Below are 1,153,433 nucleotides of genomic sequence, written 5' to 3'. Positions count from 1 at the left end.
TCCATGATGGAACAAGTGTTGAAGATATAGTTGATGGTTTGATATTGAAGTCAAAATCCTTCCTGAACCCTTGAGCCAAAGAGGTCTCTCCTCTAGTATCTCTAAAAATATCCTATGACGAGTCATAGCATTTAGCTTAGAAAGTATGACCCACCATGATCATATTAATAAATGAAAACCACTAAACTAATGTGATAATGTATTCAGAATTTCCTTGCAAAAAAAATTAACTTCTTGTTTGCCCCTTTTTTATAGTGAAAGTAGATTTCCTTATTGTCTCCATCATATTATGCCCCAACACTAGCTAGCCAACATGACATCCATTCACAATAAATGTCATCGACAATGATTTCAAAATGCGCAAATGAATTTTTTAGTTACCCCTTGTTGTGTATATCTCTTGCGAAAGAAGAGGATTCTAATCTACTCTTCCTTGGCAAAGAACAATTGCCATTGTCCTTTCCACCTGCCAGAATGAACCTCGCAACCATTAGCATCTTCATGACATCCAAACATACAACTTAACACCTCCTCTGATCACATTGCATTGGATAACTCGTCCTCATTCCACCATTTTGATCAACTATCAAAGCCTAGAAACCCTTGACCCTTGCAAAAAAACCTTTGCAAAGTCCTCTCCATTCACATATGATTTGGAACGTTGAAAACAAGTACTACTAGCGTATAATCATCTCCCTCATGTGGTTCATTGAACTCATAACATCCTTTCAAGTGGTGAGATAAACAACCATTAGTGTGTTCACAATTTAGAATACCCTTTTCTTTCTATTACTAAATAGTCAATACTACTTCATGCCTAGTTTAGTACATATCCCCTAGTTTTACCAAATACTTATTTTAATACCTCCAAAACCTATAACCCTCTACCCAAAATCCCCACCCTTTACAACAATAGTGCTTCACGAAAGGCATTTTACATTGCTTCGTAATTTTTCCTTTGTATATGAGAAAGAAACTAAATGTTACTTCTCCCTTATCCAAGATAATGCTCTTGATTACAAATTGAACAATGTATCATAATATTTCCTTTCTCTCTTCGTGTGAACTTTCTCAATTAGCGTCTAAATACCTTGTGAGATAAAAATCAATGCATGTATTATATTTGGTATTGTGTCAATTATTCATTTTAATGTCTTAATAATGTGTTAATTTCCTTCCAATGCATGGTCAATGTCGAATTAAAATTTTGACATGGAAAATCCCAATTTTGCAATTTTGGGAATCAGAGGCACATTGTAGGGACAATGTGTATCCATCTTGGTGGATAGTGGGGCAACCCAAAATTTTATTGATGCAAAATTGGTGGAGTGTATAGGCATTCATAGATTTATATATATCCTGAACAATGTGGGCGATAGAGGATGCCCATGATTCACCTCAGTTATCTTCTTGGTTGTTGGTTCAATATGTTGAGGATATGGTTGATGGTTCGATATTGAAATCAAAATCCTTAACCCTTTAGCCAAAGAGGTGTCTCCTCAAGTATCTCCAATAATATCCTATGAAGATTCATAAAATTTAACTTGGAATTATGGCCCACCATGATCATCTAATAATTAATTGAAATAGCACTAGACCCCAATTTAGGGACTGGGTGGATCATATTGTGAGACTATGCTAGTGGCAACCCTAAAAAAATGACTTGAAAACCCCTTGATTTTCTACCTTGATGGAATTCATATCCCAAATTTCTTGTTGGATCGCAAGTCCTACAAAACGTGACAAGGAAGATGAGAGGGAGTTTCCAAGGACATTAGGTTGCAGCAGGTGGTAGGGAGGAAACCACATTTCTTTCTAGAAGGTGGAGAAAATGTGTGTGCAGACTCGCAAGGCTTCAGATAAGTATTCTATGGCTCAAATGTATAACTTATAACCAGATTCAAATCAAATTAGTGTTCTATGAGGATAACTGAAAGGAAACTCTAAGTGTAGATATTTATTATATAAATTTGCAGAAACTACATTTCCTTTTATGATTGTTATTAATGCTCTATGAAATAAATTAAACTCACATTTTGTATGGTGAAAAACCAAATAAAGGATCTTGATAATGACTCTGGTAGGAATTAAGCTATCTTGACTGATAATGAAATAGAAAAACAAAAAGGACAGTAGAATTGTAGGAAAACTTAACGAGGAAGACCAATAGGGAAACTTGGTTAGTCTTCTGGCATAGCCTGTAGAGGCCTAGCCAGAAGACACTCCCAAAGTCTTGAATGTTAGATGGAGGGTGTGGTTGGGTATAAACCTCAGAAAAATAAATAATGTAGGCAACATGTAGTATAAGCTAGAAGAAAATACATTATAACATAGCTTGATGAACTTGTTGGAGCTACGTTTTTCTTTTTTGTTGTTCCGTTTTTTCTGTTGTTCCATTTCTTCTACTGTTACCTTTTTTCTGTTGTTCCTTTTCTGTTGTTCCCTTTTTTCTGTTGTTCATTTTCTATTGTATTTTCTGCTGTTCCTTTTCTGTTGTTCCATTTTTTCTGTTGTTCCTTCGGGAAAATGGAACAACAGAAACCAAAGGTATATCGGATGAGCTGAGATGTTGTTTGGATCCAGGAGGTCTCTTCATTATGGTATATGCTGAAATGATTCCACGCCATTGCAGATAAGGCAGCCCAGTGATCTGGCACAAGCTTTGTTGGCTTGACTATCCGCAATTTTATTGCGCGATCGCAAAACATGATAGTAGTGCACATCTTTCATGGTGTGTCCTAAAATTTGGCACCATCTGATAATCTGCTGAAGGAGAGCATTGGACAGATCCCTGTTCTGAACCATTGCACTGATGACTATCACCGAGTCTCCCAATATCATGATTGTGCCTATACCAAGATTCCCATGTTGGATAAGACCTTCGTAAAGGGCCAGGGCTTCTGCTCTGTTATTGGAAGTGTGGCCAAGACCCCACTCATATGAGAGTATGTTATCCCCATTAGCATTAAAAATAAATCCTCCCACCCCTGTTGCTTTGAGGCCCCATCGAAACAGAGATAATGCCTATTGTTGTTTTTAAGCCAACCTGCAAATTCTTCCTCTTTTAGCCTGATATTCTAGTTAGGGAAACATTTTTGTTTCTATTGCTAGCAGTGTTGCCCTTCTGATTGCTAGTGTTTTGGTTTAACAGGTGTCCAATGAAAATTCGTTCTTCTATGTTGAGTTCACTGACATTTATACTTCTCGGATTCTTAACTGAGATGATCTCAAGGACAAGATTGCTTGCCTTGGCGCAAAGGCTTCTAATAGTTGAGTCCTTATCCTTAAAAACCTTCCGATTTCATGCCAGCCAAATATTCCATACCATATTGTGGGGAAGAATTTCCCAGACTCTCTTCACTGTGTTACTTTTCCTGTGCTACCAGGGTAGTTTTTTTTCCATTTGTAAAGAATTTTCCTATGGTGGTTTGGGTGTTCCATGGGATTTGATTGTTATGAGACAAGTTCCTCCAGTATTGATGGAAAAGGGCATTCAATAAAGAGATGATGCATTGATTCTTCAGCAGCTAAGCAGTTAGGACAACAAGAAGGGCCATCAATTCCCCTCTTTTGGAAATTTTTGGCCGTGAGGGTTTTCCCTTTGAGGAGGGTCAAAAGAAAAAACTTGATTTTTGGAATTGCCTCGGATTTCCAAACCACCTTCCAGTGGTGCCAACTTGGCATGGGGTAGTTGATGTTGCAAATATAATGGTGAGCAACTTGGATGGTGTAAGAGGATCCGGATGGGTCCCAACGAAACACATCAAGATCGTTCTTTTTGACAGGGGCTATACTGTGCAAAAGGGATTGAAGGACAGAAATACTTGCGTTAAGACTATTGGGTATGGCTGGGAATGCCCAACTTGACCAAAGAAGGGTGTGAGGATCCCATTGGGAGATCTGGTCCAGGTAATGAATGCCTGTTCTTTCAAAAAAGGAAAGGATAGGGTGGACCCCCGCATGTCTGTTTATTGGCTGCTAACCCATGATTATGTCTGCTCCAATATTGATGCTTGCACCTCCCTTGGGGAATTTTGAAGTATTTTGAGCAATTACTGGAATTGCTCTCTTGCATAATCGCCAAATTTTGGAGGATTCTCTATTGGGAATATCTCGATCAAGAAGATGCTGTCTAGGAAAATTGAGGTATTTAATTTCCAGAACTTTTTTCCACCATGCTGGGAGTCTAGTAATGAGTCTCTAGATAATTTTTCCTCCAAAGGCTAAATTGAGACATTTAGGAGATCTAATTCCAATACCTCCTCAGTCTTGGGGCTGGATCACCTGCTTCCAATTAATCAAGTTGAATTTCTTTTTATCATTTCCCCCCCTGCCATAGGAATTGGTGAAGGATGATTTACATTTTGTTGTGGAAGGAGGTCGGAGCTTGAAGAAGAGAAAAATGATATGGGGGGGAGAAGATATACCTGACTTAAGAAGAGTGAGGCGACAAGCTGGGTTGAGCCAAATAGATACCCACTGCTGCACTTTTATTTTCATTTTGTCGACTACTGTGTCCCAGACTTCTGCTCTCAAAGGTCCAACACTTATAGGCATGTCCAAGTAAGAGAAGTGAGTCCAATCATACTTGCATGTGACTCCAAAGATGATGGTGATATTGTGAAGCACCTGTACTATTGTGTTCGAGCCATATATGCAGCTTTTCAAATTATTTACCATTCCGCCAGAGTAGCTCATGTATTTTTCAAGGAGAGATTTGAAGCACTTGGCTATTGTGGTGGAGGCCCCTCCAATCAGCACCATGTCATCGAAAATTGTGAATGATTTATGTTCTTAACCCTGTCCCCAAATTTTATTCCTGTGATTAAGCCAACCCTCCGGCTGAAGTCCAACGCTATGCTGAAAGATTCAACCATTAGAATGAAGAGATAAGTTGAGAGGGGGCAACCTTGTCGGAGGCCTCTAGAGGATTGTAAAACTTCTCCAGGTCTGCCATTTATAAGAGGGGAGATCCATGGCCCGAAATGCAGGCTCGAATGAGGTTGAGAAAGTGGTCATCAAATCCCATCTTCTTCAAAGCTGCCAAGAGGAAGGAGTGTTTCACTCTGTCAAATGCATTGGCCAGATCAAGCTTGAGGATAAACCCTTTCTCATTTCTGGTTTGACTCGAATTGATGGCTTCTTGCACAAGTAAAATGGAATCATTTATTTGTTTTTTGGCTAAGAATCCGCCTTGATTTTCGGAAATGAGAGAAGGGAGCAAAGGCTTTTGGCGGGTAGCGATGATTTTTGTCAAGATTTTATAGGAGGAGTTACAGAGTGATATGGGCTTGAAACGAGCAAAGGAATATGGCCTGTTTTCTTTGGGGATGAGTGCTAGATGAGTAGCATTGGTATATCCTCCTATTTTGCATTTTTGTCAAGTCCTTTTTAATAATTCCCCAGAATGCTCGATAAAAGTAGATGGGAAAGCCATCCGGTCCGGGGCTTTATCAGGTTGAAGAGTCCAGATTGATCTCCTGATTTCCTCCTCATCTATCTCCTTGCTTAAAATTTCATTCATTTCCCTGCTTATCCATGTTGGGAGATGTTGCAATAAATCTGTATAATCCTCTGCTTCCTTTGTTTTAGTTAGCAGGTCCCAATAGTGATCTGTAGCAGCTCTTCGAATGGCTTCCTGAGTGATTTGTCTATCACCTTCTGCATCTATGATGGAGCTAACATTATTCCTTATCTTTCTGGCTATCGTTTTCTTGTGAAAAAAAACTGAGTTCTTGTCACCCCCTTGTAACCATAATTGTCTCGACTTGAGCCTCCATTTTGTTTCCTCTTCTCTATTAAATCGGTATAAATGTAAGTAGAGTTCATTTTCTACTATTTGTTCTCTTGGGAAAGGCCATTATCCTCTATTGCTCTTTGGATACTCTCCAAATTGTTCTTAATTTGTTTTTTTACCTTCTATGGTTCTTGATACTTTGTTTTAGCCCATTCTTTGATGGCTTGTTTTGTTTTCTGTAGTTTTGTTTCCCAAATGAAACTGGGAGAGCCTTCCCCGTGTTGGATCCAAGAGCTGTAAACAATTCCTGCAACTGCTAGTATATCATTCCAGAGAGAACTGTATCTGAAGGGAATGGGCCCAAGTGGCCTATGATTTTCTAGCGTTAGAGTTATTAGGAAGTGGTCAGAGGCAGAGCACGTTAGAATGTTAGCATATCCGACGGAGAAAGCAGAGAGAAGTGTAATATTGATGAGAATTATGTCCAACCGCTCCATGATGTTACCAGCATGCATCCTGCAATTGTTCCAGGTGTATCTACGGTTTTTTGGAGGGACATCCATAAGAACATGCTCCTGCATGATATTTTGCAACTGTATTCTATATGGATCAGGGGTAAAACTGCCTCCCCTTTTCTCATTGGCGTGGAGGATTAAATTAAAGTCACCTCCTAGAATAATGTTAGTGTTCTCTTTTGCGTCCAAACTATCTTTTAGATCATGCCAACAACTATCCTTATCTCTGCAGTGATTCAGCACATAGATGTTGTAGATGATAATGGCTTGCTGATCTTCTTATTTTCCAGAGTTGTTTTGATCCAGTGTTGATTTATTGTTTCCGAAATACAGTTCCATATACCTTGATTCCAAATTGTTGTTATTCCTCCTGAGGCTCCTCTTGCCTCACTAATGCTTCCTCTATACTGTCTCTGCTACTCAATGGCTTTATTCATTTCCTTGTGGTTTTGTTTTGTTTCTTGTAACATAATAATTCTTGGCTTCTCAGAAATGATAATATCCCTTAGGGCTGCTACCTTAGATGGGTGCCCAAGTCCCCTGATGTTCCAAGATAATATTTTCATCATTGGATATGCGGTATGCGGGGAGGTGCTCGCCCCCATTGGTCCTTGTTGATTTCTTTTTTGTCATGCTACCCCAGGATATAAGTTTCTATGGGTGTCTGCATTCCCATTGCTATGTCCTTTTGCATGTTCTCATCCCTGTGCCGCTTAGCAGATTTCCTGCCTGGGCCAGGTTTCTTGGAGGGTTCACTAGAACCCCCATGATCTTTAGATGAGCTTCTGGTGATTCTGTTGAGGGGAAGATCAAGAAGAGGCTGAGAGGAATAGTAAGAGGAAATGAGGATTCGATAGTGTCTTAGCATTGGCTTTCAAGGAGAGGGGGCTCTTGGGGATCAGGAGGAGAGTGGGGGGATGAGAGGTCTTCTTCCTCCAAAGATTCGAAGGGGTTTGATGTAGAGGGTAATGGCTGAGTGAAGATGGGAGGGGGGGAAGGATGCAGCTTGGATTTCTGGGGGAGGCTTTGGTTTTGGGCCAGACTGTTTGGGGTTTGCTTTCTTTTTTTTTACTTGTTCCCATGTGTCTTCACTGGCTTCAACATTTTCATTCATTTAATTTTCTTTTAGTTTACTACACCTATTAGAAAAATGACCATATTCATGGCATACCTTACCTTTGAACGGGATTTGTTCGTATTCCAACTGCTGAATATGGGTCCATTGGTCCACTTTCATCTTGATTGCTTTCGGAAGGCCCTTTCCTAAGTCGAATTCAACACAGATCCTTGCACATGCGTGCATGTTGTCCTTTGGTTCGTATCTGTCGATGTATTTTCTGACAGCGTTCCCAATGGCTTTGACCGATTCATCTCCCTAGCAATGAAGAGGGAGATGGGGTAAGTGAACCCAAACCGAGACTGCATTAGGTATATCAATTTCTGGGTCAAAGTCAGGGGACTATCTATTCAGATAGATACCTCTCGAATCCATGAAGTAGGGATCATTTCTGAAGATGAGATTCCGGTCTTCCTTGGTTTCAAAGAGTAATGTGTAGTAACCCCTTCCACAAAATCTTATTGCTATTTTTCCTTGGATGTTCGTGTTCCTGTTGCACTCCACCCATTTCTGTACAGCTCTGGGTGAGGGCCACATGCAAGTAAATTGTCCAACCAGACCTCTCTCTGCAAGAGAGATTGCTGCCTTCCTTGGGAAACTAGGGGGAAGGGAGATTTCTAGGATGTCAGCCAGTTTCTTGATGAACTTTGAAGCTGTGGGTTTGTTTCGGATGGTAGCATTTTCAGAAATGAGAGAGGTGAAGATCTCATCCTGGTCTTCATTGTCTTGCATCTGGGAGGGGTCGATCCCAGCCATGGAAAGGCTAGAAGGGAGCCAGTTGCAGCACTGGCCAGAGGAGGAGGGTAGAGCCTGACTGCGGGGGTGTCGAGGAGGAAGACTGGAGGCCCAGCAGCAGGGGCTGCTAGGTGGGAGGCCTGCGGAGGGCCGCAGGAGGCGAGGTTGCAGGGGCATGGGAGCTCCAGTTCAAAATCTCATGCATGATCAAAAGGTCGACATTGGAGCTTGTACATTTTTGCGCCTTCTGGTGGTGTGAAATTTCTCCATGTCTCTATTATCAGGTTATGAAAATTGGGGTGATTCAGCCAAAAGGCTTCAAAGCGAAAGGGCCTGCGAACATTGTCTCCCAGTCTTTTCCAGTGAAGCCTAATAGGCCAATGGTTCGAGCCAGAGAGTGGCAATATAGAGGCCAAGAGATCCCCACCAAGATGTATTGCATTATCAGAGATCAGGAATCTGTCTAACCGAGATGCAATTTGGTGGGCATCTGCATGCTTGTTGTTCCAAGTATAAACTCCATTGTTGAATTCCATATCTATAAGCCTGTTGTTATGAATGTAGTTTTTGAAGTGCGTGCTTTCACAGTCCAACTTGATCCATCCTCCTCTTTTTTCCTCCAATCTTGTAATCATGTTGAAGTCCCCTCTTGTGATCCAAAGTGGGTGGGATCTTTCTGAGTTGATCTGAGTTAGGGTGTTCAGTGTGTCTACTTTGTTTGTTGCCTCCTGGGGGAAGTAGACATTAGTTAAGTGTCCATGAACATTTGTCCCTATTAAATGAAACTTGGCCTGAATAAAGTGCTTACTGGCATGTATGTTGGTAAGTGTTATAGCTCTATCATCCCAAATGATGGCTAGCCCTCCTGAGGCTCCCATGGCTTCCACCGCCACTTCTTTGCTTCTTGGCCACGCTTTGGCAAGGATCTGATCCAACGTTGTGGAATTACACTTGGTCTCCTGCAAGAAGAGAATTTGAGGCTTTTCCTATTGTAGCATGTTCTTTATTAATCGTCCCTTCCCCAGGCTGTTGAGCCCTCTAATGTTCCATGAGATGAGCTTCATGATTCACGATTGGGAAGGGGATTATAGTATTTGGTGAGCTTGGAGTATCTTCCAGATTCCACCAGCATCTCCCCTATGCAGATGGTTCTCTGAAGATCAGTTTTCCGTCCTCATTTCTTGTTGTCTTTGAAGATATTTCTTCCATCCCACTGACTACCAGTTTGGACGCCTAATGATCTTTGCTTCTGTGCTCTTGAGAGAATTACTTCTAAGTTCTCTAGCTGTCGCTCAGGAATTTTGTCATATTCCTTTTTCTTACAAGCCTATTCAAGTCCTAGTATATCTAGATCTTAGATGTCGAAGCTCTCCAGTTCCTCTTCCATGTGCTATGCTATTTCCTGCTCTGCCTCTTAATCATCTACAATCGTGAGCTGCATCTGAGTACTATCTACCTCCATACCTTGAGTAGTCCTTTTCTGCATGTTACTGGGAGAGGGTATTTTTGTGTCCGCGGGTTGCTTAGAAGTGAGGGCTTTCTTTGAGCTTGATGGAGCAGAATGGGCGGAAGTCTTAGGAATGGTTTCAGGTTGTTTCTGATTATCTAAAATATGAATCTTCGGCTGGAGCAGGATTTCAAAGTTGTTGCTTGTTGAAGGCAAGGAGGTGCTAGTGACAGGTTTTTTGATTGAGGTAGAGGGCTTTTTATGGGTCTTTTTGCGATTGGCAACCTTTTTGAACCCATCCGGGTCGGATTTGTCCATCGAAGGGGTGGTCATGGATTTCATATTGGAGGGACAGTCTCAGAATAAATGCCCCAAGGCGTGGCATTTTTGACAGCGGAATGGTACATGCTCGTAATCTATTGTTTGTAACCATTCATAGTCATCGTGGTAGAGGCTTACCGCGTCCGGGACAACTTTGATAAGGTGAATGTATACATAGATCTGTGCATAGGAGGTGTATCGCTTCAACTTTGTCTCCTCTGCCACTTTGATGAATTCGCCTAAACCATTCCCAATGTCTCGCAAAGATTCTTCGTCCCAATACTCCAGAGGGAGAGAATAAAGGTGTAACCACACCAGGGCCCAGCTCAGATCTTCTTTGTCCGGGTTAAAGCGTTCGATCCATCCTCTTAGGTACAACCATGCTACATTGAAGAAATATGGTCCTCCATCCAATACCCTATTTCGGTCTTCCATACAATTGAAAATGGTAGTAAAGAAGCCCTTAGGCCCTCACTGTAGTGTTATATGCACTTTTGGCTTCCATTTGGCTGTGATCCAGCCATGCAAAGCTTTCTCTATTGGCCAAAGGTCTATGAACTTTCCTATGAAAGCATGATCCCTCATAAACTGGATCTGAGTGTTGATGTGCTGACTTGGGAGCTCGATTTTGGGTCTGTCAACTGATACCGGCTTGCAGGTGTTTAACGTCACTCGTGGTTCTTCATTTGTGTTGTTATTTGTTGGCGTATTTTCATTCTCTGTTGTTGTATCTTCTGGATGGTCCATCCTGACATTTTTAGTCTATCGCAGGTCATTTTCCGTATCAGCGGGGGGAGGCATCATGTCCTCCCCCTGAGGGGATTCCATTGCACGATAGTTGTTCCTTATTATGTTGTAGCTGCCTTATGGCTAAAGGTTAATGGCAGAATGACACAGTCTATGAAGGTCTGCCAGTTGCAGAGCAGCGTCAAACCCTAGGCGCTCCGCTCTCAATTTTCTTTTTTTTGACATAAACGATAAGTTTTTATTTAAAATTCGGCAAATTAGCTACCGAGGACTTCAACACTAAAACCTTGTATTTCCTTGTTACAGTCAGCGGGGAAAGAAGATTTTCTTTTGAATAGTCAGCTGAATGAGTTACACTGTGAATGCAGATAGAGGCTTGAAAAAGAACTTGATTTGGTTTCAGAATGGTGCCTTGAAATTCCATTGCTTTTGCTTTTCGTGACATAGTTCTTCTTCCTAGCTCGCAGAGAGGAGATCCAATGCGCTGGAGTGTCGTATCATCCCAAGAATCACTGTGTTTTCTTTTTGAAATGTCTGGTGGAGTGTTATATAGTGTTGAAGAATGCCAAGAGCGATAAATTGGCCTTGAAGAGGCCCTCGTGAACTCCCTAGCACCTACCCAGACACAACAGTGAGCTCCAACGACGAACATAGATCGAAAATGCCATGGTTGCGTTCTGAATTTTCCCTTGTGGATGATTCCATGTTTCCTAACAGCAGCCAGCTCAAAATGGTTCGGTCCCAAAGTTTGGAGAATCTGAATCAGTGAAATGCTCAAAGGAACAGAGGCCCAGATAACTCCAAAATTAAGGAATGCTGCAGTCCGATTCAACATCATTTACTAACAGAGATCTCCTACTGTTGAGAGAGCTTAGGTTGGCTGCCAAGTCCGCCTGTGAGTTTAACTTCCTCAGAACATGATAGAAGGATATTTTGTGGAACTTGGGCAACAGTAGTCTGATTTTTTTGAGGATGGGGGCTAACTGCACCTCAGAAGGGATCTTTTGAGAGTTCATAGCCTGTATAATTAGTCTGGAGTCTCCAAAGACTGAGATGGAGAGGAGATTCCTCTTGATAGCTAGATTTAGACCCTGCCACAGAGCAAGAGCCTCTACTCTGTTGTTTGTTTCATGCCCTAGACCCCAAGCAAAGCATAGCTCAGTTGAGCCACCTAGGCTTAAGATAACTCCCCCGCCACCTGCCTTTCTTGGGTTACCTTTAGAGGCCCCATAGAAGAATAGGTAGTGATCATCCAAATCAGATCTCCATTTGATGAATTCCTGTTCTTCCAGACGAATTTCCCAATGAGAAGGGGCTTTAGCAGGAGGAATGGATCTATTCTGATGATTTGGAACAAGCTCTTTTAACCATTGATCTTCCTCGCTGTCCAGAATCATGCCATTTCTTATGGTGGGTTTGGTTTCTAAGGCCTCCCCCAACAGAGCATTGATCTTAGTGATAATTCTGACCGGGTTACAACTCTCCTCCCTAAATATTCTGTTGTTCCTCTCCACCACAGTTTCCAGCATGTGAATTTGGGGATCCACATCCAGCCAATCTTAAGAAGACTTTTTTTGGAGAGACAGAACGGGGATAACTTGGCCTAGTTTCGTAGCAGGTCCTGAATATTTCCTGGAAGTTCTATTTTGTCAGGTCCTAACATCAGGACACCCTTCCAAACTTCTTGAGCAAAGGGGCACAATAAGAACAGGTGGTTAGCCATTTCTTCATCTGATGCACAAAGAGGGCACCTGGAGGGACCTTCCATTCCACGCTTCCTCAGGTTATCTCTAGTGAGGATACTTTTATGCGCCAAAGTCCAGCAAAAGAAGTAAATTTTGGGGAGAGCAGGAAAATACCAAATAAATTTCTATTGAGTTGGCTCTGGGGGGACGCTAGGGACAACCATCATACTTTTGTAACCTTCTGTTACTGAGTAAGAGCCTGAAAGAGAACCCCACCCTGTTTTGTCCTTAGAAGAGGCCTTTAAGGGAGTTTTTCCTTGGAGCAAATCCAACAATAAATTGGCTTCACCATCTAGCCAATGAGGGACCTCCCCCAAATTCCAACCATCCCATAGACTTTCTACATCATTTGTCCAATTGGAGTGTCCCAAAGGGTTTCCAAATTGGTGGCCTGAAGCCAAGCTCTGATATTTTCCAGTTCTGCCATCTGATTCAAGGGCTAATCTCCAAGAATCGAATCTTCCCAGTTTTTTATTTTTTTCCCATTACCTGGGATCCAATAAAGCTTATGACTCAAAAGTTTCAAAGTTGTGAGAAAGAGTTTGAAAAATGGTGATCCTTTGGAAATTCTAGGAGGCTGGTCAAAGCACCTCAAATGCTGCCCATGAAAATATTTTTTCCATAGAACTCTCTTGCTCCAACTAGGATTCCCAGAAACAATGTTCCAAAGGAGCTTGGAGCCCAGAGCAAGATTTTGGGCTGCCAGATCCTGCATTTGGAGACCTCCTTCCAAGAATGGCTTCTTAATAGTGTCCCAATTAACTAAATGGAGCCTTCTTTCATTATTTTTCCCTCCCTCCCACAGAAATCTTCTCAGGAGACCATCCACTTTACTAATAAAGGTTTTAGGGGCTAGTAGAATGGAGTTCTGATAAATTGGGAGACTTATGAGAACAAATTTCATAAGGATTACCTTCCCAACATTATTCAACCATGAGGCTCCCCAAGCTTGTATTCTGAGTTTTAGCTTGTCTAGCAGGGGCATCCAGTGAGCTACCTTAGGATTTGATTTGAAGATTGGGATCCCAAGATACTTAAATGACTCCCAGGTCAGGGTTCTTTCCATTTCTAATACCCTTATTATGTCTATCAAACATTTGATCAAGCAATTCCAGCCATATATCTCGCTTTTTAGATAGTTAATCTTGCTGCCCGAAACCTCCCTATAAATTTCTAGCTCCTTCTTGAAGGTTCTAGCAGAATTTATGCTAGCTCCTCCAAGAAATAATGTATCATCAGAAAACTGGGCATGATTTATGTCTTTAACATGTGAGCCATTCTCAGGCCTGGTAGAGTTTGGATCTGTTGACAATAATCTAGCTAGAAGCTGAGCACCTAAGCTTGAATGGCGTAAAGAAGCGGGGACAAAGAGCAACCTTGTCTTAGCCCCCTCAAGGCCTAGAAAAATTCCGTTGAACGACCATTAACCAGAGGCGCTATCTAAGGAGAGGCAATGTAGGCTTTCACCCAACTTATGAGAACTTTTGAGAAGCCAAATTTCTCCATCACAAAAAATAGGAAATCATGTCTCACCCTGTCAAAGGCATTTGTCAAATCTAGCTTAATCACCATGCCTTTCTCTTTTCGATGACATCTTGAATGAATTGCAAGTTCTTGCACCAACACAATATTGTCAAGAAGCTTTGTCCCTTTTATGAATCCTCCTTGGTTTTCAGGGATGATGAATGGCAGAATTTTCTTAATACGGTTGGCTATTATTTTTCTAATCAACTTATAACTTGTATTACATAAAGAGATGGGCCTGAATCTGCTAAAATTGGTGGTGCCTTTGTCTTTTAGAATCAAGGCAAGGAAGGTCGAGTTGGTACTACCTCCAATCTTGGTGCAGGTCTAAGATTTACGGATCATTCTCAGAAGGTCTATTCTAATTGTAGGCCAGCAAGTCAGGTATAACCTTGCAGTGAACCCATCAGGGCCTGAGGATTTATCCGGATCCATGTAATCCAAAGCTTCTTTGATCTCATTCATACTGATCAGAGTAGTCAGCATAATATTGTTAGAATCTTGAACACAGTGAGGAATAAGATCAATCGGATAGGCTTGAGAATCGATAAGAGGGTCTTCCGGGGCAGAGTAAAGATCTTTGAAGAAGGAGTGGGCTGCTCGCTTTATGCCTTCAGAATCTTTAACCACAGTGTTTTGATAGTGAATTTCATTCACTGTTTTGAAGAGCTTGCGTGCTTCAGCTTGCTTATGGAAGTAGCTTGTATTTTTGTCTCCAGACTGTAACCAAAGATTTTTGGACTTTTGTCTCCAGAACTCTTCTTCATCCCTACTTGCTCCATGGAGATGTTTTTGCAGCTCTACTTCTTTTTGAAGAAGGATTTGAGTTACATCAGAATTCTCCATTGTTAATTGATGGTCTGCTAAACTGTCATGCATCTCCTTTCTTTTGGTGGTGGGTGTTTTCAACCTTTTAGCCCACTCCTTGAGCTCCCTTTTAAGTCTCCTCATTTTTTCTTCGCACACAAAGAAAGGGGATCCTTCATGAACTTGTCGGTTCCAGGCCTCAGAGACCACCTCTTGGAATCCTTCTTGATGAATCCATAGAGAAATGAATCTAAAGGGAATGGGGCCAAGATTTCCATCCAAGGAGAGCTCAAGCAGAATGGGTTTATGGTCAGAGGTGTAGTTCGGCAGAATTTTAGAGGTGGCCATTAGACCACAAGTTAAGAAGGAGGATTGGACTAGAAATCTATCCAGACGAGCAACAATGTGGCCGAGGTCTATCCTTTTGTTTGACCAGGTGAATTTCCCAGATGTGGGCTTGATATCCTCCAATTCCAAATCTAAAATGAGGTCTTCAACCCATTCTCTAGCTGGGTCCCTCACCAGCGAGCCCCCCTTTTTCTCTTCTGCAGCTAGCGTAACATTCAGATCACCTGCAATAATAATATTTTCTGGGTTGTGCAAGAAACGATAGGACTGGAGCGAGTCCCAACAAATTTTTTTCTCAGATGGTAAGACCGGAGCATAAATATTGAACATACTTAGTTGGTGGCCAGATTCTTTATGGAGGAGCTTAGTGAGTAGCCAATGGGGGCAACATTCTCCATGAATTAGATCATATTTGGAGCTGTCCCAAAATGAGGGAATCCCTCCAGAGGCGCCTCTAGCGCTGACAGCTCCCCCTTGGCCTTTATGCCAGCATGCTTTGCTTGCTTGGAGGAGTAGAAGGTCCTCCAGTTTTGTCTCTTGGATGAGAAGGATTTCAGGTGAGTATATCCTTACAATATCTTTCAGAGCTTCTTCTTTCAACCTGCTGCCTAACCCTCTACAATTCCAGGAGACGTATTTCATTATTTACTGGCTTGGAAGGTTATGGCTCCTTTTGGAGCCTGACCATGCTTGCGCCTAGATCTGGTATTCATCATTCCTTTGAGAGTTTTTTGAGAGCCTTGGAGAACATCCAGATAAGTTTGTTCCTCTCTCTATTTCTTCTTGGACTTTCGACCCCTGGCCGACTTGATAGGAGTGACTTGCGAGCTGTCTAAATCTGAGACTCCATCTTTTGAATCTCCCTCAGAATTGGAGCCCAGACTAATGCGCTCCTCATTTTCTTCTTTTTCCCCTTGTTCATCCTCTGATGGAGGAAGATTTGACTTTGCCTCTTCTTCTCTCACTTTCTTCGACGGGTCTTCTAGTTCCTCTTGGATTCCAATGGCATCTGTCTTTACTCCAAAGGAAGAACCCTCTTTTGGAACTTCTTTGTCTTTTGGTTTAGGCCGGGGCTTCACCAATGGCCCTGAATTTTTCTTCTCAGTTGGTTTTTGGATTTCCTTGCCCTTTTTTATTTCTTTCCATCCTTCTTCATCCACTTTGTCCCCAGTTGGAGCTTTTGGGCAATTTCGTTGGAAGTGTCCATGTTCGTGACAGGTTTTGCATTTGAAAGGCAGTTGCTCGTAATCTAATTTTTGATAGTGATGCCATTCTCTGACTATAAGTTTTACCGCTTCGGGCAGTCTAGCTTCCAGATCGACTTCCACACAGATTCTTGCGCAGGTATATTGGCCCTTGTTATCTGCTTTGTCAATGAAACGGCCTAGGCCATTTCCAATCTTCTGCAAGGTGTGATAGCTCCAGCAATGGATCGGAAGATTGGGAAGCCGGACCCAGACTGGGACCTCTTTAGGGGTATCGATTGAGGGATCGAAGTCGGGGGTCCACTTATTAAGATACAGACCCTGATTTCCCATAAAATACGGACCGTTTCTGAAAACCAAATCTCGATCTTCTTTGGAGGTGAACTAGAAAATGAAATACCCTCTTCCGACAACATAGCAGATCACATTGTTTTCTAGCTGGGGCCTCCAGTTGCATTGGATCTAGTCATCTGTTGTTTTTGTAGAGGGCCAATATCCCATAAATTGTCCTACCAACCCTCTGTCAGCCAGGGCTAGGGCGATTTTTATCGGTTGGTCTTTTGGCAAGGCGATCTCAGGAATTTCCTCCAGTTTTTTGATGAATTTCGGGACTTTTGGAATCAAATGTTTCTTCCCTTTCTGCGAGAGAAATATTCTGAATGCTTCTCCTGAAGAGATTGATGGGGTGGGAGAAGGATCCCCACCCCCAGGCGCACTCATGGTGGCAACTACGCTTCTCTGCAATCGCAAAACCCAGATGCGGACACTGTGCCAGCAGCAGTAGCATTGGTCGGAGGAGAGAGGCAGAGCTTGATTGCGGGGATGCCCGGAAGGATTGAGAGCCTAGCAGCAGGGGCTTCCAGGCAGGGGACCTCTGGAGGGCCGCAGGGGCTGAGGAAGCAGGGGCGCAGGAGCTCCAGTTCAGAACATGTGTGCAGATCACCCTGAAACTCAACGCTGCCCTCCATTTTCATTCGAAGTGAAATATCGTATTAAACATAGGTTTGATCTAAAGTGGTCATTGTATTAAATATAAAGTACTGTCTTAAAATAATTTGGTCTTAAAATAATTTTGTCTTAAACTATTTTTGTCTTCAATATAAAGTTTTGTCTTTAAATTTTTGTCTCAAACTACTTTTGTCTTAAATATAAAGTTTTGTCTCAAAATATTTTCGTCTTAAATTATTTTTGTCTTAAATATAAAGTTTTGTCTTAAAATATTTTTGTCTCAAACTACTTTTGTCTTAAAATATTTTTGTCTTAAACTATTTTTGTCTTAAATATAAAGTTTTGTCTTAAAATATTTTTGTCTCAACCTATTTTTGTCTTAAAGTCTATATTTAAGACAAATCAATTGATATTAATTTTTAATGTAAAATAAATAAAATAAAAAATGATTTTTTGAGACAAAAGATTTCTTTTGTCTTAAAAAAATGTCTCAAAAGTGCCCTTGGTGTAGTAGTGTGGCGATTCTTTTTTTTTGTGTGTTACTTCTGCGAGTGTTCTACGATGCGTTGATGAATGCATTCAGTTCTGCATGATATATGTTATGCATGGTATATGCATTGAAGGCCGTATGGTATGTGTTGAGTTCTTGAATGGTGCGTTGAACACTGTAGGGAGAAATACAGTTGAGCTCTTGTTATCTTTGGTGGTTGATCAATAGGTCGTGGATTCGAATCCGCAGTGTCATTCTCGTCGAATTCAAGCCAGGCATCATGGAGATTTTCTTCAACGTGGGCAGGGGCAGTTGCTAAGCCAAAGAAGAAGCCTCCATCGTCCTCATTTGTGTCTGTGTTAAAAGTGGCTAAAATTCTCAGATGTTGCTTATATTGATTGCGTTGAACCAATAAGTTATATTTATATATTCTTTTTGTCCTTAGCAGAGTACAACTGATAGGATTAAGGGAGTGTTGGTGGCTGCCAATTAATGCAGAGGCATGCCCAAACATGATGCAATAAGGGGGGAAGTACATGCAATTTGGTCTGTACACTATATGTATTATATGCTATTTGTTGTTGATTGAGTTATATTGGAGTTTTGAGTTTAGTGTTGAGTTACTCATTGTTTTACTATTATTTTGAGGTTGATTTACTTAAATATGACTCCAATTGGTGAAGTATTAGAGTTTTTGAAAACTCTTATACAATCTACTGTTGATGACACATTCCAAATCAGAAAAGGCTCTCTCTCAGAAATTCAAACATGTCTACAATATGCACAAGAACAAATTGAATTTTTGCAGCTTGAATCTCAATTACAGCAAGAAGAATTACAACAAAGGAGTCATCATTCTAAAAATGTTTCTATTCATAAGATTGAAATAGACTCCCATAAAGCAGCAGTTGTACATGCAGATGTAGAAACTCAATCTACGATTCCCAAGCCCATCATCAGACCTTGGGAATAGATTGTCCACAACAAGCACAGAACTGGTCTTGGATATGACAAGGACTTGTCCTTTCATATTCCAGATTACTCAAAGCCCATTCAGTTTCAGAGTGCTGGATTCATTCATGACAGCTCACATCCAACTGTTTCAGGTTCTGCTCCCCTTCCACAACAACAACAACAATAACAGATTATAAAATGCCAACACTGTGACTGAGTTGGTCATTTCAAAGATCACTGTTATTATCTTCATCCATGTAAACACTGTCATAAAACCAGCCATTCTTCACACAAATGCTTCAGAAACAAATGTCCTGCAAGAACAAAGATTCATCTTGGATGGATCGCTTCTTGGCAATGGGTATCAACGGCCAAGAAGATATTCCAGTCACACGTCAGAACTTGTTCGTGAGTATTGAATAGTCTTGCAGTTGAGTTTTCTCCATCATCTCACCTTGTATCCGACAAGGGGGGAATGATGGTCATCTACAAGCTTCAAAGTCACATCAAGCGAGCATGAGCCACAACCTGTCACACCAATTTTAGAGTTGTAGCCAGAAACAAAGATGCCCCTAAACATGCCTTTAGTTGGTAATCTGGGACACTTCCTCTAGCAGAAGACTTCAGCTTCTTGCTAGTTTTGGAAGAGTTCCAGGAATTGCATTAAGCATTCCAGAGTTGTTGGTAATCCTTAAACGATCACATGTTGAGACTTCCCTTTCTAGGTTGAAGTTTTCGCTTTTCTGCGAGGTGAGACCTCCCTTTCATGGTTGAAGGTTTCCCTCTTCAAAACAATAGGAGCACTTCCTCTAGCAGAAGACTTTAGCTTCTTGCCAGTTTTGGAAGAGTTCTGGGAACTACACTAAGCGTTCCAGTGTTGACGGTCATCCTTAAACCACTGCCCTTTATACCAACATTTCAGAGAGCACATTCAGCCTAGTGCTGCCATGCATTTTTGCACATTTTGTATTACAGATCTCTTCCTGGACTCATACATAACCCTTCGGATTAATGGGGGGGAATGTTGGACACCTAATCCTCAATGGGTTAGTGTGGAAGCCAAATAGCCTAAAGGAGTCCAAGAGACCTTGTGATGTGGAACCCAATTGTCACAATATGTACTATAAATGTATCTCACTTGTTAATAAAAAATTGTACTTTCATGTTTTATCTTTCATATTCCTCTGTTGCCCATGTGTGTTTAACGAAGGATGTCCATACTTCAGCAATCTGCAAACAAAAATTCCCTTCAACCCTTATAGGATCCATCACAATGACTGAGCATGCTCATTCTCAAAATGTCATAGTCGATGGAAATGAAGAGATAGATGATTGTTCGTGAAATGTAAGCACAAAGTAGGGAGGAGGGAGAAGTATGTGCTGTGATGGTTGTTAGAACAAGCTATTATTCTCTCACCTAGTGAATTGAAATAGTCCATTGGACAAGCAGTACATTGTTTGAGAAAAGAAATATTAAAATCCCCAAGTGCGAAGATACAGAAGAAAAGCCACATGGGGGGAAACCTCTTACAAATGGAATGTACACATCTTGAGGGAATAGGTGTAGATAGAGAAAAAAATTATGGAATGCTAGACATGAAAGGATACATGTCTGATATGCTCTAGAGAGCACCCATGTGTAGAAGCGTAAGTCCATCGCTTTGATACTATTTGTATAGTGTACATAAAAATAAATATAAGATTACAATGCATACTATTCAAATAATACACATACAAAACCATTTGTTTCATATTCAAAAGTCTCTTGGACTTCTAATGGGATTTCAAATTCTTAGCTATAACGCAAATATATTAATGGTTTGACATGAGATAGTTTATTCATTATTTAAATTCTTTAAAAAATACTAACTTTATTTTTATCAAAAATCAAGTGTTTGTGTTATCATAATTCATTTTAATAAAACTCTTAAAAATGACAAACATTTTCTCAAAATGATAATTGAAATATTTTATTTATATTAAATATAGATTTTTTTTAATGTCACTCATCAACTCCATATTAAACACAATTTCCACACATAAATTTTCCTAAAAAATAACACATAAACTTTTCTTAAACTTTTAATCCAATTAAACATATAAACATATAGTTAAACTTCTCTCCTTTAAATTTAACATTTAACATTTTAATTATTTTTTATTTTATTTTAAAGATTTTAAAATATTTCAATAATCTTTAAAATATTTAAATAATTATGAATTTGTGCACTCACTTTTTCACTAAAATAAAATCTCCTTAAATGTCCTTAAATGACGGTGATGTTTTAAAGCATTCTTTAGTAGCCGTATTTTTTATTTTATTATTAAAATGGACTAATAAAGATAAAAATAAAACTTTGAATTAAACTAAGGAGTTGCAGCTCACAGGTGTGTACAACACCTGGGAAACTGCACTCAAACAAAGAGGAGACTCTCACTCTCGTTCACTCTACATTACATCAAATGAATATTACAATATTAAATACATCACTGGAAATTAGGTAGTTGTGAACAACCTCTTAAACTCTAGGAACTGATCCTAAACTAAGGAGATGCGTTACAACCATATAACCATTTCTCCATTGTTTTTAACTCCCCCCCTTAATGGAGAAAGGGTTATTCTACACTGCTAACATACCTCTAAATAACTCAAACTTTACTCGCCCTAGAGGTTTAGTAAAAATATCAGCTAAATTATCACAAGTGTTACAATACTCCACACATATTTCTTTTGAGTGTATCTTTTCTCGAACAAAATGAAACTGAGTGTCAATATGTTTAGTATTTTTATGGAAAACTGGATTGTATGCAAGCTTTATTGTGCTCTGGTTGTCAGTTTTGATGCTGGTTGCTTCTTTCTGTCCTTCGCTTGCATCGCTAAGCAGTCTCCTCAACCAAATGGCTTCACATGTAGCTGCACACAACGCCTGGTACTCAGCTTCACATGATGATAATGCTACAGTACTTTGCTTTTTTCTACTCCACGAAATAACCCCGGATCCAATACTAAATGCGTAACCTGTGATGGATCTACGATCATCCAGGTCACCTGCCCAATCAGAATCTGAATAACCTGCTAAAGTAACATCAGAAATGTCAGTGTATAAAATACCATAATTACAAGTACCACTAAGGTACCTCAACACAAATTTTGCTGCAATCCAGTGACTTTCAAGTGGTTTGGACATAAATTGGCTCAGCACACTAACGAAATATGCCAAATCAGGTCTAGTTGTTGTGAGATATATCAAACTTCCCACTAGTTGTCTATACAAAGTGCATCCACCTGTTTTGTGCCATCATCACTGCTTAACTTGAGATTCTGTCGCAATGGTGTTGCTGCTGTTTTACACTGTTCCATTCTGAATCTTTCCAACAAGGTTCTAGCATACTTTCCTTGAGTTAGAAAAGTTTGACCAGAATCTTTCCACACCTCCAAACCTAGGCAATAATGAAGATCTCCAAGGTCTTTCATTTCAAATACCTGTGACATTTGCTGCTTGATTTCTTTGATCAAATTATTTGCATTTCCTGTTATAATCATGTCATCCACATACAAAGAAATCAAAATGATTTGCCTCTGTTTATTTATCTTGGTATACAGGTTTGGGTCGTTGAGGCTCCTATGAAAACCATGTTGTATAAAAAATGAATCAATTTTCTCATACCATGACCTGGGTGCTTGTTTCAAACCATAAAGTGCCTTATGCAATTTACACACTAAATGCTCCTGCCCCTTTTTCACAAAACCAGGAGGTTGTACTAAATAAATTTCTTCCTTCAATTCTCCATTCAGAAATGCAGACTTAACATCTAGCTGGTGTAGCTTCCATTTATGTTTTGTTGCTAACGAAATTAGCATTCTAATTGTATTTAATTTAGCTACAGGGGCAAAGGTGTCATTGAAATCTATGCCTTTTTGCTGTGAGTAACCCTTTGCTACCAGTCTAGCTTTAAATTTTTCTACACTCCCATCTGCATTTACCTTAGGTTTATATAGCCACTTGCATCCTATAGGGGTTTTTGCTTCAGGCAACTCAACTAAATCCCAAGTATGATTTCTATATATTGATTCAATTTCCTCATGCATTGCAGCCCTCCATTCATCTGATTTACTTGCTTCTTCATAGTTTGAAGGTTCTACAATGTTTAAAATTTTGGACATTAAAGCATAGCCTTTCAATCTTTCAGGTAGTCTAGTTTTCCTACCTGAACTTCTAGGTAGAGGACTTACCTCAACTCTATCTGTTTCAGCACTTTCCGGGCCTGCATCATCACTTATTACATTATCTGCTACTACTTCTTCCTGTTTTTGCTCCTGCTTCTACTCTTCATCTTCATCACTGTTCATCTCTATGAGCAATGGAATGTGGCTGTCACTGTTAGAGTCTTCCTTTCCATCTTCAGTCTGTTCATGAAAAATAACATCTCTGCTTGCAAAAACTTTATGAGTCACAGGATTATATAACTTGTATGCCTTATACTCTGTGCCATACCCTACAAATATACATTTCAAGGCTTTGGGGTCTAACTTCTTCCTATCTGCTTTTGGTATATGAGCATAAGCTTTAGATCCAAATATTCTTAGATGACTAACTGCTGGTTTGAGTCCAAACAATGCTTCAAAGGGGGTTTTGAAGCCTAGACATTTAGTAGGACTCCTATTCTTTAAATAAATAGCAGTATTAATGGCTTCTGCCCAAAGACTATTCGATAGACCTTTACCTTGAAGCATACTTCTCACGCACTCCACAAGAGTTCTATTCTTGCATTCTTCTACTCCATTCTGCTATGGAGTGTGGCACTGTGAATTGCTGCATAATCCCATGCTGCTTGCAGAAGTTCATGAACTCTACTAACCTGTATTCTCCCCCTTGGTCTGAGCGGAGAATCTTTATCCTCTTTCCTATTTGGTTCTCTATCATAGATTTAAACTCTTTAAAGTACCGAAAGGCTTGACTCTTTTTACTTAAAAAATACACCCATGAAAACCTAGTGCAGTCATCTGTAAACAGCAGAAAATAATATGCACCTCCTAGGGACCTAGTTTGCATAGGTCCACAAATATCTGTATGCACTAGTTCTAGGATGTCTCTTTCCTTTCCGTTGACATGCAAAGGTAACTCTTCTCTATGCATTTTCCGTAATGCATATCCATCACATTCCAGCTTGACATTATGAAAAATAGGGAGTCCATCGACCATACCTTTCTTCTGAAGTAAGATGAGGTCTTGCAAATTGAGATGTCCAAATCTCTGATGCCAGAGATTTTCGACTGTTGATCCAGCTGCAACAATTGCTTGTCATGGCATACTCTTTGCATCCCATCTGTACAAATTCCCCACACGTACTCCTGTTGCAACTGTTTCCATCTGGCTATCCTTAATGACACAACCATTCTTAAAGAATTGCACCTGCATGTCCTGGTCTGCAATCATTGAGACATAGATCAAGTTTTTCTTAATTCCTGGAACATATAATACATTTTTAATATGTTTAATGTCGCCACTAGGTAGCTTCACAAGAATATCTCCATATCCTTTGATCTCATACCCACTATCATCTCCTAGATAAATTTTTGATCCACATGCAGATTCTTCAAGAAATTCAAAACAATCCTTCTTACCGGTCATATGTGAGGATGCGCCAGAGTCGACATACCATATGTCATCCTCATCTCCCTTTGATGCTGAAAGAGCACAATCGATTGTAAATAGTCGAAGATCATGGCTGTGGTCCTCCTCTTCTCCAGCAAAACAGCCCTGATGTTTCCTCTGTTTTCCTTTTCTTTCATCCGCTTGCCTCTTATAGCATTCTTTAATCTGATGACCAGGTTTCCCACAATAAAAACACCTCTTAACATAATTATCAGTCATACCTCTGAATGATCTCTTTTGAAAAGAGTTGGCTCCCTTCTGCTGCTGCTGCTACGGTTGCTCGTGCTGATGTTGGTGTTGGTACTGCTTTCCTCTGTATTGTCGCCTCTTTGCCATCAGAGCTAGGTCATTGCTCTGAGTTTTCAGATTTCGTTGTCGCTCCTCCTCCTATAGAAGAATCGTTGTTAGCTCATCAAATGAAGGTGCTTTCTCCCTCACTGACAGTCTTGTGATGAATGTCTGGTATTCATCAATCATTATGTTCAATGTGAGTGTAACTAGATATGAGTCAGACACCTTTTCTCCAATAGCTCCAAATTTGTCTCTCAGATCCTTGACTCTGGCCATGAATCCACCAACGGACTCATTCTCGTCCATCTTCAATGCAAACAACTTTCCCTTGAGTGCCAGAACACGATTTGTATTCTGAGTCTCGTACAAGTTCTTGATCATTGTCCATATATCAGCGGCTGACTTGGAATCTCTGATATGTGGGATAATATTGTCCTTAACAGAAATCTTCAGTATAACTTTTGCTTTCGTTTCTCTTTTATCCCAGTCTTGTTCTTAGGTCGTTGTTCCAGATGTCGGCTCATTTCCCTCAACGATCGCCCATGCATTTACGCTCTCCAGCAAAGTTTGAATTTTGAATTTCCAGTTGGAGAAATTCAATCCATCGAGTTTTCTAGACTCGTAGAGGTGTGATTCTATACTATTGTTCATTTTCGCCCAACTGAACACTCCTATCGGCCACCACCAGGAAAGTTCGATCTGCTACCACCGAACAGATCAGGAACTTCACTATGCCACCACCGGGCAAGTCCGATCTGCTACCACCGAACAAATCAGGGACTTCACTGTGGCACCACCAGGCAAAATCGATCTGCTACCACCGAACAGATCAACTAACAAGCTCCCACACACCACCACCAGGCAAAGGTGACCTGCTTCCACCGAACAGATCAAGGAGCTGCACTGCGCCACCACCGGGCAAAAAGCTGATCTGCTTCCACCGAGCAGATCACAGAGCTCTGATTTTCCACCACCGGGCAGGTCCGATCTGCTAACTCCGAGCGGATCAAGGAACCTCAATTCGCCACCACCGGGCAAATCAAATCTGCTGCCACCGAGCGGAAATCTCCACGTGCCACCACCGGGCAACTCCAATCTACAATGAAAAATTGCAAATTTCAAGAGAGAAAGAGGTTGGCTCTGTGGCACTTTGAACAGCTACAAATCCGCACCAATTGCAGAAAAGAAAAATTCACGGTGTCCACAGAAATTGGCGCGCTTAACGGCCACGGATCCGTGCCAATTCAGTCACAATTTCGTTGGCGCACTTATCAGCCCCAAACCTGCGCCAATTGCCGCGTCTGTTCTTTAAAAACTTGCGCCTTTTAGTTTTGTTCTCGATTGGCGCGACTGTCTACAAAAAATCCGTGCCAACTGCTGCTTCTTCTAAAACAAATGTGCTCCAACCCTTTCTTCGACTCAGAGATGATCAGTCGTCTGAGATCCTTAGCTCCAGGTGTTACTACAGTTCCACCTGATCACACAAATACATTTAGATGCACTCCTACCACTACAGATATGTAACTAATGATACATCCCTAAACAATTTGAGGCTATCTCTACCCTAAGCTCTGATACCAAGATACAAATCAAATTTTGAATTAAATGAAGAAGTTGCAGCTCACAGGTGTGTACAGCACCTAGGAAACTGCACTCAAACAAAGAGGAGACTCTCACTCTCGTTCACTCTACATTACATCAAATGAATATTACAATATTAAATACATCACTAGAAATTAGGTAGTTGTGAACAACCTCCTAAACTCTAAGAAGTGATCCTAAACTAAGGAGATGCGTTACAACCATATAACCATTTCTCCATTATTTTTAACTAATAATGTAACTTAGTGATTTTACTCACTTGTTAATATATCGCAGTGTCCCATCATACTCATTTGATCCTCAATTTATAAAATATAGACTACACTGAAATAATGATGTTTACCATAGATAAAATCTCATTTTCTCACATTCATTTTTCAATTTTTTTATAATTTTTTTAATTTCCTAAAAAATATTTGAAAATTAATTATTTATATAATTTTTTTAATTATATTTTTTCGATTAAACTATTGTAATCATCACATAAATCTTATTCTAATTAAGTTCTTTAATAATTTTCTTTCCAAGATCTTTTTAAAGGCATCCACCACTCTAAACTGTACATCATTATTCTTTCGTACAATATTGTTCCTCACATTGCAATACTTTCTTTTTAGGAATCACAATCCTTTATCTTTTATCTATTTTACCTATGTGATTATTATATTTAATATTTTCTCTTATTATATCAGTTAAGTGGTTAGTAAAAGAAAATAAACATTGATAAACTTATTTTGTGATGCATCTTATTTAGTTAATATTTAAAAAATTATAACAATTAACTAATTTATAATTTTATAAAAAACTATTATTATAATTATGATTAATTATAAATAAAATAATTTTAAGTTATAATAAAGTATTATTATCATTATGATTATTTATAAATAAAATAATTATAAAGTCTATGGGCTTTGGATTGACAATGAATGGGTGCATTGCTAAGGCACTCCTTGCCATAGATCACTAGTTCAAATCCCCTGTGGGTACTTACCTACCAAAAAAAATAATTATAAGTTTTATTTATTTTTAACAAAAATAACATAATATATGATACAACTGGACATTGCATTTTCTAATTGGATAACATGTTTACTTTATAATATGTTTTTAAAATAATAATTAAGCTATAAAAAAATACAAATTTTGATTGGATAGCAAGTCTATTTTAGAATATGCTTTTACAATAATAATTAAACTATAAAAAATAAATAAGTGGATGGTAAAGATTAAAACTCCATGTAATATATATGAAACACAATATTTTTTTGTAATAACTAACATAAAATGTTCAGATTTATCATAGGTAATTACAAGTCTTTTATTTACAATTTAATTGAAAAGAAAAACAAATATTTCTTATTAATTATTATACCTTTACTATAGTTTCTCCATTACATGTTCTTTTAAATTTATATATATTTAACTCATACATTAATATTTTTTATAATTAATAAGGATTTAAAATAACCTTATGAAAGTTAATTGCTATAATATGTTTTCATATTGGCAATATGGGATGTATCATCACATAAGAGTTTGGGTGATTATTAGCCATTCAAAAACCAACATAGATCCATCTTAACTCTTTATCTATAACGCACTTAAAAAAATCAAATCTCTCCATGTACAAATTTCTTTTTCAATATAAAATTTTAAAAGAAATTTACACATCTAAAAATTTAATTCCTCCATACTAATTCATAATAATATTATTTATATTTATTTGAATTTTACTCTTTCATATACAGAAGTATTCTTATTTTTATTTTATTAGTTTTTTTAATAATACATATTTTTATATATTAGCCCTTTTTGTTTAACATAATTTCTAACCTTTCTACTTTCTAATTTCATTTTTTAAATGTGATATGCATTTAAAAAAAAAAACACAATATATAATTTAGAGGAAATTATTTATTGTAAATATTAATTTCTATCTCTTTGTAATTAAATTTATTTAAGTGTTTACGGTGTTACAGGATCTTCCGCCCGACAAGAGAAATGATGGTGTAAGAAGCATGGTGTACGAGGCGAACGTGCGAGCTCGCGATCCTGTCTTTGGCTGCGCAGGAGTAATTAATGATCTCCAGAATAAAGTTTCAGAGCTGCAATCACAATTGGCTTCCTCGCAAGCAGAGGGAGCCAGGATTTCTCAGCAAAATGCAAATCTCTTAAACATCATCTCTCATCTCTGGATACCATGAAGTCTGGGAGCGCAATTATTACATCCCGTCACTTGAAGAGAGTGGATACTGGTCGCTCGTTTTAGACGACGTAGATCCACTGCAGTTATGGGAGCCACTGTAGACATAAATAAAAATGATTCGCTATTGCTTAGTTTGAGAATAACACTATGTCAATAAGGCAAAAACTAATTATATTTCTTTGTCTACCCTCTTCCGTTGAGACTAAGCAATAAGAATTACAATTAAACAGAAATAAAGAACGGAAAATGATAGATCAATTTGAGTTGGATTGCAATGAAGTACACTTAGTTACATATTTTTTTTTCAAGGAGAGACTAATTGTCTCGTAGGTTGTGTTGCAATGTAAATGTAATACTTAAATATTTTGTTCTTTAGTTTCATTTAATTATCTATAAGCTGAGTTAGTTACACATAGAATAGTGTTATTTATAAATATATATATAGCTATTTATAAGTTAGAAATTGTACATGAAACTCAGCGATGCATTACTACACTTCATCATTAAAGTAATTAAAAGAAACTTCTTATAAATGTACCACTTATGAAAAGTATACCAACTATAAATAGAAACATGCTATAAGTAGAACACACTACAAAAATATATATGCTATAGATATAAATCCTTGTAACTAAGGGGAAAAAGTGCATGTACTCCAATCCAATACTCCCCTGGAAGCACAAGTGTAGTGTGTAGAATAAATGAGTCTCATCAATACCTACTCATGTTAGATACTTATGTGCAAAAGGACTATGAAAAAAAAACTATTCCAAAGATTACTTAAAGAGAAAAAACTATTTGGGAAGAAAACCTTTCTCAAAAAATAGTGCATGTTATGTCAACTACAATGCAACTATGTCCTTCGCAAATAACAATTCTTGCAAAGCTATAAACTCCTACTCAATCAAGGCCTTTTCGATGTGATATATTGTCAATATATTCAAGAATAGCTTTCGAACATTGAAGATATTATGGAAACATCCATTATCAACATGTAATCTTCTTTTCCACATATTTTCTTAAGACTGTCATCTACAATTAAAATCAGATGGTTAATACAATACTTTGAGGAGAAATTATCTTGTGAAGTGGCTATTTGATATGAGATTTGGGCATCTAAAAATCCATCTATTATGTGAGGAAGCACCAAAAACAAATGCATGTCCTTTACCTCTATCTTCTAGTGGCTTATCTCCACTATTTTTCTTTTGTATTCTCGAATGCAATCTTCAACATAATTTTTTTTAAGAGCTTGTTACGTAAGATCAACTGTCTTTTTCATGCATGAAATTTTTACAGTCATTGCACATGGATATCGCCTTTAGTTTTCCTACTTTGTTGTTAGAAGACTCCTCAGTAGTAAATTACAATTTTAACAATTGTTCCAATTCAAATTTACAGATTTTCACACAACACAATACTAGATTATAATTGGTATCTTATATCTTTGGAACACAACAAAGATATAGGAGAATGTATCTTGACCTCAAAAATCAATTCATTCTTCATATGGAATATTTCAATCAATTACAAAGTTAAGCATCAATCAATTGTAAATAATCTCCAATACATCTCTCGAAATAGTCTTTATGTTCTTCTTATGTATACCACCCTGCTCAGAGGAATACATCAAATGACCTATCTGTGTAGGAAGAGTTGGTAGTTAAATGTTAAAGAAATCACAATTAGTGTTTCTTTACTATTTAGAGTTATTTTCTTATAATAAAAAAAAGAAATACTACGAGACAAGTGTAAGGGTTAGCACCTTGGTATCAACTTGTAGCCAACTTCTCGGAATGGTCCCTGGAACTAGGGTATTTAGCTATTGTATGCAAGAACTGAGTTTACAAACAAATAAATCCTACATTTTTTTTAGATTGTATTTGGAAAGTAAACCCTTTTTGCTTACAATGAAAGAGAAATTAAAGAAAGTAAAACCTTTTTTAGCTACCCAAAGAGAGATGGTAATGATCAGAGAAAAAACAGATAACAACGGGAAAGAAAAAATATAATTTAGGTTCATCCATATTTACCAAAGTGCAATATTTTGCTTTCGAAAACAGAACTAAGAATAAATCTGGGCCAAGAATTTTTATCTTCAAAAGAAATAACTATGATGAGCTCTAGTATTTCTACACAATATTTATATTTATCTACATATTTAAAGAGGAAATAGTATGAGAGGTGATAAGTGTAGTAGATTATCTGATGTTAACCTTAACAAGAAAAAAATACATGGGTCTACACCATTATGTGTTCTTAAAAAATTTCCATTTCAATAATCATTGAAGAAGTCATGGATGTCCCTTTATAGGAAATATACAAACTGAGGAGTCTTCTAACAACAAAGTAGGAAAACTAAAGGCGATATCCATGTAGATACTCCAGTAGTAAATTACAATTTTAACAATTGTTCCAATTCAAATTTACAGAGGATAGTCATAGCTAGAGCGACTGGAGGTCCTTTAAAAAAACACATAGTAAAACCCTGGAAAATTGGAATTCCTAAGAGTTTCTCAGAAATGGGTAAATCCTCATTAACGAAAACTAAAATTATCACAAGTTCCAATTTCATTTGGATCTAGACATGGCAAGGACCTCATAGAGAAGTATAAAATTCGTATAAAATTATGTAAGATGCAACCTTGAAAGAAGCTCAAATGTAGCATTAGATGAAGGAAAACTTACAATAAGTGTGTTCCAACCTACCTACAACAAATAGAGTCTTCTAACAAAAAAACAAATGAGTGTTACAATTAGAGGAAAGAAATCAACGCCAACCATTCTCAAGAAATGAAACACCAGAAGGGTAAGTAGAAGGGTAAGTTAGGAGGTTCTTAAGAAGAAATTATACCTGTGAGGAAAATGAGAGAGCTAAAACCCTAAGGAGAGAGAGACCGTATATTTTCTTAAATACCTACAAGAAAAGAAGGATAACAAAAAAAGGGGAATAAGGAATAGTATATTTATGTGGTTAAGGAAAGTAAAACAAATGGTAACGTGAGAGTAAAAATAGGAACCATGGAAAAATAACAAACTTACCTTCTATCCCACTCTACACCTCCGGTTGCCACAACTGAGCCAAAATAGAATTTGTGTGAAAGTGTCCTGATCAATGACCAGATAAAACGAAAGAAAATGGATTAAAATGGAAATGTAAAACCTTGATCTAAGTTATTTGATACTAGTTGGGGAAAACATGGTAGGGAACTAGAAAATACCTCGACAAAAGGATGATGGTAAGGATGGCGAAACCGGGCTCCTAGTGAGCTTGTAGTCGTGCCCTGGTTAGGGCCAAACACCTCCTTAGTTTTCCCTAAGATGTCAAACCCTAACCGATGACACGATGTTTTTTGTCTCCACGACATGCAAATAACCAAAACCCTTAAACACCCCTGGAGTAGTTACCTAGTGAACGGATAAACAAGTTTGATTCGTTGATTGCAGTAGCTGACTAGTGGAGGTTCAGATCGAGACCCGTCAACATCAATTAATTTTAACATCTCGAAATTTTCAATAATCATGCTCTCAGGATTCTAGAGGTTCACATCTGGATTCAATATATATACATATAATATTTATTAGCGAATTCAAATAAATTTTATAATCTTTATTATTTTATTTTAATTCTTGTATTGATAAAAAAGTATTTGAAAAATATTTGAGTTTTAATTTTAACACATTGTTATAAATTTTATATTTTTTAATTTATTTTATTATCTTTATTATATTATTTTATTTTATATTTTTTCGAAAAACACTAAGTTTTGATTTTATTTTTAAATTATTAAGAAAAAGAACTTTATTTTTTAAAAATAATTTGTTTTTTCAAAGATTTCTTAGTTATTATATTTTATTAGTTATCATTTTTTACATCTAAGAATGAGAGTGATATCTCTAAACATGATCGCAAACAAAACAAAAAATAAAAAATGAAATGAAAATGTAAAATATAGTTAATTTCTATGTTACACATGGACTATTCTCGAGAGGTGGGATTTGGGAAATCCTTTCCAATGGTTACTCGTTTCCAAGAACTTTGGAATTATATGGGAACCTTACTTTTTCAATTGAAGGTACAGTGAGAGGTGGGGAAAGTTCTGTGGGCTTTGAAGATTGTTTTTCTTGGAGTTTGGACGCTCTCTGGGGTTGGGGAATACAAAGCTTAAAGAGAAATATGTTGAACTGCCCACAAAACATGAGCCTTTGTTGAAACTTTCACACAAAAAAAGGTCAAAGACATCCTTAACACCGATATCCTTATTTGAGAAACTAGAGCAATCTCTTGATGGATTAAGGAAGCGTGTGTGCGAAAGAAAGGCCAAAGACATCCTTAACACCAATATCTTTAATTGAGAAACTGAAACAATCTTTAATGGATTAAGAAAGAATGTGGCACCTCGACGTAACGGAGATATCTGGGATGTCATGCTGATGAGTGTTTCTTATGTTGTTTATGTATATATATCCCTTGTGTGCATATTGTCTGTGACTCAATATTTAGACATTATAGTTGTTTTTTCTAGTAAGTTCTATTTAAAAGAGAGACACAGAGAAAAACACCCATAAAATATATTTATATATATAAAAAATAAATTCGAGCAGTTGCAATTAAGGAAAATTCAAAATTTGTGTTTAGGCTTTCAAGGAACCCACACAACAACGGCAAGGGCTAACAAGCCTGCTATCGGGCATTAAATGCCCGCTTAGCTGCAAGCTCGATAGCCATATAGCTTTCGGTAAAGACGGAGTGTTCGGAAAACACTGCACGCGTCTGTTTTATATGACTATCGAGCTTGCAGCTAAACAGACATTTAATGCCGGATAACAGGCTCGTTAGTCTTTTCCCACAACAACCCGTGGATATCATGATATTCATTATGTCAGCTAAAGTTTTAATGTCGCCGACATTCAATAAAAAAAAAATTGTTGAGAACGTGTATGTTTTTTTTTGGAGTTGTCTATAATGCGACTTTTTGAAGATTCCGGTGACGGAATCCGGAGAAAGAAATTGAGGTCAAATCTTGATTTCTTGCAGTTAAAATGGTCTTTTAACTGCATATTTGGATTCAGCACCCTGAAAAACCCCTCGGACGTTTTCATTGTGCAGAAACTAGTTATCAAACTTGCGATTCCAATAAATTTCTACGGATTTCGACCGGAAAAATCCGCTGAAAAAACTTTCAAAAAATCGCATTATAGACTACTGTTTTTTTTTTTATTGTTTCGCAATTACTCTAGGAGACGCCGGAGAAGTACAGTAAACCTTACGACTGTTTGTGCCTTCCATTCTATTATACAATCTGTCACGTGATGTTCTGTATGGAGGTCAATACATTATGTGTGTTTACCTTTACATTTGTTTGATGACATGCAAGGTTATAAACGTTTATATTTGCAATTGTTTTTACTGTATTTAGTTTTATTCCATTTCTTATTTATTTTTCACACGATAGAGAGTTTTCAGGGCTTGTTTTATCTATTTCTTCGTAAAGGAATTCTACTTATCACTTTAATCAAAGTCAAAATTACTTTCAGTTGTGCACTATTATATGATATTGATATTTGTAAACTATGGTTCAATTATGGTTCAATTATATGTTATTATTATTTTTGTTTTATTATAAATTTATTAATTAATTATTATAAATAAATAGATAAATTTATTTATTTATTATCGACTAGTTTTTAAGTGTGTTTTTTGGAGTTTTTTTTGTGGATTTCTAGTTGGAATTTAATGAAATAAATTGTGGTTAAATCCTGGTTTGTGTTGCATAAACTAGGGTTTGGATTGCATATATGATTCAACACTTTTTTAAGTGTGACTTTTTGGAGTTTTCAAATCTTGATTTGTGGTGAAATCTTGATTTGTGTTGTATAAATTAGTTTTTGGATTGCATATATGGTTCAACACACTCAAAAAATCCATTGTGAAAGTTCACTTCTCAAACTTTTGGTTTCATATGAATCCCTATTGGATTCTTGAGAAATTAGATAGGAAAATAAAGTGGAAAACTTTCATAAATGTCTCACTTAAAGACTACTTGATTAATTATTATAAATTAATTAATTATTAAGTAATTATTTTTTATAAATTATTTGATACTTACTTAATACACTATTAGTGTAAAGATATTTAGTGTTTAATATATCATTAATATTTAATTATGACATTAATATAATATCACGAAATGTAGAAAGAAATATTAAAACATTTATATATCCTTAATAAAATTTTAGTGTAATATCAATGGTACATTGATAATATATTATTTCACACATTTATAACGGCTTATCTATAGATTATAGAATTTAGGTTTAATACTAGGTTTATAAATTACAAAATTTAGGTTTATTACTAGGTTTATAATATTAGGGTCTTTTAATAGTGGGTTTATAATTTATAATATTACGGTTTATAATATTGAAATTAGGGTTTAATATTAATTCCTAGGGTTTACAATCCCTTGGGTTTAATAATCTTAGAGTTTATATTCTGGGAATTTAATATTATTCTTAGGGTTTATAATATTGATTCTTGGGTTTAATATTAACCTTTTTGTTTTTAATATTAATACCTTTAGTTTATATATCATTTGGTTTATAATATTAATCCTTTGGGTTTAACGTTATTCCTCTTGGTTTATAATCCATTGAGTTTACAATATTAATCTGTTAGATTTATAGTATTAATCTCTTAGATCAACCATGGTCAATAACCATGGTCACATTGTGACAAATTTTCTCATGTTCTAACGTCACATTGTGACAGTGTCTCATGGTCCAACGTCACATTGTGACAATGATGGTCATCAATGGTCAACCATAGTCCAACGTCACATTGTGGCAAATATTGTCTCAATATGAAAATCAACCATGCTCAACCATGTTTATTTTAGACTATATAATAATTATCTTGGGGTTTATATACCTTGAGTTAGTAATATTAATCACTTAGGTTTAATATTATTCCCTTGGGTTTCAATATTAATCCCTTGGGTTTATAATATCAATTCCTTGGGTTTATTAATCTAAGGGCTCATATTCCTAGGGTATAATATTATTCATAGGGTTAATAATATTAATCCTAGGGTTTAATATAAATCTCTTAGGTTTACAATCATAGTCAACTATGGCCAACCATGGACCAACGTCCCATTGTGATAAAGATTGTCTCAATATGAAAATCAACTATGGTCAACCATGATCCAATGTCACATTGTGACAAAGATAGTCTCAATATGAAAATTAGCCATGGTCAAATGTCACATTATGACAAATATTGTCTCAATATGAAAATCAATTATGGTCACACATGTTCAATCAAGGTGAACATTGGTAAAAAATGGTCAACCATGTTCAATTATGGTCAATCATGGTTGATCATGATCAACAATGGTATAATGTCACATTGTGACAAAGATTGTCTCAATATGAAAATCAACCATGGTCCCATTCTGACAAAGATTGTCTAAATGTTTAAATCAACCATGGTCCTACGTCTCATTATGAAAAATATTGCCTCAATATCAAAATCAATCATGGTCAACCATGGTGCAACGTTGCATTGTATCAAAGATTGTGTCAATATAAAAATCAATTGCGTTCAAACATGGTCAAGAATATCTATTTTAGGGTTATAATATTTCTCCCTTAGGTTTAATATTATTCCCTTAAGTTTATAATACCTTAGGTTTATAATAATAATAATCTCTTACGCTTATTAATTTTAGTGTCTATATTCCTATGGTTTAATATTAATTCTAAGGTTCAATGTTATTCCCCTTGGTTTATAATCCCTTGGGTTTTTAATATTAATCCTAATGTTTATAATATTAATTTTAAGGTTTAATGTCTATTTTAGTGTTTATATATCTTGGATTTATACTTAATCCCTTGGGTTGAATATTATTCCCTTGGATTTATAATCCATTGGGTTTATTAATATAATGGTTCATATTTCTAGGGTATAATATTATACATAGGGTTAATAATATTAATCCTAGGGTTTAATATAAATACCTTGGGTTTATAATCATGGTCAACCACAATCAACCATGGACCAATGTCACATTGTGACAAAGGTTGTCTCAATATGAAAATTAACCATGGTCAACCATGTACCAATGTTACATTGTGATAAAGATTGTCTCAATATGAAAGCCAGAAGGCCAGAAAAGCACTAGGGAATAGGCCTGAGCAGGCCAAAAGGATGATACATTTCCTCAATAATCAGACCAAGGAGGAGTTGGCAGCCCTAAACATCATCAACAGAACAGATGCTGACCTAACAGTTAAAAAAGTGCTGACCCTCAGAAATTTTGTGCAAACTGTGGAGAGAAAATGTCATGAAATGCGGGCTGAGGTGGATGACTACAAGCTTAAAATGGGAGCATTGCAAGACAGAGGATTGCCCAGCCTATTGACCGGCACAGGAAGACTGCTCACCCGTGAGCAATATGCCACTAGGATGACAAATTTTATTGAAAACCAGATCACAGCATCTGCCAGTACTTCTGAAGAAACAGGACCTCCATCAGGGTAGAGCCTCTATGACAAGCTTGAGAATCTATTCTACATTGAGCATGAAATTAATCACTTATTTGAGGTCCCACCAAATTTTTACATGTATACAGAAGCGGATGAAGCCTTGATAAAGATACGAAGACACCAGCTGCCCAAGGAAGATTGGTGGCAGGCAATGCTGCAAATTTTGCCTCAATAAACTCGGTTTGGTCTATCCTAATCAGCTTTGAGTCAACCAAAGTCAAAAAGCAACGTGGAGACAACAGGTAGGGCGAATAAAAGATGTGACTCAGCGTAATACTACGACAACAAGCCAAGACAAAGGAAACGCGCAGATTTTGGGCGACATGGCTCCAACCGACTCAGTGGGTCACAAAGTCAAAATTCCCTGATAGTTTGGACAACTAATGCACTAAGCAGTTATTACAACATTTATTCTCTTAGCTGTAATTCTTTAGGAGTTGGAATACTATTTATGAGCCATTAATTCATCAGCTATATATTTTTGTATCTAAATTTTGTATATATACCTCCCCTTGTAACGTATTTGGTGTTGGTGATTTTCTCTCTGGGACAATATATTGTATATTTTCAGATGATCTAATGCAAAAAGCTGGAAAATTTCATTCTATCTTGAAGGTTTGATGTCTCAATGATGCTCTGCGTGCTGTTACAGAATTCCTGTGCTGTCTAATGGAACAATAAGTTATCCTGAACTATGTTTTGTCTTCTTATGTTTACTTAAGTCATATACATGTTTCACTAGTGTGACAATAGAGAAAAAGAATGGTATAGGAAATGTTTGATTACACCCTGTGCTCAATCTCTGTTGTTGAATACGTTTTCTTCAGAATTAATCATAAGCATGAATTCTTAGTTGCTCATGTTTGTATTGGTTCTATCAACGTGAATGTTATTCAGGAATTCTTCAATGCTCCTAAGTAATGTTCACGGGTTGTTGTGATCAATATTGTTTCCTAGGGCTTATAATGCCTTAGGTTTATAATATTAATAATCCCCTTGGTTAATAATATCAATATTTTTTATCATATTGATTATCATATTATTATAAATTGCCATTATAATTGTTATAATTTTTATCTTATTTTTAATATAATGATAATAACATTTTGTAATATAATTATTATTATTGTCTTATTATTATAATTATATATTTATTAATATCCATATCAATATTAATATTAAATCCATATCCATTGATCTCTACCGATATATCTCAACCACATTTAATAATATGGTTGTGTTAGTTTGAATAGATTTAAAAATTGACAATTAATAATTTTAAAACTTTTATATTGATTTTAAAATTAATAATTCATTTTTAAAATAGGAATAAATTTAAAAGATTGAAAATATATGTATATTTTTGAAAATAACATGTTTAGGTCTAAAAAGATTTCATGTATATATTATCTTAGCAACATATTTGGTCAGGGATCAAATTTTTTGATATGCAAGGATTAGAGTGCAAATTTTGAAAATGGTTTGATACTTCTCACTAGTATAAATATGTGGTTGCATTCTTTAAATTTTACTTTTAAATGCATAAATAAAATTATATTAACAAAATAGTTCAATTTTTTTACTTTCAATTATTTTGATATGTGGTTCAATTGCTTAGATTGTGTTTTAGATCAAATTATACTAGAAAAATGGTTGAATTTTTTTACTTTCAATTATTTATTTTCTTTGATTATTAAAATATTTTCTTATGATTAACATTAATTTTTTATTTCATCATTTTTTACATGTAAAATACTTTATCTTCCTACAATAATATAAACTTATGTTATTTTACATTAATATATAAATATTTTATTTATGACTAAGGATAAGAGAAATACTTTTAGCATATCACCTTTATACTATATTATAATATGAACAACCAATATATCCATCACAATGTAAATTGTGTTATTGAAGCTTTATAATATTTTTAATCAAATTTAAAACAACATGGATATTTATTTTTATTTTTTTATTATAGGTCACAATGTCTTTTATGTAAATAATATTTTATTATTATTTTAAAAGGGACATGTGTCAACTCTAGGTTGAGTAAAGATGGAATCACACATTGTCCTTTTCCCTCATACTTACTTCAAAAATACAAAAAAGTAGAAAATTATTTAGATCGGGTATACAAATTAAAATTTTAATGTCTTTAAACTACATAAATCTAGATTATAGTTCCATTTTAACATAAAATGACCATCAATCTTGCATGAACAATAAAAGTAAATTAATTCATCACGCTATAGAAGATGAATAAAAAATTATTAATAAGAAAAACGATTTACATAAATGAATATTTTAATTTAATAGTTTATGATTTATGATTTATGATTATCATATTAATAGAAATTTTAATATGATTTCTAATTTATCATTTTTCTTAACCATGATCCAAAATATATCCAAAATATTTAATAGAGGAATATGAATATATATATATATATATATATATATATATATATATATATAAACACTCAAAACAAATAATTTTTCAAAAAATGGCATCAAAATGCTATTCAAGATCTATTTTTAAGAGATATAGAACATGGAGATGTGATAAAATAAAAAATATAGAACAATTTATTTTACAAAAAGTGACTTCAATTAGAAATCATAAAATGAAAGTAATTTGAATAAAAAAATCCGGGCACCAATTACCTATTAAACTTTCAACAATGCTATTAACAAACATGATTGATTTTCTTTTTCAAAACCTATCATACCTAACCCTTCAAATCTATTATAATTGTTGGAAGAAGTAGATAATATAGAGATATTGTAAACCTAGTGAGTTATTAAAAAACTTAAAATGTTTCTTAAATTTGTAAAACAAACTATCAATGAAAAAATTAATCAAAATATTATGGAAAAGAATGAATTATCTTAAAAATTTAGAAAAGAAACAAATTACTTTAAAAGATAATCTTGAAAAAGTAAATTAATACTCTTTAAAAATATTTATAATAGGGAAATCATTAAAAAATTAATGAACTTTCAATTTAATTCCAAATAAATAAAATAAATTTCCATATTTGAAAATAAATGTGCATAATCAATCCTAATGAAAATTATAAATTAATTTTTCACATCATCATCTTCCTTCACTCAAAACATTCAACAAAAACTAGACTAAAAAAATGAAATAAAAATAAGGAAAAAGCGAAAAAAAACATAATGTAAAGTTAGCATGAAGCTTTTAAAAGTTAGCACACAGCTTTTAATAATGGCCAAACGTAAAAATAGAGAACAAAGCCATAGTTAACAATGACCGAATACGAAAACAAACAGAAAAACATGGAAAGGCATAAGCTCATGCTTATCTTTTTAACAATGGCGCAATGCATGAAAAATGCCTACAAGATTTGTGTCTAATGAGAAGATTCCAATTTATGAACATGGGAGTGTTAATTGAAGTTCAAGGTTCAAAAGGAATTGTATTGAAACATTATTGGTTTATTTTTTTTAAATATATATGTAATAATAAATATGTAAATTTCAAAGTAAGTTTATTTTATATCTATATATATTATATTATAATGATAGTATAAAAATAAGATATTATTGGTTTTAATTGTCAGTAGTTTAGATTTATTTAACTTTAGATTTATTATGTGTTAAGGAAGATCAAATTTTTTAAGATACAAATATTTTTTCAAATTTTACATTTATAAAATTTACATCTCTAAAAATTAAATCTATACAAATAATAAATACAGAATTAAATAAATCTAAATTAATTACACATACAATAATACAAAATTAATTTAATTTTTTTTAAGTGTAAGTTAGGAACATTATCATCCTAAAAATATAAAAATCAACAACTCAATTGTTGAATAGAATATCCTTTAACATAATCTACTTATCTATACTATTATACAATCTATGAATACGACTGCTGGATTTGAATTAACTTACATAATCTACCCATCCATACTATTATACAATCTATGAATACGAATGTTTCTGCTAGAATTGAATTAACTTATTACAATATTGTAAATTATTAAGTTATAATAATTATAAAGTTTGAAAAAAATTTAACAAATAAATGTTAACCAAATATTTAATAGTTTTCTGCTAGATTTGAATTAACTTATTAGACTATTGTAAATTATTAAGTTATAATAATTATAAAGTTCGAAAAAAAACTTACAAATAAATTTTAACTAAATATTTAATAGTTTTCTTTGGTATTGAACGTACATCAAAAATTGGATACAATCATGTATCCAAGCCTCAAAAATTTAAGATCTTACAAAATTAATAACAGACATATTGCTTAACATTACTATTTAAGATTATAATTTGATTATTTATTATTTTAATATTAATTTCTTTTTAACGAGTAACACTTCTTATTTTTATCTAAATATTTTTCTTTCCATATTCTTATTTATAAATATAATATAAAATATTATTAAAATATATATCTATTTTTAACCTTTTTATATGGTTTATTCTAGAAACCAATCATTTTCTAAAATTGTCTTTAATTATTTTTTTGTAAAGTTTGGGAGGTCTATCCATTTTATTATATATATATATATATGGGAAATTTACACCACATAGTATTAGCGGTGACCTCAACTCGTCTAGAGCGGAAACCAAGTCTGTTGACCACTGCTCAATATTATAGGTCATCCAAAAACAAAATTGTTTCAATATTTCTAGCATGGCTACATAAGTCTCAATCTTGTGGCCAAATACTATACAACTATAACAACTCACATATGCAACAAAGAATTTAAAAGCTACCCGCATAAACAAAAACTAATCATAATGAAACTAGTCTTCCTTGATAGTCTACTCTTCAGAGTCAGAGGCTACAGGAGTAGGATCTTTAGCAGTTGCCTCTAGCATTTGATACAACTCCACAAAGCATGGGATGTGACAGTCAATACGATCCATCTTGGTGTCCTGTTTATGCAACTAAAATAAGATTTTCTCCATGTATTTTTTATAACTGGGCAGACCCTGCGCTGTGACTGCCATCCACACAGAAATTTGTTCCATCACTTTGCCAAGACAACTTTTCATCAAGAAGTACAAGTACAAGGTGTGTTTGAATTTCGTAATTCTACCTCATGTTTTCCTTGGGTCAGGCACCATCCTCCTCTACACTTCTATCTCCTAGTCTGGTTCGCTTTATTGTTTTATCTCAGCTTCCCAGTCGTCAATCACATTACGGATACCTTCATCTGTTTCATCCCGGTAAGTCGCGGCGACCTCTGCTATGAGGTGCTCTGCAAGCTTACAGCCCCTGCAGCCTTCCATCGTGCTCGGTATCTTGGCTGCCCGGGGGGGGTGTGCCCCTACTTCCATGTCCATGCCCTCTCTTTGCTGGAGCCATACCATGTTCTGTGTTTCCCTATGTACAATCAAACAACGTTAGGTTTATCAGACCATTCGCATCATCCCGACGCAACTGCTCATGCCTAGCCTCTTTGCCTTACTTTGCGTGCTATGGGTTAAGGTATCCCAGTGCCCACAAGTAGCCAAGGGAATTGGGTTTCAAGCACGGCTCCCCTAGCTCTTCACAATGCCCCTCCCCCTTGCGGTGGTGTAATTACTTGTCATCCCATTGTAGCTCGAGCCAAGCCTACAGGCCCTTCTAGAGCCCAGCTCTGCATTTGCTATCATACCCGCATGCAACTCCCTCAGCCAGTAGTTGCCTACCAAGGTTAAGCTTGCCCGACTGTCCCTTATATAGCTCAAGGTCCCTAGGTGCACCCTTGCTACCATGCATATGCAAATTCCAGGGTTTTTTGAGTGAATTACTGACATAGCTAATGTCCCAACCCCTTGCCCACGACTGTTTCCTACCTCTTCAAGCACCACTCAGCCCCCCAGAGATGACATGCCCGTTATCCACCCCTTGTGTGAGCAACTAGGTAGGGGCTAGTATCGTTGCTTGACCCAACATTGTCCATGCCATTGCCAAGACTCTAGCTTAAAATCGATATAAACAAAATGTAGAGCCGGGCCATGGCCCTCCCTTTCCTCCCCTTGTTTCTCCTTGACAGTGCTAAGGTCCATTGGGACGACCTCTTGCCTCTCCCTTCACCGAGTGAAACCTCCACCAATGCATTTAATTGCTGCAGGAACCCAACCAGAGGAGAGAAATGATACAGGAGGAAGACCAAACTACATACCCAAGCCGTTGTGAACCTGCAGACAAGGCGCCTCCGCCTTTCTTCTGCTCTGAGCTACCTTCCTTCACCGCTACGAATTTCTCCTACCTGGGATGTCAAATCCATACCCTTCTCTGCCACCCTTCCTTATTCCTCCCTTTGCCACCTTTCCAGCCCCCTGACCATGCATTCATGACTAAGGACACCCCACCCCTACCTTGAGCATGTGGAGGGCGGCGGCAATTATCATGGTGGTACTAACCATGTCACCTCGAAACCTATCGCCTCTAACACACTCTTTCATCCCAATCGATGAGAAAATTGTCTTTAATTATTTAACCTTTTATAATTATAATTTTTTACCATTAAACATCTGCTTAAACAAAACGAAAACATTAAAAATTAAATATACAAAATACAGTTAATTTTGACACAATCATTGAATTTTTTAAATTAATAAGTGACAAATAGAGCTGTTTGTGGTGTAATCGTGGACAGGTGATTGATGTGACCCAGCTTAGTTAGTAGAAAGCGTTGATGAGAGCCCCAGCTTTGGAAATTCAGCAGCTTGTTTTCTCGCATAAACTCTCAGAGGCGATTTGTAGTGGAAGGTCGCGTAAACTCTGAAAGGTGATTTGCAATGGAAGGTCATGCATTAGAAACTATGGAAATAACCTACATTCCAATGAGGGATAAAACCATAATCCACGCCATAACAAGCAAACCACCTTGCTATTTGCAGATCCTTGATGATCCTTGCTATTTGAAGCTACGGAAATAACCTACATTCCAATAAGGTAGATAAAACTATAATTCGCCCCATAGCAAGCAAAGCACCTTGCTATTTGCAGATCGTTGACGACCCTATAGTTTAGCTTTTGTTCACAGTGTATTTGTAACATATTATATTAATATATTAATGGTTGGTTTTTTCTTCCGAAGAAAAACAAGCAGACCACCTTAAGCTATATAAATAACTTACGTTCCAATAAGATAGATAAAACCATAATTTGTGCCATAACAACCAAAACACCTCAAACTATGGGCGCGGTTGGAAATCATTCTATTTCCAACCTAAAGTATGAACTATGGGCGATTACGAAAATTAACTGATGGCTACCTTAAACCAAAATTAATGTATGGGCAAAGACAGTCTATTAATATTGCATGGGGCAATCATCGACAAATAAATGTATCGTAATGATCGACAAATTAATTCATGGTTGAAGACTATCTATTAATATCACAGGGCGCAAGTCTCTTTCACTTCACAAGTTTGAAATTTACAACCCAGATAACTCATCGCCATCGAACTTTGGTTCCATTCAAATCATCCCTAGATGAAAAATATAGGCCTATTTAATATGTAATATACTACCAACCTTGCAAAGAAACAGCTTGAAATTTAAGATTATAGATTTTGACTTGATATTTTAAATTAAAACATCCAGTTACGCGTAGGATGAAGCCACGACATGTAAATCTTATTACAATCAGTTAAACGAGATATATCAATTGTATATAAGTCAGTCAGTATATCATATGTCATTGTTTTTATGTGAACGTAGGTAAATTGTCTGGGTTAATTATCATATGTAATCATTAAGAAAGCTTAATAGATGATTTAGAAATTTTATATTCGATTATAAAATTGATTTTGGGGTAGGCGAGTTGGTAATCACAATGCGGCAATGCGGTGAAGTTCGTTAGAATGGCGGGCTCCTTACTGAAGGTCACGAGTTCAAATCCCCCGGACTAGCTTGGAGCGGAGTTGTGGAGAGGGCTGGGAGCAATTCCCAGGGGACGCCATGTTACATGAGTTGCGAGGCTGCTCCAGTGGTCGATTCCTCTATAATAATAAAAAAAAAAAATTGATTCATATAATTTTTTAATTTGAATAATTTTAAAAGTTTTTAATTGGAATAGTTTTAGAAGTTGAGTATTAATATTTTTAGAAATTTTATGAGTATATATTTATATTAAATATGTATCTGATATGAGTTTCAGTTGTAATTTTTTTTTATGAGCATCTATTATTTAATTGTTTTGTATAGTTATTTAATTTTTTTTTATTTTTAAAATTTTCTAAAATTTTATTTTGGCTAACATGAGTGAAATTTTAACTTTGATGAAGAATTTGATGACCCATGAACAAAGTTACACATCATATTGGGCTTTAGAATGAGCCTCTCGGCTCAATAATTCATTTTTAAAATAGGAATACATTTAAAATATTGAAAATATATGTATGCTTATGAAGATAACATGTGTAAGTCTAAATTGATTTGATGTATCTATATAAATTAGATTAAGCACAATTTTAGCAAGGGTTGAGAGATCGAATGTTTTGATATGCAAAGATTAGAATGCAAAACTTGAAAATAGTTTGGTATTTCCCAATGCTTGATACATGATAGATATGTAGTTTCATTGTTTAAAATGTACTTTTAAATGCATAAATAAAATTATACTGAAAAAATCATTAAATTTATTTACTTTCAGTCATTTTTTTTTTATGAGTATTGAAATATGAAATATTTCCTTACAATTAAACTTTTTTAATTCATCTTTCTTTTTACCCATAATTAATTTATCTTTGACAATAGGTTCAGGTGGCATGGAATTAATTTATCTTTGACAATAGGTTCAGGTGGCATGGAATCGCACATTAAAATTTAAATGCTCCTAAATGCTTATAGTTTCATATTAACATAAAATGACTAATAGTCTTGCATGGACAATAAAAGTAGATAAATTCATCCTAGAGATGAGTGACAAATTCTTAACAACAAAAATAATTTATATAAATGAACAATTTAATTTAATAATTTATGATTTAGTATTTATGATTTCTAATTTATCATTTATTTTTAACCTTATCCAAAATATATTCAAAATATTTATTAGAAGAATACATATATTTATGAACATTCAAAATAATTTTTTTTTCTCAAAAATTCACATCAAAATGCTATTCAAGATCTATTTTTAAGAAATATAGAACATGCAGATGAGATAAAAAAAATATAGATCAATTTCTTTTTAAAAAATGATTTCATTAGAAATCCTAACATAAAATCAATTTGCATAAAAAAATCACTGCACCAATTACCTATCAAACTTTCAACAACCCTATAAATAAACATGTTTGGAAACTTTAGTCTCTAACCCTTGAACTTTGTTATAATGGTTGGAAGAAATAAATAATCTAGAGAATTTGTAGACCTAACCACTTTTTAAAAAATTTAAAAATATTTCTTGAATTTGTAATTCATCCAAATATTCTTAAAGAAAATAAATTATCTCAAATATTTTGCAAAGAAACAAATTAATCTTCGAATAATCTTGAGAAAGCGAATTATTAGAAATACTCTTTAGTAATACCTACAAGGAATCTATTAAGAAATAGTTATCTTGCAAAATTGCCATACAAAAAAACTCTTCATCTATGCAAACCTCAAAAATTTAAGATCTTACAAAACTAAGAACAGACGTATTGCTTATGATTATTATTTGATTATTTATTATGTTAACATTAAATTTTATTAACAAAGTAATACTTTCTTATTTTTGTCTAAATATTTTTTCTCGTATTATTATTTCTAAATATAATATAAGATACTATTAAATATGTCTTTTTAATAACAATATTCCTCAAAACTTCTATCCGCATATTTTGATTACAAGATACCTTTATGTAAAAATTAAGGCGAGGAGTGAGATTATAATATATATAAAACTCCATATTTCCGAAGTAAATACGGAAAAACAATTAAAAACACAAATATTTTATTTTTTCCATAGTTATATATATATATTTTATTGAAAGAGAGATGTATGATCAAAGGAATATTGCTATCTCGTTTTTTTTCTTTTTGTTTTTCAACGCGTTAAGATACCTATGTTTAAAGAAAAGATATGAATACTATGCTTCTTAGCACGCAAAACATCAATGTCGCACGTGAGTGCATAAACTGCTGGTGAGTGCATAAACCGCTGGTGGGGGCGGTAGGCTTTCACATCCCCAACCAGGATCGATTTTTGTTGGTGCTGTAAATGTGTTAGAAAATCTGTACAGATGAATTTAGCTAGTAAAAGTTGAACACACAGCGTTGCAGAGCAAAAACGCTAAAAGAAGATCGAAAGAAGAAAAGAATGATTCAATAGAAAATTATGTTACAATGCTCATGATATAGCATTACTGGGTGAAGATCCCAAGGTAATGACTATAGTGGTGATCAATGAGAAGACTCAACACCTACAACAAGTTCCAGAGATAACTAGTCAGTTGCGGAGTTAAAGAAGGAGCAAATCAAGGAGTAAATCATGCAAAAGGAATTTTGCACGCAATCCCATGCTCTAACTAAAAGTCCGCATGTAGATGTGTAGTAGTTCCAACATGCAAAAGGAATCTTGCATGCAGTCACATGCTCTAACTAACAGTCTGCATGTAGGTGTGTAGTAGTTCCAACACCCCCCCTGAACACCACTATGGGGAAAAATAGAAAATGGGCCCTGGCAACTAAGGCCAAAGGTCACCCAAAATACAGTGCAACTTGTACTAAAATTGAGGAAAGAGAGAAAACCTCGTGGGAAAACCCCCCCCTCAAAATACAATGTAATCAAAAGAGAAGAGGAAGAAAAATACAGTTGCTAAGCAATCGTGTCCTTCACTCCAAGACGATCACGCAAAGAGCGAAACTTCTGCTCAGTGAATGTCTTGGTGAAGATGTCTGCAGTCTGTTCTGCTGAAGGACAGAACTGCAAATCAATGACCTGATCATGTACTAAGTCTCTGATGTAGTGCATATGGATCTCTATGTGCTTCGTCCGCTGCCGCTGTACTGGATCCCTGCAAAATTTGAGAGTGCTCTGGTTGTCACACCAGATGACAATGGGCTGGTGGAACTGGACGCCCAACTCAGTGAGGAAGTGTTGTAGCCACAAAGCCTGAATGGTGATGTTGACTACTCCTCGGTATTCAGCCTCAGCTGAAGAGAGAGCAATAGCAGCTTGCTTCTTGCTCGACCAACAGATAGGGCCAGATCGTAGACTGAGTGAATATCCGGAGATGGACTTGCGATCAATGCTGTCTCCCGCCCAATCAGAATCTGTGAAGCCAAGGAGATTCAATGCAGTGCCTGCTGCATAGTGAATCCCGAAGGTGATGGTGCCCTGCACATATCAAAGGATGCGCTTGGCAGCATTCCAGTGTAGCTCATGCGGCTCCTGCATGTATCTGGAAACTGCCCCTACTGCGTATGAGAGATCTAGTCTGGAGTGGGTGAGGTACAATAAGCTCCCCACTAGTTGTTGTTGGCATTATGATTTAGGTGTTGTCCTTGATGGCAACCCATTCAGGTGATAGATCACTATTCTTGATGATCAGCTCTCTATTTTTAAGAAGGACGCAGGCAATCTGTTCAGAAAGTGCGTCCCCGCAGGTATACCATGCAGAACCCGCGTCCAGGGACGCAGGCCAGCCGTTCAGGGGGTGCGTCCACCCAGTGCACACATTTCAAGACAGAGAAAAGCACGTGGGGATTTCTTGTGTGGTTTCTAGCCGACGGTTTTGTGTTTCTATGGTGTCGGCTCGTGGTATTGTTCCATGTTTTGGGGAGGAGCTTGCCTATATAAAGCAAAGGAGTTCATTTGGATTAATCATGTTTTTGGTTGAACATCTTATGAGGGTAAGATCTGGTCTAGATCTAAACAAGGCGAATCTGATGGACCGAGATCTCTTCGGCTCTTGCTCGGATCTGTAGATCTGATTGTCTGGGTTACTTCTAAAGTCTTGAAATCATCTTTGCCCAGAGGGACGCAGGTGCAGTAAGGGTTCAGGTGCGTCCGGGACGCAGGAGCGAAGCGTTTCAGGTGCGCCGGACGCAGGTGCAGGAAGGGTTCTGGTGCGCCGGGACGCAGGCAGTTCAATAGACTCAGTGCGAGGGACGCAGGCTAGCAGTTGAGCAGAGTGCGTCCGGGACGCAGGCTAGCAGTTGAGCAGGGTGCGTCCAGGGACTCAGGTCAGCAGTTGAGCAGGGTGAGTCCAGGGACTCAGGCTAGCAGTTGAACAGGGTGAGTCCGGACTCAGGCTGGTAGTTGAGCAGGGTGCTTCCTTCTCTTAAAATCCTTGTTTCTCATTGTTATGTTCTGGGTTTTGGTCCTATTATTGTTGATCTGGTTACTACAGTTGATTGGGTGATTCTCTTACACTTGATGATCAATTAATGCTTATGGATCCAGTTTGAAAATTTATGAAAAGTGGTCCTTGTATGAAAAGAAGTAGGGGGTTGTAGCTCCCTTCCAGGAGAGACTGGAAAACGAGAGAGAGTTGTAGCTCTCTGCAGGTTGCAGCCTGCGTACTGGTAAAGGACTGCACCAGTACAAAATCATTGTAAAAGAATTTCTAAATTGAAAGAAGATAGAGACATATTGCAGCAGGTGGTTTTCTCCCGCATTGGGTTTCCACCTTACATCTTGTGTTCTTTGGTGTGACTGTCTATTTTCTTTGTTCATGCTCATTATTTTATGGTACTGATATGCAAGAATAATTCAAAAGATCAAATAAGGAAGATTTGTTAAATTGCTAGATAATACTGATTCACCCCCCCTCTCAGTATTATTTCCAACAATTGGTATCAGAGCAGGTCCTTCAGAAAAGCTTGATCGCTTGAAGGTAGATCGTTCATCATGAGCAACTACGAGAGAGAAGCATCAATCAGGCCACCGGTTTTTGATGGGACAAACTTCAATTATTGGAAGGTAAGAGTTACTGCATATCTTCAATCTCTTGGTACAGAAGTTTGGGACATTGTAGAAACAGGCTATGCTTTTCCTTCAGCTACTCCTACAGATCCAGCTGAGAAAAAGAAGTATGAAACAAATGCAAAAGCAATCAGTACTCTATTAGGAAGTATATCCCAAACAGAATTCATGAAGGTAATGCACTTCAAATCAGCAAAAGAAATATGGGACAAAATGATCACGAGCTATGAAGGAGATGAACAGGTAAAACAAGCTAAACTTCAAACTCTCAGGATTCAATATGAGACTCTCAAGATGTATAATGATGAAAGTGTGGCTAATTATTTTCTTCGGGTAGATGAGATTGTTAATTGTATGAAAAATTTGGGTGAAGAAATAAAAGAGTCTATAGTAGTTCAAAAGATTCTAAGATCATTATCCCCCAAGTTTGAATCTAAAGTATCTGCAATAGAAGAAAAAGAAAATCTCCGTGTTCTCACTATGTCTCAGCTACATGGAATTCTAACTGCTTATGAAATGAGAAAGGGAGGTCCATCAGACAGAAGGGAGGCTGCTTTTAAGGCATCAGGCAAAGAAGATCACTATGAAGCAAGCCATGTTTCATAAGAAGAGGAAGAAGAATCAAATTTTGTCAGAAATCTTCAAAGGGGTTCTGGAAGGTTCAGAGGTAAGCTACCTTTCAAATGCTTTGCTTGTGGAAGAGTAGGTCATTATGCTACAAAATGTCCTTATAAGGATAAAGGAAAGGAACCAGCTAGATGGAACAAGAAACAAAGTGCAAATAAGAAAAGCTACTACACCCATGAAGATAGTGATGGCTTATCAAACAGTGATGAAGATGAACAAGGTAATAAATATAGGTTGTTAATGGCATTTGAAGATGATGAATATGAGGATGCTGTAGATGTGGATAACCTTTATGATGAAATTACTAAACTCAAGAGATGTATAGAAGAAAAGAACATGATCATTGATACTCTACAATTTCAAATTGATGAAAAGGAAAAACATCTTGAAAAATTAGAAGGTGAAATTGTTGGTCTTAGAAAAGAAATTGAGAAAACAAAAGCTATTAATCTCAAGTTTGTCAAAGGATCTGAAACTTTGGATGAGATTATCAGTGTGCAGCGGTCTCCACTAAATAAGACAGGTCTGGGCTATAATGGAGAAACTTCTCAAGCATCCACTTCAAAAAGTTATCTTGATGCAGCAAGAAGAAATGAGCAAAAGCACAATGAAGATCATCAGGTAAAGCAGGGACAAACTTCAAACAGAAACTATCAGGGGCAATCCAGCTTAAGGGTGAACAAAAGCCACAACCAGCCACAGGTAAAATCTTCCCAGTTTGGTTCAAAAATAGATGAAAATAGAAATTACAATCAGTTGGCTGGTAGATTCAATAACCGCAGAAGCTTCTTCAATGGACAATGCTTTTCTTGTCATAACTTTGGTCACAAAGCAGCTCAATGTGTTGCGTATAAAACAATCATGACTAGGGAAGCTCAAAAACAAAGAAGTATGACAGGGATTACAAAAAAGACCTATAACAGCTTTTCGGCTCTTGAAAATGAAGTTGAATGTTCTATTTGCAATAATTTTGGTCATGAAGACTTTGAATGCAGAAGCAGGTTTCAGGAAAGAAAGGAACAAGAACGGAAAAAGGAACAAGCTTCAGGAACCAAAACATGGAGAATAAAGGAACCTCAAACAGAAAGATGTGGGATAGCATTTTATGCAGAAGGACAGGAAAATCTATGGTACATTGACAGTGGATGTTCGAAGCATATGACAGGTGATAAAGAAAAACTTGAGTCTTATTCTATTTTAGAAAAGGGAAAGAAAGTCTCTTTTGGAAATGATACTCCTGCAACTATAAAAGGAAAAGGTATTGCTCCTTTAAAAGAAGATGTTAAGGCTGGAAATGTTTTGTTTGTTGATGGATTGAAGCATAATCTACTAAGTGTCAGCCAGATGTGTGATCAAAGAACCGAGGTTATATTCAGATCAAATGGATGTCTTGTTCGTGATCTTAATACAGGTAAAACAGTTCTCAAAGGGAAAAGAACTCCAAATAATCTATACATATTTGAAGAAGGACAACAACAATGCTATCTAAGCAAGGATGAAGAGCACTGGTTATGGCATCGAAGGTTGGGACATCTAAGCTTCTCTCAAATAAGGAAAGCATGCAAATATCAGGCAGTTCGCGATCTTCCAGATATCAAAATTCCTGACAACACCATATGCAGATCATGTCAGTTTGGAAAACAAACCAGGACTAACTTTCCAGAGAAAGAAGGATCAGCTAGCATGCCTCTTGAGCTAGTACATACAGATGTATGTGGACCATTCAGGAAAAGAACACCTAGAGGAGAGGAATACTTGATATTATTTATTGACGATTTCTCCAGGTTTGTTTGGTTAGGACTTATGAAGCACAAAGATGAAGCATTCGAAAAATCCAAATCCTTCAAAGCCTTGGTTGAAAATGAATCAGGTCACAAAATTAAGTGCCTCAGATCCGACAGAGGTGGGGAATTTACTTCAAATGAATTTTTCGATTTCTGTGATGAACATGGGATAAGGAGAGAATTCTCTACAGCTAGAACTCCTCAGCAAAATGGAGTTGTTGAAAGAATGAACAGAACAATCCAACAAATGGCTCGTGCTATGCTTGATGAATCAGGAACTCCCGCAACTTTCTGGGGTGAAGCTGCACATGATGCGGTTATTATTCTCAACAAGACAAATGTTCGGGTGAACAGCAATCAAACTCCTCATGAGCTCTGGAGTGGTAAAACTCCTTCAGTAAAGCATTTCAAAATCTTTGGGAGCAAATGCTATATCAAGAATACTGAGGAGCAGCTTGGCAAACTTGATCCTAGAGCAGATGAAGGCATTCTTCTTGGCTATTCTCCACATAGCAAAGCATACAAATGCTACAATAAAAGACTTGGCAGAATTGTTGACAGCATTGATGTAGTGGTTGATGAGAAGGGATACATTCCTAGGCAAATACATCGTGAAGACATCGAAGAAGATGAAAGCTACCCTCAAAGATAGAATGATGAAGAAGAAGAACCTCAAGAAGAATCTCAAGAAGAACCTCACGAAGACGCAGAAGAACGAACAAGAATAGAAGAAAAGACTCCATCCAGATATGTTCAGAAGAACCATCCAGAATCTCAGATCATGGGACAGAAAGAAGCAGGTATACAAACTAGAAGAATAGTTGCAGAAGCTTCAAGCTATTTGGCATTACTCTCCTCTACTCAACCACAAAATGTGAAAGAGGCATGCAAAGATGAATGTTGGGTGAAAGCAATGGATGAAGAACTTGAGCAAATCGAAAAGAACAACACTTGGGAACTGGTTCCTAGACCAAAGGATAAGAATGTTATCGGAACAAAATGGGTCTTCAAAAATAAATTGAATGAAAATGGAGAAGTAATTAGAAACAAAGCCAGACTTGTTTGTAAAGGGTATGCACAGCAAGAAGGAATAGACTTTGAAGAAACTTTTGCTCCTGTTGCAAGACTTGAGGCCATCCGAATGTTCCTTGCTCTCTCAAGTTTTCAGAACTTCAAAGTATTTCAAATGGACGTAAAATCAGCCTTTCTGAATGGAGACTTGGAAGAAGAAGTGTACATTGAACAGCCAGATGGGTTCATTCTTGGAAATGATCCAAATCTTGTATGCCGATTGAAAAAGGCTCTCTATGGTCTCAAACAAGCCCCAAGGGCTTGGTACTACCGGTTGGACAAATATCTTCATCAACAAGGTTTTTCAAAAGGTTCAGCAGATAGCAATCTATATATAAAAGTTGAAAATGACAAATTGCTAATACTTGTTGTGTATGTAGATGACATTATTTTTGGCAGCAATGAAGAAGCTATGAGTCAAAGCTTTGCCTCAGTCATGCAGAAAGAATTTGAAATGTCCTTGCTAGGAGAACTGACATACTTCCTTGGTTTGCAAATCCAACAAAAGGAAGGAGGAATCCTTTTATCTCAAACCAAGTATCTCAAGCAGATTTTGAAGAAATATGGCATGGAAGATGCAAAACCAGTATGTACACCCATGGTCACAGGATGTAGTCTCAGTGCAAATGATGAATCTGCAGCAGTACATCAACCAACCTACAGATCTATGATTGGAAGTTTACTATATTTGACAGGTACCCGACCGGACATCATGCATGCAGTTGGAATAGTTGGAAGATTTCAGGCAAATCCGAAGGAAACTCATCTTCAGGCAGTGAAGAGAATTTTCAAATATCTTCAAGGGACTCAAAATTATGGCTTATGGTATCCTAGAGATACAGATCTCACTCTTCATGCTTATACAGATGCAGATTGGGCCGGAAGCGTGGATGACAGGAAAAGCACAAGTGGTGGTGCGTTCTTTATGGGTTCCAGACTGGTATCTTGGTTCAGCAAGAAATAGAGTTCAATTGCCTTGTCTGCAGCTGAAGCAGAATATGTTGCTGCTGCATCTTGTTGCACCCAACTCCTTTGGATGATGCAGACTTTGCAGGATTATCAAATCACTTGTACACCTCCAATCCCTATCTTATGTGACAACACAAGTGCAATCAGCATCTCAAAGAATCCGGTTATGCATTCAAAAACCAAGCACATACCAATCAAGTACCATTTTCTCCGGGAACAAGTACTTGAACAGAAGGTCAAGTTGGAGTATGTTCCTTCTAAGGAACAAGTTGCTGATATTTTCACCAAACCGTTGCCCAGGGACACTTTTGAATACCTCAGGCAAAAGCTGGGGGTTGTTGATGCATCATCTTATTGTTGAACATCTTCTTATTGGTGGTATAGGCTCAGGGGGAGCACATAATGCATTGTTGGCATTATGGAGAAGGAGATCTTGGAAATAGCTGCAATATGTCTCTATCTCTTTCATGGTGGTACGTTGCTGCAGATCAGGTTCATAGGGGGAGCATGAGCGTAGGGGGAGCATACCCTTTGCCCTTGATGTCAAAGGGGGAGAATGAAGCTGAAGATCATGAGGTTGCCATCAAGTCCAAAGGGGGAGATTGTTGGCATTATGATTCAGGTGTTGTCCTTGATGGCAACCCATTCAGGTGATAGATCACTATTCTTGATGATCAGCTCTCTATTTTTAAGAAGGACGCAGGCAATCTGTTCAGAAAGTGCGTCCCCGCAGGTATACCATGCAGAACCCGCGTCCAGGGACGCAGGCCAGCCGTTCAGGGGGTGCGTCCACCCAGTGCACACATTTCAAGACAGAGAAAAGCACGTGGGGGTTTCTTGTGTGGTTTCTAGCCGACGGTTTTGTGTTTCTATGGTGTCGGCTCGTGGTATTGTTCCATGTTTTGGGGAGGAGCTTTCCTATATAAAGCAAAGGAGTTCATTTGGATTAATCATGTTTTTGGTTGAACATCTTATGAGGGTAAGATCTGGTCTAGATCTAAACAAGGCGAATCTGATGGACCGAGATCTCTTCGGCTCTTGCTCGGATCTGTAGATCTGATTGTCTGGGTTACTTCTAAAGTCTTGAAATCATCTTTGCCCAGAGGGACGCAGGTGCAGTAAGGGTTCAGGTGCGTCCGGGACGCAGGAGCGAAGCGTTTCAGGTGCGCCGGACGCAGGTGCAGGAAGGGTTCTGGTGCGCCGGGACGCAGGCAGTTCAATAGACTCAGTGCGAGGGACGCAGGCTAGCAGTTAAGCAGAGTGCGTCCAGGACGCAGGCTAGCAGTTGAGCAGGGTGCGTCCAGGGACTCAGGTCAGAAGTTGAGCAGGGTGAGTCCAGGGACTCAGGCTAGCAGTTGAACAGGGTGAGTCCGGACTCAGGCTGGCAGTTGAACAGGGTGCTTCCTTCTCTTAAAATCCTTGTTTCTCATTGTTATGTTCTGGGTTTTGGTCCTATTATTGTTGATCTGGTTACTACAGTTGATTGGGTGATTCTCTTACACTTGATGATCAATTAATGCTTATGGATCCAGTTTGAAAATTTATGAAAAGTGGTCCTTGTATGAAAAGAAGTAGGGGGTTGTAGCTCCCTTCCAGGAGAGACTGGAAAACGAGAGAGAGTTGTAGCTCTCTGCAGGTTGCAGCCTGCGTACTGGTAAAGGACTGCACCAGTACAAAATCATTGTAAAAGAATTTCTAAATTGAAAGAAGATAGAGACATATTGCAGCAGGTGGTTTTCTCCCGCATTGGGTTTCCACCTTACATCTTGTGTTCTTTGGTGTGACTGTCTATTTTCTTTGTTCATGCTCATTATTTTATGGTACTGATATGCAAGAATAATTCAAAAGATCAAATAAGGAAGATTTGTTAAATTGCTAGATAATACTGATTCACCCCCCCTCTCAGTATTATTTCCAACAGTTGTCGGTAGAGAGTGCTGTCAACTAATGGAGTGTCACCTCCATCCTCAAGGCGGACCCCAGACAGAAAAGGAGTCGGTGCTGGCTTGCAGTCAGTGATGCGAAATCTCTCGAGGAGATTCTGTGCATACTTAGCCTGAGAGAGTTTGATGCCTGTGGCATTCTGGCTGATCTCAAGACCAAGAAAGAAGTGTAATGGACCCATGTCCGTCATCAAGAACCTATCATGCAAGGCCCTCTTGACTGTAGCAATGGCTAAAGCCGAGCTGCCAGTGATTAGGAGATCATCTACATACAAAACTAAGATAAGAAGAGAATCATGTGTCCTAAGCATGTAAACATTCGAATCAAACTTACATCTTTCAAAGTTTTGTGATAAGAGAAAAGAATCCATCTTCGCATACCAAGCTCTCGGGGCTTGCTTAAGAACGTAGAGAGATTTCTTCAGTCTGCAGACCAAAGATGAATCCTGAATGAAACCATGTGGCTGCTCCATGTAGATCTCCTCAGATAGGTCTCCGTGAAGAAAGGCATTCTTCACATCCATCTGATGTACTTCCCACCGCTGGGTAGCCGTAATGGCAAGTGTAAGGCGTATGGAATCCATCTTTGCTACTGGAGCAAAGGTCTTGTCATAATCAATGCCATGCACTTGTTGGAAGCCTTTGGCTACTAGCCTTGCTTTCCATCTGGTGATTTGCCCATCTACAGCACTCTTGGTCTTGTAGACCCATTTGCATCGGACAAGTTTCCTTCCTGAAGGAAGGGGGACCAGATCCCAAGTCTGGTTCTCGAGGAGGGAGTTATACTCCTCCTCCATGGCGGACTCCCAAGATGGATGCCCAGCAGCCTCAACATAAGACTGTGGATCAGAAGACTGAACTAAATGACAATGCCATGAGGGCGATGGTTCAGTGGCAGTGAGGACAAGAGGAGGCTCAATAAACTCTGAGCTAGTCCTATGCAAATCAGAATTATCCCCCACAAGACCATTTCTAGCAGCTGGTTGGTCTTGTGCATATATCTCACGTAAGCTCCTTGTTCTCTGATTTATGACAGGGGAATATGATTCACTGCTGGAAGCCCGATCTGGGCTTGGATGTGAATCATCATTTGCATGCACTAGATTTGTATCTGAAGACTCTGTCTTTGCATCTGCATGCTCTTCCTCGGCATCTGCATGATCTGTATCGGCATCTGAATGCACTGAGTCATCATCTCGGACATGAGGTAGATAAAAAGTGTCTGCATACGGCGCTTGAAGGGGATGCGAGAGACTTTCCTCAAATTTGACACTTCGCTCAATGATGAGCTCAATGTCCGTAGAGGGAATTAGGAGTCGATATCCCTTCACACCATCAGGGTATCCAACAAATATGCACTCAATGCTCTGTGGATCAAGAGCTTTCCTCTTTTCAGAGGGGATCCGGGCCCATGCTCGAGAGCCGAAAACACGGAGGTGAGTGACCTCTGGTTTAGTGCCGCTCCAAGCCTCAAAGGGGGTCTGGTCCTTGACAGACCTATGAGGAGATCTGTTATGGATGTAGTTAGCACAATTAAGTGCTTCGGCCCAAAGCTTATGAGGCAGTGACTTGGCATGCAACATGCAGGAAGCCATCTCTTTGAGAGATCGATTCTTTCTCTCAGCAACTCCGTTCTGCTGTGGAGTGTATGGAACTGTATACTGCAACTGTATGCCGGACTGAAGGCAAAGGTTCTGAAGTGCTGTGTTAACATATTCCCCCCCATTGTCTATACGGAGGGCTTTGATCTTTCTCTCTGACTGTGTCTCAACTAGTGCTTTGAAATCTTCAAAGTGCTCCACAAATTCGTATTTGTTCCTTAGAAGATACACCCAAGTATATCGCGAGAAATCATCAATAAATGTAAGCACATACCTTGCTTTGTTGATGGAACGATGAGGAAAAGGTCCCATGAGATCACTATGGATCAGATCTAGAGGAGAGGATGCTCTGTGAGTCTTTCCGATGTCAAACTTTTCTCTGGGATGTTTGCCAAGAACACACCCTTCACAAATGCCTTTGGAGAAACTGATATTTGGCAAGCCTTCCACCATCTCATTATTGCTTAGCTGCTGCATATACCTGTAATTTAAGTGACCAAACCTCTCGTGCCAAAGCCTACTACTATCATCAGCATGTGTAAGCAATAAGGAGGATTCAGATTCAATAAATTCAGAAAATGTATACAGTCTGGCTCCATTGTTTACCTCACCAGTTGCAATTTTGGCGCTGCTCTGTAGATCATATATGTTCACTGCATCTGGAGTGAATTCCACTCTCTTTCCGGTGCCGGAATGAGTGATCTGATAAACTGAAAGCATGTTTACCGAAAGTTTTGGAACATGAAGCACATCTTCAAAGCTTCCGTGCAAAAGTTCCACTCTACCTTTTCCGGTGACCTCAATAGGTGAGTCATCTCCCATGAGGATGGGAGGTCATTTGCATGCATCCAAAGAGGAATAGACTTCCTTTGCAGCAGCCATATGATGTGATGCACCAGAATCTATAATACATGTATCAGGAGAAGAATTAATTGCAACTAAAGCATGAAAATTGTTACATTTCCCGTGTGGCGGATCCTCAGTTTTCTTCTTGGCGCCCTGAGGGATGTGGTCCCCAAGGTTGTGCTTCTGAAGGATTTCTGCCATTTGGTCAATTTGTTTCTTCATGCAAGAGGATTCTGGATGGAATCCTCTTTGACAGTAGGTGCATCTGTTTCCTTTCTTCCCTTTCTCATTTCTCGAGCCGGAGGAGTCATTGAAGGGCTTGGTGTACCCTTCCTTCTTTGGATGGGAATGTGCTTTTCCTTTGTCTTTTTGCTGCTAATTTTTCTGATTTGAATCAGATCTGTGATTTTTATTGTGGCTGCCATCATGCACAGCAAGTGCATGTGCTTTTGGAGGTTTGATTTTCCCCATGCCAATGAGTTTATCTTGCTCAAAAATAAGGGACTCCATAAATTCTTTGAGAGAAGGCATAGTGTAGGATTTACCTGTTGCGAGCCTTACTGAATGAAATGTAGACACAAAGACGGAGTATTCCGGTCCGAGCTTTGACATAATAGAGAGAACTTGGCAACTCTCCTCCTTGGATTTGTCAATTCCACAACCCTTGAGTTGCAGCAATAGATCATTATATTTGGTGAAGAAATCTTGAATTTTGTCATAGTTCCGTGGATCCAATGATAGCAGCTCCACTTCGAGCAGATGTCCTTTCATCTCATCCTCTTTCTCGTAGAGCTCTTCAACCTTTTTCCAAATCTCATTGGGAGTATTGCAGGCAGATAGATGAAACTGCAACTCTGGAGAGATGCACATGCATATGGATCCGTGGGCCTCATCCATACGGTTGAGGTACTTGGATTTCTCTATGGCTGAAGTGGGTTCCACTTCTGTAGCCATGGTAATCCTGTACAACCCTTTATGACGAATGTATCGAGCCATTTGGTCCTTCCATTCATGATAGTTGTACGGTGTTAGGATCGATGCTTTGGGAAACTCCATTTTTCTGTCAATCTTCGATCTCCAAGCTGTAATACTTGCAAAATAAAGTACTGGTGCGCCTTTTATCTAGCAACCTGTGGGCTCTGGTACCATGTAAATGTGTTAGAAAACCTGCACAGATGAATCTAGCTAGTAAAGGTTGAACACACAGCTTTGCAGAGCAAAAACGCTAAAAGAAAATCGAAAGAAGAAAAGAATGATTCAATAGAAAATTATGTTACAATGCTCATGATATAGCATTACTGGGTGAAGATCCCAAGGTAATGACTATAGTGGTGATCAATGAGAAGACTCAACACCTACAACAAGTTCCGGAGATAACTAGTCAGTTGCGGAGTTAAAGAAGGAGCAAATCAAGGAGTAAATCAAGGAGTAAATCATGCAAAAGGAATTTTGCATGCAATCCCATGCTCTAACTAAAAGTCCGCATGTAGATGTGTAGTAGTTCCAACATGCAAAAGGAATTTTGCATGCAGTCACATGCTCTAACTAAGAATCTGCATGTAGGTGTGTAGTAGTTCCAACAAGTGACGTGCGTTGTTGCTGCAGCATTTGATTTAATGATGATATATGTGTTTTGATGATGTTATTTTGCAGGTATTCTGCTTGCTTCTACCATATATGACGTATTGTGATGGTCCCCACTGAAGGAAAAAAAAAAGTGTATTACAGTATTCCGTGCGATCATAGAGTGTATTACAGTACCCAGACATGATCGAGGAGACTTCGCTTGGAAGATAAACCTCGCCTCATTTCACTCGATATCGTGTTTCCCACAAGTAACAAGAAAATCTACTCAATCCAATCCTTTTTACACTATTAAAGCAACAATTATTTATAGCTGACAGTTTCAGAAGTTTAAAACGATGGAATAATTTTTGGCTATATAACTTGTGCGACAGAAACTCAGATCGAATCACAGTGTTCACAATCTGGAGCTTTAGCTGACAGCGACTCAAATAAAGACTACAATAAAATTTAGATATCGAAACACCTAAGCAATAGCGAATCATTGTTATTTATGTCCACAGTGGCTCCATAACTGCATAGGATCAACGTCGACCAACACGGGCGAGTTCATGCCGGTGCCTTCATTCTCTTCGAGTGGGCGGATGCCAAAATTGAACTCATGGACTTCATGATATCAGCGATGACGGTTAAAGGATGTGCATATTGCTGAATAATCCAGGCCACCTCTGCTTGTGCGGAAGCCAGTTGGGCTTGCAGCTCCGACACCTTAGTCTGGAGATCATTGATTACTCCTGCGCAGCTGAAGACAGGATCTCGAGCTCTTTCCCTCGCTTCGTACACCATGCTGCTCACAGCATCATCTCGCTTCTCGGCCGGAAGATCCTATAACACCGTAATGCATCAGCATATCAGCCCATTACACAATTTTTTGGAAATCTGATTGCATTAATATTAATATCCGTAGGATCAGATCAAAGCGCAGATAGGGGAGATCAATTATTAATCTCCAATTCATCTCTAAGCCATAAATATTTTGTTTACGGAACAGGTTTCCAATAAAGATTATTTATTCTGTGCAAAATAATGGCAGATAAATTTAATAGAGTTGAAAACCGAAAAAATAATTGCGACGTGGAAAATGTGTCATTGCCTCTTAGTATGTGATGTGTGAAAACGGATATTATTGCCTTTCGAAGTACCTCTGCAACTTTAGTCAAGGGAGATGCCATTTATTGTGCGATAATGATTAGTATAATTTAATTTGGATCTGATATCAAATTAAATTAAAATAAAATTATATTACTTGTTGATATAAATTGAAGAGAATAAAACGTAAAGCAAGGATGGTTTTTCTCAATATTACAAATGGTTTTTTTCAGTGTTATTAATCAGTGAAACTCAACTAAACTAGACTAATTGATATTAGAGTATGACACTTTGATGCACTGTTTTGACACATAACAAGGTTGGAATTAGATTTTCAGTACTCCCCCTTACTTACAACCACATAAAATTCAATTAAGATGTCTCATGGTTTATGTCTGAGCTAGATTTACAATTTAAAAAAAACCACTTCAATTCGATTTACTTTTCTTCTTCTCTTCTTCCAGATCTTGTAGCCTCTAAATTGTTTCAACTTTTTCTTCTTGTTGTAGGCTTCAAATTTCAGTTTATTCATTTGTTGGTGCAAGTCTTCCATTGTTCCAGGCTATCTAAGCATGTACTCACTCCTTCAAAAAAAAAGGCTTGTATGTGGAATGCTGCCACATGTTATATTATGTACTTTGCTTTTCATCATCAATCTGTTGCAACATAAGATTAGAATAAAATTTTATCTCTTCAAAAATCCAATTCCTAAAAATTTCATTAATTTGTTCATCATCTAAGCTTTCTTCAAGGATCATTTATGCAGCTTCTATGAAGACTTTATCAAGGCATGGTGTTGCAAGCCATGTTTCAAAGAAATTTAACTCTTCTTCAAAATCATTTTGTGTACTTGCACACTCGAAATCAATGTTAGAATTAATTTTTTTGGCAAAACCACATAGGTTATGTTCCTTCTACTCTGGAATGAGAGCTTTCCCATGTTGTGCTTCTTTCTATGTTTCTGCCTCTGTCTTTCTTTTCTCTTTGTGGGCTTCCTTCTTTTCTTTTGCTTCTATAATTGTCTCTATCTTTGTCTCTGTCTCTTCCACTTATGTACTAACCTGTGTTGTTGCATACAAGTTCTCTTCCACTTGGTTTTCAAATTCAAGTGGGCTTCTCTCACTGAATAGCATCATGTCAATATCATGTTTCTGTTGCATCATCCGCAACCATTTATCATTAGGTAACAAGTCTTTATCAAACTTTATATTAGAAAAATTAATTGTTGGATTCACCATAGTATTGACTGCTCCAATGGAAACTTCACCACCATCAACAAACTTTGTTGCTAGATTGACTAAATTATCACCAACAAGCTCTGTTGCTAGAATCACCAAATTGTCATCAGTTGGAATCATCGATTTTTCCACGGAATTGAAACTTAATGTGTCTTCTAAACAATTGGGCCATGTTAATAACAAAATTTGATAAACCTCTCAGATGCGTTACCCTAGGTGCAGTTCAAATAATAAAAAAAAAAAATCTCTGCCTTCTTCTCCAGAACTGTCTTTCTCTCTACTTCTTCTTCACATGAGGATTTTTGAAACTTCTTCAAACTTTTGTTGCTTTCTCAAAGAGTCTTATGCATGCTCACCTCTTCTCTCTACGTCTTTCACTTCTCTCACGTGGCTTCTCTCTCGGGGAGTCTTATGAAAACAACCTCTAATGCAATGACATAAATTGAAGAGAATAAAACATGGAACAAAGGATTTCTCTTCTCAGTATTCCAAATCAATTAAATAAGATTACATTGGAAACATTAGTAATAAATGACTCGAGTGAAACTCAACTAAACTAGACTAATTGAAACTAAACTGGGACACTTGGATGGACGGTTTTGAAACCTAGCAGGTGGTTGGAATTAGATTCTCCAATAGAATTTTTGAGGATAAAAAAAAATATTTTTTCGTTAAACAAGAAATGTTTTACGTGAGCATAAATCTTGATGACACTTGACTATTGTCTAACATCCACACACAAAAAATGACGCAATTGCTAGCCATAAAAACCCTTGTAGTTATAGATAACCCAACAACGTAAGACCCATATGGGACAACAAAAAACATATGAAGCTATGACACACATCAAAAAACTCAAGTACAGATAGAAGATACATAAAAAATCAATACTAGGACAGAACAAGAGATGAAAAATACCAATTGTGCACCAAAGAAGAACCAATAAGAATGAGACGATATCAAAGGAACAATAACTTCTAATTGCTCCCTTGATGACCTACTCAAAATGAATATTCTCGGGTAGAAGTGACAGAGAACATTTAGAGAGAGCATCAAATTTATATTTATGTTCTCTGTAGACATGTTGGAAAGTTATCTCATAGAAGAGAGGCTTTAAATCCCAAATCCTCTGCATCCAGTTGCAAAGAGAGGGTACCTCCAAAACATTCCTCTCTTGAATCCAACAAATCATGGTAATTCAGTCCCCAACAATTAGTATTTTGTCATTGATGAGCCACAGGGAAACTTGTAAGGCACCCCATAAAGCCAACATTTCAGCCCTACAGGTATCCCCATTACCTCCAAACCACCGAAAATGGAGTATTGTCACAAGATCAATATGGAGAGAGGAACCACAACCGAAACTCTCGCCAACTAAAGCCCCATCAAAATAGAATACAGGGAATGTGTTGGCCAAATCGACAAATTTAATAGACTTGGGGTACTCCTTGGGAACCCAGGGACCAATATCCTGGAAATGTGCATCAGGGGAAATATCTTCGGAGATATATTAATTTTGAGTATCCTAGATGCCCCAGAAAACATATAGAGGAATAACCTTATATGTCTTTTCTTGGTGTTCCGAAGAGCAAATCCAAGTGGGAATAGAAGATTTATCATGATCAATCTAGATCCCCAAGGGAGAGGACAAATTTTCCTAGATGCAACATGGTATGAAAATATGTAGGAAATCCTCCATATCAAACCTACAAAGGGAGCATTTTCCAATGCTCACAAAGCCTTTCTTCAGAAATATGATCGAGGTTAAGATGTGGTTGTGCAATACTATCCAAGAAGAGCATAAGATATTAAGAGGAACTTCACAACTCCATAAGTGTAGAGATATATTAGCATAGGGTAGTGATTGAATGTAGGAGTCGATATGTTCATACACTTCAGAGGCCACAATTCTACCATTCAATAAATGGCCACCCCAAACCAGTTTTTCCAGACGTTGTAACAATGAGATTCCATCCTGATAAATATGACTTCGATACACTTCTCATTCTCCCCCCAAATAGTCCAGCATCCCGATATGCCAAGCATGAGGCCAAGTAGGAGAAGACAATGGTATTCGAAAACCCCTATAAATGCTCGCTATATTATGAACATCCTGCTGATTGAGAAGGTTGATAATGAGGGTGGAGAGAAACTGACTGTTGGGCATACCTTTGATAGCGTCCTTCCCCTCTTTGGCCTTCTGGTTGTCACCAACTAACCAATGGATATTACTACATAGCCATGGAAGTTCTAGCCTAAGATTATTGCAAATGATCTATATGTAGTATTCGATGGGGCCCCTACAAAAATCCACTCCTCTAATCCACGTTGGTCGATGTATTTGGAAAACATTGTGCTTTTCCGCAACACTTGTTCACCAAAGATCCTTGAGAGTTTAGAAGCCATAAGTGCTAGATTAAAAATTTTAAAGCGCAATATTCCCTAGTTTCCCTTCTTGAAACATCGAGAGATCATACATAACCCAACAAAGTGGATCCTTCTTTTTGTACCAAACCGAGACCACAGGAAATTAGCCACGATTGATTCATTTTTTGGATGATTGATTGGGGAATATGAAAAATGTGCATCGAGTAAACTAGAATGCCTTATAAAACTACTTGAATCATAATGACCCGACCTCCCATTGTTAGCCATTTTTGGTCCTCATGGTACAACACCTTCTCAAATTTGGAGGAAATCCAATCCCATCTTGTTATGTTGTATTTACAGTGCTTTAAATAACAACCGAAATATTTGAAGCCCTATGACAAGGAGCAAATCTTCAACCCAAATATTTTGGCAATTTTGATTATCTCCACTGAGTCCCCTTCATCTGAAATTAGTTTAGTCTTATCTTTGTTGATTCTAACCCTGAAATATTTGTTGAATTTCTCAAATATCTTATAAAAGGATTCCCATTCACATATTTTTACTGACCTACAGATAGGATGTCATCCAAAAACATTAGATGTGATATATGGCTATTTTTTGGATATCTCACAGCCTTTAATAGCTCCGACCTCCTTCATGACATTGATCCCTCTGTTAAATGTGTCCATTACAAGAATAAATAGTAATGGAGACAATGCACATCCTTCTCTCAACCCCCTATGGATTTTGAAAATTTGAGTGGGCTCCCCATTAATGAGAAATGCCATAGAAGCCAATGTGATGCATGCGATTATCCATTGTACATACTATTCTTGAATCCAATTTTGTATAAAATCATGTTGAAGAACTCCCATTACACAAAATCATATGCTTGATTGAGGTCGGATTTCATTAACAAAAAATTTAGTTTCCTTGTTTTGATAGAGTGAATACATTATTGGGCAATGGAAACAACATCTTGAATCCTCCTGTTTGAAAAAAACCAAACTTATCAAATGAAATATGAGGTGAAATAATATTTTTAACACAATTAGCAATTAGCTTGGACATCATTTTATAGGCTAAATTATGTAGTGAAATTGGCCTATAGTCAAAGAGAGATAGAGAAATAGATTTCTTGGGAATTAGTGTAAGGAAGGTAGAATTGATTACACCAAGGATATGACCAAAACATCTTACCACTTGCACCAACTTTACCAATTCAAATCCCATCAAATTGAAAAAGTGTAGGAAGAAGTTGATATGCCAACCATTAGGCCCAGGGCTCTTGTCCTTGGCCATCTCCTTGAGGTTTTGAAGTAGCTCCTCTTCAAAGATTTGTTCATCCATCAATATTTCTTCCTCATCATTAACCATCACTGGAAACAAGTTGACCATTTCCATTTTTTCGGCCATGAAATCTTCCTCCCTTTCAATATATTGATTTTTGAAATAATGAAATGGAACCTCTTTAATATCCTTGATTGAGGTGTGAATGTTCCTTGTCTCATCTTTAATTTCCCATATGGATTTTAATTGTTTCCTTTTGGATGCATCGCTATGGAAAAATTTAGTGTTTCAATCAGCTCCCTTGATCCATACTAATCGAATTTTCTGACACCATTCTTATCCTTGTAGTTTAAGAATTCTATCCTTCCTCGTCACCATATCCAAGATGGATTGATGTTGATGTTCAAAGAAATAACTAGGGGAAATCAAATCCATCATTGGCGTGTTTTCATTTTTAATTATTAAAAGCTCATTTCTAAGAGCTTTCCTTTAGTTTTTAATCCATGTTCTAACCTCATATTTTAGCCACTTGAGATTTTACATAACCACCTCTGTGGGATCAACAATTTTGGGATTGATCGGGCCGATCCATGAATGAATAACAAAATCTTGAAATTATGGCTCATTGACCCACATTGGATTGAATTTTAAACGTATCTATATTTCCTCCAAATCATCCCGCCATTATGGAATGATAGCATCATGGTTAGAGATATCAGAAAAGAAAGTCCATGATTTCATTTGTTTCATTCTATGGCACAGAAAGGAGTCCACCAAGAATCTATTGATTATTTTTTGTATGCCCTCCTCACCCAATTTATGCCATCTTGGGCACATAGGAATAGGAGTTATGTGTCTAAGATCCTTGTAGCTAAGGATATTAGTGAAAAATGTTGATAACGAGACCAATTTTATCCTATGACCCCAACACTCTCCCACATACAATGCAAAGTTTAAATCCCCAACGACAATCAGTGGATAGATATCTTGGATTCCATATGAGTCTACTGATTCCCAAAAATACTTTCGGCTATTATACAGGGCATATATATTTAAAATATGAAAATTTCTTCTCCATATGCGTCTATAGCCTGTTAATACTATACTAGCATTCGCTCTAAATTCCTAAAAACATAAATATGAAGGGCCCTAGATTGCAAGAAGTTTGCCTGAGTTTCCAAGAGAGTTCGTAGCACAATCATGTCACGATGGAGAGATCTTGAGTAATATCTTGGTGGCTTTCTCCTTGGACACCATTGTTTCTTAAAGGAGGACTATTAACGAATGTTTATATTTGATATGGTATTTTAGGAATTTTTTTGCATGGGCAGATCCCAATCCCCTCAAATTTAATGACACTATCCTCAGCGAGAATAGGATGATACAAGATATGATGCTCTAAGGTCCCAGTAGAGTGTGTCCTCCCTTATTTCATTCAACTCATTGCAAGGTCCCGAATCAATTGACGATAATAGGGTCTCCTCCAATACTTCAAAGAATAGATAATTCATTTCAAATTCAATGTCGACAGAGAGGGTGATGTTTTTGTATTTAGTCTCTTTTTTCCTCCTATGATTGGAATCCAATTTTTCCAATCTCCCATCATTCTTCGAATTAGTATTTTGTATACTGTTTTTATTTATAGACATGCATTCAAGTCCTAATCTGAGGTTAACCTCCAGCACCTGTAGATCCACATCAACCGAGATTAGTGACAAGTTTGAGTCGGGATTATTTATGTTGTAGATTGGGGACATTAGAGAGATTCGACTTGTTTTATTGGTAAAGCTAGCGATTTATTTTCCTTTTCTTTTTTCTTTAAGTCTGAAGTGGGGCACCACTTAATTTTTCCTTGATTAGATTTCCTTTGTCACCGACCCCAACATCAGTAGTACACTCAAGAGCCTTCCCAGAATACTGTCCCAAGGGGATCATATCATGTTGTTCATATTGATCTTTTTCCATTGAGGCCTCTATCCTTTCAGTAGGTTTCCTGTCAAGAGAAAACCAATTTTCCATCCTGCCTAGATGCCTATTTTTGAGTGTGATCTCCTTTGAATTCCTGGTCCTCCCCCCGTTTCAATTAGGAAAATTAGCCAATAAATGTGATATTCAATGTATCTAAAATGGATTCCTCAATAGTCAACTTGTTGTAGGATGGAGTAGATAGCCTAGTAAATTTCAATTATAGCTCGTAGTCCTCTCGATAGATCCACTTCCACCAGAAACAAAGATACCTTCTTATCAATCAATCCCATACAACCTTCTTCCACATAAAATAATTTTTTTTATTTTGTTGTCAATTTCCCAAATTTCAGCCTTCATCCATAATTCTATGGGGAGACCAAGAATTTTTTTCCAAATTATTTTTCCCTTAGGTGTCTCAACCATAGAATCAAATCCAACATTCTAATGCTTGAGAACTAGTAAAGCATGACATTTAACCTGGGGCAAGCGAACAATCTTTTGTGCAACCTCCTCATTTAGAAAGTGGAAACGAGACCACACATTGATCATCACACTTACTGATCCAGGTGGATATTGGTGGCCACCTGCCAAGTCCACCTGCACCCCCACCATTGTCTTTCTTATCATTTACAGTTTCCTTAATTGTAGCACAACTTACTATTTTTAGCAGTTTTTCGGGTCTTGAACTTCCGGAGCCGTTTTGAGGCCCTAAAACGACGTTTTTTGGGGAATCCAGGGGCAACATGGGTCCATGGAATGGACCGATGTTGCCTGTTCCAACAATGATAATGCTCGGATAGATCTTTCTAATGAGCTATTGTACATGTCAAACGGAGATCATATGCCAAAGTTACGACCCCGGGAAGTTGATGTACCAATTTACCCCCAAACGGGGCCCACAGTTTGGCGTTTCATCTCCTAGGGTTAGGTTTTGGAATGTTAAGGGTTTTCCATTGTTTCTCAACAATAAATAGGCCTTCGAGCCTCATTGTAACATAGTTCAGAGGCATGTAGCCATCACATCTCTTCTCAGAGATAAGCTACCATCGCCCTAGCTGGTTTATTTCCATTTCTGGTTGTAAGCATATTTCAGTATTTTCCATTAAGGAAATGAAGTATTATTTCCGCTGCATCTTTGTGTATATGGTTATCTCTGTGATTTGTTGTGTTCTTGTTTAAATCCGGATCAGTGGTATCAGAGCGGTCTGCTTTTTCTCTTTTTTTCTTTGCATGTCCCCAACAAGGTTGGGATATAAGGAGTTAGGGCTTGAACTGGTTGAACCTTTGCAAGACCAGCCTCGCAAATCCCGACGGCCTCCCATGGCGGACGAGAAGAAAGACGAGGGGGCAGGAGATCCCATCAAAATCTTGCTCGAAGAAGCCCTCGAGCGACAACGGAACGCGATGATGGACAACTTTGCCCAGATCCTTCAGCGGCTACCCAGAAGCAACGCATCGACTTCCAGCAGCTACTCTGGAAACGCCACACCCTTTAAGGTACAAGTTAATTTTGAAATCCCCATATTCGAGGGTCAGATAGACGTAGATGCCGTAGATAAATGGTTAAATCTGCTAGAGGGTTATTTTTCTGTTCATGAATTTTCGAGTCGGGAAAAGATTATTTTTTCTCTTCTCAAAGCAGCCCCCCACGTCAAGGACTGGTGGGAAACCTACTGCGAGCAGAAGGATGAAAGTACTGGCTCACTATTTTCAGCCGCACCCACCTGTGATTCGTTCCGGGATGCCATCAAGGAGCAGTACTACCCTGTCGGAAGCTATGAGGATGAATACATAAAGTGGACCACGCTGCGGCAGGGAAGGGACCAAGACGTGCCGGAGTTCACCAATCTTTTCCATACCCTTCGCACAAAGTTGGGTATCAAGGATTCGGAGCAACATTTGACACTCAAATACAGTGGCTGCCTGCACAAGTACATCCAGGAAGAAATACAATTCCTAAACATCCCCTCGCTCGGCGCAGCATACCGATATGCCATCAAGGTCGAGCATAAGTTTAAACAAAAGAAGCGAGACTTTGGATCTGCGAATCCAAAGCAGGGGAAAGGTGCCCCTAAACCACAGAACAAAGGATAAAGCCAAGGCGGGACAGTCCAAGACAACCAGCCGAAGCCGCAAGCAAAGAACAGTGTCGCGAAGCCGAGAAAGGACACTGGAAAATGGTGCGAGTTCCATAAGAGCTCCACTCACAACACAGGTGAGTGTTGGGCCAAGCAGTCACTGGTGGCTGAGCTAAAGGTTTCAGAATCAGATGCATGTTCCGACTCTGAGTCAGAACCCGATAAGGTGTATGAAAAAGGGAAGCAGATCATTGATGTGGATCCTAGCGCCACTGTTGCTACCGCAAAGATCCAGAAAAATGAACCTGAAGATCCAGAGGAGGAGGAGCGTCTCTTCCACTCCCAGATGTGGGTAAAGGGCTCCCCGATACAGTTCATTGTTGATAGCGGGAGTCAAAAGAACCTCATTTCGGCAGAGATCGTGAAGCGGTTGGGCTTTCCAACCGCAGCACATCCACAACCATACACCATTGGGTGGCTTCACCAAGGACAAGATCTTCGCGTGAGCCAGCAGTGTCGCCTTCCATACAACATCAAGCCCTTCACGGATGAGGTATTGTGTGACATTGCTCCCCTTGAAGTTTGTGATGTATTACTAGGAAAACCATACTTGTGGAAGCGACATGCTGTGTATGAATCAAGGCCCCGTGCTGTTATTATTACATTGGGAAATAAGTTGTTCAGGATACCAGAGGTAGCACCACCTGCCGCCATCTCTTTGATTACTGCAAAACAATGCAGTAAGATCATTTCCAAAACCAGGAAATTTGTTTTCCTGATGATACGCCCTCAAGGAAAGAAGAAGACAATGGTCGCGGCCTCCAAATGGGGTCCCTCTGCACGACAACTACAGATGGACAAGGTTGTGGAGGAGTACAAGGACATCTTCACCTCCCCGGCAGGGGTTCCTCTGCACTGTCAGGTCAAGCACTCCATCGATCTGACCCTAGGTGCGCCGCTACCCAATGGACCAATTTATCGGCGCTCTGTTTTGGAGAACAATGAAATCAAGAGGCAGATTCAGGAGCTCCTGCAGAAAGGTCACATTCGTCCGAGTTCATCGCCCTGTGGGAGCTCGATCCTGTTGGTACAGAAGAAGGATGGGATGTGGAGACTCTGTATTGACTGTCGGGCGCTGAACAAGATCACTGTCCGTAATAGGTACCCGATCCCGCGGATTGATGACCTCCTAGACCAACTAAAGGGGGCAAAATATTTCAGCAAGATCGATCTGAAGTCAGGATATCACCAGGTACCAATCGAACCCTCCGATGTGTGGAAGACTGCCTTCAAATCCAAGGAGGGCCTCTTCGAATGGTTGGTCATGCCTTTTGGATTGACGAATGCTCTTGCAACCTTTATGAGGCTAATGGATGACATATTACGGCCATTCACCAACTCCTTTGTAGTAGTATACTTGGATGACATTCTGATCTTCAGCCAGAGTTGGGAAGAGCACCTCCACCACATCCGACAGGTTCTCCAAACACTGCGGCAACACAAGCTATGTGCCAATTTGGAGAAATGCACTTTTGGCATGACCCAGGTTCAGTATCTGGGATACATCATTGATGAACAGGGGGTGCATGTCGATCCGGCCAAGATCCAAGTCATTCAGGATTGGCCCTCTCCAACCACTCTAACAGAGCTCCGCAGCTTTCTAGGTCTTGCCAACTTCTACTGCGGGTTTGTGTTGGGGTTTTCTCATATTTCTTGGCCCTTGAGTCAAGTCACCAAGGGCGGGGCGAAAGAAAAATTCTTTTGGTCTGAATATCAAGAGAAGGCATTCAGGGAATTGAAGGATCGCCTCTGCACGGCACCAGTGCTCGCGTTACCAGATTTACAACAACCATTTGAGGTCGAGACATATGCCTCTGACTATGCTATTGGGGCAGTCCTTACTCAACATGGACATCCAGTGGCATATCACAGTGAAACACTTTCAGACACATTCCGGAAGTACCCCACTTATGATAAAGAGATGTATTCCATTGTACAGGCCTGCCGACAATGGAAGCATTACATTTTGGGGAAGGAAACGGTCATCCACACAGACCACCGACCTCTGCAGTTCATACAGACCTAAGGGAAATTGCAGAATGATTGCCATCAGAAGTGGTCTACATACCTGCAACAGTTTCACTTGAATATCAAGTATAAAAAGGGCAGCACCAATAATGTTGCAGATTGCCTCAGTCGGCCACCGATCATGGCACTAACCACCGTGCTCAACTCTTGTGGGCACGAGACTGCTGATTGGCCACTTCTCTACAAAAGCGACCCAGAATGCGGCCACACATACCAGACACTCTTGGAGGGTCGGCATGTTGCAGATTTTCACCTCCAGGATGCCCTATTATGCCACCTCGGTCACCTTTGTGTTCCTTCAAGCGAGCGTGCGAAGATGATTTGGGAAGCACACTAAAGTCGGGCTGCTGGGCATTTCGGGGTCGAGAAAACAGTGGCAGTACTGCAAAATTATTTCTATTGGCCGAATCTTCGACAGGATGTTGGGAAGTACATCCGATCATGTACTGCCTGTGCCATTGCCAAACCGACCATTAAGAAGCACGACCTCTATACCCCGTTGCCTACCCCTAGTTGACCTTGGGAATCCAAATCCATGGATTACATGTCAGGTCTTCCTTCCACTAAGCATGGAAATGACTGTGTTTTTGTGGTCGTCGACAGGTTCTCGAAGATGGCCATTATGATGGCCTGCAAGAAGAATATCACAGCAGAAGCCACTGCTAAACTCTTCTTTGAACGAGTGTGGGTGCACTTTGGGATCCCACAGTCTATCATCTCAAATCGGGACAGTCAGTTTCTCAGCACATTTTGGTCCAGTCTCTGGTCAATGCTGGACACCAAACTCACGAAGTCCACAACCTTCCATCCTCAAACTGATGGCCAGACAGAGGTTGTCAACAGGATGATTGTGCACATTCTGTGCATGTATAACTCAAAGCATCCACGCAGATGGGACGATAGCCTCCCCTATGTTCAGCACAGCTACAACCGAGCTCTTCACAGCTCCACTAGCCATAGCCCTTTTCAGGTGGGTGTGGGATTCCAACTACTCTGCCCCATTGATGTGGCCATGCCCCTTGCAGCTACTCACATGAATTCAGCTCATGTCCAGTCCGAAACAGATAAGGCCACCAGCTTCATTGAGCGCATCCAACATATTCGCCAGCAGGTCCATGACATTCTTAAGAAATCAAATGCCAAGTACAAGCAGCGACATGATCAACACCGGGTGCCACACAAGTTTCAGGTGGGCGACAAAGTCTGGTTGCATTTGCAAAAGGAACGCCTTACTGGAGCCTATCGGAAATTGAGACCACTCTGATATGGTCCTTACACCATTACTAAGGCTATGGGAGACAATGCATTTGAGCTCAGCATTCCCCCATTCCTTGGCTTGCACCCAGTGTTCAATGTGGACCGCCTTCGGCCATACTTTCCACCATTGCTAGACACATCTGACATTGCAGAACAGCTCAAACCCACAGAATTAAATCCAGATTGCATGGAACAAGCTGCAACTGATCGGATCATGGAAACACAGATCAAGAACACTTGCCAACAGAACATCCAACTATATCGAGTTGTCAAAGCAGGCCAACTCCTTTAGCAGGGCAAGTGGCTCACCAGGGAACAAGTTCAGCAGAAGTTTCCTCATCTCATGGAGGAGCTCAACGCAATGGGGACCATTGCTTCCTAAGGGGGGAGGAATGATCCAGGTGGATATTGGTGGCCACCTGCCAAGTCCACCTGGACCCCCACCATTGTCTTTCTCAGCATTTTCAGTTTCCTTAATTGTAGCACAACTTACTATTTTTAGCAGTTTTTCGGGTCCTGAACTTCCGGAGCCGTTTTGAGGCCCTAAAACGACGTTTTTTGGGGAATCCAGGGGCAACATGGGTCCATGGAATGGACCGATGTTGCCCATTCCAACAATGATAGTGCTCTGATAGATCTTTCTAATGAGCTATTGTACGCGTCAAACGGAGATCATATGCCAAAGTTACGACCCCGGGAAGTTGATGTACCAATTTACCCCCAAATGGGGCCCACAGTTTGGCGTTTCATCTCCTAGGGTTAGGTTTTGGAATGTTAAGGGTATTCCATTATTTCTCAACAATAAATAGGCCTTCGAGCCTCATTGTAACACAGTTCAGAGGCATGTAGCCATCACATCTCTTCTCAGAGATAAGCTACCATCGCCCTAGCTTGTTTATTTCCATTTCTGGTTGTAAGCATATTTCAGTATTTTCCATTAATGAAATGAAGTATTATTTCCGCTGCATCTTTGTGTATATGGTTATCTCTGTGATTTGTTGTGTTCTTGTTTAAATCCGGATCACTTACCTTCAGCCGATAGCCGAGAAGGGATGCCCAATGCTTTTGGATCCATTCCTTCATGTAAACACCATTTATTTTGATGAAATTCCATCTCTTATCCAACATATGATTTCTAAGTCTGATCACATTTTCCTAATACAAGTCAACCCCTAGAATCAATTTTTGTATCTCCTCCATGGCCTTAATTGGTGTCTTACTTTTTTCTTTGTTACGTTTCCAATTTAGAAATTTCCTACAGTGGCCGTTCCAACCCAACCTCCTCTAATTATCCAAATCAACCTTTATTCCCATTTTTGGTCATGTGTTATGTTTGTGATAATTCACAATGATGGTATCTCCATGATCCACTTCCCTCACAGCACCTGCATGGCCCCCAATTTTTCCTGCCTTTGTTTTCTTTTGTTTGCTTCTCATCGAAATATCATTTTCTACAACCACTGGGACTTCTAAAAGCCTCACCACATCTATATCTTGATCAAGAATCAATTATTGTCCTTCCATATAGATTCTAGCAACCGTATCTCCAGCTTTTAGTTGAATTATCAAATATGTATGCAAATGGTTGGTTGTTTCTTGCTTGTTCTAAAAGAGTTGAACATGTCATCCAATGTAGACAATAACAGATGGAGTTAATGATACCCATTGCCATTTTTCAAAGTAGAATTCCCTTAGATAAGATTTAACATGAGAATGATCAACCAATCACGCTTCTAAGGGGCATCAATGGAATTTAAATTAGGTAGCCAATTGGAATTTTTCAAAATCTAGCTTGGGAGCACACCTAGCACTACAAAATGAACAAGTAATACGATCATTTGATCCCATGTTAAAAGCAAAGATAGGCAATCAAAATATTGTGAGGTTCCTTGTGAATGTGATTAGATGACATAGTGTAGGCCCCACGCCACATTCTTAGACCAAATAGGATCAAAAGTTGAGGGTTAACTCTTCCATAATATCTAAGACACCATCTTCTGACAGTGAGGATCCAGTCCAGCTGATTACATGGATAAATCTAGGAAAGTACGTGAGAATCAACAAATTATATCTTTCAGGCTATTCTATCAGGATTTTCTTCTCAAGACATTGGGGTAGCTAGCTCAGATGTGACCAAAGCTTAAAATTCTTCCAATACACCCATTAGTTGAAGTCCATCAACCATTTCAACCATAAGCAGATGTCAAACAATGATAGAAAAACCAATGATCGCACTAGATTCCTTATTTTTCTAAATTAAAAATTTTGTACCACCACCAACCTTCTTAATTGCATGTTGGGGCCATGGGACCTGTAAATGGATCCGTTCGAATTCAAGCCTTCTATGCCCAAAAATTCGAAATAATATGCAGGCCTTGTAGCACTGGCTTCACCATAATGAATTTCTATTATTTCATCTTTGAACTAGCTGAAGAAATCCTGCAAACAAAAACATCAAAATTGACACCACCACAGACTACATTTAAGCCACTTATCTGTCACTTTGCATTTAACGTGCCCAATCTTATATTGTACATTTTTTTCGCCCTCTTGCTTTTCCACCAAGATTTGTTTTACAGTTTTTATTGTATGCATCCCTCAAAAATATATTAGAAAGTAGCCCTCAAGTGAGGAAATCTATTTACCCCATTCCACAATAGTGTACGCTTCCTCCCATATCCATTGATCAAGATAATTTCCCCCAACATTTTTGTATACCTACTATCCCAAGAACACCTTATTTTGATCCAGACTCAAGCATATTTCATACTTCTTTTTCTATATTCATGTACATAAGATACATTAAGGTGATAGACACTCTATCCTATTACTCTAGTAATAGAATTCCAAATATTTAACTTATGTATTTTATTCTTCCCATATTTCCTTGTGCAACAAAGTGTTTGTTAAAGTACTCTTTTAGCTACAAATATAAATATTACCAAGTGAAAACATTGCAGAATGTCACCTCTATCCATAACTTCAGTCTGGGATACATACCTCCTACCATAACATAGCTTCACAATTCCTACCAAAACATAACTTCACTCCAAGCTCTAGTTGCAATGCTTTAAAAATTTGACTCGCACCAACATCCTTCCCACACATTCTTAAAAGGATCAACCACTTGTATCACCCTTCTCCACATCCAATGGGACCTCTGTGGCATAACTAGCATGAAACTTATGCAAAGGAGAGCCCCCGGAAGTGGTTTAGCTAAAACTACTTACCTGGAGATTTATGACTACCATTTGTTCTGAAAACACCTTTTCATATTTCCAGAAACCAGCAAAACTGCTCCCGAGAGTAGTATTGAAAACCACATGGTGGATTCTACAAACCAAGATATGCAAACCACATGGTGGATTCTAAGTGCAAACAAAAGGATACAACCGATTTCTATACAGTATCGACCAACAAGATTCGTCCTAATGAAATTCCAGCTATTGTGAACCAACTTGCACCAAGCAACAAACTGTTACACGCGCTATACAGGTATTGCAAACACCTACCCACAAAATATGGAAGCAATCGGGGGGCCAACAACATTGTGATTCAAATGGTGATACAACCTAGTGAAATGTGAACTTACTAGCTACTCTTTCCTACCATAACAATATTTTCCTTTCCTAACCTCCTCTACCATGTCCACTAGTATGATTTCAGAAAAAATCAAGATTATGTAAGGAAACCACCATTGTTATGCAAGACAAGAATACAACACATGTACCAACCTGCACATAAGGGTCCCAGAATCTATAATCAACATAAGTTCAGGAGATTCTAAACAAATCCCATACCTTGTCCACAAAAATATTTAGAGAAAAAGAACTACGTTGTGAAATGGTGACGGTCAAAATCATATATATATATATTGATCCGGATTTAAACAGGAACGCAACAAATTACAGAGATAACCATATACACAAAGATGCAGCGGAAATAATACTTCATTTCATTAATGGAAAATACTGAAATATGCTTACAAACAGAAATGGCAATAAACTAGTTAGGGCGATGGTAGCTTATCTCTGAGAAGAGATGTGATGGCTACATGCCTCTGAACTGTTCTGAAAACTGTATTACAATGAGGCTCGAAGGCCTATTTATTGTTGAGAGACAATGGAAAACCCTTCACATCCCGAAACCTAACCCTAGAAGATGAAACGCCAAATTGTGGGCCCCGTTTGGGTAAATTGGTACATCAATTTCCCGGGGTCGTAACTTTGGCATACGATCTCCGTTTGACGCGTACGATAGCTCGTTAGAAAGATCTATCCGAGAACTACCACTTTGGGAAGGGCAACATCGGTCCATGGACCCATGTTGCCCCCAGATTCCCAAAAAAACGTCGTTTAGGGCCTCAAAACGGCTCCGGAAGTTCAGGACCCGAAAAACTGCTAAAAATAGTAAGTTGTGCTACAATTGAGGAAACTGAAAATGCTGAGAAAGACAATGGTGGGGGTCCAGGTGGACTTGGCAGGTGGCCACCAATATCCACCTGGATCATTCCTCCCCCCTTAGGAAGCAATGGTCCCCATTGCGTTGAGCTCCTCCATGAGATGAGGAAACTTCTGCTGAACTTGTTCCCTGGTGAGCCACTTGCCCTGCTGAAGGAGTTGGCCCGCTTTGACAACTCGATACAGTTGGATATTCTGTTGGCGAGTGTTCTTGATCTGTGTGTCCATGATCCGATCAGTTGCAGCTTGTTCCATGCAATCTGGATTTAATTCTGTGTGTTTGAGCTGTTCTGCAATATCGGATGTGTCTAGCAATGGTGGAAAGTATGGCCGAAGGCGGTCCACATTAAATACTGGGTGCAGGCCAAGGAATGGGGGAATGCTGAGCTCAAATGCATTGTCTCCCATAGCCTTAGTAATGGTGTAAGGACCATATCGGAGTGGTCTCAATTTCCGATAGGCTCCAGTAAGGCGTTCCTTTTGCAAATGCAACCAAACTTTGTCGCCCACCTGAAACTTGTGTGGCACCCGATGTTGATCATGTCGCTGCTTGTACTTGGCATTTGATTTCTCAAGAATGTCATGGACCTGCTGGCGAATATGTTGGATGCGCTCAATGAAGCTGGTGGCCTTATCTGTTTCGGACTGGACATGACCTGAATTCATGTGAGTAGCTGCAAGTGGCATGGCCACATCAATGGGGCATAGTGGCTGGAATCCCAAACCCACCTGAAAAGGGCTATGGCCAGTGGAGCTGTGAAGAGCTCGGTTGTAGCTGTGCTGAACGTAGGGGAGGCTCTCGTCCCATGTGCGTGGATGCTTTGAGTTATACATGCGCGTGCACAATCATCCTATTGACAACCTCTGTCTGGCCATCAGTTTGAGGATGGAAGGTTGTGGACTTCGTGAGTTTGGTGTCCAGCATTGACCAGAGACTGGACCAAAAGGTGCTGAGAAACCGACTGTCCCGATCTGAGATGATAGACTGTGGGATCCCAAAGTGCACCCACACTCGTTCAAAGAAGAGTTTAGCAGTGGCTTCTGCTGTGATATTCTTCTTGCAGGCCATCATAATGGCCATCTTTGAGAACCTGTCGACGACCACAAAAACACAGTCATTTCCATGCTTAGTGGAAGGAAGGCCTGACATGTAATCCATGGAGATGGATTCCCAAGGTCGACTAGGGGTAGGCAACGGGGTATAGAGGCCTTGCTTCTTAATGGTCGGTTTGGCAATGGCACAGGCAGTACATGATCGGATGTACTTCCCAACATCCTGTCGAAGATTCGGCCAATAGAAATAGTTTTGCAGTACTGCCACTGTTTTCTCGACCCCGAAATGCCCAGCAGCCCGACTGTAGTGTGCTTCCCAAATCATCTTGGCACGCTCGCTTGAAGGAACACAGAGGTGACCGAGGTGGCATAATAGGGCATCCTGGAGGTGAAAATCTGCAACCTGCCGACCCTCCAAGAGTGTCTGGTATGTGTGGCCGAATTCTGGGTCGCTTTTGTAGAGAAGTGGCCAATCAGAAGTCTCGTGCCCACAAGAGTTGAGCGCGGTGGTTAGCGCCATGATCGGTGGTCGACTGAGGCAATCTGCAACATTATTGGTGCTGCCCTTTTTATACTTGATATTCAAGTGAAACTGTTGCAGGTATGTAGACCACTTCTGATGGCGATCATTCTGCAATTTCCCTTGGGTCTGTATGAACTGCAGAGGTCGGTGGTCTGTGTGGATGACCGTTTCCTTCCCCAAAATGTAATGCTTCCATTGTCGGCAGGCCTGTACAATGGAATACATCTCTTTATCATAAGTGGGGTACTTCCGGACTGTGTCTGAAAGTGTTTCACTGTGATATGCCACTGGATGTCCATGTTGAGTAAGGACTGCCCCAATAGCATAGTCAGAGGCATCTGTCTCGACCTCAAATGGTTGTTGTAAATCTGGTAACGCGAGCACTGGTGTCGTGCAGAGGCGATCCTTCAACTCCCTGAATGCCTTCTGTTGAGATTCAGACCAAAAGAATTTTGCTTTCGCCCCGCCCTTGGTGACTTGACTCAAGGGCCAAGAAATATGAGAAAATCCCAACACAAACCTGCGGTAGAAGTTGGCAAGACCTAGAAAGCTGCAGAGCTCTGTTAGAGTGGTTGGAGAGGGCCAATCCCGAATGACTTGGACCTTCGCTGGATCAACATGCACCCCCTGTTCATCAATGATGTATCCCAGATACTCAACCTTGGTCATGCCAAAAGTGCATTTCTCCAAATTGGCACATAGCTTGTGTTGCCGCAGTGTTTGGAGAACCTGTCGGATGTGGTGGAGGTGCTCTTCCCAACTCTGGCTGAAGATCAGAATGTCATCCAAGTATACTACTACAAAGGAGTTGGTGAATGGCCGCAAGATGTCATCCATTAGCCTCATAAAGGTTGCAGGAGCATTCGTCAATCCGAAAGGCATGACCAACCATTCGAAGAGGCCCTCCTTGGATTTGAAGGCAGTCTTCCACACATCTGAGGGTTCAATTGGTACCTGGTGATATCCTGACTTCAGATCGATCTTGCTGAAATATTTCACCCCCTTTAGTTGGTCTAGGAGGTCATCAATCCGCGGGATCGGGTACCTATTACGGACAGTGATCTTGTTCAGCGCCCGATAGTCAATACAGAGTCTCCACGTCCCATCCTTCTTCTGTACCAACACTATCGGGCTCCCACAGGGCGAAGAACTCGGACGGATGTGACCTTTCTGCAGGAGCTCCTGAATCTGCCTCTTGATTTCATTGTTCTCCAGAACGGAGTGCCGATAAATTGGTCCATTGGGTAGCGGCGCACCTGGGGTCAGATCGATGGAGTGCTTGACTTGACAGTGCAGAGGAACCCCTGCCGGGGAGGTGAAGATGTCTTCGTACTCCTCCACAATCTTGTCCATCTGTAGCTGCCGTGCAGAGGGACCCCGTTTGGAGGCCGCGGCCACTGTCTTCTTCTTCCCTTGAGGGCGTATCATCAGGAAAACAAATTTCCTGGTTTTGGAAATGATCTTACTGCATTGTTTTGCAGTAATCAAAGAGATGGCGGCAGGTGGTGCTACCTATGGTATCCTGAACAACTTATTTCCCAATGTAATAATAACAACACGGGGCCTTGATTCATACACAGCATGTCGCTTCCACAAGTATGGTTGTCCTAGTAATACATCACAAACTTCAAGGGGAGCAATGTCACACAATACCTCATCCGTGAAGGGCTTGATGTTGTATGGAAGGCGACACTGCTGGCTCACGCGAAGATCTCGCCCTTGGTGAAGCCACCCAATGGTGTATGGTTGTGGATGTGCTGTGGTTGGTAAGCCCAACCGCTTCACGACCTCTGCCGAAATGAGGTTCTTTTGACTCCCGCTATCAACAATGAACTGTATCGGGGAGCCCTTTACCCACATCTGGGAGTGGAAGAGACGCTCCTCCTCCTCTGGATCTTCGGGTTCATTTTTCTGGATCTTTGCGGTAGCAACAGTGGCGCTGGGGTCCGCATCAATGATCTGCTTCCCTTTTTCATACCCCTTATCGGGTTCTGACTCAGAGTCGGAACATGCATCTGATTCTGAAACCTTTAGCTCAGCCACCAGTGACTACTTGGCCCGACACTCACTTGTGTTGTGAGTGGAGCTCTTATGGAACTCGCACCATTTTCCAGTGTCCTTTCTCGGCTTCGCGGCGTTGCTCTTTGCTTGCAGCTTCGGCTGGTTGTCTTGGGCTGTCCCGCCTTGGCTTTGTCCTTTGTTCTGTGGTTTAGGGGCACCTTTCCCCTGCTTTGGATTCGCAGACCCAAAGTCTCGCTTCTTTTGTTTAAACTTCTGCTCGACCTTGACGGCATACCGGTATGCTGCACCGAGCGAGGGGATGTTTAGGAATTGTATTTCTTCCTGGATGTACTTGTGCAGGCAGCCACGGTATTTGAGTATCAAATGTTGCTCTGAATCCTTGATACCCAACTTTGTGCGAAGGGTATGGAAAAGATTGGTGAACTCCGGCACGTCTTGGTCCCTTCCCTGCCGCAGCGTGGTCCACTTTATGTATTCATCCTCATAGCTTCCGACAGGGTAGTACTGCTCCTTGATGGCATCCCGGAACGAATCCCAGGTGGATGCGGCTGAAAATAGTGAGCCAGTACTTTCATCCTTTTGCTCGCAGTAGGTTTCCCACCAGTCCTTGACGTGGGGGGCTGCTTTGAGAAGAGCAAAAACAATCTTTTCCCGACTCGAAAATTCATGAACAGAAAAATAACCCTCTAGCAGATTTAACCATTTATCTACGGCATCAGCGTCTATCTGACCCTCGAATATGGGGATTTCAAAATTAACTTGTACCTTAAAGGGTGTGGCGTTTCCAGAGGAGCTGCTGGAAGCCGATGCGCCGCTTCTGGGTAGCCGCTGAAGGATCTGCGCAAAGCTGTCCATCATCGCGTTCCGTTGTCGCTCGAGCGCTTCTTCGAGCAAGATTTTGATGGGATCTCCTGCCCCCTCATCTTTCTTCTCGTCCGCCATGGGAGGCCGTCGGGATTTGCGAGGTTGGTCTTGCAAAGGTTCAACCAGTTCAAGCCCTAACTCCTTATATCCCGACCTTGTTGGGGACATGCAAAGAAAAACAGAGAAAAAGCAGACCGCTCTGATACCACTGATCCGGATTTAAACAGGAACGCAACAAATTACAGAGATAACCATATACACAAAGATGCAGCGGAAATAATACTTCATTTCATTAATGGAAAATACTGAAATATGCTTACAAACAGAAATGACAATAAACTAGTTAGGGCGATGGTAGCTTATCTCTGAGAAGAGATGTGATGGCTACATGCCTCTAAACTGTTCTGAAAACTGTATTACAATGAGGCTCGAAGGCCTATTTATTGTTGAGAAACAATGGAAAACCCTTCACATCCCGAAACCTAACCCTAGAAGATGAAACGCCAAATTGTGGGCCCCATTTGGGTAAATTGGTACATCAATTTCCCGGGGTCGTAACTTTGGCATACGATCTCCGTTTGACGCGTACGATAGCTCGTTAGAAAGATCTATCCGAGAACTACCACTTTGGGAAGGGCAACATCGGTCCATGGACCCATGTTTCCCCCAGATTCCCAAAAAAACGTCGTTTAGGGCCTCAAAACGGCTCCGGAAGTTCAGGACCCGAAAAACTGCTAAAAATAGTAAGTTGTGCTACAATTGAGGAAACTGAAAATGCTGAGAAAGACAATGGTGGGGGTCCAGGTGGACTTGGCAGGTGGCCACCAATATCCACCTGGATCATATATATATATATATATATATATATATATATATAGAGAGAGAGAGAGAGAGAGAGAGAGAGAGAGAGAGAGAGAGAGAGAGAGAGATCCCTGGAATAAAGTGAAAAAGGATTATTTATTTCAATATCCTTGTAATTACAAGGAGTTTTGATTTTATAATGAGTTAGGTATAATTGTAAATATGAAGGACAAAGGGACTATTGATGTAGCTTGTAAACATTTTAAATTTCACCTACTTTTTGAATCCATCCCACCTATATCTTCAATGTTAGAGTTTTCCTAAAATTTCCAAATACATCAAACCCAACCCCCTTTCATTTGTGGGAGACGGAGCTTATCTAAAGATACAATACCTCATTTTTATTCCAAAGAATCTCCTCTCTAGAACAAGTATTGCTGCAAAATTTTCATAGATTTAAGAATTTATTTTGAGGTAGCAAGGGCTAAAACAATATAGATAAGAAGAGAATGCAAGACAAATTTTAAGAAGGTTATCCTTCTATTGATATGGAGGGAGTGGAATGTCAAGACATCATACTTATCCTTTATGTTTTGAAGGAGACATTTGCAATGCTTCATATCAAGGAAATTATTGACCTAAGTTTCACCAAGGTAATTAGTAGGTAATGTACTTCATGAAAGAAAGACCAATAATATGGGGATGATATCACTAAATAAAACCTGGAATTTCAATAAGTTTAGAGAGGTTCTAGAAGAAACCATGAAATTATACAACACATTATTAAGAGATATTTCTAGTTAAGTTATAGGGACATGCATAAATATGCTATCATCAAAATTTTTTTTGTGAGACACATCAAGGTTATCTCTAAATAGGCACATGTTAGTGATTACACCAATATACAAAGCTTTTCTGAAGAGTGACCAAGCCTTTCAATGTACACAATGAAGAAGAAATAGGATAGGGGTCTTCTTGTTGAATGCCATTCAAGCGTCTAAATGGGGTGAAAGGAGATCCATTCACCTAAATAGGTGAGAAAGATGTGGATAAGAGGGAACCCACCTAATTGGATTAAACTTGAGAAAATACTAGGGCATTTCAAACATGATATAAATATAATAAACTTAATTTATAAAAAACATTAGAGAGGTATGACTTAATAATCATATATTTCTTCCTAGTCCTATTTTAAAAGTGAATTGACTTGATGCATGATGATAATACAATCTAAAATTTTAAGCCCTTCCACTTAACCTAGTTTTTGTATTTTGGATTTGTGAAGGAAGAAAGTGTGTGAGTTAATTGACGATAGTAAGGACAAGAGCGGGGGCAGTGAATCAGTATTAAGCGTATTTTAAACTTTTACTCCAATTTCTCATTTCACATTTAAACTTGGCATTCATTTATGTGAAAATAAACAATATATCATTTGGAGCAACATAAATCAACACACGAACACACACACTGTGAGTAACAAACACATGAGACACAAAGATTTAACGTGGAATCCTTCCAGGATAAAAACCACCAAAGTTTTTTTTTCTTTGAAGTAAATATCAGCTCCTACTCTATTACATCAATTTTTTTGAGAAACCACTAATAGGAAGCACTAAATCCCTTTTATTTGTTTCTATGACCCACTAGAAGGAAGCACCAAATCCCCTTCTTCTGCAGACACTTGATTGGCTTACCAGAAGCACCAAAAGAAGCACCAAATTCATGGACTTGTTACAAGCACCAACTTGCATCTCCTTGGATTTATGGAAGCACCATCTCACAGGAGACACCAACATCTAAGATCTACTTAGACATCCACTAAGGTGGAAGCACCAACTCTCTAGTTTGCATGCTCTAACCCACACTCAATAAGGAAACTATTGCTCACTATTATTAGAACTCACACTTCCTTGTTGCAAGTCTTTCTTCTCTCCTGTAGACTACACCTTACATAACCCACACAACACTCTTCTCTTCTCTGAATCTTCTCATTCAAAAACAATGTACATTTATCTCTTTTTCCTTCAACACTTCTGCAACATAATCAACACTATTTTCGTTTCTCTCTCCCCTCTTCCTCAGGCACTCTCAACCTCTCTCTTCAACATAGGCACTCTTGGCCTCTGTTTGCATCCTAGGAACACTTGGCCTCTTCTCAATAGCGCTCACCCCTAGAGCTCTCCACTCATCTCACTAAACTATGCTATATTCCCCTAATTGCACAACTACAATCCTTAGTTTTGCTCCACTATCACATAGTGAATGATGCAATCATTTCTATCAATTTGCTACCTTAGAGTTTGCTCAAAACATTTATTTCCATCATGTTATTACATCAAAATGACTTGGCCATTGCAGTTGAATTAATTCAAGGAATGGGAACTTAAGTGTTCTTCCATACTATGAATTAATTCTCAATCAAACTATTTTACTCCCCCAAAGCTCTCCATCTTTAATTTCCCACAAATATCGGAGTGTACTGTAGACATGGATTTCTAATCTATGGTCAAATCCCTGAGCTATTTTCTTCTTGACGTGATATCCACTAAGGTATGGTGATTCTAAAACAAACCATCTTTTCAATTTAATTCTTTTATAATGTGAAAGAAGGATCAAGGGTGGATATTTATGTTTCAAGATTGGATCCATTAATTTTCTCCTGCACGTCATGGTCCTTCACTATCTTGAATTAGAGATCTCAACAATTACCATTTCCATCAAACCCATTAGCTCAGCCTATGCACTCAAACCATGCAAACACAATAGCTTCCGGCCCATAGGTCCTTTGAATGCATGCTTGACTCAACTATGGTAAAAGGAAAATTTAGCATAAACATCAAATATGGGTAGAACCTTCCCAAAGTAGCTTCTGACCCATTTCATGTCTTCTTCTTCATGTTATAGTGGACTCCAAATATGGCATAAGTGCCACACTTAGCCTATAATTTCAAAGAGTTGTACCTTTGAACTCCATATCCGAAGGGATTTTTAATCATGATTAGTCCCCAAGACCTTTGGATGCTTTTCCGCTATGTCTTTTTTAATTTTAATCTTCCCAAAGGGTCTAGGTCACATTAATACATGAGATCACTACAAAAAAAACCCTTAGGCCCCTCTTTGAACTATAGCTAGGAGGGATTAGACATAAACACTAAACCTGTTATTGGTCTAGGTGGATATTGGTGGTGATCCGCCTATTCCACTAGGACCCCCACCATTGTTTCTTTCAGTTTTTTAGTTTCCTTATTTGTAGCACACTTTACTATTTTTGGTAGTTTTTTGGGTCCTAAACTTCAAGAGCCGTTTTGAGGCACTAAATGACTTTTTTGGGGAAAAATAGGACCAACATGGATCATACACTTGTGTTTATCACTGATGTTGGTCACTCAATAGTTGTAGTCCTCAGATAGATCTTTCCAACGAGGTATTGTGTGCATCAAACGTAGATCGTGTCCCAATGTTACGACCACGGGAAGTTGATGTAGCAATTTACCCAAATGGGGCCCATAGTTTGGCGCTTCATCTCCTAGGGTTATGTTTTTGGATTTTTAGGGTTTTCCATTGTTTCTCAATAATAAATAGGCCTTTGAGCCTCATTATAAGAAAGTTAAAAGGCATGTATCCATGTCATCTCTTCTCAGAGATAAGCTGCCATCGCTCGAGCTAGTCTTATTTCCATTCTATATGTAAGCATATTTCAGTATTTTAGATTAATGAAATGAAGAGTTATTTCTACTGCATCTTTGTATTTATCGTTATATATATAATTGATTGTGTTCCTGTTTAAATCCATATCAGTGATATCAGAGCAGTCTGCTCTTTCTCTATTTTTATTTGCATGTCCCCAACAAGGTCGGGATATAAGGAGTTAGGGATCGATCTCGTTGAACCTTTGGAAGATCAGACTCACAAACCCTGACAGTTTCCCATTGGGGAAGGAAAGAAAGAAGAGGGGATGGGAGATCCTATCAAAATATTGCTGAAGAAGGTCCTCAAGAAACAAAGGAATGCAATGATGGATAAATTTACCCAGATCCTTCAACGGTTGCCCACTAGTGGTGCATCCACATTCAACAGCCACTCTGGAGGCCTCAATCTTTTTAAGGTGTTAGCCTCCTATACCAATAGGGTATCATTTTTCATGATTGACAATGGAAGGGCAAAAAATGTTCATCTTTGATGAAGCAGAGGTTCCATTTTTGTGAAAGAAGCAGACAATTAAAAAATGTAAAGAGGGTATGCCTTAAAAGAATAAGCAAAAGGCAAGAAAATGAACTGGTCAGAAAAAATAATTGAAATGAACCCCAAACAAAGACCATGAAAGTGTCTAACCAAAATGCCACTTCTATCTTGATGGATGGTCCAACAGTTCAAGCTGGGCCATGCCATGTTTTAAATTTCCTGTTCTAGACTAGAGAGAGAATACCTTCTCAAACAGTTCAAGCTTGGCGGATGACTAGTTGGATAGAGAAAGGAAGGAGCCCAACTGCTTAATCTGGGCCCTTGGAAGACATAAGGGTAGATTTAGATAGGAGGGCAGCAAAAAGAAAAGAGGATTATCAGGGTTTGCAAGGCTAAGTGCACCCATCCAAAAGAAGAAAAAATGTTAGGCCTATTAGGCAGGGTAGGCAGTTGGAGGTTGTAGAAAACAAGATCTGAACACATGATATATGAAAAATCATATCTGATCTCACCAATAAGAGAAGGGCAAGGACAATGATCTATATGGAAAACCATCAAGCATGTCTAACTTCCCCCATTCCCTTCAAAAGCTTTCTTACTAACATCCCCTTGAGGACTTTAGGATCTGCCCAAACAGTCCTCCTTGCATTTCTCATTTATGAAATTCATGACAAGTTGTGACCTTCTTCTCCGAAAAGAAGCCACATTTCTTGTCTAAAATCATTTCTCACTCTCATTTGCTTCTAAATCTAAGTTTACTCCTTAAAACGTAGCTCTTTGTTCCTCTTTCACATCCCAAATTCATATTAACTTCTAAACTTACTATATAGTTCCCTAAGTGCCCCCCTTCCCCTTACTATTATAGCATTTTATGCAAAAACCCAAAAAAAATATGTAAATATTCCCCCCCCCTTAGCAGTATAGCTAAGCAACATTATCATGAGAGACATTAGTCCATTTTGGACTATAGTCAACCCTTACCCAAGAATTAATCTAACCTCTGGTTAAATTAATAACCTAAAAACCACCATTCACCCGAAAACCCTTGCAAAATAGTCACCCCCACAGTTAAACCCAATGTTTAAATGTTTTTATTAAACCATGTCGCATTAACCCGCGTCTATTTAAAACCCCCAAAACACATGAGGACTAAAGTTTAAACCCGCAACAATGAAATATTATTTAAATAATGGGCGGGTCCTGCCCCAAACCTGCACGCCGTGTCGGAGCGCCCGCCAACCGTCGATCTCCCGCCGCGCCTGATCCAACGGTGGGCCGGTGATCTGGGCCGCGGATGTGTCGACATTTAACGTCCGGGGAGCGGGCGGTTTTTCCCCCATACACGGGCCACGTGTCGGCAGTCGGGGTTGTTTGGAGCCCTCCCCCCCGAAACCACCTTCCCCCAATGGCGGTGCGGGGAAACTGGAAACGACCTCCTGAAAACCGCCACCCCCGTTATGTCAACCCCTCGTCGCTGTGACGTCACACCCGAGGCCCCCGCCACTGCGCCACGTCGCCCTCCACGTTGTCTTTGCGCCCCCACTTTATGCTATCGTGTCCCGCCACACTGTCATCCCAGTCAGCATCCACGTCACTGTCCGTGCCTGGGGCCTGCTGATGACGTCATGCTGACGTCATCGTGGGAAAGCGCCAAAATCCATATGCGCCAAATTTATCGTTAAAAACACGGAAATGGACCGTTTTGGGTCATTTTCATTGGAAAGTTCGAGTGCGCTGTTCTGCTCGTTTATGCCAAATTGCCTCCAGATTTCAAATTTAAACGATTCGGACGCCGCCACCTGCAAATTCAACGACATTCTTCGCCCGTCGATCAACCCGACAACCCTCGACGCTAGTTTATCCAGGTATTTTGCCAAAACCAACCCGTTTGCCGTGTTCTTCCCATTCTCTGCAAATTTGCCACTGAATTACCTAAAGAACTCCTAAATTAATGGTGTTGGCCTGTTAATGATTAGCCTAAAAAGATCTAAAGCACCCTATGTTCAAAATTCATTGTTGCACAGTCGTTCTCGAGCTTAATTTTCGACGTACTCCCCCAACTGCCCGACATTGTTCCCTTTTTCCGAGTGTATAATTTAAAGACTTCATTACACCAGATTGTAATCCTGCTCTCCTCTACAATTTGCCCTCACTGTCCATAAATCCTGAGAATTCACCAGAAGAAACCAGAGTCAAGTCAACTCATCCAAGTTGCTCCTTCCAAAAGGCAAATTTGACCCCAGCTGCATTCATTCTGCCACTTCACATCTAAGCCTCATAAGCTGTCATATTCAGACTGATTATACTGAAGAACTGCACTCTAAAGACAACACCTGAAAGCTTTCCAATGGCTACACCATCAGCTCTCAGTGTCACTCCTATGAATCCACCAAACAAGGAGCTTGAGGCCATGCCTCTTGCTGACAGAGATTACCTCATCCAAGACCTTGTAGGTGATAGGAACCATTTACAGACCTTTCACCAATTGAGAGACAACTATTTGAGAAACAATGACACATATGGGATATGGGAGTCCAATCTGCCTTACTATTTCCTTCCATCTGTTAATATTTTTCATGAAATCATCCGCTTATGTGCTGAGAATTATGATCCAACTCAGAGAACTGTCAAGTCTCCATCTGGGAGCATACTCTTCCACATCAATCCTAACTCCATCAACCAAATGCTCAACTTCAAGCAAACTCAGCTGTTGTTTCCCTTCTCCATGAACTATTTACTCGATGCAGGCGCCAAACTTTCCACTGCTGACATTGAGAAGGTCACCAAGACATTCATGAGGGCAGACCGCCAGCCTACAGGGTCACCTCCTTTCTTGTATGTCCATTTCACTGATGTAGACAAGCTCCTAGTTGACATGATCTCCTATGTGTTGGGCTACAAAACCAGTGAGCACATTGATGAGACAGTGCTGGTATTATTAGCTGCTTACAGCCCAGGCCAGCCTCCTGCTTACAAATATAACTTTGCCAAGTTTATATCCAACAAATACATGACCAGCTCTTGAAAGTGGATAGGGAGGGTGTGTTCAAATATTCATCATATATCTACCACTTGTTCATGTATTATCAGTCTGAGGGTTTTCAATGCCCCATCAAGAAACTGGATTCTAGGGGAGAAAGGAGGTTTGTCATCTTCTGGTCATCAGTTTTCCACCAAGTCCAAGATTCACAATATTCTTACTGTGAATTTATTGACCAATTTGTTTACCCGGTCTCTTGCCTATTAATGAGATCCCCTCCTCTCATATTGTCATTTGAAATCCAGAAAACTTTGCAGCTGTCCAAGAACTATAAAATAGGTGATTGGTACCTATACCAAAACCATACAGTCATCAGAATCTATGGTTGTGAACTTTGTCCATATAGGCTCCAAGGATATGTACCGATGAGAATGTTCGCCTTGGAATACTATAGGCAACTCATTAACTCTGACCTCACCCACTTTCATAGTGCCAAGAAGAAAGCCCATCTCAAGTTCAAAGACCACATGGGCCCCTTTATCATGAATAAGAAAGAGGGTTGGCAAGAGGCTGACCAAATTCTTAGAGATAAATACAAACTAAAGAGAAGCTTCTGGTGGGTCCCTTATGACCCCGAAGGCTTCATCAGTGATAGAAGAGTCAAATACAGGCTGCTAGGGTATGAGCACTGTAAATATCCACAAATTGAGCAGTATGCCAACCAAGATGAATGGTTGCAAGGCACATTAATTGAGGAACTAACTCAAGAAGAAATAATGGAAAGAAATGTCAAGGATTTAGAAAAAACTCTTGACTTAGATTCTGTGCAGCAGTTAACTTTCAATCAGCCACATCCAATTGGAGAAGGTACATCCACTGCTGCAGCCGCACCAGTCACCCACGGGCCATCTACATCAGCATCAGGTACAGAAAAAGGCAAGGGGATAATGGGTGCAGAAAAAGAAGTAGTGACAGAAAAACCTGCCTCCTCAATTGGGCAGCAACAAGAGCAAACTCCTCCACCACAAACAGAGGCACCAACAGTGCCTGCTGTTAACACCCAGGTTGTTCCCTATGACTCCCAAGGGAATACGGCCGGGGTAACCACTAACCAATCTTTGGGTTACAGTTCCTAGCCTAACTGCAACCAGAGAGGGCTCTCTCTATATGATTTATCTTTGTTATAATTGTGTTTTAGGCTAGCTATGATGCTTAGGTTTTGTTTATGTTTTGGTTGAAGGATTTCTTTCAGGTCTTATGAGGTAATGCTCTGATTGTGAGTTTCCATTGGGCAATGGAGTCTAGATGCTGTGAGATGATCTTATATGTTGAGTAGTGTTCTAATTGCAAGGCCTATTGTGTACTCGACAGACAAGTTAAAATTTGAGTGATGATATATGTCAACCAGCAGAAATCTGTTAAGAATTTTCTGTTATGTTGGTGAGATGAAAGAGGACTCAGAGCACAGGAGCAAAGTATGAATTCCTGTGACAATGGTTAATGTGAAAGGTGTATTCTGAAAGTGCAGCAGTTTATGAATCACACTTTATATAGATTACACCTGTAGAAAACATTAATAAACAACACAGACTGAACTCAGGGTGCTCAGTGAGCAAATCCTGTGAGTTATTCTTTTTCTCTGTTGATTAATATTGGAAGTCAGATAGTGTATATGGAACTATAACAAAATAAACTAAACATGGAGAAAGTTACAGAGACTTATTGCATGATAAGATACGCAGGGATCCAGCAGTCATGAACAGGCACAGAACATCTTCAACACATCAAGCATCCACGAAATTCCATTGCTTTCCTTTATTGACTTTCAGAAAACAATTACAGCATAAGAGACTCTTCAGGAGAAATTTCCAACAACCCTTGCTATATCATGCGAAGGGGTTTATATAGTAATATGTATACAAAATATCTCAGGTATTGAGTCATCTGAGAGAGAGAAAATATCTTCAGTAGCGTTCAGAAAGTAGGCAAGAAGTTATTACCTTGTTAAGTGCAGCGTAAATGCCTTTTATGTCTGTCAGATGGTTGTTTTGACTTTTAAGAGTCACTGAGTCGGCTGTATTATTCTGTATTAATTCTGGAGATACGCATTTACTTTTTCCTGCGCAGTGAGTTTTCGGATTTGCCAGCTGTGGTTCTCTTTTTCTGCTTTGTTGGCCACTACACCTGCTGAGTTGGCTCAGCTTTGAATTTTATGATGCCTGCTGACTTTTTTGACTGTTCTTTTCATCAAAATTTGTAGAAGAAACAGAAGTTGGTGACTGAGTTACTGTTTACAAAATTCTCTGGATTGCATCTGTCCACCATTCCTGTGTAGGGAGCTGATGCCTGAGGATGGCCTCCATTGTCTCTTCGGCTTCTGTATATTTGAAAAAATTTGGGGCAACATCAAACAAGTGATTAATTTCATTCATTATAAAAAGTAGATTTTCTATCTTACTATAGAAAATCTGTCCTGTAATAGGCCCTGTGTCTTCTGAAGTGCTGGCCTTCTCATTGACCTGTGATGAGGCAAAAACGTTCACTCTTTTGGCATACTGTTCATGGGTGAATAATTTCCCTCCGCTGTTCAGCAAGCTAGGGAGTCCTTTATTCTGCAATACCTGGAATCTCTCCATGAACCTATTTACCTCTGTTTGCATATCCTGGGTTCTTCTGTCCAACGTTTGCACCAGATTTCTAAGAGTGAGAACCCTCTTGATCATTTGAATAGCCTCAGTTCTATTTGCAATCCCCATGGTGGCCAGCTGAGAACTGGTTTTGTGATTGAGCACATTGATCATTCTTGTAGCAATTTCAGGCATATTTCCCAATAAGGCCCTTGATGTTATGATTTCTCTCTGTGCCTTTGGAATGAGCTCTAGTTGCTCATGGATTGTCTCAATGTATGGCCATTGGTTGTTGATGGATTTACCAATATTGGACCATATCATTGCTCTGATCTCAGCTATGATTTTATCTAGCTTGAGCTCATTCTCAAGCTCCTTAATTTTGTCTTTAAGGGCTTTGATTTCCCTGGCCTTCTCTCCCACTTCTCTTTTTGTTTTATCATGCCTTTCATTTACCTTGGCCAGCTGTTCCTTAGTTTCATTCAGCTGTGTCATCTGGGCTTCCAACACTTGTATTTCATTCTTTAGCTTTTGCATGTCTAGGCTCTGATCTGTGCTGGTGGGTGCTGCTGAAGTAGATGTGGCTGGTTGTTCAGCCTGCTGAGGTGGAGGTACAGTAGTAGGAACAGTCTCCTCAAGATTTATGATCTGTGGAGGGGGCTGAGATGTCTGCCCTTCTTGTGCTTGTTTTGATGATGTTTGTGGAGGTGCTTGTGCAGCTTCATATTGCCCCAATTTTTCTTGTGCCTTGATAAGCTCTTTGTAAATGGAAATTAGCAGGGCAGTAGAATCCTGCTCATACCTTTGCTTTGCTACCTCATCAGTTTGTGGATGGATAGTGGCTGGAATCTTGATCTTCTTTCTTAGTGCAGCCATGTCAGCATCTCTAAGTTTTAGGATCTCTTGTATCCCTTTGATATCATTGGGATTGTGCCCAATTTCTACAATGATTTCCTCCAGGGTTCTTATCCTGTTGTCTTTCGCCTGAGAAGAGGCCCTCTCTAGTTCCAGCTGGGAAGCTGTGGCATTCAGACTGCTTGTTAATTTATAATTGTCCAAAGTCTTATCGGCCAATGCAGCATACACCATTTCTCCAGTTTGCTTATGCAGCTCAATTTTGTCCATAGGGTGTATGTCTTTGGCAAGGACCTCTAGGTTGGTCCTAAGATAGTCAGCAGTGGATTGTGGCCGGAGTGCCGTGGGCATAAAGTGACTCATTGTCAATTTGCCTTCACTTACATCAAAAGCAGACATAAGCCTCTGCTGATTGGAAGGAGCCATGTTCAGCAGGTGATTGTACAATTGCACCTTAATAGGGTCACTCCTCCTCTTAATGTCTATAAACTGCTGCTTGATACTTACTTGTCCTTCTTTCTGCTGGCTAGAGGAGCTGACCTCCCCTCCCATGGTCCTGTCTTGTTCCTGCTGGAAGGAACTTGCTGAAGTTTCTCTGCTGGGTGGGCCCATGCCCAATGCTTCTCTTATCGCTATATCATCCTCTGGAAAGTCATTAAGTCTTTGCCTTTTCTCTCCTTGGTCTATAGAGGATGTCAAGGGAGTCTCTCTGTCCCTTTTTCTGAAGACAAATGTATCCTCCTTTTGAGGGGTTTGGAGGACCGAGGCATCAAATGTAGTGTCTTGTCTTGTAGGCACTGTTCTTTCAGTGGTTTGAGTAGTCTCCACTGTTTTCTTTTGCTGGGCAAGCTGCTCCTGCCCTTGTTCTTCTTGCTGTTGTTGCTCCTGCTGTTCTGATTCTTCTTGCTGCCCTTGCTACATCCCTTCTGCTTGCTGCTATTGTTTTTGTTGCTGTTCCTGCTGTTGCTCCTGCTCCATCTCTTTCTCTGCCTCCATTTCCTTTTCCTTTCCCTTTTCTGATACTTTTCCAGCAACTCTTGTAGTTTGCTGTGGGGTGTTTGAAGAGGAGGTTGCTGCTCCAATTTGTGTGCTTGGCAGTGAGGGGACCTGTGAATAAAACTCAAGGTCAGCCATCTTCTTTTGGTTGTTTAGAGCTCTTTGATTAAGCTCTTCTTGAGTCACATTTTCTTCTAAAGTTCCTCTTTTCCACTTGCTTTGGTTGGCATATTTTTCTAAGTCAGGAAGGCTATAATGGCCATAAGCAGATAGTTTGTATTTGAGTCTCCTCATTGTGATGAAGTTGTTGGGGTCATAGGGTTTCCATATGAAACTGTATTTGAGACCAAATCCCCCCAATATTGAATCTGCTTCCTTCCACCCTTCATCCCTTTCATTATAGAGGAAATGGCCAAGTTGACTTTTGATCTTTAGCTGTGCCTTTTTACCTCTGCCCGAGAAGTGGAACATATCCACAAAGCCGAACTGCCTGAAGTATTCTAAGGAAAATAGCCTCATAGGCACAAATCTGGGTAGTCTAAATGGGGGTAACTCACACCCATATATTCTAATGACGGTGTGGTGTTGGTAAAAATACCAATCCCCAATACTGTATACTTTTGATAGCTGAAGGAGTCTTTTCATCTCATCTGTCAATCTGGGAGGAGGTGAACCCAACAATAGAGTCAAGGCTGGATGGATGAAAAGATCAATAAATTCGCAATAGGTGTATGGAGAATGGATTATTACATGAAAAACGGATGTCCAATACACAACTGATCTCAGATTGCCCTGTGCATCTACTCTCTTCTTTGGGAAGGAGAACTTATCATGCTGGAAGTAAAGGAGCAGATGATATAGGTAAGAGGTGTATCTAAACACCCTTTCTCTTGACAAATTCATCAACTGATCATGCATCTTGTCTTATATGTATGTGGCATAATCATAGTGGATTGGTTTCTTTCCTGGGGAAAACATAAGCATCATTTGTATAACTGTTTCATCCACATGTGCTATTGAATCATATCCCAGGATGGGACTGATCATGTCAACCAGGTCTTGGCCCAATTGGTTGAGGTAAACACAGTTGATAGGAGGAATTTGTAGAGTGTCAGCCTTGATGAACAGCTGGTTGATCTTAGTAATTTGGGCCTCTGTGGTTCTGGCTCCCTGTACTATTAAATCAGCTAGTGACAGAGGGACCAACTTTTGATCTGTCTGGAACTGCAACATCTCCCTGATGGCTTCAGGGGTAATGAGGAACAGAATTGAGCCTGCAGAGTCTAGCACTGCCCTCTGGGATGCATCATAGTGTTCAGCAACTATGTGCACAAGCTCAGGGAATTGATTAACCTGAGGAAGCTTGAATATCGGGAGGAATGAATCCCAAATTCCCAGGATGTCTGTCCCCCTCTCATGTTTGATCTTTATTTCATTTAGGATTTGCAAATGAAACCTGCTTCTGCTCAACATCTCCTCTGATATCTTGTAGTCCAAGTCTGCTAATGCTCTGGTGTCCAATGTTATGTTAGGGACATTCAGGGGAGCCACATTGAGGGCTATAGGAGCTACAGGGGGGTCCATGACTTTTGTTTTAGGATTTCTGCTTGCTCAAGGACTGTGTTACTATGCAGAGTAACACCACCAGAGTTCTCTTTGCACAGAATGAAAATGCCTGGGAAAAAGGTGAATGCAGGGTCTATAGTAGTTCAAATGCTGTTTGATAGCAACTAAGACCAAAGTTTAGCTTTCTCTGGTGTCTTTTAATGGTGAAATTTGGTTTCAAATGCGCCTGCCGCGATTATGCAGACAGGGCCTAGTTTTTCAATAAATTGTAGCTGGGAAAAGGCTCGGCTAGTGTTTTTCGAGGTGATAGTTGGGAATTTAAAGCTCTGCCGAGGAATTCAGTGGTGAATTTCTAAGTTTTGACTCTCTTTAAGCTTTCATAGTGTCTAACAGAGAATTGCAGGCGCACAGAGGACAAACGATGAAGAATACCTGGTAAAATGGTGAGCAAAAGTCGTGAATGCAGGTTGAATTCGCGCGCTGGAGGTCTCCTGGTTGATTTAGCAGGTTGACAGCAAACTTGGACGCGAGCGCATGAGGCAGAAATAACGACGAATGAGTGAAAAAAGAACGTAAAAACACGATTTTGGCCATAATATAGACTTTTTAATATTTTGGCGCCTTTTTACGATGACGTCAGCATGACGTCATTGGTGGGGTCAAGGTCGGATGACGTCATGCTGACGTCATCGGGTGACGTGGCGGGGTCTGGTTGGTCCACAGGGGCAGTGACATGGCAGGACAGGTGGACCAATGGCAGGGCAGGAGACTGACGGGACAGCGTACCTGGGTGATGGAGCGATGACATGTTGATGGTACGACGATGACGTGAGCAGGAGGGATAGGGAAACCGGAAACCAACAGTGGTTTCGTATCGCACCGCTTCCTGTACGGGGGCGGTATCCGTCAGTTGTACCTCCGACGCATCGTGGTGAGGGCGCGTGGCAGCAGAGTGACGTCCTCAAAATACGGACGTCGGGAGATAAGTTTCGGGCAGCGGATAAGCCCCGACGTCATGGTGACCGTTGGATCTGCGGAGGTTGATCGGACGGTGGTCGGATGGCTGATATGACAGGGGGATAGTACAGGTAACTGTCGGACGTCGGAAGGAGTCCGACGCGATCAGGGCCGTCGGATCTGTAGGGCCTGATCTGACGGTCGTCGGGGAGGTGACATGGGCGGCATATACGGAAGCGGGCGGGGGCATAAAAATTGGTGTTTTGTACGATTTTCCAATGTATTTTGAAAAAACAATTTGCATGCGCTTAACCTTGGTTATATGGCGGAAAATGGGTTTTTAATGTTTTCTGCCCTTTGAAGCGGGTAAAGGGGGAATTTAGGGCTTTTTATGGGTTTTTTATGTGCAAAGGGGTAAAAATAGAGGAATTGGCTTATGAAGGGGAAGGGGTAGCTGGCATAGGTTCATCAACATGACATGGTGTCATTTGATCCCTGACTCAAGACTATATTGGCTATAATGCCAAGGGGGTGGGTATTTATAAGATTTTGGGATTTATACACCTTGGTGTTAGTAATATTAGGGAAAAAGGTGATATAAGGGATTTATATAGTAGGGTTAGTGTTAGTATGGAGGAGGGGGTAAGTGGAGGGAGAAACCACTAAGTTTATATGAAACAAACTTGGTTTTAAGAGTAGATCAAAATGGAAAGAACTTTAGACAAGAAATGTGGCTTTTTAAAGATTAAGAACCACAATGGAACCTTAGTCTTTTCCATGAATCTAAGCTGATGGGGAATGTTAGAAATGAAATTGGAGGGGAGTGAGGGAAATTAGTCATGCTTCCTGCTGTAATCTTTTGCCTTGCTGCCCACCATCACCATTCTTGCAATGATAGGGATAACCTTTCTGCAACCCCAACTACCTACCCAGCTACTTACCTAGCATTTTTATTTCTTCTTGGAGGGTGCATTTGGACTTGCAAACCCTTACTTGCCTTTTCTTTTCTTTGGCTTTTTCTTTTGCTTTTTCTATCTACTTCTACCCTTATCTCTTCCAAGGTCCCAGATTAGGCTGTTGGGATCCTTTTCTTCTCTACCTAAACTAGTTGTCTGCCAAGATTAAACAGTTTGGACAGACTTCTTTCTCTAGTCTATAGCACAAAATTGAACACATGGCATGATCCAGATTAAACTGTTGGATCATCCATCAAAATTTGAAATAAGGTCATCAACATTGAAACACTTTACACACCTTCTTGTTCTCTAGGAAATATGGGATCTTTGTGAACTCAAAGCAGAGCATATTTGGATTTTCTCTTGCCAATCATGAAATATGAAACCTATTGGTATAGGTATCCAACAGTGGCTCCACATGGGGATGGTTTTTCTTTTGAAAGACCAAGAACAGCAGGTCAGATTGCCTTGCTCTTTAGCTGCCCATACCAATCTTTGAAATTTGCTGTATTGATGTGTCAAAATTGTGTGTTTCTTCCTTGGAAGACCTCTGATTCTATTTGCCTTTTGCTGTTTGGTGAATCACTTGGAAAACTGCATTTTACAATCTAAAACAGAAAATAATATGTACATCTGTATATATACAATGGATCCTTAGTTTCCACTCATGGGGAATAGTCAAAGTATTGCTTCAGCATCCTGCCATTGACAGGACCTTCATCCAAGTCAGTTTCAGTCAGACCTTTAAGGAAGTAAGTGTTGTTACCTTGTACTGCTTGGACAGCAAATGGTCCTCTCCATAAAGAATCAAATTTCCCATGTTTTCCTTTCTCTTCTCTTCTTGCATCCCACTTTAAGACTTTGTCCCCCACATTGAAATCTTCTGCTTTGGTTCTTCTATCAAAGGCCTTTTTCAGTTTCTCTTGTAATGTCTGCACTCTGCTGAAAACTTGTTCTCTGGTCTGCTGTAGGCAAATTATCTGGTTAATCCTCCTTTGCATATCATTTGGCTCTGCTTGACTTTCTTGCAGAAGCTTCATAACCGGTACTCCTAGTGATGAAGGAAATCTGGCTTCTAATCCATAGACTAACTCATATGGGCTGGTCCCAATTGATCTTTTTGTTGTTAGTCTATCTGCCCATAAAGCATTGACCAGTTTCTTATGCCAATTCTTTTTGTTCTCTTCCAGCACCTTCTTTATGATATTTATTAAACTTTTGTTTGATGATTCAGCAAGGCCATTTCCTTGAGGATAGTAAGCAGTAGAATGGCCCAAAGTAATGTGAAATTTATGGCAGAAGTTCACCATCTTCTTGGATCTGAAGGCGGCAGCATTGTCTGTTATTATCTTGTCTGGACAGCCAAATCTAGCCAGTATATTGTTTTCCAAAAACTGGATGATTACTGAATCATTCGCTTGTCTGCATGGGGCAGCTTCAATCCACTTGGTGAAGTAGTCTGTTGCTGTTAAAATCCATCTGTGTTGCCCTGAAGATGAGGGATGAATTTCCCCAATGAAATCCAAGCCCCATTGTTGGAAAGGTCTCTCTGTTGCAATGGGCTTCAAAGGAAGTGGCAGCAACTGTCTCTTGCCTTCAAACAGTTGGCATTTGTGGCATGAGGTTGTGAATTTCTTAACATCAGAGAACAAGGTGGGCCAGTAATAACCAGCCCTCAATATCTTGTCCACAGTGGACTTCCAGTACAAATGTCCACCACAGTCTCCAGCATGGAAATCTTGCATGATATTGTTAGTTTCATTCTCTATTAGACAGTGCAGCAATATACCTTCATGGTTTTTCCAAAGTAAATTTCCATCCATCACACAAAATCTAGATGTTTTCATTTTTAGGAACCTACACTTAGTTCTGGACAGTCCTGGGGGAGCACACAGGTTTTGTAACACATAGCAGATATCAGAGTACCAAGGAGATTGTTCAAAGGCTACATTGATCTTTGGAGTCGCCAGATCTGTTTCACTGTCCAGTTGATTGATATCTAAGGCTTGGAAATTTGCTTCTGTCATTAATTTGGCCAAACCTTGCCCTTTTATCAGCTTTGTAGGTTTTATTTCAATGTCAAATTCTAGTATATTGGCAATCCATTTTCCTCTCCTGCCCTCTAAGTTTTCTTGGGTGAGAATGTCTTTGACAATAGGACTTGGTACATAAGCCACAACATGGGAGTAAAGGATGTAAATCCTAAAGTCTTTAATAGCTTTGATCAAAGCATAGGCTTGTTTCTCCATAATTTGGTACTTTAGAGGGGCATCTCTAAGAGCTCTGCTGAAGAAGGCAATAGGCTTCTCATTCCCTTGGTCATCTTTCTGTAATAAAACAGCAGCAATAGTATGTTGGGAAGCAAAAGAGAAAATGATAAAGTCTCTGTCAAACTGAGGATTGGTTAACACTGGGGTTTGAGTTAATGCCAATTTTATACTTTCAAAGGCTTGTTTTGCTTCAACAGTCCATTTGACCTTTGAATCTTTCTTTAGCATATTGTTTAATAATCTGATTAGTTCTGCTAAATTCGGGATAAACCTTCTTAAAAAGTTAATTTTTCCTAAGAATCCCTGCAACTCCTTGACATTCCTTGGGTGAGGCATTTGTAGGATAGCTTGTGTCCTATCTGGATCAATTCTTATGCCATCTTTTGAAATAATGTGTCCTAAGAGTTTCCCTTCTTCCAAGCCAAATAATGACTTCTTGGGGTTTAAGGAAATACCATATTTCCTGCATGTTATGAAAATTTGTCTCAAATGTTTCAAGTGTTCTTGGTCAGATTTTGAAAAGGGTGTAAGATCATCTAAGTAAATGACCAAGAAGTCATGAATCTCTTTTGCAAAAGCAATGTCCATTGCTCTTTGAAACGTTGCCCCTGCGTTTTTCAATCCAAAGGGCATTTTTACATACTTGAAAGTTCCCCATGGGGTTGTAAATGCAGTTTTGTCTTGATCATCAGGGTGTACTAGGATTTGATTGAAGCCTGAGAATCCATCAAGCAATGATATCCTTGAAGCCCCTACTACTCTTTGAAGAATGTGATCCATTTTGGGTAAAGGATAGTTATCTTTGAGTGATACTTGATTCAAATTCCTTAAGTCTACACAAAGTCTAATCTCACCAGTTTTCTTTCTTGTAGGGACCAAATTTGAAATCCACTCAGAGAACCTGATTGGTGCTATGATACCAGCTTTGAACATTTTATGTAATTCTTTTTCAATGGAAGGAAGGAGCACAGGATTGATCCTTCTCAATTTCTGTTTGAATGGTTTTTGATTAGGCTTGAGGGGAATGGTGTGCTGGATGACAGAAGTATCATAGGACTTTAGATCCTCATAACCCCAAGCAAAAACATCTTGAAACTCTTTAAAGAGGTCAATATATTTGGGTTTTTGATCAGGGGGTAAAGAAGCGGATAGTTTTATTATTTTAGGCTTGTCAATAGTACCAATGTTGCATTCTTCAACTGCTGCATCTAATGGCTGTATCTTTGGTTTCCTGGGGACATCATTTGAATCAAAAATGTCTTCTAATGGGGTAAGGCCTACTGGAAGGAAATTGTCTTTGAGTTGTATGATTTCAGCTTCAGCGCTGCTCATCTCTTCACAGTCAATTTGGTGAATTTGCTGAATGTTTTCATTGTTGAAAATGGTTGGACTCAGTAATTGTTTTGCTGTTCTAGGTGACATTGGGTGAGCAGACTGTTGAAACTGTATTTGTGATGGACTTGCTCCATCAAGTATTTGTGATTGACTTGCTGACTCAAGTATTTGTGATTGACTTGCTCCATCAATGTCAATATTTAATCCTGTGAACTCTTGTTGCAAGGTTAAAAAATTGTTTATTTGCATGTCATCCTCAAATACTTGCCATTCTTTGACATTGTTTGGAATAGAGGGTCTGTATTTGACCTCGGCTGTGAAACAGTTATTGGGTTCTAATGGGAATTTGAAGGTGCTGGCAAATGTTGCCAAGCTGTGTGCATGGAGATTGTGGCCCCTTGAAATTTTTGTGATAACAAACTCAGAGAAGGTCTCCAATATTTCAACTACAGCAGATCTGTAGGACCTCAATCTTTTGTCATTGGTGACAAAACTTCCTTTCACTTGTTGAATTACTAGATCAGAGTCTCCCATGATGGAGAGCCTAGGAGCTTGTAATGACCTTGCTAGTTTGAGACCTAGTAACAGAGCTTCATATTCTGCCATGTTATTAGTGCATCTAAAATTTAATCTATAAGCCCTGCCTTCTGCATAGCCTTTCTCTTTGTTATGTATCCAAATTCCAGCTCCTGCCCCTAGCTTGTTAACTGAGCCATCAAATTCTAGGACCCACAGGATATCTTGCTGAAAAGGAGGTTTAACAATCTGTTCATGGGATGGCAATGTAAGCCGGAGTTGGGGTTTCTTCTCCCATTTGTTTTCTAGGACAATTTCATCACTTGTTTGACCGTCTTTGACAACTAGAGGAGGGATAATGTGTATTGTTGGGCTGATTGATGTTTGGCAGGTGCTACTTGTTTGATCAATGTTTTGTTCTTGTATGAGTGTTTCGGTCCTAATGTCATTGTTTGAGAGGCTTGTGCTGTCATTGAAGAGGATGAAGGAGTCTATGTCCGAATGGACAGCATATATTGGAAAATTTTGAGGCTTTTCTTCACTGCTGACCATATACTTCATGAGTGTTTCCCTGTAAAGTCTTTTTGGTTGCCCAAAGACAGAGATAGTGGCATATGACATATCTAATTGCAGGGAGCCTTGGAGCTTGGCTCCCCATGATCTTGATAACAACATCCCATATTTAGGTGGGATATCAGCGACTACAACATCCATTAGAATGGTTTTGTTGGGATATTGAACCAGAGACACACATAAATCTTTTATTAGGCCCAAACATTTGACTTGGCTAGAATCAAAGGAAAACAGGTCTTTGTATGGTCTTGTTATATCCAAATTTAATCTTTCCATGACTGCTTTTGGCATCAGGTTGTGAGAGGCGCCTGAGTCGAACATTGCATTATGCAGTATTTTATCATGAATATGCAAGCTGACATAAAAAGGTAAAACCCCTGTGACTATTGTTTTTCCATCTACCTCTGGGCCAAACAGTAATTCTGGAGTGTCATCTAGCACATTTACATCATCTTTGCTATTAGTGAGTTGAAGGGATTTCTTGATCTGCTGTTTATAGATGTCATGCTTGGCTAGCTCTAAGATGGGAATTGCTATTTTTAGCTTGCCAATCTCTGTGGCTAGGTCAAAAGGTTTGTCAACTTGGGTTTTAGAGTCACGGATAGCAGTCTTTTCTTTGTTCATTAAATCTTCTTGTTGGATTTCATCTTGACTTTGAGACCTGCCCCTTTTACTCATGTCTTGAGGGGTAAAATTTGAATCAGGGTGAGAGGACGAAGTTGCCATGGGCTGTTGTAGTGGGGACAGTAGTTCAGTAACCTCCTCAACTACAATTTCTTCTGCAGGCAAGTTTATTTTGTCATTAGGTTCTGTGATCATGGTTTCTTTAGACCTCTGTTTATCCTTTATCTTGTCTGGCTGATTTACATTCACAGTCCGACTCCTTAGTTTGTACTGTTTATGGACTTCATAGACAGCAGTATCATATCCTTGTTTGAAGTCAAAGGATTCTCCTGATTTAGTTTGGAATGTTTTGATTTCATCCTCCTCATGGTCTTCTTGTGTTAAGAAAACATGGCTTTTACCATCCAGACCCATTAAGTTAATTTCAGGATCTTCATTGAGCTGATTGGATGTGGAAGTTTCTGCATAGTTTTCTTGAAAAGGGGGTCTAATGTCTTGGTCAGCACTTGTCTTTCCTATGTTAGGGTTCTGAGTTCTCCTAAAATTCGGATTTCTAGGAGGGTTGCTTTGTGATGCTTCCCATGATGATTTTCTTTCAACTGATTCCACTCTTTCACCCAATCTCTTCATGCTATTTAGTATTGCATCTAGCTTCTGATCAAAGCCCGATGGTTCTTCTTTGAAGGTAGTCCTTTTCTCCAACTTTGCCCTATTTCTTTTGGCAATTAGGTTAGCCTCTACTGTGACAGCAACCCTTTGAGCTTCTGCAAGGGTTGGAGGATCTCTTTCTTTGAGTTGATAGGCCATATCAGGGTCAAAACCATCAGGGAATTTATATAGGGCTAAATCAGGAGGAGGCCTTAAGTTCTGTGGAATAGCATTATATACATTGTTAAACCTAGCACAATATTCCAAAACTGTCTCCTGAGGACCTCTCTTAATAGTGTCATATTCACCAAGTACGTGGAGAGGATCTTTCTTCTTTTCCCATCTCTCAGTAAAAGCTTCGTAAAGCTGATCAGGTGTTGTGATGGAGTTTGCATTGAGGGATCTGAACCAAGTTCTAACATCCCCAGTTAAACTTTGAACAAAAATTCTCATTCTGACAGTGTCATCATCTATTTCATAGGTCTCAAAGTGGTCTTGCATCTTCTTGGCATGCTGGATAGCTGTTAGAGAGCCATTTGAGTCAAAATACGAGATTTTACTTTGATAATCTTGAGGTAAAGCTGCAGCATTAGCTGGTATCTGCAGAGGTGCATACCTGTTGGCCATGTTTATGGGATTTATAGGGTTGACAGGAATAAATGGGACAACAGGGATTACTGGTGTAACAGGGTTAATGAGATGGGTAAAAAATGGGGGAGTGGTTGAAAGGGTGTGTGCAGTGGGTGAAGATGTGAGAGGAGGACTTTGAGGTGTTGATGATGAACTAGGGGAACTAGGAGTGGACCGGAAAAGAACTTTGCAGGGAGTGGGAATGCGGATAGGTTGATCTGAAATTATATCTGAATCAGCAGGCTTCTCTTGCTTTTGCTGTCTCCTAATGTTTTTTGGAATGGTATTTGGATTATCAACAATGATGGGTTGATTAGGGTCAGGATTTGCCCTAGTATGCCTTGGGTTTATCTTGGGAGCCAGCTTCTAATTTTTCTTTAGAACTTGTACAGGAAGTTTTGTATATGCAAGGACTGGATGAAAGTTTTGGAATGGCTATCTATGTTCCAAAGCTAGGATGAAGATTCCCTAACTAGCTCTTCCCTAAAGCTGTCCCTGTATTACAGAAACAGTTCTAAGGCCTCTTGGCTGGTTTCAGGCTTGCTGGTAGCTTTGGAAGATAGATAGTAATTGAAAATTTTTAAGAATTCCCCAGTGGAGTCGCCAATTATGTTAACACCCAGGTTGTTCCCTATGACTCCCAAGGGAATACGGCCGGGGTAACCACTAACCAATCTTTGGGTTACAGTTCCTAGCCTAACTGCAACCAGAGAGGGCTCTCTCTATATGATTTATCTTTGTTATAATTGTGTTTTAGGCTAGCTATGATGCTTAGGTTATGTTTATGTTTTGGTTGAAGGATTTCTTTCAGGTCTTATGAGGTAATGCTCTGATTGTGAGTTTCCATTGGGCAATGGAGTCTAGATGCTGTGAGATGGTCTTATATGTTGAGTAGTGTTCTAATTGCAAGGCCTATTGTGTACTCGACAGACAAGTTAAAATTTGAGTGATGATATATGTCAACCAACAGAAATCTGTTAAGAATTTTCTGTTATGTTGGTGAGATGAAAGAGGACTCAGAGCACAGGAGCAAAGTATGAATTCCTGTGACAATGGTTAATGTGAAAGGTGTATTCTGAAAGTGCAGCAGTTTATGAATCACACTTTATATAGATTACACCTGTAGAAAACATTAATAAACAACACAGACTGAACTCAGGGTGCTCAGTGAGCAAATCCTGTGAGTTATTCTTTTTCTCTGTTGATTAATATTGGAAGTCAGATAGTGTATATGGAACTATAACAAAATAAACTAAACATGGAGAAAGTTACAGAGACTTATTGCATGATAAGATACGCAGGGATCCAGCAGTCATGAACAGGCACAGAACATCTTCAACACATCAAGCATCCACGAAATTCCATTGCTTTCCTTTATTGACTTTCAGAAAACAATTACAACATAAGAGACTCTTCAGGAGAAATTTCCAACAACCCTTGCTATATCATGCGAAGGGGTTTATATAGTAATATGTATACAAAATATCTCAGGTATTGAGTCATCGGAGAGAGAGAAAATATCTTCAGTAGCGTTCAGAAAGTAGGCAAGAAGTTATTACAATGTTAAATGCAGCGTAAATGCCTTTTATGTCTGTCAGATGGTTGTTTTGACTTTTAAGAGTCACTGAGTCGGCTGTATTATTCTGTATTAATTCTGGAGATACGCATTTACTTTTGCCTGCGCAGTGAGTTTTCGGATTTGCCAGCTGTGGTTCTCTTTTTCTGCTTTGTTGGCCGCTACACCTGCTGAGTTGGCTCAGCTTTGAATTTTATGATGCCTGCTGACTTTTTTGACTGTTCTTTTCATCAAAATTTGTAGAAGAAACAGAAGTTGGTGACTGAGTTACTGTTTACAAAATTCTCTGGATTGCATCTGTCCACCATTCCTGTGTAGGGAGCTGATGCCTGAGGATGGCCTCCATTGTCTCTTCAGCTTCTGTATATTTGAAAAAATTTGGGGCTACATCAAACAAGTGATTAATTTCATTCATTATAAAAAGTAGATTTTCTATCTTACTATAGAAAATCTGTCCTGTAATAGGCCCTGTGTCTTCTGAAGTGCTGGCCTTCTCATTGACCTGTGATGAGGCAAAAACGTTCACTCTTTTGGCATACTGTTCATGGGTGAATAATTTCCCTCCGCTGTTCAGCAAGCTAGGGAGTCCTTTATTCTGCAATACCTGGAATCTCTCCATGAACCTATTTACCTCTGTTTGCATATCCTGGGTTCTTCTGTCCAACGTTTGCACCAGATTTCTAAGAGTGAGAACCCTCTTGATCATTTGAATAGCCTCAGTTCTATTTGCAATCTCCATGGTGGCCAGCTGAGAACTGGTTTTGTGATTGAGCACATTGATCATTCTTGTAGCAATTTCAGGCATATTTCCCAATAAGGCCCTTGATGTTCTGATTTCTCTCTGTGCCTTTGGAATGAGCTCTAGTTGCTCATGGATTGTCTCAATGTATGGCCATTGGTTGTTGATGGATTTACCAATATTGGACCATATCATTGCTCTGATCTCAGCTATGATTTTATCTAGCTTGAGCTCATTCTCAAGCTCCTTAATTTTGTCTTTAAGGGCTTTGATTTCCCTGGCCTTCTCTCCCACTTCTCTTTTTGTTTTATCATGCCTTTCATTTACCTTGGCCAGCTGTTCCTTAGTTTCATTCAGCTGTGTCATCTGGGCTTCCAACACTTGTATTTCATTCTTTAGGTTTTGCATGTCTAGGCTCTGATCTGTGCTGGTGGGTGCTGCTGAAGTAGATGTGGCTGGTTGTTCAGCCTGCTGAGGTGGAGGTACAGTAGTAGGAACAGTCTCCTCAAGATTTATGACCTGTGGAGGGGGCTGAGATGTCTGCCCTTCTTGTGCTTGTTTTGATGATGTTTGTGGAGGTGCTTGTGCAGCTTCATATTGCCCAAATTTTTATTGTGCCTTGATAAGCTCTTTGTAAATGGAAATTAGCAGGGCAGTAGAATCCTGCTCATACCTTTGCTTTGCTACCTCATCAGTTTGTGGATGGATAGTGGCTGGAATCTTGATCTTCTTTCTTAGTGCAGCCATGTCAGCATCTCTAAGTTTCAAGATCTCTTGTATCCCTTTGATATCATTGGGATTGTGCCCAATTTCTACAATGATTTCCTCCAGGGTTCTTATCCTGTTGTCTTTGGCCTGAGAAGAGGCCCTCTCTAGTTCCAGCTGGGAAGCTGTGGCATTCAGACTGCTTGTTAATTTATAATTGTCCAAAGTCTTATCGGCCAATGCAGCATACACCATTTCTCCAGTTTGCTTATGCAGCTCAATTTTGTCCATAGGGTGTATGTCTTTGGCAAGGACCTCTAGGTTGGTCCTAAGATAGTCAGCAGTGGATTGTGGCCGGAGTGCCGTGGGCATAAGGTGACTCATTGTCGATTTGCCTTCACTTACATCAAAAGCAGACATAAGCCTCTGCTGATTGGAAGGAGCCATGTTCAGCAGGTGATTGTACAATTGCACCTTAATAGGGTCACTCCTCCTCTTAATGTCTATAAACTGTTGCTTGATACTTACTTGTCCTTCTTTCTGCTGGCTAGAGGAGCTGACCTCCCCTCCCATGGTCCTGTCTTGTTCCTGCTGGAAGGAACTTGCTGAAGTTTCTCTGCTGGGTGGGCCCATGCCCAATGCTTCTCTTATCGCTATATCATCCTCTGGAAAGTCATTAAGTCTTTGCCTTTTCTCTCCTTGGTCTATAGAGGATGTCAAGGGAGTCTCTCTGTCCCTTTTTCTGAAGACAAATGTATCCTCCTTTTGAGGGGTTTGGAGGACCGAGGCATCAAATGTAGTGTCTTGTCTTGTAGGCACTGTTCTTTCAGTGGTTTGAGTAGTCTCCACTGTTTTCTTTTGCTGGGCAAGCTGCTCCTGCCCTTGTTCTTCTTGCTGTTGTTGCTCCTGCTGTTCTGATTCTTCTTGCTGCCCTTGCTGCAGCCCTTCTGCTTGCTGCTGTTGTTTTTGTTGCTGTTCCTGCTGTTGCTCCTGCTCCATCTCTTTCTCTGCCTCCATTTCCTTTTCCTTTCCCTTTTCTGATACTTTTCCAGCAACTCTTGTAGTTTGCTGTGGGGTGTTTGAAGAGGAGGTTGCTGCTCCAATTTGTGTGCTTGGCAGTGAGGGGACCTGTGAATAAAACTCAAGGTCAGCCATCTTCTTTTGGTTGTTTAGAGCTCTTTGATTAAGCTCTTCTTGAGTCACATTTTCTTCTAAAGTTCCTCTTTTCCACTTGCTTTGGTTGGCATATTTTTCTAAGTCAGGAAGGCTATAATGGCCATAAGCAGATAGTTTGTATTTGAGTCTCCTCATTGTGATGAAGTTGTTGGGGTCATAGGGTTTCCATATGAAACTGTATTTGAGACCAAATCCCCCCAATATTGAATCTGCTTCCTTCCACCCTTCATCCCTTTCATTATAGAGGAAATGGCCAAGTTGACTTTTGATCTTTAGCTGTGCCTTTTTACCTCTGCCCGAGAAGTGGAACATATCCACAAAGCCGAACTGCCTGAAGTATTCTAAGGCAAATAGCCTCATAGGCACAAATCTGGGTAGTCTAAATGGGGGCAACTCACACCCATATATTCTAATGATGGTGTGGTGTTGGTAAAAATACCAATCCCCAATACTGTATACTTTTGATAGCTGAAGGAGTCTTTTCATCTCATCTGTCAATCTGGGAGGAGGTGAACCCAACAGTAGAGTCAAGGCTGGATGGATGAAAAGAACAATAAATTCGCAGTAGGTGTATGGAGAATGGCTTATTACATGAGAAACGGATGTCCAATACACAACTGATCTCAGATTGCCCTGTGCATCTACTCTCTTCTTTGGGAAGGAGAACTTATCATGCTGGAAGTAAAGGAGCAGATGATATAGGTAAGAGGTGTATCTAAACACCCTTCCTCTTGACAAATTCATCAACTGATCATGCATCTTGTCTGATATGTATGTGGCATAATCATAGTGGATTGGTTTCTTTCCTGGGGAAAACATAAGCATCATTTGTATAACTGTTTCATCCACATGTTCTATTGAATCATATCCCAGGATGGGACTGATCATGTCAACCAGGTCTTGGCCCAATTGGTTGAGGTAAACACAGTTGATAGGAGGAATTTGTAGAGTGTCAGCCTTGATGAACAGCTGGTTGATCTTAGTAATTTGGGCCTCTGTGGTTCTGGCTCCCTGTACTATTAAATCAGCTAGTGACAGAGGGACCAACTTTTGATCTGTCTGGAACTGCAACATCTCCCTGATGGCTTCAGGGGTAATGAGGAATAGAATTGAGCCTGCAGAGTCTAGCACTGCCCTTTGGGATGCATCATAGTGTTCAGCAACTATGTGCACAAGCTCAGGGAATTGATTAACCTGAGGAAGCTTGAATATCGGGAGGAATGAATCCCAAATTCCCAGGATGTCTGTCCCCCTCTCATGTTTGATCTTTATTTCATTTAGGATTTGCAAATGAAACCTGCTTCTGCTCAACATCTCCTCTGATATCTTGTAGTCCAAGTCTGCTAATGCTCTGGTGTCCAATGTTCTGTTAGGGACATTCAGGGGAGCCACATTGAGGGCTATAGGTGCTACAGGGGGGTCCAAGACTTTTGTTTTAGGATTTCTGCTTGCTCAAGGACTGTGTTACTATGCAGAGTAACACCACCAGAGTTCTCTTTGCACAGAATGAAAATGCCTGGGAAAAAGGTGAATGCAGGGTCTATAGTAGTTCAAATGCTGTTTGATAGCAACTAAGACCAAAGTTTAGCTTTCTCTGGTGTCTTTTTAATGGTGAAATTTGGTTTCAAATGCGCCTGCCGCGATTATGTAGACAAGGCCTAGTTTTTCAATAAATTGTAGCTGGGAAAAGGCTCGGCTGGTGTTTTTCGAGGTGATAGTTGGGAATTTAAAGCTCTGCCGAGGAATTCAGTGGTGAATTTCTAAGTTTTGACTCTCTTTAAGCTTTCATAGTGTCTAACAGAGAATTGCAGGCGCACAGAGGACAAACGATGAAGAATACCTGGTAAAATGGTGAGCAAAAGTCGTGAATGCAGGTTGAATTCGCGCGCTGGAGGTCTCCTGGTTGATTTAGCAGGTTGACAGCAAACTTGGACGCGAGCGCATGAGGCAGAAATAACGACGAATGAGTGAAAAAAGAACGTAAAAACACGATTTTGGCCATAATATAGACTTTTTAATATTTTGGCGCCTTTTTACGATGACGTCAGCATGACGTCATTGGTGGGGTCAAGGTCGGATGACGTCATGCTGACGTCATCGGGTGACGTGGCGGGGTCTGGTTGGTCCACAGGGGCAGTGACATGGCAGGACAGGTGGACCAATGGCAGGGCAGGAGACTGACGCGACAGCGTACCTGGGTGACGGAGCGATGACATGTTGATGGTACGGCGATGACGTGAGCAGGAGGGATAGGGAAACCGGAAAGCAACAGTGGTTTCGTATCGCACCGCTTCCTGTACGGGGGCGGTATCCGTCAGTTGTACCTCCGACGCATCGTGGTGAGGGCGCGTGGCAGCAGAGTGACGTCCTCAAAATACGGACGTCGGGAGATAAGTTTCGGGCAGCGGATAAGCCCCGACGTCATGGTGACCGTTGGATCTGCGGAGGTTGATCGGACGGTGGTCGGATGGCTGATATGACAGGGGGATATTACAGGTAACTGTCAGACGTCGGAAGGAGTCCGACGCGATCAGGGCCGTCGGATCTGTAGGGCCTGATCTGACGGTCGTCGGGGAGGTGACATGGGCGGCATATACGGAAGCGGGCGGGGGCATAAAAATTGGTGTTTTGCACGATTTTCCAATGTATTTCGAAAAAACAATTTGCATGCGCTTAACCTTGGTTATATGGCGGAAAATGGGTTTTTAATGTTTTCTGCCCTTTGAAGCGGGTAAAGGGGGAATTTAGGGCTTTTTATGGGTTTTTTATGTGCAAAGGGGTAAAAATAGAGGAATTGGCTTATGAAGGGGAAGGGGTAGCTGGCATAGGTTCATCAACATGACATGGTGTCATTTGATCCCTGACTCAAGACTATATTGGCTATAATGCCAAGGGGGTGGGTATTTATAAGATTTTGGGATTTATACACCTTGGTGTTAGTAATATTAGGGAAAAAGGTGATATAAGGGATTTATATAGTAGGGTTAGTGTTAGTATGGAGGAGGGGGTAAGTGGAGGGAGAAACCACTAAGTTTATATGAAACAAACTTGGTTTTAAGAGTAGATCAAAATGAAAAGAACTTTAGACAAGAAATGTGGCTTTTTAAAGATTAAGAACCACAATGGAACCTTAGTCTTTTCCATGAATCTAAGCTGATGGGGAATGTTAGAAATGAAATTGGAGGGGAGTGAGGGAAATTAGTCATGCTTCCTGCTGTAATCTTTTGCCTTGCTGCCCACCATCACCATTCTTTCAATGATAGGGATAACCTTTCTGCAACCCCAACTACCTACCCAGCTACTTACCTAGCATTTTTATTTCTTCTTGGAGGGTGCATTTGGACTTGCAAACCCTTACTTGCCTTTTCTTTTCTTTGGCTTTTTCTTTTGCTTTTTCTATCTACTTCTACCCTTATCTCTTCCAAGGTCCCAGATTAGGCTGTTGGGATCCTTTTCTTCTCTACCTAAACTAGTTGTCTGCCAAGATTAAACAGTTTGGACAGACTTCTTTCTCTAGTCTATAGCACAAAATTGAACACATGGCATGATCCAGATTAAACTGTTGGATCATCCATCAAAATTTGAAATAAGGTCATCAACATTGAAACACTTTACACACCTTCTTGTTCTCTAGGAAATATGGGATCTTTGTGAACTCAAAGCAGAGCATATTTGGATTTTCTCTTGCCAATCATGAAATATGAAACCTATTGGTATAGGTATCCAACACCTGCCTTACAGACCCCTGCAGATGAGGAAAGGGGCAAGAAACGGGACCGAGAGGAGTCCACACCTTATAGTGGATCCACTAAGCAACCCGAAGCCAAAAGTCAAAGGGTTGATTCTCCGGTCATAGAAGAAATTAGCAAGGACATCCTTGAGAGTGCAAGGAAAGAAAGAGAGGACAGCCAGCAGACAACCACAAGCTCCTTTCAACAAGAGCAAGGAGGACAGCGTGGCATGTAGGTGTCCTCCTCCACCCAGTAAAGCAAGAAGCCATCCAGCACCAACGCCTCTTTCAAAGAAATTAAGGCACAGAATGAGCTGCTGAAAAAGCAGATATATGAACAATTTCTCAAGGCAACACCTGCCAAACAAGAAAGGTTGATGGCAGCATATGACATCAAAGAGGAGAAGATGATCCTCACCCATTTTCAGCCCAAGGTACAGCAGCCTCAGTTAGCTGCGGATTTTGTTAAAACAAAATTGGAGGTCATGGCAAAAGACATTCACCCCATGGATCAGATAGATCTGCATAAGCAAACATGGGAAATGGTATATGCCACACTGGTAGACAGGGCCACAATGGCCCATGAATTAAAATAATCTTTGAAGAACACCAATACTCAGCTGGACTTGGAGAGAATGTCCTCCACAACCAAAGACAATAGAATCAAAACACTGGAGGACATTATTGTGGACGTAGGACATAATCCTAAGGATCCTAAGGGTGTGAGGGCCCTTATGAAGAAAAAAGATGATGACATTGCTGCATTGAAGAAGAGACTGAAATTGCTTCCTACTAAGCACCCTCAAATAGGAGAATTGCAGAAAGAGAAGGAATCTGAGGATCAATTGGACCTAATAATGCAGCTGAACCAAAGAGTGATTGATCTGGAAGGGGAGCTAGAAAAGGCACTCCAGGACAAACAGGGAGAATCAACCTCCCAACCTCCTTAGACCCCTACAACGGCTACAACAACAACAGATGCGGTAGCAGCAACAACAACAGCTCCTGAGTCTAGTTTAAACATGGATGAATTGACAAAAGTTATCAAAGAGCTGGAGCTTCAGGCGACAGAGATCAAACAAGCCAAGGAGAAATTGGCAGAACTGGAAGCTAAGTATGACAAATCCAAAATGACAGTAGCAGAGTAGACTAGAGAGATTAAGGCCCTAAAGGACAAAATAAAGGCCTTAGAGAAGGAACTGAAATTAGAAAATACTATGGCAGAGATAAAAAGGATTCTGTGGGCCCGGATTGACCACTCCATTACTAGATAGTGGAAGTCTATCAAAACAGTGCATGAACAGATGGAATTAATAGGCCAAGCACAAGTTGAAAGCCAGAAGGCCAGAACAACACTAGGGAATAGGCCTGAACAGGCCAACAGGATGATACATTTCCTCAATAATCAAACCAAGGAGGAGCTAGCAGCCCTAAACATCATCAACAGAATAGATGATGTCCTAATAGTTAAAAAAGTGTTGACCCTCAGAAATTTTGTGCAAACTGTGGAGAAGAAATGTCATGAAATGAAGGCTGAGGTGGATGACTACAAGCTTAAAATGGGAGCATTGCAAGACAGAGGATTGCCCAGCCTATTGACAGGCACAGGAAGACTGCTCACCCGTGAGCAATATGCCACTAGGATGACAAATTTTATTGAAAACCAGATCACAGCATCTGCCAGTACTTCTGAAGAAACAGGACCTCCATCAGGGCAGAGCCTCTATGACAAGCTTGAGAATCTATTCTACATTGAGCATGAAATTAATCACTTATTTGAGGTCCCACCAAATTTTTACAGGTATACAGAAGCGGATGAAGCCTTGATAAAGATACGAAGACACCAACTGCCCAAGGAAGATTGGTGGCAGGCAATGCTACAAATTTTGCCTCAATAAACCCGGTTTGGTCTATCCTAATCAGCTTTGAGTCAACCAAAGTCAAAAAGCAACGTGGAGACAGCAGGCAGGGTGGATAAAAGAAGTGACTCAGCGTAATACTATGACAGCAAGCCAAAGCAAAGGAAACGCGCAGATTTTGGGTGACATGGCTCCAACCGACTCAGTGGGTCACAAAGTCAAAATTCTCTGATAGTTTGGACAGCTAATGCACTAAGCAGTTATTACAGCATTTATTCTCTCAGCTGTAATTCTTCAGGAGTTGGCATACTATTTATGAGCCATTAATTCATCAACTAGATATTTTTGTATCTAAATTTTGTATATATACCTCCCCTTGTAACGTATTTGGGGTTGGTGATTTTCTCTTTGGGACAATATATTGTATATTTTCAGATGATCTAATGCAAAAAGCTGGAAAAGTTCATTCTATCTTGAAGGTTTGATGTCTCAATGATGCTCTGCGTGCTGTTACAGAATTCCTGTGCTGTCTAATGGAACAATAAGTTATCCTGAACTATGTTTTGTCTTCTTATGTTTACTTAAGTCATATACATGTTTCACTAGTCTGACAATAGAGAAAAAGAATGGTATAGGAAATGTTTGATTACACCCTGTGTTCAATCTCTGTTGTTGAATACGTTTTCTTCAGAATTAATCATAAGCATGAATTGTTAGTTTCTCATGTTTGTATTGGTTCTATCAACGTGAATGCTATTCAGGAATTCTTCAATGCTCCTAAGTAATGTTCCCACTGTTCTCCATATCAGCCTACTGAAAGATCCTTAGTTGCCTTTCACGCCCTGATTTCATCCCATCCAATCACAGTTTTAAAGAATTGTTCCATAGACACTTATTTGGCTCTGTAGCATCACTGGTGTTTCAAGACAGACATATCAAGCAATTAAACATCACGGACTCCATGTCCAATGGCCTAGATCACCCTGCAAAAACATACCTGTTCTGACTTAAATCATCATCCAACAAATTTAAAACAAAACCTTGTTCATCATAACTAGCCTAAAACCTTATCAAAACAAAGTTAAATCATAAAGAGAGAGCCCTCTCTGGTTACAGGTAGGCTAGGACCTATAGCCAAAATATTGGTTAGTGGTTACCTCGACCGTATTCCCTTAGGAGTCAAAGGGAACAACCTGAGTGTTAACATAATTGGCAACTCCACTTGGGAGAGAATGAATTTTTCAACTGCTGTCTGCTTTAGATTGCTGTTCCAAAATTTGAGCAGTTCCCTGACAATTCTGAAAATATTCTCAAAAATAACATAAACAAATTCGGAAGCTGGCTCCTAAAAAGAGAACTAGGCATACCAGGTCAAATCCTGACCCCAATCCTCCACCTGTGTTCGATAATCCTAATTTGATTCCCAAGGCTCTGAGGAACCAAAAGGAACCAAAAGAATTTGTTGATTCCAGCCCTGAGGCATTTCAGCAAAGCTATATCCCGACTCCTGCTAAGCCATCGGTTCATCCTTACATAACCCAATCTTCCCCATCTTCCTCATCCACTTCCCAAAACATACTATTGACACCTCCATCCAATACAAACTGCTACTGTTGTCCCTGTCGTTCCATTTGTTTCCCTTCTACCTGTTCGCCCATTGATCCCTGCAAATATGGCAAATCGTTATGCTCCCCTGCAGCTACCTGGTAATCCTGGGGCTATGCCTCAGGACTAACAAAGTAAGATCACTTATTTTGATGGAATCAGTACCTCTACTGCTTTACAGCATACCAAGAAAATGCAAGATTACTTCGAAAACTATGAAATAGACGATGATGATGTGAGGATGAAATTTTTTGTTCAAAGTTTAACAGGTGAAGTAAGAACTTGGTTCAGAGCACTTGTTTCAAATTCCATAGCTAATTCGGGAGCTCTCTATCAATCCTTCTTGAACAGATGGGAAAAGAAAAAGGACCCTCTGCACATTTTATCTGAGTATGACACCATAAAGAGAAGCCCACAAGAAACTGTCCTAGATTATTGTACCAGATTCAACACTGTTTATGATGCCATTCCCCAAAATCTTAGGCCTCCACCTGATTTAGCTTTGATCAAATTCCCGGATGGGTTTGATGCTGATATGGCATATCAACTAAGGGAAAGAGCCCCTGCGACCCTGGCAGACATGCAAAACATAGCCGTAACTGTAGAGGCAAATCTGATTGCCAAAAGAAATCGGGCAAGAGCTGAAAGAAGAACCACTTTTAAGGAAGAACCCTCAGCATTTGAGCAAAAGCTAGATGCAATCATCAAAGGTATGGACAGACTTGGGGGACAGGGTAGAAGCCATAGAAAGAAAATCATCATGGGAAGGTCAACCAAGCACTGCTAGAAATCCAAATTTTAGAAAGAATCAAAATCCAAATGTTGAAAGGACTGATCTTGACCAGCATATTAGACCTCCTTTCCAAGAAAATTATGCTGAGGCCTCAACATCTAGCGAACCAACTGAGGAGCCTCACATCAACCTAATGGGTTTAGACAGTGAACATCAGGTCTTTTTAACATAAGAAGATCAAGAGGTTTATAATGACAATCAATTTCACACTAAGTCAGGAGAATCATTTGATTTTAGGGAAGGTTATGATGCAGCAGTCTATGAGGTACATAAACAGAACTATAGATGTACCGGAACCTCTTAAACCAAGGGACAATAAGCAGCCAAAAAAGACCAATGACAAGACTATTCTTCCTGTTTTCGGGAAAAGTGTCTATTCAGAACGACCGTATCCCACTGGGTTGTGACAGAGACCTCAGAAACAAACAGGGAAAACTACTCTTGTATTCTCCTTTATGAACTATAAATGAAGATGAATAGGATGAACCAACCTGTGTCTTGCGCTAGTCGTTTGATCCAATCTCTCTTCTCTTTGACAGCTTCCAACGATCTGCTCCCTCACTTGCCCAGCGTCACCAAGTTCCTGCAAGTTCACAAAAGAAGAAAACTACACAAAGACATGGATTTATGTTAATAAAAAGCTTAGGATCAGATTTAATCTAAACATACAAGTATAACACACATCAATGATATACAAACATGTAGGAGAAACTCAAATAGTTTTATTGATAAAACAAGAAGATCCAGGAGGAGTTACAACTAATGATTCCTGATCCAGCATCAACCTCCCAGCATAGAATCCCTTCTTCACCTCCAACAAAGCATAAATCACCCAATACTCTGATATCTATCACAAAACCAATAGCAATTCTCTGCAATGTACAAAATTCCAGCCTCTGGATCTCTTGGTGAGGGATCCATATATAGATGTATGCAAAGAGGATGAGTCAGCTCATGAATTGATTAGTGGCTTCTCTCTGTCAGTTCTTGCTTCCACATGGAGACTGAGAGCCTCTTACTCATCACTAGTCGAATTCAGTGAGGCAAGTGTCATTGGAGAAGATTCTAGAAGCTTCCAATGTCTCTCCACCTCGTGGAATGACTCTGCCACTTGTCATTTCCCGCTCAACGCACCCTGGTAGTGCATTCAAGTGTGTTGCAATGCACCTAGCCAGTGTATTTGGGTGCTTTGCAACGCAGCTAGCTAGTGGAGCATCTGAAATGATCCTGTTTTGACTAGTTTTGAGCAGTTTATGGTGGAGAACTTCTGGGAGAAGTTGTAATTTGTTGACATTGTTTCTTTAGGAGCTGGAAAAACACTTTTAGGGACTTAGGATCCCTTGGTTTATGGACATTTCATGCTTATAGTTGTAAGGCACAAAAATGTCTATAAAAGTTGCTCCCTAAAGTATGAGGCCGTTTATCGGATGAAATGCTTTATTAGGAGGATCCGAAGTTCTTCTAATGCTGGGGAGGAGACCTGTAATAAGATACAATACAATACATTATCTTCATACTGTTTTCATGATCTAGATGACGTGGGCATTCCCATGCTCAGCGTTATAAATTCATTTTCATGTACATAGGACAGATAATCGTCTGATGGTAGACTGATGATTCTGATGAAGTCATCATCCTTTTGGTAGGATGATTATCTGTGCTGCAATGCTGTACATTTCAATGTCTTTATTTTTCCTAAATACATATCGCAGCCCGGATGGATGAAACTAGATCCAGGGTCTTCAATCTCGTCCGATCTTCACTCTAAGTACAAGTCGATCCATGTGAGAAATGTTTTGAAGTCGAACATGGAAAGACATCGCTTAATTACCAGTCAATGATGTAAACTGTTAACAAGTGCGAGAGGAATCACCGATAATGATAATGACCCTCAAGGTACTGCAGTACAATTCACATGGTGTGAATAAAGGACTTGGCATCGAACACCATGCAAAATCTTTTGGTCGAAGGTCATTGATGTATACCTATCGCCGGAAGTGAGAAACTTGCCATTGAGGCATGCAAGCTTCAAAGTACTGGAGGGGTGTTCCTAGATCAACTTCTTGGATAATGAGCTGATGTCGACAAGAAGCGATCTGTCAAAGCAGGGCCTTAATGAATCCCACATCAATGACATGGAACGAAGCAAATGATTTTGATGGAGGTGAAAACAATCTGGTGATATACGGTTCAGGGTGGCGGTCATGAAAGAATGAAGTATAATGTATGGTAGTGGATGGGACACGAGTGACTTCTCTGGATGACTTCTCTTGAACATGTCGGCGACACTTATGTGATGGATCGGTAGCATTTACCCCAAATGTGGATGGTATGGCGTGACCATGGTGATGTGACCGGTGAATGAAACAACCCAACCCGACTCTGGCACAGAGTGGAAGTGTCATGTTCAAGAGCGACTTGCTACCAATAAAGTTTCTTTGAGTTTTCTTCCCAATTTTTCCCCAGTCATTTCTGACCAGTACCTCTTTATTTTTGTCAAGCTTGAGGAGGATAACATATGCTTGTTCTATAATTTTCCCTTCGGGCAAACCCATCGCTATGTTTTAATGAGCCTAGCGATAGTGAAACTCGTTCTCGTCTAAAGACAATTTTGTCGCTATTAATATTTTTAACGAGTCTAACGACAAAGATAACTCGGTCCTTTTCATTTTTAGAGAGTCTGAAAAGGTACGTAAAGGTAACTCCAAAGTTCCTTTTTTTTCATCTAATCCCTTAAGTCCGAAAAAGTATAAAACAATACAGAAGGGACGAATTTTTGATAGTTTTAACGAGCCAAACAAAACAAGCGCTCGATCTTTTTGTGCAATAATCCTTCAGGTCCAAAAATATTAAAATCTAGAGGAGGGATAGCACTTCCTGTCGCTTTAACGAGCTGGAAGGCCAAAACTCAGCAATCTTTTCATATTTTACGAGTCAGATGAAAAGAGCTTAAAGAAGACTCGTCTTTTGAGGAACGAGTGATAAAATGGGTAGCAGCTGATTACAGGTAAGGTTTGGAATTTTCCAATCACGGCAGTGTCACAAGTATGGCTAGTGAAATCACTCTTCGCAGCTATTTCTCAAAATGGATAAACAATCAAATGGAGGTGAATGATCGGCCAATGAAAAAGTGGAGGTGACGGGCAAACACGACCAAGGCTTTAATGGCTGAAAATGCTTCATTCACGGTGGTTATTTACCGGAGGATAGTTCATTTTTTAATGAGATTAAACGCGGGTGGAAACATTTGCTCGATCTTATGTTTATTTTTTAACAAGCTTGAACTATGCGCTAAAACTGTTCGATCTTATGTTTATTTTTTAACGAGCTTGAACTATGCGCTAAAACTGCTCGATTAATCCAGTCATATGATAAGAATGTCTCATATAAAAACGGAAACTTTTAGATTTTTGCCCCACATCCTCTCTTTATGCAAGTTTGGTGACGACTAATCCTACGAGTTTAAAGGGTTAGAGGTCCTAAAAATTTTAAAAATAAATAGTCGCCACTTGCTTGCATGCCAAAAGGTTTGCATGCCCCCAGGTATAAAACATAGTTTCAAAGTTACCCCTCAATTTGCAGACAAAACATTTGTTCTATCGGGAGAGGCCTACCTCTTACAGGCTACCCAAAGATTGCTCTATTTGCGGTGCAAACAAAACACTTCTTTGGCGATGTCTACCGAGATAAACAAAGGTGAGTGACTCCGTCTGTCAACTCACATAACTTTGACAAGAGAATCTTATTCTAGAATAACCCCTCTTCCACCGACGGACGGGGTACAGACTAGTCATATTCTCCCACGGAAACCTACCCTATACCCGAAGTTTTCCTGCCAAAGCAGACCAGGACGCATGCCCCCTGGGTTTCAGTCATATCCCTTCGAATTACTCGCGCTCATCAGGAGGATGGACTGGGAATTGAGACATTTCTTGCATGAAGAGACCATTTAGGGACAGTATATGACTATTTGCTATGCGTGATCCGGGAAATGAAAGCTGGTCCACGAGCTTGACCACTCTTCCTTCGTGCGGAAAACACATTACTCTAAAGAGTGAGGAGACGATGGCTCCCATGCAATAAATATAGTCTCGTCCAAGGAGTAGGTTATAATCCAAGGGTCCTTGAACGACCATGACGTTCATGCGAACCGTCTTCCCTCTCAATGTTATGGGCACATCGTGAAGGATCCCTAAAGGCCGACTGGTTCCTTTATCAAAGCCTATCAGATTTCTCATTTCAGGCAACAGTGATGGCGAACCAAGCGCTTTCCAAGAAATAGAGGAAAGGATACTTCGGAATGGTATGCTTGCTGGCAAACGGGGTCTGCCTAGTTGATTCTAGTCGAAGGATACAACTAGGTTGCTTGGAGGTGGGACCGAGTAGACAGCCGGGTATGGCTCTGACGAACTTCCTTCATGCGATAAAGGAATGGGTGGATTTCCCCCATGTTCGTCGGAGTCTGTGTTGACCCGGTCTTGCCTTCAGAGGTTTTATCTTCGAATGATACAGTCACTGAAGAGAATAAGGATGACACCATCCAAATTCTCTTCAACGATATTCGAGTCGATGCCTGGCATTTCACTGTATGACTAGGAAAAGACATCTCTGAATTCGCGAAAAAGAGCGTTATATATTTCCAGTTCTGAAGGAGAACAACATTTGCCGACATAAATATTCTCTACAACATCTGTTTTGGTTGAGATATTTATGGCTATAGTCTCTTCAATGTTGGACAATTTTCGCTCGGAATCCACCATATTTACAGTATTTGATAGAAAATCAATTACTGAAGGATGGTAGAGGTCATTTTGAGTATCTTCTTTGTAATTCAGAAGAAGAGAACGATGGTGGGAATCATTCCATGGTGCTCCTTCAACTACCATGGCTTGGAGAATTCCTTCGTCGGTGTCATGCACTTGCGACCAAGGATCTGAAGGAGTACCATATTCTCTAGACCTATCCATCCAAACGCTTGATGAGCGTTGATTTGGGTTTGCCTCCCATGCCAGAAATATTGATTGCTATAATATTTCCATTGGGCTCGGGGGAAAAACCATTGCATGATCCATGTTGATATCATTTTCTGAGATCTTTGCGGAAGATATCATGTTGCAGGTTCCTATCGACGCTACTTCCGCCAAATCAATTGGAGGTGAAAGAGTGAAAGTTCCCATTAGTATAGGATCTTTTAGTAGGCCTACTCCAATATTCTGAAGCGAATGGGGGCTTCCATGGATCATGGGAATGCTTCCTATAACTTGTGAACCATTGGGGAGGAAATTTTGTTGGTCGACGATTGTAATCCCTCCCTGAAAGAAAAATGCAATCTTTCTAAAATAGGTCGACACAACAGCTGCCATGGCATATATCCATGGTCTTCCTAGTAGGATGTTGTAATCAAGATTCCCATCGATGACTTCAACATCTATTTCTACTGTTTTCCCTCCTAGTTCAACTTTCAAGTTATTTAGGATACCGTACGGGGTATATGTCCTTCCGTCGAATGCTTTTAATGTTGTCGCAGATCGCGACAAGGTTGGAGATCCTAAAGTTTTCCAGCAACTCATCGACATAATACATGTATATGCCCCCTCATCAATAATCGTTCAGTGAACAGTTTTGTTGAGGGCTTTCACTTGAACAAGGAAAGCTAATTGAGCTGGTAACTGAGGATCGTACCCTTTGTGGTCGAAGGATACAAGATTGGAATCTTTTGGATCAATCCCACCAATGGCTGATAACAAAGCCTGCCTTTGGGATGGGCAGTTTTGTAGTACTTCAAGAGTCGACATGGCGGATGGCGATTGGGCCAAATCTTCCACTATGTTATAATGTTGCGTCACTCTAGCGCAAGGATTAAATGTTGACTTGTGTACTACTCCCTTTGGTGGTTTTATTGTCAATTCAGGGATGGTGGGTGGTACAAGTTCTGTCGAAGTTGTTGTCGAACTACTCGGTTGATCTTTATCCTTGTTGTTCGACAGCTGAGGATTCCCGTAATCTTTGTTCCTTGTCGAAATCAAAGCATCATTTTGCTGTTTTGAAATCGACAACATTAGCACTTGAGACGGGGAAGCATTTCCACTTTCAACCAGATTTGTTCCTGGATTCGGAAATGGATCGGTTAACACTACTGAGGTTTTCGAACTTTTAAAGAATCTCTTAAGCTCAGCTTTGTATGGACATTCTCTTGTCCAATGATCCTCGTCGCATATCATGCACCCTGTAGGGGGTTTCCTATTTCCAGGAGGGTTTGAAGAAGATTTTTCGGGAGATTGCTCATCCTGTTTCTTCTTCTTCCCTTTTCCTTTCTTCTTGCTTCCTGGTTGTTTGGTTTCTTTGCCTTTATCTGTCGATACGACATTTACTTCCGAAGCAAGAAGTTCGTCTTTTGCATTTTGACCTGAAACCTTACGGGCCTTTTTGGATGTGGCCTTTGTCGATTTCGTGTCTGTCGTGCCAATCACGCCATCGCCGGCATGAGAGTCATTGTTTGATTTAGGAGGAGGAGGAATCGAGGATTCTGGTCTAGGGGCGTCAGGTATTTTGTCGTAGAGCGTGCCGGACTGAGTGTAAATCAAATCCAGATATTGTGCACGAGCGATCACTTGCTCTTCCGTTACGACTCCCCCCTTTGCCACATCTTCCGTGATGGAAGGCAGTAATGACTTGATAAACCATTCAGCTAATAGCTGATCGGGAACGTACGTTTTTACCATCCTACAACGACGTCGCCACTCATGTATATGATCTGATATGTGAGTGGCTGTTGTCTGTTTAAATTTGGTAAGTAGTTCTGTTCCCGTTTCATACCTTATCGGTAATTGAAAACGGGTTAAAAAGGTTGTGGCTAAGGTGCTGAAGTTGTCAAACGAAGCTCTAGGAAATTCAATGTACCATTTTGCCGCCGGACCCTTTAACGTCCTCTGAAAAAGGCGAAGCCTTATCGAATCATCATTTAAAGTGTTTGACGAACACCATAGATGAAATGTCATCACGTGATTCGATGGATCTTCACCCGGATTTCCATTAAATTTAGGAATATCTGATGGAAGTTTATGCGGAATCGCTGGCCACCAAGGGGCGTAAGAAATTGGATCGTTTGTTAACCGGTTTAAATCAGGTAACTCTAAGGTTGCCACGAATGGTAACTGTTGATTCAGGTTAGGTGAAGCATACCCAGGATACGATGGAATCACCTGAGCAATTGGTCTTTGCATACCGGCATAATTCATTTGATGCTAGTATGTTTGGTAAGGTTGATGGACTTGACCATTATAAAATGGTTGATTCTGACTGTTTTGAATGTACGACTGTCCACTGTTTACAAAGATTTTTTGCTCAGTACCTTGGTATACTTGTTGGAATTGTGGTTGTTGGTATTGCACTAGCCACGGTTGTGAAGCCATGTGTTGTTGCCCGATACTAACTGTTTGACCAAGGTGAGGGGTAATTGTACCCGTCTGGGCCTGTGTTGCCCCACTAGTTGGCGATTGTGGTTGAGTCGCAGGGTCAATGGGTTGTTGCATTACAATCTGAGAAACTTGAGGTTGACATACAACAGGCAGCGCTTGAACTTGCGACACAGTCACAATAGCTGGTGTAGTCGGTATGTTCGAGACAGGTACGCATTGTTGCATCAAATATACAACCCTTGGTTGTTGAGGTAGTATAGGTACCCAACCACTTGAGGTAATTCTAGTATAACCTGAATGTTGTTGTGAACTCCCGTATGGATATCCTCCCGGAGGTGGTAATGAAAGGGCGTACTGCCCCCCATACGGTGGTAATCCAGAACTCAAGGTGATTGTTTGCCCTTGGGGACCGGACTGCCCAAATTGACCTCCAAACGGATCAATTTGTTGAGACTCAACATAAGAGTTTCCGGATATAATTCCGGATGAACAAACAGGAACGGACCAGACTGTCGAAATAGCCCCTGGGTGGGCTCCTTCTAGCGGTTGTGAGCTAGTCGGGACAGATGGTATGCCGGCGAACATTGTCAGAATGACAGCAGGGAGTTCTGTCGTCGCTGTGTCTGAAGACACAGTCCTAGATGTTGATGGTTGTTCAGACATTTGTAGTCTATCCAAAAGATTACCTGGCGATTCTACAGGAACTTCCGCTGGTGGTAGACTAACTTCTGATGTTGAAGGAAATAGAGTGATCCCGACTCCAAAATGCGTTGGAGTACTTGCTTGCGGATCTTCTACAATTTCTTCTATCGCAATCAGACCAGGTGGAAGGGGAAGACCGTCAGGTCCGTAAAATATTTCTGGTGCCGAAGAGGCAGCGACAGATGTTTGAAGGGTAAGATTCTCTGAACCGGTTATAGATGGAACTGGTTCAGTAACACAAGTGTTTATTCTCAAACTAGGATCAGTACCACTGTCCCTCTATGGCTGTTGAACTTCTTATGTTGAGGAAGGGATTCCAGAAATGTTTGGAGTAACTGGAGTCTCTGATGTTGTTGGAACACTTGTTCTAACTTTGATGGGAAACTTGGATCCGGTTAAACGAGTTCACTTTGTACGTACTGGTTTCGCTTCCGGAGACAAAGAAGGTTGACTCGTAAGCCTCCGCAAACGACGGGGTTTCAATTGACTTTCTTCCACGATTGTGGATTACTCGATCAAATAAAATAAAAGGAAAAATATGTTTCTGTGTTAAATGAATTTTAGACGCTTTTGACACAACTTTCTTTTTCAGTTTTAAAGAGTCGAGAAAAAACAAAAGATGACTCTATTCTCCTTCGATTTTTAATGAGCCTGAAGTGACAAGTGCTCAGATGGACCTTTTCCGTTAAGGAGGCTGAAAAGGAACGAAAGGGACTGCTCTGGAGGTCTAGGTAGAGGGAGTACCAAACCAATCGCAAAAATGCAATATACTTTTTAGGGTACGGCAGTCAATCTTCCCGAATGCTGTGTTCGGTGCATTGCGATCAGTAGGGCGGCCAACACGGCTTCCTATGGATAAAGGTTTTATGCCTATAGGGGTCTCCCAATATATACTCGACGGTACGTGGGAGCACAATTCCGTACTGGCACTTATCGTCTCAAAGTGGAGGAATCACCCAACCATTAGTGAGGACAACAGTCACCAGGCTTTACGACGCCGGAACACGTCTCTAGCCTAGACCTCTAAATGTTGTGCGTTAAGTTACAAAGCGTTGTTAAGTTCATTGAATTTATTTTAGGTTGATCTTTCTTATGAAGTTTGTCTTTTGGGTTCACCACGAGATGTAGATGTAATTCCTAAAATGCAATCTAAAGATGATAAGCAAGCTTTTATCTCTTTTCAGCAATGAAAATCCTAGCTACAAGGGGAAAAGAAAGACACAATATTTTCTCAAAGAGCAAAGAGCACACTGTAAATGCACTTTTCCTAAATCAAGCCATACAAAGTGTCAATATGCAAATGCACATGTGCATGTATTTGTTTTTCACTTTCTTAATATTGATGCCTAAAAGGAAAGTTGTTGTACAAATTTGAATTCGCTTTCAAGTGAAAAACACAAACAAGCTTCTTTTCGAAATCAAAAGGTAGAGACGATTACGACACTTTATGATTTTGAAGTAAACACTTGTTTCGACACTAGAAATTCACAAATTCAAGCCAAAGGCAAAAGTAAAAGTGTAATCAACTGTCAACAGCAAATAAACTCTCTCCTAAGATCAAAATCGACACTTACGACAGATCTAAATCTAAGGACGAAAGTATGACTAGTTTACTTTTGCAATGGGAAACTGTAAATGACGTAACAAACACAAAAAAAAAATACAGTTTCTTTTATACAACTGAGGCAGAATTAAGGCAAAGAACAGGGCCTTTCAAACAGACAAACACACTGATCACAGGCTGCAAAAATCAGAGGCAAAACTGGAAAATGTGAGCAAAGAACCTCAGCTAGGTAGGGCTAGGCTGATCAACGCACCTGCTACACAGAGAAACTGAATTGCAACGCAGGTAGCCCTCTCGGGAACTATGCTGAAATGCATAGTCTCTTCACAGAGCCTGCGCTGGAGTAGAAACGAGAATTCTCTCCGAGTTCTGGGTCACCGTTTGTAGTTTAATCTATGGTTTTTGGCCGGGTAAAAGCAATCAGTAATGCACAATCAGAGGGTTGATTTACAAGAGGTTTAAGAGCTATCACAAAGGGTGATAAGATAATTTGTGAATCAGCTGTTCAGATCATAAACAGATCCAGTGAATGGAATAGAGTAGCATATGTCTACTTTGCATTTGTAAATGGCAAATGCAGTTCGATTCGCTACTCTTAAGTTTATGAGATGAACAACAATAGAAACACAAACAAACTAACTAGACACGATCCCCAGCGGGGTCGCCATTTTGTTTTCGGTAAAAGTGTTTATTCAGAACGACCCTATCCCACTAGGTTGTGACAGAGACCTTAGAAATAAACAGGGAAAACTACTCTTGTATTCTCCTTTATGAACTATAAATGAAGATGAATAGGATGAACCAACCTGTGTCTTGCGCTAGTCGTTTGATCCAATCTCTCTTCTCTTTGACAGCTTCCAACGATCTGCTCCCCCACTTGCCCAGCGTCACCAAGTTCCTGCAAGTTCACAGAAGAAGAAAACTACACAAAGACATGGATTTATGTTCATAAAAAGCTTAGGATCATATTTAAGCTAAACATACACGTATAACACACATCAATGATATACAAACATGTAGGAGAAACTCAAATAGTTTTATTGATAAAACAAGAAGATCCAGGAGGAGTTACAACCGATGATTCCTGATCCAGCATCAACCTCCCAACATAGAATCCCTTCTTCACCTCCAACAAAGCATAAATCACCCAATACTCTGATATCTATCACAAAACCAACAACAATTATCTGCAATGTACAAAATTCCAGCCTCTGGATCTCTTGGTGAGGGATCCATATATAGATGTATGCAAAGAGGATGAGTCAGCTCATGAATTGATTAGTGGCTTCTCTCTGTCAGTTCTTGCTTCAACTTGGAGACTGAGAGCCTGTTACTCATCACTGGTCGAATTCAGTGAGGCAAGTGTCATTGGAGAAGATTCTGAAAGCTTCCATTGTCTCTCCACCTCGTGGAATGACTCTGCCACTTGTCATTTCCCGCTCAACGCACCCTGGTAGTGCATTCAAGTGCGTTGCAACGCACCTAGCCAGTGTATTTGGGTGCTTTGCAATGAAGCTAGCTAGTGGAGCATATGAAATGATCCTGTTTTGACTAGTTTTGAGCAGTTTCCGGTGGAGAACTTCTGGGAGAAGCTGTAATTTGTTGACCTTGTTTCTTTAGGAGCCAGAACAACACTTTTAGGGACTTAGGATCCCTTGGTTTATGGACATTTCATGCTTATAGCTGTAAGGCACAAAAATGTCTATAACACTTCCAGAATCTGCTGGCAACTCAAAACCACATACCACAGAAGTCACTGTGGAGGATATCTCAAAACAACAACCCTCTGAAAACTAGCCAGCCCCACCCCATCCTTCAAAGGCAAGGTCAAATACCATCCCAGCAAATAAATATGGTACCAATTTCACTCAAAATCATACCAACCAAGAAGAAAGGACCACTGAAAACCTAGCTGAAAAGGAAAAATCTACTGCACTTAATGCCAAAATTTAAATGGAGAAGCCCTTTAACTTGGAAATAGAAATAAGTAAGCTAAAGATATCAGTCCCTCTTTCTGAATTGGCCAAACATCAAGTGTATAGACAGAAGATTAGTAGGTCACTCCAAATATCAGACAATAAGGATGTTGTGAATGTTCTAGACGATCAACCTGAGCTACTGTTTGGTCCTGAAGTTAACGGAAAAACAACAAATGGGGGGGTTCCATCCTTCTATGTCAGTTTAAACATTCATGATAAGTTTCTACACAATGCAATGTTTGATTCTGGGGCCTCAGACAACTTAATGCCCAAATCTGTAATGGAAAAACTCGACTTAGACATCACAAGACCTTATAAAGATCTATTCTCATTTTATTCAAGCCAAGTCAGGTGCTTGGGCTTGATTAAAGATTTATGTGTCTCCCTGGTCCAATACCAAACCAAAACTATTTTGATGGATGTAATGGTAGCTGACATACCTCCTAAGTATGGTATGCTCTTGTCCAGATCCTGGGGGGCCAAACTCCAAGGATCTTTGCAATTAGACATGTCCTATGCTACCATTTCAGTCTTTGGATAGCCAAAGAGATTATACCGCGAAACATTAATGAAATATGTGGTAAGCAGTCAAGAGAAGCCCCAAAACTTCCCAATCTATTCAATACACTCTGAAATGGATTCATTTATTCTCTATAATGCTGACATCTGTGGTGGGCTCCAGTATTGTAGCAATAATGCTACAACTCCTGGAGCTTCCTTCTCTAATTTTATCAACCCGATAGTTCGTACAAACTTGGAAGCGACGGTGTTGTATGCACAAGTACTAGTTCTTGTTGCAACTGTCACTTGGTCAGCTGGCACAAGTCCGCTAAGGCTCAAGAAAACTTCTATATGTTCTCAGAAGAAGCTTTTTAAGTGATGAACGAAAGCTATCTCGAAGGAAATTAACCTACTTTGCAAGAATGAACTGAAAGCCAACAAAACATGGAAACCCTAGTAAACCCTAATTTTACCAGCTTAATCCTTATGATGCAATGGTGGGAATGCAACTTCTAAAAGTGATGCCATTACTTCTAGTGGGATGAGATGCATGAGTCGAAACTACTTTCATTTGAAGAGAACATGTTTTTGTATTTTTGCTCAAGTGGTTGGAGTTATTATGGCTGTGCTCCTTACTGGGTCTTGACTGTGCAGGGGTAGTTCAAGGGGAGGAAGGCTGGAAAAAGGTCAGGAAGGCTCATAGAGGGTCTAAGGGATCCCTAGCATCATTCCACAGAAGTTCACAAGGTTCAGATGCCTGGCAACCGTGTTTACAAGCTTCTACAGGATGTCTGCAGGGGATTCTACAGGAAGTTCAGGATTTCTACAGGAAGTCTGCTAACTTCTACAGGATGTTCTGCAATAGGATTTTTGGGCGATGAAGGAGTGAATGAGCTGTGTGGGTGGAGAGAAATGTAGGAGGGGAGCTTGTGATGGCTTATGGACAGAGAGATGAGATGGAGAGGGGGGTGTGTAAAGCTGGTTGATCTAGAGGGGGTTAGAGGCAATGGAAGGCCGAAAAGATAAAACAACGTGGATGATAGAAGAGTTGGTGGGCAAATGATCTAGCTAGGAGGTAAGGAGATGGCTTAGGCCTGGCTCAGAAGGATAAGGGAATGATAGAGTGGTGCTGCGCAGTGTAAATGAAACAAATCACCTGTATCTTGCACAAAACCGAAATGTCATCAACCTACTCTCACTGTTTTATTAGAAACCAAAGAACAACAATGTAGCCTAGAGAGAAATCGTGCATGGTGCTGAAACAAAGAGTTATTGCTCAAGATCTAAATGCATGGACACTTCTACCAATGGAAATATTACGTTAAAGCTTGCATAAACATGTAAAACTGCGTTTTTTTGGTGGTTGGCACGGTCTACACTCCCAAATCTCTAAACAGAGGTGGTAGTGAGTGTACATTCAACCTTTTCTTGGAACTCTGATTAACTCCAATCCTTACTCTAATCTAAACTACTGAAAGCAACTCGGTTCATAACACTAACCTATGTAACCACACCAAGAAATTTGAATCAGCAAACTGTGTTTTCCAAGTGCATGTAAAGGACAAGAAATGAAATGCTGAAAGAAGAGACAAGTAACAATACAAAGAAAGGAGGCCTATTGCTCTCAGGTTGGGCCCAAACCTGAGAGCTATAGCTCCTCTAAGAACTCAGAATTTAACTCGAATCTGCCTGCCTTTTATTAAAAGATCATAATCATAAGTCTAACAACATGCCAAAAATGGCTTACAAAGAGCAAAACAGAGCTATAGCTCGTGATTCAAAATCTGCAACAAAGGTTCAAAATTCTCTATCGAAGGCTACAACCTCAAGATTTATACATTATGAGGGCCAAGTTGGCCTCCTAAATTAGTGGGGCTTGGCTGTCCAACTAAAATTAAACTGTTGTTCCTGTAGAATCCGTTGGCTGCCTTCTAGCTTGGTGGTGATAGCTGTTGGAGCTCAGAGTTGGGGTGGAGATCATGAGGAAGGTCATTCAAGGATGTGCAAAACCTTCCTACAAAACTGCAATGCCACCTTGGCTGTCTCCTTGCCTCCATCTGCGTGGTTTTGCTCCATTTAATGTCAAACAACCTAAAATAAACGTGTATTAGCCACATAGGCATAATGACTGCCCTCCTTCCTACAAATAACATGAATATACTAAGAAATGATGCATAAGTGATAAAAAAATGAAGGGTTGAGCAAGGTAAGTAGGCCAAATGAGCCCAAAATGTTACCAAAATTTGGGGCTCATCATCACCCCCCAGCTAAAATATTTGCTCATCCTTGAGAAACTAGTCCAACTCTTCATCCTTCATTGCCTTTACTGCCACCCTGACATCCCAAGCCTCTGTAGTAGTGTCCTCCTTGCTGATATGAAACCCAGCCTTTCTGTTCACCTCTTCCCACTGTTCATTATCATCCTTCTCTGTGCTGCCCTCCATTAATCCTAGCAGCAGAGGTGGGCTTAGTTTGAGGCCAATCCAGCTGGCCTGGAGGTTTTGCTTGGATTTCTTGTAGAGGGCTACCCGTACTAGAGCTTCCCTCATCCGAGTTGGGGTATGATACTCTCAGATTTTCAGACTGTGGGCCAATGTATTCCATCTGCCGGTGCATGCTTGGATAGCGTTGTCTCCTAACAGTCTCTCCATGTCTTCAAAATGAGCTATGGCTTGGGTCTGTTGATCCATATATCTCAATGAAGCTTGAGGGTCAGTGGACAAATGTTGGTGTGCCGAGATTAGTGCAACTAGATCCCTTGGTTCTGGTCTGATGAGCAATGGCTCATTCAACTCTCAGTTCATGAACGCTTTGGCTTCTGCTGCTCTTTTGTCCTCATGGTTCAGCCATGAGGCAAATGCCATTAATTGCATATCTCCCAAGGCCGTATTGGGATCCCATGAAACTACATTAGGCAGGGCCAAATTATGGAGGTAGAACTCCGCTAATTTGGCCTTATCCTCTGATGAGCTGGTGCTGCATACTTCAGTGAATTGCTGCGCGTCTTGGAGCTGAGAGATACCTCTTTGTGCCAAGGTATTGATTTGAAATTGCAGTCATTGATCTTTCAAGTACAGGCCATAGGGTTTGGCCGGCTGTCTGCATTGGATAGCATCCATGGCCCAACTGGCCATGCAGGCCAATTGTGCCTCTTTCTGCTGCAGCTGTTGTCTGAGAGCTTGCACCTCAATTTGTGCTTGCTTCTCTGCTTCCTGTAGGTGTGTGGTTGGCTCCCCAAGACCGGTGTTCAGTTCCTTTTTGCCTTGCTGCTCTGCTGTGGTGTCCTTGGAGGATGTACCTGTCCCTGTCCTTAGCTCCTGTAGCTGCAATCTCAACTTTTGGTTTTCTTCCTGTAGGAACACTTGTTGGCAATTTGCCACGTGTTTAGCCATGGACAATTCACTTCTAGCCTCCTTGAGCTACTCCTGCAAGGGAGCTATGTCCGCCACACCCTTTGACTTGGCTATTTTCATCCACGTGTGTGTACGGAATCTTTCTTCCTCTAATGCAAAAAACAGTGGCACAGTAAATTTCTGAGGTATAATTTTGCCAGCCTCTAAAAAGTTGTAATATGAACTCAGACTTGGCTGAGGGCTGGGCTCTGGTATATGTTCTTTTTCCACTTCTTTTGGTGGCTCTACTTCGCCCTCCCTCGGTGGTGATGAGGGTGCTTCTCCTTCCATTCTCTCAGTTTCTTTAAGCCTGGCTAAGGTTTCCTGTAGAGCATCCTCAGCATCCTGTAGCCGAGTTTTTGTAGTCAATTGGTCTAACCTTTCTTTCCAGGTAGTTTTCTTCGGGCTCCCCCTCTCATAGGTGATTGATATCTTTGAGGGGGACCTCTTCTTGGGCGAAGTAGGGGCATCTTCGATAATGATTGGGCTGCTGGACGGAGGCTGTGGCTTGCCCGTCTTTATTATCACACTTCTTCGAGCTTTAAAATATAGAGGGGTCTCCCTCTTTCTCTTCTCCTTTGGCTTAGGAGGTGTACTGAGGGCGGCCAGCACAACTGCTGCCTCCCTTTCAAGAATGTCATCTTTCTTCTCCTTGGGTTTCACTTTTTCAGGGCTTCCTATAGAAGACCCTGTTTTAGTTAATTTCGGGCTTCCTGTAGAAGACCCTTTTTCAGTTGATTTCGGGCTTCCTGTAGAAGCCGGTTTCGGCTTTCCTGTAGAAATAGGTGTCACCGCTTTGGTTTGTTTTGCTGCATGAGTTTTACTTTTTGACTTGGTTGCGGTTGCTGTCGAGGCACTTTTGCTGATGTGGACCTTCTCAGCCTTGTCCACTCTGCTTTGCAATCTTCTCTCTCTGGCTGTCAAAATGGGTGTGTCATCCTTCTCTTTGGCACCCTTTTTCTCTTGTTTCTTCTCTTGCTTTTTCTTCTGCTCCGTGGTCGTGGTCTTCTAGCCTTTTTCTTTCTTCCCTGCGGGCACTGAGTCTTTCTCCTCACTACTAGATGAACCGAGCTCTTCGGTCAGCATCTTTATATCACCATCTTTGGTCAAATTTTTGAAGGCTTCCCATGAGAGAGGAACCTTGTATGTGTGGAGCGCATCCTCCACGAGGAGTTTGATGAGTCCATGGTGGGCTACCTGGTCTGGTGTGCCTTCTTTCAACTTGGTGGCACACTCAATCAGAGACTGTAGTAGAAAGTAGGGGAGACTGAGTTTATTTTCTACAGGTAGGTCCATCTGGTGCCTTAATTCCATGAGTAACTGAAAATGGTACCCATATACGATGCTAAAACGGCCTTCGCAGGTGATGTACTTCATAATCTGAAGGCTAACTTCATTCCACGGTAGCAGTAAACTGGTTCTACGAACCCCATTTTTATCTTCTGAGAATTCCTCCTCTGGTGGAAAGAAGTCTTTCTTAGCCTGTTGGCCCAATTTTCTTTCTTCTTCATCCCATGGTAATCCCATTGGGAGCTCAGTAACTCGGCTGATAAATTGTGGGGTGAGTCTGAGACTCAAACCCCTGAAGTTAACGGTGGCCAATGTTTTGGATTTCGGCCTTACAGCTTGCAAAAACTCCTCTGCCACCTCGTCGTTATAACCCTGCAATTTATCATAGAATGATATCCATTGCGCTCGTGTGAAGAGCTCCTCCACCTCAGGATTTTCTCTCAGCTTTGAGGAGTCGGTTGGTTCCCTTCTGATGAACCCACCCGGCATGGTGAAAAACTGCCGCGTTAACTGGAGGTGGCGGGTGCGGAAGAAAATTGGCTTACTGTAACAGAGTGTAGAATTACGCCTCTGCCACGCATACAATTCACAAAAACATATAATCCGATGACCTTAACACAGCTTAATTATAACTCACTTCTTGTAGGACGACAATTCATGCGACAACAGACAGTATTTGCAAACTTTTCTGACGACCAGACTGTAGACGTCGATTCTGCCACCCTCAAAACCAATTGCATGGAAGGTTCAGGCTTACCTTGTTAATCCGCCACCTTTTGATGTGAGGAACCCAATTTCCTGTAGAAACAGCTTTCCTGTAGAAGCAGCGCGCGAATTCTGGAGGATACTGCAGTGGGTCTACGCTCTCTGTGCTGCTTAATAGGCGTTCGAACGGCCAAAGACTTTGAGTGTCGAGCTGCAGAGAGATCCGGATGATCACTCGACTTCCAAACGGTGAATGATGAATGCGTGGGGTGGCAATCTAGCCGATTAGATTTGAATTCGGCGGAATCTGTGGCACGGGGGTGAGCTGTCCCTGCCGGACCGTTTGACGATGTCACTTCATCATTCGTCTGCGAGTTCCCTTACTGCCGCATCATTCCCCGCAGATCCGCCGCCGTCACTTATGTTAAAACTCGTTTTTCCCAACTGGATGGCTCTCACGTGTGCACTGCCCATTCCTTTTTCATGACCACCTTTTAAACATCTAACTAGACCACTGACTGGTCAACGTGGCCAGTCGAATGGCCATACGACCGCTCAACCCATTCACTTTACACTTCGCAAACATTCCAAAGTAAAATTCATGCAATTCGACGGAAGAAAGGGCGAGGCACTTACCTGTGCGGCCGCGACACGATTCTTCAGGCTTGTGGACGATGGTGAGTTGATTTGTTTGCTGCTGCGTGATTGCACAGATTCGAAGGTTCCTCTTTACAGGCCGCTGACGATGAATTTGATGCTTCGGATGCATGCGCCCGCGTGATCTTTGCATGTTGCAGGCGGTGGAAAGGTGTGCACTCTAGCTGGCTTAACTGCTACGGGACTCCTGCAGGATGTCCTGTAGCAGTTTTTCCTCCTCGGGTGCATGCTGCATGGTGAAGACGGTGGCCCCACGATCATGCTCACAGGGCTCTTAAAAAAAATTGCTTTCTCTTGAATCTCAATGATCTGCCTTGATTGTGCAGGTACCTTCATTGCATGTCGACAGGGGTGGTAGAAGGAGGTGACAACAGTGTGTGAGGGAGAAAATGGTAGCTTGCAGGCGTCCATACCGAACCTTGGTCGTTAGATCTCCTCATATAATGAATTCTGGGCCGTCCCGAACTTCTACAGGAAGTTTCCTGTAGAAATACAGAACTTCCTGTAGAAAGTCTGCACCTTCCTGTAGAAAGTCTGCATCTTCCTGTAGAAGGTCTGCATCTTCCTGTAGAAGACTTAAGCTGTAATGAAATCGTGCCCATACCTTGGAGAAGATGAGTATTCTTGGAGGAGGTGCTGGTGAGGTCTCCTGGCAGCATGATAAGGATCCTTGACTCTGAGTTGAGAGACCTCCTCTCCTTCATAGAACACCTGCAACCTGCATGCATTTCCACATTATAAACTTGTTGTCCCTGTCTTTTTTGCTTATTGTTTTTCTCTTTTTTTCTTTTTTCCTTTTTTTTTTAAAGATAGCAGGGGCGCCTCAATGAGGTTTTCACCCTTGACATCTGCCTTAAGCGCCTTAGAGAGTTTTTCACTCAAGGATCTTTTTTCAAATATTTTTTCTTTTTTTTCGAAAGACAATAGGGGCGCCTCAATGAGGTTTTCACCCCTACCACCTGCCTTGGGAGCCTCAGAAAGGTTTTCCCCCAAGGATCTTTATTATTATTATTATTATTATTTTCTTAGATCTGTCAGGGTGTGCCCAAAGCAGAGGCAGAACCCTTCTCTATGACCAACACTGATTTCTCCATAGTTTTGATGAACTCTTGTCTTGAGAGAGGTTTCCTGTAGATCTTCAGTCGATGCCCATTGACAAGCATGGGGATGGACTCCTCATCAATGGTCCAAATAAGAATAGATCCATTGTCATGACATTTTTCCACTGCATATGGTCCTAGCCATCTGGTTCTCAGCTTCCCCTTGAAATCTTTGTACCTGGAGTCATACAACAATGCCTAATCTCCTGGCTGGAATTGCTTGTCATTGAGGTGTTGGTCATGCCACACCTTTCTCTGAAGTTGAACCACTTCTGAGTGAAGGAGGGCCTGCATTCGGTGCTCGTCCAGTCCATTCAGCTGCAATAACCTTTCTTGTTTTGCATGGCTGAGATCTAGGTCCAGCTGAGCTGCCATCCTCAAAGTGTGGTATTCAAATTCAATGGATAGCAAAGCTTTATTCCCATAGACCAGCTCATAAGGTGTAAAGCCGGTGGTGGTCTTCCAGGTGGTGTTGTAAGCCCATGTGGCCTCAACCAGGCGATCTGCCCAATCTTTCCTACTGCTACTCACCACCTTAGTCAAAATCCCTTCCAATGCTCTGTTGGTGACTTCCACTTGCCCATTTGTCTGTGGATGATAGGGGGTGGAAGTCCTATGCTTGATTTTGTGATGAGCTAGTAGGTCTTCAATTAAGTTGGATGTGAACTGGCTTCCTTGATCGGTGACTAGCTCTCTTGGGTAGCCAAACTTGTAGAAGATGTTTTCTCTTAAGAACTCGGCCACCTTTTCTTCTGTTGCTGCTTTGATTGCTTTAGTCTCTACCCACTTTGTCAGGTAGTCGGTGCACACAATGATGTAAGACCTTTGCCTCGAAGGAGGGTTGATTGGACCCACAAAGTCCATACCCCACTTCTCAAATGGCTCAAGAGTCACTTGAGGTTGGAGAGGCATCTCATCCCTTTGAGTCGGTTTCCCCATTCTTGGGCATCGGTCACATTGGCTGATATACCTTCTGACATCTTGATGAAGTGTGGGCCAATAGTAGCCTGCCTGCAGGATTTTGAAGGCAATCCTCTTTGCTGCAAACTGTCCTCCACAAGGCCCATCATGACAGGTGAGGAGGATATCAAAGACTTCCTCCTCCCTTACACAACGCCTTAAGATCTGATCAGGGCCAAGCTTGAACAGGTTGCCCCCGATCCAAGTAAATGAGGCACTTTTTCTGATGATTATGCTCTTCTCTCTTGAAGATAGGTGCGGAGGGAACTGTGCTGAAACAAGGTAGTTTGTTATATCAGCAAACCACGGAGAGAGTACTGAGATAGCAAACAGATGTTCATCGGGCATCTGGTCATCCACTGTTCCATCCTCATCTACAGACAAATCCAATCTAGATAAAAAGTCAGCGACAACATTTTCTTCACCTGGTTTGTCAACAATGGTCAAATCAAACTGCTGCAACAAAAGTAACCATCTAATAATACGAGCATTCAAATTTGGTTTGTTCATTAAATATCTAATTGCAGCATGATCCATATGTACAAAATTTTGATAGCCAGTGATATAATGTCAGAAATTGTTCAGTGCATGGACCACAGCCAAGAATTCTTTCTCGGTTGCAGTGTAATTCAATTCAGCTTTGGATAAGTTTTTGCTGACAAAGTAAATGGCATACGGAAGTTTTTGTTCCACTTGTCCTAAGGCTGCCCCTATGGCTTTGTTCGAGGCATCAATGTGGATGTGGAAAGTTAGGGCCCAGTTGGGACCTCTCAAGATTGGGGCAGACACCAACTTGTCCTTTAATTCATTAAAAGCCCTCTGACAATCGTCTGTCCATTTAAACTCCACATCTTTTGCCAACAAACCAAACAATGGTGAGGCTAGCTTGCTGAAGTCTTTAATGAATCTCCTGTAATACGCCGCTAGTCCTAAGAAACTCCGAGCATCCCTTACCTTTTGGGGAGGTGGAACCCTCTTGATGAGAGCAATTTTGTTAGGGTCCACCTGTAACCCTTGGCAAGAAATGGTGTGGCCTAGCACGGTCCCTTCAGTCATCAGGAATTCACATTTTTCAGGACTAAGGGACAAGTTCATCTCAATGCACTTGGTTAGGACTTTTCCCAGATTGGACAATGCTTCCTTGAAGTTGGACCCATAAGGAGTGAATTCATCCATATAGATTTCCACCGCATCATGGACCAGCTCAGAAAAGATGCTCAAGACGGCTCTCTGGAAGGTAGCAGGAGCATTGCATAGCCCAAAGGGAAGAACTCGATAGGAAAAGGTACCCCAAGGACAAGTGAAGGTGGTATTATCTTGGTCTTCCGGGCTGATTTGGATTTGATTGTACCCGCTAAACCCGTCCAGGAAAGAGAAAAACTTCTTTCCTGCCAGTCCATCCAACACTTGATCTATGAAACGTAGAGGGAAATGGTCTTTCTTTGTAGCTTTTTTCAGTTCTCGGTAGTCCACACAGATTCTACACTTCCCATTTTTCTTGGGAACCAACACCAGAGGGGACACCCATTCGCTATCTGAGATGGGGTAAATGAATCCGTCATCCAACAGTTTTTGCAATTCTTCCTTGACAATGTCCTTAAGGGCTGGATTCATTCTCCTCTGGGGTTGCCTAACCAGTTTACAATCCTCTTTGATGTAAATGTTATGGGTACAGACCGAAGGATGGACTCCTTTCATCTCCTTATAGCTCCAAGAAAAAGCATCTAGATGACTGGCCAACAGACTACACAGCTCCTTTTCCTGGGAAGGAGATAGGGAGGAGCTGATCTTTAACGTTCTCTCAGGGCCGAACTCCACATTCTTGACTCTGGGAGTGACAGGGTTAGTTGCACAAAGGTCCACTAAGGTGCTAGCTTGGGCATCCTCCACCAATTTCTCTAAGGATAGTGCACTAGGAGGTGGATTCTGGATCAAGGTCTCAATCAAGTCATCCTCGGTTGGGGGGTCTCTTCTAGTGGTGTCTAGGGTGCACAAAGGTGCCGAGTACACCTCATCCTCTTCCCCTTCCTCCAACCAAAGTGGTAAGTCATGCTCTAAGGAGGGTTGGGCAGGAGGGTATAGGACTAGCTGCTTGGACATAGGACCATTTTTGATGGTCATGTTTCCTGCATGACAACTTATGTAAGCATCTGCAGTGGCTAACCAAGGCCTTCCCAAAATAAGAGGATATCCAGTAAGCTTTTCCTTTGGTTGCAGAACCAAGAAATCTGTAGGGTATTCCCAAGAGTCGACAGAGACCAAGACATCCTCCACAATCCCTTCGGGAGTCACGGTGGAGTGATCTGCTAGTTGCAGGACTGTTGAGGTCTTCCTTAGGGAACCCTGAAGATTGAGCTTGAGCATGGTATCCCTGGTCATCACATTAATGGCAGCCCCCAGAACAATCAAGGTGTGCGGTATGATGGTGCCATTGATGTGGACATCTACTACAGGACTCCCAGGATCTAGATACTTTGGGCAGATGACTTGTCCTAACATAAGGTCAGACAGTTGTCCTAAGACATTGATGGTTGAAGCATCTCTCTTTCACCTGCCTAGGTGTTTGAAACACTTCTCCTTAACCAGTTTGTTGTATATTGGCACATCCTTGATGGCTTGGAGAAGTGGTATTTTCACACACAACTGCTTGAGCTCTCCCAGAAGCTCATCCTCCTCGGGGTTGGGTTGTGTGGTGGCTGTTAGTCTCTCGGGAAAGGGTGGAATAGCCTTTGGTTCACTTTCATGTTTGTCTTCCTCGTCCTCTGGGGGAGGAGGTTGGCGATCTGGAAGAGTTTTTCCAGATCGAAGATTGATCTCCTGGATCTCCACAGTATAGGTAGGGCATGATGTTTCCCCAGTGTATACCTGCTGGGCCTGTCTATTGTTGGGGTTCGAGTTCGGTTGAGCAGGCATTTGAGGTTGCCTTGGAGGAGCAGGAGGTAATGGTTGAGGTTGAACTGGTGGTGGAGGCAAAATGGCGGGAGGAGTGTTGTACTGGGGCCTCCACCCCGACTGAGGTGCATTCCACTGAGGCTGTGGCTGGGCATGTGAGTGATAGGAATGAGTAGTGGGTTGAGTAGGATACTGAGGTGGATAAGACCATGGAGGAGGCATAGACCAGGAAGGATGAGCAGGGGGACCCCAGGAAGGCATAGGAGTAGATTGGTTGGGGCTGTAATAAGCTTGGGGTGCCCCTTGCATCCCCTGCTGGTAAGGTCTAGGTCCTTGTGGCCTCCTTTGGTTCAGGAAATAGAGAGGTTCAATGGGGGCTTCTGTCCCTTGGTACATGGCTTTAATCCCAGGTAAGGTTGGACATTGATTTGTGGGATGCTCCTCCTCACAAACGAAACACACTTCAACCGAATGCAATGGGCATTCGTTCTTAGGGTGTCTCCTTGTACATCTAGGGCAGAAGATAGCCAAGGCCCTATCAGCTTCTTCCTTCTTCTGCTGGATCCTGAATGTGTCAATTTGCATGGAAATGGTCTGTCTCACCTCACTCTTGAGATCCTCTAATTGATTTGCAAACTCATGTTTGGAGAAAGGAATACCAGCTGAGAGGAGGTTTCCTCTACCTCGTTTCCGGGCTGCCCTAGAGTGGTTTCTAAACACAGTCTTTATGTCCTCATAAGGCAGTTGGTAAATATCTCCTCCAGCTAACATGTGAAGGGTATCTAAGAGGTCTTCAAGGACTCCTCGGAGCAGGACCAACTTGAGGGATTCAGGGCCAAGTGTGCACCTGGCCCGTTTATAGCTAAGTTGGAACCTTTCCTCATAATCCTCTAAGGACTCATCGTTTCCCATGGTCATCCGAAAGATTTCTCCCTTGGTTTCTTTGGACCTACAGTAGTCTCGGTACTTGGTATTGAAAGCTTGCTGCATCTGAGCCCAAGTGGTGATACTATTCCCAGGTAAGCCCATGAACCAGCATAATGCTGCATCCTTAAGAGTTGAAGGGAAGAGTTTCAGCTTCTGCTCATCTTCAGTATAGTCATAGGTTCGACAAAGGACAGCAAACTCAAACAGGAAGGTATCCGGATCTTCAGTAGTCAGTCCATGGAAGTGAGGTAAAGCGGAGGGGCTAATGTTCTTCATTTTCATGTCTCCATTGGTTTCTCGGATGGGGAAGGCACCTTCTATTCTCTCATCTCCTCTTCTATTGTCAGCCATAGCTTCAGATGGAATGGTCTCTAATTCTTCTTCTGCTATAGGATCTTCGTATATCTCAGGAGGTTCACCTATAGGTTCTTCTGGATCACTGTCACCAAAGAAGAGAGAAGGGTGACTCAGTGATGTGGTGGGGGTGTTGGGTAAGAATTTACCCGTTTTATCTCGATTCCTACAAGGCATGAAATGGAAAGACTTTTGATTGATTTTGTTTTTTCTCTGGTACCTGCAAAAACTTGAAACAGATTGATCTACAGCTAACTATCTTGCTGAAATGAAAATGCAGAATTGAAATGAAGGCAGGAAAGAACTAGTCTACTTTGCTCAAATGAAATTGCAGGAATGGAAATGCTAGTCTACGCTTGCAGAATTGAAATGCTAATCTATGCATGCAAAATTGAAATTGCGGAATTGAAATGTTAATCTAGGAAAGCAGGAAATGTCTATGCTACTTTTGCAGAATGGAAATGAAATAAACTACTTGGTAGAAGGCGAGAGTGGGAAAGTAGAAGAAAAGCAACAATTACTAATACTCTGACGCTTCCCCGGCAACGGCGCAAAAACGATGGTGGGCTCCAGTATTGTAGCAATAATGCTACAACTCCTGGAGCTTCCTTCTCTAATTTTATCAACCCGGTAGTTCGTACAAACTTGGAAGCGACGGTGCTGTATGCACAAGTACTAGCTCTTGTCGCAGCTGTCACTTGATCAGCTGGCACAAGTCTGCTAGGGCTCAAGCCAACTTCTATATGTTCTCAGAAGAAGCTTTTTAAGTGATGAACGAAAGCTATCTCGAAGGAAATTAACCTACTTTGCAAGAATGAACTGAAAGCCAACAAAACATGGAAACCCTAGTAAACCCTAATTTTACCAGCTTAATCCTGATGCTGCAATGATGGGAATGCAACTTCTAAAATTGATGCCATTACTTCTAGTGAGATGAGATGCATGAGTCGAAACTACTTTCATCTGAAGAGAACATGCTTTTGTATTTTTGCTCAAGTGATTGGAGTTATTATGACTGTGCTCCTTATTGGGTCTTGACTGTGCAGGGGTAGTTCAAGGGGAGGAAGGCTGGAAAAAGGTCAGGAAGGCTCATAGAGGGTCTAAGGGATCCCTAGCATCATTCCACAGAAGTTCACAAGGTTCAGATGCCTGGCAACCATGTTTACAAGCTTCTACAGGATGTCTGCAGGGGATTCTACAGGAAGTTCAGGATTTCTACAGGAAGTCTGCTAACTTCTACAGGATGTTCTGCAATAGGATTTTTGGGTGATGGAGGAGTGAATGAGCTGTGTGGGTGGAGAGAAATGTAGGAGGGGAGCTTGTGATGGCTTATGGACAGAGAGATGAGATGGAGAGGGGGGTGTGTAAAGCTGGTTGATCTAGAGGGGGTTAGAGGCAATGGAAGGCCGAAAAGATAAAACAACGTGGATGATAGAAGAGTTGGTGGGCAAATGATCTAGCTAGGAGGTAAGGAGATGGCTTAGGCCCGGCTCAGAAGGATAAGGGAATGATAGAGTGGTGTTGCGCAGTGTAAATGAAACAAATCACCTGTATCTTGCACAAAACCGAAATGTCATCAACCTACTCTCACTGTTTTATTAGAAACCAAAGAACAACAATGTAGCTTAGAGAGAAATCGTGCATGGTGCTGAAACAAAGAGTTATTGCTCAAGATCTAAATGCATGGACACTTCTAGCAATGGAAATATTACGTTAAAGCTTGCATAAACATGTAAAACTGCGTTTTTTTGGTGGTTGGCACGGTCTACACTCCCAAATCTCTAAACAGAGGTGGTAGTGAGTGTACATTCAACCTTTTCTTGGAACTCTGATTAACTCCAATCCTTACTCTAATCTAAACTACTGAAAGCAACTCGGTTCATAACACTAACCTATGTAACCACACCAAGAAATTCGAATCAGCAAACTGTGTTTTCCAAGTGTGTTGTGGGGAAAAATGCCTATGCAGGACGATCCTATCCACCTAAGGTGTGACAGTGCCTTAGCAACAAACAGAGACAACTATTCTAGTATTCTTCCTTTATGAATTAAGAATGAAGAGAGATGTATGGACTAACCGGTGTCTTCCGTTTGTCCCTCGATCCAGTTTCTCTTCTCTTTGAGAGTTCTCAGCTACTTGCCTTCTCGCTCGCCCAGCTTCAACAGGTCTCTGCAAGATCACAAGAAGAGAATACTACACAAAGACATAGATTCATATTCATAACTAGTTCAGGATTAGAAATAAACTAAACATACTAATGCAATCATACATCAAAGATACATCAGTATATAGGAGAAACCAAGATAGCTTTATTGATGAATAACAAGGTTCAGGAAGAGATACAACCAAGAAGGCTCCAATCCAGCATCTCCTTCCCAGCAAATGGAATTCCTATCTTCACCTACCTTCAAAGCATTAAGCACCCAATGATTCCAATCTCAAACCAACAGCAATTCTTTGCAATAACAAAATTCCGGCCTCTAGATCTCATGGAGGAGAGATCCATATATAGATGTTTGGAGAGAGGATGAGTCAGCTTGAGATCTGACTAGTGTCCTCTCCCTCTGTCAGTTCTTGATTCCACTTGGAGGTTCTTGCTTCCACTTGGAGATTGGGAACCTCTTACTCATCACTAGTCGAATTCACTGAGGCAAGTGTCATTGAGGAAGATTCTGGAAGCTTCCTGGGTCTTGACACCTCTTGGAATGAACTTGCCATTTGTCAATTCCCGCTCAGCGCACCCTAGTCGTGCTTCTACCTGCGTTGCAGTGCAGGTAGCCAGTGTTGACTTTGCATTTCAGTGCAGACAGCTAGTGGAGCCACTGAATTGATCCTGAATTGACTTGTTTTTGAGCAGTTTCTGGTGGAGAACTTCTGTGAATTGCTGTGGTTTGTTAGCCTTGTTCCTCTAGGGGTAGGAACAACATGTTTAGGGACTTTGGATCCCTTAGATTATGGACATTTTATGCTTATAGCTGTAAGGCACAAAAATGTCTATAACAAAGTGCATGTAAAGGACAAGAAATGAAATGCTGAAAGAAGAGACAAGTAACAATACAAAGAAAGGAGGCCTATTGCTCTCAGTTTGGGCCCAAACCTGAGAGCTATAGCTCCTCTAAGAACTCAGAATTTAACTCAAATCTGCCTGCCTTTTATTAAAAGATCATAATCATAAGTCTAACAACATGCCAAAAATGGCTTACAAAGAGAAAAACAGAGCTATAGCTCGTGATTCAAAATCTGCAAAAAAGGTTCAAAAGTCTCTATCGAAGGCTATAGCCTCAAGATTTATACATTATGAGGGCCAAGCTGGCCTCCTAAATTAGTGGGGCTTGGCTGTCCAACTAAAAGTAAACTGTTTTTCCTGTAGAATCCGTTGGCTGCCTTCTAGCTCGGTGGTGATAGCTGTTGGAGCTCGGAGTTGGGGTGGAGATCACGAGGAAGGTCATTCAAGGATGTGGACAACCTTCCTACAAAACCGCAATGCCACCTTGGCTGTCTCCTTGCCTCCATCTGCGTGGTTTTGCTCCATTTAATGTCAAACAACCTGAAATAAACGTGTATTAGCCACATAGGCATAATGACTGCCCTCCTTCCCACAAATAACATCAATATACTAAGAAATGATGCATAAGTGATAAAAAATGAAGGGTTGAGCAAGGTAAGTAGGCCAAATGAGCCCAAAATGTTACCAAAATTTGGGGCTCATCAATCTGCAAGAAGGCTTATTCTGAACTATTAATGGCGGCAGAGACAGAGGAGTTGAATGAACAATGTGCCTCCCAAGACCAAAGGACTATAGGTATAGCTGATATAACAAAGGAGCATGATGTATCAAGTAACTTGCAATCTGCCCATGATCCGACTTTCTAAAAATCTCGATCCAAATCTTGATCATGAAACCTTATGGTACTTAGAATTTGATGGTTCTGTAAACAAGTTAGGAGCTGGAGCAGGAGTCTGGATTCACAATATGCAGAATGACAGAGCTGAAGGTCATGCATATAGGCTAAATTTTCGATGCACAAATAATATGGCTGAGTATGAAGCCCTTCTGTTAGGTCTCAAACTCATAAAAAATTTAGGTGCAACCAAAATTTCAATCTTAGGAGATTCAGATCTGATCATACAACAGATGAAAGGAAACTTTATCACAAATGATCTAAGGTTAAGAGCTTATAAAGGAGCAGCTATCCAAGTACTTGATACCTTCTCAGAATCCCAGTTAACTAAAATTTCTAGAGAGCTCAATTTACATGCTCATAGCCTGGCAACCTTTGCCAGCACTTGCAAGCTACCGTTCAAACCCAATCACACTTTTACTGCTGAAATCAAACATAGACCTGCAGTCCCGGACAACATCAAGAATTGGCAAGTCTTCGAGAGTGACACATAGATAAATAACTTCCTCACTTTAAAGGAAGAATTTTCTGGCATAAACATTGATACTAGCACTAGATATGATCAACCACAGGCATACACAATTACACAGAATATATCAGTTGAAACAACAAATCTGGTTTTGCATCCCACCACCTTTAACAACGAAAATGTAAAGGAGTTGAAGCAAATAGATTTTGATGAAACGGCTTAAACAGAAGCCGAAGTAATTGATCTAAAGGACAATTTTCTGCCCACAGGTTTAACCCCTTTAGAGGATTTGTTTGATTCAAATGATATCTCAAGAAAACCAAAAATGCAACCTCTAAATGCTGAAATTGAAGACTGTAACATTGGAACCACAGACAATCCCAAAATAAGAAAATTATCCAAGGCATTACCAGCTAATCAGAAGATGAAATGCATTGAACTGTTCAAAGAGTTCCAAGATATTTTCGCTTGGAGTTACGAGGACCTCAAGTCCTATGATACCACAGTCATCCAACACACAATACCTTTGAAAGAAAACCAAAAACCTTTTAAACAGAAGCTTAGGAGAGTGAATCCGGGCCTCCTTCCCCTCATCGAAAAAGAAGTTAAACGTATGTGTGAAGCAGGAATCATTGCTCCAATCAGGTTCTCAGAGTGGATTTCAAACCTAGTGCCCACTAGGAAGAAGACGGGAGAGATTAGACTATGTGTTGATCTAATAAATTTGAACAAAATCTCTCTCAAAGACCATTACCCCTTACCAAAAATGGATCATATCCTACAAAGGGTAGTGGGAGCCTCTAGGATCTCATTATTAGATGGCTTCTCTGGTTTCAATCAGATTTTAGTACACCCTGATGATCAAGACAAAACTGCATTTACAACACCTTGGGGAACTTTCAAATATGTCAAAATGCCTTTTGGACTTAAAAATGTGATGAAAAGGAGTCTTGGATATTACCCAAAATCCCCTTTTCAAATAAAAATTGGCCCTTGACCTGTGGTAACAACCTACAGGCTTTATCGGAAGCGCTTAAGGCTTTAAGCCTTTTATGACCATGGACATATGAGGAATCAAAGCCACCTTTTTATCGGTGCTCTTAATCACCCATCGGAAGCCACCACCCGAGCTTTAAAGCTCGCAAGCACCATATTACATGAGTCGGGAATGATCCATCATAAATACATGGGAATCATATATATATAAAGCCCCCTTTTATAACCGCGCCCACATACATATATAAATATATGGGAACAATACAAAACCCACTCTAATCAAAATACCGGACTTCAAATTATATATATACCTTTGCAATTTTCGGCAAGTCCGATATCGGCCGTCACCACCATAAACATTATACCGCGGACCCGATGACCCCGATGAGGTTGCGGACCCGATCTACAATTCACCATAGTTGATATTTCTATCGCATCCGCCTCCACCCAATAGTATTTCGTCGGTGATCGGCGATTTCTCGGTGCGCTATACACATATATGCATCCGCCGATATAGAACCGGACCCGACTTGGGAATTCAACCCGATATATAAAATATCGCGTCCACTTTCATTTCTAAGGTTTCCGATGCGATAGCGTTCCGCCGATATAGAACCGGACCCGACTTGGGAATTCAACCCGATATATAAAATATCGCGTCCGCTTTCATTTTTAAGGTTTCCGGTGCGATATCGCTCCGCTGTCGCCGATATGCCGATGCGATGATGTTACCCGGACCCGATAAGTTCAAAGGAAAACTTAATATTATTTCAAGTCCGCCCAGTGCTCTGCTAAAGGTTTCGGCGTTGATTCTCTATGTTAATGGCTTCTCCGCTCTCGGACTCTAGTTAACCCAGATTGGCTTTAAACACAAGATTGCTTACGGTTATGAATAAACGCACAGACAGATCGAATTGCATGAACTTTAAAAAGGTAATTTAAACACACAAGACCTCCACAGACCGCATTAACAAAACGCTGCACAAAGCACTGTAATTGTTTATAAATAAAACACAGAGTCTGGGCCTTTGGCCATATTACACCATAAAATGACCTTTTTTGCCCAAATACAGTCCACAACACACTTTGAGCTCTCGCTCCACTCCAAAACCTCACACTCTTCTCTCCCCTCATCACATTTTTCCTCTTTTTTAACTCAATAATTTCTCTAACAATCTCTAGCAACAATATTCTATTTTTAAGAGATCTAACAGCAATCGTCTATCTCTTAGCTCTCATGCACACCTAAGCTAACAAATATTATCCCTAATCTAAATAAAACAATGCCTTATTTATTACAATAACTAACAATTTGAGAAGTCATCCTTCTCGGTAATAGTCGATGAAATTTAACTATGATTAGCCACAACATGTGGACAATCCTCCACATTGCTGGCTAAAGTCGATGCTCCTGCATCAGACTCCCAAGGAAGAAAAGATTTGTCCTTCAAACCTTCAGGACTCACTCCATATTTCTGTAGTTCAGCTGTTGTCAACGAACTGGAATCTTCCACTGGCTGCTCCTTCCACTTGACTAGATATTGGAAATATGTCTGCCCTCTGGTTTTCTTAGATACTCTTCGGTCTAAAATAGCTTCAAATTCTTTTTGAGATGCTTTTGGTACTTGTTCCTCCCAATCCACAGTTTGAATTTCATCACCTGTGACTTCTTTCTGCAACTCTGTTTCTGCCTCTCTGAATGGATACAAGTCTGCAATATTAAAAATGGGGGATATTCCGATCCCTTCTGGTAGCTCAATCTCATATGCATTAGCTGAAAATTTCCTTTTGATTTTACAGGGTCCTATTTTCTTCAGTTTCAGTTTATTATAAGTCCTTGTAGGAAATATCTCCTTCCTCAAATATGTCATGACTAAATCTCCTACTTGCAATTATTTTTCTCTCCTTTTCAGATCTGCTCTCTGTTTATATCTTCTGCTGCTTTCCTGTAATTTATCATTGACTTCTTCTTGTAGCTTTTGCATTTCTTCAGCAAAATATTCAGCACTTGCACTTCTGGCTTTCTGTTTTCCCAAATCTCTGAGCTCATATACTCCTCTCGGATGCATTCCAAAGACAATCTGGAATGGACTCATTCCTGTGCTTCGGTTTGGTGTATCATTGTAAGCAAATTCAACTTCAGCTAATGCCAAATCCCACTGTTTGGGATTCTGATGAACCAGAGTTCTTAATATATTTCCCAAGCTTCTGTTCACAACTTCAGTTTGTCCATCGGTCTGAGGATGGTAGGCTGAACTAAAACTAAGTTTAGTTCCCAGCTTCTTCCAAAGTGTTCTCCAGAAATGCCCTACAAATTTTGTATCTCGATCTGATACAACGCTCACAGGTAAACCATGCAATCTTACAATCTCAGAAAAGAACAAATTGGCTATGTGTGTGGCATCGCTAGTTTTCTTACAAGCAATAAAATGGGCCATTTTTGAAAATTTGTCTACAACAACATATATAGAATCATTTCCTCTCTGAGTTTTTGGTAAACCCAGAACAAAGTCCATACTCACTGCATCCCATGGTCGATCTGGTATGGGCAATGGCTGATATAGACCTGTATTTTGACTCCTTCCTTTGGCATACTGACATACCCTGCATTTCTCAACAAACTTTTTAACATCAGTTTGCATTTTAGGCCAATAATAAAAAGCATTCACCTGAGTGAAAGTTTTGTCTTGTCCAAAATGACCAGACAATCCTCCACTGTGCTTTTCTTTAATGATGTTTTCTCTCATTGAACATTTAGGAATGCATAATTTGTTTCTCTTAAATAACAGGCCTCCTTGAATAAGATATTCCATCCATTGACTTCTGTTATGGCTCATTGGATTCTGCACTGTCGTGTAGATATCCCTAAAATCCTCATCATCATGATACATTTCTATCATCTCATCAAAACCTACAACACCCACTTTGAATTCTTGCAAAAGAAAACTTACCCTGCTCAACGCATCTGTCACTTTATTAGACTTACCGCTTTTGTGCTTTATTACAAAAGTGAAACTTTGTAGAAATTCTACCCACTTGGCATGCTTCTGATTTAACTTTGTCTTATTATTAATGAACTGAAAAGCATGATTATCTGAATATAAAATGAATTCCTTTGGCAGTAGGTAATGCTTCCACTTTTTCAACGCCTACACAATAGCGTAGAATTCTTTGTCATATGAAGAATATCTCCTTTTCGCATCATTTAATTTCTCGCTGAAATACGCTATCGGTCTTTGCTCTTGGCTCAAAACCGCCCCAATTGCTTCTCCACTTGCATCAGTTTACACTTGAAAGACTTTCTCGAAATTTGGCAATGCTAGAATATGCTTTTCTGTTATCTTTCTTTTCAACAAATTAAAATTCCTTTCGGTTGCTTTTGTCCATTGAAATGGCTGATTGACCTCCCTGATTGTCTCAAGGATTGGTGCACAAACTTGACTGAACCCTTTTATAAACTTCCTGTAAAAACTTAGCAAGTCCATGGAAAATTCTTACCTCGAATACACTCCTGGGAGTAGGCCAGTTTTTGATTGCTTGTACCTTTTCCGGATCCATTTTTAAACCTTCTCTGGAAATCACAAACCCCAAATATACCAGCTCCTCTTTCATGAAACTACATTTCTTCAAGTTAATTAGTAGTTTTTCCTTCTGCAGTGTTTTCAAGACTAACTTCAAATGTTCCAAATGTTCCTCTTTACTTTTGTTGAAAACTAGAATATCATCAAGGTAAACAACAACAAATTTACCTGTATATTCTTTTAGGACCTCGTTCATTAGTCTCATGAATGTGTTGGCCGCATTAGTGAGCCCAAAAGGCATCACTAACCACTCATACAGTCCACTATTTGTTTTGAACGTTGTCTTCCATTCATCGCCTTCCCAAATTCTAATCTGATGATACCCGCTTTTTAAATCTATCTTTGTAAAATACCTGGATCCACTTAAACAATCCATTAAATCATTCATTCTGGGCAAAGGAAATCTATACCTGACTGTTATCTTATTGATAGCTCTAGAATCGGTGCACATGCGCCATTCTCCTCCCTTTTTCGGACTAAGCACCATTGGCACAGCACACGGACTCAGACTTTCTCGGATCAGTCCCTTGTCCATTAACTCTTGAACCTGTCTTGCAACCTCTGCATTTTCCTGAGGAGTTAATCTATAGGCAGCTTTATTAGGTAGACTTGATCCTGGTATTAAGTCGATATGGTGACTTATACTCCTAATCGGTGGTAATTCATTTGGAAATTCATCCACAATGATATCCATGTAACTATTTAACATAGATTGAATTTCTTCAGGCAAATCATTTAAATTGGTGGAGGTTAAAATTACCTTTGACCTTCCTACGATAGAGAAATGCACCTCTTCGCTTTTATCAACCTCTTGTAGCAGTTCATTGCCACTCATCAACATAATACTATTTTCAGGAAGCTCTTTGTCAACATCATTCTTTACTGGCAACAACATATGTTTAACTCCGTCCTTCTCTATAGTATATGTATTCCTTCTCCCGTCATGAATCACCTTCCTGTCAAATTGCCACGGTCTTCCCAATAACACATGACATACATCCATGGGCATTATGTCACATAAGATCACGTCTTTGTATGTGTCGATCTGCATTTCCACATTACACTGCTCTGTCACTTTGACTTGATGACCTTTCTGTAGCCAAGATACTTTGTAAGGTGCAGGATGCGCTTTCCTTGTTAATCCGAGCTTTTCCACCATCTTTGTAGACACAAGATTGTCAGTACTCCCGCTATCAATTATAACCTTACAGCACTTACCCTTTGACTTGCACGTAGTCCTGAACAAGCTCTTTCTTTGCGCAGGTTCTCCAATCTCCTTTTCTGATCTTAACAAAGTTCTTCTAAGCAGCAATGCTTCACCTTCTTCCAGTGGTTCTTCTACAAGTCGAGGTGGTTCCGGCTCTGCCTCAGCCACATTTGCACCCCTCTGGCTTGCTGACTTGTTATGAGGACAATCTCGTGACATATGTCCCCATTCTCCACAGGTATAACACCTAACATATCTTCCTCGCCCTCTTCCTCTGGGCGCGAATCTCCCTCTACTAGATTCACCCATCTATGGTGATCTACTGCTTGAACTCCCTGTGTCAATTTGGTGCTGTATTCCTCTAGATCGGCCAGCTCCTCTACCTCTTGCTGAGCTCTTTCCTCTGTTCCTTTGACTTTGTTTTCTTAATATCTTCTCTTTGGCCTTCAATCCTGCTTGATAGGCATCATCAACAGTTTTCAGACTTAACAGACCAATCTCATCTTGGATCTCATACCTTAGCCCATTAACATATCTAGTTACTTTTTCCAAATCATCCTCTACATGCCCTGTTCTGATACTTAATCTGTAAAATTCTTCAGTATATTCTTTAACAGAAATTCCTTTTTGCTTTAGATTTTGCATCTGCTTAAAAAGGTTCAAATGATAATCTTTCGGCAAAAACTTGGCTTTCAGTTTACTTACCATTTTATCCCACTGCTTGATCTTAGATTTCCCTTTTCTCGTTCTTGATGTCTGTACCTCGTCCCACTAGATAGCTGCATGACCTTTCAATCTAGTTACTGCGAATTTTACCTTCTTGTTCTCTTCAACCTCTTCATAATCGAAGTACTGATCTATGGATCTGATCCAATCCATGAGCTCCTCGACATTCAGACTCCCTTCATACATAGGAATATCCACTTTAGGTTTGCCTCCAACCTTTGCCAGCATCTTCAGTATTTTGATATTTTCATTCTCTTCTTCTGCTTCCACATCTGTATCAGATTCTTCTGCAGGACTCTCAGCTCCCTCGTCAGGCACTCTTCTTTGGGCTGTATCCATTGCCTCCATTCGTGCATGCAAACATCGCACTTCTTCTATCAAAACTACATTTGGTTCTGGTCTCCCTCGACCAATTCCTCTCCTTGGCGGCATCTTTACTGTAAACACTATCTCTTCTGCTCTGATACCAAAATGATGAAAAGGTGTCTTGGATATTACCCAAAATCCCCTTTTCAAATAAAAATTGGCCCTTGACCTATGGTAACAACCTACAGGCTTTATCGGAAGCGCTTAAGGCTTTAAGCCTTTTATGACCATGGACATATGAGGAATCAAAGCCACCTTTTTATCGGTGCTCTTAATCACCCATCGGAAGCCACCACCCGAGCTTTAAAGCTCACAAGCACCATATTACATGAGTCGGGAATGATCCATCATAAATACATGGGAATCATATACATATAAAGCCCCCTTTTATAACCGGGCCCACATACATATATAAATATATGGGAACAATACAAAACCCACTCTAATCAAAATACCGGACTTCAAATTATATATATACCTTTGCAATTTTCGGCAAGTCCGATATCGACCGTCACCACCATAAACATTATATCGCGGACTCGATGACCCCGATGAGGTTGCGGACCCGATCTACAATTCACCACAGTTGATATTTCTATCGCATCTGCCTCCGCCCAATAGTATTTCGTCGGTGATCGGCGATCACTCGATGCGCTATACACATATATGCATCCGCCGATATAGAACCGGGCCCGACTTGGGAATTCAACCCGATATATAAATTATTGCGTCCACTTTCATTTCTAAGGTTTCCGATGCGATAGCGTTCCGCCGATATAGAACCGGACCCGACTTGGGAATTCAACCCGATATATAAAATATCGCGTCCGCTTTCATTTTTAAGGTTTTCGGTGCGATATTGCTCCGTTGTCGCTGATATGCCGATGCGATGATGTTACCCGGACCCGATAAGTTCAAAGGCAAACTTAATATTATTTCAAGTCCGCCCAGTGCTCTGCTAAAGGTTTCGGCATCGATTCTCTATGTTAATGGCTTCTCCACTCTCGGACTCTAGTTAACCCAGATTGGCTTTAAACACAAGATTGCTTACGGTTATGAATAAACGCACAGACAGATCGAATTGCATGAACTTTAAAAAGGTAATTTAAACACACAAGACCTCCACAGACCGCATTAACAAAACGCTGCACAAAGCACTGTAATTGTTTATAAATAAAACACAGAGTCTGGGCCTTTGGCCAGATTACACCATAAAATGACCTTTGTTGCCCAAATACAGTCCACAACACACTTTGAGCTCTCGCTCCACTCCAAAACCTCACACTCTTCTCTCCCCTCATCACATTTGTCCTCTTTTTTAACTCAATAATTTCTCTAACAATCTCTAGCAACAATATTCTATTTTTAAGAGATCTAACAGCAATCGTCTATCTCTTAGCTCTCATGCACACCTAAGCTAACAAATATTATCCCTAATCTAAATAAAAAAATGCCTTATTTATTACAATAACTAGCAATTTGAGAAGTCATCCTTCTTGGTAATAGTCGATGAAATTTAAATGTGATTAGCCACAACATGTGGACAATCCTCCACATTGCTGGCTAAGGTCAATGCTCCTGCATCAAAATGCAGGGGCCACATTCTAAAGAGAAATGGATATTGCCTTTGCCAAAGAACTCTATGATTCCCTAGTTGTCTATCTCGATGATCTTACCGCCTTTTCAAAATCAGATCAAGAACACTTAGAACATTTGAGGCAAGTTTTCTTAATTTGCAGAAAATATGGCATATCTTTGAATCCAAAGAAATCGTTGTTCAACCTTGAGGAAGGTAAACGCTTAGGGCACATAATCTCAAGAGATGGTATTAGGATCGATCCACACAGAATTCAAGCTATCCTTCAGGTTCTCCATCCAAGATATATCAAAGAACTGCAAGGTTTTTTAGGTAAGATTAATTTCTTGAGAAGATTCATTCCTAATTTGGTCGAGCTCATAAGACTGTTGAACAATATGTTGAAGAAGGATTCCAAGGTCAAATGGACCATAGAAGCTAAACAAGCCTTTGAGGATATTAAAAGAGCATTGACAAACACACCAGTCCTAACAAGCCCTAGGTTTGATAGAGATTTCATCATTTTTTCTTTTGCATCTGAGCATACAATTGTTGTTGTTCTGTTACAAAAAGATGACCAAGGATGTGAAAAACCCATTGCATTTTTTAGCAGAGCCCTTAGAGATGCCCCCTTGAAATACAAGATTATGGAAAAACAAGCCTATGCATTGGTAAAGGCTATCAAAGACTTCAGAATATATATTTTGTACTCTCATATAATTGCCTATGTCCCTAATGCAGTGATTAAGGACATCCTGACCCAAGAAGGAATTGAAGGCAAAAGGGGCAAATGGATTGCCAATATCTTAGAATATGACATTGAAATCAAGCCTACCAAACTCATAAAAGGGCAAGGTCTAGCCAAGCTAATGACCGAAACCAATTTCCAAGTCCTCGACATTAATGAACTGGACAACGAACAGGAGATGGCGACTCCACAGATCAACCAAGCCTTTATGCAATCTCCCTGGTATGCTGATATATGTTTTGTATTATTAAACCTGAAAGCTCCTCCAGGGTTGTCCAGAACTAAGAAAAGGTTTTTGAAAATGAAAGCATCAAAATTTTGTATCATAGACAATGCTTTATTTTGGAAGAATCATGAAGGAATTTTACTTAATTTCCTAATATTGGATGAAACTAACAATGTCCTCAAGGAATTTCATGCGGGTGACTGTGGAGGGCATTTATACTGGAAATCCACAGCTGATAAAATCCTAAGGGCTGGATTTTATTGGCCTTCCTTGTTTACTGATGTGAGAAAATTTGTAATGTCTTGTCACAAATGCCAAATTTTTGAGGGCAAAAGAAAGCTACTGCCTTTACCACTCAAGCCTATCTCAACTGAGAGACCATTCCAGCAATGGGGTTTAGACTTTATTGGTGAAATTCACCCTCCATCCTCTGGCCAGCATAGGTGGATTCTGACTGCTACAGACTATTTCACCAAATGGATAGAAGTTGTCCCTTGCAGGCAGGCTAATGACTCCATCATTATACAATTCCTAGAAACCAACATCTTATCCAGGTTTGGCTGTCCAGACAAAATTATTACAGACAATGCCGCTGCCTTCAAGTCCAAGAAAATGATCAACTTCTGCCATAAATATCACATGACCTTGGGCCATTCCACTGCCTATTATCCTCAAGGCAATGGCTTGGCTGAGTCTTCAAACAAAAGCCTTATCAATATCATCAAAAAGGTCTTGGAGGAGAATAAAAAGAATTGACATAAGAAGTTGGTGAATGCACTGTGGGTAGACAGACTGACCACCAAGAGATCCATTGGCACAAGTCCATATGAACTAGTTTATGGAATGGAAGCAAGATTTCCATCATCTTTAGGTATTCCTATAATCAAGTTGCTGCAAGATATACAAGCTGAACCCAATGACATTCAAAGAAGGATCAATCAGACAATTCACCTACAGCAAACAAGAGAGGAAGTCTATCAAAGAACCCAAGTACTGCAAGAAAAGCTCAAAAGAGTATTTGAAAAAAGAACCAAAGATGAAGACTTCTTCATAGGAAGCAAAGTGGTGAGATGGGATTCCAGGAGGGAGGACAAAGGAAAACATGGTAAATTTGATTTCTTATGGAAGGGACCTTATGTCATTTATGTTGTACAAGGTAATAACACCTATTTTCTAAAGAGTTTGGATGGCTCAAACACGGAGGAAGGCCCAGTCAATGGGAGGATGCTCAAGCATTATTTTGATCCCCTTTGATGAAACACTGCGCAGTCATATGTTGTACATAGATATTTATATTTTCAGTATTTTCATTTTCAGCAGATAAATAAAGCACCAACTGGAGCAGATTTTGAGAAAGATCAGGGTACTTAACCATTTTTGATATATGTTTTGGTCCTATCACTGGAAATCAAGAGAAAACACTTGGGAACTATCAAGGTGATGTCGAATACTCAGAGAAAGAAGCAAAAACAGAGCTGTAATTTCACAACGAATCAGCTTAGTGGGTATTTCATACAAGTATCTAGGATTCAGAGCAATGATCTCCAACAAAAGACAAATTCAGACTGCAGTAAGAATGGAGAAATAAGGCCATCTGACATGTTGTTCTTGGATTTTCACCTCGAAAAGCCATCCCCAAGTGGAGCCACTGTTAGCCTCCTATACCAATAGGGTATCATTTTTCATGATTGACAATGGAAGGTCAAAAGATGTTCATCTTTGATGAAGCAGAGGTTCCATTTTTCTGAAAGAAGCAGACAATTAAAAAATGTAAAGAGGGTATGCCTTAAAAGAATAAGCAAAAGGCAAGAAAATGAACTGGTCAGAAAAAATAATTGAAATGAACCCCAAACAAAGACCATGAAAGTGGCTAACCAAAATGCCACTGCTATCTTGATGGATGGTCCAACAGTTCAAGCTGGGCCATGCCATGTTTTAAATTGCCTGTTCTAGACTAAAGAGAGAATACCTGCTCAAACAGTTCAAGCTTGGCAGATGACTAGTTGGATAGAGAAAGGAAGGAGCCCAACTGCTTAATCTGGGCCCTTGGAAGACATAAGGGTAGATTTAGATAGGAGGGCAGCAAAAAGAAAAGAGGACTATCAGGGTTTGCAAGGCTAAGTGCACCCATCCAAAAGAAGAAAAAATGTTAAGCCTATTAGGCAGGGTAGGCAGTTGGAGGTTGCAGAAAACAAGATCTGAACACATGATATATGGAAAATCATATCTGATCTCACCAATAAGAGAAGGGCAAGGACAATGATCTATATGGAAAACCATCAAGCATGTCTAACTTCCCCCATTCCCTTCAAAAGCTTTCTTACTAACATCCCCTTGAGGACTTTAGGATCTGCCCAAATAGTCCTCCTTGCATTTCTCATTTATGAAATTCATGACAAGTTGTGACCTTCTTCTCCGAAAAGAAGCCACATTTCTTGTCTAAAATCATTTCTCACTCTCATCTGCTTCTAAATCTAAGTTTACTCCTTAAAACTTAGCTATCTATTCCTCTTTCACATCCCAAATTCATATTAACTTCTAAACTTACTATATAGTTCCCTAAGTCCCCCCCTTCCCCTTACTATTATAGCATTTTATGCAAAAACCCAAAAAAAATATGTAAGTATTCCCCCCCCCTTAGCAGTATAGCTAAGTAACATTATCATGGGAGAAATTAGTCCATCTGGGACTATAGTCAACCCTTACCCAGGAATTAATCTAACCTCTAGTTAAATTAATAACCTAAAAACCACCATTCAACCGAAAACCCTTGCAAAATAGTCACCCCCGCAGTTAAACCCAATGTTTAAATGTTTTTATTAAACCCTGTCGCATTAACCCGCGTCTATTTGAAACCCCCAAAACCCACCAGGACTAAAGTTTAAACCCGCAGCAATGAAATATTATTTAAATAATGGGCGGGTCCTGCCCCAAACCTGCACGCCGCGTTGGAGCGCCCGCCAACCATCGATCTCCCGCTGCGCCTGATCCAACGGTGGGCGGGTGATCTGGGCCGTGGATGTGTCGACAATTAACGTCCGGGGAGCGGGCAGTTTTTCCCCCGTACACGGGCCACGTGTCGGCAGCCGGGGTTGTTCGGAGCCCTCCCCTCCGAAACCACCTTCCCCCAAAGGCGGTGCGGGTAAACCGGAAACCACCTCCTGCAAACCGCCACCCCCGTTACGTCAGCCCCTCGTCACTGTGACGTCACACCCGAGGCCCCCGCCACTGTGCCACGTCGCCCTCCACGTTGTCTTTGCGCCCACACTTTATGCCACCGTGTTCCGCCACTCTGTCATCCCAGTCAGCATCCACGTCACCGTTCGTGCCCAGGGCCCGCTGATGACGTCATGCTGACGTCATCGCGGGAAAGCACCAAAAGCCATATGCGCCAAATTTATCGTTAAAAACACGGAAATGGACTGTTTTGGGTCATTTTCATTGGAAAGTTTGAGTGCGTTGTTCTGCTCGTTTATGCCAAATTGCCTCCAGATTTCGAATTTAAATGATTCGAATGCCGCCACCTGCAAATTCAACGACATTCTTCGCCCGTCGATCAACCCGGCAGCCCTCGGTGCTAGTTTATCCAGGTATTTTTCCAAAACCAACCCGTTTTCCATGTTCTTCCCATTCTCTACAAATTTGCCACTGAATTACCTAAAGAACTCCTAAATTAATGGTGTTGGCCTGTTAATGATTAGCCTAAAAAGATCTAAAGCACCCTATGTTCAAAATTCATTGTTGCACAGTCATTCTCGGGCTTAATTTTCGACGTACTCCCCCAACTGCCCGGCATTCTTCCCTTTTTCCGAGTGTATAATTTAAAGACTTCATTACACCAGATTGTAATCCTGCTCTCCTCTGCAATTTGCCCTCACTGTCCATAAATCTTGAGAATTCACCAGAAGAAACCAGAGTCAAGTTAACTCATCCAAGTTGCTCCTTCCAAAAGGCAAATTTGACCCCAGCTGAATTCATTCTGCCACTTCACATCTAAGCCTGATAAGTTGTCATATTCAGACTGATTATACTGAAGAACTGCACTCTAAAGACAACACCTGAAAGCTTTCCAATGGCTACACCATCAGCTCTCAGTGTCACTCCTATGAATCCACCAAACAAGGAGCTTGAGGCCATGCCTCTTGCTGACAGAGATTACCTCATCCAAGACCTTGTAGGTGACAAGAACCATTTACAGACCTTTCTCCAATTGAGAAACAGCTATTTGAGCAACAATGACACATATGGGATATGGGAGTCCAATCTGCCTTACTATTTCCTTCCATCTGTTAATATTTTTCCAGAAATCATCCGCTTATGTGCTGAGAATTATGATCCAACTTAGAGAACTGTCAAGTCTCCATCTGGGAGCATACTCTTCCACATCAATCCTGACTCCATCAACCAAATGCTCAACTTCAAGCAAACTCAGCTGTTGTTTCCCTTCTCCATGAACTATTTACTGGATGTTGGCGCCAAACTTTCCACTGCTGACATTGAAAAGGTCACCAAGACATTCATGAGGGCAGACCGCCAGCCTACAGGGCCACCTCCTTTCTTGTATGTCCATTTCACTGATGTAGGTAAGCTCCTAGTTGACATGATCTCCTATGTGTTGGGCTACAAAACCAGTGAGCACATTGATGAGACAGTGCTGGTATTATTAGCTGCTTACAGCCCAGGCCAGTCTCCTGCTTACAAATATAACTTTGCCAAGTTTATAGCCAAAAAAATACATGACCAGCTCCTGAAAGTGGATAGGGAGGGTGTGTTCAAATATTCATCATATATCTACCACTTGTTCATGTATTATCAGTGTGATGTTTTTCAATGCCCCATCAAGAAACCGGATTCTAGGGGAGAAAGGAGGTCTGTCATCTTCTGGTCATCCGTTTTCCACCAAGTCCAAGATTCACCATATTCTTACTGTGAATTTATTGACCAATTTGTTTACCTGGTCTCTTTCCTATTAATGAGATCCCCTCCTCCCAGACTGGCATTTGAAATCCAGAAAACTTTGCAGCTGTCCAAGAACTATAGAATAGGTGATTGGTACCTATACCAAAACCATACAGTCATCAGAATCTATGGTTGTGAACTCTGTCCATATAGGCTCCCAAGATACGTGCCGATGAGAATGTTCGCCTTGGAATACTATAGGAAACTCATTAACTCTGACCTCACCCACTTTCATATTGCCAAGAAGAAAGCCCATCTCAAGTTCAAAGACCACATGGGTCCCTTTATCATGAATAAGAAAGAGGGTTGGCAAGAGGCTGACCAAATTCGCAGAGATAAATACAAACTAAAGAGAAGCTTCTGGTGGTTCCCTTATGACCCCAAAGGCTTCATCAGTGCTAGAAGAGTCAAATACAGGCTGCTAGGGTATGAGCACTGTAAATATCCACAAATTGAGCAGTATGCCAACCAAGATGAATGGTTGCAAGGCACATTAATTGAGGAACTAACTCAAGAAGAAATAATGGAAAGAAATGTCAAGGAACATTAATTGAGGAACTAACTCAAGAAGAAATAATGGAAAGAAATGTCAAGGATTTAGAAAAAACTCTTGACTTAGATTCTGTGCAGCAGGTAACTTTCAAGCAGCCACATCCAATTGGATAAGGTACATCCACTGCTGCAACCGCACCAGTCACCCACGGGCCATCTACATAAGCATCAGGTACAAAAAAAGGCAAGGGGATAATGGGTGCAGAAAAAGAAGTTGTGACAGAAAAACCTGCCTCCTCAATTGGGCAGCAGCAAGAGGAAACTCCTCCACCAGAAACAGAGGCACCAACAGTGCCTGCCTTACAGACCCCTGCACATGAGGAAAGGGGCAAGAAACGGGACCGATAGGAGTCCACACCTGCTAGTGGATCCGCTCAGCAACCCGAAGCAAAAAGGCAAAGGGTTGATTCTCCAGTCATAGAAGAAATTACCGAGGAGATCCTTGAGAGCCCAAGGAAAGAAAGAGAGGACAACCAGTAGACAGCCACAAGCTCTTTTCAACAAGAGCAAGGAGGACAGCGTGGCATGGAGGTGTCCTCCTCCAGCCAGCAAAGCAAGAAGCCATCCAGCACCAACGCCTCCTTCAAAGAAATTAAGGCACAGAATGAGCTGCTGAAAAAGCAGATATATGAACAATTTCTCAAGGAAACACCTGCCAAACAAGAAAGGTTGATGGCAGCATATGACATCAAAGAGGAGAAGATGATCGTCACCCATTTTCAGCCCAAGGTACAGTAGCCTCAGTCAGCTGCGGATTTTGTTAAAACAAAATTGGAGGTCATGGCAAAAGATATTCACCCCATGGATTAGATAGAACTGCATAAGCAAACAGGGGAAATGGTATATGCCACACTGGTAGACAGGGCCACAATGGCCCGTGAATTAAAAGAATCTCTGGAGAACACCAATACTCAGTTGGACTTGGAGAGAATGTCCTCCACGGCCAAAGACAACAGAATCAAAACACTGGAGGACATTATTGTGGACTTAGGACATAATCCTAAGGATCCTAAGGGTGTGAGGGCCCTTATGAAGAAAAAAGATGATGACATTGCTGCGTTGAAGAAGAGACTGAAATTGCTTCCTACTGAGCACCCTCAAACAGGAGAATTGCAGAAAGAGAAGGAAGATGAGGATCAGTTGGACCTAATAATGCAGCTGAACCAAAGAGTGATTGATCTGGAAGGGGAGCTAGAAAAGGCACTCCAGGAAAAACAGGGAGAATCAACCTCCCAACCTCCTCAGACCCTTACAATGGCTACAACAACAACAGATGTGGCAGCAGCAGCAACAACAACTCCTGAGTCTAGTTTAAACATGGATGAATTGAAAAAAGTTATCAAAGAGCTGGAGCTTCAGGCGACAGAGATCAAACAAGCCAAGGAGAAATTGGCAGAACTGGAAGCTAAGTATGACAAATCCAAAATGACAGTAGCAGAGCAGACCAGAGAGATTAAGGCCCTAAAGGACAAAATAAAGGCCTTAGAGAAGGAACTAAAATTAGAAAATACTCTGGCGGAGATAAAAAGGATTATGTGGGCCCGGATTGACCACTCCATTACTAGACAGTGGAAGTCAATCAAAACAGTGCATGAACGTATGGAATTAATAGGCCAAGCACAAGTTGAAAGCCAGAAGGCCAAAACAGCACTAGGGAATAGGCCTGAGCAGGCCAACAGGATGATACATTTCCTCAATAATCAGACCAAGGAGGAGCTGGCAGCCCTAAACATCATCAACAGAACATATGCTGTCCTAATAGTTAAAAAAGTGTTGACCCTCAGAAATTTTGTGCAAACTGTGGAGAGAAAATGTCATGAAATGCAGGCTGAGGTGGATGACTACAAGGTTAAAATGGGAGCATTGCAAGACAGAGGATTTCCCAGCCTATTGACCGGCACAGGAAGACTGCTCACCCTTGAGCAATATGCCACTAGGATGACAAATTTTATTGAAAACCAGATTAAAGCATCCGCCAGTACTTCTGAAGATACAGGACCTCCATCAGGGCAGAGCCTCTATGAAAAGCTTGAGAATCTATTCTACATTGAGCATGAAATTAATCACTTATTTGAGGTCCCACCAAATTTTTACAGGTATAAGAAGCGGATGAAACCTTGATAAAGATACGAAGACACCAATTGCCCAAGGAAGATTGGTGGCAGGCAATGCTGCAAATATTGCCTCAATAAACTCGGTTTGGTCTATCCTAATCATCTTTGAGTCAACCAAAGTCAAAAAGCAACATGGAGACAGCAGGCAGGGTGGATAAAAGAAGTGACTCAGCGTAATACTACGACAGCAAGCCAAGACAAAGGAAATGCGCAGATTTTGGGCGACATGGCTCCAACTGACTCAGTGGGTCACAAAGTCAAAATTCTCTGACAGTTTGGACAGCTAATGCACTAAGCAGTTATTACAGCATTTATTCTCTCAGCTGTAATTCTTCAGGCGTTGGCATACTATTTATGAGCCATTAATTCATCAGCTAGATATTTTTGTATCTAAATTTTGTATATATACCTCCCCTTGTAACGTATTTGGGGTTGGTGATTTTCTCTCTGGGACAATATATTGTATATTTTCATATGATCTAATGCAAAAAGCTGGAAAAGTTCATTCTATCTTGAAGGTTTGATGTCTCAATGATGCTCTGCGTGCTGTTACAGAATTCCTGTGCTGTCTAATGGAACAATAAGTTATCCTGAACTATTTTTTTTCTTCTTATGTTTACTTAAGTCATATACATGTTTCACTAGTCTGACAATAGAGAAAAAGAATGGTATCAGAAATGTTTGATTACACCCTGTGCTCAATCTCTGTTGTTGAATACGTTTTCTTCAGAATTAATCATAAGCATGAATTCTTAGTTGCTCATGTTTGTATTGGTTCTATCAACGTGAATGTTATTCAGGAATTCTTCAATGCTCCTAAGTAATGTTCCCACTATTCTCCATATCAGCCTACTGAAAGATCCTTAGTTGCCTTTCACGCCCTGATTTCATCCCATCCAATCACAGTTTTAAATAATTGTTCCATAGACACTTATCTAGCTCTGTAGCATCACTGGTGTTTCAAGACAAACATATCAAGCAATTAAACATCACGGACTCCATGCCCAATGGCCTAGATCACCCTGCAAAAACATACCTGTTCTGACTTAAATCATCATCCAGCAAATTTAAAACAAAACCTTGTTCATCATAACTAGCCTAAAACCTTATCAAAACAAAGTTAAATCATAAAGAGAGAGCCCTCTCTGGTTACAGGTAGGCTAGGACCTGTGGCCAAAAGATTGGTTAGTGGTTACCTCGGCCGTATTCCCTTAGGAGTCAAAGGGAACAACCTGAGTGTTAACATAAGGTACAAGTAAACTTTGACATTCCCATATTTGAGGGCCAAATAGATGTAGACATTGTAGATTAATGGTTATATCTGCGAGAAGGATATTTTTATGTTCATGAGTTTTCTAGCCGAGAAAATATTACTTTTCTCTTCTCAAAGCCACCCCCCACGTTAAGTACTAATGGGAAACCTACTTTGATAAAAAGGATGAAAGTGCGACCTCACTTTTTTTAGCTGCACCCACTTGGAATTCATTCTGGGATGCCATCAAGGAGCAATACTACCTGGTCAGGAGCTATGAGGATAAATAAATAAAGTGAACAATGCTACGGCAGGGAAGGGACCAAGATGTGTCAAAGTTAACCAATTTTTTTCATACCCTTCGCACAAAGTTGGGTATCAAGGATTTTGAGAAACATTTGGTAATAAAGTACCATGACTTCCTACATAGGTACATCCAGGGTGAGATGTAGTTCTTAGACATCTCCTCTATTGGCACGACATACCAGTACACCTTCAAGATCAAGCAGAAGTTTAAATAGAAAAAACAAGACTTTGGATCTGCGAATCTAAATCAAGGGAGATATGCCTCTAAAATGCAGAACAAAGGACAAATTCAAGGCAGGGTGGCCCAAGACAAACCGCCAAAATTGCAATCAAGAAAAAAAACCACGAAGTCGAAGAAGGAGATGGGAAAGTGGTGTGAGTTACATAAGAGCTCCACTCACAACCCAAGTTAGTGTCGGGCCAAGCATTCACTGGTGGTTGAGCTGAAGACTTTGAAATAAGATTCATGTTCTAAATCTGAGTCAGAACCTGACAACATGAATGACAAAGGGAAGAAGATTATCTATGTTGAGCCTAACACCACCGTTGCCACCACAAAGATCCAGAAAGAGGAGCCTAAATATCCAGAGGAGGAGGAGCACCTCTTCCACTTCTAGATGTAGGTAAAGGGTTCCCCGCTACAGTTCATTGTCAACAGCAGGAGAGAAAAGAACCTCATTTCGGTAGAGTTTGTGAAGTGGCTGGGCTTATCAACCACAACACACCAAAAACTATACACCATCAAGTGGCTTCACCAAGTAAGGGATCTTCACGTGAGCCAGCAGTGCAACCTTCCATACAACATCAAGCCCTTCACGGATGAGGTATTATGTGATGTTGCTCCCCTTGATGTTTGTGATGTATTATTAGGCCAACCATACTTGTGGAAGCGAAATGTTGTGTATGATTAAAGGCCTCACATTGTTATTGTTACTTTGGGAAATAATTTGTATAAGATATCAGAGGTAGCACCGCCTATCGCCATCTCTTTGGTTACTGAAAAAAAAAATGCAGTAAGCTCATTTCCAAAACCAGGAAATTTGTTTTCTTGATCAAACGCCCTCAGGGAAAGAAGAAGACGGTGGCCATGACCTCCAGACAAGGCCCCTCCACACAACAACAACTAATGGACAAGGTCGTGGAGGAGTATGAGGACATCTTCACCTCCCTGGCAGAGGTGCTTCTACACTGTCAAGTCAAGAACTCCATCAATCTGACCCCAGGTGCGTCGTTTCCCAATGGACCAATCTATGGGTGCTTTGTTCTGGAGAATAACAAAATCAAGAACCAAATTCAGGAGTTGCTGCAGAAAGGTCACATCCGAACGAGTACAACATCCTATGGGAGCCCGATCATGTTGGTACAAAAGAAGGATGTGAATTGGAGACTCTATATTGACTATCGAGCATTGAACAAGATCATTTTCTGGAAGAAGTACCCAATCCCACAGATTGATGACCTTCTGGACCAACTCAAGGGGGGGGGGGGGAGGGGGAAATATTTTAGCAAGATTGACTTGAAGTCCGAATATCACTAGGTACCAATCAAACCATTTGATATGTGGAAGAATGTCTTCAAAGCCAAGGAGGGCCTTTTTGAATGGTTGGTTATGCCTTTCAGGTTGATGAATGATCCTGCAACCTTTATGAGGCTGATGTATGAAATATTGCAGCCATTCACCAACCCATTTGCAGTGGTATACTTGGATGGCATATTGATCTTCAGCCACAGTTTGGAAGAGCACGTCCACCACATCTGACAGGTTCTCCAAACACTGCGGTAACACAAGCTATGTGACAATTTGGAGAAATGCACTTTTGACATGACCCAAGTTTAGTATCTAGGAGTCATTATTGATGAACGGGGGTGCAAGTGGATCCAGCTATGACCCAAGTCATTTGGAATTGGCTAACCCCAACCACTTTGACATAGCTCCACTGCTTTCTGGGTCTTATCAATTTCTACCATAGGTTCGTGTTGGGATTCTCTCATATCACTTGGCCCTTGAGTCAAGTCACCAAGGGAGGAGAGAAAGAAAAATTCTTTTGGTTTGAATCTCAACAAAAGGCATTCGTAGAGTTGAAACATTTCATCTACTCTGCACCAATTCTCACTTTACTAAACTTGCAACAACCATTTGATATTGAGACAGACGCCTCTGACTATGCTATCGAGGTAGTCCTTACTCGACAGGAGCATCCCGTGGCATACCATAGTGAGACACTTTCAGACACAGTCTGAAAGTATCCCACTTATGAAAAAGAGATGTATTCCATTGTGCAGGCTTGCTGACAATGGAATCATTACATTTTGGGGAAGGAAATGGTCATGCACATAGACCACCAACCCCTGTAGTTCAAGTTTCAGAATTATCGCCATCAGAAGTGGTCCACATACCTGGAACAGTTCCATTTGAATATCAAGTATAAGAAGGGAAGCACCAATAATAGTGTAGACTGCCTCAGCCGACCACCAATCATGGCATTAACCATCGTGCTCAACTCTTGTGGGCACTAGACTTCTGATTGGCTACTTCTCTATAAAAGCAACCCAGAATTCATCCACACATACCAGACACCCTTGGAGGGTCAACGAGTTCCATATTTTCATCTCCAAGATGCCCTGCTATGCCACCTTGGACACCTTTGTGTTCCTTCAAGCGAGCGTGCCAAGATGATTTGGGAAGTGCACTACATTCGACCAGTTGGGCATTTCATGGTCACGAAAATGGTGACAATACTACAGAAGTATTTCTATTAGCTGAATCCTTGCTAGGATGTCTGAAAGTACACCAAATCCTGCATTGCCTACACCATTTTCAAACCGACCATTAAGAAGCAAGCCCTCTATAATCCGTTGCCTACCTCTACTAGACCATGGGAATCCATCTCCGTGGATTACATGGTGGGCCTTCCTTCTACTAAGCATGGCAATGATTGTGTTTTCTTTTTCATCTACATATTCTCGAAGATGGCCATTATGGCAGCCTACAAGAAGAATATCACAGGAGAACCCACTTATAAACTCTTCATTGAATGAGTGTGGGTACACGTTGGGATCCCATAATCTATCATCTCATATCGGGACACTTTGTTCTTCAGTACATTTTGGTCCAGTCTCTGGTCGATGCTGGACACTAAGCTCACTAAGTCCACATATTTCCATCCCCAAACTGATGGTTAGCTAGAAGTCGTCAACATGATGATTGTACACATTTTGGGCTGTACAACTCAAAGCATCCATGCACATGGGATGGGAGCCTCGTCTATGTCTAACACAGCTATAGCCCACCTCCCCACAGATCGACTAGCCACAACCCTTTTCAGGTGGGCTTGGGAGTCCAGCCACTATGTCCCATTGATGTGGCTATACCATTTGCAGCTACTCAGTAAGATTCGGCTCATGTCAAGACGAGAGCTGATAAGGCAAACAAATTCATTAAGCACATCCAACATATCCTCCTGTAGGTCCATGACATTCTAGAGAAATCAAATGCCAATTACAAGCAATGACATGATTCATAAGATTCATAAGGAAGGTGCTTCTCTGAGACCCATTATCAACACGATAGGAGAGCCAACTTATATTCTTTTTAAATATTTAGCCAAGAAGCTTAAGCCCCTTGTTGGCCATACATAATCCTTCTTCAAGGACTCTTCATCATTTCTGAATGAGTTAAAGAGTTTCAAGTTTGATCTAGATGACAAGCTTGTCAGCTTTGATGTGGTCTCCCTCTATGCTAATATCCATATCAATGATGCCATCGAAGTTATCATGCGCATTACGGATCCTGATATAGCTAATTTAGTTAGTATTTGTCTTACTTCTACTTTCTTTTCATTCGACAGGGAATTCTATGAACAAACTTGTGGTGTCGTCGTGGGTTCCCCCCTCTCCCCTATCATATCTAATCTATTCACGAGGCTAATTTAGTTGTAATTTGTCTTACTTTTACTTTCTTTTCATTTGATAGGGAATTCTATGAGAAAACTTGTGGTGTCGCCATGGGTTCCCCCCTATCCCCTATGGTAGCTAATCTATTCATGGAGTATTTTGAATTAAAGGCCTTAGCTTCTTCTTGTCTTCTATCTAATGTGGAAGATGTTTGTGGATGACACTTGTGTCATCTATTCCCATGGTAAGGAAGAGTTGGAACAGTTTTTCCTCCATCTTATAAATCAATCTAGCTCCATAAATTTCACCATGGAATTTGAAAGTAATGGTAGTCTTCCCTTCCTTGAAATCCTCCTCTAAAGGAATGATGATGGTTATTTTTCTCATTAGGTGTTTCGTAAGAAAGTCACACAGAACAATACCTTCATGTTAATTATCATCATTTCCTAGCTCAAACACTTGGTGTTCTTAACACCTTAGTGACTAGAGCTTTAAGAGTTTATGATGAAAACCATCTCAATGAAGAGAAAGAAAATATCCTAAGTGTTTTCTTTAATAATGGGTATAGTAGACACCAATGTAATAAGGATTTCATCAGAGCTAAAAAAGTTCCTAGTGTTAAGAAAGATACCAAGCATCCATTTTCTAGTGTTCATCTTCCTTTTATCCAACAGACCATTGACAAGATTGTGAGTATCTTAAGGAAGCATAAAAGTGGCTTCAACCTTTATGCCTTTAAATACTATTCGGAGCTCCCTTAGATCTGTAAAAGACCGAGTGGACCCCAAGAATATGAAGGGTGTTTATGTTATCCCGTACTCTTATGGGACTCCTTACATTGGTGAGACTGGTCACTCAATTAATCAAAAGATTCATGAGCATGCCGCTGACATCAAGCATGGAAGGACCCACTCCTCTGCTTTGGAAAAGCATGTAGATAAATCTAAGCATCAAATTTGCATTGAGGAAGCCCACATCATTGCAAGGGTTAGTCATTTCCATCATTGTAAATTGAAGGAGGCCCTAGAAATTGAAAAAAGACCCAATAATTTAAATAGAGATGATGGTTGGAGTATTATTAGAAGTTGGGTTCGTGTCCTATCCTCCTAGCTTTTTAGGTTTCTTTTTGGGATTTATTTTGTTTGCTTGTGTATCAATGTAGGTATTGGTGTCCTTCTTATAGTATTTGTTTTTTATTTATTCTTCATTAGAGTTTATTTTCTTGTCCCTTCATGTTTTCTTAAGTATTTTATCATCCTATTCATTCTTAACTGTTTTTAGTATTTTTGTTATTTGTTTAATGGGACTTAGCCCCATATTTTATTATTGACCCTATTTTATATATTGATTCCTTTTCTTTGATATATATATATATATATATATATATATATATATATATATATATATATATATATATATATATATATATATATATATATATATATATACATATATATATATATATGTTTTGACTTGTGTATATTTTTGTTTTATTTTATTTATTTTCATTATTTATTTTTATTTATTAAATGATTTTGTCTCGATTAGGGTCTTGACTTCTTTTTATAATTTTTGACTTCCCTCCTTGTTTGGAGTTTGACGTTGACTTTGAGTTTGATTTTTTTTTTTAATATTATTTTTCAAAAACTAACCGCTTAATAGAGTCATTACTTATTAATATTTGTTTTTAATAAATTAATAAACTAATATCATAATTTAAATATTATTTTTCAAAGACTAGCCGTTTAATGTAGCCGTTACTTCATAATATTTGTTTTTAATATATTAATAAATTAATATCATAATTTAAATATTATTATTCAAATATAGTTGTTACTTGAAATTTTTGCCTCTACATTTATCTCTATTTAACCATTTTCCATGGTTTGCCTGTTCATCTGGTCTTGATGATGAACCACACTTATTGGTTTGAAACATGTTAACCAAAAATTTCTCCCATGTGATTTCTACCAAAAGACTTTGCTTAATTCATTATGCATCACAAAATCGTAAGTGCAAAAAAAAGACATGATCAACATCAGGTGCCACACAAGTTTCAGGTAGGTGACAAAGTCTGGTTGCATTTGTAGAAGGAATGCCTTACCGGAGCTTATCGGAAACTCAGACCACTTCGATATGGTCCTTACACCATTACCAAGGTTGTGGGAGACAGTGCATTTGAGCTCAACATTCCCCCATTCCTTGGCCTGCACCTAGTGTTCAATGTGGACTGCCTTTGACCATACCTCCCGCCATTGTTGGACACATCAAACATTACAGAAAAACTCACAACTATAGAGTTAAATCCAGATTTCATGGAACAAGCCACCACTAATCAGATCATGGACACGTAGATCAATAACAACCAGCAGCAAAGGATCCAACTATATCGAGTTGTCAAAGTAGGCCAACTCCTTCACCAAAGAAGGTGGCTTACCAGGGACCAAGTTCAGCAGAAGTTTCCTCATCTCATGGAGGAACTCAATGTAATGGGGACCACTGCTTCCTAAGGGGGGAGGAATGATCCACATCGGTATTGGTGGCCACCCACCTATTCCACTTGGACCCCCATCATTGTTTCTTTCAGTTTTTCAATTTCCTTATTTGTAGCACAATTGACTATTTTTGGCAGTTCTTTGGGTTCTGAACTTCCAGAGCCATTTTGAGGCCCTAAGTGATGTTTCTCTGGAAAAGTGGGACCATCATGTATCAGTAAGTGATGTTGATCATTTAAAATCTATAGTCCTCATATAGATCTCTCTAATGAGGTATTGTGTGCATCAAACAGAGATTGTATGCCAAATTTACGACCTCAGGAAGTTGATGTACCAATTTACCGAAACCGGGCCCATAGTTTGGCGCTTCATCTCCTACGGTAAGGTTTTTGCCTGTTTAGGGTTTTCCATTATTTCCCACTAATAAATAGGCCTTTGATCCTCATTGTAACAGAATTCAGAGGCATGTAGCTGCCACATCTATTCTTAGAGATAAGCTACCATCGCCTGAGCTAGTCTTATTTCCATTCTATTTGTAAGCATATTTCAACATTTGAGATTAGTGAAATGAAGTGTTATTTCTATTGCATCTTTGTATTTACAGTTATACCTTTAATTGGTTGCGTTCTTGTTTAAATATATATCATTTATGCTCATGGTCACCAATCATGCACGAAACCACATTTGGGATTTACTTTAACCGCTAGCCTTCCAGTCTCGATGCCTTTCCTTTGTATTTGGCCCAAACGTACCTTGTCTCATTAACACAGAAAATCGTTTCCAAACTAAGTCCTGGGTGCACCTTCTTTCATTTAATGGAATTGTCAAATGCTTATGAAATATTTATTTGATTGTTTCCAGACGCTTATTTATTTCTTCCAAGGTAAGCTTTATGAGCTGACATGTCTTGTGGGACAACCCTTCACCTCCTCCTATTCGTTTCTTGATTGTGGAATCTCCTGCCGATGTGTATCGACACTATCATTTGGGGAAACCATCTATATTCCCTTATATTTTCTCTGGGATGAGTCTTGTAGGATGACATGTCTTATGGGGTCCTCTCAGTCTTCTCACATTGGTCGTCAGTCTGTCGTGCTGGCCTGGTGCCCAGTCATCCCTCTGCTCCCTCCTGTGTGCCCTTTATAATCCATCAGGGTCTTCTTTACAGGATGAGTTGTCCTAGTTGGCTCCACGTGGGACACATGTCAACAAATCAACTTCCTATTGGGCTGATTTGGATCTGACATTTTCCTTGTCAGCTTCATGCCCAATCAACCTACCTTCCAAGCTTCTACGAGTTGGATGACATCATGTTGATGTCATATGTTCCACGTGTTGCTTCTAGCGTGGTTCACATCTCACCTAGAAATGACCTACTTAGGCACCTAAAAACCTCCAATATTCATGCCTCGTGTCCCCTACACTCACGTCATGTTGATGTCATAACAAACCAATAGAATGTTGTCACGTGCCTACTATGAGGAGAGAGAGAAAGGTCATGGACCTTGAATTTTGCAACAAATTCCTTTTGTTAAATTTCTAAGGGTCTCGACCAATTCTTTTAACTCTGCCCTACTCTATAATGCTACGTTATTTCCACGTTATCATGAAATGAAATCATCTTCCTACACCGGTTCCCATGCAAGTCGAAGGTCAGACTCAATCATATGAGCACTTCGTGAAACATCCTAACTTGTCTAAGTACCGAGTAGTCTACGAGTCCAACTAAGAGATAGTCCCACATAGTTCTGGGCTTGGCAATCAGAGATATGTCCTACTTTCGAATTTTGCTATGTGACCTGACTTTTAACTACGCCCAAATATCCTATGTCCCAACTTCATAAATTTGTAGCTCGTCTTGACCTTTGATTAGGCCCGACTAGTCCCACCTTCCAACCAAGCTCGACTCTTGACATGGTTGAATTTGCCTAAGTCTCTAGCTTGCTTCAAAATGTGCCTAAGTCAAGGATCAAAGAAATTCTCCACAAGACATATAAGAGAAGTGAAACCTTGAGCCATGGAACCCTACATGTTGACCTCTCAATCCATACACTTTGACTGGCCATAACTATTGATCTAGAAGGCCTTTTATAGACTTCAACATACTATTGGAAAGCTAATTTAGAGCATTATCCAACTAATTCATTTCTTAGAACATCCAATTTAATCTCCTAAGGTATAGATTAATTCAAAGTTATATCTCCCCCTTTGTCTCCAGCTAAGGTACCAAATTCAACTGAATAAGAAAGTTCCTTCTACAGATTAATTACTCCAAAAGACTTGGAATTTCAAGATATACATTTAGAATATAAATATTATATTAAATAAAATGAATAGGAATGAATGATTTTCAAAAGAGAATGAGAGGCTTGCTTATATACCAAGCAAGTGTCTCCTCATGAAGAGTCATGTCCTATTAGACATGCCTTTTTAACCTAACTACTAGCTTAACTAACTATTATTTATGATTATTATCTTTTACATTATATTTATATTATTTATATATTTTATTCATTACATTGGCTCCTTCCTCAAAAAGCTTTGTCCTCAAAGCTTGTCGATGAAAAATGTTTGATCTCTTTTTCGGCTTTGAAAGTCTTTCTGTCTCGGAATAGTTATCCTCGACGATACAAGATGATATGATCTTCTTAGTGACAAACAAAATTGTCACACTAAGAAGGGATCAGACCATCTCAAATTAATCTTCTAATCACTAAAATTTTGTAACGACTTGTCAGCATAAGATGGAATTGATTGTTGGAAATAATACTGAGAGGGGGGGTGAATCAGTATTATCAGATCAATAAAACCTTTTCAATTTCATACTCAGAAACATATACGCGACTTCAGTTAAGTGAACCCGCGTGTACACGCGACTGTGTCTAAAGCAACTAGCGTATATGCAGATATCTTATGATTCAGTTAATCTTATCTTCAGTAAATGCATCAGAACATTATTAAGCAATTTAGCAGTAAACAGGTGCAGTATAACAGAACAGAACATCACACAAGAGCCACACACATGAACACCATGATATAAGGTGGAAACCCAATGTGGGTGAAAACCACCTGCTGCAATTCGTCTCTTTCTTCTTTAATGAGAAACTTCTTTTACAATATACTGGTGCAGTCCTTTACCAGTATGCAGGCTACAACCTGCAGAGGGCTACAACCCTCTCTCTCGTTTTCCAACTACTTTTGGAAGGGAGCTACAACCCCCTCAGCTCTTGTACTAGCTGATCCATTTACTAGTACGTAGGTGCTGACCCTACAACCTTCAGGGACCACGTTTCATCAATTTTCAGACTGGATCCAAGAGTACAAAGAAAACATTACCGCAATACAATCATCAACTTATACTTGCATCATAATTCATTAAACAACCCAATACCGAATCACTGAAACCCTGTCATCAAGAACACAGAACCCAAACCAGAATCTAGAACTCTGCAACAACCACCAGAATCAGCAACAACCTGAAATATCAACCCTTATCATGCATACGCTACTTCACTGTACCAAAACCGCGTGTATACGCGCTTTCTCCAAAGGCAACCCGCGTGCAGATCTAGAAATGATTACTTCTGCCTTTGCTGTCAGATCCGACCCTTGCCAAGCGTCCCGAACAGATAACCAGCAATACCAGATCCTCTCACTGCGTCAGACACCCACACACACTTACTCTTTGCCTAGTGATCTTCTCCTTATATAGCCTTAGGCCTTGTTCAATACCAAGAGCCAAAACCATAGAAACACAATACCATCAACTTCAAAACTAGGGATCGACACGCCCGTCGAGATACAATGGTCCGAAACCATAGGCACAACTTCCAAGGACTAACCGCCATGGACCAAAGGTGCTTTTCCACATACACGCGCTTTTTCTGAAGCCAACCTGCGTGTACACGCGACTTGGGCTTAACAAACCTGCGTGTATGAACTTCCTTGGCAAGCTGTACTAGGATCTGTCTTCTGAGTAAGTTGCCATCACCTGAACCAACTTCTGAGTATCTGTACCAACCTCTGAGTGAGTTGCCATCAAGGACAACACTTGAATCATAATGCCAACAATCTCCCCCTTTGGACTTGATGGCAACCACTACACCAAGTCACTCTCCCCCTTTGACATCAAGGGCAAAGGGCGGACCAAGATATTCTCTTCTTTGGTATACCTTCTGTTGTCCATACTCCCCCTGAGTACTTGCTGAAATCTCCAACTATGCTCCCCCTTTGTGTGTGCCAAAGTGTACCAATCTATCCATCCTGCTCTTGCTGAATTGTGCTGTTCATGCTCCCCTTGACTGTAGGCAAGATCTGCAAAAGATGTTCTTCAAGAAGAACAAGGACTTATACATTATAGAAGACCTTCCTATCACCAAAAGACTCAACATACATTCATCATTCATCCCAGGCATAGTGGGGAAACCAACATAGGCCGTTACATGACCTTGACACCATAAAAGAGATATCACAAGAGATACATGACATAGAGACGAAATATCTAGACCAAGACTTATGAAAGCCACCAACAGCATCATGATATAAGCATCAGCCTGCAATACCACTCCTAAACAGTAAGATGTATCATTTATCTTCATAGACTTTATCAACAACTTCTAACCATAATGCCAACAATGTATTATTTGAAGAATATTCTCCCCTTGAGTGTGAGCCAACCATGTCTGAACCATTTCCTGAGTCTGTTCTGCTCCCCCTGAGCCTGAGCCAACCATGACTGAACCTGGGTCTGTTCTGCTGCCCTTTCTCCATATAACCATCTGTTCTGCTGCCCTTTCTCCATATACGCGACTTTGCAGCATGTAACTCGCGTATATACGCGACTTGTCTTCATTATCTCAGCGTATGCAGGATGGAATACTGAATCTCATCACTTTCAGATTCCCCTGTGTCTGTTATGTCAGCTGACTGAGTTGTCCCACACCTTTCTGTCTCTGTCTTCTTCAATTCCTGCAACTGTGATGATGTATGGTCCCCTTGTCTTGAATTTTGAAATCTGCTTCTGCATTCCCTTGCTTTATGCCCATAGTTGTTGCATGTATAACACCTTATATTTTTCATGTTCCTTCTATCACAATCAATTGCTTTGTGTCCATATGCATTACAGGCAAAGCAATACCCTCTGAAATACCTGGGATGAGATGATCTTTCTTGAACCATTCTACTTCTGCATCTGGCTGCAACATGTCCAAGATTATGACATACATAACATTCAACTTTATTCAGCGGAGGAAATAATCGTCTATCACGTCCATAGTTAGGAGTAAAGGATCTTCCTTGAGGAATTTCTTTTCTTGGTTGTTCCTTGAGCATTTCAGATTTCTCATTAGAGTTTCTTGTCTCACCTTGTGAACTAGATTCACCTTCAACATATTCATGAAAACCAAGACCAGTCTTGATAGCAGGAGATCTTTGACTATTAAGAATATCATCCAAGACTTTAGAACTATCTTGAAATCGTAAAAGCTTATCCTTTTCTTCTAGTTTACCTTTCAAGATATTTACCTCAACTTGATGTTGTTCTTCCTTTTTCAGATACTGCTTCCTTAGGTCTTCTTCAATTTTTCTCCCTTCTTCTACTTGTCGCTTTAGTTTGATCACTTCATGTTCTTGATCTTCAAGATCTTCTTTTAGAGAGAGGATCTTTGATTCAAGTCTCTGAATAGTTGTGCTCTGATCTTTTGCTATATCCTGCAATTTCTCCCTTACCCTGGTTTCTGTTTCCAATAGTTCTTTTAATTTGGCAGCTTCTTCAGTTTCTGCATTCTTCTCTTCATGTGCCATGAGACTTTTAATATCCTCGCTATCATTGGATGAAGCATTCTTCTTCTTGCGCGCCATGAGACTTCTAATATCTTCACTATCATTAAATGAACTTTTAATATGGGAATAATAGCTTCTACCATCTTCTTCATATATCCTTTCTTTGTTATGAGGACATCTAGCAGCATAGTGACCAACTCTACCACATAGAAAACATTTGAAAGGCAGCTTATCTTTGAACCGTCCAGTTCCCCGTTCAAGATTCTTGACAAAATTTACCTCATCTTCTTCCTCTGACACTTCGAATGCGGCCTCTGGTGGTACCTCTAGTCGCATTTCAAAAGCAGTTAAGATCCCGTGAAGCTGTGACATGGTAATTTTTCGCACATTCTCCTTTTCTTCTATGGCAGATACTTTAGAATCAAATTTAGTAGACAGAGATCTCAAAACCTTTTGAACTAAGACAACTTCCTCAAATTCTTCACCCAGATCCCTCATACAATTCACAATCTCATCCATACGCAGGAAATAATTAGCTACGTTTTCATTACTTCGCATCTTAAGAGTTTCATACCGGATTCTGAGAGTTTGAAGCTTCGCTATTTTTACCTGATCATCTCCTTCGTAGCTTGTAACGATTTTGTCCCATATTTCCTTAGCTGATTTGAGATGCATGATCTTCATAAATTCTGATTGAGTCAAAGTACTCAATAGGACATTAACTACTTTGGCATTGAGCTCATATTGCTTTTTCTCTGCTGGATCTGTAGGAGTTGCTGATGGGAATTTGTATCCTCCTTCTATGAGTCCCCAAACTTCTGCTCCAAGAGACTGTAGATATGCAGTGGTTCTTATCTTCCAGTGAGTAAAATTGTTCCCGTCAAAGACTGGTGGCCTGATGTGTGCCTCTCTTTCTGGATTAGCCATTTTGATGGATCTTTTCCTTCAAGCGATCAAGCTTCCTCTGAAGGACCTGCTCTGATACCAATTGTTGGAAATAATACTGAGAGGGGGGGTGAATCAGTATTATCAGATCAATAAAACCTTTTCAATTTCATACTCAGAAACATATACGTGACTTCAGTTAAGTGAACCCGCGTGTACACGCGACTGTGTCTAAAGCAACTAGCGTATATGCAGATATCTTATGATTCAGTTAATCTTATCTTCAGTAAATGCATCAGAACATTATTAAGCAATTTAGCAGTAAACAGGTGCAGTATAACAGAACAGAACATCACACAAGAGCCACACACATGAACACCATGATATAAGGTGGAAACCCAATGTGGGTGAAAACCACCTGCTGCAATTCGTCTCTTTCTTCTTTAATGAGAAACTTCTTTTACAATATACTGGTGCAGTCCTTTACCAGTATGCAGGCTACAACCTGCAGAGGGCTACAACCCTCTCTCTCGTTTTCCAACTACTTTTGGAAGGGAGCTACAACCCCCTCAGCTCTTGTACTAGCTGATCCATTTACTAGTACGTAGGTGCTGACCCTACAACCTTCAGGGACCACGTTTCATCAATTTTCAGACTGGATCCAAGAGTACAAAGAAAACATTACCGCAATACAATCATCAACTTATACTTGCATCATAATTCATTAAACAACCCAATACCGAATCACTGAAACCCTGTCATCAAGAACACAGAACCCAAACCAGAATCTAGAACTCTGCAACAACCACCAGAATCAGCAACAACCTGAAATATCAACCCTTATCATGCATACGCTACTTCACTGTACCAAAACCGCGTGTATACGCGCTTTCTCCAAAGGCAACCCGCGTGCAGATCTAGAAATGATTACTTCTGCCTTTGCTGTCAGATCCGACCCTTGCCAAGCGTCCCGAACAGATAACCAGCAATACCAGATCCTCTCACTGCGTCAGACACCCACACACACTTACTCTTTGCCTAGTGATCTTCTCCTTATATAGCCTTAGGCCTTGTTCAATACCAAGAGCCAAAACCATAGAAACACAATACCATCAACTTCAAAACTAGGGATCGACACGCCCGTCGAGATACAATGGTCCGAAACCATAGGCACAACTTCCAAGGACTAACCGCCATGGACCAAAGGTGCTTTTCCACATACACGCGCTTTTTCTGAAGCCAACCTGCGTGTACACGCGACTTGGGCTTAACAAACCTGCGTGTATGAACTTCCTTGGCAAGCTGTACTAGGATCTGTCTTCTGAGTAAGTTGCCATCACCTGAACCAACTTCTGAGTATCTGTACCAACCTCTGAGTGAGTTGCCATCAAGGACAACACTTGAATCATAATGCCAACATTGATGTTATGTAATTATTCTCTAAAACATTAATTTTTTGTCTATGGTTTAAATGGTCCTCATACACGTTGATTTGTCTATTCTCATGATTTGGATTCCGATATAAAGTTTTTAGATTTTCTTCTGGCGAATATGTTGTTGAATTGGTTATGGAACATTCACTTGGGATGTCCATTGTCTGAACTACAACATCTACATGTGTCATTTCTTCAACTGACTTGTCTTCTTGAGTTGTCATATTCACTGGATCGGTATTCGTTCCCTTATTTTCAACTTGAACTTTTGTGGCTGGAGATTTCGATACTTCTTCTTGAGTGACTTGTTCCAGCTTATCTTTTAATGTTTTATTATCCTCCTTAAGTTTCTTAGTTTGATTGAGCAGATTTTGATTATGGTTTCTCAGACGTAAAAGTTCTTTAGTTTTTGATTCATCAAACTTATTTTTAGTGTTTTGAATTTTAAGTTTTTCATCTTACAGATCTCTCATTTGTTCTAATAAATTTTTATTATGGTTCTTTAAACGTAAATTTTCCTCTTCTTGTTATGATAAATGCTGCTTGAGTTCATTCTTTGCGACTTTAGTCTCCTTCACTTGTGCCAGTAATTTTTCGACATGGTCCTTGAGACGACAAATTTCTTTGTCCTTTTCCATTATTTCTTTGTAATGTATATCCACAATATTTGTATGTTCGTGTTCTAACACTTCCTTGCTTTATTGAATTTTGGCTATTTTGTCATTCTCTTGATCTTTTAGCTGCACTTTCTCGGTACACTGGATAACATCATTCTGTGGAAGTGATGATAAATGTAGAGAATGAAAAAAGGAATCCATTCCCTTTCTCTCCTCACCCTGTCACTCAATTATTGTAATTAATTGTTCTATATCTCTTGCGATTGATTGTTTTTGTTCCTTATTCAGGGATTGCATATTTTTTCTTTTTCTTCACTTCTTTTAACTTTGTATGGATTTTTTTTTTGTCTTATTTTATCTCCCTTAGATATATATATATATATATTTCCAATATTCTCCCTTAATGTGGATTTTTAAAAACTTGAATACCCTTTAAAAAAAATTCTCCTTTATAATGTTGCCTTCTATATATGTATGTATTTTTTATATTACAACCCTTTTTCAAAATAACTTTATTATCTTATAATAATAATAGTTTCACTTCTTTTTTTAAATAATAAATTGGTCCCTTTTTTATATACTTAATTACTCCCTTGATAACTTTTAATGTCACCCCACTTAATATAAAAGTCACACTTAATATAAACTTTTATGATGTCGCCACACTTCGTCTTTTCATATGACACGGTCATGATGTTCACAATACTTTTTAAGTAAAAAGTAATATTTACCTTTCACGTAAGAGCTTTTGTATCCCTGTTTTTTCTTTAACTTTTAGAATACCATGGGCTATTACCATGGGTTGTTTTTAAAACCTCTTGTAAAAAGTAAAATTTTCCTTTCACGTAAGAGATTTTGTATCCCTTTTTCTTCTTTAACTTTTAAAATACCATTGGTTACTACCATGGGTTGTTTTTAAAACCACGGGCTTCTCCATGTAAAAAGTTTTAAATATACTTGGTATGAGATTTTGTATCTATTTTGTTTTTTATTTTACTTTTATTTTCTTCTTCTTCTTTTTAATTTTATTTACTTATATTTTTTTTGGTTATTATTTTTTATGGGAAAAGGCCTAGAAAAATGGAGAAAAGGAGAAACTCCCAAATTCTGAGCAAAATGCTTCAATTGTACGGAAACAAGGTTGAAAAATTTCGATAGCCAAGGACCTGGATCTGAGAACGAGCTCTGTGCACCAGTTAAGTAACCTAGAGGACTAAACTGCTCTGATACCAAATGAAGCAAACAAAGTTCCTTCTATAGATTAATTACTCCAAAAGACTTGGAATATCAAGATATCCATTTAGGATATCATATTAAATAAAATGAATAGGAATGAATGATTTTCAAATGAGAATGAGAGGCGTGCTTATATGCCAAGCAAGTGTCTCTTCATGAAGAGTCATGTCCTATTAGACATGCCTTTTCAACCTAATTACTAGCTTAAATAACTATTATCTATGATTATTATCTTTTACATTATCTTTATATTATTTATATTTTTTATTCGTTACACAGAAAGAGAAGGGTCATGGGCCTTGAATTTTGCAGGAAATTCCTTTGTTAAATTTCTAAGGGTCCTGACCAATTCTTTTAACTCTTCCCTACTCTATAATGCTATGTTATTTCCACGTTATTGTGAAATGAAATCATCTCCCTACACCGGTTCCCACATAGGTCGAAGGTCAGACTCAATCATATGAGCACTTCGTGAAACATCCTAACTTGTCCAAGTACCGACTAGTCTATGGGTCCAACTAAGAGATAGTCCCACATAGTTCTAGATTTGGCAATCAGAGCTATGTCCTACTTTCAAATTTCGCTACACGACTTGACTTCTAACTAGGCCCAAATATCCTATGTCCTAAATTCATAAATTTGTAGCTCGTCTTGACCTTTGATTAGGCCCGACTAGTCCCACCTTCCAACCAAGCTCGACTCTTGACATGGTTGAATTTGCCTAAGTCTCTAGCTTGCTTCAAAATGTGCCTAAGTCAAGGATCAAGGAGATTCTTCACAAGACATATGGGAGAAGTGAAACCTTGAGCCATGAAACCCTACATGTTGACCTCTCAATCCATACACTTTGATTGGTTATAACAACTGATCCAGAAGGCCTTTTATAGACTTCAACATACTATTGGAAAGCTAATTTAGAGCATTATCCAACTAATTCATTTACTAGAACATCCAATTTAATCTCATGAGGTATAAATTAATTCAAAGTTATATCTCCTCCTTTGGTTCTAGCTAAGGTACCAAATTCAACCGAATAAGAAACATTAAATAGTAATGACAAACACAATATTCATCTACCATCCTAATCAGTCGTCATCAATACTAGACCAATTGACATCCTTTCCAAAAATATCCGTCTTATTATATAGTGATGTTGACATAACCTCACTCTGCTTACCTTCATAAACATACCACTGCATAGAGTCAACATCAATGCCAACACACTTGCTCTTGCCAACCATCCTAACAGTGTGAATTGTCCAATAATATCCCCCTTTGGCATTGATGCAACACCTCATTACTCCACATTGATGGCCAATTGTCATGCTACTTCCAAAATTCTCCTTTCATGAGTCACCAATAACTTATCCTCCTATGCGTGGGTGGTCCATAACTTACTCTCCCCTTTTGACATCAATGGCAAAGAGGTACAAGTTGCTTCTTCTACCTATTTCAATTAATGACTAAGGGTCAAGCTGCTAAAATGCATTCATCTTTGAAAACTTCTCTTTTCAAGGACTTATATATCTAATGAGGCACTTGAAGTCTTCCATTCAAACTCAACTACAAAAATCATAAACAAAGAAACCTACAGGAGTCAATCATAATTTGTTAAGAATTTATCAGAGAGAGATGAATCATTACTGAGATTTATTGCGATGAAAAATAAACATAAACACATAAACACACATGTTTACCGGGAAATACCCCAACTCCAGTGAAAACCCACCATAATGAAATTTCATTATCCTTGGCCAAAACCCTGGCCAAGATGGCCAAGTGAACCTTCACCGCTCACCTTCCTGGCCTATCTTACAATGAAGTCTTACTGCCTTTTATAGGCTTCATTACATGCAATACCATGGGAAGTAATACCATTAGCACAGTATACCATGTGCCCAAAACCACTACTATTTAACTAGGTCAACCTTGACTCAAACCCTGAGTCAATTTTAACTAAAGATTCCCCCCCTTAAACTTGACTTGGGTTTCCTTGACTAAATCCAGTGAAACCTATTAAGCGAGACAACCTCGCTCACTCTAGCTCTTACCACCCTCAAAGTTTTTATCTGAGATATTGTTAACCTGAAATCCCCTATCACCTAGGTCTAACCCAGACTTTACCGGAGATTACCCAGGGGTACGCATGCCTTACCAGGTCTTGCAATAGTGTGCCCATTTACATGTAAACAATAACTATTAACTCCATTGCAATAATTTGTTGTTATTGTTGTTGTTGTGTTCAATTATCCTCTCCTCCCTTTTTCCTAATGATCTCATTGTCCCAACCTCGTAGGCCTTTCAAACCGTTGACGAGTTACATATAACACTCATTGGAAAACCTTAATATGTAAAATACCAATCTTAGTGCACAAACTCTCCCATCACAACCTTCAGATGATATATATACTCCCCAGGCTTTGAAAAACATCTCCTCCTCTAGGAAGACTCGTCTACTTTCCACTGCTCGATCCATCATATTTGGTATTATGGCCTCTGACGAAAGAATGCCACCGATCTTTCTTCTAATTCTCATGTAGTGAGTAACGGGCAGATCCATGCAACAACAACAATCTTCTAGGAAAAATGAAAGCCACTCAAAAATGCAGGTTGTTTCCATTTAAACGTAGGCCACAAATAGAAGCAGATTTGATCCACAAGCATGATCCAAAATCTAAGTTGTGATTCCAATCGTTAAGAATTTAATAGAGAGATATAAATAGTTACTGAGATTTATCTCTCTCTGGTAAATTCTTAACATAATTAGAAATACATATCCTCGTTTCTTCTTATAGTTTTTACTACTATAGGAATTGGACATTTATTATATGCTCCTTGTGAACATATACTTCCTCTTCTTTGAATAACCCTCAAGTTCTAAACACCTTGAGTTGTTGGCTAAATACTCTCTCTTCCAATGCATCTTTTGTACCAATTCAAATGAAATTCATGCCAATCACAATTGTAAATGGTATTACTGCTACTGAAAATACCACCCATTAGTGACACATTGAAGATTGTTATTCATTATGTCTTCTGCTGCTCTGAGACTGTGGTAACTTCCCTTAAGCATTCTAATAGTCAACATCACTCCTCCTAAGAACATGCTACTCCAAATAGGGACTAATGCTTAAATGATGCCATTTTCACCAAAAGGTTGATACAAATTGGATTATTACACCAACCACACTTCCAAGACACCCCAAAAAGAAATTTTCATTTTCATAAAATCTTACTCCACATGAACTGAAGACCACCAATTACCATGGAAATACCATTGAAAACTAAGGGACATCCAAAGTTGGTACCTTTTATGTTCATGAAGATAATATTACTAGGCTTAATCAAATTTAAAACTCAACTCAAATATTGGTATTTCACCCAAGATTCAAACCTTTCATTTCCTAAACAACCTTTCTTCTTGAGGCTAAAAATTTTTGTCTTCTTCTGCTACTAAAGTATCCCACCCTTAGAAAATGCTCTGCCTCTCTGTGCTGATATTATTGCATATTACTTATTTCTTCTCGATGGCGACTCATCCTGTGAACGTGACTCAGAATATGGGCCTCTTATCCTCCCACACTTCTATTGTAGTATTTCTATTTCTTCTCAAAATGAAACATACAAGGTTGTTTCCTGCTCCTGAGACCATGTTGGTTGTACTATGGTATTTCTTACAATGTTGTTATACACTTTCAAATAAATAAATTTATCATTATAATTAGTAGGCAGACTTGATCATACCTTCAAAATTCATATGCACCTCTCTGATTATTATTTCTGACCCCTACATCTACTTTATTTCACCTTATTTGAGGCCATTCTCTTCCTTCAATCAAAAGAAACAAAGTATCTACCCCCCCTATGCAGATCATCCTCCTTCTTCAACCAAAACTTCATTAGCTAAGTCATGATAGGAGCATTATCTCCTGACATATTCTTAGCCCATTTTTGGTGTTTCTCTTCACTACGGAGGGTTGTAGGGCTCTTTTCCTTTTATTCCTCTCTCTAAACCAAAATCTTCTTGCATCCTTTTTGATTTTTTTTCAAGAGAAAAGTAATTGGCTTCTTGCTTCCATTCTTCACTTTAGGCTTGCACTGATTGCAACTAGAAATTACGAAGGGTTTTCTTCCTCCTTTATTCAACAAGTACCTTTGGCAGAGAGCATTAAAGACAAACTTGACCTCCTTTTCTCCTACATTTCTCCTTGTAATCAAATATTTAGGTACTACATTTTTCTACACCATATTAGAAGTGGCCTTTCTTCAATTATATTTGCAATCCACTATCTTGTGCTTGAAATTTCCACAGTTGTACCACTAAAAAAGGATTAGGCATGAATAAAAAATATTACAATAATTGGAAAAATTCCTATCAAGGTCTCTACTAATGTCAACATGGTTTAACCTACTGTTGCCCCACACAATCAGTTTTCTTGCAAACCACCTATAGTCTATGGCTTTATTCCCGCAGTTATTGAAAGAAAAACAATACACATAAAATGGATTTTGAGGACGAAAGATACCTTTTATTTGAAGGTGTGGTCCTTGGGGGATAAAGGATTTTTTTTTGTTTTTCATATGCCTTCCATGCCTGTGTGAATTGCTACCATTTGCAATTCTAAGTTGTTCCTTCCTTTTTTGCTGCTTGTTATAATGTTTCTCTTCTTGTTGTTGTTCTTTAACATTTTGTTGTTATTGTTGTACAATGACCCCTTTTATTTCACTATTGTTTGTAGCTTCAAAAACCTTATTGGATCTTGGTTCCAAAAATAGCCTTGATGAGAGAGGATCTTCACTAACTTTATATGTTATCCAAGACCTCAGAGCCCCTTTTAAGATTTTGACATTGACACAACTCTTTGTTTTATTTCCTAGGAGATGTCTTAATGAGACTGCTTCAGCCTGTAATCTTTCACAAAAGGCTTATCTGTCATTTTTCTTAGTCGTTAACATCTCATACAATTTGCTAGCCTCTTCTTGTTGAGAATTTAAGTCTATAATTATTTTTCTCAACCTTTCATTCTCAAGCTCATATTCTTGCAATTGTTCCTTTTTTCTTGATATTTTATTATAATATCTCCTTGATCTCCTTTAGAGAAGAAATCAATTTCCTCCTGAAATATATATTTCCATCTAGATCCTTTTCTTCTCTATCAAAAGGCTCTACCTGATCCACCATAGAGATCCAAATTCCTCTTTGTGTACATGGCATATTCCATAGGTCGGAGAAGTATCCCATCATCATCACTACCAAGAATACTCCTATTCTCTTCATGAGATATACTCTCTTCTTCTTCAAAGGATCCCTCATTTTCTATTTCTACTAAAGTAGGTCTATCTACCTCACTACTAGATGCACTTATGTCTCACTCTTCATAAACTTCACATAAACATATAGAAGATAAATTACCAGTATTTTTACATTTAGCACAGAGAAATAACATGCATCCTGAGCAACATGGCATTTTTTCTAATTCATCATGATTAAATTGAGAGTGATTAGCATCAACTTCCCCAATGGGAGAAATATCTTCTAACTTTTAAGCATAATATCTCTTTCTCCTTTTCATTTCTCTTGTAGCAACATTTGCATGTTCAGGTTCAATAGCTAAGTAGCAAGGTTCATTATCCTTCTCATAAACCTCCTGACTATCTCCTCCACAAAGACATTGCAACTTGTATAACATTTTCTTTACGTCTCACAATGTCTCACTTTATCAGTGTTTGACTTTGACAGTCCTTTCATGATGATCCCTTTGGCTTCTTCATTAAGCTCATTCGTTTCTCCATTCACTATGGATCATCATAAATCAACATCTAAAGCCATTAAATATTCTTCCATTCTAACCCTCCATAGCTCATAGTCTGATACATTAAAAAATGGAACCCCATTTGGCATTAACCAAATTTGATTAGCCATTGTTTCCCTTTGATCTACCTTCAAGCAGATAAGTTGTTCCTGAAGGAACCCATATCTGATGCCAATTGTTGAAACAATGCTTGCTACTAATAGTGGTGTGAACCGGTATTAAGGTAAATCTAAACATTTATACCAATTTATCATTTCACATTCAAACTTGGCATTCATTTATGTGATAATCAACAACATATCATTTTTAGAAACATAAATTTGCACATGACCATACACATCATGAGTAGGAAACACATGACATACAAAGGTTTAACATATAAACCCTTCCAGGAGAAAAAAAACCAAAGTTTGTTTCTTATTTGATATAAATATGAGCTCCTACTCTATTTGATCAATGTTTGTGAGGCACCACTCATAGGAAGCACCAACTCCCTTTGATTATTTGCGAGCACCCACTAGAAAGAAGCACAAATGATGCAGGAGCATTCAGCCCAAAGTAAAACATTGTAATGAAGTAGACATAGGGGGTCATGTATTTTTAGGAAGTAGTTTTCCTAAGTCCCAAGTTAATGAAATATTAGGCCTTTAAGTTATTTAATTAGATAATGGGAGGAAATTTTAAGTGCTCTCGAATAAATGAGAACATGAGTGGGCAGTAATGCCAAAAGACTCCAAAGTCAACTATAACTCTTAAACAGTAGCATGATTCGAGGACGAGGAAGAGATTTCAAGAATTAATTAGAAGTAGAAGTGGATAGACGATCTATGGGTCGGTTCAATAGATTTAGGAGTTGAACCAGGATCAGTTCAATAGAACTGTCTGACATATATCTAAGCTTATGGGCAGAGTCAAAGGGAGAGGCCAAAATATCAAAGAATAGGCCTATGTGAGACTCAGGGTCTCAGATATGTAATTGACTGTTATATTTATATATAGAGATGTTTATTCCTAACTGTATCAGTGTTGAAGTGTATTCTTGAATGAAGTACTTGTGAATTCGTAGGTTCTGCAATAGGTTGCATGTAGAATTCCGAAGGATGCAGAGGAACAGAGTGATACAGAGGAATCACAATGGGTCATTGAATCCAATTGATGGACAGGGTGAAGCTCTGAAGAAATAGCGAAGTGAGACTCTGCAAAAGTGCAGAACGATTCGAAGAAATCATAATGAATTGTTGAAATCCATTCAAAGGGTCAAGTGATGCTCTGGAAGGACATTGGTTAATGGAGCATGTGAAGTTAAGCTCAAGTGGGAATGAACTGAGCAGCAGTAGAGCGTAAGGATGAAACCAGAAGAAAACCCAGAAATCACAGAAGAATTGAAGAAAATGCAGAAAATTTCTAAGTAAAAGGAATGAACAGAGGAGTGAAGATTGATGCTCAGGAACCATTAGATCTAGGAAGATCAACGGCTGAGATCGAATCGGCCCCAAAATATCGCATCACATTAGTTCAAGTGGAAGAGGAACCGGCCTATGGAACTTCTGAACTCCAATAAGGTGATATAACTAGACCCGAAGTTCCATAATGGCGGATTTAAATCCGTTTCGAGTCTGAAGATATGATCACATCGGAGTGAAGAGAAGTGTGAACTCTGATAAGCAGAGTCGAAGGTGTCGGTGATCGGAGGTAAAAGGAATCAGCGATTGCATCAATCAGAGTTTGGAGGAGGAACTTTGCAGTGGCAGACCTGATGATATATAGATTCGGGTCTATATATTTTGAAGTCCGGAATATATGAGCAGAGTGGGCTTTTCCTTTGTAATCCCATCTTTCTTATATTTCCCAATAATATGAATGGGTCAGGGTTTTAATGTAAAACAACATATATATGTGTTTCAATAGTTGCATATCGGAAGAAGAAGGGGTGATGATGTTTATACGTATGACCCATGGAAGGAGCGATGGTTGATTGCGATGGAGTTAGCATCGAAATTTGTGCAGAAATCGTACAAAGGGTAGAAAGGTATGGTTTATGTGTATTTTCCTTTGTAAAAGGGTTATAAGGGAAAAGAGTGCCGATAGTGTATTTTTGTGTTAACCCATACGTAACCAATGGTTGAATGGGAATGGTTACATATATGTAAATTATGCGTTATGTAAAGGAGCTGAAGGGTTGTTAACTCTCGATAGAAGGATTCTAACGTATGACTTTATTGATAGTCATAACCAAAGGTTTCTACGAGGTTTAAAATTCCGATAGGAGGTTTTGGCAGGGTGATTAGGTTCCGATTTAAAGGAACTATGATAAAAGGGCATTAATCATATTTATGGTTTGAAGATTTGACTCCTTAGTGAGTCAAATAACTGGGACAGTCGTGTTTATGAATTTTATGCATACTGTGGGTATGTGCGGGGCTAACCCTATATCATTAGTGGCATCAGAGCCAAGTTTTTAATCATAACAGGCTTTCTATCAGAGAAGATTTGTAAATCAGAGCAGAATTGAAATCGGAATGGGCAAAGACTTCCTATGAAAGGAGGTTACACACAGAAGAATGTAATGTGCTAAATGATAGATACTACAGTGGGAGATTGTAGCAGTTGCAACAGAAACTTGGAAATAAAACAGAGGACAATCTATTCAAAGTAAAACTTGAATGATGAAACAAGATCATGCTGATATCTTGAGGGTCTCAGATTTGCAATTGACTATTATATTTATATATAGAGATGTTTATTCCTGATTGTGTCAGTGTTGAATAGTATTCTTGAATGAAGTAGTTGTGAATTTGTAGGTTGTACAACAGGTTGCAGGCAGAATTCTGAAGGACACAGAGGAACGGAGTGACTCAGATTCAAAGGAATCACAATGGGTAATTGAATCCAATTGATGGACAGAGTGAAGCTCTGAAGAAATAGAAAAGTGAGACTGTGCAGAGGTGTAGAACGATTCAAAGAAATAATAATGAATTGTTGAATCCATTCAAAGGGTCAAGTGATGCTCTGGAAGGAAATTAGTTAATGGAGCATGTGAAGTTAAGCTCAAGCGGGAATGAACTTTGTAGAGCGTAACGCTGAAACTTGAAGAAAACCTAGAAATCGCAGAAGAATTGAAGAAAACACAAAAAATTTCTAAGTAAAAGGAATGAAAGGAGGAGTTAATCTTAATGCTCAGGAACCATTAGATCTGAGAAGATCAATTTCTAAGATCGAATCAGCTCCAAAATATAGCATCGCAATAGTTCAGTGGAAGAGAAACCAACCTATGGAACTACTGAACTCTGATAAGGTGATATAACCGAACCCAAAGTTCCATAACGGTGAATTTAAATCCCTTTCGGGTCCGAAGATATGATCGCATCGGAGTGAAGAGAATTTTGAACTCTAATAAGTGGAGTCAGAGGTGTCAACAATCGGAGGTAAAAGGAATTAGTGATCACGTCAATCATAGTTCGGAGGAGGAACTTTGTAGTGGCTGAGCCGACGATATATAGATTCGGGTCTATATATTTTAAAGTCCGAAATATATGAGCGGAGCAGGCTTTTCCTTTGTAATCATGTATTTCTTATATTTCCTGATAATACCAATGGGCGAGGATTTTAAGGAGTGATGAGTTTATACGTATGACCGTGGAAGGAGCGATGGCCAATTGCGATGGAGTTAGCATCGAAATTTGTGGAGAAACCATACAAAGGGCGGAAAGGTGTGGTTTATGCATATTTTCCTTTGTAAAAGGGTTATAAGGGAAAAAAGCACCGATAGTGTATTCATGTGTTAACCCATACGTAACCAATGGTTGAAGGGGAATGGTTACATATATGTAAATTATGGGTTATGTAAAGGAGCTGAAGGGTTGTTAATTCCTGATAGAAGGATTCTAACGTATGACTTTACTGATGGTCATAACCAAAGGTTTCTACGAGGTTTAAAGTTTCGATAAGAGGTTCTGGCGGGGTGATTGGGTTCCGATTGAAAGGAACCATGATAAAATGGCCTTAATCATATTTAGCATTTGAATATTTGACTCCTTAGTGAGTCAAATACCTGGGAAAGTCGTTTTTATGCATTTTATGCATACTATGGGTATGTGCGGGGGTAACCCTACATCAACCAACTCCCTTTCTTCTACAAACACTTGACCAATTTACCAGAAGCACCAACTTCATGATTTTTTTGTGAGAACCAAATTGCAGCTCCTTGGATTTATGTAGCACCAACTTGCAGGAGGCACCAACCTCCAAGCTTTAATCAGACATCCACAAATATTGAAGTGCCAACTGTCTGGTTTGCAGGCTCCAACCCACAGTCAATAAAGAGACTTATGCTCACTATTCTTTCCAGTCCCTCTTCCTTGTTTCAACTCTCTATTCGCCCCTACATCCTTCGCCTTACGTAGCCCACACAACACATCGCTCTCTTCTCACTTTTCTTATTCAACAACTGCGTACATTTATCTCTTCGTCATTCAACACTTCTACAACATAATCAATAGTATGTTCTCTGATCTGGGCCATCTTCCTCGAGCACTCTCACACTCTCTCTTCAACATAAGAAACTAGACTCTCTATGGAACCCAAGCACAGTTGGCCTCTTCTCAGCGGTGCCCACTCCTAAAGCTCTCCACTCAACTCACTTAACTATGCTACATTCCCCAAATTGCACAACTACAATCCTTGGTTTTGTTCGACTATCACAAAAGGAATGAGGCAGTCCTTATTGTCAATTCACTACCTGAGAGTGCACTCAAAACATTACTCTCCATCCCATTGTTGCATCAAAATTACTTGGCCACTGCATATGAATTAATTCAAGGAATGGGCACCTGAGTGTTCTTAAATACTAAGAATTAATTCTCATTCAAATTTCTTTACTCCAGAAAGGCTCTCCATCCTTATTAACGGCCTAGAAATATCAGAGAGTAATGTAGGGATGTATTCCTGAGCTATGGAAATATTCCTGAGTTATTTTCTTCTTTCCATCAGATCCACTCATGTATGGAAATTCTGCACCCAACTATATTTTCGATGGAAACAATTATAACATGCAAGAAGGATTAAGCGTGGCTAAATCTATTTCAATATATGCTCCATTAATTTTATCCTACACATCATGTCCCTCCATTGCCTTCAATTAGAGATCTAAAAAATTTCCATTTCGATTGACCACATTAGCTCAACCTGCACACTCAAACTATGCACGCAAGATAGTTGTCGACCCATATATCCTTTGAATGCCTTCCTAACTCAACTATTGAAAATAGATAATTTTCCATAGTCACCAAATATGGATAGAACCTTGCCAAAGTAGTTGCCGACCCATTTCATGCCTTCTTCTCCATGTTGTATCAGACTCAAAATATGGCATTAGCATCAAGCTTAGCCCATAATTCCAAAGCGTTTCTGTCTCATTTGTACATTTGAACTCCATAGCCCAAGGTATTTTTAAAGGTGATAGTCTATAGTACCTTTGGACACTTTCTTGTTATGTATTTTTATCATTGTAAATTAGGCAAAGGCCTAGGATCACATTAATATGCGAGACCATTGAAAAATAGTTCTTGGGCCCCTCTTTGAGCTATATATGCAAGGGTTTAAACAAAAAACATTAAACCTTCTATGCCCATGGTCACCAATCATGCACGAAACCAAATTCTGGGCTTTGCATTTTACCCTAGTGTTCCTGTCCCAGCACATTTCCTTTGTATTTGTCCTAAAGGAACTGGGTCTCATTAACACATGAAAGTGTCGCAAAAAAAAGTCTTAGAAACTCCTTTCATCATTCGACAAAAATCTCAAATGCCACTAAAATATTCATCTCCTGGCTCTATTATCCTAACATTGTTTCACTTCATTCTCTTTTTCCCTTCGAGGTAAGCCTTATGGGTTTGCATGTCATGTGGGACTACCATGTGCCTCCTCCCATTGGTCGCTTGACTGTGTTTTCTCTCAACGATGTGTCTAGGCACTATTATCCTAGCCAAAACTCTGTGTTCCATTATATTTCCTCTAGGATCAGCATTATGGGATGATGTATCCCATGCGGTCCTTCCACTCTTCTCACATTGGTCGTCACTCTACCGTGCTGGCTCGTTGCCTAGTCATCCTGATGCTCCCTCTTGGGTGCCCTTTACAATGTGTTTAGGTCTTATCAGTTGTCCTAGTTGGGTCCACACATCACACATGCCACCTAATCAACTACTTATCAGGTTGAGTTGGCTCTACTAGTTATCATGTTAGCCTTATGCCCAATCACCCTGCTAGCTCCTTTGTGCTTCGCTCGAAAACTTTCGATGCTCCTACTAGCATGATGATGACATGATGATGTCACACATGACATGTGTCTCTTCTGGAGTGGTTTGTGTGTCACCTGGAAATGGCACTCTTAGGTACCTGAAAAACATGGATATGCATCCCACATTTCTCTTCTAATAATGTCATGCTAACATCATCACCAACAAATATAATTCTTCCACTTTGTTACCACGAGGAGAGAGAGAAGGGGCCCAGGTATTGTGTTTTTCAGTGGATTCCTTCACTAAATTTATAAGGGTCATGGCCAATTCTTTTAACACTTCCCCACTCTCCATTGTTTTGTTTCTTCCACGTTACCCTAAACTAACATCATCTGCCTACACCGAGTCCCACATTGGTTAGAGGTCGAAGTGTAGAAACAACTCAAAATTTGCACTTTCTAATGAATTCAGACTGAAAACAACAAACACAAATTTCTTCTACTCAATCTGGGGAAAGAAAAACACACAAGAGAAACACATCCAATAACATGCAACCATTCAATCATAAGGAACACAATATTTTTACTAGGGAACCCCGCTTGGAAAAACCCCTCTGTTTTGTAGGAAATTAGATGAGAATATGGAACTATTAAAATGAAAGCTTCAATCATTGAAGTTCAACCTACATTGCAATATTGATCGCCTACTCTCTAGTTGTTATGACCAACACATATCCAAAATATGCCTCAACCCTCCTCCTATTTCCTTCCACAGTCCTTAAGGAAATTAGCTCCTAAAAGATAGGAGAATTCCCTATTTCCTTCCGCAAATCCTAAACGAATTGATCATATTCTCCAATATAAAAGTCATACGCTCAACTAGTATACAATTTATAATTATAATGTGCCCTTTCCTCCACCTCAACTAGGCAATTCAAATTCCATGCATGACTAGGACATTTTTTTGTAAAATTAGCTAGATTAACTAAGAGATCGTTAAGTTAGCAATAGTTCAACTACTCAATTGAACTCCTACTTACTCTACTAAATTTATTCTATTCTATAGTTTAACTAATTATAACTCCACTAGATTGCTATATATTAGCAATCAACTCATGCAAAAATATAATTCTAGCCCACAAACTCAAATTAACAAACTTAACTAAGTGACTTAGCCATGTCACTCCTGCTAAATGCAACTCAAGTCATATTTTTTATGTGGAAAATCGAATTTCTACATTTGACTAAGGCACAAGTGAAATGAAGCCTTTTCTTGCTACAATTTAACACACCCTCTTAGCAAGTAAAGGGTTCTTTACCACCCCAATCCTATTCCTGTGTAGCTCAAAACAGTGTATATTGGGGATTGTTGGAAATATTAATCTCAACCACCGCTTTAAACACATTGACAAACACCATGCTTGCTCAGTTAACTACTGCACAACTGTGATTTTGTTTGCAGGCGAAAGGACTGAAGTTAGAGAAAATGTACAACACTGACCATTCCGCAACACAACGAATAGTTTAAGTCATTTAATGAATTTTCTATACTCAAGCTTTTGTGATCCATAATGAATTAAGCAAAGTCTTTCAGTAGAAATCACATAAGAGAAAGTTTTGGCCAGCTCATTTCGACCCAACAAGTGTTGTTCATGATGATAAACCACACTTGTTGGTTTGAAATGCATCAACCAAAAATTTCTCTTATGTGATCTCTATCGAAAGAATTTTCTTATTGCATTTAATGAATTTCGGTAAATAGGTATGGGAAAACATTTACTCGGCAATTGTTGCCCACACTCCACAACACCTGCAAGCTTAGAAAACCAATTATTTTTTTATAATCGCCCATGCTATGTATTAATTATTTTCTCTGTCATGTATTAATATCAAATTTGTATGTTGAGATAAATATGAATGAAAAGATTCATTTGTTGAGTTGACTTAGAGAGAGGGGAAAAGTCTGTGAGGAGAATCCTAGAGGAAATATGAGTAAATTTACGACAACCTTTTGTTTCTACTATGTTTTGCTATGAGTTATTTCCTGTGTATTATTTAAGCCTCTGTATAGTTGTGATTTCCTTGCCACAACAAAATATTAGTTGTGATTTCCTTACAACAAAAGATTAGTTGTGATTTTCTAGTTGCAACTGAATTCTAAGCAAGACTCCTCTCCTTTACCCCTAGAAAATTTTCTAATACTTATCAACTTAAATGAGATAAATGAATTTATTTATTTTTTACAAATGAAAAAATAAAATATTAAATAAATTTTCAACATATAATGGTAAAAAGATTTGAATATTCGTGAGTTGGTTCGAATCGGCCAAATTATTTGTGAAGATCGATTCGTAAAAGCGTTATGGGCAGAATGTTTCAAAGTTGTTTTAGCTGATTTAATTAGAATTTTTTTGCTTGAATTGTTTAAAAACATTATTAGCTGGTAAGATAATTTGATGGATTTTGAAAAATATAAACAATTTTGTTTTAATATATTAGAGAATTTTTTTAGAATCCAATTTATTTTGTAGAATTATTTTAGTATCATATAGTATTCAAATTTCACCTTCATAACTATGTTGTAGAGTATAACCATATACTATATGCACCTCTATAAATTTCCAAAATAGAGTATTGACCATATCAATTCCACCATTGCTAAATTTGTATGGGTTGGTCGAGGAAATGTGAAAAATATTCATGTAATCTGCTTAGATGTGATCCCCCAACAAGTGGATGATGGTGGATGGGATATCAAAGATTCCGAGTATTTTAGTATGGATTTACTTGTTAAGCATCTCTAGTGGGATTTAAGCGGCGAAGACATATCGCGACATATTATAAAAGTTAAGTATCTCAAAAATAAGTAGTTGGTTAACTGGATCAGAGAGGGGGCTCTAGAAAAGGAGTGGCATCCTTTATAGAGAGGGGGCTCCAGAAAAGGAGGTGGCATTCTTTATATGGAGGAGTATGATGAAGATTAAGCATTCACTTTTGGACAATTTAAGATGGGAGGTTGGATTGGGTTCAATTGTGGAGACAGGGTTGGTTTCCATTAAAGGTATAGTTAGTAAGTATTCTCTATTTGTTCCTATTATAACGTTTTTACATATTTACATAACAATGGTATCCATGGCTTTCCAAATTCGGTTTGAAACTCCTAGTTAGATTGAAGGGAGATTGGATTTACTGGATCTTTAGCTACTAAGTAAGATCAATATGTCTTACAATTAAGTTTAGCAGGTATTTCATTATTGCAGAGAGAGGATATTATGTCATGGGATGGTCGTGACATTAAAGGTCAGATATTAGTCAAAGACATATATTCACAGATTTCTTAGGGACAAAATAAGGTGTCGATAACATTATGGTTTCAAAATTCTCGGAAGTGGGAGATTCAACTTAAATTGAAATGTTTTGTTTGGTTAGCGGTTCATAACCAGTTTTTAACATGGGAAAACTTCTTAGAAGAGGTTTCAATAGACGAGGGAGATGTTCATTATATAGAGAAGAGTCCGAAGATGCGGAACATTTTTTTCTCACATGTACCTTTGCGCTTTCAATATGGATTGAGATTCTGAAAATGCTTAAGTTACATGCTATTTGGGACAAATCATCTATTGAGGATTGCCTGACCTAGTGGGCTGTGAATTTTAAAAGATCCTTTCTATATCCGATGGGGAATATGGAGGTCAAAAAAACACAATGATTACTAATCAAGTAGAGCGAAACATAAGAGGCACATGCCTAGAGGTTTTGGTATGCTTTAAGGAGATAGGGCCAAAGAATAGAATTTTTCAAGAAGACAATGTGAGGTCAAGAAGATATGGGGAAAGTATCACGTGCGCTTTTTCAACAATGCTTCATCTTTTAGGGCATGTGGCAGCGGGGCATTCATAGTAACGAAACCCATATTTTTTTTCATTTTCATTGGTAAAGTGGCATTAGCTCAAACAATAGAGAGGAGCTTCTTGCACTCTCAGGAGCTTTATTTTGAGTTAAATGGCTTATAATGGAAGAGATTGCTATATATTGATATTCAAAAGTGATCATTGACTCGGTACATAGCAGATTGAGAAACCATAATTTTTTTTCATTTTCTTTCGTACAGTGGCATTAGCTCACAACTTTTTGCACTCTGAGGAGACTTATTTTGTTCTAAATGGCTTGCAAGTGAAGAGATTGATATTTATTAAGACTCAAATGTAATCATTGAATGGATACAAACTAGATTGATTTTCAAGTGTAATCTCTCACAAATTGGATGCATTGAATCAGATAGTTGATTAAAACCTTCAAAAAAATATATTTTTCACATATAGTCAGAGAAAAAAATCAGGTCGCAGATGGTTTGTCAAAATACAGTTGTTGCTGATCCGGGCAAAATCAAGTTCACAAGTTTTGAAGACGGTTGTTTTCAGTGTTCAAGGGTCATTAAAATATGAAAATTTCTATGTTGCATGAGTTTCTGGAGCGTGGGAACGTTGAGAACTTGGGTACGGGTGTCGAGAATGGCTAGAGGTTGCCCCAAAATTTAGAGGAAACGACTAATAGGGAGTGGTAATATTGTATAATAAATAAATAAAAAATATTGTTTGGGTGCCTCCCTCCCTCAGTGTCTCCCTTATATATATATATATATATATATATATATATATATATATATATATATAATATTAAAATATTAAGTTCATTATGACACATGATGAGTCTTTGAAACAATCTCCCTTAAAAATACAAAGGAACAATTTTACATATGTTTTTGTAGTTATTCTTAAGAGAAAAATTAAAGAAACTCTAATGTTTAAGCATTCACTGCCACATATTTTTGGCATTATGATACAGGTATGATATAGGTGTTGTACTTGATGGCAACTCACTAAGATGACATATCATAGTGCAGCAGGTCAATAGCAAAGAATTATAGTTCAGGCCACATAGAATGAAGAAAGAAAGGTATACGCAGGTTCACCTTGACCAACCCGCGTATACACGCAGGTTCATTGAACAAAAGGAGCATATACGTACACACACACACTTTCATGGAAGGAAAGGTGCGTACATGTTGGAAAACTATGTTTTGGTCCATGGTATTTCGATATTGATCCATGGTATTTGGTCCAAAGTGTTGACCCCAGGTATTCGGTCCAAGGTATTGGTTCTAAGTGGTTTTCGTCCATGGTATTGAGAGAGGCCTAAACCTATATAAGGAGAAGAAGATGATTAGGCCAAAGGGCAAGTGTGCAAGTGATGAATATCTGATGAAGTGTGAGATCTAGTATGCAGGTTATGGGAATGTGATGCTTTGCTAAGGATGCACCTATGTGGCAAATGAAGGACGATGGACCAGGATCATGAAGACTAAAATTCATTATCATTATATGGTATGATCATGAATAGTTTAGATATGAATACTGACGCATGTCTTATCCTTTATATCTCTTGATCTGGGTATATCTGAAGTAGAAAATTGCAGCGAAGGTATAAGTAGTTATTTTCATATCTGTATGCTGGTTCCCTTTGGGGAAAGTGTGTATACATGTTGTTTTGACACAACCAAGTAGTGTATACATTATGAGATTTGATATTTGAGGTTGTTGTTGGTTCTAGAGGTTGCAGGGTTTTGGGTTCTGCTATGTGTTTTGGTGATTGTGTTTTGATAACAAGATTTCAATGATTTAGTGTTGGGTGATTCAGAGATTGATGATGCAGATATAATTGATGGTTGTAATGCAGTGGTGATTGTTTTGTATTGATGGATCTAGTCTGAAAAGTTATGAAACGTGGTCCCTGGAAGAAAAGAGAAGGTCGTAGCCTTCTGTAGGCCGGTGCCTACGTACTAATAAACAATCAGCTAGTACAAGGGCCAGGGGGTTGTAGCCTTCAACAGGTGGGTGTCTACGTACTGGTATGAGTGCCAATATAAGATTGTAAACATGTTTTTCTTATCTTAAAGAAAACAGTAGCAGGGGGTTTTGGTCCCGCATTGGGTTTCCACCTTATATCATGGTGTTCATGTGTGCTTCTTATGTGTGATGATATGATCTGTTTTACTGCACTTGTTTACTGTTTATATGGTCATTGAAGTTCTGATGCACTGATTAAAGGTCAACATATAATGGATAAACTTAATCATAAGTTTACTAGATATACACTAGTTACGTTAAACACAGTTGCGTATACACGTGGGTTCCATTAGTTGAAGTAGCATATATGAATTTGAATATGGAAATGAAAAGTTACTGATTTGCTAATACTAATTCACGTGTTGCCCCCCTTCCCTCCCTCAGTATTATTTCCAACACATACAATATGCACACACAACCTTCTGACATATATATACATAAACCACAAAAGAACTACTCATCAACATGATCCCACATATCACCCTTACATCTAGGTGCCACACACTTCCTTAACCCATCAAGAGATTGCTCCGGTTTCTTAATTAAGGATATCGGTGTTAAAGATGTATTTGGCTATTCTTCTCGCAAAGGTTTCAACTTAGGCTCATGTTTTGTGGGTAGTTCAACATATTTCTCTATAGGATTTGTATTCTCCAACCCCAAGGAACGTGGGAACTCCAAAAAATAAACAGTTTTCGAAGTAAATGGAACTTTCCCAAGCTCCCATTACAGCTCCCCCTCAAAAGAGAACGTTCACATACAGTTCCAAAGTTCCCAAGAGTGGGGGAGCCATTAGAACGGGTTTCCCGACTCTTGCTAGCGGTTTCGTGTAACAGAAAAAAATTATAATACACTTTTAATATTGTTGTCTTTTTAATCTTTTATATTTCAAATAGTTTTTTATAATCACATTTGTGATAAATCTATTAGATCCTTACATGAACCAAAAAAATGAGAGGGTATAATTGTAATAGTAAGATAAAACATATGAAATAACATAAGATAAAGATGGACAATGTTTCAACAGTAAAGTTTTGGGTGACAATAATGAGGTACATGATTGTAAAGCCATGAGATATATCCATGCAAATAACTACTAGCCAATGTAACTACTTTTCTTTTTAATGTTTGTGAGTTTTTTCTTATTGATAAAAAGGTTGCCAGATATTTGCCAGCAGATGAAAAGAATCGCCACCACCTCAACGTCTTGGTTTAAATACTCACTATACCATATATGAAGACGGGCCGTATCAATTATAAAGTTTTTCAATGATTCGAACATAATTCATTATCTTCGAAAAATTTTCAGTGTAAATAAAATAATTCAGAAAAGGATAATTACAATTCTTTCAATATAGATGAAAAAACATTAGAAGAAGACGATTTATTAATTGATAATCAACCAGTTCAAAGGATTTCGATCCTACCGAGAAAATATGAACTTTCTAATTATCACACGACAATAACGAGGAAGGCAAAAAATACAACTGTATATACTTGAAATCAGTCTTCAAAACAGAATTGCCGAGAAAATCAATCCAGTCAAGAACGGTCACATGGCAGCTGGGGCAAAAATGCCTGCGCCGGAGACTTCGGCAGGGCTTGAACTGGCCTTTGGCATGGTCACAAGATCGGTATCTGTAGACGGAACCTTGCGGCTCTCAATTGTCGCCGGCGAACTAACCGGGGGATTGGAACGCCGGCAGCTGAAAAACAAAACAAATAAAACATTTCAGTAGATCGACATATTTTTTTTTTTTAATTTACAAACATTAGAAATAAATTAAAAATTTTGGACCTTTGCATCGGCTGACTGGCGGCGTGGTGACTTTGCAGGCCTTGGGCAGGGCAAGTGCCAGCGTCTGATTAATGGGAATGCCCACCGGGTTGCTGCCCGTGAGTAACTGACAGAGACAGGTGGGGTTCGTTTTCACCACACTAGCCAGGCCACTGCAGCAGCTTTGAGACGGTTCGGCGGCGTTGCCCGTCACGTAGCTGATGCACGACGCTAAACTTACGGTGGCACTCGAACAGCTTGACGGTGCTTGAGCGACGGCGACGTCCGTGATGGCCGCGAGCGCGAGAAGCAGCAGTAGCAGAGGAAGGCACATTGCGGCAATTGACGGCATTTTGTTGTCCGTATTTCCTGCCATTGACGTGAAAATGACAGTGGGAAACTAAGAGCGTCGTGTGGGGAAATTAAGTAATTCACAGGTGGTCTGGTAATTGTGATGCACGCGAGAGGGGTTTTTGAAGGCGGGGCAGATCACGTTCAGCCGTCGATTTCCAAGCATCCGCTAACACGAAATAATTACTGATGGCCAAACCCAAAACCCGACCCCGCTGTTTTCTTATCAATTTCCATCTCTCTTTGGTTAGGTGGAGCAGGTAGCGGTTGTTTGTTTATGAGTTTCTATAGCTTTCGGGTTTTAGTAAACTTGTTATACTGTGATTTTCTATTATACCTCAGAAAGAATTTATCTGAATGTTACTTTAAAGAAGGATGCGTGAGTTTCTTTCTCTATGTTTGAGCTTTTCTTAATCACATATCTAATACCACCAAGAACAAGTGCCAACCATTCAGCGTCAAAATTGTGTTGCAACAAGTTTACTTCCGTGTGCATGCACACTCAACGAGGACTGCCGACAGTCACCGCAGTAGTTATGAAAGTTCACTGTAATTATTAGTTTTAGGTGTAACTATGTATGTCAAGGAATGTGTAACTCGCTAATTTATTACGTGTGGGGTTTATTCTTTATTTAACAATGTTCAAACCTCGTAGTCGTCGCTGCAACAAATAAATCCTATGTTATTAGGTTTTAATTCAGCAGCGATGGTATATGCTCACCTTTTGATTTTTGTTTTGGGCAATCCTATGTTATCGGGTTTTAAATAAGTCGGGATGGTATATGCTGTTTGATTTTTGTTTTGGCAAAATTCAAAAATGGGCAATCCTATGTTATCGGGTTTTAATTCAGCCGCGATGGTATGGGCTCACCCTTTGATTTTTGTTTTGGCAAAATCCAAAAATGGGCATATAACAACCCGATAACATGAGAGTGGGTATATATAGTGGCCACTCAATATAACCAGATAACATAAGATTTATTTGTTATCAATAGTAATTATATATACTGTGTAGCTTAAAAAAATCACTAAACTGTAAATGTGTTAGAAAACTTGTACAGATGAATCTAACCAGTAAAAGTTGAACACACAGTTTTGTAGAGCAAAAACACAAAAAGAAAATCGAAAGAACAAAAGAATGATTCATTAGAAAATAGGTTACAATGCTCATGATATAGCATTACTCGGTGAAAATCCCAAGGTAATGCACTATAGTGGTGATCAATGAAAAGACTCAACACCTACAACAAGTTTCGGAGAGAACTAGCCAGTTGCGGAGTGAAAGAAGGAGCAAATCAGGGAGTAAATCATGTAGAAGAACTAACTAGTTACAGAGTTAAAGAAGGAGCAAATCAAGGAGTAAATCATGCAAAAGGAATCTTGCATGTAGTCCCATGCTCTAAGTCAGAGTTTCACATGTAGGTGTGTAGTACTTCCAACACCCCCCCTGAACACCACTATGGGGAAAAATAGAAAATGGGCCTTGGCAACTAAGACCAAAGGTCACCCAAAATATAGTGCAACTTGTACTAAAATTGAGGAAAGAGGGAAAACCTCGTGGGAAAAACCCCCCCTCAAAATACAATGTAATCAAAAGAAAAGAGGAAGAAAAGACAATTGCTAAGCAACTGTGTCCTTCACTCCAAGATGATAGCGCAGAGAGCGAAACTTCTGCTCGGTGAATGTCATGGTGAAGATGTCTGCAGTTTGTTCTGTTGAAGGACAAAACTGCAAATCAATGACCAGATCATGCACTAAGTCTCTGATGTAGTGCATATGGATCTCTATGTGCTTCGTTCGCTGCCGTTGTACTGGATCCCTACAAAATTTGAGAGTGCTCTGGTTGTCACACCATATGACAATGGGTTGGAGGAACTGGACGCTCAACTCAGTGAGGAAGTGTTGTAGCCACAGAACTTGAATGGTGATGTTGACTACTCCTATGTACACGGCCTCAGCTGAAGAGAGCAATAACAACCTGCTTCTTGCTCGACCAACAGATAGGGCCAAATCCTAGACTGAGTGAATATCTGGAGGTGGACTTGCGATCAATGTTGTCTCCTGCCCAATCAGAATCTGTGAAGCCAAGGAGATTCAATGTAGTGGCTACTGCATAGTGAATCCCGAAGGTGATGGTGCCCTGCACATATCAGAGGATGTGCTTGGCAGCATTCCAGTGTAGCTCATGCGGCTCCTGCATGTATCTGGAAACTGCCCCTACTGCATATGAGAGATCTGGTCTGGAGTGGGAGAGGTATAATAAGCTCCCCACTGGTTGTCGGTAGAGAGTGCTATCAACTAATGGAGTGTCACCTCCATCTTCAAGGCAGACCCCAGACAGAAAAGGAGTCGGAGCTGGTTTGCAGTCAGTCATGCGAAATCTCTCAAGGAGATCCCATGCATACTTAGCCTGAGAGAGTTTGATGCCTGTGGCATCCTGGCTGATCTCAAGACCAAAAAAGATGTGTAATGGACCCATGTCCATCATCAAGAACCTATCATGCAAAGCCCTCTTGACTGTAGCAATGGTTGAAGCCGAGCTGCCAGTGATTAAGAGATCATCCACATACAAAACTAAGATAAGAAGAGAATCATGTGTCCTGAGCATGTAAACATTCGGATCAGACTTACATCTTTCAAAGTTTTGTGATAAGAGAAAAGAATCCATCTTCACATACAAAGCTCTCAGGGCCTGCTTAAGGCCATAGAGAGATTTCTTCAATCTGTAGACCAAAGATGAATCCTGAATGAAACCATATGGTTGCTCCATGTAGATCTCCTCAGATAGGTCTCCATGAAGAAACATATTCTTCACATCCATCTGATGTACTTCTCACCCCTGTGTAGCTGCAGTGGCAAGGGTAAGGCATATGGAATCCATCTTTGCTGCTGGAGCAAAGGTCTCGTCATAATCAATGCCATGCACTTGTTGGAAGCCTTTGGCTACTAGCCTTGCTTTCCATTTGGTGATTTGCCCATTTGTAGCACTCTTAGTCCTGTAGACCCATTTGCATTGGACAAGTTTCCTTCCTAAAAGAAGGGGGACCAGATCCCATGTCTGATTCTCGAGGAGGGAGTTATACTCCTCCTCCATGGCGGACTCCCAAGATGGATGTCCAACAGCCTCAGCATAAGACTGTGGATTAGAATAATGAGCCAAATGACAATGCTAGGATGGCAATGGTTCAATGGCAGTGAGGAAAAGAGGAGGCTCAATAAACTCTGAGTTATTCCTCTGTAGATCAGAATTATCCCCCATAAGACCATTTCTAGCAGCTGGGTGGTCTTGTGCATATATCTAACGTAAGCTCCTTGTTCTCTGATTTATGACAGGGGAATATGATTCAGTGTTGGAAGCCTGATCTGGGTTTGGATGTGGATCATCATTTGCATGCACTAGATTTGTATTTGAAGACTTTGTATCTGCATCTGGATGCTCTGTATCTGCATCTGAGTGTACTGAGTCATCATCTCGAACATAAGGTAGATAAAAGGTGTCTGCATGCGGCGATTGAGGTGCATGCGAGAGACTTTCCTCAAATTTGACACTTCGCTCAATGATGAGCTTTTCTGTAGAGGGAATCAGGAGTCGGTATCCCTTCACACCATCAAGGTATCCAACAAAGATGCACTCAATGCTCTGTGGATCAAGAGCTTTCCTCTTTTCAGAGGGGATCCTCGCCAATGCTCGGGAGCCGAAAACACGGAAGTGGGTGACCTCTGGTTTAGTGCCGCTCCAAGCCTCAAAGAGGCTCTGATCCTTGACAGACCTATGAGGAGATCTGTTCTGGATGTAGTTAGCACAATTAAGTGCTTCAGACCATAGCTTATGAGGCAGTGACTTAGCAGCAACATGCAGGAAGCCATCTCTTTGAGAGATTGGTTCTTTCTCTCAGCAACTCCATTCTATTGCGGAGTGTATGGAACTGTGTACTGCAACTGTATGCTGAACTGAAGGCAAAGGTTCTTAAGTGCTGTGTTAACATATTCCCCCCCATTTTCTGTACGGAGGGCTTTGATCTTTTTCTCTGACTGTGTCTCAACTAGTGCTTTGAAATCTTCAAAGTGCGAAAAAACTTCAGATTTGTTCCTGAGAAGATACACCCAAGTATACCGTGAGAAATCATCAATAAATGTAAGCACATACCTTGCTTTGTTGATGGAAGGATGAGGAAAAGGCCCCATGAGATCACTATGGATCAAATCTAAAGGAGGGGATGCTCTGTGAGTCTTGCCGATGTCAAACTTTTCTTTAGGATGTTTGCCAAGGACACACCCTTCACAAACTCTTTTGGAGAAACTGATATTTGGCAAGCCTTCCACCATCTCATTCTTGCTTAGCTGCTGCATATACTTGTAATTGAAGTGACCAAATCTCTCGTGCCAAAGCCTAATACTATCATCAGCATGTGTAAGCAATAAGGAGGATTCAGATTCGATAAATTCAGAAAATGTATACAATCCGGCTCCATTGTTTACCTCACCGGTTGCAATTTTGGAGCTTCTATGTAGGTCATATATGTTCACTGCATCTGGAGTGAATTCCACTCTCTTTCCGGTGCTGGAATGAGTGATCTGATAAACTGAAAGTAGGTTTACCCAAAGTTTTGGAACATGAAGCACATCTTCAAAGCTTCCGTGTAAAAGTTCCACTCTACCTTTTCCGGTGACCTCAATAGGTGAGTCATCTCCTATGAGGATGGTAGGTGCTTTGCATGCATCCAAAGAGGAATAGACTTCCTTTGCAGCAGCCATATGATGTGATTCACCAGAATCTATAATCCATGCATCAGGAGAAGAATTAATTGCAACTAAAGCATGAAAATTATTACCTTTCCCGTGTGGCGGATCCTCAGTTTTCTCTTTGATGCCCTGAGGGATGTGGTCCCCAAGGTTGTGCTTCTGAAGAATTTCTGCCATTTGGTCAATTTGTTTCTTCATGCAAGAGGATTCTGAATGGAATCCTCTTTGATAGTAGGTGCATCTGTTTCCTCTCTTCCCTTTCTCATTTCTCGAGCCGGAGGAGTCATTGAAGGGCTTGGTGTACCCTTCCTTATTTGGATGGGAATGCGCTTTTCCCTTATATTTTTGCTGCTAATTTTTCTGATTTGAATAAGATCTATGATTTTTATTGTGGCTGCCATCATGTACAACAAGTGCATGCGCTTTTGGAGGTTTGATTTTCCCCATGCCAATGAGTTTATCTTGCTCAAAAACAAGGGACTCCGTAAATTCTTTGAGAGAAGGCATAGTGTAGGATTTACCTGTTGCAAGCCTTACTGAATGAAATGTAGACACAAAGACGGAGTATTCCGGTCCGAGCTTTGACATAATAGAGAGAACTTGGCTACTCTCCTCCTTGTATTTGTCAATTCCACAATGCTTGAGTTGCAGCAATAGATCATTATATTTGGTGAAGAAGTCTTGAATTCTGTCATAGTTCCGTGGATCCAATGACAGCAACTCCACTTCGAGCAGATGTCCTTTCATCTCATCCTGTTTCCCGTAGAGTTCTTCAACCTCTTTCCAATCTCATTGGGAGTATTGGAGGCAGATAGATGAAACTACAACTCTGGAGAGATGCACATGCATATGGATCCATGGGCTTCATTCATATGGTTGAGATACTTGGATTTCTCTATGGCTGAAGTAGGTTCCACTTCTGTAGCCATGGTAATCCTGTACAACCCTTTATGATGAAGGTATCGAGCCATTTGGTCCTTCCATTCGTGATAGTTGTACGGTGTTAGGATCGATGCTTTGGGAAACTCCATTTTTCCGTCGATCTTCGATCTCCAAGTTGTAATACATGCAAAATAAAGTACTGGTGCACCTTTTATCCAGCAACCTATGGGATCTGATACCATGTAAATGTGTTGGAAAACCTGCACAGATGAATCTAGCTAGTAAAGGTTGAAAACATAGCTTTGCAGAGCAAAAACACTAAAAGAAAATCGAAAGAACAAAAGAATGATTCATTAGAAAATAGGTTACAATGCTCATGATATAGCATTACTGGGTGAAGATCCCAAGGTAATGCACTATAGTGGTGATCAATGAGAAGACTCAACACCTACAACAAGTTCCAGAGAGAACTAGCCAGTTGTGGAGTGAAAGAAGGAGCAAATCAGGGAGTAAATCATGCAGAAGAACTAACGAGTTGCGGAGTTAAAGAAGGAGCAAATGAAGGAGTAAATCATGCAAAAGGAATCTTGCATGTAGTCCCATGCTTTAACTCAGTGTTCGCATGTAGGTGTGTAGTACTTCCAACAAAAACTCACTATTATTCATATGATGTTACAAGAAAATAAATGGTTACCATTTACGCAAACTGATTCACTTTCAACAACCTGACGCTCATTCTTGTAACTTGTAAGGGAAAATGAAAACATAATTTATGTACACTATACTTCTAATAGAAATTGAAATGTAATTGATGTGCAATGTAGAAGAGCTGGAGTGGTTGTGTTCTAATTTGTTAATATTTTATTCCTGGTTCATATTTTATGCATTACCTGATAAATTTATGTTTTCATTTTCATAATTTATTAGGTGTTTTTATATTGGAATGGGAATTTTACTATTTCAATTTTATTTTGAAAAAAAATATATGAATAATAGACATATCATTTCTATCATTGAAAGACAATCTCAAAAATATAATTAACACATTTGTTTGTTCATTTAACGGATCAGTTTGATTAAGCATTGGATCTTTTTAACAATGGATTGTTGGTTAACACTGGGAGGCTAAAGAAATCTAGGATTAATCTAATTAAGCATATTGGAATTTTTGAATGTAATGGTTGATTATAAGTAGTTTATTTAATATTTTTGGTCGTATAGCACATTCAATGTATAAGTAATAGTTTATAATAATGAGAGATTATCTTAAACAAGGTGTTACATTGGGTCAAACAAGTAGTTTTACATAGTGGACATCTCATTTCTATCATTGATAGACAATCTCAAAAATGTAATTAATACATTTGTTTGTTCATTTATTGTATCATTTTGATTAGGCATTGGATCTTTTTAACAATGGATTGTTGGTTAACACTTGGAGGCTAAAGAAATCTAGGATTAATCTAATTCAAGCATATTGGAATTCTTGAATGTAATTGTTGACTATAAGTAGTTTATTTAATATTTTTGGTAGTATAGCACATTCAATGTATAAGTAATAGTTTATAATAATAAGTTAGATCATATTAAACAAGGTGTTAGATTGGGTCAAACAAGTAGTTTTATATATTCTCTATGTAATCAGTTTTTGGTGTGGTGTAGCAAAGTGGTATCTTAATGTGAGAAGAGATCTAAAGCTCCATTGGTTTTTCAATCTGGGTAATTTTATTGTGTTTTTCACTCTTCCCCTTGAATTCTAAGATGGTAGAGCCATAGCTTGATTCATCAAGCTAAAGATAGCCTCTAAAAAAGGAAGTCATGTTGCAAATTATTATTTTGTATTGGAGTTTTTATGTTTGTCTAGAGCCAATTTGTAGATTTTCCCAACCCACAATTAAGGTGCATTAGGTGTCATTGATTCTTTTTGTAGGGCTGGTCATTTGTGTTGTGATCATTGATCAAGAAATGTCAAGAGAGGAGTAGCTACTAATTTTTGCAAGCCAGAGAGGGTCACCAAAGGCATAAGCCACTCTAGTTGAATTTCATAAGGAAGAACCCTCGTGCTAGTATTTCTCTAAGGCACTTTGTGTTAAGAGACCCAAGAGAGAGTTGTAGCTTGATATCATTGTAACGAGAAGGAGAAATCGTCGTTACTATATATATATATATATATATATCTATATATCTATCTATATATATATATATATATATATATATATATATATATATATATATATATATATATATATATAGATATAGATATATATATAGATATAGATATAGATATATATATATATATATATCTATCTATATATATATATCTATATCTATATATATATATATATATATATATATCTATATATATCTATATATATATATATATATATATATATATATATATATATATATATATATATATATATATATATATATATATATATATATATATATCACCCTATATTCCAATGACCCATAAAGCTACCATCACTTTTCCTCTATCATTAAGAGAGGAGACCTATATGCTAAACTAGAGCTGAGGTTTCTTTATGGAGTTGTGACTCTAATGTAAGTCTAGGTTTCTTTGTGTAGCCATCATTGGATTCTCTTGCATTGATATTTTTTTGTAGAGCCAACACTATAATTCCCATTCCCATTCGAAGTCTTACTTGGAGAAACAATAATCATGCCAAGGTTTCTTTGTAGTTATCAAAGTTTTTAGTGAGATGAAAATGGAGGAGAAGCCCCCCAATTCATAGTAAGGGGGGGTTGTTACAAAAGTTTGTCATGGCTTCCATGAACCATTAGAACACTTAAGGTCCCATAATGAATAATACAAATTATGCAATGTGGAAAATTAAGATGAAGATCTTCTTAAAGAATTTGGACTATTGGGAAGTAGTGGTCACAAAATTTGGAAAAACTAAAGTTGCAAACTTAGCAACAATGAAAATTACCAAAGAAATGCTTCAACAAATAAAAAAAGAAAGGATTCAAGAGCTCTATGGAATCTACACAATGAAGTTGAAGACTCCATATTCCCTAATATTATAGCACCAACCAGTACTCATCATGTGACAACCCTTTTTCACATGGTATAGCCATAGCTTGATTCATCAAGCTAAAGAGAGCCTCTAATAAAGGAAGTCATGTTGCAAATTATTATTTTGTATTGGAGTTTTTATGTTTTTCTAGAGCCAATTTGTAGATTTTCCCAACCCACAATTAAGGTGCATTAGGTGTCATTGACTCTTTTTGTAGGGGTGGTAATTTATGTTGTGATCATTGATCAAGAAATGTCAAGAGAGGAGTAGATACTAAGTTTTCCAAGCTAGAGAGGGGTCACCAAAGGCATAAGCCACCCTAGTTGAGTTTCATAGGGAAGAACCATTGTGCTAGTATTTCTCTAAGGCACTTTGTGTTAAGAGACCCAAGAGAGAGTTGTAGCTTGATATCATTGTAACGAGAAGGAGAAACTGTCGTTAATATATATATATATATATATATATATATATATATATATATATATATATATATATATATATATAGATATATATATATATCGCCATATATTCCAAAGACCCATAAAGCTACCATCACTTTTCCTCTATCATTAAGAGAGGAGACCTATATGTTAAACTAGAGCTGAGGTTTCTTTATGGAGTTGTGACTCCATTGTAAGTCTAGGTTTCTTTGTGTAGCCATCATTGGATTTTCTTGCATTGATATTTTTTTGTAGAGCCAACACTATAATTCCCATTCCCATTCGAAGTCTTACTTGGAGAAACAATAATCATGCCAAGGTTTCTTTGTAGTTATCAAAGTTTCTATTGTAAGTAAGCCAAATCTGATCACACCAAGATTTTAAAACATCAATTAGAGTTTTAGTGAGTTGAAAATGGAGGAGAAGTCCCCCAATTCATAGTAAGGGGGATCTTTTACAAAAGTTTGTCATGGCTTCCATCAACAATTAGAACACTTAACGTCCCATAATGAATAGTGCAAATTATGCAATGTGGAAAATTAAGTTGAAGATCTTTTTAAAGAATTTGGAGTATTGGGAAGTAGTGGTCAAAAAATTTGAAAAACCTAAAGTTTCAAACTTAGAAACAATGAAAATTCCCAAAGAAATGCTTCAACAAATAAAAAAAGAAAGGATTCAAGAGCTTTATGGAATCTACACAATGAAGTTGAAGAATCCATATTCCCTAATATTATAGCACCAACCAGTGCTCATCATGTGACAACCCTTTTTTCTATCTCACTTATAAAATTCAATATGAATTGTAATTAATTTAAATATTGTGGAAATGTAACCACAATGACTGGCTGAGATGAGGACTAGACATAGATTTAGAAGTAGGAGGAGGAGTTTATTGGGAAGTGATTAGACTTAGGTTGCTTCCTTTAATGTGATACTAGTTTCTTGAGTGGGTTTAATGTCCTGCACAAGGAGGTTGAGTATAGGTTTCCTAAGTGAAGGACAAACCCCATACCACCTCTGACCTCGACGGGTGTGCTGGTGTGGTCAACACACAAGAAGGGAGATGAGGATCGAGGAAGAAAAGGCTAATATGAAAGAGATTCGGGGGATAATCTAGACTGTATGTTGAGTATGTGGAGTGGTATGTTCCGATGTGTAGAAGAAATTGCAAGAGAGTTATGTGGAGGCATATAGACACAAACAATATGGGGTATGCAGAGTATTTCAGGGATAGGCATATGGTAATTGTGAGAGAATTTGTGGAAGCATAATGCAAGGGTGCAACATGGGCACAAAAGAGGGAGCATGCACAGGAGTGTGGGCTGAAGAAATTTCCATAAAATAGAATGTGGAGACACATCGTAATTTGGATACCCATAGATTTAGTGGATGGAACCACTGTGTGCTTTGGAACCTAGCATAGTAGAGTGGTAACTCTATGAGTCTGGATACTTACGGGGCTTAGCAGGTGGAAACACAATGTACTTTGAATCTATGTCAAGTAGGTGGATACATTGTGAGATATAGTTTTATATAGCATTTAGCAGGAGGAGATACAATGTGGCTTCGATTCTTGTAAGTAGGTGGAGACACCATGAGATTTGGATTTCTATGTGATCTAGTTGATTCGCATTGGTCTGAATTCCCTCATGTATTTAGTTCCTTAGAATCTAAATCTGGCTGGTCAACTACAAGAAATATTACATTGTAGATGGAATATGGTTCGGCGGAGAGTTGAAGTCCCTCCCTTATTTTCTAGTTATTAAGTTAATCAAATAAATATATTTACCTGTATAGTTACTATGATATGAGTAATGGATGATTGTTGTTATGTGGTACAATAATGCATGTATTGACATTGTTGATGGAGGAATGTGATATTCATGTTTGTCTCTGATTATATTCTTTATGCTTATGTTTTCATGGTTAATAGGATCTTGGAGGTATTTGTGTTTGCTAATATGGTCCTGCATTGCAGAGATATTTGTATTAATATATATGGTTACTTTATGTACTTATTTAAAATATTATTGTGTGTGATTTCCATTGTTTGGCATGGTCATGGATATTTGACTCATTAAGACTCTTGATTGTCTTTATGTTGCAATGTATGTTTCATCAATGGATCTAATAGTATCATGTTAGGTCCCTATACTACTAGTGTAACCCCTTAGTGTTATTAGTAAAACCCTATTATTATATTGTTGTGCCCATGTAGTCCCCATATTGTTATTATTGTGTCCCATAGAAGCCCACTATTATTATTATTGTTCCCTTATATTATTATTGTTATGTCGGCTCTGATTATATTATGACCTCTTAGACTCCTATATATAGAAAGGAGACCTTGTAATTTGTATCATCCAAGAATTATTCATTTATGTAATGTAAAGGAGGTTGCCCCTCGAAGAGGCTTCTTTCTAAGGCATTGATTTGTCTTTTTTATCTTTTTGTGAGTTGGTTTTATAACATTTGGTATCAGAGCTTTGGATTCTAGGGTTTCCTTGCTCCAAACAGGTCATCGTGTCATTTTCACTATAATGTTTTCGCTGCAAAGTTTTAGAAGCTAAAACTAAAACCCATTTGAGAAGAAATCAGTGTAAACCTCAGGTCCAAATTTCATATCATGTCCCACTATATTTTCGGGGATATGATATGAGGAAGTTAGGGTTTTTGCAAGCTCCAGAATTTCACCTCAAATAGGTCATCGTGGAATTTTCACCATAATATTTTTTTTTACAAAGGTTCAACCCCTGAAATTTGTTGACACCTAATCCTCAACAGATGGGTGAATTGGAACGTGAATAGTCATCAAGAAGATGAACGGATCCGTCCCATTTATGTATATAAATGATAGTTAGCTAATGAATTATGTAATCAGTTTTTCTCTACCCATTCTAGAGTTACCCTAGCCTGACATGGTATCAGAGCACAGGTCCTAGATTCCTTGTAACTCCTCTGGCCATAATGCCTCTGCCTGAACGTTTGCCTGGCACCTCTGCCTGAACGTTTCACTGGCGCCTCTGCCTGAACGTTTGCCATAATGCCTCTGTCCTGCGTGTCATTGGGTCTCTGAGTATCGGTTAAGAGTCATTGATTGTTCTGCGGCTTGTTCTCGCTCTCCTCCCTCTCCTTCTGCCGCTCTCCTCCCTCTCCGTCTGCCGTCTACCACTTGCGGAGTAGCAGTAGGTGAAACCAATTCTATGGCTGCAAATGGATTAGGCGTTTCACCGGAAGAGAATTCGGTTCGATCAACCTTCACGATTTTCCTGATTGCCATGACCTCCTCACAAGCCTTGTGACTACTCTCCATTTCTTGCCCACAAACATCTTCATCCTCAGCATCTGGATCAACATCCCTTGACAACTCCCTTTCCGCTAGTCTCTTTTTCGAAACACTAATTTCATATTCTGCATCACCCATTTGAGCTACCTTATACAAATCTGTCTGCTACCTTGAATTCTGCTGGATGTTACCACGGGTTTCGATATTCCTTTTTCCTTTTTCAAGAACTTCTCATTTGGTCTTTGGGATATTCACGTCCCATAATTTTCATCCGTTGGTACTAACTCTGGGCTTCTTGGCAGTTGCAGTTGCATTGGGCATTGGTTCCATGAGCTAAGAAAGACCTTGTCTTCCGACTCTTTGACTGAACTCGTCCTCACTATTTATTCTCCCCAGTCGAGCAGTTTTACTGCAACGTCCTGACCATCCAAGACTCCTCTATATACACTGCCAAAAGCGCCCTGGGCTATCTTACCCTTGAGAACCAATTGCTTAAGGTCGATTTCCCAGTCCTCCTTCGGGAGCTACTGTCCTAAGCTCCGACTGAAGCTGTTCTGTTGATGAATTCACAGATCTAGGATGTTAGAACGTTTGGTTTCCTACCGATGAAGTTCTCAGATTATCAATGGCAGACGAACGCAGAAGCAAGACCCTGAAGGCCATGACCCGGGTCAAGCATTTGATGTGAAAGCTCTTTTAGGTCGGGCTTCCAGTACCATTTCACCAAAAGTGCTTCTCCCTGAAGCAGGGAAGACCGTTGATCAAAGCACCTGTCAGCCCGAGCCGACCCGGGGAGGGCGCTATTTTGGATCCAATCAACGAGGGGGTCGTTTTCCATGCATTCTTGACACGAAGCTGCTGGGATAGTTGAAAGTGTTCAGTATTGTTCAAAAACATTTGTATCATTCAAAAGTTTTATATATTGCGCTGCTTTCATAATAATTTTGCATTGATATATATATTGAAGTGATATATCCCTTGCGTATTTTTAATATATTGAAGTGATATATTAGTAGAATGAAGTGATATATATTGAAGTGATCCATTGTGCATTTTTCAAAACATAGTAATATGCAGTGATATAAGAAATGCTGATTCTTCTATCAAACGTTAGAAGAAAATAAAGTGCATAAGGCTGTGGCATAAGTATTTTTTAGCAAAAGTTTTTTTTCAACAGAAGCTTTTTTTTAGCAGAGACATTCTTTTACAGAATGCATTCAATCATTTCTATGGTAGGAATAGTTCTCACTGGCAAGGAGAACTATTCAGAATGGTCTCGGATGGTAAAACACACCCTCATCTACAATGAGTTGTGGAAAGGAGTGTGTGTCGGAGAAGAATAAAAAGACCCTGTGCAGCCTACATCAGATAAAGAACTTGTCATTTGGGAAAACAAGAACAGCAAAGCCTATGCATTGATCGCAACATCTGTAAATGAAGAAGTAAGTCGTCATATTTCATCCTATTCCACTGCCTTTGAAGCTTTACAAAAGCTGAAAGAACTCTATGATTCACATTCTGCACTTGAAGTTGTTCAGCTCATGATTAAACTCTTCACTCTTGAACTGAAAAATAATGATCCTCTTGCTCTTGCATCTGAAATAAAGTCTATAATGCATGATATTAAATCCACTAAGGTTGAGCTGGATATCTCTCTTATTGCCTTTCTGAAAGCACTCTATCCTACCTACTCCAATTATCTTGAGTCTTTACAAGCAAATGGAAATCTTAAAGACATAACTTTTGAGTCTCTTGAGAAAAAGTTTGCTAAAAGAGAGAAAGCCTTTGGAAAGAAGACCGTCCCTGAATCTTCTGAAGAGACTGTTTGCCTTGCTCATAAAGAAAAGCATCCTGCTCAAGATTCTACAAGAGGAAGAGGTGGACGAAGAGGAAGAGGAAGATACTTCAGAGGCAGGGGGGGCAGACATTCTCAAGCAGAAAAAGCAGATCTGCATTGCATTCGCTGCAAACGAAATGGATCACATGATGCTTCTACATGCAAGCTACCATGGGACAAAATTGAGCAGAGAAGAAACCAGCAAAAAGGTAAAACTGATGACACAGACAAAGGTAAAGCACCTGAATCTGCTCACTATATTGACGCACAATGTAACATTGGAGTAAATGAAGATTTGTTTAATGCTTCACTTGCTTCTTCGAAAAATGATTGGTTGCTTGATTCAGGAGCAACCTGTCGTATGACTCATAGGAAAGATTTTTTTGAAGATTTCACTGACAATGTTGATGGAGCAGTATACTTTGCAGATCAGTCAAAAATCAAGCCATCAGGGCTTGGCACAATCAGGCTTAAACTGCTTGGTATTCCAGACTTTCTTCTGGATCATGTTCTATATCTCCCACAGCCCAAGAGAAACTTGTTGTCCCTCGTCCACATCCGCCAGCAAGGTCACTCCATTCACATGTTTGATGGAAAGCTTGAGGTAAGAAAGGCATCTGACCACTCACTTGTCATGAGGGGTATAGAAGAAGAAAGACTTCTTAAACTGCAAGGAACCTCTTCTCATGCACAACATTTCTCATATATTTCTCATCATGAAGAAGGTACACTTTCGTCAAGTTTATTATGGCATGCTAGATTTGGAAATTTAAACTATGATAGTCTCCGCTTGTTGAAGAAAAATGGTTTTGCTGGTTTGCCTACAATTCCTAGAAAACATAAGCAATGTGATGCTTGCATTCTAGGAAAGCATAGCAAACAGTCTTTTCATGATTCAAATTCAAGAGCACATAGGAAGCTTGAACTCATTCATTCAGATTTATGTGGTCCAATGCCTGTTCCTTCTGCAAATGGAAATAAATATATCATGACATTTATTGATGATTACACCAGAATGTGTTGGGTTTATTTATTGAAGAACAAATCTGATGCTTTTCAAACATTCAAGAATTTTCATAAGTGGATTGAAAATGATGCACAATCTCATATTGGGTCTATTCACACTGATAATGGAAAAGAATATACATCAAATGAATTTGAACACTATCTTCGCCAACATGGGATTAAACATCAAACAACTGTGCCTTATAATCCTCAACAGAATGATGTAGCTGAAAGAATGAACTGAACAATTTTGAATATGGTACGATCCATGCTTTTCTTCAAAAATGTAAAGATAATGTTTTGGGTTGATGCTATTCTATGTGCTGCATATATAAAGAATAGATGTCCATCTAGTGCTATAAGAAACAAGACTCCTTATGAATTGTGGTATGGACATGTTCCTTCGGTAAAACATCTCAGGATCTTTGGTTCCACCTGTTATGCTTTAATACCAAAGGTACATGGAAACAAACTTGGTGCTAGAAGTCGTAAGTGTATCTTCCTGGGGTATTCAAACACATCTAAAGCATACCGTCTCTATGATGAAGTAAATAAAAAGTTTGTTGTATCTAGAGATGTCATTTTTCTTGAATCATCCAAATCTGACAGTGTTGTTGAGCGGCAACTTGATCGCTTGGATAGATTCACAAAACCGAAATCATTTCAAGAGTTTGATAATCAGATTCCACATCTTGAAGGGGGGATTCCTATACTATAACAACATGTGGAATATTCTTCTGAAGAACAATCTCCCCTGCATGAAACTCCAACAACGGATGATGCTTTAAGTGATGTAATTGATAGAATTGGGAGACTCAATCTTGATTCAGTCCCAACTTAATCAACAGAGCAGCCTGGACCATCTCAGAAAGGTCCCCCAAAGTGGCTGACAAAGACACTTGAAAGTGTTCATCCTGATGAAATTGGAAAAACAGGAACTAGAAATACAAACCGACAAGATGGAGGTGATGTAGATAACTCTAATTCACCTGTTGATATGGATGTTACTTATGATTGTGAATTGAACTTGTCTACAGATTTTGAACCAACTTCCTTCAAAGAAGTTGCTTCTCATGATGAATGGAAAGAAGCGATGCAGAAGGAGTATGATGCCCTCATAAAGAATGGCACTTGGAAGCTGGTTGATCCTCCAGTTGGAACCAAACCAATTGGCTGCAAGTGGGTCTACAAGAACAAGTACAAAGCTGATGGCTCAGTTGACAAGCACAAAGCTAGGCTTGTGGCAAAAGGTTTTGCACAGAAATAAGGGGTCGATTATGAGGAAACTTTTGCCCCCATAGCAAAATGGGCCACCATCCGGACACTCTTTGCACTAGCTGCTCAGAACGGTTGGAAAGTCCATCAAATGGATGTAAAAACTGCATTCTTGAATGGAGATCTAAAAGAGAATGTTTTTATGTCCCAGCCTGAAGGATTTGCTGTGAAAGGGAATGAACACAAAGTATGCAAACTTGTGAAGTCCTTGTATGGCCTCAAACAAGCACCACGAGCCTGGTATGAAAAACTAACTGAGCATCTTCTGAAACTCAACTTCAAACATTTTGATCTTGATGATGAAACTTTATTTGTCAAGAAAGTTGGCAAAACAGTTGTATATCTTGTGGTATATGTATATGATCTTTTAATGACAGGGAACAATGAAAGCTATAATGCATCCATAAAGAAAGAATTAGGAATTTTTTTTGAAATGACTGATTTGGGCTATGTTCATTACTATCTTGGCATTGAAGTAACCCAACATCCAAAATCCATATTTCTTTCTCAAAAGAAATACATTGGAGATTTGTTAAACAAATTTGGCATGACATAGTGCAATCCTCTTTCTACTCCAATGGAACAAAACTTGAAGCTCACATCTATTGAAGGAAAGGAATTTGAGGATGCAACAAAGTATAGACAGCTTGTAGGAAGTCTCATCTACCTCACTACTACCAGACCAGACATTTCATTTGCTGTTGGAATCCTCTCCAGGTTTATGCAAAAGCCTTGTGAGGGACATCTACTTCAGGATATGCTATGAGTCTTGGATCAGGAGCTGTCTCCTGGAGATCACGCAAACAATTAGTACCAGCAGATTCCACAACAGAAGCAGAATATGTGGCAGCAGCTGAAGCAACGAAAGAAATTGTGTGGCTCAGGAAAATTCTTGAAGATTTGCAGGTAAAACAAATACAATCAACTCCACTCATGATTGATAACACCTCTGCAATAAAGTTGGCCAAGAACCCAAAGTTCCATGATCGCACTAAGCATATCAATACTAAATATCATCTGATCTGACATCATGTTGAGGCCAAAACAATCCATCTCGGTCATTGTTCCACAAACGAGCAAATTGCAGACATCTTCACCAAAGCGCTTGGAAGAGAAAAGCTTGAAAGATTCAGAACGATGCTTGGAATCACCAACATCCCTTCAGATTAAGGGGGGGAATGTTGACACCTAATCCTCAATGGATGGGTGAACTGGAATGCGAACAATCATCAAGAAGATGAACTAATCCATCCCATTTATGTATATAAATGATAGTTAGCTAATGAATTATGCAATCAGTTTTTCTCTGCCCATTCTGGAGTTACCCTGGCCTGAAAAAATTAAAACCCATTTGAGTCGAAATCTTGGTGAAGCTCAGGTTTGAATCTCAGATCTTGTCTCACTATATTTTCGGAGATATAATCTGAGGAAGTTAGGGTTTTTGCAGAATCTCAAATTACATTCTAAACAAGTGACCTTGGGAAAATCATCATTACTTTCTCTTAAAACAAATTGAAATTTCATAAGAAGTTATAGAAAGAGGACAAATTGTAGTTTTCTGTATATATTTTTCATATCTGAAGGTCAAAACAATGACACGGGCATGTCGTACATGTTCGCTCTACTGAAACATTATATAATCAGGCCATCTTAGGAGATTGGGCATAACTTTTTCTTTGAGAATCAAATTCTGATCAGATTTGCGGGGTTAGAAAGAGGACTCAGAGGGCTACTGCAGGACACAATTTAAGAACTTGGAGATCTAAAAGTATAGACTTATAGTTGTTTCAAGATCAAGCTCCTAAAATCAAGAAAAATTAATATGAGGAAGTTTGATGGCAAGGATCTGGTAAATTGGATACTATAGATGGATAAATATTTTGGTCTACATGAGGTTCAAATGTTACAAATGGTACATATTCCATCTTTATATTTAGAACCGAATCAATTTTTATGGTGTAAAGGGATTTGTTCTCATAAAGCACTTGTCACTTGGCTAATTTTCATGGATGAAATGATAGCACATTATGAGGATACAAAGAGTAGCACATTCTTTAGCCAACTAATAAATCTGGAACAAAAGGGCTCAATGGCAGAGCACATTGAGGACTTTAAAAAATTGAATATAAGGGCAAATGATATTCCAGAGAAGCAAAGGATTGATGTCTTCATAGGGGATTTAAAGGTAAATATTCAACATGAGGTTCACCTTTGGGAACTTGATTCATTGGAGAAGGCATTCTAGTTGGCAAGAAAAATTGAAAGTGAAATTATGGAAACAAGGAATCCCACCACTCATGACTATAATTATGAAAGTGTTTTTTCTCCTAGCCTTCCACAACCTACAAGGTTTATGTGACAACAATTGGAAGAAAAAAGAGAAAAATCGCTTTGTTACAATTGTGATAGTAGATACACTAAAGGTCATGAGTGTGCTGAGAATAAAATTATTTTACATAGATTATGAAGAGGAGGAAGAAAAGGATCGAGAAACATCAAAAAAAGAGGATATACACCAGGAAAAAACCCTAGAGAAAGAAGAAATGAATCCGAACATATCTTGTAAAGCATTGGCAAGAATTACTACTCCTCAAACTTGCAATATAGAAGGACATATCAAGAAGAAAAAGGTTCAAGAACTGAAAGATCACATCGAGAAAGAAGAAATGAATCTAGCCATATCTTGTAATGCATTGGCCGGAATTACCACTCCTCAAACTATTAAGATAGAAGTACATATCAATAATAAAAATGTTCAAGAAGTGAAAGATCACATCAAGCATCAAGAAATGAATCCAACCATATCTTGTAATGCATTGGAATAAATTATGACTCCTCAAACTCTCAATATAGAAGGACATATCAAGAAGAAAAAGATTCAAGTAGTGAAAGATCACATCGAGCATCAACAACAAGTTATCCAACTTTTAAAGGATAATGCCACTTTGGTGTAAAATCGAATGAAACAACAGGCAGATCAACATCACAGTGAAAGAAGTTTTGATGTAGGCGATTAGGTATTTTTACGGCTACATCTCAAGCAAGCTATTTATGAGAAGGAAATGTTGGAAATACTACATGTACTTAAGAAATGGTGGCCTTACCTAATGGGAAGACACTTCAAGGTAAAAATGGATCATGACAGTCTCAAATACTTCTTAGAACAAAGATTATCTTTAGAACAACAGAAAAAATGGGTCACAAATATGTCGGGTTATGACTTTGAAATCATCTACAAAAAAGGGAAGCAAAATTTTGTTGCAGATGCACTCTCAAGAAAGGATGAGGATGTGGAAGCATTGTTTTGTGTTATTTCTATTATCCAACCAGATTGGATAAATGAAGCAAGGTATGAATGGAAGAAGGATGGAGAAGTGTGGAAACTCATTCAAAATTTACATAAGATCACAGTTCCAACAATATTGTCAAAACTTAATGAGGAAGGAAAAATCATATTGGAGCCTGGAGCAGTCACAGAAACAAGAACTTGACATCTACAAAATCGATCAATTTCAGAGTATATCATCAAGTGGAAGAACTTACCCGCTGAAGATTCCACATGGGAGTACAAGAATTTTATATAGAAGCATCAAGAACTACTCAAGCATTGAAGACAACACTTTTTGAAGGAGAGGGACATGTTAGGTCCCTATACTATTAGTGTAGCCCCTTATTGTTATTAGTACAACCCCCTTATTATATTGTTGTGCCCATGTAGTCCCCATATTGTTATTATTGTGCCCCATAGAAGCCCACTATTGTTATTATTTTGCCCTTACATTATTATTGTTATGTCGGCTCTGATTATATTATGACCCCTTAGATTCCTATATATAGAAAGGAGGTCTTGTCATTTGTATCATCCAAGAATTATTCATTTATGTAATGTAAAGAAGGTTTCCCCTTCGAAGAGGCTTATTTCTAAGGCGTTGATCTATCTTTTCTATCTTTTTGTGAGTTGGTTTCATAACATATTATGTGGAATCTACGATGTGTTTTAGTATGATGTTTCTACATCTAAGTTCATAGAGGAGTGTTAGCCATGTCTTGACTTGTTTCTATGCTTATTACTAGGCATGTTGATAGATCCATCGATCATATCATGCTTATGTTTAATGTATGGGGTGATTTTGGTTGAGTGAAGGGAAAAGGAATTTATCTAACTCATGAGATTTGGCACAATCAATAATGAGGATGGAGGCAGATCTATGTTTGTTCCATGAAGATGAAGATATATATTAAATGGGAACAAATATAGAGATATGTCTATTTCACGGAGATGGAGATAATATATATGTACTGGGGAAACGAAGACAAAGATATTTATGTTTTTAAATATGGAGAGATATATGTCCCAAGGGAGAAAGAAAATGATACATCTCTTATGGGGAACTAAAATGTGGAGAAAGAGAACGACTTATAATGTAAAAAAATTGATTTGCATGAAGAAACAAGACTCGGTGGGACCTAGAGATTAGGGTGAAGTTGTAGATGCCATGTATATTGAGTAAGACTACATGTATGTCATGTATGATCTTATAGGATGTAGATATGTGATGTGGAAAAGTTGTTGACATGGCAAGTTGTCAGCATGATACATGGTAGATAGTAATTTCCTTTTTGGAGGGTCAAGTAACTAGTTTTTGGATGACACATGGCATCACTATGGGATGTACGTCGTAGGGTGACATCACCCCAACATCAGCATAACAATAGAAAAACACAGTGGAAGTGAGTGACCTAGAGGATTATGTTGAGATGGCACCTAGATGGTAGTGACATATAGCAGTTGAAATGGGTGTTTCTAGATGTTGATTCAGTTGAATCCACCTAGCATCTGGCAGTGGTTTTGTGGTTTGTTATGATCCTATATCAATAGGTGTCATATTTCATGATTGACTTGATTAGCTCTGCAATATGTGCATACCTTTTCTTGTTGCAAAGGTTTTCCATATTCTAAAAAGATCAAAAAATTTGAAAAATGTAAAGAGGTGTTGTGGCAAGCAACAACCCCCCTTTTATTTAGTATTATTCCATAATACTAAATAAGAGGGTACCCTTAGTTAAAAATCTAAAAACTAAAATAGTGCTTAAATTTCCTTTTTTAATAAAATTACCATCATAAGCTTAGGAAACCTTATTGAAAAATCCAAAAAAAGCTAAGTTTTATGATAAGGTAAGATAAAATCTTTCCTTAGGAAATATCGCATCCCATAAGATAGCGGGATGCCACCTTACAAGCACAATTCCAACATTTTCGAGATCGCGATATGCGATAATAAACAAATATCACATCGCATTCAGCATAACTTACATGAAACACTTTAAAATTTTCCAATATGCGATGATGATGATCGCAAGATCGCATATCGAAGAAAATAGGTTAACCAAGATTGTCATACATAACATTTCTGTGATTTGCGATATTGCGATATTGTGATTTCGCGATGCAGCGATAATACCATAATGCGATGTCACGAACGATCGATTTTGTGATATTGCAATTTTGCGATATTGTGATCTGCGATGTTGTGAAGCAAATCGCAAAATCACTTCATCGCAGATCTTTTGGTCGCGTTACTCAAGAAAAGTATGTTCCTTAAGCTGACACCTGGTTATGCGCTTTAATGCTAATAAATGAGGTAGTTTCCAGTTATAATGGATTATGGGTGCGTGCTTATCGAAAGAATCATTTCACGTAAGGTGGTATGCTTGATATGTCTGTGGCATTTAAAACTTTTCCCATCACCCTTCCCTGTCATTCATTTTCGCTTCACTTGTGAATTGCAGGAACGGAGGACAGAGGTCAATACAAAGCATTACACGGGTTGAAATGGGAAAGAAAGGCAAAGCCCCAAGCTCAGAAGAAAAGGAAATGGCGCCCTTATATACAGACACGGCCTGTAACAGAGACGTGGGAATAGCTACGTGGGAAGGCATGTATAATCTGCTCGAAGAGGAAAATCCCAGGGTAATGGAAGTAGTTGCTAGCGTGGGCTCAAATGGTTCTTCAGAAGCATCCCTTTCAGAACTAGCCTGCTCATTCTTACACCGGATAGCAGCAAGGCCAAAAATCCTCCCATACACGGACATGGTCAAGTGGATACTGGATAGCGCAGAAATCAGAAACAAACAATTTAAGACTCAAGGTCAAGAGTTCATAGAAGTATTATTTTTACAAATTTTGAAATTTATATCTGTTGGAAGGAAAAAGCACAAAAGGCGAAAAACGCATCAAGGAAACCCGGATCAAGAAATGGAGGCAGTTTCCGATGCGCGATTAGTGCCTAGCACTAATCGCGCATTGCTGAGAAAAATTTCTAAAAAAGGAAAGCTGCTAGTTGCCCAGCCACCTGCAAGTCCCGAAAATCACAAGAAAGTAAAACTACAGGCATATTGGAAGCTCAAGAAAATGCACAACCAATCCAAGGGTTAACCAGGTTGAACTGGGATTATTACTGGGCTTACTTGGTAAAGCCACATAGCCAATGGATGATTGTTAAGTGTATCATCAATTTGGATGAAAAGATGGTGCCAATGCTTGTCGATTCTATTTACTCAGCTTAGCTAAAAGCGGAAGTCAGCCAGCCGACTCTGCTTAAACAGATGCTGCATGCGTGTGATTTCAAGGACCAAATACAGAAATAGTTTAATATTACAGTTAATTTTAGCTTTAATTTTGTTTCATTTTCCTGAAAAGAGGACGGTCATTTAAACCGCATCCTATCTTTTTGTAATAATTTATTTTTAGAATTAGTTTAGTAGTATTTAAACCCCTCTCATGCATTTAGAGAGGGGTCCTGAAATTTATCAAAAACTTATCCCCAGAACATGCACTTTTGTACCCTATGAGGAGGTTTTGATGAATGAATGGAATAGGATTTACTAACGTTTGCATTTGATATCTGCTACTGATGTTGCACTTTTGTACTCTTAGTGGATATTTGATCAAGGAGAGATAAATCATGATCACTTGAAGCTCATGAGTAGGACTAGTTATAAATGGTATTTCTATCTCTTAACTATTTCTGCCTTGTGTTAGAGTGATTTCCAATTCAGTTATTTATATATTAATGTATGAATGCCTGAGTTATCATTTGGCACTTTTGTATGGTGATAGCTATTTATTTATGCTTAGTGTATGAGTAGCTCATTATGCGATATGTTTTGCACCACTGTTTCGTCTAAATTTTTATACGAAGTGGTTCATCTATACTGAATTCTTTTCTCATAACAACTGAATGATCTTTATTACCAGTTGTTGTTTGAAATCATTTTAGATCGCATAGAAGAAAAATCACACCCCGGGTTAGTGTAGATTTACATATTCCTGTTATTAGAATACAGTTTCCTTATTATTAGATTAGAATTAGAGTAAAAGTATTCCATTTAGAAACTGTTAGAAACAGAAATATTCATCTTTCTCACACACACACTGAAATTGGGAAATTGGTCGCGCATCCCCAGTCGGACCCGCTATACCAAACGGAAAAGGAGTTGCCAACCAAGGTCTGGACCAAGCGGGTATCCCCCTTGTTGTAGACCCGATTTTCGGGGCTTCAACATATTTGGCACTAGAAGGAGGGCTTGAACCTCCGAACTGTGAATGGCAAGCAAATCCAAATCTAAATACCATTCTAAGAGTAAATTGCCCTCACCATCTCCTCCGAATTCTCCATTGCATTCAGAAACCTTAAATCCAGAGTTAGAAGTCGCTGGATCAACAGTCGCTGCTATAAACCCTGATATTTCAGAGCAATCTACTATTGAACCTCCTAAAGTTGAATCTTTGATTCACAAACTTCAGCGATTTTCTATATCTCCTCAGAAATCTGATAAATCTCAAGGAAATACAACCCTGGTCATCCTCTCACTAGATTAAAAAGCGAAAAGTTTGGTCTTCAGCCAACCAAATTACCTCTACATTCTAGGAAGAGAGCAAGGAAGTCTCCTAAAGGATTTGATAGTGAGACTCTTTCATCATCATCATCCATCTCAACCTCTTCACCATGAAGTCAACCATCCACTCCTCCACTTCAGCTCATCGTCCATTAGCCTATTGCAACTTCCTCAACTCCTTCTCAAACATCTGGAGTTATAATATCCTCATCTTCTCAACCACAAGGATCATCTTCTGCACTTTCTTCCATTAGTAGTTCAGCAATGGCCCAATCTCCATGGAATATCCCAGGGGCAGTCTTAATGCCTACACCCTTGAGTCAGATACCAGCCCATCCTGAAAGATAGCTACCTAAGTTTAACCCTGAGGCAGGCATGCTAGCAGAAGAACATATAAATAACTTTATGTTGTCCATAAATCTCAATGGAGTTGTTAATGATGATGTTGTTGTTCGACTTTTCCATTATGCTTTGCAAGGGACAGCCAGATCATGGTATTCTCGTTACCATCTGGATGTTTTACTAGTTGGGACATCTTCCAAGAACAATTCTTGACCAAGTTTGGTGATGACAGGTCTACAGCGACACTGATCAATGACTTGTCTAATCTTAGAGCTAAGTCAACCTATCAGAGATTTCAATTTACGTTTCAATAAAATCCTAAACAAAATACCTACTGCTTCTTAGCCGAGTGAAGAAGTGTGATGTGAATGGTATATTACTACTTTACCATCAAGCTTAGCACTCTTTGTTGATAGGGCTAATAAAACAACCTTAGTTGAAAATATGAAAGAAGCAATAGCAGTAGAGAAATGTATTACGACCTTAGAAAGAAAAATGCGATGGAAGAACGGAAATCTAAGAAGGTCCCTTTCAAAGAAGATCCAAAGAAAAGACAACTAAAAGATCCATTTGATTTAGAAGGATTACAAAAAGTTTTGAAGACCATGTCTAACGAAATGGTCGACATTAAGAAACAAGTGGCAGAAAATTCTTCTAAAAAGCCATACAAGCCTTTTTAAAAGAAATCCTTCAACTGATTCCAAACCCCCTAACACTATTTCAAATGCTGAATCAGAAGAAGAAGAAGAGGGAAATGCTACTGAAGAGAATACCGATGAAGAAGAAGTTGTAGAATTACAAGGTATGTGGGATTTCATCCTCCCAAATGAAGAATATCAAGAAGTATTCCCAGTTAGTACTCGTAGTAGAAATCAACTTGATCCTCCTCAGCCTACACCTAAGCCAAAGAGCGTAGGCTAAATGACTAAGGATAAAGTCGCAGCCAAGAAAACATCACCTAAAGTGACTCAAACCAGCCCAGTCCAAACAGACACATCTACTCCATCTAAAAAACTAATTGTTTCAGATGAAATGGATTATAACATTGTTGAAGACATGAAAAATACTAGGGGAAATATTACTCTTTTTGAATTGAGCAAGTTAAAACACCAGTAGAAAGTACTTTTGAAAGAATTACATGTTGTGCCAGTTGCACCTTTACCAACTGCTGTAATCTCTCAAGCTTCCCATGATATGGGAAGACCTCGAACTAATATGATAAATAAAGTTGATCCAAACGATATCGCGTTAATTGGAGGAAGATTGAGATCGCATACTCCCCCATTTCTCCTTATGAAATATTCAATAAAAATGTGCATAATTGTTTAGTGGATTCTGGAGCTTCATCAAATATTTTGCCGAGATCAATTTCTGCAAAATTGAATGCTCAACCACAGAAATTTGTTGTGCGCATAGTTCAGCTAGATTGATTGCAAGTTGAAGTGATTGGCAAATTAAATTAGGTTACCATAAGGCTGTCATCCAATCCAAAGGTATGTCAAGTTATCGACATTTTAGTTGTTGATATTCCTGAATTTTATGGCTTAATTCTTAGCAGAGATTGGTTAGAAAAACTTCATGGATACTTTGCAACCAACTGGTCACATATGTGGCTGCCTTATAATGGTAAACCAAACCAAATAAAAGTTGAACGTGAACGACATCAGAAATACATTGTAACAGAACTCGAGGGAGAAAATGAACCAGTAGCATATAATTCTAACACCATTGGCAACTATTCAGTAGATTCTTTCTTAGGAAATTTTAATGCTCATACTTTACCTTACTTAGAACATTCTGTTTTGTCTCAAGTAGAAATTTTTTCTCAAACAGATAGTTCTAAATGCATTAATTTTATAGATAGTCCTGTAATTAAATCTTTGTTTTGGAAATTATTTTTTGATGGTTCTAAGTCTAACGAAGGAGCAGGAGCAAGATGTTTGTTAGTAAGCCCAGAGGGATATAAAACCATGTTAACCTGCAGACTCGAATTCGAGTGCACCAACAAAACCACAGAATATGAAGCTCTAGTCCAAGGCTTGTACAAGGAAATCGGATTAGGCATCAAATACTTGCAAGTTTTCGGAGAGTCTGAAATAATAATCAGACAGGTACACAATACTATACATTGTTTATCAGGTCATTTAAAGCATTACCAATATTTAGTTCAAGATCTGACTAAACATTTTATAGCATTTAATATCTCGTCAATCCCTAGACTCCAGAATGCTAGCGCAGACCTCTTAGCCAACGTAGCTTCCAAGCTCATTCCTTTAGAAGATTTTAGCCCTGACCAATTTTAAATTGAGTTAATTTTTAGACCATCTATCCCCGATAACATCACCAATTGGAGGATTTTCAATGACGATCCTGATATCGTGAGTTTTCTCACATCTGAAGGATCCTACACTAATCAAATAATTGATGAAGACCAACATGACCAACAATTGCAACAGGATAGTACTAACAATGCTATACCTAAATCAGTAGTCAAATTAGAAGACCTTTATGATTTGAAAGATCGATTTAAAAGATCTACCAATTTAAAACTCCAAAGTTCAACTTTGAGTTATGAATTAGTAAATCTAGGAACTGATGCCAAGCCACAGAATATCAACTTAGGCCTTGGCCTAGCCCCTGAAGAGAAATTAGCATATATTCGTCTCCTGAAACAATACAAAGGTGTTTTTTCATGGAATTACGATGAACTCAAAACATACGGCACCTCCATCATCCAACACACTATCCCAATGATTGATAATGAAAAACCTGTCCAACAGAAGTTGAGAAAGATCCATCCAAATTTGGAAAACCAGATTAAAACTGAACTCAACAAGTTATTGAAAGCCAAGATAATCTTTCCCGTTAGAAATTCTAAATGGGTCTCCAATATGGTACCCGTTAGAAAGAAAAACGGAGATATCAGAATCTGCATTGACTTTCGAAACCTTAACAAGGCCTGCCAAAAGGATAATTTTCCTTTACCCCCCATGGAACAAATACTGCAGGCAGTTGCGGGCTCAGAATTAATGTCATTCTTGGATGGATTCTTAGGGTACAACCAAGTGCTGGTACATCCCGAGATCAGTTGAAAACTACATTCAACACTAAATGGGGCACGTACGCATATCAAAAGATGCCATTTGGTTTGATTAACGTGGGTGCCACATTTCAAAGAGCCATGGACATCGCATTCAAAGGGTTAGTTAATAAGTCAATAGTAATCTATTTGGATGATATTACTGTTTATTCCAAGAAACAAAACAACCACCTTAGGGATTTAAAACAAATCTTCCAACATTGTTTAAAGTATGGAATTTCGCTTAACCTGAAAAAATCCTTTTTCGCATTAAGTGAAGGAAAGCTTCTAGGATTCATAGTGTCAAAATCTAGAATTCACATTGATCCTGATAGAATCAAAGAAATTTCCACAATTCCCCTACCTCACAATAAGAAAGCCATGCAATCTTTCCTTGGCCAGATCAACTTTGTAAAGAGATTCGTTCCAGATTTTTCTAGAATCGTGTCTCCTCTACAAGCCATGATTAAAAAGAACGCAAACTTTAAATGGGGCCAAGATGAACATGAGGCTTTCAATCTGATCAAACAAGCCATTATCAATGCTCCATCGTTAGCAACTCCAAATTTTTCTGATCCTTTTATTTTGTATACCTTTGCCTCAGATAGATCATATGCTGCGATACTCACTCAAGCAAATCAAGAGAAGGTGGAAGCCCCAATTTCTTTTTTCAGTTCCAATTTACAAGGTGTTGAACTGAATTATTCAGATGTGGAAAAACAAGCCTATGTTGGTTTTAAAGCAATTAAATATTTCAAATCTTTCTTACTCAAGACACATACCAAGATCATAGTATCGTTTCCAATGGTAAGAAATCTTCTCGTATAGAAGGATGTAGGTGAGAAAAGGGAAAAGTGGGTTACTTCCTTACAAGAATACGACGTAGAAATCAAACCAGCAAACATTGTAAAAGGTCAATGCTTTTGAAAATTGCTGGCAGGAGCATCGCTAATGCCCGAAAATCCATCTGAAGAGGTACAATTATACGAGGTAAGCCTAAACGATGCTGAGTCATTATATGTTGATATTATTTATTATTTAAAGAATGGATATGCTCCTCCAAACCTTGATCACACCAAGAAAAGGGCCCTGAGGATAAAAGCCAAACAACATCAACTTGTAAATGACGTTCTTTTCATAATAAATTATGATTCTGTTCTACTTAGATGCCTTGAGAAAGCTGAAGCTGAAAAAGTTTTGCGGGAACTCCATGATGGGCCAGTAGGTGAACACTACGCTGGAGATGCAACTTCTCATAACATCTTACACGCAGGCTATTATTGGCCCACATTATTCAAAGATGCACATAACTACGTAAGAAAATGTCAAGTCTGTCAAACTGTTGTCGGAAGACAAAAGAAACCATCCTTGCCACTGCAACCAGTTACCATTGAACATCCTTTCAATCAGTGGGGATTAGACATAATAGGTGATATTGTTCCTCACTCTTATAAACAACATAGATACATCCTCACAACGACAGATTACTTTATTAAATGGGTAGAAGCAGTTCCACTCAAGACGGCTAATGCTGAAAATAACATTGAATTCATAGATCAGTTCATAAGACCAGGTTTGGATTGCCTTCCGCTTTAATGTTTGATAATGCATCATACTTCTCTGGTAATGCAATGGCTGAGTTTTCACTCAAAAGAGGTTTCAAACTTAAATATTCTTCCAATTACTATCCACAAGGGAATGGTTTAGCCGAGTCCACAAATAAGAACTTAATTAGAATCATCAAGAGAACCATTGACCATAATCATAAAAATTGGCATAAGTCTTTAACATATGCTTTATGGGCAGACCGAATAACACAGAAAGGCTCTATCGGCACTTCTCCCTTTAATTTAGTTTATGGGAAAGAAGTGGTTCTTCCAACGCATCTGGCAATTCCCTCTTTGGCCTTAGTTCAGTAAATTGATGAATTACCAACTTCTTCTTTACAACTTAGGCAGCTGGAATTAATTAAATTAGAAGAAAAACGAGAAAAGGCTAAGATTACTCACGCTCATCATCAAGCATTGGTGAAAGCCTCTTTTGGTTCCAATATGGTATCCAGAAAAGATTTTCATATAGGAGATTTAGTTTTAAAGAGGGACAAGGCTCATGAAGAAAAGGGAAAACATACAAAATTTCAAAGAATGTGGCTTGGTCCTTTTCAAATTGTAGAAATCATAGGTCCATCGACCTTCATGTTGCAAGATTTAGCAGGGAAGAGGGATTCTTTACCTGTTAATGGTCAAATTCTCAAGAAATATTTTCCATAGAAGATCAATTTTCTATTTTTGTAGAATAGTTGTTTTTATTTTCATAATAAGACCAGTTGTGAATGGTTACGATAGGAATTTATGAAAAAGACACCAATTCTCTTTCAAATTTTGATCTCTTGCTTGTATAAATAGTAAATCTTTTGGAAAATTAATCTTTATTATTGAAAAATACAGTTAAAGACTCTAGCCTAGATATGATATTAGTTTCAAATTCATAAAATTTGATGAAAACAACCTTTGCTGAGAAATTGTTTATATCAGTGCAATGAAAAGTATCAATAAAAAAATAAAGATTCTCTGTAGAACAGTGATTTCCAAAAACTCTACTGTTGTCGTCCAAAGCTATCTTAAGGAAACAATGACTTCCTCCCTACTAAGGAAATCACTACTTTCAGAGGAAAAATCCAAGGATACACTTTATCTTAAAGAGTGAGAGGTCTCATCACGAGCCGGCTTATCATAATCACAGATATTATAACTTGCTAACTTTACCAATACTGCATACCACAACAGGGAAAAGGCTTAAAATTGTTGCAATCAAAAGGCAAGGGGTCTCGTCACAAGCCAGCTTGTTCAGCAAAGTTATAAATCAATGAATGACTGTGTCATAAATTGGCCATCAAACCAAGACATTGCTCTTCAAGAATAAAAAGAAAATTAAAGTAGAAAGTGTGGATATGGATTCTTCTTTGAGAATTGTGGGTTTCTGTAAGTAGGATACAGGATCATTGCTGAGTAACAGGTAACCCTGTTGAGGCTATAAATGCCTGTTGGTAGTAGAGGCTCTACCTACGACAAATGAGCATATTTAAAACTGGTTTACAGAGAAGACTTTGTTTTATCTTTACAAACTAAATAATGACTTATGTAAATACAAGGACTAGCTTGAGGCAGCAAATAATCAAAGTTGAAAATAATTGAAACAAAATGTCATTGACAGGTTAGAATATAATGTAATTTATCTTTCTATAATAAAGTTTAACTTTCTGGAAAATTTTCTATTTTGGAAGTTTTGAAAATTCAAAAAACAGCAGAGATAATAGGTTCTTCCAAGTGAATTGCCAATTATTGTGGCCAGCAACAACCCCCCTTTTATTTAGTATTATTCCATAATACTAAATAAGAGGGGACCCTTAGTTAAAAATCTGAAAAATTAAAATAGTGTTTAAATTTCCTCTTTTAATAAAATTACCATCATAAGCTTAGGAAACCTTATTGAAAAATCCAAAAAAGATAAGTTTTATGATAAGGTAAGATAAAATCTTTCCTTAGGAAATATCGCATCACATAAGATAGCAGGATGCCACCTTACAAGCATAATTCCGACATTTTCGAGATCATGATATGCGATAATAAACAAATATCGCATCGCATTCAGCATAACTTACATGAAACACTTTAAAATTTGCCGATATGCGATGACGCCGATCGCAAGATCGCATATCGCAGAAAATAGGTTAACCAAAATTGTCATACATAACATTTCTGCGATTTGCGATATTGCGATTTCGCGCTGCGGCAATAATACCATAATGTGATGTCACGAACGATCGATTTTGTGATATTTCGATTTCGCGATATTGCGATCTGCGATGTTGCGAAGCAAATCGCAAAATTGCTTCATCGTAGATCTTTTGGGCGGGTTATCAAGAAAAGTATGTTCCTTAAGCTGACACCTGGTTATGCGCTTTAATGCTAATAAATGAGGCAGTTGCGAGTTATAATGGATTATGGGTGCGTGCTTATCGAAAGAATCATTTCATGTAAGGTGGTATGCTTGATATGTCTGCGACATTTAAAACTTTTCCCATCACCCTTCCCTGTCATTCATTTTTGCTTCACTTCTGAATTGCAAGAATGGAGGACAGAGGCCGATACAAAGCATTACACGGGTTGAAATGGGAAAGAAAGGCAAAGCCCCGAGCTCAGAAGTAAAGGAAATGGTGCCCTTATATATAGACACTGCTTGTAACAGAGACGCGGGAATAGCTACGTGGTAAGGCATGTATAATCTACTCGAAGAGGAAAATCCCAGGGTAATGGAAGTAGTTGCTAGCATGGGCTCAAATGGTTCTTTAGAAGCATCCCTTTCAGAACTAGCTTGCTCATTCTTACACTGGATAGCAGCAAGGCAAAAAATCCTCCCATACAAGGACATGGACAAGTGGATACTAGATAGCGCAGAAATCAGAAACAAACAATTTAAGGCTCAAGGTCAAGAGTTCACAGAAGTATTATTTTTACAAATTTTGAACTTTATATCCATTGGAAGGAAAAAGTGCAAAAGGAGAAAAATGCATCAAGGAAACTAGGATCAACTGAGAAAAATTTCTAAAAAAGGAAAGCTGCTAGTTGCCCAACCACCTGCAAGTCCCGAAAATCGCAAGAAAGTAAAACTACAGGCAGGTTGGAATCTCAAGAAAAGGCACAAGCAATCTAAGGGTTAACTAGGTTGAACTGGGATTATTACTAGGTTTACTTGGTAAAGCCACATAGCCAATGGATGACCATTAAGTGTATCATCAGTTCGGCTGAAAATATGGCACCAACGCTTTTCGATTCTGTTTACTCAGCTTAGCTAAAAGCGGAAGTCAGCCAGCTGACTCTGCTTAAACAGATGCTGCATGCGTGTGATTTCAAGGACCAAATACAGAAATAGTTTAATATTAGATTTAATTTTAATTTTGTTTTATTTTCCTAAAAAGAGGATGGTCATTTAAACCGCATCCTATATTTTTGTAATAATTTATTTTTAGAATTAGTTTAGTAGTATTTAAACCCCTCTCATGCATTTAGAGAAGGGTCCTGAAATTTATCAAAAACATATCCCTAGAACATGCATTTTTGTACCCTCTGAGGAGGTTTTGATGAATGAATGGAACACGATTTATTAATGTTTTCATTTGATATCTGCTACTGATGTTGCACTTTTGTACTCTTAGTGGATATTTGATCAAGGAGAGATAAATTGTGATCACTTGAAGCTCATGAGTAGGACTAGTTATAAATGGTATTTCTATCTCTTAACTATTTCTGCCTTGTGTTAGAGTGATTTCCAATTCATTTATTTATATATTAATGTGTGAATGCCTGAGTTATCATTTAGCACTTTTATACGGTGATAGCTATTTATTTATGCTTAGTGTATGAGTAGCTCATTATGCGATATGTTTTGCAGAACTGTTTCGTCTAACTTTTTATACGAAGTGGTTCATCTATACTGAATTATTTTCTCATAACAACTGAATGATCTTTATTACCAGTTGTTGTTTGAAATCATTTTAGATCGCATAGAAGAAAAATCACACCCCGGGCTAGTGTAGATTTACATATTTCTGTTATTAGAATACAGTTTCCTTATTATTAGACTAGAATTAGAGTAGAAGTATTCCATTTAGAAACTGTTAGAAACAAAAATATTCATCTTTTTCACACACACACTAAAATTGGGAAACTGTTCCCACATCCCTAGTCAGACCCACTATAGCAAATGGAAAAGGATCTGCCAACCAAGGTCCGGAACTGGCGGGTATCCCCCTTGTTGTAGACCCGATTTTCGGGGCTTCAACAAGAGGGTATACCCTAAAAGAAAAATCAAAGGGTGAAAAGATAAATGGTCAAAAGAAAAAATGAAAAGAAATGAACCCAAATGAAAAGGACCAGGAAGGTGTGCAGATCAAAATGTCACTACTATTTCATTTTCTGTAAATGAAGCATCATGTATAGCTTGTTGAACTTTTTTCACAATTGATGAATGGCCAAATAGCTTAATCTTGGCCAGTTCATGTTTGAATTTCTTGTTTTGAGAGATAGAGAATAAAAGTCTATCCAAATTGTTTAAACTTGGCAGATAAGTAGATAGTTAGAGAAGCAAAGGAGCTCAACTGTTTAAACTGAGCCCCTAGAAGAAATAAGTGCAGAGTTAGATAGGCTTATCATGTAAAGGAAGAAAATTGATAAGGGTTTGCTAGTCCAAGTGCACCCAAAAAGAAAGGAGAAAAAATGTTAGGTACAGTAGGCTGGGTAGGCAGTTTTGATGTTGCAGAAAGAGACTTGTGATTGATTTTGTCTCTCAGAATGATAATCTTACCTCTATCACAGGTATTATTGCAGTTTTATATTTTTGGAGAAACTCAAGCAAAGCATGACTAATTCCCCCTCATCCCTTTTCCATATTACTTACTAATCGTCCCCCCAGAGATATTGAGATCTGCTTAATATCACCAAATCACTCCATCGAATTTCATAAAAAGCCTAAGTAAAACCATTTTTACTTAGGAAATTGTACAAAATCACATAGAAAGTTTTTTTTTTCTTAAGCATCAGTTTTTAAACTTTATAACTTAGCACTTGTTTTTATATCATTTCTCATATTAACTATTAACATTATTGTATAAACTCCCTATACTTATTCCCCTTTCCCGTATTATATTAATATATGCAAAACCCCAAAACTGTATTATTCCCACCCCCGGCTAAATTATAGCCATATATTGTTGTTAAATGGAATTATAGGTTTATTTGAAACCTTATAATAACCATTCCCCGTGCACATAAGGGATTAATTAACCCCACGTTAATTAATAACCTAACTAAAACACCTTGCCAACCAATCAATGCAGCTCCAATATGATTTATTAATATTTATTACTGTTGAAAAGTGTGCAACAAGAAATGCTTGTTGAGAATGCAACAAGATGATGGAGCTTAGTGAAAAGAGTCGCCTTCACTAAGTAGGCCTGCAGGCAAATTATGGCGCAAGTTCTATTTTTGATCACAGTGTGGATGATCACAGTGTGGATGATCACAGTATGGGTGATCACAGTATGAGTGACCACAGTGTGGGTGACCACAGTGTGAGTGATCACAGTGTGGGTGACCATAGTGTGAGTGATCACAGTGTGAGTGATCAAAGTCTATTTTTAGAGTGGTTGTCAAAAATAGAAAAGTCAAATATTATTGTCTCATAATAATATTTGGACTATAAACTTGATCTTATTCTCTTGGAGCACTTCAGGATGAGCTACGGATGTGGTACATGCAGATCCCAGAAGGAAATACGTGGTTACCTATGGGATGACTAATATTTGCATGCAGGACTTCAGTTAGAACTCAAGTGAGTTGAGTTTAGTGGACTGGAGGTGCAGTTGATGGAGTTGTGTTCAGTTTAGCTTTGTTAAACTAGTTGTATTTAGTCTAACTGATCAATAGACTAGAGATGAGTTGGGTGAATTAGTTATTAATTAATTCACAAGTTATTAACTCATAATGAAACTATAGAATACATCAGTTAACTCAGTTGCATGTCAGTGCATGTTCATTTCAGCAAGGACAAGTGTTAGAGGATCAGATTGCTATCAGTTGTGACTATAGCTATGCATGATGATTTTCACAATCAGAGGGATTGAGTATGGCAATGAATTGGCCAATATCAAGAATTGTAGCCTGTGCTCACGTCCAACAGAGTGTGAGTGATTATTTACAGGTCAAATACGAGTTTGGTAAGCCATTCTCATCAGTTCTTGAGCAGGTATTGAGCTGGAGAGGCAAGCAAGCAGTGGAATAGATTTGGAGATCAGATCGGAGCTGTATTTTTTGTAACAGGTGGAGCTGGTACTGGATTTCTTGTGATAAGCATTGTACTTTGTAATGTTACATGATTCAATCAATATAATATACAGATAGTGTGGGGTTTTTAGCGAGATTCTTTCCCCGGGATACATACTGTGTCAGTGAGTTTGATTGATGCTTCTATGTGTGCCTGTGAATGTTTCTGCTTTTGTAAATTGATGATCAACGTAGAGGAGATTATGTATTATACATGTTCCACTTATAATTGTATGATCAGGATAATCTCTGTGAATATGTGTTAAATTATTCAAAATTTCTACAATTACATCGGGTCCCCACACCATAACCATTTGTCACCTCCGTTGACCATCGACCATCAGATCAACTGCCCCAGATCCAACGGTCGAGATTTGTATCGAGCTCCACTCCGTTTCTGAGAATTAACGCCTGGGAGGTTGGTGGTATTCCTGCCCGTACCTAGATGCGTGTCACACTCCCGCACTGCTCGCACCCCCCGTCCAAAACCACTTTAACCCATAAGCAGTCCAGGGTAAACAACTTACCCCCCTCCCATTGACCATCTGCCATGTCACCATCCCGTACCCTCCGCTACGCGACAAAATGTCCCGTCATGCTGACATCATTCGCTCAATAAGTGCCAAAAATACTCGCCAAGTCGATTTTCATTAAATAAACGATAGAATTTCATTTTCACCCCGATTTTCTGCAAACTATGCTCCATGCAAATCACCTCCAATTGATTGTTCGAGCAGTTAGCCTGTCACCCGACCAAGAAACTCCAACATCATGCTCAGTAGTTTGCCATTCGACCTGCAAATTCACAGTTTTACCTCTGCAATCTAGGTATTTATCCATTTTTACCCTGCCAACCTGCAAATTCACTTTTCCACAGAGAAATTCTATGTGAAAAAAGCCAACTTTAAGTTGAAATCAGTTTGTTTAGTCCATAAGAGACCCTGAAACCTGTTGTTTAGTTCAATTCTCCACAGAAAGCCCAAATCCCTGTTTGAATACTCAAGAACCAAACATGTAAGCCCCCATAGCCCTTAATGTCGCACCCCTGAATGCACCTCATAAAAACTTGAATTATCTACCCTTGGCTGACAGAGATTTCCAAATAAAAGACTTAACTGGAGACATGAATCATCTTCAGACCTTCTGCCAAATCAAAGATAGTCATCTAAGCAACTCTGACATTTTTGGGCTATCAGAATCAAAAATTCCCATGTAGTTTCTTTCCTCAGTCCATGTTTTCCTAGATATTATTCACCAATGTTGTGCCAGCTATGACCCTGTCCACAGAGCAGTTATGTCACCTTCACAAACTGTCCCTTTTTCCATAACTGCCGAATCCATTAATGAGATGATACATTTCCATTCCACTGAGCCCCTGGCTTGTCTTTCCATGGGATTTTTGCTTGAAAAAGCTTCTCAATTGCCCAACTCAGAGATAACTCACATTACCCAGATGTTCATGATACCAACGCACCAACCTAAAGGCCCTCCTCCTTAGTTGCGCGCCTTTTTCACTGAGACTAGAAAAATCATTCTTGACATGATATCCTTGATCTTGGGATTTAGATCCAGTGAATATGTGGATGATATCACCCTGGTTCTATTATCTATCTTTACTCCAGGACAGCCCCCTGCTATCAAGTATGACTATGCCACTTTTATAGCCAAAAAAATCCATGACCAATTCCTAAATTTGGATAGAGAAGGAGTTTTCAAATACACTTCTTATATATACCATTTGTTGTTATATTATCAGCCAGACATCTTTCCATTTCCCATCAGGAAGTTAGACTCAAAAGGAAATCGGAGGTCTATGATCTTTTGGAGCTCAATCTTCCATGAATGTGACTCACCTTATACCTATAGTAAATTCATTGACTTATTTATACACTCAGCCTCCACTCTGCTGATAGGAGCTCCTCCTCCTATGATCACTGGGGATATGAAGAAGATTTTTCAGCTTTCCAAACAATACAGGATAGGTGACTGGTACCTCTACCAGAATCACACAGAAATCAGAATATATGGATGCGAACTATGCCCATTCAAGTTGCCTAGATATGTGCCTATGAGGTTATTTGCATTAGAATATTTCAAGTAGCTCATTTATGCAGACTTAAACCACTTTTTAAATGTAAATAAGAAAGCTCATCTAAGAATCAGAAACCAGTTAGGCCCTTATGTCATCAATTCTAGGGATGCATGGCAAGATGCTGAAAAGATCTTAGAAGACCACCTTAAATTCAAGAAGAGTTTTTAGTGGGTGCCATATGACCCATGTAGTTTCATAAGTGACAGAAGGGTAAGAAACAGGCTATTAGTATATGTACATCATAGGATTCCAGAAATTGAGCAATATACAAATCAGGAAGAATGGGTAGAAGGGACATTAATAGAGGAAATTAGTGAACAAGAAAAGATGGAAAAAGCTATGAAAGATCTTGAAAAACCCTTGACTTGGAATTTTTTGGACAGGTATCTTTCAAGTGGCCTAAACAATCAGGAGTTGGGACATCCTCTACGAGAAATTCTCAGCAGCCTAGAGAACCAGCGCATTAGTCACAGGGACTTCAAAGAGCAAAGAGGTGGAAACAACAGAACAGCCAATCATGACTGATCAACCAGGGAGGTCCAAAGAACAGGAACAAGTACAAACTCCTCCTACCCAAGCTAAAGCAGCAGAAATACCAACATTGCAAACTCCTCTAAATGAGGAAAGAAGTAAGAAGAGAGACAGAGAAGAAGCCACACCTATTAGTGGACCTGCTGAACAACCACGATCAAAGAGACAAAGACTGAATCCTCTGTTGGAAGAGGAAATCATTGAAGAAACGATAGAGAGTCTAAGAGGTGAGAGGGTCGTCAGCCAGCAAACTTCCCTAGTGATAGATACATCAACTAGCTCACATAGACAGGACCTAGAAAGGCAGCACAGTGTGGAGGTATGGTCCACCAGGCCACAAAGCAAATAGTCCTCAGACATTAAACGAACTTTCATAGAGATCAAAGCTAGAAATGATCCTGTGAGGATGCAGATGTACAATCAATACTTGAAGATGGCCCCTTCAAACCAACAAAGGTTAATTTCTGCCTATGACATTAAAGAAGGTAAAATGTTAATGAGTTATTTTAAGCCAAAGGTACAACAACCCCAGTATGCAGCAGATTACATCAGAACAAACTTAGAGGTCAAAGAAATTCATCCAATGGACCAGATCGAACTTCACAAGAAGACCGAAGAAATGGTTTATGCTACACTGGCTAACAAAGCAATGTTGGCCCACCAGTTACAAAGTGTAGAAATTTTGAATAATTTAACACATATTCACAGAGATTATCCTGATCATACAATTATAATCGGAACATGTATAATACATAATCTCCTCTACATTGATCATCAATTTATAGAAGCAGAAACATTCACAGGCACACATAGAAGCATCAATCAAACTCACTAACACAGTATGTATCCCGGGGAAAGCATCTCGCTAAAAACCCCACACTATCTGTATATTATATTGATTGAATCATGTAATATTACAAAGTACAATGCTTATCACAAGCAATCCAGTACCAGCTCCACCTGTTACACACAATACAGCTCAGATATGATCTCCAAATCTATTCCACTGCTTGCCTGCCTCCACTACTCAAGAACTGATGAGAATGGCTTACGAAACTCGTATTTCACCTCAAAATAATCACTCACACTTTGTTGGACGTGAGCACAAGCTACAATTCTTGATATTGGCCAATTCATTGGCATACTCAATCCCTCTGATTGTGCAAGATCTGGTGCACAACTATAGTCACAACTGATAGCAATCTGATTCTCTACCACCTGTCCCTGTTGAACTGAACATGCACTGACATGCAACTGAGTTAACTGATGTATTCTATAGTTGCATTATGAGTTAATAACTTGTGAATTAATTAATAACTAATTCAACCAACTCATCTCTAGTCTATTGATCAGTTAGACTAAATACAACTAGTTTAACAAGGCTAAACTGAACACAACTCCATCAACTGCACCTCCAGTCCAGTAAACTCAACTCACTTGAGTTCTAACTGAAGTCATGCATGAAAATATTAGTCATCCCATAGGTAACCACGTATTTCCCTCTGGGATCTACATGTACTACATCCGTAGCTCATCTTGAAGTGCTCCAAGAGAATAAGACAAAGTTTATAGTCTAAATATTATTATGAGACAATAATATTTGACTTTTCTATTTTTGACAGCTAGTATAAAAATAGACTTTGATCACTCACACTGTGATCACTCACACTGTGGTCACCCACACTGTGATCACCCACACTGTGATCACCCACACTGTGATCAAAAATAGAACTTGCGCCATAATTTGCCTGTGGGCCCACTTAGTGAAGGCGACTCTTTTCACTAAGCTCCATCATCTTGTTGCATTTTCAACAAGCATTTATTGTTGCACACTTTTCAACACAAAGTTCCTTAGACAACACAACAACTCAGCTGCATTGGGAGAAAGCATCTTCTCTAGACAAGGATAACAGAATCAAAGCCTTAGAAGAGATCATCATGGAATTGGGGCATGACCCCCAAGATGCTAAAGGCGTAAAGGCACTAATAAAAAAGAGGGAAGAAGACATTGCTGCCCTGAGGAAACAGGTGAAGCTACCTCCTTCAAGGCACCCTCAGACTGCAGAAGTTATAGAGAAGAAATCAGAAGAAGACATGATGGACCTGCTCATGAAACTTAATGAAATATTAACTGATACAGAGTGGGCACTAGAAAAATATTTAAAAGAAAAGCAGGGAGAGTCAACCTCCCAGCCACCTGAGGTAATCCCTATAGTCACAATTGTAGTCCCCCAACAGTTGAATCAGCATTGGCCCCAAATGTTCTAGCAGTCGCAGCAGAGGTAGTCAGAGGTACAAAATTAGCAGGAGCAGCACCAGGCATTAGTGCTAATATGAGCAGAGAAGAATTGATAAAGGCCATGGAAGAATTGAGACTCCAAGTGTCAGAGCTAAAACAAGTAAAGGAAAAATTGGTAAAAGTAGAAAAGAGTTATGATAAATCCAAAATAAGTGTGGAAGAGAAAACAAGAGAGGTTAAAACATTAGAAAATAAAGGGCATTAGAGAAAGATCTCACTTTGGATAAACCTCTGGCAGAAATCAAAGGAATTCTTTGGACCAACATCAATCAATCCATAAGTAATGTTTCGCCATCTATCCAAACTATTTATGAGCAGGTTGACTTAGTGAATATAACACATGGAGAAATTCAAAAAGCAAGAGCTTTATTAGGACAAATGCCTAATCAAGCCAACTGACTCACACATTTTTTGAATTACAGAAATAGCGAACAGCTTGGCATCCTAGACAAGACAGGCACCATTTTGGAAATCAAGAAATTTCTAACCAAGAGAACTTTAATACAAAATTTGGAAAAAAGATGCCAGGATATGCAAGTAGAAATTAATTCTTTCATTGAAAGGTTTATAGTTTTGCAGGATAAAGGGCTACCAAGTCTTTTAGGTAATACTGACCAACTCATGAAACATGCAGATTATGTACATAAGTTGAACACATATGTTGTTGATCATGTTAATTCATCAACAAGTTCTTCAGGAGTAAAAGCATTCCCCACAGGCCAAAGCCTCTATGATAATTTGGAGAGATTATTTTATATTGGACATGACGTAAAACATCTATTTAAGCTCCAGCCTAATTTTATCAGATATACAGAAGCCAATGAAACCTTGAGGAAACTTCAGAGACATAAATTGCCAGAGCAACAATGCTGGGAAGACATGTTAGGGATCTTGTAAATTCCTCTTGGGTAAAACGTACATTTCTGGGTTATTTTTTTGCGATAAAGATAAGTAGAGTTGAACAAGGATCAAATGAATCAAAGTATATTGAAACGGGATTAAAGCATATCAGACAAAGATGCAGCAGCCAACACAGAGTTTCAATGGAAAACAACTGTAAAACGACTTGCAGAGCCTGCCTTCAGTACATTCGACGAAGATAGAGCAGCCAATACAACGTTGATTCATCTTTTCCCTCTTTTCGAGACTATTTGTCTCTATCTATTGTAAAAAAGGGGATTAGTCATCGTTAGATATTATCTCTATTAGATATTTTGTAAAGATATTCTGATATAAATGCCCCCTAGATGAAGTATTTGGGGTTGGTGGGTATTCATAGTTTTGACTGTAATACTGAAATTTTTGGAGTAAAAAGCTATTGAAACCATTTGTTGTCTGGCCTACTCGATGAGGAATTGATGCAGAGGACTTGTCACAGAATTCTTGAGTCAAACTTCGGACCAATAAGTCCCTTTTATCTCATGTTTTATAGTTTCTTGTTTATTATATCATTTGTGTTTCATAATTTGAATGGTAAGGAAAATGATTAGTTCAGAATTTTCTTAAACTACACTCTATCTTCAATCTTTATTATTCTTTGTGTTTTCTTTAGAATTAATATAAGCAGTGAATTCTTGATTGCTCCTGCTTCCTGATTCTTGCATATTTGACTATTTGCTAAGGAATTCTTAACTGCTCCTTAACAGTAATCATCCATTTCCCTCCTGCAATATGTTGAAGAATTCTTAATTGCCCTTCATCCCTTGTGTTCATTCCCTTTGATTCTAGCCTATCTTTGCTCCATGTTTGACTACCTTGCTCTGTGGTACCATCCTTTGTTAAAAAACCGAATCTAGAAAGCCTTCATTCTTTGACTCCAGCATGCCCAATGGACTGAACTATTAAGTGTGCCTCACTGTTCTATTGAATTCCACCATCCAAACCCAAAACAAAACCCTTGAACTTCATAACTAGCCTAACACATTACAAAACAAAGCTAAATAATAAAGAGAGAGCCCTCTCTAGATGCAGGTTGGCTAGAATCTGTATCTAAAAGATTGGTCCGTGGTTACCTCGGTCGTATTCCCTTTCTTACAAATTTAGGCAACAACCTGAGTGATAACATCTTTGGCGACTCCACTGGGTATGCTGAATAATTGTTTCTTACTATTGTTTATTTCATAAGCTACAGATGGAGCCTGAAATTTGCCAAGTAGCCTTTGAAACTGCTTTGCTTTACAGTTGCAGAAGTAAATAAACGCTGCTTCAGTCTATCTCTAGTCTAGTTTATGTATTGAACAATTGTCTCAAATACTTGATCAATCCCTTGTTTCAATAGAGCTTTAGGAAAGTTCATAATCCCCTCATCTAAAATTTCTTAGAAGATATTGTAAAAGTTGTATTGTTAAAATATTCCAAGAAAAACAAAAAAAAGATACTCAGAAACTGGCTCCAAAGAAGAAGATCCGTTACACTAGATTAAACCTTGATCCAAATCCCCCACTTGTCTTTGAAAATCCTAATCTTATTCCTAGGATCCTAAGAAGACATGAGAGCCAAGAACATTCTGCTAGTTCACACCTTGACAAACATCTGTATAAACCTATCCAATCTGAGCTTACTTCTGGAAAAACACCAATCCTTTCTGCCATTACTGCAGCTTCTTCAATTTCTCCATAAGAACCTCAAACCATCCTTCCCACTCCCCCATCTACAGCGTACATTTCCACTGCTATCCCTGCTCTTCTAGTTGTCACACTTATCTCTGCAATTATGTCAAACTGATATGCTCCCCTGCAATTACCTGCAAATCCAGGGGCTATGCCTTAAGATTATCAAAGAAAAATCACCTATTTTGATAGTACTGGAACTTACACAGCCCAACAACATACCAAGAAAATGACTGACTATTTTGAAAACTATGAAATTGATGATGATGACGTCAAAATGAAAGTCTTTGTTCAAAGTTTAACTGGAGATGTTAGAACCTGGTTTAGAGCCCTCCCCGCAAACACTATCAATGACCCAGAAGCTCTTTATTAGAATTTCTTGAATAGATGGGAAAAGAAGAAAGATCCTCTGCACGTTTTATTAGAATATGAAAACTTGAAGAGAGGCCCACAAGAAACTGTACCAGATTTAAAAATGTATACAATGCAATTGCTCTGAATCTCAGGCCTCCTCCAGATTTGGCCTTGATCAAATTCCCTGATGCATTTGAATCTGATATGGCATACTAGTTTAGGGAAAGAGCTCCTCGAAACTTAGAAGATATGCAAAGTATAGCTGTCAGCGTTGAGGCCAACCTGATTTCTAAACGAGCTCAAGCTAGAGCTAAAAGGAGAACACCTTTCAAAGAAGAACCTTCTGCATTTGAACAGAAATTAGATGCTATTATCAAAGAAATGGATAGACTAGGTGATAGAGTAGAAACAATTGAGAGGAAATCCCTGTGGGATTGTCAACCGAGCAACACCGGAAGAAATCCAAATTTTAGAAAAAACTAGAACCCTAATACTGGAAAGGTTGGGCCTGACCAAAACATTAGACCTCCATTCCAAGAAAATTATGCTGAAGCCTCAACTTCTGATCAACCGATAGAAGATACTCAAATTAACTTAATGGACCTTAATGATGAACAATAGGTTTTCTTGACCCAAGAAGACCAAGAAGTCCATACTCTTAAAAATTCCAGACTCAACTAGGTGAATCATTTGATTTTAGGGAAGGATATGATACAACCATCTATGAAGTTCACAACCAATACAATCTGAGGAGCAGAAAAATAGATGTCCCTGAGGCCAATAAACAGAAAAATACCAAGCAACCTACCAAAGCTAAAATAAATAACACACTGGTACAAACCCTTCTTAGAACAGCGCCTAACCCAAATAATCGAGTAGTTGAAGACGTATCAAAGGATCAACCATCTAATAAACAACCTTCCACTTCCACTCCTCTCAAAGGAAAGGTGGAAGAGCCTCTAGAAACTGACTTGGAAGCAACTTCATCTCGTAACACCACTCCCGAAAAAGAAAAAAGCATTGAAAATATAGTAGAAAAAGACAACCTCACAGTCCCAAATTCAAAATTTCAAATTGAAAAACCTTTCAATTTTGAGACTAAAATAGGCAAATTAAAGATAGCCATTCCATTGATAAAATTGGCTAAACATGATGTCTATAGAGATCAAATTAGCAAATATCTTCAATTTTTGGTGAACAAAGATTCAATAAATCTCTTTGATGACCAACCTGAATTAATATTTGGCCCTGAGGTAAACAGAAAATCAGTAGATGGAGGGGTCCCTCCTTTCTATGTAAGTCTGAACATACATGATAAAATACTTCATAATGCCATGTTTGATTCTGGTGCTTCTCATAACTTAATTCCTAAATCGATAATGAAGAAGTTGGAGCTAGATATTACCAAGCCGTACAAAGACTTGTTTTCTTTTGACTCAAGCCAGGTCAGATGTCTAGGATTGATCAAAGACTTATGTGTATCATTAGTTCAATATCCCGCCAAGACTATTTTAATGGACATAGTGGTAGCTGATATTCCACCAAAATATGGCATGTTGTTATTTAGATCTTGGGGTGAAAAGCTACAAGGATCTTTACAGTTGGACATGTCCTATGCTAATGTTTCAGTATTTGGTCAGCCAAAGAGATTGTACTGAGAAACTTTAATGAAATACGAGGTAAGCAGTCAGGAGAAACCCCAAAATTTTCCCATCTATTCCATACACTCTGACATGGATTCCTTCATTCTATACAATGTTGAAATTAATCCTCCAACTGATGTCAGGGTATTAGCACTTGAAAAAGTAGAAATCATAAACGAAAAGCCTAGCATTCAAATTCAAGAAATTTCAAAGAACAATGATATATTAGACACTAAAAAGAAACCAGATGAAACTAAAAAGCCAGATCTCCCTAGTAAACAAATTTCTGAGACTCCTGAGACCAACTATGAACATGAGATCCTATGGTATTTAGAATTTGATGGTTCAATTAATAAATTAGGGGCAGGAGTAGGGATTTGGGTACAAAATCTAGAAAATGATCATGCTGAAGGGCATGCTTATAGATTAAACTTTAGATGTACCAATAATATGGCTAAGTATAAAGCCTTGTTGTTAGGACTTAAATTGATCAAAAGTTTAGGGGCAACCAGGGTATAAGTTCTGGGAGACTCTGATTTAGTCATTCGACAGATAAAAAGCAACTTCCTAAAAAATGATCCCAGATTAAGATCTTACAGATGAACAACGATTGAGATCCCCAATACATTTCTGGAAACACAGCTTGCCAAAATTCCTAGAAAACATAATTTGCATGCTCACAGCTTGGAAACATTTTCCAACATTTTTAAATTACCTTTTGAACCCAATCATTAGTTCACAGTTGAGATTAAACACAAGCCAACCATACCTGACAATGTAAAAAATTGGAAAGTGTTTGGAAATGATATTCATATTAACAATTTATTGACTCTAAAAGAAGAGTTTTCTAGCACTAATATAGACACGGACACCGTTTGTGAGGTTGACCAAATAGATAAAATTGAAACAGACATTTTAGCAGAAAGTGCAGCTCAAATACTTCACCCAACGAAATTTACCAAGGAAAAATTGCAAGATCTTAAAGAAATAGACATTGATGAGATTATTGGAGGAGAATCTAAAGTTATTAATTTAAAAGACAATTATTTGCCCATAGGATTAACTCCTTTGGAAGATTTCTCTGATTCTAATGATATCCCAAAGAAACCCAAAATGTAGCCTCTAAACACAGACATTGAGGATTGTAACATAGGAACTAAAGAAAATCCTAAAATGATAAAACTATCCAAAACTTTACCCCCTGATCAAAATCTTAAATATGTTGAACTGTTCAAAGAATTCCAGGATGTTTTTGCCTGGAGCTATGAAGATCTGAAATCGTATGACACCTCTGTAATTCAACATACAATACCCCTCAAGGAAAATCAAAAACCATTTAAGCAAAAACTCAGAAGGGTCAACCCTGTACTAATCCCTTTAATTGAAAAAGAAATCAAAAGAATGTATGAAGCTGGAATAATTGCTCCTATTAGTGTTATAGACATTTTTGTGCCTCGCGTCAAGGAGCAGGGAATGTCGATAATTACAGGGATCCTCAGTCCCTAAACATGTTGTTCTTACCCCTAAAAGAACAAGGTCATCAATCAACAGCACTTCCAATCAGTTCTCCACCTGAAAACACTTCAGAACAGGCTTATTTTGGATCATGTCAGCTGCTTAACTGAGCTTCTGCGCTGTATTGCACCTGTCCCACTCTGTACCTGCGCTGGAAGTCAAAAACTATGAAGGCTACCTGCGCTGGGCGAGATTGGCCAAGTGGCACAGTCATCCTGCAAGGTGTCAGTTGCCCAGGAAGCTTCCAAACTGACACTTGGGTCATGAGATTCGCCCTGTGATGAGTAAGAGGTACTTGATCACCATGTGTAAGCAAGGATCTCCAAGTGGACACAGGAACTGAAGATTAACTGAAGATGGAGAGGACACAAGGCAGCTTCATGTCAGTCTCAAGCTGACTCATCCTTTTCTCTTCTCTCCTATATATAGAGCTCTTCTATGAGGTCTAAAGGAGGCGGGAATTTTGTATAAGCAAGGAGGTGCTGTTGGTATACTGCCAGGATTATTGGGTGATTGTTTTACTAGAGGTGAAGAAGAGAGTTCTTGCTGCCGAGGAGGTGCTGCTGGATTGGAGCCAACATCATTGGTTGTAACTTCCTCTGGAACCCTGTTACTTTCTATCAATAAAGTTTGCATGTTCTTCTATATACTTGTTTTACATAGATGATTTTGTGTTTACATGTATATTTGATGCAACCTAATCCATGCTTCAGTTATGATTGCTTGTATCTCGTAGTTTGCTCCCTTTTGTTGTGCAGATTCTGTGTGTAGCTGGATCGGCTTGGAGAGCAAAGAGCTGGGAATCGGATACAAAGAGAGAAGGACAAGGATCGACTAAGCGCAAGACACCAGGTTGGTTGACCCTCTTTCCATTCTCTCTGTGCTTTCATAAAGATGAACATGAAAACTTTGTCATTCAGTTGTTGCTAAAGTCTGTCACCTTTAGAAAGGGTTAGTGTCATCCGCATCGGATACTTTTCCCCACAACAAACTGGCGACTCCGCTGGGGAGATCCTAGTATCTTGTTGTTGTAGTATTTTGCTATTCATTTCTTGAAGAAAGGAGTACCGAATCGAAAAGCTTTTGACTCTATCAAAAGCGAAGTAGAGGGTTTTGTTACTCTTGCTCCTTTGCTGAGCAAATTCAAGATTTAAAGAGCTAATCTACAGATGAATCCTTACTCTTTGTGATAGATCTTTATCCTCTTGATCATCCCTTTACCTGTACTTAACCCATAGCATTTTATTTCAGTCAAAACAGTACATTTTTGAGCTTTTTATGACCCGGAATTCTTAGCAGACGTAACTCTCGTAAGTCAGTGCAGGCTGTCCACAGGCAGTCTGCATTACAGCGCAGGTGCTCCCTTCGGGAACTGCGCTGAGAGTGAGATTGGCAGACCAGTGCCTGCGCTGGTCCAGTTGGCCTTAGTCTAGCTCAGCTCTTCCTCTGTGTCTTGGCCCTGTTTGCACTTGTTTTTGGCTAATTGCTTGCTGGTTATTGTATTTGCTGTAGACCTCATCTCCTTGACATTATTCCGCCTCAGTTGTGTGATGAAATTGTAAACGTTCTTTCAGTATTTCTTGTTTCAGTTACAATTTCCCATTGTGAAAAGCGAACCTAGTAGCTGTGGCCTCTTAGATTGCGATCTTATGAGTTAGTGTTATTGCTGTTCATAGCTGTTTTGGATTGGTTTGCTTCTCACTTTATGGTTTGAATCTATACTTTTCCTGTATTTAAAACAAGTCTTTCATAAGGTGTTCTTTTGATTGTGGAAAAGCTTGTTTATTTCTACTTGAAAGTTGATTCAAAAATCATACAACAGTTTCCTTTTGTTAAGCATCAACATTAAGGATAACGAAAAGAAATACATGCATTGTGCATTTTGCATTTGACTGTATGCTTGACGATTTAAGAAAATGTGCATTTTAGTGTGTGTTCTTTGATCTGTGGAAAAAGTTGTGTCTTGCTCTTTCCCCAAGTAGATTAAGGTTTTCAAAGTTGAAAGATTGAAAAGATTTTGCTTCTCATTCTTAGATTGCATATAGGAAGTTGTATATATACATCTCGTGGCGAACCTGAAAGGCAAACTGTTAAGAAAGATCAACATTAAAATAAACTCAATTTACATAACAACGCTTTGGAATTTAACGCAAACATCTAGAGGTCTAGGTAGAGACGTGTTCCGGCGTCGTTAAACATAGTGACTGTCGATCTCTACGAAGGTGGGTGATTCCTCCTGAGAGTCGGTGGCACTAACACGGATTTGAGCTCCCGCGTACCGTCGCGTATATTGGGAGACCCCTATAGGCTTTTATCCTTTATCCTTAGGAAACCGTGTCGGCCGCCCTACTGATCGCGATGCAGTGAACACAGCATTCACGAAGATCGACCACCCGTACCGTAAAACGTATTCTGTGGTTTCGCGAAAGGTTTGGCACACCCTCTGCCTAGATCTCCAGAGCAGTTTCTTTTGGCCCTTTTCAAACTCTATAATTGAAAAGGTCCAACGGAGCATTTGTCACTTCGGGCTCGTTAATACATCGAAGGCGACTAGAGTCATCTTTAGCTTTTTCTCGACTCTTAAAACATGAAAAAGCAAGTTTGTGTCTAAAAGCGTCGTAAATAAAACTTATTTTAAAGCGGAACATAATCACCTGTTATTCCCACGTTGATCTTTCAGTTGAAAAGTATGGAGCCCACCAACCAAGGAAGTAACCTTGGCGGAAGTCCAAATCCCTTCTCCTCTTGGGGAGATGTTGGTGCGCCTCATATGGCTACATTGTCACTTCCAGGATTGACAATCGGCCTTCCTGTTTGGCTCTTTTCAACTAATGTTGTCCAAATCGCCACTAATCCTGAGCAGTCGAATCAACTGTCAGAACAATCTAGAACTACCCACCAGCCTTCTACTTCTTGTGATACTTCCTCTGATCCTTCCTCTTCGCAGGGTAGAGCTGGCAAAAGTCAGCCTCCCAAAGAGAAGAAGGAAAAGAAGAAGAGAGAAAAGAAGCAGAAGGAGCCTCTGGCGAAGGCGACTGGGGGCAAGCAGAAGAAAGCTGACAAAAACCCACACACTGCACCGACCGGGCCTAAATCGCCATCTGTCATTTGCAAAGGGATCCATTTCCATCGTGATTGTCCCTGTATTCCCCGGATACTAAGGGACTGGTCCCCAAGGTTGCACAATCCGGTAGCATCAACCTCTGGTTGTCAAGTTGATTGCATTCCCTCAACTAGCGAGAGTGAAGGACGAAGAAGGGGACCAAGATCACCCTGTCTATTGTGTGAAGGTCACCATGCCATCCACAAATGTCCATTCTTAGATGAGGCAAAGAGAGTTTTGGAAGATTGCCCGGTGTCACCGGTGCAACTTCCGCCTGGATACCGAAAACTCGCGCCTAATCCCTCGATAGTTGAAAATCCAGTTGAACCACTCAAGTGGTCAGCTGAAGTGTCGGTCATTGAGAAGGAACCTACCGAATCTAGACCAGACGAAAGTCTAAAGGTCGAAACGGCAGTTGACCCGGTTCTTCCTTCAAAGGTTCTATCGTCCAATGACTCCGTCATTGAAGACCCGTCTTCAAATGACACCGTCACCGAAGTATCGTCTTCATGTGACACCCTCACTGATGAGAACAAGGATGACACCATCCAGGTTCTCTTTATCAGCACCGACTCCGACGAGCATCCGGGCAATGCGCCCATTCCTTTATCGCAGGAAGGAACATCATCAGAGTCGTATCCGGCCGTATATTCGGTCCCACCACCAAGCAACCTGGTTGTATCCTTTGATTGGAATCAACTAGGCAGACCCCGGTTACCAGCCAGTACACCATTTAGAATCATTGTCCAGATCTATAGAATGGTCATGGCTGGTACTATCATTGATGAAGGGGCGTCTGTGAGTATCCTTTCCTCTGTTGCTTGGAAAGCACTGGGTTCCCCAGCGCTTTTACCTGAGTTGAGGAATCTCTCAGGTTTTGATAAAGGAACCAGTCGACCATTAGGAATCCTCCCCGATGTACCTGTTACATTGAAGGGGAAGACCGTCAGGATGAATGTGTTGGTAGTTCAAGGACCCTTGGATTATAACCTACTCCTTGGACGCGACTATATTTATTGCATGGGAGCGATAGTCTCCTCACTCTTTAGAGTAATGTGTTTTCCACACGAAGGAAGGGTGGTCAAGCTCGTAGACCAACTTTCATTTCCGGGATCTCGCATCGCAAATAGTCAAATACCAATCCTAAATGGTCTGTTCGCTCAAGATTCGCCTCCGCCCCCAGTCCTCCTTCCCGATGAGCGCGAGTGATTCGGAAAGAAAGACTAGGACCCAGGGGGCATGCACCCTGGTCTGCTTCGGGCAGAAGAAACTCCGGGTATAAGGAAGAATTTCCGCAGAAGAACATGACTAGTCCGTACCCCGTCCGAAGGAAGTGGGGTTGTTCTGGAATAATGATCTTTTGTTAAAAGTTATGTGTTTGGGAATCATTCACCTTTGTCTAAAAAGTGGGCAATGCCCAAGTAGGAATTCCCTTATTGTAACAAGTAGTCACCATCTTTAAATTCAAGCCTCGCCCATCGAAACATATGTTTTGAAGGATAAGCAGGGGCAATAAACTAAGAAGGAGACCGTATTGTTGTGACAGAGGGTAACCATCTTTGGACAACCCAATGATAGACACCGCCGAAGAAAGAGATTGATTTGCGGCAGCGAATAGAACCACTCTTCGGATAATAAGAAAGAGGCAAGCCTCCCTCAATAATACCAATGTTTTATCTTTGAGTAGTGTTCTTCTATTGTCACAAATAGCTGTTTGTTCAAAGTGGGCCGACAGGAAGTCTGAGTACTGCGTAAGACCCCTTAAAATAACGAGAAGACAAGTATCGTTAGCATTAGATTAGCAAGATGACAAATAAGTGTGAACACCCAAAGAAAAACAGAAGTAGGGGAGAGGAGGGGCAGTCTCGAAATTCTATCCTATACCTGGGGGCATGCAAACTTTCTGGAGTGCAAGCTAGGGGCGGTTATTTATCTGGTTTTAAGATTAGCCGTTTCCAAACTTGCATGAAAGAAAGCCTGTGGGGCAGAAGTAAAACTTGCCAAAAATAAGAGCATAGCTGTAGTAAGGCATAAGCTCTATAAAAAATTGATCCTTATAGGAGGCGTTCTTATGACTGGTATTTCGAGCAGTTTTAGCATATAGTTCATGCTCGTTAAAAAATAAACGCGAAATTCGAGCAGTTTTAGGCCTGAATTTATGCTCGTTAAAAAATAGAAAAGTGTGAGCAAAAGTTTCCCCCAGAGTTCAAGCTCATGAAAAAATGAACCGGTAAATAACCTTTTGAGATCGTAAATTCATTAGCCATAAGAACCTTGATCGTGTTTTCATCCACCACCTCCACCGTTCATTTGGCCGATCATTCACTTCCATTTGTGTGTTTACCTCTTTTGAGAAACAGCTGCGAAGAGTGATTTCACCTAGCCATCCTTGTGACACTGCCGTGATTGGAAATTCCAACCTGTACCTGGAATCTCAGCTATCCCTGTTTATCACTCGTTCCTCAAAAGACGAGTCTTCTTTCAGCTCTTTTCACTGACTCGTAAAATATGAAAAGTTTGCCGAGTTTTGGCCTTCCAGCTCGTTAAATGACCGGAACGCTATCCCTCCTCTAAATTTTAATCTTTTTGGACTTGAGGGATTATTGCACAAAAGGATCGAGCGCTTGCCTGGTTCAGCTCGTTAAAAGTACCAAACAGCCATCCCTTCTGTATTGTTTTATACTTTTTCGGACTTAAGGGATTAGCTGACGAAAAAGGAATTATGGAGTTGACTTTCTGTACCTTTTTAGACTCTCTAAAAATGAAAAGGACCGAGTTTTCTTTGTCGTTAGACTCGTTAAAATGATTAAATAGCGACAAACTTGTCTTTAGACGAGAACGAGTTTCCCTATCGCTAGGCTCGTTAAATCTTAGCGATGGGCTTGCCCGAAGGGCAGGTTATAGAACAAGCATATGTTATCCTCCTCAAGCTTGACAAAAATAAAGAGGTACTGGTCAGAAATGACTGGGGAAAAATTGGGAGAACATCAAAGTTTAGAGGTAGCAAGTCACTCTTGAACATGACACTTTTCCTCCGTATCACATCGGGTTGGGTTGTCTCATTCACCGGTCTCGTCACCATGGTCCTCGCCACACCATCCATTTGGGGTAATTCTACCAATCCATCGCATCAGTGTCGTTATATGTTCAAGAGGGGTCATTCAGAAAGTGTCAACCGTGTCCCATCCACTACCATACATTGTCCTTCATCCATTTCATGATCGCCACCCTGAATCATATGTTACAGTTTGTTTCCACCTCCACTAAATCATTAGCTCCGTTCCGTGTCATTGATGTAGGATTCATTAAGGCCCTCCTTTGACGGATCGCTTCTCGTCGACATCAGCTCATTATCCGAGAAGTCGATCTAGGAACACCCCCATCAGTACTTTGAAGCTTGCATGCCTCAATGGCAAGTTTCTCACTTTCGGCGATAGGTATACATCAATGACCTTCGACCAGAAGATTTTGCGTGGCGTTCGACGCCAAGTCCTTTATTCACGCCACGTGAATTGTACTGCCGTACCTTGAGGGTCATCGTCATTATTGGTGATTCCTCTCGCGCTTGTTAACGGTTTTCATTATTGACCGGTAATCAAGTGATGTCTTTCCATGTTCGACTTCAGCGTAATTCTCACATGGATCGACTTGTACTTAGAGTGAAGATCGAGCGAGTTTGAAGACCCCGGATCTAGTTTCATCCATCCGGGCTGCAATATATATTCAGGAAATATAAAAGCATTTGCCATGTACATCATTGCAGCAGATGATCATCCTCCTCAAAGGATGATAATTTTAGCGGAAGATTATCAGTCTGTCTTCAGACGATCGTCTGTCATATGTACCAAAATGTATTTATAAAAGCTGAGCATGGGAATGCCCGCCTCAGCTAGATCATGAGAATAATGATGAATGAAAGATAATGTATTGTATTGTATTGTATTACAGGGCACTCTCCTCAGCACTGGAATGAACTTCGGACCCTCTAGCTAAAGCATTTCACCCGATTAACGGCCTCATACTTTAGGGGGCAACTGTTATAGACATTTTTGTGCCTCGCGTTAAGGAGCAGGGAATGTCGATAATTACAGGGATCCTCAGTCCCTAAACATGTTGTTCTTACCCCTAAAAGAACAAGGTCATCAATCAACAGCACTTCCAATCAGTTCTCCACCTGAAAACACTTCAGAACAGGCTTATTTTGGATCATGTCAGCTGCTTAACTGAGCTTCTGCGCTGTATTGCACCTGTCCCACTCTGTACCTGCGCTGGAAGTCAAAAACTATGAAGGCTACCTGCGCTGGGCGAGATTGGCCAAGTGGCACAGTCATCCTGCAAGGTGTCAGTTGCCCAGGAAGCTTCCAAACTGACACTTGGGTCATGAGATTCGCCCTGTGATGAGTAAGAGGTACTTGATCACCATGTGTAAGCAAGGATCTCCAAGTGGACACAGGAACTGAAGATTAACTGAAGATGGAGAGGACACAAGGCAGCTTCATGTCAGTCTCAAGCTGACTCATCCTTTTCTCTTCTCTCCTATATATAGAGCTCTTCTATGAGGTCTAAAGGAGGCGGGAATTTTGTATAAGCAAGGAGGTGCTGTTGGTATACTGCCAGGATTATTGGGTGATTGTTTTACTAGAGGTGAAGAAGAGAGTTCTTGCTGCCGAGGAGGTGCTGCTGGATTGGAGCCAACATCATTGGTTGTAACTTCCTCTGGAACCCTGTTACTTTCTATCAATAAAGTTTGCATGTTCTTCTATATACTTGTTTTACATAGATGCTTTTGTGTTTACATGTATATTTGATGCAACCTAATCCATGCTTCAGTTATGATTGCTTGTATCTCGTAGTTTGCTCCCTTTTGTTGTGCAGATTCTGTGTGTAGCTGGATCGGCTTGGAGAGCAAAGAGCTGGGAATCGGATACAAAGAGAGAAGGACAAGGATCGACTAAGCGCAAGACACCAGGTTGGTTGACCCTCTTTCCATTCTCTCTGTGCTTTCATAAAGATGAACATGAAAACTTTGTCATTCAGTTGTTGCTAAAGTCTGTCACCTTTAGAAAGGGTTAGTGTCATCCGCATCGGATACTTTTCCCCACAACAATTAGGTTTTCAGAACGGGTTTCAATTTTAGTGCCCACTAGAAAGAAAATAAGAGAAATTAGATTGTGTGTTGATTTAAGGAATCTTAAAAGTTTCTCTGAAAGACCACTACCTGTTACCTAAGATGGACCACATTTTACAAAGGGTAGTAGGTGCCTCTAGGATTTCAGTGCTGGATGGGTTTTCAGGCTATAACCAGATTCTTGTCCATCCTGATGACCAAGAAAATACTACTTTTACAACATCATGGGGAACTTTCAAATATGTTAAAATGCCATTTGGACTTAAGAATGCAGGGGAAACCTTCCAATGAGAAATGGACATAGCTTTTGCAAAAGAAATTCACAGTTTTCTGTTCATATATCTAGATGATCTTACGGTGTTCTCTAAATCAGATCAACAAAATTTATATCATTTAAGACAAGTGTTTTTAAAATGCAGAAAGTATGGTATTTCCTTAAATCCTAAAAAGTCGTTCTTTGGTCTAGAGGAAGGCAAACTGTTAGTCCATATAATCTCCCAAGATGGCATCAAAATTGATCTTGATAGAATAGAAGCCATTCTACAAATACCCCACCCCAGAAATATCAAAGAACTTCAAGCTTTCCTAGGAAAAATTAACTTTTTATGAAGATTCATAACTAATTTAGCTGAATTAATCAGATTTCTAAATAATATGTTGAAAATATTCCAAGGTTAAATGGACATTAGAAGCTAAACAAGCATTTGAAGAAATTAAAATAGCTCTGACCAGAAAACTAGTGCTTCGAAGCCGAAAGTTTGATAGAGACTTCATAATATTTGCATTTGCATCTGAACACACTATTGTTGCTGTTTTACTACAGAAAGATGATCAAGGATGTGAAAAACCCATAGCCTTCTTTAGTAGAGCACTGAGAGATGCAATACTAAAATACCCAATCACGCAAAATAGGCTTATGCACTTGTGAAAGCCATTAAAGACTTCAGAGTCTATATATTATACTCCCATATAATAGCTTATGTACCAAATGCTATTGTCAAAGATATCCTTACCCAAGAGGGGATTGAAGGCAAGAGAGGTAAATGGATTGCTACTATATTGGAGTATGATATTGAAATAAAGCCTACAAAGCTTATGAAAGGACAGGGATTGGCTAAACTCATGACTGAAACCAATTGCCAAGTCCTAGATATTAATGAACTGGATAATGAACAGGAGATGGCGACTCCACAAATCAGCCAGGCCTTCTTAGAATCACCTTGGTATGTTGATATAACTCATGTATTATTAAACCTGCAGGCTCCTCCAGGGTTATCCAAAACAAAAAAAGGTTTTTAAAGATAAAAACTTCAAAATTTTGTATTCTAGATGGTGCTCTTTTTTGGAAAAATCATGAAGGTATTCTATTAAACTGTTTAATAAAAGATGAACCTGATAAGGTACCCAAAGAATTTCAAGTAGAGGACTGTGGTGGACATCTGTACTGGAAATCAACTACTGACAAAATCCTAAGGGCTGGATTTACTGGCCAACCTTGTTTGTTGATGTCAAGAAGTTTGTCACTGCTTGCCATAAATGCCAAATTTTTGAAGGCAAGAGGAAACTTTTACCTCTACCCCTTAGACTAATTTCCACCGAAAAACCATTTCAGCAATGGGGTTTGGACTTCATTGGAGAAATTCATCCTCCCTCTTCTAGCCAGCATAAATGGATCCTCACTGCTACAGATTATTTCACGAAATGGATAGAAGCCATCCCTTCTAGACAAGCCAATGATTCAGTAATCATAGGATTCCTAGAAACCAACATCTTGTCTAGATTTGGCTGTCCTGAAAAAGTCATAACTGACAATGCTGCTGCTTTCAAATCCAAGAAAATGATAAGTTTCTGTAACAAGTACCACATCACCTTGGGTTATTCCACAGCATATTACCCTCAGGGTAATGGTCTAGCTGAGTCCTCCAATAAAATCCTGATTAATATTATCAAGAAAGTGTTAGAAGAAAATAAGAAAAATTGGCATAAGAAACTTATCAATGCACTATGGGCAGAAAAATTAACTACTAAGAGATCCATTGGGACTAGCCCTTATGAATTAGTCTATGGTATGGAGGTTGTATTTCCTTCATCTTTAGGAGTCCCTGCAATGAAATCGCTGCAAGAAGCTTAGGTACAGCCCCATGACATTCAAAGAAGGATAAATCAGACCATGCATTTTTAGTGAACCAGAGAAGAGGTGTACTAAAGATCCCAAGTCTTACAAGCAATATTCAAGAAAATTTTTGATAAGAGGACCAAGGTAGAAGATTTTTACATAGGAGACAAAGTTTTAAAATGGGATTCTAGGAGAGAAGACAGAGGAAAACATGGGAAGTTTGACTTCCTATGGAAGGGTCTTTTTATTATTCAGGCCTCACAGGGAAACAATACCTAAATTTTGAAGAACCTGGGTGGTTAAGAAGCAGAAGAACGGCCTGTTAATGGTCGAATGTTGAAACACTATTTTGATCCAGTTTGTTGATATATCCTAACTTTGAATTGTACATAAGAAAGTTCAGTTTTTGCAGCTTTTTACAGCAAAAAGAATAAGAAATAAGTGCAGAAAAATTTGAAAAACAAGAAAGGAACTTCACCATTTTTTGCTTTTTTTCATTTCAGTTAATCATAGATTGTAGAAGAAGACAGTCTAAAGTTATTTTAATCAGCTCAATAAAAATGTGCATATTCTACATGATCCTTTGTACAATGTTCTACTTTCAGCAAAGGAAGATTTCAGAGCACAACAAGAGTTATTCACAAGGTCATCTGGACTGTTGTTCTTGACTTTTCACCAGGAAATGCCATCCCCAAGTGGAGCTAGTGTTATGCTCTTATATCAATAGGTGTTATATTTCACGATTGACTTGATTAGCTCTGCAATATGTGCATACCTTTTCTTGTTGCAAAGGTTTTCCATATTCTCAAAAGATCAAAAAATTTAAAAAATGTAAAGAGGGTATAATGTAAAAGAAAAATCAAAGGGTGAAAAGATAAATGGTCAAAAGAAAAAATGAAAAGAAATGAACTCCAAATGAAAAGGGCCAGGAAGTTCTGCAGGTCAAAATGTCACTACTATTTCATTTTCTGTAAATGAAGCATCATGTACAACTTGTTGAACTTTTTTCACAATTGATGAATGACCAAATAGCTTAATCTTGGCCAGTTCATATTTGAATTTATTGTTTTGAGAGATAGAGAATAAAAGTCTGTCCAAACTGTTTAAACTTGGCAGATAAGTAGATAGGTAGAGAAGCAAAGGAGCTCAACTGTTTAAACTGAGCCCCTAGAAGAAATAAGTGCATATTTAGATAGGCTTATCATGTAAAGGAAGAAAATTGATGAGGTTTGCTACTCCAAGTGCACCAAAAAAGAAAGGAAAAAATGTTAGGTACAATAGGCTGGGTAGGTAGTTCCGATGTTGCAGAAAGAGACTTGCGATTGATTTTGTCTCTCAAAATGATAATCTTACCTCTATCATAGGTATTATTGCAGTTTTATATTTTTGGAGCAACTCAAGGAAAGCATGACTAATTACCCCTCATCCCGTTCCCATATTACTTACTAATCTCCCCCCCAGAGATATTGAGATCTGCTCAATATCACCAAATCACTACATCCCAATTCATAAAAAGCCTAAGTAAAACCCTTTTTACTTAGGAAATTGTACAAAATCACATAGAAACTTTTTTTTTTGGCTTAAGCCTAAGTTTTTAAACTTTATAACTTAGCGCTTGTTTTTATATCATTTCTCATATTAACTATTAACATTATTTTATAAAATCCCTATACTTATTCCCCTTTTCCGTATTATATTAATATATGCAAAACCCCAAAACTGTATTATTCCCGCCCCTGGCTAAGCTATAGCCATATATCGTTGTCAAATGGAATTATAGGTTTATTTGAAACCTTATAATAACCATTCCTCACGCACATGAGGGATTAATTAATCCCACGTTAATTAATAACCTAACTAAAACACCCTGCCAACCAATCAATGTAGCCCTAATATGATTTATTAATATTTATTACATCGGGCCCCCGCGCCGTAACCATTTGTCACCTCCGTTGACCATCGATCGTCCAATCAATGACCCCAGATCCAATGGCTGAGATCTGTATTGTGATCCACTATGTTGCTGAGAATTAACGCCCCGGAGGTTGGTGGTATTCCCACCAGTACCAAGACACCTGTCACACTCCCGCACTGCTCGGGCCCCCCCGGCCCAAAACCACTTTAACCCATAAGCGGTCCAGGGTAAACCACATACCCCCTCCCATTGACCATCCACCACGTCACTGCCATGTCACCATCCTGTACCCTCCGCTACGCGACAACATGTCCCGTCATGCTGACATCATCCTCTCAATAAATGCCAAAAATACCCGCCAAGTCAATTTTCGTTAAATAAACGATAAACTGTCATTTTCGACTCAATTTTCTGCAAACTATCCTCCATGCAAAGCACGTCCAGTCGATTGTTCGAGCAGTTAGCTCATCACCCAGCCAAGAAACTCCAGCGTCGTGCTTAGCAGTTCACCATTCGACCTGCAACTTCACAGTTTTACCTCTGCAATCTAGGTATTTATCCATTTTTACCCTGCCAACCTGCAAATTCACTTTTCAACAGAGAAATTCTACCTGAAAAAGCAAATATTAAGTTGAAATCAGTTTGTTTAGTCCATAAGAGACCCTGAAACCTGCTGTTTAGTTCAATTCTCCACAGAAAGCCCAAATCCCTGTTTGAATACACAAGAACCAAACATGGAAGCCCCCATAGCCCTCAATGTTGCTCCCCTGAATGCACCTCATAAAGACTTGAATTATCTACCCTTGGTTGACAGAGATTTCCAAATAAAAGACTTAACTGGAGACATGAATCATCTTCAGACCTTCTGCCAAATCAAAGATAGTCATCTAAGCAACTCTGACATTTTTGGACTATGGGAATCAAACCTTCCCATGTACTTTCTTTCCTCAGTCCATGTTTTCCTAGATATTATTCACCATTGTTGTGCCAGCTATGACCCTGTCCATAGAGCAGTTATGTCACCTTCACAAACTGTCCTTTTTTCCATAACTGCCGAATCCATTAATGAGATGATACATTTCCATTCCACTGAGCCCCTGGCTCGTCTTTCCATGGGATTTTTTCTTGAAAAAGCTTCTCAATTGCCCAACTCAGAGATAACTCACATTACCTAGATGTTCATGATGCCAATGCACCAACCTAAAGGCCCTCCTCCTTAGTTCTGCACCTTTTTCACTAAGACTGGAAAACTCATTCTTGACATGATATCTTTGATCTTGGGATATAGATCTAGTGAATATGTTGATGATATCACCCTGGTTCTATTATCCATCTTTACTCCAGGACAACCCCCTGCTATCAAGTATGACTATGCCACTTTTATAGCCAACAAAATCCATGACCAATTCCTAAATTTGGATAGAGAGGGAGTTTTCAAATACACTTCTTATATATAGCATTTGTTATTATATTATCATCCAGACAACTTTCCATTTCCCATCAGTAAATTAGACTCAAAAGGAAATCGAAGGTCTGTGATCTTTGGAGCTCAATCTTCCATCACTGTGACTCCCCTTATACCTATAGTGAATTCATTGACTTATTTGTACACCCAGCCTCCACTCTGCTGATAGGAGCTCTCCTCCTAGGATCACTGGGGATATGAAGAAGATTTTGTAGCTTTCAAAACAATACAGGATAGGTGACTGGTACTTCTACCAGAATCACACAAAAATAAGAATATATGGATGTGAACTATGCCCATTCGAGTTGCCTAGATATGTGCCTATGAGGTTATTTGCATTAGAATATTTCAGGCAGCTCATCTATGCAGAATTAAACCACTTTTGTAATGTAAAGAAGAAAGCTCAACTAAGAATCAGAAACCAATTAGGCCCTTATGTCATCAATTCTAGGGATGCATGGCAAGATGTTGAAAAGATCTTAGAAGACCACCTTAAATACAAGAAGAGTTTTTAGTGGGTGCCATATGACCCATGTAGTTTCATAAGTGATAGAAGGGTAAGAAACAGGCTACCAGTATATGTACATCATAGGATTCGAGAAATTAAGCAATATGAAAATCAAGAAGAATTGGTAGAAGGGACATTAATAGAGGAAATTAGTGAACAAGAAAAGATGGAAAAAGCTATGAAAGATTTTGAAAAAACCCTTTACCTAGACTCTTTTGGATAGGTATCTTTCAAGTGGCCTCAACAATAAGGATTTGGGACATCCTCTGCTGGAACTTCTCAGTAGCCTACACAGAGAACCAGCGCATCAGTCACAGGGACTTCAAAGGGAAAAGAGGTGGAAACAACATAACAACCAATCATGAATGATCAACCGGGGAGGTCCAAAGAACAGGAACAAGTACAAATTCCTCCTGCCCAATCTAAAGCAACAGAAATCCTAGCAATGAAAACTCCTCTAAATGAGGAAAGAAGCAAGAAGAGAGACAGAGAAGAGGCCACACCTATCAGTGAACCTGCTGAACAACTAGGAGAAAAGAGACAAATACTGAATCCTCTGTCGGAAGAGGAAATCATTGAAGAAATGACAGACAGTCTAAGAGGTGGGAGGGTCGTGAGCCAATAGAATTCCCCATTGGTAGATATATCAACTAGCTCACATAGACAGGAGCTAGAAAGGCAGCACAATGTGGAGGTATCGTCCACCAGGCCACAAAGAAAACAGTCCTCAGACATTAAACAGACTTTCATAGAGATCAAAGCTAGAAATGGTCCTTTGAGGATGCAGATGTACAATCAATACTTGAAGATTGCCCCTTCAAACCAGCATAGGTTAATGTTTGCCTATGACATTAAAGAAGGTAAAATGTTAATGAGATATTTTAAGCCAAAGGTACAGCAACCCCAGTCCGCAGCAGATTACATCAGAACAAACTTAGAGGTCCTAGCCAAAGACATTCATCCAATGCACTAGATTGAACTTCACAAGCAGACTGGAGAAATGGTTTATTCTACACTGGCTGACAAAGAAATTTTGGCCCACCAGTTACAAAGTTCCTTAGACAACACAACAACTCAGCTGCATTGGGAGAAAGCCTCTTCTCTGGCCAAGGAGAACAAAGTCAAAGCCTTAGAAGAGATCATCATGGAACTGGGGCATGATCCCGAATATGCTAAAGGCGTAAAGGCACTAATAAAAAAGAAGAAAGAAGACATTACTGCCCTAAGGAAACAGCTGAAGCTAACTCCTTCAAGGCACCCTCAGACTGCAGAAGTTACAGAGAAAAAATCAGAAGAAGACATGTTGGACCTGCTCATGAAACTTAACGAAAGATTAACTGATACAGAGCATGCACTAAAAAAAGCATTAAAAGAAAAGCAGGGAGATTCAACCTCCCAGCCACCTGAGGTAATCCCTAGAGTCACAACTACACATCCCCCAACAGTTGAATCAGCATTGGCCCCAAATTTCCCAGTAGTCGCAGCAGAGGTAGTCACAAGTACAACATCAGCAGGAGAAGCACCAGGCAACAGTGTTAATATGAGCACAAAAGAATTGATAAATACCATGGAAGAATTTAGACTCCAAGTGTCAGAGCTGAAACAAGTAAAGGAAAAATTGGCAAAAGTAGAAAAGAGTTATGATAAATCCAAAATAAGTGTGGCAGAGAAAACAAGAGAGGTTAAAACATTAGAAAATAAAGTAAGGGCATTAGAGAAAGATTTTACTTTGGATAAACCTCTCGCAGAAATCAAAGAAATTCTTTGGACCAACATCAATCAATCCTTAAGTAATTTTTGGCCATCTATCCAAACTATTTATGAGTAGCTTGACTTAGTGAGTATAGAACATGGAGAAATTCAAAAAGCAAGAGCTTTATTAGGAAAAATGCCTGATCAAGCCAACTGGCTCATGCATTTTTTGAATTACAGAAATAGAGAACAACTGGAACAGCTTGGTATCCCAGACAGGACAGGCACCATTTTTGAAATCAAAAAAGTTCTAACCAAGAGAGCTTTAATGCAAAATTTGGAAAAAATATGCTAGGATATGCAAGTAGAAATTAATTCTTTCATGAAAAGGTTTACAGTTTTGCAGAATAAAGGGCTACCAAGTCTTTTAGGTAATAATGACCAGCTCATGAAACATGCAGATTATGTACATAAGTTTAAAACATATGCTGTTGATCAAGTTAATTCATCAACAAGTGCTTTAGGAGTAAAAGAACTCCCCACAGGCCAAAGCCTCTATGATAATTTGGAGAGGTTATTTTATATTGAACATGAAGTAAAACATGTGTTTCAGCTCCAGTCTAATTTTATCAGATATACAGAAGCTGATGAAACCTTGAGGAAACTTCAGAGACATAAATTGCCAGAGCACCAATGGTGGGAAGACATGTTAGGGATGTTGTAAATTCCTCTTGGGTAAAACATACATCTCTGGGCTATTTTTCCACGATAAAGATAAGCAGAGTTGAACAAGGATCAAATGGATCAAAGTATATTGATATAGGATTAAATCTTATCAGACAAAGATGCAGTAGCCAGCACAGATTATCAGTGGTAAACAACTGTAAATTGACTTGTAGAGCCTGCCTCCAACACATCTGACGAAGATAGAGCAGCCAGTACAACATCGATTCATCGTTTCCCTCTTTTCGAGACTGTTTGTCTCTATCTATTGTAAAAAACAGGATTATTCATCGTTAGATATTATATCTATTAGATATTTTGTAAATATATTTTGACATTTTGTATAAATGCCCCCCCAGACAAAGTATTTGGGGTTGGTGGGTATTCATAGTTTTGACTATAATAATAGAATTTTTGGAGTAAAAAGTTGTTGAAACCATTTTTTGTCTAGCCTACTGGATGAGGAATTGATGCAGAGGACTTGTCATAGAATTCTTGAATCAAACTTCGGACCAATAAGTCCATTTTATCTCATGTTTTACAGTTTTTTGTTTATTATATCATCTGTGTTTCATAAGCTGAATGGTAAGGAAAATGATTAATTCAGAATTTGCTTAAACTGCACTCTATCTTCAATCTTTATTATTCTCTGTGTTTTCTTCAGAATTAATACAAACAGTGAATTCTTGATTGCTTCTGCTTCCTGATTCTTGCATATTTTACTATTTGCTAAGGAATTCTTAACTACTCCTTAACATTAATCATCCATTTTCCCTCCTACAATATGTTGAAGGATTCTTAATTTCCCTTCATCCCTTGTGTTCATTCCATCTAATTCCAGCCTATCTTTGCTCCCTATTTGACTACCTTGCTCTATGGTACCATCCTCTGTTAAAAAACCGAATCCAGAAAGTCATCCTTCTTTGACTCGAGCATGCCCAATGGACTGAACTATTCAGTGTGCCTCACTGTTCTATTGAATTCCACCATCCAAACCAAAAAAAAAACCTTTGAACTTCATAACTAGCTTAACACATTACAAAACAAAGCTAAATCATAAAGAGAGAGCCCTCTCTGGATGCAGGTTGGCTAGAATCTGTATCTAAAAGATTGGACAGTGGTTACCTCAGTTGTATTCCCTTTCTTACAACTTTGGGGAACAACCTGAGTGATAACATCTTTGGCAACTCCACTGGGGATGCTGAGTAATTGTTTCTTACTATTGTTTATTTCATAAGCTACAAATGGAGCCTGAAATTTGCTAGGTAGCTTTTGAAACTGCTTTTCTTTGCAATTGCAAAAGTAAATAAATGTTGCTTCAGTCTATCTCCAGTCTAGTTTATGTATTGAACAGTTGTCTCAAATACTTGATCAGTACCTTGTTTCACTAGATCTTTAGGAAAGTTCATAATCCCATCATCTAAAATTTCCTAGAAGATACTGTAAAAAGTTGTATTGTTAAAATATTCCAAGAAAAAAAAAACATACTCAGAAACTGGCTCCAAAGAAGAAGATCTGTTACACTAGATTAAACCTCGACACAAATCTCCCACTTGTCTTTGAAAATCCTAATCTGATTCCTCGGATCCTTAGAAGACAAGAGAGCCAAGAACATTTTGCTAGTTCAGACCTTGACAAACATCTGCAGAACCCTATCCAATTTGAGCTTACTTCTGGAAAAACACCAATCCTTTCTATCATTACTGCAGCTTCTTCAAATTCTCCATCATCACCTCAAACCATCCTTGCCACTCCCCCATCTACAACGTACATTTTCACTGTTATCCCTGCTCTTCTAGCTGTCACACTTATCTCTGCAATTATGGCAAACCGATATGCTCCCCTACAAATACCTGCAAATCCAGAGGCTATGCCTCAATATTATCAAAGCAAAATCACCTATTTTGACGGTACTGGAACTTACAAAGCCCAACAACATACCAAGAAAATGACTGACTATTTTGAAAACTATGAAATTGATGATGATGACGTCAGAATGAAAGTCTTTGTTCAAAGTTTAACTAGAGATGTTAGAACCTGGTTTAGAGCCCTCCCCGCAAACACTATCAGTGACCCAGAATCTCCTTACCAGACCTTCTTGAATATATGGGAAAAGAAGAAAGATCCTCTCCACGTTTTATCAGAATATGAAAACTTGAAGAGAGGCCCACAAGAAACTGTTCAAGATTACTGTACTAGATTCAATAATGTATACAATGCAATTCCTCTGAATCTCAAACCTTCTCTAGATTTGGCCTTGATCAAATTCCCTGATGCATTTGAATCTGATATGGCATACCAGCTTAGGGAAAGAGCTCCTCAAAACTTAGAAGAGATGAAGAGTATAGCTGTCAGCGTTGAGGCCAACCTGATTTCTAAACGAACTCGAGCTAGAGCTAAAAGGAGAACACCTTTCAAAGAAGAACCTTCTGCATTTGAATAGAAATTAGATGCTATTATCAAAGGAATGGATAGACTAGGTGATAGAGTAGAAACAATTGAGAGGAAATCTCCGTGGGATGGTCAACTGAGCAACACTGGAAGAAATCCAAATTTTAGAAAAAAACTGGAACCCTAATACTGGAAAGGGTGGACCTGACCAAAACATTAGACCTCCATTCCAGGAAAATTATGCTGAAGCCTCAACTTCTAATCAACCGACAGAAGATACTCAAATTAACTTAATGGGCCTTAATGATGAACAACAGGTTTTCTTGACACAAGAAGACCAAGAAGCCCATACTCTTAAACAATTCCAGACTCAACCAAGTGAATCATTTGATTTTAGGGAAAGATATGATACAACCATCTATGAAGTTCACAATCAATACAATTTGAGGAGTAGAAGAATAGATGTCCCTGAGGCCAATAAATAGAAAAATAACAAGCGACCTACCAAAGCTAAAATAAATAACACACTAGTACAAACCCTTCTTAGAACAACTCCTCACCCAAATAATCCAGTAGTTGAAGACATATCAGAGGATCAACCACCTAATAAAAAACCTTCCACTTCCACTCCTCTCAAAGGAAAGGTGGAAGAGCCTCCAGAAACTGACTTGGAAGCAACTTCAGCTCATAACACCACTCATGAAAATGAAAAAATCACTGAAAATACAACAGAAAAAGACAATCTCACGGTCCCAAATCCAAAATTTCAAACTGAAAAACATTTCAATTTTGAGACTGAAATAGGCAAATTAAAGATAGCCATTCCATTGATAGAATTGGCTAAACATGATGTCTACAGAGATCAAATTAGCAAATCTCTTCAAAATTCGGTGAACAAAGATTCAATAAATCTCTTTGATGACCAACCTGAATTAATATTTGGCCCTGAGGTAAACGGAAAATCAGTAGATGGAGGGGTCCCTCATTTCTATGTAAGTCTGAACATACATGATAAAATACTTCATAATGCCATGTTTGATTCTAGTGCTTCTCATAACTTAATGCCTAAATCGGTAATGGAGAAGTTGGAGCTAGATATTACCAAGCCATACAAAGAATTGTTCTCTTTTGACTCAATCCAGGTTAGATGTCTAGGACTGATCAAAGACTTATGTGTATTATTACTTCAATATCCTGCCAAGACCATTTTAATGGACATAGCGGTAGCCGATATTCCACCAAAATACGGCATGTTGTTATCTAGATCTTGGGGTGCAAATCTCCAAGTATCTTTATAGTTGGACATGTCCTATGCTACTATTTCAGTATTTGGTCAGGCAAAGAGATTGTACTGAGAACTTTAATGAAATACATGGTAAGCAGTCAGGAGAAACCCCCGAATTTTGCCATCTATTCCATACACTTTGACATAGATTCCTTCATTCTATACAATGCTGAAATTAATCCTCCAATTGATGTTAGGGTATTAGCACTTGAACAAGTAGAAATCATAAATGAAAATCCTAGCATTCAAATTCAAGAAATTTCAGAGAACAATGATATATCAGACACTCAAGAGAAACCAAATGAAACTAAAAAGCCAGATCTCCCTAGTAAACAAATTTCTGAGACTCTTGAGACCAACTATGAACATGAGATCCTATGGTATTTAGAATTTGATGGTTCAGTTAATAAATTAGAGGCGGGAGCAGGGATTTGGGTACACAATCTAGAAGATGATCATGCTGAAGGGCATGCTTATAGATTAAACTTTAGATGTACCAATAATATGGCCGAGTATGAAGCACTGTTGTTAGGACTTAAATTGATCAAAAGTTTAGGGGCAACCAGGTTATCAGTTCTGGGCAACTCTGATTTAGTCATTTAACAGATAAAATGAAACTTCCTCACAAATTATCACATATTAAGATCTTATAGAGGAGCAGTGATTGAGATCCTCAATATATTTCTCGAAACGTAGCTTGCCAGAATTCCTAGAAAACATAATTTGCATGCTCACAGCTTGGCAACATTTGCCAACACTTATAAATTACCTTTTGAACCCAATCATCAATTCACAGCTGAGATTAAACACAAGCCAACCATACCTGACAATGTAAAGAATTGGCAAGTCTTTGACAATGATATTCAGATTAACAATTTATTGACTCTAAAAGAAGAGTTTTCTAGCACTAATATAGAAACATACACTGTTTGTGAGGTTGATCAAATAGATAAAATTGAAACAGACATTTCAACAGAAAGTGCAGTGCAAATACTTCACCTAATGAAATTTACCAAGGAAAAGTTGCAAGATCTTAAAGAAATAGACATTGATGAGATTATTGAGGAGAATCTGTAGTTATTAATTTAAAAGACAATTATTTGCCCATAGGATTAACTCCTTTGGAAGATTTCTTTGATTCTAATGATATCCCAAAGAAACCCAAAATGCAGCCTCTAAACGTAGACATTGAGGATTGTAATAGAGGAAATGAAGAAAATCCTAAAATGATAAAACTATCCAAAACTTTACCCCCTGATCAAAACCTTAAATATGTTGAACTGTTCAAAGAATTACATGATGTTTTTTCCTGGAGCTATGAAGATTTGAAATCATATGACACCTCTGTAATTCAACATACAATATCCCTCAAGGAAAATCAAAAACCATTTAAGCAAAAACTCAGAAGGGTCAACCCTGTACTACTCCCTTTAATTGAAAAAGAAATCAAAAGAATGTATGAAGCTGGGATAATTGCTCCTATTAGGTTTTCAGAATGGGTGTCTAATTTAGTGCCCACTAGAAAGAAAATAGGAGAAATCAGATTGTGTGTTGATTTAAGGAATCTAAATAAATTTTCTCTGAAAGATCACTACCCGTTACCTAAGATGGACCACATCTTACAAAGGGTAGTAGGTGTTGTGGAGCTCTGGAAAGGTATGTTTTTGACCAACAATTTAGTGACTTTTCGGTAGCAATTGTAACCCTTTCGGCATAATGAATTTAAAGAGATAAAGCATTTTTAGTAGAATATGTGAGAATTAGTATGAAAAGCTTAATCACTGATAATTGCTATTTTTCTATGCAGGAAAGGGTGGAAACGTAGGATTACTGTTTAAGAGGAAAAGACAAAGGAAGAGTAACTGCTGTCCCTTTGGGAGGAAACAGGATGCGAACAAAATCAAGCGGATCGAAGCAGAACGACCTGGGAAAGAAAGAAGAATTATCGATTCGGCGAAGCAGGGAAAGGAAAATCAAGGAGTAATGCCTTGGCGAATCCCTCAGGATCTTTGATCCTGAGGGATCGCTGTCTTGCTTATTTTTGCTATCTAGATACCTCCGCCAATTCTCTTATAAAAAGGGGCAGCAGTGTTAAGCTCGGGGACCTTTTTCATATATGTAAATTTAAGTCTCAGTTTGAACTTTGATCATCGAGTCTCGTTAAGACTTGTTTTGCTGTACTTTTGTTGATGCATTAATATGAAAGACTTGGTGCTTTATTTCATCTCTGCGACTGGAGTAATTTAAGGTAGTGTATCCTTGGAAGCTAAGGGCCCGGCTCCGAAGGACACTTTCTTTTGTATCATTATAATTTGGTAATCTGACGTGTTTGTCATATGCTGTTCCATGCTCTGTTATGACTACTTCATTAATGGTTTCATTCAAGAGATTTATGTAAGTAACTCTGTATTGTGTAAATGAATCTCTTCAGAGTTGATTGCATGTTCACTATTTAAGCCAATTGTTTCTGTTACAGAGCTTTCATATTAAATATTGCTATTGGATTCATTTGAACTCTTATTCGTGGGAACCCGAAAGTAATATTATTCCATTTGGAAGCAGAAGTCATGTTCTTTGGAAACATCAGATTGTTATAATAAGTGTGTTGTGTATATATGATAAATGTTGTTCCATAATTCATTTGTGAATATCTCCTCGTAAAGTACGGTTCATTGGAATTTCTTTTGACGATTATTGTTTGATTGCGGAATGAGAGTTCAGTTCTAACTCGCGAGATCTAGTTTACTGAGTTGCTGTTCCATTTATTGCCGTTCCATTTACTGCTGTTCCATTTCAGATTTGCTGTTCCATTTTCTGTTTGCTGTTCCATTTTATTTTCTGCTGTTCCATTTTCTTGCATTTACTGTTTTGGAGTGAGAGGAGGTCGAAAGTTGTAGTGAGTCAGAAAGTCGCTGCTTAGCTCCCAGATCTTTAGTCCATACTCTATTTTTCCCTCCATTAGTTTCTAGAGGGATGGGTTATCGCTTCCGTACCCTTGACTAATAAATTGCCTGGTGTGATTCCTTTCTTTTAAAAGCAGAATAGTTATAGCTTAGCATCCATTTACTCTTGTATTTTCTAGACACTGTACTACGAAGCATTACTCTGACGAATAGCCTCGGATTGAGCTACTCTTTGCAATAACAAAGCGTTCCCGGATTGACTTATTAATGTAGCATAACTAGAGGTGAAAGAGACCCTTGTTACAACCCTACATTTTGGCGCCGTTGTCGGGGAAAGAGTACAACCATTTGTCTTTTACAGAGTAGTGTACGAATCTGCTAGGGGAGAGTTGGATTTTAAAAACGGAAGGTAAGAACCTGCGTACGGAGCATGTAAAAGCTCTGCTCCACCGTCCGCTTTCCTGGCAGAATTGTGGGTTGAATAGAATTTGGTAGTTTATAGAATAAATGACTAAGCAGAAAAAACCAGAAAAAATTATCAAACCTCCATTCAAACCCGAAAAAGCCAAAGGGCCGGTAACCCTTTGCCGAACGACTTTCATAAACGAAATCTATAAGAAAACTGAATCTTAGCCATCAGTAGGTTTCAGAAAAACCAACTCCAAGCAGCCTACTGGTTCCCTTCAGGCCACAGGATCACCATCTGTAGCCTTCGCTGAGGTGCATAGTCAGACTGATGAACAGGACTTTCAAGAAATTGAAAATTCTATTCCAGAATGACTGCAGGAAGGGAATCTAAGCAGTCTTTGTGAAGGAGAAGGGGAAACAGGAGAAGTTGAAGAACCAAGATCTCCTAGGATAATCCATCCATTAGAAAGTCCAGATAAAGGGAGCACTGTAAAAATCATTGAAGGGATTCAATCTCCTCAAGTAGCAGGAGCTTCTATTATTCCGGACAAAGGAAGTGCTATTAAGACAACCAAAACCATACCTTCTCAACCTAAGAATACCCTTTTAGAAATCCCTGAAGGTTATTGGCACATATTCGATCCGATGGCGTAGAATCAGCCCAATACTCAAACTTCTACATTACAATATCCTATAGCGGATTCCGTAGCAAATGCTCCTATGAAAGCAATTCCCCTTCAACACATTCTTACATTTCATGGACTGACATCAGAAGACCCAGACACATTCTTATCCGAATTTGATGTCTTATGCAGGGGATATGATTACACCACTGACCCCCAGAAATTAAAGTTGTTCCCCTCTACTTTAAAAGGAGCAGCCTTAAGATGGTTTATGGGTTTAGGTGGTGGGGTTATAAATAACTGGGAGCAGATGAAGGAATCTTTTCTAAAGAAATATCAAGACTATTGTAGGTCTAGAGAATTGAAAGACGAAATATTCCAAATGATAGCTAGACCGAACGAAACATTAGAAGAATATGTAGAACGTTTTCAGTATAATTTACAAAGGTCGCCTTATGCATCATTACCACTGCCTGATAATGTGTTAAAAACGGCATTAATCAGAGGCATGAAAGAGCAGTGGATCGAAACATTAAATATCATGAGAAAAGGGGATATTTATCAAGAAAATTTTGCTGACATCATTGATCTATGTATCAGAAGTTCAAGAGGCAGCACAAGGATAAAACCAGCAGAATATGATCGGTTTGTCAGAGATAACAAAGCACCAACAGAAGGAGTAACACGTGTAGAACTTGGAAATTTATTAGAAAACTTTAAAACTGATATTCTGGGGACATTAACTACACAACTTGATATTGTGCAGGCTAAACAGAAGCAGATTGAGGCAGAACAAAATTTGGCGATCTTCTGCCCCCGATGTAGAAAGAAGCATAGCCACAAGGAATGTCCGGTGGATACAGTTCAAACATGTGCCATCTGTGCAAAAGATCACCTTACTGAAAGTTGCGCCTCACTTCCTGGGTTGAAAGCAGTATATAAGGAAGCAGAAGAAGAACATAACCAGCATACTTCGTCAACCAGCGTCGCCAATGGCAACCAAGACAATCAGGTATGTTTTCAGACCTGACTTCTTCTTTTCAGCCTCCACAATATAGTATGTGGCAAAATCAATCTCAACCCCATTTCCGAACTGGTCATCACAACCATTTTCTTCCCCAAATCCATGGATGAATCAGCTAAGCCAATTTGGTTGGCCAAATTTTCCTTACACTCCACCATATTGGCAAAATAACTCATACCCTCCGCAATGGACCCCCCCTACTTCACAAAGTTCACCCTGGCAGACAAATTGGCCAAGATCGACATATCAGCCAATAAGAACTATTCCACTCCCTCAACCGACTCTGCCAGCTTTGCAACAAAATCCCCAGTCTAATCTAAGACCGCAACTCCCAGCCCACCCTAATCCTAATCCCAATAATAGGCCGGTCCAGTCTCTCCAAATCATAGAATCAACAGAAATCGAACCTGAACTAAGGGAGTGCAATGATCTTCAGTTAAGATCTGGACGAATAATAGAAACAAAGGGAGATAAAACAATGCACATTGAAGATCAGTTACCAATAGAACAACCGTTACAACAAGAGAGCGTAAATAAGGAGCAGACTCCTCATCAAATAAATGAACCCGCTCCTCCCTTCCCAGAACGATTAGTATTACCATGACCTGTACAACAACCAGACTTCGATATTCTAGGGGAGTTACAAAATCTGTACATAAGAATTCCATTCCTCCAAGCCATTCAAGACATCCCCATATACGCAAAAAATATAAAAGAATTGTGCATAAAGAAATCAAGAAGGAATCCAACCACTAACCCAAGAGTCCAAGTAGTCGGTACTTTATCTGATTTGTTATCAGGAATACCCATTAAATATGAAGATCCGGGAAACCCAATAGTAACTGTTCAAATCTATGGACAAACTCTGACTAATGCTTTAGTTGATTTAGGAGCTGCAATTAATATTTTGACAACTTCTACGTGCCAAAAGCTTGGGATTACATCGGTAGAACCCACTTCTACTTTGTTAGAATTGGCTGACCGATCTGTAGTACGACCAGAAGGAACTCTATACGATGTCATGGTCTCTATAGATTCTTGGGAATACCCGACTGACTTCCTGGTAATTAATCCAAAAACCCGACTGGATGGACACCCTCTAATTTTAGGTAGACCCTGGCTGGCCACTACCGATGCATACATTGGTTGTCGGCAAGGGAATATGACAATAACCAGAGGACCAAATATCAAAAATCTAGTCCTATATCCTCCAGCACAACCAAGTCTTACAACAACAAAAACCAACCAGCACCCGGTATCATACCTTATTGACAATATCAGATCACCATTGACTATACAGAAGGCTCTAGACTTTAAAGATATAATAGAAGATGATGCCATCAATAACTTCGTTAGTCAAACGGAATCTAGACCTCATGCACAGTGTTTTATGATAGAAGCTGCATTCGAGAATGAACTGGAAGAAGACCCCTTAAAAGATACACATGACCAAACGATACCTGTAACTTTTGTTGCTAATAGTAAAGTAGTGGAAATTGAACCGGGAAAAACACTAAACATTAATGCCAACCTTACACCAGAACAAGAAATAAAACTCATCCATTTGTTACGAAAATATCAAGAAGCATTTGCATGGGACTGTCCTGATATGAAAGGGATTGATCCCCAATTGTGCACCCACCATATTTACATAGAAAAAGATGCAAGACCTGTCCGTCAACCGCAAAGAAGACTCAACCCCCATCTAAAAGACGTTGTGAAAGCAGAACTTCAGAAGCTTTTAGATGTTAATTTTATTTATCCTATTTCTGATAGTAAGTGGGTCTCTCCACTTGTGGTTGTGCCCAAGAAGAATGGGAAATGGAGGATTTGTGTGGATTATAGGGAGCTAAACAAAGCCACACAAAAAGACCATTTTCCCCTCCCATTCATAGACCAAGTACTGGACACGTTAGCAGGAAAGAAATTCTTTTCTTTCCTAGATGGCTTCAGTGGATACAATCAGATTCATATTGCCCCTGAAGACCAGGACAAAACTACCTTTACTTGTCCTTGGGGAACGTACGCTTATAGAGTTCTACCCTTTGGCCTATGTAATGCCCCTGCCACATTCCAAAGGGCCATTTTTAGCATCTTTGCAGACTTAATAAATGACGGGCTTGAAGTCTATATGGATGACTTTACACCATATGGAGATGATTTTGATCCAGCTCTAGACACTCTAGAAAAAGTCCTACAGCGCTGCATTGCTACTAGGCTTTGCTTAAGCCACGAAAAGTGTTATATGATGATGACAGAAGGGCTTATTCTAGGGCACTACATCTCAGCAGCGGGCATTCAGGTAGATCCGGCTAAAATTCAGATTCTTTTGCTTATTCCCACCCCCACTACTCAGACAGAGGTACGCAACTTTCTTGGATTTTCTGGGTATTACAGACGATTTGTAGAACATTATTCACACATTGTTGCACCTTTATATGCACTAACAGGTAATGTTGATTTCATGTGGACAGAAAAATGTGACCGCGCTTTCCAGGATTTAAAGAAACTCGTATCAACAGCTCCAGTCCTTCGAGGACCAAACTGGAATTTACCATTTCAAATTTCATCTGATGCCTTAGACACAGCAATCGGTGCAGTCCTTGGACAGGAGGAGGATAAAAAACCTTATGCTATTTATTACATCAGCAAAAATTTAACCCCTGCTGAATTAAATTACACTGTCACCGAAAAAGAATTCCTTGCTGTAATACATGCTGTCAATAAATTTAGACATTATATCACAGGCTATCCCGTTGTTTTATATACAGATCATTCTGCTATTAAATATTTAGCAAATAAGCCTGTTACAAATGCCAGAGTAACAAGATGGTTGATCTTATTGCAGGAATTTGATATCACAATCAAAGATAGACCCGGCAAGGAGAACCCTGTAGCTGATTTTCTCTCACGAATACCAAAACCAATTGAAGCAGCAGTAGTAGAAGACCAATTTCCGGATGAACACCTGTTTGTTGTTGCTGCCCAAACACCCTGGTATGCTAATGTTGCCAATTACCTTGCAGCAGGTAAACTACCAAAGCACTTAACCCCTAATGAACGTAAGTAGATTGTTCAAAAGAGCACTCGATTTTCGTGGATTAGGGGCTATTTGTTCCACACAGGGGCAGACATGCAAATCAGGAGATGTATTCGAGAAGATGAAATTTTTGACATCTTAAAAGCCTGTCATGACGGACCTTGCGGAGGACACTTTACAGAAAAAAGAATAGCACATAAAGTACTGCAGACAGGATACTACTGGCCTACAATTTTTAAGGATGCGAAGAAATTCGTTCAAGCCTGTGGCAGTTGCCAGCGAGCAGGTCAACCTGGTCAAGTTGACGAGATGCCTCTGAGGCAACAATTGGTTATTGAACCATTTGAACGGTGGGCTCTTGACTTCGTTGGACCCATCAACCCATCATCAAATCAGAGAACATATATCTTGGTAGCCACAAAATATGTTACTAAATGGGTTGAAGCGGAAGCGTTACCTAGAGCTACAGAAGATTAGGTAGTTCAGTTCCTATTCCATTTGTTTGTACGATATGGCCTTCCGAGAGAAATAATTACAGATGGAGGACCTCAATTTGCCGGAAACAAATTAGCTGCAACACTTAACAACTATCACGTCCAGCACAAAATTACTACCCCATATCACTCGCAGGCGAATGGGCAAGTGGAGAGCAGCAATAAGGTAATAGAATCAATTTTAACAAAAACCATTGCTTCACATAGGCGTGATTGGGCCGCCCGACTACCTGAAGCACTCTGGGCCTATAGAACCACCTGGAGAAGTACCACTGGTTATTCGCCCTATCAATTAGTGTTTGGGAAACAACCTATTTTCCCCATAGAATTCGAAATCCAAACCCTACGAACTGCACAGGAAGTTGGCCTAGATTTAAGTGAGGCACAAATCAATCGACTACAGCAGATTAATGAATTGGACGAAATAAGGCTCTCCGCATTACAGAATACAACACTTATTCAACAGCAGCGAGCTAAATGGCATGATGCACTTATCAAGAACAAAGTCTTTCACGAAGGGGACTGGGCTCTGTTATATGACTCTCAGTTTCAGGATTTCCCAGGGAAACTGCAGACTCGATGGCTGGGGCCATATGAAATTCAGAAAGTACATGATAATGGGACCCTTACTCTCATTACAATTGATGGTTCTGGATATGTATTCAAGGTAAATGGCCATCGAGTTCGTCTCTATCGCAGGCCACTTACTCAGGAATCCTTCTGTGATCAGCTACGTCAAGATACTGACATGAAAATTTTAGGAGAGGAAGTAAAATCTTCCTCACCTACAATTCAGTGAGGAACTCATTCTTTTGACCTGTACATACGTTCTTGTATATACGTTTTTTAATATTTCTTTGATCTCTCTTTCTTAAGATTGTTTTTTTACAGTTAGTGTGTTTTTGCTGTTCCTTGTCCGGAAGGAACAAAAGTGGTTTGTTTTTGTGTCTTTGCTGTTCCTTTTTTTTCCAAAAAGAACAGCAGGTGTGAATTTTTGCTGTTCCTTTTCAGAAGGAACAACATTTTTGGATTTTTGCTGTTCCTTTTCAAAAGGAACAGCAGTTGCTTGTTTTCGTGTTTTTAGCATTGTTGTGTTTTTGCTGTTCCTTTTTCAAAAGGAACAGCACTTCGTGTTTTTGCTGTTCCTTTTTCAAAAGGAACAACTCTTCGTGTTTTTGCTGTTCCTTTTTCAAAAGGAACAGCACTTCGTGTTTTTGCTGTTCCTTTTTCAAAAGGAACAGCACTTCGTTTTTTTGCTGTTCCTTTTTCAAAAGGAACAACACTTCATGTTTTTGCTGTTCCTTTTTCAAAAGGAACAACACTTCGTGTTTTTGCTGCTCCTTTTTCAAAGGAATAGCACTTCGTGTTTTTGCTGTTCCTTTTTCAAAAGGAACAGCATTTTGGGTTTGCTGTTTTGAGTTTTTGCTGTTCCTTTTTAAGGGAACAACGTTTTGAGTTTTGTTGTTCCTTTTCAAAGGAACAACAATGTGGTTTCTGCTGTTCCTTTTCAAAAAGGGACAACATTTGCGAGTTTTTGTTGTTCCTTTTCAAAAGGAACAGTAGTTGACAATTTTTTTAGACAGCACTCATGATCTTAGGAGAACAACATCCCAACTATTTGCTTGCATGGATCCTTATCTTTCAAAAGGAACACCATAGTCATATCTTTGTCTCAGTCATGATTCATATTGAGGATGCTTTTTCACCCATCACCTTTCCAGTCTCTAAGATTCAGCTATACACCTATGCAATGAACATCAATTACAACATCCCGAAGTCAGGATATCATAAAATCGCTATCTTTATAGATCCTAGTATTGATAAGAGGACAAGAGGGGGGACATATTTACTTCTCATCCCCGTTGTCATTGACCTAGTTCCATTGCCCGGGTTGGTTATCTTTATCATGGCGATTTCCTTTAAAGAAAATTTTTTCTGATTATTACAGAAGAATAAGAACAGAGGATTTATATTTTCCTGTTGGGATGATAAGACTTCTTCCGCCATTCCCACTCTTAAGGAGTGTTGAACCACCCTTATGTGTAAATATATAAGAAAAAGTACTGGAAAAACAAAAGAAAAAAGGGAAAAAATGATGATGAATGTGATTTATTGTCAAATGCAGGATAGGGGGTCTCAGTAAGAGCCAGCCTACCATGATCATCAGGTTGGAAGCGAAGTGGCATTCCCAGCATGGCCACCATACCAGGGATATGGTCCAAAGGTATATTAACTAAGCAGACCTTGGAACAGGGGGTCTCATCACGAGCTGGCCTGCCCACGTTTCGGGCCTTCCTGGTGAATGGCATTATGGTTACTTGGTTACCAAGCCAGCATAATGGCCTGTATTTTGACAAAATATTTTTATACATATACAAGATCATGGTTCCGGGGGCGAAATAAACAACTCTACCAAGGTTATGGACACCTGTTGGCAGTAGAGCTCTGTTAATGGTATCGAAGTCATAAATGGTTACACCAACAGGGATAATATTAATACCTCTTTATTTCTTCTATCTTATGAATAATTCATATTTTATTCCCTGATTAACATATCGCATGAATACTCATTACTACCAATCATGGAAAAGGAACTGACAATGACCCCTCGGGACTTCGTACGAGTGACAGACGTCCCATCGCCCGGCCTCGCATCATATTACGAAAGCTCTTATGTAAAACGAGATCCACCTTTTTGCCTCGATTTCGGTATTTAGTTGTCTATCCAAAACATGGCGTAATTTTATATGTTGTTCTTAATGACTGGTAACACGATGGCTGCTGCTCCTCTATTTGACGGCTGGAGTAGCCTATCACATCGTGGGGGGGGAAGGTAATCTCATTACTCCACGGGGTACGAGTCACCACACCATTCAGGGTAGATAGTGTACGAAGGAATGGCATGGTTTAACAGTATGATAGTTCTATTTTATGCAAAGTTGCCATCCGCAATCCATTTTTGCTGCATGCTCTGTTTTTTCGCGACGATCATCTTCTCTGCATCCTAAAACAGCTCAGAAAGTTGCTGTTCCATTCAAAATTTTTAGTAGAACCATGGGAGGTAAGGCAGTCCGAAGCGAGCCCCAGGAATTGACAGCCTCTGCTGCTGCTCGGGAGATCCTGGAAAAGGCTGGATGGCTGAATTATTTCAATCGCTTACAAGAACCAAACGAGACAGTGGCGTTGGAATTTCTGCAAAACTTGCAGGAAGACTACTCCACAGTAAGAGAAAGACGGATACTGGTCACTGACGATGTAATTGCAGAAGTTTCAGGCCTACCAGCCACCGGACCTGTTTGGACGCTGAAGAAAGAAAGACTGCAGAAGATTATAGAGATTTTTCAGGACGAAGGCCAAAGCCTGATGGTGAAAGGGAAGGGAGTTCTGCCAGCTACGTTAGGAGAACCCTGGACCGAACTAGCAAAGATAGTACAGAGCTACATTACTTGCGAAGGAAGGAAGGATGTGGTAAGACCTCGCCATCTTAAACTGTTAGCTGTTTTAAAAGAAAAATGTTCTGTAAATATGCCTGCACTTTTAAATTCGCTATTGCATGATGCGGCCCGAAGCCTGAAAATGGCCCAGCACGAAGATGCAGTTGTTAGCCACCATGGATTGATTCAATTGATAGTGAGCCATAGTCTCACTCAACAGCAGAGCAGCTGGGAGGAGCTCATTGCAGTGATTAAGGGGGGATTGGTTGCACCACCTCCAAAACCTGAAACCTCCTCCAGCACGCCAGAACAATCAGAGAAACGTAGAGAAGTGGCAGCTGGAAAACGTGTCGCTTCGAAACGAAAGCATTCTTCAGAAACACCGGAGCGACCAGAAAAACGCAGAGAAGTGATAGCAGAAAAACTTGTTGCCTGTATGCCTGAACAACCAGAAAAACCAAGGAAATCAGTTCGCCTAGCTCGAATACGGGGGAGGCTGGAAAAGATTCGGAACACCAACCAACCAATTGAGATTACAGACGAACCTCCAGAACTAGAAGAAATACCTTCTGATGAAAATGCTGGACAATCTGAGGACGAGGCTAAACAAGCCGAAGAAGGAGGAAAGGAAGGAGAAATGCACTCTGAAGCTGAACACCCCAAGGCAGTCACTGAGCAAGACAATCGGGAGGAGGAAGTAGGATAGCCAGAAAGCAGTCCGCTGAGAGACCCTATGGGCGAAGAAGAATTGGCCGCAATCCTGGCCAGCTTGGGGGAATATGGCCAACCCTCCAGCCCAGCAGGTCCTCCTGATGGACCGCCAGAGGAAGAGATACCCGAGAATTCACATGCAGAGAACCAAGGAGAAGAAAATCCACCCGTTCATGAGGAAGAAATAAGGGATACCAGCCGGGAACAATCTGTTCCCGAAGCACCAGAAGAAATGCTGGACATAGGGGCAGATTTAAGGGCCAGGTCCAAACCCTCTGCCGAGACAAGGGAAATCAGGAAATTGAAGACTAAACAGCAGAGGCTACTGAGCACTATAGCCCGACTCCGACAGAAAATTCGCATTCTGAAAGCGAGTCTGAGGATACAAAGGACCACACAGAAGAGGAAGAGGACTGCTACAACAGAATCCCGTCGAACAAGAAGCCGAAGGACTTACACTCACACTGTTGGTCGAAACCCGATTAGAAGACCTGCAGCTGTTCCAAATGACGCTGAGGAACAAACTGCTATTCCAATGGCCACTGAGGGACAGACTGTTGTTCCAATTGATAATGAGGAACAAACTGCTGTTCCAATTGCTACTGAAGAACAGGCTGTTGTTCCATTAGCAGAGGAACCACAACAACCTTTTGTTCATGTCAAGTAAGAAAATGAGAATAAGGAAATCCAAACAGAGGCACCGCCCTCAGGGGTGATCCGGGTTCGGAACTCTAAGCAGCATAACAAAAAGGTTCAGGTAAAACTCCCGGCCTCTACGGCCTTATGGAAAAAGGATCCAAAAACAAGGACCTTGCATAAAATGATGAAGGAAGCTCAACAGGAAACTGAAAGATTGAAGGAACAAACAGTTCCCCGAGAGAGATATGAAGAGTTGCAGCAGCAACTTCGGAATATTAGTCAGTCTGAGAGCGAAGCCTTCGAAGGCTGGCAAAAAGAGCAGGAAAAGGTTGCAAAGGTAACTCGTCGATTAGATATTGTTGTTAGACAGATGGACACTGTGTGTTCCTTGTATAATGACGTTCTAGCCTGTAGGGCCCCTACTAAAAACTATGCTTTATTTTTGCTTGAACGATATTTACAATTAAAGATAAAAGTTGTTAGGGCAGGTGCCCCTATAAAAATCAATACCCTTAATGATTTCATAGATTGTTGCAAGCATTATGGAAGTAAGGTCCAAAGATTATTATGTGAATTTTACTTGCATAACCTCGTGCTAGACCAGGAAACTGATTTAAATCCTGGCCCTTTCGTTGGGGACATACAATTGCAAGCCTTTGTTTCCTTCGGGGTTAATCAACTAAAATGGCTCAGGGCTTATACCACTTTCCAGAGACAGGAAAATAGCCTAGACTTGTGGGTGAGAGCCGAGCCTAGAGACCCAGTACGGTTATGGAGAGCACATAGGAACCTTATGAGAACCCCAGGTGTTATGGAGACATTAGGACCCATGCATGAGGATTTAATCAGACAAAATTTGGAATATTTTCTGACTATTAAAGACCTTGCTACCGATGCTGCAAAATTCCGATATCAGATTTCGAACCCAAACATCCAACTCAGGGAACCATTCAGATATGAAAATTTTGAGCTGGCAGCCAGCCATTTGAACCTTTATGGCGAGCGAATTTTGCAAGCTGGGCCATCCTGGTTAGGGTATCGATTTCGTAGTCCAATCATTTGGCACCCTGCACCCGGATACCAGGCCTTGTATGAAATGCCTGAAGGTCAAACAAATCAGTTTTTTGATGATTTGGTTTCTCATCATGGTTGTAGGTCTCCACACGAGATTCCCTCTCCGGCCTACTCTCTTACTGCTCTGCATATCAACTATAATGTTTTCATGAGGGCATGAAACAAGGTAAGCAGGGGGGGTGTGTGGAGCTCTGGAAAGGTATGTTTTTGACCAACAATTTAGTGACTTTTCGGTAGCAATTGTAACCCTTTCGGCATAATGAATTTAAAGAGATAAAGCATTTTTAGTAGAATATGTGAGAATTAGTATGAAAAGCTTAATCACTGATAATTGCTATTTTTCTATGCAGGAAAGGGTGGAAACGAAGGATTACTGTTTAAGAGGAAAAGACAAAGGAAGAGTAACTGCTGTCCCTTTGGGAGGAAACTGGATGCGAACAAGATCAAGTGGATCGAAGCAGAACGACCCGGGAAAGAAAGAAGAATTATCGATTCGGCGAAGCAGGGAAAGGAAAATCAAGGAGTAACGGCTTGGCAAATCCCTCAGGATCTTTGATCCTGAGGGATCGTTGTCTTGCTTATTTTTGCTATCTAGATACCTCCGCCAATTCTCTTATAAAAAGGGGCAGCAGTGTTAAGCTCGGGGACCTTTTTCATATATGTAAATTTAAGTCTCAGTTTGAACTTTGATCATCGAGTCTTGTTAAGACTTGTTTTGCTGTACTTTTGTTGATGCATTAATACTAAAGACTTGGTGATTTATTTCATCTCTGCAACTAGAGTTATTTAAGGCAGTGTATCCTTGGAAGCTAAGGGCCCGGCTCCGAAGGACACTTGCTTTTGTATCATTATAATTTGGTTTCTGTGTGGATTGTCTGTATAATTTGGTAATCTGACGTGTTTGTCATATGCTGTTCCATGCTCTGTTATGACTACTTCATTAATGGTTTCATTCAGGAGATTTATGTAAGTAACTCTGTATCGTGTAAATGAATCTCTTCAGAGTTGATTGCATGTTCACTATTTAAGCCAATTGTTTCTGTTACAGAGCTTTCATATTAAATATTGCTATTGGATTCATTTGAACTCTTATTCGTGGGAACCCGAAAGTAATATTATTCCATTTGGAAGCAGAAGTCATGTTCTTTGGAAACATCAGATTGCTATAATAAGTGTGTTGTGTATATATGATAAATGTTGTTCCATAATTCATTTGCGAATATCTCCTCGTAAAGTACGGTTCATTGGAATTTCTTTTGACGATTATTGTTTGATTGCTGAATGAGAGTTCAGTTCTAACTCACGAGATCTAGTTTACTGAGTTGCTATTCCATTTATTTCCGTTCCATTTACTGTTGTTCCATTTCAGATTTGCTGTTCCATTTTATGTTTGATGTTCCATTTTATTTTCTGCTGTTCCATTTTCTTGCATTTACTGTTTTGGAGTGAGAGGAGGTCGAACGCTGTAGTGAGTCAGCAAGTCGCTGCTTAGCTCCAAGATCTTTGGTCCATACTCTATTTTTCCTTCCATCAGTTTCTAGAGGGATGGGTTATCGCTTCCGCACCCTTGACTGATAAATTGCCTGGTGTGATTCCTTTCTTTTAAAAGCAGATTAGTTATAGCTTAGCATCCATTTACTCTTGTATTTTCTAGACACTGTACTACGAAGCATTACTCTGACGAATAGCCTTGGATTGAGCTACTCTTTGCAATAACAAAGCGTTCCCGGATTGACTTATTAATGTAGCATAACTAGAGGTGAAAGAGACCCTTGTTACAGCCCTACAGGTGCCTCTAGGATTTCACTACTGGGTGGGTTTTCAAGCTTTAACCAGATTCTTGTCCATCCTGATGACCAGGAAAAGACTGCTTTTACAACACCATGGGGAACTTTCAAATATGTTAAAATTCGATTTGGACTTAACAATGCAGAGGCAACCTTCCAACGAGCAATGGACATAGCTTTTGCAAAAAAAATTCTCAATTTTCTGGTCGTATATCTAGATGATCTTAAGGTGTTCTCTAAATTAGATCAACAACATTTAGATCATTTGAGACAAGTGTTTTTAAAATGCAGAAAATATGGTATTTCCTTAAATCCAAAAAAGTCGTTGTTAGGTCTAGAGGAAGGCAAACTATTAGGCCATATAATCTCCCAAGAGGGCATAAAAATTGATCTTGACAGAATAGAAGCCATTCTACAAATACCCCACCCCAGAAGTATCAAAGAACTTCAAGCTTTCCTAGGAAAAATTAACTTTTTAAGAAGATTCATACCTAATTTGGCTGAATTAATCAGATTGCTGAATAATATGCTGAAAAAAGATTCCAAGGTTAAATGGACATTAGAAGCTAAACAAGCATTTGAAGAAATTAAAATAGCTCTGACCAGAACACCAGTCCTTACAAGTCCAAAGTTTGATAGAGACTTCATAATATTTTCATTTGCATTTGAACACACTATTGCTGCTGTTTTACTACAAAAAGATGATCAAGGATGTGAAAAACCCATAGCCTTCTTTAGTAAAGCACTGAGAGATGCACTGCTAAGATACCCAATCATGGAAAAACAAGCTTATGCACTTGTGAAATCCATTAATGAATTTAGAGTCTACATATTATACTCCCATATAATAGCCTATGTACCAAATTCTGTTGTCAAAGATATCCTTACCCAAGAGGTGATTGAAGGCAAGAGAGGTAAATGGATTGCTACTATATTGGAGTATGATATTGAAATAAAGCCTACAAAGCTTATGAAAGGACAGGGATTGGCTAAACTCATGACTAAAACCAATTGTCAAGCCCTAGATATTAATGAACTGGATAATGAATAGGAGATGGCGACTCTACAAATCAGCCAGGCCTTCTTAGAATCACCTTGGTATGCTAATATAACTCATGTATTATTAAAACTGCAGGCTCCTCCAGGGTTATCCAGAACAAAGAAAAGGTTTTTAAAGATGAAAACTTCAAAATTTTGTATTCTAGATGGTGCTCTTTTTTGGAAAAATCATGAAGGTATTCTATTAAACTGTTTAATAAAAGATGAAGCTGATAAGGTACTCAAAGAATTTCAAGTAGGGGACTGTGATGGACATCTGTACTGGAAATCAACTGTTGAAAAAATCCTAAGGGTTGGATTTTACTGGCCAACCTTGTTTGCTGATGTCAAGAAGTTTGTCATTGCTTGCCATAAATGCCAAATTTTTGAAGGCAAGAGGAACTTTTACCTCTACCCCTTAGACCAATTTCCACCGAAAAACCATTTCAGCAATGGGGTTTGGACTTCATTAGAGAAATTCATCCTCCCTCTTCTGGCCAGCATAAATGGATCCTCACTGCTACAGATTATTTCACCAAATGGATAGAAGCCATCCCTTGTAGACAAGCCAATGATTCAATAATCATAGGATTCTTAGAAACCAACATCTTGTCTAGATTTGACTGTCCTGAAAAAATCATAACTGACAATGTTGTTGCTTTCAAATCTTAGAAAATGATAAGTTTCTGTAACAAGTACCACATCACCTTGGGTCTTTCCACAACCTATTACCGTCAAGGAAACGGTCTGGCTGAGTCCTCTAGTAAAAGCTTGATTAATATTATCAATAAAGTGTTAGAAGAAAACAAGAAAAAATGGCATAAGAAACTTATCAATGCATTATGGGCAGACAAATTAACTACGAAGAGATCCATTGGGACTAGCCCTTATGAATTAGTTTATGGTATGGAGGTTGTATTTCCTTGATCTTTAGGAGTCCCTGTAATGAAATTGCTGCAAGAAGCTCAGGTACATCCCAATGACATTCAAAGAAGGATAAATCAGACCATCCATTTGCAGCAAACCAGAGAAGAGGTGTACCAAATATCCCAAGTGTTACAAGAAAAACTCAAAAGAAAATTGATAAGAGGAACAAGGCAGAAGATTTTTACATAGGAGACAATTTTAAAATGGGATTCCAGAAGAGAAGACAGAGGAAAACATGGGAATTTTGACTTCCTATGGAAGGGACCTTTTATTATCCAGGCCTCACAGGGAAACAATACCTACTTTTTGAAGAACCTGGGTGGTTCAGAAGCAGAAGAAGGGTTTGTTAATGGTCGAATGTTGAAACACTATTTTGATCCAGTTTGTTGATATATCCTGACTTTGACTTGTACATAAGAAAGTTCATTTTCTGCAGCTTTTTACAGCAAAAAGAATAAGAAATAAGTGCAGAAAAATTTGAAAAACAAGAAAGAAACTTCATCATTTTTTGCTTTTCTTCATTTCAGTTAATCACAGATTGTAGAAGAAGACAGTCTACAGTTATTTTAATCAGCTCAAGAAAAATGTGTATATTCTACATGATCCTTTGTACAATGTTCTACTTTCAGTAAAGGAAGATTTCAGAGCACAACAAGAGCTATTCATAAGGTCATATGACTTGCCGTTATTGACTTTTCACCAGGAAAAGCCATCCCCAAGTGGAGCTAGTGTTATGCTCCTATATCAATAGGTTTCATATTTCATGATTGACTTGATTAGCTCTGCAATATGTGCATACCTTTTCTTGTTGCAAAGGTTTTCCATATTCTCAAAAGATCAAATAATTTAAAAAATGTAAAGAGGGTATACGGTAAAAGAAAAATCAAAGGGTGAAAAGATAAATGGTCAAAAGAAAAAATGAAAAGAAATGAACCCCAAATGAAAAGTACTAGGAAGGTGTGCAAGTCAAAATGTCACTACTATTTCATTTTTTGTAAATGAAGCATCATGTACAGATTGTTGAACTTTTTTCACAATTGATGAATGGCCAAATAACTTAATCTTGGCCAATTCATGTTTGAATTTCTTGTTTTGAGAGATAGAGAATAAAAGTCTGTCCAAACTGTTTAAACTTGGCAGATAAGTAGATAGGTAGAGAAGCAAAGGAGCTCAACTGTTTAAACTGATCCCCTAGAAGAAATAAGTGCAGATTTAGATAGGGTTATCATGTAAAGGAAGGAAATTGATGATGGTTTGCTAGTCCAAGTGCACCCCAAAAGAAAGAAAAAAAAATGTTAGGTACAGTAGGCTAGGTAGGCAGTTTTGATGTTGCAGAAAGAGACTTGTGATTGATTTTATCTCTCAGAATGATAATCTTACCTCTATCACAGGTATTATTGCAGTTTTATATTTTTGGAGCAACTCAAGCAAAGCATGACTAATTCCCCCTCATCCCTTTCCCATATTACTTACTAATCTCCCCTCATAGATATTGAGATCTACTTAATATCACCAAATCACTCCATCCCATTTCATAAAAAGCCTAAGTAAAACCCTTTTTACTTAGGAAATTGTACAAAATCACATAGAAACGTTTTTTTTTCTTAAGCCTAAGTATTTAAACTTTATAACTTAGCGCTTTTTTTTATATCATTTCTCATATTAACTATTAACATTATTGTATAAAATCCCTATACTTATTCCTCTTTCTTGTATTATATTAATATATGCAAAACCCCAAAACTGTATTATTCCCACCCCCGGCTAAAATATAGCCATATATCGTTGTTAAATGGAATTATAGGTTTATTTGAAACCTTATAATAACCATTCCCTGCGCACATTAGGGATTAATTAACCCCACGTTAATTAATAACCTAACTAAAACACCCCGCCAACCAATCAACGCAGCCCCGATATGATTTATTAATATTTATTACTTCGGGCCCCTGCGTCGTAACCATTTGTCACCTCTGTTGATCGTCGACCATCAGATCAACGGTCCCAAATCCAACGGCCAAGATCTGTATCGTGCTCCACTCTGTTGCCGAGAATTAACTCCCAGGAGGTTGGTGGTATTCCCACCCATACCCAGATGCATGTCACACTCCCGCACTGCTCGCGCCCCCCCCCCGTCCAAAACCACTTTAACCCATAAGCGGTATGGGGTAAACCACTTACCCACCTCCCGTTGACCATCTGCCACGTCATTGCCACGTCACCATCCCGTACCCTCCGCTATGCGACAACATGTCCTGTCATGCTGATGTCATCCGCTCAATAAATGCCAAAAATACTCGCCAAGTCGATTTTCGTTAAATAAACGATAAAATGTCATTTTTGCCCCGATTTTCTGCAAACTATGCTCCATGCAAAGCACGTCCAGTCAATTGTTCAAGTAGTTATCCCGTCACCCGGCCAAGAAACTCCAGCGTCGTGCTCAGAAGTTCGCCATTCGACCTGCAAATTCACAGTTTTACTTCTGCAATCCATGTATTTATCCGTTTTTACCCTGCCAACCTGCAAATTCACTTTTCCACAGAAAAAATCTACCTTAAAAATCCAACTTTAAGTTGAAATCAGTTTGTTTAGTCTATAAGAGACCCTGAAACCTGCTGTTTAGTTCAATTCTCCACAGAAAGCCCAAATCCCTGTTTGAATACACAAGAACCAAACATGGAAGCCCCCATAGCCCTCAATGTTGCACCCCTGAATGAATCTCATAAAGACTTGCATTATCTACCCTTGGCCGACAGAGATTTCCAAATAAAAGTCTTAACTGGTGACATGAATCATCCTCAGACCTTCTGCCAAATCAGAGATAGTCATCTAAGAAACTCTGACATTTTTGGAGTATGGGAATCAAACCTTTCCATGTACTTTCTTCCCTCAGTCCATGTTTTCCCAGATATCATTCACCAATGCTATGCCAGCTATGACCCTGTCCACAAAACAATTATGTCACTTTCATAAATTGTTCTTTTTTCCATAACTGATGAATCCATTAATGAGATTATACATTTCCATTCCAATAAGCCCATGGCTCGTCTTTCCATGGGATTTTTACTTGAAAAAGATACTCAATTGGCCAACTCAGAGATAACTGGCATTACCCAGATGTTCATGATACCAACGCATCAACCTAAAGGCCCTCCTCCTTATTTGCATGCCTTTTTCACTGAGACTGGAAAACTCATTCTTGACATGATATCCTTGATCTTGGGATTTAGATCCAGTGAATATGTGGATGATATCACCCTGGTTCTATTATATATCTTTACTCCAGGACAGCCCCTGTTGTCAAGTATGACTATGCCACTTTTATAGCCAACAAAATCCATGACCAATTCCTGAATTTGGATAGAGAAGGAGTTTTCAAATACACTTCTTATATATACCATTTGTTGTTATATTATCAGCCAGACAACTTTCCATTTCCCATCAGGAAATTAAACTCAAAAGGAAATCGGAGGTCTGTGATCTTTTGGAGCTCAATCTTTAATGACTGTGACTCCCCTTATACCTATAGTGAATTCATTGACTTATTTGTACACCCAGCCTCCACTCTGCTGATAAGAGCTTCTCCTCCTAGGATCACTGGGGATATGAAGAAGATTTTGCAGCTTTCCAAACAATACAGGATAGGTGACTGGTACCTCTACCAGAATCACATAGAAATCAGAATATATGGATGTGAACTATGCCCATTCAAGTTGCCTAGATATGTGCCTATGAGGTTATTTGCATTAGAATATTTCAGGCAGCTCATCTATGCAGACTTAAACCACATTTGCAATGTAAAGAAGAAAGATCAGCTAAGAATCAGAAACTAATTAGCCCCGTATGTCATCAATTCTAGGGATGCATGGCAAGATGTTGAAAAGATCTTAGAAGACCACCTTAAATTCAAGAAGAGTTTTCAGTGGGTGCCATATGACCCATGTAGTTTCATAAGTGACGGAAGGGTAAGAAACAAGCTATCAGTATATGTACATCATAGGATTCCAGAAATTGAGCAATATGCAAATAAGGAAGAATGGGTAGAAGGGACATTAATAGAGGAAATTAGTGAACAAGAAAATATGGAAAAAGCTATGAAAGATCTTGAAAAAACCCTTGACTTGGACTCTTTTGGACAGGTATCTTTCAAGTGGCCTCAACAATCAGGAGTTGGGACATCATCTGCTGGAACTTTTCAGCAGCTTGCATAGAGAACCAGCACATCAGTCACAAGGACTTCAAAGGGCAAAGAGGTGGAAACAACAGAACAGCCAATCATGACTGATCAACTAGGGAGGTCCAAAGAATAGGAACAAGTACAAAAGCCTCCTGCCCAATCTAAAGCAGCAAAAATCCCAACATTGCAAACTCCTCTAAATGAGGAAAGAAGTAAGAAGAGAGACAGAGAAGAGGCCACACCTATCAGTGGACCTGCTGAACAACCAGGAGCAAAGAGACAAAGACTGAATCCTCTGTCAGAAGAGGAAATCATTGAAGATACGATAGCTATTCTAAGAGGTGAGAGGGTCATCAACCAGCAGACTTCCCCAGTGGTAGATACATCGACTAGCTCACATAGATAGGAGATAGAAAGGCAGCACAATGTGGAAGTATTGTCCACCAGGACACAAAGCAAACAGTCCTCAGGCATTAAACAAAATTTCAAAGAGATCAAAGCTAGAAATGATCCTTTGAGGATGCAGATGTACAATCAATACTTGAAGATGGCCCCTTCAAACCAGCAAAGGTTAATGTCTGCCTATAACATTAAAGAAGGTAAAATGTTAATGAGTTATTTTAAGCCAAAGGTACAATAACCCTAGTCCGTAGCAGATTACATCAAAACAAACTTAGAGGTCCTAGCCAAAGACATTCATCCAATGGACCAGATTGAACTTCACAAGTAGACTCGAGAAATGGTTTATTCTACACTGGCTGACAAAGCAATGTTGGCCCACCAGTTACAAAGTTCCTTAGACAACACAACAGCTCCGCTGCATTGGGAGAAAGCCTCTTCTCTGGCCAAGGATAATAGAGTCAAAACCTTAGAAGAGATCATCATGGAACTGGGGCATGACCCCCAAGATGCTAAAGGCATAAAGGCACTAATAAGAAAGAGGAAATAAGACATTTCTGCCCTAAGGAAACAGTTGAAGCTACCTCCTTCAAGGCACCCTCAAACTGCAGAAGTTACAGAGCAGAAATCAGAAGAAGACATGATGGACCTGCTCATGAAACTTAACAAAAGATTAACTGATACAAAGCGAGCACTAGAAAAAGCATTAAAAGAAAAGTAGGGAGAGTCAACCTCCCAGCCACCTGAGGTAATCCCTACAGTCACAACTGCAGCTCCCCCAATAGTTGAATCAACATTGGCCCCAATTGTCCCAGCAGTCGCAACAGAGGTAGTCATAGGTACAACATCAAAAGGAGCAGCACCAGGAAGTAGTGCTAATATGAGCACAGAAGAATTGATAAAGGCCATGGAATAATTGAGACTCCAAGTGTCAGAGCTAAAACAAGTAAAGGAAAAATTGGCAAAAGTAGAGTAGATTTATGATAAATCCAAAATAAGTGTGGCAAAGAAAACAAGAGAGGCTAAAACATTAGAAAATAAAGTAAGGGCATTAGAGAAAGATCTCACTTTGGATAAACCTCTGGCAGAAATGAATGTAATTATGTGGATCGACATCAATCAATCCCTAAGTAATGTTTGGCCATCTATCCAAACTATTTATGAGCAAGTTGACTTAGTGAGTATAGTGTTAGAGTCGGTCTAGTCAGCCCTCTGTCAGAGATCAAAAATCTTTGCGCATTTCAATTTTAGGTGTCCCACTCCATTCACTCAGCTGCATTTCGCTAGGGGCATGCCATGATCTACCAGAGAAAGTCATGCTAATGATTTCACCTCATGTCTGGCTCCTTCTGGCTCAGGTCTTTTGACAATAATCACCAAAGCCCATGACATTCAAGGTCTGGTCCTTTACAGGACAAAGTCATTTTCTATGTTGGGTCTAGGAATTCATCAATTTGGTCTTTGAAACATGTCCAGTAAAGCGATGCAAGCTAGAGGGAGGCCCTTACACATCGATGGTTCAGAGAGCTTCATCATCACATGGATATACTTCGACTCTTCTTCAAAACTATGTTTTGAAGAAAAGTCAAACAAGGTCATTGATGACAAAAATTTTCAAAAACAATCGCCAGTTGACTTTTTCAGATACAGTCATGGTTTCCGTGGCCAAATGCCCTGTCATACAGTCCTTGCAAAGATGTGCCGAAAATTTCATCATTTGAGCCAAAATGTCAAAGGGAAAGTGAAAATCAGTGTCTTTTAAATTCAGTGAAAAAGTGCAAAACACAACATTATAAAAATGGGTTTTCAAGGAAGCAAAAATTAAACCCATCTCTTCCAAGGATATACATACATGTTTTTACCCAAATCAAAAGCATTGTGCTACTGCAAGACTTGGAGAAGACATTGCAAATGTGTGAGTGTGAGATTACAACGTTTAAAGTGAGTGGGAGCAGGTTTTAGAGGGCGCGGCGCACATACCCAAGAGCGCGACGCACTCACTGGGCACAGCGCACACACAGCCAGCACGCAATTGAAGACTTACACAGGTGCGACGCATACCCAGTGTGCGGCACACTAGGATTTGTGCACGACGCACACAGACCAGGGGCCGAAAAACGTTGCCAAAGCACTCCAAATTTTGTGGGATGCTATCAAATCAAGAGGTAGGCCTTATGACATCACCGGTTCATCAAATTTTATCAATGATATGGTGTTTATAAGATGTTTTAATGTCACCTAAATGCATAAGGTCAACCATAAGAAATCACCAAGAAAATGATGGCTAGGGTTGTTAAAATGTGTTGTTAGTGCCAAGGTTTCACTCCACTCACCTATTCCCCTCACCTATCATTTTTCCCATCTCCCCTTGGTCATTTTTCCTAAAACCCCACCCTAAATCACTACCAAACCCTCTCCGTATTCCTCCACTATTTGGTCAATTCAAAATCACCACAAGACCAGCTCATTGTGCAAACAAGGTTGTCGAAGAAAGGTGCATGGTCGAAGAGTTGAAGAGTCAAACGATTAGGAGTGACTTCGGGTGATTTCAGAGTGCGCGGTGCACACACAAAGCAGGGTGGCGCATTCATTGGGCGTGACACACACATAGAACGTCCACTGTGTAAATCCACCATTGGAGCAGCGCACTTATAGTACGCAACGCACTAGGCATTGCGCGCGGTGCACAGAGATATGAAGCCCAGAAAACAATTAATTTGCCTAAAAATTTTAGATGCTCATCAAATTTGAAAGGTAGGCAACCTACCTCCACTATAGCATCAAACATGAAAGGAATAGCATGGTTTTAGGAGTATAAATCAAATGCAAAATTTTTTATAAAGAAAATAAAAGAGAACACAAAGAAATCATGATCCTAGGGTTTATGCTACAGTGACATTGCTGCCAAGGTGTTTCAAACCCTACCCCATCAACACTATACTCAAAACTACTCCCAAATCCCTGACAAATCTCTCCCTTTAACTCCTATTCCCATTTCATCATTCTCCTCCTAATACTCCCTATTTTATTGTCCCCTTGGTCGCAGATTTTTAGAGAAACTACCAGCTTCATTAGAATTAAAGGGAAACATAAAAATCAGGGTACAAACAACAGTAATGGCATCCGAAGTTTCATCAGAATATGAGGAGGAAACCCACAGTGACACACCTTCGGGAGAAAGGGCCCAAAGGAGACATCACCGGAGTGGCAAACATCTTAGAGAAGAGCCAAACACCCTCACCGAGTTGTAGGCACGCCCTCTTGCTATGTCTTGTTTCCAGCACTTAGCATGTTTTGAATTTTGTCAGAGGGTGGCAAATGTCAGAGTTCATCATGAGTTGGCCCGTCTTTTTGCACTTCACCTACATGGAGGATAGTCTATCTTGGCTGGGGTCACTTTCAAATTGACACCCGAAACCATATCAGTGGCAACAAGCATACCAAACATTGGAGAGCAGTGGCATAAGAAGAAGAAGGTGGAGAGGCATCATTATGAGCCTTACATCAAGAACAGTTTTTTGAGCCACCTCACGAGAGTTTTTCCGTTCAGATTTCTGAAATATGAGTATGCCCCATTCATGAAATTGATCATGAAGTACTTCAGTTGCGACATTTTACAGGGAAAAGTGTCAATTTAGAACCGCTCTATCCCACTAAGGTGTGACAGCTAACTTAGAAACAAACAGAGAAAAACTACTTTTATATTTCCTTTATGAATTATAGATAGAGAGGAATAGAAAGAACCAACCTGTGTCTTGTGCTAATCCTTTGATACAATCCCTCTCTTCTTTGATAGTCTCCAGCTACTTGCTCCCTTGCATGCCCAACTTCACAAAGTACCTGTAAGATCACAGAAGCAGAGCACTATACAAAGACATGGATCTATATTCATAAACAACTTAGGATCAAATTTAAGTTAACCATACAAATGTAACAAGCATCAATGATACAAAAGCATGGAGGAGAACTCAAATAGTTTTTATTGATAAACAAGAAAAGATCCAGGAGGAGTTACAACCAGTGGTTCCGACCCAGCATCAACCTCCCAGCAAAGAAGCCCCTCTTCACCTCAAACAAAGCATAAATCACCCAACAATCTGATGTTTGTCTCTAGAAACCAACAACAATTCCTTACAATATGCAAAATTCCAGCCTCTGGATCTCTGGGATGAGGGATCCATATATAGATATCTGTAAGGAGGATGAGTCAGCTTGTGATTTGATTAGTGTCTTCTCTCTGTCAGTTCTTGCTTCCACTTGGAGACTGAGGGCCTCTTACTCATCCTTGGTCGAATTCAGTGAGGCAAGTGTCACAGGAGAAGATTCTGGAAGCTTCCATTGCCTCTCCACCTCGCGGAATGACACTTCCATTTGTCATTTCTCGCCCATCGCACCCCATAGAAGGGAGTTTTGAAATGCAATGCACCCTCACAGTGCATTTGGGTGAGATGCAACGCACCTAGCCAGTGGAGCAGTTGCAATGATCATCCTGTTTTGACCAATTCTGAGCAGTTTCTGGTGGAGAAATTCTGGGAGAAGTTGTAATCTGTTGACCTTGTTCCTTTAGGGGTTAGAACAACACTTTTAGAAACTTAGGAGCCCTTGGTTTATGGACGTTTCATGCTTGGAGTTGTAGGGCACAAAAATGTCTATAACAGTTGCCCCCTAAAGTATGAGGCAGTTAACTTTTTGGTGTCGGGTGAAATGATTTATTATGAGGATCTGAAGTTCTTTCAATGCTGGGAGGAGACCTGTAATAAGATACAATACAATACATTATCTTCATACTGTTTTCATGATCTAGCTGAGGCGAGCATTCCCATGCTTAGCTTTATAAATTCATTTTCATGTACATAGGACAAAAAATCGTCTGAGTGTAGACTGATGATTCTGATAGAGCCATCATCCTTTTGGTAGGATGATTATCTGTGCTGCAATGCTGTACATTTAATGTCTTTATTTTCCTGAATATATATCGCAGCTCGGATGGATGAAACTAGATCCGGGGTCTTCAATCTCGTCCGATCTTCACTCGAAGTACAAGTCGATCTGTTAACACCCAGGTTGTTCCCTTTGACTCCTGAGGGAATACGGCCGGGGTAACCACTAACCAAGCTTTGGATTACAGGTTCTAGCCAACCTGTAATCTGAGAGGGCTCTCTCTTCTAGTATCTTCTTAATGATGTTGATAAGATTTTTGTTGGATGATTCAGCTAAACCATTTCCTTGAGGGTAATATGCAGTAGAATGGCCCAAAGTAACGTGGAATTTGTGACAAAAGTTCACCATATTCTTGGATCTGAAAGCAGCAGCATTGTCTGTTATAATCTTGTCAGGACAACCAAATCTAGAAAGAATGTTGCTTTCAAGGAACTGAATGATAGTAGAATCATTTGCTTGTTTACATGGAATAACCTCAATCCATCTAGTAAAGTAATCTGTGGCTGTTAGAATCCATCTATTTTGGCCTGAGGATGAAGGATGAATTTCCCCAATGAAGTCCAAGCCCCATTACTGAAAAGGCCTTTCTGTTGCAATAGGCTTTAAGGGGAGTGGTAGCAACTTTCTTTTTCCCTCAAACACTTGACACTTGTGACATGAAGTGGTAAATTTTTTAACATCAGAGAAGAGAGTGGGCCAATAGTAACCTGCCCTTAATATCTTATCCACAGTGGACTTCCAGTACAAATGTCCACCACAATCACCTGCATGAAATTCTTTCATAACATTGCTTGTTTCATCCATAGTTAGACAATTCAACAATATACCTTCATGATTTTTCCATAGTAAATTACCATCTATAACACAAAATCTTGAAGCTTTCATTTTTAAAAATCTAGATTTGGTTCTGGACAACCCTGGGGGAGCACATAGGTTTTGCAGTATATAACAGATATCAGAATACCATAGGGATTGTTCAAAGGCTACATTGATCTTTGGAGTCGCCAGCTCTGGTTCATTGTCCAGTTGGTTAATGTCCAAGGCTTGGAAGTTTGCTTCAGACATCAATTTAGCCAAACCTTGCCCTTTTATCAGTTTTGTAGGTCTTATTTCAATGTCAAATTATAAAATGTTACCAATCCATTTTCCTCTTCTTCCCTCTAAGTTTTCTTGAGTCAGTATGTCTTTCACAATGGGACTTGGTACATAAGCAATAACATGGGAATATAGGATGTAAATCCTAAAGTCTTTGATGGCTTTGACCAAAGTATAATCTTGCTTCTCCATGATCTGATACTTCAGAGGTGCATCTCTAAGGGCTCTGCTAAAGAAAGCAATAGGTTTTTCATTCCCTTGATCATCTTTCTGCAATAGGACAGCAGCAATAGTATGCTGGGAGGCAAAAGAGAAAATGATAAATTCTCTTTCAAATTGAGGATTTGTTAAGACTGGAGTTTGGGTAAGGGCCAATTTAATACCTTCAAAAGCTTGATTTGATTCTACTGTCCACTTCACTTTTGAATCCTTCTTTAGCATGTTGTTTAGTAATCTGATCAGTTCTGCTAAGTTTGGGATGAATCTCCTTAAAAAATTGATCTTTCCCAAGAAGGCTTGTAATTCTTTAATATTTCTTGGGTGGGGAATTTGCAAGATGGCCTGTATTCTGTCTGGGTCAATTCTAATGCCATCCTTTGAAATGATATGACCCAAAAGCTTGCCTTCCTCCAAACCAAATAGAGACTTCTTAGGATTTAAGGAAATTCCATATTTCCTACATGTTATGAATATTTGTCTTAAGTGTTTTAGATGTTCTTGGTCAGATTTTGAGAAAGGTGTGAGGTCATCTAGGTAAATATCAAGGAAGTCACGAATCTCTTTAGCAAAATCAATATCCATTGCTCTTTGAAATGTAGCTCCTGCATTTTTCAACCCAAAAGGCATTTTAACATATTTGAAAGTTCCCCATGGGGTTGTGAAAGCTATTTTATCTTGATCATCAGGGTGGACTAGGATCTGATTGAAACCTGAAAATCCATCAAGTAATGAGATTCTTGAAGCCCCCACCACTCTTTGGAGAATATGATCCATTTTTGGTAAGGGATAATTGTCTTTAAGGGATACCTGATTCAAATTCCTTAGATCAACACAAAGCCTAATCTCCCCAGTTTTCTTTCTTGTGGGGACCAAGTTTGAAATCCAATCTGAAAACCTGATTGGTGCTATGATACCAGCTTTAAACATTTTTTGCACCTCTTTCTCAATTGAAGGGAGAAGCATAGGATTAATTCTTCTCAATTTTTGTTTGAATGGCTTTTGATTAGGCTTGAGAGGGATAGTGTGTTGAATAACAGAGGTGTCATAGGATTTCAAATCCTCATAACTCCATGCAAACACATCTTGGAACTCTTTAAAGAGGTCAATGTATTTAGGCTTCTGGTCAGGGGGTAAAGATGCAGACAATTTTATTATCTTGGGTTTTTCAGTAGTTCCAATGTTGCATTCTTCAATGGCAGCATTAAGGGGTTGCATTTTTGGTTTTCTAGGAACATCATTTGAGTCAAAAATGTCCTCTAATGGAGTTAGGCCTGTTGGTAGAAAATTGTCTCTTAGCTGTATGACCTCAGCCTCTGTTATAGACATTTTTGTGCCTTATAGCATTGAGCATGAAATGTCCATAATCTAAGGGATCCAAAGTCCCTAAACATGTTGTTCCTACCCCTAGAGGAACAAGGCAAACTAACCACAGCAATTCACAGAAGTTCTCCACCTGAAAACACTCAAAAACAAGCCAATTCTGGATCATGTCAACTGCTCCACTGAGCATCTGCGCTGAATGTCAACTGCTCCATTGTCTACCTGCGTTGAATGTCAACTCCAAAAAAGGCTACCTGTGCTGAGCGAGTTTGGACAAGTGGCAGAGTCATTCCTCAATGTGTCAATGCCCAGGAAGCTTCCAAAATGACACTTGGATCAAGGAATTCGACTGGTGATGAGTAAGAGGTTCCAAATCTCCAAGTGGAAGCAAGAACCTCCAAGTGGACTCAAGAACTAAGAGAGGGAGAGGACATTAGTCAGCTTCATACCAGCCTCAAGCTGACTCATCCTTTCTCCAAAAGATCTATATATAGATCTCTCCTCCATGGGAAGAGGAGGCTGGAATTTTGTTATTGCAAAGAATTGTTGTTGGTTTGAGACTGGATCATTGGGTGCTTAATGCTTTGAAGGGAGCTGAAGAAGGAATTCCATTCTGCTGGGAAGGAGATGCTGGATTGGAGCCCTATGGGTTGTATCTCTTCCTGAACCCTGTTACTTATCAATAAAGCTATCTTGGTTTGCTCCTATATACTGGTGTATTTGTATGATTGCATTAGTGTATTTGATTTACTTCTAATCCTGAATCATTTATGAATATGAATATATGCCTTTGTGTTATGTTCTTCTCTTGTCGCAAGTAGCTGTTCTCTTGTCACAGGTAGCTGTTCTCTTGTGATCTCGTGGAATCAAGTAGCTGTTCTCTTGAGCAAGCGGGGAGACAAGTAGTTGTGGATACACAAAGAGAAGAGGATCTAGATCGAGGGACAACTGGAAGAAAATGGTAAGTCTGCTGATCTCCCCTCTTTCACATTTCATAAAGGAAGAAATCATAATACCTGTATTCGTTTGTTGCTAAGGCGCTGTCACACCTTAGGTGGATAGGATCGTCCTGCATAGGCATTTTTCCCCACAACAAATTGGCGACTCCACTGGGGAAAATTTGTTTATTCATTTCATTTGTGTTTCCATCATTTGTTTACTTCATAGACTTGACTGCAACTATTGAACTGCATCTTTCCCGGATGCAAAGTAGAAAGTTGTTGTTTTAATCCAGTTGTTGGACTTGTCTATGATCTAAACTAGATCCACAGAAGATTTGATGATCCTTGTGATAGTCTTTAGTACCCTCTCAAAACATCCCTCTGTTTATACCTTGCTTGTGTTTCTGATTTGGCCTGAAACAGTTGATTTTTGAGCATTTTATGACCCAGAACCCAAGGGAAACGAGAGTTTCTCCTTCAGCGCAACTGCTGTGAAGGAAGTCTACATTTCAACGCAGGTCCCGAAGGGGCTACCTGTGCTGAATGTCAAGTCCTCAGTGTTGAGGTTGCGCTGAACCAGTTTTGCCTTGTGCAGCTGGGGTTCTCTGTCCTCTGTTGCCCTGTTTTGATCTCTGTTTTTTGCAGCCTTTAACCAGCATAGGTACCAGTCTGATAAACCTTTTTCTTTGCTTAGATTCATCCTCCTTTTGTACAAAAATATTGTGAATGTTTTTATGTGTTTGTGGTGTCATTTACAGTCTTCCTTTGCATGAGTAAAGTAATCATACTGTAGCCTTTGATTCAGATCTGATTGATTGTGATCTTAGAAGAGAGTTCATTGGTTGTTTTCAGATTGATTATAGATTTACTTTTTCTTATTGGTTTGAAGTTGTCTCTTTTAAGTGTCAAAACAAGTCTTTATTTCGAAAGTAGCAAAGTGATTGTAATCTCTTCTACCCTTGTTGTTCTCGAAAGAGTGAACTTGTTTGTATTGATCATTTTAAAAGCAAATTCAAAGTTGTGCAAAAAGCTTTCTTTGTAGGCATTTATACTAAGAAAGTGGAAAACAAACACCTGCATTGTGCATTTTGCATTTGATAGTTTGCATGTTGGATTTAGGGAAAGTGCATTAGAGTGTGCTGATTGCTCTTTGAGAAAAGATAGTGTTTTTCTTTTCCCTTAGTAGCTAGGATTTTCAAAGTTGAAAGATAATAAAGCTTTCTTATCATCTTAGACTGCATTTAGGAATTTGTATCATACATATTGTGGTGAACCTTGAAAGGCAAACTTTAAAAAGATCAACCTAAAATAAATTGAATGAACCTAACAACGCTTTGTAACATAATGCACAACATAGAGGTCTAGGCTAGAGACGTGTTCCGGCGTCGTTAAACATAGTGACTGTCGATCTCGGGGAAGGTGGGTGATTCCTCCTGAGGGACGATAGCGCTAATACGGATTGTGCTCCCACGTACCGTCGCGTATATATTGGGAGACCCCTATAGGCATATATATTTTATCCTTAGGAAGCCATGTCGGCCGCCCTACTGATCGCAATGCAGTGAACACAACATTCACGAAGATCGACCACCCGTACCGTAAAAAGTATTCTGTAGTTTTGCGAAAATTTTGGCACACCCTCTGCCTAGATCTCCAGAGCAGTTCCTTTTGGCCTTTTTCAGACTCTATAACAGAAAAAATCCATCCGAGCATTTGTCACTTCGGGCTCGTTAAAACATCGAAGGAGACTAGAGTCATCTTTAGCTTTTTCTCGACTCTTTAAAACTGAAAAAGCAAGTTGTGTCTAAAGCGTCGTTAACAATTTATTTTAAACGGAACAATCACCCTTTAATTCCTGCGTTGATCTTTAGGTTGAAAAGATGGAGCACACCAACCAAGGAGTTCCCCTTGGTGGGGATCCTAGTCCCTTCTCCTCTTGGGGAGATGTTGGTGCGCCCCACATGGCCACATTGTCGCTTCCAGGATTGACAATTGGCCTACCAGTTTGGCTCTTTTCAACTAATGTCGTTTAGAATACCATAATTCCTGAACAGTCGAGTGAACAGTTAGATCAGACAAGAGTTGCCTCCCAGCCTTCCACTTCATCTTCCTCCCCTCCTTCCTCTTCGCTTGACGGAACTGGTAAGTCAAAAAACCGTGTTCCTAAGGAGAAGAAGGAGAAGAAGAAGAAAGAAAAGAAGAAGAAGGAGCCTAAGGCGTCTGGGGGCAAACAAGGGTCATCTAACAAAAATCCACACACCGCACTCGTAAGGCCTAAATCGCCATGCGTCATATGCAAGGGAGACCATTTCCATAGAGATTGTCCCTGTATTCCTCGGATACTAAGGGACTGGTCCCCCGTTTTCACAATTCGGTAGCATCGACCTCTGATAGCCATGTCGACTGTTCACCTTCAACTAGTGGGAGTGAAGCCCCAGGACAGAGCGGGAAAGCTAAATTTCCCTGCAGACTGTGTGAAGGCGATCACGCCATCCACCGTTTTCCCTTCTTAGACGAGGCGAAAAGAGTTCTGGAATATCGCCCGATTTTACGAGCGCATCTCCCTCCTGGATATCAAAAACTCTTGCCAAGTCCCTCGTTAGTTGAGAATCTGGCTGACCCGCCCAGGTGGTCAGCCAAAGCACCTGTCATTGAAGATGAACCATCTGGATCCATGCCTGATGAAAGTCAAAAGGTTGATACGGAAGTTGACCCGGTTTTGCCTTCAGAGGCTCCATCTTCGAATGACACCATCATAGAGGAGAATCAAGACGGCACTGTCCAGATTCTCTTCATCAGCACTGACTCTGATGATCAAGGGGGCAATGCCACCATTCCTTTATCGCAGGAAGGAATTTCATCAGAGCGCTATCCGGCCGTATATTCGGTCCCACCACCAAGCAACCTGGTTGTGTCCTTTGATTGGAACCAACTAGGCAGACCCTGGTTGCCAGCCAGTATACCATTCAGGATTATTTGTCAATATACAGAATGGTAATGGCTAGCACTATCATTGATGAGGGGGCATCTGTGAGTATCCTTTCCTCTATTGCTTGGAAAGCGCTTGGTTCGCCAGCGCTTTTTCCTGAGATGAGAAGTCTATCGGGCTTTGATAAAGGAACCAGTCGACCTTTAGGGATCCTCCCCAATGTGCACATAACATTGAAAGGGAAGACCGTTCAAATGAACGTGATGGCCATTCAAGTACCCTTGGATTATAACCTACTCCTTGGACGAGACTATATATATTTCATGGGAGCTGTAGTCTCCTCACTCTTTAGAGTAATGTGTTTTTCGCATGAAGGAAGAATGGTCAAGCTCGTAGACCAACTTTCGTTTCCCGGATCACACATCGCAAATAGTCATGTACCATCCCTAAATGGTCTATACACGCAAGAAGTGTCTCAACCCACGGTCCGTCCTCCTGATGAGCGCGAGTAATCTGGGAGGATATGACCAGAACCCAGGGGGCATGCGTCCTGGTCTGCTTCGGCGGGAAAACTTTGGGTATAGGGTAGGTTTCCGCGGGAGAATATGACTAGTCCGTACCCTGTCCGTGGGTGGAAGAGGGGTTGTTCTAGAATAGGATTCTTTTGTCAAAGTTACATGTTTGGCGCCAGAGTCATTCACCCTTGTCTATTTCGGTAGACATTGCCAAGGAAGTGTTTTGTTTGAAAGAGTAACAAGACAATCTTTGGGTAACCTGAAAGTGGTAAGCCTCTCTCGATTAAAACAAATGTTTTGGCAGAGGGTAAGTAGAGGTAACCTTGAAACTCTGTTTTATACCTGGGGGCATGCAAACCTTTCGGAGTGCAAGCAAGGGGCAACTATTTATTTTTTAAATTTTTAGGACCTCTAACCCTTTAAACTCGTAGGATTAGTCGTTTCCAAACTTGCATAAAGAAAGGATCAGGAGCAAAGATTAGTGAGATGAAGCTCCATAAAAAATAGAATCTTGATGAGACACTCTTATCTTATGACTGGGTAATCGAGCAGTTTTAGCATAAAGTTCATGCTCGTTAAAAACTAAACGCAAGATCGAGTAGTTTTAACGCGGAATTTATGCTCGTTAAAAAATAGAAAAGCGATTGTGAGCAAGAGTTTCCTCCAGAGTTCAAGCTCATTAAAAAATGAACCTACCCCGGTAAATAACCACTCTGATCGTAGATTTATCAGCCATAAAAGCCTTGGTCATGTTTGCACCTGCCACCTCCACTTTTCATTTGGCCGATCGTTCACCTCCATATGATTGTTTACCCATTTTGAGGAACAGCTGCGAAGAGTGATTTCACCTAGCCATCCTTGTGACACTGTCGTGATTGGAAAATTCCAAACCTGTACCTGGAATCAGCTGCTATCCATGTTTATCACTCGTTCCTCAAAAGACGAGTCTTCTTTAAGCTCTTTTCAATTGACTCGTAAAATATGAAAAGATTGCCGAGTCTTGGCCTTCCAGCTCGTTAAAGTGACCGGAAGAGCTATCCCTCCTCTAGATTTTAATCTTTTTGGACCTGAGGGATTATTGCACAAAAAGATCGAGCGCTTGTTTTGTTCGGCTCGTTAAAGATATCGAAAACTCATCCCTTCTGTATTGTTTTATACTTTTTCGGACTTAAGGGATTAGATGACGAAAAAGGAATTTTGGAGTTGACTTCATGTATCTTTTCAGACTCTCTAAAAATGAAAAGAACCGAGTTATCCTTGTCGTTAGACTCGTTAAAATTATTAAATAGCGACAAACTTGTCTTTAGACGAGAACGAGTTTCACTATCGCTAGGCTCGTTAAAACATAGCGATGGGCTTGCCCGAAGGGCAGGTTATAGAACAAGCATATGTTATCCTCGTCAAGCTTGACAAAAATAAAGAGGTACTGGTCAGCAATGACTGGGGAAAAATTGGGAGAAAACTAAAGAAAACTTTGATGGTAGCAGGTCACTCTTGAACATGACACTTTTCCTCCGTACCGCAATCGGGTTGGGTTGTCTCATTCACCGGTCACATCACCATGGTCTCGCCATACCATCCATATTTGGGGTAATGCTACCGATCCATCGCATCAGTTTCGCCATATGTTCAAGAGAAGTCGTTCAGAAAGAGTCAACCGGGTCCCATCCACTGCCATACATTATCCTTCATCCGTTCATGACCGCCACCCTGAATCATATGTCACAGACCATTTTCACCTCCATTAAAATCATTAGCTCCGTTCCGTGTCACTGATGTGGGATTCATCAAGGCCCTCCTTTGAAGGATCGCTTCTTGTCGACATCAGCTCATTATCCAAGAAGTTGATATAGGAACAACCCCTTCAGTACTTTGAAGCTTGCATGCCTCAATGGCAAGTTTCTCACTTTCGGCAACAGGTATACATCAATGACCTTCGACCAGGAGATTTTGCGTTGTGTTTGACACCAAGTCCTTTATTCACGCCATGTGAATTGTATTGCAGTACCTTGAGGGTCATTATCATTATCGGTGATTCCTCTCGTGCTTGTTAACGGTTTACATCATTGACCGGTAATCAAGCGATGTCTTTCCATGTTCGACTTCAGCACAATTCTCACATGGATCGACTTGTACTTAGAGTGAAGATCAAACGAGTTTGAAGACCCCGGATCTAGTTTCATCCATCCGGGCTGCGATATATATTCAGGAAAAATAAAGACATTTGACATGTACATCATTACAGCAGATGATCATCCTACTCAAAGGATGATAATTTCGCCAAAATTATCAGTCTACCATCAGACGATCGTCTGTTCTATGTACAAAAATGAATTTATAAAGCTGAGCATGGGAATGCCCGCCTCAGCTAGATCATGAAAGCAGTATGAATCATAATGTATTGTATTGTATTTTATTACAGGTCTCCTCCCGGCAGATGGATTAACTTCGGACCCTCCTGGATAAAGCATTTCACCCGATAAACGACCTCATACTTTAGGGGGCAACTGTTATAGAAATTTTTGTGCCTTATAGCATTGAGCATGAAATGTCCATAATCTAAGGGATCCAAAGTCCCTAAACATGTTTTTCCTACCCCTAGAGGAACAAGGCAAACTAACCACAGAAATTCACAGAAGTTCTCCACCTGAAAACACTAAAAAACAAGCCAATTCTGGATCATGTCAACTGCTCCACTGAGCATCTGCGCTGAATGTCAACTGCTCCACTGTCTACCTGCGTTGAATGTCAACTCCAACAAAGGCTACTTGCACTGAGCGAGTTTGGACAAGAGGCAGAGTCATTCCTCAAGGTGTCAATGCCCAGGAAGCTTCCAAAATGACACTTGGATCAAGGAATTCGACTGGTGATGAGTAAGAGGTTCCAAATCTCCAAGTGGAAGCAAGAACCTCCAAGTGGACTCAAGAACTAAGAGAGGGAGAGGACACTAGTCAGCTTCATACCAGCCTCAAGATGACTCATCCTTTCTCCAAAATATCTATATATAGATCTCTCCTCCATGGGAAGAGGAGGCTGGAATTTTGTTATTGCAAAGAATTGCTGTTGGTTTGAGACTGGATCATTGGGTGCTTAATGCTTTGAAGGGAGCTGAAGAAGGAATTCCATTATGCTGGGAAGGAGATGCTGGATTGGAGCCCTATGGGTTGTATCTCTTCCTGAACCCTGTTACTTATCAATAAAGCTATCTTGGTTTGCTCCTATATACTGGTGTATTTGTATGATTGCATTAGTGTATTTGATTTACTTCTAATCCTGAATCATTTATGAATATGAATATATGCCTTTGTGTTATGTTCTTCTCTTGTCGCAAGTAGCTGTTCTCTTGTCACAGGTAGTTGTTCTCTTGTGATCTCGTGGAATCAAGTAGCTGTTCTCTTGAGCAAGCGGGGAGACAAGTAGCTGTGGATACACAAAGAGAAGAGGATCTAGATCGAGGGACAACCGGAAGACAACGGTAAGTCTGCCGATCTCCCCTCTTTCACATTTCATAAAGGAAGAAATCATAATAGCTGTATTCGTTTGTTGCTAAGGCGCTGTCACACCTTAGGTGGATAGGATCGTCCTGCATAGGCATTTTTCCCCACAACAGCCTCTGCACCAGTTGTTTCATCAAAATGCAATTGTTTAAGTTCTTGTATATTTTCCTTGTCAAAGGTTGTTGGACAGAGTATTTGATTTGTTGTTTTGAGTGATATTGTTGTTTGGTCCTGTTCATTTAGTGGTTGTGTGTCTTTCACAGAATCAACATCAATGTTCAAACCTGAAAATTCATGCTGCAAGGTTAAGAAATTATTTATCTGTGTGTCATCCTCAAACACTTGCCAATCTTTGACATTGTTTGGGACAGAAGGTCTGTGTTTTATCTCAGCTGTAAAACAATGGTTGGGTTCAAAAGGAAATTTGCATGTACTGGCAAATGTAGCTAAACTATGTGCATGAAGGTTGTGGGTCCTAGGTATTTTGGTCATTTGGAATTCGGTGAAAGCTTTGAGTATTTCAATAGTAGCAGACCTGTATGATCTTAGTCTTTTGTCATTGGTAACAAAATTGCCTTTCACTTGTTGAATAATGAGGTCTGAATCTCCCATGATTGAAACTTTTGTGGCCTGTAAGGATTTTACCAGTTTGAGGCCTAGCAGAAGAGCCTCATACTCTGCCATATTATTAGTACATCTGAAATTAAGCCTATAGGCTCGACCTTTTGCATGATTTCTTTGTTTGTTATGAATCCACACTCCAGCTCCTGCCCCTAATTTGTTGACTGACCCATCAAACTCAAGAAACCATAGGATCTCTTGACTTAGGGTATTTTCAACATCCTTTTTATGACTTGGGATTATAAGTTGGAGTTCTTGTCTTCCACTTGGTTTGTCTTCTAGAACAGTTTCATCACTTGATTGCACAACCTTGATTTCTTGGGAAGTCGATTGCTCACTCACATGCATATCTTGTTCAAGTATGACAGATTTGTTATCGCTCATTGGGTGTGTATCATCATTGAACAGAATGAAGGAATCCATATCATAATGGACTGCATAAATAGGGAAGTTTTGAGGTTTTTCTTCACTGCTCACCATGTATTTCATGAGTGATTCTCTGTATAGCCTCTTGGGTTGCCCAAAGATAGAGATAGTGGCATATGACATGTCGAATTGCAGGGAACCTTGGAGTTTACCCCCCCATGATCTTGATAACAACATTCCATATTTGGGTGGAATGTCAGCAACTACCACATCCATTAAACTTGTTTTATTTTGGTACTGGACAAGGGATACACATAGATCTTTTATCAAGCCTAAACACTTAACTTGGCTGGAGTCAAATGAAAATAGGTCCTTATATGGTCTTGTGATGTCTAGATTCAATCTTTCCATTACTGACTTAGGCATCAGGCTATGAGAGGCGCCTGAATCAAACATTGCATTGTGTAATATCTTATCATGAACATGCAAGCTGACATAAAAAGGTAGGATTCCAGTAACTGGTGTCTTTCCATCAACTTCTGGACCAAAAAGTAGTTCTGGGGTGTCATCCAATAAATTGACATCATCTTTATTATGAGTGAGTTGAAGGGACTTCTTGATTTTTTGTTTGTAAATGTTATGCTTGGCTAGCTCTGAAAGAGGAATGGATATCTTCAATTTCCCAATTTCAGCTTCTAAGTCAAAAGGTTTTTCAGATTGGATCTTGGTGTTCTGGTTAACAACCTTTTCTTTGTTAATTAAGTTTTCTTCTTGACTCTCACTCTGATCTTGAGGCTTGTCCTTTTTGTTTACCTTTTGAAAAGTGTTGCTTGGATTGTGCTGTGAAGGAGGTGTAACCATTGGTTGTTGATTCAAGGGAAATGGTTCGGTTACCTCTTCAACTGTTACTTCATTTGCAATTGAATCAGTCTTGTTAATAGGCTCTGTGACAATAGCTTTCTTAGGCTGCAGGCTATCCTTTGTTTTCTCAGGCTGTGTCACATTTATAGTTCTGCTTCTTAATTTGTATTGTTTATGAACTTCATAAACAGTTGTGTCATAGCCTTGTTTGAAATCAAATGATTCACCTAATTTAGTTTGGAACTGCTTGCTGTCTTCATCTTCATGATCTTCTTGACTCAGAAAAACTTGCTGATCATTGTTGAGGCCCATCAAATTGATGTGGGTATCATCTATCTGCTCATTAGAAGTGGATGCTTCAGCATAGTTTTCTTGGAATGGAGGTCTAATTTCTGGTTCAGGGCTGGCCTTGCCAACATTAGGATTTTGATTTCTTCTAAAATTGGGATTCCTGATAGGATTATTCAGTGGTGCTTCCTGTTAGCGCTTGAAATTTCACCTCAGGCTGAGAAAGGTAAACCTCAAGGCAACATCAAACCACTTAGCCTTGTAGCTAGCCCTATGGGGCAGGAGAGGGCTCTCTCCGGTCTATCTCGATAAATATCTTCAATGGGAGAGATAACCAATAGGGTAACATTGATTTTAGGCTAGTAAACTGATCAAAAGGGTTGATTTGGGATTTTTAGGGTTTTTGGTGGAAAATTGGGGAAATGGCAACTTTAGGTGCGGGGATGGGACACAGTTTTCGCAGGGGGTTCTTTGGGGTGAGGTAGGAAACAGTATTGATGCCTTTAATAGAGATGGATGGATGAGAATGACCGGTGAGGAGTTAAAGAGAGAAAGCAATAACCTTGAATTCCCTTTAAACAGTCGAAAACATTGATATTAAGCAAACTTAAAAGCAGAGCATGACAGTCATGAGTTCTACTTTAACACTTCATTTGCCTAATGTGGAGAAGGAAAAGTAAGGAAATGATTCACATAACACACTTACAAGTACAAAGAGAAACACACCATCAATACATGTGACCACAAGAATCCCAAAAAGGACTGCAAAACCCTGGTCTTCCTTTGCCAAAAATTGCAGAGGTACAGTGAGTAATACAATAAGAGCTTCTCCCTCAAGAGTCCAACCTTCCCACCATGAAAATGATTGAGAAAATACATAATATAGGCAATCCAACCTCTTCCCTTGCCTCTAGGGGTCGAGCTCATCCTTCTAGGAGCTGTTTCAACCAATTCTAAACTGAGCACTAAAATCTAGGCAGTCAAAACAACTTGCCTCTATAAGCTAGGAAACCAATTCATTCATTTAATTTTCACCTATCTCATGAATGAATCTTCTAGAAGAGATACATAAGTGTAAAAGTGTCATAAAATTACATCATTTACAACAAGGAGGATAAAAATCAATTCCAAAAAGACAAACATAGTCAAAACTGCGTTTTGCTGAGCTGTAGGCTGAAATCCTGAGCAATTTGCCTGACGGGTCGCGCGCCAAATCCTGACGGGTCGCGCGCCTCTGAGAGAAATTTTGGGGAACCTAAAGGTGTCCAAATGAGGCAAGAGTAGGCTTGTTGGAAAGGTTTGTGAGTCTACTTTCCAACCCAACTGGAAGTTCTGAATTTGGTTGTCATTTGCCCCTCCAAAATTGCAATCTCCCAAGACTGCTTTCTGTGTGTCAAAAATGTGGCAGAAAGTCATTTTTTGCTTGTTTTTTGACTTTCAGGAGGCCCAAAACTTCATAAAATCTCTTGGCAATGGGTGAGCATGTGTAAATTTTCATGAAAAATCCAGAAATGCTGAGTTTTCCTAGAACAGAGTAGCCAAATGAAAGGGTCGCGCGGGGGGTGAGACCCGTTGAGGGGACACAACCTGTTTTTTGCCTGAAAAAAACCAAAAATGACCCAAAATGCTCAAAATTTCTTGGAACTTGTGCTGGGGCTGAGCTATTTAGTGCCATGCTCCTTCAAGGAAGCCTCTACCAAGATGTGGAGGGGGTCGGACCTTTTTCTTCATTTTTGTGCTTTGGCCAACCGCCTTTGGAGCACTTTCTTCTTCGCCTTGCACATGTGCATCTGTTCCCAATAATGATTCTTCATGTTTCTCAGCAATTTCTTATCTTGGTTGGCCTTGGCCAACAGCCTCTCCAAATGAGCATTGAGCTGGATAAGCATATCCTCTCTCTCAACGGGTACTAAATCACCGGGTCTTCTTCGATTCAAGTTGCGGTCGCTACGAATCCTCCACAACTCATCAAGAGTTTGCTCATCCTCCAACTGCTTGTTGTGCTGTTCTAGATATGAGATTGTCCATTGTGCCCCTTCTAATCTCTTCTGCAATGCATCATTTTCAGCTCTAAGGTGCTGAATGATCTCCTTTGACTCTAGGCTAGGAGAACTGACATCAAGATCAACAAGCTCTATATCTGGAACACCTGATGGCCCCTCATCAATCTTGGGCTGTTGTCGAAGACGAGGCCCCTTCCACCTGGTGTGGAGATAACACTCATGGTGCTGATGAAGAAGGCGAGATCCCTTCCACCTGGTGTGGAGAAAATACTCGCCGAGCTGCTGCAAATAAGGCCCTTTGGCCTCTCTGATAAGTGACCAATGGAGAAGAGCTGACATATCTAGTCACGGGGATGTCATGCTGCTGTGAAGGCCCTCCCTCCTCATGAACAACCTCAGGGGGTGAAAGGGATAAACTTGAGAGCAACAAAACAAAACCCTATCTCTACTTGCATTTTGACATTTTTAAAGCAAATATACATGAACTTCTCATTTCAACTTGATGGCATTAAAACACATTTCCCATGCTCATTTTTCTTTATCAAGCAAAATACTTTGATGATCAGAGGCCTACCTGCAACCTTGAAGAGATTTGGGGTCGTTTGGCAGCTCACTGGAAAATTTCTGTGGAGAAATCCCCAACGGGTCGCGTGCACTGCCCAACGGGTCGCGCGCCCTCAACGGGTCGCGCCCGTGTAATTTTTGCACTGGCAAAGGTGCCCTGATGGGTCGCGCGCCTTCAACGGGTCGCGCACCAGTCTCGACGGGTCGCGCTTTTGTAGGAGGCTTTTGGAGGCCTTCCTGGTGTCAGAATTGGGTGAAGGATAGCTCGTTGGAAAGGTCTTTGAGTCTGCTTTCCAACCCGACTAGAATTTTTCAATTTGGAGTTTAGTTTTCCTGTCAAAAATCAAATCTCCCAAGACTGGTCAAAAAGTTCCAAATGAGGCTGCCTCAAGGAAGAGTGTTGTTGCAGTTAACTTTTGAATGCCTTCCTCAACCCCAAATTGAGCTCATGATAGCTCATTGGAAAGATATTTGTATCTCATTATCATTTTACCCATCAAGCAAATCATTTGGCCAACCAAGCTAGGAGAAAACTTGATTTTCCCAAGGTCACTTCAGAGGTGTCTTTGATTCTCCTGAGCCAACGGTATTCTTGACATTTCTCTAAAACCATGCCACCTGTGAAAAAAGTGAAAGAGGTTTTTCTTCTTTGGCATGCTACGGACAAAAATATCTCTCAGTTTTCTAAAATTCATCTTTGATTTCTCTGAAACGGTTTTTGAGTGAAGCTTATCCCGATGTGTGGAACAAGGGATTTTGTCGAAATGAAGTGAAATGAAGGGGATAGGGGGCTTCTAAATTCTTGGAGAAATTTTTGGGAGTGGGGAGCGATGTTAGGAAGCAGGGGAAAGTGGAATCTCAAATATTGAGCGAGGGGAAGGGGTCCAAAAGGGCAAAACATAGGCCCAACCTAGAAAATTGCCAGGTTGTAGCTAGAAACTAGGGTTTGTGCAAAAATGAGGATTTTGGGGGATCTCAGTGATGGGAAGCATTTGATAAGGTACTTTAAGGATAGGGGAAGGTTTATGAACATCAGGATACAAGTTTTGCTAATGATTTGACCGTCCAATAGATATTGCCATCAAAACCCTAGGAGAGGGAAATGAGCTTGCCTAGGTGCAACTGAAGCATGAACAAGATGTAAAATGACTCATTAGACACTGACATGATAATGAAAACCCTACGAATGATGATAGACTCAGCTGAATGATGACATGGAGTGACATTCGGGCAATTTTGAAAGGAGTGAAAACAAACCCTAGACCTAATGCCTAGTGACCAAATTTTGCTTGAAAACTCCTTGAAATGACAAAATTTGACCTTGACACTTCAAAATAAGTTTGTAAGAGCATATTTGATCACTGGAGGAAGGCTGGAAAGACGGACACTAACATTGGCTCCAATGGGGATGGTAGCTCCTTGGAGGTGCCAAGAACCGCAGATCTCTAGGAGAGCAGACCCGTGCTTTCTTCCATTGGGCTATGGAGTCCATTATTTCGGCAAACGACATAAGACTTTGACTCATTTATTCACTGAAACCTGACTCAAGCCGACACAATTATGAAACCAATATGACTGAAAACTAACACAAAATAACTTAACAACAAGACTGAAAATTGACTCACAAAGGACTCATGACTCAACTAAAAACTGACTCGATACTTAAACACAATCGACCTACTGAAAATGATGCTCAAAGTGGAGCTTATTCATCAAAACCTACTCTAACAGTTTCATTCATCACCTGAGCAAGTGAAATGAAACAACCAATGCAACCAAGTAAGTATCTCATCTGCTGTTCGAATTCTCTGCAAGTGCTCACTTATGAACAACAAGAGAGAACTACGGAAAGGCAACTCCCATGACAATTTGGAAACAGATCCGTAGAATGATATGAATTCTCTATCCGCCTCCAAAAACACTGCATAAGGATCTTGAAATTCAAGCACACTGGAACTTAGCTCATCCAATGGATTACTTCTCTTTTCCTCATACCATGAATGCAAACTTTGATCTGAGCCTTGTGACAAGACCTCTGCTGAAAATGACAAAGAAACTGGCTTCCGGATCACATTTGTATCAATACATGTTTCGAGCTCACATATAGTCAATGGAGAAAGACTTTGACTACAAACCTCATCCAAAACATCAGCTATTGGATCATGAAAAACTTGAAAATACTGCTGTAATGTATCCATTGAAAATGTATGACATCCTTCTAGCTGTTCATCTTTTTCTTGAGAGATTTTACAAAGATTCTGCCTTATAAACTGAAATGCTTCGAAACAAAAGGGTATAGAATCTTCTTGCATCATCAAATCATGTATTTCATCTTCCACAACTTCATCTGTAATCTGCCCTTCAATTTCATTTGCTGGCTGCAAATCTGATGCTACAGGTTGCTCAAGAAGTTTGTTATCTGTCTCATCCTCAACATTAACACTGAGAGATTGTTGATTTGTTATAGGCTGTTCATTTGAAGATTTACTATGCAATCTACCCTTCAAAAACTGAAATGATTCAAAACAGAATGGTACGGAGTCACCTTGAATCATTAAATCATGTGTGTCCACTTCCAAGTCTTCAGCTGCATCTTGACAATCAATGGCCTTCGGGGGTTGCAAATCTGAATATGAGAAGTCTTGAACAAAATTTTCATTTCTCTCAATATGATTTAAATCAAGACTTGTTGACATTTGATTTCTGATTACGTGGTAGTTATCTCTGATGAATTGAAACGAATCAAAACAAAAAGGCAAAGATCCTTCACTTACTTCAAACTTTGATGCACTTTCCTCGTCAATATCATAGCTGATATGTGATGGCTGAACATTGTTTTCAAGCTGCTGAAAATGAATGTTTTCCTCCCACAAAATAGCTGCTGATTCGTCTGCAAGATTAACTTATGTTTGGAGAACATAATCATCATCATACTGATCAAACCGAGGCAAATCATCGGTATAAAACATATCATCAAGCATGCAGGTCATATCAACAGATCTCTCCTTGCCAAGGTGATCTACAAAACAATCATTATCAGATCTATGACAACTACGATAAGAAACAAAATGTTTTGGATCAGCAACTTGTTCTTCTTCAATCAGCGAGCCATGGGCTTGAACATCATCATCATTCCTTGGGGTGATCCTTTGCATCATCTCTTCTACTGCACTTACCAAAATGTCAAGCTTTACCTCTAGAGATGTCGATTTTTCCGGATCTATGTTTTTCATTTCTTCTTCCTTCAACCTTGCCCTTCGGATCAGCAGATGAACCTCTACATTTACTGCACTGTTTTTCATCTCGTGAAGTGTTGCAATATTCCTTCTCTCAGCTGAAACTCCATCTCTGGATCAAAGGCACCCGGATAGTGCAAGAGAGCAGATCTAGGAGTAGGCCTTATCTCAACTGGCATTGAATAATAAACTTGGTTAAATCTGTCTGAAAACTGTTGTACTGTCTCCCCTGGTAGTCTTTTCAGCTGGTTATATTCTTCTACAATCAAGAAAAGGTTCTGCCAGATCATCCACCTATCGAGAAAAACTTTGACAAACTGCTGGAAATCTGAGATGCTCGCATCAGGCAGGGTTCTGAACCAACTCTTAACTTCAACATCCAAAGAAAGAGCAAAAAGCCTTATACTAACATCTTCTTCATCAACTTCAAAAAGATCTAGAAAATTCTCAACATTCTGCACATGTTGCTCAGCGTTGACATTCTTACTTTCACCATCGAACCTCGGCAAGTATAAATCATAGTTTTTGGGGAAAGCATGGAGAACAGAAGGTAAAACAAGAGGTTTATACCGATCTGGAAATTTACAAGGTGTATGGGTATGTACAGCAGGTATATAATCGGTCTTGGTCTTTTGAGGTTCATCAATCTAAAGATGGTCATCACAAAATTCGGAAAAAGGATCCTGATCAAGCTCAAAGGCATGCAAATCTTTGGTATTCACAATCTTCAAAGGGAAAGAATCAACTGTAGGCCGAGGATCTTTTCTCAAGCATGGTATACTTTGCAAAGCCTTCTTAACATTCTTGGGAAAAGAGAAGAAATAATTTATGACAAGGAACAAAATGTCTGGGATGAAATTCCAACTTGAGTACCTGATCTGTTCATGTTTTCCTTTCATGTTTCTGGTGGTTGGGATCATCCTCCAGTGGAGTCTTTGGATCTGATCTCAAAAATGATTTAGAGTCGCCAAGTGAATAATTTCAGCCTTTCAAGTGTCTGATCGTTGTCCACCATCAAAAATCAGATCTGAACTTGATACATGTACTAGGGTAAAATGCAAATGAAGTGTTGTATTCACAAGCTCATGAAGATTGACTGAAGCAGTGTTTATCTACTTCCGCTTATGCAAAGAAAAAGCGTTTCGAAGGCTACCTGGCATAACTTCAGGCTCCGTCTAAGACTTATGAAACAAACACATCAACCCACAAACAAGTTTGTTCTCCCCAGTATGGTCGCCAATATGTTAGCGCTTGAAATTTCACCTCAGGCTGAGAAAGGTAAACCTCAAGGCAACATCAAACCACTTAGCCTCGTAGCTAGCCCTACGGGGCAGGAGAGGGCTCTCTCCGGTCTATCTCGATAAAGATCTTCAATGGGCGAGATAACCAATAGGGTAACACTGATTTTAGGTTAGTAAACTGATCAAAAGGGTTGATTTGGGATTTTTAGGGTTTTTGGTGGAAAATTGGGGAAATGACAATTTTAGGTGCGGGGATTGGACATAGTTTTCGCAGGGGGTTCTTTGGGGCGAGGTAGGAAACAATATTGATGCCTTTAATAGAGATGGATGGATGAGAATGACCGGTGAGGAGTTAAATAGAGCAAGCAATAACCTTGAATTCCCTTTAAACAGTCGAAAACATTGATATTAAGCAAACTTAAAAGCAGAGCATGACAGTCATGAGTTCTACTTTAACACTTCATTTTCCTAATGTGCAGAAGGAAAAGTAAGGAAATGATTCACATAACACACTTACAAGTACAAAGAGAAACACACCATCAATACATGTGACCACAAGAATCCCAAAAAGGACTGCAAAATCCTGGTCTTCCTTTTCCAAAAATTGCAGAGGTACAGTGAGTAATACAATAAGAGCTTCTCCCTCAAGAGTCCAACCTTCCAACCATGAAAATGATTGAGAAAATACATAATATAGGCAAGCCAAACTCTTCCCTTGCCTCTAGGGGTCGAGCTCATCCTTCTAGGAGTTGTTTCAACCAATTCTAAACTGAGCACTAAAATCTAGGCAGTCAAAACAACTTGCCTCTATAAGCTACGAAACCAATTCATTCATTTAATTTTCACCTATCTCATGAATGAATCTTCTAGAAGAGATACATAAGTGTAAAAGTGTCATAAAATTACATCATTTACAACAAGGAGGATAAAAATCAATTCCAAAAAGTCAAACATAGGTCGCTATGCTGTAGGCTGAAATCCTGTGCAATTTGCCTGACGGGTCGCGCGCCAAATCCTGACGGGTAGTGCGCCTTTGTGAGCACTTTTGGGGCCATTTAAGGTGTCCAAATGAGGTAAGAGTAGGCTTGTTGGAAAGTTCTGTGAGTCTACTTTCCAACCCAACTGGAATTGCTGAATTTGGTTGTCATTTGCCCCTCCAAAATTGCAATCTCCCAAGACTGCTTTTTGTGTGTCAAAAATGTGGCAGAAAGTCATTTTTTGCTTGTTTTTTTACTTCAGGAGGCCCAAAACTTCATAATATCTCTTGGAAATGGGTGAGCATGTGTAATTTTTCATGAAAAATCTAGAAAAGCTGAGTTTTCCTAGAACGGAGTAGCCAAATGAAAGGGTCGCGCGGGGGGTGAGACCCGTTGAGGGGACAAAACCTGTTTTTTGCCTGAAAAAACCAAAAATGACCCAAAATGCTCAAAATTTCTTGGAACTTGTGCTGGGGCTGAGCTATTTAGTGCCATTCTCCTTCAAGGAAGCCTCGACCAAGATTTGGAGGGGGTCGGACCTTTTTCTTCATTTTTGTGCTTTGGCCAACCGCCTTTGGAGCACTTTCATCTTCGCCTTGCACACATGCATATGTGCCCAATAATGATTCTTCATGTTTCTCAGCAATTTCTTATCTTGGTTGGCCTTGGCCAACAGCCTCTCCAAATGAGCATTGAGCCGGATAAGCATAGCCTCTCACTCAACGGGTACTAAATCACCGGGTCTTCTTCGATTCAAGTTGCGGTCGCTACGAATCCTCCACAACTCATCAAGAGTTTGCTCATCCTCCAACTGCTTGTTGCGCTGTTCTAGATATGAGATTGTCCATTGTGCCCCTTCTAATCTCTTGTGCAATGCATCATTTTCAGCTCTAAGGTGTTGAATGATCTCCTTTGACTCTAGACTAGGAGAACTGACATCAAGATCAACAAGCTCTATATCTGAAACACCTGATGGCCCCTCATCAATCCTGGGCTGTTGTCAGAGCTGAGGCCCCTTCCACCTGGTGTGGAGATAACATTCGTGGTGCTGATGAAGAAGGTGAGACCCCTTCCACCTAGTGTGGAGAAAATACTCGCCGCTCTGCTGCAAATAAGGCCCTTTGGCCTCTCTGATAAGTAACCAATGGAGAAGAGCTGACATATCTAGTCACGGGGATGTCATGCTGCTGTGAAGGCCCTCCCTCCTCATGAACAACCTCAGGGGGTGAAAGGGATCACATTGAGAGCAGCAAAACAAAACCCTATCTCTACTTGCATTTTGACATTTTTAAAGCAAATATACATGAACTTCTCATTTCAACTTGATGGCATTAAAACACATTTCCCATGCTCATTTTTCTTTACTTTGATGATCAGAGGCCTACCTGCAACCTTGAAGAGATTTGGGGTCGTTTGGCAGCTCACTGGAAAATTTCTATGGAGAAATCCCCAACGGGTCACGTGCCCTCAACAGGTCGCACCCATGTAATTTTTGCACTGGCAAAGGTGCCCTGATGGGTCGCGCGCCTTCAACGGGTCATGCACCAGTCTTGACGGGTCGCGCTTTTGAAGGAGACTTTTGGAGACCTTCCTGGTGTCATAATCGGGTTCAAGATAGCTCTTTGGAAAGGTATTTGAGTCTACTTTCCAACCCAACTAAAAGTTTTCAATTTGGAGTTCATTTTCTCTGTCAAAAGTCAAATATCCCAAGACTGGTCAAAAAGTGCCAAATGAGGCTGCCTCAAGGAAGAGTGTTGTTGCAGTCAACTTTTGAATGCCTTCCTCAACCCCACATTGAGTGCATGATAGCTCATTGGAAAGAAATTTGTGTATAGTTATCATTTTACCCATCATGCAAATCATTTGGCCAACCAAGCTAGGAGAAAACTTGATTTTCCCAAGGTCACTTCAGAGGTGTCTTTGATTCTCCTGAGCCAACGGTATTCTTGAACTTTCTCTCAAAAAATGACACCTGTGCAAAAAGTGAAAGAGGTTTTTCTTCTTTGGCATGTTATGGACAATAACCTCTCTCAGTTGTCCAAAATTCATCTTTTACTGCTCTGAAATGGCTTTTGAGTGAAACGTATCCCGATGTGTGGAACAAGGGATTTTGTCGAAATGAAGCGAAATGAAGGGGATAGGGGGCTTCTAAATTCTTGGAGAAATTTTTGGGAGTGGGGAAGGATGTTAGAAATCAGGGGAAAGTGGAATCTCAGATATTGAGCAAGGTGAAGGGGTCCAAAAGGGAAAAACACAGGCCCAACCTAGAAAATTGCCAGGTTGTAGCTAGAAACTAGGGTTTGTGCAAAAATGAGGATTTTGGGGGATCTCAATGATGGGAAGCATTTGATAAGGTACTTTAAGGATAGGGGAAGGTGTATGAACATCAGGATACAAGTTTCGCTAATGATTTGACCGTCCAAGAGATATTGCCATCAAAACCCTAGGAGAGGGAAATGAGCTTGCCTAGGTGCAACTGAAGCATGAACAAGATGTAAAATGACTCATTAGACACTGACATGATAATGACAACCCTATGAATGATGATAGACTCAGCTGAATGATGACATGGAGTGACATTCAGGCAACTTTGAAAGGAGTGAAAACAAACCCTAGACCTAATGCCTAGTGACCAAATTTTGCTTGAAAACTCTTTGAAATGACAAAAGTTGACCTTGACACTTCAAAATCACTTTGTAAGAGCATATTTGATCACTGGAGGAAGGCTGGAAAGACTGAAACTAACACTTCCCATGATGACTTCCTCTCAACTGATTCTACTATGTCACCTAACCTATGCATACCAGTGATTATTGCATCCAATTTCTGATCCCAGCCTGAAGGCTCTTCTTTGAAGGTGGTCTTCATTTCAGTTCTAGTCCTATTTCGCCTAGCTATCAGGTTGGCTTCTACACTCACTGATATGTATTGCATTTCAGCTAAAGTTCGGGGAGCTCTTTCTCTCAATTGGTATGCCATATCTGAATCAAACCCATCAGGAAAGGTGTATAGAGCTAGGTCAGGTGGGGGTCTGAGATTTTGGGGAATAGCATTGTAGACATTGTTAAACCGAGCACAATAGTCCAAGACAGTTTCTTGGGGACCTCTTTTGATAGTATTTTATTAAGATAAAATATGAAGTGGATCCTTTTTCTTCTCCCATCTGTTGATAAAGGTTTGATACAGGGCTTCAGGGTCAGCTATGGAGTTTGCTGGGAGTGACCTAAACCATGATCTTACATCTCCTGTCAGGCTTTGCACAAAAATTTTCATTCTAACCCCATCATCATCTATCTCATAATTTTCAAAGTAGTCCTGCATTTTCTTAGTATGTTGAAGGGCTGGATAAGAGCCAGTACCATCAAAATATGAAATCTTGCTTTGGTAATCTTGAGGCATAGGCCCTCGATTGGCAGGTAACTGCAGTGGAGCATATCTATTAGCCATGTTTGGGGGGACAATAGGGATAACAGGAACAAATGGGACAAGTGGAGGAAAGGGGATGAGAGGGGTATGTGTAGTTGATGGAGTGGTTGAAAGGATACCTTGTGAAGTGGATGAAGAACTAGGAGATTGTGGAACAGTGGTATGAGGATGTAGAGAAACCTTAGCAGGGGTTGGAATATTAGTTTGACATCCAGCTTCAGAACTTGAATCTGATAAAGTCCCTTCTGATTTTTGTCTCTTAAGGATTCTTGAAATCAGGTTTGGATTTTGGAACTCAGGTGATCGATCAGGATCTGGGTTTGATCTTGTATAGCGAGTTTTCTTCTTAGGAGCCAGTTTCTGTGATTTTCTATAGGAGAATTTTCTAGGAAGATAGTGATATTTGACAAGGACTGATCAGGTATAGCACAACTGTATGGAACTTAAGACTGAATAAAGATTGACTGAGGCAGCTTTTATATACTCTTGCAAATGCAAAGCAGAGGCAGTTTCCAAGGCTATCTGGCTGTCACTCAGGCTTTATCTACAGTATTAAGAATCAGACAGGGGGTTACAAAGTTCATTCAGTCCCCAGCGGAGTCGCCATTTATGTTAACACCCAGGTTGTTCCCTTTGACTCCTGAGGGAATACGGCCGGGGTAACCACTAACCAAGCTTTGGATTACAGGTTCTAGCCAACCTGTAATCAGAGAGGGCTCTCTCTTTTAGTTTTTAACTTTGTTCTTGAGGATTTTAGGCTAGTTATGAGGTGGGAGTTTTGATTTAAATTTTGGTTGAATGATGTCTTCCAGTAGCTAAGATGAGATCTTCAGAGAGTTTCAGTCCATTGGGCAATGGAGTCTGTGATTATGGGTTGTTTGAGATATTGAGTAAGATTTGCTAAAACTGCAGGGCCATATAAATATATCATGAAACAAACTTAAAATTGTGAAAATGAGATATGTCTAGCCAGTGAAAGGCAACTAAGAGTTTTTCACTAAGCTGGTGATGTGAGAAAGAGATATATCACCCAGGAGCAGATTTGAATTCCTGAATAATAGTCACTGTGAAGTTTTAGTTTGAAGGTGAAGCAATTAAGAATTACACTTTCATAACTAATACTAGAGGAAGACATTCATAACATCATAGATTGAGTTCAGGGTATTCAATGAACAAATCCTGAAACTATTCTTTTTATGTGCTATTAAACTGTGAAATATAGAGCATGAACGGATTATGAAAGAATGAAATACATAACAAGAAGGTTCAAAAAAAACTTATTATACCATGAAATATGCAGGAATCCTGAAGCAGTAAGCAATCACACCACAATGCATCAAAACAACTCAGAACTTTGGAAATTCCACTAGCTCCCTGTATTAAAAGTCTGAAGTTTACAGCATAAGTTCTCTAGAAGAGAAAATCAACAACCCCAGCAAGCTTATGCGAGGGGATATATATACAATCGGTTTTTACAAAATATCTGAATGCTGAGTCATTTGTTCAATAACTACGTTCACCAACTTTCAAAATAGCAGATAAGAAAGTTATTGCTATTCTAAATATACAATGAATACCCTTCAGTTCTGTCAGAAAATCTTTTTGACTTTTGGAGGCCACGGTGTCGGTTGAGCGCTCTGCATTAATTCGGAATGATATGCCTTTAATTTTCTGTCGAGCTGTAGCTTTCTCGGCCTTGTCATCTGCATCTGTTGAGGTTGCTTTAGTGGCCGAATTGGTTTGCTGAGTTGGCTCAGTCCACTCTTTTACAGTCATAGTGAATGTATCAACTGTCTGAACATGATGATTTGTATTTTGATGTGAAAGCTTGATGAAGACCTGTTTGTTCACAACAATGTCTGTATCATGCTGGTCCACCATTCCTGTGTAGGCAAATGATGCCTCAAAATTGTGCCTAGTGTTTCATCTGCCTCAGTATATTTGTAGTAATTAGGAGGCACTTCAAACAGATGTCTGATTTCATTCATGATAAAAAATAAATTTTCTATTTTCTCATAGAGGCTCTGCCTAGATGCAGGCCCTGCTTCCTCTGGGGTACTTGATCCTGCAACGATCTGATTTGTGGCAAATGTGTTTACCTTTTTGGCATATTTTCATGGGATAGCAATTTACCTGCACTGTTTAGTAGGCTGGGAAGGCCTCTGCTATGCAATGCTGTGAATTTATCTGTGAACTTGTTCACCTCTGTTTGCATTTCTTTATCAGTACGATGGTGTCAGTTCTATTGGTGATTCCTATTGCTGCCAGTTGAGGGCCTGTGCGGTTGTTCAAGACATTGATCATCCTATTGGCTATCTCAGGCATAGTGCCTAGAGATGCCCTTGCTCTCTGACTTTCCTTGCGTGCCCTGCCTATGAGGTCCATGTGCTCATGAATGGTTTCTATGTACTGCCATTGATCTGTTATTGATTGACCAATATTGGCCCATAAGACTTTCTTGATCTCAGCCACAACCTTGTTAAGGGAGAGCTCTTTCTCTAGTTCTTTTATCTTTTTCTCCAGAGCTCTAACTTCCCTTTTTCTTTCAGCTATAGTTTGCTTAGATTTATCATATTTTTCATCAACTGTGGCCAATTTCTCCTTGGCTTCATTTAGCTCTGCCATCTGGGCCTCTAGAATTTGAATCTCCTTCATCATCTTCTGCATATCAAGGCTTGGAGCCTGTTCAGATGTTGTTGCTGGTGCTGCTGTTGATGGGCCTGTTTCAGCTGTCTATCCTGTGGGAGGAGTGATAATTTGAGGGGGCTCCTCAAGGTTGATCACTGGATGAGGGGGCTGAGATGTCTGGCCTCCCTCTTTCTGCTTCAGGGCTTCCTGTAGTGCAGCCTCTGTCTCTACCAATTTCCCTTCTGTTTGCACCAGCTGTTTGTGTAGTGTTAGCAGCATGGCTGCTACATCTTGGTCCTTCCTCTGTTGAGCAACATCTTCTGTTTGAGGGTGAAGGGTTGCTGGAATTTTTACCATTTTCCTAAAAGCTGCTATATCTGACTCTTTTTCTCTTAGTAGTGCATGTACAGCTTTGGGATCCTTGGGGTCATGCCCAAGCTCTATAATGATTTCTTCCAAAGACCTAATCCTGTTGTCTTTGGCTTGTGAAGAGGCCTTTTCCAATTCAAGTTGGGCAGTTGCATTATGCAGACTGTTTTGCAACTTGTGTGCAAGAAATGTCTTGTCTGCCAGAGTGGAATAGACCATCTCACCCGTTTGCTTGTGAAGCTCTATCTGATCCATTGGGTGGATGTCTTTTGCCAATACCTCTAGATTGGTTCTTATATAATCTGCAGCTGACTGTGGCTGCAACATAGTAGGCATGAAATGACTCATAGTCACTTTTCCCTCTGTTATGTCATATGCTGACATAAGCCTCTGCTGGTTTGTGGGAGCCATTTTTAGCAAGTGATTGTACAGCTAGAGTCTGACTGGCTCATTTCTCTTTTTGATGTCAATAAATTACTGCTTTATGCTTGATTCAACCCTCCTTTGCTGGCTTGAGGAGCTGACCTCTCCTCCAATTGTTCTTTCTTGTTCCTGCTGAAAGGAACTGGCAGATGCTTCCATGCTAGGGGGGCCCATACCCAAGGATTGCCCAATAGGAATCTCTTCCTCAGAAAGAGGATTTATTCTCTGCCTTTTCTCCCCTTGTTGACTTGTTGATGTAGTAAGGGGAGTTTCCTGCTCTCTATCCCTCTTCCTGCTTCTTTCTTCATTTAGTGGAGTTTGGAGCACCGAGGTCTCCACTATTGTTTCCTGCCTTGGAGGCACACTTTCTTGAGCCTGCTGCTCTGTAGATATGGGAGATTCAGCCATTTCTTCTTGCTGTTTGGGCTGCTCCTTCTGCTGTTCTACTGTAGGGGGTGGCAGTTCCTGTTCCATCTCTTTTTCTTTACCTTTGCTGGCTGCCTGAGGAGTAGTTTTAGCTGCCTGTTGGGGGGCTGTAGAGGATGAGGCAGCTGGTCCAAGTTGCACTTGATAAGACGAGGAAACCTGCCCACAATTTTCCAAGTCAGCCTCTTTCTCAAGATTCTTTGCTTCTTTTTGTAGAATTTCCTCTTTTTTACTTGCTTCTTCTAATGTGCCCTCTTTCCATTTTAACAGATTGGCATATTTTTCAATATGGGGCAGCCTGACATGATCATAGCTAGCCAATTTATACTTGACCCTTCTAAGGCTAATGAAGTGATTTGGATCATAGGGTATCCAGAGGAAACTAGTTTGCAATCCAAGGCGTTGCAGGATCTTATCTGCTTCTTGCCATGCCTCTTCTCTTTTATTATAAATGAATGGGCCTAGCTGATTTCTGACTTTCAGTTGCACCTTCTTGTTTTTGCTATGGAAATGGACCATGTATGCATTTCCAAACTGCCTGAAATACTCTAAGGCAAAGAATCTCATAGGGACATATCTTGGCAGCCTATATGGGGCTAACTCACAGCCATATATTGTGATTACTATATGGTTTTGGTAAAAGTACCAATCCCCAATGCTGTAGGCCTTTGAGAGCTGGAGAATCCTTTGCATCTCATCTGTTAATCTTGGAGGAGGGGCACTCAACAGCAAGGACATGGCTGGATGGATGAACAGGTCTATGAATTCACAGTAGTTGTATGGTGAAAAACATATCAGATGGAAAACTGAAGACCAAAACACTACAGACCTTGGGTTCCCTTGGGCATCAAGCTTCTTGAGAGTAATAGGGAAGCTATCAGGCTGATAGAATAGAAACAGGTGATAGATATAAGAAGTATACCTAAATATCCTTTCCCTCTCTAGATTCATCAATTGCTCATGAATCTTATTGGCAATGTAGGCAGCATAGTCATAGTGAACAGCAGGAGGCTTTCTAGGGGAAAAGATGGACAACATGGCCAGAATGGTTTCATCAACATCCTCAGATGTTCTGTATCCTAGGACATAACTGATCATATCCACCAACATTTTACCCAACTCATTTAGATATGCATTTCCAATAGGGGGATACCTCACAGTTTCAGAGCCTGATTGAATGAATAATTGATTGATCTTTACAATTTGGGCACTGGACAGCTTACCTCCTTTCTTTATCAAATCCATGATGGAGAGGGGAGTCAATGGCCTTGAAGTATGAAAGTGTAGCATTTCATTTATGGCCTCAGGGGTGACATGGAACAAAACTGAGCCTGACGAATTGAGGACAGCTCTCTGACAGGGGTCATAGTTGGCACTGCATCTGTGTATCAAGTCTGGGAGGATATTGACTTGAGGGAGATTGAAAATGGGCAAATTGGAGTCCCAAATCCCTAGGATATCATTACCACTGAGATGTTTGGCTTTAAGGTCATTGAGTACATGGATGTTATATTTGGTGTCCATTGAGGGTACTTCTGCCATCTGGTAATCTCTGTCAGCCAAGGCCTGCCACTCTAGCTCTCTTTGTGGGGCATTTAGAGGTGCAATATTCAATGCAACTGGTGTCTCCATGGTCAATTGGTACTTTGAATTGTATTTGAACTTGTTTCTCTGGGCACAACGATACAGAGCAATGAATTCTGCAAAATCAAGGCAATTTACAGAGGAGACAAGGTGAATTATGGTGAATGCAGGTTGAAATGCTCCTGGGAAACGTTTAATGAGCAAGCACTGGGATTTAGGGGTGGTTTTCCCGGTGGACTTGTGTAGCAGAGCTTTTAGTTTGCGAATGCGCAAACAGACTGTATATTCGTGGAAATTGGACACAATGGGGACTTCTGCAAGTAAAATTGGGCTTACAGTATGTAGGAAAAGCACTGGTTCATGAGGATTTCTGGAATTTACTGTGTTTTTCTTCTCTTCTTAGTTTCTTCTGTGATTTATGTAAAAACCAGGCGCGGAGGGGATGATTTGATAAATACCTGGTATATTCTGGCAATGGTGGCAATGCAGACGGATTCGGGGTGCCGGGGGCACGGAAGCAGTCTTCGAAGTTGGCGGGTGAACGACGTGGTTGTTCATGTAGCAATACAGTGCATAAAAATGCAAATAACACAAAAATGGCCTTTTTGTGCCAAAATAGCAAAAATTTGGCTTTTGGCGCGTTTTTCGGATGATGTCAGCATGACGTCATCGATTGGGGTCGGGTACGGAAAGGTGATGTGGCGGCCTGTGAGTGGTCCATGGGAACTGCTGAGGTGGCGGACAGAGTGGAGCAATGGCAGGCTTAGTGCTGATGCGGGGCCGACTTGGCGTGACGTGGGCGTGACGTAGGCAGGCGGTAAATAAAAGTTGTAAGTGGTTCCATCGGACCGCTTATGGTACGGGGGCGGTATTGGCAGGTGGCCTCCCGATATAACCTGGAAGCGAAGCGTGGCCGAGCCCTGACGTCACCCTCTGACATTTTTAGGGTGCTATCGTTCGGACATCGGGGGCGGTCCGATATTGCTGTGGGCCGTCGGATGGGAAAGCCCAGATCCGACAGACGACGGGTTACAAACATGGTAGGACAATACGGAGGCGGGGGCGAGTAATAAATTATTATATTTCTGGAAATGTGCGCTAGGGCGGAACTTTAGACTTCGGAGGATTTTTGGGTTTTTCAATGTATTGTTGGCGGAAAGGGGTTTCTTCATTTTTGCAAAAAAAAGGGGGTTAGGGCTATAAATCAAGCAGATCTTGATTTAATCCCAAGACACTGTATTGGCGCTGTCTTGCCTTAGCGCTTTGATTTCTTTGTATTTCAACCCTTTAGGACTATTAGGCTATATTGCCTAGGGGAAGGGAATATACTTTTTTTTTGGGGGGTTTTATACACAATAATGTTATGGTAATAGGGAAAAGGGGAACATAGGGAGTTAAGTATAGATAGAGTTAGTAGTTAATGTGGGAGGGGGATATGAATGAAAGGTGGTAGACACTAAGTTTTTAGGGAACCACCTTAGTTAAGAGAGTAGATCAAAATGAAAAGATTTTACACAGGAAATGTGGCTCTTCATTCACAAGGATCAATCAATGAGTTTGATTTCTCTCATGAACGAAGGTGGTATTGGGATGTTAGCAAGGAGTGTGATGGGGGATGATTGGGAAGTTAGACATGCTTCATTTTGCTGCTGCAAAACTTCTAAATAGGAGGATCTGCACTGGCCATCATGTGTTTCCTTTGCTTAGGCGAGTGATATGAAATAAATCATGCTTCTGCAACCCCATCTACCTACCCATTCTATTGCCTAGCATTTTTTTTGTTACTTCAAGGAGGGTGCACTTAGACTTGCAAACCCTCATGTGCCTTTTCTTTTCCTTTGGCTTTTTCCTTTTGATTTTGTATCTAAAGCTAGCCTTATTACTTCCAAGGCCCCAGATTAAGCAGTTGGGAACCTTCATTCTCTACCTAACTACTTACTTGCCAAGATTGAACAGTTTGGACAGATTTCTTTCTCGAGACTACAACAATAAATTGAAATATGGCATGACCCCACTTAGACTGTTGGATCACCCATTCAAAAGTAGGACAACATCAACCAACTATAGATATGCGTTTTCCACAACAATATGATATTTTGCATCACCAAAGTAGATCATATTGGCACTTCCCCTGCCAATCATGAAAAAATGAAACCTATTAGTATAGGTAGCTAACACGATCCATGTGAGGAATGTTCTGAAGTCGAACATGGAAAGACATCGCTTGATTACCAGTCAATGATGTAAGCTATTAACAAGCGCGAGAGGAATCACCAATAATGATAATGATCCTCAAGGTACTGCAGTACAATTCACGTGGTGTGAATAAAGGACTTGGCATCGAACACCACGCAAAATCTTTCGTTCAAAGGCCATTGATGTAAACCTGTCGCCGAAAGTGAGAAACTTGCCATTGAGGCATGCAAGCTTCAAAGTACTGAATGGGGTGTTCCTAGATCAACTTCTTGGATAATGAACTGATGTTGACAAGAAGTGATCCGTCACAGGAGGGCCTTAATGAATCCCACATCAATGTCACGAAATAGAGCAAATTATTTTGGTGGAGGTGAAAACGATCTGGTGATATAAGGTTTAGGGTGGCGGTCATGAAAGAATGGAGTATAATGTATGGTAGTGGGTGAGACACAGGTGACTTCTCTGGATGACTTCTCTTGAACATATCGGCGACACTGATGTGATGGATTGGTAGCATTAACCCCAAATGTGGATGGTATGGCGTGACCATGGTGATGTGACCGGTGAATGAAACAACCCAACCCGACTCGGACACGGAGTGGAACTGTCATGTTCAAGAGCGACTTGCTACCAACAAAGTTTCTTTGAGTTTTCTTCCCAAATTTTCCCCAGTCATTTCTGACCAGTACCTCTTTATTTTTGTCAAGCTTGAGGAGGATAACATATGCTTGTTCTATAATTTTCCCTTTGGGCAAACCCATCGCTATGTTTTAACGAGCCTAGCGATAGTGAAACTCGTTCTCGTCTAAAGACACGTTTTTCGCTATTAATCCTTTTAACGAGTTTAACGACAAAGATAACTCGGTCCTTTTCAATTTTAGAGAGTCTGAAAAGGAACATAAAGGTAACTCCAAAATTCCTTTTTCGTCATCTAATCCCTTAAGTCCGAAAAAGTATAAAACAATACAGACGTGATGAATTTTCGATAGTTTTAACGAGCCGAACAAAACAAGCGCTCGATCTTTTTGTGTAATAATCCCTCAGGTCCAAAAAGATTAAAATCTAGAGGAGGGATAGCACTTCCTGTCCCTTTAACGAGCTGGAGAGGCCAATGGCTCGGCAATCTTTTCATATTTTACAAGTCAGTTGAAAAGAGCTTAAAGGAGACTCGTCTTTTGAGGAACGAATGATAAAACAGGTAGCAGCTGCTTCGAGGTAAGGTTTGGAATTTTCCAATCACGGTAGTGTCACAAGGATGGCTAGTGAAATAACTCTCTACATTTGTTCCTCAAAATGGGTAAACAATCAAATGGAGTTGAATGATCGACCAATGAAAAGTGGAGGTGACAGTGCAAACACGACCAAGGCTTTAATGGCTGAAGTACTACATTCACGATGGTTATTTACCGGGGAATAGTTCATTTTTTAATGAGCTTAAATGCGGGTGGAAAAAATTTCTCATGTCTTATGTTTATTTTTTAACGAGCTTGAACTATGTGCTAAAACTGCTCAATTAATCCAGTCTTGTGATAAGAATGTCCCATATAAAAACGACAACTTTTAGAGTTTTTCCCCACATCCTTTCTTTATGCAAGTTAGGAAACGACCAATCCAAAAAACAGATAAATGATCGCTCTTTGTTTGCACTCCAAAAGGTTTTCATACCCCCAAGTATAAAACAGAGTTTCAAGTTTACCACTTCTTTAGTCCGTTAAAATATTTGTTTTACCGAGAGAGGCCTACCTCTTACAGGTTACCAAAGATTGTTCTATTTACGGTGTAAACAAAACACTTCTTCGGCGATGTCTACCGAAATAAACAAAGGTGAGTGGCGATGCCTGCCAACTCACATAACTTTGACAAGAGAATCTTGTTCTAGAATAACCCCTTCTTCCAATCATGGACGGGGGTATAGACTAGTCATATTCTCCCGCGGAAACCTACCCTATACCCGAAGTTTTCCTGCCGAGGCAGACCAGGGTGCATGCCCCCTGGGTTTCAGTCATATCCCTCCAAATCAATCGCGCTCATCGAGAGGACGGACTGGAGATTGAGACATTTCTTGCGTGAAAATACCATTTAGGGATGGTATATGACTATTTGCTCTATATGATCTGGGAAATGAAAGCTGGTCCACGAGCTTGACCACTCTTCCTTCGTGCGGAAAACACATTACTCTAAAGAGTGAGGAGACAATTGCTCCCATGCAATAAATATAGTCTCGTCCAAGGAGTAGATTGTAATCCAGGGGTCCTTGAACTACCATTACGTTCATGTGAACGGTTTTCCCTCTCAATGTTATGGGCACATCGGGAAGGATCCCTAATGGTCGACTGGTTCCTTTATCAAAGACTGTCATATTTCTCATCTCAAGCAAAAGCGATGGCGAGCCAAGTGCTTTCCAAGCAGTTGAGGAAAGGATACTCACAGAAACCCCCTCATCTATGATGGTACCAGCCATAACCATTCTATATATTTGAACAATAATTCGGAATGGTACACTAGCTAGTAAACGGGATCTGCCTAGTTGATTCCAGTCGAAGGAGACAACTAGGTTTATTGGAGGTGGGACCGAATAGACGGCCGGGTACGACTCTAACGAACTTCCTTCCTGTGGTAAAGGAACAGGTAAATTGTCCCCATGTCTGTTGGAGTCTGTGCTTTTGAAAAGAATTTGGACGGTGTCATCTTTGTTCTCTTCAGTGATTGTATCATCTGAAGATGGAACCTCTGAAGGCAAGACCGGGTCAACTGCCACCTCGACCTTTTGACTTTCGTCTGGTATGGATTGAGATGGTTCATCTTCAATGACAGATGCATCGACCGACCACTTGAGCGGGTCAGCCAGATTTTCAACTAGTGACGGACTCGGCAAGAGTTTTTTATATCCAGGAGGAAGTCGTAACGGTGAAACCGGACGATCATCTAAAAATCTTTTAGCTTCGTTTAAGAAGGGACAACGATGGATGGCATGATCGCCTTTGCACAGTTTACAAGGAAATCTATATTTTCCTTTTTGTCCTGGGGCTTCACTTTCACTAGTTGACGGTGTGTTTTCAACATGATCATCAGAGGTTGACGACACCGTGTTCTGCAAACGAGGATACCAGTCCCTTAAGATCCGAGGGATGCAAGGAAAAGCTTTGTGAAAGAGGTCTCCTTTGCAAATGACACATGGCGATTTAGGCCTGGTCGGTGCAGTGTGTGGATTTTCGTTACGCGACACTCGTTTGCCCCCATTTGCTTTTAGCTCCTTCTTCTTCTTCTCTTTCTTCTTCCTTTCCTTCTTCTCCTTAGGAACTTGACTTTTGGCTTTACCAGCCCCATCAAGCGAAGAGGAAGGATGAGAGGAAGAATTAGAGGAAGTAGAATGTTGGTGGGTAACTCTGGACTCATCTAATTGCTGATTCGATTGTTCAGGAATAGTGGTGTTCTAAACGACAGAGGTTGAGAAGAGCAATACAGGCAAACCAATTGTCAGTCCTGGAAGCGATAATGTGGCCATATGGGGTGCACCAACATCTCCCCAAGAAGAGAAGGGACTAGGATTTCCTCCAAGGGGAATTCCTTGGTTGTTGGACTCCATTTTCTCAACCCAAGATCAACGTAGGAAAGGGGTAGTGAATATTCCGTTTAAAATAAATTTTTAGACGCTTTGACACAACTTGTTTTTTCAGTTTTTAAGAGTTGAGAAAAAACAAAAGATGACTCTAGTCTCCTTTGATTTTTAATGAGCCTGAAGTGACAAGTGCTCAGATGGACCTTTTCCGTTAAGGAGTCTGAAAAGGAACGAAAGGGACTACTCTGGAGATCTAGGTAGAGGGAGTACCAAACCAATCGCAAAACTGCAGAATACTTTTTACGGTACGGCAATCAATCTTCCTGAATGCTGTGTTCAGTGCATTTCAATCGATAGGGCGGCAGACACGGCTTCCTAAGGATAAAGGGTTTAAGCCTATAGGGGTCTCCCAAAATATACTCGACGGTACGTGGGAGCACAAGTCCGTACTGGCACTTATCGTCTCAAAGTGGAGGAATCACCCAACCATCAGTGAGGACAACAGTTACTAGGCTTTACGACGCCGGAATACGTCTCTAGCCTAGACCTCTAAATGTTGTCGTTAAGTTCCAAAGCATTGTTAGATTCATTGAATTTATTTTAAGCTGATCTTGTTTATGAAGTTTTCCTTTCGGGTTCACCACGAGATGTAGATGTAATTCCTAAAATGCAATCTAAAGATGATAAACAAACTTTTATCCCTTTTGTGCAATGAAAATCCTAGCTACTAGGGGAAAAGAAAGACAGAATCTTTTCACAAAGAGCAAAGAGCACACTGTAAATGCACTTTCCTAAATCAAGCCAAACCGACTGTCTATATGCAAATGCACATGCATGTATTTGTTTTCAACTTTCTTAGTATTGATGCTAAAAAGAAAGTTGATGTACAAATCTTAATTTCTTTTCAAGTGACAAATATAAACAATCTCTTTTCGAAATAAAAAACAGAGATGATTACGACACCTTACGATTTTGAAATGAACACTTGTTCTTGACACTAGAAAATTACAAATTCAGACCAAAGGCAATAGTAACAGGATAATCAACCATCAACAACAATCAAACTTTCTCCTATGATCGAAATCGACAGTTGCGACAGATTCAAATCAAAGGACGACAGTACGACTATGCTAGTTTTTCAAAGGAAAATTGTAAACGACTCAACAAACACAGAAAAACATCTACAGTTCTTTTGTACAAAGGAGGTGGAATAACAACAAGGAAAAGAGGTTTTAAACAGACATATACTGATCATAGGCAGCAAAATTCAGGGATAGAACTGGAAAGAATGAAGCACAGGAACCACAGCTGCACAGAGCTAGTCTGATCAGCGCACCTGTAACACAGAGAATCTGAAATGCAGCGCAGGTTGCCCTTTCGGGAAGTGTGCTGAAATTTAGGATCTCTGAATAGTACCTGCGCTAGGCCAAAAACGAGACTCTGTCCGGGTTCCGGGTCACAGTTTGCAGTTCAGTCCTTGGTTTTTGGCCAAGTAAAAAGCAATCAGTAATGCAACAATCAGGGGTAGATCTAAGGAGGATCTAAGAGCTATCACAGGGGCAATCAGATAGTTTGTGAATCAGCTATTTGAATCATAAACAGATCCAGTGAAAGGATTGAAGCAACAGTTATCTACTTTGAATTTGTTATGGCAAATGCAGTTCGAAAGCTACTTATAAGTTTATGAAACAAACAACAAAGAATTATACACAAACAAACTAATTAGACATTCCCCAGCGGAGTCGCCATTTTGTTACAGGGAAAAGTGTCAATTTATAACTGCTCTATCCCACTAAGGTGTGACAGCTACCTTAGAAACAAACAGAGAAAAACTACTTTTGTATTTCGTTTATGAATTATAGATAGAGAGGAATAGAAAGAACCAACCTGTGTCTTGCACTAATCCTTTGATCCAATCCCTCTCTTCTTTGATAGTCTCTAGCTACCTGCTCCCTTGCATGCCCAGCTTCACAAAGTACCTGTAAGATCACAGAAGCAGAGCACTATACAAAGACATGGATCTATATTCATAAACAACTTAGGATCAGATTTAAGTTAACCATACAAATGTAACAAGCATCAATGATACAAAAGCATGGAGGAGAACTCAAATAGCTTTTATTGATAAACAAGAAAAGATCCAGGAGGAGTTACAACCAGTGGTTCTGACCCAGCATCAACCTCCCAGCAAAGAAACCCCTCTTCACCTCAAACAAAGCATAAATCACCCAACAATCTGATGTTTGTCTCTAGAAACCAATAGCAATTCCTTACAATATGTAAAATTCCAGCCTCTGGATCTCTGGGATGAGGGATCCATATATAGATATCTGTAAGGAGGATGAGTCAGCTTGTGATTTGATTAGTGTCTTCTCTCTGTCAATTTTTGCTTCCACTTGGAGACTGAGGGCCTCTTACTCATCCTTGGTCGAATTCAGTGAGGCAAGTGTCACAGGAGAAGATTCTGGAAGCTTCCATTGCCTCTCCACCTCGCGGAATGACACTGCCATTTGTCATTTCTCTCACATCGCACCCCATAGAAGGGAGTTTTGAAATGCAACTCACCCTCATAGTGCATTTGGGTGAGATGCAACACACCTAGCCAGTGGAGCAGCTGCAATGATCCTGTTTTGACCAATTTTGAGCAGTTTCTGGTGGAGAACTTCTGGGAGAAGTTGTAATCTATTGACCTTGTTCCTTTAGGGGTTAGAACAACACTTTTAGGGACTTAGGAGCCCTTGGTTTATGGACATTTCATGCTTGGAGTTGTAGGGCACAAAAATGTCTATAACACGACAGGAGGTTTTCTCACCTTTATGCCTATCACATCAGGCTACTCATGCACTTCACCAGGGTACGGATGATGAACCTCCCATTTTTCATCTGCAGGAACATAGAGAGGATGAAAAATTTCATGCAGCATAAGACCCCTCGATAGCAGCTCAACAGTGTGTATCACTTTGCCCTTATCCAGATTTTGGTGGACCATCAGTTGGGATTGCAGGGTATTGCTTGGGAGGACTTCATCTCCCATGACTTCTTCAGCGCTCGACAGGTGGTTTCAGAGGCAAATCATGAGATAGGGGGCCCATCTCATCAGTATGAGCGACATGAGACTTGCTACTATGCCAGTATACATCACCTATCAGAAAGGCAGTAGACCCTTATTTGCAACACCAAAGCGAGTGTTATCTCCACCTGGGGTGGAAGGGGCCTCGCTTCTGACATCAGCATCACAGGAGCAGGGTAAGGGTAAGGAGCCAGTGTAGGAGGAAGGGCCATCTGGTGAGCGAGAGACTGAGTTTGTTCTCCTCCAGGATGATAAGACAGATGCAGAACCAACAAATGCAAAGCTTATAGAGATCATCCAGGAGCAGCAGTCAGTGATTGAGTCCTTATCCCTTGACTTGGAGAGGGCCGAGTAGAACATGAACTACCTGGAGCAGAGAAAGAAACAGCTTGAGGACCAACAGATGATCATGGAGCTGCAAAACATCTGTGAGCATCGCCAAGCTGCTCAAAGAAGAAGGGTTGCGCTCACATCTTTGGAGCAAGCAATCAATGAGGATCGGGAGGCCAACCTTGAGAGGGTAAACATGAATTTTGAGAGGCTACTAGACAAAGCCGACCAGGACCTTGCTCTACTGAGAAACATGAGTGCACAGGCCTGGATAAGGAACTTGAAGGCAAAATTGAGGAAAGCAGCAAGAAGAGCAAAAAGGGAAAAGGAGCAAGATCGGCTTCGAATCTTGGTTGAGGCTTCCTTGGCCCATCATAACACCCCATAGAGATCCTCCAGCCCAAATTTCAAAAAATTTGGGGAAATTTTTGTCACTTGGTAATTTTTTGGGTAAAAAACAGGGATTTTCTCCCTGTGCGCGCGCCACTAGTGCGATGCTAAAATTCTAGGGCTCCAAATGATGAATGGCTTGCAGATTTGGATTCAGCATGGAAAATTACGACTACTGGTGTCCGGGCAAGAGATTTGGGCAAAATCTGGGTCTCCTAAAGGTCAAAAAACACCCAAAAATGGCCTCTCTGCCACGTTTTTGACACACACAAAAGCAGTCTTGGGAGAATGGAGATTTGGAGGGGCAAATGAGCACCAAAGTTGAAAATTCCAGTTGGGTTAGGAAGTAGATAGGACAGGATTTCTAGCAAGCCCACTTGGAAACATTTTGGACACCTTAATGTGCCCCAAAATAGGTACCAAAGTAGCGCGATGCACAGAAAAATGGCGCGGCGCACAGAGGAAAAAATTGCCAATTTGCTTCCGTTTCGCGAAATTTCGGTTCACGACTTCTCCAAGTGGGCCCGCTCATCTACACTTCGATTTTTTGGCACCAAAGGTAGCATTTAAAGAGTTTTTTCTCCAGATTGGCTTCTATCCAAGTGGCGAAGGAAGGCAAACGGTCACCCCAAAGCCAAATGTCATGTTTGCAGCGCTGCACCTGTAGCTGATGGTTGGCTCTGCATCTCCATTTCGCAATGATTCGAGTAAATCCCCAACCCTTGGGTGTTCTATCTCTTCCTCACACATTCTATATATTGTATGCAAGTTATTTGCAAAGGGTTGGCTGGCTTGTAACTTCTGGGAGACTATGGGAAAGAAACTTTGTTTCTTCACTGTGTATTTCTGACAGAGAATTAATGAAAGGCAGCGACTCTGTTTCATGAGATTCTTGTGGTTGTGAGTGTAGCAAATGTGTCTCTTATGTTTTCATATGTATTTCGTTATTTTTCATAATTCAATTCATTTTCATTTCCAGTGAAATTTTTTGAGTGAGATTAGGTAGAATTCAATTTTATTGCTCTACCTGTGGGAAAATTTCATGTTCAGTGTTATTCTTCTGTTGAAAAGGATTCATGTCACTATGCCCTTTTCACTTTCTTCAGCAATCTATTCATGCCACGGTACCCCAAACTAAATTGTTACATTTTCCGCCTACCTTGCCTCACGGAATAATATGTGCCTTTGTATTAAATTCTCTGTTCTTTGCTAAGCATCGGTCCCATAACATCCCAGAAGCTCGGTCATTCATGAAAATTGTTTCCAGAATCCCTATTCACTTAGTAGCCTAAGGTAAATATTGCATTGTAAGTCATCTCAGACCATTTTCGATCATCTATTCACTGAGCGTGACTCGGAGAGAGCCCTCTCCTGTTCTGGTAGGGCTAGCTACCAGACTGAGCGTGGTTTGTGGTTACCCTAATTTTGGCCTTCCTATAGCCTAAGGCAGATTTAGGTGCTAACATAGTGGTGACCATACTGGGGACATGTTGAAATCTAATCCCCTTGTTTCATAATAATTCTAAGCTTCCAGATGATGAGCTTATGATTGGAAAGGCTGAGTAAGTTGGTTGTGTCCTGTGATTTTTCTCAATAGCACGCTGGCTTCAAGATAATATACCAGAGCCAATCCAGACATGGATCCTCCTCATATTTACAAAAATCCCAATTTGATCCCAAGACTCCTTCGTCAAGAAAGCACCATAACTCCCGTGCCCAAATCCCATTCATGTCCCGACATTTTTGAGTATCTTGAAGAGATTGAGTTTGACGAACGGTTTGAGATATCATTGTTTGAGTCTAAATCCGAAAGGGTTGTTGATTATACTATCCCCAATCCGCAATTTCTTGTAGACCTCGAAACAGAAAGAGCTAATAGGTTAATTGATAATTACATTGCAACACAACCCCAAACTCCAATTGCAAGCCCCTTGCAAACTGTGCACACTCCTCCAACACGTCCGAGGCCAAATCCACCGAGAATGATGGCTGCCCGTTTTGCACCCCTTGTTCTACCCCAAGCTCTAGATGATATGCCAATGGATTATCAAAGTAAAATCCCGTTTTTTGATGGCACTCCCAACAGCAATACTGCTCAGCAACATCTAGACAAAATGGCAAGCTTCTATGAACTTCATGAGATTGATGTAGAGAATTTGGCAATGAGGCTCTTTGTACAGACATTTGCAGGTGATGTGAGGAAATGGTTTAGAGGTTTTCCAGCAGCAAGTATCACTACCTTGGCTGAACTACAAAGACAATTTTTTAACCGGTGGGAAGTGAAAAATAATCCCGTTCAAATTCTAGCCGAATATGAACAAATCAAATGGAACGCTGGTGAGTCGGTCCAAGACTATTGTATTATATTTAGTACAGTCTATAACGAAATTCCAGATCATCTAAAGCCACCTGTGGGACTAGCAATGATGAAGTTTCCAGATGGTTTTGATGCTAACATGGCGTACCAATTAAGAGAGAGAGAACTGGCTGTTTAGTCAATTTAGTGTTATCTAAATTGCTAGTATTTATTGTCAACCCGGGGCTCGTAAGCTGATGAAGTGAAGGTGTACTATATGTACTTAAGTATCCTCTTAGAGTTTTTCTTATCGTTGGGGGTGTTGTTGCGGTTTAATTATGTTCCTAAATGGAATGAGAATTTATAAACAAGTGAGTGATGGTGTGTGTGTAGAGTGAATTCTAAATGAGTGGAAGTGTGTGTTGAGTGATCTCTAACTATTTGCTTGAAAGGAAATGCTTGGAATGAATAAATGAAATTGAAATGACTTGAAATAAACTTGAAAGCAAATGACCACTACCAATGGCACTAGACACCGTTCAAGTTGCTGCTAATAAAAGGAAAAAGAGTCACTTTTAAAACCCAAGAATGAAGATTATCTCTCTCTAACTCAATGCCTCAAAGCACATGTACTGTGTAAAGCACGGAAAGAAAGTAGCTTAAGTGGAATTATAAAAGTGAGAAAAATATGCTTGAAAGACTAATGATAATAATTTGCTATTTCTAATACTCTACTTCAGCCATATGTACTATGGGAAGCATGATTAGAAAGTAGTGAGGAAATAGTCTAGGAAACACTTTAAAATCAAAACTTTTACTTTAAAGACTAGTGGTAATGATTTACTCTTTCTAACTCAATACTTCAAAGCACATGTACTGTGTAAAGTAAGGAAAGAAAGTAGCTTAAGAACAGTCCAAAAAGCACCCAAACAAGCTGCAAGTTAGTGATATTTTGATCTTAAAAGATAGTAGTTTATGATGAAGATCATTCATGTATGTTAACAGCTCTTTGAGAAATAAGATTAAAAACTAACTATAAAGACAAAGGCAGCACTTGAATTGTCAACTTCAAATACCATTAGCTGTAAAGCAAACACAACACATATAAAAATAAATCCCGGGCTAAAAGAAACCTGCAAAGAAATAACACTGATCAGCTGAAAATAAAGGAAAACAAGTAAATAAAACTATACATGCTTAAGGAAACAAATGAGAAAATAATGAAATGCTGCACATGAAATACTTTACAAAGGCTGAGATGAGCAGGGGCCCTCTGTTCATTCAGCCACAAGAGAACTCAAAGATCTGGAAACTTCAAAACAGTGCTATATTGATTTCTCCATTTGCAAAAAGTTTACAAAACAGAGTGCTGGAATAGCACTAGAAAACAGAGTTCACAAACGCTTCTAAATTCAACACGAGTGCAGCAAAATACAACTAAAAAAAGTTCTTTGAGCGTACCCAGACGCATCAATTTATAGGAATTTCTAAGCTATCCTTTGCGTACAGCTAGTTAACAGAAAAACGATAACAGTCATGCGTATTAAATGGCTCTTTGACACATCACGGTTGCATAAACGAGTTTGGTGGTTCCTGTCATCATGGATAATAAATCCCTGTTGGATTGCGTCCTCTGCCGTCTTTAGAACCTGGACAAATCACCATTGGAGATGACGTGACCAAATAGCTTTCAAACACCGTTAAACCACTTTGAGTTGACCGTGGTTAAACCAGCTTTGACCATGGATGAAAGTGACGTGGATGGTTGGAACAATAGGATAGGAACCTCGACCACACTGATACCTGAGTGCCCATGTGGCCCGTCTAGCAAACTGACACGTGGATCATAGTGTTTAACAAAAAGGCTGCAGGATCTTCAGATAGCTGCGGGATCATCAGATAGCTGCGGGATTCCTGCAAGTAAGTCAAAAACTAAACAAATAGTCATCCATTAGAAAAACTTGCTTGATCATGCTTATTGACACTGAATGTAATGATCTGAGAGGTTTTATGGTGAAAATGAGGCAAAAGTGAAGGAAAGATAAGGAAAAGTGGAGGAAAATGGTAGACAAATAGGTGTAAAATAGAGGTTCTACATACCCCCACTCCGAGGGTATTGCATGTCCTCATGCAATGAAAACACAATTCAGTCCATCTGCTGGGATGCCTCAGCTAGGACATCCAACCTCCTTTTCTTCCTTTGTGTAGAAACATTAACCTTTGGCCTTTTGAACATGCATCTGAATTTCAAATTAATTAAGGCTCTGTTCAGCCTTTTGCATCTCTTCTTCAGTCTGCTGTGTTTCTTCTGCCACATGCTCATGTGAAGATAAGTATTATCTTGGATTGCCTTGGCAATATCAGCTTGCTGCTTCATTTCTTCATTCCTCTGTTTAATGTGACGGTTCAACACTTCAAGTTCATAGATTTCTTGTTTAAGTAAATCTATTTGCTGCTCATGAGGTATAACATTACTTGGGCCAGCAGTGTTTTGCTCTAATGTCTCATAATAGTTGTACACCTCTTGTTGAATTGGGTCAACAATTGGTGACTTCCTTGGACTATATTCATGTTCAATTTCAGTTTCAAACTCCGGCTGAAATGGACTGTCTTCTCTTGGAGGAGTAGCTGCCTCACGTGATGATGGACTATCCTCAAGGTCTGCTTGTGTAGCACCCTTCTCAGGTGTGCTAAGATCAACGAAGAGTGTCCTCGTGGCTTTCCTTTTATTCTGCAATATACTACTCCTTCTTACAGTGGCAGCACTATGTGTTTCTTTTTGTGCCTTTTCCTTTGGTTTTTGAGCTTTTACTTTCTCAGAGAGGGCAGTTTTCTCATGGAGTTTAGTTATCCTCTGTGCTAAAGGCTGGTTATCTCTTTCTTCACCACTAGAATGCTCTGGGGTCTGGTCAGTTTCTCGGATTATGGATTTCCCCTTATCTTGTTTTTGTTTCTTTTTGTCCTCTCTTTTCTTTTTGGCAGCTTCCTTAGCAAGTTCAGCGAGGGTTTCCGAGATGACCTCTTGAGCACTGTCTTCAGTGGGTTCAATCTCAGGTTCAGGATGATGGACTTCTATTTCTTCTACAGTTTGTCCTTCTAACACATCAGTCTCAGAGATACTTTCCCTTCTCTTCCTTCTGTTCTTTCTAGGTATAGAAGACTCTCTAGGCTCTGCAAAATGATTCCTTACAAGGAATTTTTCCCATGTGTCTTGTTTTTCTTTTAACTGTTCTTCTATCAATAACTTTACAAGACCATGGTGACAGAGGTAAGCTTCTACATTTCGTGGATTTCGTTGAGCCATGGAACACATTTTCCTAAGGCTTTGAAATAGGAAATAAGGAAGGTTTATATCATGTTCTCCTTGAAACTGCAGCATAATTTTACCATGATAGACATACAACACTCCAAATCTCCCTTCACAGGTGAAAAACTTTTGTACTAATAACAATAGAATTTTCCATTCTTCTTTAACATAGGAAATTGGAATGCCTTTGGTAAAAACACTTGTGTCCATACCTGGGTTTTTAAAAATCCGCTTCCATTGTTGATCCTGGACTGCCCGGTTTTTGAACCAACGTTCACCGGTTTGTGGAAGAGAGGTAGCCCTTGCTATGCATCCTTCGCTGACTGTAACTGTTAAATCTCCCACCTTTGCCTGGCTGTCCTTATCCGTAAACGATCTTGCAAAGGCTTTGGTTACTTCCTTATGGTAGCCCTTAAACTTTCTGATACATTGTAACCAATTGGCTTTTTGTAGTGCCTCCTCAACCTGTGGATATGCCTCCAAGAATTTTGAACCTTCCGGTTCATCCCTCAGAAGCTTTCCCATCGACTCTTCAGCTTTGTTTAAACACAAATTTGATGGTGACCTTACACAGTAACTCCGTAACTTCACACAGTAACTTCTCGGTCTCTGTTCAGACTCTGTGGAATAGAGGGTATACGGTGCATAAACAGTCTTAGACACCGGGAATTCACGGCTTGAATTTAGAGTTAAACGGTGGAATTAGCGTGGACACGGTAAAAAAAGTGACTAACAGTTGTAATACGACTGTATTACAGGTTTACGGCTATACGGCAGAGGGAAAACAGAGGATGGTTTATGGAGGTAATCGTAGTGAGTGAAAACGAAACAAGGGAGATAATGGCGAGGAATAGGGTGTTATGAACATAGAGGGTTTTGAAATGACGAACGGAACGACTACATTCTCCAATTTCGGATATGGAGTGACACATGGCTGTGGGACGAGAGCTGAGAGACGTAATGCGGTAGGTTACGTCATTAGGGTAGAGGACCTTAATGACCGAAACAACCATATGTAATTTCGAAAATCGTGGTTATTATGAGCTGGTAGACGTGGAGGATTCGGAGATTTGTAGTCGCATGGGAAAAAGAAAATGGGTAATCATTACGTTTAGTGGCCAACAAAACATAACCCAGAAAGTTCGCATAATGAAACAACCATAGGTTTAGAGTTTTGAACATACCTCGGATCACATTTGATTTGGCTTCTGATGATTTACTGACCTTTTGTTAACTTTATTGCTAGCACATGATCTTTTCTCCTTGTCTTTGATGATTTTGAACTGTAAATATTTTCTTCAGACAAACTGTGTTTCTTGTGCAGGTACAGAAGGCTGCAGGAAAGCTAATCGGCTGCAGGATTGTCAAATGGCTGCAGAACTGTAGTGAAGTCTTCTAGCTGCATAAAAATACTTTAGCTGCCAAAAAAAAACTTTATTAATGAAGTGAAATGGAGTGAAGAAATGAATGGATGAATGGATGAGTGAAAAACAGTGAGATGGAGTGAAGATGGTAGGATGGAAGAAAATGGTAAAATGAAATGGAAATGAAAGAGGGAGAGAGATTTTTTTTTTTTTTTTTTTGGAAAACATGAGGTGTCAGGTGACCCTGATTTTCACCTTATGTTTTCTGCATGAGACTGCCAATCAGAGATTGGTTTTCAGGCTCATACACTTATTCATTTTTTTTTTTTTTTTTTTTTTCTTTTTTTTTTTTTTTGAAATTGAGATTGAAAGAAACAGAGATTTAGGCTGATGGAGGAGAAGAATTCTTCTCCACCAACCTCATTTCAGAATCGCCTTGGAATAACTTAACAAACTCCTCTCTTGAGAGTGGCTTGTGATAGACTTTTAACCGGTGGCCATTCACAATGAAGGGAGTTTGAAGTTCATCAATAGTCTTCACTCTAACTGCTCCATTGTTAAAGACTTCATCAATCTCATATGGCCCAAGCCAATGAGTTTGAAATTTTCCTTTGAAGTCTTTAAATTTTGAATCAAACAAGAGTGCCCAATCACCCTTTTGAAACTTCTTTTCTTTGATATGTCGATCATGCCATTTGCTCCTTTGGTGCTGAACTAGATCGGTCCTTAGAATTGCATCTTGTCTCATTTCATCTAGTTCATTTAACTGGTCCAATCTGTGCTTTTGGGCTTCTGATAAGCTCATCCCCAATTGAACTGCTGTCTTGAAGGTCTTGATTTGGAACTCAATGGGGAACAGGACTTCCTTCCCATAAACAAGTTCATAGGGAGAATGTCCTGTAGTGTTCCTCCATGTAGTTCTATAGGCCCATAAGGCTTCAGGAAGCCTTTCTGCCCAATCTCTTCTATGAAGATGAACAGTCTTTGTGATGATGCTTTCAAGAACTTTATTTGTAGATTCTACTTGACCATTCGCTTGCGGATGGTATGGAGTAGATGTTCTATGCTTAATCTTATATTCCTCCATCAGCGTTTCCACCATCCTTGATGTAAACTGGCTTCCCTGATCTGTTACAATTTCTCTTGGGACACCAAAACGAGTGAAAATATCCTTGAAAAGAAATTGAACAACTGAATTTTCAGTAGCAGAAGTTAATGCTATAGCTTCTACCCACTTGGTAACATAATCAGTACAAACCAGTATATATCTATTTTGCTTGGATGGCGGATTAATTGGTCCAACAAAATCTAGAGCCCATTTCTCGAAAGGTTCGATACATACCTGTGGCTGTAGTGGCATTTCATTTGAAAGAGTTGGTCTCCCAGTTCTCTGACAACTGTCACACCTTTTAACATATTGCTTGGCATCCTTAAAGAGAGAAGGCCAATAATATCCTGATGAAAGGATTTTATAGGCAGTCCTCTTATCAGAAAAATGTCCGCCACAAGGTTCGTCATGACATGCTTTAAGGATGTCAGGCATCTCATCCTCTCGTACACATCTTCTGATCATCAAATCTGGCCCTGTTCTGAACAATTCATTAGAAATCCAAGAATAAAGTGAACTATCCTGAATGATTTTCCTTTTCTCATTAGGAAATAAATGTAAAGGTAATTTTCCAGTAACTAAATAATTAGCAATATCAGCATACCAAGGAGTCTTGGTAGTTACTGCAAACAAATACTCATCTGGAAATTTGTCCTCTACCGGAGAGTTCTCATTAGTGTTTTGGATTCTGGACAAGAAGTCAGCTACTGTGTTCTGCTTACCTGGTCGATCTAACACAGTTATGTTGAATTCTTGTAAAAGCAAAAGCCATCTTGTAACTCTACCATTAGTAACTGGTTTGTTCATGAGGTATCTAATGGCAGAGTGATCAGTGTGGACAAAGGTTTCATAGCCGGTTATATAGTGTCTAAACTTGTTTATAGCATGAACAACGGCTAGAAACTCCTTTTCAGTAACAGTATAATTTAACTCAGTAGGAGTCAAATTCTTACTTGTGTAATAAATGGCATAAGGGATCAAATCTTTTTGTCCCAAAACAGCTCCTAAAGCTGTATCTGAAGCATCAGTAGAAATGTGGAAAGGGAGTTTCCAATTTGGACCCCTTAAAATGGGTGCTTCAGATATTCTAGACTTTAAAGCTTCAAAGGCAGATTGACATTCAGGATCCCACTTAAATTCACAATCTTTGGTAAGTAATTTGAAAAGAGGGGATGCTATCTTTGTGAAGTTTTCAATAAATCTTCTGTAATAACCAGTAAACCCAAGAAAACTTCTAACATCTCTTTGGCAATTTGGAACAGGTAACTTAGAGATGACTTCTACTTTAGATCTATCAACTTTGATTCCATCTCCTGAAATATGATGTCCTAAAACAATCCCTTCAGTAAACATCATAAAACACTTTTCATGACTTAAAGAAAGATTTGTTTCCTTACATCTTACCAGTACTTTTTCCAAATTTGCCAAAGCTTCTTCAAATGTATTACCATAGACTGTGAAATCGTCCATGTATACCTCTACACAATCATGAATCAGATCTGAGAAAATTCCTAGTACAGCCCTTTGAAATGTGGCTGGTGCATTGCATAAACCAAAAGGGAGTACTCGATAGGCAAAAGTCCCCCAAGGACAAGTAAAGGTGGTTTTGTCTTGATCTTCAGGTGCTACCTGAATCTGATTGTAACCACTAAAACCATCCAAGAATGAGAAATACTTTTTACCTGCTAAAGTGTCTAATACCTGATCAATAAAAGGTAGGGGAAAATGATCCTTTAAGGTTGCCTTGTTCAATTCTCGATAGTCAATGCAAACTCTCCATTTACCATTCTTTTTGGGCACTATAACCAAGGGAGAAACCCATTGGCTATCTGAAATGGGGTAAATGAAGTTTACCTTGAGCAATTTCTGAAGTTCTTCTTTCACAATTTCCCTAAGATTTGGATTCATCCGTCTTTGTGGCTGCCTAATAGGTCTGCTGTTTTCTTCAATGTAAATATGATGAATACAAGTCTTAGGGTCGATTCCTTTCATGTCGGTATATTCCCATGCAAAGGCAGTGGAATGTTTTTGCAACAGTTTAGTTAATTCTTCCTGTTGTAGTCTTTCCAAGTTTTTGTTAATGTTTAATGTTTTTCCTGGAAAGATTTCAAATGTAGAACTACCAAACTCTTCCATTGAGAAGAGAGACATTTGTCTAGAGGAGAGATATTCAATATCTGCATCTAACTGGAATTGTGAAGAGTCATATTCTAAAGGTGCCTCAAAATTTTCTAATGTATTTAGAATTTGACTGTCCTCACTGATTTCAGAGATGGTTAGAACAGGTTGAAGGGTTTCCTCATCATTAATCCACTCATCTTCTCCTATTTCTGTTATTGCCTTTGCGAGAGGATACAAGTTGAATTTCTTGGTAGAATTACCATCTGATATATACATGTCTCCCAACCTACAACTTATGAAAGCATCAGCTGTGGCCAGCCAAGGTCTTCCTAGAATAAGAGGATGTCCTCCTAGATTGTTCTTGGGAGTTAAAATCATAAAATCAACTGGATACTCCCAAGAGTCTAGTGAGACTGGAATGTCTTCCAATACACCATCAGGTTTAATGATTGATCTGTCTGCAAGTTGCAGCAAAGTAGGTGTAAAGAGAAGATTAGGAAGTTTTAACTGATCCATGGTCTGTCTACTCATAATGTTGATAGCGGCTCCTAAGTCAATCAAAGTATTTGGGATTTCAACCCCATTAATATGAGTTTTAACAATAGGGCTACCGGGATCTACATATTTTTGCATGGTAATTTTACCCATCATAATGTCTGCAATTTTTCCAACTAGATGTATCCTTTTTGTGTCTCTGGTTCTTTTTATTGTTTTTTTCAAACTCATCTCCTTTATTGTCTTTGCTAGAATGGGAATCTCCTTAATGGCTGTTAACAAGGGGATCTTGATACAGACATTTTTCAATTCATCTAGAAAGCTATAGTCAGGCAACCAAATCTGCTTCTCTACTCCTTTATCAATTTGCAATCTTTCAGGAAAAGGAGGAATAGCTGAAGATGTAGGTTGCTCTACTAAGGGAGTTGATTCTTTTTCTTTTTCTTTAATGCTTGGGTTTTGAAGGGATACTTCAGAACCTTTATTGGCTTTGAGAGATTCTTCCTCAGAAATGCTTGGTTGTTGAGTACTTGTAGAAGGTTGGTCTAAGATTTTACCTGATCTGAGTTGGACCTCATTGAGAGGGACAGCCATATAGGTAGGGAATGGTTGACCTTCCATAAGTGGTTGACCTTCCATCACATAAGCATTTTGAGGATTCCTATTATTGGGATTTGGTTGAGGTTGAGAGGGAAGTTGATTTGGCCTCTGCTGAGATTGTAACAAGAGTTGAGAATTTTGATTTTGTGGAGGAGGTTGTTGTTGAGGGAATGGTAATGACAATTGTTGACCTTGATTTGGAAGTTGGGGAGCTTGCTGGTTCTGAAAGGATTGAGGATATTGATAGAATTGGGCAAATCTCCCATAAGGATTTTGCGTTTGCATGCTTTGCAACCATGCTTGGAAAGGGTTTTGTGGTTGTGACCAAGGTTGTTGCCAAGGATTCCAATTTGGTGGGGGCTGGAAATTCATAGAGTTGTTAAACCCTTGATTTTGCTGTCCCTGCCAAGGTTTCCTTGCAACAAAACAAAGAGATTCAAGCGTACTTGGATCTTCTTGAAAGACTGCTTTGAGGCCAGGGATTGAAGGACATTCCTTGGTCTCATGAGTTTCTGAGCAAATTACACAGGTTTCCACAACTTGTGCTTCCAAGGGACATTCCCTTAAAGCATGCTTCTTTCTACACTTTGGGCAAAAAATGGTCATAGCCTCGGCTTCTGCCTTTTGTTTATTCTGAATCTTAAGGGTATCAATTTGTTCACTAAGACTCCCTAAGATGTCAGTTTTAAATTCATCTAGCATATTACCGATTTCAGCCCTACTCACTGATCCTGTTGCAGATTTATTTGCCCTAAGGAGAGAAGGATCTCTAGGCCCTTTTTGAGTTTTTGATTTGCCTCTTGAGAGATGAGTACATAGTTCTGCTATATCACTGAGAGGAAGTTGAGAAATATCCCCTTTCCCCATCATGTTTAAGATATCTATCCACTCATCCCTAATGGCTTTTAATAAGAGGGCTTTTAAGGTCTCTTCATCCAAGGTGCTCATTTTTGCTCTTTTTAAATTATATTGAAATCTCTCAAGTAAATCTTCTAAGCTCTCATCTTCTTTTTGCATCATTTTAAAAACCTCATCCTTATGCTTAGTAGGCATACAATAGTCCAAATACCTATCCAAAAAGGTTTGTTTCATTTCATCCCAGGTCCTAATGGACTGAGTAAGTAACCCCATGAACCATTTCAAAGCTTGATCCTTTAACGTTGATGGGAACAGTTTGAGTTTCTGAGTATCATCCAGATAGTCATAAGTTCGACACACAACTTCAAATTCAAACAAGAATGTTTCAGGGTCCTCAGTTCTTAATCCATGAAAATTTGGGAGAACAGATGGTGATATGTTTTTCATAGTGGCTCGGGAGTCCTCATCAACAATGGGAAACCCAAATGTGTTATCCCCATCTCTATTTCCTCCAATGGGACCTCTACCTCCTCCATTGTTATTGTTATTTCCTCCTCCTCCTCTACCTCTACCTCCTCCTTCTTCTTCGGCCATGATGATTCTCCTAGGGATTTCAAAATCTTTTGGTTCTTCTACAAGGGGTGAATGAGAAGAGATTTCTCCTTCCTCTTTAGGTGAGTCTATTTCCTCAATTACAATTGGTTGTCTGGTAGGAGAAAGAGAAGAGTCTCTTCCTAGTTCGAACTCAATAGAAGGTATAGGAGAGTCAACTCTTGGTTCTTGAATTTCAGGACTAGGAGTTTCGGTTGGAGATAAGGGAGGTATCTCTTGTCTATCTCTTGAAGCAGATGGACTTGTAAAAATTGAACTTCGAGCTCTAGCTAAAAACCTTCCCCTAGAATCCCTAGCTCTATGCATGTCATTTTTATTTTATCCTCAAGTTAAGTTAAATAGTTCTTTTTCTGATCTTCCAGTTCACTCTAGGCGCAAGAAGAGAGCATACTTAAGAAACTATTAGATTAATAACTTTCTCCTTTCTGATCCTCCAGATCACTTCAAAGTGCAAGAGGAGAGCATACTTAGATAGGTTATTAACTTCTTTTCTTGAAGTTGTTGTTTTTTTTTATATTTTTTTTTTCTTTCTAAGAATATGGCTACTTAATTTCACTTCCCCGGCAACGGCGCCAAAATGTTTAGTCAATTTAGTGTTATCTAAATTGCTAGTATTTATTGTCAACCCGGGGCTCGTAAGCTGATGAAGTGAAGGTGTACTATATGTACTTAAGTATCCTCTTAGAGTTTTTCTTATCGTTGGGGGTGTTGTTGCGGTTTAATTATGTTCCTAAATGGAATGAGAATTTATAAACAAGTGAGTGATGGTGTGTGTGTAGAGTGAATTCTAAATGAGTGGAAGTGTGTGTTGAGTGATCTCTAACTATTTGCTTGAAAGGAAATGCTTGGAATGAATAAATGAAATTGAAATGACTTGAAATAAACTTGAAAGCAAATGACCACTACCAATGGCACTAGACACCGTTCAAGTTGCTGCTAATAAAAGGAAAAAGAGTCACTTTTAAAACCCAAGAATGAAGATTATCTCTCTCTAACTCAATGCCTCAAAGCACATGTACTGTGTAAAGCACGGAAAGAAAGTAGCTTAAGTGGAATTATAAAAGTGAGAAAAATATGCTTGAAAGACTAATGATAATAATTTGCTATTTCTAATACTCTACTTCAGCCATATGTACTATGGGAAGCATGATTAGAAAGTAGTGAGGAAATAGTCTAGGAAACACTTTAAAATCAAAACTTTTACTTTAAAGACTAGTGGTAATGATTTACTCTTTCTAACTCAATACTTCAAAGCACATGTACTGTGTAAAGTAAGGAAAGAAAGTAGCTTAAGAACAGTCCAAAAAGCACCCAAACAAGCTGCAAGTTAGTGATATTTTGATCTTAAAAGATAGTAGTTTATGATGAAGATCATTCATGTATGTTAACAGCTCTTTGAGAAATAAGATTAAAAACTAACTATAAAGACAAAGGCAGCACTTGAATTGTCAACTTCAAATACCATTAGCTGTAAAGCAAACACAACACATATAAAAATAAATCCCGGGCTAAAAGAAACCTGCAAAGAAATAACACTGATCAACTGAAAATAAAGGAAAACAAGTAAATAAAACTATACATGCTTAAGGAAACAAATGAGAAAATAATGAAATGCTGCACATGAAATACTTTACAAAGGCTGAGATGAGCAGGGGCCCTCTGTTCATTCAGCCACAAGAGAACTCAAAGATCTGGAAACTTCAAAACAGTGCTATATTGATTTCTCCATTTGCAAAAAGTTTACAAAACAGAGTGCTGGAATAGCACTAGAAAACAGAGTTCACAAACGCTTCTAAATTCAACACGAGTGCAGCAAAATACAACTAAAAAAAGTTCTTTGAGCGTACCCAGACGCATCAATTTATAGGAATTTCTAAGCTATCCTTTGCGTACAGCTAGTTAACAGAAAAACGATAACAGTCATGCGTATTAAATGGCTCTTTGACACATCACGGTTGCATAAACGAGTTTGGTGGTTCCTGTCATCATGGATAATAAATCCCTGTTGGATTGCGTCCTCTGCCGTCTTTAGAACCTGGACAAATCACCATTGGAGATGACGTGACCAAATAGCTTTCAAACACCGTTAAACCACTTTGAGTTGACCGTGGTTAAACCAGCTTTGACCATGGATGAAAGTGACGTGGATGGTTGGAACAATAGGATAGGAACCTCGACCACACTGATACCTGAGTGCCCATGTGGCCCGTCTAGCAAACTGACACGTGGATCATAGTGTTTAACAAAAAGGCTGCAGGATCTTCAGATAGCTGCGGGATCATCAGATAGCTGCGGGATTCCTGCAAGTAAGTCAAAAACTAAACAAATAGTCATCCATTAGCAAAACTTGCTTGATCATGCTTATTGACACTGAATGTAATGATCTGAGAGGTTTTATGGTGAAAATGAGGCAAAAGTGAAGGAAAGATAAGGAAAAGTGGAGGAAAATGGTAGACAAATAGGTGTAAAATAGAGGTTCTACACTGGCCACAATGGAAGACATGCAAAAAATTGCGATCAGCATTGAAGCAAATCTGATGTCCAAAAGAGCTAGAGCGAAAGTAGAGAAGAAAACCACTGTGAAAGAAGAATCTTGTTCAATGGATCAACTTCTCAGAAAGGTGGAGCAGATGCTTGAAAGGGTAAAACTTGACAAGCCAAAGCCACAAGTTAGGAATCCTAACTTTCGTGGCCAGCAACAGCCATAATATAGAATACGACAGAGAGATCAACGAACTCAAAAGCAGACAGCACAACAGCCGGTACAAACACCTTTGCAATAGAATTTTGTGCATGGACTGGAGTCAGATGAGGATGGGAATGTAATAGGTGAAGAAAACCACCTCTTTACTCCAGATGAGTTTCCTACTTACATTATTGAAGAAGAAGAATGTGCAGTGAATTCAGCTGCACACCAAGACACTGATTTTATTCTAGCAAGCGACACTGTGTTGGAAGAAGAATCAGAAGAATATCAAAGGGGGTATATGAATGCTTTGTCTGCAAAACAGCAGCGATATTCACTTAGAAACAAAGATGTGCTGGCCAAACCAATTTAGAAAAAGAAGGAGGTTGAAACAACAAAAAATGATTCATCAACTACACAAAGAAAAGGAAAGGAGGCGGTTGGTCCGGAGAACAGCAAATCAAAATCAGCAGAACAATCATAGCAACCATCCACATCAAAAGAAAAGGAAAGGAAAGAGATCCCAGTCAAAGAGGTAGAAAAGACTCCCGCTTTTAGCTTAGAGAATGAGATTTCTAAGTTAAAGGTATCCATCCCCTTGATTGAAATAATGAAAAACAGCAGTTATAGAGGACAGATCTCTAAAATGTTGAATTTGGACCCAATGTCCGACATGGTAAATGTAGAAGATGATCAACCTGAAATGATTTTGGACCAGCATCGAATGGTGATTCTCCTGATAGCGATGTGCCACCCTTCTATATCAGTTTACGATTGCATGATTTTGTGTTACACAATGCCATGTTCGATTCCGGAGCTGCTCACAATCTCATGCCCAAGGCTATCATGGATAAGCTTGGTCTGGACATCACCCGACAATATCATGATCTCTATTCATTGGATTCCAACAGAGTAAGGTGTATAGGACTCATCAAAGACTTAGTTGTGTGTTTGGATCAGCTTTCTATGAAAAATGTTTTGATGGATGTGGTGGTAGTAGATATTCCTCCAAGGTTTGGCATGCTTCTTTCCAGGTCTTGGGTAGCGAAATTGAAAGGGACACTACAGCTGGATTTCTCCTATGCAACAATCCCGGTGTTTGGAAAAATGAAGAAGTTATATCGGGAACAAAAAATGAAATATATGATCACCAGTAAGGAGAAACCTATAAATCATCCTATTAACTATGTACATACAGATTTAGAGTCTTTTATTTTGTTTTTAGATAGTTTAAATGAGATAGATAGTTAGATAGTAGAAGCAGATGACATTCCGGAAATAACAGAGAATTTCAGAGAAATTTTGAAGAAAGAAAGACAAGAAAAGCAGGAAAATGTTGGGGAATTAGCTGAAAGTAATGGACAGCAAGCAGACAAGGCACGACAAATAGATTTCCAGCACTTACAAGAGGAGGAAGAAGGCTTGTGGACCATGGATTTCGATGGAGCAGTAGGAAATGATGGCACTGGAATTAGAATTTGCGTACGTAGTCCTTTCTCCACCCCAAACAAAGTGCCTAGCAGCGTGAGGGTTTTATCTTACAAGTTGGCCTTTGAGTGTTCAAACAATGAAGCTGAGTATGAAGCTCTGATTGCTGGCCTGAAGATTCTTAGAAAGCTGAATGCAAAAAAGGTTTCGGTATATGGTGACTCCGAGTTGGTAATAAAACAAGTCAGAGGTGAGTATCAAGCAAAACACCCTAGGATGTGGGCCTATCGTAATGCAGTTTTAGACATCTTGAATTTATTTTCAGAATACACTTTGACATGTGTGCCTCGTGTACAAAATAGTATTGTTGATGCTCTTTCCAAGGCAGCAAGCAGTTTGAAGATCCCCATGAACTCCAACAATAAATTTGAAATCCATGTCAAGCATCATCCAACCATTCCAGACAATCAGCGATATTGGCAAGTGTTTCAAGATGATGAGGAGATTAAGGATTTTCTGCTAAACAAAGGCAAGTTCATAGAAACCTCAAATGATGTAGAAAACGATGGGGGCAAAGGGAATGGCACAGATGAAGTGAAAATCAATGAAATGGACGTATTGCAGCTGAAGAATAACATCATTCATAAAGGCTTGATACCTCTAGAGGAAATTTTTGATCAAGGTGATGTAGCCCACAAGCCAACATTGCAGCCAACAGAGAAGGGTGTAGAAGAAGCCAACATCGGTACAACCGCTAATCCAAAGTTGGTAAAATTGTCCAAAGCATTACCACCAAAGATCAAGGACAAATACATCAGTTTGATGGCTTCATTTGCAGATGTGTTTGCTTGGGACTATTCTGATTTAAAGACCTATGATACAAATATTATTCAGCACACAATACCAATCAAGCCCAATCAAAAACCATTTAGACAGAAGCTGAGAAGGATAAATCCAAAGTTGCTGCCATCTATCGAACAGGAGGTAAACAGGTTGTACAAGTCAGGTATCATTGTGCCCATCAGATTTTCAGATTGGATATCTAACTTAGTGCCTGTACGCAAGAAGACTGGTGAGATCCGCCTATGAATTGATTTCAGAAATCTAAATAAAGTCTCATTGAAGGACAACTATCCACTGCCTAAGATGGACCATATACTTCAGCGAGTAGTGGGGGCATCTCGTATGTCACTGCTTTATGGTTATTCTGGATATAACCAAATTTTTGTCCATGAAGATGATAGAGACAAGACAACATTCACCACTCCATGGGGAACCTTTCACTATGCCAAAATGCCCTTCGGTTTAAAGAATGCAAGTGTCACATTTCAACGGGCAATGGACTTGGCTTTTGCAAATGAGAAGGATGTGCTTTTGGTGGTGTACCTAGATGATTGACGATATTTTCCAAATCTGATGAGGAGCACATGCATCACCTAAAAATTGTCTTTCAAAAGTGCAGGAAATATGGTCTATCGCTGAATCCTAAGAAGAGATTGTTCTCCATAGAGGAAGGAAAATTAATTGGGAACATCATTTCAAAGGATGGCATTCGTATAGACTCAACACGTGTGCAAGCAATTCAGCAAATCGATCTGCCTAGGAACAAAAAAGAGATACAATCATTCAATGGTAAGATGAATTTTCTGCGTCGCTTTGTGCCTAATCTTGCAGAACAATTAAGAGAAATGACCAGCATGCTTAAGAAGGACAGCCATGTGAAATGGACAGAGGAGGCTATAAAATATTTCAACTTGGTCAAATCGGCCCTTTCTTCAGCTCCAGTTCTATTCAGCCTCGACTACACTCAGGATTTCATATTGTTTTCATTTGATTCTAAACACACTATGGTAGCAGTATTATTACAGAAAAGAGATGATCATGAAAGACCCATTGCATTCTTCAGCAGGGCTATAAGGGATGCAACTTTAAAGTACAACATCATTGAGAAGCAAGCCCTGGCTTTGGTGAAGGCATTGAAGGATTTCCAAGTATATATCCTACATTCTCACATTCTAGCCTATGTTCCTAATACTGTTGTAAAGGATGTTTTAGTGCAGACCGATCCGGAAGGGAGAAGAGGCAAATGGATTGCAGCCTTGCTAGAATATGATGTGGAAATAAAGCCCACAAAGCTGGTCAAAGGACAGGGGTTGCGATAATGGCCGAACCAAACTTGCATGCCTTGGACATAAATCTGATCGCTGCCATGTCAGATGAGAATGAGGAAGGAATGCCAATTCAGGTATCTGAAATGTTTGCTTTATCCCCATGGTATTCAGATATAATATATGTGCTGAAAAATATGTCACCACCACCCGGCATGACTAGAAACAAAGCGAGAACACTCAAACTGAAGGCTACCAAGTTTTGTATTCTGAATTTTGCACTGTATTGGAAAGATCCCGGTGGCATTTTGTTAAATTGTTTGGTGGAAGAGGAGGCAAAGAAATTCATGGAGGATTTCCACGGAGGAAAGTGTGGTGGTCACCTTTTTTGGAAGTCAACAGCGAATTTTTTTTTGAAAGCATGGTAACTACTGGCCTACTTTGTTTGCTGATGTGTATAATATGGTCAAGAGCTGTCATAAATGTCAGATTTTCAAAGGAAAACATAAATTACAGCCTTTTCCACTTAAGCCTATTGAGGTGTGTTACACAAAAATATCGTCTTCATGATTATTTGCAGTCAGTATGGGTATATCATCACTTGTACTGTCCTCCTAAGCAAGTCTCAGACCTCAGCTCTCCAAATCAAGCTTTAGAAATGAGAGAAAGACATTAAAAATCAATGTAACTCTGGTTCCGCACTTTCTCTCATGGTCACCTACGGTCTCGCACCTTCTGTGTACAAAAACTGCAGACCTGCCCGCTCTGTCCCTAACGGTGTAGGTGCAGACCCCTGTGAAAGTCAAAAGGCGCAAGTTTTATCTTAAAAAACTCACTTTGGGTTAATTCTAGAGGTTTATAGAAGGAATTTTGATGTGGATTGTTCGCTCTGAGGTGGTTCATGCATCCCAAAAGAGAAGGAGCTAATCCCTTGATGAGAGGAGCTATCCCTTTGAAGGAGGGCTTTATCCCTTTGAAGGAGGACCTAGTAACCTCCCTCCATTGCACTATAAATACAGGCATTGGGCTGGTTGCTAGGGAGGTTAGAAGCTGAACATTTTTGAGGGTAAATGCTGGTGAAATCAAGACTTCCTAGTTAAGCCTAAAGAGGAGAGATCACATACCTTTTTTGGTTTCATTGGGGAGTGAGTGAAACTTGTCAAAGTAGAGGAGACTTCTTGCTGGACCCTGGGAGGAGCTTGTACAGTGTCAAGGCAAAGGTTGTAAGGTTCTTCTTCTTTTGAATTAATACAATCAAACGCTTTTTTCTCAACAAGTATCTTATGTTATTTGTTTCATGGACTCCTTGACTTTCATGTTAAATATGTTTTATGCAATTGGCTTTCCAGGTGCTATTTAATTTGTTTTCCTTGTTTGTGTTTGCAGATTCGCGAAAAGGAGCTCATTTGGATCGAAGGAGCGAGGGCATCCACAAGCTAGCATTGGACCTAAGGTAGGCCCTAAAAACACTTGTTTGCTATTGTCTATCAAAGCATATTTAGAGAAAGATAGTGTCTGGTTGGTTTGCTTGTCATTAGGTCTTCTTTAGATTCTAGGAAGGTCTATCTTGTCCGCAAGATCGACTTATTCCGTGTGACAAGGTGAGCACTCCCTTCCAGTAGTGGGGGTTGGATTTCATTGGGGAAATTCATCTCGCCTCTTTCATACAACATAGATGTATCTTTACAGTGACAGACTATTTCACAAAATGGATTGAGGTAGCTCCTACCAGACAAGCCACACACACGATAATCATTTCATTTCTCAAAAATAACATCTTGTCTCGCTTTGGTTGTCCAAACAAATTAAGCACCAATAATGCAGCAGCTTTCAAATCGAAAAGGATGGCAGAATTTTGTCATAAATATCACATAATTTTGGGTCATTCAACTACCTATCATCCGCAAGGCAATGGATTGGTGGAATCTTCGAATAAATCCTTGGTCAACATCATCAAGAAGCTGCTGGAAATAAATAAAAAGAGCTGGAATAAGAGGTTGGTCCATGTGCTTTGGGCAGATCGGATCAGCCAGAAAAATTCCATTGGTATGTCACCGTTTGAGCTTGTTTATGGAGTTGACATAGTATTCCCCGTCTCTCTTGCTGCCCTGGTGGTTATAATTCTTCAGGAGGCCGGCAGTGAAGAAGATCCCATGCAGAGAAGGTTGAATCAAATGATCCACTTGCAACAAACAAGAGAAGAAGTTTTCAAGAACACATCCAAATTGCAGGAGAAAATAAAGAAAATCTATGACGGAAAAGCAAAAGCAGATAAATGTCAGTTGGATGATGTGGTGCTAAAGTGGGATGCAAGGAATGAAGAGAAAGGCAAGCACGGAAAGTTCAAAAATCTTTGGAAAGGTCCTTTCAAGATTGCAACATATAGGGGTCAGAATGCCTTTCTTCTGAAGGAAATGAAAAGGGAAGATTGTCCTGGAGGGCCGATCAATGGTCAGCTGCTCAAGCAGTATCACTGTTGATCTATTAATGCTACTTCCACTGTCATTGTAAATACCATTTTTATTTCAGTTTGGTTTTAGTCTGTAAAGTTAGTTTTTGAGTTATTTCAATGTCAAGTTGAGTCAATTTCTTGGTCATTTCAGTTTCATAAATAAGTCAGAGTCCTGTGTTGTTTATCGAAATGATGACTCCATAGCCCAATGGACAAAAGGCACTATCTAGTTCCTCCAGAGATCTACTGTTCTTGGCACCTCCAAGGAGCTACCATCCCCCATTGAAGCCAATGTTAGAGTCGGTCTGGTCAGCCCTCCGTCAGAGATTAAAACTCTTTGTGCATTTCAATTTTAGGTGTCCCGCTCCATTCAATCAGCTCCATTTCACTAGGGGCATGCCATGATCTGACGGAGAAAGTCATGCTAATCATTTCCCCTCATGTCTGGCTCCTGTTGGCTCAGGTCTTTTGCCAATAATCACTAAAGCCCATGACAGTCATGGTCTGGTCCTTTACAGGACAAAGTCATTTTCTATGTTGGGTCTAGGAATTCATCAATTTGGTCTTTGAAACATGTCTAGTAAAGCCATGCAGGCTAGAGGGAGGCCCTTATATAGCTATGGTTCAGAGAGCTTCATCATCACATGGATAGACTTCGACTCTTCTTCAAAACTCTGTTTTGAAGAAAAGTCAAACAAGGTCATTTATGACAAATTTTTCCAAAAAAAATCGCCAGTTGAATTTTTCAGATACAGTCATGGTTTCCGTGGCCAAATGCCCATTCATACAGTCCCTACAAAGATGTGCCAAAAATTTCATCATTTGAGCCAAAATGTCAAAGGGAAAGTGAAAATCAGTGTGTTTTAAAGTCAGTGAAAAAGTGCAAAATACAACATTAGAAAAATGGGTTTTCAAGGAAGCAAAAATCAAACCCATCTCTTCCAAGCCTATATATACATGTTTTTACCCAAATCAAAAGCATTGTGCTACTGCAAGACTTGGAGAAGACATTGTAAAGGTGTGAGTGTGAGATTAGAGCGTTTGAAGTGAGTGGGAGCAGGTTTTAGAGGGCATGCCGCACATACCCAGGAGCGTGGCGCACTCACCGGGAGTGGTGCACACACAGCCAACCTGCAGTCGAAGATTTACACAGGTGCGGTGCATACCCAGTGTGCGGCACACTGGGGTTTGAGCGCAACACACACAGACCAAGGGTCGAAAAATGATTCCAAAGCACTCCAAATTTTGGTGGATGATATCAAATCAAGAGTTAGGCCTTATGACATCACCAGTTCATCAAATTTTATCAATGATATGGTGTTTATAAGATGTTTGAATGTCACCCAAATGCATAAGGTCAACCATAAGAAATCACCAAGAAAATGATGGCTAGGGTTGTTAAAATGTGTTATTAGTGCGAAGGTTTCACTCCACTCACCTATTCCCCTCACCTATCATTTTTCCCATCTCCCCATGATAATTTTTCCTAAAACCCCACCCTAAATCACTACCAAACCCTCTCCCTATTCCTCCACTATTTTGTCAACTCAAAATCACCACAAGACTAGCTCATTGTGCAAACAAGGCTGTGGAAGAAAGGTGCATGGTCGAAGAGTTGAAGATTCAAACGATTAGGAGTGACTTAGGGTGATTTCATAGTGCACGGCACACACACAAAGGAGCGTGGTGCACTCATTGGGTGCGGCGTACATAGAGCCTGTCCATTATGTAAATCTGCCACTGGAGCAGCGCACTCAGAGCGCGCGGCGCACTGGGCATTGCGCGCAACACACAAAGATATAAAACCCAGAAAACAATTAATTTGCTTAATAATTTTTGGATTCTCATCAAATTTGAAAGGTAGGCAACCTACCTCCACTCTAGCATCAAAGTTGAAAGGAATAGCATGGTTTTAGGAGTATAAATCAAATGCAAATTTTTTTATAAAGCAAACAAAAGAGAACACAAAGAAATCGTGATCCTAGGGTTTATGCTACAGTGACAGTGCTGCCAAGGTGTTTCAAACCCTACCTCATCAACACTATACTCAAAACTACTCTCAAATCCCTGACAAATCTCTCCCTTTAACCCCTATTCCCATTTCATCATTTCCATCCTAATACTCCCTGTTTTATTGTCCCCTTGGTGGCAGATTTTCAGAGCAACTACCAGCTTCATTGGAATTAAAGGGCAGCATAGAACTCAGGGTACAAACAGCAGTAATGGCATCCGAAGTTTCATCAGTATATGAGGAGGAGACACACAATGACACAGCTTCGGGAGAAAGGGCCCAAAGGAGACATCACCGGAGTGGTAGACATCTTATAGATGAGCCAAAAACCCTCAACGAGTTGCAGGCATGCCCTCTTACTATGTCTTGTTTCTAGCACTTAGCATGTTTTGAATTTTGTTAGAGGGTGGCAACAGGCATACCAAACATTGGAGAGCAGTGGCATAAGAAGAAGAAGGTGGAGAGGCATCATTATGAGCCTTACATCAAGGACAACTATTTGAGCCACCTCACGAGAGTTTTTCTGTTCAGATTTCTGAAAGATGAGTATGCCCCGCTCATGAAATTGATCATGAAGTACTTCAGTTGTGAGGGAGGTTTTCTCGCCTTTATGCCTATCACATCAGGTTGCTCATGCACTTCACCAGGGTACAGATGATGAACCTCCCATTTTTCATCTGCGGGAACATAAAGAGGATGAGAAATTTCATGCAACACAAGACCCCTCGACAACAGCTCAACAGTGTGTATCACTTTGCCCTTATCTAGATTTTGGTGGACCATCAGTTGGGATTGCAGGGTATTTCTTGGGATAACGTAATCTCCCGTGACTTCTTCAGCACTCCACAGGTGGTTTCAGAGGCAGAGCATGAGATAGGGGGCCCATCTCATGAGTATGAGCGACATGAGACTGCTACTATGCCAGTATACATCACCTATCAGAAAGGAAGTAGACCCTTATTTGCAGCAGCAAAGCGAGTGTTATCTCCACCCGGGGTGGAAGGGGCCTCGCTTCCAACATCAGCACCATAGGAGCAGGGTAAGGGTAAGGAGCCAGTGCAGGAGGAAGGGCCATCTGGTGAGCGAGAGACTAAGTTTGTTCTCCTCCAGGATGATGAGACAGATGCAGAACCAACAAATGCAGAGCTTACAAAGATCAGCCAGGAGCAGCAGTTAGTGATTGAGTCCTTATCCCTTGACTTGGAGAGGTCCAAGTGGAACATGAACTACCTGGAGTAGAGAAACAAACAGCTTGAGGACCAACAGACGATCATTGAGTTGCAAAACATCTGTGAGCATCACCACGCTACTCAAAGAAGAAGGGTTGCGCTCACATCTTTGGAGCTAGCAATCAATGAGGATCGGGAGGCCAACCTTGAGAGGGTAAACATGAATTTGGAGAGGCTACTGGAAAAATCTGATCAGGACCTTTCTCTACTAAGACATATGGCTTTCTGTTACTGGGTGAGAAACATGAGTGTACAGGCCGAGATAAGGAACTTGAAGGAAAAATTGAGGAAGGCAACAAGAAGAGCAAAAAGGGAAAAGGAGAAAGATCGACTTCGAATCTTGGCTGAGGCTTCCTTGGACCATCATAACACCCCATATAGATCCTCCAGCCCAAATTTCAAAAAATTTGGGGAAATGTTGGTCACTTGGTAATTTTTTGGGTAAAAAATAGGGATTTTCTCCCTGTGCACCGTGCCACTGGCGCGACGCTAAAATTATAGGGCTCCAAATGAGGAATGGATTGAAGATTTGGATTCAGCATGGAAAATTACGACTACTGGTGTCTGGGCAAGAGATTTTGGCAAAATCTGGGTCTCCTAAAGGTCAGAAAACACCCAAAAATGGCCTCTCCGCCACGTTTTTGACACACAGAAAGCAGTCTTGGGAGAATGGATATTTGGAGGGGAAAATGAGCACCAAATTTGAAAATTATAGTTGAGTTAGAAATTAGATAGGACAAGCTTTCCAGCAAGCCCACTTGGGCACATTTTGGACACCTCCAAGTGCCCCAAAACAGGTCCCAAAGTAGCATGACGTACAGAAAAAATGGTGCAGCGCACAGAGGAAAAAATTGCCAATTTTCTTCCGTTTCGTGAAATTTCGGTTCGCACATTCTATATATTGTATGCAAGTTATTTGCAAAGGGTTGGCTGGCTTGTAACTTCTGGGAGACTGTGGGAAAGAAACTTTGTTTCTTCACTGTGTATTTTTGATAGAGAATTAATGAAAGGCAGTGGCTCTGTTTCATGAGATTCTTGTGGTTGTGAGTGTAGCAAATGTGTCTCTTATGTTTTCATATGTATTTCGTTATGTTTCATAATTCAATTCATTTTCATTTCCAGTGAAATTTTCTGAGTGAGATTAGGTAAAATTCAATTTTATTGCTCTGCCTGTGGGAAAATTTCATGTTCAGTGTTATTCTTCTATTGAAAAGGATTCATGTCACTATGCCCTTTTCACTTTCTTCAGCAATCTATTCATGCCACGGTACCTCAAACTAAATTGTTACATTTTCCGCCTACCTTGCCTCATGGAATAATCTGTGCCTTTGTATTAAATTCTCTGTTCTTTGCTGAGCGCCGGTCCCATAACATCCCAGAAGCTCGGTCATTCATGAAAATTGTTTCCAGAATCCCTATTCACTTACTAGCCTAAGGTAAATATTGCATTGTAAGTCATCTCAGACCATTTTCGATCATCTATTCACTGTGCGTGACTCGGAGAGAGCCCTCTCCTGTTCTGGTAGGGCTAGCTACCAGACTAAGCGTGGTTTGTGGTTACCCTAATTTTTTCCTTCCTTTAGCCTGAGGCAGATTTAGGTGCTAACATATAGCACATGGAGAAATTCGAAAAGCAAGAGCTTTATTAGGAAAAATGCCTGATCAAGCCAACCGACTCATACATTTTTTGAATTACGGAAATAGAGAACAGATGGAACAGCTTGGCATCCCAGATAGGACAAACACCATTTTGGAAATAAAAAAGTTCTAACCAAGATAACTTTAATGTAAAATTTGGAAAAGAGATGCCAGGATATGCAAGTAGAAATTAATTCTTTCATGGAAAGGTTTACAATTTTTCAGAATAAAGGGCTACCAAGTCTTTTAGGTAATAATTACTCGCTCATGAAACATGCAGATTATGTACATAAGTTGAACACATATGCTATTAATCAAGTTAATTCATCAACAAGTGCTTCAGGAGTAAAAACACTCCCCACATGCCAAAGCCTCTATGATAATTTGGAGAGCTTATTTTATATTGAACATGAGGTAAAACATCTGTTTCAGCTCCAGCCTAATTTTATCAGATATACAGAAGCTGATGAAACCTTCAGGAAACTTCAGAGACACAAATTTCTAGAGCAACAATCATGGGAAGACATGTTAGGGATCTTGTAAATTCCTCTTGGGTAAAACGTACATTTCTGGGCTATTTTTCTGCGATAAAGATAAGCAGAGTTGAACAAGGATCAAATGGATCAAAGTATATTGAAACAAGTTTAAAGCGTCTCACACAAAGATGCAGCAGCCAACAAAAAGTATCAATGGAAAATAGCTATAAACCGACTTGCAGAGCCTACCTTCAGCACATCCGACAAAGATAGAGCAACCAGTACAACGTCGATTCATCTTTTCCCTCTTTTTGAGACTGTCTGCTTCTATCTATTGTAAAAAATTGGATTAGTCATCGTTAGATATTATCTCTATTAGATATTTTGTAAAGATATTTTGATATTTTGTATAAATACACCCTAGACAAAGTATTTTGGGTTGGTGGGTATTCATAGTTTTGACTGTAATACTGAAATTTTTGGAGTAAAAATTTGTTGAAACCATTTGTTGTCTGGCATACTGGATGAGGAATTGATGTAGAGGACTTGTCACAGAATTCTTGAATCAAACTTCGGACCAATAAGTCCCTTTTATCTCATGTTTTACAATTTCTTGTTTATTATATCATCTGTGTTTCATAATCTGATTGGTAAGGAAAATGATTAATTCAGAATTTGCTTAAACGACACTCTGTCTTCAATCTTTATTATTCTCTGTGTTTTCTTCAGAATTAATATAAGCAGTGAATTCTTGATTGCTCCTGCTTCCTGATTCTTGCATATTTGACTATTTTCTAAGGAATTCTTAACTGCTCCTTAATAGTAATCATCCATTTTCACTCCTTCAATATGTTGAAGGATTCTTAATTTCTCTTCATCCCTTATGTTCATTCCATCAGATTCCAGCCTATCTTTTCTCCATGTTTGACTACCTTACTCTGTGGTACCATCCTTTGTTGAAAAACCGAATCCAGAAAGTCGTCCTTCTTTGACTCCAGCATGCCCAATGGACTGAACTATTCAATGTGCCTCACTGTTCTATTGAATTCCACCATCGAAACCCAAAACAAAACCCTTGAACTTCATAACTAGCCTAGCACATTACAAAACAAAGCTAAATCATAAAGAGAGAGCCACCTCTGGATGCAGGTTGGCTAGAATCTGTATCTAAAAGATTGGTCTGTGGTAACCTCGGGCGTATTCCCTTTCTTACAACTTTGGGGATCAACCTGAGTGATAACAAGTGTCACATGGCTTGGGGATTCCACATGGTAATGACGTGGCCAAGAGTGAGGCCATTGTGGAGCTCAATTCCCCAATGATATGTTATAGTGTCTTCTTATAGTGGGGTGCAATGTTGACAAAAGTCGTAGTAGATAGAGGGCACTAGACAAGAAATTTCCACATAGACTTAAGTAAATACCTATGTTGCGCCGGGAATTTTTTGGTTTGGGATGTTCCTAAAGGTGTGGTGTGATGGGGTTATGGTGCAGTAATGTATTGGATGCCATGATGGATCACAGGTGATGCAACATAGCCACATACAAGATGTGCATGAGTGTGGTGGGGACCTGTTACACTAAAAAATGTCACCATGACTACTTACAGTTAGTATGGCTCAAATCAACAGTCATGCTACCCTCTTAAGCAAGTCTTATGCCTCTGCTATCCATCTCAAACTCAAAGAAGAGAGAAAGTCTTGTAAAAAATATGTTTATCTCTGGGGTCGCAGGTTCTCTCTAGCCTTACCTGCGGGGACGCTCACCATGTTCACAAAAGTTGCGTCCATGGACGCTCTGTATGTTAAGGGACAGGTGCGTCCTTCTGTAAAAGGAAAAATGCGCGAGTTTCATCTTAAAAAAGTTACTTGTGGTTACTTCTAGAACCTTCTAGAGGTCGGTTTGATGAAATGGATGCACCTCCAGTTGGTTCATGTATCTCTATTAAGGGGGAACTTATCCCATCAATAAGGGAGCTATCCCACCCAAAGAGGGGGATTATCCCATTGATGGTGGACCTGAATAACCTCTTTACAGCACTATAAATAAAGACATTGAGCCAGAGGGAGGAGAGGTTAGAGCTATACATTTTCTTTGGGTAAACGTTGCAGGAATTAGGACTCCCATTTAGAACCTTGTGAGGAGAGATTGTCTTTGCTTGATTCTACTTGGAAGTGGGTGAGCTTTGTCAAAGTAGAGGAAAACCCTTGATGGACCCTGGGAGGGACTTGCACAACACCAAGGCCAGGTTGTAAGAGTTTCTTTGTTTCGTTATTAATACAAACTGGTTTATTTTTCTCAATAGCTTGTGTTAATGAGTTATTTCATGTGTTCCTTGGTCTGCATGTTGAATATATGTTTTATTATATGAAATGCAAGTGCTTGGTAATTGTTTGATTGTTTGTGGTTGCAGGAATTGACATGAAGGAGGAGCTCATCCGGATCGGCAAGGACGGACTACAACAACAGCGTTTTGGAATAAGGTAAGCCTAAACACTTGTAGTTTTCATGTTGTAAAAGGTATATTTAGAGAAAGATCACTCCATTTTGTCTTGTTTGTCGCTAGAGAGTTTAGACTCCTAGGGAGGTCAGTTGTGTCCGCACAAACGACTTTTTCCGCCACGACAAATTGGCGACCATACTGGGGCATCCATTAATGAGAGAGTCTTTTCCTTTGTGTGAACTTTGCTCTGAGAAAATCATTTTTATTTTCTGGTTTTTGACTGTGAGAATTAGTATTTGGGTGGCTTAGCTTTAGATTTAGTTAGATTTGGTTTTTCTTAACTTTTCCAAAAGGACGCACCCTCTGAGTACTGCACAGTGCATCTTTGGACGCGCTGTTGCCGTTTGCACAGAGCGGGCCCGCACCTGTTATAACGGGTTGCCTGTGTCTCCCTGTAAAATTTAAGAAAATTCCATTTTTTGCTTTAATTGCTTTTAGATTTTGATTTTTCTTAGTGTTTTCTGCCCAGATCCTTTAGTACCCTGTCAAAAATTTTCACCTGAACTTGTTTTGTGAGCTTTGAGTGTTTTAGTGGATTTCAACGAAGTTTAGGCCTAGGGTTTGATTTTTGGATAGGTTCTGTAGTGACTTTGACAGTAGAAAGTTGTCCAGCCTTAGATCTCTCTGGTTAGTCAGCCTTCTTAGAAGTCGGGCCTGTCGTAAAGTCTCCTTGTGTGAGCAGCTTGCCATTTAAGTTGTTTTGGGTCAAATTTCGAATTACTTGTTTATAAAGTGTTGATTTCCATTTTACAAAAAGAACAAAAAGATTAGAGTTTTGTTTTGGCTAGTTTTTGGTTCTGCAATAAGCTAGTCCTTGATTTGATTGTGATCAAGTAAAACACCTTAGAATAATCATTGTTAGTTTTGGCCTCGTTAAGATTGCTTAGAGTAAATTTGCCTTTTAGTTTGCTTATGAGTGAATTTTCGTAGATTTTAATAGTTGTTAAGATTGATTTTTGGTTATATTAGATTTATTTGCTTTATTAAAAGAAAAATACAAAAACATCTTCTTTAAAAGTCTTGTTTCAAGTAGCTTTTTGTTTTTGAAAGAGGAAAAGAGTTTTTTTCGTGCATGTAAAGAGCGGTCATGTTTTTATGCTTGGAAAAGACAAACGAATTGTTTCTTTGATTGTCTTCAATTAAGAAGTTGCTTTTATAAAGATTGCATTCTCTCAACTTTTTAGTTAAGCAATTCATCGAAAAAGTAAAGTAGTGGGTAAATCATCCTAGGTGCATTTTGTAGTGGTTTTGAGTCGAGTCAACACACCACTGGTTTCACTTCCATCACCTTTTGACTTAAGAAACAACCTTAAAAGTAACGCTTAAATTAAAATCAATCTAGTAATTTTTATTTTCTAGGGCTCTAAAGCACCAACATAGCTTAGGCTAGTGTCTTGGAATAGGTGAGTACTTAACTCTCCAAGGCAGTAAAACAAACAAGTAGTCGATCTTGTGATAGAATCAAATCCAATTGTTACATTTACACTTTGGGAAAGCTCCTCTTAAAGGAGAAGCACGAGCTCGTGTCCGAACCAGTGAGGGGATCATTCCTCCCTCGTTGGGAACGACGCCAGACAGTACGTATTACAAACGGTAAACCTCGGATTAACCATTGTCGAGGAGCCAGGGGTCACTTATCGGTAAACCTTGGATTACTGTCAAGGAGCCGGTAAGGGGATTGAGCTTGTTACTCTGCCCTTGCGTGCTGTCGGAGTTTAGACTGTTCCCCCAGGTGTACTTGTGGCCGTTGGTAACCTTAGTGACCATAATCTCTAGGATTCTACCCAAGGTGACGGTGGAGGGAAGGTCCCACTGTACCTGGAGCAGACGTCGGCTATACTCACTTGGATTTTCTGGGGGGTTCACTTCACTTCGAGACGGTTAAAGTGGAGGAACTTGGTCCAGTCTATTCATTAAGCAGGTTGTCGGCGTAACTGTTCCACCCGCCATTTCTGTACTGAATCCTGCGAGGTTGGACCTAATCACCAACTAGCGCTTTTGGTCCGGAAGATACTGTTTGTGTTTGGTTTGACGCTCTAGATTCTTTAGGCGTGTGCTTCAAATTTGTTTGTTTCTTTAGAAGACTTTAGGTGGTTTGATTTGAAATTTTTACTTTGTTTTCGTGTGTTGTAGTTAAAAATCTTTAATTGTGGCGGAATTACCGAGACAGTCCCGTCGACTTCGGGGCAAGTCTCCTGAGATTGTTACCGGGATAGATTTGTTAAGAAAACTCCGTAAATCGCGGGGTGAATCTCCTGAAGACATTCCGGGTCAGTACGAAGGGTTAAAGGTCCTTGTAACTCCTCCTAGTGACAGTAGAGTAGGTTCACCTGAAGAAGGAGAATCTTCCTTGGTAGTCCATCCAGATTACCAAAGTTTAGAAACAGGTTACAATCCCGAAACTGTTACAGTTTCCGAGCTTGCTGGTAGTTTTTCATCTGCCAGTGAAACAGGCGAAGAACCTGAAATTTCCGAACCTGTTACTCCAACTCCTAGTGTTCCTGATTCACCAAGAATAGAAAGAATTATCACCGAAAATCTTCCTGTTGGTTTAATTGCTATAGAAGAACTTGTTCCAGAGGAAGAAATAGGTGTCTCTGATCCTGAAGATCAAATTACCCTTGATCTAAGGGAGCGTGAATCCATCTTTTACAGTCCTCCTAGAAGTACTTCTTGGTACCTTGCGTTAACCAATTTTTTAGACAACTCAGTAGGTTTTTCTACACCTCGTACTCCTTTTCCACCTAGAGGAATTCATACTCCTGTAAATATGTCTGGTCAGTCATCTGTGTTTACGCAAAGTCCTGAATCTTTTTTACATGGCGGTCCTTCTGTTCCTACTGGGTATCAATCACTTTCTGGTACCTTTGCGGGAGCATCTCCTCAACCCATTGATCATGGGTTATTAGTTGGAAACAGTGGTAATGTACCATTGAGTATAGGTGACATTTACATGATGTCAGGTTCAGTTCCCGTTACCCAACCTCAAGGTGGCCAATTACCGCCTGGGGGGCAACCTTCGTTAATGCCTGGGGGGCAACCTCAAGGTACTTCATTCGTGTCTGGGGGGCAACCTCAAGGTCAGTACGCTCCTATGGGGCAATACATACCTCAAGGTCAACCCCAGCCTCAATATGTACCACAAAGTCAACCTCAGTATTCATATCAACCTCAAGGATGGCAACCTCAAGGGTATCAACCTCAAGGATACCAACCTCAAGGTCAAGGTCAACCCCAGTACCCGTATTTACCTCAAGGTTATCAACCTACGGGTCAATACTCTGGTCAAAGTTATCAACCACCTCAAGGGCAATCATATGGGACTGCACCTTACAATTATCAACCCTATCCTCAATCCGGCTATGGATCTCAGTATCCTCAACCTGTTACGGGTCAATACCCTGGAATGTTAGTGTGGGATCCGTCACAGGGTCAACAGATGTCGCAACCAAGTATACAGTCGGTACCTCAAGCAGGACAACCTGTAGTTCCTGGTCCACCCCAGCAACCGCAACCTGTCCAGTCAAGTGTTCAGACCCTTGTAACTTCGGTAGTTACTCAGCCGCCAATTGCACCTGGTACTCCATCTCAAACGGCTGCAGCAACTACCGCCACATCTACCATACTTACTTCTGGAGTATCGGCAGCTCCGGTTTCTACTGTCCCTGTAACCACTCCTCAGACATCTGTACCGTTGTCTGGATCTACGATTCAAACCACAGTCCAGATGCCTGTAGGCCAACCTGGTACAAGTACGGTTGTTACTACTCAACCTCAATTTGTTCAACCTCCGTACCAGGGACAGTATCAACCTGGGCAAGCTGCCCAACAACCGGTTTACCAGTATCAACCGTATCCTGGGTACACTTATCAACAACCTCAGCAACCCCAGTACGGTCCGGTTAATCCTGGTTTTCCAGGAGGATATAATATCCCAAATGCGACTCCTGTTCCTAGTTATCCTGGATATCCTCCTCCTGGGGCTGGTATTGTGACCCAGAGTTTTAGAGATCCTAACCGGCAGTTACCGTTTATTGCAACTTTGGATTTACCCGACTTGACGCGCCTAACGAACGATCCAATTCAATATCTTCAGTTCTGGCCGCCAATGCCAAATAAGTTGCCCAGCGATATACCCAAGTTCGAAGGTAAGTCTGGAGAGGATCCGTCCAATCACGTGATGACTTACCACCTCTGGTGTGCTTCAAATTCCATCTCAGATGATTCCATCCGCTTACGTCTTTTCCAGCGTACACTCATTGGTCTCGCGGCCAAGTGGTACATTGAGTTACCACGGGCCTCTTTTTACAACTTTAGCCAGTTAGCTACCTCGTTCTTAACTCATTTTCAGTTACCAGTCAGATACGATAACGGTACAGAGTTATTAACTTCACTAAAACAATCGACCTCCACGTATATTTCAGATCACATCCATGAGTGGAGACGTCGAAGAAGATTAGTGAAAGTTTTTATCCCGGACCAAATCTTAGCTGAATGGTTTGTTAAATCACTATTACCAAGAATTACTGAAGATGTAGCTAAGGCCGGAGTAGTTACTGAGGAGCAAGTCATTGCTCAGGCACAATACCTTGACTTAGTTTACACTCAGTCGGGTACGTTACACGAGAAGATTCCGGATCTTCCAAAGTCGAACCAAATCGCTGCTGCTCCTTCGGGATCTCATGCCGCTGATGGTATGATTGGTATCGTGACTACGAAGAGCAAGAAGAAGTCTTCCAAGGCTTCAACTACTCCAATTATCACTTTGCCTGATTCTCCGACAGGAGAGTCTTCTCCTGAACTTACCGCCGATATTCACGCTGTAGAGTCATCTACGGCCAAATCAAAAAACGGTGGGAAGAAGAAAGGAAAGAAGAAGGCTAAAGCAGACAAGGCTCCAAAGGAGAAAACTGAAAAGTCGGAAACCAATGACGAAAAACGCAAACCTCGATATCCTTGTCTTATTTGTGAAGAGGATCATTTTACGAGAGATTGCCCTCATCGGGCCGAGGTTGTAAAAATAGTCAAAGGTTCTCCCACTCCTGCTGTGTTAAAGAATCCATTTCCAGAGCAGGAGAATAAGATGATAGGTTCTTCTTCGAATGCCAGTGAAGAACCCATTTTGATGATGTCTCATGTGAGGATTGCGACTCGATCGCAAGATTATGGTAGTAAGGCTCCTGTTGATGGCAAGGAAGCAGAATCTTCTCACTCTAACCCATCAACCTCAGCTCCTGGTTCCGATCCACTACAGATCGAAAAACCTAACCCAGACTTAGTGATTAAGCCGCCCGCCAAGGGTGTACTTCGAAGGTCTGCTTTCAATCCACATGCGAGAGCAGCCCAGAATTACAACATTGTTGAGGACTTAGCTGTTTCACCTTCAGCAATGTCGGCACTCGAAGTGCTGCAATCATGTCCAGCACAACGGAAATTGCTTTTGTCGGCTATCGGAGCTGTCGATGTTCAGGACCCGAACCTAATGATCTTTGATCTAGAAAATAGTACACCACGTCTCCCCCATCAAATGGCTTTCCAAATTCCAGTGATAGTCAAAAACAGGCCTATTCATCGGACTGTGATTGATGAGGGAGCTTCTACGTGTATTATGTCGATTCAATGTTGGAGATCGCTTGGTTCTCCTTCGTTGAACCAATCCCCCACCATCCTTAAGGCCTTTGATGGCCGTGGGTTCCGTCCGTTTGGTATTCTACAAGAATTGCCTATAGGGGTCGAAGGTAAAACCGTTAGTCTGGATGTGGAAGTGGTTGATGCCCCTCTAGACTACAACCTTCTTTTGGGTCGAAGTTGGTCATATGCTATGACAGCGGTCGTTTCATCGGTCTTCAGAGTAATTAAGTTTCCACATAACGGTAAGATCGTGACTATTGATCAGCTGACATACTTTTCATCCGACCCAGCCTCTTCAGAGAGTATCCAACATGTTGGTAAGACGACAATCCCTTATAAGGACGTTGGTGTAGGTTTAGTTAAGGATTCCGGTTTACTGGGAACTTTTCCTCTCCCTCCACTCAGCGTAGAACCTTCGTTTGCAACAATTCATATGATCACGTCAGAAAACATTATTTATGATGATCCTTGGTATGTTCCATCTGACTCTGAGATAGACTCATTCGGTGATGTTATGCCGTTGAGTCCGTATGAAATTGCTTATGAAGCTCTTATGTCTTTTACCGACTTTCATTCAACCGAAGTCGACCAAATGAATGTGGTCAGTGAAGAATCACTTTTCACCTCACCCTTAGAACGGATAGCGTTTCCCGAAGTCGTGTCATCTGACGAACAACTTCGCGAAATCCTAAGTGTAGACAATCTACCATGGGAGGATCTCCATCACAGATCTTCGTTTTTACCTAAGGATGATGCATTTGAAAATGATTTTTCATCTATCTTTACCGCTGAATATGTCAAAGACGCTCAGGATCCAACGAAACATTCTGATTCAGAGTTGAATTTAGGGAATATTTCTCGTACTATTCCCATTGATATTTCAGTGAAGCCCGGAATCGAGGAAAACATTCATATAGGTGCCGCATGTACTGAAGAAGAAATCCAAACTTACAAGGCCCTATTCCAAGAATTCCGCGACGTGTTTGCCTGGTCTTACGAGGAAATGCCGGGAATCGATCCTGCCATTGTTGTTCATGAAATCAAAACCTACCCGGATGCTAAACCCATTCGGCAACGGTTGCGTCAGATTCACCCTCGAAAAGCGGCTGCGATTAAAGCAGAAGTCGAAAAGCTGTTGAAAGCAGGTTTCATTTATCCGATCCCGTTAACGGATTGGGTATCGAATATTGTTCCCGTCAATAAAAAACAAGGAACAATAAGAATCTGTATCGACTATAGGGATATCAATCGAGCTTGTCCAAAAGACAACTATCCTACGCCTTATATCGATCAAATTATTGATGATTGTGCCGGAAGTGAAATGTTTTCCTTCATGGATGGTTTCTCGGGCTATAATCAAATCAATATTCTACCTGCCGACCAACCAAAAACGGCATTCATTTGTCCATGGGGGACATTTGCTTATTGCAAATTACCTTTTGGGCTTAAGAATGCGGGGCTACTTTTCAACGGGCGATGTCTTATGCATTTCATGACATCAAGCACATTGTGCAACCCTATCTCGATGATTTGCCTGCTCATTCTTTACATCGAGCTGATCACCTTGTCCACCTACGAGCAATCTTTATGAGGTGTAGGCATTATCGAATTCGGTTGAATCCCCACAAGTGTGTTTTCTGTATAGAAACAGGTCGATTGCTGGGATTTGTTGTTTCAAAAGCCGGCATTCGCGTCGATCCCTCGAAAGTCGAGGCTATCATCAAATTGCCTCCTCCTTCGAGTTTGCGCCAACTCCAAAGTTTGCAAGGGAAAGCGAACTTTTTACGCCGATTCATCCCAAACTACGCCGAGGTCACTAAAGGTTTTACACGGTTGTTGAAACAGAACACACAATTCTTTTGGGACGAGATTGCCCAACAATCTTTTGATGCACTTAAACACGCGTTGACCCATGCACCGTTATTGCATCCTCCCAACTACAACCAGGACTACTTCTTATACCTCGCAGCTTCGCATTCCACCATTGGAATGGTGTTAGTTCAAGAAGATGAATTCGGAGCGGAGCATGTGATATATTATCTTAGTAGGACCTTGAATCCCACTGAGCTAAAATATTCGCATGTGGAGAAATTGGCCCTGGCAGCCGTTCAAGCTGTCCAGCGTTTCCGTCACTACATTCTTCTCCGCAAAACTACAGTTATTTCGGATTGCAACCCTATGATTTATATTTTGACAAAACAACTGCTAGGGGGCAAGTACTCTAAATGGATTGTCATCCTGCAAGAGTTCGACTTGGAGTTCGAGAAGTCCAAGTCTAAGAAATCCTTAGTTTTTGCGGAATTGATGTGTGATTTCCCGAGTGCTGACACAGAGACTGTGGCAGAAGAGTCCATTGCGGACGAATCTTTGTTTCTTATCAGTACTGTAGATCCGTGGTACGGGGATATAATCATTTATCTCCAAACCCAAACCTTTCGGCCTGAAGCTTCCAAAGCAGAACGTCGAAAAATTCGGTTTCAATCCCAGCCATACAAAATTATTGGAGATACACTTTATCGCCGGGGGGCAGACTTAGTTTTTCGACGTTGTTTAACTCACGAAGAGGCTGAGAGGGTTTTGAATGATTGTCACTCTGGAGCATGTGGCGGTCATATGTCTGGGTATGCCACAGCTCAGAAGGTGTTGCGCGCTGGCTATTTCTGGCCGTCTATGTTTAAAGATTGTATCATTGCAGTCAGGAAGTGCCACAACTGTCAAGTGTTTGATCGCAAGATGCGCGCTCCACCTGCTCCTCTCCACCCTATAATTGCCGTTGGTCCATTCGCCAAATGGGGTATCGACTTTATTACTTGTAACCCTCACTCGGCCGGGGGGCATGCGTATATCATCCTTGCGGTTGATTATTTTACTAAGTGGGCCGAGGCGATGCCTACATTCGACGCAAGCGGCAAAACAGCTGCAGTTTTCGTATTCAATCATATCATAACTAGGTTTGGTGTCCCACAAGCAATCATTACTGACCATGGGAGCCATTTTCGAAACGTGATGACTGAGCTTACAAGCTAGCTTGGTTTGCGCCACGATAGTTCTACTCCTTATTATCCGCAAGCCAATGGTTTGGTTGAGTCTATCAACAAAGTTCTAGTTATCATGATCCGACGAACCATTGGTGTTCATCGGTCGAATTGGCACAACATGTTATTTTCAGCGCTATGGGCATACCGAACCTCAGTGAAAAATTCAACAGGGTTCACTCCTTTCCAGCTAGTTTATGGCTTAGAAGCTGTGTTACCCATTGAATGCGAAATCCCATCACTTCAAATGGCTGTCGAATTACTTCCAGCTACTTCCGAAGAGGAGAAACGTTTATTATACTTGGCTAAATTAGATGAGACTCGACGTGACGCTACATTGGCAATCGAGACTCACGCGAAACGAATGAAAGCTCAGTATGATAGAAATGTAACCCCTCGAAGTTTTTCGGAAGGAGACCTAGTACTATTATATGATCAAGCTAACGATAAGCTAGGTGCCGGAAAATTCGTTCCCATGTGGCATGGGCCCTACATTGTAAAGCGAAAGCTAGCAAAAGGGGCTTATGAGCTAGTTGACTTTGATGGGGACTCTTTGGGTAAACCCAGAAATGGACTTTACCTAAAGAGGTATTATGCTTAAAATGATGGGTATGGAGAAATTTTTAGATAGGTTAGATTTTCTTTCTAGCTAGCAAGTGTGTTAGTTTAGTCAGTGTGCTTAGCTTAGAGAGTGTGGTTTTTCGTCGTTATTCTGGCTTATCTTGGTTTTACTCTTGATATTGTAGATGTCGACGCCTCTCCAAACATACATTGGATTTGCTGATGGTGCTTGTCGTAGTACACGGAATATCTCTTCCGCAGCTTGGGTTATCTATTCGCCCTCTGACGAGTTAGTTTCTATGCATGGGGTAAGCCTCGGTCAAACAACGAATAACATTGCAGAATACAGTGCAGTGGTTGAATTATTATCCGAATCTATTTCATTTGGAATTCGACGTTTGATAGTGAGGTTAGATTCTGAACTTGTTGTATTACAGCTTAATAGAGTTTATGCCATTAGAAATCCTGTGTTATTAAGGTTGTTTTTGAGAGTGCGTCTCTTGGAACGTGAATTTGATTACATTGAATATCAACATATTCCAAGGTCCTTGAATACATTAGCAGATGCAATTGCTTCTCGAGTGTTGGACAGACATTTACAATAATCATGCAAGTAAATTTAAAAACATTTCATCATACATGTTAAACAAGATAAGCCGGTAATAGTGATATATATAGATAGAAGTGTGTCAAAAAATATATACATCGTCTTCGATCATAGGTTGAAAACACCTTATGATCGGCAAAATGATAGTACAAAAAGTCAAAATGTCACATGTGACTACAAAAGTGACTAGTCAATCACTGGTGGTGCTCTCTGTATGACACCACTGCGCGGGCTACCTTACGCAAAAATCTCCTAAACGGTCCAGGGACCGCGACTACGAAATGCTGAAGCCTGATAGGAATGTCGTCCATAGTAGTCTCAGGTATATCTGCCGTGAGACGCTCTAGATCATGCTCCAACTCAGCTAGTACTTTTGCAGCCGCGTCCTGTGGGGCCGGTACCGGTGCAGCTGGATGTAGTCTATCAAAAGGCCGGAGGTTGGCTGGACGCTGTGGACCAACATCTGCATTTTGAAAATTTTACTGTTAGTTTTGAGACGATATATATGAAAAATAAAAAAATACATAATTAGAAAACTTGTGAAAATAAAAGTACCTCTGTCGTCCCATTGTTCTCCCTGTGGAAGAACCATGTCCGGATCACCTCTAAAATCCATTCCGGCATACGGAAAGTCCTGTATCGAAAAAACCTGGTCCTCTAACCAGTGAAAGTAACTATCTGAGAATCGAACCACTGCCGCACCCTCGTCAGGATGCCGGGCCATCACCGCAACCCATCGTATCAGCTTTGGCTCCCGAGGACCCAAGATATCAACAGTGAGTTGCTGAGGGATCAGCATTGGAACTCTCTCCAAGGCAAAGCTCACGACTATAGGCCCATATCCAAAAGTCTTTAGTCGTCCGTTCTTTGCCTTGGTCAGTTGGCTCTTCATATGAGCCGACACAGCTTCACACCAGTTGAAAATGGTGCCTTGGTAACAGTCAATTGCCATCCGCATTTGGGATCCGGAAGCAATGTGTAAAGCGGCCGCGCCGCAAATTCTGGTAACCGTGAACGCTATGACTTTGAGTTCAGGCAGAGTGATGTGTTTTATCTCTATGCCTTTTGAATGGTGAGCCCCACGTGTGCACCAATCCTCGCGGAGACTATCAAGGGGTTGGCCACCCGGCCTAGTCCCCGCAAGATTGAGTTGCTCGCCTCTGTTTGGCAAGCCAGTGAGAAAGTATACATCCGAGGGCTCTATCTCGAGCTGGTGCCCTCCTATGTAAAAGCATTGTTCTTGAACGTTCCATCGCTCAACCAGCCATTCCAAGAATCTTACCTGGCCCCTCATGCCCGGTATGGTCCAATATTTGTATAATCCGCATGCTCTTAGGGCATCCAGGGAAGGTTGATGATTTATTGCAGCTTCATCTTCCTCTACATGCTCTCTTTCTCTCCAGTCTAACATGGTTAATGCCCTGCACATCAAAAATAGCAATTAGAAATTGATTTGGGAATTTTTGGTAGTTTTTTGAGGGAGTTGGGGTTTTGAAATGCGCACTTCTCGGAAGACGCACCCCGGCTTTGTAGCACAGGGCGCCCGGACGCAGCTGGCCTGAAGGCGGGCTGCGTCTTCCGACCATTTTCCCGTATGAGAAAAAGTCGGGGGACGCAGGTCACCCGAAGGGCACCTGCGTCCGCCGAGAGGCGCATTCCAAAACCAAAACCCCCCCAAAAAATGAAACTAAGACCTAAAAATTAATTCTAAACGGATAGAAATGCAGAGTAGGATGTGTAAAATACCTGGATGAGACGGCGTTCGATTCCGACGGTCAGATTTTCCGCAGCAACCACGGGAAGTTTCTTGTCAAAAGCTCCTTTTTCAACCTCAAAAGTCAAACGGTAAAAATGACATGGTAAAAGGTCTTTTTATAGGTTTTTTGGATGAATTAGTTCATTTTTTACCATGAAAAGATGTTTTTCGATGTATTTTTGCCTATTTTAAACAGGTATGAGTAATGTGTTGCTTTTGTGCAGGACAAAGGGATTTCGAGGGAAATTGTCATTTTTCACAAATAAAAATATCAGAGTCATCTTTTAAGCCCTTTTCTGACTCCTAAAACATGAAAAGATCGCCGAGCATTTCTTTTATACTCGTTAAAACGGAATTAAAAGACGGTCCCCTTTTAGCTCTTTTCTGACCGTAAAATCAGGAAAAGATTGCCGGGTTTTTGTCGTTTCAAACTCGATAAGGAAATAAAACGACGTGTCCTTGATCGCTTTTTACTTTTCAGGTCGACGACACTATTATGAAAGTACTCCTTGGTCGCAAGATCAAGCGGTTCCCCCAGGTATTATTTTATACTTTTTCGGGCTTGAGGGACACAAATTTACGAAAAAGTTCAACTTGGAGTTTCCTTAAGTTTTTCAGACTCTCTAAAATTGAAAAACGCCGAGTTTCTCCTATACTGGGCTCGTTAAAACTTTTACAGTAAAGGACCTGTTCAATTACAAACAGGAACGAACCACTCCTTCCTAGGGTTCGAATTTAAACTAGGTTGGACTCGTCCGAAGGATGAGCTTATAATCAAGCATATGTTATCCTCCTCAAGCTTGTTAAAAATAAAGAGGTACTTGCCAGAAATGGTGGGGGAAAAGAGAGAAGAATGAGCCTGTTTGTTACCTTTTGTCTCAAAAGAAACTTTATTACCACTCTTGAACACGACACTTTTCATTCACCTGGGTTGGGAAATCTTTTACCTCACAGTTGACCAAACCACTTTGAAAGTCTTTAACCGGGTTCCGGGGATTAACTTTGAGTTATTCGTCACCAAGCCATCTGTCGTGTCGTTATGTGTTCAAGAGGTCTGCAAGCAAAACTTTCATCTGCAAAATACTTGTCATCCATTTGACCATCCCTGAGTCAGTCCTTACAGCAACATTTCTTCAACTTGAACAATGATTTCGTGTTGCAGGCTTGCCTGCAACGGGTCGCTTTCTATCGACATCGACACATTATCTAGAAAGATGACTTAGGAATCGACAGTACCTTGAAGTCTGCATGCATCAATGGCAGGTTTCTCGCCTTTGACGTCAGTTTACATCATTGACTTTCGATCAAAGGATTCCGTGAAGTGTTCGACATCAAAACATCTATTCACATTTCACGGGTTGTGCTTGGTACTTTGAGAACCATTGACATTACTGGTGGTCTCTCTCACGCTTGTTAACAGTTTACATCATCGACTGGTAATCAAGTGGTTTCTAACATGTTCGACATCAAATCATTTAATCACATGGCTAGAATCGTACCAATTCGGGAAGTAGAAGTGAAGACCCTGGATCTAGTTTCTACCATCCAGGCTGCGAGGAGTTTTGTATTCATTATCTATGTAGACTAATCATAAACAGATGGCTGCGTCCATACTGTGTCTACAAAAGTCTATAAAAATGATGTACTGCAAGATCATTCCTGTATCAGAATAGTTAGTCCATTAGTTAAAGTTTTGAATCTGAGTATGGGAATGCCTACCTCAGTGATGATATAATCTTATACATGTATTTTGTGTTGAAAATTGCAGGTTCCAACCAGGTCATCCACAAGACAATCCTTGAAATGATAAAGCGCTTCACCCTTCCTAGAATTACAAAACCCTAATCTATTCCAGGCTTCGCACTTTAGGGGGCAATCTGTTACACTAAAAAATGTCACCATGACTACTTACAGTTAGTATTGCTCAAATCAACAGTCATGCTACCCTCTTAAGCAAGTCTTATGCCTCTGCTATCCATCTCAAACTCAAAGAAGAGAGAAATTCTTGTAAAAAATATGTTTATCTCTGGGGTCGCAGGTTCTCTCTAGCCTTACCTGCGGGGACGCTCACCATGTTCACAAAAGTTGCGTCCATGGACGCTCTGTATGTTAAGGGACAGGTGCGTCCTTCTGTAAAAGGCAAAATGCGCGAGTTTCATCTTAAAAAAGTTACTTGTGGTTACTTCTAGAACCTTCTAGAGGTTGGTTTGATGAAATGGATGCGCCTCCAGTTGGTTCATGTATCTCTATTAATGGGGAACTTATCCCATCAATAAGGGAGCTATCCCACCCAAAGAGGGGGATTATCCCATTGATGGTGGACCTGAATAACCTCTTTACAGCACTATAAATAAAGACATTGAGCCAGAGGGAGGAGAGGTTAGAGCTATACATTTTCTTTGGGTAAACGCTGCAGGAATTAGGACTCCCATTTAGAACCTTGTGAGGAGAGATTGTCTTTGCTTGATTCTACTTGGAAGTGGGTGAGCTTTGTCAAAGTAGAGGAAAACCCTTGATGGACCCTGGGAGGGACTTGCACAACACCAAGGCCAGGTTGTAAGAGTTTCTTTGTTTCGTTATTAATACAAACTGGTTTATTTTTCTCAATAGCTTGTGTTAATGAGTTATTTCATGTGTTCCTTGGTCTGCATGTTGAATATATGTTTTATTATATGAAATGCAAGTGCTTGGTAATTGTTTGATTGTTTTTGGTTGCAGGAATAGACATGAAGGAGGAGCTCATCCGGATCGGCAAGGACGGACTACAACAACAGCGTTTTGGAATAAGGTAAGCCTAAACACTTGTAGTTTTCATGTTGTAAAAGGTATATTTAGAGAAAGATCACTCCATTTTGTCTTGTTTGTCGCTAGAGAGTTTAGACTCCTAGGGAGGTCAGTTGTGTCCGCACAAACGAATTTTTCCGCCACGACAGGACCATGATCACATAGACAACAAATAGCATACCCCCCTCATTATTCGTCGAGAAGGAAAGGCATCCCTGCTTAATGTAGACCATTAATGTAAATAGGTGGCCAGATGGAGAAGATAGGATAGGGGAAACGATGAATGGTTTTGTCAAAGAAGCGACAAATTGCAGACCACGCCCCCTTGTTAATAGCCAAAGAGGTAGAGGTCCCACAATTAATATAGTTAATTGATCTATTCAGACCAATTGCATGAGGTATTCAAGCTATGAAAGGTTTAACCATTGGCCATGTGAGTACAACATGGAACTGTATGATTCGTTAGACTTTGAAGGGCCATGTCTCTCAATCCATAGGTTGGATTGAGATAAAACTTATATCACTGTAAATCTATTGATGAGCTTGATGCAAGGGTGTTATCCAAGGTTAATTCTACTAACTTTGGGAAAGAAGAAATTTTGTAACACCATTTCCATATTGACACCATGGAGGTTGGGTTATTTAAAATTAACTCCTCCCATCAACCTTGAAACGTCTAAGGGGGCGCGAGGGAGCATTATAGAGTGGTATCAAGGAAATGGTTCTACATTGGACCTTTGGAGATAGAATTGGATCTTCATTATGGAGTGGTATTAAAACACTTAGGTTTAATGCTCAAAATAGATGGGCATAGGAGGATGAGATGTGAACTTATGTTACAGTGTATAATACCACTCTATGTAACTTAAGGGATGATTATTTGTTGTAGAATTTGACTAGTGATTGTGAGTGGTATCCATGTGTTGATATCAAGATTGTGAAATGAAAGGAATGACATATTATGATATGATATTCATTTTCTAACTAGCATACTAACTTGAGATGTGGTGTTTTAGTTAGTTTCACATCAACATGCATATTTTAAGCATGACAAGGTGATGCATAAAAATTTCTATTTGTATTCTGATTTGACCAGCAAATCCTGGTTCAACACTTGGATTGGAAGGACCATGAGAGAGAAAGTTAGAATGAAAGCTTAAGTTCAACACTGAACATAAAGAGGCTCACACATAGATGATTAAATTTTTTATCATGATAAGTTGTTTGCTATGTATATATGTATGTATATATGTGTTGTTGAATATAATCATGTTGACATGCTCTTTTGATTCCTAGAATATGTGGCTGACATGGGTTCAAGATGCATGAATAACAACAAATCAACATACATCAATCCAGCTGTAACACCCTCCTCCCACATTTAACTAGGATAACTGGTCCACTAGGGTAAACATGTGATGAAGAGTTACTATGATATGATTCAAATCCCCAAGTATAGTTAACAAAGTCGAACCAATATTACAAGACCAATTTGACCTTCCTCAGGAGCTACAGAACCTTCAGGAGACAACCAACCCTTCTAGGTGCCCAACCCTTGAGACAACTTTATGATTTGTTGATCTAGACCCCCAGTCACTCCGATGAAAATCCATGCATGTGACTGAGACCCTCCAGTCTCTCCCATAGCAATGGGTTATCCATGATAATCACTAGAAATAATTTTAGTTTTATTAGTCAAGGTTTTCCATCACTGATCTTTGCATCTATCTTTTGCTTTTCTGAAAGAGGTTGTTGTGCTTCACATTTGGAGATTAAAGAAGGAAAGATAGGTCTATTCTAATTTTTTTGGAGAACTTTCCATATTCTCTAAAATCCATTTCTCTCACTCATCCAATTTCATCCACAAACCCATTTCCAACTCTAACCATAACCCATTTTTCAACTCTAGCCATAATCCCTTTGTATTTCTAACTCTACCTACATTTCCACATTTTCCTTTGTAATACTTCAAAACCTTAATAAAACATGATGCATTCCTTTTATAAGGCTTAGACCCAAAAACATATCACTGTCGGCCCTTTTCCCTTTTTCAATACATATCCGCTCATCCCCTTTTCCTTTTGTGATTGTGATATCACATATCGCAACATCCTCCACCGATTGCGATATCACAAGTCTTTCCTCTGCCTTGCTGATTGTGATATTTGTTTCCACTACCGATCACGATATCCCTCCTCCTCGCTGATTGTGATATATGTCTTTCTACTAATTGTGATAGCCCTTATCCTACCGATTGCGATATCGCAATCATGCATTGCACAGTCATAAGTTCCTCCTCCTTGAATTCCTTTCCGACTTGCGATTGTGATGTGCGAGAACCCTCTCGGATTTGATATTTTATGTGATGCATTCTATAAACCATCACATTCAGAAAATTGGGGAATTACCATGAATAAACGTTAAAATTTCCTTCTCCTATGTTGCACTTGTGATGTAAAAGCCCCAGATCAACGACTCAGATCATGAATATTAAAATATATATTCTTCTTCCACTCCGTGAGATAGAGAGGGTGCTTTTTGACGTTTCTTTAGCAACATGGTCATTAAACAGAATACGAGAAAATAGGGCAGTAAGACATAGAGGGTAGAGGAACATAGAGGACAAAAAGGCACTCTCAACACATTTTACCAGAAACAACACAACAAGATTTCGAAGAGCCAAATGATCAAGTTTCTACAAATACAGTGCCATGCAACAATAGTTTGAGTTTCCTATATAATTGTAACAGTTAGATAGGTTCGGTTCATATGAATCCCATTTGTATTAGAAATCTATTGTAACATAAATTCCTATGAAGTCTCAATGTTTTATGAGTCAAATATGATTTTTTCTCTTAGCTTTTGATCGAATCTAGCCTAGGTGGTAAATTTTGTAAAGGAGATCTCACTTTATATATGGGTGGTTTCTTGACTTTGAACTGGGAGGGGGGTCGACGATGTGAGAACACAACTTTTGCATACTTTTCAATTAATGAGAAGACAGTTTGCAACAATACTCTGTTTTAACCTGAGATTCATTTTTTGTTTCAGTTCCATCCTATCATGCTCTTACGTTGTTATCAGTTTTCATGGCTTATTTGATTACTTGGAATTCAATGTTATATTGCTCCAACTTCCTTCAATTGTTTGTGGTTACTATGAATGTCCATTTCCACATTAGTAAACCAAAGATTCCTGATCTTCCATAAAACAAGGTTGTTTATTGTTGTTTTTCTTTAATTGACTCCATGCCCAATGGTGGTTGTCCTCACACTCTTTCACCTGAAAAATCACATGGAAAACTAAAGTTAGCCATCTGTGTTTCAAAAAAAAAAATATTGATAGAGCCCTCTCAGATTGCACGGGGGCTTCACTGGGGGAGAAATATCATACCAGATGCATTCATATTGGGTGATATATATTAAGGAAAAAATGACACAATATATTGAGTGTATAATAAAGTGTAAAGGGTTTCTATAATGGAAGGTATAAAAAATCGAGCTCAAAGTTAATGAAAAATATAAAGGGGTATAAAAAATGTAATGAAAAGATGGATACCTACAATATCTAGTGAAAGTAGGGGTTTTTTAAATTAAGAAGGTGTATTGGGTTTGTATTAGCAGGTGGTTAAATAATGTTATTTTTAGAGGTATTTTCCAATTTGCAGTTAAATTAGGGGTACTATTTAGTATGACACGAATGAACGTGATATGTCAGAGGTTCATTGAGTGAAGCCCCCATGTTAGATGTGAAGGGATAACTTCCAATCAAAAGCTAGTTTGAAATAGTTACGTTGGGTTGAAGGGTTGACCTAGCCCAACCCCCACTAGCCCGGTTGATAACACAAGGAATGCATGCGTTTGTGGCCTTTTTTAGGCAGTTCTGTGATAGCGACCCCAAATTTTGTGCCACGTTTTCAGGACTATAACTCAGGCCATTGCCCAAAACTTCATGAAAATTATAGAAAATATAATTAACACCAAGATAAGGTTGCTAATGCAAACACTTGACCAAGGACTTAATCTGACCCCTACTAGCCATGACAGGCATTTTGTCAAACATATCATAAACATGAAATCTATAGGTCATAACAACAGATCTGAACATAGGGATCTCATACTTATCTGAGAATCATCAAGGAGGATTGATATCTCCTCCCAATAACTGCATTGTTATCTATTAGGTCATTCATTCATTATTATTTCATCTACTAACCAAAACATGATGAGAGCCATACATCAAGATTATCATAAAACATGTTCACAACCAAAAAATAACGATAGATATATCAATGATGAAACAACTATTAAAGCCACACACTGACAAGCACATTTTCTCATGAAAATACCAAAGGAAAAGGAGCTCTTATTAACATATGCAACTCCAACCAATTCAGGACTTCCACGTACCACCCGACCATAAATTGGGCTAAAGCAAATATCTCTTTCAGCCAATCACCCCAACATCATATTCCAAGCATGAATGTGGGATCTCATTAAAAAAATCAAACAAAACCAAACCAAGGCCTCGAGAGGCCAAGCCACCTCAACCCTCAACCAATGATTCTACCTCATGGTTGGGCATCACTAACCATAACCAATTCGGTCTCTACCCAAGTTGTCTAAGGATCTAGAGCATTTTTTACAACCAGGGCTTCTAGGACTAGTAACACAACCCATAACTATTGTCGAGAACTAGAGTGTTTGTCCAACCAAGGATTCCAAGACTAGTAACTCAACCCACCAAGGGCTCTAGAGATTTTTTCTAACCAAGGGTTCTAGGACTAGTAACTCAACTGAAGTTGTTATAGGGCTTCCAGAGAGTTTGTCCAACCAAGGCTCCAGGAACTATTAATTAAGCCCATAGCCATAAGGAACATGAGAACCAACCAAAAAACAAAGATAAAACCCACAACACTGTGGCTATCCAGGAAGTGGAAAGGCAAGGCAAAGCCACTTTCAATCCAAGAATTCCTCCATGCTCGTGACAAATTATAACCAAGAAACCACATGCATGCCAAAACTAGTAAGGAAATCATACATGCAACTTGGTACCTGTAAGAAAAACCCATTGTAGTTGTTGATCCTGATGTTCTCTTGCACTTTCCTACTTTTCTTTTGCCTTATTTCTCCAAATCTCAAGTATGCCACACTCCTCCAAGAGTATGAGAAATAGAGAATAGAAGAGAGAACTCCAAGCTAAAACTGACAAAGGTTATCACATTGAAAAAGGTTGTGAACTGATCCTCATAAGCCTTTTTATCAATGAAGCCTCTATTTTCTTCATTTTCCATTATTTTCATTCATTTTCCTCTTCACATGCAACCTGTGACCTTTCACCTCTCTTTTATCTTATTTTCCATTATTTCATTAATAAAGTGCCAATAAATGCCTCGTGCCTTTCCAAAGCCTTTGCCATTCCTTTTGCCAATTTCCATAGCCATTAACTAATCACAAATGATCCCCATAAATATGATTTTTTCCAAAATTCATCTTGGAATATATGTCCCATGACCTTGGTTATTAGTTTTCCTTTATTAACTTTATTACATGGATTTTTGACTAGGGCTATTACAAAATCCTCCCCCTTGGGGGAACACTATCATCGGTGTTCAATGACACCTACAACTAGAAAGACTGTTGAAAAGTAAAACATACTGCCCGTGGAGATTTATAACTTAACTTTCTGCATATTTACAATGATGAATCTAATGAGAAGCAAACCAACATAACCAACATGAAAACCATACCGCTTATTGGATATTTATAACACAACTCATGGTGGTATTTACATCCATATACATATATACATGTACCAAAACACCACACGAAAAATTATACCAAAATACTTTCAATCAACCAGTTAATAGAGAAGGATACATAACCCACATCTGATTAGAAATCTCCCATGTAGCTTCATTGGGCCTAAAGTGCTTCCATTGCACTTTAACTTTCTTGATTTTTTGGTTCTGGAGCATAAGCATCTTTCTCTGCAAAATGCATTGAGGTTCCAGCTAGAATTCTCCTTCTGGATCCACCTGTAATATAGACCAATCAATCACATGATCAACATATCTATCATACTTCTTAAGCAATTACAAATGGAAAAAATCATGGAATTTCACTGTCGGAGGGAGTGCAATTCGATAGGCTACTAGTCCAATCCTCTCAATAATCTTGAAAGGTCCACAATATCGAGGTGCCAACTTGGCACATGATCCAATCCTCAAGGATATTTTCTTGGGATTGAATTGAAAGTACACCTATTCCCCAACTCGAATCTCCTTAAACATCCTATTATGATCTCCATAAATATCTTTTCTATCCTCTACTACCTTTAGATTCTTCTTAATTGCCTGCATTTCTTGTTCCATCTCTGCTAACATGTCCATTCCTATCAATAACCTTTTCACTTGATCACTCCAACTGATGGAGCTATTACAACTTTGCCCATAGAGTGCCTCAAAGTAACTCGTCCATAGTGACTTCTGATACCCGTTTTTATAAGTGAACTCAACTAGTGGCATATAGTCTTCCCACTTTGATGCTAATGCATGACACACATTCTCAACATATCCTCCAAAAGCCTATTGAACCTCTTTGTCTGTCCATTTTTTTGTGGATGATAAGTTGTACTGAAGGCCAACTTTGTACCCAAACCTAAAAATAAATCTTTCTAGAACCTATAAGTGAACTTAGCATCCTTGTTTGAAACAATATTATTCAGTAAATCATGCAACCACACTATATCTCTAATGAAGACATATGCTACCTCACTAGCTGAATAAGTAGACTTCACTAGAATGAAGTGTGCTACCTTTGTCAACCTGCCAAACACAACCATAATATAATCATGTTTTCTAGATGTCCTTGACAAACCTGTAATGAAATCCATGGAAATGACCTCCCATTTCCACTTTGGAATCAGAATCTGATATATGAATCCACTTGGATGATTACATTCTGCCTTTACCTATCGACAATCCAAGCATCTAGCGACAAAATATATCACTTCCTTCTTCAAATTCAACCAATAGTATAACTTCTTCACTATTTTCAATGTCTTCTGGTATCTTGGGTGACCTATATACGACTTAGCATGAAATTCTCTCAAGATAAGCTTCTTGAGCTCATTTTTGTTTGACACATAGATCTTGTCCCTAGTTGTGACCAAGCCATCTGATGTGAGACGATAGTCTACATCCTGATCACCTATACCCTTCCATAACCTATGCATAAGCTCTCTATACCTGTCATCCTGCTGACCTACCAGTAAGATTTTCTCCTATAAATCCATCCCATAAGAACTCACAAGTGCAATGTGATTTACCTATATCCGCCTACTAAGGACATCTATAACCTTGTTCTCTTTACCTTTAAAATACAAGATACAAAAGTCAAACTCATTGATCATGGACAATTGTATAGCTTATCTGGCATTTAGGTTCAGATGATTAAACAAGTATCTCAATCCACTTTGGTCGTTCATCAGTACAAACCACCTACTAAGAAGGTAGTTCCTCCACATATTCAATGCATGTATAATTGCTTCCAACTCAAGATCACGTGTCAGATAATTCTGCTCATGCTCATTCAGTTTCCCTTATTCATAACATACCACCAATTCCACTTGCATAAAGACTCCACCAAGTCCTATCTTGCAAGCATATGTACACACTACAAACTCTTTATTTGGATATGAAATCAATCTTTAGAACTGGAGAATTTGTCAACAACTACTTCAATTGGTAAAAAATAGTTGCACATTCCTTTGTCCATTCAAATTTCTTTCCTTTCCTATACAATGACATAATGGGATAAGAAATCCGAAAGAAGATCCCAATGAACCCCTTGTAATAACCTGCTAACCCCATGAATGATCTTACTTCATCCACATTCCTAGGAGTTTCCTACTCCATGATAGCTCTTATCCTTCCCAGATCCACTGTTAGGCCTTCCTTGGAAACCACATGTCCCATGTAATGTACCTCTGTCTGAAATAAAATGCATTTGCTAAGCTTCGCATACAACTGATGCTCACATAATGGGATAGGAAATCCGAAAGAAGATCCCAATGAACCCCTTGTAATAACCTACTAACCCCACGAATGATCTTACTTCATCCACATTCCTAGGAGTTTCCTACTCCATGATAGCTCTTATCCTTCCCATATCCATTGTTAGGCCTTCCTTGGAAACCACATGTCCCAAGTAATGTACCTTTGTATGAAATAAAATGCATTTGCTAAGCTTCGCATACAACTGATGCTCTCTTAGCAATATCAACATTGCTACTAAATGTTCAACATGCTCTTCCTCATTTTGAGAATATAGCAATATATCATCAATGAATACAATAATAAACTTGTATAGTTAAGGACACAACGCACTATTCATCAAGCACATAAAATTAGATGGAGCATTAGTCAAACCAAAAGGAACTACAACAAACTGATAATGCCCATACCTTGTCCAGAAAGTAGTGTTGTAGATTTCTTCTTTTTCAATGTGTACCTAATGATAACTTGATCTCAGATCAGTCTTAGAGAACATTGTTTCTCCCTTCAACTGGTCAAACAAATAATTAAACCTCGACAAAAAATACCTGTTCTTGATGGCCACTTTGTTCAAATTTTTGTAATCAATGCATAACCAGAGAGTACCATCTTTCTTCTTCGTGAACAACACTGGTCCACCCCAAGGTGACACACTTGGCCTAATGTATCCCTTGTCAAGCATTACTTTTAACTGCAAATTTAGTTCTACTAGCTTTGGTGTACTCATATTGTATGTTGCCTTTGATGTTGGTGTTTCCCTTGGTACCAACTAAATAGAAAATTCCACCTCCTTATGAGGTGGAAACTCTGAAATGTCTGTTAGGAACACATCCTGAAACTACTATAAGATCGGGTATCTCTTCATAACTTCTTCATTCTCAACATGCTTACCTTTATCACTAGAAATATGCATTGAAAATAAAGCACACCCTTTTCTGCGACTATGCTTTGCCTTCATAGATGTCACCATTCTATCTAACGTTTCCTTCTTCTTAGCCTACAAGATTATCAGTTCTCCATTATCATCCAAGCACTCAATATCCTTTTCATAACAATCCACCTTGATTCTATGAAGATAAACCAATCCATATCCAACAGCATACTATATGATCCCAACAGAAGCACATTCAAATGTGATGATGTAGACATACCATTCAACTCAAATGCATAGGCTCTTACCCAGTGATTAACTCTCTTCTTAGTACCTGTAGCCAACTTCACTAACCAAGACTCTACATGAAATTATTTATTTAAACCACACTTATCCACTAGGTTGGGATTAACATAACTATAATTATATCCAAGGTCAATTAAAAGAGAAACAGCTTGATCACAAAGCTTATTATCCATCTCAATAATAGATGCTTGGTGATCTTCCTGCATGTTATCTAATGTTGCAGATCTGTAGAATACGCTCTTTAGCACCCCCCCATTGCCTGCGATTCTTTTTCACTTTAGATATGAGGCATACCACCCTCATGCAGTGGACAATCTCTTCTACGATGCTCTCCTCCACAAGTCCAAAACTATAAAGGTTTACTATCATCACCCTTGTTTTTCTCCTCATATCGAAATCCTTGTCCTCTATCATATGCATTGAAATTATTAGGCGATGTTGTATTCTCTTTGTTATTTGTGCCTTGAGGTCTTATTAATCGATTCTTATCCTATTTTCCTTTATTCTTCTCATTACTTTTCAAAAACTTCTTAGTCTCATATCTACACTTTGATTTCTCATAACAATGCTTTAGATTCCCGATGGCTTCCTCCAATGATATAGGCTCATCAAACTCAATCCCATCTTTTAATGCTACTAGAAACCTAGTGATGAATCTTTGAATCTTTGATTTCTCCTCAAGATAAGCAACATACCTCAATAACTCCAAGAATATACTAGTGTACTCCTCATCAGTCATAGATCCCATCTTCAGCTCATAGAATTCTGTTTCCCTATCATCATAGTTGATGAGGCTCATCAATAGGTACATTATAATGGCCATGATGTTGTAACAACCCTAGTGAAAATTCGATGTAATGTGTTATAAAATTATATATTACAGAGCAATGGAACACATAAAATATTGTAGAAATATAAACACAGAAAATGCATAAAACAAGAGAGACACAGATATACGTGGTTCAACCAGTTTGGGCTACGTCCACAGAGAAACAACCAGTCCTTATTTTATTATATTATCTAGCAAACTAAAGAGATACAACCTATAGCAGATCCACTGTAGAACCCTCTTTTCTCTTAATCTCCTCTCTCTTCCTCACTCAGAATACAGATATACATAGATAGAATAAAATTCCCTCATATATAGTGAGGGTTTTCCTTCTAGGGAAAAAAACCCTAAACTAAACATAAATTCTACTATCAGATCATTCGCCTAATGAACGGCCCAAATTGACTAGAAATTACTAGACTTTTACAAGGCAATTTTACATCTATTTTTAGCTTCGGGGGTGCTGCCCTCGAACCCCTGTTGGCCCCTGCACCCCCCCGCGTGGAGGGGTGTATAGTCTTCCCGGGGTATACATTTGGCTAAAACCTTTGAATACAGAATATAATCAAACTCCACACCCAACAATATCCCACTTGGAGACTGATTATAGAAACTCCACTGCTGCTTCATTTGCATAGCAATGACTCCACTTTGGACCTGGCTGTTTCTCATCTTCTTCATCATACTTGAAGACCAATTCAAACTGAGCAGATTCCCAGTTTCTCTCTGGTTACAACTTTTGTTAATATATCTGCAGGATTCTGGCTAGTGTGTATCTTTTCCAGCTTCAACTGTCCATCTTCCAATGCTGACCGTATGAAATGGTACTTGAGCTTTATATGTTTAGTATTGGAATGAAATATAGAGTTCTTTTCAATATGTATGGCACTCTGGCTGTCACTATATAACCTGCCCAACTCCTGCTTCTTACCCAATTCATCCAGAAGCCTTTGTAACCAAATCATTTCTTTACTAGCCTCTGTAGCAGCAACATACTCCGATTCTGTTGTTGAAAGTGCAACAACACTTTGGATTTTTGAAACCCAACTGAAAGTTGTTCCACCTACAGTAAATACATATCCTGTAGTGCTACTCCTGTTATCTTTGTCACCTGCCATATTGTTATAGACATTTTTTTGCCTCGCAGCATGGAGCATGAAATGTCAATAATTACAGGGATCCTCAGTCCCTAAACATGTTGTTCTTACCCCTAGAAGAACAAGGTCAGCAAACCACAGCACTTCCCATCAGTTCTCCACCTGAAAACACTCAGAAACAGGCTATTTTTGGATCATGTCAGCTGCTCCACTGAGCATCTGCGCTGGAATGCAACTGCTCCTCCTTGTACCTGCGCTGTAAGTCAAATCTAATGAAAGCTACCTACGCTGGGCGAGATTGGCCAAGTGGCACAGTCATTCTGCAAGGTGTCAATTGCCCAGGAAGCTTCCAAACTGACACTTGGTTCAAGAGATTCGCCCTGTGATGAGTAAGAGGTACTTGATCTCCATGTGTAAGCAAGGATCTCCAAGTGGACTCAAGGACTGAAGTTTAACTAAAGTGGGAGAGGACACTAGTCAGCTTTATGCCAGCCTCAAGCTGACTCATCCTTTCTCCAAATCTCCTATATATAGAGCTCTTCTATGAGGTCTAAGGAGGCTGGAATTTTGTGCAAAGCAAGGAAGTGCTGTTGGTTTACAGTTAGAGCTATTGGGTGATTGCTTTTATAGAGGTGAAGAGGAGATTTCTTGCTGCTGGGGAGGTGCTGCTGGATTGGAGCCATTGATGGTTGTAACCTTCTCAGAACCCTTTTACTTCTATCAATAAAGCTTTGAATGTTCTCCTATATACTTGTATTGCATTGATATATTGTATTTACTTGTATATCTGATTCACTCTAATCCATGCATCAGTTATGAGTACATGTTTCTTGTAGTTTCCCTCTCTTGTTTGTGCAGGATCTGTGTGTAGCTGGGCCGGCAAAGGGAGCAAGGAGCTGGGAACAAGAGACAAAGAGAGAGGACAGGATCGACAAAAGCGAAAGACACCGGTTGGTCAATCTTTTCTTCCTTCTCTGTACTTTCATAAAGGAAAATAATCAAAGCTTTACTTTCAGTTGTTGCTAAGGACTGTCACCCTTAGAGTAGGGATAGGGTCATCCGAGTCGGATACTTTTCCCCACAACAAACTGGCGACTCCGCTGGGGAGCCTAGTATCTTTTTGGTGTTTGTAGTATCTTTGCTATTCATTTCCTGAACCAAAGAGTACCAAATCGAAAAGCTTTTGACTATATCAAAAGCGAAGTAGAGGGGCTGCTACTCTTGCTCATTTTTTGAGCAGATTCATGATTTGAAGAGCTGATCTACAAAAGACTCTTGTACTCTTTGTGATAGCTTTTCATCCTCTTGATCATCCCTTAGCTTGTACTTGACCTATAGCTTTTTATTTCAGCAAAAACAGTGCATTTTTGAGCTTTTTATGACCCGGAAATCCTTGTAAACGCAACTCTCGTGTCTCAGTGCAGGCTGTCCACAGGCAGTCTGCATTTCAGCGCAGGTACTCCCTTCGGGAACTGCGCTGAGAGTCAATTTGACAGAACAGAGCTTGCGCTGATCCAGTTAGGCTATGTCTTCCTGAGGATTCCACTGTGTCTTAGCCCTGTTTTCACTGATTTTTGCTGCTGATTGCTGGTCATTGTACTTGCTGTAAACCAACTTTCCTTGACATTATTCCGCCTCAGTTGTGTGATGAAACTGTGAGTGTTCTTTCAGTATTTCTTGCTTCAGTTACAGTTTCCCATTGTGAAAAGCGAACCAGTATAGCTGTGGCCTCTTAGATCCTGAACTGTAAAAGTGTCTTTGTGATCTTAAGAGCTAGTTTTATTATTGTTCATGGCTGTTTGAGTTTGTTTGTTTTTCATTTTATGGTTTGAATCTATACATTTCCAGTGTCTAAACAAGTCGATCTTAAGGTGTCTTTTGATTTTGGACAAGCTTGTTTATTTTTCGCTTGAAATTAGATTCAAAAGTCATACAACAGTTTTCCTTTCTGTCTTACATCAACATTAAGGATAACGAAAAGAAATACATGCATTGTGCATTTTGCATTTGACTGTGTGCTTGACGATTTAGGAAAATTTGCATTTTAGTGTGTGTTCTATGATCTGTGCGAAAAGTTGTGTCTTTCTTTTCCCTCAGTAGATTAAGGTTTTCAAAGTTGAAAGATTGAAAAGTTTTGCTTCTCATCTTAGATTGCATTTAGGAAGTTGTATATATACATCTCGTGGTGATCCTTAAAGGCAAACTGCTAAGCAAGATCAACATTAAAATAAACCCAATTTACATAACAACGCTTTGAAACATAACGCAAACATCTAGAGGTCTAGGTAGAGACGTGTTCCGGCGTCGTTAAACATAGTGACTGTCGATCTCTACGAAGGTGGGTGATTCCTCCTGAGGGACGATAGCACTAATACGGACTTGTGCTCCCGCGTACCGTCGCGTATATTGGGAGACCCCTATAGGTATTTATCCTTTATCCTTAGGAAGCCGTGTCGGCCGCCCTACCGATCGCGATGCAGTGAACACAGCATTCACGAAGATCGACCACCCGTACCGTAAAACGTATTCTGTGGTTTCGCGAAAGGTTTGGCACACCCTCTGCCTAGATCTCCAGAGCAGTTTCTTTTGGCCTTTTTCAAACTCTATAACTGAAAAAGTCCAACCGAGCATTTGTCACTTCGGGCTCGTTAATACATCGAAGGCGACTAGAGTCATCTTTAGCTTTTTCTCGACTCTTAAAACATGAAAAAGCAAGTTTGTGTCTAAAAGCATCGTTAATAAAATTTATTTTAAGCGGAACATAATCACCTGTTATTCCCACGTTGATCTTTCAGTTGAAAAGTATGGAGCCCACCAACCAAGGAAGTTACCTTGGTGGAAGTCCAAATCCCTTCTCCTCTTGGGGAGATGTTGGTGCACCTCATATGGCAACATTGTCACTTCCAGGATTGACAATCGGCCTACCTGTATGGCTCTTTTCAACTAATGTAGTCCAGATCGCCACTGATCCTGAGCAGTCGAATCAACAGTCAGAACAATCTAGAACTACCCACCAGCCTTCCACTTCTTACGATACTTCCTCTGATCCTTCATCTTCGCGAGGTAGAGCTGGAAAAAGTCAGCCTCCCAAAGAGAAGAAGGAAAAGAAGAAGAAAGAAAAGAAGCAGAAGGAGCCTATGGCGAAGGCGACTGGGGGCAAGCAAGAGAAAGCTGACAAAAACCCACACACTGCACTGACCGGGCCTAAATCGCCATGTGTCATTTGCAAAGGGACCCACTTCCATCGTGATTTTCCTTGTATTCCCCGGATACTAAGGGACTGGTCCCCAAGGTTGCACAATCCGGTAGCATCAACCTCTGATAGTCATGTTGATTGCAGTCCGTCAACTAGCAAGAGTGAAGGACGAAGAGGGAGACCAAGATCACCCTGTGTATTGTGTGAAGGCGAGCATGCCATCCACAAATGTCCATTCTTAGATGAGGCAAAGAGAGTTTTGGAAGATCGTCCGGTTTCACCGTTACGACTTCCTCCTGGATACCAAAAACTCGCACCTAATCCCTTGATAGTTGAAAATCCAGCTGACCCGCCCAAGTGGTCAGCTGAAGTGTCGGTCATTGAGAATGAACCTACTGAATCCAGACCAGACGAAAGTCTAAAGGTCGAAACGGCAGTTGACCCGGTTCTTCCTTCAGAGGTTTCATCGTCCAATGACCCCGTCATTGAAGACCCATCTTCAAATGACACCGTCGCCGAAGAGTCATCTTCATGCGACACCCTCACTGAAGAGAATAAGGATGACACCATCCAGGTTCTTTTCATTAGCACCGACTCTGATGAGCGTCAGGGCAATGCGCCCATTCCTTTATCGCAGGAAGGAACATCATCAGGGTCATACCCGGCCGTATATTCGGTCCCACCACCAAGCAACCTGGTTGTATCCTTTGATTGGAATCAACTAGGCAGACCCCGGTTACCAGCCAGTATACCATTCAGAATCATTGTCCAGATCTATAGAATGATTATGGCTGGTATTATCATTGATGAAGGGGCATCTGTGAGTATCCTTTCCTCTATTGCTTGGAAAGCACTGGGTTCCCCAGCGCTTTTACCTGAGTTAAGAAATCTCTCAGGTTTTGATAAAGGAACCAGTCGACCATTAGGAATCCTCCCCAATGTACCTGTTACATTGAAAGGGAAGACCGTTAATATGAACGTGTTGGTCATCCAAGGACCCTTGGACTATAACCTACTCCTTGGACGCGACTATATTTATTGCATGGGAGCGATAGTCTCCTCACTCTTTAGAGTAATGTGTTTTCCACACGAAGGAAGGATGGTCAAGCTCGTAGACCAACTTTCATTTCCGGGATCTCGCATCGCAAATAGTCAAATACCAATCCTAAATGGTCTGTTCACTCAAGATACGCCTCCACCCCCATTCCTCCTTCCCGATGAGTGCGAGTGATTCGGAAAGAAAGACTAGGACCCAGGGGGCATGCACCCTGGTCTGCTTCTGGCAGAAGAAACCCTGGGTATAAGGAAGAATTTCCGCAGAAGAATATGACTAGTCCGTACCCCGTCCGAAAGAAGGAAGAGGGGTTGTTCTGGAATAATACTCTTTTGTCAAAGTTATGTGAGCAAGATAATAAGCTTCTCGCTCCCCTTGTCTAGATAATCAGGATATCGAGGATGAGGACCATTTGCTGTAGCAAGTAGTAACCATCTTTGAAGACAATCCTCACCCATTAAAACATATGTTTTGAAGGATAAGTAGGGGCAGCATCCAAAGAAAGAGATTCTATTGTTACAACAGGTGGCCACCATCTTTAGTAACCTAATGTTAGACATCGCCGAAGAAAGAGATTGATTTGCGGCAGCAAATAGAACCCTCTTCGGATAATAAGAAAGAAGCAAGCCTCCCTCAATAATACCAATGTTTTGTCTTTGAGTAGTGTTCTTCTCTTGTCACAAATAGCTGTTCGTTAAAAGTTGGGCCGACGGGAAGCCTGAGTACCGCATAAGACCCCTTAAAATAACGAGAAGACTAGTATCGTTAACATTAGATTGGCAAGATGACAAGTAGCTGTGAACACCCAAAGAAAAGCAGAAGTAGGGGAGAGGAGGGGCAGCCTCGAAATTCTATCCTATGCCTGGGGGCATGCAAACTTTTGGAATGTAAGCAAGGGACGACTATTTATTTTTTAAATTTTTAGGTCCTCCCTTTAAACCTGTAGGTCTAACCCTTTAAACTCGTAGGATTAGCCGTTTCCGACCTTGCATGAAGAAAGCCTGTGGGGCAAAGGTAAAAACTTGCCAAAATTGGAGCATAGCTTCGTGAGATAAAGCTCCTTAAAAAATAGTTATCTCACAGGAGGCGTTCTTATTATGACTGGTATATCGAGCAGTTTTAGCACATAGTTCATGCTCGTTAAAAAATAAACGCAAGATCCGAGCAGTTTTAGCACATAGTTCATGCTCGTTAAAAAATAAACATAAGTTATGAGCAGGCTTTCCTTTAGAGTTCAAGCTCATTCAGAAAAAATGAACCGGTAAATAACCTTTTGAGATCGTAAATTCATCAGCCATAAAAGCCTTGGTCGTGTTTGTGTACCGTCACCTCCACTGTTCATTTGGCCGATCATTCACCTCCATTTGTGTGTTTACCTCTTTTGAGAAACAGCTGCGAAGAGTGATTTCACCTAGCCATCCTTGTGACACTGCCGTGATTGGAAAATTCCAACCTGTACCTGGAATCTGCTGCTATCCCTGTTTATCACTCGTTCCTCAAAAGACGAGTCCTCTTTGAGCTCTTTTCACTGACTCGTAAAATATGAAAAGTTTGCCGAGTTTTGGCCTTCCAGCTTGTTAAACGACCGGAAGAGCTATCCCTCCTCTAGATTTTAATCATTTTGGACCTGAGGGATTATTGCACAAAAAGATCGAGCGCTTGTTTTGTTCGGCTCGTTAAAGTAATCGAAAATTCATCCCTTCTGTATTGTTTTATACTTTTTCAGACTTAAGGGATTAGATGACGAAAAAGGAATCATGGAGTTAACTTTCTGTACCTTTTCAGACTCTCTAAAAATGAAAAGGACCGAGTTATCCTTGTCGTTAGACTCGTTAAATTCATTAAATAGCGACAAACTTGTCTTTAGACGAGAACGAGTTTCCCTATCGCTAGGCTCATTAAATCATAGTGATGGGCTTGCCCGAAGGGCAGGTTATAGAACAAGCATATGTTATCCTCCTCAAGCTTGACAAAAATAAAGAGGTACTGGTCAGAAATGACTGGGGAAAAATTGGGAGAACATCAAAGTTTAATGGTAGCAAGTCGCTCTTGAACATGACACTTTTCCTCCGTACCACATTGGGTTGGGTTGTTTCATTCACCGGTCTCATCACCATGGTCCTCGCCAAACCATCCACATTTGGGGTAATGCTACCGATCCATCGCATCAGTGTCGTTGTATGTTCAAGAGAGGTCATTCTGAAAGTGTCAACCGTGTCCCATCCACTGCCATACATTATCCTTCATCCATTCATGATCGCCACCCTGAATCATATGTCACAGTTTGTTTTCACCTCCACTAAAATCATTAGCTCCGTTCCGTGTCATTGATGTGGGATTCATTAAGGCCCTCCTTTGACGGATCGCTTCTTGTCGACTTCAGCTCATTATCCAAGAAGTTGATCTAGGAACAACCCCATCAGTACTTTGAAGCTTGCATGCCTCAATGGCAAGTTTCTCACTTCCGGCGACAGGTATACATCAATGACCTTCGACCAGAAGATTTTGCATGGCGTTTGACGCCAAGTCCTTTATTCACGCCACATGAATTGTACTGCAGTACCTTGAGGGTCATTATCATTATCGGTGATTCCTCTCGCGCTTGTTAACGGTTTTCATTATTGGCCGGTAATCAAGCGATGTCTTCCCATGTTCGACTTCAGCGCAATTCTCACATGGATCGACTTGTACTTAGAGTGAAGATCGAACGAGTTTGAAGACCCCGGATCTAGTTTCATCCATCCGGGCTGTGATATATATTCAGGAAATATAAAAGCATTTGTCGTGTGCATCATTGCAGCAGATGATCATCCTATTCAAAGGATGATAATTTCAGCAGAAAATTATCAGTCTACCATCAGACGATCGTCTGTTATATGTACCAAAATGTATTTATAAAGCTGAGCATGGGAATGCCCGCCTCAGCTAGATCATGAAAACAGAATGAAAAATAATGCATTGTATTGTATTGTATTACAGGGCGCCTCCTCAGCACTGGAATGAACTTCGGACCCTCTAGATAAAGCATTTCACCCGATAAACGGCCTCATACTTTAGGGGGCAACTGTTATAGACATTTTTGTGCCTCGCAGCATGGAGCATGAAATGTCAATAATTACAGGGATCCTCAGTCCCTAAACATGTTGTTCTTACCCCTAGAAGAGCAAGGTCAGCAAACCACAGCACTTCCCATCAGTTCTCCACCTGAAAACACTCAGAAACAGGCTATTTTTGGATCATGTCAGCTGCTCCACTGAGCATCTGCGCTGGAATGCAACTGCTCCTCCTTGTACCTGCGCTGTAAGTCAAATCTAATGAAAGATACCTGCACTGGGCGAGATTGGCCAAGTGGCACAGTCATTCTGCAAGGTGTCAATTGCCCAGGAAGCTTCCAAACTGACACTTGGTTCAAGAGATTCGCCCTGTGATGAGTAAGAGGTACTTGATCTCCATGTGTAAGCAAGGATCTCCAAGTGGACTCAAGGACTGAAGTTTAACTAAAGTGGGAGAGGACACTAGTCAGCTTTATGCCAGCCTCAAGCTGACTCATCCTTTCTCCAAATCTCCTATATATAGAGCTCTTCTATGAGGTCTAAGGAGGCTGGAATTTTGTGCAAAGCAAGGAAGTGCTTTTGGTTTACAGTTAGAGCTATTGGGTGATTGCTTTTATAGAGGTGAAGAGGAGATTTCTTGCTGCTGGGGAGGTGCTGCTGGATTGGAGCCATTGATGGTTGTAACCTTCTCAGAACCCTTTTACTTCTATCAATAAAGCTTTGAATGTTCTCCTATATACTTGTATTGCATTGATATATTGTATTTACTTGTATATCTGATTCACTCTAATCCATGCATCAGTTATGAGTACATGTTTCTTGTAGTTTCCCTCTCTTGTTTGTGCAGGATCTGTGTGTAGCTGGGCCGGCAAAGGGAGCAAGGAGCTGGGAACAAGAGACAAAGAGAGAGGACAGGATCGACAAAAGCGAAAGACACCGGTCGGTCAATCTTTTCTTCCTTCTCTGTACTTTCATAAAGGAAAATAATCAAAGCTTTACTTTCAGTTGTTGCTAAGGACTGTCACCCTTAGAGTAGGGATAGGGTCATCCGAGTCGGATACTTTTCCCCACAACACATATCTGCATCAACATATCCTTGTAGAGAAATGTTTGAACCACCAAAGCATAATGCTTGATTTGTGGTACCTCTCAAATACCTGAGAATCAACTTCACCACCATCCAATGTTCTTTTCCTAGATTTTTCATGTACCTGCTTACAACTCCCATTGCATGTGCAATATCAGGCCTTGTGTAGACCATTGCATACATTAAGCTTCCAACTGCTGATGCATATGGAACTTTAGACATATGAGCCATTTCTTCCTGAATCTCGGGACACGCCTCCTTACTTAATTTGAAATGGCTAGCCAAAGGTATACCAACTGGTTTTGCATTTTTCATATTAAACCTTTTCAACACCTTTTCTATGTACTCACTTTGAGACAATGTTAATTTGCAATTCTTCCTATCTGTAGTTATTCTCATACCAAGGATTTGTTTTGCAGAACCCAAATCCTTCATTGCAAATGAGTTTGCCAATTTCCTTTTGAGCACATTTATTTCCTACATGTTAGAACCTGTAACAAGCATGTCATCTACATACAATAACAATATAATATAACTACCATCATTTTGACTTTTGAGATAAACAAAATGGTCAGAGTGACATCTAGTATAACCTTGTTCATACATAAACCTGTCAAATTTTAGATACCACTACCTTGGAGCCTGTTTTAAGTATGCAAGATCTTTCTTCAACCTGCACTCTAGTTTCTCCTTCCCTTTTACCTCATATCCTTGTGGTTGCTGCATATATATCTCTTCCTCCAAATCCCCATGGTGAAAGGTTGTCTTTACATCTAACTACTCAAGATGTAAATCTTCATTAGCTACTAGACTTAGAATAGTTCTGATTGAAGTCATTTTCACAATAGGAGAAAATATCTCATCAAAGTCTATACCCTTTTTTTATGCAAACCATTTCACCACAATTCTAGCTTTATACCTTTTTCTACCTCCATCTTCTTCCTTCAACTTGTAAACCCATTTATTATGCAATGCTATTTACCTACAGGCAGCCTGACTATGTCCCAAGTCTGGTTATGTGCTAAGGAGTCCATCTCTTCTTTCATGGCTTGCTCCCACTTCTTCCTAGTTTCTACCTGCACTGCTTCTTCATAACATTCTAGTTCACCAGAATCAGTCAACAATACATAATATAATGAAGGAGAGTATCATTCAAGGGGTCTACGTATCCTAGTAGATGTTCTAACACCACTTTCAGGTGTTTGAAGTGCTTGTTGTTGTTGTGGTTGTTGTTCTGGCTGTTGATCATTATGATTTTCAGGCACCATCACTTTTTCTGTGATCTTGTCAAGCACTGTGTATTCTCTGTTTTCTTTTTCCCTGTTTCTTTTCCTGCAACTGATTCTTATACAAGACCTTTTCATTGAATATTACATCTCTTCTCCTAATGATTTTATGATTTTCATAGTCATATAAGCGATAACCAAAATCATTAACACCATATCCAATAAAAGTACATTTCTTTGATTTTGCCTCAAGCTTTGTTCTATTTTCTTTATTAATGTGGACAAAGGCTTCACAACCAAAAGTCTTTAAAAAAGAGTAGTTTACCTTTTGACTTGTCCATGCCTCCTCTAGAATACCACGATCCAAGGAACTTGAAGGCCCTCTATTTATTAGATAAATAACAGTATCTATAGCATCTGCCCAAAATTGTAAAGGAAATCTTGCATGCAATCTCATGCACCTTGCACGCTCCATGATTGTCCTGTTCATCCTTTATGACACACCATTTTCTTGTGGTGTTCCTGGAACTATCTTCTCTTTGTGAATTCCATTCTCTGAACAGTACCTATCAAACTCTTTGCTACAATATTCACCTCCATTATCTGATCTGAGACACTTCAACCTTTTCCCTGTCTCATTTTCAACCAAAGCTTTCCATTTCTTGAAAGTATCAAATAAATCATATTTATTTTGAATACAATAAATCCAGGTTTTTGTGGTTGCATCATCAATAAAAGTAACATAATAAAGGGAGCCACCAAGAGATGATATCTGAGCAGGTCCCCATACATCTGTATGCACATTCTCTAATTTTTCGCTCTTCTTTTCTTTCCCAACTCTAAGGAATTTGACTCTATTCTCTTTTCCATAAACACAATTTTCACAGATTTTAAATCAACATGCTTCAAACCTGGCAACAAATTTCTTGAGTGAAGAATCTACATCCCCTTCTCACTCGTGTGCTCGAGCCTATGCCACAATGCTATATCGTCTCCTGTAGAGGTTAAAGCATTAACAGAATTAGAAATACCATTGCATAAATATAATGTACCAACCTTTCCTCCTTTCGCTATTACCAAGGATCCTTTAGTGACCTTCCAGGTTTTATCTATGAAAGTACTTATGTAACCTTCACCTCCCAACTACCCTGTTGAAATCAAATTTTTCTTCAGATCTGGAACATGCCTTACCTTCTTTAATATCCATTGATTTCCATTCTGTTGTTTTATGAAAGCTGTACCCATCCCAACGATTTTATAGGGTTTATCATCACCCAGTTGAACCTGTCCAAAATCTCTTTGAACATAATCATGAAAATGTTTCTTATCAGGTGTGGCATGGAATGAGGCCCCTGAATCTACCACCTAGGCATTGATAATATTTTCTAATGAAAGAATCAAAGCATCTTGCAACACATCACCTGTTACATTCGCTTCATGATTAGTTTCTTGCTGTGCGTCTCCTTCTTTTCCCTTCCGAGACTTGCAATATTTCTTCAGGTGTCCTTTCTTCCCGCATTTCTAGCACACTATCCCCAATCTGGACTTGGATTTGCCTTTTCTTGACTTACTGCGATATCCAGAGCTCTTTCCTCTTTCCATTTTTCTTCCCCTAGTCTCTACAATCAAAGCATTACCTGATGTCTCACTGGAGCTTTTCCGTTGCATTTGCTCGCTAAGGATTGCACCGACAACATCATCAAACTTTAAAGTACTAGATCCAGAGACAGAGTTACTAATGGCCATAACTAAACCATTCCAACTTTCTGGAAATGAGCACAGAAATAACAGAGCCCTAACTTCATCATCAAAATTTACCCCTACAGAACTTAACTGACTTGTAACTGTGTTAAAATCATTTAAATGGTCTGTAATAGATCCAACTTTTGAAATCTTCATATTAAATAAACGTTTCATAAGAAATACCTTATTCGAGTCCAAGGGTTTTTCGTATAGTTTAGCCAATGCCAACAGTAAACCCTCTGTTGTTGTTTCGTTTGAAATATTAAACACTACTGACATTGCTAGGCACAACCGTATTGTTCTAAGTGCCTTTCTGTCGAGAATATCCCATTCTGTGTTTTTCATACTTGTTGGCTTCTTTTACTTTCCGCTCAATGGTAGGTACAGATCTCTCTGATACAGATAATCTTCCATCTACATCTTCCACAACTGGCAGTTTTTCCCATTAAATTTTTTGACCCTAAACCTACCATCTTCTGCCTTTTCTCCCACTCGAACCATGAACCCTTCTCTCCTACGAGTTTATCAACCAAATACACCTTCGGCTCTGATACCAGTTGTTAGAAAATTATATATTACAGTGCAATGGAACACATAAAATATTGCAGAAATACAAACACAAAAAATGCATAAAACAAGAGAGACACAGATATACGTGGTTCACCCAGTTTGGGCTACATCCTCGGAGAAATAACCAGTCCTTCTTTTATTATATTATCCAGCAAACTGAAGAGATACAACCTATAGTAGATCCGTTGTAACACCCTCTTTTGCTATCAATCTCCTCTCCCTTCCTCACTCAGAATACAGATATACATAGACGCAATACAATTCCCTCATATATAGTGAGGGGTTGCCTTCTATGGCAAAAAACCGTAAACTAAACATAACTTCTACCATCAGATCATCCATCTAATGAATGGCCCAGATTGACTAGAAATTACTAGACTTTTACAAGGCAATTTTAAATCTATTTTTAGCTTCGAGGGCGTTGCCCCCGAACCCCCGCCGGGGGACCGTTGGCCCCCAGACCCCCCAGCCGGGGGGGATTAGCCCCCCCGGACCCCTGCGGGGGAACAAGTCCCCCCCCATGTGGAGGGGTGTACAGTCTTCCTGGGGTATACATTCGGCTGAAAACTTTGAATATAAAAGATAATCAGGCTCCACACCCAACAAAATGAAAGTTAAAAAAGGAAAAAATAATAACCACAGATGATGGGACACTTATTTCAAGCTGAATGTTTTGTAGAATCCTAGTGATGGGTATTACTTGTGATTGGTTATGGCTAAGGAAATTGGAAAAGGTAATGGCTAAGGTTTTGGGAAGGAAAAATGGCATTTTGGCACATTTAGTTATGAAAATAATGGAAATTAGGAGAAATGGGAGGTGAAAGGTCATAGGTTACATGAGAGGAGGAAAATGAAGAAATAATGGAAAAATGAAGAAAATAGAGGCCTCATTCATAAAATGGCTTCTGAGGATCAGTTGGTAAACCTTTTGTCAATTTAGTTTTGTATCTCTCATTATTCTCTCTCTCATACTCTTGAATACTCAGAGCTTTCTTGGTGCACTCTTGGTGGGTGTGGCATACTTGGATTTTTGGAGAAAGAAGGCAAAACAAGATCAGGAAAGCACAAGAAGGCACCAAGATTAGCAACTACATTAGATTTTCTTGCAGGTACCGATTTGTATGTATGTTTCCTTCATTAGTTTTGGAATTCATGGCACAAGCATGTGATTTCTTGGTTATGATTTGTCACTGCCATGGAGAATTGCTTGGATTGAAAGTGGATTTGCATAGCCTTGTCATTTCCTAGATAACCATGGTGATTATGGGTTTACTTTCTTTGTTTTTTTTTTTGGTTGATTCTCATGGTTCCTTAGCATGGGTTGAGTTATTAGTTCCCAGAAGCCATGGTTGGACAAAATCTTTGGAAGCCCTATAATAGCTTGGGTTAATTTACTGGTCCTCGAAGCCTTGGTTGGACAAACACTCTCAAAGCACTTGGTGGGTTGAGTTACTAGTCCTAGAAGCCTTGTTTGGACAAATTCTCTGGAAGCCCAGTGACAAATCTGGGTTGAGTTACTAGTCCTGGAAACCTTGGTTGGACAAATTCTCTAGAATCCCAGTGACAAATCTAGGTTGATTTACTAGTCCTAGAAGCCTTCGTTGGACAAACGCTCTAAAAGCCCTTGGTGGGTTGAGTTACTAGTCCTGGAAGCCTTGGTTGGACAAATTCTCTGGAAGTCCAGTGACAAATCTGGGTTGAGTTACTAGTCCTCGATTCCTTGGTTGGAAAAATCGCTCTTGAAGCCTTGGAAGCCTTTGATGGAGACCAATTTGATGATGGTTTTGCGATGTCTGACTATGAGTTGGAATCATTGTTTGATGGGGTGAGGTGGATGGCCTTTGGAAGCCCTCAATGAGTTTTGATTTATGTATTCTATGAGATCCCACATTCATGCTTGGAATATGGCACAGGGGTGAATGGCTAAAGAGACGTTTTGCTTAAGCATTCTATGGACAGGTGGAACGTGGAAGTCCCATCCCTGGTTTGGATTTGCATCATTAATGAAAGGGTATTTCTCCTTGTATTTCGATGAGAATTTTGATGGATTATATGTGGTCTATATGACTATACTTTCATGAGTATTTCTGCTACTATTATGCTAGTTATGTATGTGTTTTATGATAACAACCATGTGTGGCTCTCATCATGTTTTTACTTGTAATTGAATGATCAATGTATCTATGACCTAATGGATGAAATGACAGTGGATGTGTTGAGGTGTTACACTAAAAAATGTCACCATGGCTATTTACAGTTAGTATGGCTCTATCAACAGTCATGCTATCCTCTTAGGCAAGTCTTATGCCTCTGCTCTCCATGTCAAACTCCAAAAAGAGAGAAAGTCTTTATAAATGTATTTATCTCTGGGTACGCAGGTTCTCTCAACCTTACCTGCGGGTACGCACCCAATGTTCACAAAAGCTGCGTACTTGTACGCTCTGTATGTAAAGGGGCAGGTGCGTACCCCTATAAAGGTCAAAATGCGCAAGTGTCATCTTTAAAAAGTTACTTGTGGTCATTTCTAGAGCATTCTAGAAGGTTGTTCGACGTGTATTGAGCACCTCCAGATGGTTCATGTACCCCTACCAAAGAGGAACTTATCCCATCAATGAGGGAGCTATCCCATCCAAAGAGGGGATTATCCCATTGATGGTGGACCTGAATAACTTCCTCTAGAGCACTATAAATACAGGCATTGGGCCAGAAGGAGGGGAGGTTGGAAGCTAAACATTTCTAAGGGTAGATGCTGCTGGAATTAGGACTCCCATTTAGAAGCTTGTGAGGAGAGATTTCCATCTTTGCTTGTTCTATTTGGAAGTGGGTGAGCTTTGTCAAAGTAAAGGAGAACTCTTGATGGACCCTGGGAGGGACTTGCACAACACCAAGGCTCAGGTTGTAATTGTTCCTTTTGTTTCCTATTAATGCAAATGAGTCCATTCTTCTCAATAACTTGTTATTTATGAGTTGTTTCATGTACTCCTTGGTCTACGTGTTAAATATGTTTTATTTTATGAGATTATCAAGTGTTATTTAATCGTTTGATTGTTAGTGGATGCAGGTTTCAAAGTGAAGGAGGAGCTCATCCGGATCAGCGGAGCTGGACTGCTACAACAGCGTTGGACTACAGGTAGGATCTAAACACTTGATTTCTTATATAGTAAATGCATGTTTAGAGAAGGATTGCTCTTATTTGTCTTGTTTGTCACTAGGGAGTCTTAGGCTCCTAGGGAGGTTGGTTGTGTCTGCACTATCGACTCTTTCCGCCTGACATGAGGCATCAATGGTTCTTAGTGATTCTCAACTAAGTATGAGACCCCTATGCTCAGAAATGCTAATTACACATTTGCGATATGTTTAATGAAATTCTTGTCATGGTTAGTAGGGGTCCAATTAAGGTCTTGAACAAGTATTTTCTTTAGTACTATAATTTCCATGTTATTTTTCTAATTTGAAGAGATGGTTCAATTCTGGGCAGTGACCTAGCCTCTTGGCCTAAAAAAGTGTCTCAAATCCCAGAGTCGTTGGTAGCACTAACAATTTTTATCTCTTGTCATTGGAAGGAAAGCTTGTGAGAGCGAATTTGGGTTTATGGTTACCCTCATGCCTATAACATGGGAGTGACTGAGCCTTAAGATGTCCAAAATTTTAGTGGGAATCCAAGGCAAGCTATCTAAAGAATTGGATTGGTTACTGAGGGTCCTGTAGCTGATGATTAATTTCTCTATGGTGTGTTTCCATCAGTTCCACCTACTTAACATGACTTAGGAGGTTGAACCATGTCATAGTGGCCTCTCTTCACATTTTTACTCCGGTTGGCCGATTGCAAGGGTATATGTGGGAGGAGGTTGTTATAGATGCCATCCTCCAGCTTTAGAACTATATCTTTCTCACATTTATTTACAATTTTTGTTATATTATGCTTAGTGAGAAGGGTAAAATATGTTTGCTATGTCATGTGGCCTAATATGGTTTAATTCTAGGAAATGAATAATTTTTGAGATGATTTCTATGTAGGCATTTGGAGTAGACAACAAGGAGAGATTATAGGTGGTTGTCAACCTCTTTAACTCCTTCAATCAGACCAAGATCATAACACTCTCTCATCAGCTTGAGGTCATTAGAAGCCATGCAAGATGAGGTCATTGGAAGCCAAGAAATTATAGTTAATGAGGAAAAATATCCACCATGCTCAAGTTGTGGGAGACAACTATTCCTATTTTCTATGGAGATACTAGTATCTACCATCTTGTATAAATAAACATGAAAAATAGCTCATGAGGATTCGATTTTGTTTTTCATCTACATAACTATTGAGCTCAAGTACTTGGCATTGTTATTTTTTACTGTTTTGTGATATATTAGACATTGATGCAATGATAATGAGAAGTTGCTTATTGGTTCATCACTGAGTTAGTTCAAGAGGGCCAAGGCTCTTGGGTTTGGGCCGAACCCAGGGAAAATTTTTCAGGATGGAAATTTATCTTAAATTTTAGAAACCTTGGCGAATCCCACTAGTCCATAATATGAGATCTATAAAATGTTTGGAGATATTTTTGTAAAAATATTCAAATTCATAATATTTTTATATAGTCTCTATATAATTTTTTGGTGATTTTTACAATAAAATAATTTCATTCTATAAAATTTGGGAAAATCATTTTTACAAAAAAATGGAAATTAGCGAATCTTTTTTTTGGAAAACATATAGAAAATTAGCCCATAGGCGAATATTAGCCCTTAAAATTTTCCTTGGCCCAACCCTAGTGGTTTAGGTCCCTTTTGTGTATTTGCATATCTTTTTAATTTAGAGTGCTTATTAGTTTCTTGCATTTCATTAGAGAATAATACATAAAAAATATGTGATTGCAACCTCTATCTCATCTCTCTCATGGGAGCATGAATAGAAGGATTTACAACCACAAACCAAAAATATTATGTTTATGATTTCTTGGAAGAAGATTGATGTTGGTTACCTTGTTTTCATGTTCTTATTGTAGCTTAGGAGTTTATTTATTGATTATATCATAGTTTTCACATAGATTAGATATCATTTAAATACAACTCATCTTTTCACTATTGGTTGTTTCATTTTGTCAATAATAAATGGGTATATGCATGTGATGATTACAGGGTTGTTTGGATGTGTAGGAAAGGGTATCTTCACCACCTCCATCATAGAATTCCTCACCTTCTCTTATGAATCCAAAATTCCATCCTAAAAGTTTTTTTCATGAGATCATTTTCCTAGACCGCCATGAGCATCTCTCCTAGTGCCAAACAGGCCTTCAAAATGCTCTAAGATTGTCTAGGGGATTTGGCCACCCTTCATTCATTTACCTCAATCTCCATCCACCTTTCCATACCCTGAATCCATCATTTCCACCTCCTAAACCTTCTCGACATCCTTATTGTAGCATTTTATGCCTTTTTGTAGCAATACAGGGCACCTGTAGCAGCCTCTAGTAAGAAACCTATAGATGTTGGTTTCTTCACGAGTTTTGACCTTTGCTACAATTTGGACTTAGCTTAGATGGATGTTGACCCTTAACTATGACTCCATGATCAAGGGAAGCTGCTAAGCCACTCCAAACTCTCTTTTTCCTTCATTGCAAAAAAAAATAACGTTAGTTCACTTATTACAGATTTGGCACAAATATAACATTGATTGATATGCAAGTGTGAGCGAGATAGACGATACATAGAATCTTGAGTTATTAGTTGGTATGTTAGCTTCTTGTCTGCAAGTAGATTTGATACCAATATGGTTGATTGCAAGATAAAGTAGTTTCCTTTCAGTAAGTAGTGTAACTCTTGTCCTTCCATGAATTGATTCAATAACATTTTCAAGTTGAAGTTAATAGGATTTCTGTTTTCATTTTTAGAGGTATCTTCTAAAGTTCACCTTCATTAGCTAGTTTTCATTCTAATTCAATAGGAGGAATGGTCCTGGAGAACCACTAATCAAATGTCCTAGTTGAGGGTGGCATGAGTGGAATCCCATCTACTGTGCATAAAGAACTGTCATGTCAAAGTTTGTATCAAAACCTATGTTGATAAATAGAGTTGAGGAGTCCTTGGGAGTTGCAGCACTCTTGGGGCAATACCAGGGTTGACCACTTTTTGGCACCTTCCTTGGGGAGGTTTCTAGGTAGAAGTTATTTTAGCGTAAGAGTTGTTTTCTGTTTTGTATATAGTTTCGAAAATTAACATAAAAGAAAAAGAGAAAAAAATGTTTCATGCCTCGTAGGAGTAAAGATACTCAAGCAAAATTCTTACCGAACACCCCCACACCCTCAAGAATTCAACCTTCACTCTTCTTCGATGACTGAAAGCTTCCCTCCATGACTACAGGGGAGTTAGAAGATCATCTAAGTGAGAAACCTGAAATCTTTGAAGAACCCGTTGTAGCCCCTAGAGACAGCCTTGGATTTCTTACAAGACCAGTGCTTGGGAACATCTAGATTTGTTTGTCTCAAATGATTTACAGGAAACTAGAGAGATCACTTATGGTACTTCCTCACAAGTTCAAATCTCATAAATATGCATGAAAATATCAGAGGCCAAGTAATTCAAGGGGTTACATCTTAATAAGATTTTGTAGAGAAGATGAGAGAGGAAAAAGATAAGGAGCAACTCATCACATAGCGCATAAGGCTTCAAGAGTTCTACACTTAATACATAGAGCTTGAGGCATTAAGGATTTCTATACTTATTTGAGTTACAAGAAAAAATAATGGATGAAGGAGGGGTTGGATGCTATGATTCATGTGTTGCATATTTAAAATATGATGTCCACACAGGTATATGAATCAGCAATATTGAGACAAGTGAATCTGTGATATAATTACAAGAACTTGCATTCACATCTCAATACAAATAAATTTATGAGGAAGCTTGAAACATTTCTAGCAGCTATAATTTGCATGAATACAGAGAATAAAGATGAACATAAAATGTGATTTAATAGAAGGAACACATACTATAATACTTGAAGGGGGAATCACCACCATATCCTTGATATTTTGAAAAAGATCTGAGTTACAAAGAAAAATCTTCTAAAAATGGCATGTAGTCTTTTCTATAGAATTTCCGAACCTTTGTTAAGTCTTTCTATCCCCTATTTATCTAGGGAGGGAAGCAAGAACATTCATTACAAAAAAATATCTCTAGTCTATACTCAGTTGTCGGGTCGACTAGTTGTCTCAGTCAGAGATGGTTCTGTGGCCCAAAACATTACAGAATTAAACACCTCATTGAAAGGAAGGCATGTTACAGGACATAAATAAGTAAATAACTAGACATAAAAGTAAACAAAAAGTCTATGTGCCCATCTTGTGATCACCTCTACCTCAGACTATAATTTGCTCACGGTATGGCCTTCTGTGCTACTCAACTAACCCCGTTGCTTCTACCTTTATTTCTTGGATGCCTTATTTTGTGGAGTAGGGATTTTGTCAAATTTAAGTGCCTGTATTTATGGTGTTTTGTTGTGTAGAGGGATGGGGCTCCATGTTGAGCCATTAATCTTCCTAAGTCCCGTGTACTACTCCATTATTGTGCCATGCTCCCTTTAAGTCTTTAGCTGTCGGCGCATATTCCCATTAAAACTCTGTTAAATACTATCAGTGCCCTAAAAATCTTGGTGTCGTGTTTCATGGTGTACCTGGGAATCCTTCGGATGTGGGTCTTTAACATAGTAATAACACGAAACAAGTGTGGAGTGGCTTCCCTTTAAGCCCCCCTTTGGTGTAGCATCCTTATCTCTGTTGTCTTCATATAACCACAACCTGGGACCAGGGGCTTAACCTTTTAGGTGCTAAGGCCTTTAAACCTGTGTATGGGGGTATTTTTCCTTTATAATGTGAAATTCCTTTGAAAAACCCTTACATTGCATTAGCCGATATCCTGGATAGGAACAAATTATCAAATAGATCGTGATAACTTATGGAATTCGGGGTCTTTTTTCTTTGTTACTCAGAATATCACATCCTGGCGCTCGATAGCATTTTTGATCTAGGTGGGTATTGGTGGCCACCTGCCAATTCCATTTGGACCCCCACCATTGTTTCTTTGAGTTTTTCAGTTTCCTTATTTGTAGCACAATTTACTATTTTTGGAAGTTTTTCGGGTTCTGAACTTCCAGAGCTGTTTTGAGGCCCTATATGACATTTTTTTTGGGAAACCTGGATCCTTAAACCAATGTTGCTCTTCCCAAAGTTGTATTCCTTGGATATATCTTTCTAATGAGGTATTTTGCGCATCAAACGGAGATCGTATGCCAAAGTTACGACCTTGGGAAGTTGATGTACCAATTTACCCAAAATGGGTCCCATAGTTTGGTGCTTCATATCCTAGCTTTAGGGTTTTAGATGTTTAGGGTTTTCCATCCTTTCTCAATGATAAATAGGCCTTCAAGCCTCATTGTAAGACAGTTTAGAGGCATGTAGCTTCCACATCTCACCTGAGAGATAAGCTACCATCGCCCAAGCTAGTTTATTTCCATTTTTGTTTGTAAGCATATTTTCGTATTTTACACGAATAAAATGAAGTAATATTTCTGTTGTATCTCTGTATTTATGGTTATCTATGCAATTTGTTATGTTCTTGTTTAAATCTAGATCAGTGGTATCAGAGTAGTTTGCTCTTTCTCTGTTTTTCTTTGCATGTCCCTAACGAGGTCGGGATATAAGAAGTTAGGGCTTGAACTGGTCGAACCTTTGCAAGACCAGCCTCGCAAATCCCAACAACCTCCCATGGTGGATGAAAATAAAGATGAGGGGGCAGGAGATCCTATCAAAATCTTAATCGAAGAGGCTCTTGAGTGATAAAGGAATGTGATGATAGACAAGTTTGCCAAGATTGTTCAGTGGCTACCCAATGTTGATACATCTACTTCCAGTGGCTACTCTAGAAGCGGCACACCCTTTAAGATACAAGTTAACTTTGACATTCCCATAGTTTAGGGTAAAAAATATACAGACGCTAGAAGGGTATTTTTTTGTTCATGATTTTTCCAGCCAGGAAAATATTACTTTCGCTCTTCTCAAAGCCGCCCCCCACGTCAAGGACTGGTGGGAAACCTACGACAAGCAAAAGGATGAAAGTACGACCTCACGTTTTTTAGCCACACCCACTTGGAATTCATTCTAGAATGCCATCAAGGAGTTATACTACCCCATCAAAAGCTATGAGGATAAATACATAAAGTGGACCATGTTGTGGCAGGGAAGGGACCAAGACTTGTTGGAGTTTACCAATATTTTTCATACCCTTCGCACAAAATTGGGTATCAAGGATTATGATCTGCATTTGGTACTCAAATACCGCGACTACCTACACAGGTACATCCAGGATGAGATGGAATTCCTGGACATCTCCTCGCTCGACACAGCGTAACGATACGCTATCAAGATTGTGCAAAAGTTTAAACAGACGAAGCAAGACTTTGGATCTGCAAATCTGAAGCAAGGAAAAGGCACCGCCAAACCGCTGAACAAAGGAAAAATCCAAGGCGGGGTGTCCCATGACAACCTGCCAAAGCCACAAGCAAAGAACAACACCGCTAAGCTGAATAAGGATACGATAAAGTGGTGTGAGTTCCATAAGAGCTCCACTCACAACACAAGTGAGTGTTGGGCCAAGCAGTCACTAGTGGGCGAGCTAAAGTATTCGGAATCAGATGCATGTTTAGACTATGAGTCAGAACCGAATAAGGGGAATGACAAAGGGAAGCATATTATCGATGCGAAGCCAAACACCACCATTTCTACCATGAAAATCGAGGAGGAACCCGAAGATCCAGAGGAGGAGGAGTACCTCTTCCACTCCCAGATGTGGGTAAAGGGCTCCCTGCTACAATTCATTGTCGATAGTAGGAGCCAAAGAACCAATCCATAGGGAGGAACCCAAAGATATAGAAGAGGAGGAGTGCCTCTTCCACTCCAATTTGTGGGTAAATGGCTCCCCGCTACAACTCATTGTCGATAGCGGGAGCCAAAATAACCTCATTTCGGCAGAGGTCGTGAAGCATATGGGCTTACCAACCACAACACATCCACAACCGTACACCATCGGGTGGCTTCACTGAGGACGGGATCTTCGCATAAGCTAGCAATGTCTCCTTCCATACAACATCAAGCCCTTCACGGAAGAGGTATTGTGTGATGTTTCTCCCCTTGATGTTTGTGATGTATTATTAGGCCAACCATACTTGTGGAAGTGAAATGTTGTATATGATTCAAGGCCTCGAGATGTTATTGTTACTTTGGGGAATAAGTTGTACAGGATATTAGAGGTAGCACCACATACCGCCATCTCTTTGGTTACTACAAAACAATGTAGTAGGCTCATTTCCAAAATCAGGAAATTTTTTTTCTTGATGATACACCCTCAAGAAAAGAAGAAGATGGTGGCCATGACCTCCAGAAAGGGCCCCTTTGTGATGAGCCCCAGAAATGGGTAATTATATGGGCTCATTTTGCCTCTTATTTTGACTTAATCGACCATTCTCATTATTTTATTGCATGTTCTTGAATATATTTATGCTAATAGAGTGAATTGGATTAGTCATTTTGTGATGTAGTCTAATATGTGCCTTATGCAGATTTTTTGGTCAATTTTGGAAAAAGTCAAGGGATTTATGAGCAAATGGCAGCCAAAACTTGAGGAAAACAGGGAAGAGGACTTGTAGGGGGGGTCTCTTCTACATTTATGACCCCTTTCTTCGAATCCTCCATCAGTAACTCGGAGCATAAAGGTCCACATTGATGATTCCAAGTGGCAGTCGAGCAAGTAAAGTAGGACTGTTGTTTATCTCCAGTTCTAGGAAGTTGAGTTCCTTGATTTTAGGAGGACTGTTGGAGGACTCCATTTCTATAAATAAGGAGGCTTAGAGCCTCAGTAGGTTAGCCAGTTATTAGTAGATTTTCGCACTTTGGTACAGCATTGTGTTAAACTCATTTTCAAGTTCCTTTTTTAGAATAGTTTATGTAATGTAACTGTTATTTTTTATAATGAAGATGAAATAGTTTTTGAGCTAGCACTGATCTCTTTTAGAGGGCTAAATATATTGGGTTGATAATGAAGATGAAATAGTTTTTGAGCCAACACTGATCTCTTTCAGAGGGCTAAAGCTCTTGGGTTATGGCCCAAGCCAAGCTGCCTAGCACCTCCTATTGTGTACTTATATGTTTTTGCTTTAGTTCATGAATTAATTTATGTTGCATAGATTCATTTTACTTTGTTAGATTAGGTTTCTTTTGATGGTTAGTATAGTTTTTCTTGTTTCAGTTGCTTAAGTAGGTTACTGTAGTGACAGAATAATATTAAAAAAGGCTAACATCAGGCCCTGATCTCCTTTCTCCCTTCTTGGGACTATGATATGAGGTCAAGGCACTTCTGCTGCCACCAAAAACACAGTTCAGATTCAATTGATCAGATCATTTCCTATTCTTTTACCATAGATCTTTCTACATGCTTTTCTGTTCATAGGTTACTATTCAACATTTTCTGTTTGTAGGTTAGAAAGTAGGTCAAGCTAGACAAAGTTCTGTTTTCATGGTATAGTTAATTATTTCTTTGGTCAGTTTTGATAAGTAGATGTGCAGATCTCTTGTAGAACACCTCAGCCCAACATAAATTTGTAGAACAACCAGCACCAACTCACTTCTCATAGATTTCCCAGCTCATTCGCAACATTTCGCCAATCTGCCCTAATTTCTTTTCTTACTTGACAAGTTCTAGACATCTCAACACCTTCATCTAGCCTTCGGTTCCCCTTTCCCATCATTGTTTCCACCTTCAAAACTCCAAAAATAGCACTCGACCTCCTCTTGTAGATCCTCCTATAGATCCCTTGCATCCTCCTGTAGAATTTTCTGTGAGTGATTTTTCGAAGTCCGATCGCTATGGAAGTCTTCAGAAGGGTACTAGGGGCTTCTTAGGACCTCTTGACACCTTTGTCACCCTCTGCAAAAGCCAACTCCATCTTCCTTTACCACCAAACCTCTGCACAATCGCAACCACATAAATCACAAGCATAATAATTCCACATAAAACACTCAAAAGCACAAAAAGATGTTTTCTTTTCATTTCTTTTTAGAAGTGGCTTGAATAAATGCAATTTACCTTTTCGGTAGTTAATGGCACTCATTTAATCAGTTTTCATCTCTTTTCTTGCAAAAGTAGGGCTAATAGGTAAATTAGGGTTTGTTAGGGTTTGCGTTACATTTCAGTTTTCCTTCTCTTTCTGAAAATAGAATAGCCCATGTAGAGTTAGTTTTCTTTCATCATAGTTAAAGCTTCTTCTGAGAACTCATAGAAGTTGGCTTAAGCTCCTAGCGAACTTGCGCCAGTTGATCAAGTGACAGCCTGTAGTAAGAGCTAGTACTTATGCATATAGCACTATCGCTTCCAAGTTTGTTACGAACTACCGGGTTCATAAAATTAAAGAAGGAAGCCCCAGGAGCTGCAACATTATTGTTGCAATACTAGAGCTCACCATTCTTTTTGGCGTCATTTCTGGGGAAGCATCAGAGTATTTTGTGATTACTGCTTTTCTTCTATTTTCTACTGCAACATTCTGCTAAGTAGTTTACTTTAGCAAAATTAGAGGAGTTGTTTCATTTCAATTCTGCAAAAGTAGATTAGGCATTTCCTACTTTCATTTCAATTCTGCAATTTCATTTCAACAAGTGTAGATTAGGCATTTCCTTCTTTCATTTCAATTCTGCAATTTCCATTTCAGCAAGAGTAGAATTTGCATTTCCTGCTTTCATTTCAATTCTGCAATTTCCATTTCAGCAAGAGTACATTACTCATTTCATCCTTTCATTTCAATTCTACAATTTCCATTCCATCAAAGTATATTAGTCATTTCCTTGCTTCCATTTCAATTCTGCAATTTCATTTCAGCAAGATTCATTTCAGTTAGTTGCAATTTGTTGTTGAATCCATTTCAGTTTTGTAGGTACAAGCAAAGATAAATAAACAAAAATCACTCAAAAAGATATTTCCTTTCATGCCTTGTAGGAATAGAGACAATTCAGGAAAATTCCTACCCAAAAATCCCACCACATCACTAAGTCACCCTTCTCGCTTCTTTGGTGGCAGTGATCCAAAAGAACCTATAGGCGAACCACCAGAGATATACAAAGATCCTATAGCAGAAGAAGAGCAAGAAACCATTCCTCCTGAGACCATGGCTGAAAACAGAAACGTTAGAGGAAATGGGAAAAGAATAGAGGGTACCTTTCCTATCCGAGAGACCAATGGGGACACTAAAATGAAAAACATAAGTCCTTAAGCCTTACCCCACTTCTATGGATTGACTACCAAAGATCCTGATACCTTCTTGTTTGAATTTTCTATTCTCTGTCGAACCTATGACTGTGCAGAAGATGAACAGAAGTTGAAACTATTTCCTTCTACCCTTAATGATGTAGCATTGCGTTGGTTCATGGGGTTACCTGGAAACAGAATCACAACTTGGGCTCAGATGCAGCAAGCCTTTAACAACAAACATTGGGACTGTTGTAGATCAAAGGATACCAAGGAAGAAATCTTCTGAATGACCATGGGAAGTGATTAATCCTTAGATGACTATGAACAGAGGTTTCAACTCAGTTATAAAAGGGTCAGGTGCACACTTGAACCCGAATCTCTGAAGTTGGTCCTGCTCAAAGGAGTCCCTGAAGACCTTCTAGATACCCTCCATTTGCTGGCTGGGGGAGACATCTACCAACTACCTTATGATGACATAAAGACTGTGTTTAGAAACTGTTCTAGGGCAGCCAGAAAGAGAGGTAGTGGAAGTCAACCTTTAGCCAGTACATCCTCATCCAGTTCATCTCTTAGAAGTGAATTTGAGAATCGAATGGAATATTTCAAGAGCGAGATGAGGAAGAATCTTGCCATGCAAATGGATAACTTGCATATAAAAAGGAAATAAGAGGAAGCTGAGAGGGCTTTGGCCATATTGTGTCCTAGGTGCACTAGATGGCATCCTAGGAACAAATTTCCATTGAACTCAATAGAAGTGTGTTCAGTCTGTGAAGAAGACCATTCTACGAATCATTTCCCTTCCTTTCCCAAACTTAAAGCTGCATATCAAGGGGTCGAAGGAGCCACTGAACCACTCTATTTCATGAACCAAAGGAGGCCACATGGGCCTAGATCTTACCAGCAGGGAATGCAAGGGACATCCCAGGCCTATTACAACCCTAATAAAGCCACTTCCATGCCTTCTTGGGGTCCCCCTACTCATCCTTCTTGGTCCACACCCCCTCCTTCATCATATCCACCTCAAGACCATGCTCAACTAGTTGCTCATTCGTTTCACTCTTATGCTCAGCCACAACCTCAATGGAATGTAACTCATTAGGGGTGGAGGCCCCAGTACAACTCTCCTCCCACTCTTTTTCCTCCACCACCTGCTCAACCACAACCATTGCCTCCTACTCCACCAAGGCAACCTCAAATACCTGCTCAACCAAACCTGAACCTGAATAACAGACATGCCCAACAGGTATATAGTGAAGAAACATCATGCCCAACCTATGTTGTGGAGATTCAACAGATTAACCTATGATCTGGGAAGGCTCTCCCAGATAACCAACCTCCTCCTAAGGAGGATGAGGAAGAAAATCATGAAAGTGAACCAGAAGCCATTCCACCCATTCCTGAGAGATTAACTGGAACCACACATCCGCCCCCAGAAGAAACTGAACTTCTAGGAGAATTAAAGTAGTTATGTGTAAAGATACCACTTCTCCAAGCCATAAAGGATGTGCCCATATACAACAAGATGATCAAGGAGAAGTTCTTCAGGAACCCAGGCAGGCGCAGGAGAGATGCTCCATCTATCAATATCATAGGATAACTGTCCAACCTGATGTTGGGGCAGGTGATCTGTTCGAAATATCTAGACCCCGGAAGTCTTGTAGTCGATGTCCACATCAATGGCACCATAATCCCCCATACCCTAATTGATCTAGGGGCTACCATTAATGTGATGACCAAGGACACTATGCTCAAGCTCAACCTTCAGGGATCCTTAGGAAAGATCGCAACAGTACTGAAGTTAGCAGACCGCTCCACCATGACCCCTGAAGGGATTGTGGAAGATGTAATGGTCTCTATCGATTCTTGGGAGTACTCTACTAATTTCCTGGTTCTCCAACCAAAGGCAAAGCTCACTGGGTATCCTCTCATCCGGGGAAGTCCTTGGTTGGCTACAGCAGATGCCTACATTAGTTGTCGAGCTGGGAACATCACAATCAAGAATGGGCATATGTCCAAGTAGTTAGTCCTATATCCTCCCACCCAAGCTTTGTTAGAACATGATTTACCTCTCTGGTTGGAGGAGGAAGATGAGGATGAAGCCTATTCTACACCACTATGTGCGGTAGAAGCTACCATGGGGGGGCTACAAACTGAGGATGATCTTATTGAAGAATTGATTCAGAATCCACCCCCCAATGTGTTGCCATTAGAAGAGCTGGTGGAAGAAACCCAAGCCAATCCTTTAGTTTATCTCTGTGTGGTTGATCCAACCTCTCTGCGAGTTAAAAATGTGGAATTTGGCCCAGAAATAACCTTGAAGATCAACTCATCCCTATCCACCTCTCAGGAGAAAGAACTGTGTACCTTATTGAAAAACCACTTGGATGCTTTTTCTTGGAGCTATAAGGAGATGAAGGGAGTCCACCCTTCAGTCTTCACTCATCACATTTACATTAAGGAAGATTGCAAAATAGTCAAGCAACCTCAAAGGAGGATGAATCCAGCTCTTAAAGACATTTTCATAGAAGAACTGCAAAAGTTACTGGATGAAGGATTCATCTACCCCATCTCTGAAAACGAAAGGGTCTCTCCTTTGGTGCTAGTGCCAAAGAAAAATGGGAAGTGGAGAATCTGTGTCGATTATCAAGAGATAAACAAGGCCACTAAGAAGGACCATTTTCCTTTTCCTCTCATAGATCAAGTGTTAGATGGCCTGGCAGGGAAGAAGTTCTTCTCCTTCCTAAATGGGTTTAGCGGGTACAACAAGATCCAAATCAGCCCGAAAGACCAAGATAAGACCACTTTCACTTGTCCTTGGGGTATTTTTGCATATCAGGTCCTTTCTTTTGGGTTGTGCAATGCTCCCGCCAATTTCCAAAGAGCAATACTGAGTGTATTTGCTGAACTAGTTCATGACTCAGTGGAAATCTATATGGATGACTTTACCACTTATGGTTCTAACTTCCAGGAATCTTTGACTAACCTGGGAAAAGTTTTAGACAATTGCATTGAAATGAACCTATCCCTCAGTCCTGAAAAATGTGAATTCCTAATGACTGAAGGGACCGTGCTAGGTCATACAATTTCTCAGTAAGGATTACAGGTGGATCCCAACAAAATTTCCATCATCCAAAGGGTCCCAACTCCTCAAAATGTAAGAGATGTTTGGAGTTTCCTAGGATTAGTAGGGTGTTATAGAAGATTCATTAAGGATTTCAGTATGCTAGCCTCTCCATTGTTTGGTATTTTGGGGAAATATGCTGAGTTCATATGGACTGGCAACTGTCAAGAGGCTTTGGATACCTTGAAAAGTAAAGTAGTGACTGCCCCAATTTTGAGAGGTCCAAACTGGGCCCTACCTTTCCACATTTATACAAATGCCTCGAACAAAGCGATAGGAGTAGCCTTAGGGAAAATTTATGAGAAGCTGCCTTATGCCATATATTTTGTAAGTAAAAACTTGTCCAAGCTAGAATTAAACTACACTATAACCGAAAAGGAGCTCCTAGCTGTAGTCCATTCCCTAAATAAGTTCAGACACTACATCACCGTCTATCAAACATGTGTACACATTGATCATGCTGCAATTAGGCATTTAATGAACAAACCAGATGTAAATTCTCGTATTATTAGATGGTTACTTTTATTGCAGCAATTTTATTTAAGCATTGTTGATAAGCCGGGAAAGGAAAATGTTGTTGTTGATTTTCTTTCTAGACTAGATCTGCCTGCAGGTGAAGAAGGAATGGTGGATGATCAAATGCTAGATGAACACCTATTTTCTCTCTCAGTACTCTCTCCATGGTTTTCTGATATAGCAAATTACTTGGTTTCAGCACAGTTTCTGCCACATCTATCCTCAAAAGACAAGAGCAAGATCGTGAGGAAAAGTGCCCCATTCACCTAGAATGGGGGCAATCTTCAAACTTGGCCCAGATCAGATTTTGAGGCAATGTGTCAGGGAGGAGGAAGTTTTTGACATTCTCCTAACCTATCATGATGGGCCCTGTGGGGGCCATTTTGCAGCAAAGAGGACTGCCTTCAAAATTCTGCAAGTAGGTTACTATTGGCCCACTCTTCATCAAGATGTTATGAGATATATCAACCAATGTGACTGATGTTAAAGGATGGGGAAACCTACTCCAAGGGATGAGATGCCCCTGCAACCTCAAGTGACTTTCGAGCCATTTGAGAAGTGGGGCATGGACTTTGTGGGTCCTGTCAACCCTCCTTCAAACATAAATCTTACATCATTGTGTGCACTGATTACTTGAAAAAATGGGCAGAAAAAGGGGTGATCAAGGCATAAACAGAAGAAAAAGTAGCTGCGTTTTTAAGAGATAATATCTTCTACATGTTTGGCTATCCAAGAGAATTAGTCACTGATTAAGGGAGTCATTTTACCTCCAATCTAATTAAAGACCTGGTCACACACCACAAAATTAAACACAGAACTTCCACCCCTTATCATCCGCAAGAAAATGGATAGGTGGAAGTCACTAACAGAGCTTTGGAAGGAATTTTGACCAAGGTAATGAGTAGCAGCAGAAAATATTGGGCAGATCAATTGGTTGAGGCTACCTGGGCCTATAACACCACCTAGAAAACCACCATAGGGTTTACACCCTATGAGCTGGTCTATGGGAAGAATGCTTTGTTATCAATAGAATTTGAATATAACACACTAAGGATGGCAGCTCTTCTGGACCTAGATCTCATCCATGCACAAAAGGAAATGTTACTTCAGCTAAATGGATTGGATGAACAGAGATTACAAGCCCTTCTCGACTCAGAGGTAGTCCAACTTCAAAGGAAAATATGGCATGATAGACACCTCAAAGAAAAACAATTCCAAGAAGGTGTTTGGGTGTTTTTGTATGATTCAAGATATAAATATTTCAAGGGTAAACTGAGGACAAGATGGCTGGGACCATACATAGTAGAAAAGTGCAATGACAATGGTTCAGTTCTGATCCAGACCATCGATGAAGAAGCCATCCCCATGCTGGTCAATGGGCATTGGTTGAAGATCTACAGGAAGCCCCTCTCCAAGTAAGAATTCATTGAGAATATGAGTAAAACAGTGTTGGTAGTGGAGCAGGTCTCTGCCTCCACTCCACCCACACCCTAAACACCAAAAAAAAAATAGAAAAAGAAAAAACAGAAAAGAAAAGAGAATAAAAAATCCCTAGGTGAAAACCCCTTGGAGGCGCCCAAGGCAGGCAGTGAGGGTGAAAACCTCCTGTAGGCACCCCAACTGTCTCATAAAAAAAAAAAGAGAGAAAAAAACAGAGAAAAAAAGAAAAAAAATAGAAAAACGAACTTCTTTTGAATGCATTGCAGATTGTAGGAGGGTTACAAAAGAAAAGAAAGGACATGGTCAAGCTGAATACACCCCTGATAGATAGTTTCTCTATCGCCATTGTCTTTTCCTAGGCCCTGGTCTCACTTGTTTTGGAAATTATGCGTCCTACAGGAAGTTTTGTGCATTCTACAGGAGGTTTCTGTAGAAACCACAGAGAGCTTGAAATCAAGTTTAGAAAAGAAAAAGAGGGCTAGAAATTTTTCTAGAAGACCTGTGGACCTCCCTGCCACCATTCATCTCCCCAACTCCCCATTCCATACCTACACCACTACATTTCCACTCACTTCTTTCTTCCCTGCACATAAAACATAGAAATTATGTTTCTTTTGTTTAAAAAAAAAATGATGAAGAATAAAACAGTAGCATCCTTAACTTGTTTCTTACCTAGTGCATACCAACTGTTTTTCCTTTTCCTTCAAAACCTTCCTCAACTATCTCTTTAGTCCTTTCTCAAACCTCAACCAAAATTTTTAGAGGGAGAAGCAGTTACAGGAAATCCTGCAGGATTCCTATAATAGTTGATCCCCTTAAAAAAACAAGCTCCAGAGGCAGGGTCAGTGCAACCACAGGTGTATACAACACGCAAGGAGTCATTCCTAATTAGAAGATCACTAGCATGAGGTAGCCAAGTCACCAGTTCAGAAGCCATGAGCGCCAACAGCAGTAGCAATCCATGAACAGAGTGCCAAAGTCTGAGCATGCAAAGCACGATAGCGACTAACAGGTAAGTGACTAAACCCGTTCCTCTATTGCATGAATATGATTTAGAAACTGCATGAACCATTGAGATGGTTGCGATTAAATGAAATTGGTGGCCAACTAACTAGCCACCCTCGTCCAGTTCAAACAAGCCTTGTCCAATTCAAACAACGTTCAGTGGGTGCAATCAGCACGTGTGTTTAGTCAACTTGGGAAGAAAAACTCAAAACAGGTAGTGGTGGCGGCATATAACAGGAATGAGGGAAGTGACTGTGGGTAGGTAGCATAAAGTATCATAATGGAACTAGAGTAAGGACCAACGGTCTGAATGAAGATAACGTACCCTTCATGCCACCTCACCTCATCATCGTAGAACATGCCATAAGCTTAAGTACCCTGCAGTCGATGCCTTCATCAACTTTGTTTCATTTGCATCGTCATGCTCTCGACTGCAACAACTTACCTACCACCTTTAGAACCTCGAAACAGTCGCTCTCTATTAGTTTCGAAACCCTTCCGCTTATCGGGCTCTACAGGAGCATTATCGCACTCTACAAGAGTGGAAACACAATCTACAGGAGCCTTTCTACAGGAAGGCTAGTGAGTAGCTCTGTAGAGGAAAATTCAGGATTTTATGCCAAATTCAAGATTAAAAAAGGTTGGCTCAGAAAACCCACTTTGCATGTAATATATCTACAAAAGGTGGTGGGATTTGAAGAGAAGTATTGAGTTGAAAAGAAAAAAGTGAGAACAGAGGTCTGCCTGTGTTTTTTGAAATATATACAGTCTCTCCATTTTACTCTCTACACTAAAAGTCTGTCTCTTTCTCCTTCGTGGTATTCTCCTGTATGAAGAAGTGATGCAACCATAGGAAATTAAGCCTATAAAATAGTGAATTTTCATTGGGTGGTCTGCTTACTTTGTGAACAGGAAAAAACAGTATCTGGTATACTATCTATTCTTTTTGTTTTAAATATTGTTCCCCTCAAACAGACTGAGAAGAAATTTACGTTTGAGAACAGGGTTTGGAGGGAAGGAAAATTGTAAATTTCTTTTGTTAAAATAGAAGAACACGAAAAATTCCCTCTCTGGTTCCAGAAAGAAAAAAAACCTCAGTTGTTCCTCTGTTTTCAGGTTTGAAAGTTTGTTGCCTTCCTCCTCACCCGAGAATTTCTAACAGTCACTAAAGATCATGAAAGGGGGTTTATGAGAAAGGAGCCTCTAAATTCCACCAAATTGCATGAACACCCAAAAGTGGTAGCCTTCTTTACCAGGGAAAATTGGATGCCTTTCTTTGAGAAATTTCATGGGTATGATGAGGAAGTTACAGAGGAATTTTTATTGTCTTTAAAATCCCACTCAAAAACCCATGCTACAGTCAGTTGCAGGGGTCTAACCATAGAACTTACACTAGATTTCATCAACAGAATTATAAGTCTTCCACTTGGGTTCCCCTGGAGCAAAGAAGAAAAACCATTAGGAAAGGTTGCTAAAAAGACCTTTTTCTAGCCTGATGAACATCCTGTGGATGATAAGAATGGGATCAGAATGACAAATATACCATATCCATGGGGTGAGGTCAGCTATCAAATCATGAAGTATATCTCATGTGAAGGAAGATAAAGCCTCATTTATGGTTATCATTTCAGACTGTCACATGAACTAAGAGATGGCATGGACCTACCTGCATCTAGAAAAATCAGTCTTCCATATTTTCACCTCCAATCCTTGATAGAGTGTAGCACCAAATTGAATGCAAGGGTTCTAGACCAATTGACTCACCATGGGCTCATTAAATTGTTGGTGGAGGATGCCCTCCACACATACACAATCCCTATAGCCTGGGAGATTTTCAGGAACATGACTAAAGGAGATGACATAAAAACTCTCACTGATGACCTTAGTCCATCTGGCAATGAAGAGGAGGAACAAAAAGAGGAACCTGAGAAGGAAATCCATGAAGAGGCGCAAAATATTCAATTGGAAGAAGAAAAAGATGAAAAATAGAAAGGAGAGGAGAAACATGACACCACCACAGTTGAATCTAAAGTAGAGAAGAAAATAACATCAAAAGCAGGAAAAGGGAAAACCACAATAGAGAAAAGTAAGAGGACAAGAACTGAAAAGAAGAAGCCCAATACAACTTAGAAAAAGGTTGCTACAGGAAAGACAGAAACTCAACAAGTAGAGGAGAAAACAACACTGCAAACAGTAGAAACAAAATCAAAGAAAACATACACAAGAAAAACAACAGATGAAGAAGAAGAAAAACAATAAGAAGAACTGTCTCCTGAGATACTAGCAAGAGAAGCAGTAGTTGTTCTTGCTGCACTTAGTACTCTGGCCAAGCAAAAATGGAAAAGAAAAAGACAACCGCCTATGTACTTCAAAGCTCAAAAGAGCACCAAAATCAAGATGGGGAAGCCTCAACCACCTTCAAAAGAAACCATCATCATTGAGGATGTACCTACTGTAACAAAGGAGGAATCTCCCTCCAAAATCTCCATTACTTACGAGAGAGGAAGTCCTAAGACGTCTACCTGGAAAGAAAGGATCAAATTAATGGACTCTAAAGCAGTCCTACAGGAGGTGTAGATCTCTCTAAAGGAGATATTGGCAAAGCTCAAATAAACTGAAAAACTTGAAAACAAGGCAGAAGAACAGACTCAGGAGGAAGATAAGGCAAAAGAGATACGAGAGCCTGGAAATCAGCCTAACTTAGGCTCCTACTACAACCTTCTAGAAGGTGGGAAGATCATCCCACAAAAGTTTGCAGTGCCTCTTTTCTTCGAGCTATAAAAGGAAAGAGCCAGGACCCATACATGGACGCAGATTGCAAAATCAAAAGGGGTAGAAGACATTGGGCACATGGAAAACAAGTTGAGAGAGATGGGCAAATAATTGAGCATGGTCAGGCATGCAGAAAGCATTAGGAGAGCTCAATTGAAGGAAGAGAATGAAATGTTGAAAATGCAGCTACAAGAAAGGGAACCTCAAGGAGGAAATAATCTATCAATCTTAAAAGGCCAGCAATAGAAAGAGGAACCTTAGGCAGACAGTGAGGCAAAAAATAGATAACAACAAGAAGAGAAACCCCAAACAGACAATCAGACATTGATGAAACAACAACAGGAAAAAGAATTCCAAGTAGAAAATGAAGTATTGATTTTGAAACGAAAACTATAGGAAAAGGAAGCCTAGTTAGCCTACATGGCCAGCTAGGGAATAGAGGCATTATAGTGCAGGTAGCCAGCCAAATCATATGCACTGCACCTCAAAGATCAGTGGCTCCAATTTCAGATTAAGACACTGGCCCAAAGGGGCACAATAACTTTTTAGGATTATGGCCAATTTATGCATTTATGTGATCACAGTTCAGCTAAAGATAAAGTGAAGCTAGCATAATTTTACCGGCACAACATGGCACTTACTGACATGAACTTATGGGATCCAAATGCTGTGTTGGGAGACTTGCATTTGATGGCTATGGCATCTTGGATGAGCCATGAAGAGAAAAGGGTAGTAGAAATGCAGAAAATGATGGCAAAATAGCTAAGTGAACCCCTGATGATTAGAGCAAAACCAGTAGAACCCTTGGCTCTCATCTATGCCCACCAACACCTTGCAGCTAATCCTCAAGTTATCCCTGACTATGTTGACAAGCAAGCCCAGGCTATTGCTCATTTCGAGGATATGGAGAGATTGTTTGGCGATGACTGCATTCATGCATGCATGAGAAGGTGGAATACATTGCCACACAGCCTAAGGATCAGGGAGTATCACTCCCCAAACATGATGAGGAAAGCCATGAGGAGAGTTCTCCTGTATAAGCACTCAATGCAAAGCTTGAAGGCAAATTGGATTGGCCTTAAATTCACTCCTCCACTACTGCTAGGACTGTTGGAAGGAGTAAAGGAGGAGGAAGAATAGAAACAATGGGAAGAAGTGGATAGGAAAGAAAATTTCCATGATAAAGAGGAAGACATCACATCAGAGGCTTGGGATGTCAGGGAATCTGTTAGAGCCATCAAGGATGAAGAGTTAGATTAGTTTCTCAGACGATGAGCAACCGATTCAGCAGGGGGGTGATGATGAGCCCCAAAAATGGGTAATTATATGGACTCATTATGCCTCTTATTTCGACTTAATCCACCATTCTCATTATTTTATTGCATGTTTTTGAATATATTTATGCTAATAGAGTGAATTGGGTTAGTCATTTTGCAATGTAGCCTAATATGTGCCTTATGCAGAGTTTTTGGTCAATTTTGGACAAAGTCAAGGGATTTATGAGCAAATGGTAGCAAAAACTCAAGGAAAACAGGGAAGAGGACTTGTAGGGGGGTGTCTCCTTCATTTATGACCCCTTTCCTTGAATCATCCATCAACAACTCGGAGCACAAAGGTCCACATTGATGATTCTAAGGGGCAGTCAAACAAGTAAAGTAGGACTGATGTTTATCTCCAGTTCTAGGAAGCCGAGTTCCTTGATTTTAGGAGGACTGTTGGAGGAATCCATTTGTATAAATAAGGAGGCTTAGAGCCTTAGTATGTTAGCCATTTATTAGTAGATTTTCGCACTTTTGTCCAGCATTGTGTTTAGCTCATTTTCGAGTTCCTTTTTTAGAACAGTTTATGTAATGTAACTGCTATTTTTGAGAATGAAGATGAAACAGTTTTTGAGCCAGAAATGATCTCTTTCAGAGGGCTAAAGCTCTTGGGTTAGGGCCCAACCAAATCTTCCCAACACCTCCTACTGTGTACTTATATGTTTTTTCTTCAGTTCATGAGTTAATTTATCTTGCATAGATTCATTTTACTTTGTCAGATTAGGTTTCTTTTGATGGTTAGTATAGTTGTTCTTATTTCAGTTGCTCAAGTAGGTTACTGTAGTGACAAAATAAGATTCAAAAAGGCCAACAGCAGGCCCTAATCTCCTTTCTCCCTTCCTGGAACTATGATATGAGGTCAAGACACTTTTGCTGCCACCAAAAACACAGTTTTTGTTCTTCCATGCAACTACTAGTGTGATAACTTGATTTGCAAAGATTGATATTTGGTTCAGATTCAATTGCTAAGGTCATTTCCTATTATTTTACCATAGATATCTCTGCATGCTTTTCTGTTCATAGGTTACTGTTCCGCATTTCTATTTGTAGGTCAGAAATTAGGTCAAGCTAGACAAAGTTCTGTTTTCATGGTATAGTTAGTTCTTTCTTTGGTCAGTTTTGATAAGTAGGTGTGTAGATCTCTTGTAGGACACCTCAGCTCACTATACATCCATAGAACAACCAACACTAGCTCACTTCTCATAGATTTCCTAGCTCACTCGCAACATTTCGCCAATTTGCCCTAATTTCTGCGTTTTTTTTCCATAAAGTTGCTTTCTTGCCATTCTAACAAATCCAACCATCATGTTCATCCTTGATCTTCCTTGACAAGTTCTAGACACCTCAACACCTTAATATAGCCTTTATTTCCCCTTTCCCATCATTTTTTACACCTTCAAAACTCCAAAAATAGCTCTCGGCCTCCTCCTGTAGATCCTCCTGTAGATCCCCTTCAACCTCTTGTAGAATTTCCTGTGAGTGATTTTTCGAAGTCTAATCGCTATGGAAGTCTTTAGAAGGGTACTAGGGGGTTCTTAAGACCTCTCCACACCTTCCTCACCCTCTGCAAAATCCAACTCCATCTTCCTTTTCCACCAAACCTTTGCACAATCGCAACCAAATAAATCACAAGCATAATAATTCCACATAAAAACACTCAAAAGCACAAAAAGATGTTTTATTCTCATTTCTTTTCAAAAGTAGCTTGAATAAATGAAATTTACTTCTTCAGTTGTTAATGGCACTCATTTCATCAGTTTTCATCTCTTTTCTTGCAAAAGTGGGGTTAATAGGTAAATTAGGGTTTGCTAGGATTTGCTAGGCATTTCAGTTTTCCTTCTCTTTTTGAAAATAGAATAGCCCCTGTAGAGTTAGTTTTCTTTCATCATAGTTAAATATTCTTCTGAGAACTCATAGAAGTTGTCTTAAGCTCCTAGCGAACTTGCACCAACTGATCAAGTGACAACTTGCAGTAAGAGCTAGTACTTGTGCATACAACACCGTCACTTCCAAGTTTGTTACGAACTACCGGGTTGATAAAAGTAAATAAGGAAGCCCCAGGAGTTGCAGCATTATTGTTGCAATACTGGTGCTCACCACTTTACACAACAACTACAGATGTATAATGTCATGGATGTATGAGGACATCTTCACCTACCCCACAATGGTTCCTCTGCACTTTCAGGTCAAGCACTCCATCGATATGACCCCAGGAGTGCTACTACCCAATGGACCAATCTATCAATGCTCTATTGTAGAGAACGATGAAATCAAGAGGAAAATTCAGGAACTACTACAGAAAGGTCACATCCGACTGAGTTCATTGCCCTGTGGAAGCCTGGTTGTGTCGGTATAGAAGAATGATGCGACTTGGAGACTGTGTATTGACTATTAGGTGCTCAACAAGAGCATTGTCTAGAATAGGTACCTAATCCCACAGATTGATGACCTTCTGGACCAACTGAAGGGGGGAAAATTTCAGCAAGATCAATTTGAAGTCAGGATATCACTAGGTACCAATCGAACCCTTAAATGTGTGGAAGATTTCCTTCAAAGTCAAGGAGGGCCTTTTCAAATGGTTGGTTATGCCTTCCAGGTTGACTAATGCTCCTACAACCTTCATGAGGTTAATGGATGACATCTTGCGGCCATTCACCAACTCATTTGTAGTGGTATACTTGGATGATATCCTGATCTTTAGCCAGAGTTGGGAAGAACACCTCCACCACATCTGACAGGTTTTCCAAACATTGCACAACACAAGCTATGTGCCAATTTGGAGAAATTCACTTTTGGCATGACCCAAGTTCAGTATATAGGATACATTATAGATGAACAGGGGGTGCATGTCGATCCAACCAAGATTCAAGTCATTCAGGATTGGCCATCTCCAACCACTCTGACAGAGCTCCACAACTTTTTGGGTCTTTCCAACTTCTACCACAGGTTCATGTTGGGATTTTCTCATATCATTTGGACCTTTAGTCAAGTCACTAAGGGAGGAGCCAAAGAAAAATTATTTTGGTCTGAATCTCAACAGAAGTAATTCACAAAGTTGAAACGTCGCCTTCGCTCGACACCAGTGCTTGCATTACCCGACTTGTAACAACCATTTGAGATTGAGACAGATGCCTCTGACTATGCTATTGAGGCAATCCTTACTCAACACGGGCACCTAGTGGCATATCACAGTGAGACACTTTCAGACACAGTCCGGAGGTATCCCACTTATGACAAAGAGATGTATTCCATTGTGCAGTCCTGTCAACAATGGAAGCATTACATTTTGGGGAAGGAAACTATCATCCACACAAACCACTGACCCCTACAGTTCATACAGATGCAAGGGAGGTTGCAGAATGATCACCATCAAAAGTGGTCCACATACCTGCAACAGTTCCATTTGAATATCAAGTATAAGAAGGGCAACACCAATAATGTTGCATATTGCCTCAGTCGACCATCGATCATGGCATTAACCACCGTGCTCAACTCTTGTGGGCATGAGAATTTTGATTGGCCACTTCTCTACAAAAGAGACCCAGAATTTGGCCACACATACTAGACACATTTGGAGGGTCAACATGTTCCATACTTTCACCTTTAGGATGCCCTGTTATGCCACCTGTGTCACCTTTGTGTTCCTTCAAGTGAGCGTATCAAGATGATTTGGAAAGCACACTATAGTCAGGTTGTTGGGCATTTCTGGGCTGAGAAAATGGTGGAAGTACTACAAAAGTATTTCTATTGGCTGAATCTTTGACAGGATGTCGGAAAGTACATTATATCCTACACTGCCTACGCCATTGCCAAACCGATCATCAAGAACCAAGGCCTTTATACTCCACTGCCTACCCCTAGTCAACCTTGGGAATGCATCTCCATGGATTACATGTCGGGCCTTCCTTCTACTAAGCATGGAAACGATTGTGCTTTTGTGGTCGTCGATAGTTTCTCAAAGATGGCCATTATGGCAGCCTGTAAGAAGAATATCACAGCAGAAGGCAATGCTAAACTCTTATTTGAATGAGTGTGGGTACACTTTGGGATCCCAAAGTCTATCATATTAGATCGAGACAGCAGGTTCCTTAGTACATTTTGGTCCAGTCTCTAGTTGATGTTGGACACCAAACTCACTAAGTCCATAGCCTTCCATCCCCAAATTGATTGCCAGACAGATTTTGTCAAGAGGATGATCGTACACCTTTTGTGCACGTACAACTCAAAGAATCCATGCACATGGGATGAGAGCCTCCCCTATGTTCATCACAACTATAACCAGGCTCTCCACAACTTGACTAGCCACAACCCTTTTCAGGTGGGCTTGGGATTCCATCCACTCTTTCCCATTGATGTGGCCATGCCATTTATATCTACTCAGACAGATTCAGCTCAAGTCCATTTAGAAACATATAAGGCAAACAACTTCATTTAGAACATCCAACATATTCACAAGCATGTCCATGAAATTCTCGACAAATCAAATTCCAAGTACAAGCAGTGACATGATCAACATATGGTGCCACACAAGTTTCATTTGAGCAATGAAGTCTGCTTGCATTTGCAAAAGGAACGCCTTACCAGAGCCTATCGGAAACTCAGACCACTCCGATATTTTCCATACACAATTACAAAGGCTATGGGAGATAATGCATTTGAGCTCAACATTCTCCCATTCCTTGGCATGCACCCAGTGTTCAATGTGGACCGCCTTCGGCCATACTTTCCACCATTACTAGACACATCCAACATTGTAGAACAACTCACACCAAGAGAGTCAAATCCAGATTGCATGGAACAAACTGCAACTAATTAGATCATGGACATGCAGATCAAGCACACTCACTAGAAGAAGATCCAACTGTATCAAGTTGTCAAAGTAGGCCAACAACTTCACCAATGCAAGCGGCTCACCAGGGACCAAGTTCAGCAGAAGTTTCCTCATCTCATGGAGGAACTAAACGCAGTGAGGACCATTACTTCCTAAGGGGGGAGGAATGATCGAGGTGGATATTGGTGTCCACCCATCAATTCCACTTGGACCCCCACCATTGTTTCTTTTAGTTTTTCAGTTTCCTTATTTTTAGCACAATTTACTATTTTTGGCAGTTTTTAGGGTCCTGAACTTCTAGAGCCATTTTGAGGCCCTAAATGATGCTTTTTGAGAAAACTGGGAGCAACATGGGTCCATGAATCCATGTTTCTCTTGCCAAAGTTGTAGTCCTCTAATAGATATTCCTAACGAGGTATTGTGGATGTCAAACAAAGATCGTATGCCAAAGTTACGACCCTAGGAAGTGGATGTACCAATTTACCTAAAACAGGGCCCATAGTTTGGCGCTTCATATCCTAGGGTTAGGGTCTTGGATGTTTAGGGTTTTCCATTATTTCTCAATAATAAATAAGCCTTTGAGCCTCATTATAAGACAGTTTAGAGGCATGTAGTTGTCACATCTGTCCTCAAATATAAGCTACCATCGTCCGAGCTAGTTTATTTCCATTTCTATTTGTAAGCATATTTCAGTATTTTACATGAATGAAATGAAGTATTATTTCTATTGTATCTATGTATTTATGGTTATCTCTGTAATTTTTTGTGTTCCTATTTAAATCCGGATCAGTTTTACCTTTGGCTTTTCCAAAAGACACCTACGATCATCAATCTGTGGGGTGACATCATCATTGTCACGTGTCACCCTTAATTGACCCCATAGGACCCCTGAAAATGCTAAAACTAAGTGACATGTGTCATCTTCCACGTTAGCATCCATAGTGCCACATCATTTATGATGTTAGCTGCCCTTTCAACTCTAAGGACTAATCACATGTTTGTTGGAAATAATACTGAGAGGGGGGGTGAATCAGTATTATCTAGCAATTTACCAAATCTTCCTTATTTGATCTTTTGAATTATTCTTGCATATCAGTACCATAAAACAATGAGCATGAATAAAGAAAATAGACAGTCACACCAAAGAACACAAGATGTAAGGTGGAAACCCAATGCGGGAGAAAAACCACCTGCTGCAATATGTCTCTATCTTCTTTCAAGAAATTCTTTTTACAATGATTTTGTACTGGTGCAGTCCTTTACCAGCACGCAGGCTGCAACCTGCAGAGAGCTACAACTCTCTCTCGTTTTCCAGTCTCTCCTGGAAGGGAGCTACAACCCCCTACTTCTTTTCATGAAGAATCAAATGATCAACAAGTATACAACAGATACAGTCTACTACAGATATCAGATCAGTAATTACAGAAACAACCCAGAACACCTTATGAACAGAAATATACAGTCAACAGATCATCTTAAGACAGGGACGCATATTTTCTTTCTGTGGCCTGCGACTGGACGCAGTATACCTTATGCTTTTCTGCGTGCAGACGCACTGTTCCTCTTTGCTTTTCTGCGACCGACGCACCCAGCAACACTATCGCGCCGCGTCTTTCGCTTCAGAGACGCACCCAATACCACAGTCGCGCCGCGTCCTTTGCCTCAGAGACGCACCTGAGCCTTTACTGTACTGCGTCCCGGCGCACTTTCCCTTCACTGAATCTGCGTCCCTTCAGATATAGAAGATAAGAGGACTTCAGAACCAACCCAAACACTCAGATCCACAGATCTGATCATGCGCCATATAGATCATAGTCCATTAGAAGATTCGCCCTTATAGATTTGGACTAGATCTCACCAAGAGATATTCAACCAAGATGATACAAAATCCAAATGAACTCCTTTGCTTTATATAGGCAAGCTTCTCCCCAAAGCATGGAACAATACCACGAGCCGACACCATAGAAACACAAAATCGTCGGCTAGATACCACACAAGAAACCCCCACGTGCTTTTCTCTGCCTTGAAATGTGTGCACTGGGCGGACGCACCTCCTGAACAGCTGGCCTGCGTCCCTGGACGCGGGTTCTGCATGGTCTACCTGCGGGGACGCACTTGCTGAACATATCTCCTGCGTCCTTCTTGATTTATCACCTGAATGAGTTTGCCATCAAGGACAACACCTGAATCATAATGCCAACAATCTCCCCCTTTGGACTTGATGGCAACCACATAATCTTCAGCTTCATCATTCTCCCCCTTTGACATCAAGGGCAAAGGGTATGCTCCCCCTATGCTCATGCTTCTCCAGATCTGTAACCAGAAATCCATCATGAAGGAGATAGAGACATATTGCAGCTATTTCCAAGATCTCCTTCTCCATAATGCCAACAATGCATTATGTGCTCCCCCTGAGCCTATACCACCAATAGGAAGATGATCAATAGTAAGATGATGCATCAACAACCCCCAGCTTTTGCCTGAGGTATTCAAAAGTGTCCCTGGGCAACGGTTTGGTGAAAATATCAGCAACTTGTTCCTTAGAAGGAACATACTCCAACTTGACCTTCTGTTCAAGTACTTGTTCCCGGAGAAAATGGTACTTGATTGGTATGTGCTTGGTTTTTGAATGCATAACCGGATTCTTTGAGATGCTGATTGCACTTGTGTTGTCACATAAGATAGGAATAGGAGGTGTACACGTGATTTGATAATCCTGCAAAGTCTGCATCATCCAAAGAAGTTGGGTGCAACAAGATGCAGCAGCAACATATTCCGCTTCAGCTGTAGACAAGGCAATTGAACTCTGTTTCTTGCTGAACCAAGATACCAGTCTGGGACCCATAAAGAACGCACCACCACTTGTGCTTTTCCTGTCATCCACGCTTCCGGCCCAATCTGCATCTGTATAAGCATGAAGAGTGAGATCTGTATCTCTAGGATACCATAAGCCATAATTTTGAGTCCCTTGAAGATATTTGAAAATTCTCTTCACTGCTTGAAGATGAGTCTCCTTTGGATTTGCCTGAAATCTTCCAACTATTCCAACTGCATGCATGATGTCTGGTCGGATACCTGTTAAATATAGTAAACTTCCAATCATAGATCTGTAGGTTGGTTGATGTACTGCTGCAGATTCATCATTTGCACTGAGACTACATCCTGTGACCATGGGTGTACATACTGGTTTTGCATCTTCCATGCCATATTTCTTCAAAATCTGCTTGAGATACTTGGTTTGAGATAAAAGGATTCCTCCTTTCTTTTGTTGGATTTGCAAACCAAGGAAGTATGTCAGTTCTCCTAGCAAGGACATCTCAAATTCTTTCTGCATGACGGAGGCAAAGCTTTGACTCATAGCTTCTTCATTGCTGCCAAAAATAATGTCATCTACATACACAACAAGTATTAGTAATTTGTCATTTTCAACTTTTATATAAAGATTGCTATCTGCTGAACCTTTTGAAAAACCTTGTTGATGAAGATATTTGTCCAACCGGTAGTACCAAGCCCTTGGAGCTTGTTTGAGACCATAGAGAGCCTTTTTTAATTGGCATACAAGATTTGGATCGTTTCCAAGAATGAACCCATCTGGCTGTTCAATGTACACTTCTTCATCCAAGTCTCCATTCAGAAAGGCTGATTTCACATCCATTTGAAATACTTTGAAGTTCTGACAACTTGAGAGAGCAAGAAACATTCAGATGGCCTCAAGTCTTGCAACAGGAGCAAAAGTTTCTTCAAAGTCTATTCCTTCTTGCTGCGCATACCCTTTACAAACAAGTCTGGCTTTGTTTCTAATTACTTCTCCATTTTCATTCAATTTATTTTTGAAAACCCATTTTGTTCCGATAACATTCTTATCCTTTGGTCTAGGAACCAGCTCCCAAGTGTTGTTCTTTTCGATTTGCTCAAGTTCTTCATCCATTGCTTTCACCCAACATTCATCTTTGCATGCCTCTTTCACATTTTGTGGTTCAGTAGAGGAGAGTAATGCCAAATAACTTGAAGCTTCTGCAACTGTTCTTCTAGTTTGTATACCTGCTTCTTTCTGTCCCATGATCTGAGATTCTGGATGGTTCTTTTGAACATATCTGGATGGAGTCTTTTCTTCTATTCTTGTTCTTTCTTCTGCTTCTTCGTGAGGTCCTTCTTGAGATTGTTCTTGCGGTTCTTCTTCTTCATCATTCTGTCTTTGAGGGTAGCTTTCATCTTCTTTGATGTCTTCACGATGTATTTGCCTAGGAATGTATCCCTTCTCATCAACCACTACATCAATGCTGTCAACAATTCTGCCAAGTCTTTTATTGTAGCATTTGTATGCTTTGCTATGTGGAGAGTAGCCAAGAAGAATTCCTTCATCTGCTCTAGGATCAAGTTTGCCAAGCTGCTCCTCAGTATTCTTGATATAGCATTTGCTCCCAAAGATTTTGAAGTGCTTTACCGAAGGAGTTTTACCACTCCAGAGCTCATGAGGAGTTTGAGTGCTGTTCACTCAGACATTTGTCTTGTTGAGAATAATAACTGCCGCATGTGCAGCTTCACCCCAGAAGGTTGCAGGAGTTCCTGATTCATCAAGCATAGCACGAGCCATTTGCTGGATTGTTCTGTTCATTCTTTCCACTACTCCATTTTGCTGAGGAGTTCTAGCTGTAGAAAATTCTCTCCTTATCCCATGTTCATCACAGAAATCGAAAAATTCATTTGAAGTAAATTCCCCACCTCTGTCGGATCTGAGGCACTTAATTTTGTGACCTGATTCATTTTCAACCAAAGCTTTGAAGGATTTGAATTTTTCGAAAGCTTCATCTTTGTGCTTCATAAGTCCTAACCAAACAAACCTGGAGAAATCGTCAATAAATAATATCAAGTATTCCTCTCCTCTAGGTGTTCTTTTTCTGAATGGTCCACATACATCTGTATGTACTAGCTCAAGAGGCATGCTGGCTGATCCTTCTTTCTCTGGAAAGTTAGTTCTGGTTTGTTTTCCAAACTGACATGATCTGCATATGGTGTTGTCAGAAATTTTGATATCTGGAAGATCGCGAACTGCCTGATATTTGCAAGCTTTCCTTATTTGTGAGAAGCTTAGATGTCCCAACCTTCGATGCCATAACCAGTGCTCTTCATCCTTGCTTAGATAGCATTGTTGTTGTCCTTCATCAAATATGTATAGATTATTTGGAGTTCTTTTTCCTTTGAGAACTGTTTTACCTGTATCAAGATCACGAACAAGACATCCATTTGATCTGAATATAACCTCGGTTCTTTGATCACACATCTGGCTTACACTTAGTAGATTATGCTTTAGTCCATCAACAAACAAAACATTTCCAGCCTTAACATCTTCTTTTAAAGGAGCAATACCTTTTCCTTTTATAGTTGCAGGAGTATCATTTCCAAAAGAGACTTTCTTTCCCTTTTCTAAATTAGAATAAGATTCAAGTTTTTCTTTATCACCTGTCATATGCTTCGAACATCCACTGTCAATGTACCATAGATTTTCTTGTCCTTCTGCATAAAATGCTATCCCACATCTTTCTGTTTGAGGTTCCTTTATTTTCCATGTTTTGGTGCCTGAGGCTTGTTCCTTTTTCTGTTCTTGTACCTTTCTTTCCGGAAACCTGCTTCTGCATTCAAAGTCTTCATGTCCAAAATTATTGCAAATAGAACATTCAACTTCATTTTCAAGAGCTGAAAAGTTGTTATAGGTCCTTTTTGTAATCCCTGTCATACTTCTTTGTTTTTGAGCTTCCCTAGTCATGATTGTTTTATACGCAACACATTGAGCTGCTTTGTGACCAAAGTTATGGCAAGAAAAGCATTGTCCATTGAAGAAGCTTCTGCGATTATTGAATCTACCAGCCAACTGATTGTAATTTCTATTTTCATCTATTCTTGAACCAAATTGGGAAGATTTTACCTGTGGCTGGTTGTGGCTTTTGTTCACCCTTAAGCTGGATTGCCCCTGATAGTTTCTGTTTGACGTTTGTCCCTGCTTTACCTGATGATCTTCCTTGTGCTCTTGCTCATTTCTTCTTGCTGCATCAAGATAACTTTTTGAAGTGGATGCTTGAGAAGTTTCTCCATTATAGCCCAGACCTGTCTTATTTAGTGGAGACCGCTGCACACTGATAATCTCATTCAAAGTTTCAGATCCTTTGACAAACTTGAGATTAATAGTTTTTGTTTTCTCAATTTCTTTTCTAAGACCAACAATTTCACCTTCTAATTTTTCAAGATGTTTTTCCTTTTCATCAATTTGAAATTGTAGAGTATCAATAATCATGTTCTTTTCTTCTATACATCTCTTGAGTCTAGTAATTTCATCATAAAGGTTATCCACATCTACAGCATCCTCATAATCATCATCTTCAAATGCCATTAACAATCTATATTTATTACCTTGTTCATCTTCATCACTGTTTGATAAGCCATCACTATCTTCATGGGTGTAGTAGCTTTTCTTATTTGCACTCTGTTTCTTGTTCCATCTAACTGGTTCCTTTCCTTTATCCTTATAAGAGCATTTTGCAGCATAATGACCTACTCTTCCACAAGCAAAGCATTTGAAAGGTAGCTTACCTCTGAACCTTCCAGAACCCCTTTGAAGATTTCTGACAAAATTTGATTCTTCTTCCTCTTCTTCTGGAACATGACTTGCTTCATAGTGATCTTCTTTGCCTGATGCTTTAAAAGCAGCTTCCCTTCTGTCTGATGGACCTCCCTTTCTCATTTCATAAGCAGTTAGAATTCCATGCAGCTGAGACATAGTGAGAACACGGAGATTTTCCTTTTCTTCTACTGCAGATACTTTAGATTCAAACTTGGGGGATAAAGATCTTAGAATCTTTTGAACTACTATAGTCTCTTTTATTTCTTCACCCAAATTTTTCATACAATTAACAATCTCATCTACCCGAAGAAAATAATTAGCCACACTTTCATCATTATACATCTTGAGAGTCTCATATTGAATCCTGAGAGTTTGAAGTTTAGCTTCTTTTACCTGTTCATCTCCTTCATAGCTAGTGATCATTTTGTCCCATATCTCTTTTGCTGATTTGAAGTGCATGACCTTCATGAACTCTGTTTGGGATATACTTCCTAATAGAGTACTGACTGCTTTTGCATTTGTTTCATACTGCTTTTTCTCAGCTGGATCTGTAGGAGTAGCTGAAGGAAAGGCATAGCCTGTTTCTACAATGTTCCAAACTTCTGTACCAAGAGATTGAAGATATGCAGTAACTCTTACCTTCCAATAATTGAAGTTTGTCCCATCGAAGACGGGTGGCCTGATTGATGCTTCTCTCTCGTAGTTGCTCATGATGAACGATCTACCTTCAAGCGATCAAGCTTTTCTTGAAGGACCTGCTCTGATACCAATTGTTGGAAATAATACTGAGAGGGGGGGTGAATCAGTATTATCTAGCAATTTACCAAATCTTCCTTATTTGATCTTTTGAATTATTCTTGCATATCAGTACCATAAAACAATGAGCATGAATAAAGAAAATAGACAGTCACACCAAAGAACACAAGATGTAAGGTGGAAACCCAATGCGGGAGAAAAACCACCTGCTGCAATATGTCTCTATCTTCTTTCAAGAAATTCTTTTTACAATGATTTTGTACTGGTGCAGTCCTTTACCAGCACGCAGGCTGCAACCTGCAGAGAGCTACAACTCTCTCTCGTTTTCCAGTCTCTCCTGGAAGGGAGCTACAACCCCCTACTTCTTTTCATGAAGAATCAAATGATCAACAAGTATACAACAGATACAGTCTACTACAGATATCAGATCAGTAATTACAGAAACAACCCAGAACACCTTATGAACAGAAATATACAGTCAACAGATCATCTTAAGATAGGGACGCATATTTTCTTTCTGTGGCCTGCGACTGGACGCAGTATACCTTATGCTTTTCTGCGTGCAGACGCACTGTTCCTCTTTGCTTTTCTGCGACCGACGCACCCAGCAACACTATCGCGCCGCGTCTTTCGCTTCAGAGACGCACCCAATACCACAGTCGCGCCGCGTCCTTTGCCTCAGAGACGCACCTGAGCCTTTACTGTACTGCGTCCCGGCGCACTTTCCCTTCACTGAATCTGCGTCCCTTCAGATATAGAAGATAAGAGGACTTCAGAACCAACCCAAACACTCAGATCCACAGATCTGATCATGCGCCATATAGATCATAGTCCATTAGAAGATTCGCCCTTATAGATTTGGACTAGATCTCACCAAGAGATATTCAACCAAGATGATACAAAATCCAAATGAACTCCTTTGCTTTATATAGGCAAGCTTCTCCCCAAAGCATGGAACAATACCACGAGCCGACACCATAGAAACACAAAACCGTCGGCTAGATACCACACAAGAAACCCCCACGTGCTTTTCTCTGCCTTGAAATGTGTGCACTGGGCGGACGCACCTCCTGAACAGCTGGCCTGCGTCCCTGGACGCGGGTTCTGCATGGTCTACCTGCGGGGACGCACTTGCTGAACATATCTCCTGCGTCCTTCTTGATTTATCACCTGAATGAGTTTGCCATCAAGGACAACACCTGAATCATAATGCCAACAATGTTGCCACGTGGAGGAGAGAGAAAGGGGTGGCCCTACCTTGATTTTACCATGATTTTCCTTTGTATTTGGTTTTCGGCCCTTCCTAGAACTTTTACATTGTATCATAGAATAGTCCCCTACACGGTCTTGGAATGAAAACCCCGTAGATCGCTGATGTCTAGAACTTCATTGATTTGCTAGATGCAGGATACCACATGGAGGAGAGAGAATGACCGCAGCAGGGGCTTTTTTTTGTCAAAAATTTCCTTTATAAACGAATTTTTGGCCTCCCCAATGATGTACCACTATATCACGAGATCGACGGTTCACAGGTATTTTAAGTTCAGAACCCTGCTGATTCTTCAACTTGGAAGATTCAGGGTTGTCGACATGCGGGATGTGGGGTCGCGGATTTGCAGGGTGCGAGACCTGTGGGACTACGGGGTCGCCGACATGTAGGATACGAGACTGCAGAGTTGACAACATGAGGGATGTAGGACCTGTGGGACTACAGGGTCGTCAACATCTAGGATATGGGGCCTACGGGATGCGGGGTCATCGACATGCGAGATGCAGGACATGCAAGATGCGGGGCCCTCTAATGTGATTTTCCTTTGGCCCTTTAATGCTTTTTCTTGGTTTTCTAAGCTTTCCAAAGGAAATCTTCAACAAGCTCTAACTTTTCATCCGAAAGTCCTTTTTCCGACTTCTATATTGGAAATATATTTTTGAGAAATAGGAAATGGAGAGGGTTTGATTAAGCTCCGATATCTTCTGTGGCCTAGGAAAGTGGCTCCAAACTTTACTGCTCTTGGGAAACCTTGACCAATTGAAACCCACAATGCATTGAGTGACAACATTGTCTCCAACTGGGGATGTTTCCTTGCTGGCAAGGTGCTGAGAACCTCCAAACTAGTAGTGTTTCCTTCCATTGGGCATGGAGTCATTATTAAACAAAATATAATTCTTCAAAAAATGACTTCTTTTATAATAAACTGAAAAATTCAAATCACAATTTCAACACACGCACACCTAATATTTACAATGAGCAAGAGACATATATCTCTAGTTTTGAAAATAAAATTTTAGGATTTGACCATTTACAGGTAGTTCCAACAGTTCACCATCCAAGTTTCCAAGCATGTAAGTGTTATTTCCCTTCTCTTTTACAATCTTGAAGGGGCCAAACCATAGTGGATCAAGTTTCCCATGTTTTCCTTTGTCTTTTTGTTAGAAATCCCACCTAAGAACTAAATCTCCCTACTGAAGAGGTTTTTCCTTAACCTTCTTGTCAAAGAGATTTCATCCTTTGCTGCTAATTTGACAATTTTGTCCCTACCTACTCTTTGTTCTCGTGAAGCTCCACTAGCTGATTTATCCTTCTACTCAAGGCACCTATATCTTCCTTGGATTCTTGTAGAAACTTAGCTACTGACATTGGTAATTGGAGTGGGAAGACAACAACCTTTCCATATACTAGCTCAAAAGGTGATTTCCCAATGGATTGTTTGGGCATTACATGGTTAGCCCATAGAGAAAACTTCAGTTGGGAGTCCCAGTTCCTTCGATTTTGAATGATGGTCTTCTTTAGAACCATCACCACAGTTTTATTAGAAGACTTGGCCAAGAAATTACTATTGGAGAATGATATATTACAAAGCAATGGAACACATAAAATATTGCTAAAATATAAACAAAGAAAATGCATAAAGCAATAGAGACACAGATATACGTGGTTCACCCAATTTGGGCTATGTCCACGGAGAAACAACGAGTCCTTTTTTTTATATTATCCAGCAAACTGAAGAGATACAACCTACAATAGATCCATTGTAGTTCCCTCTTCGCTCTCAATCTCCTCTCTCTTCCTCACTCAGAATACAAATATACATAGATGCAATAAAATTCCCTCATATATAGTGAGGGGTTTCCTTCTAGGGCAAAAAAACCTAAGTTAAACATAACTTCTACTGTCAGAACTCCGCCTAATGAACGGCCCAGATTGACTACAAAATTACAACATTTTACAAGGAAACTTTACATCTATTCTTAGCTGCAGAGGTGCTGCTCCCGATCCCCCCACCGGGGGGGGGGATCCCAAAGGTCGTAACCGCCCCCCTAAACTCCCCCTGGGAAAATATTTTATAGGCAGTGTTGCTGCCCCATTACGAAATGGGGTCCAATGCAGCGATACCTTTTAATACAAAAGATAATCAGGCTCTACATCCAACAATTCCCTTGAGGGTAGTATGTAGTGGAGTGTCCAATAATGATATTGATTTTATGGCAAAAGTTAGTGAACTTGGAAGATTTGAAGACCTATGCATTATCAATGATAATTTTAAAAGGACACCCAAAGATCGATATAGTATGTTCTCCTCCATGAATTTTATCACCACCGAGTTAGTGCCATTTTTGGCTATGATAGCCTCTACACACTTGGCGAAATAGTCAGTGGCTATTAATATCCATTTATGTTGGCCACTATAGGTGGGTTTATTTCTCCAATGAAGTCCAATCCCCATTGTCTAAAAGGCTCCTCGACGTGCACAAGAATCAAGGGGAGAGAAGAAAACTTATGTCTTCCAGCAAACAAATGGCATTTATGGCACGACCTGGCTTGAGAATAAACATCTCCGAACGCCGTGGACCAGTACAATCATGCCTTGAGGATTTTATGTGCTATTATCTTCCAACTATAGTGTCCTCCACAGAATCCCCCATGGAAATCCTCGATCACTTCATGGATTTCTCCCTCAACCAAACATAGCAGTAATACCCCCATCGGGTCCTTCTAGTAGAGAAATCCATTGGATATAATGTATTTTTTTGCTTGCAATCTCAGACTTCGGTATCTAGATCTAGCCAGTCCCAACGGGCATCTGAGGAATAAGAGGTAATGAACAATGTTCTTATACCTGGGCGATCCCTCATATTTGGCATAGATCTTCTGCTTAGCTATTTTAATTCCGCTGTGGTGATCCTCTAGTTTGCCTTCCTCTATGATGAGGTTTATCCCTAGAGCTTGGTAGTTGGATTCAGATAAAATCTTGGCCAACCCCTAGCCTTTAATGAGCTTGGTAGGCTTTATTTCTAGCTCATATTCTTGTATTTTAGCTATCCACCTGCCCCTCTTTCCTTTGTTGTCTCTTTGCACTAGGATGTCCTTGACTACCATTGTTGGGACGAACGCTGTGATTTCCGATTACAACACATACATATGAAATGACTTTAGTGCCTTGACTAGTGCATAGGCCTATTTCTCCAATATATTATACTTCATCTCAGCATCCCTTAGGACTTGGCTGAAAAAGGCAATGGGCTACTCGTAACCTTCTTTATTTTTTTATAACAACACAATGGCAATGGTATTTGGAGAGGTGAAAGAAAAGATGTAGAAAGGCACAAAATAGTCGAGGCTAACTAGCATTTGGGGCCTCAACTAAAGCTTCTTTAATTCTAGTGAAAGAAGCACGGGGGACAAAGCTCCACTTGACTTCATTCTCCTTCTTCAACATGTCTATAATACCTTTGAATATCTCAGCATAGTTGGGTATGAATTGCCTTAAGAAATTTATCCTCCCCAAAAAGACTTGGACTTCTTTCTTGTTTCTAGGCAAGGGAACATGGCTAATGGATTTGACTTGTTCAGGATCAATCTTTACTCCTCCTTGCGCTACTATGTGTCCAAGCATCTTTCCCTCACTTAGGGTGAACTGATATTTCTTAATATTCAAAGAGAGACCATACATTTTTCACTTCTTGAAGGTGTTATAGACATTTTTGTGCCTCGCAGCATGGAGCATGAAATGTCAATAATTACAGGGATCCTCAGTCCCTAAACATGTTGTTCTTACCCCTAGAAGAACAAGGTCAGCAAATCACAGCACTTCCCATCAGTTCTCCACCTGAAAGCACTTAAAAACAGGCTATTTTTGGATCATGTCAGCTGCTCCACTGAGCAACTACGCTGAATGTCAACTGCTCCTCCTTGTACCTGCGCTGAAAGTCAACTCCAATGAAGGCTACCTGCGCTGGGCGAGATTGGCCAAGTGGCACAGTCATTCTGCAAGGTGTCAATTGCCCAGGAAGCTTCCAAACTGACACTTGGTTCATGAGATTCGCCCTGTGATGAGTAAGAGGGTCTTGATCTCCAAGTGGAAGCAAGATTCTCCAAGTGGACTCAAGAACTGAAGTTTAACTGAAGAGGGAGAGGACACAAGGCAGCTTTATGTCATTCTCAAGCTGACTCATCCTCTCTTCTTCTCTCCTATATATAGAGCTCTTCTATGAGGTCTAAGGAGGCTGGAATTTTGTGCAAAGCAAGGAAGTGCTGTTGGTTTACAGTTAGAGCTATTGGGTGATTGATTTTATAGAGGAGAAGAGGAGATTTCTTGCTGCTGGGGAGGTGCTGCTGGATTGGAGCCATTGATGGTTGTAACCTTCTCAGAACCTTTTTACTTCTATCAATAAAGCTTTGAATGTTCTCCTATATACTTGTATTGCATTGATGTATTGTATTTACTTGTATATCTGATTCACTCTAATCCATGCATCAGTTATGAGTACATGTTTCTTGTAGTTTCCCTCTCTTGTTTGTGCAGGATCTTTGTGTAGCTGGGCCGGCAAAGGGAGAAAGGAGTTGGGAATAAGAGACAAAGAGAGAGGACAGGATCGAAAAAAGCGAAAGACACCGGTTGGTCAATCTTTTCTTCCTTCTGTGTACTTTCATAAAGGAAAATATCAAAGCTTTACTTTCAGTTGTTGCTAAGGACTGTCACCCTTAGAGTAGGGATAGGGTCATCCGAGTCGGATACTTTTCCCCACAACAAACTGGCGACTCCGCTGGGGAGCCTAGTATCTTGTTGGTGTTTGTAGTATCTTTGCTATTCATTTCCTGAACCAAAGAGTACCAAATCGAAAAGCTTTTGACTATATCAAAAGCGAAGTAGAGGGGCTGCTACTCTTGCTCATTTACTGAGCAGATTCATGATTTGAAGAGCTGATCTACAAAAGACTCTTGTACTCTTTGTGATAGCTTTTCATCCTCTTGATCATCCCTTAGCTTGTACTTGACCTATAGCTTTTTTTCAACAAAAACAGTGCATTTTTGAGCTTTTTATGACCCGGAAATCCTTGTAAACGCAACTCTCGTGTCTCAGTGCAGGCTGTCCACAGGCAGTCTGCATTTCAGCGCAGGTACTCCCTTCGGGAACTGCGCTGAAAGTCAATTTGACAGACCAGAGCCTGCGCTGATCCAGTTAGGCTATGTCTTCCTGAGGTTTCCCACTGTGTCTTAGCCCTGTTTTCACTGTTATTTTGCTGATGATTGCTTGTCATTGTACTTGCTGTAAACCAACTTTCCTTGACATTATTCCGCCTCAGTTGTGTGATGAAACTGTGATTGTTCTTTCAGTATTTCTTGCTTCAGTTACAGTTTCCCATTGTGAAAAGCGAACCAGTATAGCTGTGACCTCTTAGATCCTGAACTGTAAAAGTGTCTTTGTGATCTTAAGAGCTAGTTTTATTACTGTTCATGGCTGTTTGAGTTTGTTTGTTTTTCATTTTATGGTTTGAATCTATACATTTCCAGTGTCTAAACAAGTCGATCTTAAGGTGTCTTTTGATTTTGGACAAGCTTGTTTACTTCTGCTTGAAATTAGATTCAAAGTTATACAACAGTTTCCTTTCTGTCTTACATCAACATTAAGGATAACGAAAAGAAATACATGCATTGTGCATTTTGCATTTGACTGTGTGCTTGACGATTTAGGAAAATTTGCATTTTAGTGTGTGTTCTATGATTTGTGAGAAAAGTTGATATCCTCTTTTCCCTCAGTAGATTAAGGTTTTCAAAGTTGAAAGATTGAAAAGTTTTGCTTCTCATCTTAGATTGCATTTAGGAAGTTGTATATATACATCTCGTGGTGATCCTTAAAGGCAAACTGCTAAGCAAGATCAACATTAAAATAAACCCAATTTACATAACAACGCTTTGTAACATAACGCAAACATCTAGAGGTCTAGGTAGAGACGTGTTCCGGCGTCGTTAAACATAGTGACTGTCGATCTCTACGAAGGTGGGTGATTCCTCCTGAGAGTCGGTGGCACTAATACGGACTTGTGCTCCCGCGTACCGTCGCGTATATTGGGAGACCCCTATAGGCATTTATCCTTTATCCTTAGGAAGCCGTGTCGACCGCCCTACTGATCGCGATGCAGTGAACACAGCATTCACGAAGATCGACCACCCGTACCGTAAAACGTATTCTGTGGTTTCGCGAAAGGTTTGGCACACCCTCTGCCTAGATCTCCAGAGCAGTTTCTTTTGGCCTTTTTCAAATTCTATAACTGAAAAAGTCCAACCGAGCATTTGTCACTTCGGGCTCGTTAATACATCAAAGGCGACTAGAGTCATCTTTAGCTTTTTCTCGACTCTTAAAACATGAAAAAGCAAGTTTGTGTCTAAAAGCGTCGTTAATAAAATTTATTTTAAAGCGGAACATAATCACCTGTTATTCCCACGTTGATCTTTCAGTTGAAAAGTATGGAGCCCACCAACCAAGGAAGCAACCTTGGCGGAAGTCCAAATCCCTTCTCCTCTTAGGGAGATGTTGGTGCGCCTCATATGGCAACATTGTCACTTCCAGGATTGACAATTGGCCTCCCTGTATGGCTCTTTTCAACTAATGTAGTCCAGATCGCCACTAATCCTGAGCAGTCGAATCAACAGTCAGAACAATCTAGAACTACCCACCAGCCTTCCACTTCTTACGATACTTCCTCTGATCCTTCATCTTCGTGAGGTAGAGCTGGCAAAAGTCAGCCTCCCAAGGAGAAGAAGGAAAAGAAGAAGAAAGAAAAGAAGCAGAAGGAGCCTATGGCGAAGGCGACCGGGGGCAAGCAGGAGAAAGCTGACAAAAACCCACACACTGCACCGACCGGGCCTAAATCGCCATGTGTCATTTGCAAAGGGACCCACTTCCATCGTGATTGTCCTTGTATTCCCCGGATACTAAGGGACTGGTCCCCAAGGTTTCACAATCCGGTAGCATCAACCTCTGATAGTCATGTTGATTGCAGTCCGTCAACGAGCGAGAGTGAAGGACGAAGAGGGAGACCAAGATCACCCTGTGTATTGTGTGAAGGCAAGCATGCCATCCACAAATGTCCATTCTTAGATGAGGCAAAGAGAGTTTTGGAAGATCGTCCGGTTTCACCGTTACAACTTCCTCCTGGATACCAAAAACTCGCACCTAATCCCTTGATAGTTGAAAATCCAGCTGACCCGCCCAAGTGGTCAGCTGAAGTGTCGGTCATTGAGAATGAACCTACTGAATCCAGACCAGACGAAAGTCTAAAGGTTGATACGGCAGTTGACCCGGCTCTTCCTTCAGAGGTTTCATCGTCCAATGACCCTGTCATTGAAGACCCATCTTCAAATGACACCGTCGCCGAAGAGTCATCTTCATGCGACACCCTCACTGAAGAGAATAAGGATGACACCATCCAGGTTCTTTTCATTAGCACCGACTCTGATGAGCGTCAGGGCAATGCGCCCATTCCTTTATCGCAGGAAGGAACATCATCAGGGTCATACCCGGCCGTATATTCGGTCCCACCACCAAGCAACCTGGTTGTATCCTTTGATTGGAATCAACTAGGCAGACCCCGGTTACCAGCCAGTATACCATTCAGAATCATTGTCCAGATCTATAGAATGATTATGGCTGGTACTATCATTGATGAAGGGGCATCTGTGAGTATCCTTTCCTCTGTTGCTTGGAAAGCACTGGGTTCCCCAGCGCTTTTACCTGAGTTAAGAAATCTCTCAGGTTTTGATAAAGGAACCAGTCGACCATTAGGGATCCTCCCCAATGTGCCTGTTACATTGAAAGGGAAGACCGTCAATATGAACGTGTTGGTCGTCCAAGGACCCTTGGATTATAACCTACTCCTTGGACGCGACTATATTTATTGCATGGGAGCGATAGTCTCCTCACTCTTTAGAGTAATGTGTTTTCCACACGAAGGAAGGATGGTCAAGCTCGTAGACCAACTTTGATTTCCGGGATCTCGCATCGCAAATAGTCAAATACCAATCCTAAATGGTCTATTCACTCAAGATACGCCTCCACCCCCAGTCCTCCTTCCCGATGAGTGCGAGTGATTCGGAAAGAAAGACTAGGACCCAGGGGGCATGCACCCTGGTCTGCTTCGGGCAGAAGAAACCCTGGGTATAAGGTAGAATTTCCGCAGAAGAATATGACTAGTCCGTACCCCATCCGTGGATGGAAGAGGGGTTGTTCTGGAATAGTATTCTTTTGTTAAAGTTATGTGTTTGGCAAAAGAGTCATTCACCTTTGTCTAAAGAAGTGGGCAATGCCCAAGTAGGAATTCCCTTATTGCAACAAGTAGTAATCATCTTTGGGGAAAAGCAAGCCTCACCCATTAAAACAAATGTTTTGAAGGATAAGTAGGGGCAGCCTCCAAAGAAGGAGATTCTATTGTTGTGACAGAGGGTAACCATCTTTGAGTAACCCAATGATAGACATCGCCGAAGAAAGAGATTGATTTGCGGCAGCGAATAGAACCCTCTTCGGATAATAAGTAAGAGATGGCAGTATCTCGAAATTATATTTTATACCTGGGGGCATGCAAACTTTTGGAATGTGAGCAAGGGACGACTATTTATTTTTTAAATTTTTAGGTCCTCCCTTTAAACCTGTAGGTCTAACCCTTTAAACTCGTAGGATTAGCCGTTTCCGACCTTGCATGAAGAAAGCCTGTGGGGCAAAGGTAAAAACTTGCCAAAATTGGAGCATAGCTTCGTGAGATAAAGCTCCTTAAAAAATAGCTATCTCACAGGAGGCGTTCTTATTCGATGACTGGTATATTGAGTAGTTTTAGCACATAGTTCATGCTCGTTAAAAAATAAACGCAAGATCCAAGCAGTTTTAGCACATAGTTCATGCTCGTTAAAAAATAAACATAAGTTTATGAGCAGGCTTTCCTTTAGAGTTCAAGCTCATTCAGAAAAAATTAACCGGTAAATAACCTTTTGAGATCGTAAATTCATCAGCCATAAAAGCCTTGGTCGTGTTTGTGCACCGTCACCTCCACTGTTCATTTGGCCGATCATTCACCTCCATTTGTGTGTTTACCTCTTTTGAGAAACAGCTGCGAAGAGTGATTTCACCTAGCCATCCTTGTGACACTGCCGTGATTGGAAAATTCCAACCTGTACCTGGAATCTGCTGCTATCCCTGTTTATCACTCGTTCCTCAAAAGACGATTCTTCTTTGAGCTCTTTTCACTGACTCGTAAAATATGAAAAGTTTGCCGAGTTTTGGCCTTCCAGCTCGTTAAACGCCCGGAAGAGCTATCCCTCCTCTAGATTTTAATCTTTTTGGACCTGAGGGATTATTGCACAAAAAGATCGAGCGCTTGTTTTGTTCGGCTCGTTAAAGCAATCGAAAATTCATCCCTTCTGTATTGTTTTATACTTTTTCGGACTTAAGGGATTAGATGACGAAAAAGGAATTATGGAGTTAACTTTCTAAAATTTTTAGGGATATATTCAGTCTACGCAGGGTAGCCAGCTTGGGCGTGTCAAGTAGCCGTAAAAACGCACGCAAATAGCCTTTCAGACGATATTCCACGGGGCTCTGGAAAACTACCGCAACATAGGCTAGCTAAAGAGAGACCGAGTTTTCCTTGTCGTTAGATTCGTTAAAATGATTAAATAGCGACAAACTTGTCTTTAGACGAGAACGAGTTTCCCTATCGCTAGGCTCGTTAAAACATAGCGATGGGCTTGCCCGAAGGGCAGGTTATAGAACAAGCATATGTTATCCTCCTCAAGCTTGACAAAAATAAAGAGGTACTGGTCAGAAATGACTGGGGAAAAATTGGGAGAACATCAAAGTTTAATGGTAGCAAGTCGCTCTTGAACATGACACTTTTCCTCCGTACCAAATCGGGTTGGGTTGTTTCATTCACCGGTCTCATCACCATGGTCCTCGCCAAACCATCCACATTTGGGGTAATGCTACCGATCCATCGCATCAGTGTCGTTATATGTTCAAGAGAGGTCATTCTGAAAGTGTCAACCGTGTCCCATCCACTACCATACATTATCCTTCATCCATTCATGATCGCCACCCTGAATCATATGTCACAGTTTGTTTTCACCTCCACTAAAATCATTAGCTCCGTTCCGTGTCATTGATGTGGGATTCATTAAGGCCCTCCTTTGACGGATCGCTTCTTGTCGACTACAGCTCATTATCCAAGAAGTTGATCTAGGAACAACCCCATCAGTACTTTGAAGCTTGCATGCCTCAATGGCAAGTTTCTCACTTCCGGCGACAGGTATACATCAATGACCTTCGACCAGAAGATTTTTGCGTGGCGTTCGACGCCAAGTCCTTTATTCACGCCACGTGAATTGTACTGCAGTACCTTGAGGGTCATTATCATTATCGGTGATTCCTCTCGCGCTTGTTAACGGTTTCCATTATTGGCCGGTAATCAAGCGATGTCTTTCCATGTTCGACTTCAGCGCAATTCTCACATGGATCGACTTGTACTTAGAGTGAAGATCGAACGAGTTTGAAGACCCCGGATCTAGTTTCATCCATCCGGGCTGCGATATATATTCAAGAAATATAAAAGCATTTGTCATGTACATCATTGCAGCAGATGATCATCCTATTCAAAGGATGATAATTTCAGCAGAAAATTATCAGTCTACCATCAGACGATCGTCTGTTATATGTACCAAAATGTATTTATAAAGCTGAGCATGGGAATGCCCGCCTCAGCTAGATCATGAAAACAGAATGAAAAATAATGTATTGTATTGTATTGTATTACAGGGCGCCTCCTCAACACTGGAATGAACTTCGGACCCTCTAGATAAAGCATTTCACCCGATAAACGGCCTCATACTTTAGGGGGCAACTGTTATAGACATTTTTGTGCCTTGCAGCATGGAGCATGAAATGTCAATAATTACAGGGATCCTCAGTCCCTAAACATGTTGTTATTACCCCTAGAAGAACAAGGTCAGCAAATCACAGCACTTCCCATCAGTTCTCCACCTGAAAGCACTTAAAAACAGGCTATTTTTGGATCATGTCAGCTGCTCCACTGAGCAACTACGCTGAATGTCAACTGCTCCTCCTTGTACCTGCGCTGAAAGTCAACTCCAATGAAGGCTACCTGCTCTGGGCGAGATTGGCCAAGTGGCACAGTCATTCTGCAAGGTGTCAATTGCCCGGGAAGCTTCCAAACTGACACTTGGTTCATGAGATTCGCCCTGTGATGAGTAAGAGGGTCTTGATCTCCAAGTGGAAGCAAGATTCTCCAAGTGGACTCAAGAACTGAAGTTTAACTGAAGAGGGAGAGGACACAAGGCAGCTTTATGTCAGTCTCAAGCTGACTCATCCTCTCTTCTTCTCTCCTATATATAGAGCTCTTCTATGAGGTCTAAGGAGGCTGGAATTTTGTGCAAAGCAAGGAAGTGCTGTTGGTTTACAGTTAGAGCTATTGGGTGATTGCTTTTATAGAGGAGAAGAGGAGATTTCTTGCTGCTGGGGAGGTGCTGCTGGATTGGAGCCATTGATGGTTGTAACCTTCTCAGAACCTTTTTACTTCTATCAATAAAGCTTTGAATGTTCTCCTATATACTTGTATTGCATTGATGTATTGTATTTACTTGTATATCTGATTCACTCTAATCCATGCATCAGTTATGAGTACATGTTTCTTGTAGTTTCCCTCTCTTGTTTGTGCAGGATCTTTGTGTAGCTGGGCCGGCAAAGGGAGCAAGGAGTTGGGAATAAGAGACAAAGAGAGAGGACAGGATCGACAAAAGCGAAAGACACCGGTTGGTCAATCTTTTCTTCCTTCTCTGTACTTTCATAAAGGAAAATATCAAAGCTTTACTTTCAGTTGTTGCTAAGGACTGTCACCCTTAGAGTAGGGATAGGGTCATCCGAGTCGGATACTTTTCCCCACAACAGAAGGTGAGCTTTAAATGGAGGATATGCTCTTCATTAGTCTTAGAAAAGACTGTGATGTCGTCTAAGTACACTACCACAAATGTTTCTTGCTCGCCTACGAAAGCTATGTCCATAACTCTCTGAAATGTGGCCCCTGCATTTATCAACCCAAATGGCATGCGGACATAAATTAATGTTCCCCACGAGGTGGTGAAAGCAGTCCTTTTTTGATCCTCATGGTGGACTACCACTTAATTATATCTGGATAATCCATCCATCATGGACATTTTGGTTGCACCCACTACCTTCTGCAATATATTATCCATATTGGGTAAAGGGTGGTTATCTTTTAGAGACACCCATATTTAAATTTCGGATGTCCACACATAGCCTTATCTCTCCATTCTTTTTCCAAACAGGGACCAAATTAGCCACCCACTCAGAGTATCTTAAAGGTACTATGATCTTGGCCTGCAACAACTTCCTTACCTCTTTTTATATGTAGGGGAGTAAGAGTGGATTTATCTATCTGAGTTTTTGTTTGCATGGCTTTATCCCACTCTTCAAAGGAACCTTATGCTGAATAATATTAGTATCAAATGATTTCAAATCATCATAAGACCAAGAAAATACATCTTTGTAAGTTTTGAATAGATCTAAATACCTTTGTTTGTACTGCAAGGAAATTCCTTTGGAAAACCAGATCATCCGAGGTTCCTCCTTTGATCCTATGTTGTAATCTTCTACTGTCTCATCTTTCTGTGGGGCCATTTATTTGGAAGCTATGTCGTCTTTACTAAAAAGTCATTATAGTGGAACAAGTCCATGAGGGATGTTGTTCCCTTTCAGTTGTAATTTTTTTTTCCCAGCCATTGTGTCTTTCCATGAAGTGGCTTCTTATTCTACTTCTTCTTATTCTTGATTGATGGTGGCATGGGTGAAATCACCAAAGAATTCTATGAACATGTTTACCTACTGGTCATCTTCGAATACCTACCAGTGTTTGAAATTATCATGTATTGAAGGCTTGTGTCTGACTTCTATCTTATATCTGAGGAGTGGATTTTTTGGGTGCCTGAAAGTTCATGCAGCTACCACAAGAGAGTTAGCCATCCTATTTTCTTCCCTTGGCAGAAACTGGATTTTAAGTCCAAGAATAAATTTTCGATTAAGTCACACACTTCATTTTGGTACATCCTCAGCCTGGGGTGTTTGGCTTGGCATTGGTCTTAGATATTCGTTACAACTCGCTCAGAGTCTCCGTAGATAGATAGGTATTCAATGTTCATATTTCTTGTTTTTTGTAACCCAAGGAGAAATGTTTCATACTCCGCCACATTATTGGTCACCTCACATTTGAGCTTGAATAAGAGGGGTATCATATTGCCTTCTCAAGATACCAATGATATTCGAGCTCCATTTCACTCTTTTGAGTTTGCACCGTCGAAGTACAATTTCCATACTTCGTTTTCATTTAAGTTATGGTATTTCAACTTGTTTGTCAAGTGTACTGATGCTTCTTCTAAGAGGTTCTCATCTTCTTCTAAGAATAGGCAGGAGAGGTCGCTTTCTTTTCCATGAGCTGAGGATTTTTCTGAGCCTTTAGTTGGGGTCATAGTTTTCACAAACCTGGATTCTCTGTACAACCTCCTTTGCTTGCCTCCAAAAGTGGTAATTGTGGCATAAGTCAGATTGAGCTTGATTGAGCCCCCCACCTTGGAACCCCAAGATTTGGATAAGATCATTCCAAAACGAGGAGGTATATCAGCCACCACTATGTCCATTACCACACTTTTCACTGGGATCTGAACCAAGTTTACCAGCAGATCCTTTATCATGCCTAAGCACTTTAATCTCTTGGAGTCAAAGGAGTACAGGTCCTTGTATGGTATGGTGATCTTCAAACCCAATTGTTCCATTATTAATAATGGCATGAGGTTTTGGTAAGCCCCGGAATCTAGCATGAAATTATGCAACAAAAGTTCATGAATCACCAAAGTCGCATAGAAAGGCACAGTAGAAGGGTCCAATTCTTCCACATGCAGCTCAAAAATAGGCTGAAGCTTACCTTTCCCTTTGTCTGGGGCAGGAGGAGAAACTTGGGGAGCATTTCCTTATTATTTCTCTGGTTCTATTGACCTCTTATTTGAAGATGTTATATTATACTTACATTGGGATTTTGTTTGCATGAACTCTACAAACTATTTGCAATAATAATCCATATCTTCCTCATTTGTTGTTATTTCTCTATGATGACAGGCCTCCTGGTGAGCCATATCCTCATGTTCTTCCTTGGAAAAAGTATAATATATATTTCCCTGCATCTCCTGTGTGTCTGACAATTTTTTGTCAGGACCATCTTTCGAGTTTAAGGGATGTTGTATTTGATCAAATGGTTCCTTTCTTTCCCTTGGAAGTCACTACAGTGGAGGCCTTCTATATTGTGGGTTATAGCCTTGATTGTTGACTTGACCACTCTGTCTGGAGAGGTTCTTGTTCTCATTTTAAAGCTTTCCAACCTTTGTGATAAACTTCTAATGAGTTTGTCCAGATTTTCTCACTTCAGGTCTGATGATACTCTATATTGACCAGAGGAGGATGCATCTTCTTTCCCTCTTTTGGGTTCAATATGTTCTTGCGTTACCCTTGACTTCCATGTTGAGGCCAAATTTTCTTCTACTTCGAGAGCATTGATATAAAGTTGGTCCATACTGAGATACTTCCTTTCTCTCAAGGTAAAACCAACGTTGGACTGAAAGGCTCCCAAGAAAACAACATGAGCTGCAGTTGGAGGAGGCTTTATGTCAGCTGGCAAGTTCTTGTACTTCTTAATGAATCCTTTGTTAAATTTTGAAGTATCCTCCTTTGTTCCTTTTCATATGGCATTAAAATCAGTGAGGAGGTACTCATGATTCCTCTTTTCTCCCAATTTCTCAGTGAAATCATTTTCCAGCTCCTCCCTGGTAGTGATGGAGGCATTTGGTAGGCCTTTGAACAACTTTCTAGCTTCTCCATCAAGACTTTGTACAAAACGTCTCAGGACCACATCCAACTGTTCCATGTTCAGGTTCTCATCAAAGGCACAAAAGGTTTCTATGTGTCTCTGTCTTGTGTTTTCATTTTCCCTATTGAATCTAGGTGGAATCTTAAGGTAATATTAGGGAATGACACTTAAGGGCTAAGCTAGATCAAGAGGTGCATACTTATTTAGCAAAAATCTTGGAAGCGACATCTGGATTAGTGGAGGCAGATTAAAATTTTCTTGAGGAACTGGGGTCAAGACCACAACGTTTGGAGGGGAAACAGGGTAAGTCAGGGCCTTAGTGTTATAGCTCCAAATCTCACTCTTATGGTTTGTGATGCTGTACTCATGGCCTAGGGCAACCCCTCCTTCCAGACCTGGTCCTAAAATTTAAAAAACAGGGTTTTATCCCTTATACGCAACATTGCCCTGAGTTAAACGCGTGTATACGCGGGTATGTGTATAGCCAACCCGCGTGTATGTATTAAAACACTTAAAAAAATATAAAACTGCTTATTTTCGGGCGGAGATCGCGGGTTTTACCTGCTGATCACATGTTAGTGCCCGTGGCCCAACTGTTCCCAACCAACTCCTAAATAAAAAAAACCACTTTGGAGATGGTATAAAAAGACCTCAAAGGGAAGGCCTAAGGGAGGAGAGAAGAGAGAGAAAGGCTATGCTGAGATTTTTCCCTTGACCAGGTCTGAAGTCCCTTGTGCCTTTTGCACTTCCCCCATTTTGTACAGGAAACCTTTGTTTCCTTGTGTGTTGATGTTCATCCACCATTTATGACATCATGGAGAGAGTCATGGAAGGAGTTTGTTAGAGGCTTGAGGCTGGAACGGATCCAGAAGGAAGCTTTGCTTGGAGCCTGCTGAAGGTGACTCGGGTGAAAATATTCCTTTTTATGTACTTTATTTGTCTATAATAAAATAAACACATGTCTTGGTTCCCGAAATGAATCTTCTTTATGTTAATGATATTCATGTTTAGAATTCATATATAAAAGGTTGTTTGGATTTCATAACTAACTACCTTTCTTTGTAACATGAAGATGATTTCTTTATAAGTTTTTGTCCATATACTACTGTGTTCTTTGAATTGGTTGTTTTGCAGGACAAAAGAGAAGAAGGGAACTCCAAGAAGGGTTTGGACCCTAAAGGCCTTCTCAAACGTAGGACCAAAGGTACGTACCCTTATCATAGAATTTGCTTATAATAGCATAATGGTTGTATGAATGCATGTTTCTTTGAATAGATAACTTTCAGTCTGCTAGGGTTTCAACCCAAAAAGCCCTAGGGGAGTAATTCCCTCTATCAGAATTGGCGACTCCGCTGGGGACAACACTCTTGTTGTTCCTAGTTTGGGTGTTTTTCAAGCCAATCAGGGCTCAGCTGCCTTGTCTGCTTGCTGTTACTATCTGGTCTGTTCTTGAACTTTAAGCTTTGCCAGTTTCTTCAGTTTGTTTTTTATTTTTCTTGAAGCTTTTCATATACGCTGTTTTTCTTAGATACAAAGGCGTATATATGCTTGTTTCATTGAGTAAACCCGTGTATACGCAGGTTTCCTCAAATACAGTCGCGTATACATGCAATCTATACTTCAGTACAGTCGTGTATATATTGCAATTTTCAAGATTTATAAATTTTTTAGTCTCTGAAGGTATGTCTGGTGGTTTGAGTCAGTCTGAAACAGTCATTTTCCAGTATCAGTTATTTGTTTTACAGCGATCATCTCGTTCTAATTTCTCTCTGAGTATAAGGAGTATTGGTCTTATTTTTTGTTGGTTGCAAGCGTCATCATTTTTTGCTAAAGCATGCAAGATTTCTTGCTAGGAATCTTGGCTGCTCTGATTCATCAGAGTGGGGAGATTGATCACAATCTTTGTGTTAATCTTGCTTTTGGTAACTTTTTTGTTTTCTTGACAAAATCGCTTTTTGTGACCATTCACTTCTTTCTTTCATGAAAGTTGTTGTTTGACACTTTCTTGGAATTTGTCTTTTTGATCTTTTGGTTTTCATTGCCAAAGCTTTCATTGCTGCTTTTGATTGAAGAACGATTTTAAACACATTTATTTTTGTTGAGTTTTCATCCATTGAGTGATGTCAATTCACAAAAGTGTTTGATTGCCTATTCTTCAATCAAAAGTTTCAGTGTTGAGAGCATCTTTTGAAAAGACTCTTTTGTTTGTTGCTTTGAAGAAAATCTTTTGATAATCTTAGTTTTGCTTTCTTGAACTTGCTTTTCATTTGGTTTCCTTTTAGTAAAGTGAAAGTGCTTTATGTTTGTCTTAGTACTTTTTTTTAGTGTTTAGACGAAATGAATGGTAACATATCATATTCCATCTAGGCATTTTAAGTGGCAAGATAACGATTGATAAGCACGCAACTTTCATTTTTTTTGTTTTAAGAGTAGTTTTAAATCTTGCATCCACATATAGTTGTCGCATTAGGATAGATTTGCATCCCCTTTTTTAGGCATATATAGCTTTGTTAACTTTTGTGAGTGTGAAGTGTGAATTAACGAAAATAATTTTTTTTTGTTTTATTAGAATTACCTCTGAACCCTATAGAAATTTCTCTTCATCGAAAAACGAAAAAGTGCATGTGCATGTAGTTAAGTTTTTATTAATTTCTTTTGCGTCAAAAAAAAAAAAAACACCACTAGTTTCACTTCTGTTACCTTGTGACTTAAAGAACAGCCTAATAAAATCAAGCGCTAACTAAAATTCACTAGAACTTTTTGTTTTAGTCAGTTACACCAACAAGAATAGGATTTTAGGGCCTTGGATTAGGCGAGTGGAGAGTTAACTCTCCAAGGCCATATAAACATCAAACGTAGGAGTCTGAATAACGAGAGAAAATCCAATAGTGTTAGGAAGACCAGGAAAGCTCCGGATCTGGGAGTTAAGCACGAGGGTCTGTGAAGACAGGGAAGAGAGATACCCCCTCTCCTACCTGTCCGAACTTACCTCACGACTGTTCCGCCTGGCTTCTGCGACGAGTTGGTATCCATAGTTGCTGCTCCTAGGGAACTACACAGGTGGTTGCAGAGGGGAATCCCGTGGCACCTGAGGTTGACGTTGCATCACTCTCGACAGTACTACTGGAGGTCACCCTTGCGAAGCTTGGGGGCTTGCACCGACACAGGCTGTTGTTAGGAGTTCAGCGTAACTTCCTCTGATACCTTCGCTGATAGGACTAGGCCCTCATCATCCCAGACTATCTTTGGAAGGCCCCTTATTTCACTTTCTTGTATTTTGATGTCCGGTCTTAATCACCTAGAGCGGAAATACTTGGAAGTTGTTTGACTGGCTGTATCTTTAGGGACTTTATAGTGTGTGCTCTATGCTCCTAGTTGGCCTAGCTTTCAATTTTTTGAGTCTTTAATTAGATTATAACAAAAAATTCAAAGTGGCTGACCGATCTCCAAGACGGTCTCGAAGACTTCGTGGTCTTTCGCCACTAAGTTTAGAGCCTTCTCCTAGAAGGCGTAGAGGCAATACTACCGGTGGGTTCTGTCCCACGCTGTTTGACGTATCGGGGATTGATCCTCCTCTCGGGGGCATTAGCGGCCAAGCAAGGCCTAGCACTTCTGAACAAGAGAGGGACACTCTAGTCCTTTCTCGAGTTCTCTTTCAAGCGGAGAATAACATAGAGGTAGAAGAATTTTTAGAGTCGTTAGCGGCTCCAAATTCCCCACTACCATCTAGTCATCCAGACGTACTGCAATACGTTGGGACTCCGACGCATAGACCATCAAGTCCAAGTTACGCTACGCCCTTACCATCGATGACCGCTACTGGAAGCATGGATTCTACAAGTGCTACGACTATGCAAACCCCAACATCGGTGCAAGGGGGAGGAACCATTTCCGTCTCCTCTGCTTCCTTGTTTGGATCTTTTGCTAGCACATCTTTAGTTGGGTCTACCTCCATTCCGTCCACGAGTGGAAATGCCCAAACCAATGCTTTTGGTACTGGATTCTTCCCATTTGGCACCCACTCACAGGGTATTCCATCGGTTCCGTTTAGTGCCGCTACATCCATGATGGGCGGATCGGCTTCATTCCAAGGTTTTCCTTTTGGAAGTGGTCATATACCACATTCCAACCCGACGGTAGGATCCATGCCTTTTTCTTCTGTAGGACAAAGCAACAATCCTTTCCAAGGTTGGAATAACCTTGGGGTTAGTAGCGCGGGAACTGGGAATCCTTTTATTGGCCAACAAGGGAATAGGCCGTACTCCACGGTTAGCTCGTTTCAAACTATTCCTCCTCTAGCTTCAGCTTGGAATCCGTATCAGGGGTTATACGGCTAGAGTTGGTCAAAATCTGAATTTTGCTGGACCACAAGGCTTTCCTTTTGGTTCAGCTGGTTCTACTGGTTACTTCGGGCAACCTGGTGCCTCTCAAATTCCAGGACAATCTTTTCAGAGCTTTGGAAGTTCTGCCCAGTCCGGGTGGAACCCCCAAGGTCCACCTAGGCTTCCGTTTCTGGCAACGTTGAACTTGCCAGATCTCACTAAGTAAACAAATGACCCAATCAAGTACAATCCGGCCTGGCCTCCGGTCCCAACCAAACTCCCTTCGGACATTCCAAAATTCGAGGGGAAGAGTGGTGAAGACCCAGGTGACCATGTAACTACATTCCATTTGTGATGCTCATCTAACTCCCTTATCGATGACTCGATTAGGTTGAGACTCTTTCAGTGCACCTTGACTGGTAATGCGGCCAAATGGTATATAGAGTTGCCAGGGGGCAGCTTTACATCGTTCGCTGACTTAGCCAATATCTTCTTAAATCATTTTCAGTTGCCTGTCCGCTATGATGTCGGAACTGAACTTCTGGCCACCTTTTGTCAGGATAAGGCAACCCACATTTCTGACCATATTCAGGAATGGAGACGGAGAAAGAGGCTCATTAAAGCCGAAATCCCTCTGGAGTACCGTCTCGAGTGGTTTTTGAAGTCTTTACAACCCGAGATCTCCAAAGATGTCTCCATGTCTGGAGTCTATTCTGAGGAGCAAGCCATTTTTAGGGCCCAGTAATTAGAATTGATCTACTCTCAGTCTGGGATCCTACAGAAATACTTGCCAGATGCTCTTGGATCAACGGTTTATGTAGCTAAGTCGAAGCCAGGTCCGCACACGGATGGTATCATTGGGTCAGTAGACACAACTATAGTTAACTTGTTGAATCAATTGCAACAGTTGTCCTTGCAAGCTGCTTCTAACAACCAAGTCACATCGTCTAATCCCCCCGCTTCCCAAAATTCTTCAATAAATGCCGTCCAATTTGATAACCCCAAAGGAAATCAAAATTCCAATGGGAAAAAGAAAGGACGAGGTAAGAAAAATAACCTAGATGGGAAGCCTGATGCAAATAAATCTGGCAACAACGCTGGTGGTGGTAGAAATGAGTCAAGAAAGAAAGTTAAGTTTCCATGCAGATTGTGCAGTGGAGACCATTTAACTCATCTCTGCCCTAAGATTGAAGACACTCAGCGCTTGTTAGGACAGCAAGGGACTTATAGTTCTCAAGCTGTTTTAACCAACCCGTTTCCCCAAGGGCAACAACTTCTTGTTGGCGCGAGTTCAAACCCTGGAACCTCCGCTGGGGGCAACCAGGAAGGGGAAAAATATTCAAATGTTTTCATGATGGGTTCTAATGTCCATGTGGCTACTCGGTCATGTGATTAGGGTGAAGTCGAAACTTCCAAGGACAAGACTGTTCCCGGAAGTACTGACCTTCATATTGAGCGAACCCCTGTCGAGACTATACCACAGATACTGAAAGGTTCTGCTAAATGCGTGACGATTAATCCTAATGCTAGGGCCGCCCAGAATTACTCCATTGTGGAGGATCTGGCTCAAAGTTCGTGCGCTATGTCCGCTTTAGAGGTTCTCCAGTTGTGTCCGGCTCAGAGAAGTGCTTTACTCTCCGCAATTGGAGCAGTCGATCCAGCTAACTCTTTAGTGCTCACTTTTGACATGTTAAATGTCAAAAAGCGACTCCCTCATCATATGGCTTTCCAAATAAAGTCTACATACCAAAAAATCAATATTTTTCGCACTGTGATAGATGAAGGAGCTTCCACATGCGTTATGTCGATGTCATGCTGGAAGGCTATTGGATCACCCTCGGCTGTTCCTTCACCCACCATCTTGACTACATTTGATGGTCATTCTCATAAGCCGCATGGGATTATCCCGGCCTTTCCCATATGTGTTAGGGGAAAGGTCGTCAATATTGAAGTAGAGGTCGTAGACGCTAACCTAGACTATAATCTCCTATTAGGAAGGAACTGGGTATACGAGATGGATGCCATTGTTTCGACTCTGTTTCGTGTCATTTGCTTTCCTCATGAGGGGAAAATCGTTAAGGTTGATCAATTGGACTATTTTCTAGTCGATCCTCAAGCAAGCTCTGACTCTACTGTCCCTTTAGTGGATAACCCTTGCCTGCCAACTGAGAACTTAGGAGTAGGGATGTATTCCTCATTGATGGGTACATTTGATCTTCCCTCTCCTTTCGCTAAAATCAATGTTATTTCATCATCAAAGGAGTCTCCTCGAGAAGAGTTCTTTCGAACTCGTTATTTTTCAGACCCTTGGACCTTGCCTTCACCTACGACCACATTAGTTGAAGGACAAGTAAATGGAATGGCATTCCCTATATCTGCAGCTGAGCTTAGATATCAGTCTATCGTAGACTCTGCAGACAACCATTCTACTCCTTTTTCTGAAGAGGAGTTAGATGGTCATGTGGCCCCGGCTTGGAGCCTTGATTCTACCTCTGCCTTGGACTGCTTGGATTCGGTTTTACCTTCTGAAGAAGCAATCCTCGAAGTAATGATGGGTATAGATCGTCCTTGGGAAGACTTACACCATCGTTCATACTTTCTTCCTCCATTGCAAGAAGTCGAATCTAGATTCTCCGAGCTCCTCACTAGTGATGTTTGTACGGTGTCAAACCCTTTGGCTCCAGCACACATTCGTGCCAAAGGTAATATGTCAGTAATTTCAAAAACGATACCTATAAACATCTCTAGGGACCCTAGCGTCATCGAGAATATCTTCATCGGAATTGAGTGTTCCCCTGAAGAAATTCAAATCTACACCGACCTGTTCAAGGAATATCGTGATGTATTTGCTTGGTCTTATGAAGAAATGCCTGGCATTGATCCTTCTATAGTTCAACATGAGATCAAGACATATGAAAACGTGAAACCAGTTTGTCAGAGGCTTCGGCCGGTTAACCCTAGGAAAGCTGCAACTATCAAAGCTGAGGTTGAGAAGCTGCTAAAGGCAGGTTTTATATATCCTGTTCCTCTTACTGATTGGGTTTCTAATCCAGTCCCTGTGGACAAAAAGTTAGGAACAATCCGAGTCTGCATCGATTTTAGGGACCTAAACAAGGCTTGTCTGAAAGATAATTACCCCACGCCATTCACTGATCAGATTATCAATGAGTGTGCGGGTAATGAAATTTTTTCCTTCATGGATCAAAATCAACATAATTAAATCTCTATCCGTCCTGAAGATCAACATAAGACAACTTTTATATGTCCCTGGGGTACCTTTGCATATAGAAAGATGCTTTTTGTCTTAAAAATGCTGGAGCCACTTTTCAGCGGGCCATGTCATATGCTTTCCACGACATCAAACATGTCATCGAGGCATACTTGGATGATCTCGCTGCTCGTTCTCGAAAGAGAACCGATCATCCTAGTCATCTTCGATTGGTTTTTGAACGATGTTGTTTTTATAAAATCCGGTTAAATCCCAACAAGTGCGTTTTCGCGGTTACGTCCGGTCGGTTGTTAGGGTTCATTGTGTCTAATGAAGGGATTCGAGTTGATCCCGTCAAGGTTGTGGCAATAATTCAGTTGCCTCCCCCGTCCTCAATTTGACAACTTCAAAGTCTTCAAGGGAAGGATAATTTCTTAAGACGGTTTATAGCAAACTATGCCGAGATCACTAAAGGGTTTATGCGTTTGCTACAGAAAGGAGTTCCATTTGTGTGGGATGACTTTGCGCAGCGGTCGTTTGATGCTTTGAAAAAGGCATTAGTCTCTACCTCGCTTTTGAGTCCACCGGATTATGGTAGAGACTTCCTTTTATATCTTGCCGCAACAAAATCAACCATTGGTATCGTTCTGGTTCAGGAGGACGATGCTCTCGCTGAGGAAGTGATTTATTATTTGAGTCGAGGCTTAATAGGTCCTGAACTTTGCTATTCTCTGGTTGAGAAGTTGGCCTTGGCAGCTGTCCATGCTGTCCAGAGGCTCCGTCATTATATCTTGCTACGCAAAACTTGTGTCTTAGCGACGGTCAATCCATTTCAATTTGTCCTTAGTAGGCGAGTGATTGGGGGCAAATATAATAGATGGATAGTCATTTTGCAAGAATTTGATCTCGAGTTCTTGTCTGCCAAGTCTAAGAAATCCATGGTTTTCGCGGAGCTAATTTCTGAGCTTCCTTGTGGAGAGGACACTATTTATGAGGAAAGTTTTCGCGACGAAAATTTATTCCTCATCTCTTCACTTGACCCTTGGTATGGAGATATCATTGTCTATCTCCAGACTTTGAAGTTTCCCTCTACTTTCTCCAAGGATGAACGACGAAAATTACATCACCTGGCTAAAAACTATGTTATCATTGGTGACACATTATACCGTCGAGGGGTTGATTCAATCCTTCGGCGCTGTTTAACCTTAGAGGAAGCAGAGTCTATGCTCAATGATTGCCACAGTAGAGCTTGTGGCGGTCATCTATCAGGGCTTGCTACAACCCAGCGCATCTTACGTGCTGGCTACTTTTGGCCTTCACTCTTTAAAGACTGTGTGGAAGCGGTCAAACGCTGTCACCCGTGTCAAATTTTTACTCGGAAGATGCGCGCGCACCCAGCTCCCCTTTTTCCCGTTGTCACCGTCGGTCCCTTTACTAAGTGGGGTATTGATTTTACAACTTTTCATTCGCCTTCAGCGGCAAAACACAAGTACATTATCGTGGCTGTAGACTACTTTACGAAGTGGGCTGAGGCCATGCCTACTTATAAGAACGATAGTGACACGACAGCTTTGTTTCTTTTCAATCAGGTTATCTCAAGATTCGGTATCCCAAGAGAGATTGTCACTGACCACGGCAGTCATTTCCAGAATCAACTGATGTCCGAATTGGCTCTTAAATTAGGTTTCCGCCAAGAGCATTCGTCCCCTTATTATCCTCAGGCCAATGGACAGGTCGAGGCAGTCAATAAAACTCTTAAGACGATACTCCAACGGACAATCGATAAAAATCGGTCCAATTGGCACATTATGTTGTATTCGGCTCTTTGGGCATACCAAACCTCCGTCAAAACGGCTACTGGTTTTACTCCTTTTCAGTTGGTTTATGGGATGGAATCTATCTTTCCGGTTGAATGTGAAATTCCATCTCTTAAGTTGGCTTTTGAGCTTCTTCCTAAGACTTGGAGTCTTGAAGAGCGCCTAGTTCACTTGGAACATCTCGATGAGCAGCGTCGAGATGCCGCCACGATGAATGAGGCCCATAAGAAAAGGGTTAAAATGCAGTATGATAAGTCTGTCCGTCCTCGAGTCTTTTTTGAACGTGACCTTGTCCTGGTCTATGACCAAGATAAGGACGCCTTGGGGGTAGGAAAATTTAAGCCTATGTGGTATGGTCCTTTCATTATTAAACGAGTTTTAGAAAAAGGATCGTATGAGTTAATTGATTTCGAGGAAAACAAGTTGGTGGAGCCCCGAAACGGGCTCTACCTAAAGAAGTACTTTGCTTAGTTTTGACCAGGCAATGGCTTCTTTATATTTTATGTATATTTATACATATATCATCGAGATTTTTCTGATATCAGCACTTTTTGGTCTGCTGTGGCAGGTGTTGATGGATGATTTGGTCTATTTTGGGTTCGCTGATGGTGCTAGTCGGCACACTCGGAATCTTGCTTCCACAGCTTGGGTACTCTATTATCCAATTGGTCAATTGATGGCATCAAGAGGCGAGTGCATCGGTCCTGCTTCAAACAATATGGCCGAGTATACTGCTGTTATTAATTTATTATCTGAAGCAATCTCTCATGGGATCGACTCGTTGGTAGTATATCTTGATTCTCAATTGATAGTGTCTCAATTAAATAACATTTATTGGGTACGGGATCCATCTTTATATCGCCAGTATTTAAGGGTGAGGTTGTTGCAAAGATCATTTACTTATATTAATTATTTGCATATTCCAAGATCTCATGATTGGTTAGCTGATTCTATCGCTAATCAAGCATTAGACTGGCATATCAATTATTCATCACAATAAAATCAAGCATCAAAAAGTCAAACTGTATATATATATATATATATATAGATATATATATATATATATATATATATATATATATATATATATATATATATATATATATATATCGTAAAAAGTCTCGAGTGTACATATGTGTGTCAAAAAAATATACAAAATTGGGACTCAAATGCCCATAATCATGTCCGGCATATCTAATGCCTCGGCTCAGGATGAGCGTCTAAGTATGTCACTATAGCATTCGCCACACGCCGAAAAATGCGAGCCCAGTCACGTGGCATGCCAACCACATGATGCTGCATATCCTCAAGAAGGTCCTCTATGACGGCCATCGGTACTCCGCAGCTCAGTCTCGCCAAGTGTCGCTCGACGTTGTTCAGAGTCCATTCTGTATCAGCAGCCGCTTCTTCGGCTCCTCGGTCGCGCCATCCATGCCGTAGGAATCTATCTGGTCGTACCGGCCCAATGTCTGGAACATGATCATCATATCAGTCATTTGAATCTCATCAAAAATATTTTTCAAAATTCATCATATTTGAAAAATCCAAAAAATCATAAAATCATAAAATCTTACCAATCTCGCCCCATGCTGCATTCGGTGGTAACGCTAGATCATGATCTCCTCGGTAATCCAGCCCAGCATAGGGGTAGTCATCCACGGCGATGATCTGCTGATCCCACCAGGTGAAGAAGTCATCGTCAAAGGCAGTCCTTGGGACCACCCAACCCCCCAGACGTTTCATCAAATCAGCCCACCGGCCCATGCGTGGATCACGTGGGGTGCTGATGGAAACTATTACCCTGGGGCGGAGTGCGGGAACCTTCTCGAAAAATAAAGTACACAAGATGCTCCCATATCCAAAGTTTTTAGTCTGACCCCTCCTGATAGAAGTGAGATGGCTCTTCATGATGGCCATAAGAGGAGTACACCAGTCAAACACAGTAGTGAGACAGTGAACTGCCACGCTCATGTTTTGCCGTGATGCCTGATGTAGAGAGGATGATCCGTTCACTCGAGCCATGGTAAACAGGATTATCCTAAGTGATAAACTTGCCACACGTGTGATGGAAATCCGGCTCCCAACCTTCTTGTGATGTCCCAGGCAGTATATCTGTACATAGTCCTCTATTGAAAGGGAATTTCGTGTCCTGCCTTGGGACTGTACTACCTCTCCCCTTCGAGAAAGGCCCATGATAAAATAGATATCCTCCACTTCTACCCTAAGCGGCATCTGATCGATCATAAAAGCTTCCTCATCGACATCCCAATAATCAATGAGCATCTCCAGCAAATGCGTGTTTGCTTTCATATTTGGCAATTTGAAAAATTTAAGCAAACCGCATCCCCGGAGTGCATCTAATGCTTCTGGACTGTTCATAACTTCATTGTCTACCGCTGCATGTTCTCTTTCACACCGCGTGACAGGAATATTGAGAAAAAATCGATTTTAAACCGTTAGTTTTTGTTTAAAATGATTCGCGGCGTATACACGGGTCCCTGTGCACATAGTCGCGTATAGGGCCCGCGTGTACGCGGGTTCAATATTACCAAACCGCGTATACTCCGCGAGCGAATTTTTGACAAAAGTTCAACGGTGAAACATCAATCAAAGATCTTAAAACCAGTCACAATTAATTGCAAGTTAAGTATAAGGGTTACCTGGAGGTATTCGACGAATTTGAATGGTTGAATCTGGCTGTGGGAAGTTTGCTCCTTTTGCTCCAAATCTTTTGCTCTCAAACTCAAATGGTAAAAATGGTGAGTCCAAAATGCCTTTTATAAGTTTTGAAAATGCAAAAATTTTTCAAAATTTTATTTTGTTTGGCCTCATGTGACTTTTAACTTGGGAGCTTGGAATTTCGAGATTGGTTTATTTGTCAGGACATTTTGGACGTTTTTCGGTAGTTCGAGACGGTTCCATGACTGCTGACCTGCCATGGCAGGTATTGTGTTCTCACTGGCATATAGGTTAGGGACACCCTTTTTCCGTTGCATTATGCATACTAGCCTCCATTTGACCGATACATCTTCCATAGGGTCGATCCCATCGTGTTATGGTTCGTAAGCCATCTTCACTCGCTGATTCTTTAAATCATGACACGATGGTAGAGCCATCCTTTACATGGGCATCCTAGTTAGCACCTCACTGACATTTGTTTCCCATGCTGATCTGTTTTGAGTAGGCTCGGGAGTCCTCAGTAGTCCCACCATGACTTATGCATTGAAGACTCATTCCTCTTAGCTTCTCCGCTTTTTTCTGGCCATATACCCTAGAGGCTTCTTTGTGTTGAGTTGTACTACTGCATTGCATGTTGACCACTTGCACCTTTTGGCCTAAAGCCGGCTTCACTTGGACTCGTGTTTAAGCCAACTTTTGACCATGACACCTACAAAATCAACCTTGCATACCTTTGACTTCTGCAGCTTGACACACCTTGAACCGTGGAAGGAACATACCTTTGAGTGTCACTGACCTATTTTCACCTCCCTGCATTGAGCATAGGAATGTTCCTTTCCCAGGAACTAGATCATCTGTTTCACCGACACTCATTCTTTCCACTGTACCATAGCATTCTTTTATTCTTTTTCCGGCTTAACAGAAAAAGACAAAAAACTTAAATATTCCAAAAAGAGCGGGAACGGGACATTATTTCCATTTATTGTTGGTAGCTAGAGTCAGTCGTGTCGCCCTTGAACAAAGCACTCAAAACAAAGTCTCCTCCGTATGGGTGGGATTTAGTTTGACTTAGGTATGCCATAACCTTGTTATTGAGTCAGTTCTCCACCGATTCGTTATCTCTTCCAATCACATGGAGGGTTCGTTCGTGCCTCCTACATAGCGAACTTATACAGAGTCATCATATGCTGCCACATAGTCACATTGAGTCGTGCTTTTGTTCAAGGGAAGTTAACTTGAGTCGGCCTCTCTGCGGTGTCTCTTGACTCATTTTTCAGTCAGCCATCCCTGTTTGTCAGTGTCATTTCTATCATCACATCAGTTATATTGGTCCTTTACTCGTGCCGATTTGAGAAGGTCCCCATTGACTTCTTGCTGGCGGGTCTTGTCCTTATCGATGACGACATCTTGCTCTAAGGATAGGCCTAGAGCCACACCCTGGCCCTATTTTCATTATTGATAGGTCACCTTGTTCTGAGCATCGATCAATATCATGGGTCTTTGACTGAGTGGTTTCCCTTGTGTTCGACATCAGCTTACATTATCACACATTGGGATTTGTGCAGTACCTTGGTTTCCATTTGACCCTATTGGTGGATACCTCGCCTCTGTGCTAGCTTTCATTATTGGTTGGTTCAGAGGGTTTCTGCTGTGCGCTAGCCACATCTTGTGTACGCCAGAAACGTACTTCGGTTGGGTTACTACATCTTTTTCGTCTGATTCCTTCCACATTATTGGCCTACGGGTTACACTCGCGCTAGATTGATGAAGGATGCCTTAATGCCTTCCTTCTAGCGGATCTTTCCCTATCGACTCCAACTCATTGCTCTGGGGCGAAGATCTAGAGTCCATTTGGCAGTACCTTGGGGTTTGTAGTCATTAGTGGTAGATCCTTCGATATCGACAGTGGGAAACCATCATTGTCTCCTGATCGATAGATTCTTACAGGTGTTCAACTCCAACTTATCTATTCACACTTGTTAGATTGTACTGGGTACCTTGATGCTCATTATCATTATTGGTGAGTAGTCTTGTGTTTGTTAATGGTATACATCAATGACCAGTAATCAAACGATTTCTCACATGGTCGACTTCAGATCATTTATTCCCATGGTGTAGAAATGTACCACGGTGGTCGGTGAAGACCTCAGGTCGTATCAGCATTCATTGGTTCACTTGACAGTTGCTCCTGTTGCTGCTAGTTGATACCACTCCACTTTATATGTTGCAGTTAGTCATGGCGACATTCTATATTCTGGCACTTGAGTTTGCAGTGTAGTACCATCCTATTCCATCATGTTCAGTTGGTACCTTTTAGGGATCAGTCTTTGATATCAGTAATCCGTTGCATCTTTCAGCATCATTGACAGTCTTATATGTGATATTCAGACATGTACTTGTTCATTATGATCAGATGATCCATTATGTATCTTTCAGTGATTTATACTTGTATATTTAGTGGATCCGCTTGTACTTGATATGCGGACATGCTTTACTTTTTCTGAGCATGGGTATGCCCGCCTCAGACAATGTTTCTTTCTGATCTTCTTTGGTGGCTTGGCAGGCTGAATTTTGGTGAAGTCCTCCTCGGTTTTTGACAGACTTCCTTTCCATGTACTCGCATAATATATTTCGGCCATCATGTACCCCTTCTGACCTCATATATTAGGGGGCATCTGTTATAGCTCCAAATCTCACTCTTATGGTTTTTGATGCTGTACTCATGGCCTAGGGAAACCCCTCCTTCCAGACCTGGTCCTAAAATTTAAAAAATAGTGTTTTATCCCTTATACGCGACATTGCCCTGAGTTAAACGCGTGTATATGCGGGTATGTGTATAGCCAACCCGCGTGTATGTATTAAAACACTTAAAAAAATATAAAACTCCTTATTTTTGGGCGGAGATCACGGGTTTTACCTGCTGATCACCTGTTAGTGCCCGTGGCCCAACTGTTCCCAACCAACTCCTAACTAAAAAAAACTACTTTGGAGATGGTATAAAATGACCTCAAAGGGAAGGCCTAAGGGAGGAGAGAAGAGAGAGAAAGGTTATGCTGAGATTTTTCCCTTGACCAGGTCTGAAGTCCCTTGTGCCTTCTGCACTTCCCCCATTTTGTATAGGAAACCTTTGTTTCCTTGTGTGTTGATGTTCATCCACCATTTATGACATCATGGAGAGAGTCATGGAAGGAGTTTGTTAGAGGCTTGAGGCTGGAACAGATCCAGAAGGAAGCTTTGCTTGGAGCCTGCTGAAGGTGACTCGGGTGAAAATATTCCTTTTTATGTACTTTATTTGTCTATAATAAAAGAAACACATGTCTTGGTTCCCGAAATGAATCTTCTTTATGTTAATGATATTCATGTTTAGAATTAATATATAAAAGGTTGCTTGGATTTCATAACTAACTACCTTTCTTTGTAACATGAAGATGAATTATTTATAAGTTTTTGTCCATATACTACTGTGTTCTTTGAATTGGTTGTTTTGCAGGACAAAAGAGAAGAAGGGAACTCCAAGAAGGGTTTGGACCCTAAAGGCCTTCTCAAACGTAGGACCAAAGGTACGTACCCTTATCATAGAATTTGCTTATAATAGCATAATGGTTGTATGAATACATGTTTCTTTGAATAGATAACTTTCAGTCTGCTAGGGTTTCAACCAAAAAAGCCCTAGAGGAGTAATTCCCTCTATCACTTAGGAGTAAGTATTGAATAATGAGAAGCAACAAGCTGATAACTGGATGAGGTAACTTCAAAGGCAAGTGAGATGGTAGCACAGTCAGGGGGAGTTTTCTCTTTTCGTATTTTCTTGGAAATTAATTTTCCAAGGACAAATACAAATGGGGATTTTTGTTGGGATGTATCTGAGCGAGCATGAGGCCATTTAAAATCCATGGTTATGAATGATAATGAGGGGGGTGTGGAGTCGCCAAGGTGATATGAATGCAATGAGAACAAAGTTTGCTCACCTACACAAAGGGTGCTCAAATTATCTTATCTCAAGGGAAAAGTCCTTTAATCAGTTCCTCGACAATAGTACCAAAAGATGTTGTAGCTCCCAGAGACAGCCTTGGGTTTCTTAGAAGACCAGTGCCTGGGCACATATAGATTTGTGTGTCTCAAATGATTTACAAGAAACTGGAGACATCACTTCTATGTTATAGATATATATAATTATAGGAAATGGGTTGGTTCATTTATCCAAAGAAATAAAACATGAATTTCTAGTACTTCATCACAAGTTCAGATCTCAGAAATATGCACGAAAATAGCAGATGCCGAGTAATTCAAGGGGTTACAACTTAATAATATTTTGGAGAACAGATGAGAGAGAACAAAGAGAATGAAAAACTCATCACATAGCACATAAGGCTTCAATAGTTCTACACTTAACGCATAGAGCTTGAGGCATTAAGGATTTCTATACTTATTTGAGTTACAAGAAGAAATAGGATGGAGGGGTTGAACACTATGATTCATGTATTGAAGATTTAAAGATATCATTTCAATAGTCCACACAGGTATATGCATCAATAATATTGAGACAAGTGAATTTGTGATATAATTACAAGCACTTGCATTGATGTAACAATACAAAAAAATCTATGACGAAGCTTGAAACATTTCTAACAACTATAGTTTGCATGAATACAGAGAGGAAATCTGAACATAAAATGAGATTTAATAGGAGGAACACATATTATAATACTTGAAGGGGGAATCACCACCATATCCTTGAAATTTTGAAAAAGATCTGAGTTACAAAGGAAAATCTTCTAAAAATGTCATGTAGTATTTTCTATAGAATTTCTGAACCTTTGTTAAGTCTTACTTTCCCCTATTTATCTAGGGAGGGGAGAAAGAACATTCATTACAACAATTATCTCTAGTCTAGAATCAGATGTTGGGTCGACTAGCTGTCTTAGTCAGAGATGGGCCCGTGGCCGAAAACATTACAAAATTACAAGCCTCATTGAACTGAAGTCATGTTACACGACAAAAATAAGTAAATAACCAAACATAAAAGTAAATGAAAAGTCTATGTTCCCATCCTTTGATCGCCTCTACCTTAGGCTATAATTTTCTCATGGTATGGCCTCCTGTGCTACTCAATTGACCCCATCGCTTCTGCCTTTACTGCTTGGATGCCTTGTTCTGTGGAGTAGGGGTTGGGTCAACTGTAAGTGCCTATATTTGTAGTCTTTTTCTTTGTAGAGGGATGGGACTGCATGTTGAGCCATTAATCTTCCTGAGTCTTGTGTACTAATCCATTATTGTGCAATGCTCCATTTAAATCTTAGTTGTGAGCCCAACTGCCCATTAAAACTTTATTAAATATTATTGGTTCCCTGAAAATCCTATTGTCGTGTTTCATGGTGTACTTGGGAGTCCTTCAGATGCGGGCCTTTAACATAGGAATAACACAAAACAAGTGTATTATGATTACCCTTTAAGCCTCCCTTTGGTGTAGCACCTGTAGGTTTTAACCCTGTACAGAAATGACCTGCATACGAATTCTTAAACAAAGAAAATAAAACAATGCGAGAGCATAACCCATAAAACACATATGCACAGAGATTTTTCCCTGGATCCCAAAACCGGGACTACCAGCTTGATTTTTCATTATGTTCATTTCAATGTTACAATACATATTTATACATGCCGAAGCATCCAATACCATGGACCGAAAAACCATCGCGTCCAATACCATGTGCGAAAAACATGCACAAAACCATAGGTAGGTTTGCCCAACCTAATATAGGGTCCAAAAAAAAAAAATTCCCGGGGCACTGCCCCGGACCCCATAGAGGGGCGCTACCCGCCCCCCTCATACCCCCGCTGTGCAATCGGCGCAACGAAGGGGGGCTACCGCCCCCCTCTAACCCCCCGTTTAACTACGTAGGTTAGTCGTGGAAAGAATATAACACAACCCAACAATCTCCCACTTGTTGTTTTCTTTCCATAGGGGGCCACAGGAGAGCTTAGTCATTTTTCTAGCCCTGAAACACCCATTGTTTCTCTACACCAAGAGAACTTCTCAGAGCTCACAGATTTTGTCAATGCATCTGCAGTATTCTTCAAAGTGTCCACCTTTACCAGCAACACCTTTTTGTCTTCTATCATATCCCTCACAAAGTGATACTGAACATCAATGTGCTTTGTCTTTGAATGATAAGCAGGGTTCTTTGCCAAGAAAATTGCACTTTGGCTGTCACAGTCTATTCTTATAGCTCCCTGTACTAACCCCATACTTGAACACAATCTCTGCAACCAAACTGCTTCCTTGCTTGCATGAGTGGCTGCCATGTATTCTGCCTCTGTAGTTGATAGTGCCACTACAGATTGTTTCTTACTCATCCAACTGACTGCACCTCCAAATAGGTTAAAAACATACCCACTTGTAGATATTCTCTGATCCAGATCTCCAGCCCAGTCTGCATCAACAAAACCATGAATATCCAACACTCTGTCCAATCCTGGTCTTCCTTGGTAGCACAAACCATAATCACTAGTGCCACGCAAATACCTGAAAACCCGCTTCACTGCTGTCCAGTGCTCCTTCCCAGGTTTTGACATAAACCTGCTCAATACTCCCACTGCATGTGCAATGTCTGGTCTAGTACAGACCATTGCATACATCAGGCTACCGACTGCACTTGCATATGGAACACGGGACATGTCCTCTTCCTCTTCTTGTGTCTTGGGACACTGTTCAACAGATAACCTCACACCTACAGGAATAGGAACCTTCACCGGTTTACTATCCTGCATATTAAACCTCTGTATTATTGTCTCGACATACTTCCTCTGGTTTAACCAGAGCTTCCTCTTTTCCCGATCTCTTTTAATTTCCATGCCCAAAATATAGTTTGCAGCACCAAGATCTTTCATGTCAAATTTGGAGGACAATTGGGTCTTCAAATCCTGGATAATTTCTTTGTCATTTCCAACCAGCAACATATCATCCACATACAGGACCAGATAAATAACACGGTCAACAATTAATTTAAAATACACACAATGATCTGCTTTGCTTCTGGTGAAGCCAAGTCCCCGTATAAATGTATCAAATTTCTGATACCACATCCTTGGTGACTGTTTTAACCCATACAGAGACTTCTTTAACTTGCATACCAGTTCTTTCTTACCCTTCACCGCAAAGCCTTCAGGTTGCCTCATGTAGATTTCCTCTTCCAAATCCCCGTGAAGAAATGTTGTCTTCACATCCATCTGTTCTACCTCAAAATCAAAAGCAGTAGCAACAGATAAAAGTAATCTAATAGAAGCTACCTTGGCAACAGGAGAAAAAATATCACCAAAATCAATTCCCGGCACCTGGGAATAACCTTTTGCTACCAACCGAGCTTTGTATTTCTCCACCTTTCCTTCTGCATTAGTCTTCTTCTTGAACACCCATTTGCTGCCAATGGGTTTCCTTCCAGCCGGCAACTCTACCAGATCCCAAGCCTCATTTTTGTGCAAAGATGCCATTTCATCAACCATGGCCTCTTTCCAGAGTTTTCCATCCTCTGAATCCACTGCTTCCTTCACAGTTCTGGGATCATCATCAGTAACATACAAACAAAAATTTGAACTGAAAGCAGATGGACTATACCTTTCTGGCTGCCTTCTTTCTCGACCTGATCTTCTCACAACCGGAGTTTGTGGCTCTTCATCTTCTGATTCCTCCTCTGCTGCAGAGTCTGATAATTCCTCCTTTGGCTCAAACTCTATCTTCTCAGGTTCCTTTGGTTGGACTTCAGATTGAATAACATCTTTTACCTCTCTGAACACCACATCTCGGCTGTACACAACCTTCCGTGTGACTGGGTTCCAAAGCTTATAACCCTTTAAACCATCCTTATACCCAATAAAGATGCACTTTTCAGATTTACTATCCAACTTGGTTCGTTTCTCCTTTGGAACATGTACATATGCATCACATCCAAATACCCTCAGATGTGAAAGAGAGGGTTTCTTACCAGTCCATACTTATTGTGGAGTCTTATCCTCCAACGCTGATGAGGGTGATCTGTTGATCAGGTAACGTGCAGTATCCACCGCCTCTGCCCAGAATTCCTGTCCTAACCTGGCACCACTGAGCATGCTTCTTGCCCTTTCCATCAACGTCTTGTTCATTCTTTCTGCGACTCCATTTTGCTGAGGTGTATATGGAGTAGTCTTCTGCCGTGCTATACCACACTTCTTACAAAATTCTTCAAATTCCTTGCTGCAAAATTCTCCACCATTATCTGTCCTCAGCACCTTTATCTTCTTCTCTGTCTGATTTTCCACCAGAGCCTTAAATTCTTTGAACCTGTCAAAGACTTCAGATTTCTTCTTAAGGAAATATATCCATGTATTCCTTGAGAAGTCATCTATGAATGATACATAGTACACAGACTTACCTAGTGATGGAACCTTCACAGGTCCAAACACATCACTATGCACAAGCTCTAATATCTGTTTCGTCCTCTTACCACCAGAGGGGAAACTCACTCGATTCTGCTTCCCATACACACAATTTTCACAGAAATCAAAATCCAGAGAGCTATCATTCATACCTTCTACCATACCTTTACCATGAAGTATTCGAAGGCCCTTCTCTCCAATATGTCCAAGCCTTTGATGCCACAACATGGTCTTCTCTCTAGAGACCACTAGATTTTCTACTCCATTTTCAAGAACCATAGAACTATAGCACCCATCAACAACAGTGCTACCTTGTAGTTTGTACAGAGTTCCAGTCCGAACTCCCCGCATCAATATCAGTGCTCCTCGAACCATCTTGCAGGTATCTTTCTCGAACACTGTCTTTACACCTGCATCATCCAACTTTCTTACAGAAATCAGATTTCTAGCCAATGCAGGAATATGTAGAACACCCGGAAGTGTTCTAACCCTTCCACCTTGCAACTTCAACTTTACTTTTCCCCGACCAATGATTCTAGCCTTCCTATCATCTCCTAAGAAGACATCACCACCATCGTATTTCTCATACTCGCAGAACCACTCTCTATGGGGAGTGAAGTGAAAAGATGCACCTGAGTCAATCAACCATGCCTCATGATCTACATGTTTACTTGAAGAAGCCAAGTACACATCCCCACCTTCATCTGAGGTGGTTTTCGCCTCTGCAGAAGGAGCATCATCAGATCCCTTTCCTTTATCAGGAGCTTTAGATTTACAATCCCTTCTGAAGTGCCCTTCCTTTCCGCATTTCCAACACACCACCTTTGTAGGTTTTCCTGGAGATTTAGATCTCCCTCTAGATTTAGATCTCCCACTCGATGACTTATTTTTGTTTCTGTTCTGGGACCTTCCTCGTACAGACAAGGCATCACCATTCTGGTTGTCCATATTCTTCCATCTCATCTCCTCCGTCAACAAGGCTGAGACTATTTCATCAAACTGCAAAGCAGTTGCATTGCTACCTATTGCAATAACTAGACTATCCCACGAATCTGGTAGAGAACAATAGACTGATGCACTTATCTTCATTTGAAATTTTAATATCAACAGATAATAATTGACTTACCACAGTATTAAATGCATTCAGATGCTCTGTCACCGAGTCTCCATCTTTCATCCTCAGGTTATACAGCTTTTTCCGCAGGAATAGTTTATTCACCAGAGACTTAGATTGGTACAAAGTCCCTAACTTGACCCACAAAGCCTTTGCCGTAGCTTCCCCTGATACATTCAGCAATACTGAATCTGAGACACACAATCGTATTGTGCTCTTTGCCTTCCGATCCAATTTCTTCCATTCTTCATCGGTCACTCCCGATGGTTTAGTACCCGGATCTACCGCGATCCACTGATCTTTATCGACCAACAGATCCTCCATCTTGAGTTTCCACAACTCAAAACTCTGGCCATTGAACTTCTCAATCTCGATCTTTCCACTGCTCGCCATCTTTTTTCACCACCAGAATCGATCTCGCAGATCTCCCACTGAACAGGGTCTACCACAGGCCCGAGCGAAACCCCTCAGAAACAAAGGCGTCCCCTTGAAGCCAAAACAGCTCTGATACCAAATGTAGGTTTTAACCCTGTACAGAAATGACCTGCATACGAATTCTTAAACAAAGAAAATAAAACAATGCGAGAGCATAACCCATAAAACACATATGCACAGAGATTTTTCCCTGGATCCCAAAACCGGGACTACCAGCTTGATTTTTCATTATGTTCCTTTCAATGTTACAATACATATTTATACATGCCGAAGCATCCAATACCATGGACCGAAAAACCATCGCGTCCAATACCATGTGCGGAAAACATGCACAAAACCATAGGTAGGTTCGCCCAACCTAATATAGGGTCCACAACCCAACAGCACCCTTATCTCCATTGTCTTCATACAACCACAAGATGGGACTAGGGGCTTAACCTTTCAGGCGGTAAGCCCTTTAAACCTGTGTCCAAGGGGTATTTTTCCTTTATTATGTGAAATGACTTGAAAAACCCCTTACACCGCATTGGCCGATATCTTGGATGCTAAGACCTTATCAAATAGATTGTGATAACTTATCGCATATGAGGTCTTTTTTCTTTGTTACTCGGAATCCTGCATCCCGACGCTTGATAGCATTTTAGCTTTAGCATTTCCCCAAGACACCTGCCACTAGTACAAAATGACTAATTAGTTACTAAAAAAACAACTAAAATTTGCATATAAACAGCCATTTTTTAGTCAGTGACCAATAGTAGCTAATTTATAGTATCATATAATGCGACCAACTTATAGTCATTTTTGGCTTAGTCATTAATTGTTTTCCTCAATTTTACCATCTAGTAGTATATTTAGTCATATATTTGGTAATTACCAAATATAAAACATAATATATTACTACATAAATCCTCGAGAAAACCAATTAATGACCGAAATGATGGTCATGTTATAAGATATTGTAAATTAGCTACTAATAGTCATATGTATGCAAAATTTACTCATCATTTTAATAAACTAATTATCATTTGCAGTAGTCATTTATCCTTTTTTGGTATTTTCATATTCAATATATAAACGACTGATTTAATTGTTTCTATTCATTTCATTTAATTTCATTCATAATCATTATAAATGACTAATTTAGCCATATATTCATTTTATTCGTGTCCATAATTAATTAATATAAACTACTAATTTATTAGTTTTAGATTGATTTTATCTGTTCATTATTAATCAACATAAATTAATTAGTATGCTTTTGCGACTAAATTTTTAAAAAGTTCCATACAATGTGCATGCTTATCTAATATAATAACGTAAATTACATATGTTAATTAGAAGACTAAATAATATCAAGTGCGAATAAAAATAATTTCAACCATATAGATTATATATATAACATATCAAGTATTCCAATATGAGTTTCCAACTTAATATCGATTCGACTACAATTTACACATGAAATATTGTTTCATCATTTCAAAACATTATCACTTTGTTTCCAAAGCATTGCAAATGAATTCACCAACTCTGAAGGCTTGACCATCCGTGTCTATGAGTGTGTCTTATGCAAGATATTGGATCTAAGGGCATCACTAGACAGATTCTCTTCTCTCTCTTATTTTTCATTTATCGCTCTAGTGTTATCGTTATCCTATTTCTTCAATTTTTGTTTCTTACCATCAATATTGAATTCCTCCCCTGAAAATGAAAGAAGATACAATGTAGAGTAGAAGACATGAAAGATGATGAATACTTGAATATAAAATAAAGTACACTAAAAAATATTTATACGACATATACTTCAACATTTGACAATGGCGACTATGCAACAAAATGAACTGTATAAACAAAGAAAGTAAAATGTCACCATAGAAAATTACACCTTAGGAACTTAGTATTCAACCCTCAACAAAACCTTAGGCACAATCGTACCAACTAAGTTAAATGTTAAAAATACCACACAATATATAACTTGTGAAAACAAATGGAAAAAAATATATCACTGTAAAAAATATCCTTATTGCTTGTTCTAAATGAGTAATGTTCCTTAAATTTGGACATTCTTTTGCCCATAGTAAAAGTTCTCCACTATGACCTATGTTTTTAGGATCATGAGCTTGATCGAACATCATATTGGATTATGGAGACAAAATGATTCAACTTTCCAAGATGAATATCTCACTTGGTTGAATGAAGGTGTTAGTTGTGAGTAGTGTCAAAACCTTAGGGAAGCAGAGCACTAAGGCCTAAGAAAATATATCACCACTTGTCCACTGAAAGAAAAAATTTCAATCCCACAATGGCCTCTGGGAGCACATTTCGTTGGATGGATATCACACTCTGAGAGATGACTTTCTAATACAATGAAGTGTACATATATTGTCACAATGCCCCTCACAGTTAGACCCGATAGTTGTGTTGTATAATATTAATCATATTATACTATTTAATTATAAATTATGACTATCGAATAATTATTAGTTTGAATAATTAGTCCAAAATTGTGTTTTTAGTATTTTTATATACATGAAAATATTTGGAAAAAAAAAGGTACTTTTTGTTACTAGTTAATTTCAAGTGAATCTAAATACACACAAAATTAAGGTGCCTTGGTGTTTCTCTAGTGGTTATCTGCTCATTATACCAATTTATCCAATGCCCTCTAATGCTTTTGGTGAATTCCTCTTTGATGATTTCCAATGCCAATGCAATGGACATTTATCCTCAATTTATTTATTTATTTTTGGTTTGGTTTTGTTTTGTTTTGTTTTTGTTTTTGTTTTTGTTTTCGTTTTTGCTTTTGTTTTTTTTTTTTTTGAGCCAAAGGGAAGCTCCATAAGTAACAACCAAAAATTAGCCTCAAATATATTATTAGGGACCAAAATGCAGTAATTATATGACAAGCCAAGAAACACTGCACGTTAATCATCTTCCCTTTTGTTAGCGCTTGAAATTTCACCTAGGCTGAGATAGACAAATCTCAAGGCTACATCAAACCATTACACCTCGTAGCTAGCCCTACGAGGAAGGAGAAGGCTCTCTCCGGTCAGACTCAAGGTATTTTCTCAATGGGGTGAGCAGACCAATTAGGATCAAAGATATTAGGCTAGTAAACTGATGAGGAGGGTTGATTTAAAGTTTTTTTTGGGGTTTTTGGTGGCAATTGGAGGGAGTGCAATTCAGGGTGTGGGGATTGGGCTCAGTTTTTGCAGGTGGGTCTTTGGGGCAAGGAAGGAATTTGTGCTGATGCCTTAAGTTGAGATGGATGATCAAGGAAGACAGATAGGGAGCTAAAGAGGGCAAACAATGACTTTGAATCCTCTTTAGACAGTGGAAAACATAAATATTAAACAAAATTGAAAGTTGAGCATGGCTTGCATGAATTCAAACTTTATCACTTCTTTTGTTTAATTAGCAGCAATAGAATAAGAGATGGAACACATAAACACACTTACAATGACAAGTAGGAAACACACCATCAACACAATAATCCACAAGAATCCACAATGATGTCTGCAAAACCCTGGCCTTCCTTTTCCTCAAATTGCAGAGATACAAGTAAAATATAAAATAGAGCTTCTCCCTCAAAAGTCCAACCATGAAAATGAGCAAGAGAAGGCTTAATATAGATCATCTAACTCCTTTTCCAACCTCTAGGGGTCGAGCTCAGCTTCCTAGGAGCAGTTTGAACTAATTCTAAACTGAGCACTAGATAATAGGCAGTCAAAACAACTTGCCTCTAAAACTTAGGTAACCCATTCATGCATTTAATATTCACTATTTACATCAAGGAAACTTCTAGAAGTGTTAAAGGAGAGTAAATGTATCCATGTGCCATGAAAATTACCCAACAATCCATAATTTACATGCATTAAGAGTCAACCAAAGTAAAAACAGTGTTTTGCAGGCCGAAATAGTCAAAATGGTGAAATTTCCCTGAGTGGTCGCGCCCCTCCCTTGGAGTGGTTGCGCACATTGGAAGCTGTGTTTGAGGGCCTTCCTGGTGTCCAAATCCGGTGCACGATAGCTTTTTGGAAAGGTCTATGAGTCTACTTTCCAACCCTACCGGAATTTCTGAATTTGGAGTTGATTTGACCCCTAAAAAATCATTTCGCCCAAGGCAGCTTTCTGCAACTCAAAAAAGGGGCAGAAAGTCAAAATTTGCATGTATTTTGAGCTTTTGGAAGTCCAAATCTCCATAAAATTTGAATTCCATCCATAGGCAAGTGTATTTTTGCATGAAAATTCCAAAAATGTAGAGTTTTCCCCGTTCTGAGCTGTCCCCACGAGTGGTCGCGCGCGGGGTGAGACCACTCCAACGGCCAAAACCTGTAAAATTCTCAAAAATGCCCAAAATGCCTCAAAACTCTCAAAATTTATTGGGTTTGCTGCTAGGAGGAGGCTAATGAGTATCATGGTGAGTGAGAGAGGCCTCATCCAAGATACGGAGCGGGTTGGCCTTCTTCTTCCTCTTGAGAGCCTCGGTTAAACTCCTTGGATCCGGCGATTGTAATTTTGGTATTTCTCTAAAACCATGATACCGGTGCAAAAAGTGAAGGAGGTTTTTCTTCTTTGGAATTTTATGGACAAAAACCTCTTTCATATTTCCAAAATTCATCTTTTATTGCTCTGAAACATCATTTGAGTGCGACTTGTCCCGATGTGTGAAACAAGGGATTTTGTCGAAATGGAGCGAAATGAAGGGGATAGGGGGCTTCTAAATTCTTGGGGAAATTTTTGGGAGTGGGGAGGGATGTTAGGAAGCAGGGGAAAGTGGAATCTCAGAGATTGAGTGAGGGGAAGGGGTCCAAAAGGGAAAAACACAGGCCAAACCTAGAAAATTGCCAGGTTGTAGCTAGAAACTAGGGTTTGTGGAAAAATGAGGAATTTGGCGGATCTAAGAGATGGGAAGCATTTGATAGGGTATTTTAAGGATAGGGGAAGGTGTATGAACATCTGGAAATAAGTTTTGCCGATGATTTGACCGTCCAAGAAATATTGCCTTCAAAACCCTAGGAGAGGGAAATGACCTTGCCAAGGCACAACTGAAGCATGAACAAGATGTAAAATGACTCATTAGACACTGACATGACAATGAAAACCCTATGAATGATGATAGACTTAGCTGAATGGTGACATGGACCAACATTTTGACAACTTTAGGAGGAGTTAAGGCAAACCCTAGACCTAATGCCTAGTGACCAAATTTTGCTTGAAAACTCTTTGAAATGACAAAATTTGACTTGGAAACTCTGAGACCACTTTGTAAGAGCATATTTGATCACTAGAGGAAGGCTGGGAAGACTGACACTAACATTGGCTCCAATGGGGATGGTAGCTCCTTGGAGGTGCCAAGAACCTTAGACATCTGGGAGAGCAGACCAGTGCTTGCAACCATTGGGCGATGGAGTCATTATTTACACCTTTGACACAAAACTTTGACACATTTATTGAATGAAAACTTGACTGAAAACTGACTGAAACTTAACTGAAGCTTGACTCAAACCAACTCGATGGAAAACTGAAATAACTTGAAAAAACTCACTCAATAGACCAAACGCAAATGACTCATGACCGACTTAAAACAAAACTTTACAAAGCTTTTGGAAAAACGGCAGCGATCCATCAAGATTTGGAATCATGATGACAACCACCTGCATACTAATGAAATATGTACAATCATGTATAATGAGCTTTCCAGTGTAACCAATCCAGCAGATGGCTACATACCAAATTTCTACTCTCGCTTATCTCGAGCAGGCGAAACGATGAACCTGTAGGCAACTCAAAATAACCACTGAAACCAAAGCTTATGATAATGAACCAGGCAACATTTATCTTTTCTAATGCTTGCAGAAGAATGCCAAAGGGATCTTGATAATCCTGAAGCACTACCTTGTTTGGAGATCCAGCTGCAAAAATATAAGTACTCGCTTCATTCTGATCTGAAAGAACAGTGGGTTGTTGATTGATAGGAAGGCACAGAGAAGTATAAGCTTCTGCCATATGAGTGTTGGCTGTAAATTCCTTGACCGTGAGAAATTTTGACATATTGTCTCTCTCAAGCTTATTTTCCTCAATTTCATGGTCTAGGTCATTCTTAAACAGAAAAAAATCCTCAAGATCATCAAACATGACAGCCCCACCATCTTGATGAAAGAAAATATTATCTGTTTGCTGATCTATAAAACTACTCACAAGACTATCATCATTTTCAAAAGAGGAAGAAGTTTCACCAACACTTTCGTGACCATGTGCACACTGCCGATTTTCTTTAGCTTGGGTTGTAGCATGACCTTTCAAAAGTTGATCTATCTCCTCTTCAGACAAAGGAGATAAGACTTTCTGTTTCCCTTTGCTCAAACAAGTCTTGTCTTCTTGAAATAACATTTCAAAACATGAAAAATCTGAATGACAGTCCTGATCTTCTGAAACTTGGAAACATTGTTGATCATCTTCATATGACATGGCAATCAAACTATGCAAATTATGATTGAAAGAAGAGTTTTCACTTACTTGAACAAAGATATCATCTTGATGTTCATGAGCTGGCTGAATTACCTCCTCATGCAGACTCTATTTTGATGGCATAAGGGCATTTGGATCAAGAACTTTGTCCATGATCTCAACAACAAAACTCTCCTTTTCAGGATTCAACACAAGGTATTCTTGGTCAACATGATCTGAATTTTGATCTGAAATAGCTGAGTTGACTGCATTACATTCTAAACTTGAATCTTGGTTATCTTGCATGCTGTCTTCTTCTGTAGGCAGATCTGAAACAAGCTCTTCTCTTTCATCAACTACAACCATATGGCCATCTTCAACCTGCTGATCTTGACAAGTATCCTCTAAGATTTCTATGTGCTGCTGAAACGGCTTTTCATACAGGGCTTCCATGATCTCTTCATTCATGAAATTATCATCTTCATAAAACTTCTCAAGGCTTTCAATAAAACTATAGGCATGCTTGCAACAGTCTTGAACTAAATTCAATGATGGATAAGAGTCCTTATATCTTTCAATAAACAAGGCATGAAAATATTTTAAGCAGTAAATACAAGCAGGCAGCAAACTTTCATACCATGATTGGGCTTCACCTTCCAGAGTGGCCAAGAATATCTTCATCAAGCAATCTTCAGGAAAATCCACCTTCAGCTTGCGAATATGTATATGAAATCTAACTAAATGTAAAGCAGCATCCTTCTTACCATCATCATTAAATATAGGCAGATTCCTTGACCAATCTACCTTGGGAATCTTATTTGGAAAACCGGGGATGTGATCTCGGCTCAAGGGAGCGTATCTTCTTGCAATTAGGTCCATCATGAAAATCTCACAGCTACTGATCTTCCTGCAGTGAAGTCACCATGAAGCATAGGTTGCTGGATTCTTCAGTGAAAGGAGTCGCCAAGTGAATGTTTCAGCCTTTCAAGTGTCTGATCGTTGTCCACTATCAACAATCAGATCTGAACTTGATACATGTACTGGGGTAAAGAGTCAATGAAGCGCTACGTTCACAAGCTCACGGAGATTGACTGAAGCAGCGTTTATCTACTAACGCTGATGTAAAACAAGAGCGTTTTCGAAGGCTACCTGGCGTAACTTCAGGCTCCGTCTAAGACTTATGAAATAACACGTCAATGAGCACACGATTAATTTGTTCTCCCCAGTATGGTCGCCACTATGTTAGCGCTTGAAATTTCACCTAGGCTGAGATAGACAAATCTCAAGGCTACATCAAACCATTACACCTCGTAGCTAGCCCTATAAGGAAGGAGAAGGCTCTCTCCGTTCAGACTCAAGGTATTTTCTCAATGGGGTGAGTAGACCAATTAGGATCAAAGATATTAGGCTAGTAAATTGATGAGGAGGGTTGATTTAAAGTTTTTTTTGGGGTTTTCGCTGGCAATTGGAGGGAGTGCAATTCAGGGTGTGGGGATTGGGCTCAGTTTTTGCAGGTGGGTCTTTGGGGCAAGGAAGGAATTTTTGCTGATGCCTTAAGTTGAGATGGATGATCAAGGAAGACAGAGAGGGAGCTAAACAGGGCAAACAATGACTTTGAATCCTCTTTAGACAGTGGAAAACATAAATATTAAACAAAATTGAAAGCTGAGCATGGCTTGCATGAATTCAAACTTTATCACTTCTTTTGTTTAATTAGCAACAATAGAATAAGAGATGGAACACATAAACACACTTACAATGACAAGTAGGAAACACACCATCAACACAATAATCCACAAGAATCCACAATGATGTTTGCAAAACCCTGGCCTTCCTTTTCCTCAAATTGCAGAGATACAAGTAAAATATACAATAGAGCTTCTCCCTCAAAAGTCCAACCATGAAAATGAGCAAGAAAAGGCTTAATATAGATCATCTAACTCCTTTCCCCACCTCTGGGGGTCGAGCTCAGCTTCCTAGGAGAAGTTTGAACTAATTCTAAACCGAGCACTAGATAATAGGCAGTCAAAACAACTTGCCTCTAAAACTTAGGTAACCCATTCATGCATTTAATATTCACTATTTACATCAAGGAAACTTCTAGAAGTGTTAAAGGAGAGTAAATTTATCCATGTGTCATGAAAATTACCCAACAATCCATCATTTACATGCATTAAGAGTCAACCAAAGTAAAAACAGTGTTTTGCAGGCCGAAATAGTCAAAATGGTGAAATTTCCCTGAGTGGTCGCGCCCCTCCCTTGGAGTGGTCGTGCACATTGGAAGCTGTGTTTGAGGGCCTTCCTGGTGTCCCAATCAGGTGAACAATAGCTTGTGGGAAAGGTATATGAGTCTACTTTCCAACCCCACCGGAATTTCTGAATTTGGAGTTGATTTGACCCCTAAACAAGCATTTCTCCCAAGGCAGCTTTCTGCAACTCAAAAAAGGGGCAGAAAGTCAAAATTTGCATGTATTTTGAGCTTTTGGAAGTCCAAATCTCCATAAAATTTGAATTCCATCCATAGGCAAGTGTATTTTTGCATGAAAATTCCAAAAATGTAGAGTTTTCCCCGTTCTGAGCTGTCCCCACGAGTGGTCGCGCGCGGGGTGAGACCACTCCAACGGCCAAAACCTGTAAAATTCTCAAAAATGCCCAAAATGCCTCAAAACTCTCAAAATTTATTGGGGTTTCTACTAGGAGGAGGCTTATGAGTATCATGGTGAGTTAGGGAGGCCTCAGCCAAGATACGGAGTGGGTTGGCCTTCTTCTTCCTCTTGAGAGCCTCGGTCAAACTGCTTGGATCCGGTGATTGTAATTTTGGTATTTCTCTAAAACCATGACACCTGTGCAAAAAGTGAAGGATGTTTTTCTTCTTTGGCATGTTATGGACAAAAACCTCTTTCCGATTTCCAAAATTCATCTTTTATTGCTCTAAAACATCATTTGAGTGTGACTTGTCCCGATGTGTGAAACAAGGGATGTTGTCGAAATGGAGCGAAATGAAGGGGATAGGGGGCTTCTAAATTCTTGGGGAAATTTTTGGGAGTGGGGAGGGATGTTATGAAGCAGGGGAAAGTGGAATCTCAGAGATTGAGTGAGGGGAAGGGGTCCAAAAGGGAAAAACACAGGCCAAACCTAGAGAATTGCCAGGTTGTAGCTAGAAACTAGGGTTTGTGGAAAAATGAGGAATTTGGCAGATATAAGAGATGGGAAGCATTTGATAGGGTATTTTAAGGATAGGGGAAGGTGTATGAACATCTGGAAACAATTTTTGCTGATGATTTGACCGTCCAAGAAATATTGCCTTCAAAACCCTAGGAGAGGGAAATGACCTTGCCAAGGCACAACTGAAGCATGAACAAGATGTAAAATGACTCATTAGACACTGACATGACAATGAAAACCCTATGAATGATGATAGACTCAGCTGAATGGTGACATGGACCAACATTTTGACAACTTTAGAAGGAGTTAAGGCAAACCCTAGACCTAATGCCTAGTGACCAAATTTTGCTTGAAAACTCTTTGAAATGACAAAATTTGACTTGGAAACTCTGAGACCACTTTGTAAGAGCATATTTGATCACTAGAGGAAGGCTGGGAAGACTGACACTAACACCTTTAATATTGATTAATAATTTCTTTGCATGATCATGTAATACTAAAGTGTCAAGTAGGGACATTTAAAATTAGTCATCCATCAATATCACCTTTGAGAGTGCTTAGTAGTTAATACTTCATATTACACACACAGTAGATCACCAACTTCAAGGATAGCAATATAAACACAACAAAAATGAAATTAAAAGAAATGCTAGGAAGTCAAATGTGACTAATCTTGAGTCAAGAAAATATTGAGCCCTTCACATTAGCAAGGCATTCTTAGGCACTAAAATAGAAAATCCTTCCATTACATCATTTCCACCTTTTCTTTAATTTCTTTAATGGAGAACATAACTTTTAGAAGAAAAAAAAATCATTGAAAAAGGTCTCAAAATCCTAACAAATGCTTGAGTGATTATCGTATCAATTAAACAGAAAGGAAATCGTTCGATATGATTTTAACTTGTGGAATATATTGAATAATATGAAGCTTTCTCATTCCTTAATCCTAATCAAATTGTAATTTGTGGGTTCCAATCAAATAATCAATTTCCCTCCAAGATAGTTAAGACATCACTTTAGAGAAGGACTTCTAGAAGCATTGGAATAGTAGAAATGGAATTAACTAGGAGGATAATCAAGCACTTTAGTGGGTTCTCCAAAATATTTGAACGCGACTAAAAATGATTTTATACTCCCTCCACACATTTTAAAACAGAAACCATTCAGTTGCATCTCATTTATTTTCCACCTTTCGGTAATATGTAATTCTTTGAGCAAGAATAGAGCATTCATAAATATTGTCATGAAAGAGGAATCTTCATAACCCTAATAAGTCGGGCTATAATAGATAAACAATTTCATTTAGTGAATAAATCTTACATGGTATATTTCAGTGATTAAAATGAAAACTTTGTTCTTAATCCCATTACAACAAAAATAAATTCAATCCTAACTAGTTGGGATCTAACAAATCAAGAATTTCATGTAGTAAAGTAAACTTACATGATAGATCCCAATTATTTGAAATGACAACTTTGTTCTTGATCTTATTACAACATAGATAAATTCAAGAGTACGTACATATTTCCTTATCTAAGACAAACTTTGAACACATTCTATGATTTCATAGAAATGTAATGATACAATTTACTTGTAGGACATGAGAAAGCTATCAACATCTAGCACCCATCACTGGAAAATAGTGTTATTAAGACACCATATCATGGCATTAGAATGATGTAGATAGATAGTGTTATAGAGATACCTTGCAACACATATTCAACGCTACCTTCAAGCTTCAAATTCATTAATTGATTTACTTTAGTAGAAAATTCTAGTGGGATTTCATTAAATACAACCCGACAAAAGCCATTTATGGTAGTTGTCGTTGCCTTCTCTGGATCCATACCCCTTTGGAAATAGAATAACTAATATTCCCCATTTTTTTAGGTTCTTGATTCATGTTCAACATGGGTTATTGGGTTATTCATGTGGAAAATGCTGCAAATATTAGATGTATACTGGAAACAAGCATGTAATTCAAGGTTGTTCCTAAAGTCTCTTGGGTGAATTACAAAACACCATCTACTTAAAAGATGATATATGGTAGTAAAAAAAACCTACCCAAGATCCCACTTAAGAATTCAAAATGTTGAAAATAGGAGATGTCTTAAACAATATCAACTATTTAATTACATAATCACACTAAAATAGACAATTCTTTAAAATGTTGAAAAGTGTGAAAAAAATGGAGTTGGAATATTATAGTTATGGCACTGTAGATATAGCTATGTAAAATGTAACTTCTATATAAAACATGTAAAAGTAACTTCTATAGCTACATGAAATGTAACTTCTATATAAAAAATGGAGTTGAAATAATATACTTACATCAGGGAGATATAGCTACATGATATGTAACTTCTATATAACATTCTAAATATCTTTTTTCAGTGATTTAAGAGACTAACATTTTTTTATCTTCGGTTAATAACTTAATACTCCACCAAAAATAGAGTTTAATTGGTTCTTCACCAACCAAGGGGAAATTTAAACTAGTGTGAAAATGCTTACTCATTCACCTGCCATATTTCTCATATTTTATTTGTGTGTAGATTTAAGCTAGTGTAAAGTAACTTCTACATATTTCACAATTTAAATGTAATATGCATGAGTTATAAGTAATATGATGTTTACATGTTATATCAAGACAAACGTTTTCTCATCTTATTAAATCTTATCTTATAGTTTGTGATGGATATAGCATTTAAAATTATGATACATCCTTGTCATATCTTATATTTAATGATGGATATAAATTTTAAGAGAATCAACCTTGTTTTTTATTTTATGTACGGTCAATTTAAATGGAAGTGCTCATAATTTTAATAAATATTATCTTTTACAACTAGAAATAAAATGGTGTGCGAGTGGTGTTTCTAATGATTTTCAAACTTGTTTTAATTACCTAAATTTAGCCTATTTAAAATAAACAAGGGTGGTGTTTCTAGTGATTTTAAAACTTGTATTAATTACCTAAATTTAGCATATTTAAAGTAAATAGTTGCACTGACCATCTTATCTTCAAGTTAGTAACTTTTCTTGAGGGAATCTTCATGACATCCACCATCTTTGAAAATTATGAAATATTAGTAGTATCTTGCACTAAATAGACAATGTTGGCCTAGAATATTTTATTGTGTTTTTTACTCTGTGTCAAATTTATTGATATTTTATGATTCTTTGTTTCAATTTCCATGCTAAGACTAGATTCATCATGCCTGCTAGGATTTTTAGTTGTGCACACATCATATTGATCACTTCTAATTGTATCAAAAACAGAGTATGCACAATGACATAAAGTGTCATGTGGGTGTCTATTTTACTCAATGATATGCTTGATTTTTTAACCCATTCCAATCCTACCACAATGAAATTAAGAGAGACAAGGATACAAGAAGGGCTATCAATAAATGAAATTAGAAACTTTAGAATGAAATTCAAGTTGTACCTAAATGTAGCGATAAGTATTTGCAGCTTCCTGGTCATCGATGAGCATTGAATCACACTGTGAAAAATTCCTTGCATTATGAGAATTTTTGAACCTACACTAATCCTCTATAGTAATTCCTTGACTTGCTTATAGATATAATTTTAGAAACAATCATACTCCTACAATTCTTCCCTATATGGATCATCTTTATCCCCCTTATTGATAGTTATTTTTTAGGGAAAAAGAATAGAAATCTCCAAATGCATCATCACCTTTCAAAACAATTATTGAGTATATCCAGGTGATTGTTGAACCAGTCTCTACTCAGGTTCATGAAATCCTTGATTTGTCTTCATTGCACAAACCTATTTTCATAATAAAATTTTAAATCCCATGTCTGCGTTCCTTGTCGGCGACATGTATACCAATTATTTATAGTGGAATACTTTATTGTTGCTCGCTAGGTGCATAGAGATACATTACCGTGGCATGGAGATGATTGGTGTCATAAAATGGTGCAATGCATCCTTCAATATATGTCACAGAACTCCTATCACCTCACATAACGCCTCTCATCTACAACAATAAGAATCCTCTCAAACTACCTGGCCTCCATCTCATTCATCCTGAAATAAGTGGATATTTCCATTGGTGACAAAGTGTGCTTGGGGATTTAATAGAAGGAGATATCACTAAAAGAAAATTACAAAATGACATAATAGTTATCAGCAAGATGAATAACCCTACCAAGCTACTTCCTAACTAGATTAAGATACTCCTGAATTACCTCTTATAACAAACAAAAGATAAACTCAACTACTAATAGAGTCTACCTAAGCATGGTAGCAATGAAAACATTGTAAAAAACAACATATACAAAAACATTGGTCAATCTCTTCTTCTAGTCAACGGAATGCCCAGCTTTTGAAAAGTATCAAGCAGGTCTAGGTCCATGTCACACAGAATGAGTCGATCTTGCGGACAAGATAGACCTTCCTAGAATCTAACGATATATAGTGACAAGCAAGCCAATCAAAAACTATCTTTCTCTAAATATGCATTTATAAACAAAGGCAAATAAGTGTTTAGGCGTACCTTGGGTCCAATGCATGTTTGTGGAAGCCTCACTCCTTTGATCAAATGAGCTCCCTTGTTGCGAATCTGCAAATACAAACAAGCAAACAAATTAAATAGCACCTGAAAAGCCTATCATAAAGCATACTTAACATGATGATAAAGGAATTCATGAAACAAATGACATAAGACAATTTGTTGAGAAAAATGAATCTGATTGTATTAATTCAAATCAAAGAAGAGCTTTATAACCTATGCCTTGATGCTATACAAGCTCCTCCCAGGGTCCAACAAGAAGTCTTCTCTACTTTGACAAGTTTTCATTCTCTTCCCAATGAAGCCAAAAAAGGTATGTGATCTCTCCTCTCAAGCTTAACTAGGAATTCTCAATTCCACCAGCATTTACCCTAAAAAATGTTCAACTTCTAACCTCTCTAGAAACCAGCCCAATGCCTTGATTTATAGTGCAATGGAGGGAAGTTATTAGGTCCTCCTTCAAAGGGATAAAGCCCTCCTTCAAAGGGATAGCTTCTCTCATCAAGGGATTAGCTCCTTCTCTTTTGGGATGCATGAACCACCTAAGAGCGACCAATCCACGTCAAAATTCCTTCTAGAATCATCTAGAATTAACCCAAAGTGATTTTTTTAGAATAAACTTCCACCTTTTTGACTTTCACAGGGGTCCGACAATGAATAAAAAAGTGATCAATGACACGTTGTTTTATAACCAATATCGAATTTGAAACGACAAAAATCCGGCAATCTTTTCATATTTTTACAGTCAGAAAAGAGATGTAAGTGGACCGTCTTTTTAGTTCCGTTTTAACGATTTTAAAAAGAAAAAATCGACGATATTTTCATGTTTTAGGAGTGAGAAAAGAGCTTAAAGGTGACTCTATATGTTTTTTTCGTCGAAAATGATCAATTTCGCTTGAGCAATCCGTTATCCTGAACAAAAATTACAAACATTACTCATACCTATTTGAGATGGATAAAAATACTCCAAAAGTTACCTTTATAAAGTGAAACATAAACAAATTTACAATTCATTTATTCAAAAAACTTATAAAAAAGGCTTTCGTCAATTCATTTTTACCGTTTAAGATTTGGGTGAGAAAATAGTGCTTTTGTTCAGAACCTTCCTGTGAATATTGTGGAAAATCCATCCGTCGGAATCGAACGTCGTCTTCTCTAGGTAATCCACATCATCCTACTCTTCAATTTCAATCGTTTCAATTTGTGTTTTAGGGTTTTATTTCATTTTTTAGAGGGTTTTTAGGCTAGAAACCCGCGCGTGGGGGCTCGCAGGCATAACACTGGCAGCCCGCGGACCCCGACTTTTTCTCAATGGGGAAAAGTCAGGGGTCTGCACCTTCCATGAAGGAAAGATGCGGACCCACGCACTGTCTCTAATGGAGAGGGTGTGATCCCCGCAGAAAGGGTTTTTAACCCAAAAATTCTCAAAATTGACCCAAACAATTTAATTTCTTGCATTCTAATTTTCCTTTTTGTCGGATGTAGAGTGTACATCATGCTTGATTGGCGAGAACAGGAGCATGAGGACACAGATCTTGCCACGTTAAATCACCAACCTTCGATCGATGCATTGAAGGCATGCGGCTTGTACAAATTCTGAGCCATACCTGGCATGAGGTCCCAGGTAGACTTCTTGCAGTGGCTGGTAGACAGGTGGAGCATACAGGACCAATGTTTCTTCATTGGTGGCCAACAACTCGAAATTGAGCCGGAAGACATATACTTTTTTATTAGTTTGCCTAAGAGAGGCGAAGACATATCCCGTTCCTCGTGAGTTAAACAACGTCAAAACACAGAGTCCACCCCATGGAGATAAAGAGTATCTCCAATAATTCGGAATTGTTGGGACTGGAATCGTATTTTTCGACGTTCTGACCTTGAAATTTCTGGCCGAAAGGATTAGGTCTAGAGATAAACAATGATATCCCCATACCATAGATCTAAAGTGCTGATTAGAAACAAGGATTCGTCCGCAATGGGCTCCTCTGCCACAGTTTCTGTATCAGCACGTGGGAAGTCACACATTAACTCCGCAAAAACTAAATATTTCTTAGACTTAGATTTTTCAAATTCCAAGTCGAACTCCTGCAGGATCACAATCCATTTGGAGTACTTGCCCCCTAGCAATTTCTTGGTCAAAATGTAGATCATAGGGTTGCAATCAGAAATTACTGTAGTTTTACGTAGTAAAATGTAGTGACGAAAACGTTGGAGAACTTGAACAGCTGCCAATGCCAATTTCTCCACATGTGAGTATTTTAGCTCAGTTAGATTTAAAGTTCGACTAAGGTAATATATCACATGTTCAGTACCGAATTCATCTTCCTGAACTAACACCATTCCAATGGTGGAATGAGAGGCGGCGAGATACAAGAAGTAGTCCTGGTTGTAGTTGGGAGGATGCAATAATAGTGCATGGGTCAATGCGTGTTTTAGTGCATCAAAATATTTCTGAGCTATCTCATCCCAATAGAATGGAGTTTTATGTTTCAACAACCGGGTAAAACCCTTTGTAACCTCGGCGTAGTTAGGAATGAATCGTTGTAAAAAGTTTGTTTTCCCTTGCAAACTTTCGAGTTGGCGAAAACTCGAAGGAGGAGGCAATTTGACAATAGCTTCAACGTTCAAGTGATCGACGTGAATGCTGGCTTTCGAAACAACAAACCTCAGCAATCAACCTGTTTCTATATAGAAAACACACTTGTGTGGATTCAACCTAATCCGATAATGCCTACACCTCATAAAGATTGCTCATAAATGGATGAGATGATTAGATCGATGTAATGAATGAGCAGGCAAATCATCGAGATAGGGTTGCACAATGTGCTTGATGTCATGAAACGCATAAGACATGGGCCTTTGAAAAGTTGCCCCGACATTCTTGAGCCCAAAAGATAATTTTCAATAATCAAATGTCCCCCATGGACAAATGAAATTCGTTTTTGGTTGATCGGCAGGTAGAATATTGATTTGATTGTATCCGGAAAAACCATCCATGAAGGAGAATATTTCGTTGCCGGCACAATCATCAATGATTTGATTGATATAGGGAGTTGGGTAATTGTCCTTTGGACAGGCTCGATTAATGCCCCTATAATCGATACTTATTCTTATTGTCCCTTACTTTTTGTTAACCAGAACAATATTCGATACCCAATCCGTTAACGGAATTGGAAAACTTGCTTTGAGTAATTTTTCAACTTCTGCTTTAATAGCAGCAACTTTTCTTGGGTGAATCTGATGCAAACGTTGTCGGACGGGTTTAGCGTCCGAGTAAGTCTTGATTTCATGAACAAAAATTGCGGGGTCAATTCCTGGCATTTCCTCATATGACCAGGAAAACACGTCGCAGAATTCTTGAAATAGGGCCTTATATATTTGAATTTCATCTTCTGTACATGAGGCACCTATATGAATGTTTTCAACAATTCCAGGCTTAACCGAAATGTCAATAGGAATAGTTCGAGAAATGTTTCCCAAATTTAACTCTGAATCAAGATTTTTCATTGGATTCCGAGGTTCCTTGACATATTCAGTCGTAAAAATTGATGAAAAATCATTTTCAAAACGATCATTCTCGGGTAAGAATGAAGATCTATGATGGAGACCTTCCCATGGTAAATCATCTACACATAGGATTTCACGAATTTTCTCATCAGAGTGAAAAAATTCGGAAAATGTTGTTGAATCCGAGTTTGATGTGAAAAGTGATTCCTCATGGACCACATTCATTAAGTCAATTTTGGTTGAAGACGGGTCAGAAAACGACTGCACGACCTGATACGCAATTTCATATGGACTCAAAGGCATAACATCACCAAGTGGGTCTATCTCAGATTCAGAACGTATGATCCAAGGATCATCATAAACAATGGTGTCTGACGAAATCATATGAATGGTTGCAAAAGAAGACGATGCATTGATTGGAGGAAAGGAAAAGTTCCCAGTAAACCAGCATCTTTAACTATTCCTACTCCAACATCCTTATACGGTATAGTCATTTTACCGACATGCTGAATGCTTTCAGAAGAGGCTGGCTCAGACGAAAAGTAAGCCAACTGATTTATTGTTACGATCTTTCCATTATGAGGAAACTTTATAACCCGAAAGACCAATGAAACGACAACTGTCATAGCATAAGACCAACTACAACCCAAGAGAAGGTTGTAATCTAGAGGGGCATCAACCACCTCCACATCTAGATTAACAGTTTTTCCTTCAACCTCTATAGGTAAATCCTGTAGAATGCCAAAAGGATGAAACTCACGGCCATCAAAGGCCTTTAAAATCATCGGGGATTGATTTAATGAAGGAGAACCAAGTGATCTCCAACACTGTATCAACATAATACACGTTGAGGCTCCTTCATCAATCAAAGTTCTATGAATAGGCCTGTTTTTTACTATCACTAGGATCTGGAAAGCCATTTGATGAGGTAAGCTCGGTGTACTATTTTCTAGATAGAAAATTATTAGGTTCGAGTCCTGAACGTCAACAGCTCCTATAGCCGACAAAAGTAATTTACGCTATGCTGGACATGATTGCAACACCTCCAAAGCCGACATTGCTGAAGTTGAAACAGTTAAATCCTCAACATTGTCATAGTTCTGAGCCGCTCTCACATGTGGATTGAAAGCTAACTTTCAAAGTATACCCTTGGCGGGCGGTTTGATTACTAAGTCTAGATTAGGTTTCTCGACCTGTAGTGGATCGGAACCGGGAGCTGAGGTTGATGGGTGAGAATGAGAAGATTCTGCTTATTTACCATCAATAGGACTTTTACTACCATAATCATGCGATCGAGTCACAATCCTAACATGGGACATCATCAGTATGGGTTCTTCATTGGCATTCGAGGAAGAACCTATCATCTTACTGTCTTGAATTGGAAAAGGATCCTTCAAAACAGGAGGCTTTTGGGAACCTTTGACAATCTTCACAACCTCTACACGATGAGGGCAGTCTCTTGTAAAATTCTCTTCATCACAAATGAGACAAGGATAACGAGGTTTGCATTTCTCATCATTTGATTCCACTTTTTCTGGTTTCTCTTTTGAATTTTTATCTGTTTTATTTTTCTTCTTCCCTTTCTTCTTACCACCAGATTTTGATTTGGTTGTAGATGACTCTACAACATGAATATCGGTGGAAATCTCCGCAGAAGAATCTCCTGTTAGGGAATCTGGAAAGGTTATGATAGGAGAAGAATTCTTGGAAGACTTCTTCTTACTTTTGGTGTTAACCGTACCAATCATACTGTCAGCGGCAAGAGACCCTGAAGGAGTTGCAGCGATTTGATTTTGCTTAGGAAGATCAGGGATTTTCTCGTGTAACGTACCTGACTGAGTATAAACTAAGTCAAGGTACTACGCTTGAGCAATTACTTGCTCCTCAGTAACGACTGCGGCCTTAGCTACATCCTCAGTGATCTTTGGCAATAAAGATTTTACAAACCATTCAGCTAAGATCTGATCCGGAATAAAAACCTTCACTAAATGCCGTCAATGTCTCCATTCATGAATATGATCTGAAATGTAAGTGGACTTCGACTGCTTTAATGAAGTTAGTAATTCTGTGCCATTGTCATATCTAACTGGCAACTGAAAATGAGTTAAAAACGAGGTAGCTAACTGACTAAAGTTATAAAAAGTGGCTCGCAGTAACTCAATGTACCACTTGGCCGCAAGACCTGTTAGAGTGCGCTGGAAAAGCCTTAGACGGATTGAATCATCTGAAATGGAGTTAGACGCACACCAGAGGTGATAAGTCATCACATGGTTTGACGGGTCCTCTCCTGGTTTGACTTCAAACTTAGGAATATCACTAGGCAACTTATTCGACATTGGCGGCCAAAACGGAAGATAGTTAATGGGATCGTTCGTTAGGCGCGACAAGTCAAGCAAGTCCAAAGTTGCGATAAACGGTAACTGACAATTAGGGTCCCTAAAACTCTGGGTCATGAGACCAGACCCAGGAGGAGGATATCCAGGATAACTAGGAATAGGAATTGCATTTAGGATATTGTATCCTCCCGGAAAACCAGGATTAACCGGACTGTACTGCGGTTGTTGAGGTTGCGGATATGTATACCCAGGGTATAGTTGATACTAATAGACTGGCTGCTGCACAGCAGGACCGAATTGGTACTGTCCCTGGTACGGCTGATAAGTAAATTTTGGTTGACTTGTGAAAACCGTACTTGAACCAGGTTTTCCTACAGGCATCTGAATCGAAGTTTGAATTATGGATCCACAATGAGGTAAAGATGTCTGAGGAGTAGATGCAGGAACAGTAGAAACCAGAGCTGCCGATACTCCAGAAGTAGGTGGGGTAGATCGAACAGATGTTGCAGCAGTTGCAGCAGCCATTTTAGGTGGAGTACGAGGCGTACTAGGCCCAGGCTGAGAAACTACCGAAGGTACAGAAGTTTGAATAGTAGACTAGACAGGTTGCTGGGGTGAACCAGAAACTAAATGTTGTCCAGTTTGAGATGACAACTATACATTCGGTTGCAAGACCTATTGATTTTGCGATGGATCCCACACTAAATTCATTCTGGTTTATGGACCCATAACAGGTTGAGAATATTGAGGACCATAACCAGGTTGAGGGTAGGGTTGATAATTCAAAGGTACATTTCCCATTCCTTGAACATATGATTGACCAGAGGGTGGTTGGAAACCTTGGTTCGAGTACTGACCTTGGGGTTGATACCCTTGAGGCACGTACTGATACTGGGGTTGACCTTGAGGTACATATTGATACTGGGGTTGACCTTGAGGTACATATTCAGTCTGGGGTTGACCTTGAGGAATGTACTATCTCGTAGGTATCTACTGTCCTTGAGGTTGCCCCCCAGGCGATAATTGAGGATTTTGAGGTTGCCCCCCAGGCGGTAACTGACCACCTTGAGGTTGAGGATTAGGAATAGTACTTGACATCATGAGAATATCTTCTGCACTCAACGGCTTAGTACCATTGTTTCCAGTTAATAACCCTTGTTCAATGGGTTGAGGAGATGCTCCCGCAAAAGTACCAAAAAGTGACTGATACCCTGAGGGAACAGAAGGACCGTCGTACAAAAAGGATTCTGGCGATTGAGTAAACATGGACAACTATCTTGACATATTTAACAGAGGATAGTAACCTCTAGGTGTTGGGTGATAAGGAATACGAGGTGGTGAAAAACTTAGCCCCGGGTTTTCCAGAAAATTAGTCAATGAAAGATACCAAGCACTGCTCCTAGGTGGACTGTAAAAAATTGATTAACGCTCCCTAAGTTCTATAACAGGCTGATTTTCAGGATAGGGATGCCTACTTCTTCTTCCGGAGTAGCAAGTTCTTCGATAGCTATAAGTCCAGAAGGAAGATTTTGGGTAATTACTCTTTCTACCCTGGGTGAACCAGGACCACAGGAAGTTGGAGAGGCAAATCTTCATGTTGGAGTAGCAGTAGGTTCAGTTTCAGGTTCAGATATTTCAGGTTCCTCACCTATATCATTAGTAGATGAAAAGCTATAAGTAATTTCGGAAACAAACACTGATTGTGGATTATAATCTGCTACTAAAGCTTGAAAATTAGGATGTACCACCAAAGAAGACTCTCCTTCTTCAGGTGACCCAAATCTACTATCTCTAGGAGTTACGAGGGCTCTTAACCCTTCAGGCTGGCTCAGTGAAAACTCAGTAGGTTGGCCCCGAAGTCTACAAGACTTCCTCGGTAATTCAACCACGACTAAACAAATTTAACTACTTCACGCACAAACGTAAAATCTCAATGAAAACCACCTAAAGCCTCTAAATAACCAAACAAATTTGAATCACACGCCTAAAGAATCTAGGAGATCAAACCACACACAAACAATAACTTTCCGTACTGAAAACAATAGTTGGTGATGAAGCCCAACGTTGCAGAGTTCAATACATAAATGGTGGTTGGAACAGTTACCCCGACAACCTGCTTAATGAATATATTGGCACAAGTTCCTCCACTAAACCATCTCGAGTGAAGATAACCCCCCAAAAAATCCAAGTGAGTCTAGCCGATGTCTGCTCCAGGTACAGTGGGATCTTCCCACCACTGTCACCTTAAGAAGAATCCTATAGAATATGGTCACTAAGGTTACCAATGGAAACAAATATACCTGGGGGTACAGTCTACGATTCGATACGCACGCAAGGGTAGAGTAACAAGCTCAATCCCCTTGAAGGCTCCTTGACATAATCCAAGGGTTACCAACAAGTGACCCCAGGCTCCTCGACAATGGTTAATCTGAGGTTTACTATTTTTAATACGTGAATATTTGGCGTCGCTCCCAATGAGGAAGGATTGATTCCCACACTGGTTTGGACACGATCTCGTGATTCTTCTTTAAGAGGAGCTTTCCTAGAGCATAAATGCAACAATTGGATTTCTCTCCTACCGCAAGATACAACTACTTGTTTGTTTTACTGTCTTGGAGAGTTAATTACTCCCTACTCCAAGATACTAGCCTAAGATATGTTGGTGTATCAGAGCCCTAGAAATAAAAATATTACTAGATAGATTTTACTTTAAGCGTTATTTTTATTGGTTTTTGTTTAAGTCAAGAGGTGCGGAGATGAAACTCGTGGTGTGAAGACTCGACTCAAAATCACTAAAAAATGCACTTAAGATGATTAAGCAATCTTTTCCCTTCAATGAACTTCTAGCTAGGAAAGAGTTTGAGAATGCAAATACTTGTAAACACAAATCTTTCTTAACAAACAAATTAAATGAAGAGCTTTTTGTCTTTTCCAATGCACTCAAAATGAGAAAACTAGTTATTTTCACAAAAATTTCCCTTTTCTTTCAAAACACTCAAACACTACAAAAACAAACTCTTTCCAAAAGAGATTTTTTACTTTTTATAAAACACTCAAAACTATGAAATGACTAATCTTGAGATCTATAAACTATAAAAACCTATTTGAAGTCAAAGCTTACAAGATGTCTTTTTCAAGGATGTTTTACTTAGCTACAAGCAAACTAAGGACTAATTTGTCCAAAATCACAAATTAGTCAAAAAACAGCCAATTTTTGTTTTCTTTTCTAAAAATGAAATCCAAACTTTTAACGAAAGCTTTTTCGAAGTTTCATAAAAAGAAAACACAAGGTGGATTCCTGAACAAAGGTAGATTTTGCAAATGGTCAGACTCATAAGAAGGCTAGTAAAAACCAACGTGATCTGAGGTTTCTACAGCTTCTAAGCTCAGAGCTACTACAAGACCAAAAGGAAAACCAAACCCAACAATCAAAACTTCTAGGAATTTCACCTAAAACCCTAACACCAATAGAATTAACCTAAGAAAAGCTTCTGACAAGTTATATGTAGGTCTGGGCAGGGGATAATAACATCTAAACAAAAACTAAGCTGACTAATAGAGAAAATCTTAGGTTTTCCAAACTTTTGACAGGGTCCGCAGGCCCACAGTCAACACAAGTGTGGTACTACTCTGTGCTAAAAGCAAAAGTGCGGATAGGTCTGCACTGTGTCCCAAGCCGAGGGTGCGGTCGTCTCCCAAAGTTATGAAAAACAAAAAATAATCCTAGATCTACTAAATCTACCCAATTCCACACACAACAAGCCAAAAACAGAAACAAAAACACAGTTTCTTAGGTCAAAGTAAAAACAAGGAAAAAATCAAGTTCCCAGTGGAGTCGCCATTTTGTCACACGGAATGAGTCGATCTCGCAGAAAAGATAGACCTTCCTAGAATCTAACAATATCTAGTGACAAGCAAGCCAATCAAAAACTATCTTTCTCTAAATATGCATTTGTAAACAAAGGCAAAAAAGTGTTTAGGCCTACCTTGGCTCCAATGCAAGTTTGTGGAAGCCTCACTCCTTTGATCAAATGAGCTCCCTTGTTGCGAATCTCCAAACACAAACAAGCAAACAAATTAAATAGCACCTGAAAAGCCAATATCATAAAGCATACTTAACATGATGATCAAGGAATTCATGAAACAAATGACATAAGACAATTTGTTGAGAAAAATGAATCTGATTGTATTAATTCAAATCAAAGAAGAACTTTACAACCTGTGCCTTGATGTTGTACAAGCTCCTCCCAGGGTCCAACAAGAAGTCTCCTCTACTTTGACAAGTTTTCACTCTCTTTCTAATGAAGCCAAAAAGGGTATGTGATCTCTCCTCTCAAGCTTAACTAGGAAGTCTCAATTCCACTAGCATTTACCCTTAAAAATGTTCAGCTTCTAACCTCTCTAGCAACCAGCCCAATGCCTTAATTTATAGTGCAATCGAGGGAAGTTACTAGGTCCTCCTTCAAAGGGATAAAGCCCTCCTTCAAAGGGATAGTTCCTCTCATCAAGGGATTAGCTCCTTCTCTTTCGGGATGCATGAACCACCTAAGAGCGACCAATCCACGTCAAAATTCCTTCTAGAATCATCTAGAATTAACCCAAAGTGAGTTTTTTAGAATAAACTTGCGCCTTTTTGACTTTCACAGGGGTCCGCACCCACTCCTTTAGGGACAGAGCGGGCAGGTCCGTAGTTTTTGTGAACATGAGGTGCGGGACCGCAAGCAACAATAAGAGAAAGTGCGGAACCAGATCTTTGTTGATTTTCAATGTCTTTCTCTCATTTTCAAAGCTTGACTTGAAGAGTTGAGGTCTGAGACTTGCTTAGGAGGACAGTACAAGTGATGATAGACCCATACTGACTACAAATAATCACGGTGACGATATTTTTGTGTAACAGATTGCCCCCCTAAAGTGCGAAGTCTATAGTAGATGAGGATTTCAATTATCATTTAGGAAGAGTGAAGTACTTTATCATTTCGAGGATCATCTTGTGGAGAGCCCAGTTGGAACCTGTAAAAACATTCAATGCAAGATATATATATGAGATCATATCATCGTTGAGGTAGGCATTCCCATACTCAAATCAAAACTGACTTAGAAAACTAACTACTGCTCTGATATAGGAATGATCTTGTGATACATCACAAGTATAGACTCATGTAGACATAGTATGGACGCAGCCATCTGTTTATGAATAGTCCACCATATAATTAATAAAAAATTCCTCGCAGCCTGGATTTCAGAAACAAGATCCAGGGTCTTCATTTCTAGAATCTCTGGTCTGTGAAACAAGAGATTCTGGGTTCGATCCCTAGTGGAGTCACCATTTTGTCACACGGAATGAGTCGATCTTGCGAACAAGATAGACCTTCCTAGAATCTAACGATATCTAGTGACAAGCAAGCCAATCAAAAACTATCTTTCTCTAAATATGCATTTATAAACAAAGGCAAACAAGTGTTTAGGCCTACCTTGGGTCCAATGCAAGTTTGTGGAAGCCTCGCTCCTTTGATCAAATTAGCTCCCTTGTTGTGAATCTGCAAACAAAAACATGCAAACAAATTAAATAGCACCTGAAAAGCCAATATCATAAAGCATACTTAACATGATGATCAAGGAATTCATGAAACAAATGACATAAGAAAATTTGTTGAGAAAAATGAATCTGATTGTATTAATTCAAATCAAAGAAGAACTTTGCAACATGTGCCTTGATGCTGTACAAGCTCCTCCCAGGGTCCAACAAGAAGTCTCCTCTACTTTGACAAGTTTTCACTCTCTTCCCAACGAAGCCAAAAAAGGTATGTGATCTCTCCTCTCAAGCCTAACTAGGAAGTCGCAATTCCACCAGCATTTACCCTAAAAAATGTTCAGCCTCTAACCTCTCTAGCAACCAGCCCAATGCCTTAATTTATAGTGCAATGGAGTGAAGTTACTAGGTCCTCCTTCAAAGGGATAAAGCCCTCCTTCAAAGGGATAGCTCCTCTCATCAAGGGATTAGCTCCTTCTCTTTTGGGATGCATGAACCACCTAAGAGCGATCAATCCACGTCAAAATTCCTTCTAGAATCATCTAGAATTAACCCAAAGTGAGTTTTTTAGAATAAACTTGCGCCTTTTTGACTTTCACAGGGGTCCGCACCCACTCCTTTAGGGACAGAGTTGGCAGGTCCACAGTTTTTGTGAACAGGAGGTGCGGGACCGCAGGCAATAGTGAGAGAAAGTGTGGAACCAGAGCTTTGTTGATTTTCAATGTCTTTCTCTCATTTTCAAAGCTTGACTTGAAGAGCTGAGGTCTGAGACTTGCTTAGGAGGACAGTACAAGTGATGATAGACCCATACTGGCTGCAAATAATCATGGTGACGATATTTTTGTGTAATAGTCCACCTCATCCAGGCTCCTCTTCTTCTTCTACTCTCTCTTTACACGTTCAGAATAATAGCAAAGCTCTTGGAAATTGATGGGTGGGTAAAATTTATCACACCATTTGGGTTCTTCCATTTTTAATCATTGTCTATAAGCATTGAGTCTAAATTGCAAGAACCATTCAGGTTCCTTCTTTTTATCTGAAATTAACATAAGCTTCAGAGAGTTGTAAGGTTTAATGGATCTAAGTATATTCTACTTAAAATATAGTAACATGGTTTAAAATTGTGGGCATTGAGATCAAAATCTAAGGATGAAACATAATAGATTTTATGTTCGTGATTACAAGAAATTTTAATTTCATGTAACAAAGTTTGAGAAAGGTCTAGTATTTGCATCCTACTAAAAAATTAGCTTTCATCACTCGAGCCCTTTGAATTTTAGCATGGTAGAGTCCATTACACAAAAAATCAACCATTAAAAAAAGGTGAAAATAAAAAATAAAATTTCATCCATTATGACCGTAGAAAAGTTAGGGAGGACTGAACTCATATGTACAATAAGGACATGAAAAATGTTTACATCACTCGAGCCCTTTGAGTTTTGGCATGGTAGATTCCATTACACAAACAATAAACCACTAAAAAAATGGTGAAAATAAAAAATAAAATTTCATCCATTATGACCCCTAGAAAAGTTAGGGAGGAGTGAACTAATATGTACAATAAGGACATGCAAAATTCTTACTTGTACATTGCCTTTTGATGAATTGTTGGTAGTAATCAAGATCTGCATTATCATAATCATTAAACCCTTTGTACAATAAGGACATGCAAAATTCTTACTTGTGCATTGCCTTTTGATGAATTGTTGGCCGCAATCAAGATCTACATTATCATAATCATTAAACACTCAACTCCAGAAGTAATTGATGCTTTGATCATATAAGCCCTCGAAATTGTTTATCCATAAGAACAAAAATCATCTTTAGTAAAAAGGAAGAACTCTCGAGAGTCCAAATTCATACCCATGTACAAATGGCCAAAATCTCCACGCCCAATGACCTTCCCTTCCTTCATCTAATCGTTGATACTCTCCTAAGGTGTTTCCCATGCAAACTCCGACTGGGGTTCGAATCCCATGAAATCCATAGATCACATTGATGGTCTTTCTTCTTCTGGCATTTCCATGCAGATATCAACAAGGCAGATAAAAATGCAGTGATATAATGTCATGTTGTAATCTTTGAATATTTTATTTGAACCCAACGCTAAAATGTAAATGAAAAAGAAAATAAATATTTATACTATAAAATAAAATATATAAATTGCAATTGGGTTAAATGATTTATTTTTAGTAAGAATTTGCTATTTTTGCTTAAGACTGGAAATGAAAAAGAAAAGAAATATTTATAATGGAAAAAATAAAATAAATATTTATAATATAAAATAAAATATATAAACTTCAATTGGGTTAAATGATTTATTTTTAATATGAATTTTTTTATTTTTTCCTAAGACGCTAAATTTAAAAGAGGAAGAAGAAGTTAAAAATGATATTGGGATGAGCATAAACATTTAAATATGGCCTCAATTAATAATAAAAAGTTAAATTAATAAAAATAATAAAATTCAATTTCTTATATTTTGATTTTGTTATTAACTTTGAATATGATTTTCTATAATACGATGGGCCAATACCATGGGTAAATACCATGGCTTATCAATACTACAAGTAAAAAAACCATAACTTATTTCACAACCAAAATATTTTATAACATTATGAAAAAATTCTTCACCCCCAAATTACGGTAGATATTATTAACTTGTAAAAAATAGCCTTTGTTACAATACCATGGGTCAATACCATGGATTATGAATACCTCATGCCCAAAAAACATAAATTATTTCACAATCAATATATTTTATAACAATATGACAATATTATTAACCATGGACATTCACCCTCACTTCACCAAGGATATTAATTTGTAAATCTCACAATACCATGGGCCAATATCATGGCTTACCAATACCACATGCCAAAAAACCATAACTTATTTCATAGTAAAAATATTTTATTTTAATTTAATTTTACAACATTTTTTTGATGTAGAAGCATTTAGCTGAAGGATCATCATGACAGATGGTCATTTGGTCTCTGTGAGGACCGAGGGAAAAATTCAAGTGGACACTTTAGTTTTCATTTTATAATTTAATTTCTTAGTGATGTATCATTTAGGAAGATAAAGGTCGATTTAAAAGAACTGTTGTAGCTAACTATTTTTTTTATTATCATGTTATCTTTTACAAATTACAGTCTAGGAAAAACAGATAGTTTTAGAAATTGAGGAAACCATCAAATGTAACTAATAGCAGTTAAGAGAAAACTGTTTTTCAAAATCATTCAAAAGACAACAGAATGTATTATAATGGATTCGATTTTGGAAAAAGAAAGTAATAGAAATCTCTGAACACACAGAAGTTTACATTTGAATTCCCATAACAGTCTATTCACAATCCTTTAATCTGTGTTACCTAATACAGTGAAAGAAAGTCTTTTTTTTTCTACAAAGCATATACATTTCTCTATCCGCATGAATTTAATAGGCCTATAGGCAACCAAACTTCTCAAGTGTCAAAGCAGGAGAACCTACAGAAGCCCGGACAGACATTGGAGTTCTAAACAAATCAAAGAAAATAGAGCAAAAGGAAGCCTTAACCATACATGGTTCTAGATAGTGAAATAGAACGAAATAACACAGGTATTTCCTGAGCAACAAAATCTTTTTTTATTTACAATGAGGAACAATATAATCTCTGTCAATATAAATTATAGTCCATACAAAATTTAAACACTGTCCAAGTTCAACAAAGTTCACAATGGAAAACGGGTTGAGAAACCCTAACATATAAACCCTACAGCCGCAAACATAAACTAAGATAGAGCAAGACCAGAGGTCTACAGCAAGACTATGCAGAAGTAAAGGCAGAGATCTCTAAGCCTAAAACCTAACTAGGCCATCATTTAAGCCAACGACAACAGAAACAACTAAATAGACAGAGTTATCAAGGAGCGACCCTACCGGGTCTTGCCAGCACGCATAATAGTGGAAACCAGGGTCTCCAGAGCTGATTCCACATGCAAGCATTCACCAAAACAGAGTGTGAGAACCACAATAAAATAGAATGAAGGAACGAAATGACAGAGAGTCCCAAGATTCGAAACTTACCAGAGAGGAGATGGTGTTTCAAGGTCACAACCACCAGAGGGTTCTCTGCTCAGTTAACGGAGGAAAAAGAAAAGGTTAATGATAGCTTGGAGCAAAAACTCACCTTGTTGTTGGTGGACAGAGCCAAAGCCACGAACCCCCGAGACCACAACCTGCAAACAAAACCGAGCAACATAAACTAATAAATCTTGAGAGCAGCTGAGTGGAAGAAACCGAGAAGAAGGCACCCATTAACAATTAGGAAAAATAACTTGCAGAGAATGTATACAAAGGAGTTGAAAGCCTCCACAATAAGCACACTTTCCACGGAGTGACAGACCTCACCAAATGCAGACGCAGAGGATTAAACAAGCACTGAATGACGGGCATACTTACCAACTGGTGAAGCAAAGAACGTAACCAAACTAGGGCCGAACAATAACATCAGTAGTAGCAAATTCATACAGAGAAACCAACACCAGAGAACAAATAGTAGAAACCCTTGAGCCACCATAGAAACGACGAACGAATGACCAAGTGAGTAGGGTTTGAGAGCATTAACCAAGGTGGGAGGGTGTTTTACGAGGTAGGGACACATGTCCATCATCCATCGGTGCAAGTACAAACAATAACAGCCAGAACCAAAATATCTATGCGAATTATGTAATCACCAGTTGATTAAACATAATCACACAATTAATCGTTACCAAAATAATATTATTAATCATCATCCATTTTTATAGTTGTTAAAGGTAAAGAGAGGGTTGGACCCATCAAGTGGTATTAGAGCAAGAAATTAAAATTGCTAGCATAGACATGAAAGTTGGAAGATGAGGACGTGGGAGAGGTGTGCACAGAGCAGTAGATGAAGGACTAAGAGAAGAAATTAGGATCCTTACTGCCCGTTTGGAGGCAGTTCAAGTAGGAAGGAGAAGGGATATAGAGGTAGGAGATGACAGCGAAGAAGAAGCCATAGTTACAACAGATGGATCGGATGAAGAAGGGTTGGAGATGAGATTGTTGAGGTTGGTCCTATTGGCTAGTAGCAAGCCTAAGCCAGAGATTCCAAATTATGATGGCAGCTTGTCCACAAAAGTTCTGTTGGACTGGATCAGCGAATTGGACAAATATTTCAAATGTGAAGAGGTCAGTGAGGATTGGAGAGTTAAGTTCGCTGCAACAAAACTGAAAGGACACACAGCCTTGTGGTGGGACAGTGTCCAAGTGGAAAGAAGAAGGATGAACAAGTTTCCAATAAAGAAATGGCCAAGAATGGTGGCCAAGCTGAAGGGCATATTTTTGCCCAAATATTACCAGATTGCACTGCATCAGTAAGTGCAAAATCTGAGGCAAAAAGGGATGACAGTGAGAGAGTATACTGAAGAATTCTACCGGGTAAATTTAAGAGCTGGTTACACAGAGGACACCCTGGAAAAAACAACAAGGTATGTAAATGGTCTGAGATTGGAAATATTGGATGAAATCAGCATTATTTCCCTAAAAAATATAGAGGAAGCCTACCAGAGTGCTATGAAGGTAGAGGAGAAGATCACCAGAAAACAAAATGCTAGGAGAGGACGGGGAACTGGCAGAGGAAGAGGATAGTCCTATGGCAGAGGATGAACTACTAGTAATAGTGAAGAGGGCAGCAGTTCCAAGACTTCAGGAACAACAGAAAAAGGCGACAGCACTAGAGGCAAAAGGCCATATCAGAGAGGGAGAGGAAATGGCCGAGGGAGAGGAGTTGCCTATCAGTGCTACATGTGCCACAAGTGGGGGCACAGGTCTTTTGAGTGTTCTGAAGCGGAACAAGTTGGCCAGATAGGAGTGTTTGTTGCATAGCCAAAGGAAGTAGAGGCACCACCCCGGGAAGCAGAAAATGTGCTAGAAATAGGGGAAGCCTTAGCTTTGAATAAAGTGTTGTTGAAACCAGCCAAAGAAACAACTGAGCAAACTCAAAGGAAGGCATTGTTCCAGACAGTTTGTAAGTCAAATGAAAAATGCTGCAAGTTGATTATCACCTGTGGGAGCATGGATAATCTGGTTGCCACAGAGATGGTAGAGAAGTTGGGTTTGAAGCGGCTGAAGCACCCCACTCCTTACAAGGTATCGTGGTTGCAAAAAGGCCATAAACTATTGGTGGACGAATAGTGTGAAGTTGAGTTCCATATTGGCAGGTACAAAGACAAGGTTATTTGTGATATTATGCCAATGGACGTATGTCATATACTGCTAGGAAGGCCATGGCAGTATGACCGGAAGGTAGTGCATGATGGGAAGACAAACTATTACAAGTTTGTCAAAGATGGGATCAAGCACACACTTGTGCCCATCAAGGAGGAGGAGATAGCAGAAACAAGCGGGACGAAAGTGTTACTAATGGGTGGAAAACCATTTTTGAAGCAGATTGAAGATAGTGAAGTGAAATATGTTGTTGTGAGGAGGGAAAGACAGTGCTGTTACACATAGAAATGTATGATTTACTTGCAAAAATTCGGAAAACACTACAGGAATTTAGCGATATTATAGTGGACGATATACTAGACAAGTTTCCTCCTAAGAGAAGTATCAGTCATCATATTGAATTTATACCTGGAGCAAGTCTACCGAACAAGGCAGCATACCGGATGAGCCCCAAAGATAACGAGGAAATCAAAAAACAGGTGCAAGAATTGCTAGATAAATGGCTGATAAGGGATAGTTTGAGCCCCTGTGCAGTACCAATAGTTCTTGCTCCCAAGAAAGGAGGAGAATGGAAAATGTGCACGGATTCGAGGGCCACCAATAAGATCACCATCAGGTATAGATTTCCACTGCCATGGATGGATGATATGATGGACTGCCTAAGCGGGGCAACATACTTCTCGAAGATTGATCTAAAGAGTGGCTATCATTAGATTCAAATTAGGGAGGGGGATGAGTGGAAGACAGCCTTCAAGACCAATGAAGGGTTGTACTAGTGGCTAGTAATGTCGTTCAGATTAAGTAACGCCTCTAGTACCTTTATGTGGCTGATGAATGAAATGCTGAAAGAATTCATTGCAAAGTTTGTAATAGTGTATCTTGATGACATGTTAATTTTCAGCAAGACTAAGGAGGAACACTTTCAACATGTTCGAAGTGTGATAGAAAAGTTGTAGCAAAATAAGCTACTGATAAATCTGAAAAAATGTACTTTTCTTCAAAGAGAACTGGTTTATCTGGGTTTTGTGATTGCAAAGAATGAGTTGAAGATGGACCCAAAGAAGATTGCAGTGATCATTAACTGGCCATCCCCGAAAACCATGTTTGAGGTACGTAGTTTTCATGGGCTGACAAGTTTTTATCGCAAATTTATAAGAAATTTTAGTGAAATCTGTGCACCTATGTTGGACATTATAAAAAAGGCAAGTCAACTTTTTTGTTGGGCCAAGGCAGCGGAGAAAAGATTTCAGCTACTAAAGAAGAAGATTACAGAAAGACCAATTCTGAGATTACCATATTTTAATAAGCTTTTCCAAGTTCGTTGTGATGCAAGCGGTACAACCATTGGAGCTGTACTTAGCCAAGAAGACAAACCTGTTGTGTTTTTCAGCGAGAAGTTGAATGAGAACAGGCATAAGTATTCATCTTATGAAAAATAATTCTATGCTGTCGTCCAAGCACTGAATCATTGGAGACACTATCTGCTGGGGAGTGAGTTTGTTTTATTTTTTGATAATTCTGCACTGCAATACGTAATGCAACAGCATAAGCTGAATCACAAGCATGCTAAGTGGATCAAATATTTGCAGAGTTTCACCTTTGCATTGAAACACATTAGCGGGCAGGCCAACACGGTGGCAGACGCGTTGAGCAGAAGAGCCTTGCTCTTGCAGGAAAGTACAATACAAGTGTAGGGCTTTGAGCATTTGAAAGACTTGTATCAGACTGACGTAGATTTCAAAGAGGTTTATGAAGCCTGTTAGAATCCCTTGCTAAGAAACAATAGTCCATGGTTGGACTATACTTTACAGGAGAAGCTATTGTTTAAAGGGGGATAGTTATGCATTCCCGATTGTTCGATGAGAGAAAATATCATTCGAGAGAAGCACAGTGGAGGTCTAGACGGACATTTTGGCATAGAAAAAAGTTTATATCAGCTTGGACACTTTTATTACTGGCCAAGAATGTGAAGGGATGTCCAGCAATATGTGAGTAGGTATAAATTCTACCAATTGGCGAAAGGACATAGTCAAAATACAGGGCTTTACACACTACTGCCTGTTCCATGTAGACAATGGGAATCGGTCAGCATTGTAAGGACTCTGGACACCACATATCTCCACAATGGTATGATATTGTCCACTTTGGGCCTAAGCCCTCATGGATTTGTTCTTGGGCTTTACCCCAAAAGGCCTCATACCAATGGAGATATTTGTCCATCCTTATATACCCATGATCTTCCCCACTTCTAGTCAATGTGGGACTATTGGTCGTATACCCAACAATCCTCCCCTCGAACAAAGGACCATCGAGCCTCCCCTCAAACGATTATCCATCCGTCCACTCTCTACCAACCAGGATTCTCAGCTCCAATGCGTTGGAAGCACACGCCTTACATGGAGCACCACCTACCTCGAGAGCTTGCTCTATCCTAGGTCAACTCCTCTTCACCGTGTTGGGGCGAGGACACGTCCATGAAGAATCCGGAGCACACCGCCTGTCTAACCGAGCTCTTCCATGGATCCCATCGTCATATTACCGGGGCTCACCACCTTCGTTAGACATTCCGAGGATTCATCCACTTGGCTAACTTTGGGGCATGGCTCCGATACCACTTGTAAGGACTCTGGACACCACATATCTCCACAATGGTATGATATTGTCCACTTTGGGCCTAAGCCCTCATGGATTTGTTCTTGGGCTTTACCCCAAAAGGCCTCATACCAATGGAGATATTTGTCCATCCTTATATACCCATGATCTTCCCCACTTCTAGTCAATGTGGGACTATTGGTCGTATACCCAACAAGCATTGACTTTGTCTTGGGTCTGCCAAGAACACAACGAGGTTTCGACTCAGTGATGGTGGTGGTAGACCGGTTTTCGAAAATGGCACATTTCATCCCTTGTAGGAAAACCAGTGATGCCACTCACATAGCTCACTTGTTTTTCACTGAGATTGTCAGATTGCATGGCCTACCTAGATCTATTGTTTTTGACAGGGATGTGAAATTTACAGGACACTTTTGGCACACCCTGTGGAAGAAATTGGATACATAGTTAAATTTCAGCTCCGCATATCACCCACAGACTGATGGGCAAACGAAAGTGGTGAACAGGAGTTTGGGAAACCTGCTATGGAGCCTGACTGGAGAAAATTCATGGTTGTGGGATTGTGCACTTGCTCAGGTGGAATTCACTTATAACGATTCACCAAATGACAACACAGGGCACAATCCATTTCAGATTTTGTATGGCATGCACCCTTGCGGAGTACATGAGTTACGGGATCTGGGAAAATTGAGAAAAAGAAGTGCTAATGGGGAAGATTTCACCAAAGAAATCAATGATCGACACGAGCAGGTAAAATCAAAATTGGAGGACAAGAGTCAGAGATATAAATAGCAAGTAGATTTAAAGCGACGAGAAGTGCAATTTAATGTGGGGGATGAAGTCCTTGTACACTTACGCAAAGAATGGTTTCCTAAGGGTGCATATAAGAAGCTGAAATTTAAGAAGATTGTCCCCTATAAAATTCTATGTAAGTTCTCAGCCAATGCTTATGAATTACAGTTGCCACCTGGTATAGGCATATTACCTATTTTCAACATGGAAAATCTGTTCCCATATACTGCCAATCCTGAAGATGATAGTGTGGTAGAGCCAGAATGGGACACCTAAGTTGAAGGCAGTTCTTGGATGAGGCAAATGCCTTCAGCTCAACCCCATGAGAGCAAGAAGATTCTCGACACACAGGTGGCCAAGCGAACTTGCAGAAAGGATTATTTGTGGTACCTTGTCAAATGGAAGAAACGTTCCATTGAGGACAGTTCATGGCTTAACGCGTCACAAATATAACAAGCAGGTTATGCTGTGGAGGAGCTCACGGAACAGAGCCATGAAGTTTTATTACCCCAGGAGCCTGATGCAGGAGCATCTAGCTGAAGGGGATCATCATGACAAAGGGTCATTTGGTCTCTATGAGGACCGAGGGAAAAATTCAAGTGGACACTTTAGTTTTCATTTTTTATTTTAATTTCTTAGTGATGTAGCATTTAGGAAGGTAAAGGTCAAGTTAAAAGAACTATTGTAGCTAACTATTTTTTTTATTATTATGTTATCTTTTACAAACTACAGTGTAGGAAAAACAAACAATTTTAGAAACTGAGAAAACAATCAAATGTAACTAACAATAGTGAAGAGAAAACTGTTTTTCAAAATCATTCAAAAGACAACAGAATGTATTGTAACGGATTTGATTTTGGAAAAAGAAAGTAATAGAAATCTCTGAACAGACAAAAGTTTATATTTGAATTCCCATAGCAGTCCATTCACAGTCCTTTAATCTCTGTTACCTAATACAGTGAAAGAAAGTATTTTTTGTTCTATAGAGCATATACATTTCTCTATCTACATGAATTTAACAGGCCTATAGACAGCCAAACTTCTCAAGTGTCAAAGTAGGAGAACCTACAGAAGCCCAGACAGACATTGGAGTTCCAGATAAATCAAAGCAAATAGAGTGAAAGGAAGCCTTAACCATACACGATTCCAAATAGCGAAATAGAAGGAAATAACACAAGTATTTTCTGAGCAACATAATATTTTTTTATTTACAACTAGGAACAATATAATCTCTGTCAATATAAATTATAGTCCATATAGAATTTAAACACTGTCCAAGTTCAAAAAATTTCATAATGGAAAACGGGTTAAGAAACCCTAATATATGAACCCTATAGTGGCAAACATTAACTAAGACAAGGTAAGACCAAAGGTCTACAGCAAGAGTATGCAGAAGTAAAGCCAAAGATCTCTAAGCCTAAAACCTAACCGAGCCATCATTAAGCCAATGCCAATAGAATCAACTAAATAGTCAGAGTTATCAAGGAGCGACCCTACTGGGTCTTGCCAGCACGCATAATAGTAGAAACCAAGGTCTCTAGAGTTGATTCCACCTGTAAGCATTCACCAAAACAGAGTGTGAGAACCACGGTAAAATAGACTGAAGGAACAAAACGACAGAGTCCCAGGGTTCGAAACTTACCAAAGAGGAGACGGTGTTTCGAGGTCGCAGCCACCGGAGGGTTCTCTACTCACAAGGAGCAGTTGTGTCAGTTAACAAAGGAAAAAGTAGAGGTTAATGACAGCTTGGAGAAAAAACTCACCTTGTTGTTGGTGGACAGAGCCGAAGCCACGAATCGCCAAGACCACAACCTGAAAACAAAACCGAGAAACATAAACTGATAAATCTCGAGAGCAGCTGAGTGGAAGAAACAGAGAAGAAGGCACTCATTGACAGTTAGGAAAAACGACTTGCAAAGAATGTATATAGAGGAGTTGAAAGCCTCCATGACAAGCACACTTTCCACGGAGTGACAGACCTCACCAAACGTGGACACAGAGGATTAAACAAGCACTAAAAGGCGAGCATACTTACCAACTAGCGAAGCAGAGAATGTAACTAGACCAAGGCTGAACAATAACATCAGTAGCAGTAAATTCATACAGAGAAACCAGCACCGGAGAACAAACAGTAGAAACGCTCAAGCCACCATAGAAACGACGTATGAATGACCGAGTGAGTAGGGTTTGAGAGCATTAACCAAGGCGGCGGGGTGTTTTACGAGGCAAGGGCACATGTCCATCAGCCATCGGTGCAAGTACAAATAATAAAAGCCAGAACCAAAATATCTATGTGAATTATTGTAATCACCAGTTGATTAAACATAATCACACAATTAATCATTACCAAAATAATATTATTAATCATCATCCATTTTATATAGTTGTTAAGGGTAAAGAGGGGGTTGGACCCATCATTTCTTTAATTCAATCTAAAAGGGAAAATGTTACAATTTGAGATATATCTAAACCCTCTATCCTCACTACTACTAAAAATATTTCCATAGAAACTAAAATAAGGTTTAAATAAAATTAAGCTAAGATAGATCTATGCTAGTTCTACATACATACATACATACATGCATACGTACATACGTACATACATACATACATACATACATACATACATATATCTATATATATATATCCATCTTAGCTAAGGATCCAAGGGATGAGAGCTATCAAATTGACTAATTATAATAGGTTAAATAAAGTGCATCATTTTTAAAATTTTCACTATTTTAGTTTCTTTGACATGATTGATCCAAAATATAGGTTTAATATTTTACAATCAATTAAGTTTTTTTAAATTTAGATAATTTTTTAAACATGCTACAATGTAATTGAATTTAAGAGAGAGTTGGGAAGGGGGTGGAGAGAGGGAGGGAGACAATGAAAACTTTGAAGCGAAGAGAGAGTGATGGGGGGAAGAGAGAGAGAGAGAGAGAGAGAGAGAGGTGGAGAGAGATAGGAGTGAGAAGGGAAAGATGGAGGGAGAGTGAGGGAGAGAGGAGAGGAGGGAAGAAAAAGAAGAGGAGAGGATAAAGATAGGGAGAGAAGGGTAAGGGAGAGAGATGGAGACATAGAGATGGAAAAGGATAGGGAGGGGAGTAGATAGTGATAAATTTGGATGGAAGAGAGAGAGAGAGAGAGAGAGAGGGAGAGTGATTTGGGGGGAGATATAGAGGGAGGTGGGAGATAAGGGATAAAGAGGAAGGAAGATAGAGATGAGGAAAGAGAGATGGAATTGGAGGGGGCATGAGCGAGAGGAGACAATAAAAACATAGATGGAGAAAGGTGGAGAGAGGGAGCGGGTGAAAAGGGAGTCATGGAGAGAGAGTGAGGGAGAGAAGAGAGCGGGGAGGAATAGAGAGAAGGATATAGATAGAGAAGGGGAGAAGGGGAACAGAGGGAGAGAGAGTGTGTGTATATTCTCGGGGTGAGATAGAGAGAGCGAATAACAAAGAGACATAAACACAAATAAAAATATTATATAGTATTATTTAACCAACCTCGATCCATATTAACCCTATACTATCAAGTGCCGAGAAGGATACAATCTCTCAAGGTGCAAACATTTCCTCAAGTTTCGCAATAGAAAAAATATTTGCACCTCGAGAGATTGGATCCCTCTCAGCGCTTGATAGATTCGAGGTTAATATGGATGTAGGTTGGTTAATATGAAATTAAAGTATTTTTTATTTGATATTATAGTCTTAAAACTTAAAAATTCTCTTCAAATTAATTTCATATTGGAACTAGATCTAATTAGATTCAATGAATAGATTTTTTAAAAATAAATAAAATATTTGTTCATTAAAAATATATATTTTTAAGATTACGAAATATTAGAGATAAATAATGCGAAGTTGACTCACCTATACACCATGTGAGGATGAAGAAGTGTTTAAGGAAGGATAACCTCTCAACCACTCTTTAGCAACCTTTCAATCCCCTATCACTTGTAAGTTTAGATTGCTTGACACAATTAAGATGACTAATATAAAAAATTCATTCATATTATTATAGTACTTGTTAGGTAGTTGTATTTTTGTTCTTAGACTAAATTAGTCATTCATGTTAGTCATTTTTAGTTGTATTACTTATTATCTAGTTACATATTTTAACCTGCGACTAAATTAGTGATTTATGTTTTTCATTTTTAGTTCAGTCACTTAAGATTACTCATTTTTTGTAGTATTTCACTTGGAAAAGTTGTGGTGACTAACGTTTTTAGTCACCTAGTCACTAATTTCTCATTTTCTACTAGTGATTGTTGAGAAAGTAGGCCCATCGACCTTCATATTACAAGATTTATGAGGAAGAAGATATTCTCTTTCCGTTAATGGGCTTATCTTGAAGAAATTATTTTCTTATGAGATAATGTCTCCTAATTGTAACATTATCACATTTGTATTTTTTCATTTTTTATGCTTTCTAAGAAAATAAAGATTGAATAGTATTTACTTTTGGCCTCACAATAAATCTTTTGGAACTATTTTGATTTTTTTCTTTTAGAAGTAGATATTGTTAAGGAAATAATTATAACATTTGAAAATTAGCTAAGTTCAATGAATCTTTGAAATTTTCTTTTCCACCAAAATTATTTATTCTTTGAGAAACCTCCAACTTTATAAAAAAAATTGTTCTATTATCAATCAAGAAAATTATCTTTAACAAAGTATAGACTACTTGCAGATAAGCATCTTCAACTCTATAATTTTCATCCATAACTCTTGAGGATTCAATGGTTCTCCCCATCGAGTAAAAAAATATCTTTTTAGAGTGTAATTCTAAAATATACTAAAACTTAAAATATAAGAGGTCTCATCAAGATCCTTCTTACCATGTTTATAGGGAAATAATAGACTGACATTACCAAGACTGCATACCAAAACAGTGTAATGGCTTGAGATTATCTTAATATTAAGACAAGGGGTCTCATCATGAGCCAGATTGTTCAGTTGAATTACAGCCAGTGAATGGAATTGTCATTATTTGGCCACCAAACCAAGACAATGAATTTTGAGTAATAAAATACAATTATGTTTGCAAAAAAATTAAACTATTTAAAAAAGAAAAATAAATAAGTATGTGATTTTGAATTTATCTCTAAAAATTGCATTCCTATCTGGATGGGACACTAAATCATTTTTGGTTAAAAGGTAACCCTGTCGAAGCTATGGATGCCTGCTGGTAGCAAAGGCTCTACCTGTGACAAATTAGTACATTAAATCGCTGATCTACAAAAGCCCCCTACTTTATTTTTAAAAAGTAAGTAAATGCTGATATAGACAAAAGAATTTTCATCTTTAAGAGGATATCAAATGAATTATAATTAGGTGAGTTTGCTTCTATTATTCAAAGAAATGATACTTATCCTAAGTTTCATGCAATTCCTATTTCCTGAACTATTTTTACTTTGAAAGTTTTAGAAACTTAAAAATTATCATAGATAACTAGTCCTTCCAAAGAATCGCCAATTGTTTTGTTGTACAATAACACCCCATTGATAATAAATGGTGACCCTTTAGAAAATAATTTGATTTAAAGTCCATTAAAATAAAAATAAAAATCCAAGAAGCCCACTACATAGTGAAATCATATTTTTCATTTTGCAAAATCTTGTGTGCAACACTTAACGTTATCATTTGAAACATTACCGATTTGCGATATGCGCATAATATTGGAATACTCCTTTCTGGTCAAATCATGTCATAATTTTCACATTGCAAAAAGCAATAAAACACATTCAACTTCCTTTCCATATTGTGATACAATGATGGACCTGACAAATGAATTAATTGTAATAACAAAACATGTTCGCATCCATCAGATTGCAATCTCGCAAATCGCAAAATCGCAAAACTGGCAAGCAAACTATTATGTGACATTGCAAATAGCCAATTTGCGAGAGAATATAGACCCACTGACACATCATTAAATTATATTTCACATATTAAGTATGATACGTTAACAAATTTTATTGATCTTCTCTGAAAATATAATTGGCAATAGACTACATTAATGTGAGTTAATCCTAATATTACGTGGATATTGTTTTAGGCTATGGATATTTATGATCCCACAGCTCAAGAAATTCAATGTCTTCTCAGCATTATGGTTTCATTTAAGTATTTCAGTTTCATTAATTTGAATAAGGTTTTCGTATTTGCATGTTGTTATAGTTCTATTTTTCATCCTCTGCACTATCACTCTCGTCTTCTTTGTGGTGACAGGACTGTAACAGAGACTCGATTACTCGGCTTGATGGTCAAGATGAATAAGGGAAAGGTTAGACAGTGTACTATTAAAGATGTAATAGAATCATCACCTTTATTTTCTGATACAACTTGTTTACTAGAGTGTTGTGTCGGCTCCTGGGAAAATGTTTATGATATATTCGAGAAGGAAATATAAAAAGAAGCGATGATAGATAATCCTCAAATGCTTCTTATCTTGAGGTCACATGATCTATTTTGCATAAGGTAGCATCAAGGCTGAAATTATTACCCTACACTAATATGGTGAAATGGGTTATTGAAAATGTGAACAAGACAGATAATTCGTGACCTCATGGAAAGTGGTCATTGGCTCTTTTAAACCAGAGGATATCAGAAGAATGTATCATTTACCTCAACTTCACAAGGTTTATGATAAAGCATTGTTGAGAAATTTTTTGCCGAAAATGAAGAACACTCCAAAGTTATAAGGAAATGGAGGTCAAATCCTAGCAAGCACGAGATGGATAGAACTGGTATGTATTCGGTAGCCTCTCTTGCCGCCCCTTATTTATACATTTCCGCAATGCTATGTAGATTATTTGGATATGTAGATGCTACTAAACGTTTTGTTGAATGGGTGCCTCTCATTGATGCCGCTGCTAATTCTATAATAATCGATTGGGCCACAATTTATCAAATAACTTATCCCACCATATCATAGAATATATGAAGAACCATTTTGTCACTACAAGAACCATTCCTCCATTTTATTTGTCTGCCTACATCATGAATGTTGTGTGTTTCATTTTTCCTTTTCCAATCATGGGATGGAAGTGGACTCCTTAGGATCCCACACCAGTTCATGTACATCATAAAGTTCTTTGGAAATCTTGTTTCAATGAATGTTTCTATCAGATTTGTTAGGGGGTTATGCTCCCTATTCATTGGGTTGTCTTTGACAAGAAAGCCCAAATGGATAAAGGATGGATAAATAGCCTTTTTTTTATGAAAATTGTATAATTCTTGTTTGAATAATCTTCATTATCATTCAAGGTAGTCATTTATCTAGATTCCACAAATATTGATTTAAGCCCGAGTAATAGGAATGTATAATGTTGAAACCATCCTCATCTACCAAATCAGCTTTGATAATCAAATGAACACCTCATCCTACCATATTTCATATTGGGAAACTGGTCCCATAATTCCAGTTGGAGCCACCAAACCAAATGAATAAGGGACGGTATTCAAGTCCCTGAACGGGTGGTTATCCCCCATGTTGTCATGACAAATTTCAAGGCTTCAACAGACTGTCACTCTGCCAGGTAAGTGCCAGCTATGTCCCTAAGTAGACTTTGCATCTTTGATTAGTAATTATTTTGACATTGCTTGAGGTGACCACAGACAATCATTTTTCAGTTGGGGGGAGGTACAACTATATTTAAAAATGGAGGTGCAATCAATTTCAACAATGATTTGTTGATGTCATCATAGAATCTTGTGCCAATATGTCCACTCCACGATCCTCACCTTACTCTGAACATTTATCAATAGATACTGGATATTAATGAACCATTCCCTTCAAAGCCTATGGAGTAATTACCATAATGGCTCACCATTATTTCCATAACATGCCGTGGATTTCTCTCATCTTTCTAAAAATTCCCATTCATACACCCTGCTATTACCATTTCCTATGCATTTCTGCAAAAATATAGTTGCTGATACTACCTCCTAATAGTTTTTCTGCTACTCCGAAGTGTTGCTACTGAGCTATAGTAGAATGGGTGGAGCAGATGTGAGACACAAACCAGAGAGCACAAGTTTGGTTCGCAACAACATAGATGTATGGTAGGTCTTTGTAAATGCAGGTTGAGATAGATAATTTGAGAGATTGCAAGGGTTTGACGAGACTGTTACAATTCAATTTGTGTTGAACTTGGAAGAAGATCATTCTATAGTTTTGGTTCTCAATATCCATGTCATAGAGGAAGCCATCTCGATTGTCAGTGGACTACCATAGGAAGGGCAGAAGTGGTTTGCGCGGAAGGCTCCCTTACCCAAGTTCCCAAAAGTATTTTTAGAAGTCAAGGATACAACAATTCAAAAAGTAAGGGGACATGATTGTAAGTCACTGCCTTATCCCTGGGGCAAGGTTGCATACTTCATGTTAAGATACATTACCTATGAAGGGTGATTTATAGTATTTTTCAAGTATCATTTTAAACCGTTAGCGTCCCCTCTATTTCGGCATGCACAAATCCATTCACTAGATATGCCTTTCTTCCTCTGGAAAAGTCTCCAACTGATGGCACAATCTTCCCACCACTCTCGGCAAGTATTATCAATCCTCACAAATCAAGGGTTGGTCCGCTTATTGGTAATTCAAGCACTGGCTTGAACTCTTATACCTTGGTCACAATTTGTCCAATTGTCGAAAGAAGAACTGCATGGAATTATACTTGTGGGGGAGGAGGACAATGAAGGCTCAGCTAAAATGGAAGACACCATAGCCGATGCTGCTCCACAAGAACCAGCATCGCCTGTTGGCTCAATTGAAATGGAAGACACCACATCCGATGCTTCCCCACAAGAACCAACATCGCCTGTTGTCTCAGTCGAGATGGAAGATGTTATAGCCGATGTTGCTCCACAGGAACCAGTGTCGGCCAGGGAACGGATTGAAGAAGTGGTGATAGATGCTAGCCCTGTAGAGCCAACAGAGGAATACATTCGTGTTGGTGCCACCCCACAAGGGTTTGAGTAAAATTTCATATAGAGAGTGGATGACCGAGTGGAATAGCATGCACAGGAGAAAAATGTTGAGGATGGTATTTTTCAGGTTACTAAGACAACCCAAGAATTACCAAAATACACAATGCTTGTTGAAACTAACCCATTAGAACCAGAGGCAATTCTAGAACATTTGGAAGAAGAGGCAGGGAAAAAAGAAGTTGAGGATGTTGAACCCCTGACCGTAGTAATTCCAGAAGGAAATGAAAGGGACACCACTCAAGTTGATAAGCAAACAAAAGAAGTGAGAGTGAAGGTAGATTCAGTCGACACATGTGTTGATGATCCATCAGGCTCCACACCAGTTACAAGACTAGTAGAGTAGGTCATTGTCAAACAAGAATTCATTGAACAATGTGCACAAGGGAGACCTACCCTTAAGGAAAGGTATCCGTCTCAGTTTAATGAATTTATGAAATTAAAAATAGACAATCTAAGATTGAGGAAAAGGGTGTTGTTCTTGCAAAGGAAAGCAAGAAGGTATAGGTGAAAAATCGCAATACTTAAGACTAGAGTTGCTCCCTCAGCAACTCAGACCAGAAACAATCCCACTATTTCTGATGCGGTGCAAACATAAACTATAGGCCATTTATAGGATGCTCAGGAATTCAATTTATACTATGGAGATTCAGAAGTGGTAGGTTGTAGTTGTTTGCATTCAACAAGGAACAATTGCTGTGAAAGATCATCAAGAAGAGGTAAACAAAGTTCACAGCCACGCTATAGAAATCATCACCGGTTGTGTAGACTAGTTGGATAGGGAGAGGCGGAAACATGGAAAAAAATAGAAGAAGGTCGAGTAGCTAGAAGAACAGGTGCGAATGTTGAAGTCGATATGCAGTAAATTTTTACCTTAACACAATAGGTAATGGCTTGTCACCCCCTACTCATAGTTATGCTTTGTTTCTTCATGATCAATACCTTCTCTTTTTGCCTGGAAAGTATTCGTCTCAAGATCTGCCATGAAATAGAAGAGCCTATACAGTTTCTTTGTATTATAAGACTTCAAGATGTCTTGAACCAACACTTAATGTGTGAAATGTATATGCATGATTACTTCTTCGAAAATGACCAAGCATTCAGCCCAATCCCCTATGTAGGGGATATTCATCTCAGAGCTTTTATGTCCTACACCATTAATCAACTCAAGTGGAAGAAGGTCGCTGATACATTTGAAGAAAATCAATCTGATAGGCCTCTTCTTATTTGAAGAGAGCATTGTCAGTCCAACACTATTTATAATAGGAATGCTACCTTCTTAAGGATTGAGGGGCATCTAGAAAAAATATTGGTGACTCAGAGGTGGTGCACCAAGGTATGCACGACACAAGTGGTTTCTTATCAGGATGAGGATCTAGATAGCTTTCAAAGGAGATGGATGTTTTCAACATCAGTTGTCAGAGTGCGGGAACCTTTCGAGGCCCCTAACTATGCCCAAGCACTAGAAATATTGCCACATTATATTGCCTACATCCATACTCGAGGGATCTGTTGGATGGGTTTGAGATTCTAGTTTCCCATCCTTTGGTTATCAGCAGATCAATACACTCATGCCTACAACATAAATAGTGATTGATGGAAAGATATCCTACTGATAGATGGATACAAACCCCCAAGGACAGATATGGCCAAAAAATATTATCTTGCTCAATTGCATGTTGATCACATTCGATTTAACCTAGACCTACGAAGGCCACGGGCTACATGAGGACATTTAGAAAGACCAGTTGGGGGGAGATGTTGGGGGCTAAACTGCCATGTTTTTACTTGCCTTTTATCCTATTTTCCTTCAAATTTTCACTCCTAACTAAGTTATTTCATATCCTAAATCGTGAAGGTATACCTTCAATCATGTCTTTATTAATTAATTAATCATTGAAGCATAGTCTAGGGGATTATGACCAAAAGTGCTTGCTAAACTTTATCTTATGTGTAAATTTCCAAGTTAAATGACTAAGTTTAATCATTGGGCTGGAAAAAATATTATTGAACTACAACTGTAACGATGGAATTGATCCAGATCTAGAATTACTCTTCCTATCTTTTGTATTCAGTTTTAGCTTATTACAGCCATTATGTAATCACATGAAAAGCTACCTTAATCTTAGGATCTGTTTTTGTATAAGAGAGGATATAGAGCTTGAAATAGGGGGTTGGTATACGAGAGAGTTTATCTTTGTAACAATGAATTTTATCTTAACGAAATTTACAATTTTCTAATCTTCCTCTTAGTTTGTGAGTTTATCACAAACCTGATTAAGGAGTTGGGCCCACTCTCGTCACCAGGTGCTGTTGAGATAGTGTGTGCTTAGTTTTCTTTTCATGTATGTATTTCTTCTTCTCGCTGTGATGTTTTGATGTAAATGTTGTGAATCGAATTGTTGTTACAGTTAATTGTTGCTGTCTTTTGTAATCGTTGTTACAATTAATCATTGTTGTCATTTCCATTCCTGTTATAGTTGTTTATTGTTTTTCAATAAATCCTTGACCAATTCTGGATTGTAAATTATCCCTTCATATACATCACGCATTAGCCTTTCAATAACCATTATATCTCGGATTGATAATTAATGTGGGAAAGGGTAGAATAGTATCATTCACACTTGGACACCAAAACATATAACCATATAACCATATAACCATCATACTAGCTAGAGTCCACTCATCAATGCATGAATATATTAACTACACATATTGTGACCTCATGCATAACAACAAACACTAATCATTGTACAATTGACCACATGTGAATGCTAATGTGCATAAGTGATACATAATCAACCATACGCTCACGACAACATACTCCACAACAACGCCATCAACTTCCCATGGTTACACAATGTAAACTTTGAAATGGGAACTATAAACTCAAAACGGGAACTCTGGCCAAAAAACCCCAAAAAAACATCAAAAACAGTGCTAAAAACGGAAAGTGTGTATACTGGAACGATGTTTTTTTTTTTAGGTGTCAATTTTGAACGTGTTTTAAAAATGGCAGTGACTACGAAATTTACTACGAAATTTTCGTGCAAAATATAGCTTCAAAACGAAAGTGTTGATACTGGAATAATGATTTTTTTTTTTAGGGTCAATTTTCAAACTTTTTAAAAAATGCTAATAAAACCAATTTTTTATGTCTCAAACAAAGTTAAATTTTAAGGAAAAAACACATTAATGTTTCTGGTAGAATATCATTTTTCTTTCCTAAGTATAAATTTAACATGTTTTCAACCACAACATGCTAGATACAAAAGAAATTGAAAATTTTTCAACTATAAAACTAAAAAAACATGACATTATGAACAAATTATATCACTGACACTGCGCCCACCCCCCAACCCCCGCCCAGCTATACCCTTCCCCAGCCCCCATCCACCCCTACCCTTGTGTCCTACCCCTACCCCCCCCCCCACTCCTTACACCCTACTCGCGCCCTACCGTTACCCCCCCCCCCCCCCCCCCTCGCCCACACCCTACCCCCCACCTTACCCTCCCCCCTCGCAACCCCCTACCCTTAACTGCCCCCCTACCCCGCCTTACCCCTTACCCCCTACCCCCCCGCCCCCCCCAGCCCCCTACCCTCCCCCCCCAGCCCCCCCACCCTCGCCCACCCCCTACCCCCTACCCCCCCTAGTCAAAGTGAAAATTGGCACTTCAAAGATCACATCCAATGTTCTTTCCAACCACCTTCAAGACTGCTCCAAACAATCCTACTTCTATTATCTCTTATTACTAAAGCATGGTTACAAGTGTTTTACTTGTTTTATGTGTATTTTAGTGCCTTTGGCCTCCTAAGTTATGGTCTGTATCTCTAACTACTTTTGATTCTCTATCATAAGTTGCTAGCAATTTCTTTATAATAAAGAATAGTGAACAAATCTGATCAAAGTGAATCTACTATTACTAAAACATGGTTACAAGTGTTTTATTTGTTTTGTGTGTATTTTAGTGCCTTTGTCCTCCTAAGTTATGGCCTGTATCTCTAACTACTTTTGATTCTTTATCATACATTGCTAGCAATTTCTTTATAATAAAGAATAGTGAACAAATCTGGTCAAAGTGAATCTACTTGTATTTCACAAATAGATGTACTTTTTTTTATGAATGAATAAAACTTTGGTTTAAAAGAATTAAATATATATATATATATATATATATATATATATATATATATAGATATATATATATAAACATAATTAGTATTAAAAAAACAATCAAAATTTAATGTAAAAAACATAAAAATTTAATTAATACAGAAATTGTAAATTATATATATATATATGATTGAATGACTAAAACTCAAAATTTAATGATAAAAAATATAATCTTATTTTAAAATATACTTTAATTAACATGAAAATTGTAAAATTTAAATAATTGGAACAAGACTCTTTAAATTTACACCTTATTAGCAAAATTAACAAAATTGTTAATTTACCGTAAAAATAAAACTAAAATTCTGTTCAAAAGCAAGCTAGTTTCTCATGTTTTTCCAAACAAAAGACATCCACATTATATAATATAAAACTATTTCACTTTAAAAATTTAAAATTGCCAATCCACATTATATAATATAAAACTATTTCACTTTAAAAATTTAAAATTGCCAACTATATGTAATATCGTTAAAAAATTGAAGTAATTTTTTAGAAATATATTATTAAACATTTTATAATTTAATATTAAAAATTTTCAATATTTATAAACTTTTAAGATAATATAAGTTTTTTCTTCAAAATTCTCACAAAATATGCTCCTGGGTCGATTCCAGGAATCGACGTCGATTCCGGGAATCGACCCAGGAGCATATTTTGTGAGAATTTTGAAGAAAAAACTTATATTATCTTAAAAGTTTATAAATATTGAAAATTTTTAATATTAAATTATAAAATGTTTAATAATATATTTCTAAAAAATTACTTCAATTTTTTAACGATATTACATATAGTTGGCAATTTAAAATTTTTAAAGTGAAATAGTTTTATATTATATAATGTGGATGTCTTTTCTTTGGAAAAACATGAGAAACTAGCTTGCTTTTGAACAGAATTTCGATTCCGGGAATCGACCCAGGAGCATATTTTGTGAGAATTTTGAAGAAAAAACTTAAATTATCTTAAAAGTTTATAAATATTGAAAATTTTTAATATTAAATTATAAAATGTTTAATAATATATTTCTAAAAAATTACTTCAATTTTTTAACGATATTACATATAGTTGGCAATTTTAAATTTTTAAAGTGAAATAGTTTTATATTATATAATGTGGATGTCTTTTGTTTGGAAAAACATGAGAAACTAGCTTGCTTTTGAACAGAATTTTAGTTTTATTTTTACGGTAAATTAACAATTTTGTTAATTTTGCTAATAAAGGTGTAAATTTAAAGAGTCTTGTTCCAATTATTTAAATTTTACAATTTTCATGTTAATTAAAGTATATTTTAAAATAAGATTATATTTTTTATCATTAAATTTTGAGTTTTAGTCATTCAATCATATATATATATATATATATATATATAATTTACAATTTCTGTATTAATTAAATTTTTATGTTTTTTACATTAAATTTTGATTGTTTTTTGAATACTAATTATGTTTATATATATATATATATATATATATATATATATATATATATATATATATTTAATTCTTTTAAACCAAAGTTTTATTCATTCATAAAAAAAAGTACATCTATTTGTGAAATACAAGTAGATTCACTTTGACCAGATTTGTTCACTATTCTTTATTATAAAGAAATTGCTAGCAATGTATGATAAAGAATCAAAAGTAGTTAGAGGTACAGGCCATAACTTAGGAGGCCAAAGGCACTAAAATACACACAAAACAAATAAAACACTTGTAACCATGTTTTAGTAATAGTAGATTCACTTTGATCAGATTTGTTCACTATTCTTTATTATAAAGAAATTACTAGCAACTTATGATAGAGAATCAAAAGTAGTTAGAGATACAGGCCATAACTTAGGAGGCCAAAGGCACTAAAATACACATAAAACAAGTAAAACAGTTGTAACCATGCTTTAGTAATAAGAGATAATAGAAGTAGGATTGTTTGGAGCAGTCTTGAAGGTGGTTGGAAAGAACATTGGATGTGATCTTTGAAGTGCCAATATTCACTTTGACTAGGGGGGGTAGGGGGTGTGCGGGGGTGACGGGGGGGGGGTAGGCGGTAGGGGATGGGGGGGTGTAGGGGGTAGGGGGTAAGGGGGGGTGCGCGGGTAGGGGGTAAGGTGGGGGGGGGTAGGGGGTTGGGGAGTGTAGGGGGTAGGGGGGGGTGCGCGGGTAGGGGGTAGGGGGTAAGGTGGGGAGGGGGGGTAGGGGGGGTAAGGGTAGGGCGCGGGTAGGGTGTAAGGGGGGGTCGGGTGGTGGGGAGGTGCGGGGTAGGGCACGGGGGTAGGGGTGGGTGAGGGCTGGTGAAGGATACAGTTGGGTGGGGGTTGCGGCGCTGGGCGCAGTGGCGAGGGGCAGCCGCGGGGAGGGGTTGGGGGGTTTGGGGGGATGGGGGGCGGGGGTAGGGGGATTGGGGCGCGGGAGTGTGGGGGGACGGTAGGGGGTAGGGTGAGGGAAGGGGAGGGGGGCCCGGGAGGGGGGGAAGCTTAGGAAGCTTCGTTCAAACAGAAAATTCCGCTGAAAACAAACATCTAGCGTGGCATGCAAAGGATGGACCACGAATAAATACAGAGTTGGCGAGCGAAACAAAGAGAAAACACAGATTTGATGGATGCAGGGAGTACAATAACTTGGTAATCATATCGAGGGATTTGTCATCATCATCATTTTCGGAGATTGGATCAGGCGTGTTACTTTAATTATTAATGTGTAGTGAATCCAGACAAGAGATCTCTCGTGAGAGGAATAAGTTAATGGGGCCGGGGCTTCAATGTAGTCGTCAGGGGGTTGTGGGGGGCGCATGGGTAGGGGCTCGCCCATACTTGCCTAATTGTGCACTTAGTCTCATTATCCCTCACCTGACCTCCCGCTCGCCTATCGACCCGCCTGCCTGTTAGAGGTGGCTGGGCAATTTTGATTATACAAATAAAAAATTTATGGTATATTTTTGTTGTTAATTTAAGTTAATATGTTTTTTTATTTACTAATTTATGTGGTTTTTTTTAGGAAAATGGCATCAAGGAAAATTTCTTTGAATCTTTCTGGACCAAAGAGTCTTAAAGGTGTATCTTCAAAAAACATTGGTGAACGAACTCCACCTGAGCTCATGCCTAGAAATATTTCAAGTGCTTTAAGTGATAAGAAGCTAATCTCAGATTGGAAAAGTTCAAAAGAGGTGAAATTTCCATCAAGAGTCTGGTATGTGAAAGAAAGAGAGAGCACAACTGTGATTTTCGCATTGATTTTTAAGTTAATTATTATTTTTTGAAAAAAAAAGTTGTTATTATTATTATTTTGACATGAAATTCATAAAAAAAACTATTATTTGACCATTTTTAGTTAATATTTTTGTATAAAAATTGTGATTTTGACATGTTAATTCTAGCAAAAAATTATCAAAACGTTTAGTTTTTTTGTTATATTTATGTTAAAAATGGTTATTTTTATGTCCATTGTTAAAAAATGTTGTTTTTTAGAAACAATTATTTCATGTGGATTGAAAAATTAATTAAGGATGTATAAATATGTAGATTATCTAAAATTCAAACTATCGACTTTCTAATTTAAAAACGCAAAACAATAAATACCCCCCTAAAAAAAAAAAAAAATTAAGATAGAGAACAAGAAAATATGAATAAAATGACGACTTCAAAAACTATCAAATTTCGAAAATATTTTTTTACATTTCACACACTAGAAAATTAAAAGTCAAAAAATAGGTCTTTTAAAAAAAGGGTGTGATGCAGAATACTCACTTTTTAAAATCAGCATGAAAATCAATACCATTCTAAAACTTGATTTCATTCTTGAACATGAAAAAAAATTAAAGTTCCAAAAACCATGTTCTAAAAAAAACATGTGTATTCTGCATCACCACTTTTGAAAATCGGGTCATTTTTTTGCTATCTCTACGAAACGGGTAACAGTATCAGTTCCCGTTTCAAAGTTTACATTAGTGATTCACTATAATCATGACCCATACCATACAAATGAAACAAGCACATGGTCTTACAACAAAAGAAACACTTAGGAAACCGACGCAAATGCATGACCAACACACAACCCATCTAGTCCAAGGGGTGAACCATGCTTTGATACCACTCTTTAACACCCTCCTCCCACAACTACCTAATTAATCAACTAACCAGGTTAAACATGTGATGATAATTTCCCATGATATGATTCGACCTCTTAAGTTACTTTAAGGAAGTGGAGCTGGTAAAAACACACCATAAAGACCTTGCATATCAATAATAAGACTCCCAAGAACCATCCCAATCTCTCAGGTAACCAGCCCTTGGCTCCCATAAAGTTTTAAACCATTAAAATCATGTAAACTCCCTTGATATGGACATGCATGCATCCATGAGGCTCTAGAAATTCCTACAACATGGGTATGCTTGTGTCCAGGGACTTTTCTGCTTAGTGTTGTGCCTATGTCCCCAAGATTTAAGCCATTTTTTCAAGCCCAGATCCCTGATCGCTAACCAGAACTAAATGACACCTTAATAACAAAACATAAGAATGGAATAATGATACAAATGCAATTACTTTAACAATGACTTGATCAAACCCCTACTAGTCATGGAAGGCATTTCGTCAAACATATCACAAATATTAGATTTGAGACTTTTGTGATCCATATTGTAGATAAATTCCTTTCGGATTAATCACAAATATGTAATCTACAGGTTGTAACAACATATCTGATCATAGGGGTATCATACTCATCTAAGAATCACTAGTAAGCATTGATTCCTCCACACATTAGCTCTTATTTCATCAATTAGGCCATAGATACATTATTCATTCATTTACAAGTAAAAACATGATGAGATCCATACATAGCCATTGTCATAATACATGTTCATAACCAACATTATAACATCAAAAATACCAGGGAAACAACAACCATATAATCCATATATAAACCAGTATAATACTCATCAAATAACAAGGGGAAATAACCTCATATTAATGACGAAAATTCCAACCACTTTTGGGACTTCACGAACCACTCGACCATAGACAAGGCTAAACCAAATATCTCTTCAGCGAGTCACCCTCATGCCATATTCCAAACATGAATGTGGGATCTCATAAAAAACATCAATAAAAGCAATTCAGGGCTTCTAGAGGCCAAACCACCTCAACCCATCAAACAATTATTCCACCTCATAGTCATACATCATATTCATCACCAGATTGGTTTCTACCCAAGCCTTGCAGTTCTCTAGAGAATTTGTTCCACCCATGGCTTCCAAGACTAGTAACTCAACCCACAACTTATACAGGGATCAAGAGAATTTTTCCAACCAAGGCTCCAAGACTAGTGAATCAACCCAGCAAGGGCTCTAGAACATTTATCCAACCAAGGCTTTGGGACTAGTAACTCAACCCAAGTTGTTATAGGTCTCTAGAGCATTTTTCCAACCAAGGCTCCAGAAACTAGCAAATAAACCCAAGCTAAAGGAAAACATGAGAACCAACCAGAAAACAAAGAAATAAACCCACACCACCATGGTTATCCAAGAAATGGAAAGGCTAGGCAAATCCATTGTCAATCTAGGTAATCCTCCATTCCAATGATAGATCATGACTAATAAACCACATGCGTATGCCATGCATTCCAAAAATAGTGAGGAAAAAATACATGCAAGCAAAATTCGTTGCAGCTCCTGATCTCGATTTCCTCTTGCATTTTCCTACTCCTCCTATGCCTTCTTACTCAAAAAATCCAAGTATTCCATACTCTTCAAGAGTGCTCCAAGAAACTCTAAGTGTCTAAGAGAATGAGGGAGAGATAATAGAGAAAGAGAGAGCTCCAAAACTAAACAGAAAAAGTCTGTGTACTAATCCTCATAAGCATTTTTGTTAATGAGGCCTATATTTTCTTCATTTTCCATTATTTTCCATCTTTTTCTTCCTCACATGCAACCTATGACCTTTCACCTCATTTTCTACTAATTTGCATTATTTTCATAAATAAATGTACTAAATTTTCATTTTTCCTTTCCAAAGCCTTTGCCATTTTCTTTTCCAATTTCCTTAGCCATTAATTAATCACCAGTGGCCCCCATCACTATGTGTATTCCCAACGTTAAGCTTGTAATAAGTCTCCCATCAACAATAGTCATTATATTGTATTTATTAACTTTTATTACATAGAATTTTCACCAGGGTTGTTACAGGAAGTCGAAAGGACACATTCAGAATATGAAGAGCCATGTAAAGTTGAAAAGTCATAGGAAGTCAAAGAGTCATGAGGGTAGTCAAAGACTCATAAGGAAGGTGAAGCATCACCTCATTGGTTATATATTCACCCTCATTGTATGAGAAAAGGAATTTTCACATTGGCTCATTTCGCAAGGAATTAGAGAGACAAACTAGTTCTTCTAGGGAGCAAGGAGTTTCTCAAATGATCCAGTATTGGAGCTAGTGGTTTTCATGGTATACATGTGTATTGGAACTTTTACTTAATATAACAAGCCTCATGGTTAGAAAATTCTTCATGCATGGATTATGAATATTTGTAATACTATTTTATGGTTGTTTCTATTTCATGTTTTCTTTCATCTGTGCTAACATAGTTGAACTATTTCAGTTATTTTAGTACTTGTCATATTGAGAATGTGTTGTAATGGTCATTATTGTTGTCAAATCCTTGTGGACTATTCTTTTATATATTAGATAGATATCTCTTGTTGATTTGTTGTATTGACCATCACATCTTTGTGGAATATTCCTCTAAATGTTAGACAAATCCTTCTTGGTTATGTGTGTATCTACTAGGGTGGTACTATTACCTCTCTCTTAGATGTCCGATTTATTTTCTCCCTCTATAGTAGCAGAACCTTGACACAATTACAACCAAACACTCACCAGGCACACTCACTTTCTTTATGAAGGAACATTTGCATTCTTCTCTTGTGCTAATAGTTAGAGCTAAGGAAAATATTTAAGAAACCTACAACTAAGCCATATTCCGGATGGGTATCCTATCTCAAATGGTGTGAGGTCTAATTGGGACAACATATCGGGGAGTCCCCTTGAATGTTGGTGGGTCTGGCATTGTTAATAGAACCTCTCGAAAGTTTTTTTTAGAAGGTGTGCATGAGATGTGAATGCATTTTGGTGTTGAGGAGTGTGTTCAGGACAAATATTCCTTAATGTTTGCTCTGATCGCTTATATTTCATGAGAGAGAGAGAGTTTTACAACTATGAGAGTTAATGATGAGCTATGACACTAGTTTGGTAGTTGAAACAACTTTGTGTAATTGAATCATTGATTGTGCACAACGCCTAAGAAAGTTTGCAACGTTATTTCTCGATGTAGTCCTTTGTGATAGTAATGGAGGCCTTGCAGTGGATGATGATTGGGTGTGACCACCTAAATCTTTTAATGAGCTCCTTCCACATGAACAAAATTTTTGGGTTGTGTTATATTCTTTCCACGTAGTTAATAAGGGATTTGAAGGGCACCCGTAACCCCACTTTATGGGGTCGGGGGTAGCGCCCCAGAAAATTTTGGTTTTTGACCCTATGTTAGGTTGGGCGGACCCACCTATGGTTTTGTGCATGATTTTTGCACATGTTTTTTGGATGCGATGGTTTTCAGTCCATGGTATTGGACGCGATGGTTTCTGGTCCATGGTATTGGATGCTTCAGCATGTATAAATATTTATTGTAACACTGAAAGGAACATAATGAAAAATCAAGCTGGTAGTCCTGGTTTTGGGATCCAGGGGAAAATCTTTGTGTATATGTGTTTTATGTGTTATGATCTCGCATTGTTTATTTTCTGTGTTTTAGAATTCGTATAAAGGTAATTTCTGTATGGGGTTAAAACCTACATTTGGTATCAGAGTTGTTTTTGACTTCAAGGGGATGCCTTTGTTGCTTAGGGGTTTTGCTCGCGCCTATGGTAGACTCTGTTCAGTGGGAGATCTGCGAGATCAATTTTGGTGGTGAAAGAAGATGGCGAGTGGTGGAAAGATAGAGATGGAGAAATTTAATGGTCAGAGTTTTTAGTTGTGGAAACTCAAGATGGAGGATCTGTTGGTGGATAAATATTAGTGGATCGTAGTAAATCTAGGTACTAAACCAACGGGAGTGACCGATGAAGAATGGAAGAAGTTGGATCAGAAGGAAAAGAGCACAATATGATTGTGTGTCTCAGATTTAGTATTACTGAATGTATCAGGGGAAGCTACGACAAAGGTTTTGTGGGACAAGTTTTGGACTTTGTACCAATCTAAGTCTTTGGTGAATAAACTGTTCCTACAGAAAACGTTGTATAACCTGAGGATGAAAGATGGAGACTCGATGATAGAGCATCTGAATGCATTTAATACTGTGGTAAGTCAGTTAGAATCTGTTGATATTAAAATTTCAGATGAAGATAAGTGCATCAGTTTGTTGTTTCTCTACCAGATTCGTGGGATAGTCTGGTTATTGCAATAGGTAGCAATGCAACTGCCTTGCATTTTGATGAAATAGTCTCATCCTTGTTGACGGAGGAGATAAGATGGAAAAATATGGAGAGCCAAAATAGCGATGACTTGTCTGTACGAGGATGGTCCCAGAACAGAAACAAAAATAAGTCATCGAGTGGGAGATCTAAATCTAGAGGGAGATCTAAATCTCCAGGAAAAACTGTAAAGGTGGTGTGCTAGAAATGTGGAAAGGAAGGCCACTTCAAAAGGGACTGTAAATTTAAATCTCCTGATAAAGGAAAGAGATCTGATGATGCTCCTTCTATAGAGGTGAAAACCACCTCAGATGAAGGTGGGAATGTGTACTTGGCTTCTTCAAGTACACATGTAGATCATGAGGCATGGTTGATTGACTCAGGTGCATCCTTTCACTTCACTCCCCATAGAGAGTGGTTCTGCGAGTATGAGAAATATGATGGTGGTGATGTCTTCTTGGTTGCAGAAAAGTAAAGTTGAGGTTACAAGGTGGAAGGGTTAGAACACTTCCGAGTGTTATACATATTTTTGCATTGGCCATAAATCTTATTTCTGTAAGCAAGCTAGATGATGCATGTGTAAAAATAGTTTTCGAGAAGGATACCTGCAAGATGGTTTTGGGAGCACTGGTATTGATGCGGGGAGTTCAGACTAAAACTCTGTACAAGCTACAAGGTAGCACTATTGTTGATGGGTGCAACAGTTCTGTGGTTTCTGAAAGTGGAGCAGTAAATCTAGTCGTCTCTAGAGAGAGGACCATGCTGTGGCATCAAAGGCTTGGACATATTAGAGAGAAAGGCCTTCGAATACTTCATGGTAAAGGTATGGTAGAAGGTATGAGTAATAGCTCTCTAGATTTTGATTTCTATGAAAGTTGTGTATATGGGAAGCAGAATCGGGTGAGTTTCCCCTCTGGAAGTAAGAGGGCGGAACAGATATTAGAGCTTGTGCACAGTGATGTGTTTGGACCTGTGAAGGTTCCATCACTGGGTAAGTCTGTGTACTATGTATCATTTATAGATGACTTCTCAATAAATACATGGATATATTTCCTTAAGAATAAATCTGAAGTCTTTGACAGGTTTAAAGAATTCAAGGCTTTGGTGGAAAACCAGCCAGAGAAGAAGATAAAGGTGCTGAGGACAAATAACAGTGGAGATTTTTGTAGTAAGGAAATTTGTGTACAACCAAGATGTGGTGTTCATAGAGGTGAAAGATTTTATTAAACATGAAGTAAAATGAAAGGAACCTGAGAATATAGAGTTTGAGCTAAAGGAGGAAGAGTCAAACTCTACAGCAGAGGAGGAATCAGAAGATGAAGAGCCACAAACTCTGGCTGTGAGAAGATCAGTTCGAGAAAGAAGGTAGCCTAAAAGGTATAGTCCATCTGCTTTCTGTTCGAATTTTGCTTTATCTATTACTGATGATGATCCCAGAACTGTGAAGGAAGTAGTAGATTCAGAGGATGGAAAACTCTGGAAAGAGGCCATGGTTGATGAAATGGCATCTTTGCACAAAAATGAGGCTTGGGATCTGGTGGAGTTGCCGACTAGAAGGAAACCCATTGGCAACAAATGGGTGTTCCAAAAGAAGACAAATGTAGAAGGAAAAGTGGAGAAATACAAATCTTGGTTGGTAGCAAAAGGTTATTCCCAGGTGTTGGGAACTGATTTGGGCGATATGTTTTCTCCTGTTGCCAAGGTAACTTCTATTAGATTACTTTTATCTATTGCTGCTACATTTTATTTTGAGGTAGAATAGATGAATGTGAAGACAACATTTCTTCACAGGGATCTGGAAGAGGAAATCTACATGAAGCAACCTGAAGGCTTTGCAGCAAAGGGTAAGAAAGAACTGGTATGCAAGTTAAAGAAGTCTCTGTATGGGTTAAAACAGTCACCAAGGATGTGGTATCAAAAATTTGATACACTTATACGGGGACTTGGCTTCACTAGAAGCAAAGCAGATCACTGTTTTTATTTTAAATTAATTGGTGACCATGTTATTTATCTGGTCTTGTATGTGGATGATATGTTGCTGGCTGGAAATGACAAAGAAATTATCCAGGATTTGAAGACCCAATTGTCCTCCAAATTAGACATGAAAGATCTTAGTGCTGCAAACTATATTTTGGGCATGGAAATCAAAAAAGATCGGGAAAAGAGAAAGCTCTGGTTAAACCAGAGGAAGTATGTTGAGACAATATTGCAGAGGTTTAATATGCAGGATAGTAAACCGGTGAAGGTTCCTATTCCTGTAGGTGTAAAGTTATCTACTGAACAGTGTCCCAAGACACAAGAAGAGGAAGAGGATATGTCCCATGTTTGATATGCAAGTACAGTTGTGTTATAGACATTTTTGTGCCTAATAGCATGGAGCATGAAATGTCAATAATCTGAGGGATCCAAAGTCCCTAAATATGTTGTTCTTACCCTTAGAGGAACAAGGTCTGCAAACCACAGCACTGAAAATCAGTTCTCCACCTGAAAACACTCAAAAACAGGCTATTTCTGGATCATGTCAGCTGCTCCACTGAGCATATGCGCTGAATGTCAACTGCTCCTCTCTGTACCTGCGCTGAAGGTCAAAATTAATGAAGGCTACCTGCGCTGGGCGAGATTGGCCAAGTGGCACAGTCATTCTGCAAGGTGTCAACTGCCCAGGAAGCTTCCAAACTGACACTTGGGTCAAGGAATTCGCCTTGTGATGAGTAAGAGGGTCTTGGTCTCCAAGTGGAAGCAAGAATCTCCAAGTGGACTCAGGAACTGAAGATTAACTAAAGTGGGAGAGGACACTAGTCAGCTTTATGCCAGTCTCAAGATGACTCATCCTTTCTCCAAAACCCTATATATAGATCTCTCTCATGAGGTCTAGGGAGGCTGGAATTTTGTGCAAGTAAGGAAGTGCTGTTGGTTTGAGTATAGAGCTATTGGGTGTTTTGCTTGAAGGAGGTGAAGAGGAGATTTCTTTCTGCTGGGAGGTGTTGCTGGATTAGGCCTATTATGGTTGTAACTCTCTTAGAACTTTACTTCTTATATTAATAAAGTATTTGAGGTTCTTCTATATGCATGTGTCTTGATGATGAATTGATGCTTGTATATTTGATTTATGCTAATCCTTAAATCGATTATGGATGTATGCTTCTTGTAGTTTCCTTTTCTTGTGCTTTTACAGGATCTTTGTGTAGCTGGGCCGGTGAAAGAGCAAGGAGCTAGGAGCAAGCAACAAGGAGTGAAGACTGGATCGACTATTAGCGCAAGATAATGGTTAGTAGATCATCCTTTTCTTCCCTCTCTCATCTCATAAAGAAGTAGACTTGAATAACTTTGCATTCAGTTGTTGTTGAGGTACTGTCACCCTTAGAGTGGGATAGGGTCATTCCGTATTGGATACTTTTCCCAACAACAAATTGGCGACTCCACTGGGGATCGTATCTTGTTGGTTGTTTGTGTTTCTTGCTATTCATTTCATAAACAAAGGGAGTACCGAATCGAACTGTATTTGGATCTATCAAATACAAAGTAGAGGGCAGCTACTCTAGCTCAGTTTCTGGGCAAGTTTATGATTTGAAGAGCTGATCCACAAGGACTCTAATAAGCTCTTAGTGATAGCTTTTCATCCTCCTTTCCATCCCTTAGTGTGTCCTTGACTGATAGCTTCTGATTTGAGCAAAAACTGTGAATTTTTGAGCAATCTGTGACCCGGAAACCAAGACGGACGAAAGTCTCGTTCTTCAGTGCAGGCTGTACAAAGGCTGTCTGCATTTCAGCGCAGTTCCCGAAGGGGCTACCTGTGCTGAAGGTCAAACAGGCAGTGTTCCACCTGCGCTGGACCAGTCTTGGCTTGAGCTACTGGGGTTTCCTGTTGTGTCTTGCCTTTTTTTCACTCTTGTTTTTGTTGTTTGTTGCCAGTCAGTGGGCCTATCTGAAACCAACTTCCTTTGTCACTATTCTGCCTCAGTTGTATAAAGAAACTGTGTTTGTTCTTTTGTATTTCTTGTGTCATTTACAGTTTCCCATAACGAAAGTGAACCAGTCTTGCTGTGGCCTCTTAGATCTAGACCTGTGATTAAGTGTCGTTTTGATCTTAAGAGTTAGTTTGTTTGCTGTTCATAGCTGATTGAGCTTGTCGCTTTCGTCATATGGTTTGAATTCATATATTTCTAGTGTCGAAACAAGTAAATCTTAAGGTGTCTTTCGATTTTGGACGCTTGAAATTGAATTCAAAGTTATACAATAGCTTTCTTTTTTCATTTCATCAACATTAAGAAAGAGAAAAGAAATACTTGCATTGTGCATGTGCATTATGACAGTTTGCATGTTGATTTAGGAAAATGCATTAGTGTGTGCTCTATGATCTGTGTGAAAAGGTGTTATCTTCCTTCTCCCTCAGTAGTTAAGGTTTTCAAAGTTGAAAGATTGAAAAAGCTTGCTTATCATCTTAGACTGCATTCAAGAGTGTTACTATACATCTCGTGGTGATCCATAAAGGAAAACTGCTAAACAAGAACAACCTTAAAATAAATTGAATTTACATAACAACGCATTGAAACATAACGCAAACACATAGAGGTCTAAGCTAGAGACGTGTTCCGGCGTCGTTAAACGTGATATCTTAGCATTGAGTGGTTGGGTGATTCCTCCACGGTGAAGCGATAAGTATCAATACGGACTTGTGCTCCCACGTACCGTCGCGTATATATTGGGAGACCCCTATAGGATCAAAGCCTTTATCCATAGGAAACCGTGTTGGCCGCCCTACTGATCGCAATGCAGTGAACACAGCATTCACGAAGATCGACCACTCGTACCGTAAAACGTATTCTGTGGTTTTGCGAAAGGTTTGGCACACCCTCTGCCTAGAACTCCAGAGCAGTTTCTTTTGGCCTTTTTCAAACTCTATAATTGAAAAAGTCCATCCGAGCATTTGTCACTTCGGGCTCGTTAAAACATTGAAGGAGACTAGAGTCATTTTTAGCTTTTTCTCGACTCTTAAAAAGTGAAAAAGCAAGTTGTGTCTAAGCGTCGTTATAAAATTTATTTTAAACGGAACATAATCACCTCCTATTCCCGTGTTGATCTTTAAGTTGAGAACATGGAACGCCCCAACCAAGGAACTCCACATGATGGAAATCCTAGTCCTTTCTCCTCTTGGGGAGAAGTTGGTGCGCCCCACATGGCCACATTGTCGCTTCCAGGACTGACAATTGGCCTGCCTATTTGGCTATTCTCAACTAGTGTAGTTCAGAACACCATGGTTCTTGAGCAGTCGAGTCAACAGTTAGATGAGTCTAGAGCCTCCCACCAGACTTCTACTTCCTCTAACCCTTCCTCCAATCCTTCATCTTCAAAAGGTAGAGCCGGCAAAAGCCAAGCTCCCACAGAGAAGAAGGGAAAGAAGAAGAAGGAGCCTAAGGCGACTGGGGGCAAGCAAAAGACATCTAACAAAAACCCACACACAGCACAGACCGGGCCTAAATCGCCATGTGTCATATGTAGAGGAGACCATTTCCATAGAGATTGTCCCTGTATTCCCCGGATACTAAGGGACTGGTCCCCTCGATTGCACAATTCGGGAGCTTCAACCTCTGATAGCCAGGTTGAGTGCTTACCGTCAACCAGCGAAAGTGAAGGATCAAGACAAAAGGGGGGAGAAAAATCCCCCTGTAGACTGTGTGAAGGTGATCATGCCATCCACCGTTGTCCCTTCTTAGACGAAGCGAAGAGAGTTTTGGAAGATCGTCCGGTTTCACCGTTGAGGCTTCCTCCTGGATACAAAAAACTCGTGCCAAGTCCTTCGTTAGTTGAAAATGCAGCTGGCCCGCTCAAGTGGTCGGCTGAGGCGTCAGTCATTGAAAGTGAACCTACTGAATCCAGACCAGACAAAAGTCTAAAGGTCGATACGGCAGTTGACCCGGTTCTTCCTTCAGAGGTTTCATCCTCAAATGACACCGTCACTGAAGACTCATGTTCAAATGACACCCTCATGGAAGAGAATAAGGATGACACCATCCAGATTCTTTTCATCAACACAGATTCTGATGAGCATCAGGGAAATGCGCCCATTCCTTTATCGCAGGAAGGAACATCGTCAGGGTCGTATCCGACCGTGTATTCGGTCCCACCACTGAGCAACCTGGTTGTGTCCTTTGATTGGAACCAACTAGGTAGACCCCTGTTACCAGCCAGTATACCATTCAGAATCATAGTCCAAATTTATAGAATGGTGATGGCTGGAACTATCATTGATGAAGGGGCGTCTGTGAGTATCCTTTCCTCTGTTGCTTGGAAAGCACTGGGTTCCCCGGCGCTTTTGCCTGAGATAAGAAATCTCTCGGGCTTTGATAAAGGAACCAGTCGACCATTAGGGATCCTCCCCAATGTGCCTGTTACATTGAAAGGGAAGACCGTTAATATGAACGTGATGGTCGTTCAAGGACCCTTGGATTATAACCTACTCCTTGGACGTGACTATATATATTGCATGGGAGCTATAGTCTCCTCGCTCTTTAGAGTAATGTGTTTTCCACACGAAGGAAGGATGGTCAAGCTCGTAGACCAACTTTCATTTCCGGGATCACGCATCGCAAATAGTCAAATACCAACCCTTAATGGTCTATTCACTCAAGAAATGTCTCCACCCCCAGTCCTCCTTCCCGATGAATGCGAGTGATTCGGAAAGATGGGATTGGAACCTAGGGGGCATGCATCCTGGTCTGCTTCGGGCAGAGGAAACCCTGGGTATAGGGTAGAGTTTCCGCGAAAGAATATGACTAGTCCGTACCCCGTCCGTATGTGGAAGAGGGGTTGTTCTGGGATAGGATTCTTTTGTTAAAGTTATGTTTTTGATGATTTCTAGTCATTCACCTTTGTCTAAATAGGTAGGCAATACCAAAGAAAGAGATTCCTTTGCGGCAGCAAATTGTAACCATCTTTGGGTAAAAGGCAAGCCTCACCCATTAAAACAAATGTTTTGAAGGATAAGTAGGGGCAGCCTCCAAAGAAAGAGATTCCTTTGCTGCAACAAATTGTAACCATCTTTGAGTAACCTAATGATAGACATCGCCGAAGAAAGAGTTTCATTTGCGGCAGCAAATAAAACCATTTTTTGGATAACCTGAAAGAGGCAAGCCTCACCCTTTAAAACAAATGTTTTATCGGATAAGTAGGGGCAACCTTGAAATTGTATTTTATACCTGGGGGCATGCAGACCTTTTGGAGTGCAAGCTAGGGGTAGTTATTTATCTGTTTTTGGGATTAGCCGTTTCCGAACTTGCATGAAGAAAGGATGAGAGGGAGCATAGCTTTGGTAAGGCACAAGCTCTATAAAAAATGGGATCTTTCAGGAGACACTCTTATCTTATGACTGGTATAATCGAGCAGTTTTAGCATGAAGTTCATGCTCGTTAAAAAATAAACGCAAGTTCGAGCAGTTTTACCGCGGAATTTATGCTCGTTAAAAAATAGAAAAACGTGAGCAAGGGTTCCACCAGAGTTCAAGCTCATTAAAAAATGAACCTATTCCGGTAAATAACCATTGTGATCGTAAATTTATTAGCCATAAAAGCCTTGGTCGTGTTTGCACCTGCCACCTCCATTCCATTTGGCCGATCATTCACCTCCATATGATTGTTTACCCTTTTTGAGGAACAACTGCGAAGAGTGGTTTCACTTAGCCATCCTTGTGACACTGCCGTGATTGGAAAATTCCAACCTGTACCTGGAATCTGTTGCTATCCCTGTTTATCACTCGTTCCTCAAAATACGAGTCTTCTTTGAGCTCTTTTCAATTGACTCGTAAAATATGAAAAGTTTTCCGAGTTTTGGCCTTCCAGCTCGTTAAAAGGACCGAAAGAGCTATCCCTCCTCTAGATTTTAATCTTTTTGGACCTGAGGGATTATTGCACAAAAAGGTCGAGCGCTTGTTTTATTCGGCTCGTTAAAGTTATCGAAAATTCATCCCTTTTGTATTGTTTTATACTTTTTCGGACTTAAGGGATTAGATGACGAAAAAGGAATTTCGGAGTTAACTTTCTGTACCTTTTCAGACGCTCTAAAAATGAAAAGGACCGAGTTGTCTTTGTCGCTAGACTCGTTAAAATGATTAAGTAGCGAAAAACTTGTCTTTAGACGAGAATGAGTTTCCCTATCGCTAGGCTCGTTAAAACATAGCGATGGGCTTGCCCGAAGGGCAGGTTATAGAACAAGCATATGTTATCCTCCTCAAGCTTGACAAAAATAAAGAGGTACTGGTCAGAAATGACTGGGGAAAAATTGGGAGAACCTCAAAGCTTTAATGGTAGCAAGTCGCTCTTGAACATGACACTTTTTCCTCCGTATCACATCGGGTTGGGTTGTTTCATTCACCGGTCTCATCACCATGGTACTCGCCAAACCATCCGTTTTTTGGGGTAATGCTACCGATCCATCACATCAGTGTCGTTATATGTTCAAGAGATGTGTTCAGAAAGAGTCAACCGTGTCCCATCCACTGCCATACATTATCCTTCATCCACCCATGATCGCCACCCTGAATCATATCTCACAGATTGTTTTCACCTCCACTAAAATCATTAGCTCCGTTCCGTGTCACTGATGTGGGATTCATTAAGGCCCTCCTTTGACGGATCACTTCTTGTCGACTTCAGCTCATTATCCAAGAAGTTGATTTAGGAACACCCCCCCCAGTAATTTGAAACTTGCATGCCTCAATGGCAAGTTTCTCACTTCCGGCGACAGGTATACATCAATGACCTTTGACCAGAAGATTTTGTGTGGTGTTCGACGCCAAGTCCTTTATTCACACCACGTGAATTGTACTGCAGTACCTTGAGGGTCATTGTCATTATTGGTGATTCCTCTCGCGCTTGTTAACGGTTTACATTATTGACCGGTAATCAAGCGATGTCTTTCCATGTTCGACTTCAGCGCAATTCTCACATGGATCGACTTGTACTTAGAGTGAAGATCGAACGAGATTGAAGACCCCGGATCTAGTTTCATCCATCCGGGCTGTGATATATATTCAGGAAATATAAAGACATTTGATATGTACATTATTGCAGCAGATGATCATCCTACTCAAAGGATGATAATTTCAGCAGAGAATTATCAATCTATCATCAGACGGTCTTCTGTTATATGTACCAAAATGAATTTATAAAGCTGAGCATGGGAATGCCCGCCTCAGCTAGATCATGAAAGCAGAATGAAAAATAATGTATTGTATTGTATTTTATTGCAGGGCACCTCTCAGCGATTGAATGAACTTCAGATCCTCCTGATAAAGCATTTCACCCGATAAACGACCTCATACTTTAGGGGGCAACTGTTATAGAAATTTTTGTGCCTAACAGCATGGAGCATGAAATGTCAATAATCTGAGGGATCCAAAGTCCCTAAACATGTTGTTCTTACCCTTAGAGGAACAAGGTCTGCAAACCACAGCACTGAAAATCAGTTCTCCACCTGAAAACACTCAAAAACAGGCTATTTCTGGATCATGTCAGCTGCTCCACTGAGCATCTGCGCTGAATGTCAACTGCTCCTCTCTGTACCTGCGCTGAAGGTCAAAATTAATGAAGGCTACCTGCGCTGGGCGAGATTGGCCAAGTGGCACAGTCATTCTGCAAGGTGTCAACTGCCCAGGAAGCTTCCAAACTGACACTTGGGTCAAGGAATTCGCCTTGTGATGAGTAAGAGGGTCTTGGTCTCCAAGTGGAAGCAAGAATCTCCAAGTGGACTCAGGAACTGAAGATTAACTAAAGTGGGAGAGGAAACTAGTCAGCTTTATGCCAGTCTCAAGATGAAACAATGTAAACTATGAAACGGGAACTATAAACTCAAAACGAGAACTCTGGCCAAAAAACCCCAAAAAACATCAAAAACAGTGCTCAAAACGAAAAGTGTGTATACTGGAACGATGTTTTCATTTTTTAGGCGTCAATTTTGAACATGTTTTAAAATTGGCAGTGACTACAAAATTTACTATGAAATTTTCGTGCAAAATATAGCTTCAAAATGAAACTGATGACACTGGAACAATGATTTTTTTTTTAGGGTCAATTTTCAGTATTTAAAAAAAATGCTAATAAAACCAAATTTCTATGTGTCAAACAAAGTTGTTTATGTGGGAAAAAACACACTAATGTTTTTGGTAGAATATCATTTTTCTTTCCTAAGTATAAATTTAACATGTTTTCAACCATAACATGCTAGATACAAAAAAAAAATGAAAATTTTTCAACTATAAAATAAAAAAAAACATGACATTATGAACAAATTACATCACTAAATGCATTCATTATTTTGTATATTGAATAAAACATATTTTATATCTCTAATTTAATATTGCATTGTAGATATTTTAAACAATAAAATTTATCATAACTAAGACATATAATCCAACAACATAAAAATGCCTCATAACTTCTCATTTAACACCATATGGAAAACATTAATTTTATTTGAAGATACGATGCATACATCAGTTATATAAATTGTCTTAAACAACTATTCAAAATCACTCATGTTTTCTGGCACACCATCAGAATTCACATCTTCAGATGAGTGACTGGATGCTAATGAAGATGTTCCATATTCTTCTCTTTCATCAACTAGTGCCCCATCTGAGTCCACATGCATGCCCAACATTTCAGGTCTCAAAATTCTTCTAGATCTACGACTGGTTTCAGGTGACTCCCATGTCAACACTGTTCCTTCTGGTAACAACCTTTTCAGAATCTCTATCGTCTTGAAGCGAAGAGTTCCTCTCTTTGTTAAATTGAAGTCATAAACAAGTATGTCTACATCCTCCAATTTTAATATGTCTGTGCGGCGGCGATTTACATTTGTACCCTTTCTTTTTCTTTTTCCGCCATTTTTTTTGTCAACTACCATCTCTGGCTTATACACACCATTGAATGGGTGTGTATTTGTGGCATACCAATGTACTTCAACACTTGTAACATCCTCATTTTCTGTAAAGACCTTTATAACTTTAGCAACCCAAAATGGATAGCCATTGGGATCTCCATCTGCTAGCACTGCAATCATGCAACCCTCCTTAATATCCTGTACTGAACCCCTATAAAGGTCTTCCATGGCTTCACGTTGTGCACGAGATCTTCTGGAACCAATATACATCTCTCTTTCCTCTGCCTGTGAAGAATTAATAATACCTTGAGATTGTTGCTGTTCAACAATGTTTACTTCCTCATGTTCATTCGACACATTATGTGGCCAAATAAATGGATTTTTCAAAGGTATATCTTCATTTATTGTTGTCGAAATGATATCATTTTGATTATTGAAAAACGACTCCCACCAAACAGAATCAGCAATGTCAAAGTACTCATATGTATATCTAATACATTTTTTAATTTCTTCCAGGCAATCAGAATAATTTATAGCCCTGTTCTGTCTACGTGCATTCTGAACTTCACCAACTGATTGTAATAACAATATTTTTGATGCAAATATTGGATGATCTGGAATGAACTTCAAAAATTTCAATCGTGATGACGGTGCCCATTCTGTAGTAGTTGAATACTTCTTGCCCCATATTAGTGTGTTCCCATCAATTTTTTTGATACGAAATTGATGTTGGAAGCTAATGTCATTAAGTTGTTCAATGCATCTCCCCTCACCATATGATCCCAGAATAAACCTTCGCATGTCAATAGTTTCTTCCAACACATCAAAAGTAGGCTCTGGCATGTATGATTTCTTAATACATTCAATTAGTGATGGCAAGCTACCAACTTCCTTCCTCCTCAATGTGACTGAAAAACGGCTGAACATCTGATCAATATGGTCATGAGTGTGCCCAACAAGAAGGAAACCAACCTTTACCTTCTGAAAAATTCCCAATTCAACAAGCATGTTTAGATATCCAAAAACAACCTGATTTTTGTTTTCACGGCAAGTGTTGTCCAATTGTAGATACAAAAATTCAGGAAGATTACCAGACCAATGAGAAATCACATCATGAATTATAGTTATGGTCAGATTTGCATCATTGTGAATATTTGGAGCTGTGAAGTACACCCTTGGCAACATTTTCCCATTGAAGACCATACAACCGACCAAGTGAAATTGAATAAAGTTTTCCTCCTGTAAATTTTTGGGTGTGCGAACAAAATGTGGTAAAAGTGTTTTCTTCTGGTCCATACCATCAATTATCAAACCCAAATATTTATTCGGATTATCATAGCACTTTTTTCGATGCTTGTACAACTTCTTCCTTTCGTTTGTTTGTTGTTCGCGATGCTCCTGAAGTTGTTTGACAATTAAATCTACACAACATAAAAGAGATTCATTAAGAAATATGTTTTCATAGTTGATGACTATACAATTTTAAAAGTTAAAGTTATAAACGCTTACCTCTTTTTGAGCCTTCACTTTTGTCCCTTTTTTATTTAAGAGAAGCACATGTACTGCAAATCCCCATCCTTGTCTTCTTAGGAATACGGACATTGTTGAATTCTTTCTTCCATACCTTCACAAAATATTGATATGTAATAAATTGGCCATGTCCCTCAGCACCTTCTGCATATTCTTTGTATAAGTTGTAGATTTCTCGTCTTGAAAAATTATCTGGAATATGTATTGTCTCTCCATTTTGCATACACTCTCCATGCTTTGAAAAGAAGTCTTTCATCCATGACATTGCAATATTTGATAATCGACCAAAGTGTTTTCTATGACGTACTTCTGAATAAAATGTGGGATCCTTTTCCAAATTTTCTTGAATTATCGAGAGACGAAAATTCCCAATCGAATGAAACATTTTGAAACCTTTTCTACAGATAAAAAAAGTCCCAATATGATAATCATAACCTGACAATGTAGATTGCATGCACCCAACTAAATATGAATTTTGCATGCTTTTATTCATTGAAAAATATCTCTTCCTGCTTTCTAATGCAAATTTGAAATCCATATGTTTCAAGCAATCTTTTTGGCAACATTCACTTGAAATGAGAGCACTGATAGAACTTCTTCTCGTCAGATATTCTGCTCTACCCCTTGTATAACTAGAACAACTTGCATTGATACGAAAAGGCCTGCTCCTACTCCTTGATACAATGTTTCTTGGCAACATCTCCATCATTTGATCATCATTTGTATAAGGCTTTTCATCATCATTAAGAGGAATGTTATCCACACTATGATCAGCTCTGCTTTTCAAATATTGACTTGGAGGATATTCTTCATCTTCTGCTTCTTCAGTGCTACTGTCGTAGTCCTTAGAATTCGGACTGAATGGAAAATCTGACTCGATGTTTAATGGATATTCTTCCTCATATGCGTTGCCAGTGCTACTCTCATAGTCCATAGAATTAGGACTACGTTGAAAATGTGACTTACTTATTGAAGATGCTACATCCCGTCCTTTGTCACTGCTACCTTTATACTCATTAGAATTTGGACTAAGTGCATCATCCTGTCCTTCATCACTGCTGCTCTCATAGTCCGCAGAATTAGGACTAAGAGGACACAGTGACACTCTATTATTTTGAAATTCATCATCACGCTCTTCATAACTATTGCTCTCATAGTCCGCAGAATTAGGACTAAGTGGACACTGTGGTACTCCAATATTTTGAATTTCATCATCCCACTCTTCATCACTGCTGCTCTCATAGTCCTTAGAATTTGGACTAACTGGACACCGTGACACTCCATGCTTTTGAAAATCAACATCATGCTTTTCATCACTACTGCTCTTATAGTCCTTAGAATTAGGACTCAGTGGACACTTTGACACTCCATACTTTTGAAAATCAACATCATGTTTTTCATCACTGCTGCTCTCATAGTCCTCAGAATTAGGACTAAGTGGACACCGTGACACTCCCTTCTTTTGAACTTCACCATTATGCTTTTCAAAACTGCTGCTCTCATAGTCCTCGGAATTAGGACTAAGTGGACACTGTGACACTCCCTTCTTTTGAACTTCACCATTATGCTCTTCAAAACTGCTTCTCTCATAGTCCTCGGAATTAGGACTAAGTGGACACCGTGACACTCCCTTCTTTTGAACTTCACCATTATGCTCTTCAAAACTGCTGCTCTCATAGTCCTCGGAATTAGGACTAAGTGGACACCGTGACACTCCCTTCTTTTGAACTTCACCATTATGCTCTTCAAAACTGCTGCTCTCATAGTCCTCGGAATTAGGACTAAGTGGACACCGTGACACTCCCTTCTTTTGAACTTCACCATTATGCTCTTCAAAACTGCTGCTCTCATAGTCCTCGGAATTAGGACTAAGTGGACACCGTGACCCTCCATTCTTTTGAACTTCACCATCATGCTCTTCAAAACTGCTGCTCTCATAGTCCTCAGAATTAGGACTAAGTGGACATCGTGACACTCTGTTCTTTTGAAGTTCACCATCATGCTCTTCATCACTACGGCTTTCATAGTCCTTAGAAGTAGGACTAAGTGGAATATGTGACTCTTTATTTATTTGAAATTCTCCATCTCCTCTTTCATCAGTGCTGCTCTCATAGTCCTTAGAATCAGGACTAAGTGGAAGAAGTGACTTTCTATTCATAGTGGAATAATTCCCGCTATGTTCATCAATATGAATAGAGTTGTTACACGATGCAGAAGTTGATGTTGTATAAATCGAAACTTCACTATCAGAACAATCCATCCCTTTCAAATAGAAGATGTTGAATGATACAAATGGAGAGTCTCCTAAAGATATTATATAGCTTAAAGAATGGAATTTTCCCTCCAAAAAATTTCGCGAAAATATTTCCCTCCAAAAAGTTTCGCGAAAATATTTCCCTCCAAAAAATTTGTTAAATTTATTTACCTTTATTACTTTGTTCTACAATTTATTGGAAAATGTAAACTAATTTTTTTTATGAAATCATAATTAAAATTGTACACTACAACTTCTACAATTATTATAATAGTTAAACCATATAATATTCGCTTTCCAATACTACAATATTCACTTTAAAATATTTTAAAACAAATTATCCCACATTCAACATGTTGTAAAATAAATCAATAATATTCACTTTATAATATTGTAAAACAAATTATCCCATATTAATTGTACAGTAAAACATCCTTGTAACTTCACTTACATATTAAAATCTCATTATCACTACTACTAACATCACATCCAGATTTTCTGAAAATCGTTGAAAGAGGTCGTGAATTTGTGGAGCAGCTAAATCGCTATCAACAACATAATCAACGAAGAATTCTCGTAATTAAAAGGTAAGTTAAATTTTTTTCTTGAAAACTTTCATATTAAATTAGTTTCATGAAAAATCGTGAGCACGGTGGGCCCGGCCCCTCCAGGCACTTTAACAGCGCCCCCCCTCACCCGCCTTCCCGGCCCCTCCGGGCGCCTTGACAGCCCCCCCTCACCCGCCTGCCCGGCCCGGGCCCCCTCACCCGCCCGGCCCACACACACCATCCCCCCTCACCCGCCTGCCCGGCTCGGCCCGGGCGCCCTAACCCCCCAGCCCCACCCCTCCAGTCGAACCACCCACACCCCCCTCACCCGCTCGCCCGGCCCGGGCACCCTCACCCGCCCGCCCAACCCCTCCCGGCGCCCTCACCCGGGCACCTCACCCCTTTGGATGGGCCACCCACCCCCGGGCGCCCTCACCCGCACGCCCCACCCACCCCCGGGTGACCTGACCCGCCCGCCCACACGGCACGGGCGCCCTGACCCGCCCTCCACAAACGCCCGCGGGCGCCCTGACCCACCCGCCCTCGCCCGCCCCGACCCGCCCGCCCATTCGTCCCACCCGTCCATGGGCGCCCTCACCCGCCCGCCCGCCACACCCGACCGGCCCACCCGCGGGCGCCCCACCCGCTCGCCCGCCCGCCCCACCCACCCGCCCGCCCGCTCCACCCAACCGCGGGCGCCCTCACCCGCCCGCCCGACCCACACCCGGGCGCCCTCAACCGCCCGCCCGACCCACACCCGGGCGCCCTCAACCGCCCGCCCGACCCACCCCCGGGCGCCCTCACCCGCCCACCGCCCGCCTCACCCGCCCGCCTCACCCACCCTCCGCCCACGGCCTAACCCGCCCTCCGCCCGCCCGCCTCACCCGCCCTCCACCCTCGGCCTCACCCGCCCTCTGCCCGCCCGCCCCTCATGCAGGCGCCAACTAGGCCGCCCGCGCCCTCGCCCGGCAGGCAGGGTCGCCCTGCCTGCCGGGCGAGGGCGCGGGCGGCCCGGGTGGCGCCTGCACGAGGTTGGGCGCCCTCGTGCAGGCGCCACCCGGGCCGCCCGCGCCCTCGCCCGGCAGGCAGGGCGATTCCGGGAATCGCCCTGCCTGCCGGGCGAGGGCGCGGGCGGCCCGGGTGGCGCCTGCACGGGGTTGGGCGCCCTCGTGCAGGCGCCACTCGGGCCGCTGGCGCCCTCGCCCGGCAGGCAGGGCGATTCCCGGAATCGCCCTGCCTGGCGGAAGAGGGCGCGGGCGGCCCGAGTGGCGCCTCCACGAGGGGCGCCCTCGTGCAGGCGCCACCCGAGCCGCCCGCGCGCTCGCCCGGCAGGCAGGGCGATTCCCGGAATCGCCCTGCCTACCGGGCGAGGGCGCGGGCAGCCTGGGTGGCGCCTGCACGAGGGGGGGCGCCCTCGTGCAGGCGCCACCCGGGCCGCCCGCGCCCTCACCCGGCAGGCAGGGCGATTCCCGGAATCGCCCTGCCTACCGGGCGAGGGCGCGGGCGGCCCGGGTGGCGCCTGAACGAGGCGGGGCGCCCTCGTGCAGGCGCCACCCGGGCCGCCCGCGCCCTCGCTCGGCAGGCAGGGTCGCCCTTCCTGCCGGGCGAGGGCGCGGGCGGCCCGGGTGGCGCCTGCACGAGGGTTGGGCGGCCTCGTGAAGGCGCCACCCGGGCCGCCCGCGCCCTCGCCCGGCAGGCAGGGCGATTCTCGGAATCGCCCTGCCTGCCAGGCGACGGCGCGGGCGGCCTGAGTGGCGCCTGCACGAGGGGGGGCGCCCTCGTGTAGGCGCCACTCGGGCCGCCCGCGCCCTCGCCCGGCAAGATGGGCGATTCCCGGAATTGCCCTGCCTGCCGGGCGAGGGCGCGGGCGGCCCGGGTGGCGCCTGCACGAGGGGTGCCCTCGTGCAGGCGCCACCCGGGCCGCCCGCGCCCTCGCCCGGCAGGCAGGGCGATTCTGGGAATCGCCCTTCCTGCCGAACGAGGGCGCGGGCGGCCCGGGTGGCGCTTACACGAGGGCACCCCTCCTCACATCAGTGTCGTTATATGTTCAAGAGATGTGTTCAGAAAGAGTCAACCGTGTCCCATCCACTGCCATACATTATCCTTCATCCACCCATGATCGCCACCCTGAATCATATCTCACAGATTGTTTTCACCTCCACTAAAATCATTAGCTCCATTCCGTGTCACTGACGTGGGATTCATTAAGGCCCTCCTTTGACAGATCACTTCTTGTCGACTTCAGCTCATTATCCAAGAAGTTGATTTAGGAACACCCCCCCCCAGTACTTTGAAACTTGCATGCCTCAATGGCAAGTTTCTCACTTCCGGCGACAGGTATACATCAATGACCTTCAACCAGAAGATTTTGCGTGGTGTTCGACGCCAAGTCCTTTATTCACACCACGTGAATTGTACTGCAGTACCTTGAGGGTCATTGTCATTATTGGTGATTCCTCTCGCGCTTGTTAACGGTTTACATTATTGACCGGTAATCAAGCGATGTCTTTCCATGTTCGACTTCAGCGCAATTCTCACATGGATCGACTACATACTAACATCACATCCAGATTTTCTGAAAATCGTTGAAAGAGGTCGTGAATTTGTGGAGCAGCTAAATCGCTATCAACAACATAATCAACGAAGAATTCTCGTAATTAAAAGGTAAGTTAAATTTTTTTCTTGAAAACTTTCATATTAAATTAGTTTCATGAAAAATCGTGAGCACGGTGGGCCCGGCCCCTCCAGGCACTTTAACAGCGCCCCCCCTCACCCGCCTGCCCGGCCCCTCCGGGCGCCTTGACAGCCCCCCCTCACCCGCCTGCCCGGCCCGGGCCCCCTCACCCGCCCGGCCCACACACACCGTCCCCCCTCACCCGCCTTCCCGGCTCGGCCCCGGCGCCCTAACCCCCCAGCCCCACCCCTCCGGTCGAACCACCCACACCCCCCTCACCCGCTCGCCCGACCCGGGCGCCCTCACCCGCCCGCCCAACCCCTCCCAGCGCCCTCACCCGGGCACCTCACCCCTTTGGATGGGCCACCCACCCCCGGGCGCCCTCACCCGCACGCCCCACCCACCCCCGGGTGACCTGACCCGCCCGCCCGCACGGCACGGGCGCCCTGACCCGCCCTCCACAAACGCCTGCGGGTGCCCTGACCCACCCGCCCTCGCCCGCCCCAACCCGCCCGCCCGTTCGTCCCACCCGTCCACGGGCGCCCTCACCCGCCCGCCCGCCACACCCGACCGGCCCACCCGCGGGCGCCCCACCCGCTCGCCCGCCCGCCCCACCCACCCGCCCGCCCGCCCCACCCACCCGCGGGCGACCTCACCCGCCCGCCCAACCCACACTCGGGCACCCTCAACCGCCCGCCCGACCCACCCTCGGGCGCCCTCACCCGCACACCGGACGTCTCACCCGCCCGACGCCCGCCCGCCTCACCCACCCTCCGCCCTCGGCCTCACCCGCACTCCGCCCGCCCGCCCCTCGTGCAGGCGCCAACAAGGCCGCCCGCGCCCTCCCCCGGCAGGCAGGGTCGCCCTGCCTGCCAGGCGAGGGCGCGGGCGGCCCAGGTGGCGCCTGCACGAGGTTGGGCGCCCTCGTGCAGGCGCCACCCGGGCCGCCCGCGCCCTCGCCCAGCAGGCAGGGCGATTCCGGGAATCGCCCTGCCTGCCGGGCGAGGGCGCGGGCAGCCCGGGTGGCACCTGCACGAGGTTGGGCGCCCTCGTGCAGGCGCCACTCGGGCCGCCGGCGCCCTCGCCCAGCATGCAGGGCGATTCCCGGAATCGCCCTGCCTGCCGGAAGAGGGCGCGGGCGGCCCGGGTGGCGCCTGCACGAGGGGCGCCCTCATGCAGGTGCCACCCGGGCCGCCCGCGCCCTCGCCCTGCCTACCGGGCGAGGGCGCGGGCGGCCCCGGTTGCGCCTGCACGAGGGGGGGCGCCCTCGTGCAGGCGCCACCCGGGCCGCCCGCACCCTCACCCGGCAAGCAGGGCGATTCCCGGAATCGCCCTGCCTGCCGGGCGAGGGCGCGGGCGGCCCGGGTGGCGCCTGAACGAGGCTAGGCGCCCTCGTGCAGGTGCCACCCGGGCCGCCCGCGCCCTCACCCGGCAGGCAGGGTCGCCCTCCCTGCCGGGCGAGGGCACGGGCGGCCCGGGTGGCGCCTGCACGAGGGTTGGGCGGCCTCGTGAAGGCGCCACCCGGGCCTTCCGCGCCCTTGCCCGGCAGGCTGGGCGACCCTGCCTGCCGGGCGAGGGCGCGAGCGGCCCGGGTGGCGCCTGCACGAGGGTTGGGCGCTCTCGTGCAGGCGCCACACGGGCCGCCCGCGCCCTCGCCCGGCAGGCAGGGCGATTCTCGGAACGCCCTGCCTGCCGGGCGACGGCGCGGGCGGCCCGGGTGGCGCCTGCACGAGGGGGGGCACCCTCGTGTAGGCGCCACCCGGGCCGCCCGCGCCCTCGCCCGGAAAGATGGGCGATTCCCGGAATCGCCCTGCCTGCCGGGCGAGGGCGCGGGCGGCCCGGGTGGCGCCTGCACGAGGGGCGCCCTCGTGCAGGCGCCACCCGGGCCGCCCGCTCCCTTGCCCGGCAGGCAGGGCGATTCCCAGAATCGCCATTCCTGCCGAGCGAGGGCGCAGGCGGCCCGGGTGGCTCTTGCACGAGGAGGGGCGCCCTCGTGCAAGCGCCACCCGGGCCGCCCGCGCCCTCGCCCGGCAGGCAGGGCGATTCCGGGAATCGCCCTGCCTACCGGGCGAGGGCGCGGGCGGCCCAGGTGGCGCCTGCACGAGGTTGGACGCCCTCGTGCAGGCGCCACCCGGGCCGCCCGCGCCCTCGCCCGGCAGGCAGGGCGATTCCCGGAATCGCCCTGCCTGCCGGGCGAGGGCGCGGGCGGCTCGGGTGGCGCCTGCATGAGGGGCGTCCAACCTCGTGCAGGTGCCACCCGGGCCGCCCGCACCTTCGCCCGGCAGGCAGGGCGACCCTGCCTGCCGGGCTTGGCGCGGGCGGCCCGGGTGGTGCCTGCACGAGGTTGGGTGCCCTCGTGCAGGCGCCACCCGGGCCGCCCGTGCCCTCGCCCGGCAGGCAGGGTCGCCCTGCCTGCCGGGCGAGGGCGCGGGCGGCCCGAGTGGCGCCTGCACGAGGGTTGGGCGCCATTGTGCAGGCGCTACCCGGGCCGCCCGCGCCCTCGCCCGGCAGGCAGGGCAACCCTGCCTGCCGGGCGAGGGCGCTGGCGGCCCAGGTTGCGCCTGCATGAGGTTGGGCGCCCTCATGCAGGCGCCACCCGGGCCGCCCACGCCCTCGCCCGGCAGGCAGGGAGATTCCCGGAATCGCCCTGGTTGCCGGGCGAGGGCGCTGGCGGCCTGGGTGGCGCCTACACGAGGGGCGCCCTCGTGCAGGCGCGGGCGGCCCGGGTGGCGCCTGCACGATGGGGGGCACCCTCGTGCAGGCGCCACCCGGGCTGCCCACGCCCTCGCCCGGCAGGCAGGGCGATTCCCGGAATCGCCCTGCCTGCCGGGCGAGGGCACGGGCGGCCCGGGTGGCGCCTGCACGAGGGATGGCGCCCCCGTGCAGGCGTCACCCGGGCCACCCGCGCCCTCGCCCGGCAGGCAGGGCGACCCTGCCTGCCGGGCGAGGGCGCAGGCGGCCCGGGTGGCGCCTGCACGAGGTTGGGCGCCCTCGTGCAGGCGCCACCCGGCTCGCCCTCGTGCAGGCGCCACCCGGGCCGCCCGCGCGCTCTCCCGGCAGGCAGGGCGACCCTGCCTGCCGGGCGAGGGCGCGGGCGGCCCGTGTGGCGCCTGCACGGGGGTTGGGCGCCCTAGTGCAGGCGCCACCCGGGCTGCCCGCGCCCTCGCCGGCAGGCAAGGCGGGGCGCCCGGCAGGCAGGAGCGGGCGGGTGAGGGGGTGCGGGGTGCGGGGTGTGCGGGTGAAGGGGTGCGGGGTGAGGGGGTGCGGTAGGGAGCCCGGGCGGAGGGGGGTTCGGGTGAGGCAGGCGGGTGGGTGAGGGCGCCGGGCGGGGGGGTGGGTGAGGGCGCTGGGCGGGGTTGAGCAGTTGGGTGAGGGGTGCATGATGGGTTGCGGGGTGGGCGGGTTGGGGGAGAGGTAGGGAGCCCGGGCGGAGGGGGGTTCGGTTGAGGCGGGTGGTTGGGTGAGGGCGTCGGGCGGACGGGCGGGCGAGGGCACCCGAAGGGGTGAGGGCGCCAGGAGGTTTGGAGCGGGCGGGTGAGGTGGTGCGGGGTGGGCGGGTGTGGGAAGAGGTAGGGAGCCCGGGCGGAGGGTGGTTCGGGTGAGGCGGGCGGGTGGGTGAGGTTGCCGGGCGGGGGGCGATTGTTGATTAAAATTTATGATAAGTTTTCGTTGTTACTTTAAGTCAATATGTTTTTATTATTTACTGATTTATGTGTTTCTATTTTTCAGGAAAATGGCATCAAAGAGAATTTTAGTGAATCTTTCTGGACCGAAGACTAATAAAGGTGCATTTAAAAGAAACATTGGTGAACGAACTCCACCTCAGCTCATGACTACAAATCTATCAAGTGCCTCAAGTGATAAGAAGATGATTTCAGACTGGAAGAATTCGAAAGAGGTGAAATTTCCATCAAGCATGTGGTATGTGAAAGAAAGAGAAAGCACAAATGTGAATATATATCTATATATCGATATACCGAATCATAGTGGAATTTTTGAGGTGATGGGAAGAGTCGTGGATATGTGTTCGGTAACGAACACTGAAGTTGTTTACGTACTTACAAAAGCTCCCAAGTCACATGAAAGGGTTAAATACCAACTATCATATTCATTGTATGACACGAGCGAGGTATCTACAAAGTTGTGTAGTCAAATCGTAAATGAGATGACAGATAACATCGTAAGTATTATTATTTATATTTGTATTTTGTGTTTTTTAAAGTGTCTCACTATATTTTTTAACTTTGTTTTTTATTGACATATGATATTTTGTTTGGCAGAATTTCGTTGAAAGTTTTTCAATAAGGTTGGGAGGCATTCATTTCATTGAGACTGATATCATGAAAGTTGTCAGCAGTTTTTACTCAGTGTCAGAAGAAAATATGGAAAAGAGGCAAAATGAAGTAATTGATAATGCTACAAAACTACATCCAAAGAATCAGAAAAAAAAGGTCTCTGGTGGATAAATCTAGCAAGGGTAAACAAGTTACTTTTGAGAACGATGAAGTTGAAATTAAAGATGAAACATATGTTGTCATTACTGAAGATGACATTGGAACTAAGAAGAGCCATAAAAATCCAAAAGTAACAATGCCAAAGAATAACTCTGGTGGGAATGTTATGACCAAGAAAAGTAGAGTTGATGATTTTGAAGCAGTCATTACCAGCAGTCAAGAACCTAGTGAAACTTCAAAAGAAAGCAGAGAAATCATTACACCAGGAGCTGATTTAGAAGATAGCATTATCAAAACAAAACAAAATGTCATTCGAGAGAATTTGACAAAGAGAAACTTAATTGATGGTGGTCACACATTTCAGCTTAATGTCAGGCAAACCTATAAAGCAAGTGAAGGACAATGTCAATATCAAGTTAGAAAGCCACATCATCTACATGTTCACAACTTGAAGACATTGATGAGGTACAATCCATATGCTCATGTGGTTAGTTATGTGCTTCTTGTTGATCCACTTCAAGTTCCCAACAAAGAAGCATTTGATAAGTCAAAATGTTTTGAATACAATTATTATGTGCTTGGGGGGAACCATTCTGTAGAAGCTCAAAGACAATTGATGGAGGAATATCCTAATAACCCACATTTTGAAACAATAAAATGTATCATTTACGCTAGTTTATCTGATACAGAAGCAAAGTTAGTGGCATGGGATCATAATTCAGATAATGAATATAGGATGTCTATGACTTTCATCCAAAGGGTTAGATTTATTCATAGTGAATTTGAAGAAAAATGTGGTGGGGATAGGACAAAAGTTACTGCAGAGTTCCGAAAGGAATGTTGTATGGAAATAGGATATCAAATTGAAGAGAAAACCAATTCAAAAGGTGGAAAGGGCAACAAACATAGTGATTTATTCAGAGGTGTTGATAACATTTTCCAATTGGCATTTAGAACTGGAGATGTTTGGAGGTTGATTGATGAGATTTTTGGCATGTGGGAAGACATTGCCATTAAAAATCAGAAGGTCAAAAAGTCTAAGCCAATCATATGTGGCAACAGTAAATTAGCTCCTGAAATGAAGCATCTTCCAGACGATATGACTATCACACCTTGGAGGGCGATGCAAGGAGTGAAAGATGAGAAAATTGTCAAAACAATATTATCTCGTGTGAGGTCAGGGGAATTATCAATGGAGGAAATGTCTGAAGAATTTCAAAAGTAAGTTTCTTGAAATATTCTTATTTATTTCTAGATTATAATTATATTTTAAATAAAACATGTTGTTCTTGGTAGTATTTGTTATACATATCATTATATTAACTTTTTGTTACTTTATCTATGCAGTCACAAAGTTTACATGAAAATTCAAGAACAAATGGTTAGATTGTTGAATGAAGATAGTTGGGATGATGTCGTACGCAACTATCCAGATGCAAGTTCTACATCAACATTAAAATCTTTTTATCTTGCATTTAAAAAGGTATCTTGATTTATACATTCATTTTTATTCACCTGTGTACTATTTTTAATTTATAACTTACACATATATTTGTTTATTTTATAAAAGATGAGGAAGGATGATAATGGAGTGCCAGATAGTTTCAAAACCTTTATCGAAAAGATAAAGATCGAAAGACTGAGGAAGCAACGTATTAAGGATATTCAACTTGATCCAACTCTTAATCATTTCATTTGGAATGGGCTAGACACTATTCAATATCAAGTAATACAAGGCGACTGTGAAGACATTGCTAAACTCATACCTAAAAGGGATTATGCCCTAGTCATTGCAGATATTCCCCATGGTTTCAATATTCCAAACATTGACTATGATAGTGACCCTTATACTTATCAAGCTTTTAGTAAAGTGGTTGCGGGATTTGTAGAAGTCACGTCATCACCATTATGGAGATTTGTGACATTTCATTCAGACACACAATTGGCAATGATATTGTCAAGCTTCAAGGGGAAAACAAATTCAAGGATGCAGCTTACATGGTAAGACGTTTAAAATGTATATTTGATTAATGTTGAAAAATTTATTTATGTACAAGTTAATTTAACTTTTACTATTTCGTGTTACAGGGAAAAGCCAAATCTTCTTCACAATGAAGATCAACAATTTATAAATGATTGTGAGTTCATTCATATTGATAGTTGGGCAAAAGATGATAGCCATATGTCTATGATTTTTAATCGGGTAGACAGAAAGAGTCATAGCCAAATACTGAGTTATGATGTTGTTGTGAGAAAACTAACATATGAAGACAAAGAAGCAAAAGGAGAGATAGTTAACATTTATAAAAAACCACAGTTATTGATTAACTATCTTATAGACATTTGTTCAAATGAAGGAGATTGGGTTTTGGATTTATTTTCTGGCTCAGGTAAGTTTTATTATATGGAATTGAATTTCAATATGTTATTTTTTTAATTAATATGTCATTGTACTAATTTAGTTCATTATTTCTTTTGTGCTTGAAAATTAGGTACAACACTAGCATGTTGCCTTCAAAAAGGAAGAAATTGCATTGCAATTGAAAAAGATCCAGTACAGTACAATTTCATTCAGCAAAGAATTAATGCTCTTCAATTTCTTCCAGATGCAATGCAAGAAATTGGGTTGAAGAAAGGGGACTTTAGTGAATCACGTATGGCAAAAAAGGCAAAGGAACCCCAACCACCATTACATGGAATGTTTGGAAAGACATACATTGGGAGTTTCGCAGACATCAAAGACCCATTAGAAGAGGAAAATGAGCAAAATGAAACAGAAAATATTGTGGAAGAGGACAATGATGAAACTCTAGAGGACGAAGAGTTTGGATTACGTGACATTGTTGATTAAATTTAAGTTATGCTTGTAAATCAAGCTTTGCAATGTTTTGACTTTGACATTTTATGAGAAGAATAAACACTCAATTATGGTTGTTATACGTTCAATATTGGTAATATGTGATTTTTGCATTGATTTTTAAGTTAATCATTATTTTTTGAAAAAAAAAATGATTTTTATTATTTTTTTGACATGAAATTCATAGGAAAAAACTATTATTTAACCATTTTTAGTTAAAATTATCGTATAAAAATTGTGATTTTGACATGTCAATTCTAACAAAAAATTATCAAAACGTGTAGTTTTTTAGTTATATTTATGTTAAAAATGGTTATTTTTATGTCCATTGTTAAAAAATATTGTTTTTTAGAAACAATTATTTCATGTCGATTGAAAAATTAATTAAGGATGTATAAATATGTAGAATATCGAAAAGTCTAAAAATCGACCTTCTAATTTAAAAATGCAAAACAGTAAAAACCTCACGAAAAAAAAAAAAAAAAATTATAATAAAAAACAAGGAAATGTGAAGAAAATGACCACTTCAAAAATTATCAAATTTACTAAATAATTATTTACATTTTATACATTAAAAAATTTAAAGCCAAAAAACAGGCCTTTTATGAAAGGAGTGTGATGCAGAATGCTCACTTTTTAAAATCAGCATGAAAATCACTACCATTCTAAAACGTGATGTACATAAAAAAAACTAAAGTGCCAAAAACTATGCTCTAGAAAAAACATGTGCGTTCTGCATCACCCATTTTCAAAATCAGGTCACTTTTTAGCTATCTCTACGAAACGGGTAACAGTATCAGTTCCCGTTTCATAGTTTACATTGTTATGACTCATCCTTTCTCCAAAACCCTATATATAGATCTCTCTCATGAGGTCTAGGGAGGCTGGAATTTTGTGCAAGTAAGGAAGCGCTGTTGGTTTGAGTATAGAGCTATTGAGTGTTTTGCTTGAAGGAGGTGAAGAGGAGATTTCTTTCTACTGGGAGGTGTTGCTGGATTAGGCCTATTATGGTTGTAACTCTCTCAGAACTTTAATTCTTCTATTAATAAAGTATTTGAGGTTCTTCTATATGCACGTGTCTTGATGATGAATTGATGCTTGTATATTTGATTTATGCTAATCCTTAAATCGATTATGGATGTATGCTTCTTGTAGTTTCCTTTTCTTGTGCTTTTACAGGATCTTTGTGTAGCTGGGTCGGTGAAAGAGCAAGGAGCTAGGAGCAAGCAGCAAGGAGTGAAGACTGGATCGACTATTAGCGCAAGATAACGGTTAGTAGATCATCCTTTTCTTCCCTCTCTCATCTCATAAAGAAGTAGTCTTGAATAACTTTGCATTCAGTTGTTGCTGAGGTACTGTCACCCTTAGAGTGGGATAGGGTCATTCCGTATTGGATACTTTTCCCAACAACAAGTTGGTAGCCTAATGTATGCAATGGTCTTTACTAGACCAGACATTACACATGTAGTGGGAGTATTGAGCAGGTTTATGTCAAAACTAGGGAAGGAGCATTGGACAACAGTGAAGCGGGTTTTCAGGTATTTGTGTGGCACTAGTGGTTATGTTTTATGCTACTAAGGAAGACCAAAATTGGATAGAGTGTTGGATATTCATGGTTTTGTTGATGCAGACTGGGCTGGAGATCTGGATCAGAGAAGATCTACAAGTGGGTATGTGTTTAACCTATTTGGAGGTGCAGTCAGTTGGATGAGTAAGAAACAATCTGTAGCGGCACTATCAACTATAGAGGCAGAATACATGGCAACCACTCATGCAAGAAAGGAAGTAGTTTGGTTGCAAAGATTATGTTCAAGTATGGGGTTAGTACAGGAAGTTATAAGGATAGACTATGACAGCCAAAGTGCAATTTTCTTAGCAAAGAACCTTGCATTTCATTCAAAGACAAAGCACATTGATGTTCAGTATCACTTTGTGAGGGATATGATAGAAGACAAAAGGTGTTGCTGGTAAAGGTGGACACTTTCAAGAATACTGCAGATGCATTGACAAAATCTGTGAGCTCTGAGAAGTTCTCTTGGTGTAGAGAAACAATGGGCATTTCAGGGTTGGGAAAATAACTAAGCTCTCTTGTGGCCTCCTGTGGAAAGAAAACAACAAGTGGGAGAATGTTGGGTTGTGTTATATTCTTTCCATGTAGTTAATAAGGGGTTTGAAGGGCACCCGTAACCCCACTTTATGGGGTTCAGGTAGCGCCCCGAAAAAAATTGGTTTTGGACCCTATGTTAGGTTGGGCGGACCCACCTATGGTTTTGTGCATGATTTTTGCACATGTTTTTTAAACGCGATGGTTTTCAGTCCATGGTATTGGATGCGATGGTTTTCAGTCCATGGTATTGGATGCTTCAACATGCATAAATATGTATTGTAACATTGAAAGGAACATAATGAAAAATCAAGCTGGTAGTCCCGGTTTTGGGATCCAGGGGAAAATATATGTGTATATGTGTTTTATGTGTTATGATCTCACATTTTTTATTTTCTGTGTTTTAGAATTCATATGCAAGTAATTTCTTTACGAGGTTAAACCTACAAAAATGTCAATCAGGTGAGGCTTAATGGGTATACGTACAAGTGTAGTTTGGCAATGTGAATGGATACCAAGTGCATGGATGAATATTTGGAGTATTGATCTCATTTTATTGATGTAATGCCTTCAATAAATGGCATGATGCATGTTCCTTGTAGTCTAAGGATTTAGTCATTAGGAAAATGGTTTCATGGTTCACATGAATGAATATCCAAGGGAATTTGAACATATGGACTGATGATTTCGTCCATGGACTGAGTTCTAGTAAATTAAATAAATTTCCATGTTATATATTAGTCACAAGTTGATTGGTGTCAACACTTTAATGGTGCGATTGTCAGTTAGTGGATGTAAATAAATTTGATCGTTGAATTTGGGTTGGTAGTTGAATTGGTCTGCATGGTCGATGAATTTGGTTATTGAGTTAATTTATAGATCTAATCTTTGTGGGACACTTAAATTGGTACCTAGGCATAATGGAAGGTATTAAATGTTCTTAGATGTCGTCAGTGCTTCATCGACTTGGTCTCTAGAAAAAGGGACTAAAATGTCAGCCTCACTATCAATCATAGACCCTAAATTCAACCTGGAATCCACAAGTTTGCAGAACTTAGGAATGCTCTCTAGGCATCAGCTTTTGTTTCGAAATCATATCTCTAGAGAGATGATTTGTTGAAATTGTTTTTTTCATTTAAGAGTTGTTGAATGTCATGGATAAAGTAAGGGATCAGGTGAAATCAGTGCAAAGGTATCTAAGGCTATAAAATCACCATGTGTCCATATGAGTGATTGCTTTACAAATATTTCCTTGCAGTATTGAATGAATATGAGAGAAAAGTGACACCGATCTTGTAACATTGGTCACATTTTTGTAGTGATCAAGGATTCCAAAGTGGATATAATGGATGAAGTAGAATATCCATGATTTGAACAACATTAGTAGTTTAAAGGTGATGGTTCAATTGGCTTAGCTGAACACTATAAATGAGCTTTATTTGATGTCAAATTGTGATGGAAATTCTGACTAATCTATAGTCATAATAATGGTTATTCCAATTCTCTCACTCTCTTCACCAAATAAATACTACTATTTCTATGTTTACAAGTTACCCTTCGTTTCACCTCTTTTGACAAGCATGAGATTGACAAACTAGAAATCAAGAAAAAAATGATTAAGTGTGTAATTTATTTGTTAAAAATTATGTGTGCATAAGTATAGAGTGAAAAAAAGAAGGATGCATTCATATAAGAGGGTGTATGTGGCACAAAGCATTACATATATGTCCTAGAGCACATATGATGCATAGACCATCACATATTATGCATAGAGGAGTGTGTATGGGCATGGTGCGAGTGTGTATCATGTGTTTTCATGCATAGTTTTCATGAAAGATCAAAGCCTATAGTATGCATAGAAAAAATACCAAGTGAGTGGCAAAGATAGAACTTGGGATTGTTGCAATATGTGTCATTGTCATTGGTAACTAAGTTATCGTTGCAGGGGTAAATGCTATATGTGTTATCATATGCATGTCATGTATAGTTTTCAATGAGAGAGGTACGACCATGAGCTTTGTTGTTCTTATGATGTAGCTTTCATGCTTTGTTGAAACCTTGTAATATTGTCAATTCAAAGTGTAAGAGAGGTATGCTGATGTCAGTCAATGGATGAGTCATTCATCATAGAGAGCTTTTATTGCTGTTGTAACTTAGAAAAACTTGTAATTTTTATCATGGGACAAACAATGACATATGTATATCCCTTAGAATCAATAAGTTGTTGATGTAATTTTGAGAGTGTGTTCAGAGTTTGTTGTTTTTCATTAGTATAGTGTTTTCTTGTTGAGTTGAAGTGTGGGTCAAGTTGGTTGAGTTGATTGAGAAGTTAAGGTTTTATCTTAATATTCCCATAAATCCCTATAATATCCATGTAAATTCATCTTTTGATTTTTAGAGTTTATTGAGTTTGTTAATGAGAGGTTTCCATGCATGAGGCATGAGGATGTGTGTGTCAAAACATGAGCATAGAGAGGATTTATTTTGTTGTTTTGTAGATGTGTTGATGCCCCGAAAATCGTTGTATCAACATTGGGGGATAACCACCCGGTCCGGACCTTAATACAGCTCCTTTTCCATTTGGAATGGTGGCTCCGATTGGATATAATGGGACCAATTTCCCAATAATGAATAAAATTGGATGGATGAGTGATTGGTTTCTAATAAATGATAATGAATTGATGACTTAATCTAACAGTGAAAACATAAATGACTATTCTATCCCGGGAGCCTTCTATTCTTTTAAGTGCAACTCTTGATGATCTTTGTCCATTGATAGGCATATAGATGACTCTACACAATAAACATAGAAATTTATTCACTTAATGATTGCTTTGTTCAAATAGTTGAACAAAGTGATTAACAAAACATTGTTACACTTATCCTTTTATATTACCGATACATGTATGATAAAAGAAAAGCATGCTGTAAACATCCAATAGTGGAAATTGTAAAGAATGCTATTAAAAACACATGCATATATTCAATAATAGCAAGAGCGATCAAACAACAATTCACATAAACAAAATGAACTCATACATAGATAGTAGTACCATATGAGCTGTAAATCATTCCCAACATCAATCGCTATCTGAATTCCTTCTTCCGATTTAGAAATACTTTTAAGCAAAGGCAGTAGTGCACATTCACATAAAAGCTTCGTTATCAAAATTGGAATAATTGGCCCAGTCTTTATAAAAAAATATGTGTTATGAAACCAGCTCAAGAAAAGATAGATGAACGCCTTAGAATTTAGCCTCTTCAAGGGGGCAACCTCCTTTACATTACATAAATGAACAATTCTTCGATGATACAAATGAAAATACCTCCTTTCTATATATAGGAGTCTAAGGGGTCATAACATAATGAGAGCCGACATAACAATAATAATGTAAGGGCACAATAATAACAATAGTGGGTTTCTATGGGGCACAAGAGTAACAATATGGGCACTACATGGGTACATCAATATAATAAGTGGGTTGTACTAATAACAATAAGGGGTTACACTAGTAGTATAGGGGCCTAACATGCCCCTCTCCTTCAAAAAGTGTTGTCCTCAACGGTTGAGTAGTTCTTGATGCTTCCGTATAAAATTCTTGTCCTCCCATGTGGAATCTTCAGCAGGTAAGTTCTTCCACTTGGTGAGATACTCTGAAATTGATCTATTTTGTAGTTGTTGGGTTCTTTTTTCTGTGACTACTCCAAGTTCCAATATGATTTTTCTTTCCTCTTCAATTTCTGGCAATATTGTTTGCATTGGAATGTTTTGCAACTTTTGAATAAGTGGCCATACTTCTTTTTCCTTCTTCCATTCATCCCTTGCTTCGTTTATCCAATTTGGTTGGATAATAGAAATAGCACAAAACAATGCTTCCACATCCTCATCCTTGAAGAGTCTTCCCATTCGGTAAGGTCGCCATTTGTTAAGTGCATGTAGTATTGCCAACATTTCCTTCTCATAAATAGCTTTCTTTAGATGTAGCAGTAAAAATACCCAATCACCTACATCAAAATTTTTTTCACTATGATGTTCATCTACCTGTTGTTTCATTTGATTTTGCACCAAAGTGGCGTTATCCTTTAAAAGTTGGAGAACGTGTTGTTGATACTCGATGTAATATTTCACTGCTTGAACCTTTTTCTTCTTGATATGTCCTTCTATATTTAGAGTTTAAGGAGTGGTAATTTCTTCCAATTCTTTACAAGATATGGTCGGATTCATTTCTTGATGCTCGATGTGATCTTTCACTTCTTGAACATTTTTCTTCTTGATATGTCCTTCTATCTTGATAGTTCGAGGAGTGGTAATTCCGACCAATGAATTACAAGATATGGTTGGATTCATTTCTTCTTTCTTGATATTATATTTCACTTCTTTCACTTTTTCCTTCTTGATATGTCCTTCTATATTGAGAGTTTGAGGAGTGGTCATTCTTGCTAATAGTTTACAAGATATGGTCTGATTCATTTCTTGTTTCTTTGGGGTTGAGTCCTAGCATATATCCTCTTCTTTTGATGTTTCTTGATCTTTTTCTTCCTCCTCTTCATACTCTATGTAAAATAATTTATTCTCAGCACTCTTATGACCTTTAGTGCATTTTCTATCACAATTGTAACAAAGCCCTTTTTCTCTTTTTTATTCCAATTGTTGTGGTGTAACCCTTGTAGGTTATGGAAGGCTAGGAGAAACAAAACTTCCATCTTTATAGTTGTGAGGGGTAGACTTCCTTGTTTCCATAATTTTACTTTCCAATATGTCACAAAGCCCTTTTACTCTTTCCAATTGTTGTGGTGTTGCTCTAAAGAAGGTGTTGCTCTTTGTATCCTAATAATGTGCTATCATTTCCTCCGTGAGAATTGACCACGTAACAAGTTTTTTACGAGAACAAAGCCCTTTATACCATAAAAATTGATCCGGTTCTAAATATGAAGATGCAATACATACCTTTTGTAACAGTGGTACACCATGTAGATCAAAATATTGCTCCATCTGAAGTATCCAATTTACCGGATCCTTGCCATCAAACTTCCTCATCTTGCTTTTTCTTGATTTTAGTACCTCGATCTTGAAACGACTGTAACTTTATACTTTTGGATATTTAAGTTCTAAAAGTGCTACCTGTAGTAGCCCTCTATGTCCTATTTCCAATGCCACTAGTCTGATCCAAATTGGATTCTCCAAAAAGGAGTTATGCACAATCTCCCAAGATGACCTGACTATAGACCTTTCGAGAAGAGTGAAATTGTATGAAGTGCCACGTGTCAATTGTTTCAACCTATGGATCTGAAAAATGCGTAAAAGAAACTACCGTCTGTCCTCTTTCTGTACCTTCTTACGAAATTTCAATCGAATCCTCAAAGAGAAAGTTATGACGATTTTCCCCAGTTCACCTGTTTTGAATGTAATTCAGGAGTCCACACAAATACCAACTTGATCAGATCATATCTCGGAAAATATCACGTGAAAAGCTCTGAAATTTGGACTCGAGGTTTAGCACGATTTCTTCTCAAATGGGTTTTTTTTGCGACTTCTGAAACATCCCAGAAAAAACGTTATAGCGAAAATGCCACGATGACCTATTTGGAGCAGCGAAACCCTAGAATCCAAAGCTCTGATACCAAATGTTATGAAACTAGCTCAAGAAAAGATAGAAAAGATAGATCAACGCCTTAGAATTCAGCCTCTTCGAGGGGGCAACCTCCTTTAAATTACATAAATGAACAATTCTTCGATGATACAAATGAAAATACCCCCTTTCTATATATAGGAGTCTAAGGGGTCATAACATAATGAGAGCCGACATAACAATAATAATGTAAGGGCACAATAATAACAATAGTGGGTTTCTATCGGGCACAAGAGTAACAATATGGGCACTACATGGGTACATCAATATAATAAGTGGGTTGTACTAATAAAAATAAGGGGTTACACTAGTAGTATAGGGGCCTAACAATATGCCTGAAGTACAGTAGTGCAACTTCAGGTTTAAGTCATATACAAAAACTTACGACCCTTTCCAATGCATTGAAAGGGTCTATAAATACTTGATTAAAACTAACTAACTATGAAATTAAAATCCTACTTAATTGGTACAACTTGATTTGCAGTATCTTCCTCATAGCAATCTAGCAGTCGGCAGCATGACTCATCACTTTGGTTGTTTGCCTTTCGACCTGAGTTGGCATATTGCTAGCATTGGTTCCACTTCTGGAGGTCGGTTGAGACGAGAATTGAGTTGGGCAGCATAGGTGGCATCTTGTATATCGGGAATGATACACCTGATTGCATTTGTTAGGCACTTGAGGGCGGCTCTCTGGCTGTATGGTTTTACTAGGAACAACCAATAGGTGTCCCAAGTCAAACTGTTAATACCTGCGACCAATTTCCCATTTTTCTCCATCTCTTGATAACATGACTGCTCCAATGTTTTAGCCGATAGTAATTTACCTGGGGTACATTGAGAGATCATGTTAGAAAAGTAGAGAGTATCATTAATCAATTCAACCAAATTACTTGTGGTTAACTTGCATCTAGAAATTGCTCTCTCTTCCTTCATTAACTTGGACTGCCATTCCATAAATAGGATCTCTTTATGGGATTCTAAGATTTTTGGCAAATTAGTTGCCTATCCCTCATCAATGTCTTGCCACTCAAGAGAATTGGTCAAGGTGTCATCGGCCTACTCCAAGTTTGTTTTAGCATCAACCGATTTATCAATTATTGATGATGTTATGTCACATAAGGGTTCTGCTTGAGCGATTTGTTGACATAACAGCCTTATTTGTGTTACCAATGCTTTGTTAATTTGTTGTGCTTCTGCTTTGAACTCTGCAAGCTGCGGAAGATTCTTTGACTTTTCTATTTGGGCTGATAATTGAGAAATTTGCTCATCTTTAGATTTCCCCATCTGTTCATGCACTGCTTTTAATTTTGCTAGCGCTTCCGACAACAATTTCTACTTTTGAATTGCACTTGAATCAATTCTTTGTTTCTCTTCCTGCAATTGTTTATTCAATTGATTTTTTATTTGTTGCTGTGTAGACAACTACTGTTCAAGTTGCTCTGCTTTCGCTTGTGCCTCTGATAACTGTACTTGTAGTGAGGTGATTGCTTGGTCCTTTTCTCTTAACAAATTAGTCACTTCTGATGCCTTGTCCATAGTGGCCGCCGAATAGGCTCCAGCATATTGGGACAATTTTGTAAGGTCATCAGAAGGATCAAATTCCTATTTCCAAATCACATTGGCTGTCACTGTTTGTTCAGGGAATAGGGAAGGTTGATCAGTCCTTCTCCTTTTCCGATGTCATTTTACCACCCTGTGCTTTGGGCTGTAAAAGACATCCAATGGAGGTATCTCCTCCACTTGCAAAACGATCTGATCCGAAGGATCCTTGGGAATCATCTCTATTCCTGTAGAAAGGGGTAGGCCGCTGGTTCCACTTGGAACCTCTTTAGATGTTGTATCCTGTGTGTCAGCCGCTTTTAATGTATCAGCTTCCTTTGAGCTCTCAAGATTGCTTATGATTGAGTCGAATTGTTGCCATTCCTGGAGCAATTTCAGGTCAATCTGGGCATCTACATTCACGTCCGTGTTGCTCTGCTCCTGCTCTTTTGTTTGTATTTCTCCAGCGATTTCTGATGTAGCAGGAGGTTCATTGGTAAGTCGCTACTTAGGCTCGTTTGATTGTGTCATCGGGTTCATTGCTAACATGTCTAGAGGCAGAGTTTGCAACCTTTGTTCTCTAAGTTTGTTAAATTCAACTAACCCGTCATCATGATATTTCATTCTAGCTGGTGATTGAACCTGGAATAGCAACTCGGCTGAGGAGAACAGGTCATCAAAATCATCATCTTTATGGTCAATTTATTGATTTTTTCCTCTTCAAGTGCATTGTAGGCGACTTTGTTTGGATCAAATCGCCTATTAGGAAGAGTGGCGAGATTCAGTGCCTTAATCTTATCTGCTTCTTTCTCTACATGTTTAAAGTCATGCAGAGCGTAAACACCACATCTTAGAGGAAAAGAAGGCCAAACCTACTTCTTTTTATTCCTTAGAGTCTGTGTAACTCCTTCGGATGTAATCTGATATGCTACCTCTCAGGCTAACAGTTTGTCGGGTATATACAAAGGGAGGACATGAGGCTTGGCATGACTGTCGAAAACTCTTACATAGGTAAATTTTTCTTCTTCGAACCATCTCCCTATGGCTATCAAGTCAATCTCCGCTTGTGAGGAAATCTTCGGAGCAGGTCTATCAAAAATGGCATAGTGAATGGGTAACATAAAACCATTGCAAACTTGATATAAATGGTATTTATAGTGGGCTTTCCATAACTTCTAGTGGTATATATGAATGGGCATGGGGTCTTGTGGAGTCCATCTCCACCCCAGCACAGGAAATTCAGAATTAAAACACAGGGTATCCAAGATGTACGCACTATAGTAAAATGGGGGAATGAACCTTTCAGTAACGTGGGATTTGTTTCTGAATTCAATAACTGTGGTTGCTAACTTATCAGACAGTATATTTCCCCAATCCATTATTTCACTATTACATGTTGCCTCCATTAAAGGTACCATCTCTATAGTGAAATTTGAGGAATCATGCAACCCCCACAACCTACACATCATTACTCTGGCATAACAATAAGGAGAACACAAGGAATCGACAGAGTACTTACCCGAAGACTCATGCTTGTGTTCGCTGGGTTTTGCCTCCAATCCCGTATGGGTTCTGATTCAATGTCATTTTCATTTCTGAATTTCTTCAGGAATGCTTTGTTTTACTTCTTCTCTGGTGCAGGAAAATGGTACATTTGCCTCAAATCATCAGGTTTAAACGAGCCGATCACTCTTCCGTCCATGGTGCAAAATGTTCTATTTGTGATTGGGATTTCTTCAATTGCCCATCTCACCACATCTGTATATGGGAGAATTTGTTCTCGGGCTGCTATCTGATGAAGGTAAGAGTCGGCTAAATCCTTTAGAGTAGCATCAGACTTCCAAGTCAGGTCTGTTGTGTCTTACACTGTTGTTACCTCAAGCTCTTCAGCCTCAATCAGATTGTAGATGCTCAGCCAAGTAGTTTTACCGAGTCCTAGACATGTAGTGTCTGATATCAGTCCCTTTTTGCTTGGTCCTGGATCGGGAATATGTTGTCCTGTAACTGCCGAAGCGGAAGTTGTTCTAGTTTTCTTAGATTTCTTCCCCATTTGGCTTGAATTTGCTGCTTCGGAAGAGCTCTGCACAGGAGAGAAAATGAACTTAATGCGGAGAATTGGTGGCGCAAACCAAAGATGAACGAGATATATTAATCAATGAATAATGGAGGATTTAACTTAAGGTGGCCGTGGATACAATATCTGAAGAGATTTTAGCCTTACTCTTTCATTAAATGGCCATTTAAACCTGTCAATCCTTTAAATGCTCATCATATCGTTTATTGGCCGAATGATTCATTTAAGCATGGGTTTGATGTTTTGGCGGTTGGGCGTAAGTGAATCACTATCGGGAAGAGAAAGGCCTTTAATACTAAATAACCATAATATATCCTAGCCTTATCAATCTTTTTTGAAATACGCGCTTAGCTTTATCGCAATCGGCGATCGGGGGAATGCTTAAGTTGTTATATTGGTGTCCTTTCGGAATCCCCGATCACCGATAGCAATATTGCCAATTCGCATTGGGAGTTTTAAATGAGGGCTTTAGATGCATGCATGGTACATCCCCGATCGCTGATAGCGATATTGCATCAGAGCGAAGAGGGGCCTTTTGTTATGGTCGCTTGCCTTCCCGATATTCGATAGCCATTTGTGCATTGTCGCATCGGGGAAAATCAATGAGTCTTTAAGTAATGCATCCTTTTTTATTGCGATGTGATCTTGTGATTTCTTTATCGCAATAATAAAAGATTATTCATTCTTTATTATAAGACCAATTAAGTGATTTATCAAAAAGGTTTATAATGTTTTATTTCTTTTCGGACTTTTTGAATAATGATAAGTTGATACCAATTTAAATGAAAAGGGACCCATTTCATATTATAGTTTTGAAAAATAAAAATTGTATGAAATGGGGGGGTTGTTGTAGAGCACAACAATTGGCGATTCGTTGGGAGAAACAGTTATCTCTGAGAAGTACTGAAATACTTACACTTTCTTTAAATAGGAACCTTATCAAAGAGGAAAATTCTAATATAACTAGGTACATATGCATTCTGAATAAAATAAAAACTATCTTTGCTAATTTCTTCTCTTGTTAAAATTAGATACATTCTAAGTTTTAAATTGGCCTCTATTGGTTGATAATGATAAAATAGAAAACCTTTCCAAATCAGCCTTTTTAATTGACTCCTTTGTCATAGGTAGAGCCTCTGTTGCCAGCAAACGTTCATAGTTTCGACAGGGATACCTTTTAACCATGTTATTGTCCATTATTCCATCCATTTTAGAGTATGATTAAAAGAATGACTTCAAAACATGCTTTCATATTTTGTATCTCTTTTTACTTTTTTGTTATTTTGTAAGATAAAAAGCCATTGTCCTAGTTTGGTGGCCAGCTTTTTGACAATGCCATTCACTGGTAGTAATCTAACTGAACAAGCTGGCTCGTGATGAGACCCCTTGTCTTATGACTCTAAGCCATTACCCTGTTTTGGTATACAGTGTTGGTAATGTCGGTTAAATTATTTCCCAATGATCATGGTAAGCAGGCTTGTAATAAGACCCCTTATCTTTTATATCAAATATTTTAGAATTACACTCTGAGTAATCACAAACTTTGATGAATGGGATGGACAATTTTCTCCTTAAGAGCTAATGGATGACAGGAGTTGAAGATGCTGAAGTTGGAATAGATTCTGTTTTGATATTGATAACCTTTTTTGTGACCAATTTGAAAACATAAAATGATTTACAATACTTCTAAACCTTGAGAATATTTCGCAAAAATTGAAATGTGGTTTCAGAATGCGAATATACCTAGTTTCCTAGAAATTGTCCCTTTTGTTTAAGGCTTCTATTATTTAAAAGTAAATATCAACACTACTTCTTTGAGCAAATTTTAAATACAGCAAAGGTTAATGGAAGATACCTTACAACTTTATTTCCTAATGGTCCTACAAACTACAAATTCTACTAAACTAAAAAAATGGAGAAGGGGTTACCTCCTCAATTGAAGAATTTCTTTAAGATGAGGCCATTAACAGGAAGAGAATCTCTCTTACCTGATAAATCTTGTAATATGAATGTCGAATGGCCTATCTTCTCGCAGATCTGAAATGGTCCAAGCCACATTTTCTGGAACTTGGTGTGTTTTCCTTTATCCTCATGGGCTTTGTCCCATTTCAGAACTAGATCACCGACTTGCAACTGTTTAGAACTGGATGAAGTTGAATCAAAGGATGACTTGATAATTTTTTGATGTTTTGCATGAGTAGTTTTGGCCCTTTCTCTTTCCTCTTCTAATTTTAAGATTTGATCATGTCTAAGTTGAATAGAAGAAGAAGGGCTTTCTTCAATAAACTGAACGAGGGCTAGAGAAGGAAGGACAAGATTTGTTGGTAGCACTGCTTCTTTCCCATATACAAGTGTTTGGTCAATTTAGTGAGGTCTAAATTGCTACTTTAAAATGTCAACCTGGGGTTCGTAAACTGACGAAGTGAAGTGTACTATATGTACTAGATAACCATTTCCTTAGTCTTTTGTCGTTTTTAGTTTTTTTAAGTTTGTTTTTGGATTTATCTTTCCCTAATGTGAGATGATGAAAAGGTGATAAAGCAAGTGAAATATGGATGATTATGGTGATCTCTAAGTGGTTTTTCAAAACTTAAAAGAACGAAAGCTTTAAAATAACTGAAATGAAATCAATTCTTAAAAAGAAATAAAGACATCAAACAATGAACTAATGACATCGGCCCAGTATCTTTGTTGCTGAATGAAAATGAAAGTGAAATCTACACTAAATTCAATTAAAAGTAAGAACAACTAATCCACACTATTTCAACTCTTCAACTCAATCTTCCTTGTGAAAAGATATCATGAAATGTTAAGCAATGTGAAATCTAAAAGAAGTTAAACTGCATAAAAGAAACTAATCACACTACTTTAACTCTCTTGACCTTTTGCCTTTCAGCTTAATTTACCCTGTGAGAAACAATCATGAACAAGTCAAGCAATGTGAGATCTAAAGAAAAGTAAATCAAGCTATAATGAGTGATATTCTGGTTCCTAATAAAGTTATTTGATTATAGAAAGAAACCGTTAACATATGAATAGCATGATATCTAAGAGCAGAAAATAAATGTACAACTTAAGGAAATGACAGTACTGGAAATCAAACTTCAGAAAACAAGAGTCAGCGACAAAGACAAGATGATCTCGTATGCCAATAGTGATAAAAAGAAAAGGTGAAAAATTTCCCTGGGCTGCCTAAGAAAACCTGCAGAAAACACTGATCAGTTGTAACCATAAAAGAGCAGCAATGAAAATGTAAATCAACAGAAATCAAAAAGCATTGTTATGTACAGCTAATATACATAATGAAATAAAACGCACCATTTAAATGACAACTGTATAGCTAATATACATGAATAGGAAAAAAAGTAATGCAAGAGTTAAAGGACAACTGTACAAGGCTTTAGTAAGCAGGGGCCCTTTGCCACTTCAGCCGATTCAACAAACAGCTACAAGCTTAAGTTTAAACCAGTCTTCTCATATATTAAACAACAATGTAAAAGTGCAGTGGGGAAATACAACAACTTCGAATTACAATACCAGAGATTAACCTCTTTACAGCATTCATGGACGCGTTATTTATAAGGAAAGACAGCTAAACAAATTAACTAAATCTATGCTATTAACCACGCTACCAGAGACACGTAAATCCTCTTCAGCCCGGATCTAGGTAACTGTCATCATGATTATTAAATCTGAGAGGTATGGCTATTGGATTCACGCTACCAGGATGTCTTCGTGGCTAAGGACTGTGCCACGTAGCTTCACGTGCTCAAAAACAGAGCTGCGTAGAGCCATGCCACCGCTGAACACTTCCGTTGACTATCCTTTGCCCCTTGTTTGACCGCGGGCTTTTATGGGCATGCTGGATGATCTGGAGGGACACGTTCCATGTCCTTGACTCCTGTAACTTGCCCATGTGGCTCGTTTCTTCTGAGGACACATGTAGCATGGTGTTTGAAAAATGGCTGCGGAATCCTGTGGTGGCTACAGAAACCTGGGTCGGCTGCGGAAACCTGTGTCGGCTGCGGAAACCAAGAAGCTTCCACAGCTGTCTGAACAAAATTCTAAACCAAACAACAGTCATCAGCGTAGTTAGAAAACCATGTCAAAAGCTCTTTTTTAAAACTAAAATACAATGATTTAATCAACTTGGTGGATGAAATGAGTGGAAAAAGAAGACTGAGAGGGTGTATAGGAAGGTGCAGGTTCAAGGCTCAACATACCCCCACTGTGAAGGTGTTTCATGTCCTCATGCAACCAAAACTTAGTTATTTTCCCTTATTCCATATGCTCCGAGGCTTCTGCAAGAACATCTAGCCCTCTTCTCTTTCTCTTTGATGGTAAAATGGTCCTTGGTTTCCTGACTAGACATTTGAACTTAAGATTAATCAATGCCCTGCTCAACTTTTTACACTTTTTCTTCAGCTTCCTGTTCTTCTTTTTCCACAGTCCTAAATGGAGCATAGTATTATCATGGACAATCTTGTCTACCTTACTCTGCTCTTTGAGTGCTTCGTTTTCTTGTTTGATGTGCCTATTTAGGACTTCCAATTCAAACACTTCCTGTTTTAAAGACTGTACTTGTGCATTAAGTGGCAAGGTGGTGCTTGGTCCTGCAGCTGATTGTTCCAAGGACTCTAGGTAGTTATATACCTCTTGTTGATTAGGATCTACTTCAGGTGTCTTTCTTGGGCTAGGCTCAAAATCAAAATCTGGTGGAGGAAGAAGACTGTCCTCTCTTTCTGGCCGAAAAGGGCTTTCATCACGTGGAGGACTTGACTCAATGTCTGGCTAAGCTGAAGCTTTTTCAGATGTTTCTTCACCTAAATCAATAAAGTGTGATTGTTTTTCTTGGGTTACACTCTTCTTTCCTTTTAGCCTACTGCTCCTCCTCACATGTGGACTAGTGCTATTTTTCTGTGCACTCTGTTTTCCTTTTTGTTTTTTTATTATGGTAGCAGCTTGAAGATGTGCTAATCTTTCTGCCAAAGTTTGAGAATCTTCCTCTATGGATGGTTCAGGGGATGGATAGGTTTCTTGAATGGTTATTTTGCCCTTGTCCTTCTTCTGTTTCTTGTTTTTAGCTCCCTCTTCTCCATCTTTCTGAATAGTTTCCTGAATGCCTATTGTAGGAGAGTCTTGGGCTGTAATATTCTTTTCTTTCCTCCTACTTCTCTTTGGAATTTTTGGGGAACTGCTTCCAGAGGCTTCAGTCAGTTCTTGGAAGTGGTTTCTTGTCAAAAACTTTTCCCAAGTATCCTTAGTGTTTTTCAACTGATCTTCAATAAGGATTTTTATGAACCCATGATGGTAAAGATGGGGTTCAATATTGCCTACGTGTTTTTGAATAGTAGAGCTCATTTTCTTCAAGCTTGATAACAAAAAATAAGGTAAATTAAGGGTATAACCTTCCATAAAATTCATCATTAACCTGGAATGATACATGTACATGGAACCAAAACGACCCTCGCATGTGATAAATTTCTGGATAAGTAATAACAGAGGGGACCATTCTTCTTTTATTGTATGCACAGGGATTCCTTTTGTAAATATAGAGGTATCCATACCTGGGTTTTGTAGCATTGTTCTCCATATTTGATCTTCCACACTTCTATTTTTAAACCACCTTTCACCTTCTTGTGGAAGACTTGTTGCAACTGCTATTGTGGCCTCAGTCACTGTAAATTTCAAGTCTCCAACCTCCACTGTTTGTCCATTAAAGGACCTTGCAAAAGCTTTAGTCACTTATTTGTTATAGCCCCTGAACTTTTGAATGAATCTCAGCCACCTTGCTTAGTTCAACAACTCCTTCGTTTGAGGATAACCCTCCATGTATTTTGGTCCTTCCGGCTCAGCTCTCAGTAATTTTCCCATTCTCGGCTTTAAATTCCGACTGAAAATTCTACTGCGTATGAAGGTTCAGGAAAAAAAATGGGCTGATTACGGGATTATTAGGGTAACTAGAGTGGCCGTAATCGAAGTTCAGGATGTGTGTGGTGACTGTAGCCAGGGTTTGGAGAAAGTTGTAATGGATGCAGCGGAAATGGAGAACAGGGAATGGTATGAGTACCGAGGGAGTAAAGGGTAAGCAATAGTAACGAGTTCAACATCGAATGCATGCGGGAGTGAAGTGATAAATGGGCAGAATAACGGCTGAGTCCTTTTGGATCGAATGACTTGCACACACATCTCAGCAGACGACTGCAGGAATTATGGTGAAGGAGAGCCGTAGTACAGTCGGTCATGTCTCAAAGTACGGCCAATAAATGGGAGAGCAGTCCATCTCGAGTTTAAATTTAGAATGATCATGGGACCGTTGTGGAATGACAACGTGGAAGAGGAGTGGTATGGGGCTTTCCGTATCAAATCATTGCATTTAGTGGAACTTGCCATGGTTTAATAACTATGCATAATAATGACATTAAATTGTTATTTGGTAGAGATTTTTGATCATACCTTTGGAATTTTATCATTTCTTGATTAAGGCTTCTGACCCATTGTTGTTCTCTGATCTTGAAGATGCCCCATGTCTTTGTTGCACTTGGTCATGATGACACTAACCTTTGACTGTGATTTTTTTTTTGAAAACAGAGTGATGCTGGCTGTAAAGACAGAGTGATGCTGGCTGCGGAAATCGTTTCTGGCTGCGGAAACTGGTTCTGGCTACGGAAACGGTTTCCAGCTGCAGAAACTAAGACAACACCCCTTTAACTGCACAAAGATAGTTAGAGAAGAACTAACTAAATAAAATAGTCCTGAGAGGGACTTTTATTGATGGAATGAAATGAAATGAGTGGAATGAGATGGAAATGAAGTGGAGTGAAGATGGAGATGAAAATGAGATGGATGAACTGAAATGGCAAATGAGGTAGAGTGAAGATGCAAAGAAAGAGAGACTTTTTTTTTTTTTTTTGGAAAATATAGAGTGTCAGGTGCCCCTGATTTTCACTCTACATTTTCTGTATAAGACTGCCAATCTATGATTGGTTTTCAGGCTTATACAAAAGATTTTTTTATTTTTTTTTCTTTTTTAACTAAAAGAAACAAAGACTAGGCTGATGGAGGAGAAGGATTCCTCTCCACCAGCCTCATTGCAGAATTTTCTTGAAACATTTTGACAAATTCCTCTTTTGAGAGTGGCTTATGATAAATTTTCAATCGGTGGCCATTCACAATGAGAGGAGTTTGAAACTCATCAATGGTCTTGACTCGAACTGCTCCATTGCTAAAGACTTCGTCAATCTCATATGGTCCAAGCCAATGAGTCTGAAATTTTCCTTTGAAGTCTTTAAACTTGGAATCAAACAATAACGCCCAATCTCCCTTTTGAAACTTTTTCTCTTTGATATATCTGTCATGCCACTTAGTTCTTTGGTGCTGAACTAGATCAGTCCTTAAAATTGCATCTTGTCTTATTTCATCTAGCTCATTCAGCTGCTCCATTCTGTGCTTTTGGGCTTCTGATAGATTCATCCCCAACTGAACTGCCATCTTGAAGGTCTTGACTTGAAACTCAATGGGGAGCAGGACTTCTTTCCCATAAACAAGTTCATAGGGAGAATGTCCTGTTATATTCCTCCATGTAGTTCTATAGGCCCATAAGGCTTCAGGAAGCCTTTCTGCCCAATCTCTTCTATGTAGATGAACAGTTTTGGTGATGATGTTCTCAAGGACTTTGATTGTAGACTTCACTTGGCCATTTGCTTGCGGATGGTACGAAGTAGATTTTCTATGCTTGCTTTTGTATTCTTCCATCAGCTTCTCCATCAAATTAGATGTGAATTGACTTCCCCGATCTGTTACAATTTCTCTTCGGACACCAAAACGAGTAAAAATATCCTCAAAAATAAATTGAAAAACTGAATTTTCAGTGGCAGAATGCAATGCCTTGGCTTCTATCCATTTAGTAACATAATCAGTGCAAACCAATATATACTTCCTTTGTTTAGATGGTGGATTAATAGGTCTAGTGAAATCTAAAGCCCATTTTCAAAGGGTTCGATGAGTACCTGTGGCTGTAATGGCATTTCATTTGAAAGAGTTGGTCTCCCAACTCTTTGGCAGCTGTCACACCTCCTGAAATATTGTTTTGCATCTTTGAAGAGAGAAGGCCAATAATATCCTAAAGAAAGGATTTTATAAGTTGTCCTCTTGTCAGCGAAGTGCCCACCGCATGGCTCATCATGACATGCCTTGAGGATGTCAGGCATTTCATCTTCCCGAACACATCTTCTGATCACAAAGTTGTTACACTAAAAAATGTCACCATGACTATTTTCAGTTAGTATGGCTCCATCCACTGTCATACTATCCTCCTTGGCAAGTCTCATGCCTCTGCTCTCCATGTCAAACTTCAAGAAAGAGAGAAAAGTCATTTAAAGTCAATTATCTCTGGTACACAGTTTCTCTTAACCTTACCTGCGGGTACGCAACCCAAGTTCACAAAACCTGCGTACTTGTACGCTCTGTATGTAAAGGGATGGGTGCGTACTCCTGTAAAGGTCAAAAGGCGCAAGTTTCACTCTAAAAAAGTTACTTGCGGTCATTTCTAGAGTCTTCTAGAAGCATGTTTAACGTGTATGAAGCGCCTCCAGATGGTTCATGTATCCCTACCAAAGAGGAACTTATCCCATCAATAGGGGAGCTATCCCATCCAAAGAGGGGCTTATCCCATTGATGGTGGACCTGAATAACTTCCTCTAGAGCACTATAAATATAGGCATTGGGCCAAAGGGAGGAGAGGTTGAAAGCTGAACATTCCTAAGGGTAGATGCTGCTGGAATTAGGACTTCCTTGTAGAAGCTTGTGAGGAGAGATTACCATCTTTACTTGTTTCCATTGGGAGGTGGGTGAGCTGATCAGAGTAAGGGAGAACTCTTGTGGACCCTGGGAGGAGCTTGCACAACACCAAGGCTCAGGTTGTAATGGTTCCTTTTGTTACCTTTTAATACAAGTTAGTCCATTCTTCTCAACAATTTGTTATTAATGAGTGTTGGAAATAATACTGAGAGGGGGGGTGAATCAGTATTATCTAATTCTTTTAATAAATCTTCTTTATTTGTTCTTTGAATTATTTTTGCATGTCAGTACCATAAAATAATGAGCATGAACAAAAGAAAACAGATAGTCACACCAAAGAACACAATATGTAAGGTGGAAACCCAATGTGGGTGAAAACCACCTGCTGCAATATGTCTCTATCTTCTTTCAAATTAGAAACTCCTTTTACAATGGTTTTGTACTGGTGCAGTCCTTTACCAGTACGCAGGCTGCAACCTGCAGAGAGCTACAACTCTCTCTCTCGTTTTCCAGTCTCTCCTGGAAGGGAGCTACAACCCCCTACTTCTTTTCTTACAAGGACCACTTTTCATAAATTTTCAAACTGGATCCATAAGCATCAAATGATCATCAAGTATAAGAGAATCACCCAATCAACTGTAGTAACCAGATCAACAATAATAGGACCAAACCCAGAACACAACAATGATAAACAAAGATCTTAAGAGAAGTAAGCACCCTGCTCAACTGCTCGCCTACTTACGTAAGCACCCTGCTCAACTGCTGGCCTGCTTACTGTACTCACCCTGCTCAACTACTTGCCTGCTTACAGTACGCACCCTGCTCAACTGCTAGCCTGCGTACGTCACTCTGAGTCCATTGAACTGCCTACGGACCTCCGCACCTGCAACCCTTCTGTGCCTGTGTATGTACGCACCTGCAACCCTTCTGTGCCTGCGTATGTACGCACCTGCAGCCCTTTTGTTCCTGCGTACCTCCGCACCTTCAACCCTTCTGTGCCTGCGTACCTCGGCACCTGCAACCCTTCTGTGCCTGCGTACCGGCGCACCTGAAACGCTTCGTTCCTGCGTACGTACGCACTTTTCTTTCACTGTACCTGCGTACCTTCGGGCATAGATGATTTCAAGACTTCAGAAATAACCCAGACAGTCAGATCTACAGATCTGAACATGTGCCGAAGAGATCTCGGTCCATCAGTAGATTCGCCTTCTTTAGATCTAGACCAGATCTAGCCCTCATAAGATATTCAACCAAAAACATACTCAAGCCAAATGATCTTCTTTGCTTTATATAGGAAAGCCCTTCCTTAAAACATGGATCAATACCACGAGTCGACACCATAATAACCCAATACCGTCGGCTAAATACCAAGAGTAAAACATAAGAAAACCCCACATGTGAATTTCTTTTCCTTGAAATGTGTGCACTGGGGTTACGCACCTCCTGAACGGGATAGCTGCGGGTATGTACGCACTTTATGTAACACTGACCTGCGTGTACGCACCTTATGTAAGGTGTACCTGCGTACCCCTTATTTTCTTCAATATTTGATAGCTGATCATCAATCTCTGCTGCTGACTTGAAGTACTGTGATCTATCACCCGAATGGGTTGCCATCAAGGACAACACTTTAGCCATAATGCCAACAATCTCCCCCTTTGGACTTGATGGCAACCTCAAAACTTCAGCTTCATTCTCCCCCTTTGACATCAAGGGCAAAGGGTTATGCTCCCCCTAAGAACATGCTCCCCCTGAATATGAACCAGATCTGGAACGAAGAACCATAATCCACCATGAAAGAGATAGAGACATATTGCAGCTACTTCCAAGATCTCCTTCTGCACATCCTCCATAATGCCAACAATGCATTATATGCTCCCCCTGAACCTGTACCATCAATGAGAAGAGGTTCAGCAATAAGATGATGCATCAACAACCCCCAGCTTTTGCCTGAGGTATTCAAAATTGTCCCTGGGCAATGGTTTGGTGAGAATATTAGCAACTTGTTCCTTAGAAGGAACATACTCCAACTTGACCTTCTGTTCAAGCACTTGTTCCTGGAGAAAATGATACTTGATTGGTATGTGCTTGGTTTTTGAATGCATAAACGGATTCTTTGAGATGTTGATTGCACTTGTGTTATCACATAAGATGGGGATAGGTGGTGTACAAGTGATTTGAAAATCCTGCAAAGTCTGCATCATCCAAAGGAGTTGGGTGCAACAAGATGCAGCAGCAACATATTCCGCTTCAGCTGTAGACAAGGCAATCAAACTCTGTTTCTTGCTGAACCAAGATACCAGTCTGGAACCCATAAAGAACGCACCACCACTTGTGCTTTTCCTGTCATCCACGCTTCCGGCCCAATATGCATCTGTATAAGCATGAAGTGTAAGATCTGTATCTCTAGGATACCATAAGCCATAATTTTGAGTCCCTTGAAGATATTTGAAAATTCTCTTCACTGCCTGAAGATGAGTCTCCTTCGGATTTTCCTGAAATCTTCCAACTATTCCAACTGCATGCATGATGTCCGGTCGGGTACCTGTCAAATAAAGTAAACTTCCAATCATAGATCTGTAGGTTGGTTGATGTACTGCTGTAGATCCATCATTTGCACTGAGGCTACATCCTGTGACCATGGGTGTACATACTGGTTTTGCATCTTCCATACCATATTTTTTCAAAATCTGTTTGAGATACTTGGTTTGAGATAAAAAGATTCCTCCTTCTTTTTGTTGGATTTACAAACCAAGGAAATATGCCAGTTCTCCTAGCAAGGACATTTCAAATTCTTTCTGCATGACCGAGGCAAAACTTTGACTCATAGCTTCTTCATTGCTCCCAAAAATAATGTCATCTACATACACAACAAGTATTAGCAATTTGTCATTTTCAACTTTTATATAAAGATTGCTATCTGCTGATCCTTTTGAAAAACCTTGTTGATGAAGATATTTGTCCAAACGATAGTACCAAGCCCTTGGAGCTTGTTTGAGACCATAGAGAGCCTTTTTCAATCTGCATACAAGATTTGGATCATTTCCAAGAATGAAACCATCTGGCTGTTCAATGTATACTTCTTCTTCCAAGTCTCCATTCAGAAAGGCTGATTTCACGTCCATTTGAAATACTATGAAGTTTTGAAAACTTGAGATAGCAAGGAACATTCGGATGGCCTCAAGTCTTGCAATAGGAGCAAAGGTTTCTTCAAAGTCTATTCCTTCTTGCTGCGCATACCCTTTACAAACAAGTCTGGCTTTGTTTCTAATTACTTCTCCATTTTCATTCAATTTATTTTTGAAGACCCATTTTGTTCCGATAACATTATTATCTTTTGGTCTAGGAACCAGCTCCCAAGTGTTGTTCTTTTCGATCTGCTCAAGTTCTTCATCCATTGCTTTCACCCAACATTCATCTTCGCATGCCTCTTTCACATTTTGTGGTTCAGTAGAAGAGAGTAATGCCAAATAGCTTGAAGCTTCTGCAACTGTTCTTCTTGTTTGTACACCTGCTTCTTTCTGCCCCATAATCTGAGATTCTGGATGATTCTTCTGAACATATCTGGATGGAGTCTTTTCTTCTATTCTTGTTTGCTCCTCTGGTTCTTCTTGAGGTTCTTCTTGAGATTCTTCTTCTTCATCATTCTGTCGTTGGGGGTAGCCTTCATCTTCTTCGATGTCTTCATGATGTACTTGCCTAGGAATGTATCCCTTCTCATCAACCACTACATCAATGCTGTCAACAATTCTGCCAAGTATTTTATTGTAGCATTTGTATGCTTTTCTATGTGGAGAGTAACCAAGAAGAATGCCTTCATCTGCTCTAGGTTCAAGTTTGCCAAGATGCTCATCAGTATTCTTGATATAGCATTTGCTCCCAAAGATTTTTAAGTGCTTTACTGAAGGAGTCCTACCACTCCAGAGCTCATGAGGAGTTTGAGTGTTGTTCACCCGAACATTTGTTTTGTTGAGACTAACAACTGCAGCATGTGCAACTTCACCCCAGAAAGTTGCGGGAGTTCCTGACTCATCAAGCATAGCACGAGCCATTTGTTGGACTGTTCTGTTCATTCTTTCCACAACTCCATTTTGCTGAGGAGTTCTTGCTGTAGAGAATTCTCTTCTTATCCCATGTTCTTCACAGAAATCGAAAAATTCATTTGAAGTAAATTCCCCACCTCTGTTGGATCTGAGGCACTTAATTTTGTGACCTGATTCATTTTCAACCAAGGCTTTGAAGGATTTGAATTTTTCGAATGCTTCATCTTTGTGCTTCATAAGTCCTAACCAGACAAACCTAGAGAAATCATCAATGAATAATATCAAGTATTCTTCTCCTCGAGGTGTTCTTTTCCTGAAAGGACTGCATGTATCTGTATGTACTAGCTCAAGAGGCATGCTAGCTGATCCTTCTTTCTCTGGAAAGTTAGTTCTGGTTTGTTTTCCAAACTGACATGATTTGCATATGGTGTTGTCAGGAATTTTGATATCTGGAAGATCGCGAACTGCCTGATATTTGCATGCTTTCCTTATTTGTGAAAAGCTTAGATGTCCCAACCTCCGATGCCATAACCAGTGCTCATCATCCTTGCTCAGATAGCATTGTTGTTGTCCTTCTTCAAATATGTACAGATTATTTGGAGTTCTTTTGCCTTTGATCACTGTTTTACCTGTATCAAGATCACGAACAAGACATCCATTTGATCAAATATAACCTCGGTTCTTTGATCACACATCTGGCTGACACTTAGAAGATTATGCTTCAATCCATCAACATACAAAACATTTCCAGCCTTGACCTTTTCTTTTAACTGAGCAATGCCTTTTCCTTTTATAGTTGCAAGAGTATCATTTCCAAAAGAGACTTTCTTTCCCTTTTCTAGAGTAGAGTAAGACTCAAGTTTTTCTTTATCACCTGTCATATGCTTCGAACATCCACTGTCAATGTACCATAGATTTTCCTATCCTTCTGCATAAAATGCTATCCCACATCTTTCTGTTTGAGGTTCCTTTATTCTCCATGTTTTGGTGCTTGAGGCTTGTTCCTTTTTCTGCTGAAACCTGCTCCTGAATTCAGAGTCTTCATGACCAAAGTTATTGCAAATAGAACATTCAACTTCATTTTCAAGAACCGAAAAGTTGTTACAGGTCCTTTTTGTAATCCCTGTCATACTTCTTTGTTTTTGAGCTTCCCTTGTCATGATCGTTTTATATGCAACACATTGAGTTGATTTGTGACCAAAGTTATGGAAAGAAAAGCATTGTCCATTGAAGAAACTTCTGCGGTTATCGAATCTACCAGCCAATTGGTTGTAATTTCTATTGTCATCTATTCTTGAACCAAATTGAGAAGATTTTACCTGTGGCTGGTTGTAGCTTTTGTTGACCCTTAAGATGGATTGCCCCTGATAGTTTATGTTTGTAATTCGTCCCTGCTTTACCTGATGATCTTCATTGTGCTTTTGCTCATTTCTTTTTGCTGCATCAAGATAAATTTTTGAGGTGGATGCTTGAGAAGTTTCTCCATTATAGCCCAGACCTGTCTTGTTTAGTGGAGACCGCTGCACATTGATAAACTCATCCAAAGTTTCAGATCCTTTGACAAACTTGAGATTAATAGCTTTTGTTTTCTCAATCTCTTTTCTAAGACCAACAATTTCACCTTCTAATTTTTCAAGATGTTTTTCCTTTTCATCAATTTGAAATTGTAGAGTATCAATGATCATGTTCTTTTCTTCTATACATCTCTTGAGTCTAGTAATTTCATCATAAAGGTTATCCACATTTATAGCATCCATATAATCATCATCTTCAAATGCCATTAACAACTTATATTCATTACCTTGTTCATCTTCATCACTGTTTGATAGGCCATCACTATCTTCATGAGTGTAGTAGCTTTTCTTATTTGCATTCTGTTTCTTGTTCCATCTAACAGGTTCCTTTCCTTTATCCTTATAAGGACATTTTGCAGCATAATGACCTACTCTTCCACAAGCAAAGCATTTAAAAGGTAACTTACCTCTGAACCTTCCAGAACCCCTTTGAAGATTTCTGACAAAATTTGATTCTTCTTCCTCTTCTTCTGGGACGTGGCTCGCTTCATAATAATCTCCTTTCCCTGATGCCTTGAAAGCAACTTCTCTTATGTCTGATGGACCTCCCTTTCTCATTTCATAAACAGTTAGAATCCCATGTAGCTGAGACATAGTAAGAATTCGTAGATTTTCCTTTTCTTCTATTGCAGATACTTTAGATTCAAACTTGGGGGACAATGATCTTAGAACCTTTTCAACTACAATAGCCTCTTTTATTTCTTCACCCAAATTTTTCATACAGTTAACAACCTCATCTACCCGAAGAAAATAGTTAGCCACACTTTCATCATTATACATTTTGAGAGTCTCATACTGAATTTTGAGAGTTTGAAGTTTAGCACGCTTTACCTGTTCATCTCCTTCATAGCTCGTGACAATTTTGTCCCATATCTCTTTTGCGGATTTATAGTGCATTACCTTCATGAATTCTGATTGAGATATACATCCTAATAGAGTACTGACTGCTTTCGCATTTGTTTCATACTTCTTTTTCTCGGCTGCATCTGTAGGAGTAGCTGAAGGAAAAGCGTAGCCTGTCTCTACAATGTCCCAAACTTTTGTACCAAGAGATTGAAGATAGGCAGTAACTCTTACCTTCCAATAATTGAAGTTTGTCCCATAAAAAACCGGTGGCTTGATTGATGCTTCTCTCTCGTAGTTGCTCATGATGAACGATCTACCTTCAAGCGATCCAGCTTCTCTGAAGGACCTGCTCTGATACCAATTGTTTGAAATAATACTGAGAGGGGGGGTGAATCAATATTATCTAATTCTTTTGATAAATCTTCTTTATTTGTTCTTTGAATTATTTTTGCATGTCAGTACCATAAAATAATGAGCATGAACAAAAGAAAACAGATAGTCACACCAAAGAACACAAGATGTAAGGTGGAAACCCAATGTGGGTGAAAACCACCTGCTGTAATATGTCTCTATCTTCTTTCAAATTAGAAACTCCTTTTACAATGGTTTTGTACTGGTGCAGTCCTTTACTAGTACGCAGGCTGCAACCTGCAGAGAGCTACAACTCTCTCTCTCGTTTTCCAGTCTCTCCTGGAAGGGAGCTACAACCCCCTACTTCTTTTCTTACAAGAACCACTTTTCATAAATTTTCAAACTGGATCCATAAGCATCAAATGATCATCAAGTATAAGAGAATCACCCAATCAACTGTAGTAACCAGATCAACAATAATAGGACCAAACCCAGAACACAACAATGATAAACAAAGATCTTAAGAGAAGTAAGCACCCTGCTCAACTGCTCGCCTACTTACGTAAGCACCCTGCTCAACTGCTGGCCTGCTTACTGTACTCACCCTGCTTGCCTGCTTACAGTACGCACCCTGCTCAACTGCTAGCCTGCGTACGTCGCTCTGAGTCCATTGAACTGCCTACAGACCTCCGCACCTGCAACCCTTCTGTTCCTGTGTATGTACGCACCTGCAACCCTTCTGTGCCTGCGTACCTCGGCACCTGCAACCCTTCTGTGCCTGCGTACCGGCGCACCTGAAACGCTTCGTTCCTGCGTACGTACGCACTTTTCTTTCACTGTACCTGCGTACCTTCGGGCATAGATGATTTCAAGACTTCAGAAATAACCCAGACAGTCAGATCTACAGATCTGAACATGCGCCGAAGAGATCTCGGTCCATCAGTAGATTCACCTTCTTTAGATCTAGACCAGATCTAGCCCTCATAAGATATTCAACCAAAAACATACTCAAGCCAAATGATCTTCTTTGCTTTATATAGGAAAGCCCTTCCTTAAAACATGGATCAATACCACGAGCCGACACCATAATAACCCAATACCGTCGGCTAAATACCAAGAGTAAAACATAAGAAAACCCCACATGTGAATTTCTTTTCCTTGAAATCTGTGCACTGGGGTTACGCACCTCCTGAACGGGATAGCTGCGGGTATGTACGCACTTTATGTAACACTGACCTGCGTGTACGCACCTTATGTAAGGTGTACCTGCGTACCCCTTATTTTCTTCAATATTTGATAGCTGATCATCAATCTCTGCTGCTGACTTGAAGTACTGTGATCTATCACCTGAATGGGTTGCCATCAAGGACAACACTTTAGCCATAATGCCAACAATGAGTTGTTTCATATACTCCTTGGTCTATATGTTAAATATGTTTTATTTTATGTGATATTCAGGTGCTATTTAATCGTTTGATTGTTGGTGAATGCAGGTTTCGAAGGGAAGGAGGAGCTCATCCGGATCAACGAAGCTGGACTACTACAACAGCGTTGGATTACAGGTAGGATCTAAACACTTGATTTCTCATATTGTAAAAGCATATTTAGGGAAGGATTGCTCTTATTTGTCTTGTTTGTCATTAGAGAGTCTTAGGCTTTCTAGGAACGTCAGTTGTGTCCGCACTAACGACTCTTTCCGCGTGACAAAATGGCGACTCCGCTGGGGACTCCATGAATGTGTTTGATTTCTTTTGGATTTGATATTTTGGTCGGAGAAAAATTGCTTGTTTTCTGATTTTTGGTTGTCTAGCTGTGTATTTGGGTGGGTTAGCTTAGAGTCAATTTAGTTTTTTATTTTTCTTAGCTTTGCCAGCAGTACGCAGTCTCTGGGTTTAACACAGTGCGTACTTGTACACACTGCGTCTTTGTGCACAGTGCGTACCCGCGCCTGTGTGAACAGATGACCTACGTACCCCTGTCAATTTTGAGAAAATTTCAATTTTTTCTTTTTGCTCTTTTAGATTTTGCTTTTACTTTTTTTTTACTGCCCAGATCCATCAGTTTACTGTCAAAGATCTTCACCTGAACTTGTCCCGTTAGTGTCGAGGGTTTTGGTGGAATTCATAGGGATTTTGCCTTAGGGTTTGATTTTTAACTGGTCCTGTAGTGACTTTGGCGTTAGGGGTTGTCAAACTTTGGATCTCCCTGGTTTTGATCAGTCCTCTTAGGAGTTGGGCCTGTCATAGAAGTCACCCTAGTGAGAGACCTACCTTTGTGTCTTCTCTTTGAGAATCTCGAAAAGTTTGTTTGTTAAAGCCTTTGAATTCCATTCTTGAGAAAAAAGAACAAAAAGATTTCGATTTTGTTTTCTGGTTAGTTTATGATTCTGCATGAACTGATCCTTAGTTGCATTTTGACTAAGTAAAAAATCCGGGAATCATCCTTGTAGGCTTTTGTCCTCGTTATTTTTACTTTTAGGTAAATTTTCTTTTGATTTGCTTTTGAATGAATTTGATTTGATTGTCTTAGATTTGTTGAATTCGATTTGATAAAATAGTTTTATATGCTTTATTAACATAGAAAAAACACAAAAATTCTTTTGGAAAAAGTTTGCTTTGGTAGCATTTGTAGACTTTTGGGAGAAGAAGGAAATTTCGTAGAGTAATCAGTGGTCATGAGTTGTGTGTTTTGAAAAGATAAAGAGAATTGTTTCTTTGATTGTCTTTACTAAGAAAGTTGTTTTCTATAAAATTTGCATTTTCCAACTTTCTTAGTTAGGAGATTCATTGAAAAAGAAAAGTAGTGTAAATCATCTTAGGTGCATCTTTGTAGTGGTTGCGAGTCGAGTCTACACACCACCAGTTTCATCTCCATCACCTTTTGTCTTTAAGAAAAACCATAAAATTAACGCTTAAAGTAAAATCAACGTAGTAACTTTTATTTACTAGGGCTCTGAAACATCAATTTAGATCAGGCTAGTGTCTTGGAGTAGGAGAGTAATTAACTCTCCAAGACAACAAAACCAAACAAGTAGCTTATCTTGTGATAGAATAAATCCAATTGTCTCATTTGTACTCTGGGAAAGCTCCTCTTAAAGGAGAAGCATGAGCTCGTGTCCGAACCAGTGAGGGGATCAATCCTCCCTCGTTGGGAACGACGCCAGACACGCACGTATTACAAACGGTAAACCTCGGATTAACCATTGTCGAGGAGCCAGGGGTCACTTGTCGGTAAACCTTGGATTATTGTCAAGGAATCGGCAAGGGGATTGAGCTTGATACTCTGCCCTTGCGTGCTGTCGGAGTGTAGACTGTTCCCCCAGGTGCATTTTTTGCGGTTGGTAACCTTAGTGACCATTATCTTTAGGATTCTACCGAGGTGACGGTGGAGGGAAGATCCCACTGTACCTGGAGCAGACGTCGGCTAGACTCACTTGGATTTTCCGGGGGGTTCACTTCACTCGAGACGGTTAAAGTGGAGGAACTTGTGCCGGTCTATTCATTAAGTAGGTTGCCAGGGTAACTGTTCCACCCGCCACTTCTGTACTGAATCCAACGATGTTGGGTTTCATCTCCAACTAGCGTTTTCGGTCTGGAAGGCTACTGTTTGTGTTTGGTTTGACGCCCTAGATTCTTTAGGAGTATGATTCAAATTTTTTTGGTTTTTTAGAGACTTTAGGTGGTTTGTTTTGAGATTTTACTTTGTTTGCATGTGCAGTAGTTAAAAGTTTTTAACTGTGGCGGAATTACCGAGACAGTCCCGTAGACTTCGGGGCAAGTCTCCCGAGGTTGTTTCTGTGGCCGAATTGTTGAGAAGATCCCGTAGAATTCGGGGTGAATCTCCTCAAGAGGTCCCAAGTCATTACGAAGGTTTAAAGGTCCTTGTAACTCCTCCTAGCGGCAGTAGAGTAGGTTCACCAGAAGAAGGAGAGTCTTCGTTGGTAGTCCATCAAGATTACCAAAGTCTAGAGACAGGTTATAATCCTGAAGCGGTTGAAGTTTCTGAGCTTGTTGGTAGTTTTTCATCTACTAGTGATATAGGCGAAGAACCTGAAATATCTGAACCTGTTACTCCAACTTCTAGTGTACCAGATTCACCTAGGGTAGAAAGAGTCATCACCAAAAATCTTCCTACTGGTTTGATAGCTATTGAAGAACTTGCTCCAGAGGAAGAATTAGGCGTATCTACCCTTGAAGATCAACCTACTATTGATCTCAGGGAGCGTGAATCTATCTTTTACAGTCCTCCTAGAAGTACTACTTGGTACCTTTCGTTAACCAATTATTTAGACAACTCAGGGGTAGGTTTTTCTCCACCTCGTACTCCTTTTCCACCTGGAGGTATTTATACTCCTGTAAATATGTCTGGTCAGTCGTCCGTGTTTACTCAATCTCCTGAATCTTTCTTGCACGGCGGTCCTTCTGTTCCCACCGGGTATCAATCACTTTCTGGTACCTTTGCGGGGGCATCTCCTCAACCCATTGATCATGGGTTATTAGCTGTAAACAATGGTAATACACTGTTGGGTGTAGGGGACATTTACATGATGTCAGGTTCAGTTCCCGTTTCTCAACCTCAAGGTGGTCAATTACCGCCTGGGGGGCAGCCTCAATTAACACCTGGGGGGCAACCTCAAGGTACACAAATTGTGTCTGGGGGGCAGCTTCAAGGTCAGTATGTACCTATGGTACAATACATGCCTCAAGGTCAACCCCAGCCTCAATATGTACCCCAGGGTCAACCTCAGTATCAATATTTACCTCAAGGGTATCAACCCCAAGGGTATCAACCTCAAGGGTATCAACCTCAAGGTCAAGGTCAACCCCAGTATCAGTATTTACCCCAAGGTTATCAACCTCAAGGTCAATACTCGAGTCAAGGTTATCAACCACCTCAAGGTCAGTCATATGTTCAAGGTATGGGAACTATGCCTTTCAGTTATCAATCCTATCCTCAATCCGGTTATGGATCTCAGTATCCTCAACCTGTTACGGGTCAATACCCCGGAATGATAGTGTGGGATCCATCACAAGGTCAACAGGTGTTGCAGCCAAGTATACAGTTGGTACCTCAAACTGGACAACCCGTAGTTTCTGGTCCACCCCAGCAACCGCAACCTGTCCAGTCAAATGTTCAAACTTCTGTAACTTCGGTAGTTACTCAGCCACCAATTGCACCTAGTACTCCTTCTCAAACGGCTGCTGCAACTACTGCAACATCTACCGCACTTACTTCTGGAGTATCGACAGCTCCGGTTTCTACTGTCTCTACAACCACTCCTCAGACATCTTTACCGTTGTCCAGATCTACGATTCAAACCATGGTCCAGATGCCTGTAGGGCAGCCTGGTTTAAGTACTGTTGTAACAACTCAACCTCAATTTACTCACCAACAGTACCAGGGACAGTACCAATTCGGTCCTGTTGTCCAACAACCGGTTTACCAGTATCAACCGTATCCTGGGTACACTTATCAACAACCTCAACAACCCCAGTACGGTCTGGTTAATCCTGGTTTTCCAGGAGGATATAATATCCCTAATGCGATTCCTGTTCCTAGTTATCCTGGATATCCTCCTCCTGGGACTAGTCTTGTGACCCAGAGTTTTAGAGATCCTAACCGGCAGTTACCGTTTATCGCAACTTTGGATTTACCAGACTTGACGCGCCTAACGAACGATCCAATTCAATATCTTCCGTTCTGGCCGCCAATGCCAAATAAGTTGCCCAGTGATATACCCAAGTTCGAAGGTAAGTCTGGAGAGGATCCGTCCAATCACGTGATGACTTACCACCTCTGGTGTGCTTCCAATTCTATCTCGGATGATTCGATCCGCTTACGTCTTTTCCAGCGTACGCTCATTGGTCTCGCGGCCAAGTGGTACATTGAGTTACCACGGGCCTCTTTTTACAATTTTAGCCAGTTAGCTACTTCGTTCCTAACTCATTTTCAGTTGCCGGTCAGATACGATAACGGCACGGAGATATTAACTTCATTAAAACAGTCGACCTCCACTTATATTTCCGATCATATTCATGAATGGAGACGTCGAAGACGTTTAGTGAAAGTTTTTATCCCGGACCAAATCTTAGCTGAATGGTTTGTAAAATCATTATTACCGAAGATTACTGAATATGTAGCTAAGGTCGGAGTAGTTACTGAAGAGGAAGTCATTGCTCAAGCCCAGTACCTTGACTTAGTTTACACTCAGTCGGGTACATTGCACGAGAAGATCCCAGATCTTCCTAAGTCGAATCAAATTGCTGCTGCTCCTTTTGGGTCTCATGCTACTGATGGCATGATTGGTACAGTGAATACTAAAAGTAAGAAGAAATCCTCAAATAATTCTTCTCCAATAATAACCTTACCAGACTCCTTGACAGGAGAATCGTCTCCTGAAATTACTGCCGATATTCATGCTGTAGAGTCATCTACGGCCAAATTAAAAAACGGTGGTAAGAAGAAAGGAAAGAAGAAGGATAAAGCAGATAAGGCTCCAAAGGAGAAAAAAGAGAAGTCAGAATCTAACGACGAAAAGTGCAAACCTTGCTATCCTTGTTTAATTTGTGAAGAAGATCATTTCACAAGAGATTCCCCTCATCGGGCAGAGGTTGTGAAAATCGTTAAGGGTTCCCCAACTCCTGCTGTTTTGAAAGATCCATTTCCGAAGTAGGAGAGTAAAATGATAGGTTCTTCCTCGAGTGCCAGTGAAGAGCTCATATTGATGATGTCTCATGTACGGATTGCGACTCGATCGCAAGATTATGGTAGTAAGAATCCTGTTGATGGTAAAGAAGCAGAATCTTCTCATTCTAATCCATCAACCTCAGCTCCTAGTTCTGATCCACTACAGATCGAGAAACCTAACCCGGACTTGATAATTAAACCGCCCGCCAAGGGTATACTTCGAAAGTCTGCTTTCAATCCACATGCGAGAGCAGCTCAGAATTATAACATTGTTGAAGATTTAGTTGTTTCACCCTCAGCAATGTCGGCTTTGGAAGTGCTGCAATCATGCCCAGCACAACGAAAATTACTCTTGTCGGCTATAGGAGCTGTTGATGTTCAGGACCCGAACCTGATAATCTTTGATCTAGAAAATAGTACACCGCGTCTCCCTCATCAAATGGCTTTCCAGATTCCGGTGATAGTCAAAAACAAGCCTATTCATCGGACTGTAATTGATGAAGGAGCTTCTACGTGTATTATGTCGATTCAATGTTGGAGATCGCTTGGTTCTCCTTCACTGAACCAATCCCCGACGATTCTTAAGGCCTTTGATGGCCATGGGTTCCATCCGTTTGGCATTCTACAGGATTTGCCTATAGGGGTTGAAGGAAAAACCGTTAGTCTGGATGTGGAGGTGGTTGATGCCCCTCTAGACTACAACCTTCTTTTGGGTCGCAGTTGGTCTTATGCTATGAAAACAGTCGTGCCATCAGTCTTCAGAGTTATAAAGTTTCCACATAATGGCAACATCGTGACGATAGACCAGCTGGCTTACTTTTCATCCGACCCAGCCTCTTCAGAGAGTATCCAGCATGTCGGTAAAACGACTATCCCTTACAGGGATGTTGGTGTAGGATTGGTTAAAGATTCCGGTTTGCTGGGAACTTTTCCCTTTCCTTCGATCAATGCAGACCCTTCATTTGCATCCATTCATATGATTACTTCAGATACTATTATTTACGATGATCCTTGGATTGTCCCATCTGAATCTGAAATAGACTCCTTCGGTAATGTAATGCCTTTGAGTCCATATGAAATTGCTTATGAATCCGTGCAGTCTTTTTCCGACTCCAGTTCAACCCAATTCGACCAAATGAATGTGGTCCGTGAGGAATCACTTTTCACATCAACCTCAGAACGGATAACGTTTCCTGAAGTCGTGTCATCTGACGAACAACTTCGCGAAATCCTAAGTGTAGACGATCTACCATGGGAAGATCTTCATCATAGATCTTCGTTTTTACCTGAGGGTGATGACTTTGAAAATGATTTTTCATCAATTTTTACAGCTGAATATGTCAAGCACGCTCAGAATCCCATGAAACATCTTGATTCAGAGTTGAATTTGGGAAACATTTCCCAAACTATTGCCATTGACATTTCAGTCAAAACCGGAGTTATTGAAAACATTCATATAGGTGCCTCGTGTACAGATAACGAAATTCAAACATACAAGGTCCTTTTTCAAGAATTCCGCGACGTGTTTGCCTGGTCCTATGAGGAAATGCCAGGAATTGATCCCTCCATTGTTGTTCATGAAATCAAGACCTACCTGGACGCTAAACCCGTTCGTCAACGTCTACGTCAGATACACCCTAGGAAAGCGGTTGCGATTAAAGCAGAAGTCGAGAAGCTATTGAAAGCAGGTTTCATTTATCCGATCCCATTAACGGATTGGGTATCGAATATTGTTTCGGTTAACAAGAAATAAGGAACAATAATAATATGTATCGACTATAGGGATATAAATCGTGCTTGTCCCAAAGACAACTATCCTACACCCTATATCGATCAAATAATTGATGATTGTGCCAGCAGTGAAATATTTTCTTTTATGGACGTTTTTTCCGGTTACAACCAAATCAATATTCTACCTGCCGATCAATCAAAAACGGCTTTCATTTGTCCTTGGGGGAAATTTGCTTATTGCAAATTACCTTTTGGACTTAAGAATGCCGGAGCCACTTTGCAACGGTCAATGTCTTACGCGTTTCACGACATCAAGCACATTGTGCAACCGTATCTCGATGATTTGCCTGCTCATTCTTTACATCGAGCTGATCACCTTGTCCATTTACGCGCTATTTTTATGAGGTGTCGGCATTATCGAATTCGGTTGAACCCACACAAATGTGTCTTCTGCATATAAGTGGGACGATTGCTAGGATTTGTTGTTTCAAAATCCAGTATCCACGTCGATCCCTCGAAGGTCGAAGCTATCATCAAATTGCCTCCTCCTTCGAGTTTGCACCAACTCCAAAGTTTGCAGGGGAAAGCAAACTTTTTATGTCGATTCATTCCTAACTACGCTGAGGTTACAAAGGGTTTCACCAGGTTGTTGAAACAAAATGCTCAATTTTCTTGGGATGAGATAGCTCAGAAATCTTTTGATGCACTTAAGCACGCGTTGACCCATGCACCGTTGCTGCATCCTCCCAACTACAACCAGGATTACTTTTTGTATCTCGCCGCCTCCCACTCCACCATCGGAATGGTCTTAGTTCAGGAAGATGAATTCGGAATGAAACATTTGATATATTATCTTAGTAGGACGTTAAATCCCACTGAGCTAAAATATTCGCATGTGGAGAAATTGGCCCTGGCAGCTGTGCAGGCTGTCCAGCGTTTTCGTCATTACATTCTTCTCCGTAAAACTACAGTGATTTCGGATTGCAACCCTATGATCTATATTTTGACAAAACAATTGCTCGGGGGCAAGTACTCCAAATGGATTGTTATCCTACAGGAGTTCGATTTGGAGTTTGAGAAGTCCAAGTCTAAGAAATCCTTAGTTTTTGCGGAATTGATGTGTGACTTCCTGCGTGCTGACACGGAAACTGTGGCAGAGGAACCCATTGCGGACGAATCTCTGTTTCTTATCAGCACTTTAGATCCGTGGTATGGGGATATAATCGTCTATCTCCAAACCCAATCCTTTCGGCCCGAAGCTTCCAAGTCGGAATGCCAGAAAATTTGATTCCAGTCCCAACAATACAGAATTATTGGAGATACTCTTTATCGTCCTGGGGCGGACTTGGTTTTTCGTCGTTGCTTAACTCATGAAGAGGCAGAAAGGGTTTTGAATGACTGTCATTCTGGAGCATGTGGCGGTCATATGTTTGGGTATGCCACAGCTCAGAAGGTGTTGCATGCTGGCTATTTCTGGCTGTCCATGTTTAAAGATTGTGTCATTGTGGTTCGAAAATGCCACAACTGCCAAGTGTTTGATCGCAAGATGCGCGCACCACCTGCTCCTCTCCACCCTATAATTGCCGTTGGTCCTTTTTCTAAATGGGGTATCGATATTATTACTTGTAACCCTCACTCGGTCGGGGGGCATGCGTATATCATCCTTGCGGTTGATTATTTTACTAAATGGGCCAAGGCGATGCCTACATTTGAGGCAAGCGGCAAAACAACAGTGATTTTCGTATTCAATCATATTATTGCTAGGTTTGGTGTCCCACAAGAGATAATCACTGACCATGGGCGCCATTTTCGAAACATTATGATGACCGAACTTACAAGCCAGCTTGGTTTACGCCATGATAGTTCTACTCCTTATTATCCTCAAGCAAACGGTTTGGTTGAATCCATCAACAAAGTTCTAGTTATCATGATCCGACGAATCATTGGTATTCATCGGTCGAATTGGCACAACATGTTATTCTCAACGCTTTGGGCGTATCGAACCTCAGTAAAAACATCAACAAGGTTCACTCCTTTCCAACTAGTTTATGGTTTGGAAGCAGTGTTGCCCATTGAATGCGAAATCCCATCACTTCAAATGGCTATTGAATTACTCCTAGCTACTTCCGAAGAGGAGAAGCGTCTGTTATACTTAGCTAAATTAGATGAGACTCGACGTGATGCTGCTTTGGCAATCGATACTCACGCAAAAAGGATGAAAGCTCAGTATGACCGTAACGTGACCCCTCATAATTTTTCGGAAGGAGACCTAGTGCTATTATATGATCAAGCTAACGATAAATTAGGTGCTGGAAAATTCGTTCCCATGTGGCATGGACCCTACATTGTCAAGCGAAAGGTGGCAAAAGGGGCCTATGAGCTGGTAGATTTTGATGGTGACTCTTTGGGTAAACCCAGAAATGGACTTTACCTAAAGAGGTATTATGCTTAAATGGTGGGTATGGAGATTTACTTAGTTTTAGTTAGGTTAATTTTCTTTCTAGCTGGTATGTTTTCTTAAGTTTAGGTTGTGTGCTTAGTTTAAAGAGTGTGTTTTTGTCATTATTCTAGCTTATCTTGGTTTTACTCTTGATATTGCAGATGTCGACGCCTCTCCAAACATACATTGGATTTGCTGATGGTGCTTGTCGTAGTACACGGAATATCTCTTCCGCAGCTTGGGTTATCTACTCGCCCTCTGACGAGTTAGTTTCTATGCATGGCGTGAGCCTCGGTCAAACAGCAAACAACATTGCAGAATACAGTGCAGTGATTGAGTTATTATCTGAATCTATTTCATTTGGGATTCGGAGTTTGATAGTGAGGTTAGATTCTGAACTCGTTGTATAACAGCTTAATAGAGTCTATGCCATTAGAAATCCAGTGTTATTAAGATTGTTTTTGAGGGTGCGTCTCTTGGAACGTGAATTTGATTACATTGAATATCAGCATATTCCAAGGTCTTTAAATACATTAGTAGATGCAATGGCGTCTCGAATGTTAAATAGACATTTGTAACAATTATAAATGTAAATTTATAAACATTTCATCACACATGTTTAACAAAATAATCCGGTAATAATGATATATATAGATAGGAGTGTGTCAAAAATATACATCGTCTTCGATCATAGGTTGAAAAACACCTTATGATCGGCAAAAATGATAAGTACAAAAAACCAAAAATGTCATATGTGTCTACAAAAGTGACTAGCCAATCACTGGTGGTGCTCTCTATACGAGACCACTGCCCGCGCTACCCTACACAGGAACCTCCTGAAAGGTCCTGGGACTGCGACCACGTAGCGCTGAAGTCGGATAGGAATGTCATCTATAGAGGTCTCTGGTATATCCGCCGTCGGACGCTCTAGATCCTATTCCAGCTCGGCTAAGGTCTCTGCGGCCGCATCCTGTGGGGCTGGTGCTGGTACAGCTGGTACTCTCCTCTCAAAAGCCCGGAGGTTGGCCGGACGCCGTGGACCTACATCTACATTTTCAAAATTTGTGCTGTCAGTTTTGAGGCGATATATAAAAAACAAAAAAAAATACATAATTTAAAAACTTGTGAAAAATGAAATACCTCTGTCGTCCCATTGTTCTCCTTGTGGAAGAACCATGTCCGGATCATTGCGAAAATCCGTTCCGGCGTACGGAAAATCCTGAATCGCAAAGACCTGGCCCTCGAGCCAGTGAAAGTAACCATCAGGAAATCGAACAACTGCTGCTCCCTCATCAGGATGCGGGGCCATTACCGCGACCCATCTCGTCAACTTAGGCTCCCGAGGAGGCCCAACTGGAACTGTAAGATGCTGGGGGATCAGCATTGGAACTCTCTCTAGGGAAAAGCTCACAACTAAAGGCCCATATCCAAAGGTCTTCAGTTGTCCTCTCTTTGCCCTGGTTAGTTGGCCCTTCATATTGGCCAACACAGCATCGCACCAGTTGAAAATGGTGCCTTGGAAGCAATCTATCGCCATTCGCATTTGGGAACCAGTGGCTATGTGCAAAGCGGCAGTGCCGCAAAGTCTGGTAACTGTAAAGGCAATTACCATGAGTTCAGGTCGGGATATATATTTGATTTCTATCCCCTTCTCCTGGTTTTGATTGTTGCACCACTCTAGCTGGAGACTAGCAAGGGATTGGCCACCCGGCCTAGTCCCGAATAGAGAGAGTTGTTCACCCCTGTTAGGCAAGCCAGTGAGAAATTATATGTCGAAGGACTCTATCTCGAGCTGGTTTTCTCCGATGTAAAAACATTGATCCTAAATATTCCACCTTTCAACCAGCCACTCTAAGAATGGCACCTGGACCCTCATGCCAGGTATGGCCCAGTACTTATAGAGACCGCATGCCTTTAACACATCAATAGAAGGTTGATGACCTATTGCGGCCAAATCAACGTCTTCGTGCTCTCTTTCACGCCAATCTAGCATGGTGAGTGACCTACACACCAAGAAACAATAGTCAGAATTCATTAAATAAAATTTGGTTGGTTAGAATTGGACTTTGGGTTTCAAAATCCGTGTTTCACGGGGTACGCACCCCGCGTTCAGAAGACAGAGCGGCGGTACGCGGCTGTCCTGAAGGCGGGCTACGTACCCTGACCTTTTTCCCATATACGAAAAAGTCGGGGTACACAGGTCGCCCATAGGGCACCTGCGTCACCCGAGAAACATATTTTAAAACCCTAAACCCCCCAAAAAATCAAACTAAAACTTGAAATGAAATTCTAAACGGATGAAATTGAAGAGGAGGATGCTGTGAAATACCTAAAAGAGACGGCGCTCGAATCTGATGGTCGGATTCTCCGCAAAGTCCACGGGAAGTTTTCTTGTCAAAAGCCCTTTTCTCAACCTCAACAGTAAAATGGTAAAAATGACATGGTAAAAAGTCTTTTTATAGGTTTTTTGGATGAATGAATGCTAAGTCTGTTTATTTTTCACCATGAAAGGACATTTTTCAATGTATTTTTACCCATCTTAAACAGGTATGAGTAATGTGTCGTTTTTGTGCAGGACAAAAGGACTTTAGAGTAAAATCATCATTTTTCACGAACCAAAACATAAGAGTCATCTTTTAAGCTCTTTCCTGACTCCTAAAACATGAAAAGATTGCCGAGCGTTTCTTTTACACTCGTTAAAACGGAACTAAAAGACGGTCCCCTTATAGCTCTTTTCTGACCGTAAAAAACAGGAAAAGATTGTCGGGTTTTTGTTGTTTCAAACTCGATACAGAAATAAAACGACGTGTCCTTGATCGCTTTTTACTTTTCAGGTCAAAGACACTAATCATGAAAGTACTCCTTGGTCGCAAGATCAAGCGGTTCTCTCAGGTATTATTTTATACTTTTTCGGGCTTGGGAGACACAAATTTACGAAAAAGTTCACCTTGGAGTCTTCTTTAGTTTTTTCAGACTCTCTAAAAATGAAAAACGCAGAGTTTCTCCTATACTGGACTCGTTAAAATTTCACAGTAAAGGACCTGTTCGATTACAAACAGGAACGGACCACTCCTTCTTAGGGTCCGAATCTAAACTAAGTTGGACTCATCCGAAGGATGAGCTTATAATCAAGCATATGTTATCCTCCTCAAGCTTGTAGAAAATAAAGAGGTACTTGCCAGAAATGGTGGGGGAAAAGAGAGAAGAATGAATCGATTTGTTATCCTTTGTTACAGAAGAACCTTATCGCCGCTCTTGAACACGACACTTTTCATTCACCTGGGTTGGGAAATCCTTTGCCTTAAAAGTTAATCAAACCACTTTGAAAGTCTTCAACCGTTTCCGGGTATTAACTTTGGGTCAATCGTCACCAAACCATCTGTAGTGTCGTTATGTGTTCAAGAGGTCTCTGCAAATAAACCATTCATATGCAAAATACTTGTCATCCATTTGACCATCCCTGAGTCAATCCTTATAGCAACTTTTCTTCAACTTGAACAATGATTTCGTGTTGTGGGCTTGCCTGCAATGGGTCACTTTCTATCGACATCAGCACATTATCTGGAAAGATGACTTAGAAATCGACAGTACCTTGAAGTCTGCATGCATAAATGGCAGGTTTCTCGCCTTTGACGAAAGTTTACATCATTGACTTTCGATCGAAGGATTTCATGACGTGTTCGACATCAACTCATTCATTCACATTTCATGGATTGTACTGGGTACTTTGAGAACCATTGACATCACTGGTGGTCTCTCTCACACTTGTTAACGGTTTACATCATTGACTGGTAATCAAGTGGTTTCTACCATGCTAGACATCAACTCATTTATTCGCATGGATAGAATCGTACCAATTCGGGAAGTAGAAATGAAGACCCTGGATCTAGTTTCCACCATCTAGGCTGCGAGGAGTTTTGTATTCATTATACAGTAGACTAATCATAAACAAATGGTTGCGTCCATACTGTGTCTACAAAAGTCTATGATTGTGATGTACTGCAAAATCATTCTTGTATCAGAGCAGTAGTTAGATTGTTAGTTAAAGTTTTCAATCTGAGTATGGGAATGCTTACCTCACCGATGATATCATCTCATATATGTATTTTGTGTTGAATATTTGCAGGTTCTGACCGGGTCCTCCACAAGATACTCCTTGAAATGATAAAGTACTTCACCCTTCCTAGATCATAAAAACCCTAATCTACTACAGGCTTCGCACTTTAGGGGGCAATCTGTTACACTAAAAAATGTCACCATGACTATTTGCAGTTAGTATGGCTCCATCCACTGTCATACTATCCTCCTTGGCAAGTCTCATGCCTCTGCTCTCCATGTCAAACTTCAAGAAAGAGAGAAAAGTCATTTAAAGTCAATTATCTCTGGTACGTAGTTTCTCTTAACCTTACCTGTGGGTACGCAACCCAAGTTCACAAAACCTGCGTACTTGTACGCTTTGTATGTAAAGGGATGGGTGCGTACTCCTGTAAAGGTCAAAAGGCGCAAGTTTCACTCTAAAAAAGTTACTTGTGGTCATTTCTAGAGTCTTCTAGAAGCATGTTTGACGTGTATGAAGCGCCTCCAGATGGTTCATGTATCCCTACCAAAGAGGAACTTATCCCATCAAAAGGGGAGCTATCCCATCCAAAGAGGGGCTTATCGCATTGATGGTGGACCTGAATAACTTCCTCTAGAGCACTATAAATACAGGCATTGGGCCAAAGGGAGGAGAGGTTGAAAGCTGAACATTCCTAAGGGTAAATGCTGCTGGAATTAGGACTTCCTTGTAGAAGCTTGTGAGGAGAGATTACCATCTTTACTTGTTTCCATTGGGAGGTGGGTGAGCTGATCAGAGTAAGGGAGAACTCTTGTGGACCCTGGGAGGAGCTTGCACAACACCAAGGCTCAGGTTGTAATGGTTAATACAAATTAGTCCATTCTTCTCAACAATTTGTTATTAATGAGTTGTTTCATATACTCCTTGGTCTATATGTTAAATATGTTTTATTTTATGTGATATTCAGGTGCTATTTAATCGTTTGATTGTTGGTGAATGCAAGTTTCGAAGGGAAGGAGGAGCTCATCCGGATCAACGAAGCTGGACTACTACAACAACGTTGGATTATAGGTAGGATCTAAACACTTGATTTCTCATATTGTAAAAGCATATTTAGGGAAGGATTGCTCTTATTTGTCTTGTTTTTCATTAGAGAGTCTTAGGCTTTCTAGGAAGGTCAGTTGTGTCTGCACTAACGACTCTTTCCGCGTGACAACAGTCTATCCCTGTTTTGAACAATTCATTAGAAATCCATGAATAACTCGAACTCTCCTGAATAATTCTTCTCCTTTCATTAGGAAATAAATGTGGAGGTAGTTTCCCTGTAACCAAATAATTAGCAATATCTGCATACCAAGGAGTTTTAGTAGTTACTGCAAACAAATATTCATCTGGAAACTTATCATCTACAGGGGAATCTTCGTTAGTATTTTGGATTCTAGACAAGAAATCAGCTACTGTATTTTGTTTCCCTGGTCTATCAAACACAGTAATATTGAATTCTTGTAAAAGTAAAAGCCATCTTGTAACTCTGCCATTAGAAACAGGTTTGTTCATGAGATATCTAATTGCAGAATGATCAGTATGGACAAAAGTTTCATAGCCTGTTATATAATGTCTAAACTTGTTGATTGCATGAACAATAGCTAAGAACTCTTTTTCAGTCACAGTATAATTTAACTCAGTGGGAGTCAAATTTTTATTGGTGTAGTAAATGGCATAAGGAACTAAATCCTTTTGACCCAACACAGCTCCTAGAGCTGTATCTGAAGCATCTATACAAATATGGAAAGGAAGTTTCCAATTCGGCCCTCTCAAAATGGGTGCTTCAGATATTCTTGTTTTTAAAGTTTCAAATGCAGATTGACAGTCAGGATCCCAATTGAATTCACAGTCTTTTGTAAGTAATTTGAAGAGCGGAGATGCTATCTTGGTGAAGTTTTCAATAAATCTTCTATAATATCCAGTAAATCCAAGAAAACTTCTAACATCTCTTTGACAATTTGGAATAGGCAACTTGGAGATGACTTCAACTTTTGATCTATCAACTTTAATCCCATCTCCTGAAATGTGATGTCCTAAAACAATCCCTTCAGTAAACATCATAAAGAATTTCTCATGACTTAATGAAAGGTTTGTTTCTTTACATCTTATAAGGACTTTTTCCAAATTCTCTAATGCCTCTTCAAATCAATTACCATAAACTGTAAAATCATCCATATAAACCTCTACACAATCATGAATTAGATCAGAAAAGATTCCTAGTACTGCCCTTTGAAATGTTGCGGGTGCATTACATAATCCAAAAGGAAGTACTCGGTAGGCAAAAGTTCCCCATGGACAAGTAAATGTGGTCTTGTCCTGATCTTCAAGTGCTACCTGAATCTGATTGTAACCACTAAAACCATCCAAAAATGAGAAATAATTTTTGCCTGCTAAAGTATCTAATACCTGATCAATAAAGGGTAAAGGAAAGTGATCCTTCAAAGTTGCTTTGTTCAATTCCATGTAATCAATGCAAACCCTCCATTTACCATTCTTTTTAGGTACTATAACCAAGGGAGAAACCCATCGGCTATCTGAAATTGGATAAATGAAGTTTACATTAAGTAACTTTTGGAGCTCTTCTTTCACTATCTCCCTAAGGTTTGGATTCATCCTTCTTTGAGGTTGTCTGATTGGCCTACTATTTTCCTCAATGTAGATGTGATGAATGCAAGTCGTAGGGTCAATAACTTTCATATCGCTATACTCCCATGCAAATGCAGTAGAATGTTTTTGCAAGATTTTGGTTAGCTCTTCCTGTTGTGATTTTTCCAAGTTTTTGTTGATATTCAATGTTTTTCCTGGAAAAATCTCAATGGCAGAACTACCAAACTCTTCCATAGAGAAAAGAGACAATTGTCTAGATGATAGACATTCAATGTCAGAATCCAACTGAACTTGTGTGTGGTCATATTCTGAAGATGGTTCAAATTTTTCTAATGTGTTCAGAATTTGACTATCTTCACTAATCTCAGAAATGGTAAGGACAAGTTGTATAGTATCTTCATCATCGACCCACTCATCTTCTTCTATTTCTATTATTGCTTTTGCTGGAAGATACAGATTGAACTTCTTTATTGAATTACCATCTGAAATATACATATCCCCAGACCTACAACTAATAAAAGCATTAGCTGTCGCTAGCCAAGGTCTTCCTAAAATAAGAGGATGTCCTCCTAGATTACTCTTGGGAGTTAAAATCATGAAGTCAACTGGATATTCCCAAGAGTCTAAGGAGACTGGAATGTCTTCTAATACACCATCTGGTTTGATAATTGATCGATCTGCAAGTTGCAGTAAAGTAGGTGTAAAGAGAAGATTAGGAAGTTTTAGCTTTTCCATAGTCTGTCTACTCATAATGTTGATAGCAGCCCCTAAATCAATCAGAGTATTTGGAATTTCAATTCCATTGATATGTGTTTTGACAATTGGACTATCGAGATCTATATACTTCTGCATGGTAATTTTACCCATCACGATATCTGCAATTTTTCCTACCAGGTGGATTCTTCTTGTGTCTCTTGGTTTCTTTCCTGGTCTTTTAAGGCTCAACTCCTTTATTGTTTTTGCTAGAATAGGAATTTCTTTAATGGCTTGTAACAAGGGAATCTTGATACATACATTCTTCAATTCATCTAGAAAATTATAGTCAGGCAACCAAATTTGTTTTTCCACTCCTTTGTCAATTTGTAGTCTTTCAGGAAAAGGAGGTGTGGATAAAGATGTAGGTTGCTCAACTATGGGAGTTGTGGGGGTTAACTCTTTTTCTTTTTCTTTTTGAGTACTTGGGTTTTGAAGAGATGCTTCAGAACCCTTATTGGCTTCAAGAGAATCTTCCTCAAAAATGCTTTGCTGTTGAGCATTTATAGAAGGCTTATCTAAGACTCTACCTGATCTGAGTTGTACATCATTGAGAGGAACAATCATATAGCCAGGAAATTGTTGACCTTACATCATGTAAGCATTTTGAGGGCTTTTGTTATTGGGGTTTGGCAATGGCTGAGAAGGAAGTTGATTTGAATTTTGTTGGAATGGAAGCAAGAGTTGAGAATTTGGATTCTGTTGAGAAGGTTGTTGTTGTTGTGGAAATGGCAATGATAGTTGTGGATTTTGATTTGGAAGTTGTGGAGCTTGCTGGTTTTGAAAAGATGGGGGATATTGATAAAATTGAGCAAATCTCCCATAAGGATTTTGCATACCTTTTACACATGATTGAAAAGGATTTTGAGGTTGGGACCAAGGTTGTTGCCAAGGATTCCAATTTGGTGGGGATTGAAAATTCATAGAGTTGCTAAACCCTTGATTTTGTTGCCCCTGCCAAGGTCTCCTTCCAACAAAACAGAGAGATTCGATTGTATTTGGATCTTCTTGAAAGACAGCTTGGAGACAGGAATTGAAGGACAATCCTTGGTCTCATGATTCTCTAAACAAATTACACATGTTTCTACAACGTTTGCATCCAAGGGACATTCCCTTAGAGCATGTTTCTTCCTACACTTTGGGCAAAAGATGGCCAAAGCCTCAGCTTCTGCTTTCTGCTTATTGTGAATCTTAAGGGTGTTTAGTTGCTCACTAAGACTCCCTAAGATGTCAGTTTTGAATTCATCAAGCATGTTGCCAATCTCAGCCCTACTTACTAATCCAGTTGCAGATTTGTTTGCTCTGATGAGAGAAGGATCTCTAGGCCCTTTTTGAGTTTTAGATTTCCCCCTTGAGAGATGGACACATAACTCTGCTATATCAAGAAGTGGAAGTTGAGATATATCTCCCTTTCCCATCATGTTCAAAATATCTATCCATTCATCTATAATGGCTTTTAATAGAATGGCTTTCAAGGTCTCCTCATCTAAGTTACTCATTTTTTCCCTTTTCAGGTTGTATTGAAATCTTTCAAGTAACTCCTCCAAGTTTTCATCTTCTCTTTGCACCATTTTGAATACCTCATCCTTGTGATTGGTGGGCATACAATAGTCCAGGTACCTATCCAAAAATGTTTGTTTCATATCATTCCAAGTCCTAATGGATTGAGTGAGTAATCCCATGAACCATTTCAAGGCTGCTCCTTTCAATGTTGAAGGAAACAGTTTGAGTTTTTGAGAGTCTTCCAGATAATCATAAGTTCGACACACGACCTCAAACTCAAATAGAAATGTTTCAGGGTCCTCATTCCTGAACCCATGGAAGTTTGGGAGGACAGATGGTGAGATGTTTTTCATTGTGGCTCGGGAGTCCTCAGCGACTATAGGAAATCCGAATGAGTTATCCCCATCCCTATTTCCCCCAATGTTACCTCTACCTCCTCCATTGTTTCCTCCTCCTCCTCTACCTCTACCTCTACCAAATCCAGTTGCTCCTTCCTCTGTCATGGTAGTTTCCCTGGAGACTTCAGAGTCTTCTGGTTCTTCTACTAAGGGTGAATGAGAAGGAATTTCTCCCTCCTTCTTCAGATGATTCTACTTCTTCAATTACAATTTGTCTCTCTGTAGAAGGAAGGAAAGGATCTCTTTCTAGTTCAGATTCGATGGAAGGTGTGGGAGAGTCGACTCCTGCCTCTTGAATTCCAGGAATCCTAGGGCTAGGAGTGTAAGTTGGAGATGATGTAGGTGTCTCCTGTCTATTCCTTGAAGTAGATGGAGTTGTAAAAATCGAACTCTTGGCTCTAGCTAAAAACCTTCCCCTAGAATCTCTTGCTCTATGCATGTCATTCTTTTTTTATTTTTCTTCAAGTCGGGCTAATAATTCTCTTTCTGATCTTCCAGGTCACTCTAGGTGCAAGAAGAGAGCATACTAAAGAAACTATTAAACCAATAACTTTCTCTTTTCTGATCCTCCAGATCACACTAAGTGCAAGAGGAGAGCATACTTTGAGAGGTTATCAATTTTCCTTTCTAGAAATTTTCTTGTTTTTTTTATTAGAAATTGGCTACCTAATTTCACTTCGCCGGCAACGGCACCAAAATGTTTGGTCAATTTAGTGAGGTCTAAATTGCTACTTTAAAATGTCAACCCGGGGTTTGTAAACTGACGAAGTGAAGTGTACTATATGTACTAGATAACCATTTCCTTAGTCTTTTGTCGTTTTTAGTTTTTTAAGTTTGTTTTTGGATTTATCTTTCCCTAATGTGAGATGATGAAAAGGTGATAAAGCAAGTGAAATATGGATGATTATGGTGATCTCTAAGTGGTTTTTCAAAACTTAAAAGAAAGAAAGATTTAAAATAACTGAAATGAAATCAATTCTTAAAAAGAAATAAAGACATCAAACAATGAACTAATGACATCGGCCCAATATCTTTGTTGCTGAATGAAAATGAAAGTGAAATCTACACTAAATTCAATTAAAAGTAAGAACAACTAATCCACACTATTTCAACTCTTCAACTCAATATTCCTTGTGAAAAGATATCATGAAATGTTAAGCAATGTGAAATCTAAAAGAAGTTAAACTGCATAAAAGAAACTAATCACACTACTTTAACTCTCTTGACCTTTTGCCTTTCAACTTAATTTACCCTGTGAGAAACAATCATGAACAAGTCAAGCAATGTGAGATCTAAAGCAAAGTAATCAAGCTATAATGAGTGATATTCTGGTTCCTAATAAAGTTATTTGATTATAGAAATAAATCGTTAACAGATGAATAGCATGTTATCTAAGAGCAGAAAATAAATGTACAACTTAAGGAAATGACAGTACTGGAAATCAAACTTCAGAAAACAAGAGTCAGCGACAAAGACAAGATGATCTTGTATGCCAATAGTGATAAAAAGAAAAGGTGAAAAATTGCCCCGGGCTGCCTAAGAAAACCTGCAAAAAACACTGATCAGTTGTAACCATAAAAGAGCAGCAATGAAAATGTAAATCAACAGAAATCAAAAAGCTTTGTTATGTACAACTAATATACATGATGAAATAAAACGTAGCATTTAAATGACAAATGTACAGCTAATATACATGAACAAGAAAAAAAGTAATGCAAGAGTTAAAGGACAACTGTACAAGGCTTTAGTAAGCAGGGGCCCTGTGCCACTTCAGCCGATTCAACAAACAACTACAAGCTTAAGTTTAAACCAGTCTTCTCATATATTAAACAGCAACGTAGAAGTGCAGTGGGAAAATACAACAACTTCGAATTACAATACCAAAGATTAACCTCTTTACAGCGTTCATGGATGCGTTATTTATAAGGAAAGACAACTAAACAAATTAACTAAATCTACGCTATTAACCACGCTGCCAGAGACACGTAAATCCTCTTCAGCCTGGATCTAGGTAACTGTCATCGTGTTTATTAAATCTGAGAGGTATGGTTGTTGGATTCACGCTACCAGGATGTCTTCGTGGCTAAGGACTGTGCCACGTAGCTTCACGTGATAAAAAACAGAGCTGCACAGAGCTGTTCCACCGCTGAACACTTCCGTTGACTATCCTTTGCCCCTTGTTTGACCGCGGGCTTTTATGGGCGTGCTGGATGATCTGGAGGGACACATTCCATGTCCTTGACTCCTGTAACTTGCCCATGTGGCTAATTTCTTCTGAGGACACCTGTAGCATGGTGTTTGACAAAACGACTGCGGAATCCTAAACTGGCTGCAGAAACCTCGTTCGGCTGCGGAAACCTGTGTCAGCTGTGGAAACTGAGAAGCTTCCGCAGTTGTTTGAACAAAATTCTAAACCAAACAACAGTCATCAGCGTAGTTAGAAAACCATGTCAAAAGCTCTTTTTTTAAACTAAAATACAATGATTTAATCAACTTGGTGGATGAAATGAGTGGAAAAAGAAGGTTGAGAGGTTGTATAGGAAGGTGCAAGTTCGAGGCTCAACAACAAGATTGAGTGGAGAAGAACCTATGGAAGCCTTCTATGTTATCCTATCAGCCCATAGTGCGAATATTAAATATTTGTGCCAGTTTTTATGATTCTATTCGATAGTTCGCTTAATAATTTTAATTAGATTTTTATTGGTAGATTCTACTAAACCATTACCCTGGGATAGTAATTGGTAGAATATTTTAATTTAAACCCTCTTTTAATAGCGAAATCAAACATAGCATTTCCAGAGAAATAAGATGCATTATAAAAAACAAGAGCATTTGGGACACCAAACCTGGTAATGATGAACTGATCTATGAATTCCATAATTGCCTCAGAATTTGTTGTCTTTAAAGGAATCGCTTCAACCCACTTAGTAAAATAATCAGTGGCAGTAAGGATATACTTATGTTGTTTGGACGAATGTGGAGTGATTTCTCCAATGATGTCCAATCCCCATTGCTCAAATGGTTGTTCAATGTTGACTGGTTGTAAATGGAAAGTTGGCTTTCTTTGTCTTCCACTAGAAGTTTGACAATTTCGACATTTCCTTACATATTCATGAGCATCTTTGAACAGGGTGGGCCAACAGTATCCAACATGAATGATTTTTTGGGCTGTTTTGTCAGCTCCAAAATGTCCTCCTACTGGTCCATCATGTAATTCCTGCAAAACCTTTTGTGCTTCAGGTTTTTCTAGGCATCTTAATAAAATTGAGTCATAATTTTGCCTAAAAAGTACATTATCAATGATTGTGAAGTTTCTTGCTTTTAATCTAATGGCCCTTTTGTTTTTATAAGACAGGTTAGGAGGTGCATATCCATTTTTCAAATAAAAGATCAAGTCTGCGTATTGTGATTCAGAATCAGTAATACTTATCTGGTTGATTTCTTTGATATGTTTTGTATCACCTGGTTGTTGAATGTTGGATGCTCCTGCCAATAACCTGCAAAAACCTTGGCCTCTAAAATTCTTTGCTAGCTTGATTTCCAAGTCATATTCGTGAAGTGTTGTAACCCAGTTTGCCCTTTTTTTACCTAATTCCCTTTGGATTAATAGTTGCCTTACTGCAGGAAAAGGAACTATAACTTTTGTATGGGTTGTTAAAAGGAAGGGTCTGTAATGTTTGACAGCTTTATACACATCAAAGGCTTGTTTTTCTACTTCAGAATAATTCAGTTTAGCACCCTGAAGGTTTGAATTATAAAATGAAATCGGTGCTTCCAAGTTGTGATCATTAATCTGAGTGAGTACTGCTGCATAAGATGAATCGAATGCGATAGTATACAATGTGAAATGATTAGAAAAATTAGGAGTGTTCAAAGCGGGGGCATTGATTATTGATTGTTTAATGGAATCAAATGCTTCCTTTTCTGCTGATCCCCATCTAAACACTGAAGTTTTCTTAATCATAGCTTGCAGTGGCAAAATGATGTGAGAAAATTCTGGAACAAATCTTTTGACAAAATTGATTTGGCCTAAAAATGACTGCATGGATTTTTTATTATGAGGAAAAGGGATTTCAAAGATTTCTTTAATCCTATCCGGATCAATATAAATGCCATCTTTGGAAACAATAAAGCCCAAGAGCTTTCCTTGATTAAGAGCGAAGAAGGATTTTTTGGGATTGAGTGAAATATTGTACCTTCTGCAACGTTCAAAGATTTGGTTTAAATCATGCAAATGATTGGATCTCTTCTTAGAAAATATAGTAATATCATCTAAGTAGACAACTGCTGTTTTATTGATCAATTCTTTGAAAGCTATATCCATCGCTCTTTGGAACGTGGCTCCTACATTAATAAGTCCGTAAGGCATTTTCTGATAAGCATAAGTTCCCCATTTTGTTCTGAAGGTAGTTTTGAGCCTACTACTGAATGGAGTATCTGCTCCATAGTAGATAATGGGAAATTATCTTTTAGGCTTGCCTTATTCAGATTTCTAAAATCTATACAAATCCTGATGTTGCCATTTTTCTTCCTAACAGGCACCATATTCGAGACCCAGTTGGAGTGCCGAACGGGAAAAATAATCTTATCTTTCAAGAGTTTATTGAGTTCTGATTTTATTTGACTCTCTAAGTTCGGATGTATTTTCCTCAGCTTTTGTTGAACCAGTTTTTGTTCGGCAAGCATTGGAATGGTATGTTGGATGATAGATGCATCATATGTCTTTAAATCATCATATTTCCAAGCAAAGACATGTTTATTTTTCCTTAACAGTCTAATGAATGTTGTCTTTTCTTCCACAGAAAGTCCTAATCCTAAATTAATGTTTTGAGGATTTTGCTCAGTGCCAAGATTTATCAATTCAAACCTTAAGGTGGAACTTTGGAGCTTTGTATTGGTCACAGGTTTAAACCTATCTTTAATATCGTAAAGATCCTCAAGCTTCACCACAGGCTTCGGTATTGAGTTTTCCTCGTGCTTTTCTCTCATCTGAAGGTCATGCTCGCTTTCTTCAATGATCTGATCATCACATGACTTTTCGGAAGTCAAAAATTGTAAGATGTATTCGTCGTGATTGAACACTCTCCAATTAGTGACATTGTCAGGGATTGATGGTCTAAAAAGTAACTCTACTGAAAATCTATCTGGGCTATAATCTTCGGAAGGTATGAGTTTGGAAGCAACATTGGCTAGCAAGTCGGCTATTGAATTTTGAGACCTAGGGATGGAAGAAATATTGAATGCTGAAAATTGAGAGGTGAGTTCTTGTACCAGCGACTGATAATGTTTAAGGTGGTTTGAAAGAAAATGAATCGTATTTCTCACATGTTTAATAATAATTTCTGAATCGCCAAACACTTTCAAATATTGAACCTTGAGGCCAATCACTTTGTATAGTCCTTGGACTAAGGCTTCATACTCAGCTGTATTGTTTGTGCATTCAAACTCCAACCTACAGGACAGCATTGTTTTTTCTCCCTGAGGGCTAACCAAGATACATCCTGCTCCCGAGCCTTCGCTAGACTTAGACCCATCAAAATATAGTGACCAAAATAAAGAATTATCAACAATTTTATTTACAGTTTCCTCAGTATTTTTAAAACATCTTGACCTATCTGTTTGTGAATAATTTTTGATCTGAGATGTAAAATTGTTTACTGAGAAAGGAGATGGTTGGGCTGTGAAAATGCCAAAAAATGATTCAGATGAATAATTTCCCAAGATGTTGTTATTAAATGCTATTGGTTGATTTTCCTGTTCAAATTCTGTAATAGTGTGGGTCATGTGTTTTTCCCGATTGATTTTTATTTGATTTGGATTTCCCTTGTAGGGTAGCCACATGTGGGACCAATCGGTAGAAATATACCCATGGAGCTTCTCAGACCAATCCCTACTCAAGATTAAACCATAAAATTCAGGTATATCAGTGATTAAGATATCAATTCTTTGAACTACTCATGGATCGGCCGATAACCTGATAGTTACAAAGTTAATTTCTCCTAAAACCTGGACCTTGGTTCTATCTAACTGCACAATGTGGATTGCGGACTTTTGGGGCTCAATGTTCAGTTTGGAACAAACCAAAGCTGGCATTATATTTGAGGATGCCCCTGAGTCAATCAAACAATTGTACATATTTCGATTATAAATCTCATAGGTTAAGAGGAAAGGAGGAGTATGGGAATTTGATCTGTCTCCAATCAAAATTGTATCGGTAGCTTCAATCCTACTAGAAGGTGGTTGACCTGAATCATTTGTAGCTTTAGTATTGGGAAGAGGTGAAGAAGGAAAAACATTCAATTCTTTGAGAAGCAATTTCTGCTGATGTTTTAGTTTACTAAGTTCAAACATAGTAATGTTTGCCTTAGTTTTCTTCATATCATCAACAATATTGTAATCCATTGAATCGGATACTACCAACGTTTTAGATGTTGAAGGTATATTTGAGTTTGAAGGTTGGTTTTGGGGAATCGTTGCAGCTGGCTTCTTTATGGATACCTTTTCCTTTGTAGTAGTAGCACCAGCACTTCTTTCCTTTGAAGTTGCCTGGACGGGTTCAGGGGCACCTTTACTCCTAGTAGTGACAGGAAAGGCTTCTTGTTCATTTTCTATATCAAAGATAGGCAGTATGAAATCCCACATTCCATGGCATTCAACAACTTCCTCTTCTTCATCAGTTGGTGAAATTTTTTCCTCTTCTTCATCTTCTTCAGGATCTAAATCTGCATTAGATATAACATTTGGTGGTTTTGATTTGGTTTTCTTGAAATTTCTAAAGGGCCTTTTAGTTGAGGTTTCTGCTACTTGTTTTTTGATTTCAACCATTTCATTTGACAAAGTCTTAAGGAATTTTCGCAGACCTTCCATATCATATGGATCTTTAGGGGTTTTCTTCTTTGAATCGTCTTTAAAAGAAATTTTTTTGGATTTTATATCTTCAAGAGCAGCTTTCCTTTCTAGAGCATTAATACTTTTCTCCACAGCAAGTGCTTCTTTCATGTTTTCAGCTAAAGTTGGTTTTCCGGCCCTGTCTACGAAAATAGCTATATTGGCAGGTAGGGCAGTTATATACCATTCGCTTCTGATTTTCTCACTTGGTTTGGAGGTCGTTGGAATTTTATTCAAGAGTTTATTGAATCTCGCATTGAATTCTTTAATCGGTTCCCTATGCTCTATCCTAAGATTGGAGAGATCATTTATTAATGTGGCTAAAGATCTATCATCACCATATTTAGTGAGAAATTGTTCTTGGCAAGTGGTCCAACTGGTAATGGATCCAGAAGGCAAGGAAAAATACCAAGATCCTACTGATCCTTGCAAAGTGTAAGGGAAAATCCTAACAACAACATCTTCCTCTGTTAATCCTTTCAAATTAACTAATAACATGAAGCTATTAATATGTTCCTCAGCTTGTATTCCATCATCTGGGTTAAACTTGGGTAACCATTTTTCAGGAGCATTAGGTAATGCATGTAATGGTGTAGGCATATTGACCGCACCAGGTCTATTCCATGGATTTGCCATTGAAACACCAGTAGGGGATGAGATGGCTGATGAAATTGCAGATGTTTGGGAAGGACTTGATGTTGAGGATTGAGCAGGTTGGGATGTTGAAGTTCCTAATCCTGATGAACAACAATGTGTAATGAGGGAGTGGATGGTTGACTTCGCACCGGGGAAGATGAGATGGAGGATGTGGATGAAAGTGCTTCACTATCAGATCCTTCAGTGTTCTTCTTTGCCCTTTTCCTTTTAGGTAATGGAAGCTCAGTGGGTTCAATACCAAGATTTCCGCTCTAAGGTCTAGTGAGAGGATGAGGTAGATTGAATTTCGAAGTCTCACTGCTTTGAGATACTTCAGATTTCTGTGGTGATATCGAGAAGCCTTGAAGTTTATGGATGAGTAACTGAACTTCAGGGGACTCAAGACTTAATCATTCTGGAGTGTTATGGATTTGAGGAGTGGTAGTTAATTCCTCTTCTTCTTGCTTGGATACTAGAGAACCAACATGAAATTGGGAAGTATGAGGTGATGTGGAGGGAGATTTACTCTCAAAATGGTCTGTAGATTTGGATTTGCTTGCCATTCATAGTTAGGCCCTCCTTCTAGCGCCAAAAATGTTGATGCCCCGAAAATCATTGTATCAACATTTGGGGATAACCACCCGGTCCGGACCTTAATACAGCTCCTTTTCCATTTGGGATGGTGGCTCCGACTGGATATAATGGGACCAGTTTCCCAATAATGAATAAAAGGGGATGGATGAGTGATTGGTTTATAATAAATGATAATGAATGGATGACTTAATCTAACAGTGAAAACATAAATGACTATTCTATCCCGGGAGGCTTCTATTCTTTTAAGTGCAACTCTTGATGATCTTTGTTCATTGATAGGCATATAGATAACTCTACACAATAAACATAGACATTTATTCACTTAATGATTGCTTTGTTCAAATAGTTGAACAAAGTGATTAACAAAACATTGTTACACTTATCCTTTTATATTACCGATACATGTATGATAAAAGAAAAGCATGTTGTAAACATCCAATAGTGGAAATTGTAAAGAATGATGTTAAAAACACACACATATATTCAATAATAGCAAGAGTAATCAAACAACAATTCACATAAACAAAATGAACTCAGAAATAGATAGTAGTACCATATGAGCTGTAAATCATTCCCAACATCAACCGCTATATGAATTCCTTCTTCCGATTCAGAAATAATTTTAAAGAAAGGCAGTAGTGCACATCCACATAAAAGCTTCGTTATCAAAATTGGAATAATTGGCCCAGTCTTTATAAAAAAATATGCCTGAAGTACAGAAGTGCAACTTCATGTTTAAGTCATATACAAAAACTTACAACCCTTTCCAATGTATTGAAAGGGTCTATAAATACATGATTAAAACTAACTAACTATGAAATTAAAATCCTACTTAATTGGTACAACTTGATTTGGAGTATCTTCCTCATAGCAATCTGGTAGTCGGCAGCATGATTCATCACTTTGGTTGTTTGCCTTTCGACCTGAGTTGGCATATTGCTAGCATTGGTTCCACTTCTGGAGGTCGATTGAGATGAGAATTGAGTTGGGCAGCATAGGTGGCATCTTGTATATCGGGAATGATACACCCGATTGCATCTGTCAGGCACTTGAGGGCGGCTCTCTGGCTGTATGGTTTTACTAGGAACAACCAATAGGTGTCCCAAGTCAAACTTTTAGTACCTGCGATCAATCTCCCATTCTTCTCCAGCTCTTGATAACATGACTGCTCCAATGTTTTAGCCGATAGTAATTTACCTAGTGTTGTGGGGAAAAATGCCTATGCAGGACGATACTATCCACCTAAGGTGTGACAGTGCCTTAGCAACAATCAGAGACAGCTATTCTAGTGTTCTTCCTTTATGAATTAAGAATGAAGAGAGAGATGGATGGACTAACCGGTGTCTTCCGTTTGTCCCTCGATCTGACTTCTCTTCTCTTGGAGAGTTCCCAGCTACTTGCCTTCTCGCTCGCCCAGCTTCAAGAGGTTTCTGCAAGAATACAAGCAGAGAACACTACACAAGACATGGATTCATATTCATAACTAGTTCCGGATTAGAAATAAACTAAACATACTAATGCAAACATACATCAAAGATACACTAGTATATAGGAGAAAACAAGATAGCTTTATTGATGAATAACAAGGTTCAGGAAGAGATACAACCCAGAGGGCTCCAATCCAGCATCTCTTTCCCAGCAAATGGAATTCCTATCTTCAACCCCTTCAAATCATTAAGCACCCAATGATTCCAATCTCAAACCAACAACAATTCTTTGCAATAACAAAATTCCAGCCTCTAGATCTCATGGAGGAGAGATCCATATATAGATGTTTGGAGAGAGGATGAGTCAGCTTGAGATCTGACTAGTGTCCTCTCCCTCTGTCAGTTCTTGATTCCACTTGGAGGTTCTTGCTTCCACTTGGAGATTTGGAACCTCTTACTCATCACCAGTCGAATTCCCTGAGGCAAGTGTCATTTTGGAAGCTTCCTGGGTTTTTACACCTTGAGAAATTAACTTGCCACATGTCCACTCTTGCTCAGCGCAGGTAGCCAGTGTTGCCTTTGACATTCAGCGCAGGTAGCCAGTGTTGGCTTTGACATTCAGCGCAAACAGCTAGTGGAGCCACTGAAATGATCCTGAATTGACTTGTTTTTGAGCAGTTTCTGGGGGAGAACTTTTGTGAATTGCTGTGGTTTGTTAGCCTTGTTCCTCTAGGGGTAGGAACAACATGTTTAGGGACTTTGGATCCCTTAGATTATGGACATTTCATGCTCAATGCTGTAAGGCACAAAAATGTCTATAACAGTTGCCCCCTAAAGTATGAGGTCGTTTATCGGGTGAAATGCTTTATCAGGGGGATCCGAAGTTCATCCAATGCTGGGAGGAGACCTGTAATAAGATACCGAAGCTCATCCAATGCTGGGAGGAGACCTGTAATAAGATACAATACAATACATTATTTTTCATATTGCTTTCATGATCTAGCTGAGGCGGGCATTCCCATGCTCAACTTTATAAATTCATTTTTCTGTACATAGAACAGACAATCGTCTGGTGGTAGACTGATAATTTTGATGAAATTGTCATCCTTTGAGTAGGATGATTATCTGCTGCAATGATGTACATGTCAATGTCTTTATCTTTCCTGAATATATATATTGTAGCCCGGATGGATGAAACTAGATCCGGGGTCTTCAAACTCGTTCGATCTTCACTCTAAGTACAATTCGATCCATGTGAGAAATGTTCTGAAGTCGAACATGGAAAGACATCGCTTGATTACCGGTCAATGATGTAAACCGTTAACAAGCGCGAGAGGAATCACCGATAATGATAATGACCCTCAAGGTACTGCAGTAAAATTCACGTGGTGTGAATAAAGGACTTGGCGTCGAACACCACGCAAAATCTTTTGGTTGAAGGTCATTGATGTATACCTGTCGCCGGAAGTGAGAAACTTGCCATTGAGGCATGCAAGCTTCAAAGTACTAAAGGGGTTGTTCCTAGATCAACTTCTTGCATAATGAGCTGATGTCGACAAGAAGCGATCCGTCAAAGGAGGGCCTTAATGAATCCCACATCAATGACATGAAACAGAGCTAATGATTTTGATGGAGGTGAAAACGATCTGAGACATATGATTCAGGGTGGCGGTCATGAAAGGATGAAGGATAATGTATGGCAGTGGATGGGACACGGTTGACTTTTCTGAACGACTTCTCTTGAACATATGGCGACATAGATGCGATGGATCGGTAGCATTAACCCAAATATGGATGGTATGGCGAGACCATGGTGATGTGACCGGTGAATGAAACAACCCAACCCGATTGTGGTACGGAGGAAAAGTGTCATGTTGAAGAGTGACTTGCTACCATCAAAGTTTTCTTGAGTTTCTCCCAATTTTTCCCCAGTCATTGCTGACCAGTACCTCTTTATTTTTGTCAAGCTTGAGGAGGATAACATATGCTTGTTCTATAACCTGCCCTTCGGGCAAGCCCATCGCTATGTTTTAACGAGCCTAGCGATAGTGAAACTCATTCTCGTCTAAAGACAAGTTTGTCACTATTTAGTGATTTTAACGAGTCTAATGACAAGGATAACTCGGTCCTTTTCATTTTTAGAGAGTGTGAAAAGGTACATAAAGTTAACTCCAAAATTCCTTTTTCGTCATCTAATCCCTTAGGTCCGAAAAAAGTATAAAACAATACAGAAGGGATGAGTTTTCAATAGTTTTAACAAGCCGAATAAAACAAGCGCTCGATCTTTTTGTGCCATAATCCCTCAGGTCCAAAAAGATTAAAATCTAGAGGAGGGATAGCACTTCCTGTCCCTTTAATGAGCTGGAAGGCCAAGGACTCGGAGATCTTTTCATATTTTACGAGTCAGTTGAAAAGAGCTTAAAGAATACTCGTCTTTTGAGGAACGAGTGATAAACAGGGTTAGCAGCTGATTCCAGGTACAGGTTGGAATTTTCCAATCACGGCAGTGTCACAAGGATGGCTAGGTGAAATCACTCTTTGCAGCTGTTCCTCAAAATGGGTAAAAAATCATATGGAGGTGAACGATCGGCCAAATGAAAAGTTGAGGTGACGGTGCAAACATGACCAAGGATTTAATGGTTGATGATATTACATTCATTGTGGTTATTTACCGGGATAGTTCATTTTTTAACGAGCTTAAACACGGGTGGAAACATTTGCTCATTGCTTATGTTTATTTTTTTAACGAGCATGAAGTCCGCGTTAAAACTGCTTGGATCTTGCGTTTATTTTTTAACGAGCATGAACTGTGTGCTAAAACTGCTCGATTTTATGCATGCCCCCAACATAATAACGCAAATCAAGGTGCATGCATATTGGTCACTATTTAAGCATAGTAACGCTTGAGGTACAAGCCATTACGGGGTTGCGCCAGTGGAATTCCGTCATAATCCATTAACTCGTAGGCTCCTTTTTCTAACACTCGTTTAACAATATAAGGGCCCATCCATAAAGAATTAAATTTACCTGCTCCCAATTTATCGGATTCTTGGTCATAAAGCAAGACCAAGTCACCTTCTGAGAAGACACGGGGTTTGACATTTTTGTCGAACTGCGCCTTGACTCGTTTCTTATGGGCTTCGTTAGCCAAAGCGAAATCACGACAGGTTTCATACAATTGGATTAATTCCAAGAAACGAGACTCTTCTTCCGAAGTTCCGGGGAGGAGATCAATTGCGAGTTTAAGAGACGAGATTTCACACTGGATTGGCAAGACTGCTTCCAGGCCATACACCAGTTGGAAAGGTGTGAACCCGGTCGCATTCCTTACCGATGTTCGGTAAGCCCACAAGGTTGAGTACAGGATTAGGTGCCACCTTCTTTTGTGAACTCCAATCATCCTTTGCAACATATGCTTCAGGACCTTGTTGATTGCTTCAACTTGTCTGTTGGCTTGTGGATAATATGGGGTAGAGCTGTCGTGAGATATCCCTAGCTTGGCAGCTAATTCAACCATCATGTGATTACGAAAATGCGATCCATGATCTATAACTATAGCCTGTGGTACGCCGAACCTGGCGACTACATGATTGAAAAAGAAAAGGGCAGTTGTTTCACCAGTGTTATCTAATGTAGACATCGCCTCGGCCCATTTGGTAAAATAGTCAATGGCGACTATAATATACCCATGCCCCCTGGTCGAGGTGGGGTTACATGTCATGAAATCGATGCCCCATTTGGCGAAAGGCCCAACAACAACTATTGGCTGTAAAGGTGCGGGTGGTCTTCTGGTTTTGCTATCAAAAATTTGACAAGCATGGCAACTTCTGACTGAGCATGAAATGTCCATAATCTAAGGGATCCAAAGTCCCTAAACATGTTGTTCCTACCCCTAGAGGAACAAGGCTAACAAACCACAACAATTCACAAAAGTTCTCCACCAGAAACTGCTCAAAAACAAGTCAATTCAGGATCATTTCAGTGGCTCCACTAGCTGTTTGCGCTGAATGTCAAAGCCAACACTGGCTACCTACGCTGAATGTCAAAGGCAATACTCGCTACCTACGCTGAGCGAGCGTGGACATGTGGCAAGTTCATTTCTCAAGGTGTCAAAACCCAGGAAGCTTCCAAAATGACACTTGCCTAAGGGAATTTGACTGGTGATGAGTAAGAGGTTCCAAATCTCCAAGTGGAAGCAAGAACTTTTAAGTGGAATCAAGAACTGACAGAGGGAGAGGACACTAGTCAGATCTCAAGCTGACTCATCCTCTCTCCAAACATATATATATGGATCTCTCCTCCATGAGATCTAGAGGCTGGAATTTTGTTATTGCAAAGAATTGTTGTTGGTTTGAGATTGGAATCATTGGGTGCTTAATGCTTTGAAGGGGGTGAAGATAGGAATTCCATTTGCTGGGAAGGAGATACTGGATTGGAGCCCTCTGGGTTGTATCTCTTCCTGAACCTTGTTATTCATCAATGAAGCTATCTTGTTTTCTCCTATATACTAGTGTATCTTTGATGTATGTTTGCATTAGTATGTTTAGTTTATTTCTAATCCTGAACTAGTTATGAATATGAATCCATGTCTTGTGTAGTGTTCTCTTCTTGTGTTCTTGCACAAACCTCTTGAAGCTGGGCGAGCGAGAAGGCAAGTAGTTGGGAACTCTCCAAGAGAAGAGAAGCCGGATCGAGGGACAATCGGAAGACACCGGTTAGTCCATCCATCTCTCTCTTCATTCTTAATTCATAAAGGAAGAACACTAGAGTAGCTGTCTCTGTTTGTTGCTAAGGCACTGTCACACCTTAGGTGGATAGGATCATCCTGCATAGGCATTTTTCCCCACAACAAATTGGCGACTCCGCTGGGGAAATCTGTTTAGTCATTTTATTTGTGTTTCTATCATTGTTTGTTTCATAGACTCGACAGCAAGAATCGAACTGCATCTGTTATTCCCAGATGCAAAGTAGACAGTTGTTGCTTTGATCCAATCACTGGAATTGTCTATGATCTGAACAATGGACTCACAAATGATTTGATGATCCTTTGTGATAGATCCTAGTACTACCTCAAAGCATCCCTTTGATTACACCTTGCTTGTTGCTTTTATTTGGCCTGAAACAGTAGATTAAATAGCAATCTGTGACCCAGAACCAGTGAGAAACGAGAGTTTCTCCTTCAGCACAGACCCTGTGAAGGGATTCTGCATTTCAACGCAGGTCCCGTGAAGGCTACCTGCGCTGAATGTCAAAACTCCTGTGTTGAGGTTGCGCTGAACCAGTTTGGCCTAGTGCAGCTGGGGTTCTCTGCTCTGTTTTGCCTTGTTTTGATCTCTGATTTTTGCAGCCTGTAACCAGCATAGGTACCAGTCTGATAACTCCTTTTCTCTGCTTAAATTCCGCCTCCTTTTGTACAAAAAACTGTGAGTGTTTTTATGTGTTTGTGGCATCATTTACAGTTTTCCTTTCCATGAGTGAAATAATCATCCTGTAGCCCTTGATTCAGATCTGTTGATTGTGATCTTAGGAGAGAGTTCATTGGCTGTTTGCAGTTGATTATACATTTACTTTTGCTTATTGGTTTGAGTTTGTCTCTTTTAAGTGTCGAAACAAGTCTTCATTTCGAAAATCGTTAAGTGTTGTAATCTCTTCTACCCTCTCTGATTTCGGAAAAGTAAACTTGTTTGTATTTGTCGTTTAAAAGCAAATTCAAAGTTGTACAAAAAGCTTTCTTTGTAGGCATCAATACTAAGAAAGCGGAAAACAAACACCTGCATTGTGCATTTGCATTTTGATAGTTTGCATGTTTGATTTAAGAAAAGTGCATTAGAGTGTGTTGATTGCTCTTTGAGAAAAGATGGTGTCTTTCTTTTCCCTTAGTAGCTAGGATTTTCAAAGTTGAAAAGATATATAGCTTGCTTATCATCTTTAGACTGCATTTAGGAATTGTATCATACATCTCGTGGTGAACCTTGAAAGGCAAACTTCTAAAAAGATCAACTTAAAATAAATTGAATGAACTTAACAACGCTTTGCAACATAACGCACAACATAGAGGTCTAGGCTAGAGACGTGTTCCGGCGTCGTAAAGCCTGGTGATTGTCGATCTCGTTGATGGTGGGTGATTCCTCCTGAGGGACGATAGCGCCAGTACGGATTGTGCTCCCACATACCCTCGCGTATATATTGGGAGACCCGTATAGGCATAAAACCGTTATCCTTAGGAAGCCGTGTCGGCCGCCCTACTGATTGCAATGCATTGAACACAGCATTCAGGAAGATCGACCGCCCGTACCCTAAAAAGTATTCTGTGGTTTTGCGAAAAGTTTGGCACACCCTCTGCCTAGAACTCCAGAGCAGTTCCTTTTGGCATTTTTCAGACTCTATAACAGAAAAAGTCCATCCGAGCATTTGTCACTTCGGGCTCGTTAAAAGTGAAAAAGCAAGTTGTGTCTAAAAGCGTCTAAAAATTCATTTAATTCGGAAACACACTTTCCCCTTTTGTATTTTGGTTGATCGAGTAATCCGCAATCGTGGAAGAAATTCAATTGAAACCCCGTCATTCGTGGAGGCTTACGAGTCAACCGTCTTTGTCTCTGGAATCGAAAACAGTACGGACAAAGCAAACTCATTTAACCGGTTCGAAATCTCCTATCAAAGTTAGAACAAGTGTTCCAACGACATCTGAGATTCCGGTTACTCCAAACGTTTCTGGAAACCCTGCCTCTATAGAAGAAGTTCAACAGCCACAGAGGGACAGTAACACTGATCCTAGTTTGGGAGCAAATACTTGCGTTACTGAACCAGTTCCATCTGTAACCGGTTTAGAGAGTCTTGCTCCTCAAACAACTGTCGTTGTCGATTCAACCCCTTCTTCGGCACCAGAAATATTTTACGGACCTGATGGTCTTCCCCTTCCACCTGGTTTGATTGCGATAGAGGAAATTGTAGAAGATCCGCAAGCAAGCACTCCAACTCATTTTGGGGTCGGGGTCACTCTATTTCCTTCGACATCAGAAGTTAGTCTATCACCAGTGGAAGTTCCTATAGAATCGCTAGGCAATCTATTTGATAGACTCAAAATGTCTGAACAACCATCAACATCTAGGACTGTGTCGAATGACACAGCGACAGCAGAAGCCCCTGCCATCACCCCGACAATGTTTGCCGGCATACCATCTGTCCCGACTAGCTCACAAACGTTAGAAGGAGTCCACCAAGGGACTATTTCGACAGTGTGGTCTGTTCCAGTTTGTTCCTCCGGAATAATATCCGGCAACTCTTATGTTGAAACTCGCCAGATTGATCCATTTGGAGGTCAATTTGCGCAATCCAGTCCCCAAGGACAAACAATCCCCTTGAGTTCCGGATTGCTACCGTATGGGGGGCAGTATGCCCTTTCATTACCCCCTCCGGGAGGGTATCCATACGGGAGTTCACAACAGTATTCAGGTTATACTGGAATTACATCAAGTGGTTGGGTACCTATGCTACCTCAACAACCAAGGGTTGTGTATTCCATGCAACAATGTGTACCTATGTCGAACATCCCGACCACACCGGCTATTTTGACAGTGTCGCAAGTTCAAACGTTGCCTGTTGTATGTCAACCTCAGATTTCTCAGGTTGTAATGCAACAGCCCCTTGACCCTGTGACACAACCACAATCGCCAACTGGTGGGCGACACAAGTCCAAATGGGTACAATTACCCCACACCTTGGTCCAACAATTAGTATAGCGCAACAGAACATGGCTTCACAACCATGGCTAGTGCAATACCAACAACCACAATTCCAGCAAGTGTACCAAGGTTCTGAGCAGCAGATCTTTGCGAACAGTGGACAACCGTATATTCAAAACAGTCAAAATCAACCACTTTACAATGGTCAAGTCTATCAACCTTATCAGTCATACCAACATCAGTTGCATTATGCTGGTATGCAAAGGCCAACTGCTCAGGCGATCCCATCGTATCCTAGGTATGCTTCACCTAACCTGAATCAACAGTTACCATTCATGGCAACTTTAGAGTTAGCCGATTTACACCGGTTAACAAACGATCCAATTGCTTACGCCCCTTGGTGGCCAACGATTCCTCACAAACTTCCTTCAGACATTCCTAAATTTAATGGAAATCCAGGTGAAGACCCATCGAATCACGTGATGACTTTTCATCTGTGGTGTTCATCAAACACCCTAAACGATGATTCGATAAGGCTTTGCCTTTTCTAGAGGACGTTAACGGGTCTAGCGGAAAAATGGTATATTGAATTACCTAGAGCCTCGTTCGACAATTTCAGCTCCCTAGCCATGACTTTCTTAACCCATTTTCAATTACCGATAAGGTATGAAACGGGAACGGAAATCTTAACCAACTTCAAGCAGACAACAGCCACTCACATATCTGATCATATACATGAGTGGCGTCGTCGTCGTAGGATGGTAAAAACGTACATTCCCGATCAATTATTAGTTGAATGGTTTATCAAGTCGTTACTTCATGCCATAACGGAAGATGTGGCCAAGGGGGGAGTCGTAACAGAGGAGCAAGTTATTGCTCGTGCACAATATCTAGACTTAGTCTACACTCAGTCTGGCACGCTCTACGACAAAATACCTGACGCCCCTAGACTGGAATTCTCAATTCCTCCTCCTCCTAAATCAAATAGTGACTCTCATGCCAGCGATGGTGTGATTGGCATGGTAAACGCGAAATCGAAAAAGGCTTCGTCTAAGAAAGCCCGTAAGAATTCGGATCAAAATGCTAAAGAAGAAATTCTTGCTTCGGAAGTAAATGTCGTATCAGCAGATAAAGGCAAAGAAACCAATCAACCAGGAAGCAAGAAGAAGCAAAACAAAGGGAAGAAGAAGAAACAGGGTGAGTCATCCCCTGAAAAAACTTCTTCAAACCCTCCTGGAAATAGGAAACCACCCCCTCTCAGGGTGTCAGATATGTGATGAGGATCATTGGACGAGAGAATGTCCATACAAAACTGAGCTTAAAAGGTTCTTCAAAAGTTCGCAAACCTTAGCTGTGTTAACTGATCCGTTTCCCAATCTAGGTCAAAATCTGGTTGATAGTGGAAATGCTTCCCCATTGCAAGTGCTAATGTTTTCAATCTCCAAGCAACAAAATGATGCTTTGATTTCGACAAGGAACAAAGATTACGGGAATCCGTAGTTGTCGAACGACAAAGGTAAAGATCAACCAAGTAGTTCGACAACAACTTCGACAGAAGTTGTACCACCCATCATTCCTGAATTAACGATAAAACCGCCAAAGGGAGTAGTACACAAGTCGACATTTAATCCTCGCGCCAGAGCGGCGCAGCATTATAACATAGCGGAAGATTTGGCCCAATCGCCATCCGCTATGTCGACTCGTGAAGTACTACAAAATTGTCCATCCCAAAGGCAGGCTTTGTTATCGGCTATTGGTGGGGTTGATCCTAAGGATTCCAATCTTGTATCCTTCGACCACAAAGGGTACGACCCTCAGTTACCAGCTCAACTAGCTTTCCTTATTCAAGTGAAAGCCCTCAACAAAACTGTTCACTGAACAATTATTGATGAGGGGGCATCTACATGTATTATGTCGATGAGTTGCTGGAAAACTTTAGGGTCTCCGTCCTTGTCGCGATCTTTGACGACATTGAAAGCATTCAACGGAAGGACCTATACCCCGTGCGGTATCCTTAATAACTTGAAGGTTGAACTGGGGGGAAAAACAGTAGAAATAGATGTTGAAGTCATCGATGGGAATCTTGACTACAACATCCTACTAGGAATACCATGGATTTATGCCATGGCAGCTGTTGTGTCAACTTATTTTAGGAAGATCACATTCCCTTTTCAAGGAGGGATTACGATCGTCGACCAACAAGACTTCCTCCCTAATGGTTCACAAGTTACAGGAAGCATTCCCATGATCCATGGAAGCAACCATTCACTTCAAGATATCGGAGTAGGCCTACTGAAAGACCCCACATTAATGGGAACTTTCACACTTCCACCTCCAATCTATATAGGAGAAGTAGCATTGGTAGGAGCCTGCAACATGATATCTTGCACGAAGATCTCAGAAGACGATATCGAAATGGATCATGAAATGGTTTTGCCCCCAAGCCTTATAGAAATATTGTAGCATTCAATGTTTCGGGCATGGGAGGCGAACCCAAATCAACGCTCTTCAAGCGTTTGGGTAGATAGGTCTAGAGAATATGGTGCCCCATTAGATCCTTGGTTGAAAGTACATGGGACTGACGAAGGAATCCTACAATCAATGTTGATTGAGGGGGCACCATGGAATGATTGCCACCATCGTTCCCTTCTTTCGGAATACGAATAAGATACTCAACATGACCTTTATCACCCTTCAGTTTTTGAATTCCTATCAAACACTGTAAATACGGTGGATTCCGAGCAAAACGTATCCAATATTGAAGAGACTATAGCCATAAATATCTCGACTAAAACAAATGTTGTAGAGAATATTTATGTCGGCAAAGGTTGTTCTCCTTCAGAACTGGAAATATATAACGCTCTTTTTCGTGAATTCAGAGATGTCTTTGGTTGGTGATATGATGAAATGCCAGTCATTGACTCGAGTATCGTTGAACATGAAATTAAGATGTATCCTGCTGTCAAACCAGTAAGACAACGGCTTCGGCAGGTGCACCCCAAGAAAGCCGTTGCCATTAAAGCAGAAGTTGAAAAGCTTCTCCATGATGGTTTCATCTACCCAGTTCCTCTGACCGATTGGGTATCGAATATTGTCCCTGTTATGAAGAAACAAGGGACAATTAGAGTGTGTGTCGATTATAGGGATGTAAACCAAGCTTGTCAGAAGGACAACTACCCTACACCCTTCATCAACCAGATAATTGATGAATGCACCGGATGTGAAATCTTTTCATTCATGGATGGATTTTCCGGGTATAATCAAATAAATATCTGCCCACAGGACCAGTCAAAGACTGCATTCATCTGTCCGTGGGGCACATTCGCTTATCGAAAATTACCCTTTGGTTTAAAGAACGCAGGGGCGACGTTTCAGAGGGCAATGAATTATGCCTTCCATGACATCAAGAACATCGTTCAACCATATCTCGACGACCTTCCGGCTCATTCGCAAAAGTGGACTGATCATCCGCAACATTTAAGAGCGATATTTCTACGTTGCCGACACTACAAGATAAGACTCAATCCACACAAATGTGTGTTTTGCGTCGATTTTGGTCGTTTACTTGGCTTTGTAGTCCCTAAGTATGGGATTCGTCTCGACCCTTGCAAGGTTCAGGCAATCATTAATTTGCCTCCACCTTCAAATTTGCTTCAGATTCAGAAACTCCAAGGGAAAGCAAACTTTCTGAGGAGGTTCATTCCAAATTACGCTGAAATTGCTAAAGGTTATACTCGTCTTTTGAAAAAGGATGTACCTTTTGTCTGGGATCAGGTGGCGCAAGCTTACTTTGATGCTCTGAAAGATTCTCTAGTACAAGCATCATTAATGTATGCCCCGGACTATCAAAGAGATTTTAACCTGTATCTAGCTGCAGCAGATACGACCATTGCGATGGTTTTAGTTCGAGAAGTCGATGGAACTGAACATACAATATATTATTTAAGTAAAAACTTGAATGATACAGAAAGCAAATATTCTTACGTTGAAAAGCTAGCACTCGCTGCTGTTCAAGCGATACAAAGATTTCGACATTATGTCCTCTTTCAGAAAACTACCATTCTATCATATTGCAACCCCATGACTTATATATTGTCGCGACAGTTGCTGGGGGGCAAATATTCAAAATGGATAGCGATCCTTCAAGAGTTTGATCTGGAATTTGTAAAATCCAAATCAAAGAAAGCTTTAGTTTTCGCAGAATTATTGTGCAATCTCCCATCGCCGTCCAACGATGAAACATCAAAAGAATCAATCGTCGACAAAGGTTTGTTTCTGATATCTACAAGCAATGAGTGGTATGGAGATATAATCATTTATCTCCAAACCCAAAAATTCAGGCCTGACACCTCTCACTCAGAACAGAAACATATACGATACCAAGTGAAAGACTACATGATCGTCGGTGATACGCTTTACCGTCGTGGTATCGATACAGTTCTGAGGAGGTGCCTCACCCATGAAGAGGCCGAAAAAGCCCTGAATGAGTGTCATTCAGGCGCGTGTGGGGGGCATCAATCTGGATATGCTACAGCATAGAAAATCTTACGAGCATGATACTTCTGGCCAACAATGTTCAAAGATTGCATAACCGCAGTCAGAAGTTGCCATGCTTGTCAAATTTTTGATAGAAAAACCAGAAGACCACCCGCACCTTTACAGCCAATAGTTGCTGTTGGGCCTTTCGCCAAATGGGGCATCGATTTCATGACATGTAACCCCACCTGACTGCTGTAAGACACAAAAATGTCTATAACACCTAGGGTACATTGAGAGATCATGTTAGATAAGTAGAGAGTATCATTAATCAATTCAACCAAATTACTTGTGGTTAACTTGGATCTGGAAATTTCTCCCTTTGCCTTCATTAACTAGGACTACCATTCCATAAATAGGATCTCTTTATCGGATTCTAAGATTTTTGGCAAATTAGCTGCCTGTCCCTCATTAGTGTCTTGCCACTCCAGAAAATTGGTTAACATCTCATCGGCCTGCTCCAAGTCTGTTCTAGCATCAACCGATTTATCAATTATTGATGATGTTATGTCATATAAGGGTTATTCTTGAGCGATTTTTTGACATAACAGCCTTATTTATGTTACCAATGCTTTGTTAATCTGTTGTGCTTCTGCTCTGAACTCTGCAGGCTACGGAAGATTTTTTGACTTTTCTATTTGGGCTGATAATTGAGCAATTTGGTCATCTTTAGATTTCCCCATCTGTTCATGCACTGCTTTTAATTTTGCCAGTGCTTCCGACAACTCTTTCTGCTTTTGAATTGCACTTGAATCAATTCTCTGTTTCTCTTCCTGCAATTGTTTATTCAATTGATTGTTTATTTGTTGTTGTGTAGACAACTGCTGTTCAAGTTGCTCTGCTTTCGCCTGTGCCTCTGATAACTGTACTTGTAGCGAGGCAATTGCTTGGTCCTTTTCTCTTAACAAATTAGTCACTTCTGATGCCTTGTCCATAGTTGCTGCCGAATAGGCTCTAGCATATTGGGACAATTTTGTAAGGTCATCAGAAGGATTAAATTCCTCTTTCCAAACCACATTGGTTGTCACTGTTTGTTCAGGGAATAGGGAAGGTTGATCAGTCCTTCTCCTTTTCCGTTGTCATTTTACTACAGCCCTGTGCTTTGGGCTGTAAAATACATCCAATAGAGGTATCTCCTCCACTTGCAAAACGATCTGATCCGAAGGATACTTGGGAATTATCTCTATTCCTATAGAAAGTGGTAGGCCGCTGGTTCCACTTGGAACCTCTTTAGATGTTGTATCATGTGTGTCAGCTGCTTTTGATGTATTGGCTTCCTTTAAGCTCTCAAGATTGCTTATGGTTGAGTCGAATTGCTGCCATTCCTGGAGCAATTTCGGGTCAATCTGGGCATCTACATTCACGTATGTGCTGCTCTGCTCCTACTCTTTCCTCTACATTTCCTCTTGCTCTTTCCTCTGCACTTCCTCCTGCTCTTTTCTCTGCACTTCCTCCTACTCTTTGTTTTGGATTTCTCCAGCGGTTTCTGATGTAGCAGGATGTTAATTGGTAAGTCGCTGCTCAGGCTCGTTTTATTGTGTCATTGCGGTTGTTGCTAACAGATCTAAGGCAGAGTTTGCAACCTCTGTTCTATAAGTCTGTTAAATTCAACTAACCCATCATCATGATATTTCATTCTGGCTAGTGATTGAACCTAGAATAGCAACTCGGCTGAGGAGAACAGGTCATCAAAATCATCATCTTTATGGTCAAATTTAGTGAGTTTTGCCTGTTCAAGTGCATTGTAGGTGACTTTGTTTGGATCAAATCGCCTATTAGGAAGACTAGCGACATTCAGTGCCTTAATATTATCTGATTCTTTCTCTGCATGTTTAAAGTCATGCAGAGTGTAAACACCACATCTTAGAGGAAAAGAATGCCAAACCTGCTTCTTTATATTCCTTAGAGTCTATGTAACTCCTTCGGATGTAATCTGATATGCTACCTCTCGGGCTAACAGTTTTTCGGGTATATACAAAGGGAGCACATGAGGCTTGGCATGACTGCCGAAAATTCTTACATAGGTAAATTTTTCTTCTCCAAACCATCTCCCTATGGTTGTCAAGTCAATCTCCGCTTGTGAGGAAATATTCGGAGCAGGTTTTTCAAAAATGGCATAGTGAATGGGTAGCATAAAACCATTGCAAACTTGATATAAATGGTATTTATAGTGGGCTTTCCATAACTTCTGGTGGTATATATGAATGGGCGTGGGGTCTTGTGGAGTCCATCTCCACCCTAGCACAGGAAATTCGGAATTAAAACACAGGGTATCCAAGATGTAGGCACTAGAGTAAAATGGGGGAATGAACCTTTTAGTAACGCGGGATTTGTTTCTGAATTCAAGAACTGCGGTTGCTAACTTATCAGAAAATATATTTCCCCAATCCATTATTTCACTATTGCATGCTGCCTCCATTAAAGATACCATCTCTGTAGTGAAATTTGAGGAATCATGCAACCCCCACAACCTACACATCATTACTCCAGCATAACAATAAGGAGAACGCAAGGAATCGATAGATTACTTACCCGAAGACTCATGCTTGTGTTTCGCTAGGTATTTTTCCTCCTATCCCGTATGGGTTCTGATTCAATGTCGTTTTCATTTCTGAATTTCTTCAGGAATGCTTTGTTTTAATTCTTCTCTGGTGCAGGAAAATGGTACATTTGCCTCAAATCATCAGGTTGAAACGAGCCGAACACTCTTCCGTCCATGGTGCAAAATGTTCTGTTTGTGATTGGTATTTCTTCAATTTCCCATCTCACCACATCTGTATATGGGAGAATTTGTTCTCGAGCTGTTATCCGATGAAGGTAAGAGTCAGCTAAATCCTTTAGAGTAGTATCAGACTTCCGAGTTGGGTCTGATGTGGCTTGCACTGTTGTTACCTCAGGCTCTTTGGCCTCAATAAATTGTAGATGCTCAGCCAAGTAGTTTTACCGAGTCCTAGACAAGTGGTGTCTGATATCAGTCCCTTTTTGCTTGGTCCTGGATCAGCAATATGTTGTCCTGTAACTGCCGAAGCGGAAGCTGTTCCAGTTTTCTTAGATTTCTTCCCCATTTGGCTTGAATTTGCTGCTTCGGAAGAGCTCTGCACAGGAGAGAAAATGAACGTAATGCAGAGAATTGGTGGCGCAAACCAAATATGAACGAGATATATTAATCAATGAATAATGGAGGATTTAACTTAAGGTGGTCGCGGATACAATCTCTGAAGAGATTTTAGCCTTACTATTTCATTAAATGGCCGTTTAAACCTGTCAATCCTTTAAATGCTCATCATATCGTTTATTGGCCGAATGATTCATTTAAGTGTGGCTTTGATGTTTTGGCGGTTGGGCATAAGTGAATCACTATCGGGAAGAGAAAGGCCTTTAATACTAAATAACCATAATATATCCTGGCCTTATCAATCTTTTTTGAAATACGCGCTTAGCTTTATCGCAATCGGCGATCAGGGGAATGCTTAAGTTGTTATATTGGTGTCCTTTCGAAATCCCCGATCACCGATAGTGATATTGCCAATTCGCATAAGGAGTTTTAAATGAGGGTTTAGATGCATGCATGGTACATCCCCGATCGCTGATAGCGATATCGCATCGGAGCGAAGAGGGGCCTTTTGTTATGGTCGCTTGCCTTCCTAATATCCGATAGCCATTTGTGCATTGTCGCATCGAGGAAAATCAATGGGTATTTAAGTAATGCATCCTTTGTTATTGCGATATGCGATCTTGTGATCGCTTTATCGTAATAATAAAATATTGTTCATTCTTTATTATAAGACCGATTAAGTGATTTATCAAAAAGGTTTATAATGTTTTATTTCTTTTTGGACTTTTTGAATAATGATAAGTTGATACCAATTTAAATGAAAAGGGACCCATTTCATATTATAGTTTTGAAAAATAAAAATTGTATGAAATGGGGGGGTTGTTGTAGAGCACAATAAGATGTCACCATCATTGTTGTTGTACTCCATTCCCCTAGATTTGTATCTACTACAATTAGAGAATCATGGGTTGATGCATTGCTATGTTCGGTTTGATATGAATAATATCTTGTATTTCAAGTGGAATCCATGTATTTTTCGGTGTTGCTAGTAAATGTATTAATCATATGCTAATGCTTGTATAGTAAAGCATGAGGAGTTGTGATAAGATGTTTTTTTTGTTGAGAATTGAGTTATTGTGGAGTATAAAAACTAAATTGTTGCCATTATCATAGTCATTATATGTTATTGTCTATGATGTATGGCTGGTGGGTGATCTGTGTATGTATTTCTACTATTTTCATTGCTTGTTGTTGTTGAGATTGTTATTGACTATGGACTACTACTAGAGTTTGGCCACTCATAATGAATTTCACTTCAAGCAGATCAAATATACCTTATGTCCAGGGGGGTATACTGCACATATTTATTAGCAATGTGGTCCATGGAGGAGTGTTGGTATCATCGACAATGCTTTCAATCCTTACCATTGATGTCAACAGGTGTTTACCTTCATTGGTCATGTATCCATGAATTCCTATGTTTTGGACTGGGTCTTATGCATGTTATTAATGGTCAAAATTATACCTAAAGCTTATCTACAAGTGTGGTTGAGAAGGCATACTTATCAGGAGTAACACGTCTACCCAGTTGAAGGCAAAGTGTTATAACGTTGATTGTTAGCCTTATGAGGTGTGTTATAACACACTTCATGAGAGAAGGAGGCATGTTATTTTTGCAAATGGTTTGAATGATGTGATGAAAAATTGATTCTTGTGTTCGATTGGTTTCATGTGTTTGGATATATAGTGTTGAACCATAACAAATTACCAAGGGTTTTCCCATGGTATTTGGTGTTAGAGCTTAAACGGTTAATTAATTAATTTCATTTGATGTGGCCATCATGGGGTATGGAATGTAAATAACGTTATTGATTTGGTTCATTGTAATGAGAAGAGATATTATAACTCTACTATGATAGTATTAGAGGAGATGAGAGAGTAAGAGAGCTATAATTCATAATGATGGTTCTTGTATACTTATAGCTTTGATAAACAAAGTTTCAAAGATTGAGTTGTAGACTTGAGATGTTAGTGATGTGTGCATGTTGAGCATATCTGTTATAGACATATTTGGGCACTACAACCCCAATCACATATGTCGATAAACCAAGGGATCTCAAACCCATAAAAGTGTTGTTTCAAACCCTAAAGGATCAAGGTCAACTGATTACATCATTTCCCATAAGTTCTCTCTGAAAAACTACTCAAAACTCGTCAAAACTGGACCATACAGACTACTCCATGCTGAGGGTGCGATGCATCTCACCTGCTACACACAAGGGGTGCGATGCATATTGAAAATCCCTTCTATAGGGGGTGATGAGCAAGAGCAGACAAATGGCAGAGGCAGTTGGCTAGGTGGAAACTCAAAGAATCTTCTAGAAACTGCTCATATGACACTTGCCTCTCTGAATTTGCCCAGGGATGAGTAAGAGATCATGAAATCTCCAAGTGGAACCAAGGACTATCAGTGAAATGACACTAATCAAAATCCTAGAAGCTGACTCACCCCCTGCAAATATCTATATGGATCCCTCATCCTAGAGATCCAGATGCTGGAATTTTGTATTTTGTAACGAAGTGTTGTTGGTTTCTTAGTGAAACATTGTATTGTTGGGTGATCTAGCTTTTCATGAGGTGAAGAGGGCTTTCATGCTGGGAGGATGGTGCTGGATCAGACAGCTAGGTTGTAATCCTCTCTTCTACTTCTATCAATAAAGCTATTTGAGTTTTCCTCCATATGCTTGCTTATTTCTGAATCTTGTATTTGTGTATGCATTTGTATGGTTAATGTACATCTGATTCTACATTGTTTATGGTATCATAGATCTCTATGCTTTGATGGTATTTTGCTGCTTTGACTCTATAGGTGTTCTTTGAAGTAGGACAAGTGAGAAAGGAGTGGCAAAGCTCTATCAAAGGAGAGAGGAAACAAGCAAGGAGCCAAGCGAAAGACTAAGGTTGGTGCTCTCTGCTTCTCTCTCATCTATCTCCCATAAAGGAAAACACAAGTTACTTTGAATTGTTTGTTTCTAAGATAGCTACCCGTCTTAGTGGGACTAGCAGATCTGAATAGACACTAGTTTTCCCGGAAGCAAAATGGTGAATCCACTGGGGAACAAATAGTTTGTTTGTTTGTTACTATCGTTTGCTTTATAAACTATAGACGGAGCCTGAAGTTAAGCTAGCTAGCCTTCGAACTGCACTTGTTATGCAAGTGCAAAGTAGATCAACGCTGCTTCAGTCAATCTCCGAGTTGGTTTATGAACTAAACATCTAACTTGCAAACATCCTAAGTGCCCTAGTGGTAGCTCAATAACCTCATAAGATCATACCCCTATACTTTTTGTTTAATGTCTATCATAGCTTGACTGAAATAGCTGAACTTAGTTACAAATTTTGAGCAAAAATCAAACTCAGTTTCGTTCTCTATACCATCACACTATCTCTCATTGGCAGTCTGGATGCATCGAACCTCCTGTGTGCTGCAGGTGAGATGCATCCCTATTTCCCTTAAGGATAGGTGCGATGATTGAATGAGACTGTTTCTCTCTCCAGAATTTGGTTTTTTCTTCATTATTTTCAGATCTATTCAGTAGTTTTGCAGCCTATGATTAGTATATCATTGTTGAAACCTTCTTCCTTCACATTATTCAGCCTCCATTGATAAGGAATTGTGAATGTTTTTTTATGTATTTTTCATCATTTACAGTCCTCCTTTGCAAATAGTAACTTAATCGAACTATTGTCTTTTGATTCAAAAGTGTCGCAACTGTTTTTTCGAGTCAAGAAAAAGAGTGTCATAAAGTCTTCCTCTTTCATATAGTTGATTGTACGTTTTCCATTTTATTTTAGTTGGATTGTCAGTATTTGAAGTGTCGAAAGTAGTTTCCCGTTCGAAATTGAAAGTGTCATATTAGTCTTCCTTTCGTTTTTTGAAAAGAAATTGCTAAACTGTCGCTTTGAAGAAAAGTAGTTCAGATCTGTACTTAGTTTTATTTTTGGCATTCTCACATTAAGGAAATGGAAAAACAAATACATGCATGTGCATTTACAACTAGACTGCATCCAAAAATTGATTTAGGAAAAGTGCATTTAGTGTGTGCTCTCTGCTCTCTGTCGAAAGAATCGTACTCTTCTTTCCTTAGTACCAAGGATTTTCATTGCTAAAAGAAAACAAACGACTATTTATCATTTTGGATTGCATATTTAGCAATTTTACATCTACATCATGCGGTGAACCTTGAAAGGCAAACTTCTTAAGAAAGATCAACTATACAATAAACCTCAATGAACATAAAAATGCTTTGGAACCTAACGCACAACGTTTAGAAGTCTAGGCTAGAGACATATTCTGGCATCGTAAGGCCTGGTAACATCTTTTTCATCATAGTTTGGGTGATTCCTCCTCTTTGATATGACAAGTGCCAGTATGGACTTGTTCTCCCACATACCTTTGAGTATATATTGGGAGACCACAATAGGCTGATATCCTTTATCCTCGGGAAACTGTGTCTGCCACCCTATCGATCGCAATGCACTGAACACAACATTCGGGAAGATTGACTACCGTATGTAAAATCCTTAGTGACTTCTCTTTAATTTACCACTGGGGTATATATTGTAGTTTTGTGATTAGTTTGGTAATCCCTCTGTCTAGATTTCTAGAGTAGTCACTTTCATTCCTTTTCAACTCCTTAAAAGAAAAGGTCCATTTGAGCACTTGTCACTTCAAGCTCATTAAAAATCAAAGGCGACTAGAGTCACCTTTAGCTTTTTCTTGACTCTTAAAAATTGAAAAAGCAAGTTGTGTCAAAGCATCATAAAATTCATTTAATTCAGAATAACATTTTCCCCTTTTAATTTTGAGTTGATCAAGTAATCCGCAATCGTGGAAGAAAGTCAATCAAAACCCCATCATTCGCGGAGGCTAACGAGTCAATCGTCTTTGACTCTGGAAGCGAAACCATTCCGAGCGAAACGGTCTCATTTAACTTGGTTGAAATCTCCTGGTTTATTTTAAACTTGTGTTTCAACATCAGTAGAGACTCCAGTTACTCCAATTATTTCCAGTATATCTTCCTTGATAGAAGAAGTTCCACGGTTACAAGAGGACATTAGAATTGATCCTAGTGTAATAGTAGATGCCTCAATACCTGAAATAGCTCCATCTAGAGCTGGTCCAGAAACTGAAGTTCATTCACCTGAACATCTGGGAGTTGAGTTCCAAAATTCAGGAGGCGTCACCCCTCTAGTATCTGTTGCTGCAGAAACTATACCTTCTTCGGCCCAATAAATATTTTACGGACCTGACGGTCTACCTCTTACACTAGGATATATTGCTATAGAAGAAGTTGTAAAGGATCTTTCGTCCAGTACTCCATTGCATTTTGGAGTTGGGATCCACTTATACCATTCTGTTCCTGAAGTTAGTTCTTTCGATCATCCTTCATCGCAAGTTCCTATCGAATCGCTAGGAAATCTTTTGGATAGACTGAATATGTCTAAACAATCGTCAACATCTAGGACTGTGTCATCCGATACAGCTACAGCAGAACCTCCTGCTACCACTCCTACGATGTTTGCCGGTATACCATCCATCCCAACTAGTTATCGATCACTAGATGGAGTCCACCCAGGAACTGTTTCGACAACATTGTATGTTCCCATTAGTTCTTCCAGGACGGTATCTGGCATTTCTTATGTTGAAGCTCAACAAATTGATCCTGCATACCAGTTTAAATTTGGGCAGCCTAGTCTTCAAATACCCATCTATCCTTTGAGCACTGGATTTCTGCCATACAAGGGGCAGTATGCTTTTTCATTGTTCCCTCCTGGAGAACAACCGTATGAGATCTCACAAAAAAATTTGGGTCAAATTGGGATTACATCTGGTGGTTGGATACTAATACTACCTCAACAACCAAGGGTTGTATATTCAATGCAACCAACCCTACCTGTGTCGAATATTACCACTACACCTACTATTGTGACTATGTCACAAGTACAATCATAGCCCGTTGTATGTCAACCTCAAATTACTCAGGTTGCAGTACAACAGCCTCTTATCTCTATGGCTTCATCACAATATTAGAGTAGTGCTTCCTTAACCAGAATGACTCAGGCTGAAACAAGTGTTATGACTACGCATCTTGGTCAATCAACTAGTATTGGGAAATAGCAAATGGTTCAACAACCATGGCTATTACAATATCAAAAATCCCAATTCCAGCAAGTTTACCGAGGACCTGAGCAACAAGGCGCTTTAGGTAATGGACAACCACATTGTCAAAACGATTATCAACAACCATTCCATACTGGTTATGCCAATCAACCTTATGAAATTTATCACCATCAGATACATTATGCTGGTATGCAAAGACCCATTGCTCAGGCAATCCCATCTTATCCTCGGTACGCTTCCCCAAGCCTGAATCAACAGTTGCCTTTCGTAGCAACTTTAGAATTAGCAGATCTGAATCGGCTAACAAATGATCCAACTGCTTACGCCCCTTGGTGGCCAGTGATTCCTCATAAACTTTCGTCAAATATTCATAAATTCAATGGAAATCTAGGTGAGGATCCATTGAATCATGTAATGACCTTTCATTTGTGGTGTTCGTCCAACACCCTCAATGATGATTCGATTAGGCTTCGCCTTTTTTAACGAATGCTAACTGGTCTAGTAGCGAAATGGTACATCGAATTGCCTAGGGCTTCATTCAATAACTTCAGTACCCTTGCCACCACCTTTTTAACCCATTTTCAGTTACCCATAAGGTATGAAACAGGAACAAAGCTCCTTACCAATTTCAAATAGTAAACAACCACTCATATATCAGATCATATTCATGAGTGGCAACGTCATCGTCGAATGGTAAAGATATATGTTCCTGATCAGCTTCTAGCTAAATGATTTATTAAGTCATTGTTACCTTCTATTATAGAAGATGTGGCCAAGGGAGGAGTTGTCACTGAAGAGCAACTCATTACTTGTGCACAATATCTATACTTGATCTATATTCAGTCTAGCACGCTCTATGACAAAATTCCTAATGCTCCTAGACCATAATTTTTCGTTCCTCCTCCTCCTAAATCGAACAAGGACTCTCATGCCAGCGATGGCGTGATTGGCACCTCAAGTACGCAAACTGCAAAGGCCCCATCTGGTAAATCCCTTGCAGTTTCCAGTGAAAAAGAAAATGACAAACTTCATGCCTCAGAGGTTAATTCCATGTCATCCACCAAAGGCAAAGAACCAAAGCAACTAGGGGGAAAGAAGAAAGGGAAAAATAAAAAGAAGAAACAGGAAGCTTCGACTCTTGAAAAATCTTCTGAAAACCTAATGGGCGAAAGAAGCCTAGTCAACCATGTCTCATATGCGCCAGAGACCATTGGACGAAAGAATTTCCACATAAAGCTGAGGTCAAGAAGTTCTTTAAGAATCCAAATACCTTAGTGGTATTGACTGATCCATTTCCAAACCTAGAAACCAATCTGGTTGCTATCGATAATGCTTCTGCATCCCAAGTGCTTATGCTTTCCATTTCAAAATAGCAAAATGATGCTTTGATATCGACAAGGAATAAATATTATGGGAATCCACAGATGCCAAACAACAAGGCTATAGATCAACCTAGTAGTTCGACAACAAATTCGTCCGAAGTTGTGCCACCCATCATTCCTAAGCTAACAATAAAGCTGCCAAAGGGAGTAGTACACAAATCGACATTTAATCCTCATGCTCGAGCAGCACAAAATTATAATATAGTAGAGGATCTGGCCCAATCGCCATCCGCTATGTCGACACTTGAAGTACTGCAAAATTTCCACTCCCAAAAGCAAGCTCTATTATTAAAAATAGGTGGGATTAACCCAACGGATTCCAATCTTGTGGCCTTTAGTCATAAAGGATACGAACCTCAGTCACCGGCTCAAATCGCTTTCCTTGTACAGGTAAAAGCCCTCAACAAAACTGTTCATCGAACAATCATTGATGAGGGTGCATCTACCTGCATTATGTCAATGAGTTGCTGGAAAAATTTAGGCTCACCACCCTTGTCAAGATCATCAACGACATTAAAAGAATTTGATGGATGAACATACACCCCGTACGGGATTTTAAGTAACTTGCAAGTTGAACTGGGGGGAAAGACAATAGAAATTGACATCAAAGTTATCGATGGAAACCTCAATTACAATATCCTACTGGGAAGGCCATGGATTTATGCTATGGCTGTTGTTGTGTCAACATATTTTAGAAATATTGCATTTCCCTTCCAAGGAGGAATTACAATCGTTGACCAACAAACCTTTCTCCCCAATAGTTCACAAGTTATGGGAAGCATTCCAATGATCCATGGAAGCTCTCAATCGCTTCAAAATGTCGGAGTAGGCCTCCTAAAAAAACCTACCGCCTTTGAGTAATCTAGCGGAAGTGGCCACAATGGAAACCTGCAATATGGTATCTTCTATATCTACAAAGATTCAGAATATTTCTAAACATTTTGTTAGCATGGGTCTACAAAATATGGAAACTCTTCAGATCCTTGGTCGCATGTACATTCTACAGACAAAGCAATCATTCAGTCAATGATGATAGGAGAGGCACCATGGGAAGATTACCACCATCGTTCTCATCTTCAGGATAACAACGAAGATTATTCCAGCGACCTTAATCATCCTTCAGTTTTTTATTTTCTATCAAATACTGTAAATACAGTGGATTCTGAGCAAAATCTGTCCCTTATTGAAGAAACTATCACTATAAATATCTCGACTAAACCTAATGTTGTAGAGAATATTTAGGTCAGAAAATCTTACTCTTCTTCAGAATTGGAAATATATTGCACTCTCTTTCGTGAATTCAGAGATGTCTTTGCATGGTCATATGAAGAAATTCCAAGCACAGACTCGATCATAGTTGAACACGAAATCAAGATGTATCCAGATGTCAAACTAGTATGACAACGGCTTGGACAAGTTCACCCGAAGAAAGCTGCTGCCATAAAGGCAGAAGTTGAAAAACTTTTACATGCTAGTTTCATTTACCCTGTTCCTCTAACTGATTCGGTATCAAATATTGTTCTTGTGATGAAAAAGCAAGGAACGATTAGAATGTGCATTGATTATTTAAATCAAACTTTTCCAAAGGACAACTACCCTACACCCTTCATTGACCAGATAATTGATGAATGTGTTGGATGCGAAATATTTTTATTCATGGATGGATTTTTCGGGATAATCAAATAAACATCTGCCCACAGGACCAGTCGAAGACTGCATTGGGGGACATTCGCGTACCGTAAACTACCTTTCGCTTTAAAGAACGCAAGGGCAACATTTCAAAGGGAAATTAATTACACCTTCCACAACATCAAACACATCAGTCAACCATATCTCGACGATCTATCGGCTCATTTTCGAAAGTGGACTGATCATCCACAACATTTGAGAGCTATATTTCAACGTCGCCAACACTACAAAATACGACTCAATCCACAAAAGTGTGTGTTTTGTGTCGGTTCTGGTTGTCTACTTGGTTTCGTAGTTTATAAGGATGGGATTTGACTCGACCCATGTAAGGTTCAAGCAATCATCGATATGCCTCCACCTTCAAATTTTCTTCAAATTTAGAAACTCCAAGGGAAAGAAAACTTTCTAAGGAGGTTCATTCCAAATTACGTTGAACTTGCTAAAGGTTATACACGTCCTTTGAAAAAAGAAGTGCCCTTCAACTAGGATCAGGTTGCGCAAGCTTCCTTTGATGCTGTAAAGGAATCCCTAATAAAAGCATCATTAATGTATGCTCCTGATTATCAAAAATACTTTAACTTGTATCTAATTGCGGTATATACGACCATCGCGATGGTTTTAGTACAAGAAGACAATGGAATCGAACATCTTGTCTATTATTTAAGTCAAAACTTAAATGATACAGAAAGCAAGTACTCCTATGTTGAAAAGCTAGCTCTTGCAGTTGTTCAAGCAATATAGAGATTTCGACACTATATCCTCTTTCGTAAAACTACCATTTTTCAGATTGCAACACTATGACTTACATTCTGTCACATCAGTTATTAAGGGGAAAATATTTGAAATGGATAGCCATTTTGCAAGAGTTTGATCTGGAATTCATAAAATCCAAATCAAAGAAATCTCTAGCTTTTGCGGAGTTACTATGCGACTTCCCATCATTGTCCAACGATTCAACATCCAAAGCACCAATCGTTGATGAATCTTTGTTTCTGATATTGTCGAGCGATCCGTGGTATGGAGATATAGTAATTTATCTCTAAACCCAAACATATAGGCCTAATGCCTCTCGCTCCGAACAATGATGTACTCGATACCAAGCAAAAGACTACATGATCGTCGGTGATACACTTTACTGTCACGATATCGGTACAGTTCTGCAAAGGTGCCTCACACATGAGGAGGCTAAAAAAGTCCTGAATGATTGCCATTCATGCACGTGTGGGGGGCATTAATCTGGTTATGCTACGATGTAAAAGATCTTATGAGCAGGTTACTTCTGGCCTATTATGTTCAAAGATTGCATAATCGTAGTCAGAAGTTGCCATGCTTGTTAAACCTTCGACCGCAAAACTAGAGTACCACCCGCACCTCTGCATCCATTAGATGCTTTTGGGCCATTTTCCAAATGGGGCATAGATTTCATGACATGTAACCCCACCTCGGCTGGGGAGCATGGGTATAACATAGTCACAGTTGACTATTTTACAAAATGGGACGAGGCGATGCCTACATCAAACAACAGCAGTGAAATGGCTGCTCTTTTCTTTTTCAAACATGTAGTCTCTAGATTTGGTGTTCCACAAGCTATAGTAATAGATCATGGATCGCATTTCTGCAATCACATGATGGTTGAATTGGTTGCCAAATTATGACTATCCCATGATAGTTCTACCCCGTATTATCCGCAAGCTAATGTACAAGTTGAGGCCATCAACAAAGTCTTGAAGCGCATGCTGCAAAGGATTATTGGAGTCCACAAACGGAGTTGGCACCTAATCCTATACTTGGACTTGTGGGGATATAGGACATTGGTGAGAAATGCAACCGGATTTACACCCTTTCAGCTGTTGTATGGCCTGGAAGCAATCTTACCGATTCAGTGTGAAATTTCATCTCTCAAGCTTGTAGTCAACCTTCTCCCCGGAGCTTCAGAGGAAGAGGCTAGTTTTTTGGAACCAATCCAATTGGACGAAACCCATCATGACACTACTTTGGCTAACAAAGCTCATAAGAAACGAGTCAAGGCACAATTTAACAAAAATGTCAAACCCCGTGTCTTCTCGAAAGGTGACCTGGTCTTGCTTTACGATCAAGAATATGATAAATTGGGAGCAGGTAAGTTCCAAACATTGTGGATGGGTCCCTACATTGTTAAGTGAGTATTAGAAAAAGGAGCCTACGAGCTAGTAGATTACGATGGGATTCCACTGTCGCAGCCCCGAAACGGGTTGTACCTTAAGCGTTACTATGCTTTATTAAGTATAGTAATCTCTTTATATGCTTTTGTTACATTTTCGTTTTCGTCAAGAGTGATCATTTTGGTTAGGTAATTCACTTTTTCATTTGTTGCAGATGTCGGACCTATTGGAATCATTTTTTTAGATATGCCAACGGAGCTAGTATAGTACATGGAACCTATCTTCTGCAGCCTGGGCCATTTTTTATCCAAGCGGCGAGTTAGTGAGTTTCAGAGGGGTATGTATTGGTCGGTCAATGAACAACATCGCTGAGTACAACGCATTGATAGAGATTCTCTCTGATGCCATCACACATGGCATACACTAACTTGTTGTTAGGCTAGACTCACAACTCATCATCCTTCAACTTACTGGCATCTATTCTGTTCGAAATCCAGATATCTATCGTATGTTCCTAAGAGTCAGGATTTTGGAAAGGCAGTTTGATTCTATTCAATATCAAGACATTTCTAGAAACTTAAACACATTAAATGATTCATTAGCAAATTATGTGTTAGATAGACATTTGCAGCATTTATAAAAAGAAAAAGCATTTCAATCAACATTTTCATCAGGATCATATAACTTAACCAAAATAAAACTCCGAAAATAAAAAATACATGTAATGTTTATAGTTTTTTACAAAATGTTCTGTGTCTAGGACAAAATCAGTCATACGACCCAAAAACTCAAAAATGCAGGAAAGCACCCTAGACTAATGGTGTTGGTGATAACAAGTCACTGCTTGTGTGATCATACGTAAGAGCCTAGTCCATCGACTCAACACACCAATGGTATGGTGTTGTAATCTTAGAGGTAACTCGTTGATCCTCACATCCTGGATACTAAGGGGAGACCCTCAATCTGACCGTCCAATAATGCAATGGTATTTGCTATGTCCAAATCGCAAAGGACAACCCTTCCTACAGCCTCTCCTACTGGAACGGCAACTGCTACCCTCAGGCATGTTGTTGGTCGCACTGGTCCAATATCTGCACAAATTTATGGGTTTGATTAGTCTTGATAACATTTAAAAAACACAACTACATTATAAAGGCAATAAATAGAGATATGGTCAGATCTTTTTACCTATAACACCCCACTGCTCGCCAACTGGCAGCACCAAATCTGGGTCACCCAGGAAATCCATCCCAACATATGGATACTTGGCGAAGACCATCCCCTGACAATTGCACCACTCAAAGAAGGCATCAGAGAATGAAATCTGCGACTGAATACCATGTCAGGCCATAAGAACAACCCATCTCTGCATCTGTGGTTCCCTCAGTGGTGGTAGTCTAAGTGAAATGTATTGTGGCTACATCAGTGGGATCCTCTCCAAGGCAAAAGTGGTCAGAATAGAACTGTTATCATTGAAAATTCTGTTTCCAAAAATTTGCTCAGATTAGCTTAAAGACAAAGTGTTTTCGCAGCGCATGAATCCTTTAGCAGTTTCGCAGCGCAACCTGTTTTAGTGATTTCGTAGCGTGCTACGAAATTGGGGATTTGTTCGAATCCATAGTAGCTGTCATGCAAAATAGTTCTGGGGTGGATACATTTTACAGGTGGCATGTTCTCAAGCTCCTGCATGTATGCTTGTCATCAGTTCTGAATCTGAAGGGAAATATTACGGGTGAAGGAGTGTTTTGAGTGGGATGGTGACTTTTATGCTTTGCATCCACCACTGTTGCCAAGCAGAGACAAGGGAAAAGTCTGAAGTGTTGCAGCCGCAAAACAACCTAATCCCCAAAGGTGCAGATATAACAAGATACAGGGACTACTTGAAGGACCTTGGTAAGAATGAAAGGATTGAAGTGATTGCACTGCCGAGTTCCTTAGTGCAGCGTTCTGTTTTTCAAGATGCACTAGATTTGCTGGTTTCTTTAGATGCTCTGAAGGCACCATCTCATCATAGGGGAAAGTATGAACCAACATTATATGGCAATTTGCTTGGGAGTCTTCCCCTTTCTTTGAAGGCATCAATGCTTGTCATTAAGTTTGGTCAGTGTGAGTTTCTTAGAGAGGGTGCAATTATTGGTTAAACTTACCCCAGCATGCAGAGGCATAATTTTGTACCTATGGAACCATCATGGACAAAGAATATTAACCTCAATGTACTTATTTTCTGTGTCTTGGTTTATAACGATGCGCATACATGATACAAACCATCTGTGTGAAGTTAAATAATGCTTCTCATTCTGGGGAGCAGTGAAGGAAGTACATTGTTATATGTTGAGAGATGAACTTGGCTCAGATGCAATCCGTATAGTTCTCTGTCGCAAGCATATGGCGACAGAAAAGTAGTGAATCAAGTCCATGACCACATGCGCAGACATGGACTTAGCTAGAATATCAATCTCGATACCAAGTTTGTAAGCAAGTATGCCACTTGCAGTAGTATGGAGAACGCATGCCTACTGTTTGGTAAAATGTATAAACCAGATATGTTCTTATGGAATGTTAATGTCAAAGGCTACATCTCAAGTGGTCTGTACAAGGAAGCCCTCACATTCTATAGCCGAATCATTGTATAGTAATTCACCTGCTATAATGTATGCCAAATATGGGAATTTGGAGTCTGCACGTCAATTGTTTGACCAAAGACATGAACGAGATGTCGTCTCATGGGGTAACACGATTGTTGCTTATGCTCAGAGTGACGATGCCAAAGAAGCCTTGAGGCCGGAAGGAGTGAGCCATGATATTGTTATCATGGTTAGCGTATTGCCAGTGTGTGCGCACTTAGGGGTTCTACGACGTCGTGAATGGATCCATGCCCACATGATGAAGATTGAACTTGATCAAAACATTATCCCCAATCACATTTATGAATTCTGAAGGCCCTCGACCTGAGTTACCGAATCAGACCGCCACTGATCAAGCTTCAAACAAGGATTCGGAGGTCTCTTTCTTTCAAGTTATGAAAGTTGTATCTGACAAGCATGATTTGAGCTTTGTACAGAAGGTTAATTTTCCAGAAGAGCAGGTTCTTCGTCTCTGTAACGGAATTGTACCTAATTCTTTGTCTCTGTAACGGAATCAGTTTCAACTCCTTGAATTAACAATCTTTGCCGACAATTGGCTTCTATGGGGACAAGCGAACGATGAGTGGAATATTGAAGGAGATGGGTGTTTTAGATCATTCCGTTCATGCGCAAATGAAGGAAGACAAATTCGAACCAGGCTTGTATGTTGGTCTTTTGAAGCGGTGCATAATTGTTTTCTATTAGCATCAAGGTAGTCATCTCAAAGATGCATCAAGGAAACAGGTTTCTTACAATTGAATACGTTATGTAGTGGATTTGTGTGATGAGGTTATTGTGTGCGTTGAAGAGCATAACCTTCTAGGATCTATGTCTGCTTCTGTTACAACCACTTTCCGTAGATTGAAAATGATAAGTCATGTCCAGGATTCTGAAACTGATGTCAGGGTTTCGCCCGGGTTCAACGTAAATATAGGTGAAGTTGACAATACAAATAATACAAAATAGAAGGCAAAGATTTTGCCTATTATAAAAGATGAATCTATAAGGAAACGCCCAGTAGTATCAGGTGAGCAGCTTTTTCTTCAATTTGGAAGCAACAACACGCTGTTGTAGAAGTCATCTGTGTTTCGGACAATGTAGTTCATGATTGGATAAAACCTTTAGTTCCTAAAAGGTTACAGAATGCAACGATTAAATGCCATGTGGCAAGTGGTCTTTATGAGGACCCCCCTTGCCATATTACCAAATGTATGGAATGAGTGAAGAGTGATGGGAGACAAGAACCGTGGAAACAGGGCATTTATCCTAATTGATTAATGAGCCATCTACGCAGCCAGTATCCAAAGCCAGCTCATTCAGTGTATTCTCCTCCAACATATCTCGGCCAAAATAGAAAATATACAGGTGTCAAGGATCAAAAAGTCATCATGCTACGAGGAGGACAGATTTGAGTTTTGAATTAATTAGGATTTTTTGTAATTACAGTTCAGCACTTTTGTAATTAATGAAATAGTTAAACAGCAGATAGGAGTAGTGAATAGGAGCCTTTGAGCTCGCTCTAGGGGGTGAATAGTGTGTTCCTATATATGGATCAGAGATGAATGTAAAAGGGGTTGGATGTTTTTTGGAAAAAACAGAGTTTATATTGGCTTATGTAAAGACTTGTTACAGTAATATAAAAGACTACTTTCTTCTTCTCAGGATTCATGCTTTGTTCAGATGCTCAAGATGTTTGTGGCTTTGTCTTATCCTTTATGTTTTACAGCTCTATAGATATACAATCACTCTGAATTCACCTAGTTGCTCAGATTTTCTGTGTATATTTATGAGTTGAGTTTCATTTGAGAAATTTTTTGAGTGTTCAGACTTTACATGCCCTGACTTCCATGAATGAGTAGTTTTATGGTTTACTGAAATGGTGTTTGACTCCATGAGCCCAATGGAAGAAATCTTATGTTGTCTGTCCAACCAGCATGTTTATTAAGTTTTCATTTCAAGAGTTAGCCCTCTTAGTGTTAATCATGATCAATAGTTTGTTTGAGAGAGCCCTCTCAGGCTAGGGAGGCTAATCCTTAGTCAAGAGTCTGGTCTGAAATAGTTACATAGAGTCTAACTGATTAGCAGCCATCAGTACATGATTTTGTGATAACATTTTGGTGCGTCTGCCGGGAGCCTGAAGATTATTCTTTCCCGAAATTATGAAGCTGAACTTCTGAAGGTAGCAGGAGCTCAGAAGGTTTTTGAAGCTGCAAAACTATCTTGGCGACTCCATTGTTGAAGAATTCAAAATTCATAGGTTCATGGTGATTCCACTGGAGTTATGAAGGACCCAGAAGCTACCATACTTAGTTCAAGGTATGCATGCATAGATTTTTCAGGAATTCATGGTTTCCCAAATCATTTTCCCAAGGATGCATATTTTTTAAGGAATGGTCCCAAATTTAATGGAGAAGATTTGAGTTTAACTCTGAAGCATATCTCAGATTTCTGTCATTTTGCTGAGCTTCTTAGAGTTAAACATGAAGATGTTTGCATAAGGTTATTCTATGATTCATTTCAAGGGAAATGCAAACAATGGGTTGAAAGCTTTCCTATAAAATCCATTAAGTCATTTCAAGACTTTTGGCTTATGTTTTTGGAGGAATGGATAGATAGGTCAGAGGTGGTGGTAAACTCTCCTTCAGTTGAAGGTTTCAAACAATGGAATAGTGATCACAGTAAAGGAGAAACAAATGAAATTTTTTCTTTGTCCTTGTCCTCGTATCTAAAGTCATTTGACTGTAAAGCAGAGGATAAGATGAGATTTTTGGATGAAGTTGCCGGGGACATTGAGAAAGACATTAAAGGTTTGGAAGAACAAATTCAGGCCTACAGTCTTCATAATCATGATCATTATTTTCAGAAGCTTCCTTTCTCTGTAGAACACAAGGATAGAGTGCCACTTCTTTTCTCCTTCACGATTGAGGAGTTGTACACTGTTGTTGAAGACCAATTTGCACAAACTGAAAGTTACAAGAAAAATCAAGATGATCATGTATTTTGGGATCCTGTAGCTGATTACATGGAAGAGTTTTACTCTCAAGTTTTTCAGTTTTCCTATAAAGATCAGAGACAATTTCAGTGGCAGCGGTCATCATACTATCATATTGGCTCTGAACTCCGATGCAGTCAAAGAAAACAAATATCAGATAAAACAGAGGATTGGCTACATTGGAAATTTCATATTGATTGAGCAGAAAGAAGTTGAAATTGTTAGGGTAGGTAGGTAGAGGTAAATGCAAAATAAGCTCAAGGTCAACTGAGCATTTTTCAGTAGAAGTAGCTTTCTTTTTCCTACAGTCATGCTGATCAAGCAAATTTCTGTTTGTCAAATAAATTTTATAAGGCACTGGAACTGTAGGTTCTTAGTGCACCACAAGGGCACACTATCCCAAGTGGAGCCACTGTTATCATTGAAAATTCTGTTTCCAAAAATTTGCTCAGATTAGCTTAAAGACAAAGTGTTTTCACAGCGCATGAATCCTTTAGCAGTTTCGCAGCGCAACCTGTTTTAGTGATTTCGTAGCGTGCTACGAAATTGGGGATTTGTTCGAATCCATAGTAGCTATCATGCAAAATAGTTCTGGGGTGGATACATTTTACAGGTGGCATGTTCTCAAGCTCTTGCATGTATGCTTGTCATTAGTTCTGAATCTGAAGGGAAATATTACGGGTGAAGGAGTGTTTTGAGTGAGATGGTGACTTTTATGCTTTGCATCCACCAGTGTTGCCAAGCAGAGACAAGGGAAAAGTTTGAAGTGTTGCAGCCGCATAACAACCAAATCCCCAAAGGTACAAATATAACAAGATACAGGGACTACTTGAAGGACCTTGGTAGGAATGAAAGGATTGAAGTGATTGCACTGCCGAGTTCCTTAGTGCAGCGTTCTGTTTTTCAAGATGCACTAGATTTGCTGGTTTCTTTAGATGCTCTGAAGGCACCATCTCATCATAGGGGAAAGTATGAACCAACATTATATGGCAATTTGCTTAGGAGTCTTCCCCTTTCTTTGAAGGCATCAATGCTTGTCATTAAGTTTGGTCAGTGTGAGTTTCTTAGAGAGGGTGCAATTATTGGTTAAACTTACCCCAACATGCAGAGGCATAATTTTGTACCTATGGAACCATCATGGACAAAGAATATTAACCTCAATGTACTTATTTTCTGTGTCTTGGTTTATAACGATGCGCATACATGATACAAACCATCTGTGTGAAATTAAATAATGCTTCTCATTCTGGGGAGCAGTGAAGGAAGTACATTGTTATATGTTGAGATATCAACTTGGCTCAGATGCAATCCGTATAGTTCTCTGTCGCAAGCATATGGCGACAGAAAAGTAGTGAATCAAGTCCATGACCACATGCGCAGACATGGACTTAGCTAGAATATCAATCTCGATACCAAGTTTGTAAGCAAGTATGCCACTTGCAGTAGTATGGAGAACGCATGCCTACTGTTTGGTAAAATGTATAAACCAGATATGTTCTTATGGAATGTTAATGTCAAAGGCTACATCTCAAGTGGTCTGTACAAGGAAGCCCTCACATTCTATAGCCGAATCATTGTATAGTAATTCACCTGCTATAATGTATGCCAAATATGGGAATTTGGAGTCTGCACGTCAATTGTTTGACCAAAGACATGAATGAGATGTCGTCTCATGGGGTAACACGATTGCTGCTTATGCTCAGAGTGACGATGCCAAAGAAGCCTTGAGGCCGAAAGGAGTGAGCCATGATATTGTTATCATGGTTAGCGTATTGCCAGTGTGTGCGCACTTAGGGGTTCTACGACGTCGTGAATGGATCCATGCCCACATGATGAAGATTGAACTTGATCAAAACATTATCCCCAATCACATTTATGAATTCTGAAGGCCCTCGACCTGAGTTACCGAATCAGACTGCCACTGATCAAGCTTCAAACAAGGATTCGGAGGTCTCTTTCTTTCAAGTTATGAAATTTGTATCTGACAAGCATGATTTGAGCTTTGCACATAAGGTTAATTTTCCAGAAGAGCAGGTTCTTCGTCTCTGTAATGGAATTGTACCTAATTCTTTGTCTCTGTAACGGAATCAGTTTCAACTCCTTGAATTAACAATCTTTGCCGACAATTGGCTTCTATGGGAACAAGCGAACGATGAGTGGAATATTGAAGGAGATGGGTGTTTTAGATCATTCCGTTCATGCGCAAATGAAGGAAGACAAATTCGAACCAGGCTTGTATGTTGGTCTTTTGAAGCGGTGCATAATTGTTTTCTATTAGCATCAAGGTAGTCATCTCAAAGATGCATCAAGGAAACAGGTTTCTTACAATTTCATACGTTATGTAGTGGATTTGTATGATGAGGTTATTGTGTGCGTTGAAGAGCATAACCTTCTAGGATCTATGTCTGCTTTTATTACAACCACTTTCCGTAGATTGAAAATGATAAGTCATGTCCAGCATTCTGAAACTGATGTCAGGGTTTCGCCCGAGTTCAACGTAAATATAGGTGAAGTTGACAATACAAATAATACAAAACAGAAGGCAAAGATTTTGCCTATTATAAAAGATGAATCTATAAGGAAACGCCCAGTAGTATCAGGTGAGCAGCTTTTTCTTCAATTTGGAAGCAACAGCACGCTGTTGTAGAAGTCATCTGTGTTTCGGACAATGCAGTTCATGATTGGATAAAACCTTTAGTTCCTAAAAGGTTACAGAATGCAACGATTAAATGCCATGTGGCAAGTGGTCTTTATGAGGACCCCCCTTGCCATATTACCAAATGTATGGAATGAGTGAAGAGTGATGGGAGACAAGAACCGTGGAAACAGGGCATTTATCCTAATTGATTAATGAGCCATCTACGCAGCCAGTATCCAAAGCCAGCTCATTCAGTGTATTCTCCTCCAACATATCTCAGCCAAAATAGAAAATATATAGGTGTCAAGGATCAAAACGTCATCATGCTACGAGGAGGACAGATTTGAGTTTTGAATTAATTAGGATTTTGTGTAATTACAGTTCAGCACTTTTGTAATTAATGAAATAGTTAAACAACAGATAGGAGTAGTGAATAGGAGCCTTTGAGCTCGCTCTAGGGGGTGAATAGTGTGTTCCTATATATGGATCAGAGATGAATGTAAAAGGGGTTGGATGTTTTTTGGAAAAAACAGAGTTTATATTGGCTTATGTAAAGACTTGTTACAGTAATATAAAAGACTACTTTCTTCTTCTCAGGATTCATACTTTGTTCAGATGCTCAAGATGTTTGTGGCTTTGTCTTATCCTTTATGTTTTACAGCTCTATAGATATACAATCACTATGAATTCACCTAGTTGCTCAGATTTTCTGTGTATATTTATGAGTTGAGTTTCATTTGAGAAATGTTTTGAGTGTTCAGACTTTACATGCCCTGACTTCCATGAATGAGTAGTTTTATGGTTTACTGAAATGGTGTTTGACTCCATGAGCCCAATGGAAGAAATCTTATGTTGTCTGTCCAACCAGCATGTTTATTAAGTTTTCATTTCAAGAGTTAGCCCTCTTAGTGTTAATCATGATCAATAGTTTGTTTGAGAGAGCCCTCTCAGGCTAGGGAGGCTAATCCTTAGTCAAGAGTCTGTTCTGAAATAGTTACATAGAGTCTAACTGATTAGCAGCCATCAGTACATGATTTTGTGATAACAAGAACCATAACCAAAGTTCTTGGATCTTATGTTCTTCACCTTGGAAATTTGTTCTTTTATAACCGGAAGTACTGCATCACACCAGTTTAATACCTTTGGTTCAAGGCATTCCAGGGCATACTGCATATATGACCTATTAGCCAAGTGAAGAGCTGTGTTGCTAGCCAATCTAGCAAAGGTGAATAAAATAGCCCTCAAGGACTGGTCAGTGACATCTCGAATACTAATCTTTCTGTCCCTGCTCGGCTGATATCCATCTCTACAGAACTGGTTAATATAATCCCTCACAGATTCACGCTCACGGGCGGATCCTCATAGTGAGAGAGGGGCACCACGCCTCGATAACCCGGTCAAGAAGTAGATATCCTCAATTTTCAAAGGGATGGATTTACCTCTAATCTAGAACACTTGGTTGGTAGGATCCCATGCATCAAGAAGATATTACAACAAATTAATTTGTTGCCTCATGCTGGATATGCGGAAGAATTTGAGCAAGCCACAGTTTCACAATGCAGTAATCGTAATCGGATCATGTAAGGCAATCATATCCTCTTCTTCATGCTCACATTCATGCCATGTAATGACCATCTTGATCCGATGAATCTCTGAAAAACAAACAATAGAAGAATTAGGATCCTGATTTGGGCAAAAACAGGAAAAATTTCCATGAAGAAACAGTTCATAAACTTTCCTCCCTGCACCTATCACACCCTAGCTGTGTACAGGGTGGGATGCATACTGACTGGCCAATGGCCAGCTCAGTATGCATCATACCTTTAGATGTATACTAGGTGCGATGGGGAGAGAAAAAATTGTTCAAATGCCTGTGGCCCAGAAAAATAGGAAAAGCTACTCAGAAGCAAAAAAGGAAATAATGCAATTGAAGAACTCAGGGTTAGCTCCTACCTGGTCCAGACGGTGCCGAAAATAGTTCGCCGAATCTCCTGGAATCAGCTGATGAAAATCGAGGGGGAAAATACCTCCAGAGCTCCAACAATCCCTAATTTGAATGAAATGGTAAAAATGAGAGGTAAAACTACTTTTATGTTACTGTTCACGTAATTCAAGTAAGATGTTGGTTTTTAACTCATTTTTAATAATGTATTTACATTTCTAATCAATTTGATGGAGCAATTGAACAGGTAGTACGACCATCCAAAGAACATAGTGTTAATGGTGAATTGAACATCTCTGACTATTATTACGAGCAATATTTCTACAAAGTTCAAGCTCGTTAAATAATAAACCTAGCACTGTTCTTACCGTCACCTCCACTCTTTTAGTCGATCATACGCCTCCACTTGATTATTTACCCTTTTGAGGAACAACTATGACGAGTGATTCTGTTAGCCACCTTCCTTACACTGTCATGCTTGAAAAGTTCCAAACTTACCTGGAACCAGTTGCTACCTGGATACATCACTCGTTCCTCGAAAACGAGTCTCTTTTAAGCTCTTTTTAGACTCATAAAATCTGAAAATATTGCCGAGATATTGGCCTTTCTAGCTCGTTAAAGTAAAGGGAAGCACCATCCCTCCTCTATATTTGAATATTTTTGGACCTGAGGGATCATTACACAAAAAGATCCAGCGCTTGTCTTGTTCGGCTTGCTAAAACTATCGAAAATTCATCCCTTTCGTTTTATTTTATACTTTTTTGGACTTAAGGGATTATACCACGAAAAAGGACTACTAGAGTTTCCTTTCCGTCTCTTTTCAAACTCTCTAAAGATGAAAAGGATTGAGTTATCTTTGTCATTAAACTCATTAAAACAATAGCGACAAACTTATCCATCCGGGCAAGAGCAAGTTTCACTATCGCTAGGCTCGCTAAAACATAGCGACAGGTTTACCCAAAGGGAAAATTATAGAACAATCATATGTTATCCTCCTCAAGCTTGAAAATAATAAAGAGGTACTGGTCAGCAATGACTGGGGAAAAAGGGAAGGAAACTTGAAGAACTTCATTGGTAGCAGGTCACTCTTGAACATGACACTTTCACTCCATTTCCATGATTGAGTGGGGTTGGGTTATTCCGTTCACCAGTCATATCACCATTGGTCCTCCATACCATCCATTTTTGGGGTTAATACTACCAACCATTTCAGTGTCACTGATATGTTCAAGAGAAGTCGCTCAGAGAATTCTCCAACCTAGCTAATGCATCATCCACTACAATACCTTCATGCTCCAATCTTTCATGACCGCCACCCTGAACCTTATATCATCAGATCGTTTTCACCTCCACAAAATCATTTGCTCCATTCTATTCCGTAGATGTGGGATTCATTAAGGTCCTCCTACGACGGGTCACTTCTTGTCGACATCAGCTCATTATCCAAGAAGTTGACTTAGGAACAACCCTTTTAGTACATTGAAGCTTGCATGCCTCAATGGCAAGTTTCTCACTTCCGGCGACAGGTTTACATCAATGGCCTTCGACCGAAAAATTTTCGGTGGTGTTCGACATTGACTCATGTATTCACACCATGTGAATTGTACTGCAGTACCTTGAGGGTCATTATCATTATCGGTGATTCCCCTTGCGCCTGATAACAGCTTACATCATTGGGTAGTAATCAGGCGATGTCTTTCCATGTTCGACATCAGAACATCTTTTCACATGGATCAACTTGTACATCAGGAGAAGATTGAACAAGTTTGAAGACCCCGGATCTAGTTTCATCCATTCAAGCTACGATATATTTAGGAAAATAAAGACATCAAATGTACTCCATAGTTGCACAGATAATCATCCAAGCTAAGGGATGATGGCTCTACCAAAATCATCAGTCTGCCACATAGACAGTTGTCTGTCCTATGTACATGAAAATGAATTTATAAAGCTGAGCATGGGAATGCTCGCCTTAGCTAGATCATGAAAATATTATCAAGATAATGTATTGTATTGTATCTTATTACAGGTCACCTTCCAGTTCAAAAAACCTTGGATCCTCATGATAAAGCATTTCACCTGAAATCAGAAGATTTACGACCTCATGCTTTAGGGGGCAACTGCTATAGACATATTTGGGCACTGCAACCCAAATCACATATGTCAATAAAACAAGGGCTCTCAAACCCCTAAAAGTGTTGTGTCAAACCCTAAAGGATCAAGGTCAACTAATTACATCATTTCCCAGAAGTTCTCTCTAAAAAACTACTCAGAACTGGTCAAAACTAAACCATCCAGACTGCTCCATTCTGAGGGTGCGATGCATACTGAAAATCCCTTCTATAGGGTGTGATGAGTGTAGAGCTGTAACTAGGGTCTCTCACACCGCTAATTATTCCACATTAATAAGTCAATCCGGGAACGTTTTGTTATTGCAAGAAGTAGCTCAATCCGAGGCTATTTGTCCGAGTAATGCTTCGTAGTACAGGGTTGAGAAGATCAAAGGAAAACAGATGCTAAGCTGTAACTAAACGAATCACACAAAACAGTTGATCAGTCAAGGGTACAGAAGCAATATCCGATCCCTTTAGAAACTGATTAAAGAAGGGAAATTAGAGCATGGACTTATGGGTTTGGGAGCTAAGCAGTGTCTTGCTGAGGCTCACTACAGCCTTAGGCCTTCTCTCACACCAAAGCAACAAAGGCAGGTAAATAAATCAGCGGAAAGTAAAATGGAACAGTAAAACGGAAATGGAACAGCAGTAATCAAATGGAACAACAATAATCAAATGGAACAGCAATAATCAAATGGAACAACAATAATCAAATGGAACAGCAATACTTAATGATTTATGAAACGACAACCATGACCTATATGTACATGTTCTACACTAATATAGCAATCTGAAAGTATTGAATGATACAACTATGTTTCTAAACAGAATGACGCTACTCTCAAATCCCACAAATATTGTTTCACAGAAATCCAATGACAGTAACATTCATACCAGCACTCTGTTACAGAAATGGCTGAATAAAGATACAATTCGACCCTGTGCAAATCCAATTATACAGTGCAGAGTCCTTATATGGAGAAATCATTCATTCATTGATCATAACAGAGCATAGCGTATCACATAAAGAATTCATCAGATTGCTAAGTAATAAAGATAAACAAATCACACACAAATCACTGTATAATGATACAAAAGCAAGTGTCCTTCGGAGCCGGGCCCTTAGCTGCCAATGGTACACTGCCTTAGATTACTCCAGACGTAGAGATGGAATAAACACCAAGTCTTTTATATTAATCGCATTCACAAAAGTATAACAAAATCAGGTCTCAGTGAGACTCAATGATTAAAGTTTGTTCTGGAACTGTAAAATTACAAAAACCGTCGTCCTCTTGCTTAATGATGCTGTGCCATTATATAAAAGAAATGACGGAGATATCTAGATAATCAGAGATAAGTAAAGCAGTGATCCCTCAGGATCGAAGATCCTGAGGGATTCGCTAATCGTTCAATCTTTCTTGCATTCGCCGAGCCGGTATCCCGCATTCTTTTCCTGGACTATTCAATTATGATTTTGCTTGATCGTGTCCACATCCGGTTCCCTACTGGAGGAACAGCAGTCATTTTTCCTCTGCTTCTCGCTTTTGGGCGGGAACTCCTTGCTTGCATGTCTTCCTGCATAGAAAAAATCAATTATTAGCACTTCAGCTTCCTTTGTCTATTTTTGCACATTTTATCAAAATCCTTTATCTTCTTTGAATTCCTAATGTAGAAAAGGTTACAATTATTATTGAAAAACCACTAGATTGCTTGTCAAAAGCATACCTTCCAGGTGCTCCACACACCCCCCTGCTTACCCTGTTTCATGGCCTCATGAAAACATTGTAGTTGACATGCAAGGCGGTGAGAGAATAGGCCGGAGAAGGGATCTCGTGAGGAGGCCGACAACCGTGATGAGCAACTAGATTATCAAAGAACTGATCTATTTGATCTGCAAGCATCTCATACAAGGCCTGATATCTGGGTGCAGGGTGCCAAATAATTGGACTGCGAAATCGATACCCTAACCAAGATGGCCCTGCTTGCAGAATTCGTTCCCCATAAAGGTTCAATCGGCTGGCAGCCAGCTCAAAATTCTCATATTTGAATGGTTCCCTGAGCTGGATGCTTGGACTAGAGGTCCGGTATCGAAATTTTGCAGCATCGAGGGCAAGATCTTTAATAGTCAGGAAATATTCCAGACCATTTCAGATCAAGTCTTCGTGCATGGGTCCTATTACTTCAATGACACCTGGGATCCTCATAAGACTCCTATGCTCTCTCCATAGCGTCACTGGGTCTCTAGGTTCAGCTCGTATCCACAAGTCTAGGTTATTTTCTTGTCTCTAAAAGGTGTTATAAGCTCTGAGCCATTTCAGCTGATTAACCCCAAATGAGATGAAGGCTTGGAATTGTATATCGCCAACAAAAGGGCCAGGATTTAAATCAGTTTCCTGGTCTAGCACAAGGTTGTGCAAGTAAAATTCGCACAATAACCTTTGAACCTTAACCCCATAATGCTTGCAACAGTCTATAAAATCATTAACAGTGTTGATGTGGATAGGTGCTCCTGCCCTAACGACTTTTATTTTCAATCTAAAATATCTTTCAAGCAAAAATAAAGCATAATTTTTAGCACGGGCCCTACAAGTCAAAACGTCATTATATAAGGAACACACAGTGTCCATCTGCTTAACAACACTATCTAATCGACGAGTTACCTTAGCAACCTTTTCTTGTTCCTTCTGCCACCCCTCAAAGGCTTGGCTTTCGGATTGACTCATACTCCGAAGTTGCTGTTGTAATTCTTCGTATTTCTCCCGGGGGATTGCTTGCTCTCTTAGTTGTTCAGCTTCTTGTTGGGCTTGCTTCATCATCCTGTGCAAGTTTCTCGTTTTTGGATCCTTTTTCCATTGAGCGGGAGAGGCCGGGAATTTTGCCTGAAACTTTTTGTTGCGCTGTTTAGAGTTCAGAACCCGAATAACCCCTGAGGGTGGTGCCTCTGTTTGGATCTCCTTATTCTCTTTCTCCTTCTTGACACGAATGAAAGGCTGCTGAGGTCCCCCTGCCATTGGAACATCTTGCTGCTCTTCTCCCTTAATTGGAATGTCAGTTTGTTCCCCAGGGTCAGATGGAACAACAGTCTATTCCTCTATGTTATTTGGAACAAAACCCTGTTCCTCATTAACATTTGGAACAGCAGACTGTTCCTCGGCAGTAGGTCTCCTGATGGGGTTTCGACCAACAAAACGGGTTCTTGTCCTCGGGGTTTTTGCTGTAGTGGCCCTCCTCCTTTTCCTTGAGGTCCTTTGTATTCTCAAATCGGCTTTCAGAATTCGAATTTGCTGCCGGAGCCTGGCTATAGTGCCCAACAACCTCTGCTGTTTCTTTCTTAATTTCTTAATCTCCTTTGCCTCGGCAGAGGGTTTGGCCCTTAAGCCCGCTCCTTCTTCATCTGGGATATCTTCCGGCGTCCTGGGGACAGACTATCCCTGATTGTTGTCTTCAATTTCATTATCGTAACCAGGCAGGTTTTCTTCTTCTGCCTTTTCTGCATGTACTTCCTCGGGTAGTTCTTCCTCTGCGGGACTGTCAGGGATGCCTACTATGCTGGAGGGCTGGCCATATTCCCCCATATTGGCCAGAATTGCTGCCAATTCCTCCTCACCTACAGGGTCCTGCAACGGGCTACCCCCTGGCTGTGCTATTTCTTCTTCTTGATTGCCCTGTTCGATAACCCTTTCTTCCTCAGAGTGCTCATTTTCTTGATTGTTCTGCTCGGTGGTCATTTCTTCCTCTTCCAGCTGGCCAGTCCCGGGCCCTGATTGCTCCATATTTCCTTCGGAAGGTCCTCCTTCTGGATCTGGAGGTTCGTCCGCAATTTCAATTGGCTGGGCCGTTGTTTCCTGAATTCTTTCCAACCTTCCTCGTATCCGGGCCAGCCGAGCTGACTTCCTTGGTCTCTCAGGTAGGTCGGGTCTGCCAGCAGGTTCTCTGGGTTCCTCTGGTCGTTCTGGCGTATCGGAATGTTGTTTCCGTTTTGAAGCGGCATGCCTTTCTGCTGCTAACTTCTTGCATTTCTCTAATCGTTCCAGCGTACTAGAGGACTGTTCAGGTTTTTGGGGGTGGTGCAGTCGATCCTCCTTCGACTATTGCGACCAGTTCCTCCCAAGTGCTTTGCTATTGAGTGAGACTGTGGCTCACTATCAACCGAATCAGCCCATGGTGGCTAACGACTGCATCTATGTGCTGGGCCTTTTTCAGGCTTTGGGCCGCGTCATGTAGTTGCGAATTTAAAAGTGTAGGGAGATTTACAGAACATTTTCCTTTTAAAACAGCTAAAAGTTTTAGGTGACGAGGTCTTACCACGTCTTTTCTCCCTTCGCAGGTGATATAACTTTGTACTGTCTTCGCTAGCTCGGTCCAGGGTTCCCCTAATGTTGCCGACAAAACTCCTTTCCCTTTGACTGTCAAGCTTTGGCCTTCGTCCTGGAAAATTTCCATAGCTTTTTGTAATCTTTCCTTCTTCGGCATCCATATGGGTCCAACAGCTGGTAATCCTGAGACTTCTGTGATGATATCCTCTGTAACCGCTATCCGCTTCCCTCCTACTATGGAGTAATTTTCCTGCAAATTCTGCAGGAATTCCAACGCCACGGCTTCATTTGATTCTTGCAGGCGGCTGAAGTAATTCAACCATCCTACGTTTTCCAGGATTTCGCGAGCAGCAACGGAAACTGTCAGCTTGTGGGGTTCACTTCGGACCGTCTTTCCGCCCATGATTCTACTCAGAAATGGAACAACAACTTCTTGCGGTGTTTGCGTCGTAGAGAGGATGATCACCAAGCATGCAACTAAATCAAAAAAAGATCGTGGATGGCAATTTCCGTAGAATGGAAGCATCATACCGTTAAACCATGTCATTCCTTCGTACATTGTCTCGCCCGAATGGTGTGCAGCCACGTAATCATGGAGTAATGAGATTACCTTCCCCCCCGCGATCTGTTAGGCTGTCCCTAGCCGTCAAAGAGAGGAGCAGCAGCCAGTTCGGAGGTCCAATCATAAAGTACAGCATATGAAATTATGCCATGTTTTAGAAAAACAACGAAATGTCGAAACCGAGGAAAAAAGGTAGATCGCGTTTTGCATAAGAGCCTACGTGATATAATGAGCAGCTAGGGGATGGGACGTCTGTCAAGCGTACGAAGTCTCCAGTGGTCACTGTCAGTTTCGTTGCCATGATTGGTGATAATAAATATTCATGCGATATATACATCGGGTGTGACATATGATCTTTGCAAAGGATAAGAAACAGAAAGATTTAATATCATACCTGTTGGTGTAATTATTACGACTTCTATGCCATTAACAGAGCTCTGCTGCCAACAGGTGTTCATAACCTTGGCAGAGTTGTTTATTTCACCCTCCGGAACCATGATCCTTTGTGTATATTCTGAAGAGTGCTTTGTCAAAATGCAGGCCATTATGCTGGCTTGGTGACCAGATGGCCATAATGCCATTCGCAAGGTAGGCGCGAAACGTGGTCAGGTCGGCTCGCGATGAGACCCCCTGTTCCAAGGTTTACTTGTTAATTTACCTTCGGACCATATCCTTGGTGTGGTGGCCATTATGGGAATGCCACTTTGCTTCCATCCTTATGATCATGGTAGGCCGGCTCTTAATGAGACCCCCTATCCTGCATTTGACAATTTTCATATTTTGTTTTTGTTTTCTTTTGCAGAGCACCTTCTCTTATTTATTTTCACATAAGGGTGGTTCCGCACTCCTTAAGAGCGAGGAATGGAGGAAGAAGTCTTACGATCCCAACAGATAGATATAAATCGTTCGTTCTTACTCCTAAGTAATGATCAAGAAAGATTTTTAGGGGAATCGTCATGATAAAGATCACCAACCAGGGTACCGGTAAATGACAATGACAGCGAAGATGAAAAGTTCACTTCCCTCCTCTTGTCCTCTTATACATGCTGGCTTCATAGTGATAGCGATTTATGATGTGCTGATTTCGGTATATCATGGTTTTATGTTCACCGCATAAGTTCATTGTTGTATCTACAAGATTGAGGAGAACATGGGGGCAGAGGATCCTCCATAAGGGCAAAAACATGTCGATGGCATTCCTGAGAGAAGAATTCATTCGTAGGATACCATTTCTTTGAGAGGAACAACGGAAAATCGCAAATGCTGTCCCTTTTGAGAAAGGAACAACAAAGACACTCAAATGCTATTCCTTTTGAAAAGGAACAGCAGAGACACTCAAGTGTTGTTCCTTTTTGCAAAGGAACAGCAAAAACACACAAGTGTTGTTCCTTTTCGCACAGGAACAGCAGAAACACACAAGTGCTGTTCCTTTTCACAAAGGAACAGCAGAAACACACAAGTGTTGTTCCTTTTCGCAAAGGAACAGCAAAAAGCACAAGTGATGTTCCTTTTTGCAAAGAAACAGCAAAAACACACAAGTGTTGTTCCTTTTCGCAAAGGAACAACAGAAACACACAAGTGATGTTCCTTTTCGCAAAGGAACAGCAAAAAGCACAAGTGTTGTTCCTTTTCGCACAGGAACAGCAGAAACACACAAGTGTTGTTCCTTTTCACAAAGGAACAACAGAAACATACAAGTGTTGTTCCTTTTCGCAAAGGAACAACAGAAACATACAAGTGTTGTTCCTTTCCGCAAAGGAACAACAAAAACACACCAGTGCTGTTCCTTTTCACAAAGGAACAGAAAAAACACACGGAATACAAGCAAGAAAAATCAAGAAAGCATATATACAAGATGTTATGTACAAATTATAAAAATGAATTTCTTAAATTATAGGTGAGGAAGATTTCGCTTCCTCTCCTAAGATTTCCATATCAGTATCTTGTCGCAGCTGCTGACAGAAGGATTCCCGAGTGAGTGGATTTCGATAAAGGCGAATTCGGTGGCCATTTACTTTGAATGCATATCCAGAACCATCAATTGTGATCAGGGTAAGGGTCCCATTGTCATGTACCTTCTGGATTTCGTATGGTCCTAGCCATCGAGTCTGGAGTTTCCCCGGGAAGTCCTGAAACCGAGAGTCATATAACAGAGCCCAGTCTCCTTCATGAAAGACTTTATTCTTGATCAGCGCATCATGCCATTTAGCTCGTTGTTGTTGAATTAATGTTGTATTTTGTAATGCAGAGAGCCTGATTTCGTCCAATTCATTAATCTTCTGTAATCGATTGATTTGTGTCTCACTCAGATCTAGGCCGACTTCCTGTGTAGTTCGTAGTGTTCGGACTTCGAATTTGATGGGGAAAATTGGCTGCTTTCCAAACACTAATTGATAAGGTGAATAGCCTGTAGTACTTCTCCATGTGGTTCTGTAGGCCCACGGGGCCTCGGGTAGTCGAGTGGCCCAATCTTGCCTATGCGATGCAATGGTCTTTGTTAAAATTGATTCTATTACCTTATTACTACTTTCTACTTCTCCATTTGCCTGCGGATGGTATGGGGTAGTGATCTTATGGTGGACATGATAATTGTTAAGTGTTGCAGCTAATTTATTTCCAACAAATTTAGGTCCACCATCGGTGATTAGTTCTCTCGGAAGTCCATAACGTACAAACAAATGGAACAAGAATTGTATCACAGAGTCTTCTGTAGCCTTAGGTAATGATTCGGCCTCGACCCATTTAATAACATCGTCTATCGCCACCAGAATGTATGTCTTCTGATTTGATGATGGATTAATGGGCCCAACGAAGTCCAGAGCCCATCATTCAAATGGCTCAATGACCAATTGTGGTCTCAGAGGCATTTGATCGGTTTGGCCAGGTCTTCCTGCTCGCTGGCAGCTGTCACAGGCTTGTGCAAATTTTTTCGCATCCTTGAAAATTGTAGGCCAATAGTATCCCGTCTGCAATACTTTATGCGCTGTTCGTTTTTCAGCGAAATGTCCCCCGCATGGCTCGTCATGGCAAGCTTTTAGGATGTCGAAGATTTCGTCTTCTCGAATACACCTTCTGATTTGCATGTCTGCCCCTGTATGGAACAAATGGCCTCCAATCCACGAAAACCGAGTGCTCTTCTGAACAATCTGCTTGCGTTCCTGAGGGGTTAAGTGTTTTGGTAGCTTACCGACTGCAAGGTAATTGGCGACATCAGCATACCAGGGTGTTCGAACAGCAACAGCAAACAGGTGCTCGTCAGGAAATTGATCTTCCACTGTCGTTGTTTCAATTGCTTTCGGTATTCGTGAGAGGAAATCAGCTACAGGGTTCTCCTTGCCAGGTCGATCCTTGATTGTGATGTCGAACTCCTGCAATAAGATCAACCATCTCGTTATTCTAGCTTTCGTAACAGGTTTATTTGCCAAATATTTGATAGCGGAATGATCTGTATATAACACAACGGGATAGCCTGTGATATAATGTCTAAATTTGTTAACAGCATGTATTACAGCCAGGAATTCCTTTTTAGTAACAGTATAATTGAGTTCGGCAGAGGATAAATTTTTGTTGACATAGCAGATAGTGTATGGTCTCTTATCCTCTTCTTGCCCTAGGACTACACCAATTGTTGTGTCCGAGGCATCAGATGAGATTTGAAATGGCAAATTCCAGTTGGGTCCTCGAAGGACTGGGGCTGTTGATAGAAGCTTTTTCAATTCCTTAAAAGCCTGGTCGCATTTTTCTGTCCACAAGAAATCAACATTGCCAGTTAAAGCGTATAGAGGTGCAGCAATACGTGAGTAATGTTCTATAAATCATCTGTAATACCCAGAAAAGCCAAGAAAACTGCGTACCTCCGTTTAAGTAGTGGGGGTAGGAATAAGCAAAAGAATCTGGATTTTAGCCGGGTCTACCTGGATGCCAGCTGCTGAGATATAGTGCCCTAGAATGAGCCCTTCTGTCATCATCATGTAGCATTTTTCGTGACTCAGACAAAGTCTGGTAGCGATTCAACGTTGTAGGACTTTTTCCAAGGTATCTAGAGCTGGGTCAAAATCATCTCCATATGGTGTAAAGTCGTCCATATACACTTCAAGTCCATCATTTATCAGATCTGCGAAGATACTAAGGACAGCCCTTTGGAATGTAGCAGGGGCGTTACATAGGCCGAAGGGCAAAACTCGATAGGCAAACGTTCCCCAAGGGCAAGTAAAGGTAGTTTTATCCTGGTCTTCAGGGGCGATTTGAATTTGGTTATATCCGCTGAAGCCGTCCAGGAAAGAAAATAATTTATTTCTTGCCAAAGTGTCCAATACTTGATTTATAAACGGGAGAGGGAAGTGATCCTTCTGTGTGGCTTTATTTAGCTCCCTGTAATCTACGCAAATCCTCCATTTTCCATTTTTCTTGGGTACCACCACCAAGGGAGAGACCCATTTACTGTCGGAGATGGGATAGATAAAATTAACATCTAGAAGTTTATGAAGTTCGGCTTTTACTACCTCTTTTAGATGGGGGTTAAGTCTTCTTTGCGGCTGACGAACAGGTCTTACATCTTTTTCTATGTAGATGTGGTGGGTGCATAATTGGGGATCGATCCCTTTCATGTCAGGGTAATCCCACACAAATGCTCCTTGATATTTTCGTAACAGATTTACAAGCTTTGCTTCTTGGTCTGGTGTAAGGTTGGCGTTGATATTTAGGGCCTTACTAGGTTCAATTTCCACTACTTTATTATTGGCAACAACAGTCACTGGTATTGTTTGGTCATGTGTGTCTTTCAAAGGGTCTTCCTCTAGCTCACTATCAAATGCTGCCTCTATCATAAAACACTGTGTGTGAGATCTAGATTCAGTTTGACTAATAAAGTTATTGATGGCATCATCTTCTATTTGATCTTTAAAATCTAAAGCCTTCTGTACAGTCAATGGGGATCTGATATTGTTAGTAAGGTATGACACAGGACACTGATTGGTTTTGATCATTGGTAGGCTTGGCTGTGCTGGAGGATATAGAACTAGATTTTTAACATCTGGTCCTTTAGTTATGGTCATATTTCCCTGCCGGCAACCAATGTAGGCATCGACAGTAGCAAGCCAAGGTCTTCCTAATATTAGCGGATGTCCATCCAGTCGGGTTTTTGGGTTAATTATCAGGAAATCAGTTGGATATTCCCAGGAGTCTACATAAACCATGAAATCGTATAGAGTGCCTTCTGGTCGAACTACAGATCGATCTGCCAATTCTAGCAAAGTAGAAGTAGGTTCTACTGATGTGATGTCAAGTTTTTGGCAGGTAGAGGTTGTCAAAATATTGATTGCAGCTCCTAGATCAACTAAAGCGTTAGTCAGGGTTTGGCCATAGATTTGGACAGTCACAATTGGATTTCCGGGATCTTCGTATTTGATAAGTGTCTTTTTTCCCGATAATAAATCAGATAAGATGCTGACTACTTGGACTCTTGGGTTAGTGGTTGTATTCCTCCTTGAATTTTTTATGCACAGTTCTTTTATAGTTTTTGCGTATATAGGAATATCTTGAATGGCTTGGAGGAATGGAATTTTTATGTACAGGTTTTGTAACTCTCCCAGAATGTCAAAGTCTGGATGTTGTACTGGTCGTGGTATGACTAATCATTCCGGGAAAGGGGGAGAGGATGTATTTGTTTGTTGATGGGTATGTTCTTTATTTACACCCTCTTGTTGTGGTGGTTATTCTATTGGTAACTGATCTTCAATGTGAACTGTTTTTCCTCCCTCTGTTTCTATGATACGTCCAGATCGTAACTGAAGGTCATTGCACTCCCTTAGGTCAAGTCCAATTTCTTATGTTTCTATAATTTGGAGGGATTGGACTGGTTTATTATTAGGATTGGGATTGGGTTGGGCTGGGAGTTGCGGCCTTAGATTAGACTGGGGGTTTTGTTGTAAGGCTGGAAGAGTCGGTTGAGGGAGTGGAATAGTTCCTGTTGACTGATATGTCGATCGTGGCCAATTTGTCTGCCAGGGCGAACTTTGTGAAGTAGGGGGAATCCATTGTGGAGGGTATGAGTTATTCTGCCAATATGGTGGGGTGTAAGGAAAATTTGGCCATCCGAATTGGCTTGTCTGATTCATCCATGGATTTGGAGAAGGAAACGGCTGTGATGACCAATTCGGGACTGGGGGTGTAGATTGGTTTTTCCACATACCATATTGCTGAGCATTGTACTGCGGAGGCTGAAAAGAAGAGGTCGGGTCAGAAAACATACCAGATTGCCTAGGTTGCCATTGGCGACGTTGGTTAACAAAGTATGCTGGTTTTGATTCTTCTTCTGCTTCCTTGTATACTGCCTTCAATCCAGGAAGTGAGGGGCAGCTCTCAGTAAGGTGGTCTTTCGTACAGATAGCACATGTTTGAACTGTATCTAGCGGACATTCCTTGTGGCTGTGTTTTCTTCTGCATCGGGGGCAGAAAATTGCCAGATTTTGCTCCGCCTCCATTTGATTTTGTTTAGCCTACACAATATCAAGCTGAGTAGTTAATGTCCCCAGAATATCAGTTTTAAAATTTTCTAATAAATTCCCTAGTTCTACACGTGTTACTCCTTCTGTTGATATTTTGTTGTCTTTAACAAACCTATCATATTCTGTTGATTTTATCCTTGTGCTGCCTCTTGAACTCCTGATGCATAAATTAATGATATCAACAAAATTCTCTTGGTAAATATCCCCTTTTCCCATGATATTCAGTGTTTCAATCCACTGTTCTTTCATTCCTCTAATCAATGCAGTTTTCAACACATTATCGGGCAGAGGTATTGATGCATAGGGGGATCTCTGTAAATTATACTGGAAACGTTCTACGTATTCTTCTAAAGTTTTATTTGGTCTGGCTGTCATTTGGAAAATTTCATCTTTTAGCTCTCTCGACCTACAATAATCCTGATATTTTTTAAGAAAGGATTCTTTCATTTGCTCCCAGTTGTTTATGACTCCACCACCTAAACCCATGAACCATCTCAGAGCTGCTCCTTTTAAAGTGGAGGGGAACAGCTTTAATTTCTGGGGGTCAGTGGTGTAATCGTACCATCTACATAGCACATCGAATTCAAATAAAAATGCATCGGGGTCTTCTGATGTAAGCCCATGAAATGTCGAGATGTGTTGAAGAGGTATTGCTTTCATGGGTGCATTTGCAGCAGAATCTACTATAGGATATTGCAATGTAGAAGTTTGAGTATTTCGCTGATTCTGTGCCATTGAATCAAATATGTCCCAATATCCTTCCAGAATTTCTAGGAGGGTATTCCTAGGTTGAGAAGGGACGGCCTTGGCAGGAACTGTTTTAATGACACTTCCCTTATCTGGGATTTATGTCTGAGGGAATGGGGTGCCTTCAAGGTTAACTTTGGCCGCGCTCCCCCTGTCTGGGCTGTTTAACAATTGAATTATCCTAGAAGGAGACCTTGGTTCCTCTATTTCCCCTGTTTCCCCTTCTCCTTCACAAAGATTGCTTAAATTCCCTTCTTGCAGCCGTTCTGACACAAAATTTTCAATTTCTTGGAAGTCCTGTGCATCAGTCTGACTATGCACCTCAACGTAGGCTCCAGATGGTGATGTTGTAGCCTAAAGGGAACTAGTAGGCTGCTTAGAATGAGTCTTTCTGAGGCCTACTGACGGATGAGATTCAGTTTTCTTATAGATTTCGTCTATGAAGGTTGTTCGGCCAAGGGTCACCGGTCCTTTGGCTCTTTCAGGTTTGACTGGAGGTTTGATATTCTTTTCTAGATTTTTCTACTTAGTCATGCACTCTAAAAAACTGCTAAATCCTATTCAACCAGCAATTCTGCTAAGAGAGCGGACGGTGGAGCAAGGCTTTTACATGCTCCGTACGCAGGTTCTTACCTTCCGTTTTTTAAATCCAACTCCCCCCTAGCAGCTTTGCGCACTACTCTGTAAAGGGAAAATGGCTATACTCCTTCCCCGGCAACGGCGCCAAAATGTAGAGCTGTAACTAGGGTCTCTCACACTGCTAATTATTCCGCATTAATAAGTCAATCCGGGAACGTTTTGTTATTGCAAGAAGTAGCTCAATCCGAGGCTATTTGTCCGAGTAATGCGTCGTAGTACAGGGTTGAGAAGATCAAAGGAAAACAGATGCTAAGCTGTAACTAAACGAATCACACAAAACAGTTGATCAGTCAAGGGTACGGAAGCAATATCCCATCCCTTTAGAAACTGATTAAAGAAGGGAAATTAGAGCATGGACTTATGGGTCTGGGAGCTAAGCAGCGTCTTGCTGAGGCTCACTACAGCCTTAGGCCTTCTCTCACACCAAAGCAACAAAGGCAGGTAAATAAATCAGTGGAAAGTAAAATGGAACAGTAAAACGGAAATGGAACAGCATTAATCAAATGGAACAACAATAATCAAATGGAACAGCAATAATCAAATGGAATAGCAATACTTAATGATTTACGAAACGACAACCATCACCTGTATGTACATGTTCTACACTAATATAGCAATCTGAAAGTATTGAATGATACAACTATGTTTCTAAACAGAATGACGCTACTCTCAAATCCCACAAATATTGTTTCACAGAAATCCAATGACACTAACATTCATACCAGCACTCTGTTACAGAAATGGATGAATGAAGATACAATTCGACCCTATGCAAATCCAATTATACAGTGCAGAGTCCTTATATGGAGAAATCATTCATTAATTGATCATAACAGAGCATAGCGTATCACATAAAGAATTCATCAGATTGCTAAGTAATAAAGATAAACAAACCACACACAAATCACCGTATAATGATACAAAAGCAAGTGTCCTTCGGAGCCAGGCCCTTAGCTGCCAATGGTACACTGCCTTAGATTACTCCAGATGCAGAGACGGAATAAACACCAAGTCTTTTATATTAATCTCATTCACAAAAGTATAACAAAATCAGGTCTCAGTGAGACTCAATGATTAAAGTTTGTTCTGGAACTGTAAAATTACAAAAACCGTCGTCCTCTTGCTTAATGATGTTGTGCCATTATATAAAATAAATGACAGAGATATCTAGATAATCAGAGATAAGTAAAGCAGCGATCCCTCAGGATCGAAGATCTTGAGGGATTCGCTAATCGTTCAATCTTTCTTGCGTTCGCCGAGTCGGTATCCCGCATTCGTTTCCTGGACTATTCAATTCTGATTTTGCTTGATCGTGTCCGCATCCGGTTCCCTACTGGAGGAACAACAGTTATTTTTCCTCTGCTTCTCGCTTTTGGGCAGGAACTCCTTGCTTGCACATCTTCCTGCATAGAAAACATCAATTATTAGCACTTGAGCTTCCTTTGTCTATTTTTGCACATTTTATCAAAATCCTTTATCTTCTTTGAATTCCTAATGCAGAAAAGGTTACAAATATTATTGAAAACCCACTAGATTTCTTGTCAAAAGCATACCTTCTAGGTGCTCCACAATGAGCGAGAGCAGACAAATGGCAGAGGCAATTGGCTAGGTGGAAACTCAAAGAATATTCTATAAATTTCTCATATGACACTTGCCCCTCTGAATTCGCCTAGGGATGAGTAAGAGATCATGAAATCTCCAAATGGAACCAAGGACTATCAGTGAAATGACACTAATCAAAATCCTAGAAGCTGACTCACCCCCCTGCAAATATCTATATATGGATACCTCATCCTAGAGATCTAGAGGCTGGAATTTTGTATTTCGTAAGGAAGTGTTGTTGGTTTCTCAATGAAACATTGTATTTTTGGGTGATCTAGCTTTTCATGAGGTGAAGAAGGCTTTCATGCTAGGAGGATGGCACTGGATTAGACAGCTGGGTCGTAATCCTCTCTTCTACTTCTATCAATAAAGCTATTTGAGTTTTCCTCCATATGATTGCTTATTTTTGAATCTTGTATTTGTGTATGCATTTGTATGGTTAATGTACATCTAATTCTACATTGTTCATGGTATCATAGATCTCTATGCTTTGATGGTATTTTGTGGCTTTGACTGTACAGGTGTTCTTTGAAGCGAGACAAGTGAGAAAGGAGTGGTGAAGCTCTATCAAAGGAGAGAGGAAACAAGCAAGGAGCCAAGCGAAAGACTAAGGTTGGTGCTCTCTTCTTCTCTCTCATCTATCTCCCATAAAGGAAAACACAAGTTACTTTGAATTGTTTGTTTCTAGGATAGCTACCCATCTTGTGGGACTAGTAGATCTGAATAGACACTAGTTTTCCCAGAAACAATATCATTAGGTCCAATGTGAAATATTGTGAAACAAGGTCCACATAGAGGTTGAGTTTGTCCCTTTGACAAGTGGTGGCTTGCTATGATAGGAGAATGCCTTCTTTCTAGTTGTGGCCAACAAACTGTAATTGGCGTCATGTCTCCTAGCTAGTAATGGCTAGCTAATATATGTAAAGATTTGCTTGACAAATAATAGGAAATTTAAAGCAATGCAAAAACAACAAGATTGGCTTTTTCCCTTCATGGTTTCCACCAGAAATCCCTATGTCTTCATGTGCATGTTTATCTTGATGATGTTTATGTGTTAATTTTGTGTTGAGTTTACACATTTAGATTTGCTTTGATGTGTTGGGCTACTCATTATTTAGTATTTTAGCAAAAAAAATTATCTTGTATAAACCCTATCATTACTTATTCACCCCTGCCTCTCAGTTTCATGACTAAGTTCAAGGAGATTTTGGACATGTTCATTTGGGTAATGATAAACCCTCTAAAGTTATTGGAATTGATAAGGTGCTTATAAACTAATAGAATGGATACCAATGGTTTTTAAAGGAGGTAAGGCACATTCCAAGTATAAATAAAAATCTAATTTCAACATGGTATTGGGAAGTGAATGTTGTGTAACTACATTTATAGACAAAACATGGAAGGTCACTGAAGGAGCCTGAGCAATAGAAAAAGGAGAGAAGGTATGTACATTATATTTATGCAATGGTATTTCTAATTTTTTCTAATAATTTAACCTACACAGGGGAAGATACAACACTATGGCATCATAGGCCTGAGCAGATGAGTGCGAATGGGTTGCAAATTCTTCACTCAAGAATTTTTTTGTTAGGTTTGAAGCGTGTTGGTTTAGATTTATGTGAGAAATAGTTTTATGGAAAATAGAAGAGATTCATATTTTTAAGAGTTTGGAAAGAAAATAAGAGTGAAAAAATAGAGTTTGTGCATACATATGCATGGATACTGGCTTAGGTATCATCTCCTGGTGGCTCTTATTATTATGTTACTTTTATTGGTGCTGAAACTAGGAAAACTTTGGTTTATATATTAGAAACAAATCAGATGTATTCGATACTTTTGAGAAATGGAAATATTTTGTTGAGAATGAGACAAGAAAGAAGTTGAAGTGTCTTAGATAAGATAATGGAGGTGAATACTACAACAAGGAGTTTCATAATTACTATTAATACCATGGAATGCATAGAGAGAAGACGGTTCCAAGAACACCAAAGAAAATGGTGTGCTAGAAAGGATGAACAAGACTATCATGGAGTGTGCAAGGTGTATGAGATTGTATGTAGGATTTCCCTTACAATTTTAAGCATATGTTGTAAATACTTCTCTTTATCTAATAAATAGAGGGCCTTCATGCTCCTTGGTTGGTGGTATTCCAAGGAGGTACGGATAGGTAAGAACGTAAGCTACTCATTTCTAAATACTTTCAGTTGTGTAGAATTTGTAACATTAATAAAGAAAACAAAACAAAGCTTGATGAAAAATCAAAGAAGTGTACCTTTATTGGATATAGTGTTAATGATTTTGATTATCGCTTATATGATTATGAATATCATAAAATCATTAGGAGAAGAGATGTGTTATTCAATGAAAATTTCTTATAAAATATCAGTTGTAGAGAAAGAAACAGGAAAAGGAAAATACAAAATACACAGTTCTTGATGATAACATAGAAAAAGAAAATTCAAAGGTGCTAGAAAACATTATCGATTAATAACAACAATAGTAACAATAATAATAGTAGACACCTCAAACTCTTGCAAGTGTTGTTAGAAGATATAAATGGTTAAGTAGACCTCCAAAATGATACTCTCCTTCACTATATTATTTATTTTTTATTTTTGGTGAACCAAAAGGATATGAAAAAACAATGTAGGTAGAAACCAAAAGGAAGTGGGAGAAAGCCATGAAAGAAGAGATGGACTCCTTAGTACATAGCTATAATTTGGACTTAGTCAACTTACCTACAAATGAAACAACATTGTAGAATAAATGGACTTACAAGTTGAAGGAAGAAGATGGAGGAAAAATGATGTACAAGGCTAGACTTGTTGTGAAGGGGCTTACATAAAAGAAAGTTACAAACTATGATGAAATATTTTATGCTATTATCAAGACGACTTCAATCAAATTTATTTTAAGTCTAGTGGCATCAAAAGATATTCATCTTGAATAGTTGGATGTAAATATAGCCTCTCTCCATGGGGATTTGAAGGAAGAGAGTTTTTTGTAGGAGCCACAAAGGTATGATATGAAAGGGAAGGAAATTTTTTTGTGAAAGTTGAATAAGAGCTTGTATGGCTTAAAACAAGCTCTAAGAAAGTGGTACCTAAAATTTGATAGTTTTATGTCTGAATAAGGTTATGCTAGATGTCATTCTAACCACTGTGTTGATCTTATATTATATTGTTGTTGTATGTAGATGGTATGCTTGTTCTAATGTCTAACATGTAAGAAATAAATGTGCTTAAAATGAAATTGGCTAATCCATTTGCAATGAAGGATTTGGGTGCTGCAAAGCAAATACTTGGTATGATAATAACTAGAGACAGGAAAAATTAGAAATTAACATTGACTTAGGGTGACTACATAGAAAAGGTGTTGTAAATATTTAATATGCAGAATGAAAAGCTAGTTAGTACACCTTTGGCTAGAAATTTCAAAATAAGTAAAGAGATGTGTCCCAAGACTCGAGAAGAGATTGATTATATGTCTAAAGTTTCATATGTGTCAGTAATTGGAAGCTTAATGTATGCAATGTTGTGCACAAGGCCTGATATTGCACATGCAATGGGAGTTGTGAGCAAGTATATGAACAATCGAGGAAAAAAGAATTAGATGGCAGTGAAGTGGATTCTCAAGTATTTTAGAGGCACCACTAATAAAACATTATGTTTTTGAGGTACTAACACTATTTTATAGGTATATGTCAATTTAGATATGGCAGTTGTTAGAGATAACATGTTTAGCACCATAGGGTGTGTGTTTATTGTAGGTGAAACAGCATTCAGTTGGGTTTCTAAAATGCAAAGGATTGTTGGACTTTCAACAAAAAAAGATTAGTATGTTGCTACTACATAAGATAGAAAAGAAATTATTTGATTACAAAGGTCATTGGATGAATTAGGAAAGAAGCAGGAAATGGAAAATTATATGGTGATAACCAAAGTGCAATTCATCTTGAAAATAACTCAACATTTCGTTCTAATATTAAACATATATAGCTCAGGTGCCATTTCATACGGTTAGTTTTGGAAGATGGGTAGTTGAAGTTGGAAAAGACATACATTAGCCAGAATTTTGTAGATATGTTAACACATGTAGTAATTGGTATCACTCAAGAGTTTTTCTTGTACGTGGGAGAAAACTCTTAAGGTCACCTCAAACCACTTTGGGATTGAAATTTGGCTCTTCAATATAGAGAGAGATTTCTCCTCATCTCTACTACTCAATGTCACTAAATTAGCAGGTCACTAATACACTCAGTGGCTAAATTTAACTTGTAAAAATGATGAATTTGGTTTGGAAAGAAACAAAGATGACCATTGGGCATGGAGTATGTTATGAAACCAGCTCACAAAAAGATAGAAAAGAGATATCAACGCCTTAGAATTCAGCCTCTTCGAGGGGGAAACCTCTTTTACATTACACAAATGAACAATTCTTGGATGATACAAATTAAAAGACCTCCTTTATATATATAGGAGTCTAAGGGGTCATAACATAATCAGAGCCGACATAACAATAATAATTTAAGGGCACAATAATAACAATAGTGGGCTTCTATGTGGCACAATAGTAACAATATGGGCACTACATGGGTACATCAATATAATAAGTGGGTTGTACTAATAACAATAAGGGGCTACACTAGTAGTATAGGGGCCTAACATGCCCGTCAAGCGTTGTCCTCAATTCTTGAGTAGTTCTTGATGCTTCTGTATAAAATTCTTGTCCTCCCATGTGGAATCTTCAGCGGGTAAGTTCTTCCATTTGATGAGATACTCTGAAATTGATCGATTTCATAGCTGTTGGGTTCTTGTTTTTGTGACTGCTCCAGGTTCCAATATGATTTTTCCTTTCTCTTCAATTTCTCACAATATTGTTTGAATTGGGATGTTTTGCAACTTTTGAATAAGTCGCCATACTTCTTTGTCCTTCTTCCATTCATCTCTTGCTTCGTTTATCCAATCTGGTTGGATAATAGAAATAGCACAAAACAATGCTTCCACATCCTCATCCTTGAAGAGTCTTCCCATTCGGTAAGGTCGCCATTTTTTAAGTGCATGTAGTATTGCCAACATTTCCTTCTCATAAATAGCTTGCTTGAGATGTAGCAGTAAAAATACCCAATCACCTACATCAAAACATTTTTCACTACGATGTTGATCTACCTATTGTTTTGTTTGATTTTTCACCGAAGTGGAGTTATCCTTTAAAAGTTGGAGAACTTGTTGTTGATGCTCGATGTGATCTTTCTCTGCTTGAACCTTTTTCTTCTTAATATGTCATTCTATCTCTAGAGTTTGAGGAGTGGTAATTTCCTCCAATCCTTTACAAGATATGGTCGGATTCATTTCTTGATGCTCGATGTGATCTTTCACTTCTTGAACATTTTTCTTCTTGATATGTCCTTCTATCTTGATAGTTTGAGGAGTGGTAATTTCGACCAATGAATTACAAGATATGGTTGGATCCATTTCTTCTTTCTCGATGTGATCTTTCACTTCTTGCACCTTTTTCTTCTTGATATGTCCTTCTATCTTGATAGTTTAAGGAGTGGTAATTCTTGCCAATGCTTTACAAGATATGGTCTGATTCATTTCTTCTTTCTCTGGGGTGGGGTCCTAGTGTATATCCTCTTCTTTTGATGCTTCTTGATTCTTTTCTTCCTCCTCTTCATATTCTATGTAAAATAATTTCTTCTCAGAACACTTATGACCTTTAGTGCATTTTTTATCACAATTGTAACAAAGCCTTTTTTCTCTTTTTTCTTCCAATTGTTGTGGTGTAACCCTTGTAGCTTGTGGAAGGTTGGGAGAAACAACACTTCCATCTTTATAGTTGTGACGGGTATGCTCCCTGGTTTCCGTAATTTTGCTTTCCACTATGTCACAGATCCCTTTTACTCTTTCCAATTGTTGTGGTGTTGCTCTAAAGAAGGTGTTGCTCTTTGTATCCTCATAATGTGCTATCATTTCCGCCGTGAAAATTGACCACGTAACAAGTTGTTTACGAGAACAAAGCCCCTCATACCATAAAAATTGATTCAGTTCTAAATACGAAGATGCAATACATGCCTTTTATAACAGTGGTACACCATGTAGATCAAAATATTTCTCCATCTAAAGTATCCAATTTACCGGATCCTTGCCATCAAACTTCCTCATCTTGCGTTTTCTTGATTTTAGGAGCTCGATCTTGAAACCACTGTAACTCTGTACATTCGGATCTTTAAGTCCTAAAATTGTGACTTGTAGTAGCACTTTGCGTCCTCTTTCCAATGCCACAAGTCTGATCCAAATTGGATTCTCCAAGGAAGATTTATGCAAAATCTCCCACAGTGACCTGATTATAGACCAGTTCAATAGAGCGAACTTGTACGATGTGCCACCAATCACTGTTTCGACCTTTGGCACTAAAAAATATATACAAGAAATTACAGTCCATCCTCTTTCTGTACCTTCTTACGAAATTTCAATCCAATGCTCAAAGAGAAATTTATGACGATTTTCTCTAGGTCACCTGTTTGGAATGTAATTCAGGAATCTGCAAAAATACCAAATTCCTCATATCATACCTCCGCAAATATAGTGCGAAAAGCTCTGAAATTCGGTCCCTAGATTTAGCACGATTTCTTCTAAAATGGGTTTTTTTTTAGCTTCTGAAACATTGCAGAAAAAAGTTATAGTGAAAATTCCATGATGACCTGTTTGGAGCAGTGAAACCCTAGAATCCAAAGCTCTGATACCAAATGTTATGAAACCAGCTCACAAAAAGATAGAAAAGAGAGATCAACGCCTTAGAATTCAGCCTCTTCGAGGGGGGCAACCTCCTTTACATTACACAAATGAACAATTCTTGGATGATACAAATGAAAAGACCTCCTTTCTATATATAGGAGTCTAAGGGGTCATAACATAATCAGAGCCAACATAACAATAATAATGTAAGGGCACAATAATAAAAATAGTGGGCTTCTATGTGGCACAATAGTAACAATATGGGCACTACATGGGTACATCAATATAATAAGTGGGTTGTACTAATAACAATAAGGGGTTACACTAGTAGTATAGGGGCCTAACACAGTATCTGACAAAAACATTAATCATAGGTCACATGAACAGATCTAAATAAAGGTAACGTTGCTATTTCAAACATGATGAAAAAGAAGGGTATTTCATAAGATTTTGGCAAGATATCAACAAGCAATTTTATCCTCAGCTTCAACTAGATTTTTAGCTACAATTCAACTTCCAGATACAACATATTATCATATCATTTTATGATTAAGCAAACAACACGTCAAAGAAATTTCTATATAATGTATTTGATCTAAGTTAGAGATTTACATAGATATTTAGGAATTTTCAAATTAAAGTCTCCTAATGACATGGATATAGTTTTGTAAGTATTCTATAAAATAGATGATGAAAGAGGATCAACGGTTCAAAAATTTTTGGAAACAGGAAAACCTATGTGTATCATTGTAAACTTTGGAGATTAATATATTTTTCTATAAGTAGTGATATATGTGTAGTTTTATAAATTCAAGTGTGAATGGTTTCATGTATGTTTTTCTATTGTGTTTATTTTCTCCTTAGCTATTCATTTGACCATTAATATTCAGTATTTGGATAGAGATGAATGAATTAGAATTCATGTTGAATGCTCATATTCATGTTATTCAAATACTTATTTTTTTTCAACCTAAATGTCATTACTAAAATCACAATGTTTTGTTTCCGATGTTTATTTTTTTTAGTCTTCTACCATACCTTGATTGATAATTTGTCTAATAAATCACGATCTATCTTTTCTTTGTTTAGATCTGTTCATGTGACCTATGATTAGAAAGAATTTATTTATGTCAAAGTCTCCATAAACAGTGGTCCCATTTCCTTCTTTCCAAACCAAATTCATCATTGTTACAAGTTAAATATGGCCACTAAGTGTATTAGTGACCTTATACTATAGTGACCTTGAGTAGCATAGTTGAGGAGAACTCCTTCTCCATATTGAAGGGAAATATTTCAATGCCAAAGTTGTTTGATGTTACGCTAAGATTTTTCTCCCATAACTAAGAAAAACTCTTTAGTGATAATAGTAACTAAGGATAAATTGAGTTTGAATTGAGGCTTTTGTGATCCATATCAAGTTATGAGAAAAAATATTTCAGTGTAAATCACAAGATAGTACATTGTTCGACGTGTTTCGAACCAACGAGTGTGGTTCATTGTCATGACAAGTTGAATAATCAGATCATGGCTATGTCTTAAATAGGGAGATCATACTTTCCCATAGTATGACCTCCCTATTTAATATATATCCATGATCTGATTCTTCAACTTGTCTTGATGATGAACCACACTCATTGGTTTGAAACGCGTCGACAAATGTACTATCTTGTGATTTACGCCGAAATATTTTTTTCTCATAAAATAAATTGATTTTATTCTCAGTTTCAATTGGCCTTCAAGTATGATGGTAAAGTTGAAAAATGATGTTTGTTATTGAAGTCGACCTATGATCAAATCTTGACTGCAGCGGCGCTCTGGAGATGCGATCTGAATCACCACTGATCACCATTCTGAAAACCCTGCTTCCCTCGACCTTCAACCTTCAATCCGCGGCGCCTTGACTGAGGTTTTTTCAATGAATGCGCTCCCAGGAGGGGCAGGATCTTCCCCCCCTCCATACACTGGGTCATCCTCTGACCACTCCAGGAAAAAATAAAAAGATCCTCTGCACATACCAGAAATCCTTCCAGAAACAGATCAAGGACCAGATCGGGCCACTAATGAAGAAGAAACTGCTGCTACATGTGATGATATGGGCAAAGACAATGGATGGAATCAAAAAGCTCCTACGTAACAACCAAAGGCAACTTCAGCCACATGCATTTTTATGAAACCAGCTCAAGAAAAGATAGAAAAGATAGATCAACGCCTTAGAATTCAGCCTCTTCGAGGGGGAAACCTCCTTTACATTACATAAATGAACAATTCTTGGATGATTCAAATGAAAAAACCTCCTTTCTCTATATAGGAGTCTAAGGAGTCACAATATAATCTAGCTGACCTAACAATAATAATATAAAGCCACAAAAATAACAATAGAGGGATTCTATGGGGCACAGAAATAACAATATGGGGGTAATAGGGGCACAACAATATAAATAAGGGGTATAACTACAATAGCAATGGGGTAATCACTAGTATTATAGGAACCCAACATGCCCCTCTCCTTCAAAAAAGTGTTGTCCTCAACGCTTGAGTAGTTGTTGATACTTCTGCATAAAATTCTCATCCTCCCATGTGGAATCTTCAACGGATAAGTTCTTCCACTTGATAAGATACTCTGAAATTGATCGATTTCGTCGTTGTCGAGTTCTTGTTTCTGTGACTACTTCCGGTTCCAATATAATTTTTCCTTCCTTGTCAAGTTCTGGAAATATTGTTTGAATTGGGAGCTTGTCACCTATAACCTTCTTTAAACCTGAAACATGGAAAACTGGGTACAATCAAGAAGCTGCAGGAAGCTCCAATTTGTATGCCATAGTACCAATCTTTTGCAACACCTTGTACGGACCATAATACTTTGGTGATAATTTATTATCCTTCTTAGATTGCTTTAGGGACATTTGCTTATATGGTTATAGTCGTAGGAATACCCAATCACCTACATCAAAACTTCTTTCACTACGATGTTGATATGCCTGTTGTTTCATTCTATTGTGTGCCAACATGAGGTTATCCTTTAAGAGTTGGAGGACTTTTTGTTGATGTTCGATGTGATAATCCACTGCCTGAACCTTAGAATTTTCTCTTAAATATGATGTGATGGATGGTGGTTGATACCCATAAAGTGCCATAAATGGGGTCATTTTTGTTGTTGTATGGAAGGAAGTGTTATACCACCATTCAGCCAGAGGCAACCATTTGACCCATTTTGTCTGTTTATTAGATACAAAGCAACGAATATATCCTTCCAAACATTTGTTTACTATCTCAGTTTTCCCATCAGATTGAGGATGATAAGATGAGATATGAGCTAACTGAGTACCAAGACAAGAAAATAATTCTGTCCAAAAATTTCCAATGAAAATGGGATCTCTGTCACTTACAATAATCTTTGGGTTTCCCTGTAGTTTTTGAACTGCTTCCATAAATGCAGTAGAAACTGTACTGGCTTTAAATGGATGTGATAATGCATAAAAGTGTGCATACTTGGTAAGTCTATCAACTACCACCATGATGACACTCTTTCCCTCAGACTTGGGTAAACCTGTGATAAAATCCATTGAAACCTCCTCCCAACGTTGGCTTGGAATGGATAAAGGTTGTAATAGATGCGGTGTCTTAATTGTTTCAACATTAATTTGTTGGCAAACCAAACATTCCACCACAAACTTTTGAATATCTGATTTAAGGCCATCCCAAAAAAATTCCTTCTTAACCCTGTGGTAAGTTTTTAAAAATCCTGAGTGCCTCCTAAGGGAGAAGTGTGCAATTCCATAAGAATCTTTTGTTTTAGCTGGCAATTCTTATAGAGGTATAAGCAATCTTTGTACCATAACGAATCATTTTGCCAGCTAAATGTATCAAAATTACTGGAATCTTGTTGTAGCTTTTGAATAAGTGCCCACACTTTTTCGTCATTCTTCCATTCCTCCCTTGCTTCGTTTATCCAATCTGGTTGGATAATAGAAATGGCACACAACAATGCTTCCACATCCTCATCATTTCTTGAGAGTGCATCTGCCACCACATTTTGCTTCCCTTTTTTGTAGATGATTTCAAAGTCATAACCCAACATCTTTGTGACCCACTTTTGTTTCTCTTCAGAGGATAATCTTTTTTCTAAAAAGTATTTATGGCTATCATGATCCGTTTTTACCTTGAAGTGCCTTCCCATTAGGAAGGGTCGCCATTTCTTAAGTGCATGGAGTATTGCCAACATTTCCTTCTCATAAATAGATTTTCTTAAAAACTTTCCCTTGATTGGACGACTTTCAAGAGCAATGGGTCTTTCATCTTGCATTATAATAGCACCAATTCCATTTCCTGAAGCATCACATTCCACAATATAGGTTTTTGTGAAGTCCGGTGTAGCTAAGACCGGTGCTTGCCACATTGCCTCTTTAAGATGTTCAAAGGCCTTTGTTGCTTCCGGAGTCCATGAAAATGAATCTTTCTTCAATAATGTTGTTAGAGGTGCTGCTATTCTCCCATAATTCTTAACAAACTTGCGATAATACCCTGTCAACCCAAGAAATCCTCGCAGATGCTTTATGGATGTGGGGATTTTCCATTCCTTAATGGCTTTAATTTTGCTAGGGTCCACCTTAACTCCTTCATGAGATACAATATGACCCAAATATTCCACCTCCTAGACTCCAAAGAAACATTTGGATCTTTTTGCATATAATTTTTTCTCCTCCAATAGTTGTAGCACCCTGTCAACATGTTCAACATGATCCTTCCAAGACTTGCTGTAGATTAGCATATCATCAAAAAATACTAACGCAAATTTTCTAAGGAATGGTTCTAAAATTGAATTCATCAAACCTTGAAATGTTGAAGGTGCATTGGTAAGGCCAAAAGGCATGACCAAAAATTCATAATGACCCTCATGAGTTTTAAGTGTCGTTTTCAGAATGTCTTCAATCTTCATTCTGATTTGATGATATCCAGAACGAAGATCCAACTTGGTGAAGTAAATTGATCCATGCAATTCATCCAGTAATTCATCAATGACAGGAATGGGGAACTTATCTTTAATAGTGAGCTTGTTGAGCTCCCTATAATCCGGACACATGCGCCATGATAACACATTATGAGGATACAAAAAGCAACACTTTTTTTAGCCAATTGATAAGTCTCAAACAAAAGGGTTCAATAATGGAGCACATTGAGGAGTTCCAAAAATTGAACATAAGGGTAAAAGATATTCCAGAGGAGCATAGGATTGATGTGTTCATAGGGTCTTTAAAGGATAATATCCAACATGATGTTCACCTTTGGATACCTGATTCATTAGAGAAGGCATTCAGGTTAGCGAGAAAAATGGAAAGCAAAATTATGGCAACTAGGAAGCATACCACTTACAACTATAAAGACGGAAGTGTTGTTGCCTCTAGTCTTCCACAACCTACAAGGTTGACACCACAACAATTGGAAGAAAAAAGAGCAAAAGGGCTTTGTTACAGTTTTGATAGAAAATACACAAAAGGTCCTAGGATCGTAACCTGGCTCTGATACCAAATGTTATGAAACCAGCTCAAGAAAAGATAGAAAAGAAAGATCAATGCCTTAGAATTCAGCCTCTTCGAGGGGGAAACCTCCTTTACATTACATAAATGAACAATTCTTGGATGATTCAAATGACAAAACCTCCTTTCTATATATAGGAGTCTAAGGAGTCACAATATAATCTAGCCGACCTAACAATAATAATATAAAGCCACAAAAATAACAATAGAGGGATTCTATGGGGCACACAAATAACAATATGGGGGTAATAGGGGCACAAAAATATAAATAAGGGGTATAACTACAATAGTAATGGGGTAATCACTAGTATTATAGGAACCCAACATGCATACCAAAAAATTTCGAAAGAATCAAAGTCGACCTCCCCAGCCAGCAAATCAATGGCGAAATCCAATTTATGAAGGACCATGCACTCATTGGCAAGTTCCTCGGATTCTGGCCTACTGAAAAGGCCTTGCATGGCTGGATCGCTTCAAAATGAAAGCCTAAGGGTCAAGTTACTCTGCATCTTGGCCCCAAACGCTTCTTCACGGCAATCTTCAACTGTCTGGAGGACAAATCCCGCATATTTGAAGGAGGCCCGTACTTATTCAATTCTTTCAGACTGTACTTAAGAGAGTGGAAAGAAAGATTCAACCCAGACAAGTAGGACTTCAGCTGGCCTCCTGTCTGGATACGAATGTATTCCCTCCCTATAGAATATTGGAAGGAGGAGACTCTAAGGGATATAAGCAACAACCTGGGGACCTTCATCAAAGCTTCTGAGGAAACTAAAACTCGCAGATATACTTCTTACGCCCGGATCTATGTCCAAATGCATCTTACCAAAGCTCTGGCAGACTCGGTAAGTCTTTTCCACAACGACTTTGAGTGGATTCAAACATTAGATTATGAGCACATTCCTTTTCGCTGTAGAAAGTGCCATGAGCATGGCCATATCTTGAGGGACTGTCCCCTCAATCTTCAACCCAAACCCCCTGTAAGTGATCTAAGCATAGAATCAGAAGGCTTCACCAAAATCCCTAATCGCTGCCGCCATGCAAATAAATCCACCCCAGCCCCTGACAGCTCCAAAAAGCTTGACTCCCTGAACAGATTTTCGATTCTCACCCCCCTCGATCCTTCAGAGAATCCTCCAGCTTCACCCTGGGCTAACCTTAAACCTCCTTCTCCCTCCCGGATCTCCAAACTTTCTTGGCCATCATCTGACTCCGATCCTTCAAGCCTTCCCAACTCCACAGCTCATAAGAAATCAGAACCAAAGATTGCCGCGCAATCTTCTTCAATGGAACTGGAAGCGACTCTAATCCTTAGTACTCAGGACAATACTCTCATGGAAGATCAAAACATGCCTTCAAAAACGGATGAAGATCTAGAGAGTATTAGCTTAGAAGGTTTAGATATTCTCCAGCTGGAAACGACTTGTAAACAGAAAGAGTACAACACAATTCCTCCATGGGAAATCGAAAGGCTGGAAGGAGTTCTCAGCAAAGCGCAACACAATAAATGCTTAGGAATACAAGCAGGAAGCCCATGGGATGGAAAGAAGATCCTAAAAGAAACAAAAAAAAGAGGGCGCAAAACGGACCTGCAGAGGACTATCATCCTAGGAGAATTGCTTATGGAATCTGGGAGATTCCCTAAGATGACAAAGTTCTACAAATCTCAACCCCACAGTTCCTCATGAAGCTTCTTTCCTAGAATGTAAGAGGGTTGAACAGTGCCTCCAAACATAGAATGTTAAAAAATGTGATACAGCAAGAAAAGCCCACTATAGTTTTTCTTCAAGAAACAAAAAGCAACAGTACCATCTTAGAAAAGATTCTGAGAAAAATCTGGTCAGGCTGCAGCTCAGTCACTGTGGATGCCTCAGGCGCCTCGAGAGGACTAGCGATCATTTGGAATCCACAACTACTCACTCTCCAAGACTTCCACGCATCTCATTTCTTCATCCAAGCTACCTTCCATCTTATAGGAACAAATATTCACGGTCATCTTTCAAATGTTTACTCTCTGCAACAATTAAATCAGAAACTGGCACTTCTGGACACTCTTACGGTTCCTAATTCAAACAGACAATTTTCGCTATGGATTGGAGGGGGTGATTTCAACATCATCAGAGCTCTGGAAGAAAAAAGCGGCGGCAGATCAAAATTAGAAGGGGACAATATTGGCTTCCATAATTACATTCAAAACAACCATCTTATGGACATTCATACCTCAAATGGAGTCTACACTTGGACTAATAAACGAAGCAGATCCCAGCACATTGCCTCAAGACTGGATCGCTTTCTCATTTCGGATAATGCTATTCACCTTGGAGGGGATTTTCATGCCTCTATCGTGCCTCAAGGAGGAAGCAACAGACCCTTTCGATTTGAGGATTTTTGGTTCACCAATCCCAACTTCAAAACAATGGTTAAGGAGGCATGGAAAACCTTCAAACCCTCTGAATGAACCAAAATGTTCCAGTTCCAACAGAAATTAAAAATCCTCAAACAGGTTCTCAAAAATTGGAATCACACCCAGTTCGGAAATATATTTTAGCAACGAAAAAAGTTGGAGCAGAAAATGTGCTCTTTACAACAGAGGATTATCATGGAGGGGCGAACAAAAGACAGGGCGCACCAGGAGCAGATCCTTTGGACTGAAATTGAGACACGCAGACAGCAAGAAGAAACTATGTGGTGGCAGAAGTATCATATTCGATGGCTTAAGGAGGGGGAGAAAAACACGAAGGTTTTCCACAGATCCACAATCCAAAGAAGGATGCATAATAATATAGCATTCATCAACAATAGGCAAGGGGAAAAATCAGAAAAGCATGAAGAAATGGAAAAGGAATTCCATGAACACTTTCAGGAAATCGTTAAGGAACGACCAGAAAGCAGAGATCAAGCTATTAAAAAAATTACACAGCTCATCCCTAAAATAATTACGGAGGACCACAACAAACAGCTTCTTCAACCCATCTCAATGAAAGAAGTGGAAGAAGCCATGGTTCAAATCAAGGATGGTAAGGCACCCGGTCCTGACGGGTTCACAGCTAATTTTTTTCATGAATTTTGGGAGCTTGTTAGCACAGAGGTTTGGGAATTAGTGGAGGAATCATGAACAATGCACTGGATTCTCCCTTCGCTAAACTCCACCTTCTTAGCGCTAATTCCCAAAGGGGTTGAATCAAATACGCCTGACAAATACAGGCCTATTGCACTGTGTAACGTCATCTACAAACTTATATCCAAAGTTTTGGCCAACAGGCTCAAACCTCTTATCCCTCTCCTCATCTCGCCAGAGCAGACAGGCTATGTAGAAGGAAGACAAATAATGGACGGCATAATTCTCTCAAACGAAGTGATTCACTCACTAAAGCTTCTAAAAAAGCCAAGTATGATTCTGAAGCTTGATCTTTCAAAAGCATTTGATAAACTTAGCTGGAATTATATACATCAGATGTTATTGGCGTTCGGCTTTAATGCAACTTGGACTAGGTGGATCATGAATCTCATCTCTTCACCCAGCTTCTCAATCCTGCTCAATGGCTTTCCCTCTAAGCCCTTCCACCCTTCTCGTGGAATCCATCAGGGGGACCCCCTCTCCCCTTTTCTCTTTTTTTTAATCACCGAAGGCCTCAGCCATTTGCTCCATTCCGCTATCTCCTCTCATTCCCTGAAAGGCATTTCTCTACATGGTCTTCACCCTCTGTCTCACCAACAGTTTGTTGATGAAACCATGCTCTTCGGCCATCCTTCTTCTCAAGAATCCTCTGCCTTCAAAGATATGCTCTCTCTCTTTTCTAAAACCTCTAGCACTTCTATCAACACTGCCAAATCCCAGCTATTCTTCTTTCATACTCCAGCCCCTACTCAACGAAATATAGCAAGAATTTTGGGATATACCATTGCAACGCTTCCCTCTAAATACTTGGGAGCTCCTCTCTTGGACTCAGCTATTAAAAATGCCTCTTGGAGAACCCTCATAGACAAGCTGGAATCCAGGCTCTCCTCCTGGACTTTTCACTCGCTCAATGAGGCTAACAGACTTATCCTCATAAAAACCGTTCTCCAGGCAATGCCCCTTTATCTCTTTTCCATTTTAGCTGCTCCTAAATGGGTCCTTAAAATCATCCGCAATCTACAGAGAAACTTTTTGTGGGGCTCCTCTAGTCTCAATAGGAAATGGGCATTGGTCAATTGGAATGAGGTCTGTCAACCAAAAGTAATCGACGGGTTAGGATTGCGAGATCCCCTCCACAGTAGTAACACAATGGGAGCCCGAGTATGGTGGAACTGGCTCTCCAAACCACATACTCCTTGGGCTCGTCTTTGGCAAGCAAAATATGTGCCAGGATGTCAATGGAAGAACCTCATTAGAATCTGCCCAACAACTCCAGGCTCCCTGATCTGGAATGCTTCCAAGCTCCACAGTGCCTTCATACAGGAGCATAGTTTCTGGGAAGTTCATTCGGGTACCTCAGCTAGATTTTGGGAGGATTTATGGCAACAACTCCCAAAACTAGCATCTCTCTTTCACAAGCCAATGTGGTAGGCTTATATGCATCACATTGATCTTATCAACGTTCATCAATTCTGGCAACAACAAACATCTCATGACTTTCAGTGCTGGAAATCAGAAAGCACTTGGCAGGCCAACTGGCGAGGGGAATCCTACACAGAGATAGATCAGGAGTTGAATCAAAGGAAAATGAAGCAATCTGATCAACAGGACAAGCTTCACTGGGGTTACACGCCTAAAGGTATGTTTACCACTAAGGAAGCACATCATCTACGTTATACACCCACGCAGGCAAACAAAGACAAACTTTGGGACCAGGTATGGCAACCAGGAATATGGCCTAAGGTCTCCACATTCTTATGGCTTCTAGGTAAACATCGAATTCTCACATGGGATAAGCTGTAAAAAAGAGGATTCGTAGGACCTTCAAGATGTCCTAACTGCAACCTCAACGGAGAAACCGCTTTGCATTTAATGGACACCTGTCCTCTTGCCACTCAACTATGGAAGAAAATTGATCACTGCAACAGAAGATCTGGCAAACGACAAGGAGATATTGCTGACACCATCAGAAGCTAGCCAAAGCAACCCTTCCAAAGCTCTCTGTTAAACTCGTTGTGGAACCTCATCCCAGGTTTCTTTTACTGGATATTATGGAAGGAGAGAAACAACAGAGTCTTCAACAACACTAGCAAACCCATCGACTCTCTATGGCTTCTCCTCAAGCACAATCTCCAAGAGACTCTGGCAACAAGACAATGGAAACCTGCGGACCTGCCAGAACTCCCTCAGGAACGCCTCATCTTAAAGGCATGGAACATGGATTTTTCCTCTCTAGTCCAAATCAACTCCAGTTCCCCTTCTAGCTCTGCCTCTCCACTAATATGGTTTCCCCCTGCTCCCAATTCATTCAAATTAAATTTTGATGGTGCAGATAAGGGAAACCCCGGGCCAGCTCGCTATGAAGGGGTATTCAGAGATGAAATGGGCACAATCAGACACATCTACCATGGAAATATTGGCAACGATACCAACAATGCAGCAGAACTGGAAGGAATCTGTATAGCAGAGCAAGAAAACTTGTATCCTCTTGAGTTTGAAGGAGACTCCCTCATAATAATAGCAGCGGTCATCAGAATACAGGCAGGTTCCCCATCATCTAAAACAGCCACAAGTTGGAGATTACTCAATAGATTGGAGAAAATGGAGGAAAGGCTGCAGACTACCCAGAGCATCACATTCAGGCACATAATGCGCACAGCCAACAAAGTGGCAGACAGAATGGCCAATCAGGGGGTCAACCAGTAGATTCTCTACTTCTCAGGCCCTCTCAGTGATTCAAATGATGAACAACTAAAAAATGAATGCACCGCTCTGGCGCATCAGGACTATTCACTCCAGGCAGAGAGGGGTTGATCAGAAAGCCAGCACGATAAGGATGGTGATGATAGGCAAGGGGCCACCTACAGGTGCCATTGGTTACCACCGCTGTCCAGCTCCTCTCATTATGACTCGAAAATGGCCTCGCAAGCCAATGAGATCGGTCCTCTCGGGCTCATTCATGTTCACGTCTGGGTTGGAAAATGCCCACAGCTGGCAACGCAAATGTGGTCATGGAGTAAGTATGGAACAGTTCTTTTTATTGAATGGTCAATGTAAGCATCAGGCTCATTACTGTATGGCCGAAGCACATGCAGGTTTGAGTCAGTCCTCAGCCGAACCACAAACAAGCAAGTCATATTGCCAATTTGTCATCAGCGTGTTGCTAGAATGCCATGTTAATGGCTAGAACTATCAAGGCTCCGGCCCTACTGTAACATAAATTTGTTTTAATATAGAAGTAGTCTAATTAAGAAAAAAAAAGTTGAAAAATGACCAAGTCCAAGTGGAAGAATTTTCCAACAAGTGAAGCAATGGTGGAGTTGTTATAATCAGTCCCAAAGTGGGATATTGTTGGGTGTGGAGCTTGATTATCTTCCTAATTCAAAGTTATTGTTTCAACCATGTTTCAATCTTAGTCCCTAATGAGGGTATGTGGGTGGGGAAACATACTTTTAAGCCCCCCTCTGGCGGAGATTCGGGGAAAATGCCCTTGAAAGAAAAAAATTTGAGAAAAAAATCTTGTAAAATATTGTAATTTCATAGTCAATTTCGACTATTAATTAGGTGGAAGATATTATGGTAGAAGTTATTTTAATTTAGGATTTTTTACCTAGAATTAAACCCTATATTTAAATGAGGGAATTGTATTGTGGCTATGTATAATTATCTGAGAAAAAGAGGGAAGAATGTGTGAGAGTGAAGAGGAATTTATAGTGGATGTGTCGTAGGTTATATCCCTTCATTTTGATGGATAATATAAAAAGAATGATTGTTTGTTTCTTCATGGATGTAACCAAGATTGGGTGAACCACATATTTGTCTATCTTGTTTTATGATTTTATGTGTTTCCAATATTTTCATTTCATTACTCTGTTATTTAATTTCTAACACACTACATTTGTGGCATGGTGTAGAAGGGAGCAACGAAGCTCCAATACATATCTAATGATGAGCATATAACTAATATTCTCACAAGCCATTTTTCTAGAGAAATTTTTGTATGCTTTAAGGACAAGTTTGTAATTTTTTAGAATGCCTCTCTCAGTGACAGAGAGTATTGATGTGATAGCATCATGGACAAGCATTATCCCTAGGTCCGGTTGACCAAGATTTGGGAGAATGGCCTGCCATAGGGAAATCATTCTTCTTGAGTCAAGATGTTGACTAGAAGAATGGTCCTAGAGGCCTACAATTACTTAGCTGAGTTGGTACCTTTCAGCATTAGGCTCAAACTCCCTAGACAAATTGAGTGATCACATTAGCATCAAGCCTAGAGTGGAGCCTTTGGATATTCACCATGGGTCATAGATGTTGACCTAGATGATGGTGAACTAGGACTACTCCATATACCATGGGTTAGAAGTGCCAACCAAAATCATGGTGACTAGTTAACGATAGTGATACGCCATGTATCAGAGATACTGACCAAAATTATGGTCACAGGTACTTGCCATAGTTATGGTGACTAGTTGATGTAGTTGATTTACCATGGATCAGAGTTGTTGACCAGGATTATGGTAATTGGATTATATTGATTATAATGATGAATTGTTATAATATTTTCTTAGAGAAATATGTCAACAATAAACATATGGAAAATCATTATGAATACCTCCCAAGGTAATAGGTAGTGTTGAATTTTTTATGTATGGTTGGTCATCATAATTAATATTTTATCCCTTGTAATATATGAAATGAAAAGCTTAAGACATGTTCTTCATGTCATTGTCAAACGAAAAGTGTAAGACATGTTCTTCATGTTAGCTTCAAAAGAGATAATTTTGAATATTTGGCTGAAAATTTGTCAACTCAGCCCTCCTTCAAGTCTGCCTTAGGCAGAAAGACACCCTTTTGGCCATCTAAAATTCTATATATAAGGCAATTGACATCCTCCTTCAAGCACAATTTGATCTCACAGACAACAAGATATGTTATGACCATCCAGGTGAAAGAGAATAAGGAAAACTGGATGAATAATGGTGAAGAAATCTCTCAATTTCTCTCTTTCTATCTAGCACGTGCGAAATCCTCCTTTTGTAGCTCTGCACATGTAGCTTTTGGGCAATTTCTAGGTAGAAAATCCAAAATTTTTAGATAATAGTTTCTAGGTAGTAGGGTCTAATTTCTACATAGTTTCTGGGAGGTTGAATTTCATCCTAGGCAGATCAAGCAGGGTCAAGTTTGTTGGGAAGATTGGAGACTTGACAAAAGGGAAGTTTGGCTAGGTTTGACAACTGTATTGTTGTCCATTTTGACCAACATTTTGCACTAGAAGAATTAGGTGTATCTCTTAGAATAATTTCTCCAACGAAAAAGTTATTGGGTTTTTCCCCCAAGTGGGTTTTCCCAAAGTAAATCTTGTGTTGTCTTTGTGCATTGTGATCTCTATTGCCCTACTACTTTTATGGTTGAATTTATGAAGTTTAATTGTTTAATGATAAACTGAAAGTGCTAAGAAAATATCTACATCATTAGAAGTCATTACTAGTTTTCAGAATTTGTTCTTGTATCAATTACACTTGAAAAATCAACCTTAGCAATCTATATTGGATCATTATATTATTTTTCTTCTATAACAATGTTTTCAAAGTGGAAAAAATTAATGAAATAAAATTACAATGTCATTTTAAAGATAGGCTTCAATATTGAAGAATCAGGGTCTAAAACCTTTTAGAGCCATTGTAAGGATCAAATGAAAATTTTTGGGTCAAATTTATTAACATTTAAATACCTTTCAGATTATGTAAAAATCGATTCAATCAGACTTCATATAAAAATTACAACTTTCACAAGTTATCTTGCCATTTTGACCACCATGGTGAATGCCACATAAACCAACACTACTCATGTAAATACAACTAGACATGTGTGGAATTTCAAGAAGAATCTATAATGTCCTAAACTCTAACTCTAGTTAAGACGAGAGAGTCAAATATTATCCCTAGTTGACTATCAGACTATGTTAAATATCAAGCTGATAGAGGAATAGGGGTTCTATTACAGGTTATTGTATCTTGTTCCATAGTTAAGGAGCATCTAGGAGTGAAAAGTTGGAGAGCATGATAGATAAAGTTAAGGTTTTGTAATAGTATTACAAGGCACAAGTATCAACCAACTTCATAGAGTACTTATTCCTTTTTACTTCCATATTTCCATACTAGAGAAAAAAAAGAGCAAAGCAACCACACCTTCTAGTTAGGTTTTCTCCCATAAGGGTTTCCCAGTTTAAAACTTATTTCTATTGTGGATGGTGTTGTAACGAACAAATTTTGTATACTCAGAGGAATCCTTTGATACCGATTTTAATGAAGAAAGTTTGTATATGAAGCAGAGTAATCTTCATAATACTTCGAAGACATAGAGATCCATTCTAGAACAAGTAATTTCATATTGATTATATAAAAGAATTGATGAGATGATTATACGGAGGATGAGGGCCTACTTATATACACTAGGTAGATACCTCTTCACCAATGGTTATGTCATTAGGGGCATACCTTTTCATTAAATAGTTACTAATTAATTAGTATTTATTATTATTGTTGTTTTACATTATTTGTATTATTTTATATATATTTTTATTTATAACATTTCCTTCCTCTTCAAAAGGCTTTGTCCTCAAATATTATTGCTGATAAGGTGTTTCATATGCTTCTTTGTCTTCTAAACTATTTGTAACTTTCAGTATTATTCAAGTTGTCATCTTCATTGACACAATATGATAAGATCCTTTGTGTGATAAATAAAATTTCCGAACTAAGAAGGGATTTGACCATCCTAAATCAATCTTTTGTGGAATCTTATAGTTGTTGTAAACTATTGGCTTAGGTTGGGCTAACCCAGGTTCGATTCTTTCCTACACACCCACAAAACCCTCAATCACTGGCCCTTTTGGCAACGACCTGCAAGCAAACCACAGTCTCAACCAAAGTGACTATGGGAGGATGCAGAACCAGGTTTGTGCAGCCATGAGGGACAATGTGATGTGGTATTTTTATGTTATTTTATATTTAAAATTCATAAGTTACTTCACATTCATACATTACTTCGCCACATTACATTCATCACTTAAAACATATCATATACATCCATAAGACTTCATTGTACTGAAATAAAGTGCAACTGCTATGCTACGATAGATAATAAGAAAATAAACACATGAAGATTCATATGTTGTTGCGGCTCATCCTAATGTGGGACTACATCCACAAGAATTGTATCTTATAATAAATAATTTGTACAACAAATAGTTCTTGGATTGCGCACTCACCTGCAGGCAATCCACGCACTTAGTTGCATAGCCTTGCCTTATTTCCCTAAACCATAATTCACAAATATACAACCATTCAATGCATGATGTGATTATTCAAGACTACTTCCTTCTTTATTATTCATCCCTATATATACTATTACATCGAGGGATATATCATCAATTACCATGGTCCATGTACTATGGACTCCCCTAATACAAGCTATTATGGTAAAAAACCATTCATCCTTTACAACATTACATTCTTTTAACAAAAAGGAGGGGCTTCAACATGCTACTATGCCCATATATCGCACAGTATATTTACTATGAAATCCATTTTGGCGCTCTGTTGTGCAGTCCACTTCGCACTCTTCTACATCCTTTACTTCACACTCTGCTCCCCAAAATGCGGAGGCTTCATCAAAATATAGGCCAAGTTGGGTTGCGCCCAATAGGCCCTCAACACTCACATGTGACTCAACCCGAGTCACGCAGCTACTTTGCCTCTTATTTTTACTACGATGTTGTTCTAGACCTAGTTGAATTATTGTGGAGTTTCTATCATCTACTTGTCCTCGCTAGATGATTCCTCCAACAGTGCCTCTGTCACATGTTTTGCAGCCTTCTACACCAACATTGTTTCTCTTTTTCAAAGATCTTAAAGCTTCTCATCCACTACCTATGATAACTGGAGGGCCTCATCCTGCTAAGGTTGGGTCCTCTCTATCAAAATATTCTCCTCCTTCTTCAGTTCCTCAATGTTCTTGTGGAGGGCCTTACTCTCATTGATTTTTACAAGCCTTTGTAAGATGAGTAAGATCTTCGCAGCTACCTGAATTTCTTCTAATTGATGTTGCTTTTGCTACATTTCTTCCTGTAGTTTCTGTACAATTGGATCTTCCTATAAAAAAGTCCAAATTTGCAAACTTTCATCTAACAATTTCCCATAGTTTTCCAATGTTGCGTAGTTGTTGGCCATTACATTCTTTAGGTCAATCTCCCTCTAATCCCTTACTTTCTATAGCATAGTTGGTTGTAGCTTCATTTGCAACTCACTAATTTTTATTTCATACTTGAATTCCACTTCGGAAATTTTATCCTTGTATTCCTTCACTACAAGTTCAAGCTTCACGACCTTTTCTTCTATTGGCTCTTCCTCTCAAACATCAAGGTTCAAAATCTCTTTACATGTGGCTTCGACCACCTCCTTGATTTTATGGCATTCCTCTCCCATTTGATCCTTTTCTTGCATCACTTGCTTGAGCTTTTGCCAAAACACAAGTCACTCTTTTTATACTTGTATATTCAACTCTGATGTATGTTGTTCCCACAGCTTCAGTTTCTCTATAATCTCTAAGTGCAGTTTGTGTAGTCTTGGCAACGACACTGCTTCTACATTGATGTTGACTTGATTCCATTATTTAGCCTATTTTTGTAGTTCTTTGCAGTCTAACTGGACGGCTCCTACAGGTATATGTGCTAGCCTCACTGCAAGTGTAGGCTCTATCTGCCTTTCTGCTCAACCCTTTCCTCTGTCTGTGTAATTTATCTAACGCTCTACACCAATATCTTCATAGCGATCTTGGACTCTGTTCTAGGATTTTTTTGTTGCTTCCTGTATCTTGTCCAGAATTTGATATAATTCCCCTTTAGTAAGTACCATGAGATCCTTCATCTTATCAGCCTTATGCTTCTTATTTTTCTTTGAGGTAGCTTCACCCTCTACCTTCCTTTTTTTGGCGAACGTTTTCTTTGTTTCAACCTTTTCTGCCTCCTTGGTTTGCTCATCTCCCTCAAGAAGATCATGCCGACCCTCATCATGTGGCTCTTCCTCCTCTAAGTCATGTTCATCTTACTCATCTTTTCCATTGGCTTCACCATGCTGTGAACTTTCTACCTCGTCTTCTTATGTCACATTGTCCCCTTTTCCTCCAACAGAGTCATCCATTCTTCGGGTAATTTTTGTATCTATGCCACAAGATCATCTTCAACACCATATATGGAAAGGCATGCCATTTTTTATTTGTATCCCTATGTGCCTCTATGTATACCTTGTGAAAATATTCTTTGAACTTTGCCACAAAGTTATAATTGTCGTATAATCTCGACGAGAGTCTTGATGCTGGTTCACTAGCATGTGTAAATCCATGTGACAAAGTACAAAAAATATTCGGTTCTCTTATGTGCACGATGTGTTGGTGGTAAACCACAGTGACACATACCTTGTGGCTTCACATGTATTTTTAGGGACCTGAGGGAACTATGAATCCTATGGTTCTCTCCACATCATCATAGAAATTATTAATATCAACCAAGCATAGTTGAAAGTTGTACCTTTATCCTAGACCTCACGGCAGTCATATAGGAAATCCTTGGATAGGTATCTGACCCAGTTATACTGAACCCCGTTGGCACACTACGTAGCTAATGACAACACCGACGTAGGAACTTCATTTTCATGAAATTTCCTCATAATACTCCTAGCTAAGGTGTGTTCCTTGAAGCGAACTACTTGGTCACTAATCAAACTTATATCATAACCCCTCTTTGATTTGACAAACCCAAACTTTTGTTTTCATATTTTCCGCTATAGCATGTCCTGATATTTTCCAATGAACTCCTCCATGGGGTTCCATATTTTGTATGGAAATATTATGATCCTCCATATCACCATAGGGTCTATGGGGATCTTATTCCCCATCCATAAATTCCCACCATGCACCAGCACGAGTAATTTCCTTACACACACTATGCACTCTGCACTTCTGCATAAGTGTGGCACATTCAACATATTTAGCAATCCTGGCTATGCCAACCTATTCTCCCATTGTTGTGTCTCTAACCTCATAACTTCATTGTCCGAGTAGTGTGCCTATTTCAAATACCAGTCTAGTGTGAACAAAGGGTACTTCTTCATGTCATTAAAATCGTAATTCAAGAACTTGAGGTACGGAATTTTTCCTAAAATTTCTCTTATAAAGGGTACTTCTTCCAAAATACTTCTTCCAGAAACAAGGGTGGAAATGTGTCATACTTCGCATCTTTTGATTCTTTTATAGGTTTAGCATTCGGTTTCCTCAGCGGGATGTATGGTGGTAGGGGTATACTATACTGATTCCTCCACCTATATCTCCTTCACTTCTTCATCGTTGTCTTTGACTAGCTCAGGCTTTTGCTGAGGTTTAGTGGTTTATTATCTTGTTTCTTCTTGCTTCTCACTTAGTTGGATTCTTTCTTGGGGATCACCTCTGTTTATACAATGATGGTGTCGCAGTGGTTACTAATGTGGGTGTTACTACTCTGGGCATCTGATATGATGTTACGTTTGTACTAGCATTCGTTGTGGTGGCTACTTCCATGAATCCTTCTATGCCTCTTTCTTCGAATATACACCCAAATTCTTCAATTGACAGGACATTCATGCAGAAATTCTCTGTAATTTCTTCACACTATGAACATTTGAGCTCTCAATTCAGCAAAGTTCTTAATCTAGGCAAGAGGACTCTTACTTATAACAATTCTGAAATTCGAACCCCATCATTATATTTGATTTTTTCCAAATTGCATTCATATTTGCTCATTAATTTCATATCTATCCTTAGATCTTGCCAATTTATCCTCATAAATGCAACTTTTCGCGTATTTTTCCATTTTAACAGTGATATTTCCATTTTTTGACGAGTTTCCACGCATTCCTTATTGTAGCACATATCTCTTCGTATATCACAGCTCCTACAAACTTCTACATACTCTAGAATGTAGTGAAGTAACTTCTTACGTTGAAGCTCTCTTCGTAGCTTAGTTTATAGTCCAGTTCCCACTTTCAACTATAGGCTGCACTAAGAATTTTCTTCTTTCTTCCTCAAAGTGAAGCTATAAGAGCAAGGTTATCCCTGTACAACTTCAATCTACTTCCATTTACTCTTCCTCGAATCAACTCTCCATTTAACTTTGCTAACTAAATCGTGCCACCATGAGTAATATATTTGATAACAGATGGGCCTAACCAATGCATTTTGAATTTTCCTATGAGCTTCACAAACTTTTTGTCATAGAGGAGAAAAAGGTATCCTACCTGGAACTTATTTTGCTTAATATGCATATCATGCTAGGACTTTTCTCTTTCTTTTTGTACTTGTTGATGGAATCCTGCTATAAATTTGTCTTCTTCCAAAGAAACCAACTATGGCATTCTTTCCTCCATTATGTCAAGGTCTTCCATATTTTTAAAAGTTGCAATCCTTAGGCTAGGGATAATGTATTCCATGGGAATTAGAACTTCTTTCCCATAAACCAACCTAAAGGGTGTCTGATTTGTCAACTTCTTGCATTTAGTTTTATAAGTCTATAACACTGCTGGAATCCTAAGGTCCTAGTCGTCTCTATTTATATTTCATACCTTAATCGGTGAATTCTCCAAAATCTTGTTAAATTCTTCCACAGTTCCATTGTCCTTAGGATGATAAGGAGTACTCTTTTGATGATAAACTTGGAATTCCTCATTCAATGCTTCAATAGTCTTGTTCGAGAAATGCTAGCCTTGGTTCAAGATATTTGGACACCCAAATCTAGACAATATATATTTAAAAATGAACTTCGCAGCAGCCTCTATGTTGCAATCCCTTACTAATTGTGCTTCGACCCAACTTGTCAAATAATTAGTTGCAGTAATTATGTACCTTGCACCAATCCTCTTCCTAGGTGGATTGATAGGTCCAACAAAATCAATAGTCCATTTATCAAAACTTTGCAATGTAACTTGTGGTACTAGTGGCATCTCATCTCTTCTTGAAGCTTTTATTGTTCTTTGGTACACTTCACAAGCTATGCAATACTCCTTTTCATTTCTATGTAGTGTAGGTCACCACAATCCTGCTCTCAAAATCTTCTGTGTAGTAGCTTTTCCTACATAATGTCCACTAGCTACACCCTCATGAGCCTATGTTAGAATGATTTTCCTTTCATGTTCAAGAACATACTTGTGTAGTATATCATCTAGTTCCATCTTATATAAGTGTTCTTCTATCAACGAAAAATCAACTTCCTTCACCACTAATTATTTCTTCTACTTCGTAGTATATTTTTAAGGCGCCATTATTGTGTTCAAAAATTGAATAATGTCTACAAAATGGTGATATGTTATTCTAATTGAAAATAGTTGCACATTAGGGAGATTATCTTCTATTTTGGTTGGTTCTTCACCTGTTTCCAATATTGACAAATGATTAGGTCCTGCATTTAGTATTCATGACTTAACAATAATTTCAAATTCATACTCTTATAACAACAATAACCATCTGCAAACGTTACCTCCTAAGACGGGCTCATTAATGAAAAGATTTAGTTCAGAATGATCTATAAACATCTTGAAATGTGATCCCAACAAATAATGTCTAAATTTTTGCAAGGCATATACCATTGCCAATCCTTCCCTTTTTTTGATTGTGTAATTCTTCTCAGTTTTATATAGTTTCCTACTTGCAAAATCTATAGGATGATATATTTCGCCTGCACTACGTTGTGCTAGTACCACTCCCAAAGCTATACAAAAAGCATCCACATGTATATGAAATTCCTTATTCCAATTTGGGAATACTAGTATAGGAGAAACTACCATCTTTTCCTTCAATATGTCAAGGATATTTTGACATTCTTCATCCCATTGAAAAGTGACATCTTTCTTCATCATTTTTTCCATAAGCGCAGTGATCTCCGCATACCCTTTGATGAATTTCCTATAATACCTAGTATGTCCCAATGTAGTGTGAAGTTGTCTTACTATCTTTAGTGGAGGTAAATTCACAACGATAGAAATTTTCGCAGGGTCTACCATTAATCCTTTCTTACAAATAGTATGTCCCAACAATATACCAAAAGGTACACAAAATATGCACTTCTTCAAGTTCAAGGAGATCGGATATTGTCCACATGTATCAAGCACAAGTCTTAAACTTCTAGTATGTTTTCTTAGCAACCCAAATACTGTCCATTCATCAAATTATACTTCTAGAAATTTGTGGATATATTCTTTGAAACTTGCGACCACCACTCTTGAAAATATTCCATGGTAATTGTTTAGTTCAAAAGGCATCACCGTGTATTGGTATGAACCCCACTCTGTAGAAAAGGTGGTCTTATATCAATCTTCAGGTGCAATTCTAATATGATGATATCGTGAAAATCCATCTGTAAATGAATAAACTTCCTGGCATCCTACATTGTCTAACACTTCCTCTGTGAAAGGGGTAGGGAAAGGATCATGTAAGCATGCATCATTCAACTTCCTTAAATCAACACAGCTCCTGATTTCTCCTTGAGTTTTCTTTTCTTATACCACCATAGGACTTACCCACTTAGATTCTTCCATAGGTTCAATAAACCTTGCTGCTATCATCTTATCCAACTCAACTTTTAATTTCTCCTTATACTTCGGATTCAATATATAATGCCTTTGCTTGACTAGGTCCACATTAGGCTTAAGGGGGATCTTTATAACTCCTAAATCTCCTACTATAACCTTAATTTTTGAAAAATCCGTCGGAAATAACTCATGATATTCATCAATCAATTATGTCACTTTTTTGATTGTTTCTTCATCCCAATAATCTCCTATAGTTGCAAACTTTGCTTCCTCTTCTGATCCTATATTTTCCTTCTTTTTCTTTACTAGTTTTGTTATATCTGGTATTTCTAGCTCAAGTTCATTTACTTCACATTGTCCTTCTAATTCTACTATGTTAGTGTTGCGAGGATCTTCTTCAACTTATGTAATAATGTTGTAGCATTCTAGTGCATGTTCTATCTGCGCAACCAAATCAAGTTATTTCCATGTCCTTGGAATCTAATTCTCAAATATCTTCTTAATTGTCTGAAGGGATGAATCTATATATGACAATCGTCTTCAAAGCTAAATTTCAATATAAACCCATCAACCATATCTTCCCAGCTCGCATTACCATGTTGAAGCTTTGTTTCCAAGTACCAATTCTGAGGAATTGTCTCCAATGTATGAATGAACCCATGTACCCATTCTTGTTGTGGAATCTCCTTCCATGTAGTACATAACTGGATATGCTCCCTAGGAGTGATTTCACCATCATATTCCAAATCTATCTTTGTGTTTATCTGACCAAATATTATCTACATCAACCTTCGAAATTCCTGCCAACCTCCTATATTTTTCTTATGTGTACCCCACCATCTAGCAGGAGTAGATTTTAGGGCTATATCCAAAGATAACAATATTTGACTTTCTGGAACCTTTTCCTCATAATCATCAAGAAAAACATTCACATCACCCAAGCCATCATACGAAGGCATGTTACATACCTTAGATGTCATACAGCGAACTAATTTAGTAACTCTTGCACATCGCCTTGTAGATACTTCATGTAGCTTGTTCTGATAATTCTCCAATTCTTCTTCTGAGACTCATGCACAAGAACTATCATGCTCCCAAGTTAATTTTCCCTTTGCATTAGGTTTAACAAAATCCTATTCCTTTTCTATCAATTGATAGATATTATCTATATAGTCTGTGCAATACTCTTCTCTAACTGGCTTTGTATACCTTGCTCCTTCTGATGGATCCAAGAGAAAAATTACCCTCATATTATTCCCTTTGAATATCATTTGTCCCTTTTTTAGATTAATTATATCCATGTTATCAAATGCCCAATCAAGTCCAAGTAGTGTAGGATAGGGGTTACTGTCATCCAAAATTTCTATTACTTCACAGTCAGTCGTAGTGCAAACTCCTTCAATGTCCATTGTTACACCTGGTAGTCTTCCTAAGGGTAAGATCTTCTGTTGATTTTCCATCCTTAGTTGAATAGGTGACCATTAAAGCTTCATCTTACCCATTAACTCCCATGTCTTATTCTTCACAACATTAGCCTCAAATCCCTGATCTAAAATAATGTGATCCATCTCATAGTCTCCTATCTGCGCACTAAGCCTCATTTCTCTTCGTAATTTCTCCTGTTGATGCAAATTTTTAATTGCACACAACTCACTTTGTGATATTTCGTTAGATGCACATGAATCTATCAATTCCTGAAGTCCTTCTACAACCTTTTGGTCTCTTAATAACTTCATACAAGTTTGTAGAAAAGACTTTAAAATACCTACTTGGTTTGGTGAATCTCTATCTTGTTTCAAAGCTTGTTCTTGTGTCGAAGCTAATGTTATGTCATAATTACTTTTATGTTTCAGTGTAAAGTAGATGTTGAAGCTCCAACATCCATAAATCTTCACTTGCCTTCCATAAACACTTATTTCTCCTTATGAATATCAAAGATAAGAGTTTTTTTAGCAGTATTTCTAACCCATGAAGTTTCAGATTCCTTCTTTTCATTTACTTTTTCATCACTGGTCGCAGTTCCACTTCTAGTAACAATATTCATTTGGGGATCATCAGTTCTTCTTTCAGTAGTCATCATCTGAATATTTTATGTCTGCTACTTGTTTCTCTTTTCTTGCATTTTTTCCATAAGTACTAGACATTCTTAAATTACATGATCCTAAACATTCTTAAATTACATGATCAAAGGTTTTACAATACTTGCATGTTATAGTGGGATTATGACAGTCTCTCACAAAGTGTCCTGGCTGACTGAAGTTATAACAAATAATTTGTCCATGTCTCGACTAGATCTGCCACCTCGACCTCTTCTTTGATAACCACCTCGACCATTGTGTTGTCCATTGTCCTCATGTCCTTGTTCTTCTACTTGCATTATATAAGTGTCGGCACTGCACTTCATCATTAGTTCATAAGCTCTATAATGGTTTTCATCAGATCCTATTGATTTACAAAACTTGCAATAGAGGTTCCTAGAAGTCTGCACATATTTTTATAACAAATAACAATCTTCTGAGCGATGTTCACCCCTATTTTTTCATATCTCACACCATAGGCTGGATCCGACATTCAAAGGATTCAATGTTCCACTAGCCATGTAATTTTTGAAGAGTGGCCTTCTGATTTGCACTTTGTACACCACACTTCTTCTCTAACTTCTTTACTTTTCTTCATATCTTGTAACTGCAGAGTCTATTTTTCCAGCTGACTCTGAATTTGTTGCATACTAGCATTGGTATGTCTTGTAGGAAAAGCTTCTAATTTCATTTCCATCTCTAGAGCTTCGGCTTGAGTTTCGATATTTTTTTGCATCAAAGGAAATCTGATGTGGTAGTAGTGAAACTATGAACCATTCCTTATGTTGTTACAGAGCTATGTCAAAGCTCACCAGATCCAATAATACCTTGAATCTCTAGTCGAATTCCCAAACAGAAATAGTAGGCCTTTATTTAATTTCTTTTAACTTTCTTATACACTGTAACTCAAAGTTCAACTTCTTAAATTCTTTTACCAATGTGGTTTTAATGTCTGCAAATGATCTCGTCTGGTTTCTTGAATATTTCTTATACCACATCAATGCTTGATCTCGAAATGTCATGACAAGTTGTGCCTTCTTTATATTTTCATTATGGAACTGCTTCGTTGTCCATGCTGCTTCGCATAAAAACTAGAATTGTTCTAGATATTCCAATCCAGTTCCTTTAACAAAATCTGGCTTAATATCATCGACCATATGTGTTCTCGGAGGGGGAGGGGGAGGGGTAAGGGGATTCATAAGGGGAGGGGGATGGGGGGTGGGGGAGGTGGGGGGGGGGTGGGGGGGGGGGCGTGGGGGGGGTGGGGGTGGGGGTGTGTGTTTGGGGAAAACTAAAAACACCCTAATTATTACTTGATTTTTCCTTCAACGAACTTTCAGGCTCCAAGGGTGAATATTGTAGAGTTACTTCGGGGTTTTCAGGGAGGCTTTCTTCACTTTCAGATTCACTCAAAAGAGGGCTATAGTCAGTTCCTATGAAAGTCTGTGGATATTAGCCACAAAATCTCTTTCTAGTGTCTATTCTATATCTTTTCCCACTTCGCTTTGTTCCAATCTCTTCTTCGAATATTCTCCCAAACGTAAGTAAACTAATAATATGACTGCAAGTAAAACTCCCTTTTCACAAAAAGGAATATTAATCTAGATTTCTAGAGATCTCAGGTACTTGCGACGTGGTCCTTTGAAAAAAATTCATTCTGCTTCACTGTAGGACACATTCAAGTCTACTGCAAACTTAGTAATGAATTCTCCCAAGATTCTATCAATCCATAAATTAACAGCTCTTGAAATCCTATTGTGGATGTTCTTGAGTCGTTGTATCAGTTCGGGCATCCACTCCTTAGGTTCGTCTCCTTTAAAACAATCTTTTCTTTAAGTCAACCTTGATATCCACTTGTACAACTCGACATGAAATGAACTGGAGAAAATTTTGTATTGATCTTTGAAAAAATACTTTTCTAACCGCCTTTTAGATGATAGACGAGGGCTTTTATTCTCATGATCTGCAAATTCGTGTTCCTTCTATTCTACCCAATCTTGAATTTCCTTCTTCAATGGATGCCACATAACCATATCCCTCAAACAGATCCTAGTCTCAATAATGGAACCATTTTTTGGCTTAGGTTGGGCTAACCCAGGTTCAATTCTTTACTGCACACCAACAAAACCCTCAATCACTAGTCCTTTTGACAATGTATTGCAAGCAGATCACAGTATCACTCGAAGTGACTATGGGAGGATGCAGAACCATATTTTTGCAACCTTGGGCGATGATGAGATGTTGTATTTTTTTGTTCTTTTCTCTTATTGTAGTGGCCACAACCACCCTCCAAAATTTTTCCTCAGCTTCATTTTGGAGCCTCCCTACCAATGTTTCACAACACCTTGTCTTGCTTCATCAAGTACATAAGCTTCAGTGTTTTTTTTGCAGAAAGACAACCTATCGATCAAAGCTTGATGAATTCCCCTCACAAGATGTTCATCCGAACTTGGTCCAGCTACAGGCTAAGTAGCTCCCCTAAGGAATTGCACAATTTTGGAGGGAAACCAGCCTTCCCTCCAGAAATTGCACAATTCTGTCTGGTAGCCTACTAGGCTCCAAAATTGTGCAATCTTTCCAATCAGGTTTCACCTAGAAAATTGTGCAATCCTTCTCAGCAGGGCTGCTTAGCCCAGGAATTGCATAATCCTGGGTAGTATTCAGCTTCTCTGCCTAGAAATTGTGCAAATCTCTTAGGTAGCTAACCGAGCTCCCAGCCAGAAATGTGCATTTCTTCCCAGCAATTGAGCAGCCTCATGCATGAATAGATGGGTTGACCAGTTCCACTTGGCACCAAGGAAACTTGACTTGCATGCATGGCTTGCTTTTTCCCGGAATAGCAAAAGGAAACATGCAAAAAGCATCCCATGATTTAGGGAGCTATCTTTAACAGTTGAAGGTTACATGCAAAGTTCGTTTAGAAAATTTCCTCCAAGTGTTGCTTTTTCCTAGATTTGCGGCATGTGCGTCATGAGCTCAAAATCATTTATTCAATGAATTAGAGCTCATTCTTTCACATTGATCTTGGAGCTCTGACATCCCACAGCACATCCACGACTCTTCGAGATATCTAGCTTAGCTATTCATGGGTTAGTGGTCTCAAATTGTCTTTTTCAACATTTCTATCACTTTTTGTGTTTTCGCTTGTTTGAGTGTTGTTTGCTCGATTTCTTTGAATTCTTGCTGTCGTTTACATACATACTAGCTTTTACTAGCACCGTTTTAGTTTTCATTGCTATCTCACTATTGTCACACGAACGAAACTGTTTTGCACGAACGATCGTCAATTCGGTGACTTGCTTCACCCACATGCATGTTGATATGTTCATTGAATCTTTCGTTCAATGTTTGCATGCGTGATCAATCACTTCCACTTTCACTTAGTGTCACCATGCATTCGCTTTCACATTCACTTTCAGTTGCCCGTCGACGAATCTGGCCAACCTTGGCGTGGACTCTGCCTTCATTGAGACAACATTGCATAATCCGGGGAAGGAAGGCTCTATCTTCCTCTCCAGAAATTAGCATTTCTGCCCAGGAATTGTCCTCCAAGAATGTTTTGCACATTTCTGAGGGACAGTGACTGTTGTCCCATAAAATTGTGCAATGTAATCTCTGAGCCTACAGTCATTCCCAGGTGGAATTGTGCATTGCGTAATCCCAACAGTCAACAGTTAGTATGGATTGCACATTGTGCAAATCCAATAGCCAGTCAGCCAGGATTGTGTAGTTTCGGTAGCCAGTCACTCATCCTTTGAGAAGAAATTGCACAATCTTTCTTATCAATCCCTTGGTATGAACTATGTCATTCCCCGAATTTGCTTTGGTTTTCGTTAACAGATTTCTTGGCATGAATGTTACTTTGTCTCTAGATCTTTCAAGTGTTCATCCAACTCTTGGCAATACAAGATCAATGGCCTATAAGAGAGTAGGATCAAAGGAAATTGACAGAAGTGCAATTAGAGTAGCAGTTGAATGAGTGTCTGCATGTCTACCCATCAATGAAGACACCAAGTTGTTTCTAGACAAGGAAATCAAGTTGAAATGGCAAGAGGTAAATGAAGCATTTGCAAGCACTTTTTACGAAGACCTCGAAGACCGTAAGGTGTACGTGAACATTCACAAGTCCGGCTTGTATCGGATTGCATGCAGATACCCCGTGTTCCCATTTGTGGACATGATACACTGGGTCGTCTCTCACACTGATCCCAAGACGATGACTTTGAGCAGTGTTAGCGGGAAGAATCTTGCAACCTTCTAGGCATGAGATTATGATGAGATGTATAAGATTTCTGAGCCCGTGGCTATCATGGAGACTCCTTTCAGCTTACTCAATAGCAGTGCCAACTCCAGAGACATTCTAAAGAACTAGGTAAAGGATCCAGCTAGATTCAGGATGAAACCTAACCAAATCTACAAGATGAAGATATTTCGAAGTCGTATCAATATTTGGTCATATTTTCATGTCGACTGTATGGCCAAGAAAGCACGAAAACCTTCCCACAGAGTTGGGTGATCGCGCTAGATCAAATGGTTAGAGAAGGAAATCCATGTAATTGGTCTAACATGTTGGCTCATTCGCTGAAGAGGTAGCAAAGGCTCGACAGCCACCCAGAGGTATACAAGCATAGATCTACATGTGCGCCTACATCTTAGATGCAATTTGTGCCTGATAGGAGTTCCTGGGCTTGGAGTGGGAATGGTCACTAGTGGAGAATGTTGTGAACACATATTGTAAGTTGTTATCCAAATGCAGCTTCAGAGGAGTTATCACATGGCTGTCCAATCATTTTTCACCCGAGTTTACAAGATGATATTCGAACAGGATCCACCTTGCATGTCGAAGGAAGCAATGGAGGCACTGATAGACATTGCTGATTGGTATGCCTCACTGTCTGACACCTTCATCCGAATGTTCAGTATGGAGAAGCCTCTGCATGTTCTACTGAAATTTTCCTTGGACATACTCATCATGCAAGAGGTAGCATATCACATCTCTGCAGGGTAGACAGCTAGACTGCACCAGAAGAAGAAGGCACCTTAGCCATCTCTCTGATTACGGATTGGGTTATATGAGATCCAAAGTTTCAAGCAAGCAAATGTCAAAGCAGAACAGACGAAGAAGTACCCATTCGACCTCAGAAGTTATAATTTGTATGACCCACGTTGCATTATGAAATATCACTGCATGAGAGTATAGTTCAACTAGATCCACAGGGCATTTCATTGGGCCGAGGAGGACCCATGAAGATATTGCTACAGTTTATCTAGACCCAATGAACGGGTTGGTTTCACTATGGAGTGGTTAGAGAAGCAACATGAAGCAACATCCCGGAGAGCACCAACAATAACAACAGTGGCAAGCATACCAATGCGTGACAAGGGCAAGAAGAAGATTGCCAATCACATGGAGGAAGAGAAAAGCTACAAGTTCTGAGTAGATCTACTTGTGGAGAAAGCAACTATGGCTATAGAGGTGAAGAGGCAACAACACTACAAGCGAATTGCGCAAAGGCAGAGGGATAAGAGAAGGATGGAAGAGATAGAGAAGGAGTTGCATGAGTTGAAGGAGAAACTCCGAAAGGAACAAGAGTTTCGCAAACATGAGAGGGAATCATAGCAGCAAAAGGTACAACAATGGGCATAACATGCGTAAATAGATGAAACAATGCCCGTATAGGTAGTGGATTCATCAGAACAGGTGGCATCAGTCAAACAGGGTGAACCATCACAGGAGCATGACTTCTCTCATGAGATAGAACAAGCACTTCAATAGTTGGATGCAGACATGGAGCAACAGGAATTGGAATAGGACACTGACCTCATGCCTCATCACCAAGAGGTCAACTTACCCACTTCACCGCATCCAGATGATGAGCAAATCTCAAGTGACCAAGGAACCACTGCAATCCTTGGAGATCAGTGGGAAAGAGATGCACAACATCTCATTTGAGGAGTCTCAACATAGAGTTGTGTAGTCTCAGAGAGTGTCAACTCCGAAGTCTTCATCAAAATCTAGGCCAAGTTTGGTTACGCCAAACAGAAACTAGAGATTAATTGTTATCATCATATTGGATTGTTCTCTCATCTTTATTCTTCAAAACATGATTTTTTTGTTTATGTTCTCAGTGATACAAATACACAAATTGATTGTGATGTTTGTTCTTGTGATTTGCATGTTGATAAGGAGTTCTTTTAGTTTGATTTTCCCTTATCATGAATGTGGAGGTTTCATAATTTTCTTCAGGTACTGATGTTGTTGAGTTGGCTACTAAATCATCACTTGGAATTTCCATCATTTGAATTGAAACGTCTAATTATGTGCTCATTTTAGTTGGGTTTGGATTTGTCTGAACTATGATATTAATGGGGTTTGTGTTTGTTCCCTTTTCTTTGACTTGGACTGTTATGCCTAAAGACTTTGATACTTCTTTCATGAGTAGCTCTTCTAACTTGTTTTTTAACGATTTCTTATCATCCTTAAGTTCCTTAATTTGAGTGAGTAGACTTTGATTATAGTTTCTTAGATGTAAGGGTTCTTTGGTTTTTGATTCATCAACCTTATTTTCAAGGTTTTGACTTTTAAGCTTCTCATCTTTTAGATCTCTGATTTGTTCAACCTTTGATTCAAGTCTTTTAAGGGCAAATTTTCTTCTTCCTTCTTTGATAGATTCTTATTGAATTTCTTCTCAACACATTCATTTTCTTCTTCTATTTTTTCACTATTTCCTTGGAATTTTTTACCTTCGCAAGTAATTTTTGCCTATGGTCCCTTAGACGCAAAATTTCCTCATCCTATTTTGTTAATTTTTGTTCTAGTTTTACAAGTTTTTCCTCTTGTTTTGTCATTTGCATCAGTACATCATCTTGAAATTATTCCACATTAAATAATTTTCCAAATTTTGTACCACATAATTCTCAATTTTTATAAATCCATAGATATTCAATGCACGTTATACAAAACGAACATTTAATCCAAAATAATGATTTTTGTGTGGAACTCATCTTCTGTTATTTTCTTAAATTCCTTTCTCAAATCACTTTTATAATATTTTATATAATTTTTTTCTAATATAACTCTTTTCTTTAATAATTTTTAAACTCTTTATATTTATATAGATGTATATATATAAACCTCTTTATAATAATTTTTTTGAATCACTAATAATGTAATACCGTTTTTTCTATATAAATATTTGATTTTATATTTACTTTTTAAGGATAATTTCTATTATGAAATATCCCCTTGTAGTGGTTACTTTAATACTCTTTAATAATAATAAAATGATATAATCTTTTTTTAAATTTAAAGGTATGATCAAGAGACGTGATCATACACATGGGTGCTAACAATTTTTTAATTAACGTAATATGTTAACAATTTTTTAATCAACATAATATGTGGTGAAGATAGAGATATCATCTAATTAGCGACGTCTTGATGAGAAAATTGTATGGATGTACATGAAATAGGTGGTGTTGATGAATAGTGAAATAGGTGGTGTTGATTAATAGTGAGGGTGGAATATTGTTCTCAGACCATTTTTTTTTGTTTTCTATACTTAAAGGAATTCTCCATACTAATTTAAGGAACAAACTTTGTATACAGTGATTTTCAAAAAAAATTGAACATAAAGGGATTCATTATAGAACAAGTAAGTGTATATTGATTATAAAAAAAATATTTTGAATACAAAGAGATCCATTCTAGGACAAGTAATTGTATATTGATTAAACAAAAAAAAATTAGTGAGATAATTACAATGAGAATAAGGCAGGTACCTCTTCACCAATAGTTATGTTAATGAGTCACTAATTAATCATTATTTATTATTATTGTTGTTTTACACAATATATCTATATATATATATATATATATATATATATATATATATATATATAATTATTGTTGTTTTAATATATATATATATAAAACAAGTCCATGTGTGTATTTTTTTTCCATATTTCTCACATTTCAACTATTTTATTCATTTAAGTAGAAAATCAACTACTAAAATATCTAAGATCTAAAATATAATTAACCTTCATAGTATAGATTTCAATATTTTATCAAAATTATTGTGGTGAATTATTCTAGTCGATTATCCATAACAATTGATGTATCATAACAATTTACACATCAATTATACACATTAAAGAATATAATTTAAATTTACATTGAAATTTTTTCCTTCTAGACTTATTTGTATTCAAAGCTTATTTGTCTTTTAAATTATAATTTTTTTCTTATAATACATTACTATCTATGCAATATCCTAAAATTTTAAATCACTACATTTTCTTTTTAGTTTTCTTCCAATGTATACATGGATGATAGTTACTTATACTTATCATCATTTAACTTACATTTGTTAAAACCTTTTATTTGATTCCATCCATCCTTTACATTAACTTACAATCTACCATATTGAAGTTTATAAAGAAATATAAGTATAAATTATGAATTCTTATTATATTTACTTATTTGAGTTAATAAGAATAAGTTATAAAAATAATCTACCATATTGAAGTTTATAAAGAAATATAAGTATAAATTATGAATTCTTATTATATTTACTTATTTGAGTTAATAAGAATAAGTTAAATTTTTATAGCCTTCCAAACTTTTTAGTCTCTTAACTTTTTGCCATACAAATCCCTAATCCCTTTTTTAATAAATCATACACATCCTTCATCTCTTTTTTCATAAATTAAATTTTTTTGATAAAATCCATGAGGTGATTTATCTTCATAAAAAATAAATCATACACATCCTTCATCTCTTTTTTCATAAATTAAATTTTTTAGATAAAATCCATGAGGTGATTTATCTTCATAAAAAATGGGAGGATCTCCATATACCATGGTCATTAGAACACCACCACATACCATGGTATTAGGGAATTAATTCTACATAATACCTTATTTGATGGTTTCTAGACACACCAAATCATTTTGTTATCAAATTCCTTTTATAATGATGAGTACAAATGTGATCAAAGAATTTTGGTATCTTTCTAATAATTATGCCATCCATTTTTGTACAAAGAATCAAAGTTAGAGTTTTTGATATGGCATTATTTATTTAGGTGTTGATTTTGTCTAAAAAGTCAAAATTCTAGTCATTTTTTTCAAAATATTTGACAATAAAAATACTTGAATCGTTTTTTGATGGTGAAAATAAATTTAGCACCATAAAAAACTTGAAACACTAAAAATCTTAAAACTTGAAACTCTAACTTAAATTTCCAAAAATTTCCACAATTTTTACCAAAATCATTCAAAATTTTCCGATATTTTCTTTCAAAAAAACTAATTAAATTAAGTTAGGCCTTCCATTATTATACATATTACGTGCTTGTCTTGGGCATATAACAAATTGACTCAATGGAACCAACCCACAATTTGTTGTTAATAATCTTTTCAATATAGTGGTAGGGATGGCCGAGGGAGCCCTTAAAAAATAATCGTATATGTGGCACCAAACAGCTTAATCGTATGTATATGTGGCACCAAGCAGCTTAGTGCAGATATAAAACCTAATAAAAAACATAGACCTAATGGTTCATTTATCTCAAAAACTCTTGGGCCTTCTTCAATACACATAGAAATGCAAAAATAACGCTCAACATTTATTTTAGAAGTGATAAAAAATTGAATCGAGGAATCTTTGATATATCAACTAATTAGATGCATCATTGTCCACTAAAATTTATATTATAGAAATGCAAAAGTAATGCTCAACATTTATTTTAGAAATTATAAAAAATGAATCCAGGAATATTTGCTATATCAACTAATTAGATGCATCCATGTCCACTAAAATTTATATTATCTATCCAACCTTAATAAAAATTCTCTAACATGTTTATTCACAAATTGACACGACACTCTAAGAAAGAAGTATATGCCCATTCACAAGGTAGAACCTGTCCAGGTTAGCAAGGGGATCCTTTATAATACATTGACCGATATTAATAAAAGAAGTATGCCCATTCACAAGGTAGACCCTCTCGAGGTTAGCAAGGGGATCTTTTATAATACATTGACCCATATTCTTCTAATGTAACTTGGTATTAATAAAAGAAAAAGTTTGCCCATTCTCTCGAGGTTAGCAAGGGGATATGAAAAGCACAATTAATGAAAAGCACAACAAATTCAAGAAATATACCATATTGGACTATATCCATTCAAGAAATATACCATATTGGGTCATATCCATTCATCTTAAGGATTTTAAAGTTACATCCAACGATATATTTCTGTTCATAATGAGAAGTAATTTAGTATACCTGTAAATATAGGTAGTGGTTACTAAATTAACTTGTCAGTTAAACTCCATACCTTTAAAAAATTATAAGATACATTACAAAGCGACAGCGGCCCTCATAACAGGATTGCCCAGAAAATCAGTCCCATGAAGAACAGCGATAAGGCAGTTGGTGTGAAACTGCCTGCGGAGGAGACTTCCGGGGCTTTCGAACCGCCGACAGTCGAATTAGCTCCGCTGCCAGAACCACTAGGCGGTGGCGGGAAGATATGGGGAACCGGTGGCAAAACTGGTGGAACCGGCGGCAAATTAAATGGAGGAATAGCAATGCCGTAATCTGCAAATAACATTAATTTAAAGAAATAAGCACATATGGGTTTTTACTATATAGAATAATAGAATAATTGAAATTTGTTGGTGTAATTTTCTGGATATATGCTATATATTTAGGTTTAATGGTGTGAAATATTTATAACCCATCATCAAGATATTAGAAAAATGTACATCAACATAACAAGAAGCCGTGCAAATATACAGGCGCAAATAACTGAAATTCCTGAATCATATGAAAAACATATTATTTTTTTCTGAAATTCTTGGACCTTTGCATTCCCTCAAGGGTGGCGCGGTGACATTGCAGGCGGCGGGTATCGCGAATGCTTTCGTCTTATTAAATTGCGTGACATTGGGAATGTCTGTGAACAGCAAGCAGAGACACGTGGCGTTAACCTTGACGACATTAGCGAGGGCGCTGCAGCAGACCTGAGACGGTTCGGCCACAACACCTGTGACGTAGGTGAGGCAGGGCGATAAAGTGAGCACAATATTTGAACAGCCTGATGATGACGTCTGAGCGACAGCGACGTTCATGACGGCCGCGAGAGAAAAACACAGCAACAGTGACAGTCTCATTCCGGCCATGGATGGCATTTTGTTACATGTGATTTCTGTTATTGAGGTAAAACCAGCGGTGGAAAAATAACAGCAGCGTTGTGCAGGAGATTGACAGGCTGTTTGGGAATTGTGAGGCACGGGGAAGAGGGTTTTTGAAGGCGGTGCGGATAATAATGAAACACCAGTATATGAAAGCAATTGCGATCCACAAAATCGGTGCCGGTGGCCAAACCAGACCTGCGTTAGAAACGTTCAGTTAGGCGTATTAGACGGTGTCTTGTTACTGGTTAGTTGCGTTTCTGGTTTTAATAATAAAATAGAGGAACATAGCATTTAATTCTAATCTATTTTTGGGGAGTAAATTGTTCAGATATTTCATGGATTAACTTAACCTTTCCAACGACATTGGTAGGTGTGACAGAGGTAAACGCAACAACTTATTGTTGATATCCCATAAGGCGTGTTTCGAAATTCAGAAATTAGAAAAACCGAATTTTATATGAAATTTGAAAACATAATGGATAACAATCGGGAGTGGAAATCATGTGGGAGAAGTGTTTAGATCAGTGAGCGGGTTTGGAAAAAGTTTATATCATCATTGTAAATCTATTTTAATTTTGGATTTATTAAGTGAGTTAAATTTTTTGAAGTTTAAAATTTTTTCTTGGGTTCAAGGAAATTTAAAATTTTTTGGTGGGTTTAAAATTTGAGGAAATGTTTGCTTCTGGAGATATTTGATTCCTCTTTGATTCCTCTTGGTGCTGGATAGATATGGGGCTAAGATGGATCTAGGTTGGTTATATATATTATATAATATCTATATTTGTATTTATGTGTCTTTTTCTTATTCCCTCTCTCTCTCTATCTCACCCTCCAAACATACACACTATCTCCCTGTATCTATTATTTCTCACTCACTCTCTCTTCCCCTTGTCTCTCCCTCTCTCTCTCTTCCCTCTTTCTCTCCTCTCTCCATCTCTTCCTTATCACTCTCTCTCTCCACCTTTCTCCCTGTATGTCTTTATTCTTCCCTCCCTCTTTTCCCCCCTCCAACTCCTCTCTCTTGGGTCCTCTCTCTCTTCCTTCCTCCATCTCCCTTTGTCTCCCACCTCCTTCTATCTTCGTCTCCCTTTCTCTCCCACCTCCCTTTGTCTTCCTCCCCATCACTCACTCTCTCTCTCTTCCCTCAAACTATGTCACTATATCCCTCCCTCTTTCCTTCTATCTCTCCCCTCCATCTTTGTCTCCCCCTCTCTCTTCCCCTTGTCTGCCTATCTCTCTCCTCTGTCTTATGACTCCCTCTCTCTCTCCCCCTTTGTCTCCCCTCTCTCTCTCTTCCCCTTCTCTCTATATGTCTCTCCTCTCTCATGTCACTCCCTCTAGCTCTCTACCTATATCTGTCTATGTCTTTGTTCTTTATTCTCTCTCCCTCTCCCTTCGTCTCTAAGTCCATCTCTTTCTCTCTCTTTCTCTTTTCATCTGTCTACTCTCCTTTCTTTCGTCCTCCCTCTCTCTCCCCCCATCACTCTCTTTTTGTTTCTCTCTCTCTAGGCCCTCTAGATTTGTCACTCTCTCCCTTCTCTATTTCATAGATTTGATCTCATTGTATTTTGTTTAAAAAAATATCTAAATTAAAAAAAACTCAATTGGTTGTAAAATATTAAACCTATATTTTGAATCAATCATGCCAAAGGAAAAACAATAATGAAAAACTTAAAAATATCATGCACTATATTTCCTCTATTATTGTTAGTCACTTTGCTTACTCTCATCTAAGATAGATCTATATTGCTTCTTAATAATTTTATATATATTATAGAAATTTTACATATTTATATATAGAAATATTCACATTTTTTATTTTATTAAAACCTTGATTTAATTTCTATGAGAATATTATTAGTAGTAGTGAGGATAAAGGGCTTGTTAGAATTAACGGAGAAATATATTTTAGGAGGAAGTTAGTTCATTAGTTGAGTGTATGTCTTTGATTAGGATTTAGTTCCTTTTCATTCGGAGGTTGTTCTAACTTCCCTATTTGAGTGTAAGCTATATATATTCATATGTGTAATGGAATGAATGTATAATGTTCTACTAGTGGTAGTCTCCAGGTGCAGTCTCTCATCTGAGCGCTACCCATCTTGATCAATAAAGTTTAATTCTTCAATTTTTATCATGGTATCAGAGCAATAGGTCAGAGGCCTTGTGTGTTGTGTGGCTATTTCTGCTGTGAAGAGATTGTGGCAACCCTTCAAGGAGATCTGCAACAGTTCCTTTGTAGATCGGCGTTTTCTTTTGAAGTGAGACCTCTTTTGAAGTGAGACCTCTGCGCACTGAAGGTTAACAATCGAGATTGTTTCAATGTGGTAGATTTAAATATATATGTTTAGCATCTTCTACATCGAGGGCTTGGAGTTTCCTTCAACCAAGTTGTGAAGCTTGTTAATAGGCCACCACATTTTCACACATGTATTGTATTCGTTTGTAAGACTATTCTTTGGGCATTTGTACTGCATGTTTCTTTAACCTGTATTAAGACAATTGAACTATTTCAGTTGTTTTAATTCCTATGTTGTTGGAAATGAGGTGTATCAATTGTTAACACTGTCTCACCTGTGTGGACTATTCTGTCGGACACTTGACAAATTCATTCTTGCAAACTTGTTACAATGACCGTCGCACTTGTGTGGACTATTCTGCAGGGTGTTGTACGTGCTATCTATTCACCTTGTATGTGTGACTGCCGCATCATGTGGAATACTCCGCCAGAAGCTCTGCATGTCCTATTGTGTTGTGTGTCTCTAGCAGAGTTGGGACTATTCCCTTTCATCTTGAGACTCACTTCCACCCTCTCCCTCTGGAGTGAAAGAACTTTAACACAAGTGATAATAAGCACACACCAGGCACGTGAACCTCAATGTTCGAAGACAAAATAAACCACTCTCACGCACTCACAAGCAAGAGCTAAGGCAAATATTTAATATAATGGAAACCGGGCCATCATATTAGATGGGACTCCTACACCAAATGGTGTGAGGTCTAGTTGGGACTTCATACCAGGGAGATCCCCTAAATGTTGGTGGGTCTAGCACCGTCAACATTTTTGGCACTAGAAGGAGGACCAGATGACAAGCTAAGTCCTCAAATCTTATTTTGAATCTTCACACATCTATCATGGATATCGTTGTAGTTAACCCTTCGTGATGTCTCTCCAATGCACATTCCTTTGAAATCACAAAAGATTTTTTGATCACTTGTCTAAAATCACATATGATGGTGAAGGCAAAGTGGCCTGGCTTGAGAACTTACATGACTTCCTTTCATTCTTGGAGGATGCGGAATATTTTGATGAAATAGAGGTCAGAAAGTTGCTTGCATACACACTTCGTGAATCCCCAAAACGATGGTGCCACAATGTGCCTCACAATTGTGTGCACTCATTTAAGCAGTTTAGTGATCTAATCAAATGTGTTTTCCTTTATTTTGATCCTTAAGCTCTTGACAAAAAAATGTTGAAACAATGGAAGGCCCCGCATGAATGGCCTATGGATTTTTGGAAGTGCTTTTGGCTACTCATTTTTGAAGCTCCAAAAACTCAGATGGAATTCCAATATCTCACGTACAGATTTGAATATTGCCTTACCAAATCGCTCTGTCCCAAAATGAAGATAGAGTTCAAACCCCACTCAACATACTTCAGTGGTGGAGCTGCGCAGTCATAAGACGACACAACTGCTGTCACAAGTGATTGTCTTCCTTCCCCTCATCAAACAACTCCACCCCCGCAAAGTGATGTGGGAGAATGTGCACACACATCTATTCAACTGTCACATCCTCCCACACTCACTAGTCTTAATTTCTATGCAGCTTTAGTTTGGAAGCCCATGGATTTTCATATGCACTTGTTACCTCAACCTTTGTACACGTGTTATGTTGATCCTCCGAATTATATTGTCTTATGTTCTTCCATTCCCGACTCCACACTTGTTGTGAATGAGGATCAAGCTATTGATGGAGTTAATGTTACACAAACAACCTACGATGTCACTTATGAAGAGTATGACTGGGCATCTGGGCATAAACCCGCAGTGAAGGATGACCTCCATCTTTCTGCACCTCCTCTACATTTTTCTGACATTTTTAATGATTATGGTATCTCTGATTTTCCTTGTGTAAATCCATCCACAGATGCATCTACTTTCGATCACTCGCAGAACAAACCTAATGTTAGTCCATCATTTAGTAGCGGAGAGGAAAAATCATTCATTAAGAATCCGCTTGAATTTTCATCTACCTTTTTCGTAAACATAGAGGGTGAACATTCTTGCTTCTCATCTACCCCTCTGTATGATTCATCAAATCATGAGGATGCTGACAAACATCCTGAATTTTTTGATTTTGGTTGTCACGTTCTCTATACTTCTTCATTCGATCACGATGTTGATTCACTCACTGTTAAACTATCTAAGCCACTGGTCTCCGATGATCTATCTATTGACGAAGTGGAAACCCCGCCGGCTGTCGTGGTACTTCAGCCTAAGCTGATGGTTATGTCATGCCTTCGTTGTCCTAAGGTTAGTTTCACTTGCGATCAAGAAATTGTTGAACTACCCAAGTCTCCTCATCACTCATGTTTATGCATTGAAGATCAATCCAACACACAAATTTCACTTCCTCCACTCAAATCACATGATCCTATTGCTCATGCAATGGAGGAATCATTCACAAAAAGCACACTTGAAAGGCGTAAGTTGTCTCTTTTTCTCATGTTTTCTTGTCTGTCACAGTCAAGAGAATGCATATGCTTATCATATGTACACAGTGTGCCACAACACCATGGTAAGTCCACAGAGTGCTTGTCTTGTGCTTTCACTCTTTTATTTTATGTGGACTTGTTTAAACTCAAATTGTGTTGGTCTTCATTGTTATATCTTTCATGTCTGTTGGTTCGCTTGACTGTTCTTCTTGCAAACCATGGCTTCACTAATATGGGCCAGCAAATGCATCGGTGGTTGCATTGGAAATATCACTTCATGTGAGTAGGCCCATGCACTATTTAACGTAGGAGTAGTAGTCTTTGCTTATTTTCCTTTTTTTTTTTTTTTTTTTTCTGGTTTGCATGTTTTTTTTCTTGGTTACTTGGTTTGGTTTGCTTTCTTGCTTACTTTGCTTATTTTTTTTGCTTTCTCTTTACTTATTTTTTTTCCTTTTTTCTTTCTTTGCTTACTTGTACCTGTAGGTTTGCCTCTCGTGAAACCATGTTTGGCTCTCGAGACAAGTTGGGAAAATCTAAGAAGACTTGTACAACTATCAACATCAGGTTATCTGTTGTTATCTCTCTTTATGAAGAAATTGTTGTCTGTAGTCGATGATGCCTTGATGGAAAATACATTCTGTACAGAGTGAGTCTTGGTGAAAACACAAAGCTTGCACTATCAACTAGTACCACCTACTCTAATCAGTTCTTTTGGGTTAACCCTTGTCAGCTCAGTCAAGTAGAGTAAGGCGAGGTGCAAAAACCTTAACAAGTATGTCAGAAGTATATATAACATACCTCTTTGAAGGAGCAATCTCTCCTGCTCTCATTAAGTTGGTATCCCTCTTCCGCCTCTGAAATAAACAAGTGCTTATGCAAAGTTATTTGAAAAACAAATATGAAAAATGAATAAGGCGAAATAAGAGAAGGCTTCCTACATAGAAAGGTGATACAAGTAACTCCGTCGGGGTACTGACCAAGCTTGTCGGCAATGGAGTGATGTTTGTGTTCCTGCGTGACTCGGTCGCGGAACTGTCCAGGCCTACTCGCAACGGAGCAACACCATAGATGAAACTTAAGCTCTGGCAGTCATATTACCTATGCACCAATATACCCCTCATCCACAATTGAAACAACTAAGTTGACTTGGCTTGGAATGTGTGCTAACCAATCAAGAGCATGGAAAATGCTACATCTTCTAATAAAGCTAGTGTGGAAACCACGATGATAAAAGAACCAAATAATACTTCCGAAAGGGTTAGACTTACTTTTCAAGAAACAATGTGCATTTAGAGAGTTAGAGTTCTGCCAATGTGTCATCAAGTGTTGTAGCGGCTACAATAACCCTCCAAAATTTCTTCTCACATGAAAATTTCAGAGCCTACATTGGATCTTGTGATCGATCATCCTTGGTCACTTGTTGGTAAGATGATGATTTCAATCTCCCCTCCTTGATCTTAAGAGTTTTCTGTGTTCTCATATTTATGCAATGTGTGTCATCTTTGGGCATAGGGGTTGTTTTTTTTCATGCAAAGGTAATGTTGTTTTTCTTCAATGGAAAGCATGTGTGCATGAGTGGTTGTCGTCACATAGACATGTTTCACACTCACTTCACACACTCTTTTGACAGAGGTTGTTGCATCAATAAAAGTATGAATTCTAGATGGTCTACGTTGTGTCACTAAGTGTTCTTGTGTGATCACAGTCGAGTCTGATCATTGTTTATATTTGTGTCATTGATCTCACACTTAGTCATTTCACAAGAAAAATAGCCTCATTTAGCTTCCCAGAACTTTGCACTTTTTTTCTGCAACCATCAAGATTCCTCCCTTTCCTGCTGAAACCTCACAGTGCATAGAGACCCCAACCTTCCTTTCCCACTGAAACCCTGTAGGCGGTACAGACCCAAACCAACAATGTTCTCGAAAAATGCACATAACAATGAGGTAGCTAGCATGGCTCTCCAAAAATACGTAGATCAGTCCGACTTTACAGCACTCCGAAATTGCGCAGAGGTGTCCTCCCATGACCCCCATCCTACAACAATATCGTGTGCTTAAAAACTACGTAGTGTTTTCTAAGCTACCCTATCTGTCTTGCATGCAAAAACTTTGTAGATGGGCCTCCTAGGGCCTCATTCCAACAAAAGTCATTGTTCGCTGAAATTGTGCAAATATACCTCTCAGTGACTATAGGAAAGGTGACATGCTGAGATCACTCCCAAGAAGTTGAGGAGAAGGACCAAGGAACCAAGTAATAAAGAAGATCAAGACTGCATGCAAACTTCATCGAATGCATGAACATCTTGAGGCTATGGTAAGTAAAGAACACCTTTTGAAGTACACCGCTTAGTTGAGTTTGCAGGATTACTTGTCATTGTCATATCATCTTATCGTTAGTAACATGCATGTGTGGAAACACGAAAAAAACCATTTTATGTGTTTCTTCTACATGTCTTGCTTCCTTTTCACTTGTTTTACCAACTTTCGTCTTTGCCATGTTGATTGCCATGTCATGCTTGCGACATTTTCCTCGTGATGTTGAAGGTCCTTTTTAAGCTATGTTCGCTATGTAAACGTCTATTGCACTCACACCCGATGTTGTAAGTACTATCGCACAAGTGTCATCACGATCATCCGAATTTCTATATGAAGTTTCACACTTGTCGCTCTCACCATCAGAAATCCCCGTAGTCAGTCACACTGAGCATATGTTGTCTTGTTGGTTTGAGGTCTCTCAGCGCCATGTCATGTTAAGTGTGTGTTCGCAAGGACATGTATTCATGAGTTCACTCTCTCACACACTTAGTCATTTTGTTGAAATTTTGTTGACCAAACCACCCTCCAACAGTAGGACCTCCACAGAGCTGCACTGCACAGTCTCAAACCTAAGTGATCATGTACTACTAGCCAACTAGAGAGTCTGACCAAGCAGTGACCCTGGGATTCACTCCTCCAAAAATTTGCGCAAAAGTTACCAACATGAGAATCTCCCTTGACTGAAGAAATTTCGTAGACATGAAAGACATACACTGTTTCCTTTCACTACACTGTCCTCGAAATTTGTGCAGTTCTGTCAGCCAACCTATTTCTCCTCCTGAATACTACGCAGTTTTCATGGGATTTCCTCCAGCAGCCCGAAACGCCACTCAACCCAGAAACTACACAGAGATGTCCTGTAGGCTAGCCTCCTAGTTCTGCACAATTTTGGCCAGCAAGCTCCCGCAACCCACTGCCAACCTCCCCAGATAATCTATGCAGTTTTCACTACAAGTGTTCTCCCTACTACCTACATTGCCTCCTTGAAAAATTTGCATAAATTTTCCCTTCAACTAAGCTAGATCCAGCAGACAGTCACTATTGATCCAGACTTCCCATCTCAACCTCGCAATGACCTTTGTGAAATTTTCCTTGACAGTGCTTGGAGCATGCATCCTGGCTTGAAATGCACTCTACACAGTTTCAGAGCCCTGTCCTCTCTCCCAGTCACCTGCACCTGAAAACGAAAGATGATACATCATGGTAGACTAGGATATTTATGGATTTGATGTTGTCTCATCATGAGTGATTGTATATATAGGTACATGGATGAGACATGGCATGACAACGAATGAGATGAACAAGGATTGCATGCTAGGAGACTTTTTAGTGAATGGATGAACACACGAAGCATGCCAAGTAGCAAGCAAAGGAGACACATGCACATGCATGAATTATCAAGCAAACACCAAGACAATCAAAGACTCCACACAACTTGACATGCGGAGTTGAAGCTATGATACACCAAGAGCACACTCATCACTCAGAAACACTACGGCTCGAGATGGACACCACCATCAGCATGAACATACCAGCATTGTCATGTCGAGTCATATCATGAGTGATATTGGCCACATAACTTTTTTGGACCATACTATTATAATCAATGTAATGTAACGTGGAAACCCAAGAGACCCACATGTAAATTTGAAGAGTCATGTAAGTCAAACACTCATGAGGGAGGTTGAATAGTCAAAAGGGTCAGTTCCACCCTTGGCTATATATACGCCTCATTTGTACATGCAAAGGACTTTTCACCTTGGCTCCTCCCACATAGCCTTGAGAATTTGTAGCCTTTTCTCTTAGGAGCAAGCAGTGGCTCCAACGCCCCGCTATCGGGGTTAGTGATGTAATGGTGTACGGATGTGTCTTGGAACTTTCGCTTAATTCAAAAGCTTGTTAATAGGCCAACAAATTTTCACAAATGTATTGTATTCGTTTGTAAGATTATTCTTTGGACGTTTGTAATGCATGTTTCTTTAACCTGTATTAAGACAGTTGAACTATTTCGATTGTTTTAGTGCATATGCTGTTGGAAATGAGTTGTATCAATTGTTAACATTGTCTCACCTATGTGGACTATTCGATTAGAAACTTGACATATTCATTCTTGAAAACTTGTTATAGTGACCGTCGCACTCATGTGGACTATTCCACTCAGTGTTACATGTGTTATCTGTTCACCTTGTGTTTGTGACTATCGCATCCATGTGGACTACTCTGCTGGAAATTGTGCATGTCATATTATGTTGTTTGTCTCTAACAGAGTTGGGACTATTCCATTTCAACCCGAGACTCACTTCCACCATCCCCGTCTAGAATGAAATAACTTTGACACAAGTGAGACTGAGCACTCACCAAACACGCGAACCTTGCTATTTGAAGACAAATAAAACCACTCTCATTCTCTAACAAGCAAGAGATAAGGGAAATATTTAATATAATGGCAATCGAGCCAACATACTGGATGGGACTCCTACGATAAATGGTGTGAGGTCTATTTGGGACTTCATATCGAGGAGATCCCCTAAATGTTGGTGGGTCCAACTCTGTCAACATTTCTGGCACTAGAAGGAGGGCCAGATAACAAGATGAGTCCTCACATCCTGTTTTGAATCTTCACACATCTATCAAGGATATTGTTGTAATTAACCCTCTGCCATGTTTGTCTAATGCACATTCCTTTGAGATCACGAAGGATTTTTTTGATCACTTGTCTAAAATCACATATGATGGTGAAGGTGAAGTGGCCTAGCCCGAGCACTTACATGACTTCCTTGCATTCTTGGAGGATGCAGAAGATTTTGATGAAGTAGAGGTCAACATGTTGCTTGCATACATACTTTACAAATCCCCGGAATGATTGTGCCGTAACCTACCTCACAATTGCGTGCACTCATTTAAGCAATTCAATGATCTAATCGAATTTGTTTACCATTATTTTGATTTTGAATCTCTTGACAAAAAAATGTTGAAACAACGAAAGGCCCCGCATGAATATCCTATGGATTTTTCCGTCTACTCATGTTTGAAACTCTGAAAAGCTAGATGGAATTCCAATATCCTCTCTTCCATTATGTCAACTTTTTAAATGTAGTCATGTAAGCCCATAATACTACTGGAATCCTAAGATCCCAATCATTCCTATTTACATTGCATATTTTTGTTAGTGCATTCTCCAAAATTTATTGAATTCTTCCATAGTTCCATTTGCATGAGGATGATAGGGAGTGCTATTTTGGTGGTAAACTTGAAATTATTCATTTAATTCCTCAATAGTATTATTCAAGAAATGTGATCCTTGATCACTCATCAATATCTTTGGACACTCAAATATAGACAGTATGAATTCAAAGATGAAATTCGCAACAATTTCTGCACTGCAATCCTTCACTAGTTGTGCTTCAATCCACCTTTTCAAATAATCAGTCACAGTGATTATATACCTCGCACCAATCCTTTTCCCTGGTGGATTGATAGGTCCAACAAAATCAATAACCCATTTATCAAAAGCTTGCAATGTTACTTGTGGCACTAGTGGCATTTCATCTCTTCTTGAAGGTTTTATTGTTCTTTGGCAGATATCACAAGCTTGACAGTACTCCTTTGCATCTTTATGTAGTGTAGGCCACCATAATCCTGCTCTTAAAATTTTATGCGCAATGACTTTTCCTGCATAATTTCCACCAGCTGCGCCTTTATGAGCTTCTGTTAAAATTATTTGTGTTTCGTGCTCAGAAGCATGCCTACATAATATTTCATCTGATCCCATCTTATACAAATGTCCTACTATTAGTGAAAAATCTACTCCATTAACCACCAAATCTTTCTTCTGCTGTGTAGTGTATTCTGAAGGGGCCATCGCTATGGTTAAGAACTGAATAATATCAGTGAAGTGATCATCTGTAATCCCGATTGCAAACAACTGTGCACCAGGAAGATTATCCTCTATATTCATTGGTTCTTCTCCTGTTTCCAACCTTGATAAATGATCAGGTCTAACATTTAGTCTTCATGTCTTAACAACAACTTCCAATTCATAATCCTAAAATAATAATAGATCAGTGATGGATTAGGATCATGAGACCTGAAATGACTTCCCATCATATGATCTACTCATGGATTGGCTAGATCTAAGTATTGATGCATGTTTTTATCTCTGAATATTATGATCTGGGTCTTTCTGAAGTTTTCATGAGCTGTGCAATTTTAGGTCCAAATTTGCAGATCTATATGCAGGCTGGTCTTGGTGAAGTCGCATATACACGCGGGTTCATTTCTTCAAATTTGTGTACATAAAGGAAGGGTTTTTGTTCATAAATGATAGATCAACCTAATCGATGTTGTTGTACCTTTTCTATCTATCAATGATGTCCTCAAGTTGATCGGGGTTGAGTGATAATGTATGAAGTAGAACTGATTGAATGATGAAGTTGATTTTTGTTACATGTTGATTGGTTGAAAAGATTATTGATGTTGCTAACTGTATGAGGGTTTTGTAAGCGAACAAAATATTTCAGAATAAATCTGTTCAATTCTGTGTCTGATTCATAATTACAATTTTTAGTATATTTAGATTTATATGCAAGTTGCTCTACAGAAAATAATGTATACACGTGGGTTGCCTTAAGTGAAGTAACTGATACATGTTGGTATATGAATGATTTGAGTTCAGTTCTGTGTTTTGGTTATAGTGGTCCACAGATGTTGTTGACTGTTGGAGCCTTCAATGAGGAAGTCGAAGCTTCCTACCAATATTAGTTGGTAATCAGATAAAGGGTTTGGAGCTCCCTTCTAGTAGGATCTAGAGAATGATTGATGGTTGTTGCCTTCAGCGGGTGGGTGCCTACATAATGGCATGATTATGCACCAATGCAAGAATGTAAGAAGTTTTTTATAATAATAAGTTTGAAGAATGAGACGACATCAATGATAGTTTTCTCCCGCATTGGGTTTCCACCCTAAATCCTAGTGTTCATGTGTGTTTCTTATGTGTGATACTTTATTTTTTCCTTACTGCACTGATCCGAATGGAAAATGGCATCAACCCATGGTATTCATCCACCCATGTTATTCATCCACCCATGCAATTTACCCATGGTATTGTGACATCCACCCATGGTATTCATTCACCCATGGAATTCACTCGTGGTATTGTGACATCCACCCATGGTATTCATTAACCCATGGAATTGACCTGTAGTATTATGAAATCCACCCATGCTATTCATTCACCCATGGAATTGACCCATGGTATTGTAACTGAAAAATACTATAAGTAACAAGTCGCATTTTGTAAAAAGACAGATTGTCCACCACAATGTAGTCCTTACAGTTATTATCTGTTTTAATAAAAAAAATCTTTGTGGTTTTGTTTATTGGGCATTCTACTCTTTTTCTTCTGGTAATTTCAATTTTTCAGATCTTGGGGCCTCCCCCCTAGGCCCCCAAGATCCATTTCAATATTTTAGACCTTGAGGGCCTCCCCCAAGGTCTATATCAGTGGTATCATTGTAGGTTACAATTCCATGGGAGTGATTGTTTCATGCATATTTCAGTTTGAATTTCTATAGAAATATTCAATAAACTTTAGGCACACGTTGCAACCTCCACAGAGAACTTTCTCGGGCCAAGTAGGAAGAAATTTTCTTTCATTTTTTTGTTGGATTATTTTTAGGTGGCGTGTTTGCAGATCAGATATGAATTTTTTTATGCAACATTTACAAAACCAAATAATAGATCTAGATTCCTGTGAAAAAATACCCAATTTAAAAAAAAAATCGACTGAATCGGAGTCCAGATGAGGGAGATATCGTTGATTTAAAATCAACTATGATGTAGATTTTTTTCTTGATGATAACTAGTGGATGACGAATCTGCTATTATTTTTTGATGGTTTTGTGCAGAATTTTAGAAAAGGGATTGTATATTTGAGCTTTTCTTGAAAAATCACTCAATTTCAAAAAACGAATGGGTCGAATCAAGGTTCAGATGTGAGAGATATTGTTGATTTAAAATCAACTATTTTTTCAGAACTTTTGTGATGACGGAAAATTTGTAGCGCGAATCTGAGATGCTAAAGTGTCCAAATAAGGATTTCCAACACATGAGAAGATGCAAAATGGTCATTCTGCTTCCAAAAATAGGTTATAGCAAATATTCTGAGTTATATTGACTGAGTGATGTCCATTTTAATTCTGGAGCAGCATTTGGAGCAAGTTCCTGTTGGAGACATGCCCTCCCACCCTAGGCTATGTAGGCACCTGCTACTTCATCAACAACCAACATCATGGTGATGGGTCAACCACACAAAATCCTTGTCATTGAAGTCCATTTGCTAGGCTGCACGTTGTTAGTATCACAGTTGGTCACAATCATTACAAGGTATCTCTATCCTTTGATCTTTGTTTGTCATGGTTATGGGTCATCCACAAACCCACACTTCATCGAAGTCCATTTGTTAGGTTGCACACTGTCAGTACCATGGTTGGTCATAAGAATTACAAGGTATCTCTATCCTCGGATCTTTGTTCATCATGTTTATGGGTCATCCACAAATACACACTTCATTGAAGTCCATTTTCTAGGCTGCACATTGTCAGTATCACAGTTGGTCACAAGCATTACAGGGTATATCTATCCTCGGATCTTCGTTCATCATGGTTATGGGTTAACCACATAAAACCCTTCTCTTCAGTGGCTCTTCATATTCAATAAAGGCTTCAAAGGAGGGAACTTAACGCAATGAGGACCATTGCTTCTTAAGGAGGGAGCAATGATCCAAATGGTAAATGGAATCAACCCATGGTATTCATCCACCCATTCAATTTACCCATGGTATTGTAAGTGGCATCCACCCATGGAATTTACCCATGGTATTGTGACATCCACCCATGGTATTCATTCACCCATGGAATTTACCCATGGTACTATAACTGAAAAATACTATAAGTAACAAGTCACATTTTGTAAAGGGACAGTTTGTCTGCCACAATGTAGCTTTTACAAGTATTCTCCATTTTAATAAAAAAAATCTTTGTGGTTTTGTTTATTGGGCATTCTACTCTTTTTCTTTTGGAAATTCCAGTTTTTAGATCTTGGGGGCCTCCCCCCCAAGATCTATTTCAATCTTTTAGATCTTGAGGCCCTCAAGAACTAAAAGGTTGAAATAGATCTTGGGGGGAGGCCCACAAGATCTGAAAAATTGGAATTTCCAGAAGAAAAAGAGTAGAATGCCAATAAAAAAAACCACAAAGACTTTATTTTTTAATTAAAATGGAGAATAAATGTAAAAGCTACATTGTGGCAGAAAAACTATCCTTTTACAAAATGTGACTTGTTACTTATAGTATTTTTCAGTTACAATACCATGGGTCAATTCTATGGGTGAATGAATACCATGGGTGGATGTCACAATACCACAGGTCAATACCATGGGTGAATGAATACCATGGGTGGATGTCGTAATACCATGGGTCAATTCCATGGGTGAATGAATACCATGGGCGGATGTTACAATACCATGGGAAAATACCATTGGTGAATGAATACCATGGGTGGATGCCACTTACAATACCATGGGTAAATTGCATGGGTGAATGAATAACATGGGTGGATGAATACCATGAGTTGATGTCATTTTCCATTCGGATCATGCACCTACTTACTACTTATCAAATGCTATAAAAATCTCTTAAATTCTTGTTTAAGTTTGAGAGATAAAGAATTAGTTGTTTTACAATTTTATTAAGCATACTCTAGTTTCTTTTACAAGAGTCATGTACATACATACGCGAGTTGGGTTCAGTATAGGCACGTACATATTTCAGAAAAGAAAATTCTTATGTTGAGTTTTTAAAATATTGATTCACCCCCCCTCTTAGTATTTTTCTCAACAATTGGAATCAAAGTAGGCCCTTCAAAAGAATCTTGATCACTTGAAGGAAAATCTCCCAAGATGAGAAATCAAGATGAAACAACATGAGACCACCACCCTTGAATGGAAATAATTGAACATATTGGAATATAAGAACTAGATCCTATCTTCAGTCCCTTGGAGCAGATGTTTGGGAAATTGTGGAAGGAGGTAACAAATATCGAGTTGCAGTTCCCACAGATGCAACAGAAAAGAAGACATATGAAACCAATACCAAAGTTGTCAATGCATTATTGGCAAGTCTAACAGAATTAGAATTTGTCAAAGTTATGCAGTAAACAAAACAAAAGAAATATGGGATAGAATCATTCAAATCTATGAAGGTAATACAAAGGCAAAAAGTGCTAAACTCCAAACTCTCAGAATTCAATATGAAACTCTTATAATGCATAATGATGAAATTATTGCTAGTTTCTTTCTATGTATAGATGAGATTCTAAATTGCATAAAAAATCAGGGTGAAGAAATAAAGGGCACCACTTTAGCAGAGAAAACCTTAAGATCTCTAACTCCTAAATTCGAGTCAAACATGTCTCCCATTGAATAGAAGAAGGATTTGCATACTCTTACCATTCTTCAACTTCACGGGATCCTAACTACATTTGAAATAAGGAAAGGAGGTCCCTTAGAAGACAGAGAAGCCACATTTAAAGCATCTACAAAAGGAAAATAAAAGGAATAACACAAGGAATCATGATATATATAAGAGGAATATGAGGTGAACTTTGTAAAGAAACTTCAATTAGGGATTGGAAGGTTCAGAGGTAAGCTTCCCTTCAAATGTTTTTCTTGTGGTAGAGTTGGTCATTACTCTGCTAAATTTCCTCATAAATACTACCATGACAAAGGAAAGGATACTGCAAAAGGTAATAGAAGATGGTTTGACAATAGAAGAAGTTATTATACTCGTGAAGATGGTGATGGCTTGTCAAATAGTGAAGAAGGAGACTCTGATTAAGATCTTAAATTACTTATGGATTTTGAGAAAAATAATAATGAGTCTAATGATGAATTTGTGGATTCTTTAGAGGACAAATATTTCTATGAAGAAATTACTGAACTCAAAATTTTATTGGGAGAAAACAAAGTAGCCATAGATACATTGAAGCATCAACTCATAGAAAAGGAAAAGCATAATGAGAAGTTATAATGTGAAGTAGTAAGTCTAATAAAGGAACTTGAGAAAATAAAATCTCTAAATTTTAGATTTGCTAAAGGATCTGAAACCATAGATGAATTATCAAGGTACAATGCTCTCCTCTTATGAAGACAGGTCTTGGATGCACTGGAGAAACATCTCAAATAGAAAAGACTTGAGCCACCACCAGAAGCTATATAAATACAACAAAAACCAGTTAGAAAAGCTTCACTCGTCAGCAAAAGAATAAAGGTATTCCACAGGTAAATCATGTTCACTCTAATCCATTCATAATTTTGGTCATAAGGCTACTCAATGTGTTGCATACAAAACCATCATCACTAGAGAAGCAAGAAAACGAATGAATGAGAGAGGATTCAAGAAGAACACTCATAATAACTTCTCACCTCTTAAAGATGAAATTGAATGCCCATTTTTGAATAACTTTGGACATGAATGAGATTAAATTGAATGCAGGAGAAAATTACAGCCAACTTCTCAAAAACAGAACATATCAACAAATTCTAAAGTATGGAAAAGGAAGGAGTTACAATCTGAAAGTTGCGGCATAACATTGTTTGCAAAAGGATAAGAAAATCAATGGTACATTGGTAGTGGATGCTCAAAAAACATGATAGGTGATAAAGATAAACTTAATTCATACAATGATTTAGAGAAAGAAAAGAATATCACTTTTGGAAATGACTCACCAACTGTCATTAAGGGTAAAGGTTATGCTTTTCTAAAAGAAAAGGTTAAATTTGGTAATGTTATGTATGTTTATGGATTAAAGCATAACTTTTTGAGTGTTAGCCAAATGTGTGACCAAGGAAATGAGGTGGTATTCCAATCAAAAGAATGTGTGGTTCATGAAATTGACACGGGAAAGATCATAATAAAAGGAAAAAGAACCCTGAGCAATATGTATATATTGAAAGTGGCCAACAACAATGTTACCTAGGAAAGGTAGAGGAAAACGGGTTATGGCGCAGAAGGTTAGGATATCTAAGCTTCTCTCAATTAAGCAAATCAAGGATGCTCAAAGTTGTTCATGATCTACCCAACATCACCCTGCCATAAAGTACCATATGTAAGTCATGTCAATTCAATAAGAAAACTAGAGTTAAATTCAATGCCAAAGAAGGATCGGAAAATAAGCTTCTTGAACTTATACATATTGATTTGTATGGACCAGTAAGGAAAAAGTCACCTCGTGGAGAATAATACTATATCTTATTCATTGATGACTTTTCTAGAATGTTTTGGATTAATTTATTTAAACAAAAAGATGAAGCATTTGATAAATTTAAAGTATTCAAGGCATTAGTTGAAAATGAATTAGATTGAAAAATAAAATGTCTCAGATTTGACCAAGGAGGAGAATACATATTAGATGAATTATTTGATTTATGTGAATAACATGGCATAAAAAGACAACTTTCTGTAGCTAAAAATCCTCAGAAAAATGGCATGGTAGAAATAATGAATAGAAGTGTTCAACAAATGGCTTGTGTTATGCCTGATGATTCTATAACTCTTGACACCTTCTAGGGTGAAGCTGCACATACCGCAGAAAATATTCTCATTAAGGCTCATGTTCATGTGAATAGCGATAAAACTTTGAATGAAATTTGGTATGGTAAGCCTCCCACTATAAATCATTTTAGATTTTTTGGAAGAAAATGTTTCATAAAAAATAATGATGAAAAACTTAGTAAGTTTGAAGCTAGAGTAGATGAAGGAATACTTCTTGGTTACTCATCTAGAAGCAAATGATACAAATGTAACAATAAGAGACTTTAGAAAATTGTTGAATGCATTAATGAAGTCTGCATAGATCCCAAAAAGGTAACATGAGCAAAAGAGGATGATGATGATGAATGTTTTCCCACATCAAATCACAATGATATAGAAGAAGAAACTAATGAAGCAACAAAAGAAGACACATCAAACAAAGAAAAGGCTCCATCCAGGTATGTTCAAAAGAAACATCCAAAAACTCAAATTATAGGAGAAAAGGAATCTAGGGCACAAACAAGAAGAACCCTTGTAGGATCTCCTAGTGTTCTAGCTTTATTATCCACCATTGAACCACAAAATGTAAATCAAGCTAGTAAATATGAATGTTGGGTTAAGGCCATGAATGAAGAACTTGATGAAATTGAAAAGAATGATACTTTGGAATTGGTTCCAACACCTCATGATAAAAATTTTATTAGGACAAAATGGATATTCAAAAACAAGTTGAATGAAAATGGAGAGGTCATTAGGAAAAAAGCTAGACCTTTTTGTAAAGGTTACGCTCAAAAACAAGGTATAGATTTCGAAGAAACATTTGCACCAGTAGCTAGAATTGAAGCCATAAGAATGTTTCTTACACTTTCAAGTGTTAGAAATTTCAAAGTTTATCAAATGGATGTAAAATCTTCTTTCCTTAATGGAGATCTAGAAGAAGAAGTATATATTGAAAAACGAGAAGGATTCATTTTGGGGAATGATGAAAACCTTGTATGCCAACTCAAACAAGATTTGTATGGGCTAAAACAAGCTCCACGGGCATGATATTATCGTCTTGACAAATATCTTCAAAAATAAGGTTTCACAAAAGGATCCGCAAGAAACAACTTGTACACAAAAATTGAGGATGATAAACTGCTAATTATTGGTTTTTATATTGATGGTATAATCTTCGGTAGTAATGAAGAATCTATGAGTCAAAAATTTGCTTCTGTTATGCAACAAGAATTTGAAATGTCTTTACTTGGGGAACTAACCTATTTTCTTGGTCTATAAGTGCAACAAGAAAAATATGCCATCTTTCTCTCACAAGCAAAATATCTCAAGTAGATTATGAAGAAGTATGGGATGGAAGATTGAAAACCTATATGTACTTCCCTAATGATAGGATGTAGCCTCAGTTCGAATGATGATTCTCCCCCAATAAAACAACTAGAGTATAAGTCTATGATTGAAATTGTTCTTTATCTAGAAGGCACTAGACTAGATATCATGCATGCAGTTGGGATTGTTTGATATTTCCAAGCCAATCCAAAGGAATAACATCTTCAGGCAGTAAATAGAATATTCAAATATCTCCAAGGAACCCAAGACTTTGGTCTATGGTATCCTAAAGATGCATATCTTACCCTTCATGCATACAAAGATGTGGATTGGTCTGGAAATGTTGATGACTGGAAGAGCACTAGTGGAGGTATATTTTACATGGGGTCCCGATTGGTATCATGGTTTATCAAGAAACAAAGTTCCATTGCGTTATCTACAACAGAAGCAGAATATGTGGTTGTTGCATCTTTTTGCACACAACTTCTCCCAGTGACGCAAACATTACAAGCTATACAAATCCAAATTTCTCCACCCATCTCTATCCTATGTGGTAACCAGGACTTCCCAGGAGGTCACCCATCCCAGAACTCCTCTGGCTCAAGCGCGCTTAACTGTGGAGTTTTTTCCACAATCAAGCCCACTTAGCTTGCTACCCCATTTGCAAAACCTTAGCAAGTATTGTGCCTCATGAACCATTCAAGTAGAGATCCCTTGACTCTTTTTGAATTTAAGTATGGGGATTTACGCAGTGCATTATATTAGATATCATTTTGGGATTCAACTGCGTTAAGTAAGTCATTCAAACGTATGACCATTTCCATGAGAGGTAGTCGTAACTGACTAATTTCTCATGATTTTTGAATAGTTCACTTAGCACTCATTGCATCGGGTGATGCTCACAGGGGTGAAGAAGTGGGATTGAAACTAGTGAAATGTGGAGAACGAATCACATAGCATCAATCATCACTTCCGGGGCTTGCACCCGGTAACCAGGACTTCCCAGGAGGTCACCCATCCCAGAACTCCTCTGGCTCAAGCGCGCTTAACTGTGGAGTTTTTTCCACAATCAAGCCCACTTAGCTTGCTACCCCATTTGCAAAACCTTAGCAAGTATTGTGCCTCATGAACCATTCAAGTAGAGATCCCTTGACTCTTTTTGAATTTAAGTATGGGGATTTACGCAGTGCATTATATTAGATATCATTTTGGGATTCAACTGCGTTAAGTAAGTCATTCAAACGTATGACCATTTCCATGAGAGGTAGTCGTAACTGACTAATTTCTCATGATTTTTGAATAGTTCACTTAGCACTCATTGCATCGGGTGATGCTCACAGGGGTGAAGAAGTGGGATTGAAACTAGTGAAATGTGGAGAACGAATCACATAGCATCAATCATCACTTCCGGGGCTTGCACCCGGTAACCAGGACTTCCCAGGAGGTCACCCATCCCAGAACTCCTCTGGCTCAAGCGCGCTTAACTGTGGAGTTTTTTCCACAATCAAGCCCACTTAGCTTGCTACCCCATTTGCAAAACCTTAGCAAGTATTGTGCCTCATGAACCATTCAAGTAGAGATCCCTTGACTCTTTTTGAATTTAAGTATGGGGATTTACGCAGTGCATTATATTAGATATCATTTTGGGATTCAACTGCGTTAAGTAAGTCATTCAAACGTATGACCATTTCCATGAGAGGTAGTCGTAACTGACTAATTTCTCATGATTTTTGAATAGTTCACTTAGCACTCATTGCATCGGGTGATGCTCACAGGGGTGAAGAAGTGGGATTGAAACTAGTGAAATGTGGAGAACGAATCACATAGCATCAATCATCACTTCCGGGGCTTGCACCCGGTAACCAGGACTTCCCAGGAGGTCACCCATCCCAGAACTCCTCTGGCTCAAGCGCGCTTAACTGTGGAGTTTTTTCCACAATCAAGCCCACTTAGCTTGCTACCCCATTTGCAAAACCTTAGCAAGTATTGTGCCTCATGAACCATTCAAGTAGAGATCCCTTGACTCTTTTTGAATTTAAGTATGGGGATTTACGCAGTGCATTATATTAGATATCATTTTGGGATTCAACTGCGTTAAGTAAGTCATTCAAACGTATGACCATTTCCATGAGAGGTAGTCGTAACTGACTAATTTCTCATGATTTTTGAATAGTTCACTTAGCACTCATTGCATCGGGTGATGCTCACAGGGGTGAAGAAGTGGGATTGAAACTAGTGAAATGTGGAGAACGAATCACATAGCATCAATCATCACTTCCGGGGCTTGCACCCGGTAACCAGGACTTCCCAGGAGGTCACCCATCCCAGAACTCCTCTGGCTCAAGCGCGCTTAACTGTGGAGTTTTTTCCACAATCAAGCCCACTTAGCTTGCTACCCCATTTGCAAAACCTTAGCAAGTATTGTGCCTCATGAACCATTCAAGTAGAGATCCCTTGACTCTTTTTGAATTTAAGTATGGGGATTTACGCAGTGCATTATATTAGATATCATTTTGGGATTCAACTGCGTTAAGTAAGTCATTCAAACGTATGACCATTTCCATGAGAGGTAGTCGTAACTGACTAATTTCTCATGATTTTTGAATAGTTCACTTAGCACTCATTGCATCGGGTGATGCTCACAGGGGTGAAGAAGTGGGATTGAAACTAGTGAAATGTGGAGAACGAATCACATAGCATCAATCATCACTTCCGGGGCTTGCACCCGGTAACCAGGACTTCCCAGGAGGTCACCCATCCCAGAACTCCTCTGGCTCAAGCGCGCTTAACTGTGGAGTTTTTTCCACAATCAAGCCCACTTAGCTTGCTACCCCATTTGCAAAACCTTAGCAAGTATTGTGCCTCATGAACCATTCAAGTAGAGATCCCTTGACTCTTTTTGAATTTAAGTATGGGGATTTACGCAGTGCATTATATTAGATATCATTTTGGGATTCAACTGCGTTAAGTAAGTCATTCAAACGTATGACCATTTCCATGAGAGGTAGTCGTAACTGACTAATTTCTCATGATTTTTGAATAGTTCACTTAGCACTCATTGCATCGGGTGATGCTCACAGGGGTGAAGAAGTGGGATTGAAACTAGTGAAATGTGGAGAACGAATCACATAGCATCAATCATCACTTCCGGGGCTTGCACCCGGTAACCAGGACTTCCCAGGAGGTCACCCATCCCAGAACTCCTCTGGCTCAAGCGCGCTTAACTGTGGAGTTTTTTCCACAATCAAGCCCACTTAGCTTGCTACCCCATTTGCAAAACCTTAGCAAGTATTGTGCCTCATGAACCATTCAAGTAGAGATCCCTTGACTCTTTTTGAATTTAAGTATGGGGATTTACGCAGTGCATTATATTAGATATCATTTTGGGATTCAACTGCGTTAAGTAAGTCATTCAAACGTATGACCATTTCCATGAGAGGTAGTCGTAACTGACTAATTTCTCATGATTTTTGAATAGTTCACTTAGCACTCATTGCATCGGGTGATGCTCACAGGGGTGAAGAAGTGGGATTGAAACTAGTGAAATGTGGAGAACGAATCACATAGCATCAATCATCACTTCCGGGGCTTGCACCCGGTAACCAGGACTTCCCAGGAGGTCACCCATCCCAGAACTCCTCTGGCTCAAGCGCGCTTAACTGTGGAGTTTTTTCCACAATCAAGCCCACTTAGCTTGCTACCCCATTTGCAAAACCTTAGCAAGTATTGTGCCTCATGAACCATTCAAGTAGAGATCCCTTGACTCTTTTTGAATTTAAGTATGGGGATTTACGCAGTGCATTATATTAGATATCATTTTGGGATTCAACTGCGTTAAGTAAGTCATTCAAACGTATGACCATTTCCATGAGAGGTAGTCGTAACTGACTAATTTCTCATGATTTTTGAATAGTTCACTTAGCACTCATTGCATCGGGTGATGCTCACAGGGGTGAAGAAGTGGGATTGAAACTAGTGAAATGTGGAGAACGAATCACATAGCATCAATCATCACTTCCGGGGCTTGCACCCGGTAACCAGGACTTCCCAGGAGGTCACCCATCCCAGAACTCCTCTGGCTCAAGCGCGCTTAACTGTGGAGTTTTTTCCACAATCAAGCCCACTTAGCTTGCTACCCCATTTGCAAAACCTTAGCAAGTATTGTGCCTCATGAACCATTCAAGTAGAGATCCCTTGACTCTTTTTGAATTTAAGTATGGGGATTTACGCAGTGCATTATATTAGATATCATTTTGGGATTCAACTGCGTTAAGTAAGTCATTCAAACGTATGACCATTTCCATGAGAGGTAGTCGTAACTGACTAATTTCTCATGATTTTTGAATAGTTCACTTAGCACTCATTGCATCGGGTGATGCTCACAGGGGTGAAGAAGTGGGATTGAAACTAGTGAAATGTGGAGAACGAATCACATAGCATCAATCATCACTTCCGGGGCTTGCACCCGGTAACCAGGACTTCCCAGGAGGTCACCCATCCCAGAACTCCTCTGGCTCAAGCGCGCTTAACTGTGGAGTTTTTTCCACCATCAAGCCCACTTAGCTTGCTACCCCATTTGCAAAACCTTAGCAAGTATTGTGCCTCATGAACCATTCAAGTAGAGATCCCTTGACTCTTTTTGAATTTAAGTATGGGGATTTACGCAGTGCATTATATTAGATATCATTTTGGGATTCAACTGCGTTAAGTAAGTCATTCAAACGTATGACCATTTCCATGAGAGGTAGTCGTAACTGACTAATTTCTCATGATTTTTGAATAGTTCACTTAGCACTCATTGCATCGGGTGATGCTCACAGGGGTGAAGAAGTGGGATTGAAACTAGTGAAATGTGGAGAACGAATCACATAGCATCAATCATCACTTCCGGGGCTTGCACCCGGTAACCAGGACTTCCCAGGAGGTCACCCATCCCAGAACTCCTCTGGCTCAAGCGCGCTTAACTGTGGAGTTTTTTCCACCATCAAGCCCACTTAGCTTGCTACCCCATTTGCAAAACCTTAGCAAGTATTGTGCCTCATGAACCATTCAAGTAGAGATCCCTTGACTCTTTTTGAATTTAAGTATGGGGATTTACGCAGTGCATTATATTAGATATCATTTTGGGATTCAACTGCGTTAAGTAAGTCATTCAAACGTATGACCATTTCCATGAGAGGTAGTCGTAACTGACTAATTTCTCATGATTTTTGAATAGTTCACTTAGCACTCATTGCATCGGGTGATGCTCACAGGGGTGAAGAAGTGGGATTGAAACTAGTGAAATGTGGAGAACGAATCACATAGCATCAATCATCACTTCCGGGGCTTGCACCCGGTAACCAGGACTTCCCAGGAGGTCACCCATCCCAGAACTCCTCTGGCTCAAGCGCACTGCGTAAATCCCCATACTTAAATTCAAAAAGAGTCAAGGGATCTCTACTTGAATGGTTCATGAGGCACAATACTTGCTAAGGTTTTGCAAATGGGGTAGCAAGCTAAGTGGGCTTGATTGTGGAAAAAACTCCACAGTTAAGCGCGCTTGAGCCAGAGGAGTTCTGGGATGGGTGACCTCCTGGGAAGTCCTGGTTACCGGGTGCAAGCCCCGGAAGTGATGATTGATGCTATGTGATTCGTTCTCCACATTTCACTAGTTTCAATCCCACTTCTTCACCCCTGTGAGCATCACCCGATGCAATGAGTGCTAAGTGAACTATTCAAAAATCATGAGAAATTAGTCAGTTACGACTACCTCTCATGGAAATGGTCATACGTTTGAATGACTTACTTAACGCAGTTGAATCCCAAAATGATATCTAATATAATGCACTGCGTAAATCCCCATACTTAAATTCAAAAAGAGTCAAGGGATCTCTACTTGAATGGTTCATGAGGCACAATACTTGCTAAGGTTTTGCAAATGGGGTAGCAAGCTAAGTGGGCTTGATTGTGGAAAAAACTCCACAGTTAAGCGCGCTTGAGCCAGAGGAGTTCTGGGATGGGTGACCTCCTGGGAAGTCCTGGTTACCGGGTGCAAGCCCCGGAAGTGATGATTGATGCTATGTGATTCGTTCTCCACATTTCACTAGTTTCAATCCCACTTCTTCACCCCTGTGAGCATCACCCGATGCAATGAGTGCTAAGTGAACTATTCAAAAATCATGAGAAATTAGTCAGTTACGACTACCTCTCATGGAAATGGTCATACGTTTGAATGACTTACTTAACGCAGTTGAATCCCAAAATGATATCTAATATAATGCACTGCGTAAATCCCCATACTTAAATTCAAAAAGAGTCAAGGGATCTCTACTTGAATGGTTCATGAGGCACAATACTTGCTAAGGTTTTGCAAATGGGGTAGCAAGCTAAGTGGGCTTGATTGTGGAAAAAACTCCACAGTTAAGCGCGCTTGAGCCAGAGGAGTTCTGGGATGGGTGACCTCCTGGGAAGTCCTGGTTACCGGGTGCAAGCCCCGGAAGTGATGATTGATGCTATGTGATTCGTTCTCCACATTTCACTAGTTTCAATCCCACTTCTTCACCCCTGTGAGCATCACCCGATGCAATGAGTGCTAAGTGAACTATTCAAAAATCATGAGAAATTAGTCAGTTACGACTACCTCTCATGGAAATGGTCATACGTTTGAATGACTTACTTAACGCAGTTGAATCCCAAAATGATATCTAATATAATGCACTGCGTAAATCCCCATACTTAAATTCAAAAAGAGTCAAGGGATCTCTACTTGAATGGTTCATGAGGCACAATACTTGCTAAGGTTTTGCAAATGGGGTAGCAAGCTAAGTGGGCTTGATTGTGGAAAAAACTCCACAGTTAAGCGCGCTTGAGCCAGAGGAGTTCTGGGATGGGTGACCTCCTGGGAAGTCCTGGTTACCGGGTGCAAGCCCCGGAAGTGATGATTGATGCTATGTGATTCGTTCTCCACATTTCACTAGTTTCAATCCCACTTCTTCACCCCTGTGAGCATCACCCGATGCAATGAGTGCTAAGTGAACTATTCAAAAATCATGAGAAATTAGTCAGTTACGACTACCTCTCATGGAAATGGTCATACGTTTGAATGACTTACTTAACGCAGTTGAATCCCAAAATGATATCTAATATAATGCACTGCGTAAATCCCCATACTTAAATTCAAAAAGAGTCAAGGGATCTCTACTTGAATGGTTCATGAGGCACAATACTTGCTAAGGTTTTGCAAATGGGGTAGCAAGCTAAGTGGGCTTGATTGTGGAAAAAACTCCACAGTTAAGCGCGCTTGAGCCAGAGGAGTTCTGGGATGGGTGACCTCCTGGGAAGTCCTGGTTACCGGGTGCAAGCCCCGGAAGTGATGATTGATGCTATGTGATTCGTTCTCCACATTTCACTAGTTTCAATCCCACTTCTTCACCCCTGTGAGCATCACCCGATGCAATGAGTGCTAAGTGAACTATTCAAAAATCATGAGAAATTAGTCAGTTACGACTACCTCTCATGGAAATGGTCATACGTTTGAATGACTTACTTAACGCAGTTGAATCCCAAAATGATATCTAATATAATGCACTGCGTAAATCCCCATACTTAAATTCAAAAAGAGTCAAGGGATCTCTACTTGAATGGTTCATGAGGCACAATACTTGCTAAGGTTTTGCAAATGGGGTAGCAAGCTAAGTGGGCTTGATTGTGGAAAAAACTCCACAGTTAAGCGCGCTTGAGCCAGAGGAGTTCTGGGATGGGTGACCTCCTGGGAAGTCCTGGTTACCGGGTGCAAGCCCCGGAAGTGATGATTGATGCTATGTGATTCGTTCTCCACATTTCACTAGTTTCAATCCCACTTCTTCACCCCTGTGAGCATCACCCGATGCAATGAGTGCTAAGTGAACTATTCAAAAATCATGAGAAATTAGTCAGTTACGACTACCTCTCATGGAAATGGTCATACGTTTGAATGACTTACTTAACGCAGTTGAATCCCAAAATGATATCTAATATAATGCACTGCGTAAATCCCCATACTTAAATTCAAAAAGAGTCAAGGGATCTCTACTTGAATGGTTCATGAGGCACAATACTTGCTAAGGTTTTGCAAATGGGGTAGCAAGCTAAGTGGGCTTGATTGTGGAAAAAACTCCACAGTTAAGCGCGCTTGAGCCAGAGGAGTTCTGGGATGGGTGACCTCCTGGGAAGTCCTGGTTACCGGGTGCAAGCCCCGGAAGTGATGATTGATGCTATGTGATTCGTTCTCCACATTTCACTAGTTTCAATCCCACTTCTTCACCCCTGTGAGCATCACCCGATGCAATGAGTGCTAAGTGAACTATTCAAAAATCATGAGAAATTAGTCAGTTACGACTATCTCTCATGGAAATGGTCATACGTTTGAATGACTTACTTAACGCAGTTGAATCCCAAAATGATATCTAATATAATGCACTGCGTAAATCCCCATACTTAAATTCAAAAAGAGTCAAGGGATCTCTACTTGAATGGTTCATGAGGCACAATACTTGCTAAGGTTTTGCAAATGGGGTAGCAAGCTAAGTGGGCTTGATTGTGGAAAAAACTCCACAGTTAAGCGCGCTTGAGCCAGAGGAGTTCTGGGATGGGTGACCTCCTGGGAAGTCCTGGTTACCGGGTGCAAGCCCCGGAAGTGATGATTGATGCTATGTGATTCGTTCTCCACATTTCACTAGTTTCAATCCCACTTCTTCACCCCTGTGAGCATCACCCGATGCAATGAGTGCTAAGTGAACTATTCAAAAATCATGAGAAATTAGTCAGTTACGACTACCTCTCATGGAAATGGTCATACGTTTGAATGACTTACTTAACGCAGTTGAATCCCAAAATGATATCTAATATAATGCACTGCGTAAATCCCCATACTTAAATACAAGTGTTATTAGTATTTTGAAAAATCATATTATGCACTCCAAGACCAAGCATATTCCAATTAAGTATCACTTTCTACAAGAACAAGTGCTTGAGAAAAAGGTTAAATTGGAGTATGTTCCCTCTAAAGAACAAGTTGCTAATATATTTACTAAACCTGTTCTCGAAGAAGCAATTGAATATCTGAGACAGAAATTGGGAGTTGTCTCTACCTCATTTTGTTGTTAATGTAGTATGCTCAGTATACAGGTGAAAATTAGAAGGTTTAGTTTTGTACGCGAGTTTCATGAAGTATAGTCATGTATATATGTGAGTTTATTTGTAGACAGTCATATATGTTTTTCTCTGATAGAAAAACAATGGGACAGGCTCAAGAATGGCCTGTTAACACCTATGATTTGATTTTTATTGGTCTCATGTTGATGGATACAAACTACTGATATGGTATTGAGTTATGTTTTTCACATTGATATTTATCTGATTGATGAATATGCTTTAATGAATGAGTTGTTGACAATGAACATGTAGCACAGGTTCAAGGGGAGCATTAGCCTTGTAGAATATAATGCATTATTGGCATTATGGTTGTTGAATTATGCTACTATTAATATATTTTGGTCTCAGTTATTAATGTCATATATATCATTTGATGTAAAGGTCATGTGGATACCTATGATGTACTAATTGTCATATCTAGTCATGTATGGACTTTTGAGGTCATGTCAAATATGTAATCCCACTTGGTTGAGTGGTAGTGTAAAAAATGTAATCCCACTTGGTTGGGTGATTGATGTAAGTATGAGTCCTTGGTGATAGGAAGGTCATACTTAGTTGATTTATAGAGTCATGCTCTTCATTTGAAAATATTTTTGAAGATTCAGCATGTGCTGAGGGGGAGCATGGGCAGTATAGTGAAAATCACATCCAAAAGGGGGAGATTTGGTTCGCCCTTTTCCCTTAATGTCAAAGGGGGAGAGTATCTTGGTGTTTGAATAATGGTTATTTGATGTTTCTAATAAGTTTCTATGGGTTGAGGTGATCAACACCAACATGGTTGCCATCAAGTCCAAAAGAGGAGGTTGTTGGCATTATGATGCATGTGTTGTCCTTGATGGAAACTCACTTGTAACAGAACAAGTATATGGTAACTAGATGAATCCATAGGGCAGTTCAAAGGTGACAGAGTGATAGAAAATAATAACAGAATGATGGGAGAAAGGTTTACAGTTCAAAATCTAAAGTTTGATAAAGGTAAATACATGAAGATCTATATGAGGGGTCGTCAAGGCCAAGTTGCATATACATGCATGTACAAATAAGAAAAGTCGTGTACATGCTGGCATACAAATTTAAGAATACCAAGGGTCCTTACCATGGTATTACCACACAATATTGAGCGTGGTAATGGTTACTTTATCCTGTCCAAGATTACCACCAGCGCTAGTGTAGTTTTGACTCATGGTACTGGCTAAGGCTATAACTATATAAGGAGGCAAAGATCAAAGTTCTAAGTGTGCATGTGAAAGGGGTTTTGATGAATACTTCAATCTGAAGTATATTTGCATTGTAAGGGCCATAGTTGACACATATATCTGAAATAATTATGAACCGATGAATACAATGATGGAGCAGGATCATGAGACCTGAAATGACCTTCCATTGTATGATATTCTCATGGATTACCTAGATCTAAGTATTGAAGCATGTTTTTATATCTGAATATTATGATCTAAGTCTTTCTAAAGTCCAGAAGAGATGCACAATTTTAGCTCAAATTTTACATATCTATATGCAAGTTGATCTCGATGAACTCACGTATACACGCGAGTTCGTTTCTTCAAAGCCATGTACATAAAGGAAGGGTTTGTGTTCATAAATAACCGATCAACCTGATCAGTGTTGTTTTATCTCTGCTATCTGTCAATGATGTCCTCATGTTGATTTGGATTGAGTGATAATGTCTGAAGTAGAACTACTTGAATGATGAAGTTGAATTTGGTTACATGTTGATTGGTTGAAAATATTATTGATGTTGAAACTATATGAGGGTTATGTAAGCTAACATAATATTTTAGAATAACTCTCATCAACTTTGTGTCTGATTTAGAATTACAAGTCTTAGTGTCTTGAGATTTTTACGTAGGTTTCTCTTCAGAAAAGCATGTATACATGAAAGTTTCCTTGAGTGAAGTAGCATATACATGTTGGAAAATGAATGATCAGGGTTGCAATTGATTCTGTTTGTTGATGCAGTATTCTGAGTTCAGTTCTGTGTTCTGGTTATAGTGATCTCACTGTTCTGTTTGAATTAAGTTGGTGTTTGCTTCAGTTGATCTACAAGTTGTGATGTTTTAAAGTAGGTGGATCTATTGTAAAAATTTATGAAATGTGGTCCATGTATGTTTCTGAGCATTGGAACCTTCAGTCAGGAAGTCGAAGCTTCCTGCCAGTAGTAGCTAGTAATCAGGTTAGGGGGTTGGAGCTCCCTTCTAATAGGAGCTAGAGAACGAGTGAAGGTTGTAGCCTTTAGCAGGTGGGTGACTGCATATTGGCATGAGTATACACCAGTACAAGAATGTAAGAAGTTTTTTATATTAATAATTTTGAAGACTGAGATGACATAAGTGGTGGTTTTCTCCCACATTAGGTTTCCACCTTAAATCTTGGTGTTCAAGTGTGTTGCTTATGTGTCATACTTTATTCTTTTCTTATTGCACCTGCTTACTGCTTATCAAATGCCTGATAAATCTCTTACATTTTGGTTTAAGTTTAACAAATAAAGAATTAGCTTGTTTACAAGTTTACTAAACATACACTAATTTCTTTTACAATAGTCGTGTACATACGTGAGTTGGGTTCAGTAAAGTCGCATACATATTTCAAAAAAGAAAATTATTATAGTGAGTTTTTAAAATAATAATTCACCCCCCTCTTAGTAGTTTTCTCAACATATCGTTGCCATCATCCTTATAGGAAGAGTGAGTAATTTCTAGAGGAGGTCAATAAATTCAAGCCTCCTACATTTGATGGAGAGATGAAGAAGTCAAAAGATGCAGAGGTATGGTTGCTTGGGATGAATAAATTCTTAAGGTTGCATAACTATTCAGAGAACATGAAAGCCAAAATAGCCACCTTCGGCCTTAAAGGGAATGCACAAATTTGGTGGGAATATGTGAAAAATGTCAAGGGAATTCGAGTAGAAGAGTTGGTTTTGGATGAGTTCCAGAGACTTTTTAAGAAGAAGTACCTATCTGAGAGATATTATGATGAAAAATCTAAGGGATTTTATGAGTTGCAGATGGGTTCCATGACAGATGATGAGTACACTAGCAGGTTCTTGGAGTTGTTGAGGTATGTGCCTTACCTCAAGGATGAGAAAGAAAATATTCAAAGGTTCATCAGTGGGTTTTCAGTAGCATAAAGGGACCAGATTGAATTTGATGAGCCTTGGTCATTGGAGGAAGCCATCATGAAATTGAAGGATTGCTATGAGTAGTAAAATCATAAAGCTGAGCCTAAGCATGAATTGAAAGGGAATGAGAAAGTTAAAGTGAATTGGCCACCAAAGTGGGGAAGAGCTCAGGATGTGGGGGAGAAAGAAAATGTTTCTCCTTACAAGAAGTTCAATGAAGATGAGAATGGATATGGGTCGTGACCTGGAGAGTAGTAGAATAGAGGTGATGGTAGGAGGCCATTGCAGTGTTGGATATGTGGAGAATATCATCAAAAGAAGGATTTTCAATTGTACTAGGGTGGCAAGCCTCAGATCTACAGTGCTCATAAGGCACAGAAAGTTGGGGATGTTGGTCATAAAATTCCTTGGATTTATGTAGTTGTGGACAAAAAGCATGCAGATCACTAGACATCCATTATTGAGATGGAAGGTGAACTCTATGGTCGAGTTGTTCCTATTTTAGTTGACCCTAGATATAATTATAGTTATCTTAATCCTAACCTGGTGGATAAGTATGGTTTGAGAAAAGAAGTCCATGTAGAGCCTTGGTTGATGTAGTTGGCTATAGGTAATAAGAAGAGAGTTCATCATTAGGTAAGAGCTTGTGCATTTAAGCTTAATAGTATGCCTACATCAAAACATATAAATGTGCTTCCATTGGGATCATATAGGATGACTTTTGGTATGGATTGGTTGTACCTCCATAGGACCAAAGTAGATTGTTATGACAATGCTATTGAGTGTCTCGATGATAATGGGGAAAAGAGAGCCTTGTAGGGAAAGAAGAAGCCTACATCAGTGAGGATGGTCACAACTATTCAGGAAAAGCGGAGTTGTAGGAAATGGTGTGTATTGTTACTAATGCATATTTCTAGTGACAATGGTAAGGATGTTGAGGATACATAAATATTCAAGAGGTACCCTATCTTGCATTAGTTTTAGGATGTATTCCTAGTAGAGATTTCAAAGATGCCTCCCCACAGGGAAGTGGATTTTTCTATTGAGTCTATACCAAGAACCATACCAGCATTAAAGGAACCTTATAGAATGATCACTCCAAAGTTAGTGGAATTGAAGGTTCACTTGAAGGAAATACTTGATAAGGGATACATTACACCAAGTGTATCACCTTTGGGAGCATTAGTGTTGTTCATAAATAATAAGGATGGTACACTAAGGTTGTGCATTGACTATAGACTCTTGAACAAGGTGACAATTAAGAACGTGTATCCAATGCCAAGGATTGATGACTTGTTTGACCATTTCAAGGGAGCAATAATGTTCTCAAATATTGATATGAGATCAAGATATCATCATGTATGTATCAAAGAAGAGGATGTTTACAAGACCATTTTTTGGACCATGTATGGGAATTTGAGTTTGTTGTGGTTCCTTTCAGTTTGACTAATGCTCAAGCTACTTTTATGTGCTTGATGAATAGTTTGTTGCATCCTTATTTGGACATGTTTGTGATTTTATTCATTGATGACATATTGATGTATACTAAAAATGAGGAAGAGAATGTCGAACACTTAGCATTGGTGTTGAGATTTTGAAGAGAGAATCAGTTGTATCCCAAGATTAGTAAATGAAATTTATTTTAGATAGAGGTACACTACTTGGGAAATGTTGTTTCCAAGGCATAGTAGTGGATCTAGAGAATATTAGAGCTAATAAGGAATTAGAAACTCCTAGAAATGTGGATGAGGTCAGATCATTCCTGGGGTTAATAGGTTACTACAGGAGGTTCATCAAGAAATTCTCATGAATTGCCTATCCTAATACATTATTGTAGAGGAAAGGAAAGAAATTTGAATGGACATAGGAATGTGCAACAATTTTTTAGCATTTGAAGTAGTTGTTGACAAATCCTCGAGTTCTCAAGATTGAAAATCTAGATAGAGAATTTTTGGTGTGTAGAGATGCTCGCAAGAGAGGACTTGGTGGAGTCCTGATGTAGGAGGGACAAGTGGTATGTTGCAAGTCAATGATACTGAATGAGCATGACCATAACTATGTGACATATGATCTTGAGTTGAAAACTATTATTCATGCATTTAATATGTGGAGGCACTATCTTCTTGGTAGGAGGTTTGTGTCGATGAGCAACCACAGTGAGTTGAGGTACTTTTTTTACCAACCGAATATGAATAACAAGAAATATAGATGGTTGGATACCCTTAGTGAGTTTGAATTTTAGATCAGGTCTATTAAATGAAAAGAGAACATAGTTGTAGATGCTCTCAATAGCAGAGCGTAGATGAACAGTGTTGCAGTTGTGAGCTCTGATGGGGAAGATTTACAGTATCAAATATTACAGGGATGGTAGCATGATGACAGGTATTAGAAACTTAAGCACATGTTATAAAAACAGGGTACAGGTGAACAGGATGTGGATTATCATCTCATAGGAGATGGCTTGGTGATGTTTAGGGACATGATCTATGTGTTAGATGATAGTGAGCTCAAGAAAATTATCTTAAGGGATTTTCATGTCAAGTCATATTTAGGTCACTCAAGATATCAGAAGACATTGAAAGTGGTGAAGAAGTTCTACTATTGGCTGAATTTGAAGAAGTGGCGCAATTTGTTGCTAGATGTCTAAACTATCAACAGGTGAAAGTTGAGTGTAAGAACCCAACTGGTTTGTTATAGCCTAGTCGTATTCAGAGTGGAAATGGGAGGTCATTTCCATGGATTTCATTATAGGTTTTCTGAGAACATTGAAGTAGCATGACTCTATCATGGTTGTCGTTGACAGGTTGACCAAGGTAGCTCACGTCATAGCGGTTAAGTATACTTATTCAACGAATGACGTAGCATAGGTCTTGATCAGAGATATAATATGATTGTGTGGTGTTCCAATGAATATTTTTTCAGATAGAGATATTAAGTTCACTTCCAAGTTTTGGAAGGAGTTGTTTGCAAGATTGGGTACATATTTGGCCTTCCGTACAACTTATCATCCGCAGACAGATGAACAGATAGAGAGGGTCAACATGATACTGGAGGATATGAAGAGGATGTATGCCATGCATCAGTAATGGAGGTGGGAGGAGTATCTTCCACTAGTGGAGTTTGCTTACAACAATGATTATCAGCAGTCATTGAGGATGAGCCTGTTTGAGGCACTCTATGGGCGGAGTTGCAACCCTCCCATCAGCTGGAGTGATCGAGTGAACAGGGTACTTATTGGACTAGACATGTTAGCAGTGTTGAAAATGCATAAAAGAAAGTCCCAATTTTGATTTTTCCTTAATCAAATTGAGGAAATTCAAAATTTCACATCAACAGACAACTTGGAGGAGTTAACTGAGGTAATATGGATCTTGTCACTCAATTAAGAATACTCAATTCGACTTTATGAGTTGAAGTTTAGTTTTCTTGTGTTGATTCCTAAAAATAGGAGTCTAGCTCAATTAATTTGCATCACGAGCATGAAGTTCATTTGTATGTAGTGATTCCTAAATTTTAGGAGCCTAGGTTGAGTTAATTTTAGTTGTAATCAGTTAAACTAGTTCTAACTGTTAATAGAACTAGTTGGTGGTCAATTAAGTAGTGGGACATCAATCTAACTCAAATATCATCTAGTTAATTGATCAATCAACTAATAATTAGATCATGCATGCAAAGAATACGAGTTGTCTAGTTGTAGTGGAGTTTCCAAGGTAGTTAACCAGAAGCTGTAAACTAGTTGAGTGTATATGTGTTGCATGAGGTCAGGTCGTCAACATTGAGGAATTGTGGAAGCATTTTGGAGGAAATTCCTAATTCATAGGGGCCTATTTCCTTAGGAATTGTGAAAGAAAATATGGGTTCAAGCAGAGGCAGAAATTGACTAATTCTAGGTGAGAGGCCTTGAGTGAGTAGAGAGATTGGGTTGAGAAAAGAAATTGTAATGTATCTTTGTTCATCAGATTAATGCAAGCATGCATTAGGGTTTTTATGAGTTTGATTTCCCTAGGAAAATTATTATTTGCATGTGTGTGATTTCTTATTGCATGTCTTATATTTTTGTTCTAAATTGTGAATTAATGTCCACAAAGTAGTAGGGTAGGTTTTTTTTTTATGATTGTGATTAAAACTTCATGAACAGTTGAAAATCTACAACCTGATTTCCACATGGTATCAGAGTTGGATTCAATTAGAACAAGAAATTTGAAGTTATTTCTCAGAGGTTTGAATTTGAAGCTCAATGTAGCAGGCATTAGGGGAATTTTGAGGTCTAAAATGGGCCTCTTAAGGAAATTATTAATTAATACTAGAAATAATAAAATAAGATTAGATTACATTGTCAAATTTTAGTGGGAAAAAAGAAAAAAACTAGTTTTTCAACTCGTATTTTCAACTTATCTCCATATGGTTTACTCAAATTTTGAGCGAAACAGTCGCTGGATGTAGAATGTTATTCCTCATCCAAGGAGTACCCATGTTGCATACTTTTGATGGAACATACTACATGAAAATTGATAGATACTGTTGGGAACAAGTCCCCTGGGGTTAAATTTTGGGGTTAAGAACCCAAGTTTTGGGGCAGAAAGCCCGAAAGTTTTTGTAAAGAATGTAAAGTCTCTGCATTTTATGGCCACGAAGCATGAATATATCTAAACTCAAAGAGGGTTTTCCATCCTTAGTCTAGATAGGTTGTGTCGGTTGTGGAGATCTGCCCTTGGTCCACAAACCATGGGATTGTATAAAAAGGAGAGCATTAGAGAGTCTAAGGAGCTCAGTATTCATGAGTCATTAATGTAATAGGTTTGTGAGAACTAAGAGAGAGAATCTTAGCTAGGGAAGAGGCTCTGTAGCTGAGTGTGCAGAGGCCTAGGGTAGAAGTTTGCAATTGAGTGTGCGGACCCCTACAGTTGTGTGCATAGGACAGTTAGAGTCTGTATTGGAAATCTGAATCATCAATAAAGAGAAGTGTTCTGAACTTTGTACTTTCCATCTGTGTAAGTATTATTTTACTTATGTTATAAATGTTGCAATTATGCTATGTTGAATGCTGGTTTTAAGATATAATGTTAAGTTGATGCGAAAAATATATGTTTCCATCTGTTACACGAACACAAGTAATAATATATGTTTACGCGAGGATAATCTTAATTTCATGTTATAATACTTAATATAATATTGGAAACAAGACAATAACATAGTTACAGAGGCGCGTAAGTGCCTTAATCATCATCTAGGGTTGCACGAAGGATAGTTAGATACCTTTGCAGAGGTTCTGAAAGGTGGAAGAAGAAATACATCGATAATCCCTAAAGGCTTATTGATCTGCACGAAGATGAGGGTTAGGGTATACAATTGATATCACAACTATATCAGGGTGTGGAAACTTGGTTCCTGCATCCCCTCATATTGCTTCGGGTGAGACTTCTGTCTGCGCTCCACGGATTGATGCTGAAAGGACCAGTAGTGTAGGGATTTTCTTAGCTGCTTAACAATGAACTTGGGATAGGGCCCATCAAGCCAACATATACATGAAAAATGTGATTACAATCACGTTTTTTCATGTATTTATCATTTTTCCTGTTGCAGGATCCACTGAAAGTATGCAACATGGATGCTCCTTGGATGATGAATTAAATTTTGCATCCAACGAGTATGCCTGCTCGACATTTGAGTAAAACCTTAGGGAGATGAGTTAAAAATATGATTTGAAGAAGTAGTTTAATTTTTTTTTTAGTTTTTCATATTTTTACTTTTTTACTCCAAAAATGGTGAATCATCCCCCATGGTTGACATCAAAATCTTGAATCCTATTGGTTCTTATAAATTTTAATTTGGTTGTACATTTTTCTTCAAAGGACGATTTTAGACCTAAAAATTCCCCTAATGATTTCTTTAGAGCTGAGAAGATGACCTTCAATGGACTGAGGCTAAAGTATGCCTTGGAAGGTACCTCGAATTTTGTTGCATGGAAGGACTACATGGAGGCAGTATTGGATGACAATGGATTGCTTGAATATGTCAATATAGATATTCCAATACCACAAACAGCTGATATCTGGGACCTCACATAGTGGAAGAAATATGTAGCCAAGGTCTTAAAGGGAGTATAGATCATATTGTCTCAAATATCCATGGGAAATAAACTTCGTTAGCGAAGTTGAAAGCACTGACATAATTGTTCAAGAATAGTAATGACCACAATTGACACTCAAGGATAAACTTCAAAGTATCAAGATGCAAAAGAATGACACTATAATGAAATATCTGAGCTTCAAGAATAGTAATGACCACAATTGACACTCAAGGATAAACTTCAAAGTATCAAGATGCAAAAGAATGACACTATAGTGAAGTATCTGAGAAAGTTTACACAATGTCATGATGAAATGGGTGGGGTCAACATTATTGTCCTTGAAGATGACTTGGTAAGCCTAGCCCTTCTGTACCTTCCCAAGAGATGGCATAATTATCAATATTTGGTGAACGAGAGGGAGAAACTACCAAATTGGGAGTGTTTATGGTCTGATTTGGTACATGAGGAAATAAGATGGAATACAAGATATGGGACCTCATCCAAAGAAGGGGAAGATGACTGTTATCTAGTTAGAAAAGGAAAGAAAGTAAAGTGAAAGAAGTCCCAAGGTGAGGTTGAATCCAACTATGATGGAAAGAAGAAAGATTTGTCAAAAAATAAATGCTTCAATTTTCATGAATTCAGGCACTATGCTACTAAGTCTCCACACAAAACTTCTTGCAATAAGGAGTCTTCTGTACCAACAACAGGTGAATATTTGACTTCATAGTTTGAGCTATATTTCACCCTTATCATATGCATGGAAAACACTCTGATGGGGATTGTGTGGTACTTGGATTCGAGTGGCTCGTTCCACATGATTGGGTGTAGAGAGTTTTTTAGTGACCTGGAGGAGAAAAATATCTAGATGAATATTGAGTTTGGAGATGACGAGAGGTACAACGCGACTGGGATCGAGACAGTAATCTTTCAAAGGGAGTCAGGATCCCCTCTCAAACTCAAGAATTTCATGTTCGTTCCAGGCCTAAAGAGAAATCTCTCCTTTGTTGCTGTTTTGAAAGATTGTGGTTATGATTTGATCTTTAGCAAAGGAAAAGCATTCGTGAGACACATAGCCACGAGATAGGTGAAGTAGATCAGGGTTCAAGTCAAGAATCAATATGAACTTGAGGTAGAATATGCTTTCACAATCTTGAGGAGTAAGGTAGACTAGAGATATGGTGGTTGGAGGGAGCATATTAGACCTATCAACATGCAGCCTTAGAAGTAGCCTTAGGAGGTTGTGGAGAAGCCACAAATGGAGAGGCAAAGAGGAGGAAGTGTGGAGACATATACTAAAGAAAAAACCTCTAGTAAGGGGACATTTTGAACCAAGTGGATAGAGGGAACACATGCAGCTATACCCCTAGGAGTGAGGTGGAGCGATGTAGATCCTTAGTCCAAGAGTTGCATAAATTTGGGAAGGGTCCATTGAGGCATTCTCCTCATGGATCATTACCTTGCCCACAATATTCATTAGCAGGATGATCAGTGTTATTCAGATAGTGAGAAGTGTAGTGGATTGTTGACATCTAAGTAGGAGGCTCAGTATCAGAGTCATCACCAACATATTTGTGTCAATTTTTTTTGTTTTCTTCTCAGTTGTAGATGTTGCAACAACAACATAAACAATGAGAGGTGTTTCATGCAGTACATTTCATAGGTGTAGGATTCGGGCGGTTGATAATCCCTTTCTCTCTGAGAGAGAATGTTGAAAATGCAACAAGAAAATCTCAATTTTCATTTTTCCTTAATAAAATTGATTAAATTTGAAATTCCACATCAGCAGACAACTTGGAGGAGTTAACTAAGGTGACATGGCTCTTTTCACTGAGTTAAGAACACTCAATTCAAGTTAATGAGTCAAAGTTTAGTTTTCTTGTATTGATTCCTAGAAATGAGGATTCTAGCTCAGTTAACTCGAGTTAAGGGCATGAAGTTCAGTTGTATCATAGTGATTCCTAAATTTAAGGAGCCTAGGTTGAGTTAATTTTAGTTGTAATCAGTTAGACTAGTTATAACTGTTAATAGAACTAATTGGTTGTCAGTTAAGTAGTGGGACATCAATCTAACTCATATAACATCTAGTTAACTAATCAATTAACTAATAATGACTTCATGCATGCAAAGAATACAAGTTTCCTAGTTGTGTTGGAGTTTCCAAGGCAGTTAACCAGCAGTTGTAAACTAGTTGAATGTATATGTGTTGCATGATATTAGGTGATCAACCTTGAGGAATTGTGCAAGAATTTTGGATGAAATTCCGAATTAATAGGGACCTATTTACTCAATAAGTATGCAAGAAAATAGGGTATCAATCAGAGGAAAAAATTGACTAATTCTAGGTCATAGGCCTTAAGTGAGCAGAGAGATAGGTTAAGCATGTGCAAGGTGTGGTCAGTTGAGAAAAGAAATTGTAATACATCTCTATTCATCATATTAATGCAAGAAGGAATTGAGGTTTTTAGCAGTTTTCTTTCTCCAGGAAAAATACTATTTGCATATGTGTGATTTCTTATTAGACTTTTGATATTTTTGTTATAAATTGTGAATTAATATATATAGAGCAACAGAGTAGGCTTGTGTCTTGTGATTTTGATTAAATTTTTTTTGTTCAGTTTCAAATCTACATCATAATTTCTACAAGAAAATGTGGATCAAGAAATGCAGGTTATAAAGAATAATATGAAGGTTGCATAGGATAGATAAAAGAGTTATGTACATCATCATAGGACATTTAAGGAGTTTCAGGTCAGGGAGTATGTGCACTTGCGCATCAAGCCCAAGAAGAGATCCTTGAGGATTGGGTCATGTGCCAAGTTGGCACCTCAGTGTTGTGGGTATTTCGAGATCCTTGAGAGGAATGAACCAGTGGCCTATAGACTTGCACTGACTCCGAAAGTGAAATTCCATGATGTTTTCCATGTTTCATTAATTAAAAGACATGTAAAGTATGTTGATCATGTGATTTATTGGTTTATATTGCAGGTGGAGCCAAAAGGAAAATTCTAGCTAGAACCTCAGTGCATATTCCAACAGAAACAATTCATGCTTTGGAACTGAGCAATCAAGCATTGAGTTAAAGTGCAATGGAAGCAATTTGGGCTCGATGAAGTTACACGGGATATGGTTGATCAGATGCAGGCTATGTATCCTTCATTATTTGCTAGTGGTGACAAATGAGTTTTTGGTATATGTACATATTTATGTATGGTTGTTAGTGTAAATACCACAATGAGTTGTGTTATAAAGCTCCAATAAGTGGTATTGTTGTCATGTTGTCATGTTTGCCATGATGGTTTTTCTTTTGAGAAGTTTTTTCATTGTAAATACAACATCGAGATAAGTTATAAAGCTCCAAGGGCAATATGTTTTGGTTTTCAACGTTTTTTCTAGTTGTAGGTGTATTGAACACTGATGACATTGTTCCCCTCAGGGGGAGGGGTCAACAACAGCCCCATTGAAAAATAAGACTAAGGTCACAGGACATGTATTCAAAGCTAAATTTTGGGAAAAATACCCTAGTGGGCATCACTAGTTGTTTATTATGGCTAAAGGGAAATTGGCAAAGGAAATGGAAAAGGCTCTGAAAAGGAAAAAATGCATTAATTGACATTTATTTACTAAAATAAAGGAAATTAGGAGAAAAGGAAGTTAAAAGGTCACATATTTCATGTTGGCAGGAAATCGAAGGAAAATAGAGGAAAAATGAAGAAATTAAAGGCATAAATAATAAAAAGGATTCAGAGCATCAGTTTGGGTTCTTTTTTTCAATTTAGTTTAGGAATTGGTTTCAGAGAGGAGAAGAGCACCAAGAGGAGGAAATCAAGCAAGAAAAGGAAGGACAATGAAAGAAAATGAAAGCAATGATCAAGCAAGGAAAGGTTGGATCAAGAGCCTTAAATGAGATTACTTATAGGTAACAAGTTGCATGTATGATTTCCTATCTCATTTTGGCATACATGGTATATGAATGTGTGCATTTGGTTTATTGTATGTTACTGTCATGGGTTTTTCCTAGTTCAATAGTGGTTTCAACCTTTCCTTTCCATTTCTGGATAGCCATGATGTGATGGGATTCATTCTTGGTTGATCTTTTGATTTCTGAAAGGTTTTTGGATCTGGATGAGGTGGTTTCAGGAAAATCCCAAGGGTTGGGGGTGGATATGGTTTTCTATGGGAAACCCTCAACATGTGGGTGGATATAGGAAAATTCCTCAAGAGATGGTGAAGGAATTCTAAGGCATCCAAGCTTGGCTTGGTTTATGATCTCAAAACCAGTTTAGGTGAGATCATGGTAGTGTGAGGGTGGAGGTTGTTTAACTTATAGATTTCCTTGGTTATCTATGCATTAGTTTATCCCATGAGATCCCACATTCATGGTTGGAATATGGCATGAGGGTGATTGGCTAAAAGAAATATTTGGTTCAACTCAATCTATTATCAGGCAGTACGTGGGAGTCCCTAACTTGGTTGGATTTTGTATGTGAATGATAAGAGCTCTTTCCCTTTGTAATTTCTGAGAAATTATATTTTTTAGTATGTGGATTCAACGATTGTTATATCATTGATATTTATATGGTTATATGCTAATTATAAACATGGTTTTATGACAAATTTGATTTATGGCTCTTTTCATTATTTTACTTGTAAATGGCCTATTAATGAATGTATGACCTAATATATGTTATCGTAGCTATTGTGATAAGACATTACTCCTTCTTGATGTTTCTCAAATAAGTTTTAGATCTCTATGTTCAGATATGCATTTATGACCTGTAGATTTCATGTTTACCATGTGTTTGACGAAATGAATGTCATGATTAGATCCGGTTTGGTTAAGTACTTGATTAATTTTTGTGTTAGAGGTTTTTTCCTTGTGTAATTTATCATTCTTGAATTTTTTTCAAGTTCAGGGCATTGGTACGGTGACTAACTCTGAAGAATGTTGGGTTGTGTTATACTCTTTCCACAACTAACCTATGTAGTGAACTGGGGGGTTAGAGGGGGGCTGGATCCCCCCCTTCGTTGTGCTGATTGCGGAAGGGGGGGCGGTCATGGGGGGGTGGCAACCCCCCCTGTCCAGGGGGTTTGAGGGGGGCGGATAGCCATCCTCTACAGGGTCTGAGGCAGCACCCCGGGAAAAAAAAAAAATCGACCCTATATTAGGTTGGGCAAACCTACCTATGGTTTTTGGTCCATCGTATTGGACGCAATGGTTTTTGATCCATGTTATTGGATGCTTCGGCATGTATAAATATGTATTATAACATTGAAAGGAACATAATGAAGAATCAAGCTGGTAGTCCCGATTTTTGGATCCAAGGGAAAATCTCTGTGTATATGTGCTTTATGTGTTATGCTCTCGCATTGCCATGTAGGTAATTTCTGTACAGGATTAAAACCTACATTTGGTATCAGAGCTGTTTTTGGCTTCAAGGGGATGCCTTTGTTGCTGAGGGGTTTCACTCGAGCCTATGGTAGACCCTGTTCAATGGAAAATCTGCGAGATCGATTCTGGCAGTGAAAGAAGATGGCTAGTAGTGGAAAGATAGAGATTGAGAAATTTAACAGTTAGAGTTTTGAGTTGTGGAAACTCAAGATGGAGGATCTGTTGGTGGATAAAGATTAGTGGATCGTGGTAGATATGGGTACTAAACCAATGGTAGTTTCCGATGAAGAATGGAAGAAGTTGGATCAGAAGTCAAAGAGCACAATACGATTGTGTGTCTCAGATTCAGTATTGCTGGATGTATCAGGGGAAACTATGGCGAAGGCTTTGTGGGATAAGTTAGGGACTTTGTACCAATATAAGTCTCTGGTGAATAAAATTTACCTGTGGAAAAAGCTATATAACCCGAGGATGAAAGATGGAGACTCAGTGACAGATCATTTGAACACATATGGTAAGTCAGTTAGCATCTGTTGATATTAAAATTTTAGATGAATATAAGTGAATTAGTTTTTTGTGTTCTCTACCAGATTCATCGGATAGTCTGGTTATTGCAATAGGTAGCAATGCAACTGCCTTGCATTTTGATGAAATAGTCTCTTCCTTACTGACAAAGGAGATGATACGCAAAAATATGGAGAGCCAGAATGGTGATGCCTTGTCTGTACAAGGACGGTCCCAGAACAGAAACAAACATAAGTCATTGAGTGGGAGATCTAAATCTAGAGGGAGATTTAAATCTCCAGGAAAACTTGTAAAGGTGACGTGTTGGAAATGCAGAAAGGAAGGGCACTACAAAAGGGACTGCAAATCTAAATCTCCTGATAAAGGAAAGGGATCTAGTGATGCTCCTTCTGCAGAGGCAAAAACCACCTCAGATGAAGGTGGGGATGTGTACTTGGCCTCTTCAAGTATACATGTAGATCATGAGGCATGGTTGATTGACTCAGGTGCATCCTTTCACTTCACTCCCCATATAAAGTGGTTTTGAGAATATGAGAAATATGATGGTGGTGATGTCTTCTTGGGGGATGATAGGAAGGCTAGAATCATTGGTCGTGGAAATGTAAATTTGAAGTTGCAAGGTTGAAGGGTTAGAACACTTCTCGGTGTTCTGCATATTCCTGCATTGGCTCGAAATCTGATTTCTGTAAGCAAGCTGGATGATGTAGGTGTAAAAATAGTGTTCGAGAAGGATACCTGCAAAATGGTTCAAGGAGCACTGGTTTTGATGTGGGGAGTTCGAATTGGAACTCTGTACAAGCTACAAGGTAGCACTGTTATTAATGGGTGCAACAGTTTTTTGGTTCCTGAAAGTAGAGATGAAAATCTAGTTGTCTCTCAAGAGAAGACCATGTTGTGGCATCAAAGACTTGGACATATTGGAGAGAAGGGCCTTCGATTACTTCATGGTAAAGGTATGGTAGAAGGTATAAGTAATAGCTCTCTGGATTTTGATTTCTGTGAAAATTGTGTATATGGGAAGTAGAATCGGGTGAGTTTCCCCTATGGTAGTAAGAAGGCGAAACATATATTAGAACTTGTGCACAATGATGTGTTTGGACCTGTGAAGGTTCCGTCACTGGGTAAGTCTATGTACTATGTATCATTTATAGATGACTTCTTAAGGAATAAATGGATATATTTCCTTAAGAATAAATCTGAAGCCTTTGACAAGTTTAAAGAATTTAAGGCTCTCGTGGAAAATCAGATAGAGAAGAAGATAAAGGTGCTGAGGACAGATAATGGTGGAGAGTTTTGTAGCAAGGAATTTGAAGAATTCTTTAAGAAGCGTGGTATAGCACAACATAAGACTACTCCATATACACCTCAGCAAAATGGAGTTGCAGAAAGAATGAACAAGACGTTGATGGAAAGAGTAGGAAGCATGCTTAGTGGTGTCGGGTTAGGACAAGAATTTTGGGAAGAGGTGGTGGATACTGCATGTTACCTATTCAACAGGTCACCTTCATCAGCGTTGGAGGATAAGACTCCACAAGAGGTATGGACTGGTAAAAAACCCTCTCTTTTACATCTGAGGGTATTTGGATGTGATGCATATGTACATGTTCTAAAGGAGAAACAAACCAAGTTGGATAGTAAATCTGAAAAGTGTATCTTTATTGGGTATATGGATGGTTTAAAGGGTTATAAGATTTGGAACCCAGTCACCCAAAAGGTTGTGTATAGCCGAGATGTGGTGTTCAGAGAGGTAAAAGATGCTATTAAACATGAAGTCCAACCAGAGGAACCTGAGAAGATAGAGTTTGAGCTTAAGGAGGAAGAATCAGACTCTACAGTAGAGGAGGAATCAGAAGATAAAGAGCCACAAACTCTGGGTGTGAGAAGATTAGTTCGAGAAAGAAGGCAGCTAGAAAGGTATATTCCATCTTCTTTCTGTTCAAATTTTTCTTTATCTATTACTGACGATGATCCCAGAACTATGAAGGAATCAATAGATTCAGAGGATGGAAAACTCTATAAAGAGGCCATGGTTGATGAAATGGCATCTTTGCACAAAAATGAGGCTTGGGATCTGGTGGAGTTGTCGGCTGGAAAGAAACTCATTGGCAGAAAATGGGTATTCAAGAAGAAGACAAATGCAGAAGGAAAGTTGGAGAAATACAAAGCTCGGTTGGTAGCAAAGGTTATTCCTAAGTGTCGGGAATAGATTTTGGTGATATTTTTTCTCCTATTGCCAAGGTAACTTCTATTAGGTTACTTTTATCTGTTGTTGCTGCTTTTAATTTTGAGGTAGAACAAATGGATGTGAAGACAACATTTCTTCACGAGGATCTGGAAGAGGAGATCTACATGAAGCAACCTGAAGGCTTTGCAGTGAAGGGTAAGAAAGAACTGGTATGCAAGTTAAAGAAGTCTCTGTATGGGTTAAAACAGTCACCAAGGATGTGGTATCAGAAATTTGATACATTTATACGGGGACTTGGCTTCACCAGAAGCAAAGCAGATCACTGTGTGTACTTTAAATTAATTGGTGACCGTGTGATTTATCTGGTCTTTTATGTGGATGATATGTTGCTGGTTGGAAATGACAAAGGAATTATCTTGGATTTGAAGACCCAATTATCCTCCAAATTCGACATGAAAGATCTTGGTGCTGCAAACTATATTTTGGGCATGGAAATTAAAAGATATTGGGCAAAGAGGAAGCTCTGGTTAAACCAAAGGAAATATGTTGAGACAATACTGTAGAGGTTTAATATGCAGGATAGTAAACCAGTGAAGGTTCCTATTCCTGTAGCTGTGAGGTTATCTGTTGAATAGTTTCCCAAGACACAAGAAGAGGAAGAGGACATGTCCCATGTTCCATATGCAAGTGCAGTCGGTAGCCTGATGTATGCAATGGTCTATAATAGACCAGACATTGCACATGCAATGGGAGAATTGAGCATGTTTATGTCAAAACCAGGGAAGGAGCACTAGACAGCAGTGAAGCGGGTTTTCAGGTATTTGCATGGCACTAGTGATTATGGTTTGTGCTACCAAGGAAGACCAGGATTGGACAGAGTGTTGGATATTCATGGCTTTGTTGATGCAGACTGGGATGGAGATCTAGATCAGAGAAGATCTACAAGTGGGTATGTGTTTAACCTATTTGGAGGTGGAGTCAGTTGGATGAGTAAGAAACAATATGTAGTGGCACTATCAACTACAAAGGAAAAATACATGGCAGCCACTCATGCAAGCAAGGAAGCAGTTTGGTTGCAGATATTTTGTTCAAGTATGGGGTTAGTAGAGGGAGCTATAAGGATAGACTGTGACAGCCAAAGTGCAATTTTCTTGTCAAAGAACCCTGCTTACCATTCAAAGACAAAGCACGTTGATTTTTAGTATCACTTTGTGACGGATATGATAGAAGACAAAAAGGTGTTGCTGGTAAAGGTGGACACTTTGAAAAATACTGCAGATGCATTGACAAAATCTGTGACCTCTAAGAAGTTCTCTTGTTGTAGAGAAGCAATGGGCATTTCAAAGCTGGAAAAATGACTAAGCTCTCCTGTGGAAGGAAGACAACAAGTGGGAGAATGTTGGGTTGTGTTATATTCTTTCCACGACTAACCTATGTAGTGAACTGGGGGGTTAGAGGGGGGTGGAGCCCCCCCTTCATTGCATCGATTGCGTAGCGGGGGGGTCATAGGGGCAGGGGCAGCCCCCCCTATCTGGTAGTTTGAGGGGGGTGGGTAGCCCCCCTCTATGGAGTCCGAGGTAGCGCCCCGGTAAAAAAACTTTTTGGACCGTATATTAGGTTGGGCGAACCTACCTATGGTTTTCTGTCCATGGTATTGGACACGAACATTTTTGGTCCATGATATTGGATGCTTCAACATGTATAAATATGTATTATAACATTGAAAAGAACAAAATGAAAAATTAAGCTGGTAGTTGCAATTTTGGGATCCAAGGGAAAATCTCTATGTATATGTGTTTTATGTGTTATGTTCTCGCATTGTTTATTTTCTGTGTTATAGAATTCATATGCAAGTAATTTCTGTATGGGGTTAAAACCTACAAATAAGTGGCTTAGATCTCACAGTCTGTAGAAATTCCACCTGTAGATCACCTGATAATGCAATAGACTAAATCAAAATACTTGATCTATTTCAACAACCAATTTAGCAGAACCTTAATCGAACATTAGAAACATCAATAAGAACACATATAACTAATATGGAGAAATCAATCACACATAACACAGAAGAATTTACCCGGGGAAAGCCTTAGCCTAAAACCCCACTCTCTGTATTATCATACATAGGATTTATACAAAGCCTTAGCTCTCACACAACTAGCTAGCTCTCAGTACAATCCTCATAGATGAAGGTGGAAATACATCAGGATTACACAAAGCCTAAGCTCTCACAGCTAGCCAGCTCTTAGTGCAATCCTCATGGATGCTGTTATCACAAAATCAAGCACTGGAAGGCTGCTGACCAGGTAGACTCTGTGTAACTATTTCAAACCAGAGTTTTGACTAAGGCTTAGCCTCCTTAGCCTGAGAGGGCTCTCTCAAAGGTTATTGATTTTGACTATTGATGAGATGGCTAACTCTTGCAAAGTAAATTTAACAAATATATTGGCTGGACAGACATTACAAAGACTTCCATTGGGCTTATGGAGTTAATCATCCTTCAGTAAACTATAACACTACTCATTCATAGAAGTCAGGGCATGTAATGTTTAAATACTCAAAACACATCTCATAGAAACCTCAGCTTATAAATACACACAGGAAATCAGAGCAGCAAAGTGAATTCTGAGTGATTGTGTATCTATACAACTGTAAAAACATAAAGGATAAAACAAAACCACATATCTTGAGCATTTGAAACACTGTATGAATCCTGAGAAGAAAAGCAGTCACTTGTATTACTGAAAATGAGTTTGTACACAAGCCAAAATAACACTCTGTTTTCTCAAATATCCAACCCTCATTACATCAAAGTTTCATCTATATATAGAAACATAACTTTAACTACTTTGAGCTTCCTCCTCCAGCATGAGGGGAGCTCGATGACTGCCACTAATTACCCCTATCCACAATTGAACTAACTCATTAAATACAATAAGTGCTAAAGTGGAATTTTAAAGAGTCCTAATTTAACTATAACTCTAATTCTATCCTCCTCGTAGAATGATTCTTTCTTGTTCTTTGACACTTGTCTCCTTTTAGTTTGGCCGAGATGGCTGAGAGGAAGATTCAATGTTCCATGCTAGCTTAGGATGCTGAATGCTTTGATGGTTCAGTAATGTTAGGAAAAAACCCCTGTTTTTCCGGTTCCAGTCTTCCACCACTTAATTCGAAAATGCAGCAGTCTGTCTCCAGCTCTTTAATAGCCCAAGAATATAGAGCATCACCATGTTCCTGATGTGCTGGAGGCTTCTTTGATGAATAGGTGTGCCAACCAAAACTCCCCATATGCAGCTCCTTCCAAACCCTAATGACCGATAATAAAGTAACTTTATAATCAAAAACTTTAAACTTAGGTCAAAACATTTCACCTTTGTTAAAGGTACACCTGTCATAATTTGAATGGCCTGGTAGCTTCCTTTGATCTCTTACATGTCACTTAGGTGTTCCCTTTGAAAATTTCTGATTATCCCATCGAACTGTTTGCCTGTATTAAAAACAGCACCTACAGTAGTTTCGCAGTTTCGTAGCGCGCTACAAAACTGCAAAACTGTTTAAACAGTTTATCTTTTCCTTGAGATTTTCACTGCTGGACCTTTAATTTTTTAAACTTCCTTTACATGTGGCAGAGATCTATATGTCCTCAAAATAATGAAACTAAGCAAAATTTTACAAAACTTAGAACAACACCTTTCTCAACATCAGTTAGCAGCTATTTGACCTAGCTGTGCCTTTAAGTCTGCAACCTCCTTCCTCAAGGCTTTGTTTTCAGCTCTTAAATGCATGTTTATTTTCTTAATGGATTTGGCCTGTTTGAGAGCTGACTGCAGACTCCCTAGTGGCACTCTTCACCTTGGCAATTACATTTTCTGTTGTCTCCAACTGGTTCTTTATAGCTATAATGTTACCTCCTTGGGAAATAATGACTGTTCTATTCTTGTCTTTTTGCTTAATTTTCTTTGCGTCCTCTGTTTTGGACAATTCCTCTGCTACCTCTGTTCTGGGCAGTTTCTCAGCTTCCCTTACTTGTTTTCTTGTAACAGGTCTTCTTGGTTTGAAGATAAATTTATCACCTGGTTCATCAAACCTCATTTTTTTTTGAAGCTTTAGATTTCTTAGTGCTTTCTGGTGATGATTGAGTCAAATCAATGTGCATTGGTTCAATATGCACCGGTTCAACCTGCTCAAACTCAATGGCCTCAAGCAAATCACTCAAGCTGGCCTTAGATATCGGGCTTTCCTCAACAGTTAATGCTTTGCCCTTTTCTTTGCTTATTTGACTCCTTGTCCTAACTCTTGACACTGTTTCAGATCCACTTGGTCCAGGTACAGCTTTATTATGCTTAGCTTCTTCTTTTGATGATGGCTGAGGTTGCTCTTTAATGATCAGTGGCTTCACTGATTTTCTCAACTATGACTTGGCCTTCTTTTTATCTATTCCCTCCTTTTGAAGCTCAGCTATCGTGGGTTCTTCAACTGATTTTTCTTTTTCTCTAACCGGTTGTGGAGTAAGACCTGTTTTACTCTGGAAACCAGCCATGAAGATGAAGGAGTCCCAATCCCTACCTATTTTCTAAAGACCATCCAGAACCAACAATTTAACCAAACCATGGTGAAATAACGATGTTTCACAGTCATCCTTCCTTAATTGCACTTTGTCACACATTTTGCTTAGACTGCGAAACAAGTAAAAGGGAATATCTATGGATGCTTTACCAGTAAAATGTAACAGCAACTTGAAGTGATAGGAGTAGACCTTATTATATCTTCCCTCACAGGTTAAGTACTTCTGAATACAGGTGAGAAGAAGGGCATAGTGCTCTTTAACATAGTTTCTAGGCACTGCTTTTGTTAGGTCTTCATTCACATATGCCTCTTTTAAGAACTCTTTGCATGGATTGATATCGAACTTAAAGTTCTTAAACCATTCTTGCCCCCCTCTTGGAATCTCAGGTACAGCAGCAATTGACTCTGGAGACACTTGAACTTCTAGCATAGCTATTTTAGAATTCAAACCCGTGAAGTTTAAAGCAAAATCCTTTGTTACCTGAGCATGGCCACCCTGCAGCTTCTCACAGAAATTCCAACAGCCAGCATCCTTGAAGGCTTTCTTCACGCCTTCATCTCTTAATGCAAGGTCCAAACCTTCAGGCTCTGTTCTCTGACATTTTCCAGACCTGTGTTCCTTCCTCTCCATTTCACTTTTGAAATTTTCACACAGAGAATGGCCAACAGCTTCAACGCAAATGGTAATTCAATTTTTTAACGCGGGCTCGCTTGTAATCAGGCTCACTTGAAAAACTCGGGCTCGCTTGCAAACACAAATATCTCATCACACAGGTTGGTCATTTATGCATCATCTACGATCATCATAAAAAATCTTTGCACGGTAAAACCCATTTGAATAATATTTATGTGCATGCCTAAAAATCTATTGGTGGAGTGATGGTTAATGAGTGTTTGGGAGGTACGCCCACTGACATGAACGGACGGAAGTGGTGACTCATCAACAGACTTGACCCTTTGAGGAATATACGCTGCAAAACGCACGAATCTGCGATTTCGTAGCGCAGTTAGTTATGAATTGGCATAATGCGCTGCGAAACGGCTTGATGCTGACGCGCTACGAAATGGCTAAACAATGATTACGCTGCAAAACTGACCAATGAGACTGCGCTGCGAAACTACGGAAAGGATCGGTGACATGAATAAGACAAGACATGGCTTTAACAATCATGATGGAGGATGACCGATAGGATTAGAGAATGATTTACATCAAACACCTTTAAAACTTCAACCCTAAGTAAGAAACATAGGACAAAAACCATTTGACACCAACTTTTTGACATTTAACTTGGACAAAGGATTATATACATATGTTTATAGTTCTAAGTGATAACAGATGCTCACAGGAAATCAAGACTTCTCCTAAGCCTTCTCCTCTGCCCTCCAAGCCTCCTATTTCCTTGCACAATTTTTCTTGGGTGATCCTCCTATTACCAAGTGTAACACTGATCTCTCACACTGATCTCACACCCTATAAAACTGTACAATCCTCAAGGAACCTTAATCCTTCTACTTGGATGATTTTCCTCTATAGGAAAAATCCATCCAATTGATTTTACATTGTCCCTTCTTTGATCTCAACTAGGTCTCTATCTAAACTAACATGCATGAGTTATTCATAAGAGATATTCAGTTATTTGAAAAACAATAGTTATATGCTAGCATGCATTAACTAACTAAACTCACATTAATTTAAACAAACTATTTAAATCAATTATAATTGGACTTTTCTCAGTTAACTGAGCCAACTAATTTCTACTCAAATTATAACTCATCCTTATCTCTTTAACTGATGGATAAATTCCTCAATTAATAGATAAATTGTTGCATGTCCTCACATCGACTTCATGTTTGATTTTTCACAACTAATTAACTCATGGAGAATTAATTAGTTTATTTTCAAAAAATTGTTAAGTTCAAATTCGAGTTTTACTTCCTATTTTTAGTCCAGGGACTAACTAAAAATAGGAATCCATCCTGAACGGCTAAAAATAACACTTCCATTTTTCATTCTTGTTGCCCAATCCAGCACTGGTACCCAAACTGCTATTTATAGCAGTGCTATTTTTAGTACTTCTATTTTGAGCATTTCTTGTTGCCATTTTCAACACTCCCTCTCAACAAGAAAGGATTCAACTTGAACCTGATCCTGTACCTCTAGAATGTTCTGCATGCAACACTTCTACCAAGTGTGGTTGCTCTAGCAACCATTGAAACAAAATGAAACTCCCACTGACCACTCTATTGGGCTAGAAAGATACTTTGATGCTGAGGTTCTACCTGCCACTGACAAGTGCTCCCTCTTTCACCTCTGAACTACTACAACACTCCATGCATCTCACACCATTGCACACCTCTCTGTGCCATCCTACACTGGTGCAACATTCCTGTGCCTCTCGCATCGTTGCAGCCTCCTAGCTCTACACAGTCTTGGGACTCCTGCACTGTAGCTCTCTCTACCACTCCATCCGCATCTATCTCTACCCAATCAGTCAGTCCTGCTACTCCTCATTGGGGCTCTTGTAGCAAAGTCGAATCAAAGAGGTTGGGTACCTAAAGGGTCCTGTCCCTCCCCCTTGGGACGATCACTCCACATCGCCCCTCCTCCTACCTGGATGTATGGCTGCATGTGATCCCTCTACCCACCTAGTTCAAATTTTCCCCCTACTGGAGGTCTCTGCATCAGTGGATGCCTCCACTATGTCTTCTCTTGGCTTCCACAGTTGTGGTTTCTCCACAACCTCTTGAAGCTGCTTCACCAATTGTGGCTCCTCCACAATCGTCTGAGACTTCTTGAAAGGTTGTAATCTCCCTCTCAACCACCAAGTCTCCATCAGTTACGTTGCTCCTGAAGGCTTTGCATGCATCTTGAACCTCAAGTGCATATAGGTTCTTGGCTAGCACACCAATCTGTTTCATATTTCCCACCGTCACGAAATTTTGTAGAAAAAGAGCTGATTTTAAATCAGCAATATCTCCCTCATCCGAACTCCGATTCAACCGAATTTTTTTTTTGAATTTGGGCCTTATTCCGTAAGGAATCTCAATATGCTATTTGTTTCTAAAAATTTTGTACAAAATTTTTTAGATCTTCTCTGCAAACTCTCGGCCCAAAACTCAAAACTTTGAAATCTCCTCTTAGTATATTGTTCTCTCCTTTGATCACCTTTGCTCTGATACCATGTAGAAATTCCACCTGTAGATCACCTGATAATGCAATAGACTAAAGAAAAATACTTGATCTACTTCTACAACCAATTTAGCAGAAGCTTAATCGAACATGAGCAACATCAATAAGAACACATATAACTAATATGGAGAAATCAATCACACATAACACAGAAGAATTTACCAGAGGAAAGCCTTAGAATAAAACCCCACTCTCTGTATTACCATACATAGGTTTTATACAAAGCCTTAGCTCTCACACAGCTATCCATCTCTCAATATGATCCTCAAAGATGAAGGTGGAAATACATCAGGATTACACAAAGCCTTAGCTCTCATAGCTAGCCAGCTCTCAGTGCAATCCTCCTGGATGCTCACAAGAAATCAAGACTTCTCCTAAGCCTTCTCCTCTGCCCTCCAAGCCTCCTATTTCCTTTCACAGCTTTTCTTGGGTGATCTGTTGGCATTATGATACATATGTTGTACTTGATGGCAACCCACTCATCTCAAATGATAAATTATAGTGCAGCAAAGTTCACGCACTTTTATGCAGAGAAAAGTTTATTTCATGTAGAGAAACGTTCATGCACTTTCATGCAGAGAAAAGTCCCTTTCATGAAGAGAAAAGTTCACGCACTTATATGCAAAGAAAAGTTTATTTCATGTAGAGAAAAGTTCACGCACTTTTATGCAGAGAAAAGTTTATTTCATGTAGAGAAAAGTTCACGCACTTTTATGCAGAGAAAAGTTTATTTCATGTAGAGAAACGTTCACGCACTTTTATGCAGAAAAGTTTATTTTATGTAGAAAAAAAGTTCACGCACTTTTATGCAGAGAAAAGGTTATTTCATGTAGAGAAAAAGTTCACGCACTTTCATGCAGAGTAAAGTTCCTTTCATGAAGAGAAAATTTCACGCACTTTCATGGTTGGCTCATGGTATTAGTCCGACAGTTTTTGGTCCTATGGTTTTGGTCCATGGTATTGCATCCAAAAGTGTTGATCTCACGCACTTTCATGGTTGGTTCATGGTATTAGTCCTATAGTTTTTGATCCTATGGTTTTGGCTCGTGGTATTGCATCCAAAAGTGTTGATCTCACACACTTTCATGGTTGGTTCATGGTATTAGTCCAACAGTTTTTTGATCCTATGGTTTTGGACCGTGGTATTGTGGAAGGCCTAAGACTATAAAAGAGGAAGGAGATCATTTGGAAAAGTATCATCAAATGAATTGAATATCTAATAAGTGCTAGATCTGAAATATTTGTGATTCGGTTATGGTGCAGATCTGGATCTGAATGAAGGAGGAACCTTAGCGCATAAAGAAGGATAAGTTCTTTTGATGGGTCATAATCTTTATGCTTGAATAATAGTATCTTTGCATGATTTTGATCTGTTATATGAGGCGCATGCTTGATCTATAAATCTGACAATCTGGGTTAATTAGTGTCTGAATATTTGAAAGAAGGAATTATCCTTTATAGATCTGCACGCAGGTTTCAGGTTGTTGAAGTAGCGTATATCTTTAAATTATGATCTAGCTGCCTCTGTCTATTGCTACAGTATTCTGGGTTCAGAATTTGGTGTGTGGTTACTATTACTGTGATCTGGGTACAACTGTCAAAGAAGTGTATACTTGATTCAGTGCTAATTGGGAAAGGAGATTGTTTGATGCAGATATACTTGATGATTGATTGATGTTCATGCATCCAGTCTGAAAATTTATGAAACGTGGTCCCTAGAAGAAAGAGAAGGTTGTAGCCTTCAGTAGGCCAGCACCTACGTACTAGTATCTTGGCTAGTACAAGAGCTAAGGGGGTTGTAGCTCCCTTCCAGGAGAAGCTGGAGAATGAGAGAGGGTTGTAGCTCTCTGCAGGTTGTAGCCTGCGTACTGGTAAAGGATTGCACCAGTACAAAATCATTGTAAAAGGAGTTTCTAATTGAAAGACGATATAGACATATTGCAGCAGGTGGTTTTCACCCACATTGGGTTTCCACCTTATATCTGGTGTTCTTTTGTTTGACTATTTGCTTTTCTTGTTCCTGCTCATTATTTTATGATACTGACATACAAAGTAATGATCAATATTTGAAGAATTATTCAAAGTATAAATAAGGAAGATACATCGAAAAGAATTTGATAATACTGATTCACCCCCCCTCTCAGTATTATTTCCAACAATTGGTATCAGAGCAGGTCCTTCTGAAGAAGCTTGATCGCTTGAAGGAAGATCTAGCATCATGAGCAACTACGAGAGGGAAGCATCAATCAGGCCACCAATTTTTGATGGGACAAACTTCGTATATTGGAAGGTAAGAGTTACTGCCTATCTTCAATCTTTGGGTACAGAAGTATGTGACATTATAGAAACAGGGTATACTTTTCCATCAGCTACTCCTACAGATTCAGTTGAGAAGAAGAAATATGAAACAAATGCAAAGGCGGTTAATACTCTTCTAGGATGTCTATCTCAATCTGAATTCGTGAAGGTTATGTAATATAAATCCACAAAAGAAATATGGGACAAGATTGTCTTGAGCTACGAAGGAGATGAACAGGTAAAACGTGCAAAACTCCAAACCCTCAGGATTCAGTATGAGAATCTCAGAATGTAAAATGATGAAAGTGTTGCTAACTATTTCCTTCGGGTAGATGAGATTGTTAATTGTATGAAAAAATTGGGTGAAGAAATAAAAGAGGCTGTTGTGGTTGTAAAATTCCTAAGATCATTTTCCCCCAAGTTTGAATCTAAAGTGTCTGCAATAGAAGAAAAGGAAAATCTACGAACTCTTACTATGTCTCAGCTACACAGAATCCTAACTGCTTATGAAATGAGAAAAGGAGGTCCATCAGACAGGAGAGAAGCTGCTTTTAAGGCTTCAGGCAAAGGAGACTACTATGAATCAAGTCACGTACCAGAAGAAGAAGAAGAATCAAATTTTGTCAGAAATCTTCAACGGGGTACTGGAAGGTTCAGAGGTAAGCTACCTTTTAAATGTTTTTCTTGTGGAAGAGTAGGTCATTATGCTGCCAAATGTCCTCATAAGGATAAGATTGACAAAGGAAAGGAACCTGCTAGATGGAACAAGAAACAAAATGCAAATAAGAAAAACTACTACACTCATGAAGACAGTGATGGTCTATCAAATAGTGATGAAGATGAACGAAGTAATGACTATAAACTTTTAATGGCATTTGAAGATGATGATTACATGGATGCTATAGATGTGGATAGCTTTTATGAAGAGATTTCTAGACTTAAGACATGTACAAAAGAAAAGAATATGATCATTGATACTCTACAATTTCAAATTGATGAAAAGAAAAATATCTTGAAAAGTTAGAAGGTGAAATTGTTGGCCTTAGAAAAGAAATTAAGAAAACAAAGGCTATTAATCTTAAGTTTTTCAAAGGATCTGAAACTCTGGATGAGATCATCAATGTACAACGTTCTCCGCTAAACAAGACAGGTCTGGGGTATAATGGAGAAACATCTCAAGCATCCACCTCAAAGAGTTATCTTGATGCAGCAAGAAGGAATGAGCAAAAGCACAATGGAGATCACCAGGTAAAGCAGGGACGAATTACATCAAGAACGAACAAAGACTATCAGGTAAACCAGGGGCAATCTGTCTTAAGGATGAACAAAAGCTACAACCAGCCACAGGTAAAATCTTCTCAATTTGCTTCAAGAATGGATGACAATAGAAATTACAATCATTTGGCCGGTAGATTTGATAATCGCAGAAGTTTCTTCAATGGGCAATGTTTCTCTTGCCATAACTTTGGTCACAAAGCAGCTCAATGTGTTGCATATAAAAAAATCATGACTAGAGAAGCTCAAAAACAAAGAAGTATGATCGGGATTACAAAAAGGACCTATAACAACTTTTCGACTCTTGAAAATGAAGTTGAATGTTCTATTTGCAATAACTTTGGTCATGAAGATTCTGAATGCAGGAGCAGGTTTCAGCAGACAAAGGAACAAGCCTCAAGCACCAGAACATGGAGAATAAAGGAACCACAAACAGAAAGATGTGGGATAGCATTTTATGCAGAAGGACAAGAAAATCTATGGTACATTGACAATGGATGTTCGAAACATATGAAAGGTGATAAAGAAAAACTTGAATCATATTCTGCTTTAGAAAAGGGAAAGAAAGTTTCTTTTGGAAATGATACTCCTGCAGCTATAAAAGGAAAAGGCACTGCTCAGTTAAAAGAAAAGGTCAAAGCTGGAAATGTTTTGTATGTTGATGGATTGAAGCATAATCTTCTAAGTGTCAGCCAGATGTGTGATCAAGGAACCGAGGTGATATTTAGATCAAACGGATGTCGTGTTCGTGATCTTGATACAGGTGAAACAGTGATCAAAGGTAGAAGAACTCCAAATAATCTATACATATTTGAAGAAGGACAACAACAATGCTATTTGAGCAAGGATGATGAACACTGGTTATGGCACCGTAGGTTGGGGCATCTAAGCTTTTCACAAATAAGGAAGGCATGCAAATATCAGGCAGTTCGTGGTCTTCCAAATATCAAAATTATAGACAACACCATATGCAAATCATGTCAGTTTGGAAAGCAAACCAGAACTAACTTTCTAGAGAAGGAAGGATCAGCTAGCATGCCTCTTGAGCTAGTCCATACAGATGTATGTGGTCCATTTAGGAAAAGGACACCTCGAGGAGAAGAATACTTGATATTATTCATTGACGATTTCTCCAGGTTTGTTTGGTTAGGACTTATGAAGCACAAAGAAGAAGCATTCGAGAAATTCAAATCCTTCAAAGCCTTGGTTGAAAATGAATCAGGTTACAAAATTAAGTGCCTCAGGTCTGACAGAGGTGGGGAGTTTACCTCAAATGAATTTTTCGATTTCTGTGAAGAACATGGGATAAGAAGATAATTCTCTACAGCTAGAACTCCTCAGCAAAATGGAGTGTTGGAAAGGATGAACAGAACAATCCAACAAATGGCTCGTGCTATGTTAGATGAGTCTGGAACTCCCACAACTTTCTGGGGTGAAGCCGCATATGCTGCGGTTGTTATTCTCAACAAAACAAATGTCCGAGTGAACAACACTCAAACTCCTCATGAGCTCTGGTATGGTGAGACTCCTTCGGTAAAGCACTTCAAAATCTTTGGGAGCAAATGCTATATTAAGAATACTGATGAGCAACTTGGCAAACTTGAACCTAGAGCAGATGAAGGCATTCTTCTTGGTTATTCTCCACACAGCAAAGCATATAAGTGCTACAATAAAAGACTTGGAAGAATTGTTGACAACATTGATGTAGTGGTTGATGAAAAGGGATACATTCCTAGGCAAGTAAATCATGAAAATATCGGAGAAGATGAAGACTACCCTCAAAGACAGAATGATGAAGAAGAAGAACCTCAAGAAGCACCAGAGGAACAGATAAGGATAGAAGAGAAGACTCCATCCCGATACGTTCAGAAGAATCATCCATAATCTCAGATTTTGGGGTAGAAAGAAGTAGGTGTACAAACAAGAAGAACAATTGCAGAAGCTTCAAGCTATTTGGCATTACTCTCCCCCACTGAACCACAAAATGTAAAAGAGGCATGCAAAGATGAATGTTGGGTCAAAGCAATGGATGAAGAACTTGAGCAGATCGAAAAGAACAACACATGGGAGTTGGTTCCTAGACCAAAGGATAAGAATGTTATAGGGACAAAATGGGTCTTCAAAAATAAGTTGAATGAAAATGGGGAAGTAATTAGAAACAAGGCAAGACTTGTTTGTAAAGGGTATGCGCACCAAGAAGGAATAGATTTTGAGGAAACTTTTGCTCCTGTTGCAAGACTTGAGGCCATCCGAATGTTCCTTGCTCTCTCAAGCTTTCAAAAGTTCAAAGTATTTCAAATGGACGTGAAATCAGCCTTTCTGAATGGAGACTTAGAAGAAGAAGTATACATTGAGCAGCCAGATGGTTTCATTCTTGGAAATGATCCAAATCTTGTATGCAGACTGAAAAAGGCTCTCTATGGTCTTAAACAAGCTCCAAGGGCTTGGTACTATCGTTTGGACAAATATCTTCATCAACAAGGTTTTTCAAAAGGATCAGCAGATAACAATCTTTATATAAAAATTGAAAATGACAAATTGCTAATACTTGTTGTGTATGTAGATGACATTATCTTTGGCAGCAATGAAGAATCTATGAGTCAAAGCTTTGCCTTGGTGATGTAGAAAGAATTCGAAATGTCCTTTCTTGGAGAATTGACATATTTTCTTGGCCTGCAAATCCAACAAAAGGAAGGAGGGATCTACTTGTCTCAAACCAAGTATCTCAAGCAGATTTTGAAGAAATATGGCATGGAAGATGCAAAACCAGTATGTACACCCATGGTCACAAGATGTAGCCTCAGTGCAAATGATGAATCAGCAGCAGTACATTAACCAACCTACAGATCTATGATTGGAAGTCTACTTTATTTGACAGGTACCCAACCAGACATCATGCATGCAGTAGGAATAGTGGGAAGATTTCAGGCAAATCCAAAGGAAACTCATCTTCAGGCAGTAAAGAGAATCTTCAAATATCTTCAAGGGACTCAAAATTATGGCTTATGGTATCCTAGAGATACAGATCTCACACTTCATGCTTATACTGATGCAGATTGGGCCGGAAGCGTGGATGACAGGAAGAGCACAAGTGGTGGTGCATTCTTTATGGGTCTCAGATTAGTATCTTGGTTCAGCAAGAAACAGAGTTCGATTGCCTTGTCTACAGCTGAAGCAGAATATGTTGCTGCTGCATCTTGCTGCACTCAACTCCTTTGGATGATGCAGACCTTGCAGGATTTTCAAATCACTTGTACACCACCTATCTCCATATTATGTGATAATACAAGTGCAATCAGCATTTCAAAGAACCCAGTCATGCATTCAAAAACCAAGCACATACCAATCAAGTATCACTTTCTCCGAGAACAAGTGCTTGAACAAAAGGTCAAGTTGGAGTATGTTCCTTCTAAGGAACAGGTTGCTGATATACTCACCAAACCATTGCCTAGGGAGACCTTTGAATACCTCAGGCAAAAGCTGGGGGTTGTTGATGCATCATCTTGTTGTTGAATCTCTTTTGATTGTTGGTTGTACGCAAGGTTCATCTGAAGTATATGCGTACATGTGTTGGGTTGTGGATTGGTCAAAGATCGAATGGCACAGGTTCAGGGGGAGCATATCATGCATTGTTGGCATTATGGAGGAAGTACAGAAGGAGATCATGGATGCTGGTCGGAATATTGCTGCAATACGTCTCTATCTCTTTCATGGTCATTTATGGTGTTTGATGGATTATGGTTCTTCTTTGCAGATCTGGTTTATAGTCAGGGGGAGCATGTTCTCAAGGGGAGCATAACCCTTTGCCCTTGATGTCAAAGGGGGAGAATGATTGGTTGTTGTTGCCATCAAGTCCAAAGGGGGAGATTGTTGGCATTATGATACATATGTTGTACTTGATGGCAACCCACTCATCTCAGATGATAAATTATAGTGCAGAAAAGTTCACGCACTTTTATGCAAAGAAAAGTTTATTTCATGTAGAGAAAAGTTCACGCACTTTCATGCAGAGAAAAGTCGCTTTCATGAAGAGAAAAGTTCACGCACTTATATGCAGAGAAAATTTTATTTCATGTAGAGAAAAGTTCATGCACTTTTATGCAGAGAAAAGTTTATTTCATGTAGAGAAACGTTCACACACTTTTATGCAGAGAAAAGTTTATTTCATGTAGAAAAACGTTCACGCACATTTATGCAGAGAAAAGGTTATTTCATGTAGAGAAAAATTTCACGCACTTTCATGCAGAGAAAAGTTCCTTTCATGAAGAGAAAATTTCACGCACTTTCATGGTTGGCTCATGGTATTAGTCTGACAGTTTTTGGTCCTATGGTTTTGGTCCGTGGTATTGCATCCAAAAGTGTTGATCTCACGCACTTTCATGGTTGGTTCATGGTATTAGTCCTATAGTTTTTGATCCTATGGTTTTGGCTCGTGGTATTGCATCCAAAAGTGTTGATCTCACGCACTTTCACGGTTGGTTCATGGTATTAGTCCAACAGTTTTTTGATCCTATGGTTTTGGACCGTGGTATTGTGGAAGGCCTAAGACTATAAAAGAGGAAGGAGATCATTTGGCAAAGTATCATCGAATGAATTGAATATCTAATAAGTGCTAGATCTGAAATATTTGTGATTGGGTTATGGTGCAGATCTGGATCTGAATGAAGGAGGAACCTTAGCGCATAAAGAAGGATAAGTTCTTTTGATGGGTCATAATCTTTATGCTTGAATAATAGTATCTTTGCATGATTTTGATCTGTTATATGAGGCGCATGCTTGATCTATAAATCTGACAATCTGGGTTAATTAGTGTCTGAATATTTGAAAGAAGGAACTATCCTTTATAGATCTGCACGCAGGTTTCAGGTTGTTGAAGTAGCGTATATCTTTAAATTATGATCTAGCTGCCTCTGTCTATTGCTACAGTATTCTGGGTTCAGAATTTGGTGTGTGGTTACTGTTACTGTGTTCTGGGTATAGCTGTCAGAGAAGTGTTTACTTGATTTAGTGCTAATTGGGAAAGGAGATTGTTTGATGCAGATATACTTGATGATTGATTGATGTTCATGCATCCAGTCTGAAAATTTATGAAGCGTGGTCCCTGGAAGAAAGAGAAGGTTGTAGCCTTCAGTAGGCCAACACCTACGTACTAGTATCTTGGCTAGTACAAGAGCTAAGAGGGTTGTAGCTCCCTTCTAGGAGAAGCTGGAGAACGAGAGAGGGTTGTAGCTCCCTTCCAGGAGAAGCTGGAGAACGAGAGAGGGTTGTAGCTCTCTGCAAGTTGTAGCCTGCGTACTGGTAAAGGACTGCACCAGTACAAAATCATTGTTAAAGGAGTTTCTAATTGAAAGAAGATAGAGACATATTGCAGCAGGTGGTTTCCACCTTATATCTTGTGTTCTTTTGTGTGACTATTTGCTTTTCTTGTTCCTGCTCATTATTTTATGATACTGACATACAAAGTAATGATCAATATTTGAAGAATTATTCAAAGTATAAATAAGGAAGATATATTGAAAAGAATTTGATAATACTGATTCACCCCCCCTCTCAGTATTATTTCCAACATGATCCTCCTGTTACCAAGTGTAACACTGATCTCTCACACTAATCTCACACCCTATAAAACTATACAATCCTCAAGGAACCTTAATCCTTCTGCTTGGATGATTTTCCTTTATAGAAAAAATCCATCCAACTAATAGTACATTGTCCCTTCTTTGATCTCAACTAGGTCTCTATCTGAATTGACATGCATGAGTTATTCATGAGAGAATATTCAGTTATCTAAGGATCAACAATTATATGCTAGCATGAATTAACTAACTGAACTCACATTAATTTAAACAAACTATTTAAATCAATTATAACTGGACTTGACTCAGTTAACTAAGACAACTAATTACTACTCAAATTAGAACTAATCCTTATCTCTTTAACTGATGGATAAATTCCTCAATTAATAGATAAATTGTTGCATGTCCTCACATAGACTTCATGTTCGATTTTTCACAACTAATTAACTCATGGAGAATTAATTAATTTATTTTCAAACAACTGTTAAGTTCAAATTCGAATTTTACTTCCTATTTTTAGTCCAAGCACTGACTAGAAATAGGAATCCATCCTTAACTGCTAAAATTAACACTTCCATTTTTCATTCCCTATTGCCTATCTAGCACTAGTACCCAAACTGCTATTTATAGTAGTGCTATTTTTAGCACTTCTATTTTTAGCATTTCTTGTTGCCATTTTAACCATAGTCACTGGCACAAAAGTGGGTCAAAAATACTACAATCACTCCCTTGCACGCTTTTGCATGCGACTGGATGGTTATTATCGAATTCAGGCAGTGTTATGCCATCGTTTGGGAGGTTTGGGCACCTGGAAAGGTGGTTTAGCTCTTGGTGGTCCTGCAGCACCCAAGGGAAGTCAATAAGGCCTTGTTTTATCGACTCCATTTCCTTAAGGTTATCTAGGAGGTTGATTCATGTGATAGTATCCCTCAGCCCATGTTTACCTCAGAAGTCCAGTCAAAACTGGTAGATATGGTAGGAGGTGTTACATTGTCTTGCAAACAACAACCATTACCCACTCCAATCTTGCAACCAAAAGCATTCATTTAAAGTTAGAAACATGATTAATGCAAACATTAACACTACAAATCACCAACATTTGGAAGCAACCCTAATTGTTGATCAATTGAAAACAAGCACAACCTTTTGACAACTTAAAGAGAAAAACCATAACTATTGAATCAATTTAGAAACAAATGCATAAAATCCAAATTTGATTCTTGCACTAATCTTAGTAACTTTATTAGGAAACTGGATACTTCACTCACCAACTTATCAAGCAAATTGAGTTTTCAAATAAAAAATGATCAAAATATTCGAAAATAACACAGGTCTCACTCCAATAATTCCAAAACAAAGCTTAAATAAATCCAAAGATATCTCAAAATATTCCTGCACTATCTCAACTCTCACTTCTTTGTACTTTCGATTCATACATTACTCTCACTCTATTCTTGCCCACTACTCTCATGCAATGTTCATTCAAAGAATAACAACCATGGTTTGTTTAAATAAATAGAAAAAAATATGCATGGAAAAGGGCCTCACTCTTCGTAATCCTTACAGTTATTAAAAGATATCCTAAATCAAGGAATCAAGATTATGTCTAAAGGAAAGATCTATAAAATAAAGCCATTGAAATCAAAGTGAAAATTGAGTCCTGAAAAAGTAAAAAAAACCAAACAATTATTTCTTCTCCAATACCTCTCACACCAACTCATATAATTCCAAAGAATTCCATTCATGTACCAATATATACAAATCCAATGTAAAACAAGACCTGTTCATTCACTGTTTTTTCACACTATAAAGAAACCCAGTAACAATTCTAGTCTTCAAAAATGAGGTCATTCAAACATTTATCTATGATATGACTCTATTATGATTCTAAAATAAAAAAATAATATGTGCACACAAGTTCCAAAACAAAGAAAATACAAGAGGTCTATTCATGCACTAGTACACAGTGGAGTTAAATAGATCTTGCAGCATTGTAAAATATTAGGATTTGGTGGCTTCAATGTTGCTTTCTTTATAGCACAAGGTCAAATAAAGTTTCAAAAGAGTATTAATATTTCCAGACACTAATGCACAACCATTAAATCCAAGACCTTTGAAACTAGAAGAAACAAGTTTATATCAATTCATCAAAGCACATACGAAACATAAGAGTCACTTGAAGGTCTATCTCAAAGAATCCAGGAAAAGAAAATATGTAAATTGAAAAAGGTTTCAAATAATAGGATCCTTCATGTCCAATTTCAAACCTTGATTTTCATAAGTCCTTTAAAATTCAACATTTTCATCATAGAGAAGAAAAATCCTGAATAATATCGATATGGCCAGAGTCTTGAAGAACAAATAAATAATTTAAAGAATAAGTTTGTATATAGTGAAACTCAAAGGCTTAATACTAAAAGATCTTAAAAAAAGAAATCTTCCTTCCTAGATCTAGGCTAGATAAACTCAAAGCCACATGCACTTATTAGCTTCAGGAAAAGGGAGTTCTCAAAAGTAAGTCTTGAGATGCCATACAAGTTATGCAAAGATACAATATATAATCTATAAATTTACACACCACAATATTGTATTTAAAAAATAAGAGAAAACCACACAGTGCTAGATAACAAAGGGTCAAGGAGTAGGGTTGGTAGGGCCCTGACTAACCAACTCGTGCCCTTATTGAAAAGAGACTAAACTCAAAATAAAATGAGACCCATTAACAAAATTTAACAATAGTGGAAAGAGAACCAGACATTTATGTTTTTTATTAAAAATATCTCAGTATTTAATATGTCTTGAGCTCAGTATTACATCTCCAAATTGATCCGAGGAATGGGGAATAACCTCCTAGAATTTAATCCAACAACATGAGAGTACAAGGAATGGCTTCTTTGCTACCTAGGCTTGGAGTCACAACCTTGTTTATATAAGTTGTCCTTTTTCCTTTTACATTACAATTGAATGAAAAATAAAATAAGTGAAGATCCAACAGTTTTCCATTGATGTAAGTTTAGTATAGTCATAGTCGAATAAAGAAATAGAAATTTGGTGCATGGCAAACTAAAAAATTTACATTTTCTCCAAATCTGGGCAAGATCCTAGAATTCTAGAAAGTTTTCATTTTTTCAAATCTGCTTCCAAGAAACATGGTGAATTTTGGAAAACTTCCCACTTATCACTTAAATTTCTATATTGGGAGAAAACCCATGTTCTGAAATTTTGATATTTGTCTTCATATGCACATAAATCAAGGGAGAATTTAGCAGTTTGAAAAATGTGTGAATTTTGTGGTTGATTTATCAATTTTCTTCTGTAAACTCACACGTGCCACCTTGGTGCATTTTGACTCATTTGGAGGCATTAAAAAAATAGTTTGGACAAAAATCATGTTTTATCCTTTGGAAGTGAACCGAGATGTCAACCCCCAAATCAGTGCAGGCACAATATTTAATGCATGAATTGTTTTTAGTGTTGGTACATGCCAAAACCTAGTGCACTTATAAATCATTGTTGGTACATGCCTATAAAGGTAATTTGATCAATTTTTAGTCCTAAATATTTTAATGTTAAATATTTTTAAAACCAGGGAAATGTGCTAAATGGTGAATATTTCTCTCATCATACCCAAGAATGCACAAAATAACAAAAGTAACCATAGAAACTAAAACAATGCACTAGGGATTTCGGAGAAAAAAGTGATATAAAACTAAAAAATGAAAGCATGACAATCATCAATAATAGATAAAGAAAATTTTGAATGGAAATCAGATGGAGTCTATCTCTTTGGCTTCCATATTTCTTGAACTAACCTCCTCAAAATCAAAGTGTGTGGTTCTTTTTCCTTTTATTCTTGTTCCTCTATCGAGTCTGATTCTTCATCCTTCAGATCAAAATCTATCTTCTCTAGTATTTTCCCTTGGTAGGACCTCCTGTTTCATGACATCCTTCACTTCTCTAAATAACACATCTCAACTATACAAAACCTTATTTGTTTCTAGGTTCCAAATCTTTTAACCTTTTAAATCATCTTTATACCCAATAAAGACGGACCTTTAATATTTATGATCCAACATGCTTCTTTTCTCCTTTGGGAGATGTATATATGCATCATAGCCAAATACCCTAAGATGTGAGATGGCGGGTTTCTTATCATTTCATACCTCATGTGGAGTCTTATTCTTCAATGTTGATGAAGGTGATCTATTTACCGGGTAACATGTAGTATCCACTGCCTCTGCCAAAATTTTTTGTTCTAACCTAGCACCACTAAGGATTCTTCTTGTCTTTTCCATTAGTGTCATGTGCATCCTTTCTGCAACTCCATTTTTCTTAGGTGTGTATGGAGTATTATTTTGTCGTGTTATACGACAATTCTTATAGAAGTATCCACCATTATCTATCATCAACACTTTAATCTTATCCTCTATTTGATTTTCCACTAGAGCCTTAAATTCTATAAACTTGTCAAAGGTTTCAGATTTATTTATGAGGAAATATATCTATGTATTCTTTGAGAAATACTCTATAAATAATATGTAGTATGTAGATTTACCTAGTGATGGAACTAAAACATGTTTATTAGATTTGTTGTGATGACCTGTTCCAGTGGTTCACTGATTGAATTTGGTGATGCTCATAGGAATGAAGAATCAGGATTGAAATTAGTGAAATGAATTGTATATCATCAATCATCACCTCTAATGCTTACACTTATTAACCAGGACATCCCAAGAGGTCACCCATCCCAAGACTAATCTGAATTTTTCCCCACAATCAAGCATTATAATAATTTTATCAATGTAGTTATTTGTACAAATATTATGATATATTGGATTTTAAATTTTCTTGTAAATTTATCCCTTTATTCAATGTAAGAAGATTGACAAAGATCTAGAAAATTTGGAGTTTTTTTATAAATTACAATTTTCAAATTTAAAAGCAATAAATCCAATTTAATCATACTCATAGAAGTTGTTATTTTATTCATTGAGAATATGGATATGACTAAGTACTTAATATCCAAGAAAAAGAGTCTTCCTAAAAAAATTCAAAACTATAATTAGAGTCACTTGCAACTTAAGAGGGATTTGCATGAGTATGCTATGTCTTGAAATTTCATTGCAATAAGGATACAAAAGATAATATAAAATTAAGATAGTGTATAGAGGACATTAACTCCAATCTAGAATATCAAGAGAATCTATTTATTATATTTATATTAAAGAAGGAAATCAAAATTACTAAAATAAGAAAAAATTCTCACAAGCTTCATGGTAAAATAGAGAATTATGATATACTAAAATGTCATGGGATTAAAATATTTGTTATCTTTGTGATACTAGGAATGTGGAGGATGAAAAGTAATTTATTATATAATGGTATGTGTACATATGATCCAGGTGGATATTGGTGGTCACCCACTGTTATAGACATTTTTGTGCCTTACAGCATGAAGCATGAAATGTCCATAATCTAAGGGATCCAAAGTCCCTAAACATGTTGTTCCTACCCCTAGAGGAACAAGGCCAGCAAACCACAGCACTTAATAAAAGTTCTCCACCTGAAAACACTCAAAAACAAGGCAATTCTGGATCATGTCAACTGCTCCATTGAGCATCTGCGCTGAATGTCAACTGCTCCACTGTCTACCTGCGTTGAATGTCAACTGCAAAGAAGGCTACCTGCGCTGGGCGAGTTTGGACATGTGGCACAGTCATTCCTCAAGGTGTCAATGCCCAAGAAGCTTCCAAAATGACACTTGGATCAGAGAATTTGACTGGTGATGAGTAAGAGGTTCTAGATCTCCAAGTGGAAGCAAGAACCTCCAAGTGGACTCAAGAACTGAAGAAGAACTGAAGTGAGAGAGGACACTAGTCAGCTTCATGCCAGCCTCAAGCTGACTCATCCTTTCTCCAAAACTCCTATATATAGGTCTCTCTCATGAGGTCTAGGGAGGCAGGAATCTGGTGAATGTAAAGAATTACTATTGGTTTAAGTTTAGAACTATTGGTTGATTTGCTTTGAAGGAGGTGAAGAGGAGATTTCTTTCTGCTGGGAAGGTGATGCTAGATTGGGCCTCTTATGGTTGTATCACTTCCTGAACCTTACTTCTTCCATTAATAAAGCATTTGAGGTTCTTCTATATGCATGTGTCTCAATGGTGTATTGTTATACCTGTGTATTTGATTTATTCTAATCCTTGAATCAATTATGAATGTATGATTCTTGTAGTTTCCCTCTCTTGCTATTTTGCAGGATCTTGGTGTAGCTGGGCCAGTGAAAGAGCAAGGAGCTGGGGGCAAGCAGCAAGGAGAGAAGATTGGATCAACCATTAGCGAAAGACATCGGTTAGTGGATCTCTTTCTCCCCTCTTTTACATCTCATAAAGAAGTAATCTTAGATAGCTTTGCTTTTATTGTTGCTAAGGAACTATCACCCTTAGAGTGGGATAGGGTCATTCCGTATTGGATACTTTTCCCAACAAAAAATTGGCGACTCCACTGGGGATCGTATCTTGTTGGTTGTTTGTGTTTTTTGCTATTCATTTCCTAAACACAGGGAGCACCGAATCGAACTGCATTTGGATCTTTCAAATGCAAAGTAGAGGGCAGCTACTCTAGCTCTGTTTCTGGGCATGTTTATGATTTGAAGAGCTGATCCACAAGGACTCTGAACAGCTCTTAGTGATAGCTTTTCATCCTCCTTTGAATCATCCTTTAGTGTGTACTTGATTGGTAGCTTTGATTTGGCCAAAAACAGTTGATTTTTGAGCATTTTGTGACCCAGAAACCAAGGGAAACGAGAGTTTCTCTTTTCATTGCAGGCACTATGAAGGCAGTCTGCATTTCATCGCAGGTCTCGAAGGGGCTACCTGCGCTGAATGTCAAACTGACAGTGTTGTACCTGCGTTGAACCAGTGTGGCCTTGTGCAGCTGGGGTTCTCTGCTTTCTGTGGCCCTGTTTTCATCCCTGTTTTTTGTAGTCTGTTATCAGTCAATGTACCTATCTGAAACCACCTTTCTTTGCCACTATTCCACCTCGGTTTTATAAAGAAACTGCATTTGTTATTTGTGTATTTCTTACATCATTTGCAGTTTCCCATAACGAAAGTGAACTAGTCTTGTTGTGGCCTCTTAGATCTAGACCTGTGATAAGTGTCTTTATGATCTTGAGAGTTAGTTTGTTTGCTGTTCATAGCTGATTGAGCTTTTTCTTTCGTCATATGGTTTGAATTTATGTATTTCTAGTGTTGAAACAAGTAAATCTTAAGGTGTCTTTTGATTTTGGACAAAAGCTTGTTTGCTTTCACTTGAAATTGAATTCAAAGTTATACAACAGCTTTCTTTTTGTAGTACATCAACATTAAGAAAGAGAAAAGAAATACCTGCATTGTGCATGTGCATTTTGACAGCTTGCATGTTGATTTAGGAAAAAGTGCATTAGTGTGTGCTCTATGATCCGTGTGAAAAGATGATGTCTTTCTTTTCCCTCAGTAGTTAAGATTTTCATAAGTTGAAAAGATTGAAAAAGCTTGCTTCTCATCTTTAGACTGCATTTAGGAGTTGTACCATACATCTCGTGGTGATCCATAAAGGCAAACTGCTAAACAAGATCAACCTAAAATAAATTGAATTTACATAACAACGCTTTGAAACATAATGCAAACACATAGAGGTCTAAGCTAGAGACGTGTTCCGGTGTCGTTAAACATAGTGACTGTCGATCTCGAAGAAGGTGGGTGATTCCTCCTGAGAGTCGATGGCACTAATACGGATTGTGCTCCCAAGTACCGTCGCGTATATATTGGGAGACCCCTATAGGCATATATCTTTTATCCTTAGGAAGCCGTGTCGGCCGCCCTACTGATCGCAATGCAGTGAACACAGCATTCACGAAGATCGACCACCTGTACCGTAAAACGTATTCTGTGGTTTTGAGAAAAGTTTGGCACACCCTCTACCTAGAACTCCAGAGTAGTTTCTTTTGGCCTTTTTCAAACTCTATAACTGAAAAAGTCCATCCGAGCATTTGTCACTTCGGGCTCGTTAAAACATCGAAGGAGACTAGAGTCATCTTTAGCTTTTTATCGACTCTTTAAAAGTGAAAAAGCAAGTTGTGTCTAAGCGTCGTTAAAATTTATTTTAAACAGGATAATCATCACCATTCCCTCGTTGATCTTCGAAGTTAGTCTTTTGGCATCGTAAGTTCTTGTAGAATCGCTAAGAAATCTTTTGGATAGACTAGATATGTCTGAACAACCGTCGACATCTAGGACTGTGTCGTCCGACACAGCAGCAGCAGAGCCTCCTGCTGCTACTCCAACGATGTTCGCTGGTATACCATCTGTCCCGGAAAATTGTCAACAACAAGCCAGAGTCCAATCAGAGACGACGACATGGTTAGTTCCTATTTCTTCATCCGGATTATCATTTGGTATTTCTTATGTTGAAACTCAACAAATTGATCCAATGTGTCTTCAAAGGCCAATTTACCCTTTAAGTACTGGATTTCCACCATATGGAGGGCAATATGCTCTTTCATTGTTCCCTCCCAGAGAACAACCATATGGGAGTTTACAACAAAGTTCAGGTCAAACTGGAATTACATCCAGCGGTTGGGTACCAATACTGCCTCAACAATCAGGGGTTGTATATTCAATGCAACCAGTACACCATGTGTCGAATATTCCCACCATACCTGCTATAGTGAATGTGTCGCAAGTACAAGCTCCACCTGTTGCATGTCAACCCCAAGTTTCTAAGGTTGCAATACAACAACCTCTTGTCTCAACGACTCAATCACAATCTCAGGGTAGTGCCTCCTTATCTGGAGCGATTCAGGCTCAAACAAGTACTGTGACTCCTCATCCTGGTCAATCATCCAGTATTGGTCAACAGCAAATGGTCCAACAACCAGAGCTGGTTCAATCTAAACAACCGCCATTCCAGCAATCATATCAAGGACGTGAGCAACAAGTCCTTGTGAATAATGGGCAACCATACTATAATGGTTATGCCCATCAACCTTGTCAAAGTTGCCAGCATTATGCTGGTTTGCAAAGACCCATCGCTCAGGCGATCCCATCTTATCCTGGGTATGCTTCGCCTAACCTGAATCAACAGTTTCCCTTTGTAGAAACTCTAGAATTACGAGATCTAAACCGGCTGACGAATGATCCAATTGCTTATGCCCCTTGGTGGCCAGCGATTCCACATAAACTTCCGTCAGATATTCCTAAATTTAATGGAAATCCGGGTGAAGACCCGTCGAATCATGTGATGACATTCCATCTATGGTGTTCATCGAACACTCTGAATGATGATTCGATAAGACTTCGCCTCTTTCAGAGGACGTTAACGGGTCCAACGGCAAAATGGTACATTGAATTGCCTAGAGCTTCGTTCGACAACTTCAGTACCTTAGCCACAACCTTTTTAACCCATTTTCAATTACCAATAAGGTATGAAACGAGAACAAAACTCCTTACCAACTTCAAACAGACGACTGCCACCCACATATCTGATCATATACATGAGTGGCGACGTCGTCGTAGGATGGTAAAAACGTACGTTCCCGATCAGCTATTAGCTGAATGGTTTATCAAGTCATTACTTCCTGCCATCATGGAAGATGTGGCAAAGGGGGGAGTCGTAACGGAAGAGCAGGTTATTGCTCGTGCGCAATATCTGGACTTGGTCTATACTCAGTCTAGCACGCTCTACGACAAAATACCTGACACCCCTAGACCGGAATTCTCAATTCCTCCTCCTCCTAAATCAAACAATGACTCTCACGCCAGCGATGGCGTGATTAGAAAACACAAAATTTCTAGTCAAAATGCAAATGAAGAACTTCTTGCCTCAGAAGTAAATGCCATGTCGACCGACAAGGGCAAACAACTGAAGCAACCAGGGGGCAAGAAGAAAAAGAAAGGGAGAAAAAGGAAACCCCCGGCAGGGTGTCATATATGCGATGAGGATCATTGGACGAAAGATTGTCCACATATAGCTGAAGTTAAGAAACTCTTTAAGAGTTCAAAAACCCCAGCAGTATTGACTGATCCATTTCCCAACCCAGGTCAAAATCTGGTTGCTAATCAAAATGCTTCCCGATCCCAAGTGCTTATGTTGTCTGTCTCGAAGCAGCAAAATGATGCTTTGACAAGGAATAAAGATTACGGGAGTCCACGGCTGTCAAATAACAAGGCTAATGAACAACCTAGTAGTTCGACGACAACTTTAACCAAAGTTGTGCCACCCAACATTCCTGAACTAATGATAAAGTCGCCAAAGGGAGTAGTACACAAATCGACATTTAATCCTCGTGCCAAAATAACACAGAATTATAATATAATAGAGGACCTAGCTCAATCGTCGTCCGCTATGTCGACACTTGAGGTACCGCAAAATTGCCCCTCCCAAGAGCAAGCTTTATTATCAGTAATAGGTGGGATTGGCCCAATGGATTCCAATCTTGTGGCCTTTGATCATAAAGGATATGACCCTCAGTTACTAGCTCAACTAGCTTTCCTTATTCAAGTGAAAGCCCTCAACAAAACTGTTCATCGAACAATTATTGATGAGGGGGCATCTACATGTCTTATGTTGATGAGTTGCTGGAAAAATTTAGGCTCACCACCCTTGTCGAAATCATCAACTACGTTAAAAGCATTTGATGGACGATCATACACTCCATACGGGATTTTAAGTAACTTGCAAGTTGAACTGGGGGGCAAAACAGTAGGAATTGATGTTGAAGTAATTGATGGAAACCTCGATTACAACATCCTATTGGGAAGGCCCTGGATATATGCCATGGCCGCAGTTGTGTCGACCTACTTCAGGAAGATTGTATTTCCCTTTAAAGGAAGAATTACAGTCGTCGACCAACAAACTTTCCTCCCGGACAGTTCACAAGTTACGGGAAGCATTGCAATGATCCATGGAAGCGATCATTCGCTTCAAAATATTGGGGTAGGCCTCCTAAAAGACCCTGCCTTAATGGGTACTTTCGCCCTACCGCCTCCAAGTAATCTGGCGGGAGTGGCCACGGTGGAAACCTACAAAATAAAATCTTCTGTATCTAATGGATTCGGAAGATTCCTAAATATTTTGTCGGCATGGATCATCGCCCTAATAGAAATACTGTAAATACAGTGGGCTCCGAGGACGGTTCTCATCTCGTGTCAACCTCGTTAAAAAATGAAACAAGGAGTCACGAGGATAGTTCTTTTACTGTGTCAACCTCATTAAAAAATGAAACAAACCCCCTTTCCAAATCTCAAAGGTAAACCTTCATTCCAACCACCGAGTTGAATGCAATGAAGCTTGGGGGGCATGCAGCTCGATTTGCGTTATTATGCTGGGGGCATGCAAACTTATCAACGAGCAGTTTTAGCAAGGTTCATGCTCGTTAAAAAATAAATGCACAACCGAGCAGTTTTAACGCGGTCTTCATGCTCGTTAAAAAATAAATATAAGCAGTGAGCAATGTTTCCTCCAGAGTTTAAGCTCATTTTTAAATAAAAAATGAACCTATTCCAGTAAATAACCACTGTGATCGTAAATTTATCAGCCATAAAAGCCTTGGTCGTGTTTGCACCTGCCACCTCCACCGTCATTTGGCCGATCGTTCACCTCCATATGATTGTTTACCCATTTTGAGGAACAGCTGCGAAGAGTGATTTCACCTAGCCATCCTTGTGACACTGCCGTGATTGGAAAATTCAAACCTGTACCTGGAATCAATTGCTATCCCTGTTTATCACTCGTTCCTCAAAAGATGAGTCTTCTTTAAGCTCTTTTCAACTGACTCGTAAAATATGAAAAGATTGCCGAGTTTTGGCCTTCCAGCTCGTTAAAGGACCGGAAGAGCTATCCCTCCTCTAGATTTTAATCTTTTTGGACCTGAGGGATTATTGCACAAAAAGGTCGAGCACTTGTTTTATTCGGCTCGTTAAAGTTATCGAAAACTCATCCCTTCTGTATTGTTTTATACTTTTTCGGACTTAAGGGATTAGATGACGAAAAAAGGATTTTGGAGTTAACTTTATGTACCTTTTCAGACTCTCTAAAAATGAAAAGGACCGAGTTTTCCTTGTTGTTAGACTCATTAAAATGATTAAATAGTGACAAACTTGTCTTTAGACGAGAACGAGTTTCCCTATCGCTAGGCTCGTTAAAACATAGCGATGGGCTTGCCCGAAGGGCAGGTTATAGAACAAGCATATGTTATCCTCCTCAAGCTTGACAAAAATAAAGAGATACTGGTCAGAAATGACTGGGGAAAAATTGGGAGAACCTCAAATCTTTAATGGTAGCAAGTCGCTCTTGAAAATGACACTTTTCCTCCGTACCACATCGGGTTGGGTTGTTTCATTCACCGGTCTCATCACCATGGTCTCGCCAAACCATCCACATTTGGGGTAATGCTACCGATCCATCGCATCAGTGTCGTTATATGTTCAAGAGATGTTGTTCATAAAGAGTCAACCGTGTCCCATCCACTACCATACATCATCTTTCATCCTTTCATGACCGCCACCCTCAATCATATTTCACAGATTGTTTTCACCTCCATTGAAATCATTAGCTCCATTCCGTGTCACTGATGTGGGATTCATTAAGGCCCTCCTTTGAAGGATCGCTTCTTGTCAACTTCAACTCATTATCCAAGAAGTTGATCTAGGAACAACCCCCTCAGTACTTTGAAGCTTGCATGCCTCAATGGCAAGTTTCTCACTTCCGGCGACAGGTATACATCAATGACCTTCGACCGAAAGATTCTGCGTGGTGTTCGACGCCAAGTCCTTTATTCACACCACGTGGATTGTACTGCCGTACCTTGAGGGTCATCATCATTATCGGTGATTCCTCTCGCGCTTGTTAACGGTTTACATCATTGACCGGTAATCAAGTGATGTCTTTCCATGTTCGACTTCAGCGCAATTCTCACATGGATTGACTTGTACTTAGAGTGAAGATCGAACGAGTTTGAAGACCCTGGATCTAGTTTCAGCCATCCGGACTGCGATATATATTCAGGAAATATAAAGACATTTGACATGTACATCATTGCAGCAGATGATCATCCTACTCAAAGGATGATAATTTTCACCAAAATTATCAGTCTACCATCAGACGATCGTCTGTTCTATGTACCAAAATGAATTTATAAAGCTGAGCATGGGAATGCCCGCCTCAGCTAGATCATGAAAGCAGTATGAAAAATAATTTATTGTATTGTATCTTATTACAGGTCACCTCTCAGCGATTGAATGAACTTCGGATCCTCCTGATAAAGCATTTCACCCGATAAACGACCTCATACTTTAGGGGGCAACTGTTATAGACATTTTTGTGCCTTACAGCATGAAGCATGAAATGTCCATAATCTAAGGGATCCAAAGTCCCTAAACATGTTGTTCCTACCCCTAGAGGAACAAGGCCAGCAAACTACAGCACTTAATAAAAGTTCTCCACCTGAAAACACTCAAAAACAAGGCAATTCTGGATCATGTCAACTGCTCCACTGAGCATCTACGCTGAATGTCAACTGCTCCACTGTCTACCTGCGTTGAATGTCAACTGCAAAGAAGGCTACCTGCGCTGGGCGAGTTTGGACATGTGTCACAGTCATTCCTTAAGGTGTCAATGCCCAGGAAGCTTCCAAAATGACACTTGGATCAGAGAATTCGACTGGTGATGAGTAAGAGGTTCTAGATCTCCAAGTGGAAGCAAGAACCTCCAAGTGGACTCAAGAACTGAAGAAGAACTGAAGTGAGAGAGGACACTAGTCAGCTTCATGCCAGCCTCAAGCTGACTCATCCTTTCTCCAAAACTCCTATATATAGGTCTCTCTCATGAGCTCTAGGGAGGCGGGAATCTGGTGAATGTAAAGAATTGTTGTTGGTTTGAGTTTAGAACTATTGGGTGATTTGCTTTGAAGGAGGCGAAGAGGAGATTTCTTTCTGCTGGGAAGGTGATGCTGGATTGGGCCTCTTATGGTTGTATCACTTCCTGAACCTTACTTCTTCCATTAATAAAGCATTTGAGGTTCTTCTATATGCATGTGTCTCAATGGTGTATTGTTATACTTGTGTATTTGATTTATTCTAATCCTTGAATCAATTATGAATGTATGCTTCTTGTAGTTTCCCTCTCTTGCTATTTTGCAGGATCTTGGTGTAGCTGGGCCAGTGAAAGAGCAAGGAGCTGGGGGCAAGCAGCAAGGAGAGAAGATTGGATCAACCATTAGCGAAAGACATCGGTTAGTGGATCTCTTTCTCCCCTCTTTTACATCTCATAAAGAAGTAACCTTAGATAGCTTTGCTTTGATTGTTGCTAAGGAACTATAACCCTTAGAGTGGGATAGGGTCATTCCGTATTGGATACTTTTCCCAACAACACCCACCAATTCCACTTGCACCCCCTCCATTGTTTCTTTCATTTTTTCAGTTTCCTTATTTGTAGCACAATTTACTATTTTTGGTAGTTTTTCAGGTCCTGAACTTCCGGAGCCATTTGAGGCCCTAAAGGGTGCTTTTTGGGAAAAATGGGAGCAACATGGGTCCATGGACCAATGCACATCAAATGGAGATCATATTCCAAAGTTACAACTGTGGGAAGTTGATGTAACAATTTACCCAAAATAGGGCCCATAGTTTTGCACTTCATCTCCTAGGATTAGGTTTTTTGATGTTTATGGTTTTCCATTATTTCTCAACAACAAATAGGCCTTCGAGCCTCATTGTAAGATAGTTCAGAGGCATGTATTTGCCACATCGCTCCTTAGATATAAACTACCATCACGAGAGCTATTTTATTTCCATTTCTGTTTGTAAACATGTTTTAGTAGTTTAGATTAATGAAATGAAGTATTATTTCTACTATATCTCTAAATTTATAGTTATCTTTGTAATTTGTTGTGTTCCTATTTAAATCCAGATCAGTGGTATCAAAGCAATCTGTTCTTTCTCTGTTTTTCTTTGCATGTCCCCAACAAGGTCGGGATATAAGGAGTTGGGGCTTGAACTGGTCTAACCTTTGCAAGACCAGGCTTGCAAATCTCACTGACCTCCCATGGCATATGAAAAGAAATATGAGGGGGTAGGAGATCCTATCAAAATATTGCTCGAGGAGGCCCTCGAGCAACAAAGGAATGCGATTATGGACAACTTTTCCCAGATCCTTTAGCAGCTACCCAAGGGCGACACATCTACATCTAGCAGCTGCTCTAGAAGCACCACACCCTTTAAGGTACAAGTTAACTTTGACATTCCCATATTTGAGGGTTAGATAGATGCAAACGCTATAGATAAATGGTTAAATATGCTAGAAGGGTACTTTTATGTTCATGATTTTTCTGATCGGGAAAATATTACTTTTTCTGTTCTGAAAGTTGTCCCCCACATCAAGGACTGGTGGGAAACCTACTGCAAATAGAAGGATGAAAGTATGGCCTCACTGTTTTCAACCACACCTACTTGGAATTCATTCCAGAATGCCATCAAGGAGCAGTACTACCCTGTCAAAAGCTATGAGGATAAATGCATAAAGTGGACCACGCAACGGTAGGGAAGGGACCAAGACGTGCCAGAGTTTACTAATATTTTTCATACCGTTCGCACAAAGTTGGATATCAAGGATTTTGAGTTGCATTTGGTACTCAAATACTGTAACTTCCTACACAGGTACATCCAGGACGAGATGGAGTTCCTAGACATCTCCTCGCTCGGTACAGCGTACCGATACGCTATCAAGATCGAGAAGAAGTTTAAACAAAAGAAGCGAGACTTTGGATCTGCAAATCCGAAGCAACAAAAAGGCACTTGTTGTGGCCAAAAACAACCACCCTTTTATTTAGTTTTATTACTAAAACGAAATAAATGGGGACCCTTCTAAAAAATACAAAAAACTAGCACTTATAGTTCCCTTTAAATAAAACACATTATCATAAACTTAGGAAAATATCCACAAAACCGAGAAAACTTAAGTTTTTGGTAAGTTTCAAATAAAATCATTCTCTTAACAATAAAACATCGCATTGAAAAAAGGTAATGGAGGACATCATATAAGCAAACTTTTGAATTGTGAAAATGCAATGCGAGATTACACGACTTAAAGATTCATTGCACATTCCAAATTTCATATGCCGCAAGTATCACCTATTATAAAACATCTTGATCATGCGATATGCGATAAAGCATCTTGCAAATTGCATCTCACGATCACATAAGGAAATAAATGATTGTTAACGAAAAGGATTAGCAATATTGCAATATGTGATATTGCGAAGCAAATCGCAAAATCACTTTATTGCAGATTGGCAAGGCTCATCATTCAATAAAGTATTTCTCATAATTTGATACCAAGTTATGGGCATTATTGTCAATTTAGTGGTTGGTTGATGGTCATTTATGAGATAAGATTTAGATCTAATCGAAAGGTTGTTTCACATAGGGTGATATATTTGATATGATTTCAAAGTTAAGAGCTTTCCCATCACCTTATCTCTTACCATTATTCTTTCCTTACTTGTAAACTTGTAGGAGCGGCAAGCAGAATAATATATGCAGTAGTGTTTAGAGCGTAATGGGAAAGAAGGGAAAAGCTCAATTTGCTGAGGAAAAAGAGATGATGCCCTTATTCACAGACACCACTTGCACCAGAGAAGCCAACATATCCACTTGGGAAGGCATGTACAGTTTGATCGAAGAAGAAAACCCCAGAGTTATGGAGGTTACAGTAACAACAGACGCATGCAGGTCATCTGAAGCCTCACTTACTGAACTCACATGTTCATTCTTGCACCGAATAGTGGCAAGGCCTAAGATACTTCCATATACAGACATGGTTAAATGGGCATTAGACAGTCCTGATATAACAGAAATACATTTCAAGTCACCGACCCAGGAGCTCATTGGGTCATTCACCCCACAAGATTTAAGGCTGATGTATCATTTACCAGAGCCGCAGGAAAGCTACAAGAAATAGTTTGTGGAGAATTTTGCCAAAGAAAATGAAGACTTGGCAGAGTGCACCAAGAACTGGTCAGCAAGGGAAGAGCCATTGAAAAGGGACAAACATGGTATGTACAGTACTTGTACCCTCTCCTCCCCGTATTGTATTGTTTTTGCTATGCTATGTAGGCTATTTGGAAGGCCTGACATCAATTAGTTTTCATACGAGTGGCTACCCCTATTAGATGCAGCCACTAATGCCACTATTATAGATTGGGCTCAGATATTGTCTGATAATTTAGCCTCAGCTATTTTGAACTACCAGTCTAAAAGAACTGACTCTCAGAGGATTTATCCTCCTTTCTTTTTAGTTGCTTATGTTATGGATGCAATCTGTTTTGTTTCTAGATTTCCTTTAATGGGTTGGAAGTGGACCATACAAAATCCTTTGCCCATTCACATTTACCATAAGGAATTGTGGGATTCCAAGTTTATCCCGTATTTTTACAAAATTTGTCATGGAGTTATGTTACCTCTTTACAGAATGTTGTATAATAAGGATGCCCGCAGAAGTTGATATTCTCTTGTTTCGAAGATAGTTTAGGGAAGAGTTTTTCACTTATGTCAGGGTATTTGGAAGCATTTCTTCCCCTCATGTGCTACCCTTATATGTTCCTGATAAGTTATTGGCTCGAGAAATTGCCTACTAGACCTGCGGGGTGGGAGGAATGCGAAAATAATTGAAAGACAAGAGAAAGGCCATTTGGCCGCATTTCCCTATGGCCTGTGGGGTCTTTTCACTATTTGATTTATGCCATGCATTCAGAGAAGTAGACAACATGCTGAGTCTACGACTATTCAAGTTTCTAAGGAGACAATTTGATCCCTATGATGTAATTAAGAATTTTAATACAGCCGTCAAGATAAAGGTATTAACCAAAGAAAATGATCTCTTTGATGATATCTTCAAACAGAAAAGTACAATGAAAGACATTTTGCATATGGCTCAAATTCAATTTCCCCCAGCAGAAATCCAAGAATTCAAAATGTATAGAGAGAGGAGATTAGCCAACGTCCCCTTGGATAAATTGTGCTTAGAACGAATAAGGGAGCCAACTCCCAACGTTAGTTTAAGTGGAAGCTCAGGTACAGACAATTCCAGGTCCAAATCTAGGAAATAGTCACCAGAAGACTCTAAAAGGTCTGAGAATGACCATAATAAAAGTGAAGGGTCATTCAGAGATACTACCCAATCTAAAGAGCACCCAGAGCAACAAGTTTTGACGACACCACAGGTGAAGGTTCTCCCTCCCCTCATCCAGCCACCAAAGCCAGTGAGAACTGAGCTGGATAAGGAGTGGGAAACATTTAATGAATTGATCAATACTGAGGAGTAGAACACGAGGACACCTGAGAGTACAGTGTAGAAAATGAAAAATATGGTCATTGAAACAGTCAGCAATGCTCCAGAAACAGAGCATATTCCCATAACCCCATCATATGAAATCATGCTAAAAATAGAGGAGATTCCTCCTCTGGATGTATTTTATAGCCCATAGCACAAGGCAGTGGTAAGAAGACAAGGAAAGAAATGGAAATTGGACAGCGTGCTCTCACCTGCGGTAGAACAACTAGAAGTCCTTTGGCAAGACCCTACCATTGACCCTACTGAGAATTTCACTAAGTTATCCCAGATCACAGGAGCTTATGCTTCTGCTACTATTGATAAAGCATCCGAGGTACAACTATTACTCAGGAGAAAGAGGAACAAATCCAAGTTTTGCAACAACAGCTACAGCAGGCCAGTGCCAATCGAGAAGCAGAGGAGAAGTTAGAAAAATTACAACAGGATTTTCAACAGATGCAGCTAGGGTATCAGAGTAATTTAGCTGAAAAGGAAAATCATTTACAGACCCATGCTAGAAATGCATAAAGATGACCCCAAAATTTCAGAGTTTGTCTCAAAAGTCTTTGCCTTGAACGACCAACTCTTGCAATAGCAAGAGGCACTATGCCAAAAAATATCGCAATGGAGTTTCCATTGTGAGATGAGTGATAAAATTACAAGTCATGTCGTGGATTTACTACTAGACTATGATTTAATTGATAAAAGAATTTATGATTATTTGATTTGGTAGGAACCAGAGGGAGGGAAGAAAGTAGGCTTGCTCAAAATCAATGAAGCCCACAAAGAAATGATGTTCCATAAGTGGGATGCACAGATTAAAAAGGTGAAATAGGTAGCGGAAGAAGCAGCGACAATGGCAAACAATGTCATTGACTGTGTCAATGAAATTCTACATAAAGCAAACCTAATAGCAGAAACCACTCCGGGATTTCTCCCAAAGGCACAAAAACTAAAAACAAGCTGGAAATAGAAGGCTGAGGAAAAGGCAGAGTCCATCAAAAAGTTAACCTAGTTGAATTGGGACACTTACTAGAAGTACTTGGTTAAACCGCATAGTCAATGCATGACTCTCAGATGCTTTAAAAATTCTGCCGAGAAGATACCACCAGCACTTGCCGATTATGTCTTCGCAGGGCAATTAAAATCGAAGGTCGGCCAACCGACACTCCTGAAGCCGATGATGAATGCTTGCAATCTCACAGAACAGATACATAAATAGTTAATTTCCAGATACAATTTTATTTTCATTTTTTATTTATTTTTTCCTTAGATGAGGACAGTCATTTAAACCTCCTCCTATATTTTTGTAATAAACTATTTTTCGTATTTAGTTAGTAGTATTTTAACCCCTCTCATGCATTTAGAGAGAGGTCCTAAAATTTGTCAAAAACATTTCCTCAGAACATGCATTTCTGTACTCTTAGTATATATTGAATTAGGAAGAGATAAATCTATATTGCTAAAGCTCATGAGTAGAACTTGTTATCAATGGTACTTTTATCTCTTAATGATTTTTGCTTATGTGTCAAAGTAATATCTTAAGTTCAGTTATTTGTATATGAAGGCTTGAATGTTTAAGTTATCATTTGGCACTTTTGTACGGTGGTACTATTTTATTTATACTTTAATGTATGAATGATTTATTACGTGATACGCTTCTTACAATTGTTTCGGCTAATTTCTTATACGAAAAAAGTCATTTTTAATGAATTCTTCTCTAGTAGTGATTGAATGATCTTTATTACCAATTGCTGTTAGAAACTATTTTAGATCACATAAGTGAAAAGTTGAATCCCGAGTTAGTTTTAGAATTAGATATTTCTGTTCATTAGAATAAAATTGCATGTTTTAAATTAGACTTAGATTAAAAGCATTTTACATAGAAATATTTAGAAAACAAAATATCAATTCTTATCATCACACACAAATTTGGAAACTGGTCCCATTATCCCCAGTCGGACTCACCATCCCAAACAGAAAAGGAGTTGCTTTCAAGGTCCAGACTAGGTGGGTATCCCCCTTGTTGAAGACCCAATTTTCGAGGCTTTCAACATATTTTGCGCTAGAAGTAGGGCCCCGAACTATGAATGGCTAGTAAATCTAAATCTAAATACCATTCTCAGAGTAAATCGCCCGCAACATCTCCCCCGACTTCTCCATCACATCCCGAGTCCTTAAATCTTAAGTGAGAAGTTGAGAAAAAAACAACCACTACCACAAACCCAAACATTTCAGAGAAATCTATTATTGAACCTCCTAAAGTTGAGTCTTTGATCCATAAACTTCAAGGATTTTCCATATCACCGCAAAAGTCTAAAATATCTCAAGGTAGTGTGACTTCGCAATACAATCCTTCTCATCCTCTTACCAGATTACATGTAGGTTTTAACCCCGTATAGAAATTACCTACATACGAATTCTAAAACATAGAAAATAAACAATGCGAGATCATAACACATAAAACACATATACACATAGATTTTCCCCTGGATCCCAAAACCGGGACTACCAGCTTGATTTTTCATTGTGTTCCTTTCAATGTTACAATACATATTTATACATGCCGAAGCATCCAATACCATGGACTGAAAACCATCACATCCAATACCATGGACCGAAAACCATCGCGTCCAAAAAAACATGTGCAAAAATCATGCACAAAACTATAGGTGGGTCTGCCCAACCTAACATAGGGTCCAAAACCAATATTTTCTGGGGCGCTTCCCCGGACCCCATAAAGTGCGGTTATGGGTAACCTTCAAACCCCCTATTAACTATGTGGAAAGAATATAACACAACCCAACATTATAGAGTGAAAATTTTGGTATTGAATCAACTAAATTGCCTCTACGTAAAAGGAAAAGAGCAAGGAAGTCACCCCAAGGGTTTTATAGTGAGACTCTTTCATCATAAACATCCATTCCAACTTCCCCATTGCAAAGTCAACCATCCAACCCTCTACTTCAATTTTTTGTCCATCAGAGTACTGGAATTATAACATCCTCATCCCTACCACAAGGAACTTCATCTGCGCTTTCCTCTGTTAGTAATTCAACAATGGCCCAAAACCTAAGGAATAATCTAGGGGCAGTCTCAATGGCTGCACCTTTGAGTCAATTATCTGCCCATCATGAAAAATGGCTGCCCAAGTTTAATCCTGAAGAAGGCATGCTAGCAGAAGAACACACAAACAACTTTATGTTATCAATAAATTTAAATTGAGTTACTAATGAAGATGTTGTTGTTAAACGTTTTTCTTATACTTTACAAGGAGCAATCGGATCCTGGTATTTTTCATTACCATCGAGGTCCATTACTAGTTAGGACATTTTCCAAGAGAAATTCTTGACAAAGTTCGATGATGACAGATCTACGGCAACATTGATCAATGATCTATTGAATCTAAAGACTAAATCAAGAGAACCTATCAAAGATTTTAACTCGCATTTTAACAAGATTTTGAATAAAATTCTAACCTCTCCCAAACCTAGCAAAGAAGTTCGAAGTGAATGGTACATATCTGCTTTACCATCAAACATAGTGATCTTTGTTGATAGGGCTAACATGACAACATTAGCTGAAAACATGAAAGAAGTGATAGCGGTAGAAAAACGTATCTTAGCTTTAGAAAAGAAAAACGAGGTTGATGAAAGAAAATCTAAGAAGGTTACTTTTAGAGATGATCCTAAGAAAAAGCAATCAAAAGACCCATTTGATTTAGAATGATTGTAGAAAGTCCTAAAAACCATATCTAACGAAATGGCTGACATTAAAATACAAGTAGCAGAGACTTCTTCTAAGAAACCCTATAAGCCATATAGAAAAACCCTTCAACTGATTCAAAGCCTCCCAATGCTATAACAAATGCAGAATCTGAAGGAGAAGGAGAGGGAGTTTCTAATGAACCTACTGATGAAGATGAATTTGTAGAGCTACAGGGAATGTGGGACTTCATTCTTCACGATGAAGAGGATCAAGAGGCATCACCAGTCAGTACAGAAGTAGAAATCAACATGATCCTCCACAACCTAGTTCTAAACAGAAGAGAGCAAGCTCGATATTCTAAGTATAAAGTCCCAAGTAAGAAATCATCACTGAAAGCAACTCAAACAAGCCTAGTTCAATTCGATTCCTCAAATCCATCTAAAACACTGATTGTTTCTTATGAGATGGAGTATAATATCATTGAAGACATGAAGAAGACTAGGGCTATCATTACTTTTTACGAACTAAGTAAATTGAAACATGAATAGAAGCTACTTTTGAAAGAGTTACATGCAATACCCATTGCACCTCTTCCCGTCGTTGTAATCTCGCAAGCTTCTCATGAGATGGGAAAACCTCCAACTAATATGGCAAATAAAGTTGACCCAAATGATATTGCTTTAATTGGAGGTAGGTCAAAATCCCATACTCCCCCATTCCTTCTCACTTATGAAATTTTCAATAAAAACTTACATAATTGTTTGGTAGATTCAGGAGCTTCATCTAATATCTTACCTAAATAAATATGTGCAAAGTTAAATGTCCAACCTCAAAAATCTGTAGTACACATAGTTTAGCTGGACCGTGTTGAAAACTGTGCAACAAGAATGCTAAATTTAGAATGTGCTAAAAATAGACCTACTAAAAATAGCATGTATAAAAAAAGCAGTTTGGCCAGTGAGGTCATTGGCCACATTGGGTGAGAGGTGAAACTTCTAAAAATAGAAAGTTCTAAAAATAGCATTTCTGGGTCCCTTCCTATTTATAGCAGTCCCTAGTCTATCTATAGGAAGTACAATTAATTTTGGTCTCAACAGCGGTTTGAAATATTAATTAATTAATTTAGTTGAGTTAATTAATTAAGGAAATTCAAATTTGAAGTCTTTGTGAGCATGCACATGAGTTGTCCCACTGATTGATGAATTTATCCTTAATTTCCTCCACTGATTGAGGGAATAAGAATGAGTTCTATAATGAGAGAATTAGTTGACTTAGTTTTAACTAGTCAAGTCTAGTTAGATTATTTTGACAAGTTGTTAAAATAATAAAATATAGTTTGTTAATGATTGCATGCATGTGACAACTATTATTTTAGATAACTGAGGATTCACTCATGGATAACTATTGCATGTCAGTTCTATCGGAGACCCAGTTGAGATCAGATGTGGGATAGTGTACTATCATATGCTTAACTATTTCTACTAAGTAGTTTTTTCGTGGTTGAGGAACTAGTGTTCTCAAGGAATACGTAGTTGGACCATTGGTTGTTTTTGGTATGTTGGAATTAATAGCATATGCTTTTGCTATTATTTCCTAAGAAACTACATAAGGAACATAGGGAAAGCTTATATAAATAGGGCTTGGGTGGTTCATGAGATATATCTTCATATCTTCATAGTTCATTGAGAACTGAATAGCTTGAGAGCTAATTCCTCTTGTATTATGAAGAGGATTTCCACTTGATGGGTAAACATGGTTGGGGTTTTATGCTGGTGCTTTCCCCTGGATATATCTTGTGTTATGTGTGATTAATTCTCTTGATCAATTATGCATGTTTCTACTTGATGTTGCTTATGATTTCGATTATGCTTCCACTTAATGTTTTGTAGAAGTAGAACAAGTATTATGCTTTAGGACATTGCATATATTGGTTTTTTCTACAGGTGAAATTTCTACATGGTATCGGAGCACAAGTGATCAAGCAAGAATAGTATACTAGCAGGAGGAATTCAAAGTTTCTTATTCTTGATATAGATCTCAAGTTCTTATCACATCTATTTCATCGATGGCATTCAATGGTTTCAGGTTTGAGTATGCCCTTGATGGCAACTCAAACTATATAGCTTGGAAGGATCGCATGGAGGCAATTTTGGAAGATAATGGTCTTAAGGATTTCATTGATCAAGAAGTCCCTAAGCCTTTTGACAAGACTGAGCTGGTGGAATGGGGTAAGTGTGTGGCTAGAGCTAGGAGAATTCTCTTGGAGGGTGTTCGAGATCACATAGTCTCAAGCCTCCATAGGAAGGAGTCTCTGTTTGCAATGTGGAAAACATTAAAAGATTTATATCGGAATAGAAGTGATCAAAGGAAGTTGGCACTGAAGGAGAAGCTTCGAAAGATCAAGTGTGAGAAGGGTGACTCTATTTCTATATTCTTGAACAAGCTCACCACCTGCAGAGATGAGCTTGCAAGTGTAGGAGTCACTACAGCTGATGAGGATATGGTGAGTCTAGCACTCCTTGACCTTCCTAAGAGCTGGCATAGCTACCAAGACTCAGCCAACGGAAGGGACAAACTGCCAGATTAGGAACGACTATGGTCGGATTTGATGCAAGAGAAGATCAGATGGAGCACCAGGGATGGAGCTTCTTCATCAAAACATGATGATGAAGAGAACTTGGCTTTAGATTCTAAAGCTAAGAAAGGGAAAGGGAAGGCATCCCATTCCAAGTCTTCTCAAGGAGGGAAGAAGTTTGACAAGTCAAAGGTGAGATGCTTTCATTGTCATGAGTTGGGTCATTATGTTGATAATTGCCCAAAGAGGAAGTCCAAGAAGAAAGGTTCCTCCAAGGAATCTGATGGTGATGCACTAGCTTCACAGTTTGAGATGGATTTCTCACTTATTGCATGCATGGTTTCATCTAGCATGGGATGTGTTTGGTATTTGGACAGTGGAGCTTCTTTCCACATGTCAGGTGACAAGAATCTTTTTAGCACTTTGGAAGATAAGGATCTCCAGATATGGATCCAGATGGGTGATGACGGAAAGTATTGTGTCTCGGGTAGAGATATGGTTATGTTTCAGAGGGAGCATGGTTCTCCCCTCACTCTTTCTAATGTTATGTATGTACCAAGGTTGAAAAAGAATCTTGTGTCTATTGCTATGCTTGAGGATAAAGGCTACAATGTAGTCTTTAGTTTGGGAAAGGTTCTCCTAAGGCATATCACCACTGGACAGTAAAACAGATTCGAAATCGAATTAAGAATCTCTACAAGTTACAGGTAGAAGATTGTGTTGCTCTCAGTTCCAAGGAACAAGTGGTGCATGGCGAAGATATTGGTGAGTTATGGCATAGGAGATTGGGCCACTTGCATCATGGGGCCTTGAAGATCATGTAGCAAATTTCTACTAGATTACCCAAGTGCAAACTGGAGTAGACAAGCACATGCAAAAGTTGTACTCTGGGTAAGTATGCAAAGGCTTCCTTTCATGATCAGGATGGTAGAGCAGGAGCAGTTCTAGATCGAGTTCATTTAGATGTATGTGGGCCCTTCTCTACAACCTCCACCGCGAAGCAAAGGTACTTTGTTATTTTATAGATGATTTATCTCGTAGATGTTGGATCTACTTCATGCAAAATAAGGATCAGCCTTCTTGAAGTTTTGTGAGTTCAAAGCTTTGGTAGAGAAAGAATCAGGGAGGAAGATAAAGGCCTTGTGGAGTGATAACGATGGAGAGTATCTTTCCCAGTAGTTTAAAGACTTCTATGCTTCAGAAGGAATTAAATGGGAACTCACAGCACCTCATAACCCACAACAGAATGGGGTGGCCGAAATGAAGAATAGATCTATTGTGGGAGCAGCTTGAGCAATGCTGCATGACCAAAGCCTACCACTTAATTTGTGGACTGAGGCATGCAATACAGTAGTGTATCTTTAGAATAGAAGTCCTAATCATATTTTGGGGATGAAGACACCTATAGAGGCTTTTTCAAGGAAGTGGCCAGATGTAAGTCACTATCGTATCTTTGGATCACCAGTTTACTGTCATGTGACCAAAGATGCTCGAAAGAAGCTAGACCCAACAACTGAGTTGGGAATACTTGTGGGGTATACGGATACACCTCACGACTATTAGGTGTTTCTGCCTACCAGTTAGAGAACAGTAGTGCGCAGGGATCTGAAGTTTGATGAACAACGAACTATGCAAGAGTCACTTGAGAGGGAGCTCAAGTTACATGGTGACGATGAGGAACTACTAGTTCCTAAGGAGGAGGAGCCTCTTGATGATGTGAAGCAGTCGCATGCAGAGATTCTAGTGGTGGAGATCACCACTACTGGAGAGTCTTCCAGAGAAGGGTGGAAACACTCTCGGGAAGCTGACAGATTGATGCAGGATGCGAGAGAGAATGTGGGGTAGCCATCCTCTCATCGTAGATAGAGGAGATCTCCCGATAGATACACTAGCTACATGGCCCTGGTTGGGGAGTGTGTAGCGACCAAGCCTTCTTCTTTTGAGGAGGCAGTGCAGCAGCTAGTTTGGATGGATGCGATGGTAGAGGAGTATGATTCTATCATGAGGAACAGTGTATGGGATGTTGTTCCTAGACCAGGGGACAATTCAGTGGTTACTTCCTTATGGCTTTACAAGGTAAAGTAGGTAGCTGATGGCAGTATTGAGAAACATAAGGCAAGATTGTTGCCCATGGTTTCTCACAAGTTGAGGGGATTAACTATGATGAGATGTTTGCTCTTGTTGCAAGGTACTCATCGATCAAATTGATTATATCACTATCAGCACAGATGGGTTAGAAGGTCCATCAAATGGATGTGAAGACAAATTTCCTCAATGGGGAGATTGAGGAAGAGGTATACATTGAGCAGCATGAAGGATTTGAGACCTTCGATCGTGAGTCACATGTGTGTCAGCTAAAGCGAGAATTGTATGGGCTGAAGCAAGCACCTCGTTCTTGGTATAACAGGATCGACAACTATTTCACTGTGTTGGACTTCACCAAGAGTGAAGCGGATGCGAACCTCTACCACATCATTGTAGATGGTAAGCTATTGATTATTGTACTTTATGTCGGTGATCTGATTTTGATAGGTGATGATGAGTTGATGAAGTCTTGCAAGAAGGATCAAGAGAGTTTGAGATGAACGACATGGGCCTAATGCACTACTTTCTAGGCATGGAGGTGTGGCAGAGAGATGGGGAAGTATTTGTTTCTCAAGGCAAGTATGCCAATGAGATACTGAGGCACTTCCACATGGATATGTGCAAGCCCATGGAGACTCCTCTAGCAGGTAACTGGAGGAAGGAGGATGCTACTTCAGGTGAGGTAGTAGCTACTACAGTTTATCGGTAGCTTGTGGGTTCACTCATGTATCTAGTGAACACATGACCAGATTTGTGCTTTGCAGTGAACCAACTAATTCAAGCTATAGTTCAACCAACCAAGTTATTTTGGAAGGCGACAAAGCATGTGCTGAGATATCTCAAAGGCACTACACAGTTTGGATTATGGTACAAGCAGACAGAGGGAGTGAACCTCCAAGGCTTCACAGATGCAGATTGGGCAGGTAGTCCATCAGACAGTAAGAGCACTTATGGAGGGATCTTCAACCTTGGGTCAGCTGTAGTTTCTTGGTATAGCCGGAAACAAAGATTAGTTGCACTTAGCTCAGTGGAGGCAGAGTACATGGCAGCAAGTCAAGTTGCATGTGAGGCCATCTGGATGTGGAAGATCCTAGTGGGATTGTTTGGTCAGATGATGGATCCAACAGTGATATATTGTGATAATAAGAGTTGCATTAAACTCTCATAGAATCCATTGTTTCATGATAGGTCCAAGCATATAGATATATGCTATCATCATCTACGTGATTGTGTGGTCAAGAGGACCATGGTGTTGCAATATATTTTGGCCGAGGAACAGGAAGCAGACATTTTGACAAAGGCATTATCGAAGGGCAAGCTTGAGTTCCATAGAGACAAGATCGGGGTTGCTTATAATCCCTTTCTTGTTGAGAGGGAGTGTTGAAAAGTGTGCAACAAGAAATGCTAAATTTAGAATGTACTAAAATTTGACCTGCTAAAAATAGCATGTCTAAAAATAGTAGTTTGGCCAGTGAGGTCATTGGCCACATTGGATGAGAGGTGAAACTGCTAAAAATAGAAAGTTATAAAAATAGCATTTATGGGTCCCTCCCTTCCTATTTATATCAGTCCCTAGTATATCTATGGGAAGTAAAATTAATTTTGGTCTTAACAGCAGTTTGAAATATTAATTAATTAATTTAGTTGAGTTAATTAATTAAGGAAATTCAAATTTGAAGTCTTTGTGAGCATGCACATGAGTTGTCCCACTGATTGAGGAATTTATCCTTAATTTCCTCCACTGATTGAGGGAATAAGCATGACTTCTATAATGAGAGAATGAGTTGACTTAGTTCTAACTAGTCAAGTCCAGTTAGATTATTTTAACAAGTTGTTAAAATAATAAAATATAGTTTGTTAATGCTTGCATGCATGTGACAACTATTATTTTAGATAAATGAGGATTCACTCATGGATAACTGTTGCATGTCAGTTCTATCAGAGACCCAGTTGAGATCAGATGTGGGACAGTGTACTATTAGATGCTTAACTATTTCTAGTAAGTAGTTTTTGCATGGTTGAGGAACTAGTGTTCTCAAGGAATACGTAGTTGGACCATTGGTTGTTTTTGGTATGTTGGAATTAATAGCATATGCTTTTGCTATTATTTCCTAAGCAAACTACGTAAGGACCATAGGGAAAGCCTATATAAATAGGGCTTGGGTGGTTCATGAGACATATCTTCATATCTTCATAGTTCATTGAGAACTGAATAGCTTGAGAGCTAATTCTTCTTGTATTGTGAAGAGGATTTCCACTTGATTGATAATACATGGTTGGGGTTTTATGCTGGTGCTTTCCCCTGGATATATCTTGTGTTATGTGTGATTAATTCTCTTGATCAGTTATGCATGTTTCTACTTGATGTTGCTCATGATTTCGATTATGCTTCCGCTTAATGTTTTGTAGAAGTAGAACAAGTATTATGATTTAGGACATTGCATATATTGGTTTGTTCTACAGGTGAAAATTCTACAGACCGATTGCAGGTTGAAGTAATTGGTGAACTAAATCAAGTTGCCATAACGTTGTCATCTAATCTAAAGGTATGTCAAGTCATTGATATTTTAGTTGCAGACATTTCTGAATTTTATGGTTTAATTCTTAGTAGGGATTGGTCTGAAAAGCTTCATGGATACTTTGCGACCAAATGATCACACATGTGGCTCCCTTACAATGGTAAACCAAATCAGATAAAGGTTGAGCGAGAAAGACACCAAAAATACATAGTGACAGAATTGGAAGGAGAAAACAAACCTATAGCATACAACAACAATATAATTGGCAACTATTTTGTTGATTCTTTCTTAGGAAATTTTAATGCTCATAATTCGCCTTATTTAGAACATTCTGTTTTGTCTCAAGTAGAAAACTTTTCTCAAACAAATAGTTCTAAATGCATTAATTTTGTAGATACTCCTGTAAATAACTCTTTATTTTTGAAATTATTTTTTAACGGATCTAAGTCTAATGATGGAGCAGGAGCAGGATGTGTATTAGTTAGTCCAGAGGGGAATAAAACTATGCTAACATGTAGACTTGAGTTCGATTTCTCAAACAACACTGCAGAATACGAAGCTTTAGTGCAAGGACTATACAAGGCAATTGGACTAGACATCAAGTATCTACAAGTCTTTGGAGACTCTGAAATTGTTATTAAACAGGTACGAAATACTATACATTGTCTATCAGGTCATTTAAAGCATTATCAATCTTTAGTGCAAGATTTGACTGAACATTTTATAGCATTCAATATTTCATCCATTCCCAGACTCCAAAATGCTAGTGCTGACCTCCTGGCTAATGTAGCTTCCAAGCTCATTCCCTCAGAAGACTATAGCCCAGAAAGATTCTCAATCGAATTGATCTTTAGGCCCTCCATCCCTGATAATGTTACCAACTGGAGAATTTTTAACGATGATCCTGATATTGTAAGTTTCCTAACATCAGAAGGATCTTACACTAATCAGATAATTGATGAAGACCAACATGACAAACAATTACAACAAGAGAGCACCAATAATGCTATACCAAAATCTGTAGTCAAGTTGGAAGACTTATATGATTTGAAAGACCAATTTAAAAGGTCTACCAATTCAAAACTTCAGAGTTCAACTCTGAACTATGAATTAGTAAATCTAGGAATGGACACCAAGCCACAAAATATCAACCTAGGTGTCGACCTAGCCCTAGAAGAAAAATTAGCCTTTTTTTAACTCCTAAAACAGTACAAGAGTGTCTTTGCCTAGAATTATGATGATCTTAAGGCTTACGACACTTCAATTATTCAGCATACTATCCCAATGATAGCTGATGAAAAACCTATCCAGCAAAAGCTAAGGAAGATCCATCCTAATCGGGAAAGTCAGATTAAATCTAAGCTCAATAAATTATTGAAAGGCAAAATTATTTTTCCCATTCGACATTCTAAATGGGTTTCCAATATGGTCCCTGTCAGAAATAAAAACGGAGACATTAGAATTTGTATTGACTTTCGAAATCTTAACAAAGCCTACCAAAAGGATAATTTTCCCTTGCCTCCTATGGAACAAATATTGCAAGCAGTTGTAGGATCAGAATTAATGTCCTTTCTAGATGGTTTCTCTAACTACAACCAAGTTTTGGTCCATCCTGATGATCAGCTAAAAACCACATTCAGAACCAAATGGGGTACTTATGCATATCAAAAAATGCCTTTTGGGCTAATTAATGCTAGCGCCACACTTCAAAGGGCCATGGATATCGCATTTAAGGGATTAGTAAACAAATCAGTAGTGATTTACTTGGATGACATAACAGTATTATTTAAAAAACGTGGTAATCACCTCTGAGACTTAAAGCAGATCTTCGAGCATTGTCAAAGGTATGGGATTTCACTTAATCCAAAAAAGTCCTTTTCTGCATTAAGTAAAGGAAAACTTCTTGTATTTATAGTGTCAAAATCTCGAATCCATATTGACCCCGATGGAATTAAGGAAATTTCCGAAATAGCCTTACCACATAATAAGAAAGCCATGCAATCCTTCTTTGGCCATATTAATTTTGTTAAAAGATTTGTTCCAGACATCTCAAGGATTGTGTCACCATTACAAGCAATGATCAAGAAGAATTCGCTCTTCAGATGGGGCCAATCAGAGTATGAAGCATTCAAATTGATTAAGCAAGCGATTGTTAATGCCCCATCCCTAGCAACTCCAAATTTTTCCGATCCTTTCATTTTGTATACATTTGCCTCTGAGAAGTCATATGCTGCAATACTCACTCAAGCCAATCAAGACAAGGCGGAAGCCCCAATTACCTTCTTTAGTTAAAATTTGCAAGGGGCTGAATTAAATTATTTGGATGTTGAAAAACAAGCTTATGCTGTTTTTAAAGCAATTAAACATTTTAGACCCTTTCTTCTTAAGACTCATACAAAAATCATAATACCATTTCCAGCGGTGAGAAATCTTTTAGTACAAAAAGACGTGGGTGAAAAGAGAGAAAATTGGGTTACTACCCTACAAGAATATGATGTTGAGATCAAGCCAACAAATATTGTAAAGGGTCAAGGCTTTTGCAAGATGTTGGCTGGAGCATCGCTTATTTCTGAAATACCATCTCCAAATCAAGAGGTACAACTGTATGAGGTAACCCTAAAGGATATTGATTCAAGATATGCCGATATCATATTTTATCTAAAAAATGGATATGCTCTTTCAAATATGAATTATACAAAGAAAAGAGCCCTGAGATTGAAAGCCAAGCAATATCAACTCGTAAATGATGTACTTTTTAGGATGAATTATGATTCTATTCTTCTTCGATGTCTTGAGAAATATGAAGCTGAAAAGGTGTTGCAGGAACTCCATGATGGACCAGCAGGTGGAAATTATGCAAGAGATGCTACAACACATAAAATTTTTCATGCAGGATACTATTGGCCTACACTATTTAAAGATGCGCATAACTATGTAAGGAAATGTCAAGTTTGCCAAACTACTGCCGGAAGATAGAAGAAACCATCGTTGCCTTTGCAACCAGTCAATATCGATCAACCATTTGATCAATGGGGATTGGATATAATAGGTGAGATCATTCCTCACTCTTCTAAACAACATAGGTATATCCTTACAGCTACAGATTATTTTACTAAATGGGTAGAAGCAGTTCCTTCCAAGACAGCTAATGCTGAACATATCATTTATTTCATAGATAAGTTCATAATCACTAGGTTTGGTCTACCCTCTGATTTAATGTTTGACAATGCATCATATTTTTCTAGCAAGCTATGACTGAATTTGCACTTAAAAGAGGTTTAAAGCTTAAATATTCTACCAATTATTACCCATAAGGGAATGGGTTGGCCAAATCAATGAATAAAAACTTAATCAAAATCATTAAGCGAACCATTGATCGGAATCATAAAAATTGGCATAGATATTTTATGTATGCTCTGTGGGCTGATCGAATAACTCAAAAAGCCTCCTTTGGTACTTCCCCTTTTAATTTAGTTTATGGGAAATAAGTAGTTCTACCAACTCATCTAGCAATTCCTTCTCTGGCCTTAGTTCAATTTTTTGACGAAACATTAACTTCATCTTTACAACTAAGGCAACTGCAGATCCTTAAGCTAAAAGAGCAACGAGAACAAGTTAAAATTACACATGCTCAGCATCAAGCATTAGTATAGGCTTCCTTTGATTCAAAAATGGTATCTAGGAAGGATTTTCAAATTGGAGATTTAATACTGAAATGGGATAAGGCTCACGAAGAAAAAGGCAAACATTCTAAATTCCAACAGATGTGGCTTGGACCATTCCAAATTGTTGAAATCATAGGTCTATCGACTTTCATGTTGCAGGATTTAGCAAGGAAAAGAGAATCTTTACGTGTCAATGGGTAGATCCTTAAAAAATACTTTCATAGAAGACGACCTCTTCTATTTTTGTAAATTATTGTTTATAGCTTTATTTTGATAATATAACGGGTTGTAAATGGTTACCTTTGGAATTCACAAAAAAGATTAGTGTTTATTTTAGATTTTGTTTTTCGCTTGTCTAAATAGAATTGATTTGGAAAATTGATCATTATTATTGAAAAATACAGTCAAATGCTACAAGCCTAAAAAATTTACTAGTTTCATCCTTAACAATTTTGATAAAAACAACCTTTAGTGGGAATTTTTTTTACATCAGTCATGAAAAAGTATCAATAAAAAAATGAAAGTTCTTGGTGGAAAAGCTATCTCCAAAAAACTCTATAATTTTCATCCAGAGCTCTTCTTAAGGAACCAATGACTTCCTCCCCACCTATGGAATTTCGAATTTCAAGGAGTAATCTAATGATGCACTATAGACTTAAAGAATAAGAGGTCTCATCATGAGCTGACTTATCATGATCATAGATATTATAACTTGCTGACATTGCCAAAATCGCATACCAAAACAGGGCAATGACTCAAGATTGTTGCAATCAGAAGACAAGGGGTCTCATCACGAGCCAGCTTGTTCAGCAAAGTTATAAATCAAGTGAATGGCACTGTCATAATTTGGCTACCAAACAAAGACATTGTTCTTTAAGAATCAAAAGAAAACAAAAGCAATAAGTGTGGATATGGATTTATCTTTGAAAATTGTATTTTTCTCAGGGTAGGATACAAAATCATTGCTAGGTAACAGGTAACCCTGTCAAGGCTATGAACGTTTGCTAGCAATAGAGGCTCTACCTACGACAAATGAGCATACTTAAAACTGATCTATAGAGATTTCTTCATTTTTATCTTTTTAAAACGAAGTGGTGGCTGATGTAAATACAATGACTAGCTTTGGGAAGAAAATGATTAGAATTAGCACATAAGAAACAAACTACCATTAATGGCTAAAACATTATGCGCTTTATGTTTCTATAATAAAGTTTTATTTTCCAAAAGACTTTTCTGTTTTGGAAGTTCTAGAAAAATCAAAAGATAATCAGAGATAACTAGTTGTTCCTAGTGAATCGCCAATTGTTGTGGCCAGCAACAACCCCCCTTTATTTAGCTTTATTACTAAAACTAAATAATGGATACCCTTCTAAAAAATAAAAAAAACTAGCACTTATAATTCCCTTTAAATAAAAAACATTATCATAAACTTAAGAAAACATCCACAAAACCCAAAAAACTTAAGTTTTTGGTAAGTTTCAAATAAAAACATTATCTTAACAATAAAACATCGCATCGCAAAAAGGTAATGGAGGACATCATATAAGCAAAATTTTGAATTGCGAAAATGAGATACGAGATCGCATGCCTTAAATATTCATCGCACATCGCAAATTTCATATGCCACAAGTATCACCTAATATAAAACATCCCCATCCCGCGATATGTGATAAAGCATCTCGTGATCGCATAAGGAAATAAATGATTGTTAACGAAAAGGATTAGCGATATTGCGGTCTGCGATATTGCGAAGCAAATCGCAAAATCTCTTTATCGGAGATTGGCAGGGCTCATTATTCAATAAAGTATTTCTCATAATGCGATACGAAGTTATGGGCATTAATGTCAATTTAGTGGTTGGTTGATGGTCATTTATGAGATAAGATTTATATCTGATCAAAAGGTTGTTTCACGTAGGGTGATATAATTGATATGATTTCAAAGTTAAGAGCTTTCCCATTAGCTTATCTCTTACCATTGTTCTTTCCTTACTTGTAAACTTGCAGGAGCGACAAGCAGAATAATATATGCAGCAGTGTTGAGAGCGTAATGGGAAAGAAGGGAAAAGCTCCAGTTGCTGAGGAAAAAGAGATGATGCCCTTCTTCACAGAAACCACCTGTACCAGAGAAGCTAGCATATCCACTTGGGAAGGCATATACAGTCCGCTCAAAGAAGAAAACCCCAGAGTTATGGAGGTTACAGTAACAACATACACATGCGGGTCGTCTGAAGCCACACTTACTGAACTCACATGTTCATTCTTGCACCGAATAGCGGCAAGGCCTAAGATACTTCCATAGACAGACATGGTTAAATGGGTATTAGACAGTGCTGATATAATAGACAGAAAATTCAAGTCATGGAGCCAAGAGCTCATTGGGTCATTTACCCCATAGGATTTAAGGCTAATGTATCATTTACAAGAGCCGCAGGCAAGCTACAAGAAAATGTTCGTGGAGAATTTTGCCAAAGAAAATGAAGACTTGGCGGAGTGCACCAAGAACTGATTAGCAAGGGAAGAGCCATTGAAAAAGGACAAACATGGTATGTACAGTACTGGTTCCCTCTCCTCCCCGTATTGTTTTGTTGCTGCTATGCTATGTAGGCTATTTAGAAGGCCTGACATCAATAAGTTTTCATCGAAGTGGCTACCCGTACTAGATGTGGCCACTAACGCCATTACTATGTATTGGACTCAGATATTTTCTGATAATTTAGCCTCAGCTATTTGGAACTACCGGTCTAAAAGAACTACCTCTTAGAGGATTTATCGTCCTTTCTTTTTAGCTGCTTATGTTATGGATACAATCTATTTTTTTTTCTAGATTTTCTTTAATGGGTTGGAAGTGGACTATATAGAATCCTTTTCCCATTCAAATTTACCATAAGGAATTGTGGGATTCCAAGTTTATCCCATATTTTTACAAAATTTGTCTTGGAGTTATGTTACCTCTTTACAAAATGTTGTATAATAAGGACGCCCCAAGATTTTCCCTCGAAGCAGAAGTTGATATTCTCCCTGTCGGAAGATGGTTTGGAGAAGAGTTTTTCACTTATGTTAGAGTATTTGGAAGCATTTCTTCCTCTGATGTGCTACCCTTATATGTTCTTGATAAGTTATTGGCTTGAGAAATTTCCTACTAGACCTGCGGGGTGGGAGGAATGAGCAAAGAATTGAAAGACAAGAAAAAGGCCATCTGGCCGCAATTTCTTGTGGCCTATGAGGCCTTTTCACTATTTGGTTTAGGCCATGAATTCAGAGAAGTAGACAACATACTGAGTCTACGACTGTTCAATTTTACAGGGTGACAATTAGATCCCGATTATGTAATTAAGAATTTTACTGCGACTGTCAAGATAAAGGTATTCACCAAAGAAGATGATCTCTTTGATGATATCTTCCAGTAGAAAAGTACACTAAAAGATGCTTTTCATATCACTCAAATTCAATTTCCCCCAGCAGAATTCCAAGAATTCAAACTGTACAGAGAGAGGAGATTAGCCAACATCCCCTTGGATAAGTTGTGCTTAGAACCAATAAGGGAGCCAACTCCCAATGTCAGTTTAAGTGGAAGCTTAGGTACAGACAAGTCCAGGTCCAAATTTGGGAAAGAGTCACCAAAACACTCTAAAAGGTCCGAGAGTGACCATAATAAAAGTGAAGGGTTAGTCAGAGATACTGCCCAATCTAAAGAGTGCCCAGAGAAACAAGTTTTGACGACACCACAGGTGAAGATTCCCCCTCCCCTCATCCAGCCACCAAAGCCAGTGAGAACAGAGCTAGATAAGGAGTGGGAAACATTTAATGAATTGATTAATACTGAGGAGCAGAACACAAAGAAACCTGAGAGTATAGTGCAGACAATGATAGATATGGTCATTGAAACAGTCAGCAATGCTCCAGAAATGGAGCATATTGCCATAACCCCAGCATCTAAAATCATGTTGAAAATAGAGGAGATTCCTCCTCTAGATGTATTTTATAGCCTATAGCACAAGCAAGTGGTGAGAAGATAAAGAAAGAAACAAAAATTGGACAAAGTGCTCTCACCTGAGGCAGAACAGCTAGATTTCCTTTGGCAAGACCCTACCACTGACCCTACTAAAAATTTGACTAAGTTATCCGAGATCGCACGAGCCTATGCTTCTTCTACTATCGATAAAGCATCCGAGGTACAACTATTACTCAAGGAGAAAGAGGAACAAATCCAAGTTTTGCAACAACAACTACAGCAGGCCAGTGCCAACCTAGAAGCAGAGGAGAAGTTAGAAAAATTACAACAGGATTTTCAACAGATGCAGCTAGGGTATCAGAGTAATTTGGCCGAAAAGGAAAATCAATTATAGGCCATGCTAGAAATGCATAAATATGACCCAAAAATTTCAGAGTTTGTCTCAGAAGCCCTTGCCTTGAATGACCAACTCTTGCAACAGCAAGAGGCACTATGCCAAAGAATATTGCAATGGATTTCCCATTGCGAGATGAGAAATAAAATTACGAGTCAAGTTGTGGATTTACAACTAGACTATGATTTAATTGATAAAAGAATTTATGATTATTTGATTTGGCGGGAATTGGAGGAAGGGAAGAAATCATGCTTTCTCAAAATCAATGAAGCCCATAAAGAAATGTTGTTCCATAAGTGGGATGCATAGATTAAAAAGGCAGAATAAGCAGTGGAAGAAGCAGCGACAACGAAAAACAATGTCATTGATTGTGTCAATGAAAATCTACATAGAGAAAACCTGACAGCAGAAACTACTCCGGGATTTCTCCCAAAGGCACAACAATTGAAAACAAGATGGAAACAGAAGGCTAAGGAAAAGGCAGAGTCCATCAAAAAGTTAACAAAGTTGAATTGGGACACTTACTAGTAGTACTTGGTTAAACCACATAGTCAATGCATGACTCTCAAATACCTTACAAATTATGTCAAGAAGATAGCGCCAGCACTTGCCGATTATGTTTTCGTAGGGCAATTAAAATTGGAGGTCAGCCAACCGACGCTCCTCAAGCTAATGCTGAATGCTTGCAATCTCAGAGAACAGATACATAGATAGTTAATTTCTAGATACAATTTTAGTTTCATTTTTTTATTTATTTTTGCCTTAGATGAGGACGGTCATTTAAACCTCCTCCTATATTTTTGCAATAAAATATTTTTAGTATTTAGTTAGTAGTATTTTAACCCCTCTCATGCATTTAGAGAGAGGCCCTGAAATTTTTCAAAAACATTTCCTCAGAACATGCACTTCAGCACCCTCATAGGAGGTTTCGATGAATGAATGGAATGAGGTTTATTGATATCTGTGTTTAATGTCTGCTACTGAAATGCAATTCTATACTCTTAGTAGATATTGAACTAGGAAGAGATAAATCTATATTGTTGAAGCTCATGAGTAGAACTTGTTATCAATGGTACTTTTATCTCTTAATGATTTATGCTTATGTGTCAAAGTAATATCTTATGTTCAGTTATTTGTATATGAAGGCTTGAATGTTTAAGTTATCATTTGGCACTTTTGTACGGTGGTGACTATTTTATTTATACTTTAATGTATGAATGACTTATTATGCAATATGCTTCTCACAATTGTTTCGGCTAATTTCCTATACGAAACAATTCATTTTTAATGAATTATTTTCTAGTAGTGATTGAATGATCTTTATTACCAATTACTATTAGAAACTATTTTAGATCGCATAAGTGAAAAGTTGAATCTCGGGTTAGTTTTAGAATTAGATATTTCTGTTCATTAGAATAAAATTGCATGTTTTAAATTAGACTTAGATAAAAGCTTTTACTTAGAAATCTTTAGAAAATGAAATATCAATTCTTATCATCACACACAAATTGGGAAACTGGTCCATTATCCCCAGTTGGACCCACCATCCCAAATGGAAAAGGAGCTGATTTCAAGGTCCGTACTGGGTGGGTATCCCCTTGTTGAAGACCCGATTTTTAGGGCTTTCAACAGCACCCCAAACCACTAAATAAAGGACAAATATAAGGCGGGGTGTCCCATGACTACTCGCCAAAGCCACAAGAAAAGAACAACACCGCGAAGCTGAAGAAGGACATGGGAAAGTGGTGTGAGTTCCATAAGAGCTCCACTCACAACACAAGTGAGTGTTAGGCCAAGAAATCACTGGTGGCCGAGCTAAAGTCTTCGAAATCAGATGCATGTTCAAACTCTAAGTTAGAACTCGATAAGGGGAATGACAAATGGAAGCATATTATCAATGCGGAGCCTAGTGCAACTATTGCGACCACGAAGATCCAAAAGGAAGAACCCAAAGATCCAGAGGAGGAGGAGGGCATCTTCCACTCCCACATGTGGGTAAAGGGCTCCTCGCTATAGTTCATTGTCAACAGTGGGAGCCAAAAGAACCACATTTCGGCAGAGGTCGTGAAGCAACTGGGCTTACCGACCACAACACATCCACAACTGTACATCATCGGGTGGCTTCACCAAGGATGGGATCTTTGCATGAGTCAACAGTTTCGCCTTCCATAGAACATCAAGCCCTTCATGGGTGAGGTCTTGTGTGACATTGCTCCTCTTGATGTTTGTGATGTATTATTAGGCAAACTATAATTGTGGAAGTGACATGTTGTATATGAGTCAAGGACTCGTGCTGTTATTGTTACTTTGGGGAATAAGTTGTACAGTATACCGGAGGTAGCACCACCTACCCCCATCTCTTTGGTTATTACAAAACATTGCAGTAAGCTCATTTCCAAAACTGGGAAATCTTTTTTCCTCATGATACACCCTCAAGGAAAGAAGAAGACGGTGGACACGACCTCTAGATAGGGCCCCTACACACAACAACTACAGATGGACAAGGTCATGGAGGAGTATGAGGACATATTCACCTCCCCCGCAGGGGTTCCTCTGCACTGTCAGGTCAAGCACTCCATTGATCTGACCTCGGGTGCATCACTGCCCAATGGACCAATCTTTCAACGCTTAGTTCTGGAGAACAATGAAACCAAGAGGCAGATTCAAGAGTTGTTTCAAAAAGGTCAGATTCGACTGAGTTCATCACCTTATGGGAGCTCGATCATGTTGGTACAGAAGAAGGATGGGACTTGGAGACTTTGTATTGACTATCGGGTCTCAACAAGATCACTATCTCGAATAGATACCTAATCCCACGGATTGATGACCTTCTGGGTCAACTGAAGGCGGAAAAATATTTTAGCAAGATCGATTTGAAGTCAAGGTATCACCAGGTACCAATTGAACCCTCTAATGTGTGGAAGACTGTCTTCAAACCTAAGAAGGTCCTTTCGAATGGTTGGTTATGCCTTTCTGGTTGAAGAATGCTCCTGGAACCTTCATGAGGCTAATGGATGGCATCTTGTTGCCATTCACAAACACATTTGTAGTGGTATACTTGGATGACATCCTAATCTTCAGCGAGAGTTGGGAAGAGCACCTCTACCACATCTAACAGGTTCTCCAAACACTGTGGCAACACAAGTTATGTGCCAATTTGGAGAAATGCACTTTTGGCATGACCCAAGTTCAGTATCTGAGATACATTATTGATGAATAGGGGGTGCATGTGCATCCAACCAAGATCCAAGTCATTTGGGATTGGCCATATCCAACCACTCTGACAGAGCTCTGTAGCTTTCTGGGTCTTGCCAACTTCTACCGAAGGTTTGTGTTGGGATTTTCTCATATCACTTGGCCCTTGAGTCAAGTCACCAAGGGAGGAGCGAAAGAAAATTTATTTTGGTCTGAATCTTAACATAAGGCATTCACATAAGAAACATTTCCTCTGCTTGACACCAGTGCTCGCATTACCAGACTTGCAACAACCATTTGAGATCGAGACAGATGCCTTTGACTATGTTATTAGGGCAGTCCTTACTCAACACAGGCATCTAGTGGCATATCACAGTGAGACACTTTTAGACACAGTCTGGAAGTATCCCACTTATGACAAAGGGATGTATTCCATTGTGCAGGTCTGCCGACAATGGAAGAATTAGATTTTAGGGAAGGAAACGGTCATCCACACAGACTACTGACCTCTGCAGTTCATACAAATGCAAGGGAAGTTGCAGAATGATCGCCATCAGAAGTGGTCCACATACCTACAACAATTCCATTTAAATATCAAGTATAATAAGGACAGCACCAATAATGTTTCAGGTTGCCTCAATCAACCACCGATCATGGAATTAACCACTGTGCTTAATTCTTGTGGGCACAAGACTTCTAATTGGCCACTTCTCTACTAAAGAGACCCAGAATTTGGCCACACATACTAGACACTCTTGGAGGGTCAGCATGTTCTAGATTTTCACCTCCAGGATGCCCTGTTATGCCACCCGGGTCACCTTTGTGTTCCTTCAAGCAAGCATTGCAAGATGATTGGGGAAGAACACTATAGTCGGGCTGCTGGGCATTTTAGGGTCAAGAAAATAAGGGGTTTTCAATTAACTAATAGTACAAAGCGGCATCAACTTCAGGTGTAGAGCAGGTGGTAATAAGTTTGACTCTAGATAGAAAGGGAGAAGGGGTTAGTTTACAATACTCCATGTAAAAATGGCGAAGAAGGTCACATGTATACTTACATTGGGAAAGAGAAATTACTTCCTAGTTTTGAAATACTTGGAGGCCAAGGAAGTAATAAAAATATCCTAAGTCTATCATCCCAAACTTCGTCTTAATGCTTAACTTCACATGGGGTAAAATATTTAGGATCACTGTTAGTGAGGATAAGGTTATTAATATAAAGAACAAGGATTATGATGTGACTTCCTACTGTCTTGGTGTAGACATTGGTCTCATAATGACATATAGATAAACCAATGTCATGAAGAAACCTATCCATTTTTTCATACCAAGCTTAGGGAGCTTGTTTAAGACCATAGAGATCTTTCTTAAAGAAACAAACAAGGATGGAGTCACTTTGAACATAGCTAGGAGGTTGTTCCATGTAGATTATTCTTGTGATCCGCATGAAAGAAGGCACATTTAACATCCATATGATGTACCTCTCATCCATGTGAGGAAGCAAGAGCTAGAACAAGGTGGATTGTGATATCCCTTATCTTGAAGACTTTTTTGTAAATGTATATAAGTTTAGTTTGGATTTAGTATGATACATTAAATAGATAAGCATATATTTAATTATCAATAATTTACTGATAATAACTTATGTACAACTATTGTTTATAAAGTTATATTTATGTTTTATTATATGAATATAAGAAAATCTAGGAAATTAATTGTTGAAGTATAAATGGTTGAAAGAGGAAAAAAATTGTAATTGTTTCTATAAATAATTTTGTGCATCAACATGTCCTATGCATCTAATATGGGGGATTAGGTTTAATTTTAAAAATTATCTTTTGTCCCATTTAATGTTTCACATAAAATAGGAAATTGTATTCAAAATTGGGAAACAAGAGCTCATAACTAAGCAATTAACTAGCTTCCACTTGTTGATGAGATGAAGACAATTAATAACCACCCAAAAGTGGTAGATGGATAAAAATATTTAAAAGAGACTAAGAGAAGCAGAAAAAGAAAATATACATGAAAATATTATAGGCCTAGTTGCTTGGGGGACCAATAGAAGTTGTGTCAAGGGAGGAGCCATGTACTTGACTCTTAATTTCCCAAGAGAATCTCTTTCAAGTCAGTGTTTCCTAACTCTATTTCATCATGACAAAATATATATTCAATTATGTTTTGTTCAGGGATTGAATTATTTTCTTTGCGTAATAGTGAAATAAAAAGAAAAAGGTATGTTCTCTTTTGTTACGAGAGGTGAATTTCTTCCTTTTTTTGTTTTGAATTTGAAGATTGAAAGATATTTATAAACATAGATTTACTATATTCAAAATATAAATTCCTAAAGAAAACTGGAAGAAATGAATTTGTGAACAAATCCTTTGATATATAATGTCTTCACTCATACCAAGCTTGAGAATCAGAAATAGCAAAATAATGTTAGAATATATAGTAATAGAGAATTAGGTGAGTACAGTAGTTGTGAATGTCATGATATTGAGAATTACACTATATACGAACATGTAGAAATATTGTTCCATATAGATAAAAACCTTTTATTAACATATTAAATTGGTCCAAAAGACATGGAAAAAAGGGGAAAAAAACCTGATTCCCAAAATAAAATATATTATCTCATTGAATAGATAAATACCATAGCGTATATAAGTATTACATTATATACCAACAATATGGAAACACTAGAGTTGTTAAAATATAGCTATAAAAATAAGTATTACTACCACAATAGGTGAAGAAAATAATTTAATGGTAATTTGAGTAGGAGTATCCTAATAGCTGATTGGTTTTAGAGTAAGAGAAAGATCCTTTGTGTAGATAACATTATACATATAAAAAAAATTAAAGTAACACATGACTATATCCACAAAGAGAGAGGAATGTCCCTTTGATAAACATATATCCATATATAAACATAGTCAAACACAAATATAGGTACGAATATAATACGTTTAGAAGGAAAATTGTATTTTCTGTAAAAGAAATTCAATACAGTGCATGTTCCCTAAAAATAGCCACATAAAGACATACAAACTATAGTAAGACTTAATAGTAAAGTCTTTTGTAAAAAAAAATAACTATAATAGTTGTACTTGAGACTAAATAGGCATTACTGTTTCAAAAGTAAAAAAAAACAAAGTTTGTCAAAAGAGTTGTAAACCCATATAATTCGGCATAAAGAGAAACAAGGTGTCAATTAACAAGACAATACATAATGTCTTCATGAAAGGAACTGCTACGCTTATGAAGACTCGGGAAGAACTGAGTATTAATTTCCAAATGGAAATGGACCTTAAAAAATGGGCATTCTCAAATAGGGCTCGAAATTTTGCGTAGTTGTAAGTAGACCGAGAAAAAGAGCACCTGAAATGATCTAGAATGGTTTCTAGTGATTAACTCTCGATAGAGAAAAGTCATTCATTAATAAAGGAGGAACATGAATGTATACATCCTTTTGCTAAGATGAGATATTATGACCTTGTCTGTCAGTAATCCGCTACTGGAAACCTGTCTGAAATATATGTGGATCCATACTTAAGAAAGGAAAATTGTTTCTTTTAGTAAATAAGCCAGAACTAAGAAAAAAATGGCTTTTGTACATGTTGGCTATAAACGAGAAATTCAAAAGCCAAAAATGTAATGGAGACCCTAAAATTTGGGTAAAAATGGTTCAATGAAAAGATATAAGAATCTCTAGTGGAATCTGGTTAGGTCACAATAACATATTTCTTTCAATGTTGCATTACGTTATATACATGTTGAAGCATTTATAAACCCCAAATCCATTAGCCTTGGATTAAAACATAACCATATTTCCTTTGAACAGACCTACAAAACCGTGGACAAAACCACCCAGAAACAAAAATCTTGGTGTTGCCACCCCTCAACGCACTATATTATGCATGGGGCTAGTTGTGCAGAGAATATAACATATACCCCACGTTTGTAAGCCTATAGAGGCATTGTCAAATTTAAAGGAAATGGTGAATGTTAGTATTGTAGTAGTTGCAATTAAGGGGAGAGTGTTGGACTATGGTAATTACTCCCACTAGTTCTAGAAGAAGAACTTAGTCATAAAGAGTTATAAAAGAGAAGTTTTAGCTGTAGAAGTGTTAGCTTGGTTTAACTCTAGATAGGTATCTTCTACATATTTCCTAAGTATTTCTCTAGAAGAATGATGTGTATATATCTATGTTATGAATAATTGAATATTGAAGATCAAATCCCATAGTTATAATTATTTTAATTATTCATCATCTTATTTATTAATTATCTTAGTGTCTTATTTCTCTCTCTTATTTTGTTAATTTTTACAAATGGGTCACGGTTTGAGGAATTCGGGTATGAAACATTTGATAGTCATTTTGAGGCGCTAAACAATATTTTGGGGTTAAAAATTTACTAATTTAGCATAGACCTTGAGACATTATTCTTCACTCAGATATCTTTCCAACGGTGTAAGAATCATGTCAATCAAATTTCATATGCATAAGGTATGCCTCTCGCAAGTTGGCCTATTTCGATTTACCACCATGGTATAATTGGATGCCATGTCAGCCCTCGTTACTCATGAATACAGGGATAGACACATGTGGTCATCAAATAATACTCTAGAAGGTTTAAACCCGTAACTCTAGTTGAGGGTTGAAAGAGTCAAATCCTACTGCTAGTTGGTTATTGGGCTATGTTATATAGTAGAACACTAAGAGTAGGGGTTCCATTATTGCTATTGTATTTTGTTCCATAGTTGAGAAGAGTAGTTGAGAGAGAAGTAAGAGAATAGAATAAATGGGGTTAGGATTTTGTAACAACCACATAAGCCATGGTCTCACATAAATCCATGAGTACCACTTATTTTTTCTTGCATATTTTCTATAGAAGATTTAAAAAGTGAGTAGAGTAGCCTCACCTTCTAGATGAATTTTATCTTATAAGGTTTTCCTAGGGAAAATATTAATGTCTATTGTGGACGGTGTGTGCATTTATTACTATTCTATACCTCTCACATTTCATCTAATTTAATTAAGCATAAAATCTCATAACTAAAGAATCTAGAATCTAAGGAAAATTTAATGGTAAAGATTTCAAACTTTTTATGAGATTCATTGTGATGAACTGTTCCAGTGGTTCACTCATTGAATTGGGTGATTCTCATAGGAATGAAGAATCAGGATTGAAATTAGTGAAATGAATTGTATATCATCAATCATCACCTCTAATGCTTACACTTATTAACCAGGACATCCCAGGAGGTCACCCATCCCAAGACTAATCTGAATTCTTCCCCACAATCAAGCATTATAATAATTTCATCAATGTAGTTATTTGTACAAATATTTTGATATATTGGATTTTAAATTTTCTTGTAAATTTATCCCTTTATTCAATGTAAGAAGATTGACAAAGATCTAGAAAATTTGGAGTTGTTTTATAAATTACAATTTTCAAAGTTAAAAGCAATACATCCAATTTTATCATACTCATAGAAGTTGTTATTTTATTCATTGAGAATATGGATATGACTAAGTACTTAATATCCAAGAAAAAGAGTCTTCCTAAAAATATTCAAAACTATAATTAGAGTCACTTGCAACTTAAGAGGGATTTGCATGAGGATGCTACGTCTTGAAATTTCATTGCAATAAGGATACAAAAGATAATATAAAATTAAGATAGTGTATAGAGGACATTAACCCCAATCTAGAATATCAAGAGCATCTATATATTCTATTTATCTTAAAGAGGGAAATCAACATTACTAAAATAAGAACAAATACTCACAAGCTTCATGGTAAAATAGAGAATTATGCTATCCTAAAATGTCATGGGATTAAAATATTTGTTATCGTTGTGATACTAAGAATGTGGAGGATGAAAAGTAATTTATTATATAGTAGTATGTGTACATATGATCCAGGTGGATATTGGTGGCCACCCACCAAATCCACTTGCACCCCCACCATTCTTTCTTTCATTTTTTCCAGTTTCCTTATTTGTAGCACAATTTACTATTTTTGGCAGTTTTTTGGGTCCTGGACTTCCGGAGCCATTTGAGGCCCTAAACGACCTTTCTTGGGAAAACTAGGAGCAACACGGGTCCATGGACCAATGCACGTCAAATGGAGATTGTATGCCAAAGTTACGACCGTGGGAAGTTGATTACCAATTTACCCAAAATAGAGCCCATAGTTTGGCGCTTCATCTCCTAGGGTTAGGTTTTTTTTATGTTTAGGGTTTTCCATTATTTCTCAACAAGAAATAGGCCTTAGAGCCTCATTGTAAGATATTTCAGAGGCATGTAGTTGCCACATCTCTCCTTAGAGATAAGCTACCATCACCCGAGCTAATTTATTTCCATTTATGTTTGTAAACTTGTTTTAGTAGTTTACATTAACGAAATGAAGTATTATTTCTACTTTATCTCTACATTTATAGTTATATCTATAATTTTTTGTGTTCTTGTTTAAATCCGGATCAATGGTATCAGAGCGGTCTGTTCTTTCTCTGTTTTTCTTTGCATGTCCCCAACAAGGTCGGGATATAAGATTTAGGGATTGAACTGGTCGAACCTTTACAAGGCCAGCCTTGCAAATCTCGACGGCCTCCCATGGAAGATGAAAAGAAATATGAGGGGGCAGGAGATCTTATCAAAATATTGCTCGAAGAGGCCCTCAAGTGACAAAGGAACGCGGTGATGGACAACTTTTCCCAGATCCTTCAGCGGCTACCTAGGGGCGACCCATCTACATCTAGCAGCTACTCTAGAAGCACCACACCCTTTAAGGTACAAGTTAACTTTGACATTCCCATATTTAAGGGTTAGATATATGCAAAAGTTGTAGATAAATGGTTAAATTTGCTAGAAGGGTACTTTTCTGTTCATGATTTTTTCAACTGGGAAAAGATTACTTTCGCTTTTGTGAAAGCCGTCCCCCACATCAAGGACTGGTGGGAAACCTACTTTGAGTAGAAGGATGAAAGTATGGCCTCACTATTTTCAACCCCACCTACTTGGAATTCATTCTTGAATGCCATCAAGGAGCAGTACTACCCCGTCAGAAGCTATGAGGATAAATGCATAAAGTGGACCACGCTGCAGTAGGGAAGGGACCAAGACGTGCTAGAGTTTACTAATATTTTTCATACCCTTCACACAAAGTTGGGTATCAAGGATTCTGAGTTGCATTTGGTACTCAAATATCGTAACTGCCTACACAAGTACATCCACGATGAGATGGAGTTCCTAGACATCTCCTCGCTCGGTACGACATATCGATACGCTGTCAAGATCGAGAAGAAGTTTAAAAAAAAGAAAGAGACTTTGGATCTGCAAATCCGAAGCAGTGCAAAGGCACCCCAAACCACTAAACAAAGGACAAATCTAAGGCAGGGTGGCCCAGGACTACCCACCAAAGCTGCAAGCAAAGAACAACAACGCGAAGCCAAAGAAGGACACAGGAAAGTGGTGTGAGTTCCATGAGCTCCACTCACAACAAAAGTAAGTGTCGAGCCAAGAAATCACTAGTGGCCGAGCTAAAGTATTCGGAATCAAATGCATGTTCAGACTTTGAGTTAGAACCTGATAAGGGGAATTACAAAGGGAAGCAGATTATCAATGCGCAACCTAATGCAACCATTGCGACCATGAAGATCCAGAAGGAGGAACCTGAAGATCTAGAGGAGGAGGAGCGCCTCTTCCACTCCCACATGTGGGTAAAGGGCTCCCTGCTACAGTTCATTGTCGACAGCGGGAACCAAAAGAACCTCATTTTGGCAGAGGTCGTGAAATGGCTGGGCTTATCGACCACAACACATCCACAACCGTACATCATCAGGTGGATTCACCAAGGACAGGATCATCATGTGAGGCAATAGTTTCGCCTTCCATACAACATCAAGCCCTTCATGGGTGAGGTATTGTGTGATGTTTCTCCCCTTGATGTTTGTGATGTATTATTAGGCCAACCATAGTTGTGGAAGTGACATGTTGTATATGAGTCAAGGCCTTGTGCTATTATTGTTACTTTGGGAAATAAGTTGTACAGGATACCGGAGGTAGCACCACCTATTGCCACCTCTTTGTTTACTGCAAAACAATGCAGTAAGCTCATTTCCAAAACTGGGAAATTTGTTTTCCTCATGATATGGCCTTAAGGAAAGAAGAAGACGGTGGCCACGACCTCCATACAAGGCCCCTCCACATGACAACTACAGATGGACAAGGTCATGGAGGAGTATGAGGACATATTCACCTCCCTCGTAGGGGTTCCTCTGCACTGTCAGGTCAAGCAATCCATTGATTTGACCCCAGGTGCGTCGTTGCCCAATGGACCAATCTATAAACACTTAGTTCTGAAGAATGATGAAATCAAGAGGCAGATTTAGGAGTTGTTTCAGAAAGGTCACATCCAAATGCGTTCATCGCCCTGTGGGAGCCCGATCATGTTGGTACAGAAGAAGGATGGAACTTGGAGACTCTGTATTGACTATCAGGCACTCAACAAGATCACTGTCTAGAATAGGTACCTGATCTCATGGATTGATGACCTTTTAAACCAACTGAAGGCAGAAAAATATTTTCGCAAGATCGATTTGAAGTCAGGGTATCACTAGGTACCAATCGAATGATCCGATGTGTGGAACACTGCCTTCAAACCCAAGGAGGGCCTTTTCAAATGGATGGTTATGCCTTTTGGGTTGAACAATGCTCCTGGAACCTTCATGAGGCTAATGGATGATATCTTGCGGCCATTCACCAACTCATTTGTAGTGGTATGCTTAGATGACATCCTAATCTTCAGCAAGAGTTGGGAAGAGCACCTCTACCACATCCAACAAGTTCTCCAAACACTGTGGCAACATAAGTAATGTGCCAATTTGGAGAAATGAACTTTTGGCATGACCCAAGTTCAGTATCTGGGATACATTATTGATGAATAGGGGTTACATGTGCATCCAACCAAATCTAAGTCATTCGGGATTGGCCATCTCCAACCACTCTTACAGAGCTCCACAGCTTTCTGGGTCTTGCCAACTTCTACTGCAGGTTTGTGTTGGGATTTTCTCATATCACTTGGCCCTTGAGTCAAGTCACCAAGGGAGGAGTGAAATAAAAATTCTTTTGGTCTGAATCTTAACATAAGGCATTCACAGAGTTGAAACATTACCTCTGCTTAACACTAGTGCTCGCATTACCAGACTTGCAACAACCATTTGAGATCGAGACAGATGCCTCTGAATATGCTATTGGGGCAGTCCTTACTCAACACAAGCATCTAGTGGCATATCACAGTGAGACACTTTTAGACACAGTATGGAAGTATCCCACTTATGACAAAGAGATGTATTCCATTGTGCAGGTCTGCCAACAATGGAAGAATTACATTTTAGGGAAGGAAACGGTCATCCACAGAGACTATCGACCCCTGTAGTTCATACAAATGCAAGGGAAGTTACAGAATGATCACCATCAGAAGTGGTCCACATACCTACAACAGTTCCATTTGAATATCAAGTATAAGGAGGGTAGCACCAATAATGTTTTAGATTGCCTCAGTCGACCACCAATCATGGCGTTAACCACTGTGCTTAACTCTTGTGGGCACGAGACTTCTAATTGGCCACTTCTCTACAAAAGAGGCCTAGAATTCAGCCACACATACCAGACACTCTTGGAGGGTCAGCATGTTCCATATTTTCACCTCTAGGATGCCCTGTTATGCGACTTGGGTCACCTTTGTATTCCTTCAAGTGAGCGTTGCAAGATGATTTGTGAAGAACACTACAATCGGGCTACTGGGAATTTCAGGTATAGCGCATGTGGTAATAAGTTTGACACTAGATAGAAAGGGAGAAGGGGTTAGTTTACAATACTCCATGTAAAAATGGCGAAGAAGGTCACATATATACTTACACTAGGAAAGAGAAATTACTTCCTAGTTTTGAAATGCTTAGAGGCCAAGGAAGTAATGAAAATATCCTAAGTCTATCATCCCAAACTTGATCTTAATGCTTAACTTCACATGGGTAAAATATTTAGGGCCACTATCAGCGAGGATAAGGTTATTAATATAAAGAACAAGGATTATGATGCAACTTCCTACTTTCTTGGTGTAGACATTGGGCTCATAATTACATATAGATAAACTAATGTCAAGAAGAAATCTATCCATTTTTGCATACCAAGCTCAAGGAGCTTGATTAAGACCATAGAGATATTTCTTAAAGAAACAAACAAGGATGGAGTCACTTTGAACATAGCTAGGAGGTTGTTCCATGTAGATTATTCTTGTAGATCCCCATGAAAGAAGGCACATTTAACATCCGTATGATGTACCTCTCATCCATGTGAGGAAGCAAGAGCTAGAACAAGGTGGATTGTGATATCCCTTAGCTTGAAGACTTTTTTGTAATTACATGTATATAAGTTTAGTTTGGATTTAGTATGATACATTAAAGAGATAAACATATATTTAATTATCAATAATTTACTGATAATAACTTATGTACAACTATTTTTTATAAAGTTATATTTATGTTTTATTATATGAATATGAGAAAAACTAGGAAAGTAATGGTTAAAAGAGGAAAAAAATTGTAATTGTTTCTAAAAATGATCTATTGTCCAATTTAATGTTTCCCATAAGATAGGAATTTGTATTCAAAATTGGGAAACAAGAGCCCATAAATGAGCAATTATCTAGCTTCCACTTGTTGATGAGGTGGAGCCAGTTAATAACCACCCAAAAGTGGTAGATGGATAAAAATATTTGAAATTTCAAGATTTTTCCTCATAATTTTCTAAGAGAGGAGAATTAAGAGACTAAAAAGAAGTAGAAAAGAAAATATACATGAAAATGTTACAGGCCTAGTTGCTCGGGGGACCAACAAAAGTTGTGTCAAGGGAGGAGCCAAGTACTTGAATCTTAATTTCCCAAGAGAAGCTCTTTCAAGTCGGTGTTTCCTAATTGTATTTCGTCATGCCAAAATATATACTCATTTATGTTTTGTTCGGGGATTGAATTATTTTCTTTGCGTAATTGTGAAATAAAAATAAAAAGGTATGTTCTCCTTGTTAAGAGAGGTTAATTTCTTCCTTTTTATGTTTTGAATTTGAAGATTGAAAGATATTTATAAAGATAGATTTACTATATTCAAAATATAAATTCCTAAACAAAACTGGAAGAAATGAATTTGTGAACAAATTCTTTGGTATATAATGTCTTCACTCGTACCAAGCTTGAGAATCAAAAATAGCAAAATAGTATTCAAATATATAATAATAGAGAATCAAGTGAGTACAGTAATTGTGAATGTCATGATACAGAGAATTACACTATATATGAACATGTAGAAATATTGTTCCATATAGGTAAAAACCTTTTATAAACATATTAAATTGGTCCATCAAACATATCGAAAAAGGGAAAAAAATGTGATTCCCAAAGTAAAGTATATTATCTCATTAAATAGATAAATACCATAGTGTATATAAGTAATACCAACAATATGGAAACACTAGAGTTGTTGAAATATAGCTATAAAAAAAAGTATTACTACCACAATAGGTGAAGAAAATAATTTAATGGTAATTTGAGTAGCAGTATCCGAATAGCTTATAGGTTTTAGAGTAAGATCAAGATCTTTTATGTAGATAACATTATACATATAAAAAAATTGAAGTAACACATGACTATATCCACAAAGAGAGAGGAATTCCCCTTTGATAAACATATATCCATATATAAACATAGTCAAAGACAAATATAGGTACGAATTTAATACATTTAGAAGGAAAAGTGTTTTTTCTGTAAAAGAAATTCAATACAGTGCATGTTCCCTAAAAATAGCCACATAAAGACATACAAACTATAGTAAGACTTAATAGTAAAGTTTTTTGTAAAAAAAATAACTATAATAGTTGTACTCGAGACTAAATAGGCATTACTGTTTCAAAAGTTAAAAAAAAAAAAGTTTGTCAAAAGAGTTGTAAACCCATATAATTCGGCATAAAGAGAAACAAGGTGTCAATTAACAAGACAATACATAATGTCTTCATGAAAGAAACTGCTGGAAGAACTGAGTATTAATTTCCAAATGGAAATGGACCTTAAAAAATGGGCATTCTCAAATAGGGCTCGAAATTTTGCGTAGTTGTAAGTAGACCGAGAAAAAGAGCACCTGAAATGATCCAGAATGGTTTCTAGTGATTAACTCTCGATAGAGAAAAGTAATTAATAAAGAAGGAACATGAATGTATAAATCCTTTTGCTAAGATGAGATATTATTACCTTGTGTGTCACTAATCCGCTAAGGAAAATTGTTTCTTTTTGTAAATAAGCCAGAATTAAGAAAAAAATGGCTTTTGTACATGTTGGCTATAAACGAGAAATTCAAAAGCCAAAAATGTAATGGAGACTCTAAAATTTGGGTAAAAATTGTTCAATGAAAAGATATAAGAATCTCTAGTGGAATCTGGTTAGGTCACAATAACATATTTGGAAGGAAACGTAACATTAACACAAAAGAAATGAGCTAAATATTCAAACCCTAACGGTTATACAATATTAATAAACTATAACAACTTAATAGTCAATTATTTGTTAACCAGAAATAAATTCTGAAGGTATAAAATACGTAGTTGTGATGACTTCACCGTGCCAAACGAATACAAATTTATTTTATCTACGGAAAATTAACAAGAAAGGAAGATATTTTTAATTGTAAAGATATATTTAGCATAGACGATTTGAATTAAAAATTGAAGATTTCTTGAAAACGTCTGTAAGCTATTTATATTTTATAGGCAATGGATCAATTTGCAAAAGCATAAACTTATTGATTTTTGTTAAATTTTGAAGATATAACCAAAGAAATATAGACAACGTGCAACATCACAAACCAACAATTTGATGACAAAGTTCACCCTTCATGGGCTATGTCTCTAGGTCCAACTTTTAATGTCGGCCCTTTATATTATATGCTCAAAATGTAAATTACATCAACATAGAATGCTCAAATCACAAAAATAATGTTGCCATTGTGTCCAAAGCACCCAAAAATCCTTGTGTAAGCTTTTGTTGGGCTCAAAAAAGCTGAAAAATGGCCAAGTTATGCCTCCTTCTCAATTCCTCTACTATCTGTCCTTCAAATTCACCAAAACTGGCAAAAATGGCAGCGTTTCCTCCTTTGACAGAACAATGTGGCCATAATTTCACGTGTTTTTGAGGTTAATTCAGCCGTGATTAGTGATATCTCTTGAATGGTTTGTTGGGCACCCGTAGCCCAACGTCCACCCTTTTCACGTTCACGTGGAAAAAAAAATGGTCAGGGGCATGGGTTAGAAGCTATGCGCCCACCAGCTCTATCGCACCTAGTCACATTGGTTGTTAGTATGCCTATGGCTGCGAGCACAAGCAAGGTGCCACGTGCCCTACCCCTCCATTTCAATAGTCATTGCTTACGTTTTTGTGTTGGGACAAGGTGTTGGGCTGACTACCCATCCCTTCTGCCTCCACCTATTCCATGGTTACATGGTATTTTACATGACCCAGGTCCATGGCTGGTCGGGCGAGCCCGTTGGCACGCCCCCCGCCTAAAAAATAAAAAACTTGCCAACGATTTAAATTAAATATATTTGGTGTTGAATATATATATAAAGAACCAATGTGGTGGTATGGTGGTAACACATTGTGTTGTTCAGCCCCTTGTCAGGTTTAGTCAGACCCTTAGAAATTTTGGCACAAATAATGAGGGTCACATGGCACCCTCTCATTGAGCCACGTGGTGCCTCTTGATTAGGTCACCCAAAACACAACCACCAATAAAATTATGCCACATAGGCATGTAGGATTTGCCATGTGTCAGCATGAGATTGGTCTGTCTGACCATCGTACCTTCCTAGTTAGCTACATAACATCAACACCATGTCATTGTATGGCATGCCCAGTCAGCAGCCTAGTCAACCTTGCAAGTTAAATTTTTAGTTGTTTTCCAAAAACTTCAGTATGCGATAACTTTCACATACAGTGTCCAATTGAGGCAATTCAAGTGTTCTTGGAATCATAACGATGAGTTATATAATTTGGCATTATTTTCAAATGATTTTGGCCACTCTAATTTTTTAGCATATTTTTTATCCCCTAGATCATTCCTCCCCATTGGAAGCTTTTGCACCACCAAAAGTCTATTTTTACTCAGCAAGTAAGTGAGGATACAATTCCATTACTTTGCCAATCTCAATCCACCTTGATTTACTTCGATTGGTACCTGTGAGCCCCACTCGAAGATACTACATATTGCCTCTATGTGAAGTCCTAATTCTCCTATCAAGAATTGAGTCTTCCTGCAACTCATCTAAATATTCAGGAAAAAAATATTCAATCGATGGAATTTGAACATTATCTTCATGATCATAAATAATTGGAATCTCATACAATCTCATGTTTTCCACATTTACAACAGAATAAATTTGCATATATGGTGGCAAATTTAATCAAAAAGCATTGCTACCAATCTTCTCCAAAATTTTGAAAGGACCATATCTGATTGGCATGAGTTTTTTACCTTCACCTTGATGTCTTTCCTTTCTGATACACAACCAACCTTGATCTCCCACTTGGAAATCATGATCAACTCAATACGTTTCATGCCTTTTGTAGTTTGATTTATTTTTCTCAAGTTGTTCTTATACTCTTTGATGCACTATTTGAATTTGTTCAATGAAATTATTAGCTTTGTCCACATCATTATGTCCATCTACTACAATATCTGTACCAAATAACCCAAACAAACTTCAAATGGAGATACTTGTGTAGATGAGTGCTTGGTATGATTGTAGGCATGTTGGATGTAATGGAAATTCTCATCCCAAATTTTAGGATGCTTACCACAATATACATGAAGGAGATGCACTATTACTCTATTTAACACTTTTATTTGGCCATCAATTTGTAGATGAAAGGTTGTTCTGTTCTTCAACTTTGTGTCCATGAGTACCCATAAACTTGACTAAAACTTCCTGACAAATCGAGAATATTGATTAGAAATAATAGAAGTGGGTAACCTAAAGTGAAACCATACATTTTGGAAGGATATATTTGTTGTTTGTTTGGTTGTAACCTATTTCTTACATGGCATCAACATATACATTTTTAGGAAATGATACAAAACAACATATAAATAATCATAACCTTTCTTTGACATTAGTAGTCCTCCTACAAAATCCATAGAATTACTTTCCCAAGGATGAGAAGGAATAGGAAGTGGAGTATACAAACCTAATTCCCTATTGCTAGGCTTGCTAGTAGCACACATGGAATATCTCTTTACATATCATGAAATAGTTTCATTCATGCAAGGCCAATAAAAATACCTCTTAATTTGTGTAATTGTTTTGCCTACACTAAAGTGACCAACAATATGAGAAGAGTGGGCTTCCCTTATGACACTGACTCTTTCACCCTATGTAACACATAACTTTCCAAGATGATACAAGAACTTGTTATGAACATGATAATCCAACTCTTCAACATGATTTCCTTGAATCAAAGTTGCACAAACATCTTTAAAATCATCATCTTGAGCATATTGTTCAATATAACTTTCATGCATGATTGAGTTATGCTTAAGAATGGAAGATTCGTTAACAATAGGCCTTGATAACATATCAGTAACTTTTTTGTCTATACCTTTCTTGTACCTGATTACAAAATGAAATTATTGTAGAAATCCCATCCACCTGAAATGTCTAACTTATTGTAGCTTGGTTTGCAATTGTAAATATTGCAAATGTTTATGGTCAGTATGAATAATCATTTCTTTACCCATAAAATCATGCTTCCATTTCTTCACACATTGTACCAGAGAATAAACCTCTTTATCATAAGTCGAATAGTTAATTACTGCATTGGTAAAGGTTTTAGAATTACAACAAATAGGCTTACCATATTGCATCAAACCAGCTCCCATGGTATAATTGCCTGCATCCGTTTTAGTCTCAAATGGATGTTTAAGATCTAGAAGTACTAGAACTAGTGTTGTACTAGTTTTCTCTTTCAAAGTGTTGAAGGATTTTTGTTGCTTTCCTCCCCACTGAAAGACCTGTTTCACACTTGTCAAAGCATGTAATGGTGTTGCAATCATTGAGAATTAGCTATAAATTTTCTGCAATATTGGGATGCTCCCAAAATTCTCCTAACTTCTATTTCATTGTTGGGTTTAGGCCCATTCAAAATGACTTCAAATTTTGAGGGATCAATCTTTAATTCACTCCCTCCTACAATATGACCCAAATAAACCAAAGAGGTTTTCCCAAATTCACACTTAGACATCGTCAAATATAATGTATCTTTCTCTTAGACATCTAAAACTTATTTCACATGGTTGAAAGTATTTTCACGAGTCTTACTGAAAATATGAATATCATCTAAGTATACTATGCAAAACTAATCAAGTTTTTGTCTCAACACATCATTCATAACTCGCATGAATGTTGCATGTGCATTGAAAATACCAAATGGCATAACTAACCATTCAAACAAACCTTGTTTCGTCTTGAAACTAGTTTTCCAATTGTCATCTTCAACAATCCTTATCTGATGATAACCACTTATCAAATCTAACTTAGTGAAGTAAACAAAATTATTTAACTGATCTAGAAAAACGTCAATGAGAGGAAGAGGATAACAATTCTTCAGCATGATTTTTTTCAAATCTCTAAAATCCACACACATGCGCCATGTATCATCCTTCTATGGAACGATGACAATAGGAGACCCACAAGAAGATGTGCTAGGTTTGATGACCACTTTTTCAAGCATCTCTTGAATTTTCTTCTTGATTTCTACATTATCCAAAACTAACATTTTGTATATGCCAATATTTGGAAAAGGTGCATCCTATTGTATACGAATCACATGTTGGATTCCTCTTTTAGGAGGCAACCTTCTAGGTCCTTGAAACATCTTGTCATGAGTGTTAACAAATTCAACCAAATCATGCTTGCTTTTTGAATCCAATCCTCTGAAAGCTCTAGATTCATCAATATCTTTAGCTTTAATCATCAACAATACAAAATTATTACTAGCATTTACAAGCCTTTTCATCTGACCATCGCTTAATAGAGATAAGCTCATCTTCTTGTGATGTGTTCTAACAATATACTAAACTCCATCTTTAAAAATATGATTTTTTTTCTCATGAAAATAGAATATGGCTTTTCGGTCATACAAGTATGGACTCCCTAAAACAATTATGCATATGTCAAGTGGTACAAGATCAAGCTCTACCTCATATATAAAGTTTGCAGTGATGGCGAATTTAAAATTACATTTTCTTATCACTTGCAATTTGACATCATCACATACCCAACCCAAAGGGTAAGGTCTAGAATGAGGTGTAGTTTCTAAGTTTAGTCTCTTGAAAATTTCTTCAAAAATAAGATTGACTTGGGATCTACTATCAAATAAGGTGTCAACTTTTGTATGTTTTGTAATGACCATGGTATCGAAAAATATTAATTATTTCTTTATCATTTTGAGTCTCAATATGCTAATTACTAGATGAACTAGTACTTGCATTAGAAGCTTTACAATTAATTCCAATGGGTGTGATTTTGGTTTCATCACCTAAATTTGATCCTAGATCTTGTTGAGTGGTAGCAGCAGTATTTTGTTTCCCCTTGTTATTCAACTTATTTGGTCACATTTATGGATGCAATTTCCAACAATGGTCTTCATCACGGCCTTATTTTGAACAATTTTTATAGGTTAGTTTCTCTCTCTTTCTTGATTGTATCATTCTTTTTTCCTTTGCCTTTAAAATTCCCCTTTCCTTTGTCTCCATATTTAGAAGGTTTCTTGCTAGTATCTTGAGGAACATTCTTGCCTCTTTCTTATAAATGAGTTTCATGAACCCATACTTTATCTAGATTGGTGGGATTAACATAAGTATAGCATGTCTTAAATAAATATGTAATCCACCTATGTATTTAAGGAGAGTGACTTGTGAGGACAAATCAACACCTAATATTAAAGATCTTCTTCTAAATTCTTGTGTGTAACTTTGAACACTCTGACCTTTAGCTTGTATAAAATTTTCCCAATCCATAATTTCATTTTGCATATAATCTAATGGATAAAATTTCCTTCTTAATGCAGCTACAAAATCATTCCAAGAAGAGATAATTTTACCACTTTTCTTCAAATATTCTTGAGTTTCGGCCTCCCACTAGATGCGACTTACACCTTCCAAACTAAGAGAAGAAAGTTGGATATTTGTAACATCATCCTTAATCCTTTGAATACTACAATAGACTTCATTTTGATGAACCCAATTATCCAACTTTTTAGCATTTACCTCCCCATTGTACATAGGAAATTCAAGCTTGACATCAAGCTTAAGCAAAGGAGACTTAACATGTCATTTTAGATATCTAGGAGGAGTATCTCTAGGTGTTGAAGGAGGTGAAGAAGGAGATGAGGATGAAGGTGAATATGGAGGTGAAGGAGGAGGTGGTGGAGGGAATAGAGGATTTCTCCCATCACCACCATTACCTTTTGGTTGATTTGAACTCTCACCTTGCAACCTTATTGTCCTCTTGTTGTACAACACTTTCACCATCTCTGACATATCATAGAAATCCTTTCTAAAATCTCTCTCATCCTTAGACAACAACTCTTGTCCTTGTTCATGTGCCACGAATGGTGGAATTCTTGGATTTTGTGACTTTGGTTCTTCAAGAACTCGTTCTCCTCTTCTCAATTTAGACCTTGCAATCATTCGAAAACACTTGCAAAAACAATAAAACCTTAAAAACAACCATGCTCTAGTCCCAAACTGATCTAGAATTAGAAATTGAAGATTCATTGAAAACGTTTCCAAGCTAGTTTATGTCTTATGGGAAACGGATCAATTTACAAAAGCACATTAACTTATTGTTTTTAGTTAAATTTTGTAGATATAACTAGAGAAATATAAACAGAATGTAGCATCACAAAACAAAAATTTGATGACGGAGTTCATCCCTCCTGGGCTACTTCTCTGGGTCGGGCTTCCACTATTGGCCCTTTATATTATAAGCTCAAAATTTTAATAACATAAACATATGACGCTCGAATCACAAAAATAATATTTCCCTTATGTCTAGAACACCAAAAGACCCTTGTGTAGGTCTTGTTGGACTCAAAAAGGCTGGAAAATGGATTAGTTAGGTCTCTTTCTCTATTTCTCTATTATTTGCCCTGTAAATTCACTGAAATTTGAAATACTCGCAACATTTTCCTCATTTTCCAAAACTGTTAGGCGACAATTTGAGGTGTTTTGGTCATTGATTCCATCGTGATTGGTGCAATCTATTGAATGGTTAGTTGGGCATGCATGTCCCAACATTCGTCATTTTTCATAGTCACGTGGAAAACAATATGGACACAGGTGTAGGCCTATTTTGGAGAATTTAACATCTACGGATAAATACTAATTCACTAGACAACTAGCTGTGCCTAGAACAATAATTTAAAGTGTTTTATACTTTCCCTATAAGAAATAGATAAGAAGAGAGGATAGAAGGCCTACCTGTAGTTCCTCTTTCCTCTCGTCTCCCTTGTATCAATTTCGTCGCTCTTTCCCATACTTAATCCGCTTAAAAAGTACCCTATAAACACAATAGAAGACGAAAACTGATCAAATCATATAATCCATTGAATATAAATGAAAGGAATCAGAAGCAATTCATACATATAAGAATTATGAAATAACGCATCATATGGAAAAAGGTTCAAACACTTTATTAGATAGAAGAAGGAATTACAACCATCAGTGTCTGATTCAAAGTCATTCCTCCAGCTTGGATCCCATACACATCACATCAAAAGTAAGACAAGCTTGTGGCATCACATCATTTGCTCCAAAGTCAAGTCTCATAGTAGCATTATCTCCTTACAATTCAACATAATCCAGCCAGCCCCTGACAACTTATATGAGTGGTTAATTTTATAGGAGTATGAAGGAGGTTTTGTCATAAATGGTGGCATTGAATGGCCTTCCATACTTAGAATTAGTTCCATGGAGAAAGGAGTGAGAGGATAGGATGCACCTTAACTCATTCCTCATCCATTTTCGAGCTCATAAGAGTAGATAGCTGAGGGAGGCTTCTAGATGATTCCAAGAGATAAGAATATTCCCCAAACCCCAATTGAATTTCGCTCAGATTTGTCTAGTGCAGCCTAAAGAGGGCTTAGGTGCTCTGCAGAGCACCCTGACATTGTATCTACCTGCGCTGCAGAGCACCCTAGCAGTATATCTACTTGCGCTGGTCCCTTTAGAGACCATTTATGGATGTCTTAGGTCATGAAACTTTTTGGGAAGGAGGCATTCAAAGGGGTGACTTGTTTAGGGCATGAAACCACTGAATTTAGGGTTTGATGAGCCCTAAAACATTGATCTAAATGTTGGGATTTGATGTGCCCAAATGGATCTTTCACAGTTGCCCCCTAAAGCATGAAGTCGGAAAAATGCTAACGTCGAATGAAATGCTTTACAATGTGATGAGGAGGTATCGAAGTGGAAGGTGACCAACATCAATTACAATACATATATCATGATATTTAATTTTACATGAATAGCTGAGGGAAGTCATACCCATTCTCAGCTTATAAACTTTCATTACATGTACATAAATAGTCGTCTATAGATATAGACCCATGATTGGAATGACTATCAATGTAAAGCCATTGTACATATGATTTAGTAATCCTGATATCATAGCCTGGATGGATGAAACTAGATCTCGGGTCTTCAATCTCATTCAACTGTTCGCTCAAGTATGAGTCTAACCATGTGAATATGTGATCTGAAGTCGAACATGGGAAGACACCATCTGATTACCAACCGATGATGTAAGTTTTTAACAGATGCGAGAGAAATCACTGATAATGATAATGATCCTCAAGGTACTACAATAAATTTTTCATGGTGTGAATGGATGATTTGATGTCGAACACCATACAAATTCTTTCAGTCGAAGGCCATTGATGTATGCCTATCTTCGAAAGCGAGAAACTTGTCATTGATGCATGAAAGCCTCAAGGTATTGAATCGGTGTTTCTAAGTCAACTTCTTGGATAATGAGTTGATGTCGACAAGAAGCGACTTGTTGTAGGAGGGCCTTGATGTATCCCACATCAATGACACAAAATGAGTGTAGTGATTTTAGAGATGGAATTTGACTGATGAAACAAAGTTTAGGAATGGCGATCATGAAAATTAAGGTTTATGGTATTGCAAAAGATGGATTTTGACTGAATGACTTATCTTTAACATGTCGGCGACACTAAAGTGAATTGGTAGCATTGAACAAAAACAAAGAAATGGATGTTATTATAGGCCAACGGTATGATAACCATCAAGCTAATAACACAACCCAGATAGTTACGGTGATGGAGTGAAAGTGTCATGTTCAAGAGCAACCTGCTACCATAAAGTGGTTTTCCGCTTTTTCCATTTTCCCCAGTCATTGCTGACCAGTACCTCTTTATTTTTATCAAGCATGAGGAGGATAACATATGCTTGTTGTATAACTTCACCCTTCGGGAGAATCCATCACTATCTGTCATGTGGAAAGAGTCAATTTTGCGGACAAAACCGACCTCCCTAGAAGCTAAGGCCTTCTAGTGACAAACAAGACAATTAAGAACTATCTTTCCCTAAATATGCATTTAGAATACAAGCAATCAGGTGTTTATAACATACCTTTAGTCCAATGCTTTGTAGCAGTCCAATCTCTCCGATCTAGATGAGCTCCTCCTTCTCTTCGAAACCTACATTCACTAACAAGCAAACGATTACATAACACCTGAATAACTCATAAAATAAAACATATTCATCATAAAGACCAAGGAGTATATGAAACAAATTATGTATAACAACTTATTGAGAAAAATGAACTTAATTGTATTAAGTGGAAACAAAAGAAACCATTACAAACAGTGCCTTGGTGTTGTGCAGTTCCCTCCCAGGGTCCAACAAGAGTTCTCCTTTACTTTGATCAGCTCACCCACTTCCAAATGAAGCTAAGAAAGGACGGGAATCTATCCTCTCAAGCTCTATAAGGGAGTCCTAATTTTAGCAGCATCTACCCTTAGGAATGTTCGGCTTTCAACCTCCCCTCCCTCTGGCCCGATGCCTGTATTTATAGTGCTTTGGAGGAAGTTAATTAGGTCCACCATCAATGGGATAAGCCCCTCTTTGAATGGGATAGCTCCCCTCTTGATGGGATAAGTTCCTCTTTCATAGGGATACATGAACCACCTGGAGGCGCTCAATACACGTCAAACCAACTTCTAGAATGCTCTAGAATCGACCACAAGTAACGTTTTTGAAGTAAAACTCGCGCCTTTTGACCTTTACAGGGGTACGTACCCACCCCTTTACAGACAGAGCGTACAAGTACGCAGGTATTGTGAACTTGGGGCGCGTACACGCAGGTAAGGTTAAGAGAAACTGCGTAACCAGAGTTAATTTACTTTCAAGGACTTTCTCTCTTTCTTGAAGTTTGACATGAAGAGCAGAGGTATAAGACTTGCCAAGGAGGATAGTATGACAGTTGATGAAGCCATACTAATTGCAAATAGTCATGGTGACAAATTTTAGTGTAACAGATTGCCCCCTAAAGTGCGAAGCCTGTAGTAGATTGGGGTTTCATATCATCTAGGAAGGGTGAAGTACTTTATCATTTCAAGTATTATCTTGTGGAGAGCCCAGTTGGAACCTGCAAATATTCAACACAAAATACATATGTAAGATCATATCATCACTGAGGTAGGCATTCCCATACTCAGATTGAAAACTTTAACTAACAAACTAACTACTGCTCTGATATGGGAATGATTTTGCAATACATCATAATCATAGACTCTTGTAGACACAGTATGGACGCAGCCATCTGTTTATGATTAGTCTACTGTACAATGAATACAAAACTCCTCGCAGCCTGGATGGTGAAAGCTAGATCCAGGGTCTTCATTTCTACTTCCCGAAAAGGTACGATTCTATCCATGCGAATAAATGAGTTGATGTCGAACATGGTAGAAACCACTTGATTACCAGTCGATGATGTAAACTGTTAACAAGTGTGAGAGAGACCACCAGTGATGTCAATGGTTCTCAAAGTACCCAGTACAATCCATGAGATGTGAATGAATGAGTTGATGTCGAACATTTCACGGAATCCTTCGATCGAAAGTCAATGATGTAAACTGTCGTCAAAGGTGAGAAACCTGCCATTGATGCATGCAGATTTCAAGGTACTGATGATTTCTAGGTCATATTTCTAGATAATGTGCTGATGTCGATAGAAAGCGACCCGTTGCAGGCAAGCCCACAACACGAAATCATAGATCAAGTTGAAGAAATGTAGCTGTAAGGACTGACTCAGGGATGGTCGAGATGGATGACAAGTATTTTGCAGATGAATGGTTTATTTGCAATGACCTCTTGAACACATAACGACACGACAGATGGCTTGGTGACAATTGACCCAAAGTTAATACCCGGAACCGGCTGAAGATTTTCAATGTGGTTTGATCAACTGTTAGGCAAAGGATTTCCCAACCCAGGTGAATGAAAAGTGTCGTGTTCAAGAGTGGTGATAAGGTTTCTTCTGAGACAAAGGATAACAAATAGGCTCATTTTTCTCTCTTTTCCCCCACCATCTCTGGCAAGTACCTCTTTATTTTTTACAAGCTTGAGGAGGATAACATGTGCTTGATTATAAGCTCATCCTTCGGATGAGTCCAACTTAGTTTAGATTCGAACCCTAAGAAGGAGTGGTACGTTCCTGTTTGTAATCGCACAGGTCCTTTACTGTGAAATTTTAACGAGTCCAGTATAGGAGAAACTCGGCGTTTTTCAATTTTAGAGAGTCTGAAAAACTTAAGAAGACTCCAGGGTTGAACTTTTTCGTAAATTTGTGTCTCCCAAGCCCGAAAAAGTATAAAATAATACTTGAGAGAACCGCTTGATCTTTTACGACCAAGGATTACTTTCATAATTAGTGTCTTTGACCTGAAAAGTAAAAAGCGATCAAGGACACATCGTTTTATTTCCAGTATCGAATTTGAAACGACAAAAATCCGGCAATCTTTTCCTATTTTTACGGTCAGAAAAGGGCTATAAGGGGATCGTCTTTTAATTCCGTTTTAACGAGTGTAAAAGAAACGCTCGGCAATCTTTTCATGATTTAGGAGTTAGAAAAGAGCTTAAAAGATGACTCTGATGTTTTTGTTTGTGAAAAATGACAATTTTCCCTGAAAATCCTTTTATCCTGCACAAAAACCAACACATTACTCACACCTGTTTAAGATAGATAAAAATACTTTGAAAAATACCTTTTCATGGTGAAAAATAAACAAATTTATCATTTATTTACCCAAAAAACCTATAAAAGGGCTTTTAGCATTTTACTGTTGAGGAGAGAAAAAGGGCTTTTGGCAAGAAACTTCCCATGGACATTGCGGAGAATCCGACCGTCGAAATCGAACGCCGTCTCATCAAGTATTCTACAACATCCTCCTCTTCATTTCCATCCATTTAGAATTTTTTTTTAGGCCCTAGTTTCATTTTTTGAAGGCTTTGGGGTTTCAAGGTCCGCTTTTCAGGGTACGCAGGTACTCCACTGGTGACTCGCGTACCCCAAAATTTTCTCAGTTGGGAAAATGTCGGGCGTACGCACCTTGCCTTAAGGGAACCCGCGTAGGCACGCCCTGTTCCTAAAGGCGGGGTGCGTACCCCGCAAAACGAATTTTTAAACCCCAATTTCTTCAAAATGGACCAAAATTTTTTGATTTCATTAATTCTAACAGATGTTTTTTGGTGTGTAGATTGCCCACAATGCTTGATTGGCGCGAGAGAGAGCACGAAGATGTCGATTTGGCCGCCATTAATCATCAACCTTCCATTGATGCTTTTGAAGGCATGCGGCCTTTACAAATACTGGGCCATACCTGGCATGAGGGCCCAGGTGTGCTTTCTAGAGTGGCTGGTAGAGAGATGGAACGTCCAGGACCAGTGCTTTTACATTGGAGGGCACCAGCTCGAGATAGAGCTCTCAGATATTTACTTTCTCACTGGTTTTCCCAAGAGGGGTGAACACTTAACTCTGTCCGGGACTAGGCCGGGTGGCCAGTCCATTGCTAGTCTCCGACTAGAGTGGTGCAACACGTAGAACCAGGAGAAGGGGATAGAGATCAAAACTATATCCCGCCCTGAACTTATGGTCATTGCTTTTACAGTTACCAGACTTTGCGGGGCTGCCGCTTTGCACATTACCACTAGATCCCAGATGCGGATGGCGATTGATTGCTATCGAGGCACCATTTTCAACTGGTGTGATGCCGTGTTGGCTAACGTAGAAAGCCAACTGACTAAAACCAAAAACGAACAGCTGAAGACCTTTGGTTATGGGGCTTTAGTTGTGAGTTTTTCTTTCGCAAGGGTTCCAATGCTGATCCCACAGCATCTCACTATTGAGGCTGGGCTTCCCCGAGAGCCCAAATTGACGCGATGGGTTGTGGTTATGGCCCGTCATCCTGACGAGGGCACGAAGGTTGTCCGATTTAGACCGGATTACTTTCACTGGTTAGAGGACCAAGTCTTTTCGATACAGGATTTTCCTTATGCCAGAGTTGATTTTCGTGGAGATCTGGACATGGTTCTTCCACCGGGAGAACAATGGGATGACACAGGTACTTCATTTTTCACAAGTTTTTAAATTATCTACTCTTTTTTGTTTTTTATATCGTCTCAAAACTGACAGTAATAATTTTCAAAATGCCGATGTAGGCCCACGCCGTCCAGCCAATCTCCACCCTTTCGAGAGGAGATTACCAGTTGCAGTGGCACCGGCCCCACGGGACGAGGCCACAGAGACCCTAGCTGAGTTGGAACAAGACCTAGAGCGTCTTATGGCAGACATACCAGAGACTACTATAGATGATATTCCTATCAGGCTTCAGCGCTATGTAGTCGCAGTCCCAGGACCTTTTAGGAGGTTCTTGTGTAGGGTGGCGTGTGCAGTGGTGTCGCATAGAGAGCATCACCAATGTTTGGATGGTCGTTTTTGTAGACACATGTGACATTTTGGTTTTTTGTACTTATCATTTTTGCCGATCATAAGGTGTTTTTCAACCCATGATCGAAGACGATGTATTTTTTGACACACTCCTATCTATATATATCATTATTACCGACTTATCTTGTTAAACATGTGTGATGAAATGTTTTTAAATTTACATGTATGATTATCGCAAATGTCTGTTTAACATTCGAGAAGCAATTGCATCTGCTAATGTATTTAAAGACCTTGGAATATGCTGATATTCAATGTAATCAAATTCACGTTCCAAGAGACGCACTCTCAAAAATAACCTTAATAACACTGGATTTCTAATGGCATACACTCTATTAAGCTGTAATACAACGAGTTCAGAATCTAACCTCACTATCAAACTCTGAATCCCAAATGAAATAGATTCAGACAATAACTCAATCACTGCACTGTACTCTGCAATGTTGTATGTTGTTTGACCGAGGCTCACCCCATGCATAGAAACTAACTCGTCAGAGGGCAAATAAATAACCCAAGCTGCGGAAGAGATATTCCGTGTACTACGACAAGCACCATCAGCAAATCCAATGTATGTTTGGAGAGGCATCGACATCTGCAAACATCAAGCGTAAAACCAAGATAAGCAGAATAAAGACGAAAAACACACTTTCTAAGCTAAGCACACTGTCTAAACTAACAAACACACCAGCTAGAAATAAAAACCTAACCTAACTAAAATCTCCATACCCAACATTTAAGCATAATACCTCTTTAGGTAAAGTCCATTTCTGGGTTTACCCAAAGAGTCCCCATCAAAGACTACCAGCTCATAGGCCCCTTTTGCTAGCTTTCGCTTGACAATGTAGGGCCCATGCCACATAGGAACGAATTTTCCAGCACCTAATTTATCGTTAGCTTGATCATATAATAGCACTAGGTCTCCTTCCGAAAAATTTCGAGGGGTCACATTTCAATCATACTGAGCTTTCATACGTTTTGCGTGAGTCTCGATTGCCAATGCAGCATCACGTTGAGTCTCATCTAATTGAGCTAAGTATAATAAACACTTCTCCTCTTCGGAAGTAGCTGGAAGTAATTCGACGGCCATTTGAAGTGACGGGATTTCGCATTCAATGGGCAGCACAACTTCCAAACCATAAACTAGTTGGAAAGGAGTGAACCCTGTTGATGTTTTCACTGAGGTTCGGTACGCCCAAAGCACGGAAAATAACATGTTGTGCCAATTCGACCGATGGATACCAATGATTCGTCGGATCATGATAACTAAAACTTTGTTGATGGACTCAACCAGACCATTCGCTTGTGGATAATAAGGAGTTGAGCTATCATGACGCAAACCAAGCTGGCCTGTAAGTTCTGTCATCATAACGTTTCGAAAATGGTGCCCATGGTCAGTGATTATCGCTTGTGGGACACCAAACCTAGCAATAATGTGATTGAATATGAAAATTGCAGCTGTCTTGCCGTCTGTCTCGAATGTAGGCATCGCCTCGGCCCACTTAGTAAAATAATCAACCGCAAGGATGATATACGCATACCCCCCGGCCAAGTGAGGGTTACAAGTAATAAAATCAATACCACATTTGGCAAAAGGACCAATGGCAATTATAGGGTGGAGAGGAGCAGGTGGAGCGCGCATCTTGCGATCAAACACTTGACAGTTGTGGCATTTCCGGACCGCAATAATACAGTCTTTAAACAAGGATGGCTAGAAGTAGCCAACGTGCAATTTCTTTTGGGCTGTGGCATACCCAGACATATGACCGCCACACGCTCCAGAGTGGCAGTCATTCAGAACCCTTTCAGCTTCCTCGTGAGTTAAGCAACGGCGAAAAACAAAGTCTGCCCCACGGCGATAAACCATATCTCCAATAATTTTGTACTGTTGGGACTGGAATCGAATTTTCTGACGTTCCGACTTTGAAACTTCGGGCCGAAAGGATTGGGTCTGGAGATAGACGATTATATCCCCATACCACGGATCTAAAGTGCTGATGAGAAACAAATATTCGTCCGCAATGGGTTCCTCTGCCACAGTTTCTGTGTCAGCACGCGGGAAGTCACACATTAACTCTGCAAAAACTAAGGATTTCTTAGACTTAGATTTCTCAAACTCCAAGTCGAACTCTTGCAGGATAACGATCCATTTAGAGTACCTGCCCCCTAGCAATTGTTTAGTCAAAATGTAGATCATAGGGTTGTAATCCGAAATGACTGTAGTTTTACAGAGTAGAATGTAGTGACGAAAACGTTGGACAGCTTGAACGGCTGCCAATGCCAATTTCTCCACATGTGAATATTTGAGCTCAGTTGGGTTTAAATTCCGACTAAGGTAATATATCACATGTTCCGTTCCGAATTCATCTTCCTGAACTAAGACCATTCCAATGGTGGAATGAGCGGCAACGAGGTACAAAAAGTAATCCTGGTTGTAGTTGGGAGGATGCAGCAATGGTGCAAGGGTCAACGCATGCTTGAGTGCACCAAAAGATTTCTAATCTATCTCATCCCAAGAGAATTGAGTGTTCTGTTTCAGCAACCGAGTAAAACCCTTTGTAATCTCGGCGTAGTTAGGAATGAATCGGCGTAAAAAGTTTGCTTTCCCCTGCAAACTTTGGAGTTGGCGAAGACTCGAAGGAGGAGGCAATTTGATGATAGCTTCTACCTTCGAGGGATCGACGCAGATGCCGGATTTTGAACCAACAAATCCCAGCAATCGTCCCACTTCTATACAGAAGACACATTTGTGTGGGTTCAAACGAATACGATAATGCCTACACCTCATGAAGATTTCTCATAAATGGACAAGGTGATCAGCTCGATGTAATGAATGTGTGGGAAAATCATCGAGATACGGTTGCACAATGTGTTTGATGTCATGAAACGCATAAGACATCGCCCTTTGAAAAGTGGCTCCGGCATTCTTAAGTCCAAAAGGTAATTTGCAATAAGCAAATGTCCCCCATGGACAAATAAAAGCCGTTTTTGGTTGATCGGCAGGTAGAATATTGATTTGATTGTAACCGGAAAAATAGTCCATAAAGGAAAATATTTCATTGCCGGCACAATCGTCAATTATTTGATCGATATAGGGTGTTGGGTAGTTGTCCTTGGGACAAGCTTGATTGATATCCCTATAGTCGATGCATATTCTTATTGTTCCCTGTTTTTTGGTAACCGGAACAATATTCGATACCCAATCCATTAACGGGATCGGATAAATGAAACCTGCTTTCAACAACTTTTCAACTTCTGCTTTAATTGCAGCCGCTTTTCTTGGGTGAATCTGACGCAAACGTTGTCGGACGGGTTTAGCGTCTGGGTAAGTCTTAATCTCATGGAAAACAATCACGGGATCAATTCCTGGCATTTCCTCATAGGACCAGGCAAACACGTCGCGGAATTCTTGAAATAGGGCCTTGTATGTCTGAATTTCTTCATCTGAATACGAGGCACCTATATGAATGTGCTCAAGAATTCTAGGCTTGACTGAAATGTCAATGGGAATAGTGCGAGAAATGTTTCCCAAATTCAGCTCTGAATCAGGATGTTTCATTGGACTCTGAGCTTCTTTGACATATTCAGCTGTAAAGATTGATGAGAAATCGTTTTCAAAACGATCATCCTCAGGTAAAAACGAAGATCTATGATGGAGATCTTCCCATGGTAAATCGTTTACACACAGGACTTCACAAAGTTGTTCATCAGATGACACGACTTCGGGAAACGCTATTAACTCCGAGGTTGACGTGAAAAGTGATTCCTCATAGACCACATTCATTTGGTCGATTTTGGTTGAACTCAGGTCGGTAAAAGACTGCACGGCTTCATAGGCAATTTCATATGGACTCAAAGTCATAGCATCACCAAATGAGTCTATCTCAGATTCAGAAGGAATGATCAAAGGATTGTCATAAACAATGGCGTCTGAAGTAATCATATGAATGGATGCAAATGAAGACAAGGCGTTGATTGGAGGAAAAGGAAAAGTTCCCAGTAAACCGACATCTTTAACTAATCCTACTCCAATATCCTTATAAGGGATAGTCATTTTACCGACATGCTGGATACTCTCTAAAGAGGCTGGGTCGGATGAAAAGTAAGCCAGCTGGTCTATTGTTATGATCTTGCCATTATGTGGAAACTTTATTACTCTGAAGACCGATGAAACGACCGCTGTCATAGTGTAAGACCAACTTCGACCCAAGAGAAGGTTGTAGTCTATAGGGGCATCAACCACCTCCACATCTAGACTAACGGTTTTTCCTTCAACCCCTATAGGCAAATCTTGTAGAATGCCAAACGGATGGAACCCACGGCCATCAAAGGCCTTAAGAGTTGTCGGGGATTGATTTATTGAAGGAGAACCAAGCGATCTCCAGCACTGTATCGACATAATACACGTGGAAGCTCCCTCATCAATTACAGTCCGATGAATAGGCCTGTTTTTTACTATCACTGGGATCTGGAAAGCCATTTAATGAGGTAAACGCGGTGTACTATTTTCTAGATCAAAGATTATTAGGTTCGGGTCCTGAACATCAACAGCTCCGATAGCCGACAAAAGTAATTTGCGTTGTGCTGGGTATGATTGCAGCACTTCCAAAGCCGACATTGCTGAGGGTGAAACAACTAAATCCTCAACAATGTTGTAATTCTGGGCCGCTCTCGCATGTGGATTGAAAGCAGACCTTCGAAGTAAACCCTTGGCGGGCGGTTTGATCACTAAGTCCGGGTTAGATTTCTCGATCTGTAGTGGATCGGAACCGGGAGCTGAGGTTGATGGATTAGAATGAGAAGATTCTGCTTCTTTGCCATCAACAGGACTTTTACTACCATAATCTTGCAATCGAGTCACAATCTTTACATGAGACATCATCAAAATGGGTTCTTCACTGGCACTCGAGGAAGAACCTATCATCTTACTCTCCTACTTTGGAAATGGATCTTTCAAAACAGCAGGAGTTGGGTAACCCTTGACGATTTTCACAACCTCGGCCCGATGAGGGCAATCTCTTGTAAAATGATCTTCTTCACAAATAAGACAAGGATATCGAGGTTTGCGCTTTTCGTCATTGGTTTCCGACTTTTCTGTTTTCTCCTTTGGAGTTTTGTCTGCTTTATTCTTCTTCTTACTTTTCTTTTTCCCACCAGCTTTTGATTTAGCTGTAGATGACTCTACAGCGTGAATATCAGCGGAAACTTCAGCAAAAGATTCTCCTATCAGGGAGTCTGGCAAGGTTATAATAGGAGAAGAATTCTTTGAGGATTTCTTCTTGCTTTTAGTATTCATTGTACCAATCATGCCATCAGCGGCATGAGACCCCGAAGGAGCAGCAGCGATTTGATTTGACTTAGGAAGATCTGGGATCTTTTCGTGTAACATACCTGACTGAGTGTAAACTAAGTCAAGGTACTGCGCTTGAGAAATCACTTGCTCCTCAGTAACTACTCCGGCCTTAGCTACATCTTCAGTAATCTTTGGTAATAATGATTTAATAAACCATTCAACTAATATTTGGTCCGGGATAAAAACTTTCACTAACCGCCTTTGACGTCTCCATTCATGAATATGATCGGAAATATAAGTGGACGTCGATTGTTTTAATGAAGTTAGTAACTCCGTGCCATTATCATATCTGACCGGCAACTGAAAATGAGTTAAGAATGAGGTAGATAACTGGCTAAAATTATAAAAAGAGGCCCGTGGTAACTCAATGTACCACTTGGCCGCGAGACCAATGAGAGTACGCTAGAAAAGACGTAAGCGGATTGAATCATCCAAGATGGAATTAGAGGCAGACCAGAGGTGGTAAGTCATCACATGATTCGACGGGTCCTCTCCAGACTTACCTTTGAACTTGGGTATGTCACTGGGCAACTTATTTGGCATTGGCGGCCAAAACGGAAGATAATTTATTGGATCGTTCGTTAGGCGCGGCAAGTCTGGTAAATCCAAAGTTGCGATAAACGGTAATTGTTGATTAGGATCCCTAAAGCTCTGGGTCACAAGACCAGTCCCAGGAGGAGGATATTCGGGATAACTTGGAATAGGAATCGCATTCGGGATATTGTATCCTCCCGGAAAACAAGGATTAACCGGACCGTACTGGGGTTGTTGTGATTGTTGATAAGTGTACCCAGGATACGATTGATACTGGTAAACTAGCTGCTGGACAGCAGGCCCGTATTGGTACTATCCCTGGTACGGTTGATAAGCGAATTATGGTTGACTAGTGACAACCGTACTTAAACCAGGTTGTCCTATAGGCATCTGAACCGTAGTTTGAATCGTGGATCCAGACAATGGTAAAGATGTTTGAGGAGTAGTTACAAAGACAGTAGAAACCGGAGCTGTTGATACTCCAGAAGTAAGTGTGGTAGACTGAACAGATGTTGCGGTAGTTGCAGCAGTCGTTTGAGATGGAGTACTAGGGGCAATAGGCCCAGACTGAGAAACTACCAAAGGTACATAAGTTTGAACACTAGATTGCACTGGTTGCTGGGTTGAACTAGAAACTAAGGGTTGTCCAGCTTGAGATGAAAATTGTACACTTGGCTGCAATACCTGTTGAACTTGCGATGGATCCCACACTATGTTCATTCCGGGGTATTTGACCCATGACAGGTTGAGGATATTGAGATCCATAACCGGATTGAGGGTAGGATTGATAATTGAAAGGTACATTTCCCGTACCTTGAATATAAGATTGACCTTGGGGTGGTTGATAACCTTGACTCAAGTACTGACCTTGGGGTAGATACCCTTGAGGTAAGTACTGATACTGGGGTTAACCTTGAGGTATAAATTGATACTGAGGTTGACCTTGGGGTACATATTGAGGCTGGGGTTGACCTTGAGGAATGTATTGCACCACGGGTACATATTGTCCTTGAGGTTTCCCCCGAGACGCAATTTGTGTACCTTGAGGTTGCCCCCAGGTGTTAATTGAGGCTGCCCCCCAGGCGGTAACTGGCCACCTTGAGGTTGAGAACTGGGAATTGAACCTGACATCATGTAAATGTCTCCTACACCCAACGGTTTATTACCATTGTTTCCAGTTAATAACCCATGTTCAATGGGTTGAGGAGATGCTCCCGCAAAAGTACCAGAAAGTGACTGATACCCAGAGGGAACAGAAGGGCCGCCGTACAAGAAAGATTCAGGAGATTGAGTAAACATGGACGACTGACCAGACATATTTACAGGAGTATAAATACCTCCGGGTGGATAAGGAGTACGAGGTGGAGAAAAACTTGACCCTGATTTGTTCAAATAATTAGTTAACAAAAGATAGCAAGTAGTACTTCTAGGTGGACTGTAAAAAATGGATTGACGCTCCCTTAGATCAATAGTGGGTTGATCTTCAGGGATAGGGACGCCTATTTCTTCTTCTGGAGCAAGTTCTTCAATAGCTATCAAACCAGAAGGAATATTTTCGGTGATGACTCTTTCTACCCTAGGTGAATCAGGAGCACTAAAAGTTGGAGTAACAGGTTCAGATATCTCAGGTTCTTCGCCTATATCACTAGTAGATGAAAAACTACCAGCAAGCTCGGAAACTGCAATAGCTTCAGGATTATAACCTGTTTCTAGACTTTGGTAATCAGGATGAACTACCAACGAAGACTCTCCTTCTTCAGGTGAACCTACTTTACTGCCGCTAGGAGTTACAAGGACTTTCAAACCTTCGTAATGACTCGGGACGTCTTCAGGAGGTTGGCCCCAAAGTCTACGGGACTTCCTCAACAAATCGGCCACGGTTACAATCTCAGGTGACTGGCCCCGAAGTCTACGGGACTGTCTCGGTAATTCAGCCACATTTAAAAACTTTTAACTACTGCACACGCAAACAAAGTAAAATCTCAAAGCAAACCGCCTAAAGTCTCTAAAGAACCAAACAAATTCGAATCACACGCCTAAAGAATCTAGGGCGTCAAACCATACACAAACAGTAGCCTTCCGGACCTAAAACACTAGTTGGTGATGAAGCCCAATATCGTCGAATTAAGTACAGAAGTGGCGGGTGGAACAATTACCCCGGCAACCTACTTAATGAATAGACCGGCACAAGTTCCTCCACTTTAACCGTCTCGAGTGAAGTGAACCCCCCGGAAAATCCAAGTGAGTCTAGCCGATGTCTGCTCCTGGTACAGTGGGATCTTCCCTCCACCGTCACCTTGGGTAGAACCCTAAAGATAATGGTCACTAAGGTCACCAACAGTAACAAATACACCTGGGGGAACAGTCTACGATCCGATAGCACGCAAGGGCAGAGTATCAAGCTCAATCCCCTTGCCGGCTCCTTGAAAATAATCCAAGGTTTACCGACAAGTGACCCCAGGCTCCTCGACAATAATCCGAGGTTTACCGTTTGTAGTACGTGCGTATCTGGCGTCGTTCCCAATGAAGGAGGATTGATCCCCTCACTGGTTCGGACACGATCTCGTGCTTCTCCTTTAAGAGGAGCTTTCCCAGAGCATAAATGAAACAGTTGGATTTATCCTACCACAAGATGAGCTACTTGTTTGGTTTTGCTGTCTTGGAGAGTTAATTACTCTCCTACTCCAAGACACTAGCCTGATCTATATTGGTGTTTCAGAGCCCTAGTAAATAAAAAGTTACTAAGTTAATTTTACTTTAAGCGTTAATTTTTATGGCTTTTCTTTAGGACAAAAGGTAGTGGAGATGAAACTGATGGTGTGTAGACTCGACTCAAATCCACTAAAAAAGATGCACCTAGGATGATTTATACTATTTTTCTTTTTTCAATGAATTCCCTAGCTAAGAGAGTTGGAGAATGCAAAATTGATATAAAGACAACTTTCTTGGCAATGAAAATCAAAGAAACAATCTCTTTATCTTTTCCAAAGCATACAACACATGACCACTAATTATTTCACGAAAATTCCTTTCTCTTTTCAAAGACTTCAAACACTACTAAAACAAACTTTTCTTCAAAAGAGATTTTTTTTGTATTTTTTCCTATATTAACAAAGCATGTAAAACTACTTAACAAAAATCAAATTTAAAAAATCTATGACAATCAAATCAATTTTACCTAAAAGCAAATCTAAGAGAAATTCACCTAAAAGCAAATCTAATGAGGAAAAAACCTACCAAGTATAATTCCAGAATGTTTTACTCAGTTACAGTTCAACCAAGGACTCGTTCATGCAGAATCATAAACCAGTCAAAAACAAAAAACAAAATTTTTTGTTCTTTTTCTTAAGAATGAAATTCATAACTTTAACCAACAAGCTTTCTTGAAATTCCGCAAAGAGACAACACAAAGGTAGGTTTCTCACACAGGTGGATTTTATGAAAGGTCCGACTCCTAAGAAGACTGAAAAGACCAGGGAGATCCAAGGTTTTACAACTTCTAAAGCCAAAGTCACTACAGGACCAATGCAAAAACCAAACCCTAGGGCCAGAATTTCTATGAATTTCACTAAAACCCTAGATACTAATGAAACAAGCTTAGATGAAGACTTTTGACAGGTAAGCAGTGGATCTGGGCAGCAAAAACAAATTATAAACAAAATCTAAGAAGCAAAAAAGGAAAAATTGAAATTTTCTCAACTTTTGACAGGGTACGTAGGCAGCCTGTTTGCACAAGTGCGGGTACGCTCTGTGTACAAAGCTTTAGTGCGTACAAGTACGCATTGTGCTTAACGCAAAGGCTGTGTACTTCTAGCAAAAACAAGAAAAGTAAAATCTAACTTAACCCTAAGCTATTCCACCCAAATTCACAGTCAATCAGTCAAAAACCAGAAAGAAATCGACTTTTCTCAAATCAAAGTATCAATCGAAAGAGAAATCAATCAAATCCATGGATTCCCCAGTGGAGTTGCCATTTTTTCATGTGGAAAGAGTCAATGTTGTGGACAAAACTGACCTGCCTAGAAGCTAAGGCTTTCTAGTGACAAACAAGACAATTAAGAACTATCTTTCCCTAAATATGCATTTAGAATACAAGCATTCAGGTGTTTATAACATACCTTTAGTCCAACGCTTTGTAGCAGTCCAATCTCTCTGATCCAGGTGAGCTCCTCCTTCTCTTCGAAACCTGCATTCACTAACAAGTAAACGATTACATAACACCTGAATAACTCATAAAATAAAACATATTCATCATAAAGACCAAGGAGTATATGAAACAAATTATGTATAACAACTTGTTGAGAAAAATGAACTTAATTGTATTAAGTGGAAACAAAAGAAACCATTACAACCAGTGCCTTGGTGTTGTGTAGGTCCCTCCCAAGGTCCAGCAAGAGTTCTCCTTTACTTGATCAGCTCACCCACTTCCAAATGAAGCTAAGAAAGGATGGGAATCTCTCCTCTCAAGCTCTATAAGGGAGTCCTAATTTTAGCAGCATCTACCCTTAGGAATGTTCAGCTTTCAACCTCCCGTCCCTCTGGAGGAAGTTAATCAGGTCCACCATCAATGGGATAAGCCCCTCTTTGAATGGGATAGCTCCCCTCTTGATGGGATAAGTTCCTCTTTCATAGGGATACATGAACCACCTGGAGGCGCTCAATACACGTCAAACCAACTTCTAGAATGCTCTAGAATCGACCACAAGTAACTTTTTTGAAGTAAAACTCGTGCCTTTTGACCTTTACAGGGGTACGCACCCACCCCTTTACAGACAGAGCGTACAAGTACGCAGGTATTGTGAACTTGGGGTGCGTACACGCAGGTAAGGTTAAGAGAAACTGCGTAACCAGAGTTAATTGACTTTTAAGGACTTTCTCTCTTTCTTGAAGTTTGACATGAAGAGCAGAGGTATAAGACTTGCCAAGGAGGATAGTATGACAGTTGATGAAGCCATACTAACTGCAAATAGTCATGGTGACAAATTTTAGTGTAACATTATTTGATGTTTTAACGAGTCTAGCAAAGGTGAAACTTAGTCTTGTCTAGATGGAAAAGTTTGTCGCTATTTGATATTTTAACGAGTTTAACGACAAAGATAACTCGGTCCTTTTCATGTTTAGAGAGTTTGAAAAGGGACAAAGAGAAAACTCCACAAGTTCTTTTTCATAAATTAATCTCTCAAGTCTGAAAAAGTGTAAAATAATACAAGAAAGATATCATTTCCATTTCTTTAATGAGATGGAAAGGAAAAGCGCTCGGCAATATTTTCATATTTAGAGAGTCTAAAAAGAGCTCAAATAATACTACACTTTGAGGAACGATTGGTCTCTAAGATAGAAACTGGTTCTGGTGATGTTAGAACTTCTCAAAACATGTTGATTTATGTGAAGAGGCTGGCTAATAAGACCACTCATTGCAACTGTTCCTCAAAAAAGGTAAAACAACCAAGTGAAAGAATATGATCAACCAAATGGATGGTGGCAATGGGATGAAAACAACCAAGGCTCATCGGATGAAAGTGGCTGATAGAATGGCAATCACGAGGGTTAAAAGTGGAAATGGGTTCATTTTTACACAATATTGAACCATAGGGAACTATTCTTGGGTTTAGTTTCATGTTTACACAAACTTGAAATGAAGAACTATGCTTTAGATTGGTTTACATGCCCCTAGCATGATGAAAGGGAGAGTCTCTTGTAACCAGATGGAAGTTGTTGAGGTGAAGCAGGACGGTTATCCAACACTTGTTTTGTTTCGTCCAGATAGGGACCAAGGTGAATGGGGTGATTCCCTTCACATAACCTACAGGGAAACTTAACTTTACCAATAGTTGCATGCCCCCAAAGCTTCATTACATTCACCTAAGTAGACTACTCATGGCTATCAGGTAGATGAAATGAAGGTTAATTTACGAGATCAAGTGAAAGACTCGATTGGGATTTTATGAGATATAATCAAACACTCGACTTGGAACTTTAGTCCATGGGACTTGTTGAAGGCTTGAAAAATCGGGTCTCCAACAAGGGGGATAACCACCTGGTCTGTACCTTAATGCAACTCCTTTTCCATTTGGAATAGTGGCTCTGACTACGGATGATGGGACCAGTTTCCAATCAGTTTATGATGCTTGCTAGCGGATGATGTCTTTCTCTTTGGGGTTTAATGGGGTGAATTCTTATTCTAAATCTAATCTATCCTCTAACTAACATATGCAATCTATTATAATGAAAGAAAACATCTAACTTTAAAATATCCCGGGAGTAATGTTTACTTACGGAATCTAAAATAATTTCTACAAGCGATTGATAATTAAGATCATTCAACCACAATGAGAATAGAATCCATTTAAAAATGATTGTTTCATATAAAAAGTTAGCCAAAAAAATTATGACAAATATATCGCATAAGAGTTATTCACATATTCAGCATAAAGAGCAAGTTATCACCATATAGAAGTGCAATAATGACAACTAAACATTCAAACTTTCATATATAAATAACTGAAAATTATTTATTGCTTAACACATAAGTAAAAAGTATTAGGAGATAAAAATACCATTGGTAATAAGTTCTACTCATGAGCTGCAAGAATATAGATCTATCTTCAAATCAATTAACATCCACTAAGAGTACAAAAGTGCATTTCAGTAGCAGATATTAAACTCATATAGAAAATAAATCTCGTTCCATTCATTTTATCAAAACCTCCTCAATGGGGGGAAAAATGCACGTTCTGAAGAATTGTTTTTGATAAAAATCTGGACACCTCTCTAAATGCATGAGAGGGGTTTAAATACAACTCTATGAAATCTAAAAATAAATATTACAAAAATAGATGAGGAGGTTTAAACGACCTGCCTCATTTTAAGCAAAAGTAAACTAAAGAAAAACTAAATTGTATCTATGATAAATCCTGCATCTGATCCTTTAGATCGCAAATATCTAGCATTGGTTTCAAGAGTGTTCCTTAGCCAACTTTAGCTTTTAACTGTCCTACAACTACGGCATTGGCAAGAGCTGGCACTATCTTCTTGGAAAAAGTTATGAGGCACTTCAGGGTCATCCATTGGCTATGTGGTTTTACCAGGTACTGCTAGTATGTTTCCCAGTTTAACTTGTTTACTTGTTTAATCACCTCTGCCCTTTCCTCTGCTGTTTATTTCCACATTGTTTGAAGCTATTATGGCTTTGGGAGGAAGCCCAGAGTGGTCTCTGCTACCAAATTTTCCTTGTGCAGATTTTCATTTATGCACTCAATGACATTGTTCGCTATAGCAACTGCCTCTTCCATCGCCTGTTCTGCTTCCTTAAGCCGGGAATCCCATTTCGCAAATAAAATCTCTTTATGAAATTCATCAATTCTGGGCATTTATGCTCTTTCCCCTCTTCGGATCTCTTCCAGTTCAAGAATTCTGAGACCTTCTTAAAAATTGAATCATAATCAAGTCGTAATTCTACAACTTGATTTGTAATATTATCTCTCATTTCGTAATGGGAATTCCATTGCGAGATCTTCTGGGAGAGTAGTTCTTTTTGTTGCAGGAGCTGGCAATTGAGAGCAAGTGCTTCTATGATAAACTCCCCAGTTTTGGGATCGTCCTTGTGCAGTTCTATCATACCTTGTATATGTTCTTCTTTACTAGCCAAACTGCTTTGATATGCCAATTGTATTTGCTGGAAGTCTTGCTAGAGTTTTTCCAACTGTGTTTTTGCTTCTTGATTGATGCTGACTTGCTGTAGTTGTTATTCCAAAATCAAAATCTTATCCTCTTTCTCTTTAAGTAGCAATTGAACCTCTGTTGCTTTATCAATAGTTGCCGAAGCGTGCACACCTACAATTTGTGAGAGCCTAGTTAGATTTTCTGATGGGTGTGTAGTGGGGTCTTTCCAAAGAACATCCAGAGGTTCATCCTTGGGAGTGAGCACGACATCTAGCCTTCTTTTCCTTCTTTGCCTTATGTTGAGGGCTATAAAATACATCTAGATGAGGAATTTCCTCTATCCTTAGTACAATTTCAGATGATGGAGCAACAAGAATGTGCTACATTTCCTGAGTATTGACAACCCTTTCTATTACCATTTCTGTGGTTGTCTCCTTTGGATTTGTTGATGGCTCTAGATTTTGTTCCTCTGTGCTCAATATCTTATTAAAATTTTCCCATTCCCCTTCTAGATCAACTACAAGTGGCTTTGTTGGCTTTGTAAGAGGAGTGGGAACTTCAGCTTGTTTTGGGGACAAAGCCTGCTGATCAGACCTCACTATAGACTGAGTTGTGTCTTTTATTGAATCTTTGCTTTTACTGTGTTCACTCTTAGATTGATATTTAAATTTTTCAACCGATTATTTTTCAGAAATTGTCTTGGACTTCTCTTTTGAGCTTTCACTTACGCTAACACTGGGAGTAGGCTCCCTTATTGGTTCGATGAGCAATTGGTCCAATGGGACCTTTGATAATCTCTATTTTTTGTAATTGTCAAAATTTTGGAGATTTTCTTGGTAAAAAAAATTTCGTGCTGTATGCTGAACCTCTCTAAAAGTGTTCTTATGTAGGAAAACATCGTCAAAGGGATCTTCTTCATTGGAAAACACTTTTATTTTAACCATGGTAGTAAAATTACTTACAACACCAAAGGGATCATATTTCCTCCCCGGGAACTTTGCTAGTTGTAAACATAACATATTATCAACTTCTTTGAAAGAATGACCTAAGTCGTGCAATGCAAATGCTCCACATACTATAGGAAATTGGGGCCAAATGACCTTCCTAGAATATTTCAATACCTTGCTCATCCCCCCCACACCACAGGTCTGATAGGCTATTTCCCTGGCCATTAGTTTGTTGGGGACGTAAAAAGGTAGCACATGGAGTGAAGCAATGCTGCCAAACATTCTAATATATGCGAAAAATTCTTCCCCAAACCACTTTGCCAAGGGGAGAATGTCCACTTCAGCCTTTGGGGAAAACCTTGGGGCATCTCAATTGTAGAGCATTTTATAAATTGGAAGCATAACTCCATGACAAATTTTGAAGAAATGTGGGATGAAATTGGATTCCCACAATACTTTGTGATAAATTTGAATGGGAAATGGATTTTGTACCGTACACTTCCATCCTATAATAGGAAAATCAGAAAAAAAACAAATAGCGTCCATGAAATAGGCGCTAAAAAAGAATGGAGGGTAAACCTTCGAAGCAAAGCTTCTTTTAATTCTGTATACTAAAATTGCAGCGGCTAAATTTTTCAACAAAATTTGGGCCCAATCCATTATCGTGGCATTGGTAGCTGCATCCACTAGAGGTAACCATTCTGATGAAAACTTGTTGATGTCTGGTTTCCCAAATAGTCTACATAACATTACAGTGGTAAAACAGTAAGGAGAAGAGAGAAAGCCAATGGCATACATACCATTTTTATCCTTATTCAATCTTTCCTCATTGTTTGACCATTGCTTTGTGCATTCTACCAAGTCTTCATTCTCCTTGGTGAACTTTTCTACAAATTGCTTATTGTAGCTAGCATGGGGTTCTGGTAAGTGGTACATATGTCTCAAATTGTTTGGAGTAAATGAACCCATGACTTCCTATATTTTTATCTTGAACTCTCTATCGAATATGTCTGCGTGATCTATAATCCATTTCACCATATCAGTGTAGGGGAGTATCTTCGGCCTCATAGTAATGCAGTGTAGAAACGAGCATGCAAGCTCAGTTAGGGATGCTTCAAAAGAGCCGCGTCCATCTACTGTAACTATAACTTCCATAATTCTCGAGTTTTCATCTTCTAACAACTGATACATAGCTTCCCAGGTATATATCCCTGTGTCCCTACTACAGGTAGTGTCTGTGAATAATAGGGTCATTTCTGTCTTCTCAGACATGGGAGCCTTACCTTTCTTCCCCATTTCTTCGTGTATTACACTCAGTGTTCTCTTCTTGAAAGTTGCAAGCAGAGAGCACAAATATGCTAAGATGATAGTTAATACAGGAATGATCAATAGAAAGACAAAAGTAAGGTGACGGGAAAGCTTTAATTCTAAATCATATCAAAAGATATCAACTTGTGTCAAATGGTCCTTTACACTGATCCGAATCGTTTTTAATAAATGACCACTAATGAACAGTTATACTAAAATTTAATGTTCATAACTTTGCATCGAATGCCGGAATGTACTGTCCTAGAACTCTGAGCCCTTTAAAATACGATAAAGTCAATTTTGCGATTTGCTTTGCAATATCATAGATCGCTATATCACAAAACCTGTCCTTGTTAAAAACCATTGTTAAGTTGAGTTGTTGCGATATGCGATTTGCGAGAGGCTATCGCATTTCGCGATATTTGGTTGTGTTACATAAAGTGGCGCCGCGATATTGGAATTTGCAATGCGATGAGGTTATAGGCTTCATGATTTCGTATTCTCGCAAATCGCATTTTCAAGGAGTGACTTTTATAAGGGATGCCCATTGTAACCCTTTTGCGATGTGAGAATAATCGTTTTAAAGCGGGTTTTTCAAGTTTTCCTTAATATTTGAAACTCTACGTTATAAATCTTTTCTTAAGCCTATGGTCATGTAGCGCTTTTTATAAAGAAACTCATAGTTTGTGAAGTTTTATGCGCTTGAATTATGAGAAGGTAAATTTCCATGTTTTAGCAAGTTCTACTTTGATATCTTGTTTATTCTAAAAACAAAAGGGCAACATTAAATGCTAGGATTTGATTTTTTAGAAGGGTCCCCATTTATTAATGTTATTACTAACACTAATAAAAAGGGGGGGTTGTTGATAGTCACAACAGTTTGCGATTCACTTGGAAGAACCAGTTATCTCTGATGGGATTTTTGAATTTTCTGAAACTTCCAAAATAGAAATGGTTTTGAAAATGAAACTTCATTGTAGAAATATAAGGTAAATAGTGTTATTTATTAACAAAAACATCTTGTTCTAACTATCTTTATTCTGATTATCTTCTCCCCAGAGTTAGTCATTTTACTTACATAAGTCATTACTTGGTTGTAAAGATGAAAACAAAGACATCCCTTTAGATCAGTTTAGGTGCACTCATAGGTAGAGCCTCTGCTGCCAGTAGGCATCCATAGCCCCGACAGGGTTACCTGTTACCCAGAAATTATCCAGTGTCCTACTTGAGAAGCATGCAATTTTCAAAGATAAACCCTCATATACACTTATTGCTTTTTCTTTTCTTATTTCTCTTTTAATTCTTAAAGAACAATGTCTTGGTTTGGTTGCCAAAATTGACAGTGCCATTCACTTGATTTCGAACTTAACTGAACAACTTGGCTCGTGATGAGACCCCTTGTATTTTGATTGAAATAATCTCAAGCCATTACCCTGTTTTGATATGTAGTATGGCAATGTCAGTTAGTTATAATCTTTATGATCATGATAAGCCGGCTCTTGATGAGCCCTCTTATTCTATAAGTTTGAAGTGCATAGTTGGATTATTATTTGAATCTCACAATTTCCTAAAGTGGGGAGGAAGTCATTGGTTCCTTAAGAATTATTTCGAACGACAATTGTAGAGTTTAAAAATAGTTTTTCTATAGAGAATAGTTGTTTTGTTATTGGTACCTTTTATGAATGATATGAGGAAAACTTCTTCCTAAGTTTTATTCTCACCAAAACTTGTATAGTTGAAAAAAGGAACAAGTAAAATCTTCAGAATGATAGCACTTGACCCTATGTTTCAAAGATGGAGATTAATTTTCCTAACCACTCCCACTTATACAAGCGAAAAACAAAATTGCCATGAGACACTATTCTTTGTTGGAAATAATACTGAGAGGGGGGGTGAATCAGTATTATCAGAACTATAAAAACTTTTTCAATGCTCAGAAACATATACGCTACTTTCGTTAAGTGAACCAGCGTGTACACGCAACTGTGAATAAAGAAAACAGCGTATAACTAGAAATCTTATAATTCAGTCAGTTTATCTTCAGTTAAGTGCATGAGGACATTATTCACTATATTAAGAGTAAACAGATGCAGTAGAGCAGATCACACAGAACCACACATATGAACACCAAGATATAAGGTGGAAACCCAATGTGGGTGAAAACCACCTGCTGCAAGTTGTTTCTATCTTTTATATGAAACTTCAGTTTACAATTCTTTTGTACTGGTGCAGCCTTATACCAGCACGCAGGCTACAACCTGCAGAAGGCTACAACCTTCTCTCGTTCTCCAAACTTCCTTGGAAGGGAGCTCCAACCCCCTTTGCTTTTGTACTAGCTAAGATACTAGTACGTAGGTGCTGACCTACAATCTTCTTTCTTTCAGGTACCACCTTTCATACATTTTCAAACTGGATATTCCTGAAGCACAACATTACAATCTGTAGACCACAATTCATTCAACTTTCACAATAGATCATAAAACAACCAATACTAGCATCATCAAACTTTGAATCACTGAACCACTGAACCCTGTCAATCACCAGACACCAGAACACAGAGCAGTCTACAGAACTCTGCAATAACAGTCAGATCCAATCTGCAAACCCAAAAATCAAGCTTCAAGAGATATACGCTACTTCAATGAGTGAAACCCGCGTATACACGCGCTTTTACCGAAACCAACCTGCGTACAGATCTAAAAATAAACTTTCTCAATTTGCAGCTGTACCAGACATCAGTTAGACCCAGAACATAGCATTGCGACAGTATGCATATCTAGAAATACGCATAATCAACCATATCATGATAGTGCATTTCAAACCATTAGATCCCGATCTATCCTTAGATCTAGTTCTCCATCAACCGGTGAGATCTTCTTCTTAGCTCAGATCAAGCAATGCATCATCAACCCATAACACTGCATACTAGATCTAATGCTTCATCAGATATTCAAGACATTTCAGATACACTTGCCTAATGATTTCCTTCTCCTTATATAGCCTTAGGCCTTGTTCAATACCAAGAGCCAAAACCATAGTAACACAATACCATCAACTTCAAAACTAGGGATTGACACGCCCGTCGAGACACAATGGTCCGAAACCATAGGCACAACTTCCAAGGATTAACTGCCATGGACCAAAGGTACTTTTCCACAGACACGCGCTTTTTCTGAAGCCAACCTGCGTATACACGCGACTTGGGCTTAACGAACCTGCGTGTATGAACTTTCTTGGCATACTGTACTAGGATCTGTCTTCTGATTAAGTTGCCATCACCTGTACCAACCTCTGAGCACCTGTACCAACCTCTGAGTGAGTTGCCATCAAGGACAACACTTGAATCATAATGCCAACAATCTCCCCCTTTGGACTTGATGGCAACCACCACACCAAATCACTCTCCCCCTTTGACATCAAGGGCAAAGGGTGGACCAAGATATTCTCTTCCTTTGCTGAATCATTCCACTGTCCATACTCCCCCTGAGTACCTGCTGAAATCTCTGAATAATCTCCCCCTTTGTATATGCCAAGGTGTACCAATCTGTCAATGCTCCCCCTGAGTACATGCCAAGTCTCTGTACTGCTGAAGTGTGCTGTTCATGCTCTCCCTGACTGAAAGCAAGGTCTACAAAAGATGTTCTTCAAGAAGAACATGACTCTATACATCATAAAGGACCTTCCTATCACTTAGGACTCATACATACATCCATCTCTCAACTAAGTGAGGATATACAAAATTGACTCATCCACCCAACCAAGTGGGAATACATCAAAAATTTACATATGACAACAAATCACGTTGCATCAATCATCCCAGGCATAGTGGGGAAACCAAAATAGGCCGTTACATGACCTTGACACCATTAAAGAAATATCACAAAAGAGAGGCATGACATAGAGACAATAGATCTAGACCAAGACTTATGAAAGTCACCAGCAGTATCTGATAAACATCTTTTAGATCAGCAACCAGGATTTCTTTCTGAGAAACTAATAACCAAAACATCGAAATGCCAACAATGCTTTATGAAACTTTTAAGCTGCTCCCTCTGAACCTGTGCCGCTGCACCCCTTGAAACTGTGTCTGAAGAATTCTGACATACCCATCTTAGATCTTTTAAACCAGAGATTGCCCTTGCTGCTCAGAATTCCATATACGCGATTTATCCTGTACAAAACAGCGTATGCACGCGGATATAATCTCTGCAACAAGCGTACTCCATACACGCGACTTTCACCGCATAAATCGGCGTGTATACGCGTATATACCTTTCGTAACTTGCGTATACCAACTTTTCTGTAGAACAGTTAAGCTTCAACAGCAGTATGAAGCATCAACTACTCCCAGCTTTTGTCTGAGATATTCAAAAGTTTCCCTGGGCAGTGGTTTTGTGAGAATATCCGCAACTTGTTCCTTAGAAGGAACATACTCCAACTTAACCTTCTGCTCAAGCACTTGTTCCCGGAGAAAATGGTACTTGATTGGTATGTGCTTGGTCTTTGAGTGCATGACTGGATTCTTTGAAATGCTGATTGCACTAGTGTTATCACATAAGATAGAAACGGGTGGAGTGCAAGTGATTTGAAAGTCCTGCAAGGTCTGCATCATCCAAAGAAGTTGTGTGCAACAAGATGCCGCAGCCACATATTCTGCTTCAGCTGTAGATAAGGCAATCGAACTCTGTTTCTTGTTGAACCAAGATACTAATCTGGAACCCATGAAGAAAGCACCACCACTTGTGCTTTTCCTATCATCCACACTTCCAGCCCAATCTGCATCTGTGTAAGCATGAAGAGTGAGATCTGTATTTCTGGGATACCATAAGCCATAGTTTTGGGTCCCTTGAAGATATTTGAAGATTCTTTTGACTGCTTGAAGATGAGTTTCCTTTGGGTTGGCTTGAAATCTTCCAACCATTCCTACTGCATGTGTAATATCTGGTCGAGTACCTGTCAAATAAAGCAAACTCCCAATCATGGATCTATAAGTGGGTTGGTGAACTGCTGCTGATTCATCATTTGCACTGAGGCTGCATCCTGTAATCATGGGTGTACATACTGGCTTTGACTCTTCCATGCCATACTTCTTCAAGATCTGCTTGAGGTATTTAGTTTGAGACAAGAAGATACCTCCTTCATTTTGTTGGATTTGCAATCCAAGAAAATATGTCAATTCTCCAAGAAGTGACATTTCGAATTCTTTCTGCATAACCAAGGCAAAGTTTTGACTCATAGTCTCTTCATTGCTGCCAAAAATAATATCATCTACATAAACAACAAGAATTAGCAATTTGTTATTTTCAACTTTTATATAGAGATTGCTATCTGCTGATCCTTTTGAGAAGCCTTGTTGGTGAAGATATTTGTCCAACCGATAGTACCAAGCCCTTGGAGCTTGTTTGAGTCCATAGAGTGCCTTTTTCAATCTGCATACAAGGTTTGGATCATTCCCAAGAATGAAGCCATCTGGCTGCTCAATATATACTTCTTCTTCTAAGTCTCCATTCAGGAAGGCTGATTTCACGTCCATTTGAAATACCTTGAAGTTTTGAAAGCTTGAGAGAGCAAGAAACATTCGGATGGCCTCAAGTCTTGCCACAGGAGCAAAGGTCTCTTCAAAATCTATTCCTTCTTGTTGTGCATACCCTTTACAAACAAGTCTGGCCTTGTTTCTAATTACTTCTCCATTTTCATTTAATTTATTCTTGAAGACCCATTTTGTTCCTATTACATTCTTATCTTTTGGTCTAGGAACTAATTCCCAAGTGTTGTTCTTTTCGATTTGCTCAAGTTCTTCATCCATTGCTTTGACCCAACATTCATCTTTGCATGCCTCTTTCACATTTTGTGGTTCAATGGAGGAGAGTAATGCTAAGTAGCTTGAAGCTTCTGCAAGTGTCCTTCTTGTTTGTATTCCTGCTTCTTTCTGCCCCACAATCTGAGTTTCTGGATGGTTCTTTTGAACATATCTGGATGGAGTCTTCCCTTCTATTCTTGTCTGCTCCTCTGGTTCTTCTTGAGATTCTTCTTCTTCTTGAGGTTCTTCTTCTTCATCATTTCGCCTTTGAGAGTAACCTTCATCTTCTTCAATGTCTTCATGATGAACTTGCCTAGGAATATATCCCTTCTCGTCAACTACTATATCAATACTGTCAACAATTCTGCCAAGTCTTTTATTGTAACACTTGTATGCTTTGCTATGTGGAGAATAACCAAGAAGAATGCCCTCATCTGCTCTTGGTTCAAGTTTGCCAAGTTGCTCATCAGTATTCTTAATATAACATTTGCTCCCAAAGATTTTGAAGTGCTTCACGGAAGGAGTTTTACCACTCCAAAGCTCATGAGGTGTTTGAGTGCTGTTTACTCGGACATTTGTTTTGTTAAGAATAATAACAGCAGCATGTGCAGCTTCACCCCAGAAGGTTGCAGGAGTACCTGATTCATCGAGCATAGCACGAGCCATTTGTTGGATAGTTCTGTTCATTCTTTCCACAACCCCATTTTGCTGAGGAGTTCTAGCTGTAGAGAATTCTCTTCTTATCCCATGTTCGTCACAGAAATCAAAAAATTCATTTGAGGTGAACTCCCCACCTCTGTCAGATCTGAGGCACTTAATTTTGTGTCCTGATTCATTTTCAACCAATGCTTTGAAGGATTTGAATTTTTCGAATGCTTCATCTTTGTGCTTCATAAGCCCTAACCAAACAAACCTTGAGAAATCATCAATGAATAATATCAGATATTCTTCTCCTCGAGGTGTCCTTTTCCTAAATGGACCACATACATCTGTATGGACTAGCTCAAGAGGCAAGCTAGCTGATCCTTCCTTCTCTGGAAAGTTAGTTCTGGTTTGCTTTCCAAACTGACAAGATTTGCATATGGTGTTGTCTGGAATTTTGATATCTGGAAGACCACGAACTGCCTGATATTTGCATGCTTTCCTTATTTGTGAAAAGCTTAGATGCCCCAACCTCCGATGCCATAGCCAATGTTCATCATCCTTGCTTAAGTAGCATTGTTGTCTTTCCTCAAAGATATATAGATTATTTGGAGTCCTTCTTCCTTTGATCACTGTTTTACCTGTATCAAGATCTCGAACACAACATCCATTTGATCTAAATATTACCTCAGTTCCTTGATCGCACATTTGACTGACACTGAGAAGATTATGTTTTAAACCATCAACATATAAAACATTTCCTGCTTTGACCTCTTCTTTCAACGGAGCAACACCTTTTCCTTTTATGGCTGCAGAGATATCGTTCCCGAAAGAAACTTTCTTTCCCTTTTCTAATGCGGTATATGACTCAAGCTTTTCTTTGTCCCCTGTCATATGCTTCGAACATCCGCTGTCGATGTACCATAGATTTTCTTGACCTTCTGCATAAAAGGCTATCCCACATCTTTCTGGTTGTGATTCTTTTATTCTCCATGTTCTAACATTTGAGGTTTGTTCCTTCTGAGTTGTCTTCCGGAATCTGCTCCTGCATTCAGAGTCTTCATGACCAAAGTTATTACAAATAGAGCATTCAACTTCATTTTCAAGAACCGAAAAACTGTTATAAGTCCTCTTCATGATTCCAGTCCTTCTCCCTTGCTTTTGAGCTTCTCTAGTCATGATTGTTTTGTAGGCCACACATTCAGCTGCTTTGTGACCAAAGTTATGGCAAGAAAAGCATTGGCCATTAAAGAAATTTCTGCGGTAATCAGATCTATCATCCAACCGATTATAGCTTCTATTCATTCTTGGAGCAAATTGGGAAGATTTTACCTGTGGCTGATTGTAGCTTCTGTTTGTCCTTAAGGCTGTTTGTCCCTGAATTTCTTGATGGTCTTTATTTGTTCTTGAGATAAACTGTCCCTGATTCACCTGATGACTTTTATTTGGCCTTTGCTCGCTTCTCCTTGCTGCATCAAGATAACTTTTAGAGGTAGAGGCTTGAGTGGTTTCTCCATTATAGCCCAAACCTGTTTTGTTTAGAGGAGACCGCTGCACATTGATAATCTCATCCAAAGTTTCAGATCCTTTGACAAACTTAAGATTAATAGCTTTTGTTTTCTCAATTTCTTTTCTGAGACCAACAATTTCACCTTCTAGTTTTTCAAGATGTTTTTCCTTTTCATCAATTTGAAATTGCAAAGTATCAATGATCACATTCCTTTCTTCTATGCATCTCTTGAGTCTAGTAATTTCATCATAGAGATTATCCACATCTACAGCATCCTCATAATCCTCATTTTCAAATGCCATTAACAGCTTATATTTATTACCTTGTTCATCTTCATCACTGTTTGATAAGCCATCACTATCCTCATGGGTGTAGTAGCTTTTCTTATTTGTACTTTGTTTCTTGTTCCATCTAGCAGGTTCTTTTCCTTTATCCTTATAAGGACATTTTGCAGCATAATGACCTACTCTTCCACAAGCAAAGCATTTGAAAGGTAGCTTACCTCTGAACCTTCCAGAACCCCTTTGAAGATTTCTGACAAAATTTGATTCTTCTTCCTCTTCTTCTGGAACATGGCTTGCTTCATAGTAATCTTCTTTTCCTGATGCCTTAAAAGCAGCTTCCCTTCTGTCTGATGGACCTCCCTTTCTCATTTCATAAGCAGTTAGAATTCCATGCAGCTGAGACATAGTGAGAACACGGAGATTTTCCTTTTCTTCTACTGCAGATACTTTAGATTCAAACTTGGGGGATAATGATCTTAGAATCTTTTGAACTACTATAGTCTCTTTTATTTCTTCACCCAAATTTTTCATACAATTAACAATCTCATCTACCCGAAGAAAATAATTAGCCACACTTTCATCATTATACATCTTGAGAGTCTCATATTGAATCCTGAGAGTTTGAAGTTTAGCTTCTTTTACCTGTTCATCTCCTTCATAGCTAGTGATCATTTTGTCCCATATCTCTTTTGCTGATTTGAAGTGCATGACCTTCATGAATTCTGTTTGGGATATACTTCCTAATAGAGTACTGACTGCTTTTGCATTTGTTTCATACTGCTTTTTCTCAGCTGGATCTGTAGGAGTAGCTGAAGGAAAGGCATAGCCTGTTTCTACAATGTTCCAAACTTCTGTACCAAGAGATTGAAGATATGCAGTAACTCTTACCTTCCAATAATTGAAGTTTGTCCCATCGAAAACGGGTGGCCTGACTGATGCTTCTTTCTCGTAGTTGCTCATGATGAACGATCTACCTTCAAGCGATCAAGCTTCTCTGAAGGACCTGCTCTGATACCAATTGTTGGAAATAATACTGAGAGGGGGGGTGAATCAGTATTATCAGAACTATAAAAACTTTTTCAATGCTCAGAAACATATACGCTACTTTCGTTAAGTGAACCAGCGTGTACACGCAACTGTGAATAAAGAAAACAGCGTATAACTAGAAATCTTATAATTCAGTCAGTTTATCTTCAGTTAAGTGCATGAGGACATTATTCACTATATTAAGAGTAAACAGATGCAGTAGAACAGATCACACAGAACCACACATATGAACACCAAGATATAAGGTGGAAACCCAATGTGGGTGAAAACCACCTGCTGCAAGTTGTTTCTATCTTTTATATGAAACTTCAGTTTACAATTCTTTTGTACTGGTGCAGCCTTATACCAGCACGCAGGCTACAACCTGCAGAAGGCTACAACCTTCTCTCGTTCTCCAAACTTCCTTGGAAGGGAGCTCCAACCCCCTTTGCTTTTGTACTAGCTAAGATACTAGTACGTAGGTGCTGACCTACAATCTTCTTTCTTTCAGGTACCACCTTTCATACATTTTCAAACTGGATATTCCTGAAGCACAACATTACAATCTGTAGACCACAATTCATTCAACTTTCACAATAGATCATAAAACAACCAATACTAGCATCATCAAACTTTGAATCACTGAACCACTGAACCCTGTCAATCACCAGACACCAGAACACAGAGCAGTCTACAGAACTCTGCAATAACAGTCAGATCCAATCTGCAAACCCAAAAATCAAGCTTCAAGAGATATACGCTACTTCAATGAGTGAAACCCGCGTATACACGCGCTTTTACCGAAACCAACCTGCGTACAAATCTAAAAATAAACTTTCTCAATTTGCAGCTGTACCAGACATCAGTTAGACCCAGAACATAGCATTGCGACAGTATGCAGATCTAGAAATACGCATAATCAACCATATCATGATAGTGCATTTCAAACCATTAGATCCCGATCTATCCTTAGATCTAGTTCTCCATCAACCGGTGAGATCTTCTCCTTAGCTCAGATCAAGCAATGCATCATCAACCCATAACACTGCATACTGGATCTAATGCTTCATCAGATATTCAAGACATTTCAGATACACTTGCCTAATGATTTCCTTCTCCTTATATAGCCTTAGGCCTTGTTCAATACCAAGAGCCAAAACCATAGTAACACAATACCATCAACTTCAAAACTAGGGATTGACACGCCCGTCGAGACACAATGGTCCGAAACCATAGGCACAACTTCCAAGGATTAACTGCCATGGACCAAAGGTACTTTTCCACAGACACGCGCTTTTTCTGAAGCCAATCTGCGTATACACGCGACTTGGGCTTAACGAACCTGCGTGTATGAACTTTCTTGGCATACTGTAGTAGGATCTGTCTTCTGATTAAGTTGCCATCACCTGTACCAACCTCTGAGCACCTGTACCAACCTCTGAGTGAGTTGCCATCAAGGACAACACTTGAATCATAATGCCAACATTCTTTTTGTGGAAACCAAAAGTAAATGTTCTCAACTTCTTTTATTAACAAAAGAAAACTTAACTAAAAACAATAATCTATAGAAAATAGAAGAGATCATCTTCTATGCCAAATATTTCTTTAGGATCTATCCATTAATAGGTAAAGACTCTCTTTTCCCTGCTAAATATTGTAACATGAAAGTTGATAGACCAATGAGTTCAACAATCTGGATTGGTCCAAGCCACATCTATTGGAATTTAGTATGCTTGCCTTTATCTTCATGGGCTTTATCCCATTTTAATACTAAGTCTCCAAGTTGAAATTTTTTTCTAGACACTGAGTTTGAATCAAAATAAGCTTTTACTAATTGTTGATGATGAGCGTGGGTAATTCTGGCCTTTTCTCGTTCCTCTTCAAGATTAAGGATCTGCATTTGTCTTAATTGCAAGGATGAGGAAGGGGTTTCTTCAATGAATTGAACTAAGGATAAAGAAGGAATAGCTAGATTTGTTGGTAGGAACACTTCTTTCTCATAAAATGAATTAAAAGGAGAAGTTCCAATATAATTTTTCTGAGTTATTCAATCTGACCAAAGAGCGTACATTAAAGACATATGCTAGTTTCTATGATTTTGATCAATAGTCTATTTAATGATTCTAATAAGTTTTTTATTTATTGATTCAAGCAATCCATTTCCTTGTTGATAATTATTAGCAGAATATTTAAGCTTAAAACCTATTTTGAGCGCAGATTCAATCATAGCATTACCTGAGAAATATGATGCATTATTAAACAATAAAGCAGAAGACAAACCAAACCTGGTGATTATGAATTGATCTATCAATTCAATGATACTCTCGGAGTTGGTTGTCTTGAGTGGAACTGCTTCTACCCACTTGGTAAAGTAGTCAGTAGCTATAAGGATGTATTTATGTTGTTTAGAAGAGTGAGGAACAACCTCACCTATTATATCTAGTCCCCATTGTTCAAATGTATGATCGATGTTGACCGGCTGCAATGGCAATGATGGTTTCTTTTGTCTTTCAGTAGCAGTCTGGCAGATCTGACATTTCCTTAGATAGCTATGTGCATCTTTAAATAAAGTTGGCCAGTAGTAGCCTACACACAAGATTTTGTGTGCTGTCGCATCTCCTGCATAGTGTCCACCTGCTGGTCCGTCATGAAGTTCCTGCAATACTTTTTTGCTTCAGATTTCTCAAGGCATCCAAGGAGAACAAAATCATAATTCATTCTAAAGAGAACATCATTTACAATTTGATATTGTTTAGCTTTTAGCCTCAGGGCTCTTTTCTTTGTATGTTTCAAATTGAAGGAGCATATCCATTTTTTAAGTAGAATATGATATCAACATAAATTGATTCAGAGTCATTTAGGCTTACCTCATACATTTGTACTTCACTGTCTGGAGATTGCAATTTTGATATGTGCGATGTTCCTGCCAACATCCTGCAAAAACCTTGACCTTTTATAATATTTTTTGGTTTAATTACAGCGTCATATTATTGCAGGGCTGTGACCCAATTTTCCCTCTTTTCGCCCACAACTTTCTGTACCAAAAGATTTCTTATCGCTGGAAATGGTACTATTATTTCCGTATGATTATTGAGAAGGAAGGGTCTAAAGTGTTTGATTGCTTTGAATACATCATAAGCCTCTTTCTCAACATCGGAGTAATTTAATTCAGCTCCTTGCAATTTTGAACTAAAGAAGGCAATTGGGGCTTCGGCTTTATCTTGATTTGCTTGTATGAGTATTGCGGCATATGATTTCTCAGAGGTGAATGTATATAAAGTGAAAGGATCAGAAAAGTTTGGAGTCGCTAGAGATGGGGCATTTATAATCACTTTTTTAATCAGGCAAAATGCTTCATGTTCTGCCTGACCCCATTTGAAGAGAGAGTTTTTCTTTATCATGGCTTGGAGAGGTGACATGATTCTTGAGAAGTTAGGGACAAATCTTTTAACAAAATTGATCTGACCAAGGAAAGACTGCTTTGCTTTTTGTTATGGGGTAAGGATATCTCAGAATTTCCTTAATCCTATCTGGATCAATAAGAATTCTAGATTTAGACACTATGAATCTGAGAAGCTTTCACTCACTTAATGAAAAAAAAGATTTATTAGGATTAAGTGAGATTCCATATTTTTGACAATGTTGGAAGATCTGTTTTAAGTCTATAAGATTATTACTGCATTTTTTAGAATACAATGTTATGTCATCTAAGTAAATCACCACTGACGTATTCACTAATCCTTTAAATGCAATGTCCATGGCCCTTTGAAATGTGGCACCAACATTTATCAACCCGAATGGAATCTTTTGATACGTGTAAGTGCCCCATTTCATTCTAAATGTAGTTTTAAATTGATCATCCGAGTGGACTAAGATTTGATTATACCCTGAAAAGCCATCTAAAAAGGACATTAATTCAGACCCTGTGACTGATTGTAATATCTGTTCCATAGGTGGTAGTGGGAAATTGTCTGTTTGGAAAGCTTTATTAAGATTTCAAAAATCAATACAAATCTGGATATCACCGTTTTTTTTTTTTCTGACTGGGACCAGGTTGGAAACCCATTTGGAATTCTTAACTGGAAAAATAATCTTGGCTCTTAATAATTTGTTCAATTCAGATTTAATCTGGCTTTCTAGATTAGGATGCATTTTCCTCAATTTCTGTTGAACAGGCTTTTCATCAACAACCATTGGAATTGTATGTTGTATAATTGAAGTGTCGTAAGTTTTAAGATCATCGTAATTCCAATTAAAGACACTCTTTTATTGTTTCAACAGTCGAATGAAGGCTGATTTTTCCTCGGATGTTAGACCAAGACCTAGGCTGATGTTCTGTGGTTTTATGTCAGTCCCTAGATTCACTAATTCAAATCTCAGAGTTGAACTCTGAAGTTTTGTATTGGTGGACCATTTGAATCTGTCCTTTAAGTCATATAGGTCATCTAACTTGACTATAGATTTTGGTATAGATTTATTTCTGTTTCCTTGTTCCAGCTACTTGTTATGTTGGTCTTCATCAATTATCTGATTATTGTAAGAGCCTTCTGAAGTTAGAAAACTCACAATATCAAGGTCATTGTTGAAAACTCTCTAGTTGGTAATGTTATCAGGAATAGAGGGTCTACATATTAATTCAATCGAGAATCTGTCTGGACTATAGCCCTCTGATGGAATGAGCTTGGAAGCTACATTAACAAGGAGATCAGCACTAGCATTTTAGAGTCTGGGAATATATGAAATATTAAATGCTATAAAGTGTAAGGTCAGGTCTTGTATTAATGATTGATAGTGCTTCAAGTGTCTTGATAGACAATGTATAGTATTTCTTAACTGTTTAATAACAATCTTAGAGTCTCCAAATACTTGCAGATATTTGATATTAAGCCCGATTTCCTTGTATAATCCTTGAACTAACGCTTCATATTCAGCAATGTTGTTTGCAATCGAACTTGAGTCTACATGTTAGCATGGTTTTCTCTCTTTTTGGACTGACTAATATACAACCTACTCCTACTCCATCATTAGACTTAGAACCATCAAAAAATAATTTCCAAAAGTAAGTTTTATTTAAAGGTTTATATACAAAATTAATGCATCTAGAAGTGTCCGTTTGAGAGAAATTTTCTATCTAAGATAAAATGGAATTTTCCAAAAAATGTGAAGTATGAGTGTTAAGATTTCCTAAGAAAGAATCAACAAAATAGTTTCCAATTATGTTGTTGTTGTATGCTACAGGCTTGTTTTCTCCTTCTAACTCTGTCACTGGATACTTTTGATGCCTTTCTCGTTCAACTTTGATCTTATTTGGTTTTCCATTGTAAGGGAGCCACATATGAGACCAGTCGGTTGCAAAGTAACCGTGATGCTTCTCTGACCAATCCATGCTAAGGATCAGTCCATAAAATTCAGGGATGTCTGTGACAAGTATATCAATGACTTGACATACCTTCGAGTTTGATGAAAGCCTTATGGTCACTTGATTAAGTTCACCGATGACCTCAAATTGAGATTGATCCATCTACACTATTCGTACTACAGATTTCTGAGGTTGGACATTTAACTTTGCACAATCTATCTTTGGCAAAATGTTAGATGAGGCACCAGAATCTACCAAATAGTTATGCAATTTTTTATTGAAAACTTCAAAGGTAAGGAGAAATGGGGGAGTATGGGATTTTGACCTTCCTCCAATCAAAGCAATGTCATTTGGATCGACTTTGTTTGACATGCTAGTCAGAGGTCTCCCCATTTCATTGGTAGCTTGCAAAATCACAGTGACAGGGAGAGGCGTAATAGGTATTGCGTTCAACTCTTTCAAGAGTAATTTCTGTTGATGATTTAACTTGCTGAGCTCATGATCCGGATTTAAGCAGGAATGCAATAGATTACAGAGATAACCATAAATACAGAGATGCGATAACCATAAAAACAGAGATGCAGCGGAAATAATACTTCATTTCATTAATGGAGAATATTGAAATATGCTTACAAATAGAAATAACCCAGCTAGGGCGATGGTAGCTTATCTCTGAGAAGAGATGTGTCGGCTACATGCCTCTGAACTGTTTTGAAGTGTCTTTACAATGAGGCTCGAAGGCCTATTTATTATTGAGAAACAATGGAAAACCCTTCACATTCCAAAACCTAACCCTAGAAGATGAAACGCCAAATTGTGGGCCCCGTTTTGGGGTGAGTTGGATAGCCAACTTCCCGGGGTCGCGAATTGGTCGTATTATCTCCGTTTGACGTGCATGATAGCCCGTTGGAAAGATCTCTCCGAGGACTGCGACGGAAAAGACAATTTTTATCAAAAAAATCGCTGCAGTGGATTTCCCAAAAAACGTCGTTTAGGGCCTCAAAACGGCTCCGGAAGTTTAGGACCCGAAAAACTGCTAAAAATAGTAAACTGTGCTATAATTAAGGAAACTGAAAAACTGAAAGAGACAGTTGTGGGGGTCCAAATGGGATAGGTGGGTGGCCACCAACGTCCACCTGGATCAGCTCATGAAAAGTGATATTTTCCCTAGTTTTCTTCATATCTTCAACAATGTTATACTCCATTTCATCAGAGATGATAAGCATTTGAGATGGAGTTTTTGAATCATATTGGACAAGGTTTTTCTGAGTAGACTTTGGTGAGGATTTCTTACCTGTGATTTTATCCTTGGGAGTCGGGCTTGGATTTTTCTGTTTCACACTGGATTGTGGAAGATCAAGTTGATTTCTACTTCTGGTAGCAATAAGTAACACATCTTGATCTTCCTCGTCTAGAAGGATAAAATCCCACATTCCCTACAATTCTACGACTTCATCATCATCAGTCTGCTCCTCATTTGAAACTTCTTCCTCTTCTCCTTCCGATTCTGTGTTTGTTATAGCATTTGGAGGTTTCGAATCAGTTGAAGGATTTCTTCTAAAGGGTTTAAAAGCTTTCTTGGAAGATGTTTCAGCTACTTGTTCTTTATATCAACCATTTCGTTTGACATGTCTTCAAGACTTATGTAACCCCTCCAGGTCAAAAGGGTCCTTTGGCTTTTTTTTTTAAGATAATATCTAAAAGACACTTTTTTGGACTTTCTTTCATCTACAACGTTTTTCTTTTCTATGGCTAGGATACACTTTTCTACAGCTATCACCTCTTTCATGTTTTCTGCTAGCGTTGGCTTAGCAGCTCTATCTACAAAGATAGCTGAATTTGACAGTAAAGCAGAAATATACCACTCATTTTGAACTTCATCGCTAGGCTTAGATGTTGTTGGTATTTTGTTCAAAAATTTATTGAAGTGAGAGTTGAAATATTTAATCGATTCCTTTGGTTCGGCTTTTAAATTGGAGAGGTCATTGATTAAAGTTGTTGTTGACCTATCATCCCCAAAATTTGTTAAAAACTGATCCTGAAACGTATCCCAATTATTAATGGAGCCTGATAGTAAAGAAAAATACCAGGATCCACCTTCTCCTTGTAACGTATAAGGTAATAATCGTACAACCGCATCCTCTTCTGTTACTCCATTCAAATTAATGGATAACATAAAATTATTTATATGTTATTAGCTAGTTGGCCATTATTAGGATTGAATTTGAGAAACCATTTCTCAAGATGAGGTGGTAATTGTGATAAGGGTGCAGTCATTCTCACAGCCCCTGGATTGGCCCATGGCCTTGGTGGAGGATTTCTTGCCATCGTTGGAGTATGAGTAGGGGGATGTGTTGCAGTAGTTGAAGGTGGTAGGTTAGAGGAGGATGTTGCTCCTGTACCTGTGTGAACCACGATCTGGAGTTGAGGGATGGATGAATGAACTTGTGATGATATTGATGGGATGGTAGATGAAGATGATGATAGAACCTCACTCTGAAATTCTACTGGTATTTCTTAGCTTTCTTATGACTCGATAAAGGAAACTCAACTGGTGGGATTCCTAGTTTTTGGCTTTGTGCTCTAGTCAGTTGTTGAGATGGAGTCAATTGAGAAGTGACACTACCTTGGGATAACTCATATTCTTCTTCAAATACAGAAATTCCTTGTAACTTATGAATTAAAGTTTGTAACTTAGGGGGATCTAAAGAAGAATGATCTGGCTTGTTTGGGATTTCAGTAATGTGCTCTATATTTTTCTTTTCAACTTCTGGTTCAGAGATGGGAGATTTGGAATGCGAACGAGAAGTTGAGGGTGATGGTGAGGGAGTTTTACTCTTATAATGGCGTGAAGAAGTAGATTTAATTTCCATTCATAGTCAGGCCCTCCTTCTAGCGCCAAATATGTTGAAGGCTCAAAAAATCAGGTCTCCAACAAGGGGGATAACCACCCAGTCCGAACCTTAATGCAGCTCATTTTCCGTTTGGAATAGTGGCTCCAACTGGGGATGATGGGACCCGTTTCCCGATTTGTTTATGATGCATATGCTAGTGGGATGATGTCTTTCTCTTTGGGGTTTAATGGGGTGAATTCTTATTCTAAATCTAATCTATCCTCTAACTAACATATGCAATCTATTATAATGAAGGAAAACATCTAACTTTAAACTATCCTGGGAGTAACGTTTACTTATGTGATCTAAAATAATTTCTACAAGCGATTGATAATTAAGATCATTCAACCACAATGAGAATAGAATCCATTTAAAAATAATTGTTTCGTATAAAAAGTTAGCCGAAACAATTATGAGAAATATATCGCATAATAGTTATTCACATATTCAGCATAAAGAGAAAGTTATCACCATACAAAAGTGCAATAATGACAACTAAACATTCAAACTTTCATATATAAATAACTGAAAATGATTTATTGTGTAACACATAAGTAAAAAGTATTAGGAGATAAAAATACCATTGTTAATAAGTTCTACTCATGAGTTGCATCAATATAGATCTATCTTCAAATCACTTAACATCCACTAATAGTACAAAAGTGCATTTCAGTAGCAGATATTAAACTCATATAGAAAATAAATCTCGTTCCATTAGCAAAATGCACGCTTTGAAGAATTATTTTTGATAAAACTTTGGACCCCTCTTTAAATACATGATAGGGGTTTAAATACTACTCTATGGAATCTAAAAATAAATATTACAAAAATAGATGAGGAGGTTTAAACGACCTACCTCATTTTAAGCAAAAATAAAAAACTAAACTAAACTGTATCTATGATAAATCCTGCATCTCATCCTTTAGATCGCAAATATCTAGCATCGGTTTGAAGAGCATCAGTTGGTCGACTTCAACTTTTAACTGTAATGCAAATATGGCATTCAAAAGAGCTGGCACTATCCTCTCGACAGAAGTTATGAGTCACTTTAGGGTCATCCATTGGCTATGTGATTTTATCAGGTATTGCTATTATGTTTCCCAGTTTAACTTGTTTACCTATTTAATCACCTCTACCCTTTCCTCTAATGTTTGTTTCCACACTGTTTGAAGCTGTTGTGCCTTTGAGAGGAAGCCCAGAGTGGTCTCTGTTACCAAATTGGCCTTGTGGAGATTTTCATTTATGCAGTCAATGACACTATTGGCTGCTACAGCTACCTCTTCCATCGCCTTTTCTGCTTCCTTAAACTGGGAATCCTGTTTCACAAATAAAATCTATTTGTGTGATTCGTCAATTCTCGGCATGTTCGATCTTTCCCCTCTTCAGATCTCTTCCATTTCAAGAATTCAGAGACCTTATTAAAAATTGAACCATAATCAAGTCGTAATTCTACAACTTGGTTTGTAATATTATCGCTCATTTTTTAATGGGAATTCCATTGTGAGATCTTCTGGTAGAGTAGTTCTTTCTGTTGCAGGAGATGGAAATTGAGAGCAAGTGCTTCTCTGATAAACTCCCCAATTTTGGGATCATCCTTGTACAATTCTATCATACCCTACATCTGTTCTTCTTTACTAGCCAAACAGCTTGGATGTGCCAATTGTATTTCTTGGAAGTCTTGTTGGAGTTTTGCCAACTGTGTTTCTGCTTCTTGATTGATGCTGACTTGCTGTAGTTGTTGTTCCAAAAACAAAATCCTATCCTATTTCTCTTTAAGTAGTAATTGAACCTCTGTTGCTTTATCAATAGTTGTCGAAGCATACACACTTGCACTCTGTGATAGCCTAGTTAGATTTTCCAATGGGTCTGTAGTGGGGTCTTTCCAAAGAACATCTAAAGGTTCATCCTCGGAGCAAGCACGGCATCCAACTTTCTTTTCTATCTTTTCCTTCTCACAACAGCGTTATGTTGAGGGCTATAAAATACTTCTAGAAAAGGAATTTCCTCTATCCTTAGTACAATTTCAGATGATGGAGCAATAGGAATGTGCTCTATTTCTGGAGTATTGACAACCCTTTCTATTACCATTTCTATCATTGTCTCCTTTAGATTTGTTGATGGCTCTGGATTTTGTGCCTATGTGCTCAATATCTTACTAAAATTTTCCCATTCCCCTTCTAGATCAACTACAAGTGGCTTTGTTGGCTTTGTAAGAGGAGTGGGAACTTTATCTTCTTTTGGGGAAAAAGCCTACTGATCAGACCTCACTGTAGACTGAGCTGTGTCTTTTACTGACTCTTTGCTTTTACAATGTTCACTCTTGGATTGATCTTCAATTTTTTTAGCCGATTCTTTTTCAGAACTTGTCTTGGATTTCTCTTTTGAACTTTCACTTATGCTAACACTGGGAGTAGGATCCCTTATTGGTTCGATGGGCAATTGGTCCAATGGGACCTATGATAATCTTTTTTTTCTGTAACTGTCAAACTTTTGGAGATTTTCTTGGTCAAAAGAAATTCGTGTTGTATGTTGAACCTCTCTAAAAGTGTTCTTCGGCAGAAAAACATCGTCAAAGGGATCTTCTTCATCAGAAAACACTTTTATTTTAACCATGGTAGTAAAATTACTTACAACACCAAAGGGATCATATTGCCTCCCCAGGAACTTTGGTAGTTGTAAACATAACATATTACCAACTTATTTGAAAGAATGACCTAAGTCATGCAATGCAAATGCTCTGCATACTACAGGAAATTTGGGCCAGATGGCCTTCTTAGAATATTTCAGTACCTTGCTCATTCCCCCCATACCACAGGTCTGATAGGCTATTTCCATGGCCATCATTTTGTTGAGGACGTAAAAAGGTAGCACACGGGGTGAAGCAATGCTGCCAAATTTTTATAAGGAAACTCATAGTTTGTGAAGTTTTATGCGCTTGAAGTATGAGATGGTAAATTTCCATGTTTTAGCAAGTTCTACTTTGATATCTTGTTTTATTCTAAAAACAAAAAGGAAACATCAAATGCTAAGATTTCATTTTTTAGAAGGGTCCCCATTTATTAATGTTATTAATAACACTAATAAAAAGGGGGGGTTGTTGATAGTCACAACAATTGGCAATTCACTTGGAAGAACCAGTTATCTCTGATGGATTTTTTGAATTTTCTAAAACTTCCAAAATAGAAATGGTTTTGAAAATGAAACTTTATTGTAGAAATATAAGGTAAATAGTGATATTTATTAACAACAACATCTTGTTCTAACTATCTTTATTCTAATTATCTTCTCCCCAAAGTTAGTGATTTTAATTACATCAGTCATTACTTGGTTGTAAATATGAAAACAAAGACATTTCTTTAGATCAGTTTAGGTGTACTCATTTACTATAGGTAGAGCCTCTGCTGCCAGCAAGCGTCCATAGCCTCAATAGGGTTACCTGTTACCCAACAATGATCTAGCGCCCTACTTGAGAAGCATGCAATTTTCAAATATAAACCCTCATATACACTTATTGCTTTTTCTTTTCTTATTTCTCTTTTAATTCTTAAAGAACAATGTCTTGGTTTGGTGGCCAAAATTGACAGTGCCATTCACTTGATTTATAGCTTAACTGAACAAGCTGGCTCGTGATGAGACCCCTTTTCTTTCGATTGAAACAATCTCAAGCCATTACCCTGTTTGATATGCAATATGACAATGTCAGTTAGTTATAATCTTTATGATCATGATAAGCCGACCCTTGATGAGACCTCTTATTCTTTAATTTTGAAGTGCATAGTTCGATTACTCTTTGAATCTCGTAATTTCCTTAAGTGTGAAGGAAGTCATTGGTTCCTTAAGAATTGTTTCAGATGACAATTGTAGAGTTTAAAAATAGCTTTTCTGTAGAGAATATTTGTTTTGTTATTGGTACCTTTTATGACTGATATGAGGAAAACTTCTTCCTAAGGTTGATTCTAACCAAACTTGTATAGTTGAAGCAAAAGAACAAGTAAAATCTTCAAATGATAGCACTTGACCCTATGTTTCAAATATGGAGATTAATTTTCCTAACCACTCCCACTTATACAAGCGAAAAACCAAATTGACATGAAACACTATTCTTTTCGTGCAAACCAAAAGTAAATGTTCTCAACTTGTTTTATTAACAAAAGAAAACTTAACTAAAAACAATAATCTACAAAAAATAGAAGAGATCATCTTCTATGGGAAATATTTCTTTAGGATGTGTCCATTAACAGGTAAAGACTCTCGAGAACTGACTAGCCGAAGTGAGAAGCGAGGCTCTGCAACTCGCATTAGGGTTTCAGAAATCACCTGCTACGGCAGGTCCTCCGGACAGAGTTCACCAGGGGCAGAACGCGGCAGTGTAGCAGGCCACAGCCCGTAGGTTTTGGCTGGCGGGAACAATGAACCCCCCTCAGGGGGAAGGAGGGGCGCCTCCTCCAACAAACGACAACCAGCCAGGGAATATCGAGGGCTCAGACAGGGGAAAGGAGTACAATGATGAAAACACAGACAGAAGTCAGCAGACGCAAACTGAACAAGCACAGAAAGACAAGCCGAAAGTCAGCTCTTCCACATGCAAGCCAGTAGCCACGCATAGGCCAAAAGTAGAGCTACCAAGCCATCGCATCAATGCTAGAATTCAGTATATGAGAGATCATGCCCTCATAGGCAAATTCATTGGAATATGGCCAAACGAGAAAGCGTTGAGAGCCTGGATAAATGTTAAATGGCATCCAAAAGGACACATAACCTTGCATCTAGGGCCTAAGGGGTTTTTCACTGCAGTCTTCAACTGTTTGGAAGACAGAAACAGAGTTTTAGATGGAGGGCCTTATTTCTTTAACTCTGCCGGGCTATTTCTCAAAGAATGGATCGAACGATTTAACCCTGATAAGGAAGACCTAAGTTGCGCACCGGTGTGGATCAGGCTGTACTCTCTGCCACTGGAATACTGGGAAGAGGAGTCTCTCAAAGCGATCGGCAATGTTCTGGGCGACTTCGTCAAGGTAGCAGAAGAAACAAAGACGCATAGATACACCTCATATGCACGGATCTGCGTCTATATGGACCTTAAACAAGCTTTGCCTGATACGGTAAGTCTTTTTCATGAAGATGTGGAATGGATACAGTTAATTGATTATGAGCATGTTCCCTTTAGGTGCAGAAAATGTCATGACCTAGGACACCTCTACAGAGACTGCCCATTAAATAGCAAACCCTCGGTTCAAACTGACCAGGAAAACCCAACGCCGGATGGCTTCACTAAGGTGCTAAATCGCAGAAGAGGAAATAAAAAATCAGTAGTCTCTACAAAGATTCCTCCAGTGGATCAATCAAAACCCTCTACAAGTAATAGCTTTGAAGCTCTAGCCAATGAAGACATGCAGGATCCAGACAATACACCCTCCAATAAAAAAGGAACTAGTCAGGAAAAGATTGAAGGATCCCAATCGAAAACAGGGGAAAAGGGTGTAGAACAAGGGGGCAATAAGCTCAAGACTGCTTCAAACACCTGGAGCTTCCCTGAAATGGATATAGATGGTACAGATCCCAATACAGAAAACGAGAAGGAAAGCGATGGAAGCTATCAAGAACCTCAAATCATGGAGGAGGACACGGAATCAATAGACATTGGCGAGCTGGATATCCTGGGCTTAGAACAAGCATGTAAAACAGGAAACTTCGACAAAATACCTGATCGACAAGTGGATAACCTAGTGGCAGTCCTCAATAAAGCCCAAAAAAAATACTCATTAGGGGTTCAAACTGGCAGCCAATGGGATGGGAAATTCATCACCAAAGATAGCAAAAAACGAGGAAGGAAAACTACTCTGGAGAGAACCATCAAGATCGGAGAAGTATTGGTAGAATCAGGCAGATATGCTAAGCTAACCAAGTATTTCAATATCAACCCCAAGCCTTCCCAATGAAGTTGATCTCATGGAATATTAGAGGGCTCAATAGCCCAAGGAAAGGAAGACTATTAAAAAACATGTTAATGGAGGAAAAACCCACAATTCTCTTTTTGCAAGAAACAAAGTGTAATTCGACAGTCTTGGAAAAAATAGCAGCAAAGGCCTGGCCAGGAGGGTTAGTAACAGCTGTTGATGCTCAGGGAGCGTCAGGAGGACTTGCAGTACTCTGGGATGCAAGAATAATTCAACTAGTTAACATACATGCAAATAAAAACTTCATTCAAGCCATCTTTCATATAATTGGAACCAATATCTATGGTCATATAACAAATGTGTATTTTCCTCAAGAAACCCAGCACAAGGTTGAAATTCTGGATGCTTTAAAGCAGCTCAATACAGAGAGGAAATACCCGTTATGGATATCTGGAGGAGACTACAACATGATCGCAACAATGGAGGAAAAAAAGGGAGGGCGTTGCAGAATAAACAGGGATGGCTCTATATTAAAAGACTTCATTCAGAATAATTGGCTGATAGATCTTCCTTCAAATAACGGCCTCTACACTTGGAACAACAAAAGGGCAGAACCAATGCAAATAGCCTCGTGTCTTGATCGATTTCTGATCTCTGATAATGCAGTTCATCTAGGAGGAGAATTTACAGCATCTATCCTTCCTTTTTCAGGCTCTGATCACTGGCCAATCGCCCTCCACTGGAATCGTCCTGGTTGCAATACAAGGCGACCCTTCCGGTTTGAAGCTTTTTGGCTAACTCATCCGGACTTCTATGAATTTGTCAGAGCATCTTGGCTAAAATTCAATCCAACGGATGGCACAAAAATGTCCATATTCCAAAGGAAGCTGAAATACCTCAAGGGGGAAATTAAACGCTGGAATCAATCTATCTTCGGCAACATTTTCAAAGCTAAGGAAACCCTCAATCAAGAAATGAAAGTTATTCAGCAAAGAATGATCTCTGAAGGACGCTCTGAAGAGCTCGCCAAGAAAGAGCAGTCCATAGAAAATCAAATCCTTGAGAGAGAATTACAGGAGGAAACTCTCTGGAGGCAAAAATCGAGAGTTAGATGGCTGAAGGAGGGTGAAAAGAATACGAAATTCTTTCACAAAACTACAGTGCAAAGAAGAATGATCAATCAAATCTCTCACGTCAACAATGAGCAAGGAAGCAAAATTGAAACCCACGAAGGAATTGAACAGGAGTTCCTCAATTACTTCAAGAAGATGAATCAAGAACCTAACATAAATAGAACAGAGGCTATTGATAAAATCATCAGACATATACCCAGATTAATTACTGAAGATCATAATACTCTCCTTCTCAAGCCCATAAGTCTTCAGGAGGTTGAGACTGTTGTGCATCAGCTAAAAGCAGGGAAAGCGCCAGGACCAGACGGATTCACCTCAAACTTTTTTCAGCATTTCTGGGATCTGGTTAAATGGGAAGTCTGGCAGGTCGTGGAAGAATCGCGCACTCTAAGATGGATGTATCCAGGTCTGAACGCAACATTCATTGCATTAATCCCCAAAGCAGAGGAATCCAACACTCCGGATAAATACAGACCGATTGCTTTGTGCAACATTATATACAAGATTGTCTCCAAGGTTATAGCTTCCAGATTGAAGCCCATGCTTCCCCTTATCATATCTCCAGAACAATCTGGATATGTAGAAGGAAGGCAGATCACGGATGGGATCATTTTAACCCATGAAATAATCCACTCTCTCAAGCATTCAAAAAAACCAGGTATGCTGCTCAAAATTGATTTATCTAAGGCTTTTGATAGTATTAGTTGGGAATATATGCAAAAAATCCTCAAGGCCTTTGGTTTCGCCCCCTCCTGGATCAGATGGATCAGTAATCTTTTATCCTCCTCGTTCTTTTCTATTCTCATTAATGGAATCCCGTCGCCCACATTCCGTCCTTCTAGGGGGATCAGACAAGGGGATCCTCTCTCGCCCTTTCTGTTTGTCATCTTAGCTGAAGGGTTAGGCCGCAGCATCAAATCGGCTATCCTCTCTCATAACCTCAAAGGTCTAGCTTTCCACCAGGCCCCCGCCTTTTCGCACCAGCAATTCGTAGATGATAACATGTTATTTGGTCATCCATCTGTTCAAGAAGCTCGATCTTTCAAATCAATTCTTGCAAACTTCTCGGATGCCTCAGGAGCTCTCATTAACAAAGTTAAATCTCAGATATTCTTCTTCAATACGCCTCCCACCACCCAAAGAGCAATAGCCCGTATCCTAGGCTTCACCATCGCTTCCCTTCCTTCTAAATATTTGGGTGCTCCTTTAATTGCCTCGGCTCTCAAGCATTCCTCTTGGAATAGCCTTTTAGAAAAACTTGAAGCCAGATTGTTCCTATGGACTCATAGAGCTCTTAATATGGCTAGTAGGCTAGTGCTAATTAAAGCTGTTCTACAGTCCATGCCTCTTTACCTTTTTTCCATATTGGCGGCACCTAAGTGGGTTCTCAGAGCTATTAAACAGCTTCAGCGTAATTTCTTATGGGGAAATTCGGGGCCAAATCGAAAGTGGGCACTAGTCAAATGGGAGAAAGCATGTCTACCTAAAAAAGCAGGAGGCATTGGGCTAAGAGACCCAGAACATAGCAACATGGTAATGGGGGCCAAAATCTGGTGGAAATGGCTCTCAAATCCCAGCACACCTTGGGCCTCCCTATGGACAGCGAAATATGCAAGAAATACGCCCATAGAGGAGAGAATTAGAATGTCAGAAGTCAGTAAAGGATCGGTTATTTGGAACTCAGCCATTCAACATCGAGATATAATTCAAAAGCACAGTTTTTGGGATGTGAAGGATGGCCACACAGCAAGGTTTTGGGAAGACTCATGGCAGCAGCTTCCAAACCTCAGAGACACTATTCCGGGACTCTCAGATCAAGATATAAATCAGTATGATAAGGTGAGCCAATTTTGGAACTCACACACTGCCCAAGAACACAGAAAGTGGAAAGAGGCTAGTCATATAATACCTCACAGCCCGGAGCAAACTCAACTTTCTCTTTCCTCAGAACTTCAAAAACGAAAAATTCTAACTTCGGCAGGCATGGATATTCTCAGATGGGGATACGAGGAAAAGGGTACCTTCACAACCAAAGAAGCTTACAAAATCATCATCAAAGACAGGGTAATCAGAGACAATTTATGGGATAAGATATGGAACTCCTCTATATGGCCGAAGGTTTCTACTTTTCTGTGGCTTCTATCTCACAACAGGATTCTCACATGGGACAACCTCAGGAAAAGGAACTTCTCTGGGCCATCCATTTGTCCCAACTGCAAACAGGAAGAGGAATCAGCATTACATCTTATGCAAACCTGTCAGCTTGGAAGGAAATTGTGGGAAAAGGTTACATTCCGTTGTCAAAAGGATGGCAGAGTGAATGGGGACATTAAAGGCACCCTTCGCACCTGGAGCCAAGAGCCATATCAAAGCAAACTTTTAAACACACTATGGCAACTCATACCGGGACTACTAATGTGGAATATTTGGAAGGAGAGAAATAGAAGGATTTTTAAAGATCAATCACAGTCGATTGAGCAGATATGGACCGGGTTGCACCATAACATCAAAGAAACTTTGTCTATCAAAGGCTGGTCCAAAGAGGATTTCCCATCACTCCCGCAGGAACAAGCTATATGGGACAACTGGCAGATTCAATTAAAGCATCCGATCTCTTCTAATGATAACTCCTCAAAGCATCTAGATTCTCCAGCAAGATGGACTCCACCGCCAATCAATGTGTTTCAACTTAACTTTGACGGTGCTTCGAAAGGGAATCCTGGGAAAACGGGATTTGGTGGAGCCATCAGAAACTACCAGGGTACTCCCCTTATAACTTTTTTTGGCTCAATTGGCTGGAATACTAACAATGCAGCGGAACTGGAAGGATTATGGAGAGGGCTTAATCTGGCGCAAGAACGAGGGTTCCTTCCTCTTATAGTGGAAGGGGACTCCCAGATTATCATTACCATGGCCTCAAAACTTCTGCAGGGATCCCCGGTTCATAAGGTCAGCAGCAGCTGGAGAATGGCTACTCGACTTGAGCTTCTTAATCAATGGCTTACTCATCACCAAGCAATTTCCTTCAAACATATCAGAAGGGAAGGGAACAAACTGGCAGACTTTCTTGCTAATTTAGGAGTGGACAGTGGAAGGGAATTCTTTGAAGGCTCAATATCTAGCATAGCTTCTGAGAACCAACTCTCTACCTTCCACACCATAGTAACAAATGATATGCAGTCGAAGGAAGATTCACACCCGGATGCGGGTGCCTTAAATATGTGTTAATGCTTGGGCATGCGAAGCCGGCAACTGGCAATCAACTGAGAAGGTTTCGGCGGTTCGAGGTAGGTCATTAACAAGCATTAATGGATCATCGGGGTCGAGGTACGCAGGCGAAAGATTTCAGGATGGCGCACACTCTCCACGGCACATTTGCTTTGATTTCTTCAGGTATTGACATAGTCGCTCTGGGTTCTTCAGGCAGTGTTCTCCTCTGGTGGTTATGTCCTCAGAGCCTCTGCGCAGCCCAGAGAATTTGGAAGCCACCATGGCTTCATAATTGCTCCCATTTTGCCAGCTTCAGGTATATGGTTCTGTTTCTTTCCGACGGCGTCTGGTGCATTAAGTCAGTCTTCTCCATATGCGTCTGGTGTATTAAGTCAGTCTTCTTGCCCATCTCTGTAAGGTGTTTCGATTTTGTCTTTGCTGAAGGTGTCTGGTTCGGGTACTGGGTTTATTCAGTCGTTGTTGGGTTTTTTCTTGTGGTCGATTCTATATACTGTGTGCTCTGCTTTTGGGTCTTCAGTTCAGAGGTCTGGTATTCAACCTGGTTTCATTTAGTTTGTGGCGAGTCGCTTCTCTCTCACCCTCAGTCCTCCAGCACCTTCAATCCACTGATCTATTCTGTAATGGCCCGTTGTCGTGGAATCCCCAGGCGTGGTAGAAACTCAAGGTCCCGTGGAGGTTCTCGAGGTCGTGGTGGCTCTGTGCCTCAACATATAACTCCGTTAGCCTCAACCTCTCCATCCTCACCGCCCTCTGACTATTCTGGACCCTCCCTAAACAACTCTTTTCACACAACCCGGTTCAAGTTCAAAAGCAGGCTTAACAAACCTCTTATCTCAGCTACAATAACTTTTATCTTCTCGGAGGAAGAAGATGAGCTTACAAGTTCAGTTGAAACCTTCAAGGAACAGTCTCATTCTCAAAATTCCAGTGATTCTCAGGGTAGCTTGGCTGGTGTTGTCCTCAATAACTCCGCTGTGCTGCACGAAGAGGGCCAACAGGAAGACTCTCGCCCTCCGCCAGAATCTCCTCAAGAGAAAATTATAGCTTGTGAGCCGGCGCGACTCTCTGGCAGTGTTCTGCACCTTGTGCTTCCTCCAGAATGCAACATGATGGAAGTTGAAGATAATGTGATGGTAACCTGGGTAAGCTCCCCCAACCAGGCAAATGAGAACGCTACAGACTCGCCACCGCAGGCTTAATTACTTTTGGCTTCAGCGACAGGACAGCAAGTCATCTAATGATTTCTGGGTTTGGTGGGTAATTCTCAATGTGCATGGCTTCTGTTATTATCAGCATGAAATTTTACATTCTCCAGGACAGAATTTTGGCTTTCCATTTTTTTGTAATAGTGGCAAAGGACAACATTTTGTAAAAGGGCAGCCCACTCTGAAGCATCGATCTTATCTAGATCTGTTTAGTCTTGGGTCTATGATTTTCATTTTTGTAAACAGAAGGCAACGTGCTACTTGCAACAGTTTTTTTGACAGAGGGCAGGCTACAACCCCCTCAGAGGTTCAAACCTCTTTGTAAATATTTTTCTCTTTTAATCTTAATAGAATAGTCTTTATACCAAAAAAAAAAAAAAAATACAGGTAAAGACTCTCTTTTCCCTGCTAAATCTTGTAACATGAAAGTTGATGGATTGATGAGTTCGACAATCTGGATTGGCCCAAGCCACATCCGTTGGAATTTAGTATGCCTGCCTTTCTCTTCATGGGATTTATCCCATTTTAATACTAAGTCTCCAAGTTGAAAATATTTTCTAGACACCAAGTTTGAATCAAAAGAAGCTTTTACTAATTGTTGATGATGAGCATGGGTAATTGTCACACGGAATCTGTCAAGGGTGCGGACACGACTGACCTTCCTAGAAGTCTAAGACATTCTAATGACAAACAAGACAAAATGGAGTGATCTTTCTCTAAATACACCTTTTACAACATGAAAACTACAAGTGTTTAGGCTTACCTTATTCCAAAACGCTGTTGTTGAAGTCCGTTCTTGACGATCCGGATGAGCTCCTCCTTCAAGTCAATTCCTGCAACCACAAACAATCAAACAATTACCAAGCACTTGTATTTCATATAATAAAACATATATTCAACATGCAGACCAAGGAACACATGAAATAACTCATTAACACAAGCTATTGAGAAAAATAAACCAGTTTGTATTAATAACGAAACAAAGAAACTCTTACAACCTGGCCTTGGTGTTGTGCAAGTTCCTCCCAGGGTCCATCAAGGGTTTTCCTCTACTTTGACAAAGCTCACCCTCTCCCAAGTAGAATCAAGTGAAGACAATCTCTCCTCACAAAGGCTCTAATGGAAGACCTAAATCCTGCAGCATTTACCCAAAGAAAATGTATAGCTCCAACCTCTTCTCCTTCTGGCTCAATGCCTTTATTTATAGTGCTGTAAAGAGGTTATTCAGGTCCACTATCAATGGGATCATCCCCCTCTATGGGTGGGATAGCTCCCTTATTGATGGGATAAGTTCCCCCTTAATAGAGATACATGAACCAACTGGAGGCGCATCCATTTCATCAAACCGACCTCTAGAATGTTCTAGAAGTAACCACAAGTAACTTTTTCAAGATAAAACTCGCGCATTTTGCCTTTTACAGAGGGACGCACCTGTCCCTTAACATACAGAGCGTCCATGGACGCAGATTTTGTGAACATGGTCAGCGTCCCCGCAGGTAAGGCTAGAGAGAACCTGCGACCCCAGAGATAAACATAGTTTTTACAAGACTTTCTCTCTTCTTTGAGTTTGAGATGGATAACAGAGGCATGAGACTTGCCTAAGAGGGTAGCATGACTGTTGATTTGAGCCATACTAACTGTAAGTAGTCAAGGTGACATTTTTTAGTGTAACAGATTGCCCCCTAAAGTGCGAAGCCTGGAATAGAATAGGGTTTTGTAATTCTAGGAAGGGTGAAGCGCTTTATCATTTCAAGGATTGCCTTGTGGATGGCCTGGTTGGAACCTGCAATTTTCAACACAAAATACATGGATAAGATTATATCATTACTGAGGTAGGCATTCCCATACTCAGATTCAAAACTTTAACTAATGGACTAACTATTCTGATACAGGAATGATCTTGCAGTACATCATTTTAATAGACTTTTGTAGACACAGTATGGACGCAGCCATTTGTTTATGATTAGTCTACATAGATAATGAATACAAAACTCCTCGCAGCCTGGATGGTAGAAACTAGATCCAGGGTCTTCACTTCTACTTCCCGAATTGGTACGATTCTAGCCATGTGATTAAATGATTCGATGTCGAACATGGTAGAAACCACTTGATTACCAGTCAATGATGTAAACTGTTAACAAGCGTGAGAGAAACCACCAGTAATGTCAATGGTTCTCAAAGTACCAAGCACAACCCGTGAAATGTGAATAGATGTTTTGATGTCGAACACTTCACGGAATCCTCTGATCGAAAGTCAATGATGTAAACTGACGTCAAAGGCGAGAAACCTGCCATTGATGCATGCAGACTTCAAGGTACTGTCGATTCCTAAGTCATCTTTCTAGATAATGTGTCGATGTCGATAGAAAGCGACCCGTTGCAGGCAAGCCCGCAACACGAAATCATTGTTCAAGTTGAAGAAATGTTGCTGAAAGGACTGACTCAGGGATGGTCAAATGGATGACAAGTATTTTGCAGATGAAAGTTTTTGCTTGCAGACCTCTTGAACACATAACGACACGACAGATGGCTTGGTGACGAATAACTCAAAGTTAATCCCTGAAACCCGGTTAAAGACTTTCAAAGTGATTTGGTCAACTGTGAGGTAAAAGATTTCCCAACCCAGGTGAATGAAAAGTGTCGTGTTCAAGAGCGGTAATAAAGTTTCTTCTGAGACAAAAGGTGACAAACAGGTTCATTCTTCTCTCTTTTCCCCCACCATTTCTGGCAAGTACCTCTTTATTTTTAACAAGCTTGAGGAGGATAACATATGCTTGATTATAAGCTCATCCTTCGGACGAGTCCAACCTAGTTTAAATTCGAACCCTAGGAAGGAGTGGTTCGTTCCTGTTTGTAATTGAACAGGTCCTCTACTATAAAAGTTTAACGAGCCCAGTATAGGAGAAACTCGGCGTTTTTCAATTTTAGAGAGTCTGAAAAAACTAAAGGAGACTCCATGTTGAACTTTTTCGTACATTTGTGTCCCTCAAGCCCGAAAAAGTATAAAATAATACCTGGGGGAACCGCTTGATCTTGCGACCAAGGAGTACTTTCATAATAGTGTCGTTGACCTGAAAAGTAAAAAGCGATCAAGGACACGTCGTTTTATTTCCTTATCGAGTTTGAAACGACAAAAACCCGGCAATCTTTTCCTGATTTTGCGGTCAGAAAAGAGCTAAAAGGGGACCGTCTTTTAATTCCGTTTTAACGAGTGTAAAAGAAACGCTCGACAATCTTTTCATGTTTTAGGAGTCTGAAAAGGGCTTAAAAGAGAACTCCAAGGTTTCACTTTTTCGTAAGTTTTAACGAGTTCGAAAAAGGGATAAAAATGTACTCATGGTTTTCACTTTTTCGTAAGTTTTAACGAGTTCGAAAAAAATGATAAAAATGTACTCATATGGCCGACTTTCAATTTAATTTACGAGTAGGAAAAGACGGAAAGAACTCGGCATTTTCATTTGTTTTACGAGAATGAAAGATAGCAAAATAATCTCGGTATTTTCATGAGTTTAACGAGTCTTGAAAATAACTAAAATTGACTCAAGATAGGTTTCATTTTTACAAAAGCTTGAAACAGAGAAAAACTATGCTTCATGCCCCCTAAGCGTAACTGCTAGAGCGCATGCCCCCCCAGCTTCATTTCATTCAACCAGTAGGATGAAATGAAGGTTCAAGTACGAGATCATTTGAAAGACTTGACCTAAAACTGTAAGAAAATTATGCAAAACACCGAAACAACTAACCTAAATATACAACTTAACATTTACGAGATCTAGTCAATCTCTCGACTCAAATAGAGGAGGATTTGTTTCATTTTTTAACGAGCTTGACACAGGAAAAGAACTATGCTCGGATTCGGTTTCATGTTTACACAAGCTTGAAACGAAAAACTATGCTTGTTACAAGTTCACATGCCCCCGGCATAATGATGCAAATCAAGGTACATGCCCCCCAAGCTTCATTGCATTCAATGAGGTGGATGGAATGAAGCTTTACTTTCAAAATCTTGGAAAGACTTGTGGGAGTTGTTTCATTTTTTAGTGAGCTTGACACAAGACAAGGAACTATGCTCATAACTACTTTCTACAATCTACCTAACAAAAAACTCTATTCTAAAAACCTTGATTCATTTTTTAACGAGCTTGACACAAGACAAGGAACTATGCTCATGATCCTTGTTTCATTTTTTAATGAGCTTGACACAAGACAAGGAACTATGCTCATGACTACACTCTACAATCTACCTACTTAACCTACCCTTGTTTCATTTTTAAACGAGCTTGACACAAGACAAGGAACTATGCTCAAGACTCCTTGTTTCATCTTTTAACGAGCTTGACACAAGACAAGGAACTATGCTCAAAAAGTTCGCATGCCCCCAGCATAATGATGCAAAGTGAGGTACATGCCCCCCAGGCTTCATTGCATTCAACCGGCTGGATGAAATGAAGGTTTACTTTCAATATTTAACTTGAAAAGGGAGTTGTTTCATTTTTAAGGAGGTTGACACAAGAAAAGAACTATCCTCATACCTGATTCATTTTTTAACGAGGTTGACTCAGTAACCGGAACTATCCTCGTACATGATTCATTTTTTAACGAGGTTGACTCAGTAACAGGAACTATCCTCAAAACCCTACTTTCTACAATCTACCTACATATCCTAAAGTCTACCTGATTCATTTTTTAATGAGGTTGACTCAGTAAAAGAACTATCCTCATTACAGCCTATTTCATTTTTTAACGAGGTTGATACAGGAAAAAACTATCCTCGTAGGGTCTATCATGACAACCTGTTTCATTTTTTAACGAGGTTGATACAAGAAAAAACTATCCTCGTACACACTGATTCATTTTTTAACGAGGTTGACACAGTAAAAGGAACTTTCCTCACAACATCCAATTTCATTTTTTAACGAGGTTGAGAGAGGAACAAACTATCCTCGTCATCCAATTTCATTTTTTAACGAGGTTGAGAGAGGAACAAACTATCCTCGTCATCCAATTTCATTTTTTAACGAGGTTGAGAGAGGAACAAACTATCCTCGTACCTAATTCATTTTTTAACGAGGTTGACTCAGGAAAAGGAACTATCCTCACAACATTGATCATGGCTTCCAACTGGAGGAAAGACATGTCAATGGACACACCTTGATCATGGCTTCCAAGAGGTCTTCATCCGAAGGAAGAATACTTCTTGGGAAGGAACACATGTCAAGGGACTCAAAAGGGATAGGAACATCGTGTTCAAGTAATCCCATAGAGTTTTCCATGTCAATTACCGGACCTAAATCAAAGGAAGATGAGCAAACAGTGAGAGGCTCACTTACATCGGTAACTGAAATCATGGGACCGGTTGCCACATAATTAACCCGTGGCAGGGTAGATACCACTTTAGAATCAGGAACATTTAGGGGTGTCATATTATTGGTAGTTGAAAAAAGACTAGGGAATGAAAGCTGGTCTACAGTCACAATACTGCCATTGTGAGGGAAAGACATCACGCGAAAGAGTGTCGATACGACAGCTTTCATTGCATAAACATAGTCTCGCCCAAGGAGTAAATTGAAATCCAAGGGACCTCGAACTACCATAAGATCAATACAGACAGTTTTACCTTCCAATGTAATGGAAAACCTAGGAAGGATCCCTAAAGGTTCACTAATGGTTCTGTTAAAAGCTTTCAGATTCTGTGTAATAGGCGCAAGCTGAGGGGAACCCAAAGCTTTCCAAACAGTTGAGGATAAAATACTAACAGAAGCACCTTCATCTACCTGAGTACGATGTATGTCCCTACCACCCGCCTTGAAAATGATTTGGAAAGGGATGGAGGAAGGAAGACGAGGTTCTGTCAGTCTATTCCAATCAAAGGAAAAGACCTCAGTACTTAGAGGGGGTTCTGTAGAAACAGGTGAAATGCCCCCCGGCATAGAAGAATCTGATGTAACAAGAAGAACATCAGCGGTATGAAAATGACTCTCGAAAGGGAGAGTGTGATCGACCGAATGTGAAATTGAATCGACCACTTGATCAACTAACGGATCATCAACCTGAGTGACATGAGTTTCACTCTCCAATGGAAGAGTGTGATCGACTATACTTGAATTTAAATCAATCACTCCGTCAGTTGACAGTAGGTTGGGAGAAAGTTTACGGTACCCAGTTGGAAATTCTTGCTGTGGGACAGTAAGGTTTTCCAACAAAGTTGAGGCTTCATCCATGTGAGGGCAAATGTGAGTTTGATGACTCCCTTTGCATAACTTACAAGGAAACCTAAGTTTACCCTTTTTCCCAGGAACCTGACTATCACTGGTTGATGGATCAATGGAAAGTTGATGAGATTTTTCTGACCATACTTCCAAGACCTTTGGAATACCAGGACAATTGACAAGGAAGTGGTCACCCTTACAAAGCCTGCAAGGGTATTTGGGTTTACGATGCATGTCGGAATTTTCCTTAACACAACTAACACTTACAGCCATGGTTGGTTGGTTGACTTCTTTCTTATCTTGCTTCTTCTTCTTCTTCTTCTTCTTCCCTTTCTTCTTCTTCTTAGCCTCCTGGTTGCTAGCATCAAGGCTTTTACCAGGCGAAGAGGAAGAAATGGAGGAAGAAAAATTAGGCGAAGAAGGTAAAGGGTCAACAGAAGGTTGGTGATGTTGAGATGGTGAACTCTGTTGAGGTGAAGCATCCGGTTGAGGTGGAACAATTGGAGTACTTTGGGTCAACGAAGTTGAAAATAACCATATCGGTAAACCTATCGTAAATCCAGGTAATGACAAAGTAGCCATATAAGGAGGACCAACATTTCCAAAGTAAGGAAAAGTACTAGGATTCTCATTAGGAGGGGTTCCTAGGTTGATAAATTCCGGAACATTTGCCATTATATTCAACTTCAGTGAATTTTATTAACCAATTTAAAACTAAAATTAACAATTCACAATTCACACCTATGGTCTCTAAAAGTAAAAACAAACAAATTAACACGCGCTATCAAATCTAGGAGTCAAACCACACACAAACAGTAAGCTCTCCGGACCGAAAACACTAGTTGGTGATGAAGCCCAACCTCGCAGAATTCAGTACAGAAATGGAGGGTGGAACAGTTACCCCGGCAACCTGCTTAATGAATAGACCGGCACAAGTTCCTCCACTTTAACCGTCTCGAAGTGAAGTGAACCCCCCGGAAAATCCAAGTGAGTATAACCGACGTCTGCTCCAGGTACAGTGGGACCTTCCCTCCACCGTCACCTCGGTAGAACCCTAAAGATTATGGTCACTAAGGTCACCAACAGTAACAAATACACCTGGGGGAACAGTCTAAACTCCGACAGCACGCAAGGGCAGAGTAGCAAGCTCAATCCCCTTACCGGTTCCTTGACAACAATCCAAGGTTTACCGATAAGTGACCCCTGGCTCCTCGACAATGGTTAATCCGAGGTTTACCATTTGTAATACGTACTGTCTGGCGTTGTTCCCAACGAGGGGGGAATGATCCCCTCACTGGTTCGGACACGAGCTCGTGCTTCTCCTTTAAGAGGAGCTTTCCCAGAGTGCAATTGAAACAATTGGATTTATTCTACTCAAGATAAACTATCTGTTTGGTTTTGTAGTCTTGGAGAGTTAAGTACTCACCTACTCCAAGACCCTAGCCTAAGCTATGTTGGTGTTTCAGAGCCCTAGAAATGTAAAAATTACTAGATGAATTTTAATTAAGCGCTGTGTTATTAAGGCTGTTATTACTCAAAGGGGTAAATGGAGATGAAACCAATGGTGTTATGACCCGACTCAACTGAATGCAATCGAATATGATAATGTAATCTTTTCAATTCGATGAATCCTAACTAAAGTAAGGAGAGAGTTTCCATTCACTTCCAACAATGCAAAAAATTGATCACTAAGAGAAAATATAACAAATTCTCTAATGCACTAATTTTATCAAGAAAAACTAATGCAAATCAATTCCAAACCATTTTTTTTTTAATTTTGTGTAAATTCAAATCAAAGAAAGCTGATCTAAATCTACGATTGATTTTTCAGAATGTAAACTATGCAATTGTAATCTATGCACAATTCATTTGAAAAGTATGCAAATGTAATCTATGCACATTTTTCATTCATATTCCGAAAAGGAGAATTCTAATTATGCAAATGTAATCTAAGCAAGAGAATTCTCAAACACAAGATGATTCTAATGTAATCTAAGAACCAATCAAGTGCAAGTCGAGAAAATTGGGTGAGAGTTCCAAAGATCAAAAAATAAAAACACTCAAAGGCGATTAACACTCATACGCAATTTAGCCCCCCCCGGCGAATGAGGGGGAAATTTTTTTGCAAAAACAGAAGCAAAAAGATGCAAAATTGTGAAAAGACTGAGACAAACCTCCAAGTAATGATCAAAGGAAATCAAATCAAGAATTTCTCAAGAAAGAGACTCAAAACACCCAATTGATGAAAGCTAAGAGCAGGAACAAGCTTAGGTGAAGATTCTGGGCAAGGGACTAATGAATCTGGGCAGAAAAAACTAAGAAAAAACAAAATCTAAGAGCAAAAAGGCAAAAAATGGAATTTTCTCAAATTTTGGCAGGGGACGCAGGCAACCCGTTAGCACAGGTGCGGGCCCGCTCTGTGCACGCAGCAAAAGTGCGTCCAGGGACGCACTGTGCAGCACTCAGAGGGTGCGTTTGTCTGAAAAACTCAAGAAAAACCAAAATAAAACTAATCCTAAGCTAACCCACCCAGAGACAGAATCACAGAGCCAAAACCAGAAAAATAAACCAATTTTCTCAAAGCAAAGTTCACATAAAGGAAAAGACTTTTCATTAATGGAATCCCCAGCGGAGTCGCCAATTTGTCACACGGAATCTGTCAAGGGTGCGGACACGACTGACCTTCCTAGAAGTCTAAGACATTCTAATGACAAACAAGACAAAATGGAGTGATCTTTCTCTAAATACACCTTTTACAACATGAAAACTACAAGTGTTTAGGCTTACCTTATTCCAAAACGCTGTTGTTGAAGTCCGTTCTTGACGATCCGGATGAGCTCCTCCTTCAAGTCAATTCCTGCAACCACAAACAATCAAACAATTACCAAGCACTTGCATTTCATATATTAAAACATATATTCAACATGCAGACCAAGGAACACATGAAATAACTCATTAACACAAGCTATTGAGAAAAATAAACCAGTTTGTATTAATAACGAAACAAAGAAACTCTTACAACCTGGCCTTGGTGTTGTGCAAGTTCCTCCCAGGGTCCATCAAGGGTTTTCCTCTACTTTGACAAAGCTCACCCTCTCCCAAGTAGAATCAAGTGAAGACAATCTCTCCTCACAAAGGCTCTAATGGAAGACCTAAATCCTGCAGCATTTACCCAAAGAAAATGTATAGCTCCAACCTCTTCTCCTTCTGGCTCAATGCCTTTATTTATAGTGCTGTAAAGAGGTTATTCAGGTCCACTATCAATGGGATCATCCCCCTCTATGGGTGGGATAGCTCCCTTATTGATGGGATAAGTTCCCCCTTAATAGAGATACATGAACCAACTGGAGGCGCATCCATTTCATCAAACCGACCTCTAGAATGTTCTAGAAGTAACCACAAGTAACTTTTTCAAGATAAAACTCGCGCATTTTGCCTTTTACAGAGGGACGCACCTGTCCCTTAACATACAGAGCGTCCATGGACGCAGATTTTGTGAACATGGTCAGCGTCCCCGCAGGTAAGGCTAGAGAGAACCTGCGACCCCAGAGATAAACATAGTTTTTACAAGACTTTCTCTCTTCTTTGAGTTTGAGATGGATAACAGAGGCATGAGACTTGCCTAAGAGGGTAGCATGACTGTTGATTTGAGCCATACTAACTGTAAGTAGTCAAGGTGACATTTTTTAGTGTAACAGATTGCCCCCTAAAGTGCGAAGCCTGGAATAGAATAGGGTTTTGTAATTCTAGGAAGGGTGAAGCGCTTTATCATTTCAAGGATTGCCTTGTGGATGGCCTGGTTGGAACCTGCAATTTTCAACACAAAATACATGGATAAGATTATATCATTACTGAGGTAGGCATTCCCATACTCAGATTCAAAACTTTAACTAATGGACTAACTATTCTGATACAGGAATGATCTTGCAGTACATCATTTTAATAGACTTTTGTAGACACAGTATGGACGCAGCCATCTATTTATGATTAGTCTACATAGATAATGAATACAAAACTCCTCGCAGCCTGGATGGTAGAAACTAGATCCAGGGTCTTCACTTCTACTTCCCGAATTGGTACGATTCTAGCCATGTGATTAAATGATTCGATGTCGAACATGGTAGAAACCACTTGATTACCAGTCAATGATGTAAACTGTTAACAAGCGTGAGAGAAACCACCAGTAATGTCAATGGTTCTCAAAGTACCAAGCACAACCCGTGAAATGTGAATAGATGTTTTGATGTCGAACACTTCACGGAATCCTCTGATCGAAAGTCAATGATGTAAACTGACGTCAAAGGCGAGAAACCTGCCATTGATGCATGCAGACTTCAAGGTACTGTCGATTCCTAAGTCATCTTTCTAGATAATGTGTCGATGTCGATAGAAAGCGACCCGTTGCAGGCAAGCCCGCAACACGAAATCATTGTTCAAGTTGAAGAAATGTTGCTGAAAGGACTGACTCAGGGATGGTCAAATGGATGACAAGTATTTTGCAGATGAAAGTTTTTGCTTGCAGACCTCTTGAACACATAACGACACGACAGATGGCTTGGTGACGAATAACTCAAAGTTAATCCCTGAAACCCGGTTAAAGACTTTCAAAGTGATTTGGTCAACTGTGAGGTAAAAGATTTCCCAACCCAGGTGAATGAAAAGTGTCGTGTTCAAGAGCGGTAATAAAGTTTCTTCTGAGACAAAAGGTGACAAACAGGTTCATTCTTCTCTCTTTTCCCCCACCATTTCTGGCAAGTACCTCTTTATTTTTAACAAGCTTGAGGAGGATAACATATGCTTGATTATAAGCTCATCCTTCGGACGAGTCCAACCTAGTTTAAATTCGAACCCTAGGAAGGAGTGGTTCGTTCCTGTTTGTAATTGAACAGGTCCTCTACTATAAAAGTTTAACGAGCCCAGTATAGGAGAAACTCGGCGTTTTTCAATTTTAGAGAGTCTGAAAAAACTAAAGGAGACTCCATGTTGAACTTTTTCGTACATTTGTGTCCCTCAAGCCCGAAAAAGTATAAAATAATACCTGGGGGAACCGCTTGATCTTGCGACCAAGGAGTACTTTCATAATAGTGTCGTTGACCTGAAAAGTAAAAAGCGATCAAGGACACGTCGTTTTATTTCCTTATCGAGTTTGAAACGACAAAAACCCGGCAATCTTTTCCTGATTTTGCGGTCAGAAAAGAGCTAAAAGGGGACCGTCTTTTAATTCCGTTTTAACGAGTGTAAAAGAAACGCTCGACAATCTTTTCATGTTTTAGGAGTCTGAAAAGGGCTTAAAAGAGAACTCCAAGGTTTCACTTTTTCGTAAGTTTTAACGAGTTCGAAAAAGGGATAAAAATGTACTCATGGTTTTCACTTTTTCGTAAGTTTTAACGAGTTCGAAAAAAATGATAAAAATGTACTCATATGGCCGACTTTCAATTTAATTTACGAGTAGGAAAAGACGGAAAGAACTCGGCATTTTCATTTGTTTTACGAGAATGAAAGATAGCAAAATAATCTCGGTATTTTCATGAGTTTAACGAGTCTTGAAAATAACTAAAATTGACTCAAGATAGGTTTCATTTTTACAAAAGCTTGAAACAGAGAAAAACTATGCTTCATGCCCCCTAAGCGTAACTGCTAGAGCGCATGCCCCCCAGCTTCATTTCATTCAACCAATAGGATGAAATGAAGGTTCAAGTACGAGATCATTTGAAAGACTTGACCTAAAACTGTAAGAAAATTATGCAAAACACCGAAACAACTAACCTAAATATACAACTTAACATTTACGAGATCTAGTCAATCTCTCGACTCAAATAGAGGAGGATTTGTTTCATTTTTTAACGAGCTTGACACAGGAAAAGAACTATGCTCGGATTCGGTTTCATGTTTACACAAGCTTGAAACGAAAAACTATGCTTGTTACAAGTTCACATGCCCCCGGCATAATGATGCAAATCAAGGTACATGCCCCCCAAGCTTCATTGCATTCAATGAGGTGGATGGAATGAAGCTTTACTTTCAAAATCTTGGAAAGACTTGTGGGAGTTGTTTCATTTTTTAGTGAGCTTGACACAAGACAAGGAACTATGCTCATAACTACTTTCTACAATCTACCTAACAAAAAACTATATTCTAAAAACCTTGATTCATTTTTTAACGAGCTTGACACAAGACAAGGAACTATGCTCATGATCCTTGTTTCATTTTTTAATGAGCTTGACACAAGACAAGGAACTATGCTCATGACTACACTCTACAATCTACCTACTTAACCTACCCTTGTTTCATTTTTAAACGAGCTTGACACAAGACAAGGAACTATGCTCAAGACTCATTGTTTCATCTTTTAACGAGCTTGACACAAGACAAGGAACTATGCTCAAAAAGTTCGCATGCCCCCAGCATAATGATGCAAAGTGAGGTACATGCCCCCCAGGCTTCATTGCATTCAACCGGCTGGATGAAATGAAGGTTTACTTTCAATATTTAACTTGAAAAGGGAGTTGTTTCATTTTTAAGGAGGTTGACACAAGAAAAGAACTATCCTCATACCTGATTCATTTTTTAACGAGGTTGACTCAGTAACCGGAACTATCCTCGTACATGATTCATTTTTTAACGAGGTTGACTCAGTAACAGGAACTATCCTCAAAACCCTACTTTCTACAATCTACCTACATATCCTAAAGTCTACCTGATTCATTTTTTAATGAGGTTGACTCAGTAAAAGAACTATCCTCATTACAGCCTATTTCATTTTTTAACGAGGTTGATACAGGAAAAAACTATCCTCGTAGGGTCTATCATGACAACCTGTTTCATTTTTTAACGAGGTTGATACAAGAAAAAACTATCCTCGTACACACTGATTCATTTTTTAACGAGGTTGACACAGTAAAAGGAACTTTCCTCACAACATCCAATTTCATTTTTTAACGAGGTTGAGAGAGGAACAAACTATCCTCGTCATCCAATTTCATTTTTTAACGAGGTTGAGAGAGGAACAAACTATCCTCGTCATCCAATTTCATTTTTTAACGAGGTTGAGAGAGGAACAAACTATCCTCGTACCTAATTCATTTTTTAACGAGGTTGACTCAGGAAAAGGAACTATCCTCACAACATTGATCATGGCTTCCAACTGGAGGAAAGACATGTCAATGGACACACCTTGATCATGGCTTCCAAGAGGTCTTCATCCGAAGGAAGAATACTTCTTGGGAAGGAACACATGTCAAGGGACTCAAAAGGGATAGGAACATCGTGTTCAAGTAATCCCATAGAGTTTTCCATGTCAATTACCGGACCTAAATCAAAGGAAGATGAGCAAACAGTGAGAGGCTCACTTACATCGGTAACTGAAATCATGGGACCGGTTGCCACATAATTAACCCGTGGCAGGGTAGATACCACTTTAGAATCAGGATACAGCGTCATATTCTTGCAGGGCTGTGACCCAATTTTCCCTCTTTTCACCCACATATTTCTATACCAAAAGATTTATTACCATTGAAAATGGTACCATTATTTTCGTATGAGTCTTAAGAAGGAAGGGTCTAAAGTGTTTGATTGCTTTGAATACATCATAAGCCTGTTTCTCAACATTGGAGTAATTTAATTCAACTCCTTGCAAGTTTGAATTGAAGAAGGCAATTGGGGATTCAACTTTATCTTGATTCGCTTATATGAGTATTGTGGCATACGATTCCTTAGAGGTGAACGTATACAAAGTGAAAGGATCAGAAAAGTTTGGAGTCACTAGAGATGGGGCATTTATAATCACTTGTTTTATCAAGCCAAACACTTCATGTTCTACCTGGCCCCATTTGAAGAGAGAGTTTTTCTTTATCATGGCTTGGAGAGGCGACACGATTCTTGAGAAATCAGGGACAAATCTTCTAACAAAATTGATCTGACCAAGGAAAGACTGCATTGCTTTTTTGTTATGGGGTAAGGATATCTTAGAAATTTCCTTAATCCTATCTGGGTCAATATGTATTCCAGATTTAGACACTATGAATTCGAGAAGCTTTCCCTCACTTAACACAAAAAAATATTTTTTAGGATTAAGTGATATTCCATATTTTTGACAACGTTGGAAGATTTATTTTAAGTCTCTGAGATGATTACTGTGTTTTTAGAATACACTGTTATGTCATCTAAGTAAATCACCACTAAATTATTAAATAATCCTTTAAACGCAATGTCCATGGCCCTTTGAAACAAGGCACTGGCATTGATCAACCCGAATGGTATCTTTTGATACGCGCAAGTGCCCAATTTCGTTCTAAATGTAGTTTTCAATTGATCATCCGGGTGGAGTAAGATTTGATTATACCTTGAAAATCCATCTAAAAAGGACATTAATTCAAACCCTGCGACTGATTGTAATATTTGTTCCATAGGGGGCAATGGAAAATTATCCTTTTGTCAAGCTTTAATAAGATTTCAAAAATCAATACAAATCTGGATATCACGGTTTTTTTTTCTGACTTGGACTAGGTTGGAAATAGATTTGGAATGCGTAACGGGAAAAATAATCTTGGCTCTTAATAATTTGTTCAATTCAGATTTAATCTGTCTCTCCAGATTACGATGCATTTTCCCCAATTTCTGCTGAACAGAATTTTCATCAATGATCATCGGAATTGTATATTGTATAATTGAAGTGTCGTAAGTTTTAAGATCATTGTAATTATAGGAAAAGACACTCTTGTATTGTTTCAACAGTTGAATGAAAGCTAATTTTTCCTCGGATGTTAGACCAAGACCTAGGTTGATGTTATGTGGTTTTATGTCAGTCCCTAGATTCACTAATTCAAATCTCAGAGTTGAACTCTGAAGTTTTGAATTGGTGGACCATTTGAATCTATCATTTAAGTCATATAGGTCATCTAACTTGATTACGGATTTTGGTATAGAATTATTTCTATTTCCTTGTTCCAGCTGCCTGTCATGTTGGTCTTCATCAATTATCTGATTATTGTAAGAGCCTTTTGAAGTCAGAAAACTCACAATATCAGGGTCATTGTTGAAAACTCTCCAGTTGGTAATGTTATTAGGAATAGAGGGTCTAAAGATTAATTCAATCGAGAATCTATCTGGACTATAGTCCTATGATGGAATGAGCTTGGAAGCTACATTAGCAAGGAGATTAGCACTAGAATTTTGGAGTCTGGGAATAGATGAAATATTAAATGGTATAAAGTGTGAGATCAGGTCTTGTATTAATGATTGATAGTGCTTCAAGTGTCCTGACAGACAATGTATAGTATTTATTACCTGTTTAATAACAATCTTAGAGTCTCCAAATATTTTCAGGTATTTGATATTAAGCCCAGTTTCCTTGTATAATCCTTGAACTAACTCTTCATATTTAGCAGTGTTGTTTGTACAATAAAACTTGAGTCTACATGTTAGCATGGTTTTCTCTCCTTTTGGACTGACTAATTTACAAACTGCTCCTGCTCCATCATTAGACTCCGAACTATCAAAAAATAATTTCCAAAACAAAGTTTTATTTATAGGTTTATCTATAAAATTAATGCATCTAGAAGTGTACATTTGAGAGAAGTTTTCTATCCAAGATAAAACAGAATTTTCCAAAAAAGGTGAAGTATGAGCATTGAAATTTCCTAAGAAAGAATCAACAAAATAATTTCCAATTATGTTTTTGTTGTACGCTACAAGATTTATTTCTCCTTCTAACTTCGTCACTATATACTTTTGATGCCTTTCTCATTCAACCTTGATCTAATTTGGTTTGCTATTGTAAGGGAGCCACATATGAAATCAGTCAGTTGCAAAGTAACCGTGACGCTTCTCTAACCAATCCCTGTTAAGGATAAATCCATAAAATTCAGGGATGTCTGCGACAAGTATATCAATGACTTGACATACCTTCGGGTTTGATGAAAGCCTTATGGTCACTTGATTAAGTTCACCGATGACCTCGACTTGAGACCGATCCAGCTGCACTATTCGTACTACAAATTTCTGAGGTTGGACATTTAACTTTGCACAAACTGTCTTAAGAAAAATGTTAGATGAGGCACTGGAATCTACCAGTCAGTTATGCAAATTTTTATTCAAAACTTCAAAGGTAAGGAGAAATGGCGGAGTATGGGATTTTGGCCTTCCTCCAATCAAGGAAATGTCATTTGGATAGAATTTGTTTGACATGCCAGTCGGAGGTCTACCCATTTCATTGGCATCTTGCGAAATCACAACAGTAGGGAGAGGCATAATAGGTATTCAGAGATGATAAGCGTTTTAGATGGATTTGTTGAATCAGATTGGACTAGGTTTTTCTGAGTAGACTTTAGTGAGGATTTCTTACGTGCGATTTTATCCTTGGGAGTCGGGCTTGGATTTTTCTGTTTCACACTAGATTTTGGAAGACAAGTTGATTTCTACTTCTGGTAGCAACAGGTAATACATCCTGGTCTTCCTCGTCTAGAAGGATAAAGTCCCACATTCCTTGCAGTTCTACGACTTCATCATCATCGGTCTTTTCCTCATTTGAAACTTCCTCCTCTTCTCCTTTTGATTCTGCATTTGTTATAGCATTTGGAGGTTTCGAACCAGTTGAAGAATTTCTTCTAAAGGACATTTAAAATGTTCTTGGAAGAGGTTTCAGCTACTTGTTTCTTTATATCAACCATTTCGTTTGACATGGTCTTCAAGACTTTTTGTAACCCCTCCAGGTCAAACGGGTCATTTGGCTATTTTTTCTTAGGATCATATTTAAAAGACTACTTTTTTGGACTTTCTTTCTTCTACATCGTTTTTCTTTTCTATGCTAGGATATGCTTTTCTACAGCTATCGCCTCTTTCATGTTTTTTGCTAGCGTTGGCTTAACAACTCTATCTACAAAGATAGCTGAATTTGACGGTAAAGCAGAAATATACCACTCGTTTTGAACTTCATCGCTAGGCTTAGACGTTGTTGGTATTTTTTTCAAAGATTTATTGAAGTGAGAGTTGAAATCTTTAATTGGTTCCTTTGGTCCAGCTTTTAAATTGGATAGGTCATTGATTAAAGTTGTTGTTGACCTATCATCCTCAAATTTTGTTAAAAAATTATCGTGAAATGTATCCCATTTATTAATGGAGCATGCTGGTAAAGAAAAATACCAGGATCCAGCTTCTCCTTGTAATGTATAAGGGAATAATCGTACAATTGCATCCTCATCTTTTACTCCATTCAAATTAATGGATAACATGAAATTATTTATATGTTCCTCAGCTAGTTGGCCATTATCAGGATTGAATTTGGGCAACCATTTCTCAAGATGAGCTGGTAATTGTGATAAGGGTGTAGCCATTCTCACAGCCCCTAGATTGGCCCATGGCCTTGGTGGAGGATTTCCTGCCATCATTGGAGTATGAGTAGGGGGAGGTGTTGCAGTAGTTGAAGGTGGTTGGGTAGAGGAGGATGTTGCTCCTGTACCTGTGTGAACGACGATCTGGAGTTGAGGGATGGATGAATGAACTTGCGATGATATGGATGGGATGGTCGATGAAGATGATAATAGAACCTCACTCTGAGATTCTACTGGTGTTATCCTAGCTTTCTTACGATTCGGTAAAGGAAACTCAACTGGTGGGATTCCTAGTTTTTCACTTTGTTCTCTAGTCAGTCATTGAGATGGGGTCAAATGAGAAGTGACACTACCTTGGGATAACTCAAATTCTTCTTGAGATATAGAAATTCCTTGTAACATATGAATTATAGTTTGTAACTCAGGGGGATCTAACGAAGAATGATCTGGCTTGTTTGGGATTTCAGTAATGTGCTCTGCATCTTTCTTTTCAACTTCTGGTTCAGAGATGGGAGATTTGGAATGCGAACGAGAAGTTGAGGGTGATGGTGAGGGAGTTTTACTCTTAGAATGGTGTGAAGATGTAGACTTACTTTCCATTCACAGTGAGGCCCTCCTTCTGGCACCAAATATATTGAAGGCTCGAAAAATCGGGTCTCCAACAAGGGGGATAACCACCCAGTCCGGACCTTAATGCATCTCCTTTTCCGTTTGGAATAGTAGCTCCGACTGGGGATGATGGGAACAGTTTCCCAATTTTTTTATGATGCGTGTGCTAGTGGGATGATGTCTTTCTCTTTGGGGTTTAATGGGGTGAATTCTTATTCTAAATCTAATATATCCTCTAACTAACATATGAAATCTATTATAATGAAAGAAAACATCTAACTTTAAACTATCCCGGGAGTAATGTCTACTTACACGATCTAAAATAATTTCTACGAGGTGATTGATAATTAATATCATTCAACCACAATGAGAATAGAATCCATTTAAAAATGATTGTTTCGTATAAAAATTTATCCGAAACAATTATGAGAAATATATCGCATAAGCTTTATTCACATATTCAACATAAAGAGCAAGTTATCACCATACAGAAGTGCAATAATGACAACTAAACATTCAAACTTTCATATATAAATAACTGAAAATGATTTATTGCTTAACACATAAGTAAAAAGTATTAGGAGATAAAAATACCATTGGTAATAAGTTCTACTCATGAGTTGCAGCAATATAGATCTATCTTCAAATCACTTAACATCCACTAAGAGTAAAAACGTGCATTTCAGTAGCAGATATTAAACTCATATAGAAAATAAATCTCGTTCCATTCATTTTATCAAAACTTCCTCAGTGGGGGGGGGAATACACATTCTAAAGAATTTCTTTTGATAAAACTCTGGACCCCTCTCTAAATGCATGAGAGGGGTTTAAATACTACTCTATGAAATCTAAAATTATTACAAAAATAGATGAGGAGGTTTAAATGACTTGCCTCATTTTAAGAAAAAATAAACTAAAGCAAAACTAAATTGTATCTATGATAAGTCATGAATCTGATCCTTTAGATCGCAAATATCCAGCATCGGTTTCAAGAGCGTCGATTGGCCAACTTGAGCTTTTAATTGTCTTGCAAATACGACATTGGCAAGAGATGGCACTATCATCTCAGCAGAAGTTATGAGGCACTTCAAGGTCTTCCATTGGCTATGTGGTTTTACCAGGTACTACGAGTATGTTTCCCTGTTTACTTGTTTAATCGCCTCTGCCCTTTCCTCTGCTATTTGTTTCCACACTGTTTGAAGTTGTTGTGCCTTTGAGAGGAAGCACGAAGTGGTCTCTGCTACCAAATTGGCCTTATGCAGATTTTAATTTATGCACTTAATGGCACTGTTCACTACTATAGCTACCTCTTCCATCGCCTGTTTTGCTTCCTTAAGCCGAGAATCCCATTTCACAAAAAAAATCTCTTTGTGTGATTCGTGAATTCTGGGAATGTCTACTCTTTTCCCCTCTTCGTATCTCTTCCAGTTTAAGAAGTCTCGGACTTTAAAAATTGAATCATAATCAAGTCGAAATTCTACAACTTGATTTGTAATATTATCGCTCATTGAGCAATGGGAATTCCATTGCGAGATCTTTTGGGAGAGTAGTTCTTTCTGTTGCAGGAGATGGGAATTAAGAGCAAGTGATTTTGTGATAAACTCCCCAATTTTGGGATTGTCCTTGTGCAGTTCTATCATACCCTGTATCTGTTATTCTCTACTACCCAAACTGCTTTGATGTGCCAATTGTATTTGCTGGAAGTCTTGTTGGAGTTTTTCCAACTGTGTTTCTGCTTCTTGATTGATGCTGACTTGCTGTAGTTGTTGTTCCAAAAACAAAATCCTATCCTCTTTCTCTTTAAGTAGCAATTGAACCTATATTGCTTTATCAGTAGTTTCTGAAGCATATGCACCTACGATATCTGAGAGCCTAGTTAGATTTTCTGATGGGTCTGTAGTGGGGTCTTTCCATAGAACATCTAGAGTTTCATCGTCGGGAGTGAGCACGGGATCCATCTTTCTTTTATTTATTTTCATTATGATGACAACATTATGTTGAGGGCTATAAAACACATCTAGAGGAGGAATTTCCTCTATCCTTAGTACAATTTCAGATGAAGGAGCAATAGGAATGTGCTCTGTTTCCTGAGTATTGACAACCCTTTCTATTACCGTTTCTGTGGTTGTCTCCTTCGGAATTGTTTATGGCTCTGGATTATGTTCCTCTGTGCTCAATATCTTATTAAAATTTTCGTATTCCCCTTCTAGATCAACTACAAGTGGATTTTTTGACTTTGTAAGAGAAGTGGGAACTTCAACTTGTTTTTGGAACAAAGCCCGCTGAGCAGACCTCACCGTAGACTGAGCTGTGTCTTTTATTGACTCTTTGATTTTACTTTATTCACTCTTGGATTGGTCTTTAGATTTTTCGTCCGATTCTTTTTCAGAACTTGTTTTGGACTTCTCTTTTGAACTTTCACTTATGCTAACACTGGGAGTAGGCTCCCTCATTGGCTCGATGAGCAATTGGTCTAGTGGGACCTTTGATAATCTCTATTTTCTGTAATTGTAAAACTTTTGGAGATTTTCTTGATAAAAAAAATTGTGTTGTATGTTGAACCTCTCTAAAAGTGTTCTTCTGCAGAAAAAAATCGTCAAAGGGATCTACTTAATTGGAAAACACTTTTATTTTAACCATGGTAGTCAAATTACTTACAACACCAAAGGGATCATATTGCCTCCCCGGGAAGTTTGGTAGTTGTAAACATAACATATTATCAACTTCTTTGAAAGCATGACCTAAGTCATGCAATGCAAATGCTCCGCATACTACAGGAAATTGGGGCCAAATGGCCTTCTTAGAATCTTTCAGTACCTTGCTCATTCCCCCCCAAACCACAAGTCTGATAAGCTATTTCCCTGGCCATTAGTTTGTTAGGGAGGTAAAAAGGTAGCACATGGGGTGAATCAATACCACCAAACACTCTGATATACGTGAACAATTATTCCCCAAACCACCTTGCCATGGTGAGAATGTCCACTTCAACCTCTAGTGAAGATCTTGGGAATCTTGGGTGTAAAGCATTTTATAAATCGGGAGCATAACTCCATGACAAATTTTGAAGAAATGTGGGATGAAATTGGATTCCCACAATACTTTGTGATAAACCTGAATTGGAAGTGGATTTTGTACCATCCACTTCCATCCCATAATAGGAAAATCGAAAACAAAACAAATAGTGTCCATGACATAGGCACTCAAAAAGAATGGAGGGTAAAACCTCGAAGCAAAGCATCTTTTAGTTTTGTATCCTAAAATTACAGTGGCTAAATTGTCCAATAGAATTTGGGCCCAATCCATTACCGTGGCATTGGTAGCCACATCCACTAGAGGTAACCATTCTGATGAAAACCTGTTGTTGTTTGGTTTCCCAAATAGTCTACATAACATTGCAGCAGCAAAATAGTAAGGAGAACAGAGAGAGACAGTGGCATACATACCATTTTCATCCTTCTTCAATCTTTACTCATTGTTTGACCAGTGCTTTATGCATTCTGCCAAGTCTTCATTCTCCTTGGTGAACTTTTCTACAAATTGCTTGTTGTAACTAGCCTCGGGTTCTGCTAAGTGGTACATACGTCTCAAATTGTTTGGAGTAAATGACCCCATGACTTCCTGGATTTTTTTCATGAACTCTCTATCGGATATGTATGCGTGATCTATAATCCATTTCACCATATCAGTTTAGGGGAGCATCTTTGGCCTCGCAACAATGCGGTGTATAAACAAGCATGCAAGCTCAGTTAGGGATGCTTTAGAAGAGCCGAGTCCATCTGCTGTAACTGTAACTTCCATAATTCTCGGGTGTTTGTCTTCTAACAACTGATACATATCTTCCCAGGTAGATATCCCTGTGTCCCTACTACAGGTAGTGTCTGTGAATAATGGGGTCATTTCTGTCTTCTCAGATGCGGGAGCCTTGCCTTTCTTCCCCATTTCTTCGTGTATTACGCTCTGTGTGCTCTTCCTGAAAGTTGCAAGTAGAGAGAAAAATATGATAAAATGATAGTTAATACAGGAATGATCAATAGAAAGATGAAAGTAAGGTGACGAGAAAGCTTTAATTCTAAATCATATCAAAAGATATCAACTTGCGTCAAATGGTCCTTTACACTGATCTGAATCGTTTTTAATAAATGACCACTAATGAACCGTTATACTAAACTTTAATTTTCATAACTTTGCATCGAACGCCGGAATGTACTGTCCTAGAACTCTGAGCCCTTTGAAATGCGATAAAAGCGATTTTGTGACTTTCTTCGCAATATCGTAGATCGCTATATTGCAAAACCTATCCTTGTTAAAAACCATCATTACGTTGAGTTGCTACGATATGCGATTTGCAAGAGGCTATCACATTTCATGATATTTGGTTTTGTTACATAAAGTGGCGTCGTGGCATTGGAATTTGCTATGCGATGAGGTTATAGGCTTCATGATTTCACATTCTCGCAGATCGCATTTTCAAGGAGTGACTTTTATAAGGGATTCCTGCTATAATCTTTTTGTGATGTGAGAATAGTCGTTTTAAAGCGGGTTTTTCAAGTTTTCCTTAATTTTCGAGACTCTACGTTATAAATATTTTCTTATGCCTTATGGTCATATAGCGCTTTTTATAAGGAAACTCATAGTTTGTGAAGTTTTATGCGCTCGAAGTATGAGAAGGTAAATTTCCATGTTTTAGCATGTTCTACTTTGATATCTTGTTTTATTCTAAAAACAAAAAGGCAACATTAAATGCTAAGATTTGATTTTTTAGAAGGGTCCCCATTTATTAATGTTATTACTAACACTTATAAAAAGGGGGGTTGTTGATAGTCACAATAGAACCTTGTTTCATTTTTTAATGAGCTTGACACAATACAAGGAACTCTGCTCAGATTCCTTGTTTAATTTTTTAATGAGGTTGACACAGTAAAAGAACCATCCTCAAATTCCTTGTTTCATTTTTTAACGAGGTTGACACAAGACAAGGAAATATCGTACCCTTTTGATCACAACTCATAAGTGGTCATGAGGGAGAGATCTGGTTCCAATGCCCCAAATACATGATGTACAACATCACTGAATTGATCGCCAGTTGATGTGGGTATGGAATGGGTTGCCACATAATTAACCCATGGCGGGGATGATACCATTGGTACGAAAGGACCATTTATGGAAGATGGTTGACTGGGAGCCATATTTGGACCAGGAAATGAAAGTTGGTCAACGGTGACAATTCTGCCTTCATGTGGGAAAGAAATCACTCAAAAGAGTGTTGAAACAATAGCTCCCATGTCATAAACATAGTCACGCCAAAAAAGTAAGTTGTAATCTAAAGGGCCTGGGACTACCATCACATTCAGATAAGTGATTTTTCCTCCCAAAGTAATAGGTAACTGAGGGTGGATCCTAATGGTTGATCGGTTCCTCTGTTAAAAGCCAACAGATTCTGGGTAATAGGCACAAGTGGCGGCGAACCGAGCACTTGCCAAGTAGTTGAGGAAAGGATACTCACTGATGCACCTTCATCTATAATAGTGCCAAATACAATCATATTACAAAATTGTACTATGATCTGGAAAGGCACATAAGAAGGAAGACCAAACCTGTCAGTCGAATCCAATCAAAGGAAGTGACCAGACTACTTGGAGGGGGTCTCGTAAAAATGGGAGAATTAACCCCTTGAGTTACGAGAGTGGGAGGATTTTCCTCCTGTCTTGATGGAATAGGAGGACTACCCCCAAGCTCATTAGAATCTGAAGAAACAAAAAGAACTTGAGTGGTATCATATTCACTCTCTTCGAGAAAGGTACGGTTACCTAAAGGTGAAATTGGGTCAACTATTACCTCGACTTGTGGATTTGGGTTGGGTATAAACCCATGGGATTCACTTTTAGAGAGGGTGGGTTTGACTGACGGTTGATTTGAGTCTGTCATTTCGTCAAATAGTGAAGTATTAAGGGGTAGTTTATTGTAACCAGATGGAAGTCGTTGCAGTGAAACAGGACGGTTATCCAATAATTTTATGGCTTCGTCCAGATAGGGACAAAGGTGAATGGGGTGATTCCCTTCACATAACCTAGAGGGAAATTTAACTTTACCCTTCTTTTCATGAACTTTACTATCACTAGTGGATGGTGTGTCACCAGCATGATCTCCAGAAGTTGATGACACAGGATGATGTGAACGAGAAGACCATTCTTCTAAGATCTGAGGAATATCAGGACAATTTCGAAGAAGATGATCTCCAGCAAAAAGTTTTCATGGATATCGAACTTTGTGATGCTTGATATACAGTTTCTCATCAGATGTTGCATTCAAAGAAATGGTTGCTTGATTTCCCCTCTGCTGAATTTGTGTCTTCTTCTTCTTCTTCCCTTTCTTCTTCTTCTTAGCCACCTAGTTACTAGTACCAATACTTTCACCAGGCAAAGAGGAAGAAGGGGAGGAAGAAGGCAAAGGGTCAACTTTAGGATCAAGTGGAGGTTGATTTTGTCCAGTTGGAGGAGTACTCGATTGCGGAGAAATCATGATATTTTGAACCAAGGAGGTTGAAAACAACCATACTGGCAAGCCAACGGTAAATCCCAAAAGGGACAATGTAGCCATATATGGAGCACCAATATTTCCAAAAGGAGGAAAAGGACTAATATTCCCATCAAAAGGAATTCCTTGATCAGTGGACTCTGGATTTGTCACCATATGTTTCAACCTAAGATCAACTAAGGAGTGAGCGTGGAGGATGTTATCCGCGGTCAATTAATTTTATTTTAATCAAAGTAACATAACAAAACAAAACAGGGATAATCTAGGCAAAAGGTTTACCAAGCAACTGTGAACTACAAAATACCTCCCGGCAAACCGAGAAGTACAGGAAGGAAATATCCTCAAATATTGTGTGTGGTGTATCACAGTGTAAAAGGTGGCAAACTCGATTACTTAAGGATGGATAGAAACTTATATTTTTCCTCCCATATATACCCAAAGGTACTTGGAGGCCTAGTCCGTATAAGCGTTGTCTAATTAAAAACCGCACAGTGAGAGCATTCCCATATACTTTACGTACTGTAACACCGCCCTATATACCCGAAGGTACGTGGACGAGCTATGATATACTCACGTACGTGGATTGAGGTATCATACTCGAGATGTATTGCAAACATGTTAGCAATAACTGCTTTGTTTTACGATGTCGGAACATGTCTCTAGCCTAGAACCAATAAATGTTCTCGTTAATGACAATGCACCATTAGGTAAATTCAGATAAATTTTAAGTTTATCTTCTTTAGAATTTTCCTTTCAAGGTTCACCATGTCATGTATGTTTGAAATTCCTAAAATGAAACTAATATCAGAAGCATTATTTCCATTCAATTTAACAATGAAAACCCTTAGCTAGTGGGGATAGAGCAATCACATTTTTTACAAAGATCAAAGAGCACATTTAATGAAATTTCCCTAGCTATTCCTTTCAAGCATTCACAAACTACAATATGAACGATGCAAGTTTTTTCTTTTTGAATTCCTTAATGTTGTGATGAACAAAAAGAAATATGCACATACAATCAATCAATCTTTCATAAGAACGAAGACTTTTACGACAATTCTAATTCAAAGGAAGAGAGGACTTTACGACACTTTCTTTCAAATGAAGATTAATCAACTATATTCTAACTTTGACTATAAACTGATAATGACATAGAAAACATTAAAGAAACATTAATCAATCAAATCAAAGTACGGCTGGCAAAGGAGATAAAAATTTGTTCCCTGAAACATGACATTCATTAATCAATCAGCAAGCAAACAAACAGAGAAAGTCTGGCAAAAACACTTTCCAAAGGTGGGAAATTGACCTAAGGTTGATCAGCGTAGGTCAAAGAGGGCCTAACTATACTGCAGAGCACTGTCTCTCACTCATGGGTGCTCTAGAAAGCACTATCCCCTGACCAAGCCTGTGTTGATTTCTGAGAGGCCACTCAAGAGTCATCTAACCTAAATTTTCTACCAAAATTCAAAGTAAACAGTTGAATTACAATTTATGAACACAAATAAAGTCTACAAGGAAGTCTTAGGATGTGGATAAGCTACTAGGAAAGATTATTATTCCCCAGTATGGTCACCAATTTATTTTGGAGAATTTAGCATCTATGGATAAATACCAATTCACTAGACAAGTAGTTGTGCCTAGAACAACAATGTGAAGTGTTTTAGACTTTCCCTATAAGTAATAGATAAGAAAAGAGGATAGAAAGCCTACCTACAGTTACACTTTCCTCTCATCTCCCTTGTATTGATTCTGTTGCTCCTTCCCATACTTAATCTGCTTGAAAAGTACCCTGTAAACACAATAGAAGATAAAAACCGATCAAAGCATCTGATCCATTGAATATAAATGAAAGGAATCAGAAGCAATTCATACATAGAAGAATTATGAAAGAACACATCATATGGAAAATGGTTCAAACACTTTATTAGATAGAAGAAGGAATTATAGCCATTAGTGTCTGATTCAAAGTCATTCCTTTAGCTTGGATCCCATCCACATCACATCAAAAGAAAGATAAGCTTGTGGCATCACATCATTTTCTCCAAATTCAAGTCTCATAGTAGCATTATATCCTTATAATTCAACATAATCCAACCATCCCCTGATCACTTAGATGAGTGGTCAATTTATAGGAGGATGAAGGATTTTTTGTCATAAATGGTGGCATTGAATGGCCTTCCATAATTAGAATTAGTTCCATGGAGGAAGGGATGAGAGGATAGGATGCACCTTAACTCATTCCTCATCCATTTTCGAGCTCATAGGAGTAGATAACTGAGGGAATCTTCTACATGACTGAAAGAGATAAGAATATTCACAAAACCCCAATTGAATTTCACTCAAATTCACCCAGCGTAGCCTATAGAGGGCTTAGGTGCTCTGCAGAGCACCCTGACAGTGTATCTACCTACGCTGCAGAGCACCCTAGCAGTGTATCTACCTGCATTGGTCCCTTTAGAGACCATTTTGTGATGTTTTAGGTCATGAAACTTTCTAGTAAGGAGGCATTCAAAGGGGTGACCTGTTTAGGGAATGAAACAATTGAATTAAGGATTTGATGAGCCCTAAAACACTAATCTGAATTTTGGAATTTGATGTACCCAAATGGATCTGTAACAATGCCAGAGGCCATGTGCTTGCCAGCTCCATTGCACCTAGTTAATTTGGATGTTAAGATGCTCGTGGGCAGGGGTGAGGGCAGGATGCCATGTGCCCTACCCTCCATTTCAATAGTCGTGGCTATGTGTGTGTGTTGGAACCAGGGGGTGGAATAATCGACTTCCCCCTCTGCCTCTTCGTATTCCACAGTTATGTGGTAGTTAACATGGTTCCCATGAATGTGATTTTGGTTTCATCACCTGAATTTGATCCTAGATCTTGCTGAGTTGTAGCAACAATATTTTGTTTCCCCTTGTTATTGAATTTATTTGGTCTCATTTATGGATGTAATTTCCAACAATGGTATTCATCATGGCCTTCTTTTGAACAATGTTTACAGATAAGTTTCTCTCTCTCTTTCTTTATTGTAGCATTTTTTTTCCTTTGCCTTTAAACTTCCCCTTTCCTTTGTCTCCATATTTGGAAGGTTTCTTGCTACTCCCTGTTGAAGCCCCGAAAATCAAGTCGACAACGAGGGGGATACCCACCCGGTCCAGACCTTGGTTGGCAGCTCCTTATCCGTTTGGTATAGCGGGTCCGACTGGGGATAATGGGACCAGTTTCCCAATCTAAGGGTGTGTGTGTGTAGAATTGGATGTTGTTGATATAAGGATACTTAAAGCTAATATAATTCAAACTTTTAAACTAACTTTATGCTATTGTAATCTAATGAAAAACAGCACATCTAATCTATGCTACCCCGGGGTGTATTTCTTCTATTATGCGATCTAAAACGATTTTGAATAATAACTGGTAATAAAGATCATTCAGCTATCACAAGAATAGAAATCAATTAACATGAACTACCTTGCATAAAAAGTTAGGCAAAACAGTTGTGAACAGCATATCGCATAATAAGTTATTCATATATCAGAAATAAATAAATGGCTCCACCGTACAAAAGTGCCAAATGGTAACTCACACATTCATGCAATAACATATAAACAACTAAAACTATATATCACTTTAAGAATATAAGCAGAAATGGCCAAGAGATAAAAGTACCATTTATGACTGATTCTACTCATAAGCTTCAAGCAGCAATGATTTATCTCTCCTTGCTCTGACATCTACTAAGAGTACAGAAGTTCAACATCAGTAGCAGATATCAAATGCAAACATTAATAAACCTTGATCCATCCATTCATCAAAGTCCCCTCCGAGGGTGAAAAAGTTCATGTTATGAGGACAAGTTTTTGACAAATTTCTGGACCCTTCTCCAAATGCATGAGAAGGGTTTAAATACTTCTAACTAATTAACTTAATTACATAAATTTAGGATATGGTTTAAATGACCGTCCTTCTTCTAAAGCAAAACTATTTCTAAAAACTGAATCTAATTCCTAACTATTTCTGCATTTTCTCCTTAAATTTTGCGAGCATTCAACATTCGCCTAGGAAGAGTCGGCTGGTTGCCTTCTGCTTTTGTTTGAGTTACGCAAACAAAAATGGCAAGCACTGGCACCACTTTTTAGTACACTAGAAGATATTTTTGAGAATTATCTTCTGGTTGGGCGAATTTACTGCATATATACTTGGCAACAACCCAAATTTCCCTCAAACTGCTTCTGCTTTTGCTATTTCAGTTTCCGGACTTGTGAATGAATAAGCAAGTTAGGGACTTTGCTTTCTGAACAATTTTCTTAGCGATGCGCGATTAGCGCTAGGCACTAATCGCCATCGAAAACTGCCTCTGTTCATTGATTCGGGATTTTCTGGTGCGTTTTCCTTCTTTAGTGCCTTTTTCCTTTACCAGGTAGAAGTTTCAGGATTTTTTGTAAACATGCTGCTTTTGTGAGCTTTCTGACACTGAATGTTGAATCACCTTTCGACCTTAGCATCTTTTGAGTGATACTCTGGAATCTGTGGTTCTGTTGCATGCAGCATCTATTCATGAAGGCATCTCTTCTCTATTCTCTGAGCATTGACGCTTTCCCCTTTTCCTTAGATGTTTCCTGCTCATTGCTTCATAATGTTTCCTGTTTTTCATTCCTGCAGTTCACGCAAAGGAAAAGAGTATTGATAATAAATACTGATACGAAAGCTCTAACCTCTATGAATGTATAAAATCATGACACCCATCGTGAATTGACTCTTCGAAAAACACAAAACCGTCCTTCATTAACTCTTTGGCATATGTTCATTAATTTCTTTTAAGGAGCGCGCCTAATTTTTTGTTTACGGACAGCTTTTCTTGAATGTTGAGCCGAGGAAATTTGCGATGGGCGATAGCAGCATCGCGTCATCGCATTACCTAGATGTGTCATCGCAAGCTTTTTCAGATCGGATTATCGCAGATCGTAGATCGCAGATCACATTTATCGTAGATCGCAGATATCGCCAGATCGCAGCATCGAAAATCGCATAAGTCATTAAATCATTGTGTGCTGCTTATGCGATATTGCGATATGCGACCTCGCACATCGGCCGTCGGATATTTCTTAAGATTTTCATTTAAGAGCGCTTCTTAATGTGTGCGATGCGATGAATTTCGCGTCGCTTCTTCGTAGTTTTTATTATGCTCATAAGGGGATGCTTTATCTTCTCCACGCGATGCGACATAATTTCAAGGAGTAGAATACAAAAAATGTTTTTTGGATCTTTTATTAAGGGTCCCCATTTGCTTAGTGTTATTGCTAATACTAAACAAAGAGGGGGGTTGTTGGTGGCCACAACAATGGCGATTCACTGGGAAGAATCAGTTATCTCTGCTTTTCTATTGAATCTTAACTTCCAAAACAGAAAAATTTTCATAAGTCTAAATTTTGTTATGGACAGATAGAGTACATTATGCCTTATCCTATTAATGATATTTTGTTTCAACCTTTTTCTATTCTAATTGTTTGCTTCCTCAGGCTTGTTCTTGTACTTATATCAGCCACTACTTGGTCTTTTTAAAGATAAAATAAAGTCTTCTCTGTGTGCTGGCTTTAAAATATGCTCATTTGTCGTAGGTAGAGCCTCTGCTGCCAGCAGGCATCCATAGCCTCGACAGGGTTACCTGTTACCCAGCAATGATCCTTTATCCTGCTTAAGGCTATCTACAACCTTCGAAGAAAAATCCACATCGACACTTTTTCCTTTTTTATTCTCAAAGAACAATGTCTTGGTTTGGTAGCCAAAATTATGACACAGTCATTCACTTGATTTACACTTTTTCTGAACAAGCTGGCTCGTGATGAGACCCCTTGTCTTTTGATTGCAACAATCTTGAGTCGTTGCCCTGTTTTGGTGGACAGTATTGGCAAAGTCAGCAAGTTATAATATATGTGATCATGATAAGTCGTCTCGTGATGAGACCTCTTATTCTTTGATATATAGTGTTTCTCGGATTGTTCCTCTGAATGCTGCGATTTTCTTTAGTGGGGAGGAAGTCATTGTTTTTCCTTAAGAAAGCTCTGGACGACAATAATAGAGTTTGAAAACAACAGTTTTACAGAGAAGCCTTATTTTGCTATTGATACCTTTCATTGTGCTGATATAAAACAATTCCTTCGCTAAAGGTTGCTTTCGTCAAATTTTTGAAGTTGAAACTAGTATCATATCTAGGCTAAAGTTTTTAACTGTATCTGTCAATAATAAAAATCATATTTTCAAAAAAATTTGCTACTTATACAAGCGAAAGCTCAAAATATGAGAGAGAATTGGTGTCTTTTCTGTGAATACTTGTAGTAACCACTTACAACCGGTTTTATTATGAAAAAGAAAAGAAAAACTATTCTACAAAATAGAAGAATAATCTTCTATGGAAAATGTATTTTAAGGATTTGTCCATTAACAGGCAAAGAATCCCTTCTACCTGCTAAATCCTGCAACACAAACGTTGATGGACCTATGACTTCAACAATCTGAAAAGGACCAAGCCACATCTTTTGAAATTTCGTATGTTTGCCCTTTTCTTCATGAGCCTTATCCCATTTCAAAACTAAATCTCCCATCTGAAAACTTTTTCTGGTCATTATGCTTGAATCAAAAGAGGATTTTATTAGCGCTTAGTGATGAGCATGGGTTTTCTTAGCTTGTTCTCGTTGTTCTTCTAATTTAATTATTTCCATTTGTCTTAGTTGTATGGAGGAAGTAGATACTTCATCGATGTATTGTACTAAAGACAAAGAGGGAATGACTAAGTGAGTTGGAAGAACCACTTCATTCCCATAAACTAAATTAAAGGGAGGAGTGCCGATTGAAGCTTTCTTCGTTATTCTATCTACCCATAAAGCATTTACCAAATCTTTGTGCCAATTCTTTTGGTTCTGGTCAACTGTTCTTTTAATAATCCTGATTAGGTTTTTATTTGTTGACTCAGCTAACCCATTACCTTGCGGATAGTTGTTGGCCGAATATTTTAGTTTGAACCCTCTTTTAAGTGAAAACTCAGTCATTGCATTTCCAGAAAAGTATGATGCATTATCAAACATTAAAGCCGTTGGCAATCCAAACCTAGTGATTATAAATTGATCTATGAATTCAATAATATTTTCAGAATAAGCTGTCTTGAGAGGAACTGCTTCTACCCATTTAGTAAAATAATATGTTTCCATGAGGATGTATCTATGTTGCTTAGAAGAGTGAGGAACGATCTCACCTATTATGTCCAAGCCCCACTGGCTGAATGGTTGCTCGATGTTTACCGGTTGTAGTGATAGGGACGGCTTCTTTTGTCTTCTAGCAGTTGTTTGGCAGACTTGACATTTCCTTACGTAAATGTGTGAGTCTTTGAACAGCGTAGGCCAGTAATATCCTACACGTAAGATCTTATGTGCAGTAGCATCTCCAGCATAGTGTCTGCCTGCTGGTCCGTCGTGGAGTTCCTGCAAAACTTTTTCAGCTTCAGTTTTCTCAAGACATCTAAGAAAAACAGAATCATAATTCTTTCTAAAAAGAACATCATTTATGAGCTGATATTGTTTAGCTTTCAATCTCAGAGCTCTTTTCTTAGTGTGATCTAGGTGTGATGGAGCATATCCATTCTTAAGATAATAAATGATGTCAGCATATAATGATTCCGCATCGTTTAGGATTACCTCATACAGTTGTACCTGTTCAGATGAATTTTCAGAAATCTGCGATGCTTCGGCCAACATTTTGCAGAAGCCTTGACCTCTTACAATGTTTGCAGGCTTGATCTCAAGGTCGTATTCCTGTAAAGCAGTGATCCAATTTGCTCTTTTCTCACCCACATCCTTCTATACTAGAAGATTTCTTACCGCTGGAAACGGTACTATGATCTTAGTATGGGTTTTAAGTAAGAAAGGTCTGAAATATTTGACCGCTTTGAAAACAGCATATGCCTATTTCTCCACGTCTGAATAGTTGAGTTCAACACCTTGTAAATTCGAGCTAAAAAATGCGATTGGACCTTCTGCTTTTTCTTGATTTGCTTGAGTTAGAACCGCAGCATATGATTTCTCTGAGGCAAATGTGTATAAGATAAAAGATTTTGAAAAATTTGGGGTTGCTAAAGATGGAGCATTAATGATAGCTTGTTTGATCAGGTTGAATTCTTCATGTTCATCTTGACCCCATTTATAATTTGAATTCTTTTTAATCATGGTTTGCAAAGGAGACACAATTCGTGAAAAATCTGGGACAAATCTCTTTACAAAATTGATTTGACCAAGGAAAGATTGCATGGCTTTTTTATTATGAGGTAGGGATATTTCAGAAATTTCTTTGATTCTGTTAGGCTCGATGTGAATACCAGATTTTGACACTATGAATCCTAGAAGTTTCCCTTCACTTAGTGCGAAAAAATATTTTTTTGGGTTAAGTGAAATCCCATACCTTAAACATCGTTGAAAGATCTGTTTTAAGTCTCTGAGATGGTCTCTTCGCTTCTTGGAGTACACTGTTATATCATCCAAATAAATTACTACGGATTTATTGACTAAACCCTTGAATGCGATGTCCATGGCTCTCTGAAATGTAGCACCGGCATTGATCAAACCAAATGGCATCTTCTGATATGCGTATGTGCCCCATTTAGTTCTGAATGTGGTTTTTAACTGATCATCGGGTGTACCAGCACTTGATTATATCCTGAAAATCCATCCAAGAAAGACATCAGTTCTGAGCCTGCTACTGCCTGTAATATCTGCTCCATAGGTGGGAGAGGAAAATTGTCTTTTAGACAAGCTTTGTTGATATTCCGAAAATCGATGCAGATTCTAATATCTCTGTTTTTCTTTCTAACGGGTACCATATTGGAGACCCATTTGGAATTTCTGACGGGGAAAATTATTCTGGCTTTTAACAACTTATTTGGCTCGGTTTTTATCTGATTTTCTAAATTGGGGTGGATCTTTCTCAGTTTCTGTTGGACAGGTTTTTCGTTGTCAATCATAGGAATAGTGTGATGAATGATAGAAGTGTCGTACGTCTTCAGCTCATCATAATTCCAGGCAAAGACATTTTTATATTGTCTCAAAAGACGAATATACGCTAGTTTTTCTTCAGGGGCTAAGCCGATGCCTAGATTAATGTTCTGTGGTTTATCATCGGTTCCTAGGTTTACTAATTCGTAGTTCAGAGTTGAACTGTAGAGCTTTGAATTGGCAGACCTTTTGAACCGATTTTTCAAATCGTATAAGTCTTCTAACTTAACCACCGATTTAGGTATAGCATTATCAGTGCCATTTTGTTGTATTTGTCGATCGTGATGGTCTTCGTCAATTATTTGATTGGAGTAGGATCCTTCAGAAGTGAGAAAATTTACAATATCGGGATCGTCATTGAATACTCTCCAATTTGTAATGTTGTCAGGGATGGATGGTCTAAAGATTAATTCTATTGAGAATCTATCTGGACTAAACTCTTCGGAGGGAATAAGCGTAGAGGCTACGTTAGCCAAAAGGTCTGCGCTTGCGTTTTGGAGTCTCGGGATTGAAGAAATATTGAATGCTATGAAATGCTCAGTCAGATCTTGCACCAAAGATAGATAGTGTTTTAAATGACTTGATAGGCAATGAATAGTGTTACGTACCTGTTTGACAACAATATCAGAGTCTCTGAAGACTTGAAGATACTTGACGTTCAACCCGATTGCTTTGTATAGGCCTTGCACCAAGGCCTCATATTCTGCTTTATTGTTTGTGCAATCGAATTCGAGTCTGCAAGTAAGCATGGTCTTATTTCCTTCTGGACTAATCAGAACGCATCCTGCTTCTGCTCCTTCATTAGATTTAGAGCCATCAAAATATAATTTCCAAAACAAAGATGTATTTACAGGTTTATCTACAAAATTAACACACTTTGAATTATCAGTTTGGGAAAAAATTTCGACTTGGGACAAAACTGAAATTTCTAAGTAAGGTGATGTATGAGCATTGAAATTGCCGAGAAAAGAATCTACGGAGTAATTGCCTATGATACTGTTGTTATACGCTACTGCTTCATTTTCTTCCTCCAATTCCGTTACTATGTACTTCTGGTGTAACTTTCGTTCAACCTTTATTTGATTCGGTTTACCATTGTAAGGTAACCACATGTGTGACCAGTCGGTTGAAAAGTATCCATGGAGTTTCTCGGACCAATCCCTGCTAAGAATCAAGCCATAGAATTCTGGGATATCAGCCACTAGAATGTTAATAACCTGACATACCTTTGGGTTGGATGACAATCTTATGGTTACTTGATTAAGTTCACCAATCACTTCGACTTGAGATCCATCAAGCTGAACTATGCGCACTGCGGATTTTTGTGGTTGAACATTTAACTTGGCACATATTGATCTGGGTAAAATATTCGTTGAAGCACCAGAATCTACCAAACAATTGTGCACATTTTTATTGAAAATTTCATAAGTGAGAAGGAAAGGGGGAGTGTGAGACCTTGATCTTCCTCCAATCAAGGTGATGTCATTAGGATCAATCTTATTAATCGTGTTGGTTGGAAGTTTTCCCATGTTGTGGGAAGCTATAGCTCTAGGCAAAGATGTAATAGGCACGGCATGTAATTGTTTCATCATTATCTTCTGTTGATGTTTCAATTTGCTCAATTCGTAAAGGGTAATATTAGCCCTAGTCTTTTTCATGTCGTCAATAATATTGTATTCCATCTCATCTGACACTATTAGTGTTTTTGATGGAGTTGTTTGATCTGATTGGACCGGGCTAGGTTGAGTCGCTTTAGTGGTCGTTTTTTTTGTTGCGACTTTATCTTTTGCTGCAGAGCTTGTGCTCTTCTACTTAGGGGTAGTTTGGGGAGGATCAAGTTGATTTTTGCTTCGTGTGCTAACCGGAAATTCTTCTTGATCTTCTTCTTGTGGGAGGATGAAATCCCACATTCCTTGTAATTCCACAACTTCTTCGTCATCAGTCTGCCCTTCAGTGGTATTCTCTTCTTCTTCCTCTTCTTCGGATTCGACATTTGAAATCGCGTTGGGTGGTTTCACATCCATTGAAGGACCTCTTTTAAAAGCTCTGTAGGGCTTTTTCGAAGAAGTTTCTAATACTTGTTTTTTTATGTCAATCATCTCATTGGACATGGTCTTTAATACTTTTTGCCATCCTTCCAAATCGAAGGGTCTTTCGTTTGTTTCTTCTTGGAGTCTTCCTTGAAGGTGAATTTTTTAGACTTGCGTTCCTCTATCGCAAATCTCTTTTCCAGGGCTATTATGCGTTTCTCTACTGCTATCGCCTCTGTCAAGTTTTCAACTAAGGTTGTTTTATTTGCCCTATCCACGAAGATTGCTAAGTTTGATGGTAAGGCCGTAATATACCATTCACATCGTACTTCTTCCCTGGGTTGGGAAGCAGTGGGAATTTTGTTGAGGATCTTATTGAACCGTAAATTGAAATCTTTGATGGGTTCTCTAGCCTCGGCTTTAAGATTGGATAGGTCATTGATTAACGTTGTTGTTGATCTATCATCACCAAACTTGGTAAGGAATTGACTTTGGAAAATGCCCAACTTGTGATAGACCCGAAGGGTAATGAAAAGTACCATGACCCGGCTATTCCTTGCATTGTATAGGGGAAAAGCCGAACAACAGCATCTTCGTTAGTAACTCCGTTGAGATTGACAAAAAGCATGAAATTGTTTATATGTTCTTCAGCTAGCATGCCTGCTTCTGGATTGAATTTGGGTAGCCATTTCTTAGGATGGGCCGGTATTTGACTCAAGGGTGGAGGCATTAAAACTACCCCAGGATTATTCCATGGAGACTGGGCCATCGTTGAGTTGCTAGTGAATGAAAGTGCAGAAGATGATCCTTGTGGCTGGGAAGATGAAGATACTATGATCGTAGATGATTGAAGAGGGGTTGTGGGAGTTCCAGTAAGCAGGTGGATGATGGTTTAGAATGAAGATGTGGGTGGCTGACTTCGTGGTGAGGGAGTTGAAATGGAGGATGTAGATGAAAGAGTCTCACTGTCAGACTCTTGTGGTGTTTTCCTCGCTCTTTTCCTAGTGGGGAGAGGCAATTCAGTTGGCTGGATGCCAAATTTTTCACTCTTTAATCTGGTCAGGGGATGAGGAGGATTGTACTACGAAGTCACACTACTTTGATATTTATCAGACCTCTGAGTAGAAATGGAAAATCCCTAGAGTTTGTGAATCAGAGTTTGAACTTCAGGGGGTTCAATGGTAGATTGGTCTGAAGTATTAGGTTGTGTAGCAGCGGTTAATACTCGAGTGACTTCTGACTCTAGATTTAAACGTACTGGGGAAGTCGGGGGAGTTGATGAGGGTGATTTACTCTCAGAATGGTATTTAGATTTTGATTTAGGTGCCATTCATAGTTCGGGCCCTCCTTCTAGCACCAAATATGTTGAAGCCCCGAATATCGGGTCGACAACAAGGGGGATACCCACCCGGTCCGGACCTTCGTTGGCAGCTCCTTATCCGTTTGGTAATGCGGGTCCGACTGGGGATAATGGGACCAGTTTCCCAATCTAAGGGTATGTGTGTGCAGAATTGGATGTTGCTGATCTAAGGATACTTAAAGCTAATCTAATTCAAACTTTTATAACTAGCTTTATGCTATTGTAATCTAATGAAAAATAGCACATCTAATCTATGCTACCCCGAGGTGTATTTCTTCTATTATGCGATCTAAAAAGATTTCGAATAATAACTGGTAATAAATATCATTTAGCTATCACAAGAATAGAAATCAATTAAGATGAACTACCTTGCATAAAAAGTTAGGCAAAACAGTTGTGAACAGCATATCGCATAATAAGTTATTCATATATCAGACATAAATAAATGGCTCCACCATACAAAAGTGCCAAATGGTAACTCACACATTCATGCAATAACATATAAACAACTAAAACTATATATCACTTTAAGAATATAAGCAGAAATGGCCAAGAGATAAAAGTACCATTTATGACTGATTCTACTCATAAGCTTCAAGCAACAATGATTTATCTCTCCTTGCTCTGACATCTACTAAGAGTACAGAAGTTCAACATCAGTAGCAGATATCAAATGCAAACATTAATAAACCTTGATCCATCCATTCATCAAAACCCCCTCCGAGGGCGCAAAAGTGTATGTTCTGAGGACAAGTTTTTGACAAATTTCTGGACCCTTCTCCAAATGCATGAGAAGGGTTTAAATACTTCTAACTAATTAACTTAATTACATAAATTTAGGATACGGTTTAAATGACTGCCCTTCTTCTAAAGCAAAACTATTTCTAAAAACTGAATCTAATTCCTAACTATTAATGCATTTGCTCCTTAAATGTTGCGAGCATTCAACATTCGCCTGGGAAGAGTCGGCTGGTTGCCTTCTGCTTTTGTTTGAGTTACGCAAACAGAAATGGCAAGCGCTAGCACCACTTTTTAGTACACTAGAAGATATTTTTGAGAATTATCTTCTGGTTGGGCGAATTTACTGCGTATATACTTGGAAACAACCCAAATTTCCCTCAAACTGCTTCTTCTTTTGCTATTTTAGTTTCCGGACTTGCGAATGACTAAGAAAGTTAGGGACTTTGCTTTCTGAACAATTTTCTTAGCGATGTGCGATTAGCGCTAGGCGCTAATCACGCATCAAAAACTGCCTCTGTTCATTGATCCAGGCTTTTCTGGTGCGTTTTCCTTCTTTAGCGCCTTTTTCCTTTACCGGGTAGAAGTTTCAGGATTTTTTGTAAACATGCTTCTTTTGTGAGCTTTCTGACCCTGAATGTTGAATCACCTATCGACCTCAGCATCTGTTGAATGATACTTTGGAATCTGTGGTTCTGTTGCATGCAGCATCTGTTCATGAAGGCATCTCTTCTCTATTCTCCGAGCATTGACGCTTTCCCCTTTTCCTTAGATGTTTCCTACTCATTGCTTCATAATGTTTCATGTTTTTCATTCCTGCAGTTCACGCAAAGGAAAAGAGTAATGATAATAAATACTGATACGAAAGCTCTAACCTCTATGATTGTATAAAATCATGACACTCATCGTGAACTGACTCTTTGAAAAACACAAAACCGTCCTTCATTAACACTTTGGCATATGTTCATTAATTTCTTTTAAGGCGTGCGCCTAATTTTTGGTTTACGGATAGCTTTTCTTGAATGTTGAGCCGAGGAAATTTGCGATGGGCGATAGCGGCATCGCGTCATCGCATTACCTAGATGTGTCATCGCAAGCTTTTTCAGATCGGATTATCGCAGATCGCAGATCGCATTTATCGCAGATTGCAGATATCGCCAGATCGCAGCATCAAAGATCGCATAAGTCATTAAATCATTGTGTGCTGCTTATGCGATATTGCGATATGTGACGTCGCACATCGGCCATCGGCCATCGGAGATTTCTTAATATTTTCATTTAAGAGCGCTTCTTAATGTGTGCGATGCGATGAATTTCGTGTCGCTTCTTCGCAGTTTTTATTATGCTCATAAGGGGATGTTTTATCTTCTCCACGCGATGCGACATAATTTCAAGGAGTAGAATAAAAAAAATGTTTTTTGGATCTTTTATTAAGGGTCCCCATTTGTTTAGTGTTATTGCTAATACTAAACAAAGAGGGGGGTTGTTGGTGGCCACAACACTCCCTTAAGGAACATTCTTGCCTCTTGCTTCTAAATGAGTTGTTGAACACATACTTCATCTATATTGGTGGGATTAACATAAGTATAGTATGTCTTAAATAACTATGTAATCCACCTCTGTATTTAAGGAGAGTGTCTTGTGAGGACAAATCAACACCCAAGGTTAAATCTCTTCTTCTAAATTCGTGTGTGTAACTTTGAACACTATGACCTTTAGCTTATCTAAAATTTTCCCAATCCATAATTTATCTTTTTATATAATCTAATGGATAAAATTTCCTTCTTAATGCAACTACGAAATCATTCCAAGAGCAAATCATTTTACCACTTTTCTTCAAATATTCTTGAGTTCTGGCCTCCCACCAAATGAGACTTACACCTTCCAAACGAAGAGAAGAAAGTTGGATCTTTATAACATCATCTGTAATCCTTTGAATCCCACAGTAGACTTCAATTTGACGAACCCAATTATCTAACTTTTCAGCATTTATTTCCCCATTGTACATAGGCAATTCAAACTTGACATCAAGCTTAAGCAAAGGAGACTTAGCATGTCCTTTTGGAGATCTAGGAGGAGTATGTCTAGGTTTTGAAGAAGATTAAGAAGGATATCAGGATGAAGGTGAAGATGGAGGTGAAGGAGGAGGTCGTGGAGGGAATAGAGGCATGATCCCATCACCACCATTACCTTTTGGTTCATTTTAACTCTCTCCTTGAAAAATTGTTGTACTCTCATTATTCAACACTTTCACCATCTCTGACATATCATAGAAAGCCTTTCTAAAAGCTTTCTCATCCTTAGATATCAACTCTTGTCCTTCTTCATGTGCCATTACCGGTGGAGTTATTAGAGTTTGCGACCTCCTTGAACCAATTTGAGGGTTTGATTCTTCAAGTACTCCTTCTCCTCTCCTCAATTTAAACCTTTTAATAGTTCAAAAACACTTTAAAAAATAGTCAACCCTTCAAAAAAGCCATGCTCTAATACCAAACAGATATGAAATTAAAAATTGAAGGTTTCTTAAAAAAAATTGCAAGCTATTTTATGTCCTATGGGAAATGGATCAATTTGCAAAAGTAAATAAACATATTGATTTTAGTTAAATTTTGTAGATATAACTAGAGAAATATAGACAATGTGCACCATCACAAAACAACAATTTGATGATGGAGTTCACCCCTCCTAGGCTACATCTCTTGGTCTAGCTTCCAGTGTTGGACCTTTATATTATATGCCCAAAACGTAAATTTGATCGAGGTAGATATTGGAAGCAGTTCAGTAGCCATTTTGGCTTGATACGATGGGGGAGAAGTATGACTCCATAGTTCAATACAGTGTTTTGGATGTGGTCCTGAGACCAAAGGACAAGTTAGTTGTGACCTCCCATTGGCTTTACAAGGTAAGGCAAGCTGAAGATGGTAGTGTGGAGAAGCATAAGGCCAGGTTTGTGGCCCGTGGCTTTTCACAGGTAGAGGGGGTTGACTATGATGAGACCTTTTCTCCTATTGCAAGGTGCTCATCTATCATATCTATTTTGGCACTATTAGTACAGATGGGTTGGAGTATCCATAAGATGGATGTGAATATTGCCTCCCTCAATGGCATGATTGAGGAAGAGGTGTACATAGAGTAGCCCGAAGGTTTTAAAACTTTGGACTGTGAGTCACATGTGTGTTGAGTTAAGAGAGTGTTGTATGGGTTGAAGCAAGCACCCCGTGCCTGGTACACGAGGATAGATAGCTACTTCATTGGGTTGGGCTTCACAAACAATGAAGCGGAAGCGAACCTGTATCACATAGTGGTGGAAGGTAAGTTGTTGATCATTGTAATTTATGTAGATGATCTCATACTGACAGGTGATGAGAAGATCATCAAATATTGCAAGGAGGACCTTGCAAGAGAGTTTGATATTAAGGACATGGAGCTCAAGCATTACTTTCTTGGCATGGAGGTATGGCAGGGAGATGGGGAGTTGTTTTCTTCTCAAGGAAAGTATGCCAATGAGATACTCAGGAGATTCTGCATCGAGAGTAGTAAACCCATGGAGACTCTTCTTGTTGGTAACTGGAGGAAAGAGGATGCTACATCAAGAGAAGTAGTGGAAGCTATTGTTTATAGGTAGCTTGTTTGTTCACTCATGTATTTGGTCAACACATGAGCAGATATGTGTTATGCAGTTAACTAGCTTAGTCAAGCAATGGTTAGGCCTACCAAGATGTATTGGAAGGTGGAAAATAATTTATTGAGATACATTAGAGGCACTACTCAGTTTGGGTTGTGGTACATATGGACAGAGGGAGTGAAGCTTCAAGGCTTCACCGATGCAGATTGGGCGGGGAGTCCATATAATAGGAAGAGAACATCAGGAGGGATCTTTAGTATTGGGTTAGTTGTAGTTTCTTGGTAAAACATGAAAAAGAGATCAGTTGCACTCAGTTCGGTAGAGGCAGAGTACATGGCTGCAAGTCAAGAAGAATGTGAGGATATTTGGGTGAGGAAGATCCTAGTTGGTTATTTTGGTCAGCAGATGGATCCGACAATGACTTATTGTGATAATCAGAGTTGTATCAAACTCTTTGAAAATCTAGTTTTTGATGATCGTTCCAAGCATATAGATATCTGGTATCATCATCTCAGAGATTGTGTATTGAGGCAGATCATGTTGCTAGATTACATTCCCATGGAGGAGAAGGATTCTGACATCTTCACAAATGCATTGCCAAGATGTAAATTTGAGTTTCATAGAGACAGGATCAAGGTAGTGGATAATCCCTTTCTTGTTGAGAGGGAGTGCTGAGAAATGGCAAAAAGAAATTCCAGTTTAATTAGTCCTTGAATTAAACTATGAATTAAAATAAAATTATTTTCTCATAAAATTTTGAAAATAAATAGTTAAGTTTAATTATCTTAATTAATTTAGGAAATTCGAATTGGAAGTATTTTAGAAGACATGTATATGTTCTACCTAACTTATAGGAGTTGAGGATGAGTTATGAATTAGTTCTAATTAGTTAACTTAGTTTATTGAGTTAAGTCTAGTTAAATTAGTTCCAATCAGTTTTAGGAACTAATAGTGAGTAAACAGTCAGTTGGGACACTAGTGAACTAATTAGTGCTACTCTAGTTAACTGAAGGTTCCACCATCAAAAACTCATGCATGTTGATTATGAGAAAGACCCAGTTGAGACTAGAGTGCAGGGATGGTGTACTATTTGTTTTAGATTTTTCTGAGATGCACTGATAATGCATGCCATCAGGAACTGATCCTTGAGGGATTGCGCTATTTTTAGAGGCTTTATTTCCCTTTAATTACAAGTTATCCTTCACAGTAATTACACATTGGAATAGAGACTTGGAGAGATTTTGAATTGGCTAAGCTTTGGCCTTGAGCTTACTTATGAGTGGGAGATTGAGTTTGTTGAGTGCTGGGATTGGTATAGAGAGAACAAGCATTGTAATCTCATCTTGATTTTCTGGATTAATATGAAATAGATAGTGGGGTTTTGAGTTGTGGCTTTCCTTGGATATTTATTATGTTATGTGCCTTTGATTCTCTTCCTCTATATATTATTTTTTGCTCGATGTTTATGGGCTTCCACTGTAAAGAGTATAAGTAGATTCTTATCTCTTTTTTAGTATATTACATGAGCTTGTAAATCTACAGGTTTTTCTACATGGTATCGGAGCAAGATTGTTTTTTGGGCCGAGAGTTTGAAAAAACGTTCTAATAGTTTCTGTGAAAAAAATTCAGAAAAAGATTGCATATTTGGATTCCTTGGGAAAAGATACTTGAATTCAAAAAAATAATCAGCCGAATCAGAGTTCGGATGAGGGAGATGATGAAAAAAAATCTTGGGTATTGCCCAAAATCCCTTTTCATATATAAAATCTCGAACCTGGGCCTGTGGGTTATGGCCCACAAGTCTCGACGGAAACAACAACGTCTGAATGCTTTTTAAAATAACCACCTCAATATTATCTCTGCTTAGACACTGACCAGTTGGATTTCCTGGATTTATAATCACCATGGCTCGAACAGTTATTCCTTTCTAACGGGCTTCCAAAACCGATTTTCTTAATTCCCCAATTTGCGCTCTCTTCCAGGTAGTATGGTACAAGAGTGCCGCCAAATAGGAAGATAGCTGCAGAGTAAAGTGGATATTGTGGAACTGGAACTAAAATCCCATCCTTTTCATCACGAATAATAGTGTTAAGAATCTGCATGACTCCTTTGCTAGCACCATCTGTGAGGAAAATAAGATCTGGTTCACTAGGATACCCATCACGCCTTTCAATAAATTCAGCCACTTCCTTTCGGATACTTGGAAGACCCCGTGAATCACTGTAGGCACCAAGACCACCTGTTGTCCTTAGCAAGATAATGCTTGGCTCTTGCTATTACATCAGCTGGGAACAAAATGTTCACGTTAGGATCCTCCATTAGCATCGGTGCTTGACACAATGCCATAACCTGACGTGGGAATGTCAAAGGCCTTTGACCCAAAGCTTGTGGGTTACCAACATTGGTAAAAATAATCTTTTTTTCCTTCCTTCTGAAGCTCCGAGGCACGCAGATAAAGCTCCCCTCTGACAGTATAAGCGGCCTTCTTCACATTCTCATTAATATACTCATAATCCAATGGTATGAAATCTCTGATAAAGGGAACTCGTCTTAACTGAGTTGGACTCCATAAATATCGGACTCTGCGGTTCCTCCTTGGCTCAGGCGTTCAGGGATTTCCCGCTTACGATATCATGTAATGGAGAAGCTAACATGTCCCAAATCGCATTACACACACATAGTTACAATCGATCGCCATATATAACAGTTAAACGATATTAGATCGCCATCGATCCTGTAAATGATCGATGGTCGATCAATAAGTTCACAATACTCAACTACAAAACACACATACGCAGGCGTATACAACAATAAAACAGGTTTTCATATAAATACAGAACAGTTTACATTCCAGGCATTCCAGCCTTAGAGACAAGCTTGCTCGACTACATTTCACTCACTCCCAAATGCCTATCTATTACTATAGATATATATCTCCCTTTCGATCTCTGCCTCATTACATATATAAGATTTGAAATAGCATGGATTACAACAGATTCGAAATCTCCTCCTACACGTAATCAACGACTCCAATGAATCCCTAAGACCTCGTAACGATCTCGATTCATGCTTATCTCAATGCAACGATCACATCTTTTCTGCTTTAAATCTGTTTTAAATCAAATTTTCCATATTTTTCTCCTTCGATTCAGCTTTGCTGTCCACGTCCTCCTCGCTCCTCTTCGCTTGGATTCCTCCTTCGACTATGGTACTGGATGCTCCTGCATCAAGAGATATCGCTAATTTAAAATCAGCTCTCTAGAGGAGATTTCGATGTTTTGAGTTTATGGGTTACCGATGAAATTCGAATTTGCATACATACTTCAAGATCGGCGGATGGCATTCCAGGGGTTGAGCCTTGAGTATGCCTTGGAAGGAAGCTCAAATTTTGTAGCCTAGAGGGATAGGATGGAGGTTGTGCTAGAATATAATGGCTTGAAGGAATTCATTGATCAAGAAGTCCCCAAGCTAGCAGCTACGGATGGATAGAACTTGGTCGAATGGAAGAAGTGTGTGGAAAAGGCAAGGCGGATAATCCTTCAGGGAGTTCGAGACCACAATGTCTCAAGTCTCCATGGCAAGGAAACTCTGCATACTATGGGGAAAACATTGACGGACTTGTATCAAAATAGCAATGATCAAAGGAAGTTGGCACTGAAGGATAAACTTTGTAAAATCAAGATGGAGAAAGGACAGACAATTCCAAAGTACTTGGCCAAGTTCACTCAATGTCAAGATGAGCATGGAAGTGTTGGAATCACAATTGTCGAGGAGGATATGGTGAGCCTTGCTCTTCTTGAACTCCCAAAGAGTTTGCATATTAATCAAGACTTTGTCAATGGTCAGGAGAAGCTGCGAGATTGGGAACGACTTGTTGGAAATAATACTGAGAGGGGGGGGTGAATCAGTATTATCAAGTCAAATATTCCTTTTTCAAAATCAAATGATATATGCTACTTCAGTTAATTAAACTGCGTATATACACAACTATGCAGAAGGAAACCCGCGTATACAATGCAAACTTTTAATTTACTTTATCTTTCTGATGTTGATTGTTAATATGTGTTTGAGAATCAAATAACCAGTAACCAAAAACAGCAAAGCATAGAAGAAAGACAATCGCACACAAGAACACAAGATATAAGGTGGAAACCCAATGTGGGTGAAAACCATGTGCTGCAATTCGTCTCTATCTTCTCTTTAATTAGAAACTTCTTTTTACAATTGTACTGGTGCAGTCCTTTACCAGCACGCAGGCTGCAACCTGCAGAGAGCTACAACCCTCTCTCATTTTCCAGCTTCTCCTCGAAGGGAGCTACAACCCCCTTTGCTCTTGCATTAGCCAAGATACTAGTACGTAGGGGCTGGCCTACAGAAGGCTACAACCTTCTCTTTCTTTCTGGGACCACGTTTCATAAATTTTCAGATGGATCCACAAATAAAATCAATCAAACATCAAGAATTTCTGCATCATCCAATCACCTTTTCACCAATCAAAATAAACACTTCTCTGACGACTGTACCCAGATCAGAGTAACAGTAACCACATACCAAATCTAAACCTAGAACACTGCAGAAATAAACAGAAGCAGCTAGAACACAACTCAAAAGATATACGCTGCTTTAATAACCTGAAACCTGTGTACATACGCTTCTGTTGTTGGAACAACCTGCGTATACGCTCCTTCACTTCACTAAACTAGCGTGTATACGCGCCTTCGCTTCACTGAACCTGCATACAGATCTATAAAGGATAATTCGCTCTTTCAGATATTCAAACACTAACTAACCCAGATTATCAGAATTATAGATCAAGAAAGCGCCACATATAGCAGATCAAAATCATACAACAATACTATCATTCAATCTTAAAGATTATGACCCATCAATAGAACTATCCTTCTCTTTGCGCTAAGGTTCCTCCTTCGTTCAGATCCAGATCTGCACCATAACCCAAATACCAGTATTCCAGATCTAGCACTTTTTCAGATATTCAATAATAATTCAGATCATCTTTTGCCACATGATCTCCTTCCTCTTTTATAGTTTTAGGCCTTCCACAATACCACGGTCCAAAACCATAATAAACCAATACCACGGACCTAATACTTGGGATCAACACTTCTGACGAGGTACCATGGTCCAAAACCATAGGTTCAAATACCAAGGACTAACTACCACGGACCAAAGGTAAGTTCTCCAACATATACGCGCTTTTTCATGCATGAAAGTTCATGTTACGCATACGCGCCTTTGAAACGTCTAACCCGCGTGTATACATGTCTTCGTCTAGATGAACCTGCGTATATGTCTTTTCCTTCGTTCTGAAAGCATGAACTGAGATCTGTTACTAAAGAGAGTTGCCATAAAGGACAACACCTGTGCCATAGCTCCAAACCTGTGCCATAATTCCAATAATCTCCCCCTTTGGACTTGATGGCAACCCAAAATCCTCAAAGTCATTCTCCCCCTTTGTCATCAAGGGCAAAGGGTTGTGCTCCCCCTGAGTACATGCTGAAATTTCTGCCCTGTTGTGCTAACCATGCTCCCCCTGACTGTAGGCAAGATCTGCAAAAGATGTTCTTCAAGAAGAACCATGACTTATACATCATAAAAGACCTTCCTATCACCAAAAGACTCAATACATACATCCATCACCCAACCAAGTGGGGATCATCCACCCAACCAAGTGGGGATACATCAAAAATTTACATATGACAACCAAGTTCATTACATGTTCATCCCAGGCATAGTGGGGAAACCAAAATAGGCCGTTACATGACCTTGACACCATAAAAGAGATACCACAAAAGAGATGCATGACATAGAGACGAAATATATAGAACAAGACTTATGAAAGTCACCAATAACTGATAACGGCAGCATCTATCAATCACCACCAAGATTTCCTTCTGTTCTCCCTCTGCCTCTGTTCCACCTGAAACCAACAACAGCTGTGAACTAGAACCAAAAGCTTCTAAGATAATGCCAATAATGCATTATTAGAAGATTATCTGCTCCACATGAACCTGTGCCGGATGGTCTCTGTCAAACCCATATCAGAATATATTCAACCAGAGCCTGTCCCTACTGATATCCATCAAACCTCCATATACGCAACTGTCTCTGCACAAACCGGTGTATGTACGTGGATCCTCCTCAAGCAACTTGCGTACACCCATTTTTCTCTGAAATAGACAATTTTTAACAGCAAGATGATGCATCAACTACTCCCAGCTTCTGTCTGAGGTATTCAAATGTCTCCCTGGGCAGTGGTTTGGTGAGAATATCAGCAACTTGTTCCTTAGAAGGAACATACTCCAATTTGACCTTTTGTTCCAACACTTGTTCCCGAAGAAAGTGATACTTGATCGGTATGTGTTTGGTCTTTGAATGCATGACTAGGTTCTTTGAAATGCTTATTGCACTTGTATTATCACATAAGATGGAGATAGGTGGTGTACAAGTGATTTGAAAGTCCTGCAAGGTTTGCATCATCCAAAGAAGTTGAGTGCAACAAGATGCAGCAGCCACATATTCCGCTTCAGCTGTAGATAAAGCAATCGAACTCTGTTTCTTGCTAAACCAAGATACTAATCTGGAACCCATAAAGAATGCACCAACACTTGTGCTCTTCCTGTCATCCACGCTTCCAACCCAATCTGCATCTGTATAAGCATGAAGAGTGAGATTTGTATCTCTATGATACCATAAGCCATAGTTTTGAGTTCCTTGAAGATACTTGAAAATTCTCTTCACTGCCTAAATATGAGTTTCCTTTGGATTTTCCTGAAATCTTCCAACTATTCCCACTACATGCATGATTTCTGGTTGGGTGCATGTCAAATAAAGTAGACTTTCAATCATAGATCTATAGGTTGGTTGATGTACTGCTGTTGATTCATCATTTGCACTGAGACTACATCCTGTAACCATAGGGGTACATACTGGTTTCGAATCTTCTTTGCCATACTTCTTCAGAATCTGCTTGAGGTACTTGTTTTGAGACAAGAAGATACTGTCTTCATTTTGTTGGATTTGCAATCCAAGAAAGTATGTCAGTTCTCCAAGCAAGGACATTTCGAATCCTTTCTGCATCACCAAGGCAAAGCTTTGACTCATATTTTCTTCATTGTTGCCAAAGATAATATCATCTACATACACAACAAGTATTAGCAATTTGTCATTTTCAATTTTTATATAGAGATTTCTATCTGTTGATCCTTTTGAAAAACCTTGTTGATGAAGATATTTGTCCAAACGGTAGTACCAAGCTCTTGGAGCCTGTTTAAGACCATAGAGAGCCTTTTTTAGTCTGCATACAAGATTTGGATCATTCCCAAGAATGAAACCATCTGGTTGCTCAATGTACACTTCTTCTTCTAAATCTCCATTCAGAAAGGCTAATTTCACGTCCGTTTGAAATACTTTGAACTTCTGAAAGCTTGAGAGAGCAAGGAACATTCGGATGGCCTCAAGTCTAGCAACGGGAGTAAACGTTTCTTCAAAGTCTATTCCTTCTTGTTGAGCATACCCTTTACACACAAGTCTGGCCTTGTTTCTGATTACTTCTCCATTTTCATTCAACTTATTTTTAAAGATCCATTTTGTCCCTATGACATTCTTATCTTTTGGTCTAGGAACCAACTCCCAAGTGTTGTTTTTTTCGATCTGCTCAAGTTCTCCATCCATTGCCTTGACCCAGCATTCATCTTTGCATGCATCTTTTACATTTTGTGGCTCAGTGGAGGAGAGCAAAGCCAAATAGCTTTAGGCTTCTGCAATTGTTCTTCTTGTTTGTATACCTGCCTCTTTCTGCCCCAAAATTTGAGATTCTGGATGATTCTTCTGAACATACCTGGATGGAGTCTTCTCTTCTATCCTTATCTGTTCCTCTGGTGCCTCTTTAGGTTCTTCTTCATCATCAGTCTGATTTGGAGAGTAGTCTTCATCCTCTTCGATATTTTCATAATTTACTTGCCTAGGAACGTATCCTTTTTCATCAACCACTACATCAATGCTGTCAACAATTCTTCCAAGTCTTTTATTGTAACACTTATATGCTTTGCTGTGGGGAGAATAACCAAGGAGAATGCCTTCATCTGCTCCAGGTTCAAGTTTTCCAAGTTGTTCATCATGATTCTTAAGATAGCATTTGCTTCCAAAAATTTTGAAATGCTTTACCGAAGGAGTCTCACCATACCAGAGCTCATGAGGAGTTTGAGTGATGTTCACTTGGACATTTGTTTTGTTGAGAATAATGACCACAACAAATGCAGCTTCACCCCAGAAGGTTGCGGGAGTTCCAGACTCATCAAGCATAGCACAAGCCATTTGATGGACTGTTCTGTTCATCCTGTCCACCACTCCATTTTGCTGAGGAGTCCTAGCTGTAGAGAATTCCCTTCTTATTCCATGTTCTTCACAGAAATCAAAAAATTCATTTGAGGTAAACTCCCCACCTCTATCGGACCTGAGGCACTTGATTTTTTGATCTGATTCATTTTCAGCCAAGGCTTTGAAGGATTTGAATTTTTCGAATGCTTTGTCTTTGTGCTTCATAAGTCCTAACCAAACCATCCTGGAGAAGTCGTCAATGAATAATATAAAGTATTCTTCTCCTTGAGGTGACCTTGTCCTAAATGGACCACATACATCTGTATGGACTAGCTCAAGAGGCCTGCTAGTTGATCCTTCCTTCTCAAGGAAGTTAGTTCTGGTTTGCTTACCAAACTGACATGATTTGCATATTGTGTTGTCTGGAATTTTGATATCTGGAAGACCACAAACTGCCTGGTATTTGCATGCTTTCCTTATTTGTGAAAAGCTAAGGTTCCCCAACCTCCGGTGCCATAACCAGTGTTCATCATCCTTGCTCAAATAGCATTGTTGTTGTCCTTCTTCAAAAATGTATAGATTATTTGGAGTTCTTCTACCTTTGATCACTGTTTTTCCTGTATCAAGATCACGAACAATACATCCATTTGATCGAAATATTACCTCGGTTCCTTGATCGCACATCTGACTGACACTCAGTAGATTATGCTTCAAGCCATCAACATACAAAACATTTCCAGCTTTGACCTTTTCTTTCAACTGAGTAGTGCCTCTTCCTTTTATGACTGCAGGGGTATCATTTCCAAAAGAAACTTTCTTTTCCTTTTCTAAAACACTATATGATTCAAGTTTTTCTTTATCACCTGTCATATGCTTCGAACATCCACTGTCGATGTATCATAGATTTTCCTGTCCTTCTGCATAAAAAGCTATCCCACATCTTTCTGGTTGTGGTTCCTTCGTTCTCCATGTTCTGGCACTTGAGGTTTGTTCCTTCTGATTTGTCTTCCAAAACCTGCTCCTGCATTCAGAATCTTCATGACCGAAGTTATTACAAATAGAACATTCAATTTCATTTTCAAGGGCGGAAAAGTTGTTATAGGTCCTTTTTGTGATTCCAGTCATACTTCTTTGTTTTTGAGCTTCTCTAGTCATGATTGTCTTATACGCAACACATTGAGCTACTTTTTGACCAAAGCTATGGCAAGAGAAACATTGGCCATTGAAGAAACTTCTGCGATTATCAAATCTACTAGCCAAATGATTGTAGTTTCGATTGTCATCCATTCTTGAAGCAAATTGATAATTTTTTAATTCTGGCTGGTTGTAGCTTTTGTTCACCCTTAAGATGCATTTCCCCTGAGTTACCTGGTGGTCTTTGTTTATTCTTGATGTAATTCGTCCCTGTTTTACCTGGTGATCTCCATTGGGCTTTTGCTCATTCCTCCTTGGTGCATCAAGATAACGCTTTGAGGTGGATGCTTGAGATGCTTCTCCATTATACCCCAGACCTGTCTTGATTAGTGGAGAACGTTGTACATTGATAATCTCATCCAAAGTTTCAGATCCTTTAACAAATTTAAGATTGAGAGCCTTTGTTTTCTCAATTTCTTTTCTAAGGCCAACATTTTCACATTCTAACTTCTCAAGAAAATTTTCTTTTTCATGAAGTTGGAATTGCAGAGTATCAATGATCATATTCTTTTCTTCAAAACATGTTTTGAGTCTAGAAATTTCTTCATAAAAACCATCTACATCTATAGCATCCATGTAATCATCATCTTCAAAAGCCATTAAAAACTTTATAATCATTACCTCGTTCATCTTCATCACGATTTGATAGGCCATCATTGTCTTCATGAGTGTAGTAACTTTTCTTAGTTGCATTCTGTTTCTTGTTCCATCTAACAGATTCCTTCCCTTTGTCAACCTTATCCTTATGAGGACATTTGGCAGCATAGTGACCGACTCTTCCACAAGCAAATCATTTGAAAGGTAACTTACCTCGGAATATTTCGGCCCCCCGTTGAAGGTTTTTGACAAAATTTGATTCTTCTTCCTCTTCTGATGCATGTCCTAACTCATAGTAGTCTCCTTTGCCTGAAGCCTTGAAAGTTGCTTCTCTCCTGTCTGATGGTCCTCCTTTCCTCATTTCATAAGCATTTAGAATCCCGTGTAGTTATGACATGGTAAGGTTTCGAAGATTCTCCTTTTCTTCTATTGCAGAAACTTTAGATTCAAACCTAGGGGACAAAGACCTTGGAACTTTTTCAACCACAATAGCCTCTTTTATTTCTTCACCCAAGTTTTTCATACAATTAACAATCTCATCTACATGAAGGAAATAGTTAGCCACACTTTCATTATTGTGCATTCTGAGATTTTCATAGTGAATCCTGAGGGTTTGAAGTTTTTCTCGTTTTACCTGTTCATCTCCTTCATATCTCAGAACAATCTTGTCCCATATCTCTTTTGCGGATTTAAACTGCATTACCTTTGACAAATTGTGATTGAGATAGGCATCCTAATAGAGTATTGACCGCCTTTGCATTTGTTTCATATTTCTTCTTCTTAGCCGGATCTGTAGGAGTTGCTGATGGAAAAGTATACTCTGTATCTATGATATCCCAGAGTTCTATACCAATAGATTGAAGGTAGGCAGTAACTCTTACCTTCCAATATACGAAGTTTGTCCCATCAAAAATCGGTGGCCTGATTGATGCTTCCCTCTCATAGTTGCTCATGATGAAAGATCTTCCTTCAAGCGATCAAGCTTCTTCTGAAGAACCTGCTCTGATACCAATTGTTGGAAATAATACTGAGAGGGGGGGGGGGGGGGTGAATCAGTATTATCAAGTCAAATATTCCTTTTTCAAAATCAAATGATATACGCTACTTCAGTTAATTAAACCCGCGTATATACGCAACTATGCAGAAGGAAACCCGCGTATACAATGCAAACTTTTAATTTACTTTATCTTTCTGATGTTGATTGTTAATCTGTGTTTGAGAATCAAATAACCAGTAACCAGAAACAGTAAAGAAGAGCAGAAAGACAATCGCACACAAGAACACAAGATATAAGGTGGAAACCCAATGTGGGTGAAAACCACCTGCTGCAATTCGTCTATATCTTCTCTTTAATTAGAAACTTATTTTTACAATTGTACTGGTGCAGTCCTTTACCAGTACGCAGGCTACAACCTGCAGAGAGCTACAACCCTCTCTCATTTTCCAGCTTCTCCTGGAAGGGAGCTACAACCCCCTTTGCTCTTGCACTAGCCAAGATACTAGTACGTAGGTGCTGGCCTACAGAAGGCTACAACCTTCTCTTTCTTTCAGGGACCACGTTTCATAAATTTTTAGACTGGATCCACAAATAACATCAATCAAACATCAATAATTTCTACATCAACTAATCACCTTTTCACCAATCAAAATAAACACTGACGACTGTACCTAGATCACAGTAACAGTAACCACACACCAAATCTGAACCCAAAACACTGCAGTAATAAACAGAAGCAGCTAGATCACAACTCAAAAGATATACGCTGCTTTAATAACCTGAAACCTACGTACATATGCTTCTGTTGTTGGAACAACCTGCGTATACGCTCCTTCGCTTCACTGAACTAGCGTGTATACGCGCCTTTGCTTCACTGAACCTGCGTACAGATCTATAAAGGATAATTCGCTCTTTCAGATATTCAAACACTAATTAACCCAGATTATCAGACTTATAGATCAAGCAAGTACCACATATAGCAGCTGAAAATCATACAAAGATACTATCGTTCAAGCTTAAAGATTATGACCCATTAATAGAACTTATCCTTCTCTTTGCGCTAAGGTTCCTCCTTCATTCAGATCCAGATCTGCACCATAACCCAAATACTAGTATTCCAAATCGAGCACTTTTTCAGATATCCAATAATAATTCAGATCATCTTTTGCCACATGATCTCCTTCCTCTTTTATAGTTTTAGGCCTTCCACAATACCACGATCCAAAACCATAATAAACCAATACCACGGACCCAATACTTGGGATCAACACTTCTGACGAGGTACCATGGTCCAAAACCATAGGTTCAAATACCAAGGACTAACTACCACAGACCAAAGGTAAGTTCTCCAACATATACGTGCTTTTTCGTGCATGAAAGTGTCTGTATACGCATACGCGCCTTTGAAACGTCTAACCTGCGTGTATACGTGTCTTCGTCTAGATGAACCTGTGTATATGTCTTTTCCTTCATTCTGAAAGCCTAAACTGGGATCTGTTACCAAAGAGAGTTTCCATCAAGGACAACCCTGTGCCATAGCTCCAAACCTGTGCCATAATGCTAACATGACTATGATTGGATTTGACGCAGGATGATATCAGGAGGAACACTAGGGATGTCTCATCATCAAAGATTGATGATGAAGAGAAATATGCCTTAGCGATTAAGGAAAGGAAGGGGAAAGGTAAAATTTCTCGTTCCAAATCATATTCTTATCATGGAGGTAAGAAGAAGGACATGATGAAAGTTAAATGCTTTCACTGTCACAATATGGGTCACTTTGCTACAAATTGTCCATTGAAGAAGTCTAAGAAGAAGTCCTCAGGAGGAGTGGTGTGTGAGGCTTTGGGCTCCCAATTCGAATTGGACTTTTCCCCCATTGCATGCATGTTGTCTTCAATGATGGGAAGTGTTTGGTACTTAGACAGTGGAGCTTCTTTCCACATGAATGGAAACAAAGAGTTATTCAGTGAACTGGAGGAGAAATATCTCAAGATGCATATCGATATGGGTGATGATCGTAAGTATAGTGTTACTGGTGTGGGCAATATTACTTTTCAGAGGGAGCATGCATCTCCACTCACCTTGAAGAAGGTTATGCATGTACCTGGACTGATGAAGAACTTGGTATCCGTTTCGATGCTTGAGGATAGAAGATATAATGTGATATTTTCAAAAGGAAAGGTGTTCCTTCGACACATAACCACAGGTCAAGTAAAGAAGATAGGGATTCAAGTTTAGAATCTCTTTAAGATAGAGGTAGAGGAGTGTGCTGCTTTGAGTTAAAAAGAAGAAAGGATGTTGAGTTGAGATGTCGGCAAGTGGTGGCATAGGAAATTGGGCAACTTGCATCATGGGGCCTTGAAGATATTGTAACAAATCTCTATCGATCTTTTGAAAGGTACACTTAAGCAAGTTGATACATGCAAGGGTTATACTTTGGGAAAATACACCAAGTCTTCCTTTGGAAACTGAGACAATCGAGTAGAGTCTATTCTGGAGAGAGTCCATTCAAATGTGTGTGGACCATTCTCGTCAGTATCCACTGCTAGACACAAGTATTATGTTATATTTTTAGATGACTATTCTCATAAATGCTGGATATTTCTCATGTAGAGAAAGGATCAGACATTCACAAAGTTTTGTGAATTCAAAGCATTAGTCAAGAAAGAGTCAGGTAAGAAGGTTAAAGCTGTATGTAGTGACAACAGTGGAGAATATGTCTCCAATGAGTTTAAGAACTTCTATGCAGAAGAAGGGATTAAACGAGAGATGACGGCACCTCATGATCCGAATTGGATCCATAAAGAGAGAATAAACAAAGCCATGGCTATACTAGGTTGAGACAGACTTCAAAGAATTTACAACAGCGAACAAAAAAACCTCTAAACCAGTGACAATGGCAACCAGCGTGGAACGACGAGGACCGTGGTCAAAGCGCGCTGACCGAGGCCCATGGAGACTGCGCAGGGGGTGAATTTAGCCCCTGGGAGGCCCAGATCAAGAAACAATGGAAGTTTTTGATGTGCAACATTGCTTGGCGAAAAACCCCAAATTGGAGAACCCCCGAGCGCTCGGTCACATGAGAGCCAGGAAAACCGTAGGAAAAAAGCTAAAGCGTTAAAGGTGTGACCCGCTCCGAAAACCAACGGTATTGATCGGGGGCACCCTCAAACAGTAAGCGGAATTGGCAAAAATCGAGCGATCCCACTCAGCGGTCGATGCGTGACAAGCGGAGGAGAGAGAAAACCGCCATTGATCGTGCGTTAATGGTCGAGCTAGTCAACCGTGTGGGACGAGCGAACAACATTAGATCTGGGGGCTCCAAATCTAATGGCTGAGATCGCGCTTGATGGAGAAAGAAGAATAGATGGGGGTTTAAGCCGCAGTTTGTAAATATTTGATGTCCAATTTGACTGCCAAGGTGGCAGAAGACTCAATCCACGACGTAACAAAAAAAACCAAACTGAAGAAGTGAATTGGCGTAGCTGCAGGAGGACATGTGGCCACTCCCTATGAGCTTGATGATGACGTCAAATAGGGAACTCTAAGCAAAGTTGTAGCGGGCGATCTGACGGGAAGTGGAAGAGGAATCAAAGAGCCATGGGTACGAGTGGTTTTAAGCCATGAATAGAGAACGGAACACACAGAGAGACAGAGAGAAAGAGAAAAACAACTAGAACCCCGAGAGGAGGACGAAACACAGAAAGGAAGAACAGGGAGAAGAAATATAGTGAAGCAACAGCAGAACGAAAGACAGAGGGTCGAGGTGATCGAAGGAAACATCGAGCACAAGAGAGCTTGAGGGATTCAAGCCATCCCAGAGAGGATCTGTTCGGTCTGAGAACCACATTGGTCTCTCTCCATTGTAGACCAGAAGGTCACAAAGAGCTGGTAACGGAAACGAGTCTGTGTACTCTAGTGGCTTGGGGCATCCAAGGACCACCCTGCCAAGCAAAATTTTATTTTAGGAGACTCACATTGAGCCCCTTCATTGTATTCTCTTCTTCAAGACACAATAAAATAAGGCCACCACTGAGAGTTGGACCGAAGATGTAGCCCTGGAGAATAGGGTGGACTCCTTATTAAATTCTTGTGTTCTTATATTGCTTATTGTATTTCTCAGTTGTTTTCCATTTCAAGTGTCTGTCTATTAGCAATCTGATTGATCCATTGCTTATATAACATAGACACACACACCAACACATGGGTCTGTAATACCTTCATTTAATAAATCTTTAACTGAGGTCACTCATAGGGTGATTATCAGATCACCTCATAACCCTCAAAAGAATGGGGTTGTCGAGAGGAAGAACAGGAGCATAGTAGGGGCAGCAAGGGTGATGTTACATGATTAGGGATTACCACTACACTTGTGGGATAAGGCATGCAACACAGTGGTTTATGTTCAAAACTGTAGCCCACATTGAATACTTGAGAGTAAGACACGAGAGGAAGTTCGGTAAGAGGCTAGATGTTGGTCACTTCAGGATTTTTGGGTCATTGTTTTATTGCCATGTGACCAAAGATGCACGGAAGAAGCTTGAGCCAACAACAGAGTTGGGGATCTTTGTGGGGTACACTGATACTCCCCACAACTATCGGGTGTACATGCAAACCAGTCGAATGAAAATGGTTCGCAAGGATGTCAAGTTTGATGAGGAGAAGGCCATGTGAGTATCCCTTGAGAGGGAGCTTGAGCTACATGCAAAGGAGGAAATTTTATTTCCTAATGCTGAGGAGCCTCAGATTGATGTGGAGCAGCCACATGTAGAGGTTCTAGGAGTGAAGACATCCACTCAGGAAGAGTCTTCGAGAGAGCGAAGAAAGTGCACTAGGGAGGCTAACAGATTGTTTGATGATGCATGGGATAATGTGGGAGAACCATCTTCTCAGTGAAAACGGAGGAGCTCACCAGAGAGGTATAATGGATACATGGCACTTATGGGTGCATGTGTTGTGATAGATCCATCATCCTTTCAGGAAGCAGTGCAATAACCAATTTGGGTTGATGCGATGGTGGAGGAGTATGACTCCATAGGTCGAAACAATGTTTTAGATGTGGTCCCAAGACTGGAGGACAAGTCAGTTGTGAGCTCTCCTTAGCTTTACAAGATAAAGCAAGTTGCATATGGTAGTATGGATAAGCATAAAGCCATATTTTTGGCCTATGGCTTTTCAAAGGTAGAGGGAGTTGACTATGATAAGACCTTTGCTCCTATTGCAACGTACTCATCTATCAGATATATTTTGGCACTATCAGCATAGATGCGTTGGAGTATCTATCAGATGGATGTGAAGATTTCCTTCCTCAATGGAATGATTGAGGAAGAGGTGTACCTAGAGCAGCTCGAAGGTTTTGAAACCTTGGACTGTGAATCACATGTGTTCCAACTCAAGAGAGTGTTGTATGGGCTGAGGCAAGCACCTTGTGCTTGGTACACTAGGATAGATAGCTACTTCATTGGGTTGGGCTTCACAAAGAGTGAAGCGAATGTGAACTTGTATCACATAGTGGTGTAAGGTAAGTTGTTGATCATTTTACTTTATGTAGATGATCTCATACTAACAGGTGATGAGAATCTCATCAAATATTGCAAGGAGGACCTTGCAAGAGAGTTTGAGATGAAGGACATGGGTCTCATGCATTACTTTCTTGGCATGGAGGTATGGTAGGGAGATGGGGAGTTGTTTGTTTCTAAAGGCAAGTATGCCAATGAGATGCTCAAGAGATTTTGCATGGAGAACAGTAAACCCATGGAGACTCCTCTAGCTAGTAACTGGAGGAAGGAGGATGCTACCTCGAGAGAAGTAGTGGAAGCTATTGTTTACAAGTAGCTTGTAGGTTCACTCATGTATTTGGTGAACACACAAGCAAATATGTGTTATGCAGTTAACCAGCTTAGTCAAGCGATGTTTAGACCTACCAAGCTATATTGGAAGGAAACAAAGCATGTATTGAGATACCTCAGAGGCACTACTCAGTTTGGGTTGTGGTACAGATGGACAGAGGGAGTGAAGCTTCAAGGCTTCACTGGGGCAGATTGGGTAGGGATTCCATCTGCAGGAAGAGCACATCAAGACGGATATTTAGAATTGGGTCAGCTGTAATTTTATAGGTCTATTTGGGCACATCACTCTCGACATTCAGATCATTACTTTTAGGGCTCATCAAACCCCAATTCAGTTGTTACATGCCTTAGAGACGTCAACTCATTGAATTCCTCCTTCTATATAAGTTTCATGGCTTGAAGCCTTCCTGAAATGTCTCCTTGGGAAACCAACGCAGCCCAAGCCTTGAGACAGTGCACTACAGAGCAGGTAGGCCCACTATGGCCTACACTGCAGTGCACTTAGGCCTTCTTTAGCCTATGATAGGTGATATTGATTGAAAGTTTCATAGGGTTCTAGGAATATTCCTTCATTATAGATGATTTTAGAAGGTTTCCATCTTTTATCTCCTCATATGAGCTCGAAATTAGATAGGCTAAGGATCAATTAACCTCCTATGCTCTCATCCCTTTCTCCATGGAAACTAACTCCAAGTTTGGAAGACCATTCAATACCCTCATTTATGACAAAACCACCTCCATTTCCTATAAATTGAGCACTCACCATAGTGATCAAGGGGATAGAATCTGAACTTTGTAAGGAAATTATGTTGGTTTGAGGATTGAGTTTATGTTAAGCAATGTTATTTTTCTAGAGTTGTGTGCTTTTGATGTGGCGAGGGTTGAACTGAAGCTGGAAGAGTGGCACATCATCACACTGTATTAGGAGATACCTTTCCTTCTACATTAATAAAGATCTTATTCCTTTTCTCATATGATTTTTCATATATGTGATGATTATGTGTTTCAATGTCTTCAATTCCATTGTTTTATAGTAAGATAGATCATAGATCATGTATGCTTTGATCATTTCTTGTTTATGTTTCTCTTGATGAAGGTGCCTTTTGAGCGTATTTAGTTCAAGTGGGAGCAACGAGAGTGATTCAAAAGAGACTTAGGAAGTGAAAGACAACAAGTAATTTCCTCTATCTCATCTATATTCTATAAAAAAGGGTTAAACTACTTTCTTTCTATTGTTCTAGGTGTACTCACCCACCTAGGGAAAATGTGTTTATCCATAGATGCAAATTCCATGTAACAAATTGGCGACTCCACTGGGGAACGACTATCATTCTTGGTGGCTTATCCTCATCATATTACACCCTAGTATACATTTATTAGCTTTATTTATCTTATTTCGGTCTTCTTGAAGTGTTTTTAGTCAAAAATTGTGCTTGAATGTTCCTTGAATTGACTCTCTGGCACTAGCACAGTTTTTGTCTTGACAAAGTGTGCTAAAGAGTAGCCCCTACCTTAGAGACAGTGCATTGTAGCACATTGTCTCCTTCTCTGGCCTGCACTGATTCCTCTTAGGCTAAAATTCCCACCTTTGGTTTGATTTTTCCAAAGTTGCTTCTCTTGTTGTTTGCTGAAAGATCAATGATTCTTGTGGTTCTGAAATCAACTTGTATTTATCTACCTAGCCCTACTTTGGCCTTGAATTTTTAGTGTTTCTTAAATGATTTCTTTATCATTATCAATTCATTGTCAAATTTAGCTTATAGTTAACTAATCTTTTCTGAAAATAAAGTGTCGTAAAAGTATTTATTTCTTTCGAAAAGGAACTGTCATAAAGCCTTTGTTTCTTGCAAAAATATTGATTGATTGTATGTGCATTAGTTTCCTTTTGTTCATCTCAACATTAAGGGAATTGAAAAGAAAAACTTGCATTATGCAATTAGAGGTTTGTGTGTGCTTATAGGAATAGTTTATGGAAATTGCATTAGATGTGCTCTTTTCTCTTTGATTAAACATTCTGATTGCTCTATCCCTTGTAGTGAAGGTTTTCATTGTACAAATCAAATGGAAAGGATGTTTCTCATCATAGTTGCATTCTAGAATTTCAAAGACATCACATAGTGAACCTCAAAGACAAACTCTTAATCAAGATCAACTTAAAATTTATCTAAATTAACCTAATGGAGCATTGTCACATAACGAATAACATTTAGAGGTTCTAGGCTAGAGACGTGTTCCAGCATCGTAAAACATAGTAGTTGTCATTAATTGTCTATGATACATTCCAAGTGTGATACCTCATTCCACGTACATAAGTATATTGTAGCTCATCCACGTACCTTCAGGTATATAGGGCGGTGTTATAATATGAAAAGTATAAAGGAATGCTCTCACTGTGCGGTTTCACATTAGACAACGCTAACACGGATTGGGCCTCCACGTACTTTCAAGTATATATGGGAGGACTACATTATGTTTTTATCCATCCTTAGGTAACTGAGTCAGCAGCTTTGTACATTGTGATACACTAAACACAACATTTGGGGAGATTTCCTGTACGTATGTTAAGTCCTTGGTTTACTCAGGCAGTATAATGCAGTTCACATTTGCTTGGTAATCCTTTTGCCTAGATTACCCTCTTTTTGTTTATTTCTTTTTGTAATAAAATCAATCAGTAATCATGGAGGAACATTAACCCTTCCCTCGTCATTCACGGAGGATAGTGAGTAAAGCGCCTTTACCCCCTGAAGCTACACCTAGCCGGCAAAAGTAGTCTCATTTGATTGTATCCAATACATCACAAACTTTTGGTTCTTCATCTGAATTACCAGAATCACCTATATTGGTAACTATTGTGACTCTAGTTACTCCTAAAATTACTATTACATCTGTTACTAAAGTGGAATATCCACAACTACCTGAGGGCACTAAAATTGAACCTAGTGAAACTGTAGCCCAAGTTGTCAAACATGAAGTTGATTCTCAACCCAAAGTTGTTCAACAAGAAATTACTTCTAAACCTAAGTTTGTTTAACCAAAAGTTGATCTTGAACCTATCACTGTTCAATCAGAAGTTACTTCTGAATGAGCAGTTGTTCAAGAAGCCCAGCTTGAACCTGTTGTTCTTTTACCAAAACACTTGGATCTTGAAATTGAACAAAAAAAAGTTGTTTGTTACACAGTAAAATGACCTCTTCATTAGCTCAGAGGGGAAATACACGATGACTAAAGAAATGACCAAGTTCACAAGCCTTGTTTCCAAGCTAACTTTGCCTATCCACTAGCAACCTTGTTTATAAAGCTTCTCAGCAAGCCTAAGGCTATGTTAGTGACCTAAGTAACTCTACTTGTTACCTTGAGAACATCTTTAATAAACCCTAATGAGTTTCTAACGGTCAAAGGAGTAGATTTACTAAGAAATATCCTTATATTCTCTCCTAAATCAACTCAGAAAAGAAATGAAACATCAAAGTTCGACATATTTTTGGGATTACTAATCCTAATGGAGTATGAAAATGGGAAAGAGCTCAAAAGAATGGAAACACCATTTATTTTACCTAAAGAAAGTCATGGAGAAAGTTGGCAACCCTAACCTCACATGCTACATAAGCAGAGCTAGGGGTATTGTGAAAGGGTCATATCATTTGAAAGGATATCTTACTTGAATGTCAAGCAGAGTCTCAGGCTTAAGCATAAGGAGTTGGTAAGAAGGGAGAGAGAGAGAGGAGCTGGAGGGGTAAGGGAAGGCTGATGCAACCGATGGTTGTAATCACTCTTTCGACATCAATATAGAACTACAGTTCTACTGTCCACTCCATGATGTTGGTATTATAATTCATATATATGTTTATTCAATGTATTTTAGCATGAGTGGCTTAGTTATGTGCAACTAGATGTATTTTGTATGTTTATGCATTGATTATCAACGTTTTATGTTGTGATTATGCTTGTCTTTTCTATGTGCAGGACTTGATCTGGAGCTGGCTCAAGGGACTTCCACCTAGCTGCATTGCGCTCTCCATAAACTCCATACAAAGACATGAGGTAATGAATCCTTCTTGCGTTGATACTTAGCTGTTGAATATGGACATGCATGTATCTTTGTGACAGTTGCAGATAATCTTACAGTCTGCCAAGGGTCACAGGAAGACCCTTGAGGGTTCCTTCATCTTCCATACACTGTGCATTAACCCCTATAGAAGAATTGGTGACTCCGTTGGGGACTATACCTTAGTTCCCAGTTTTCCCATAAAGTTCCTAGATTTCTCCTCCTTGCAGAACTTCCTATACTTCTTCATTCCTTTTCTAACCTCTCAGGACCTTACAACACTCTTCTTTCATTTCTCAACCTTAGATCTGATCCCCACAACCCCTTTCTTGAAGTGCTTTTCCTCACTAATGTAGGTTACCAGTGTAAACAGAGCTTTATAAATCATTGTGGCTTCATAACTAGAGCGTTAGTGCCATCAGTAACTCTCTGTGGCCTCTAGAATAGAGCATTAGTCATCCATTTTTTGATAAACATATGTGTCTGTGACCTCAAAGGGTTGAGAAACTTTCTTCTGGACTGATAAGGGATCTGTAGCTATGCTTGTTTGACTGATATGTGTCGTGAACATTCATTTTTTTTAAGAAAATAGCTTTTCTTCTTAAAGTTTTTATTTTCATAAAAGAAAAAATAATTTTTTTTTTATTGTTTTCTTCTTAGTTTGTTAGATCTGCATTATTTGGTTTCAGTAGTTGTTAGAGAGTATTTTTTTTTTTTTTTCGGTTTTGCTAGTGTTTTATTGAGTAGGATGCATGGTATAAATATTGATGTATGAATGACTCTCTTTGTAGAAGTAGCTTATTCATTGAAATTGAAAATTTACAAGCATTTCTTTTACATGATTTGAGTCAAAGTCCCATAAAATCTCATACGTCAACATCCCTATCGAAGACTCTAATGAAGTACACTTAAAATATACCTAACAAAATCAATCAGAAACTCTTTTTAGAGTAAACACACATTAGTTTAGGCTAGGATCTTGGGTTAGGTAGTGTGAGTAAACTGCCCAAGACCATACACCAAAAATAGTGTCATTAAAGAGATAAATCCTTCTGCACTCATATTATAGGAACCACTCCAGTAATATCGGAGCTAAATACGAGACAACATCAGATTGTACGTGAAAGTAGTCGTCTTTGCTTACATCTCCTTTGGGTATTATATGTATCGGGGATCCCTTCGGGGATATTGGAGCTGAGTCAGGGACCTAGGTATCCTTCCCACACAGCGCACTGTCTGCGACTATGTCCCCCTCAGTAGTGTCTATGATCTGAGGTATCCTTAGTGGCCATACTTTTAGGTACTAACACAAGATGACTGGGGTAGGCTTCCTTGGTACTTAACATAGATGGACCTACTCTGTCTTTGGTTTTGGGAGGGTGCTTGTCTTCATGAGAGTACTTAACCCCTTAGTTTGAGGTTCGGGTGATGCTCTAGAGTAACCGTAACTGTACATTTGGCCAACTCTCTCTGTTATTCATTGTGATACTGGGTTTCATCTCCAGTGATCAGTTCTTATCAGATAGATTCATTTCCCTATGCTTGTTGATTGATTTACTAAGTGTATTTTTTATTTTTTAGGTGCCAGAGTGTTATCATTGAGACTTTAATAAACATCAATGTAAAATTTGCTGATAAAAATTATTGGCCACTGTGGCTACATCCGACCCTCGTCATCAATCTAGACGGTTATTAGGTCTTCCCCCACTCACTATGGAGGATCCGCTGAGCTCCAATGAACCAGATTCCCCATCTTTGGGAAATCATTCTTTGAGATCTCACACAGAATCGGTTTGAACATCCAACAATTCAAGCTTACCAGAGGATTTATTTATTGAAGGATTTCATCCTCATACAATCCTCCAATCACGAATCTGTTGGGCCCACTCTTGGTTCCCATTGCATCTGTACCTCCTTTGTCTTCAGTTGGAACACATTCACCCATATTGTCGACTACTAATGGGTCGTGGTACTTTTTGGACACTTTTGGCCCCCCACCACTTCCCTAGTCAATAGTCAATACCACACCTTTGATGGCGAACCCTAATATCCCATTTGTCCCAAGTTCAAACCCTATGGTGACACCCTCCACGAGTCAAACCCAGTCTATTCTAGGTAACGCCCCTTTTGTGTCAACCGCTATACCTTCAACAAGTGCTACATATAGCGCTCCTTATAGCACTCAATATAGCACAGTTAGTACGGGTCCCTTCAACCAACAATATGGTTGGCATCCATTGAATAGTTCTAACCCCCAGATTCAAGTATCTGGGGACACTCCCCATATACATATATTGGCCGGGAACGTAACAATTCCCCCTCCATTTTTAGGTATGCATGGTCAGTCATTGATTGGCATGAACCCTCCTTATGTTAGTCAAGGACCTATGGTTAGTTATGTGGCAAGCGGGAACCTGCAAGTGGGTCCCAATCAATCCATGGGGTCACTTTACTCACAACCTCAAATGAGTCAAGGGGGCACTTCTTACCTTGGGGGCACTTCTATCCCCCAGCCTAACAATCCATATGGAAACCCACAATAAAATACCATACCCCAAGGCACCTACTATACCACGGAACCTGTGTATAATACTGGGAACAACACGATGGGATGACTGTAAGGATAATCAAGTCATATTTCATTGCCCTAGTCTAATTCAGGGGCATCAAAAACTTTTCCTTTCTTGGCAATGCTTGATATCCCCGACTTGTACAAACTCACAAATGACCCCATCTATCATAACTTACTTTCGCCGCCAATCCCTCATAAAATACTAACAAACATCCTGAAGTTCGAAGGGAAACAAGGGGAGGATCTGGGTACACACATCACCACCTATCATCTATGGTTTGTTTATAAATCCATGGTGGATGATAGTACCTGGTTATGTCTTTTTCACTGCACCCTTACTGGCAATGCAGCCATGTGGTACATTGAGTTACCACACGCGCCATTCAATACCTCTGACACTCTAGTGATGGAATTCTTAAAGCACTTCTAGCGACCCATCCACTATGAAATTGGGATGGAAATCCTCACTTCATTACGTCAGGATACCTCCACCCACATCTCTGATCACATACATGAATGGAGACGTAGGCGGAGGTTAGTCAAAGCTACCCTCCCAGACTATCTCTTAGCGGATTGGTTTTGCAATTCTCTACTCCCCCAAATCACTAAGGATGTTGCCTTAGGTGGTGCAGTCACATAATACCAATCCATTCGTCGTGCCCAGCACTTGGATCTTATATATTCACAGACTGGCACTCTATATGACATAATTCCCAATGCCCCTTGCAAATCTAATGCTCCCACTACTCATCAACCCAAAGTGCACATCGATAGGATTATCAGTGCAATCTCGAGGGGTGATGTAAAAGAACTCAGCGGTCACATTTCCTAGATTAGTGGACCCCTCTACCAAATCGACTGCTTTCCCTACCACCGCGATAAACTCTATGCAATCTACACAAAAACCTGGTGATAAGAACAAGAAGAATGAGAAAAATACCACTCCTTTTGAAGAGCAGTCAACAAAGCAGCACAACCCTTTCTAACAATGGAAAGGATAAACCTTTCTAATTCCCTTATAAAATCTATGCGCAAGACCACATGACATATTTGTGTCCATGTCTTCAGGAATGCACAAATTTCATTGCTAAAAAGTACACCGGAAGGAACCCTATTGTCTTGAATAATCCTTTCCCTGCTCAGCAGCAGCAGCACCTTATTGCAAACCAACCCCGACCCCCACAAGGGGGCAATGGTGGTTCACATCATCCTTCAGTTGGTGAAGGATCATCTACCGTTACACCTTTGAAATGGTAGATCTACAAACTAGAGCCAAATCTTATGGAGCTCTAGTCACTCATGCAGAAGAACCCTCCTCAAGTCAAAATCCACCACTGCCTAGCGATATTGATATCGAAAGGTCGGTTCTTGATCTTGTGATTCGCCCTCGTAAAGAAGCCATTCATCGCACAATGCACAATACATCTGCACATGCCGCCCAAAACTAGAGCATTGTAGAAGACTTGGTGCAAGTGTCGTTGGCTATGTCGACGCTCGAAGTATTACAAACATGTCCAGCACAAAAGTAATCTCTGCTTTTGGCCATTGGTGGTATCGACTCTCAGGATTCCATGCTTGCAATTTTCGACATGGAAAAATGTAAACCTCCCCTTTCTCATCAGCTTGCATTTCAGGTGCAAATCTTTTCGAAAGGTAAAGGTATACATAGAACTTTCATTGACAAAGGTGCTTCCACCTGCGTAATGTCAACTTCATGTTGGCTCGCTTTGGGTTCTCCAATCCTATCCCCGCCATTGAATTCCCTTAAAGCTTTCAATGGCCACACTTTCATCCCAAAAGGTTACCTAGCTATCTACCCCATCACCTTGTATGGGAAAATGGTAATGGTGGACATCGAAGTCGTAGATAGAAATCTCGACTATAATCTCTTGTTGGGTCGCAGTTGGACATATGCCATGACTGCCATTATGTCTACTCTCTTTCGCATCATCCTATTTCCATTGGATGGAAAGATAGTCACAGTGGACCAGCTTTCCTTTTCCACCCTTGATTATTCTTCGTAACCTAGTGGCTCTGTACCCTTAGTGTTTGGTGTACCTGAATCTTACATCAGTATCGGTACTGGTCTACTAAAGGGCTCTTCCTTGGTGGGTTGTTTCACTCTTCTACCACTAGCAGTTCCGGAGATGGTCAATATGGTTTCATCCATTCCTCATGAACCGACCGATCTTTGGTTCCTACTGGCCCCTTCAAACATTAACACTTATGGAGAGCAAATGCTACTGTCACTAGCTGAATTGGCCTACCAGGCCATTCAATCTGCATCAAAATCTCTGCTCACATTGGTCACGGCCAATTGTACCACTACCCCTCCTATAACTTCTCCTTCTTTCGATCACCTCAATCAAGTCCTACCTACGGACGAAGCTATTAGAGAGATCACGAGTTTAGAAGAGCAACCTTAGGAGGACTCACACCATCGTGTTTTGATATTTGATTTGGAAATGATGCCTCTTCAAATCCTGTCATTTGACGCACCTGAAATCATTTCCTCACCTTACACGACTATCCAAACTTTGGATTCGGAAGGGAACATGGGCAATCTTTCAAAGACATTTCTCATTGATATTTCTACCACAACAAGCATTATGGAAAACATCTAGGTTGGAGCCGATTGCAATCCTGAGGAAACTCCGAGCTTCACCTACCCTTTTAAGGATTTCCGCAATGTTTTCCCTTGGTCTTATGACGAAATGCATGCCATAGACCCTTCTATTGTCAAGCATGAGATCAAGAAATATCGAGCATTCTTTTTATGGTATTTTTCTTGCTCATTAATCCAAAAAATCCTCGAGTCTCCTTCTTCAGGCTCGTTAAACTACCACGAAGAAGATCAAGAATTCTTTTTATGGTGTTTTCTTGTTCATTAATCTGAAAAAACCTCGATTATCCTTCTTCGGGTTTGCCAAACTACCACGAAGAAGAGCGAGCATTCTTTTTATGGTATTTTTCTTACTCGTTAATCTGAAAAACCTCGAGTCCACTTCTTTGGGCTCGTTAAACTCTTACAAAAATGAGATATTTTCTTTTATGGGATTTTTTCTCACTCTTAAATCAAAAAATCGCAGAGTTTTTCATCATCGCACTCACTAAACATTTATGACGACGATCTGAGCAACTCTTTTTCCCTCTTTTTCTAGCTCATTAAATTGAAAAAGATTGATTGAGCATTCTTTTTTGGGACCTTTTTCTCGCTCATAAAACTGAAAAAAAAACTCGAGTTCCTTCTTAAGACTCATTAAACACTTATAAAGAAGCTCTGGGCATTCTTTTTAGGAACTTTTCTCACTCGTTAAATAAAAAAAACACCAATTTTGTCATTGGGCTCGTTAAACATATATGATGACGATACGAGCGCTTTCTTTTTTAGGACTATTTCTTGCTCTTAAATTGAAAAATCCTTGAGTTTTTTCCTTCTTCGATCTCATTAAATCTACGAAGAAGAAATGACTAGTTCTTTTACCTCTTTTTCCTTGCTCAATAAACTGAAAAAGATACTTTGAGTTTTCTTCATTTGACTCATTAAAATTCGATGAAGGTATTGAGTTTATTGTCACGTGACTCATTAAAAATTCACAATGAATATCGAGTTTAGTGAATATCCTCGTACTTGTAACAAAATGAGGTCAACATTTATTGAGCATAGGGTTTTCTTTATCTAGGCTCAGTAGATTAACTCATGGAAAAGTAACCGATTTGGGTATACTATTAAACCTTTGTCACACCCAGTTAACAACTATGACAAAGGGACCACCATGGACTCATTCTTTATGATCTTTTTAGACTCTCTAAATATGAAAATACCACCGAGTTATCTCATCTGGACTCATTAAATTACATAGATGTGAAATAGAGTCGCTCTTTTTACGATCCTTTTCAAACTCTTAAAACATGAAAAGATCGACAAGTTTGCATGTCTGGAATCATTAAACTAATCACATAGGGCATAGAGTCACACTTTTTGTAGTCCTTTTTAGACTCTTAAAATATGAAAAGATCGATGAGTTTACTCATCTGGACTCACTAAACTAATCATATGGGGAAAGTGGACAATACAATTATGTTCAGTATTTGAAAGTGTGTTTTGGCAGTAGTCATTCCCTTGAACATGGCACTTGCTTAGATAAACCTTCCTTGTGATGACCTCTCAATATGAATCTTACCATCCTATGAGTTTAACCTATATACCCCAATGTTCTTACATCTCTGTATCCTAACACTCTTTGGTGTTCATCAGTCTAGTGCTGCATGGTTAAAACCATTGTCATGCCTTCTATTGTTCAAGGGAAAACCTTTTTTCTTCTGTTTCCTCCATCAAACCATCAAGCATATTCTTTCATCATGCGCTCTATCATTTTGACCCAATGCTCAGAGATTCCTCAAGAAACAAATCATTCTTGTCTCATTTCCTGTCGATTGATGTAGGACACATTATTTCCTATCTTTCAACATGTCTCTCCCTATCGAATTCAGCACTCTATCTAGGAAGACGGTCTAGAAACACTTCAGTACCTTGGTACTTGCAGACATCAGTGGTAGGTTACCTTGTGTTTGGCCAGGGGTTATCCTTATTGGCTCATGGTTAAACGATTCTATGAGTGTTCGACGAAAAAAACATTATTCGCACTCATTATATTGTACTCTGCATCTTGGAGACCATCACCATTACCGGTGGCCATCCTTGCGTCTGTTGATAGTCTCCATTATTGGCTGGTAATCAGATGATTTCATGCATGTTTGACTACAATGCCTTTGTTCACATGTATCGATCTATGTTGTTCGGCGAAGCGGAAATCAAGACCTTGGGTAGAGGCTTGCATCACTCAGCCTTGTTTCCTCTCCCAAGTTTCATATATTGTTTTTGGAGATAGCTCATCAGAATGATCCTATTATGACACCAGATTCACATTGTGCTTATCAGCGACCAGACTTGTCATATATCTTCATTGAGAAAATCACTCTGACATAGCTACTGAGCGTGGGAATGCCTGACTCAAGACATGATTTTAGTTGTTTTATATACGTGTTGTATCAGTTTTCCCGTACGACCCGAAGCTCCGATCCTCTCTCTCTTTTTGTCAAGAAGGAAAGTAACAGTTTAGTATAAAGCATTTTGGCCATCTTCGTAGCCTCTGATCTCACATTTTAGGGGGCAACTGTTATATAGTAAAATGAACTCCTCGTCATCTTAGAGGGGAAAGATATGATGACTGAAGCAATGACCAAGTTTACAAGCCTTGTTTCCAAGCTAACACTACCTATACACTAGCAACCGGCTTTATAAAGCTTCTGAGAAAGCCTAAGGGTGCGTTAGTGATCTAAGTAACTCTACTTATTACCTCGGGAACAACGTTAGTAAACCCTCATGAGTTTCTAAGAGTCAAAGGAGCATATTGACTAAGAAATATCCCTATATTCTCTCCTAAATCAACTCAGAAAAGAAAGGAAACATCAAAGTTCGACCTATTTTGGGGATTGCTAATCCTAATGGAGTATGAAAATGGGAAAGAGCTCAAAATAATGGAAACATCATTGCTTTTACCTAAAGAAACTCATGGAGAAACTTGGCAACCATAACCTCACATGCTACATAAGCAAAGCTAGGGCTATTGTGAAAGGGTTAGATCATTTGAAAGGATAGCTTACTTGATTGTCGACTAGAGTCTCAGACTTAAGCATAAGAAGCTGGTAAGAAGGGAGAGAGAGAGAGAGAGAGGAGCTGGAGGGGTAAGGGAAGGCTGATGCAACCGATGGTTGTAATCACTCTTTCAAAATTAATATAGAACTGCAGTTCTACTATCCACTCTGTGATGTTGGTACTATAATTCATATATATGTTTATTCAATGTCTTTTAGCATGAGTGGCTTAGTTATGTGAAACTAGATGTCTTTTGTATGTTTATGCATTGATTATCAAGGTTTTATGTTGTGATTACACTTGTCTTTTCTATGTGCGAGACTTGATCTCGAGCCGGCTCAAGGGACATCTGCCTAGCTACATTGTGCTCTCCAACAACTCCACACGAAGACTTGAGGTAATGAATCCTTCTCGCTTTGATAGTTAGTTTTTGAATATGGACATGCATGTATCTTCGTGACAACTGCAGATAATCTTATATTCTGCCAAGGGTCCTAGGAAGACCCTTAAGGGTTCCTTCATCTTCCATACACCATGCATTAATACCTATAGCATTGTTACCATACCAGAAGATGATCGACTGGTTTATCCTTAGACATATGTAACTATTGAGACTTCCCATTTACCTCAGGAACAAATACCATAAATCTATTACGGACCTCACGGTTAAATCCTTCCACATGGTTTGATTTTGATAGAAGAGGAACCTAAGAAAGAAACACCTAGAACTCCAGTTTGATTTGGACCCTGGCTTTATTTTTATCCTCATACTCCTCATTTTACTACTCCTTTTGGTCCTGATTACTTTCAGACACTCGTTGATTTGTTAGGAAATTTATCAGGACATTTGACTATGGCGGAATCAACATCCTAGATTGTACCATCTATTACAGTTGCGGCAGAATCCTCTATTGCTACCTTTTTTATGTTTACCATGACACCTGAGTCACATTTGTATGGTCTTCGTCCATCCCACCAAGTTACCAATCTTTATTTGGAACCCACTCAGGTGTTGCTTCTAGTCCATGGTCTTCACCCATGTCCTCTACAGGAATTTTATCTAGTTCTTCACTTACAGATACTGAATAGCTTGATCCATCAAGTCAATATCAAGCTATTTCATTTGGTTACCATCCAATGTATCCAATTTACACTGTATTACCCCCATACAAAGAACAATATGCACAATCTCCTTATCCTCCATTTTCTGGGGGGCAACCATATGGCAATATTCCGTCGTCTTTATGTAAGCCTGGAATGAATGTTTGTCAGTGGCAACCAACAATGCCCATTCAACCAAGGCTTATTTATCCATCACAACCTATGCAATCTATCTCATCCATACCTACTACGCCTGTTGTTATAACTTTACCATAGTCGCAAGCTCAGCTAGTTGTATCTCAACCTTTGAAAGCTAGTCCTTCAACCTCAGACCCCCAAGTTTCACGTTTATATATTTAGCCTTCTTAGGTCATTTTACAACAACCGTTTGTGCCTGGAGTCCAACATCCTCAGGCTAGTTTTCCTTTTACTGGAACAACTCAGACTTACACTAGTTTAGTTTATTCACAACCTGGTCAAACTTACATTGGTTGGCAACAACCATTAAATCAACAACCATGGAAACCATAGTATCAACAATAGCAATTCTAACAATACCAAACTTATCTTGGACTTGGTCAACAAGCCTATGTTGGGTTTGGACAACAACAACTTTATCTTGGTGCTCAAAATCCACCTTATACTGGATTTTCTCAACAAACTTACCCCTATCAAGGTTACCAACAACAGATGCCTTATGCTAGTATGCAAAGGCCTATTGCCCAATCAATTCCATCTTACTAAAGTAATGCTCAACCTAACCTCAATAGAAAATTGCCTTTTGTTGCAACACTTGAATTACTAGATCTAAATCGGCTTACCAATGATCCAATTCTTTATGCACCTTGGTGGCAGGTGATTCCTCATAAATTGCCTTCCAATATTTTGAAATTCAATGGGAACCCTAGAGAAGATTGTCTAAACATGTCATGAATTTTCATTTATGATGTTCATCAAACTCCCTAAATGATGATTCAATTAGGCTACATATTTTCCAAGGAACACTTACTGGTCCGGATACAAAGTGGTATATTGAGAGTTACCATGATCTTCCTTTGATAACTTTACATACTAAACTACCATGTTTTTAACCTACTTTTAGTTACCCATACGATATGAAACTGGAAAGAAACTATTTACCAACTTTAAATAGACTACTGTTACTCACATCTCTGATCATATTCATGAGTGGCATCGTCATCATTGAATGGTAAAAAATTATGTTCCTGATCAGATTTTAGCTGAGTGGTTTATAAAATCTTTGTTGTCATCTATCACTGAGGACGTGGCTAAAGGAGGAGTTGTCACTGAGGAGCAAGTAATTTCTTGTGCCCAATACCTAGACTTGATTTACACTCAATCTGGCATGCTCTATGACAAAATTCCAAATGAGCCCAGACCAACTTTTACTGTCCCTCCACCCCCATCGAGTAAGGACTCTCATATCAGTGACAGTGTGATTGGTTATTCGAGCACAAAAACAGTAGGTATACCATCTGGTCAAACACATTCTATTTGCAATCAAACTTCTACCGCATCTAATAATACTCCTACTTCTGAAATAAATGTCGTGTCATATGACAAAGGTAAGAATGAAAAGAAACCTGGAAGCAAGAAGAAGGGGAAATCTAAAAAGAAACAAAACCCTCCCCCTCTAGAGAAATCATCTGATTCCTCTTCTCCAGCTAGGAAACCTTGTTATCAATGTTTGATCTATAACAAGGATCATTTTACACAATACTGTCCTCATTGCTCTGAAGTCTCAAAACTTCTTAATAATTCTAGTGCATCCGCAGTATTGACAAATCCTTTTCCAAATCCATAGACTCATTTTGTTGCTACAAATCATGCTTCCACTTCATAAGTTCTTATGCTATCTGCCTCTAAGCCTAAAATTGATGTTTTGGTGTCAACTCGATGTAAATATTATTGTAATCCATCATTGCTGTTTAATAACCAGGCTTCAGATCAACCAAATCCTTCAACTTTGACTTCGTCAGATCCTATTCCACCACCTATTGCACCAGAGTTAACAATAAAACTGCCTAAAGGGGTTGTACATAATTCTACATTCAACCCTTGAGCTTGAGCAGCGCAAAACTATAACATAGTAGAAGATCTGGCTCAATCACCTTCTGCTATGTCGACACTTGAGGTGCTTCAAAATTGTCCCTCCCAAAAGGAGGCTTTATTGTCAGCAATTCGTGGAATTGATCCAACGGATTCCAATCTTGTGGTTTTCAACCATGCGGGATATATGTCACAATTCCCAGCTCATTTAGCTTTCCTGATCCAAGTAAAGGCTTTGAATAAACTCGTTCACTAAACCATCATTGACCAGGGTGTTTCTACTTGTACCATGTTAATGAGTTGCTAGAAAACACTTGGCTCCCTGCCTTTGTCACGATCACCTACAAATTTAAAAGCTTTTGACGATCGCACATATACACCTTGTGGAATTTTCAGTAACCTATAGATAGAACTAGAGGGAAAAATTGTAACTATTGAAGTTGAGGTTGTTGATTGACCCCTTGACTACAACATTTTTGCTAGGAAGACCTTGGGTTTATGCTATGGCTGTTGTGGTTTCGACATACTTTCATATGATCGCTTTCCCTCATAAAGGCAGAATCACAGTAATTGATCAACTCGGCTTCTTTACCTCTAGTTCACAGGCTACTGGAAGCATTCCATTAGTTCACGGACCCCTGATATCTCTTCAGAACGTTGGAGTAGGTCTCTTTAAAGATCCTTCCCTAATGGATACCTTTTCTCTGCCGTCACCATCACAAATGGTGGAAGTGGAAAAAGTTGAGACTCGAAACATGATATCTTCCACTTCATTTGATTCATGGAAGATTACCAACAATTATGAAGATGATATGCATCATGAAACCATGCTGCTAAGCCCCATTGAGCTTGCATAGAAATCAATCTTTTTGGATTGTGCGGAAAACTCAAATCCATTATCAGCAATTATATGGGTTGATCATTCGTTAGAATATGGTACTTCCTCTGATCCTTTTTCACGTACATTTTCTACTGATGAAGGAATCATCCAATCAATGATGACCAAATAAGAACCATGGGAAGATAATCATCATCGATCCCATCTTCCATATCACAGAGAAGATGTTTCAAATGAACCAAATCACCTTTCAATTATTGATTTCCTTTCTAATTTTGTATTTATAGACATAGTCAATTCATAACAAAACTTCTCAAATATCAAAGAAACCATATATCGAGATTTTGACTAAACCTAGAATTGTAGAGAACATCCATGTTGGCAAATCTTGTTTTTCGTATGAACTTGAAACTTACTGTGCTCTTTTCCATGAATTCCGCGACATATTTTCCTGGTCATATGAGGAGATGCCAGGAATTGATTCTAGTATAGTTGAACATGAAATTAAAATGTATCCTGATGTCAAACTGGTACGACAATGCCTCCATCCTATTCATCCAAAGAAGGTTGCTGCCATAAAAGCAGAAATTGAAAAATTGTTGCATGTTGGTTTCATTTACCCCATTTCTCTTACCTATTGGGTTTCCAATCTTGTTCTTGTCATGAAGAAACAAGTAGCAATACGAGTGTGTGTTGATTATAGATATGTTAATAATGCTTTTCCAAAAGACATCTATCCCACTCCCTTTATCGACCAGATAATTGATGATTATGGCGGATGTGAAATATTCTCATTTATGGATGGATTTTTCGGTTATAATCAGATCAATATCTTCCCAGAAGACCAATATAAAACTTCTTTTATTTGTCCCCGGGGCACATTCACATATAGGAAACTCCCTTTTGGTTTGAGGAATGTTGGGGCAAATTTTAGAGGGAAATGAATTATTCCTTCCATGACGTCAAACACATTGTTCAACCTTACCTAGATGATTTACCTGCTCATTCAGGGAAATGGGTTGATCACCTGCAACATCTGAGAGCTATATTTTTACAGTGCTGACACTACAAAATTCAACTCAATCCACATAAATGTGTGTTTTGTGTTGGTTCTGGTCGTTTGCTTGGTTTCGTAGTGTCTAAAGAAGGAATTTGACTCGACCCTTTGAAGGTTAAGGAAATTCTTAATCTGCCTCCACCTTCCAATTTACTTCAGTTACAGCGACTCCAACGGAAGGCTAACTTTCTAAGGATTTTCATTCCCAACTACATTGAACTGTCTAAAGGATTTACTCGTCTTTTGAAAAAGGGGATACCCTTCCATTGGGATCAGGTTGCACAAGCTTCTTTTGATGCTCTCAAAGATACCCTGATTCGAGCATTATTAATGTATACCCCTAATTATCAAAACAACTATTTCATGTATCTCGTCACTGCAGATACAAACATTTTTATGGTTTTATTCCAAGAAGAATATGGGACTAGACATATGATATATTATTTGAGTCGCAATCTCAATGATATGGATCTTAAGTACTCTTATGTAGAAAAGTTAGCTTTGGCTACTGTTCAATTTGTACAAAGATTTATCCACTATATCTTGTTCCGAAAGACCACTTTCATTTTAGATTGCAACCCTATGACATACATTCTGTCACGTCAATTGCTGGGGGGGAAATACTCGAAATGGATCATCATTTTGTAGTAGTTTTATTTGGAATTCGTTAAATCCAAATCAAAGAAATCTCTAGTCTTTGCCAAGTTTCTTTGTGACCTTCACTCAACTGATATCAATTCAATGACGGAACCATCAATTCTGGATGAGTCTCTATTTCTAATTTCTTCATCTGACCCATGGTATGGAGATATACTAATTTATGTTCAGACCCAAAATTTCTGGCCTAACACCTCTCACTCGCAACAACGACATATTCATTACGACGCCAAAGACTATCTGATCATTGGCGACACACTTACCATTGTGGTATCGATACAATTTTATGGAGGTGCCTCACTCATGAGGAAGCCGAGAAATTTTTGAATGATTTCCATTCTTGTGCTTGTAGTGGACATTTATCTGGATATTCTACCGCAAAAAAGATTCTTTGTGCTAGTTACTTCTGGCCAACTATATTCAATGATTGCAATATTTCTGTCAGAAGTTGTCATGCATGATATATTTTTGACTGCAAAACATGATTACCACCTGCACCACTACATCCTATCATCATTGTTGGAGCATTCACAAAATGTGGCATCGATTTTATGACAAGTAACCCTACCCCGACCGGGGGGCATGGGTATATTATTTTCACCGTGGACTATTTTATGAAATGGGTCGAGGCCATGCCTACATTAAACAACAGTAGTGAGACGAATGCTCTTTTATTCTTCAACCATGTGGGTGCACAGTTTGGTGTACCACAAGCTATAGTTACAGATCATGGGTCACATTTTCGTGATCATATGATGATTGAATTGACTGCCAAGTTAGGACTTTCACATGATAGTTCTACTCCCTATTATCTGCAAGCTAATGGTAAAGTTGAGGCCATCAACAAAATCCTTAAGTGAATACTCTAATGAATGATAGGAGTTCAAAATGAAAGTAGAATTTAATCTTGTACTTGGCTTTGTGGGCTTACTAAACCTCAGTGAGAAATGAAACTAGATTCACACCCTTTCAATTGGTGTATGGTATGGAGGAAATCTTGTCTGTACAATGTGAAATTTCGTCATTAAAACTCGCGATTGACCTATTACCTGACACTTTTGAAGAAGAAGCACATTTCTTAGAGCTCATCCATCTAGATGAAACTCGTAGTGAAGCTGCATTGGCTAACGAAGCACATAAGAAATGGATAAAGGCGCAATATGACCGAAATGTCAAGCCTCACATTTTCTCAAAAGGAGATTTGGCCTTGCTTTATGATATAGAAGCTGATAAACTAGGAGCAAGGAAATTTGAACCATTATGGATGGGCCCCTATATTGTCAATCATGTTTTTGCAAAAAGCTCTTATGAGTGTTAGGGTCCCACCCTAACCCCCTTATTTATGTAATAGGATCGAGTCATAGTTGTAGTTAAGTAAAGAGTCAATAAAGCCCATATTAATAATTGTAAGTGGTTAACCCGCATTTATTGAAGGGACCATAGTTAGTTGCAAATGGGCCATGCTATTAGATAGATGGTATTAATAACAACCATGGTATTTCCCCATGGTATTGCATGTATGAATCCTATATAAAAGATAGAGACTCCCCTCGAGGACCATCATGTTTTATTTTTATTGAGCTCTACTCTATCGGAGGTTGCCCCCTCGAAGAGGCAAGTGAACATTTCTTTCTGAATAATAAAATACTTGCTGTTATTTCTCATTGTTCTATGTTCTAGGTATATTTCTTCGCATATTTGGCATTCTGGTATTGTCTTGCAGGTTAAGAGCATAACAAGTGGTATCAGAGCACTTTCCAGGGCCAGTGGGATCTCCAAATTTTAGCAATTTTTCTTTTTTGTCTAGAGACGTGTTCTGACGTCTTTAAACCATGGGATCTGTCATTGAGCGCATAAACCTGTGGATTTGGGGAGGCATGCATCCAGTAAATACAAGAGGTGCTCACAATTGTTGGACTCCCTTGTAACCCCTATGAGTACCCCTTCGATTAGTAGTGCATTAGACATAACTGTGCATGGATTGTCTTCCAAGTACCCCCTGGGTATATCGGAAGCCCCCTATGTTATCGGGAAAACTAGTGTCTATGCAGAGCTGCTAGTCCCACTAAGGCTGGTAGCTACCTTAGAAAAAAACAAACTAAAACCACTTTCATTTTCCTTTATGAGAAATAGATAAGAGGGGAATAAGGAGACCAACGTCTATCTTGCGCTTGGTTCCTTGCTCGATTCCTCTCCCTTCTGATAGATCTTTGCTACTCGCTTCCTTGTCTACCCAGCTTCACAGGGCACCTGTAGAATCAAAGCAGCATAACACTATCCAGGAACATAGATCTATTATCATAAACAATATAGGACCAGATATATATTGACCACACAAATGCACATAACATCAATCATACGAGAATGTGGAGGAAAACTTGAATATCTTTATTGATAATCAAGAAAGATCAAAGAGGATTACAACCAATTGTTCTAACCCAGCATCATCCTCTCAGCAATAAATCCCTTCTTCACCTCATGAAAAGCTTAGATCACCCAACACTATGATATTGCACCAAGAAACCAGCAGCACTTCCTTACAAGATACAAAATTCCAGCCCCTGGATCTCTGGGATGAGAGATCCATATATAGATGTTTGCAAGGGGGTGAGTTAGCTTTTGAGAGTTGATTAGTGTCCTCTCTCTGACAGTCCTTGATTCCACTTGGAGATTGATGATCTCTTACTCATCCCTGGGCGAATGTAGAGAGGCAAGTGTCACAGGAGAAGTTTCTAGAAGATTCCATGATCCTCCACCTTGCAGATTGACCCTGCCATTTGTCCACTCTCACCCATCGCACCCCATAGAAAGGCTTTTCAAGATGCATCATAGCTATTGTGTGTAATTAGGTGGGATGCAGCGCACTTTGACCATGGAGCAGGTGAGATGGTCCAGTTTTGACCATTTCTGAGCAGTTTTTCATGGAGAACTTCTAGGAGAAGATGTAATCAGTTGACCTTGTTTTTTTTATAGGTTGAAACAACACTTTTAGGGACTTAAGAGCCCTTGGTTTATGGACATTTATGATTGGGGTTGCAGTGCCCCCTAAAGCATGAGGTCGTTAATCTGTTGATGTCGGGTGAAATGCTTTATCATGAGGATCTGAAGTTATTTCAAGCTGGAAGGCGACCTGTAATAAGATACAATACAATACATTATCTTCATAATATTTTCATGATCTAGCTGAGGCGGGCATTCCCATGCTCAACTTTATAAATTCATTTTCATGTACATAAGGCAGACAATTGTCTGAGTGTAGACTGATGATTCTGGTAGAGCCATCATCCCTTAGATTGGATGATTATCTATGCAGTAATGATGTACATTTGATGTCTTTATTTTCCTGAATATATATCGCAGCCCGAATGGATGAAACTAGATCCAGGGTCTTCAATCTCATTCGATCTTCACTCAAAGTACAAGTCGATCCATGTGAGAGATGTTCTGGAGTCGAACATGGAAAGACATCGCCTGATTACCAGCCAATGATGTAAGCTGTTAACAGGCACGAGAGGAATCACCGATAATGATGATGACCCTCAAGGTACTGCAATACAATTCATGTGGTGTGAATAAGGGACTTGGCGTCGAACACCACCCAAAATCTTTTGGTCGAAGGCCATTGATGTAAACCTGTCGCCGGAAGTGAGAGACTTGCCATTGAGGCATGCAAGCTTCAAAGTACTCAAAGGGTTGTTCCTAGATCGACTCCTTGGATAATGAGCTGATGTCAACAAGAAGCGATCCGTCATAGGAGGGCCTTAATGAATCCCACATCAATGACACGGAATGGAGCAAATGATTTTAATGGAGGTGAAAATGATCTGGTGATATAAGGTTTAGGGTGGCGGTCATGAAAGAATGGAGCGTGAATGTATTGTTGTGAATGAGACACAGTTAAATTCTCTGAGCAACTTCTCTTGAACATATCGGTGACACTGACATGATGGATCAGTAGCATTAACCCCAAATATGGATGGTGTGACGGAACCATGGTGATGTGACCAGTGAATGGAACAACCCAACCTGACTCGGATGCAGAGTGAAAGTGTCATGTTCAAGAGCGACTTGCTACCGATAAAGTTTCTTCAAGTTTTCTTCCCAATTTTCCCCAGTCATTGCTGACCAGTACCTCTTTGTTTTTGTCAAGCTTGAGGAGCATAACATATGCTTGTTCTATAATTTTCTCTTCGGGCAAACCCATCGCTATGTTTTAACAAGCCTAGCGATAGTGAAACTCGTTCTTGTATGTACAGACAAGTTTGTCGCTATTCGGTTTTAACGAATTTAACGACAAGGATAACTCTGTCCTTTTCAATTTTAGAGAGTCTGAAAAGGGACGTAAAGAAAACTCCAATAATCCTTTTTCGTCATATAATCCCTCGAGTCCGAAAAAGTATAAAACAATACAAAAGGGATGAATTTTCGGTACTTTTAACGAGCCGAACAAAACAAGCGCTCGATCTTTTTGTGTAATAATCCCTCAAATCCAAAAATATTAAAATCTAAAGGAGGGATAGCACTTCTGGTCCCTTTAACAAGCTGGAGAGGCCAATTGCTCGGTAATCTTTTCATATTTTACGAGTCAGCTGAAAAGAGCTTAAAGGAGACTCGTTTTTTGAGGAACGAGTGATAAATTTGGGTAGCAACTGATTCCAGGTAAGGTTTGGAATTTTCCAATCATGGCAGTGTCACAAGGAAGGCTAAGAGGATCACTCTTCGCAGTTGTTCCTCAAAAAGGGTAAACAATCAAATGGAGGTGAATGATCGGCCAAAACAAAGTGGACGTGATGATGAGAACACGACCAAGGCTTCAAAGGCTGATGGTAATACACTCATGATGGTTATTTACCGGAAAATGGTTCATTTTTTAACGAGCTTAAACTCTTGGGGAACATTTGCTCATTACTTATGTTTATTTTTTAACGAGCTTGAATTCTGTGTTAAAACTGCTCGATTAATCCAGTTGTATAATAAGGATGTCTCATATATAAAAACGGCATTATTTCAAAGCTTTTCCCCGCATCCTTTCTTTATGCAAGTTAGGAAACGACCAATCCTACGAGTTTAAAGGGTTAGCGGACCTATAAATTTAAAAAAATAAATGGTCGCTCTTTTCTTGCATGCCAAAATGTTTGCATGCCCCCAGGTATAGTGAAGTAGAGTGTCACGGGAAAGAGTCGTTAGTGCGGACACAACCGACCTTCCTAGAAATCCTAAGACTTTCTAATGACAAACAAGACAAATAAGAGCAATCCTTCCCTAAATATGCTTTTACGATATGATAAATCAAGTGTTTAGATCCTACCTGTAATCCAACGCTGTTGTAGTAGTCTAGCTTCGTTGATCCGGATGAGCTCCTCCTTCCCTTCGAAACCTGCATTCACCAACAATCAAACGATTAAATAGCACCTGAATATCACATAAAATAAAACATATTTAACATATAGACCAAGGAGTATATGAAACAACTCATAAATAACAAATTGTTGAGAAGAATGGACTAATTTGTATTAAAAGGTAACAAAAGGAACCATTACAACCTGAGCCTTGGTGTTGTGCAAGCTCCTCCCAGGGTCCACAAGAGTTCTCCCTTACTCTGATCAGCTCACCCACCTCCCAATGGAAACAAGTAAAGATGGTAATCTCTCCTCACAAGCTTCTACAAGGAAGTCCTAATTCCAGCAGCATCTACCCTTAGGAATATTCAGCTTTCAACCTCTCCTCCCTTTGGCCCAATGCCTGTATTTATAGTGTTCTAGAGGAAGTTATTCAGGTCCACCATCAATGGGATAAGCCCCTCTTTGGATGGGATAGCTCCCCTATTGATGGGATAAGTTCCTCTTTGGTAGGGATACATGAACCATCTGGAGGCGCTTCATACACGTCAAACATGCTTCTAGAAGACTCTAGAAATGACCACAAGTAACTTTTTTGGAGTGAAACTTGTGCCTTTTGACCTTTACAGGAGTACGCACCCACCCCTTTACATACAGAGCGTACAAGTACGCAGGTATTGTGAACTTGGGTTGCGTACCCGCAGGTAAGGCTAAGAGAAACTGCGGACCAGAGATAATTGACTTTAAATGACTTTTCTCTCTTTCTTGAAGTTTGACATGGAGAGCAAAGGCATGAGACTTGCCAAGGAGGATAGTATGACAGTGGATGGAGCCATACTAACTGCAAATAGTCATGGTGACATTTTCTAGTGTAACATAGAGTTTCCAGGTTACCCCTCAATTTGCAGACAAAACATTTGTTTTATCGGGAAAGGCCTACCTTTTCAGGTTACCCCTCAATTTGCAGACAAAACATTTGTTTTATTAGGAAAGGACTACCTTAACAGAGATATCTTATTCCGGTCTAATCCCATTTTCCAAAATGGATGGGTGTGTCAGGCCAGTCATATATTCTCCGCGGAAACCCACCCTATACCCAAGGTTTTCCTGTCGAAACAGGCTAGGGTGCATGCCCCCTAGGTTTCAGTCATATCCTATGAATCACTCGCGTTCATCACGAGGACGCACTGGGGATTGATGAGACATTCCTTGCGTGAAAGGACCATTTAGGGTTGGTATATGACTATTTGTTATGTGTGAACTGGGGAATGAAAGCTGGTCTACGAGCTTGACCACTATTCCTTCGTGCGGAAAACACATTACTCTAAAGAGAGAGGAGACAATGGCTCCCATGCAATAAATATAGTCTCGTCCAAGGATTATATTATAATCCAGGGGTCCTTGGACTACCATTACGTTCATGTGAACGGTTTTCCTTCTCAACGTTATCGGCACATTGGGAAGGATCCCTAACGGTTGACTGGTTCCTTTGTCAAAGCCTGTTAGATTTCTCATCTCAGGCAAAAGCGATGGTGAACCAAGCGCTTTCCAAGCAGTTGAGGAAAGGATACTCACAAAATCCCCTTCATCTATGATGGTACCGGCCATGACCATTCTATATATTTGAGTAATGATTTGAAATGGTACACTAGCCGATAAACAGGGTCTACCTAGTAGACTCCAATCGAAGGAAACAACTAGGTTGCTTGGAGGTGGGACCAAATAGACGGGTGGATACGAATCTGACGAACTTCCTTCCTGTGGTAAAGGAATGGGTAGACTGCCCCCATGTTCATCAGAGTCTGTGCTTATGAAAAGAATTTGGACAGTGTCCTCCTTGTTCTCTTCGATGACTGTATCATCTGAAGATGGATCCTCTGAAGGCAAGATCAGGTCAACTGCCACCTTGACCTTTTGACTTTCGTCTGGTGTGGATTCAGATGGTTCATATTCAATGATAGACACTTCGGCTGACCACAAGGACGTGTCAGCTGGATTTTCAACTAGTGACGGACTCGGCAAGAGTTTCTTATATCCCGGAGGAAGTCGTAACGGTGAAACCGAACGGTCGTCCAAAACTCTTTTAGCCTCATCTAAGAAAGGACAACGGTGGATGGCGTGATCGCCTTCACACAATTTACAAGGAAATTTACATCTTCCTTTTTGTCCAGGGGCTTCACTTTCACTAGTTGACGGTGTACCTTCAACATGATCATCAGAGGTTGACGACACTGAACTGTGCAAACAGGGAGACCAGTCCCTTAAGATCTAAGGGATGCAAGGACAATCTCGATGATAGTGGTCTCCTTTGCAAATGACACATGGCGATTTAGGCCTGGTCAGTGCAGTGTGTGGATTTTCTCTAGACGATGCTTGGTTGCCCCTTTTCGCCTTTGGCTCCTTCTTCTTCTTCTCTTTCTTCTTCTTCTCCTTCTTCTTCTCGGTTACTTGATTTTTGGCCTTACCAGCTTCATCAAGCGAAGAGGAAGGAGGAGAGGAAGAATTGGATGAAGTAGAGGGTTGGGGGGTAACTTTGGTATCATTTAGTTGCTGACTTGATTGTTCAGGAATCACGGGGTTTTGAATGATAGAAGTTGAGAAGAGCCATACGGGCAAACCAATTGTCAATCCCAGAAGCGACAATGTGGCCATATGGGGCGCACCAACATCTCCCCAAGAGGAGAAGGGACTAGGATTTCCCCCAAGGGGAACTCCTTGGTTGGTGGGCTCCATTCTTCTCAACCTAAGACCAACGTAGGAAAGGTGATATTTATTCCGTTTAAAATAAATTTTAGACGCTTTGACACAACTTGTTTTTTCAATTTTTAAGAGTCGAGAAAAAACAAAAGATGACTCTAGTCGCCTTCGATTTTTAATGAGCCTGAAGTGACAAATGCTTAGATGGACATTTTCCTTTAAGGAATCTGAAAAGGAATGAAAGGGACTACTCTAGAAATATAGACAGAGGGATTACCAAACCAATCGCAAAACTGCAGAATACATTTTACGGTACGACAGTCAATCTTCCCGAATGCTGTGTTCAGTGCATTTCAATCGATAGGGCGGCAGACACGACTTCCTATGGATAAAGGATAAAACCTATTGTGGTCTTCCAATATATACTTGACAGTACGTGGGAGCACAAGTCCGTACTGGCACTTATCATCTCAAGGTGGAGGAATCACCCAACCAACAATGAGAACAACAGTTACCAGGCTTAACGACGCCGGAATACGTCTCTAGCCTAGACTTCTAGATGTTGTGCGTTAAGTTCCAAAGTGTTTTTAGATTCATTAAATTTATTTTATATTTGATCTTGCTTAAGAAATTTTCCTTTCAGGGTCACCGCGTGATGTAGACGGATAATTCCTAAAATGCAATCTAAGATGATAAACAGTGGTTTAATCTTCTTTTTGCAATGAAAATCCTAGCTACTAAGGAAAGAGAGATGGAATTCTTTCAAAATAGAGCAGAGAGCACACACTATATGCACTGTCCTAAATCAAACCAACAAACAGTCTAAATGAAAATGCATGTGTATGTATTTGTTTTCACCCTCCTTAATGTGTGAATGATAAAAAGAAAGCTAAGCGCAAATCTGAATTATTTTTCAAAGTGATGTTACTAACAAGTTTCTTTTCAAGACAAAATGAGGACAATGACGACACTTTGCAATTTGGAAATGAAAACTTGCTTTCGACACTTGAAAAATTACTAATTCAAATCAAATACAAGAGTAATAGTATAATCAACTATCAATAACAATCAGATTCTCTTCTATGACTGAAAATGACACTTGCGACACTTTCAAATCAAGAGACGACAGTACGATTACGCTACTTCTTTGTAAAAGAGAACTGGAAATGGCTCAAAATACATAAAAACATTTACAGTCCTTTGCACAATGGATGTGGAATAATGGCAAGGAAGGGGGTTTCAACAGAGGCGTACCGATTACAGGTAGAAAAACTCTTGAATAGAGCTGAAAAGAGTGAACATAGAAACCAAATCTAGGAGCAGGAAAGGCCTTGTCTAATCAGCGTACCTGTAACACAGTGAACCAAAGATGCAGCGCACCTACTACACTCGGGAAGTGCGATGCATCTAGAATTCACAAAAGAGACAGTGCGCTGGACCAGGGACGAGACTTTAACTGGGTTCCGGGTCATAGTTTGCAGCTCAGTTCAGGGATTTAGGCCAAGCAAGTGGTAATCAGTAAATCAATCATAGGGGTAGATCTAAAGAGGTTACTAGAGCCACCACAAGGGCAATTAGAGAGCTTGTAAATCAATTGTTCAGTTCATAAACAAAACCCGGAGATAGACTGAAGATGCATTGATCTACTTTGCACTTGCATAGCAAATGCAGTTCGAAGGCTAGCTTGCTTAACTTCAGGCTTCGTCTGTAAGTTTATAAAGTAAACAAATGCAGATAAACAAACAATCTATTCGCTCCCCAGTGGAGTCGCCATTTTGTTATCGGGAAAACTAGTGTCTATGCAGAGCTACTAGTCCCACTAAGGCTAGTAGCTACCTTAGAAATATACAAACTAAAACTACTTTCGTTTTCCTTTATGAGAAATAGATAAGAGGGGAATAAGGAGACTAACCTCTGTCTTGCGCTTGGTTCCTTGCTCGATTCCTCCCCCTTCTGATAGATCTTTGCTACTTGCTTCCTTGTCTACACAATTTCACAGAGCACCTGTAGAATCAAAGTAGCATACCACTATCCAAGAACATAGATCTATTATCATAAACAATATAGGACCAGATATATATTGACCACACAAATGCACATAACATCAATCGTACAAGAATGTGGAGGAAAACTTGAATAGCTTTATTGATAATCAAGAAAGAGCAAAGAGGATTACAACCAATTGTTCTAACCCAGCATCATCCTCTCAGCAAGAAAGCCCTTCTTCACCTCATGAAAAGCTTAGATCACCCAACACTATGATATTGCACCAAGAAACTAGCAGTACTTCCTTACAAGATACAAAATTCCAGCCCCTGGATCTCTGGGATGAGGGATCCATATATAGATGCTTGCAAGGGGGGTGAATCAGCTTTTGAGAGTTGATTAGTGTCCTCTCTCTGATAGTCCTTGATTCCACTTGGAGATTGATGATCTCTTACTCATCCCTGGGCAAATGCAGAGAGGCAAGTGTCACAAGAGAAGTTTCTAGAAGATTCCATGATCCTCCACCCTGCAGATTGACCCTGCCATTTGTCCATTCTCGCCCATCGCACCCCATAGAAGGGCTTTTCAAGATGCATCTCACCTACTGTGTGTATTTAGGTGGGATGCAGCGCACTTTGACCATGGAGCAGGTGAGATGGTCCAATTTTGACCAGTTCTAAGCAGTTTTTCATGGAGAACTTCTAGGAGAAGATGTAGTCAGTTGACCTTGTTTTCTTTTATAGGTTGGAACAACACTTTTAGGGACTTAAGAGCCCTTGGTTTACGGACATTTATGATTGGGGTTGCAGTGCCCAAAATTGTTTATAACACCCTAGCTCACTTGAAACTGCGCCATAGATAAACTATCGGTCGTCTTGCTACTTCAGTACATCGAGAACAGCACCCAGAGAGATTACTCGTGTGTACGATAGGGTAGTCAAGTTGTACGATTAAGTGTACGGTTGATCCTCCTTTTTTAGTGCCCTGAAAAATTGGGCTGAGTACTACTGTCATACCCTTATGTATATTGCGATCTGTAGCACCTGACACTCCTCGAGGCCATAGTTCCCTTCTCTATCTCTAGATCATGCATAATCTTTGCCAGATCAAATCTTGTAAGTGGGGTTTTGTCACAGCAGCAGAAATCAGTTCTGTCGTTCAGATCTATCAGAACAGGCATTCAGATCTATTAGATCCATTAGATCCGAAATAGCAATCATTTTCACCATTCAGATCTATCAAGATTAGCCATTCAGATCTCTCAGATCCGCCATCCAAATCTGAGTAGTGTGTGGGTTCCTATACCTGGGTGTGATTTTCGTAGGAATTTTGGTAGCATTGACATTTCTGGGATTTGTCTACTGCAGTGTTCCTAAGCAAGGATTAAAATTCCATTTGGAGTAAAAAAAAAAAAAAGTCTGAGAGCCCCCCCGGGGTGCTTATTGGTGACTTAGCCCATAAGAATTAGGATGGCGAGCTAAGCAAGGTGGTACCATTCAATTGTTAGTGCCCAAAAATTCAGGCGGTCCCAAATTTCAAGTACATCGGCTCGGTGCATGGTACAAACTAGAGCTCAAACTATGGTGGATGAGAGGATGGACAACCTTGAATCAGCCTTGAAAGAGGTCGTGCCGCAGCTGCAGAACTTAAATGCAACATTCTCTAAGGGCAAGGTGGAGGCACGCGAGGAGGCATATATTGGCAATGAAAATAGTGAGGGTGAGTCTAGCCAGTCTCTTCACCTCTTTGGCACCCACCAACAATCCCATCCGTGACGACCCAAGTTGGACGTGTATAAATTTGATGGCTCTCACCTAGTCGCATGGATAACACAAATGGAGAAATATTTCACACTGAATTACATGACTCAGCTTAGTGTGGGTATCATGTACTTGAACAATGAAAGGTGGAAATGGTGGCAATGGAATCAATGTTACTATGGAAGGCCCTTGAATTGGGAGACATTCAAAAAAATCTTATGGATCGCTTTGACCATGAATCTGACTTTTTGGGCCGCTTCACTAAGCTTCGACAGACAGGAACAATGAATGAATATATTGCATCCTTTGAAGCCTTAGCTTTCCTCACTGGAGGTCTACACGATGAGTTCTACATGGAATGTTTTGTCAGTGGTTTCAACAAAGCCATACAAGCCCATGTCCAACTGCACCACCCTAGCTCATGGTTTCATGCTCGCATGATAGCTCATGAAGTCAAACGTGCGTTAGCGGCCGAGTCCAATCGCCCAAATTTCATCGCCAAGGGTCACCCCCCACAGGCTCAAAGCACTGCCCAAACACTCAAGGTTCAAAAGGTGTCACCAACAGAAATGGTAGAAAGAAGAAAGCAAGGATTATGTTACTACTGTGATGAGAAATACTCCCCCGGGCATAAATGCAAGGAGCCCAAATTCTTTCAAATTGATGCTACTGATCACAGTTCATCGGAGGAAGCCCCACCACTTGAGCAACCAGAGGAGGAAGAAGAGGACAACCAGCAGAACAATGTACCTAAAGAACTAGTTATCTCGCTGCATGCTTTGGTAGGGATTTCTTCGCCTCAAACTCTCAAAATTAGAGGTTTTATTAAGCATTGCCTAGTAGTAGTCTTGATTGATAGTGGAAGTACACATAATTTTATCCATCAAAGAGTCGCGGAAGTAGTGCATTATTTTGTTCGAGCAGTTTCTAACTTCCAGGTCCAAATTGCTGATGGGGGAACAATGAAATGTGAAGGTCGTTGTGAAAATGTCAAACTTCAAATGGGGGATTATCAGTTAAAGACTGACATGTTTGCCATACACATGGGAGGGTGCAACATTGTCCTTGGTCCTGAATGGCTTCACACACTTGGCCCAATCACAATGGATTTCTAGGATTTATATATGAGCTTTAAGTAGAAAAACCACACACATACCCTCCACGGACTCTAGGTGGGAGCTCCCTCTATCATCAGCTCACATCAGATGGAAAAATTGTTTAAAAAGGGCCACCATGGAGTTATAGCTCAATTTGATGCCATCCAGGCCTTCAAACCCAATTCTCTTCATATGCATCCTGAGATGCAATAGATCTTAAACAACCATCTGCCAGTCTTTGACAAGCCTCATGAGCTTCCACCCTTGAGAGGGGAACATGATCATAACATTACTTTGGTCCCAGGGGCCCAACCACCAAATGTGTTCCCATATAGATATCTATTCTCCCAAAAGAATGAAACAGAAAAAATAATCAAGGAACTCTTGGAAGCAGGCATCATTTGTCCCAGCATTAGTCCTTATTCATCATCGGTGGTCATGGTGCTCAAGAAATATGGGGAATGGTGTATGTGTCTAGACTTCACGGCCCTTAATAAGTTGACAGTCAAAGATAAATTTCCCATCCCAGTTGTCGATGATTCGATGGATGAACTAAATGGGGCTCAATTCTTTACTAAGCTCGACCTTCACTCAGGCTACCACCAAATTTGCATGAAAGAAGTAGACATTCCAAAGATTGCTCTCCAAACTCATGAAGGCCATTATGAGTTCTTGGTCATGCCATTCAGTCTTTGTAATGCCCCATCCACTTTTCAGAGCCTTATGAAACACCTGCTCAAACCAAATCTCAGAAAATTTTTCCTTGTTTTCTTTGATGACATCCTCATCTACAATTGCACCTGGGCCGCACATCTTCAGCATGTAGATATGCTCTTGCAACTACTCCACAAGCATAAATTATTTTTCAAGATTTCCAAGTGTTCTTTTGGCATGGAATAAGTTGAGTATTTGGGCCACGTTGTGGGGCGTGAAGGTGTTAGGGTGGACCCCAAAAAGATCCAGGCAATGCAGGATTGGCCTCAACCTAAGACCTTGAAGAGCCTGAGAGGATTTTTGGGTCTCACAGGCTACTATCGCAAATTTGTCCACAATTATGGTCACATTGCTAGGCCCCTCACTCAACTCCTCAAGAAAATTTCATTCCTTTGGAATGATGAAGCACAATAGGCCTTTAGAGCTCTCAAACATGTCATGTGTTCCACTCCAGTCTTAGCACTACCCGACTTCACCAAATCTTTTGTGATTGAATGTGATGCTTCGTGTATGGGTATTGGGGCGGTCTTAATGCAGGAAGGTCGACCCTTGGCCTTCGTGACCCAACAACTAAGTGGGAAGAATCTGGGACAATCTACCTATGAGAAGGAGATGATGGCCATCTTATATGCAATAGATACCTGGCGACCATACTTATTGGGGCAATGTTTCCAAATCCACATAGACCATCAAAGCCTTAAATATTTTTTGGAGCAATGCCTAACCTCACCACAACAAAATAAATGGCTCGCCAAAATGTTGGGATATGATTATGAGATCATTTACAAGAAATGGCACGAAAATATTGTAGCAGATGCGTTATCCCGCCAATTTGAGGAGGAAAGTACCCTGCTCGCTATTCCCCTTCCCATTCTAGAATGGATTGAAGAGGCTTGCAAGGAATGGTTTTCACATCCCTGGCTCTCCCAACTCATTAATCAATTACAGGCGGATCCAAATTCCATAGCGAGATACTTGTGGTAGGATGAGATTCTTCGCTACAAGGACAGAGTCGTAATATCACCAACATCCACCCTCAAAAGCCGCATTTTGGTGGAGTTACACTCATCTCCCACTGCAGGACATTCAGGCTTTCAAAAGACGTATGCTCGCACTCGAAGATCATTTTTTTGGACAGGCATGAAAAAGGACATTCTTACTTTTGTAGCTGAAAGCGACGTCTGTCAATGCCACAAAGGAGAAACAATCAAATCCCCAGGCACATTACAGCAATTTCCCATCCCGACCTCAATCTGGACGGAGGTTTCTATGGATTTCATTACGAGTCTTCCAAAGTTAGAAAACAAGTCAATCATCATGGTGGTTGTGGACAGACTTTCTAAGTATTTTCATTTTTGTGCCCTACCCCACCCTTTTACACTGACTTTGGTCACTCAATCTTTCATGGATCAGATCTTCAAATTGCATGGCATGCCCACTTCCATTGTGTTTGATTGTGACCCGGTCTTCACTAGTAACTTTTGGCAAGAACTCTTCAGGCTACAAGGTACCCAACTACAACTCAGTACTTCCTATCATCCACAAACTGATGGTAAAACTAAAGCAATCAACAAATGTCTGGAAACCTACCGTAGGTGTTTCACTTCAGAAAAGCAACATCTCTGGGTACAGTGGTTACCTCTAACTGAATGGTGGTATAACACCAACTATCACGCCACCACTAAAATGACTCCATCTGAAGCAGTTTATGGTCAACTCCCTCCTTCCCCTACTTCTTATATCAAGGGATTCTCGAAGGTACAAGCAGTGGATCAACTCCCACAAAACTGCACAACCATGCGAGCCCACCTTAGAGAGAATCTTCATCAAGCTCAAAACTGCATGAAGCAATAGGTAGATCAACATCGCTCAGAATGCCAATTTCAAGAAGGGGATCAGGTATTTTTGAGGATGCAACCATCTAAGAAAACATCACTTAAAGCCAAGGGTTGCTAGAAAATATCTCCAAAATTCTACAGATCGTATCAAGTACTTCAGTGCATTGGAGAAGTTGCCTACAAGCTAGCTTTGCCACCCACTACAAAAATCCATCCAATCTTCCATGTCTCATGCCTCAAGAAAGTGATTGGGAACAATTGTAGAATTCAAACCAGTCTACCTGAACTGGATGAAGAAGGGTCAATCTGGCTCCAACCTAAACAAGTTCTTGACACACAAGAACAGCAACTGCGTGGCTGCATGATCAAGTCCTCGTCAAGTGGAAAGACACCTCTCCAGAAGATGCAACTTGGGAACCAACCACTATTCTTCACCAGTTTCCGCAACTTCAGCGTTGAGTACAAGGTTATTCTTATGGGGTAGGTCATGTTAGGGTCCCACCCTAACCCCCTTATTTATGTAATAGGATCGAGTCATAGTTATAGTTAAGTAAAGACTCAATAAGGCCCATATTAATAATTGTAAGTGGTTAACCCACATTTAATGAAGGGACCACAGTTAGTTGCAAATGGGCCATGGTATTAGATAGATGGTATTAATAAGAACCATGGTATTTTCCCATGGTATTGCATGTATGAATCCTATATAAAGGATAGAGACTCCCCTCTAGGAGCACCATGTCTTATTTCGTATTGAGCTCTGCTCTATCAGAGGTTGCACCCTCAAAGAGGCAAGTGAAAATTGCTTTCTGAATAATAAAATACTTGTTGTTATTTCTCATTGTTCTATGTTCTAGGTATATTTCTTCGCATATTTGGTATTTTGGTATCGTCTTGCAGGTTAAGAGCATAACAATGAGTTAGTTGATTATGATGGAATTCCATTGTCGCAGCACCGTAACAAGTTGTATTTGAAATGTTACTATGCTTGATTTTGCGTAGTAATAGGCATTGTATATATACTTTGATTGCATGTGTGTCTTTCAGTGTGACTTTTAGAGTTTTTATGTGGTAATTAATCCGCTTTGAATTTGTTGCAGATGTCAGAATCCTTGGAACCATTTTTTGGTTATGCCGATGGTGCTATTCGTAGTACGCAGAACCTATCTTCTGTAGCATGGGCCATATTCACTCCAAGTGGCGAGTTAGTGAGTTTTCAAGGGATTTGTATCGGTCGTTCTATCACTGAGTATAGTGCGTTGATCGAACTCCTCTCAGATTCCATTTCACTTGGCATTCGTCAAATCATCATTAGGTTGGACTCATAACTTGTTGTACTGCAACTTACAAATGTTTATACCATTCGAAATCCAACAATTTATCGTATGTTCCTTAGAGTACGTCTCCTGGAAAGACATTTTGATTACATGCAATATCAATACATTTCCAAGAACTTTAACACATTAACTGATTCATTAGCGAACTATATGTTAAACAGACATTTGTGACACATGTAAAAGTAAATTTTTCAATTCACATCAATAGTTGAATAGGATCAAACATAACCGTATATAAAAACACTGAAAGAAAAGAAAGATAGATGTTTTAATTTTTTTACCAAATTTGTGTCCAAGACATGTTGGTCATCTGACCTCGAAACTCAAAATGCATAAAGAAAAGCATCCTAAGTAGACCTAATGATGCTCATGATAACAGGTCATAGCCTGATCTATCATGCACAATAGCCTCATCCAACTGCTAGGAACACCAATAGTGTGGTGCTTTAGCCTCATTAGTAACTCCTTGATCCGAATATCCAGATTCAACCCCTGTATATGATCCTGCAACTCTGCTAGTGTCTCTGTCAAATCCAAATCCTGGATAACTACTCTACCGACATTTCTTCATGCTCGTTCACTTGCCTCTTTTTGATGACCCACATATTTTAGTCTTGGAATCATTAAAAACACAAAAACATGTAGAAACTTAAAAAATTAAAAACACTTGGTCAAAAAAATTTACCTATAGCACCCCATTAGGCACCCACTGGTAACCTCAAATCTGGATCTCCATGAAAGTCCATCCCAACATACAGATTCTCCTCGATGACAAGGTGTTGTTGACTGAGCCAACTGAAGAATGCAGGAGGAAATGAGATTAATTATTGACCAGCATGTCGAGCTATCAACTCAACCCATATCTACGTCCATGGATCTATAGGACTAGTCAAACTCAGTGCCACATACCGAGGTTTCATCAATGGAATTCTCTCTAACGTAAATGCAATCAAGATCAAACCATAGCTAAAATTATTCATCTTACCGCTCTTTACCTTGGTCAGCTTCTCTTTCATCGAAGAGAGAACTACCTCACACGATTTGAATGTAGTTGGCTCAAGGCACTCAAGTGCAAATTGCATATATGGTCTGTTCACTAGATGAAGTGTCACACTACCTGCCAACTTTGAGATAGTGAAAAGGTTTGTTTGCAAAGGCAGATCATGAACATCCCTGATGTTGATCTTCCCATCCTTGCTAGGTTGTGTACCTGGCTAACAGAACTATCGAATGTAGTCCCTCAATGATTCACCCCCACTGGCAGAACCTGAAAGAGATATGCTGACACAACCTCTCGGCAATCCTGTAAGGAAATAAGCTCATCGATCAATATAGGAAGCACTTTTCCTCCTATGTGAAAATACTGATCCGTTGGATCCCATGAATGAACTAGGAATTGCAATAGTTCTAGTTGTTGCCTCATCCCGGACAACTTGAAGTATTAGAGCACCCACATCCTTTGATGGCCTCAATTGTACCCGAATCATTAATGACAACCATATCCTATTCTTCATGCTCTCTTTCTCATGAAGTAATAGTCATTCTAATATAATCAAAGTCTACAACCAAACCATAAGCTTAGTTAGGATCCATTTCATGCAAAAAAATTGAAGGCTTTTTGGGTAAAACAAGAGAAACAAATTCATCAACTGTGCCTAGCGCAGCCCAAGCCTTGAAACAGTGCGTTGTAGAGCAGGTACCCTTCTATTCTGGTTAATGGAAATTTTCTCACTTCCAGTGACAGGTTGACATCATTGACCTTCGAGTGAAATACTTTGTGTGGTGTTCAACTTCAAAACATTTATTCACACCATGTAGAATGTACTCGAGTACCTGGAGAATCATTATCATTAACAGTGATCTCTCTCGTGTTTGTTAACAACTCACATCATTAGCTAGTAATCAGACGGTGTCTTCCCATGTTCGACTTCAGATCGTGTATTCACATGGTTAGACTCGTACTTGAGTGAACTATTGAACGAGATAGAAGACCCCGAATCTAGTTTCATCCATCCGGGCTACTATTGCAGGAAAGTACTAAATCATCTGTATGATGGATTTACACTGATGGTCATCCTATCATGGGTCTATATCTGTAGATGACTATCTATGTACATGTAATGAAAAGTTTATATGATGAGTATGGGTATGCCTTCCCTCAACAATTCATGAAAAATCCAAAATATCATGATGTAATGTATTGTAATCGATGCAAGTCATTGTCTTCTTCAGTTCCTTTCCATCACATCGTAAATATTATCACTCGACATTATCATTTTCGACTTCATGCTTTACGGGGAAATTGTTATAGTTGTATTTGGGCACATCACTCCTGACATTCAGATCAGTATTTTTAGGGCTCATCAAACCCTAATTCAATTATTACATGCCCTAGAGAAGTCAACTCATTGAATGCCTTCTTCTATGTAAGTTTCATGGTCTGAAGCCTTCCTAAAATGCCTCCTTTGGACACTATCGCAACCCAAGCCTTGAGACAGTGTGTTGTAGAGCAGGAAGGCCCACTATGGCCTACAATGTAGTGCACTGAGGCCCTCTTTAGCCTATGCAAGGCGAGATTGAGGGAAATTTGCATAGGGTTTTGGGAATATTCCTTCATTTTAGATGATTCTAGAAGGTTCCCATCTCTTATCTCCTCCTATGAGCTCGAAATTGGATAGGCTAAGTGTACAAATTCTCATTGTAGATCAACGGATTATGCAATGGACTAAAGAAAAATACAAGATCTACTTCTACAAAAAACTTTGCGGAAGCTTAATCGAATTGAGAAAGATCAATGAGAACACATATACCTAAGAACAAGAAATCAATCACACATGAACACAGAAGAATAACCCGGGGAAAGCCTTAGCCTAAAACCACAATCTCGGTATTATCATACAAGTGGAAATATGTTTAGATTATAAAAAGAATCAACTCATAAACTATCCATCTCTCTCTGCAATCCAACTACTGCTCATAGACAGTCAAAGGCTTCTCACAAACCTTCTCCTCTACCCTCCAAGCCTCCTATTTCCTTGCGCAGTTTTTCCTGGGGTCCAGTGCTTCCACATGTGTGAATTCCCATCTCACATTGCTCACTTGGCTCAGAAATAACTACACAAATCTGAAGGAGATAATTCCTTCTACATGGATGATTTTCCTCTATAGGAAAAATCCTCCAATTGATAGTACATTGTACCTTCCTCTGATCTCAGCTGGGTCTCTGACTGAACTGACATGCATGAGTTATTTATGAGAGAATATTTAGTTATTTGAAGTGCAACATTTACATTCATGCATGCATTAACTAACTGAACTCACAATTGATTCAACAAACTGTTTGAATTAATCTAACTAGACTTGACTCAGTTAATTGAGCTAACTAATTACAACTCAAATTACAACTCATCCTTATCTCTTTAACTAAGGGATAAATTCCTCAATCAATGGGATAATTGTTGCATGTCCTCACATAGACTTCATGTTTTATTTTCTCCAACTAATTAACTCAAGATGAATTAACTAATTATTTTACAAATAGATGCTAAGATCAAATTTGAATTTTACTTCACTATTTTAGTTCAGGGACTAACTAAAATAGGAATCTATCCTGAACTACCATTTTTAGCAATGCTATTTATAGAACTTCCATTTTTCATTCCTTGCTGCTATGTCTAACACTGGTACCCAAACTGTTATTTATAGCAGTGTTATTTTTAGCATTTCTTGTTGCTATTTTCAACACTCCCTCTCAACAAAAAAGGAATTCAACTCGAACCTAATCCTGAACCTTTGGAATGTTCTGAATGCAACACTTCTCCCAAGTGTTGTTACTCTCGCAAATCTAGAAACAATAAAACTCCCAACTGACCTCTTTGTTGGGCTATAAACATACTCTGATGCTGAAGCTCCCTCTATCGCTAACAAGTGCTCCCTCTCTGACCTTTAAGCTGCTGCAACACTCCATGCATCTCGCACCGTTGCACACCTCTCTGTGCCATCCTACACTGGTGCAACACTCTTGTGCCTCTCACATTACTGTAGCTTTCTAGCTTTATACAATCTTGGGACTCCTGCACTGTAGGTCTCTCTGCTGCTCTATCCGTATTTGTCTCTACCCACTCAGCTAGTCCTGCTATTCCTCGTTGGGGCTCCCGTAGCAAATTCGAATCCAAAAGGTTGGGTACCTCAAGGATCTAGCCCCTATTTTAGCCTTCATGGGACGATCACTCCACACCGCCCCACCTCCCACCTGGAGTTATGGGTGCATGTGATCCCTCTACCCACTTGGCTCGAAATTTCCCCCTACTAGATGTCTCTGGATGAATGGATGCCTCCACTCGATCTCCTCTTAGCTTCTCTAGTTGTGGCTGCTCCACAACCTCCTGAAGCTGCTTCACCAATTGTGGCTCCTCCACAATTATCTGAGGCTTCTTCTGGTGCTACATGTTGAGAGGTAACGTACTCTCCCTCTCAACCACCAAGTCTCCATCAGTCGCCTTACTCCTCAAGGCTTTTCATGCATCTTGAACCTCAAGAGCATACAGGTTCTTGACTCGTGAATCGATCTGCTTCACCTGTCTCATGGTGATGTGTCGAAGGAAAACCTTTCCCTTACTGAAGACTACATCATAGCCTTTGTCTTCTCGCATTGCGATCGACACCAAATTTTTCTTCAATCCTGGTACATACTTGACATTAGTCAAAGTAATGTGAGCTCCATGCTCCCTCTGAAAAACAACCGTGCCTACACCTGAGACACTATACTTTTCATCATTACTGTTATAGACATTTTTGGGCACTGCAACCCCAATCAAATATGTCCATAAACCGAGGGCTCCTAAGTCCCTAAAAGTGTTGTTCCATCCCCTAAAAGAACAAGGTCAGCTGATTACACCATCTTCCAGAAGTTCTCCATGAAAAACTACTCAGAATTGGTCAAAACTAGACCATCTCACCTGCTCCATGGTCAAAGTGCATTGCATCCCACCTAAATGCACACGGGAGGTGCGATGCATACTGAAAATCCCTTTTATGGGGTGCGATGGGCGAGAGTGGACAAATGGCAGAGTCAATTTGCGAGGTGGATGATCATGGAATCTTCCAGAAACTTCTCCTGTGACACTTGCCTCTCTGCATTCGCCCAGGGATGAGTAAGAGATCCTCAATCTCCAAGTGGAATCAAGAACTATCAGAGAGAGAACACTAATCAAATCTCTGAAGCTAACTCACCCCCCTTACAAACATCTATATATGGATCCCTCATCCCAGAGATCCAGAGGCTGGAATTTTGTATCTTGTAAGGAAGTGTTGCTGGTTTCTTGGTGTAACATCATAGTGTTGGGTGATCTAAGCTTTTCATGAGGTGAAGAAGGGCTTTCTTGTTGAGAGGATGAAACTAGGTCAGAACAATTGGTTGTAATCCTCTTTTCTTTTCTTGATATTAATAAAGCTATTCAAGTTTTCCTCCACATTCTTGTATGATTGATGATATATTCATTTGTGTGGTCAATATATATCTGGTCTTATATTGTTTATGATAGTATATCTCTGTTCTTGGATAGTGTTATGCTGCTTTGATTCCACAGGTGCTCTTTGAAGCTGGGTAGATGAGGAAGCGAGTGGAAAAGATCTATCAGAAGGGAGAGGAATCGAGCAAGGAACCAAGCACAAGATAGAGGTTGGTCTCCTTTATTCCCCTCTTATCTACTTCTCATAAAGGGAAACAAAATTAGTTTTATTTTTTCTGTTTCTAAGCTAGCTACTAGTCTTAGTGGGACTAGTAGCTCTACATAGACACTAGATTTCCTGATAACAAAATGGCGACTCCACTAGGGAGCGAATAGATTGTTTGCTTGTCTATATTTGTTTGTTTTATAAACTTAAAGACGGAGGCTGAAGTCAAGCCAGCTAACCTTCGAACTACATTTTCTATGCAAGTGCAAAGTAGATCAATGTTGCTTCAGTCTATCTCCGATTTTTGTTTATGAACTAAACAATCGATTTACAAACTCTCTAATTGCCCTTGTGGTGGCTCTAGTAACCTCCTTAGATCTACCCCTGTGATTTATTTACTGATTACCACTTGCTCGGCCTAAATCCCTAAACTGTGCTGCAAACTGTGATCAAGAACTGGATCAAAAGTCTCGCACTGTACCATGGCACCCTCTCTTCAAGGATATCAGTATGCATCGCACTTCCCATGTCCTGTAGGTGGGATGCATACTGGAATCCCTGTGTAAAAGGTGTGCAGATCAGAAAAGGCTAATTTTGCCTCCATACTTTGGTTTTTCTTCACTCTTTTCAGCTCTATTCAGGAGTTTTGTTGTCTGTAGTCAATATACCTCTATTGGAAACCCCCTTACTTGCCATTATTCCGCCTCCATTGTGCAAAGGACTGTAAATGTTTTTATGTATTGTGAGTCATTTTCAGTTCTCTTTTACAAAGAAGTAGCGTAATTGAAATGTCGTTTCTTGATTTGGAAGTGTCGCAAGTGTCGTTTTCAGTCATAGAAGAGAATCTGATTGTTCTTGATAGTCAATTACACTGTTACTCTTGTATTTGATTTGAATTAGTAGTTTTTCAAGTGTCGAAAGCAAGTTTTCAATTCCAAATCACAAAGTGTCGTCATTGTCTTCATTTTGTCTTGAAAAGAAGCTTGTTAGTAATGTCGCTTTGAAAAATAATTCAGATTTGTGCTTAGCTTTCTTTTTATCATTCACACATTAAGAAGGCTGAAAACAAATACATGCATGTGCATTTGAATTTAGATTGTTTGTTGGTTTGATTTAGGACAGTGCATATAGTGTGTGCTCTCTGCTCTATGTTGAAAGAATATCATCTCTCTTTCTTTAGTAGCTAGGATTTTCATTGCAAAAAGAAGATTAAACGATTGTTTATCATCTTAGATTGCATTTTAGGAATTGTATATCTACATCACGCGGTGAACCTGAAAGGCAAATTTCTTAAGCAAGATCAACTGTAAAATAAATTTAATGAATCTAACAACTCTTTGGAACCTAACGCACAACATTTAGAAGTCTAGGCTAGAGATGTATTCCGACGTCATAAAGCCTGGTAACTTTTGTTTTCATTGTTGGTTGGGTGATTCCTCCACTTTGAGACGACAAGTGCCAGTATAGACTTGTGCTCCCACATACCATCGAGTATATATTGGGAGACCACAATAGGCTACATCCTTTATCCATAGGAAGTCGTGTCTGCCGCCCTATCGATCGCAATGCACTGAACACAGCATTTGGGAATATTGATTGTCGTACCGTAAAAAGTATTCTGCAGTTTTGCGATTGGTTTGGTAATCCCTCTGTCTAGATTTCCAGAGTAGCCTCTTTCGTTCCTTTTCAGACTCCTTAAATGAAAAGGTCCATCTGAGCACTTGTCACTTGAAGCTCATTAAAAATTGAAGGCGACTAGAGTCATCTTTTGTTTTTTCTCAACTCTTAAAAATTGAAAAAACAAGTTGTGTCAAAGCATCTAAAATTTATTTTAATCGGAATAAACCTCACCTTTCCTACGTTGGTCTTAGGTTGAGAAAAATGGAGTCCACCAACCAAGGATTTCCCCTTGGAGGAAATCCTAGTCCTTTCTCCTCATGGGGAGATGTTGGTGCACCCCATATGGCCACATTGTCGCTTCCAAGATTGACAATCGGCGTGCCCGTATGGCTCTTCTTGACCTCTGTCCTTCAGAACACCGTGATTCCTAAGCAATCAAGCAAGCAACTAGACGATACCAAAGCTACCCCCCAACCTTCTACTTTATCCGATTCTCCCTCTCCTCCTTCCTCTTCGCTTGATAGAGCTGGTAAAGCCCAAAGTCAAGTAACTAAGAAGAAGAAGGAGAAGAAGAAGAAAGAGAAGAAGAAGAAGGAGCCAAAGACGACAGGGGGAAACCAGGCATCATCTAGTGAAAATCCACACACTGCACTATCAAATCCTAAATCTCCATGCGTCATTTGCAAAGGGGATCACTATCATCAAGATTGTCCTTGCATCCCTCAGATCTTAAGGGACTGGTCTGTTATAGAAATTTTTTTGCCTTACAGCTATAAGCATGAAATGTCCATAATTCAAGGGATCCAAAGTCCCTAAAGATGTTGTTACAGCTCCTGAAGGAACAAGGTCAACCAATGACAGCTTCTCCCAGAAGTTCTCCACCAAAAACCACTCAGAAACAGTCAATTCAGGATCAATTCAGAGGCTCCACTAGCTGCCTACGTTGAAATTCAGAGGCTACACTGGCTAGGTGCACTGCAACGCAGGTGGAAGCACTACCAGGGTGCGCTGAGCGGGAAATGACAAATGGAAAACTCATTCAACGAGGTGGAAAGACCCTGGAAGCTTCCAGAATCTTCTCCAATGACACTTGCCTCAATGAATTCGACTAGTGATGAGTAAGAGGCTCTCAACCTCCAAGTGGAAGCAAGAACTGACAGAGAGAAGCCACAAGTCAAAACATAAGCGGACTCATCCTCTCTGCTTACATCTATATATGGATCTCTCACCCAGAGGTTCAAGGAGGCTGGAATTTTGTACTTTGCAGAGAATTGTTGTTGGTTTGAGATTGAGATTAGTACATTGGGTGATTTATGCTTTGTTGGAGGAGAGGAAGGGATTCCTTTGCTGGGAGGTAGATGCTGGATCGAAACTCACTTGGTTGTATCTCCTCTTGGACTTTCTTATTCTATCAATAAACTATTTGAGTTTCTCCTACATGCTGTGTACCAATGATGTTTTGTTATGCTTACATGTTTAGCTTAATCTGATCTTGAGATTTTTATGAATGTATATCTGTATCTTTGTGTAGTTTCTCTCTCTTGTGATCTTGCAGGAATTCGGTGAAGCTGGGCCGGTGAAGGAGCAAGAAGTTGGGAGCTACTGAAGAGAGGAGTGATTTGGATCGACAAACTAGCGGAAGACACAGGTTAGTTACATCCTTCTTCCTCATTTACATTTCATAAAGAAGAATACTCAATTAGTTTACCTTGTTTGTTGCTAAGGCACTATCACACCTTAGAGTGGGATAGGGGCATTCCGAATGGATACTTTTCCCAACAACAAATTGGCGACTCCGCTGGGGAACGTATCTTGTTAGTTTATTTGTGTTTCTATTGTTGTTCTTCTCATAAACTCAGGAGTGCCGAATCGAAATGCATTTTCCATTTACAAATGCAAAGTAGAGATCTGCCACTCTAGTCCACTCACTGGGCCTGTTTTTATGATCTGAACAGCTGATCCACAAGTGCTCTAACAGCCCTTTGTGATAGATCTTAGTCCTCATTTAAATCATCCTCCTAATTGTACCTAATTGATAGCTTTTATCCGGCCAAAAACTGTAGATTAAACTGCAAACCGTGACCCGGAACCCAGAGACACTTCTCGTTTCTGCTTCAGCGCAGACTCTGTGAAGAGGTTCTGCATTTCAACGCAGGTCCCGTGAAGGATACCTGCGCTGAAGTTCAATTTCTCTGTGCTGAGGGTGCGCTGATCAGCCTTTGCCTTGTGCAGCTGTGGTTCCCTGCTTCCTTTTGCTCTGTTTTGTCTCTGTTTTTTGCAGCCTGTTATCAGTCAGTGTACCTATCTGAAACCCCTTTTCTTTGCCTCAATTCCACCTCAGTTGTATAAAGAAACTGTATTTGTTCTTTGTGTATTTGTTACATCATTTGCAGTTTCCCATTACAAAAGTAAACTAGTCATACTGTCGCCCTTAGATCTAGACCTGTCGTAAGTGTCGTTTTGATCTTAGGAGTGAGTTTGTTTGTTGTTCACAGTTGATTAAGCTTTTAATTTTGTCGTTTGGTTTGAATTTATGCATTTCTAGTGTCGAAACAAGTGTTTACTTCAAAATCATAAAGTGTCGTAATCGTCTTTTTGTTTTCAAAAAGAAACTTGTTTATGTTTTCACTTGAAATCGAATTCAAATTTGTACAACAGCTTTCTTTTTAGGCATCAATATTAAGAAAGCGAAAAAAAATACATGCATATGTGCATTTGCATATTGATAGTTTGCATGCTTTGATTTAGGAAAAGTGCATTTACAGTGTGCTCCATGCTCTTTGAGAAAAGATTGTGTCTTTCGTTTCCCCTTGTAGCTAGGATTTTCATTGTTGAAAAGATATAAAAGCTTGCTTATCATCTTTAGACTGCATTTAGGAATTGTATCATACATCTCATGGTGATCCAAAAAGGCAAACTTCTAAGAAAGATCAACCTAAAATAAATTGAATGAACTTAACAACGCTTTGTAACTTAACGCACAACATAGAGGTCTAGTCTAGAGACGTGTTCCGGCGTCGTAAAACCTGGTGACTGTCGATCTCGCTGATGGTTGGGTGATTCCTCCTGAGAGACGATAAGCACCAGTACGGATTGTGCTCCCACGTACCATCGAGTATATATTGGGAGACCCCTATAGGCATAAAACCTTTATCCATAGGAAGCCGTGTCGGCCGCCCTACTGATCGCAATGCACTGAACATAGCATTCGGGAAGATTGACCGCCCGTACCTTAAAAAATATTCTGCGGTTTTGCGAAAAGTTTGGCACACCCTCTACCTAGAACTCCAGAGCAGTTCCTTTTGGCCTTTTTCAGACTCTATAACGGAAAAATTCCATCCGAGCATTTGTCACTTCGGGCTCGTTAAAACATCGAATGAGACTAGAGTCATCTTTTGCTTTTTCTCGACTCTTTAAAATTGAAAAAGCAAGTTGTGTCCAAAGCGTCTAAAATTCATTTAATTCGGAAACATATTTCCCCTTTTGTATTTTAGTTGATCGAGTAATCCGCAATCGTGGAAGAAAGTCAATTGAAACCCCGTCGTTCGCGGAGGCTTACGAGTCAACCGTCTTTGTCTCCGGAATGAAAATAGTACGGACAAAACGAACTCGTTTAACCGGTTCGAAATCTCCTATTAAAGTTAGAACAAGTGTTCCAACAACATCCGAGATTCCGGTTACTCCAAACATTTCTGGAAACCTTGCCTCTACAGAAGAAGTTCAACAGCCACAAAGGGACAGTGATATTGATCCTAGTCTGAGAGAAAACACTTGTGTTACTGAACCAGTTCCATCTGTAACCGGTTCGGACAGTCTTGCTCCTCAAACATCTGTCGCTGTCGATTCAACCCCTTCTTCGGCACCAGAAATATTTTACGGACCTGATGGTCTTCCCCTTCCACCTGGTTTGATTGCGATAGAGGAAATTCTAGAAGACCCGCAAGCAATTACTCCAACACACTTTGGAGTCGGGGTCACTCTATTTCCTTCTTCGTCAGAAGTTGGTCTACCACCAGCGGAAGTTCCTATGGAATCACTAGGCAATCTTTTGGATAGACTCCAAATGTCTGAACAACCGTCGACATCCAGGACTGTGTCATCTGACACAGCAGTGGCATAGCCTCCTACTGCTACTCCAACGATGTTCAATGGTATACCATCTGTCTCAGCAAGTTATCAACAACAAGCCGGAGTCCCATCAGGGACTGCTTCGACGACATGGTTAGTTCCTATTTCTTCATTCGAATTATCATCTGGTATTTCTTATGTTGAAACTCAACAAATTGATCCAATGTGTCTTCAAAGGCCAATCTACCCTTTAAGTACTGGATTGCCACCATATGGAGGGCAGTATGCCTTTTCATTGTTCCCTCCCAGAGAACAACCATATGGGAGTTTACAACAAAGTTCAGGTCAAACTGGAATTACATCCAGCGGTTGGGTACCAATACTGCCTCAGCAACCAAGGGTTTCATATTCAATGCAACCAGTCCACCCTGTGTCGAATATTCCCACTATACCTGGTATGGTGATTACGTCGCAAGTACAAGCGCTACCTGTTGTATGTCAACCCCAAGTTTCTCAGGTTGCAATACAACAACCTCTTGTCTCGACAACTCAATCACAACCTCAGGTTAGTGCCTCCTTATCTGGAGCGACTCAGGCTCAAACAAGTACTATGGCTCCTCATCTTGGTCAATCATCCAGTATTGGACAACAGCAAATGGTCCAACAACCAGGGCTGGTTCAATCTCAACAACCGCAATTCCAGCAATCATATCAAGGACCTGAGCAACAAGTCTTTGTAAGTAATGGGCAACTGCGTTTCCAAAGCGGTTATCAACAACCATACTATAATGGTTATGCCCATCAACCTTGTCAAAGTTGCCAGCATCAAATACATTATGCTGGTATGCAAAGACCCACTGCTCAGGCGATTCCATCTTATCCTGGGTATGCTTCGCCTAACCTGAATCAACAGTTGCCCTTTGTAGCAACTCTAGAATTACCAGATCTAAACCGGCTGACGAATGATCCAATTGCTTATGCCCCTTGGTGGCCAGCGATTCCGCATAAACTTCCGTCAGATATTCCTAAATTTAATGGAAATCCGGGTGAAGATCCGTCGAATCATGTGATGACATTTCATCTCTGGTGTTCATCAAACACCCTGAATGATGATTCGATAAGACTTCGCCTTTTTCAGAGGACGTTAACTGGTCCGGCGGAAAAATGGTACATCAAATTGCCTAGAGCTTCATTCAACAACTTCAGTACCTTAGCCACGACTTTCTTAACCCATTTTCAATTACCGATAAGGTATGAAACGGGAACGGAACTCCTAACCAACTTCAAACAGACAACGGCCACTCACATATCTGATCATATACATGAGTGGCGACATCGTCGTAGGATGGTAAAAACGTACGTTCCCGATCAGCTATTAGCTGAATGGTTTATCAAGTCCTTACTTCCTACAATCACGGAAGATGTGGCAAAGGGGGGAGTCGTAACGGAAGAGCAAGTCATCGCTCGTGCGCAATATCTGGACTTGGTCTATACTCAGTCTGGCACGCTCTACGACAAAATACCTGATGCCCCTAGACCGGAATTCTCAATTCCTCCTCCTCCTAAATCAAACAATGACTCTCACGCCGGCGATGGCGTGATTGGCACGACAAACGCGAAATCGACAAAGGCTACGTCCAAGAAAGCCCGTAAGATTTCAGATCAAAATGCAAAAGACGAACTTCTCGCCTCGGAAGTAAATGCCGACAAGGGCAAACAACTGAAACAACCAGGGGGCAAGAAGAGAAAGAAAGGGAGGAAAAAGAAGCACGATAAAGCTTCTACAAACCCTTCTGGGAAAAGGAAACCCCCTGCGGGGTGTCATATATGCGATGAGGATCATCGAATGAGAGATTGTCCACATAAAGCTGAAGTTAAGAAACTCTTTAAGAGTTCAAAAACCTCAGCAGTATTAACTGACCCGTTTCCAAACCCGGGAACCAAACTGGTTGCTAATCAAAATGCTTCTCGATCCCAAGTTCTTATGTTGTCTATCTCAGCATAGAAAAATGATGCTTTGATAAGGAATAAAGATTACGGGAATCCGCAGCTGTCGAATAACAAGGCTAATGAACAACCTAGTAGTTCGACAACAACTTTGACCAAAGTTGTGCCACCAATCATTCTTGAACAAATGATAAAGTCGCCAAAGGGAGTAGTACACAAATCGACATTTAATCCTCGTGCAAAAGTAGCACAGAATTATAATATAATAGAAGATCTGGCCCAATCGCCATCCGCTATGTCGACACTTGAGGTACCACAAAATTTCCTCTCCCAAGAGCAAGCTTTATTATCAACAATAGGTGGGATTGACCCAATGGATTCCAATATTGTGGCCTTTTATCATAAAGGATATGACCCTCAGTTACCAGCTCAACTAGCTTTCCTTATTCATGTGAAAGCCCTCAACAAAACTGTTCATCGAACAATTATTGATGAGGGGGCATCTACATGTATTATGTCGATGAGTTGCTGGAAAAATTTAGGCTCACCACCCTTGTCGAGATCATCAACGACGTTAAAAGCATTTGATGGACGATCATACACTCCATACGGGATTTTAAGTAACTTGCAAATTGAACTGGGGGGAAAAACAGTAGAAGTTGATGTTGAAGTAATCGATGGAAACCTCGATTACAACATCCTACTGGGAAGGCCCTGGATATATGCTATGGTTGCTGTTGTGTCGACCTATTTTAGGAAGATTTCATTTCCTTTCCAAGGAGGAATTACAATCGTTGACCAACAAACTTTTCTCCCCAACAGTTCACAAGTTACGGGAAGCATTCCAATGATCCATGGAAGCAATCATTCGCTTCAAAATATTGGAGTAGGCCTCCTAAAAGACCCTGCCTTAATGGGTACTTTTGCCTTGCCGCCTCCGAGTAAGCTGGCGGAAGTGGCCACAGTGGAAACCTGCAATATGAAATCTTCTATATCTAATGGATTCAGAAGATTCCTAAACATTTTGTCAGCATGGATCATCGCCCTAATAGAAATATTGTAGCAATCAATTTTCTTGGCCTGGGGGGCAAACCAAAATCAACGCTCATCAAGCGTTTGGATAGATAGGTCTAAATAATGTGGTACCCCTTCAGATCCTTGGTTGCAAGTGCATGTCACCGACAAAGGAATTGTCCAATCAATGGTAATTAACAGGGCACCATGGAATGATTCCCACCATCGTTCCCTTCTCCTGGATTGCAAAGAAGACACTCAAGATGACCTTTATCATCCTTCAGTTTTTGATTTTCTATCAAATACTGTAAATACAGTGGATTATGAGGATAGTTCTTTTAATGTGTCAACCTCAGTAAAGAATGAAACAAATCCCCTTTCCAAGTCTCAAAGGTAAACCTTCATTCCAACCACCGAGTTGAATGCAATGAAGCTTGGGGGCATACACCTTGATTTGAATTATTATGCTGGGGGCATGCAAACTTATCACGAGCAGTGTTACTGTAGGGTTCAAGCTCGTTAAAAAATAAACCCGCCATGAGCGGTGTTACCGCAGGGTTCAAGCTCGTTAAAAATAAACCCGCATCGAGCAGTTTTAGCACATAGTTCATGCTCGTTAAAAAATAAACATAAGATCGAGCAGTTTTAGCACATAGTTCATGCTCGTTAAAAAATAAACATAAGATCGAGCAAGTGTTTCAACCCACGTTTAAGCTCGTCCGGTAAATAACCACCGTGAATGTAACATTATCAGCCATTAAAGCCTTGGTCATGTTTGCACCGTCACCTCCACTTTTCCATTGGCCGATCATTCACCTCCATTTGATTGTTTACCCATTTTGAGGAACAGCTGCGAAGAGTGATTTCACTAGCCATCCTTGTGACACTACCGTGCTTGGAAAATTCCAACCCTTACCTGGAATCAGCTGCTAACCCGTTTTATCACTCGTTCCTCAAAAGATGAGTCTTCTTTAAGCTCTTTTCATCTGACTCGTAAAATATGAAAAGATTGCCGAGTTTTGGCCTTCCAGCTCGTTAAAGCGACCGGAAGTGCTATCCCTCCTCTAGATTTTAATCTTTTTGGACCTGAGGGATTATTGCACAAAAAGATCGAGCGCTTGTTTTGTTCGGCTCGTTAAAACTATCGAAAATTCATCCCTTCTGTATTGTTTTATACTTTTTCGGACTTAAGGGATTAGATGACAAAAAAGGACCTTTGGAGTTATCTTTACGTACCTTTTTAGACTCTCTAAAAATGAAAAGGGACCAAGTTATCTTTGTCGTTAAACTCGTTAAAAAACATTAATAGCAACAAACTTGTCTTTAGACGAGAACGAGTTTCACTATCGCTGGGCTCGTTAAAACATAGTGATGGGTTTTCCTGAAGGGAAAATTATAGAACAAGCATATGTTATCCTCCTCAAGCTTGACAAAAATAAAGAGGTACTGGTCAGCAATGACTGGGGAAAAATTGGGAAGAAACTCAAAGAACTTTATTGGTAGCAAGTCTCTCTTGAACATGACACTTCCACTCCGTGCCTGAGTCGGGTTGGGTTGTTTCATTCACCAGTCACATCTCCATGGTCTCACCATACCATCCATCTTTGGGGTAAATGCTACCAATCCATCACATAATTGTCGTCGATATGTTCAAGAGAAGTCATCCAGAGAAGTCAACCGTGTCCCATCCACTACCATACATTATCCTTCATTCTTTCATGACCGCCACCCTGAACCATATATCATTAGATCGTTTTCACCTCCATCAAAATTATTTGCTCCGTTCCGTGTCACTGATGTGGGATACATTAAGGCCCTCATTTGACGGATCGCTTCTTGTCGACATCAGCTCATTATCCAAGAATTTGATCTAGGGACACCCCCTTCAGTACTTTGAAGCTTGCATGCCTCAATGGCAAGTTTCTCACTTCCAGCGACAGGTATACGGCAATGACCTTCGACCGAAATATTTTGCGTGGTGTTCGACGCCAAGTCCTTTATTCACACCACGTGAATTGTACTGCAGTACCTTGAGGGTCATTATCATTATCGGTGATTCCTCTCGCGCTTGTTAACGGTTTACATCATTGACTGGTAATCAAGCGATGTCTTTCCATGTTCGACTTCAGAACATTTCTCACATGGATCGACTTGTACTTAGAGTGAAGATCGAACGAGTTTGAAGACCCCAGATCTAGTTTCATCCATCGGGACTGCGATATATATTCAGGAAAAATAAAGACATTGACATGTACAGCATTGCAGCACAGACAATCATCCTACCAAAGGATGATGATTTCAGCAGGATCATCAGTCTATCATCAGACAATTGTCTGTCCTATGTACATAAAAATGAATTTATAAAGTTGAGCATGGGAATTCCCGCCTCAACTAGATCATGAAAACAGTATGAAAAATAATGTATTGTATTGTATCTTATTACAGGTCTCCTCCCAGCATTGAATGAACTTCGGATCCTCCTAATAAAGCATTTCACCCGATAAACGGCCTCATACTTTAGGGGGCAACTGTTATAGACATTTTTTTTCCTTACAGCTATAAGCATGAAATGTCCACAATTCAAGGGATCCAAAGTCCCTAAAGATGTTGTTACAGCTCCTGAAGGAACAAGGTCAACCAATGACAGCTTCTCCCAGAAGTTCTCCACCAAAAACCACTCAGAAACAGTCAATTCAGGATCAATTCAGAGGCTCCACTAGCTGCCTGCATTGAAATGCAGAGGCTACATTGGCTAGGTGCACTGCAACGCAGGTGGAAGCACTACCAGGGTGTGCTGAGCGGGAAATGACAAATGGCAAACTCATTCAACGAGGTGGAAAGACCCTGGAAGCTTCCAGAATCTTCTCCAATGACACTTGCCTCAATGAATTTGACTAGTGATGAGTAAGAGGCTCTCAACCTCCAAGTGGAAGCAAGAACTGACAGAGAGAAGCCACAAGTCAAAACATAAGCTGACTCATACTCTCTGCTTACATCTATATATGGATCTCTCACCCAGAGGTTCAAGGAGGCTGGAATTTTGTACTTTGCAGAGAATTGTTGTTGGTTTGAGATTGAGATTAGTACATTGGGTGATTTATGCTTTGTTGGAGGAGAGGAAGGGATTCCTTTGCTGGGAGGTAGATGCTGGATTGGAACTCACTTGGTTGTATCTCCTCTTGGACTTTCTTATTCTATCAATAAACTATTTGAGTTTCTCCTACATGCTGTGTACCAATGATGTTTTTTTATGCTTACATGTTTAGCTTAATCTGATCTTGAGCTTTTTATGAATGTATATCTGTATCTTTGTGTAGTTTCTCTCTCTTGTGATCTTGCAGGAATTCGGTGAAGCTGGGCCGGTGAAGGAGCAAGAAGCTGGGAGCTACTGAAGAGAGGAGTGATTTGGATCGACAAACTAGCAGAAGACACAGGTTAGTTACATCCTTCTTCCTCATTTACATTTCATAAAGAAGAATACTCAATTAGTTTACCTTGTTTGTTGCTAAGGCACTATCACACCTTAGAGTGGGATAGGGGCATTCCGAATGGATACTTTTCCCAACAACAGGTCTCCTCATTTGCACAATCTGGTGTCAACAACCTCTGATGATCATGTTGAAAGTACACCGTCAACTAGTGAAAGCGAAACGTCGGGACAGAAAAGGAAAAGTAAATTCCCTTACAAACTGTGTGAAGGCGATCACGCCGTCCACCGTTGTCCCTTCCTAGATGAGGCTAAAAGAGTTTTGGACGACTGACCGGTTTCACCGTTACAACTTCCTCCTGGATATAAGAAACTCTTTCCAAGTCCATCGCTAGTTGAAAATCCGACTGACACACCATTGTGGTCGGTTGAAGCATCTATCGTTGAAGATAAACCATCTGAATTCATACCAGACAAAAGTCAAAAGGTCGAGGTGGCAGTTGACCCGGTCTTGCCTTCAGAGGATCCATCTTCAGATGATATAGTCACCGAAGAGAACAAGAATGACATCATTCAAATCCTCTTCGTAAACACAGACTCTGATGAACATGGGGGAAGTCTACACATTCCTTTACCACAGGAAGGAAGTTCGTCAGAGTCATATCCGGTTGTCTATTCGGTCCCACCTCCAAGCAACCTAGTCGTTTCCTTCGATTGGAATCTACTAGGCAGACCCTGTTTATCGGCTAGTGTACCATTTCGAATCATTGCCCAAATATACAGAATTGTCATGGCTGGTACCATAATAGATGAAGGGGCTTCTGTGAGTATCCTTTCCTCAACTACTTGGAAAGTGCTTGGTTCGCCATCGCTTTTTCCTGAGATGAGAAATCTAACAGGCTTTGACAAAGGAACTAGTCGACCGTTAGGGATCCTTCCTAATGTGCCGATAAAATTGAGAAGGAAAACTGTTCACATGAATGTAATGGTAGTCCAAGGACCCTTGGATTATAATCTACTCCTTGGATGCGACTATATTTATTGCATGGGAGCCATTGTATCCTCACTCTTTAGAGTAATGTGTTTTCCGCATGAAGGAAGAATGGTCAAGCTCGTAGACCAGCTTTCATTCCCCGGTTCACACATAGAAAATAGTCAAATACCATCCCTAAATGGTCTTTTCACACAAGGAATGTCTCATCAATCCCTAGTCCATCCACCTGATGAGCGAGTGATTCAGGAGGACATGACTGAAACGCAGGGGGCATGCACCTTGGTCTGTTTCGGCAGGAAAACCTTGGGTATAGGGTAGGTTTCCGCGAAGGATATATGACTGGTTTATGAAATTGGACCGGAATAAGATTCCTCTGTCAAAGTTGTGTGAGTGGAGGCAAGTTGCGCCGCTCACCTTTGTCTATTTCGGTAGATATCGCCGAGGAACTGTTTTGTCTGCAAGTGCGGATCGAGCAATCTTTGGTAACCTGGAAATTTTTCGCTATCCCTGGGGGCATGCAAGCGAAGAGCAACCATTTATTTTTTAAAATTTTTAGGTCCTTTAACCATTTAAACTTATAGGATTGGTTGTTTCCTAACTTGCATAAAGAAAGGATGTGGGGCAAAGCTCTGAAAAATGCCATCTTAAATGAGACATCCTTATTATACGACTGGATCGAGCAGTTTTTATGTGGATTTCAAGCTCGTTAAAAACTAAACATAAGCAGTGAGAAAATGTTTCCCCCAGAGTTTTAAGCTCATTCATTAAAAAATGAACCAATTTCCGGTAAATAACCATCGTGAATGCATTATCATCAGCCTTTGAAGCCTTGGTTGTGTTCTTATCATCACCTCCACTCTGTATTGGCTGATCATTCACATCCACTTGATTGTTTACCCTTTTTTAGGAACAACTGTGAAGAGTGATACTGTTAGCCATCCTTGTGACACTGCCATGATTGGAAAATTCCAAACCTTACCTGGAATTAGTTGCTACCCGAATTTATCACTCGTTCCTCGCAAAACGAGTCTCCTTTAAGCTCTTTTCATCTGACTCGTAAAATATGAAAAGATTTTCGAGTAATTGGCCTCTCCAGCTCGTTAAAATGACCGGAAGTGCTATCCCTCCTTTAGATTTTAATCTTTTTGGACCTGAGGGATTATTACACAAAACGATCGAGCGCATGTTTTGTTCGACTCGTTAAGATTACCGAAAATTCATCCCTTTTGTATTATTTTATACTTTTTCGAACTTAAGGGATTATATGACGAAAAATGATTGTTGGAGTTTTTTTACGTCCCTTTTCAGACTCTCTAAAATTGAAAAGGACCGAGTTATCTTTGTCGTTAAACTCGTTAAAACCGAACGAGTTTCACTATCACTAGGCTCGTTAAAACATAGCGATGGGTTTGCCCGAAGGGCAAATTATAGAACAAGCATATGTTATCCTGCTCAAGCTTGACAAAAATAAAGAGGTATTGGTCAGCAATGACTAGGGAAAAATTGGGAAGAAAACTTTAAGAAACTTTATTGGTAGCAAGTCGCTCTTGAACATGACACTTTCACTCCGCATCCGAGTCGGGTTGGGTTGTTCCGTTCATTGGTCATATCACCATTGGTCCATCACACCATCCATATTTTGGGTTAACGCTACCAATCCATCATGTCAGTGTTGCCAGTATGTTCAAGAGAAGTCGCTCAGAGAATTCACCTGTGTCTCATGCACTGTAATACATTCACGCTCCATTCTTTCATGACCGCCACCCTGAACCTTGTATCATCATATCATTTTCACCTCCAAAATAATTTACTCCGTTCTGTGCCGTAGATGTGGGATTCATTAAGGTCCTCCTACGGTGGGTCGCTTCTTGTCGACATCAGCTCATTATCCAAGAAGTCGACTTAGGGACAACCCTTTCAGTACTTTGAAGCTTGCATGCCTCAATGGAAAGTTTCTCACTTCCGGCGACAGGTTTACATCAATGGCCTTCGACCGAAAGATTTTGTGTGGTGTTCGACGCCAAGTCCCTTATTCACACCATGTGAATTGTATTGTAGTACCTTGAGGGTCATCATCATTATCGGTGATTCCTCTTGCGCCTGTTAACAACTTATATCATTGGTTGGTAATCAGGTGATATCTTTCCATGTTCGACTTCAGAACATCTCTCACATGGATCGACTTGTACTTTGAGTGAAGATCAAACGAGATTGAAGACCCCAGATCTAGTTTCATCCATTTGGGCTGCGATATATATTTAGGAAAATAAAGACATCAAATGTACATCATTGCTGCACAAATAATCATCCAACCTAAGGGGTGATGGCTCTACCAGAATCATCAGTCTGCACACATACGATTGTCTGTCTTATGTACATGTAAATGAATTTATAAAGTTGAGCATGGGAATGCCCGCCTCATCTAGATCATGAAAATATTGTGAAGATAATGTATTGTATTGTATCTTATTACAGGTCACCTTCCAGCTCGAAAAAACTTCGGATCTTCATGATAAAGCATTTCACCCGACAGCAAAAGATTAACGACCTCATGCTTTAGGGGGCAACTGTTATAGACATTTTTGGGCACTGCAACACCAATCACATATGTCCATAAAATGAGAGCTCCTAAGTCCCTAAAAGTGTTATTCCATCCCCTAAAAGAACAAGGTCAGGTGATTACATCATCTCCCGGAAGTTCTCCATGAAAAACTACTCAGAACTGGTCAAAATTGGACCATCTCACCTGCTCCATGGTCAAATTGCGCTGCATCCCACCTAAATGCACACGAGAGGTGCAATGCATACTGAAAAGCCCTTCTATGGGGTGCGATGGGTGAGAGTGAACAAATGGCAGAGTCAATTTGCGAGGTGGATGATCATGGAATCTTCCAGAAACTTCTCCTATGACACTTGCCTCTCTGCATTCGCCCAGGGATGAGTAAGAGATCATCAATCTCCAAGTGGAATCAAGAACTATCAGAGAGAGGACACTAATCAAATCTCAGAAGCTGACTCACCCCCCTTACAAACATCTATATATGGATCCCTCATCCCAGAGATCTAGAGGCTGGAATTTTGTATCTTGTAAGGAAGTGTTGTTGGTTTCTTGGTGTAACATCATAGTGTTGGGTGATCTAAGATTTTCATGAGGTGAAGAAGGGTTTTCTTGTTGAGAGGATGACGTTGGGTCAGAACAATTGGTTGTAATCCTCTTTGCTTTTCTTGATATTAATAAAGCTATTCAAGTTTTCCTCCACATTCTTGTATGATTGATGATATATGCATTTGTGTGGTCAATATATATCTGGTCCTATATTGTTTATGATAGTAGATCTCTGTTCTTGGATAGTGTTATGCTGCTTTGATTCCACGGGTGCTCTTTGAAGCTAGGTAGATGAGGAAGCGAGTGGCAAAGATCTATCAGAAGGGAGAGAAATCAAGCAAGGAACCAAGCGCAAGACAGAGGTTGGTCTCCTTTATTCCCCTCTTATCTACTTCTCATAAAGGGAAACGAAAGTAGTTTTAGTTTGCTTGTTTCTAAGATAGGTACCAGTATTAGTGGGACTAGCAGCTCTGCATAGACACTAGATTTCCCTATAACAATTACCCATCATTATGAGTATCTCGAGATATTTATCCTCCAAGGTACTGAACAAACTCTTGTCACCGGTCATGTGGAAAGAGGCTACACTATCAAGAAACCAACCACATGCCACCATGGATGAAACCATGCATGCGAAGAGGGTGAAATCCAACTCGAACTATGAGGCCAATGCCGCACGTTCAGATCCTTCCTTAGATCCCATCTTGGATTTCCTCAGTGGGTAATTTGTAGCAAAATGGCCCACCTCATGACAACGAAAGCATTGCACTTTCAATTTGTCAAACTTTTTCCCAGCATGGGAAGAACTCTATTTGGGATGAGAATCCTTCTCCTTCCCTTTCTTCGCCTTACTCGTGACGGCACAATTTCCTTCATCCTCGGATGAAGAACCATCTCTGGTGCTTCTTCTTATCTCCTCCTGCATTAGACCGGCCCAAAGTCTTTCCCAATCTGGCAATTTTTTTCTTCCTTTTACTGAGTCTTGGTAGCTATGCCAACTCTTAGGAAGACCGAGGAGTGCAAGAATCACCATGTCATCATCAGCGGTCATGATCCCTACACTTCTAAGCTCATCCTTGCAGGTGGTGAGCTTATTCAGATATGTAGAGATTTTGTCGTCCTTTTCACTCTTGATTTTCCGAAGCTTGTCTTTCAGTGCTAGCTTCCTCTGATCACTTCTGTTCTAATATAGATCTTTCAATGTTTTCTACATCAAAAATGGTATCTCCTTCCCATGGAGAATTGAGACAATGTGGTCTCGAACTCCCTCTATAAGGATTCTCCTTGCTCTAGCCACACATTTCTTCCATTCCGCCAATTGATTAGCATTAGTCAGCTTGGGGACTTCTTGATCAATGAAGTCCTTTAGACCATTATCCTCTAATATTGCTTCCATGTGATCCTTCCAGGCTATATAATTTGAGCTACCATCAAGGGCATACTCGAGTCTTAAACCATTGAATGCCATTGGTGAATTGAGATGTGATAAGAACTCGATTTCTATATTTAGGAACCTCAAACTTCAAACTTCTCCCTTCTTGTATACAGTTCTCTCCTTTGATCACCTTTTCTCTCATACCATTTAGAAATTCTCATTGTAGATCAACAGATTATTCAATAGACTAAAGAAAAATACAAGATCTACTAATACAACAAACTTTGCAGAAGCTTAATCGAATTGAGCAAGATCAATGATAACACATATAACGGATAACAAGAAATAAATCACACATGAACACAGAATAATAACCCAGGGAAAGCCTCAGCCTAAAACCCCAATCTTTGTATTATCATACAAGTGGAAATATTTTCAGATTACAAAAAGAATCAGCTCACAAGCTATCCTGCTCTCTCTACAATCCAACTGCTGCTCATAGATAGTCAAAGGCTTCTCACAAACCTTCTCCTCCACCCTCCAAGCCTCCTATTTCCTTTTTCAGTTTTTCATGGGGTCCAATGCTTCCACATGTGTGAATTCCCACCTCATACTACTCACTTGGCTCAAAAATAACTGCACAAACCTGAAGGAGACAATTCCTTCTGCATGGATGAGCTTCCTATATAGGAAAAATACTCCAACTGATAGTACATTTTCCCTTCTATTGGTGCTTGGATCTACCTCAGGCCGAAGGAAGGCAGGTCTAGGGTAACATCAAACCACGCTTAACCTGGTAGCTAGCCCTACCAGGTCGGGAGAGGGCTCTCTCCTTGTCAATATCAATTAAGATGGTTGCAATTAGGGCTTTAGATGACTAAATTTAATGTATATTTTAGGCTAGGCATAGGAGCTCAAAGTTTCAGGCTTTATTTTTAGGTTTTGGTTGCTGGATCAATTGGAGAAGATAGATTGGGTCCGGGAAATCAACTCAGGGATACAGTCATGTTCTGTGGGGTGAGGTAGACAAGGGTTTATGTACTAGCAATGGATTAATATGGTAGATTAAGACAATTTAGGAGTTGAGGGGGGCATAAAGAAACTATGAATCCTCTTCAAACAGTTGAAAACATCGAAAACTAAATGCATTTCCAAGACAAAGCACAACAGTGTATTTTGCCCAGTCACCTTGATTCATTTAGTTTAGAAGAGAGAGAGAGAGATGTGAATACATATAAAACATTAGAAAAAACTCATTACATAGAAGAAACAATACATAAACTCACTGTCACAAGAATCCCACAAAAATAGCCATGAAACCTAGTTTTATTCCTTGCCAAACCGCTAATACAAATTTGCAATCAATGCCAACACTTTTGCGAAAGTCCAACCTTTACAAATGGCTAAGAAATTAAATAAAATAGGCAAGGAAACCACTCATGCTAGCTATAAGGGTATAATCCATGAGAAGAGGTGTGGTTTCAACTATATCTAAACTAAGAACATGAATATAGGCAGTGGAACAACTTGCCTCTAAAACCAAGGAAACCAATTCATTACAGCTCAAAACCACTTGGAACTTGATGTATCTACCCTATGAAGTGATTTTCATCAATATTTACATCGAAATCATCATTTACCATGCCTACATTTACCAAGAAATGAGGAAAAAGTGATCTCCAAAGAAAACTAGGAAAAATCTGGAAAATCAGACAATATTGGCAAAATCAATTTAATGCGCAGCGCCAAACTTTTAATGTGCATCACTTTTTCTAGGCCAATTTTGGAAGCCTTCTCTAAGTCCAAATTAGGTGTAAGATAGCTCGTTGGAAAGCTTATCGAGTCTAACTTCTAGAACAACTTAAATTTCGGAATTTGGAGTTCACTTTCCCCTCCAAAAATTGATTCTCCCAAGACTGCTTCCTGTGTGGCAAAAAAGTGACAGAGAGGGAACTTTTTGGGTGTCTTTTGCCCTTTTGGAGACCTAGGACTTGTCCAAAATTCCTCACTGTTTATGATCTTTCTTATTTTTCCATGTTGATTCCAAATATATAAGCCGTTTTTCAAGAAGATGTCCCCATCAAAAGCGCAATGCCGCACCTATTGGAAAATCCTATTTTTCAATTTCAAAAATTCAAAAATGTCAAAATTTTCACCAAATTTCTTGAAATTTGGCATGAATGATCCTTATTAGGTGCTTTGATGGGAAAATTATGCTTCAGCCAAGACCTTGAGTTTATCTTGCTCTTTTTTGCTCCTCAAAGCTCTTTTTAGCTTGTCTTTTAGCCTCTTTATCATATTGTCAACATACTGTCCTTTGTTTCACTGTTCAACAACATTTGGAATGCCTGTTGCATCTGAGATGGTGGTAGGTGACAAGGTGAAGGAGGCACCAGAAAGGTTCACTTGGCCATTATGTAGATGAGTGACAAAGAACTGGGCAAGCTCATGATGAAACTTTACCCTCTCCACCATTTCGCAAAACTCATAGCAAGAATGATGTCTAAAACAAGAAATAGCAAGAGGACAAGCAAGCAACTCTGTGAGACTGATAGGTTCCTCTCGGATTATATTCCCCCTTTATGTGGCTTTCTTGGCACATGTGCTTCTCTGGAAGTGTCACTGAAAGTTTCCTCCTCCCTCTCATAGTCTATGTCTCTCTCCATGGGTTTTTTGGTGATGTGATAGGTGATGTGAAATGAAGGTTTGTAGTGATAACAAGATGAGTATGAAGAGATTTGTTTTATAAGGTAAGTGAGGTGTAAGATGAGGGTGCGAATGCTTGAGGGAGTTAGGGTATAGAGTTTGATAAGGGAATGGCGGATAGTTGGAATGTAAGAATTGGCAATTAGGGTAAGTGAATAGTGTATTAGGGCTAGGGTTTGAGGTAGAAATTAGGGTTTAGTGGAATAGAGCTTTTTGAGTGATGAAAAGAGAATATGAGTTGGTAAACTAAGCATAAATGAAGGAGAATGGCCACAAATAATCCTTAATGGCTTATGAAAGGTAGATTAGCTTATATAGGGTTTATGAGAGAAACCTCAATGCTAATAGGGTTTGCATGAAGTGATGACAATCACACTCAAAAACTCAAGCAACAACGTTTATTGTGTAAGATAATAGGCTATACTTACTTGGCGTGAGCTTTGAGTAGCTTAGAAGATGATTTGATAACCCAATTGATGAATTTTAAACTTCCCAGCAGATGCACATCACATACCAATAGTTGCGTAGCGCCAGTTTAATTCGCAGTGCCTGAACAAATTTGCACTGGAAACCTGCCATAGGTCCGTAACACTGATTTAATGGATAGAGCCAGGGATATAATGCGCAATGCCAGGGAGAAAACTACAAACTTGCCTATGTTTCTATACTTTAGCTCAAAATCGTGTTTTCTCCTCTCCTTAGCTCTCCAATTCAACGATGAAGTTTAAAAAAAAACACTTGAAATGGCCTTTATACCTTTCTCCTTTAATTTTTCATTAACCAAGACCCACTCTTCTATAGTTTTGATAGCTTTTTTCAAAATTCTCTGTTTCACTTACATCTGACTTTTGCCTTTTTGTAGGTGGACTTATTACATTGACTTTTTGCAGTGGCAGGAGTTGAATTTGTCACCATATCACTAGGAGCAATTCAATTACATATTAGGACAATAAAATTACATAAAGTGATTCATTAAATGTAAATGCTCAATTTCACCTCAAAACAGAGTTTTGAGGTGAGAGATCTTTATTTAGCATAACAGAAGTAAACTTATGACTTTATGAACCTTTTTATTCTCCTCATGTTCCTAATGACCCCTTCATTCAATTATGAATGGGCATGATTGGAAAACCCTAAGACCTAATGGAACTAAACTCGAGGACTATTTGTTATACATGAAATGAAATAGGATGACTGTGAATGACTAAACAAATGTGTAAACAGGTCAGCAGGTGAACGTCATGAGGGAAACTGACATGAAACCACTACCATCGGTTGATCCATGGCCTAATGGAATGCAGTTGATTGAATGAGACACCTAATATGCATGAAAAAGAGAAATTTGATCACCGATGGAAGTGTGAAGACATTGACACTAACATTGGCTCCAATGGGGATGGTAGCTCCTGGGAGGTGCCAAGAACCACATATCTTTGAAAAAGAAGACTAGTGCCTTCATCCATTAGGCAATATGGATTCAATATCTTGGCAACAAAAACATCAAAACTCAAGACTCAAGACTCAAAACTCATAACTAAAATGACTAAGAACTGACTAACTCAAAATTGAAACAAGACTCTCAAAAGCTGAAACTAAACACTCAGCTCAAACTAGATAGTCAGCTAAAACTAGACACTCAGCTGAAACAAGTACTTACAAAGATTTTTAATGGCAGAAAACCATCGATATTTGAGGGCTTCAAATCATGATGACAACCACCTAACTACTAATGAAATATGTACAATCATGTGAAGTGAACCTTCCAATGTAACCAATCCAACAGATGGCTACTCAATGAAATTATGCTCTCACTTTCCATGAGCAGGTATAACGATGTGTATGTAGGCAACTCACAATATCAACTGAAACCAAGGCTTATGCTAATGAACCAGGCAACATTCATCTTCTCTAGTGCTTGAAAAAGAATGCCGAAGGAATCTTGAAAATCCTAAAGCACTAGCTTGTTTTGAGATCCAGCAGCAAAATTACAAGTACTCCCTTCATTGTGATCTGAAAGAACAGTTGGTTGCTCACTGATAGGAAAGCATAGAGAAGTATAAGCTTTTGCTATCTGAGTGTTGGTTGTAAATTCCTTGACCATGAGAAATTCTTACTCTATTTCTGGCATACTAGCTCTCTCAGGCTCATACTCCTAAATTTGATAGTCTAAGCCTTTCTTAAACATAAAACAATCTTCAAGATTATCAAACATGACAGCCTTATCATTTTCATGAAGGAAAACAATATCTTTTCGTTGATCTATAAATCTAATTTCAATATTGTCCTCATTTTAAAAAGTGGAAGAAGCTTCACTTACACCTTCTTGACAATGAAAACACTTTAAACCTGCATTAGCTTGGGTTGTAACCTGACCTTTCAGGAGTTGATCTGTCTCATCTTCAGATAGAGGAGATAATACTTTCTGTTTTGTTTTGCTCAAGTGTTTATTGTCTTCTTGAAATAACATGAAAAACATGAAAAACCTTAATGACAGTCCTTAATTCCCTGGTCTTCTGGAATTCGAAAACATTGTTGATCATCTTCATATGACATGGAAATCAAATTATCATTTACCACTGAGTTATTGAAAGAAGATTTTTCATTTACTTGAACAAAGATCTCATCTTGTTTTTCATAAAATGACTAGATTACCTCCTCATGAAGGCTTTGTTCTAATGAAATGAGAACTCTTGGGTCAATAACCCTGTCTTGTTCATTCCAAATGATCTCAATAGCAGAGCTCTCCTTCATGGGATTCAGAACAAGGTGGTCTTCATAATCTCGATCTGAATCTAGATCTGAATTAGCCAACTTGACTTTATCACAATCTGAAATCAAAACTTGATTTCCCTACATACTATATTCTGCTATGAGCAGATTTGAAATAAAACTTTGTCTTCCATCATTTTCCATTGTACTAACATATTGAACCTGCTGCAAATTTTCCTGATCATCTTGATAAGTATCGCTCTCTTTATGCTACTAAAATGGATTTTCATACAGGGATTCCATGATCTCATCATCCATGAAGTCATCATCTTCATAAAATTTCTTAAGATTTTCAATAAAACTTTAAACATGTTTGCAACAGTTTTGAACTAATATTAAGGATAGACAAGATTCTTTATACCTTTCAAAGAACATGGTATGAAAATCCTTCAAATAATAAATACTAGCAGGTGGCAAACTTTCATACCATGATCGGGCTTCACCTTCTAGAGTGGCCATGAATATCTTCATCAAGCATTCTTCACGAAAATCAACCTTCAACTTGCGAATATGCATGTGAAATCTAACCAGATGTAAAGCAACATCATTCCTATCATCATCTTTAAACATAGGCAAATTCCTTTTCCAATCTACCTTAGGAATTTTATTTGGGAAACCTCAAATGTGATCTCAGCTCATGGGAGCATACCTTCGATCCAGTGAATCCATTTTGATAACAAAGAATTCACCAAGAAATTCTTCAGGCTACTGGTTCTTGAAGAGTAGAGTTGCCATAAAAATTCTAAACCTTGGGATTCTTCGACACTGGAGTCGCCAGGTGAATGATTTCAGCCTTCTGGTGTCTGATTGTTGTTCACCATCAACAATCAGATCTAACTTGATACATTTTTCTAAGGAACATAACACTACGTTCCCCAGTATGGTCGCCACTATGTTAGGGCCTAGATCTACCTCAGGCTGAAGGAAGGCAGGTCTAGGGTAACATCAAACCACACTTAACCTGGTAGCTAGCCCTACCAGGTTGGGAGAGGGCTCTCTCCTTGTCAATATCAATTAATATGGTTGCAATTAGGGCTTGATATGACTAAATTTAATGTAGATTTTAGGCTAGGTATAGTAGCTCAGAGTTTCAGGTTTGATTTTTAGGTTTTGGTTGCTGGATCAATTGGAGAAGGCAGATTGGGTCTGAGAAATCAACTCAGGGATACAGTCATGTTCTGTGGGACGAGGTAGACAAGGGTTTATGTACTAGCAATGGATTAATATGGTAGATTAAGACAGTTGTGGAGTTGAGGAGGGCATAAAGAAACTATGAATCCTCTTCAAACAGTTGAAAACATTGAAAACTAAATGCATTCCCAAGACAAAGCACAGCAATGTATTTTGCCCATTCACCTTAATTCATTTATTTTATGAGAGAGAGAGATGTGGATACATATAAAACATCAGAAAAAACTCATTACAAAGAAGAAACAATACATAAACTCACGGTCACAAGAATCTCACAAAAATAGTTGTGAAACCTAGTTTTATTCCTTGCCAAACTGCTGATACAAATGTTCAATGAGTGCCAACACTTCTGCCAAATTCCAACCTTTACAAATGACTAATAAATTACATAATACAGGCAAGGAAACCACTCATGCTAGCTATCAGGGTCGAATCCATGAGAAGAGGGGTAGTTTCAACCATATCTAAACTAAGAACAAGAATATAGGCAGTGGAACTGCTTGCCTCTAAAACCAAGGAAACCAATTCATTATAGCTCAAAACCACTTGGAACTTGATGTATCTACCCTATGAAGTGATTTTCATGCATATTTACATCAAATTCATCATTTACCATGCTTACATTTACCAAGAAATGACGAAAAAGTGATCTGCCATGAAAACTAAGAAAAATCTGGAAAATCAGGGAAAATTGGCAAAATCAATTTAATGCGCAGTGCCAAAATTTTAATGCGTAGCACTTATTCTAGGCCAATTTTGGAAGACTTCCCAAAGTCAAAATTAGGTTCAGGATACTGTGTTGGAAATATTATCGAGTCTACTTTCTAGAACAACTTGAATTTCGGAATTTGGAGTTCATTTGCCCTCCAAAAATTGATTCTCCCAAGACTACTTCCTCTGTGGCAAAAAAGTGGCAGAGAGGGCAGTTTTTGGGTGTTTTTTACCCTTTTGGAAACCTAGGACTTGCCCAAAATTCCTCATTATTTCTGAGCTTGCTTATTTTTCCATGCTGATTCCAAATATATAAGCCATTTTGCAAGAGGATGCCCCCACCAAAAGCGGAGCACCAGTGGCGTTGCACACATATTGGAAAAGCCTGTTTTTCAATTTCAAAAATTCAAAAATGTCAAAACAATTTCTTGAAATTTGGCATGAATGATCCTTGTTAGGTGGTTTTATGGGCCAATGATGCTTCATCCAAGAGCTTGAGTTTATCTTGCTCTTTTTTTCTCCTCAAATCTCTTTTTAGCTTGGCTTTTAGCCTCTTTATCATACTTTCAACATACTGTCCTTTGTTCCACTATTCACCAGCATTTGGAATGCATGTTGCTTTTGAGATGGTGGTAGGTGACAAGGTGAAGGAGACACCAGCAAGGTTCACTTGGCCATTATGTAGATGAGTGACAAAGAACCAGGCAAGCTCATGATGAAACTTTAGCCTCTCCACCATTTCACAAAACTCATAGCAAGAATGATGTCTAAAACAAGATATAGCAAGAGGACAAGCAAGCAACTCTGTGAGACTGATAGGTTCCTCTCGGATGGTATTTCCCCCTTCATGTGGATTTCTTGGCACATTTGCTTCTCTGGAAGTGTCACTGAAAGTTTCCTCCTCCCTCTCATAGTCTATGTCTCTCTCCATGGGATTTTTGGTGATGTGATAGGTGATGTGAAATGAAGGTTTGTAGTGATAACAAGATGAGTATGAAGAGATATGTTTGATAAGGAAAGTGAGTTGTAAGATGAGGGTGCGAATGCTTGAGGGAGTTAGGGTATAGATTTTGATAAGGGAATGGGGGATAGTGGGAATGTAAGAATTGGGAATTAGGTAAGTGAATAGTGTATTAGGGCTAGGGTTTGATGTAGAAATTAGGATTTAGTGGAATAGAGCTTGTTGAGTGATGAAAAGTGAAGATGAGTTGGTAAACTAAGTGTAAATGGAGGAGAATGGCCACAAATTATCCTTAATGGATTATGAGAGGTAGATTAGCTTATATAGGGTTTATGAGAGAAATCTCAATGCTAATAGGGTTTGGATGAACTGATGACAATCACACTCAAAAACTCAAGCAACAGATTTTCTTGTGCAAGATAATAGGCTATACTTACTTGGCATGAGCTTTGAGTAGCTTAGAAGACAATTTGATAACCCAATTGATGAATTTTAAACTTCCCAGCAGATGCGCAGCGCAAGTTTAATGTGTAGTGCCTAAACAAATTTGCATTGGAAACCTACCACAGGTGTGCAGCGCCGATTTAATGCGTAGCGCCAGGGAGATAATGCGCAGCGCCAGGGAGAAAACTGCAAACTTGCCTTTGTTTCTCTACTTTAGCTCAAAATCGCATTTTCTCCTCTCCTTAGCTCTCCAATTCAACAATGAAGTTAAAAAAACACTTGAAATGGCCTTTATACCTTTCTCCTTTAATTTTTCATTAACCAAGACCCACTCTTCTATAGTTTTGATAGCTTTTTTCAAAATGCTCTGTTTCACTTACATCTAACTTTTTCCTTTTTGCAAGTGGACTTATTACATTGACTTTTTGCAGTGGCAGGAGTTGACTTTGTCACCAGGTCACCAGGAGCAATTCAATTACATATTAGGACAATAAAATTACATAAAATTACATCAAGTGATTCATTAAATGCAAATGCTCAATTTCACCTCAAAACAGAGTTTTGAGGTGAAAGAGATTTATTTAGCATAACAAAAGTAAACTTATGACTCTATGAACCTTTTTATTCTCCTCATGTGCCTGCTGACCCCATTATTCAATTATGAATGATAATGATTGACAAACCCTAAGACCTAATGGAACTAAACCATAGGACTATTTTCTCTACATGAAATGAAACAAGATGACTGTGAATGACTAAGAAAAATGTGTAAACAGGTCAGCAGGTGAATGTCATGAGGGAAACTGACATAAACCACTACTATCAGTTGATCCATGACCTAATGGAATGCAGCTGATTGAATGAGACACCTAATATGCATTCAAAAGAGCAATTTGGTCACCGATCAAAGTGTGAAGACACTGACACTAACACCTTCCTCTGATCTCAACTGGGTCTCTGACTGAACTGACATGCATGAGTTATTTATGAGAGAGTATCCATTTATTTGAAGTGTAGCAGTTACATGCATGCATGCATTAACTAACTGAACTCACAATTAATTCAACAAACTATTTGAATTAATCTAACTGGACTTGACTCAGTTAACTGAGAAAACTAATTACAACTCATCCTTATCTCTATAGCTAAGGGATAAATTCCTCAATAAATGGGATAACTGTTGCATGTCCTCACATAGACTTCATGTTTTATTTTATCCAACTAATTAACTCAAGATGAATTAATTAATTATTTTACAAACAGCTGCTAAGATCAAATTCGAATTTTACTTCACTATTTTAGTTCAAGGACTAACTAAAATAGGAATCTATCCCAAACTACTATTTTTATCAATTCTGTTTATAGAACTTCCATTTTTCATTCCTTGCTGCTATGTCCAACATTGGTACATGAACTATTATTTATAGCAGTGATATTTTTAGCACTTCTATTTTTAGCATTTCTTGTTGTTATTTTCAACACTAAGGATCAATTAACCTCCTATCCTCTCATCCCTTACTCCATGGAAACTAACTATAAGTTAGGTAGGCCATTCAATACCCTCATTTATGACAAAACCACCTCCATTTCCTATAAATTGAGCACTCATCATAGTGATCAAGGGGCTAGAATTTGAAGTTTGTAAGTAAATTTTGTTGGTTTGAGGATTGAGTTTATGTTAAGCAATGTTATGTTGTTGGAGTTGTGTGCTTTTGATGTGGCAAGGGTTGAACTGAAGCTGGAGGAGTGGCACAACATTGAACTGTATTAGGTGATACTTTTCCTTCTACATTAATAAAGAGCTTATTCCTTTTCTCATATGATTGTTCATATTTGTGATGATTATGTGTTTCAATTTCTTTGATTCCATTGTTTTATAGTAAGATAGATCATAGATCATGTATGCTTTGATCATTTCTTGTTTCTATTTCTCTTGATGCAGGTACATTTTGAGCGGATTTAGTTCTAGTGGGAGCAATGGGAGTGATTCAAAAGAGATTTAGGAAGCGAAAGACAACAAGTAAGTTCCTCTATCTCATCTATCTTCTGTAAGAAAGGGTTAAACTACTTTCTTTCTATTGTTTTAGGTGTAGTCACCCACCTAGGGAAAATGTGTTTATCTGTAGATGCAAATTCCATGTAACATGTAGTTTCTTGGTACAACGAGAGACAGAGATTGGTTGCACTCAATTCGGCAGAGGCAGAGTACATGGCTACAAGTCAAGAAGTACATGAGGCTATCTGGATGAGGAAGATGATGGTTGGTTTGTTTGGTCAGCAGATGGATCCGACAATGATTTATTATGATAATCAGAGTTGTATCAAAATCTCTAAAAATCCAATTTTTCATGATCGGTCCAATCATATAGATATTTGGTATCATCATCTCAGAGATTGTGTATTGAGGCGAATCATGTTGTTAGATTACACTCCCATAGAGGAGAATGATGCTAACATCTTGACAAAGGCATTGCCAAGGTGTATATTCGAGTTTCACAGAGACAGGATCAGGGTAGTGGATAATTCCTTTCTTGTTAAGGGGGAGTGTTGAGAAATGGAAACAAGAAATTCCAGTTTAATTTGTCCTTGAATTAAATTGTGAATTAACATAGAATTATTTTCTCATAGCAATTTGAAAATAATTAATTAAGTTTAATTAACTTAATTAATTTAGTAAATTCAAATTGGAAGTCTTTTAGAAGACATGTATATGTTCTCCCTAACTTATAGGAGTTCAAGATGAGTTATGAATGAGTTGTAATTAGTTAACTTAGTTTATTGAGTTAAGTTCAATTAAATTAGTTCCAATCCGTTTTAGGAGCTAATAGTGAGTAAACAGTCAATTGGGACACTAGTGACCTAATTAGTGATGCTCTATCTAACTGAAGATTCCACCATCAGAAACTCATGCAAGTTGATTCTGAGAAATACCCAGTTGAGACTAGAGTGCAGGGACAATGTAGTATTTATTTTAGATTTTTTCTGAGTTGCACTGATAGTGCATGCAATCAAGAGTTGATCCTTAACGGATTGTGCTATTTTTAGAGGCTTTATTTCCCTTTGAATACAAGTTATCCTTCATATGAATTACATATTGGAATAGATACTTGGAGAGCTTGTGAATTGGTTAATCTTTGATCTTACGCTTTCTTATGAGTTGGAGATTGAATTTGTTGAGTGTTGGGATTGTTCTAGAGAGAACAAGAATTATAATTTCATCTTGATTTTCTGGATTAATAAAAACAGATAGTGGGTTTTTGAGTTGTGGCTTTCCCTGGATATTTATTGTGTTATGTACCTTTGATTATCTTCCTCTATTGATTATTTTTTTCTTGATGTTTATGGGCTTCTGCTGTAAAGAGTAGAAGTAGATTCTTGTCTCTTGTTTTAGTGGATTACATGAGCTTGTGAATCTATAGGTTTTTTACATTAGTCACTCCCCTTTAGAAGACCCAGAATTTTTCGTTACCATAGCCAATAGGAGGAGATGCCTTCATGAGTTCAAGAAAAGTCATCCATTGTCACATAATCTGATGATACTAGAAACTATTTCTTCTCGGTTTCTCATCTAAGCTATCATTATTTACCTTTATCATCACCTTCTCCACCTACCCACTCATTTGTACCTATCACATCCACTGCCTTCTCCCTATCAATCTTTACTGACTTTTCCTCCTTCTCCACCACCTATGAATGCTTGGGTGAATGCCCGGTATTGTCCCCACAATCTGTAGGGGAAAATCCATGATTTCCCCCAAAATATGATACAAATTTACCTAGGTTTGATAATGAAGGGAAAATGATTATTGAAGAACATGTTGCTAAATTTCAAGGCTACTGTGATAATTTAGGAACCAAATATGACAATCTTTGTATGAGACTTTTCGTACAAAGCTTGGAAGGGGAAGCCCATAAATGGTTTATAACTCTTCCCCAAAATAGTATCAATACTATGGATAGGTTGATTGAGCTATTTTTACAGCAGTATGGTGTAAAAAAGAGTAACCAGTTGTGGCTCACAGAATTTTCTACTTTAAAATTAAACCCTGATGAGTCAGTCATTAATTTCAATAAGAGGTTTATGAAATTGTATAACCTTTTACCTCCTGCTCTGCAACCATCTGACACTGCCGTAGTCACAGCTTATTCCATAGCTCTTAATGATGACTTATCATATGCTTTGTGAGAAAGAGAACCAACTACTTTAGTTGATGCTCAATATAAGGCTTGTGCTTGTGAGGGAAACCTCATTTCTACTGGGAAATGTTCTTCTCGTGATAATCGATCCGAGGGGAAAAAGAATATGGTTGACACATCGCTGCAACTGCCTGCTTCCTCATCCTCATAGGATCATAAAATTGAGGAAATGTCAAAGCTTATTAAGTCATTAACTAATAAAATCCAACGCCTTGAGGTTGGAAATAGGGCAGTCCCTCCACCTCTTGAAAATCCCCTCACACAACTTAACTTCCATCCTAATCCGCAAAATAGAAATCTCAATTTTTTGCCAAAGATCAAGCCCCTTATCAACATCCTCTGAAAAATGTTGCAAAGTGGGAGAAGGCCAGACGAGCATCACATTAATCCTTCTCTCATAAACAATGCTAACCTCGTTGATGAATACAATGATGATGTTTCTAGTCAGCAGATGAATCCTAAAGAGGAGTACCCTAATGTAAATTCCATTAATACCTTTGAGGTGCACGACCAAGATACCTCTGATTATTTAGAACAATATTTTTTGGATCCTCAGCTTCAAAATTCTACAGAACAGCTAGAAGCTCAGTTTCAACATAAATATAACCTCAGACCTAGGAAGGGCCATGTCCCACAGAAAGAATTGGCACCTCACCCCTTCCATGTAAGGATAAGCCATTCATGCCTCACGAGTCTAACCGACTTGAGGTTAACCCACCTCTTGCATGAAATTTCAGCCTACAGAAAAAGCTGACCAATCTCAATATTAATATGCCTTTAACTGAAGTCGTACATATTCCTAACTATAAGAATGAAATTTATTATTTTTTAAAAAATCCCTATCAATCATCCCAAGAAATGGGTCTAAAAGATGTTATTAATGTCTAGGACGATGCTCCCAAGATTACTCTTGGCCCTGTGAACCAAAAAGATGGTAATTTAGTTCCCCCTTTCTACATTAGCTTGAAGATTCACGATTGGAATTTGCACAATTGTATGCTAGATTCTGGTGCCTCTCATAATCTCATGCCCAAATATATTATGGATAAACTTAGACTAACCATAACTCGAGAGTATCACGATCTATATTCTTTTGACTCCTAAAGAGTTAAATGTCTAGGTGTAATTAAAGACCTAGTTGTAGTTCTGGCCCAGGTTTCTCTTAAAAGTATCGTTATCGACGTAGTGGTAGCTAATGTCCCTCATAACTATGGAATTCTCTTATCAAGGAGATAGGGTGCTAAGCTCGGTGGTTCACTATAACTTGATCTTTATTATGCCACCATACGTTTATTTGGACGGGGAACATGTCAATTATACAGAGAATCTTGGTTGACTTATACCATTAATTCATAACAACATCTTGAGAACTCACTAGTATATACGTTCGATGATAATAAGGGAAATTTCATCTTCATTGTTTCAGGTGGACCCCAACAAAGTTGCCATCATCCAAAGGGTCCCACCTCCTTAAAAGGTGAGAGATGTCCGAAGTTTCCTAGACTTAGCCGGATATTACAGAAGATTCATTAAAGATTTTAGTAAGTTAGCCTCTCCGTTGTTTGGTCTTTTAGGAAAATATGTCGAGTTCATATGGACTGAAAACTGTCAAGAAGCCCTAGATACCTTGAAAAACAAACTTGTGACTGCCCCAATTTTGAGAGGCCTAAAATGGGCCCTGCCTTTCCACATTCACACAGATGCCTCGAACAAAGCAATAGGAGCAACTCTAGGACAAGTGGATGAAAAGTTACCTTATGCCATATACTTTATAAATAAAAATTTGTCAAAGGCAGAGTTGAACTACACGGTAACTGAGAAGGAACTCCTAGCCATAGTGCATTCCTTAAACAAATTCAGGCATTACATCACAGGCTATCAAACCTTTGCACACATAGATCATGCTGCAATTAGATATCTAATGAACAAACCAGATGTAAATGCTCGCATTATTAGATGGTTTCTTTTACTGCAACAGTTTGATTTGACCATTGTTGATAAGCCTGGTAAAGAAAATGTTGTTGCTGACTTTTTGTCTAGAGTAAATTTTCCTGCAGGTGAAGAAGGAATGGTGGACAATCAAATGCCAGATGAACACCTATTTTCTATCTCAGTACTCTCTCCATGGTTTGCTGATATAGCAAATTACTTGGTTTCAGTACAGTTCCCACCACACATGTCCTCAAAAGAGAAGAGCAAGATTGTGAGGAAAAGCGCCCCTTTCACCTGGATTGGTGGCAATCTCTTCAAACTTGCCCCAGATCAGATCTTGAGAATATGTGTTAGGGAGGAGGAAGTTTTTGACATTCTCCTGACCTGTCATGATAGGCCTTGTGGAGGTCATTTTGCAGCAAAGAGGATTGCCTTCAAGATATTGCAGGCAGGCTACTATTGGCCCACTCTTCATTAAGATGTTAAGAGATATACCAGCCAATGTGATCAGTGCCAAAGGATGGGGAACCTACTCCAAAGGATGAGATGCCCATGCAGCCTCAAGTGACCTTTGAGCCATTTGAGAAGTGGGGCATGGACTTTGTGGGTCCTATGAACCCTCCTTCAAAACAGAAGCAATACATCATTGTGTGCACCGATTATCTGACAAAATGGGCAAAGACCAAAGAAATCAAGACAACAACAGAAGAAAAGTAGCTGAGTTTTTAAGAAAAAACATATTCTATAAGTTTGGGTATCCAAGAGAACTGGTCACAGATTAAGGCAGCCAGTTCACTTCCAATTTGATTGAAGACCTGCTCACACATCACAAAATCAAGCATAGGACTTCCACCCCTTACCATACACAAGTCAATGGGTAGGTAGAAGTCACTAACAAATCTTTGGAAGGAATTCTAACCAAGGTAGTGAGCAGGAGTAGAAAATATTGGGTGGATATATTGGTTGAGGCCACCTGGGCCTATAACACCACATGGAAGACCACCATAGGGTTCAAACCCTATGAACTGGTCTATGGGAAGAAGGCTTTGCTGTCAATAAAATTTGAATACAATACATTAAGGATGGTAGCTCAGCTGGACCTAGACCTCAGCCATGCACAGAGGGAAAGACTACTCCAGCTCAATGGATTGGATGAACAAAGATTGTAGGCTCTTCTCCACACAGAGGTAGTCTAGCTTCATAGGAAGATATGGCATGACAAAAATATCAAGGAGAAGCAATTCTAAGAAGAAGATTGGGCACTGCTCTATGACTTAAGGTATAAAGACTTCAAAGGAAAGCTGAGGAAAAGATGGTTGGGACCCTACACTGTGGAAAAATGCAATGAAAATGGTTCAGTTTTGATCAGAACCATTGATGAGGAAGCCATCCCCATGCTTGTCAATGGACATAGGTTGAAAATTTGTAAGAATTCCCTCTCCAAGCGAGAATTCATTGAAGATCTGAATAAGATAGTATTGGTAGTGGAGTAGGTCTTAGCCTCCACACCACCCACTCACTGAAGAAGAAGAAAATAAATAAATAATAATAATAAGGACTCAAGTGAAAACCTCCATGAGGCGCTTGAGTCCCATCATTGGGTTGAAAACCTCTTTTGAGGTGGCTCAGTGATGACAAAAACAAAAAAAGAGAGAGAATAAGATCCCTGGGTGAAAACCTCCCTTGGAGGCACCCAGGAAGGGCGGGAAATTTGGGTGAAAACCTCCTTGAGGCACCCTAGTTGTCTTTCAAAAAAAAGGAAAAAAAATAGAGAAAAGAAGGAAGAGAAAATTGACTTTTAATGTTCATTGCAGGTTACAGGTGGACCACAGGGAGCAAGAAAAGATGCCACAAAGCCTATTTCATCTCCTCTAAACTCTTCTCCATCATTTCTTGCCTTTCTTCCACCTCATTGTATTTTTTTCCGAAGACTATGTATCCTACAGGAAGCCTTGTGTGTTTTACAAGAGGCTCCTGTAGAAATCACAGAGAGCCAGAAATGGATTTTGAAAGCAGTTTGAGGGGCTGGGAAGTTTCATGACGAGCATGTAGGCCTTCCTACAGCTATCCAGCCTCCTGGCCATCTATCCCACACCTGCACCACCTCATCATCATCGATTTCTTTCCTTCCTGTCAGAAAAACACAGAGCCAGTTTCTAGAAAAAAAATAAAAATAAAAGGGACAACACCTCCAAATATCACCTGCAGCTTACCAAATACCTCTCCATCTCCATCGGCATCTCTAGTGTCATCCTCATAGCTCCCAGCACAAAAATCAGCTAAAAATTTTAAATGGAGAAGCAGCTACAAGAGCTCCTGTAGGATTTCCTGTAGCAGTTGATCCCCTTAAAATCAAGCCATAGCAGTAGAAGAAGTGCAGTTAGGGGATTGAAGGGGATGTCTGAAGCCAAAACCAGCCAGAGGATACCTGCACAAAGTAAACAATCCATACATCAGACAGCAAAAAGCATGCAACAAAGGGAAGACAGGCATGCAATGACTAAAACACAAGCATGCAGCAGCAAAAGAAGCCGAAATGTCTCACAGCACATAGATTTGACTCCCAGGTAAATGACTAACCCCCTCCTCTATTGCACCTGTGTAATTAAAAATATGCATAAGCGAATGAGATGGTTAGGGTTGAACGAGAAAAGGTGGCCAATTAACTGGCCACCCTCATCCAGTTGACCGCGCTCATCTGGAGATGCCACCACACATGTGCCTAGTCAACTCTCAAAAAAATCCAAAGGATAGGTAGTGGAGGGTATACAAACTCCGATGAAATGATGGGAAGTGATTGCAGGAAAGAGCCATAATGACAAGGCAGTGGGGACCAACGGTCAAAATATGGCAACGTACCCTTTTGCCAGCTCACCCCATCACCAGAAAAATCTAAAAGAATAAATAAGTATTCCTTCTCGTCCACTTAGCTGCAGCAAGCTCTCTATCATCACCATATCATTGAAACCATCATTCTCCATCACTTTCATCCATCCTCCTGCTATCAGCGTTCTACAGGAGCTGTAACGAGCTCTACAGAGGCACCTACAGCTAGTTCTATAGGAGGGGCAGTAAGCAGTTTTTAGGGAGAAAAAATAGGGTTTTTGCTCGAATTTTGGTTTGAAGAGGTAGGTTTTGTACATACCCACCTTTATTATTAGTGTGTGCAAGGAATGATACAATTTTAAGGAGGAATTGAGCCTATAGAAGAAGAGGAATTCGATAAAATAAATAATAAAATTAAAATTAAATTAAAAAAATTAAATATATATATATATATATATATATATATCTATATATATATATATATATATATATATATATATATATATATATATATATATATATATATATATATATATGCATGTTTTCTTAAAAAACACACACTTTTTCTCTGGTTTCCTGTTTCTTCAAAATTCTTGTCTCCATCTCTACCTGGGGTGTTACAAAAGTGTATAAACATAATGACAAGTGGATTCATGAGGAAGGAACCCAAAAATTCAGTCAAGCTCCATGAACGTCCCAAGGTAGTGGCCATTTTCACCAGAGCAAATTGGATGCCATTTTTTGAAAAATTCTGAGGGTTTGATGAAGAAGTGGCTTAGGAGTTTTCCCTTTCTTTAGTACCTCACTCAAATACCTATGCCATTATTACTTTCAGAGGTCTCTCCATGGAAATCACCCTAGAATTTATCAGTAGGGTTACCATCCTTCCCCTCGGACTACCTTGGAGCAAAGATGAAAAGCCAATTGGACAATATGCCAAGAAAAACTTCTTCCGACCTAATGAACAGCCTGTAGAAGACAAAAATGGCATTAGAAGGACAAGCATACCTTACCCTTGGGATGAGATCAGTTACCAAATTATCAAGTATATTTCCTGTGAAGGGAGGTATAACATATTTTATGGCTACCATTTTAGACTTCTCCATGAGCTGAGATATGGCCTGGATACTCCAACACCACAGAAACTCAGCATCTCCCATTTTCTCCTACAGTCCCTCATAGACTCCAGCATTAAGTTGAAAGCAGGAGATCCAGATCAGTTGTCTCACCATGGGTTAATTAAATTTTTAGTGGAGGAAACCCTCCATACCTTCACAATCCCCATAGCATGGGAAATATTCAGAAACATGACAGAAGGAGATGATATAAAGGCCATCACATATGATCTCAATTCTTCTGATAATGAGGAGGAAGAGAAGCAAGGGGGAGAAGGGGAGGAAACTAAGGAACAAGAAACAGAGAAGGAGGAAACCAAAATAGAGGAGGAAGAAACCAAAATAGAACAAAAGGAAACAAAACCAGCAGAGACAAAGAAAAAGACAGAAGGAGAGGAACAAGGGGTAGAAAAGACAGAGGTGTCTCCTGAGACCCTAGAAAGAGAGGCGGTAGCTTCCCTCACTGCCCTCAGCACCCCAACTAAACCAAAGAAAAAGAGGAAGAGGCAAACATAAATGTATTTTAGGGCTCGAAAAAACACAAGGATAAAAACAGGAAAACCACAACCATATTCAACAGTACCTATTCTAATTGAAGATTCACCCACTGTCAAAAGGGAAGAATCTCCCTCTAAAACCCCCATCACATATGAAAGAGGAAGTCCCAGGTCTTCCACCCAGAAGGAAAGAGTGCAACTACAAGACTCGAAAATAGTCCTATAGGAGGCACAGACTGCTCAACATGAGACCCTGACAAAGCTACAGGAGACCGAACAACTTGAGAAAAGGGTAGAAGAACAGCCAAAGGGGAAGGAGGAAACAACAGAGGCACAAGAACCCGACCCTCAGCCTAGTTTGGGCTCTTACTACGATCTTCCTGAGGAGGGGAAATTGGTTGAAGGAAAAGTACCCCTAGGGTCCTTTGGGCTAAGACTCTACCAGACTGAAAATTGCTTATTCAAAGAAACACACACAAAGCCATCATTTTTACTTTTAAGCAAATTCTAATGTTAAGGGTACGTACCTAAGGTCCTACGTTCGAGAAGGCCTTTAGGGTCCAAACCCTTCTTGGAGTTCCCTTCTTCTTCCTTTGACCTGCAAGACAAACAAATCAAAGAACACAACAGTACATGTACAAATACTTATGTATAAATCATCTTCATGCTATAAAGTTAGTTATAAAAATCTTTAAGTAACTACTTGCATAAGAATTCAAAACAAGAATCTCATAAGCATAAAGAAATATTGTTTCGGGAACAAAGACGTGTTTCTTTATATATAAAGGCAAATAAAGTACATATAACAGAAAGATATCACCTGAACACCTTCAGCAGGCTCCAAGCAAAGCTTCCTCCCGGATTCGTTCCAGCCTCAAGCCTCCAACAAGAGCTCCTTCCAAGTCTTACTCAATGATGATATCAAGGATGAATGATCACCAATACACATGGAAACAAGGGTTTCCTATGCAAAATGGGGGAAGTGCAGAAAGCACCAAGGACTTCAAACCTGGTCTAAGGGGAAAATCTCAACATAATAATCTTGCTCTCATTTCTCTCTCCCTTAGGCCTTCCCTTTGATGTCTTTTTATACCATCTCCAAAGTAGTTTTTTAGTTAGGAGTTGGTTGGGAACAGTTGGGCCACGGGCACTAACAGGTGATCCAGCAGGTAAAACCTGCGATCTCCACCCGAAAATAAGGAATTATATATTTTTTAAGTGTTTTAATACATACACACGGGTTGGGTATACACAGACCCGCGTGTACACGCGTTTAACTCGGGGAAATGTCGCGTATAGGGAATAAAACACTGTTTTTTTAATTTTTGGACCAGGTCTGGAAGGAGGGGTTGCCCTAGGCCATGAGTGCAGCATCACAAACCATAAAAGTGAGATTTGGAGCTAAAACAGATGCCCCCTAATGTATGAGGTCAGAAGGGGAACATGATGGCCGAAATATATTATGTAAGTACAATGAAATGAACTCTGTCAAAAAACCGAGGAGGACTTCACCAGAATTCAGCCTGCCAAGCCACCGAAAGGAGATCAGAAAGAAACATTGTCTGAGGCGGGCATACCCATGCTCAGGAAAAGTAAAGCATGTCTGCATATCAAGTACAAGCAGATCCACTAAGTATACAAGTATAAAATGACTGGAAGATACATAATGGATCATCTGATCATAATGAGTAAGTACATGTCTGAATATCACATATAAAACTGTCAATGATGCTGAAAGATGCAACGGATCACTAATATCAAAGACTGATCCCAAAAGGTACCAACTGAACATGATGGAATAGGATGGTACTACACTACAAACTCAGGTGCCAGCATATAGAATGTCGCCATGACTGACTGCAACATATGAGGTGGAGTGGTATCAACTAGCAGCAACAGGAGCAACTGTCAAGTGAACCAATGAATGCTGATACAACCTGAGGTCTTCACCGACCGTCGTGGTACATTTCTACACCATGGGAATAAATGATCCGAAGTTGACCATGTGAGAAATCGTTTGATTACCGGTCATTGATGTATACCGTTAACAAACGCGAGACTACTCACCGATAATGATAATGAGCGTCAAGGTACCCAGTACAATCTAACAAGTGTGAATAGATGAGCTGAAGTCGAACACCTGTAAGAATCTATCGATCAGGAGACAATCATGATTTCCCACTGTCGATAGCGAAGGATCTGCCACTAATGACTGCAAACCCCAAGGTACTGCCAAATGGACTCTAGATCTTTGCCCCAGAGCAATGAGTCGGAGTCGATAGGGAAAGATCCGCTAGAAGGAAGGCATTAAGGCATCCTCCATCAATCTAGCGCGAGTGTAACCCGTAGGCCAATAATGTGGAAGGAATCGGACGAAAAAGATGTAGTAACCCAACCGAAGTACGTTTCCGGCGTACACAAGATGTGGCTAGCGCACGGCAGAAACCCTCTGAACCAACCAATAATGAAAGCTGACACAGAGGCGAGGTATCCACCAATAGGGTCAAATGGAAACCAAGGTACTGCACGAATCCCAATGTGTGATAATGTATGCTGACGTCGAACACAAGGGAAACCACTCAGTCAAAGACCCATGATACTGATCGATGCTGAGCACAAGGTGACCTATCAATAATGAAAATAGGGCCAGGGTGCGGCTCTAGGCTTGCCCTCAGAGCAAGGTGTCGTCGTCGATAAGGACAAGACCCGCCAGCAAGAAGTCAATGGGGACCTTCTCAAACCGGCACGAGTAAAGGACCAATGTAACTGATGTGATGATAGACATGACACTGACAACCAGGGATGGCCGACTGAAAAATGAGTCAAGAGACACCGCAGAAAGGCCGACTCAGGCTAACTTCCCTTGAACAAAAGCACGACTCAATATGACTATGTGGCAGCATATGATGAATCTGTATAAGTTTGTCATGCAGGAGGCACGAACGAACCCTCCATATGATTGGAAGAGATAACCAATCGGGGGAGAACTGACTCGATAACAAGGTTATGGCATACCTAAGTCAAACTAAATCCCACCCATGTGGAGGAGACTTTGCTTTGAGTGTTTTGTTCAAGGGCGACATGACTGACTCTAGCTGCCAACAATAAATGTAAATAATGTCCCTGTTCCCGCTCTTTTTTGGAATATTTATTTTTTTTGTCTTTTTCTAATAAGCCGGAAAAAGAATAAAAGAATGCTATGGTACAGTGGAAATAACGAGTGTCGGTAAAACAGATGATCTAGTTCCTGGGAACGGAACGTTCCTATGCTCAATGTAGGGAGGTGAAAACTGGTCAGTGACACTCAGAGGTATGTTCCTTCCACGGATCTGGGTATGTCAAGCTGCAGAAGTCAAAGGTATGCAAGGTTGATTTTGCAGACTTCATGGTCAAAAGTTGGCTTAAACACGAGTCCAAGTGAAGCCGGCTCTAGGCCAAAAGGTTCAAATGGTCAACATGCAATGCAAAAGTACAACTCGACACTCATAGGAGCCTCTAGGGTATAAGGCCAGAACGAAACGAAGAAGCAAAGAGGAATGAGTCTTCAACGCATAGGTCATGGCGGGACTACAGAGGACTCCAAAGCCTACTCAAAACGAAGCAGCACGGGCAACAAATGTCAGTGAGGTGCTAACTAGGATGCCCATGTAAAAGGATGGCTCTACCATCGTGTCATGATTTAAAGAATCGGCGAGTGAAAATGGCTTACAAACCATAACACGATGGGGTCAACCCTACGGCAGATGTATCGGTCAAATGGAGGCTAGTATGCATAATGCAACGGAAAAATGGTGTCCCTAACCTATATGCCAGTGAGAACACGATACCTGCCATGACAGGTCAGCAGTCATGGAACCGTCTTGAACCGTCGAAAAATGTCCAAAATGTCCTGAAAAACAACCCAATCTCGACATTCCAAGCTCCCAAGTTAAAAGTGACATGAAACCAAACAAAATAAAATTTTGAAAAAAAAATTGCATTTTCAAAACTTATAAAAAGAAATTTTGGACTTACCATTTTCACCATTTGACTTCGAGAGCAAAAATTGTGGAGCAAAAGGAGCAAACTTCCCTGTGACTTATTCAACCGTTCAAACTTGCCGAAAACTTCCAGGTAAGCACTAAACTTGTCTTGCAATTAATTGTGATAGTTTTTAGGAATTTTAATTGATGTTTCACCGTTAGATTTTTGCAAAAAATTGCTCTGCGGCGTACACGCGGGTTGGCTGTATAGAACTCGCATATACGACGGCCCTACACGCGACTGTATACAAGGGAACCCGCGTGTGCGCAGCAAACTAATTTTATACACAAAACTAACGGATGAAAATGATTTTTTTTCTTCCAGGATGACTCTCACATGGCGTGAAAGAGAGCACTCAGCTGTGGATAGTGAAGTTATGAACAATGATGAGGCATTAGATGCCCTACGGGGATGCGGGTTGCTAAAATTCTTCAAATTGCCAAACATGAAAGCCAACACGCGTTTTCTCGAGAGACTCATTGATTATTGGGATGTCGATGAGGAAGCATTCATCATTGATCAGATGCCACTCAGGGTAGAAGTGGAAGATATATATTTTATCACGGGCCTTTCCTGAAGGGGAGAGGTGGTGCACTCTCGGGGCAGGACACGGAATAGCCTCAGTGTGGATGACTATGTACAGATTTACTGCCCGGGTCATCGGAAGGTCGGGAGCCAGATCTCTATCCCACATGTGGCGAGTTTGTCACTCAGGATAATCTTGTTCACCATAGGTCGAGTGAATGGATCATCCTCACTACATCAGGCATCACGGGTAAACATGAGCGTGGTAGTGGACTGTCTCACTACAGTGTTTGACTGGTGTACTCCTCTCCTTGCCAACATGAAGGAACAACTCACTTCTATCAGGAGGGGACAAACCAAGAACTTTGGGTTCGGAACCATCTTATGTACATTCTTCTTCGAGAAGGTTCCCGCACTCCGCCCCAGGGTAGCAGTTTCCATCAGTAGTCCACGTGATCCACGCATGGGCCGGTGGGCTGACTTGATGAAACGTCTGGGGGGTGGGGAAGTCCCTAGGAATGCATTCGACGATGATTTCTTTACCTGGTGGGAGCAGCAAATCATCGCCATAGATGATTACCCCTATGCCGGACTGGATTTTCGAGGAGATCCTGATCTAGTGTTACCACCGGATGCAGCATGGGGCAAGATTGGTAAGATTTTAGATTTTTATGATTTTATGATTTTTTGGATTTTTCAAATATAATGATAAATTTTGAAAAATATTTTTTGATGAGATTCAAATGACTAATATGATGATCATGTTCCAGACATTGGGCCCGTACGACCAGATGGATTCCCGCGGCATGGACGGCGTGGCCGAGGAGGCGGCTACGGATGTGGAAAGGACCCTCAACAACGTCCAGCGACACTTGGCAAGACTGAGCTGACAAGTACCGATGGCCGAGATAGAGGATCTTCCTCTGGATATGCAGCGTCATGTGGTTGGGATGCCACGTGACTGGGTTCGCGTCTTTCGGCGCATGGCCAATGCTATAGTTACATATTTAGCTGCTCATCCAAAGCCAAGGCGTTAGATATGCCTGACATGATTATGGGCATTTGAGTCCCAATTTTGTATATTTTTGGACACACATATGTACACTCGAGATGCTTTGCGATATATATATATATATATATATATATATATATATATATATATACAGTTTGACTTTTTGATGCATGATTTTATGATGATGAATGATTGATATGCCAGTCTAATGCTTGATTAGCGATAGAATCAGCTAACCAATTTTGAGATCTTGGAATGTGCAAATAATTAATGTAAATAAATGATCTTTGCAACAACCTCACCCTTAAATATTGGCGATATAATAATGGATCTCTAACCCGATAAATGTTGTTTAACTGAGACACTATCAATTGAGAATCAAGATATACTACCAACAAGTCGATCCCATAAGAGATTGCCTCGGATAATAAATTGATAACAGCTGTATACTCGGCCATATTGTTTGAAGCAGGACCGATACACACGCCTCTCGACATCATCAACTAACCAGTTGGGTAATAAAGTACCCAAGTTGCGGAAGCAAGATTCCGAGTGTGCCGACTAGCACCATCGGCGAATCCAAAATAGACCAAATCATCCATCAGCACCTGCCACAGCAAACCAAAAAGCACTGATATCAGAAAACGCTCGACAATATATGTACAAATATATACATAAAATACAAAGAAGTCATCGCCCAGCCTGAACTAAGCAAAGTACTTCTTTAGGTAGAGCCCATTTCGGGGCTCCGCCAGTTTGTTTCCTTCGAAATCAATTAACTCATACGATCCTTTTTCTAAAACTCGTTTGATAATGAAAGGACCGTACCACATAGGCTTAAATTTGCCTGCCCCCAAGGCGTCCTTATCTTGGTCATAGACCAAGACAAGGTCACCTTCAGAAAAGACACGAGGACGGACAGACTTATCATACTGTGTTTTGACCCTTTTCTTATGGGCCTCATTCATCGTGGCGGCATCTCGACGCTGCTCATCGAGATGTTCCAAGTGAACAAGGCGCTCCTCGAGACTTGACGTCTCAGGAAGAAGCTCAACAGCCAACTTTAGAGATGGGATTTCACATTCAACCGGAAAGATAGATTCCATCCCGTAAACCAACTGAAAAGGAGTAAAACCAGTAGCCGTTTTGATGGAGGTTCGGTATGCCCAAAGCGCCGAATACAACATAATGTGCCAATTGGACCGATTTTTATCGATTGTCCGTTGGAGTATCGTCTTAAGAGTTTTATTGACCGCCTCGACCTGTCCATTGGCCTGAGGATAATAAGGGGACGAATGCTCCTGACGGAATCCTAATTTAAGGGCCAATTCGGACATTAGCTGATTTTGGAAATGACTGCCATGGTCAGTAACAATCTCCCTTGGGATACCGAATCTTGAGATAACCTGATTGAAAAGAAACAAAGCTGTCGTGTCACTGTCGTTCTTATAAGTAGGCATGGCTTCAGCCCACTTCGTGAAGTAGTCTACAGCCACTATAATATACTTGTGATTCGCCGCTGAAGGCGGATTAGAAGTCGTAAAATCAATACCCCACTTAGTGAAGGGACCGACGGTGACAACGGGAAAAAGGGGAGCTGGATGCGCGCGCATCTTGCGAGTAAAAATTTGACACGGGTGACAGCGTTTTACCGCTTCCACACAGTCCTTAAAAAGTGAAGGCCAAAAATAGCCGGCACGTAAGATGCGCTGGGCTGTAGCAAGCCCTGATAGATGACCACCACAAGCTCCACTGTGGCAGTCATTAAGAACAGACTCTGCTTCCTCTAAGGTTAAACAACGTCGAATAATTGAATCAACCCCTCGACGGTATAATGTGTCACCAATGATAACATAGTTTTTAGCCAGGTGACGTAATTTGCGACGTTCATCCTTGGAGAAAGTAGAGGGAAACTTCGAAGTCTGGAGATAAACAATGATATCTCCATACCAAGGGTCTTGTGAAGAGATGAGGAATATATGTTCGTCGGGTAAACTTTCCTCATAAACAATATCCTCTCCACAAGGAAGCTCAGAAATTAGCTCCGCGAAAACCATAGATTTCTTAGACTTGGCGGACAAGAACTCGAGGTCGAATTCTTGTAAAATGACTATCCATCTATTATATTTGCCCCCAATCACTCGCCTACTGAGGACAAATTGAAATGGGTTGACCGCCGCTAAGACAAAAGTTTTGCGTAGCAAAATATAATGACGGAGCCTCTGGACAGCATGAACAGCTGCCAAGGCCAATTTCTCAACCGGAGAATAGCGGAGTTCAGGACCTATTAAGCCTCGGCTCAAAAAATAAATCACGTGCTCGACAAGAGCATCGTCCTCCTGAACTAGAACCATACCAATGGTAGATTCTGCTGCAGCGAGATATAAAAGGAAGTCTCTACCATAATCCGGTGGACTCAAAAGCAGGGCAGAGACTAATGCCTTTTTCAAAGCATCAAACGACCGCTGCGCAAAGTCGTCCCACACAAATGGGACTCCTTTTCGTAGCAAACGCATGAACCCTTTAGTGATCTCGGCATAGTTTGCTATAAACCGTCTTAAGAAATTAGCCTTCTCTTGAAGACTTTGAAGTTGACGAATTGAGGACGGGGGAGGCAACTGAACTATTGCCTCAACCTTGAAGGGATCAACCCGAATCCCTTCATTGGACACAATAAACCCTAACAGTCGACCGGATGTAATCGCAAAAACGCATTTATTGGGATTCAACCAGATTTTATAGAAACGACATCGCTCAAAGACTAATCGAAGATGACTACGATGATTAGTTCTCTTTTGAGAGCGAGAAGCGAGATCATCTAAGTATGCCTCAATGACATGTTTGATGTCATGGAAAGCGTATGACATGGCCCGTTGAAAGGTGGCTCCAGCATTTTTAAGACCAAAAGGCATCTTTCGATATGCAAAGGTACCCCAGGGACATATGAAGGCTGTCTTATGCTGGTCTTCAGGACGGATAGAGATTTGATTATAACACGAAAAACCGTCCATGAAGGAAAAAATTTCATTACCCGCACACTCGTCGATAATCTGATCAATGAATGGCGTGGGGTAATTGTCTTTTGGACAAGCCTTGTTTAAGTCCCTAAAATCGATGCATACGCGGATTGTTCCTTGCTTTTTGTCCATAGGGACTGGATTCGAAACCCAATCTGTAAGAGGAACAGGTTATATAAAACCCGCCCTTAGCAGCTTCTCAACTTCAGCTTTGATAGCCGCTGCTTTCCTAGGGTTAACTGGCCGAAGCCTTTGACAAATCGGTTTTGTGTTTTCGTACATCTTGATCTCATGTTGGACTATAGAAGGATCAATGCCGGGCATTTCCTCATAAGACCAAGCAAATACATCACGATATTCCTTGAATAGGTCGGTGTAAATTTGAATTTCTTCAGGGGAACACTCAATTCCGATGAAGATATTCTCGATGATGTTAGGATCCTTAGAGATGTTTATAGGTATCGTTTTTGAAATTACCGACATATTACCTTCGGCACGTACGTGTGTTGGAGCCAAAGGGTTCGATACCGTACAAACATCACTACCAACGAGCTCGGAGAATTTAGATTCCACTTCCTGCAATGGAGGAAGAAAATATGAACGATGGTGTAAGTCTTCCCAAGGTCGATCTATACCCATCATTACTTCGAGGATTGCTTCTTCAGAAGGTAGAACCGAATCTAAGCAGTCCAATGCAGATTTAGAATCAAAGCTCCAAGCAGGGGCCACATGACCATCTAACTCCTCTTCGGAAAAAGGAGTAGAATGGTTATCTGCAGAGTCTACGATAGACTGATATCTAAGCTCAGCTGCAGATATAGGAAACGCCATTCCATTAACTTGTCCTTCAACTAATGTGGTCGTAGGTGAAGGCAAGGTCCAAGGGTCGGAAAAATAATGAGTTTGAAAGAACTCTTCTTGAGGAGACTCCTTGGATGATGAAATAGCATTGATTCTTGCAAAAGGAGATGGAAGATCAAACGTACCCATCAATGAGGAATACATCCCTACTCCTAAATTCTCAGTCGGCGGGCGAGGGTTATCCACCAAAGGAACAATAGAGTCGGAGCTTGCTTGCGGATCGATTGGGGAATAGTCCAATTGATCAACCTTAACGATTTTCCCCTCGTAAGGAAAGCAAATGACATGAAACAGAGTCGATACGACGACTTCCATCTCGTACACCCAGTTCCTTCCTAATAGGAGATTGTAGTCTAGGTTAGCATCTACGACTTCAACTTCGATATTAACGACCTTCCCTCCAACACATATAGGAAAGGTCGGGATAATCCCATGCGGCTTGTGAGAATGGCCATCAAATGCAGTTAAGACGGTTGGTGAAGGAACAGCCGAAGGTGAACCAATAGCCTTCCAACATGACATGGACATGACACATGTGGAAGCTCCTTCATCTATAACGGTGCGAAAAATATTGATTTTCCGGTATGTAGACTTTATCTGAAAAGCCATGTGATGAGGGAGTCCCTTTTTGACATTTGACATGTCAAAAGAGAGCACTAAAGAGTTAGCTGGATCGACTGCTCCAATGGCGGAGAGTAAAGCACTTCTCTGAGATGGACACGACTGGAGAACCTCCAAAGCGGACATAGCACACGGGCTTTGAGCCAAATCCTCCACAATGGAGTAATTTTGGGCGGCCCTAGCATTAGGGTTAATTGTCGCGCGTTTGGCGGAACCTTTCGGTATCCTAGGTATAGTCTCAACAGGAGGTCGCTCAATATGAAGGTCATTACCTCCGGGAACCGTTTTATCCTTAGATGTTTCAGCTTCACCATAATCACGTGACCGAGTAGTCACATGGACGTTTGAACCCATCATAAAAACATTTGATGCTTTTTCCCCTTCCTGGTTTCCCCCTGAGGAGGTCCCAGGATTCGAATTCGCGCCAGCAAGAAGTTGTTGCCCTTGGGGAAACGGGTTAGTTAACACAGCTTGTGAACTAAAAGTCCCTTGCTGTCCTAACAAGCGTTGAGCGTCTTCAATTCTAGGGCAGAGATGAGTTAGATGGTCCCCGCTGCATAACTTGCAAGGGAACTTAACTTTTTTTCTCGACTCACCTTTACCACCACCAGCGTTGTTGCTGGATTTATTTGCATCGGGCTTCCCATCTGAATTCTTCTTCTTACCACGTCCTTTCTTTTTCCCATTGGAATTTTGATTTCCTTTGGGGTTATTGGATTGGACGGCGTTAATGGAAGAATTTTGGGAAGTGGGAGGATTAGACAATGTGACTTGGTTGTTAGAAGCAGTTTGCAAAGACAACTGCTGCAATTGATTCAACAAGTTCACTGTAGATGTGTCTACAGACCCAAGGATACCGTCCGCGTGCGGGCCTGGCTTTGGCTTAGCTAAATCAACCTTAGATCCAGGAGCATCTGGCAAGTACTTTTGGAGGATCCCAGAATGAGAGTAAATCAGTTCTAACTGCTGGGCCCTGAAAATGGCTTGCTCCTCAGAAAAACCCCAGACATGGAGACATCCTTGGAGATCACAGGTTGCAAAGACTTCAAAAACCACTCTAGACGGTACTCCGGAGGGATTTCGGCTTTAATGAGCCTCTTTCTCCGTCTCCATTCCTGAATGTGATCAGAAATGTGGGTTGCCTTATCCTGACGAAAGGTGGCCAGAAGTTCAGTTCCGGCATCATAGCGGACAGGCAATTGGAAGTGATTTAAGAAGATATTGGCTAAGTCAACGAACGATGTAAAGCTGCCCCCTAGCAACTCTATGTACCATTTAGCCGCATTACCAGTCAAGGTGCGCTGAAAGAGTCTCAACCTAATCGAATCCTCGATGAGGGAGTTGGATGAGCACCACAAATGGAATGTGGTTACATGATCGCCCGGATCTTCACCACTTTTCCCTTCGAATTTTGGTATATCCGAAGGGAGTTTGGTTGGGACCGGAGGCCAGGCCAGATTGTATCTGATAGGGTCATTCGTTAGCTTAGTGAGATCTGGCAAGTTTAACGTTGCAAGAAACGGAAGCCTAGGAGGACCTAGGGGATTCCACCCAGACTGGGCAGAACTCCCTAAGTTCTGAAAAGATTGTCCTGGAATTTGGGAGGAACCAGGCTGCCCGAAGTGACCAATAGAATCGGCTGAACCAAAAGGCAAGCCGTGTGGTCCAGCAAAATTCGTAGTTTGACCAATTCCTGCCGTATAACCTCCATAGCCCGCAAAGTTTCCTCCTAAAGAATGGTAAGGAGTTGATAACCCCTGATATGTGTTCCAAGCCGAAGCGAGGGGAGGAATACTTTGAAACGAACTAACCATGGTGTACGGCCTATTCCCTTGTTGGCCGATAAATGGATTCCCAGTTCCTGCACTACTAACCCCAGGGTTATTCCAACCTTGGAAAGGATTGTTGCTTTGTCCTATTGAAGAAAAAGGCATGGATCCTACCCTCGGGTTGGAATGTGGTATATGACCACTTCCGAAAGGAAAACCCTGGAATGAGGCCGATCCGCCCATCATGGATGTAGCCGGCTAAACGGAACCAATGGAAAACCCTGTGATTGGGTGCCAAAAGAGAAGAGTCCAGTACTAAAAGCATTGGTTTGGGCATTTCCACTCGTGGATGGAATGGAGGTAGACCCAAGTAGAGATGTGCTCGCAAAAGATCCAAACAAGGAAGTGGAGGGGATGGAAATGGTTCCTCCCCCTTGCACCGATGTAGGGGTTTGCATAGTCGCAGCACTCGTAGAAGCCATGCTTCCAGTAGTGGTCATAAATGGGAAGCGCGTAGCGTAACCTGGACTTGCCGGTCTATGTGACGAAGTCCCAACGTATTGCAATACGTCTGGATGACTAAATGGTAGAGGAGAATTTGGAACCACTAATGATTCTGAAAGTTCTTCTACCTCTACGTTATTCTCCACTTGAAAGCGAACTCGAGAAAGGACTGAAGTGTCCCTCTCTTGCTCAGAAGTACCAGGCCTTGCTTGGCCGCTAATGTCTCCGAAAGGAGGATCAATCACCGATGCGTCAACCGGCGTGGGACGGACCCCACCGGTAGTATCCCCTCTGCGCCTTCTAGGAGAAGGCTCTAAACTAGGTGGCGAGAGACCACGAAGTCTTCGAGACCGTCTTGGAGACCGGTCAGCCACTTTGAATTTCTTGTTATGATCTAACTAAAGACTCAAAAAATTAAAAGCTAAGCCGACTAGGAGCACAGAGCACACACTATAAAGTTCCTAAAGATACAGCTAGTCAAACAACTTCCAAGTATTTCCGCTCCGGGTGATTAGGACCGAACACCAAAATACGAGAAAGTGAATCAAAGGGCATTCCGAAGATAGTCTGGGATGATGAGGGCCCAGTCCTATCAGCGAAGGTATCAGAGGAAGTTACGCTGACCTCCTAACAACATCCTGCACTGGTGCAAGCCCCCAAGCTTCGCAAGGGTGCCCTCCAGTAGTACTGTCGAGAGTGATGCAACGTCGACCTCAGGTGCCACGGGATTCCCCTCCGTAGCCACCTATGCAGATCCCTAGGAGAGGCAACTATGGGTACCAACACGTCGCAGAAGCCAGGCGGAACAGTCGTGAGGTAAGTTCGGACAAGTAGGAGAGGGGGTATCTCTCTTCCCTGTCTTCACAGACCCTCGTGCTTAACTCCCAGATCCGGAGCTTTCCTGGTCTTCCTAACGCTATTGGATTTACTCTCGTTAATCAGACTCTTATGTTTGACGTTTTATGTGGCCTTGGAGAGTTAACTCTCCACTCGCCTAATCCAAGGCCCTAAAATCCTAAACTTGTTGGTGTAATAACTAAAACAAAAAGTTCTAGTGGATTTTAATTAAGCGCTTGATTTTATTAGGTTGTTCTTTAAGTCACAAGGTAATGGAGATGAAACTTGTGGTGTTTTTATGGACGCAAAAGAAATTAATAAAACTTAGCTACATGCACATGCACTTTTTGTTTTCGATGAAGAGCAATTTCTATGAGGTTCAGAGGTACTTGTAATATAAACAAATTTTTCTTTTTCTTTTCAGACTCCACACTCACAAAAACTAACAACACTAAATATGCCTAAAAAAAGATGCAAATCTATCTTAATGCAAGAACTATATGCAGATGCAAGATTCAAAGACTACTCTAAAAACAAAGAAGGAAAGTTGCTGCTTTACCAAATTTTGTCTTGCCACTAAAATGCTTAGATAGAAGATGATGTGTTACCAATCATTTCGTCCAAACAATAAAAACAAGTTCTAAGATAAAAACAAAGCACTTTCACTTCACAAAAAGGAAATCAAATGAAAAGCAAGTTTAAGAAAGCGAAACTCAAAACTTTCAAAAGATTTTCTTTCAATCAAACCAAAAAGTCTTTTTCAAAGGAAAACTCTCAAAAATACTGACACCAATGATTGATAAATATGCAACCAAACACTTTTGTGAATTGACACCTTTCAAATGATGAAAACTCAAAAAAAATAAAATGTGTTTGAAATCGCTTTTGACAATCAAAAGCAGCAATGAAAGTCCAAAAGATCAAAAGACAAGTTTCAAGAAAAATGATAACAAACAACTTTCCCGAAACGAAGGAGAAAATGGTCACAAAAATGATTTCGTTAAGCAAACAAAAGTGCCATGAAAGCAAAATGGACACAAAGATTGAACCCAATCTTCCTACTCTGCCGAAACAGAGCAATCAAGATTTCTAAACAGAAATGTTGTGTGTCAAAAATCAATGACGCTTGCAATCAACGAAAACAAGACTAATACTCCTTATGACTAGAGAGAGTTCAGAACAAGATGCCCCCTGTTAAACAGAGGACTGTTACTGGAAAATGACTGCTTGAAACTGACCCAAACCACCAGACAAACATTCAGCAAAAAGAAAATTTATAAATCTTGAAAATTATGTAATATACGCGCCTGCAATTATGTGCAGAATGCGTGTGCACGTGACTGTAACTAAGGAAACCTGCGTATACGCGGGTTCACTTAGTGAAACTTGCATATATACGCTTCTGTAATCCAGAAAAAGAGCGTATCTGAAGTCTTTCAAGAAAAATAAAAAACACAGACTGAAAAACTGGAAAAGCTTGGAGTTCAAGAAAAGATCAGACAGTCAAGGTCAACAAACAGAGGGGCTGAGCCTTGATTGGCTTGAAGACTACCCAAACTAGGAACAACAAGAGTGTTGTCCCCAACGGAGTCGCCAATTCTGGTTGAAGGAAAACTACCCCTAGGGTCCTTTGGGCTAAGACTCTACCAGACTGAAAATTGCTTATTCAAAGAAACACACACACAGCCATCATTTTTACTTTTAAGCAAATTCTAATGTTAAGGGTACGTACCTAAGGTCCTACGTTCGAGAAGGCCTTTAGGGTCCAAACCCTTCTTGGAGTTCCCTTCTTCTTCCTTTGACCTGCAAGACAAACAAATCAAAGAACACAACAGTACATGTACAAATACTTATGTATAAATCATCTTCATGCTATAAAGTTAGTTATAAAAATCTTTAAGTAACTACTTGCATAAGAATTCAAAACAAGAATCTCATAAGCATAAAGAAAGATTGTTTCGGGAACAAAGACGTGTTTCTTTATATATAAAGGCAAATAAAGTACATATAACGGAAAGATATCACCTGAACACCTTCAGCAGGCTCCAAGCAAAGCTTCCTCCCGGATTCGTTCCAGCCTCAAGCCTCCAACAAGAGCTCCTTCCAAGTCTTACTCAATGATGATATCAAGGATGAATGATCACCAATACACATGGAAACAAGGGTTTCCTATGAAAAATGGGGGAAGTGCAGAAAGCACCAAGGACTTCAGACTTGGTCTAAGGGGAAAATCTCAGCATAATAATCTTGCTCTCATTTCTCTCTCCCTTAGGCCTTCCCTTTGATGTCTTTTTATACCATCTCCAAAGTAGTTTTTTAGTTAGGAGTTGGTTGGGAACAGTTGGGCCACGGGCACTAACAGGTGATCCAGCAGGTAAAACCCGCGATCTCCGCCCGAAAATAAGGAATTATATATTTTTTAAGTGTTTTAATACATACACGCGGGTTGGGTATACACAGACCCGCGTGCACACGCGTTTAACTCAGGGCAATGTCGCGTATAGGGAATAAAACACTGTTTTTTAAATTTTTGGACCAGGTCTGGAAGGAGGGGTTGCCCTAGGCCATGAGTGCAGCATCACAAACCATAAAAGTGAGATTTGGAGCTATAACAGAAATCATTCCACAGAAATTTACAGTCCCACTTTTCTTTGAGTTGGAGAAAGAAAGGATAAGGAACCATAGATGGATGCAAATCGCCAAATCCAAGGGGGTAGAAGGTATTGGCCACATGGAGAACAAGCTTAGAGAAATGGGCAAGGAGTTAAGTGCTATAAGACATAGAGAGGCAATCACCAGAGCTCACTGGGAAACAGAAAATCAGATGTTAAGAAGACAGCTGCAAGAAAAAGATACACAATTGGCATGCATGGCTAGCTGGTCTATGGAGGCACTACAGTGCAAAATACCAGCAAAATCATATGGATTATACCTCAAGGACCAATGACTACAATTTCAGATCAAGACTTTGGCACAGAGAGGCACAATGCCTTTTCAAGATTACAGGCAGTTTATGGACTTATGTGACCAAAGCTCTTCAGAAGACAAGGCAGAGATAGCAGAGTTCTATTTGCATATTATGGCCCTCACGGACATGAATGTGTGGGACCCCAATGCTAAGCTAGGGGACCAGCAGCTAATGGCCATGGCCTCATGGATGAATCATGAGGGGAAAAGGGCAACATAAATAAAAAATTGGATGGCAAGAGAGCAAAATGAACCCTTCATGATTAGAGCTGAGCCAGCAGACCCCATGGCTCTCATCAGCACACACCAGCTGCTTGCAAATAACCCTCAAATTTCCCTTAAGTATATCAATGATCAGGATCAGGCCATTTCACATTTTGAGGACATGGAAAGATTACTTGGGGATGACTGTATTCATGCTTGTATGAGGAGGTGGAATACACTGCCACACAGCTTGCAGATCAGGGAGTATCACTCCCCAACAAGGATGAAAGAAGCATTAAGGAGAGTGCCACTGTACAAGCACTCCATGCAGAGTTTGAGGGTCAATTGGATTGGCCTCAAATTGAGTCCCCCACTGCTGCTAGGCCTGCTAAAACGTGGAAAAGAGGAAGAAGAGCAACAACAGTGGAAAGAGGTGGATAGAAAGGCAGGATTCCATGATAAAGAAGAGGATCTCGCATCAAAAGCATGGGATGTCAGGGAGGCCATCAGGGCCATCAAAGTTGAGGGGATGGACAAGTTGCTCAGAAGATGAGCAACACATTCAGTAGGGGGTGATGATGAGCCGCATAAATGGGTAATTATATGGGCTCATTTTTCCTCCTAACATAGCTTAATCCACCATTCTCTTAGCTTATTGCATGTTTTTTTATTGTATTTATGCTTCTAGAGTGAGTTGGGTTGGTTATTATGCCATGGAGTCTACTGTGTGTTTAACGCAGATTTTTGTTGAATTTTGGAGACAAAGTCAAAGATTTAATGAACAATTGGCAAAAAATATTCGAAGAAGACAAAGGAGAGGATTTATAGGAGGGTGTCCCCCTCATTTATGACTCCCCACTTCGAATTCTCCTTCAGGAATCTCGGAGCACAAACAGCCAAATCAATGCACTAGGAGGAGGTCGATCAAGTGAAAGATAACTTCTATTTATCTCAAGTTTTGGGAGCCAAGCCTCCCTGATTTTAAGGAAGTTGTGAGAAGCTTCAGTTGTATAAGTAGATAGGCCTAGGGCCTCATTAGGTTGTTGGAATTTAGTCAAATTTTCGAACTTTTGTTGTAGCTTTGCTCTGCTCATTTCGAGTTTACTTTTGTTGACAATTTCATGTAATCCTATTATTATTTTGATAATGAAGTGAGATCTTTTTTGAGCTACCACTGAGTCTTCCCAAAGGACTGAAGCTATTGGGTTAGGGCCCGATCCAAGCATCCAATCTCCTCTTTTCCTGTACTTTTATGTTTCATTTTAGTTTATGAATTAGTTGTGGTTAGATAAATTTCTTTCTTGATTAAGAATAGGTTGCTTTTGGTGATTTAGAAGGTTGTTTACATTTCAGTTTTTTGTAGCAGGTTGAACAGTGATAGAAATAAGATATAAAAGGAAATCGATAGAGCCTTGGCTTCCTTTCCTCCCTTTGGGACCATGAACTAAGGCCAAGACCCTTTTGCTGCCACAGAAACACAGATTTTCCTTCTCCATAGGATTTCTAGTGTTGTAGTTTGTTAAAAGGTTAATGCTTTGCTTTAGATCTATTTCACCATGCCCATTTCTATATTTGCAATACATTTCCTTCCATGCTTTCTTTCCATGTAGCATTTTGCAGCATTTACTTTCCTATATCATAGTTTAGACTAGCTTGATGCAAAGTTCTGTTTTTTGATGTAGCTAGTTTCCTTGCTTGCGTAATCTCACTATTTGAGTTTCAGTTCTCTTGTAGAAAACCCCTTCTCACAATAATTTAGCCCATCAGCCATCACCATCTCTTGATATATGTTCCACATGCCATCCAAAGTCCCTCACAAATCTACCTTAGTTTTTTGCACTTTTCTCATAAACTTCCCTCTCTTTCCTTGAACAAGTCCAACCATATTTCTCTCTCCCAACAATTCCTGGTGAACCTTAGACACCTTAACACATCATCCTAGCCTTTAGCTATCCTTTCCACCCACTTTCCCACCTTCAAAACCTCCAAAACTGCTCTCGGCATCCTCTTGTAGACCTCCTGTAGACCTCCTGTAGATCCCCTGCAGCCTCCTGTAGATTTTCCTGTAGGTGAATTTTTGAAGTCCGATTGCAGGGAAAGCCTCCAGAAGGCCACCAAAGGCCTCCTAGGGCCCGTCCACACCTTCCTACACCTCTGCAAATCCCAAAGTCACCCTCCATCGCCACCTAATTGCTGCCACATTCACAAACAAATAAATTACATGCATGACAGTTTCACCTAAAAATACATAAAAATCCAAAAATATGTTTTTTTCTCATTTCCTTCTAGAAATAGTTTGAATAGATGTTGTTTACTTCCTAAGTAGGTAATAGCATTCATTTCATGGTTTTTTATCTCTCTTTCTGCAAAAGTAGGATTAGTTGGTTAAGTAGGGTTTGCTAGGTTTACTTTACATTTCAGTCTTCTTTCTCCTTCTACAAGTAGAATAGCCTCTGTAGAGTAAGCTTTCCTTTCTTTCATCACATATAAAGCTTCTTCTAAAATTCATATAAGTTGGCTTGAGCTCCTAGTGATCTTGCGCCAGCTGATCAAGTGACAGCCTGCAGTAAGAACTAGTATTTGTGCATACAACATCGTCACTTCCAAGTTTGTTATGAACTACCAGGTTGATAAAAATAAAGTAGGAAGCCTAGGAGTTGCAGCATTATTGCTGCAATACTGGTGCTCACCAATATTTAAGACACAGATAAGGTGGTTTAAAGCATGTTTTAGGAGTTTTACTCCTATTTGTTTTAAGACTCTTAAAGACAGTTAGCTGTCAAGTTGTAATTAAATAGTTTGTTTTGGTGAATAGATAGGTGTCTAAATTAGGAATTCGAATTCCTCTAAAGGTGGATCATAGTATCCAAGGATGTAAAACTCTATATAAAGCTTGAGAATCTAATTCCTCAAGGTTGGTAATTTCATTAGCAAAAATAAAAGTTGTGTTATTGTAAGTAACTGTGGTTTTTATACTTAATACAGAGATTAGTTTGACTACTCAAAATTCACAAGGAGTTTATGTGTTCGATGCTCTTATGGCCTTGTTCAATTACTTATTTGCAGTGGTATGAGTTTGTGAGACTTGGAATTCATTGGAAACTTATCTAACTTCTTTCACATGCTTGTAAACTGTGTTGTTTCATTGTGTTACTATTTTATTTATAAACCTAAACTCTAAGTTCCTTGACTTCCATGTTTTGTTGATCATGTTGTTCTGTTGAATATCATCTCGACTCCATATCCCAATAGATGTTTGCTAATCTTTGATTCAACCAGTCAACCAGTTATACATTTGTCCATTTTGTTCCTAGAATTAGCCATCTAATCATTAATAAAAAATCTTAAACCTATTGAAAGAGCCCTCTCAGGTTGAGGAGGCTAAGCCTCAACCAAAAGATTGGTTTGAAAGAGTTACTCAGAGTCTACTTGATCAACAGCCTATACTTGGGGTCAATACCTTGGACCAAATACCATGGACCAATACCAAAATACCATGGACCAAATACCACGGACCAAAACTTAGTTTTCCAACATGTACGCGCCTTTCTTCTGTGAAAATGTGTGTGCATGTTATACGTGCCTTTATATATAGTGAACCTGCGTGTATACATGACTTGGTCAATGGTGAACCTACGTATACCTTTTCATATACGTGACTTTGTATATAGTGAACCTACATGTATACGCGGCTTGGTCAATGGTGAACCTGCGTATACCTTTCTTTCTTCATTCTTTGTTGTTTACCTACTATATTTTGATCTTTCATCTCAAAGAGTTTCCATCAAGGACAACACTTGTGTCATACATGTATCATAATGCCAACATGAAGAGATTGAGGTCTGTGGAAATGGAAGATATGAGGCAACAGTGACCAATATCACTAGGAACTCCAAATAAATTACTGAGGTTGTTCTTCTTGGCGACGTTGGGACCCGATCTGCCCACGTCATAAGGGATGAGATGTAAACATGTTCAATTATAAGCAGTTACATGTTAGATATTTCAATCTAGAGGTTGTTTAGTATCTGAACATTTGTTCATCTTTGTTTCTTGTCTCAGGAAATCCACCACAAGAACTTAATCAATGCCCCAAATATATCTCATCGATATCTCCCATGCCGGATCTAGAACCTTCTCCCATATGGTGCACAATAAGGCTCAGGAAATATGGATTGGGACAAATAATGAGGCTATTGGATCCCTTTACGTCATTTCTTCCCTCAATCATAACAGATCACAGAACAATACAGACTTCACAACTGTGGAATATACCCACACTGTAGTCTCCAATACAGGCATTAGAATCACCATATGACATTGATCCCAAACCTATTTCATATGACCTCCTAGACTAGGAAGAACATAACATTATCCAAATTTTCTTAAATGTCCCAACTAGTAAATATACCTCAGTTTGGGTACAGGCTTCTTACAAGGTATTACGAATGAAGCAGAATATTATGCACAATCTAGAATATCCATCACACGTGCAAAACATGATCTACGGTGGTATATCTCTAGAGGATGATTGCATTCTACATGAATACAATATCCTACCGGTGACCACCATCATCCTCAAACTGAGATTGAGAGGTGGAGCAGCGGGATCAAGTAAGTCAAAGGGAACAGGAGGTATTGTTGGATCTAGCTTACCCAAAGGTACATAACCAAACCAAGAACACATAAATGTTGGAATCTCCTTCAAAAATATCCTCTAAGGGAAACCAATAGCTACAACAAATCCAGAATAAATACATAATACTCCCAGCCCATACATAGTGGAGCAAGCAAATTATCCATAACTGATTATAGATACTCCATAAAAGAATAATCTCCACACAACCTATGAAGCACAAGCCATCATCTGTAGATTTAACAGGTTCTAGCCAAAACCAATGGATCTCTTCCATTGGATCTTCACCAATTGGACAAAAAACTGTGAAATACACCTCTACTCCAAAGGTTTCTTCATTGTAAAGTTTGCATCATTAGAGGAACGAGAAGTTATCCTTAAGGAAGGCCCATGATTTTGGGGTTCGATGGGACTTTTCATTGTCCCATGGTTTCCATATTTCGATGCTAATACCATGATTGTATCAATAATTCTAGTATGGGTTAGGCTGCATAATCCCCCACCTTCATTTCTGGCATAATGAAGTCCTAGAAGGTATTGGGAATATCTTAGGATGATTCATAAAGACGGACATACAAAGAATCAAAGAACGAATCTATACCTTTGCACGAATATGTGTGAAGGTGGACCTCAATAAAGGCATGTCAGATCGCATTCAATTATCACATGACAAGCAGAGCTAGAATCAATTCCTAGATTTCGAGAACACAACTTTCAGATAATGAATATGCCGACAAATAGGACATCTAGAAAATACGTTTCTTGATGCCAAGAAAGAGCTACGAAGGAAGAAGAAACTAGGAAAGCAGCCCAAAGGATGGAAATTTCCCCCAATGAGCCAAATAATGAAGAGGATGAAGAAGAAGGGAAGGGAAGGGGGAAACATCTCAAGAACCAGAATTACAGGTCGCTACGGCACATCTAATGAGGATACCTGAAGCAAAGGATACTGGGGGATAAAAACATCATCATGCATTCGATAATTCAGATTCAAACATGGAAACTACAAGAATGGAAGAAAATCAGTTAGTTATTGTTTCATCCATGCCATCTCAAGGAGAATGGCGGGAGATTGAAAAGAAGAAATGGATAAAAGGTTAACCTTTTCTTCTCATCTTTTAGTTGATTATAATGTATGAACTTATGATCATCAGTCTTTGACTAGATGATGGAATGCTTGTAAGCATCCACAACATTTAATTTTGTTTTCATTAATAAAATTACATTTTTTCCTTGGGAAAAAAAATGTGCACGTGCACTTCATAAATACACAAACCTTGATTGACAATTAATGAAGTAATTTATCCATCAATTTATTTACCCAATGGATTGATCAACAGAACTCAGGAAACAGGATATGCATTATGGAATTGAGGATTCATGATTTCTATTATTCAAATTCCCAACTTACCTTCTCAAATTGAATCTTAGGTAGGATATGGTCTCCTTCCATTATTCCAAATAATATATATATTCATCTCACATTCCCCAATGTACCCTCACATTTACTTGGGAGAAGACATGGTCCTCTCCAACGCATTATATATATATATATATATATATATATATATATATATATATATATATTCATCTCACATTCCCCATTGTACCCTCACATTTACTAGGGAGAAGACATGGTCCTCTCCCATTAATTTCCCAATTTTATATTCATGTCACATTTCCAAATGTAGTCACAGCTTTATTTAGGAGAAGAGAAGTCAACTATCAGGATGGATGAAAAGTTAATAACATTAATGAGGGGTGGCTGAGATGGAGAAGAGAGGGAGGGTATAAAAAGGGAAGGGGGAAGGGAGAAAAGGGGATGTTGGGTCTTGCTTATGATTTTGGGGGTTGATTGTGATTTTAGGATTTGTTGTGATTTTTGGAGATCTTAGGAACCCGTGGAGGTTCCTTGGGTTGTTGAGAGGAGGGAAATATTGTTCATCTTGGTTTGGATCATTCATCTTGGACACACACTAAATCTGGTTGGATGGCTCGGAGGGCTAGGGAACCTGTGGAGGTTTCCTGGGCTAGGGATTATTTCCTAGTTTGTTGGGAGGTAAATCTCTTCGGGTTCATCAAGATGAGTGTTTAGCATGTGCAACAGGACAAAGGCATCTCCACCAGCCACCAGTACAGGTATTCCTCCATAGTTTACTCATGTAAATTTTATTAGAATGTAAATGGTAAAATTTTATTTGTTTAAAAGTATTGTAAGTAAGTAAACTATTGCCTCTTATTGCATTTATATTCTTCAGAAATAGATCTGTTAGCAGAGCCTAAGATAGGGCTCTTACAAATGGTATGAGAGCCTGCAACATGTGACAATAGTATATTGATATAGACGTTTTTTTTTGTCAAAGGACTGGAGAATGACGTCACAGTGATTTTTCCTAACATAGAATTGTATTTTTTTGTCAAAAGACAGAAGAAAGATGGATAATATGATATTATGTATTTTGTCAATAATGAAAAGAACGGGAGAAGCCAAAACTCGCTAAGTCAAGCCTTATGAAAATCCAGAACATGTATACTTCTATTATATGAAATATAAGGATTTTTTCTTTTTGGGAAAAGATAAATACACACAAACATATAAAGGACAGTTCTATGTATTCTCGAGGACTATAAAGACATGTATAGTGATCACTTCAGGCATGAGGCATGAATATTTTGATGTTTTGGATATAAGTTCAATCCCTGTGATAATATTGATATGCGGGAAGCATATATGGTATGTATATGTACTTTCTTTTTGGATGTGTTAGAGTCGGTCTTGTCAGTCCTCCGTCGGAGATCAAAACTCTTTCTGCATTTCATTTTTAGGTGTCTCGCTCCATTCACTCAACTGCATTCCGCTAGGGGCATGCCATAATCTGACGGAAGGGTCTTGTCAATCATTACCCCTCATGCTTTGTACCTGCTGGCTCAGGTCTGTTCATCAAAGTTCATTAAATGACAGTCAATATTTGGTCTTTTGATGGGCAAAAAATCATGTCAGTCATAGGTCTAGGGTTTCATAAGTCGTGTCTTCAAAGTACCCAATAATGCTAGTAGGCCAGAGGGAGGTTCAACAAGTTTCATCTCCAGATTTTCATCATCCATAATGCTCAAGGGTGATTCCTCTTCAAAACTCTGTTTTGAAGAGGAAATCGTCAAATTAATGTTTATGATAAATATGTAAAGTTCTCCACCATGAAGTACTTCAAAAGCAGATTTTGATCATCCTTTGCCAAATTCCATGTCAGCTACCCCTGCAAAAAATTGCCAAAAATTTCATCATTTTAGTCAAAAATCCAAAAAGGAAATGTGAAATACAAAGTTGCATTAAATTGTGGAAAAAGTGCCAAAACAAAACATTGCAAAAGTGGGTTTTGAAGAAACAAAAATCAAAACCATGTCTCCATGTCTTTATACAGATTTTCTCATAAGGATCAAGGTCATTTTAAATGCCAAGGTCGGAGAGAAGCATTTTAAAGTGGATTGGGTGAGCCAGCGCACGTTTTGGGTAAAGTTGGAGGTGTCTTGACAGGCGCGGCGCATACAATAGGTGGCGCGGTGCATTGGGCCAGCTCGACGCATTGGGCACGATCCTCCAGTGCAATTTCGAACGGGTGCGGTGCACTGGTGGCGCACGGCGCATACAACAGGCGGCGCGGCGCATATAGAGTAACACCCAAAAAACGCCCATAATTCCTCCAAATCACCATTGAATTGCTTGGACGTGCCAGGTAGGGTTGACATCTCGGTGTTTCATCCATTTTTGTGTGTTGTGTGATGGTGGTTTATGGTTCAAAATGTTTGAAACAAAATTTCCAAACCCTACCTCTAAAAATCCTGATGTCAATTACTGTTAACGGTTGCAAATTCATCATTTTGTTACCAAGGTTCCCCTTCCATCCCATCTGTCCCTTTTTCCTTCATTCCCTTTTTCCTTATACCATATCCCTTTGAATTTCATTGCTCCCTGTCCCCTAAAATTACTAAACCCTTATCCCCAATTCCCTTTCAGCCATTGCCCAATGTAAAACCCCAAACACTACCCTATGCAAAGTTCCCAAACCCTCCTACATTGCCCTAAATAAAATCTATCCTAATACTCCTAATCCATTCATATTTTCCCTCCCTAACAGTCCCTTGTTACGTTGCTCCCTTGGTGACAGATTTCAACCATATTACAACAGCAGTCCAACACAGTCTTGCGACCAGCATTCATTTCTCCAAGCAGTTTTTATAGCATCAATTATGTCATCTGATCATTCATCCGACTATGAGGTGGAAACTCAAAGTGACTCACCCACGGAAGAAAATGCACCCCAGAGGCCTCTTTGGCCTAGCATGACATGTGATGGAGAAGGTACAACCCAAATTTCAAGAAATTTGGAGCACATTTTGAAATTTTGAAATTTTTTGCACAAAAAATAGGGTTTTTCTCCCTATGCGCCGCACCACGTGGCGCGCGCTTTTGCTATGGATCTCCAAATGACAAAAAGTTTATATTTTTGGATTTTCCATGGAAAATCATGACTACTAGTGCATGGCCAAGAATTTTGGGCAAGTTTTGAGTCCTCGGGAGGTCAAAAACACCCAAAAAATGACCTCTCTACCCCTATTTTGACACATAGGAAGCAGTCTTGGGAGATTGCAGTTTTGGAGGGGCAAATGACATCCAAATTAAAAAAATTCACTTTGGTTGGAAATTAGATAGGTAGGGCTTTCCAACAAGCACACTTGGGCTCAATTTGGACTTCAGGAAGTGCCTCCAAACCATCTCCAAAGTGGCGCGGCGCACAGAGACCCAAAGGCCAAATCACTTCCGCTCTTCGAGAATTCGATTTGTTTCAGTGTGATTTTCTCCAAATAAGTTTGTCAAAGCCTATTCAACGATTTTTGGCTATGGTATTGTGGTTTAGAAGCGAAGACAATTGAAAGTGAATATTGGCGCATGGGTGAGTTAAACGAAAATTGCAGGTGGGCCCGTTCATTAACAATATATGTTTTCTCTTCATTAAAGGCGCATATTATTTAAAATCCATGTTATTAAACTGATAGTTGTTATTCAAATGACCAAAAGGAAGGCGAACAGTCGCCCCAGAAGATCTACGCTACATTTTTGTTTTTTTTTTTGTCATCAGAGAAATTAAAGGTAACGCTGCTCCTGTTACTGATGGTTGGCTTTTCATTTCCATTTGTAATGATTAAACAATCCCCCAACTTTGGGTCGATCCACTTTCTCATAGAAAAGCTTATTTATTGTATTAAAAGTCATTTTTAAAAGGTTGGAGTTTCTGGGAATAGCGTGGAGAAAAACTCAGCACTTTCATTGTACAGTTTTGGCTTGGAAATTAATAGAATGATGCAGCTCTGATTCATGAGATCCCTGTGGTGTGAGTTTAGCAAATGTGTTTTTCTTTCTATGTTTCATATGTATTTTGTTATGTTTACCATCCATTCATAATCATTTCTGGTTGAATGCTCTTAAGTAGAAGAGGTATAATTTAGTTTATGCTCTGCCTTGTAAAGCATTCATATTTTGTGTATCTTCTTCTGTCTGAAAAGGATTCAACAGTCTTTCCACTCCATTTTATTTAAATCTGATTGATAAAACTCCTACCTATCTTGCCTCATGAAATATCCTGTGTCTTTGATTTAATTTCCTAGCTCATGCGGTCCTTTGGTACCACACAGCCCAGAAAATTCAGTCATTCAAAAATTGCCTTTTTCCATATCTATTTACTAGCCTAAAATCAGTATTTAGTTTAATTCATCTCAGACCATATTGTTTATTCCTCACTGAGCGTGACCCAAAGAGAGCCCTCTCCTGTTCTGGTAGGGCTAGCTACCAGACTGAGCATGGTTTGTGGTTACCCTGATTTTTGCCTTCTTTCAGCCTAAGGCAGATTTAGGCTCTAACAGGATGAGAATTAGAAAAGAGAGAATATAAGACATTTTTCACCAAAATGTATTGCATATGGACTAAAAAAAAAAACTTATGAACTATTCCGAGGCAAACTCATTGGATGAAAGTCTGAGACTGAAGCATAAAAAGAGACTACAAAATAAGGGAGAACAAGACAGGTATGATAAACAAAACCTGAATCAATTCATTATACACAAGTCTTTGTCCATGCCAATAAAAGAACCAAGAACCAAAAGTATTTTATTTTCAGGAAAATGTGAATAATAGATGTATTCAGGAATGATAAGGTTCACTGGGCAATATAAAGCTTAAATAAATTTTCAGTACTAGTATAGAGGCTTCTTCTACATTTTTGAATTCGAGCTCAACACAAACTACACAAGATGGTCAAAAAAACACATACCCATCATCAACTTGGGGCAAAGATTAAACTGCTTTCAACAGACAATTATTAATGAAGCAATATCTTCATGAAAAAAAAAACATAAATGATTTGCGAGAAACTTTCAAGCCTAATTTAGATCTGAAAATTGTTATCCTAAGACTTGAAAATTTGCAATCTAAATCCGCAAATTTAACTTGATCAAACCCTAGATTTCCAATAAAAGAAAAATGAAAGGGAAAACTTTTAAATGAATCGTTAAAAGTGCAAATGAAGAGTAGTGCCCATCCCACTTGGGCTATGGGGGACACTTAATCTATTCTTGAGTAATTCTCTTGAAAATGGTCTTCAAAGATGATGTTATAGTAATTGATTACCTAAAGAATTTGCTATTATTCCTACCACTCAGCCTAAGGATGAAAGTCTTCTTTTGTTTGCACCTCCTTCACCCATATGTTAGGCATGAGGTTGCACATATCATTGGGTATGTGGATCACTACCAATATTTTGGATAGTTGATATTGAACATGGTTGATACAACATATTTTATAAATATTTCATCTTGGCATAACTTGAATTGATCTATTGCTTGGGTTATCTTTGGACTATCTAGAGTGTGGTAGAAAATGTTAGGGATAATGCTAACAAGTCTTAGATATCATGTAGATTTTGAACAAATCAAAATGGTAAGGATGTGAAGGAACCAAGGGCCTGGAGAGTCTTCACAAGGACCGCCTTCAAATAACCCATTACTTTCACCAGAATTGACTCTCATCCTGTGTTCCCTAGAAGCAATTAATGAGACATTGAGAGGGCGCCAAACAAATGAAATGGAAGGAGAACACCCTCCATCACGGTTAGGGAATCTTGAGGGATCTAGAGACTATGATAGGGGACTTCCAGTTGAGGACATTACTAGGGAGCTCCAGAATTTAAACTCCTAGAGTTTGTAGGAGGTCGTGCTAGCGAACGTGAAGAAGCCTGTTTAGAAGGAAAGAGAAGGTGTTTTTCACTAAGGGATTACAATTCCAATTCCAAAGCCAACATAGCAATATTCCAACTTAGAGATAGTGCTCTAAATTGGTGGGGTAACTTGGAGCGTCAACTGCACCTCACTCTAGACATAGTTACTTGGGAGTTATTTGAGAAGAGGTTCAGGAAGAAGTACCTGCCAGCGTATTATGAAGAACAACAGGTGGGAGCCTTCCATGCCCTGATACAGGGAGCTTGTACTTGATCCGAATTGGATCCATAAAGAATGATTAAATAGAGCCATGGCTATACCAAGTCGGGACAGACTTCAAATAATTTACAATAGTGATCAAAAACACCTCTAAACCAGTGGCAATGGCAGCCAACGTGGAACGACGAGGACCTCGGTCAAAGTGCACTGACTGAGGCCCATGGAGACTATGCGGGAGGCGAATTTAGCCCCTGGGAGGCCCGAATTGGGAAACGTAGGAGGTTATTGATGCGCTAAGCACTAATCGCGCATCACTGGGTGAAAAACCCCAAATTGGAGAATCCTAAAGAGCTCAGTCACATGAGAGCCGCGAAAACCGTGGGATAAAGGCTAAAGTGCTAAAGGCGGGACCCACTTCGAAAACCGGCGGTAATGATCGAGGGCGTCCATGAGCGGTAAGCTGTTTCGAAGGAAAAGGAGTGATTCCACTCAACGCCTGACGCATGGCAAGCGGAGGAGAGAGAAAATTACCGTTGAAAGCGCACTAATGATCGAGCTAGTCAACCGCACGGGACGAGCGAACGCGTCGGATTTGTGGGGCTCTAGATCTAACGGCTGAGATTGCACCCGATGGGAAAGCGGAATCGACAGGATTCAGCCGCAATTTGTAAATATTTGACGTCCGATTTAACTACCAAGGTAGCAGAAAACTCATTCCACGATGTAACAGAAAAAACCAAACCGACGAAGCGAATTGGCGCAGCTGCAGGAGGACATGTGGCCACTCCCTGTGAGCCTGATTATGACGCCCGGAACTCCAAGTGAAGTTGTAGCAGGTGATTCGATGGGAAGTGGAAGAGGAATCGAAGAGCCATGGGTACGAATGACCTTAAAGCCATGCACAGGAAAAGCAGAAAGACGACCAGAACCCCGAGAGGAGGACAGAACACAGAAAAGGAAGAACAGAGAGAAGAAAGACAGTGAAGCAACAACAGAATGGAAGACAGAGGGCCAAGCTAACCAAAGGCAGCATCGAGCACTAGAGAGCTTGAGGGATTCAAGCCATCCCAGACAGTATCTGGCTGGACTGAGCACCACATTGGGCTCTCTCCATTATAGACCAGAAGGTCACAGAGCTAGTAAGGAAAAGCATTTGTGTACTCTAGTGGCTTGGGGAATCCAAGAACCACCCTGCCAAGAAAATTTTGTTTCAAGAGACTCACATTGAGCTCCTTCATTGTAATTCTTTGCTTCAAGACACAATAAAAGAAGGCCATCACTGAAATCTGGACCGGAGGTGTAGCCCTGGAAGGATAGGGTGAACTCCTTATTAAATTTTTGCGTTCTTGTATTTGCTTACTGTGTTTCTCTGTTGTTTTCCATTTCAAGTGTCTGTGTGTTTGCAATCTGATCGATCCGTTGCTTAAATAACATAGACACACACACCAACATATGAGTCTGTAATACCTTCATTTAATAAATCTTTAACTGAGGTCACTCACAGGGTGATTATCAAATCAAGTGGTATCAGAGCTCTAGGCTGTAAGGTTAGACAAGCTTGTGTTGGTTTAGCTGTTGAATGCTTACTAGATCAAATCTCAAATTAGGAGAAGGAGAGTTGGTCGAAACTAATCCTGAAATTGGGAGAGTCTATCCTCGGAAGACAATGTCAGAGGAAGGTTCTATGGGGCTAGACCCTCAATTCATAGAGAGTTTCCTAGCTATAAAGTCTATGGTAGAAGAAATGTATAGGGACTTTAGAAAGCATAAGGATGAAGATTCATCAGGCTCTAAACAAGATAAAGAAGAAGATGAGTCTCATTCCCATGACCACTCAAAAATAAAAGGGAAAGAGGAAAGCTTTCTCACACCCCCTAATAGCCCTGTGCATAATAAGAAAGCATCTTTGATTAAGCTAGATGTTAAATTCGATTTTCCTATATATGATGGAGAGCTAAATGCTGAAAAATTGGACAATTGGATTAGACAAATTGATTTGTATTGCAGAGTGCAAAACATTGACTCAGATAAGATCAAAATTCAGCTGGCAAGCCTACGCCTAGGAGGCACTACCTTTGTTTGGTGGGAAGGCAGAACCCAAGCTGACATGAAAAGAGATGGGAAGACTATCTCTGTTTGGAGTGACTTTGTTTCTAGAATCAAGAAGCAGTTCTATCCATTGGCCTACATGCAACAAGCCATGATGAGTTAGCAAACGCTTTGGTAGTTGAAAGGGCAAAGTGTGCAAGGGTACACTCAAGAATTTAGAGAACATTGATTCTACATATATCATTAGTCTCACCAAAGACTCTTTTGAAGTACATTGGTGGTCTACACAGCTACATGAGGCATACCATCCTCATGTTTAATCCCACTAGTATAGATGAGGTATCTGTATAAGCTACTCATCTAGAAGCTAGAGGAAAGAATGGAAATCCAGAAGTTGGGGGACCATCCCAACCCACTGCAAGCAAGAGCAAGGAGAAAAGAAAGCAGAAGTGGAAAGCAAGGAAGGCTAACATTGCACAGAAAAACAAAGCTTCATGCACTCACTGTAAAAAGGAGGGGCATGATGATGAGCACTGTTGGATTCTGCATCCAGAGCTGAGACCTAAGAAGTCTGAGGGCAAGAAGAAGAAGACTGTTGCAGCTATTCAGAAAGATTTGGGGTCAGACTCGGGAGATGAAACAATCATTGCAGCCACAGGTATAAAAGGTAAGAATTCTGAAGCATCTACTAGTAATTCTGCTCAAACTATTATTGATGAAGAACATGACAGAAAAAGACATGAGATTTTCCATATTCGAGTTATTTCCAAACATCAAAAGATTGATACTTTTTTTTATAGTGGCCCCCAAGTAAATTTGATTTCTGAAGCAATTGTAAAGAAATTGGGATTAGCAACTACACCTCACAAGAAACCATACCCATTAGGATGGTTGAATGATAAAGCACAGCTACGAGTGACTAGACAGTGCAAACTCAAGTTTTCTTTTGGGTCAGTATTTGTAGATGAGGTTGAGTTAGACATAATTCCTTTGGATATATGTGGAATTTTTTTAGGAAGTCCTTACTTGTATGATAGAAAAGCTATTTTCTATAGAGCTGAGAATAAGTATCTACTCGTTAAAGATGGAATCGAATACTTTGTGAGAGCTCACAAGCTCAAGAATAATTATACTCTCATAAATTATGGGCAGATGAAAAGAACGATAAATTCATGCAAACAATTCTTACTAATGGTTGAAAAGGAAAAGAAACCTGATAAAACCAATGTATTTGAGGGCTGTAATGCTCAGCAACAAGCTGATATAGAAAATATTGTTTCAAAGTATGATGTCCAGTTTCAAGAACCTAAAGGTCTACCATCCGAAAAGGAAATAGTACATGATATTATTTTGCAGCACGATGTTCCATTGCCTAACATTGGAATGTACAGGTTGTCTACTTTAGATAATGTTGAAATCAAGAAGCAGGTGCAGGAGTTACTCGAGAAGGGGTTCATCAGGCCTAGCACATCACCATGTGGGTCACCAATCGTTTTGGTGAGAAAGAAAGATGGCTCATGGAGAATGTGCATTGACTACCAAGCACTGAATAAGATAACAATAAAAAATCGTTATCCTCTTCCTCGCATAGATGATCTTCTAGATCAATTAAAGGAAGTTATTTATTTCACCAAGCTGGATTTGCACAATGGATACCATCAGGTCAGAGTTGCAGAGCAAGATGCATGGAAGACTTCTTTCAAAATAAAGCAAGGATTGTATGAGTGGCTGGTTATGCCTTTTGGCTTGACCAACGCCCCTACTACTTTCATGAGATTAATGAATGATGTACTCAGGCCTTTTCTTGATGATTTTGTTATTATGTATCTGGATGACATCTGATTTTTAGTAAAACGTGGGAAGAACACTTAAAGCATGTGAAGCAAACATTAGATGTTTTGAAAAGAGAAAAAATTTATGTTAAAATCTCCAAATGTGAGTTTGGCAAAACATCTCTAAATTATTTGGGTCATATAGTAGGGGGTGGGGAATTGAAAATAGATCCCTCTAAAGTGGCAGTCATTGTAAACTAGCCTAAACCCAAGTCTGCTACAGAAGTGAGAAGCTTCTTAGGAGTAGCGCAATATTGGAGGAAGTTCATTTCTAATTTTTTCCTCAATTGCATCTCCCTTACATGCTTTGATAGGATTGAACAAGGTGTTTCAGTGGGGAGGCAAAGATCAGAAAGCCTTCCACACCTTGAAAGAAAAGATTAGTATAGCACCTGTACTAGCACTGCCTGATCTACAAAGACCATTTGAGATCCAAACAGATGCCAGTGACTATGCCATGGGAGCAGTGTTGACACAACACGGTAAAGCCATATGTTATCATTCTGAGACCTTTAATCCTGTAGTGGTTAACTATACTACATATGATAAAGAATTGTATGCATTAGTTCAGAGTGTGAAAAAGTGGAAACATTACTTAATGGGCAAAGAGACAGTAATACATATTGATCATCAACCACTTCAATATCTACACTCCCAAACTAAGTTGCAGCAATCAAGACATTATAGATGGATGGTTTTTCTACAATAGTTTCAATTAGTCATCAGATATAAAAAGGGCATACATAACAATGTTGCAGACATGTTATCTAGACCCATTATAAATGCATCTACTATACTTAAGCATAATTATGTACTACATGAAAGCTACATTGAACAATATGCTCAAGATATAGACTTTAAAGATGTATATGCAACTTTGAGTCGAGGCAAGAGAGTAGAAGAATTGGATTATCATGTGAAGGACCGACTCTTATATCATTGTGGGAAACTTTGCATTCCACAAACAGAGAGAGTAAATATACTTAGAGAAGCACACACTTCTCTGATATCTGGTCACTTTGGGGTAAGCAAAATAGTTGCACAGCTACAAAGATTTTGCTATTGGCCGAAAATGAATGAGACAGTTTCTAGATATGTAAGAGGGTGTACTATGTGTGCTAAAAGCAAGCCCAGCAATAGAAAACTAGGCTTGTACACTCCATTACCAGTTCCTTCTCACCCTTGGGAAAGTATTTCCATGGATTTTGTTGGAGGACTGCCTAAATCTAGGAAAGGTCATGATTATCTGTATGTGGTTGTGGATAGGTTCAGTAAAATGTGTATTTTTATACCTTGTAATAAACAGATTACAGCTGAACAAACTGAAAAACTATTCTTTGAACATGTATGGGTTCATTTTGGATTACCCACTCCTATTGTATCTGATCGAAACACCCGATTCGTGGGGAAGTTTTGGTCAAGTCTATGGGAGTTGATCGACACCCAGCTAAAGAAAAGCACAGCTTTTCGTCCACAAACTGATGGCCAGACAGAAGTAGTTAACCAGATAGTGATCCAGTTACTCAGAGGATATTGTAGCAAACATCCTAAGCTTTTGGATGAACATTTGGGTTATGTGCAACATGCTTACAACAGAGAAAAACACTCTTATACATAGAGATCTCCTTTTGAGACCTGTTTTGGTTTCATAACAAGGTCTCCTTTGGATTTTTTCTTTGGTAAAGATACCACAGTTAATGGACACAGTGATGTGGACAAGGCAACTAGGTTCATTGAACAGATCCAGGAGATCCACTAGGCAGTACAGGAACAGCTCGAAAAGAGCCAAGCCAAATACAAGGCTAGGCATGACAAGCATCGGGTGGAGCATAGTTTTCAAGTTGGAGACCAGGTCTGGCTATATATCAGCAAGGACAGGATGCAAGGTGAAGGTAAAAAGTTAAAGCCTATCAGGTATGGACCTTTTAGGATACTTGAGAATATTGGTGAAAATTATTTTCGCCTTGATCTACCAGCTTACATGCACATCTACTCAGTCGTAAATGCAGATTGCTTGAGATTGTTTGAAACTTCAATGATTTAGGATCCTGAAGAGCAAAGTCAATTGCCTTCTATTGATGACCTGCTACCTGAATATCTTAATGAATTGTAGGAAGACACAGTCTTGGACAGGAAGGTGAGGATGACGTGCAGAGGAGATGTTGAGTACCTCAGAATTGGACTCAAAGGTTAGAAGCCAAGCAGTGGAAAGTGGATTGAGATTGGGCAAGTGAGATAGCAGTACCCTCACTTAGTCGATGCTTGAAAGAAAACAAAATTTTGGTGGTCCAAAAGCTTTTCAGTGGGAAGGCCGTGATCCAAATTGGATCCATAAAGAATGATTAAACAAAGTCATGGCTGTACTAGGTCAGGATAGACTTCAAAGAATTTACAACAGCGATCAAAAACACCTCTAAACCAGTGGCAATGGCAACTAGCATGGAACGACGAGGACCTCGCTCAAAGCACACTGACCAAGGCTCATGGACATTGCACGGGAGGCGAATTTAGCCCCTGGGTGGCCTGGATCGGGAAACAGAGGAGGTTTTTGATGTGCTAAGCGCTAATCGTGCATCCCTGGGTGAAAAACCTCAAATTGGAGAAGCCATGAGTGCTTGATCGCATGAGAGCTAGGAAAACCATGCGATAAAGGCTAAAGTGCTAAAGGCGGGACCGGCTCCAAAAACCGCCGGTATTAATTGGGGGTGTCCATGGGCGGTAAGCTATTTCAAAGGAAAAGGAGTGATTCCACTCAGCACCTGACGCGTGGCAAGCGGAGGAGAGAGAAAACCGCCGCTGATCACGCACTAACGGTCGAGCTAGTCAACCACGCGGGACGAGCGAACAGTGTCGGATCTAGGGGGCTCCAAATCTAACAGCTGAGATTACACCCGATAGGAAAGCGGAATCAATGGGGGATTAAGCCGCAGTTTATAAATATTTTACGTCTGATTTGATTGCCAAGGTGGCAGAAGACTCATTCGATGACGTAATGGAAAAACCGAACCGACGAAACGAATTGGCGCAGCTGCAGGAGGACATGTGGCCACTCCCTGTGAGCCTAATGATGACACCAAACAAGGAACTCCAAGCGAAGTTGTAGCAAGCGATCTGACGGGAAGTGGAAGAGGAATTGAAGAGCCATGGGTACGAATGGCCTTAAATCCATGCACAGGAAAAGCAGAAAGACAAATGAATGGACAAATGAATGTGACATTGCAGTCACAGAGCTGAAGAGGTTACTAACAAGTGCACCGATCCTTCAAGTACCAGACATGAGAAAAGACTTCACTGTCTGCACCGATGCTTCGACGTAAGGATTGGGTGCAGTATTGATGCAAGAAGGCAGAGTAATAGCTTACGCTTCTCGAAAATTGAAGAAGAATGAAGAGTTATTTGCTACCCATGAATTAGAATTGGTAGCAGTAATGTTAGCCTTGAAGCTATGGAGACGCTACCTCATTGGGAGAAGATTTGAGTTAAGAACGGAACATCAAAGCTTGAAGCATCTCTTCACTCAAAGGGATTTGAACGCCAGACAAAGGCGATGGAGCGAATTCATGAGTGAGTATAATTTTGAAATCTCATACATCAAGGGAAAGGAGAACGTAGTGGCAGATGCACTAAGCAGGAGGCCACGAACCTTCTCCCTAGTAGCCTTAAAGGTAAATTTAAGGAAGCAAATATTGGAGAAACTCTTTGAATATATTTGGTATCTAAAATTCATCTCAGCTAACCAGAATGGGAAACAGATAGAACCAAAGTTTGAAGGATATGACCTTGAACCAGATGGGCTATTGAGATTCCAAGGGAGAGTGTACGTACCTAAGGAAGGGGGTATAAGAGAAACCATCCTCAGAGAGTCTCATAGAGCACTCTATTGTGCACATTCTGGGGTAAAGAATATGTACACAGACACAAGGAAACTCCTCTTCTGGGCAGGCATGAAGCATGACATAGTCTAGTTTGTCACCAAATGTCTTGAATGTCAGCTAGTGAAGGCTGATCATCGCCATCCATAAGGACTCCTACAACCTCATGACATCCCTACATCTAAATGGGAAGTAATTTCCATGTATTTTGTGGTGGGTTTGCCTCTCACTTCCTAGAGGCACAATTTTATATTGGTTATAGTTGATGAATTGACCAAAAGTGCCCATTTCATCCCAGTAAGGGACAGTTACGATGTTACAGATGTGGTGCGAGTGTTTGTTAGTGAAGTTATTTGACTACACGAATTGCCCACAAATATCATTTCTTATAGAGACTCCCTATTTACATCTAGGTTTTGGACAAGTTTGCAGTCAGCATTAGGGACTCAATTGAACCTGAGCAGTGCATATCATCCAAAAACAAATGGGCAGACTGAAAGAGTAAACCAGGTTCTGGAGTACATGCTTAGGATGTACGTCATGGATAATTAGACTCGGTGGGAAAGGTACTTACCCTTGGTAGAGTTTACCTATAAGAACAGTTATCATAGTTCAATCAGGATGCCTCCTTATCAAGCTCTATATGGAAGGTCTTGCAGGAGACTGTTGGGTTGGGAAAAGTTGGAGGACTAAGTGATAGTTGGCCCGAAATTAGTTCAAGAAATGGAGGAACAAGTAAAGCGGGTTCGGCAAAGGTTATAGGAAGCACAGGATAGATAGAAGAGTTATGTTGATTCACATAGGATTGACCGCAATTATGAAGTATGGGACCAAGTTTTTATTCGCATCCGACCCAACAAAAGCACCATTCGGTTTGGGAAGGGGACGAAATTGTCACCTCAATTCGTAGGACCTTTTAGGATCAAAGAGAAGATTGGACCAGTTGCCTATCGTCTTGTACTGCCGCCCAATTTGCATAAAACTCATGATGTTTTTCATGTATCTATTTTACGACATTATGTTTCTAATGAATCTCACAAACTGTATTGGCAGGACTTTCAGGTCTCGGACATGGGAACCGTAATGGTAGAACCATTACACATATTGGACCATAGGGTTCAACAACTCAGACGTCGCACGGTGGACCAAGTTAAGGTCCAGTGGGACAAGTATAGACCAGGATCTACTACCTGGGAGGATGGAGAGACTATGCGTCGTGACTACTCCTCACTTTTTGAGCATTTGTGATGCCTATTTTGACTTAAACAGCTACCTATGTTAAGGCTCTATTTTGCAGCTCCATGTTATTTATTTATGAACATTATGTAATATTGATGCATTTGGTTTGACACATAAAACTACTTATATGAATCAATTGATAGATTTGATATTGATGATAGAAATGGTTGATGTATGGACTACATGTATGACTCACTTAGTGATGGATTATCTAGTGCATAACTTATCAGAATTATTTTAGTTCATATATAGCTCCAGTGGATATGATTTATTTAAATGAATGACTTAGTGAGAATTTCCAGATTGACACATGGATACTAGACTTAATAATGTGATGATTATATGTCTTGTTGTTATATAAATGCATGAATGAGAGCTAACCCACTGGGGGAAAAGAAATATATGATAGCTGAGATATACTCTTCCATTGAGGGAAGAATGAGACATCTCATGAGGAAGGTATAATGTACATTATTTTACTACATTTGGTATCTACTAGATATGCCCTCTTATGGCACGAGTAAAATGCAAATGACACGTGGCAAGATGACCTAACTAGATTATTCGATGACAAGTCCAACCAGCTCTATAGTGTGGTCCGTATTAGGGTATTGACCCTAGTTCTAAAGGAGGGGTGGAGGCATTTCCCACCGTGTATCCTCTGAAACCTGGAATCATGGGAGGATAGTGGTGGAAACGCTCCCCTAGACGTGTGATGACGATTGCCAGTTGCCTGACGGGGAAGTTAAGTCGATGTATTCGACGCTTCCACCATGTCGGTTTTATCAGTGGTTAGTATGGTCGTTGCCACTGATAAAGCAGTAGAGGACAGATAGGGTGGGAATGGAAGTAGGTCAAGATGGATAGGAGGATATAGATCAGTTGGAGACTCTTGATGGGAAGTAATGTCATTGTCTGACTTATCAAATTTTAATGCTATAACTCTCTCTGATTTGCTATGCTTTCAAACTCCTTGTATCTTTTCATTCTAACTTCAGGATGAAGTTTTCTGAAGGAGGGGTGTATGTAATGCCCCACTTAAATCTTATCCTGCAAATTTTGTTAATGTTTACATTATCTGAAAATATTGAGAAATATTGGTCTAATATAAAATTCATGATTTCTATTATTCAAATTCCTAACTTACCTTCTCAAATTGAATCTTAGGTAGGATATGGTCTCCTTCCATTATTTCAAATAATATATATATTCATCTCACATTCCCCAATGTACCCTCACATTTACTTGGGAGAAGACATGGTCCTCTCCAACTCATTATCAATATATATATATTCATCTCACATTCCCCAATGTACCCTCACATTTACTAGGGAGAAGACATGGTTCTCTCCATTTAATTACATCTCACATTCCCCAATGTACCCTCACACTTACTTGGGAGAAGACATGGCCCTCTCCAGCTCATTATCAATATATATTCACCTCACGTTCCCCAATGTACCCTTACACTTACTTGGGATAAGACATAGTCCTCTCCAATTAAATTATCAATATATATATATATATATATATATATATATATTCATCTCACATTCCCAAATGTACTTTCAGATTTACTTGGGAGAAGACAGGGTCCACTCCCATTAATTTCCCAATTTTATATTCATGTCACATTTCCAAATGTGCTCCCAGCTTTACTTAGGAGAAGAGAAGTCAACTGTAAGGATGGATGAGAAGTTAATGACATTAATGAGGGGTGGTTGAGATGGAGAAGAGAGGGAGGGTATAAAAAGGGAAGGGGGAAGGGAGAAAAGGGGATGTTGGGTCTTGCTTATGATTTTGGGGGTTGATTGTGATTTTAGGATTTGTTGTGATTTTTGGAGACCTTAGGAACCTGTGGAGGTTTCTTGGGTTGTTGAGAGGAGGGAAATATTGTTCATCTTGGTTTGGATCATTCATCTTGGACACACACACTACATCTTGTTGGACTTGGGCTCGGAGGGCTAGGGAACCTATGGAGGTTTCCTGGGCTAAGGATTATTTCCTAGTTGGCTAGGAGGTAAATCAAATTGGGTTCGTCAAGAGAAGCGTTCAGCACATGCAGCAGGACAGAGGCATCTCCACCAGCCACCGGTACAGGTGTTCCTCCATAGATTACTCATATAAATTTTATTAGAATGTAAATGGTAAAATTTTATTTGTTTAAAAGTCTTGTAAGTAAGTAAACTATTGCCTCTTATTGCATTTAAATTCTTCAGAAATGATCTGTTAGCAGAGCCTAGGATACAACTCTTACAGATTGAGCTAGCAATTGTAATACATCTTTATTCATCAGATTAATGAAAGTAGGAAAAGGGATTTTCAATAGATTGTTTTCCCCTAGAAATATACTATGTGCATGTGTGTTATTTATCATTGCATGTTTGTGATTGATGCTTTAAATTGTGAATTGAATTCTACATAGTAGTAGAGTAGGTTTGTGTCTTGTCATTTTGATTAAAATTTCATGAGCAGTTTCAAATCTACACCATAATTTCTACATGGTTTTCGAGAAGGATTCACATTAGAACAATAATTTCAAAGTTGTTTCTTAGGAGGATTGATTTGTAGTTCAGTGTAGCAAGATCTCTACAGAGTATGTCTTTGAAGGCAACTCTGATTTATTGCATGGAAGGATCACATGGAGGCATGTTAGGTCCCTATAACATTAGTGTATCTCTCTTATTTGTATTGTTATTGTAACCCCATATTGTTATTTTTGTGCCCATGTATCCCCCATGTTACTATTGTTGTGCCCCATAGAAGCCCACTATTGTTATTTTTGTTCCCTTACATTATTATTGCTATGTAGGCTCTCATTATATTGTGACCCCTTAGACTCTTATATATACCAAGGAGGTATTATCATTTGTATCATCAAATAATTGTTCATTTATGTAATTTAAAGGAGGTTCCCCCATTGAAGGGGATAATTTTTAAGTTGTTTATGTATCTTTTCTTCTCCTTTGTGAGTTGGTTGGATAACATTTGGTATCAGAGCTTTGGATTCTAGGGTTTCGTTGTTGCAAATATGCCATATTGGATCTTTTGCTATAATTTTTCTTATACAAAGGTTTAGAAGCTAAAATTGCAACCACGTGGAGCTAAAATGTTGATGAACGTCCTATAAAAATTTCAAATCTTGGTTCGCTATATTTTCTGAGATATGGTCCGAAGAAGTTAGGGTTTTTGCATGTTATAGAATTTAGTCTCAAACAAGTGACCTTGGGCAAATCATCATAACTTCCTCTACAAGCATCATATTTGAATTTCATAAAAAGTGCACAGACTGTAGTTTCTTTTTGTATCATTTTCAAGACCGAAGGTTTAAATAGTGACATGTGGAATTCCTTACAAGTTCATGCTACTAAACAAATCCATAATCAAGCCATCATGGGAGATTGGACATAACATTATCTTGAAGAATCCAATTTTGGTCTAAATTATGGTGTTGGAAAGAAGTTTTAGAAGGATACCATAGGACATAATTTTAGATCTTGGAAATATGAAATTACAGATATACAATAGTTTCAATATCCAGCTCCTAAAAATCATGAAAAGGGTGTGTACTTTTTTTAAATTTTGCATACCTTTTGTTTGAAAAATCAATTTGAACTGATTTGAAGGGCATAGTGAAGCATATATATCATTGTTTGATTTCAAAATTCCTTGAAACAAAAAAATGGACACACCTATTAAGCAACCACAAAGATATTTTATAATGCATGAAGAAGGGGAAGAAATGCAACATGTTATATCAAAATTACGAGACCAAGTGCAACAAATTTCACTCTCTCAAAAAGTAACAAAAAATGAATTGGAAGTCATGATGAATGTCAAGATAGATTGTATAAAAAGGGACATGGGAGTTTTTAATGATGGTTTAAAAGCATACATGGAAGTAATTATGAATTTCAATATAAAATGGTTGAAGGAAGGTTTGGAAAAGTTGCTAGAAGAAAGGCTTCCCAATGGTGACAAGGTAATCCATGAAAATCATGATGAGAAAAAAAGGAATATTAATTATGATTTTAGAGACTGTAATGTTGATTTTAGGAACCACCACATTCCAAATATCAATATGAGGAAGTTTGATGGCAAGGATCCAGTAACATAGATACTACAAATGGAGCAATATTTTGATCTCCATTATGTGCAACACACACAAAAGGTATGCATTGCATCTTTATATTTAGAACCCAATCAGTTTGTATGGTATCAATGAATTTTTTCTCGTAAACCACTTGTCTCTTGGTCAATTTTTACGGAGGAAATGATAGCGCATTATGAGGATACAAAGAGAAACACCTTCTTTAGCCAATTGATAAATCTCGAACAAAAGGGTTCAACAGTGGAGCACATTGAGGACTTCCAAAAATTGAATATCAAGATAACTAATATTCCAAAGGAGCATAGGATTGATGCCTTCATAGGGAATTTAAAGGATAAAATCCAAAATAACGTTTGTCTTTGGGAACCTGATTCATTGGTGAAGGCATTCAGGGTGGCAAGAAAAGTTGAAAGCAAAATTATGGCAACAAGGAAGTCTAATACTCACAACTATAAAGATGGAAGTGTTTCTACTCCTAGCCTTCCACAACCTACAAGGTTAACACCACAACAATTGGACGAAAAAAAAAAAAAGAGAAAAAGGGCTTTGTTACAATTTTGATAACAAGTACACTAAAGGTCATAAGTGTGCCAAGAAGAAATTATTCTACATAGATTGTGAAGAGGAAGAAAAGGAACAAGAAACATCAAAAGAGGAAGATATACGCTAGGAACCAACCCCAAAGAAAGAAGAAATGAATCCAACCATATCTTGTAATGCATTGGCCGGAATTACCACTCCTCAAACTCTCAAGATAGAAGGATATATCAAGAAGAAAAAGGTAATAGTGTTGATTGATTCAGGTAGTACCACAATTTTATTGATTGTAAGATAGCCAAGGAATTGAATTAATTCCTATATCTAGCACTAGAGTGTCAAGTAATGGTTTCAAATGGAGGAACTATAAACTACTCTGGAAAGTACCATAATATGAAACTAACCATGGGATAATATGTATTGAATATTCCAATGCTTTCCATTCCAATGGGTGGTGTTGATGTTGAACTAAGAGTCTCATGGTTACAATATTTGGGGACAATAAGTTTTAATTTTCAAAAACTTTCTTGAATTTTTTTTTGGAAGGAAAGGAAGCTGAATTAAGGGGTATCACAGGGAAACCAGGAAATATAATAAGCTCTAATGGCCTAACAAAGCTTCTGAAAAAATAATAATGGGGAATAATTGCACAATTATGTTCACTAGAGGTTCAAACATCGAAATCATCTATTTCTCGAGATTTCCAAAAATTCTTGGGCAATCATTCCAAGGTATTTGAGACTCTCAAAGGCCTCCCACCTATTCATGATCATCTTCAAAATATTCATTTGATTCCAGGAAATGTTCCTCCAAACATCAAATAGATATCCCTATGCCTAAAAGGGTGAATTTGAACATGTGGTTGCAGAAATGCTAAAGGCTGGTATAATTCAACCTAGTCAAGTTTCTTTCTCTTCTCTAGTAGTATTCGTACACAATGTAACACCCCCTCCTCCCAGGTCTACCCAAGCAGCCGACCAGCCGGGGAAAACATGCAATGAGAGAGGCTGCTATAAGGGATTCACCTTCCTTGGTGACCTTAAGGAAATGGAATCAATGAAACACATTAAACAAACTCTTCCACGTCAGCAATAACACCCTCAAAAGACATGTCACCCATTCAGACATCCTATCCCTGAGTCCCACTGATGATTTAAGACTTTTAACCCCTAGTTGCTCTCATGCTATAGGTAACATTGTGACCATAAGCCAAAGTCACTCTCACAAGCCTATGTTCCAGCATCCCTTGACTTTTTCCAGCAGACCCGTGTCAGCTTCCCTGAGATTTGAGCCACTTTTATAGTCCATAATCCCATCCTCTGCCTATAATTTGCTATAACCTTCAGAATCCATCAAAGACATGATGACAATATAAACAAATAAAAAATAAACCTCATGACTAGGCCTGAGCATCCCCAATCAGGACTGACATTTTGTCAAACACTTGGCATCAATGCAACCTGTAGGTCTAAGATACAAGAAAGAGCATAAATCACTGAAAAAAATCATGAAACATAACCAAAAGGATTACCTCCTTCTCCATTGAACTATTATATCATCAATTAGGTCTTGCATCCATCCATGTAATAATTACACGTAACTACATGAAATAACCATGACATGAACCAGTCATTTAACCATGCTTATAACCACCATAAAACCATATAGATATAAGAGATACGACAGCAATTAAATCCACATATAAACCAGTGCAAAAGTAAGGGAACATAGATTTTATTAATCATAGGAAAGTTCGACTAGATTCAGGACTTCCAAGTACCACCCGACCATATACATGGCTGAACCAAATCTCTCTTTTAGCTAGTCACCCTTGTGCCATATTCCAAGCATGAATGTGAGATCTCATAGAACAACCAATCCCAGAATAACCAAGGGAATCCAAAGGTTAAACCACCTCCACCCTCACCAAATTTTGATCACACCAAAATTGGTGCTCCAATCACAACCAAACCGAACTTGTAATGACATCTCGAATCCATCACTATCCTTGAGGAATCTTCTATCTCCTTGTCTCTCAAGCTTTACCGCAATCCAATCCCAATCACTAGGCCTAAACCGAGACTAGTGTATAAGGCTTTACTGCAATACAAACCCGCATCAGTAGGCCTTAAACCGATACTTGTCCCTCTAGCTTTACCATGTATCCTGCCAAAATCGGTCAAGGGATTACTAGGCCTTTAGGAATGAAGCTTGAGACCACCTCCACCCCGGATTCTGAAATCCATCTAGCAAACCAATGCTCAAAATCAAACTAAACATCCCAACACCATGGCATCTAGAAAAAGGCAAGGCTAGAATGAAAACCACTATCATAACCTGATAAAACCATGCCACTAACAACAAGAGAATCATACACCAACATGAAAAGTCATGCATTTCCAAACCAGCTAGGAAATCACACATGCAAAAGGTTACATGCAAGTATTCCTGCTAAAGTTGCATGATCTTGCTCTTCTTCCTTGATCCTTGCTTTCCTTCCTATCCCTTTTCTTGGTTTTGCTTCCTTGATCTAAAGCTAGAGTGCTCCAAGAAAACTCTAAGTGACCAAGAGTGAGAGAGAGATTAATGAGAGAGATCCAAACTTGAATTGAAAAAAGGTTACCAATTGATCCTCAGAAGCCTTTTTTATTAATGACGCCTCTATTTTCTTCATTTTCCATTATTTTCCTTCAATTCCTCCTCACATACAACCTATGATCTTTCACCTTACTTTTCTCCTAATTTCCTTTATTTTCATAAATAAATGTGCCAAAAATGCCTTTTTTCCTTTTAATGCCTTTGCCTTAGCCTTCGAAAAATTTCCTTAGCCAAAGCACACATCCAGTGATGCCCACTAGGATATCTTTGCCCAACATTCTACTTGGAATAAGTGTCCCTTAACCGTGGTCTTATTGTACCTTTATTAACTTTTATTACATGGAATTTTCACCAAGGCTATTACATAGCCCTCCCCCTTGGGTACACGGTCCTCAGTGTTAAACCACACCATGACCTCAATAAAACTATTGAAAATCAAACAGACTTCCCATGGAGCTTTATAAATTATCTCGTTGCAGTATTTACAATGAAAGACCTACTCAAAAGAAAAACATCATGACAACATTACATTATAACAACCATAATAACATGACACCCATACCAGTTATTGGAGCTTTATAACTTAGCTCATGGCGGTATTTACATCCATATACATATACCAAAACATCATCAAAACATATACCAACACCAAACCAAAAATACTTTGCCTCAACTGACAAACAATGAAGGATACATGGCATGCATTTGATCCGTCATCTCCCATGTAGCTTCTTTAGGCCCAAAGTGCTTCCACGAAACTTTAAATTGCTCTATGGCTCTATTCCTGAGCATGAGATGTTTCCATTGCAATATGCATTGAGTCTCTAGTTGGAAATCTCCTTCTTTCTCCACCTATAATACAGACCAAATTGAAAATAGCAACAAGAAATGTTAAAAATAGCATCTAGAAATTATAATTTAATTTGTCCTTGAATTAAATTGTGAATTAAAGTGTAATTTTTTTCTCATAGCAACTTGTAATAGTTAACTAACTTAAGTTAATTTAGTTAACTTAGGAATTTCAAGTTGGAAGTCTATCAAAATTCATGTAAGTGTGATCCCTAAGTTTTAGGGGTCTAGATTGAGTTTATTTGAGTTGTAATTAGATAACTCAGTTTGACTGAGTTGTAATTAGATAACTCAGTTTGACTGAGTTATAAACAGTTAAACTAGTTCTAATTGTTGATGGAACTAGTAGAGGTCTAGTAGTGAGTTGGTGCGCTTGTGCATCCTCAGTGCTACTCCATCTAACTGACATTCACTCATGAGAAACTCATGCATGTCAATTCAAAGGAAGACCTAGTTGAGACTAGAGTGCAAGGACAATGTACTATCAGTTGTATGATTTCTGGGTTGTACATATCATACATGCAATCAAAGAAGGACCTAAGTTTGGATTGCGCAGTTTTGGAAGAAGGATTTCCTTACTAAATAGAGGCTAATTCCTCTAGGAATTGCATAAGGAATTAGGGGCTTGGAGAGATGGAAAAAGGGTATGGTTTGGCTTGAGCTAGCTTGTGAGCAGAGAGGTTATTATACTTGTGCATGAATTTTTCTAGTGAGTACAAGCTTTGTATTTTCACCCAAATTTCTGATTAATGCAATATACATAGTAGGGGTTTTGAGCAATGGCTTTCCCCAAATAAATATTGTGTTATGTGCCATTGATGTTCTTCCTCTTGTTGATTATTATTTTCATTGATCATTGGTTTTCGTTGTTTGAGAGTAGAGTATATTCTTGTCTTGTGTTTTAGGAAATTACATGAGTTGTGAATCTAAAGGAAAATCTACATGGTATCGGAGCATGATTTTTTTGGGTGGTGAGGTTGCAGAGAAGATTTGAACATTTTCGGGAAAAAAAATTGAAAAAATATCAGATCTATATTCCTTGCGAAAAATATCCAAATTCAAAAAAAAAATCATCTGAATTGGAGTTCGGATGAGGGAGATATCGCCAATTTAAAATCAACTCTTTTTTCAGAAAATTTTGTGATGACGGGACAGATGAAACATATTGGTGTGCAAGCCAAGAACCTGTATGCTCTTGAGGTACAAGATGCATGAAAAACCTTGAGGAGCAAGGCAAAGGTCAGAGACTTGTTGGTTGAGAGGGAGAGTGAATTACCTCTCAACATGCAGCCCCCAAAAGAAGCCTCAAAAGCAGTCTCAAACAATTGTTGAGCAGCCACAATTAGAGAATTATAGAGGAGACTAAGTGGAGGCATCCACTCATGCAGAGACCTCTAGTAGGGGGGATTTCGAGCCAGGTGGGAAAAGGGAGCACATGCAGCCATACCTCCAAGTGTGAGGTAGGGTGATGTGAAGTGATAGTCCCAAGAGGGAAGAAATTGGGCAGGGTCCATTGAGAGGTTTTATCTCTTGTACCATACCTTGCCACATGAGCCCAAAAGTACATAGTAGTAGGACATATCAGTGGCGGTTGACGTAGTCAAAGATCATAGTGACAGAGGCTAGAGAAGTCAAATACTAAAGAGCACAGATAAGAGTTGACAATAGTGCAAGAAGGCAGAGTCAACAAAAGCACAAAGTTTTCAGTCAACAGAGGCAGCAGCAGTCAGAGACTTGGTGATAGATGCATCATACTGATTCCAATTGGATGTTTTTTTAGTTTCAGTAGTTGTTGTAGCAACAACACTAGAGAGAAGTGTTGCATGCAGAACATTCCAAAGGTTCAGGATCAGGATAGAGTTGAATTCCTTTCTTGTTGAGAGGGAGTGTTCAAAATAACAACAAGAAATGTTAAAAGTAACATCTAGAAATTCTAATTTAATTTATGCTTGAATTAAATTGTAATTCTTTTCTCATAGCAACTTGTAATAGTTAACTAAGTTAAGTTGAATTGGTTAACTTAGGAATTTCTAGTTGGAAGTCCATCTGAAGTCATGTAAGTTTGATCCCTAAGTTTTAGGGGTCCAGATTGAGTTTATTTCAGTTGTAATTAGATAACTCAGTCTAACTGAGCTATAGATAGTTAAACTAGTTCTAACTGTTGGTGGAACAAGTAGAGGTATAGTAGTGAGTTGGTGCATTGGTGCATCCTCAGTGCTACTCCAACTAACTGAATATTCACTTATGAGAAACTCATGCATGTCAGTTTAGAGGAAGAACCAGTTGAGACTAGAGTGTAGGGACAATGTACTATCAGTTGTATGATTTTCCAAGTTGTACAAATCATGCATGCAATCATAGAAGGACCTAAGTTTGGATTGCACAGTTATGGAAGAAGAATTTCCTCATTAAATAGAGGTTGATTCCTCTAGGAATTGTGCAAGGAAATAGGGGCTTGGAGAGCAGTAGAATAGGCTATGGTTTGGCTTGAGCTAGGTTGTGAGCAGAGTTGATTATACTTGTGCAGGAATTGGTCTAGTTAGAACAAGCTTTTTATTTTCATTAAGATTTCTGATTAATGCAATATAGATAGTAGGGGCTTTGAGTAGTGTCTTTCCCCGAATAAATATTGTGTTATGTTCCATTGATGTTCTTCCTCTTGTTGATTATTGTTTTCATCAATCATTGGTTTCCGTCGTTTGAGAGTAGAGTAGATTCTTGTCTCGCGTTTTAGGAAATTACATGAGCTGTGAATCTATAGGAAAATATACATACCAATCAATAACACAATCAACATCCTTTATATACTTCTTAAGAAATGAAATATGGAAAACATCATGGACTTTCATTGTTGGAGGCAGTGAAATTCGATATGCCACTAGTCCATTCCTCTCAAGAATCTCAAAAGGCCTACAATATCGTGGTAACAACTTGGCACATGAACCAATCCTTAAAGATATTTTCTTTGGCTTGATGTAAAAATACACAGGATCCCCAACCTGAAACTCCTTGAACACCCTGTGCTAATCCACATAACTCTTCTATCTATCCTGTGTTTACTTTAGATTCTTCTTTATAACCTGCATTTCCTACTCCATGTCTGCCAACATGTTCGGTCTAATAAGTACCCTATTCATTGGATCGCTCCAGCTGATGGGAGTGTTACAACTCTACCCATACAATGCCTCGAAATGAATCATCCTTAATGACTCCCGATAACCATTGTTGTATGTGAACTCAACCAATGGAAGATACTCCTCCCATTTCTTTTGTTGGTGCATCACGTACATCCTCAACATATCCTCCAAGATCCTATTGACCCTCTCTATTTATCCATCTGTCTATGGATGCTAAGTTGTACTAAAGGCCAACTTTGTACCAAAACCTATAAATAACTCCTTCCAAAACTTTGAAGTTAACTTTGCATCCCTGTCCGACACAATCTTCTTTGAAACACCATGAAGTCTCACTATCTCTATGATGAACACCTGTTCTACCTCACTAGTTGAATATGCAGTCTTCACTGGAATGAAGTGAGCTACCTTTCTCAACCTGTCAACCATGACCATAATAGAGTCATGCTGCTTTACTATCCTTGGAAGACTTGTAATGAAATCCATGGAAATGACCTCCCATTTCCATTCTAAAATTGCTATAGGTTGTAGTAAACCACCTAGATGCTTAGATTACACCTTGACCTACTGACAATCTAAACATCTAGCCACGAACTCTGCCACTTCCTTCTTTAAATTCAGCCAATAGTAGATCTTATTCACCACCGTCAACATCTTCTAATATCCTGGATGACCCAAGTATGGCTTGGTGTGAAACTCCCTCAAGTTAAGCTTCTTGAGCTCACTACAATTCGGTACATAGATCTTGTCTCTAAATCTCACCAAACCATCTATCGTGAGATGATAGTCTACATCTCGATCACCTGTACCTACACCTGTACCTATACCTGTACATGTGCTCTATTGTAACCTGTACATGATTTACATTTATTTGTCGTCTCGTTGTCCTCCCTGCAAGATCATGTCTTATAACTTTGTCCCATAAGATATCATAGCTACTATATGATTTTCCTGTACCTTCTCGCTAAGAGAATATGCAACCCGGTTCTCCTCCCCTTTAATGTACCTGATCTCAAAGTCTAACTCACTGAGGGTAGCCAACCATCTAGCTTACCTGGAATTTAGATTTGGTCGATCAAACAAATGCCTCAACCCATTGTGATCACTCATCAATGTAAACATCCTACCAAGAAGATAGTGTCTCCACATCTTAAATGCAGGTATAATTGGTGCTAGCTCAATATTGTGTGTTGGGTACTTCTGCTCATGCTCATTCATTTTCCATGACTCATAGCACACTACCTGTCCTTCTTGCATGAGAAATCCACCAAGTCCTTTCTTGCAAGCATCTATACACACTACAAACTCCTTGTCCAGATTTGCAATCTTTAGCACTGGTGCATGTGTCAACAACTGCTTAAGCTTCTAAAAACTAGCCTCACATTCTTCTGTCTATTCGAACTTCTTACCTTTCTGCTGCAATGATGTGATAGGATATGCAATGCATAAGAAGTTCCTGATGAACCTCTTGTAGTAACCTGCCAATTCCATAAATGATCTCACCTCATCCACATTCTTAGGATCTGCCCACTCCATGATGGCCCTTATCTTTTCTATATCAACTGTTATTTCATCCTTGGAGACAACATGCCCTAAGTAATGTACCTCAGTCTAAAAGAAGCTACACTTGATAAGTTTAGCATACAATTGATGCTCTTTTAGAAATCTCAACACTATTGCTAAATTATTGGCATGTTCTTCCTCATTCTTATAATATACCAGTATGTCATCAATGAATATAATAACAAACTTGTCTAGATAAGGACACAACAAACTATTCATCAAACACTTGAATGTAACTGGAGAATTAGTCAAGCCGAATGGAACAACAATAAAATCATAATGCCCATACCTAGTCTTGAACGCATCCTTGAAGATATCCTCTTCCTTGATGCGTACCTGATGGTAGCCCGATCTCAAGTTGATCTTAGAGAACAGTACTGCTCAATTCAATTGCTCAATTCAAATTATCAAACAAATCATCAATCCTCATAAATGGGTACGTGTTCTTGTTCGTTACTTTATTCAGCTACTTGTAATTAATGCACAATTTGAGAGTACCATATTTCTTCTTCACAAAAGACACCGGTGCACCCCAAGGCGATACACTTGGCCTAATTTACCCCTTGTCCAACATTTCCTTCAACTGCAACTTTAACTCAACCAAATCAGGTGTGCTCATCCTGTACGGTTCTTTTGATGTTGGAGATACCCCTCACACCAACTCAATAGAAAACTCTACCTCTTTGTGAGATGGAAGCTTTGTAATGTCCTCAGGAAATACATCTTGAAAATACTACAAAATTGGGTACCTAATTAACACATCTGCATCCTCAACCTCCTTACCCTTGTCACTAGAAATGTGTATTGCAAACATCACACAAATGTTTCTGCAACTATGCTTATCCTACATAGCGGTCACCATCCTCATTGATTTAGGCTTCTTATTTCCCTGTAAATTCCTCTTTTCCCCACTATCATCCATACACTCAATGGCCTTATTAAATAAATCCACTTTGGTTTTGTGAAGGTATAGCCAATCGATACCCAAAATCATATTATATGATCCCAATGGAAATGCATTCAAGTGTGTTGCTATAGGCATACCAGTTAACTCAAATTCAAAAGCTCTCACCCAATGGTGAACTCTCTTCTTCGTACATGTAGCCAACTGTACCAACCAAGATTCTTCATGCACTTCTTTTCTCAAACCACACTTATCGACCAAGTCAAGATTAATATAACTATAGTTTGATTCAGGATTAATAAAAATAGAAACAACTTGATCAGAAAGCTTACTTTCCATCTCAATGATCGATGCCTGATGGTTTTCCTACCTATTGTCCACAACTACATAGATCTAGGGAATGTTATGACCAAAATCACGAACTGTGTGCACCTCCTGAGCATTGTAGATCTCGAGTCTACCACAACTTTGATACTGTAGACAATACCTCTTACGATGATCCTTACCACATATACAACACTGTAATGGTTCCATGCCACCACCTCTAGCTTGTTTCTCTCCACGTCCTTTCATAGTCGTATTGAATCTCTTGTAAGTAACTGCATTTTCTTTCTCACTTGCATCTTGAGGTCTTCCTCTCTTTGGTGGCCATTTTCCTTTAGCTTTCTCATTTCTTTTCAAGTCATGCTTAGGCTCAACTTTGCGCTTCAACTACTGTTAAAAATGTTTCAACTTCCAAATGGGCTCCTCCAATGATCTAGGTTCATTGAACTCAATTTAGTCTCTATATGTTATTGGCAATCCATTGATGAATCTTTGAACCTTCTCCTTCTCCTCTCTGAGGCAAGGCACATATCTCAACAACTCCAAAAATATGCTAGTATACTCGTCATTTTTCATAGAAACCATCTGCAACTCATAAAACTCCTTAGCTCTATCATCATAGTACCTTTTCGATAAGTACTTCTTCTTGAAGATCCTTTCAGACGTATGCCAAGTCAAATCTTCCTCATGTATACCTTTGACATTCTTCACATCTTCCCACCAATTACCCGCTTTACCTTTGATACAGAAAGTGGTTATCTTTACTTTCGTGTTTTCTGAATAAGCATGCAATCGGAAGAATTTCTTCATACCAAGAAACCATGCTTATGCATCCTGTGATTTCTTCATCTCTCTGTCAAAGGTAGGTGGCTTTGATTTCTTAAACTCATCTGGAAAGTATCCCCTGTCACTCCTCCTGTAAGGATGATAAAGATGACGATCATGATGCATATTAGAACCAGAACTGGAATAATACCTATGTCGATCACCTCCCTTATCCAGAGTGTCCAACAACCTGCCATCTCTGATCATGTCATATTTATCTGACTTGTGTCTACTAGGATACCTACTACCATATGCCACATTAGTTATGTCCTCATGTCTATGGCTGATCCAAAGTTCTCCCTGTCACTGCAAATATGACAAACTCTGAAGTAGTATCACATTCACCTCTTCTTGTTTCTCTTGTGCTTGCATGATTTTTTCGTTGTCTGCTTTGCAACTCCTTGTTTCTTCCATTTGCTTCTCAATGTGTCTGCCAAGTCAAAAGAGTGCTCCACACCACGCTTCCCATCTGATGCATACGGATATTCTATGTAGTCTACAACCTTACTAGCCATCTGATCTCTTTCCTGCAAGGCATACTATGCCATCTAAACCAAATCACAATAAACCAACGTACCTTAGCATAATTCAGGGAGGATACCTTGTCTATAAGATCATGAAAGAAAATTTAACTCAACCAAATAAGGTGTGCTCATCCTGTGCGGTGCTTTGATGCTGGAGCTTCCCCTAACACCAATTCAATAGAAAACTCTACCTCCCTATGAGGTGGAAGCTTTGTAATGTACTCAGGAAATACATCCTGAAACTGATACAAAACTAGGTACCTGCTTAACACATCTACATCCTCAACCTCCTTACCCTTGTCACTAGAAATGTTTACTGCAAACATCACACAAAATTTTCTACAACTACGCTTAGCCTACATAGAATTAACCATCCTCACTAATGTAGGCTTCTTCTTTCCCTGCAAAGTCCTCTTTTCCCCACTATCATCCACACACTCAATGGCCTTGTCAAAGAAATCCACTTTGGTTTTGTGAAGGTATAGCCAATCCATACCCAAAAGCATACTATATGATCCCAATGGAAATACATTCAAGTGTGCTACTATAGGCATACCACTTAACTCAAATTCAAAAGCTCTCACCCAATCGTGAACTCTCTTCTTAGTACTTGTAACCAACTATACCAACCAAGATTCTGCATGCACTTATTTTCTCAAACCACACTTATCCACGAGGTCAAGATTAATATAACTATAGTTTGATCTAGGATCAATCAAAATAGAAACAACTTGATCACAAAGCCTACTGTCCATCTCAATGATCAATGCCTGATGGTTTGCCTACCTGTTGTCCACAACTACATAGATACAAGGAATGTTATGACCAAAATCACCAACTATATGCGCCTCCTGAGCATTGTAGATATGGGGTCTACCACAAATTTGATATTGCAGACAATCCCTCTTATGATGATCTTTACCACATATCCAACACTGAAATGGTTCCCTACCACTGCCTCTAGCTTGTTGCTTTCCACGTCCTTTCACAGTTGTATTGAATCTCTTATAAGGAACTGCATTTTCTTTCTCACTTGCATCTTGAGGTCTTCCTCTCTTTGGTGGCCATTTTCCTTTAGCTTTCCCATTTCTTTTCAAGTCATGCTTAGGCTCAACTTTGCGCTTCAACTACTCATAACAATGTTTCCACTTTCAGATGGGCTCCTCCAATGATATAGGCTCATTGAACTCAATTTGGTCTCTATATGCTATTGGAAATCCACTGGTGAATCTCTGAACCTTGGCCTTCTCCTCCCTGAGGCAAGGCACATATCTCAACAACTCCAAAAATATGCTAGTATACTCGTCATTTGTCATAGAACCCATCTACAACTCATAAAACTCCTTAGCTTTGTCATCATAGTACCTTTCCGACAAGTACTTCTTCTTGAAGAGCCTTTCAAACACATGCCAAGTCAAATCTTCCTCATGTATACCTTTGACATTCTTCACATCTTCCCACCAAATATTTGCTTTACCTTTGAGACTGAAAGTGGCTATCTTTACTTTCGTTTTTCTAAATAATCATGCAATCGAAAGAATTTCTTCATACCAAGCAACCATGCTTATGCATACTGTGATTTTTTCATCTCTTTATCAAAGGTAGGTGGCTTTGATTTCTTAAACTCATCTAGAAAGTATCCCCTATCACTCCTCCTCTAAGGATGATAATGATGACGATCATGATGCCTACTAGAACCAGAACTGGAATAATACTTGTGTTGATCACCTCTCCTATCCGAAGTGCCCAACAACCTACCATCTCTAATCATGTCAGATCTATCTGACCTATGTCTACTAGGATACCTACTACCATATGCCACATTAGTTATGTACTCATGTCCATGGCTGAACCGAAGTGCTCCCTGTCGCTGCAAATATGACAAACTCTTAACTAGTATCGCATTCACCTCTGCTTGTTTCTCTTTTTCTTGCATGATTTTTTCATTGTCTACTTTGCAACTCCTTATTTCTTCCTTTTGGCTTCTCAATGTGTCTGCCAAGTCAGAAGAGTGCCCCACACCACGTTGCCCATCTGATGCATAGGGAGATTCTATGTAGTCTACCACCTTGCTAGCCATTTGATCTCTTTCCTGCAAGGCATACTATGTTAGCTAAACCAAATCACAATAAACCAACATACCTTATCATAATTCGGGGAGGATACCTTGTCTGCAAGATCATCAAAGCAACGTGATACATGTATAACAGAATCATAACAACATATAGATATATATTGAAAAAAGTGTATCAATGCATAAACACCATTCTAGCTAGGGTCCAGTCATCAATGCAAGGCCATATGAAAAATGCATGTTATAACCTCATGCATGACAAAAACCATTACTCCATTTCACACATTGCCACATGTAACTATCAACATGCATAAGCAATGCCTAATCAACTACACATATTGTATGAACGCATGCAGTCTGGCATAAGCGATCAATTCTTGTAATCAGCCTACAAGACTGATACATGTAATCAAAACATTCTAGGATGCACCTGATATACAAGGATGTAGTCAAGCAACATATAATCAACATGTAAGTGACATATAACCATATGCAACCAATCATATACTTCCTACGAGGAATCCCACAAAATCACATCAAGCTCCTCGTGATAACCTTACTACAATCATGATCAACATGATTCAATGTAACAAGCACACAGAATGCAAGTGTAAGAGACACACATGCAACTGAGATGCATGCATGACTGAGCACCTTCACACAAGGAGAGTACAACGACTCTCTGATACCAAACTGTAACACCCCCTCCTCCCAGGTCTACCTAAGCAACTAACCAGTCGAGGTAAACATGCGATGAGAGAGGCTACTATAAGGGATTCAACTTCCTTGGTGACCTTAAGGAAATGGAATCGATGGAACACCTTAAACAAACCCTTCCACATCAGCAACAACACCCTCAGAAGACATGTCAACCACTCAGACATCTTGTCCCAAAGTTCCACTGATGATTTAAGCCTTTTAGCCTTGGTCTCTTTCATGCTATAGGCAAGATAGTGACCAGAAGCCAAAGTCGCTCTCATAAGCCTGTGTGCTATCATCCCTGGACTTTTTTCAACAGTTCTATGCCAGCATCCTCAAGATTTGAACCACTTTTCTAGCCCAAAATCCCAAGCTTTGCACAGAACTTGTTATAACCTTCAAAATCCATCAAAGACATGATGGTAATATAAACAAATAAAAAATCAACCTTAGGACTACGCCTGAGCATCCCCAACCCGGACTAACATTCTGTCAAACACTTGGCATCATTGCAACCTATAGGTCTAGGATACCAGACATAGCATAAATGACTGAAAGAACTTATGAAATGTAACCAGAAGGATTACCTCCTTCTCCATTGAACTAATATATCATCAATTGGGTCTTGCATCCATCCATGTAACAATTAAAAGTAACTACTTGAAATAACCATGACATGAACCAGTAAATTAACCATGCTTATAACCAACATAAAACCATATAAATATAAGAGAAATGACAGCCATTAAATCCACATATAAACCAGTGAAAAGTAAGATAACTTAGCTTTTATTAATCATAGGCAAATATGACTAGGCTCGGGACTTCCACGTACCACCAGACCATACACATAGCTGAACCAAATATCTCTTTTAGCCAGTCACCCCCGTGCCATATTCCAAGCATGAATGTGGGATCTCATAGAACAACCAAGGGAATCCAGAGGTTAAACCACCTCCACCCTCACTAAACCATGATCACACCAAAATCGGTTCTCTGATCACAACTAAACCAAACTTGGAATGCCAACTGGAATCAATCACTAGCTGAGGAATTTTTCATGTCCTGGTTTCTCAGGATTTACCATAATCCAATCCTAGATCACTAGTCCCTAAACTGAGACCAACCTCTTAGGCTTTACCGCAATCCAAACCCAGATCACTAGGCCCTAAACTGAGACTTCTCCCTTATGCTTTACTGTGTATCCCACCAAAACTGGTAAAGGGATTCCTAGGCCTTTGGGAACGAAACTTGAGACCACCTTCGCCCCATATTTTGAAATCCATCTATCAAACCAAAGATCAAAACCAAAATAAACATCCCAACACCATGGCATCCAGAAAAATGCAAGGCTATGTTGAAAACGACTATCATAACCCAACAAAACCATGCCACCGACAACAAGAGAACCATACACCAACATGTAAAGCCATGCATGTCCAAACCAAATAGGAAATCACACATGAAAAAGGTTACCTGCAAGTATTCTTATTGAAGCTGCCTGATCCTACTCTTCTTCCTTGATCCTTGCTTTCCTTCCTTTCCATTTACTTGCTTTTCCTTCCTTGATCCAAAGCTAGAGTGCTCCAAGAAAACTCTAAGTGACCAAGAGTGAGAGAGAGAGAGAGAATAATGAGAGAGATCCAAAATTGAACTAATGAAAGGTTACCAACTGATCCTCAAAAGCCTTTTTATTAATGAGGCCTCTATTTTCTTCATTTTCCATTATTTTCCTTTGATTTCCTCCTCACATGCAACCTGTGACCTTTCACCTTACTTTTCTCCTAATTTCCTTTATTTTCATAAATAAATGTGCCAAAAATGCTTTTTTCCTTTTAATGCATTTGCCTTGGCCTTTGCCAATTTCCCTTAGCCAAAACACACATCCAGTGATGCCCACTAGGATATCTTTGCCCAACATTCAACTTGGAATAAGTGTCCCTTAATCATGGTCTTATTTTACCTTTATTAACTTTTATTACATGGAATTTTCACCATGGTTGTTACATACAAGAAGTATGGATCATAATGTATGTGTCTAGATTATAGGGAGCTCAACAATCTCACTATTAAAGATAAATATCCCATTTCTGTCATTGATTAATTGTTGGATGAATTACATGGAGCAATTTACTTCACTGAGTTGGATTTTTGTTCAGGATATCATCAAATTAGAATGAAGACTGAAGACATTCAGAAAACAACATTCAAAACTCATGAGGGTCATTATGAATTTTTGGTCATACCTTTTGGCTTTACTAATACACCTTCCACATTTCAAAGTTTGATGAATTCCATTTTAAAACCCTTCCTTAGAAAATTTGTGTTAGTATTTTTTGATGATATACTAATCTACAAGTAGTCTTGGAAGGATTATGTTCAACATGTTGACAAGGTGCTCAAACTATTAGAGGAGAAACAATCATATGCAAAATCCTCCAAATGTTTCTTTGGAGTATAGGAGGTCGAATATTTGGGTCATATCGTATCTCATGAGGATGTTAAGGTAGACCCTAACAAAATTAAATCCATGAAGGAATGAAAAATCCCCACAACTATAAAGCATCTTCAAGGATTTCTTGGGTTGACAAGGTATTATTGCAAGTTTGTTAATAATTATGGGAGAATAGCAGCACCTCTAACAATGTTATTGAAGAAATATGCATTTTCTTGTACTCAAGAAGCAAGTAAGGCCTTTGAACATTTTAAAGAGGCAATGTGCCAAGCACTGGTCTTAACTATGCCAGAATTCACAAAAACCTTTATTGTGTAATGTGATGCCTCAGGAAATCGAATTGGTGTTGTTTTAAGGCAAGAAGGAAGATCCATTGCTTTTGAAAGTCATCCAATAAAGGGAAAGTATTTAGACAAACCTATTTATGACAAGGAAATGTTGGCAATATTACATGCACTAAAGCAAGGGAAGAATTCTCAAACCAAACCAGAATCCAACCAAGGGGGCAAGAAGAAATATTTGTCCAAAATTAAATGCTTCAATTGTCATGAATTCAAGCATTGTGCCACAAAGTGTCCACACAAAAACCCGATCAAGAAGAACTTAGGAGGAGAAGTAGTGAAGCCTTGGCTTCAAAGTTCGAGCTTGACTTCACCCTTATCACATGCATGACCAACATAGTGATGGGAAGTGTGTGGTACTTAGACTCAGGTGCATGGTTCCACATGACAAGGTGTAGACAGTTTTTCAGTGACTTGGAGGAGAAATATCTCCAAATTCACATTGAGATAGGGGACGATGAAAGGTACAACGCAATCGGGATTGGTACAATCACCTTGCAGAGGGAGTCGGGCTCCCCTCCGAGACTCAAGGATGTCATGTTCATTCTGGGCCTAAAGAAAAAATATCATCTCTATTGCAGTTTTGGAAGACCATGGTTATGATGTGATCTTCAACAAAGGAAAAGCACTCTTGAGAGACATAGCCACAAGACAAGTGAAGCAGACCAGGGTTCGTGTGAAGAACCTATATACACTAGATGTGGAAGATTTTGCTGCATTAAGCAATAAGGCGGAGAAAGTGTATAGCCGCAATGTTGGTGAAATTTGGCACAAAAGACTTGGCCATTTGCATCATGGAGCCTTGAAGATTATGCAACAAATAACCATTGGCCTCCCTAAAGGATCACTTGAGCAGTAGGATGTATGCAAAGGATGTACCTTGGGGAAGTACACAAAATCCACATTCCATGATCAGGACAACAAAGCACATGCAAACTTGGAAAGGATCCACTCTGATGTATGTGGACCTTTCTTGAAAGCTTCCACTGCCAGACACAAATATTTTGTCATTTTTATTGATGACTTCTCAAGGAAGTGTTGGATTCAAGGCACTATTTGAGAAAGAAACCAATAAGAAGGTGAAGGCTCTTAGGAGTGATAATGGAGGTGAGTATGTTTCGAATGAATTCAAGAGTTTCAGTGTGAAAGAAGGCATTCTAAGAGAGTTGACAACACCCTAAAACCCACAATAAAATGGGGTAGCTGAGAGAAAGAACTGTAGAATTGTGGGAGATACAAGGGCTATGATGCATGACCAAGACCTACCACTACATTTGTGGGCAGAGGCATGCAACACAACAATCTAATTATATTACCAAGGTCCTTGTTGGATTCTTGGTATGATTACACCAGAGGAGGCTTTCTTTGGGAGAAATTCGGATGTGTTGCACTTCAGGATTTTTGGAGCCTCTGTTTACTGCCATGTCTAAAGAATAAAGGAAGAATCTTGAGCTGGTAGGAGAGTTGGGGGTTTTTTTAGGTTACACAGAAACTCCTTTGTAACACCATTCTCCCACATCTACCCAAGCAACTAGCTACCCGGGGCAAACATGCGACGAGAGGCTACTATGATATGATTCAACCTCCTAGGTGACCTTAAGGAAATGGAATTGAGATAAACATAACACACAGACCTCCCTCAGGTTCTTCAGGACCCCCAATAACTAATCTACACTCCATATGCCCAAACCTTGAGTTAACCTAGCATTTAGATTAATTAAACCCAAATTCGCTCCCATGAGAAGGCATGCATGTGACTATAACCCTATAGTAGCTCTCACAGGCTTGCCTGCTAGTGACTAGAGACCCAATTTTTCAGTGTTATGCCAACGACTCCAGGATTTGAGCCACTTTTTCAAGCCTAGAGCCCAAGTCATTGCCCATAATTTAACCATCTATTCAAATCAGTAAAATAACATGGAAATGATAGTACTAAAGCAAATACTTGTTCAAGACATTGACTAGACCCCTACTAGCCATGACAAGAATTTTGTCAAACACTTAGTAAACATGCAACCTACATGAGTAAATAATAGATTTGTGCATAGGGGTCCCATACTTATATGAGATTCACTATTAAGCATTGTCTCCTTATCACATTAGCTTTCATTTCATCCATTAGGTCATAGATACATTGATCATTCAATAACAAGGAAGAACATGATGAGAGCCACTCATGGCTACTGTCATAAAACATGTAAATAACTAACATAATAGGGACAAAAATATCAATGAAACCATAACCATATACATCACATATAATCCACCATAATACTCATATAAATACCAGGAGAAATAACCTTTCATTAATGATGCAAAATCCAAATCTGGGATGGGACTTCCAAGTTCCACCTGACTGTAGAATGGCTGAGCCAAATCTCTCTTCAGACATTCACCTCCATAACATATTCCAAGAATGAATGTGGGATCTCATAGAAAAATCAATAAAAACCATAATAGAGGGGATTTAGTGTTTTAACAACTTATTAGACCATCTCAAATAACTCTAAAAAATGCCTTCTCCTTTTATACTTGCATTATTTCCATTCCAAAAAAACAATAAAATAATCTTACCTTGATATATTTTATTGTTATTTTTACTATATATTAGATACCTAAACTAAAAAATAATTAATAAATGCACACTTGAATTTATTTTTATTAAATATGTTGTCACAAATTCTCAAATGGAATATCTAACCCTAATGTAACTATATAGAAAAATCTTTACATGGTGTCTCCGAAAAAAACTTTAATCTTTTAGTACTTATTAAAAGAACAAAAAATCCAAACATATTTCCAGTAACCCATTTATTAACAATGAATCCAAAGATATTTCCTTATAACATTCATTTATTTTAATTTACCTAACTTTTATTTGTATTCAATGATATAATCAAATGGCGAAAATGTGAAGATTGTGTTTTGCAAAGCAAAACACTTATTGCATTTTTATTATTTTTGAGAAAGAAACACAAAATCTCGGAAAAATCCAAATATACTTTATTAACCATTTTGTAATATTATTATTGTTATTTTTTATTAATATTATTATTAATTTTAGATTTATATTATTTCGAACGTAGTTATGTATGTGACTATATAATTAGTTCATACTAATGATATTTATTAATGTAATTGTGTTAGTTTATATTTAATAATATAATTATATGTATGCTGATTTATATTTAACGTTATAATTATGTGTAAAAATCTTAAGTTGAACATCCTTCAGTATTCTTGCACTTTTACTGCTTTTGACTACTTCAAAAAATTGAGAGAAATCCAAATAATTTTCACTAAATGGTCCAACCACGTAAGAAATCTTGTGTTCTACGCAAGCTAGAGCCAAAGCACTTATAGTTTTCCTACCCTTCTTTGACTGTTTTGGGAGGAAAAGAAAATTACAAATCTGCAAGTGCTTTTAATTTGCCAACGGACAATGAAGACTCACAGCCTCTTGAACGTGGGTGGGTGCATGCTAAGCCACGTGGACGATCTGTAAAGTTAAAAGTCTCCACAAAAGTTTAATGCAAGAGCCGTTCACGATCGCGAAATCCACGGAGCATTCAAGCCCTCATTAAATACACACACAACCCAAACAGCAATAAAAGTATAACCTCTTCCTACCATCTGTCAATACAGTCTGTAAATTTCACCAAAACAAAGCCCACTTTAAATATCTCAGTAAATGCAGCTCTGACACTTGATCTGCCTCTTATCTCAAAAAACCGCCTTAAAGCCCGCCACTCTCTTCCTGAAACAACACTTTACCGATTCTTGTGCTCGTAGCTACAGCAGGAGAAAGAAATGGCAGAAACAAGAATTCCGTCAAGTGCCGTGACGAGCGTGTTACTGATTTTCTTGACGGTAACTAACCTCGCCGCTGCTCTGGCCGCGGCTCCCGCTCCGGCTCCGGCTGCAGCTCCGTCTCTTGGTGGAACCTGTTCGAATACTCTTATGAATTTATCGCCATGTCTCAATTTCATCATGGGAACCGACAAGCAACCGGCCAAAAATTGCTGCACCGCCCTCAAATCCGTCGTTACTAATGACGTTGTGTGTCTCTGTGAGCTTTTTACCAGTAACAATCCGTTAGGTCAGCCGATCGACCAGAAGCGAGCCCTGGCCATGTCAAGCTCATGCAAAGTCACCACTCCGCCTCTCAGTGAATGCAACGGTAAGAGATTTCTACTAACTCTGTTTCTGCGGGTGTTTTTTCTGATATTCCGGACGGTAAGTTGCTTATTTCTGGTTTAATTTTTTGGTTTTCCGGCAGCTATTGGTATTCCCGTTGCTGCTCCTGTAACAGCACCAGGCTCTGCGTCTCCTCCGCCAAAGGGCGTTCCTCCAACAAACTCCAGTGGTACAAATAGTACGGCCACACCGGGAACGAGTTCCTCTCCCAACGAAGGATCTGTGGGCGCTATTTATAATCACGTTGGGATCATTTTGGCGGCGATTTTAGCCGGACTTCTGTCCTCTTAATGATTTTGTAGTGACATCCGGTTAGGCGTTAGATGCAGAACTGCCTTGTTTCAGCCCTGCAGTCTATTCATTTGAATTCTTTCATCTTCTGGAGTGGATAATATGTCTGAAAATTAGTGACCGTGTCAATGTTGTTAGATGTGATTAGGGTTTTATTTCTTGATACAGATGCACCTGTTTCTCTGTTTATTCTTTTATTTCTTCAATGTATGTTGTCAAATTATATTTAGTCATGATCTCCTTTTATCGTTCGTCATTATATTTTATTATAATTTTTTTCCAGAATTTAAACTATAGAATAATTTATTGTTTATTATGTGCATGGCCTTGTTCTAAATTGCATGAAACATTTATACTTTCCAAATGTCCATGACTTTACAATCTTGAATACAACCCAATCATTTGGAAAGCATTTATATGGTTTTTCACCAACTTTGTCTGTCATTTATTTAAGAACGTACGGTTTTTTCTTCAACTTTGTCTATCGTTTATTTAAGAAAGGTTTATTTCTTTTGGTTTTTGGGTTTAGATAGAAATTTAAACATTTTTATATAATTATCATGTTCTCTTTCATTACAAAGTTGGGAGCGTTGGCCGAAATATTGAAATGAAAAACTATGCATCTACTACCATCACCATGATGGTTTGTCTTTTGAGATCGTATAGTTTTCAGAAAGGTGGTTTCTTTTCTCAATCCAGAATGAAAACCTTGATTCTCATGGAGATTGTGTAAAGATTGATTTAAATTATTCCGGAAGCCTCGACTTTCCTGAGGATTTGTAAAGATTGATTTAAATTATATGTATGGAGATAGTATAATTTTTACAAAGGTGGATTTCGAATGGAAGCCTGAAGCCCATTGTTGAATTGAAAAATGATTTGTTCAACAATACAGTACATTCACCATTGAAAAAGATCTGTTCAACAATACACTACATTCACCATTGAAAAAAGATCTGTCTGCATTCATCAAAATAGTTTAAAATTTTGATTCAAAGTATTCCTGGAAATAATACAATAACTAGTTGTTTCAAAGTATATTTATAAATAGTACAATAATTTCGCCATAATATATTATTGATTTTTTAAATAAAAAATAATATTTTAAATTTGTTTTCCCGTTTTGTTTTGGGATTAATGTTAATTGAGATATAAATTGATTTATTTTTATAGCTTGAATTCATTTAACAGAAACATGATATTGTGAGTTTATTTTTTAAATAATATCATTATTTTTTAAAAAATAAATTGAAATATAATATATATTATAGCATTTAAAATCTATGAATATAATGAAACATAAATATTTGATAAATTTGTAATTTTAAAAACAGGTTTTAACCCAAAAGTAAATTATTGCCTTTGGCTTAATCTCTCACTTCACCTTTGTATAAGAGCGGGCAAGCTGTTACATTTGATGCCCGTAAAGTGCGTACGACCTTATAAAGTGTGCAAGGTCGTTTAATGAGAGAAACTGTCTAAAATCTGATATATGTAAAGTGTGTGGCTCTATAAAGTGTGCAAGGTCCTTTGATGCGAGAAACTATACGAACATTTGATGAGAGAAAATGTTTGAAATTTGATGTACGTAAAATGTGTGGCACATTGAAGATAATAGAGAATATTTTAGAATAGGTAGTGTTGGTTCACGGAACTTTTCGGGATAGGAAGATGATGTTCTAATTTCACTAAAATCATGTATTCTATTTATGGATAAATAATGTAGAGGGTTTCAGATCCTTTTTCGTAGAGCTAACCAGTGGGTTTTATTTTTAATACAAACATTCCCATTTTTATCATGGTATCAGAGCATCAGGCCTAAGGAACTTGTATATTGGCTGGTGGATAGTTTTTTGAACTGAGATCATTGCAGTTGTAAGGCGGATAATTGTGACGATTTCAAAATTGTCACTAGTTTTGAGTGTACCTTTGCGATGAGTGCACTGTAGCTCATTCGCGCATATTTTCTGGCTTTTTTGTTGCAAGAAAGACGTGTACAGTTGCAACGACGTCGCAGAAACGACATGCACTTTTGCGATGATTGTGTAAGCGAAGAACAAGGCTGTAGCTGCATGAGGAAAGCCAATAACAAGGCTATCGTTGTAGAGAAGTTGCATGGAGAAGCCAATAACAAGGTTGTCGTTGACAATAGAAGGTTGTCTGGAGGCTGAGAAGAAAGCCACAGTGATCTGCGCATGCGTTGAAAGATCGAACAACATTGAAAAGTAGTGATCTGTCTCTGTCACAGATTTGGTGTAAATTTAACATCTTTTTTACATATTGATTTTTTTTTCTTTTTTAAATTGGCAAGATCAATAACAATATATTTGAAGCATGCATGAACGAATATAACAAGCTTGATGGTTTCAATTATGCAAATTGGAAGTTCAAGATGTAGACTCTGCTAGAATCATAGAGTGCTCAGATGATTGTGAATGGGGATGCGCCGAGGCCCATGGCTAGATCAACATCGATCTCAGATTGGGAGAAGCGACAAAGTAGAGAAAGGACAATGTTAAAAATGTGAGTGAAACACTGCATTATACCGCACATTAGAGAAGATAAGTCAGCTAACGAGATTTGGGGAATTTTGAAGGAATTGTACAAGATCAGGTATTCAAATCGTCTTCTGTTCCTCAAGAGCAAGATCCTATCCATGAAGATGGAGGAGAATTAAACAATTTCTTCATTCGTAGCAAGGATCAAGAATCTGAAAACCAAATTATCAGACATTGGTCATACAATGGACGATCCAGATCTTATAACCATTACAATGAATAGTGTCACTGATGATTATCAAATGTTCATCACTGGGATAAATGCCAGAGAGAAGATCCCGCATTTTGAAGTGCTGACAGGGATACTGATGCAGGAAAAAGAAATGAGATCGAATCTGAAGCCCCAGAGTGCCAATCTTGCATTGATGGCGAGGAAAACTTCTACAAAGGGAAAGGAGGTCCACAACAACGAAACAGAGAAAGTTCACAAAAACGGCCAAATCTGACCCAAGGTATGCATCCGAATAAAAAATACTCTGAAACTAAATATTTTAGTCATTGAACAATTGAATAAAACAAGTGTCCAGACGAAGAGAAAATGGTTGAACAAGTTGCCGATTAAAACCTGGTCAAGGATGGTGGCCAAGTTAAAGGGCATATTTCTATCGAAAGACTATCATATTTCACTGCACAGGCAGGTGCAAAATCTGAAACAGAAAGGAATGACGATGAGGGCATACACGGAGGAGTTCTATCGAGTGAACTTAAGAGCCGGATATACAGACGATACTGCGGAAAGAACCAAGTATGTTAATGGGTTAAGGTTAGATATTTTAGATGAAATCAGTATTTTATCTCCGAAGAATACTGAAGAAGCGTATCAGAGTGCGATGAAAGCTGAAGAGAAAATTATTAGAAGGCAGAATGCTCGGAGAGGATGAGGAGCGGGAAAAGGCCAGTCATATGGCAGAGGGCGGACTGCTAGCAGCAATGAGGAAGGCAGCAGTTCCAGAGCTCCCGGATTAACAGACAGTGGTGATAACGCGAGAGGCGGTAGGTCATCCCAGTGAGGCAGGGGAAATGGCCGAGGTAGGTGGGTTGGTTATCAGTGTTACAGGTGTCATAAATGGGGACACCGATCATTTGAATGTCTAGAGGGAGATCACGCTGGACAGCGGGGTGCATATGTTGCACAACCAGAGGAAGCAGCGACACCTCCCCAAGAAGAAGAAAATGCTCCAGAGACAGGGGAAGCCCTGGTGCTGCACAAAGTGTTGTTAAAACCAGTGAAAGAGATCACCAAACAAACACAGTGGAAGGCTTTGTTTAGAACAATTTGGAAGTCACGAGGTAAGTGTTGTAAGTTAATTATTTACAGCAGTAGTACTGATAACTTAGTATCCATAGAGATGGTAGAAAAATTGGAGTTGAAGCGCTTAAAACATCCCAATCTTTACAGAATTTCATGGCTGCAAAAAGGCCATCCATTGCTGGTGAATGAACAGTGCGAGGTGGAGTTTCAAATAGGCAGATATAAGGACAAAGTCGTTTGTGACATCATGCCGATGGATGTATGTCACACACTGCTAGGCAGGCCTTGGCAGTACGACAGGAAAGTGGTACACGATGGATTGATGAACTATTATAAGTTTGTGAAGGATGGAATCAAGCATACGCTTGTGCCCATCAAGGAAGAAGGGACAACAGGGACAAGTGAACCAAGAACATTGTTGGTTAGCGGAAAACAATTTTTGAAACAAGTGGAGGACAATGAGATGGGTTATGCAGTTGTAAAGAAAGCAAGGACAGTTTTGTTGCATACAGAGGTATCAAATTTACCTATAGAAATCTAGCAAATGTTGCAGGAATTTACGGATATAGTGGTGGATGACTTGCCAGACAAATTACCCCCCAAAAGAAGCATAAGTCATCACACTGACTTCATACCTGGAGCCAGTTTGCCGAATAAAGCGGCATACTGAATGAGCCCCAAGGACAATGAAGAGATTAGGAAGCAGGTGCAAGAACTGCAAGACAAGGGATTGATAAGGGAAAGTTTAACCCCTTGCATAGTCCCAATGGTTCTCGCCCCCAAGAAGGGAGGAGAGTGGTAGATGTGCACCGACTCAAAGGCCATCAACAAAATCACCATCCGATACAGGTTCCCACTACCACGGATGGATGACATGATGGATTGTTTAAGCGAGGCAGCGTATTTCTCTAAGATAGACCTAAAAAGCGAGTAAGATTCGGATATGAGGGGGACGAATGGAAGACAACCTTTAAGATGAATGAGGCGTTGTACGAATGGTTGGTCATGCCATTTGGATTGAGCAATGTGCCCAGTACATTCATGAGGTTAATGAATGAGACGTTGAATTAGTACATCGGGAAATTTGTGATAGTGTACCTAGACGACATACTAATTTTCAGCAAAACAAGGGAAGAACACCTTCAACACGTACGAAAAGTGCTGGAAAAATTACAGCAGAATAAACTGCTAACTAATTTGAAGAAATGTACCTTTCTGCAGAAGGAATTGATTTATTTGGGCTTTGTAATAGTAGAAAACGAACTGAAGATGGATCCGGAGAAGGTTTCGGCGATAGTGAATTGGCCATCTTCGAAAAATTTATTTGAGGTAAGTAGCTTTCATGGACTAGCGAGTTTTACCGGAAATTCATAAGGAATTTTAGCGAAATTTATGCACCTATGTTGGACACCATTAAAAATCCCAGCGAACCTTTTCGATGGACAAATGCAGCGGAGAGAAGTAAGGAATTTTAGCGAAATTTGTGCACCTATGTTGGACACCATTAAAAATCCCAGCCAACCTTTTCGATGGACAAATGCAGCGAAGAGAAGTTTCCTTTTGTTAAAGAGAAAGATCACTGAGAGGCCGATCCTGAGATTGCTAGATTTCAAGAAGCTTTTTCAGGTTCGCTGTGATGCTAGCGGTACAGTAATTGGAGTTGTACTCAGCGAGGAGGATAAGCCTGTAGCGTTCTTCAGAGGAAGCTAAATGAAAGTAGACAGAAATATTCATCATATGATAAGGAGTTCTATGTTGTTATACAGTGATTAAAACACTGGAAGCATTATCTATTGGGAAACAAATTTGTGCTGTTTTCAGATAATTCTGCACTACAGTAGGTAATGTAATAGCACAAGTTGAACCACAAACACGCCAAATGGGTGGAGTATTTATAGAGTTTCAACTCTGTATTGAATCATATTAGCGGGCAGACCAACAAGGTGGCAGATGCACTAAGTAGGAGAGCTCTACTTCTGGAGGAAAGCATTGTGCAAATGCTAGATTTTGAGCACTTAAAAGACTTATACCAGACTGATACAAATTTTAAGGAGGCCTATGAGGCATGTCAGAATCCCTTAGTGATTGATAACAGTCCATGGTTGGACTACAATCTATAGGAGAAACTGTTGTTTAAGGAAGGACGACTGTGCATACCTAACTACTCGATGAGGGAGAATATTATTCGGGAGAAGCATAGTGGAGGTCTGGTCGGACATTTCGGCATGGACAAGACACTCGAGCAACTCAGTCATTTCTACTTTTGGCCAAATATGCGAAGGGATGTACAGTAATTTGTGGCCAGATGTAAAGTGTGCCAGTTGGCAAAGAGTCACATTCAAAACACGAGACTGTACACACCGTTACCTGCTCCAGGCAGACCGTGGGACTCAGTGAGCTTGGACTTTGTCTTAGGTCTACCTAAGACACGGCAAGATTACGACTCAGTGATAGTAGTAGTGGACAGATTCTAAAAAATGGCGCATTTTATTCCTTACAAAAAAACCAGTGATGCCACTCACGTGGCCCACTTGTTTTTCACAGAAATTGTCAGGTTACATGGATTGCCTAAATCTATCCTTTCGGATAGGGATGTGAAGTTCACGGGACATTTTTGGCGTACCCTGTGGAAGAAAATGGACACGCAATTGAGTTACAGTTCTTCTTATCATCCGCAAACCGATGGACAAACAGAAGTTGTAAACAGGAGTCTAGGAAACCTACTACGAAGTCTGGTTGGAGAAAGTTCACGGATGTGGGATCGAGTGCTGGCACAGGCAAAGTTCGCTTATAACGACTCGTCTAACCACAACACAAGCTTCAGTCCATTTCAGATCCTGTACGACATGCATCCTCGCAGAGTGCATGAATTGCAAGACCTTGGACTGCAGGGAAGACGAAGCACAGATGGAGAAGATTTCGCTAACGCGATGAGAGATTTGCATGAACAGGTAAAAATTAAATTGCAAGACAACAGCCTAAAGTATAAACAGCAAGCAGATTTGAAGAGAAGGGAAGTACAGTTTAACGTGGGGGATGAAGTCCTCGCGCATTTGCGCAAAGAACGCTTCCCTAAGGGTACATACAATAAGCTAAAGTGCAAGAAGATAGGACCCTGCAAAGTCCTCCGAAAATTTTCAGAAAATTCCTATGAGATACAGTTGCCACCCGGAATAGGAATTTCACCTATCTTTAACGTAGCAGACCTGTTCCCCTACACGGCTGATCCAGAAGAAAAGGAAGAAGATGGAACCACGCAGCCTACACGGAATACCCAGGATGGAGGAGAAGCTTGGAAGAGACAGAGGCCTTACGTTCAACCTCCCGAGATCGAGAGCATTCTCAACACTCAGGTGGTTAAACGAACTCGGCGAAAGGATTATCTATAATACCTGGTCAAGTGCAAGAACCGTCTTATTGAGGACAGTTCGTAGCTTGATGGCCAGGCAGATTGAGCAGACAGGTTCTTCAATCGAGAAGCTGATGGACCGGAGCCATGATTTCTTTTTGCCTCGGGAGCCTAATGCAGGAGCATCCAGCTAGGGCGCCATGACCGGGTGATGTCTCTGCCATTTTGGAAAGTTGATTTAGCATTTGGATTGTCTTTCATGTTTAGCTTATCAGAACATGAGGTAGGATTTTATTTTTATTTTTCTTTTAATTGTTGTATTAGTCAAAAGTTAGTTGGTCGGTTAGGGTTGTTATGTGTCTGACCTTAATAAACAACAGCTTAGTAATTGTTCTGTCAACTTAAGGAGGAAAAGACAAAAATGTCTAAATGAAGATCTTGTCATGTAAACAGAACCGAGAATTAGTAGTTATACAACTATATTGCTTTTAACTGAAAGTAACTACAGTTTCATTAACTGTAAGTGAAAATGTATAAATGTAGAAGTGGAAAACATGTAAAAGGTTCACAATTTCCAGACTTGATCAATAAAGAGAAAAGACAGAACGCAATTTTTTTCCAAATTGTCCATCTGTGTCATTGCCTACGTGTTGTACCATTTTGTTTTATTCATTGAACAATTGAATTCAGAGTTAGCAGACAGAGAACGACTACTGTAGGTCATGTTTTTTTCTTCCTCACTTAACAGAAAGCAACATCGAATACGCACATACATCCACAACCAGAGCGAAGGATAATCGAATTGAATTCACAACCAGGAGAGTAATGCACAGCGAGTCGACCGAAAGAATAATACAGAAACAGAGTGCCAGAGAAAATGAATTACAACAAAGGTAATTTCGGACAAATCTTCACATCTTTCATAAATAAACAGAGACAGATAATTTATGTTTACATTGTTGTTGTTCCATGTAAGTTAAGCATTACATTTGTTCAAAATAAATCAAGTGCCCAACGTCCGACAGAACGGACAAACCCTAGTCTAGGGTTTGATATCAGGGAAAACCCTCAACCTCAACAGACAGCCAAACCAGAACCATAATCGAAAACAGACTCAAGCCTAATTTGTGAGGACGAACCAGTTTGTACACAGCTACAGGATAGCGAGAGACAAATCCTACAGAGACGAAAAGAAACCTAGCTGCAAATTGACAAACTTTGGAAGACAGAGCCTATCGGCAGAGGGTTGTTTAATTTGGAGACCGAACTGTGTTAAATCCTCGCATCCAGGTCGAACCCTTGACCTGCACAAACCAAATGAGTCATAGTTAGCATACCCTGTACAGTGTTACCAGAGCCGAAGCATAACAAAAAATAAAGGAAAGACGTAACATACCTGGGCACGACCGGACCAAGAACCTCATGGAACAGAGCCATAGATAACCAGAAGAAGCCTGAGACCAGAGGAGCAGGCTTGGTCAGTGACTACACCAGAAGAAGGTAAGTATATAGCACGGAAGGACAAATTACCTGGTTTGTAGCCGAGAAAAACCATCGTGCTGTCACCTGTGCACATTGAAACCTGAAGTTAAACGACTTTCGCACCGTAGCAGAAGTAAAGGGTAATATCAACAACAACAAAGGATAACCATTGGCCGAGAGACCATATTCCGAAATCAAACAGTAGAAGAACGATAAAACAAAACGAAGAACTCACTGTGTAAAAAGAACTCGAGCAAGCGCACCTCCAAAACCAGGGTGGATTCATTCTACAGGAACAATCCACTGACAACAGCACAGACAAGTTTGGAGGGCCGACGTTCACTTACAACCATGCCAAAAAACCAGAGATTGCCATAAGCGCCGGAGCAAAACCATACATTTTGTTGAGAATGCAACAAGATGATGGAGCTTAGTGGAAAGGAGTCGCTTTCACTAAGTGGGCCCGCAGGGTATTTGTGGCACAAAGTCTATTTTTAGACTATATCTATTTTTAAACATATGTCTATGAGTTGCAGTATGTTGTTTATGGATGATTTTTCATGTTGGGAAAAATAGATAGACTTCTATTTCTGATTCACAGCAGGAGTGATCAAAGTCTATTTTTAGATTGCCAAGTTAAAAATAGAAAAGTCAAATATTATTGTCTCATAATAATATTTAGACTATAAACTTTATCTTATCCTCTTGGAGCACTTCAGTTTGAGCTAGATGTGGCAAATGCAGCTGCCAGAAGGAAATACGCTTTTCTTATGGGTTAGTTGAGCTATTGCATGCAAGACATCAATTAGAACTCATGCATGTGAGTTCTGTGGAGTTGATGGAATTGTGTTCAGTTTGACTTGGTTAAACTAGTTGTAATTAGTCTAACTGCAAATAGACTAGTGATGAGTGATGTGAATTAATTGACTAAATTAATTCACTAATTATTAAGTCATAATGCAACTGAGGAATACATCAGTTAACTCAATGCATGAACAGTTCAATGGAGACATGTGTTAGAGATTGAGATTGCTATCAGTTGTGACTATAGTTGTGCATGAGATCTTGCACAATCAAAGGATTGAGTATGCCCATGAGAATTGCCCAGTGTATGCCCAGTGAAATACCCTGTGCTCACGTGATTTCTAGGGTGAATGATTTTCACTTGGTATTGTGTGCAATAGAGGCAGGCAAAGCAGTGGAGAAGATTCAAACCTGTGACTTGTTCGGATCTGAGCTAGTTTTGTGTGTAACAGGTGGAGATAGTGCTGGATACTTGAGAGGAGTATTTTACTATGTATTGTTACATGTTCTCAATCATTAATATATAGATAGTGTGGGGTTTTCAGCTGTAAGCTTTTCCCGGGTTACATACTGTGTTAATGTGTGCATGCTATTGATGTTTCATTGTTTTTGATGCTGCTAAATTGATGATCAACGTAGAGGAGGTTATGTATTATGCATGTATTCCGCAATAGTGTATAATTAGGATAATCTCTGTTGAATAAGTATTTATTATTCAAAATTTCTACATGGTATCAGAGCTGTTGATCATCAGATCTACTATTCATGAAGTGTTTACATTCTATTTCTTCAGGCAGAGTCTATAATTGGGCTAGGTAGCCTCTGGATTCATCCTTCCTTTGGAAGGTGAGATATCTAGTAAAAGCCCATACAGTGAATCTCTGTACAAGAAATACTTTGTTCTCACGAATCTTAGATCAGAGGCGGTTGAGTTTGGAGCTGGTGGAATTCAAATTTGCAGCAGTGTTTTCTTGCTATCAACGTGGCAATGTCTTTCAACAGATTGCGATTGGAGTATGCTCTTGAGGGCAGCGCAAACTATATTGCATGGAAGGACAGGATGGAGGCAGTGTTGGATAATAATGGGCTGAAGGATTTCATAGAGGTTGATGTCCCAAAGCCTACAGATGCTATGCAGGTTGATGCTTGGCAAAAGAAGACAACAAAGTGTCGAAGGATTCTGTTGGAGGGCATGAAGGATCATATTGTGTCCAGTCTGCATGGAAAGGATTCTCCATACTTGATGTGGAAAGCATTGATAGATCTATTCCAAAGCAAGAGCGATAAGAGGATGCTGGCACTCAAGGATAAACTTAGAAACATCAAATGTGAGAAGGGAGACAATATGCCCAAGTATCTCACAAAGTTCACTCAGTGCAGAGATGAGCTGGGAAGTGTGGGGGTGACTGTTGATGATGAGGACTTGGTGAGCTTGGTTCTCCTTGGTCTTCCGAAGAGTTGGCATTCCTCTCAGGACTCTGTCAATGGTCGGGAGAAACTGCCAGGATGGGAGAGACTTTGGTCAGATCTTGTGCAGGAGGAGATCAGGCGGAATACCAGGGACAGATCTTCATCAAAGGGACCTGATGAAAAAAATTGCACTTTCGCTGCCAAAGCAAAGAAGGGGAAGAGCAAGAAAGCTTCTCAGTCTGGTGCGAAAGGCAAGAAGCAGGACATATCCAAGGTGAAGTGTTTTCACTGTCACCGGCACAGACACTATGCCACTAATTGTCCGCAGAAGAAGAAGAACAAGAAAGCTGTTGGATCTGCAGTAGGAGAGGCTCTAGCCTTGCAGTTTGAGCTTGATTTTTCATTGATCGCATGCTTGGTTTCAAGTGTGATGGGATCAGTGTGGTTCTTGGACAGTGGTGCATCTTTTCACATGACAGGAGATCGAGATTTGTTTTCTGATCTGGAGGACAAATATCTTGGAGTGCACATCGAGATGGGCGATGATGGTAGATACAGTGCGACCAGTATCGGTACCATTTCTTTTGAGAGGGAGTCTAGTAAACCCTTCGTATTGAAGGAAGTGATGCATGTTCTAGGATTGAAGAAGAATCTTATCTCTGTGACGATGTTAGAAGACAAGGGATATGATGTTGTTTTCAGTGAGGGAAAGGTTTTCCTGCGCAACAAGACAATTGGAGAAACCTAGAAGATAGGGGTTCGAGTGAGGAACCTTTATCAGTTGCATGTAGATGGATGTGCAACAATGGCATGCAAGGCAGAAGGATTGGTGAGCCGGGATGATGGCGAGCTGTGGCACAGGAGATTGGGTCACCTTCACCATGGAGCCTTGAAGATATTGCAGCAGATCACTACAGGGCTTCCTAAAGGCACTCTTGTGCAGTCAGATCAGTGCAAGGGGTGTACTTTGGGAAAGTTTGTGAAAGCCACCTTTCACGAGCAGGATAGTCGCGCCATGATGATCCTTGAGAGAATTCACACAGACGTGTGTGGACCTTTCTCAATAGCTTCGACAGCAAAACACAGGTATTATGTGATTTTTGTTGATGATTTCTCGTAAGTGCTGGATCTTCTTCATCCAGAAGAAGAGCGAGACATACTCAAAGTTCTGTGAGTTAAAAGCATTGGTCGAGAAGGAGTCGGGGAAGAAGGTGAAGGCTCTTAGGAGCGAAAATGGTGGTCAATACATCTCTGACGAGTTCAAGGATTTCTGCAAAACAGAAGGGATTCGAAGAGAGCTCATAGCTCCCCATAACCCACAACAAAATGGGGTTGTTGAGCAGAAGAACAGAACGATGGTGGGTGCTGCATGGGCGATGTTGGATGATCAGGGCTTACCCCTTCACTTGTGGGCGGAAGGATGCAATACAACAGTATATGTGCAGAACTATTGTCCTCACAGGATACTTGGCATGAGTACACCCGAGGAGGCTTATTCTGGTAAGAAGCCCGATCTTTCTCATCTGAGGATTTTTGGTGCTAACGTTTACATGCATGTGACAAAGGATCCCAGGAAGAAGTTGGAGTCGACCGTATAGGTTGGGATATTTGTGGGGTACACTGATACGCCCCACAACTATCGTGTGTATTTTCCAGACAGTGGTAAGACTGTTGTGCGATGGGATATAAAATTTCAGGAGGAGAAAGCCATGAAGTGTTCGCTTGAGAGGGAGCTACACTTGCATGCAGATGAGGAGCTATTAGTTCCTAAGGATGAACTTTAGGATGTGGATCAGCGACATGACGAGGTTCATGGAGTGGAAGAGACCACTCATGCTGCGCCAACCATCAGAGGGCGAAAGCGCTTGACACAAGTTGAGCGACTGGCTCAAGATGCAGAGAAAGTTGTAGGACCACCTACAACCCAACACAGGCAGAGACAGTCACCTAATCGGTACACTGGATACATGAATCTTATGAGAAAATGTGTTGTGACTGAGCCATCCTCTTTCAAGGAAGCTGTGGAGGATCCCGCATGGGTAGACGCCATGGTGGAAGAGTATGATTCAATTGTCAGAAACAGTGCATGGGAGATTGTTCCTAGACCGGAAGGGAAATTAGTGGTGGGTTCGAGATGGATCTACAAAGTGGTGCAGATGGGGTGGCACATTCATCAAATGGATGTGAACATTGTGTTCCTTCCTGGAGGTTGGAGGAAGGAGGATGCTACTTCAGCAGAGGTAGTGGATGCCACTGCTTATCGACAATTGGTGGAATCGCATGTGTGCAGGCTCAAGAGAGGCACATCGGGATATGGATCTTGGTACAGACAGGAGGATGTAGATTGGGCAGGGAGCTCAACGGACGACATCAGGAACCATCATATCAGAGATTATGTGCAGCGAAGAATCATGTTACTTTCATACATTCCAACGGAGGATCAGGTTGTTGATATCTTGACGAAGGCGCTCACCAGGAGCAAATTCGAATACCACCGAGGCAGGATAGGGGTTGCTGATAATCCATATCTTGTTGAGAATGCAACAAGATGATGGAGCTTAGTGGAAAGGAGTCGCCTTCACTAAGTGGGCCCGCAGGGTATTTGTAGCGCAAAGTCTATTTTTAGACTATGTCTATTTTTAGACATATGGATCATGGTCTATGAGTTGCAGTATGCTGTTTATGGATGATTGGTCATGTTGGGAAAAATAGATGGAATTCTATTTCTAGTTCACAGCAGGAGTGATCAAAGTCTATTTTTAGACTACCAGGTTAAAAATAGAAAATTCAAATATTATTGTCATAATAATATTTAGACTATAAACTTTATCTTTTCCTCTTGGAGCACTTCAGTTTGAGCTACAGATGTGGCACATGCAGCTGTCACAAGGAAATATGCTTTTCTTATGGGTTAGTTGAGCTATTGCATGCAGGACATCAGTTAGAACTCATGCATGTGAGTTTTGTGGAGTTAGATGTGGAGTTGATGGAGTTGTGTTCAGTTTGACTTGGTTAAACTAGTTGTAATTAGTCTAACTGCAAATAGACTAGTGATGAGTGATGTGAATTAATTGATTAAATTAATTCACTAATTATTAACTCATAATGCAACTGAAGAATACATCAGTTAACTCAGTGCATGTACAGTTCAATGGAGACATGTGTTAGAGGTTGAGATTGCTATCGGTTGTGACTATAGTTGTGCATGAGATCTTGCACAATCAAAGGATTGAGTATGCCCATGAGAATTGCCTAGTATATGCCCAGTGAAATATCCTGTGCTCACGTGATTTCCAGGGTGAGTGATTTTCACTTGGTATTGTGTGCAATAGAGGCAGGCAAAGCAGTGGAGAAGATTCGAACATGTGACTTGTTCGGATCTAAGCTAGTTTTGTGTGTAACAGGTGGATAGTGTTGGATACTTGAGAGGAGTATTGTACTATGTATTGTTACATGTTCTCAATCATTAATATATAGATAGTGTGGGGTTTTCAACTGTAAGCTTTTCCCGGGTTACATACCGTGTTAATGTGTGCATGCTATTGATGTTTCATTGTTTTTTATGCTACTAAATTGATGATCAATGTAGAGGAGGTTATGTATTATGCATGTATTCCGCAATAGTGTATAATTAGGATAATCTTTGTTGAATAAGTGTTTATTATTCAAAATTTCTACACATTTTGACAACAACCCTTGCAGAGTCCCCATAGCAGAACAGAACCCATGCAAATGACCGGGAAGCAAGAGCATTTTGTGTAAAAGACCAAACGGGAGGACAAAAACCGAGGCTGGGTACCGTAGGTGGATATTTACAAGCTCATTAATTGTTTCCAGACTCCAATAAAAATATATGATATCCATATCTACAAACAACCGCCAAAACAACAAACCAATCTCACCCACATCATAAAGCTGTAATGCCCCACTTAAATCTTATCCTACAAATTTTGTTAATATTTACATTATCTGAAAATATTGAGAAATATTGGTCTAATATAAATTTATGATTTCCATTATTCAAATTCCCCACTTACCTTCTCAAATTGAATATTATGTAGGATATGGTCTCCTTCCATTATTTCAAAATATATGTATTCATTTCACATTCCCCAATGTACCCTCACATTTACTAAGGAGAAGACATGGTCCTCTCCATGTAAGTACATTTCACATTCCCCAATGTACCCTCACATTTACTTGGGAGAAGACATAGTACTCTCCATCTTATCATCAATATATATTTATTCATTTTACATTCCCCAATGTACCCTCACATTTACTAAGGAGAAGACATGGTCCTTTCCATGTAATTACACTTCACATTCCCAAATGTACTTTCCAAATCTACTTGGGAGAAGACATGATCCTTTCCCATTAAATTCTCAATTTTATATTTGTTGTAGATCTGATCCAGAAATACTATAGATCTGATATAAAAGTATAAAATAATGCAAATAAACCCAGAAATAATATGAAATGATACTTTATTGATCAAAACCCTTATGGTAGGGCAACACCATACATTCACTCCTTAAGGAAGGAGAACACTCCACAAGCCATATGCCTGTTCATACAAGAATACTTCTCTTCATCTTCATATCTCTCCATGTGGAGTCTCTAGCCTCTATATAGGCCTCATACATACAATACCATGGGTCATTACCATGGTTCCCTCATACCATCAACTAATACCATGGGCTCATTACATTATTATTAATTACTTCTGGTCCCTTACATGACATGGGTTAACCACCTTATTTATTACTATGGCCCATCCCATTATTACATTATTACATTGGGTACCTCCCTTGGTACCCCATATTATCCCCCCTAGATATATAACAATATTCATGTCACAATTCCAAATGTACTCCTATCTTACTAGGGAGAAGAGAAGTCAACTAAGGATGGATGAGAAGTTAATGACATTAATGAGAGGTGGTTGAGATGGAGAAAGGAAAGAGGGTATAAAAAGGGAAGGGGGGAGGAAGAAAAGGGGGGGGTTGGAGTCTTGCTTAGAATTGTGGGGGTTGGTTGTGATTGTTTGGCCTTGTTATGAGTTTTGGGAGACCCTGGAAACCTGTGGAGGTTTCTTGGGTTTGAGAGGATGAAAGTATCATTATCTAGTTTTGCACATTCTTCTTGAGGACACACTATATCTGGTTGGACTTGGGCACGGAGGGCTAGGGAACCTGTGGAGGTTTCGTAGGCTAGGAATTTATTTCCTAGTTGGCTGGGAGGTAAATCCGGTTGGGTCGGTGATAAGGAGCGTTCAGCTGGAGCTATAAGACAAAGGTATCATCATCAACCACCGGAACAAGGATTTTTCCATGGACTACTCTCGTTAAGTTGATATCAATGGAATGCTCACTTTAATTTATGTTGCTTATGATAAAATGATAAGATGTTAAATGTTTAAAGCTATGTAAGAAGGTCAGTAAGCTCATTTTATTACTTTTAAATCAGCAGGAAAAATAGATCTGTTAGTGTATAATAGATTGAGGCTCTAATAATAGGAATCATGCCCTTACACTTGGTATCAGAGCTTTGGTTCAAAATCTGGACCCAAAGCCCACTAAATAGCTATTCATAATCAAATTTCTTATTAAATAGTTGAAAATCCAGAAAATTAGAATGTCAAAATGTTTCAACAACAGTCCAATGGCTTAGTGCCTAGGGATATGACAGAGCTAGTGTTTTGCTTCAACTTAAATGCGCCTGTAAAATTCCTGATACAATAAATAATATTATAGAAATAAAAAAAAAATCTGGACCGAGCTCCTAGATGAAGAAGCAAATCAAAACAGCTCGGTGAACTCGACGATGGGCTGGAAGGTCCTTACCGTGCAGGGTCCCGGGTCCCTAATATAATCAGAGGGCGTAGCATGAATCTATCCGTCTCGAAGATCATCAACAATCAATCCCTCAAATTTACCCTTGGAAAACCCTCTCTTCATCCACAAATTAAACTAAACTAATGCATCATCCACGACTCCTCCGAAAAAAAATCTCAAATTCTGAGGAATTGTCCTGTGAAAAAGGAGATCCCCATCCCCATCCCCTTTGCTTTCGATCAAAGTTTGCGGTTCAAGGTCGATTTCAAGTTTCTACATGGGTTTGAAGCAGCTTAACGCAGACGCCACAGCAAAATAGATATTTTCGAGAGTGAAATTACCTCTTTCCGCCTCTGAATAAGTTGGCTTCTCGTCGGCACAAGGTTTCTTCTCTTGAATTTGCCTCATTTTAAATTTCATCTTTTCACTGACAGTGGCCCACGGTGTTCAAACCCTACTTTAAATTTTAAACTTCGAAATTTGAACCGAAATGTTGGTTTTGTGCATTTAAGATATTTACCGGAAGCATCATTGATCTTAAAATGGGAGGAGAGAGTGAAAGAAGTAGTCGGAGGAACATAAAGAAAAATTCTAGCAGCAGCAGTAGGAGGAAGAGAAGTAAAGATGCATATACAGAGTCTGATAATTCTACCAGTGATACTGAAGAAGAAAGGAAGAACCGGAGGAATCGGAGTCATAGAGATAAGAAATATCATAAATCAAAAAAGGCTGAGCGGATAGAGGAGAGTTCAAGTGAGGACTCCAGTGACGAGGATTATCGCAGACGCAAGGATAAGAAAAGGAGGAGAAAGCGGAAGAGGGAAAGAAGGGACAAGAAGAATGGAAGGAGTAAGAGGAGACACATAGAACATAGTTCGGATGAAGATTCAGAGTCACCTTCTTCGGCTGATGTGGCGGGGGAGGATCAGAATGCAGAGGAAACTCCGGAAAAGATTACTAAGCTAATTCTGAATAAGTTCCCTTACGTGAAGCAGGAATTGAAACAGCTACTGAAAATGATTGATGATGGACAAGCGATAGACATCCAAGAACTCTCCAACAAAGCTTTCTTGAAACTTCTTAAGAAGTTGTTTAAATCGTTAAAGCTTAAAAGGACAGGAAGAGGACTTTATCTGCTGCCTAGAGGAGGTTGCCCTTGTCTGGAAGCTGTAGGTTCTGTCATTGAGTGTGATACTAGTGTTGCAATTGAAAGTCAATCTGACCATCAAAGAGAGTATCAAGAAGATGAACAATCTGATCTTCAAGGAAGGGAAGCCAAATATAACGATGAAATACCTGATTATGATGCCAATCATGTTGAAGTATCTGAGCGGAAAGCTGATTCACCATCCTCTACCAAACGCAGAGTAATTGGCCCAGCCATGCCCTCTGCAGAGATGTTGGAAGCTGCTGCTAAACTGACGGAGGCAGAAGCTGCCTTGAGGGATGCTGAGAAGGCTGGGTGTTGTTCTGGGTGAATATGACTTAAATACACCCTTCAATCAGGGCATCTGAGATCATAATTAAAAGCAAACACGGTATCTGTTTTCACTGACCCTGTCCGCCTCTTGTAGCATGGCCTGAAATCTTCGTTTGATTAAACACCTATTATTTCCCTTGTCAATCGGATTTCTTTGATCCGTTTTCTTGAAGTATTTTCTGGGTAACTATTCTAAAAAAAAAGTCGCAAGCAGCCTCAGCCAGTTTTAGGGCATACCATTTGGCTTAGGTAGATTAATACTCCGTTGACCAAGGCAGTGAGAGAAGGCCATGTTTGCAACTTCGACCTGATATTTTTCATCATAAATACATTATAAATTGCAATGGCAACCAACAACCATACCCTGCAGCACTACTGGCAACATGCATTTGACTAAAGAATCCATTAACAGAAACCTCGGATCGTCAAGCACCCCCTTTTGTTACAAGCATTATATGGTCAGATGGATCAATATTGTCTGAAACGACAATAAAACTTTTGGGAGATATTGTAACAACCGTAATGATCATCCTAAAATATTAAATCTTGGATCCCTTTTTACAGAGTGTGTTTCTGACAGTTTCGATGGGCGAAAGATTATCTTTAGCAACATGGCCCTAATATGTCATATCAATGATCTACCGATGATAAATGCCTGCAGGCTTTGATTAACAAAAAATAAAGAAGAACAGAGGAGATTTGAGAAGCAAATGACTGATATCGGCCGACGCATAGCACAAGTAAGAGAGGCCATGTTCTGGTTTTCTTCCTCTGTTTCGTCCTCCTGTCTTCTCCTCTCTTCTTCTCAGAAGTTTGGTGGCTCTTATTAGTTTTGTGATTTTGGCCGCTAGAACGCCATTACGCATTAAAGACACAGACTTAAAAGCCTCCTAAAACCTCGTTCATGCTCCCGGGTTAACCCGCGCTTTCTCCTCTGATGGTGCTTACTTATACTCAGGTGCAAAAGAAGGCGTTCTTGTGATATGGCAGCTGGAGACTGGCAAGAAACAACTTTTTCCATGTTTGGGAGGCCCCCTTCTATTTCTTGCTCATTCTCCAGAACTATCCCTCTTTTCTATTTTTATGTGCAGATAACAAAATATTGTTGGTGAACTTATCAACTATGACTACTGAGAAGTCGCTTGATGGTATCAAGCCGCCTTTTTCATTGCCAGAGGATTTACAATGTCTATCGAATATTGGGGCTGCAGTCCATTATAAAGTAGGCATGCTTGTCCTGCCAGCAGAAAATCACATCGTTCAATTTTATGATGTATACTATGATAGGCTAGTGTCAGAGGTTAAGGTTTCTAAGAGAAATTATATTCTAGCAAATGATATTTCGGTTTTTGTAACTCTTGTGACACTTTCATCAGATGGATCTGTAATGGGTACAGTTGAAATGAAAGTTCAGGAGGTGGGGTTGGTGGCAAGTTTTATCTTAAGTTCTGGGAAGCCAAAGCTAGAAATGGACATTTCTCCTTAAACTGTTATTGATGAACCTCACAGGTATCACATGGTAACTGAAAAGGTAGTAATATATATGCACAATGGCATATTCCAATTACAATATATTGGAATGAAAGAAAAATGAGAAAAATGTTGTTTCTATAGTTGGTCTGAATCTCAAGTAGCAAAAGTGGGCATGACACCTCCACGTTTATGCCTTGAATCCTCAGGTGAAGCAAAACCGTGAACTTGAACTAACCACTTGGTCTCTTCCACTTACACTAGCACCATTGTCATCTCGTTGTAATGCTACACAATTATTTTCCCGTTCTAGTAAAACAACATTCCATCTCCCATGCATTCTTTTAAAAGTTCTTTCAAGAAAATGCTGGCAATATAGCTCACCGACTAGAGTTCATTCGCATTTTGTTACAGAAATTGAAATGCAATGTTTTTATGCTTTCTTACCGAGGATTACAACATCTGCTCCAAAGGACTGACATTGATACATCAAGAATAGTCATGTTTGGGAGATATTTGGGAGGAGTTGTTGGAGCAGCGCTTGCCAAAAATAATCCTGAAGAGGTGCACAATAAATAAACTCAAACTACATTTGCTGCAGCTCGAAATAGGATGCCGACAACTTTTATTACTTTCAGTACAAAATCTTAACAAACATAAAGCACCTGTCATAAATCTACATAAAACTCCTATCATGTTGAATTACTGAAACACTACCATGCTGCCAGCTCAACTCCACACTATCAAAATTCTGACATCAAAGTTTCAATCCACCACACATCATATAGTGTAACCTTTCATCGAGCCTGGCCTCCTCTTTTATACAATTTCAAAGGATAATGTTTTATGAGAAGAATTATTTCTAGCGATGTTCTGTTCTGGTTCAGTGGATAACTTTCTGGCTGATAAAAACCTGCTAAGCTGAACATAACTCGTCTTCTTGGGTCTCTGTTATGCTGGGCCTCATGCAAACGTGTCCACACACTGATCAGCTTCTAAATCTGACAGCTGTCCCAAATCTCTCAGCTTTTCTAAAAATTGTACCGTGCTAAGCATTGTGCTGTATCATGCTGCCTCTTGCCTACTCTTGATTTGCTGTTGAAATCTCTGAATGTTATGCCCTTTTTCTGTTTTTGTGGGTATCGTGCTAATTCTTCTTATAGTGGAGTCTCGAGTCATTCCATTTCTAGCATGAGATGGATGCATTTCCTTCATGAACAATCCTTAGTTATATTAGGTCCTTTCAACCATTCCGCGAACATGTAAAAGGCTCTTTGAAATTTTACTAGGTAAATGGTGGAATTACACTCGGACAAATTAGTTTTGTGATAATTCCACCAACAATACTCAAGCTTCCATTGCTAGCATAATGGCAGAATGATACTGTGTTATTTTTCCATTGATTTCCTCATTTCTCTGGTTACCTTTTACTAGTGGGATGTCACATAGTCATTTTCTTGCTGAATTAGTCTGTAATGTCCCTTACGGATTAATTGCCCAAGGAAGAGAAATTGTGTCACGTAATCTCCAAAGGTGGAGCACTCCATCAATGAGTGAAGTAACCAACAATCACCATCAATAATATTCCATTATAATGAATAAACATACATACAATCAACCTTCTCAAGTAGACAGGTGACTCTTCTAAAGTGGGCATCCTCAAGTTCTTGTTAATAAAGTATTTATGTGATAGGATGCTACTTTTGTGGTTCGATAGGTGTCTGGCATGCAAAATTCTTATGTAATACATCAGGAGTTTAATAATTAGGGACCTTCTGTACAGAACATGGAAGGATTAGATTTCATTACTGCAGATCGCAAGTCCTTGGAGGAGGACAGAGAAATGCCAAATCACTTCTCTGAATATCACAAGACATTTGAAGGTTTTGAAAATGGTAGCGAGAAAGGGTTCCTTGGTGTGTGCCTTTTGATTGATATCAGAAAGTAAACTTCTACAAATTCTTTGAAAAATTAATTATTGATTACTCACTGTTGACCAAATATGGAAGGACAATATTGAGCTCTCAACAAGCTCATACCTTCCATATAGGTCCACTTTTATCCAACATTTTGGGTGATTCATTAGAAACTGTAATTTTTTTTTATTCAAAGAAATTCGATTTTTTTAGTGCCCGCTAAAAAAAATACAGTTTCAAAAAAATTCTTATGTTTAATAGATTTGAAAAAAAAAAAAAAATCTATATTAGTTTAAAAAAAAAAACTAAAAAAAAAAACTAATTATCATAAATTACTTACAGATAAGTGATAATTAAAAATAGAATATAATACATTAAACATCAAAGGGTTAGGAACCTCCTCACTTAAGAGCCTTATTTGCTCTAGATTTAGTGACTAGAGTGGTCGCCAAACCTTTCTTATTCTCACATTCCTTGGTTTTAACCATGTTGATCATTAGGATTCAAAGGCTTGGGATCTTGGGTTTGTTAAGCTATCATGGCCTTTTGAATGTTATTTCGAAGGGTAGATAAACAAAATAAATAAAATAAATAAATAAATAAATTCGATATAAGAGGAATAGCTTGATCTCACCAAAGTGTGTCTTTTTATTTTATGTTTGAACTCATTAATGTTCCCATGCTTGCCCACTCTCTATCCTTGATTTGAATGAAACATTCCACGTGAGCTTTTTGAGTAACATGTGATTTTAGGTTCCTACGAATGTCTCCGAACATTGATAATAGAGTAGCCTTGATTTTTGCATAGAAGCCTGAAAGTTTGACATGAAACTTTCTTAGATGCCCCCAATATTTCTTAACTCTTCAAATCAAGTGCTCTCACTTTTGTTTAGATAAGTCGCAATCTATCAAGGCCTTTCAAAGTAGATTTTTGCACTATTATTGGAAACCTTCTGATATGCGCTAATCCCTTGATTCCTCCATTTGAGGAAAAAAATAAATAAAGCCATTTCTTTTATTACTTTTGAGAATTTTGAATGGTTTTTAAAATTAGTTGGACGTTCCCAAATGACAATATCTTCTAAAGCTTCAAAGGAGTGGGTGTAATTGATGTTATCATTGAAGTTGCTTCAAGATCTGGATTTCGAATTTCCAAAACGGTTCAATATCATTAAGAAGTTCGGGGATTGATGACAATGTGATTTAGGCCATTGATCATATTCTCATTTTTGAAGGTTTTGTGGAATCATTGTCAACTCAACTAATGGTCAAATTCAAACAAACAATTTAGTTGCACATTGGGAAGGAGGGAGACCACTGAGAAAAGTGTTATCTATCTATCTATTTATATATTTAGAGCCATTCCAAAGTTTTTAAAGCCACATTTTCTTTTATGAGGGGTCATCCATTCACAAATTGGTTAGAGCATTATATATATATATATATATATATATATATATATATATATATATATATATATATATATAGAGAGAGAGAGAGAGAGAGAGAGAGAGAGAGAGAGAGAGAGAGAGTCAACTACTTTTAGGCCACATTTGTTTTTCATACGGGATCATCTATTCCCAAACTCGTTAAGATTTTTTTTTGGAGAAAAACCAATCGAGCCCCAATGCAAGGAGCTGTTTAGAAATACAGTTTGAAGGATAAATATTGCACTTCCCCTCCATTTTGATTTATAAGCATTTGAACTCAACCTCGAACTTTGATAGTCTTAGGACATGTACTTTTGATCTCAGGTTTCTAGGCACTTTGATTAAGCCATCAACATCAGTAGAGTTAGAGATAATTAGGCCAAGCTTGTGCTTGCTTTTGAAATTGTACCTTTTTAGGTCTTATTTGTTCGAGTGTATCCTTCAAATGGATAGCACATAAGGAGCTATTGTGGAACCTTTGTTAATGTGCTCTAGGCCACTTAATTCTACCTCTTGTTCAATAGGGTTACACAACTTTGAATTCTATGTCTCACACACACCGAAAAAAAAAAAAAAACCAACCTCTTAATTATTTCATTGAATAACAATACTAATACATTGTGTTGTTTTGAAATGCATGATTGGTAGGGTAGTCTCAATGATACCAAATAAGATGAAAATGAAAGAAACAACTTCAATTACTTAATCCAAAGTAAAGGAAGGCACCGCCCTTATATACTCTAGTACTTCCAACAAGATAACCTTCCCCATTTTTTTTGAATATGCGGATCTCTTCAAGATGTACAAAGAAGAGGTTGAGAGACCAACATTTGCCAATCCAAGTGAATAAGACAATAACCATGCTATTACAAATGACAATGTATGAATATCCCATCTTTATAATGTGGTAATGAGATCAACAATCTTCCATTGCTTGGACATGCAGCCCAAGCTCATTAATTGTATAGTTAAGTCTGCCACATCACAATGATTAAATGTGGCCGAAGGATGTGTCACTTGAACGTTTTGAACAAACTCTATAATGGTCTCAGAATTTTGATTGAAGAATGAGGTGAACTATATTGAAAATTGCAGTTTTGTTCCCACTAATATGTACCTGAGGTCTTTGTTTTTATGCCAACCTCAGTGTCTATTAAATATATGGATGGTGTGAACAATATTTGCACCGAAAAATGCAGTTTTTGAGCCAGTAATTAAACCCAAAATGTGTCCCAATCTAAATAATGTAGTCAGTTCTATTTGAAATACGAGGGTGGCTTTTAATTCTGACGATAGTAGATTATCATTATTCTTATTTAAGATATAGTAGATTTCCCATTCGGATAGTAGGATTATCTTTCAGATAGTATACTTGTCATTCTTCATAGAAGAAGTCATAATAACAAATCTTGAATCTGAGAAGTAAACAACTATGAAGCGTGGGAATTCAGATTAGGATGTGTTGAAATATCCTATATGTCGCGTTAATGATTATTCTATGGGTGGTGGAATTTTCTAGTGAAAACATAGATTGAATACCATGGGCTTGTGTAAGGCTTACTGTGATAGTTGTTTTTAATGATCTTAAATTAAATGAGAAGATCAATTCATAGAGAATTTTGGATTTTAAAATGGAATCTTATTTAGTCAATAAAAGACCAGTGAAAATATTAGAATACACTCTTACCCTTATTCTAGTGTTGAATAAAAATGCCGTGAAAAATAATATGTCTTTAGTTTTGGATAAAAGGACCCTCAACTTTCTTCGCAACTTTTGCGGTCACTGGCCACTTTTGAAAGGAGTAGGCATCTTTAGATATGTGGTGCCATTTAGAAGGGAAATACTAATAGCAGCAGGGCAAAGGCAATTATTCCATTCGTTTAATTATTTCTCATTTGTCTGGTCATATTGTGAGCTGCAATATATATCATGAAATTGTTTTAGTACTAGTAAACAATGATTAAATATACAATAAAATTGAACCTTTGACATTTCTCTCAATTTACCAAAAATAAAGTATGAAAATCATGCTGGAAACAGTTTTTGAAGTTTTGAGTCTTTTATTTTCAAGTTAACTATTTGGTTTGGAAATTGAAAAACCAGCGAATTGGAAGAGTAGGACTTTTATATTCACTGAGGTATTAAAGAAATTATATGCATGAAACTTATTCTAGCACCTTCTAGTGGAATTGATAGTACACTGATCCGTTGCTTACCACCTTATAGCATATCTGGGTTCAAATGCTATTTCCCATGACGGACAGTTGAATTTGTTTCAACTCTAATTGTTATTGAGGGGTTCCACAAGGATGTCACATGAGCGTTTATGATGCCCATTTTGACGTAGATAGCCACCTATGTTAAGGTTCTATTTTGCAGTTCCATGTTGTTATTTATGAACATTATATACATTTGGTTGGACACGTGAAAATCAATTGATGGATTTGGTATTAATGATGGAAATGTTGGATGTATGACCAAATGTATGACTTGGTTACAATTTATCTAGTGCATGACTTGTCAGAGTTATTGTTGCATCGTATAGGCTTATATAGATATGATTTATCTAATCAATGACTTAGTGAAATTATGATTTATTTGATGTAAGATTTATTTCCAGTATGAACAACAAAAATTGACACGTGGACACTGGGCTTAATAAACATGATGTTTAAGATCGTGTATCTATATCTATTTTGTGGTTATATATATGCATGGATGAGAACTAAACTACATATTGGAAAGAACCATATGATAACCAAGATCTACTATTCCATTGGGGAAGGTTGAGACGACCAATGAGGAAAGGTACGATGTACATTCTTCTATTACATTTGGTATCTACTTGATATGCACTCTTATGACACGAGTAAAATGTAAATGACAGGTGGCAAGACGACCTGACTGGATTATTCGATGACAAGTCCAACCAGCTCTGTAGTGTGGTCCGTGCTCTGAAGGAGGGGTGGAGGTGTTTCCCACCGTGTATCCTCTGAAACCTGGAATCGTGGGGAGGACAGCTGAACGCTCCCCCTAGACGTGTGATGACGATTTCCAGATTCCTGCTGGGGAAAGTTTGGTCGAGACATTCGATGCTCCCACCATGTTGGTTTTATCAGTGGTCAGTATGGCCTTTGCCACTGATAAGGCAGCAGAGGACGGATAGGGCAGGAACGAAAGTAGGCCAGGGTGGATAGGAAGATATAGATCAGTTGGAGACTCTGGATGGGAAGTAATGTCATTGTCTGACTTATCAAATTTTAATGCTATAACTCTCTCTGGGTTGCGATGATTTCAAACTCCTTGTATCTTTTCATTCTAACTTCGGGACGAAGTTTCCTGAAGGAGGGGTGTATGTAATGCCCCACTTAAATCTTATCCTATAAATTTTGTTAATATTTACATTATCTGAAAATATTGAGAAATATTGGTCTAATATAAATTTATGTTTTCCATTATTCAAATTCCCCACTTACCTTCTCAAATTGAATATTATGTAGGATATGGTCTCCTTCCATTATTTCAAAATATATGTATTCATTTCACATTCCCCAATGTACCCTCACATTTACTTGGGAGAAGACATAGTCCTCTCCATCTTATCATCAATATATATTTATTCATTTCACATTCCCCAATGTACCCTCACATTTACTAAGGAGAAGACATGGTCCTCTCCATGTAAGTACATTTCACATTCCCCAATGTACCCTCACATTTACTTGGGAGAAGACATAGTCCTCTCCATCTTATCATCAATATATATTTATTCATTTCACATTCCCCAATGTACCTTCACATTTACTAAGGATAAGACATGGTCCTCTCCATGTAATTACACTTCACATTCCCAAATGTACTTTCCAGATCTACTTGGGAGAAGACATGATCCTTTCCCATTAAATTCTCAATTTTATATTCATGTCACAATTCCAAATGTACTCCTAGCTTACTTGGGAGAAGAGAAGTCAACTAAGGATGGATGAGAAGTTAATGACATTAATGAGAGGTGGTTGAGATGGAGAAAGGAAAGAGGGTATAAAAAGGGAAGGGGGAAGGAAGAAAAGGGGGGGGGGGGGGGGAGTTGGAGTCTTGCTTAGGATTGTGGGGGTTGGTTGTGATTGTTTGGCCTTGTTATGATTTTTGGGAGACCTTGGAAACCTGTGGAGGTTTCTTGGGTTTGAGAGGAGGAAAGTATCATTATCTAGTTTTGCACATTCTTCTTGAGGACACACTATATCTGGTTGGACTTGGGCACGGAGGGCTAGGGAACCTGTGGAGGTTTCCTAGGCTAGGAATTTATTTCCTAGTTGGCTGGGAGGTAAATCCGGTTGGGTCGGTGATAAGGAGCGTTCAGCTGGAGCTATAAGACAAAGGTATCATCATCAACCACCGGAACAGGTATTTTTCCATGGACTACTCTTGTTAAGTTGATATCAATGGAATGCTCACTTTAATTTATGTTGCTTATGATAAAATGATAAGATGTTAAATGTTTAAAGTTATGTAAGAAGGTCAGTAAGCTCATTTTATTACTTTTAAATCAGCAGGAAAAATAGATCTGTTAATGTATAATAGATTGAGGCTCTAATAATAGGAATCAGGCCCTTACAAAAGCCCAGACAGGTGGATAAGTAAGGCTACGTGGAAGCGTGGGCTGGGTCACATCACGTAGAGTAATCATTGCCAACAGTATGTGATCCCTCTTTATTGACATCCATGGAGGAATGCTATTATTGATAACAAAAAAAAGGCCACACCAAGTAAGTAGATTTTAGCTCTCCACATGGATTGATACCGTCAGCTGCTAATGAGAGCATAAGATTACATATTTCATCTTTAAATGTGACCATATTTCCTCTATCTTCTTAAATGTAGATCCATCTGCAAACATTTGAAGAACACCATATTTACTTATGTTCTTTACATGGTAATCCATAAACCGTGTTATGATTTTGCACCTAAACAATCACCACAAACGTGAAATTATGTTAATATAATGAAGAACCTTGCGAGACACATTTTTTGTTGTTATATTAGTTCAATATCTACTAGTTTGACATTTCTAACATTCTTCTTTCAACACATGTTCTCCATAATACATAATATGATCATCAGTATATGCATGAATAACTTGATACTCCATTCTAATATCTTTCATAATGGCATGCAAATCTTGGTATGTGTGAGGTATAACATTTGACGATGGTAACATAAATTCACCTAACAATCTACAACATAACTAAAAAGTCAATACTATTTAATGTAAAGAATATTAATCATACATATTACATCCAAAATTTACAGATGATCAATTAAAAATAAAAATAGAGGAAAAAAGAAAACATTTATCATCATGTACTAAATATCACAAAATATATTACATAACTTAGGATCCATGTGATACAAGAGTCTCACAAACCATTCATAACCTTTAAGTTCACCATGGGAAATATCACTGAGAAAAAACTTATTTTGGAGCCTTCATAAAGAGGTTATGTTTCCTTCTAAATTATGAGTCTATCAAAAACACCATCTAGATTGTCATCATCATCATCCATTCCAACATTATTAAATGTTTTTTGGATCAATATATTTTTCCCCTCTTCTTCAACCATATTTTTGACATCGTCATCTTCTTCCATCAGATCATTAACTTGATATTCAATATTCACTCCATGTTCTTGAACAAACACTTGTACAGTGACAATGTCATCCTTATCCATGGTCAATGCCCTAGGGCGTTGTTTCTTTATAATTGTAAACAATCAAGTAGTATTAGTGTATATAACAAATATTAAAACAATACAAGCATTTAAAAATATAATATAGGAAAATAAAAACAACGAAGGCAACTTAGGTGAGAGTGAGAAACAAAGACAACAAATCAATGATGAAGCACGTGTAATTTATCGTTATGTTTATGCATATGTTGAAAAAATATAGGAGAATTGTTAATTTTCTTTACATGTAGAAAGAGAGACACTCCATGAGATGTATACTCACAACCAACAAAAACAACCTATTCATATTTCGTCTTCATCATTATGTCATATTCTTTCTTGATTTCACTTGGAGACCACAAATTTAACCCATTAACGTATTAACCAATAGCCCTAACTTATAGTTTGAAGTTTAATTTTTTATTATTTGAATAATTTAAGATTTTTTAAGATGTAATTTTATAATGCATTTTAAGTATTTTTTTTGTTGATATGGTTTCAAATTCAATATTTATTAATAAAAAGTTATAAATTTTAATTATACAAATATATATATATATATATATATATATATATATATTTTAAATTATACATAGAAATATATATATATGAATGATAAAAAATAATATATATATATGATTTAAGAAAATGTGTACTATAATGTAACTTTTATTAGATAAATTTATAAAATTTTAAAAATTAAAAATTTAATTGTATATATCCACCTAAAAATATTTAAATCCAACACAGACGCGTGCACACACACCATTAACCCACCTCTAGGTGATCTCTAGCCCATTAACCATTGACCCTTTAATCCTTAACCCCTTAGTTGATCCTATCCCCCTAATCCTTAGAATTTTAACCACATTCCTCCTAATTAAGGCATTAAACCCCTAACCCTTATGCCCTTAACCCCAAACCTTTAAATCGTTAGCCAATAATCACTACCCTTGAGCCCCTAAACTATTAACTACTAAGTTGGCCTAATCTCGTAATCCCTAACCCTAAATGCCTTAAACCATAAACCCCTAATTTACAAAAAAAAATCTACAATATAAATGTATATAATGAATAACTTACAAAGGAACGATATTGATACCTACCTTCAAAGTGTCCAAATTCTCTACAACATTGTTTAGTTATTTTTATTAGAAGTCTCATCCTTTTGTACCCTCCACCTTTTTGACAAGGTTAATAACATATTACATCACCCATTTTCCTTACCAAACTTTCAATATTGATTATCTTCAAAAACCAACCGCAATTTAATTATTTATAATGCAATTAATAAATTAATAAATTATTTTTAACAAGAAATATCTCTTCTATATAATTTTATTTCGCAGGATTTCCAATGTCCGTAGATTATGGAGAGACATTTTATAACGGTAAAAAAATGACGTCGTACGTCAACCTTCTGACACCATTATGATTGACCTCACCAAACGTCGACAACTCGATGCACATGCCGTACACGTTGACTATCTGACCTGTATAAAAGGCATCAAATATAGGAATCATTAGTCAAATATGAAACACATTTATGCATCGCGTTGGACATCCAACGTTGTTCGGGGATCTAAAAAACAAAATACAAAAAAATCCAAATAAAATACATTAGTATGACCAATTTTAATGTAGTAGTGTGGTTGTATCTGTTATATTTTAAAATTTTGGATTGAGGAGAGCTACTATTTAACGAATTACTCTAAAGGTGCCCAAGTGTTTGGGCACAACTCCAAGTTATATGAGAAATATAAGTTAGGGTTAGAGGTTATAGTATGACTTTCGATTATAGGTGAACAAAATCACTTAATGTTATAAGCACTATATTTTTGAGGATGTATCGAAGGGAGCACCTATTTTAATAGTTTGAAATTAGTGCCATATTTGATAGTGCTGGTGGAAGGAAGTTCTTAGCTGTATAAATTATTTATGAATGGCAAACACTAGTAATGTGTAATTTTGTATATGTGGTTTGAAGCAAGCACTTGATTCATGGAACATAGTAGATCAATGATCAATACATCATATATCATTGAAGTACATAAATAATTTGTAGATCAAACAAGTAAAGTGGATTTGGGATTTGGGTTTTTTTAGGTTGGTTTCTATAAAGTAACATAGGGGATTGGTGCCTTTTATAGCTTGGTACGTGAAAATTAATGTAACAATAAGTTTGTTCCTGCAAAGAACTATCATTTAAGGAAGTTTTGTGATACAGAAGCATTGGTTCAAGGATAAGAAATCCTAATTTAGGTGTTAGTTAGGGGTTTGTGGGTTGTTGGGGATATCAAGATCTAGTTGAGGAAAAGGTAGAACTATTTGTAACGAGATAACTAGAAAATTCAAGAAGATATGGGAAGATTATCTCATCCAATCGATTACAGGTACGAAGGCCCTTGTATTTATTAGGTTGGTTCAAAAATCATGTAGTTCTCCATAAATCTGTGTGCTAGGAGACCTCGTGCAGGGGAAGGATTTGTCTGCGGAACGGAGTTTGGCTTGCATACGATTTATTGAATCTTTTCAGGTGTTTACAGGCTTGTAATTGCAAGCGTGGGTGTCTTGGTAGATATGCAACATTGAAATTGTCTGCAGTTCAGGGAATGTATACAAAACCGACATATCCATCTCCAAAGTTCTTCGTAAGCATCTGGATGTTGTAAACCGCCAATAGAATGTGGATATACATTGTGAAACCAACATTTTGGAATAATGACGAGACACAGTTGCGCTACAGTTGCAATTCTTGTAAAGCGAGGCTGTTGGAAAACCTGAAATACACTCGAGAGTATACATAGTTGGATGCAACGCCTTCCGCAAACCGAAACAAAGGAATGCCATGGACCTCTGAATCCATCTGAGGAATCAAAGCGGTTGTCGCAGTCTGGAAAAGGAGTCGAATTATTAGACCAGGGCACAAATTGGTAGGTTGTTTGAGGTCGTGCTGAGAGCAATTTTTGAAACTGAGGTACTCAGGCTCGCATTTGGGGTTTCTTGGCCAACCTCTGGGCCGAGCATGCTTGTCCAAACTCTGCCAAGCTGAGAGGAAACCTGGGCGTATTCGCAAAGGCTGATACCGTATCACTGGTGTGCGGGATCAGTGAAACATTGATTGTAGTAGGGCTGAGGGTTTATTTGATGAGGAGCTGATATGTATGCAGGGTTGAAATTAGATACAAGACCGAATTAGAAGTGATGGCTGTAGCAACGAATGAGTATCAATTACACCTGTTTCAATCCTAAGGTGGCATTATTTTTGGTATGAGAGCGGGAAAAAGGAGTTTTTGAGTGCGAAGAAAGAAGAGTGTGACCAACCAAAGTGACAGAGCTGGTAATTAGAAACACTAGCAGGGCAAAAAGACAAAACAAGCGTGTTTTGTGTGCAAGGGTTCAAAGGCTGCATAGGGAGAAGTAGGTCTTGGAAAGAGATAGAAGCTGGCAGTCACAAGGAGGTAAGATAGCAAAGATGGGATGTGATTAATACTCCCAAGAAAAAGTTGTAGAGAGAAAATGGCCAAGGACAATAGAGATCAAAGATAATAGAGATGAAAGATAGCAAAGAGAGCTGAGAATTTCATTCTCAAGGGAGATTTTAAATCTGAACACATAGCAGAACAGAGAGGAGAAGAGTTTTACTCTCAAAGAAAGAATTTGCAGAAAGCAAATAATTTGAGACGATCCATGCAAAATGCAAATGGACATGATCTTGCAGGGATCATAAAAAAACATATATGATGATATTTGCTTTAACTAAGCTGATAAACTGTGATTGAAGGTTTTCAGTAGCAAGCAAAGGGAAAGCAGAGCAAAGAAAGCACTTTGAAGTGGCAGTGAACCTGAAGAATCCAATAAGAGATTGGACAGAGAGGACAACTGAAGTGTTCTCGAGGGAGAGTGTGTTCTCGAGGGAGAGTGAGAGCTTGCAGAAGCCTAGAAGGAGAAAAGGTGTTGCTCAAGAGAAGGTTCTAGATAGAGGACCATGCTTACCAAAAGACTGAGCGAGGAGAACTTAGTGAGGTAAGATTGTAGTAAGGAGGACTTGCTGTTGCGGAAGCTTGTTACAGTAGGTGAGGAGCTCATGAAGAGAAGATGAAGACAAAGATGATGGAAGATCATTGCAGAGGTTCTGAAGAAAGCCATTACAGAGGGAAGGAAGCCAAGACAAAAGGCACGAGGAGGATGAGTCAAGAGGAGCTTCAAAAGCAACTTGCTGACATGAAAGCAAGATTGGAAGAACCAGAAGACTAGAAAAGAGGATGGACCTTTCCACTAAAAGGAAAGAAGGTGATTTGGCACTCATTACAGATGAAGTGGAAGCAAAAGGAGATTTCCTTATGGACAAAGGAACTCAAGTTCTTTGAGTCAAGGATAAGAATTGAAGATGCCACAGGCAAGATTGTTCAGAGGAAAATGCTTGAAGAAGCAAGAGAAGCAGATGAAGTTATCTGCAAGCCAGAGGAAGGAATATCTCTGGATGATGATGATGAAGAGGTGAGATTGTATGAGGGTATCAAAAGTTCAAAAGAGAACTTGGATCAGCATACTGAAATGTTAACAAGAAACCTTGAGGAAAGCTCAAGGAGATATCCTGAAATGGTGACAGGAAGACTAGAAGGAAATTCAGAGAAACAGGTTGAACCGGTGACAGAAGAATTGAAGGAACACTCAACACAACATACTGAAATGTTGTCTGAGACACTGAAGTCTCATATTTGTAGTACTAATTCAAGTGTTAATGTCAATTATGCAGGTGAAAAAGGACAACCAATGAAGATTGTCAAAGAAGTTCATGAAGAAGAAACTATGTTATCTGAAAACATAGTAAAATATCATCATGTTGTCATGATGATAGGCATGATTGAGTCAACCATGGGAGATGTTGAGGTGATCAACCTGAAAAAGATACCTCAAGGAAGAAGACATGAAGCAGAAATTCACCTAGAAAAAGGCGAAAAAAAGGAAGAAGAGCTGACAATGACAAGAAGTCAACAACAGGATCAAGGAGAAGAAGAAAGAAGCTCTCATCAAGAAGCTAATGTATGGGAGAAGGAGCTAGAGTTACTGGAGAAATGGCTAAAAGCACCAGTACCTGATGAAGACTGCAAGATATCTTCCACATTTCTTCCTCAGTCCTTGTCACAATTGACTCAGAGAGGAATTTGTAGAGACAAAGAGATGGTTGGTAGAGGTCGCATGCCACCCCCTTTTGCTAGACACCTTCAAGGCCCAAGCACGGGGCCTAAGATATATGGTCCAACCATGGGACCTCCTACAGGTCATCATACTTTGGTTATGTTACCACCACCAAAAGTTTTGGAACATAAGCTTACAATACAAAGTGCGGAGATGCAAAGGCCTGCAATGGAAAATCAAAGTTTAGCTGCAACACATGGAGCTTTAAGACAAGATCTTGTTATGTCTCAATGTGAACTGGAGCGATTGCATTCACATATTGCAACTATGCGAAATGATAAGGATCAGCAAATCAGAAGTTTTTTTGGACAAAATTGCAAATATGGAGGCAAATCTCCGGGTTAGTGAATCTATCAAGGCAGAGTTGCAACAAGCTCGTTCTGATGCACAAAGTCTTCAATCAGCTAGACAAGATTTAAATGAGCAAGTGCAACAGCTAAATCAAGAATTGCAGCGAGCCCATGCAGAAGTTCAACAGATTCCTGCTATGCATACAGAAGTAGAGAGCTTAAGGCAGGAGCTTCAACGTGGAAGGGCTGCATTCGAGTATGAAAAGGTTGCAAGCAGTGAGCAAGTAGTAAAGGAAGCAGAAGCAAAGGAAGAAGTTCACAACTGTGAACCAGGGCAAGGAAGCATTATTAGAATAGATGATGTGGAGGAAAAGCTTGAAAAATCTTTGAAGGAGTTAAATCAACACACTGAAGTGTTGATGAAAGAAGAAAGTCCAGAAAAACAAGTTGAAATACTATTGAAAGGAGACACACAGTCTGAATGTGTGAAACAAAGGAAGATGCAGCTGGACAACAGCAACCAGCTAAAGCAGGAAGGAAGAATTAATGAAGAAGACCAGCAAGAAGATCTACTGGAAACAGAGATTGAGAACATAAGGAAGCTGATGTTGAAGCAGACTAGAAGGCAAAGGTTGGCAGCATCAGAAAAGGTGATCAGTCAAGTACTAAAAGATTTTCAGCAGGTTAAGAGAATTTGTCCAAATGATCTTGATGCCACCAAGAAGCTTAAAGAGACCGAGACAGCAGTCCAAAAAGTTAGACTTATTGAGGCCATCTCAGTGAATGATCTTGAGAATCATTCTGTTGTGGATTCCATTGATTTTCGTTCAATAGAGGTAGAGCCCCAGTATGCTGGTGCTAGAATAGAAGGAGAAAATGTAACATTGGAATTTATAAAGAAAATGATGGATGACTTCAAGAATCAAAAAAATATACACAGAAGGTATGCATTTCAAATTCTATTGCAAGTAAGGGATTTGTTGAAGGCAATGCCATCGCTTGTTGACATGAATATTCCGAATGGAAAGCAGTTCACTATTTGTGGTGACATCCATGGTCAGTATTATGACCTTTTGAACATCTTTGAGATTAATGGGCTTCCTTCGGAGGACAATCCTTATCTTTTTAATGGTGATTTTGTTGATCGAGGATCATTTTCAGTTGAAGTCATACTTGTGCTATTCGCATTCAAGTGTATGTGTCCAACTGGACTCTATCTTGCAAGAGGAAATCATGAAAGCAGGAGTATGAACAAGATTTATGGTTTTGAGGGCAAAGTCAAGTCCAAGTACAGTGAAAGCATGGTTGAGCTTTTCACTGAAGTGTTTTGCTACTTGCCTTTGGCTCATGTCCTCAATGACAAGATTTTTGTTGTCCATGGTGGTCTTTTTAGTGTTGATGGTATAAAACTGGATGATATCAAAGAAATTGATCGATTCCGAGAGCCACCTGAAGAGGGTCTGATGTGTGAAATACTTTGGAGTGATCCACAGCCTCGTAAAGGGCATGGGCCCAACAAACGAGATGTTGGTTTGTCTTTTGGAGAAGATGTGACCAAAAGGTTTTTCCAAGAAAACAATCTTGAGCTGGTGGTCAGGTCTCATGAAGTTAAAGAGGAAGGTTATGAAATTGAACATGATGGCAAACTTATTACGGTTTTCTCAGCTCCAAACTATTGTGACCAGAGAAGGAAGATGAAGCAGGAAGCAACTGACATGCAGCAGAAATGGAGGAGCAGAGCATATGGACAACTCCAGAACAAAGTCTGGGATCCAGGAGGATTTTTTTTCTTTTTGAAAGCACATGATCAGGAGATCATGAATGTTTTCAAGTGTGGAAGTCTGATGCAGGAGCATTGGCTCAAGGATAAGAAATCCTAATTTAGGTGTTAATTAGGGGTTTGTGGGTTGTTGGGGATATCAAGATCTAGTTGAGGAAAAGGTGGAACTATTTGTAACGAGATATCTGGCAAATTCAAGAAGATATGGGAAGATGATCTCATCCAATTGATTACAGGTACGAGGGCCCTTGTAATTATTAGGTTGGTTCCAAAATCATGTAGTTCTCCATAAACCTGCGTGCTAGGAGACCTCGTGCAGGGGAAGGATTTGTCTGCGGAACGAAGTTTGGCTTGCATATGATTTATTGAATCTTTTCAAGTGTTTGCAGGCTTGTAATTACAAGCGTGAGTGTCTTGGTAGATATGAAACATTGAAATTATTTGCAATTCAGGGAATGTATACAAAACCGACATATCCATCTCCAAAGTTCTTTGTAAGCGTTTGGATGCTGTAAACCGCCAACAAAATGTGGATATACGTTTGTGAAACCAACCTTTTGGAATAACGACGAGACACAGTTGTGCTACAGTTGCAATTCCTGTAAAGCGGGGCTATTGGAAAACCTGAAAATAGACTGGAGAGTGGCCGATATTGTATTGTTGGTCACTATGGTGGCCCTCATTTGGGGGTACATAGTTGGATGCAGCGCCTTCCGCAAAGCGAGACAAAGGAATGCCATGGACCTCTGAATCCATCTGAGGAATCAAAGCGGTTGTCGCAGTCTGGAAAAGGAGTCGAATTATTAGACCAGGGCACAAATTGGTAGGTTGTTTGAGGTCGTGCTGAGAGCAATTTTTGAAACCGAGGTACTCAGGCTCGCATTTGGGGTTTCTTGGCCAGCCTCTTGGCTGAGCATGCTTGTCCAAACTATGCCAAGCTGAGAGGAAACCTGGGTGTATTCGCAAAGGTTGATACCGTATCATTGGTGTGTGGGATCAGTGAAACATTGATTGTAGTAAGGCGTGAGGGTTTATTTGACGAGGAGCTGATATGTATTGCAGGGTTGAAATTAGATACAGGACCGAATTAGAAGTGATGGCTATAGTGGCGAATGAGTATCAATTACACCTGTTTCGATCCTAAGGTACCAAGCCATAGGCTTGGCATCATTTTGTGGTTTTCTTCCAAAAGGGTTTCCATGTATCTCCCGTGTTTCATGATTTTCTTATGAGATTGATGTTCTATGGTATTTGTGTTGAAAAGTGTGCAACACGAAATGCTAAATTTAGAATGTGCTAAAAATAGCATGTCTAAAATAGCAATTTGGCCAGTGAGGTCATTGGCCACATTAGGTGAGAGGTGAAACTGCTAAAAATAAAAAGCTCTAAAAATAGCATTTCCGGGTCCCTTCCTATTTATAGCAGTCCCTAGTCTATCTATAGGAAGTAAAATTAATTTTGGTCTTAACAACAGTTGGAAATATTAATTAATTAATTCAGTTGAGTTAATTAGTTAAGGAAATTCGAATTTGAAGTCTTTGTGAGCATGCAAATGAGTTGTCCCACTGATTGAGGAATTTACCCTTAATTTCCTCCACTGATTGAGGGAATAAGTATGAGTTATATAATGAGATAATCAGTTGACTTAGTTCTAACTAGTCAAGTCCAGTTAGATTATTTTAACAAGTTGTTAGAATAATAAAATATAGTTTGTTAATGCTTGCATGCATGTGACAACTATTATTTTAGATAACTGAGAATTCACTCATGGATAATTTTTGCATGTCAATTTTGTCAGAGACCCAGTTGAGATCAGATGTGGGACAATGTACTATCAAATGCTTAACTATTTCTAGTAAGTAGTTTTTGCATGGTTGAGGAACTAGTGTCCTCAAGGATTGCGTAGTTGGACCATTGGTTAACTTGGTATGTTTGGAATTAATTGCATATGCTTTTGCTATTATTTCCTAAGCAAACTGTGCAAGGAAATAGGGATTGGACCATAGGTAAAGCCTTTATATACAGGGCTTGGTTGGTTCATGAGACATATCTTCATAGTTCATTGAGAACTGAATAGCTTGAGAGCTAATTCTTTTTGTATTGTGAAGAGGATTTCCACTTGATTGATAATACATGGTTGGGGTTTTATGTTGGTGCTTTCCCCTGGATATATCTTGTGTTATGTGTGATTATTTCTCTTGATCAATTATGCATGTTTCTACTTGATGTTGCTCATGAATTCGATTATGCTTCCGCTTAATGTTTTGTAGAAGTAGAACAAGTATTATGCTTTAGGACATTGCATATATCAGTTTGTTCTACAGGTGAAATTTCTACAATTTGAATGTTTAAATAAGTAAAAAATGTATTATACTAATTGACACCCCCTCCCTCACCCCCACCCGCTCAGTGTAATTGTGAACCCAACAAATTTCATTGTATGCATTATAATAGAAAGCTCCAAGTTATGTTTGGAATAATCCTTCGCATTTTTCTTAAGCTTCCTAAATTCATAAAAATATGACATCCATTTGGAATAAGGACTCCACTGGGCCCCTCTTTACATGCATTTGTATGTGCTATGAAATCTTCATTTGGATCAACAATCTTCAAAATGGTACGCTCGTAAGCAATTCCTTCAATACCTAGAATATTTATTCATACATTGGTACCATTCAAATTTAATCCTTCATTTTTTTAATAAAGGAGTAATGGGCTGAAAAATATTGGAGATTTTGTTTATGAATCTCTTGTAATTGTATCAAGCCCCATGAGTGACCTTACCTTAATTATGCTCTCATGTATTGGCATTTGTTGGTAGCTTGAGCCTTATTTAGACTGTTATTCCTTCCTCTAAAATTATGTATCTCAAATAATGGACCTACCATTAATGAAAAAAAACTTGCACAACTTAGCATATAACTAATGCTCTCTTAACACGTATATTACCAATCTCAAGTGTTTTTTATGCTCTTCCTTTGACTTGGAATAAATAATGACAACATCTAAGAACACAATCACAAACTTATCCAAGTAATTTATAAAAGTACCATTTGTTAAACACATGAAGGTAGTTAATGCATTTGTCAACTGAAATGGAACCACTACAAATGCATAGTTTTCATATTTGGTTTGAAAGTGATCATGCTTATGTCTTCATCTATTCTCCTTACCTGGTAATAACCTGACCTCAAGTCTATGTTTAGAATATGTTTTCTTTATTTGAGAATAACTTTTCTCCTCTTATTTTATAAAACAAGTCATCAATTCTAGGTAGATGGTTTCTATTTATCATAGTGATAGTGCTTAGTTGTCTAAATTCAATATATAGCCTCAAAGGTTCCATATTTAATTATCACAAAGAGTACTAGTGCTAACCAAGATGAGAGACTTGGGCATATCTGCCCATTATTTAACAATTCTTCTACCTAAATTTGCAACTCCAATTCTGGTTTTCTCATCCTATATATGGTTTTTGACACTTGTGTAGCTTTAGGCACTAACTCAATAGAGAAATCTATATCTCTCTTTGCTAGTAGGCTTGGTATTTTTTCAAATACATCTAAAAACTCTTACAACATTGGAAATTTCTCAAGGCTTGGAGCTTTCCTCTTGGTCGGCTCTTCAACATGAGATACATATAGTTAACATCATTTCTTGAAGCATTTCTTTAGCTATAAGGATCAAGCCTCTCTCATAGAAATGGATACTATAATTTCTTTTACTATCCTCAACTTTCCTTCTTCATCAAGGCAATTAAAAATATTATTATCGAAATCTAATATAGCATGAGGCACATCCAACCAATCCAAACCATTCATTATTAGATAGTGTTTAAAAATATTCCTTTTAGTCCCAACAACTAGTCGAAGCATCCATGATTTTTCATGCATACTTCTCTTCAAATGGAATATTTCAATTAAATTATGGCTATCTCATTATGAATTGCTTCATAATCAATTAAAATTACAATAGAATGATTTGTAATCTTACCTTCAAGATCAATCATGTTTAATTAATGGTATGCCTTTCAATTGTTGAAAGGTACATATATTATTGAGATATTTCTACTCGAATTTTCCACTATAATTTCCTTTTGTGTGTTGTGCATAGTCCTCATTTTTATCTCCCTTAGGAAAGAAATCTCTATACACATTGACTCCATATCCTCAACACTTAATTGGTTGATGCCTTGACCATTTCCCTAAAGATTCTATCACCTTAGACCCATTTTGAACTAACTAGACTTATAAACATGTATGAGATCCACTCCTAAAGAAAGGAGGTTTGAATTCTTTCTTTCTCTAATACATAATTTCCATTTTTTTTATTTCTTATATTTTGTAAAGTTTCTCCACATTTTCTTATAGAAGGACTTCACTTTTTTAATGGTCTCTTCTAGGGTATTAGGTTCATCAGATATGATCGTGTCTTTGTAAAATGATGATAGTCCACTTAAGAAACTTTTTATCTTTACTTTTTCTTCTTTAATAAATCCCACATATCTCAGAACTCCAAAAGCTTGTCCTTATATTCCTCCATGGTCATGTTTCTTAATTAGACTTCAAAGAACTTTCGCACTTTCTTATCAAAATAGTGTTTAGAAAGGTGTTGCTATTTGACGCAGCAGACCTCACACACTGTAATTGCGCTCTAGTTACATAGCAATTAATTCTATTATGCCATTTCTTTTTCCAATCTTCCTTCAACGATTCCCTGTCAAACAATCACATTCACGCTCCAATTTATGGCACTGAAGGTGCCAACACCTTCAATTCTTCCAGGCACACCTTCTACGGACCTGTGCGCTGGAGTGACAGTCAACTCATCTAGCACAAGATTCATTGAATCTTCACAACGATCCGACAATAGGTATGGATCCGTCATATTGGAGAGGAACACTATTGGTTTAATCAACCACAAAAAAAATCTACAATATTTCTGAATAAATTGAATAAAAGGCACATGATTCCTCCTTGAGATGTGCTCACCATAAACAATAGTACCTTACCTTAATTTGATGAGACCAATCTTCATCTTCCTGCGCTTCCCCTTAACTCAAAGCCTTTTCCTATTTATTTTTGATCTCCCTTATCACGATCTCAACGTTGTCTCCTTCCTTTCTAATGCGATGTACTTGCAATGGTGGAAATTTCATTCACAGTCCCTTGAAGTTTCAATTTATACGTTATTACAGTAATTGAAAACACATAGAATTAATTTCCACACTGTTACTATCACCCCCGAACACACAGAAATCACTTTTGAATAATTGCAAACGACTGGAAAATAATAAAAACAGAGGATTCCGGTACTCACACAGGAAAACCATGGATGGATCCCCTTACCACAAATATGATTTTATTATTATATCAAATTTACAGAAATATCGATCTAAAAACAATATGGATCCAACAAAGTCGGATTTGGTTGGATTCCATCGTATTAAAATATGACAATACTAAAAACTTAACAATTTTCATAACATTTCACAGAACATACTCGAATTGGCTAATTACATGGCAAATCTTAACAAATCTTATTCCTAAAGAAATTCTTAAACTAAGGAACCAACTCCTCGCAAAAACACTTTGAGCTCTCGGTCAATTTGAAAATATTTTCACATGCCCTTGTATCACTATTAGAAATATTTCTTGAATTACTTCGGAGAGATCTTTTTGATCATTGATGTTCTAAAAATTCTTTAACTTATCCCATCACATAACATACTTCCTTGTAAATGGCATAATGAACCATGGTAGTGCTAGATTTTAGATTGGACGAGTAGCAGGATGATGGTATAGGTACAACTACAACTATAGGTGTAGGTACAGGTACATGTAGTGGTACAGGTATAGGTGATAGTACATGTACATGTATAGGTGTAGGTGCATAGGGCATGGATTATTATCTTACAACAGATGGATTGGTCAGGTTTCGAGACAAGATATATGTACCGGATAACAGTGAGATCAAGAAGGTGATCTTGAGGGAGTTTCATGCGAAACCATATTTAGGTCACCCAGGTTATCAGAAGACACTGACAATGGTGAAGAAATATTACTATTGGCCGAATTTGAAGAGGGATGTAGCAGAGTTTGTGGCTAGATGCTTTGATTGTCAGCGAGTGAAGGTAGAGTGTAAACATCCAGGTGGACTGCTACAGCCGATTGCGATTCCAAAATGGAAATGGGAGGTCATTTCCATGGACTTCATCACAAGGTTGTCAAAGATAGTGAAGCAGCATGATTCCATCATGGTCATTATGGACAGGTTAACAAAGGTTGCACACTTCATTCCGGTGAAGTCTACGTTCTCAACTAGTGATGTGGCACAGGTGTTCATCAGAGATGTGGTTAGACTACATGGTGTTTCAAAGAAGATTGTGTCATATAGGGATACGAAGTTCACTTCCAAGTTTTGGAAGGAGTTATTTGCAGGTTTTAGCACATAGTTGGCCTTCAACACAACTTATCATCTACAAGAAGATGGATAGATAGAGGGGGTCAACAGGATATTGAAGAAAATGTTGAGGATGTATGTGATGCATTAGTAATGAAAGTGGGAAGAGTATCTCCCTTTGGTAGAGTTCGCATACAATAACGGTTATCAGGAGTCATAAGGATGAGTCCTTATGAGGCATTATATGGGCAGATTTGTAACACTCCCATTAGTTGGAGTGATCTGGTTAGCAGGGTATTGATTGGACCAGATATGTTGGCAGACATGGAATATGAAATGCAGGTGATAAAGAAAAATCTTAAGGCAACACAGGATAGCCAAAAAAACTATACTGACAGGAACACGTTGTTCAAGGAGTTCCAAGTTAGGGAAAATGTGTACTTGTGCATCAAACCGAAGAATATCTCCTTGTGGATTGGCTCATGTTCCAAGCTGGCACCATGGTTTTGTGGACCCTTCAGCATTATTGAGAGGATTGGTCCAGTAACCTATCGACTTGCACTACCCCCAACAGTGAAATTCCACGATGTTTTCCATGTATCTTTGCTTAAGAAGTATGTTAAAGATGTTGATCATGTAATTGACTGGTATGTATTGCAGGTGGAACTAGATGGATAATTATAGTTAGAGCCTCAATGTATATTACAAAAAGGGTGATCATGCTTTGGAACTCAGCAATCGAGCAAGTTAAAGTCCAATAGAATCACTTTGGGCTTGATGAAGCTACATGGGAGATGGCAGATCAGATGTGGGCGATGTATCCTTTCTTGTTTATCGGCTGAGGCAAAGCATCTTGACAGGCTGGTTTGGTATTTGCTTATGGTGGTTTGGTATATGCTTTATGATGGTTTTATATATGTTATATGATGTTGATATGTGCTTAGATATGATGAATAGTATATGTTTGATATATTTTTTGGTATATGATTTGGCATGTGTTTTGGTATCTATATTTATGGCGATGTTGCTATATGTACCCATGTGTATTGATGTACACACTGTAACGAGTTGTGTTATAAAGATTCACTATGTAGTATGGGTGTCATGTCATTATGGTTATGTTATAATGTTATTATGCTATCATGTGGTTACGTTATAATTTTATTATGCTATCATGTGGTTATGTTATCATGATGTTATGATGTCATGTGGATTGGCACCCAACAGGATGATCATTGTAAATACAGTAATGAGTTATATTATAAAGCTCCACTATGCGGTATGTTGTCATGTTGTCATGATGTTTTGAGGAGCTCTTTCATTTTAAATACTGCATAGAGATGTGTTATAAATCTCCATGAGCAATATTCTTCTTTCAACAGGTTTTTGAGGTATATGTGTGATTGAACACCTAGGACGGTGTCCCCCAAAGGGGAGGGTTCTGTAACAACCCTGGTGAAAGTTTCATGTAATAAAATTTAAAAACAATAACCACATATGAATGGGGCACTCATTCCAAGCTGAATCTTGGGCAAGACATCCTACAGAGTGTTCATTTGATTGTGTATGGCTAAGTAAATTGGCAAAGGCAATGGTTAATGATTTGGAAAGGAAAAATGGATTTTTGGCACAATTATTTATGGAAATAGTGGAAATAAGGAGGAAAAGGAGGTGAAAGGTCACAGGTTGCATGTGAGGAGAAAAATGAAGAAAATAGAGACCTCATTAAAAAGTCTTCTGAAGATCAGTTGGTAACCTTTTGTCAGTTTATCTTTAGAGTTATTTCATTATTCTCTCTCTCTCTCTCTCATACTCTTGGACATTTAGGGTTTTCTTGGAGCACTTTGGCCTTGGAGCAAGAAAGGAAAATAAGGCAAGAGGAAGAAAAGATCAAGCAGGGAAAGGCAGGATCAAGCAGTTACAACAAGCTTCATTGAAAGTATTGACTTGCATGTGTATTTTCCTTGTTGGATTTGGCATGCATGGGATTGCATGTGTTTGTTTTCTACCATGGCATGGGTTTTTCGAGGTGTGAGAGTATTTTCAGCCTAGTCTTGCCATTTCCCAATAGCTTTGATGAGATGGCTTCTCTCATTTGGTTTATGTGGGATGGCCAGATTGAATTCGAAGTTGAGTGGTGTGGATCTCCGAATTGACAAACACATGGTGTAGTGGTCCCTAAACCAAATTGAGTATGCATGAAGCCATTGGCCTAGTAACCCCTAAACTAGACTGTGGGTTGCGGTAAAGCCAGATTGTGTGCCTCGGTGGAACTAGGAATCCTTTTTGGTGAATGGCAGGATATGCGGTAAAGCTAAGAGGTGGATTCTCTATCCATTGGGCCTAGTGATTCTGGGATGGAATGCAGGGTAAATCCTAGAGAGTATTCTTGGTGTAGGGCCTAGTGATCCGTAGATCGGACTGAGGGTGCATGGTAAAGCCTAAGAGACTAGGAGGCACTCAAATTCCTCACGGTGTAGGCATAGAACTCTGGTATCATCCACATTGATTGCCAATTTTTATGTGTTCTATGAGTCTCACATTCATACTTGGAATATGGCAGGAGGGTGATTGGCTAAAGAGAGACTTAGCTCAACCAATCTATGGTCAAGTGGAACTTGGTAGTCCCGTCTCCTATTGGTTCATTGTATTCATTAATGAGAAATTCATTTCTTTGATTTTCATGTGTAAATGTACTGGTGTATATATGGATTTTGATGGCTGATATGTTTATTGTATTTATGTTCTTATTATGCTGGTTGGATGTATATTTTGTGACAGCAGCTATGTATGTCTCTCAGCATGTTTTTACTTGTATTTGAATGGATATGGTATCTATGACCTAATAAGTGATAAGGCAGCAAATGACATGAGGAAACAATGGTTCATGGCGATTCTCAGATAAGTATGAGATCCCTACACTTAATTCTGTTGTTTACACCTGTAGGTTACATGTTGACACTATGTTTGATGAAATTCATGTCATGGCAGTAGGGGTCTAGTTAAGGTATTTATCAACTATTTACTTTTGCATCATTATTTCCTTGTACGTTACTTGATTCTGAATTTTCATTACATTCTGGGCAATGGCCTAGGCTTTGGTCCTGAAAAAGTGGCTTAAATCTTAGGGTCATTGGCACAAAACTTACAACTTTAGTCGACGATCGCTAGGAGGCAGGTCTATGAGAGCGACTTTATATCTGTGGTCACTCCCTTGCCCATAGCTTGAGAGTGAATATGGCCTCAGAGGTCCACAACATTAGTGGGACCTAGGGACAGGTTGTCTAAGTGGGTGTCTTTTCTCTTGAGGTTTCTGTTGATGATGTTGGATCATTGTGTGTGATGTTTCATTGATTCCACGTCCTTAAGGTTACTTAGAACATCAAATATGATCATAGCAACCTCTCATATCATGTTTACCCTGTTTGGCATGGTTACTTGGGTGGATGTGGGAGGAGGGTGTTACAAATGAGGGTGTTAAAAATTCTTTAACTTATCCCATCACATAACATACTTCCTTGTAAATGGCATAATGAACCATGGTAGTGCTAGATTTTAGATTGGACGAGTAGCAGGATGATGGTATAGGTACAACTACAACTACAGGTGTAGGTACAGGTACATGTAGTGGTACAGGTATAGGTGACAGTACATGTACATGTACAGGTGTAGGTGCATAGGGCATGGATTATTATCTTACAACAGATGGATTGGCCAGGTTTCGAGACAAGATATATGTACCGGATAATAGTGAGATCAAGAAGGTGATCTTGAGGGAGTTTCATGCGAAACCATATTTAGGTCACCAAGGTTATCAGAAGACACTGACAATGGTGAGGAAATATTACTATTGGCCGAATTTGAAGAGGGATGTAACAGAGTTTGTGGCTAGATGCTTTGATTGTCAGCGAGTGAAGGTAGAGTGTAAACATCCAGGTGGACTGCTACAGTTGATGGCAATTCCAAAATGGAAATGGGAGATCATTTATGTGGACTTCATCACAAGGTTATCGAAGATAGTGAAGCAGCATGATTCCATCATGGTCATTGTGGACAGGTTAACAAAGGTTGCACACTTCATTCCAGTGAAGTCTACGTTCTCAGCTAGTGATGTGGCACAGGTGTTCATCAGAGATGTGGTTAGACTACATGGTGTTTCAAAGAAGATTGTGTCAGATAGGGATGCGAAGATCACTTCTAAGTTTTGGAAGGATTTATTTGCAGGTTTTGGCACATAGTTGGCCTTCAACACAACTTATCATCTACAGGAAGATGGACAGACAGAGAGGGTCAACAGGATATTGGAGGAAATGTTGAGGATGTACGTGATGGATCAGTAGTGGAAGTGGGAAGAGTATCTCCCTTTGGTAGAGGTCGCATACAATAACGGTTATCAGGAGTTATAAGGATGAGTCCTTATGAGGCATTGTATGGGCAGATTTGTAACACTCCCATTAGTTGGAGTGATCTGGTTAGCAGAGTATTGATTGGACCAGATATGTTGGTAGACATGGAATAGGAAATGCAGGTGATAAAGGAAAATATTAAGGCAACACAGGATAGGAAAAAAAACTATACTGACAGGAACATGTTGTTCAAGGAGTTCTAGGTTAGGGAAAATGTGTACTTGTGCATCAAACCGAAGAATATCTCCTTATGGATTGGCTCATGTTCTAAGCTGGCACCATGGTTTTGTGGACCCTTCAGCATTATTGAGAGGATTGGTCCAGTAACCTAACGACTTGCACTACCCCCAACAGTGAAATTCCACGATGTTTTCCATGTATCTTTGCTTAAGAAGTATGTTAAGGATGTTGATCATGTAATTGACTGGTATGTATTGTAGGTGGAACTAGATGGATAATTATAGTCAGAGCCTCAATGTATATTACAAAAAAGGTGATCATGCTCTGGAACAGAGCAATCGAGCAAGTTAAAGTCCAATAAAAGCACTTTGGGCTTGATGAAGATACATGGGAGATAGGAGATCAGATGTGGGCCATGTAACCTTCCTTGTTTGTCGGTTGAGGCAAAGCATCTTGACATGCTGGTTTGGTATTTGCTTATGGTGGTTTGGTATATGATTTATGATGGTTTTATATATGTTATATGATGTTTTGATATGTGCTTAGATATGATGACTAGTATATGTTTTATATATTTTTTCGTATATGATTTGGCATATGTTTTGGTATCTATATTTATGGCGATGTTGCTATATGTACCCATGTGTATTGATGTACATACTATAACGAGTTGTGTTATAAAGATTCACTATATGGTATGGGTGTCATGTCATTATGGTTATGTTATAATGTTATTATGCTATCATGTGGTTATGTTATCATGATGTTATGATGTCATGTGGATTGGCACCCAACAGGATGATCATTGTAAATACAGTAATGAGTTATGTTATAAAGCTCCACTATGCGGTATGTTGTCATGTTGTCATGTTGTTTTGAGGAGATATTTCATTGTAAATACTGCATAGAGATGTGCTATAAATCTCCATGAGCAATATTCTTCTTTTAGCAGGTTTCTGAGGTATATGTGTGATTGAACACCGAGGACGGTGTCCCCCAAAGGGGAGAGTTCTCTAACAACCCTGGTGAAAGTTTAATGTAATAAAATTTAAAAACAATAACCACATATGAATGGGGCACTTATTCCAAGCTGAATCTTGGTCAAGACGTCCTATAGAGTGTTCATTTGATTGTTTATGGCCAAGGAAATTGGCAAAGGCAATGGCTAAGGATTTGGAAAGGAAAAGTGGAATTTTTGGCACAATTATTTATGGAAATAATAGAAATAAGGAGGAAAAGGAGGTGAAAGCTCACAAGTTGCATGTGAGGAGAAAAATGAAGAAAATAGAGGCCTCATTAAAAAGTCTTCTGAGGATCAGTTGGTAACCTTTTGTCAGTGTATCTTTGGATCTATTTCATTATTCTCTCTCTCTCTCTCGCATATTCTTGGACACTTAGATTTTTCTTGGAGCACTTTGGCATTGGAGCAAGAAAGGAAAATAAGGCAAGAGGAAGAAAATATCAAGCAGGGAAAGGCAGGATCAAGCAGTTACAACAAGCTTCATTGCAAGTATTGACTTGCATGTGTATTTTCCTTGTTGGATTTGGCAAGCATGGGATTGCATGTGTTTTTTTTCTACCATGGCATGGGTTTTTCGAGGTGTGAAAGTATTTTCAGCCTAGCCTTGCCATTTCCCCATAGCTTTGATGAGATGGCTTTGCTCATTTGGTTTATGTGGGATGGCCAAATTGAATTTGAAGTTGAGTGGGGTGGATCTCCGAATTGACAAACACATGGTGTAGTGGTCCCTAAGCCAAACTAAGGATGCATGAAGCCACTGGCCTAGTAACCCCTGAACTAGACTATGGGTTGTGGTAAAGCCAGATTGTGTGCCTCGGGTGGGCTTAGGAATTCTTTTTAGTGAATGGCGGGATATACGATAAAGCTAAGAGGTGGATTCTCTCTCCGTTGGGCCTAGTGATTTTGGGATGGAATGCACGGTAAATCCTAGAGAGTATGTCTTGGTGTAGGGCCTAGTGATCCCTAGATCGGACTGAGGATGCACGGTAAAGCCTAAGAGACTAGGAGCCACTCAAATTCCTCACGGTGTAGGCATAACTCTTGTATCATCCACATTGATTATCGATTTTTATGTGTTCTATGAGTCTCACATTCATACTTGGAATATGGCACAAGGGTGATTGGCTAAAGAGATACTTGGCTCAACCAATCTATGGTCAGGTGGAACGTGGTAGTCCCATCTCCGGTTGGTTCATTGTATTCATTAATGAGAAATTCATTTCCTTGATTTTCATGTGTAAATGTACTAGTGTATATATGGATTTTGATGGCTGATATGTTTATTGTATTTATGTTCCTATTATGCTGGTTGGATGTATATTTTGTGACCGCAACTATGTATGTCTCTCAGCATGTTTTTACTTGTATTTGAATGGATATGGTATCTATGACCTAATAAGTGATAAGGCAGCAAATGACATGAGGAAACAATGGTTCATGGGGATTCTCAGATAAATATGAGATCCCTACACTTAATTCTGTTGTTTATACCTGTAGGTTACATGTTGACACTACGTTTGATGAAATGCATGTCATGGCAGTAGGGATATGGTTAAGGTATTTATCAACTATTTACTTTTGCATCATTATTTCCCTGTACTTTACTTGATTCTGAATTTTCATTACATTCTGGGCAATGGCCTATGCTTTGGTCCTGAAAAAGTGGCTTAATCCCAGGGTCGTTGGCACAAAACTAACAACTTTAGTCCACAATCGTTGGCAGGCAGGCCTATGAGAGCGACTTTAGATCTGTGGTCACTCCCTTGCCCATAGTGTGAGAGCGAATATAGCCTTAGAGGTCCACAATAGTGGTGGGACCTAGGGATAGACTGTCTAAGTGGCTGACTTTTCTCCTGAGGGCTCTGTTGATGATGTTGGATCATTGTGTGTGATGTTTCATTGATTCCACTTCCTTAAGGTTACTTAGAACATCAAATTGATCATAGTAGCCTCTCGTCTCATGTTTACCTTGTTTGGCATGGTTACTTGGGTGGATGTGGGAGGAGGGTGTTACAAATGGGTTAATGGTTCGACAAAAACTTTCCTTATAGACGGATCATATTTTCCATCAAGAATTCATCAGCCAGTGGTTACAACCAAGCATAAAGAAGACAGACACAGGACTAGCCAAGTGTTTCAGTGTCACAAGACTCTTTGAACTTCAACCACACACCCATTCAGAAATTAGAACACAGTGCAGGCACAACACTTATTTGTGTAGTGCAAAAAAATGGAAAACTCAACATGAAAGGAAAAACAAGAAGAGAGGAAAGGCATACACAACAAGGAAACAAAACCAGAACACAAGAAATAAAAATAACTAAAGCAATAGGATGTAAAATAAGAAAACCATGATGGACTATGAGTGCAAGATGAGTGTAATGGAGGGAAAACTAAGATGCAACTAATCCTACTCCTATCCTAACAGCTAAATGGTCGAGGTTACGTGAAATGAATTTTCCTGTGAAGCTACTATAGTCACTCCCGACCTGCATCCACAAAGATACAAGCGATTAAAACAAATAAAATGTAGTGTGCAATAAAAAATACAAAAACTTGAACAAGTTGCACATGAAAAGGAAGGTCTTTCCCGTGGGAAGAAATATGTGTCAAAACCACCCAATACACGTGTTTACATTTTTTATGGATACCCTTTCTAAGAAAACCTTGAAAACTTCTTGCAGGTGCTTCCTCATTTGCATCGAGCTTCTCAGCAAGCGCAAAGAAAGATTGAAGCTTGTTGCCTGTAACATGGCTTGCCAAGTAATATTGTTCTAGCCATTCAGCAATTGGATCATAAAATTCAAGATGGTTGTTTAGAAAGCCTTGTGATCTTTGATAGGATGAATTCTCGATTTGACAGATGGGATCACGATGGAAATATTGTAAGGAAAAATAAATCTGATCATTCTCAACTGTCATGCCAAGATAGTTAGGAGTTGCAATAACCATCAGTGATTACTAAGAAGAGAGGAAAGGTATACACAACAAGGAAACAAAACCAGAACACAAGAAAGAAAAATTACTAAAGCAATAGGATGTAAAATAAGAAAACCATGATGGACTATGAGTGCAAGATGAGTGCAATGGAGGGAAAACTAAGATGCAACTAATCCTACTCCTATCCTAACAGCTAAATGGTCGAGGTTACGTGAAATGAATTTTCCAGTGAAGCTACTATAGTCACTCCCGACCTGCATCCACAAAGATACAAGCGATTAAAACAAATAAAATGTAGTGTGCAATAAAAAATATAAAAATTTGAACAAGTTGCACATGAAAAGGAAGGTCTTTCCTGTGGGAAGAAAGATGTGTCAAAACCACCCAATACACATGTTTACAATTTTTATGGATACCCTTTCTTAAAAAACCTTGAAAACTTCTTGCGAGTGCATCCTCATTTGCATCGAGCTTCTCAGCAAACGCAAGGAAAGATTGAAGCTTGTTGCCTGTAACATGGCTTGCCAAGTAATATTGTTCTAGCCATTCAACAATTGGATCATAAAATTCAAGATGGTTGTTTAGAAAGCCTTGTGATCTTTGATAGGATGAATTCTCGATTTGACAGATGGGATCACGATGGAAATCTTGTAAGGAAAAATAAATCTGATCATTCTCAACTGTCATGCCAAGATAGTTAGGGTCCCTATAATACTAGTGATTACCCCATTACTATTGTAGTTATACCCCTTATTAATATTTTTGTGCCCCTATTTCCCCCATATTGTTATTACTGTGCCCCATAGAATCCCTCCATTGTTATTTTTGTGGCTTTATATTATTATTGTTAGGTCGGCTGGATTATATTGTGACTCCTTAGACTCCTATATATAGAAAGGAGGTTTTGTCATTTGAATGATCCAAGAATTGTTCATTTATGTAATGAAAAGGAGGTTGCCCCCCGAAGAGGTTGAATTCTAAGGCGTTGATCTATCTTTTCTATCTTTTCTTGAGCTGGTTTCATAACATTTGGTATCAGAGCTTTGGATTCTAGTGTTTCGCTGCTCCAAATAGGTCATCGTGGCATTTTCACTATAACCTTTTTTCTGCGACGTTTCAGAAGTTGCAAAAAACCCCATTTGAGAAGAAATCGCAATGAACCTTGGGTTCAAATTTCAGAGCTTTTCGCGCTATATTTGTGGAGATATGATTTGGGGAAGTTGGTCTTTTTGCAGACTCCTGAATTACATTCCAAACAGGTGACCTGGGGAAAATTGTCATAACTTTCTTTCTGGGGATCGGATTGAAATTTTGTAAGAAGGTACAGAAAGAGGATGGAATGTAGTTTCTTGTATGCATTTTTCAGATCTAAAGGTCGAAACAGTGACTCGTGGCACATCATACAAGTTCGCTCTACTGAACTAGTCTATAATCAAGTCACTGTGGGAGATTTCGCATAACTCTTCCTTGGAGAATCCAATTTGGGTCAGACTTGTGGCATTGGAAAGAGGACACAGAGGGCTACTGCAGGTCACAAATTTAGAACTAGATGATTGAAAAGTACAGAGATACATCAGAGGCAATATCGAGCTCCTACAAAGTGAAAAAAGGTGTGTAGATTTTCTTAAATTTTTGCTTAAGATTGGTTTGAAAATTATTTTGAAGGAATTATTATCGGTAACTGATGCCCCGAGGAAAGAAAATGCAAACACCTAGTAAGGAACCTGAAAGCTCTAGCATGACTCATGAAGAAGAGGAAGAAATGCTACATGATATATCAAAATTACAAGAACAAGTGCAACAAATGTCATGCTCACAAAAGCTAACAGAAGCTAAGATAAATGGCATGGAATCTAAGATAAAGGGCGTGGAAGCTAAGATGGATGATTAGAAGACAGATTTGAAGATAGACATGGAAGAATTGAAGATATATTTGAACACAAACTTGAAGACAGGCATGACAGATATGAAGACAGATTTGACAAATTTTCTACAAGAAATACTTACTAATGGTGAAAAGGTAGTAAAGGAAACTCATGATGAGAACAAAAGAAATGTTAATCATGATTCCATAGACTCTAATGTTGGATCGAAGATGCACCATATTCCAAAAATCGATATGAGGAAGTTTGATGGCAAGGATCCCGCCACATGGATATTACAGATGGAGCAATTCTTCGATCTCAATAATGTGCAAAACACACAAAAGGTACGTATGGCAACTTTATATTTGGAACCAAATCAGTTTGTATGGTATCAATGGCTTTGCTCTCGTAAACAATTTATCACTTGGGCAATTTTTACGGAAGAATTGATAGCACATTATGAGGATACAAAAAGCAACACTTTTTTTAGCCAATTGATAAGTCTCAAACAAAAGGGTTCAATAATGGAGCACATTGAGGAGTTCCAAAATTGAACATAAGGGTAAAAGATATTCCAGAGGAGCATAGGATTGATGTGTTCATAGGGTCTTTAAAGGATAATATCCAACATGATGTTCGCCTTTGGGAACCTGATTCATTAGAGAAGGCATTCAGGTTAGCAAGAAAAATGGAAAGCAAAATTATGGCAACCAGGAAGCATACCACTCACAACTATAAAGACGGAAGTGTTGTTGCCCCTAGTCTTCCACAACCTATAAGGTTGACACCACAACAATTGGAAGAAAAAAGAGCAAAAGGGCTTTGTTACAGTTGTGATAGCAAATACACTAAAGGTCATAAGTGTGCTGAGAAGAAATTATTCTACATAGATTGTGAAGAGGAAGAAGAAAAGGAGCAAGAAAGGTCAAAAGAAGAGGATATACTCCAGGAACAAAGCCTAGATGAAGAACAAATAAATCCGACCATATCTTGTAATGCATTGGCGGGAATTACCACTCCTCAAACCATCAAGATAGAAGGACAAATCAAGAAGAAAAAGGTAATAGTGTTGATTGATTCAGGAAGCACCCACAATTTTATTCATTGTAGGGTAGCAAAAGAATTGAATTGCTTCCTATATCCAGCACCAGAGTGTCAAGTGATGATTGCAAATGGAGGAACAATAAATTGCTCTGGAAAGTGCCATAATATCAAGCTATCCATGGGAGAATATGTATTGACTAGCCCAATGCTTTCCATTCCAATGGGAGGTGCTGATGTTGTACTAGGAGTCCAATGGCTACAATCCTTGGGTACAATAGCTTTTAATTTTCAAGAACTTTTCATCAAATTTTCTACGGAAGGAAAGGAAGTTGAATTAAGGGGTATTGCAGGGAAACCAGGAAAGATAATCAGCTCTAATGGTATGACAAAGCTTCTAAAAAAGGAGCAAAGAGGTGTAATTGCACAATTATGTTCGCTAGATGTTTCCACATTGGAATCATCTATTTCTCCAGATCTCCAAAAAGTCCTTGGACAATCATTCCAAGGTATTTGAGACTCCCAAAGGTCTCCCACCTATGCGTGATCATGATCATGCTATTCATCTGATTCCAGGAAGTGTTCCTCCAAACATCAGGCCGTACAGATATCCCTATGTCCAAAAGAGTGAAATTGAACGTATGGTTGCAGAAATGCTAGAGGCTGGTATAATTCAACCGAGTCAAAGTTCTTTCTCTGCTCCAGTAGTATTGGTGCACAAGAAGGATGGATCATGGCGCATGTGTCCAGATTATAGGGAGCTCAACAAGCTCACTATTAAAGATAAGTTCCCCATTCCTGTCATTGATGAATTACTGGATGAATTGCATGGATCAATTTACTTCACCAAGTTGGATCTTCGTTCAGGATATCATCAAATCAGAATGAAGATTGAAGACATTCCGAAAACAACATTTAGAACTCATGAGGGTCATTATGAATTTTTGGTCATGCCTTTTGGCCTTACCAATGCACCTTCAACATTTCAAGGTTTGATGAATTCAATTTTCAAACCATTCCTTAGAAAATTTGTGTTAGTATTTTTTGATGATATACTAATCTACAGCAAGTCTTGGAAGGATCATGTTGAACATGTTGACAGGGTGCTACAACTATTGGAGGAGAAACAATTATATGCAAAAAGATCCAAATGTTTCTTTGGAGTCCAGGAGGTGGAATATTTGGGTCATATTGTATCTCATGAAGGAGTTAAGGTAGACCCTAGCAAAATTAAAGCCATTAAGGAATGGAAAATCCCCACATCCATAAAGCATCTGCGAGGATTTCTTGGGTTGACAGGGTATTATCGCAAGTTTGTTAAGAATTATGGGAGAATAGCAGCACCTCTAACAACATTATTGAAGAAAGATGCATTTTCATGGACTCCGGAAGCAACAAAGGCCTTTGAACATCTTAAAGAGGCAATGTGCCAAGCACCGGTCTTAGCTACACCGGACTTCACAAAAACCTTTATTGTGGAATGTGATGCTTCAGGAAATGGAATTGGTGCTGTTCTAATGCAAGATGAAAGACCCATTGCTTTTGAAAGTCGTCCAATCAAGGGAAAGTTTTTAAGCAAAGCTATTTATGAGAAGGAAATGTTGGCAATACTCCATGCACTTAAGAAATGGCGACCCTACCTAATGGGAAGACACTTCAAGGTAAAAACGGATCATGATAGCCTTAAATACTTTTTAGAACAAAGATTATCCTCTGAAGAGCAACAAAAGTGGGTCACAAAGATGTTGGGTTATGACTTTGAAATCATCTACAAAAAAGGGAAGCAAAATGTGGTGGCAGATGCACTCTCAAGAAAGGATGAGGATGTGGAAGCATTGTTGTGCGCCATTTCTATTATCCAACCAGATTGGATAAACGAAGCAAGGGAGGAATGGAAGAATGACGAAGAAGTGTGGGCACTTATTCGAAAGCTACAACAAGATTCCAGTACGTCTGATACATTTAGCTGGAAAAATGATTCGTTATGGTACAAAGATCGCTTATACCTCTGTAAGAATTCCCAGCTAAAACAAAAGATTCTTATGGAATTGCACACTTCTCCCTTAGGAGGGCACTCAGGATTTTTAAAAACTTACCACAGGGTTAAGAAGGAATTTTTTTGGGATGGCCTTAAATCAGATATTCAAAAGTTTGTGGCAGAATGTTTGGTTTGCCAACAAAATAAAGTTGAAACAATTAAGACACCGGGTCTATTACAACCTTTATCCATTCCAAGCCAACGTTGGGAGGAGGTTTCAATGGATTTTATCACAGGTTTACCCAAGTCTGAGGGAAAGAGTGTCATCATGGTGGTAGTTGACAGACTTACCAAGTATGCACACTTTTGTGCATTATCACATCCATTTAAAGCCAGTACAGTTTCTACTGCATTTATGGAAACAATTCAAAAGCTACATGGAAACCCAAAGATTATTGTAAGTGACAGAGATCCCATTTTCACTGGAAATTTTTGGACAGAATTATTTTCTTGTCTTGGTACTCAGTTAGCTCATAGCTCATCTTATCATCCTCAATCTGATGGGAAAACTGAGATAGTAAACAAATGTTTGGAAGGATATCTTCGTTGCTTTGTATCTGATAAACAGACACAATGGGTCAAATGGTTGCCTCTGGCTGAATGGTGGTATAACACTTCCTTCCATACAGCAACAAAAATGACCCCATTTATGGCACTTTATGGGTATCAACCACCATCCATCACATCATATTTAAGAGAAAATTCTAAGGTTCAGGCAGTGGAACATCACATCGAACATCAACAACAAGTCCTCCAACTCTTAAAGGATAACCTCGTGTTGGCACAGAATAGAATGAAACAACAGGCAGATCAACATCGCAGTGAAAGAAGTTTTGATGTAGGTGATTGGGTATTCCTACGGCTACAACCATATAAGCAAATGTCCCTCAAGCAAGCTAAGAAGGATAATAAATTATCACCAAAGTATTATGGTCCTACAAGGTGTTGCAAAAGATTGGTACTATGGCATACAAATTGGAGCTTCCTGCAGCTTCTCGATTGCACCCAGTTTTCCATGTTTCATGTTTAAAGAAGGTTATAGGCGACAAGCTCCCAGTTCAAACAATATTGCCAGAACTTGACGAGGAAGGAAAAATTATATTGGAACCGGAAGCAGTCACAGAAACAAAAACTCGACAGCTACGAAATCGATCAATTTCAGAGTATCTTATCAAGTGGAAGAACTTATCCGCTGAAGATTCCACATGGGAGGATGAGAATTTTATGCAGAAGTATCCAAAACTACTCAAGCGTTGAGGACAACACTTTTTTGAAGGAGAGGGGCATGTTGGGTCCCTATAATACTAGTGATTACCCCATTACTATTGTAGTTATACCCCTTATTAATATTGTTGTGCCCCTATTGCCCCCATATTGTTATTATTGTGCCCCATAGAATCCCTCTATTGTTATTTTTGTGGCTTTATATTATTATTGTTAGGTCGGCTAGATTATATTGTGACTCCTTAGACTCCTATATATAGAAAGGAGGTTTTGTCATTTGAATGATCCAAGAATTGTTCATTTATGTAATGAAAAGGAGGTTGCCCCCTCGAAGAGGCTGAATTCTAAGGCGTTGATCTATCTTTTCTATATTTTCTTGAGCTGGTTTCATAACATGCATCCACAAAGATACAAGTGATTAAAACAAATAAAATGTATTGTGTAATAAAAAATACAAAAACTTGAACAAGTTGCACATGAAAAGGAAGGTATTTCCTGTGGGAAGAAAGATGTATCAAAACCACCCAATACACGTGTTTACATTTTTTATGGATACCCTTTCTAAAAAAACCTTGAAAACTTCTTGCGGGTGCGTCCTCATTTGCATCGAGCTTCTCAGCAAGCGCAAGGAAAGATTGAAGCTTGTTGCCTGTAACATGGCTTGCCAAGTAATATTGTTCTAGCCATTCAGCAATTGGATCATAAAATTCAAGATGGTTGTTTAGAAAGCCTTGTGATCTTTGATAGGATGAATTCTCGATTTGACAGATGGGATCACGATGGAAATCTTGTCAGGAAAAATAAATCTGATCATTCTCAACTGTCATGCCAAGATAGTTAGGAGCTGCCATAACCATCAGTGCAGGTTGAAGTGCCTCATCTTCTTGATGGAAATATGAAGGGAGATATGTTAAACAATGAAGATTAGAGAGCGTGAAGCAACTATCATCAGATGTGCTGATGGGAAAATGATAAGACGAATGACAATCACCCAAGATATAGAAATGATCAGAGGAGTTGGTTGAGACATTAGATTCCCAGTTTAAAATGAACAAAGAAAAACTCATTTGAACAATCTTGAAAATGCTCCAAATAATGGATCCGAGTTTGTTGTGAGCCAGATACGATGCACAAATTTGCAGTATAAGGTTCGCAAGAAGGTCGAGGAGTTGACCATGAAGAGGGGAATTCAATAAGTATGATTGTAGGCAAAAAGAGTCTTTGAGATGATAAACTTCACAATCCCATGATTTCATGATAGATGAACATTCCCAACCCGAGTTCAACGTGAGATATTTGCATGAAGACTGATGCACTGTAACAGATTCGTGGATTTGGTCATAAGTAAAATTTTGAAAACTTGAAAGATCACACTCGAAATACCAAACAGTTTCTACACAGGGATCCACACTGAATGAAACCATGCAGATAGACGAATTGTGCATGATAAACCAAACCTGATGTGGTTACGGGGGCTTACCAGAGTGGCGAGGTCCTAACATAACCATCAATGGATATTGAAGCTCCTCGACTCCCTGGTACGTCCCGAAACTTTCTAGAATTGTAGAATCGTAATTTGAATCTTGAATTAGATCATTCATGGCTTGAAGATGGTTTTTGTTTTTGATTTCAAAATTTCTCTCAGGATGGCAACCATCTATGTCATAGGTTTCACCAGGATTTTCAGCTTCAACACACTGACTTGAAGAGTTGTCTTCATGCAAGAGAAGAGATGATGGGGGATGGGAAGGAAGCCCTATGATTATATTGTTTTAAATTTTATCATGGACAGTGTCACCGTCTTGTGTCAACTAAGGAGATAAATCATCGAATGAAGAAATAAGATAACGTGGAGTATCCCTGATGCATGTTGATGCATTGTTAATGGTAGGACAAATGGGCAAGTGAGGTGAAGAAGAAGTTTCAATCTGGACATCTTCTTTGACCATAGCACATTCTAGATCCGAGTTAGAGTCTTCATGAGAAAACAAAAGATCACGTGATGTGGTTGGGTGTTTTTCATGACATATGGAAGCATGGGAGTGATGATTGCCCAAGACAGAGGGTTGATCAAAAGAATTAATTGTACAGGATGTTCCACCGTGATTAATAGATTGAAAATCATTCAAGAATGGAAGCTCATTGTTTTAATGTGCATAAATTTGAAACAGAGAGGGAAGATTGATAGTGTCCTCACCTTTCTGCTCCTCTGCTTGTGTAATGTGACTGCCTTGCGCCTGATCACAATTTGAGCCAGCAACTTGAGAATCAAGAGAATGTGAACAATTGGTTGGTGGAGCATATTGATCAAGTGAGTCATGGTACAAGGAGTCATGGCTTGTAGATAATGGAGGATGGTAGAGATTCAAATCAGATTTGAGACTTGAGTTATGAATGATGACATCCTCTTGTGGAATGGAGGAGTGAGTCTTCGCTATAGGCTTCTTGAGCCATTCTGGAACTTCCTCCATAGAAATGGGAGATAGATGAGAAGATGGGTTGGGGACATCTTGCGCAGATTTATCAGCTTTGTAATCACCGTATGGGGGCACCCACATCGGGACCGGAAAGGGAGGAAGATAAGGAAAAACTGGGGTGTTGGGCTCCCCCTCTGCAATATGAGGTGCCTCATGGTCCGCAAGAGTTGGGGAGGAAGGGAAATCAGGAGGTTCACCGCATTGAGAAATATGAAACAAGTGTTTAAACTCTTCTCTCAAGAAGTTAAAGTTCACAAGCTGTTCAATAATTTCGTAATAGAGGTGAAGTAAGCAATCAACAAATTCCTCAACTGATTCGTCAGGCTCCATACTTAAATGACATATTTTTTCACGGAAATTCCGGTGGCTATTCTCATCGAAAATTTTAAACATCATTTCGGCAAAATGACCAAATGAATTGATAAATGAAAAGGGTAACGTGTAACACTAGTGTTGAGCACGACCTTTGAATGTGAGGTGAGTAATACAGTCCAGACATCTTCGTACTCTATCTTCTTGTGTAGGAAAATTTTTATAACTTGGTGCACATGTGCACGAAAAGATGGTTCACCCTCACCACTGAACTTTAACTTGGATAGGTCATGGATAAATTTCGTGGCGATGGTACATTCAAAGGTTGCAAAAAGACATCCAGGGATTATGATGTTAGGAAGATCCATCTTTAAATAAGAGACTCAAACCAGACTCTATAGGCACAACCTATCGTCTAGCTCCTTCTAGCACCATTTTGTTGATGGTGTTGGAAATCTGTAAACCAAGGGGATCTCCCTAATTTGAAGTCCCAACTAGACCTCACATCATTTGGTGTAGGAGTCCCATCCACTATGAAGGCCCAGTTTCCATATACTTAGAGATTTTCCTTGGCTCTAGTTATCATCACATGAGAGTGTTACATTGGTATCTTCAAATATCAAGGTACGTGTGCCGAGTGAGTGTGTAATGTAACTGTGTCAAGGTTCTCTTACTGCAAAGGGCGGAGAGTAAAGTGAGCCTCTAAGTGAGAGGTAGTAGTACCACCCAGGAAGAGACACATGCAAACCAGGAAGGGTTTGTCCACCATCCAGTGGAATAGTCCACAGTGGATACGACAAACATTAAAACTGAAGTACAAGGGAAAATACATACACCATCCAGCAGAGTAGTCCACATGAATGTGACAATCGTTATAACCAGTAAACAAGATAGGTCTGTCTAATTTTCTTCGGAGTATTCCACAAGGAGGAGACAACAATGATAAGAAATACAACACATCTTCAACAATGTAACTACTAAAACAACCAAAGTAGTTCAACTATCTTAGTACATGTTAAGCAAACATGCATTACAATGTTTAAAGAGTAGTCTTACAAACATCTATAAAACATGCATGAAAATATGTTGGCCTTAATAGGCCTTTGAATTAAGAAAAAGTCCCAAGACACATGTGTACACCATACATCACTAGCCCCAGTAGTGGGACATTGGAGCCACTCCTTGCTCCTCAAATAACATACTACAGACTCTCAAGGTTATGTGGGAGGAGCCAAGGTGAAAATTCCTTGCTCATACAATGGAAGGGGTATATATAGCTAAGGGTGATGCTTGAACCTTGTGACTCTTGGACTAACGTTGTGAATGTTCAACTTCCCAGTACTTTTCGATTGACATGACTCTTCGAATTCTACGTGCGTCCATTGGACTTCACTTTACATTATATTTAGTTACAACAAATATGGCCCATAATGGTGATGTGGCCAAGAAAACTCATGACACAACTCGACATGACACTACTGACATGTACTAACTGACTATGGTGTCCATGTCGAGCTACTATGCTGCTAAGTGATGGATGTACTCTTGGTGTGCTTTGTCTTCTCCTCCACATGGCATCATGCTGCAGGGTCTTTGATGGTCTTGGTATTGCATGATGGTTCAATGCATGCATTCTTTCGATTTTTTCTTGATGTAATTGTTAAGTTCGTATAGCTGCAAGCAAGTCTTCTAGCATGTGTGTTCCTTCTTCATCCCTTTCATCACCTCGCCATGATCTATCAGTGTACATGTTCCGAAAATTCACTCATGATAGGATGACTTCAAATCAAAAACCTCCTAGTATAGCATGATGCATTGTTCTCGTGTTCTGTGTGACAGGGAGGGAGGACAACTCACTGAGAAAATGTAGAGCGTACCTCAGGCCAGAATGAGTACCTCTGGGAGGACAACCTACACTGTTGAGAAAAATTGCACAATGAACACTGGGAGACAGAAGTTGTGCAATGAGGACACTAGTGGCAGTTGCATGGTGGGACCTTGAGGGGGCGCTTCTGCGCAGTTCTTGGAGGGAAGATAGAACAGGGTTGCAAAGGGATGACTAGGAATTTTTGCGCAATTTCTAGAGGGAAGACAGAGCAGGGCTGCAAAGGGACAACTGGGCAGTTCTGTGTAGTTTCTAAGAGAAGTGCAGAATAGGGCTGCAAGGGACCTACTAAGCCTGACTGAGTAGTTTTGGAGAACAATGTAGAGCGAGGTAGTAGAGGACCTGCTAGACATGACTGTGGAGTTTTGGTGAATAGCACAGGATAGGCAACAGGGGGGTCAACTAGGCATGTTTGTGCAGTTTCTAAAGGTAGTGCAGAGCAAGGCAACAAAGGATCAGCTAGGCATGTAAGCACAATTTTGGGGAACAATGTAGACCTAGATCTCAAAGTAGTACAGGCTCCCTGCCGATAAGAAGAAGGCTTAATGGATGTGGTTGGGATGTGCAGTTCCATTTAGACATGGAGGTAGTCTTCTACGTAGTTCTGGGAGGTAGACAAGCTACTCACCTTAGGGATTTCATAGTGCAAAATACTTGGGGGTTATCCTCAAGCACTATGTAATTACAGGAAACAAAACAGGCTCATTGAGGTTTGAGACTATGCAGTGTAGCTCATTCAAGGTCCGGTGGAAGAGGGTTGTCCAGTTGGACATATTTTCAAGAAAATGGCTAAATGTTGAAATCAAGTGAGCTTTACAGACTTGACATTGTGATCACACACTTAACATACTTCAACAACGAGACAACACAGACCACCAGTACAACAAGACAAAACATGTCCTTGGTGAGATTGTTTTAGAGATGAGAACGACAAGTGTGACACTTGAGATAAACCTTTAGACAATTGTGACGACACTTGTACAACAGTGCTTAAAACTTTGTGTGTGAGTATGAAGGGTGTTCACATAATGAAGACAACCCAAAAACACAAAGGCAAACCTTCAAACTCACCATAACATGATCGCAAGCATGACAAAGAAATCAATATGCCAAGAGACGATCGTTGGTCAAACAACAAAAAGGGTGAAAATACTTCACAAGAGCTCATGGGGTGAGCTCAAGTGTTTGCAACCATCAAAGAAAAACCAAGGAAGGCTCTGAAATTTGGATGCAGGCAAAAAATTTGGAGGGTGTTGCACCTGCTACAATAGATTCATAAGAGGCCGCATGCTTTGTTGTACCATTAAGCCTAGCAATTGGAAATATGGTCTATATCGTCCCTTATTTGTACCCACTCATCCTTTGGAAAGCATTTCCGTGGAATTTATGGGAGGTTTACCAACAACCAGGAATGGACATGACTATCTATTCGTGGTAGTTGATAGGTTCAGCAAGAATTGTGTTCTCATGCCCTGTAAGAAGACCATAAGTGGAAAAAAAGAAAGAAAGTTTTTCTTTGGATAGGTTTGGGTGCACTTTGGGATACCAAGGAGCATCATTTCAGATAGGGATACGCGATTTCTCAATGCATTATGGACTACATTATAGAAGAAGATGGACGTGAAGTTGAAGAGATCTACAACATTCCATCCATAGACATATGGGCAGAAAAAAGTAGTCAGCATGGCTTTAGTGCAACTTCTGAGGGGATATAACCAAAAGCATCTGAAGTCTTGGGGATGAAAATTTGGTATATATACAACATTATTACAACAAATCAGTCCACACTTCTATAGGAAAGTCCCCATTGGAAATATGTTTTGGATATTTGTCTCCTTCACCTTTGGATATTGCATATGGGCAACAAGGAGGAGTGAAGGAGATGCCTTGAGGGATTAAAAAATTATAGATAATATTAGGCATATCCATCTACATGTATAAGAGACACTGCATACATCGCAAGAGAAATATAAGGCTAGGCATGATCAACATAGAATAGAGAAATCGTTCAAGGTGGAAGACATAGTATGCATTAGAGAAATTTTGAGGTCTAAAATGGGTCTTAAAGCATAAATGGACAACCAAAATTAACTTTATATAGTATGCATTAGAGAAATTTCCAGTTCTAAAATGGGTCTCAAAACAAAATGAACAACCAAAATTAACTTTATAAGGACTAATAGGATTCAATATGATGATGTCAAACATGGGGGATGATTCACCATTTTTGGAGTAAAAAAGTAAAAAGATAAAAAAATAAAAAATTTAAAAAACTACTTTTTCAACTTGTATTTCATCTTATCTCCCTATGGTTTTACTCAAATTTCGAGCAGGAGCACTCGTTGGATGCATAATTTAGTTCATTGTCCAATGAGTAACCATGTTACATACCATAAGTACATAAGTTGAAAAAGTAATTTTTTCTTTTTTTCCCTCTAAAATTTGATGATGTAATCTAATATTATTTTATTATCTCTACTATTATTTTATAATATTCCTTAGGAGGCCCATTTTAGACCTCAAAATTTCTCTAATGTGTTATAGTTGAACAGGGAGAGGTTACAGGGGCTGGGTAATAAAATCAAGGCTCTGAGGTATGACGCATTTGAGATACTAGAAAATGTTGTTGATAATGCCTATTGACTCAATTTACCACCATATATGCACATTTATTCAGTTGTGAATGTAGATAATTTTAAACTCTATGAGCCTTCCATGCTAGATCAAGAAGAGGAACAAGTCCTACCTTCTATGGAGGATTTGGCAATAGATGCTTATGCAGAGTTGATAGAAGATATAGTTTTACATAAGATTTCCAAACATACAAGACATGGGAAAAAAGGACCTTTGGCAGATGCGGTTGAAAGGACAACTTCTAAGCAAAGCTAAATGGTACACCAGAGAAAAGGTGGAGAAAAATTTTCCTCACGTCATTCAGTAGAAGCTTTTGGGGACCAAAATCCCCCAAAATGGGGAGGTGTGATCTAGATTGGATCATTATATTATTTTTCATCCATCTTCGATGCATTCAAAGTGGAAAGAGTGGAGGAATCAACTCATGGGACCATTTTTACTAGCATGAGCTAGTTTGGCAAAACAGGGTCTGAAACCATCTGGGAGAGTTTTGAAGAATCAAATTTCATTTTTTAGGGATAAAAATTCACTGCTTTAGCGTCGCACCTTTTCATGTTTTTCTACACACAAATATCTTTCCAACGACACAAGAAGTGCCTCAATTAGAGAATGTATGTGAAAGTTACTCCACTCAAAAGTTGATCTTCATGTTTTCACACCCATAATTTGGGAGGATCATGCATCAGCCCCCATTATCATGGAAAAGGGGTTAGCCACGTGATTATGATGTAAAATACTCTAGAAGAGTCTATATTGTGACTCTGGTTGAGAGTTGATATAGTCAAACTTAACCACTAGTAGGCTATCGAGATGTGTCGTAACCGGGCCACTAGGAGGAAAAGGGATTTAATTCTTTCAAGTGCATTTGTTCCATAGCTGAGCAAAAATAACCAAGAGGGATATGAGGTAGAGCACATAGAGAGGATTTGTGCCTTGTAGCAACCCATGGGCCACAACCATACTTATTTGTACTCACAACCATATTTCCAAACAAAGAAAGAGAGTGGAGCAACCTCACCTTCCAACTGGGTTTTTATCCCGAAAGGGTTTCCGAGAGAAAATCTTGTGCCTAATGTGCGTGTGATCTTTTATTTTTCCATTCTCTATTTTATGCATATGTTTTAATTACATGCATGCATTATTTATATTAAAATCTACACATCTAAAAATCTAAGAAAATTGTAATATTGTAGAATTTCAAATTTTAAATATAATATTATTATATTTGTTTTGACGAACTGTCCTGTGGAATATCCACAGTAGTTTACAGATCACTATTTATGAATAGAGTAATAAGCATATTTCAAAACAATATATGAGTTGTTTAAATTACTAATGGATTGTTATTATTAATGCATACAACATAATTAAATCCTTGCTTATGGAATCACACTAATGTTGATTAGATGTTAGGGACAACTAGAAAAGAGTTTCAAGAAATTTATATTATGTGAATACTAACATTGATTACATGGGTACAATTCTTGGGATCCACACCAAGTTGGGGTCAAATGTTGGGAACAACCTAAATCCTTAATGATACCACTGTGAAATCATATTCCAAGGGAAGGACTCTTGGGATCCACACCAAGTTGGGGTCAAATGCTGGGAACAACCTAAATCCTTAATGATACCACTGTGAAATCATATTCCAAGGGAAGGACTCAAGTTAATAACGATAACCTAATGTAAAATTCTTAGGACCTTAACAAAAAAAATAGATAAATAAAATATTGATTTTAATGTCTAATTATAGTTAAAGTCCAAAGAGATTGGGGTTAAGCTAGCAATTTCCTATAATATGACCTAAGTAAAATTATCCTAACCCTAATTCACTCTAAACCTATTTATGACTTGTAATTAGTTGAACACTCTATAATTACATACATGTACAATTTCCTCTTAAATTGAGCATAGAGCTATTTAGTTATTCAACTTCCTAAGCAATAGGAATATCCTTTTTAGGTGAATTGATTGATCCGAAGAAAGACTAAACGATGAAATTTCTTCTTAAATTAAATATAAAAATGATAAAAATATACATACTCTACCTCTTTATAAATTTAAATATAATCTTCTAAACAAAAATACATACTCCTACCTCATATCATATCATACTATTTCCGCACTAACAAATTTTATTTTTTTATACCAACATACTACTTAATAAGTTATAAAAACAAAGCACATACTCAAAACTATTTTATCGACCACACTCTACTATTACCCATTTGATAAAAAAGCATTTCCCACATGCGTGCCACGAGGGAAGGCTCTGATTTGGAGTTTATGAGTTCCTTTATAGAATTGACACCCGGATTGTATACGTGTTGTTAGTTTAACGGTAAAGTCCAGGCGAATAAAGAAACACTACGAAGTCCATTGAAAAGCATTATCATTTTGATTAGTTTGGGAGGATCAATTCTGACACATAAAACCAAATGGAATCCGCACAACGCTACCCTCTCCCACTTTAACCAACACTAAACCCGACAAGCCATTTGGTCAACCACAGAGATTAAGAATATTCGCCACCTTGCTCTTCTCACCAAACTCCGAGTACCCTATAAAACTGTCCACTCTCGCCCTCGAAATCCATCCCTACAGTTCTCGTCACCGCTTCTGTCTGCCGCATAGAGTCCTGTTACAGTCTCCTGACCACTTTCATAAACGCCATGGCTACGAAAGCGTCAACGGAACAGAGGCTTCCCTTAATCGCAGTCATGGTCATGGCTGCACTCATGGCCTTCAGCGTCGAAGCCCAGGTACCGCCCGTGCCTCCCGGCCCGCCCACGACCACGACCCCGACCGTGGCTCAACCCCCACCCACAACCACGACCACGGCCGTGCCTCCACCCGCGTCCACTTCCGTAGGCTGCACAAACGCCATCACGGCTCTGTTACCGTGTGCCAATTATGTTACGGGGACTAACGGCACTGCCACCCCAGCTTGCTGCAACGCCTTCGTGGCCGTCATCGTCAACAACGCAGCGACCTGCCTTTGCCAGTTCCTCAGCACTCAGAATCCGCTGGGTTTTTCCGTGAACCAAACACGGGCTCTCGCACTTCCCGCGGCATGCAACGTTACCACTCCGTCTCTTGCAACCCAGTGCGCAGGTACTCGCAAAAAGCAAACCTAAAGATTTTAATTCGAGCATTAATTAATTCAATTCCGAAGCTTAAAATTAATTTCGCATTGATGTGTGCAGCGATCGGTGTCCCTCTCACGCCAACGTCGGGCCTACCTGCTACTCCCACGTCTCCAGGCATGTTTTCCGCTGCCTTCTGCTTTTAATTGTTCTCATAATTGCAGTAGTATTCATTTTTGTTTCCTGCGATGTTTCAGGTTCGAGTCCCGTACCCATGGCTTCTGCTCCTACAGCTCTGCCTTCTCCAGGGCCATCCACAACCGGCGAGACTCCAGGTACAGCGGCCGTTCCACCAAAAGTAGGTAATCCGTCGGGTTCAGGTTTGCCGCTGTCTACGGCGTCCGGCGGTAGCAGCCCCAATGTGGGGAATAGTCGGCCAAGCTCCAACGGCGGAGTTTCCATATCTGCAGCTTTTCCGCAGTGGAGCTGTAGCATAATTATGGGAGTAATTTTAGGGACGGCTTTTATGTAAATTTGGTTCGTTGGCTATTGGTTCGCGCTTTTAGAGAAGTAGCATAGCAGTGCTCTACATTTGGTTCTGGGGATTGCATTTTACATGTATTTTGTTGCTCTAATAATTCAATTCTCTCAATTCTCTCAGTGTGAGAGATATAGCTTTCTATTTGAATTCTCTAATTCTCTCAGTGTGAGAGATATAGCTTTCTATTTCGTTCTTTTACGCATGGTTTGTTTGGAAAAATGTAATTGATATAATTATGTCATATGTATGTTTATTTTGTAATAATTTTTTTTGAATCTTAATTAATTAAATGAATAATATAAATTTAATTTTTCAAAATATTTGTAATAATAATTATAAATCAAAAATATGTATTCTTTAAATTCGAGAATTTATATAACATGGAGAACGAATTTATGATTACCTTTTTTATATGGGTGTGCGGAGCAATTCAAGTATTGTTTCCATCCTTTGCTATTTCATTTATATTTACAAATTCATAATTTTATGAAAACCCATGATAGATTTGATGAGAATTTTCTGGCCATACGACCTCCCAACAAGTCGATAAAATATTTTATTCAATTCTTTTTATACTTCCCTATTCTAAGAATGGTAAAGAATCGAAAATCTTGGAATGTGTTAGGCTGGGATTTCATAAAAAATGTACATAAAGTGCACTAAGAACATAATCAAAACTAGTTATGGTAAACTCGGGAGGCTAATACTACAAAACAATAAACCAGGTTTAAAATATTTAATACAAAATACGGGTATTTAACTATATTTTCATGTGTTGAGAGCAATGTTTTAAACTCGAATTTGGCCAAGGGTCGACTCGATTTCGGTCGATTCGATTTCAATGACTTGGCCATTGTAAAAAATACATTAAAAATTTATTTTTTTATAAAAAAACATAATTTTAAAGATTTTCATTCATGTTTTCAAACACAACATTAGAATATAGATAGAAGACAACATATGATCAAAGTAGGTTCATGAATATATCAATTATATCAAAATGACACCCAATGCACTGTCCAATACATACATGATGATGATATAGAGATCAAAACAAAAACACATAACCAAGGAGGCTAGAAATGGCGTTATCCTCGAAAATAGATTGTAAGTCATCAAGGAACTAATACAAGGGTCCAAGAGTGTTCCTCACTCCAAGAAAGTCCCAAAGTGCATGTGTACATCTTCAAAAGGTGCATCCTCCACCATGATGTCATCTAGGAGAGACCCTATGTCACCCTTTTCAAGCATGTGAGTCACATGGCATCCCTAAGGGTAAGCATTGGCATCAAAGAGGGATGTGCTAGCCCTCCTAAGTCATCTCAACGATAACTATCCTCATCTGTGCTTTGGAAGAAGCCACCATCCACCAAAATAGGGTCAAGGCCAGCCAGGGGGCATCTTCAGTCCATTTGGGCATATCATCAAATAGTCCAACGTCCAAGGTTTTAAGTTTAGTGTTTTAGAATTTGGAGGCTCATCAAGGGGTGTAACATCACGTGGAATCAACTCAAGGCTCAATGCTCATCTTTGGAGGGCCAAGGTTGGGGCCCCAAAGTTAGGTTTGCTTTAAAAAAGGGGCAAATAACCTATTGGAAGGTTTTGAAGAAGAATGAAGCTATCCCTTAAGGAATCTCTACTACATATGTGATACCACCTAAATAAACCTCTCAAGATCAAACGAGCTAAACTTATTTAGGGACAAAAAACCATTAAAGTATCATAGTGAAAACTTTGGAGTCCCCCAAAAGAAAAAAAATCGTTGCTTTTTAGTTCACAGGCCGCTGTCATCCAACCTGGCCGAGTAGGCTTGGACTTGGCCGAGTCGGCTGAGTTGTTAGACAACTCGGCTGGCTTGGTAATAACCTAGCCAGCTGAACCGGTTCACTGGCGTAGTCGACCCAGTGAGGCCTTGACTCAAACCAACTCAGTCGAATCGGTTCCGAGCCGACCAAATCTTAAAAAACTGGTTGAGAGTGACATTTTGGAAAGTCCAAAAGCACATGGTTTTAATTTTTAATTTTTTAATTATTTAATATTTTAAAAAATTAATGATTAAATAAAACTATTATTTTAAATACTTTTTTTTCATTAAATAGCGAACATGTTTTTTACAAGTTAGAATATGGTGAAAATATATGAACTAATTTTATGTTACTTAACATTACTCCACGCTAATGAATACCATTCTTATTACAATTTTGAATGTTTAAAAAGTTAACAAGATGGATAGCAGCGTGGCTACTAGTCCCTGCCTAAGGGAAAAATAAATATCACCTGGCGCCATGGCGACCATTCGGACACGCATCTACCATGGATCCACGTGCACCCAAGTACTATGGACCCACCTACATGTATTACACTCGTTGATTGACGCAAGGGCTACCCCACGTATACCTAGAGTATGCATATAACTATGCTTATATATATTTGCCCCAGGAATTTCGAGCTCTCTACCGAGTCAAATCTTCAATATATTAATGATTAAGGCTCTGTTTATTAAACTCTTATGCGGAATGGTTTCATTACAATAGCCCAGTATTTCCCTTTATTCAATCCTTCTATTGGGACTTTATAACTCACTCTCCATCTGACTTTAATTAATCCTTGATTAATTCTTTATTAAACCTTAAGTTGCATATATATACAAACCCCCACTCTTTACTTTGGTAAAATATATGGATTTACCCATAAAACCATCTATCGCCCTTTATTCTATTATAAACCCTTTATAATAGAAATCCTTCGTAAACATACCTTTTCCTCTTTATACGTCTTTGCGCTTTTCCCGATGCATCCCTTTATCACTAATCGCAATCGGGGTTCTCCGCGGTTCACATTAACATGCGTTCCTCCTCCGCATCTGATATGCAACTAATGTAACCTTTCAGACTCCAAATATAATGCAACTGCGCATATAACATTATCGGGTCCGCTCCATCGCTCGTCGCATTCCCTTTTCGCCGACACATCACCATCGAACATTTGCGATGCGATCACTTTGTTGATTGCATCGGTATCACATGTCGCACTTTCCTAAGGCCCCAAGGTTAATCACTCATCAACATAAAATTGCGATGCAATATTTCTTAAAGCTCCTCCATCGTTGATCTTATTTCTGATGGTCCACACTTCGATCGCATATC

General features: G+C 39.4%; 3 protein-coding genes and 2 pseudogenes across 4 annotated transcripts; 4 read left to right on the top strand and 1 right to left on the bottom strand.

The window, feature by feature from the left end:
• Positions 1-200,306: 200,306 nt before the first annotated feature.
• On the bottom strand, positions 200,307-201,242 carry LOC149210708 (non-specific lipid transfer protein GPI-anchored 26-like; annotated as a pseudogene). The gene is made up of 2 exons (XR_016252300.1): positions 200,803-201,242; positions 200,307-200,710 (listed from the first exon to the last, which is right to left on the bottom strand). The product of XR_016252300.1 is annotated as a non-specific lipid transfer protein GPI-anchored 26-like (transcript).
• A 481,205-nt stretch (positions 201,243-682,447) lies between these two features.
• LOC149210707 (uncharacterized) lies at positions 682,448-682,963 on the top strand. Its single transcript, XM_089399061.1, has one exon. It carries the CDS (start codon positions 682,448-682,450, stop codon positions 682,961-682,963), a length of 516 nt encoding a protein of 171 aa, XP_089255187.1.
• Positions 682,964-1,081,508: 398,545 nt separating this feature from the next.
• On the top strand, positions 1,081,509-1,082,477 carry LOC149210706 (non-specific lipid transfer protein GPI-anchored 16-like). The gene is made up of 2 exons (XM_089394474.1): positions 1,081,509-1,081,940; positions 1,082,040-1,082,477. Exons 1-2 carry the CDS (start codon positions 1,081,571-1,081,573, stop codon positions 1,082,246-1,082,248), a joined length of 579 nt encoding a protein of 192 aa, XP_089250600.1. The 5' UTR covers positions 1,081,509-1,081,570; the 3' UTR covers positions 1,082,249-1,082,477.
• Positions 1,082,478-1,116,144: 33,667 nt separating this feature from the next.
• Positions 1,116,145-1,118,747, top strand: LOC149210705 (uncharacterized; annotated as a pseudogene).
• Positions 1,118,748-1,149,282: 30,535 nt separating this feature from the next.
• LOC149210704 (uncharacterized) lies at positions 1,149,283-1,150,278 on the top strand. The gene is made up of 3 exons (XM_089399060.1): positions 1,149,283-1,149,774; positions 1,149,867-1,149,923; positions 1,150,004-1,150,278. The coding sequence occupies exons 1-3, from the start codon at positions 1,149,333-1,149,335 to the stop codon at positions 1,150,276-1,150,278; spliced, it is 774 nt and encodes a 257-aa protein (XP_089255186.1). The 5' UTR covers positions 1,149,283-1,149,332.
• The last annotated feature ends 3,155 nt before the right edge of the window (positions 1,150,279-1,153,433 follow it).

The sequence above is a fragment of the Pinus tabuliformis genome, chromosome 1_2 (genome assembly GCF_031772625.1).
Source record: "Pinus tabuliformis cultivar Carrire ecotype Pingquan chromosome 1_2, CPIR1, whole genome shotgun sequence".
Classification (NCBI taxonomy): domain Eukaryota; kingdom Viridiplantae; phylum Streptophyta; class Pinopsida; order Pinales; family Pinaceae; genus Pinus; species Pinus tabuliformis.
The sequence above is the reverse complement of the archived record's forward strand: the minus strand, read 5'-3'. Positions and strand labels throughout refer to the sequence as shown.

Excerpts from the sequence above, each read along its gene's own strand:
- LOC149210707 (XM_089399061.1), top strand. The coding sequence starts at position 682,448 with ATGGAGGGGCGAACAAAAGACAGGGCGCACCAGGAGCAGATCCTTTGG.
- LOC149210706 (XM_089394474.1), top strand. The coding sequence starts at position 1,081,571 with ATGGCAGAAACAAGAATTCCGTCAAGTGCCGTGACGAGCGTGTTACTG. Across the intron at positions 1,081,941-1,082,039 it reads GCCTCTCAGTGAATGCAACG|CTATTGGTATTCCCGTTGCT; the intron begins GTAAGAGATTTC and ends GTTTTCCGGCAG.
- LOC149210704 (XM_089399060.1), top strand. The coding sequence starts at position 1,149,333 with ATGGCTACGAAAGCGTCAACGGAACAGAGGCTTCCCTTAATCGCAGTC. Across the intron at positions 1,149,775-1,149,866 it reads TCTTGCAACCCAGTGCGCAG|CGATCGGTGTCCCTCTCACG; the intron begins GTACTCGCAAAA and ends TGATGTGTGCAG. Across the intron at positions 1,149,924-1,150,003 it reads TGCTACTCCCACGTCTCCAG|GTTCGAGTCCCGTACCCATG; the intron begins GCATGTTTTCCG and ends GCGATGTTTCAG.